The sequence below is a fragment of the Bos taurus genome, chromosome 29 (assembly GCF_002263795.3).
Source record: "Bos taurus isolate L1 Dominette 01449 registration number 42190680 breed Hereford chromosome 29, ARS-UCD2.0, whole genome shotgun sequence".
In the NCBI taxonomy this organism is placed as follows: domain Eukaryota; kingdom Metazoa; phylum Chordata; class Mammalia; order Artiodactyla; family Bovidae; genus Bos; species Bos taurus.
The window spans coordinates 29,544,364-30,697,796 of NC_037356.1; the positions used below are offsets into that span (position 1 = coordinate 29,544,364).

A 1,153,433-nucleotide genomic window follows, 5' to 3' on the forward strand; every position below is an offset into this window, starting at 1 on the left:
GGAAGGAAAGAACGCTTTTGATAGAGCAAACTCATCCCTCCTCCTCTGATTCCAGGAAGGATTTGATGCCGGATCTTGGGGGTTCCTTTAGCCCTGGCATCTTGGGCTTCTGACCTTCAAATCAGGAACCCAAGAGTCCTGACTTCATATCAGCACCTACAGATCAGCTGCACACCTCTCAAGGGATCCGAAGCCCTTTGGGGGCTGCCCGTGACGCTGTGCTCTACCCAGGAATCTACCCAGTTCCTGGCTGGGCGCAGGGGAGGGGGCTTGGCTGCAGGTGACCACCGTGTCCTCCACTCCCAACATGGTCTCCAGCTCCGTCTTTAGTGGGCTATCCAGTTTGGGGCACGCCAGTGTATTTACTCTGTTCTCAGGGTGATCCCCTGAGCTACACTGCAGCCTCCTCACATTCCCTCCTAGGGGTCTAACTGCTCGGTCATTGCCTGGCAACTTCCAGAACCAGCTTGACTCCAGTCTTTCTGGAAATAAAGAGTCAACTTCCTTTCCTATGTCTCCCCTAAACTGTAGTAAGTGTGCAGGGCCAGGCTGGGCATTGCCGGCGAGCAGTGTAGCTGAAGGTAGAGACCTCTCCCAGTCCTGTGCTGTAGAAAGGACAGCACAGTCAGGGCTATTCTTCATCCCCTGGGACTCTGGGGATGACTCCAGCATTCTTGCCTGGGGAATCCCATGGACAGAGGAGCCTCGCGGGCTACCATCCATGGACACGAAGCGACTTAGCACGCACGCATGCAAATAAGTTAACTCATGCAAGAGGCTCTGTGCAGGCAACAGGCTTTGGTGTTGCAGGTACTCAGGCTCCGGGAGCTCCAAGTAGGAAGGACAGAGACAAAGGTCAGCCATGGGTGTGAGACCACAGGCCCTCTGCCTACTTGCTCTCTCTCTCTGGCTTTTCTTCTCTAGGCCAGTGAAGTAGAAGGACAGGGGAAAATCTGGTTTATGAGTCCAGAAGAAAAAAAAAAAACCAGGGAACTTCTGGAAAATTCTGTAACTTTAGACAGGAAAAAGGCCAGACTCTCCGACTGGGCCAGGATGAACTGGCAGCCATTCAGGCCTGGCTGTAGGAGGTATGTGTGTGTATGTGTGTGTGTATGTGTGTAATTCGGGCCACATCCAGGGGAACCCATGGCTCTCTCCCTCTGTCCTTCTGTCCTCCATCTTTCTCCCTCCCTGTTCTCCCATCTCCTCCCCCCACCAGTGAGCATGGGAAGCTCAGGAGGTAGTGCCCCTTGAATGCAAGCGTGCAGGGCCAGGCTAGGCATGGCCTGCGAGAAGTGTAGCTGAAGGTGGAGGCCCCTCCCAGTCCTGCGGTTCCTGGTTCCGAAGGGAAGATTCTCTCCTCTGACTTTCAGATCCTGTGCTTCCTGTAGGAAGCAGTCACCACCTGCCTCTTAGAATCAAGCAGGTTTGGCCCCCACCCCAGGGGCTCCCTGCTTCGTCCCCCACCCACCCCCTCCCGCCCTCCCACTGCCTCACTCCCCATCCAGGGAGGGTGTGCGGACAGGTAATGATGGGTCCACAATTGGGACATGGGTTGGAGAAGTGGGAACAGGAGCTCAGAGCAGCCCAGAGGCTTGTGTGGAGACATGGCCCCAGAGCAGGGAGACTGGAAAGGAGCGATGAAGGCAAGCTGGCGTCACTGTGGAAGCCTGGCTGGGAGAGGAGAAGCCTAGCTTGGAGAGGAGATTGCTGTCTGCAGCCTGGGCCTGGCCCTCACCTCCTGCTCCCTCTCTGACCCTGTTGCTCACATCAAAGTGGGGGCCCATCCCCTCGCTCGCTCCCTGAATGGTCCAGGTCATGGCTCCTGGCTCCTTGAAGCTGCTGATGGACAGATGGTAATAGCTTCCAGAGTGTTGAGAGACGGGCTCTGGGTTAGCACAGTGCCCGCCCACAATCAGAGCTGGTGCTCGAGGCTCCCTGCCTCCCGCTCCTGCATCCACACTCACCCCGGGACAGACTGGTCAGCAGGTGTTGGGGAAAGGGGGTGCACGGTCTGCTCTGATGCTGGGGTTCAGGGCCCACAGATGCAGGTGGGAGGTGTGGAAGAGGCAGGAGCCTGAGGACTCTGAAACCCATTTGAGAAAGGCTGTGGGGAGTAGAGGGGGCAGGGAAGAAAGGAGGGGCAGCAGCCTCTCACACATGTCGGCTACCTGAAGCTCATCAGTGCAGCCCCAACCTCCAAAACTGCCATCTTTATTTCCCCCCATTATTTATCAAATCACATTTTATCGGCCTGCTTTTATTAGTCAAAATCATACTAATCACTAATCACACATATCACTGAGTGCTTCCGATCAACAAAGAGATTGCAATTTTTTACTACGACACATTGGGCCAAAATAAAAGCATTCAACTGCTAAGCATGCTTGATATTTCAGCTGAGCTCTGCAACCACGTGGTGGGTAAATGAATATTTCCATTAGGCTTTTATTTTAAACAGTGAAAAATTGAGCGCAGCCATGACTTATAAATGAATGGAACATGCCTAATATGGAAGAGGTCCCGTTAACAGAATTCACAGGTAAATTCAGCTGTCTCTAGGCCATCTGGGAGGCAGACAAAGGTGGCCCTTCAACCCTGTGTACAGTTGGGAAGCCTGGACGTGGTGGGGTGAGGAAGTAGCAAGACCTCTCCCGGGCAGATTTAGGGAACTCAGAACTGCTAATACTTTGAGAAACCAGCAAGAGAGGCCGGTGAGTCAGAGCAGAAGGTGTTTATTCCCGAAAGGAAGGTGGGCCTTTCAGATTCCTACTCTTTTACTTCTCTCTCACGCTTCTCCCCTGGTGCACAGGTGGGGCCCCATAACACAGACCTGGGGCTGATAAGGCAGTGCTCCCATTGAAGGGCTGGGTGTCACTGTGCCCCACCTAAGATGTACTCCTGTCTGGGCTTTTCCATAACTGAGAGCAGCTTGATTATACTTTCCACATGTCTGTAGTGAACTTGTAGTCCTCTTATAACTGAGTGTTTATGAGTCTCATTCTAGAGTGAATACACTTGGGGAGCCTAAACCATGACCTCCCTCCACTGTCTCACTCTCCACCAGAGAACAGAAAAATTTAAGTTTGAAACTAACTTAAAAATAAAAGGCCTGAGATTTACAACGCTGGGGAAGCCAATGTCAAGAGTATCTGGAGGTTAGAGGAAAACAGCAAAACGCTGTTGTGGAAGATGCTTGATTAAAACCTGTTCCCGCTTTCAGGCCAGAAGGGGAGACTAAATCTGGGAGACTGCTGCCATTTGGTGGTAGAATGAGAAATTGCAATTACTCCTCATTTTGCTTCTTTCGTAGGAATACTGTAATAAAACTAAATCTTACCCAATTAAATTAACTATAAATCCTAAAGGAAATCAGTAATGAATATTCATTTGAAGGACTGATACTGAAGCTCAAATACTTTGGCCACCTGATACAAAGAACTGACTCATTTGAAAAGACCCTGATGCTGGGAAAGACTTAAGGTGGGAGAAGGGGACGACAGACGATGAGATGGTTGGATGGCATCACTGACTCAATGGACATGAGTCTGAGTAGGCTCTGGGAGTTGGTGATGAACAGGGAGGCCTTGTGTGCTGCAGTCCATGGGGTCTCATAGAGTCGGACGTGACTGAGAGACTGAACTGAACTGATAGTCCCAAAATGTAAGAGCTAAACCTAGAAAACTATTAAGAGGGAAAAACAGGTAAATCTCTGAATTTGGATTAGGCAATTTTTAAATATATGACATCAAAAGCACAACAAGCAAAAGGAGATACATTAATTTAAAAATGGATATTGAGTTTCTTTTTTGTGAGAATTAAAGTATTCTGAAATTAGATTGGGGTGAATGTACTAAAGCCACTGAATTCTACACGTTTAAATGGGTGAATTTTATAGCATGTGAATACCATCTCAATAAAAATGGCAAATTTAACCTGCTTTAACCTAACATTACCAGATTCCCAGGTGGTTCAGTAGTAAAGAATCTGCCTGCCAATGTAGGAGACACAGGTTCAATGCCTGGGTCAGGAAGATCCCCTGGAGGAGAAAATGGCAACCCACTCCAGTATTCTTGCCTGGAGAATTCCATGGACAGAGAAGTGTCATGAGCTACAGTCCAGGGGATTATAAAGAATCAGATACAATTTAGTGACTGAGCACACGCACACACAACCTATTATTACATTAATTGGGTCCTTGCCATCTGTCAGGAACTCTTCTGAGAACTTAATATGAGTTGTTTTAATTAATCCTTCAAAATATCTGTGTCATAGAGGTACTGTTATTATGCCCATTTTGCAGGTGCACGAATTGAGGCTCAGATAAGTTAAATAAATTATCCACAGTCAGCCAATAACTATCAGAGCCATCATTTGAACTGAAAACCCATCTAGATCCAGAGACTGAGAGCTACCAGAGTTGGGGGACTGCCTTACTGTTCAGTAGTCACTTTTCAAGAGTTTACAGGTATAGGGCTTGGGGGCCAAAGAGGAAAGCACCATGCCTGCCCACGAGAAAGGAGGAGACAGGTATAATTATGGGGAATTATTAGGATATGCGGCAGGAAGTATGGAGTGATGAGCACTTTTCGGTGCTCAGGGCACATGGGGTAATTGCCCTCCCCCAGTGCCCCTCTCAGAGAAGGCAATGGAACCCCACTCCAGTACTCTTGCCTGGAAAATCCCATGGACGGGGGAGCCTGGTAGGCTGCAGTCCATGAGATCGCTGAGAGTCGGACACGACTGAGCGACTTCACTTTCACTTTTCACTTTCATGCATTGGAGAAGGAAATGGCAACCCACTCCAGTATTCTTGCCTGGAGAATCCCAGGGACGGGGGAGCCTGGTGGGCTGCCATCTGTGGGGTAGCACAGTCGGACACGACTGAAGTGACTTAGCAGCAGCAGCAGTGCCCCTTTGTATACACGGCTATATGACAGCACTGACACAGGCTGGGAGGGGCCCCCCAAACCTCTTCATCCTCTGTTTACGGTAACCCACCTCATCTACCTGGCAATTCAGGATAGGCTCCCCGGGAGTCACCCTAGATCCTCCCCCTACCCCACCCGTATCAACCGCATCAGCTCTAACCACTCTCCCCAGCAGTATTTGGAGCCTGTTTACTGTGCCCCCCAAGGCCTCCCTGATGGTTAAGCAGTAAAGAATCCTCCTGCAAGGAAAGAGAGGCAGGAGACTCAGGTTCCACCTCTGGGTGAAGAAGATCCCCTGGAGGAGGAAATGGCAAGTCAGTCCATTAGTCTTGCCTGGGAAATTCCATGGACAGAGGAGCCTGGCAGGCTACAGTCCGTGGGGTAGCAAAGAATTGGACATGACTGAGCACAAACAGTTTATTGTGACTGGGAGCACAGCAGAGAACACCCCCAGGAAAGTGGAGTTTCACTCTCCCGGGTGATCAGGCTTGATTAAAACCCCATTCTCACTGCCCTGGATCACAGCAGATAAGGGTGTGCCGAGTGGGGTGCGAGAAAGGAAGTGAAGTATTTCAAGGCCACTGGTCCAAGAGAACCTTAAGGCTGTAGCTGACGGAGGCGTATACAGCCAGCCACCAAGGAGCCCGGAAGGTGAAGGGGCCCCCACCTAGGACATGGAGATGACTCCAGGAACAGGAGTGCAAGGGGCAAGTGTTGTGCAGTAAGGACGGAGGCGTATACAGCCAGCCACCAAGGAGCCCGGAAGGTGAAGGGGTCCCCACCTAGGACATGGAGATGACTCCAGGAACAGGAGTGCAAGGGGCAAGTGTTGTGCAGTAAGGAATTTGCCTGGCTTGTGTCCCTGCCTCCTGGGAGGAAGCCTCTGAATCTCTGGAATGATAGGAGTGTCTTTGTTACTTAGGATGGGTCCTGACACTTTGTGTAACCCCTGGGGTGTGTCCGGGTGCAGCCTGTCAATGGTATGTCAATAGACCAACCATGTGATTAGAGATGGAGAGTTGGACTGAGTTCAATAATCAGTGATCTAATCAATCTTGCTGATATGATGAAACCCCAAGACTCCAGACGAAGCTTATGTGACCTTTAAGGTTGGCACCCTCTGCGTACCTGGAGGGCTGTAGTCCTGAATCCCCAGGGAGGGGCCAGGGTAGCTTCGTGTCTGGGACTCTCACAGACCTCCACCCCATGAGCCTCCTCGTTTATTGCCGTAACAAAAACTGCAATAGCAAGTATAGCTGAGTTTTGAGAGTTGTTCCAGAGGATTATCCAGTCTGAGAAGGTAATGGGAACCCCTGACTTTGTAGCTATTTGGTGATGGGGTTCAGGAGATGCTACCCCCAAACCTGGCACCTTGAATATTTTTTTTTAAAAACACTTAAAATTTTTTTAATTAACTTATTTTTAGATGCACTGTGTTTTGGTTGCTGTGCGGGGGTTTTCTCTAGTTGCGGCGAGTGGGGTTGTGATGTGCGGGCTTCTCGTTACGGTGGCTTCTCTTGCTGTGGAGCACACATAGTGACCTCGTCTGTGCTTCTAAGGTTAAGTCCGTGGTGCAGGGTAACAGTATTATGCGAACAGGAAAGTGGGTTTAGAAAGTTGTTTTCAACACAGAGAGAGCACCTAATGGGGTCCCTCCCCAACTCTGTCATCATTCCAAGTTTTCTCAGCTCAGCCAAGGTAACATGAGGTGTATTTGTTTGCAAGATTGTACTGCTGCAAAAATCCAGACAGGAGCGAGCCAGACCACTAAGAGGAGCGGTTAAAATCATTTTCCTCCAAGTGGTGCTTGGCTCAGCTGCCTGAGACCCAAGGACAGGCTTGCTTCTGAAACAACGAAGATTCGAGAAATGGCAGCTCCTTCACAACACTAACTATAGTGTTTACAGACTAACCAAAGCCATCCCCTAGTCTAGAAAGGACAGATGCTACATGAAGCTAAAACGTCAAACACTGATGCAGAACTCTCAAGATGGCCCGTTCCCAAACATCTACACCAGTCTTTAAACACAGACTGCAAACAGACAGCCTGAAGATGAAACCCAACCTGCAAATAGGATCTGCTAGCCTATCCAACGGAGAAGGCAATGGCACCCCACTCCAGTACTCTTGCCTGGAAAATCCCATGGATGGAGGAGCCTGGTAGGCTGCGGTCCATGGGGTCGCTAAGAGTCAGACACGACTGAACAACTTCCCTTTCACTTTTCACTTTCATGCACTGGAGAAGGAAATGGCAACCCACTCCAGTGTTCTTGCCTGGAGAATCCCAGGGACAGGGGAGCCTGGTGGGCTGCCATCTATGGGGTTGCACAGAGTCGGCCATGACTAAAGCGATTTAGCAGCAGCAGCAGCCTACCCAAGCTAACTAAATCCTGACTTAGCTAGCGAGATGCTGGCAGATTTCACATGAATGGCTGGGTTTCCTCACTCTGAAAAACGTTATGAAATCTGTTCCCCCAGAGTGACACTCAGCTGGAGCTAACTGCTGCCCTCTTTAGGTATATGGGTGCTCCCATCACGGCTCCCACCACGGCCTAACACCCTGCCTGCTCCACGTGCTTTTGTTACTGCCCGTTGTTTACACCTGCCTTCCTTGCTCACTGAACACCCCTCACAGGCTCCATGATCACGTGCACAGCAAGGCTCCTGGGCTGAGCCAGGCGAGAAGCCTTGTTGTTCGTGATGACTGTCTACACAATCTTTGACTGATCCATCAACAGATGAATGGATAAAGACGTGTACATATATGCAGTGGAATATTACACATAAAAATGAAAGAAACTGGGTTATCTGTAATGATGTGGATGGACCTAGAGACTGTCATACAGAATGAAATCAGAAAAACAAACATCGTGTATTAATGTATATAGATGGAATCTAGAAAAACGGCACAGCTGAACCTATTTGCCCGGCAGGAATGGAGATGAAGATGTAGAGCATGAACATGTAGAAACGGGGTGGGAAGGAGAGGGTGGCACGAACTGGGAAGTAGCACTGACATATGTACATTACCACCTGGAAAATGTAGACAGCTAGCGGAAGGCAGTTGTATAGCACAGGGAGCTCAGCTTGGTGCTCTGCGATGACCTAGAGGGGTGGGATGGGAGGCTGGGAGGCTCAAGAGGGAGGGGATGTATGTATACATAGAGCTGATTCACTTGGTGGTACAGCAAAAAATAACGCAGCATTGTAAAGCGATCAAACTCCAATAATATTTTTAAAAATCTGGGACTGAACAAATCAAGCAGAAAGGCTTTGCTGAGCAGTCCTGTGACTCCATGAGGACAGAAACTGCTCCTGAATCCCTCTCTGAGCTAGATAACCATCACGTTCTCTCCAACCACAGGAACCGTCCTGATAGATCAAGTGCTTCATTGCTGGGTAAAAACCATGCCTGATCAGCAATCTCGGGCTTTAGCTCTCCTGATCCTGGACTCCTGTTGCCTCGGAGGCAGGGAAGCTGCCTGCTGGCTTTCCCAGAGTGTGACCAGAGTGGTGGGAAACAGATGCTAGCCTCCAGTAAAAGCCCCGAAGCAGCGGTTTCTCCAACTCTTCACACCTGGCTCTTCTGGAGTCTGGCCCCGGTGAGAAGTCGGCAGAGTCCCTTAAACAAAGTGAAGAATTCAGGGCAGACTGCCCGACCGTCTTCACTGGGCTCCTGGCCGTGCGGCTTCCTCGTCCGCACTGTGGTCCCGACTCGGCATCTTTAAGCCCAGACGGCGCAGGGAGTTAACAAAGTAGCGAGGAGGCCTGCAGAGCAACGTGAGTTCTTCCTTCTGGGGCTGCAGGGCAGGCAGGGTCAGCTGGCAGGCGTGCAGGTGCAGGGGGAGGTGGCGGGCCTTGGACTGCTGCAGCCCCAGCTTCTTCAGGATCCCGGCAGACAGCTTCTGCACAAAGGAAAGAGCTCGTGAGAGCCGGGCTGGCGGTGCCTCTGACCAGCAGCCAGGGGTAGAAGACTTCCACTTCCGGGGCCCCATCACTGATCCCCACTGGATGACACAGTGAGGGACAGCCTGCTTCAGGGCCGTCTCTAGGAAGGGTTCAGAACCCACGTGACAGAAAACCCACCACATTGGGAAAGCTCTCTTTGGCCAGTTCTCTGGCTTTCCAAGAGAATGAGCTGTAACAGTGAAAAACAAGTTTCCACCAAGACTCTAGCAATAGCATGAAAGGCTGCTTTGAGCCTTCAGAAAGTCTCCTGTCTGCTTCTGAATTCCTCCCTAACCTAAAGAGCTAGCAGGATTATTGTTGTTTAGTTGCTTAGTAGTGTCAGACTCTTTGTGACCCCATGGAGTGTAGCCTGCCAGGCTTCTCTGTCCATGGGATTCTCCAGGGAAGAATACTGGAATGGGTTGCCATGCCCTCCTCCAGGGGATCTTAACGAACCACAGATTGAACCCGCGACCCCCATGTCTCCTGCACTGCAGGTGGATTCTTTACTGCTGAGCCACCAGGGAAGCCCAGCTGGCAGGGCGCTGTGTCTGAAAATAATCAACACGCCTTTGCTGCAACTGACATTAGGGATTTAACAAGGGGAAAGCATAAGTTTTCTCCCTTATTCTGTTGCATCTTGGGCCAAAAAGATATTACCTGGGGGGCCAGCCTGTTCCAGTCTGAGTACTTGTGATCACCAAGGATTGGGCAATCCAACCCAAAAGACATGTGAACGCGAAGCTGATGTTTTATTCCTTTAAAAAGAGAAAGGGAGGAGACTTATGAGTAGCCATAGAAACGATACTACTGGCAGCATCTGCTTCTAATCATATTAAATCAAAGCACAGTAAAATTGGCAAAACCCCAGCTACAATGAAGTGTAAAGGATAATATAACAAATGATAAGCTATTAGGAAATAATACTGTTAAGCCTCTAAGTACCCCTCCCCGTCACAGTTCCCTTTGCACCACACATAACCACTCCGATCAACTTGAGGTCTATCGCTGCCGTGCTTTTTGCTTTTGTAAAAAATAACTGTATCGTATAACATTAAATAGTACTACTTGGCACATTTATTTTTATATTATGGCAAAATATACATAAAATTTGAACTTTTTTTAAAAACAGAATTTGAAAGTAGTGCATTAGGAATTCTCTCTTCTTTTAAAGGCTGCACAGCATGGCATGCAGGACCTAAGTTCCCCAACCAGGCATGGCATATGTGCTCCCGCAGTGGAAGCTTGAAGTCCTAACCACTGGACCACCAGGGAAGTCCCAAGGTTTACCATTTTAATCCTTTTTAAGCGTTCAGTTCAGTGGCATTAAGTACATTCACATTGTTCTGCAACCATCACCACTGTCCATCTCCAGAACCCTTTCGCCCTAAACTGAAACCCTGTCCCCAAAAACCATAACTCCCCACCCCCTCCTCCCTCCAGCCCCTGTAGCCACCACTCTGCTACCCGTCTCTAGGAACCTGAGGACTCCAGGTATCTCACATAAGTGGAATCATACAGCGTGTGCCCTTTTGTGCTGGGCTTCTTTAATTTAGCTAATGTCTATAAGGTTTGATCCAGCTGAAGCACATGTCAGAACCTCCTTCCTTTCTATGGCTGGGTAATATTTCATGCATGAAGTACCACCGTGTCTTTCCAATCATCTGCTGACGGACATGTGGGTTGTGTTCACCTTTTCGCTACTGTGTATAGCGCCGCTATGAACAGCGGTGGACAGACATCTTTTTGAGGAACCCGTTTGCAAATTTTTAAATAAACGTAAGCAAACTGTTCATATTCTTATGCTACTGTTTTTCACATCCTCATGGGAGCTCCCAGCCTTGGATCAGCACCGGAAGCACACTCTGGTACAACCTCAGCGGCCCATAATCCCGGGGGCTCAGAGGCAGGGCGGGGCCCAGCACAAGGCCCTGCGTGAAGCCCTGAGGAGCCCCGCGGCTCTGCCGGCTGCCGAACAGCGGCGCCCTCACCCGTGATAGGCTGGAGCTCCAAGAGGGCGGCGGACAGGCTGCTGCTCAGCACCCGGTACTGAGTCACTGCCAGCTGTGCGTTCCGGCTGCTCCGCACCCTCACCATCTTCCCGTCGTCCATGCGGTAGCTCGGGGACAGCGTCATCTGCAGCCAAAGAAATCGAGATGTGACTTCAAAGACGAGCAGAAAACCCGTCCCTCCAGAAGTGCTCACGCACCCACCTTGTGGTGATGCTGCTGGCCCTGCGCCTCCTTCTCGACGATGGGGATGTCCACGACTCCCGCTTCAGGCACCGGGACGCGCACGGTGATGGCCCTGCGGGGACACACAAACCCTGGCCTGAGCCATGAAGATGAGGGATTTGCTCCTTGGTTATTCGGCTACTTAGAGGTTTCATGCTGGACTTTCTGCACTACTGTAGTGAGTTCTGAGGGTCAGAGGGTCCCAAATCTCTTGGTATAGCGCTTGGCCTGACAGCTATCACTATTCTTACAAACCTATCTTTTCTGCTACTAAAGTAAATATGCTGATTGCAGAATACTGGGGCGGGGGGGTGGGGGGTGGGGTGGTGCGGAGAGAGCAGGAAAACAAACAAAAACAATTATATTAGTAACATGGTCTTTCATCCAGCCTTTAAAACTAAGTATGGGCAGTTTCATTTTAAAGGGGGATAATATAGTTTTGTATCTTTTATATCTTTTTTTTTTAAGGATAAAAGATGGTAAATTCAAGTTGCATAGGAAACAAATGAATAAATAAAATGAACTGAATGAAAAACTCATAGGACTGCTCCTGCTCTATTTGCCAGGTAAATGAAACAGGGAGGAAATGTGTTCTAAAAGTCACAGGAACCCCAAACGCAGTTCAGTAACTCACTCCCAACCTCTCTTGTTGGAGGTCCATCACACTGCAGACAGGTAGAAGACTCTGATTTGTCCTTACGTTTACACCTCCTCCAGGTCAATCAGCCTAACACAGAATTGCTGGCCCAGGAGTCAAAAGCCCTCTCAGATATGACATCTCACACTCTGGACACCCAGCTGCAGGTTGGTAGCAGTTTAGACTGCTGTCTGATGCATTCTACCATACTTACACTGATTTATAACCACCAGATGACCCTTCCTAATGACCTAACGCTCCTGCTCAAAAACGTTCAGCCAATAAATATTCACTGAGTGTAAACAGGCACCGATTTAGGTAGGCACTGGTTTTATATGGATGAATAAGACAAAGATCCCTACTGGCCAGCCTTCCCTGGCCACCCAGTGGTTAAGACTCTGTGCTTCCACTGCAGGGGGCATGGGTTCAAAGCCGGGTTGGGAAAATTCCCTAAGCCACACTGTGTACACCGCATGCCCCAACAAAAAAAGGAAAGGAAAAAAAAAATCCCTGCTCTCAAAGAATCCCAAATCTAGTAAGAGGGGTTCAATAACTTACCTAAAGTCTCACACTGGTAAATAACACAGGTGAGAGCTGAACACAGATCTTTCTGAGCATTTAGCTACCATGCTAAACTTGCTCCATTATCTGTCATCTCTCACTGAGGTGATTCTTAAAACTTCATTCCTCATCAGAGTCATTTGTGGAGCTTTTTAAAGACACAGATACCTAAACCTCACACCCACCAGACTTATGAATCAGAACCTCTGTGGGTGAGTTTCAAGCATATAGATTTTTTTTAAGATTCCCAAGATAGCAAAGCAACTTCAAAATCTATAATACAAAAAGGACTAACATCCAAAATATGAAAAGAATGCTCACCAATCAAAAATAAAATAATAACCTTATAGAACACAGGCAAAAGAAAACAGTCTGCTCACAGAAAGGAAAACTAAAACCATCGATAAACACACACACACACACACACACACAAAACCAGCCAACATCACTAGTTAACAGGGAAACAGAAAATAAAATATATATATTTTTTACCCATCAGAGTGGCAAACCTTTTAAAAGTGAATTGGTCAGGCATAATGGGAAGTGGATACCATCACGGCTAGTGGGAATAAAAACTGACATCATCATTTTGGTGGAGAAGGCAATGGCACCCCACTCCAGTGCTCTTGCCTGGATCCCGTGGATGGAGGAGCCTGGTAGGCTGCAGTCCATGGGGTCACTAAGAGTCGGACACGACTGAGCGACTTCACTTTCACTTTTCGCTTTCATGCATTGGAGAAGGAAATGGCAACCCACTCCAGTGTTCTTGCCTGGAGAATCCCAGGGATGGGGGAGCCTGGTGGGCTGCCGTCTATGGGGTCGCACAGAGTCGGACACGACTGAAGTGACATAGAGGCAGCAGCAGCATCATTTTGGAGAGCAACTTGGGTAGTAACCATTCAAATTTTATAAAGTGTGCACCCTTCAACCCAGCAATTCCATTTCTGGGCATCTGTCCTAAGGATATACTCACATATTCTTTGCAAGAGGCTTTGAAAAATGGAAAACTACTTAAACATCAATAAGGAAGTTATGACATATCCACACAACGAATACATACAATAGAGCCATTTTAAAGGAGACGGCTCTAACTGTGCAACACAAAAGGCCCTCCAAGATATACCGTCCAAGTGAAAAGAGCAGATCGCAAAGCAATGCGAAATACGCTGCCACACAATCATCTGCTTACACATGTCCCACATAATGCGACAAGTTTACACGAGACACTAGCAACAGTAACTGCTTCAGGAACAGGAAATAGAGTAGATGGGGGATAGGAGTGGTTTCGTTTTTGCTCATGTACCTTTCTTCTATTAAAAAACTAAGGTTGGCAAAATTGAAAAAGACACATATGTCCCACTGTTCATTGCAGCACTATTTACAATAGCTAGAACACGGAAGCAACCTAGATGTCCATTGACAGAGGAGCGGATAAAGAAGTTGTGGTACATATACACAATGGAATGCTGCTCGGCTATAAAAAGGAACGCATTTGAGTCAGTTCTAATGAGGTGGATGAACCTGGAGCCTATTATACAGAGTGAAGTAAATCAGAAAGGGAAAGATAAATATCACACACTAACGCATATGTACGGACTCGAAGATGGTACTGAAGCATTTATTTGCAGGACAGCAATGGAGAAAGAGACATAGAGAATAGATTTATGGACATGCGGAGAGGGGAGGAGAGGGTGAGATGTATGGAGAGAGTAACATAGAAACTGACATTACCATATGTAAAACAGATAGCCAATGGGAATTTGCTGTATGTCTCAGCAAACTCAAACAGGAGCTCTGTATCAACCTAGAGGGGTGGGATAGGGAGGGAGATGGGAGGGAGGGGATATACATATACCTATGGCTGATTCATGTTGAGGTTTGACAGAAAACAACAAAATTCTGTAAAGCAATTATCCTTCAATTAAAAAATAAATAAATTATATACATTAAAAAAACTACTAAGATTGGGACTTCTCTGGTGGTCTAATGGCGGGGGCCTGAGTTCGATCCCTGGTCAGGGAATTAGATCCCACATGCCACAATTCAGAGTTCCTAAGCTGCAACTGAAGACTCCACATGCCACAGCAAAGATCAAAGATCCCGCACACCGCAACTAAGACCCAGCACAGCCAAATAAATACAAACTGAGGTAAATCTACATGCACCAACGTGGAAAGAGCCTACAGACGAAGAGTTAAGTCGGAAAAGCACAGTGTAAACTGTACAATGTCACACACACACACACACACACACAGTGTACACATCAGTGTGCTCACTCACTCCATCATGTCCTGCTCTTTGCAACCCGTGGACTGTAGCCCGCCAGGCTCCTCTGTCCATGGGATTTCCCAGGCAAGAATACTGGAGTGGGTCGTTATGCCCTCCTCCAGCGGATCTGCCCAACTCAGGGATCGAACCTGCATCAGACATGTATGTAAATAGGATGAGTAAGCTCCACAGGAATAAAAACCAAACAACCCCAAGAGAAGGAACGAGAATAATAGAATGAGTGAATTCTCCAGGACTTTTTTTTTGCTTTATCCATGCTGTCTGACATTTTACCACAACAATCAAATCATATTACTTGCATAATTAGTTTTTAATAATTTTTATATACAGCCATAATTAGGAACCACTCCACTCCGGTCCTCTTGCCTGGAAAATCCCATGGATGGAGGAGCCTGGCTGGCTACAGTCCATGGGGTCGCTAAGAGTCGGGCACGACTTAGCGACTTCACTTTCACTTTTCACTTTCATGCATTGGAGAAGGAAATGGCAACCTACCCAAGTGTTCTTGCCTGGAGAATCCCAGGGACAGGGGAGCCTGGTGGGCTGCTGTCTATGGGGTCGCACAGAGTCGGACACGACTGAGGCGACTTAGCAGCAGCAGCATACTATCAGACTCTAATAGTCTAAGCACTAAATCTATTTCCTATAATTTTTATATGTCCAGAGATCCTAAGACAGTGCCTTCTGTCACCAGGGATTCCTGATGTAAGAGCTGAAGAAATGAAAGAGGCCCTATACCACCTCGACCGCTAGCGACAGGTTTCATACCAGTACTTCTTTGTCACCTGACGGGTTCTAAACAGCTCTTGGACTTGATGCGCCACTTCTTTTTCCCAAGCCAACACCATTACACCTGTGGTTTCCTTGTCCAGCCGATGGCACAGGTGCAGCGGCTTTGCCTTGGGGCCATGGAGTATCTTTGCCAGGACAGGCAGTACATCACTGATGCAGAGCTTGACCCCAGGGCCACCTGAGAAGGAAAGAGCCAGAGATCTGAGTGGCCAGGGAAAGATCCCATCAAAGACCTCGACTTGGGAAAAGCAGATTATTGGATTAACAGCAGATGCTCTTGAGGGCAGTAAAACTGAAGTGTGGTCCAGGGACTAGCAACATGTCGGTATGCCCGGGGAACCTGCTAGAAAGGAATCTCAGGCCCCCCCCAACCCAGATAATGAGTCAAACTCTGCATTTTAACAAAACGCCCAAGTGACTTACATGCATAATAAAGTTTAAGAAACAAGATCCCAGGTTATGTGGCTTTCTCCTCACACATAAACAATTTTTTAAAGGTACTTATGTACTCAAACTAAAATTAGCAACCAAAATGAGGTCTGATATTTCACTATATAAACACAGGTTCGAGAATCTGCCAAGTAAACCCTAGTGAGAAATGTAAGACCATCAGGCCCTCCTGAGGCATTACCGAGGAGTTGAAAGGATGGGCATTCCTGGGTTCCACTCTATGGAGCCTCCTAACTAGCCACTGACCTTAGATTATTTACCCTTTTCAACTTTTAGTTTTCTTATCTACAAAATGTAAATATCAAGATAATAATTATTTCATGGGGAACGAAAAGGCAAGAAACTTAATGGAAGGATCAAGAGAGAAAAATACAAAGCACTAGACAATGTCTAACTTAATTCCCTGTTTTCATGTACAACCATCTCTGTATCTCCCCCCCAAAGCGTTTGTACTTCTAGCTAAAACATGCCTTTTCCTCCAGCAAAACCCCTTCCACAAATGCATTTTTTCTGTCAATCTTTCCTGACTCACTCTAGCTATCTCTGAAAATAAAAACATCAGGGTGTCCATTAAGGTCGAGGTGCCCTGGGGTTTTGCTAGTTATACACCAACACACGTTATACCCTTTTTCCCAATTTTGATGGAAAATAATTTGAAGACAGGAACTACACAGCCTTGGTCCTCTATAGCAATCCCTGGTGGAGGCTGGCACACAGCAAATTCCATACTGCTGGCTGCCAGATGCTTGGAAGATGGGGACCGTCTTCTTTATCTCTGTATCCTCTCTGATGCCTTACATAGGTCAGTATCCCTACAAAAGTTTAATTACTCTGAAAGCAAAGCTTCAGAAAGCCCCAGGAGTAATGTCAGAGTTACCCTTCCCTGTAACAGAAAGCAGCAGCGCCCCTCCCCCTTCCCCGCCACGTGCTCCTCACCGTGCACAGGGAGACCGTAGGGCTTATTGATGACCACAAGTTCCTTGTCCTGATGGACAATTCCCCGGCTCAGCGCCTTAGCCAGCACGTTGGGGTGGACGCGCTGCAGCTGCTCTGTGAACCGCACTAGTTCTCGCACTCTCCGCTGAACAGGGTTTGTGGGCGCCTAGGGGGAGAGAAGGAGAGACGGTCAATGTCCGGTGAGGAGGTCTTTCACTAAATCTGGGTGAGAATTTGGGAAGGGAATGCCTGTATCTCTGCACTAGATGAGCGCCTTCCTAGAGTATAATTTGAGAGCAGGGGTGCGTGTCTGTCCCACTGGTACCCAAGTAGGGCTTAAGGCCGGGGTCGGCAGGAGCCAAAGACCCAGCCCACAGGAAGATCCTGCACCCTGCTGAGCTGTCCCCTTCGCTTTCTCCCAGTTCTCCCGCCACAAGCCCTCGACATTTACCTGACAGGTGTCAGAGGACCCGCCTACCTCCCTCCCTCACCCCAGTGAGCGCACTGCCTCTTGGGAGTTGTGGTCCTTCTGGACTCACCGGCTCCTTCGTCTTTTGTTGCTGTTTCTGGGCCCGGAGTCTCTCTGCTAATCGCTGAGCATCCAGGGGCTGAGAGGCAGCAGCAGCAGCGGAACAAAGTGGCTTTGAGAAGAGGGTGAAGAGACTCCCGAGACACTGCCCGAAGCCCCGGACCCAGAGGCCCGGCACGCTACAGCCGGGCGCCACCATCTTGCCGAGAAGGGAGGGGCGAGGCAAGGCCACGCCCAGGGGAGAGCAACAAAAGGGCCAGCGGGAGGGCAGGTGGGCGGGCCCTCGAGTCACATGGGTGGGGCGGGGCGGGGCGGGGCGGGGCCCGGGGCGCGTCACATGGGGGCGGTGCGCGCTGAGTGCGGCTGCGCCGGCCGGTAGCTGCAGCTGGAGCGGTGGCGTTTGGAGGAGACGCGGTGAGTGTGTGCTAAAGCCGGGTTGGGACTGCGGAATGCCGGTGCCTCAAAGCTTTAACGTTTCTGCGGACCCGGGGTTTCCGTTCTCGGAGTTCCCTGTCTTGGGAAACCGTTTCTCCCTTTGAGAGACGACCCCACTCAAAACCACCTCCCCGCCCCCGCGCCGGGTAGAAGAGATGCCCCATGAATGCTCCCCCCAGAGCCGTCTTGAGGCGCCCACCCTGTCCCTCTTGCCCCGAGGGACGCGTGGCGTCCCTTCTCCTTTCCTTATGGCTCGACCTTCGGAGATGTGGGATCAGTGAAACCTCTCCACCCCTCACCTCCTGACTCCCAACCTTTGTTTCACGTTGTAACTAGTCCTTCTCTCCCAGGGGTGATGGGAGCCCCTTCCGTTATCCAGGGGCCTATATTTCCTTCCTAGCGAGCACCTTGAGTTTCTTCTGCCGCTTTCAAGAATTCATTTCTTGGAGTCTCCTCCTTCAACTCCCCCTCCCCCCGCCCCCCCCCCCCCCACGTCTTCCAAAGAGAAGACAAAGTACAGAGCAGGAACCTTCCCTTCCCTTTTCTCCTTCCTTCATTTCCTCGTCCGCCGTTTGCAGTCTCTCCAGACCCTCCCCTTCTCTTACAAGGGGACCCCCATGCCCAAACTGTCTGCGACTAAGCGAAGTCAAGACTGTTTGACTTCACTAAGGGGTGGCAGGGAAGAGGAACGTCTGGTTGGGATAGTAACACTATAAAAGTAGCTTGGGACACACCTGGCATCTGTTAAGGATGGTGCCCGAGCCCTAAAGGAATGTCAGAAAGCGAATGGGTCTGCGCTGACGTTAGAGGAAACAGTGACTGCTGAGCATGAAGGTTGCCAGACGAGTTAGTGGAACTAGGCTTGTGTCCTACCCCTCTAAAACGGATTGGCATGAAACAGAGTTGAACAGGTAAGTGGAGCTAGCCTGTAGAAGACTTTAACCTGAAGAAGAGTTTGATCTAGATGTGAGTCTGTGATCTAAGGAGTCTGTGAAGCTTCTCGAGCAGGAGGGAGACTCCTTGAAAGGTAGAAACGAATCTGACAGTTGAATGCAGGACACATTGAAAAGGAGGGGGCTTTGAGAGCAGGGAAATCAGCTAGGATGCTGCAAACTAGGTGGGCAGTAGTAAGCCTGTGCTTGGTTCAGTGGTCTTCTTCCCTACGCCATACTGTCCTTTGAGTTTAAATTGATTTTGAGTTGTGCAGGTCAAGATGTATCAGTTGGCAGCTGCTGTTGAACAGTGAGTGCCTTATGGATTCATTCATTCATTTTTTTTTTAATTCCCCCCATCTGGTGCAGAGTGAACCTACAAATATCCCTGGACTGGGTGAGGTGCATTGTAGGCTCGTATTAGGTGTGTCTGAACATTTTGAATCATCTGATTTCTGTCCATTTTTTTATCTAAAGAGTGGAGGAAGGAGTAGATGTATTTGTAAAGAGGGGGAAAGAAAGCCTGTCTGTGTTTCTGTAATGAGAGGTGATGGTTATAAATGTGAAGAATTTCAAGGGATATTGGGGAAACAGCCTCTGTCTCTCCTACCGTTTTTCCTCCGCAGATTCACAGGAAAGACACAGATGTATAGAAGTTGAGAATTGCCACCTTTTGCTGATAATGCCCCAGACCCAGTTTCTAATTTCAGTAAACAGTCCCATATTATATGTTAAGTAGGTACTTTGAAGCCTCCTTTCCAGGGACTCTAAAATTTGGACATCAGAACTTAAGTTTGTGTCCTCATGTTAATTACAAGCCTGTTTTAGGTGAAGGACTTTTATGGTTTCGTCCGGGCCGGGGAACGTATTTCTGCCTTAACCTGTCCTTAATAGTGTTTAAAAAGTGACCCCTGTTCCTGCAGGATTTTCTTTGTGCCAGGAAACAAAATGAAGAACCTACTCAGATATCATTGCCAGTGACGCAGACCTTGTGTTCTTGGGTTTCACCTTAACCCAAGGCATACACTGTAGTGCCTAGGAATAACAACACTGGTCCCCCCCCCCCTTTTTTTTTTCTTGGAGAAGGAACTTTTAGATTTTTCTTGTTGAAACTTTGTGAGAGAAATTTGAAGAGTTTTTTTGCTTGATATCACAGTACAGCTTTAGCCAATATGGATACAAAACTTTCTGTTTCCTTAACGTTTAAGTCTAGGCACTTGCTGGTTATTGAAATAAAGTTGCTCTCAATACACAAGAATTTATGCAGACCCCAATGTTCATCTCAGCACTGTTTATAATAGCCAGGACATGGAAGCAACCTAGATGTCCATTAGCAGACTAATGGATAAGAAAGCTGTGGTACATATACACAATGGAGTATTACTCGGCCACTAAAAAGAATACATTTGAATCAGTTCTAATGAGGTGGATGAAACTGGAGCCTATTATACAGAGTGAAGTAAGCCAGAAAGAAAAACACCAATACAGTATACTAACTCATATATATGGAATTTAGAAAGATGGTAATGATAACTCTGTGTGTGAGACAGCAAAAGAGGCACAGATGTATGGAACAGTCTTTTGGACTCTGTGGGAGAGGGAGAGGGTGGGATGATTTGGGAGAATGGCATTGAAACATGTATAATACCATATGTGAAATGAATTGCCAGTCCAGGTTCGATGCAGGATACAGGAAGCTTAGGGCTGGTGCACTGGGATGACCCAGAGGGATGGTATGGGGAGGGAGGTGGGGGGTGTTCAGGATGGGGAGCATGTATACACCTGTGGCGGATTCATGTTGATGTATGGCAAAACCAATACAATATTGTAAAGTAATTAGCCTCCAATTAAAATAAATAAATTTATATTAAAAAGAATTTATGTAGAGGTACATATTGTCTTTTTCCTCTTCCTCATTCAGTTGATCCTGTCTTGGTAGCTCATTTTTCAGCTTCTCCACCAATCTCATATTCTCTTTTTGGTTGGGGCCTCTTTTGTCTGGACTGTTTTCTTAGTACAAGGAAGGGAATTTTATTAGTGATGTCTTCATTCTCGCAGAGTACAAACATAGCTTCTAGACATAGATCTTGATATACTTATCATATGTGCCCCCGCCATAACTATATAAAGAAGACCATGATAGTTTGCTTTTAAAAATATTTTCTATCCTGTGCAAGAATGACAAAGCCTCCTTTTTAATTCATAAATATAAACAGGAACTGACTAATAAAGGAAATTGTGTTTAAATATCACAAATTTAAGGTTAATTAGTGGCATGAGGTTAACTTCTGGTTCCTTGAACATTGGTTTGCTAGTTGCAGATTAACCATCGATTCCGTTTCCCTGCAAAGCAGGAAGTACTTGGAGATTGTTTTATGGTTTTAGAGAGATTCAAAGAGGCAATTAACAAGAGGTCTCTGGAGGTGTCCTGGGAAGTGCAGATGTTGGCAGCTGGGGACTGGCCCCAGTTCAGCTGCTTGTGAACTTAAGTGAGTAATTTGGGCTTCAGTTTATTGTCTTTTCAGAGTTCCCAGGTGGTCCAGTGGTTAAGACTCCACACTTAAGTGCAGGGGTGCAGGTTTGATCCCTGGTCAGGGAACTAAGATCCTACATGCCATGAGGTGCAATAAAAAATTTAAATAATAATAAAAGAAGATCCTTATTAGCTCTAAGCTTCTACTCTATGAAGACTTTCCGTCCACTGACACTTAAGTATGTCTCTTTCTTATCAAGTGGAATTTATGTCAGACTTACCTTGAATACGTTTAGCATTGGCACAGGGATTCAGGGTTTTGCTCCTGTTCCCACAGTTTAACCTTACGCTGCTGAGCTAGCATTTGTGTTCAGAGGTTTGCTTCATTGAACGCTGCTGGAATACACCTTCAGATTTCATGGGTGGGGTGTGGGAGGGAGTGCAGATGGGAAAAAAAAAAAAAAGAACGGAAACAATGGTATTGACCTATAACACGGGTGTGTGCTTTTTTCTGTGCCAACACATTTCAAAAAGAGATTACGATATACCGTCGCCCCTTGTTGCACGTTTATTCAGCTTTTAAGCAATGATCGGGATAGTTCGAGCTTAAGCCACTACTTCCCAAACTTTATTTTCATACTGTGACATGTGGAAATTACTGTTGTTTCACTGAAGAATAAGACAGCTGTCCCTGGAGCTGTGGCTGTCCTGTCCCCAGCTGGCCATACACAGGCGAGGAGAAGCTCCCTGTGCTAAGGTCCATGCGAAGGGCAGCCTTACACGTTCGAGATCTTCGTCCCAAACTCTGCCTAACTCTCAAGAGTAATGGTATCACTAGTTAGTTTTGTTCTGTTTTTAAACCAAAGCATGTTATATATTATCCCTTGAATCATCGCCCATTTTTACTTGACCATATCTGTTTTGGGGGTTTACATTCTCTTTACTATTATTGTTATGTAAGTTTCAGTTGTACAGCATTATAATTCGACATGTATACCACAGTACCAAGTGATCACTGCCATCAGTCTGGGTGACTGTCGTTATTTTTGCTAAATCTGTGTGTAATCTGTTCTGCGTTCATGTGCCTTTGTGCTCTTGGCCCGTTTAAAGACCATATTTGGGGACTTCCCTGGTGGTCCAGTGGCTAAGACTCTGTGCTCCTAATGCGGGGGGCTGGGGTTCTGGCCCTGGTTGGGGAACTAGATCCCACATGCTTCAGCTAAAGATCCTGCTTGTTGCCATGAAGATCGAAGATCCCACATGCTTCAAATAAGACTTAGCACAGCCAAATAGATAATAAATATTTAAAAAAAAAAAAAAGACCGTACTTGTCTTCAGAAAGTGGCCCATTTTAAAGTGTATGAATGGGTGGTTAACTGATTAAGAGGTGGGAAATGCGTTTGTCATGATACTTTAACCTCATTAGATTACGGGTTGACTTGCTCTGGCTCTTCTGAGAAAATAAGGAATTTCTTTAAGTAGCTTATTTTATGTTTTCCATTATAAAAGTATTATAGAAAATTGAAAATAAAAAAGTAGAGGAGGGAAAATCATTCATATTTCTGTTTTCCAAATACTGTTAATATCATGGTTTTTCTTGCCTTTAAAAAAAAATCATGCATTCTTTCTTAATCATAGAAATTTTCAAACATTTGCATGATAGAAAAGAACTAATAAACCTCATGTACCCATCACTAGCTTCTGGAGCCAACCAACACCCAGGCGAGACTTGTTCTCCATCCCACCGTTAACTCCCAGATGGTTTTGAATCAGATCCCAGAAATAATCGTTTCATCTGTAAACACTTGGGTATGTATCTGCGAAAGATAAGGACTAGTTTTCAACATAACCACAATACTGTCATCACACCTTAAAAAATACGTTCCTGGGTATTACTGAGCAACCGGTCAGTGCACAGGTTTTCCCGTTGGTTTCACTTCCTAACAGTTCATTTGTTTGAATCATCTGGATTCAAGAAGGGTCCACCCATCGTGTGTACACTTTTAATTAGAAGACTAAAACCATATGGGCATTCAGAAGAGATAATGTGAACTGTCCACCTTGCGGATGCTAAGAGCTTGCACTTCCGAGTCAGACAGACTGGGTTTCAAACCAGCTCTGCTGCTTGCTAGCTGTGTAACCCCGTGCAAGTTAATTACGCTCTCTCACTTAGTTTCTTCCTCCTGTCAAATGGAATTAATCTATACCCTAGGACCGCTGTGAGGATTGAGTGAGTCAGTGCAGGTTAAAGCACAGTAGAGCCCCGCACAGAGTTAATGATAAATGCTAGCTCTGTCCAGCACTTAGGATAGCACCAGGTACATAGATTTGTGGAATAAAAATAGAGTAGGTGTCAAGAGCCGAGGAATTTGGTCTAATTCTGCCATTTAGGGGAATCACTTCAAAGTTTTGGACCCCAAATTTCTCATTAGAAAAAGGGACGGAATGAACAACTAGATGATCACTGAAATTCCAGGACTTGCAGGAAATGAGACAGGCATGATATTTTAGAAACAACATGAGCTTCTAAAACAGACTGGGGTTTGCATCTTGCACTTTATTATTTACAAGCATTTAATCTCAGCCTCAGTTTCATCCTATGTGCAATGGAATTAATAATACTAATTTAGTAAAATTGTTGCGATGAGCAAGAAGATAAATATGTCTGGTTCCTAGTGTGTAGTGGGTACTCAGATTATTAGACAGCATTTTATGATTGTAAAACAGGAATGTTACACTGGAGCATTTTCAACATCTTAAGAGCTGTGTGTTTTGTGGCATTTGTATAAATGAAGATGACCAAGTGTCTTATGGCAAATGGAATATACACTGGAAGGGTGAACCTGGAAACTGTGTTTCCAGTACATGGATGATGGAAAATTAAGGGACTATTCAATGCTGTTGATAAAAGCCAAAGGATATGAGGATCCCTGGAGAAATTCAGGAAGGTCTTTGCAACAGATGGTTACTTAAGTAAAATAAACCTGTTTTCTGTTATCATTTGAAAATTTCACAGTGAGTCAAAAATGGCTTTTTTAATTGCAATATATGCAAGCATTATGTTTCAGGCGTGCTACATGGTGATTTGATATTTGCATGTTTTATGAAATCACCACAGTAAGTCTAGTACCCATCTGTCCCCATACAAAGTTACTAGACTGTTATCGACCATATTCCTTATGCTTATATTACATCCCTGTGCTTGATTCATTTTTGTTTTTGCTTTTTTAAATTGCATGTATCAGTGAAATCATATGGTATTTGTCTTTCTCGATTTATTTCACTTAGCATAATATACCCTCTAGATGTTGTCATAGGTGGCATGATTTCATTTTTGTTTGGGCTGAGTAATATTCCATTCACCCATCAATGGACTGTTAGGTTGCTTCCATATCTTGGCTCTTGTAAATAACACTGCAGTGAACCTTGGTGTGCGTGTTATCTTTTTGAATGCGTGTTTTTGTTTTCTTTGGGTGAATACGCAGAAGTGAAATCTCTGGATTATTTGGCAATTCTATTTTTAGGTTTTCGAGGAACTTCCATACAGTTTTCTGCAGTTTACAGTCCTACCAGCAGTGCAGGAAGCTTCCCTTATCTCCACGTTCTCACCAAAATTTGTCATTTCTTATCTTTTTGATACAGCCATTCTGAGAGGTATGAGATGGGATCCCATTGTGGTTTTGATTTGCATTTCCCTGATAGTGATGTTGAGAATCTTTTCATGTGCCTGTTGGCCATCTGTATATCTTCTTGAAGAATGTCTGTTCAGGTCCTCTGCCCATTTTTTAGTCAGGTTGTTTTTTTGATGTGTGAATTCTTTGTATATTTTGGGTATTAACCCTTATCTGATGTGTTTGCAAATACAGTATCTTTTTTTTAAGGAACTGTACTTGACTTTAATTGTGATTGAAGCAAATACAGTCTCTTCTTCCACTCAGTAGGCTGCCTTTTTGTTTTGTTGATAGTTTCTTTCATGTGCAGAGACTTTTCAAAGACTGATGTAGTCCCATTTGTTTATTTTGCTTTTGTTTCCCTTGCCTGAAGGGACAGATCCAAAAAAATTGTTAAGATCAAGGTCAAAGATCTGTCTGTGTTTTCTTCTAGGAGCTTTTGGTTTCGGATCTTACATTTAAGTCTTTAATCCATTTTGAGTTTGTTTTTGTCTGCAGTGTAAGAAAGTGGTTTGGTTTCAGTCATTTGCTAGTTGCTGTCTCCTTTTCTTAACACCATTTATTGACAAGGATGTCTTTTCCCTATTGTGTATTCTTTGTCATAGATTCATTGACCATATAAAAAGATGTCGATTGGATGTGTGTGTGTGTGTATTTATCTTTGATGTTTGGAACATGCTGCATTTGCCCTAATGATATTTTTGGTTTAATGAAAATAACTTACATTAGCTGTTAAAAGGAGAGCTGCACTGTTAACTGACTTAGAAAAGCAAGTCAGTTCTGAGTTTACTGATCCCAGTGTACTGGTCAGCATTTCCCCAACATGCTTGGGAAGAGTCGCCTGAGGAACCTGAAAGCTGCAGCAGGTCACTCTTCTAGGAGTTTGGGCTCAGTGAGGGCTGGGTCAGGGCCCAGGAATCGGTGTCGCCCCCTCGCCCCTGCGCAGGAAGCACCCCTGTGTCTGCACCTCTGCCCCGAGCCCTTCACCGCTGAGCCCGGTGCTCCTGCTCTGCTCGGCCTTCACCTTTGCCCGGTTTTTCGCTTGCCTGTGTTAATTTTTTTTCCAGATGCTCCAAGTATGAATCACATTGTTATCAGCAACATCATCTGTGCACTCAGATGTGTCACTTCCACTTTTCTTATGGAGCCTGCGGTCTTCTTCCTGCTCCCTTCACTGCTCCCTGTCAGTGTCGTTCAGGAATGGGCCTTTACTCTGCTCCGGGCTGGCTCCCATGGCGTCGCATTTCTTGGTTGCGTCCTTATGTCCTAAGAAAAATCTGAAGGACTTTATTTTGCCCACAAACTTGCTTGATAGTTTGGAAGTAGAGTCGAGTCCCAGGCTAGAAGTGATTTTCTCTCGGGGTTTTGAAGGTGTCCTTATACTTCCCAGGGTCTGTAAGTGTTTTAGAGGCATGGAGGTTCACACCCTTTCTGCATACGGTTGTTCTGCTGGCTCGGTTTTTCTTTTCTCCTTCACTGGGAGTTTGAGGACAGTCCCTCCATCCCTGGTGGTCTGGAGTTCCATGATGGTATATCCTGGTGTGGGTCTTTCCTCTTCTGCTGTTCTTGATCCACAGTGGATCCATTTATTCTGAAAATTCGTGTCCTGCAATCCTGGGACATTTTCTTCTATCATTTCTGTGATTTTTCTCCCCGTCTTTTCTTTTCCTTTGATCCTTTTTTATATTGTCCGTTCTTGTCGTATGGATGCAGTAGCTCCAAAGATGGAGGAGGAAATGGCAACCGACTCCGGTGTCCTTGCCCGGAGAATCCCAGGGACGGGGCGCTGGTGGGCTGCCGTCTGTGGGGTCACACAGAGTCGGACACGACTGAAGCGACTCAGCAGCAGCAGCTCCAACGAGGGCCCATCGTAATTTTCTATAAAACATTAAGGTAAACAAAGGAAGAAAAATTGAAAACAAAACCAGAAGGGGACTTGCATATAAGAAAATGTATCCTGTAGAAGCAGGGGCAAGGTCCCAAGAATGCTGTTTTTTGAATTGACGTCAGCATGAAACCAGGATGCTTTAACTTGCCCCAGAAGTTCCTCCTGAAAACTGCTTTTCTCCTTATAAATGAAAATACCCACAGCAGTTCTCTCCAGGTGGGATCACTTGCTCTTTCTACTTCACTGTCTCTTTCGTATTCCCCAGGTGCCTACATGTGACCTGTCCTTTTCTCAGGAAGGAAAGGTGCTCCCCACCCCACCCCACTCCTGTGCAGTGTCCCCCGGCACCCAGGCTGCGCAGCCGTCTGTTGTTGCTCCCTCTGACTCCTCGGTCTTGCACTGACCTCCTTTGCTCTTTATGAAAGTATGTTTTTAGGTCTTCCTAACCTGTTCTGCTCTCAGCTTTTCTCCTCAATTATTTTCACTGGCTGCTTTTTAAGACTGATGCCACCTGCTCTGCAAAGCGGTGCTGTTCAGGCTGTTTCTTCTAAGTCAGCCTAGCCATTCTAGCTCCAGTGGCCCTTGTAGCAGATAATAGCCTCTTTCTGGAGCTTTCAGATTCTAGTTTCAGGTATAAACAATGTTTTTATCTCTCAGTTCATTTACAGATCAAAGAGAATATTTTTCAGTTAATTTTTATTAAGAGAAAAAAATCCTGAAAAGAATACCGGCAGATTTACGGTCATAATGGAGTAGGACATGGCAACCCACTCCAGTATTCTTGCCTGGAAAACTCCTTGGACAGAGGCTCCTGGTGGGTTACAGCCCATGGGGTCTCAGAGTTGGACATGACTGAGCACACACAGTCGTAAGCTTAGCCACTTCCCTTTGTTCTGGCTAATCTGTCATTCTCTCGTTCTTAAGGGATTACTGAAATTGATCCAGGGAAGGTACTCGAAAAAACTGCCCTAAAGTGGAGGACACTTCTTTCAAAATCAATAAGTACTTGCATTAGTGCTTGAGACAGAAAGGGGGAAATAATCACCAATAATCCTATCACCCAGAGCTTATTTCTGCCACTCGGAGACCTCTAACACATGATACGGAACAGGGTGTCAAACGATGCTTTGATCTTTAAGGTTGAAATAGGACTGTCTAAAAGTGTATTTGTGGTTTGAAGGACTGTGTAATGAAACTCTGAGTAGGTACCTCATGGGTCTGAAACACGGGCAAGATCTGGGCTGAAGACACAGATTTGGGAGACATTAGCATTTAGTTGGCATGGTAAGGGCTGGAATAGACGGGTGGGGAGAGGAGGGAGCGGGTAAAGGGGCTGGACTGGAGAGCCTCAGACCCCTGAGGACGGTGCACATTCAGGGAATGGGCAGAGTACAGGAATAGGAGGAAGGCTGGGAAAACACAGCATCCGGAGGAGATGAGAATGGAATTCCGTATTAGACGCTTCCAAAAGGTAAAGGAGGATGAGTCCTAATGATGTCATTGAATTTTACCACAATGATACCTATTTACCATAAAGTATTTCTTGATCTTACTACTACTACTGAGTCGCTTCAGTTGTGTCCGATTCTGTGACCCCATAGATGGCAGCCCACCAGGCTGCCCCATCCCTGGGATTCTCCAGGCAAAAACACTGGAGTGGGTTGCCATTTCCTTCTTCAATGCATGAAAGTGAAAAGTGAAAGCGAAGCTGCACAGTCGTGTCCGACTTGCAGCGACCCCAGGGACTGCAGCCCACCAGGCTCCTCTGTCCACGGGATTTTCCAGGCAAGAGTACTGGAGTGGGGTGCCATTGCCTTCTCCATTCTTGGTCTTACTCAAACACAGTTGTGAATCTCCTGTGTTAATCTGTTCATACATGCATGATAAACTTAGCACAGATGTATTTTATTGGGTTGACTAAAAAGTTCATCTGGGTTTTCCCATACCATGAACAACCTGAATGAACTTTTTGACCAAGCCAGTGTGTGTGTGTGTGTGTATTCAGTTCAGTCACTCAGTCGTGTCCGACTCTTTGCAACCCTGTGAATCGCAGCACGATTCATGGACAGGCCTCCCTGTCCATCACCAGCTCCCAGAGTTCATCCAAACTCATGTCCATCGAGTCGGTGATGCCATCCAGCCATCTCATCTTCTGTCATCCCCTTCTCCTCCTGCCCCCAATCCCTCCTAGCATCAGGATCTTTTCCAATGAGTCAACTCTTTGCATGAGGTGGCCAAAGTATTGGAGTTTCAGCCTCAGCATCAGTCCTTCCAACGAACACCCAGGACTGGTCTCCTTTAGGATGGACTGGTTGGATCTCCTTGCAGTCCAAGGGACTCTCAAGCGTCTTCTCCAACAACACAGTTCAAAAGCATCAATTCTTCAGCGCTCAGCCTTGTTCACAGTCCAACTCTCACATACATACATGACCACTGGAAAAACTATAGCCTTGACTAGATGGACCTTTGTTGGCAAAGTAATGTCTCTGCCTTTGAATATGCTGTCTATGTTGGTCATAACTTTCCTTCCAAGGAGTAGATCAGATCAGATCAGATCAGTCGCTCAGTCGTGTCTGACTCTTTGCGACCCCATGAACGACAGCACTCCAGGCCTCCCTGTCCATCACCAACTCCCGGAGTTCACTCAGACTCATGTCCATCGAGTCAGTGATGCCATCCAGCCATCTCATCCTCTGTCGTCCCCTTCTCCTCTTGCCCCCAATCCCTCCCAGCATCAGAGTCTTTTCCAATGAGTCAACTCTTCGCATGAGGTGGCCAAAGTACTGGAGTTTCTGCTTTAGCATCATTCCTTCCAAAGAAATCCCAGGGCTGATCTCCTTCAGAATGGACTGGTTGGATCTCCTTGCAGTCCAAGGGACTCTCAAGAGTCTTCTCCAACACCACAGTTCAAAAGCATCAATTGTTCGGCGCTCAGCCTTCTTCACAGTCCAACTCTCACATCCATACATGACCACAGGAAAAACCATAGCCTTGACTAGACGAACCTTTGTTGGCAAAGTAATGTCTCTGCTTTTGAATATGCTATCTAGGTTGGTCATAACTTTCCTTCCAAGGAGTAAGCGTCTTTTAATTTCATGGCTGCAGTAACCATCTGTAGTGATTTTGGAGCCCAGAAAAATAAAGTCTGACACTGTTTCCACTGTTTCCCCATCTATTTCCCATAAAGTGATGGGACCGGATGCCATGATCTTCGTTTTCTGAATGTTGAGCTTTAAGCCAACTTTTTCACTCTCCACTTTCACTTTCACCAAGAGGCTTTTGAGTTCCTCTTCACTTTCTGCCATAAGAGTGGTGTCATCTGCATATCTGAGGTTATTGATATTTCTCCCGGCAACCTTGATTCCAGTTTGTGTCTCTTCCAGTCCAGCGTTTCTCGTGATGTACTCTGCATATAAGTTAAATAAACAGGGTGACAGTATACAGCCTTGACAAACTCCTTTTCCTATTTGGAACCAGTCTGTTGTTCCATGTCCAGTTCTAACTGTTGCTTCCTGACCTGCATACAGGTTTCTCAAGAGGCCGGTGAGGTGGTCTGGTATTCTCATCTCTTTGAGAATTTTCCACAGTTTATTGTGATCCACACAGTCAAAGGCTTTGGCATAGTCAATAAAGCAGAAATAGATGTTTTTCTGGAACTCTCTTGCTTTTTCCATGATCCAGCGGATGTTGGCAATTTGATCTTTGGTTCCTCTGCCTTTTCTAAAACCAGCTTGAACATCAGGAAGTTCGCGGTTGATATATTGCTGAAGCCTGTCTTGGAGAATTTTGAGCATTACTTTACTAGCGTGTGAGATGAGTGCAATTGTGCAGTAGTTTGAACATTCTTTGGCATTGCCTTTCTTTGGGATTGGAATGAAAACTGACTTTTCCAGTCCTGTGGCCGCTGCTGAGTTTTCCAAATTTGCTGGCATATTGAGTGCAGCACTTTCACAGCATCATCTTTCAGGATTTGAAATAGCTCAACTGGAATTCCATCACCTCCACTAGCTTTGTTCGTAGTGATGCTTTCTAAGGCCCACTTGACTTCACATTCCAGAATGTGACTCTAGGTGAGTGATCACACCATCGTTATTATCTTGGTCGTGAATATCTTTTTTGTACAGTTCTTCTGTGTATTCTTCTGCTTCTGTTAGGTCCATACCATTTCTGTCCTTTATCGAGCCCATCTTTGCATGAAATGTTCCTTTGGTATCTCTAATTTTCTTGAAGAGATCTCTAGTCTTTCTCATTCTATTGTTTTCCTCTATTTCTTTGCATTGATCGCTGAGGAAGGCTTTCTTACTTCTCCTTGCTGTTCTTTGGAACTCTGCATTCTAATGGGAATATCTTTCCTTTTCTCCTTTGCTTTTCGCTTCTCTTCTTTTCACAGCTATTTGTAAGGCCTCCTCAGACAGCCATTTGGTTTTTTACATTTCTTTTCCATGGGGATGGTCTTGATCCCTGTCTCCTGTACAATGTCACGAACCTCCCTCCATGGTTCATCAGGCACTCTGTCTATCAGATCTAGTCCCTTATCTATTTGTCACTTCCACTGTATAATGACAAGGGATTTGATTTAGGTCATACCTGAATGGTCTAGTGGTTTTCCCTGCTTTCTTCAATTTAAGTCTAAATTTGGCAATAAGGAGTTCATGATCTGAGCCACAGTCAGTGCCTGGTCTTGTTTTTGCTTACTGTATAGAGCTTCTCCATCTTTGGCTATGAAGAATATAATCAATCTGATTTTGGTGTTGACCATCTGGTGATGTTCATGTGTAGAGTCTTCTCTTGTGTATATATATACATATATATATACGTTCACAGCTCCACTTCCCCTAAAGGTGGAGACTTCTCAAAGGTATGGCCCTTAAGGGCATGATGTTAGTCATCTTTGGTGAGACAGTATTGACTTGTGTCTCCACAACATTGACTCTGCAGTCAGCGTCCCTTGTCTACTGTGTAACTGCCATGTGAGTACTAGCAAGCTATTTAATGTCTCTGTTATCTGCGACATCTGTGACATGTAAGGGTGATGGTGGTGTCTCCTTCATAGAGGAGTGAACATTCCCAAAGTGCAGAAAACCATGCCTGGCTCACTGTAAATGCTGCATAGAGTTCGTTGGAGGTGAACTGGATGCTGTAATAATTGTATTAGTTTCAGTGCAGTGCCTGGCATTTAGCATTTAACAGGTATTAACATGAAAATTCAACACCTTGTAATTAATACAATAACTGTCAATTTAAACTGCCAGCATATACAGAATATATGTGGCCCAGGCCAGAGGGAAACCTCAGTGGACTGAGAATTCTCTGCATGTAACTTTATTTTATAAAACAATCTATAGACTTTTTGTAGAGCTACTGTGTAATCTTTGTGTTTTTTTCATGTAATTCGGAAAAAGAAAACTGAAAGGTAACGACGACTCCTGCAGGGCAGGTAAGCATGTTCATATGCGGGAGTGAGCATACCCTGAAACAGCTGAGTGACGCATGTCCCTCACAGAGTGAATTTGGCGTGAAAGAAGCAATACCACACTTTACCTAGTCACCCTGGGGTTTTTTTGTGTGTATTTTTTTTACAGCTCATAAAATTAAAAGTATCAGTTGATCTCTTAGACTTTGAATTAATTCCTGGTGCGTACACACTCATTCATTCAGCAAATATTTAAATATTTACTCCACTGTGTAAACACTTACTGTATGACAGAAACTGAGCTGAGGGCAGGTGTTTTGAAAGGTGAATAAGGTGCTGACATGTAAACGAGGCCTCCGTGGGAAGGGGAGGCTTCAGCGATGGGACGGCGGGGGGCAGAGGTGCTCACCGAGGACAAAGAGCACCTGCCCTTCTAAGGGGAGACTGTGTGAGCTGGGGGCGTGGCTGATGTGTCCCGTGTGGATAGGGCAGGGGGCTGGAAGGGAGGTTGTCGAGAAGACTGCAGAGGCCAGGCCAGGCCAGGTCTTTCCGGCAGGATGAGGTGTTTCATATTAAATACAGAGAAGCCATTGAGTGATTTCTGAGCCATGACTTAATCCAGTTTGTATTTTGAAATCCGTTCTGCTGCTACAAAAGCCTTTCTTCTCTATTTGTAAAATAATTTAGATTTAATATAGTAAATAAAAGTAAGTGATTTTTTTTTTAGTATTTTCTTTTATTATTTATGTGGCTGTGTCAGGTCTCAGTTGCGGCACGTGGGGTCTTAGTTGCGACATGTGGGTTCAACTCCCCAACTAGGGATCCACCCTGCACCCCCTGCATTGCAAGGTGGACTCCCAACCACTGGTCCACTGGGGAAGTTCACAAAGAAACAGATATTTTTAGCCCTAAATACTGACTTCTTTGAGTTGTTTACCAGAAAGAGTTCTTGCATTAAGAATCCACCCTTAAAAATCAGTTTAGGCACTTCACTGGTGGTCCAGTGGTTACGATTCTGCAAGCTCAATGCAGGGGACCTGGGTTCAACCCCTGGTCAGGGAACTAGATCTCACATGCCACAGCTAAGACTCAGCACAGCCAAATAAATAATCAGTTTACATCTTAGATATCAGAAACTTGAGTTATAAAAATAAGATGATATATATCTAAAAATGTTCAGTTAGTGTTGGAGAGCGTTCTTAAAACTTGAGGTCTGAAATCCTTTTGCCTGCTGGAATCAGATTCCCTTCAACCCCTGTTCTGTTAGTGTATCTGAAAAGCGATATAGTCTGAATGTTGATTTACCGTGCACACAATTTCCACAGGAATTTGCCTTTTCCCACTTGTTCCATTTTAAAAAGAAGTCAGCCTTTTATGGTCCTGACTGCCTTAAAAGCAGTAATAGGATGTTTCTTTTAATTGGAAATGCTTTGTCTGTTGCACAATAAATTTCTTTCTTGTAATTGTGATCATGAGCAACATCTTACATTTCAGTTAGTTCATTCAGGAAGTATTTGCTCACCCGCCCTGTGCCAGGCACTGGTCTGGGATCTGAGGATGCTTGTGAACTAAACTGAGATCCCTGCCCTTTGAGGGGTTTGTATTCCAGTGGGAGGAGGTGGATGGCAATTAATAAGCATAATTAGTATCTTTATTATACTACTAATAAATATAATTAGTGTGCTGGGGGTAGTACATGCTATGAAATTGTAGAGCAGCTGGTGCAGGGAGTGAGGAGGCTGCAGCTTTAAATACAGTGATCAGGGTAGCATCATTGAGAAGGTCTGAGTGGAGCAAAGGATTGGAAACATGTACAGATGGGGGATGGGGGTGAGCAGATCCAGGAAAAGGAACAGTCCACACAAAGAAAGGCCCCAGGCCAGAGTGCTCCAGGCCTGTTTGCGGAAGAGTGGAGAAACCTGCAGGTCTAGAGGGAGGGAGGGAGTTCCTCTGCCTTTTAGGAACAGGCTTCTCAGTCAAATTCAAAAAGTTCATATGCCAAAATAAATGAGTAAATTAGGGAAAGAGTTTTCATCCTGTGAACGCTCTGCAGGTGGTAATCTATAAATACCCCAACTCATGTCTTAACTTGAATTAGGTAATTCCTAAGTAACACAAAAGTTTCTTAAATTCATTTCATAGGGCAGCTAAGCAAACAAAAGAATCTCTTTTTCTTCAAATAAGAAACTGATGTTGGATCACAAGCTCATATGAACTAGCATTTAGTAAAAGGTGAAAATTTACCCTTCCAATGAATAGATTTCAAAAGCCAAAGGCTTTGTTTCGTAGCAGAGATTGGCAAAGGCGCACTTGTCTCAGAGAGGGGCGGTGATGGAGGTGAAGATTGGGCCGAGTCTGAGGGGACTTGAGAGCAGATTTGGTTGCCTCCCTTCTTTCTTTCAAGCTCAGTAGCTCCAGATTCTTTTATCATTTTTATTTGGTGATCTATGTTTTCTGTTCTTTAACTCAGTGAGATTTTCCTTGTGTTTCTTAAGTTGGCAGCCTAAATCAGGTACACTGCTTGTATAAGGGCCTGTTCCCCAGCCAGGTCCGGCTGCTGGCTGCTCAGAAATCAGTACTTGAGAGACAGATGTTGGTGGAAAGGAAAATTACTGCTAATCAGAATGCTGGCAATATGCAGATATGGTAGGCTCAGTGTCCCTCCAAAAACTGTCTCCCAGGATTCTGCTTGGCCATGAAAGCTTTTAAAGGGAAAAAGGAACTCATCTCGGTTAATCCTTGAGATAGAGATGCAGAACCCTCCTCCTACTGTGTGCAGTCTTGTCTCCCCCACCCCACCCCACCCCACCTCCGGCTCTGCAGCTTGAAGGATCTTGGTTCCCTGGCCAGGGATTGAACCTGGGCCGCCGCAGTGAAAGCACCAAATCCTAACCACTGAACAACCAGGGAATTGCTGTGGTTTTTCTTCAGATGCTGTCCTGTTCACAGTGTGTTCCTGGGAAAGCTGAAGGAGAAGCTTGGGAGGAGATCTAGTCATCTGTTAGTTACTTATTCTTAATTTCTACTCCTTTGATCTACAGAAAGATCCAAGAGATCAGGATTAGGCAAGGTGTTCTGTGGTCAGAAGATTTGAAGGGTGTGCTGGGGCCAGAGATGAGTAGAGAATGGGGATGCCTGATCTAAGAGGGGCCTCCTGCAGAGAGCTCTCTCCTGCCAAAAGCTGCTTCCGTATCCCCACCTGTGAGAACATCCTTCTATTTCTGTGGGATCATGGGTGAAGGTCTGACTTCTGCTGACATGCAGTGCCGTATCCTTAGAGCAGAAGATGTCCACGTGGGTCTGTTGGTGACGGTACTGTTGCCTATTTACATTAACAAGCAGAACAAGCTGATGAGCAGTGGGGTTAATCCCATTTTCTTAAGGTCATTCCTTGGAGCTGTTCGCCATAGACTCAGTACTGCTCAAGATGGAGCCGTTTACGGCACAGCTGCAGTCTGGTTTGTACAAGACCTCAGGAATGTGCAGCCCACACCGCATCTATGGCTCTATTGTCCTAGTCTCCAGCTGCCTGAGCCTGCTCCTGTGACTCATTGAGGCATGGGAGACTTCAGCTTCTCTACAAGCAGTAGGCAGGCACTTTTGTCCTTGGGTAGGTGGGGGCAGGGGTTTAGGCACAGGGTTCTGCTCCTTTCCAGTCCTAATCAATGACTGATACAGTAGAATATTGTCAAAGTCACACGCGTATCAAGTGTATTATATTGGTGTGTATATTCCGTATCACTTTTGTTTCAGATGCATGGTACTAATTGTAAAGAAGCAGCCTTAGTTTATCCAGTGAGATACTTGAGGTGTTCCAGCTATGTGTGTGTGCTAAGTCTCTCAGTCGTGTCCGACTCTTTGCAACCTCATGGACTGTGGCCCGCCAGGCCTCTGTCCATGGGATTCTCCAGGCGAGTATACTGGAGTAGGTTGCCATACCCTCCTCCAGGGAATCTTCCCGACCCAGGGATTGCACCTGAGTTCTTATGTCTCCTGTATTGGCAGGTGGGTTCTTTACCACTGGCTTACCTGGGAAGACAGGACTGATGTTTTCTCCTGTTTCTGAATTTTATTTTTCAGAGTATCCTTTTGTGGTTTCTTAAACTTTTTTCTTACTGATTCCTTTCCCCATTTGTCATGGTTGTTTCGTAGTTGAGTCCTTTCTGCAAAATTGCTGTTCATTGTTTCTGGCTCAGTTTCCTATGAGGTTGAAGCTGAGGTATGATCACTAAAGAAAATGCTAAGACGCACAGGTCTTTGACTTTCTGAAGCAAAACATTCTATGTTCATCTCTCAGTAAAAAAGGAAAGCGATCCAGATTAGCATAACTGAGAGTTAGAAGGGGCCTTAAAAAATTGGCAAGGCCTTTTTTCCCTTTTTAAAAAATAGAACTCTGTGCATCACCCCCAGATGTAATTGCTCACCCTCTTTTTCTTTAAAAGGAAATGCCACGACCTCTTTAGGCCTCCAGTTGCACTGCCATCCCGAGTGGGAAGTTCAAGAGCGAATGTTTTGTAGACGTTTGATTTGTTGAATGACAGGATAAAAAGATTGAATGCACTCAGAGCAAGCTTAGTCCTAAATCTCTCTTGATTGGATATTTTGAGAATTGAGTTTTAAACATAAGACCCCAATTTTTTAATGCATTCTATCAGTTTAAGACACCATGCAAAGACAGGTCTACTTTGTTTATCTTTCTTATATTCTGTCCTCGGTTTGGTTTGAGATTGGGTTTGGGTTACATGGCCACAATATGGGGACCTCTGAGATGTCTAACCTGGTGTTGACACTTCACTTAATCACTATTACCATCCAGCTACACGCGAGGTTTTTAATTGTAACATTTGCCAAGCTGTATGTCAAAATGCAACTTAAATTTTTTTTTTTTTCCAAAATCAGTGGTGTTTAAGTCATGACAGGAAAGTCTTCCCTTTAAGACTTGTCAAATTTCCAACTCCGAGAGAGATCCTCTATAATGGTGACAGCTTGTTGGCCGCCCGGACTTGAAGGAATCTGCATCTGTTCGCTGTCCTTTTGTTCTCGTGAGAAGGAAGCAGTTGAGGGTACGGTCATTCATAATTCATCTGCCTTATTAGGAGGACGATGTCAGTTTTTAAGGACTGGCTAAAGTGTCCAGTCTTACCCTTGAAGATTTATTTACTCTCATTTTTAATGAATTGCCTAGGTCATTTGTGATAAATTTGTTTGCACGGTCATACTACTTGGATGTGGAAGATTTTTTCATTGAATATTTTTAAAACCTCCTTGTTTAGCATCATGTGTCATTGTTTTCAGCATGTATCTTCTCAGAAACTTCACAGGAGGGAAAGCAGTGACGCAGAAGGAATCTATCAGTTATCATCCTTTGCACAGTAAAACCATCGGCATCCATCACCAGCTTCTGCTTCAAATCAGATTTTAATTCGGATGTTCCATTACTCCTTCTTGAAACAGTTTTGTTCCCTCTACATGCTGTGTTACTTTGGTTTTATAATCGAAAATAACTGATAAAAACAACATCTGAGCTCTTGAGCCCGGAATATCAGTGTAGTTTATTTTGGGATTTGAGTTTAAAGGCTTTCTAGAATTTGAGATTATACCTCTCAATCCCGAAAGTCTTCCCAGAAATCCTGTATCTTATGAGTTCACTCTCACATTTTTCATTGCTGGGTCATTGTTTACTGGTGAAATCCCAAGAATAAGTAGTATGAATCTGGCATTTTATCAGTGACTGTATTAAAGCAAATTTCCAGGAAATGAGTGTGATACAGGTCTCATCTGACAGAAGGGAGAGGGTGTTGGTCACATGCAATTTAGGGATAAAAGTAGGAGCAAAGTAAGTTAACCAGAGGTAGAGGAAGACTGGTGCACACAGAGGAATCACAGCGAGGCACAGCTAAATACAGTTCATGTATATATATGTATATAAAATTGGGGTATGTTGCTTTACAACGTCGTGTTAGTATCTGCTCTGTGACTCTGTGAATCAGCCTTGTGTGTACATATGTCCTCTCCATCCTGCACCTCCCTCCCGGCACCCGCCCCCCACCCCTCTAGGTGGTCGCAGAGCACAGAGCTGAGCTCCCTGCGCTATGCAGAGGGCTCCCACTAGCTCCCTGCTTTAATCCGAGTCAGGTATGTGTGTCAGTTCCAATCTCCCACTTCATCTCCCGCCACCTCCCGTGTCCACATGTCCTCTCTCTGTGTCTGCATCTCTGTCTCTCTTCCTGCCCTGAAAGTAGGTTCATCTATGCCATCTGTATAGATTCCACGTACAGTTCTTTTTTTTTTTTAATTTTATTTTTAAACTTTACAATATTGTATTAGTTTTGCCAAATATCGAAATGAATCCGCCACAGGTATACCCGTGCTCCCCATCCTGAACCCTCCTCCCTCCTCCCTCCCCATACCCTCCCTTTGGGTCATCCCAGTGCTCCAGCCCCAAGCATCCAGTATCATGCGTCGGACCTGGACTGGCGATTCGTTTCATACATGATATTATACATGTTTCAATGCCATTCTCCCAAATCTCCCCACCCTCTCCCTCTCCCACAGAGTCCATAAGACTGACCACGTACAGTTCTTATATATCAGTTCCATTTTTGTGTGTGAATGAGAAGGATGAGAATGGCAACTTGGTTCTATACAAAACAGATAGGATAGGCTGCAGTCTCCGATAGAACTGAATTCATCACTGCCTTAACCTGTGTCAGTGAACTGTTAATTGCCCGCAAGCTTGTTGGATGCCCTCTTGTAGTACCTTACACTGCCTGTCTCTTCCTTCCTTCCTTCCTCTCCCATAGTTTCTAAAAAAACAGATGTGTTGGAATTAGTCCAAAAGCCACAATCAGAGGGGCTTGGTTTCTCCCAAATCAGAGGATGACTATCTTTCCCCTTAGAAAGCAGTTAACCCTTTTCTGTGTTTATGCTGGAGAAATGAGCCAGTCTATTCCAGTCACAGTTCTGTTTGTTGATACTTTTAAACAGCAAAGGGTAAAGCTTGCTACAAATATAACTGATCTTTTAGACCAAGCAAGGACCTCCTTCGCTAGCTAGTCATTTGTACATCTTTTGTATCTAGGCAAAAATGTCATGATTAGAACTTTTCTCTTAATTTATTCCATCCATTTGTATCTGAAAATGTGTTATTCTGAGTTCATTGTGCATGTCAGTGGTTCGTTAGAGCGGAAGACCACACACTAGAAGCAGAGGGAGACCCCCAGATCAGCATGAGGAGAGCAGGTGCAAGACCCCACTGTCATCCCTCTGTGGAAAAAGAAGCCATATTTTGCCATCTTTCTAGAACCAAAATGCTGTGAAAGCAGGGACTTCTGGAATTCTTTCATGTTTTCAAATCTATAACTGCTATCTTAGGTAATCTTAATTTCATTCATATAGCCAATTCTTTTTCTTTTTTCCTTTTTCCATATCTCTTACTGGATTTTTCCTAGAACACTGGCCTCAATTTTTCACTTTTTCATCCACCAGATATAAGCATCCTATTTCTTGCCAAGCTGACATATTTTGAAGTAAAAGTATCCTATCTGATATGAGGATTTAGGCCTTAAAATTTTTGTTAATAAGGTTACTTGTCTTGGCATTTGATGAGCATCTTTTATTTTGTTGAACTCTGTTGGCCTTGAAGGATTTTTCAGTAGCTTGGCAGTAATTGGAGTAATGAAGACACCGGCCTTTGTTTTCTTATGGCAGAAAAGCTTTTCCCCACCTCTGCTAAGTCCCACTGAAATGACAACTCCAGTGGCAATCACTCAAAGAAATTAATGTGTGAACTAGTTGATGCATGTTAGGAATTCTGTGCAAGATTTTCACAATCAGAAGTTCTTTAGCAGTAGCTGCACATTGTTTAGGATAAATGCTAGAGTTATTTTTTCTGAAATTGCACTCTAGAAGGAATAAGATATGGCTTATGCTTAGATGTCACTGGGATGTACATGTAATATTGTATCATATGAGACATCTTTCAGACTGAAGAAAAAATGTTAGAAGACAGAATGAGTATGTGATCAAATATAATATGGGCATATTGAATTACTTTGCATTTAGTTCCTAAGTAAAAGGACCCAGAACATTCCAGTAACAACTTGTCAAGAGCTGTTGGCCATATTTAATTCTCATAAATTATGTATATGGAAGGGACCTTTGGAATAGTTGACTCTATAAAGAAAAAAAATGGAAAAGCTTAGTATTCAGGTGTCAACACCAAGAATTGACCATCTGTCAGAAGAGAATCCAGCAAAACAAGTACATTTTCCAGGGGAAAATGATGGGACTGATCTGGGGTTCTGGTTAGTTGGTACTGCTGGGAGGTTTGTAATATGTAATGCTTATCACCAGAAAAAAATGATTTCCTTCAGCTCCTAAATTTAACTGACTGCTTTAACTGTATCAGCAGAGCACCGAGTCATGTAGCAGCTCTGCTGCTGCTGCCAAGTCGCTTCAGTCGTGTCCGACTCTGTGCGACCCCATAGACGGCAGCCCACCAGGCTCCCCCGTCCCTGGGATTCTCCAGGCAAGAACACTGGAGTCGGTTGCCATTTCCTTCTTCAGTGCATGAAAGTGAAAAGTGAAAGTGAAGTCGCTCAGTCGTGGCTGACTCTTAGCGACCCCATTGACTGTAGCCTACCAGGCTCCTCCATCCATGGGATTTTCCAGGCAAGAGTACTGGAGTGGGCTGCCATAGCCTTCGGCATCACCATTACTTCAACTAAATCTGAACGTGGGATTTAGTTTTTAGATTTCTAGAATGTGGGAGCTCCCTTCTTTGATGGTTTTGAACTGCGTATTAAAAATGGGGTGGGGGGAGATGAGAAGATAATACTTGGACAATGTTTTTAGGTTATAATAGCGCAGCTAAGAGCGTGGACTTGGGAGGCAGACCGCCTTGGTTTGAATTAAGGTACCGAGAGTCAGACACAACTTAGTGACTGAACAAGCACATGTTGAGCTTCCTGTGCCTCAATTTTCCCATCACTAAAATGGGGCGATAGTAGTACTTCATAAGATAATGGGGATAACATGAGTTCATGTTTGTAAATCGTGTTTGGCACGTGATAAGCATTATTACAGAGTTTGTTAAAACTCTGATTTAGTAGCTGAATTAATCATTGGACTTGATTTAATAAACATTAAATAACTTCCCTCTATATTTTACTTTGATCTTTCTCAAGTCGTCTTTCTCAATTTTTTATGTGAGTGTACTTTGTCCAGATTACAGATGTTTATAGAACCATTGTTAAGGAAAGAGAGTAAGTATATCCTTAGATTGAGAGTCGTGCTTCCCCGGCGTGAGGAACCAGTTGTTCAGAGACAAGGAATGTCCAGCAGTCAGCAAATTAGTATTGATTATCCTGTTCTGGATCCAGTGATTTCTTTAGGTGATAGTAAAGGATATTAATAATATGGGGATGTGTAGCACAGTCACCCATGGGTTTTCCCGTAAGTCTTCCCCAGACCTGTCTCAAGGTAGAATAGCAGGTATTTCTTGGCTCCGCAAAGTGGTGGCCAACTGGCATGAGTTGGCGACGGTTTGGTTCTGCTCTGTTTGCTTTTGAAGCAGGGTCGGGGAGGGAGGGGGAGCCTTCAGAACATGTGTTTAGCTATGTATGTCAGCTAACAGTACAGAGCTTCAAAACCCTAATTTCAAGGTCACTTTCTTTTGGATGAATTTAATCCCAGAAGTTTGGGACACTCATTGATTAATGAGTTTCTGTTAAGCCAGTTATACCTCTAAATCGCTTTCAGGATGTATAGCTTATTAAAACTATTTAATGCATGTGCTCTTTTGAATAATGTACTTTACACATCTAATTGTGGTCCGTGGTGTTTAATCTATTTTAGAAACTGGATGGCTTCCACAGGGAGCCAGGCCTCGGATATAGACAAGATTTTGGGATTCTTCAGTGATGGCGCACCCCCCACCAAGAAGCCCAGGTAAACAAGCGAAAGAAGTCTGAGGAGCAGAGCAAACCACCATTGGTGGTAGCTGATGAAAAAGAATAAACTTGCCCTACATCCCAGTTGGCTTCACTAATTAATACTGGCCTTCAAAAAGAAAAAAAGAAAACACTGGCCTTCATGGAAAAGTCAGACTGTTTTTATTTTGCATTTAATTTTTATTTTTATCAAGGTCAGAAACGTATATGATTTTAAGTCAGTTCTTCAAGGGCTGTAGTGCCTCAGCCCTCGTTGGAGCTAATCACTTTCAGCTTTGTCTGTTTCTTCTGATGTTTGCTTCCAGATTTTTAGTACTCTTGTGTTTACTGCTGGTTTTTTTTTTTTTTAGTTTTTGGTTTTACCTATTTCAAATTGTGGAAAGTAAGGATTAGGTTTGCTATCATGAATCCTCCCCTCATAGCTCCCAACACACACACACCCACACCCACACCCACACCCACACACACACACCCCAAAGCCTCTCCCCACAACACACACACGCACACACACACACACCCCCCCTCAAAGCCTCTCCCCACAACACACACATACACTACAGACTCTCCCCACAACCTCCTCGTATGTTTTGTATCACAATTTTCAGTTTGATATTTACATCGTATGACTGTATAAATAGTGTTCACAGCTGAGCGTAATATGTGATGATTACTTTTCTTGTCCGTTTTTCTCTTCCTGTTTGTTAAGAGTGTCCGTTTTTTTGGCTTGCTTTGTTTTCTTTGAGCCTGTTAATTGAAACTCAGACTGTGACAGAGAGTAGACCTCCTAATCCACTGGCCCACGCCAGGGACGTGCTAGCTTAGCATGGTTCTGTGGACTCTTCCCTCTGGCAGTTGGTTCCTGGCCTGCCGCCTTGCAGCTCTCTGCCATTTCCTTTCCCGTCACCCTGAGCATTCCTTTCACATCTCTCCTGCGTTGGATCCTCTGTTTCCTGGATCGTCCTTTTCAGCGTACACCTTCATTTTGCTGAAAAATGTCTCATCAGCTTCTTTAGTAAGACTTCAGAGGGAAAAAGTTTGGGGAGACATTTGACAATGTCTAACTGTACTCTTCACATTGATTTGATGATCTGGCTGAGTAGAAAACTTGAGATACAAAATCATTTTCCTTAGAGTTGTGAGATCGTTGTCCATCCTCTGCTAACATCTAAGTATTCCTGCCAAAATAGCCACTCTGATCTAATTCCCAGTCCTTTGTAACATATGACCTCTTTTTCTTTTCTCATTAGACGCTCATAAGGATGGTTGTTTTTTTCCTCAGTAGTCTGAAATTTAACAGCACTGTATCTTCATGTGAGTCTGGATATCAGGTAGCTCTATTAAGCAGACTGCTGGTGATTTCACATTGGAAACGTTTTCCTGTGTTACTTATTTGATAATTTCCTTTGCAGTTCTTTTCTGTTTTCTGTCTTGATAGAACTCTGGGTATTTAGACGCTGGACCTTCTGGATAAGGCTCTAATTTTCTTATAGTTTTCTGTCACTTTTGTTTTCATCAGTCTGCTTTCTCAAAGATTTTCTCAGTTGTATCTCCCACCTTATGAATTTTTATTTCTGTTATAGTTTTAATTTCTAAGAAACCTTTTTGTTTGCCCACTTTTTTTTTTCTTTTTTATAACATCCTGTTCTGTTTCACAGATGCCATTTTTTAAAAAAACCTTTGTGGGAATGTCCGTTTCCTTTTCAGTTTTTCTTCTCTTTCCTGTGTTTTCCCTTGTTTTCCCCAAGTTCCTCTCTATCTGCTGGCTTGTTTGGATGTAACTCACATGCTGGGAGTTTGTTCAAGGTAAGGCGACCCTTATTTTTCTGCTCCTGTTTAAGAGAAAACACTAAAAAGCCAATTGGGAAAAAAAAAAAAAACCAATTGGAGACTCTGTGGTGAGGGGCTTGGTCACTGGCAGGCCTCTGTGGGTCTTTTCTCTCATGTGGATCATTTTTCCCCAAAGGGGACTCCTCCTGTCTCCTGACCCAGTGGGGTTGAGGTACAGGTCTGAGGTTGACTGCCCACGCCTGGGAGTCTTCTTTTAGGAGGGGAGGGCAAGGGAAAGTCTCATATTTCTTGTACAGAATTTACACAGGCACCTCGCCAAGCTGGGCTGTATGTTCTCAGATGCAGAAGCCTCTGGTCAAACCTCCCTAGAAGATAGGCGTCCCTTCCTAGTGTTCTGACCGCATCTGACACAGCCTTGCAGTGAATTGACCCTCTGCCTTCTTATGTTCTACCCGAACATCCCCAAGCTTCTAATGCCCAAGCTTCTACCCAGGGGCTCGGTTCTTGGCAGCTCCTAAGCTCTGTTGACCTAGTTTGTCTACTTTTCCTATTTCCGTTATCTTCTCCTATTTGACTGTTTATGAACGTATGCCTTCTTTTAAAATTACTGTTATTTAGTGTTTTAGGAAGAGCTGAAAATGAAACAACTGTTACATTTTCCCTTTGTAACCGGAAATCTTAAATATGGAAAAATCATACCTCAAATCTGTAATGTCTGAGGTAAAGAATTCAAATAGTACAGCACATTCAAGTTCAAAGCAAAAGTCCTGTTCTCCCCAATCCCCAGAGTTAACTACTCTGTACAGTTCTTGTAAATCCTTCTAGAAATTTTCTTAAGTATATGTTTGTGTCTGCTTCACTTCCTTGATCCCCTTGAACCGAAGCGCACTTTTCATTGTTTGCTTCTAGCCTGCATTATCCGTCTTCCCCAACAGACAAAGCTTTTGCAGTCAAGGACTCCACTGTGTGTGGTGCTGGATAAGTTTTTCATCAAGTTGGGAGTAGGGAAGGCAGTTCTAGAGGTAGAAAACCAGGTTTCAAAACCAGGTTTCTCAAGGCTAAAAGCCCTGCTCCTTTCTTGCGTTAATGCCAGCATACAGATCCTTTTTCTGTTCATTTCATTATTTGGACAAAAGGCTGAGAAGGGTAATTTCTTAAGAAAACACATGCCATCAGCAAAAACTAAAGTGCATAAACATATTTCAAACAGGTTTTATTAATAATACAGTTTCAGGATGAAGGGGCGTGGAGAAACAAAACACAAAAACTCGCACCCTTGCTGTCTCACACAGAAGTCAGGATTGAACGCAGTGCTTATCACGGGAAGAAAGGAATGTTTTCCACCTTGCGTCACGTCCGTTGAATAGTTATTTCTTTATTTAGGTCTGTAAGGCTCTTGTGTTTTCAGAATTCTGTTTGCTACTATTTCATTTTTTGCCTGAGGTTGTCTAGAACAAAACCAAAGGCAAATTTGTTCCCATATTTGACTGTCTCATGCTTCACTTTAGTCATGCCCATTTTCATCTTAACGTTCTCAAATTTGGGGCTTAGGTTTGTATTGGCTTTTCTTTTGTCTCCTGTTTTACATTTCTCAATGGTAGGAATTTCATGTTGGAGAGGGTTCTTTTCTCTCTCGAGTCCAAATCAAACATGCCTTTTTGAAATGTATGTTGATTTAAAATATAGTTTAGTTATCAGAACTCTGCTGAGCTGTGATAATCAGACCTTTTCCTAATGTTAGTGGGTTTTCTTAGGTTGTGAGGATTACGAAAGAGAAGATTGGTCTCATCAGGCTCTTTAGGATTCCCACAGTAGGATTTTTACTCTGGTTTTCAGCAAACGCTGGCATGTACTCTGGTCTTTTTGCTCAGTCTGCTTTGTAAAGGCGTTAGACCCGTGCTTGTCACCTTTGCGGCTGCAAGAGTGGAGCTGAAACGGTGGCTTAATATAGCTTTGCTCTGTGCCTCGTGTCTGCAGGGTGTTCCCAGGCATCTTATTTGTTTGACCCTTTCAGGAAGCTGCTCCCAAGCCTGAAAACTAAGAAGCCTCGGGAGCTCGTGCTGGTGATTGGAACAGGCATCAGTGCTGCGGTTGCGCCCCAGGTCCCAGCCCTGAAATCCTGGAAGGGGCTGATTCAGGCCTTACTGGATGCGGCCATAGATTTTGATCTTCTAGAAGATGAGGAGAGCAAAAAATTTCAGAAGTGTCTCCATGAAGACAAGAACCTCGTCCATGTTGCCCATGACCTCATCCAGAAACTATCTCCCGTGAGTACTCTGTATGCTTGGTATTTGATCTTCCCTAAAACAGGACACGCGTGCTAAATGCAATCAGGATGTTCGTTTCTGGTTTGTAGATTTGTGTAACATTTAGCTCTTCTCCAAAATGTCTGTCCATGGACCTGATTAGGGTAGTTACCTTAACCCCATATCAGTGTGGGGATGGGAGTGGCAATGATGATAATGTTGTTGTTGAAGCCTTTATATATACAAAGTGAGGCCACTGTCCCATTATTGCTGTTTTAAATTTACTTTTTCTATAGTAGTAGTATGCTCACTACTATAAAAGCTGTGTTCCCTAGCATCCATGTCTTTTAGAGAACCTCAGAAAGATTCAAGTTAGTTCTTATTTTGTGGATGAAGCCATGCCAGTTTTTAATGTTTCTTTTAAAGGCAGTCATTCATTCATTCATTCATTCATAGAGAGAGAGAGAGAGAGAGAGAGAGAGTCATGTTTTGTCAAATTGAGCTGGAAATCAGTTCCTGAATGATATAAGGGCCTTCTTGTCTTGCTTTGTTTTAAAAATGTTTAAGAATTAGGATTCAGTTAAGATATATTTGGATATAATAGAGTAGCCAAAGCATGTTTTAAAGCTTAGTAGATTAAGTGCACCTTTGAAAAAAATATAACTCTTAACTCCGTTAAAAGTCAGTCATTGCCATTGCTTTTTGCCCCTACGCCCGAGGGCCTGTAGAAAAGAGGTGTCATCAGGTGTTAGCCTGAAAGGCGTTTAAAAGTAATTCCTTCCTAGTTCCTGACTCATTCATAAACTTAGGGCCTGTTACTTCCTCTATTCATTTCATTGTCCTTAATTGGGATAAAATGTTACTAACCTAGAACAGTATAAAAATTAATAGACTTTTAAGAGTTCCTGATACCTCTACCTCATACCATATACAAAAATTAACTCAGTGGATTAAAGACCTAAATGTTAAGAGCTAAAAGATACAAAACTTTTAGAAGAAAGCATAATTTTAAAGCTTCATGACCTTGGATCTGGCAGTAGTTTTTTAATTGTGACACTAAAAGCCTAAAAAACAAAAGAAAAATTAGGTTAAACTGCACTTTGTCAAAGTTATGAAAGCTATTAGGCTTACCAAACATTATCCGGAAAGTGAGAAGACAGCCCCCAGAATGGGAGACGATGTAAACAGTTCATGTGTCTGGTGACAGTGTGGTATCAGAATATATAGAGAACTTAACAATGCAAATAATCCAGTTTTTTTAAAAAATTGTTTTAAATACAGTTTATTTACAGTGTTCTATACAGTTTCTGGTGTATAACAAAATGATTCAGTTGTACATATATTCTTTTTCATATTTTTTTCCATTATAGTTTATTTTAAGAATATTGAATATAGTTCCCTCTACTGTGCAGTAGGGCCTTGTTTATCTGTCTTATGTGTAGTAACTTGGACCTGGTAATGCCAAACTCCCATAACAGTAAGTTTGTTTTCTATGTCTGTGAGTCTGTTTATGTTTTATGAATAAATTCATTTGTATAATTTTTTAGATTGCATCTGTGTTATCATATGATATTTGTCTTTCTCCTATATGATATTTGTCTTTATCGTATGATATTTGTCTAAGTAAGTCTGACTTACTTAGTATGATAATTTCTACATGGATGTTGCTGCAAATGACATTATTTCATTCTTTGTTATGGCTGGATAGTATTCCATTGTATGTATGTACTGTATCTTCTTTACCCATTCATCTGTCAGTGGACATTTAGGTTGACTTCCATGTCTTGGCTCTTGTAAATTGTGCCACTGTGAATGTAGAGGTATGTGTAATTTTTTGAATTAGAGTTTTCTCCAGATACATACCCAGGAGTAGGATTGCTGGATCACATGGTAACTCTATTTAAGGAACCTCCATACTGTTTTCCATAGTGGCTGTACCAATTTAAATTTCTACCAATAGTGTAGGAAGGCTCCCTTTTTCCACACCCTCTCTGGCATTTAAAATCAGTTTTTAAATGGCAGAGGATTTGAATAGACATTTCTTCAAGGAAGATATACAAATAGCCAATAAGTACATGAAAAGATGCTTGACATCATTAGTCATTGGAAAAACACAGATCAAAAACCATGTCAGGGGCTTCCGTGATATGGTCCGGTGGTTAAGAATCCACCTTCCAATGCAGGAGACGTGGGTTCAATCCCTGGTCAGGGTACTAAAATCCCACGTGCCTTGGGGCGGCTAAGCCCTTGCACCCCAACTAGAGAAGCCCCCGTGCGCCTCAGTGGAGACCCAGTGCAGCCAAAAAAATACCGTGTCAGATACCTCTTCATGCCTGGGATAGCTGGAATCAGAGTCGGATAGTAAGTGTTGGCAAGGCTGTGGAGAAATTGGAACCCTCATTGCTGGGATTGTGAAACTGTACAGACAAGGTGGGAAACTGGCCATTTCTCAAATAAATACAGAGTTGTCGTGTGAGCCAGTGGTTGCATTTGCATACACACACATATCTACACACCCAAGAGAGATGAAAGCATCTGCCCATACAAAAAACTTATAAACAAATGTTATAGCATTGGTCATTATGGACAAAAGGTGAAGACAGTGCAGCTGTCCATCAGCTGTCGAATGAACAAAAGGTGACACTCACGCAGTGGAATCTTACTTGCTAGTAAAAAGGAATCAAATTACCGATACATGGTGCCATGTGAATGAACCTTTAAAATATTATGCTGAGTGGAAGGCAGTCACAGAAGACCACGTATTAGAAGATTCCAATCATATCAAGTGTCCAGACTAGGGAAATCTGTAGGAGCAGAAAGCAGCTTAGTAGTGGTTTAGGACTGGTGGTTTAGCAGTAGCAGGAGTTGGTGGGCAGGAGGCGAGAGTTCCAGGGTACAGGCTTTCTTCTTGAGACGGTGAAGATTTTCTAAAATTGACTGTGGTAGGGAGTTTCCTGGTGGCCTGGTGATTAGGATTTTGGGCTTTCACTGCTGCAGCTGGGTTCAGTCCCTGATTGGGGAACTGAAAATCCCACAAGCCCCATGATATATGGCCAAAAAAAATAAAAAAAGACTGTGGTGACAGTTGCACATATTTGTGGATCTGCAGATAACCACTCAGCTGTGCACTTCAAATAAGTAAATTGTATGTTATGTGAACTGTATCTCCATAGAGATGTTAAAGGTAAAAGGATGAGAAAATTATGATTTGAACACTAGTCAATGAAAGTGAGAGTGACTGTGTACCTGACAAGTACACTTGAGAGAGAAGAAAGCATACATAATTTTTTAATGCTCAAAAAAATACAAACTTGTATAAAACAGTAATGAAAAATTGTATCGCCCCAAAATATAAGGGAAAAGTATTAAAGAAGTATGTCAGCCAGTCAGTAAAAATGTTGTCAGTGAGAACCTACTGTGTAGCTGAGAGAACCCTACTCAGTGCTCTGTGGTGACCTAAGTGAAGTGAACGGTTGGTCGCTCAGTCATGCCCCACTCTTTGCGACCCCACAGACTGTGGCCTGCCAGGCTCCTCTGTCCATGGGATTCTCCAGGCAAGAGTACTGGAGTGGATTGCCATTTCCTTCTCCAGAGGATTGTCCCAACCCAGAGATGGAACCTGGGTCTCTTGCATCGCAGGCAGATTCTTGACTGTCTGAGCCACCTGAAAATCCCTAAATGGGAAGGAAATCCCCCCAAAAGAGGGGATATGTGTGTACATATAACTGCTTGGCTTTACTATACAGTGGAAACTAACACAACATAGTAAAGCAACTGTGCTCCCAATAAAAATTAAATAGGTAACAATAAAAGTGTTGTCTTTCTAGGGGGAAAAGAAAGAACTCATGAGGACAAAGAATGCTGTATTAGTCCAGGAAGACTCGGAGGCATGGACTTGTCTGCCATGCCACTTGTCTGTTGGAATGGTCTCCGGAGAGTAGAAAGCATGACCTTGTTAGTTGGGTTGGTTACCGTTGAAAGTAATGAGAGAACTTAAAGTCAGTGTCAGTATATACTAACCAAGTAAGAAATTGGATTCACTGATTATCTCTGGATGGAGATTTATTACTCACCTCAAAGTGTAATTGTCAGTTCCAACAAAACAGCAATTATCAAACTTTTGGGTCTCAAGACCCTGTTATACTCCTAAAAGTTACTGAGAATCTCAAACAGCTTTTGTTTCTCTGGGTTATCTCTCTTTTATATTATATATAAATTATAATATATATGTCTCTATTCACTATTAGAAATTAAAACTGAGAAATTGAAAAAATAGTAAATTCTCTTAAAATAATAATAAACCTATTATATGCTAACATAAATAACATGTTTATGAAACACAACTATATTTTTCAAAACAAAAATAAATTAGTGAAAAAGAATAATAAATCAGTGAGAAGAGTGGTATTGTTTCACATTTTGCAAATCTCTTCAGTGTTTGGCCTAATAGAAAACAGACCCTCACATCTGCTTAATGGAGTCAGTTCCGTATGTTTGTGGGGTTTTGGTGTAACTGTGCAAAAAAAGTGAGGTCTCAGGTACACACTTGGAAAAGAGGAAAGTATTTTAATACTCTTTTTGGATAACTGTAGATATTCATTGTTGATACTACACCAAAATTTTGTAAGTGATGGCTTCCTGGAGATTAATAGCCATAAGGAATCTGAAAGTCAGATTATAGCCATGTCAGTGGTGATATAGAATCTGAACTTCCCTTACTCTGATGTGTTAAGCTCCATGATCCATCTTGCATTTAGAAGAATCTTCTTATTCTAGAATTTGACCCATTTCATTATAACATACAAAAAAAAAAATGCATCCTTTAAAATCACTGCCAGTCTTATCACAAAGGTATTTGGAAGCTGTCACGCTCATGGTGGCAGGTAAACATTTTCTAGAAACCTGATTCTTGCTGGAAAGCTCAGCTTTTATCTTTGGCAGCAATCATTGGGTTGTTTCTCCTCGAAATGACAGGCTCACTTCATTTATTTTTGCAAAAATGGTCAGAATACTCAAATCTGAATAATCATGATTTGTCTGCCAGTCATTCTTTTAAGTAAAAATGAGATTTGATGACAAAATCTAGTTCATCTAGTTCAGCTTAAAACTCAAAATAGTCACCGATGTTTTGCCTCAAGACCCACATCAGACTCCAGTCTGTAGAAGTGCTTCTTGTGTACTTCCTGTTCTTTACACGGAGTATTAGGAGGACGTGTACTCAAGGGTCCGCGTTTAATACAACTGATAATGTTCACTGCTTTATTAAGGGCGTTCTCAAGTGAAACTGGCATTTTTCTCTACTGTAGTCTTTGGTGGTGAAGAACACTGTGATGACTGGCAAGCTGGGTTCGCTGAGTCCCGAGTCACACCAAGACACCAGCAGTTCTTCCTTTCATTGCTTTTGTGAAAGTGAAAGTCACTCAGTCGTGTCTGACTCTTTGCGACCCCATGGACTATACAGTCCATGGAATTCTCCAGGCCAGAATACTGGAGTGGCTATTTCCCTTATCCAGGGGATCTTCCCAGCCCAGGGATCAAACCCTAATCTCCTGCATTCCAGGTGGATTCTTTACCAGTTGAGCCGCAAGGGAAGCCCATTGCTTTTGTACCATCAGTGCAAATATCAGCATAATTTTAAAAGGCAAGTATTGCTTTCATATTGTTATGAAAATAATTTTGACTTTGCAGACCTCTTAAGGAATCTTAGGGATCCACAGTATCCATGGGCTGCATCTTGGAAACCAATCCAATAGGAGATATGTAAGAAACACACACACACGCATTTGGGGAAATATGAACACTGAGTACTTGCTACTAAGGAATTGGTATTGCATTTTTTAAGTTGTGATAGTGGTATTGCAGACGTTTTTATATGTCAGCAGGAGTCTTTATCTTTTAGGAAACTGTTGAAGTATCTGGATGATATGATGCTCAGAAAAATTTCAGTGAAGGGGGCTAGGGCTGTGGTGAGGGGAGTTTAGGTTGAGCAGGATTGGCCATTGGTGATGATTGTTGAAATCGGATGATGGTTACGGGGGAGGTGTATTATACATTCTCTCTCTTTTTTTTTTTTTAACTTTTGTGTGTCTTTGAAAATGTCCTTTTTTGGATTTTGGAGTTTTGTTTGTTTTTTTAAGAATCTTAACAAACAATAGTAATATGACACGGCAAAAAGGCCCATCCACTGAGCCAGTTTCTTACAGTAGGGAAATGACATTGCAAAGACCTTGGATTTCAGGAGCAGAAAGACTGTCATTTAAAGGCACCGGGACCCTGGGCACATCGTTTAACGTCTCAGAATCTATTTTTGCTCCTGTAAAACTGGAATGATGTTACTTATCCCACTTGAAAAATAAGTGAGAGCATTTTCTGTATGTGAAGTGTCTGGTACGTAGTATAAGGCACGGTAAATGTTAATAACCTTTTTGTGTTGTTTTTTTACTATGTCTGGGATCGGAAGGACGAGAGTTGCAGGGTGGGAGGAAATGAAGCAACCTTGGACGCAGTCCACTGTTTCAAATGAGTGAGAAAATGTCCATAAATGTGTGTGGGAGCTCAGCATCTCCTTTTGACCATGGAACCTCCTTATTTGTTTTCATTCCTTTGTCTTTACTTAGAGAGGCCACTGTTGGGAAATTGAGTTCTAGGGTCACCTGTTTGAAGAGAGAAGCAATTCACTCCAAGTCTGAGGGAATTGATGCTGCTCCAGTAGCTGATTTCCTTCCTCTCTGTGTTGAGATGCAAAATATAATAACCAAAAGAAGTAGGACCCAAAGATAGTCAGCTAAAATACGTGACTCATGAATTTTCTTTCCAGGCTTTAACCTTTTGCATTTCTTTTCTGAGAAGCAAGGAAGTATAAGCCCATGTTTACCTGATTGTATACCCAGGTGTTTCTGTTTGTGTGTATAATGATTAAATTGGTGCTGGATTACCTTGTTTAACTGTGTGTGTGTGTGTGTGTGTATGCATCAGAGTACAAAATAAAGGTATAAGAGACAGCAAGGCAGTTCTTAAAGTCACTGTATTGTTTAATTTTAAACATAATTTGGTTTTCTGAAGGGGTACTGTTTTCACACTTTGCAGAAATCAAAATGACGAAAAAGATGTAACAGCCATTATGGCATCTCACTCGCATCCACAGCTTTGTCCACCTCCTTTCCCCAGATTTGCCTTCTATGGGTCACCACTGTCTTGAGCATCGTTCCAGTGTTTCTTTCTGTGAAAACAAGAGAATAGGATTCTATTTATTCTTCCCTCACTGCTTCCACCCGCATGTCAGCAGGTAGCACTCTAGACATGCTGATCTGCACTTGTTCTGCCTGACAGTATATCCTGGTCTTTCCATACCAGTTGCCTGTATGCGGATACTTGGCTTGTTTCCAGTCTATTACTGTCACAGATAACAGAGCAGTGACAATGTTGCATAAGTCATTTTATTTGTTTGTAATTACATCTGTGGGATATAGTCCCAGAAATGAGATTGCAAGATTGTAGGACAAATGGATTGTAATTTTGGTAGACATTAAAGGGGCATTGTATTTTTGATAACAAATTGAGAAAAGTGCATGACATTCATTAGTAGTTGCCTTGGGGCCTTCCTGGTGGTTCAGATGGTAAAGAATCTGCCTGCAATGCAAGAGATCCACGTTCGACCCCCTGGAGAAGGGAATGGCTACCCGCTCCAGTATTCTTGCCTGGAGAATTCCATGGACAGAGGAGCCTATCAGGCTACAGACCGTGGGGTCGAAGAGTCAGACATGACTGAGCGACTAATGCTTTCACTTTCCCTTATACGTAGTAAAATTCAGTAACTAGAGTTTATTTCTGATCAGGTCATTAATTCTGATTAAGTATTAGAGTCCCCAGTTGGTTGTTCATGGGCTGCTGATATGTGATGTAATAATTTATGCCATGATATAAGTGAATGAGCAAAAGTTAAAAAACGTGACACGTAAAGAGAATGAGCAAAAGTTGACAGATGTGACGCACGTCCTTAGCCACATAAATTGTGGGCTCTGCCATCCAGTTAGCCCTGGAAAGAAGGCTGAGCCACTGACAACGGGGCCAGGGTAGCTGCAGCACAGAACAGCGACCAGCAGGACCGGATGACTCCTGGCTGCGTCAGCACCTGCAGAGGCAGGCTGCACTTCTGTGCTCTCACGTTTCTCCTGTGAAAGTAATTTACCCTTTATTTGGCAGATACAATGAAAAAATGGGTAATTTTTATAAAACACTTTGAAAAACAGGAGGTACATTTGGCAAATTGAAGTATGTTTTATGAATCTGTTTACCTGGTTCCGTGGAACCAGATCTTTATTGGAGCACAGTGCTATTAGGGTGGTATACAGGTGAAACCAGGAAGGTAAGGGGGCTGCTTTGAGGATTAATAGAAAGATTATTGCTGTCTTCTATTTAGCAGCTAGCTGCAGTTACTTGGAGTTTGAACGGGGATTAATGGGACCTTTAAGAAATGATTCTCTGCTTAGATATTGTCTAAGGGATGGTGTGGCAGGAATAAGATACGGATCAGATATTTATTATAGCACATTACATAGCTGCTTCCCTGTTTCAGATTCCTTTGGTCCCAGGGATTGCTTGGTCTTTATTAAACTAGAAAGCCAACTTCTCACTTGAGATTGATATTCTGTTTCCTCACTAGTCCTCAGAGATTTTACATGTATTCACAACAAAGCTGGGAAAGCAGTTATTTAAATGAACCATATGTTAAGGAATAGGGAGTCTGTTTAGAACTGATTAGTGTTTGGTATTTTTACCAGTTGCAAAATGCAGGTTTTTGGAAACCTTTTATCATATAATAAGTATTCTTCCTGGAAGACTTGTAAACAAGTTGCTGGATTATACTAGGGAAAAACAGGCACGGAGAAGCTAAACCACTTGTTCTTTATCCATCAGCATCTGTAAAAAGCACCTGGGATTAGAAAAAGACATGTTAGAGCACCTTGAGAGCTGTCTGGTGGTTATTCCCCGGAAAAGGAAGTTTAACAGAAAGTGTTGTCTTCTGACCTGGGGCCTGTTTAAAGGGTGGTTGGTGCTCTGTTTTCTACCTCAGCTTTTCCTGTTAATAGTCACCTCTCCTAGCCGTGCCCACCGTCTTCATTCATAAATATGCCTATTTACAGAGTGTATGCTGCTTTGCATATGATGTAATAGCCTGGGTCACTTGATACGGACTGAGTGTTGTGTTGGGACTTGGCACCTACCTTGTCCACCCTGTAAGGGAGACAAGTATTTTACCTGTGAGTGCAAAACAAATGACCTACCAAATGCCTAACTTCTCCCTTTTATATCCCTCCCCAGCGTACTAGTAATGTCCGATCCACATTTTTCAAGGACTGTTTATACGAAGTATTTGATGACTTGGAGTCAAAGATGGAAGATTCTGGAAAGCAGCTACTTCAGTCAGTTCTCCACCTGATGGAAAACGGAGCCCTGGTATTAACTACAAACTTTGACAATCTCCTGGAACTGTATGCGGCAGATCAGGGCAAACAGCTGGAATCCCTTGACCTTACTGATGAGAAGAAGGTAAACAGGAAAGGGTTAGCTTGTCCCTTCTTCTGGCCAGCAGATTGAATCCTCATCAGAAATAACTGTTTTCTAGTTGGGATGTTGTATAGCACTCTATTCATGGAAAGGTAGAGAGGGAGACTCTTATCCCTAGTTGGATTGTTGCTTTTTCAGATTAAATCAGTGTACAGTAAAAAGCACAGATCTTAAAAGTGTTCAGTTCTGTGAATTTGGACAGTTTCACCCAATTTTAAAGCAGGATGATAGGAAGCCAGTTGAACTGTAAGATCTAAATTGTTAACATTTGATAATATCAGGTGGGTGTGGTATTGATTTAGTTTCTCTGTTAGGACAGATTCTTCATAGCATCTGTTAGAAATGTACAAAAACTACTTTCTGATGTCTGACAATCAAGTTTCCGGCCAAGTGACAGCTGGATGAGGTTAATATTTAAAGGACACCTCAGCAGACATTAAATGTAGCCCATACTATGCCTAAGTCATCTCTCATAGTAATGAAATTAGAGATGTCCACCGCTGTCATCCAACGAAGAGAAGGCTTGTATTACGGCGGTCGCCAGGGCTTGCAGTTGGAAATCTAGCGCCAATAGGAGAGTCTATAGGTGACACCATTAAATTGAGTGATGAAATGCACTGAAGCCATGAAAGGGAGAATGTTTCCATTGCCATAAAAAGATGTCAGAGATTTAATGATCAAAGGGGAGAGAGAAAAAAAAAGGATTATAGATCTTCACTGGGTCTCATTTGTCCTGCCCTGCAGTTTTTGTAATTTTACTTGTATACTTTGTTTTCCTGGGAACCTGCCTTTGTGTTCCACTTAGAGCCCATCTAAGTAGAGTTGGGACAAACCAATGATTTCCCCCACGGGCACTCATTGTCATAGCACTGCCCTGGCCAGAGCAGGGGCTGTGATACCAGTCTTGTGGTTTTGCTGGCCTTGAAGTCAGGTTGTAAAAGGAAATCCAATTTAGAGAAATGGTGCTGTGAAGACTGGTTTTGTCTGGCTGGAGTGTTTTCCTCCTGCTGCCCCCATGCTTTGTACGGCCTGCTCCTTCTTCACCTGTAAGACCCCACTTGTGAATCACTTCCTCCGAGAGGTCTTCTCTGACCACCCTAATTTAAAAGGGACCCACCCTTATTTTTGGATTCAGTTTTTCAATGGAGTACGTTTCGTAACTTTCCATTTTCATCTTGGGTTGTTGTCTGCCCTAGAGGAAAGCACCTCTATTTGAACAGGGACCATGTCAGCCCTTCTTACTCTGATGCCTAAGAAAGTACTTGGCACATACTAGTAGGTGGTCAGTAAATATTTTGTGAATAAATAAACGATTGAATTAAATTTAAAAATGAATGGCAGGAAACAACTTCCATCCTGTTTCTGATGTAATCTCTGAAGATCATGACCAGCATCAGACGCATAAGGGTCTTTCTTAAGTTAAGGATTTCCTGGACTTCCCTGGCGGTCCAGTGGTTAAGAACCCATGCTTTCATCCCAGAGAGCGCAGATTCAATCCCTGGTAAGGGGATTAAGATCCCACATGCTGCGAGGTGCAGCCGAAAAATAAAGTTAAGGATATCTAGCAGACTTGAAAGTTTCCTTCTCATTTTCATCCCGGAGTCTCAAGATTTGCTTTTGTAGTTAGTCCACATTAGGGGCAGTATTGAAGTTAAAGGGTTAAAGCCACTGACTGGTAGTCAGAATAGAGCCAAGTAATACTTACGATTCTAAATCTCTGTGCCTCTTTTTTCTCTAATCATACCTTATTTCTCTAGAGTGTTATAAAAACAAATTTATACTGTCTCAAGTCCTTGGGAAAATGGAAACCATGGGACCCGGTTGGTCCTTACCATTGGCGGCTAAGTGGTCATTCTTCCTTGGTGGCCTCTTAGGTAGCTCACAGGTGACTGAAGTGATTCTTCTACTACTTACCAATTGCTGCACAAGAAATCACCCTGAAAACTTGGTGGTTTAAAACAATACTTTATTTGCCCATGATAATGTGAAGTTGCCACCTGAGCTGGGCTAATGGGCTCCGCTGGGCCATTCTGCTGGTTTTGCAGGCTGCCCACATGACTGTGGTCCTCTGGTGGCCAGACTGGGTGGTGTGAGATAACCTTGCTTGTGTGTCTGTTGTGCGGGCTGTTGGCTGGGCCGTCAGACTTCTTCACATGGTAGCTGGGTTCCAAAAGCAGCAAAAGAGAAAGAAGGCACATTGTGCCAACGTTTTCCAAGTTTCTTCTCCTGTTTGCTTATGCCCCGTTTTCTAAAGCCAGCCATGTGGCCAAGCCTGGAGTAAATGTGAAAGGGGACTAGACCAGGGAGTCGCTACAAGGCTTGACGTCTTGGGGATCCATACTGAAAGGGCCATCTGTGGCTGTCTTGTGTATCACCAGTGGGAAGAGCCCATGTGGTTTTTGCAGATGATGACATATTCTGATTTTTGATTGTTTCTTTGCAAGAGAAATTACCAGACTTGCCATCATTCCTAACAGTCATGCCTGCAGTACAAAGGCCACATCGAGTGGCCACATTCTTGCCCTGTGATATTATGAAGCTGGAGAGTGTGTCAGAAGCCTGGTCCTCAAAAGACTGTCCTGCCCACTGGGACCTTGAAGCAGGTGCTCAGCCCTGCCCACCTGGCTAAGCTGTGTTTATGTTGTGCAGGTCCTTGAGTGGGCTCAGGAGAAGCGGAAGCTGAGCGTCCTCCACATCCATGGGGTCTACACCAACCCGAGTGGCATTGTCCTTCACCCAGCTGGTTATCAGAATGTGCTCAGGAATACTGAAGTTATGGTAAGTGGTGCTGACCTAGCTGCTCTTGGGAAAGCCTTTCTGGGAACCTTCTGAACACACCACTGAGCTTCCAGGGTTAACGGTTTCTTTTCATCAGTTAAAAATGGAAGGCCAAGCATTCTTTTCTTTGCTTCTTAGCTTGTGAACGTGTGTGCCATCTTGGGAAATGTCAGACATCTCTTCAGGTGTCAGGCCCTGTGGTTTTACTTTGTTCTTGATTGACAGCCAGCAGTTGGCACTGTTACTGGCATCATCTTCACATACAAAGAAGATATATTTGTATTCATTATTTGGTATACATGGTATTATCTTCCCAGGTGACACAGTGGTAAAGAATCTGCCTGCCAGTGCAAGGAACACAGGAGACACGGGTTCAATCCCTGGGCCGGGAACCTCCCCTGGAGAAGGAAATGGCAACCCACTCCAGTATTCTCACCTGGGAAATCCCATGGACAGAGAAGCCTGTCTGGGTTCACAAAGAGTCGGGCACAACTGAGCAACTGAGCACTCACAGACACACATACATGGAATTAGTAACCCTCTCTATGCCAAGACTAATTTGTGCAGTTTTTCACTGACCAATTACTACTAGAGCATACATTCTGAAGAGTTTTTATATAAATGATGGTGGCTTTGTATTGAATCATCATACATATTCACTTATTGATCACTGGAGAAAAATTTTTTTTAATTTGCATAGGGTAATAAAATGGAGGCTTCATGAAAAAAGACCAAGAAAATGTGATTTTTTTTTTAAAGCACAAGGGGACTTTTTTTCACCCAGTCTTTCCCTGACATCTGTTACAGCTTTATCTGTAACTGACACTGAGTGATCCCTTAAGCAAAATCATTTCTAATACTTAATACATACGTAGTGTGTGATATATATGTACATACATGTGTGTATAAATGTATACCCACAGGGACTTCCCTGGCAGTTCAGTGGTTAAGACTTTGCCATCCAATGCAGGGGCTCAGGTTCGATCCCTGGTCAAGGATCTAAGATCCCACATGCCTTGTGGCCAAAAAACCAAAACATAAAACAATGTTGTAACAAATTCAATAAAAGACTTTAAAAATGGTCCATATCAAAACAATCTTTAGAAAATGTCTTAAAAGTATATACACATGTGCATTAATGTTCTAAGGGCCAGGTTTTCTTTGAGCACTCTGGTGATGGGATTCTCTGGTTATTCATGGCTCAGTTTGTAAAGCAGAAAAAGCAGATATGGTCAAAAAATGGAAAGAGTAAAATGAATACAGACCCTGTGGGAGAATGCCAGGTAAAGATACAGTTTGAGAACAGTCATCAAGTTACAGCAGCAGACAGTGAGAAGCTCGTGCTCCTTCATGGGCGTATCTGTCCTCTGACTCTTCACCCTGGTTCACTGCTCATCACAGTCTGCTCGATGCAGCAGTTGCAGACCTGTCTTCACAGTGTGACTCACATGTTGTTTCTCTCCCTACCAGAGAGAGATTCAGAAACTCTATGAAAACAAGTCATTCCTCTTCCTGGGCTGTGGCTGGACTGTGGATGACACCACTTTCCAAGCCCTTTTTCTGGAGGCCGTCAAGCATAAATCTGACTTAGAACATTTCATGCTAGTTCGGAGAGGAGATGTGGATGAATTCAAGAAGCTTCGAGAAAACATGCTGGACAAAGGGATTAAGGTCATCTCCTATGGAAATGACTATGCTGACCTTCCAGAATATTTCAAACGACTGACATGTGAGATCTCCACGAGGGGAAGGTCAGGTAAGTTGCGTTTGAGACTAAGAGGGGTCGGAGGGCAGCTGTTCTTCAGCCTGTTATGTGTTTGTGGTGGGTCAGGTCATCACCAAGATGCAGAATATAATCCTAACCAGATTATGAAGGGAGATCATGCTTAGTTTTCAGGTTAGACTAATCGGTGAAATGCAATTGAAATTTAGATTTCAGGGACTTCCCTGGTAGTCCAGTGGTTAAGAATGTACCTTCCAGTGCAGGGAATGTGGGTTCGATGCCTGGTTAGAGAACTAACATCCCACGTGCCGAGGGGCAGCTAAGCCTGGAGCCCGTGCACTGCAACAAAGACCCAGGGCAGTTCAGTTCAGTTGTTCAGTCATATCTGACTCTGCGGCCCCATGGACTGCAGCACGCCAGGCCTCCCTGTCCATCACCAACTCCCGGAGTTTACCCAAACCCATGTCCATTGAGTTGGTCATGCCATCCAGCCATCCCATCCTCTGTCGTCCCCTTCTCCTCCTGCCCTCAATCTTTCCCAGCATCAGGGTCTTTTCAAATGAGTCAGCTCTTCGCATCAGGTGGCCAAAGTATTGGAGTTTCAGCTTCAACATCAGTCCTTCCAATGAACACCCAGGGCCGATCTCCTTCAGAATGGACTGGTTGGATCTCCTTGCAGTCTAAGGGACTCTCAAGCGTCTTCTCCAACACCACAGTTCAAAAGCATCAATTCTTATAGTCCAACTCTCACATCCATATATGACCACTGGAAAAACCATAGGCTTGACTAGATGGACCTTTTTTGGCAAAGTAATGTCTCTGCTTTTTAATATGCTGTCTAGGTTGGTCATAACTTTCTTTCCAAGGAGTAAGTGTCTGTTAATTTCATGGCTGCATTCACCATCTGCAGTGATTTTGGAGCCCAAAAAAATTAAGTCAGCCACTGTTTCTACTGTTTCCCCGTCTATTTCCCATGAAGTGATGGGACCAGATGCCATGATCTTCGTTTTCTGAATGTTGAGCTTTAAGCCAACTTTTTCACTCTCCTCTTTCACTTTGATCAAGAGGCTCTTTAGTTCCTCTTCACTTTCTGCCATAAGGGTGGTGCCATCTGCATATCTGAGGTTATTGATATTTCTCCCCCCGAAAAATAATAAATTTTAAAAAAGAAAGAATTTAGATTTGAAAAATAGGGAAGAATGGTAACTCCCTTTTGGCTAAGGCTGTGAGGAAAAAAATATATTTGTGCAATTTTGGTGGGAAGGTAAAGTTATTACAACTTTTCTGAAGGGTAAATTTGGAATATGTTCAGAATTTTAAAACCTTTGACCCAGAAATCCCTTTTGATAAAATCTATCTTAGAAATTTCTCCTAAAGGAGATCACTGGACACTCACACAATTATACGACACAGTTGCACAAAGATAAAGGCGTGGGGATGTAGTCAGGGTTGTGGGTAAATGGCAAAAATTGGAAGCAGCCTAAAATGTTCCAGAAAATAGGTGATTCTATAAATACACCATTTATTAATTGATTAAATATTAAATACATATGAAGCCATAAAATAAAAAATGCTTTTACTGCCCAAAATAATGTCAGAGATATAATATTCTGAGTGGAAAAAATAAAATGCAGGTTGTAAAATGCATTTTTGTATCCCAATCCCTGGCATACAAGATTGTAGATGTTTTCTATTTTTGTTTGGTGTGCATGGCTTCTCTGGTGCCATAAAGAATCCACCTGCCAATGTAGGAGATGCTGGTTCAACCCTTGGGTTGGGAAGATCCCTTAGAGGAGGAAATGGCACCCACTCCAGTGTCCTTGCCTGGGAGATCCCGTGGACAGAGGCACCTGGCGGGCTACAGTCCACGGGGTCGCAAAGAGTTGGACATGACTGAGCGACTAAACAATAGCATAGAGATATGCCTGGCATGAGGCTTCGAAAATTAACTGTGGCTGTCTCTAGGCAGTAGGAGTTAACGTGTTTAATATTTTTTCCTATGTTATGAAATATGAAAATCTATTTTTTACGATTATGCTTTGTCTTTTTAAACAGGAAAAAAAAAACGCTTCAAAAATGTTATGTGGAAACTGTTGTGGTGGCGTTAAAGTCAAGTTAGGGGTACCATTCACTTGACATTTTACCTCTCAGTTCTAACTAGAAAGCCAAATGCGGATAAAAGTTTCCATTTACTAATGGCTCCAGGCAAGCTTCCTCAGCCTACCAAATGTAAAACTTTTTGGTATAGCTAAATTGGAGAATGCTTTTTTAAGACCTTAGTTTGAATAAAGCCGGGCCCCAAGGTATGCCCATTATGACTCAGCACACAGTTCCAAAGAGACCTTACTGCTGTTATGTAGAGTATGTTCTTGAAAAGTTATTTGCTAATGTGCATTTTCATGGTCAATCTGAATGCATCTTAGGGGCCTCTTAAAGGATGGGTAGTTTAATATAGAGAGAACTTGTCCTATGCAATGGGATTCTCATGTGATGAGAAATTCCACAAACTGTGATTATCCATGGCTCTGTTTTGATGGAACAAGATTTGTAAAAGGCATCACCATAACTAAACATTTTGAAAACTAAGTCTACCCTTTTTATAGAAGAGTTTTAAAAGCCCTTAAAAAAGAAAATTTTCCAATTTATCTTTTCTGTGAAAGCAGTTTGCTAATCTTTCTTGGTGATGTTTTCTGTTGTCGTGCAATATTCCAGATGCTTCTACTGTTTGCCCATAGGTGGGACTCTCAGTAGGCTTTTCCACTGGGCAAGGAGTACTCACTTTGTTCTTTTCATCTGTGTTCTTGAGGTCTTCTAGCCAGGGAAGATGCTAATGTGGAAGAGAACAAAATCCCGCCAGACAGCTCTTCCTACACTAAGTCTTTTATTGACAGAAGTCATCAGAAGTATTGCGAAGCTGCACAGACTGTCCTTAGCTGCATGGGCTTCCTAGCAGAGCAACTCCCCATGAAGTTACCACTCATTGCTGCTGCTGCTGCTGCTGCTAAGTTGCTTCAGTCGTGTCCGACTCTGTGCAACCCTATAGACTGCAGCCCATCAGGCTCCCCCATCCCTGGGATTCTCCGGGCAAGAACACTGGAGTGGGTTGCCATTTCCTTCTCCAATGCATGAAAGTGAAAAGTGAAAGTGAAGTCGCTCAGTCGTGTCCGACAGCCTACCAGGCTCCTCCGTCCATGGGATTTTCCAGGCGAGAGGACTGGAGTGGGGTGCCATTGCCTTCTCTGTACCACTCATTAGGGTATTGTGAATTGTTAAACATCAAGGATTTTCCGTGTGGCCAGGGGCTTTAATTAGAATGGTCAGCTGAAGGTTGTGATCTGAAATCTAGCAGAGCAGTTTTAGGTTAAAGCACTTCAAGTCAAATTTACCTTCCATCCACAGTTATGTTTTGAGTCTATAGATAAATACCAGTGAGAGGTCAGAGGTCTTTCACCGCTGCTGTTTTATAACCCTGAGCTCTTGCTCTGTACCGAGCATTGTGCTGTGTCCAAACTTTTACAAAGTGAAAATTACTTAGGTTGGAAGATTCTGTAGGCTGCAGATACATTTATTTCAGGAAAATCAAGTAATGGGGAAAATAAGGTAATTCTTTTATAATTCACTGCTATCACAAGAGCAGTCACTTTGGTGTATTTCAGTTAAGTTTTCCTTGTGCATTTCCTCATGGTTGTAAACAAAATCTATATACAGTCCTGGTACTTTTTAAATTCAGTGATACATACCATACATTTCCGCACATGGCTGCAGTCTTCATAGCCAGTATGACTGTTATAATCCACTGTGTCACAGTTACCTAATTATTTCCCTGTTTTAGGCAGTATCTAGTTTTTTCTACTGTAAGCACTGTTGCAGTGAACGTATCTTCATCCCTGGAGTTTTTCCTTTTGCCAGTAATTTCCATAGGCTGTATTCTCAGTATAATTACCAGGTCAAAGGTAACATTTTAGTGGCTGATAAATATTGCTCTGTTTTCCAGGAGGGGAATCCCAATTTGTATGTTCGAGCGCTGTCTCTTGCTTATTTTTACTCCAGCTGTCCATGTTTCTATCTGCTATTCTTTTCTCCTGTGTATTCAAACTTCTTCCCACACATTATTTATTCCAGTGCTGTCCAACAGAATTTTCTGTGCTGACTGAAGTATTCTATCATCTCTGTCCAGTACTGTAACCACAAGCCACACATGGCCATTGAGTTTTGAAGTGTAGTTAAGTGTGACTGGGGAACAGACTTTTTTCTTTTTTGGCCGCCCCATGCCGCTTGTGGAATCTCAGTTCCCCAGCCAGAGATCGAACCCACCCCCCCACAGTGGAAGTGCGGAGTCCTAACCACTGGACCTCAAGGGGAGTCCCTGAGGAACACAGTTTTTAATTTAGAACTAAATAGCACATGTGGCCAATGGCACTGTATGAGACAGCAAGGCTCTAAGCCCATTCTGGGAGTGTTAGCTCAGCTCCTAGTCACTCTTCTGCTTGACTGAATTTTCCCCCTTGCATGCTGCTTCCTGTCCCCGGCTGGAGTAGTTTTATTTACCTAAACTTGGGCTTCTGGACTAGTTAGGGACACACTTGTTTTTTCACAAGGAGTGTTAGCGCACTCAGGGACCTCAGTGTTTCCCTATCATCTAGTACAACAGTGTGAAGACTAACCTGGTTTATGCCCCTGCCTCGGAGAAGGAAATGGCACCCCACTCCAATACTCTTGCCTGGAAAATCCCATGGATGGAGGAGCCTGGTAGGCTGCAGTCCATGGGGTCGTTAAGAGTCGGACGCGACTGAGCGACTTCACTTTCATTTTTCACTTTCACGCATTGGAGAAGGAAATGGCAATCCACTCCAGTGTTCTTGCCTGGAGAATCCCAGGGACGGGGGAGCCTGGTGGACTGCTGTCTTTGGGGTCGCACAGAGTCTGACACGACTGAAGCGACTTAGCAGCAGCAGCAGCAACTGTGCATTAGTGATAATTTCATCCTTAGTCAGACCATGTGCTTTCACCTCCCTTTAGTTGGCTGCTTTGCTAAGTTTTAGCTGTTCGGTCATATTATCTGATACTGATGTGTGTTCTGTTTAGCAGGGATCGTGAGAGAAGGCCAGCTGAATGGCTCGTCTACAGCACACAGTGAAATAAGAGGTACACTGTTTCCTGTTCAACCATTTGTCAGCAGAAAACGTTTTCCCAGCACTCAGTTAAGACCTTGGAGAATGACTTAGCTCTCCCACCTGTAGAGTCTGGATTTTCCTACCAAGTCCATTCACAGGTTTCCTAGTATTTGGTGTCTTGTCCTCTCTAGGATTAAGCTTGACTTCAGTTTCTGGAGAAGGAAATGGCAACCCACTCCAGTACCTTTGCCCGGAAAATCCTATGGACGGAGGAGCCCGGTAGGCTACAGTCCATGGGGTCGCAGAGTTGGATACAACTGAGCGATTTCACTTTCCTTTCAGTTTCTGCAGCTTTAGATGGATAAACCTGACATGTGAAACTTCACTTACCATCTTTTTTCTCTCTGCAGACCATAGTACCTGAGAGAGCTAGAGAACGGCCACCATTAGATCAAGTTGTCAGGGCCTACCGTGGAGTGTTTAACAAGTGAACTTACAAGAACCCGAAGCAGCTCCTAGGAAGTACCAATACCCAGAGGCTGAAAGCTGGGGGTTAGCAGAGATGTCCAACTTAATCCTTCATGCCGGCTCATTCCTCTGCAGCCTGTTCCAGTTCAATACCCAAGTGACAAGGGGCCCAAATGGAGCCCCCACCCCACCCCAGGCTGAGTCCACACAGCAGGTCAACAGGACATTTCCACCGACTGTGGCTGCACAGAGGACTTGGGCTCTCGACGCCACGGGTTCGCCGTGGCCCTTGCGGCAGTTTTGTACTCTATACTTGGTTTTTCAATTAAGCTTAATGGCTTTTTTAAAATATGACTTGAAGCTCTAGTTTTCTAGACCTTTTACAGTGTACAGTATTTTACATAATTGAGCTGTAATATTAAAAGCTTCTTCATTTACTTCCCAGGGCCCCAGCTCTACTTTGAGTCACTTTAGAAAACTCCTGACCTGCAAAGGTACAGGCCGAATTTAAATTTTAAAAGTTCTATTCTTGTACCCTGTGGGGAAGGTGATCTCATTCTGGGGACAAGCGCTGATTTTCACCTGATTCCTCAACATTATCAGTTCCCGTTTCCCTTCCTGCCATGTACCCTAGAAACTCTAGTTAGTGTGCTGTAGTTTAGTTTTGAATCCTCTGTAAAATGACTCCAAGACCTAAAAGGCAATTTACTTATGAAATGTATTTTCTCATATAAATTATGTATTCCTCTGGGCAGACAGCCTTCACCTTATTGCACTAACAGCACATCTGTAACACCAAGCTGCAGGACAAGCCTTAACAAGGTCTGCATTCTTCAGCGTGGCGCTCGTCTACCAGGCACTGTAGAGGAGGAGGAGCCAGGATCCGCTGGGGAGCAGAAGGGGGAGGGGGCAACATGTACCCCTCCTGACAGTTGGTTTTCTCCCGGGAAGGGGAACATGCAGTTACGTGTGGATTCTGGAAGTGGGAGGAGGTCTTGGAGGCTGAGAAGCCCAATGCAACACTGCAGCGAGGCTCCTTTTACTTCTGTGGGAGGCGGGGACCCCTCTCACTCATCTGTAACGCATCACTCTGGCCTCGCTGAGGCTTTGGGGAAAAGGGGAAGGGATCATTGAATTAGCAGCAATTAAGAAGAGGCCATACACTGCCACAGTGTAGGGGTGTTATCCTGGCCCTGCGGACCTGAATGCTGTGTATCCTACGGAGAGGGGCCATCGAGACCCAGAGCAGGCTCTCAAGCCTCTTCTCTAATGGAGCGGGGGACGATGCTCGGATGTCCCCATGACCACACTAACTAGCAGAGCTCTGGTGTTGGATCTACTAACCATTGGTCAAAGCTGTAATGAGACCGAGTCTGTAGGCAGAGTGAGGGATGCTGGATTAGGAAGGGGGAAGAGCACGGGGGTGGGGCGGGGAAGGGTAGTGGGCAGTGACTAACATGATTAGGCCCTCCTTGCAGGTGGAGGCTGGGCTGAACAGAGAGTGGGGTTACGAGGGGCTGCAGGCCCTGGAGCCCCCCTCACTCTGCCTTTGAACTACACTGAAGACAAGCTGCTCACATACTCTAAAGCACATTCTTGATACAGGGATAGGGACTTTGGGGGAAGCGGTGATTTGGTATCAGGCAAGAGCCACATTAGGCCTTCATGAGGGCAGCCACCACAGCCTTGGCGTTTAGACTGCGTAGGTCACAGTAGGTCTGGCCAGTGCCCACAAAGACGATGGGTTTGCTTGTGATGTAGGTCATAGAAATCGCAGCTCCCACCTGAAGCAGAGACAGGATACCCAGTCATTTCTGGACCCTGCCTTTGCACTCCCTCAGCGACGGGAGGCTCCGCTCCCCTGTGAAGGACAGCCACTCCCCTCCTGGTCCCACTCTGCCCTGTCTCGCCCATGTTTACCTTGTCATCAATGGTATCAAATTTGGTAAGGACAATGCCATCAATAAGCCGGGGTGTCTGGGCCATAGAATGGTCAGCCAAGGCTCTGTTGAACTTGACCTGAAAGGAGAAACATGATATAAATATAACATACCTAACTGGCCAGAGCTGAGGTTGGGAAGAGAACCAGGCCCGAGCCCTCACCAGCTGGTCCACGGCCTCGTTGCCTACTAAGGCCTCCCCCACAAACAGCACCAGGTCAGGTGTGTTGACAGTGATGAGCTTGGCCAGGGCAGTCATCAGGGGAGCGTTGTCTTGCATGCGGCCAGCTGTGTCCACCAGCACCACATCAAAGCCTTGGTTACGTGCTAGAAAGAAAAAAGTGGTCAACTCAAAACTCCTGGACTGTTAACACTCATTTCCAGCTTCCTCTCAACAGGTCCTAAACTGGCCCTATTAGAAGTCTGCCTGTTTATTTCCTTAGGTTCGAATCAAGTTAGAAGGTGATGTAAGAAACAGTTTCCACACGCTGTCATGAAGCATATTTAGGGAAAGGAGAGCAGGTGGGTGTGTGTGTACACTCAGTGTGCCTGACTCTCTGCAACTCTGTGGACTGTAGCCCGCCAGGCTCCTCTGTCCATGAATTTCCCAGGCAAGAATACTGGAGTGGGTTCCATTTCCTCCTGCAGGGGATCTTCCCGACCCAGGGCTGGAACCTGTATCTATTTTGTCTCCTGCATTGGCAGGCAGATTCTTTACCACTGAGCCACACCCGGGAAGCCCTAGCAGGAGGATAAAGGTGACCAAACATTGAGGTAACAAAACGAATATATGAGGTTTGCCTGCAACTACACGTCACCCCAAAGTGGAGCATGGCATGGCACATCACTAATTCTGAGCTGCTACTGAGCAGAAAGTTGGTGGTAGGGTAACCCTGGTCCTCTGCAAGTTCCAAGAGAAGCCCCGGAGCAGAGGGGCCCGCACAAGCCCCACACTTGCTGTGCACCGTACCAAAGGCAATGGCCTCCATGGCAATGCCAGCAGCATCCTTGCCGTAGCCCTTCTCGAACAGCTGCACCATGGTCCGGCCGCCGTGCTTCTCGGGGGGGTGCAGGGCGCTCAGACGCCGGGTGTGCGTCCGCAGCTGTTCCACAGCCCCGGCACGAAATGTGTCGCAGGCAGCGATGAGGACACTGAAGCCGTTCTCTAACAGCCAGAAGGAGATCTGCAAAAGAGGCAGAACTGTCAGCCAGCCCCACAGTGGCAGAGACGGAAAAAGCAGCAGAAACAATGTCAGACTCAGCCTGGGGAACAGCACCCACCTTGGCAAGGTTGGTAGACTTCCCCACGCCGTTCACACCACAGAAAGTGACCACGTACGGGCGCTGATGACGCTGGGCATCCATGATGTCCCGGAGCATGTCTACGCGGCGCTGCGGCTGTAGAATCTGCACCAAGGACTCCTGCAGAGCTTGCTTGACCGTGGAAGTCACCGCTGGGGGTGGGGCAGGGAGGTATACCCATGAAGCCCAAGTCAGGTGCTCCGAACACCTGGCATCTTGCTGAGCTAAAGGGAACTAGGATCCTGCCCAGGAATCCACACCATATCTGACAGCCCTAAGCACCTGACAAGTAATTGATTCAAATCTTCTTAAGTTAGATGTCATGAACACCTGAAGTCTAAGTGAAACAACATAGATTTAGAGATTACAGTTTGTCAAAAGTCACGCATCTAATAAGAATGGTGGTGACTTCATAACCTCCACCCAAGCACTTCTAGGTCTGGGGAGATACTTACTGCTGAACGTCCCCATCACCTTCCCTTCCAACTTGTTGGCCACGGATTCACAGAGCTGGACTGCAATGTCTGCTGCCACATTCTTAGCTAAGGAGGGGGGACAAACGTGGGGTGAATGCCCTGGCAGGAGTGAACGACCCCCACGGTACAGCCCTTCTACCCCACTATCCTTAGCCCAAAACACGAGTCTGCCCTGTCCTGACTCACCAATGAGATGATCACGCATCTTGTCCAGCACAGACTCCATGTCTTCACGAGTCAAGCTCTTGGAACCCACAAGGCCCTTGAGCATCCCAAACATGCCACCCAGAGTCCCCTTGGTAGCACTGCAGGCACAGAAAACCACAGATGCACAGAAAGCCAGCAGGCAGCCAGCAAGTCCTGTGCCTTTGGAGCCATACCCGCCACCCGCCACCAAATCCCGTACCTAGGTTTGGTGGAGTTCTGAGCAGCTCCTTCATCATCTGAGCTGCTGCAGTCCAGATCCTGAAGCTGCCTCCCAGGCCCAGTCCCTCGAATCTGGAGGGTGTGGGGAGAGGAAGAAGGGATCAGGAAACCATGAGCTGGTGGGGAGGGAAGCCTGCAGTGACCCTGTCCCACACTGCTCTGCCCCTTTGACTCCAGAAGCTCCAAATGTAACCCACCCTCTGGCTCCAAGCAATGAAGGGGACTGCCCTCCTCATCTCTCCTTCCCCCTGCTGCTTATTACCATTAACCCTCACTCTGGCCCCTGCTACCTCTTACCAAGTTGATGTCCTCAGGCGGGGCCGCTTCCGGGGCTCCGTTGGTGGTGGGAGTGCTGTAGTCCAGAACTTCCTTGTTAGCAGAGCCTCCCAGTGCCCACACCCGGGGTGCCTTTTTGCCTTTCTCCTTGGGAGCATCTGACTTACTGGACTTGCTGTGAAGGGTTACAGTAGAGAGGGTTATGGTGGAGCAGCAGGAGAGGCAGCATCCACCTCAGAGACAAGGACTCCCTCACCCCTAACGTGTCTGGATAGCAAAAGCTGAGGGCAAAGCTGGGCTGCTCACCTGGACTTCTCCATACCCCTCCCATGCTTCTGAATGAACTCTTCCCGCTTCCTGCGGATCTGCTCCTCTTTGGAAAGTTCCTCCCCGTTCTCAGGTCCTACTGGGAGACCTGACTTTTCTGCAGGGGCTGCTTTGCTAGTAGCCAGAGGGCCATCAGAACCTGTCAAGGAGAAAACTCACTGAAAAAAAAAAGACCGAATTCCAACAAAATAGACAAATGGGGAAAACCCTCCCAGATCATTCAGAGAAAACTGTGAAGAAACACCTGGGGGATCACCGACATTGGGGACAATAATGAGGGTGGTGGGCACCTGAGCCAGGGAGGCAAACGACGACAGAGGGAAGGACAGGGAGCCGCTTCAGTGCCGCTTCAGTGCCACCTGAACAACGTCTCATTCCCCTGGATGTCCAAGTTCAAACTCACCTTCCTTTTTGGCCCCCTTGTTTTTTTTGTTATTCTTGGCTTTTTCCTTAGGCTTTTCACCCCGTGTCTCAATCATGGATCTCACGGGTTTCTTCGCCTTCTCAGAATCTTCAAATTTCTTCATGGTAGTGGGAGCACGGATCTTACTGCTCTCCTCTGCTTCACTAAAGAGAAAAGTTCATACTAAGTCGCTTCAGTCGTGTCTGACTCTGCAATTCTATGGACAGAGGAGCCTGGTGGGCCAGGATTGGATTCTCCAGTCAAGAATTCTAGAGTGGGTTGACACTTCCTTCTCCAGGGGATCTTCCCAAGCCAGGGATCAAACCTGGGTTTCCCACATTGCAGGTATTCTTTACCATCTGAGCCACCAGGGAAGCCCAAAGAGAAAAGGTTGACAGTCTAAATCCAGGGGAAGGGCCCTCACACCAAGCAGGCAATCAGAACTGGGAAGCCAACTCAGGAGCCCCTTTCAACCCACAGTGTACTATGCCCTCTTGGGAAGGAAAGGAACTCATCAAGTCTCAGAAATTGATTTTGCAGAGGGGAGGCCTCTCACCGAAGGAGCCGCAGAAAGTCATTCTGGAAATCGAAAGTGCCATTCAATAGACTTAAGGCACTCTGCTGTTGGATCTCAGTGCGGTACTTGTCTCGAAACAGCCGGTGAACGTCGTCTATCAACTTGTCCACATACGTCAGTGTTAGGATCTTCTGAAAACCTACCTGTTCAGGGAAAGGAACAGAGCCAGCAGATCTGCTTACATGCCGGCCCAGAACAGAGGGAAGCCAACTTGACCCAGGCCTCCAGGGACTGGCTCAGCCCCTGGCCGGTTTCCCTGACCTGAGGAGCAGCCAAGCCCTCTGACTGGGCCCAAGAGCGGCTTCCCTTTTCCCCTCCACCCTCCTTGTTTTCTCAGTTACTTCATCGTAGACACTGGGCGCAATTAATCAGGATTTTCTGAATCATCAGGACTGCCTGTCAGTGTAATCGTTACCCCTCTAAAATACCCTCACTTACCACAAACACCAACTCAAACTGGTTGTCCAGTTTATACTTGAGAGTGAGTGCCTCATGGGTGAAGGAGTTGTTACCTCCTCTCTCCTGGAAAAAGAGTGTATCTCAGAATTCAGACTGTCCCCTCAAACACCTGGAGCTGGGCCCCTCCAGGACTACCTTCGGGAAGGAACCAGACATTCCCCTAAACTCAAACCTGTCCTCCAGGGCCAAAAGATTCAGGGCACTGCTCTCCAGCATTACACCTGGGAGAAAAGTGTAGACACCCAGCTGGGGGGGTGGGGGAAGGAGGGGAAAGGTGGGAGGCACCGACATGTGCCAGCGAGAAGAGTCCTCATGTAAACAATCAGGTTTACCGGCAGCCGGACACTATCTACACTTCTTAAAAGACGTTCTTTCATCCTTTATCTCATCCAGCCTTTGCGACAACAGAAAAGCAAGCCGCTGGCAGTGAAACTGGGGAACGAAGGGAGGTCTCAATGGACTACCGAATCCTGCCAGAGTCCCAGAAAGCGGAGGGGGGAGGGGACATCACAAAGTTGAGGGATGGTCTGATAGGAGCGGGAGAAAGAAGCGGAGTTCTGGCTACAAGCGAGTGGCCAGTTTGAGGTGGGCAGACAGGGTGAGAGGGAGGCCCGGGATCAGTCAAAGGGGACTAGGGGTCGGGTCAGGGGGGAGGGGGACGAGCCCGGAGTTCTGATCCCGCGGGGGCGGTACCTGCAGCAGCACGGAACGAATTAACGCGTTAACAGGCCCGGTGCATGAGTCGCTCACGCCCTGAAAGCACCAGAGAACGAGCCCGCCTTTGGAAAAAATGGTGAAGAAGTCGAGCATGGCGGCAGCGGGAAAGGAGCCGGGGCCGGCGCCGGGAACTCAGGCCTCGATCGCCGCTGCTTCCTGCTGCGCCAAGCGCGGGACACGTCACACCAGCGGCCCCGGAAACCGGCGCAGCCGCACTTCCGCTCAGCGCCGCCCGGATCCCTCCCCGGCTCCGCCCACGGGCGCGCAGGACTGACGTAGACGCCCAGCTGGCCAATGGAGGGTGGGGGCGGGCCTCGGCGGGCCTCTCAGCATGTCCTGGGAGGGACCGACCGCCTATAGGGTGGCGGGGCAGGACCCCGTGGCGTCGCTGGCAATGGGAGTGCTCGAATGAACGACTGGCGTCGCGTAGTAGTGACTGCAGGCTGGGACTGTACCCGGGTAGGGTGCTGCTCTCCTAGCGGCCAGCAACAGCAGGGCCATGCTTCGGAGGGCGCTGCGGCTCCGCCTGGGCCCGTGCCTCTCCGGACGGGGGCTAGGCACATACAGAAGAGGCTCTACTCTGGGTAAAGTTGAGGGCAGCGGAGGGTATCGTGGTTCTGGGGTGTCCCCAGTCTCCAGCCTTGTGACCTTCAGGACTCAGAATCCAAGCTCACGCTGGGAAGACAGTGGGTCCCTCGGAGTAGGGGGTAACCTTGCCTGCCGGAGCTTGTAGAGCCTGGACAGGGGTATGGATCCCAGAGTTGCCTTTCTCAGGTGACATATCCCAGATGATTCTATGCCTGAGTTTGCCACCAAAATTGCAGCCGGGCTGATTCTTTGGTTGCACAGAAATTAATGAAGTCGTGCTTGCACGCAGGATGCTGTTTTGTGGCCGTGAGGAGGAAAGAAGAGAGAGGATTCGATACACGTCCTGGAGGTGTCTGAGGTGTAGCTGGAGAGGGAAGGCTTCGTAGACCAGTTGAAAACTGAAGAGAAGCCAACTAGGACGATGTCCTGCACTGCCAGTAGGTAGTGTTGGTAGCCATACATGGAACGGCTGGGAACTGAGATCAGCCTTGAAAGATGGTGTTTACTGGCTCAAGGAAAGTGTGAGCTCCAGGTTCTGGAGAACTGAGCAAAGGTTAGAGAAGTATCGTTTTCGTGCAAGGAATTAGCAAAGGCCATCCGGATAGAGAGTTGAGTAGTAGTATGAAATTATGGGTAAGGTTAAGTCCAGATCAAAGAAAGACTCGAATGCTGAGAAGAGTTTGAACTTGGGACTGGAGACAGTGACAGGAGACTTGGAGATTTATGAGCTTGGTGTGAAAGACAAAAAGATTCATGTATTCAAGGCATTTATTGAGCACTTAGGATGTGCTAGGCTGGAGATTTGGTGGAGAAGATAGACATAGCGCAGTATGAAGCAATCACAGATGAGTTCAAAGTTGCAAGTGTGCTGCATGTTGCAGAAGAACAGTTCACTGAGCTATGAGATAGCTATGAGATAATAACAGGATTACTTGGCATAGTCTAGGGGAGGTCAGGAAAGGCATTCCTGAGAAAATGATAACCGAGCTGAGATCAAAAGGAACCAAGGATTCTTAACTGGGCAAAGAAGTGGGCGCAGAGTTTCAAAGCAGAGAGAACACCTGTGTAAGTCCTCTGTGGCAGAAATGAAGGGGTGAGGTTGGAGGGTTCTGGGGTGAACAAGAGCTAGATTGGGCAGTGTCTCACAGGCCACATGAAAGATTTTGAACCTTTGTCCTTAGAGTGATGGAATGCCATGGAAGGTTCTAAGCAAAAGAGTGTTTGATTAGATTAATATTCAGAAGAGGTCATTCTAGCTGTGATAGACTCATTGGAAAAGACCCTGATGCTGGGAAAGATTGAAGGCAGGAGCCGAAGGGGGCAACAGGATTAGATGGTTGGATAGCATCACCGACTCAGTGGATATGAGTTTGAGCATCCTGTGGGAGTTGGTGATGGACAGGGAGGCCTGGCGTGCTTCAGTCCACGGGGTTGCAAAGAGTCGGACATGGCTTAGCTATTGAACAACAACAACAAAGCTGTGATATAGGAAAGAAGTTGGGGGGTAGGACAAGAGGGGAATGAGTGGAAATGGGAGCTCTTAACAGCCTTCGTGGGAAAGACATCATCGTGGTTTGGTCCAGGGCAGTGGTGGTAGAGATGGGGAAAAAAAGGGGGACAGATTGGAGAGAGATTTAAGAGGCAAAGCCATAAGAACTTGATAACAGGCAGGATGTGCGTGTAGATTTGCTGGTGGTGATGAATATCCAGGAGAAGGTGCCACTCAGAGGTCCATGCTTCTGAGGGCCCTGTGGCTCTAGATGTGCCAGGACTTATTCGTCCAGAAGCCCAGGAGAGAAATGTTTAAGTCCCCTGGCCTAGGGAGAGAGTAGAGAGTGTTCACTTTAGGAAGCTGAATCTTGCAGAGCTAGTATAATGCACTCAAAGGAAGTGAGACTTGGGCACAGAGACCATGAGGCAAAGCTGTGGAATGCTGCTGGGTGCCAGCTGACCTTGTGAGGACTAAAAACTCAGTGTCAGTTTAGCCCACCTTTTCCTGTGCCCATCTTCTGACCACGATATACACACACCCCACCCCGCCTCTTGGAAAGGAGATGCATGGCCCTCTCTGATCATAACTGCATCCCACAGACTGGGATGGAAAGGTGTCGGAGATCAAGAAGAAGATCCAGTCCATCTTCCCTGGCGGGGCTTGGAACCCACTGTATGACACCAGCCACCTGCCCCCCGAACGCTCAGATGTGGTGATTGTGGGGGTGGGGTGCTTGGCCTGTCTGTGGCCTACTGGCTGAAGAGGTTGGAGAAGCAGCAAGGTGCCATTCGGGTGCTGGTGGTGGAGCGGGACCACACGGTGAGGTCTGAGGTGGGGCAGAGTCTGGCAACTCAGAGTCAGGGGCAGGGGAGGAGAAGAAAGGCTGAAATCTCTGAAGGGACAGGACTTTGGCCCTTGTTGTGAAACAGCCCCAGGTTCTTCTCAAACTAGTGACCTTGACAGTAAGGTTTTTGCTTTTGAAAGCAAATTTCACAATTGTTGTGTGTTTTGAGATTGCAGAGGTCTGGCCTGCATTCCAGCTGTAATCAGCGCAAACAGTTATTACAAACCCCTTGCAGGCTTCATTGCTTCTGAGGTTTTTGTGTTTTAATTGTTCCTGTTTACCACTGCTGGCTAGTCACAGGTCTTGCTCCATTGGCCATGTCCTTCTGTTTTCCAGTTAGCAGAACCAAAAGTCAGTCTCCAGCCTTGGACTTCAGGGTCATTACCATTTTGTAACTTTGTATGAGGGTGTCCTGCCCTTTGATGACTGATCCTCTGCTCTGTACCTATCCTAATAAGGATTTTAATGACCGTTGTTCTCACTGCCTTCATTTGGGTTTGTTCACTTCAGCTCCTCTTAGATTATAAAACCTGAGGGTAGGACGCCCCTTCAACTTTGGACATGTGACTCTCACCCTCCACGACAGTATTCTTCTCACACGGGACAGGGCCCGCCTCACCTTCTCTCATCTCCGCAGTATGCCCGGGCCTCCACCGTGCTCTCCGTGGGCGGGATTCGCCAGCAGTTCTCATTGCCTCAGAACGTCCAGCTCTCCCTCTTTTCGGCCGAATTTCTACGGAACATCAATGTGAGATTGGGGGGGTGGGGGTGGCGACCCCTCCTTTAGCCCAGAGAGGGGGGCAGTCCTGCTGGCAGGGGAGACAGGGCAGCTAGGAGTTGGAAACACCAGTTTTCTTCCCAGTGGCAGTGCCTGGAAGGGGCTTTTCTCTGGGTTAGGGCACTGAGCTGAGGGTTGTGGTAAGAAAGCCAGAAAAGCTCCCTCTCCCTTTTTTTTTTTTTTAAATATTTATGTATTTGGCTGCACTGGGTCTTAGTTGCAGTATGCAGAATCTTTGATCTTTGTTGCATCATGCAGGATCTCTAGTTACAGCTTGTGGGATGTCTAGATGTGGCATGTGGAATCTAGTTCCGTGACCAGGGATTGAACCTGGACCCGCTGCATTGGGAGCTCAGAGTCTTAGCCTTTGGACACCCGGGAAGTCCCACTGCCTCCCTTCTTGAAGTCAGTTTCCTGGACGAGCTTTTCTTTGCACACAGGAGTACCTGGCAGTGGTCGATGACCCTCCCCTAGACCTCCAGTTCAACCCCTCCGGTTACCTCCTTCTGGCTTCTGAGGAGGGGGCTGCGATCATGGAACGCAACGTGAAAATGCAGAGGTGGGCGCCTGGCGCGGCCTCCGAGCTGCATCTCAGCACCCTCTGACTCACTTAGAGGACAGGGTGACAGAGCTGATGAGACAGGCCCTGCTCCCTAGGAGCTCAGTCTGTCAGAAGGATGGACATGGGCAGACCTCCAGTGTCCCGTGCTAAGTGCTATATCCAGACACGGACAGTCGCTGTCACAGTGGTTCCTAAATTCCCAGGCAATGAGAACCCCCCAGGACACATCCCTTCTACCAAGTCCCACGAATCCACAAGTGTTTTCTCTAACAGCCAGAAAGTAGAACTCGTAGGCTTTATGGAGGGCTCGTGTCAAAGGCTGTGGGGTCTCATGACCAGCCAGTCAAGAGCAGGCATCTTCACCAGATGGCTCTATGACTGTGACTAGTGACGTCAAGTCACATCCTAAATGCATCACAGACATTAACGCATTTAGTTGTCAGAACATCCCCATTTCCCACGTGGGGAACCTGAGGCACCCGGAGCTAGTAGGTGGTGGCACCAGGATTCGAACCAGACTGCCTCGTCCGGCTCGTGTGTCCTTTGGGCACCTGTGATGCTGCCTTTGGGCATCAGGGTTGCAGAGGGGACAGTTGTGTTGTGAGCAGGGCTGTACTGGAAGGTGGACGGGAAGGGCCCCCTGAGTAGAACAGAGTGACCCTCCCTGTTGTGAAAGCACAGGGAACAGTTGGCGGGGGGCAGGGGGCTTGGTGTGGCCAAAGGGAGTCTAGGCTGTCAGAGTGGAAAGGGAGGGCAGAGGCTGGACTTTTGACCAGGCAGCAAGGAAGAGTGGCATGGGTGAGCTGACTGTGGAGCCAGGCCCCCCTTCTCTCCCTCCTCCCCCGCCCCCCATACACATGCTCACTGAGCACACATGCGCAGACCCACGCATTCCTCCAGGCAGGAAGGAGCCAAAGTCTGTCTGATGTCTCCGGAGCAGCTTCAGAAAAAGTTTCCCTGGATCAACACAGAGGGAGTGGCTTTGGCATCATACGGTGAGCCTTGCTTGGAGAGGGGGTCAGAGGTTGAGGGGCGCCTCAGGGTGAGAGGTCTCCTCGCCCTGCAGCCAAGTCAAGGAGGAACTTGTCCCAGGAGGGACAGCTCCTCCCTCCTGGCCAGCAGGACCTGCCCCGGGCCAGGCCACCTCTGTCCTTTCATAGGATCCAGCTCTGGTGCAGTCGATCAGTGTGACATTCCCCAGCTTACGAGCCCTGAAGAGGAGTCAAAGGGTGTGGGAAAGACAACAGGAGAGGAAGGTCCTAGGCCCCCTTCACGAGTCTTCTTTCTCCTCACAGGGCTGGAGAACGAGGGTTGGTTTGACCCCTGGTGTCTGCTCCAGGGGCTTCGGCGAAAGTTACAGTCCATGGGGGTCCTTTTCTGCCAAGGAGAGGTGACGCGTGAGTCTGAGGCCCGGTGCCCGTGGCTTATGTCCTCTGGCGGCGGGGAGGCCAGCCCACACTGGGTCTCACCTGCACACACAGGCTGAGCAAGGGGAGTGGGGGCTTCTCCCCGGGTCTGGTCCTGAGCATCCCACCTCCAGCTCCTAAGCAGATTTTTCCATGACTCGTGAGCTGCTTGAAGTTCCGGCATCATCCTGTCCTGTGTGGCCAAGTTCGTCCCGGCTGCCCTGTCCCTTTTGGCTTCAATGCCTGTGGGACAGCTCCTAGCCTCCAGCTTTCTGTCCTTAGGGAACCAGTGGAAGCTCCATTTCCTTCCTCTTCAAGCCCTCAAGGACTTATCTTCTTCCCTTTTTCTGCAGGTTTCATCTCTTCATCCAGCCACATGGAGACTGCCAGCGGGGAGCAGTTGACTTTGAAAAGGATCCATGAGGTCCATGTAAGTTCTCAGCCTAGGGGCCTCCCTTAGCAAAGTGCATAGTGAGGAAAGTCATGACTGTCCTTGTGTTTATGCATTTTGTTTAAATTGTTTTAGTTATAGAGGAAAATTGCTTTACCATATTGTGTTGGTTTCTGCATACAACAACGCGAATCAGTCATAATTCTTTATATCCCTGCTTTCTTGATCCTCCCTCCCCCCTCCCATCCCACTCCTCTGATGTCACAAAATGCCAAGCTGGGCTGCCTGTGTTACATAGTCCCTTCCCACTCGCCGGCTGTTTTACACATGCCTGTCCTTTTGATCGTCTTCTACCCGCTTCCCGTGTGGGTAAACCGAGGCTGGGGTCCGCAGGTGAAGATGGACCACAGCCAGGAGTTCCAGCCTGTGGAGTGTGCCATAGTGGTCAATGCAGCGGGGGCCTGGTCTGGCCAAATAGCAGAGCTGGCTGGTGTTGGGAACGGGCCGCCGGGTACCATGCAGGGCACTAAGCTGCCCGTGGAGCCGAGGAAAAGGTGACTCCTCCAGGGCTCTTCAGGGGGTGGTTACACGAGGGTCGGGGTGGGGGGTCACTGTTCTCGCCACTTCTCACGCTGCTGGTCACGGCAGGTATGTGTACCTGTGGCACTGCCCCCAGGGACCAGGCCTTGAGGCACCGCTCGTCGCAGACCCCAGTGGAGCCTATTTCCGCCGGGAAGGATTAGGCAACAACTACGTGGGCAGCTGTAGCCCCACAGAGGTAAGCTCCGTGCGGTCAGGGTGCTGGCGAAGAGACGGAGAGCGGGTGTCGCTCAGGAGTCAGGCTTCCTTGGAGAGCCCCACGCGGGAACTGATGTCACAGTCCCCTCTGGCTTTGAACTGGGGTCTCTTCCCCCCCAGCCCCTGCCCACCAAGGGGACCAACTAAAGAGGTCGGTGACGTCTGGATCTGCCCTTGTCCTGGACAACGTCAGCCCTGTCCCCACCTCTCCCTACCAGGAGGAGGAACCAGACCCAGGGAACCTGGAAGTGGACTACGACTTCTTCCAGGAGAAGGTGTGGCCCCGTTTGGCCCAGAGGGTACCAGCCTTTGAGACTCTAAAGGTAACTGGACTGAGACAGATGACCCTGGAGCCTCTGGGCCTGCTCCCAGAGCCTGCCACCCACCCCACACAACAGGGGCCTCCACTTCACAATGGCTGAGGACTATTCCGTGGGCCTGCTCGGAGGTGGTAGAGGGTACTGGGAGTGAGGTAGGGTGCATGGGCAGCCCTCCCAGGAGCCCCATATCTCGTGCTCCCGCAGGTCCGGAGTGCCTGGGCTGGCTATTATGACTACAACACCTTTGACCAGAATGGCGTGGTGGGCCCCCACCCCCTTGTCATCAACATGTACTTTGCGACGGGCTTCAGTGGCCACGGGCTCCAGCAGGCCCCCGCCGTGGGGCGGGCTGTGGCCGAGATGGTGCTGGAGGGCCACTTCCAGACCATCAACCTGAGCCCCTTCCTCTTCAGCCGCTTTTACTTTGGAGAGAAGGCCCAGGAACACTGTATCCTCTGAGCTCGGGAGTGCCTCACAGGCCCACCACCCACTGTGTCACCCTGGGCTCTGATCCTGGCCATGCTCATACCTCCTCACAGCTTGGGCCTCCCCAGCACCAAGCCAGGGTCTCCTCCACCCGCCTCTCTTCCAGGGCGCCCTGCCCCATATGGGCCTGGGCCCATGCTAATGGAGAACGATGGGGCGGGACCCCAGGACTGATCACGGCCCAGGTTGATGCCTCCCACTAGTAGCCCAGCAGGACAGAACACCTCAGGGGACCTGAGCATCAGGACCCAGGACTGGCTCCTTCCTGGTACCAAACCAGAGAGACTGCCTCTGCCTCTCTCAGCAGAGCCCAGACCAGAAGCAACCTGGGGCAGCTTGGCCTAGGTCTGTTGACTTTTCTGTTTATCCTCCTTATTGATCAATAAATGTGATTAACTCTTTCCTTTTAGCAGTCCTCTGTCCCTTCGTCTTTTCACCTAATGGCAGTCGCTTTTGAAATAGCACCCTAGTCGGTGGCCCTCCCAGATCATCCGTTGGGAGAGGGAGGGAGGAGAGGGCAGTTGTGCTGCCAGGGGCCGGGGGTGGGGGGGTGGCCAGTGGAACCCCTGAGTAGAGGGTAGGTAAGCGCCAGGACTTATCAAGTGAGCAGAAGAGGAAGAGGCACCTGAACGCGGAATGAACGCAACAAAGTCTCGCTGAAACACAGGAAGGAAGTTGCCAGGGGCAGGGGGCAGGGATGGGGCAAGCTGAACCCAGTATCTGTGTTAACCCTATGAGGCTGCCTCCTTCAGTGTCCAGTATCCATTCACCCTTCCTTCTGTACAGACACCCCCACCTACGGTTGGAGGAAAAAGGCCTTCATCTGGCTCCTCCTCCAGCAGCTACTTCCTCCAGGACCGCAAATGCTGCACTTGTTAGGAAGGCAGGAATGAAACCTCTGTGGCTCAGATGGTAAAGAATCACCTGCAATGCAGGAGACATAAGAGACGGGTTTGATCCTTGGGTTGGGAAGATCCACTGGAGGAAATGGCACCTGGGAAATACCATGGACAGTACCCTGGCGGGCTACAGTCTATTTCAATTCAGTACAGTCACTTAGTCACGTCCGACTCCCTGCGACCCCATGGACTAGCACGCCAGGCCTCCCTGTCCATTGCCAACTCCCAGAGTTCACTCAAACTCATGTCCATCGAGTTGGTGATGCCATCCAACCATCTCATCCTCTGTCATCCCCTTCTCCTCCTGCCTTCAATCTTTCCCAGCATCAGGGTCTTTTCCAATGAGTCAGTTCTTCCCATCAGGTGGCCAAAGTATTGGAGCTTCAGCATCAGTCCTTCCAATGAATATTCAGGGCTGATCTCCTTTAGAATGGACTGGTTGGATCTCCTTGCAGTCCAAGGGACCCTCAAGAGTCTTCTCTAACACCACAGTTCAAAAGCATCAATTGTTTGGCACTCAGTTTTCTTTATAGTCCAACTTTCACATCCATACATGACTACTGGAAAAACCATAGCTTTGACTAGACAGACCTTTGTTGGCAAAGTAATGGCTCTGCTTTTTAATATGCTGTCTAGGTTGGTCATAACTTTTCTTCCAAGGAGCAAGCGTCTTTTAATTTCATGGCTTCAGTCACCATTTGCAGTGATTTTGGAGCCCCCCAAAATAAAGTCTGTCACTGTTTCCACTGTTTTCCCATCTATTTGCCATGAAGTGATGGGACTGGATGCCATGATCTTAGTTTTCTGCATGTTGAGCCTCAAGCCAACTTTTTCACTCTCCTCTTTCATCAAGAGGCTCTTTGGTTCCTCTTTGCTTTCTTCCATAAGGGTGGTGTCATCTACATGTCTGAGGTTATTGATATTTCTCCCGGCAATCTTGATTCCAGCTTGTGCTTCCTCCAGCCCAGTGTTTCTCATGATGTACCCTGCATATAAGTTAAATAAGCAGGGTGACAATATACAGCCTTGACATACTCCTTTCCCTATTTGGAACCAGTCTGTTGTTCCATGTCCAGTTCTAACTGTTACTTCCTGTCCTGCATACAGATTTCTCAAGAGGCAGGTCAAGTGGTCTGGTATTCCCATCTCTTTAAGAATTTTCCAGAGTTTGTTGTGGTCCATGGGGTCGCAAAGAGTCAGACATGACTGAGCAGCTGACCAACAATAACCGTCTGCACTCCTGTGGGGCTTTATTTAGGCTGCTGCTGCTAAGTCACTTCAGTCGTGTCCGACTCTGTGCGACCCCATAGACGGCAGCCCACCAGGCTCCCCAGTCCCTGGGATTCTCCAGGCAAGAACGCTGGAGTGGGTTGCCATTTCCTTCTGCAATGCGTGAAAGTGAAAAGTGAAAGTGAAGTCACTCAGTCATGTCCCACTCTTCGCGACCCATGGACTGCAGTCTACCAGGCTCCTCCATCCATGGGATTTTCCAGGCAAGAGTACTGGAATGGGGTGCCATCGCCTTCTCTGTTATTTAGGCTACAGGACTGCAATTAGCCTGGTGTCTGTCTTCCCTTTGTGAGGGACACAGTCCCCTAGCTTTCACCTCTGCCCCAATACCAAGTGTGACTAGCCTATCCTTGGCTCTCAGTGTGTTTGCCTGAGCTCCTCTCTCTGCTCCTGCTGGAGGCAGATCCATCCCTGGCCCCAGGGACTTTTCAGTCTAACAGAGATTAGCTGCTTGAACACAAGGTTCAAATAACAAGGTACTAGGATGTATTGGAGGTAAGGGGGTGGAAAGGGCAGGTTAAGACAACCTGCACAAGCTGCAAAAATGACCCTTGCCAGAAGTGGTGGTGTTTGAAGAGTGGAGATGGGAAAGGGGAGGACACCCTGGGAGAAGGGGACCCATGGGTGGCAGGGAAAGCAGAGGTAAACACTCCATGCAGAGTAAAAGGAACCCTTCCTGCACACCTGGGCACTGGGGGAGCTGGCTGATGGGCTTAATCTCATCTCTCATCTACTCCCCACAACACTGGGAACCAGATACCATAATCTCCATGAGGAAAGCAAACCTAGACAGGCCCAGCACGTTCCCAAGGTCTCACCTCCAGCAGGTGATGAGCCCTGGATGTGAACCCCAGCATCTCACACCAGAGCCCCTCTGGACCACCTTACAGCACACTGCCTCCCAGGATTCCTACTAAGTCCTTTTGGCTGGCTGCTGAGAAAAGTAGAAAGTCAGATTGAAAGAGAGGTCATGCATCTTCTTCCTTGTTGCTCAGTCAGACTCGTTGCGACCCCATGGACTGCAGACCCTAGGCTTCCCTGTCCTTCAGTCTCCCAGAATCTGCTCAAACTCATTTCCATTGAGTCAGTGATGCTATCTAACTCTCTCATCCTCTGTCATCCCTTCTCCTCCTGCCTTCAATCTTTCCCAGCATCAGGGTCAGTTCTTCGCATCAGGTGGCCAAAGTATTGGAGCTTTAGCTTCAGCATCAGTCCTTCCAACTAATATTCAGGACTGATGTCCTTTAAGATTGACTGCTTTGATCTCCTTGCAGTCCAAGGGACTCTCAAGAGTCTCCTCCACCTTGGCCCTATTCAACCACCTCCACCCTCCAGCATTTCAGGTGCACAGCAGTAGGAGGGTTTCCCACACGGACATGCCAAGGAACACTGCTCAGGAAGATACTGACATTCCCTCCAGAGGGAAACAAGCTCAGAAAATGTCACTCCCTATATCCCCCGCTGCTGCTTCACACGTCCATCAACATCCCAAAGAGATGTCCCTTCACTGTTTAACCCAGCACTCGCCACCGCCACCGTTTGCCCATCTCACTAGACCTGGCTTTAGTGCCTGCAGGGCAGTGCCCGGCAGTGTACTTGGGCTTGAACGTGAACTTCAGGGGAGCGTGGCAGGCCCGGTCGCCCTGGGGGGTTGCCTGCCTCTCCGCTGTTACCACCGACCCGACTGTGCCTGGCCTTTGGAAAAGTCTGGCATCATTTTCCTCACTTGCCTGAAAAGAAAAAAGAAGGTATAAACGCTTCCCTGGCCGGGTGTTGGGGCTTCCCTGATAGTTCAGTTGGTAAAGAATCCGCCTGCAATGCAAGAGACCCCGGTTCGATTTCTGGGTCGGAAACCCCGGTTCCATTCCTGGGTCGGGAAGATCCGCTGGAAAAGTGATAGGCTACCCACTCCAGTATTCTTGGGCTTCCCTTGTGGCTCAGCTGGTAGGGTGTTGAGAGGACTCAAATGAGTGAATCAAAGGTACTTTCCTTGTTTGACAGAGAACAGCCCCGAGCCTGCAAGTTCCGCTGCTGGTTTCGGGGAACTCGGGAGGAAAGACCTCGCTAAGCTCACGCCGGCTCAGTTGCTGCGCGGATGCCCGCGATCCTCCCCGTGGGCCCGAGGACGCGGACGCGGAGGACTTGGCCGCCGGCTGGCAGGGCGTCCCTTCAGGCCCGGCTCCGCGCGCGGGAGCGGCGGGCGGAGGAGGGGCCGCGGGGCCTGGCGCCTCCGCGCTTCCGGGGCAGCGGGCAGCCGAAGGCACTTCCCCCGGACGGGCGGACGGCCTCGGGCCGGAGCCCGCGCCCCGCACTGGTCGCACCAAGGCGGCGCCCGGCGCACCCAGGAGCAGGTGAGCGCTCGGAGCCCCGCGGGCCGCGATGGGCGGGGAGAGCAGGGGGCGGGGCCGGCAGGACCCCCGCGGGCAGTGGAGACCCTCCTTAGGCCCGCGTCCGACCCAGTTAGCGGCCGATCCCCGGTCCCCGCTCCCGGACTTGCCCGTCCCCTCCCTGGGGCACCTCTGCCGGATTCGCTATCATTCCCTCTCCGCCCCTTCACCTGGCTGCCCGTAGCACTCACACGGCGGAAACGGGGTGAAAACGCCCTTGGAGAGCGCTGTCACCTTCTCTGTCGCCAAGAAGCTCGTGCAGAGAGTCCTTGACCCTGCGCAGCCTGGCTCGGTCAGGTGGCTTCCGTCTTGAACCTAGATTCTTTTCCCTCCAGTCTCCCCGCCTCTTTCTCTGCTCGCAGCCTCTCCTCTGATGGCCTTTGTGACAATGTTTCAGCAAGAGCAGGGCTTTACTTAAGGGTAAGGGTTTATGAGGGGGGATCCCTTCCACAGTCATTTCGTGAACCTAGGCCATGGGCTGCGCATCGTGTGACAGTACTCAGCGAGCAGAGTCAGCCCCCTGTCCTCCACCTGGAGACACTAGGAAACACCCACACCCAGCCAAGTGCAGCTAAGAGACTGGAGGATTGGGTACACACTCATTGAGCTGACCCAGGGGCTACGGAGAGTCAGAAATGACCCACTATCAGAGGAAGTCACGGTCTAGTTAGTTTTAAAACCTTTTATAAAAATTGAAGTACAACCTACACAGAGAAAAGTGCCTGGATCTTAAGTGTACAGCGTACCTAGCGTCACTGCAGGATAAATGAAACATCACTCACACTCCAGATGCCCTTTTGGGGGAGATGTCTTCCAATCACTTTCACCTAAAGGTGACTGCTACCCTGGCTTTAACATCATAAATAATTTTATTTGGTTTTGAACTTTGGAAACTTAGGGTCATACTTCTGTACTTTTGTGTGTGATGCTTTGTGCTCAATATGTTGATTAACTCTTGTTGCATTTAGTGGTGGGGCTTCCCTGGTAGCTTAGCAGTGAAGAATCTGCCTGCAATGCAGGAAATGCGGGTTCAATCCCTGGGTCGGGAAGATCCCCTGGAGGAGGGCATGGCAACCCACTCCAGTATTCTTGGCTGGGAAATGCCATGGACAGAGGAGACTGGCAGGCTACAGTCCATGGGGTCGCAAAGAGTCGGATATGACGGAAGCAACTTAGTACACATGCATGCATTTATTGGTAGTTCATTTATTTTCATTGATGTGTAATTTTGAGCTGTATGGATAGACCCCAGTTTATTTCTACATTCTACTGGATACATAGATTGATGGATACGGACTGTTTCCAGCGTGGGGTTGTTGTAAATAGTGCTGCTGAGGCGTTTCTTATTGTTGTCTTTTGGTGAGCATGTGTAAGTGCTTCTGCTGAGTATATTCCTAGAAGTGGAATATAGCGCCAGTTTTTCAAAGTCCCTCTACCAGTTTACACTCCTACAGGCAGTGTATGAGTTCCTGTTTCTACACGTGCTTACCAGTTCTTGATACTGTCTGTCTTCTTCATTGTAGCCATCCTGCTGAGTGAGGGGAAATCGGGTTGCACTGAGGTTTAATTTGCATTTTTTCTGATGACTAATAAGTTGTGCATCTTTTCATGTCTGCTGGGCATTTGGATATCCTTTTGTGAAGCGTCTGTTCGATTGTGCCGCCTGTTTTTCCAATACGTTATTTCTTTTTTCCTTACCAGTTTGTAAGAGTTCCTAAATATTATGGATATGAAACATATTGGATATGTGATATTTTCTGTCTCAGGAGATTGCTTTTTCACTCTCTTGATGATGTCTTTTGAAGAAAGAAGTTCTTCAATTTAACATTGTCCAGTTTATCATTTTTTCCCTTATGGTTCTATTATTTATGTCCAGTTTTTTTCTTTTTTAATTGTTACCTATTGCGGACACAGGGAGTGTGCGAAATGGGTGAAGGTGGTCAAAAGGTATAAACTTCCAGTTATAAAATAAAGAAGTTCTGGGATGTAGTGAACAGCATGGTGACTACAGTTAATAATACTGTATTTGAAAGTTTTAAGGCAGTAGTACTTGAAAGTTTTGAGGACAAGAAAAAAATTGTAAGTATATAGTAATAGATGCTAACTAGACTTATTGTGATGATCATTTCTAAATATCTAAATAAATTGAATCATTATGTTGTTCACCTAAACTAGTACAATGTTAGATGTCAATTATATCTCAGTTTTTAAAAATCAGGAAAATAATCATAGGAAGGTAATCGCCTATATTTTCTTCTAAAAGCTTTGTTGGGATTCTCATGTATACCTACTATCGATTTGAAATTACTTTTTTAGTATATTGGAGTATGTGGGTCAAGATTCATTTGGTTCTACAAGGCGGTTTAAATTGGCCCAGACCACCTTTCCCACTGTAGTGCAATGTCAGCTTTGTTATAAACCAAGAGCATATATAGACGTGGGTCTGTTTTCAACACCCTATTCTTCCATTTGTCTGTCCTTGTATATGAATATTATTGTGCCTTAATTACTGTTGTTTTATACTGTCTTTATTATACTGGTAGTGGAAGTCCTCTCAAAGTTCCTCTTTAAAAATTTTAGGTTTTATTTTTGTATCTGACCTCCCCACCCCCAAGCCTTTTTCAAAAATATATAAAAAGCAATCATTTTGAAAGCTCAAAAGGAAACTAATGTATAAAAGCATAATTTATAAACCGAATCCATCATTAAATTCATTGCTACCACAGTCTATATTACATTCAATGCCTGCATATTTACATGAGACCTATGGCAAAACACATAAAAAGTAAATTCACATCATTTTAGTTTAAAAGGACCTTTAGGATATAGTTTTAAAACAAAGGGAGTTTTTTAAAACTTAGGAACTGTATTCCAAAGATCAGTTTGCTACATTTGACAAAATATAGCAACACATTAAAATACTTCCCATTCATGTTTGGTCAGTAAGATATATTCCTACGTGACTGAAATATAGCTAAGGTTTTAGATTTTAACAACCAGAGTCACAATGCTTTTGATTTATAATTTAGGGAGTTCCCTGGTACATTGACTAGTGGTTAGGATTCATCACTGTCAACTGCTATGATCCAGATTCCATCCCTGGTCTGGGAACTGAGATCTCACAGGCTGTACAGTCAAAATATAAAAAAATAAAATAGCGGCCGCTTCTATACACACATGCACACACACACACACATGAAAAATTTGACTTGCTATTTATTTATTTTTGGCTATGCTGGGTCTTCTTTGCTGTGCGGGCTTTCTCTAGTTGTGACAAGCAAGGGCTCCTCTCTAGTTGCAGTGCGTGGGCTTCTCACTGCAGTAGCTTCTCCCCTTATGGAGTATGGAGGTGCTTGGGCTTCAGTAGTTGTGGCCTGTGGGCTTGGTAGTTGTAGCTCCGGGGCTCTAGGGCACAGGCTCAGTAGTTGTGGCGAACAGGCTTAGTTGCTTCTTAGCTTGTGGGATCTTCCCAGACCAGGGACTGGACCCGAGTCTCCTGCATTGGCAGGCAGATTCTTTACCACTGAGCCACCAGGGAAGCCCTTGACATGTTTGGTGGTGGTTTAGTCACTAAGTCATGTCCAACTCTTGCGATCCCATGGACTGTCGCCCGCCAATCTCCTCTGTCCATGGGATTTTCCAGGCAAGAATACTGGAGTGGGTTGCCATTTCCTTCTCCAGGGGATCTTCCTGACCCAGGAATTGAACCCCGGTCTCCTTCATTGCAGGCAGATTCTTTACCGACTGAGCTATGTTTAAAAGTCTTCAAAATTTACAAAATGTAGTGCTGAAAGCATTTGTACTTTGTTATATATTCAGCAAAAAGATTTAGTTTAATATAGATTATAAGACTTCAGTTAATTACCCAGAGTTCTATGACTATTTTCTGCCTGCTAGAGTCCCATTTTAAATCTGACTTTATAGCGAAATTAGTAGTTTGAAATTTATTTCACAAAATCAATCCCAAGATTTGCTGGGCACTTTTCAATTATTCCACTGCTTATATACATCGAGACAAGTGGTTCCTTGTGTCAGAATTACCTGTAGAGCTCTTAAAAACTACAAATTTGCAGGCTCCACTTTATTGAATAAGAATTTCCAGAGGTAGCTACTTTTAAATTAACTTAATTATTTGTTATTTCTGGCTGTGCTGGGTCTTCGTTGGTGCACACAGGCTTTCTCTAGTTGCAGTGTGTGGTGACCACTCTCTAGTTTCGGTTCATGGGCTTCTCGTTTCTGTGGCTTCTCTTATTGCCGAACACCAGCTTTAGGGTGCACAGGCTTCAGTGCTTGGAGCATATGGACTCAGCTGCCCCGCAGCATGTGGGATCTTCCTGCAGAGGAGATCGAACCCATGTCCCCTGCATTGGCAGGCAGATTCTTAACCACTGGACTACCAGAGAAGTCTGGTAGCTATATTTTTTAAAAGTTTTCTCGGTGATAATGACATGCAGCTTTGTTTGGGAACCACTGCTGCAGCCCACTAGACCAATCTTTAGGTGCATCATAATCCTGGAGTATTTGGGGGTTTCTTGTTAGTATTTGTGTGTGTGTGTGTGTTTTGTTTTGTTGGCTTTTTGTGTGTGTGTGTGTGTGATTTCAGTTTTTTTGCTTGGTTGGTTTTTGTTTGTTTTGCCGCAATATGCGGCTTGCGGGATCTTAGTTCTCCAGCCAGGAATTGAAACCAAGGCCCCAGCATTGAGAGTACTGAGTCCCAACCACTGTACTGCCAGGGAATTCCTAGGGGTACTTGTTTAAAAACCAGGTTCCCAAGTCTTCCTCCCAGAGATGTGATTCAGTGGATTTGGGGTTGGGCATAGGAACTGGCATTTTTAAACTCTTCCTTGTGATTGGTCCCTGTGTTCACTTTAGTGATGCATGACGAATTACTACAAATTTAGCAGCTAAACCAACACCCGTCTGTTACCTCAAAGTTTCTGTGGATCAAGGGCCGGGGAAAGGCTTGCCTGAGTCTTCTGCTGGGGTCTTACCCAGCCGCAGTCCAGGTGTTAGCTAGGGCTGCGGTGCCATCAGAGACGCAAATGGGAAAAGAACCACTAATAAGCCCCCTCAGGTTATTTGTTGGCAGAATTCATCTCCTTGAAGTTGTAGGACTGAGGTCAGTTTCTTGCTGGCTGTTAGCGGGATACCACTCTTGGCTTCTCAAGGCTGCCTGAAGTTCCTTGACACCTGACTCTCTCATGACATAAGAAACTCCCAAGTTAGCAAAGGAGTCTTTTTCCAGTCTGATAAGATGGACTTTTACACCCACTCCCATGCACACACATACATCTGTATTAATACAAAATATCCGTATATTGTGTATTATCTATTCATCAATAGGTATTCATTATACCTAGTGATACATACATGCAGTATGTATATTTGCTATTATATATAAATTATACATAATATAAATATCTTTATATTGTTTATAAATATATGTATATAAATATTTACACACAATATAAGTATCTAAATATTTATATATACATCTTATATAGCAAATATACATACTATATGTATGTATCAATAAGTATAAATGTATATACACACATGATCATGTTACTAATTATATGATATATATATGTATGTAGGATGAGATGGCTGGATGGCATCATTGACTCGATGGACGTGAGTCTCAGTGAACTCCGGGAGTTGGTGATGGACAGGGAGGCCTGGCGTGCTGCGATTCATGGGGTCGTAAAGAGTCGGACACGACTGAGTGACTGAACTGATACATTTATAAACATATGCTTGCACACACACACGCACCATATGCATAGTAATGTAGTAGGTGAGTGACATACTACAACCTTCGCCATACCCGGTTGTAAGAAGTTATATGTCCTGTCCGTGCTCACAGTTGTGAACACTGGGGCCACCTTAGTGTCCTTACCTATGTCTGTCAAGCTATTAACAGTTAATTCCAGCACTTTAAAAAAAATACTGATTTTGACTGCGTCAGGTCTTAAGTTGCAGCACGCAGGATCTTTAGTTGTAGCATTCAGTGAACTCTTATGTGGGATCTAGTTCCCTGACCAGGGATCAAACCTGGGCCCCCTGCATTGGAAGCGGGGAGTCTTAGCCACTGGACCACCAAGAAAGTCCCATAATTTCAGCACTTTAAGGGACATTGTCCTGCAAGTTCTAATGAATCCTGTCCTGACAAGCGTTTCAGCAAGTGTTTGAGCCTTTGAAACCAATGTTCTTAATTTTGAAGTCAAAGATCAGATGAAGTGTAGATGATACTATATCCATCAAAGAAGTGAAAAACTCCCTCGAACAGTTTAGACGTTTAAGCAGACCAGTTTTTAGCACTTAGAGTCAATGCTGTCTCTATTCAGTAGCCTCACATGCAATCAAAGATTGTGTATTACTTTCCCATTGCTTCTGTAACAAAGTACCACAAACAGTGGATTCGTACTGAACACATTTGTTATCTTATAGATGCCGTGCATCCCTTCTGGAGTTGCTAGGGAGGAATCCAGGTCTTTGCCTTTTCCGACTTCTGGAGGGTGCCGCGTTCCTGCTGATAGCCCCACGTTGGCAGAATTCATCTCCTTGAAGAGGCGCCCCACAGGACCCCGATCTCTGCTTCTGCTGTCACATCTCCTCTCACTCTGACCCTTCTAACTCTTCTAAGACCTCTGTGATTACACTGGCCCACCTAGATAATCCAGGCTCATCTTCCTATCTCCAGACCCTTAATATCATCTGCAAAGTCTGCTTCTTCCAAGTAAGGTAGCTTATTTTCACCCAGGATTAGGATGTAGATGTCTTTGGGGGACCACTGTGCCATCTTCCACAGATAATATTTCCTGTTTAACAGAAATGGAATATGAATTGGATAAGATACATAATCATATATCTTCATAGGTTTCAGTACATTCCCTATACAATAGGTACTGGAGACCAGTTAGATATTGAATAATACTTAATACACTTTGGGTTTTATTCAGTGGAGCTTTATAGTATTTACCTCACATTCTAAGTTCTTCTTATAATATTGAAAAAGTATTCTAATAACACTGACAGTAACATGCTACTATTTTTGGTTTTGTTTTGAAGAAGCTCTTTACTAATTTTCTATCAAGTTTTTGTAATTATCTACAAAGTAGGTATTTAGGTCTATATCCTTCTACTTGATGAACTGTTTAAAAGAACAGGGAAAAGTGACTACAGAACAAATCAGAGACTAGACAGAGCGAGTGATGAGAACTTGCAGTTGGAGATTTGGGTTCACTAGCTTTTTGTCTGCCTGACAAGTATGTCTTCTACATCTAATACCAGACTATTACTAAAGCCTGTCAAGATTAAAGCATATCTGAGTGATCGCTCCACAACCTCGGCCGCACAAGAACTGAAAAGAAACAAGGAAAATGCAGTAGGGTTTTAGATTCTGGGAAACAGACAGTGTACACAGTTAATGGAACTGATCTTCATTCTTGCTCAATTTTCCTTTGTCAAAGATGCTGTTTCCTGTGTTTGAACTTTTCCATAACGTCAGTCACTAGGGCCTATACCAGTCCACTTCCAGTGGCTATTGGGCAATTGGACTTCTTCTTAAACAAACAATGAAAAAACACAGCTACCAAAAATCAGCATTAGTGTCAAAAGGGTAAGTAATTTGAGAAACTGAGAAACTGAATCTTAAATCTACATTGGTTAAGTATACTAAAGTTTTATGTCAATTTTGAACCTTTAAGCTGTCATAAAAATATCAAATCAGTCTCCAGTTTGTGTGTCAAAGTCAAATAATGAATTTTCAAATTAAAACACAATTGAAAAAATGTTTAAGATAAAAAGTAAGTAGCATTGTGTCTACTACTGGGGGGCTGGTTTCGGGGAGCAGGGCAGGGAGCGGAAGGACATCTTGAATGGTTGAAATGAAGATGTCAAGAGACAGCAACTCCTAGACTTCCTTGGTGGTCCAGTGGTTAGGACTCCCCACTTCCAATGTAGGGGGCCTGGGTTCGATCCCTGGTCGGGGAACAAGAGCCCATGTGCCGCAACTAAGACCTGGTACAGGCAAATTAAAGCAAAAAAAAACCCAACAACTCCCAAATCTAACAGTGGTTACTAGGCACTGCCTCAGCCTCTCCACTTAGGGGGTCTGAAATCCAAAGAATATTAGGTAGGAAAAGAAACACACATCTTTGTTAATGTTCCCATCTTCGTGTCCTTTTGGCTGGCTTCGCAGCTGTCTGCTTTGCTCTTTCAAACATGCCTCTTCCCAAGCCCATCCCAACTCCTCCTGCCCCCGGACACCTGCCCCGCCCTCTGCTGCTGCAGTTCAAGTTCTCTTTTTGAACTTTTATGTTTTCGTGAATCATCAGTACCTCTTGTCTTCTCTCCGTCAGCTTGGCATAAGGGTGTTCAGCATTTAGCCGAATGAAACATGTTTGTCCAACGTTGAAAGACTTTCTTCGACTTTTGAAAACTCTTTATCTCAGTGTGTCTATTCAGACATATCCTTTCTCTGTGGCTTCCTGGGGCAGTGGGCGGGGGAGAGGGCGGGGTAGGGTTGTCTTGACCTCTGCAGATCCATCAAATAGTGAGACAGCAGTCCTTGCTCTAGTGCCCAGTCCTCTACCAACCCTTCATCTCCAGAAGCCACTAGATCGCAGTGACTCTGTTTCAGATCAGGTGGGCTCTGCTCCACACAGTATCCTCCCAGAAACCTAAGCAGAAAGAGTCTCCGCCATCAGGGACATTAGGTCATTGTGGTGGGAAAAGAACACAGCGAGTTGCCATCTGAGGTAGTCTTGGTCCTTTGCATTTCCATATAAATGTTGATGCCTTTGACAATCCCTTCCCTCCACCTCCAAAAAGTAAACCAACAACCTTCTGGAATTTGGAAAAACATTGACTATATCCCTCCAGTATCTGGCTTGTTTTATTTTTTAAAATATTTGCTGCGTTAGGTCTTCGTTTCATCATACAGGGTCTTTCGTTACGGCATGTGGACTCTCTAGTTGCGGCTCTTGGCTTAGTAAGTCTGTGGCATATAGGATCTTAGTTCCCCCACCAGGGAATTGCACCCAGGTCCCCTGCATTGCAAGGTGGATTCTTAACCACTGGACCACCAGGGAAGTCCCTGGATTGTTTTATTTTTTCATTTATTTATTATTTTCTCTATTTGTGAAGAGCAGGTGCTGGGGCTTCTCTGCGGTGGCTTCTCTGGTTGTGGAGCACTGGCAGGCTCTAGAGTGCGCAGGCTTCAGTAGTTGCGATTTTTGGGTTCTAGAACACAGGCTCAACAGCTGTGGCAAACGGGCGTAATTGCCCCAGGCATACGGAATCCTCCCGGACCAGGGATCGAACCCGTGTCTCCTGCATTGGCAGGCAGATTCTTTACCACTCAGCTACCAGAGTAATTTTTTTCCTGAGCATTCTATACCATGCACTTTACGTAAATCATCTCATGTAGTCTTCACAATAATGCTGAGCAGGCTGTAGTATTTCACAGATGGAAAAACTAAAGTTTTGCAAGAGTAAGTAGTTTACCAGAGGCCACAGTTCATAAGAGATCTAGGAACTCTGCCTGCAGAGTCTGTAAACTCTACCACTTTGTGCAGCTGAGGGAGAGAGGGAGGGAGAAAAGGTTGGATGGCTGGGGGGCAGATGGAGGGAGTTATTTGGGGAAAGGCAGGCTTGGAGGAAAAGTCTTCCAAGGTTTCTTACATGAGCTGGCTTTCTACTGCAAAATATCTGTTTAGCTTGACACATAATTATTTGTTCAAATAGCAACAGACCTTCTTCTCTGATTTCAGCATTTACACAAGAAGTTCCTACAACGAGGTGCTTGCCAGTTGCCCTTCCCCAGATCCCGAATGCAACCCTGGCCAGGTGGCGCAGAGGACAGTCACTCTGCTGGTCATGCTGAGCTCATACTCTGTAAGTCTGATCACTACACAGATTGGGGTTTCACTAGAAACCAGCTCTAATCCCAGTGGTGGCTGACCCTAATCCCATAAGGGACCCATGTAGAGACTGAGCCTCTGTCAGGCACCCAGAGAGAAAGAACTCCCAGAGCCCATGCCCAGGGACTGGGAGTAAGGTAGGTCCAGCTTTTGTGACCTGCTCTCTCTGTCTCTTGTAGAATGGCTGTTCCATGAGGTCAAGACTGGGGCCCCTCCCTTCTCCCACTTTACCAATGCCTGGTCTCATGGGGTTAGTTTGGACCCCACCACGATGGCATCATCAACCTCCTCCCCGGCTCCTGGCTCCAGGTCCAAGAAGCCTCTGGGCAAGATGGCTGGTGAGTAGACACAGACTCCTAATTCCAGGAGGCTGCCTGGCCCCCAAACACAGGCCCTGAAGAGATTCAAAGGAGGCTGATGGTCAGGGGGAGTGGTCCTGTCTTGACCTCAGTGCCCAGGGCTCTGTGGGGAGTGAGGAGGTGTGCCTCTGGGAGCCTTCAATCATTTTGGCTCACTGGTCTCCCAGGTGTGCTCAGCTAATCGTCCCAGCCTGGAAACCACCATGCTGAGTACTTAACTTGCTATCTCTTGTCATCTAAATCACTCAGAACCATTCAGAGGAAGGAGATAAGCAGAGCAGACAGAGAGGACAAATCCACTTCCAGAACACCAAACTTTCTGTCCTGATCAAAAGCTGGACAGGCTGAGTTGAAATCATTTGGAGTACTCAACAATATGCCAGATATGGCATTATTTCCTCTAACCTTCAACAACCGGAGAAGGCAATGGCAAGCCACTCCAGTACTCTTGCCTAGAAAATCCCATGGATGGAGGAACCTGGTAGGCTGCATTCCATGGGGTCGCTACGTGTCGGTCGCGACTGAGTGACTTCACTTTTGCTTTTCACTTTCATGCAATGGAGAAGGAAATGGCAACCCACTCCAGTGTTCTTGCCTGGAGAATCCCAGGGACGGGGGAGCCTGGTGGGCTGCTGTCTATGGGGTCGCACAGAGTCGGACACGACTGAAGCAACTTAGCAGCAGCAGCAGCAACCTTCAACAACAACTGAAATGAACCCATTTTCCAGATAAGGAAGTGGAAACATTGACTGGCTTGTTTAAAGCCATCCAGAAAGCAAGCGGTCCACAATCAAATCTGTGGGGCCCTCCAAAGTATGGTTTGGAATCAATCAGTGCTGAGGTCTTCAGGAGTTCTGACAGTGACCTCCTTCCACATTTCCATTTTCCCCATTTGGCAGGAAGCTAGGATTTCTCAGGGCTTCCCAAGTGGCGCTAGTGGAAAGAACCTGCCTGCCAATGTGGGAGACATAAGAGATGTGAGTTCGATCCCTGGGTTGGGAAGATCCCCTGGAGGAGGATATGGCAACCTACTCCAGTATTCTTGTCTGGAGATTCTCCAGACAAGAATCCCATGGACAGAGGAGCTAGTGGGCTACAGTCCATAGGGTCGTGGAGTGGGATATGATTGAGGAGACTTAGCATGCATGTACCTAGCGTGTAGGATTTCTCATGGCCAAACAGGTGCCAATCCCTGCCTCTCTTTTGCTCCCCTTAATCTAAATCCACCTCCCCTGAGTGCTAAAAGTGGGTTTGGGGACTAACTGACATTTACCAGCTTAATACAATTCTGCTTACAGACTCACAGATGGTTGACTAGTCATCTCGTGGGACGTTCTGGTTAGGATGAGTGTATCAGAAACCAAAGGGTGTGGAGCAGGCAAAGCTGTCTTTCCTAACCAGGCTGGTAAAACAGCTAGAGTTGTTGTTGTTTCTCATATTGTTATACCAAAGATTTTTTTTTAATTATTGAGGTATAATTGACATACTCTACTCCATTAGTTTCAGATGTACAACATAATGATCCAGCATTTGTATACATTGCAAGATAATCATGACACTAAGTCTAGTTAACTTAGACTTAGTTAACTAGTTAACTAAGTTAACTCTAGTTAACATCCATTACCTTACGGTTCCTTCTTGTGATGAGAACTTTTAAGATCTACTCTCTTAGTAACTTTCAAATATGCAGTACAGTAGGAAAAGCAGGTATTACGTCTCCGCTGACTTATAAAACTGCCAGGCTTATTTATTTATTTTGGCTGCTCTGGGTCTTTGTTGCTGTGTGTGGGCTTTCTCTAGCTGCAGTGCACAGGCTTTTCATTGCGGTGACTTCCCTTGTAGAGGAGCTTGGGCCCTAGGGCACGTGGGCACCAGTAGTTTCTGCTCGCGGGCTCTGGAGTGAGCGCTGGAGCTTAGTTCCCCGGAGGCACATGGAATCTTCCTGGACCAGGGATGAAACCTGTGTCCCTTGCATTGGCAGGCGGATTCTCAACCATTGGGCCACCCGGGAAGTTCAAACAACCAGTTTTTATGTATTTCCCAAACCTTTAAAGACAAGGGGAAGTTTGGGGCAAGTCCTGAGGGATGGACACAGTACACAGAACAGCTGGTGTGAGAAGCTGGGCAGGGGAGACGGACTGGGGTCCCTCCTGAGGTGACTCTTCTCTGGTGGGGTCGGGAGGAAGCCCCTTCTGAGAACTCCAAGCCTAAGCAATGCCTCTCTCCACTGCAGACTGGTTCAGGCAGGCCCTGGCGAGGAAGCCCACGAAGATGCCCGTCTCCCCAGAAAGCGCCCTCAGTGACGTTTCACACCCGAGCTCACCGGACAGCCCCCCATCCCTGGGCTCCAGCTCAGAGGTGTCTCCCATCCCTGCACCGTCGCACGGGAGCGCTGACGGTGGCGGCGGCAGCGGCAACAGCGGCAACAGCAGCGGCGGCCGCTGGAGCAAGGACTATGATGTGTGCGTGTGCCACAGCGAGGAGGACCTGGCGGCCGCCCAGGAGCTGGTCTCCTACCTGGAGGGCGGCGCCGCCAGCCTGCGCTGCTTCTTGCAGCTTCGCGACGCCACCCCAGGTGGCGCCATCGTGTCCGAGCTGTGCCACGCGCTGAGCAGCAGCCACTGCCGCGTGCTGCTCATTACCCCCGGCTTCCTCCGGGACCCGTGGTGCAGGTACCAGATGCTGCAGGCGCTGAGCGAGGCCCCCGGGGCCGAGGGCCGCACCATCCCCCTGATGTCCGGCCTCAGCAGAGCCGCCTACCCCGCCGAGCTCCGATACATGTACTTCGTGGACGGCCGCGGTCCCGAAGGTGGCTTCCGCCAAGTCAAGGAGGCTGTCATGCGGTGTAAGCTTTGGGGAAGGGCTTGCTCTACCTGGGCTTTTAGGAGACACCCAGTGTTGTCTAGTATGGGCTTCACTCTATTTTATCTTTTTAGGAAAATATTTGTCTGCTCAGCATCTTTTAGCTGGCGGGGATCTTCCTTGAAGTGTGAAGGCTCTTTCAGTTGTCACCTGAGAACTCTTCGTTGCAGGGAAGCAGGCTCTAGTTCCCTGACCAGGGATGGAACAACCAGTCTCCCCTCCGCCCTGCATTGGGAGCACAGAGTCTTAACTGCTGGACCACCAGGAAAGTCCCTAGGCTTCACTTGATTGCACTTGGCAAATACTGTGATTTTTTTTTTTTTTTTTTTTACAAACAGAAGGTTTGTGGCAACCTTTCCTGGTCAGATGATAATTAGCATTTTTTTTTTCTTTTTTAGCACTATGTATTTTTAAATTAGGGCTTCCCTGGTGGCTCAGATGGTAAAGAATCTGCCTGCAATGCAGGAGACCCGGATTTGATCCCTGGGTGGGGAAGATCCCCTGGAGTAGGAAATGGCAACCCACTGCAGTATTCTGGTCTAGAGAATTCCATGGACAGAGGAGCCTGGTGGACTACAGTCCATGGGGTCACAAAGAGTCAGATACGACTGAGCAGTTGTTTCTATTCCCATTTTTTAATTAAGGCATGTACATTTTTTTAAATCAACTTTTTATTGAAGTATATTTGATTTACAATGTTGTGTTAATTTCTGCTCTACAGCAAAGTGATTCGGTTATACATATTTTTTTAATCTTCTTTTCCATTATGGTTAATCACAGGATATTGAATATAGTTCTCTGTGAAGGTATGTACATTGTTTTTAAAAACATCATGCTTTTGAACACTTAATAGACTACAGGAGAGTATAAACATAACTTTTACATGCACTGGGAAGCCAAAGAATTTGTGACTCACTTGACTGCAATATTGGCTTTATTATGGTGGTCTGTAACTGAACCTGCAGTGTTTCTGAGGTCTACCTGTAGTTCAGGATGCAGGCTTTGGAAAAGACTGTGTTACCTGGGTGAGTTACTTAACTGCTCTGTGCCTGGGTTTTCTCATTGGTTGAATGAGAATTATATTATATACCTAAATAAGTATGTACACTAAGTAGGTATTCAGGATACTGCCTGCCACATGTAAAATATTTGTAACAGGCAAGGCCTAGCACATGTCAAGTCCTCAATAAATATTAGCCATTATCATCATTATTGGGACTTCCTGGGTGGCTTAGTGGGTAAAGAATTAGCCTGCAATGCAGGAGTCACGGGTTGGATCCCTGGGTCGGAAAGATCCCCTGGAGGAGAAAATATCAACCCACTCCAGTATTCTTGCCTGGGAAATCCCATGGACAGAGGAGTCTGGTGGGCTACAGTCCATGCGGTCGCAAAGAGTTGGAAATGACTGAGTGACTGAACATACACACACATACACATCATCATTACTAGTATTAATAGTATTAGATTTCTCTCATTGAGGTCAGGTTGGCCTCAAGAGCTAGGAATGTCCACCAAGAGCCAGGAACATGCCAGGAGGGACCCTGGTTTAGTATTGGTTTAGTAAAGCAAACAGGTGCAAAATAATAGGAAAGGATTGCCCATGATAAGCATATCCAGGGAGGGGCAATATGTAACAGTGGGTTTGGAAAGTAAAATATAGATTAAAAAGCAGTGGAGGCAGGGAGCTATTTGGGAAACAGAGATGTTGGGATCTGAGGATGGTGACAAGCCCTGTGCCTCTTGGATCTCTTTCAGACCTGCAGACCCTTGGCTGATGCTTGATCCATCACCACAGCACCCAGAAAGTTGGAGCAAAGTGGGAAATGGAGTTAGAGGGCCCAGGGCCTGGGATTTCAGCAGACACACTGAGTTGTAAGGAGTGAGTTTGCAGGACACTGTATATGACCCAGGGATCAGACTGTCTGTGGCCTCCATATCCGTGGGCTCTCAGGAAGGACCCAGGGAAGTTGGGGAGTCCCCCCAGGAAGGCCTGGCGAGGCTGGGGACTCCCCCAGGAAGGCCTGGGGAGACTGGGGACTTCCCCAAGAAGGCCTGGGGAGACTGGGGATCCCCCAGGAAGGCCTGGAAGAGCCAGAAAGTGGAGGTTGGAGGAAGTGCTGATACCAAGATATGGCCCACGTGATGCCGCCTGTGTGACTGGACATGAAGCCTGGCAGGTCGTGTCTGTGTCTTCATCCCCTGGAATCGGGCACTGGTGTTGAGGTGCATTCCTCTTGAAGAGGTGGCTCACCTGAGTAAGGAGCTGGAATCCTGGACCACTTGCCTCAGCTGCGTGGTTTTCCGCGGTGCCGGGGGAAGCCCTGAGCAGGCGTCAGGAGAAAGCAACAGGTATGGTGTCTTTCACACTCACACTCCTGCCGGGGTCTCCCTGTGACATCGTTCACATCTGAAAGGCACGAGGAAGATGCCCTCAGCACTGCTGTTTGTTTCCACTGCACACCTGTCATTCGAGACCCACACGTAGAGACCATTCAGAAGAGACAGGAGAGAGCAGGGAGCAGGTGGGGCAAAGAGAAGGGAAACTCAGACCTTTTAGCTGGGGTCAAAAGCCCACTCATCGATGCACCGACATGCGGGCTTCATCAGGCCAGAACTCATGGTTTCTCATGCAGAGAGCTCCTCACCTCTGCACTCAGAGGAATCAGCATATTCCTCTGGAGGATGGTATGTTTTCAATAAAACTTGTTGTTGAGCTGAAATGAACTTATTATTTCCCTGATGTATACTTTTGTGTCTCTTCATCCACTCCCCACCCCAACATCTCCTTTTACTGAAAAAATATATACACATATATATTTTTTTAAAAACTGAGATATAATTGACATATATTAGTTTCAAGTGTACATGATTTGCTATCTGCATATATGAGAAAACCTTTAATTACAAATTATCTTATTATATATGAAAGGACTAAAGAATAATGTCGTACACTCACGTACTCTACACCCAGCTTAGAAACAAACTCTCACAAGCCCTTAATTATATTCTCCTTCCTTCTCCTACTAGAAGTAACCACTACCCTAAATTTTGAATGTTATCACTCTTAGCTTTTCTCTAGAAATTTATTACGTATGTATGCATCCCTGACAGCATACTTTTACATGGTTTTGTATTGTAAATAAGCGGTGTTATGTTTACAGATTATGCAAATTCCTTCCTTTGGCCATATGTTTGTAAGATGTATCCACGTTGATGTATGGAGCTCCAGTACATTCACTTTCATCCCATTATGTAAATATACCACTGTTTAGCTGCACATTCTTCTACAAATGGACACTGGGTTGTTTCAGTTTTTTTTTTTTAATTGAAAACAATAAGCCTGTGAGCATTTTTATTCTTGTATATGTTTTCCAGGGCAAGATCTAGGATGTAACCTAGATGGGGAATAGTTAAGAGTAATGGTCTTGGTAGAAGATATGAAATTTTCCTCCAAGTTGATTCTGCCAATTTCTGTTCCTACCCTGTGTGTGTAAGAGTTGCCACTTTTTCATGTTCTTGCTAACAGTTAGAATTATCAGATTTTTTTATTTTTATTTTTTGCTACACTACACAGCTTTTGGGGTCTTACTTCCCTGACTGGGGATTGAACCCAGGCTCTGGCAGTGAAAGCACTAAGTCCTAAACACTAGACTGCTAGAGAATTACTTAGAATTATCAGTTTTTTAGAGCTTCTCTAGTAGCTCAGATAGTAAAGCGTCCGTCTGCAATGCAGGAGACCAGGGTTCAATCCCTGGGTTGGAAAGATCCCCCTGGAGAAGGCAATAGCAACCCACTCCAGTATTCTTGCCTGAAGAATTCCATGGACAGAGGAGCCTGGTGGGGGACAGTCCACAGAGTCACAAAGAGTCAGACACAACTGAGTGACTAACACATACACACACGTCAGTTTTTAAAGTGTGTGTAAATTTGGTGGGTGAATACTGGTATCCTATTGTCATAATATTCTTTCTTCTCTTTTGCCTTTATTATAAAAAATATACACTAAAAGGAAGGCGGCAATTTGACAAATCCCTGCATACCTATCACCCAGCTTCAACAATTACCAGCTCAGAGATAAGCTTTTATTAACAATAACCCTACCCATAAGTCACCTCCAGATCCTTTGAAGCAAAACCCAGGTGTTATTTTATTTCTAAATATTTAAGTATGTCTCTCTAAATTATTAGAAGTTTTTTTAAAAAAAATATGACCACAATATAACAGTATCTTTTAAAGAAGTTTTATTTTTTAATGTAAACACTTCTATTTGTAGTTTGCGCTTTCTGTGTCTTCTTTGGGAAATCTTCCCTACTCTTGTATTTTCTTATGGAAGTAGTTACATTTGGTTCTTTAATCCAGCTGGATGTTTGGATGTTTGTTCGGGTTTGTTTTTGTTGCTCTCGATTTGTAAGTCAGAGAGCCGTTTCCCCCCCATTTGAATAGCCATTCTTTGCTGGCGCCCATCCTCCCCCACTGACTGTGCTGTCTCTGGTGTCTTTGTCATGTATCACACGCCTAGGTTCTCCAGGCTCCTTCCTTCATCTTCATGTACCCTGTGTGAGTGGCACCCTGGCTTACTTACCGCGGTTGTTAGTAAACCTCGATAATTTACAGTAAGCTCTTCCCACTTCCTTTATTCCTCAGAATCACTTCAACCCTCCCTGTTCCTTTATTCCTTCATATAAATTGTTTATTCCATGTGTCAGATTCCAGGAATGGGCCAATTAGTATTTTTATTGGACTTACATTGAGTTGAGAGATTAATGTGGAAAGAATAGATGTTTTAATACTTTATAAAAATGTTATGACTCCATTTCTTTGTCTTTAAATGTATGTCAATAAACTTTATATAAATCTTTTCCATATTGGTCAGTCACATTTTTTATGAGATTTAGTCCTTAGCATGTCATATTTTCTGTTGCTAGTGTAAAAGGTATTTTTATTTATTTTGTGCTGCAAAAAGCTTTACTTTTTCCATTTGGTCCAAAGCTTGAGAGAGGGCTCCAGGATGTTAAAAAGCTGCCTAGTGGCTATAGAGAGGGGCTTCAGGCAGAAGCCCTGATGTTAGGGTGGTTCCTAAAAGGCCCCTGGGCTCCAGAGGGTCCTAGTCTTGCTTGAGGGTGAGCCTTTTGAAGAGATATTCATCCAGTCCTGCCTGGGGACCAGCCAGACTGTGAAGGTTGGTTGGGTGGTCACCTGTTTTCTTGATGAGTTTCACCTCCTTATCTAGGAAGTGGGTCTCCAGGAAGTCACAGATGTGGGGGTCTGCACGGGCAGAACGCAGGCCATGCAGATCCAAAATGGCCTGTTCTAGGTTCGTCTCCAGGAGAAGGGCAGCTTCAATAGCGTCCTGGCTTTTACCCCACTCCTCTTGAGACGGCTTCTGCACCTCCAGGAAGAGGGTCCAGCTGCTGCACTGGCTTGGCATTTTCAAGAGATGCTTGAGGGCCCTCGTGCTTCTCCGTGGCCAATTTGCAAAAGAAGTGGCCCACACCCTCCAGAGCCACAATGTTGCGGTCCAAATAGAAGCCCAGAGAGAGGTAGGTGTAGAAGGCCTGCAGTGTAAGTGACTGACAGCAGCCACCACCTCAGTGGAATAATTCTGACCAATCTGGGAGCTCATGGTTAATCTGTAATAAGGAGTTAAGCTCCCCAAAATGGTTGTGGCTGCTCCTGGTGATAGTGGACAGCTGAGTGACTGATTCTGAAGGCTCCACTGGTGGTCGGAGGCTGGAGCGAGGGGCATCCCTGGGTCTGTTCCATCCAAGCACTGTTGAAGCAAGAGAGGGATCCACTGCAGAGGGAACTACAAGTTATTTTTAACTTATACTTTTTATGTGTTACTGGTGAGCTTCCCTGGTGATTCTGCCTGCTGATGCAGGAGACACAGGTTTGATCCCTCGGTGGGAAAGATCCCCTGGAGAAGGGAATGGCTACCCACTCCAGTATTCTTGCCTAGAAAATCCCATGGACAGAGGAGCCTGGAGGGCTACAGTCCACGGGGTTGCAAACAGTCGGACACAACGCAGCGACTAAACAACAAGAGGTGAAGACTACAAAACTGGCTGAAATAGATTTTTCAGTTTGAGTTCCTGGATCATGTAGGCAGTATGAATCTGAATTCTAAACCTGAATGGAAACTGACCAGTGATTACAAGTTTTCAGGATTTTTGTTTTTCCCCCTTCTCTCCAGAGCCAGATGTTGACGCAGATAAGTTTCCTAAACATCTTGTTTCCTCCAGTGGGACAGCTTTTAAAAAAATTTTTAGGTAGTTGGCCTTTTATTGAGGTGGTGGCCCCTTAGAGATGTTGCAGAGAAATTATAAATACAATTTTTACATGGCAGTCTCTCTAGCCCTCCTGTTTAGAGACCTGCTGCCTTCTCTTTTCCCTCAGCACCGGTCTCCACGAGGGCGGGCCAGCACAAGGGGATCAAGGACAAGTAACCTCGAATTAAAACGCTGGATGGGAGGAGGTCCCAGGAATCCGAGCCCCTAGGCTCCTTAGCGCCAGAAGAGCCCCCGTCTCTGGGCCCGAAGCACGTCGGGAGTTGTAGTCGCCACTTCTGTCGGGGTGGGAGGAGCTTGTGAGGTTTGCGCAGGCGCACACCTCCCGCCCGGCAGCATGGCGGAGCTAGCCCATCAGCAGAGCAAGAGAAAGCGCGAACTGGACGCCGAGGAGGCGGAGGCATCCAGCACAGAGGGAGAGGAAGCGGGCGTTGGGAATGGTACTTCTGCCCCTGTCCGCTTACCTTTCTCCGGCTTTAGGGTGAAAAAAGTGCTGAGGGAGTCTGCGCGGGACAAAATCATTTTCCTGCACGGGAAGGTACCAATAGGCAGTTCTGGGGAGGGGATACGGAAGGGGGTGACCCAATCGTCGCCTCGGAGGCGGATTTTGCTTTTTTTTTTAAATAGATTCTTCGGAAAATACCAATCCTGGGACAGGGGAGGCAGAGTGCACTAATATGCATCCGAGGGTTGGTTGGTGGAAGGGACAGGATTATCCGTGAAATTAACTAAGGGAATTAACACGCGTAAGGCTAAATTTCTTAATTCCTCTTTTACTAAAATAAAGAACTAACACCAGTAGAGTGTGTTGCCGATTAAAAATCACATGTTGAAGTCCCTAAGGATTCATCGTTCATTCATTAAACCTGTAAGATGCTAGTGAAAGTGAAAGTGTTAGTCGTTCAGCCCTGTCCGACTCTTTGCGACCCCATGGGCTGTATCCCACTAGGCTCCTCTCTCCAAGGGGTTCTCCAGGCAAGAATACTGGAGTGGGTTGCCATTCCCTTCTCCAGGGATGGAACCCACCTCTCCTACATTGCAGGCGGATTCTTTACTGTAAGTTTGTAGTTCAGTTCAGTTGCTCAGTGGTGTCAGACTCTTTGTGACCCCATGAATCGCAGCACGCCAGGCTTCCCTGTCCATCACCAACTCCCAGAGCTTGCTCAAACTCATGTCCATGGAGTTAGTGATGCCATCCAACCATCTCATCTTCTGTCAGAAGCTAGTAAATGTTGCTGGATGGTCTTGTTCATCCAGGCCCCAGGCAGTGACATAGAGACTGCAGGAGGTTTGATCCTTGCTCTGCAGGACTCCACCCCAACAGGGGAGACAGTTTATTCAATTGCTGGTCCAGTTCTACATGCCATGAGCTGACAGGCCAGCACTGATGAGAATTACTATCTTTGATCTCCAGGAATGCACAGTATCTGCCAGTAGACAGACACCGCTGGCTCAAATACTATGTGCTCAGCTTTCTAGCACGGACTCAGGAGAGACTGAAGACCACCCCAAGAACTAGTGAGGAGGCTGTCAGAGGGTTCTCCAGAACTCCTGGCAAGAGCTTTCACTTTTGGAAGCTCGGGGGAACCTGTCTGAGGCATCTGAGCCTATCTCTGTGTCTCATTTTTTTGGCCATGCAGGATCCTAGTTCCCTGACCAGGGCTGGAACCCATGCCTCCTGCATTGGAAGTGTGGAGTCTTAACTACTCGACCACCGGGGAAATCCCTGCATCTCTTGTTTTTTAGCAAGGTTCTGTGTGGTTCTCTGAGCCCACCTGTCTTCAGTCTGCAGTTCCTGCTGAAGATTTTAACCAAGAGAACCTTGGAGCTTGAAGCTAGTTGGGATACCCAAGAGATTCTACTTTCTGTTTCAGCGTTGACTATTTGTGTCACTTTGGGCAGGTCACTTAATCTTCTCTAGACCTCAGATTCTTCATCTGTAAAATGGGGAGAATTTGACAGAGGCCTTATGAGCCTAAAAGAGAAGATAGTGGAGAAGCTTTGCATCTTTCAGAAGAAGGATGCCACAAGGATTTAGGCTGATGAGATGTCTTCTGTGGGAGGAAACATGAGTACCTTTGGCTAGACTTCCCCAGAGGGAAGACTGCAGGGAAGGAAACCCCAAGTGTTGGGATTGCAGAGGCCCTGGGAGCGTTTATGTTTGCTCTCCGGGCCTCCCCAGTGGTTCTGCCTCTGGGCCCACTGATGGTGTCTCCCCCACAGGTGAATGAGGCATCTGGGGACGGGGATGGGGAGGATGCTGTCGTGATCCTAGAGAAGACGCCTTTCCAGGTGGACCAGGTGGCCCAGCTCCTGAAGGGCAGTCCTGAGCTCCAGCTCCAGTTCTCCAATGATGTCTACAGCACCTATCACCTTTTCCCTCCAAGGCAACTCAGTGGTAAGACAGGAGTGGAGGTGGCTGTCTGCGGGGAGAGTGTGATGGTGGGGAAATAGGGGAACAATGACCACTCCACTACAGATTTACATGTTCCAGTTACAGTGGTCCCCTGTGAAGGAGGAGGGGACGCTTGGCATTCTATGAAGACATTTTTGGTTGTCAGAACTGGGGAGGTAGGGTGTTGCTGGTTCCTAGAGGATGGAGACCAGAGATGCTGCTAAATAACCTACAAAGCACCGGATGGGCCCCCACAACAAAGAAATGGTGGTGGTGTCAAGGCTGAGAAACTCAGCTCCAGCATGATGTGCTTTGGGGCGGGAGTGTGATTCATAGGAATAATGGTGATTGTCTGTACTTCTTAAACCCTTTATGTTGTACTGGCCACCAGTTTTAAGTATTCTACATGTGTCATTGTATTTAGTCTTCAGAACAGCCCTATTTTGGTAGGACTTTACGGAGGAGGAAACTGAAGTTTGGGAAGGTTAAGAAAGCTGTCCAAGATCACACAGCAAATAGGTAGCAGAAAAACTGAGATCTTTAGTTGATCAAGGAGTTGCTTTCATCACATGGCTATGGAATGAGCAGTGTGCTGGGTGCTGTAAGATCAGTTAGTTTCCGGAAGGAACTCACTGTCTAGGGTGGGGAGACAGGAAGTGTAATTGAGGAGGGACTTGAGAAGGGGAGGATTTTGTGAGTTAAGAAGCAGAGATTTTTGGTCATTTATGGTTGCCTGAAACACAAGACCTTGTACTTAGTCCAAATGTGATGTGCGACCAGGCAGGCCTTTCCTGCAGAGGTTGGGGAGGCCAGCCTTTCTTCTTCTGGAGGAAACGGCCTGAGCTGTATTATGGGCAGGCCACCTGATGTGTACAGAGGTAGGGTATCACTTTCGATCTTTTGTAGTTTTATTACACTTGAACTGAGGGGAAAAGAAAAGCAGAGATTTGGGTTTTTTTTTTTAATGATTTCTTTTTTGGCTGCCCTGGTTGGCATGTGGGAGATCTTAGTTCCCCAACCAGGGATTGAACCAGCGCCTCCTGAAGTATAAACGTGGATGCTTAACCACTGGATCATTAGGGAAGTCCCAGAGATTTGGTTTTGATCATAAGTATTAATACTTTTTAATTTGTTAAGAAGAAGAACTGATTCATTCTAAAAGACCCTGACACTGGGAAAGATTGAAGGTAAAAGGAGAAGGGGGTGACAGAGGATGAGATGGTGAGATCGCATCACCAACTCAATGGACATAAATTTGAGCAAATTCTGGGAAATGGTGGAGGATAGAGGAGCCTGATGTGCTGCAGTCCACATGGTCACAAAGAGTCCGGCATGACTTAGTGACTGAACAAAAAGAGGAAGAATATTCCATGCCAAAAGCTAGTCATGCTGTGAGCTCTTTTCCTTTCCATGATTAGATTCAGGAGGCAGCTTTGTGGAAAACATGAGGGAGGCTGGTTGACCTTGAAGGTTCCTTCCAACCAGGAAATCCTGGAATCTGCTTTGCAGCACAGGGCAGTCTTCTAATAGCTTTCTTTTTTTGCCCTCTAGCATTTAGGAACAGCTTGGCTTTACAGATATCCTGCCACAGTCTTTTGGATAGGCGTAGTGTTTTCTGTACCCCCAAGAAAGGGTGCTGTTGTTGTCCTTCGGAAATATATGTGAACACTTGATGTGAGACAAGCAAACCTTTCATCAGTTCAGTTCAGTTCAGTCACTCAGTTGTGTCGGACTCTTTGCGACGCCATGAATTGCAGCACGCCAGGCCTCCCTGTCCATCACCAGCTCCTGGAGTTCACCCAAACTCACGTGCATCGAGTCGGTGATGCCATCCAGCCATCTCATCCTCTTTCGTCCCCTTCTCCTCCTGCCCCCAATCCCTCCCAGCATCAGGATCTTTTCCAATGAGTCAACTCTTCGCATGAGGTGGCCAAAGTATTGGAGTTTCAGCCTCACCATCAGTCCTTCCAGTGAACACCCAGGACTGGTCTCCTTTAGGATACACTGGTTGGATCTCCTTGCCAAGGGACTCGCAAGAGTCTTCTCCAGCACCACAGTTCAAAAGCATCAGTTCTTCGGCACTCAGCCTTCTTCACAGTCCAACTCTCACATCCATACATGACCACTGGAAAAACCATAGCCTTGACTAGATGGACGTTTGTTGGCGAAGTCATATCTCTGCTTTTTAATATGCTATCTAGGTTGGTCATAACTTTCCTTCCAAGGAGTCTTTTAATTTCATGGCTGCAGTCACCATTTGCAGTGATTTTGGAGCCCAAAAAAATAAAGTCTGACACTGTTTCCACTGTTTCCCCATCTATTTTCCATGAAATGATGGGACCAGATGCCATGATCTTAGTTTTCTGAATGTTGAGCTTTAAGCCAACTTTTTCACTCTCCTCTTTCACTTTCACCAAGAGGCTTTTTAGTTCCTCTTCACTTTCTGCCGTGGAGGCACTTAGCACTTGTGAAATAGTAGCCGCTATGACTGTTCTGACGTGCCAGGCCCTGTCCTGGTGCTGGGGCTCCAGAGATGAGTGACATACCATCTGTGCCCTCTGAGGCCCGTTTGAGGGAGGTGGCTCCCCGAAGTTACTTGAAAAGGGGGAATAATCCTGTCAGAGTGGGGTCACTGCCTGGATGTAGGGAACAGCGGTCCTTGTCAGTTGGAGCCATGTCAGCCTCATTTCCAGTCCCCAGCAACCAGGCCTACACCAAACCCTCAGTAAATGACCTCTGAAGAGTGGATCCCACAGGCCAGCCCACCCTTTTTTTCCCCCTCTGGGGGCCAAGCATTCCACAGCCACCAGGGGGCAGCAAGGCCACAGTGTTCCTGCGGACCGCTCCTCTGGCCTTGGTCCTCTGGCTTTTCAGCCCCACCTCTTGAATCCTGCTGCCGCCGCCAAGTCACTTCAGTCATGTCCGACTCTGTGTGACCTAGTCACCAGCTTATTTCTGAGCTGGCCGCCCGCATGATCTTTGACCGCCCGCATGATCTTTTCTGGTATTTCTCCATTCTTTGGCCAGTTTCTTCTAGCCTCAGGATTTGCTGTTTCCTCGCTTATCTCTTCCAGGTTCTCAGCTGACCACAAGAGCCCACCGTGTCCCCCCTCCCCACCCCACCACACACACCCTGTTGCCCTAGGAGAGCACTGGGGGTCGGAGCCCCACCCAGCCAAGCGCCCAGACTTCCCCGTGATGGGGCCAGGGCCAGTAGGTGCTGTGTCTGAGTTTTCCTGTGTAGTGCAGGGGTCAAGGGCTCAGGCACACCCAGGATGGGACCCTGGCTTTGCTCTTTACCAACACGAGGACCTGAGAGTGTCTGTATTCATCCAACAAATTGGGAAGTTGTTGGCCATGTGACATGAAGAGCTGACTTATTAGAAAAGACCCCTGTGCTGGGAAAGATTGAAGGCAAAAGGAGAAGGGGGTAAGGATGAGATGGTCGGATGGCATCACCAACTTAACGGACATGAATGTGAGCAAACCCCGGGAGGTAGTGAAGGTCAGGGAAGCCTGGCGTGCTGCGGTCCACGGGTCACAAAGAGTTGGACACGACTCAGCGACTCAACCACAACTGTGTGCCCGGTGCCAGGTGCGTCCGCGAGGACCTCGGATAGTGTCTCCTTTGGGCTCACACGGGGAAGGCAGACAGCAACCAGGAGACGCACGTCCACACGACCCAAGAACAGGAAAGGGGCTGCTCGGGCCGCAGGCCAGGAACTCTGCGGACATGACCCCCACGCTGGGGCCGGAGCGATGGAAAGGAACCAGCTGTGCAGAGAGCTGGTGAGGGGGCGGGGAGAATGTTCTGGGCTGAGGCCACAGCACTGGGGGAGGAAAGAGGAAGGGGCGGGGAAGCCGCTGTTTCAGGAGCCTGGTGGGTGGGTGCTGACCAAGGTGTGTGAACCGAGATGAGGCTGAGGAAGTCGCTGCAGTTATTTTCTTGTTAAATTAGGTTAGCACCTGAACCTACGTCAGGATAAGACAGGAAGGGGCATTGTAAAGTTTTTTAACCTCTACCCACAGTGAGAGGATAAATTTTACATTTTGACCCAGCCCAGGGAAATAAATATCCGTGAATTGAAGGGAAAGAAAAAGCTCACAAAGCAACACCTTTACATCGTGCGACATGCTCTAGTATACTCATCTTTATTCCAGTCTCGTCTGTTTCCTTTTTTTTTTTTAAATACTGGTCTTAACCTCCAAGTTAATTTAATCACCACTATTGTGGTTTATGACTCACTGGGATAAGGTATATAAAGCCTTTAGCACAGTGGCATATGGTGTGTATTCACAAATGTTTGTCATCTTTTATTGTTATTTTCCCACCTCTAAAATTACATGAGCCTTAAGTGGAACAATATATGTAACATATGGAGAAATGCCTGGCTCTGACCATGGGTGTGTTTCCTTTGTTCCCCCGTGGCCACGTGGCCAGCGTGAGGACCGAGCGGGCCAGGTGGCTGGGTCCAGGCAGGTAGAGGCGGGGTCCCCTCCTGCTCTCGCTCTCACGCTCTCGCACCCATGGCTGGTCAATGGAGCCCTTTCATTGAGAGCTGTGTTTCCTTACCTGGGGAAGAAGGGGCAGACAGTAGGGAGGGGGGTGTGACTCAGAAATCCGGACTGCCTCAAAGAAGGCCATTGTTTTTCTGCTGTTAGAGCAGGGGCGGGGATCTCAGGTTCAGGGCAAAAGGCTTCTGTGAGTGAGGGAGGCCGGGCCACGGAGAGAGGGATCCCGGGAATCGCATCATCTCGTGGCTGTAGGGAACTCCCAGAACTCTAGCCGTGTGCTCAGTCGTGTCCAACTCTTTGCAACCCCGTGGACTGTAGTCCACCAGACTCCTCTGTTCATGGGATTTCCCAGGCAAGAATACTGGAGTGGGTTGCCATTTCCTCCTCCAGGCGATCTTCCCAACCCAGGGATTGAACCTGCATCTCTTGCATCTCCTGTATTGGTGGGCGGATTCTTTACGACTGGCTCTACCTGGGAAGCCCCAGGAACTCTTAGCTACTGGCCTGGTGTTCCTCCTGTGCCCTGTGCAGAGGCAAAACCCAGGCTCTGGAGAAGGAGCACGTTAAAAGGCCAACCACTCCTGGAAGAGTTTTCCAGGCAGCATAGAAGAAAACTAGAAATAGTCCAGATAGCAACTGACAATAGAGTCTGTAAGTAAATCTTGCATGGACGACTTCTCCATCCAGTGAACACTGAGGAGCTGCGGCTACATACACTCTTCCTGAAGGATGACTTCCCCGCCGCAACCACCCCGCCACCTCCACCCCTCCACCCCCCACCCACCTCCAGCGCCCCCATTCCCCCTGCCACCCAGAGGGCAAGACAGAAAGTGTGAGTTGCAAGATTCCGATTAGATAAGGTTGAAAAACAAGCAGAACTAAACAATACACTGCTTAGGAATGCACACAGGCCTCATGAAACTAGGAAGATAAAAAAAGAAATGATCAACCCCTAATTCAGCAAATGATTATCCCTGTTGGGGGTGATGCAGAGTTCAGGTATTATTTGTTTCTAGGGCTGTGTGCTCCATAAGCGGATGTTCCTTTAGGTCTTTAAATGGAATATAGATTTATGGACATATACATATATTAAATATTGGTGTACTTAGGGACTGAATAACTCTCAACATCTGTACATATGAGAGTTGGACTGTAAAGAAGGTTGAGCCCCGAAGAATTGATACTCTCAAACTGTGGTGCTGGAGGAGACTCTTGAGAGTCCCTTGGACTACAAAGAGATCAAACCAGTCAATCCTAAAGGATAGCAACCCTGAATATTCATTGGAAGGACTGATGATGAAGCTGAAACTCCAGTTCTTTGGCCACCTGATGCAAAGAGTTGACTCACTGGAAAAGACCTTAATGCTGGGGAAGATTGAGGGCAGGAGGAGAAGGGGACAACAGAGAAAGAGATGGTTAGGTAGACTCAATGGACATGAGTTTGAGCAAACTCCAGGAGATAGTGAAGAACAGGGAAGCCTGGCGTGCTGTAATCCATGGGGTCGCAGAGTTGGACACCACTTAGCGTGACTGAACAACATCAAATGTATATGTATGTGTATATGTATATATATATGTGAACATGAAGTATTTGTATATGTGTATATACACATGTTAATATGTGCTGTATATTTCCCAATTAAAAATTAAAAGCTGGCAGGCCCTTAGAGAAACTGACAACATACCCTGCTACATTATAGGCCTCTCCCCTCGTTCTCCAGTTTGGTTTCTAGTCACTCTTGCTGAAAGTCAAAGTGTTTGACTAAGGCCCCTTCCTCTCTCCCGGTTTGGGGTACCAGTAGACTTCCGGTTCTGCTCCCCTTCTTCTCCTGCGGACGAGGGAGCCCTGTGGTGTGCGGTGCCCACTCGGGGCCGATGCAGGCAGGCAGAGGGGGATCGCATGTGGTCCTCCTGCCAGGAGGACAGAGCTGGCACCAGGCTCCGTGGGTCCACTCCAGCACAGACTGGCACTGGCCTCTCACCCATCCCTTCGGGTGTCCTTGGCGGCCCTCCCAGCCCAGCTGAGCCAAAGGACAAGTGCTGTCTGAATAATGACCCGCGGAGGAAGCCTGGCCAGACAGGTCTCGGCTGGCCAGTCCGGAGCAGGGTGTGGAAGGGCGCCAGCCTCATCAATACGAGAAATAGCCCAGGCTCAGGGCCAGTGGGCACCTCCAGGCCAGGTCACGGAATTGCTCTGAGACTCAGTTTCTCTGAATCAAAGTCCACATCAGGGGGCTTCTATGTCACAGGAGCTTGGAGAACCATCATTTCTCAGCTTTGAATAGAACACAGAGGAGATATTATTCATGTGGTTCTTAAAGCACCTCGGGGCTTCCTGGGTGGCGCTAGTGGTAAAGAACCTGCCTGCCAATGCAGGAGATGTAGAGATGTGGGTTTGATCCCTGGGAAGATCCCCTGGAGAAGAAAATGGCAACCTACTCCAGTATTCTTGCCTGGAGAATCCCATGGACAGAGGAGCCTGGAGGGCTGTAGTCCATGGGGTCGCAAAGAGTCAGACACGACTGAAGCGACTTAGCACAGACGGTTGTTAAAGTAGCACAGGTCATCAGAATTTCGAATTTCGAATGCAGAGTTTGGACCTACTAAATAAGAACGTCAGGAGTAGGCTGGGGCATTTAACAAAGTCACGCAGTCACATGGTCAGATAATCAAATGGCGCTGAGGCTTATCTGGATAGACAGGCTCTAATACCACTCTCCCCAACCCTGGTTCTGCCTTCCAGAAGTGACTACCGTTAAGACAATTTCTGGGATTTAGTGCTTCTAGTGGTTTCTTCCAGACACATAATTGAACAGTATGCTTATGCAGCTCTTCCTTGATTTATCAGATTTTGACATTATTGGTTTCCCATGGTGGAAGATGGAAGCCTCCTTTATATTTTCCTCACCCCTCTCCCTCCTTCTCCCAGTTTTTGATATTTACATTATTATTTTCAAGTTGTTGTTGTTTTTTAATTGCCTTTGGAATCCTAAATGTACTGAAATCTTTAGTCCTTATTCCACATACTCTGGGCTTCCCTGGTAGCTCAGCTGGTAAAGAATCCTCCTGTAATGCAGGAGACCCCAGTTCGATTCCTGGGTTGGGAAGTTCCCCTGGAGAACAGATTGGCTGCCCACTCCAGTATTCTTGGGCTTCCCTGGTGGCTCAGCTGGTAAAGAGTTCGCCTCCAATGTGGGAGACCTGGGTTTTATCCCTGGGTTGGGAAGATCCCCTGGAGAAGGGAAAGGCTACCCACTGCAGTATTCTGGCCTGGAGAGTTCCATGGACTGTATATAGTCCATGGCACAAAGAGTCAGACACAACTGAGTGACTTTCACTTCCACATACTCTAAGTTGTATCACTCTGTCAGGGGAAATATCGAAAAGCCTTCCCTTCCCTTCCCGGCACTTCTATCCTTTGCTGTCTGTCAGCTTCTCTGTCAGCTGTACTTGTATTTTCCAGGCAATCCCGAGACATGGAGGCAAACCACTTAAAACCATCCGGTTTTTAACTTTCAGTATAGTATTCAGTTGGGCTTCCCTGGTGGCTCAGACAGTAAAGAATCTGCCTACAATGTGGGAGACCTGGGTTCCATCCGTGGATGGGGAAGATACCCTGGAGAGAGAAATGGCTACCCTCTCCAGTATTCTTACCTGAAGAATTCCACAGATAGAGAAGCCCGGCAAGCTACATGCAGAAGGAAATGGCAACCCACTCCAGTATTCTTGCCTGGAAAATCCCATGGATAGAGGAGCCTGGGGGCCTATAGTCCATGGGGTCGCAAAGAGTCGGACACGACTGAGCGACTAACACTTTCATTTTCATAGTATTCATTTATGTGAGATTTGTGACACTTTATAATAAAACAGACTCTGTGGTAGATGGTGGTGCCCAGCTGTAGGCTAAGATAAGTGTTCTGAGCATGTTTGGGGTAAGCTAGACTGAGCACGATGCTCGGTAGGTTAGGTGTTGCAAATGCGTTTTCAACTTATGATGGCTTTATCTGCATGTAACCCCATCGTAAGGTGAGGAGGATCTGTACTCTGTTTTTGAAAGTACCTAGCCATTTAATTTAGTAATCTGTTGAATGGTATTTCCTTTTTTCTTTCTGGAAGTTTTGTTTCTGGAACGCTTTTTCCTGGCTTCAGTCTGGAGACCTAGTTCTTGAGGCATGCCTCAGACTCATAACAGACTTGCCTCCACAGCTTCCCTGGGTTAGAGCCAGTGTCTGTCTTCTGGGCGCTGTGTCTTTTTCATTTTTGTTTTACTCTGGTTTAGCTGAAGTGCAGTCCTTGTTTACTTAAAAAAAAATTGTTTTGGGGGGAGTGTAGCTGATCTACACTGTTGTGTTAGTTTCAGGCGTACAGCAGAGTGAAATCAGTTGTCCGTATCCGGATCTCCACTCGTTTTTAGATTCTTTTCCCATGTGGTCATTACAGAGTGTGGAGTAGAGTTCCCGGTACTGCACAGCAGGTCCTTAGTGGTTATCTCTCTATATAGTGGTGTTTATATGTCAGCCCCGGTCTTCCAGTTTATCCCCCCTACCCTCACCCCCTGGTTTGTTTGTTCCCTACATCTGTGACTCTATTTCTGTTTTGTAGGTAAGTTCATTTGTATCCTTTTTTAAGATTCCACATATAACTGATGTCATCTGTGACTTACTTCACTCAATATGGTAATTTCTAGGTCCATTCATGTTGCTGCAAATTATATTATTTTGTTCTTTTTTAGAAAATGCATTCTGAAGTACTTTCTCAGAAAGAATAAATGGGAGGAAAACTTTTGAGTCTTTTGTTTTGCCCTCACTTTTAATTGATGATTCGACTGAGTACAGTATTTGAATTTATTTCCCCTGCAAACATCAGATGCATTAATCTCTTGTCTTATAGCATCCATCATTGCTAATAAGATACCCCATGGATTGTTGCCCACCAGGCTCCTCTCCGTGGGATTTTCCAGGCAAGAATAATGGAGTGGGTTGCCACGCCCTCCTTCAGGGGATCTTTTCCACCCAAGGATTGAACCCGTGTCTCCTGCATTGGCAGGTGGATTCTTTACCACTGAGCCACCAGGGAAGCCCAGTAAGATATCTAACACCAGTTTAATTCTCATTTCTCTATAGTGAACTTCATTTTTTTCTTGTTGGATTTTCCTGTTTTGTTTTGCTTTATTAGTTTCCTTCTTTGGAAGTGTATAGGATGTCCTCTGTCTTTAGTGTACCGGGGTTTTGTAAGGCTGTGTTTCGGTGAGACTTTTTTTTTCATTCACTGCTGGGTGCTTTTGGACCCTTTCAGTTTAAAGTGTTATGTCGGCCTTTCACTCTGAACATTTTTCCTGTCATTTCTTTGGTAATTTCCTCCTCTGCGTTTCCTTTATTTCCTCTTCCTTGAAATCCTGTTAGTGGTTAGACGTCCTGGATTGGTCCTGTGTGCTGGTTCTGTCCTGTCCCTGCCCCCATCTACGTCTTTCCTTTCTGGAGTCTCGTGGACGGTCTTAACATTGTCCTCCAGACTTCCTAGTGAAGGTTTTCATTTGGGAGCCTCATTTTTTAATTTTTCTCCCTCTGGTCCTCTGATTATTTCATTTTCATAGCATCTTGCTCTTGCTTCACAGAAGCCAAATTGGGTTGACGTTCTCGGACACACTAATTAGAATTGTTTTAAAAATTATCTCCTGACCCTTAAATGATCCCGTTTCCTCTGGGATCTGGTTCTGGTTGTTTATTTTGGTCATTCTTTTTCAGACGGCTGGCTTTCCCTTAGTGCCTGGTGAATGTTAGTTCAGTTATGTTTATTATTTTTTTTAAGTTTAAAATTTTTTTTCGGCCATGCAGTACAGCTCGTGGGATCTTAGTTCCCCCAGTAGGGATTGAACCTGGGCCCTCAGCAGCAGAAGCGCAGAGTCCTATCCACTGGGCTGCCAGGAAAGTCCCGGTTCATTTGTGTTTAAAAATGAAGAACCAGGCTGATAGTCTAGCAAACTGAGTTAGGTCTGTTGCCCCCACAGGTCTCTCTTGGACGGCTAGCTGTATAGACAGAGAGCAGGGCTTGCTGGCTGGCCTTGCCTGAGTTTGGAGGTACCAGCCCAGTCTGGAGCCTTTGTACTCTCTAGTCCACGGTAGCTCATGGACCACATCTGGCCTGCTTCCTTTTGTGAGGCCTGTGAGATAAGTGTGGTATTTATATTTTTAAAGGGTTAGTTTAAAAAAAAAAATAGAAAACTAAGAAGAATGTGCCACAGAGGCTGTATGTAACCAGCAATGCCCCACAAATTGACTGTCACACTTTGTATAGAGAGTTCGTCTGCTCCTGCTCCAGTCAGTTCAGTTGCTCAGTCGTGTCCGAGTCTTTGTGACACCATGGACTGCAACACGCCAGGCTTCCCTTAAACTCATGTCCAAAGAGTCGGTGATACCATCCAACCATCTCATCCTCTGGCATCCCCTTCTCCTCCTGCCTTCAATCTTTCCTAGCATCAGGGTCTTTTCCAGTGAGTCAGTTCTTCGCATCAGGTGACCGAAGTATTGGAGCTTCAATTTCAGCATCAGTCCTTCCAATGAATATTCAGGACTGATTTCCTTTAGGATTGACTGGTTTGATCTCCTTGCATTTCAAGGGACTCTCAAGAGTCTTCTCCAACACCACAGTTCAAAAGCATCAATTATTCGGCTCTCAGCTTTCTTTATGGTCCAACTGTCACATCCTTTCATGACTGGAAAAACCATAGCTTTGACTATATGGACCTTTGTCGCTAAAATAGTATCTCTGGTTTTTAATATCCTGTCTAGGTTTGTCATAGCTTTTATTCCAAGGAGCAAGCATCTTTTAATTTCATGCCTGCAGTCACCATCTGCAGTGATTTTGGAGCCCAAGAAAATAAAGTCTGTCACTGTTTCCATTGTTTCCCCATCTGTTTGCCATGAAGTGTTGGGACCAGATGCCATGATCTTAGTTTTTTTGAATGTTGAGTTTTCAGCCAGCTTTTTCACTCTCCTCTTTCATTTTCATCAAGAGGCTCTTTAGTTCCTCTTTAATTTCTGCCATAAGGGTGGTGTCATCTGCATGTCTGAGGTTATTGATGTTTCTCCTGGCATTCTTGATTCCAGCTTGTGCTTCATCCAGCCAGGCATTTAGCATGATGTACTCTGCCTATAAGTTAAATAACCAGGGTGACAGTATACACCTTGACGTATACCTTTCCCAATTTGGAACCAGTCCGTTGTTCCATGTCTGGTTCTAACTGTTGCCTCTTGACCTGAATACAGGTTTCTCAGGAGGCAAATAAGGTGGTCTGGTATTCCCATCTCTTTAAATTTTCCACATTCTTTAAGAATTACCCCTGTTCCAGTCCAAGGGTTAATATCTTGGGAGCACAATCCTCTGTTTTCCCCTGCATTAACTGCCTGCCCCCACGATGGAAGTAGGCCATGGATGAAGCTAGTTGGTACAGCTCTTCTCTAGAGGGGCTCTTTATTATTTTTCTTTTTAAAGAAATATTCATTTACTTAGCTGTACCAAGTGTCTGCTGTGGCCTGTGGGATCTTCATTGAGGCATATGGGATCCTTATTTGTGGTCTGTGGGATCTAGTTCCCTGACCAGGGGTCAAAGTCAGGTGCCCTTGCATTGGGAGCATGGAGTCTTAACCCCTGGGCCACCAGGGAAGTCCCTAGAGGGGCCCTTAGTTGGTCCTGGTTTCCAGCTCTGTTTCCTGTCCTGCCCTCTGTCCCTGCTTGTTCAGAGCCCACATCCTCTTCCTGGTTCGCGTGGGGAGGCTGGCGATGCGCTGCCTGTGGCCCTGATGGTGGTCCAGGCTACAGCTTCCTCCCCTGCGGTCCTCATCCACTCACACCCTGCCTTCCACTTCCTAACCTTGGGAAATGAATCGCGGTCTCTTGTTTTCTGCTGCTTGCCCCTTCACGTTCCCTCTTATGGGTTTGTTCCTATTTGTATTTCATCACTGCATTGCAGTGGGTTTTTGAAATGTTCCGAGAATCACTATTAAATAGGAAATGGGGGCCTTCCTCACATGTGTCCGTGTGCCGGGTGGGGCTTAGACCACAGAGACGTTACCCCACTGAGGCCACAGCCAGTGGAGCTAGTGTTGGTGAGCTGAGACAGGCACCTTGTTTCTCCCGAACCCTCTTGCACGCAGAGTGTCCTCAGTGCTCCTGCACGGTGGGTGGGGTATTGGCTAGACATGGCCAGATCCGTAAGATTGTGAAACCTGGGTCCCTCTGACCTAGCATTTCTGCAGGGGTCTGACTTAGGCAGTCATTTGTGCATATCAGAAAGAGCGGGCCAGGGTGTCCATTGTAACATTGTTTGTGATATAAAAAATGAAAAGTAAGAGCAAAAATAACCTAAATGGCCCTGTGTGTATGAAGGGGTTAATAAGATGAGGTATGTGCGTACTGATTGTTACAACAGAGGAAGATGATCTGCCTGGACTAACGAGGGAGGGTTCTGAGGTCACAGGTAACATAAAGGGTCCTCCCTCTTGTGCTAGAAAAGCACCTTTATGTAGATACGTTCATATACATCTACATTCATTAAATGTCTACATTTATTCTACATGAATATCTACATTCATCCATCAAAAGGCTGGAATAATGAGCACCTTACCTATTACTGGTGATTACTTCAATGAAAAGGATTGGGGGCTAGACTTCTGAATCATTTGAGACTATAATCCTGTGATGTTCTGATAGAGATTGTTTAGGACATTAACCTCTTCCCCAGACAAACCAAACAAAGAAGCAGAGCAAAAGTTTAGCCTGGGGACGTCTCTGGTGGTCCAGTGGTTAAGACTCTGCACTTCCACTGCAGGAGTTGTGGGTTCAGTTCCTGGTTGGGAAACAAAGATCCCACATGCCGCATGGTATGGGCAAACGATAGTAAAAATTATTTTTAAAAATAAATCAACCCAAAAGATGAGGTGGAACTGGGGCCTCTGGCTGTGTCTTTACTTCACAGCCTGAATGCTTGTCAGTTCATCAACAAGTGCTGTGTACTCCCAAATACACTCACTCCAAACTCTGGAGGTTCTTTATACCTGCCTACAGCGACGTACCTGGGAGATGCTGGTGAGGAGCAGGTGGCCATGGAGGGGTGCCGCTGGGATGGGGTGGACCGTGCAGAGGCAGCGCCTCCCACACTTGGAGTCGGGGAGGCAGGTGGGGCCAGCAATGTGGACAGAGCAGCAGAGTGGGCTCCTAGCATTAGCTGGGCTTTGAAATGGGGCTGCTGCTTCTCTTTTTTGTGAAAAAAAATTTTGTTTGGCTGTGCTGTGCCTTATTTGCAGCATGAAAACTCTTAGGTGTGGCATATGGGACTGAATCCCCTGACCAGGGATCAAACCCAGGACCTCTACCCCCTACACCCCCGCTGCATTGGGAGCACGGAGTCCTAGCCTCTGGGCACCCGGGAAGTCCAGAAAGGGGCTTCTTTTTTTTTTAAATATTTATTTATTTCCCGGCACCAGGTCTTAATTGCAGCATGCAGGATCTTTAATTGCAGCTTGCAAACTCTTGGTTGCAGCACGTGGGATCTAATTCCCTGACCAGGGACTGAACCTGAGCCTCCTGCATTGGGAGCATAGAGTCTGAGCTACTGGACACCTGGCAGGTCCTGAAAGGGGGCTTGTTTAATGGAGCTGGGGAAAGGTGAGCGAGCCCACGGGAAGTCTCTCTTGGTCAGTAGAGGCCACCGAAAGATGGCACAGTTCTGCTTCTCTCCCTGGGTGCTTCAGGGCTTCCAACACTAGCGAGCCAGGGCCCTCTCTAGGGCTTGGAGGGACAATGGGATCAGAGCAAGCAGAAACTTCAAGATGGGAAGTCTCTGCCACCCGAGTAGAGTCCTTGATCCAGAACGGGCTCTGCCTTCCTCTCAGCTGTCTGACTGGCCTGTACTCATCCCCTCTGCCAGCTCCGCTCGGAGAGCCCATGAGTGCAGCCTCTTGTGTGCCCCCGTCTCTTCCCTCCACAGGCTGGAACGGAAGCCTCTGTTCAGTTCTGTGTTTAGGCTCATGGCTTCCACGAGGCTGGGAAAAGCCACTGTGTTCAGAGCCTGTTTAGAAGCAAATAGAGCCTGAGCTGAAATGTGGCCACCACCACGAGGCCTGTGTGTTCTTGTTCCCTCTCTCTCTCAGAGGGGGCAGGACGCCAAGACTCTGTGGCTGTCTTAAGGCTCGAGTCAGCAGAAAGTCTGCTCTCTCAGGGCCAGTGGGCGAGGGTGGATTACCCACAGGATGGCTGCTCCACTTCAGCCTGGGCAGCCCGCTTCAAATCCATGCTTCTCCGTGCGTGATGATGGCCTGGAGTTCCAGTAGCCCTGACTCCCAGGAAGGCCTGTGCCCGTGGCCTTCTCCTCCCTTCGCATCAGCACTCAGGCTGCCCTGAGGCTTGGCACTTTTGCCCCTCTCAGAGTGAAGCCAGGTGATGCCTTTAGACAGGAAGTCAAAATTGAGGCCATATTTTGGGACTCCTGAATAGTCAGTCTAATAGACCTTATAGTCTAGTCTGCTGGACTGCAGAACGGTATCTTCCTGCCTGTGGGGGAAAGGGTCTTGCAGCTCTAACCAGGACTGTCGGTTGGCAGTTCCATTGTTTTGTTAGATAGCAGATCTCTCCCTTCTGTTCAGAAGGACCTTTGTGGAGTACCATCCTGCTGCAGCCGCCCCATATCCGAAGATGTAACCCCTGGGGCTGCATCCAGAGTCACTGAGTTTATGGCCTGGACCTTCGGGTCTCATCAGACCCCCCCATGACCCTCCCGGGCCTGGGAGGACCGAGGAGGGGCAGGAAGGAAGCTGCCAGAGCCAGGATCTTGCTACCATCAGCATCTGCATCTTCCCCCGTCTCCTGTGCTTTTCACTGAGACGGATAATAAGCAGTTTGGAGGTTTGCTATGGGGTGGTTGGAGCTTCCAGTTAGATCCCAACCACACCCTTTGGCGCTGTTTATCCTTGATCCGGATGGAGGTCTTTTCAGGCCTCACTTGAGTACTTCCAGCACCCTCAGCGGGGGACAGTGCACACCCCGCCCCAGGCCTCCTCTGCGGCCTCCAGCCAGCTCTCTGCTCACCATGATGCCAGGGCTGAGGAGTGCGTCATCCAGCCGAGGGAAGTCCCCAAGAAGAGGAACGAAAATGGCAGGTCCTGCGAGACCCCCTTGCCAGCCTTCTCTTGGGGTGCTCCAGCGGGGGGCCCTGCTGGCCCGGGCCGCAGCCCATCGCCCGTGAGGCTCTACGTGGCTCCTGTGCAGGGAGGGGCAGGGTGGGCTTCACACCCCTCTCACGCTTCGCTCTTGCCTCTCCCCTGCTCCCTTGGGCCTGCACATCTGGGTCAAATAAGTTGAAACTGGCCCACGATAATGAAGGGGGAGCCGAAATCACAGGCCTGGCCGTAGCAGTGACCTCATCGTGGAGAAGCCAGCAGCCGCGCTGGAGAGCAGGCTTGTCTGAACATGTGTGTGGGAAGGCGGGCAGACTGTCTGTGGTTTGCATTTTCATGTTTCATGTGCAGCAGCATTTTCCTGGGGATTTGGCTAAGCCCGCTCTGGCAGAGAGCAAGAAAGACAGCTGCGCTTTCCTTCCCAGAGCCCTGCCTGCTTCCCATTTCCGAAAGCAACTGGGCCTTCATGTCTGGGCGGGGTGGCAGGGCTGGCTTCAATTATCAGAGAAGGGCATTCAGGAGACCCTCACCAAGGTGTGCCAGCCATGGGCATGCCGGCCCACTCCTCAGGCTGCGGAGAGAGAGAGCGGGTGTGGAAGGGCTGGCTGCTGTCACCTGGGGCGCGTCGCTATGACCCTTCCCACTGCCGTAGCGTCCTTACAGAGAAAGAACGGCTGCCCTGAGTCCTACAAGGGCTGCAACCACCCCGCCCCAGGCCTCCTTCCCCACCGTCCCGCGCTGTCAGACTGGGAGGGTGCCGGGGCGCTTGGTACCACCCCCGGATGTTGAATGAGTCATGGATCTCTGTTGTGAGGGGGGTCATCCTCACCCATCCACCCTCCCGTCCGGAGCCCATTCCAGCCCCGCCTCTGGCTGCACACCCTGTGGGGGCTGCTCCTCAGACAGCCCCCCCACGCCGGAGGGGAGTGTGCCCCCACTTCCTGCCCTCCAGGGGGCACTGTGGCCAGCAGCCCGTGGTCGGCCTCTGCTCACGCCGACGTCCTCCCAGACCTCCCAGTCTGCAGCTCCCATTGCTCTGGCTCCTTGCTGAGCTCTTCGGTTTTGCTGACAGCTGTTTCTGTGTCTCCGGGAGGAGCTGGAACGAATCGTGTTTCTCCAGTCTGACAGGGCTGCTTTTTGGGGAAAGTGGCGGCACCACAGGTTTCTCAGGAAAGGGCCTGAAAAGGGCTAGCCCTGCGGCAGGGAAAGCCTTGTTGCACAGAGAAGTCAGACCGCTGGGTTCAGGTCTCAGCTCCACCCCTTGCCGGCTGTGTGGCCTTGGGTAACTTACTTAACCTCTCTGGGCTTCGGTTTTCAGGAGCAGCTTATTTTTATGTTCTTAATAAATGTGTTATAAAGTGATCCATAGTTGTTTTAGAAAATGGAAAGTGAAAGTTGCTCAGTCGTGTCCAACACTTTGTGACCCCACGGACTGTAGCCTGCCAGGCTCCTCTGTCAATGAGTACCCTGAAAAACTAATTTTAAAAATTACAGTTACATTCAACTCGACTGCCCAGAGATAGGTCACATCTTAGAACATGTCCTGACTTTTTTGGACTGTTCTCTGTGTGCACTTCTGTGCGTGTAGTGGTCCATGCACTCACGCTTGTAACAGTAACTTGGCACAGTATATATTCTGCTGTGTAGACCGTGTCACAGTTCATTTCGGGTCTGTTTCAGGCATGGCACACCCAGTGCACAGAACAGCGTTTCTGCTCTCAGGGAGCTGAGGTGCGTGCAGCTGCAGGGCGGGGAACATAAAGAACAGATAAATACGCCAAGTGGCAGTAAATGGCTAAGAAGAAAAAATAAAGTACGAGGAGGGAGACATAGGACAGGAACCTGGGCTTCCAGTTAAAAGTGGGCAGTTCAGGTGCCCAGCTGCTTCCTTTAAAACGCTCACTCAAAAGGGCTTCAAACGATTTGCCTTTAAATAAAGTTAACCCATTAAGACTTGAGGGAGAGGAGACAAACCAAGGAGGCGAATGGAGGAGGAGGAACTGGCGTGGCAGGTTGGAGAGGGTAAACCTGAGCCGGCCAAGGGGAATGCGAGCCACAGCCACTGAAATCCCTTCTCCACTTCACAGGACTGGTCATCGCTGGAGAGGTTAAAACGGAGGGTCTAGAGATTTTTGGTGTCAGTGGAGTCGTGGCACAGAAATGCAGATGGTTAAGTAGCAGTCCGCAGATTCGGTGAACCCTGAGAGGAACCCTGCCCGCCCTCCCTCTGCCCACCTGCTTCTCTTCCTCCTCACTCAGTGCTATCTGCCAGGCCCCTACCTCCATGTGTGAAATTGGAAGAATTTTCTGGGGAATCTGAGCAGCTCAAGAGAAAAGACTTCAGCTCTCAGGGGCTCTATCACGTGCAAAGGAATAGCCTGATGGTCATGAAGCTCTCCTGTGTCAGCAAGCTTCCCTCCAGCATCTTCACACTCTAAAATATGAGTGAGTGGACAGGCCGGTTGGCCAGACTTTTGAGTAATGCCTCAGTTGAAAAAGAAGAGGCAAGGAAAAGGAACCAAGGACAAGAAAGAGACTTGGAGGAGATAGAAGCTATTCGGGAGAAGAAATTTTCAAAGATATCATTAATCTCAGAGAGAAATTATAAAAGCAAAGAAAGCAAAAGATTAGACAAGGTTAAACTCACTCTCAAGGTAGGAAACTTTATTTAAGTGTAGCTCATTATGTTTCCACATAGCCCAGGCCTGAGTCATGAAGTCTTCCAGACATGGAGATTAAAACATCATGGCAGGGGGGAAAAAAAAAAGCAGAAGAACAAAATACTACTAAAAAGGAAGTTTTTAAATGCTCTTAGAAATTGAAAGTATGGCGGAAATGGAAACAGGAGATGAAGAACACTTTCTGAACAGTAGAGCAGAAAGATATAGAGCTGGAAACGAGAGAGAAAGGAAAACTACAAGACGAATCAAAGAAGTTAAATATCTAAATAGTGTTCCAGAAAGATAGGGCTTGAGAGAGTGGGGAAGAAACTGATCGAAGAAATGGGTCCCAGATATGTATACCTATGGCTGATCCATGTTGATGTATGGCAGAAACTAATCACAGTATTGTTATTCAGTATCCTCCAGTTAAAAAAAGAAAGAAATGAGTTCCAGAACTGAAGAACATGATTTTCAAGATTGAAAAGGCCTGGCACTTAGCCCAGCTTGATGGATGGAAATAAACCTGCTTTACCACCATCAGTACAGTCAGGACACGGGCCAGAGAGGAAAAAGCAGGTCAGTACACAGGCTTGGGATCAGAGTGCCTCAGACTTCTTAATAGCAGCAGTACAATCCGGAAGGTTGCAGAGATTGCTTTCAGACTTGGAGGGTCATTGCTATCCTAGAATTCTTTAGCTGAGCTCTTTGTTAAGCATGACAGTAGAATACAGACCTTTTCAGATGTTCCAAGCCTTTCAGTGTATCTTCCATGTGCCATATCGCTGGACACATCTTGAGTTTGTACTTTAGTTCTTGTTGCATGGTCCCCAGACCAGTGGTAGCATCTTCTGGGCACCTGTTAGGCATGCAGGGCTTCCCTGGTGGCCAGTGCGGGAGACACAGGTTCGATCCCTGGTCCGGGAAGATCCCACATGGCTGTGTGCCGCAACTACTGAGCCTGTGCTCTAGAGCCCGGGAGGCTCAACTACTGAGCTCACGTGTTGCAGCTACTGAAGCCTGTGTTCATTTGCCACAACTAGAGAAAAGCCCACACAGCAGCAAAGACCAAGCACAGCCAAAAATAAATATAAAATTAAAAAAAAGAAATGCCCCACCCCAGGCGTCCTGATACACGCTTAAGCTTGAGAAGCACTGCTTCAGCAAAATGAGGACAAGGATCTGAAAGAGGAAGATAGTGGATCCGGGAAACCAGGTACCCAACACAGCAAGGGGGAGGGCCCCTCAGGATGGCAGTGCTCGGAGCTCCCAGGCCACAGCTCTGCATGGGGCACCTGCAGGCTCGGGTCACGGGCTCTGTGAACACACCATTGTCCTTGTGTCTGATGAATTTTAACATCAAGAGGAAACATTTATAAAAAGGGAAGTCCTTGTGGGGATAAAACTTGTGTGACGAGTTTATAGAAAAGTAAACAAGTAAATGTTAACTCTGTATACCAGAAGTTGTGCTGCAAGGAAGAATACTCATGGTGTATTCTTCAGCAGTGGACAGCATTTACATCATCATAATGGTGTTGATAATGCTGAGTACTGATTTATCCAAAATTGTGATCTGATTGTGTTGTGAAAATAGGGTGGAGAAGAGCATGTGTGCATGTATACATGTGCACTCACACTCTTTGTAGAGAGCTGATTCTTGTTGTTCAGTTGCTAAGTTATGTCCAACTCTGTGACCCTGTGGACTGTAGCACGCCAGGCTCCTCTGTCCTCCACCATCTCCTGGAGTTTGCTCTGATTCATGTCCGTTGAGTCAGTGATGCTAGCTAACCATCTCATCCTCTGTCATCCCCTTCTCCTTCCCTCAGTCTTTCCCAGCATCAGGGTCTTTTCCAATGAGTTGGCTCTTCCCATCAGGTGGCCAAAGTATTGGAGCTTCAGCTTCAGTATCAGTTCTTCCAATAAATATTCAGAACTGACTTCCTTTAGGATTGACTGAGAGCTATCAAAAAAAAAAAAAAAAGCTAAATCCTTATCTTCCCTAATGGGAGATTAACTAATAAAACTGAAAAATCAAAGTGAAACAAGATATAAAAATATTTGTAATTTGGAACTGTGGAAGTATGAGACAAAAGAAATGGCTGAAAGAGTTGACATTGGTGCTCGGGAAGGAAGCAGAAGACATTTAAAAACAAGCTTTGTTTGACTTTTATGTGCAAGATATACCTTAAAACTAAAAATAAAACCAAAGTTTGAAAAAGCATGATGGGAAGGGAGGCTCTGACAAGGAAGCTCTCTTAATAAACTGTGGTCATTTTTGAGAAATGGGTTTTAGAGTTTTTTGTTTGTTTTTGTTTTTTAAGAATGTCAGCAGGAGGGCAGGGTCAGGAGATTCCTTGTTGCTTCTTTAGCCACTGGGAGATGCTTCTGGGCTGGGAGGTGCCAGGAACTTCTCATCCTGGGCAGGGGGCCCCTTAAGTCATTTTGCTGAATGGGGTTTGCAGAGAGGGTGCCAGGCAGGTGGTGAAGCACCGTCTGCTGACCTGCGGGGGCCGGCCCATGGTGCCAAGGCCAAAGCCCAGCCCTGGCTTCAGCTTCCCTGTGAGCAGCCCGGGCACCAGAGTGAGATCCGCCTCACACTGGCTGTGGCGAGTGAGTGGGTTCATGGGCACACAGGGCTCAGAACAGTGGCTGGCACTTCTGCTGGCGGTGAGCGGCCAGGGAGTAGAGGGTACCCACACCTTTTTATTTATATTTTGAAAAAAATTTTCAACCTTACAGAAGCACTGTAGAAATAGTACAAAGAACTCCCTTAATAAAAGCTCTTCAGGGGACTTCCCTGCTAGTCCAGTGGTTAAGAAACTGCCTTCCAATGCAGGGGACTCAGCTTCGATCCCTGGTTGGGGAACTAAGATCCCACATGCTGCAGGGCAACTAGGCCCACGCGTTGCAACTAGAAAGGAAGACCCAGTGAAGCAAAAAAAAAAAAGGCTTTTTTTTTTAAATCACCATTTGATAACATGGCCACATTTCCTTTTTCTCTCGCCACATACACATACAGTAATATCTTGTCACCATTACCTCTGTTACTGAAAAGTAAGTTGCAGACATGGTAGCCCCTCATCGCTAAACGTGTCAGTGTGTGTCTCCCAGGAACCAGAGTAAAATGGTCAATTTGGGGAACTTTCACATTTATACGAAACCATTGCATGATGTGGAGACCGTTATTAACCTTACTGCTGTTTCAATGCCACTTTCAAGCAGGAAACTTCCCCTGCCCCATCCTCCGCAGTCCACGATCCAGTCCAGTCTCCAGTGTCCTTTAATCTGGAGCAGTCCCTTAGCCCTAGCTTTGACACCTTGGAGGAGCTGGGAAGCCACTTGTCTTATCGGGTGTCCCTGGGTTTGGGAGGTGATGTCACCTTGCAATGGGATACAGGTTACGTTGGCAGGCGCCCCACGGCACGGGCTTCCCAAGTGACCTCAGTGGTAAAGAATCTGCCTGCCAGTGTAGGAGACTTGGGTTTAATCTCTGGGTCAGAAAGATCCTCTGGGGGAGGAAATGGCAACCCATTCCAGTATTCTTGCCTGGAAAATTTTACAGACAGAGGAGCCTGGTGGGCTGCAGTCCATGGGGTCACAAAGAGTCAGACATGTCTGAGCAGCTGAGCACGCACCTCAGCACAGCTCAGGAGGTCTGTGTGGTCAGTTCATCTCACAGGGATGATGCTCTGGTCACTTTGTGTCCCTGTCTGCAATTAATGAGTAATCTCAAGGGAGCTGTTTTTGAGGCCCTGGGTCGATATCCTGTCCCCTACCTATTTTCATCCGATATTTGAGTGTTTATCAGGCCTTGACTCTTGACCAGATTCCTCCTGAAGCTCAGTTGCAGGTCATTTGGATAAACACCAGAGCTTGCTTTTGGCTGCCAGTGAGAAACTTAGCATTGGGAAATATATTGACTTTTTTTTTCCCCCCAGAGAGGTATTATTCCATTTGGGATAAGAAGTGCACTTCCTGGGTTTAAAGTCTAAAAAGGTCAGATTCCAAAAAATAAGAAGGTCGGATTCATTCTTTTGTTTGTTCGGTATTTGCTGAGTGCCTAGTGTATACTCGGCTCTCTTCCAGGTGCCGGGGATAATGCGGTAAAACAGGTAGACAGACACCCCTGGGGGAATCAGGCAGGAAACCTGTCCTCCGTGGTCAGGTCGTGCAGGGCGAACCCCAGGGTGTGGTGAGGTCAGGGGTGCTGTGCTTGGACGGAGACCTGAGCGGGTGAAGCAGGGGAACAGGTTCAAGGCCTGGAGATGGGAGTCAATGCAGGTGTGAGGAGGTCGCTAGGAGGTCCTAGGGCTGGAGCTGAGACGGCGCGGGGAAGGACGGTCAGCGGGGTTGCAGGGAGGCCTGGGCGAGACTGGGGGGCAGTGTCCATCTGGATGCCGGGAGTGAAGGTCTGACTGAGACCCGGCTGGGAGTGATGACTCTTTGGGGCTCAGAGCGCAGCAGGGCAGGTCTCCTCTGGGCAGAAAGGAGCAGTTGGACGGGGCCTTTTCATTCTTCCCTGCTGCTCAGGAGAGGACAGGAGGGGCCGGCCTGGCGAGGGGCCCGTCTCGCCCCCTTCCCAGCAGCTTGGACAGTCTCTGGCAAGCCTTGGCAGGTGGGCACGCCTGCAGGCCCTGTGGGTTTCCGGCCTGGAATGGCCGGGGAGTCCCGGGCTGAAAGCCCAAGGCGGTGCGTGCGTTGCCAGTGGGGCATGGCTCTTCTCCAGGTCGTCCCTGCCCGTCTCCCCATGGGAGGGAGCGCCAGGGCTCACAGCCTTGGTCCCCATGCCCCACTCAGGCGACCCAGAGGAGTAAGCTGAGGACGTTCGCGGGGGACTTTTCCGTGGGGGTGCAGGTGGGATTGCTGTTCTAGAGACTTCCCACCCTCTGCTCTTTGGCGTCTCAGGTGCCCGAGGTTACACAGTCAGGATTTGAACCCGGCTGATGGGTGTCACAATCTGGCCCTTCTCCACCAGGCTACACTGCTAGGGGCCAAGGGGGTGACATCCCATCTATTTCAGGCAGTCCCCTGCCTCCTGAGATCTTGTTTGTGCTTGATCTTTGACTTCTGGCCTGTGACCCCTGGACTGTTAGAGGGTGGTGGGTGTGAGAAAGGCCCCGAGGGTTGTGACAGGCCTCCGTGCCTCCCTTTCAGGGTCAGATCAGAGATTCCCAGGAAGTGGGGTGACATTTACTTAGCGCCTCCAGTGGCTCTGAGGAAACACCTTAATGTTTACAGCCACACTGTAGGCTCGGTTTTATGACCATCCTTAACTGATGAGGAGGTTGAGACTCCGGTTAATGACACAGCCAAGGTGGCGCAGCCGGGAAGGGGAGTCGTGTGTCAGCCCGTGGGCCTGCTACATCTGATGGGCCCTTGGTCCTTCTGGAAGTCATGAAAGTGCTTGACATGGCACCTCTGGACGCCCACCCTGGGCTGGGCTGCAGCACAGCGATGCTGGGCCCACAGGCAGGGGTGGAAAGAGCATGGACCTCAGGGCGGGAAGACCGTGGCTCCAGCCCTCCTCTGCCCTGCCGTCCCAAGCCCGTCCCGCAGCGTGGTGTCGGGTACGTCTGGAGTCCCTGTGACCTCGTCCCTCACCTGTGGAATGAGCATCACCTGCATCCTAAGACCAGACGTGCGTGTGTGGGTCGTGGTTCTCAGCTGGGTCTTGAGGTGTGTAGGCGAGCCTGAGAATCTCCCGGAGTGTGCGGTGCCTGTGCTGGGCGGCCCCCTCTCAGGGGCTCCTCCGGGGAAACACATCTGAATCTGGCATCGGGGAGGATGTCGGTCTTTTGAGAAACATCCCAACTGATTTTTAAGACACCGTTTCCTGCTTTTCGGATCTACATTCAAGCTGTTGCGGCAGATGCTAATAGAAATAGGGAAAAGGACTTAACCAAAACCAGGTGTTGCTGGACAAGGACCCTAGCCTGGAGTCTCTTTAGGAAAACGACCAGGTTTCCTTGCGATGAACACAGTGCTTCTCAACTAGGGGGCAGTCCCCCCCTCTGGGGGCATTTGGCAATATCTGCGGCATTTGTTGTAGTTGTCACAACTGGAGAGAGGGTTTGACTAGCATCTGGGAAGCCTGAAGTGCTGCTCAATAGCCTGCAGGGCACAGGATAGCCCCCACAGCAAAGGATTACCTAGGCCTTGATGGTGCCAAGGTCAAGGGTGAGTAACCCTGGGTTGAGAATAGCCAGTAGTTAAATAGTGTTGCTTATGTGTCAGATGTTGTTGGTCTAAGAGCTCCTCGGGTATTGACTTGCTAATCCTCCCAACCCTCTGACGCGAGCTGTTATTATCCTGAGCTGACAGATGGGGAAGCAGGGGCACAGGGAGCTTAAACACCTGGACGCAGGTAGGGGTCCCGAGGAAGGAGCAGGCAGGACGAGGACTTGGCTTCCCAGGCGTCTGTGCCTTCCCCCCCTGCATTAAGGGAGTCTGACTTTAAACCAGATTTTCAGCTTTGGGTTCAGAAGGCCACATACTGGAGCGTTTGCTATGTGAGAAGAGTCAGAAACCTTTCATTCCTGTGCCCAGAAAGTAAGAGAGAAGGGCTGGGGTTAAGGGTTACGAGGGGCCCCATGATCCATCCATGAACATCTTATGTTTTCCATATTCTGAGAGTGATTCACCTTCATGAATTTAACGGCATGAGACGCCTCATGGGAGTGGAACACAGGTGAATCATAACTTCTTAGCGTTCGGCTCCCGTCACTGGGGAATCAGAGACGAGACGGTGGCCGCCTCCTCACTGCGGTGCCAGGGAGGCTGGAGGGTAGCAGGACTGGGTGGAGAGCATGGCTGACCGCGGCCGGGGCTGTGCTGTGTCTTTGCAGATGTGAAGACAACTGTGGTTTACCCTGCTACAGAGAAGCACCTACAGAAGTATCTGCGCCAGGACCTCCACCTGGTCCGAGAGACAGGAAGCGACTACAGGAACGTCACCTTGCCCCACCTGGAGTCCCAGAGCTTGAGCATCCAGGTACCAGCCACCACCAGCTCAGGCAGGCTCCACGGGTTGCACGCAGAATGCTGTCCCTGAGGCCAGTGTTTGTCTTCTCAGGCGTCGGTCGAGATGGTCCCAGGGGCTAGCAGTGTCCCTGCCTTCACGCCGCTTACCTCCTGTGCAGGCGTCAGATAGGACACGGATGTATATGTAACCACACCAGACGTGAGACTTAGAGTGCTGTGGAGAGGAAAGGGCAGGATAAGTGGCATAGAAAGTGCTGGGCTCAGGCGGTCGTGTTTTGCGGAGGACAGTCATCTGCATGGATCAGGGAACTGACACTGGTCTCGGGCACACCACCGAGGCAGTCTGGGATCTCAGAGCAGTCCAGTCCCTGGGAAGAACTTCTGGCTACTCTCTAGTAGTGCTGATGCGATCTCAAGAATGGCTTACCCAGACCAGAGGTCTGTAAATGGTAAACAAATGCTGGTTAGGCCTTCCCCATCTGGGCGCTCCTTCTTGGTTTCACCCACAGTTAGCCAGCCTCCACGAGTGGAGTCCCAGGGGAGAAACTTCTCCTTCCCTTTCGCCCCCTGCATCCATCCTGGGGGGCAGGAGCGGGGGGAGGGGATGGTTGCACAGCCTCTTCTTCCAGGGCTGTGTTCACGGGTTGGAAGCATCTTCAGAGTGTATTCAGTCCCTGGGCCAGACGCAAGGCCATTTCGCTAGCAGATCTGATTCTCCTTGGGTCTGTGCCCAGCACCAACCAGAGCCTTTCCCGAGATTGGCCCCATGTGCATGCTCAGGGTTAATGTGATGGATGAGCTGTTTTCCTATCCTGCCTCTATCACTCACTCCCGTTCCCTGAGCATTTGTACGTATTCCAGCCGAGAGTGTGGCCACGGTGGGGCAGGGTGTCCTGATATGGGAAGCTCACGGCCATTTCTCCCAGGCCCAGAGGAGGGGAGGGTGTCCTGAGTGTGGGGTCCTGCGAGGTGGATTGTCCTTGGGAGGAGGAAGGACAGGAGGCAGACAGGGGCTGAGGGAGGTCCCACGGGGAAGACCTGGCCAGGCTGTTAGCCGTGGTCCCACACAGGATTTGCACAAGGCTTCTCTAGCTCACTCTGGCTTGATTATTTTTCCATTTTTTAACAAAGACATCCAGCATTTGTTATGTCTTCTAAGTAGTAAGGAAATTGGTCTCCATCTTTCCTAGAAAGCATCTTGGATCGTGAAGTGGATGTCCTGGAATGTGTGTTTCGCTGCACTAATTGCACATATATGTGATTAAAGAGAGGAAGTCCTTAATACAGTTTCGGCGTGAGTCATATATGCACCTTCTTAAAGACCACTGTACACATCCTCTTGGGAAATAACTCTACTACTCTCCCCACTTCTGGGTGACATGAGTGTTCATGTGTTCTTTATTATTTTAAATTGGCCGAGCTGTGTGGCTTGTGGGATCTTAGTTTCTTGATCAAAGATTGAACCCAGGCCCTCAGCAGTGAAAGCACCGAGTCCTAACCACTGGAGCGCCAGGGAATTTCCCCATGTATTCTTTTTTGGCTGTTTCTAGCAAGTTTACAAGCACTCAGCTTAATTGGCAATCAGTTCAGTTCAGTCGCTCAGTCGTGTCCAGCTCTTTGCGACCCCATGGACTGCAGCACGCCAGGCCTCCCTGTCCATCACCAACTCCCGGAGTTCACTCATACTCATGTCCATCGAGTTGGTGATGCCTCCAACCATCTCATCCTTTGTTGTCCCTTCTCCTCCCGCCTTCAATCTTTCCCAGCCTCAGGGTCTTTTCAAATGAGTCAGTTCTTTGCATCAGGTGGCCAAAGTATTGGAGTTTCTGCTTCAGCATCAGTCCTTCCAATGAATACTCAGGACTGATTTCCTTTAGAATGGACTTGTTTTATCTCCTTGCAGTCCAAGGGACCCTCAAGAGTCTTCTCCAACACCACAGTTCAAAAGCATCAATTCTTTAATGCTCAGCTTTCTTTATCCAACTCTCACATCCATACCTGACTACTGGAAAAACCATAGCTTTGACTAGACAGACCTTTGTTGGCAAAGTAATGTCTTTGCTTTTTAATGTGCTGTCTAGGTTGGTCATAACTTTCCTTCCAAGGAGTAAGCGTCTTTTAATTTCATGGCTGCAGTCACCATCTGCAGTGATTTTGGAGCCCAAGAAAATAAAGTCTCTCACTGTTTCCACTGTTTCCCCATCTATTTGCCATGAAGTGATGGGATCAGATGCAATATATGTTATAATGAAAACTGACCTCTTCCAGTCCTGTGGCCACTGCTGAGTTTTCCAAATTTGCTGGCATATTGAGTGCAGCACTTTCACGGCATCATCTTTTAGGATTTAAAATAGCTCAACTGGAATTCCATCACCTCCACTAGCTTTGTTCATAGTGATGCTTCCTAAGGCCCACTTGACTTTGCATTCCAGGATGTCTGGCTCTAGGTGAGTGATCACATCATCGTGGTTATCTGGGTTGTGAAGATCTTTTTTGTACAGTTCTTCTGTGTATTCTTGCCACATTTTCTTAATATCTTCTGCTTCTATTAGGTCCATACCATTTCTGTCCTTTATTGTGCCCATCTTTGCATGAAATGTTCCCTTGGTATCTCTAATTTTCTTGAAGAGATCTCTAGTCTTTCGCATTCTATTGTTTTCCTCTATTTCTTTGCATTGATCACTGAGGAAGTTTTTCTTATCTCTCCTTGCTATTCTTTGGAACTCTTCAGAGCTAATTGGCAATAGCTATTATATTTATTGAGCATCCCCTAGGTCCCAGACTCTGTGCTAAGGTCTGGAGGGTCACCAGGATAAGCACTGATAATGTCCCCACAGTCTTGTAAGGAAGGTAGGCGTGCAGTGTAATGGGATGAGCACTTCGGTGGTTAATACATAATGTAGAGGTGTGACACAAAGGGGAGTGATCAGCCCAGATGGTGGGGGGCTTCACTGGGGACAGGATCCTCCGGTTGGATCTTAAAAGGACAAAGAGAAGTTTGCCAGGTGGACAGAATAAACAGGGCACTGCAGCCAGAGCAGAGAGAAACTCCAGGGCCTCAGAGGGCTGGACTCTGATGCATCTGGGGAGCTAGCACGAGAAGACAGGCAGGGCCCAGGAAGAGGTGTGTGCACTTTACCCAGGAGACCAGGAGTTCCCAAACCTTGCCAGTCATCAGCATGGCCTCTTGAGGTTTTATAAAATACAGAGCACAGGGCCCTCCTTGGTATCTACTGACTCAGGATGGACCTGGGAAATCTAGATTAGAAAAAAATCATCTCTTGTCAGATTTTTGGACGAGTGCTATAGGCACTGAGGGTCCTGTAAATGGCTTTAAGCACGTGGGTAATGTGATGAGATTTAAAGAAGCAGTTGGAAGTGGTGAGAGTAGAAGGAGGAAGAGGCAGAGGGGAGCTTCTTTTTTATTAAGAGGCAGGGCCTAGATGGGGGCTGGCTTGGAGCAGCGAGGGGGAGCCTGGGGGTGACTGTGGGGGTACCTTGGGCAATGAGTGGCAGATGGTGGGATGGATGGCAGAGTGGGTTTCCGTGGAGGACAGTGAGTTAGCTTGGGATGTCTCAGCCACGAGGTGACTTAGAACAGCAACGGTCCTGAGCATTTTGCGGGCACCATATCTTTAACAACAAGCTTTTGGAGACTAGCTTCAGAGCCAGGTCGCCTGGCCCCAGAGTCTGTGTTCTTAGCCATCGATGCTACTTGGATACTCAAATCTGAGGTGCTTGTAATTTCCCAGTTAAAAAAAAGAATGCAGTGGGATGTCTGGATCCAGAGCCTTAGAGATCGGTTTGTGAGCCCAGGGTTTGGCCTCTTGTCCTGACACCTCAGCGCCTCAAGACCTTGTGCTTTATATTTATTTTTGACTGTGCTTTGTTGCCGAGCAGGCTTCTGCCCCATTGTGGTGCTGCTCATTGCCATGGCTCCCTCTTGTTGTGGAGCACGGGCTCTAGGTAGACGCATGGGATTGGTAGTTGCAGCTCATGGGTTTAGTTGCCTCACAGCATGTGGGATCTTCCCAGACCAGGGATCGAACCTGTGTCTGCTGCTTTGGCAGGCAGATTCTTATCCGCCACGCCTTCATCACACCACACCGTCCAGCCCTTGGGCGCCCTCCAGTCTCATACGTGGTTCTCTCTTGCCCCAGAATCAATGCACTTCCTTTGCTCTCATCCAGTCTCCTTTTTCCCCTTCCCATAGCTGGTCTTGCAGCCTCAGGCACGCCCAGCCTGACCTTTCCCAGCAACTTTTCTGCTGTCCATTGCCTCCCTGGGCAGGGCTCTGTTTTGGACGCCTGTGTGAGCATTTTCTCGCTTAGTCCTCACCACAGCCCTAACCTGTGGGTATAATTAGCACCTCTTGATGAAGGAGGAAACCAAAGCTTAGATGAAATCACTTTGCAGCATGTAGCTAGTTAGTGTTGGAGGTGAGAGATGAGCCCCTTGTTGTTGGTCTCCAGAGCCCATTCATTCTCCCCCAGCTGATATGTTGTTTTCTAGGTGGAGGCAGGAGCTGTGGGGGAAGGCAGGGCCCTGGGGTGGCCTGGCCCGCTGTGGGCTGGGCAGTCCCAGGGCTGTTCACGCAGAACCACCATCCCCTCCCTCCCATTTGTTTTTGGGAGATTTCCGATCAGGCTCTGACTGACTTTTTTTCTCAAGTGGCACATTCCTAGAGAGATGTCTAGTTAGAGAGGAAATGCTTCCCCTGGGACATTCTCAACTTGCTGGGCTCTGCATTGCTCTTGCCCCAGGGTTGCACAAAGAAGCCACTGCAGAATGGCCTCCAGGCCTCACCAGGAAGTGGCATGGCCAGGCTGTCCTTGGGAAAGCCCCTCTTTTCTGGTGGGTTCTTACTGTGACTGGCCTCTGGGTCTTACTGGAGGGCCTGGGAGGCCCAGATCGTCCCTGGCAGGTTCCCTCTGCCTCGTCCCTCTCCATATCAGATGGTTGCACTTGGCCTTGGCTGGGCTGGCTGAGAGTGCAGGATGTGGACTTGGGGGGCAGTGGGAAGGGAGCCCCCACGGGGTTGGGGGGACAGCCCTGGCTCTCGCTGACCCTGCTGTGCCAGCACTCCTGGTGGTGGGCTAAGGAGCCCCGTGTTGGCTGGCCGTGTCGGTGCCCTGTCCTCTCCTCCAGCCCTCGTCAGCTTGAGTGCCTTCCTGACCATGGGGCAGAAGGGGCAGCTGGGTGAGCCCGACTCCTGCCCCCTCTCTGGCTGTGCAGCAGGGTTCACTGTCAGATTTCGGGCAGAGTTCACTGGCCAGGAAGGAAGTCACGTTGGCAAAGGGTTCTCAGCGCTCAGGGGCAGTGGAGTGGAGTGGGCTCCAGGGGTTGGAGCCCCATGAGAACAGGGCCTTCGTATCTTGACCTCCAGGCTGCAGGCTGGCTTCCTCAGAGAGGCCACCAGGACCTTCATGGTAAAGTGATGCTCTTGGGGTCCATGCAGTGCTCAAGGAAGGGTCCTTGAAGACAGTGGACAGCAGCTGATCAAAGGCCGTGGGAGAGCTGGCAGCCCAGGGTTGACAGGAAGGGAGGAAGGGTCTGTGTCATTGCCTCTCATGTGGCATTTCTTCTGCTTTGTTGTGAAGGGTCCGTGTCGGGTGGGGTAGAGGCGCTAACCCCACGCTCACAAGAATCCCAGTGGGGCTGGGAAACCTAGCACGGTTACTTCTAGAACATAAGCCCTTCCTTGCCCTGGTGCATGGCAAGCTCCTTCTGCAGAAGGAACTCCCAGCAGACTCTCTGCCCCATGGTCCTGTCGGGGTGCAGGGACACTTCACCAGAGTCCCGTGGGCAGTGGAAGGGGATTGCAGACCAGGCCTGTGAGGCCAGAGCAGAGCATGTGCACAGGGGTGGCCAGGATGGGCCTAAACAGTGAGCTCCATCTGGACCCTTGTGGGGGCAGCTGTAGTGACCCCCGTGGGGATGGCCATGGTGGGAGAGGGGAAGTTTCTTCTGGACCCAAGAGCTGATATCTGGGACAGGATGGCCTGAGTGTGGATCCCCTGAGCTTCGTGCCCCTTTACCATTGGGTGTCCTTCCCTGAACCTGTTTCTCCCAGCGTGGGCTGTCTCTTGGGGAAAGGACTGGCCTGTGAACCCCCTTTCTCTGCCCTCCTTCCAGTGGGTGTACAACATTCTCGACAAGAAGGCTGAAGCCGACCGGATTGTTTTTGAGAACCCGGATCCGTCCGATGGCTTTGTCCTGATCCCCGACCTCAAGTGGAACCAACAGCAGGTAAAGGATTTCGCGCTGGGCCTCTATGGTCTCTGAGTGCCCCGCTCCAGCTGCCGCTCCCTAATCCTGCCCTTCTTCCTCCTGCTGGTCTCTTGCTCTCTAAGAAGATTATAATTAACCGACAGGGGAGGCTGAGCTGTCTGCAGTGGGAGCACCTACACAAATGTTTACCCTTCAGTGGGCCAGTTAAAGCCCCTTCTGGCTTACCTCCCACGCTAGGGTGAGGATGGGCAGTGTTTGCGTCATGACGTCACGGGCTATTCCTTCATCAGCCACGTGCGAGGCTGCCACCTTCCCTTCCAGGGGCACCCGGAGTCCTGAAATGGACAGTTTACCCCTCCCCACGCCCTGGACACCAGCACATCCAGGCAGCACTGGCTGGCAGAAACCACGGGGACCAGCCGGAGGAGTCCCCTGCACTGCCCGAGCCAGAGAGGGGGCCTCCAGCGGCCTAGGCACTGCACCCACCAAAGCCTCTCGGCTCTGCTGCCTGGCCCGCGAGCGCCCCCCTCCCCTGGTTCCCCAGGAGCCGTCTTCACTCACGCTGCCCCTCCAGTCCTCTGCATTCTCTGTGCACCTCCTCTCCTCCTCCTTCATCTCACACTGAGAGGCCCATCCCCAGGCTCGCTGGCTGCCGCCTCTTTGGGTGGACTGTCATGCCCTGAGAGTAACAGGAACCAGCAGGGCACCGGGTCCAGGCAGCGCTGTGCCCACACAGACTGGAGTTGGGCCCGGATAAGGCCCAGGGAGCCAGCCCTGGGCTTTTGGGGGCTGGCGGTGGGGGGCAGGTAGACATCCCCCCTCCTCCTCCCAGTTGAAATCTGTGACTAACCCAGGCTCTCGGGTGGGCCCCTCTAGGCTCTGTGTTCCTCACATCATTGTTAGGTCTCCCAGGGACACTGATCTGGAGTCGGGCCCGTCCCGCCAGGGGGGATGCCTCCCGTCTCACTCTCTCAGCCGCTGGTCAGGCCTCTGTGCCCTCTGCCAAGCTCACCTGCATTCTCTTGGCTGGGTGGGGTGGGTTTCCTGACCAGCCACACCACTCCAGTTGCCAAGAGACGGGGGAGCCGAGCCTGTGGCCGGGGTGAGGGGGACAGGATTCAGGCTCAGAGGCACGGGCGAGCCAGTGCCAGCTGTCTCCTGGGGTGGCTCGTGGGACTTCCTGGACGTGGCTGGTGGGGGAAGGAGGAGGCAGGTAGGGAATCTGAAGGGAGTTTCCAGAGGTCTCAGTGCTGAGCTGGGAAGGTCAGAGGAGCCCGCCCTCCCCTCTGCGTGATGATGTGCAGAGGCCGCCCCCGCACCAGCCAGTCCCCACTCAGGCCGGAAGGGAGGGCAGAGGACCAGAGAAGGAACGAAGCCAGAGCCCCCGTGGGGTAGGCACGCCGGGGGCTCTGTCAATCCCGTCCGCCCCCTTGGGCAGCCTTGCGCTGGCCGTTCTGGATCACACACACGGTGCAGGGAGGTGGGAGTGGGTGGGTAAGGGGGAGCTGGTAGGAGGACTTTGGATTCATGAGGTCCCTGAAGACCTTGTGATTTGCAGGAGGTGATTTGCATGTGGGGATAGCCGCAGCCTCCCCATGCAAGGAGCCATAACGCTCTGGTGCCTGTGGCACCGAGAGCGGAAGCCCATGCTCCTGCTTACCTGGCGCCGGCAGGCATGCTGCCGGGCCTGCCCGGGGCACTGCCCGCTGTCTGTCCCCTTAAGAGAGAACAGGCTTCAGGCACTGCAGCAGGGTCCCAGCCACATGGTGGGGTGACTCGCCCTGGGGCTCTGAAGGGGCCAGCTTGCGTATCAGGCTTTTAACTTGCTGACTGGACAGGTGTGACTGTGCCTGACCTTTGCTTCTTTACCGCTTGTCTCCTTGTGGTGCCACAGTTAAGGGCCTTACATCCCTGACTTGTGACAGAACACTGAGGCCCACGGCTCCCTAGAATTAGTGTGTCCAGCAGGGAGGTGGGCCAGGCCTGGACTTCTGTCCTCATCCTCATCCACCAGAGGAGGACAGAGGAGAGGGCGGTCTGGCATGTGCTCTGAGGGGACTTCTAGCCACCCTGGCGGCCCCTCGTGCCGCTGCTCTGCCGAGAAGCGTGTCTTTTTCCGCTCACTGGTGGCCCATGATTAAAAAACATCCATCCATCCATTCATCTGTCCGTCTGTCTCACAAATATTTTGCTGTTATTGTTTAGTCACTAAGTCGTGCCTGACTCCTCTGGAAGCTCACCAGGCTCCTCTGTCCATGGGATTCTCCAGGCAGGAATACTGGAGCAGGTTGCTGTTCCCTTCTCCAGGGGATCTTCCGACCCAGGGATCGAACTCATGTCTCCTGATTGCAGGTGGCTTCTTTATCACTGAGCCACCAGAGAAGCCCCACAAATATTGATCAAGTCCCTAATGTCTGCTGGAGACTCTGGCTCCCTGGAGATTAGAGAATCCCTTCCTCAGTTCTCTGTAGAGAGAAACTGTATATTCCTTCTTATTGGCTTATTTGGGGATGTAGGGATTGGTCCAGTTAATACATCTACATGTGTGTTAGAAGCTCAGTTATGTCCAACTCTTTGCGACCCCATAGACTGTAGCCCTCCAGGTTCCTCTGTCCATGGAATTCCCCAGGCAGGAATACTAGAGTGGGTTGCCATTCCCTTCTCCAAGGGATCTTCCCAACCCAGGGATCGAACCCACATCTCCTGCATTGCAGGCAGATTCTTGACCATCTGAGCCTCCAGGGAAGCCAACACCAGCATGTACATGGTAACAATAAAAATAGCACACAGAGTGGGCAATGAAGGTGCATTCCCTCACCCGACATTCCTCCACGTCCCTGCCCCAGAAGAGATGGTTTGTCTCTCCTCCATAGTCTTTACACACTATACGTGTCAGCATGTATGTGCGTGTTCATGGAGACACACAGACACATTCAGCTCACGGAATGTAGATCCTTGTGTCTAAGGCACTCAGGCAGGAGCCTCGATCTCCGCGTCTCTCCTGAGGTGGAGCCATGGGTGTCCGGGGCTCCAGCCGTTCTCCATTTTGCCCCTTGCTAGGAGGCTGTGGCTTCGACTTTGCTGCCCTGCCTTAGAGTAGACAAGGTTGATGGCCTCTGTCTCCCCAGAGGGGTTGATGTGCTGCCTTCTGGGATGCCAGTCTGAGACCCTTGCCAGCCCCTCCCCTGTTTTTTTCCCCAGATCATTTCTCTGGGCAGCCGGGGCCCTTTGGGGAAAATCCGGGGTCATGTCTGCTATCAAAAGACAGGTTTGTCTTCCTTCCCTCACTCAGCCCGTGAGCTGGCACCCAGCACAGGCTTCATGCTTCATTCCATGCCAGTGGAGCAGAGAGGTGTGACTTATGTCATCTTTGGAATTTGTCAACAGATACCATCTAAACAAATGTTACTCTTGCTTGGAGGGCCTGTGACAGTGACAACGTGGAACGGCTGGAGACACTCACAGACACGCACACACTCCTAGTTCAAACAGCTTCATTTCCTGCTGCTCCTTGGGTCTCAGCTTATACAAGAGTCCTGGACACAGGCCACGAGAAGGAAGAGTCCAGAAGGGACTTGCAGGCAGAGCTGAGGCCCAGGTGGGCACTGCTTAGCCGTCTGCTGGCAGGTTCCCACTGCGCTCATGTGTGGCCAGTCAGGGGCAGAAAGCCCGGCTCTTAGGGCTCTGGCGGAGACGAGTGTGTGTGGCATGGAGACTGTTGGCATGAAGAAGCACAGCTGGACATCAGGCACCATCTGGAAAGTCTCATTCCCAGTTTTTTAAGTTGGGGCCCTTGGGGACTTGGTCGGGTGACTCATGGTCCCCAAATTATCTCATTGAGGAATCTAGCAGCTTGGCCTGCAGAGCTGAGGGCTGGTGGATCCGCACCAGGCCTTGGCCCTTGGAGCCCTGGTGTCTGGGGCTTGCTTTGCAGGAGGATGTGAAACTGGCCAAGGCCAGGGTTTGGGCAAGTGGAGACTGGGACAGGAAGGGTTTTCTGGGCAAGAGGAAGAGTCATTTTGCTCTCTGGCTCAAGGTTTTGGCTCCAGGTCTTGTTGGCCTTGGGTCCTTGTACTGTTGTGACCCCCAGGTCTTCGGGCAGCCACTGTCTTCTGGAAGGGCGGCTGTGTATGAGCCCTGTGAGATACGGGAAGGGAGACAAGGGTGAAGCAAGGTGGAGCTCACTGCCCCGCGGGCCCCAGGCTCCCTTCCCCCGCACTTGCCTCTCCACCTGTCACCTGCCTGGACTCCAGGCACATGGAGCCCTCCTCCCCCAACCAATGCCACTGAGCCTTTTTTTTTTTTTTACTGTTCCTTTGCTCAGTGCTCTTTTCCCAAGCCCTCCCTCTTCTTCCCGACCCAGGCCCCCTGTCCCTCTCTGATCACCCTCACTGGTCTTTCCTTCTTCCTCCTGCACTCTTCTCCCCTTGTGTCTTACAGCACTTAGTACAGGTGATTAGACCATAAAAGTGGTTCATGGCATTTTCTTGAAGCCCCCCTACTTCTGCCCCCCTACTGAGTATGTAAATACTCTCGTGTGATATTTTTGAGCAGGAAGAATAAACACAGGCTTCTTCCCTCACACAACCCTCACTCACCCGGGGCAGGTGGACGCCCACCTTGCCTGGGGTTGGGTCTGGCCACAGTGTCCCTGGGATTGGCGGCGGCTGGCCCTGCAGGCCTTGGGGTGGGGGTGCTTCCTGACTTCTGGGGGGGCAGTTCCAGGATGGGCAGCCTCCGCGGTTGGCCCCCCTGCTGAGCCCAGTTCACCCCGCCTGTCTCCGCACAGCTCGATGACCTGTACCTGATCGCCATCTGCCATCGCCGGGGCATCAAGTCGCTTCGGGACCTCACCGCAGAGCACCTGCCGCTGCTCAGGAACATTCTCCGGGAGGGTCAGGTGAGGTTCCCGGGGCCGAGTCCACTCCAGGGCCCAGAGGGGTTACACTCCGATTCCCGTGTGTTCCTTTCCTCACCCCACCCTTCTGTGAAACGGCTTCTCTCTAGGTGCCCTGCAGGGGCCTGTGAAGGCTTGTAGATGGCCTCAGGAAGCCCCTGGTCCTGGTCCCACCCTGCCTTCCAGCTCTGCGCTCAGCCCCCTCGCCTCACCCCACACAGGCTTCCTCAGCTCGGGTCCTCGATTCTGCTCCCTGACGTTGTCCTGCAGGTCACATGTGGGGTGCCCGCCCATCCCAGGGTTACCCGTGACAGCTGCATCACGCTACACGTGTTTCTTGGGTAGATGGTCCACGACCTGACATGGATCTGCGTGTGTCCCCTCGTGTACCTCAAGGGCAGAGACTGAACGCTCTGGCACCTGGCGTTCTGGGACACCTTCCCTCTGGGAGATTTGCTGAATCAGATGAAAAGGCTGCTAAAAGCAGCCCTGGGGGCCCGGGCAGATGGTGGGGGAGAGGAGAGTCTCAAATCTGGAGCTGTGATCCTGGTTCTGACACTTTGACCTTAGCCCCCTGGCGGCCCCGGGCAGGTCATTTCGCCTCTCTGGGCCTGGGTATCTGGAGGGGTCCTTCTGAACCCGTTATTCTGTGGGGTTGGCCTCAGCCTTGTTTCCTCTGAGACACTGGATGGTACAGCCTCCATGCTAGGCCTGCTGTCACCAAGGTTTCCAGCCCGGGAGAGGCTCCCCTGGTCGAGGTTCAACAAGCCCTGCTCCGAGGCTCTGCCTGGGGCCACTCTCCTTCCCCTCTGGCCCCCTCCCCACTGTGCCCACCTGCCTTCCCACCTGCCTGCTCACCCCACCATGTCCCCGGCTGTCTTTCTCTTTTCTCTGGATGCAGGGCACCTGGGAGGTGTCAGGCCAGCACTTGCATCTGCCCTGGCAACTCCAGCACCCTCTCAGGTGGGGTCCGCCTTCCAGGAAGCCCTTTGGGTGCCCTGGTGGTCACCCTGATGCCCAGATTCCTAGGGACGCACCCAATCAGAAGGGCACAGTACAATCGCAGCGTGTATTCTGAGCTCACTGGGGCCCTGTCTTTCTTCACCCCTGCCGCCTCAGAGATTGGCCTACATTGGAAATTAAATCTTCTCTTAATTCCAAGAGGCTTGGAGGCTTCTGAAGGCGGTTGGAAGAGAAAAAGCTCTACCACTATGCAAGGTTGGGGTGGGCCAAGGGAGCCGGGGTTAAGGGTGATGCTTTCCTCTTCTGCCGGGAGTCCACTGAGAATCCAAGGATCCTGTGATGCCTCCCAGCTCTGTCCAGCCCTGCCCACGTCCCCTCCCCCGGCCTTTCTCTGCCACCAAGCCCTTAGCTCTGTCGCAGCCCGGCTCCACTCTCTTCTGTGCTAAGCAGGGAAAAAAAGGGTTCCTGCCACCCACTTGATGATTTAAGCCTGGTAACTCCTCCAGGGCAGGCAAGTCCCCCAGTCTTGGGAATCTGGGCCCCTGTGCTTAGCACCGAGACTTCCTAGAGACCTAGCTGCGACCAAGGAAGCAGGTGTTCCAGCAGGTTGGAGCGGGGAGCCCTGATTGAGGCCACCGTCCCCCTCCTTGGGAAGAAAACCTCCACCTCGCTGCTTGTCACCCGCACCTGCTGACTCCCTAGAATGGCAGACAGGGATCCCGAAGCCACCCGTGGGGCGACGGAGAGGCTGGTGGGGGCTGTGGGCAGGAGGGGGTGCCGGCGCCAGTGTGGGGGCAGCAGCTGACCCTCCCGCCCCCCGCTCCTTGCCAGGAGGCCATTCTGCGGCGCTACCAGGTGGCGGCGGACCGCCTCCGCGTGTATTTGCACTACCTGCCCTCGTATTACCATCTGCACGTGCACTTCACCGCCCTGGGCTTCGAGGCCCCGGGTGCCGGCGTGGAGCGCGCCCACCTGCTGGCGGAGGTGATCGACAACCTGGAGCAGGACCCCGAGCACTACCGGCGTCGCACGCTCACCTTTGCACTCCGGGCTGACGACCCCCTCCTGGCGCTCCTGCAGGAGGCCCAGAGAAGCTGAGAAGAGACCACCCTTGTAGGGGATGGGGGCAGCAGGATTTTTTGTACCAAGTGAATTTTTTTTTTTTAATGTATTTTGTACTGGCTTCTTCCCAGCATGAGAATAAACTATCAGTCTCGTTCAGTATGGACCCACAGTGTGGCCTGGGGAGGTGGAGTGGGCGACCCTAGCGGGGTAAAGGCAGGGGGCACGGCCAACCTGGAGGGCTCAGGGCTTCCTGCAGGTCCCCTCCTGGCGGACTTCACGTCCTGGGCCTCCCTGCTTTCACCCCTGCTGTTCTGCTACCACCTTTCTCTTCCTTCTTCCCACTTAGTGTTTCTTCCTGATGGTCCACATGTCTGGGAGTCCCCCCTCAGAGAAAACCACATATGAAACCTTTCTGGAAGTAGTCTATAGTCTTTCTGACAGCACTTCCTCTTTCCCTCCAGCACTTAACGCACACTTCCCATGTGTGAGCCAGTCCTGTTGATAAACCCTTGTTGACAGGGCTGGAGGCTGGCCTCCTGGAAGTGGGAAGGCCTTAATCAGAATCAGATGATGCAAGCCCAAGACGACTGCCTTTGCCTCTGTTCCTTGGTCAGTGAGTCTGTGGCCTTGAGTTCGTTATCTCGACAGGAAGACAAAACACACTGCCATAGAGCAGCCGGAAGATAAATCCACCGTCTCAGCAGGGCACAGTGACATGGTTGCAGTGAAGTCCAAAAGCCCTGAGTCACGGATCAAGGTGTGACCGCTGTCCTAGATCCCTGACCACAGAATTGCCAGGCCAGGAAGGGACTTCAAAGCACCCAAGGCTGATAGCCTGTAGGAAGACATCAAGGGCGTATCTGGCAAAGTGACGTCTCCCACTGCTCCAGCAGAGCAGGGACACGGGTGCAGACATTGGCGACGTGTAGTTAAACACACGAGGCCCTCTTCCCAGACACATCATGCTACCCGAGAGGGGCCGGCATTTGCTCTTCGGTCAACGTGGGGCTATGAGTTACCGCATGCGTCCTCAGGACACACTGCCAGGGGAGGTAGGATGTGGGTCTTGCAGAGTGAAAGGAAGATGAAAACGGAGGGAGAGGAAGCGGGGTGGCCCTTATTCTGCGTACCCTGGACCGAGAACCAGGGTAGGATTCACAGCCAAGCTCCATTCGCTTGTTCCTCACGCTGCTTATTAAACACGTACTGCATCAGACCCAAGGCCTCCTGAGCCTATTTCTTTGTCAAGGGGTGCAGGGATGAGGATCCACCACAGAGGGATCTGCTGGTGATCATACACGCAGCAGGCCAAAGTGGCATGATTGCAATGGAATCCAATGCTTTGACTCACTGCATGCCTTTTGAGCCAATGTCCTAAGGGCTGGGAACCCAGAGACGACTATAAAGACACTCCCAGCCTCCCAGGCTAGGGGGCAGACAGACAGTCCTCAGCCCGAGGGGTGCAGAATGAGAACCGTCTCCTCTGCCTTAGATTTCCTCCTGCCTTCACTTAGCAGGACCCACCCAGCTCCCCACCTCCACTGAGACAGCATCCTGAGCAGAAAGTCCTTAAGCCTCAGCACCGCTTGACTGATGAGCCACCGCCAGCCCTCTCTGACGGCATGGACGTCTGTCCCTGTGCGTTTAGCTGCGTGTCCTCGGTGAGTGCAGCGGAGGTGGGTGTCACCTTCTCATAAACTTTGGAGGGCTCCCCACCGGCGCCAGGCCCCAGTCCTTGGCCGACTTTCTTCCTGGCTGGGTTGGGAGGGAGGAGAGCGATTGGAGACGTGACTGCTTTTCCTCGGCTCCTCTCAAGTTTGCCCAAAAGTTTCCTCATAGGGCAAAATTGCTGAGTGTTCTATATTTGTCAACATTCCTTCATGAAACTGAGAAAAATAACATTTCAGGAGGAGTTGGACAGTTAGCTCCACGTTGTCTAGTTCTGTTGAACGCAGATCCTGGGAATGGAGAAACAAATCAAGAAACAGTTGCGAACAAAGTAATATTTGAAAATGTTTCTCTTGTGATATTTGTATTTCCAAACGAATTGAATGGATATGTTTTATTTCTGAATAGGTTGATGTGGGTCTTTTAACTCTTCCTTCTCAGAAAGGACTAAATCTTTATTCCAAACATGTATATAGAACCCTAAAAGGACTTTTTTCTGTAAGAAGATGGTGATAATTAACAGTAGCTGTTTTCAGAAAATCCTCACATAGCAAAATAAATGTTGGCAACTCTCTGTTTGCTCCATATTCTCATTGAAATTACATTGGATTCTGGAGTCTATGTAAACTTGAAGTTACCAAATTTTAGCCACTGTTAAAAAAGAAACATGGACTAAATTTGTTTAAAGTGTTTAAATTCAAAGAACAAGGTTTTGAACATCTACCCTGTCTTTTTTTTTAAAGACAAGAATATGGAACTAGAACTCTCATGGAGCTTACAACTTAGTGAGACACATAGACATAATTGGGCTTCCCTGGTGGCACAGCGGTTAAGAATCTGCCTGGCAAATCAGAAGACTTGGGTTTGATCCCTAGGTCAGGAAGATACCCTGAAGAAGGCAACCCGCTTCAGGATTCTTACCTGAAAAATCCCATGGACAGAGGAGACTGGCCGGCAACAACAGTCCATGGGATCTCAAAGAGTTGGACACGATTTAGCAACTAACAACAATGATAGACATAATTACAAAGTAAATCCACAAACAACTCAAGTTCAGTTGCTCAGTCGTGTCTGACTCTTTGTGACCCCCATGGACTAAAGCACGCCAGGCTTCCTTGTCCTTCACCAATTCCTGGAGCTTACTCAAACTCATGTCCATCGAGTCAGTGATGCCATCCAACCATCTCACCCTCTGTCATCCCTTTCTCCCGCCTTCAACCTTTCCTAGAATCAGGGTCTTTTCCAATGAACCAGTTCTTCACATCAGGTGGCCAAAGTTTTGGAGTTTCAGCATCAGTCCTTCCGATGAATATTCAGGACTGATTTCCTTTAGGACTGACTGGTTGGATTTCCTTGCAGTCCAAGGGATTCTCAAGAGTCTTCTCCAACACCACAGTTCAAAAGCATCAATTCTTGGGCGCTAAGCTTTCCTTATAGTCCAACTCTCACATCCATACATGACTACTGGAAAAACCATGGCTTTGACTAGATGGACCTTTGATGGCAAAGTAATGTCTCTGCTTTTTAATATGCTACCTAGGTTGGTCATAGCTTTTCTTCCAAGGAGTAAGCATCTTTTAATTTCATGGCTGCAGTCACCATCCATTTGCAGTGATTTTGGAGCCCAGAAAAATAAAGTCTCTCACTGTTTCCATTGTTTCCTGATCTATTTGCCATGAAGTCATGGGACTGGATGCCATGATCTTAGTTTTCTGAATGTTGAGTTATGAGCCAACTTTTTCACTCTCCTCTTTCACTTTCATCAAGAGGCTCTAGTTCCTCTTCACTTTCTGCCATAAGGGTGGTGCCATCTGTGTATCTGAGGTTATTGATATTTCTCCCGGAAATCTTGATTCTAGCTTGTGCTTCATCCAGCCTGGCATTTCGCATGATGTACTCTGCATATAAGTTAAATAAGCAGGATGACAATATACAGCCTTGACGTACACCTTTCCCGATTTGGAACCAGTCTGTTGTTCCATGTCTAACTGTTCTTCTTGTTCTAACTTGCTTCTTGACCTGCATACAGATTTCTCAGGAGGCAGGTCAGGTGGTCTGTTATCTCTTTAAGAATTTTCCACAGTTTGTTAAGATCCACATAGTCAAAGGCTTTGGTGTAGTCAATAAAGCAGAAGTAGGTGTTTTTCTGCAACTCTCTTTTTCAATAATCCAATAGATGTTGGCAATTGGATCTCTGGTTCCTCTGCCTTTTCTAAATCCAGCTTGAACATCTGAAAGTTCACAGTTCATGTATTGCAGAAGCCTGGCTTGGAGAATTTTGAGCATTACTTTACTAGCATGTGAGATGAGTACAATTGTGTGGTAATTTGAGCATTCTTTGGTGTTGCCTTTCTTTGGGATTGGAATGAAAACTGACCTTTTCCAGTCCTGTGGCCACTGCTGAGTTTTCCAAATTTGCTGGCATATTGAGTGCAGCACTTCCACAACATCCTCTTTTAGGATTTGAAATAGTTCAATTGGAATTCCATCACCTCCACTAGCTTTGTTCGTAGTGATGCTTCCTAAGGCCCAGTTGACTTTGCATTGCAGGATGTGTGGCTCTAGGTGAGCGATCACACCATCATGGTTATCAATGGTGTGTGTTTGTGGGAGGGGTAACCACACCCATGGTTATCTGGGTCATGAAGATCTTTTTTGTATTGTTCTTCTGTGTATTCTTGCCACTTCTTAATATCTTCTGCTTCTGTTAGGTCCATTCCATTTCTGTCCTTTATTGAGCCCATCTTTGTATGAAATATTCCCTTGGTATGTCTAATTTTCTTGAAGAGATCTCTAGTCTTTCCCATTCTATTGTTTTCCTCTATTTCTTTGGATCACTGAGGAAGGCTTTCTTATCACTCCTTGCTATTCTTTGGAACTCTGCATTCAAATGGGTATATCTTTCCTTTTTTCCGTTGCCTTTTGCTTCTCTTCTTTTCTTAGCTATTTGTAAGGCCTCCTCAGACAACCATTTTGCCTTTTTGTATTTCTTTTTCTTGGGGGTGATCTTGCTCCCTGTCTCCTGTACGATGTCACGAACCTTCATCCATAGTTCTTCAGACCCTCTATCAGATCTAATCCTTTGAATCTGCTTGTAACAACAACAATGATAGACATAATTACAAAGTAATTCCACAAACCTGAATACTTTGAGAAAAGCACAGGGGGCCGTGAGAGCTTACGCCAGGAGAAGCCAGACTTCCAGGCTAAAATGAGAGCCAAACGACCACCATGAGCTAAGACACAACACTCAGGGAAAGCATGGCTCAGCATGGCCAGAACCTAAAACGTGGCTTCCAGCACGTCCAATAGCACCCTGACCAGTTTTTCCTTCAGGACCAGGAAGAAATGAAAGGCAAAACTATGGAGAAATGTATTATCCTGTTGTACATTCTTTTCAGTGCCAGCATGGTCTGGTAACCCCTGCACAGAACCTGCACCGTATCCACATGTAATCTTGGGCAAGTTAGGTAACTGCTCGTCAGCCATGAGTTAGTGAAAGCCGTGCTTACCCCGAGGGGCTTCGTGAGGATTCAACAAGAGGATTCTGTGGACATGGTAAGAACTCATAAATGTTAGCTGCCATTTTCCCACTGCCAGAAGGGCCTAAAGGACCCAGCCTATATATTTGGGTTAGATATTAAAAAGGACTTCCGGATTAGAAGGCCATGACATCCTAGACTGGGCACTGAAGTCATGGCAACCGAGACTTGAAGGCAAAAAGCGAGCCATAAACTCTCTGTGGTTCATTGATTGTGGCCCTAAAAGAGATGAGGGCTGCATGCAATGACTTCTCAGGATCTCATCCAGCCGACAGGTTCCTGGAATGCATTTTAGCCTTGGCCTTACAGCAGGTTTCTAAGACTACAATAGTGATGTCCGGTGCTATTGAGATCCCTGGGAACTGCACAGCTCGAGCGTCCAGCCGTATAAATCTGATAAAAATAGGAGCTGAAACACCATTCCCCAAGTTGCTATTTTTAAAAGCGTCTGAGATGCGGATTGGGTTTATTTCTTCTTCAAACGGCATCTCGCTGTTCCCTCCTTCCGGTGGGCAGGATGCTAACGTGGCAAATGCAAGGGACAGGAGCCAGAGGCCTGGGGAGGCGCATGTGTTAAGGGCTCACACCCTGGCCCACACCCTGGCCTCCCAGCTCCAGATGCACCTGCCCCTCCCACAACCCTTGCTCCTCTGTCTCCTCCCTCTGCTCCCTAGAGAGAGAGAGAGAGGCCCCCTGAGCGCCCCAGCAGAGCTGTGTCCGCCAACTTCCTCCACAGCAGAGACAGAACCAGAGAGGTAAAGGGGGTGCTCTGGAGGTGGGAAAGGAGGCAATATGGCTAGGAACGGGGGCAGGAGCCAGACCACTGATCCTCAGGGTGTCTTGACTCATCCTTGGCACAGCTGGCCCCAAAAGGAACAGTTTTAGGAGCCGAAGCTGGGTCACCCCACCATACTGCCTCTTGGTAAGCAACTCCCAGTGCCCTGCTGATGGGCAAGTGGGCTGGGAGGGGCTTCAGGTGAAAAGTACCAGAATCACTTTCCTCCTGGCCCGCAGATGATATGGTTCTAGGCAGCCAGCTAAGCATCTGGCTGTGTTGAAGAACTAGAGGAAAAAGACCGTGAGTGAGCACACTGCGGCCTGAGGGGAGGAGTCTAGACAATTAGCTTCTGGGCACTCAGTAACCAGGCCTAGGATAAGCTGGGGAAAGGAGAAGGGAGGAGAGCTGAATACAGTTTATTGGTTAGAGGAGGGGGTGCCACGTGTATGATAAGAGCACACACTTTTAACAGCACCTTATACTGCTGGAGCAAATTTATATCCGTTGCCTAATTTCACAACAATAGCCCTTTGAATAATTTACAGTTACTTCCATTTTTTTTTTTTCCTAACAAGAAAATTAAACCTATTTAGTGACCAAGGCAGAGTTGGAAATCAGGTCTCCAAGAGCAAAGCTGGCCCTTCAGTTTGATTTTTCCCACAGGGTGAAGTTTACGTGGTTCAGAACAAGAACTGCCAGCTGTGTTTAGATCGAGTTCATTAAAGAGTTTGCAAAGTTGCAAAGCTAGGTTGATTCACAGTTCAGCTCTGCGATTCTAGTCTCTTCGGACAATTGCTTTACTCTCTTTGGGTCAGTGTCTCCCCTCTGACCTCCACCCCGGCACCAGGGAGGCTGGTCTCTCTCCCTTCAGCCTTGCCCCCCGGCAGGGACTTGAGTCACTCTGCCAGAGCTGGAGCTGATACCAGATAAGTATTTGTGTGAATGCTTAATTGACAACACCAAGCATTAATTATACTTGGACACTGGTGAGATGCAGGAAAGACCTCCACCATGCACGGTGTGATTTAGGATGAACAGCCATCTGTAGACGCGCTCAAGGCCCCTTGTCTTCACCTTGCCTCCTTTGCTGTGCTCACGCAGGCCAGAGTGTTTCCTCAGGTACCTCTTCTCAGACCATGAACCCTCCAGATTCGGCTGAAGCCAACTTAGAGCTGGCATTTCTGTGAACCCCCCTCGTCAATTACCCATGCCTTATACTTAGTTATATCCTGTGCTAACTTACTCTGTTTTTCTTTTTAGGTATACCTATGGCCAATTCAAATGTTGATTGGCAAAAACCAACACAATACTGTAAAGCAATTACCCTTCAATTAAAAAGAAATAAATTTAATAAAAAAGATAACAAAAAAATAGAAACAGATTATTTTAGGTCTTATGCAGTTTAACTGCAAGAAAAAGATAAAATGAATTTATAAGTACATAAGACTAATCAAATTCTTTAACACATAAGAAGTAAACAAACCAAAAATCTCTACCTAAAAGACAGCTAGGCTTCCCAGGTGGTCCTAGTGGTAAAGAACCTGCCTGCCAACACAGGAGCCATAAAAGATGTGGGTTTGATCCCAGGGTCCGGAAAATCCCCTGGAGGAGAGGGCATGGCAACCCATTCCAGTATTCTTACCTGGAGAATCCTATGGACAGAGGAGCCTGGTGTGCTATAGTCCATGGGGTCACAAAGAGTCAGACATGGCTGAAGTGACTGAGCGTGAACACAAAAGACAGCTAGGAAAAGAAAGGTGAAAATAAAACCCTACAACATTTTTTCCCCTTTTTAACGACTTTAAGAACACGGTAACGTGGCATTTGCATCTGATTACATTTTGTATTAACATCAGTATTAAATGAAATCTGTTGGTTTAAAAAAAAAATCATTGGAGTATATAGTTGCTTTACAATGTGTTGGTTTCTGCTGTATAGCAAAGAGAATCAGCTCTATGTATACCTGTACCCCCAGGACACTGAGTAGAGTTCCCTGAACTATAAGGTGGGTTCTTACTAGTGATCTATTTTATATACATAGTATCAATAGTGTAGGGCTTCCCTCCACTATTGATAAAGAACCCCCTGCATTGCAGGCTACTCTGTATGATACTGGGGTGAGTATGTGTCATTATAGGCTCCCGTGGGTGTTCAGGGGTAAAGAATCCACCTGCAATGCAGAAGATATGAATTCCATCCCTGGGTCAGGAATCTCATGGACAGAGGAGCCTGGCAGGCTACAGTCCATGAGGTCTCGAGGGTCAGACACTACTTAGCAACTAAACCACCACTACCATTGATGGTGTGTACACGTCAACCCCAGTCTCCCAGTTGGCCCCACACCCTTTTCCCCCCTTGGGGTCCGTACATTTATTCTCTACCTCTGTGTCTCTATTTCTGCTTTGCAAATAGGTTCGTCTGTACTAGCTTCTATCCTAACTTATCCTTGAGTGGGCATCCACGTGAGTCTTCTCTCTGCCACTATCTGGTTAAGCTTTCTTGGGGGGTGGGGTCTTACATGTTCTTTGGAGCTCTGCTACCCCCTCCCCACTCTGCCCTCCTCCCCCAGCTCTTCACACTAAGGGCTCTTCACCTCTGAGAGAGTGTCTCGGGGTCTAGGGATTGTCCTGTGGGTGACTTCTGGACGGTTCTTCAGCCTAAGTAGTTTCCTGGCTTGATTGGGGGTGGGTTGGGGGGGCCCAGGCACTAGGCTAAGGGCCTGGTGGGTTTTTCCGCTGGGGGCAGGATGCCTGGCGCCTTCAGTAAGGAACAGAAACTGAGACGCTTTCTCAAAGCCAAGAAGGGGTGTGCAAAGGAGGTGCACAGGGAGAAGTTTGGGGGTGGCAGAGCCAGACTCCTGCAAAGGGAGGGTGCAGGTCTCCGACCAGGGCACCTGGCCACTGTGCGTGGGAGAGGTGTGCCTCACTTTCCCGAGAGGGAGAAAGACGGTTCCACACGTGGGAGAGCGGAGAACGCTTTGTAGGGCTCATTGTTTCCAGGAGGGTGTGCATGGGCTGCGCTGCCCACATCCATCCTGGTGCTACTCACAGGCTGCGCCCGCCTGAACTCTGCGCCCTCACCCCACCAGTCTCTTCCTACCCGCCCCTACAACACCACACCTCCCCCACAACACCACCCCTACCCCACACCCCTTCGCGCTCGCCCGATCGGTCTGTTCCTCCGCTTCTCTCGCCCTGGGGCCCGCCGGGGGCCGGCTCTGCCGGCTCACCATCCCGAGTCGGCGGCCACCGGCCCCGCCCGTAAGCGGGATCACCCCAGCCCTTTCTCCTCCTCCACCCCGCCCTTTCTCCTGTCTGCCTGCTCCCCGCTCGGCTCCCCGGCAGTGTGCGCAAGCGTGTCCGGCCCCCTTCCCCGCCCCACGCCGGGGCCCGGGCCCCCGCCTCCCAGCAGGCGGACTTGCCCGCTCCCAGGCCGGCCCCGCGCCTGGGACAGGGACCGGGCCGAGCGGAGCCGCCGCGCCTCCAGCCCGTGCGCCTAGCGGATCTGAGCTGCGCGCGGAGCCGTCCTGCCCCGCCCCGCGCCACCCGCGAGGGTGAGTACGCGGTGGCCGGTCCCCATGGGGCCCGCCAGCGAGGGCTGGGCGCACCTCCGGGTCCCGGCCGCCCGGTTCTCCGCCCGGCGCCGCGATAGGGGAGGTGGTCGGGCCGGGCACGTGGGCGCCGCGCGGTTCCGGGTCGGGGTCCCGGAGGGGCGGCCACGGCCCAGGGATTCCTTGCCCTGGATGGGATTTTCCACGGAAAGCCAAATGTCTTTGCTCCCTGGGAGTGAGCGAACGGGACGGTCCTCTCTGGAAAGTTTCTAGCCCCCAGCCTTGCGCCAAGGCGGAAGAGGCCCCCCGCCTCCGCTTTGGGCATCCTCTGAGCCGCGGTTGCTCCCCACAACTGCCCCACCAGGTCCAGGAGGTCGGCAGGCTGGCTTGGCTGGAATTGACAGGCTCTGCTGGGGCCGCCTGTGTGCAGGAGACCCAAGGTCGCCAAGCAGAGCCCAAGTGTGGGGGTCGCTAGCTGCAGGCTGTCTGTGCCCGACACCAGTCCACATTCCTGGGGGTCTTTGGGCCTAGGATACTGTGTCTGGGACCTGCCTGGGTTGGTGGGCAGTGGGGAGGGATGGGGTTGGGGTGGAGTTCAGTCCCGGGTAGAGTCTCTGGGCTCAGTTGTCAGTGCTGGGTGCCCCCTGGGGCCTCTGCTGGCTGGGACCTCCATTGCCAGTCTTGGGGGAGGCTCTGCCTGGGCCATCTGAGGCCTCATCTACTGCTGTTGCTCCCCTGTCTCCCAGACTGGGTCCTGAGCCAGGGTAGAGGGCTCCCGCCAGAGGGCTGGGGCTGCAGACAGTGTCGGGGGGCTCAGTTGTGCCCATCTGACCTCCTGACCACCCACAGGCTGGCACACCCTCTCGCTTCTCAGGGCAGCCTGTGCTATCCATCCCCTGGGGTGGGGTGGGGGGTGGAGGCACAGTGTGGAAGCCAAGTTTAGGCAGACTTATTCTCTGCGGAACCTAGGGAACGGGCCTGGCACGGCTAAGGTGGCACAGAGGCACAAAGCAAAGCCACTCTCTCCTGAGCTGTGGTCTGCTGCCCGCCCTGTCTAGACCACCGCCCTGGCATCTTTTAGGGGGAGTGGCAGGGAGGAATCGTTAAGGTGCTGAGTGCCATGGAAGTTACCTGCACAGAGGCACAGGTATGTGAGTATTTGCTCTTAGCAGCATTTCTCCCACACTCTCCAACAAGACTCTCCAAAGGCTGCCCATAAGTCTAGAGAGGTTGCCTGCGAGGTGCCAGAGGCTTCGGGCCTAGAAATGAACTTCTGGGGCTTCTTCTCTTTGCTGGGAGCTAATCGGCAAATACCCCCTGCCTGAGTTGACATGGCTCAGGTCCCTCTGGCCTGTACCCGGCTTGGTTTGAGTCTCCACTTCGAGCTTCTTTGTGCCCCATCCCTCAGCATCTGTGTGCTGGGCAGGAGATCTAAGGCTGTCCCCTGGGCCCTGGGCCTCCCTCCCAGCACCTGAAGGAGAGCCAGGAGCCTGGACCGTCCCCCCAGAGCCCAGGTCATCAGGGGTTCAGAGGGGAGGGTGGATGGTAGGAGTTAGAAAGTAGCCTGGGGTCTCGTGTTAGACCTGGGGGCTGAGCAGCGTCCGTGGCTTGGCAGTGGGCTGCTGCTTGGTGCCATAGCGTCCCTTGCCCGTGAGTGGAGGCCCAGGCCGAGGCCAAGCCTTCTGAGCTGATTTCCCTTTCGTCCTTCACCCACTTCCCTTCCCAAAGCAGTGACTCACTCCCACTCCTCAGAAACAGACTTCTTTGGCCCCTCCACCCTTCCAGCCCTTTTAGATTCCTAGGATCCAGTTTTCTGGTTTAGAACTGAGAATCTGCTCCTCTTAGAACTGTACCAAATCCTAGAAAGGGAGGGCTTCCCTGGTGGCTCTGCCTGCAAGAGAGGAGACAGTCAAGACTCTGCAATACAGGAGACCTGAGTTCCATCCTTGTGTTCGGAAGATCTCCTGGAGGAGGAAATGACAACCCACTCCAGTATCCTTGCCTGGAGAATTCCACGGACAGAGGAGCTTGGCAGGCTACAGTCCATGCGGTCTCAAAGAGTTGGGCACGACTGAGTGACTGACACTTAACACTTTCTTCCTCGCTTTTCTACAGCTGGGGCCAGACCTCCCTTCCTGGGCCCTGTGATTATCGGTGGTTTACCCACACTGGCCCGGCATCTACCTTGCACTGTGTGCCCACCCAGGCCCTATGTGGGTGCATTGTCTGGGTGGACTCCTCCACTCAGAGCGGCTCAACAGTTTGGCCTCTCTGTCATGGAGAAGGGGTCCTCCTCCTTGCAGTGATACACCATGATCCCAGCCCATGAAGATGGGGTGGGCACCTCCAGTCTCCTGAAAGGGATCCTTCAGATCAGTGTCTCAGAGGGTCCCAGAGACTGAGAACCAGACCTACAGCTTGTGAGAGCCACCAGAACCCAGCTGAGTTCCCAGGCTCCGGGGTTTGGACCGTGGGTGCTAGGGAGCAGGGCAGTCAGGTAAGGGGACACCGAGAAAATGTACAGGGCCTGACCCTCCCCCACCCCCCTGACTCCTCAGCTGCCTGGGGGTACGCATTCTTCTGCAGGAACTAGCTAGCTTCTCATACCTCTCCATCTCAGGTCCTTCTCCACTCTTGTCCTTTTGGTTTCCTTGAGGAAGTGCCTAGGGCGGGCAGATTTGGATGCCTGTAGTCATTAATTCCCCTCTCTCGTTGGTCACCCTTTCCTGGAGGTGCTCAGCACTTGTGCACGCTTGTTCTGAGTGTGCCAGGAGGGGCTGCTGGCCACGCCTGGACTCCAGTTCACTCCTGACCTGTACCACAATCCGTGTGTGTGTGTGTGTGTGTGTGTGTGTATGTGTGTGTGTGAGACGTCCTTTATTCTACAGACGGAGGAAGTGGTCAAATGTTTGCTACAAGTGGGAGCAGCTGTAGTGATGCCTGGGCCCCAGGCAGGTGCGACGGGCCTCTGACTGGTGCCCCTGAGGCCCACAGAGGGGGAAACTCTGCCAGGGGCTGCCCCGTGTTGATTGCTCTTCAGATGAGGAAGGCCATCCTGAGCTGCAGGTTTTCTTTCAGTCTTGGCCCCTTGCCTGGGACCAGTAGCCCTGCAGCCAGATGATTGCCCTATTTCTGCCACTTCTACCCCCTGCAAAGCCACCCTGCAGAGACACAATGTGATTGTTCTAGAATTTGAAGCCCTGGCTTCTGCCCCAAGCCCAGCAGGGAGGAGGGTGCTGCTGCGGGGGGTTGGAGGCGGTGTCCACTTAGACCTCGAGGGTGGGCAAGGCCTGGTGCCGCTTCCCTCCTAAGCCTGAGTGGGTTGGGGACTCTGGGATCTTGCTCTCCTGTGGAGGGTGGGGAGCATGGTTGCTAGAAAGAGGACAGGAAGCTGTTTGCAGAGTGTTGGGTTGGCTCACTGTTGTTTCTGCCGTGGGTCCAAACCCTCCACCAGGGTGCGGGCTCCAGGGCCTTCGGTGATGCTCCTGCGTCCATGGTCTGCCCTGTGTCCTCCGCCAGGGCAGCCTTCACAAATACCTGGCCTTCTAGTAAAAAGGGACTTAGCGAATACCAAAAGTGGTTACAATTTACCTATCAAGCGCTTATTAAAAGCCTGGCCCAGTAAACCTCTAAAAAAAAACCAAAACTGTGCTGTTCACTTATTTACATCGCTTCGTGTGACCCTTTCATGAAGCCCATTTGTAAATGAAGACAGGGAGGCGTGGGAAGAATAGACCACTTGGCCAAGGTCACACAGCTCCTAAGCAGCTGAGCTGGGACTCTGCCTGCGTCCAAAATCTTGTGCTTTTCAACCCAGTTCTTTACTGTTCCCCAAGCTTGTCTTACCTTTCCCTGAGATCTGTGAAGAAGATGCATCTCGGAGACGCAAAAGGGTTTGCTCAAGGCTACAGGGTGTTGGTGACCAAGGGGGACACGGCCCTCCTGATTCGCAGTCCAGAACTCTGTACGGCCCTGAACCCCACATCTGACCCAGCTGGTCCTGGGCTTCCGAACCCTTGCCTCTCTCACCTGGGCAGGGCCGGGTTCCCCTTCCTCCCTCCCTGCTCCTGCAGCCCCTCCCAGCCCCTGCCAGCACCCACCTCTCCTGCTTTCCCGCCGGTAATTGCTTCCATCTGGCCTGCCCGCCCGCTCCTATTCCTTGGAAATGCGGCTCCCTCGCTGCTGCCCACAAGGCCTCATCCGGCAACAGCGGCGACATGTGGGGATGGGGAGGGGTCCTCTGGGGTCTGAGCTCGGGGACCTGCCTTGGCAGCTGCTCCTGACACCCCCAGATTCCTGCAGGGCCGTGGCGCCTTTGTTCCAGGGTGCTCCTGGACCCCATCCTGGGCTGGCTCAAGACCAGAGAGGATCTTCAAAGATCCACATCCTTTTTGCTTCTTAGAGGTTGCTCCGATCAGGCAGAGGGAGGCCTGGTTGGCAGGGTTAGCAGGAGAGAAGTGGGGGTGGCGGGGCTGTGCCCCGGGGACCCATTGCTCAAAGGTTACAGGAAGGGAACAGTGGCAGATGGGCAATGGCAGGGACCCAGAGACCTGGGAGCTCTGGGCAGGTGAGAATGGAGCCGGCTCGTTTCCTTGGGTTCTGAGCAAGTGACTCAGAGCCAGCAAAACTAGAGATGAAGCTTCGTCCTTTGTCGTGATGAAAAATAAAACTGGCACATTTAACAATGCTTCCAGCGCTCTGTGGGCTCCCTTGCCTAGGGAGGGGAGGGAACAAGGTCTTCAGTGTGGCCATCTGGAGATTCCAGGAAGAAGACTCTGCCTGGGGGTGGGTGGGGAACGGGCCGTGTCACTGATAATGTTCAACCGTGACCCTGACAGGGATGGTCCCCAGGCGATACAGGCATGGGAGGGGCGTGTTTGTGGTGTGAATGGGTTTGAAAACTTTCAAGGCGTTTTCCTCCCTGACTCTTGAGTGGTTTCGTGTAAGTTCCAGAAACCTGTCGTGTTCTTTGCCGTGTTATTCTTGCCTGGCGTGGTGTCTAACATAATAAATGCTTGGGAAATATTTGTTTGATGAGTGGATGGAGAATATAGATTGGATATGACCTTGTCTTCACCATGTCCCTGCTCCGTTTCCCCCTTTTCTTAGGGTGAGGGCTTCCCAGGTGGAGCCAGTGGTAAAGAATCCACCTGCCCATGCAGGATATGCAGGAGACATGAGTTCCATCCCTGGGTCGGGGAGATCCCCTGAGGAGGAAATGGCCGCCCACTCCAGTCTTCTTGCCTGGACAATCCCATGGGCAGAGGAACCTGGCTGGCTGCAGTCTGTAGGGTCGCAAAGTGTCAGATTCGACTGTGCGCGCACACACTTTCTTGGGGTGAAGGGAGAAGAGTTTCGCCTTTGACAGGCCGTTGAGGACCTGGCCCAACAGCCTATTCAGATCTGGGAGAGGCAAGCAGGAGAGGCAAGACCTGGGATGAGCAGGAAGCTGCCCCTCAGGGGGGCCTCCCCTCTGTGCCCCCACACCAGGGCCAGCTGGTCACCTTCTTGCTCCCATCCCCCTTCTCAGCCCTGCCTTCAGGTCCTTGCACAGACTGGTCCTAACCTCCCTTCCTGCCTGACACTTTATTTGGGTCCAAGAAAAGCGCCCCTGGAATGGAACCCTCTAGGGTCTCATGTCAGGAGTAAGGGCTTGGGAGGGGGTTCACCCCCATTTTTGCTTCAACCCAAACAACTCCACTTATTCCTTCTACATATTGGAGTCCCATATAAAATTGCATTTGAAAGTGGGACAGAGGGTGTCTTAACTTAAAACTCTTTTTATTCGAAAACCCACATTGGGTTCCAGCAGGACTGTCCTTACCTCCCGGCCACGTGTCCATGCCCTCAGCTCTGGCCTCTGCTTCCGCTGGCCCCTGACAGTGACTTGGGTGCCAGTGGCAGCCCCCTGCCTAGATGGCAGCCTCCTTCAGCATCCAACGTGAGCCCATCCTGAGGCTTCCCTGATGGCCCTGCACACCCCTCGCGTCCTAACTCGAGGTCTGGCTCTATAAATGCTGGCTGGTGTGCTTTCTGTGATTCAGGGTGGGGCCCAGAGACTGAAGAGCACTTTCTTTGGGGACCAAGAATCTGGGCAGGTGGGCTCTGTCTTCTGTGTCTGGAAGGAAGGTCGAGTGCCTATGTGTGTGTTGGAGTCAGTTCCTGTGTATTCCCAGCATTTATTCCGGGGTGTGTTTGGACAGGGATTCACGTGTTTGAGCTCAGAGATGTGTTTGTAGGTTTTGACACAGAGTGGACCAGAGCAGAGCAGAGCTCACCCGAGAAAGAACTCAGAGTATCTTCTGGGTGCCTCCTGGCTCTGGGGTGGGGATGGGGCTGTGGAGTCTCAGATCTGCCTCCTTGTTTCCCCATAGAGGCTTCAGGAGCCCCTGGCCAGGGAGACTCTGGGTCATATGTGATGGGCTGAGCATTAGCCCCCCTCCCAGCAGTTCCACCTGCTCTTCACTGGTCCTACCGGAGAGGGATCACTGCTGAGACTGGGATGGCAGAGGGCGGTCTACACATTCCCCAGCAACACCTAGAAGTCTGACAGCCCATCCCTTTCCTCATTGGTGACCTTTACTTCGAGAGCGCGTATCCGATAACATCCCAGGGCCTGGGGTCCGGCTCTGTAAATGCTGGCAGGTGCACTTTCTGTGATTCAGGGTGGGGCCCAGAGACTGAAGAGCACCTCTTTGGGGGCCAGAAAGCCAGGCAGGTGCTCTTTGTCTTGTCTGTCTGCCTCCGGCTGTGTGATCTTTGGCATGTCTGGAGCTCTGATTCTCCACGAGCACATCTGATAACAGGGCTCACAGTGCAGTGCACGGGATTGGTCACGCAGCACAGATGATAGACGTGAGCTGGGGAGGCCTCAGAGGTCCAGGCTGATGTTAGACTGACTTACGGAGCGCAGATGATAGACGTGAGCTGGGGAGGCCTCAGAGGTCCAGGCTTATGTTAGACTGACTCACGGAGCGCAGATGATAGACGTGAGCTGGGGAGGCCTCAGAGGTCTAGGCTGATGTTTGACTCTAGGGCAGGACCTTCAACCGCCTGACTTCCCGTTGCATCCCCGGCACCAGGCTGGCACACAGTAGCCTGTCAGTAACTCCTTTTTGCAAAGGTGGGAGCTGAGACTCAGAAAAGGAACTCACTGTTCCAGGTCACAGAGGGACTCTTGCCCCAGGCAGGAGTTACCTCTCCTGTGCACCCCCTGCCCCCATCTCTCCTTTCTCTGAGGTCCTGGTTTATCTTCTAGGTTCCAAAGATGTAGGATTGTTGAGGCTGAAACCCCTGGGGCATGGCTGATGGTGGCGCTGGCTGGGCTGGGACCAGTTCTCTGGAAATGCCCCCACCCTGTCCTGCTGATCGTGGACCACCTGTCTGGCTCAGAGGGTGTGGGAGGGCTGCCAGGGGGCATCCTCTCAGGCTGGGTGGGCTCTTCTCTCACTTCTCCTTTATGCTAAGTCGTGTCCCGCTCTTGGCGACCCCATGGATGGTAGCCTGCCAGGCTCTTCTGTCCATGGGATTTTCCAGGACATGAATATTGGAGTGGGTTGCTGTGTCCTCTTTTCCTTTAGTCCCGTCTTTGGTCCTTTTCCTGTTTCTCTCCTTTTTCTGAGCCCCCCACACTGCCACCGCCTTCCTTCCCTCCTCCTTCTGATTTCTTTCCCCTTCTTCTCCAACCACCCCTCTTCCTTTGTATCTGCCTTCCCTTCTTTCCCTTGCCCCTCTGCCCCCGCCCCACCGCAGGTCTTGGCACCCACACCGTTCTGCTTAATGTGGCAGCTGGACTTCAAGTGGGCCGGGTGGGCGCCCTGCAGGCCGTGGAGACTCCGGAGGGCCTCCTCCTTGGCAGCCCCAGCGTTTGACTGAGATGGCTCGTCCACAGTTGCATTTGGTGAAGTGCTAGGGCCTGCCGCCCCCAGGTGCCGATGCTCTCATCTTAGCTTAGCTTCCTGGGCCCTCACCTGCCTCCTTGGACATCTTCCTGGGCGGGAAGGCAGGCTCTCATCCTGGACCTACAGGGTCTGCCAAGAAATGCTGGCTGGTGGAGCTTCTCTGGCCTCTGACCTCTGCCCCCCACCCTCTTCTCTCCAGAGCACAAAGGCTTTTCCCCAGAGGTACCTGGGGTGGCAGAGGCTGGTCAGAGCAGAGAGGAGAGTTCTGCTCAGATGCCTTTCAGGTGAGCACAGATGAGTGTGTCCATGGGTTGTGTGCCCGACAGAACGCAGGCCCGCATCCATGGGCGGACGAGAATAGCGTGCAGTGGTATCGGTCTGGGCGCCCCCTTAGGCCTTCACGGTGCAGCCCTGTCCCAGCCCTGAGCTCTCCTCTCTGGGCTTTGGGCCCCTGGCTTTGTACCCAGGCTCTGCTCTGTCTTGAGGGCCAACTGGTCCCCTGCTGTGGTCCCACGCAATGGTGACTGATCCCCGGCCACCCTTTCAGCTGCCTGGGGGCCCTGGGGCCAGCATTCGCCCCCTACCCTCCAAAAGGGAGGCGTGCGGGGGCTTCCTGCCCGGTGTCTCACCCCTGCCAAGGCGGAGGGAATGGGGAACAGCTGCGCTGGCCGTTCCCGGCTCCGTATGGATTTGGTTTGACAACAAAGCTCCCTCTGTGTGTTCCCGGGCCCCTTACATAACCGGGGCGGGGGAGGCAGGCAGGAGGAGTTGGGGACAAGGAGACACCAGGATGGGGCGGCTGGAAAGGGGACAAGGACTGGGAGGAGAGGGGAGGCGAGCGTGAGAGACCGGCTGTCGAGGAGGTAGATAGGAGCGTGGAGGGAGGGGAGGCGCTTAGCTCAACCCCATGGTTCCACTTCTTGCCTCCCAGGGTGGGAAGAAGATCAGTTTCCAGGTCCTCTGCCTTTGTCCTGTGGATGCCTTGTCTTCCTTGCTGAAGCCCCCAGCTGTCAGCCTGGGACCTGCAGAGGAGGGGAGTGGAGCACGGGGGTGGGATGGGGCCTGGGCCTGAGAGGTGTCCTCACCCGACCTGGTTGCTGATCACTTTCCCTAAAGATGGGAGTCCGTCTCCCAGGACCTGGGCCTGGGGAGCCCCCTCCGGCTACTCTCTCTGTGGTGGTGCTGAGGGGCTCTGACCCTGTCGGGGAGGGGGGCCCAGGCCTCCCAGGTCCAGGCCCTCAGCCCCTTCAGAGGCTGGTGGCCCTGCACCCTGCCTCCATCAATAATCAGACCCTCTCTGCTCCCTGTGGCTGTCCCTGCAGCTATCCAAATAGAGTAAGAGGAAAATGTTCCCTTTCTAGAACAGCTGGACTGACAGGCTGGGAAGGCCAGGTGGGCTGGCCAGGCTTGGGTGTGTCCCGGGACCCTGATCCTGACAGCTCCTAGGCAGAATGAGGGCTCTCGGAAGAGGCTGGATGGGGCCTCCCACTTGGAGACAGGGCCAGGGCCCCGCAGAGGCTGGCCTCCTGGGCCTTCTCGGGGTCGGCGATTCCTCCGTGCCTCGGTTGCTCCAAGTCGCCTTATGGCCCCAGCTTCCTTGGAAGGAGCCTCGGGTGTGAGCTGGCCCCGAGGGGTTGCTCGTGCACAGGCCACCCTTCCAGCCTGAGTACAAGGATGACTCTTAAAAGGGCAGAGGGGAGGAGCTGCTGGCAGAGCCCGGAGTTTTCCTGGGCTCGAGAGCACCCAGCGGTCTGGCTTGTGGCTTGACCCTGGGCACCAGCCTCCATTAGATTTAGGGTGCCCGCCCAGGGGCGTCCCGTGGGACCCTGGGCCAGCAGCTCTGGGGAGAGGCGGTGTGGGCGAGGCACAAACCGGCCGAGCAAGCCCGAGACTCTGGAATCCTCAGTCCCCAGGCCCTGACTGCCCAAGTCTTGCCCTCCTCCACCCCCAGGACTGGGTGCCAGGTTGAGCGTGGAATTGCTCGTGCCTTAGGGCTTGAGCCCACAAGGGCTCGAATGGGGCAGGAGGTGGGTAGGGGAGTGTCCTGAATTTGTGTGCGGGCGGATGAAGATTAGCTGCAGGTGCAGAGAGGCTGGGACAGGCCAGGAGGGTGGTGAGTGAGCACGAGGGGCTGGCGGGGGCATCCTCCTCCGGGGCAGGGGCCTCGGCCCCCTGCCTGACCTTGGCCACCAGCTGCCCCAGGACACTCCCCCACCCCTGAGGACACAAGACTGTGTATCCTCCTCCCTTGCTTTCCTGCAGCTTGTCTCCCCCACGACTCACCTTCCCAGGTACCTCTAAGCCCAACAGGGGTCTGGGGCTCCTGGCCACGGAGCTGGGCTTGCCCACCCCAAGCCAGGAGCCCTGGGTTTCCCTTTACTCAACTTTTGGAGATGCAGAGCTCCCCAGAGGGCTGGTTCAGCCACTCCTGGCTCCTCCCGAAGCTCAGGCTCCTTGGCTGATGGCCCAAGGGACCTGCAGCCTGACAAACAAACTCCGGTGGAGCTGGAGCTGAAGTTAAAGAAGCCGGTGGGCAGTTCCCTCCTCAAGGGATGGGGGAAGACAGTGCCCTGGCAGAGGGGGCCCAGCTGGCCCCAGAAGCTGTATGTTGGGGCTGGGAGTAGGGTGGGCAGGGAGGAGGAGGAGGAAGAGTATGTGTGTAGGAGTCAGTTCCTGTGTATTCCCAGAATTTATTTTGGGGCGTGCTCTTGTGTTTGAACAGGGATTCATGTGTTTGTGCTCAGCGATGTGTTTGTAGGTTTCGACACACAGGGTGTGAGTGGACCAGAGCTTGAAAAAGAGCTCAGAGTGTCTTCCTGGTGCCTCCTGGCTCTGGGGTGGGGATGGGGCTCTGGGTTCTCCTGCAGGAGCCCCTGGCCAAGGAGACCCTGGGTCATATTTAATGGGCTGACCCTCCTCCCAGCAGTTCCACCTTCTCTGCTCCGGCCCTACCCCAGAGGGATCACTGCTGAGGCTGGGGTGGCGGGGGGCGGTCTACACATTCCCCAGCAACACCTAGAAGTCTAGTCGCCCGTCCCTTCACTCATGGGTAACCTTTACTTCAAGGAGAGTTGAATATACAACTAATTCGTGGAAAAGCCTTACTAATGTAAAAAGGACTTCAAAAGGGTCTCTCTCACCTGATCTTTACTCCCAGGGGACAGGCTGATGCAGGAAACAGAGGTCATGTTTTCCTTCTCCACGGTTTCATTTCTCTTCTAGGCATCCTACCCTGGGGGTTGTGTACCTGCCACCTGGTCAGCATGCACAGCCCTCTGCTCTTGCCCTCTGCGGCTCTGACCCCGTTGGGCTCCTACTAGGAATTCAGATGTGGACTGACCTTTGCCCTGCTGGGGGACTTTGGGAGTTCCAGCCCTGGAGAGGGGGACACCACACTGGACTGAGCTGAGGCTCAAGTGGAGAGGGCGCTGCCCCTGGAGCTGGGGGGCGGAGGTGTGGCTCGTAAAAGGGGTGTCACTCTGTGGTGCTGGCTCGGGGGCTGTGGCCACACCCCGTTGGAGCCTGATATCTTCTCCAGGAGGGGCTGTACCCGCAGAGGGAAGGCAGCTTCTCCTCTGAGACCTCCAGCTGGCTCCTACGTGGGATCCCCGTGTAGTGAGGGCAGGCAGAGTGTAGGTGGCAGTCTGCCGATCCCCCGCACCCTGGGGCAGCTGTGTGTGTTCCATGCAGTGTGTACAGTGGACCCAGCGGCCAGGAGGAGAGGTGAGTGTGTGTGTGGTTGTGGTGGCAGGCGGAAGCTGTGGACCCCTCCCCGTGCCGGGCTGGGGGCAGACCTTGAGTGGAGAGGGACTGCCATCCGTCAGGGGAAGCCCAGACCAAGACCGTCCTTCAGCTTCCAGGGCCCAAGTGCTTGCTCGGGGCCAGGCCGGTACTGAGGCTGTGGGCTTTCAATCCTGGGCTGCGTTTTGAGGCTCCCAAACCTCCCAGAACTTGTTCTTGCTGCTCCCATTTTACAGATGGGAAATCTGAGGCCCAGGAGATGTAGGAGCTTGTCCAGAGCGACCCGAGACAGCTCACCCCAATTCATGGGTGCCAGAAAGTGAGCAGTTCAGACTGCTTGAAGTCTATTTCTGGAGACCTCAGGAACCCTTCATGTGTCTCTCTGTGCCTCAGTTTCCTCATCTGTAAATCGGGATTCTTTACCACTGCGCCACCTGGGAAGCCCCACCATATAGAGTGCTTTAAAAATTAAATAAGATGACACACAAGAGCTGCTGGACAGCCCCAGGGATCTTTTTAAAACTGAGTCCAGAGGGTTATGCCTTTATTAATACCCTCTGGTGACTTCTCAAGGACAGTGAGTAACGTCCAGGCTCCGGGGTGGCCTGTGACATCCTGGACTACCCCATCAGCAGGCCTCCCTGGCACCACCACCGGCCGTTCCTCCCCATCTCCGGTCACCCGGGACCTGTTTCTGTTACTTGACAAGCCTCAGGGTCTTTTGCTCTTCTCTTTTGCTGGAAACTCGCTCCCCTCAGTGCAACCCTCCTTCCACCCCCTCCTTTCCACTGTCTGAGGTCTAAGCCAAGGACCTACTGACTTTCCATCCTAAAGTACGCTGGTCTCTCTCTGCTCCACTCCCCTGTTCTATTGGCCTCACCCTTGGGTTTCACCATCGCCGTTTCTTATTTATCTGTGTGGTCCTAGGGTGTCTTCCCCAGGACGTGTCGCTGCAGGAGCCCAGGCCTATTACCTGGTTCCCTGCTGTAGTTCGGTGCCCAAGTCAGCACCCCGAGTGCAGCAGGCCTGCAGTGCTCAGCAGCTCGTGGTTCTTCTGTGCTCCTTGGCCTGCCCGTGTCCCCAGAGGCCTCACACCCCCAACCTGCCTTGGTTCAGGGCTGTTCCTGCTGACTCGCCCTTCTGAGGAAAGCAGGGGACAGGGAGGTGTCCCCTTGGGACTCTTGGCCCTGCACACGATTCGTCCCCAGGGTGACCTCCACTTAGAACATCGCCCAGCAGCCTGAGGTTCAGGAAGTGGGTACCAGTGGGCAAAGGTGGCAGAACTCTTTCCCTAGAAACCACATCTGCTGGTAAAAAATAAAAGGGTATCTGTGAGTTCAGAGGAAATGACACAGAAATATAAATACGAATGAGCTGACGATGCCAACTTTCCCAGGACAACCCCTACCCCACCCCCCTACACTTCAGTGTATATTTTAGATCTTTGCATTTTGCTCTTTGTAACTTGGCAGGGATTACAGAGGAGTGTTTAATTAATTTCCTGCTATAATTGAGGTAGCTCCTAGCCCATACAGAGATGTTATGGAAAGCAGGATGAATGACCCCTGCAACTGGACATAGCTCTGTACCCAGGTGATGGTTTGACAAGCTGAGGGAGGGCTGGGATTCAGCCCCCACTCCCCACCCAGGCCGGGCCCTACACCCAGCGTGCAGGGCTGTGCCCGGCTGCCCCTGTCGTTCCCTGTCTGCAAAGTGGGACGCAAAGAGAGACAAGAAGGGCTCGTGTCTGCTGGACCCCTGAGAGGGAAAGACAAAGTGTGTTCTGGAGTCTGAGACCAGCAGCTTCTACTTTTCTATGATAACCACCTTGGAGCTCCTCTTACCTAGCCTATCCAGCCACCCCAGGAGGAAGGACCTCGTTTTTAATCTCCATTGGACACAAACTTGGGATCCAGAGAGGTGACTTGTCTAGTACTTGTGCAGCCAGTAAGTGGTTGATCTGGAATTCAGGTCTGGGTATGTAAGTACTCCAGAATTTACATCCCTTATTTTTTTTTTTCCTTCTTCTTCTGTTTTCCTTTTAGCAGAACTTGAGTTGAAAGTGTATCCCACGCACCCATTAAAAAAAAAAAAAATTAAGTGTAAAAGGTCTTAAACATAAAGAAGGTCTTTCTCCCATTCTCAGCCCCTGCCCTCTTAGTTTCTTTTGCATTCTTTGTATATTCGATTCCTGTAGAGACATAGCCACGTCAGCATGTAGGTCATTTGGTAGAAGGGCATTGGAGATACACGGAACACTGCTCTCCACCTGCTTTTTTGAAGTTTCATCGTGTGCTCGGGCGCTCTTTTGGTGGCATTGTGCTGACATGTGCATCCGCTTTTTCACAGCTGCATAGTGTTTCGTGCGTTATTTGTGTGGTGGTGCTTCTAAACAGGTCCTTGTGGATTTTCGGTAGATTTTCAAGTCATTTACATCTTTCACTGTCGCAAATGGTGCTGTGTGTAAAGATCATGATGGAAATCTTCATGCAAACACAGGAGACTTTTCTGTAGAAGTAACGATGGAATTCCCAGGCTAAGGGGATTTCAACAGATATTGCCAGGTCACTTCCCAAAAGGTCACCGTGATTCACCCCTGATCTTAGAAAGGGTCTGTTCCCCACCTCCTCCAGCTCTGGCAGGCCTCTGGAGCTTTGCTATTAAGATCAGTGAAGAACAAGCCTTTCCTCTGTGCCATTACATTCTGTATTGTAAGCTGCTCATTCATGTCCTTTGCCCATTTCTCTGTTTGATTTGTTGACTTGTTTCCTTATTGACTTGCATGAGCAGATTATAGGCTAAAGGGAATTCTTTGGTCGGATACGCATCTGTTAGAGGGGTACTTTTCCTAGCTTGTCATTTGTCTTTTAACTGTTCATTCTCCCTCTCTCTCCCCATTCTTCCTTCCCTTCTGCTCCTTAAATCTTTATGTTGTTGAATTTCCCTTTGCTTTTATAGCTTCTGAATTTTTGACTTAAAATCTGTAACTAGGTGTCTTCAATATAAAAATATTTCAAAATAGAAAGGAAAACAGAATTCCATATGACAGCCAGATTTGCAGATGTTAATGTTTTTGCATATTATGTCTGATGTTTTAAAAGAAATAAAGTATTTAGAAGAATACAACAGAGCCCTGACTCTATAATCCATCCCAGTCTATTTGATCTCTTGGTAAATGTAATAGTCACCAAGAATTGGGCGATTCCTCCATTTTTTTTTTAACTTTTAATTTTATATTGGAGCATAGCCAATTAACAATGGTGTGACAACAGCCAAGAGACTCAGCCATATATATACCTGGATCCACTCTCCCCCAAACTCCCCTCCCATCCAGGCTGCCACATAACATTGAGCAGAGTTCCCAGTGCGCTGTACTGAGGTCCTTGTTGGTTATCCATTTTAAATGTAGCAGTGTGTACATGTCAATCTTCATGTTTTTTTTTTTTTAATTCTTATAGCTCACATACCCTCTGTATAGTCTTGTTTTATGTGTTTTTAAAGTTAATGAGATCATATACCTTGGAAGGAATGATGCTAAAGCTGAAACTCCAGTACTTTGGCCACTTCATGCGAAGAGTTGACTCATTGGAAAAGACTCTGATGCTGGGAGGGATTGGGGGCAGGAGGAGAAGGGGACGACAGAGGATGAGATGGCTGGATGGCATCACTGACTCAATGGATGTGAGACTCAGTGAACTCCGGGAGTTGGTGATGGACAGGGAGGCCTGACCTGCTGAGATTCATGGGGTCGCAAAGAGTCGGACACGACTGAGCGACTGATCTGATCTGATCTGATACTTGTATCCTTTGACAGTACAAAAGCTTAAGCATCGGGTTTATCCTAATAGATCCATATGAGGAATTTTTTTCAATTTAAGTCACTGTATAGTATTGAGTCGTGTGATGATGCAGAGTTTGTTCAGCTGCCCCTCAATTTGTGGACATGTAAGGCATTTCTGTTCCTTTGCTGTTGCCACAGTGCTGCAATAAACGTCCCTGGTGTGTGTACACACACAAAGGTGAGTTACCGTGGACCATACAGGGAAGTGGAATTACCAGATTGGAGAGTATGCACACCTTCAGCCTTACTATTAATAGACATGATGAATTACTGTTCTAAGCCTTGTTTCAGTTAACTCCTGCCAGCAATGTCCAAGAAGTCATGTTTGGTTTTAATCTGCGTTCCCTGGTCACTTCGTGAGGTTGGACATCTTTTCACGTTTATGAAGTGTGTGGGTTTAAGCTGTGAATTGCCTTTTCCTGTCCTTTGCTTTATTCTCTTTGGTTTCTTGGTCTTTTTCTGATTGATTGGAAGGATTACTGCTATATCCAGGTATTTGTTGATGATGTGCCGTCTCTGACTTGTCCAAGGCCGAAACTCTTTACCACTGTACCACCGCTTCTGCCTGTGGCTGGGCAGATTTTGTGAGGATATGTTCTGCAAATGGGGTACTGCTCAGGAGAGGGGTCTGATCAGGGATCTGGGCACCTTCTCTAGGAGGTGATATACCCAAAAACGGAGAGTGGCTTCTCCAATGAAGTCTCATCCCTCTTCTCCATCCCATGTTCTCCCCATCCCAGCAGCACACCCTGAGCCTGGCTAGGACATGGGATCCACATTTAGTTCATGCAGAGTCTGGGTGGCAGTACCCTTTCCCTGGGCAGCTGTGTGTCCCATGCAGTGTGGCAGTGGCCCCAGCAGCTGGGAGGAGAGGTGAGTGCAGTTATGGCTGTGGTTGCAGATGGCGCTGTGGTCTCTTCTCCATGCTGGACTGGGGCAGACCTTGAATAGAGAGGGACTGCCACGTGCTGGGGGACAGAGGGCAGGTGGGGAGTGGCCCAGACCAGGAGTCACCTTCAGCTTCCAGGGCCCACGTGCTTCCTCTGGACCCGGCCGGTATGGAGGCTGCAGGCTCTTAATCCTGGGCAATGTTTTGAGTCTCCCACGCCTCTGAGAACATATTCTTACTGCTCTCATTTCACAGATGGGAAGTGAGGCCCAGGACATGTTGAACCTTGTCGAGGGACACCCAGCCCCGTGACCACCTGGGTTGAACCCCAAGTCTGTGTCCAGACCCCTTTCCTCTACTTCCAGGAGGCCAAGGATACTTGGAGGTCTGGGGCTTGCTGGCTGGGGTGTTAGCCCAGGCTGGCCCTCTTGAGCAAGTAAGATGCAGGGAGATTTCCTGGTCACAGGGTGTCTCCAGGCTTGGAGCCCTCCTGGCACCCCACAGGGTGTGCTGGCATCAGCTTACAGTGTGGTCCAGGCACCTTGGAGCTGGAGTGAGTCAAAGGTAACAATAGCCAGTCCTGCAGAAACAATACCTTCTTGGTATAAAGGTGTGTTTGTTAGCATAGCATCATCCACTTGGCAAAAAAGCATGGCGCTGGCTGGCTCTGCAAGGTCCAGAACTGAGCCTCTAACAAGCCCCTGGCGCCTAATTTGCCCAGGTCATTGCAAAGGAAGGGTCTGGAATGTTTTAACTTGACGAAACTTTCCGTTCATACTTGTTCTGCTAATTTGCTCATTCATTTAGACATCTGTTCATTTCAATATTCGTTACTTACTCACCACGCATCAGGTGTTACATTTGGTGCTGGAGATACTGTGGGCCCTAAGAAGTCGCTGCTTTCATGGGTCGGTCGCCAGATCTCCTGAGTACGGGAGATGGTGTGGTGTACCTTACAAGAGGAGATAAAACAGGGCAGCGGTGCGGAACAGACTGGGAGTGATGGGGAAGCCCGGGACCCTACGCCGGGAGGAAGCTTGAATACCAGGACCCTCGAGGGCTGGCTGGGACAGCAGCCTGGGCTCGGGTCCCACCAATGATGCCAGCCCCCTCACCGTTTATATTGTAATCAACCCCGACAAGGCCCCAGATGTGAAACTGTTGACTCTGACCTCGCCTCCACCTCCATCCTCAGATGGGACTGGGGTGCAGATGGGGGCTTGTGAGCTAAGATTCTTATCTTTGGGGAGGAGAGCGTGTGTTTAGGAGGTCTGGTGAGGCCTTGGGGATTCACCCGGGACTTCCTCAGTTTAGTTGGCATCCAGTTCTGCACCATGTAAGGTTCAGCCCTTAATGCTGTGCTTTCGGTCAGAAAACAGACTGAAAAACAGTGTTTTTTCAGTGATGTTCTGATCTACCCACATGCCACAGAGTTGTGGCCTTTGGATTCCACTTAGCACACGAGGCAGGAGTACTGTCACTCTTTCTGGGTGTTTTCTGGGTCCCTGGAGGATCAAGTAGTAAAAAATCTGCCTGCAAAGCCAGAGACCCAAGTTCGGTCCCTGGGTGGAGAAGATCCCCTGGAGAAGGGAATGGCAACCCTCTCGAGTATTCTTGCCTGGGAAGTCCCATGGACAGAGGAGCCTGGAGGGCTACAGCTCATGGGGTCACAAAGAGTCGGACACGACTGAGCGACTACCACTTTTCTCTGTGTGCTTTAGCTAACTTCTCTTGTTCACCACCACAACCAAACTGGTAGGGACTCTCACCTCCATTTTGCAGATTGGGAGACTGAGGCTTAGGGATTCTTAGGGGGTTTCCCCAAAGTCATAGTCTGGTAAGTGAACAAGGGAGGGTTCAGTACTGGAGGCCAGTCCCCAGTCACAGCTTTTGGCCAGAGCAGGCGACAAGGTCCTGGGGAGGCAATTCTGCCTGACCTGTTCGTCAGCCATCACAGCAGTCCTCTGGACACCTGGGAAGAGCCAGCCAGGGCCATGCTTTTTTGCCAAGTGGTTGATGCTATGCTTACAAACACACCTTTATACCAAGAAGGTGTTGTTTCTGCAGGACTGGCTGTTGTTACCTTTGACTCACTTCAAGCACTACCAGCTCCAAAGTGCCTGGACCACTGTGAGCTGATGCCAGCACACCCTGTGGGGTGCCAGGAGGGCTCCAAGCCTGGGGACACCCTGTGGCCAGGAAACCTCCCTTCATCTTGCTTGCTCAAGAGGGCCATGCAGGGAGGGGCTGAGAGCCAGTCCCGGGTGGGATGCCAGGGTCAGGCGGAGGTTAGGTGTGGGCAGAGTGGAGGCTGGGCCGCTGGGCCAGGTGGTACTGACACTTTGAACCGTGCCTCTGCGGAGGGGATGTAGACAGAGGAGAGGAGGGTCTTTGTGACTCTGATGCACTTGAGACCTGAGGATGGTGCTCACTGTGACCAAGAATCATTGTAAAGGAGCCCTTGGCCTCCCAGCCGTGGTGTAGCCCTCCAGAAGCGGATTCACCTTCATACACGCTTCTGATGCTTCTAGTGGGGCCTGGGAGACTGGTCCGGTGCCGTCCAATAGAAATGCAATGGGAACCACTAAAGCAAGTCACATAGGTAATTTTAAATTAAAAAAAAAAAGTTAATTTAGCCACATGTTAAAAAGTAAAAATAAGGTGAAGTTAATTTTACTGTTTTAACCCAGTATAGACAAAAGACTTTCAGTGTGAGATCAATGTAAATAATTTTTTTAAAAAATATGATCGCTTTCTAAAATGACGGCTCTCAGAAGGTCAGGCCGAGGCTTTTGCCCCTGGGCCGCCCACGAGGGGAAGTGTGGGCTGCTGGTTGGCCACATCAGTGTAAATGAAGCTTCTCTGGTGGCTCAGCAGGTAAAGAATCTGCCTACAATGAAGGCGATCCAGGGACCATCCCTGGGTTGGGAAGATCCCTTGGAGGAGGAAATGGCAACCCACTACAGTATTCTTGTCTGGGAAATTCCATGAACAGCGGAACCTGGTGGGCTTTAGTCCATGGGGGTCTCGAAGAGTTGGACACGACTGAGCAACTAACACTTTCATACTTTCACACACTTTCAATGGGAGTAATTTTTAAGGTGATTGTTTACTGTTTTTGGTAGTGAGTCTTTGAAATCCAGTGTATGTTCCGTGGCCAACAGCGCTCCTCGGCCTGGTCTGGCCACTTGAGACTGCAGTCACCTCTCCCCGGATGGGACACCACGGGGCTGGTGCCATCCACCGTCTTCAGAAGGGGCATCTGGAAGCCAGAGGGAGGGAGGGGACTGGCCGTACTGGTGGCTTCAAGCCCCAGTCCTATAGGGCCTTTAGCTTAGACTCCTGGGGGCCGGATTCATCAACTCCTGGGTGGGAGGCCTGGGGGAGGAACAGGGCAGATCCCCGGCCACACCAGTTTCACTTTGTTTATGCTTATGAACCTGTATTATTGATTCTCCACCCCATCATAACACTGCAGCTTTTTTTTTTTTTTCAGTGTTACAGCTCTATTTTATTTAGAAGATAGCAGGAGAATCCAAGACTTGAAGAGAAGAGAGTGGAGGAGTGCGTGGGGAGGGAGGGAGAGAGAGAGATAGAGCGCATGCACGCAGGAGAGAGAGTCCGAGAGATAGTGCTTTGGCTCCTCCTTTTATGTTTTTTCCTCCACCTGGGCCTGCCCTATGCAGATTGGGCTTAGCCAGGAGTGCTGTTTGTTCTGTTTGTTCTGCCTGAAGTCTTCACTCTGGTCCTCGGACCTTCCTTGTCTTTTAGCCACCGCCATTTTGGACTCCTTTTCCCTATTCTACCTACCTAACATTCCCCCCCTCAAGAGATGGGAGGCCCAATTCTTTGGGAATAGGGGTGTCGAGGTCTTTCTGGCTACTTCCTGCTCAACTGGGACAGCGAAGGGTATTGGGCCTCCCCCCTCTTGCTAGTCTCAATCCTCAGAGTCCTTATAGCGGTGTCCAAGGGTGTGTGATATTTTCCGTGGTCAGCTGTAGTTTTATATCTTTGTTGAACTGGCACTGCATGTTGTAGCTGGTTGACAGGTGTATTGAGTGTCCTCTTCTGTTTTCTTCCATGGCTTGACTTGTGAGTAGTGAATCCAGGGGTCATGTCCTGGTACCTTGACTGGTGGCAGAGGCTTAGCCTCTATGGTCTCAAAATTGGAGACTACTGCATACCCAGCTCTTCTTTTTCCATCCAAGACAAAGCTGCTTCCATCAGTGTGCCAGATTTCCTCAGGACTGGTCAGAGGATCTTCTGACAATCCCTCTCGGGGTTTTGTTCAGTGGTCCAAGGTTTCTTAACCGGAGGTCTTCTGGAATCTGAGACTGGGCCGTGTGAGGTTCCTGCTGAGTTCATTTTTCACTGTCCCGGTTTTCAGCATGATGGGCCTTCCCCTGCACTGGGTTTCTTCGTCTTCCGCTTCTAGCGTGGGAGCTTCACTGAGTTGGGCTCCTGCTGTGCTTGGCCTCTTCCACGCAGAGGTTGTTTCAGCCAGGTTATATCTGAGTCACGGCACCATAGATGTCACGCGAGTGTATGTTCCTCGGTTCTTTGTCTCGTCACAACAAAGATTTGGAGCAACGGACATTAAAGCCCTCGGTGCGTCACAGCTCTTGGGTCTTGGACAAACCGTGCTACAGCTCTTAGGCAAATCAGTGTTACAGCTCTATTTTATTTAGAAGATAGCAGGAGAATCCAAGACTTGAAGAGAAGAGAGTGGAGGAGTGCGTGAGGAGGGAAGGAGAGAGAGTGAAAGAGAGAGAGAGAGATAGAGCACATGCACATGGGAGAGAGAGTCCCAACACTGCAGCCTTTTTACTGAGCGAATGGAGTTCAGAGCTCCTGCCCCACCCGGGCCGACTCCAGAAACATGATTTTCATGTGGCGTCTTGTGGTGTCTGTGGTGTCTTGTGACTGGCAGCTGATAAAGTGGACAATATCAGTGTTTCTTTACAGGAGGTTGCAGGCCGGGGCTGTTTGAGATGCCGGTTGTGGAGGCCGGGGTACTCTGTGGACCCCACGGGTGGGGATCAGAGAGGCTTCCTGCCCTGCATGGGGAATCCTCTCCTTTCCTCCAAGCTTGGATGTCTGGAGAGGTGCCACGTCTGCCCACTGGTGGGCCTTGAGGCAGTTGGTCAATTACTCTGCCCTTTGCTGCCTCACAAGAGCCCGGGGCCAAGACCAGCTCACTCCCCACCGGTCCTGCGAGATCATGCTGTGATGTTTAGGACGGAGAGTAGGCACAGTGCAGCCTGTGTCTAGCTAGCGGTCAGGCCAGATGGGCTGGAGTGGGTATCTGATCTATTACCACTGCCTCTTCCCCTCTCTCTTGGCCTGCTCTGTGACAGTGAAGTTCCCAACAATTAGATCCATTGATAAATTCAACACATTTGTATCTAGAGCCTGCTGAGTGCCAGTCACTGTTACAGACATGGTTGATCCAGCCTCAAACAAAACAACAGAAGTTCTTTGCAGGCCGGGAGTGCAGGTACACTAAGTCGCTTCCGTCGTGTCTGACTCTATGCAACCCAGTGGGCAGTAGCCCACCAGGCTCCTCTGTCCATGGGATTCTCCAGGCAAGAATATTGGAGTGGGTTGCCATTTCCTCCTCCAGGGGATCTTCCTGACCTAGGGATCAAACCCATGCCTCTTGTGTCTCCTGCATTGGCAGGCGGGTTCTTTACCACTGGCGCCACCCAGGCTAGGCAGTCGAGGAGAGGGATCTAACATGGCAGGTGTCGGGGGGATTTTTGACGGGAGGTGGAGAAGATGAGTGGAAAGCTGAATGGGGAGGTATCAAGCCTATGTCTGGGGGGGAACATTCCAGGCTGAAGGAACAGTCAGTGCAAAGGTCGAGAGCAGGGGGTAGGCCCAGCCCAATCAAGAACAGTGAAACCTGTGTGAGTGAAGCAGAGTGAATGAGGAAAACAGGGAAGGAGGGCAGAGAGTGCTGGCCAGGAGATCACGTGCATCCTCACAGATCAGAGCAAGGGCTTGGCCTATCTCTCTGGGTAGACGGGAGCCACAGAGGTGATTTTGAGCTGAGGAGTGGTGATTCAGATGGCTGGTCATTCTAGAGAACTGCAATTAGTGGACCACACCCAGGAGTGGTTGAATATAACAGAGCAAAACTCCAACGACTTCTGTCCTCACCTTGCCTTACCTCCCAATTGTATTAGTTACATTCAAGTCATCGTCCACACTAGGCCCTTGTTAAGAAATAAAATATGCCTTGCAAGTTTGCGTCTGTTGGAAAATATGCGATTTGACATTCTTTATCTTTAATCACAATCTGTCCCAGATAAATATAGTTTGGGGATGTCTGTAACTTAAATACTCATTGGGCCACCTTTGGAAAAGAAATGCAAAGAAATAGCTGTACCTGGAAGCTAGATGCAAATTTCTGGCAGAATAGAAAATATTATTATAATACGGGCATAATAAAATTAGGAAATTAAATTTAAAATGTCACCATCCAGCTCACACCGCCCTGTGGAATCACAGCAGAGGACTCTTAAGCTGAGGAACCACTGTGGGTTTAGGTGGCACCTTCGAGATTCAAACACCTCAGCGGGCTGGAGACCTGAACAGAGATTCCCGAGGTGAGGTGTTTGTGAGTAAGATGTAGCACAGACCTGCTCCAAGGTTCCACAGAGTAGCCACACCAGTTCATGGTCCAGGAGACCTGGCTTACCAGCCAAGGTTCCCTGCCAGTGAAGTGGCCCGACCGTGAGAAACTGAATGCAGGCTTTGCCAGCATTTGTGGAAGTCTGGTGTCCAGATGTAGGGTGATGGTAATCCAATGAACACAGCTGCAGGCATGGAGGATAAGCTAGAGGGCTTCCAGGGGAGCTGGGGGGTGGGGGGCGGGCTGGAGACTGTCACCAGGAAGCCTGCCTGAGAAGGAGCGAGGGAGGCTTCTCTGAGCTCTCATAAGCCTTGGAAGTACTTTGATGTAATGGAGAGCAGCTTCCTCGAGTTGCTCCAAAGGGCTGCAGATGGGCTTTCCAAGGATCTTGGCATCTTCACCAGCTGGTTTAGGGGTGGTAGAAGGCAGGGGTTAGGAGTGTGGCCTCTGGAGCTCAGCTCCTCACTAGCTCGGCGACCCTGGGCAAGTTGCTGACCCTTTCTGCACCTCATTTCCCTATCTCCACAGTGGAGATAATAAGAGTGTTTCACTCACAGGGTTGAGATCATGCCTTAAAAAGAGTCTTGCAGTGTAGCTTTCACATTCAGTCATGTCTGGAGGCATTGTGGGCATCGGAACTGGAGAGTGGGAGTCCTGGCACCTAGTGGGTAGAGGTCAAAGGTGCTGGTACCCAGCCTGTAGTGCCCAGGACAGTCCCCACGGCGACGACTCACTTGGTCCCTAAAGCAATGGCAGTGAGGTTGGGACCTGCCCCCTGCTGTTGTACACAGTGAGTGCAGAGTACGTTTCAGGATCAGTAACAGATGTCAGGGGTTTCCCAGGTGGCTCAGTGGTAAAGAATCCGCCTGCCGATGCAGGAGACATAAGAGATGCAGGTTCCAACCCTGGGTTGGGAAGATCCCCTGGAGGAGGAAATGGCAATCCACTCCAATATTCTTGCCTGGAAAATCCCATGGACAGAGCATCCTGGTGGGTTACAGCCCATGGGGTTGCCAAAGAGTTGGACACGACTTAATGACTAAACAACAACAAAAACAAGGGATGTAATACATTTTTAAATCTCATCACTTGTGTGTCAGATGTTTGTATTGGATTGGCTAAAAAGTTCTTTTGGGTTTTTCTGGAAGATGTTATGAAAAACCCAAACAAACTTTTTGACCATCCCGATAAAATATCTGCTAGGTTCTAGGCACTATAATAGAGTCTGAAGATATAAAGCTGGCCTGGACCTCAGAGGTCATAGTCTCATGGGCAAGATATGAAAACACTTAACAGTGTAATATAAAATTATATTATATGATAAAGCATCTTCTTTAGGCTACATGCTGTCATAGACTGTTGGTATAAACAAGCTTATAATTGGAGAGGTCAGAGGATAGTGGGCAAGCCATGAATATAGTAATTATATAATACAAAATTTTACTATCTGATAGGTGCTAAAATCAAAACATAAATGATATTGTGTGGAAAGAAAAACATTGCCAAGAATTGTCAGAAAACACTTCATAGAGGAGGGGCTGTTTGAGCCGATGGTGCAGGAGTGGGATTGTTGAGGCCAACAGTGGGGGCCTGGGGTCTTCGTATAGGAGGGAAGCCTGTGCAGAGGGGTAGGGATTCTGAGAGAAGAAGATGCTCCTGCAGGCACTAGGAGGAACTAGGAGATGGACGCGCCGGGCTTGTAGCCTGGGACCAAAGCACCCCTGTTGCTGTTTAGTTGCTGTGTCCGACTGTTTTTGACCCCATGGACTATAGCCCGACAGGCTGCTTCGTCCATGGGATTTCCCAGGCAAGAATACTGGAGTGGACTGCCATTTCCTTCTCCAGGGGATCTTCCTAACCCAGAGATCAAACCCTCATCTCCCACACTGGCAGGCGGATTCCTTACTGCTGAGCCACCAGGGAAGCCCAGTGAAGCACCCTGGTTGCCTCTACAAAGAGCTTTGGTTTTTCACTGAAGGAATGGGGAACAATGAAAGCAGGAGGGTGGTTTGGTCCACTTTGTTTCTTAGAAAGATACTGTGTAGGTAGTTCTGAAGAAGTGGCTCGAGTGAAGAAAGACTTGTGAAGGGACCGGTTAGGAAGTGGAGAAATTGAGATGAGATCTAGAATCAGTCTATGGTTCAGGAAAAAGAGAGGAAAGCTGCTTTCAGAAGAATTGCGTTGGCCAAAAATTCCTTCGGGTTCTTTGGTACCAGCTTATGGGAAAACCCGAACAACCTTTTTGGCCAACTCAGTACTTCCGAGGCTCTAGACTATGTGACCTTTACGCTGCAATGAGCTGTATCAGGCTTTGCACCCAAGTGCCTCCACAATATTTAGTGGGAGTTCAGCAAGCATTGCTGGAATGAGGAACCAGGGGTAGAATTGATGGCATTTAGCAGGGATGGTGTGAAGGGAAGGGGGACATTGGATGGATGAGCTGATGAGAATGTGGGGTTGGGAGGGTACGGACAGACGGGGGTCCAGTTTTGGACATGTTAAGTGTGAAAACTTTAAGATCATTAAGGGAGGATGAGCTGGAGAAGGAAATGGCAACCGACTCCAGTATTCTTGCCTGGAAAATCCCATGGACAGAGGAGCCTGGCGGGCTACAGTCCAAAGGGTCACAAAGAATCAGACACAACTGAAGCGACTCAGCATACACACAGGGAGGATGTGCAGTAGAAAACTGGAAATATTAGGATGGGTTCCAGGAGAGAAATTACAGAGCTGAAAAAAGAGCTTGAATCATCAAGGTTTGAGTAGTAGTTAAGCCTCTGAAGATGAACGAACCTGGCCTGGGAAAACAAACAGAGAAAGAGCAGGGGTTCAGGGGCAGCTCCCTGGAGAATGCCAGCGCTTAAAGAAAGTGCAGCCAGCGCGGCGGAAACCTAGAGAGTCTTGAGCTAGAAGCCAGGGAGGCCTCGGCTGATAGTAGCAGGGGTCTCGGGATGGGAGATGAGTGAAAATAGACCTTTTTCAGGTTGACAGTTAGGAGGCCTCGGAGGGCTGCGGCAGGAGTGAACTCAGCATAAAAACAAGGTAGGGATGGGGTAGTGCACCGCTAGAGGGCTGAGGGGCACGTGAGCATGGGGCACAGGTGAAGGAGTTTGACGTTGGAGCTCGAGACAGAGATGCAGGGGTAACTGGAGGAGGAGACAGAGGCAGAGGGCTTTTTAAAAATAAAGTTTATTTTATTTTGCTGTGATGGGGATGTTTTCATTGCTGCACGGGCTTTTTTCTCTGGTTGCGGAGAGCCGGGGCTACTCTGGAGTTGTGCTGCGTGGGCTTCTCATTACAGGGGTTTCTCTTGCTGTGCAGCACGGGCTTTGGGACATGCAGGCTTCAGTAGCTGTGGCACGTGGGCTCCGTACTTGCGGCTCTTGGGCCCTAGGTCACAGGCTCAGTAGCTGTGGCGCACGGGCTTAGTAGCTCCGTGGCATATGGGATCTTCCTGGATCAGGGATCCAACTTGCGTCTCCTGCATTGGCAGGCGGATTCTTTACCACTGAGCCACCACGGAAGCCCAGAGAGGGTTTTGTTTTTGTTTTAGGTACAGGGAGAGTTGAGTCTAAGTCAAAGGGAGTGGAGGAGGGGGAGAGATGGAAGCAGCAAGGTAGGGGGATCAGTCACTGGTTGGGAGCAACGCTGGAAGGGTGGGTGGGGACCGGTGTCCGCGTGGTGGAGGGGGCAGGAGGGAGCAGAACTGGCAGGTGAGCGTGGAGGTGGCAGGTGGGCAGCCTCGGATTTCCGCCCAGAACTGAGGGATACAGACATAGATCGTGTGACTCGCTCAGGGTTTCTGAACCATAAGATCGCAGTCTGTGCTTCTGCCCCACCGGTTTTCCCATCCCCCTTCTCAGGAACAGTAAGCCACAGCCCTTTGATGGGCCCAGGGGCTTGGAGGGGCCCGGCATCAGGCTGTGTCCACAGGTGATGCCCAGTCCTGTTCCTCTTGGTATAGTGGGTGCCTGCTGAGTGCTTGTGGAGCGTGTGATGCTGCCAGGCCCCCAGGGCTGTGGGAGGCCTCAGTCCTTCCCCCTCGTCCCCCAGGTCTGCCCTTCGGCGAGTCTGAGGTGGGGCTCAGCACCTCTGCAGGCAGGGACACCGTGGTTCTCAGCAGAACACTGGGAGGGCACACGGTGTTCCTGCCTTGGGGTCAGCTTTACCTGACTGAGCTGGATCTCCCGGGCAGCTGGTGGCAGGCAGAGGTTGCCGCACCTTGGATGTGAGTGGATCAGATTCCTGTTCCCCTGCTCAGGTACCCTTCTGTGACTTTCCTCATGGCCTTTTGTCCCCAGGAGCTGTCAGGGATGGGGGACAACTGCTGGGAGAAGGCTCCGAGTGGTCTTGAAGCAGCAGCCAGCCCAAGAAACCTGTCTTCCTAGAATCCTAGAGGGGCTGAGCCTTCTCGTGGCTTGGCCAGCCAGGGGAAGGCATGGGCAGATAGCATCCCTAGTTGGTTTCTCGGAGCAAACCCCAGGACTAGCCAGTCTACCTAGCATAAGTTTAGGAAGAAAGTGTAGAACTGTACTGGGCAGGAGGTTCAAAAAAGAGTAATCGTCTTGTTCCTGGGGACCCATCATCTCAGACCAGCAAAGGTCTGCTCCATCGAGGACGGCTGAGACCTTTGACTTTCAGTGACCGCAGAACACACTCTCTATAGTGTTCTCCATCTTGGCTGTGTGTTCAAATCACAAGAAAGGCAAGGCTTTTTGTTTGTTTGGTTTTTGCTGGCCAGTGCCTAGGCCCCATCCCTCAACCAATTAAATAAGACTCTTGGAAAGCGGGGCCCAGATATCAGTAAATGCTTTAGCTTCTCAGGTAACTGCCCTGTGTATCCAGTGCTGTGACCTCTCGATAAAGGGAGCCAGAGTTCGATGTGCTGATTCGTTATCAGAAAAGAAGAGTGAGAGCTCAAAGGGTGGGAGAAGGGGCGGTTCACAGTGTAAAGAAATGGGCGAGCCTGAAGGATCTGGTTTCGAGCTTTGCAGCTCAAAGCGTGGTCCCAGTCTAGCAGCAAGCACCACTTGGGACCTGGTTAGAATGTAGATTGACAAGACCCACTGAGTCAGAATGCACGTATTGAAGATTGAGAAGCCTGCTTCCACCATTATCTGGACCAGTGGTTCTCAACCATTGACAGGGTTAGAATCACCCCGGGTGCTTGAACAAATTCCAGTGCTGGGCCAGACCAGTTCTGTCAGAATTCCCGGGTAGGGAACCCCAGATACTGCAATTCTCCTCTTCAACCAAGTTCAAGGACATCCATCTTGACAAGTGCTTCTCAAACTTGACTGTGCGTGTGAATCATCCGGAGATCTTTTGCAAATGCAGGCTCTGATTTGTGCATCTGGGTGGGACCTGAGGCTGTGTGTGTTAGTCACTTAGTCGTGTACGACTCTTTGTGACCCCATGGACTGCAGCCCACCAGGCTCCTCTGTCCATAGGATTCTCCAGGCAAGAATACTGGAGTGGGTTGCCATTTCCTTCTCCAAGGGATCTTCCTGACCCAGGGATGGAACCTGGGTCTCCTGCAGGCAGATTCTTTACCATCTGAGCTATAGGGAAGTCTGACCTGAGATTATACATTTCTAATAAGGTCCCTGGTGAAGCTCAGGCTGTGGATCTGATAAATATTGATATAGGGGAATCACAAGCATTTGTTAGACCAACTTCCCAGTTTTCAGCTGAAGAAACCGAGGGTCAGAAAGTGAACAGTGACTCCCCCAAGATAACCCAACATGTTATTTATTCAATACTTGCTGAGCACTGGCTGTGCTGGATGCTGAGGCTTGAGCTGGGGATAAGACAGACCTGATTCTTCCCCTCTCAGGGCTTATTTGCAGTGGGGGAGACAGACAGAGAGCAAGTAATTAAACAAATTTCAGTTAGGGAGAAGCGTATGAAAGGGATGATGTGGTCAGGAATGACTTGGCAGTTGCTTTGGGTGGATCGGAAGGCGGGCCACCCTTGGAATAGCAGTAGGTCTTGACTTCCACTGAGGTCTGCTGATTACAACTCTAAAACTTTTCCTTCCTGGACACAGCCATCCTCCAACCGCCCTGGGACTCAGAGATGGGCCCTCCTGACTCTACTGAGAACATCTGACTCTGGTCCACACCCCCCTCCTCTTCCCCATCCGCTTTCCCTTCCCCTCGACATTCTCATTGCGTGTTTATGGACTCAGGGTGGAGCCTGGCAAGTGCCCCCCTCGCCCACCCAGAGCAGAGCATCGACTCCTTAATAGAACAGCATTCAGGATAATCAATTTATGGTTTCTAACAAGAACCAGATCTCGTCCTGATGCTGGCCCCCACCATTGAGAAATCATCTGAGATTTTTCGTTTATCTCCAAGAGAGCACAATCACGAGGGCTTCTCTTCCTTTCCTGGTCTGTCAGAAGAATCAGTCGGCCTGCTTGTGGAAATGACTGTCACAGGTCCCACCCCAGCTGGCTGAAGCAGTCTCAGGAAAAGGCCCTGGAATCTGTGTTTTTAGTACATGGCTCTCGTGATTCTTATGAACCAGATCACTGGGGGAAGTGAAAATGGCATGGAGAGAAGAAGCTGGCGCCCTGTGTCCCATATCTCTTTGTGTGGCTCTTTGAGCTGCAGAAATGAATTCCCGGTGACTCAGAAGCATGGCCCTTGGCTGAATGTGTGATCAGAAGGATGTCTTTGTGTGCATGTAGCAACGCACCCTGCTCCGTCCTCACCTTGCCGGCCTCTGCCCTTTCCTGAAAGGGTCTCCTGTCTCCTCTGTGACCGAGCAGACCCTTCCCACTGCCCGTGTGTGTGTGTGTGTGTGTGTGTGCTCAGTTACTTCAATCATGTCCAACTCTTTGTGACCCCATGGACTGTAGCCCTCCAGGCTCCTCTGTCCATGGGGATTCTGCAGGCAGGAATTCTGGAGTGGGTTGCCATGCCCTCCTCCAGGGGATCTTCCTGACCCAAGGATCGAACCTGCGTCTCCTATGTCTCCTGCATTGCAGGCAGATTGTTTTTACCGCTGAGCTACAGAGGAAGCCCCTCCTGCTCTCCATGCTCCCATTAAAACAGCCGCCTCCACTGCCTTCCCCAGTGCACCTGGGCAGTGAAGGCTTGGACGTTGTGACTCAGCCAGAGTCTACAAGGGCTGCAGGAGGCCTCCTGGACCATCTGGTAGCCCCCGCCCTCACCAGGGTGTGGCCCCAGTGGACCTATTCCGGTGGAGTCGCGGGAGCTTGGTGATGGAAGGGTGGGTGGTGGCCAGCACCAAAGGAAGGCCTTGAATATGCAGAAGAGATAAACTTCACTTCACTTGTGCAAATGTGAATCACACCCTTGTACCTTTGAGCTTAACTTTCACATAGAAAATGGGTGGATGTGCATCTCTTTCCTGGAGCTGACCCTTCTGAGGTCAAACCAAGGGAGACGACAGTGAGGGGAGCCGTGCCTGGGAAGCTGGGGTGGGCCGGTCTGGCCTGGGATGGAATCCGTGAGTGGTGGGATGTGGTTTCCCTTTCTGGGGCATAGGATCCCTCTGGACCCCTGAGGTCGCCTTTGAGGGGTTAGGGGGACATCCAGAGCGAGGAGGGCTGCTCCCTGGATGGCCCTGCAGCTGTGCGCTTCCTGGAGGCGGGAAGAGGCAGGCTGTGGGTGTGCCCTGGTCCGGTGCCGAGGCCAGAGCGTTCACGACGCTGACCGCACACCTGTGACTCCTGCTTCCTAGGTGGCCCGAGGCAGCCGGGATGACAACTCTCCCCAGGAACCCTGGCACCTGAGAAACATGATCAGCAAGTCCCGTGAGTGTTCGCCACGAGCTCCCCACCCTCCGGGATGGGCTCCCCGGAGGCAGTCTTCAGCATCTTCCCTCGACCCTCCCGGGGGTTGTGGAAGGGCAGATATGGAGCTGGGGGCACCTCTCTTCCTCTTGAAGGATGGCAGACATGCTCAGGTCCAAGCCCGGAGCCAGAGAACTATGGCCCAGCAGGGGCCTGCTCTGAGCTGGGGTTGCGGGAGCCCCGGGCGGGGCAGGTGTGGCAGGTGGCCTGGGGCCGTGCCTGCCTGTTCCTGCCTCCAGCTCTTGTGTGCATTCGCCCCGCAGGCTGGAAGCTCCTGGCCATGTTGGCTCTGTTCCTGGCTGTCATGGTGTGGTACTCTATCTCTCGAGAGGACAGGTACATTGAACTGTGAGTCCATCTTTCATGTTCTTCTGTGGGTTTTTCATTTTGTTTTTTTTAGGAAGGGGGCTCAGGGATGGAGTGTCATGGAGTGGGGACCTGGTGGTAGGGAGGACGGTTCAGAGAGCCAGGTGGTGGCCTCTCCCTTAAACTATTAGCTCAGAATCTTTCAGTGAGCGTGGTTGGGAGGGTTTGGGGAGGTAAGGTCTGGGATGGGTCCCCAGGTCTCTTACCCAAGGGGTTTAGGAGAAGGAAGAGCTGGGTTCGCAGTGATTTGGTTTCAAGGTGGGACTTGGGCTGAGATGGTTCCACCTTGTGAGTCACTCTCCAGGGCCTTGGAGCCTTCATGCCCTGGGAGGAGGTGAGAGCTGCCTGGAACGCTGGCCCCTGGGCCTGGGAGGTCTGACTGGAGCTCCTATCTCCTCTTCTTTTCTGTCTCCAGCTTTTATTTTCCCGTCCCAGGGAAGAAGGAGCCATGCCTCCAGGGTGAGGCGGAGAAGATGGTCTCCAAGCTCTTTGGCAAGTACGTGTGTGAGGGTGGAGGTGGGCTGAGTACAGCTAGGAGGAGGAAACCGTGCTGGAGGACATGGGTCAGGTGAAGCCAGTGAGGGCGGGGGAGGCCTTGGACGTGTATACATGATGTTAGTCTGTGGTCTGACCCTGTTTCTGGCATCAAGATTAATCACTTTCTCATCCCCTCCCTGCCTTCACCTCTGCACAGCTACTCCCGAGAACAGCCTTTCTTCCTGCAGCTTAAAGATTATTTCTGGGTCAAGACCCCATCTCTCTATGAGCTGCCCTATGGGACCAAGGGGAGTGGTAAGTGCCTGCCTTGGGGAGCAGGGTGGGTAGGAATGGTGGCCTCACCTTGGCCACACTACTTCTCAGTCTTTGCCACCCACGGTCCCAGCACCCAAGTTCTCAGCCAGGCTCAGACATTGGGGTCAGGGGAGGAAGGGCTGGCAGCCTTTGGAGAGGTTGCTGTTGTCATCAGCCCTGTCGAATCTGGTCCTTTTGCAGAAGATCTGCTCCTCCGGGTGCTAGCCATCACCAGCTACTCCATCCCAGAGAGCATCCAGAGGTAAGGAGACACGCCTTCCTGCCTCAGTGAGAAACAGTCATGGTCCAGCACCTCCCAGTGAGCCTGCCTGTCTCCAGGGAGGTGGGGACACCGGTCCCTATGGCAACCGAGCCTGGGTATCGTGTTGCTAGGGTGGGCAGAGGTTGCTGAGGGTATTGCCGTGGTAACAGGCCAGCCTTAGGGGCAGTCAGGGACTCTGAAATGGGATTGCTTCACAGTCCTTCCCAGGCATCTTCCCTCCTCTCCTCCTCTCTCTCCTGTGCTCTGCTCAGCTTCCTCTTCCTTGAAAGCCTAGGGCTGCAGAGTCAGCATGACCAGGAGCAGAACTCTTTGGAGATGCCTGGTCCATGTAGGGGCTTCCCAAGTGGTGCTAGTGGTAAAGAACCTGCCTGCTGATGCAGGAGACTTAAAAGACACGGATTCCATCCCTGGGTCAGGAAGATCCCTTGGAGGAGGGCATGGCCACCCACTCCAGTGTTCTTGCTTGGAGAATCCCATGGACAGAGAAGCCTGGCGGGCTACAGTCCATGGGCTTGCACAGAATCGGACACAACTGAAGCGACTTGGTGTCTGCACTGTCCATGGGAAGCAGGGGCTGAGGGGGCCTGGGGCAGACGAGGACAGGAGAGCAAGGTGAAGCCGGAGCAGGGGCTCCTTCCAGGTCTCATCACCCTGTTCCCATGGCAGCCTGAAGTGCCGCCGCTGCGTGGTGGTGGGGAACGGGCATCGGCTGCGCAACAGCTCGCTGGGAGAGGCCATCAACAAGTACGACGTGGTCATCAGGTCTGTATGGCCGCCCTTCCCTCTTCTGTCTGGGAACAGACCAGCGGAGCTCAGGGTGACGGGCATCCTTCTCCCCACCTCCCAGGTTAAACAGTGCCCCTGTGGCTGGCTACGAGCAGGACGTGGGCTCCAAGACCACCATGCGTCTCTTCTACCCTGAATCCGCCCACTTCAACCCCAAAGTGGAGGACAACCCTGACACACTCCTCGTCCTGGTGGCTTTCAAGGCCATGGACTTCCACTGGATTGAGAGCATCCTGAGTGATAAGAAGCGAGTACGTGGGGAGACTGGGAGCGAAGCGGTCTCGGCCTGCGGTAGGGGAACGCTGCCCGGGCTCAGGCCCTCCGGCTCTGTCATGTGTGCCCGAGATCCTCAGGAGCCAGTGAGGGCGAGGCGTGAGCTCAGTGTTCTGCCACAGCGTTCAGGCAACGGCAGCCCAGGGCGCCCCAGTGAGAAGCCTGGGAGCAGAGGGACCAGTCTGTAGGCATCTCCAGGTGTGGGCAGGTTAGAAAAGTCGAGATCTCTGTCCTTTTAGGCGGACACATCCCAGAAAGTCCACTCTCTCTCTTTGCCATCGGTTGAATGTTGAACTGTCCAACTGACCGTTTTCTGCCAGATGTTGACCTAGCCCCTTCTACCTGTGTGGATGTCACGGGGAGTGAGCAAGGCTTAGACCCCGTGCTCTCCACACCATGTCACCTGGCCTCCCACGGGGACTGCCCCACTCCCCTCTCGCCCTGCTCCTCCCCTCTGGTCCCGACTCCCACCCCTCACCCTGCACTCATGAGGATTCCACGCCATCCCCACATGGACCCCTTTCCCTGGAGGAGCCCAGCGGCCGGACTCGAGAAGCAGGTTTCAACCCACTCCCCTCTTGCCTTCCGTCCCCACCCGCCTAGGTGCGAAAGGGCTTCTGGAAACAGCCTCCCCTCATCTGGGACGTCAACCCCAAACAGATTCGGATTCTCAACCCCTTCTACATGGAGATCGCAGCCGACAAACTGCTGAGCCTGCCGATACACCAGCCACACAAGATTAAGCAGGTGATGAGGGGTTGTGGACGGATGGGGAGGCCAGAGGGCTGGGGTCCTGGGTGGGAAGCAGGTGGGACTTCCAGAGGCTTGGGGAGGTCCGGAGGACCCCAGACGAAGGGAGAATACCAGTGGAGAGGGCGGCATGCGTCTGAATAACACAGGCCCCAGGCACACACCTGTCTGTAATGAGGCTGGTGCACTGATGTTTACAGCAAGGCAGAGTTTGTACTCTTTCTTTGTTTTTCTTTAAAAGAACAAATGGCAAGTTTTTTTTTTTTTTTTTTTTAACTATATACTTTTATTTATTTTTGGCTGTGCTGGGTCTTTGTTGCTACGTGGGCTTTTCTCATTGTGGTGAGCAGGGGGCTACTGTCCAGTCGCGGTGCCTAGGCTTCTCATCCGGTGGCTCCTCTTTTTGCAGAGCACAGGCTCTAGGGTGTTTGGGCTTCAGTAGTTGAGGCACGTGGGCTCAGAAGTCGCAGTTCCCAGGCTCTAGAGGACAGGCTTGATGACCGTGGCACACGGGCTTAGTTGTGGCGAGGCATGTGGGATCTTCCCGGACCGGGAATTAAACGTGTGTCTCCTGCATTGGCAGGTGGATTCTTCATCACTGAGCCACCAGGGAAGCCCAAGAGTGCAGATTCTTGAGATGCCCAGAGGCATCGCCAAAGTGGGGCATCAGGGAAGGGTGTTTTTACGGCTTGGGGGCTAGAGTTAGAGGATGGTTTTGGCAGGCACTGATCAGAATCTGTACCCTGGGGATTTACTGGGACAGGCAGTAGTCTTTTTTTTTTGACTATGTGGCTTGTGGGATTTTAGTTCCCAACCAAGCATGAACCTATACCCCCAGCAGTGAAACTGTAGAGTCCTAACCACTGGTGAGCCAGGGAATTCCGGACAGTCATAGTCTTGTTTTTGGAGCCCAGCCCAAATGAACATGGAGCCCAGCCCAGATCCTTCCGTTACTATTTGATCACTTTATCTGTGATCTGATCTTGGAACATTTTGATGTAAGGTAGTTAAAAGAATTGCAGTTGGCCCTGTGTACCCTGGTTTGCTAGGCGTGGCAGTCGGGGGAGGCAGGGTGCGTCGGCAAGTTATGGTTTTGGTTTTGGCTCTCTAGTGGTCTCTGGCTGACGGGCTTCGTCATACTGGGTAGCATCTCAAGCAGGTACTTCCTCATGTCTTTGAGCCCTCGGGTTGTGTTGGGTAGGAGACAGAGGTAACTATCAGAGAAAGGACTCAAGGTGCTGCCTGCTGTATGGCCTTGGGCCAGTCAACCACTTAGAGGCTTTTTCTTATCTGAGTGGTGGAGAAATTATCAGTACTGACCTTTCCAATAGCCATTCTGGGATTTAAAAACATAATTATGTAATGTGCTTATCATCAAGATTGGAACACTGCGAATGCTCAATAAATATTAGCCAAATTTTGTATAAATGATTTTATTCTTTTTTTTTTTTGCTGTGCCACACGGCTTGCGAGATCTGTTTCCTGAGCAGGGATTGAATCCATGGCATCAGTGGTAAAGAACCCATCTGCCAGTGTAGGAGATATAAAAGATGTGGGTTCGATCCCTGGGTTGGGAAGATCCCCTGGAGGAGGAAAAGGCAACTCACTCTGGTTATTCTTGCCTGGACAATCCCATGGCCAGAGGAGCCTTGTGGGCTACATACAGTCCATGGGGTCGTGAAGAGTTGGACACGACTGAATTGACTTAGCACGCATGCATGGCAGTGAAAGCTGGACTCCTAACCACTAGGCCATCGGCCACCAGAGAACTCCTATGATTTTATTTTTTACTGAATATCTATTATGATTCAACTTCCTGTGTTGAATGCCTGCTTTCGTAACTGCTTAGCACCAGGCCCCAATTTTGAATACACGGGGAGTAAGACATGCTCTTTGCACTAAGGAAACTCAGCCTAGCAGAAAAAACACACAGGTTGTAACCTGGAGTGGTAAGATGCTCTGGCAGAGAGTTGTTCCAAGTGCTGTGGGGTCTTGGAGGAGGCGTAGACCTCTGCTTTGGGTTGTCCGGAGAGGTACCATCAGAAGAGGTGAGACCAGAGTTGGGCCTTAAGGGGTCATGGGGCCCAGGGAGCAGACACTTGGGGAAAGGTATTTCATTCGGCAAGACCAAGCAGCGCCCCTGGCACTGAGTTCTAGTGCTCGTGGAGGTGGATGGGGGACAGCAAGGAGGAATTTTACGCCCCTGATGGCAGAGGGTGAAGGCTAGAGGGAGAAGCCAGAGATGAGGACAAGAACCTGGCTTCTAGCAGAAGGAAGAAGAAGTGGATGGACCTGACATCTGTGTTGGTTTCCTGTCACTGCCTAACAGATGACCACAGTTTAGCGGCTTAAAACAACACCCATGTATTGACTCATAGTTCTGGAGGTCAGACGTCCAATACAGCATGGCTGGATTCTCTGGTTAGAATATACAAGGCTGAAATCAAGTTGGCAGTCTGACTGCATTCTTGTCTAGTGGCTCAAAGGGGCAATCCACTTCCAAGTTCATTTCTATTGTTGGAAGAATTTGGTTCCTTGTGGTTGCAGGACCTAAGTCCCCATTTCCTGGCTGGCTTTCAGCCTGGGGGTGACACCCTCCACCTGTTAAGAGCTGCCCACATACCTTGCTGTCCGGCCCCCTCTATCTTTAGGCCAGCAATGCGTGATAAATCCTTCTTGTGTTTCACATGTCCGACTTCCTCCACTGCTGACCTCTAGACCAGGATGTAAAAGCTCATGAAAGGAGGTCAAGCCCACCAGGATTGTCTATCTTCCGGTCCTCTGTGCCATATGAAGCAATATAACACAGAGTAATATATCTTATCATTTTCGTAGGTTACACACACTCTCAAGGGCAAGGGTCATTGGTGGTCATCTTAGAATTCTCCTGCTATAGCATTGATTTTCGGAGAAGGCAATGGTAACCCACTCCAGTGTTCTTGCCTGGAGAATCCCAGGGATGGGGGAGCCTGGTGGGGCTCACACAGAGTCTATGGGGTCGCACAGAGTCGGACACGACTGAAGCGACTTAGCAGTAGCAGCATTGATTTTAAGGTGAAATTGAGGGCTGTATGATTGTTCCAGGTTTCCAGCACAACTGGGTGGATGGTAATATGTTTAACAATGACAGGAATACAGGGGGAGAGGAGGGTTTGACTAGTTAAAAAGCCCACGTCCAGGCAGAGCTGCTAGAAGGTGATGAATGTGTGGTTTGGCAGAGGTCTAAACGGGTTGAGATAACACAGTGGAGGTAAAAGCAACAGGGTTGAAAGGGAAGGCTGGGGCAGGAAGTGACAGATAGGAGAGCGCAGAAAGGGGCCCTGGGGAATACCCGGCCTCGAGGGGTCTGACAAGTTCCGGGGAGTGGCTTGTCAATGGGAGTGGGCACTGAGGTCTGGAAGGTAGGTCATCCCAGCCAAGAAAGAGGATGTGTGAGGTTAGGCTATAAGGTGGCACATCCCTGTGGATGAATTAGGGGCAGGTGGAGAAACTGAGATCTTCATAGCAGCCCCTACGGTGGGGGGTTGGGGGGGGTATTGCCGACCCCACTTTACGGAAGGCAGAGCCCACCCTCGTGAAGGGCACACAGCCCGGGAGTGTGAGTGCTCTGGGGCTTCCGGGAGAGGTATGGTTCTCCAGGATGGAGAGCAGAACCTTTCTACTCCTGGAGAGACTTGTTTAATAGTTCTAAGCCTCAGTTTCCCAGCTGTATACAATGGGGCTAGTAAAAGTATCGATCTCAAAGTGTTTTTGTGAGGACTGGATGAGAGGTGGTGCAGTGGTAAAGAATCCATCTGCCAAAGCAGGAAATGTGGGTTTGATTTCTGGGTTGGGAAGATCCCCTGGAGGAGGAAATGGCAACCCACTCCAGTCTTCTTGCCTGGAGAATCCCATGAACAGAGGAGCCTGGTGGGCTGCAGTCCGTGGGGTCACAAAGAGTCACGTGCAACTGAGCAAGCACATACAGATGAGATGACATAGGGGTAAGATAACATACTGTCTGGCACATAGCAAGTGGTCCGAAAGTCATAGATACTATTATTATTGTTGTCATTACCATCATTCTGTAATCATCCCCAAAGGTCTTAATACATCCCTCCCCAGAGGTATTAAGCTGTATTATGCCATATGGTAGGGCTGCCCTGGTAGCTCGGCTGGTAAAGAAACCACCTGCAATGCAGGAGACCCTGGTTCGATTCCTGGGTCGGGAAGAGCCCCTGGAGAAGGGATAGGCTACCCACTCCAGTGTTCTTGGGCTTCCCCGGTGGCTTAGATGGTAAAGAATCTGCCTGCAATGTGGGACACCTGGATTTGATCCCTGGGTTGTAAAGATCCCCTGGTGGAGGGCATGGCAACCCACTCCAGTATTCTTGCCTAGAGAATCCCTATGGACAGAGGAGCCTAGTGGGCTACAGTCCTCCGGGTTGCAAAGAGTTGGACACAACTGAGTGACTAAGCACAGCTTTAGCGTGCCATATGGTAGTCATGAGCCACATGTGGCTATTTTTTTTTTTTTTTTTAGCTGTGTCCCATGGCTTGTGGGATCTTAGTTCCTCAACCAGGAATCAAACCCAAGCTCTTGGCAGTGAGAGCTCAGTCAGAGTCCTAACCACTGGACCACCAGGGAATTCCCCACAGGAGGCTATTTAAAATTTAATTAGAATTGAATCAAATAAAAAGTTCAGTTCCTTAGCTGCATGAACCCCACGTGGCTCCTCGCTGCCATATAGGACAGCACAGATGATGAGCATTTCCATGATACTAGAAGGTTCTGTTGCAGAGCGGTGGCCTAGAGATGCTGAAAGACTCTGGCTCCCTCTAATACCTTGCCCACCCCTTGTCCCTCAGAAGCCCACCACAGGGCTGTTGGCCATCACCTTGGCCCTCCACCTCTGTGACCTGGTACACATTGCTGGCTTCGGCTACCCAGACGCCCACCAGAAGAAGCAGTCCATTCACTACTATGAGTATATCACGCTCAAGTCCATGATGGTAAGTGGTCCCTGCTGGTGAACTGGGTGGAGCCAACTGGCCTGGGGACACGGAGTGAGTGAGGGTGGTGCTGGGGGCCCAGAGATGGTTCACCTGTGAGTCACACAGAGAGAGGCATCTGGACTCCCAGGCCAGCATCCTCCATATTCTGTCTTCCTTGCGAGAGCTGGCCTGGGGAACAGAGCTCCAGGGCGTGGGGTCACGGGAGAGCCAGAGAGCTGCTTAGAAGTTCCTCAGTTTGCTTCCTTGGCTGTCTCCACAGTGGTCAGGCCACAATGTCTCCCAGGAGGCCCTGGCCATCAAGCGGATGCTGGAGATCGGAGCGGTCAAGAACCTCACTTACTTCTGACTCGGGCAAGGGCTGTTCCCATCGGCTCACCCTGCTAAGCGGCCCCGGTCCGTGCCTCTGGGGGTGCCAGGTGCCAGCATGGCCGGCTTGGACTCACCTTCTCCTGTGTGGGGAGGGGGCCAGGTCTAAGATGAGGCCGTGCCCCTGGCTGCTCTGGTGGAGGCCAGATGGAGCCAGGGTGGAGGCCCTGGGGCAGGAGGGGCTGCGCCTGGGCATGGGGGCTTGCTTCTGTGGCATCCCCTCTCTGCCAGTGCCAGGAGATTATTTAAGGGGCTATTTAATTAAGGGGTAGGAATGTGCTGTGGGCTGGCCCCATGGCATCCAGAAGAGGGGGCATATGACAGTGTTCTGCTCACTTTTGACACAGACAGAAGTGATGCACCCACTACGGCCTAGGCCCAGAGCGGGCCTCCCAGGAGGGTGGGGCGTCTGAAGTGGGTGGTGCCCCACCCCCCCACAAGGGGCTGCTCCCTCCCAGCAGGCTTGGGAAGAGCACTGGCACAGGGGCTCCATGGTGGAAGTGACCTAAAATAGGTTACAAATTATTAAACTATTTTTCCTAAAACAGAAGCAGCTGTGATACTCTTTGTCCTTTCGGATTGAAGAAGACGTGGATGGGGAGTGGGCCACAGCGGTGGGCCCCCTCGCCCGGTGGTGGGCAGGAGGGCCAGGGTTATTTGGGAAGTCATTGTTTACTGAATATGATGCTTGGGTGGTGCCAAGTCATGCACTGTCACCCTGACATAGCAGGCAAGTGACTGGTGCCCAGACGGCCCTGTCTGCTGGACACCTAGCCTGGCTTTGCATCCTGGTTTACTCTCCAGAGGCAGGAGGGGCAGCACCCTCATTCCCCTCCCTCTCCCTCACCAGCCTTGTTTCCAGAATCACATGTTGGAAGGTGTGTGTTTGAGGACAAGGGTGGAGACAGACAAAGAAAGCCAAGTTTCCTTCTCAGATTAAGTGGGAATCATAAAATGGAGTTTACAGAAAGTCCTGCCAGGGGCCCAGGCAGCCAGAATTGGGATGGGCAGGGCACGGGTGTTGTCTGAGGGCTTGGCAAGGCCTGTGAGCAGTCGATGGGCCAGGCGGTGGAATGATGGAATGCTTTTGTCCTCCACCCCCTCTCCCCGCGGCCCAGGTTTTTATAATCGTGATAGCCCTGCTGTCTGCCGGTCTCTGCCCGGCTTTCTTTCCCATCTTCCCAGACCCTACTAAGCTGCCAAGTGGGCTTCCCGCCACTCTCCCAACTGTGCCTTTACATCTGGAGCCAGGAGGGAGAGCCGGACCTCCCCCAGAGGGAAGGGACACACAGCTGTGTTCCTGGCTTTCTCGGAAAGAGTTGCAGCCTTGAGGTTTTGAGACGGTGAGGCTGGGACAGGACAGATAAGGAGGGGCAGAGATTTCGGAGGAGCAGAGGACCATGGCAGGGGATGGACTTGCTCTCTCAGAAACCTGGCAGAACCCCTTTGCTAGCTGCTGTCCCCCCAGGGGTGAGAGCAAATAGGGCCGCAGCCCCAGGCCCCCTGCTTTCTCCTCCACATGGGCCAGCTTTGTCCTGGGGAGCCTTGCTGACCCCGCCAGGCTTCAGTGTGTGCAGGAACCTCGCTCAGCTTATTCCTGGTACATCTGCAGCTGTTGCTTGTGAGGGTTTGCATGGGAGTGTCCGGTTCCCCGCGCAGGCCATTGAAAGTGGCTGTCAGCACGTATGATCCAGCTGTCCTGGACTGGGGCCACTGCCTGTTACTGGATGTGCCTAAACTCGAGCCAGAAACCAAACTCATACCCCTCCCCCCGCCAAACTCCACACACACACACACACACGCATGTAGACATGGGAGCGATTTACATTTTTGCATGAAGCGTGTGATGCCTACACACAGTCCTCCATGATTACATCCACACAGGAGTGTGTATGGGAAGGGGGTGTGTATACCCCCCAAACTGGCCATTGCTCCCTGGGTGGGGGCATGGGCTCAGCGTTCTCCAGGGTACCCCAATCGCAGGTGGACAGAGGCAGCACCAGGGGCCCCAGGGCAGGCGGTGGAGCTTTGATGAGGAGTTGATGGCTGGGGCTCTTTTGAGTTCTGAGAAAGGGCCTGCCATTCTTCAGTTAGCCTGACCAATGTGGATGAACTGCCCGCCAGCCCACCTGCCCGGAAAAGGAGGCAGGAGAGACGCAGGGCACGGCAGAGGGAAAGTACTTGACTTGCTTGCCACTTAATTCTGTACGACCTTGGGCTGATCACTTCTCCACGTTTGTGCTCCAATTCCTACATTCCTTGAAATAGGAGGGAGGGTCCAGCCAATGAGGACCACCTGTGCTGAATCATCTGGGTGTGATTTAAGAATGCAGATTCTCGGGTTTTACCCAGGCCTCTGGGGATGGAGCCCAGGAATCTGGAATTTTAACAAGCACCCGCAACCACTGCCCTGGTCGTCTAGACTACAGGATAATCTCAAGGGCCTCTTCCAACTCAACAGTCTGTGTGCAAAACCCAGGCTAATCCCCGGTGCCCTTGAGCCGCGTTAATTACGCGCAGGCGCGGTTTTGTCCCGCGGGCGGGGGCGGAGGCCGGGTCCAGCGCACGCGTCGTCGGCCCCGCTATCGCGGGGCAGGGGCCACCCGGGCAGAGCGGCGCCCTAGCGCGGTGCGCCCGGGGGCCTCCCGGGGTGCTGAGAGGCCGGCGCCTCCCTGGCAACCGGCTCCGGGCCTGGCAGCGGCCGCTGAGCCCGCGCCCGTCTGTCTGCCTGGTTTGCAGGCGAACCACGGTTTTTTCCAGGGGGCTTGTCTGAACTCCCGCCGGGGCTGGCTCATGTGACCTACGTTGATGTCACCGCTGGGGCGGGGGTGACACAGACTCGGGCTGCAGGCCATCGGAGGAGATCCGCCCAGTGCGGTGTAGACCGTGCGCCCCATCTCTCCGCCACAGAGGCCTGGAGAAGAGGCGGAACAACCAGCTCCACTTCCTAGCTGGGCAAGACAGAGCCTGGGTCTTTAGTCCGTCATCACGTCGAAATGATGTTCTGTATTCACATCAAGTCAAAGTGCTGAGCACTTCGGGTTTTTATTGACACTTTCCGAGGATATGAATACATCCAATTGCCTTCCCCCAGAGACTGGCCAGCAGCCTGCGAAAAGTTTGAACTCGGAAGCGGTTTTGTCTGTGAGGCAGTTAGGTGTAAGCCCACACACACAAAACCGTGCTCTGTCACGTGACCTGTAAAATAGTGATTGCGCATGCCTGTCCCACAAGGAGGTTTTAAGGATCTAGTGGGAATATGTCTGGAAAAACATCGGGTCGACTGTAAAGTATGATGTCAATGTTAGATTGGAAAGCTACTTTTTGCATGATGGAGAATACCTGAAAGCATATGAAACAGGTGAGGTCCATCTGGAAGGTCAAACGTATGCCCAGGTAGGGCTAGTTACAGAAAAGTGTTTGTCTTCAAGTCACCAACAAGCTCAGCAGAGGAAGGTAAGAGGCTGGTAAGAGGACTCAAATGCAGGCTTCGCAGAAAACAGCAAAGAACTGTGAGTTCAAACTGCTCTCTGGCAATGGTTTTCAAGTTGAAGTCAGATACTCTCAGGTGTTTTTGGAGAAAGATGTTTTTTGGGTGGCATTATCTGTTTCTCTGGACATGAGTTTGAGCAAACTCCAGGAGATAGTGAAGGACAGGGAAGCCTGGTGTGCTGCAGTCCATGGGGTTGGAAAGAGTCTTCTGGGTCTGAGGGCTGAACAACAACGTTTCCATGGCAGGCAGCCTACCAGGGCAGTTTGCTAAACAAAGGTTGAGAAGTACATCCTAATAGTTGGTAAGCTCCCCCCAAACCATCTGACTGTTTTGATGTCTTAATTATAGCTTCAGAAAATTATTTGTTAGTTTTGAGCATTTCCTTGGTTTTGTACCGGATGTGATTCCAGGAAATCTTTCCAACTTAAGAGTTTGAGGAGGGATCTGTGTGTGTATGTCAGTAGTTAATGGACTGTTTTCCTGACCAGATCTTTCTTAGTGACTTGACCTCTCTTGTTAGAGTTTATGGGGATTCTGTACTTGAGAATTGAGGCAGGGAGATGAACCTTAGGTCTTATTAGATGACAGATTTGGGGGGGGCCCTAATGTATTGGGGGCCCCCCTCTTCAAGTAAAGGGAATGCAGGCAGCTGGGAGCAAACTGGGGAGTGCAGTCCGGTATAGGAGGGTCAGCACAGAGGATTTGACAAAAGGCTTTAGGAAAAACTACTTTGGGAGCCAGATTTCAGCTTTCCTGGGAAGACCAATTTAAAGTACTGCACTCCTCAACAGAGACACTGTTTCCTCTCAAGAATCTTGCAAGACTGGCAGAATAGAACTGGTGGAGGGAATGATAGGAATCACCCCAGGGAGTTGAAGTTGGAATTACTTAACTAAGCTGTTCCAGAACTATTATTCTGAGGTTTCCTAAAACATCATTTATGTACCTCACCAACTTTAACGCTTAAGGAGTGTCTTCACTTGCCTAAAAATGTGTTTCTCTCCTAAAGAAAAATATCAACAAGAGGACAAGTTACAGTCTGGTAGGGAGATTCTTTCCAGTTCTGTGCTTTTTTTCTGTACATTTCTGTTCCACCTGTAGCCCTGCATGGCAAGAGAGCTAGAGACAATTTTAATTAAAAGTCAGATAGGAAATTCTCATCTGAAAATTCTGCTGTAGAAGCCCTGAATCTTTATCTATATCACTTTATCACTAATGCCTTCTCCATTCAGTATTTCTCCCAAGTGCAGACCCCACTAGTGTCGTGAATTTATCTTCTAATCCTTGGGCAGCAAGGCCCTGGCCCTTTAATTTCTTTACAGAGGTGATGAAGATGGTATCTTGAACCTAGTTCCCTTGAACCTGTGTTTGCTTAATGGAGGATGACCTTTGCAGGGATAAATCCCTATATTCAGCTTTTATTCTGAGTGGCACTCCTAGTCTTGTATAAGGAGGAGATTTCAGGTAAGGTCTAGTTAATAAGACCCTGATTCTCCCTAAGAAGACCTGTTTCTTGAAACTTCACATACCTTGTCTTTGAATCTTAGTACTTTAGAGTCACTCCAAAGAAGACAGCTATAGAGAAGCCTTATGTGACTGTTCTCATAGCTTTCCAAGGGCCATAGTTTGAGAAGCAACAGAAGGAAGTTCCTTTGTGTGGCCGGGGCTCCCTGGTCGGTGAGCCAAGGGAGGCATTTGGACCAGGGATTGAGGCTATCCCAGCCCTGTGGGTGGGCTGAGCCGGCTGGCCCAGGGAGGAGCTCTGAGAACATGGAATGGCAGGCAGATACAGGCCCCAGGGATGTAGACCAGAACTCAAGGATGGATCTTGTGAATCTCATGTGTTCACCAAAGGCCTTGTAAAGATGAGGGCTGTGGTAGGTGTGAAACCACAGGACCTGTGGTCCAAAAGCTTTCAGTACATGTCCAGGATTTCACCAACAGAGAGGAGGAAGAGATGGAGCCAGGAAGAACAGCAGTTAGAGAGGGAAAGAGTGGACGGGCCTCTTCCTGCAGCACAAATGTGTTCATCCAGGAAAATAAATCCTTATGTTTAGAAAGAAAAGTAGCTTGGGATTGTCTCATTTTTCCCAACTGATGACCTAGTTAGGAAAATGGAAACACAGGGAGTTGGGGAAAAGATGAGTCTTACTGAATTTGAGAAGTAACGTCAGAGCAAGGGAGTGTGTGATCAGTGACTCTCAGAGATCTGTAGTTTTGATGCTGAAGCTGCGAATGGCTGGCCTGAGGTTACAGCTCCTAAAAACAGCTTCCATAAGAGGCTTCTTTAAAGGGGAAGTAGACATCAAGATTTGGTTGAAATGTCCTCGGTTTATATCTAAATGTTCATGTTTTTGAAATAAACATCTATATGCAAATTAGGATCATTTTCATTTAAATATTTATACTTTTATTTCAACAAAGAGTTGATTTTATAGGGAAACTTCCTAGAAGAAACTAATTACAGGACCCCCCCCTTGTCCTTTTTTCTGGTGGCATCACAAACCATGCACTGTACCTGGGAAGGGCTGGTGGGACTCCTGGAGTGTGTACCTGGTGTTTCAGTTCTGATCATTTCATAGCAAAGGCCCTGTGCCCCGTGTGTACCCCTCCCCCACCTCCACATAGGCAGTGCAAAGGAATTTTTGTTGGCTTCTTTTCTCCTGTTCTGAGAAATCTCCCAAAAGCCTCATTACGTTTGCTGTTATTTCTCGTGTTCCCCTCCTCTCTGGAAGCTCCCAGGCAGCTTCAAGGCCTGTGCCTTTAGAGCACTTGTCTCAGTCGTCTCCATCAGAGATGGGTTTACTATGGTGGGGCTTTGGGGCTTTGTATGAGACCACCTTCCATTCCATGAGAGTTGAAGACATGGTGGAAATAACCCTGGGCTTTCCAGACTGATAACGAGCCTGAGAGTTAGAAACCGGGCCCTCGGCCAGTGACTCAGAGCCAATAACGAATTGTAAAGCTATCGGAAAGCTGGATCCTGGCCTTGGGAATGGGGCGTTGTGGGTGGGGGGTGATTTGATACACAGACACCCTTTCCCAGGAAGTTGCTCCCGGTCATTCGGGGACTGGGGGTGGAGGATGCCAGTCCTGCTTTCCTACTGGAGCTGCAGCCTGCCCTTCCTCTGCCCGCCCCCAAGTGGGTCCTTATGGCCTTCAGCACCGGCCGTTTTCTAGGACGCAAGCGGCCTTGGGCCTTTGCTGTGGATGGAAACATGTCACAGAGGAAAGCATCTGTGTTTAATCTCACGCACGTCACTTGTTAGCTCTGTGACCTTGGGCTGGTCTTTTGGTTTCTTAAGCCTCACTCCTTTGTCTGTTAAATGGTGATACTTTGTAGAAATGCAGGAATTAAATAAGATTACGGATGTGAAGCACTCATTTCAGTTGATGTGAGGTCACTTGTAGGGAAATTCAGGGCTTCCCACTGCCTTCAATTTTTTTTTTTTTTAACACTTCCCTTTAGCAACTTTTTTTGCCTTTCACTCCTGCATGAGAAGTAAATGGGGCCAGAGGGGTAAAAGGATGCGCACGGCTCAGTCCAGCATCCTTCTCAATGCCTTGGTGATAGAGCCTACTAATTTCACCTACCTGTGTTCTTCTCTTTCACCAAGGCCTTACATGTGATTTCGTAACCTTTCAGTGATTCTCTGCTGTGTTTCTTCTTTGGAGAGGGCTCAGGGGGTAGCCCCATCTTCTGTGATGTCCACAGCCCCACCCTAGGAGTGTCTGAGCCTCTGAGGGAAAAGAGGGTTCTGTTCTCCAGAAGATCATATTTCTTACCAGGTTATTTTGTGCCATAACCTTGGGCTCCAAGAAAAGAATGGGCACCTCCATTCTTTTAGAAGAACTGTGTATTAGGGGTGGTGATGATTGCGCAGGGGGTAAGGGGCAAGGTAGTCTGTGGTGAGGATTAGAAGGTCAATTTTCCACCTGCCTCCAAGGTGGGGAAACGTAGAAGTAAATGGACAGATTGTCTTTAGGTCATCCTCCTCCTATTCTAGCACACCAAGGCATTCTGCATTTGATCTTAGACCCTTATTCTTCAATAGCAAAGGCAAGACATATATGGGAAAGAAGGCTTGTGGGGTTAGAGGGCTTGTGGGGTTAGAAGACAGAGGGCTTCCCTGGTGGCTCGGTGGTAAAGAATCTGCCTGCCGATGCTGGAGACACGAGTTCGATCCCTGGTCCGGGAAGATCCCACACGAAGCCCATGTGCCACAAGTATTGAGCCTGTGGTCTCGAGCCCTGGAACCACAACTGCTGAGCCCACGTGCTGCAAGTACTGACGCCTGTGCATCCTAGAGCCCATAGCCCACAGAGCCCTTGCAACAAAAGAAGTCACCTCAATGAGAAACCTCTGCTAGGTAACAAAGAGTAGCCCCTGCTTGCCACAGCTAAAGAGAAGCCTGCACAGCAATGAAGACCCAGCATAGCCAAATAAAATTTTAAAATGTTAGCAATTATTGGGAAAAAAAAAAAATTAAGCTGGAGCCCACAGGAATATGTGCTGGGCCAGAAATGGTGCTCTGGTACCAGGAGCAAGCTGTGGGGCTGGGATGCTCACTTACATTTCTTTATCAGTTTCTACTCCCTCCGGCTTGGGGGCTATAAAGGAAGATATAAAGGAAATGGGAGGTTCTGAAGCAATAGGAAATATGGTGGAAACCGATAAATCCTCTGAGTGGAGATGCTACGAAGGCTACGCATAGAGTCTGTGGATTGAGGCCGTCCAAGGAAGCAATCAGAGAAGGCAATGGCAACCTACTCCAGTACTCTTGCCTGGAAAATCCCATGGACAGAGGAGCCTGGTAGGCTGCAGTCCATGGGGTCGCTAAGAGTTGGGCACGACTGAGCGACTTCACTTTCACTTTTCACTTTCATGCACTGGAGAGGGAAATGGCAACCCACTCCAGTGTTCTTGCCTGAGAATCCCAGGGACAGAGGCACCTACTGGGCTGCCGTCTATGGGGTCACACAGAGTCGGACATGACTGAAGCGACTTAGCAGCAAGGAAGCAATGGTGGAGAGAAGCAGCCTTTCGTGATGAGGGTTCCCATGATGGGTAAGGACTCCAGGGAAAGTTGGAGGAGAAGAGGCTAAAACTTAGGAGGAAACTTCAACCTTCAGGACAACATGGCTTCTGCAAAGCTCACAGAGTGAGCATTCTAATTTGGCCCTGTTTATCCATGCCAGCCTGTCGGCCATCACCACGCCAAGCTTTCCACCCAAACAAAGCCATTCTTGGAACATCATTTGAGTCTCAGTGTTGGGGTGCTTGGTGGCACAGGCTCTTTGAAGAGGGCCTCCTCCCCTGAACCCCCAATGGAGGGAGCTGACCTTGCAGAATACTTCCAGAAGAAAGGCCTAGAAGGACCCCACCAATGCCCCTTTGCCCCTGAGCTGTATCTGGCATGAGTCAGGTGGTTGGTGAGGCCCTTCTTTCGTGTGCCCTCTGGGTTGGGCACTTCCTAGAGGAGTCTGCCTCTAGGTCTTGTTGCCATCGCAACCAGAGCTCTCCATTGCCTGGGAAAGCCGAATGAAAGCCAGGCCAGGAACCCTGGGTTCCCAAAGCATCTTCTGAGTTCTTGGGGTCTCCCCTTGTCTCAGCAGGAACAAAAGAACAGAATGGATCTATTGGAGGCAGGGCCCCTAATGTTTATTCTCAGGTGGCAGGTAGGCATGAGGAGCTGATTCGCATCCTCTAGTGGCCCTGCAGTTGTACCGAAGACAGGACCACAGTTCTGTGGGTTCCTCTAGGCTCAGCTGAGAAGGCGAGTCTCATCACTTGAAAGGCCTGCTTGCTGGTCCCCTCAAACCCCATGCATCCCCAAGCACAGTCTCTCCAACCGCTGTTTAAAGAACCCTGACCAGAGCAGCTCTCACACTCCTTATATTGACTCTGAATGTGCAGGGGTGGGGGAGGAGGAGTACACGAAGCAGGGTAGGGAAGGCTCTGGGTCACACAGCCTGGCGAGGGGTCCCCGCGTGTCACACTCCCCCTCCGTCCCTCTTTCTCCCCCCAACTGCCCCCCACCCCCCCCACCCAGACACAGTCTCTGATTAGACCAGTCCCACTGCAGAGCTGAGAGGCCTCCAGTCCAAGGACAGAACTGCAAGAGCATGGACACAAAACACCGAACAAATTGTGGTGGCGGCCAAGGCCAGGGCCGGTGCTGGCTTCCCAGCCTCGGAGGCTGGGAGCGGCAGGGGGCGCTGGGGTAGCTCAGCACCGGCGAGCGCTTGACCCCCTGCTTCCCAGGGCTGCGGTACTGAAGCACAAGAATGGGGGCAGGGCTGGCGGGCAGCAACGGGTACAATTCACAAATGCAGAGTTTTAGCTGCCTCTGGAGCCTGTGGGAGGAGCAGGTGGAGGAGGGCCTCCAGAAAAAGGCCGGGACTGAGAGGCCGGTAAAGAGCACACCTCCTCTCGGCTGCTTCCTTTTCCCGCGTCTCTACTTGTAAGTTGTGTGCGCTGCCGCCAGGCCCACGTTTGTGCTCCATCGGTCGGGGCTGCGGGGAGGGTGGTGGCCCTCGGGGCTGTCCTGAAGGCGGCTGCTTCCGGGGTCCTTTGCAAAGTCTCTGCAGAGCCAGACCGAGCTCCGACCCGTCCCCCACCCTCGGTCCGGGATGCTCAGACGTGCGTCTGCATCCGCCGCTGCAGGGGCCGGCTGGGGTCGGAGTTCTGCGAAGAGGACTGGGAGTGGTGGGAGGAGGAGGCCGAGGCCTTGCTCGCCTTGTCGAACTGCACGTAGCCATCCTGCTTGCCGCTGCTGCTGACGCTGCTGTCGCACTGCGTGTCCAGGAACGAGCTGCTGTCGCTGAGCGAGCCCCGCTGGAACTCCCGCTCGCAGAGCTCGATGGACGAGCTGCCCATGCCCAGCACGAACCTCTGCCCGTAGTCGTAGAGGCGGCCCTGGCCGCTCAGCGTGCTGTAGATGTTGGTGAAGGACATGCCAGTGGGCACGCGCTGCTTGCCTGTGGGGCGCAGGTCCGGCTGGCAACTGGACAGCGAGATGGTGGGGGTCGAGTGGTGTTCCTTGAAGGTGTTTACGCTGTAGTAGCCATTGGTGGGGTCCTGCAGGGGCCGGAGGGAGAGCCTTGTCACATCATCTGATGGACAGTGGGGAAGGGCCAGGGACAGATAGGAGGAAGGTAGGGGAGGTAGGCAGGGGGCCAGAGTGGGGGTGTGGATTATTAGCCTGGGCAGGATGCTGGCAGGTATTCAAGTAGGGTCTTGCCCAGTGTGTGCTTAATCGCTCAGTCATGTCCAACTCTTTGCCACCCTATGGACTGTAGCCCGTCAGGCTCCTCTGTCCCTGGAATTCTCCAGGCAAGAATACTGCGGTGGCTTGCCATTTCCTTCTCCAGGTGATCGTCCCAACCCAGGGATCGAACTCCTGTCTCTTACGTCTCCTGCATTGGCAGGCGGGTTCTTTCCGCTAGCGCCACCTGGGAAAGCCAGTCTTGCCCAGCATGTTTTGTTATTTCAGAGCAGCTAGCTCAAGGTCCGGAGAAGGCAATGGCACCCCACTCCAGTACTCTTGCCTGGAAAATCCCATGGACGAAGGAGCCTGGTAGGCTGCAGTCCATGGGGTCGCGAAGAGTCAGACACGACTGGGCGACTTCACTTTCACTTTTCACTTTCATGCATTGGAGAAGGAAATGGCAACCCACTCCGGTGTTCTTGCCTGGAGAATCTCAGGGATGGGGGAGCCTGGTCGGCTGCCGTCTATGGGGTCGCACAGAGTCGGACACGACTGAAGCAACTTAGCAGCAGCAGCAGCAGCAGCAGCAGCAGCTCAAGGTCATGTGAGAACCTTTCATTATTTTTTGTTTTAGTCCAGAACATGGAAATTCATTATAAATGTGATTGGAGAGGAAGTTAACTCTCTCATCTCCTTGTTGGGGGGGGGGGGGTGATCCCAACTTGATGGAGAGGAGAGATCCCAAAGGTGAGTTCTGGCCTTTCTCTTCTTATTTGCTGCTGTAGTTTGCTCGGATCTGGGGCTGGGGTCATCAGCGCTGAAGCCTAGAATCCAGGCCGTGCGGTGACTGTAAGCAGGGCTCTCCTTACCTTCAGGTTCTGAAACTCCTTCTCTTCTTCTTTGAGCACCTCCAGCTGCTTCAGCACTGAGTCTTGCTGGAATTCGCCCCGGTCCATCTACAACCCCAAAACAGCTGCTCAGAGGGTAGGAGGTGGGCTGACTGTCCACTCATCCCAGGGGAAAGCTGGAGAAATGAACTCAAAAGATGCTTGCCATCTTTGCCTCCCCCTCCCCCCAGAGGCAGGTGACAAGAGTCCGGAGGAGATTCCAGATCTCACTGTTGTTCTTGGACCCTTGGACCCCTATCCCCACCCCCTCGTGAGAGCTGGAGACAAAGAGGTGGGTGCGGGCAAGGCCCGTTTCTAAGAGGCACTCCCTTCCTTTCTTCCCTTTCTCTGTTGGCTACAGTTGTCACCTCCAGGGATTTGAACACAATAAACTGGAAAATTCTGAAAGAGATAGGAATACCAGACCACCTGACCTGCCTCTTGAGAAGTCTGTATGCAGGTCAGGAAGCAACAGTTAGAACTGGACATGGACCAACAGACTGGTTCCAAATAGGAAAAGGAGTACGTCAAGGCTGTATATTGTCACCCTGCTTATTTAACTTAGATGCAGAGTACATCATGAGAAATGCTGGAGTGGAAGAAACACAAGCTAGAATCAAGATTGCTGGGAGAAATATCAATAACCTCGGATATGCAGATGACACCACCCTTATGGCAGAAAATGAAGAGGAACTAAAAAACCTCTTGATGAAAGTGAAAGTGGAGAGTGAAAAAGTTGGCTTAAAGCTCAACATTCAGAAAACAAAGATCATGGCATCCGGTCCCATCACTTCATAGGAAATAGATGGGAAAACAGTGGAACAGTGTCAGACTTTATTTTTTTGGGCTCCAAAATCACTGCAGATGGTGACTGTAGCCATGAAATTAAAAAGACAGTTACTCCTTGGAAGGAAAGTTATAACCAACCTAGATAGCATATTGAAAAGCAGAGACATTACTTTACCAACAAATGTCTGTCTAGTCAAGGCTATGGTTTTTCCAGTGGTCATGTATGGATGTGAGAGTTGGACTGTGAAGAAAGCTGAGCATCGAAGAATTGATGCTTTTGAACTGTGGTGTTGGAGAAGACTCTTGAGAGTCCCTTGGACTGCAAGGAGATCCAACCAGTCCATTCTGAAGATCAGCCCTGGGATTTCTTTGGAAGGAATGATGCTGAAGCTGAAACTCCAGTACTTTGGCCACCTCATGCAAAGAGTTGACTCATTAGAAAAGACTCTGATGCTGGGAGGGATTGGGGGCAGGAGGAGAAGGGGATGACAGGGGATGACAGAGGATGAGATGGCTGGATGGCATCACTGACTCGATGGACATGAGTCTGAGTGAACTCTGGGAGTTGGTGATGGACAGGGAGGCCTGGCGTGCTGCGATTCATGGGGTCACCAACAGTTGGACACGACTGTGCGACTGAACTGAACTGAACTGACTGACTTCAGGCCAGGCATTGTGCTGAAGGCCAGGCAAACAAAGATCAAGAGACTTTATGAAACAGCTTTGTTCAGCAGGAGGTGGACCTGTAGATAAATAACTGCAGAACCTCTGGGCAGTGGGCAGGACCTTGAGAAGGAATCAATGGAAGCTACTTGCGAGGAGGTGGCAACTAGGGCCTCACCTGTTATTCATTGCAAGGACTTAGATTATTATTAAAAGTTATCTTCCTGAATGGAAGCCAGAGAGTCAGGGGGCAGGGATCTATTTTTGTCTCTCTTTGGGTCTCTAGCATGCCTGGTACAGTGCCTGTGGTCATTAACCAAAATCCGTTTGGAATGGAATCATATTTAATTGTGTTGTATTAATTCTTTGACTTGCTGGTGCCCAGCGTGGTGCCTGCCATACAGCAGGGCTGTCAGAAATGTTATATTTATGTCAGATGAATGAATGAAGGGACATGCCTCAAAATTACTAAAAATTAAAAAATAATGCACTTAAGGTGAAAAATAAAGCATACTTGGCACACAGTAGGTGTATTCATTAGTCTGAATAGCCACAGTGGTGCCTGTCCCATGGTGCAGAATATCCTTCCCGTGTATCACTTCTGCATCTAACACAGTCTGGTCCAGGTTCCCACCCATTCTCGTAACTGGGATGTGACTTCTTCTTTGTGACTCATTTTCCTGATCTATTTTTGGAGCACCAGAGAATTAATCAAAGCAGTTCGGTTCTGTTAGCTCCCCATTAATGCTTCTTTTTTCATTTTCCAGTAAATGCTGTGGCTATCTGGATCGAGTTCTTCTTTCCCACCAGATTCAACTGCTAAGCCTGCCTTTCCTCCATACTGGGGCTGTACTGGGGCAGGGGAAAGAAGGTCTCCCCACGGGGAGCCCTCAGTGGGTTTCTCTGCTGAGGTTATCCCCTACTTTTAACTGACTGCTGAGTGACCCCCACTCTTTAGGGTCTGGACGGGAGAGTGGTGTCAAGACAGTCAGGGGAGTTCAGAACATCCCACTAGGAGGGAATGCAAGGTCCCTGGGGGATGAAGGACAGGCATGGGGACCTCCACACCAGACTTGATAAAGCTCATCAACAGAGATGTCCACTCCTGCCCAGGTCTGGGCTGTGGTCCCCTCCCTTTTAAGAGTGACTGTTCCATGTGTCAGATCTTGTGTTCGCTTGGGTGAAGTAGACATTAGCAGACCTTTGAGAAACTCTGGGATATCTGGTGATGCTCACAGGTAATTAGAGAAATGTACTGTGGAAGAGAAACATGTGGGACTTCCCCGGTGGTCCAGTGGTTAAGAATCTACCCTTCAATGCAGGGGATGTGGGTTCGATCCCTGGCTGGGGAACTAAGGTCCCACACACCACAGAATCAGATATTCATTTTAGAAAGATTCTGGTGAGTCAAATGGTAAAAGGCGAGAATGTGGGACCGCTTGGGACGATGCTGTCTGTCATGGACCAGGGAGGCCTGCGCTAAGGAGTAACAATGAAGAAGTGGCAGAGGCACCTCTTTGAAAAGATGGTGAAGTGGGGATTGACAGGACCGGAAAATCAACTGGATAGAAAAAGAGCAGCAGAGAAGACGTCAATTTAATTCACTGAATGGCGGCGAGCATCTTCCAGGGACTGTGAAAGGCGCCAGGGACACAGGGCTGACTTACGGCGGCTTGCTCACCCTCTCTAGTGGAGGCAGATAAGGAAACAGGTGACTTCACATCGATGTCAATAGCTCCCCTTCCTTGGTGCCCTCACTGTGTTCCGCTGGCTCCACACTCTTCAGGGGTTTACCCACTGAGCCCTCACCCTGCCATTTCATCCCATTTTCTAGATAAGAAGATTGGAGCACAGAGAGGCCCAGGCTGTTAACCCACTGGCTTGCTGCGGCTCCTCTGACATATTATAACCGTGACACAATATGCAACCGAGCGTTCTAGCAGAGTTTTCCAGGGTCTGTCTGCACAGAGGGATGAGTCACGGTCTATCAGTGGGAATCAGGAGGAGGAGAGGGAGTGGCCTTGGAGTTGCCAGAGAAGTTATAAGTGTACAACAGGCTGGCTCCTGAAGAGGAACCTATGCTTATTGCAGACTTTCCTTGGGGGCAGGGGAGAAGGCATGTACTGAATGTTGATAATACCTGTGTGTGTATGTGTATAGGATTATATGTTATGTCACATCACATTATGACAATTTATGTACATCACTTTGCTGACAGAGGTCCTAATAGTCAAGCAGTCAAGCTATGGTTTTTCTAGAAGTCATGTACAGATGTGAGAACTGGACCATAAAGAAGGCTGAGCCCCCAAAGAATTGGTGCTTTCGAACTGTGGTGCTGGAGAGGACTCTTGAGAATCCCTTGGACTACAAGGCTATCAAACCAGTCAATCCTAGAGGAAATCAACCTTGAATATTCACTGGAAGGATTGATGCTGAAGCTGAAGCTCCAATACTTTGGCCACCTGATGCAAAGAGCCGACTCATTTGAAAAGACCCTGATGCTGGGAAAGACTGAAGGCAGGAGGAGAAGAGGCGGTAGAGGATGAGATGGTTAGATGGCATCACTGATTCAATGAACATGAATCTGAGCAAACGCTGGGAGACACAGGAGCCTGGTGTGCTGCAGTCCATGGGGTCACAAAGAGTTGGACGTGACTTAGGGACCAAACAACGACAACAATGCAGGTGTTCTCTGCTTACTGGACAGCTGGGTTCTGAAAGCTGGAAATGCATGTTAGCTGTCTTTGGGTCTCTGAGAGCTCCAAACACGATACAGTAGACACACTATACACCTTTGTTGACTGAGAATACAAGCATACTTGGTTTTATTGCACTTTGCAAATATTTTTTTTTTTTAATAAATCCAAGGTTTGTGTCAACCCTGTGTTGGGCAAGTCTATTGGCATTATTTTCCCAAACGTGTTTGCTGCTCACTTCATGTCTCTGTGTCATGTTTTGATAATTCTCATGACAATTCAAACCTTTTTTTTTTTTTGGCTGGGCTGTGCAGCATGTGGGATCTCAGTTCATCAACCAGGGATTGAACCCACTCCCCTTTCAATGGGAACCAGGAGTCTTAACCACTGGACCTCCAGGGAAGTCCCCAGACCTTGTCAGTATAATCTTTGTTATGGGGATCTGTGATCAGTCGATCTTTGATGATGTTCTTACTCACTGAAGGCTCAGATGATGGTTAGCATTTTTTAGCAATAAAGTACTTTTAAATTAAGGTATGTACACTTTAAAAGACACAATGCTACTGTGCAGTTAACTAACTGTATAGTGTAAATGTAACTTTGGTATGTACTGGGAAACCAAAAAAAAAAAAAAAAAATGCATGCAACTCGCTTTATCGTGGTGGTCTGGAACCCAACCCATGGTGCCTCCTAGGTCTGCCTGAGGATGCCTGGCCTAATAACTGAGGTGGGGGGCCTGGGGGAGGCGGAGAAGCACATCTTGGCTGATGCTTTGTTCTCAGGAGCATCTAGAGCATCAGGAAGCCTCTGGTTCTGGGGCCTTCAGGGCACAGAGGTCTGGATGGGGCAGGGATACGATGACATTCTCACCATCAGCTGCTTGATGGTGGGGTGTTCCTCAGCCTCCCGGCCCGAGGTGGGCTCCTTGTGGACAATCTCCACCCGGATGTCATTCTTGGCGGACACAACACCTTTGAGATCTGGACATAAAATAAGAAAGCATAGACGACAGACAGTTGTTACCTCAGACTTCAGGGCCTGAGTTGTCAAGCTCCCTGCTCCCCTTGGATTTACTCTCTAGCCCCTGAACTCAGCATTTTCATGAATTCCCCCTCCGCCCCTCCCACCCCTGCCCCAGTAATAGAACACCTGTCCAGATGTGCTGTGGGCTACTGTAGGCGCCTCAGAGTGCTTTCTCTAAGGGCTCCTGGTTGCACATTTCTCAGCCTTTCACTGCTGCTCCCATGGCCACTGGTCATCCTACTAAATTCTCACCTCCTTCTAGAAGTCTTCTCTGACCTGCCCTACCCAGCTCTGGTCTCTCTGTTCAGAGAATCACACCTCCGATTCTTGGAAAGGACCTGGAGATCCTCTGGGCCAGCTCCCATCCGAAGTGTAAACACCCCTGTGCTAGTGTGGTCCAGCTTTTGTGATGGAAAGCTTACTGGCTTCTAGAGGAGGAAGCCCACTGATACCTGGAGAGCTCTGCTGGGAAATTGCTGCTAAAATACACTTCCCTATGAAGTCCATTGAGTGGGTGGGAAGGGCGGGCCTGACACTGCATCCTTGGGAGCCCTCAAGAGAGCAAGGCTGCTCGGCTTGGAGGGGAGGACACAGGCAGCCTTTTTCCAACACGTGAAGGCTGCCAAGTGGAGGAGGGCGCAGGCTTCCTCTGTTGATTCACTTGGTGCTTTATGCCCATAGAATGTTAGTGCTGGGTGGGACCCTGAAAGTCACTTCAGCTGACCCCTTGCTGTCACACAGGAGGGAACGGAGGCCTGGAGTAGCTGTGGCTTGCCCGGAGGTCACGGGGTAGAAGAGGTGGGGCTGCAATACTGTGTCTCTATTGTTCTCCGCCGTCCCACCTACCCTTCCACGTGTCTGTCTAGCACACAGAATTTCAGAGCTACGCTCAGGATGGAGAGTCCAGGCGCACACAATTCAAGAGGGCGTCAACACCCGCGTTTTATGCCTAATGACTAAAGGCCTTTTAAGAATCCACACGAAGCAATTCCCTGAATGCTTTTGTTGTTTATTTTCGTGTGTGCGTGACCTGCTTTTCTGGTTGGACTAGCAGATCTTGGAGGGCAAGGATTCTACCCTTCCCTGCCCCCGCCGAGGGATTTCAGTACAGTTCTCAAAGCACAGGGAGTGTGGTGTGTGTTTGATCCAAGGTGCCAGCTGATGGCCCTGCGGGAGGACGTCCACTTCTGTCCAGCCCAGCATCAGTCGAGTGCCCACTGTGTCCCGGATGCGGGGCAAAGCACCGTACACGGGAAGATACACGTGAGACCCGGCCCTGGCCCTGAAGCTCACAGCACTGGCGGGGCCCCTGTTGCTCCCGCTTACTTGCTCTCGGGGCAGCCTAAGCCCTGCCTTTTCCTCTGTCCCCCTGCCCGAGCTCCCGGGTCTCCCTCCCGTACTTCTCTGGGAGCGGGCGCAGCAGAAGGCCACAATGGTTGCCAGAAGGACGAGGAAGGCCACGCCAGCTCCAACGGCCACCCCGATGATGACCGCCATCGGTACAGCCTCTGTGGGAGAGAAGCAGGCGGGCTGACGGGGAAGCCAGGACAGACAGCTCTCCCCTGGGGGACCCCACCCAGCTCCTTGGGCTCAGCCCCTGCCCAGCTCTGGGCACAGGCACACTTGGGAAAGGCCGCGGGGGCCTGGGCAGGCTCCGGCAGAGGCCACGGGGGTCAGCTCGGGCAGGGACAGGGGTCACGTGGAGGAGGCAGGGGGACTGAGAAAGATGGGGAGTGGTGATGAAGGGGAGACGAAGCAAGCAGACATGGGAGGGGAGGGGAGCGTGGAGATGAGAGGCGAGCCTGGGTGCAGCTGAGCGCTCCACAGGGGTAAACCGGGAGAGTCTAAGTCCCTGGCTTTTCTTTGGCAGATGACTATGGTCACTGCTGCTGCTTTTGTTCGCTCTGATTTTCCTTCTCTTCTCTTTCCCGGGGCTGGGGGTGGACATGGACAACCAGCTTTCAGAGACTTTTCAGGTCTGAGGTAGTTTGAGGGCCTGGGCATCGCAGGTGGAAGGTGCCAGAGGCAAGTCTTAGAGGCCGGAGGGCAGGATCACAGTTCCCCGCCCACCTCTTTTTGGGGAAAAAAAAAATCTTTTTTTTTTTTTCCAATTTTTTTGGTCACGCTGTGCAGCATACAGGGATCTTAGTCCCCCAACCAGGGATTGAACCTATGCCCTCTGCAGAGTCCTAACCACTGGACAACCAGGGATTTCCCTCCCCCCACCTCTTTAAGGAGAGAGGCCCAGTCCTGCCAGTCTCCCAGGCAGGAATCCTGACACCCCACCCTGCCAGAGAGATGCCCGGAATGCCAGCCAGGCAGGGCTCCACTTCCTGCCGAGTTCCTGGAGTCTGTCTCACGCCCTCCTCCAGTAGAGATGGGTAGGGAGGGGGGAGGGTGACGTTAGGGTGGCGGGGTCACTCTTCCAGACGGTCCAGACCTTTCTGTGGTGGCAGAGGGGGTCTGAGCATAAGATGTGGGGCCCTGAAGTGCCCATGGGGGGATAAACTAAGGAATGCAGGGAGAGGGACAGCTTAGGGCTCACAGAGTCCAAGCCTCCTATTTACAGATGGACACCCGGAGGCCCAGAGAAGTCAAGTGACTTGGTTAAGGACACGCAGACGCAGTACAACCAGTGCAAACCCGGGTCTCCTCTTAACCACCCTCCTCGTCCTGCCCAGCTCCACACACTGCATCACATGGCGTCTTCCACTCTCACAGCCTTTGTACGGCCCAGACCAACCAACTTTACCTCTCCTTTCTCATCTGTAAACTGGGATGGTAACAGCGCCTGCCTTGAGGGTGGGGGAGGGCTGGGGTTTTTGTTGTCACTGTTTAGTCGCTAAGTCACATCCGACTCTGCCACCCTATGGACTGTAGTCTGCCAGTCTCTTCTGTCCATGGGATTCTCCAGGCAAGAAGACCGAAGTGGGTTGCCATTTCCTCCTCCAGGGGATCTTCCCGACCCAGGGATCGAACCCACATCTCCTGAATTGCAGGGGGCTTCTTTACCACTGAGCCACCAGGGGAAGCCCTTGGGATTCATACAGATGAATGCAGGCAGGTAAAGGCTGGCACAAGCTGGTACCCGAAACTATCCAAGCCTTTGCCCCCGTGTCTGTGTGGGAAGGAGGACCACAGCAGATGCAACGAGAGCAAAGTCCCTTTTAGAGGACTTTTGAGGTCCTCTCCCACTGCTCTCAGGGGTAGATGATGTTCTCAGGGTAGATGACTGGGACTCCAGGTGTCTGTCTTCAACGGGGGTTGGCCTCTCGTCTCTCACTGTTGTTTTCTTTAAAGAGAAGAAAAGAGGAGGAACCTGGCAGACCGCAGCCCCTAGAGAGGCTGGCGGGAGAGGGAGGGTCCCTCTCCCAAAGGAGCGGGTGCCGCGGTGGTGGGCAGTGTCGGCTGTCACTGTGGGATTTCCCTTCTAGCCCAGGACTTGCACACAGGTCCATGCATCACCTGCCTAGTGGTGGCTGAGGCCCCTGTAGGGGCGCCAGGGGACAACAAACGGGAGGTGTTGGCCTGGTCTCAAGAGTCAGGGGCGAGACAACGGACTTGACCTCAGCCAGCCCCATGAGCTGGTTCTGCCAGTGAGATGGTTCCGTCTCAGGTTTCAATTCCTCGCAGGAAGGAAAACTGCTTTGGACGTTCGTTGGTGCAATGCTTTTGAATTTGATGAATTTGGGTTGGACTTAAGTTTCTCCTAGACTCCTAGGAAGTCTAGGAGTCCTTGGAAAACTCTGGTCTTGTTTCAGCTGAGCCCAGAGCAAAGGATGAAGGTGGAAGGTTCCTTAACCTGCCTGGGCCTCAATGACCGTGAAATCCAAGAATAAGGAAAGTGGTATCTAGGGTGGTCTCTGCGTCTGGTGTCCTTGAGGCCACATTTCCTTAAGTCATTAACAGCTGGGTGGGGCATGGGTGTGTGACCATCTTATCTGGAGAACTGTCTTAATCGTGGGGACGGGGCAAAGGGAGAGGGTCCTGTGTGGCGGGGCACTCAAGGGTGGCATTCCCTCCATAAAGGCCTGTGCGAAACTCCTTGCTGGGTCACCTGTACAGGGTGTCCCTCTCTAGACAGGGCTCTCTGGGATGTCCCTGGAGAGGGACTGAGTCTTCTCTCCACCCTAGGAGTCTCAGCCACCAAGGAAGGTGTCAGGGAGCTCAGAGGAGTATGCAGATCCAGGAGAGGTGGAGACAGGGGGAACACAGGAGTCTGTGTTGCCTCCTTGAGTGGTCTGTGTAGGGACTGATGCTCTTAAAGTGGCTGTCTGCCCAGAGGGGAGGGTGTGCGTGGGCCCCACCAGGAGCTTGTGGGAGGAACTGACCAGTCCTAGCTCCTTCTGGGCCAGTGTGGTGGGAGAACCAGGGCAGAGCATCCCACATCTTCATCAGGGCCTTTGTCAACACTGTGGGGTCTGGCTTGCAAAGTCCTGATTCTCTTTTCTGGGTTTCTCCCTGGGAGTGGGGGCTTCTCCTCTTGAGGAGGTCCCAAGACAGAGCAACTCAACCCAGGAAGCCTGGTGACCCCTTGGCTGCCGAGTCCCTGGGGAGGGAAGCAGTGCCCAGCGGCCTGGTGGTGAGATGACAGTTCCACAGGGAATGCAGGAGTGGTGTTAGGAGCCAGCCATTGGAAAGCGTGGGGTTAATATGGATTGTGCGGGTCACAGCAGGGTGGGGCAGCCCTGGTGTCCTGGAAGCGATGGTCAAGCTGGTGGTGATGGTGAGAAGCGGGAGGTGTTGGGCAGGCCAGCTGCTGACCCCAGAGGGGAGGAGCTGACCCCAGAGGGGAGGAGCCAGGGCTTCCAAAGAGGACGAACGGGAGGGAGGACAGGGAGGAGCAGGAGCTGGTGTGTGGAATGCAGGGAGCCTGCGGGCGCAGCCACAGAGGAGACAGGTCTCGGGGGTCCCTAGACCCACCCTGCCTGGGCACCTCGCCCTGATGCTCTGAGTGCACTAAACCCTCAAGATGGGGGGAGGGCAGAGAAGTTAGCGGCCTGCCCCGGCCTCCCTACCCCCGCTTTGGGCTCCCTCCCCCGCTAGCCCAGCGGTCCCTTCCCCATCCCGGGAGTCTCATGTCTCCTTCGTACCTGCTTCCAGCCCGGCTCCCGACTTCATTTCCGAACCTGTTTGGAAATAAAGCAAGCGTCCACAGCCAGGGCCTGGCTGGCCAGGGTGGGACGGGACTGGGGGTGGGGGTGGGGGCAGCCATCTGGAGGGTCAGAGGGGTGGGGGTGGGGGTGCCCTCTCCTGTCATGGCTCTGGGACACCCCACAGATCTAGACTAGCCAACCTGAACTTGGAGTTGGCTCAGATTGACTTAAAGGCTCCAGGGGAATGGGGCTAGAGAGAGAGAGAGAGAGACGTGGGGCGGCGGGGGCGGGGGTGGTGATTCTGAGGAGGTAGGGGTGCGGACACTAAGGGGAGGGCACAGGAGTGGGGGCACTGAGGGGAAGACACGGAGGGTAAGCCACAGGGGACCGGGAGGGTTGGGATGATGTGTGGATGATATTATGCAAATTATGTGGGCAAAGCATTATGCAAAGCAGCATCTATCAGGGAGGCGGTGTTGGGAGCAGTGTGGGATCCACAGGGTAGCCCTGAGGCCCCCTGCTCAGCCCAGAATCTCTTCCAAGACATGGCAGCCTGTGGGTGGGCCTTCATCTGGGAGGGGTCAGAGGCTGCCAGGGCCCAGGCCCCCTGGACCGTCCTGTCTGCCCTGGACTAAGCCCCTGGAAAAGGGGCGAGACCTGCAGCCAACCTCAGGACCCAGAGCGCCGCTGGCAGACTGCCTGCCCAGCTTCTCTGGAATCCCCTCCACGCCCTTCTGAGGCTCCCTCCTCCGAGCCTGCACACTGCCCTCTGGCATCTCCTTCCCAGCACAGTGGTCCATGTGTCTCCTGTGTCCCCCAGGGAACCGCAGATGGCTGAGCCCGGCCCCCTGCACACCAGGGACTGGACAGTGCAAGGGTCACCCCTCAGCTTAGCAGGGGCACCCTGGAGGCAGCTCTGTGCCCCCAGGACCCTGGAGGACCTCGCCTGGGGCCCTGCCCTCGCAGGGAGCGGCCGCAGCCCATGGACCTGGCAGTCCTGGCCACCCCACCTTGCTCCTTAAGCCGGATGATCTCCGTGTCGGAGCCAAAGCTGTTCCAGGCGGTGCAGTTGTAGATGGTCTGGAAGTCCGCCCTCACGATGTTGCTGATGGTCAGCGTGGAGATGACGCCCTCCTCTGTGCTGACCGTCTCCACCGTGTAGCGGCCTGATGTGCCCGATTCCAGCACATTCTCCTTCCAGGACCAGGCCTGCCCGAGTGCACAGAATCAGGAGGTCACCCCCCAGGACCACCCCCCAGGACCACAAGGCGGCCTCCCCACCCCCGGGTGGACACGGCCAGGTCCACAGTCGTGATCACTGCCACACAGCACACATAACAACACGTGTGCACACAGCACAGCATGCACACACATCATAACATGGATACATCCACCACCATACACACAGACACACACATACACATCGTAACACGGATACACATACACACCCCCACACACATCACAACATGGATACACACCCCCCCACACACATCACAACACGGACACACACCCCACACACACACACATCACAACACGGATACACATACCTCACACACACACACATCACAACACGGATACACACCCCTCCACACATACACATCACAACACGGATACACATACCTCACACACACACATCACAACACGGATACACACACACCCCTGCACACACATCAGAACACGGATACACACCCCCCCACACACACACATCACAACACGGATACACACACCCCCCACACACACATCACAACACGGATACACACACACCCCTGCACACACATCACAACACGGATACACACACCCCCACACACAGACATCACAACACGAATACACATACCCCACACACACCACAACATGGATACACATACCACACACACACACATCACAACACGGATACACACACACCCCCACACACACATCACAACACGGATACACACACCTCCACACATACACATCACAACACGGATACACACCCCCACGCACACACACATCACAACACGGATACACAAACCCCCCCCCACACCACAACATGGATACACATACCACACACACACACATCACAACACAGATACACACACACCCCCACACACACATCACAACACGGATACACACACCCCCCCACACACACACATCACAACATGGATACACATACCACACACACACACCACAACACGGATACACATACCACACACACACACATCACAACACGGATACACACACACCCCCACACACATCACAACACGGATACACACACACCCCCACACACATCAGAACACGGATACACATACCACACACACACACATCACAACATGGATACACACACACCCCCACACACATCACAACACGGATACACACACACCCACACACACACATCAGAACACGGATACACATACCACACACACACATCACAACACGGATACACACACCTCTACACATACACGTCACAACACGGATACACCCCCCACACACACCACAACATGGATACACATACCACACACACACATCACAACACGGATACACACACACCTCCACACACATCACAACACGAATACACACACACACCCACACACACATCACAACACGGATACACACACACCCCCACACACATCACAACACGAATACACACACACCCCCACACACACATCACAACACGGATACACATACCACACACACATCACACATGGATACACATACCACACACACACACACACATCACAACACAGATACACCCCTCCACACACACACACATCACAACATGGATACACACACACCCCCACACACATCACAACACGGATACACATACCCCACACAGATACACATCACAACACGGATACACACCCACACACCCACACACACATCACAACACGGATACACACACACACACACATCACAACACGGATACACCCCACACACACACACACACACATCACAACACGGATACACACACACACCTCCACACACATGACAACACGGATACACACCCCCCCACACACACACATCACAACATGGATACACACACACACACCCACACACACATCACAACATGGATACACATTCCCACACACATCACAACACGGATACACACCCCACACACACACACATCACAACACGGATACACACACACCCCCACACACACATCTCAACACGGATACACATAACACACACACATCTCAACACGGATACACATAACACACACACATCACAACACGGATACACATAACACACACACATCTCAACACGGATACACATACCACACACACACATCAAAACACGGATACACACACCCCACACACATACACATCACAACACGGATACACACACACACCCACACACATCACAACACGGATATACACCCCCCTACACACACACACACACATCACAACACGGATACACGCAGCCCCCCACACACACATCACAACACGGATACACACACACACACCCACACACATCACAACACGGATATACACCCCCCTACACACACACACACATCACAACACGGATACACGCAGCCCCCCACACACACGTCACAACACGGATACACCCACCACCCCACAGACAGCACGTGCGCGTGCGCACACACACACACGCAGGCTTAGAGGCTGGGCCACCTCAAAGGGTGTTTCCGTCGACAAGGGTCCCTGTGCGGCTCTGGGTCGGAGCATTTTCCCTGGGTGAGCAGGGGGCCCTGGGGTAGCAGTGGGAGCTCCTCCTTCAGATGATGCCCCTGACAGGTGGTGAAGACCAGCCCCAGGCTGACTGAGTCTGGTTTTGTTACTCTACAAAGGCTGTGCTCTGAGAGAATCTTCGTCTAGCTCGGTTTAGGATGGTGATGTTGCTGATTCTCAGACCCATTTCAGGTACACGGTACCCCACCCCTCTTGTTGCAGTGTTCGGCAACAGAATGAGTGCTAGAGGGTGGGGTGGATGCGCCCCGAGCCACTTCCAGGTCGCTCCTGGGGGTGCCCTGGGCTCTGTGCGGGTGTTTAGCTGCATCCGATACTGTCACCAAATGCTCCCCGGGGGCAGAACTCTGCCAGTTGAGAACCCCTGGCCTCGAGTCCCATCTCCAAGAGGACAAAGACTGTGTGAACATGCTCGGGGTGGACTGGATATTATCTACAGTGGGACAGCGTTGATAATGTTCCATTGACAATGAAACATAATTACACTTACATTTTAAAAACCATTAAAAGAGCGAAAGGAACAGAGAAACACAGGTATTAGTCCTATCCGTGAACTCTTGCCATTTTTCTGTGACTCACACAGTGAATGAGCTCAACCCCTGAGGAAGGGTGTAACTGTAAGGTCTTCATCTACAGGAGGGCACCTTACTTGTCGGGCATGTGCCCCCGACCGCCACTCTGGCACCGCCGTCCCTGGAAAAGGTAAAGCTGCCCTGTGAACTTGAGTCTTCCGGCAGGACCACCCAGGCCCTGGGGCTTGCCTCTCTTTTTCTTCTGCCCCAGCTCCCGCTAGTTTCAGCTGAACTTGGCTGGAAGACCCCCCCTTTTACAAAGGTGAATACCCAGGGGGGCCAGGAGTGAGCTAATTGGGCTGCCTCAGCCGCACTGCCCTGTGGGGAGCAGGGTTTGGAGGAAGGGGACAGGGAGAATGGAGTGATGCTTTTGCAGGGAAAACTTGATAAATGGGGCAGCGTCCTCCATGGACAGCCAAGCAGAGGAGGCCTCCGGAGGTGCAGAGAGGGGTCTGCTGACTATAACTGCTTCCTGTTTATGACTTTGCTAACGACTGGCCTTGAACCCAGGAAAGGGAAGAGATGGTTTATCTTTTTCTTCTGCTGCCCTCTTTCCCCTCTGCCCACAGGATGCAGAATGTGGTCAGAGGCACAGCTGAGAGGCAGAGCAGAGTTAAACACACCCATGGGCGAGCAGCACACCGCATCCTGAGAAAAGAAATTGCCTGTGACTTTTGTCTTCCTGATGCTTTCCCAAGGAAGTTTTTCCCAATAAGAAAGGGAGAACAGAGGTGAGACTGACCAGCCAGATGGCTGAATAGCTGCAGGCAGAGATAACCCACCAGACTGTTCAGTGTGTGTGTGTGTGGGGGGGTGGCTGTCCCCCTTGCTCACCGCCCCCCTACCAAGCCCACCCCCAGGCACTCACGATGCGGTCGGGAGGTGGCGTGCTCCGGATGAAGCACTTGATCTGGCCCTTCTCCCCATGCAGGGCATGCTGGGTTTGGGTGCTGGAGATGATGGGGGGTCCTGTTGGGGAGACAGCATCATATCAGAGAATCGGGAGGGGCGGGCCCCCGGCTGGACCCCTCACAGCAAGTTCAGAAGTTTATACATCCATTCAGCAAACATGTAGCAGGGGCTTCAGAGATAAAGGAGGCGTCAGTCATAAACCTTTCAGGAGAAGATGAGTGAGCGAATGCCTCTAAATCAGGATTCCCAGAGACATGAAGAGCTGTAATAGAAGATGGTGGTGGTGATAGAAGCAGGTGAGGTTGACACCGGGCAAAGTGCTAACGGACCTCACAGGCCACAGGCGAGAGAAATCTACCTGGCAGGCGGGGAGAGCTTTAAAAAGGACGCGGCAAACCTGAGAAGGGAGTGGGGGAGGTGTCAGGAAGGAAGGAAGGAAATGTCACCTCCCCTAGCTAAAGTCAGTTCGGTTTAGTCGCTCAGTCATGTCCGACTCTTTGTGACCCCATGGACTGCAGCACACCAGGCCTCCCTGTCCATCACCAACTCCTGGAGCTTACTCAAACTCATGTCCATTGAGTCGGTGATGCCATCCAACCATCTCATCCTCTGTCGTCCCCTTCTCCTCCCGCCTTCAATCTTTCTCAGCATCAGGGTCTTTTCAGATGAGTCAGTTCTTTGCATCAGGTGTCCAAAATATTGGAGTTTCAGCTTCAACATCAGTCCTTCCAATGAATATTCAGGATTGATTTCCTTTAGGGTGGACTGGCTGGATCTCCCTGCAGTCCAAGGAACTCTCAAGAGTCTTTTCCAACACCACAGTTCAAAAGCATCAATTCTTCGGCGCTCAGCTTTCTTTATAGTCCAACTCTCAAATCCATATACGACTACTGGAAAAACCATGGCTTTGACTATGACCTTTGTTGGCAAACTAAAGTCATCTCTGTCTTAGTCAGCTTTTGGATTTCAAACCATTCCCTCATATCTCCAGTAGAGGGCGCGCTTGCCTAACAAATCAGTGTCCTTGGCCGGCCAGGCAAACCAGGCAGGAAGGGAAATAAAAGGTCTTCCTCCCCCAAGTGGGGAATCACCGCACATAGATGGACTGAGCTGGATAGCTCACAGCCTTCATCTCACAGGTGTCTCAGGAGATCCCTTAGTTCATCATCTTGTCTGCCTCCATGTACATACCAGCCAGCCCAGGTGGGACCATGGCTCCAAAGCTGACCTCAACGTTATCAAATCCGGCCCAGGTGTGCATGGGTGTACGGGTCATGATCATGGATGTCCCCGGGGACACTTGGCTCATTTACCGCATCAGACAGCCCGGAAGATCCACCAGGAATCTGGCAGTGCTTCCTGTCCATTTCTGCCTGTTTGTTAACCCAAGTCGTTCCTTCATTATGCCCATCTGGGAATGAGACTGGGAGGGAGGAGACTCGGGCTCCTGGCTGGGCTGGGTGGCTGAGGCGAAGGGTGAGGGGGCAGAAACCCCTGTGCCCTCTTCTCAATCCCTGGGGTAAAGTTTGGGGCTTAGGAGGCAGGAAAGAGAACTAAAGCAAGGGACCTGGAGGATGGGCAGATTTATGATGGGAACAAGACAAAAATTGCTGCAAACGTATTTGCTGTATATTAGCCACCTGAATTAAAGCAGATTTGCATCTCCACGAGCAGCTCTCAGCCAAGGGGAGAAACGTCGTGGGAATCGCCGAGGTGACTCCTATTGCGTTTAGGCTGGGAAATGGCTTGGTGCTGGGTGTGGGGGGGACCCTCATGATAAGGGCTCCTACCCTCAGGGGTTTCTCTCTTAGATCCCTTAGCTCCAAGAAGCCTTTGGCTTTTGAAAGGCAGGCGTGCTGCTGGGAGGAAAGTGATGATCCCATAAAACCTCTTTGCCTTCACTTCCCAGGAACTAGGATTTCCCTGGTGGGGGTGGGGTGGGGTGTCTCAGCTGTTCTAAAAGTGACCAGGGAAGACCCTGATGCTGGGAAAGATTGAGGGCAGGAGGAGAAGGAGGTGACAGAGGATGAGATGGTTGGATGGCATCACTGACTCAACGGACACGAGTTTGAACAAACACCAGGAGATGGTGAAGGACAGGGAAGCCTGGCTGCTTCAGTCCATGGGGTTGCAAAGAGTCAGACATGACTGAGCGACTGAACAACAACAAAATACATACACATATAAGGGCTCCTTATACGAGAACAGAAATCCGGGTGAGGGCAGACAGGGTTAGGGGAATCAGAATGCAGCAGAGGTATGCTTTCCATCCCGTTTCTGCAAATCCCAGGTTTGAGCCCAATCAGTCGAGATCTAGGCAAGTTTATTCCCCAGAGGGCGACAGCCAGCAGTAATCCCCCGGCCTGGCTGCGTTTGGACGAGAACCTCATCTCGTTTGGGGTTTGTCGGTAGTGTGGGGCCCTTGGGTCCAGGCCCTGCCCAAAGGTCTTCACCATCCCTCCACCTGTTCTCCAGACACAAGTACAGATAAGTTCATTCCCAAGTCTACTCCAGTGTGGGCTGGCAGGGTCCTCTCTGCAGGCCAGTCCGTTCATCCCCCTGCCTCCTTGCTTCACTTTGGTCTCTTGGGTGTTTCCCTTCCTGGCGGCCAAGGGGAGCCTGTGCCAAAGGATTGGAGGCAGAGGAGGGGGTTGGAACGAAGTACACTGGAGGGTACAGATCACACCCTGGAGACTCCAGGGCCCAGGCTGGGGTGTCCCATCCAAGAGGAGTGTCCTCTGAAGTGTGTGTTCCCACCTCGAGAAACCGCTTTGATGCCCGTTGGAAAGTGCTTGAAAGCCTGAAGTGACACACATTTCAGTCCCTCCTCTATCGACCGTGCTTCTCCCAGACACGAGGATGCTCCTTGAAAAGCTTCAGGCTTGTGGGGCCACATGTGAGTCTGAAGGGCCCCAGCCGGACTGGTCACAGGGCCGTCGGAGCGGGCCAGCACGACTCCCTGCGCCCTCCCAGACGGGGCAGTGGGGAGGCCACTGATTTCACCAGGGCCTGATGCCGGAGGAGCCGAGTGTCAGACACCAGAGCCGGCAGGAAAAGGCTGCAGCCCGTGTTGCCATGGATATACGGAGGCACGATCAGATGCTGTTATTTTTAGCCCTGCAGCACCAATTTATTGGTGGCATCCTGGGGACACGTAGGAAAGGCAGGAAGGCTCCCGAGACCGGGTTCTGCCCGGGACAGACAGTTCTGGGGTCTGAGTGGATTCACCCTCCCTCTGGGGGTGGGGAGGAGGGAGAAGAAAGAGATGGAGCAGGCTGGCTAATGGGGCCAGCAGTGGACAGGGCAGGGGCAGGGTGTGGTGAGGACGTGCCAAGCTGGTTTCGGTCTCTAGCAAGGGGAGGCCAGATGAGGCTGTCAGTGGGCAGCTTCCTGGGTCGAGATGAAGCCACTCGGGCTGACTTCGGGGTCTTGGCTCAGCCCCTCGCCTGGGCCCCAGTCTGCAGCAGCCCTACAGAGTTGGGTCGGTGGTTCGGTTCTTGCCGGGGCTCACCCCGAAATGAAACCCAGCAGAGGGAAGTTGACTGGAAACGCGGGGTCGGGGTGCCCTTAGCGTCCTCACCCCCTCAGACCAGCCGAGCTGGCTGCCGAGCGCACAGGACGGCAGGAACACGGAACCCCTGTGCTGCCGCTCCAGCCTCCTTGGGTGTGACCTGAGCTAGGTTCCCGCTTCTCTGTGACCTTCTACATCCCAAGATCCAGGCCTTGTGCCCTCAACATCTCACGTGACAGCTCTCTGGCAACTCACACTGTTCTCTCCTGCTATGCTGTGACCTTATTATATATAATAAGACCAGTTCCCTGCCCTCAGGGGACCCCTTGAACTTGGCCCTGTGGGGATGGTGGTGGGTCTTCCCGGTTGACCAGTTCTAACGCAAAGGAAAGAGGTAGGCCAGGAGTCGCGGAGATGCCCTCTAAAATTCCCCGCCAGGGCTAAGGTCAAGGTCAAAGGATGGATGTGGGATCTATGTTGGCTGCCCAGTGATCCTCTCACCTTTTTACCTGGTCAGGAAAAAATCCATCAGCCGTCACTCTTAGGGCTGAGATCTTGTGGAAGCAGCACACAGGAGGGAGGTGACCAGGAAACCACCCGGGTCCCTCCTCACGTCAGGGCTGGGCTCTGATGTGGATGTGAAGAGGTGGATGGAACGCTACAGACCCAGAGCAGAAACCAACCCCTCGGAGCAATGCCTGGGACCCTCTTGGCCCCCCACCCGCTCCCTGGCATGAGTGGGGTCTTACCATTGACAGTCAGGGTCACCTCTCGCTCCCCAGCCCCCACCCGGGGCACCACGGCTCGGCACACGTATTTCCCCGCGTCCTCCTGGCGAACGGCTTTGAGCGTCAGGGTCTTCTCATTGCTCAGGACCTGGGAGATGTGGAGAGGGTCAGACACCGAGAGTAGGGGCTGGGCTCTGTCTCTGAACCAGAAGGGCTGAGAGGCGGGGTGTGGGGCCAGGTCTGCAGCGTGTCAGTGAACAACCCCGGGGTAGGGTAGGGGGCAGAATGTCTTATTACACAGCGTCCTATGGGGGGAGCCCCAGCACAGAGGACCCTGTGAAGTTGAAGACGCTGCAGCCCTAAGCGGTGGGTTCAGGGGGTAGGCTGGAGTGAGAGAGAAGGACTATCCTGAAGCTGAGCTTCTGTGAGGGTCCTGGATCTGTCTGTCCTGAGTCATTTCAGTGTCCCTTTGGGATGAGGTTTGGGGCTTCCCTGGTGGCTCAGGCGGTAAAGAATCCGCCTGCAATACGGGAAACCTGGGTTTGATCCCTGAGTCGGGAAGCTCCCCTGGAGGAGAAAATGGCAACCCACTCCAGTCTTCCTGCCTGGAGAATCCCACGGGCAGAGGAACCTGGCAGGGCTACAGTCCGTGGGGTCACAAAGAGTTGGACACGACTGAGAGACTAACACTGACTTTTGGAGGGATGAGAAGGAAATAGGCTTTGGCATTCAACGTCTGAGTTGAGATCCTGGCTTCTGAGGTGCCTGCTCGTGTGGCTTTGGGCCCTAGTTCTCTTCTCTGAGGCCCTTTCCTTATCCCTATAACGGAGCAGTGACACTCGGCGGACAGTGTAGTGTCCAGCAGGCAGTAGGGGACACGGAGGCCACTTTCCCCCCGGCTTCCCTGTCTGAGGCTCTCACTGTCCTCCTGGGAGGAGGGAGGTCTGAAACTCTTGGTACTTGAGTCTCTCAGTCATGTCCGGCTCTTGTGACTCCATGGACTGTAACCCACCAGGCTCCCCTGTCCATGGGGTTTTCCAGGCAAGAACACTGGAGTGGGTTGCCATTTCCTCCTCTAAAGAACACACACACTTTAAAAGAGGAAAAAGCAGGGAGAAGGCCAGGTTTAACTGCAAAGCTGAAGGTCATGACTATTAGGGGAGAGCTGAAAAACCTCTCTAGGGACTTTTCACCCCCAGCGTCTTGGTGACCACCTGCTTTTCTCATAAGGTTCACGACAGGGCAAAACTGTACTGGCTGAATGTGTTTAGGCCTAAGGGGGGTAGGTGTGGGTACCTGGGGCTCCCTCTCTCCTTTCTGGGGCTCCTCTTCCTGTAGTTTACACGGGAGACTCTCATCTCTAGTGTGTGAGTGAAAGGGGCCCCGGGAGGCAGTTTCCCCCCGGGCCTGAGGTCACCCCACCCCTGCCAGGCTCTCTGTGATCCCAGCTGTGGACTCACCACGCCTGAGCCCCGCTTCATCCAGACGATGGTCAGGGATGGGTTGCCTGTCCAGGCGCAGCTGAAGACGGCGTCCGAGCCCAGGTCTACGAGCAGGGACTGGGGCTCTGTGGTCATCCTGGGCCCAACTGCCATGGGAGGAGGGGGGAGCCGGGGCTGTGGTGGTGGGGTGTGGGACGCTCCTGTCCGCCCCTCCTCTCCCCCACTGTGCTTGCCCCGTCCATCCACGCTGGCCCATTCCCTTACAGGTCAGGCCTCTACCTGTCTGGGCCTGGCCTGGGAGCTAAGCAGGAGGGCCCCTCTCCTCCAGCCCAGCCTCCCTGGGGCCCACCGTGGAAGTAGGCAGCTCCAGGCCCAGAAAAAGCTGCTCTGGCCCCATTTCTGCCTGGATTTGCCCCCCAGCGCTCTCCCATCCCCTTCCCTTTGTCCTGATTCCAGGAAGCCCCACCCTGGCCCCAGGGTGTGGACGGAGGGGCCTGCCTCCCACCCCAGAATCTCTGTCTGCCTTCAAGTCAACTGCCCACCTCCTTCAGGCCTCAGCAGGTGACCTGGAGCCAAGTTCCCCGTGCATCGAGCCCAGCTCCTGGGCCACCGCAGGGCCACTGCAGGGCTGGGAGATAAGCAGTGGGGGACACCAGGCCTCTTGCACGGTGTCACCCCACCCCCCATTATCCTCTATTCCGGCCCTGCCCCACCTCCTTTTCAACACTGAAGGGGAGGCCTTCAGGTCCTTTCCCCACGGAGGCCTTCAGGTCCTTTCCCCGCGCGTATCCAGTTAGTGGAGGCTCGTCCCCCCTGCCCCTCCCCCGCCCTACCCAGAAGCCCCTGCAGACGGAGTCTGGGTCCCCAGAGCAGGTGCAGCAGTGGGATTTCAGGGGCAGTGACAGGAGGGTGTGCAGAGAGCTGCCTTCAGGGAGCAGGTGTGAAACCGGGGTCAGGAGGCCCACAAGAGTCCCCTGATGCAAACAGGGAGTCATCGCGCTTCCTGCTGAGGCCGGTGGGGGTGAGGGGGTCAGAAATAAAGTTTGTTAGAGTGCTTCTGAATCTGTACACGGTCAACGTGGTGAACACAGCCGAGGGCTGGCTCCCTCAAGGGTCCCTGCCTGGCCAGCGGCAAGGAGGGGCCACCCTTGATGGGAGGCTGACCCATCTTGGTCCTCATTCTGCTCCTCATCTGCTGTGTGACTTCGGGCCTCCGTCCCCTCATCTGGGTGCTAGGAATAAGAATTCTAGCCTCCCTAGATGATTTTTTTTTTTTAAAGATTTTTTTTTTGGCCATGCTGCACGGTTTGTAGGATCTTAGTTCCCCAACCAGAGATGGAGCCTTCGCCCTCTGCAGTGAAAGCAGAGTCCTAACCACTGGACGCCAGGGAGGTCCCCTCCCTGGGAGATTATGAGGGTCAAGATAAACACGAGACAGTACATGGGGACGTTTTCTGTAAAGGGCATGGATTCCGAGCTTGGGAGGCATTCTTATGTTGTGTACAACGAGCCCACGATGGTTCCTCCAGCTGAGAGTGGAGACCAGCCCGAGCCCATAAGCCAGGGAAGGCCCGAGCCACTCACAGTAGACGTCGACCGTGCGGCTGATGTTGGTGCTGCCCAGGGCGTTGGTCACCTCGCAGGAGACGGGCTCTGAGAAGTACGTGTAGTCCACGGTGGTCCGGTACACCTCCCCCGAGGCTTCCTTGATGATCTGGCCCCGCTTGGCCCACCTGCAACACAGGCATAGGGGCTTGTGCGGACCTCCAGCCCAGGGTCTGGGCGGGGGGGATGCGTCCCACCCACTGGAAGATGAGGCCTGGCGAGGGGCAGGGGAGGGTAGGCCCCCGAGGGGTCCCTTGGGGGAGCCTCCACAGCGGGGTTACTTCTGGGGCTCGGGAAGGGGTCGGTGGTGGGGTGATGGGCTCTGGGCTGTGGGTCACCAGGCAGCCAGAAGCACTTGACTGATGGGTTGTTCTGGAGGGAGGTGGGTTGGCTCTTCAATGGGTCTGCCCACGTGGCTGGCCAGGCAATGGCTAACCCAACTGCCAGACCCTGGGCAGCTCGGCTCCTGCTCTGAGCTCGCTGGGGGTCTAGTCCTGGACCACATTGGAAAAGGAGGCCAAGCCCGTGACTGAAGAGGCCAAGGTCTAGTGGTGTGTGCCCATTCATGCGTGTACACCTGCACACACATATGTACACACACGCACGGGCATCAGGAAGCTTGATTTCCAGACAAGACAAGACGCTGATGGAGCGGTGATAGGCGTGGTCTCGATTGCCCACCCTCCTGCTCGGGCAGCTCTCCCAGTTTCCCCGTCCTGACTCCTGTCCCCAGAGTGGGTCCCATCATAGTGCCCCTCTCTCCCAAAAGCCCTTCAGCCCTCTCCTACTTACTCATGTTCCTCCACACCCTCTGTCTCCCATCCTGGCTCTGCCCCTTGGGGACCTGGGCTGTCTCAGCACTGCTTTTATGGGACCAGCAGTTGGGTTGGTGGGGGTGATGGGAAGACAGCTATGCTGACTTCTTTAATTGGCCAGTTGACTGATGGGTATCTTGGGTCTGGCCCTGGGGCGGTGATCACTGTCCCGGTGCAGCAGACAGCCTGCTGTCTGTATGGCAGAGCACCCCAGGGGTGCGTGTGCCCATGTGTGTGAGGTTGGGGGCTCTCCTCACAGCTGCGCAAGGAGAGAGAATCAGAGCTTTCCCTGGTTTACTCTTATTATGGTTAAAACTTTTAAAAAACACACAAATTCTCAACTGGTACTTCCTACTGTAGTTCAGGCCTGTTTTGGGGTACGTGTCTTTTAAAATTTGTTTTGTTTTTGGCCACTGTGCGGCACATGGGATCTTAGTTCCCTGACCAGGGAGCTAACCCGTGCTCCCTGAAGTGGAGGCACAGAGTCTTAACCACTGGACCACCAGGAAGTCCCTGGAGTGCATGTCTTTGCCAGGGCTGGGGGGGGGGGGCATTATCCTGCGGCTACCACGACTCCAGGTAGCCACATTCTCAGGGCCCCCTTTCCTGGGGTCACAGAGGCCTGGGCCCTGCCCTTCCCTCCAGCTGCTCCTCTTAGCCAGTCCATCCAGCTCGGGAGGTGGCCGTCTCCCAGTATCGCACAGAGCACCAGGCTGGCACTGTGCAGTTATTATCTTGAATTAGTATCAGATCGTTATTAAGAAGACAATTAATAATAACAATTACAGTTTAACAACAGAGCAAACCATAGTTCCCCGAGAGCTGAAGGAGCTTCCCAACAACCCATTATGAGTTATTCATGAATCATTTCCATCTCTAACTTTAATTTAATGACCACACTTAACAGTCAGGCACAGCTCCCACCTGAGGCGGACGAGTTCAGTCCGGGACACGGTGGTGGATCGGCGTCCAGCCCCTGCTCCACCCACCCTGCAGCCGTGAGGGGGCAGGTGGTGGGATGCTACAAGGAGGGGGCAGCCGGCTGGGCCAGGAGGAGGCAGGTGAGACCCTCCTGCCCCTGGTTGCCCACAGCCCCAGGCAGCAGGCTCTGCTGGCCAGTCCTCTTCCATTATTGGGGGTTCCTGGGGGAAGAGGGGGCTTTCTCCCCACCCGTCTGAGGTCCCTCACAGTGTAAGCAGGGTGAAAACTCCCTACTGGGGCCCCCAGGAACTCAGAACGGCTGGGGCTATCTCTGGCCTGGAACTCAGCACTCCTGGCCACACGGGGCTCCTCTTCCTCCAACCAGTCTGGCTTCCCCTCTCAGATTCAAAGACGGGAGACTGAAGAGACGCTGGAGGGCTGTGTAGATGCTGCTCCCAGCTCCCCAGGGCCGATCCCCACCTTAGAAATGGGGGGGGCACTGAGAGGAACTCAGCCGCTGTGGGGCTGGGTCTCTGGGGGTCACCCCACGAGTCCCCAGCTCACCTCTCACTCAGCCACTCTTTTTCTTCCCTGTCTTTATTCCCCTTCTGTACCCAAAAAACCCACAAAAAACCCTAAAACAACAAAAACCCTCGGAGGGATCCCTTTCAGAAGCTCAACCCACTCACTGAAGCAGCAGGTCACATGACCAGGGTGAGCCAGAGAACAAGTCCCCGCCTCTCCCAGCTCCCCTCCCGTCTCCTCCCCTCTCTGTCCCACCTCCCGGTCTCATCTCCCCCGCCCTCCCCTCCGCTCCCATCTCCTCTCTTCTCTAGTTTCTCAGCTCTGCCTCCTCCTCCTCTTTCCTCCAGTCCCTTCACCCTCCCACCACCCACCTGCCCCACACCCCTCCCAACCACTGTGTTCACCGCCTCGCCCAGCCCCTCGGAACAAGAGTCAGATTAAGCTTTTACCAATCAATGTGTAATTTGGCCTGAGCAGATGTAAGAGGATTAATTATTTATATCACACAATCAGGAGGCTGGAGTGTCACTGCCAACAGGCTGTCCTCCACAGCCCCGCCTTTCACACTGGCTGGCAGACCCCCGCCCTGTTCCCTGCGTGGTGGGGCGGGGGCCCTGACACCTCAGAGGGGCGCAGAGAGGCAGGCGGAGACGTGCTTCAGCTATGCTTGCCCCAGGTGGCCAGTCCAGCCAAGTGATGGCTGAGTCCAGTTGGACGGGCTCCCACATCCACCCGGGGCCCCTTGCTGGGTGCTGGGATGGACCAGGGCGCATCTCTGATTTCCGAGATCACAAACCTCTTGTGTGAAACAGGAGGAAGCAATCAAGACAAGGCGGAAGTTAAAAAACAAAGATCCCTTAGTCCCGTCCAGGGCAGCTGGGAAAAATCCATGTACTCAAGTGCTGAGATTGCTCAAGGCCTTTCCTCTTGGATCCCAACACCGCATTTAGAAGGACCATCTGCCTGCTGGGGGAGCCCTCTCAGAGGCCAAGGGGCTGAGCCACAGGGGTGGGCATAGACACCGGCGTCCTCTCACCACCCCCTTCCTCCTGGCCCGCCGGGACTCCCTGACATGTCCCCGGAGGCCGGAAGGGCTCCCCGAAAGCCTCTGGAGCCCTTGAGGGTGCCTGATCCGCTCTGAAGCATTTTGGGGCCTCCGGCGAGCTGGAGGGCCAGGAGGGAAGGATGCAAGTAGGATTAGGCGCACGCCTGTCAAACCTGCAGGGGCCCGGCCTATGTCTCTGGCTCCTCCTCTGTGCCTGACGGTTGACCAGGCTCTGAGCTGTAGGGAAGGATGGAGACAGAGGGAAACCACAGGGACCCAGAACCTGTGGAGACCTGCAGGTCCTGGCTCATTAACCTTGTAGTTTAAAAACTAAACATAACTTTGTATAGAGAAGTCACAAGACCGATCCAGGAAACTGCCATACTCCCTTCACCTAGACTCACCAAACGTGGTCAATATCTTGCCACATTTGCTTCTCGATGATCTCTTCAAATGTAGACTTATCCCTTATTACTGTCATGATATGAGAATGAATATGGGTGGGTCTGCTTGGGTAGCATGTCAGCGGGAGAGAAGGGGTGCCCAGGGAAGCTGGCATGAGAGATCTCCTCTGGGCATGCGACAGCTGGTGTGTAGGGCCTGTGAGCAGAATAGCAGAGAGAAGCCCGCCTGTGGATGGAGCCCAGGCCTCGGAGGTGCAGGCTGGAAGCCCAGAGAAAAATACAGAAATCTCCTGCCGCATCTTTGTCATTGTCCCAGCCAAGCCAGACCTGCCGCCCGGACCCACAGGGCCGCGGGACTCCAGGGAGCCTGGAGGTCATCTAATCTTTCTCCTGCCTCTAGCCTGATGAATGGTTAAACCCAGAGGACACATGGTTTTCATCCTATTTAAAAATATCCTCAAGGATAAAGGCTCTGTGCTTTCCCTGGGTTTCAGGTTCCAGCATTAATTATCTGCACTGCAGGGAGCATTGCCTGTGTCTAGCCTGAACCTGTGGCTGCTTCTTTGACCTGTTTCCTCAGGTTCTGCCCTCTGGGGTCACGCTGCCTTTCTTTGGCTCTGTCCTCCACTCCCACCGACGGGTTTGTTTCCAAGTCTGGGACCATCAGCATCCCTGGCACTGGGTGATGCTGGGGCTTCCTAACCATCCCAGCGGTGGGGGGGTGGGGGCGCACCATCAGGTCTGGGCTGGGGGAAGAAGCCGGGCAGAGTGAGGGCCGTGGCGGGGAGTGTCTGAGTGTGCCCTGGAGCACCTCTGAGGCCACTGGCATCTGGAAGTCTCATGCAGTGGTGATGCCCAGGTGTCAGAGGTGCTGCTCTGTGTGTTTATAGAGTCCGCGAGCCCACATTCTGGAGCGCTGAGGGCCTGCCACACGAGCTCCATGCTGACAGCTGTAAGTGACAGCAGCTCCCGCCTTCAACAGGGAAGGACAGGCTTGTGAAAAACAGTGAGACGTTCATTAGTGCAGCAAGCAACAGCTGCAGGGGGCGTGGGGATGATGAATCTGGGTGCCCGATGGTCAGGGCTGGCGATCCCAGCAACCCCACCCTACCAGGGGACCGGTTTGGTGAGCACAGGACTAGAATCTGGATCTGACTGACCGTGATGGCTTGTTTTAGCTTTTTCTCCTGAGTCTCCTTCCTTTCAGAAATAAGGGGTACAGAAGCTGTGCAAACAGAAGGAGTGACATCTTCTGTCTCAGAGGAAGGGAGTGTGTGTTCATGAGGAAAAGGCAAGGTCCACCTGGCCGGGGAGGGGTGAACGGGTGTGCTGGAGAAGGGTCCCGGACACCCACAGCGGACCAAGCACCGTGCTGGACGCCTGGACCACAGCTGACAGCCCTGCGACAGGCAGGGGTGTCCAGGGGACCCCCCCAGCAGGGCCTCTCACCTGTACTGGGTGACCGCGGGGTTGGCCTTGGCAGAGCAGTGGAACGTGACCACGTTGTCCTCCAACACTGGCTGCGGCTCCACCGACAGGTTGACCAGTGGGGGGTCTGCGGAGAGAAGAGGTGCCTTTGCAGACTGCGGTGCTGTGTGCACCGTGGTTTGGGGGAACATGAGGGTAAAGGCCAGCGATTCCACCCCCAGGGTCTCTCAGAGCAGCCACTCCCCTGGTGGTCCCCAGAAAACTGGGGGCCTCGGCAGGGGGTTCCCTCCGTCCCTGGAAGTGCCCGAATCAGGGCGTCCTGGCAGTGGGCTCAGGACTCCTGCTATGGATTCAAGTTATTGTTGTTCAGTCACTAAGTTGTATCCATCCAACTCTTTGCGACCCCATGGACTTCGGCATGCCAGGCTTCCCTGTCCTCCACTATCTCCTGGAGTTTGCTCAAATTCATGTCCACTGAGTCGGTGATGCCACCCAACCATCTCGTACTCTGTTGCCCCCTTCTCCTCCTGCCCTCAATCTTTCCCAGCATCAGGAATGGATTCAAGGCTGGTGTTTAAATGAACAGCCACCCCGGAAGCAGGGCTGTCTGGGCCCCAGAGGGTGCTTGCTGCCTACATGCCAGCTTTGGGTGAACAAACCACTGCAGGAAAGAGAGGTGTGAAAAGGGCGTGGGGGGCGCACGAGGAGGATGTGGATACTAAGTCCCTTTAAATACGAACTTTTCTGTCTTTGAAATGTCTGTCTTGCGTCTCTTTGTGTAAAGGTTCTTTGTGTAAAGGTGCATCTGTTACCTTGGCACTTACAGCCTTCCCCGAGCCTAACCATCTCTGCTGAGTACTGACGGATGTCACTCAGCCCTCAGTTCCCTAGGCAGGGCTCATCTTTGTCACTCAACACGATGAAGCCCGGCTCTCAAGTGTGAAATGATCAGAGGTGGAGGAAACAGAAAGTCAGAGAGGTAGAGAGAGACGGGGAGACAGAGACACAGAGAGGTCATGCAGAAGGGAAGTGGGGGAGGAAGCGGGGCAGAGAGATGCCTATGTAGGAGAGATGTGAAGATGAGGGAGGGAAGGAGAAGGAGAGAGACCGAGAGGGAGAGAGAGAGAGAGAGAGAGAGAGAGGGAGGGAGGGAGGAAGAAAGTGCAGAGGCAGAAACACAGAGAAGCAAAGAGCAGACACGGATAGGCTCAGAGAGACTCACGTGTTCAGAGAGATACAAAATCAGACAAAAATTTTAGACTTAAGGCCAAAAGACCAAGGGGGACTGAAAAGATGGAGACAGAAAATGATAAGGTGCTGGGGAAAAAGCCAAAGACAATAATGAGACGTAGAGGAAAGAGACAGGATGACAGAGAGTTGGAAACAGAGGAGACGGTATCCACAGCAGAGATCAGAGGTGGGGAATCAGCCTGGAAAGAGACCCCAAGGCGGCCTGGCCCTCCTGAGCTCGGGGGAGGCCAGTTCAGGACCTGCTCTGAAAGCTGGGCATCCTTGTGCTCCGGGGTAGGCGCCCAGGCCTTAGCACCCCGGGCATGGTCCAAGTTCCAGGGGAGCGGAGATGATAGTCCTGGAGGTCTGGCTGGAGTTCAGCTGTAGGCTGAGTGAAGAGGGCAGCTTGGTCCCTGAGTCCTAGTAAGGCCCTGGGGCCGCATCTTCTGCCAGACCTCATCTATAGGCACAGCTCTATGCTGGGAGGGCAGGAGGACTTGCTGGGGGTTCACCCCATTTTCAGAAAAAGAAGTAAGAAAGCTGATTTCTCAGAGACCATCTGGAAAATGCTGACCTGCTCTGGGTCCACATGAAGGGCACCACTGGTGGAGCAAGACTCCAGCTACCTGGGCCAGCTCCTAGTTGAGATGACAGAGGGCTCCCTGAGTCCCTCGAGAGTCAACTGTGCAGCCGCCCCAGCTGCAGACGGAGCCTCACCCAACCCGGAGTTGGGATTGCTTGGCAGCGTGCTCTCCCTGTGCCTTGCTGGTGTTCAAGCTGCCTGCTGGGGTGCCGGGCTTGGGGGGAGATGACCCACAGGGCTGCACTGGGGTGTGCAGACAGCTTGTTAAGATGCAGGAGAGAATGCTGGTTCCCGACAGCAGCAGGTGGTCGGCCAAGCTGGAGCTGTTCTTCCCGCATCCGTTCTGGATAGGACCACAATTCTGGGAACGTCTCCTATGACTTGCTTGCCTTTTCCTGGAGAGTTAATTATGGGGAAGTGTTGGCTACTTCAGTGACCTCAAAGTTGGTTTTTATTAATTTATTTTTAAATAGGAATTATTTCAAAAAGTTTGTATTTATTTGGCTGTGCTGGGTCTTCGCTGCTGCGTGGGCTTTTGTCTAGTTGCAGCGAGCGGGGACTTCTCTCTAGTTGCAGCGCGCAGGCTTCTCACTGTGGTGGCTCCTCTTCCTGTGGAGCACGGGCTCTGGGTGCGCGGGTTTCCGTAGTTGGGACACATGGGTTTGATAGTTGTGGCTCCTGGGCTCTAGAGCGCAGGCTCAGTGGTTGTGGTGCAAAGGCTCAGCTGCTCTGTAGCACATGGGATCTTCCCGGAGCAAGGACTTTGAACCCATATCTCCCGCCTTAGCAGGCAGATTCTTTACCACTGAGCTACCAGGGAAGCTCTCTACATTGGTTTTTAAAGCGTGACTCCAGCAGACCCAAAGATGCGTGGCCAGGACTTGCCTTGAGAGCTCTGCCTCCATCTCCCAAGACAGCTACACCCCCAGAACCCTGCAGCCTCCTCCTGGCTCCTCCCCATCACCTGAGTGGGTTGTCTGCTGGCCCACCCAGCTGAGAACCACCAGTTTTCAAGGCTAGTTCAACAGCCTCTAGAAACCAGTCACAGAACGTGCAGGGCAGCTCCAGGAGGCCTGTCCCCACCTGGCTGTCCTTTATAAAGTGGTGAGACTTCCAAGGACAGAGAGATGAAACACACGCCTGCTGGAGGACCCTTCCGGCTGTCTGCTCCCCTCCCCTGCTCCCCTCCTCTACCACCGAGCTGCCCTTCTCAGTTATCCTGTGGGCACCTGTCTCCTGAAGCTTCCCCATCTCTTTGTAGCATCCTCGGTACCCAGGAAAACAGGCTCTCCCCACACCCCGGGAACCTTCCACACTGGCCAGTCTCATCTGAGCCTCCACCCCAGGCCCAGAGGTGCCCACACCCCTCTCTCCACACTTCTCCTCTGCATGTGCAGGATATGAATTTTCAGAAGTCCACCAGGCTCCGAAGGTATAAATAGTTTATGTCATATCCGACTATTAAACATGATTTTAATCCCATTTGTGATGTCGGTTGCATAACTTGCAGGGGGGCAGCTTTGATGTAGCTGGCGGAACTGAGATCACACTGAACAGATGTTACAGCTGAGAGTCTGTTAGAGTTTCCATCAGCAGCCTGCCTCCGCATGCGTGTATGTGTGTGTGTGTGCACGCGCATGCACATTCAGGGGAAGTATTACATCCAGGAAGGGATGAGAAAGGAGAGAAACTCCATGACTCAGTGATTTTATAGCACATCCATTTGAAGCTTGGCAGCTGGATGCAGAGTCCAGATGCAGCGAGACTTTGGGGGTGTTAGCTTTCTCTCCCATTACTCAATCTGGGGGCTTTGTCTTCCGTTGGGTAACATCTAAAGACCAAGGGAAACAAACAACAAATGTGTTTTTGCTGAGTTTGGATACTTCTTGGTTGACTGAGAAAATGAGCAGGTTTGCAAAGGCAGCTCTGATCCAGCCTGTGGTGTCCACAGTAAACAGCTGGACGCTTATTGAATGAACAAAGGGATGCGTGGGGGTGGGAGGGTGGAGCGCAGGAGGGAGCGGGCAGAGAGAGCCTGCTCTTTTGCTCAGCAGGCGTGTGTAGACACCTTGCGGAGGGGGCAGGAGTGGATGCAGACCTCCCCTCCCTGTGGGGTCTGGGAGCACCGGGGAGGGGCAGCTTCACCCCCATGACAAGTGCTGGGTGCTGTGCTGGGGTCGCTGCCTGAATGCTTTAACTGAATCCTTCCAGCCAGTGTATGTACGAGCCAAGCACCTCCACATACAGATGAGGAAACCGAGGCACAGAGAGGTGAAATAACCAGCCCAGCATCACTCAGTAAGTGGCAGAGCCAGAATTCCAACCAGGAAGGATGCTGTGGCTTTAACCACGACTCCGGACTGCCTCGGACGGGGCCCATCTAGGAAACTGGGCACCTGGATTCTCGGCTTCACTTTGACCTCATTCTTGCTGCTTCTCTCTTGGGGCGGCTGAGACGTCCCTGGAAAGAAAGTCAGCGAGGCCCAGAGACCTGGCAAGGCCGGCACCCTCCTCCGGGGCAGACTGTTGTCTGTGCGCCCTGGTAAATCCATCATGGTATTAGCGCGTGTTCAGGGGAACGTGTTTTAATAGTCGGTGGGCTGTTGTCATGATGATGACTTTCTTGTTGACAGAGGTTCTGCTTTGTGATGCAGAAACATACCTCCCCCCAAGGCTCTCCTGCCAGGCCCCAAGCGCCGACCCGGTGGTTTCTTCTGTGGGGGTTCTGTGGCTGGCACAGGCCTCCTGACCAGCTGGGTGGGGGTGGGGGGAGAGGACAGAGGGGCTGCATAGTGGCCACGACAGGCAGCCTGGTACAGGAGGCTTGGATGTCTATGGCTCTCTCCCTCATTCCTCCCAGATTTGGCTTGTGTCTGGAGAGACCTCTGATTCATGGTCAATCCCAGGGCAAGAAGAGACCTTGGATGTCACTCAGTCAAATGAGACTAGGAACCAGCGTCCCCAGGATGACATGACCAGCTCAGGCCCACACAGCTCATGGGTGGTAGAGCCTTTCTGGGCTGTAGACTACCCCATCCCCCCCAACATCTTGCTTTCTTTCCATACTTGGGCCTGCAGCTTGATGCCATATCTGCTACAGGTAAGAAGCAGGTGGGTGTGGACAGTGGGGCCTAGACTGGGGCAGGGGAGGGAGACACTCCTCCCAGGGTGACCTTGGACTTACACAACCTTTAAAGCGAGAGCCTCCCTCCCATCACCCTGGTTCTTGGTCCAGAGCCCTGGAGATCCTGGCTCTCATTGGATGGGGAATGGAAGAGCCCTCTGCTTGGTGTGGATGGAGGTGGAGGGGGTTTTAATAGCTGGTGAAGAAGGTGAATGCAAAACCAAGGATCGAACCTGTGCCTCCTGTAGTGGAAGTGGAGTCTTAACCACTGGACTGCCAGGGAACCCCCAGTGATGTTTATAAGGGGATTGTCACCCTCACCTGTGACGGTAAGAAGGACAAAACGGTCCTTGGGTGCCAGACAAACCCTCTAGCCCCTAGGATTGGCGGATCCAGGTCCTGCCTCCAGCCGTCCTGCAGGGGTCTGGCCCCGGCCTGGCTACCTCCACCCACCTGTGCTCCGGGCAGGAGTGCCGGGTGGTCCCTGCCCCCAGCCAGGTCAGTACTCACGCTGGATGTCGATGGTGACTGAGGTCTCCTTCCCTCCGGGGATGGCTTTGTTGGTGGCTCGGCATACGATGCTCTGCCCGTTCTCCACATCGCCGGGGGAAATGAAGAGGGTGCTCACAATGCTCTCACGCTTGCCATCTCGGAGAAGGGTCTATGGGTCGGGTGGGGAGAAAGAAGGCCCCAGGTCACTCATCACTGGGACAGCTGGGCAGGTGGGGCAGGACACGCGCCAGCCTCGGAGAGGAGAAAGGAGCTCTGTGGATAGAGGTAGGTCAGCTCAGGACACCCGGGGGCACCCATCTCCATGCAGAGCCACAGGTCACCCTTGGCTCCCTGGCCTGGCTGAGCGCCAGGCTTCAGGAAGAAAAAGGAACTGGAAAGTGACTTGCCCACCCAGACACAAAAGAAACCAGCTTGGGCCCAGTGGAAACCAGGCTGCCGGTGCTATGTAGAAATGAACTTGTAACTATTCTACCTCTGGTCTGGGGGTGTCTCTGTGTCTGTAGGGAGTGCTGAGATGGGGATAACAGTCAGGTGCTGTGGCCCTGGGAATGATGCTGGCTGCAGAAGGGTGCACAGCTTGGGGAGTGGGGGTAAAGGCAGGGCTAGGGTGGAGATGCGTGAAGAATCAGCGCACACTGACCATTTCATTACTTTACCTGTATAAACTCTCTCAACTTTTCAATCATTTCACTACCAGACCTCATTGGAGCTCAGACTAAGCCACAGACATGACAGGTGCCATCGTCTTTCATTTAGCAGTTGAGAAAACAGGTGTGATCAAGAGAGGCTATGGAACTTGATTAAACTCACTTTGAGTTGGTGGTGGCGATGTAAGTAACAGGATCCTGGAGTGTATTGAAGAGCAACCACCCAAATTCATGTCCACCCTGAACCTCAGAATGTGAAATTATTTGGAAACAGGGCCTTCACAATTTAGTTAAGTAATTAGTCATTAGTTAAGGATCTTGAGACAAGATCACCCTGGATGTAGCGTGGGCTTTAAATCCAATGATGAGTGTCCTTGTAAAAAAGAAGAAAAGACAAGGAGACACAAGGAAGGAGGCTGTAGGAAGGAGGAGGCAGAAACTGGAATGATGCTGCCACAAGCTCAGTAAAGCCAGGAGCCCCTAGGAACTAGAAGAGGCTAGAAGATTCTCCCTGGGGCCTTTGGAAGAAGCACAACTCTGCCCACGCCTTGACTTCAGCATTTTTGCCTTTACAAGAGTGAGCCAATAGATTTTGGTTGTCTGAAGAACCAAGTTGTAGTACTTGGTTACAGCAGCCCTAGAGACTAACGCAGGCCTAAAGGTCCCCTGTCTTCCTCTTGACCACGTGCTGATTCCTCATGGCAGCTGTTCTCCTTCATTGCAGGTACCCACTCCCCCAGCTGAGACTGCATCCAGCTACTGCCCCATCAGTTTGGTACCCTGCACCCTTGACTCCCTGGTGGCCCACAAAGGTGGGTGCCCACTGGGGAGGTGCAGTGGGCAGGAGGGCCGTTTTGGTTTGGGGTGGGGGCTGGACTTGCTCAGTACACTCCAGGAAGGAACTTGATCTTATTTTCCGCATTATTGGAGCTGAGGAAGAGATGGATAGACTCTATTTCCTCAAAACCTCCCTGAAAATAACCACAACATCGTCTCTGATCCTTGCAGGACCCTGGAAGGAAGGGAGCCTTGTCTCCCAAATAACTGGAGAGAAAACTGAGTTTGGAGTGAGTCAGGAACTTGCTGGGCAGGGCAGGGATTTGCATAGGAAAATGGTGAGCTCTGAGCCACGACCTCCCCACTGCAGCTTCCTGGGGACCTGTAAGCCAGCAGGGTGGTGTGATCCCCTCTTTGAGACGGCAACAGTTAGTGGATTAAGTAGCCTCCCTTTAGTAGAGACATGCAGGCAGCTGAGGGCTTCCCTAGTGGCTCAGCTGGTAAAGAATCCGCCTGCAATGCAGGAGACCCTGGTTTGATAAGATCTTCTGGAGAAGGGATAGGCTACCCACTCCAGTATTCTTGGGCTTCCCTGGTGGCTCAGATGGTAAAGAATCTGTCTGCAATGCGGGAGACCTCATCCCTGGGTTGGGAAGATCCTCCCGTGGAGGGCATGGCAACCCACTCTAGTATTCTTGCCTGGAGAATCCCATGAACAGAGGAGGCTGGTGGGCTATAGTCCACGGGGTGACAAAGAGTCGGACATGACTGAGCGACTAAGCACTGGCTACCACAGGCAGCTGGACCCCGACTCTGGGTCCTCAGTTCCGTGGCCTGCACTAGAACAGGCTCGGAGCCTCCATCTAAGATACAGCATCCCGCTGTAGACAAAGCCAGACTCAGATGTGGAGACACCACAGGGCAGGGCAGCAGTCCCGCGACTTTTCTCCTCTGGTCGTGGAAACCGCCAGGGCCCAGGCCTGCTCTCATCCATCTTCCTTCCTGGGACGTGGGGTGGTGGTCTCAGCCCTGCTGCAGAGCGATCTGGGAGAGAGGCTGGAGGAGGGTGTCACGGTCAGTCCCAGAAGCCCGAGGGCTGAGTGTCTGGAGCTCAGCCTCAGGGCCGGGGTGCTAATCTGGAGGCTGGCCCCAGGGGTGGGGTCAGAGTGGGCGTGGCGTCAACCGGCCCAGCCGGAACCTCTCCACTGCACCATAGTAACCGGCGGGCTCCTGGCTCTTCAGCAGACCTCACGCGTCTATAAATAGCCAAGCGATAATAAGCACAATTTGCTGGATGAAAATAAGACCGCGGGGTTGGGGTAGGAGAGGTGGGGAGGAAGATGCTTTTGTTCTTTCCCGCTTTTCTTTTCTTTACTTTCCGTTGTGCTAACAGGGACATTTACATAAATTTCAGTCTGCCGGGGTACCCTCGGATTGATCTGCTTATGGGGTGCTGGGGAGCAGGGCCATCTGGGTGCCAGTAGGAGGGGAGTCAAGGGCGAGTTCCTAATTAGGCCCCTGACTGCTGCCCGCTCCCCGCACCCAGGGTGCTCCTCTCCCGGAAGGATGATTAATGACATATTTACTGTGTCCGGGCGTGTGCTTTTCTGGGAAATAAAAATTCTGGCTCAAGTTGTTTGTTCCACCTAATTAGAGATGGGGAGATGTGTTTATTAAACCAGGGGAGGGCACAGCGCCCGCTCCCCAGGGGAGGGCCCCTCCTAGCTCCGGTGGGGGGTGGTCCGTAAAGCCTTCATGGTAGGGGGGAGCCAAGCTTGGGGCAAAGAAGGGGCCTGGGTCTTCTCACCCTGATTTTTCCTCCCTCCCTTGTTACTTCCGCATCTCCTTGCCTCTGCTTTCTATTTTCTTTTCCTTCATGCCTGGCTTGTCAACCTCCCCCATTCTCACATGCAAATGAAGCCCTGGGACCTCCCGGGTCCAGGCCAGGTAGACACTCTCTGATTTGCTGATTCTTGTCACAGCCCCTCTTTGCCTGTCCTCCTGCCCCTTCTCCTGCTTCCCTCTCCTGAACTTGGCTCTGGGGACACACAGGGCCCCAACACCCCCACCTCCTGCTTGTGAAACTGTCATTAGCTCACCCTCAGCCAGAGGGTAAGTGGGTTATTAGTGGTGAGTCGCTCATTTCTGGGGCCACCACCTCCAAGGCCTGGGGCAGTGCTCCCTGCAGCTTGGTGGGCACTAGTGTGATCCTGATGGCCTCTCCTGTGGGTCCCACCTGTGTCTGCAGATATGGACCAGGAGTGGGCGTATATACCTCACCTGCTCAGGGGTGAACACGCCAGGGCAGGGGTCTTCCTGAGTGTGCGTCCCCTGGCCACTGACCCACTAGCATCCATAGAGCCTTCCCCACTGTCCCAGTGGCTTAGGGCTCATCTCTGGACCCTGCCTATCCCGTGCTGCTTCCTTCTCTGCACCCCCGTCACCAATGGCAGGCACTTGGCATTCAATCAGCAGTGGTAGTTGGCGGTGGCGAGGGGCAGGTGAGAAGCCTTGGGCTTTCCGGGGGAGGAAGACTGCACCCTGTGTAAGGTTGTCCAGTGTGGGCCGCTGCCCCCAAGGCTTCAGCTGGGCAGTGGAGAGCCAGGCCGAGCTCTCCAAGGCCAGCGGTGACCACTGGTGAGGGAGGAAGGAGATTTGGAGGGTACGTAGCGGGTGCCCCCAGCTTGGTGCTAAATCTGGGATGTTCATTGATATGCAAACAACCTGGAAAGGGCTTGCGGGCCTGATTGCCTGGCAACAAGGCCTCCTCTCCTCCTTCCTCACTCACCTCACTCACCACCTGCTGTGTCCCTTAATTTTTCTTTTCTTATTTTTTTTTTTATCATCTCTCTTTGCTTCCCCTTTTAAGGCTGCCTGGGGAATCCCTGGGGCCTGTTATCACTAAGGGCTGTCAGAGAAGGTGGCGATTTGGGCCGTGCTTTGCGTCCCCAGACCCTGTGTCCTCACGGACTGACCCCTAGTTTTGTGTCCTGGGGGCAGGAGGGATGCTCCTCACAAAGGCCAAGATGAGTGGCAGCTGGACATTGGGTGGAGGCTCCAGGTGCCTGAGATGAACAGATGGGATGCTACGGGGACCGGTGGGGACAGAGTGCAGAGCTGAGCCACAGGGAGGGCTCTGAGAGGTGCTGTGCCAGAGAACTCGTACGTAGCTTGGGCTCTAATAAGTCTTGTGGTCCTGGTGGTGGTGGGTGGGCACCCCTGGGGCAGGCAGCAGTCTCAAGTTGGAAGTAGCAGAAGTGCAGGGCTGGAAGGTCAGGGGCTTCAAGGCAGACACGTACACGACTGTGGACATCCAAGGTCAAGCGACCCTCCCCCTGTCCACCGTTTCAGGGTTAAGGCCTCCTCCTTCCACCTGGCTGCGGCTGCTGGGGAGCAGCAGATGGAGCAGGAACCTGGCTCCCAGGGAAGGTTTTCCTCTGGTCTCAGTACAAGCTGGCTTCCTTCCTCTTCCACAGCCTGTCCTGCCTCCCCGGGTCTGCCTTCCAGATGACCGCCATGTGGCCTCCATTCTGGTGCCAGTCCCAGCGAAGACGGCCTGAGGCTGGGTGTCCAGGAAGAGAGGACTTGGAGAGATGGCTTTTCATCAGTTCCCATGCTTCTGCAGCCAGAAACCCGCTGGGAGCCGCGAGCGCTCACCCAGGCACCTGGGCCACGAGGGCTCTGGCCGCGCTGGGTTCAGGGAGAGGCACCCCAGCCTGTGCTGGGTGGGGGGTGGGGGCTGGCGGAGCACCCTTCCCCTGCAGGTCACACGGTGGAGCAGCAAAACAAAACCTGGCCTTCTGAGCAACCTCTGTGGGGGGAGAGCAGGGTTGGGGAGACAGGGCTCTGGGAGGAAGGAGCCAAGGATGCTAGCGAATGTTTACAAAGCCCTTACTTTCAATGCACTATTCTCTTTTTTTATTTTTGGCTGTGCTGGGTCTTCATTGCTGTGCATGGGGCTTTCTCTAGTTGCAGCGAACAGGGCTGTGCTCTGTTGTGGTGTTCAAATGCATTATTCTTCTTAAGTCTCGCAGCAATTGTAACAGGTGTCCATATTACATGGACACCTGTTACGTCATAATACCTATTATCATCATCCCATTTTGCAGATGGGGAAATTGAGGCAGAGATCTGATGTTACCATGACATGTAGTGGAGCTCAGGTATGAACCAGGTTTGTAGGACCCCCAAGGCCTGCTCTACGATGACACTAACACTCTCACCCAGGAAATGTGCTGAGCAGATCCAATGAGGGAAGGCAGTGATCCTAACAGCCATGCTTCCCTCTGCTCATTCATGACCATCCTCTGAGGCAGGAGCCATTGGTCCCATTGTACAGATGGGAACCCTGAGGCACAGCAAGGTTAGCTAGCTTGCCCATGGCCACAGAGCTAGACGGTGGTGGAGCCTGGATGCCGGCTTCTCAGCTGCCAGGCTCAGTGGCTTAAACAAGTACCATGTGACAGATGCTGAGGCTTCCGCCTCGAGGGCTGTCAGGGTGGCCCCATGGGGTTTTTCCTGTAGACCGTGACTCCTACTTGACTGTTGCAACTGCGTGTCCTCTTGGCTTCTCTCTCTCCCTGTCTCTCTGTCTCTGTCTCAGCTGCTCATGCCCCCAGCCTCTTCTCTTGCACAACAGTCTGGGGTTGCTCTGCCTTTGGGACATCACAATTGCCGAGGTTAGTGGCACCTGCAGTCCTGGGGGAGAGGGAGCCACAGAGGGCTGGACTCTGACAGCCCCCAGGGCTGAGTCCATGGGAGCTGCTGGGTCATCCATCATTCTCTGTAAGCCCAAGTCACAGGTCTATAGCTTGTCAGAGCTGCCAGGCCCCTGAAATATATATATGTATATTGCTGTGCCTCACGGTCCCCATCTGTACGATGGGAGCAATGGCATCTGCCTCAAAGGATGGTCATGAATGAGCAGAGGGAAGCTGTTAGGATCACTGCCTTCCCTCACTGGATCTGCACAGCACATTTCCTGGGTGACAGTGTTAGTGTCATCGTAGAGCCTTGGGGTCCTACACACCTGGTTCACACCCGAGCTCTATCACATGTCGTAGTAACGTCAGCTTTCTGCCTTCGTTTCCCCGTCTGTAATGTATATGTATATATATATATAGTCCCCCTAGATTTCATAGGGTGAAGCCCTAACCTCGCTGGAGCATATTTGGACATGGGGCCTTTATGGAGGCAGTTTAGGTTCCATCTGTGCTAAGTCACCTTAGTCATGTCTGACTCTGTGCGATCCTATGGACTGTAGCCCACCAGGGTCCTCTGTCCATGGGATTCTTCAGACAAGAATACTAGAGTGGGTTGCTGTGCCCTCCTCCAGGGGATCTTCCTGACTCAAGGATCCAACCCGTGTCTCTTACGTCTCCTGCTTTGGCAGGCACGTTCTTTGCCGTGAGCGCTACCTGGGAAGCCCTTCAGCTCACAGCACCTTGTGTGAACTAGAGAAAAGCACCCCAGCAGGTGGGTAGAGCAGGTGCAGGGCTGGTAAGGGGGTATGGGCTGCATGCAGCCCTCCTTGCCCCCTGAGCCAGGTACCTGGGACAGGAAACACCTAAACGGCTTCAGCTGGCAGCACTGGGAAGGTGGGCAGATTGAGCAAATGAGAATACAGACATCAGTTAAATTTGAATTTTGGTTAAACAATGAATAATCTTTAGTATAAGTATGGCCCATGCAATATTTGGAACATACTTACACTGAAAAGTTATTTGTTGTTTAGAATTGATGCTTTTGAACTGTGGTACTGGAAAAGACTCTTGAGATTCCCTTGGACTTCAAGGAGATCAAACCAGTCAATCCTAAAGGAAATCAACCCTGAATATTCATTAGAAGGACTGATGCTGAAGCTCCAATCCTTTGGCCACCTGATGCGAAGATACGACTCGTTGGAAAAGACCCTGAGCCTGGGAAAGATTGAGGGCAGAAGGAGAAGGGGGCGACAGGATGAGATGGTTGGGTGGCATCATCGACTTAATGGACACGAGTTTGAGCAAACTCAGGGAGATAGTGAAGGACAGGGAAGCCTGGTGTGCTGCAGTCCATGGGGTTGCAAAGAGTCGAACACGACCGAGCAACTCAACAACAAACCTGAGATTCACTTTTAAATGTACGTCCTGTATTTTATCTGGCAACCCTCGGCTCTGTCCACCTCTGTCCCTGAGTTGCTTCCTCTGACCATACTCCATTCTTAGGGTTGTCACCACACCCAGCAATTCCCCCAGGAAAGAGAGGAAGAGGAGGAGAGACAGAAAAGACCGGATAAATAGAGCCAGAGCACTCTAGAGAAAAAGTGACACAGAGAGAGAAAAAGAAAGACACAAAGAGACAAAGAGCTAGGAGCCAAAGGCGATACAAAGTCATCCAGGCAGAGCCAAGAGCTGCAAAGAGATGGGGCAAGCTGTGCCCTGCCCCCAGCCCCGCTTCCTCCCCTCCTCCACATCCCCCCAACCCCGCCTCACCTTGGAGTAGGTGGCCCCGTTGATCACCTCTCCCTTCCTCAGCCAGATGATGGAGGCAGCAGGCTTGGCGTTGTCTGCATGGCAGGTGAGGTTGAGGGGGTCCCCAGCCCGCAGGCTGATCACAGGCCCCCCGAGGATCACCGGGTCGTCGGGCGGCACTGTGGGGGGAGAGAGAGGGGAGAGGTCAGGCTGAGGGCACCCCTCCTCTCGGGCAAGGCTGAGTGGATTTTATGGAGCCGCTGACAAACAGTAATTATCATCCTTTAATAAAATGTATAATCCTCTTGTACTATAACAATAACAGCGACGACAGCAGTAATCCCGACACAGGCGTCGCATGTTTATTTGCAGAGGACGCTCATGTCATCATCTCATTCCGCGCGGCAGCCTGCGAGGGGACAGGGCAGGCGTCATTAGCTGCGATTTGCAGATCGGAGAGCGTGCCACTGCTGCCTGGATCCTATCCTTCTTTCTAACTTCTCTCTTTGAAAACAAAGCCCTGTCACATCTGTCATCTGATTTAATCCTCACCGCAGTCTTGCGAGGTAAACATCATTATCCCAATTACCCAGATCCGGAAACCGAGGCTCAGCGGGATTAAGTGACTTGCTCAAGGTCACACAGCGATTGAGTGGAGGGGGCCAGGGCTGGAAGCAGGTCCCCTGAGACTTGGAGCACCAGGCTGGCCGCTTCCCTCGCAGGGGACAGGTGACAGGCAAGCTTTCGAGGCTGAGACAGCATTCCAGAGAGCTGTGCAACCCTGGGCATCGCCTTTGGACCCGATTCTCCCAGAGCGGCTCCAACTCCCTCCTCCCAGAGCTGGAATGAATCTCTCCTGCTTGGTCCTTCCTCTCTATTTCATGGCAGTACAGTCCCCGCTGAGAGATGGGGGCTGCCAGGAGGAGAGTGTCGCCTCCCACGGAGCCCAGCTCAGGGCCCGGTGCCTGGCGCAAGCTCCATAAACCTTTGCTAAAGTGCAGTCATGTCTCTGACCCCCATGACAACCATGGGATGCTGCGTGGGCACTGATAGTGATGGGTGACTACTGTTTGGAGAAGGGGCCCAGAGAAGTTAAGTGACTGGCCTGAGGTCACAGAGCCTCTTCTGAGGTTCGTGCTTGTGGATGCTCGAGGGTCTCAGGCCCCTGCTGCGCCCTGCCTCTCCTCCCTGGACAAACCAGAAGGGGCAGGGTGCTCCCTGGAGACCAGCTGATGGGTCCCTGGGGAGGGGCTGGTCAGTCAATTCTGGAGGCCTGAGGAGGGCTGAGCTGTGTGTTTGCTCAGTGAATGGATGACGGGGTCGTCAGGTGAGGGCTGAGTTCTTCATGCAAAAGGCCTTTTTGTCCAGTCACCAGAGGAAGTCCATCCTCCCACTCGGGCCCCAAGTGAGCTTCTGCACCTCTGGGCTTAGGCAGCAGGCCACAACTAGAGAAAGCCTGTGCTTGGCAACGAAGACCCAGCACAGCCATAAATAAATCAATCTTTAAAAAGACAGAAAGAAAGAAACTCCTGGTGGCTCAGACAGTTAAGAATCTGCCCGTAATGCAGGAGAACTGGGTTCGATCCCTGGGTCGGGAAGATCCCCTGGACAAGGAAATGGCAACCTACTCCAGTATTCTTGCTTGGACAATCCCATGGACAGAGGAGCCTGGTGGCACAGTCCATGGGGTTGCAAAGGGTCGGACGTGACTGAGCGACTAACACTTTCCCCTTCTTTCCAGGAGGCTCTGGGGCAGGTAAGTATCCTGAGATGCATGCCTTGAGCCAGTGCCCCTGCCTCTCCCTTCCCAGCCTCCAGGAAGCCTGGTTCAGAACCATGGCCTGGCTGGTGCCAACTCTCAAGTTTCTATTGCTGAGGGGAAAAAACCCTTCGGGCTTCCAAGCTGCTTTCATCAGCCTCGGGCCTCTACTGTGATCCTGGCCCAGGGAGGAAGATGGCCTCATTCAACCCTGCCCAGCCTCCCAGGGGGCCTGGGTGCAAGCAGATGGTGGGTGTGGGCTGGACGATGAGGCCAGCCCCCCACCCCACGCTCCCGTTACCCCCTCATTAGTGCTGGAGGCCTTGGTGATGCTCTGGGGCCAGAGAGCCACAGGGAGGCGGATGAGGGCTTGTGGTAAATGGGGGGTGGATGTGACAGTGTGTGTGAGAGGATTTTATCTCTGTGCTTCGGGCCACCCTTACAGCAGGGCTGGCCTCCTGCTTCCCCTCTCTGTTGCCTCCCCTCCAGCTGCCCAGGATGGAGGTACTCAGACTGAGCTCGCTGAGGGCCAGGGAAACTGGAAACGACCACCCGGAGCTTTGGTAACAGCATCGACACCTGGCTGTGCAGTTTCCAAGGCCTCCCCGGGGTTGAGTCGAGGGGGCGTGATTGTGGAAATTGCCCTAAATCAGAGGCTGAAGTGGCGAGGCAGCCCCTGTCCGGTTTTGTTTCCTCAGCCATCTAATGTGAAAGTACACCAGGGGATCTCAAACGTTCCTCAGCACTGACCGGCCTTGGGCCCAAGACAGCGGTTCTCACTGCAGTTTACAATATTCCCAGAGAGGTTTTTAATGTCCTGTCGCCAGGCTACACCCTGAGCAGCTGCATCCCCATCTCAGGAGGTGGACCAGAGCATTGGGGCTTTTTAAAGCTCCCAGAGAAGGGAGGTCCCAGGTGGTCCAGTGGTTAGGACTCCATGCTTCCACTATAGGGTCATTGGTTCAATCCCTGGTCAGGGAACTAAGATCCCACAAGCCATGTGGTGCGACCAAAACCAAAAATAAATGCTCCCAGCGGGTTCTGCTGTGAGACCAGGTTTGAGAACAGGCTGTCTCTGGGCCTTTGCTCAGTGAACCAGCCTGTGATCAGGGCATGGAGAGCAAGGAGGCCTTTCTAAAAAGCAAGCACAGCGAGGCTGGACCCTTCCTTCATGCTGTGTTTATAATATCGGGTTAGAGGAGGGGAGAGGGGAGTGGGACTGTGTGGTGTGAGTGCGTAGGCACGCTTGTGCACACATACACACGCACACACACACACACCCTCAGAATGGGCCCTGATTACATCTTCCCGAATAAGTGGTTATCATGCCGGTTATTCATGTAACCATGTATTATTGATCGGCCTTCGCCTCGGTGCACACCAGATGGGGTAGGAGGGGGTGCGGATGGGGCTGGGGTGGGTGAGGGTGGTGGGGGATGAGGAGGGGAGGCTTGGGGGCAGCGGGCTGAATAGAAATCAACAGTCCTTCTTGGCAGCTGGGGCTCCCAACGGGAGGGGACCTCTCGTTACCTCCCCATTCAGGCCTGGCCCGGAGCTGGGGGGCCAGGCGGGGAGAAAGTCTCGAGCAGCCGGAGCCTGGAGCCTGGAGATGCATTATTCATCCACCCCCCTCCTCCCAGGATTGGTTATTATCCTGAGCCACTGTAGAGCTTGGTCTCCTAATTTTTAATCACAGGGAAGGTGGAAGCGTTAGCCTTTTGTGATTAATCCGGAGATAAAAATAGTTGACTGTTGTAGTGTTGAGCTTGTTGTCAGTCAGGAAAAACGCATTAACTGTTGGGTGACTGAGGCCTGAGAGGACCTGATGGAACTCAGGCCAAGCTGGTGCCCAGAGCTGGAAGTCAGCCCCGGGGGTCATACCCTGCCTGGGACGGGGGCTGGCTCCCGGGCGCTGCTTACGAAACGGACACATCGTATGAATTTCGCAGTCCTGGGCTGGCTCTTTGCCATTCATTCACCTGTCTTCCAGGACTCTGGCAGGCGGCTGGGGGCCTTCCTGCTTCCTCTGCCCCTCTCTGGCCACCCGCCCTGTGGGCGGTACTGCTTGCATCTGCCTGTGTAGGAGGGAGCCCCCGAGGACCTTCTCCCAGCTGTGCTGCCCAGGACAAGGGGGACTCGAGCAGAGAGGCCAGAGGGCACATGCATGACCGGTTGCTCAGTCGTGTCTGACTCTGCGACCCCATGGACTGTAGCCCTCCGGGATCCTCTGTCCATGGGATTCTCCAGGCAAAAATACTAGAGTGGGTTTTCATGCCTTCCTCCAGGGGATCTTCCTGACCCAGGGATGGAACCCACATCTCTTGCATCTCCTGCATTGGCAGGCGGGTTCTTTACTACTAGCGACACCTGGGAAGCCGGTCCTGCTCACTAAACACTGGATTTAAAGATATTGTGTTGATTCAGGTTTTTCTATAACATCGTATGAAAAACTCAAACGAACTTTCTGACCAGCGCGTAGACCCCCGCATGAATGTGTTACCTAGCAAGTTCCTTTGCACAGCAGTTCTTTAACTTGAGATGCTGGAGTTCCTTCTTTTCCTGGATCAGTCTTACTCAGCCTTGCAGATTTAGCTAAGGGGTTACTGAGTCCATAGAGAAGACTATGTTCATGTTTCTGCGTTTCCTGGTTGGACCAAGTGACTGTTGTCTATGATCCCATAGCATCCTGGATATCATTCTCAGTATCCCACCTCTTCTATGGAAATGATCCAGATGTGTTTGTCTCTCCCTAGACTGCAGCCTCCTTCATCCTAGTCCTCATCACCTGGCAGAGCACCTGCTGCTCCAGGGTGGTTTCACGCACGTTTGCTGAGCAGAACCTGGCTCGAGGCCACCGCTTCATAAGCGGTGCGATGTGTGCACAGAGTTATACAGTTTGACAACCTTCGCCCTCTTATCTGGAAAGTGAGGCAATCAAGATACCTGCAGGTTGTTATAGGATTACTTTTATGCTACGAAGAATGAAGGTGTAGCTTGATAGGGCTAGATAAATATTGAAGATCAGGTCCAGTGTTTGAAAACAATATTTAGTTTAGTTTCTGCGGATTACACCAGGCCACGGGCTCTCTTGTTTTATTCTCGAAATAAAACCAAGTATCCTTCGGAACTGGAGAAGGAAATGGCAACCCACTTCCACTATTCTTGCCTGGGAAATCCCATGGACAGAGGTCCAGTTTTTGAGAACAATATTTAGTTTTGTTTCTGCGAATGACACTGGGTCAAGGGCTCTCTTGTTTTATTCTCGAAATAAAACCAAGTATCCTTCAGAACTGGAGAAGGAAATGACAACCCACTACCAGTATTCTTGCCTGGGAAATCCCCTGGACATGGGGTCGCAAAGAGTCGGACACGACTGAACACACACACACATCATTCTAAACAGCTGCTATTAGGACTTCCACTTTATAGATTAGGAAACGGGGGCTCAGAGAGAGCAAATGACCTTGCCAAATAACACAGCAGGTAAAGGCTGGAATTTAGAACCAAGTTTGTCTGACCCTATGATATGTACACTCTACCAGCATCAGAGCGGCACACAGACCTGCCCGTAAAACCGGAGCTCTGCTCAAACCTCCTGCCTGGGTCCTGGCTCTTTATCTCAATGCATTCAGACCCCACATTCCCGTCCCCTAGCCTGACTTCAGAGGGCTGGATGGAGCACAGGCCTGGCTCCCGGTGTGTGCTGGAGAGACGTCTGCTAAGGGAGAGGAGGAAGGTTTCTGCCATTCTCATCTCACTTTGCTCACTTTTCCCATTCTGCTCGTTGTCAGGTTCTGGGCCCTGTGTGATGCCCGCATCCAGAGCCCTCGAGCACATCGATGCGCCACCTGATGGCCAAAGTGCGGAACCACAGACTGTAAAGACACAGATGCGCCCGTTTTTAAGTCAGCTTCTCAGGGCCAGCAGGCATTCGAAAAATCCACACTGAGTACCTACTGTGTACCTGGCCCTGTTTGAAGCAGCAGGGACGCAAAACTCCTGCCTAAGTGGAGTTTATATTCCAGTGGAAGAGTTAGACAGTGAATGGATAAATAAACGATGCAGTAAGTCCCCTACGTATGAACCTTCCAGTTGCGAACTTTCAAAGATGTGAACGTGCATTGGGATCCAGCAAGGAATTGGAACCTGGGCCATTGGGTGTGATGACACTGCAGCCTGTCCTCCGTCTTTGTTGCTGACGATCCTTCAGCTCTACCACCTCCCACCTCTTCTCCCTCCTCCAGCCAGTAACTCTTCTTGTCTGTTCACTCGAGGCCAGCCCCTGTGTGCTGGGGTGATCTGCTACCCTGCCTGCTTGGCCCTCCCTCCTCTCCCGTCCCCTCAGACTCTGTGCCCACGAGAGTGGGGCCATCACACTAGAAAGATGCAAGGGCATGTGTGTGCCCGCCTGACCCCGTGTGATCATCTCAGCTGGGCATGGCCATATCACTGACTCGTAGAATCATTACGTTTGCAAAGACTAACCGATACGCTCAGCAGTAACCTACTGTCTGGGGAGTTCCTGAAAGACTGCCCAGAGCTCTGGGCTCCTAAAGTCACCCCAGCACTGGATCCTCAGCAGCGAATCTGTCTGCTCCACCCCAATCCTTTCTACCTCCCTGATGGACGGTGACTGGCTCCATCTCTGCTTCTCAGTGTCCACAGCTTCCCGCTGCTCCAGGGTAAAACCCAGTTCCTCCTCGTGGACCCCAGCCAAGGCTTTCTTCAGCTAGGCCTTCTCTCTTCAGCTTCCTCCTGTGCTTTCGCTGGACAGGTCCGTTCACCTGTCTGCAAGGATACCCTGGCCTTTACAACTGCAATGCTTTGTGAAGTTCCCTCTGCTGACAGTGTCTTCATCCTGAGATGTAACTGGCTGGGATCCTGTCCTCTCTCCAGCCCAAAGGCCACCTTTGCCTGGTTAGCTTTGGTCATTCTTTTTATTTTTTTTTTTGGCCACACCGTGCAACATGTGGGATCTTAGTTTCCCAACCAGGAATTGATCCCACACCCCCTGCATTGGAAGCACAGAATCTTAACCATTGGACCACCAGGGAAGTCCTGGTCATTATTTTCTATCACCTCCTCCAGGAAGCCCTCTCTCAAGCTCAGCCCCAGCCCTAAGACCATGTGCTACCTCCACGAGCTTATGTGGCTCTTGGTGCCCTTGGCCATCCCACAGCTGTGAGCTCTTTGAGCGATGGTCCTTGCTGGATTCTCCTTTCTACGCCTATACTCAGGAAAGAGTATAGCTCAGAGCAAGCCTCAATACATCTTGGTTGTCTGGTGCCTTGCCTGACCCCACTGAGCAGGAAGCAAATGTCCACGCTCCCTTAGCACCAGCTGGCGCCCACTGCAGTTCCTGGGATGTTGATCTGTGGAACCTGATTCAGGTTCCCAACAGCTAAGAGGAGGGGTCCTAATGCATCTTTGCATTTATACCACCTCCTGGGTTATAACCTTGGATGTACTGATAGTAATACCAGTAGAACAACAACAATGACAAATAGTAATAATGTAGATAATAGCTAACATTTCCACAGAGCTTACAACGCTTTCAGAACTCTTCCAGTGCTCCAAAAGCCATCATTTAATCCTTTCAACGGCCCTATACAAAGTGTGTGTATGTGTTCAGCCGCTCAGACATGTCTAACTATTTGCCACCCACATGGACTGTAGCCCGCCAGGCTCTGTCCTGGAATTTTCCAGGCAAGAATACTGGAGTGGGTTGCCATTTCCTCCTCCAGGGGATCTTTCTGACCCGAGGATCGAACCCGTGACTTCTGTGTCTCCTGCATTGGCAAGCGAATTCTTTAACGTAGCACCACCTGGGAAGCTTTGTACAAGGTCGATGCACTTACGTGTAGTTTAGAGATGAGGAAACAGGCCCAGAGGGGTCAGGTCACTTGCCCAGCATCACACAGCCAGTAAGCAGTGGAGCTAGGAGACGTGGGATTGCCAGATTTAGTACATAAAAGTACAGGGCACCCAGATAAATTAGAATTTCAGATAAGCCACAAATAATTTTTAGTATGTTTATTTGAGGTTCAAATATAACCGGGCATCCTGTATTTTCTCTGGCAATCCTGTATGTGGGTTTATTAGATAGATGTAATTTGCTAAATGTCAGTGTCTTTTGGCTTCCCTAAGTGGCTCAAATGATAAAGAATCTGCCTGCAACATGGGAGACCTGGGTTCGATCCCTGGGTTTGGAAGATCCCCTGGAGGAGGGCATAGCAGCCACTCCAGTATTCTTGCCTGAGAATCCCCATGAGCAGAGGAGCCTGGCGGGCTACAGTCCATGGGGTCGCAAAGATCTGGACAGGATCGAGCGACTAAGTGCACACACAGTACAGGTGTCTTTACCTCCTCTTTGGATCCTCCCCACTACAGTCAGGTCTGCCTAAAGGAGATTTGGGTCAGATGCAAATAGGGTCTTTTTAAGGGATGTCATCCATGGAGGTGGCACCATCGCCCAGACACTTTTCCGGGGAGGTTGGAGGCAGAGGGACCAGGGGAGAGAGGCCTGGAGGCTGTGTTTTAGCTCCATCCCTGCCCCAAGCCTGGGGGTGCCTGGACTAGCTGAACTCAGGGAATCGTGACCCCTGTGACCTGCAAAGGTCAGGACCCAGGGAAGCGTGCCTCTCCCCCGGAGCTCTTGATAAGCGGGGAAAAGACAGGAGGCAGGTGCCTCGCTTGGCTCCTGGCTGCCTGATGGTGGGCAGGTACTTCATTCTCTGGGCAAGGTAGCATGGATGGCATAGACATGACAGTCTCCGTTTCACAGAGCCGGGTGCTGATGACCCGCGTGAACAGGAGCGCCTCGTCCCAGAGCTCAGTACTGCACAGGGACTCAGCCCTTGTTAGCTGCCCATAGGATCACTGTCTGCCCAGTAAGCCAGTCCACGTGGACACAGAGCAGCAGCTGACGTGAGGTCACTGTTTCAACCTCTCGTTCTGCTGCCTCCTTGTTCTGCACCCCAGCCTCGGCTCCCAAGATGGAGGTCAGCACCTCCCCGCAAAGCAATGACAGCACAGGGGGGACGAGGAGAGGTGAGAGGCCGGGACGGGCAGGGCCCGGGAGGAGGGGTGCGGGCAGGGACACAGATGCTGCAGGGACAACATCAAGCAAAGCCACTTGCCTCGCCCTCAAATTAGGCAGGGTGTGCACTCTTGTTTCCTTCCGATTAAACCCTGAAAGGGACTGAGCCGTCTCATCAGTGAGGAGCTGCTGTGGAGGAGACGGATGTTCATTAACCCCGAGCAAACAAATGAGTCACAGGATGTGTGCCAAGCAGGGGGATGGGGTGAGAGAGCAGGAGGGCGCGGACAGCAGCTCCATGCAGCAGAGGGTGTGCGTGTGTCTGTGTGTGTGCGTGTGCGCGCCTGTGTGTGTGCACATGTGCCTGTGTCTGTTTGTGTGTGCGACTGTGTGTGTGTCTGTGTGTGTGCATGTGTGCGCCTGTGTGTGAGTACATGCACCTGTGTCTGCTTGTGTGTGTGCCTGTGTGTGTGCACGTGTGCGCCTGTGTGTGTGCACATGCGCCTGTGTCTGCTTGTGTGTGCGCCTGTGTGTGTGCCTGTGTGTGTGTCTGTGTGTGTGCATGTGTGTGCCTGTGTGTGTGCACATGCGCCTGTGTCTGCTTGTGTGTGTGCCTGTGTGTCTGTGTGTGTTCTATGTGTCTGTGCCTGTGTGAGTGTTCACAGCAGGTCACTGACGTGCAATGGTGTGTCAAGGGCAGGTGTGGGGGCATGTGGGACCCTGGGGACAGGTGCGGGGGGACATCCCTCAGGCCACCTTGGAGGTGTTTTGTCCCGAGGAGAAAGGGACTTTTCCCTTTCCAGCTTGGCTCCTGTGCAGATGGCCCCAGGATGGCGTGGATGCCCTTCTCAGGCCCATATCTGCCTCGCAGCGTTCCCCAAGGCTCCCCAGCTGGCGTTGACCTTAACTTGAGTTTGGGCTTCGCCTGCTCCACAGACCTGAGTCTGGGGGGGAAGTCTGGCGTGGTGGAGGGGTTGCTTATATACTGGTTTAAATCTTACAGTGATCTCCTGCCAGTGGGCCTCGTAGCATCCTTATTTTACAGATGGGGAAGCCAAGGCATAGCCTGGCAGACCACCTGGGACAAGTCGCACAGTTTATGAGTGGGGGAGCCAGGGCTCTGGCTCAGGCCGCTGAGGGCCTGGCTACCCTCACCTTGCTCTCCTAGCCTCAGTGCAGCCTGGCTGCTCCCGTGTGGGATGCTGTCTCTGTGTGCTCTGCCCTTACACAGAGAGCCCTTTCACAGCATCACGGAGTCCATCCTGAGCCAGTTCAACGATGCCCGAGGGACTCAAGCGGGTCTGGGTTGGTCCCATAAATAGAAAGCAGAACTGATATGGTTGGTTTTGCTACAGTCTCCCATCCAGCAAATCCACGTCCTCAAGAGGCTCTGTGGCAGACAGAGAACAAATGTGTGGGCACCAAGTGGGGAAAGGGCAGGTGGGATGGGTTGGGAGATTGGGATTGACACCTACACGCTGTGTATGAAACAGACCATTAAAGAGAACCTACAGCACAGGGAACTCTACTCAGTGCTCTGTGGTGATCTAAATGGGAAGAAAATCCAAGAAAGAGGGTATATATGTGTGTGTGTGTGTATATACATCTATATGTATAATTAGGCTTCCCAGGTGGCGCCAGTGGTAAAGAACCCCTCTGCCATTGCAGGAGACATGAGAGACGTGAGTTCGATCCCTGGGTTGGGAAGATCCCCTGGCGTGGCAACCCACTCCAGCATTCTCGCCTGGAGAACCCATGGACAGAGGAGCCTGGCAGGCTGGAGTCCATGGGGTCCCAGAGTGGGACACGACTGATGCGACTTGGCATGCACATACATGTGGAGCTGATTCACTTTGCTGTACAGCAGAAACTAACACAGCATTGTAAAGCAACTCTACTCCAACAAAAATTAATTAAAAAAAAGAATCTGTGGCTTCACTAAGGAGGGAAGTAAGGCCAGTGGAACCTTCCTGACTAATACTTGTAGCTTCAGGAAATTGAGGGGCATGGGGGAGAGGGTCACCTTATTAAGGAGCTTAAAAAATAAACACACCAAATCGCAATAATTGGCTTTTACATGGGGGATTAGGAATACTGATTTTTGCATTATAAAACTGTGTGTTTGTTCCTATGGTAGCTGGCTGAAGCAGTGTGGGGAAGACGAGAAGACAGAGAAGTGATGAAGACAGTTCGGTTTGGAACACAGGGACGGACGGGCAGGACGAGAGGACGAGAAGAGATGAAGCCTGGTGATGGGCAAGACACCCACTTGGGAAGCAAGATAAATGGGAGCAGAGAAAAAGAGAAAACACAGTGTCCCTTGTCACGGGGAACCGTAAAGCCAAGTGGCAGCATGCCAAGCGGGGAAAAAAGCACAATGCTTTCTCTGGGCTTCTTGCCACCAAAATTCATTTCGGGGAATCCCAGAAAACCACTAAACGTACCTTTCAACTTTATGCAAATTTATCAAATCCACTATTTGCCAGCATCCTAAGAGAAAAAAAGTCAAAGTCTTTCTCTGCTCTGAGTCTGTTTTTGAAAAAGCACAAGCCTCTAAATTCGAAAAAGGGCAATTCTTTTTGAATTCATTACAGAAAGCATTTCACTGCTCATCCGAACTTTAGCATTATAGATATTTTTGAAATCTCCTATCTTCCTCATTTTTCACAGAGAGAGCCCACATTTCTCCACAGAAATTGGTGAGCATTGCCTCGCATTTTATACGGAGAGGGTGCATTTTATAGGCGAACATTCCTGCTTTAGGATCTGCCAGGGTGCTGCCATGCGGAACGGGAGAAGGCTGAGCCCTCTCTGCCATCGCAGGGAAATCGAGTCATGCTCATCCTCCCCCTGGGGAGGGTGTGGGTGAGAGGCAGCACAGTAGACAGAGACCTGAGGATGCTTAGTGGGGAGGCCTGTCGGGACCAGCTCCGGGGAAGAGGGAGACAGGACTGGACAGAAGGGCATCTGGCCGTGGGGGTGGCACCTTGGAGATCTCAGTGGATCCCAACAAGAAGCAATGACGCTGCCCGGGGGGCCCTCAGGCTGTCCCATCCCAGGAGGGCAGGCTGGCTTCTCTGCCCTGCGGGGGCCAGTCACTGGGGGAGGGCTTCCTCCCTTTGGCCGCAGGTAATCCCCAGAGGGGGCTCAGCAGAGAGCTGGCCACCCCACAGCCTAGCAGTTGGGGGAAAGGAGTTCTTCCATCCTGAAAGGGAGACTCAGGGTGGCCCTCACAGCACCCACTGCAGGGGGTGCGCCTGGGCAGGGGGTGCTCATCACTATTGTGGGAGTGGGACTGGGGCTGGTTTTGGGCCTGGTGTGCTCTGTATCAGAATACTGCCCTTTTGGAGGAGAGCTGAGTGGTTTGGCCAGAAGAAGATGTTGGCTCTACTCTGTGCTCTGGGTTAGATTCTCCAGGGCAGGAAACGACGCCCCACTTGCCTCTAGTCACCTCTACAGCTGCATTTGCTGGGGTCGGTGGGCTGGGTTTGGGGCTGCCAACCCCTGTCTCTCCAGCCCCAGGGAAGTGGTATGGGGGTGAGAAGTGGGCACCATCTTTGCTCTCAGACCTGGGAGCCTCCTCACTGGGTGACCTTCAGCAAGTTTGTGAATTTCTGAGCTTCAGTTTCTACATCTGTAAAGTGGAGCTACCATGGGCTCCTCGTGTGGGATTGAACGAGGGGACACGTGAATGCTGCGGGGTGTAGGAGGTCCTTGGCAGCTGGGACTGCGAGCTGGGGGTGCTGAGGTGGAGGCTGGCTGCCTTCTCTCCCCATGTGCTGGGTGCTCCCTGGGGTGGAGGCAGGGTGTCCACAAGGCCCAGGTCAGGTATGTGACTTGCAAACATTTTCTCCCATTGCCTCTTCGTTTGGTCGATGGTTTCCTCTGCAGTGCAGAAGCCTTTTAGTTGCAAGTGATCCCACGTATTTATTTTTGTTTTTGCTGCTTATGCTTCTGGTGTCACATCTAGAAAGTTGCTGCCAAGAGCATTGTCAAGGAGCTTCCCCCCATGTTTTCTCCTGGGAGTTTTAGGGTCTCAAAATCTTATGTTTAAGTCTTTAATTCATTTCAAGTTCATTTGTGTGAGTGCTATAAATGGGGGTCCAATTTCATTGTTCTGTCTGTGATTATCCAGTTTTCCCAACACCATTTATTCAAGAGACTGTCCTTTCCATATTGAATATTCTTGGCTCTCTTGTCAAATGTTAGTTGATTGTATATGTATGAACTTATTTCTGGGCTCTCTATTCTGTCCCATTAGTCTATATGTCTGTTTTTATGCCAGGACCATACTGTTTTGATTACTATAGGCTTTTTTACTTTTATTTCTTTTTCTTTCTTTTTTCTATAGCTTTGTAGTATAGTTTGAAATCGGGAAGAGTGATACCTCCAGATTTTTTTCTTCTTTCTCAGGCTCGCTTTGGCTATTTGGAATCTTTTGTGGCTCCATACAAATGTTAGGATTTCCTTCTTCCTCATGGCTGAGTAGTGTTCCATTATGGGTATACACCACATCTTCTTCACGCATTCATCTGTTGACGGACGCTTGGGTTGCTTCCACTTCTTGGGTACTGTGAGCATGGGAGTACAAATATTTCTACAAGGTCTTATTTATTTGTTTGGCTGCACTGGGTCCTCGCTGCTGTGTCAAGCTTTCTCTAGGGGGCTACTCCTCACTGCAGCGCGCAGGCTTCTCACCGCAGTGGCTTCTCTTGTCACGGAGCACAGGCTCCAGGCACACGGGCTTCCATAGTTGCAGCTCGTGGGCTCCGTAGTTGTGGCACAGGGGCTTAGCTGCTCCATGGCATGTGGAATCTTCCCGGACCTGGGATCGAACCTGTGTCCCCTGCATTGGCAGGAAGATTCTTATCCACTGGACCACCAAGGAAGTCCTCTACAAGATCTTGATTTCAGTTTCTTTGGATGTATCTCAGAAGTGGAATTGTTGGATCACATTGTAGTTCTATTTTTAGTTTTTTAAGATCCTCCATACTGTTTCCTATAGGGGCTGCACCAATTTACATTCCTACTAAAAGTATATAAAGACTCCTTTTTCTCCACATCCTTGTCAAAGCTTGCTATCTATCACCTTTTTTGATGACAGCAATTCTAACAGGTGGGGAGTAACATATCATTGTGGCTTTGATTTGCAATTCCCTGATGATAACCGATTGGAGAAGGCGATGGCACCCCACTCCAGTACTCTTGCCTGGAAAATCCCGTGGACAGAGGAGCCTGGTAGGCTGCAGTCCATGGGGTCGCTAAGAGTCGGACACGACTGAGCGACTTCACTTTCACTTTTCACTTTCATACATTAGAGAAGGCAATGGCAACCCAGTCCAGTGTTCTTGCCTGGAGAATCCCAGGGACAGGGGAGCCTGGTGGGCTGCTGTCTATGGGGTCGCGCAGAGTCAGACACGACTGAAGCGACTTAGCAGCAGCAGCAGCAGATGATAACCAATATTGAGCACCTTTTCACGGGCCTGTTGGCCATCTGTACATCTTCTTTGGAAAATGGTATTCAGTTCCTCTGCCTGTTTTACTTTTGAGTGTTTGTTTTTTTGCTATTGAATTGCATTAGCGCTCTATATGTATTATATATAGAGAAAGAAAAACATATATATAATGGAATACTACTCAGCCATGAGAAAGAAGGAAATTTTGTCATTCGTGACAACTTGAAATATTGAATGAATGAATATTGAATGGATGAAATATTGACAGTACTGTGCTAAGTGAAATAAGTTTGACAGAGAAAGACAAGTATTGTATGATATCACATATGTGGGATCTAAAAAAAGCTGAATTCTGAAAAACAGGCAGTAGAGTGATTACCAGGGGCTGGGGGTGGGGAAAACGGAAGAGATGTCAGTCAAAGGGTACAAACTTCCAGTTGTAGGGTTAACAAGTTCTGGGGCTCTAATGTACAGCATGGTGATTATAGCTAATTACACTGTATTAGTTACGGGCTCAGGGAGGACCTACTCTCTCTTCTCGGAACACCCATTCTTCGTTCCTGACTTGAGGGCGCAGGCGTGACTGTCAGGCTTTGCTGAAGTGACTCGAGTGAGCCCCTCTACACTGTGGCCCGGTATCGGAGGCAGGGAGCAGTCTCGTCCCTGTGTGACCCGGTTCCTCAGCCAGTGCTGTGGGCGAAGCTGGGTGGGAGCCTCTCCTTGGCTCCTGCGGAGCTCCTGGATCTCACGGATGACTGGACTGAGGGGTCTGGCTAGGGGTGACTTCTGGAGAGCAGCAGGCCCGTTGTATTCCTCCTTGTCTCTCCTGCCCCAGCCAAGAGCTTGCACAGAGTCGGTGCTCAAGAGATGGGTACTGAGTAAATGAGTGGAGGGTAAAACTAGAAGCCAGCAAGAAGGAGAACTGGGTAGGAAAAACAAAGCCTCCAGATGGGGGTGTTTGGAGAGGTGCAGGTCCGGAAACACTAATGAACACTAAGATGTCTTGAGGACTCCTTTGGCCCCACTGGCATTCCGTGTGGACTCACAGGCCAGTTTTAGGGCTTTGCCTATTTGCAGATGACTACAGGGATTGGCTCTGAGAAGGCAATGGCACCCCACTCCAGTACTCTTGCCTGGAAAATCCCATGGATGGAGGAGCCTGATGGGCTGCAGTCCATGGGGTCGCTAAGAGAGTCAGATACGACTGAGCGACTTCACTTTCTCTTTTCACCTTCATGCATTGGAGAAGGAAATGGCAACCCACTCCATTGTTTTTGCCTGGATAATCCCAGGGACGGGGGAGCCTGGTAGGCTGCCTTCTATGGGGTCGCACAGAGTCGGACACGACTGAAGTGACTTGGCAGCTTAGCAGCAGCACAGAGATTGGCTACTGGGAGCCATCCAGGTGGCTCCGTGGTAAAGAATCTGCCTGCCAATGAAGGAGACATGGGTTTGATCTCTGGGTCGGGAAGATCCCCTGGAGAAGGAATGGCACCCCACTCCAGTGTTCTTGCCTGGAGAGTTCCGTGGACAGAGAAGCCTGGAGGGCTACAGTCCATGGGGTCCCAAAGAGTTGGACATGACTGACTGCCTAAACAACAAGAAGGATTGGAGTCACCAAATGGAACCCAGGACAGCTGGTGTCCCCTGAACTTCTGAGACATCGGACAAATTTTTTTTTTACCTTCTGTGTTCTCCACTCTCCATCATCAACCATCCCTCTCTCTGGGCCCTGTCAGCTATGGCTAACGACCCCTGGATCCTTAATCACCTCCCTGCTTTCCTCTGTCTCCCTTCTAAGGTATCCCTTTCTATTTGATTAGCAATTGACCGACTGTTGAGGGTTCTGTGCACACTCCAGAAAGAGAGGCAGGACAGCACTGAGTGGCTGGGAGTACCCTGCGATCAGAATATATGGGTTTCAGCTCTGATCTACATCACTGTCACCGTGTAGGAATCAGCGCTGCATACGTACGTGTCGCTGGGGAAGAGCCCATCAGCTGCTCAGAGAAGTGGGTGTGTGAGGTGTTCAGGGCTGGTTTGAAGTGAAGCGTATTGGATGTGTCTTGAAGCCACTGTCGGCTTCCGTGATGGGCATTAATGTTCATGGCCAGAGGCATGGATGGTCCAGATTTGGTACATAATTGAAAGTATCATTTGCATTTGACTTTGGAACACACCGTTTGAGTGAGTGAGTGAGTGTGTGTGTGTGTGTGTGTGTGTGTTTAGGGGAGTAGAGGAGCCAAGGCGATTTTCCTTTTTGACCACTTTTATTCTATTTTAAAAGAACTTTATTTATTTTTAGTTGGATATTGCTTTTCAGTGTTGTTGTGGTCTCCGCCATATATCAATGCACATCAGTCATAATAGCACATATGTCCCCTCCTTCTTGAACCTCCTTCCCCACCTCCCATCAGAGAGCACCTGGTCGGGCTCCCTGTGCTGTACAGCAGCTCCCCACTGGCCATCTGTTTCAGACGTGGCGGTGTATATATGTCCATGCTGCTTTCTCAATTCACCCCACGCTCTCCTTCCCCCACTGTGTCCACAGTCCATTCTCTACGTCTGTGCCTCTATTCCTTCCCTGAAGATAGCTTCACCAGTACTATTTTTCTAGATCCCATCTATATGTGTTAATATACAATATTTGTTTTTCTCTTTCTGACATTTCGCTCTGTATAACAGGTTCAGCCACCTCACTGCAACTGACTCAAATGATGATGTTTACTTTTGACTCCCATTGGAATTCATTTGCATTCATAGGTCGTAGCCTTGGGCAGAGATGGGCAAGGCTTTCCCTGAATGAAACAGCCCTCAGCTTGGCTTTGGTCACAAAGTGGGTCACTCACAGGTGCTCAGTTACATAGAGGATGGTCAGTGTGGAGTCGCCACCTGCACTGAAAGGGAAGAGGGGCTCAAGTGCCCTGCGAGGGAGCAAGGTTAGATGTTAGGAAGAACTGACCCAGAGAGGGGAAAGGTGGCAGGCCTCTCTCTAGAGCCTGTTTTCTTTTTTAAAATACTTTTATTTAAAAACAAATTTAAAGTTTTTATATTTGTATTGGGGTAAGCTTTCCTGGTGGCTCAGACAATAAGGAATCTCCTTCAATGTAGGATACCCAGGTTCGATCCCTGGGTTGGGAAGATCCCCTGGAGAAGGGATTGGCAACCCACTCCAGTATTCCTTCCTAGAGAATCCCATGGACAGAGGAGCCTGGCCAGCTGTAGTCCACAGGGTCGCAAAGAGTCAGATATGACAGAGCGACTAACACATAGCTGATTCAAAATGCTGTGATAATTTCAGGTTTACATTTTTGTTTTATATTGGAGCAGTTGATTAACAATGTGGTATTAGTTTCAGGTGTACAGCAAAATGAGTCAGTTGTACATACACATATGTCCACTTTTTTTTTTTTTTAAAGATTCTTTCCCTATATAGGCCATCACAGAGTACTGAGAAGAGCTCTCTGTGCCACACAGTAGGTCCTTGTTGGTTATCCATGTTAAATACAGCAGTGTGTACATGTCCATCCCAAACTCCCAATCTACCCTTCCACCCCACCTTTTGCCCTTGGTAACTGTAAATTTGTTCCCCAAGTCTGTGGGTCTGTTCCTGTTTTGTAGATAAGTTCATTTATATCTTTTTTTTTTTTTTTTAGATTCCTCATGTAATCAATATCATATGATATTTGTCTTTCTCTGTCTGACTTACTTCACTTAGAATGATAATCTCTGGGTCCTATCATGTTGCTGCAAATGGCATTATTTCATCCTTTTTCATGGCCAGAGCTGGTCTTTTTTTCCCCTGTTAGGGATGAGTTGCATGTGGCGGGCCACATGGCCCCGAGGCAGGGGGTGGACCGGATGGCTTCCCAGAGCCCCTCTGGGCTCGTGTCCACTCCAGGCTTGCTCATTAGCTTGCCTGAAGTTTCTTCTTCCTGGCTCCCAATTAGCTCTGTCCATCTAGTTTTCTGAGAGGAGCTTCCTTTTGAGGACGAAGAAGGCAGACAAGAGCAGAGGCCAGGGCTCCGGGAGGGACGCGGGGCTGGGGTGGGGAGCGGGGAGCAGCTGCCAGGCAGCTTGTAAGGTTTCCCATCAAACTCTGGCAGGAAAGAGCCTTTCCTCACAAGTGGCGTGTGCCTGCACAGGTGCTCGCAGCGAGGTGTCAAGGTGCTGAGAGGGGCTGTGAGGTGAGCCATGCATGGTGGACACCGGGCCCTTACTGCTCTAAGTCCCCAGCACTCCCACTCCATGCTCAGGAGAGGGGTGTTCAGGTGGCTGACGCGGAGCTGCGGCTCGGAGCCACTGGCTGCAGAATTAAATAGGCCCTCTAGGCTCGTCTTCCAGAAAAGATGGACCAGGGAGGGAGGGCAGAGGAAAGAAGTTAGACATGAAGCAGAACTTTCTGACGCTGCACTGAGTGAACAGAGAGGCTGTGGAATAGCCTTGGCTGCCCTCGCTGCCCAGCACGGGGGCGGTCATTCGTATGGTTTACCTTGAACCTCATCATGACCCAGTGAGGTGAGCAGGGCAGGGGAGGGCCAGCCTCAACAGCCCTCTGGGACTCAGGAGCGAAGAGCTGAGCAGGGATCAGAGAGTTGCTTGACGTCACACAGCCAGAATCTGAGTTGGATCTCGAACTTTAGGCCCAAAGCAGTGGCCCCACCTGAACCTTACACTCACCATCCCCAGCCAGCTCCTCCCTCCAAGACTCATGGTGACGGTGACTGCTGGCTGCCCTAGAGCTGGCTCATTCCCAGGGCCCCCTCCCCCAGGCCCGGGGGTCCTGGAACCCTTTTCTGGCTGGGGGCAGGTTGTCCAAGGCTGGGCATGAAATTTATGGGCTTGCCAAAAACCTCAGAAATGGAGAGAAATCATAGTTGAATGAAAATTACAAAACAATACCAAAACGAATGCAAAAATATTCACAGTGAACAAAACATCACAATTTTAAATAAAGGCAGGCTCTTTATCTAAACTGAAATTAATTTAAAAAGACTTAAGATGGTCACTTGGTCATGAGAAATGATCAAATGTGGCCATTTTTTTTCAACTGAAAATGAGAAAAGAAGAGGAAAGCAGATTATTATCATCATTGATGCATTTGCTTCCATCAAAGCCAGGAAAGTGAAATGACAATAAACTCTATTTTTGCTGTAAATAAAATACTTCAGTTTGAAGTAATCTTGTGAGTTTAAACACACCTACTTTTAAATGTTCCAATATTTTTTCAAGTACTTCAGTGTTCTGAAAAGAAAATTAACCATCAAAAAATATGTAGAATCATGGAACTAGGGGCACACATTTTTTTCCTCCCACATTCAATGTTTTGATACTTTTTTCAGAAATTAAAGATTAAAAAATTTTTTTAAATAGTGATTTTTATATCACTTGATTTTATATCATTTTTGTATCATCTTTGATTTTTTTAAAAAGGTTGCATTAAAATAGTCATCTAGATTACTGAGTTGTGGGGTGCCCCTTACATTTTGTGCATCCCCCCAACCTTGATCCTGTTTTGATACCCTCCAGGGAAGGAAGCTGTCCCTCTCTCCTGTCCTTGGTGGGGGACAAGACACAGGCTAGTCCTTGGGGCCCACGTCGGCCTAGGATTGTCCCCAGAAGGTGAGCACTGGGGCGGGAGCAGGCTGCCAAGAGAAGATGGATGGGCTGCGAGGCCCTGCAGACAGAGACGAGCATCCACTCTTGAGCCCATCCATCAAGTGCCTTGTGTGGTGACACTCGCCCTAATCAGGTCAGGAGGCCCCAGGTTTCAGGGGCGGGGAAGCAGGGAGAAGCCAGGTGGGCAGATGCTCTGAACTGGTGCCTGGAAAGGGTGAGGTTCAGCGAGGGCCGCCAGGCTGGGCACAAGGGGTGCTGCGTACTTGGCCCGGCCCTGTTTATTTCCCATCGTCCGGGCAGGCTGCAGCCCTGCTGCTCAGAACCTGGCCCAGCTGGGGGCTGGGAGCCAGTGCAGAAAGAGAGGGGAGGAGTGGACGCAGGTAGACGTGGACAGCTTCGAGGGCGTTGTGCACCCTCTTCTCTGCTTCTCAGAGTCCTCCAGGGGTGCCCCCGACTGCAGAAAAGACCTGAACCTACTCCTTGATGTCAAGGCCCTTGATCGCCTGGCCACAACCTCTCCTGTCCTCTGACCCACCAAAGGCCCTGCATGTGAGCCCCCCAGCCGCTGCTGCCTACCTCCAGGGCCCTCCACCCTCTCTGGCTGACCCCACAGTGGTTCCTCCTCCAGACCCAAGTTCTGCTTCCTCTCCGAAGCCTCCCCTGACTGTCCACAGCCCTCACTGTCCCACAGATTCTTTTTTTTCTGGACACTCCAAGCAGAATGTGGGATCAGGGATTGAACCTACACTCCCTGCAGTGGAAGCAGGGAGTCCTAACCAATGGACCGCCAGGGGAGTCCCTGTCGTGTCCCCCGGCAGGCTCTGAATTTCCTAAGGGTCTGGATGATGGCCTATCCCTGGGGCTTCCTTCTCAGAGCCTCCCACATGCTGGGGGTGATACCTCGGGATGAGGAGACCCCATGGATGCTCTCGGACCCGTGGTTCTCAAGTTGTGTGGAGGGTGGGAGGTAGGGGTGGCCACTGAGGGAGGGGCCCCGTTGGTGTTCCAGTCAGGCCCGTGGAGCAAGAGGGGAGCTCAGAGGTCTGGTTGTTCAGTGAGCCTGTGTGTGGGGGGCCTGCCCCGCCCCTTCTCACCACTTCTCGCAGAAGACATCACCCCGCCTTGCCTGAGGCACAGGACACTGGTTTCTACCCCCGAGGTCTCAGCAGATGGCAAATGAACCCGCCAGCAGCTCGTGCCAGACACCCTCCTGCGCCCTTGACTTCGCTCTGTGCCTCACACCCCAGTTGCTCTAGGTCCACGTCTGATATGTACACAGATCTCATCGCTTCTCACACCTGCACTACTGCTGCCCCGTCAGGTCACACGACAGGACGCCTGGTCCACACAGGGGCTTCCGGACTGGTTTTCTGCATTCATTCCTGCTCCCTCTGTCTCTCCTCCGCCTTCCCCAATCCTAGTCTCCCCTGATCTCTTCTCAAAATAGCAGCCAGCACGACCTCTTTCACATTATGTCTCCCCTCAAAGTTTCTGGTGGCTTCTTTTTCTTTCCTTTTATAAAAAATGTTGTCCGCACCCTGGGGCACATCGGACCTTGGTTTCCCGACCAGGGATTGCACACACACCCCCTGCATTGGAAGGTGGAGTCTTAACCGCTGGACCACAGGGGAAGTCCTGAGTGGTTTCTGTCTTAAGCAGAGGAAAATCTGAGATGGTTACTGTGATCTACAAGAGCCCACAAGATCTTGCTCTCTCCGACTGCACCTTCATCACTCTCTCCTTTATTCACACTGCATCAGCCAGGCAGGCCTGTTTGCTGTTCCTGGAACTCTCCTACCTCAGGGGACTTTGCTGTGCCCACTTCTGCCCCACCTCGGCCTGGAATGCTCTTTTCTCCACGTTTGCTCCTTTACTTTCCTCTCTTTCTCCAGGTCTTTGGTGATGGGTTACTTCCTAAAAGAGGCCCTCCAGGGTTATCCATACGAAATCGGACCTGTGCTCGAGCACTCTCTTCCTCCTCGCCCTGCTTCGTTTTGCTTTATGACACTCAAAATGTAGTAGTATTTGTCTGTGTGTCTCCTTCAGTCCAGTCGCTCAGTCGTGTCCGACTCTGCGACCCCACAGACTGCAGTACTCCAGGCTTCCCTGTCCATCACCAACTCCTAGAGCTTACTCAAACTCATGTCCATCGAGTTGGTGATGCCATCCAACCATCTCATCCTCTGTTATCCCCTTCTCCTCCTGCCTTCAATCTTTCCCAGCATCAGGGTCTTTTCCAAGGAGTCAGTTCTTCCCATCAGGTGACCAAAGAATTGGAGCTTCAGCTTCAGCATCAGTCCTTCCAATGAATATTCAGGACTGATTTTCCTTTAGGATGGACTGGCTGAATCTCCTTACAGTCCAAGGGACTCTCAAGAGTTTTCTCCAACACCACAGATCAAAGGCGTCAAATTCTTTGATGTGTCTCCTTACATTGGTGGAAGCTCCACGAGAACAGTGACTTTTTCTGTCTTGCTCACTGTCCTATCTTTAGTGCCCAGGAAAGCAATGATGCACAGTAGGTGCTTAATCTGAACAGCATAGTGCTAATTACATACACGATGAATACAAAGTTCTCCCATCTGCACAGGGGTGGAAGGACTTGCATCCAGCTCTCCCGCCCTGCTGGAAGACCCTTTCTGCACCCACGGTCCCTGCTTTGTATTGGGTTGGCACTTTATACTTTTCCAATGGCTTTCAAGGAGATCCAACCAGTCCATTCTGAAGGAGATCAGCCCTGGGATTTCTCTGGAGGGAATGATGTTAAAGCTGAAACTCCAGTACTTTGGCCACCTCATGCGAAGAGTTGACTCATTGGAAAAGACTCGGATGCTGGGAGGGATTGGGGGCAGGAGAAGAAGGGGATGACAGAGGATAAGATGGCTGGATGGCATCACTGACTCGATGGATGTGAGTCTAAGTGAACTCCGGGAGTTGGTGATGGACAGGGAGGCCTTGTGTACTGCGATTCATGGGGTCGCAAAGAGTCGGATACGACTGAGCTACTGAACTGAACTGAACTGAGTGGCTTTCAAGGTAGGATCTTACTTCCTCTTCTTGCCCATCCCTGGAGGCTCAGGTGGTTAAATGGGATGCCCAAGGCCACCTATGAATGAGGGGTAGCGCTTGGATCTGGGTCAGGCCCCCTGGGGCTCAACCTCATCATCCCAACCCTCTGGGATGGCCTGGGGTCTGAATCAGGAGTGCTCTCCAGGGCCCACATCCAGGCTCCTGGGAGGCTGCTGGGCGAAGCCTCAATCTCTCCAGTCTGGGCGCGGTTCCCGGTGTGAGTCACAGGTCTGTCACTGCTCCTGCCTGCTTTATGATGAAGGCTGATTATACTAAGGGACATTAGTCACAGGAAATAAAGGCTCACACTTGGGACTTCTCCAGCCTGGTTTTGCTAAAGAATTCAGGGCACTTCCACTTATGACACATAGCCTCTTTGAACAGTGGGGACGGACGGGAAGACTTGTTCTTCACAGACTAAGCCAGGGGAGGGGCCGGGGCAGGGGTGTGCTGTCAACCCAGCTCTCCAAACATGACACAGGAAAGAAAAGAAAAGAAAGTGAAGTCGCTCAGTCGTGTCTGACTCTTTGTGACCCCACGGACTGTAGCCCACCAGGCTCCTCCATCTATGGGACTTTCCAGGCAAGAATACTGGAGTGGGTTTCCATTTCCTTCTCCAGGAGAGCTTCCCAACCCAAGGATTGAACCCAAGTCTCCTACATTGTAGGCAGACGCTTTACCATCTGAGCCACCAGGGAAGTCAGATGGTAAACACACCCAAGTCAGATGGTAAATATGACACAACACACCCAAAAAACCCTGACTGTGGTATCTGGCCATTTTTGTGGTATAAATTCTCCCATTACAGCCAGTTATGAGCTGCTGACATGCCGTCAGCAGAGCTGTATGAATTCAGCTGATGGCTGAGTGCGGAGCTGGGAAGGAGCGGGTGCCAGCCCCTTTCTCGGGAAGCACACAGCGCACCCGGTGACAGACCCCGGCTTCTCTTCAGACCTGCCTTCACAGTCCACGGAACACGTCGACGCCCTGCACTCATCTGATTTTCAAACAACCTTTTATTATTTATTTGGCTGTGCTGTAGGGCATGAGGGCATGAGTTTCTCCATCAGGGATCGAAATGCAGGGATCGTGCCCCCTGCATTGGAAGCAATGAGTTTTTGTTTTTTTTTTAAATGACAGAACCACCAGAAAAGTCCCCATAACAACCTTTTAGACAAGCAGCTACTATTATGCCCAGTTATCAGATGAGAGACGTCACTAGTGGTAAAGAACCCGCCTGCCAGTGCAGGAGACGTAGGAGACTCAAGTTCGATCTCTGGGTTGGAAAGATCCCCTGGAGGAGGGCAGGGCAACCCACCCCGGTATTCTGCCTGGAGAATCCCACGGACAGAGGAGCCTGGTGGGCTATAGTCCATGGGGTTGCAAAGAGTCAGATACGACTAAAGTGACTATGCATGCATATCAGATGAGAAAACTGGAGCTCAAAGATGAAATGACTTCTTCAAGATGGATGTGGAGGGCTGTGTGCCCCTGCTGGGAATGCTGGCCAAGCTGGAGGAGGGAAGCAGGCTGGAAAAGAACAGTGGGCACCCGGCTTGTTTAGCCCTGTGGCCGCGCCTCACTCAGTCCAACAGGACCCTGAATGAGCCCCAGAATGCGCTGGACAGTCACAGCGGAAGGTAAACTCGCTGAGCTAATGATGACCTGGGAGGTCACTCATCTGTTGTGTGAACTGCACTGAGAGCTGCCGTCTGCTGGGCCTGGGCTCAGTGCTGGGTGCAGAGAGCAGGGAGACCTGGTCCCTGACTACAGGGACCGTGTAGTCCGGGTGGGGAGAGACCCGCCCAACGTAGACTGTGTGGGGAGGGCCGTTACGGGGAGTGCAGGATGCCGGGAACCTAGAAGGCACCCTAAAACAGAGGCTGGGGAAGGAAGGCTGAGGCCTGGAGGGGCCCGCTGGCAGGTGGGGACATGGAGGAGCTAGGAGAGGAGTCTTCCATGCAGAGGAAGTGAGCGAATCGGGTGGCAAATGCCTGGGAGAGGATGAGTTGGATGGGAGACCCCGAGGTGGGGGTAGTTGAGGCCGGAGGGAGGTGGGTCTTAAGCTGGACGCTCTTGGCCCCCAGTGCCTTTCGAGCCCTGCCACTCCATGGCTGCATGCCCCGAGCCCGCTCAGACTCTGAATTCACTATGAGAACCTGGAGCCTAGTCAGCCAGTCAAAGCCACATTTGGATTCGGGATCCTGGGAAACTGACCTCCTATTTGTTGATCTTAAATCCCAGCTCCCCAGAAACCCTGGAGGCAGGAAAGGAGCCTGCTGCCCGGCCCTCCCCCAATCCCCAGCCCTAGAGTACCTCCCTGCAGAAGGCAGCCCATGTGTGGTCGGCAGGTGCCCACACGTGGATTCCGGCCATAGCATGCCATGGCTGGTGGGAGCTCATGGCGTGGGCTGTATGTCAGGGAGAGAGGCAGGGAAGGGGCTCCCCTTGCAGATGGCTGAGCAAGGGCCAGGTGGGCGAGGCCCCACCCTGCTTAGGTGTCCCAGGGGCCACAGGGAACTTCTGGTACATCTACCTCTGGAGGCGGGACATGTGCTTTGGAAACCTAAAAGTGTTAGCCATTCAGTCGTGTCCAACTCTCTGTGATCCCATGGACTGTAACCTGCCAGGCTCCTGTGTCCATGGAATTTTCCAGGCAAGAATACTGGAGTGGATTGCCATTCCCTTCTCCAGGGGATCTTTCAGACCCAGGGATCGAACCTGAGTCTCCTGCATTGCCGGCAGATTCTTTACTAGGAAGCCCTAGCAACCATGTAAGAAGTTCAGTGCCTTGAGGCCACTGCACTGGAGAGACCACGTGGAGAGACACATAGAGATGGAGGGAGAGGTCGAGGAGCTGGTACCCCAGCCCCCACCCCCCGCCACTCGCCGTTCACAGCTTCCCAGCCTAGTTACCAGACACATGAATAAAGCAGACTTTGACATGACCCAGCCTCTCTGCAGGTCTGATGGCCATGACACACCCTGAGCCAGAACTGTCTGGCAGAGCTGGGTTTAGCTTCTTGATCTGCGGAAACTATGAGAGTTGATAACTGATCACTGCTGTTTTAAGCCCCTGGGTTTGGGGATGAGTTGTTATGTAGCAACAGAGAACCGGCAAGGATTTTGCAACGGTATCTGTGCTAAAACATTGTGAGGCGCCATGCTGCTCGTGGCGCGCCTTCCCACACGATAACCCTGAACACTGGTAGGGCAGGTGTTCTTAATCCTCATTTTATAGATGAGAGACCGAGAGTCAGAGAGGCCGAGTGATGTGGACAAGGGCAGGCGGCACTAGGGCTCAGGGGTCTGACGATAAGTCCATGTTGCTTTGCCACTCAGCTCATTCCAACTCACTGCTCACCACGTGGGAACCCAAATCTTTGGCTAAGTTCAGAGTGCGAGGTGGGTGTGATGGAGGCAACAGGAAGGAAGACCTCTGGGGCGGAGGTGAGGAGGGGGTTGTCCTGGAGAAGGAGACTAAACCAGTGGGGATATCAAGGGACTGAGGTCTAGCTGTGGACTCCTATCTCCTCCAGGTCAGCACCAAACAGGAACCCTTAGGAAAGGTGTGTGACTTCTTGGGGTGGCAGGCATGGGTGCCAAGGCTGGGGAAGTGGGAGATAGGTAGAGGTCCTAAGTCTGTATGAGTCCCTGGGAACTGGGGGGCCCCTTCCCCAGGGCCATGATCATCCAGAGCTCCTTCTTGGGGGCCCGAGAGGGCAGAAGGCTCCTGCTGGAAAGGAACCAAGGGTGGAGGGAACAGGGGACTCGCTCTTGGAGCTGGTGTGATGGTGGAGTAAAGACAGTCCTAGATTCCCCCAGGATCCTTCCAGGGAGCAGGTCAAATGCTCAGCCGAGCAGCTGCATAAATTAGCAGATTTTACATGGGGGGTGTGTGTGTGTGTGTGTGTGTGTGTGTGTGTGTGTGTGTGACCTTTGCAGATACCTGAGTCTAGGACCTGTTTGGCTGTGTGTGTGTGCTTGCATGTGCGTGTTCCTCTCTCCAAACAACAAGAAGGGCTGTTTTCTGTGAGTCTGACATCTCTGCTGTCTCTTGCCAGCATAGAGCAGGCGATGGGTGGACCCGCTTGGTAATCTGGGTGGTCTAAACAAGTCCTTCAGGTCTCCTCAGGGCACCGGCCCACGGATTGTGTAATGGTCACATTGCACTCTTCCAGGGCTGTTAGAGCCTCCCTCTGCTGAGGGAGACTGGAAGATTCTTCATGGGTGAAGATGCTCAAGCCCAGAGAGGTAAGTTCACTTCCTCAAGGATGCACAGCTGGCTCCCAGGTTTCCTCTCTTTATGGTGAACCACTTTGGGAGGTTGTCACTTTATCCAGCAGGTGAAGGGGTGAGAGTGCCCAGGGATGGTTGTTCCCATCTCAGCTGGCATCTCTTCTCCATGCCGGCCTGCTGCTCTGGGGAAGGGAGAGGCCTCCCTATCGGTCCTGGGTGGGGGTTAAGTGTGGTTCCTCCTCCAGCACTTTCTCTGGGCCAAGCCTGGGACTGAGCCCAGAGATTCCCAGAAAACTAAGCCATGGTATTTGGCACCTTTACCCGCATCCCCCCACTCCCCACCCCCAAGTCCTGCACATAATTGGGGCAGGTGTCCGGCTCAGAGCCAAGCACTGTCCCCATTTCACAGATGAGGAGGCTGAGGCTCAGAGAGCTCAGGTGATTTTCCCACATTCACATAGCAGTGAGTCCTTTGATCACGTCCACTGCGTCACTCTGGGCAGAGACGGGGTGGTCACTGAACCCCAAAAACCTGAGGTAGATAAGCGTAGGGGAATTCAGCTTCTTCCCCTAAATGATATTATCAACTGACACACAAAAAGAGGTGGTTGAGGGGAAAAACTGCATTTCTGCACTCTGAGTTTCCCCCCCTCATTAATTTTAATCTAATTTGATTACTGATTCCTCGGTAAACAGCAGCCTCCCTCTAACAAGCCAGGCTCTTCCCCACCACCCCCCAGCCCCCGACCCGACCCCGCAATTGTGTTGCTAATCAACCAGCGTATCAGGAAAGACTCACTGCTAATTGTTGCGGGGCCCTGTCCTATTCTGGGTGCCAGGTAAGGGATGGCGGCGAGAGGTAATTATAATCAGGCCTAATTGGTAATTATAACAGATCCCAGCTAGAAATTGTCTTCAGTTAGACATTCCCAGAGAGGTGCTAATGGTCTCCGGGGCGTCTGAGAGCCACAGACACAGGGGAGGGGTCTTGTGAGGAGTGGGTGGCCTCACCCTCTGACTCTCCACTGAGGACTGGCCCCTGGGCCAGCCTGGCACCGGCGGGCGGTGCGGTGCTCCCCTGCACCCGAGGCTGAGGTCTCTCACCTGACAGGGCTGCCCGCAGTGGGTGTGCAGGTAATGCCAGCGACTAAGTGGCTCAGGACCCCGAAGCTTGGAAACTTCTGGATCATTAAAGAAGCCATAACATTGCTCAGGCACCATGGGATGTCTGCTGGTAGAATCACTGCTGAATTGAGGCATGCGTGAGAGTTCCCTGGCTAACAGAAATGGAGGGGAGTGACTCTCACTGCCATTTGAGTACCCTCTCTCTAGGCACTTACTTGCGTTTTGTCTCTAGCAAGGGCTTTGGGGAGTCCATGTTGTCCTACCTTCTGTTAACCGGCATCCAGCTAGCCAACACTTTCTTGCTGTCAGACCCGGGCCCCAAATACCACGTGGTTCTCTTCTTTGGGGCCCTCATATGTGGTGATGAAGGTCCACAAGCACCTGCGTTGGCTCCCCACTGCTCACACGCAAGTTCAAACCCTTGCACGGCGCTCGGCCTTTCCTGATGAACCCCACCCCCCACGCTCCTCTTTATCCCCGACAACCGTCCCTAGGCTGACCCCTCAGTCAGGGCACGCTGTTCTTTCATCCCTCCATGCCTTGCTCCGGTTCTTATGATCATTTTTTAAAAACAACATCACTCTTTATAGTTTCCCAGTCTTGGCGGATGTTCTCAAGTTTGCAAGTCTTTATTTTTATTTTATCTGTTTATTTTTGGCTGTGCCGCTTGGCTTGAGGGATCTTAATTCCCCAACCAGGGGTTGAACCTGTGCCCTGGGCAGTGAAAGCATGGTATTTTAACCATTGGACCACCAGGGCATTCTTTGATGACTTTTATTTTTTAATTGAATGAAATTAATTAATTTATTTACTGTATTTGTTTACCTTGGCCATGCAACCTCAGGGCCTTTGGGATCTTAGTTCCTTGACCAGGGATCGAACCCAGGCTCCCTGAAGTGGAAGTGCAAAGTCTTCATCACTGCACTGCCAGAGAGGTCCCCTGATTATTATTATTTTTTATTATTTATTTATTTGCTTGCTCTGGGTCTTTATTGCTGCTCGTGGGTTTTTCTCAATTTGTGGCGAGCGGAGGCTATTCTCTGGGTGCGGTGCTCGGACTTCTCATTACAGTGTCTTCTCTTGTGGAGCATGGGTTCTAGGCCACACGGGCCTCAGTAGTTCCCGGCTCTAGAGCACAGGCTCAGTAGTGGTGGTGCACGGGCTTAGTTGCTCCGTGGCACATGGAATTTTCCTGGAATAAGGATTGAACTCGTGTCTCCTGCCTTGGCAGGTGGATTTTTTTTTTTTTTTTACCACTGAGCCACCTGGGAAGCCCTGATTATTTTTAAATAATCTACCAAATAAATAAATAGTCTCCTAAAATTCTACTCTTCCTACCAAGGGAGAGTTCAGCAGTCACTTCCCTCGTGAGGTCCTCCTAGGTTTTCTTGGTTGAAACAAACATTTTCTCTGTATCTTGTTTATACTTTTAAATACTTCTTTCATTCTGTCTTATATGATTGTAAAGAGTTTCTGTGTTTTCTCTTTCCCATGACCATAAACTCCTTGAGGGCACAGATGATGTGTTATACCTCCACTCTGTATCTACATGATGCTTCTACACATAGTTGGCATCTAGTGAAGATTTGGTGAGTCAAGGAGTGAGTGAATTGATGAGCCGCCTCCCCTTCCAGGCTGCATCATGACATCAGTGCAGATGTTTGCAGGATGCTGACCTCCATACCTCCAGGTCTACCTTTGACTCTGTGTCTAATATCGGATGCTGTTGGGTTTCTGGAATTAGGATTGGTGGAATTTGGCCAGGAATGCCTGAATTCTGTTTAAACCAGCCTCCCTAAAGTCCCATATGGCTACTGAGCACTTGGCGTGGGCTTCGTGCCACTGAGGAACTGTATTTTTAGTTTTATTTGATTTTAATTAATTTGAAATGAAAATTAAACAGCCACTTGTGGCGGGTGGCTGCCATATTGGACAGCAGGCTCCAGAGGCTCCACTGGGAGTCCTCAGAGACCCATTGCCCAGGGCAGCACGAAGGGCCTGGAACCAAAGCCCATTTTGTGTCAGATGAGGCTGCTCACAAGCTATTCCAGAGACTCACATTCATCCGATTGAAAATGGGATCTATTTTTAATGCATTGTTATTTTTTCAGTTCTGAAGTGGGTATGACGTTAATGATAACTCTCCATTAGCTGGAATGCAAGCTTAGCCGGGGAAGAGCCTCTCCTTGGCCATGTTGGGGAACATGAATCATTTAGTTCACTGACCGTGGAGCAGATCCCACTCCAGCCCATCCTGGGGCCCATTTCTGCACCACACCCTACAGGGGTCATTTCCAGACCAGGCAGTGAGTGGCAGAGAGAGTTCAGCTCCAAGCTCTGGGCTGTTTACAAGAAATCCGCTGTTAGCCAGGAAGGAACACGCTGCCCACACTCTTCTAGGCCAAACCGATTAAACTGTCCAAACTCTTCTTATGCTTGAAACCTCACCTAAAACCCATTCAAGCCTGCCCTTGGTGACTCCCCGGGAACGATTGGATGCCACTGGCATTCTGTCTTCCCTCATCTCCTTTCTGTTTCTCTTTTAGCTGCTGATCCTCACTATGAGCTCCCTGAGGGCAGGTCTAGGGTAGGTGGGATCAGGGCGGCAGACTCAATGTAGGTAACAGGAATGCATGGAGTGACCCAGGTGAATGGAGGCTGGTGACCACACTGCCATGAAGGGAGCAGCCATTGCACGATTATTGACAAGCAAGAGAACAGACTTAATGTTGCCAGATCTTTGCAAGAGAAGCCCGAAGATTTCCCTGGTGGTCCTGTGCTTAAGACTATTTGCTTCCACTGCAGGACACTCAGTTCAATCCTTGATTGGGGAACTGAGATCGCATATGCTGTAGGCGTGGCCAAAAAAAAAAAAAAAGAACCAGAAATCTGAATTTTTAATACATAACCTCCAGAATCTAAAATGTTGGCCATGAATTAAAAAATCTCTAAAGATGCTTTAGGACCCTGATGCTGGGAAGGACTGAAAGCGGAAGGAGCAGGGGCAGCATAGGATGAGATGGTTAGATACATCACCGACTCAGCGGACGTGAATTTGAGCAAACTCCAGGAGATGGTGGAGGACAGAGAAGCCTGGTGTGCTGCAGTTCATGGGATTGCAAAGAGTCAGACATGGCTTAGCAACTAAATAGCATCAACAACAAAGATACTTTAGGAGCCGACCGGACACGGCTGTGTGCCGGACCTGACCTGCTGGCAGCCAGTGGCCACTCGTGAGTCTGGACTCTGTGAGTCATAGGGTCTCTGCCCACTCTGACATCTCTTATTCTTGGGCAGACCCCACACCACCTCACACAGCGGAGGTGTTTGTCACATCTTGTTGCAAAGCTCCTGACTCCTGTGTGCGATGCCCAGGGGCCTGTCCTGGGAGTGCTGCCCACAGCCCCTCAGCCACTCCCCCAGGGAAGATAAGATGTGGCGGCTCCTCTGTGCAGCAGCCAGAAGAGTCCACCCACTCTGGGCGGGCACCCCTTGGAGAGGAAGCGATTCAGTTAAGCGCTGGTCCACAGGAGTGTTCAGATCCCCGCTCCAGAGAATCACTGCCTGCTATGGAGTTTTAAGACTAGCGGCTGGAGGATCACTCTCCCCCAGCTGTTTTTCTTTTGTTTTGGTGCCGATGTCTCTAGTCAATAAATAAGTGGGAAATAAAGGATTTTCAAGGAAATAGAATGCAGTCAAAAAGTAAACCGTGAGCTTAATAGCCCCTGGGAGACGGCTACAGACTTCGAAATGATTCCTGGTTTGATGCACTCTTCTGTTAAGTCCAGCTTTCTGAGCTCTGATTTGCATCTTGGGGGTTCCCCTAATGGTTCAGATGGTAAAGAATGTGCCTGCAATGCAGGACATGTGGGTTCAATCCCTGGGTCAGGAAGATCCCCCGGAGAAGGGAAAGGCAACCCACTCCAGTATTCTTGCCTGGAGAATCCCACGGATGGAGGAGCCTGACGGGCTACAACCCAGGGGCTCGCAAAGAGGCAGACAAGCCCGAGCAACTAACACGTTCACTTTTTACACTCTTTCATCTCGGAAAGGTAATCTTTAAAACTGATTTCCCTTGGCTGCATCTTTCTGGTGTAGAAACTGAATAGACTGTTGCATTACACTAATAACATCAACATTTCACCTACCTTTGCTTTAATTATTTTTCTGTCTTGCCAATGGAACTCGTTTAAATAAGATTTATAGGTGGTGGGGAGGTGGGGTGAGCGGGTGTGCAGCTTAGATAATGGGAAGCTGATTTTCCCTCACTGGGTGTCACGGGTATAAAAACTTGAACTAAAAGTGTGGCAGCACTTAAGTAATAATAATGTCAACATTTCACCTGCCTCCCCTTAATTATTTTTCTCTCTCATCCTTGCCACCTGAACCTGTTCAGATAAGATTCGTGCACAGATTAAAAACCAAGGGTCTTGCTCTCTTAGGCAGATACGGTGTTGCTTTCCTGTGATTCTGTGTGGAGAAAGAGCTGTGAGTAGCAGAAAGGCATTCTCTTGGGTCTTCCTGGGGTGAGGTTGGAACCTGGGGATCCCAGATGGACCAACGGCCGTGGACAAAGAAGGCAGGCGACTGTGAAGGCAGCTGTGTGCAACAGAAGCTGGGCCCAGAGGGGGCTCATTTCTGTACACCAGCTCTCTCCCATACGTGCTCCTAGGCAGGGCTGAGTGCGTCTCATTGGACTGGCAAGGAGGGGTCCTGATGACACATACCACTAGGCAACCCCCTGAGGTGGTGGCCAAGGCAGCTGGGATAGCCCTAGCTTTGCTGTGTGGCCTTGGGGAAGTAACCCAACCTTTCTGAATCATAGTTTTCCTAAAAATGAAGATGCTGCTCTAGATTAGCCATTCTTAAAATCTGGGGAGCTAATTGATTTAGTCCTTTGAAAATATGAAACCTCTCCCCAGAAATGCACAACTTCGTTCAGAATTTCGCATGCAATTTTATAGGGATAAAAGGCTCCATACCCCAATCCTTGGCATCACCGTGGGCTCCTGCCGTTCTCCTGGACTGCTGTCTCCTGGCCCCACTGCCACCATCCAGTCTGGGTCCCCTCACTGCTCATCTGTATCCCTGCAGAAGCCCCTTACAGGCTCCTCTCCTGGCGCTCTTACAGTCTGGTCTCAACCCAGCATCAGGGTGGGGCTTTTCAAATGTAAGTCAGAGCCTGTCACTCCTCTCTTGAGGACCCTTCAAAGATTCTGCTTTTTCACTTCAAGTGGAAATTTTCCTCCAAGATTCACAGCTAAATTCTTCACCTCTCAAGTCTGTTCAGAAATCAGCTTCTACAGAGAAAATCTGACTAGAAACTACATCAAGTACAGAAATTGAATTAATAATGAAAAATCTTCCCATAAGGGACACTGCAGGTCCAGACAATGTCACTGCTGAATTCTATCAAATATTGAAAGAAAAAATATTATCAATCCTTCACAAAATCTTCCAGAAAGTAGAGGAGGAACACTTCCCAACTCATTCTAATAAGACTAGTGCTACTCTGATACTAAAGACAGACACATCACAAAATAATTATAGACCACTGTCCATCATGAATACTGATGAAGAGTCCTCAACTCAAAATTAGCAAACTGAATGCAGCAACATAAAAAAGATTATACACCATGACCAAATGGGATTTTCCCCAGAATTCAAGGTTGGTTTGACATTTGAAGATCAATTAATATAATCCATATTAATAGAATAAAGATGAAAAAAAAACTTTATTCTATTAATATGGATTATATCATTATATCATTCATGACAAAAGCTCTTAACAAAGGAGGAACAGATGGATACTTCCTCAACCTGATATAGGGCACCTATGAAAAAAGTACAGCTAACATTGTCCTTTATGGTGAAAGACTGAAGACTTTCTCCTAAGACTGGGAATAAAGTCAAGTTGTCTGCTCTCAGCAGGCTTCCCAGGCAGTGCTTGTGGTTAAAGAACGTGACTGCCAATGCAGGAAACCTAAGAGATGTGCATTCAGTCTCTGGGTTGGAAAGATCCCCTGGAAGAGGGCATGGCAACTCACTCCAGTATTCTTGCCTGAAGAGTCCCCATGGACAGAGGAGCCTGGTGGGCTACAGTCCGTGGGTCTCAAAGAATCAGATGCATGGAATTGACTTAGCACACACACACACACACACTCACACACACACACACACTGCTCACATCACTTCTATTCAACTTTGTACTAGAAGTTTTAGTCAGTCCAATTACTAAAAAATGGGCAACAGATTGGAAAAGAAAAAATTAAAGCTATCTTCATTTTTAAACAAAGTGATAGTACACAGAGAAAATCTTAAGGAATGCACAAAAATTATTAAAACCTAAAAAATGAGTCTAGCAAGGTTATAGGATCTAAGATCTATATATAAAAATTACATTTCTATATATTAGCGATGAAAAATCTGAAAATAAAACTAAGAAAACAATTCCATTCAGGATAACATGAAAAAGAATAAAATAGTCGGGAATAACTTTACCAAAAAAATATGACATACTCTGAAAACCATAAAATGTCATTGGAAAAAATTAGAGAACTAAATAAGTGGAGACATGTTCTATGTTCATGGATTGGAAGACTCAGTATAGTTGAGATGATAATTTTCTTCAAATTTGTCTATAGTTTTGGCACAGTTTCTATAAAAAATTCCAGCAACCATCTTGCAAACATTGAAAAGTTGATCCTAAAACTTATATGGAAATACAAGGGATTCAAAATAGCTAACACCATTTTGAAAAAGAACAAAATCAGAGAACCTATCTTTCCCGACTTTAAACTTTAGTATAACGTTCCTAGCAGTTAAGACAGTGGAGGGTTGGCATAAGAGTAGACATATAGATCGATTTATCATGATTGAGAGTTGAGACATGAACCCTTACATTTTTGGTCAATTGAGTTTTGACAAATGCAATTCAGTGGGGAAAGGGTAGTCTTTTTCAACAACTGAAGTTGGGACAACTGGGTGGCTACATGCAAAAATGATGAATTTAATTCCTTGCTTGACAAATTACCCAGAAATTAATTTAAAATGAATCCTATTTGTTGGCACTGATGAACTTATTTGTAGGGCAGTAACAGAGCGACATAGAGAAAAGGCTTGTGAACACAGCTGCGGAAGGAGAGGGTGCAGTGAACTGAGACAGTCGTACTGAAACATATGCATTACCATGTGTAAATTAGACAGTGGGAATTTGCTGTATGATGCAGGGAGCTCAACCCGATGCTCTGTGATAATCTAGAGGGGTGGGAAGGGGCAGGGGGTGGGAGGGAGGTTCAAGAGGGAGGGGACATATGTATACCTATGGCTGATTCATGTTGATGTGTGGCAGAAACCAACACATTGCTAAGCAATTATCCTCCAATTAAAAAATGAATACAGTTAAAAAGGATAAACATAAAAAATGAATCATGGGCTATTTGTAAGAGCTAAAACAACTTGTACAAGTAAATATAAAGTTTTGTGACCTTGTGTTAGACAGAGTTCTTGGATGGAATACCAAAAGCACACTCCGTGAAAGAAAAGAAACTAGTAAATTGGGCTCGATTAAAATTAAAAGCTTTTGTACTTCAAAAGATACCATTAAGGAGATAGCGAGACAAGCCACAGACTGAGAGAAAATATTTGCAAATTATATATCTGATAAAGGACTTGTATCTGGAGTGTATGAAGAACTCTTACAAATGATAATAATATGACAAATGATGCAGTTTAAACATAGGCAAAAGATCTGAATAAATGCTTCACCAAAGAAAATAAAAAATGGATAATTTGCAGATCCAAAGATTTTCAACACATAAGTCATTAGGGGAATGCAAACTGAAAGTGTAGCAGAATACCACTTCAACCTACTAGATGGGTCATCACAGAAAAGCCAAGCAATACAGTGTTGACTAGGATGTAGAGAAACTGGAACTCTCATACACTGCTGGTGGGAACAAAGTAAAATGATGTAGCCACTTTGGAAACTTTGAAAGCCCTCAGTCCCAAATCAGCAAACTTAATGCAGCAACATAAAAAAAAAAAAAAAAAAAAGATTGAACACCATGGCCAAATGGGATTTCCCCCAGGAATTCAAGGTTGGTGCCACTTTGGCACTTTTTAAAAAAGTTAAGTGTAAGCTTTCCACATGGTCTAGCTATTTCACTTCCTAGGAATCTTACCCATGAAAAGTAAAAACATACACATATACATGGGCTTGTATGTGAACACTCGTGTGTGCTCGCTAAGTCACTTCAGTAGTATCTGACTCTTTGTGACCCTAAGGACTGTAGCTCATCAGGCTCCTCTTGTCCATGGGATTCTCTAGGCAAGAATACTGGAGCAGGTTGTCATGCTCCCCTCCAGGGGATCTTCCCAACCCAAGAATTGAACCTGTGTCTCCTGCATTGCAGGTGGATTCTTTACCCACTGAGCTACCATGTGAATGTGAATGCTCATAGCAGCATTAGTCATAACAGACTCAAACTGGAAATAATTCAAATGTCCATCAGGTGATGAAAGAATAAACAAAATATAACTATACAATGGCAGAAAGCAAAGAGGAACTAAAGAGCCTCCTGATTAAGGTGAAAGAGGAGAGTGAAAGAGTTGGCTTAAAACTTAACATTCAAAAAATGAAGATCATGGCATCTGGTCCCATCACTTCATGGCAAATGGATGGGGAAAAAATGGAAACAGTGACAGACTTTATTTTCTTGGGCTCCAAAATCACTGCAGACCATGACTGCAGCCATGAAAATAAAAGACGCTTGCTCCTTGGAAGAAAAGCTTTGACAAAGCTAGACAGCATATTAAAAAGCAGAGACATCACTTTGCAGACAAAGGTCTGTATAGTCAAAGCTATGGTTTTTCCAGTACAGATGTGAGAGTTGGACCATAAAGAAGGTCCATCTGTGGTGCTAGAGAAGACTTTCGAGAGTCCCTTGGACAGCAAGGGTGTCAAACCAGTCATTCCTAAAGAAAATCAACCCTGAATATTCACTGGAAGGACTGGTGCTACAGCTGACGCTCTAATACTTTGGCCACCTGATGGGAAGAGTCAACTCATTGGAAAAGACCTTGATGCTGGGAAAGACTGAGGGCGGGAGGGGTGACAGAGGATGAGATAGTTGGGTGGCATCACTGACTCAATGGACATGAGTTTGAGCAAACTCCAGGAGATACTGAAGGACAGGGAAGCCTGGCTGCTACAGTCCATAGAGTCGCAAAGAACTGGGCATGACTGAGCGACTGAACAACCACCACCACCATACAATGGGATATTACTAAATAACAAAAAGATATGAACTATAGGACTTCCCTGGTGGTCCAGCGGTTAAGAATCCACCTTCCAAAGACGGGATATGGGTTCCATTCCTGGTCAGGGAATTAAGATCCCACATGCCTTGGGGCAGCTAAGCCTGAGCACCTAGAGAGGCCCACATGACACAGAGAAAGATCCTGTGTGCTGCAACTAAGACCCAATCCAGGCAAATAAACAAGTGAATAAACATTACAATAAAAGAGAAATAATTTATGGACACTTGCTACAACACAGATGTCTCAAAAACATAATGCTAACTCGAGAAGCCAGACACAAAGGCCACTTATTTTAAGAGTCTATTTGTATGAAATATCCACACAAGGCAAATTCACGGAGACACGAGGCTGATCAGTGGTTGCCTGGGCCTGGAGATGGGTGCAGAGACTGACAACAGATCTTTTCTAGGAAATGACTTAATAGTGGGTTATGGCCATGGTTGTATAACTTTATATATTCACTGAAAACCATTGAGTTGTGCAAGTAAAAGGGGTGGATTTAACGGTACATAAATTAACCTCAGTAAAACTCTTAAAGGGGAAGATGAAAAAGGTCACCTCCTCTGAGAAGTCCACCCTGACTGCTCAACTTGCCCTTTTCTCCAGGAAACCCTCTCTCTTACATTCTGCTTTACATTTTTTGATAGCCCTTAACACCTTCTAATAAAATATAACATTCTCTTCTTATACTTATTGTTTATTGCCCCACTCCCTTTGCTAGATTATAAGTTCCATGAAGGCAGGAGATTTTAATCTGTTTTGATCATATACACATTTCCCGTGCCTAGGACAGTGCCAGGAATACAGAAGGTGCATACAGGTATATTGAAAAAACAGAATGAAACGGAACTTTCCTGGTGGTCCAGTGGCTAAAACTCTGCACTCCCAATGCAAAGGGTCCAGGTTCAATCCCTGGTCAGGGAACTAGATCCTGCTGGCCACAAGTAAGACTCGGCACAGCCAAGTAAATAAATAAATGATAATGAGAAAATGCAGAAGCAAAAGAAAACAGCTAAACAGGACAAAAAATAATAATTGTTTAGTCATTAAGCAAAGTCCAGGACTTTTAGTTTCCCCTCAAGAGCTATAGATAATATTCTGAGCCATATCCTGTGAGCTGTTTTGCAGACACCAGAACCCCCACCCAGTAGAAGTTAATTACATGATGACCAGACTGTAGCCATGACATAAGCTGCAACAATTCCGAGAACTGACCTCAAAGGGAGGGGAACAAACTGACGCTGGAACTGAAGACTAACTGTTCTTAAAAGAGTCAAGATGACACTGGTCAGACCACCCATGACCAATTTCAAGAGGACCACCTCCCTCCACCTACAAACCCCAGAAACTCCCCTTTAGAAGCCCTTGTCCACTGCAGGAGTCAACCTTTGGACACAAGTCAAGCCTCTTCCTCGGATGCTGACCTCTGGAATAAAGCCAACTTTCTTTCTACCACTCTTGCTTCTTGAATATTAGCCTTCAAGTGGTGGGCAGCCAGACCCCACTTTTGGCAACACTTCCATCTCTAACATTGTCTAACCAAGGTTTGGTTCTGGGGGGCTTCTATTGGTTCTTAGTAGAACTGTTGCCCAGGTCAAGTTGGTATTTGAGGCTGGGGCAGGAGGAGGGACAGGGTAGTCTCAGGTGACCCTTGCTCAAAGCCCACTGTTCTCTGTCTTGCAGATTGAGAGGGGACTTGTTTTCCCTCTCCAGGGATCGTGCAACCCCTGGCTTATTTCTTTCTAGACCGCCATCGGCCCATGTGCAAAACAAGTTTCCTCCATCACCCTGCCGAATGTGTGTCTATCTCCGTGTGTAGACAGAGGAGAAGCGAGCGGAGGGTGTGTCTGGGGCTCGAGCAGCACCAGCTCTTTCAGGGGGATGGCTGTGAAGTCATAGCCTGCACCCCCGTTTCTTGCCTTCCACCCTGGAGGCTGCAAGGGTATTCCAGGCACTGGTGATTTCTCAGCCGCTCACATCACACCGCTCCTGACATATTTACATATGGAAAGTTCTCCCTTTCGATAAACATTTACAAACACCTTGATCGACTTGTGAAAATGTGACACTCTTTTGGAAGCCAGTCTTCGTGGGCTGTGGGGCTCAGCTATGTATTTTCCTGAGAAGGAGGCAGTCATGCGGGTTTCTGGGGGCCTACAAACCTCCCAGTCAGGAAAACCTCCCCCGCAACAGACAGAATAATTTAGAGACCCAGAGCGACGGGGAAAGAAGCTGCCGGCGGTTCCCCTGATGATGAGACTTAATGGGATGGAAAATGGGTGCTGTGGGTCTAGGGGCCCTGGCTCCCAAGGCGCATCTGGGGAACAGCGCTGCCAGGAAGGGTTTTTCTGGAGCCTTGGCTCTTGTGCAAGGCTGCCCCTCTGACTCTGGGGGCCTGGGTGGCCACAGGGCTCAGAAAGGGTTCCCGGAGCTCCTGGGGCTGGAAAGAGACCTGTGATCGTAAGGGGAGGAGTCAGGCAGCAGTAATCCTCAACAGAATTTGGGGAAAGGGGAGGGGCGTGACTTAGCCAGAAAGGGCAAGGGTATTTTACCAGAAAGACCCAAGTTCAGATTCTAGCTCTTCTTCTTAACTGTTGAGTGACCTGGAGCAAGTGAATGGGCTTCTTTGTCTGTCAGCCTCTGCATCTGCGAAAGGAAACCTCAGGCTTGCCTGCCAGAGATGGTGAGGGGGTAAAAAAGCCCCCCTGTGTAGATGGCCCAGCAGTGGGTCAAGGTCCCTGAATTGCGCCTCTCTAGCTGGACCTATGACATGGGGCTCATCTCGACACAGCGCAAGACGACAAAGCTCTGGCCGCCCCCAGTCCTGACGTAGCTCCGTGCATACTTCCTCTGCAGAAAACTGCTCGTGGGGAGAGACTGGCTCCTGCTGGCGGCATCACATCCTCCATCTCTGTGGGGTCCTCCGTGGGCCCCGGGTGCGGGGGCTCTCAGGAGTGCTCCTGGGAGCCCACCTCAGGTTGTGTAGCTTCGTCTCTCTCCTCCCTCCTAGCACGACACCCTCCCTTGCCCATTGGCTGCTGGGGGAAGGCTGCCGTTTAGTGGCATTTTCCTTTCTCATTTCATGCTGTAATGGAGATTCATTGCTAGTTTTAAATCCATAATTTGCCATGAAACCCTCCTCTCAAGCCAGGCTGAGGTCGGAGTGGAGAAGTAGTGAGTTATTCTTACCCTTTCAAGGTCTCCCTGCCCAGCCCCAGCCTCTCAGGCACTCCCCAGCTCTGGGCTTGGGCAGAATCCCCGGGGTGACACCCACTCTGCCCCACAGGTTGGAGCCATGAGGGGGCCCTTCACCCCCGGGGGGCTGGCTGGCCCTGCCTCTCCCTCTACGTCCACTAGGACTCTTCCTTCAGCTTCATTTCTCTTTAGCGGGACTTGGTAGAGAAGTGGGCCTTGTGCTGGGGTGACGTGCACCACCAGCTCCATCCTTTTCTGGACCTGTCAAAACTTTTGTGGCATCACTGAGATTTCCCCATTTCCCAACAGTGACTGGCCTTCCCAGGTGGCGCTAGTGGTAAAGAGCCCACTTGCCAATGCAGGAGATGTTAGAGACACAGGTTTGACTCCTGGGTTGGGAGAAGGGATTGGCAACCCACTCCAGTATTCTTGCCTGAAGAATCCCATGGACAAAGGAGCCTGGTGGGCTGCAGCCCACAGGGTCACAAAGAATCAGACACGACTGAAGTGACTTAGCATGCAGCAGTGACCATAGTCTTAATTGAGGGGCTTCATGTCTTTCCACCACGGGGGCACTGATGAATCTGCAAGCTGTGAACTTGTGTGTGTGTGTGTGTGTGTGTGTGTGTGTGTGTGTGCACACCAGTCCATTTGTCCTTGGCTCACTGTGTATCTGGATGCACAAATAGGGACCCAGTTAGGCTTCCTGACAGAGGACCCAGGAGGCTACCTGGAGAGAGGCAGGCTCTTGACGGGGCTTTTTCAGGCGGGAGGGATGTGGGAGGCCAAGTCCAGGCCAGAGGAAGTAGTGATGGCAGAACTGGTGAGGGCCGCCTCGAGGCAGCTGCATTCTGAAAGTGACAGGCAAGTGGCTGGAATCTCACACGCAGCCGTGCAGCTGCTGGTTTCACACTGAACTGTGGATGCCAGAGGATCCAGGGCCCAATTTTTGCAAATCTCCATGGTCTGAGCCCACATTCCTCTTGGCTGAGCAGTGGAGTCTGTTCAGCATCTCTTAGGGTCATGCTTGATTACAGCAGCGGAAGGACATACTATTCTTGCTCTCAGGAGCAAGGGGAAAGGACTCAGGGAACAATGACCCCTGAACCGGGATGGAATGAGAAAGAAGCACAAACTATGGAGTGGTTCTGTTATGTCATCTTTCCAGCTCCTCGTTTTCCCCAGGAGAAGGAAAGCGGGTCCCAGGAGGTTAAACTTGGGGATCCCATGGCTGACCGCTGGTCAGTGGCAGGACTGGGGCAACAATGCTCATTGACTGACTTCCCGGCCAGGGTCCTGGTCCTCCTTGAACCTGGAGACATGCTGGTGCCCTGGGCACAGTGGACTGCAGGGTTGCCCCAGAGAGCCCAGGTCACTTAGTGGTGGTTGGGGGTGGTGTGCGTAGGGGGGCAAGGAACTAGAAATGGAGTGGTGGAGGGCAGGAGCAGGAAGCTGAGCGCCTTGCATACAGCAGACCCTGGGTGGCCTCCAACAAACCTTCCTGCCTTCCCTTGAGCTGGGGTTGAAGGCAAGAGATGCTGGAATGGGGAGGGGAGGGGCTGGCCCTGGGTTGGCTGTGGGGGCACCTCCATCGTTGAGTGGTAAGAGCTTCCCAAGGTGACATCAGGCATCAGGTCACCTCGGCAAGGCCACTTGACCAGACAGCTTAGCTCTTCTCTCATTGGCTGAATCTGTTCCAACTGCCCTTGGAGATGCTGGGTGAGGTAAGGAGGGGTGTGTGCATCTCTTGCATCAGGCCTCCTTCTCCTTTCAGAGGGACCCGCCTGCCCCCTGCCATCTACATTCAGGCCAAGAGGGGAAGTGCTGGGTTTGACTCCATCCCTGAGGGGTCTCCAACCTCTCTGGAGCCTTGGGGGTCACCCAGCATCTGTGGGTCCCCTTCTTCCCCACACTCTCCTCTATTATGGATGGACCCTGGCCAGAGAGGAGCAGCCTCTCCTGACAGCCCACTGAGGCTGAGATAAGAACAAGGAGACAAGGGTGGGCTCCTTTCCATGCAACATGGCCGATTAGAGGAAAAGGGGGACCGTGGTGGGGGGCACCATTGGACATAGAAAGAGGGCCATCATGACTCAGCTCTGAAGTCCACACACCACCCAGTGGCTACAGGGACCTCCAGGCAGACACCCCATCTCTGCTGATCTCCCATCAACAACTGCTTTGCAGGGAGCATATGGCCTTGAATCCAAGTGTGGACTGCAGAGACCAAGACTCCGCCCCCAGGGAGCTTATACTATAATTTGGAATTGAGGGACCATGCGTCAGCTTCAAGTAACTCAATGATCCCTAAAGCCACGCCCACCTTGTAACCTACAAGAGCAGGGGGGCACAGAATTAGAGCAAGAAGTCAAAGAGGGGCGCACAGTGGCCAGACAGGGGGAGAAGCAGAATCTCCCACTGGCCCAGGGAGGCTTGGAGTGGCCTGGGCTCCCGAGAGGGCAGAGGAGCAGGAAGAGGCTGGGGAGACCAGCTGGGGGTGGGCACGGGTGTGCATGAGGCAAGGTGCACAGCCGCCCAGGCACCACCTCTGTCCTGGAGCTTCGGGAGATAAGGGTGATCTTGCTCTTCTCTCCCATCTCCGGCTTGCCTGCTGCCCCAATTTGGGGGTGACTGCAGGGTAATGAATGTGGCAGGAAGCAGACGCACAGCACAAATGCGATACGGCACCTAAGACCAAGCCGGGGCCCAGGCAAAACTCACTTAATGAGGAGATAAGGAAATCAATTCTGCTTGTCTTTCCGGGTGCGCGAGCCTGGAGAGGCCCCTGCAGGATTTGTGGATTTCTGCCTGCTCGCTGGATGGAACCGCTTCTCCAGGACACAACCGCCTGATCCCCCAGGAAGGAGGAGTCGCTTGTTGGTTTCTCTTTGCATTTCAGGAATAACAGTAACAACAACAGGTATAGTAACAGCAGCCAATGCCTGCATGCCTTGTGGCATACCAGGTGCTGGTGTGAGAAATGCCTTATGTGTATTATTTCATGAAATCTTCTAAGACTAAGAGGACAGATGAAATTATCTCCCCATTTTACACACGAGGAAACTGAGGCACAGAGGGGCTGAATACCTGTCCAAGGTCACACCACAGGTTCCAAGTGCAGTCAAGTTGGCTGTGGGCTGTTAACCGTGAAGCCGTGTTGCCTCTATAAACACAACACAACTCTCCTGTGTATCGAGGATGTATATCTACCAGGTACTGTTCTCATGGTGAGGGTCAGTGTGATCCCACTAGTCAGTCCCACTTCTGTCACTACCGCCACCTGGGGGACACTTTCTGAGGCCCTGGCATGTGCCTGTAGGCTGGGTGTGAGGGCTGCACACTGCCTTTCAGACACCCAGTGTAGGAGCCAGATGTGTGAACAGTGGCTTTCAACAGAATGTGGCGAGCGCTGTGATGGAGGTGGGGCAGCAGGCTAAGGGACCCAGAGCAGGGCAGCTAGGCCATGTGACGTTCAGGGAGGGCTTCCTGGAGGAGGCGCTATCTAAGATGAATCCTGCCAGGTGAGCAAGAAGCGGCCAAGGGAAGAGAGGTTGGGAAGCGCATTCCCAGGCAGAAGCACATGCGAGGGAAGGCACAGGGGTGTGGTGAGTGGGGGTGCTGCGAGCTGGTCGTTATCCGGGAGCTGGAGCTGGAGAGCAAGCTGAAGGCAGGCCTCAGGGGGCCCTGCATGCCACGGAGGGAGCTTGGGCTTTGTTCTGTGGCAGTGCTTCCTCACCCCTGAAGATCTGCTCAGGCTGCGCCCCCATCCCTGACAGGGTGACGGGGTGGCACTCTCACCACCGGTTTCTGAGAGAATGACTTTAGAAGCCAGTGCTCTTGGCCGTTTCAGTTCCGCCTGCCTTTGCTGGGGGACCTGGCTTGTGCTCCGTCTCTCTCTGGAACCACCTGCCCAGAAGGTTAGGGGACTGGGGACTGGGGGATGCTGCCGGCTCTGTGGACATAGAGGCCTGAGAGCTCCCCAGCTGGAAGAGCTGCAGACAGAGACGAAGGGAAGACACATTTGGACCTTATTTGTCTGCTCCAAAGTATTTGGGGTTTACATCGTCTTAAAGATGCCCTCTTCATTTAAATTGACTTACTCTCCGTCGTTAAATAATTCATGTTGATGTAGGAAGCGTTGTTAATACTGGGAGCCACAGGGCAGTAGAGTTAATATTAAAACGAACCAGGAAGAAGAGGGAAATGGGGTAGGAAGCAGGGGAAAATCCCTTCTTTAATAATTAACTCGACATCCACAATCCTCCTCCTCCTCCACCCCCAGACTTTCAATCCCCCTTACCTTGTTCTGCTTCCCCATTTTCATAGCACGTGTTTCCACCTGATATCCTTCGCGGCTACACAGCGTGCTGGCTCAGTGTTTACTGTGCAGTGACTGTCTCTCTCTCTCTGCTCGAACGCGAGCTCCACTAGGCAGGGGAGCTTTTCTCTCTCATTTACTAATGAGTCTCCAGCGTCTGGCACCTAATACCTGCTCAGCACATGTTTGTTGATCAGATCCTTGGTGCCTATGTCCTCCTGCTCTGGGTCCCCTCCCCAAATTCCTGCCATCCAGCTTTCATGAAGTTAAAAGGATCAAATGCTACTGCCCCCTTACTCCTCTGGCCCTGGGACGGTTTTGGTATTTTTCAATTCAGAGGTTCCTGCAGGTGGGAGAAACGGCGTGTGCATCAATTCACAGATGCGGAAACTGAGACTCAGAGAGGCTGAGTGACCAGCTCACAGCTGGTTAATGGCAGGACCATGACTGTTGTCTCCAGGCCTGTGACTCTGTCTCTGACACCATGATTCCAGGGATGGTCTGGGGGTGGGAGGGTGCCTAGTCCTTACCTTGCTCAGCTTCATAGGAGCTGCCTCTTCCCCTTCTTCCTCTCTGTCTCCCTGGCTCCCTCCCTCTTGTCTCCCTGGGGAAGCAGACCCTCAACTCACAGTTGCTCCCCACCTGATTGCATCTGAGAGCTGGTAACACAAGGCTAATTAACGTGTCTGTGACTCTAGGCTTGGCTGCCGGGCCAGGTTCCCAGGCCCTCCCTGGAGCACTGCAGACTCTGAGTTAGCCCTTTGGCTTCTCCAAGCAGGCTGCCGGCGGATGCATATTTTAACAATGCACATCTGTTGGCTATATAATCTCTCGTATTTGCCCTCTCACTTGGTGTTTTGATGGAAGACCCCTGGGGGTCTCCCTCTGGTCCAGCCAGTGTTTGCTTTGCAATTTTGCAGGAATACCATCTGATTCTGCTCTCACATCTTCTGCAGGTTGTAATCAGGCTTTTACTTTATTTAATTAAAAATCTATCTCAGGCAAATACAGACACAATTAGGAGTCTCTCTCATTCCTGGAACACAGGGAAGGCAGAGACCCTCCTTGGGATCTCCCTTCCCCGGCCTTGGGGATCTGGCTGGGTCACTCCCAGGCTGAGATGTCGTGGCAAAGCAGATGGGATCTGGGTCAGGAAGCTGGCTGGCCGAGGTAGGAACAGCCCTCTTTCCTCCACTGGCACTGGAGAAGCCCTTTTGGTTCACCACTGTGAGTAGACCAGGCTCCCTTTCCAAAAGGCTGGGTCAGTGTCTGCATGCAGGGCTGCCCTCCAGGGCAGTAGGTGGGGCTGTGTACCACGGAGAAACTCAGCTGGAGCCCTGCAGGGCCAGCTCAGGGAGGGGATCCATAGGACTAGCTTTAGGGTGCAGACCCACAGGACCATTCAGGGCTGGGGACCTACATGAACAGGTGAGAGATGGGGACCTGGGGTACCCTTGAGGAGTCAGGGGAGACTGTGGCAGAGTCTGGGGAAGCTGGAGGAGAGGTGGTGTGGTCTGTGTGAAAGGCTGATGGATAAACGCCAGCTTAGGCTCCCTTTCTGGCCTTAGGAATTCCACCCAGGCCATCCTGCTGGGGTCTCCTGGAAACTCACCTTCCCTCTCCTCAGCTCATCTCCTGACTCACGAAACATCTCCCCCCACAAACCAGCTCTGCCCAGAAGACAGTGCCAGGTCAGGCCAGTGGAGAGGGAGATGGGGGGCTGAAAGCCTTCTAGATGTGACCCAAGACAAAATTAAGTCTGTTCCCATCAGACCCTGCGGCCCTGCTCGCAGAAGCCTGGCTCTTCACCAACTGGACAAAGGCAGTCCTACTGGCATTTAGAAATGTGGACACTGGGCAGAGAGCACTGGTTTGGAGTTGGAAACTCGGGGGTCTGTTTTGAATGTTAAGTGAGCTGTGTGACCTCCCATGAGAGCTTTTGTCTCTCTGAGTCTCAACTTCCTTATCTGTAAAATATCTGGGATAACTTGGACTTTGTAATCAACTGAGATAGTACAGATGAAAGGGGGCTGTGGCTTGGTATGACCAGGTGAAGCTCTGATCCCAGGATGAGAACTTAAGGACCAGAGGCATCCCCATCTGTTTTAAGTCCTGTGTGAAGTCAGGAGTGGACAATGCTCAGGGCCCTCTCAGTTTAGCATCTCTGGTACTCTCTAGAAGGGTTTCCCTGATAGCTCAGTTGGTAAAGAATCCGCCTGCAATGTGGGAGATGGGGGTTCATCCCTGGGTTGGGAAGATCCCCTGGAGAAGGGAAAGGACACTCACTCCAGTATTCTGGCCTGGAGAACTCCATGGACTGTATAGTCCATGGGGTCGCAAAGAATTGGACACGACTGAGTGACTTTCACTTTCACCCTCTAGAAGGGGTCCAAGAGTGGAGCATGGTGCTATCAAACCTCTGGAGATAAAGACGTTACAACCCAGGACTTCCCTGGTCGTCCAGTGCTTAAGAATCTGCCTGCCAATGCAGGGCACTCCGGTTCCATCCCTGGTCTGCGAAGATTCCACACGCCACGAAGCAACTAACCCCCTTGTGCCACAACTGCTGAAGTCCACACGCCTTAGAGCCTGTGCTCCGCAACAAGAGAAGCCGCCACGATAAAAATCCACACATGGCAACGAAGAGCAGCCCCCGTTCGACGCAATTAGAGAAAGCCCATGTGCAGCAGCAAAGGCACAGTCCAGCGTCCCTCCCCCGCCAACTCCCAAATAAAATAGGATCCAGTCCTCTTAAAAAAAAAAAGATCCTACAACTCTGCTTAGCAAATCTATACTGACCTTTTGCAATCCTCAAAGATCAGAAAATATGTTAGGCACTAAACCCTCCTTCTCTTTTCCCTCAATCCCCACAGCAATCGAAGGCCGGGTGCCATTTCAGCAATATCTCAAGGGAGACGCAGGTGGCCGACTTTCCCTCTGACACAGGGGGCCCGCCACTTCCTGGTCAAGGGACCCCGGCTCATTAACCGTCCAGAGAAGGTTTATTTCTCTCATCCCTTCTGGGGGAGACTCAGAGGTTGAAGGGGATCTCTGAGGTTGGCCCCCAGTTCCTCCTCCTTGTCTCAAGAAGCCAAGCTCTGCGCTGGGTGAGTGGTCCTCCAGGGCCTATCCCAGCGTGCTGGCCATGTAGATCTGACACCCTCTTAAATATTTCATCTCTGAGCAGTCATGTGCCTCAGCTGCCCGGTGGTGAGGAGGCAGCACCCCAGCTGGTGACCCTGTTGTCAGACTCTTCAACAGCTGCTGGGGGCAGGTAGTGGCGGGCCAGCGGGTTGGGGGTGGACTTCCCTCTTCCGGCGGCCTGTGTACCACCCTGCTACATCTGCCCTTTGCTTCTAGGAGCCTCAAACCCTCACCTGGGGCCACCTTCCCCATCCCCAGGTCAGCGTCGGAACAGCGAGGTAACGTAAGTGGAGGGACTGAAAGGGTTGCTGTGCGGCGCGACGCAAACCTTAGCTATTATTACTGATGCACCGGCGTGGCTCGCTGCAGGCCTGGCCCCGCGCTAGCATCTGGCGGGAGGAGGCAGTTGATGGGGCTGAACTCTAAATGAGGATGAGGTGGTTGAGGGAGTAGCTGAGCCCGTCCCCTGGTATCCAGGCAGGTGTGCCTGGGCCCAGTAGTGGGGACCTCTTCAGGAGGATGTCCCCAGGGAAACCAAGATAAAGACCAGGAGGGCAGAGGTGTGATGTGGCCTAAGAACCTGTAATGGTTCTCCTGGGGATGACGTAGGCAGCCAGCCCGGGCCTCCGCTGAGAGCCGGGATTTCCAGGGAGCAGTGGCGGTGGGAAGGAGCAGGGCCAGGGTCATCCCTGTGGATGCTCTCGCCACGAGAGCCTGATGGGGGAGGAGGCTAGATGGGGCTTTGCCAGCAGGAGGGAAGGGCAATTCGTAAAGAAGCGACTCAAAGATACATCCCCTTCTTCTCTGGGTCTCCATCATCAAACACAGCGCCTGGCTTAGACCATGTGCACAGAACACGCTTCCTGACTGAATAAACAAGCACCCAGGAGCCCCTTTAGCTTCCTCAGTGGCAAACACGCTGGAGTTGGGCAGAGTCAGGGGTCGGCTGGCACTGGCCTCCCGATGTCCAGCACAGGGACGTTCCCTTTCCCCCTTTTGGTGGGGAGGGACGCACACGGTGGGGCAGCAGCCCTGTTGTCCAGTGGGCAGGCCCCTCCAGGCTGGCCCGATTTCTGGAGCTGAGCCCTGGCTGCTTCTCACAGCATCCTTGGCCGGGCGCAGGGACGGTTCTTACCTAGGACGGTGAGGCGTGCAGGGCGGGACCGGATGGCGGCCTGGATGGCCTGGCATTCGTACACAGCATCGTCTTGCAGCTCCGCCCGCAGGATCTTCAAGTGATGCTCCCCTGACAGGTGGTTCCCTACCACCAGGTACTGCGGGTAACCTGGGGAGAAGGCAGGTGCATCAGGGGGGTGGGGCGAGGTGGAGAAGCCGGTATGACTGACGGGCGCAGTGGGCGGGACATCCAGCGGGTGGGGGTGAGGGGTTGGGGGGCTGGTCTTAGGGGGCCGGCAGAGCAGGAGGAGATAGCGCAGATCCTTGATGTCAGTGTAAGGAGCACAAAAGTGAGCTTCCCCAGGGAGCTAGGACAGCGTGTCTGTGTGTGTGTGTGTGTATAAAGGTACTGCAGGTTTTAAGTTTAGGGATGTCAGAGAAGCTGTTATTAGAGCGGGAAGGAGCTGAATGTGGACAGACACAATGGGTTGTCACCCTGGAATGTAGCATGCTCGGCTCTGAAGCTTGCCAAGCAGACACACATCCTGATGAGGAAACACACACAGAAAGACAGAGAGACCCAGGCTCAGAGTCACAGAGAAGACAGGGCCAGAGGGAGAGAGAAGAAGGAAACAAAAATACTTGGAAAAAGAGCAAGAGTGGCTTTGGGGGAAAACTTTGGTTGCAGATGGACAGGAAGTAGCAACCGAGGCCCACTCACCAGAGCCCAGGAGCCTCTGGTCACTCTGAGCTATAAGTGACTATTTTCTGGTCATTCTTACTATGACCCCCCGGGACCCCAGGGCCTGATTAAGCACTTAGGTGACACTCAGGACACTTAAAAATTGGGGGCCTCTTATACTATTGGCGATGAATAATAGATGAATAAAGGCTTGAGTATGATGAATCATTAAGCAGTTTTCCTGGGGCTCTGTGGGTTGAAATACATCAGGGGTGTGGCTGCCAGGTTGGGCAGAGCTTCTCTGTCCCGGATCTTGGGCCCTCGACCTTCTTTTTTTTTTTAATTTATTTATTTTTAATTGAAGGATAACTGCTTCACAATATTGTGTTGGTTTCTGCCAAACATCAACATGGATCAGCCATAGTTATGCCTATGTCCCTTCCCTCTTGAACCTCCCTCCCACCCCCACCCTTTCCCACCCCTCTAGGTTGTTAGGGACCCCCAGTTTGAGTTCCCTGAGTCATATAGCAAGTCTCCATGGCTGTCTATTATGCATAAGGCAGTGTATATGTTTTCATGCCACTCTCTCCATTCGTCTCGCCCTCTCCTTCCTCCCCTCCCACTGTATCCGTAAGTCGGTTCTCTTCGTCTGCCTCTTCACTGCTGTTGGGCCCTCGATCTCCTTAGTTCCTTTCCACAGGACCTGTTTTCCATGCACCACTTTCCCCGACCTCTGCGTGTCCCCACCTTCAGGGTCCCTCTCTTTCCAGAGGCCCATCCACCCTCTGACAGCCCCAAACTGCTTCTCTTTCTGAAGGGCCTTCACTGGGGCAGAGTGAGTTCTCAGCAGGAGGCAGTTGGGCACGTTTGGCCTTTTAAAGAGAAGACTAAGGCTTGAGAGACAGAAACAGACAGGGGACGTGCCATAGCTCTCTTCAAATTTTTCTCAGTCTTTTAGTAGGGGTTAGATGTTTTTGCATAGCTTCTAAGGATTGGACCAAGGGGCACAATGAATGTGGGGACGCCCTTTAGGTTACTGTTAGCAAGGTACTCGTGTCAACAGAGATCTGGGCTGCCAGAGGTGGTAGTGAGGTCCCCGTCACTGGCTGTATTCAAGCAGATGTGGGACAATCCCCTGTCAGGGACACTACAGAGGAGATTTCTTGGGTGCCCTAGGGCCTCTCTTACTCCCATAACCTACGGGTCTTCCAGAGGGAAGCGCAGGGTTCCCTGGGGGTGGGCTGTTAAGGGGCACCCATTCCTGGTCAGTGGAGGCAGCAGTGATCCTCCGCCAGGCTCCCCAGTATGCTTTTGGGGTGCATCCTGTGTGGCTGAGCCTGTTAGGCTCACGTCTTCACGGCTAGCGTTGTCCCCAGCATGCCCTCCACAGCTGTTCAGGCCTGGCCGGAGATGCTATAGGGCCATCAGCTGTAGCCCCAAGAGCATGGCTTCCCCTCCTGCCCGCCCTTCCTGCCCTCTGCTGGGGTTTGGGGAGGAGCCTGGTAAGTTGAGCTGGCTCTCCACGGGGCCCGGTGAGGAGCTGGAGTGGGCGCTGGTCCAGCCTCGCCCGGCTGCAGCTGCCGTCAGTGTAGCTGGAGGACGGCCCCCAGCCCCTCCGACCTGCTGTCTCGTGACCAGCTCCTGGTCCCCTGTAGGCATCCTGGCCGGAGCTCGTGTTTTGCTGTCTCTAGCCAACAGCAGCCGCCTTCTGCTCTCCTAAGCTGCTGAAAACATCAGTGATGGGTTTGTCTGTATTTGCCTAATTAGGCGACGAGTCGTGATGCTGTTCTGAGGACTGGCAGCATCTTTGGAAAACACAGGCCCAGGATCACAGATTCAGAGCAAGTTCTAGCTCCTTCCACTAGTACCGTCACTCTCTTTTGCTACTCTCAGAGGAGGTAAAATTATGGGTAGTCTGGGTTCCACAGGCAAACTCCCTGGGTTTTAATGTCAGCTCTATCAGTCTCTAACTCTGCCGTCTCGGGCAAGTTACCCTAACTGCTTTGTGCTTCCATTTCCTTGTCAGTAAAATGGGACAGTGCTAGTACCTGGTAGAGTTATGAGGAAGAATAGATAGGATTATCTGTGTAAAGCACTTGACACAGTAAGTAGTCTACAAATGTTAGTTTAAACTCTGTATGACACAGGAAGCTCAAATTTGGTGCTCTGAGACAATCTGGAGGGATGGGATGGGGTGGGAGGTGGGAAGGATGTTGAAGAGGGAGGAGACATATGTATACCTATGGCCAATTCATGTTGATGTGTGGCAGAAACCAACACAATATTGTAAAGCAATTATCCTCCAATTAAAAATAAATTAAAAATTGAACATGACAGTGATTAAGGTAGCCAGAGAGGTTCCTGTCTTTAATAGACAGGGTACAAGCGTTTTGGGGGTTGGGAGACAGGATCCCATGAATTTGCTGTTCTGTCACTAAGTCGAGTCTGATTCTTTGTGACCACATGGACTGCAGCACGCCAGGCTTCCCTGTCCTTCACTAACGATCTCATACCCATGTCCATTGAGTCAGTGATGCCATCCAACCATGTCATCCTCTGTTGCCCCCTTCTCCTCTTGCTTTCAATATTGCCCATGCATTGGGCTTGAGATATGTTTGAATCAATTTCTTTCTCAGCTGTGACTTTATTTACCTGCCAGGTAAAAAGAGGAAAAGACTTCTTTTTCTTTTTTATAACCCATGGATCATTGTAGATTTATGAGATAATGTCTGAGAAGAATTTGAGCTTCTTAGAAGAAAAATGTTCTATCAATATGAGGGAGTGTATTTATAAATCACTTCCTTCGACCGATTTTTTTCCAGTCTCCGTGGCCAGGAAGACAGTAAGGTCTTCAGTTAGGGATCATTTCTGGTGGACTGAATGGAGCCACATATTTAAAATAGAAGACGGCAGAGCTGCAGCAGACCAAAACCCCACAACCCAGGGCCCAGTAATATTTAGTGCTTGCTGCACTGTTACACTCACTTTCTTATCAGGCAAGCAAACAATGTTTATTAAGCATATAGTTGTCATCACTGTCATGATGCTATTTTGGGACAAGTGATCAAATCCAGAGAAAATACGTTACTAAGAGTTTGAGTTCACTGGTTCTGCAAGGAGAGGGCCAGACTTCTTTCTATTAATGGAGTCAGGTTGGAGAGGAAGCAGACCCCAGTCCATGAGAGCCTGCTGCCCTCCAGCACTTAGCAAGACCCAGTCTCCGGTCCCAGAAAGTCATTTGTGGAAGTGGATGCCAGAGGGTCAATTATCTGTATGGCGATGACCACCCTAGGAACCATCCGCAGTGACCTGGGGCCTCCTCTTGGCCACTGACCCAACAAGAACCCAGTCCCTGACTGAAGCTGAAAACAACGGACCAGGAACCCAGAGAGCCTTCTTACCCAGCAGTGGTGCTGAGCCTGCTCAGAGCCACGTGAAGTGTGAACCCTTCTGGTTCGGGAAGATCGTGTCGTTTCCCCAGTTCCTCTCGGGTAAGGGAGTTCAGAGTCCCTGAAATTGGCTGGTTCCCATAATACTTAAATTTTATGGCAGCACAGTATATTTTGGAGATGTGATTGTGTATTTTATCCATGCTCAGCTGGGCTGTAGCACTCAAACCTCGGGATGCTATTGACCATTGCTATAATGTTTCAATATACATTTCTGGCAAGACATAACTCACATTTTAAAATATTAATTTCCCAACCATCCTGTTCCCAAGTGCACTTCGATTTTTATTTTCTTGCAGCTGTACACCAGGAGAGAGGCAAAGCCACTTCTCAGTTGAATACATATTTTTCTCTCCTTCTCCATCCCCAGACATTCCTTGATGGCAGGGACACTCACATCCTGTGTTCTGCATTGTACAGTTCATGCTAAGCTTAGTAAATGGCTGCATGCTGACCCTCACCAGGGGAGAATTGCAGTGACTGATGGGTGAGTGACCAAGATGATTTCAGTCTTTTTTCTCCCAGGGGAGAGGATGGGTTGGAAAGACATCTGTATGGGCGTAAGGGCTGACATTTACAATCCTTAACAGGTGACAGGGCATGGTGCCAACCAGGCAGCTCAGACACCAGTCGTCAATAGGCACCAGAGCCCACCAGTGCATCTTTGCGGAATACCAGCCTGGGTGGGCTGAACAGGGCCTGGAATTTATTTCAAACACTTGTTTTCTTTTCTCCCCATTGCATGGTGACCTCTAAGCCCTACCAGCTTTCTTTGCATTTTGAATCTACTTGGTTCCCTTTAACGGATAGAAGGGGGCTTCCAAGGTGACTCAGTGCAAAAGAATCTGCCCGCCAATGCAAGAGATGTGGGTGCGACCTCTGTGTTGGGAAGATCCCCTGGAGAAGGAAATGGCACCCACTCCAGTATTCTTGCCTGGAGAATCCCATGGACAGAGGAGCCTGGTGGGCTATAGGCTATGGGGATGGCACAGGAGTCGGACACGACTTAGCAATTAAAAACACAGCAACAAACAACAATGGATGGAAGAAGGGAAGAACCAGGTTGTGTCTTAAGTGGGGAATACTTTTGGGTTCAAGAAAGACGAAGGCTTTACTTCTGGAAATCTGACTTTACATGAGACGTGTTTGACTTTGGAATGGACCCGACAAGCCAACATTGTGTTAGGTTTAGCTCTGACAGCCAGAATGGAGGGTTTACTTGTAATTCACCACCGGAAGTCAGAGGGGCCCTCAAAGTCCTGTGCATCCTGGACCAGGGCCTGCCTTGCCTGACTCTGCTCATGGAATCTACAATGAAAGCTGAGACTTAATCCTCCCAAATGCCATGAAGATGGGGTTCCCTAGGAGGGTGGGTGGGTGGGTAGGGCAGGGGTGGGTTCCAGGCCTTCCTAGGGAGGCCTGGGGGTACTCACTCGAGAGGTCCCTGCCCACGCCCAGAGCCAAGCCATCCTTGATCCACAGAACGAAACCATCGTATTCAGGGATGGCGCACAGCAGTGTCACCGGCTGCCCCGACACCACAGCCTGATCCTGGGGCTGCTGGCTGAAGGAGTACACTTGACCTAGGAAGGAAACAAGCACGACGGTCAGTTACTTGCCAAAAGGGTTTCTGCTTGATCTATGGAAGTGGAGAGCAGGCTGGTCCAGGAGACAAGAGCCCCCCAGAGTACCTCCCTTCCCGCTGGGGCCCAGCAGCAGCTTCCTCACTGCCCCCAGCTGCATCGCCTGCTCACAGGAGCTGGCCACAGCTGCAGGCTCCCTGCGCATCAACCCCCAGTGCACTCACGCTGTGGACTCGCCATCCTCCAGCCCCAAACAGGCCATGGGACACCCTATTCCCCTTTCCACCTGACGACACTCCTTGGCACTTACTTCCACAAGGGGGCAGAGGCAGGAGACAGACCTCCAGCTGGAAGCACTCTGGGGGTGTGCTTCAAGAGGGCCGTGGACATGGAGGAGAGGGGAGAGCCATGAGTAAACCTGGGAACCCAAGGAATAATATCATCCTTTTAGTGGCTTCCAGGATGGGACTAGGACCAGCACCCCAAGGAGCCAGGCCCTACAGGACAAAAAGAACAGAGCTATTCATGGAGGATTAACTGCAATGCTAGTTAGCTGTTATTACCCACAGGCTCCTAGGAAAGGAGTGACATGCCTGAGGTCACACAGTGGGCCCGGGTGTAGCTCAGGGGCACACAGTGGGTCCGGGTGGAGTTCAGGGTACACAGTGGGTCCAGGTGGAGTACAGGGGCACACAGTGGGTCCGGGTGGAGTACAGGGGCACACAGTGGGCCCGGGTGGAGTTCAGGGGCACACAGTGGGTCCGGGTGGAGTACAGGAGCACACAGTGGGTCCGGGTGGAGTACAGGGGCACACAGTGGGTCCGGGTGGAGTACAGGGGCACACAGTGGGTCCGGGTGGAGTACAGGGGCACACAGTGGGCCCGGGTGGAGTACAGGGGCACACAGTGGGCCCGGGTGGAGTTCAGGGGCACACAGTGGGTCCGGGTGGAGTACAGGGGCACACAGTGGGTCCGGGTGGAGTACAGGGGCACACAGTGGGCCCGGGTGGAGTTCAGGGGCACACAGAGGGTCTGGGTGGAGTACAGGAGCACACAGTGGGTCCAGGTGGAGTTCAGGGGCACACAGTGGGCCTAGGTGGAGTTCTGGGGCACACAGTGGGCCAGGTGGAGTTCAGGGGCACACAGTGGGTCTGGGTGGAGTACAGGGGCACACAGTGGGTCCAGGTGGAGTACAGGGGCACATTGTGGGCCCCTGGCACATGGCGGGCTCAGGTGTAGTTCTGGGGCACTCAGTGGGTCCAGGTGGAGTGTGGCAGATGATGTGGCTGAGGGAGCAGGTCACTGTCTCCACCCATCCTCCTGTCCCTTTCTTTTCTGCAGCAGACCCTACTCCAGCCTCACTGTCACTTGGAAGCAGACCATCAGTGTGACCCCACCCCTCCCACACACTCCTCCCTGAATCATCTACCTTAGCCAGCTCATGACTAAGGTAAACAGACACACCCACAGTGGGTACAATTCGCCAGGCATTGTTCTGAGATTTAAGAATATCAGCTTGTTAGTATGTTCATCTTCATAACAACCTATGAGGTCGGTGCTATTTTTATCCCCATTTTCCAGATGAGGACATGAGGCCCAAGGAAGGGAAAAATATTAACAGAAGCCTCGCATATTAGTTACTCACAAGTGCCCTGTGTACCTTCCCGTGGCTGTCACGTGCCCACAACACCCGTGTGGAGCCTCATCAACCCCGTGTCACAGGGACTCAGCACACGGAGGCTTGGGGGTTTCTAAATTGTCCAGGGAGGCTCTAGCGGCAGGACCTGGGCTGTGAATCCAAGACTCTGGCTCTAAGGACTGTGTTCTCCTCTACAGCGAGTGGATCTCTATGCCTGGACCTGGAGGGATTGCCGAAGAAGAGGGTGTCTTGTGACCTACGTTTCCTGGGAAGCCACAGCTGAACGGACAACGGGACTTGGGACCTTGATGTCCACTGAGCTCCTGGCCCACAGCGCCATCTGGGCTTCACATGCAGTCCCTCCTGTAACTGACTGATTACCGTTCAGAGCAGAACAGCTCCCATTTTACACCAAAGAAACCCAGATCAGAGAGGCAAAGTAACCTGCCCAAGTTCACACAGCTAATGAATGGGGTTTGATCTGAGGGTCGTGACTTCTAAGTTTGTATTTTTTTCCCACACCCTACTCTGCGGACACAGATACACAGCCGAGGAAAACAGGACCTGGTGGGCAGGCTGTTTCTCCACCGGGAGAGAGTTGGGGTGGCCACAGAGGTCGCGGACACTGTCTGCTGCCCATCCTGGGGACACAGAGCTCCAGACTGGGGCCAAGCTCTCAGCAAGAGATGGCCCTGAGAAGGGAGCCACTGAGGAATGTCCCCGAGGGGCAGTGGGGATGGCAGCGGGGGAGAGACAGAGGTCCACATGGCAGAGAGAGTGTGTGGAAGGCAGGAAGGTGGTAGGTTTTCAACTTGATGAGATCTTGGCTGGGTCTCTGAGGAATCTCATTAAAAATCAAATTGGCCCTGAATTGTGGGAGTAACACTTTTTATTCTGATTTGAGCTTTACAAATTAGATTTCATAGGACATTTTCATCAGCTCTGCGTGGTGGGGTGTTTTTTTTTTTTTCTTTTTCTGTCTCTTCAAGTTCTCTGTTGTAATTAGACTGCTTCTGGCACCAAAACAAGAGAGAGAGAAGGAGGGAAAAGATGAGAGGAGACAGGGAGGGAAAGAGTGGAGAAGGAGCCAGAGGGTGAGGGGATGGGGAGAAAGGGAGAGAAGGAGTGGAGAGGAAGAGAGAGACAGGGAAGACGGCAGAGATAAGAGGGGGAGGAAGGGGAGAGGGAGGAGCTGGGATGACGGAGAGGCTGCGTGGGCGGCAGACCAGTCCTCTCCCAGGCCCCTTCTCCAAGGCTCTAATGATGATTTCGCAGCACATTCTTTTATCTCAAAACCTTTCTTGCAAGAAGGACAGTGGCAAGACAGCCACCATAGCTGCCAGAGATTGTGTGATCAGAGAGAATTATCAGGTTGTCAACTGGGAGCCAGGGGTGGGGGTGGGGGTTGAGATGAACAAGCCCTCCGCAGCAGAGCCTGAGCCCCAGGACTGCCCGTGAACAGGGGGGCCTGTGGCGGGAGCACCCGCTTGCTTCCTCTTGGTATCGGCGGGGGGATCTGGAAAGCTGGGGTACAGGGGGCATCCCAGGTGGAGGTGTGGGCCAGGGCGAGGGTGAGAAGCTTGAGGATGGCGGGGGTGGCGGTGCCCCAGGGAGAAGGGCTGTCACCATGGAGACCGGGGCTGGAGGGGCTGGGAGGGGAAGGTCCCGGGAAGCTGGTGTGGAGGTGGACACTGAGCGGTCACTACTCCTTGGAGGCTGCCTCAGAGCCAGGAGTTGGGGCAGGGCCGACAGAAGGGAGCCTGAAAGGAAGGAAACAGGAGTGAGCCTCCAGTGGACTAGGGTCCCCTGATCTACTCCAGCAGGCTTCAGAGAGAGCTTTCGGCTCTCATATGTTGTCTGTTTGGATCCCCTCAACTTTTCCACGGAAAGAATGTTTCTGGAGGGAGATTGGTACCCAGGATAGTCTTAACTGCTGCTGCGGCTGCTGCTAAGTTGCTTCAGTCGTGTCCAACTCTGTGCAACCCCATAGACAGAAGCCCACCAGGCTCCCCGACCCCTGGGATTCTCCAGGCAAGAACACTGGAGTGGGTTGCCATTTCCCTCTCCAATGCGTGAAAGTGAAAAGTGAAAGTGAAGTCACTTAGTCGTGTCCGACTCTTAGCGACCCCATGGACTGCAGCCTACCAGGCTCCTCTGTCCATGGGATTTTCCAGGCAAGAGTACTGGAGTGGGGTGCCATTGCCTTCTCTGGAATAGTCTCAACAGGCTGCCCCAAAAGACATGGTTTGTAAATTATTTGGGGGGAGGGTGCACTCTGACAATTTGCCTTTTCATCATGTTTATTCTGGCTGTACTGGCTGGCATGTGGAATCTTAGTTCCCCTGACCAGGGATCGAACTTGTAACCCCTGCAGTGGAAGTGTGCTGTCTTAACCACTGGACTGCCAGGGAAGTCCTCAGCAAAATTTTAATTTTTGCGGATTAAATTCAAGCCACTAAGAATGATTTTCTCTTTCAAATCAATGAGACACTTTCTCAAGTAGCACCTAAGCTGGGCGTCACTTCTAGAGGAGATGAAGGTTACAGCGTTGAAGATGGAGAGGATATGAAGGGATGGACCAGTGGGACAGGCCCAGGGGCTTCCCCTTCAGGCTGAGGAGCCCCAGGAGATGTGATGGGCAGACCAAGGAGGGAGGTTCTTGTCTGAAGAATCTCCTTATCAGTTCCTTCACTTTGCGACTTTCCAGTCCAGAGAGGTGAAAGGCAAATGATCATTTTCTACAACCTCCTGGGAATTATATTGCATAGGCAAGAAGCTCCTAGAGACACTTTGTTTATTCATCACACACTTATTGAGACCCGCCAGGAGGGAGAAATTGCCTTGTCTGGCAAGAAGGGGGTGAATGTGACCTGGTCTGTCCCTCCAGGTGCTCACATCTGTGGCCTCCGCCCCCTCGTCTGGCAGCTCTGATCCAAGCAGAGCGTGTACTGCACCCACCAGGGTCCTGCTCTCACTGTGGGCTCAACCCCCTCTCAGGTTTCTGCCTCAGCTTCCCATCTTGTCCAGTGACCTTCTCCTGCTGTGGAGCCCGGCAGCTCAGGTGACCTCCCTTCTCAGGCTTTATTTTTATTTAGTTACTTTTTTTTTTAAACTGGCATATAGTTGATTTACAATGTTGTGTTCATTTCGTGTACAGCAAAAGAGATTCCATTATATATTTATATGTGTATACTCGTTTCCAGGTTCTTTTATATTATAGGTTATAACAAGATACTGAATATAGTTCCCTGTGCTATACAGCAGGTCTATTTTATATATATATATATATAAATTAGGAGTTTGGGATTATATATATATATATATATACACACACACACACACACATATATATATATTATATATATAATCCCAAACTCCTAATTTATCTCTCACCCACTTTCCCCCTTTGATAACCATAAGTTTGTTTTTTATGTCTACAATTCTGTTTTATAAATAAGCTGATTTGTATTATTTTTTTAGCTTCCACATATAAGTGATATCATATGATATTTGTCTTTCTCTGTCTGTTCAATCTCTGGGTCAGAAAGATCCCCTGGAGGAGGGCATGGCAACCCACTCCAGTATTCTTGCCTGGAGAATCCCATGGACAGAGGACTCTGGCGGGCTGCAGTCCAAGGGCTCCCAAAGACTTGGACGTGACTGAGCGACTAAGCACAGCATAGTACTTACTATTATACAACTTGTTACTATATTGGAGAAGGAAATGGCAGCCCACTCCAATATTTTTGCCTGGAGAATCCCATGGACAGAGGAGCCTGGAGGGATACAGTCCATAGGGTCGCAAAGAGTTATTATATGTTAATATACAGTTATTATTATATTAATAATGTATTATTATGGTTATATTAATAATTATATTATATAGCTATTTTATATTAATATAATTATATTATTAATTATATATTAACATACAACATTATATACTACATATAGTCTATAATGCTTTATTGACTATGCTAAAGCCTTTGACTGTGTGGATCACAATAAACTGGAAAATTCTGAAAGAGATGGGAATACCAGACCACCTGACCTGCCTCTTGAGAAACCTATATGCAGGTCAGGAAGCAACAGTTAGAACTGGACATGGAACATCAGACTGGTTCCAAATAGGAAAAGGAGTACGTCAAGGCTGTATATTGTCACCCTGCTTATTTAACTTAGATGCAGAGTACATCATGAGAAATGCTGGGCTGGAAGAAACACAAGCTGGAATCAAGACTGCTGGGAGAAATATCAATAACCTCAGATATGCAGATGACACCACCCTTATGGCAGAAAGTGAAGAGGAACTAAAAAGCCTCTTGATGAAAGTGAAAGTGGAGAGTGAAAAAGTTGGCTTAAAGCTCAACATTCAGAAAACGAAGATCATGGCATCCGGTCCCATCACTTCCTGGGAAATAGATAGGGAAACAGTGGAAACATTGTCAGACTTTATTTTTTGGGGCTCCAAAATCACTGCAGATGGTGACTGCAGCCATGAAATTAAAAGACACTTATTCCTTGGAAGGAAAGTTATGACCAACCTAGATAGCATATTCTAAAGCAGAGACATTACTTTGCCAACAAAGGTCCGTCTAGTCAATGCTATGGTTTTTCCTGTGGTCATGTATGGATGTGAGAGTTGGACTGTGAAGAAGGCTGAGCGCCGAAGAATTGATGCTTTTGAACTGTGGTGTTGGAGAAGACTCTTGAGAGTCCCTTGGACTGCAAGGAGATCCAATCAGTCCATTCTGAAGGTGATCAGCCCTGGGATTTCTTTGGAGGGAATGATGCTGAAGCTGAAACTCCAGTACTTTGGCCACCTCATGCGAAGAGTTGACTCATTGGAAAAGACTCTGATGCTGGGAGGGATTGGGGGCAGGAGGAGAAGGGGACGACAGAGGATGAGATGGCTGGATGGCATCACTGACTCGATGGACGTGAGTCTGAGTGAACTCCGGGAGTTGGTGATGGACAGGGAGGCCTGGCGTGCTGCGGTTCATGGGGTCGCAAAGAGTCGGACACGACTGAGCGACTGAACTGAACTGATAATCTACAATATTATTACATATAATATAGTATTATACATAACATGTTATATTATTACATATATAATATCACTTATTAGCAACATTATATTAATGTAATTAATATTATAGTTATTAATATAACACCATTACTGGGCCTTTCCTGGTGATCCAGTGGTTAAGACCCTGCACTTCCACTGCAAGGGGTACCGGTTCCATCCCCGATCAGGGAGCTAGGATCCCACATGCCTCAGGGCCAAAAAACCAAAACATAAAACAGAAGCAACACTGTAACAAATTCAATAAAGACTTTAACAATGGTCCACATCAGAAAATCTTTAAAAATATAATACTATTATTACATAAATATTATGTAGCTGCTAAGTCGCTTCAGTCGTGTCCGACTCTGTGCGACCCCACGGACGGCAGCCCACCAGGCTCCCCCGTCCCTGGGATTCTCCAGGCAAGAATACTGGAGTCGGTTGCCATAAGTATTATAAATAGTATTTTCATTCTCATAGAATTAATAAATAGCTGACTTTCATTGAATGAACCACATGAATTAAAAGGTTTACAGGGGTTATTTGAATTCTCTCCATGCCAGTGTTCTTGCCTGGAGAATCCCAGGGACGGGGGAGCCTGGTGGGCTGCTGTCTATGGGGTCGCACAGAGTGGGACATGACTGAAGTGACTTAGCAGCAGCAGCAGTCCTATGGAATGGGTACCCCATGAGACCCACGGGAAGATGCAGTTGCTTGGAGCCCAGGGCACTGAGTGATGGAGAAGGGGAACCAGGCCAGCAGTCCTGTGTCAGAGCCGCAGCCTGTGGTCCTTTACTAGACAGTCTTCAGCCCCCCAGAGACACACAGACCCGCCTGAGACCCCCTTCCCCTGCTCTTGACTAGAACTGAAAAGTCTCGAGAAACTTCAAAGGAGAGGGCCAGGGAGGAAACCCACGTGGAACTCTCCTGCATTTGAGGGGTTGGGGGGAGGATGGGGTGTGGTCCTGGTGGTGGCTGCAGGCCATCTTTCCTATCCCCCTCCCTGGAGGATGGTCCCATCCCAGGAAGGGAGAGGCCCTCCAGGGTCATTTCAGAGCCCCTGAGGTCACTGTCCCCGGCCCATGTGTCTCCTGGCATGCCTAGGCTGCTGTGACCTGCCCGTGCCAAGACAGCACCTCACCAACTCTGTGACTCTACCACACTGAGGCGGGGCGGGGAGGGGGAGCCTGTGTCTCCACACTGAGCCCAGAAAGGGCTGTGACCCTCCAAGGTTCACTGAGTCAGGATTAGGGTCTGGCTCTCACAGAACCCCCAGCTCAGCAGGCCAGGGGTGGGAGCGGAGGAGGAAGTCTGAGCAGGTGGGGGCTTTGGGAGCCTTCTCTCCAAACCTCAGGAAGCGGGGGCTGTCGCCGGAGGGAAGGATGAAGAGCAGGGAGGGCTCTGGGGAGCCCCAGGCTTCGAGCCACGTGTGAGTTCCTTGTGCTCTGAGTCCAAGTGGGGATGAAGGCGGGGGCTGTCGAGGCGGGGAGAAAGGATGAGGTGGCGGCAGGTGGTGGCAGGACTCTCAACTCCTCAGTGCCGGGAGGGACAGGTGCAGTTGCTGCCTGGCCCGAGGTGGGGGAGGCACTGGGAGAAGCCCCCGGGGCCCCCTCACCCCTTGTACCAGCCCAGCTCAGAGCCGCCCCTCCCCCAGCCCTGCTGCCCTCTCCTGCAGCCGGCTGCCCCCTGCCCTCTGCTCGCTGCCCAGCATCTCTCATGACTTCTCCAGACTGTTCTCAACACTCCCTTCCACTACCCCCTCACTCCCTCATCTCTACCAGTCCATCAGGCTCCCCAAAGGGGCCGTCCCTCTCAGCCCTGACCACATGGCCCCTCACTGCAGTCTCTGTTTTGGGGACTCGCCGCAGGTCACATTAACATGGAGCAAGCCATCACCATCTGGCTCTGGGAGGTCCCCACTGTCTTCCAGCAGAACATTTAAAATGCTGAAGACTCCATGACTGCCTATGAGCTCACACACCTCTGGCCCCTGATCCGAGGTCACCTCTCAATTCCCAACTACCTCCTGGGGAGGGGGAGAGGCACTCTGCTGGCTGAGGTTGGGAGGACCAACCCACCAAGAGTGATGTCTTTACATCAGTGTTCCGGGGACCTGGCTACCTCAGGGTGTGCGTGTGTGTGTGTGCACAAGTGTGTATGTGCACGTGTGTGCATGTGTGTGTGTGCATGTATGTTGGTGGGGTTGAGTCGGTTGGCTTCCAGGCCCCACCTGTTCTCTAGCCAGACCTTTTCTGCTTCTATTCCTTGTCAACCACTCACAATTTTGCTCAAATAAACACTTCTTACTCTTTTAGAATATTTGAAAGCCTCTGGTTTAGAATTTTGGGGGGTGGAATTTTTCCTGGGACTGAAATACAGGCTGAGAAGGCCGAGGCTTCTCTCTGCTGTCAGGGTTGCTGTGGGTCTGGACAGTCTTTAAGGTCCCAGGGGCTCCCGGCGCTGTTGCCTCCCTCTGACTCTGTGTGTGTGTGGCGAGGGGGCAGGGAACAGGTGGGAAGAGGGCCCCGTGGCCCTGTGCCCATGGTGCCCGGGGTCCTCCATGCCAGACTCTGAGGAGGGTGTTCACCCAACCCTGCCAGCCATAACTCTCAGCCCTGACCTTCTGGGGACAAACTGGCATGCTGGTGTCCTAAGTCTGTTGCTACGCCTACAGGCACACGTGTTTGTGTCTCTCCCCAGTCACCGATCTGGTGGTCAGGTGGTCCCACGGTGGTGTGAGAGGCAGCCCTCTGTGGGGGTCAGTGTGGACTAGTTCAGAGAGCAGGGGTGTGGGGTTAGCTAGTGTAACAGGAGAGACAGGCTCAGAGCCAACTGCACTGGAGCCTGATGTGCGGAGCAGGGGGGCTGATGTCCACATGTGCCCTGGTATCCCCTGGCTCTGTTGTGCTCAGAGGTCAGGTAGGAGGTGGTCAGGAGATGGTGTGGGGCGTGCGCACCCTCCTCTTCCCCTCTCTCTGGGCGACTTATTTTTGTAGTTTTCATCACTATTTGTGAGCCTTTCCTGAGCCTGGGACTGTTAAAGCTGGAGCCACAAGGGGGTCCCAGAGCTGGGAAAGGAGGCTTTGCAAGCCTGAAACTGGACCGATTAGAACCTGCTTCTTCCCATGAGTCACGCAGATGAGAGATGTGAACATCTGAGCCCTGCCTTTGCCGCTTCAGTCTCCTGGAGCTGCCTGCCCAGCCACGCAGAAAAGGCTCAGATGTCACCGTCTGCTCTGTTATTAGTGACCAACTGGGGAAGGTTGAAGAATACTTGTGCCGGGGCTATTTGTCGCCAGCTTTCTCTCAGCCCAGAGCACGCAAATTGCCTCTTATGAGATTAAGGGAAGTTGCCCTGGTTCTGAGAAGCAGACAGATGGAAGAAGGGAAGGGGAGGCAGGAGCCGGCTCAGCGCGCGGCTGTCGGGTGGGAAGGGACCAGGGCAGGATGGCTCCGGTCGTGCCTGGAAGCCTGAGCCTTGACTTCTGCAGCTCTCTGGGGGCTCAGCACACGCCCAGCTCCTAATGCAGTAGAATGAGCTTTGGGAAATTTCTGGAACATCCTATTGTGACCCACTTGGGGCTTATGGGGTTATGTTATACCCCCCTAATAATAAAACTGGTTGATACGGGGTATAACGGTACCCGTGATGTGCCATGGGCCACAGGCAGGGGACGGTCCCACCCCAACAACCTCCAAGACCCCTGGCCAGGTGTGGGGATGCTGATGAGGGACTGAGGTATCTTCCAGGACAAAGAGCTTAGCGTCTGGAGGAGACAAATCTATGCACAGGAACTAAAATAAGAGGTGCCCCAGGATTTCCCTGGCGGTCCAGTGGTTAAGAATCTGCACTTCCATTGCAGGGGGCACAGGTTCAATTGCTGATCAGGGAACTGAGATCCCACGTGGCGCAAGGTGCAGACAAAAATAAATAAATAAATAAAACCCTTAAAGTACAAAGTGCCCCAAATGAGGTATAAAGAAAGCCCAAAGGATGTAACAAAGCGGAAATAGACTCAAAGATACAGAGAACAGGCTAGTGATTACCAGTAGGTGCAGGAAGAGGGGAGGGAGCAGGGAGGGGTACTGCACTGAGAGGTACAAATGATTGTAGAAAATAAATAAGCCACAAGGATATATTCTACAATACAGGCTATGTAACTAATATTTTGATAACTATAAATGGAGTATAACCTTTGAAAATTGTGAATCACTATGCTGTACACCTGAAATTTATATAATAATAAAGAAAGTCTCAAGGAAGAAAGATCTTTCCTTTTGGGGAAAAGAGTCACAGAAGGACTGGCCTTTTTTTTTTTTTTAATACGTATTTATTTATTTGGCTCTTTGTTACAGCATGCACCCTTACTGGCATGTGGGATCTTAGTTCTCTGACTAGGGATCAAAACTGCGTCCCCTGCAATGGAAGGTAGATTCTTAACCACTGGACCACCAGGGATCCCAGGGCTGGCTGTAGAAATAGCCTGGAAGGGTAAGAAGGTGAGGGCAAGCAGGGAATGTTTCCTGGGATGTGGATGGCGTAGGTAAAGTTCAGGGAATAACAGGATGGATGCTACAAGGTCCAGCCTGGATCTCTGGCTCTGTCGCCACAGCTGTGCACCCCTGGGGAAACTTCCTAGTCACTCCGAACCTTAGTTTCCCCATAGGATGGAAACCATGCTCGTCAGGTTGTCTGTGAGAATGAACAGGACACTTGAGGAAACCCCCTCACTGCGAGCCTGTGTAGGATGCCCAACAGAACACAGTAGGTTCAGCTGCACAGGCCCTCGAATGCACACTAAGAAGTTTTCACCGATAAGAAACCATCCCTGGTGTTGACCCACAGGCTCAGATCTGAGTTTGAGAAAGATCACGGTGGCAGCAGGGAGTCAGATGGATAAAGGAGAAGAATCCGAAGGCAGGAACACTGATCTGAAGGATTCTGCTCATAAGGAATCAGGCTAAAGCTGAAAATGGATTTAGGAGCTACTGGAGGTGGCACTGAGCTAGCAAGCTATTGAGTTTGATGGGAGATGAGGAGCACAGAGGCATAAAGGTCCCCCCTCTCCCTGGGCTGCAGGACGGGGTGAATGGGTAACTGGGGGAGCCACTTCTGTCTCAGGGAAAGAAGCAGGTTGCAGGGCTAGTGAATTCAGTTGTAAATATGTTGATGGAGAGGGGTGCAGAATCGCTCAGGAGAAGATACCCTGGATGTAGTAGGTCTGGAGGAAGAAGGTGGGATTCACCTGCACTTAACTGAGCATCACTACGGCTCAGGCAGTGGGAGGTGTTTTCACTACATGTCCTCTCATTGGGTATTGACCTGAGAACTCATCTGCTAATCTGGAAGGTTATAGGCATTGATGTGACTGTCTAAGAGGGACACGGCTGCTCCGGGCTGGGAGTATTGGTGGCAACTGCCTTGGGTAGCACGTCTAACTCCTGTCAAAGTTCACACAGGCTTCGAACCCTGTTGGGTTGGAAAGAAGTCAATCTTCTTTTGGACCAGGATTGGAAATACAGAGAAGCCAGAAGGACAGACAGGGGTGGAAGACAGACTTCCCTCCATTGTCTGTTTCTCCTGGACCTCTGCTGGGAGAGAGAGGGGCTGGGACACACTTTCAACCTCCACACTGCTGTCTGCAGCTGTTGTAGCCTTGATTCTGAAACACGGCTGAAGAGAAGCTTGCCAGTATCATGAACGTTCCAGAAACTGTGCTGGACTTTTATGGGGGCTTATATGGGAGAGGCTGACTGTTCTTCCCAGGGCTGGGTGAGGGGTACAAGTTCCTAGCTCTCCCACTTTGTTCCTGGCCTGAGCTGGGGCGGCCAGGCAGCCTATGATTCTCCCAGCCTCTCTCGACTCTCCCCAGGACACGCAGCCCGCCAAGGTTATCCTGGACAGCATGGGGCTCTAATGAAAAACAATGGGGCTGGCCGAGGCAGGGTGACTCCAAAGGCACTATAAATCCTTCGCCTCTTGATTATCAGCCTGTGGCCCCAGTTCCAGCCTGCGCTGAGCTCATTAGTGGCTGGGAGAGGATCCTCCATCCATTCAGTCAAGTTCTGGATGCCAAGAACACACTGATAAGGGCTGCCGGAAACACTGGCGCGGGCGTGCCTGTGAAGGAGCCCATCCACCCCGCCTGCCGGATGTCTGACCAGGACGGGAAAGAACAGTGTGGGCTTCGGCGGTGGCCATGGGGGTCGGTGGAAACGGGAGACCATCGGGCAGCCCATGAAGGCTGGGACCCTGCATGTCGTCCCAGCAGGAGGGCCCTGCTGCTGGCTGGCCAGGGGCCTGGGCTAAGCCCCGCGTCTCCCTCTGTGTCTTGGGGTGCTGTGTCTTCGGGACTGGAATGTGTGCTCCCTGAACCATTTTGGGGGCAGGGTAGGGAGCAGCATGAGACAGAGAAAGCTCATCTGAAGAGCAGCGATGGGCTGTCATTAACCCGAGAGGCAGCTGTTGGCATCGGTTACAGGCGCACAGAATTTCCACATACCCTCTTAGAGCACAGCAGCTTGGGAACCATTGGGATGGGCTGGAGGCGGGGCCGTGGACCATGGACCCCACGACGTCCCAGGAGCCTTGTTCCCTTTTATAAGAGATGCTGTCTGGACACAGGAAGCTGTGTCCTGACCCTGAGCACCCAGGCCCAGAAGGAACCCACGTGGTGCTGCTTCTGCTGCCTCTTAGCTGTGTGCCCTTGAGCCTGACCCTTCCCACCTCCAAGACTCAGCTCCCATCTGTAAATGCAGGGTTCAGACTGAAGTCAATTCCTCAGGTGCTCTCTTTTAGCCCCGATGTTCAGTGTTGTGATTTATTCAATGTATTAAAAATTTTTTTAAAATTTATTTGTTTGGCCACGCCACACGGCATGTGGGATCTCAGTTCCCCGGCCAGGGATTGATAGCAGGAGAGGTTAAGGTTGAAAAGAAAAAAAAATACAAGGCACAAAGAAAAAAAGCAAATTTCCCAAGCCAATTTGGTTTATTTGGGGAAGATCTATGTCCTAACGATCTTTTTTTTTTAAAAAAAAAAACAAGGGTTCATATTACTTGCATCAGTCCCATATATGTCTCTTTCTGACTTACTTTACTTAGTATGACAATCTCTAGCTGCATCCATATTGCTGCAAATGCATGGTTTTGTGCTTTTTTAATGACTGAGTAATATTCTAGTGTATATATGTACCGCATCTTCTTATTCATTCATCTGTTGGTGGACATTTAGTTCGCTTCCATGTCTTGGCTATTGTAAGTAGTGCTGCTGTGAATATAGGGGTGCGTGTATCTTTTTGAATTACGGTTTTGTGCAGGACTGGGATCGCTGGATCATATGGTAATTCTCTTTTTAGTTTTCTGAGGAACCTCCATACTGTTCTCCATAGTGGTCGCACCAACTTGAATCCCTACCAACAATGTAGGAGGGTTCCCTTTATTCCACACCCTCTCCAGCCTTTGTTATGGGTAGATTTTTTAATAATGCCCATTCTGACTGGTGTGGGGTGGTATCTCATTGCGGTTTTGGCAATCCATTCTTAAAGATCTTGTGAACAGAGAGAAGCAAGTGTGTGAATAATCCAAAATGATGGACATTTCAAAACGATGAATAATCCAAGGTAATAACATTTATTTTCAACATCGGAATGCATTTTGGTATTCATGTTTGGATATGGATGTGTTTGATGTTCTGGGAATGTTTAACACTTAAAAAAAGCCACAAAAGAACCCAATGATGACGCTCCCTCTGGCTTCTTGCTCAGCTGGGTGGAGAACATCACCCTTCGGACTGATCCACTCACCCTCCCCAGCCTGCTGTCGCTGTGGCTCACACTTTCTCCAGAAGAGGATGCAGATCTTAGCTAATTTTGCCTTTAAAGGACTTTCATTCCCTTTGGGCCTCATACAAATAAGAAAAAAATAAGAAGCTGTGAAATGTTAACAGAGGACTTCATTAAGTAGTCTTGGTGATAGCATTTGCCAGGAATGGGGACAATTTGCTAGCAGACAATTGAGAGCTGACTATATATGCGTCCTAATTAAAATCGTAATTCTTCTTCTCCTCGCGCTGGGATTCTGGGTCCTGTCTTCTGGCTGCTCTAAGATATTAACCACAGCTACAGTCTCGCATGTGCTTTACACATCACAAAGCTCTTCACATACCTTATTTTACTTAATCCACCCTTCTGACACTCTTTCGAGAAGGTTCTATCATCACCGTGAGGTAGACACTTGAATGCCAAGGTTTAAAGCCATGACCAGCCAAGGTCCCACTGCTAGAGTGTGCCCATGCCAGCCCTTTTCGGCGTCACCTGACCTCTCCCATCACCACCTAACCATGGCCCTGGTGGGGGCTCAGAGTATTTACATCAAACACTGAGAAGGCAGCAGCAAAGAAAACAAAATAAAGTTAAATTTTGTCACTGCCCCTTATCTTTGTTTTGAATGTTTGAAATGGAGATGTTGGTAAAGGAGAGATGCTGGAGGCACTTTGAGAGGAAGGTGTGTGTGTGTTAACAGGAGTGCCAGATGGGCTGAGGCTGGGTCACTGAGCCCAGGCATCGAGGAGGTGAGCTGGTGGCAGGAAGGATGGGACTGGCAGATGCAGAGCTCCCTGGAAGCAGTAGCCTCAAATCCAGGTGAGCTATTTTCATGGCAACCATTTCGAGGAATAGAGAGAATCCCTTCCACTTTATGGATTAGGAAATGGAAGCTCAGAGAGGTTAAGAAACCCACGCAAGGTCACAGCGTGTGCTGGAGGCTGGTGTTTGAACCATCTGACTCCAGTTCTGGAATTCAGTTGACAGTCTCCGGTAAGCGTAGACCATGATTGAGCTATATAGTTTCCTCTTCAGAAAGCAGAGGCTGACAACTGCTTTTCCCAGCTGTGCTCGCAAAATACACAGGAAGCTGATGGGACACCTGCTTCTTAGTGCTGGACACAAGCCCCATCTCACCTGCAGATCACAATCAACCAGAGACACCTCTGATTATCCCGGGCACTTCTGGGCCTGAGATCACCTCCGTAAACGACCATTTAGGGCAAAAGTCGTCCACAGCCAGGCAGAGGAACCCCCGCCCGGCCCTGCTGCCTCCTTGCTCAGAAGCCTTTTACAAAGGCAGACTCCCTGGAATGGCTTTCTCAGCTCAGTCCGGGGCTGTGAGAAAAATGACTTCCATTCCCTGCACGGCTGGAGCCTTGGGCCTTTGCCACAGCCACTGTGATGGGGAGCATCTCCTCTGCTGTAAAGGCAACCCGAGGAGGACCAGCTGGTACCCAGTCATGCCCTTCCACTGGGCAGGGGATGGGGGACCGTGAATGGGAGTCTTCATGGGAGCTGAGGCCTCATTCCTATCTGACCCCCCACCCCCATCCTGGGACATCTCCGTTTCCAGTCTGGAGTGCCAACAGAGGTCCTGACGGCTCCTCTAATAGGAAAGTTACTCTTGGCTTCACTGGAGGGGACAGAGCAGCTTTCAAGCCTCCTCCATGAAACGCAACAATATCTGGTACCACTCGGCGTCTCGGGGAGAGAATTCATGTCCATAATTAGTTACTGTATATCACCGTTAGTACTCTGCTCAGGATTTACTGGGCAAACACCGTTTAACTGCACAATAACTACAGTCCTTGTTGCTTATTGGGTAATTTACTAAGGCTGGGAGGATGGGGCGGGAGGGACTCTGAATAGGAGGTATTGTAACCCCTTGAATCAAACTTTATGAGTTTGGGTTTGGCAGGGAGGAGGCAGCTGGTAGCCAGCTCTCGTTGCTTTGTTTTGCAGAGTTGGCTGGAAGACTGCTTCCTTCCCTTTCTTTATTGCAGGAGAGGTCTGGGGACTCAGATCTGGGGCTGCCCAGGGCTGCCTGGGGCTACAGAAGGCTTCTGGTAGAGAGGGTCTTTGGATGAAGACAAAGAAACTCAGCAGGAAGCCAGCAGCAGGAACCAGGCTTGGTGTCCTAGGGGCTCCATCCTGTCCTTCCATTTATCCCCTCTATCAGGCCTCTTTCTGTATCTGGGCCAGTGGGTGGGTGGGTGGGGGGAGGTACAGGGAACTGCCCTTGGCTGGCAGCATCGTGATAATCTGAAACCCTCTCCTCTCTCACAAGTGCCATGTTGTTGGGGAGAAGCCATTCCTGGACGCCTCCCAGCCTCAATCTGCTTGAGCAAAGTCTGTCTTTGTTTGGCCCTAAACTCCCCTAACCTATTTAGACCACAGAGAAGGGGAAGAGACACAATAATGAAAAACGCAACGTGCAACATTGCCTTACGCAATCTAATAAATTACTCGATACCCGGCTGCCAGCTCAAACTAAGCCCAATATTGCCTGCAGTAATTATTTGGATCAAATGCAGTTTATCTGCTTCATATTTGTGCTTCTGTGCTCAGTGGTAACTTATAAATGTCATTGTGGTGTTTATTCGTTATAATGAAACTTAATGGCATCAGAGGCCCGGAGAAGAGCTGGTGGGGCGGCAGGTTTAAAACAGTCTCTTCCATCTCTGAAGAAGGGATGAGCCAAGATAACATGGAACTGCCCTACAGGGAAGAGGTCTGTAGGGATGGTAGAGTCCTCATGCTGCGGGATGGATGGAAAGAGCCCGGAGCCTCCTCTAGAGGCGTCCATTAGGAGGTGGAGAAGACTTCGGTGGGTTTAACCCTGGCACTGCCCCCATCTGTCCTTGCTTCATCTTCTGAGGGCATTTAAGTGGGGATGGTATTCAGTCTTTACACCACTTGATGGCTGGCCAGATAAGAGATGGAGGCTGTCCAGGGTCTTGGGAGGCAACAGTCTTGATGGATAGGGACAGAAATTAGAACCTCAAGGGCAGACTGTACAAACTCTTATAGGAGGTTTGGAAGAAGGCAGTGGGGGGCATGTAGAGGGAGCACAAGGCATGAAGAGAATAAGGAGGAGCTGGCGGGGTAGAGGGAGCGTGCCCACCAGCTCTGCATAAGTACAGACAAAGATGTGCCATCGGCGTAGAATGAAGGGTCTTGGCTTCATACACACCTGGACTCTACCATCGACTAGCTGCATGGCTTTGGGCAAGTGATTTATCTTTCCTGAGTTTTATTTTCTCCTGTGGAAAATGGGAGTAATGACAGACACCTCTCAGAATTGCAGTGATGATTATCCGAGGTGGTGCGTATGAAGCGATGGATGCAGCATTTGGCACTCTGTGGCCGTGGCAGTGCCTGGCACGCGGTGGGTGCTCCATGGTGGTCTGCTGCATGAAGACATGAATAGGACACTTCCCACCTGTGTGCATGGCAAAGCCGTCTTCCCAACAACAGGGCTTGGACTGGAACCTTGCAGCCAGGCAAGGCTGAGCTTATCATGCCTTTTTACAGGGTGGAAGCAGAGGCCCAGGGTGGTGACAGTCACTCGCCCAAGGCTACCCAGCTGGCGTATGGAGTGGGCACCGGCTCTCCTGCCTCCCATGACAGGGGTCCCTTGGCCAGTATGTGCTGGACAGCTCCCCATCTGAGCGGAGGCCTGAGCTCTTCCTCCCGACTGGCTGCCCTGCTCCTTGGGGTCAGTCATGGGCTTGGAGCTGTGCTGACATCCCAGCTGAACGTGGCGGCAGAGGCAGGCGGGGGTCTCTCTGTCCATTTCCTCTTAATACTACCTTTGGTGTTCACTCATGAAATATTCATCCTGTCCCCTCAGTGAGAAGCTCATACAAGGCTCCCAACATCATAAATATGGATGAAAATGATTAGTCATTGTTATTTCTCCCACAAGCCAGTCCCCTCCCGCGGTACATCTCCTGTTTTGGTCTGAGCACAAGTGGGACTGAATTGAGGGTGTTAACCTAGAACACTTATAATAGTGCCTTGTGTTTTATGGTTCATCGTGCAAAGCACCACACAACCATTGTGTGTGTTTTATCACGGCAACAAATTCATGGAGCAAAGAGGGTGAGTTTACCCATTTTGCAGATGGGAAAACATAGGTCAAGAGAGATCAAGGTCAAAATAAAGGTCACATGACTAATCAGGAGCCAAACCTGTTACTGAAAAAACACTAGTAATAACTATTATTTTTGGACTCCTAACGAAATATTCTCTGGGAAACTGAGTGTTTCTCTGGGAACTGAGTGTTCACATAAAACTTTGTTTTATGTGAATAAACCATAGCACCATCTTTCGTGTAAAGAAATAATAGCATCATTTACTTCATGGTTTGTAAAGAGTTTTCATTCCTGTTTTTTTACTGGGCCTCATGAAGTGAAAGTGAAAGTTAGTCTCACAGTGCTGTCCGATTCTTTGAGATCCCATGGACTGTTGCCCGCCAGGCTCCTCTGTCCATGGAATTTTTTAGGCTAGACTACTGGAGTGGGTTGCCATTTCCTTCTCCAGGGGATATTCCCACCCAGGGATCAAACCAGGTCTCCTGCGTTACAGGCAGATTCTTTACAAACTGAGCCACTAGGGAAGCCCAGTGGTCCTCATGCTGCTGCTGCTGCTGCTAAGTCGCTTCAGTCGTGTCCGACTCTGTGCAACCCCATAGACAGCAGCCCACCAGGCTTAATTTATTCTCATTTGACAAAGCTCACACAATGAGTCAGTGGCAGAGCTGGCCTTAAACCATTATGACCCAAAGTGGATTCCAAGAAATCCTAGTCCTAAAACATGCTCTATGGAAAATATTTTGTGGTCAAGTAAGTTTGGGGAACTCTGAGAACCATATCCCCCTTTGGGGGATTCTCCACACCCTTTGGCCACTTAACAGCTCTGGGAGTTTTTGTAGGAGAGACTTGTTTAGTTAGGGTTCACCCAGCTTCTCTCCACCTTATTTGACCATGCATCCTCTATTTTACAGAACACCTATTAACGTGCGACAGAAATGCTGCTCCAGAGAAGTGTGTCTGTATGATCCCTCTTTGGCCGTATTTTCTGAGGCAATGAGTTTGGAGCAGGGCTGGGAGGGCAGGGCAGGGAGGTGAGGACGGGGTAGAAAGAACACTTGTAGGGCCCACTGGAACTGAAGCCTTCCCCCAACCCTTCCGTCTGTTTCTTCTCTTTCCCGTACTCCTAGGACTGTGAGTTCCAGATAATTCACTCAAGTGGGTATCGGCAGTCCAGCTTACATCTGGGGTGGGATCAGAGGGGCTACCTGACTGCCTGAATGGGGGCCCATGGACAGCACAATGTGGGGAGATATGAGAGAGGGCAGTCTATGGCCATGAGAGAGATCCACATGGATATATACATGTATAGCAGGCTCTTGGTCATGTCTGCCCTTGATGGTGGTGGAGCTCCCCGAGGCAGAGTGGGAGTAAGAAGTCCAGGGTTTGGAACTTATGGTTGCTGGGGGGAAGGATGGGGGTAAGGGATGGTTAGGGATTTGGGGATGGACATGTACACTCTGCTATATTTAAATTGGATAACCAGGGTCCTACTGTAGAGCACAGCGGGCTCTGCTCAAAGTTACCTGGCAGCCTGGATGGGCCGGGAGTTTGGGGGGGCGGTGAATGGATACGTGTACATGTATGGCTGAGTCCCTTTGCTGTCCACTTGAAAATATCACAACATTGTTTGCTAATTGGCTATGCCTGCTAAGTCACCGTAGTCATGTCCAACTCTTTGAGACCCTATGGTCTGTAGCCTGCTAGGCTCCTCTGTCCATGGGATTCTCCAGGCAAGAATACCAGAGTAGGTTGCCATGCCCTCCTCCAGAGGATCTTCCTGACCCAGGGATCAAATCCATGTCTCTTATGTCTTCTGCACTGGCAGGAGGGTTCTTTACTCCAATACAAAATAAAAAGTTAAAAAAAGAAAACACAACACAAAAATTAAAAAAAAAAAACAGGGTTTGAACCTTAGCTGCATGTTTTTGGTAGATAACTAATCTCTCTGAGCCTCGCTAACTTCGTCTTCACAATGGAGGAAACACCGCCTACCCTGTGACAGCATGAAAACTGAACGGTGTGTGTCCTAGGCGCCTCCCAAGCACCAGAACTTGCAGGCTAGCTCCCTCTCACCTCTCCCACTCTCCCCAAGTTCCCCCAGTATCCAGAACAAATGGCTTCTCCCACCTCTAAGCTGCAAGAGCATCTCACCTGCCCACCCCTCCAGCTCTCCCATCACCCTGCCTTCTGCTGGTTCACTGAAAGCCTGTCTCCCCACTGGACGCAAAACTCCCTGGGGGCTGCAGTCATCTCTACCGATGCCCCGCCTGTCTCCCTCAGGCCAGTTCCCAACCGCCAGCACCCACCACCCTTCTCCTGAGGTCTTTCTCTCCATCTGCAAAGGCCACTACTGACCAGACTGCTGTACAGACACCCCAATCTTTGGGTGGCCTGACCGTGAGGCGTGGCTTCTGCAGCACTTCCCAGAGCCTCCCACTGGGATGAGGCTTCCACTGCCCCCCCTATTTAGGGCCCGATAGTACCCCCAGCGTGGGGCACCTTCCCTTTCTCATGTCAACTCCCTATCATCTTTCTGGCACTTCCTGCACCTCTTGGACGAGTCTCTGCTTAGCATCTGCTTCTGAGGGAACCTGAGCTAAGACAAGGGCATCCTCCATGGGTTTTGCATCGCCATGTCCCCCCCACCCCAACCCCCACCAGCACCAGGCACACGATGGGTGCCTGAAAGGTAAATCTCTGACTCAGACGCGCAGGAGCCGTAAGCGCCAGCTCTTGGAGTGTTCTACCTCGGGCTGGCTGAGGGGGGCGCCCGAGGACCCAGGGCAGGAGGGCTGCTCTTTCCATAGTTCTGGACAGCCCCATCCTCTCTGTACCTGCCCTACCTGACTCCCCGGTCAAACCCTGGCGGGCGCAGAGAACCCATGGTCCAGCCAGTAGCCTTCCTCAACGAGAGAACGGCTTGGTGTCGGCGTTTTGAGACCCTTTCCTAAGTAATGGTTGAGAAGTACCTCTCTTGTACTAAGAATAGTGGTTATTCCTGGTGCGTTTGACTCGGAGGTTGGGGGGAGTACCACCTCGCTCTATTTATCCCACAGTCTGTATGCAGTTACTGAAACTGTCACCGTGTCCTATATTCCACAGGCCATTATGTGTATTTCAAACCATTATATAAATGGACTTGATTTGGTACTTCTGAATGTCATTAAACTCCTCCCATACCAGTAACAACACAGTTACCATAGAAACAAATACATTTGAGGAGGGAAGGCATAGGGAAGAAAGCAGATGGATTGGGGAGGGGGTGGGAAACGCACCCACCGATGACTATTTCCAGAACGCAGGGCCCGGCCGTGTGACACAGCCACTCCGAGGAGATGGGGTGAGCGCCTTCAGGTTTTTATTGACTCTCCTTTGATAAAAGGTCTGGATAATTCATCTCAGCCTGAACCTGCTCATTCCGGTACACAGCTCTAAAACTTTATGGCACCGCAGGCCATTAAGCACTCTCATTTATTCAGACTCTCCCACCCTGGGGAGGGAAGTAGAGGCGGGGGTCTTGGCATTCAGTGATGAAAGCTTTGAGGCTGGCTGAGGCTGGCTGGATGGGGAAGGGGAGGCAGACAGAGGAAAGTGGAGCTTGCCTGGGCAGAGTTGACACAGTGTGAGACCCTGGGATTTTGGCCAGTGGCTGCTAACGGTCACCCAGTTAATTGTCCTCAGTGTAGTCAGAATGACAAAACTGTGGACTCTTGGGGTTGAAGGGGTGTTTTCTATTTGAAACTCCTTTATAAGAGCCTAGCTGAGGGGCTACCCGTGGCCTTGGTAGGTAGTGAGTTTCCTGTCTTTGGAGGGATTCAAGTGTAGGTTGCAAGGGCCTCTGATAATAAAGTTTGCTCCCAGGGCTCAGCTCAGATTATCACTGTCTTCAGGAGGCTGTCTTGGCCCTGCTCACTTGGCCTGCAGTTGGACTGGGTTCCTCTTCTCTGTTCCCAAGGCTCTGTACACACCTGGCTGCAGCCAGTGTGACAGCGTGTTGTGATTGCTGTGCTGTCCTCTGGGGCAGGGACTATGTCTTTCGTGCCAAGGGCCAGGCACAGTCACAGACACAGAGTCAGTCAGTTGGTGAGCGAATGAGCGCACGGCAGCACAGTGTTGACAAGTATTTACATACATTGGTACTTGGTGGGGATATTGAGCCATCAAGAGAGAATGTGGACTAGATAACCTTGGGTCCCTTCTGGCCTCAAGATTCTTTGATGGTATGGTTCTAAACCTGCTCTGACTATGCCTAAATTTCAGTCTCCCAAGCCACAGTGCTTAACCCTTAAGCATACTAACCACAAGGTTGAAAAGAAAAAACAAAACCAAACAACTACAAAATCACCTTGACATGAAATATGTCTAAGCTCCCCCAGTGGAGGACAAAGTTCCTGAAGTCAGAAGCTGTGTCCAAGCCCTGGAGCTCCTGTGCCCAACACAGTACTGGGCTCACAGGGGTGCGTTTCATGTCTGTATCAAAGGACCTACTTCCTTTCCTTTTCTCCAGAGGTTCTTGCTTCTTGTCTCTTTCAAAACACTGCCCCAAACCCATTTTCAGCAGGCGGACCTCCCTGTTGGACCCGCTTAGTCGGTCACACCCACACTTCAAGGACTCAGCACAGTGAGATGGGGAAGTGGCTCAGAAGTCTGGTTTCAATCCTTTGCTGTGCTCTGGGCAAGCCTATCACTCTCCTGGGTCTCAGCTTCCCCTTCTCCAGGTGATTTCTGATGTTTCTTCTAGGAGTCTGTGATTGTCCAGCTGCCTGGTTCCAGCAGCTTGGGAGCTACTGCCCAGGGGCAGAGAAGATCATTGTGGTTACTATTCTTTGCACACTATGTCTATTGTGTGCAAACTTGATGCCAGGCTCCTGGGAGGTAATGGAGACCTGCTGCTGCTGCTGCTGCTAAGTCGCTTCAGTCGTGTCCGACTCTGTGGGACCCCATAGACGGCAGCCCACCAGGCTCCCCTGTCCCTGGGAGTCTCAAGGCAAGAACACTGGAGTGGGTTGCCATTTCCTTCTCCAATGCATGAAAGTGAAAAGTGAAAGTGAAGTCACTCAGTCGTGTCTGACTCTTAGTGACCCCATAGACTGCAGCCCACCAGGCTCCTCCATCCATGGGATTTTCCAGGCAAGAGTACTGGAGTGGGGTGCCATTGCCTAGGAGAACTTAAAGTCTGAGAGGGGAAATAGGTCTGAGCTAAATAACTGCTAAATGAACTTCTGGGTACAGACTTAGCTAAGCCCTTGGAAGGAAAGGAATATAAGATTATGGAACACAGGAAGTTGGTCTAGACTAGGGAGGGGTGGGTCTGAGGAGGCTTCACTGCAGAAGTGATATTTCAGCTGAGATCTGAAAGATGAGCAGGAGCCGCTATGGGAAGGGTCTGGGGATGGGGTGTGGGCAGGTGTGGTCCGTATCCCAAGAGGAGCGACCAGTACAGACAAAGGCTCTATGGCAGACGGGAACGTGCCCTGTTGGAGGAGCAGAAAGAAGACTGATGTGACTGGAGTTTTACAGAGCGTTACAGGGGCAAGATGGAGCCAAAAAGGTCAGTAGAAACCAGATTCTATAGGGTCTTATAAAACATGCTGAGGATTTGGGTATTTTTCCTAATGGTGATAGAAAGCCACTGGAATAGTTTCAAGAGCAATGTGCTATTTTCAGATTTGCATTTTGAAATACTGCTCTGGCTGAAGTGTGAAAAATGAACTGGGAGGGAAGGGGCTGGGCTTGATGGACCCAAGAAGCCAGTTAGGAGAGCGAACATGCAGCCCAGGTCAGGGAGGGTGGTGATGGGTGAGGGCAGTGGCTGTCAGATGGACAGAGGTGGATGGGTTCGAGAGATATTCAGGAGGCAACATTTCTAGGTCTTGGTGAGAACTGGAGAGAACAGCGAGCGAAAAGAAGTCCGAGAAGGAGCTTGGCAGGGTCTGTGGTCGAGGTGGCCCCCAGCTTGCTTTAGCCAAGCAGGTCTCCTGGTAGGAATGGTGGCTGGAGGAACAGGCCTGGGAAAAAGCTCTGAAATCCACAGTCGGATCAAGGCAGGAGAATGAAAATGGACGACCCATGTTCCAAGGCGCCGAGCAAATTAAATAACAATCATAAAGCACCCTGGAAATCTGAGTTTTGCCATAAATAATAAACAGGGACGTTATACAAATAATCGGCTTTGCAGCCCAGTAGAAGAAAACACATCAGTAAGAAAAATGAAATAAGAAAAAATGCACCCCCAAAGCCCCAGCTAACAAAATGACAGTATTAGCCAGCACCCCGGGGGCTCTGGCAGGCAGTTAAGAGACTGTCTCAGGAAAATGACTGTGGGCCCTGGCACTAGAAGTAAAGAACCTGCCTGTCAGTGTAGAAGATACGGAACGTGAGATCTGTCCCTGTGTGGGGAAGATTCCTGGGAGGAAGGCATGGCAACCCGCTCCTGTATTCTTGCCTAGAGAATCCCCATGGACAGAGGAGCCTGGAGGGCTAGAGTCCATGAGGTCACAGGAGTCAGATACGACTTAGAGACTAAATCACCACCACAGGGAGGATGAAAGCAGCCGGGAGGCATACCTGCTTCCCATAACTGAGTGAGAAGCAGAGGGTGCCTGTGCTTCTGAAGGTCCCGGACTCCGCCCCCTACCACATACGCAGCCCGGGCAGATGGGAGCCTCACGGGCAGGTCCACCTCGGCCTCAAAAGGACACCCGAGCAGGGAGGCCAGGGCTCCACTGCCTCAAACATCCTTTTCCTCCTTCCCCCTCCATTCCCCCTCATTTCCCACTGCTAATCTATGGCCCAGTAGGCTTTTCTGGTTCTGTAGAAAGAAAGGGTCTTCCCCGGCCTGTGTCCCCCTCTCCACCTTTCCTGACTTTCTCCCACATCAGGCTGACAGTCTCCTGTGTTCTGCTCCACTTTCTCCTGCCCCTTCCACCTTCTCTGTGTTTTCAAGCCAAAGCCTTAGGGGCGTCCCCTCTGACTGTGGCCTCAGCCCCCTCTTTCTGCATTCTAAGAGCACTGGACTGGACGTCAGCAGACCTGGGTTGTGGTCCTGCCTCTTCCAGCAACTTCCTATCGACCCCAGGCCTCCCTGGGTGAGTGGGCTGCACTGTAGTTCCTGGGGTGGTTCAAGGTTCTAACACAGAGGAGGACTGGGTTTTCTGAGAGGCAGGCAGAGCCCCTCATCTGACACCATGGGAGAGCTTCCTATTCTGCCCGTGGATAGGGTTCACCCTGGGCAATCAATGTGCATGAGATGGAGAGCGGTTCTGGGCCCTCCAGGAGAAGTGGGTCATGGGGGAAGGATGGGAAGAGAGAAGGGAATGGTGTGTGTGTGTGTGTGTGAGTGATGTGAGAGCAATTCCCCTGCAGCTCTGACGGGAAATACCTGCCTAGCGATGCCCTAGATGAGAAGATGGTCCATCAGTAGGAGGGGTGAGGAAGGAGGGCAGCTGGCTACAGGACAGACACATCCCGGGCAGCCCACCTCCTAGCCCTTTTCTCCGCCGATCTGCGTGGATCCTGGCTTCCCAAGAGGGACTGTACTGCTGGCCTTGGAGGAGAGGCAGAGAGGTAAGTCATAGGGAATTGCTGGGGACCTGAAGACTGGCGCTCTGTGTCAGAGTGTTCTGTCTACTGAGCTCCTTCTCCAGATTCCCCTTACACCCGTGGGTAGCTTTCTGGATTCCTCCATTGACACTCATGGCACTAATTGTTTTGTTGTTTAGTTGCTTGGTCGTGTCTGACTCTTTGTGATTCCATGGACTGTAGCCTTCCAGGCTCCTCTGTCCATGCAATCTCCCAGACAGGAATACCGGAATAGGTTGCCTGCTGCTGCTAAGTCGCTTCAGTTGTGTCTGACTCTGTGCGACCCCATAGATGGCAGCCCACCAGGCTCCCCCATCTCTGGGATTCTCCAGGCAAGAACACTGGAGTGGGTGTCATTTCCTTCTCCAATGCATGAATGTAGGTTGCCATTCGCTTCTAAACGGGATCTTCCTGACCCAAGGATCAAACTCATGTCTCCTGCATTGGTGGGTGGATTCTTTACCACTGAGCCACCTGGGAAGCCCACAAACTAATTATTTAATTTCAAAATGGTTGGTTAGTCTCTATGTGTGAGACACTGGGCTAAGGTCCAGGGACTGGCAAGGAAAGCAGGATCCTTGCCTTTCTGAAGCTAACTCTTAGGTGGGACAATGTAATAAATAATCATCAGTTAGCGTAAGTACCACCAAGTAAATAGGCTGGTTGTCACAACGGAGCTCAATGGTGGGGGAAGGGGGGAATCTCACTTAGGTAAGGTGGTCCGGCAGGGTCTCTTTGGAGGTGACAGGAACCCTGAGATGCGACTGTGTTTTTTATCCGGAGCTCGAGAGGGCAGGGACTATAGCTTGTTTACTTTTTCCCCCCTTGGCCACACTGCCTGGCATGTGGGATCTTAGTTCTCAGACCAGGGATCGAAGCCATGCCCCCTGCAGTGGAAGCACAGAGTCTTAACCACTGGATCGCCAGGGAAATCTCGTCTTCTTTACTTTTGAAGCTCTAGAGCTTAGAACAGTAGCTGGCACTTATTATGAAAAATTGGTATTATTTTTATGGTGCGTGTTCATTGACTGTTTGATGAATAAATAAATGATCTCCTTCCAGCAGTTCCTACTTAAAGCACCATGTACTTAATCACATGAAGACAATTATGTCAAACAAACGTGACAGTCTCATGCCTAGTCTGTCTTTATTTGCTCCTTTTTTGTCGGCCTTTCATTGATTTTTGTCCATATTTCCACTTGATGCCTCAGATACGTTGAGCACAAACAGGAAAGAACACGCAGACACACACACACAGACACACAGACACACAGACACACAGACACACACACACATATTTTACCGACCACTTCCATTCCTGCAAATGCTGCAGATTCTACCCGAGAAGCTATTACGTGCTCCCAAATAGAGCAAACCTCTCATTAACTATCACATGCCTCCTTAAACGATCTTTGAATAGTGTTTTCTTTTTTATTGCTTTGTGTAGTTTAACAGCACCAATTGCGATTACTCTAGCTTATGATAAACCCCAGATCTATAAAGCTCCTGTTCATTCATTATTTTTCTCTTGCTCCTTCTCAAGCTGTTATTTTTTGGGGGGAATGTAGCAAGGAGGGGAGAATGGAGGGAAAAAAAGATACAAAAATTAACAAGGAAATAAATGAAATAGGGGACCACTTCTTCCTGGGTAACAGACACTCTATTAGATACTGTTAAACAGAGCAAATATACCTCAGTGCAGCACAAGTAGGTCTTGCTTATTTATACTAAATGGCAAATATAATGATCACCATCTTATCTTTAATAGAAGAAGCAGATAATTGTTCCAGTATCTCACTAATTTCAACATCTGGGCAAAAAAAAATTATAATTTTTAAAAACTATTGTACCAAGTGTTCAATTTATAGCAAGGTGTGTAGGGCAGTGTGGACAGAGATGTCTGCTTCTTGATCTATGTCATAGCTGCTATTCCAGTTCAATTATTAATATGTGGAAGTTATAATCATTTTGACTATTGGTACAAGATAATTATAAACCATAAAACAGCTCCCCATGCTTGCTGGTGCTTCTTTGTTATGTGCAGACGTGCTGGGGTTTGAGTGTGTGAGCTTTTGAAAGAGAAAAAAAATATGTAATATGGCACTTGGGGTAGCTAGACTGGCTGGAGTGGGAGCAGAGAGACATCTGCCTCCTTTCCAGGCCCCTCCCTCTTCCCCTCCTCATGCCTCTCACCCCTCCAGGACCAAAGCCCACCGACTTCCAGCATCTCCCCTTCGGCCCCACCGACTTACCTACCTCCTATCCTGTCTCCTCTTTGTTAGCTGAGATTTGTAACTCCTCATACAGGGTGGTTTAACTTGCTTGCCACCCCCTCATCTCCTTGTTTACCTAGAAGCAGCAGCAGCTACTGTGTGTGGGCATGAATGTGCACTGGGGCATTTGGGAGAGCCGAGAACCACAGGCAGTGAGGAAGGCAGAGATGGGGGGCAAGCTGCTCTGCTACTTCCCGGCCATTGCTGATGCCTCTGTTGCCTCCTGCTTGATTCTCAGTTCATCTTTACTAGGGGGAGGATATAAATTGGGCTAAAGCACCTAGAATCACTCATTCCCAGCCAAGTGGATCACAATCCATTGAAAGGAATAACCCATTTTTGTGGCTTGTGTGTGTTTGAAAAGAGGCTCAAAGAGAAGGGGCGTTGTTTTGGCATCTTACTTTTTTTTAACAAGAAAAACCTATTTAAAATGCCATCTGGGAGATAGTGAACGACAGAGGAGCCTGGAGTGCTGCAGTCCACGGGGTCACATAGAATCAGACACAACCGAGTGACTGAACAACAAAAAAGATTTCCCTGGTGGTGTAGTGGCTAAGAATCCATCTTCCAATGCAGGGGACATGGATTCCATACCTGTTTGGGGAACTAAGATCCCACATGGACACTAGAGAAGCCCACTGGCCACAATGAGAGCTCCTGTATGTATCAACAAAGGTACCGTGTGCCGAAGCCAAGACCCGACCCAGCCAAACTAAAGACATAAAGACTGTTAAAATGCCATCTTATGACCAGTGCAAGGTTGATGCATGAAGCAGGGCACTCAAAGCCAGTGCTCTGGGACAACCCAGAGGGATGGGGTGGGGAGGGGGGTGGGAGGGGTGTTCAGGATGGTGAGACACATGTACATCCATGGCTGATTCATGTCGATGTATGGCAAAAACCACCACAATATTGTAAAGTAATTATCCTCCAATTAAAATAAAATAATTTTAAAATGCTGTCTTAGTTTAGTTGTTGCACAAAGTAAGGCTAACCATTCTTAGAAGTAATCAGATCCTAGTCTTGCCCCCAAGTCCTCTTCTAGTCCCCTTTCTTCCCCTCTTCTTTACTTGAACAATGTCTAAGGAGCTATCAAGGGTGCATTTGTTTTTCTTACCATTTCCTTAAGCTCTTGTTCAGGGTATTACCATTGTATCTCTCTTTACGGCAAATGTATTTAAACTTCTTTTTAAGAAGACAGGCTTCCCAGGTGACGCTAGGGGTAAAAGACCCACCTACCAATGCAGGAGACATAAGACATGTGGGTTTGATCTCTGGGTTGGGAAAATCCCTTGGAGAAGGACATGGCAACCCACTCCAGTATTTTTGCCTGGAGAATCCCATGGACAGAGGAGCCTGGCAGGCTACAGTCCATGGGGTCCCACAGAGTCAGACACCACTGAAGAGGCTTAGCATGCACGCACACATGCACATAAGAAGAGACACCAGAGCATTCTCTCTCTCTCTCTGCCGTGGGATGACTCAGTGGGAAGGCTGCTGTTTGCACACCACAAAGAGAGCTCTCGCCAGAACCTGACCATGCTGGCACTTTGATCTTGGATTTCCAGTCTCTAGAACTGTGAGAATATAAATTTCTGTGTTTAAGCCACTCAGTCTGTGGTATTTTGTTATAGCAGCCCGAGCCACTTATGAAAAGTGGGAGGAGTCGAATCATGTTCGTCATCCTTTGTGATATGATTCTTTACAGGCCCCAAGATCTGGAGTCAGTATCCTTCTATTGGGGTCAGACACTTGGAACCTGAGCTTTCAAATCCACCCAAGCTCGTGACTTTTTTGGTTCCCCCATTCCCTGGGAGCCTCATTTTAGCTTCTCTAATGAGCATTGCCAGCAAGCGAATGTGTCTATTCAGCACCATGGACAGAGCCATGCTGTCAGTTCCCACAAATGAGAAGTTACTGCCTTGCACACTCAAGAAGGTGGTGGTGGGAAGGGAGGGCTGGGCTGAGAGAAAAGTCAGGAACGAAGACTGACTGGCAGGATGCAGAAAATGCAGCCTCAGTGCTGGCTGTGCTCAGCCATGGGGCTCCTACAAATAAGAAGTAGCGTCTTGATGCTGTTGCCTTCTTATACAGGCAGGCAGTGAAACCAGGGAGGTGATATTCTTTGTGCTTAATTGCACTGACCTAACTGTTGTCAAACTGTCACCATGATGGGTCCTGGCAACAAAGCTCTAGCTGGTGAGGCATTAGGTCTGGGGAGCATGTGGGAGTGTGGTGTCATGGTCTAGAGGCTTGGAGGAGAGCCAGCTGAGGAGCTTAGGAAGAGGGCGCTGGAGCTATGCTGTGGTCTAAGTTTGGGGCTAGAGTTGGTACAGGTGCGCTATCTTTTCTACGCCTGGAATGGGAATGAGGCTACAGGGGGCGCTGGGCCTTGGGAAGGGAGGGGCCTGGCTCACGGCAATCTGGGCTAGTGAGAAGCCAGGGCTTCATTTGTCTGACTTTAATGAATAAATGGCATCCCCAGCCATTGTTTATCTACTTTTGAATCCTGACAAACAATCTGTGGCATCTGATGGAGAAGGTTATTAGCTGCACGGAGACAGATGGCTGGGGATGAGGGGATTGGCTCTTTATTACAGCGGCCCCAGAAGTGCAGCATTCCTCTCATGCCCCAGCCTCCACATGAATGCCAATACCTTCTCCACCCCACCACCTCCTGCCTTCTGTGGCCCAGTCAAGCGTCCGAAGAAAGACCCAGTGCTAGAGGAAGACAGAATGGCCTATGAGTAAGAGGGAGAGTTAGGGCTGAAGGAGTTGGGAAAGAGGGCAGGTTTTTGAGTGGAAATCCTTTGAGAATAAAGAGCTCTGCCTTATTCTTCTTTAGTATTCTCCCAAGTCCCCTGTGAGGCACCGTTAATTCAATTAGCATTCAAAAAATATGAATGTTAAGGAGAAAGGCCATCAGGTCTGGATTAGAAAAGATAACAGAAGCAGATTTAGTTGGGCCAGGTGGGTAGGTGAGGGACAAAGGGAAGGGAAGAGACAGGAAGAGAAGGAGGGGACCTAAAGGGAGGAAGGAAGAGAGTGTAGGAAAAAATGCTCATAAATCAGCACACAATGTTTCTTCCCTACATTGCTATCTGAATGGCTTCATGGAAATGAGCCTCATCGGTCTGCTGTCCTTTCTGAGAAGCCCCAGGGTCTTTTTCCTGCTGCCACAGCTGTAGGCAGAGCGTCCTCCCTCCCCATCACCCCTGAGAAGACAGGTTCCCACTGACCTTCATTCATTCTCCGGAACTTGTCCTTGGTCATGTAGCCCAGCACCAGACAGCATCCTCTTTTCTGGAGGCCCAGCTCTGGAAGAAAAGCAGAATGGGTGAGCTTGGAACGGGTCAGGGGTCAGCGAAGGTCCTTTTGCAAGAGATGTGAAGCTTGTTGCTCTTACAAAAGGGTTACTTATTCAACAAACATTTAGAAAGCACTTGGTCCAGGCATGATTTTTTTCAAAACTTTCATCAGGTTTATTTCTAGGATTTTCATAACTTTAAGATGTCGCAAATGTGATTTGTATTTATTTATTTATCAGTGTATAGTTACTTTACAACGTTCCGATAGTTCTGCTGTATAGAAAAGTAAACCAGCTATACTTATACATATATCCTCTCCCTCTTTTTTCTTTTTTTCAGATTTCCTTCCCATTTAGGTCACCACAGAACACTGAGCAGAATTCTCTGTGCTAAACAGTTGGTTCTCATTAGTTATCTATTTTATACAGTCCAGGCATAACTTAAGGCCAATAATTTGCTTATTTGATCTTTGCAACAACTCTTTGAGGTACCACTATGATATACTCTATGATTTACCACTGTTATCCCCATTTTTATATTATATCCTCATTTATGAGCATATTAGGTAGGTGGTCTTAGATGAAAGAGCTGGTAGGTGGCAGAACCAAGAGTTTGAACAGAGGCAGCCTGACTCTGAACAAGAGGCAGAGTCCACAGTCATAACCTTTACTCTCTAGGTTAATGAGTCCCCAGGCTTGAAAGGGGTATGCCCAGATTACATCGGGACTGTGGTGAAGCCAGAGAAGAGGCAGAGTCCAGCCAGTGGCGTCCAGGACAGAACAGCACAACCAGACACAGTGGAGAATTTAGGGGAAGACACAAGGGCCAAGGGGCTTCCGAGGTGGTGCTAGTGGTAAAGAACACGCCTGCCAAAGTGGGAGACATAAGAGAGGCAGGTTCAATCCCTGGGCCGGGAAGATCTGCTGGAGGAGGGCATGGCAACCCACTCCAGTATTTCTTGCTCGGAGAATCCAATGGATGGAGGAGCCTGGTGGGCTGCAGTTCAGGGGATCACAAAGTGCTGGACATGACTGAAGTGACTTACTACACATAGTATACAGGAGTCAAGGTGTAGGCAGAAAGAGTCTACTTTTGGGAGAGAGTGAATGTCTGGGGCTGAGGATCCCTGTTCATCCTTACATTCAGGCACAATTCAGCATTGTCATCAGACACTTAGGAGCGTAGACTCAGTGTGGAGCACAGGGGTGGGGATGGCTAAGAAACATAAGACATAGACTCGGGTCCCAGAAGACTTTGACCCAATAAAACAACAAGTTAGAACAATGATTCCAGGTAGCAAATGCAAGAGACCAATTTTCCTGCACGACGATATTCTGAAAATCAGTGTCCATTGTATATAAGCCCTGGACTGGAGTACCTTGGTTAACCAGTCAAGATTTCCTCTCCGGTATCTATCCTTTGCCCTAACTGTGGTGCAGTGGTAAAGAATCTGCCTGTCTATTCAGGAGACTCAAGAGACATGGGTTCGATCCCTGGATCCAGAAGATCCCCTGAAGTAGGAAATGGCAGCCCACTCCGGTATTTTTGCCTAGAGAATCCCATGGACAGAGGAGCCTGGCGGGCTACATTCCATGCAGAGTCAGACGTGACTGAGTGTGCACACACATCTGACCTTTACTCCTGATTCATCATCAGCACTTGTGGGTTCTGAAACAGGTTTCTCTTTGGATTCCCCACAGCCACTGCACGAGGGAGGCAGATGGGTTATTACTATTCACACTATGCAGATGAGAAAACTGAAGTTCAAAAATGTTAAGTGACTTCCCATGATTATTGTAGCCTCCGCACCCCTACCTCTTTGCTTTGAAGTCATACAGATGTGGCAGCCGCCATTAACTGGGAAAACGGATAAGGGGTATGATTTCCAGAGGCCGGGATGGGACTGCAACTCCTCCCAGGCTTCGTCAGCTTCCCAGGTGCCTGGCTACTCCCTCCATCAGTTTCTTAGAGAAGGAGGGTGCCACGGAGGGTTATGTCACAGCATCTTCTTCCCCGACACTTGGTGATACTCTGAGCCCTGGCCAGTCGGCATCTAGACTGCCAGAGTCTATAGAGGCTGGGCTCCTTCTCCTCTAGCCCTCCCCCCACCTCTTGTGGTCCAGGCCCAGCCTCTCGGAGCAGCAGGAGGAAAGGGCCCGAGAGACACAAATAAGTCAAGCTCAGGGGCTCCCGCCCCAGAGGAAAACAAAGCATGGTGGGTGGTGGCGGAATGCCATGGCCCAGGGAGGTCGCGGGCTTTGATCTCTTGATTCTTTAAAGGGGTTTATTGACTATCAGTAAAGAGCAGAGAAGCAGATCTGAGTGTGCCTTTTCCAAAGGCACTCACTTCTCTTCCTTTCTCTCCACGCTTGCTCGTCTGAAGGCACAGCCAAAACGCCCTCACTTCAAACAGCCTTACATCTCAGGCGCCCAAATTGACGATGTTAAGTTCCCTCATCCAAGGCCTCGGCCCTTTCTTCAGGGGCTCCTGCTCTGTCGAAAGCCATGCGGATCAAAGCCCCTTTGATGTTTACTTACTATATTTGTGGATTCTTTCTAACAACCACCTTCAAGAGGCAGGAATGCAGCCTGCCAGGAGGAGGGGCTGCAGAAGCTCTAGCTATGAGGCGGCTCTGAGCCCCAGCAAACAAGCCTCTAGCCCAGGACCCTATTGAAACCTCAACATGCTGACGACATTCAGAGTTAACCAGCCCATTATAACTGCACGCATATTGTTCATCATGAGAATGACACAATTGCTGATGATTCCTATTATATTTTCCACTGACTTCCTATGCTCATCTGAAGTACATCAGCAGTGGCTCCTAATGAGAAAGGGAGCTTGGGTTTGGGTTCTTGCATTGAGCCCAGGAACAAACTCTGGCAGAAGAGTGTGGGCAGAAGATTCTGGGTGAATTTCGGCCAGTGTTCCTGCAGGGCTTCCTGGACCATCCCCTCAACTCTCAGGGAAATGGAGGGGCATGGTCCTCCTACAGATTTAGAGACTGTGGATCACCTGCTGACTTTGAGTTGACTGTCTCTGCCACCCCAACCCACCCTGTCCTATGTCATGTAATATGCCACCAGGGGTATTGCCCAATGAAAGAGGCTGTATGTACACACGGTTATTATAAGTAAGATTCTCATGGACCATGTTTGATTTTTGCAAATGAGCAGGAAAAGACTTTCTTTTTTATATTAAAAAAACCTGATTAATAAGAGAAATGGAGGCCGAAGCAATTTCTCAATGTATTTGGCTCATTTAATTTGACACGTGTGGGTTAGTCTTAATTATTTAGGCATCTATATTACAAGGCACTAATAAGCACACTGCAGAAATTTATTAAGTGAGAGAGGGCTCTCTGACTAAGTCTTTACTGAAAAGTGGGGAGAAGCCACTGGGATCTTTGCAAGAACGAGCAGGTTGGGGGATTAAATACATGAGAATGAGCTGGCTATCCATATATGAAAATTGAGGATGTTCTCGGGAGAGACTTGCAGAGGTAAATTAGAGGTCCTTGGTGATACATGAAGAAGCAGGTCAGGGCCCAGGTGTGATTCCAGGAGAATCTGGAAACGCAGGTGTGGTCAAAGATAGTGACCAGAGAGAAACATGCAGGGCACACGAACCAACAGCTTACGATTCCAACAAGCCAGATCAACCAGGCTATTAGTGGAGAGATGATGGAATGTGATAGAAGAGGTATCGTTCACACTGTGAGCTGGGTCAGCCACCAGACGGCCACCTTCTTTGTCGGGTGGTATGGGACTGATGGTGGAGTCAGATCCCAGATACCCGTTTTATTTATTTATTTTTAAGACTTTTTGTTTGTTTTTGATGTGGACCATTTTTGAAGGCTTTGTTGAATTTGTTATGATATTGCTTCTATTTTATGTTTTGGTTTCTTGGCCTCAAGGTATATGGGACCTTAGACCCCCAACCAGGGATCGAACCCACATTCCCTGCATCGGAAGGTGAGGTCTTAAGCACTGGGCCACCAGGGAAGTCCTCCAGATGTGCATTTTAAAACAGCAAGAAGCTGAGGTCTTCTCCATGTAGACTTTGGGGCTGCAGCTTTTGGCTAAGCACTAATCAGTAGCAGAACCACCAGATGCACTGAACGGGCCCACGGAAAAAGACTGACGTGAATGGAGTCATCCTGGCTTGAAGGACAGTTCAGTGCAAAGAAGGCCAGGGTCACCTGCCTGTGAAGGTGTGGAGGGTGCTGTCTCAGGAGAACAAAGAGTTAGGAGACACTGCTACACAAGGAGGGGCTTCCCCAGTGCCTCGGCAGTAAAGAATCAGCCTGCAATGCAGGAGCCGCAGGAGACAGGGGTTTAATCCCTGGTCAGGAAGAGCCCCTGGAGGAGGGCATGGGAACCCCCTCCGGTATTCTTGCCTGGAGAATCCCATGGACAGAGGAGTCTGGAGGGCTACAATCCAAGGGGGTGCAATGAGTTGGACATGACTAAAGCGACTTTGACGCACACACCCTACATAAGGAAGCACTGCCTGAGAAGGGGTATATTTCTTAGGGAGAAAGCCAGGTTGCACCCCAGGAACTGCCAGCCTTTAGCCTGTGGGCCACAGAAGGGTGGGGATAGTGTCTTCTTAGGCTCAGGGTCCGTGGTCCGAAGCACAGTGCTTGGCACATGGTGAGCGATCAGGAAAAGTCTGATTTAGTGAAAGAGATGACTGAGAAATAATGGGCAGTGACCCAGGCCAGAGAGAATGGGTCAGATGGGCTTGACCGAGCCACAGGGGATTAGGTCAGGTGAGGACGGCCTGGAGTGAATGAACACTGTAATTCATGGAATAGGAGTCTGGGAAATGTGCAATTTCCTCTCGGGAGGTATAAAAAAAGATGGCTTCATAAAAGGAATGGTTTTCCTTCAGTTTCTGAGGGTGAGGATGGGACTTTTTCTAGCCTGAGGATTCCTTTATTCTTCCTAGTAATCATGGTATTGCGGAGATATTACTTCACATTTGTGGGATACTTATTTTTTCACGATACTGTCATACTCACTGTCTTACTGGGTGTTCACAGTAGCTCTGTGAGGCAGGCAAGGCCAGAAGTGATTTCCTCCATTTTGGTTTCAGAAACTGGCTCAGAGAAGTAAAATGACAATTCAAGGCCAAAGCACAGTCTAGCCTGGCCAGTGCTCAGGCTGGAATCCAGGTCTGATTTCTGGCTTAATTCCTAGGGTTCGTGCTATGATCCCAGGGCTAGCCGATGCTATGAATGAAGACAGACACTGAGGGACTTCTCTGGTGGACCAGTGGTAAAGAATCCACCTTCCAATGCAGGAACACGGGTTTGATCCCTGGTTAGGGAACTAAGTTCCCACATGCCTCAGGGCCACTAAACCTGAATGATACAACTGCTGAGCCCACGTGCTTCAATGAAAGATCATGCGTTCCATAGTGAAGAGCCTGTAGGACACAGCTAAGAGCCGACGCAGCCAAATAAATAAAACAAATAAATATTTTTTAAAAGACAGACATAGAAGTGTCAGCAGAGATCAGCGGTCCTGTGGGATCACGGAGTGAACTGGGTTTCCCTAAACCTGATGCCGAAGTCCTGACTGCAATATCTCAGTGAAAGTGAAAGTCACTCAGTTGTGTCCGACTCCTTGTGACCCCATGGACTATATAGTCCATGGAATTCTCCAGGCCAGAATACTGGAGTGGGTAGCCTACCCCTGCTCCAGCGGATCTTCCGGACCCAGGAATCGAACCAGGGTCTCCTACATTTCAGGTGGCTTCTTTACCAGCTGACCTATCAGGGAAGCCCGCAGCATCTCAGACTGTGTCTTTATTTGGAGATAGAGACTTGACCAAGGTAATCAAGTTAAAATGATCACTAGGGGGACTCTAATCCAATATGGGGCTTCTCAGGTAGAGCAGTGGTAAAGAGCCAACTGTCAATCAAGAGACACAGGTTGGATCCCTGGGTTGGGAAGATCCCCTGGGGAAGGAAATGGCAACTCACTTCAGTATTCTTGTCTGAAAATTCCCATGGACAGAGGAGCCTGGCCAATTACAGACCATGGGTTTGCAAGAGTCGGACACAGCTAAGTGACAGAGCACACACGCACGAAATCCAATATGACTGGTGTCCTCATAAACGGGAAATTTGGGACAGACACTCACACGGGGACAATGCCATGTGAACATGGAGAGGGTTGTTGATAAGCCAGAAGGGAGCCATTCCTCAGGCCCTTGGAAGGAACCAATCCTGCCAGTGTCTTTTGTGGACTCCTGGCCTCCAGAACTGGTGGTGGTGGTGGTTTAGTCGCTAAGTCGTGTCCGATTCTTGCGACCCATGGACTGTAACCTGTCAGGGTCCTCTGTCCATGGGATTTTCCAGGCAAGAATACTGGAGTGGATTGCCATTTCTTTCTCCAGGGGATCTTCCCAACCCAGGAATTGGACCCAGGTCTCCTGCATTGCAAGCAGATTCTTTACCAACTGAGCTATGAGGGAAGCCCTCCAGAACTGGTAGACATTACCTTTTTTAATGTTTAAGTCATCCAGTTGGTGGCCCTTTGTCACAGCAGCCCTAGCAAGCTAATATAGACAGGAAGAGGGGAGGAACCGGTCTTCTCTGTGGCCTGGCTATTTCTGTTGGTCAAGACTCTTTGACCTCTGTCCCTTAGTCATGGGGGACGAAGGGGGCAGCATCACATGACCACTCAGAAGGCTCCTGAGAGGCACCAGCTGACTAGAGAGCAGTCAGAGGGGCTGCTAAGATGGGGCAGTGGGCGTGGTGGGCACAAGAGGTGATGGGAAAGAAGGAAGGTGGGGAGGGAGGGCTGGCTATGTGTCTTCTAAATTTTCATTGATTTATTTAGTTATTTCCGGCCGTGCTGGGTCTTCACTGCTGCTCGGGCTTTTCTCCAGCTGCAGAGAGCAGGGGCTACTCTCTAGCTGTGGTCCATGGGCTTCTCATTGTGGCGGCTCCTCTTGTTTCAGAGCATGGGCTTTAGGGTGCACAGGCTTCAGCAGTTGCAGCTCCTGAGCTCTAGAGAGTGGGTTCAATAGTTGTGGTGCACGGGCTTAGTTGTTCCGAGGCACGGGGGATCTCCCGGGACCAGGGATTGAATGCGTGCTTCCTGTATTGGCAGGTGGATCCTTTAGCACTGAGCTCCCAGGAAAGCCACTAGCTATGTGTCTTGATGTCAACCCAGAATGCCTTGAGCGTTCCTGCTGTCAGTGTGTGGATGACATTTGCCCAAAGAGTGCTCGCTTGGTGCCCTGGCCAGAAATGAATGGGCTGTGAAGTAATCACAGGTAGAGCTGGTGACAGTGGACGGGTGCCGGGTCTCGCTTCCTCACCTGAGGCTATCTGAGGCATTTGGAAGCCCACCTGTTCCTGCCCTGCCCAGTCACCATGGTCCAGGGACACTTGCTGAGAACTATCCCTTCACGTTTGCTGTTGTTCAGTTGCTAAGTCGTGTCCAACTCTTTGCTATTCCATGGACTGCAGCATGCCAGACTTCCGTGTCCTTCACCATCTCCCAGAGTTTGCTCAAACGCATGTCCATTGAGTGGGTAATGCCAACCAACAATCTCAACCTCTGTCGTCTCTTTATCCTGCTACCCTCCTGCCCTTTCCCAGCACTGGCATCCATTTATTACCTGAAGCTATCAGATGGAGCATGTCCCTAGGAGCCTACTGAACAAGAAATAGAGTGTGGTGGGCAGGCAGTTTGGTGTGGCTGTAGCGAAGATTTTGGGAGTGGAGAAAGAGGCAGGAGACAGAGCCAGGGACGAGATTCTGGGGGACCTGGTGAGCCTTGCCTTGGAGTCTGTATTTTTTCTACAGAGTGCTTAGCAGAAGACAGGCCAGACTTGCATCTTCTAAAGGTCATTTTAGCACGGATGCAGATGACGACTAGGAGAAGGCAAGCCCAGACGGGGAAGAGCAGCTGTGTGACCACTGCAACCCACCTAGCAAGAGGCGATGGGTGGATATGTTCCCTCTCTTCCTGCTCTCCCAGGACAGCCCAAGACGAGAATGCAGGTGAAAAGACCCTGGGCTTCTCAGGGGGACGTTCGCAGCCTCCACACCCCCACCATCTTGACATGGGAGAGCAGAGCAGGGGCTGAAAATAGCTCCCCAGCTGGTGCCCGAGAGCAGATGGCAAAGACGTCAGCTGGACCTGGCGGGAGCCACGCAGAGCACCTGGGGGCAGTGGGGCCGCGTGGGCTGCAAAACCACCAGCGCCAGCCGGAGCCTCGCTTCTGCCCTGAGCAGTCCCCAGGGCTTCTTTGGGCTTTACTTTTCTCATTTACAAAATGTGGATACTGCTCGTAAGACCCTCCTCACTTGGTTGATATGCAAATCCAATGCGACAGCACCTGGTGTAAAGGACCTCGAAGAAACCCCCAATGAGGGTGAAATTGAAACATCAGAATGCAGTCTAGAGGTGATCAAATCTTCCCCTCTTCCTTTGTTTTTTTTTTTTTTTTTTAAACAGATGCCAAAGGGGTGACTCAGGGAGTGATATGCCCTGTCCAGGGTGACTCAATGAGCTGTGAGGTGGCATCTTTGAAGATCAGTGTGGCCGTGACAAGTCAGCGGGGCTGGAGGAGTGAAGCGAGGCGGGAAGACCAGCCGGGGGTGTCACAGGCGAGGTCAGTGACCACAGGTGCCTGAAACAGAGAGTAAGTGGCAACGCAGGAGATGCTTCTCGGCCTAGACAATAGGCTAAGGGTCAGAGAGGCTCAAGCAGGGGGACGGGAAGACCCCACAGGGTCTTCAGTGGGGAGTTGGAGGGAGCGAGGAAGCTGCTTATGGATGACAACGGTGCATGACGGATTTCCTGTATTTGAAAGATCCCCAGGTAGACAGGTCCTGGATGATCACATGAGCATGAGTTCAGATCTGAAGAAACACATCTTAAAGCAACTTCACTGCCCTTGGAGAGCGAATATCGTGGTCTACAGACCAATTCACGTGATGACAGTTTACACACAAAGCAGGAGGGTGATACAGGCTCTAACCCTAACCTGTGACATCAGGTGATGACGATATGATGCTGCCACCACCCCTCCACCACCAGCACGCACTCACAAACTGGCAGCTACAAAACCCAACCCACAGGGACTCCCTGGTGGTCCAGTGGTTAAGAATCTGCTTTGCAATGCAGGGGATGCGGGTTCGATCCCTGGTCGAGGAACGAAGATCCCACAGGCTGTGGAGCAACTAAGCCTCTACACCACAACCGCTGAAGCCCACACGCTCTCAAGACCGTGTGCCGTAACTGGAGAGTGTGTGCACCACAAGAAAAGATCCCACGTGATGTAACAAAGGTCGAAGATCAGCGTGCTGCAACCAGGACCCAACACAGTCAAATTAAATCAATATTTTAAAAATTTAACCCCAAACACTCGAGAGGCATGATGCTCAAGACAAAAATACATAACATAAGCTTCCTTCCAATGGGATTACAATCTGGCTGGTTATGTAAGGCAGGGGTCCCCAACCTCTAGGATCTAATGCCTGATGATCTGAGGCGGAGCTGATGTGATAATAATAGAAATAAAGAGCACAGTATATGTAATGCACTTGAATCATCCTGAAACCAACCCCTCCAGCCCCCTGACCCATGGAAAAACTGTCTTCCATGAAACTGGTCCTTCATGCCAAAAACGCTGAGGACCACTGATGTAGGTAGGACATCAGTTCAGTTCAGTTCAGTCACTCAGTCGTGTCTGACTCTTTGCAACCCCATGAATCGCAGCACGCCAGGCCTCCCTGTCCATCACCAACTCCCGGAGTTCACTCAGACTCACGTCCATCAAGTCAGTGATACCATCCAGCCATCTCATCCTCTGTCGTCCCCTTCTCCTCCTGCCCCCAATCCCTCCCAGCATCAGAGTCTTTTCCAATGAGTCAACTCTTCGCATGAGGTGGCCAAAGTACTGGAGTTTGAGCTTTAGCATCATTCCTTCCAAAGAAATCCCAGGGCTGATCTTCAGAATGGACTGGTTGGATCTCCTTGCAGTCCAAGGGACTCTCAGGAGACTTTTAGCCTGTGAAAAAGTCAAGTCGAACACAAGCAGCAGTTCAACTAAAAAAGTGTCACGAGGCTGAGCTGGAGTTATTTCTACATGAACAACAATAATTGCTGTAAGTGTCTTGAGGAGGAAAAAGGAGTTGTATGGGGTGGGGTGGTCATCTCAAAGGGCCTGGGGGGCTGCTGACTTGTCTAGCGTTTGCCTTGGTTGGGTGTCAGTACCCATGGCCTCTCTCATCACGAGCCATTCTGCCCAGCGATGGCCCCCTGGGTGGCAGGATGCTGGAGTGTCATGTTTGGAAAGTTCTCGCCGAGATTCTACTAAACTGCTTTCTGCATTGGGTCTGCCTGCTCGTGTTTTCAGCATAATCACTCACATCCCAGGCAATAAGGATGCCCGTAAATCATGCAAAGATCACAGTTTACTGATCAAGCTCTCTAGGAAAGAGTCCTGAAGAGAGGGATAGTAAAAGTTTATTAATTCTGACTAGTGCATGACTCTGGGCCTTGAGGACAAGTAATAAATGTTTAATAGCCCAGTAATACCTGTTTCATAATTTTTGAATCTCATTGCTTGCTAATGCTAAGTTTATTAAAGCACTATAAACTTTACATTGTTGTAAAGACATAATTGCTCTTTCATTGCTAATTTCATATGAGTTAATTATATTAGAACTAAGTTTTTCTCCCCATTCATATTAAGTATCAATTAGTTCCCTTAAACTATTGATTTGTATTTAATTAACTATGCTATTACATACCAATTAAATTCTTATAAGAGAAATCTGAAACAGCTGTGGTCTTAAATTCAGTTCTAAAAACAAAGAATTTCATACAAAGCTTACATCCAGGGCTCCTCTTTGAGGAAGTGTTAGCAATCATTGAGATAATTCCCAAAAGCTGTTGCAGTCACCAACTCTCTTCACTAGCTCCTGCAGGGACCGAGGCTCCTTCATTCTCATTTCTTTGGTCCTATTTTTTGGCTGTGTGGTATGTGGAATCTTAGTTCCTCGACCAGGGATCGAACCTATGACCCCTGCAATGGAAGCGTGGAGTCTAACCATTGGACCGCCCAGGAAGTCCCCTGAGTCAGGCTCCTTCAGAGCCTTATCTGATAGGAAGCCCCTTGTGCTCTCTGCAACAGCAAGGACCAACCTCGGGGTAGCCCTTTGCCCGTCCTTGACTTCTCAACTGCCTCAGCCATGCCATTTACTGCCTGGCATGGCCCTACCACAGAGTGGCCAAGGCAGACGGCATATTAGCCGACTCCTTATCACTAGCTGTGGGGTCCATGACTGCTTGCGTTGCTGCTGGCCCCAGGTCCCATGTGCCTGCAGGAAATCTGGTGCCCATGTGATCCCCAGTCCTCTGGTTTCTCCAAATCTCTGTTCATTGCCCTGTGTCTGTACATCAAGGGCAGGAAAAAGACAGCCCTGGGCATTTACTTTCCTCATCTTATTTCACCCTCACATCAACGTTATGAAGCTAAGCATTATTGTTCCTGTCTTTGTGGATAAAGAATTAGACATTTTAGAGGTGGAAGGAAGTTTGCCAGCTGTGAGTGGTGAAGCTTGAGGCATGGCTGGGGACTTCCATACTGGCCTCCCTGCTCTGTGAGAAAGAACTCCTCACCAATTCTGAGTCTTGGCACCCCTGGCTGGTTCTCTGAGACCCTCCCTGACTGTTTTCATCCTCCTTATCTTTCTCTCTGAGGCTGGGCTCACTCCCTACCCTCAGTTACTGCCTGAGGTCTTTCTCCCAGTTGGCTAATTCCTTGGAATCTGAACTCGGTCACCAGCTGACTTGGGTGGTGGCCTTCCTCTGGGCCACTTGGGCATCACTGCAGCCCCCAACATAGGCAGAGTCTGCCACACCCCTCTGCACACTGGTCATGGGACCGGCTGCCCACTCCTCCCCTAGGGGCTGGCCGCAGCTCAGCCTTGCCCCTCTCCACTGGCGTGTCGTCTCCCTGGACCAGGCTCACTTAACTCACCGGTGCCATTAAAGTGGCCATGCACTGAACACTTATGATTGATTAGTCCCTGGGCTGAGAACTTGGCATGCTTTATCTTCTATCATAACAATTCTTTAAGTGAGTACTGTTATTGGTCCTAATAATACGAAACAGATAATTCAAAATATGAAACAGTAACTCGAGAGTCAAACAGCTAGTAAGTTTGGAGGCCAGAAAACCCGATTATAAATGAGGTGTTTGGACTACTAGTATCATGTCTTTGTGAGAGGTGCGGGGGCTTGGGGAAAGTTTAATCATGCTGGTGGAGGAATTTTATAGGGACATTTTATCACACGTACAAAGTTCCCTCAGCCACCCCTGATTTGAGATGTCTAATCCCACTGGTTAATTGCGCTGTGGGGGACCATGACACAGAAACTGTACCATGAAGGCCATTCCCACCCCTCCCCCACCCCTGGCCTGTCATCAGTCCAATTATCCTGAGAGGAACGGGGACTGCTGACAGCCATATGCCTGCAAGGCTTTTAGACTTTTCCTAGGAGAAAGTTGGGAGTTGGTGACTAATGTCTGAATGGGGCCAGATGCTCAACAGCTGTGGCCTGCCCCTGGGGAGCCTGAGCCTGGTACAGCCAGTCAATCATGCCGGGAGGCCAGGCAGAAAGAGGGCAACCCTTCTGTCTGTTTTCTAGTGGGACCAACGAAGTGCCCGTGGACCAAAGCTACGGGCAGCAGGAGGCCTGAGGGCCCCCATGCCCACGTGCCCCTGCCCCATCACCTGTGTCCTCTTAACGCCCAGCTCCAATGCCAGAAGGCAGGGGCCCAGTAGGAGCCTATGAACGTGGTTTGTGGCTTTAACACTCACAGAGATTCATAGTCACGTTGATCGGATGGGGCTCAGAGAAGCTAGGCAATTTTCCAAAGTCCCCTAACCGGGAGGTGGAGGAGCCGAGGGAGGAAAGGACGTTCGTGAGGGAGGGGACACATGTATCCCTATGTCTGATGTATGGCAGAACCTGGGCTTTTCTTGGTGGCTCAGATGGTAAAGAATCTGCCTGCAATTCAGGAGATGCAAGTTTGATCCCTGGGTCAGGAAGATTTCATGAAGAAGGAAATGGCAAACCACTCCAATGTTCTTGCCTGGAGAATTCCACGGACAGAGGAGCCTGGCAGGCTACAGTTCATGGAATCATAGAGTCAGACATGACTGAGCGACTAATACTGTACTGTATGGCAGAAACCAACACAACAATGTAAAGCAATTACCCTCTAGTTAAAAATAAATAAATACAAAGAAGAAAATAGAAATCATCTGCACACACACACACACACACACACACAATCCCAGGCCCATTTGACCCCAGGGCCCGGGCTGCACTCTTCTGCTAGGAACGCAGCCTGGATGCTGCACACAGAGCCCAGGTGACCTGCAGAGACCGCAGCCAGAGGAAGGGGACCATGTGTGTCTAGAGGGTGCTGGTGAATCAGGTCAGCACTTCTAGGAAGTCAGGGAGTTCTGAGAAGCCCTCGTGGGAGTTAGGCCCCTGGCAAGTCCAGGCCTGGAGAAGGAAGGGTAGCCTGCAGGGAGGCAGGGTGGGGGTGAGGGGTAGGGCAGGGAAGTATGGAGAGTGGGAATGGGGGAGGGGGAGCAGCGGGAGCCTTGCTGCTGTTTAGTTTTGTGCTTACAAACTTTCCTGTCACCCATTTACAGCCCAAATGAAATCAGGAAGGCTGCGGATGAACCAAGAGGGTCCCATAAGGGCGGTGAACTGGCTTTAAAGAATGTCTCACTGGAATCAGGCGGGAATGGCCAGCCTTGGTCCCCAGGCCACTGGTCATGGCACGGGTGGAGGGAGACGTTTGTTCTAACCTGGCACCAGGGAAGAGGGTGGGAAGAAGGGAAAGGTGTCCTGGGAGAGCGGGGAGTATGGGTCTTTCAGGGTACTTGGGTTGGGCTTCCCGGTGGCTCAGTGGTAAAGAAGCTGCCTGCCAATGCAGGAGACCCGGGTTTGATCCCTGGCTCAGGAAGATCCCCTGGAGTAGGAAATGGCAACCCACTCCAGTATGCTTGCCTGGGAAACCCCATGGACAGAGGAGCCTGGCAGGCTACAGCCCATAGGGTTGCAGAGCTGGACACAACCGAGAGACTAAGCACACAAGAATAGGATGGAAGGGAGTGGACCAGGCTTCCACTCCCTCCACTTTCTGGGTAGAAAAGCAGTACAGGAGGGAGGCCAGGCCAGGCCAGTCACCATGCCTTGTTGACAGTCTGGTCAGCATGCCATGCCTGGCTGCCAGGGCTGCGCCCACCCAGAAGCTTCACCCTTTCCCTGGGGTAGAGGAGGGACGGGTGTAGGGGAGTGTGTCTTCCTCCAGGCTCTGCCCCTCCGTCCATACTTCCCGACTCGGGCCTGCCCACCAGCGCATCGTGGCTTGGGCCATCTTGGGAGGTGAGGCTGGTGAGCAGCAGAGGCCCGGGGTTGGCCAGATCTCACCCCCCACAACAGTGCCAAACTTCCCGCCCACCCAGCAAGGCAGGAAAGTGGATGGTGAGGTTCGGAGAGGAGCCAGCGGGGAAGGCAGGAAACCCTGCTGTCCTCCCATTACTGAAATCCTCCTGGAGCCCCCGACACCCCATTACAACTCTGAATCTTATAATTAAATCGAGTCTGCCAGTTACCTCTCAGCACGGCAGCAATTCAAGCTCATTGGAGGCTTTCTTTGTTTACTTTTATTTATTTATTTAGTAATTATTTATCCAGCTACATGGAGGCACTAGCTCCATGTTTCTCTTGCCTTCAAAAAGCACAGATGTAGATAAGAAGAGGGGAGAGGTGAAGAAAGCAGAATGGGGGAGTCCAGGGGCTGAGCTCTTGCTGGGGGGTACCTCTGGGAGAGGATTAGGGTGAATGCCACGGGCTGGTTCTAACCCCCTGTTCTTGTCCAAGGCGCCTTAGGGAAGGTCCACTGTTTCCAGGAAGCTCCATGGAAGCCCTTGACCCTGAGGGTCTTAAATGTGGGTCTGAGAATGAGGCTGTGACCAGGTATTAGGACTAACTCGCTCACAGCGCTTGGCAGGCTTAGCAACCTGTCAGACACAAGCTCACCGCACCTGAGACCACCCTGAAGAAGGATGCCGAGGACCAGAGAGACACCATGACTTGCCCTATCTCACCCAGCTACTGCTGGCAGAGATGAGATTTGAACACAAGGCTTGGGGGTAAAACCAAGTGTCCCCCCCACCTCACCCGGAGCCCCAGATCCAAGTTGGCATGCCCAGCAACAGAAATCAAAGAGCCTTTTTTCTCTTTAATGATAACCTTTCAGCGGTGAGGGGGCGGAGGAGAGCCTGAGAGCTTTGATTAAGGAATCAACCTCAAACAGATCCAGGGTAGTGATTCCAAACCACCAGCCATCACTTAATAAGAACATGAAAGTTTATTTACCACAAGGCCGGCCCAGCAGGAGACTGATTGCTAATAGGCATGCCATGGGGCTGGGCGAGCTCTGCACACATTGATAGCCGAGCCCCAGAGAGGTGACCCCTTTTGGGGCCATGAACCTGACAACCCCACCAGGACAGAGGACGAGGGTGCTGAGATGGTGTGAGAGAGGGAGAGGAAGACACAGGCTTGCCTATCACGGTGGATGGGACGATGGGAAGGAGTTCCAGACTAGCTGACACCTAAACAAATCTCCCCTGAAGGGAAAATGGGATTTATTCACCACCTGCCCCTCTGCCCCCACAACCTGCTGGTTGAGTCACCTGTGGGCTGTTTACTACTTCCGGGAGCAGGCATGGGTGGGTCCAGGAATGACCTGAACCCTTCCTGCTCTGTTTGGGAGCAACGGACCTCAGAGGTGTCTGGGCATGTGGGCGGTGGGATCCATGATGCCTCCGATGCCCACTGGAAACAATCATGGACTTCGATTCAGCCTCTGGCCGGTCCACAGAGGACAGCAGCCATGGAAAGGAGTCTGGTGGCCGGTCCTGCCTGCAGGAGGATTTATATTGATATCTCTGGTTAGTCTGGAGAAGGTTCTCTGGCTGGAGGACCCAGTGCTGTAACCTGGTCTTAGACACGCAGAGGCCTTTAAGCCCAGGGCCTGGTGAGTAGGAAGTCCTGGCTTATAAACTTTGGACAGGACAGCCAGGTCCTCCTCTCCAGGATCCTGAGACCAAGGGGGGTCGACACAGGAACGTTGCACCATTGACCCCACGGCCCATGGGACTTCTCACACTGTGGTGCGGCGGCCCTCCCACCTCCACTTGGCTTTTGATCTGAGGCTGCCCCTTCATCGTCTCCTAAGTTTATGAAAGGGAGACCTCCTGGGCTGTGATGACGAGTGGAAGTGATTGATGAGGAAAGTTGTGAGGTAAGGAGAGGTGTGTATCCGTATTACCTGTCCAAAGGTGCGCAACCAAGGCTGGGCACATTGTAAGTGCCTAACACACGGGAGTTAGAACAATAATACGACGTGCTGTTATAAAGGGAAGAGGTGTGCTATAAGTCAGGGCAGGAGTGAAATTCTCTAGCACAGAGGTTTGTTTGCCTGAGGGCTCTGGTTCTATAGTTTGAATCAAGGCTTCCAAACTGTTGTAAAGGTAATGCTCATAGCAGCTCAGGGGGCCGCTGTGCTCAGCTCCTGGGGGAAGGGGCTGGGTGGTGGCAGTCGTGATGGGGGTGTCACCCCTGGCTGGCGTGGTAGTGTAGATTCCAGGCTGGTATTGTGCAGAATCAGAAGAGCCAAAGGCCTGAAGGCAGTCGTTGCCAACCTCGCCAGCAGGTGTGAGTAACGGCAGAGCAAGCGCAGGGCACATACTAGGCACTGGGCGGTGGAGGGAGAAGGTTAAGACAGACTCTCAGAGTCTTAGAAACTAGGCAAGGAGTCAGAACACATATTCATAGAGATCCAAATAAAGAGCCTTTCATGACATGTCTAGTTCAAGCAAGGGATGGAAGGTTCTGCCCCTCTCAGAACACAGGGAGGGTGGTGCCCAGCCCTGTAAACCCTTATTTAAGAGGCATGTAGACAAAGCTGGGAGCACCCGGAGGATGGTGCCTGGCCGGCGAGCGTCTGGAAGACAGGCCACAAGGGGCCCAGGTGAGGATCATGGTTGGGCAGGGAGGAGAGGCCCGACTGACCACAGGACTTTGGGGAGAGGTCGGACAGGGTGCAGGTTATAGGGAGGTAGGTGGCAACTCAGTAGAAGGACAAACTTGCCTTCGGGGCAAGCTGCCCGAGCCTGTTCTTCACAAGGACTCAGGTGGGACTGAAGCCCAGGGATCCCACAGTCCCCTGGCCTGTCCTGCGGCTCTGGGACCTAGCACGGGCTTGGGTATCTTGTCCCAGCACTGTGTTGACTGAAAAAAAAATGCACAACTAAAAGCTGAGAATTACGTTTTATTTGCCAGACAAAACTGAGGATTTAAGTCTGGGATGCAACCTCTAAGATAGTTCTGAGAGAGGTAAGGGAGAGACCAGGATATGTATAGGAGTTTTTGCAAAAAAAGACCAGGTATTCTGAACATCAAAAGATGACAGGCAATTAAAGAAAACCAGCCATCTCAAGTTAAGCAATTTAGCATTTTTCTGCTAAATTATGGGGAGAATCAAGAGTCTGGCTCATTCCTTTGATAGGTACCTCAGCTATCTGGAACCAACATCCTGAGCTTTCTCATCCCAGTATCCCCAGGGTGCATGGTTGGGGGTGGCTGCAGTGACTGACTGCTTGATGGTGGGCATCCTGTTTCTGTCCTGAGATCCTCAGGGCTCACCATAGCGGGAGGCTGCTGCCTGCAACATCGCTCATTTACCAGTACAGCAGGCAACATTATTTTGCTGACAACAGTGTTTCATGATGCCACACAGGCAAGCCTCACGTCAGCCACGGTGTCACGGTGGGAATATTCACACCGGAAAAATCGACAGAAGGGCCATCAGGGCCCCTCTCCCGCCTGTTCTCCATCCTGAGAGCAGGACGTCCTCACCACCGGCGGAGTCTTCACATTTGAGGAGAGCTCTGTCCACCCTCGGAGAAGGCAATGGCACCCCATTCCAGTACTCTTGCCTGGAAAATCCCATGGATGGAGGAGCCTGGTAGGCTGCAGTCCATGAGGTTGCTAAGAGTCGGGCACAACTGAGCGACTTCACTTTCACTTTTCACTTCATGCATTGGAGAAGGAAATGGCAACCCACTCCAGTATTCTTGCCTGGAGAATCCCAGGGATGGGGGAGCCTGGTGGGTTGCTGTCTATGGGGTCGCACAGAGTCGGACATGACTGAAGCAACTTAGCAGCAGCAGCAGCAGCAGCAGCTGTCCACCCTGTTTTCCGCTTCCAGGCCTTTCATAGACGTGATTGAGGGCCTCCACCTGTGGTTTCTCATCCGTCTCCACCGCCTCTCCAGGCTTTGTGCTGTGTTGGCTGACCACCGAGCTGAAGTGGCTGGGGTCCAGCCAGGAGAAGCACGTGTGTTCACTCCCCTGCCGCCTGGCAGAACAGCCATTCAACAGTTTTACGAAGGTCAGGACTTGCTTCGAAATCTCCAGGGAGGGCACGCTCACGATTTCTCCTCAGGCAGCCTCTGACGACCACAGCAAGTTCTTTCCCGACTTCTGCGGACACCTCCTGCTGCACTCTTCAGCAAATACTCTGAAGATCAGGAAGAGGGATTTCTCTCTACCCTGTTACCACGGTGTCAGCAAGTCGCTGGGTGTGAGATTCAGAAGGTGAGGCTCCACAACCCTGGGGACCCCCGGGGCAGTGTGACAAAAACAGCGAAAATGTATTGCCAGGCATGGTGTTAAGCACTCTATATACATTATCTCCTTTAATTCTTACACCAGTCCTCCGAGGAGGTACCATGGTCATCCGATTGCACAGATGAGGATGCTGGGGCTTGGAGAGGTTAAATATATATGGCCAAGGGTCAGCTTATCTATCAAGTGGCTGAGCCAGGATTCGAATCTGGGCCTCTGTCTGACTTCACAGCCTGAGTTCTCGTAAATCCTGCCCCCCTGAACCCTTAATTCCTATAGCATAATTAGCACTCCCAAGCCCAGGTCTCCTGCTCACACCATGAGGGGATGTTGGCTGCCCTGTGAATACCAGTAAGGAGGCACAGTTCTCCCGGTTTGGCCTAAGGAGCATTCTGTGTGCGGAGTGGAGTGGAGCCTGCCCGCGTGTTACACTGGCTACTTGGAGGGTGCAGAGCCAGGGAGCTCGAGTCCCTTCTCCTGGCTGTGGGAAGACCACAGACAGAGAGGCAGCAGAAGCTGAAAGCTCTGGGGACCGGCCAGTTCCCAGAGGAGAGCACCTGTCAGTGGGGGCCTGGGGGTCCCTTCTTCTCTGTTCCTGGCCCGAGTTTGGCCCTGCCCTCTGCTAGGAGCCTGGCTCTGGGTCAGGCACCAGCGATGATGTGTCCTGCCGGGAGCTGCCCCTGCTTGAGGCAGATACTAGCCCCCTTTTCCTGGGGATCTGGCTCTAATTAGCTGGGTGACTTTGGGTGAGTCACCTACTCTTTCTGGGTCTCAGGGTTCTCGTTTGCAAAATAGAGAGTTTGAACTAAGGCAGGGGACTTAACCTGGGGTCTGAGGACCTCAAGGGGACTTCCCTCAGGGGTTCTTACGTTCTTCTGAATCTGCATATAAAACTGAGGCATAGGGACTTCCCTGGTGGTTCAGTGGCTAAGACTCTGCACTCCCAATGCAGCAGGGGCCCGGGTTCACTGCTGGTCAGGTAACCAGATCCCACATGCTGCAACTACGAGTCTGCATGCCACAGCTCAAGATCCCGTGTGCCACAACTAAGACCCAGTGAAGCCAAATAAATGAGTAAATATTAAAACAACCCCCTCACCCCCAGCAAACAACATACCCCTGAAGCATGCTGCTGCTAAGTTGCTTCAGTTGTGTCCGACTCTGCGACCTCATAGACGGCAGCCCACCAGGCTCCCCCGTCCCTGGGATTCTCCAGGCAAGAACACTGGAGTGGGTTGCCATTTCCTTCTCCAATGCATGAAAGTGAAAAGTGAAAGTGAAATCACTCAGTCATGTCCAACTCCTAGCGACCCCACGAACTGCAGCCCACCAGGCTCCTCCGTCCATGGGATTTTCCAGGCAAGAGTACTGGAGTGGGGTTCTATTGCCTTCTCCAGGTGCTACCCTCTCTCAAACTAATAAGTGAAAGTGAAAGTTGCTCAGTCATGTCCGACTCTTTGTGACCCCATGGTCTATACAGTCCATAGAATTCTCCAGGCCAGAATACTGGAGTGGGTAGCCTTTCCCTTATCCAGGGGATCTTCCCAATCTAGGCATCAAACCCAGGTATCCTGCATTGCAGATATAGGAAGCCCAAGAATACTGGTGTGGAGCCTGTCCCTTCTCCAGCGGATCTTCCTGACCCAGAAATCGAACTGGGGTCTCTTGCATTGCAGGTGGATTCTTGACCAACTGAGCTATCAGGGAAGCCTGGCCTCTTACCAAAAGGACCCCGAAAAGCCCTCTGGATTTAGCAGTTGTTGGGTCTGAAGACCTCCCCTTCCTTGGAGACTGTAGCTTGGAAATGATGCTGACAGGGAACTGGGGGCCGTGAAGGATTCCCACCACTCTTGACCAGGGCATTTCTTCTAAGTCTTGGAAGCTCTGTGGGCTGAGGAGTACTTTCAGGGCCTGCCCCTGGCCCAAAATGAAGGCAGGGAGACCCTCCTGTGCCTTTGCTTGATGCTTTTGCTGTGCCATCAACTGGGGCTGTTTAGAGTACTTGGTGAGACTTCCCAGGGGACAACTGGGAGCCTCCCTTTCCTTGAGGGCTGAGGAGGGACCACAGGGCTCTGGGAACTAGGACTTGAGGCTGGGTGGTGACACCACAGGTTTAACAGGTTTGCCATTCAGTTCTTACTCTGTTTGTATTAGATTAATCCACGTTTTTTTGCGTATTCTCTTATGCCTCTGGTCTTGTGTACATATTTGATTTTGTGCATTAGTCAGAAATGTCATAGAATGTTAGAACCAGAAGGGAACTTAGAAATCACCCCCTTCAACCTTGCACGGAGGAGGAAACCAACACTCAGAGGAGTGAGGGGATCTGCCCAGAGCCACGGGGGACAGGGCTGTGTCCTTCAGTCCTGGACTGGGGGGGAGGATGCTCTCCCCCGAGTCCCTCCCAGTCTTGTTTCCTGACCTGCCCTCTGCCCCTCCACAGGACTAGTCATGAAGACTGGTTCTGATTCCAGTTTTTGGACCTCACTGTTCCTTCCAGCAGGGATTCCTGCATTCCCCTCAAGCATTCATCCCATCCTGCCCATGGTTCATTCCCTACCCCTGAGGAAACTCCCTCTCCATGTGACCCTCTCTCACCCATCCATGCAGCTGGGCACCCCTGCCCTGGGCACCGCTCCGCCTTGCAAGCACTGTAGCTGTGAAACTTCCTGTGAATGCAACATTGATTTGTTATCTTTTGCACTGCCCGTGTTGACACTGAGGTGGGGACCACCTTTACTGACCTTTGCAAATCTGCTACCTAAGTGTAAAGTCTGGCACATAGAAGGCACTCAGTAAACACACATGATGAGTGACTTAATAGGCTGGGACGATCTACCCTTATGTCTTGGAGGACTGGGGATGGGTTCAGATCTGAGACTATCTGATGATTTGGGAACAGGACTCTGCATTTCTTTGTCCTTTACTGGCCCTTCCTTTTTCAGAAATGTGCCTGAATCAGCCCCTGATGGGGGTCAGCCGTATGTGGTTAAGTTTCAAGTTGTTCAGGTTTTCATCTTCGATTCTGTTTTTCATTCACTCATTCATTTCTTCCATATTTGTTGAGCGTTCATTCTGAGTTGGTTCTGCTTGCTATGGATATGGTGAAGGGACAGACAAAGCTTGCCCTCCTGAGCTTACATTGAAGACACATCACTTAGGGGTAGGAAGTGACATATCATTTGGACGAGTCCCTGGGCCTCAGCATCACCACCTGCAGAACGCTGTCCATAGAGCTGACCTCACCCTGGGAGGGGGGTATGTGTCAGGCGCCACCCCTGGGCCTGAGTGTGGCCAGGGCCAGGGTGGCCGCTGCTCTGAGGGTAGATGCACATGTACATGGGCGCTTGCTACTTTTTTCCTTCTATTCCTTCTGCTTTGTTTCTGGGGACTTTTTAATCAGCTGAAGTTCAGGAGACTTCTGAGCCACAGGTGAAGTTTTCTGTGCTGGGATGTAAGCTGGAGGACAGGCACTAGGCTTAGTGAGCCACTGTTTATGCTGGGCACCATGACACACAGCTGCGTCAATTACTCCACCCAGAATTGGTGAGGGCTCTGTTAGTCTCCCATTTCTCAGAGGGGAAAACTAAGGCCCAGGGTGGATAAATGCTGGGTCCCAGTCCCATAGCCGTCAGCAGCCAGCAGTCTAGTGGGCTTAGAAATTGTGACTTCTGCTGACTGCCACTTGGCATGTCCCCACATGTCACGGAGGTCCTGCTGGCTGGAGCGGAGAGTGACCTGAATGTCGCAAAACCTTCTTTCAATAAAGGGCTTGCAATGCATTTGTCTTAGCAGCATTTCGTATCGACCCGGAGTATGGCGCGTGGATTAAGTATGCAGTTGGGTGGTCTTTAAAGGATGAACATTTTCTGTAGGATCAATAAGATGAGTGAGTTTGGGTCTAAATTCATCAAAATGTCACCTAAAACAAATTCAGTCGCTAGATTTCTGCACTCAGGTCGATGGCAGGGGGCAGAGGGCAGAATCCAAGGAAGAAGGTCTGGGCCACCTGTTGATCAGTGGGGGTCCAATACCCAGGGTGGGGGATCCTTTCTGGAGGCCAACATTTTAGAAACTGGCTGTCCTTCCTCTGTTCTGGACTTCATCCTTCCCTTCAGGGAGAGTAACTGGCCAAGAAACCCAGTGATTACTCCTTGCCTTTGAAATCACTCAGGTGCGCCCTCTCAGCATCCCCTCTACAGCATCTCTGGGAAGTAGTCACGTGGTACCTTCCTTGGATTCTTCTAGTGACAGGGAGCTCGTTACCTCACAGGGCTGTGCTCTTCCTTTTCCCAGCTGGTGCTAGTGCTGAAGAACCTGCCTGACAACGCAGGAGACGCGAGAGACATGGGGTTCCATCCCTGGGTTGGGACGATCCTCTGGAGTAGGAAATAGCAACCCTCTCCAGTAGCCCTGCCTGGAAAATCCAATGGACAGAGGAGCCTGGCGGGCTACAGTCTATGGGGTCACAGAGCTGAACATAACAGAGCGACTAAGCACACACACAAAATAATTTTAAAATTCGTTTCTATTTAGCTTAAATATCCTCTTCTGCCCTGCAACTATGACTTGTTTGTCCCACAAGGCCACAGAGAATAAGACAAATCCCTCTTCCAACTGATGACTCAGAAGTTGAGCAGATGGTCTTCCTCTTCTCCAAGAGAAACAACCCATAGGAGTTTGGGGCCTGGGACGCTGGCAGCCCAGGAAGGCATCCCCCTAGCCCAGTCTCTCTGAACATTTAGAACACTGTTTTCACTCACTGCTTCTTCCTTAGCATCCTGAGAATAAGGAGGGATAGGGGAGAGGGGGAGAGGTGGCCCCCCGGGTCTGTGCGGCAGGTTCTCATAGTCTCATTTCACTGAAGGGGAAACAGATTGTCAGGGGCTTACTCAACCTGCGCAAGATCACACAAAAATGGCAAGAAGGCTGGAACCCAAGTCTGTCTGATTCCAAGCCAGGATCCTCCCCTTTATTTGGACCTGGTCTGGCCTTATGGGTGATCGTGACCAAATCACTGAAGCTCTCTGAACACCAGGTTTCTCACCTCTCCAAAAGGGGGTGAACGCCAGGGACCTCCTTGCTCGTGTCGGACTAGGGTCCCCCTCCCACCACTGCCCGCTCCGAGGCTGCGCTATTGCCTGGTTGCTGAGTTTTGCCAGCAGCCCCAGTGGGCACCTTCACCAGCCTCCCTGAGCCCGTTTGTGCTTCTGCATTCCGCATTTTGCCTGTACGAGTTGGTATCAGAACGTGCTCCCCTGATGCTGCCGGAAGCAATAATCCAGATATGGTTAGAGGGTTTAGTGGAAATCCCTGCAACAGTGGAAGAAAGAGAAACCCTGCAAAGCAAGGATTTCGGCAGATGCAGAATCTACCCGTTTACCTTTTGAATCCAGCTGCTGGGCAGAGCTGGCTGAGGGGTAGGCAGACACCCTCAGCTCCAGGTCAGGGGGGAGATGGATGCAGGGGGTCCTTCTGGGTCCCCAGAGGACTGTGTATCCCTTCTGCACTCAGGTCCACCGAGAGCTGACCACACGCTGGGCCAACGCCTCCTGAGCGCTGCGGACTCATTTTCTTATTAAGTCTTTGCAACATTGACACAGAAGTAGGACCATCCCTATTCCTGGTCTGAGGCTCAAACAGCTCAAGCAACTCCCCCAAAGTCACACAGCGCAGAGAAGAGCTTCTGATTCCTGCCGTGTTAGGGTAGGGTGGGGTGGATTCTGCTGTCTATTTTTGGCCATCAGACCCTCCCGTCCTCGGTTGCCCCAAACCAGCTACTCCTCATCATGGAAAGTAACCCCGCCACGTTTGGCCTGCTCCCCTGGCCCTCCGCCTCCTGTGCGCTCTCAGAGGGTACCTCCTCCATCTGACCAGCGACCTGGTTGCAGACCCTCCTGCTGTCCTCAGCTGGCTGTGGACTCCTGCGGAATCGAGGGGGCGGCGTGGTTACCAGGGACAGTATGCTTCTGCTCTTGGCTTGCCAGCTGCCCCAGGCAACGAGTTATCTTTCTAAAATGAGTTTTTCCATTTCTGAGATTCCAAAATCCCCAGATCTGCTAAAACTGTAAGCCTTCTTCCCAGCGCAAGATAGCGAGGATCATGGCCATGGCCGAGCTGCTCACAGAGCCTTCCCCCTACCACCCCACACTGTCCCGACTCTAGCATCACCAAATCAATTGATAAAAATCTCTCCCAGACCCCCGTCACCTAGTGCACGGCCTAACACAAGGGGCCTGTCTCTCACCCTTGTCTTAGATATCAAACCAACACAGAGAGAGCTAACATAGTGCTGGTAGGGCATGCTGTGGACTCAGGCGGCCCAGCTTCAAACCCCAGCCCCACCACTTATGAATTGCACAGTCCCCGGCAAGACATTTAACTCCTCTGCTTCCTTCTCTGTAAAATGGAAATAATAATACCACCCACTGGAGGAGCTGTTATGGGGAGAGACAGAGATCCGTCACCGAGTACAGTGCCTGGCCTGCTGCGAAGGCTCCACAAGGGTAGCCTCCAGTGATCTGGGGTGGTGGGAGGGGGTTGGAAATGCCCATTCTCCTCTATCTGGGGAGTGACAGCTCGAGGCCCCCAGGGAGGGAGCTGCCTGTGAGCAGCGTGCTGAGGAAGCTGCTGGTGACTGCAGCCTTTCAGAAGGCATTGTTTTAATCAATACTACATTATTTCCTCTGTGGCATCCGTCCCTGTGTTTATTATGTGTAAATAGGGTTTTTTCAATGATGTGAATGTGTTAGTTTAACGTAGCTGACATTCAGCTTGTGCAGTCTGGTGGCTGCCCCTCAGGACCTCCAGGAAAATGAGATGGTATGTCTGCCACCAAGCCATCCTTGAGAGCGAAATTCGAGAAATACAACTTGGCGGGGATCAGGGTACCCACTCACGCTGCAAAGAAATAATACCTACAGGTCCTGGGAGCACAGTCCAGCTACTGGGGAGAGGGTATTCCCAGCCAGTCGTCCAGGGCCTGGGTGTAGGGGTTCCCACCCCTCTGCTGCCCAGATCTAGACCTGATACAAGACGACATGGTCTGGCCAACTCCTGCTGATGCTTTTCCTTCCTACTGACCCTGGAGCTTGCCAAAACTCATGTTCCTGGACTCTCAGATGACCCACTTCCTCCTTCTCCATCACATGACCCCCAGGGGCCTGAAAACCCATTTTGCACGTGTTTCTCTGGCTCAGTGCCCATCATGCGTTTGGTCCAGCCTTGCCGGTCAGGCAGCAGAGTACAGGAAATGTGGCTCTTTCAAATTTTCTGCACGGAAGTTTGCTCTCCTCTAGTTAAGAGTCGGACACGAGTGAGCGACTTCACTTTCACTTTTCACTTTTATGCATTGGAGAAGGAAATGGCAACCCACTCCAGTGTTCTTGTCTAGAGAATCCCAGGGACGGGGGAGCCTGGTGGGCTGCCATCTATGGGGTCACACAGAGTCGGACACGACTGAAGCGACTTAGCAGCAGCAGCAGTACCACGGTGCTCAGAATAGCAGACGTCAGTACTACCAGCTCCGCTCCTTCTGTCCCGCTGAACCTAAGCTGAAGCCGGAGGGGTTTTGTTACGACTGAGGAAGACCTTCCTCATCGTGACTTAGTTACTGTCGCAGGTTGGATGCCTGCTCCATGCACATCTCACAACCAACAGGCTGGACCCCAGTAACAGTAACTCAACGCATAGGCTATCACATAACTGCACTCATTTGCATGGCTCTTGAAATGAACCTTTACCAAGACGTTGTGGGGACTTTTATCCACAGGATGCACTTTAATGCCTTGTTTTCTTATCAGTGCTTGGAACCAGAGGCCTGGGTAGGATGCTGCTTGATTTTCCAACTTCACGCCAAATGGCAAAGAAGGCTCACGGGAAGGAGGGGGCCTGGGCCCAGCCCTTCAAGCTGTCTGTTCACCTGTCCGCATTGCTCGACAAACCGTGGGGGTCCATCTGGCTAAACGTCCTTTATAAACGAAACGGGCGCTGTTATCACTCGTCTCCGTCTGCGTGTCTTCAGCCTCCGCACAAAGCATTACTGGTTGGGCCTTGGCTCCCCCTCACTGAGAGAAGTCAGGAAGGTGTTTTTCTTGGCAAATAAATATGATATCATAAGGCCTGGCGGGATTCCAACCTGAGTAATGGCCGTCTGCCTTCCCAATTCCCTCGGCAGCTTGGAACAGGAACATGATTCTTGACTTCCTCTCTTTAAAAACAAACTCTCTGTTGGAGAGCATCACTCAGCCCCTGGATCCCTCCCCACTGCGGCCGCCGCCGGTCCATGCCGGGAAGTGAGGGATGAGCTCACGTGACCGTGTACGTCTGGGAAAATACAGCAGGACGTTTGGCTGGGAAGAGGCACTGAGGGTCTCAAATCAGAGAGTGCCCTCGTCCACATGTCCCAGTTTGTGAGGGACCCAGAGCCGAAGTCTATAAGCATCCCACTGCTGAGCACTGCCACCTCTCTGGTCTAAATCTTTATGGAGGAACTGGGCAACGAGGTAACCCGACTGGAGCTGGAGTCACGGTCAAGTTACAACGCTGTCCTGCCGAGTCCCCCTGGCTGTACATGAGTTGGGGGGTGTCTTGTGGGTTCTATGCTCACATGAACACTGCCACTTTGAAGGAGGTAGTCCCCCTCATGCCTTGCTTGTCACTGGATTTTTATACAACCCTTTGAGACAGGTAGAAAAAACTGTCCCCCCCGCTCCCCCTTGCAAACCTTACAGTAGAGGTTCAGAGATGGATCGGATGAGTTGTTCAGTCACACCACGTATGTAGCACAAGTGGGAATTGAACTCGCGTCTTTTGGCCTCAAAGCCAGTTTTTACGATGCCACATCATGCCTCATCACCTTTTCTGAGCCCTGAGGACCTTACTACGGTCCTGTCCACATCTAGACAGGTGGTGATCATAAGGCAGGGCAGCAGGAGGCTGGGAGCTGGGAGCCCGGCCTGGATTTCACATCCTTTGGCCATTGACCAGCTGGGGGCTCATTGTGGTCCCTCTGTCGTACAAGGAAGACACCCAGTTGAGTTCATTGGGAAGCCCAGAGGTAGATGTGTGGCTGGGGCTCTGAAAGTGTCAGAGGGGGACGAATCAGTGAGCAAATGCTCAGGGCTGTTGGTCTACCCTGTGAATGTTCATTGAGCACCTACTGGGACCAGGCTCAGGGACAAGACAGAGTCACAGACCTACAAGAGCTGGTGGTGTAGGGGGAGGGACCGTGGACGATTATAACGAAGAGTGATGGCTGCTCCAATGAGGAGCCTGGTGTCTTGACAGTGTGCAGGAGAGTCACCACTGGATGCTGTGGTTCTTGGAGAAGGTTCACAGGGGTCATCACATCTAAGCTGAAACCCAAGGGACAAGTGGGAGATGGACAGATAAGCCATGGATGCAGGGTGTTCCTGACTCAGGAGGCGGCCCATGCATAGGCCTGGAGGTCAGAAAGAGCGTGTCCAGTCTGTACTGGAGCAGAGCTGGAGGGAGAGTTGGAGTTGGGGAGTGAAGGCTGAAGGGTTAGCAGACCTCAGCAGGGTGATTGTGCCATCAGAAGCAGTGAGTCCAAACCCCCAGCCCTTCCCTTGCCCCGACATCACAGCCAGGAGGGTCCTTACCTTGCTCTGGACTTCTGAGCCTTTAACGGTACGTAACAGAGCTACTGGAAATACACCCAAATCAGAGCAGACAGCAACTACCCCTGAGTCAAAAAACCCGGTCGTGCTCTATCAACTGAAGGACTGTAATCGGGGAGACATGCATTTAACATATTTCTGCCTTCTCAATGGCTTTTACTTTTCACTAAATTGAAACCGCAGTACAATATATGTGAACGATTAGACTGTGTAATGCATTCCTGCAAATTTAGATTAGGAATGATTATGACTTAAGTAAAATAGTTGAATACAATTCTTATTGCCATCTATCTTTTCTCTTCTTTTTAGTGCTCATAGGGGTGACTGAAGGCAATGAATGAAGGACTTCAAGGAGAGCTGAGGTCTGGCTGCAAAGAGGACTGAGGTCTGTCTTTGGAGGGCTTGGAGGAAGGGGGGACAAGCTGATGTTAAATGTGGGATCTGCTGGGCAGGGAGAGAGCCCTGGGAGAGGAGGCGGATCGGGGAAAAGTCCTGGCTCTGCCATTTGCTTCGCTGTGTGACTTTAGGCAGGTTACTTAGACTCTCTGAGTCTTAGTTTCCTGTCAGCAAAATGGGCTTTATTATTCCTGGCTCATGGGATTGTTCTGGGTGGAATGAGATCAGAGAGTGAGAGGCACACTGCAGGGTAGTCAAGAGCTAGGATGGAAGTCCACGTTCTGGCCACATTTGAGAAAAACCACTTCCCAGACCTGTGTGACCTTGATCTTTGTTACTCAACCTCCCGGAGCCCCTGTTTTCTTAAACCACAAAATGGGAATAGGCACACTTGGCCACGAGTGTCCTTGGGAGAGGAATAAGTGGGATTTTCCATGTTAAGCGTCCTTTGTACAGACTTCCCTGGTGGTCCAGTGGCTGACTCCACACTCCCAGTGCTGGGGGCCTAGGTTTGATCCCTGGTCAGGAAACTAGATCCCACATGCTGCAACTAAGACCCAGCACAGTCAAATAAATAAATAAATATAAGCTACCTGGGAAGGCTGTCCTGGCTGGTCGGCGTGGGAACAGGAGTCCAGGGGAGGTTGGAGCTCTCTTTCTCTGAAATAGCAGCTGGGGGTGGTTCAGTGGAAACTTGCTGGGGGGCTGGTCCCTGGGTGGGGTGGGGGGAAGGGGAAGAGCCTCGTGGGAGGTTCCCCTTGGGGGGCCCTGCCCCAGCACTCTCGCTTTGCCTCGCTTTGCTTTGTCTATAGTTGCCCTTCCATCACCTGACACTCTGCAGGACTATATATTTTACTTATTTATTATGTTTTGCTCAGAGTCTGTCTCCTCAGTGCAGGGATCTGTTTTGTTCCCTGCTGCATCCCAAGCACCTAGCACATAACTTGGCGATACACAGGCACTCAGGAAATATGCATCCAGGGAGCAGATTTGTGAGCGGGGCTCGGATTCTGTCTCCTGAGATAACTGAGGTGAGGCTGGGGAGATGGTGGGTGGGGAGCCAGGGGGAGACTGAGGGCATCAGTCACTCCAGCAGGGAGCTTGCTGCAGGCAGAAGGAAATAACAGCAATCTGGTGTGTGGAGCCCAGAGCCCATTCTTCAAGGGAACCACGAGCCCCCAGGGTTTCGCTGGACCCCCTCGGCTCCGGCAACCCGTCTGCACTTCCCCGAGCTTCCCAGCAACCCGGCAAAATGCCTTCCAATCAGGACAATTATTGCTGCCCGAGCCACTGCCTTTTGAGGTGTCTGCCTCCTGCAGCTCTGGCTGGAGACAATATTTCTCTTCTGTTCCTCAAGACAACAGGGACAACAAATAACAGGGAGGCAGGTGAAGGACCCTCCAAGCCCTCCAGAGCCGAAGAGCCTGGGCTGGGTCTGCAAGGAGGGAACAGAGGCGGCAGCCTGTGCGGGGCGCGCGGCTGCACCCTGCCTCTCCCAGGACTTTCGGGCTGCTTGGGTCCATGACCAGGGTCACTCTGGTCAAGGGGGCAGGGGACCGCAGGTGGGGTGGCATCAGCTGTACTGCTGAGGCCTAGGGGACCTCTGCATCTGCCCTGAAGATGGAGCTGGCATTTCATTACGTCCAGAGTGTGGGTTTAGCGAAGTCCCTCCCCATCCTGTGAAGCAGCCACTCTGTTTCAAATGAGGAAATGGAAACTCAGAGAGGTTCAGTAATTTGCACAGAGTCACACAGCTCATCAAGTGGCCGTGCTAGGGGAAGAACTCCTAGGTTTCTGAACTCAAAGCACATCCATCCTCTTTGGGCCCTGGGGTGGGTGTGTACACTCCCTAGGAGGGTTGGAGTGCACCTCAGCTCTCAGCCTCAGATTCCTGACCCGGGGCACCTGCTCCCTGTGCTCTGGATAAACACCCTGCCCCTCGGCTGACTGTGTCCTGCCACCTCACCTTACCTTGCCCGCGTCCTCACCCCGCCGGGGTTGGGGGGGTGCCAGCCCTGGGCCCTGCTGCTAGCTGAGTCCTGTTTCAATTACAACCCAGAGCCCCTCTCTCTATTGTGTCTCATTCTCAGGACTGGGGCTCCCCCTGAATACCAGCCAGGGCCCAACTGCAGCAGGGAGTATCCTCTGGCACCCACATGAACCCCAACACCAACATGAGTATAAATATGAATGTTAATACTGATGTAGATACAAATAATGGGCTTCCCTGGTGGCTCAGCAGTAAAGAATCCACCTGTAATGCAGGAGACTGGGGTTCAATCTGTGTTGGGAAGATCTCTTGGAGGAGGAAAGGGCAACCCATTCCAGTATTCTTGCCTGGGAAATCCAATGGACAGAGGAGCCTGATGGGCTACAGTCCAGGGGGTTGCAACGAGTCAGACACGACTGAGAGACTAAATCACCATCACAGATACAAATAATAATACAGTAATCAATACTAACACTAATGCTGGCTTATATTTGTTGAGCATTTATTTAATCTCAAATGTGAACCCAGGAAGCTGACTCTGGAGGCCTGTGTTCTGAACTATTGTAGGTCCTACCTCTTCCTCATCTGACGTGGTCCTTCAAGCTAAACCACCCTGATGATCTCTGTTTTGTTAATATCTCTTTTCAAACTGACTTCTAGACCTGAGGGCAAAATCGCAGATGGAACCTGACTGTGCAAAACCCTGGACCTGTCACATCCCTATGTTTTGAGCATCACTTTGCAATAAATACAGTCTAAGGTTGTGCTCACATTTTTTGGTCCCCAAGTCTGAGATTGGCAACTATAAGTCTTTTTTCATCCAGTCCCCAAGACTTCCAGAAATGAGCTGCTGAGGGTAAAGCCCTTTCTGTCGCCCTCTTGTGTGGCCACGGGCTGAAGCCTACCTTTCCTGCCCCCTCGTAGGCTATGTCTCCGCCGGCTGCACTTGGCTCTGCTGGGGCCTGGAGAGAAAGCTCCAGCTGAGAGAGCACTTGGTCCTGGGCGAGTCGGGGGCTGGATAGAGGTGAAATGGCCTGTGAAGGTCGCTGCCACTGCCTGGTGAGCGATGTGTCCCCATTTCAGCCTCAGTGGGAAAGTGATGGAGGGTGTAATTAGGGCCTGAGCTGAGCCTGGGGAGGGGGGCTGCTGTCCCCGCTCAAGGAGGCTGGGGACACGGACAGCAGTCTCTGTCCTCCTGGGTGGGAGGAGGAGAGTGCCGGCTCGTCCACATCCAAGGGAGGAGGAGTAGCATCAGACCCGGTAACTGTGCATTCAGAGCTTCCCCAGGAGTGTACAGGTGGAGTCGGGATGGGAGGAAGATGGGGATGGAGTGAGGCAGGAAATACGACCAGAACTCTGAAGGGAGTAAAAACTTCTCTTGCCCTCTCACTTCCATGATGTCTTTCACTTGACCCATCGTCCCAACTCCTAAACAGCTCAGAGCTGGGGCTTCTCACAGCCCTCCCTTGCTGGGCACCCCACCCGAGTTTTCCCTCCCCTCTTCTCCTTGTATCTTTTCTCATCACAGCTTGCTGGTCCTGTGTGTCTCATTTCACCCTATCCCCTGGGGGACTTGCCTTATTAGAAAGTGATCTAAAGCACTAATATAGTATTAATGTGTTCAGGTCTAACAATTGGCCCCATTCTTTTAACCAGCCATAACCCAAGCGTATAAACACTTCAACAAGATAATTCCTTAACCTCCAGGCATAAATCCCTGGGTGAATCCCCTAGTGTTCTGGCTGGGAACGAGTTTGGGCAGGGTAAGCCCCAGCTGGTTATATTGGCTGGGGCACTGTTTCTCACGGGCTAAGCACTTTATATTGTTCAGGGCACAGGCATTGTTCCTCACAATAATGCCTGTGGTTGAGAGGGTGGAGATTTTCCTTGTGTGTGTTAGCCACTCAGTGGTGTCTGACTCTTTGAGACCCCATGGACTGTAGCCTGCCAGGCTTCTCTGTCCATGGGATTCTCCAGGCAAGAATACTGGAGTGGGTTGCCATTTCCTTCTCCAGGGGATCTCCCCAACCAAGGGATGGAAACCAGGTCGCTTTCACTGCAGGCAGATTCTTTACCATCTGTGCCATAATTGGAAGTGCCAATTACTGGAGATTTTCCTTAGGAGGAGGAAATGGAAGCTCAGAGACAGACTGGGTCTTGCTCAAGCTCACCATTCCTAGAGCCCAAGCAGCCCCAGGCCCGTTGCTAGGCCAACAGCTCCCATCCCTCTCCCACCCCCTCAGGGCAACCAAAGATTCTGGGGCCTGCGAGCCTAGGTCTGGGGACTCTCAGGAGATGAGTCCTTCAGTGGGCTAGGGGCTTGTCTGCCGCCCTGGGTGGGCGCCATGAAATAAAATCCTAGAACGGCTGTCAAGCCCCTCAGATGGGAACTTAAGTGTGCTGGGCACCTATGACGTCTCGGACTCTGTTCTAGGCCTTTTCCCAACAGTTCTTGTTTTAATCCTTACAATGAACTGAACATAGTGGAGCCGGCACCCTCATTTCCTTTCTACGGATGAGAAAACCGAGGAAGAGCAAAGTCTGAAGTCACACAACCAAGGAGTGGGGTGGGGCGGCGGCGGGGGTTGGGGTTGGGGTGGGGTAGGGGGGAGTAAGACTCGACAGCTGCAGCTGATTGACAGCTCAAGTTCTTTCTCCTCCATCGGGTGGCCTCCTAAGAGGCCCGATCCAGTGAGGAAGACAGCACAGCAGGATGCAAAGGACCACAGCAAAGGAAACGCGGCAGGTGAGCCTGCTGCTCGGGGTGGGGGCGGGTGGGGGCAGCATGCCCGGGGCCAGGAGTAAGTAAGTAGCTGTTTCGTTTGGGTCAAAGCCAAGCCAGCCGGGGCAGTAGGCCAGCAGGTCTGTCTGGGAGGCCTTCCGGAGCAAGTGAATTTGGAACCTGTCCCAGGTTAGGCTGGGACATGAAACTGCTGTGGGGAGCTGGGTGCGGCCACAGGGGTGAGGGGCCTGGAGCTATGAGAAGAGAAGCGGGCTGTTGCCCAGAGCAGAGGGCCCGGAAGGGCTTCCGTGTGGAGGCCTAGGAGCCGGGAGGGGCCGAGGGGAGGAGGCACGTGGTCCAGCCACGGTAGGATGCTCGCGCAAAGAGCTTCTCAGCCAGAAGCCGTGGAGCTCATCCCCTCCGCTGGGAGTGGTTCCCCAGGAGCAAAGCACCAGGGCTTTAGGAGAAGCATATGTTGTGGGCTTGGCTTTCCATGGAGCCAGAATACTGTTTTCTGCACGCCATCCTTGTGTGGACATGGACCCCGGGCCAGGTGGCTCTGTGGAGTGGTTCCCCAACAGCAAGTCCAGGAAGCGACTGACTCTGCGGTCACTGCCCGTGTGCCTGGCCATTGTTAGCTGGCGGTGGGAAAATTACCTTTATTTAGCACTGTTATCAGGAGGCTGCAGGGGCCCCGGCGCTTTCACTCTGTTGGTTCTCTCAGGCTGACGACAGCAGGCCGCATGTCACATAGTCCCCAGCCCCGGCTACAGCCTCTCCTGCTCATGTGGGCACCGGGCACGGGGCTGAGTGGACCCAGCAGCAGACCTCCACTTCCCAGCCTGCCACTTTCCCTCTGGGCTCAGGATGGGCAGTGGGACACCCACCTGGCCCCGCTCCCTACTGTCTGGTCAGCCCCGCTTGCATGCCTGCTGGTCATTTCCCTGCAGCCACAGTGCTCTGTACGAATGAGATGCTCAAGAACAGCATCCTCCGCTGGGGTCTGGGCCTGCACAAATGGGGTGATTTGCAGGACTTGTGCAATTTCTTAATTTTGGGTGAACATGCAAACGTGCATGAAAGCTTTCGGGAGGGAGAACGTTGAATCTTCATAGCTCTGAGCAGACGATTGAAAGGATTTGAAAAGTGAAAGTGAAAGTCGCTCAGTCGTGTCTGACTCTTTGCAACCCCATACAGTCCATGGAATTCTCCAGGCCAGAATACTGGAGTGGGTAGCCTTTCCTTTCTCCAGGGGATCTTCCCAACTCAGGGATCGAACCCAGGTCTCCCACATTGCAGGTGGATTCTTTACCAAGTGAGCCACCAGAGAAGCCCTGAAAGGATTTGTGCCCCCTCCCCTCCAACGCTGGGAAGTCATGGTTCTCAGCTACCCTTCCAGGAAGCTGTGTGGGTTGGCTCAAGGGATTGTTTTCATTACTGCAGTGGTCCTCAGGGCATCAGGAGATGCCATCCGACTGTTCTCCTCTGGAGAAAAAGGCCAGACCTTCACTTTGTCCACTCTGCCCAGTGGATGGGCAGGTGTTTGGTGACTGACTGACAAATCACTGGGAGAGATGGAGTAGACAGGCATTTGCAGAGCTTCCTGCCCTTCCTTCTGCTTCTGTGGGGAAGAGAACCCACACCCCTCGACTCCCTTCCTGCTGCTGTGTGTGGTGTAGTGCAGGTCCCTTCCAGTCCCAGGTCTCCATCCCTGCGCCAGGCACAGTCTGTGGTAGGACATGGAAGTCCTTTCCCTAGAGAAGGAGGAGGCAAAGGAAGGCTGGGAGGGATGCCTGGTAAAACCTAAGGAGGGTGGTGATGGCAGGGCTTGGTTCTCTGAAGGGAGAGGGTCTTTTTTTCCCCAGACAGTGCAGCTGTCCACTGCTGGAGGGTCTGGGCTAGTTGGTTGACCCCTCTGGGCTCCAGAAGCCTCATGACTGGGACTTTTAAGGGTACAAGGAGGCAGCAGCCGAAACACTATAAGGCTCTCGGCAGCTCTATGATTGTCTGATTTCTAACACATCCTCCTGGCTCATTCCCCTTCTTTGTCCAGCCCAGGGGTCCTTACAGAAAGATAGGGCTCCTTGGGACTTCCCTTGTGGTCCAGTGGTTAAGAATCGGCCTGCTAATGCAGGGGACACGGGTTTGATCTCTGGGCTGGGAGGATCCCACATGCTGTGACGTGACTAAGCCGACGCACTGCAACTACTGAGCCCGAGCAGCCTAGAGCCTACGTGCTGCCACAAGAGAAGCCCACTCACCGCAACTGGAGAGTAGCCCCTGGTCACCACAGCTAGAGAAAGCCTGGGCACAACCAAACAAATGAATAAATAAAAGGAAAAAATAAAAGCCTTAAAAAAAAAAAAAGGACAGAGACCCTGTCTAGAACATTGGGAAAAAAATCATTGTCCTAAACATCATGCAGAATTCTAAAGCCACAGTGAAGGGACGTGTGTTCAGGGGCTGTTCAGTGTTTTCTGTTCGCCTTCCACTGGGCAGATCTCCGCCCTCAGGGCCAGCGTGGGGATCAAGGGGAGTGGCGTTTCCTGGCAAAAGCCACTCTGCAGCTGCTCTGGGACTCTGGGTCCAACAGAGGCCTCGTGGCTGCAGCACGCGGTTCCCAGGCAGGGGACGCGGGTCCCCTCTGCTGCTGGCGCATTGTGTCCCCGCAGCTGTGGGGATGGTGACAAGGTCTGTGGGCTGCCAGCCCGACTGGAGAGCCCTCGAGAGCCACTTTATCGACATCCTCTTCTCTCTCCGAGGCTCTTAACCCACTGGAGCAGGGAGGAGGGGCTGATGGGGTGGATGCCCACTCTAAGCAGACAGGAGCCCGAGTCAGCTTCCTCTTCAGGCCCCAGAGACCGGAGATGGCTGGTGGCCAGCCCCGGGGCAGAGCCCTCGAATCCCGTGCAGGCCTAGTGGGAGGAGACAGGGAAGCAAAATGAAGGAGGCAAGGCCCCCACAACTCGAGCAGGTCTCGACCTCTTTCTCCCTTGTCAAGGTCTTCCTATCGTAACACCTGACCTTTGATTGGAGTCTTGTCAATTTACCAAGCATTTACAGAAAACATTTCATTTCCACCATGACCCGTAAGGTATGTGTTGTTTGCATGGTCTTATGGATGACACGACTCTGACTCAGAGAGATCAGGCGCTTTGCCCAAGGTCACACAGCCAGTACATGACTAAGACAGCACCAGAAGGAGGTTTCCATTTCCAAAGCCCTCAAGTCCCTTCAGCCAGGCCACACTGCCCCCTGGAGAGTGACGGGGGAATGGCAAGAAATAGGTGACGCCGTGACAGTGAGCAGGAGCTCTTTCCCAAGAGCTTCTTCAGGCATAGACACCGCCTGCACTTCCAAGGTGATTCCTGGTGCGTGGTCATAGACAATTGTCCTAAGCTATGATTTAAGAGCTAGAGGCATAGGCTAGCAATCGGTTTCTTCCTTTAGGAGCTGGGAAAGCAGCTGAGTTCTTGGCTGCTAGGAAGGCAGGAAATCCTCCCAGGATAAATCCCTCTGCGCTAGGCTCTAGGGGGCCACAGGCCAAGACACAGGAGCTGAGACTGGGGATTCTGCTTCAGGGCTGCAAAGACACAGGAGCTGAGATTGGGGATCCTGCTTCAGGGCTGAGTTGTCCTCCCCAGAGGCTGTTTACAATTAAAAGGATTCCCTTCCAGAAAACTCCTGTGACTCTGATGTCCAGCATCGATGCCCATGAAGGACTGTAGCAAGAATGCTCTGTTCATGGCCTTATGCTAAGATCTGATGAGCGCTTGGCATATCACAGATGTTCAGCAAACTCTCAAACAAATGAATAAAGCACAAGGAAACCTAGAATATCATCACCTGCAGAATATCATTCACTCTACAGAGGCCCAGAGAGGTTAAGTAACATGTCCACGTTTGCACAGCCAGCTAGTGATGGGAAAAGTAGCAGAATCGAGGTCTCCTTTCCCTATATGCTCTCTGTGGGGGAAGGTAGCAATGTGAGGACCTGGGCCCCAGTGTCAAGCAGCTGATTCAACCTCTGACAAACTCTTCTCATGTTTCTTAGCTGCGTCGGGTCTTTAGTTACTGGATGTGGTTGGGAAGGAATGCTCCATTGGTCTCCTGGCAGGCACACATGGGCAGTGGGGAGAAGACATGTCTATCTGCGCTCTCCTAGGAGCCCACAGCTCCTCACAGTATCCTTCACACGGAATGACAGCCACAACTCACAGAGTCTGAGGAGCAGAGCCTACCCTCCGACTTGGTCTTTCAGATGGGTTTGGTGGCCTCTGCAGATGGTTTCTGGGAGCAAAAGCAGAGCCCAGGGAGATGTGTGTGGGTACAGCCACCTGCCCATCCCTAGAATCTTCAAAAGCAGAAGGAAGGAGCAGGGTGGGGTCCTCACATGGGTTCCGGTCCCCCACTGAGCCACTAGAAGAAGTTAGGACACAGCAGGAGTGCCTTTGATCTAGACTCACCATCACCCGAAGTCCATGCGGCCCCCAATCTCTTCCTTTGAGTCCCTCTCCTGCTCAGACACCTAGGTTTCCCCGATGGGCTCCTCCCCTCCCCCGCAGAGCCCCTCAGCTCTCAGTGGTCCTGGGCCTGGGCCAGTGCCTGCCTGTCACTCTGCAGCTCCAAGTGTGGGGACACCAAAGGGTGGTGCCAGGAGCTAGCTGCAAGCTGACAAGGCTGAGTTCACTTGCATGGCCAGGAGTCGACAGGATCATCTGAATTAAGTGGCCAAGTTTAGTTTTTAATTAAGCCCCCATGGTCTTTTAAAAAGGTCACCGATGACACCGTCTTCTTCAAGGCCAATATGAAAAGACATTCAAAGTCAGAGTTCTGAGATGGGAGCCTTGTAACTTGAAATGTCACAGGGAGAAATTTGGAAACGGGGGAAGAGAAGCTGGTGGGAAGAATGACCCTGTCACACTGCCCCGCTGTCAGCGTCACCATTTCCAGTGGGAAAGCCAAACTATTTTGGTCTCAAAGTGGCCCCACTCTGTGCTCGTTCAAGTACTTCCCCCAACGACTGGGTGTGGGTTCTTTGTTTGTTGCACTAGGGGAAAATGGGACCCTTGTCTTCCCTGCAATGGTATACAAGTTGGTATCAGTGGGGTGGGATGTGGCAACTAGCCCCGATCTCTGGGGAATTAATAAACATATATGCAACTGACTGTTATTCTTCTGCTATAATTCCTGCATACATTTTTCTCCGTAACTTGACCGATTCTGCATAATTCAGAAATACAGTTCAGTGTAGAGTGGAACACAACAGTCACGTCATTGTCTCATTGTTGTTCAGTTGTGTCTAACTCTTTGCGACCCCATGGACTGCAGCACACCAGGCTTCCCTGTCCTTCACTGTCTCTGGGAGCTTGCTCAAACTCATGTCCATTGAGTCATTGATGCCATCCGTCTCATACTCTGTCATTCCATTCCCCCGTAACATCCCTTAATATTCCTATAGAGGAAACAAAAGACCTATGCATGGTTTTGAGCAGCCCTAAGTGAAGTAGAGATGTGAATTCATTTGATCAGAGTAGACAGCACTTTTTAGAGAGATGATCTGAGCAGGTCTACAACTAACGGGGCCAGGATTTAGTAGGCAGGGTCAGATTTTTCTGGGGTCCTCGGTGCAGCAACAGTGCTTGGGCAGCAGGACGCTCTGAGTGCTGCAGAGTTCAGTGCAACTGCTGACTTTGTGTTAGAGTCAGGGGACACAGTAGCGCTCAGTAGTCTGACCATTCTGTCCATGGTCACCATAGGCAGTGTGGGTCGTGGACAGAATTTTGGATTTAGATTTAGGGAAATTTGAGTCTTATGGCATTAAAAAAAGAAAAAAACACCAAACTATTGACCTATCTATTATACATTCTCCCATTATTTGTCATCATAATCTTTATATTGTTGAGGTGTGAATGTAACTAAACTAAAAAATATGAATTTCCTAGCCCCCTTTGAATAGCTATAGATAGCTAATGAGATGTAATCAGAAACCATTCTTTAAAGATGGCTAATTCACCTAGGAGGGTGCATCTGTTTTATTTTTTCCTCTTCTTCTTCTCCCTGCCTGAAATGTGGAGTGGATGGCTGGAGCCTCAGCAGCCATTTTATGACCATGAAGTATAAACCAAGTATGGAAGACAGTGCTAAGGATGGGCCGCCTACTTTACTGCTAGGCTTCATGTTACATGAGAGAAAAGTTAACCCCTAAACTTTTTTTATGTCACTAAAGCTTTGGAGCTCTGCTACTAATCACGGAATGACAATGATACAGAATGATTACCTGCTTTCTCATTTATTGCTGAGTCTTTAGATAAATCATTAAATGTCTTTGAGCTTCAGTTTCCATACCTCTACAGTGGGAATAATAATTGCTGTTTTGCCTTGTAAATGTTATCTCTGATTCCTGGGGTCTACTCCTAGGCTTCTGAGAATGCTGTCCCCTCTCAGTCTGAAAATCATGCATGTTCTGTATCTGAGCAGTGGCTGTCTCCCTCCCATCGTTGGGGTGGATTGTTGCTGGGCTAAGGCATGTGCCTGCCTTCCAAGTTCAATGGCTTGCTTGGGGCTGTTATAAAGTCCCCTTGTGGGCTCCCATTTTCTAGAGACACATTAGCTTTTCCTGGCTTGCCCAGGCCTTGCCCCTCCTTGCCAGGTGCAGAGACGTCTGCCGTTTCAAGCTGCTGAAAAGGAGGCTTCAAAGAGTCCCACATTGGCCTCTCTAGGCTCTGACTCATAGAAACATTTTTGGAAATCCTCAAAAGCCTTATTAATCTGTGAAGACATCCCAGAAGCGGGAGTCTGTGCACCCTATTTCCAGGGCTTTTCAGCACATCCATTGTCTCAGCTGCATTGTTCCCGCTCAGAATCTTGGCCTCTAATGGCTCTCTCTCTGAGGCAGGTGCTTTCTGCTGCGCCTGCGATTTCATCCTGACTCTTCTCTGTTGCCTTTAACTCTTAAAGTGCAAAGGTGGCTGCTCTTCTTGGGCTGTTGATTCCTCTCACCCCCTTGTATGGCTCTCTGCTTCACCCCTCTCTCCTGGTGTCTGGCTGGATCTGGGTCAAGGACAAAGGCCTGCATAGAAACTGAAGCTCACTTTTTTCAAATGAAGTCCGTTTTTTTCCCTTCAAATGAAACTTCTAAGGATCTGTTGAGCCTGAGGAAGTTTCCTGGGATCACCAGGGGCCTCTGTGGGGGACCTGCTTCAGCTGTTGGGTAGCTAAGCTCTGGGCAGCCCTCATCAGGACACTCCCCTGGCTCCAGGGCATCCACTGACCTCCTTTCTGAGGTATGACCTTCTCTGCAGTGGGATGGGCCCTGGGGAAAGGACCAGAATTCAACTCCCAGCTGGGCTTCTGTTGTCTTGGTCCGCATTTCAGGGGATCTGATTGGGTAGTCCAGGGACTGTTGACCAAGGCAGTTTCCCAATAATTCCTCTCTCCCAGTTTTCTGTTTGTTTATTTATTTGGCTGTTTCAGGTCTTAGTTGGGGCATGCAGAATCTGTTGTGTCATGCAAGATCTTTTTTTTTTTGCAGTGTATAGGGTAGCTCAAATGGTAAAGAATCCGCCTGCAATGCAGGAGACCTGGGTTCAATCCCTGGGATGGGATGATTCCCTGGAGAACGGCATGGCAACCCACTCCAGTATTCTTGCCTGGAGAATCCCATGGACAGAAGAGCCTAGTGAGCTACAGTCCATGAGACATGACTGAGCGACTAACACTTTCATAGACTCTCTAGTTGCAGCACTTGGGCTTAGTTGCTGCCTGTGAGATCCTAGCTCCCCAAGCAGGGATCGAACCCATGTCCCCTGAGTTGCAAGGCGGATTCTTAACCACTGAACCACCAGGGAAGTCCCTGTCTCTTGGTTTTCACACTCATGTGTACTCGCTGCACTTGAATGTGGGTTGGACCTAGTGACTTGGTTCTAGTGAAGAGAATATGGCTAGAGTGGTGGCAGGACATAGCTGTGATTCAGTCATGAAGGACTGTGACTTCTGTGTCAGTCCAGTTGGCACACACATGCTTCATCTTGTCTTCTTGGCTGCTCACTTTGCAGAAGAAAGCCATCTTGTTGCCGAGACCCGTGGGGCAAGAACCAGAGATGGTCTTTGGCCAACATCCAGTGAGGACCTGAGGCCCTCAGTCCAATGGCCTGCAGAGAACTGAATTGGGTTGACAGCCACAGGAATAAGCATGGAACCAGATCCCAGGTGACCACTGAAGTGACTGCAGGCCTGGCCAACACCTTGACAGCAGTCTTGGGTTCCATGGGAGCTGAGGACCCAGGTGGGCCACAGATTTTAAGATAATAAATGTGTACTGTGCTAAGTGGCTAATTTGGGGGTACTTTGTTCCACAGAAGTAGGTAACCAGTGTGGGTCTCCATATTTAGACTCAAGGACTTAAACCTTTCACATCCACTTTAGTGATGCATTCTTGCACACACACACACCCATATCCACATGCATGCTCTAATCTATGGGCTATTCACATCTCTTTACTCCTATTCTAACAATATATTATCAGAATAAACAGAAGACAGACACAGCTGAGATGAAGCTCTATAGAGGTGATTCCTGGTTTCTGTTGATAACTTATGTAAAATCTGAATTTCTGTCAGAACCCAAAGAGCCAGGAGGGGTTTGATCAATGATGCTCTGGGGGTCTGTGTGTACCTCTGATAATTCTTCCATGCTCACTTTTCAAAGCCTGACTCGAACTTTCTTTCTCTGAAAACAACAAGTGCGTGCTCCAGTGAGAGCTCCTGTTCCTTATCTGAGTCCTGATCAGTTTGTATCTATATCGGATAAGCATTTCCATTATTTATGTTTCCTCCTTACTTTCTCACCCCTTCCCCAATCACCCCACCCCCAGAAAGCTCAGAACGAAGTGACGTCCACAGAAAATCATCCAGGATCTCACAGTTGTTCAGAAGCAAAATTTAAAAAACCTTTGCCCCCCTCCCCTTGCCAGCACCGTGTTCCAGGAAGCCAAAGCACAGAGCAATTTCTCCAATCTAGGAAGCAATAAAGAAATGTATTTATGAGCCAACCTCTATCTAAGGGAGGGAATTTATGTCTCTTCATGCTCTTGTTGACAATAATAACGGATTGCTGCATCAATGTGATGCAATATAATTTAAAAACCCTCCAAAACAAGGATCAGGAAACAACCAGCGGAGCCTGAGCCGCGGGCACCCTTGGTTCCACGGCTGAGCTCCGGGCCTGCTAATGCCTCCAGGCGATGGGGACCCAGCTCCAGGGGCACCTGCAATCTCGTCTTGTTTCTTCCCAAGCGCCGGGAAAGAAAAGCAATTTGTTTGCTCTCATACTCTAAAGATGAACTTCCCGTGCTCAGTCAAACGTTATTATCCCAATGTAAGTCAATTTACCTTTGAATTTGAAGGCTATTTTCTTCCTAAATGGCTAATTATGGGAGATAGATGGCTGTAAACAGAAGCCTTGTACTTTGCTGCTCAGCCGGTCCTTCCCCCCCAGGCACCCATGGGAACCTGGGAAAGTGGGTCTGCCCTTCCCCTGCCCTCCCTGCCCTGTCCATCCTTCCCCATCCTCCTGCAATGCCCTTCATCCCGCCCCCCCGAGCTCCTAGACACCAGTCTGGAGTCTCCTGCTCAGCCCCAAACCACAACCTCCACTACTGGGCTCGCCTCTGGAGTTCTGTCCCCCACATCCCCCTGAGATGCGACCCGTCTTCCACAGTGGCCTGCCCAAGCTGTGCGTGTGAGATGGTTGCCTTTGGAGTTCTGTCCCCCACATCCCCCTGAGATGCGACCCATCTTCCACAGTGGCCTGCCCAAGCTGTGCGTGTGAGATGGTTGCCTTTGGAGTTCTGTCCCCCACATCCCCCTGAGATGCGACCCATCTTCCACAGTGGCCTGCCCAAGCTGTGCGTGTGAGATGGTTGCCTTTGGAGTTCTGTCCCCCACATCCCCCTGAGATGCGACCCGTCTTCCACAGTGGCCTGCCCAAGCTGTGCGTGTGAGATGGTTGCCTTTGGAGTTCTGTCCCCCACATCCCCCTGAGATGCGACCCATCTTCCACAGTGGCCTGCCCAAGCTGTGCGTGTGAGATGGTTGCCTTTGGAGTTCTGTCCCCCACATCCCCCTGAGATGCGACCCATCTTCCACAGTGGCCTGCCCAAGCTGTGCGTGTGAGATGGTTGCCTTTGGAGTTCTGTCCCCCACATCCCCCTGAGATGTGACCCGTCTTCCACAGTGGCCTGCCCAAGCTGTGCGTGTGAGATGGTTGAAATCAGAGGAAAGAGAGCAGGGGGCAAGGTATCACCAGCGGGTGGCCCACGCCACCTTCCTCGGCACGGCTGTGTCCTTTCTCCGCCCTCACTCTTGTACACACGATGCTCCGGATGAAGGCCAGAGCCTTCCATCCTAGCTCCATCCTTCCTTCCTGAGGACCTGGCCCTCCTTAAGGCCTTCTGTACTAAAAGTGGACATCCCAGCCCAAGAGCTGTGTGTGCAGAACAGCACGTGTTTCAAGAGACACGGGAGGCTGTGAGCGTCTGAGATGAAACAAGGTCACCCGAGGCTGCCTCTTTGATTCTCCTGGCGAAGTCACAGGGGTAACCGGCGGGGCCCGGTGAGGCCCGGCGGGGCAGTGGCCTTTCCCGGTGCACGACCAACACCGCGCAGGAGCTCACTGAATGGCTGAGTTTGTTTACCAGGCGGCTCCCTTCCCTCCTCACAAAACAAAGCCTTTCCCCAGGAGCGGTGGCAAGGAGGTCACCCCGGCGGGTCTGATGAATGCTGAGGCTGCAGCTCTGAAGGAGGGCGGCATTGTGTGCCGTGAGAGGCGGCTCCAGCAGGGAGACCTTAGCCCTCTGAGCTTTTTAGGTCTGGGGGTTATGGAGCCTGTGGTGTGTGGAGTCAGTGGGGGAGGAAACGGGCCTTCCAACTCCGCTCCCTGAGGCCTGGCCCGTGGCCGTCTGTACTTTGAGACTTGCCCAGCGATTTCACAATAACTTGCCTTTGTCAAATGCCTCACGGATTACGCAGAACACCTACATATATTCGTCCCTGTGATCCTCACAACCGTCTTGCAAAGCCATCCTCATCTGACGATGTGGGACAGGCTCAGAGAGGTGAAGCACTTTGTCAGAAGTCACACAGCTCACAAATGACCGAATTAAGGCCTGCATCCAGGTTTTTTTTACTTTACAATTCCATCACAGGAAGGAGGAGATGTGGCTCCACGGTCAGGGTGAAGCCTCGCCCTAGCTTTAGACCTGAGTCCAATTTATGACCTTCCTTAGGACCTGGGGGCGCGACCCAGGTGTCACTAGTGGTAAAGAATCCCCCTGCCAATGCAAGACACATGGATTCGATCTCTGGAATGGGAAGATCCCCTGGAGGAGGGCATGGCAACCCACTCCAGTATTCTTGCCTGGAGAATCCCAGGGACAGAGGAGCCTGGTGGGCTACAGTCCATAGGGTCTCAGAGAGTTGGAGTCTACTGAAGCGACAAAGAACACAGCACAGTAGACCTGGAAACCACGGCCTTGATGAGCCCACTGACCCTGACCTTGTGGTTCTGTTCTGGGGCAGTTCTTGGGGGCTGGAAGGACAAGTAAGAGAGAATGAGCTTTAAAAAAAAAAAAATAATTGATTTTAATTGGAGGATAATTACTTTACAGTACTGTGATGGCTTTTGCCATACATCAATATGAATCAGCCACGGGCTGACATGTGCCCCCCACATCCTGAACCCCGCTTCCTCCTCCGTCCCCACTCTATCCCTTTGCGTTATCCCAGAGCACTGGCTTTGAGTGCCCTGTTTCATGCATCGAACTTGCACTGGTCATCTAGTTTACATATGGTAATGTACATGTTTCAGTGCTATTCTCTCAAATCATCCCACCCTCTGCTTCTCCCACAGAGTCCAAAAGCATGTTCTTTACATCTGTGTCGTTTTTGCTGCCCTGCATATAGGATCATTGCTACCATCTTTCTAAATTCCATATATATGCGTTCATATCCAGTATTTGCCTTTCTCTTTCTGACTTACTTCACTCTGTGCAATAGGAGGTTGTGGCACATATACACAATGGAATATTACTCAGCTGTAAAAAGGAATGCACTTGAGTCAATTCTAATGAGGTGGATGAAACTGGAGCCTATCATACAGAGAATGAGCTTTTTAAGAACTGCTCTGGGTAAGTTTGAAGCCGCAGCGAGGGGGTGGCCCAAGGAGGCGTGGCCAAGGGAGAAGTGAGCTTCTGTCTACTGTGTTTGCAGGGATCTCAGTACATAATCACTGGGGGTCTGGCTTGTGGAGGCAGAGAGACCAGCCTGAGATCCTTTCTCTACCAGCTCAGACTGAGCCTATGTCCTGCTTCCCCACCCCCACCCCAGCCATCCTGAGGGGGAGGGCTCTGGCTGCACTCCAGTAGGAAATCCATGTTGCAAAGGAGGGACCACGATTCTGAGAATCTTCCACAGGTTTCCAGGGCTGCTGAGCCCCGTGGCAGGGTGAGGATACCATAACTCCCTGTTTCACTTAGTGCTTTGATTAAAACAATCAATTCCCGTTAAATACCAATGAGTGGGCAGGTGTGGGGGCTCCAGCCAGCTCTGGTGCTCCCCTGGCATCATCTCACAGCAGCTGGTTTGGAGAGAAATATGTCTCTCCGCAGGTCCCTGAGACATAAGGGAGCGTAAGGGTCCTGGAGCCTGGGGAGGGAGAGGTCACGGGAAGAAGGGGTGGGGTGGGGGCCTTGCCAAAGCGGAGGGGTCGTAGAAGGAGAGGGGAGCACAGAGAGTTCAGCGGATGCCCCCATCTGAGCACCCCCTGTGCTACTTCTCTGCATAGATGATAAGCTGAGCGGGAAGGAACAGGTGGGTGCAGGTCTCGGGCATCTGAGCATCAGAGCATTAAGGTGGTGGCATCTTCCTCTGACAGCTTGGCCATACTGCTCTCTGGATGTGGCCTGATGCCCGGGCCATGACCATGCTAGAAGGGGAGCCATGGCTGTCCCCTCTCCTGGGCCTGGAGGGCTGGCAGCTCTGGGTTGGCCAGGCCTGCTGATGGGAAGAGAAAATGGTACAGGCCAGCGAGTGGGCATAAGACCCACACTCCCCATCACAAGGCTTTACCATGTCTCCCAGTTGTCTCCCAGTTGTCTCCCGGGGGACCCAGTGGTCAGAGAACCCGGCTGCCAATGTGAGAGATGCAAGAGACGCGGGTTCAATCCTTGGGTCAGGAAGATCCCCTGGAGAAGAAAATGGCAACCCGTTCCAGTATTCTTGTCAGGGAAATTCCATGGACAGAGGAGCCTGGCGGGCTATACGGTCCATGGGGCCACAGAGAGCCAGACACGACTGAGCATGCACACACACACCAGAGGGACACCCCCCACCTCATGACCCCAAGACGGAGCAGCACGTGTGTTGTCCAGTCATTAAGAGGCCCCTGAATCTGTTGGGATGGTGAGTGACCACAGAATGCCACGAATCGCATTATCCATCCGCTTTGTGTTTACCTGGCATTTTCGCTCCCTCCCTGCCTCCCTTCTATCCATCTATTAACATTTATTGATAACCCATCACATCAGACAAGATGCTAGGCAGTGGGAGTAAAAGATGAATAAGCCGCAGCCCCGTCCTTGCACCGTGCCCTCGGGATGTCCAGTGTTATGATGACTGCGTTTCTTAACCCAAAATGAGGACACGGAGGTGAGAAAGGTGAGGCTCTTAGGGGAACAGACTGTCCCTGAAAGCCTGCGAGATGCTATTCCTAAAATAGGACAAAAACCAGGGCAGTCAACAAACCCTGACCCACTGCACAGTTCTGCTCTGGTCTTTAAGAACTGCTGCGTTGCCAGGCTGTGTGGGACACGTGCACAGCATCTAGTCAGTTTCCTCTATGGGCCTGTAGAGAACTCGCTGCACAGATAAGACAGTGGAGAGGCCAGCAGATGGGTTGGGGTAGCCCAGTGGCTACCTCGCTATCCTTGTAGCATAGCGCATGATCTGGCCTGAGCCCCTGGAGCACGGGGTGTGGTTCTGATGTTGTGCAGAATGGCAGACTCCAAACAGTGTTCGACTATGCCAGGCTCCAGCATTTGGAACTTAATAAAAAGAACAGTTTGTGAGATGAGACCCTGAAATAAGACTGGACATCTGGCCGGAGGCCCGGACACCGTCCCAAAGCTGCCACTTAGTGAATCTGCAACCTGGTTTGAGTTACGTAACCTCTCTGAACCTCTTCTCGCCATGGGCACAAGAGGGAAACCAAGCTGATCTATGGCCCTGGGAGCAGGCCTTACAAGGAGCAAACGAGATGGTCGATGAGACAGCCAGTTGTGAATTGCAACTTAGATCATCACTGCTTCCTGCAGCAAAGACCCACGATCACAGATGGCGCACAGGGCAGGGGTGGTCGCGCCGACCAGCCTCTCTCTTACCCTTCTTGGTCCTGCCCTCTCTTCTCCGTTCCTCCCCATCCTCTTGCCTCTTCTCAGGCACCCCTGCTTTTCCACCTGCCCCTGACTGGTCCCCCGTGGGTAACTCTATCTAGTCACCAACTCAAGAGGGCTGGAAAGTGGGGACCCCATCAAGCCACATCTCCAGTGATGCCTCCTCAGCCACTGCCAGGAGTCTGGTCAGGTTTAACGTGCTGCCTTTGATGCTGTCACTCAGGGGCTCCGTGGCAGCTCCGTCTCCAGGTGCAGGGAGTGGAAGGATGAAGTACCGGGGTCTCTGGGGCTCAGCAGTCCCGTCGCAGAGGGATGCCAGACAGAGGGGTCCTGTGGTGACTTCTGTAAGGATGCAGTGTCGGGGCTCAGGATGGGCCCTCCTCATGGGAAATGATGGGTGAGATGCAAGGTGCCGGGGGGAGGCCCAGCCCACACTCAGCGGCTCAGAGCAAGCGTGCGGGAACTCGGCTCACAGCCTGCGCTGGGCACTTCATTTCCCAGAGATAACTGGCATGTTTTAATAACGTCTGCTTGGGTTAATGAAAGTTGTCGGTTTCACTTAATAAATACATCACCGTTCTTGGCCATACATATCCGTCATGCTGGTCTGGAGCTGCGCATCCCTGCCCGGGGTGAGCAGGGACCCTGGGGGCTGGGGAGAAGGATGAAGGGACCTGAGCTCAGGGCACAAGGGTGGAGAGCCCAGGGCCGGGAGGGCAGGGGGACGAGGTCCCTCTTGGGAGTTGAGCAGAGCGATTCCTCTCATGGCACCTTTTCTCCAGAGTCGAAGCAGAGGCATACAGGCAGAGGACACTCAGGAGCCCTCTGTTCATTCTTTGGCTCACAAAAAGGAGGTGCTTAGACCATCCCCTTTGGAAGGGAGCATGGGAGGTAATGTCTCCAAGTGAGCCGAGGCTCTGGACTCAGACAGACTCGGGAAGGCACCTGCATCAGTCACTCACCATTTCTGAGACTCTGACCTAGTTACTGAATCTCTCTGAGCCTCTATAGTTTTATCTGAAATAGGAGACCACAGCATTTGCCTGCCAGCACTCTAGTGAGCATTCCCTGACACAAGGCAAGCCAAGCTCTCTGCACAATGCGCAGGGTTAAAGTATTAAAACCAGAGCCAGTCATACTAATATAAAGATCTTTCTTTTATGTAAGACACGGCTTAGCATAGTGTTTATGAATGTGGTCTCTGGGGCCAGCATTCCTGGGTTCTGATTTCAGGTCGGTCACTTACCAGCTGTGACACAAGTCACTTCCCTTACTGTGTCCCAGTTTCCTCACCTGTAAACCACAGGCAGTAATAATACCTGTCTCGAAGGGTTATTGTGGCTCCCCTGCTGGCTCAGGGGTACAGAATCCGCCTGCCATTGCAGGAGAAGCGGGTTCGACCGATGGGCTGGGAAGATCCCCTGAAGAAGGAAATGGCAACCCACTCCAGTATTCTTGCCTGGAGAGTTCCATGGACAGAGGAGCCTGGGAGGCTACAGTCCATGGGATCACAAAGAGTCGGACATGACTTAGGGACTAAACAACTGTGGGGACTGAACAAGGCAGGCTGTGTTAATTCTTTAGAACAGGGCTGGACACAACACAGTGAGGACTCCAGAAACGCTGGGGGTTATTAACATCGTCATTGTCAATTTCACAGGGCTACAGACGGGAGGAGAGTCAGGCTCCCTGGGAACCGCCTCCCACATTTCAGGTTGACCACAGGGCCACATCCCAGGTGGGTCTATGTGCTCTGGGATTGACACAGGCTCAGACCCTCGTCTTTCCAGCATGGGCAGCAAAAGAAGGCTGCTGGCAGAGCCCCAGTCCCCAAGACATGTGACTTGGCTCAAGGCAGCAGGCGGGGAACCCAGGGTTGTGTTTAACATTCCAGGGACGCTTTCCTCAAACTCCGCCGAGGCCTTCCGACGTGGCCGAGCCGAGCCGCCACGCGTCAACAGGCTTGCTCTCTTCCACACTGTTTTTGCTCCTCTGACAGCTTAGACTGAGCAAAGAAGGGAGGGATTTGGGGACATCACAGGGTCCCAGATGTGTGAGGATGGGCGGGAGCTGGTTGGTGATTTCTAGCTGAAATAAGCAGCTTCAGAACCTGCCTGGATTCCATAGCTTTGTAATTTCACATGCGTGTTTACCTCATTAAGCAGTTACTTGCTTCCAAGGAGGCTTCCTGGCGGGCAGGGGGCTGTGAACCAGTCACAGGGCTTGTCACAGGCTTAGGGGGGACCCGCCTTGCTAGGAGGCCAGCAGGGGGTAGGACTCTGGTGCCTGAGCCCCAGGGAGCGATGGGATCACAGGGCTGAGATGGGTCAGTGGCCTCCTTTCGCAGGAAAGGAAACCAAGGCCATCAACTCCCCTGATCACATTTTGGTGTCAGATCATGTCAGTCTGTGATGGTCGGGGATGCACTCTCATGGGCATGCAAAGCTCCAGGCTGGGAGAGGAAGGGCTAAAGGCGAGATTATCAAGGAGACGGGGACCAGAACTTGCCGACCATAACTGTCACCTTTCACTGGAGGGAGCAGCCTCTCCACAAGTGGGGTGGTCCTTTGGGAGCAGGAACTCTGGCTCCCAATCGCCCAGAGAAGAGTAGCTCTCCAGGTTCAAGAACCATTACAGCCAGTATTAATTGTTCTGTTTATCAAATGGGCATCTGGTGGCTTCCCCAGTCTTCAGAGCACTAAACCTCCAGCAGAAAGGTCAAAAGGAGGCTTTGCTATATCTATGTCCAGTGGTTTGTGCAATTAGCCATTCTACAGAGGGACAAACCGAGTCCTCCATTCTTTGCTTAAGGTCCGAATGCTTCCAAGATGGGCTGCCCCTCTCCTTCCTTCGGGCCGCCCCTCTCCTTCCTTCGGGCCGCTTCCTCTTCGCTTCCTAGCCTGCAGGGTGCACAGGTGAACACTGAGGGTGCGGCACCAACAGGGGTCCTGAGGCCAGATCCACACTCAGCTCAGGACAGTCACCGCTGGGCCAGCTCTGCAGGGCTGGGGACTGACACCCCATCACAGCAACCAGGGCATGACAAGCTCTTTCGGCTCTCCCCTGACACGTTCTGCCACCCGATGGGCTGGCCACGCCAGCCTGTTAGCAACCAGGAGGAAGGCTGGTAGGTGCAGGCTCCACCCACACCTTTGACCTCCCTAAGGGGTGAGCCAAGGGGATCTGAGCCCTCCGTTGGTCCAGGACGGCTACCAGGATGAGGGTGGGTGGGCCAGGTGGGAGAGAAAGGTGATGCGTCTCAGATGCTACCTGGGGAGGAGCCTCCCTTCCATCTGGCAGGCTGAATAACAAAGGCGTGTGTGAACTCTAATTAGTACAGCTAAAACTTCCGACTTTCTGCTCCAGCTCCTCCTCTAGCCCCAGGCAACCGAGCTGAATTAAGCTGCCTAAGATCACGTCCTTAGTTTTCTGAATGTTGAGCTTTAAGCCAACTTTTTCACTCTCCTCTTTCACTTTCATCAACAGGCTTTTTAGTTCCTCTTCACTTTCTGCCATAAGGGTGGTGTTATCTACATATCTGAGGTTATTGATATTTCTCCTGGAGCACACCAGGCCTCCCTGTCCATCACCAACTCCCAGAGTTCACTCAAACTCACATCCATCGAGTCGGTGATGCCATCCAGCCATCTCATCCTCTGTCGTCCCCTTCTCCTCCTGCCCCCAATCCCTCCCAGCATCAGAGTCTTTTCCAATGAGTCAACTCTTCCCATGAGGTGGCCAAAGTACTGGAGTTTCAGCTTCAGCATCATTCCATCCAAAGAAATTCCAGGACTGATCTCCTTCAGAATGGACTGGTTGGATCTCCTTGCAGTCCAAGGGACTCTCAAGAGTCTTCTCCAGTACCACAGTTCAAAAGCATCAATTTTTCGGCGCTCAGCTTTCTTCACAGTCCAACTCTCGCATCCATACATGACCACTGGAAAAACCATAGTCTTGACTAGACGGACCTTTGTTGGCAAAGTAATGTCTCTGCTTTTTAATATGTTATCTAGGTTGGTCATAACTTTCCTTCCAAGGAGTAAGCGTCTTTTAATTTCATGGCTGCAATCACCATCTGCAGTGATTTTGGAGCCCCCAAAATAAAGTCTGACACTGTTTCCACTGTTTCCCCATCTATTTCCCATGAAGTGATGGGAAAATGCCATGACACGACTGAGCAACTGAACTGAACTGAACTGAACTGAAGATCATGTCCTTACATTCACTAACCTTGCTTTTCGACAGAGTTTAGCCCCTGGTGCCCTTCCTCAGTCTAGGGGAGGGGCTCGTGTGGCCTCACTAGAGGGGTTCCCAGGCAGGTGTTTTTGGATGGTGCCTCCTCTTCCATCCCACAAACGGACTCCTTAATCACAAAGCTCCTCTGTCTGCTGGTAATGATCTGGACAGATCCAGACACAAAGGACCACCCCTTCTCACCCTTTCTGCCTAAGGGGATAATGGTCCCTGGGTTGGGGGCAGGAGACTCTACCACCAGAGGGAGGCTGGTCAGGAGGCAGAGTGCCAGGCACGCTTGTGAGCTGGTAACTCGCACATGTGATCTGCAAGTTTCCCTGGGGCCTCACTGCATTGGTGCAGGAGTGTGCTTCTGGTGTCCAAATGGGCAACGGGGGTGCACAGTGAGGTGGCCAAGCCTGGGGCAGGAGGGGAGAGAGCCAGCCACGCCGCGACTGAGACAGGCTGAGGTCACCCTGAGCCCTGATAAAAAACAATCACTGTCAGGGTGGGTAGCAGAAACACTCAGCCAGAGGCGCAGCTATTTGTAGCAACACTCAGCAAACAGTGTAGCAGGAGAACCAGAAAGAACTTCCATGGAGATAAAGATGGGACTAAAGTTACTGCAACTCCAATCCCACGTTTAAGTGTCTTAAATTGACAGCGGTCCGTCTACCTTGGGCATGCATCTCTCCTGCTGGAGCTGGAACCCGGGCAAGGGGGCTGGTGGGAGGGGGCAGTGTCTGAAGGACTGAGGTTGAGCTGCCGCTCCTGTGCTACCCTGGGTGGCTTCCTCCAGGTTTCAGCTTAGCCTGTCCTTGGACTGCAAGGAGATCAAACCAGTCAACCCTAAAGGAAATCAACCCTGAATATTCACTGGAAGGACTGATGCTGAAGCTCTAATACTTTGGCCACCAAGACCCTGATGCTGGGAAAAATTGAAGGCAGGAGGAGAAGGGGATGACACAGGTTGAGATGGTTGGATGGCATCACCGACATGATGGACATGAGTTTGAACAAACTCCGGGAGATAGTGAAGTACAGGGAAGCCTGGTGTGCTGCAGTCTGTGGGGTTGCAAAGAGTTGGACACGACTTAGCGACTGAACAACAAGATGGCTAATGTGTGTCTTCCCCAGGGCTGGTGGCTGGGTTAACTGCACATTGTTTGTGTAGCATCTATTACTTATGATTTCCTTTGGTCTACCCTAGAGGGACAGCATGGCTGGCTGATGCGAGTTCTTCCTGCCTTGGGAGAGGAAGGGCGCCTTGCCAGCCTACGTGAAGTGACTCTGAGGCCACGGGTGGCTTGGAGAGAGAGGTGGGAGGATGTGTCTGAAACCAGAGTAAGGGGTCGGCTTTGCTTTCAGCCTGGCTCCTTTGTGGGGGAACCTCTGTTCTCTGCTGCTCACTGGTCTTACAGAGCAAGTGTAAGCCTCCAGCCCTATAAGTCAGTGGGGTTGGAGGAGCCAAGGAGAGTCTAGAGGGGCCTGGACTGCAGACAGAGCAAAGAGGAACAGGGACTTGCTGGAGAAACCCACTTCTCTGTGCTCACTTGCGGGGCTCTCGGTGTCCCTGCGAGCGGTTTCATCACGTCCATCTGAAGCTGCCTCGGCGGCTCCTGGGTCCCTGCAGCCCTGGCAGGACCTCTGCGCTCAGGGACTACCAGCTCCTCACAGAGCCTAAGACTCCCTTGACCTGACTTGGGCCTGGAGTGAAGGCGGGGACTCTGGGCCATAGATCTACGAGCTTCAGGAGGAAGCTGACAGCCCCCAGAGCCTGTGATGGGGAGGATGGGAGACCAGGCCATCTGCCTTAGGTGCCGGAGGGCAGGGGCGGGGGCAGACTGCTGTGTACAGGTCTGGCTCCTCTTTCTAGCCCTGAGACCTCGGGAAAATGCCATCACCTAAGCCATAGTGGTTCCATCTGAGAAGTGGCCATAATAATAGAAGCTTCCTCACGTGGAGGTCCCTGGGGGGGAATTAAATGAGATAACACCATAGCATTTTATGGAAAAGCCCAAAGAAACTTTTTGGCCCACCCAATGCTACTGTTATTGTTAGTGCTATCTTCTCACCACTTTCCTTCTATAGCCAACGTACATTTTGCGCTTCTAACAGCTCTGAAGGATAACGTCTTTTGTAGCTTTAGGCTCCTCTATTTAAGGTTCAAATCTGTTTAGATTCTCTATTCAATTTACTGTACAGTCTCTATTCATCTCTGGTGAGCACACACACCTGGAAGCTAGACTCCCTTCCAGCCTGTGCTTCTTCAAACTGGACTTTGTGAATGACCGAGCATCTTCGTGTTTCCCACTCACCCGCTTCATTTTTCACTTTCTTGTTTGCAGCCCTCCCTCGTACCTTTCTTGAAGGTGTGGCAGGCGGGATGATGTGCCAGAACCCAGATGCTGTAACAGTATTTGCATAGATTTGCCCTCCTGGTTCACTGCTATCAGTGTCCTCTAACCTGCTTGCGTGTGGGGTACATTGTCCCTGGACCCTTTTCCTGGATGACAAGACCACAGTAGTCTCCCAGTTGCCTACTGATGCTGCCTCTTTCCATCTGTTCTCCCCAGCTTAGCCAGTCTGAATGCTTCACGAACAGACCACATCTCAACTGAAGGCTCAGTTCAGTTAAGTTCAGTTGCTCAGTCATGTCTGACTCTTTGTGACCCCATGGACTGTGGCATGCCAGGCCTCCCTGTCCATTGTCAACTCCCTGAGTTTACCCAAACTCATGCCCATTGAGTCAGTGATGCCATCCAATCATCTCATCCTCTGTTGTCCCCTTCTCCTCCTGCCTTCAATCTTTTCCAGCATCAGGGTCTTTTCTAATGAGTCAGTTCTTCGCATCAGGTGGCCAAAATATTGGAGTTTCAGCTTCAGCATCAGTCCTTCCAACGAACATTCAGGACTTAATTCCTTTAGGATGGACTGGTTGGGTCTCCTTGCAGTCCAAAGGACTCTCAAGTGTTTCCAACACCACAGTTCAAAAGCATCAATTCATTGGCGCTCAGCTGTCTTTATAGTACAACTCTCTCTGATCCATACATGACTACTGGAAAAACCATAGCTTTGACTAGTCAGACCTTTGTTGGCAAAGTAATGTCTCTGCTTTTTAATATGCTGTCTAGGTTGGTCATAACTTCTTCCAAGGAGCAAGCGTCTTTTAATTTAATGGCTGCCATTACCATCTGCAGTGATTTTGGAGCCTCCAAAAATAAAGTCTCTCACTGTTTCCACTGTTTCCCCATCTATTTGCTATGAAGTGATGGGACTAGATGCCATGATCTTTGTTTTCTGAATGTTGAACTTTAAGCCAACTTTTTCACTTTCCTCTTTCACTTTCATCAAGAGGCTCTTTAGTTCTTCACTTTCTGCCATAAGGGTGGTGTCATCTGCATATCTGAGGTGACTGATATGTCTCCCAGCACTCTTGATTCCAGCTTGTGCTTCCTCCAGCCCAGCGTTTCTCATGATGTACTCTGCATAGAAGTTAAATAAGCAGGGTGACAATATACAGCCTTGACGTACTCTTTTTCCTATTTGGAACCAGTGTGTTGTTCCATGTCCAGTTCCAACTGTTGTTTCTTGACCTGCATACAGATTTCTCAGGAGACAGGTCAGGTGGTCTGGTATTCCCATCTCTTGAAGAATTTTCCACAGTTTGGTGTGGTTTACATAGTTAAAAGGTTTGGCATAGTCAATAAAGCAGAAATAGATGTTTTTTGGAACTCTCTTGCTTTTTCAGTGATCCAATGGATGTTGGAAATTTTATCTCTGGTTCCTCTGCCTTTTCGAATGCGATTGTGTGGTAGTTTGAACATTCTTTGGCATTGCCTTTCTTTGGGATAGGAATGAAAACTGACCTTTTCCAGTCCTGCGGCCACTGCTGAGTTTTCCAAATTTGCTGACATATTGAGTGCAGCACTTTCACAGCATCATCTTTTAGGATTTGAAATAGCTCAACTGGAATTCCATCACCTCCACTAGGTTTATTCGTAGTGATACTTTATAAGGCCCACTTGACTTCACATTCCAGGAGGTCTGGCTCTAGGTGCGTGATCACACCATCGTGATTATCTGGGTCATGAAGATTTGTTTTTGTACAGTTCTTCTGTGTATTCTTGCCACCTCTTATTAATATCTTCTGCTTCTGTTAGGTCCATACCATTTCTGTCCTTAATCATGCCCACTGTTGCATGAAATGTTCCTCTGGCATCTCTAATTTTCTTGCCAAGATCTCTAGTCTTTCCTATTCTATTGTTTTCCTCTATTTCTTTGCATTGATCACTGAGGAAGGCTTTCTTATCTCTCCTTGCTATTATTTGGAACTCTTCATTCAAATGGGTATATCTTTCCTTTCCTCCTTTGCTAAAGACCCCAATCCTTAATCTGGTCTACAAGCCACTGCTGTCTCTCTGGACTCAGACATGCCCCTCTGCCCTTCTATGGTGCTGGTGGCCATTTGGTTCTCCTGTATTTCCTAAAATATGGCAGGCTCCTACCCCCTTAGAACCACCTCCTCAAGGAGGCCCCCTGTCCCCTGCCCTTGCCTGGTCTGTTACACACTCATGTCACCTGTCTTCTCCTTCACGTCTCACGCCACTACTGTAATTACACAATTCATTGTGTGTTTGGTGGACTGTCATCTTCCCACTCGAATGTCAGTCCAAGAGACCATGAGTACATGTATTATTTCACTACGGGGTGTCCTGGAATATAATGAGCCTCCATCAATGCTGGAGTGCATAAATACATATGATCTCAATTTGGGTTTTGTGTGTGTGTGTGTGTGTGTGTGTGTGTGTTTGTGTGCTCAGTCATGTCCCACTCTTTGCGACCCCATGGACTATAGTCCACCAGGTTCCTCTGTCCATGGAATTTTCCAGGCAAGAATACTGGAGCAAGTTGCCATTTCCAGGGGATCTTCCTGACCCAATGATCGAACCTGCATCTCTTATGCCCCATGAATTGGCAAGGGAATTCTTCACCACGGTGTCACCTGCTGCTGCTGCTGCTGCTAAGTCGCTTCAGTCGTGTCTGACCCTGTGAGACCTCATAGACTGCAGCTCACCAGGCTCCACTGTCCCTGGGATTCTCCAGGCAAGAACACTGGAGTGGGTTGCCATGTCCTTCTCCAATGCATGAAAGTGAAAAGTGAAAAGGGAGTCGCTCAGTCGTGTCCGACTATTCGTGACCCCATGGACTGCAGCCTACCAGGCTCCTCCATCCATGGGATTTTCCAGGCAAGAGTACTGGAGTGGGGTGCCATTTCCAGGGGGTCTTCCTGACCTAAGGATCAAACCTGCATCTCTTATGCCCCAACAATTGGCAAGGGAATTCTTCACCACTGTGTCACCTGGGAAACCCCAATTTGGGTTACTTTCCCCTAATTTCTATTTGCTCTCAAAATGCTCACCTATGACTTTGCTCTGCTGTTGATTGGTGAACTTGGGGATACTTTTTGGACACTCAAAAAATGAGGCTATAATTCACCTAACGTAAAATTCAGCATTTTAAAATTGCGCAATACTGTGGCTTTTAAGTATATTTACAACATCTTGTAACCATTTTTATTAGCTAAGTTGGAACATTTTCATCACCCTAAAAATAAACCCTGTACCCATTAGCAGTCACTTCCAATCCCCAACCCATCCCGCCCAGCGACCACTAATCTGTTTTCTGTCTTTAAGAATCTGATCATTCTTGGAGAATTCCATGATGGTCTAGTGATAAGGATGCGACACTTTCACTCCTGGGGCCTGGAGATCAATCCCTGGTTGGGGAACTGAGATCCTGCAAGCCATGCCTTGAGGCCAAAAAAAGAAAAAGAATCTGACCATCCTGGATATTTCATATAAATGGAATCATATCGTATGTGGCCTTTTGTGACTGCCTTCACTTAGCATAATGGTTTCAAGGTTCATCCATGTTGCACCCTGTATCAATACTTCATTCCTCTTTGTGACTGTATAATACTCCATGCATAAATATATCATATTTTATCTATTCAGCATAAGATGGACATTTCAGTTTCTATCTTCCACCTATTTGAATAAAGCTGCATGAACATTTGTGTGTGAGCATAGGCTCTTAGTTCTACATACTTAGGAGTGGAATTGTTGGGTCATAGAGTAACCTCACATTTAATTTTTTGCAGAACTGCCAAACTACTTTCTGGGGACAGTTTTTAGTTTATTTTTCAAATGAAGGAGGTAGAGCAGTTGAATGGTTCTTGATTTTTATTTCTATTTATTTTTGATGAATAGCTTTTCTAGAAGTATATTAAAAAACATGGAATCTCTTTCTAGATAAGTGTATATGTATGAATACACATAATTTCAGGAGTTCAAGAGCCATCAGAAACTGGCTCTGGATCCCAGTGCTCTGTGATTACAGACTCATACGGGGCAGGGTTTTAAGGTTAGATTATTTTCTCAGACACAGAACTCCATCTGCGCTTCTGGCTTTTCCACATGGATACAGGGAGTGGGTAATTTGACTAATGAGTTCTGATCCAGGTTCTGATTTCCATCTGGGATATGAACATGCGGCAGCCAATCAGCTGCCTTAATTTTTTCCACCCACTCTGTAATCATCTGACTGATGTGCAATTATCCCCGTGTGCTTTGACACACGCTTTCCCCTTCTCATGTTTGCAATCCGATGCCAGACAACCTTCATTTTTCCCCATTTATTGTGTGTGTATTGGCTACTGGTTGATATAATTATTTTTGTAATCATCTTCTATTAGGTAGAAGAATATTGCAGTAGAGAAAGAAGGAAAAAAGAAAATAAATGCCTTCCTGACAAGTTCTAATATTTTTTGTTCACAAATAATCTCCCAATACCAGAGCAATAATATTATTTTCTCAATGAGCAGTTATTAAAATGTAAAGTAGCTCCCTCATATTGGGAACTAAAACCCTTGCACTACCTTGGCCAGAATATCACTTATTTATTTCAGATTACATTTCTGGAATTTTAATACTGTTTCTTTTTCGCCCTCCCTTACATAGCCTTTATCTAGCAGAGAACTGAACCTGAAGGGTTGATTTCTAAAGAGGCTTTGCTGAATGCTCAGGACCTTAATTTGGTTTTAAGAATTGCTTTTGGCTTTTGATTTACGGTGAGGTTCTTTCCTGTGTAATTCTTTTGGCTGAAAACTGAATAGAGCTCTCCCTTTGTGGATGGCATTTTGACACCACATTTTAAGACTGGAGTACAGAGGTGAGGGAGGAGTAGAAAGACTTAGAAAAGAGAGAGGGATTAACGTGGTGGGTTTAGGGCTTGGAAGAGTAAAATCCATTGTCTATTTCCCTATAGCATCTCAAGGCACACCCCTTGGTGTGTCTGAAGTCAGGATGTTAATCTCCAGGTAGTCTGGTGAAAAGATACTAGACTGGGAGGCAGAAGCCAGGGTTTCTAATGCTGCCTTCTCCTCTAACTAGCTTTGTAAACTTGAGCAGATAGATCACTTCTACTCTTTGGACAGTTTTCTCAAGTGCACAAGGAAATGGTGCGCTAGACTGGCAGGTTTTTAATCCTGGTTGTGTATTAGAATGCCCTGGGAAGCTCTGGAAATTATTCTGATGGCCAGGCCCTTAGAGCAAGTGAATAAGAATTTCTTGGAACTGTTCTGGCAGTTCAGCGGTTAAGACTGCACTTCCATTGTAGCAGGCTCAAATTCTATCCCTGCTTGGGGAACTAAGATCCCACATGCTGCATGGCACAGCCAGAACTAAAAAAAAGAATTTCTTGTAGGTGAATGGCGCTGGCCATTGGTGTCTGTATAAAACACTCCCCAGGAACTTCTATCATAAAGCCCAGGCAGATAACCCTGGTCCAGATGGTCTCAAATGTTCCTTCAGATTTTTGGTTGCCTGATGCTATAAGCCAGGCAGTGATGTCTTAGCAGTCAAAGTTGGTGAAACAGAAAAGAAGGCCACAGTCACTGGACAGTGCCTCTGAGCTGGGATTTGGCATATCTCAGCTGGGGGTCCCAAATGGAATTGAATCTCTCTTGGTATCAGGTCTGGATCGGGCAAATACATCTTCCTGTCTTTGTGGGCCCGTTGTGCTGAAAAGATGATTGAGCTGGGGCTGGTAAAATACCTTTTGCTTTTTGGAGAAAGGCATGTGGAAAGATAAGCCAGGTTTATTATTTTTAGAGGGGCACTGGGACTGTTTAACTTAGAAAAGAGGGGGGACTTGAGGGGACATGATTTGTGGTCTTCAATAGGCTGAAGGGCTGTCATGCGGAAAAAGGATTGGAGTGATTTTCAGTTGCTCCGGGGGGATGAACTTGGGCCAGTGTGTAGAGAGTCTGGGGAACCGATTTTGTTGCATTATAAGGAAGAATTATTGTAATATAGAGCTATGCTCCCATATTCCCTGTCACCTGCTTTTATGACCATCGTCTCCACCTTGAGACCATATCTTTTCACCTCTGTATTCCTAGTACTTAATCCAGTTCCTGACATGGTCTTCAACAAATGCCGATAACCATTTCTATGATGGTGAATGACTGTCATTAATGCCCACTAGGCAGAGCACTTTCCTTGCTTATTTCCTTTAACTATTCCAGTGCTCTGAGAGGTAGATCTATTTATTACCCCAGTCTACAGTTAAGGAAGGGCTTTCCCAGGTGGCTCAGTGGTAAAGAATCCGCCTGCTAATGCAGAGGCCACAGGAGAGATGCTGGTTTGATTCCTGGGAAGATCCCCCAGAGGAGGAAACGTCAACGCACTTCAGTATTCTTGCCTGAAAGATCCCATAGACAGAGAAGTCTGGCAAGCTGCAGTCCATAGGGTTGCAAAGAGTCGGACACGACTGAGTGACTGAGCACACACACATGCACAGTTAAGGAGACCAGGTGGTCAAGTAATGTGCAAAGTCATTGCTAGCATGTAGCAGAGACTGGCTGGGAACTTAAGCCTGTCTGCCTCATAATCTGTGCTTTGGGACTTCCCTGGTGGTCCAGTGATTAAGAATCTGCTCTGTAATCCAGGGGACATGGGTTTGATCCCAGCTCAGGGAACTAAGATTCCACATTCTGGGGAGTGATTGAGCCTGTGTTGCCACAACTAGAGGGTCTGTGCGCCTCAATGTGGAAGATCCCACGTGACGGAACAAAGAGCCCTCATGCAGCAACTAAGACCCGACACAAACAAATAAATAAATACTTAAAAAACAACACAACACTGTGGCAATTAAAAAAACCAAAAACCAAAACTGTGCTCCTAACTGTTGTGCTATCTGCCTGCCAGCACCCTGCGTGGGCTTTTTGGGGTTACAGAGGGCTCCCCAGCCCCAGAGGTGCTCAGATTGAAGATACACAACTATTTAGGTTAACTACGCCATGGCAGTGAATACAGATGGAGTTAGGCTGGTCCCAGATGATAACAGAGCCAGAAGCAGGGCGGATTTTTTAAGTCCTGGGTCACCTGGTTACTGCTCCCATCAGCCTCCTACCCCGGCTCCACTAGCAAGCAAGGTGTGGGTCTGGTCCACAGAGGGAGCCTCACCACCTCTGCCGCACAGGCTCCAGGATGGAAAGCTCTCCCGGCAGCAGTGGTCGTCTCCAAGTAATGGGTGTCGTGACCTCCTCTGCCACCCGCCTGCTTTTCTCATTAAAGTCCATGGTGACATGTCTAGGGAGCAGACTCCTGTGTATGCCCCTGGCGACAGGGCAGAATGGAGAGAGGAGTCCTGGGTCTTGGGAGGGAGATGCAAGACTGCTTTGGCCATGAAACAACGTGTTACTTCTCTGTTCATGTCACACAGACACAGTGATTGCATTACCGCGTGGCTCAGGGAATAAGGCGGAGGGGTGGAAGCAGCTGATGAAGGAAAGAGTGCTCCCAGGAAGTCTTCCATCAAAGTGATGACATAGCCAAAGGCACAGAAATAATATTCCTGAGATGGCGCTGCCAATTAGCAGAAGGCTCCAAGGAGCACTGGGAAATGGAGGCTTGGGAGACTGGATGGGAGAGGGGCCAGCACAGGGCAAGGAGAGGCAGGCAAAGGGAAGAGGGGAGGATAAGTCGGTGGGATGGGCGATTCCTTTAACACAGGGTGCATTGTTCTAAAGGTCGTGGCATTTATCATAAACACGGTCAAAGTCAAACTTCACGTGGAAGCAGGGGGGAATTTAGTTGGCTGCAGTGACCACTCTCCTGTTAGATTTCTTAGGCATAGAGGTGTCCCCTCTTTCTCTGGAGGGGTTGGGGGTGGCAGTGACTAGATGGTAAGCATAAGGATGGGAGCAAGTACTGGAGAATTGGGCACTGAAAATCCACCTTCCCATATGTTGCTGATTCCCTTTTACAGATGGGAAAACTGAGACTCAAAGGTGTTTGAAGATTAAATTAGAAACTAGAGTGAGTCTTCGGAGAAGGCAATGGCACCCCACTCCAGTATTCTTACCTGGAAAATCCCATGGGCGGAGGAGCCTGGTAGGCTGCAGTCCATGGGGTTGCTAGAGTTGGACACGACTGAGCGACTTCACTTTCACTTTTCACTTTCATGCTTTGGAGAAGGAAATGGCAACCCACTCCAGTGTTCTTGCCTGGAGAACCCCAGGGATGGGGGAGCTTGGTGGGCTGCTGTCTATGGGGTCTCACAGAGTTGGACACGAATGAAGTGACTTAGCAGCAGCAGCAGCAGCAGAGTGAGTCTTATCTAAACACGACTTAACCCTCTGTTTTTCATTATGTTACATTCTCTTGCAGATGCCATACCTTAGGGCAGTCTGAACTAAAGTTGGGGACTTAGGAGGATATCCTCTGAGGGGGTTTTCCTGGGCAAATAACCCCGATTTACCAAGTGATTGTTGGGAGGGGGTTCTCCTGGCCAGACCAGGTTGAGGCCACAGTCTCAGCCCATGGGAGGGGTGAATCTGGGTTCCCTTGTGGGTTGGAAGGATGCTCTCATCATCAGACAGATGTGGATTTGGTCAGTGAGCGGTTAGGTGGCATTCAGGGAGAAACCCAGCTCTGTCTGCCATTTAAACCTGAGGGAAGGAGTGAAAAAAAGAGGGGAACCTCCAGATCCACCGCAGAGAAATTCAGAACTACATCGATGGCAGGGATAAACTGTGATTTGGGTCAGAAATGAAAGGCCAGACATTCCTTTTGATGTCTGTCCTCCAGAATTTATACTTATTTACTTTCAAAAAGAATTTGAAGAGGCATGTTGTTTTCTCAGGAAACGAAGATGCCCTCCAAAACTTCCAGCTTGAATATTGCCAACAAGTCAGCCTTCTTGTCAAATGTTGGTGGGCCGTAGAGCAAGTTCTGATGCATGAATAGAGACGCCATTGTAGCACCCTTACAAGGCATTGTGTTCGGTGCATCATACTTGTTATCTTCTTAAATCCTCCCCACAACCCAGCAAGATATGTAGTTTTATTCCCATTTTTCATATAAGGAGTACGCTGAAGTCCAGGGAGGTTAACTGACTTGCCCAGAGTGCCCCATGTTTAACTAGCAAAACTATTGATAAGATTTAAGCCCAGGCCCGTCTGATTTAAAAGTGCATGCTCTTTTCCCTCTGTGACATCAGGCTATGAAATGTGCAAATCTCAGAACTGAAAATTAGAGTTGAATTCATTTACCTATTCAACGCTAGGAGCATCCTTGATAAGGGCTGTGACTTGATTCACCCACCTCTGTGGAAAGAAAACCCATGAATGACTTCGTGAGGAAGTTCTGTCTGATTCCTGCCCACCCAAGGTATAAATGCCTACTTTGTTTCAGACACTTTCAGAAGCGGTGTGCCAGACAAGGCCCTGGTTCTCATGGGTCTTGCGTTCTAGTGGGGAAACAAGTATTAGCAAAGAAAAAGTAAATGAAAGAGTTTCTGGTGGTGATAAGTGCATTGGAGACCATGAAACAGTGGCAGAGGGTGCGTGGGTGTGGGGACCATTTGAGATTGAACATTTAGGGAAGAGCTTGCTCAAGACGTGACAACTGAACTGAGACATACCATCTCCCCAAGATCCAGGGAAGAGCATCTGAAGCAGAGGAAACCAGACATAGCAAGTCTTTGAGGTGAGACTGAGTTTATCGCTTGAAACAAGGCCAACAGCCTGGAGAAGAATCAAGTTGGAGGAGGATGGGGAGGAGACGAGCCCAGAGAGGAAGGTGGGAGCCAGACTGTGTAGGACCCACCTGCCATAGTGGGGACTCTGCATTTTATTCCAAGGGTGGTGGGAAGCCATCAGATGGGCCTGAATGGGAAAGTGATGTAATCTGATTCATATTTTGAAAAGATGCTATGTGGAGACTAGATTGCAAGGAGGAGCTTCTAATTGTCGGGAAGATTATTATCTTTCCTACTGATCAAACTTGGTTCTTCTAGTAAAATGATTTCTGCACCAAAAACCAACAGAAAACACTGAACAAGGCTGCTTTCTTTTTTGAATTTTTCTCACTAGCCATCGTATTTCCCCGTAGTTCTTTCTAAACTTCCCCTAATATTTCAGTCCATACTTGGAGTCTAGATTCCTCACCATCTTGATCATTCTCCACTGACTGATCTCTTGTTTATCCATGACCTTATTAAAATGTGGTATCTTGTAACAAGCATACTTTTCAAAAAATATTTATTTATTTTATTTGCTTGGCTGTGCCAGGTTTTAGTTGTGGCACACAGGATCTTTGATCTTTAGTTGTGGCATACAAACTCTTAGTTGCAGTATGTGGGACCTATTTCCCTGACCAGGGATTGAACCCAGGCCCTCTGCATTGGGAGCACAGAGTCTTAGCCACTGGACTAGCAGGGAAGTTTCACAAACTTACTTTTGAAGAATAAGATAGTTTAAAGAAAAACTTTGTCAGTAATAGTACAGCTATGGTACTACGGCATGGACATGGTAAATGGATATGACAGACGGGATGCAGAAAACTAAAGTTTGCAAAATACTGCTCATAAATAAATGGGAAATTTGATCAGATCTAAAAAAAAAAAAACAAAACCCCAAAACCCCTACTTTCGACAAGCCCAGGATTTAAGGCACTCTTAATTGCATGGATATTCACTAAGTAAGGGTATCAGACTAAGTCTCTATGGTCAGCAGTTCTTAATATGGGATTTCCAGGCCTGCAGCTGGGTCCACACATCCCATACACAATGGTGTCTTTATAGGTGTGCAGAGGTGTGTTATGTGTGCATTTCTGGGAAGAGATTTCAGAGCTTTACTCAGATCTCAAATTTTCATCGTCCTCAAAAAATAGAGAACCACTGCCCTAGGAAGTTAAATCAAAGGATTTTTACACAAAGAAGGAGCAATAAAGCCTTGAAAATCCAAGAAAACAACGTCCCTTCTCTGGTCCCACCTTCATTTTCTTTCTTCTTGCTCCAAATGCCTTTACAGGTCTCTCGATCTCTTCTTCCTGCCTCACACCCCATTTTAAATTCCTTCTCTAACTTCTTATAAATCATCCAAACTTAGAGAAGACAACCTCTGCTTTTTTCATTAGAAGAGTGCGTCCAGCTAACACGAATGAGAACATATGCAGACACGGGCATAGGACTAAGGCTTTTTTCTTTTTTGCCCTGGACTCATAGATCTTTGGAACTGACCTGTGTGCCTGATTTGCAGATTTCCTAAGAGCAGAGTGCGGAGTTTGGAAAAGGGCTCACATGTAAGCTAATGCAAAGGGCAAAGTCATCTTAAAGGAATTATTATTCATTTCCCATTGCAGTTAATTTTGGCACCTTCATCAGGGTTTAAATTCTAGTACCACATCATATCAAAGGGGGAAAAAGAGTATTTGATATACATGTTAATTACTGCTAAGATGTAGCTACTTAAATCAAGAGTTTAATCTTCATTTGACTATTCAGAACAGCTCTGAGTGGGGGATGGGGAGAGCCCCTTTTGATTTGGGTTATTTGAATAGGAGATGAGAACTTCAAGTCAGACGGCTTCCAATTTTCTAAACCAACGTCTGGAATTACTATCCAGATAAATGGAAAGCAGTTCGGAAAACCAAGTTCCTTGTAGGAATTCCCAAGTGTGCATGTTCTATGAAGTAGGAGAAAGGGCATGGGTAATATAATTTCATGTGTTCAAAGACCTGAGAATCTTCAGCGTGATCACCTAACGGCAAGTGAAATCTTAAAAGCATGTGAGAGGCTTAAAAAAGTAGATCTACGAAGAAAATAATATACTATTATTTAAAAGCATAAATTGCCAAAATGATGCTACTCTGAGATATACTCTTTAGAAGAGTTATCTTGGAGAATCCCTAATGTGCATTTTTAATACCATGAAACAATAAAACCCATAGAAATACTGGCTTATTTACCAAGTGATTAAATCATAGTCATTTATCGTAGGTTTACTGGGAACATTGTTTTCTTGGATTTCCAAGCCTTTATTGCCTCTGATATAACACTCCGTTCCTAATAATCCCTATTGATTTTACTATAGTACCATATATTTTTAGATTTGCTTTACTGTCTTGCACAAATTCTAACCTTAATGTACTAAATAAAATGAGATCTATCACCATGTTTCTCAAACTGTATGAAGGTAATTATCTTGTCCAACTTGGGTGGAAAATGCTCAGTTTTGACTGCTGAGTTGGAGGTCTGGGGGAGCAGTCCCTGGGGCTCGTGTGTGTGTGCTAAGTTGCTTCAATCGTGTCCGACTCTTTGGGACCCTGTGGACCATAGCCCACCAGGCTCCTCTGTCCATGGGATTCTCCAGGTGAGAACACTGGAGTGGGTTGCCATGCCCTTCTCCAGGGGATCTTCCCGACCCAGGGATTCAGCCGGCGTCTCTTAACGTCTGCTGTGTCGGCAGGCGGGCTCTTCATCACTAGTGCCACCAGAGAACCCCTGGGGCTCTCAGTTGAGTTTTTTCTGGAGTGGAGAGCTCTGAGTCACTGTCCACGTGCTGGCCAGGAGCTGGGCTGGCAGGAATCCGAGCCTCAGCACCCGTTACAGCTGTATCTGGGACTGCATTTGTGTCATTATTTTGCTGCAGTCCCTAATCTCTCTTGGGATTTGTGGCTCATCCTGCATCTTTAAGTTACTTTGTATACAATAATTTTCATGTGCTAAACCAGCCAGCAGAGAACTCTGTGTTCTTAGAGAAAAAGTTATCACACCTCTGGGTGCTGTTTTAATTACTCTTCTTAGAGGCGCCTTCTAAATGTTGTTAAAAATGGTGACATATTTTATTCCACGTTGAACCTTGAGTTTCTGTTCTCGGATGAGGGTCTTGGTGAAAGTGGAAGGAGAGTAGCGGGGGTGTGGTTCTGAGTGATGATGCTCTTGGTCCCTCTGGAGGAAGGGCCATACAGATAACCCCTCTGTAGGACAGCAATTGGTGGCCCGTGTGACCACGGCAAGATCTCAGACACCCTTATCAGTTCTCAGTGCAATTAACTTGGCACCTTTATTATCCTTTAGGGGAGACTAGATCTTGAATCCCAGGAGCTCAAATTCTAAAACAGGAAAAGAGTAAGTATTCTAACTTTAGAATCCTAAGTACATTCCAGACACTGTTTTCAGTGCTCTATCTATATTCATGCTTTTAATTCTTAAACTAGATCTCATAAAGCAGATACTATTTGAATCCCACTTCACAATGAGGAGACTGGGGCACTGAGAATTCAAGAGTTTTGCACAAGGTCCACACGACTAAGGAGCGGTGCGTGCAGAATTTGAACCAGGGCAATCTGACTCTCAGAGCCCATTTGTATCACATTTATAATTTATAATGTCTCACCCACTAATTATCTCATGTGATTTTCCCCACAACCTTTGCTCCATTTTAAAGATAAGAAAATAGAACTAGGTAGTCATTTGTCTACGGTGACAAAGCTGGCGGGGCAGCCTGCTTCTTTTTTCCTTGTTTTAAAACACAGCTCCAGGGTAGACACGAAGGAGATCAAACCAGTCAATCCTAAAGGAAATTAACCATAAATATTCACTGGAAGGACCAATGCTGAAGCTGAAACTCCAGTACTTTGGCCACTTGATGTGAAAAGCCAATGCACTGGAAAAGACCTTGATGCTGATAAAGATTGAGGGCAGGAGGAGAAGGGGGGTTGACAGAGGATGAGATGGTTGGATGGCATCATAAAGTCAATGGACATGAGGTTGAGTAAATGCCAGGAGATAGTGAAGGACAGGGAAGCCTGGTGTGCTGCAGTCCATGGGGTTGCAAAGAGTCGGACACAACTGAATAACAACCAGGGTAGAAGACGGAATCACCTGGAAGTGAAGGGAAGCAGAGGCTCTTTGCACGTGAACAGTCTGACTCGCCAGGAAACTCTCCCCTTCCTCAGTGCCTTGAGCCAAGCCCCACAGTGGGGGAGGGGCAGCGTCCCTTAAGAGACTCAGCCTGGATTCTGTGCAGATGGATGAAGCGGGGTCTCCTCATTCTCCATGGACACTTCATCCCACGTGTTCCTCTCAGTCTGTTGCCCCTTCACTATAATTTCAAGGTCTTTGAAGGAAGGGACTGGGTTGGTATTGTGTGAAGTCGACCACTTGATGTTTGATGAGATTCTGCAGCCCCTGGAATGTGCCTGTGGTCAGGGCTAGGCTGTGTGCAGGGTGTCCCTATTGCTTTCTTAAAATCAAAGAGTGGAGAAGCCAAAGGAAGCAGGGAGAAGAACCTCACTGACTAAATATCAAGCTAGCAGACAAAGATACAGGGTGAAATTCCAGGCCCTCAAGAAAGTGAACCGACCAATCAACCAGAAATGTCCTTGTCAATGAAGTGGGGCCTGTGATGAGCCCAGCAAGTAAGTTATGCCCCACCTTCCCCTCAGTTCAGGAGGGGCTGGTGGGTAGATATTTCAGCCTGTTGAGAAAATAATAGTGAGCAGTCCTCTGAATTCAGTAAATAATGCTTGATCTGGTCGGAAGGGAAGAGGCAGAAACTGAGATGAGGAGGACTGGACCCCTTCTCTTCCCCGGCAATGGCTGTGGTCCGGGAAGCACCGTCCACACTGGTGATGGACGGTGATGTAGTGCTTTGAGGTCCCTGGAGGACAGGCCAGGCTACTAACAAGGAAAATGGCGCTGTGGGTCGAATCAGGAGGAATGAAGGGGCTTCTCTGGGGGTACAGTGGTTAAGGATCTGCCTGCCAGTGCAGGGGACACGGGTTTGATATCTGGTCCAGGAGGATCCCACATGTTGCAAGTAAGCCTGAGTGCCACAGCTACTGAAGCCTGAGTGCCCTAGAGCCTGCGCTCCACAAGAGAAGCCGCCGCAACGGGAAGCCCAGGCACCATAACAGAGAGTAGCCCCCTCTTTGCGAAACGAGAGAAAGCCTGCAGCCAGCCACGAAGACCCAGTGCAGCCAAAAATAAAATAAATAAATAAATAAACAAAAATAAACCATAATTTAAAAAATGTATATTAAGAAAATCGGAATGAAGGACATAGAGATAGGGGGATAAAGCCAGAATATTTGATTGCGGTGTGGGGAGTGGGGAGGTAAATGGGGAAACATTTGTGCAGCTCGGTCATCTGTTATTTTCTCTAAACAGATGACTCTTTTCTTCTCCTCCAAAACCCACGTGTTTTTCTTATACGATGAAGCATGATTCATATGCCAGAAAGAAAAGAAAACACCATCAGGTGCTTTAAAAAAAAACACAACTATAATTGGAAAGATCAAGAATTTGTGGTTCACTTCCAGCCAACAGGTAAACAAAGGCTTGTTTATGCTAGGTCTCCCCTTCTTAGTCTGGGTGCTGTCACCCTGGGCTTGGAACACTGTCCTGTGTTATTCACCTGACAGATTAGGCTCCACGGAGGCAGGCTGCCTGGGTATGTCCTGTAATTCAGCATTAAGTATCCTATTGATTCACTGAAGTGCTGCCACGGATGTTAATGGAGACAAATATTGCGGCTGTGGGTTTTCAAAGGGCTGAGTAATTCCCAAGCATCAATAACATCTGTCATGATGTAATGTGGGGCGACCTCAGGATGCTTGACTTGAGGCCAGCCATGAGCGCGGGGCTGCTGGAAGGGGCCCTTGGATACTGACCCAGAGCTTGGGGAGGTAGGCCTACCACAGGAAGGATGGCGGGAACCGGGGTGAGGTTGGGTGGTGGCAGTGAGGCAGGGGTGACTGCTGACAGCGTTTCCTAGTGACTCCTCATGAAGGTCACTGAGTATTAGAAAGCACAGGGCTCTTACACGCATATCTCAAAAGCCTGTTGGGTCCTGGGAAATCAGACTCTACCCTGTTGCAGAGAATAGGGTATGCTTTCCCACTCATCACCCAGAAGCATTGCATGCCCCTGATAATATTGAAGCAGAATGCCTCTAGTCCTGCAGTAGCCAGCCCTGAGTAACAGCTCCTATCCTGTGCCCCATGATCTGAGCATGGGACTATGCTAGTGCATGACTTTAGTGACTGCTTTCAGAGAGGTTAAGCTACTTATTCAAGGTCACACAGCGAGGCAGTTCTGGCCTGGACTAGAATTCAGATCTTAGAATTTCTTATCCAAGTCTATCCCCAGTCACCTTTAGGTAGGATTGCTGGAAACTATTTGAATATATGACCTGAAACAAGTGATATTTCCTTCTAAAAGGCTCTGTAAAAAACCTCAGGGTTAGTAATTGTAAGAAATCAATTACTCGTAAACAAATCCCATTTCAGTCAAATTTTACAGGCCGCCCAATCTTTCTACATTCCAATTCAGTCTCTGTATTGCTACTCACATTATCTTGCTACAAGATGAATCTGATCTTGTCAGTTCCCGGCATACAGACCTCCATCAGCCCCTCTCTGTGGACAGGATAAACTCCTTGGCATGATCACATTCTCATCCTGCCCACCCCGCCCCATCTTCCCTTTGATGTCTGGCCCCTCCTGTTCCCAGCCACTGTGGACATCGCTGACCCTTCTGTGTCCTTTTATTTTTTTTAAATAAAAATTTTTTTTTCTTGATGTGGACCCATTTGAAAGTCTGTATTGAATTTGTTACAATATTCCTTCTGTTGCATTCTTTGCTTTTTGGCCATGAGCTTTTTAGAAGGAAATATCCCCAACCAGGGATCGAACCTGCACTCCCTGCATTGGCAGGCAGAGTCCTAACCACTGGACCACCAGGGAAGTCCCATTCTGTGTCCTCTTATCCTCTGTATCTTTTGTACACTGGCTGCCCGGGAAACTCTTAGCCATCCTTAAAGACAGCCGGCTCTTCTCTCCTGCCTGAGAACCATCTCTGCCTCTCTGTGTGCAATTAGTAGCGGTTCCTCCTCTGAGGCTCCACAGGACACCGTTCAGCCTTTATTTTATCTCTATTATCTCAGCCTTCCTGGTGCACTGTGCTTGTTTTCTTGTCTAAACCCAGTGCAATGTGAACTTGTGTGTTGAGGCGCTGCGCCTCTTCCATTTCTGCATTCCACTTCCAGGCACACAGTAGGTGTCCCCGCATGCTTCTTCAGTGAATGGGGGACTGTGTTCTGGAACAGAAAGAAAGCTGTGGGGTGGGAGCCATCGGTCGGGTTTAGGGCACATGCGCTGGCCCTGGCCAGCATATATTTCTACAGTCTTGGGCCTAGAATCCTCATGGAATTGAAACCAAAGGAGAGAAAAAGCAGAGCTTCAACTCAGAAGCAGGCTGGGGATCTTGGGTGTGTGTGTGCCCTTTTACCATTAAGTTCTTTGCAAACAGTGGTCCCGGGCATATGTGCAGCCATGGACCCCCGGGGGAAGAGAGACTGACATTCTAATGGGGGAAAGAGAATACCCTGCTTTGAGGCACAGCAGACCGGTGAGCAGGGTGGATATTCAGATGTTCAATAATTGGCAAGGTGAGTGCACTGACCAATCAGAATGGTCAGGCCATAGGGCCACAGGGCTAAAGCAGGGCCCTTCATGCCAAGCATGAATCCTTTAGGTGCTGGGCAGTAGGGGGTATCATGAGAGAGGGTTTGGGAATAGTAGAAGCAGCTTGGACGAGGAGGCTTGGACCCCTTATCTGTCAGCATGAAAATATTTCCAAATTTTAACAACTGGCCCTGATACAGCTGTAGTGGTACATACCAGCCTGTTAATAAGTCTCATTCAAGAATAACAGAAATTCAAAACTTTTGGGATAAAGAAGAAAGTGGAGAGTGAAAAAGTTGGCTTAAAGCTCAACATTCAGAAAACGAAGATCATGGCATCCGGTCCCACCACTTCATGGGAAATAGATGGGGAAACAGTGGAAACAGTGTCAGACTTTATTTTTCTGGGCTCCAGAATCACTACAGATGGTGACTGCAGCCATGAAATTAAAAGACGCTTACTCCTTGGAAGGAAAGTTATGACCAACCTAGATAGCATATCCAAAAGCAGGGACATTACTTTGCCAACAAAGGTCCGTCTAGTCAAGGCTATGGTTTTTCCTGTGGTCATGTATGGATGTGAGAGTTGGACTGTGAAGAAGGCTGAGTGTCGAAGAATTGATGCTTTTGAACTGTGGTGTTGGAGAAGACTCTTGAGAGTCCCTTGGACTGCAAGGAGATCTGAAGGAGATCAGCCCTGGGATTTCTTCGGAAGGAATGATGCTAAAGCTGAAACTCCAGTACTTTGGCCACCTCATGCGAAGAGCTGACTCATTGGAAAAGACTCTGATGCTGGGAGGGATTGGGGGCAGGAGGAGAAGGGGACGACAGAGGATGAGATGGCTGGATGGCATCATTGATTTGATGGACGTGACTCTGAGTGAACTCCAGGAGTTGGTGATGGACAGGGAGGCCTGGCCTGCTGCGATTCATGGGGTCGCAAAGAGTCGGACATGACTGAGCGACTGATCTGATCTGATCTGATCTATATCTATATAATATATATATATAATGGAATACTACTCAGCCATAAAAAGAACAAATTAGTGCCATTTGTAGCAACATGGATGGACCTAGAGATGATCATATTCATACTAAGAAAGTCAGATAGCGGAAGACAAATATATGATATGTGGAGCCTAAAAATGATACAAATGAACTTATTTACAAAACAGAAATAGACTCAGAGATAGGGAACAAACTTCTGGTTACCAATTGGAAAGGTGGGCAGGGGAGGGGGACAAATAAAAATGTGGGAGTAACATGTACACACTGCTGTATATAAAATAGATAAACAACAGACCTACTGTTTAGCACAGGGAACTCTACTCAGTATTTTGTAATAACCTATATGGGAAAAGAATCTGAAAAAGAATATGTGTGTGTGTGTGTGTGTGTGTGCGTGCGTGCATATATGCACACTTTGCTATATACCTGAAACTAACACAAGATTGTAAATCAATTGTACTTGAATAACAAATTTAAAAAAGAAAAACAAAAGTTTTGAACCGCGTTTAAAGGAAGGGTGTGTGTGTGTGTGTGTGTGTGTGTGCTTGCCTGTGAAGGAACGAGGCCAAGCTTTACAAGAAGGCAGCATCTGAGCTGCACCTGTAAGCTTTCGTTGTGTTTCCGTATAAGGAGAAAGCAGTGGGGATCGGGCGACTTCTGGCGTGTAGACCTGCATGAGTCCATAGATGTGTGAATGGGCCTGCTTGGGAAGGTGACTGCGCAGTGTTTGGAATCGCTGGGGGCACAGGAGCAGTAGGTTTGCAGCCAGACTGTGAAGGGCCCTGGAAGCCTTGTGGACGCATTGTCGTCTCGTCCACGTTCCCACAGGTGGGCTCTAACCAAACCTCACTCGTTGGGCTGGCTCCAGGTGCCCCTTGCTGGGACACCCAGTGGTGAGTCTTCACCAAGTCTGGGGCTGTCACCTGGTGAGGGGACAAGCTTTGCCTTAATGAGGGATGTCAAGGCAGCCTCCTCAGCTCCATGGTGACTGACGCTGCCCGTCCAGCTGCCACGAGGCCGATGTGTCCTACCACACAGCATCATCTCCTAATTAACACGTCTTGTCAGGTCCAGCGGTTGGCTTCGGTAAACACGCTCCTAGCAGCTGTCACTGGGACCCCACGTGGGGCCTGCTGCCTCATTAGCTCGAGAGAAGGGAGATGGCATTGGTGGCGGGCTGAGGGGGAGGGGTGCGCTTTGTGGGTGTTGGCAGGCTTAGAGAGATGTCGGATGCTCAGAGAGCACTTGGGGGGCCCAGCGGAGGGCTCCTCTCTTCTCCTGGGGTAGTGACGGCATGGGGTGGTGGCTGTGTGGTCAGGAATTGGGAGGCCTGAATCCTCCTGCTCTCTCTCCCACCATCTAGCTGGGCTAGGCGTCCTCCTCCCCCAAATGCATTAATATATGCTGAAGCTCTGATCCTCATTGCGACGGTGTTACGAGGCAGAGTTCAGGGAGGTTTAGAGGAGGTCATGAAGTGGAGCCCCCACGTTGGGATTAAAGCCCTTTTAAAAAGAGGACGAGGGACTTCCCTGGTGGTTCAGTGGTTACGAATCCGCCTGCCAATGCAGGGGACACAGGTTTGATCCCTGGTCTGGGAAGATCCCACATGCCAACTAAGCCTGGGAGCCACAACTGCTGAAGCCTGTCTGCCCTAGAGCCCACACTCTGCAACAAGAGAAGCCACCGCAATGACAAGCCCGAGCACTGCAACTACAGAGAAAGTCGTGCACAGCAATTAAGATCCAGCACATCTAAAGATAAATAAAATAAAAAAAAAAAGAAAGAGGATGAGACAAGTTTCTCTGCACAGCCCAAGGAAAGGCCATATGAGGCTCTGATCAGACACAGTCGAAAATCCACCCACGCCGGCACCGTAATCTCAGACTTCGCCTCCAGAACCAGTGCTGCTGCTTCAGATGTGAGGTTGGTCTCTGGTAAGTTGCATAGCTTCCCTCGTAGCTCAGTCTGTAAAGAATCTGCCTGCAGTGCAGGAGACCTGGGTTCGATCCCTGGGTTGGGAAAATCCCTGTAGGAGGGAATGGCAACCCACTCCAGTATTCTTGCCTGGAGAATCCCATGGACAGAAGAGCCTGGTGGGTTATATAGTCCATGGGGTTGCAAGAGTCGGACATGACTTATCGACTAACCCACCACCAAGTTGCATAGCAGCCCAGCCCAGTTGTAAGGGCCTGGGCTCCTCATTTAAAAACAGGGACCATACCAGCCCTACCTACCTCGCAGGCTTGTTGAGTGGGTCTAATGAGAAAATAGAAATTCTGAGGGATAAAACCCATCAATACCATGAAACAAGCAGGCCAAGGCATGGCTTTCATCTGGGGATGCGTGGGAGCATTCTTGACTCAGGCACAATTAGTCCCATGGTGTTTCTCAGGACACACTTCCCCTGTCTTTGCAGGGCATCCTAGCTACATCCTCTGATCACACATTTCATCCAACCCTTGCTTTCCTCTCTCATCCTGCCAGGACCCTCTCCCTCTTAGGGGTCTCAACCAGCCTCACCTTCTCTGTAAGATACTGAAGGAAATGCTCTCTTTCTCTGGTGGTGGGAGCATTGCCCGGGGCACTGGGGGCAAGCAGCCCACCTCCCAGCGACCATGTAGATATACTTAGCCCACCCCTTCCTCACCCCCCTCCCCCACCCCTCCACTCCAGCCTTGGATTTTGAGCACATGTCTAAGCTGTGGACCCTGAGAGTACAGAGTAGGCATGCATGCTAAATCGCTTCAGTAGTGTCTGACTCTGCGACCCCATGGGCTGTAGCCCGCCAGGCTCCTCTGTCCATGGAATTCTCGAGGCAAGAATACTGGAGTGGGTTGCCATGGGGATCTTTCTTACCCAGGGATCGAACCCATGTCTCCTGTGTCTCCTGTGTTGCAGGAGGGTTCTTTACTGTGGAGCCACCGGGGGTGGCAGTTGGTAAATGCCCTCTGAGCAGGAAAAGCAATATCTCATCCTCACAGCTCACCTAGTGATGGTGGGTGATCTCACAATTTCCTCTAGCCACTTGTTCTATTATCAACCTTTCTGTAGCCCGCCTCTGAAGGCTCACCCACGTTTCCCCTGGCGCAAGGCATATCTGTTTCCTCTTTGTCTCTCCCTACCAGAACAGAGAAACTTGATGGCCATCCTCCCCGCCGATGCTGGAAGGGTGATACTGAGCACCCCCTTCTCCTCCCAGTCTTCGGATTCCCTGAGTCTGTTCAGCAACCTGGAGCCAGTCTCCCTCTTCATTGCCCCCTCAGGGCTCCTTGCTCCTGTTCAGGGTCTCTTCTGGGTAAAATATGAGCAACCGAGGATGTTGTGAAAGTGTCTAATTGTAGTAGGAAGGCAAACTTCACTGACCCAGCAGAGGTGTCACACCCACACACTTTGTGAACTGTTGATAATGAGCATTTAAAGGGCACAGCCTAGTTTAGAGAGCCTGGAAGGTTGGCCATAGGATGCAGCCTGCAGAATCTAATTACAAGGCTTTTTTTTTTTGTTTTTTTTTTTTTCCATTTTCTCCTTTCCTCTCTGCCCTTCCTAACACCTGCCCTCACTCCCTGCCCATGAGGCACATTTCTCGTTTCTGGACTAGACCTGTGTGAAAGGTGTGTGTCTCACATTTCCTTCCATTGAGCTGATCTCTGGGGGATGTAGAGATCTTTAGCATGGCCTGCTGCGTGGACTTGGTTTGCAGAGGAGGTACGCATGTGGGTGAAGGCACACCAGGACTGTGGTCCCAGGAGACAACCAGATGTTTGCGCCCTGGGAAGCTCAGCAGGGATCCGAGGGGGCACATGAATGATTGGCAACTGCCAGCCTCCTAGCTCCCTGGGGTGAAGCTCTGGGGTGAGGGGTGGGGGACCAGCTGAGGGGCCTCTGGGCCAAAGGGGTGTTTCTTGGGCTGCTCATGACACTTTTCTTTCCAAATGGCTGCAAGGAGTGGGGAGAAAAGACAGCTGTGAGACAGGGCTTTGCCCTGCTTTCTCTGGAGGGTGGAGAGACTGTTGTGTTGGAAAATAACTGTTTGCTCCTCTAGATTCTGCCCACTGCCCTGTGAATCTGAACTGTGTGGACTCTGAGACTCGCTTGCCATAGGCTTTGCATTGGGTCTGGCCAATGAAGAGGTCTTAGCAGGAGATCAGGAGAGAAGTAGGCCAATGACCAGGCATGGAACCCAGCCCCTACCTTGGGAGCATCGAGTCTTAGCCATTGGACCACCAGGGAAGTCCCATTTGTTAGTTCACTCATTCATTCATTCTGCTCTTTCGTGAGCACCCTTACATATCTCTAACAGATATGTCCTATTATTTTACCATTTTCACAGGAGGAAACTGAGTCACAGAGTGACTAAGAAGCTTGCTGAGGTCCACACACACCAGGTAAATGTTGGATCTGGGGTTTGAAGTGGGGAGTATGACATGAGAACTTGAACCTTCAAGCTTCAGCACAGTGTGTCTATTTGCAGTTAGAAATTATTCACACATAGAAGTGAAAGTTCCTGAGCAGATCCCTTCTTTCCTCCTTCCCCAGCTCATGCTTCCCAGGGCTCTGCTCAGAGAAGGTATGACTGAGTGTGCACAAAGAGACGGAGAGAGACGAGGTGAGAAAACCCCCAGGGAGAAGTGTGGGGTGGGGGCAGGCGGAGCCAGTGCACCCTGAGATAATTTGCATTGCCTGCGGCAGGGAGTGCGTGTCACGCTGTCACAGCCTCTTCCTGTATTGACACCATAACAATCCTTTACTTTTGTGGAGCACTTTGTAGCTTTCAAATCCATTAGCTCATTTTATCCCCACAACAATCTTTCGAAGAGGCAGGAATTGTTATCCTTGTTTTGCAGATAACAGGCTCAGTGAGGTTATGAAATTCGTCCCAAAGGAAAGAGCCTAGCTGAAGACCTGGGTCCGTGAACCCTGGTCTTACGGTCTGTGCAGCACACCTCACTTTCCTTTTCATCGTTGTTTGATTGGGGGCCATCAAATCAAGTGGGGGAAGGGCTGGCTCCCCAGACCTCCAGAAACCCCTCACTCCTTGGTTCCAGGCCACCTTGTTGTTTAGTCACTAAGTTGTGTCCGACTCTTTTGTGACATCATGGACTGGAGCCTGCTAGTCTCCTCTGTGTAGTATTTTCCAGGCAAGAAAACTGGAGTGGGTTGCCATTTTCTTCTCCAAGCGATCTTCCTGATCCAGGGATCGAACTCACGTCTCCTGCACTGGCAGGCAGATTCTTTACCACTGAGTCACCAGGGAAGCCCTCCAGGCCACCTAGATTATATAAAGTTGTGGTTCTCAGATTTTACTGGGCATCAGAACCACCTGGAAGGCTACGGGTTTCTGGGTCCTGTATCTGATTCAGGAGGTCTGGGAGGCCCAAGAATTTGCATTTCTAACAGGTTCCCAGGTGATGCTCAGAGACTACTGGGCCAGGGACCACATGCTTTGAGAACCATGAATATCAAGCAATGTCTTACGGATATTTAGCTGGATTTCTCTCGCTAAGGCTCATATTCTGGGCTACAGAAACCCCAGACAAAGGGAGAACTGACCTTGTGGGTCTCTCCCTGAGGTGAGAAATCTGCATGTGTCTCGCTTCACTGACAGACTGCTGTGTGGCCCAGAGAATGGGAAGAAAACCTCTGGCTTTCAGTTCATACATACAAACGGAAAATGTCCACACACGAGATTATTAATTCATTGTTCAATTAAGTTATGATCTCCAAAATTATCACAATATTTGGCTCAGAGGAAGGCAGCATTGAATAGCTTGTTCCACGTAATGTGTGAATAATGTAACTTTATTACTTTTCTCGCGAGTGAGTAATTGTGACTGACACGTTGGCAATAACATAGATTACCTTCTCACCCTCCCCTCTCCCTGTTCTCAGCACCGAGCAGTTACTTTCTCATCTCTGCTCCTTTCCTGCTCACCCCCTCCCTGCTGCCAGCCCCCTTCTCATGCCCCTTCTTTTCTGTTCTGCCTACAAAGCAGGCCTGCAGAGGGGCAAGGCAGTGAGGGGCTGTGGGCCCCTGAGACTAGGGTGAGCAGCATGTCCAAGCCCCCTTGACCAACCTGGTGGGAACCCTTGTAAGGACCTGTTTGAACCCTTGCTCACATTGTTCACTGTACCCTCCCTTGTCTTCCAGTTCCTCCAAGTCCCTGGTATGTCCACTCAGGGGCAGTGTACTACAGCTCAGCTGTCCTCTTCTCAACAGGTATGAGCTGGTCTGGACACACACTCGATGCAGGAAGGCAGTTGCTACTGTACTGCTGTGGCAGGGGCGATGCATCCTGCTGAGCGTAGGAGTCTCTATGTTTCCCTCTTGTACCCCCTTTTAATCCTTCTGAATCTAGCTTCTGTCTCCAGCTGGCCAGTTCTGGGAAAACATGTTGCTTATCTGAGCCCCTCATTGCTGCCTCCTGGTGCTCTGGGCACTCAGGCTATTATACAGAGGGCTGTTGTCAGCACCTTGGACAGCTCCCAGCATCCTAAGGGATGCTCTCTCTTTTCCATTCTCCTCCTTAACTGCAGATCGGCTGCCAGTATGAGGAATATACTTACAAGCCCTCACCAGTCCTTCTTTCCGTATGACACTTGGGGTCTAAATATATATTTTTAAGAAATTACTCTTTAAATGTTAAAATTCAGCTTAAATACTATGGTCTTTCTTTTTCTTCATTCATCAGAGCATCTTTTTGTACCAACAATATATTAATATTTATTTAGGCTGAGAATGTATCTACAGTGCAGATATATGGAAAGGGGCTTCCCCCATAGCTCAACAGCAAAGAATCTGCCTGTAATGCAGGAGACACAGGAGATGCCGGTTCAAACCCTGGGTTGGGAAGATCCTCTGGAGGAAAGCATGGCAACGCACTTCAGTATCCTTGCCTGGAGAATCCCATGGACAGAGGAGCCTAGTAGACTATAGTCTGTAGGGTCATAAAGAATCAGACATGACTGAAGCGACTTAGCACACATGCACGTAGATACAAAAATGGATGTATCCCAGAGAGCAGGGGTCCCTGACTTCCGGGATCTGAGGTGGAGCTGATGTAATAATCACAGACATAGAGTGCACAACAGATGCAATGCACTTGGTGCTGAAATGTTGGGGACCACTGCGACAGAGACTTCACTTCACATGGTGCAGTCATGTTCTTGCCAGAGTGTCCTTGTCCAGATGCATTTCCAACCCCCTTCAGTGGACAGAAGTACAGTCCACTCCACATGAATCAGACCTGACCACTGGGGAGCCCTTCTTTCTTGCTCTGGAGGGCTGGTATGGTGATCTGCCTTGCTGCTGCTGCTGCTGCTAAGTCACTTCAGTAGTGTCCAACTCTGTGTGACCCCATAGACGGCAGCTCATCAGGCTCCACCATCCCTGGGATTCTCCAGGCAAGAACACTGGAGTGGGTTGCCATTTCCTTCTCCAATGCATGAAAGTGAAAAGTGAAAGTGAAGTCTCTCAGTCTTGTCTGACTTAGCGACCCCACGGACTGCAGCCTACCAGACTCCTCCGTCCATGGGATTTTCCAGGCAAGAGTACTGGAGTGGAGTGCCATTGCCTTCTCCGGGTGATCTGCCTTACCTTCCCTCAAAGCTCCCACTTGAAGGGAGTGCTGTGCTTAGTTGCTCAGTCATGTCTGACTCTTTGCAACCCCAGAGATTGTAGTCCACTAGGCTCCTCTGTCCCTGAAATTCTCCAGGCAAGAATACTGGAGTGGGTTGCCATGCCTCCTCCAGGGGATCTTCCTGACCCAGGGATTGAACCCGGGTCTCCTGCATTGCAGGCAGGTTCTTTACCATCTGAGCCACCAGGGAAGCCCATCTGAAGGGAGAATAGACTATTTCTGGGGTGATCCAGTGTACCAGGCTGATTTGCATGAGGACTAAATGAGTTGTCTGTTCTGCTCTGTCAACAGGTATGTGGCTTGGATCTGACTTTGCTTTCCCTGGGAGAGTGGTGGGCACTCCCGCTTGAGCATGTTCTTTTGTGCCAGACTCTGTGATAAGCATGTGATGTGAATGATTCCATTTAATCTTCACAACAATTGAATGAGGAAGGTGCCTTCTCTCCTCTCCATTTTGCAGCTGGTCAGACAGAGCCAGGAGCCTCTAATCAAGCCTGTGTTTGTCACACTACCTTAGTTGCTGGCCTCCCTGGGTGAATGCTTGGGACACAACTGGGCTTAATCAAGGTGAAGTGGATGATGGCTCACAGGGCAGGTAGAATGGCTGGGCCGGGACAACTTTGGAGTTGAGGGGAAGGACCCCTGGGCTGGAGAGATGGGGAGGACTTTGTGTGGGAAATAAGGCTTGATTCTTGGATCTCAAAGGTTTAAGGCTTTACTTCTCAAAAACGTACAAAAGGGAAGCAAGTGTCTTTGGTTAGCTTGGCCTTGGGTACACCTGGTAGGAATGTGTTGGGGGGTCAGTCTCCCTCATCCAGCCCTCCTCACACCCCATTTCCACCCAGCTGGGACCACTCGTTCCCTCATCAGTAAAGAATCAGATTTCCAAAAAAGAGCCATTTATTATTTTGGTGATCTTAGGAAAATCACAAAAAACTTCAAATTTCAGTTTTCTCAACTGTAGAAATAGAAATGGTAATCGCACTATCCTTAGATAGCCATAAAATTATGGGATACAGGATACACAGCTATACACAGGTATGGCGTGTACTTGGCACTCAACAAACATTACTGTTGTTTTATTCTTGAGTTAACTATCTTTGCTTCAGATGGGAAAGAAAAACAATTTCAGAGAGCTGGAAGGATCAATGAGGAGTCATGTACATAGCCTCTGGCATATAGGACCAGAGGCCCTAGAAATGAGTTGTCCTCCTCTTTCTCCCTTCCTGTACTTGTCCTCTTAAGGGCTCAGTGATGCTTAGATCTTAGAATTGGCCCTCACAGGAGCAGTGTATGAAGCCACGGGGTATGTGGCTTTCATACTGGGCTCATATTACAGAATGGTGGGTGTCAGCCGCTCCTTCTACCCCCTAGATCTCTTGGCCCGCTGCCCCCACCCCACTACCGGTCCCTCTGTTGGCTTCTGGTCTTTCGTGCTGCTCTCCTGGACCCAGCACTCCTGTCTGCGGTGTTTCAGTGCACTCTTCCCAGTGCTCTCGGTGTCTGCCTGGGACACGTGTTCTGCTGCTGTTTACGGTCATGGCTGGGTGGGCAGAGCTCTCTGTGCCTCCTCAAAGGGGGGTGATAGGGTCGACACCACACAAGAAGTCCGGACAATCTGGGCTTGAATTTGAATCCTGGTTTAACCATTTACGGTGTGACCTTAGGGAAGTTGCTTAATGTCATAGAGTCTGTCCTCCTCGGTACAATGAGAGTGACCCCGATTTTGTTGCATTATGGGGGGATAAAAAGAGACATATGAAAGCACCTGGAAGGGTCTGTGCTCAGTATATACCAGGTTACTCCCTTCTTCTGGTTTATTCCTCCTGCTTTGAGGCCTTCTTAGGCAGGGGAGGATGGCAGGGAGGTGCGGAACCCCCTGCTCCAAAGTGACTCAGTCCCTGCTCTTCATCCCTTACTGTGTTACGCTGCTTCCTCATTATACTCTGGAAAGCCTAGATCGATACTAAAGGGGGGTTTTAAACTGGACATATTCTCCAGGGTGGAGAACAAAACTTCCTCGTTGGGATATTGAGTTTTGATTTCTGGGGTGCTGAGTTTTCATTTCCATCTGGGCTGATTTCAGAGTACTTGGGAAATTTTAGTAATTAGCAGCCACAGCACTAATGAATCATGTCGCAAGCATCCTCGTCTTACTTTGCCTCTCTTTTGCTCTGGATGCAAAGGCTCCAGATGCAATTATAACACTGTCTATCCCTCCTCGGGCCTCTGGCCTCACGTTCCCACTACAGAGACTATGTTTCTTGTTTATCACTCTGGGCAGCCTCCCCTCCTTTCTTCTGCAGCCTCTTATCCAAGCCTCTGCCTATCTGCTTGCCCAGACCCGGCAGGCACACTTAGTCAGCTAGCTTGTCCTCTTGCAAATTCCACCTATAGGTTTATTTCAATTCCTAGCCCTGAAAAGAAGGAAAAACTGAATCAGGTCTAAATCCTGATAAAAGTACGGTTTAGTGCTGTCTGGGCTGATAAAATACTACTTGGAAAATGGGGACCTATTTCTCTCCCTTTCAAGGTTGGGCACTTATAAAGGGATAGAAATGCATAGAAAGACTTCCTTAGCAGAAGCTAATAATCAGTGATTCTCACATTCATCTACCTACTCATCTATCCCTTCTTCCATCCATCCACCCATCCAGTTATTCATTTAATAAAACTTGCAGAATGTCTGAAGGGTACCAAGCCTAGCCTAGCTTTGGGGATACACAGATGATGGTGGGAAGACTAGCAAGTAACCCGAGATCACTATACAATGTGATGCACCCTAAGAGTGCAGTGGGAGCCTGAGGAGAGATGTCTGAGTCAGGGGCAGAAAGGTACAGCTGCTCTGAAGAAGGGGAGCACTTGAATTAAAGATTGGAGACTGAAGAGAACTGAGCTTTGCAGCACTCCCTTTCTTTGCACACGTGCGGTACCAGGATTAGTAAACTCCAGAATCTTTACAAAATTATCATCTGCTCCAACGTGTGGGGAGAACTGTAAAGTCCCAGGAATGGGGAGCTCAGCACAGGATCAGTAACTGATGCTGCTTCAGAATCGGAGAACTCAGAACACTTAGGTCATGTGACCTCCTCTTGACAGGATTTTCCTAAAACATGCCAGAGAGATGGAAATAGAAACACCTTCCTTGTTCTTAAAGAATCCAAAGCCCCACCACGTTTTTCCTTCAATCCACCATTTGCTATTGCTGGAAAACCCTACTTGTCTATCCTCTAGCTTTAACTAAAGTTGACGATTTTCTCCTTAGGAGAGCCAGAGAGTCTACCTGTTTCACCAACCCTCGTTTTCAACTAAGCTCAAAGGTATGAGAGTTGTCCTTTATTCTGTGCTGGGTCTAGCTCCCAGAGTCTACACAAACAGAATTCATTCCTGTATGGATGGGGAGCACTGTCAACCCAAAGCGGGAGCACTGAGATGAGGGTCGGCCATCTTGCTATAGATGGTCTGGGAGGATAGGCCCATGGTCCATGGATAATTCTCTCTTTTTAGAAGTTCCCCTCACTGCTCATATACTTTCTTATTACTGCAGTCATTTGGCAGGCAGTCTTGGTCATGGATTGGCCTTGGTGAGTGGAAGCCCAGGCTGAGGGTTTGAAATTCATTTAATGTAGGAAACTTGGTGAGAAAGGCAGCTGATGTGAGGGGACTGCTGTTTTAAAGCACCTCAGTCTTGAAGAGCCAGGTGGTGACTGAAGCATCTCCAAGAGCCCCCCATGATAGAAGGCATAGTGTCTGGATATGACTTATTACTCATCTCCTTTTCTAGAATAGGTAAGCTCTGTTTTGCTCAGCACTGTGTCCCCAGGGCCTGGAAGAGTACCATCTAATGCTTTTTTTTTGTTGGATGAACTAAGATTCTCAAGCAATGTGTGAGGAATCTCCATGGGTACCGTTGGTGTCCCTCAGTCCTGAGCTGGGCTGCCAAAGTCCATGGCTTCCTTGTGACTTAGCTGGGCTCCCACCATCCTAAAGCCCAGCCAGAAGAAACACTTCAGTGCTAATGGATCTGGAGACTTAAGCCCTGGAGGGCCACCTCTGTCAGATGAGATTTGCCTTCAAAGGCCACTGGCTCTGACCTTTTGATAACATTTTAAAAAAAGAAACCTTGTGTATTGACTGAATCAGTTTTATCTTCAGTGAAGGTCTAGGCAGCTATTTGTATTTCCATTTGAATTTTTGGGTCCTTTTAATTTTCTACTTCTGGGCGAGCATAAAGGGGGAAAAAGTTCCTTTGCTTGACCAAACCTCACTTACAAGTTGTTTGTGTGTTTTTTTAATGGAACCCAATCCCTTAAGCCTTGAAAAGTAACCTCCACAGAGCTCAATAAACCATTTCTAACGTGGCAGCTTCTAATCCAGGAGAGTTCAGAAGGCAGATGCTAACTAACCACCAATTGCATCCCAGGACAGTTCCGGCCAGTCTCAGGGCTCTGCAGGCTGGAGATGTGATCCGCTAATCCTGACTCTGTGCTTGCGTCCGCTCTGCTGGCTGGCCTGACTTGTGCATTAGTATTCTCCCCGGTGTTGATTTTGTTCAAATATATTGGGCCCATCAATCATCCGCTTTCCAACTCATCTGTCCGGATCAGTCAATTACAAAGTTACATTGGAGCCACTAGGGTTCCTGTGAAATAGACACAAGGAGGAGCTAAACTCATTTTAGGTTTGACCTCTGAAACTGGGATCTGAGGAGGCTTAGTTTGCTTACACTTCATGGTTATCCAATCCAATCTGGCCTGTAGAATAGAAAGGCCACTTGCTTAATTGGGAACACTTTAATATAGATATCCATTAACTTATGCTAAATTACAGTAAAACATCTATGGAGGAACTTGATGTGACATCTGCATGAATACTAAGTAACTTCATTACGATCAGCACTATGACAATGAATATGAAATGAACGTGCCCAGAGAAGACAATTAGTCTCCCACCTTCCCAAGCCATTACTCCTTTATTTCCCACCCATACTGTGATAAAAAATAAGGCATAGACACTCTGTGATAATTTTTTTTTTTGAGCCCATCACTTTGCTTCAGCTCCTGGTCAGTTCCTGAGAGTTCTGGTTATTTTCAGGGTGGAGACTGGCTTGGGCCACTTGGAGGAACAGCCGTGGACAGTGGAGGGAGGAGGTTTTGGGGTTCCACTTTGGTTTGGGAAAGAAGGCTGTCAAGACTGATGGGACAGCCCACTCCCCCAAACACAGACACAGACACACACACACACACAATTGGAAGGTGGCCTCATCTGGAATGAGCAAACAGACTGTCAGGTTAGATTATGAACATCAGAAGCATTTCAGTCTGCTGGATGCATACTCTACATGCTGAGATCTGAGGGAAGGATTTGGCCTTGGAATTAAGTCAGCTCTTCCTTCTGGGTTACATGCACCTGGTTGCAAGTGTGGCTAGGGAGGTCCAGGAGTCAGATAAACACACCCCATTGCATGTAGTCTGAGCCACACAACTTGGTCTTAAAGATACACCTCTCATATTACTTGGTGCTCTTTCACATGGAAGAGAGTAAGTGTGAAAGTGTTAGTCGCTCAGTTGTGTCTGACTCTTTGCGACCCCATGGACTGTAGCCAATCAGGCTCCTCTGTCCATGGAATTCGCCAGGCAAGGATACTGAAGTGGGCTGCCAACCCCTTCTCCAGGGGATCTTCTCGACCCAGGGATCGAACCTGGGTCTCCTGCACTGCAGGTGGACTCTTTACTGTCTGAGCCACCAGGGAAGAAGCCTTCCTCCAAATCTCAGGGTGACCCACAGGGACCTTTGCACTTAGGGATGCCTAACTCAGTGCGAGAAGCAGCTCATGAGAGAGGCAGTTGAGAAACAATATTCCTAGGTACCCCCTCTGTCATTTTGCCCTGGGTCACAGATCTCTCCCCACTGCTGTTTTCTCCTCTTCGCCTTCACCTTCACAGCACAGTCCCCTGCCTCGGTCCTGCTCATCCACTTCTATCCGTTCACATAGACCCATGTGAAGGATGCTCACTCAGCCCCTTCTTGCAGGTGCCTTTGCCTGGATGCGCTTCTGCCTAACTTCCACTCCTTAGGACAAGAGTGTCAGTTCTGCAGCTCCAAGTAGCAGCTACAAAGGGGTCTTCTTTGCATCATACTCCAGGCAGGTGTCAATGGGGAGGAGCCTCCCTGTAAAGTGTGCAGACGTCCTGGGGTGCTTCAGATGAAACTCAGGTCCCAGTGGGCAGCTGCTGGGGGATTCTGGAGAGCAAGAGGCCCCACTAGAAAGGGTAGACCGCCATAACTCATGGGAACAGAGGGAGCACCCATCATCTCGTTAGCATGTCAAGTAACAGATTTTGACGATGCTCCCCTGCCTCCTAGCTCCAGTTTCAAAACCTTCCCTGCGTGGGCCTCGCTGGGGTTGGTGATTAGTTCTCACTGTTCCCTCTTCCGAGACCAGTAAGCGGCTCAGTTTGTGCCAAGTTTCCCTGTAAATACTGTGGCTGTGCCCACACGAGGCAAAGCATTCCTGGGAGATAACAGTGAGCTTGTTTCTGGATTCCTACCGGGAACAGGAGGGGAATGAAATTGCCTCTCTGTGAGAGCACACTGCCATGTGGCTGAGCCCAAGCTAGGCTCGCAGGGATGTGAACTCCGTCCTCTCGCTGTTCCCTCCCTCTCCTCTGCTCTTTCCAAGCAAGCTCTCGTTCTAAAAGGAACAGGTCTCAGACTTCCCTGGTGGTCCAGGTGGAAGGATTCAACTTCCAATGCAGGGGACATGGGTTCAACCCCTGGTCGGGGAACTAAGACCCTACATTTGCACTAAGATCTCATAAGCTGTGGGGCAACTAAGCCTGTGCACCACACCAAAAGATCCTGCATACTGCAACTACGACCCAATGCACCCCAAAATGCAATATATGATTTTTTTTTTAGAGAAGAACGAGTCTCATTTCCTTGGGTGACCGCTGTCTCCAAGCAAACATCTGGGAATAGGCCACAAACAAACAAGAAGCCTCACAAAAGCCAAGAGCATCGAACAGGAAAGGAAAGGGGTTATGGACATATTGGAATTTCAGTGAGTAATGAGACAGAGGGGTGTGGCGAATCAGAAGAGAGCACAGAGTCTTTCTGAGGCAGGGGATGGATGATATAAGGTCTTTATGTTCCTCCCAGGTTTATGATTTTATATGTGAAAAATTCTAAACTATACATCAGGTTCAACAAAGTGAACATGTATCAGGAATCTCCTCTATGTCTAAGGCTCTAAGTGAAAAATTCAAAAGTAAACCAAGTATAGTTCCTGAGCTCAAAAATCCCTATAATCCAGGAGGGTAGAAAAGACACTTGAGCAACCCTCCGTCTCTTCTGTTTCCTTTCTTTCCACCCAATGGAAGGCAGAGTGCATTAATGGCATGGTAACTCTAGGCTGATGTAAAGAGCACTAGAATTAAGTTTGTAAACCTGCTCCACCCTTACTAACTCTGTGATATTGCACAGGAGACTGAAACTCACATAGCTTTGATTTTCTTATTTCTATAACAAGAATATTAATGATACCTCTCTCACAGGATTAGTGTAAGGATGAAATAAACTATATTTATTAAAGTTCTCTGCACCGAGTAGATGCTTAATAAATATTAGTTGACTGAATGAATTATAAGTAAAGAAAATGTTTAGTTTTCTTTACACAGAGGAGAGCTCATCAATAGTTAGGAGGGACAGCCTCTGAGATGATCTTGAAAGGTAAAGAGGATTTCGACAGGTGTAGATAAAAGCTAGTTCAGACAGAGGGAACGGCATGAACGCTGAAGTGGAAAAGAGTAGATCACACAGGAGAGGCAAGTGTTAGGGGAAATAAGACTGAAGATATAGGTCAGGCTTTACTGTGGCCTGTGATTGCTATGCTAAGGAGTATGGGCTTGAACTTTGGGCCAAGTGAATTATTAGGGACTTCAGAGAAAGGAGTGACCATATTTTAGGAAAATCAATATGACAATCAATCAAATGAGGGGGGTTGTGCTGGAGATGAGCTGGGGACAGGGAGATGGGTTTAGAGGCAAACAACCTCAGTGGAGGACCTTAAATAGTGGGCGTAGAAACAACGGCGAGGGAAACCAAGGCCAAGTGAAGCACGCAGTTTCACGCGGACCCCGCAGGTCCCCATCCGTGACCCCCATACACTGAAACTGTGTCTCTCCGAGTGAACCACGTGGCGCTGCGGTGGGCATGCCAGTCTTTCTCTACTGGGAGCCGCTGGAGGGCAGACACCAGCCCATCTCAGCAGCCGTCAGTTAAAAGTCTCCACGGGTCATACAGAGTAGAAACTCTACAAATATTCGTGGCATAAATGAACCGATCAGTGAGTAATGGCTCGGCGTAAATCAGAGAATATGGACTCAAACTGGGCTATAGTTTTTGGCCGGAGGCCTCCCACATCTGAACAGAAAGCATCACGGCACAAGGTGAAATTCTAGGTTTCAAAAGAAAAAAAAAAATGTAGGAAGGACGCTCAAAGCCTTTGTTAATTAAAAACACGAATCGCTCTTCAGGGAACATTCCCTGCATCCCATTCTCTCTCCTGGCTCTGAATGGCAGATCAAGTGGTATCTTTGCCTGTGCTTTGGACCACATTTAATTAAACGCCTACATTGACTGCTTCCTCACATACCTTGTTTTATTTCCTTCCCTTCTTTCCATGCTAAAGAGGGCCAGGGCTAATACTAATGCATATGCTGTTAAACCTTTTTAATTAACTTCAACTTCTTCCAGAGATTTATGTTTAAACAGTAAATTTTTTGTTGATACTCAAATACATAGGCAGCACTCAGAATGATGTACGAGTACTCTTGTCCTCAAAATGATTCTTCATGAGTTACCACCAGAGATGTTTTCATGAGCCTCCTTTATTAAAATAATAATACTGAGCAAAGCAATAATGCTTTACAACCAGCAGCTAATTAACCTGCCCCACCCCCCACAGGTCAGCATTAGCATCTGCAGGTTAAGATATGAGCGCCCAGTGGGTCTCTCTCTTTAGAGTCAGCACTGAATTGGTCTGGGTCTGTGCTCCGGCATCGGTGAGTAATGATTTTCATTTAAAACGCATCTTTGTTCTTGGACTGTAGCTCAATCTGTTATCCTTATTTATTTTGTTCTTGTTTGGTACCTTCCCTGCACTGAGTATCAGCATGCCTAATCTGCACTTGACCTCCTGAACCAGAATTTAACCATGCCTTGGAAAAGCCAATGGATTCAAAACTCGGGTTTAATTGCAAAATCCATTTATTTTCCTGTAACTCTAAATTTGTGCTCCAAGCATTTTTAATCATGATCTGGGCTGTCAGTTGTAATTGCCACACAGCAACCCTCTGCCAACCAAACCCATCTAACCTACCCAAGTTCCTGTTCCATTCGTCATGTTGAAACAACACTTTCCTCCACAAGCTGATGTAGTTCTATTCCATGTTATACCATCAACGGGCCAATTATTTCAATTTTGGCATCAGATTCAGAAGAGAATTTAATGATCCTCAATGGTATAAACGGAATTTTTATTCATACAGCAATTTAGTAACGATGATGACATTTAGGAACTTAGAAAGGGTTTCTTGTTTCCCACCACCGACAAACAGGAGGCTAGATGATCGTTTTAGGCACTTTTCTGGGCACTTTGGGCTTCCCTGGTGGCTCAGCTGCTAAAGAACCTTCCTGCCAGTACAGAGAATGCAAGAGATGCAGTTTCGATCCCTCCCAGGGTCGGGAAGATCCCCTGGAGAAGGAAATGGCAACCCATTCCAGTATTCTTGCTTGGAAAACCCCAAGGACAGAGAATCCTGGTGGGCTACAGTCCATGGAGTCAGAGAGAGTCGGACATGACTGAGCGTACACGCATGCACGCATACTCTACCTTGGCATCATTTTGCAATATTTATGAAACCCAGACTTAACTCATGCAACTCTGACTGGGGCCACAGAAAGAAGACCCCCAGACCCAGGGCCTGTTGTTTAGCATTTCAGTTGGAAGTCAAGGAGCAACAAGGTCCCAGGTTTTGCACACCTCTTTTAATTAACTTATTCATTTATTTAACAAATGTTTAATGAGTTTCTACTAGGTAAGGCAACTCCCGGGCAACTCAGCCCCGGGAGTGAAAGTGAGTCATATGAGGTGTGCTGTTTATCCTCAAATCAAATCAAATTCAACCCCAAATGTCCTGATTGAGGTCTAAATTATAATTAATTATAAATAACAAATAATGAATTATTATCAAATATTTTAAGAATGTGTTTAGACTACTCATTCAGCAAATATTTCTCAGGCACCTTTGAGGTATAAAGTTCGCCTCTGGGAGCTGAAAAGCTTACAAAAACAACCAAATCTGTCAGCAAATCTTACTGGCTCTTCCTTCACAGAGTTTGAGTTCGGGCTCTGATGCTTCTCATCCCTCACTGTTACCCCCTGGGCCCAGTTAAGAAGAGCCTGTACCTAGATTCTTGCCAGAGCCCTAACTGGTCTCCCTGCTGCTTCTGTTTTTGCTGCTTCACAATCTCTTCTCAATGGTGCTGTCTGGGTGATGCTTTTAAAACTGAAGTCAGATGGTATCATTTCTCCATCCCTAATTATCTCAGAATAAAACCCCAAACCCCTGTCAAGATTTACATCAGCATCCTTCCTGGTCTTGCCTCCTTGCTCCCTCTTTGACTTCATCCCTCCTCATCCTCTGGCTGGCTCTGCTCCACTCACTCTGGTCTCCTTGCTGTTCCCCCGTGCACATGAGACATACTCCTGCCTCAGGGCCTTTGAACTTGCGGTTCTCTCTGCCTGAGATGCTCTGCCCTTACGTGACCCACATGGTTTAGTCCTTCACTTCCTCCAGGACACTGCTTGGCTGTCACCTTCTCAGAGACTGACCACCTTATTTAAAATCTGTGGGACTTCGCTGGCAGTCCATGGGTTAAGACTCTGTGCTTCTAATGCAGGGGGTGCAGGTTTGAGCCCTGGTTGGGGAACTAAGATCCCATATGCTGGACAATATTGTCCAAAAAATAAAAAATATAAAATTTGCACCCCACTCCTGTACTATATCCCTTTTTCCACATTCCTTTCTGGCCTTATTTTTCTCTAGCGTGCTTATCACACCTGACATATTATTTATCTTACTTATTTGTTTATTTTATGTCTCCCCACTAGAATGTCAAATCCGTGAAGGCTTGGCTATTTGTCTCTTTTACTTATTGATGTAGCACAGAGATATTTAATAAATATTTATTACCTATATGTATATACATACGAATATACATGTAATGAATATATGTAATAACGAGCACTGTCACAGTCTTTTAAGAAACATATGCTCAAACAGGAGCTGTGTCTGAAAATAAGGAGTTATATTTTAAGAAAATTGGAAATAAATAACAAGCAGCAATAGTTTCAAGGGTAGAACATTTCATTTTGCCTGGTTGAATGAACCTGCTAAAATCAGGGCCTGGACTTAACTACAGGGCCCAGATTTAACCACAGGTATTAAAAAACAGAGACATTACTTTGCTGACAAAGGTCTGTCTAGTCAAAGCTATGGTTTTTCCAATAGTCATGTATGGATGTGAGAGTTGGACCATAAAGAAAGCTGAGCACCAAAGAATTGATGCTTTTGAACTGTGGTGTAGGAGAAGACTCTGGAGAGTCCCTTGGACTGCAAGGAGATCCAACCAGTCCATCCTAAAGGAAATCAGTCCTGGATATTCGTTGGAAGGACTGATGCTGAAGCTGAAGCTCCAATACTTTGGCCACATTATGCGAAGAACTGATTCACTGGAAAAGACCCTGATGCTGGGAAAGATTGAAGGCAGGAAGAGAAGGGGATGACAGAGGATGAGATGATTGAATGGGCATCATTGACTCAGTGGATATGAGTTTGAGCAAGCTCTGGGAGTTGGTGAAAGACAGGGAAGTCTGGCATGCTGCAGTCCATGGGTTGCAAACAGCTGGACATGACTGACTGACTGAACTGAACTGAACTGATGTAGTCCTGGGAGGGAAAATAACTACAGTCCATGTGGAAAACAGAGAATGGTTCTTTGCTGTAAGACTCCTCAACTAGATGAAGACTGACTCTTGGGAACTGGTGATCATATAGGATGTGCAGTGTTTCTAGGGGCCTTGGCGGCTGTCCAACTGAGCAACCTTTTCCATCACCCCAAATCTCACAAACAAATCCCAATGAAAACAACACCATGTTTCTGAGGTTTGAGGCTGCTTTTTACAGATGTCAGTGCAGGCAGCAGGGGATGCAAAGCCAGCACACTTTTTAACAGCTGATTTTGACAAGACGTGTCTGGTTAGTGCTAGTTATCCCGGAGCCTAACTGGATCTTGAGGATAAATCTCTTATTTTGGTAGCACTTTAAAATAAGTGGCAGCAGTTCATGCATAATTACTTCTGAATTATCTAGGGGATTCATCAGGTTTGATTATAGATGCATAATGAATTTACCAAATTTGTGGGTATTAGGGAGATATTAATTCCATATGAAACCTCACAATTCATTCATGTGCCATTTGTTTTCACTCCTTTTTTTATAATAAGCTAATTAGTTTAAATTATTTGTACTCATACAAGGTCTTGAAACACATATAAGGAATGATTATACCAGAGCACCCAATAAATGGCAAGCTTTGGAGACAGCATTAATTGTGATAAAGGGTTCATAAAGCAGTTGATGTTCAATTCTCCCATTTGGGGTGGTAATAACAGGTCTAATCATGACACCTCCATAAAGTCGTGGGAAGTCCCTAATTAACGTTTTTGAATTCAGATATTTAAGACAAGGTGGAGGAAGTCATTATGCCAACTAGAGAAGGAGGCAAGAGGGGGAGTTTGATCTTGTTCTAAGCGAAGGGGAAAAGATGAGATGGCAAGGTCTTGTTAACTCTGGGCCAGAAGGGAGATGGGCGCGCATGGTCTCTGACCTGTCTGGAGAATTCCTTTAAGAAGAACCCGTGTTTCTGGGGGGTCACTGGCAAACTGGGATTTAGCTGCTCAGAATGGGAGAATGGGCTTCTCTGGATTGGGGACCAGGATCTTTAGCTTTGTTTTTTGGTTTTATTTATTTATTTTTTATATGGAATTGGTCCCATTTGGGGGCATCCCAGATGGCTCAGTGGTAAAGAATCCACATGCCAATGCAGGAGATGCAGATGTGAGTTCGATCCCTGGGTTGGGAAGATCCCCTGGAGAAGGAAATGTCAACCCACTCCAGTAGTCTAGCCTGGAGAATCCCATAGACAGAGGAGCCTGGCAGGCTACAGTCCATGGGGTCCTAAAGAGTCAGACATGACTGAAGGACTGAGCACATACACAGGATCCCATTTGGCCAATGAGCTTGGGTGGGAAGGAGCCTGGACTGAACTGACCGAGGGACAAGAGTTACTGTACCTTGAGCAGATTCTAAGTGTTAGGCAGTGTGGTTGGCACTTTATATACATTGTATCATTTCATCTTTATCTATAGAATCTATTCTATAGAATAGATACTATTATTATCTCTACTTCACAGGTCAGGGGACTTTGGACAGGAGGTCACAGAACTTGCCCAAAGTCATCCATTCAACCAGTAAGCAGCAAGGCTGGGACCCTGGGGATGTCTGATTCTGAAGCCCTGCACTTCATCACTCTGTGATCCACAGTCTCCTGGATTCCCCACTGTCTCCAAAACATCAGGGTTATTACAAACCTCATTAATGCCACCCTTGTTATTACCATCCCAAATGGGGGACTTGGAAGAGTTATTCTTTTTTGAAATCTTAATACCAAATTTTCATTCTATGGGCAACCCACCAGGTCAGAGGCCTTCAGATTTCTCTCCCCAGGTTCCCCTCCATGAAGCAGTGACAGAAGGGCCAGCCACCTCACTGATCTTCTACTGCATTAGAAACAGCTCCACAGGGGTTAATGCAAGAAGTTCTGCTTTGGATGAGACACCAGTTTAATTTATATTTGATTAAAAAAGTCATTCATTCATGCATTCAGCAGCCGGTATTTGTTAAATGTCTCCTACACTCTTAATTGGGTTTTGTTGGGGGGTGGTGGGGATGGGGGAGAGGGAGCAGGTACAATAAAATGTATGCCAGACACCTTGTTTATAATTTTCTTGGAAGAATACGCGTACACACCTGAAAAGTTAAGTAAATAAGAGAGTGATTGAATAACCAGGCAACTGAGATGCAGACAGCTTTCCACAGTCAGATGAAGGAGACAGCACTGGGGCCTGGCGTGGTCCTTAGAGGAAATGGATGTGAACTGCTCATGGAGGATGGGCAGGGATGGGATGGCAGAAGGCATACCAGCTGGACCCAGTGAGGAAGCCAGGCTCCAGGTCTCAGTGAGTAACCAGGAATTTGACCTTGGGAAGAGTCACTGTCTAGGGCCTCAGTTCTTTGCTGTAGGTTGCAGATAACGACACATCACAGGTTGGTCGTGAAATTCAAATGGACATGGATACAGAACTGCTGTGATGTCAAGTGCTAAGCACACGCTAGATACCGCATGAGAAAAGCACTCCCGGGCTGGACGTCCTAACACGAACTCTGGGCACCACACTCTGAGTTCCATTCCAGCTCACCTGGACAGGTAGGCACAGCTCTGTCCAGGCAGCATTCAGGGTGACATGCTGCAGGCTAGGGCAAGGAGCAGAGCCCGTGTACCTAGTGGGAGAAGCTGGACAAGATGTGGTAAGACCATGGCCGATCCTGCAGGTTCCTTGAGAGTACAGAGGGGAGCACAGTGAGACCTGAGGATGGGAAGGAGGAAGACACAGGAGGCTGTTGACGTTTCTCCCATCTGTTGTACTGCCAAATGGAAAACGGCATCTCCCTTCTATTCTAGCAACACTCAGTCACATCATAAAGGGTGATGGAAAAGATACCATGCGGGCTTCCCTGCTGATTCAGTGGTTGAGGATCTGCCTTGCAATGCAAGGGACACCGGTTCAATCCCTGGTCTGGGAAGATTCCACATGTCGTGGAGCAACTCAGCCTGTGTACCCAAACTACTGAGCGTCTGCTCTACAGCCCATGTGCTACAACTACTGAGCCTTTGCGCTGCAGCTATTGAAGCCCATGTGCTCTAGAGCCTGTGCTCCGAAGCTAGAGAAGCCGCTGCAACGGAAGCCCATGCACTGCCTCTAGAGAGTAGCCCTGCTTACCACAACCAGAGAAAGCCCGTTCACAGCAAGACCCACCACAGCCCCTCCCAAAATAAAAACTTAAAAATTGATTTTTTAAAAAAAGATACCATGCAAATACCAATGTGAAGATTCAGGGGGGAGGTCCCCCAGTTTCTCCCTGGACAGAACCACCTTGGGGCCATGGCTGAGTCTTCTCCTTGCCTGCTGTTCTCTGTGCATCAGGCTCACGGTGGCACTCACCTCAGCCTGTCACAGCGTGGCCACAGTCCTCAATTCTAGAGTTTAGTGTCCTCAAATCTCCCTTCTCCAGGGCTCTGGTCCCAAGGGAAGCCTGGAGATGTTAATTTCTACTTTGAGAATCTCTTTGACTTCGAGAGACTCTGCATTGTTTCAGTTTGGGCAACAAAACTCTGCATTCAGTTTCATTAGGCTGAGTGAGGGCTCATGGTTAGGATACCTGGGGTGGAAGATGCAAGGGTGGTGGGGGGCCCTTCTCTACAGGGATACTCATTTTATCACTGTGCTCTTGTGTGTATGCTAAGTTGCTTCAGTCATGTCCAACTCTTTGGACTGTAGCCCACCAGGCTCCTCTGTCCATGGAATTCTCCAGGCCAGAATACTGGATTGGGTTGCCATTTCCTCCTCCAGGGGATCTTCCTGACCCAGGGATTGAACCCTCATCTCCTGTGTTGTCTTCTGCATTAGAAGGTGGATTCTTTTTTTTTTTTTTTTTTAACCACTGAGCCTTCTAGAAGCTACAGAAAGGTAAGTTTTCTCCTTAGCACCCAGGATTTCTTCCATTTCACCAACAAAATGAATCAATCCCAAGAAGATGGATCAAAGATACTTAAACTGAAAAGAACTTTAAGTAAATACTTTGTCCTTTTCCCCCACCTCTATGCATCTGCCTCTAAAATACCAAATATGAAGCTAGCCTTGGTCTTTCTCAGAAGACCTCTAAGAAGGAGAGTTTCCTATTGTTAACTCAAAGATGAAGGTGGGCATGTGTAATCTAGGATGCTCCCTTGCTTCACATGGATGCTCTCCCTCACTTCTCACCGCACCTTAGAAAGTAATGGCCTGAAAAGGCCACATCTGTCTGGAGGGGGCATTGAGCTTGTACCTCATCGCTCCAGACCTCTCCAGCTGTAGACCTCTCCAACTTGATACCATGGGAGGTCTGAGCCCCTGAGAATACAGATGCTTAGACTCAATGGAAACGTGTGTACCTAAATCTCTACAACCTTTCCTGTTCACACTGCCTCATTGCTTTTCAATTTTATTTTAAACTGTAAATATCTTAAGAATTTGCTTCTCTAAAGCCTTGTCTCCACTCCCTTAATTATATTAGCAACCTATTAGATGCTGAAGTTGAATTTGGCTACCTGATGGGAAGAGCCGACTCACTGGAAAAGACCCTGATGCTGGGAAAGATTGAGGGCAGGAGGAGGAGGGGACAACAGAGGATGAGACGGTTGGATGGCATCATCGACTCAATGGACATGAGTTTGCTCAAACTCTGGTAGATAGTGAAGGACAAGGAAGCCTGGCACACTGCCGTCCATACGGACGCAGAGTCAGACACGATGCAGTGACTGAACAGCAACAACCTATTAGGTTATAGGCCAGGAGTCTGCAGAGGGCCCACATTCACCCCAGCGGTAACTCCTTGGTCTTTCCTGGCTTTAAAAAGACAGCTCAACCTTCCAGATATTAATCAGGATGGAAGAACATGTTGAGAGACATCTCTAGCTCACTGGCTGGCCAAGGCTGAATTAAACACAGGTCTCACCCACAGTGGATGGGTGATGGTGGAGCAAGTCTGACTTTTGTGTTAGGGGCATGTGATCTGGCAGCTCTGCCAAAGATTTGTGAAAAGGAGAGAGAAGGGGGCAGGGTTGGGTTAGGGGGAAGGGGTAAGCAAGGGGATTAGTTACTGGAGTCAGGATAATTATTCCTGATGTCAGAGCCTCATCCAGGAGAGGTTTCACTGTGCCTGTTTTTATCCAGAAGACAGTATAAGTGGGATCTCTTGAAATTAGGTCACAGCTTGCAAAGGCAGGGGCTTGCCAAGGTGCTAACTGCCTGAATTCTCGGTGGGTTCGCATAGCTCTGCTCTGACAAATGCCTTCTTTGTTTCTCTGAAAAGTCTGACTTGCTGAAGCAATCGCACCTGCCTCTTTTCTCCTTCACCTTCTCTCTCCCCTCCGCAAACAACTGAATCTGGAAGGTTAAAAACCACTTCACTTGTCAACTCAAAAGCTCTCCCTCCTGCCATCGCCTTGCTTCCCTTCTTAACCAGGGAAGGGAGCTACCGTGCTCTCACTCTGGGGACTGGAAGCCACTTTGAGAAAAGAGAGGAAGTACAATTTTCACAGCACACATCTGTCATCTCCGGAGCCAGGGTTCCAGGCTGCAGGAGAGCTGTATGAAGGCTGTGTTGCAGCTGTCTCAGAGGGCACAGAATGAAGGGGAAAGTCCTGGTGCCCCGATTTCCTGTCTGGGCGCAGGTCCCCGGGGGTGATAACAGCATGGAAAACCCACCCACCCCCTAAGATAGGGCGGGGGGAGTGGAGCCATAGTAGCAGGAATGGCAGACACTAGGTCTTGTCTGGCTTTTGAGGCCAAAACTAACTTTTTCTTGTTCTTCTTCTTCCTAACAGTTTGTTACTGACGAAGGTGTTGTCATAACAGATGACTCTAAAAGGTGGGTGGGGCCCAGGGAGGTGTGAGAGGAGGTGTTGGAAGCTAATTAGAAACCCCGGAGGTGGGCGGAGAACCTGAGCTGGGAAGTCTCGCGCAGGGCACCCTGGAGCCTAGGCTGTCAGTTATCTGCGCTTGGCCAAGGAGTCAAAAACCGCAGCCCGCCCTGGAGCCAGAAATAGCAGGTGGTCATGGGAGCAATACTTGGCGAGTGAGGTTGGGAGGGCAGTGATTGGAGAGATGCTTGTTGCTTCTGCTTTTCCTATCTGGGAGGCCTTTGGGCTGGTTTCTCATGTGGCTTCTTCATGTGCAGGATGGATGTTATTCCTTAGAAGGAAGGTTTATATCAGGCAGTGCATTGAAAAGCCTTGGCTCTTGACAAGTCTTCAAGAATTGCTAGTCATTATGAGGACTGTTTTGTTATCTTTTGGGAAGGAAATAGAATAAAATGAGCTACCGTTGGGAGTCTAGAAAACTTGGAATAATGGTTTCCGGTATTTTTTTTTTGTAAGTAGTAGACTTCTTTTCAGATGAGGTTTTATATGGCATCTCCACACAGAAAATTGGTATCGGTAAGGTATCAGGTGGCGGTTGCCAAGTGGTGTTTGGGTCCTGGGTCCTTTCTGCTCAGCCCTCTCACTGCACAAGCAGTTTGGACTTTCTTGGTATCCAAGGCTCTGAGGGGCCCTGTTAGAAAACTGCTGGCTTAGAATATTAGAGAAGTGCTGGCTGTGTACATAAAAGTAGAGTCTACCCTCATATCCTGCTAGTGAACATGTTTTGGTGAACCAAGCAAACCAACCCAGAGAGAAGCGATCGGGAGAAGCCTCCAGGAAGGACAGGACACAGGTTTGCCAGGTGAGAGCTGGTGGAACCAGTGCCTAAGAATGTGTTCTTTGGAAGAGAAAGGGCAGTGTCTTTCTTTTTTTCTCCTGCAGGTGGGCCCAGGAATTGTGGAAATCCAGGGCGGGCAGTACGGTGGAGGTGAGGTGGAGTGAGGGGAGAGAGACAATAAGACAGGGACTGTCTGTCTCCTCCCCGGAGGGGGCTCTGCATGGGCTCTGGGAGGCAGTGGGAACCAGCTGGGATTTCTGCAGATGGGGTCCGGTGGACCCGTGCTGTCTGTATGGATGCAGAACCATGCGTTTAGTCGTGGTGATACATCCGTAATTCTACCGCTCCTTTCCCTTTTGCTTCCTCTTAGTTTCCAGTAAAATTCCATTCTGGATTTACCTCTATCTACTAGAGAAAGACAAGACAGAATTTGACTAGATTAAGGCCAGTAGAGTTGGCAGAGTACAAGTAATGATCAACTGATAAAGCTTTCCGCACTGGATCCCCATGAATTTAACAGAAGATCTGCAGCGCCCAAGCCTGAGGATCACTCGGCTCCTCTGTGGCTCAGTCACTGCTCTCCCACTCCCGGAAGCGGCTAGCTGACCCCTTATCCCCATGGGATCCCTTCTCAGAGAAGTGTTTCCAAGACTGGCATCTTCATACCCTAACACTGCCTTGTCTGTTATGGTAATGGAGGGAATGAAAAGGCTCTGTCTTACAAGAAAGAGGGAACTTTCTATGGTCCTGAATATTGTAGAGGTCTGCCTCACTTTTACACATCAGTAGGGCTTCCCTGGTGGCTCAGATGGTAAAGAATCTGCCTACAATGCGGAGACTTGGGTTCGATCCCTGGGTGGGAAAGATCCCCTGGTGTAGGAAATGGCAACCTACTCCAGTATTCTTGCCTAGAGAATCCCATGGACAGAAGAGCCTGGCAGACTACAGTTTATGGGGTCACAAAGAGTTGGACATGATTGAGTGACTAACACAGGTATATCCAGCTTCAAGTAGATTTTCACGCCTTTTTATACATTTCAGGAGTTGGTACCTTTAATTATCTAGGGAAACTCATAACCCCAACTTCCTTAGCTACTCCTATAGAAAAAAGCACAGAGGCCACTTTAGTCCTGCACAGGCTTTCTGGCCTAATTTCTCATCTCAGGGCTGGAGGTGACTAAGGGATGAATCTGGCTATTTTCATGATCCACTGGCATCTCAGTAATGAGTGTTCACCACCATGGTGCCCTCGTTTAGCCTCATAACCTCAATAAGGTAATATTTGATTTGTGTTAAGTATCTGATTAAACAACATAAAGTATTTAACCTATTGATCTTTTATACTTTGCCAGCTCTACATTCCTGGACAGACTTTAATTACCGAGTTGGAGAGCTTTCCCGAATGGGATTTGCATCTTGTTAAGACCTTTCCCCTGTCTTTAGGGCTCCATGTCAACAGCTTTATCTTCTAGTTTCCTCTGTACCTTATTTCACATCCTGCTTCTCCTCTATACCCTGCTTGATTCTGCCTTAAGACTGATAATACTTGCAGCAGAGTCCTTTATGTGACTCTACTGCTTATTTTAGAAAACTGATGATCAAATAAACCATTGGACCTATTACTTTGTCCGCCCTGATCTTTGAAACACGAGAAACTGTCCAGCGTGACAGCCGCATTTTAGGTGGTTGGTCACAGCTGTTGAATTGACCTAACCCTTATACCTTACAGGGAGGCTAGGCCAGTGGGCATCGATCAGGAAGATCACAGAAAACCATTTCAACTGGCCAATTAGTTTGCTAATTGCTCCAGTACTAACCATCTCTTAGAAAGCTACAGAAAATCATACTTTTTCCCCTCTTGCCTCCAAGGATATAGTTATGAATGCTAATGATAATTAGTTGATTTACATGCTGTCTTTCCTTCAAGAATCCCAAACATGCTGGGTTTGTTTGTTTTTTTTCCTTGTATATTAAATTTGGCTCTACAAAGAGATAGCTTCTCCACGGGTCCTCCCAAAATGAGAATAACACCTCTTAGGATTAAGTGAATTCAATGAGGAAATTCATGTGGAACATTAACAATAATGCAGGCTAACTCATAAGTACCCGATAAATAGTAGCTATTATTACTGCATCATTTAAGAAGGCTCTGTGGCTTATGGGCTGGCTGTGCATCTCAGGACATGGACAGGCTAGGAAGAAGATGCACTGACCCACATGTCTGGACACTTTCCAGCTCACTGGGTTGTCCCACCCCAAATCAATGGTCCCTTCTGGTCCATTGTTAAGTCAAGTTTGGACCAAAACATAATGGTTTGTGAAGGAAAAGAGCCTGAAAAGGCTGATGTTCATCTTCACTCAAGCTACCGCCCAGTGTCAGATCAGAAGCCGAGTCAGAATGATTCTGTAAGCAGAGATTCTCCGGGGGGAGTCTCTCCAAGGGTGATGTGCTTGACAACAATGCAAATTGAAGGACCCATCCCGGGCATCTGAACTGGAATTTTTGTGAGTAAAGCTCACACGCATGCAATTAAAACAAGTTCCTTGGGTGAGTGTTATGTTCAATAAGGTTTAAAAACCACTTCCCACCATGTGGTTCCTTTCAAGTCAACCTTAAGAACTTGTAATCAATTTCCAAGAAAGGTTGGGGCAGTAGGATGCTTGTTCTGCAGGAACATCTGATAGTCTCCGCTTCCCAGGTGGCATTTTGGTGCTGAAGGGGGAAACAAAATTCAGTGTGGTCGCCAAGCAGGGGTGACTGCAGCCGGTAGAGGGAGTGGCTGTGAGGAGCTCCCAACAGCCCTAGCATCTGGGGCTGGTGGTGCGTACCAGCCTTCCCCCCACCAAGGTCATGCAGGGCACAGCAGACACCCATGTGGGAAGAACAAGCCTGGCGGTACCCACAAAACTACTGAAACAGAGGTCCATGGCCGCCTTCGTCACCTCTGCAGATTACTTAGGGAGCATGTGTTACTCCAGTCTGTTACTCAAGTTAAGGTTGGAGGCTTACTCCCACTTTCAAATGATGTTACCTTAGAGAAAGCAAACTCTGCTACACATAAAGTGCAGACAATCCACTGAAAATGTGATGCTGCTGGGAACACACTCATGCATACACACTTACATGCACGGCATCATAGCCTTTGTTCCAAAGCCGATAAAAGTGATTTTCAGACGACCTGCTATTTTGGATTATCTGCACTACTGCTCACCTCCATTAGCATGACTAATTGAGAAACTGACTGTGTGTCTTGGACCATTTCCAAGAAGGGAACCCATAGTCTGGATGATAAGAGCTCCCGGGAGACCCAGGTAAATGGCTGGAAACGTCAGGTTGATGCCCATTGGAGGAGGAGCAAACTTTTAAAGATGACCTGCCTATTACCAGGCCAGAGAAAGCAATCTTGTTTGGCATGTCACATTGATCGCAAAGGCAGTAAAGCATAAAACTGTTCCACAGTTAGAACATGCACTGACTCTGAGAAAGATGAGGCTTGGTTAGTAAAGGATGAAGCCATTTCAAGAACCAATAAAAAGATACAATATGGTTTTCCTTGGGCTATATATTAACACCATCCAGAAAGCTATACGGGATGGAGGTTTGGCAAATGACTCTGCTTTGCTCTGGGTTTTGGGTAGCAAGGTTGAGACAGAGGCCAGTGGGAAAATCACTTGAGACCAGATGAAAGACTTGGAAGGAATCAGACTCTATAGAAACCACCAATGTTTATGTGTCACAGCCACAACTCTTCCATCATTTAACATCTTGGTGAAACACCCCCAATAGATCTCAAAACCAAAACATCCTAAGAAAAAATGAAATGAAAAAAAAAAAAAAAAGATGGCACAGAGTTGTCACTGCCTTCTGGGTAACTAACTGTGTTTGGATGGTGTCATTTTTCTTATGACATAAGCTCCCAAATGGCACATACACTGTCTCTTAGAATAAATAGTGACTAGCAGTGGGTCATGCCTCATGTGGGTTTCTGATAAGCATTGTTAAGTTGTATGCTGTTTATCACAAAGAGAACAGATACAATTGTCACACGAGCATATGAGAGGGGTTCCCCACAACTTCTACAAGTCTGTATTCTGTCCCAAATAATAACAAAGAATGAATTACCTGGGCTGAAAGGTCATTGAAGGAGGAGGTACATTACTCAAGTGGGTCAGAGAGCCAATGTCTGGGGTTAGTCTGTATTCATGGGGTCTTTTCAATGAGTCCCCTGTCAGCCAGAGGGTCTGCTGATTCTATTTCTACCAGGTCAGCCCCGACCTCAACCCTTAAGAGAACCAAAGGACATGAGCTGTGACGATTACAGGGTTCTGAGGGCAGCTGTCTGTGGCTTTGGGGATGTGGCCAGAGAGTGGTTTTCTCTGTTGGCGGCACATTAAGATCATCTGGGGGAGCATAAACAGACAGACACCCAGGCTCCACATCCAAAGACTCTGATTTAATCCATCCAATGTGGGTCCCTAGTGGGAATGATTTTTAAAAGTACCTTGGAGATTCTGTGTGCATCTAGGATTGAGAAAGAAAACCTGAGCAAAAGTCTCTTCTGTGATATGCAAGAAAACAGGAGGCCCTGGTTCAGTTCACAAAGCTGAGGACCAAATCCAGCTTTTGAAAGAGGATTTTCCATCTTTAGGATGCCAGGAAATAAATGGCAACTGGGGGGAGGGAGGTGCAGACAGGTAGAAGAAAGAGAGAAACAAAGAGAGAGCCAAAAGCCTATTGAGAGGAGAGAAATAAGACTGCTTCCCCGCAACTACCCCCCCTCACCCGCCCCCACCCCCCCCCCCACCGCCACCCGCAACCCCGGCCAAGTAGCGTTTTTTTTTTTTTTTGCATCCAGGATCTGAAAGGGGAAAGCTGTGTTTATTCTTACCACCACCCCGCCTCCACCAAAGTGCAATCATTGAGGAAAATTCAGTATTTCCATCAGCGATCACAGAGGAATCACACAACTGGTGAATAGCAGCATTAGGGACTAATAACAGGGAAAATGCAACCCTATGACCAAGAGCCCATAACCATAACAACTTCCAGACACTTTGGGGAATCTGCCCACTGAGCATCAGAGACACCAGAAAAGGCGGCAGGCCCCATGCAGATCGTGGTGATGCTGGAAATGGCAGAGCAGAGCAAAGAACTTATCAAGGAAGGAACTTACGGGGAGAGAAAAAAGAAAAGGTCCGGTCTATCTCCTCTGCTTCGAATGGCTCCTCAACAGCCAGGCTCTCTTCGCCTATTTGCAGTGTACCATTTTACTTTTACTTAGGTCATTTTTTTTTCCCTTTGTTTCCTCTCTCTTCTTATTCATGCATTTCTACCCAGAACAGGAGTCAGGGATCCACTGTCCCTATTCACTGGCTTCTCCTTGGCAGAGATGCTCTTGATCAGGTATCAGGGTGCTGCTCAGGCTTGGACCAGGAAGAAGCCCCGGGAAGAGTACGTGTGAGTCCACACCACCCCCCACACCTGGCTGCCCATGCCTGGAATGGATGAGGATCCGAATGTGGCCTGTGAGCAGAGGCGGGAGGGGGCCGCGGAGGAAGTTTCCACATCGTGTCTGGCTTTAACAAGACAAAGCCATTGACTGCTTCTCTCCTACAACTCCTGGATCTCCCTAAGGAGGTGCCGCTTTCTACTGCACAGGGATAGATGGAGCTGCCTGTCATAATTAAAACATCTCCCACGAGTGTATGCTTCTGTGTTTCTTGGGAAGCTGTACAAATAGCTGGTACCCAGGGAAGTGAGGACTGCTACTCCACGGCTGCCCAGAAAGAGAGGCACCTAGCCCTTTGAATTTCTACTTCTGAACCTATAGATCTCTCTGGCCAATTCCAGATTCTATCTGAGCAGGTGAAGGAGGTTGAGAGAACCTGGATGATCCTTTTGGAGTTCCCTGGCAAGTCCTAATCTCTGAGCCCGCTCTGATGATAAGCATGGCAGAGCCACTGCAATCCTGTATTAGATTCGAGGGTTGAGCTGGCAGAAGAAAGCATGAGGGTCACTGGTCTGGAGCCCAGTGGGAACTTGATGAATGTGTGTGTGTGTGTGTGTGTGTGTGTGTGTGTGTGAGATCCTGTGCCCCTGGCACAAGGGAAATTAACCAGACTCTGCCTAGTGTGGGAATTCTGCTTGGCAACCTAATCAAGGCTTAGTTTTTCATTAAAATTTCCATTAATACTAGAGCTGTTTAGAGAAAGTTGAGTGGATATATCCTTAATGCACCCTCTATTACCAAGCTGAGGATCAGAAGGAGAATGTGTACTTTTGCTGGGGCCATGGGCATTTTTCCCAACATTATTATCATCATCCCCAGTAACCCTTAAACATACCAGGCGAAGTACAAAGAGGATCACACAGAACCTACCCTTGTCTGATGTGACAGACAGGGAATGAACAAAAGAGGAAGCATGCAAAGGTGGAGAGGGAAATACCGTGAAACCTCACGTGATGGACTTTGCCTTTCAGCATTGAAAATTCCCACCCCCACCCCACCGCCTGGAATACAGGAGACAAGACTGACTGGAGTAGCCTCAGATGGAGGGAAGGCAGCAGGTCTTCTGTTGGGGCTGGGGATGCCGAAAGGGATGAAGGAATTTAGGCTTCGCCCTCTTGGGGGTCATCTCTACACCAGAGTATCTCCATCTCTACTAGATGTACTGTGCCCTTTCTAAGCCCTCAAGGCCAGTTAGTTCTTGGAGATGCCCACTGTTGTTCCCTAGGTTGTGAGCTATCTTGGGCTGGCAGACATTTGGTCCTGTCCAAAACATCCATACGACATTTGGTCCATAAGGCATTTGGCCCAAGCCAAAGAGATGGTGATGGACAGGGAGGCCTGGCGTGCTGCGATTCATGGGGTCACAAAGAGTCGGACATGACTGGGCAACTGAACTGAACTGAACTGAAAAGGCTCTTGATATTTGGAGGACCATTTGGTTCACTCCAAAAGGCCCTTGATCTCTGGATTCTGTGCAAAACCATTTGGCGCTGAACACATATGTTCATGTATATTTTGGATACGACCAAATCTCAAGGACCCTTTGGCATGGACCACCTATCTTATGGACGTTTTGGACAGGACCAAATGTCCTGTAGAGCATCTGGTTAGCAGACATTTGGGTATTTTGGACAGGACCAAACATCCTGCAAGACATCAGGGAAATTAGTTCCCTTGTTTCAGTGTCTCAAAGGCTGGTTCGGTGATGCTTGGCTGAACCTCATCCCTTTCCATCCTTGGCTGTAGCCACAAGAAACTGCTTCTGGTCCATGCACACTGTTCTTGACAGGAATGCCCTGGGGAGAACATTCACCCTCAGGTACTGGAGCTCATCCCTCGGTGTCCAGCTTGAGGGTCCCTACCCTGTCCCCTCCAGGCAGAATGAATAATGATCATACGGTAGGTTTCCACAGCCTTCAATATGTTATTTATGATATTTTGATTACTTGAGTGTGTGTCTCCTTTCCCCTTCACACTGGGAGCAGAGACCATATTTTGCTCAGGGTATACCCTCTGTGGGCTTCCCTGGTGGCTCAGTGGTAAAAAATCTGCCTGCAATGCAGGAGACCTGGGTTTGACCCCTGTGTCAGGAAGATCCCCTGGAGAAGGAAACGGCAACCCAGTCCAGTATTCTTGCCTGGAGAATCCCATGGACAGAGGAGCCTGGTGGGCTACAGTCCAATGAGTTGCAAAGGAGCTGGATACAGCTCAGTGACTAAACAAGAACACAGCGGCTCTTAGCCAGGTGTACATTTCAGGAGATATTTTAATAGAAATACAAGCAGACTCTAATGGCAAAGCATGTAGAACTTGGAAACATGCTACGTTTCCAAACATGCCGGCCTCCAGCTCTTATCACCTCTGTGACCTTGGGAAATTTTCTTAAATGCTATCTGCCTCCATTTCTTTCCATTTGTAAAATGGGGCTCATAATGAAACCTGGGGTAGGGCTGCCATGAGGGTTACATGACGCCTTAAAATAAAGAGTATAGAATATTTTCTATTTATGCTATATAAGTATCAGCATACATATGCTATTGTTTTTGATCTTGTCACTGTACACAAGTCCCTGGAGTGGGACGACCTAGGCACTTTTATTTGGAAAGGGATGCTCAAAAGATGCTGATTCGCACCCTTGGCTCAGAACCATTTGTCTTCTTTACTATAGAAGTTGAAGAAACATTACTCAACAGTAGAGAAGTTCAGTAGGATCTTGGTTAATTAGGAAGAGCGTGGATTGCAAGAATCCCATTCTGTCTGGCAAATAATTTCAAGTCATCTTACCATCTTGCATCTCCCTGCATCTACAATGGATGGCGGCCTTGTGTTCCAGCTCCTGCCCGGGTACCAGCTCTTCTTCCTGCAGTGATGAGCAAGCAAGGAAGAGCTGGAGAGCAGGGGAGGGAAGAAGGAACGTGTGTGTGGAACCCACACACGGCATAGCCAGCTCCTGAGGAATAGAGAGCTACGTGCCCTGAGAGCTCTTTGGGGTTGCCAAGCCTTCCAAGGGTTTACCAAGATGGAACAAATCTAATGAGAAGAAAGTTATAGACAAGCTTATTGAACAATAACCCATTCCCTTCACTTAGGAACAACAGGGAAACATTTTTCTCACTTTCATGGCACAAGGAAAACCATATCAGTGATTTGTGCTGCCTGGTTATCCAGTCTCTCTCCCAACAGGGTTTATTTTCTTGCCCTGTGATATTAATGCTTAGGGCTGAACGCAGCTCCCTTGTTCTCTCTGGTGGGGCTTTTGCTTTTCCCGCTTTTATTTGGATTGACTGAGAGGTCTTCCATCAGAAAAATAAACAAGACCATGTTCTTGAGAAGCCAGCTGCTAAGTGGATATGTTGATCCATGAGCAATGCTGCTGTGGGCATGTGCATTTTGGGTCTGCAGTGGGAAAACAAACGTTGAAAGATACAGGGGAGGAAGAGATCCTGACCGACAGCCTCAGGGTCAGGGTTTCCTGAGTCTTACAAGGTTTAGATACCAAACATCGATCCTAGGAAATGCTGGAGTGACTAGGAACCTTGTTCAACATGGCATTTTTATTTGTCAGTAGCTCTGCATCTTTTTGTCCAATTTATTTCAGGAAAAGCTATCATTCTGGGTTAAAAAAAAAAAGGTCGGGGGGTGGGGGGAACTTCAGATGACTCCATAATGTAGGACAAGGAAATAATTTTGAAAGCTGAGAGTTAAGAGAGAAAAAAAAAAATTAAAGAATGTGCCTCTAACAAATTCAATAACAGCAAAAGTCCATTTCTTTTCTCTTGAATTCTAGACAAACAATTTCCAGTTTCAAATATCATTCAGAAGTACCGTATGCACAGGATTGGATATTAAGTTGCTTGACAAATATTTTGGTTCAGAACTGCTTGCCTAGAAGTGCTTCTGGAACAACAGTAATGTGGCTTTGGAGAGAGCTGGGCTGTTTGCACATAGGTGTTGCTGACGTGTTTAATGGACTCTTGCAGAAGGGAATTGCCTGGAAAGCAGGATGTGAGGTGGAGGAAAGATGCGGGGAGACAAGAGAGAGAAACGCAGCCTCTTTGTAACTGGTTTTCCCTGGAGGGCCATGGCTATAATGACTTCGACTTTGCTATGATGGAGTCAACAAACAATTGAGCCCACGCTTCTGCTCCTGGAGAGAATCTTAACTCAAGTGGCCCAGTAGGACCGTCATCCTGCCTGGATTCTAAGACCTCTCCTGGGGCCTCATTTGGGATAGTCACAACTGACATTTCTGAGGAGTGTGTGTGTGTGTGTGTGTGTGTGTGTGTGTGTGTATGAGTCTCTGTGTGTGTGCATGCATGTGTGCCAAGTCACTTCAGTCGTGTCTGACTCTTTGCAGTCCCATGGACTGTAGCCCACCAGGCTCCTCTGTCCATGGGATTCTCCAGGCAAGAATGGAGTGGGTTGCCATGGCTTCCTCCAGGGGATCTTCCTGACCTAGGGAGGGAACGTGTCTTTTACATCTCCTGCATTGGCAGGTGGGTTCCTTACCACTCGCTCCACATGGGAAGTCCCAGGGTCACTGCACTCCTGCCTAGAGGAGGTTTTGCTAAAAATCATTGATCCTGTTTGTTCCTGAAAATAGTGCCCCCTGCCCCCCACACATCTGGACTTTGCCAAGAGTTGGACACAACTGAAGCAATTTGGCATGGCACAGCAGTGACCCTGGGAGCACGTCACAGAAGACCTAAGGTTCTGAATCTGGCCGGTCTGGGAAGGCTGGTGTTTCTTGATCTTGGGATGAGGCAGTTAAAACCCTGGACTCTGGCATCCTGGAGTGAAACTCTGCAGTTTCTTTTCTGCAGGGTGTGGGATAGGACTGTTTGGTCACACTTGTTTGTGGTCATGGATTTTGGGAAATCATGTCTCAGAGCAACCTCAGCATCTCATGAAGGGCTGATGCACACTGGGGGCAACAGGAAGATGCTGGACTTTCCTCTCCCCAGACTGCCACCATTTCCCTGAAGTCTGATGGGCTGTCCAAGCTGGGGGGGCTTCCCACGGGAAGAAGAGCTCCATTCACTGGATCCCAGGCAGCATGGTGGCCTTCCCTCCCGCCCTCCTTCATCAGTTCCCTCCTGACTCCCCCACTTAACAAAAGAGCCCCTTCTTGGTTTTCATTATGGCTGAGAGTCGGCCGATAATGCGCCATTTGCTGTCTCAAATCTATAAAGAGCTGTTGGCAGGCCATTCTTTTTTTAAAAAATTTAATCCCTCGAGTGGTTCACCTGGGCTTTTAATAACTTTCAGGTTGATTTAAAAGCCCCACCCCAGAGTGTTCAGAGGAGAGTCTATTCCTGTGGGTGTTTGGTTATTGTAGCGTTAACAAAGATGCCAGCCCTGCCCTTCTTTCCCACGGATGAGGGTGTGTGTACCAAGAATAAGAATATTCTGGATGAAGGAGGGGTTTCCAGTGATACCCTGAAGCTTTCTCCATCTGTTAGGATTTTCCATCCCTACTCCTTGCATGAAGTTCTGCAGTGAAGAGCTAACTAGAAAAATGCCTCACCCAAACTCACCTGCTCTTGGTTCTTTGGCTTCCCCTGTACCGGCATGCATATCTTTCTTTTATTTGCTTTTGCAGGATTGCCCAGTTTTGACTATTCCGAGAAGCCGCTAGACCCGTTTTACGGATGAAAGAAAAAGGAGCCTCTGCCTAGGCTGGAGGCAAGCTTCCCTCAGTGGTTTTAAATGCTCACATAATCTTTTTCCTTCTTGAGCACTACAGTCCACGGGGGTCGTAAAAGAGCTGGACACGACTTAGCAACTAAACAACAATGAAAAGGCCCCTTGTAACAGGCAACAGTGATCTTTTTAAAACAAATCGGCACTGACTGGGAGAACAAATTTGCAAATCACACATCAGATAAAGAATTTGAATCCAAGGCATACAAAGAACTCTTTAAAACTCAACAATAAGAAAACAAACAGCCCCGTTAAAAACTGGGCAAAGGATTCCAATAGACACTCCACCAAAGAATATATGCAGATGGCAAGTAAGTGTATGAATAGATAACTCAATATCATCTGCCATTAGGGAAACACAGATTAAAACTACAATGAGATACTTCTGCATGCTTAATAGAATGGCTGAAATTGGAAAAGCTGACAAGACAATGCAAAGATGTGGAGTCACGGGAATGCCCATTCATCACTGGTGGAAAGGCAAATGGTACTTTGGAGGGCGATTTGGGACTTTCTTACAAAGCTAAACATACTCTTACCATGTGATCAAGCAATTGCAGTTCTAGGATTTACCCAACTGATTTGAAAATGTATTTGCACACAAAAACATGTGAATGCTTATTATAGCAGGTTTACTCATAGCCATCAAAACTGGAAGCAGCCAAGGTGTCGGCCAAGAGATGAATAGATAAACAAATTTGGGTACATCTGTGTAATGAAATAAGTAAGATTCGTCGATATAAAGAAATGAGGGAGACTTCTCTAGCATTCCATTAGTAAAGACTTTGCTTCCCAGTGCTGTGGTTCAGAGTTCAATCCCTCCTCCGGGAGTTAAGATCCCACATGCTTTGGGGACAAAAAACATAAAACAGAAGAAATATTGTATGTAACAAATTCAGTAAAGACTTTAAAAATGGTCCACATAAAAAAAATCTCAAAAAAAAAATAAAGAAATGAGGTATCAGTCCATCATACGGGTGCATCTTAGATATAAATTGTTAAGGGAAAGAAGCGAGTCTGAAAAAACTACATACAGTATGATTTCATTTATGTGACAGTGGAAAAGGCAGCATTATGGAGAGGGTAAACAGATTATTACTACAGGTCTGGGGAGAGGAGAGGGTTGACTGGATGAAGCATAGGGAAGTCTAAGGCACAGAGCTAGGAGGATACACAGATAATAAACACAGCCCTAAGGGTACTAAGGGAATCTGTTATCTTGCCAGATAACTGGTGGAGTATTTCTTTTCTTGTACCTATAGCAATGCGTCCCTCCCTTATTTATCACCTAACTAAACTAACAAAGCAGCCGACTAACTAGTTAAGTCGTGAACTCACTCCTATTTGAATCACTGTCTTGTGTCCCAACTGCTTTGAGTTAACCCTGAAGTCTCAAACTTGGTATTTTAGTCCATTTTCAGTAACCTGTGCTTCAACAAATTATAGAAAGGTATATAGTAAACAGGCTTGAGTTTCCTTCTCTTCTAGCCCTCCTTGCTCTCCGGGGAAAGTATTAAAGACAGAAATGGTTAGGACTTCCCTGGTGGTCTAGTGGTTAAGAATCTGCCTTGCAACGCAGGGGATTCAGGTTCAATCCCTGGTTGGGGAACTAAGATCCCACATGCCACAGGGCAACTGTGCCCGTGTGCCACAACTAGAGAGGCTGTGCCCTGCAACGAAAGATCCCGAGTGCCGCAACTAAGACCTGACACAGTCAAATACATTTTTTTAAAAGGAAATGGTCCCCAGGTGTGCTTCTGGGGCCGAGATGGGGCGATGCAGTCAAGGGTTTGAATAGCCAAAGGAGAACCAGGTGCAGACAACGGCACTTGGCTGTATTCAGCTTACTTGGACAGCCACACCCGCAGAGATGTTCAGGAGGGCGGGTGACCCAGACAAATGAAGTTCAAGGAAACAAGGCCACATTTGGCTTGGAGGGGCAGAGAGAGGGAGCTTGGTCAGCCAGAGCACTGTGCCGCGTGTGCAGAATCTGAGCGGTCCCATCTGTTATCTGGTCAGGACAGGCGGACTGCCGGCAGAGTTTGGGCTCAGGCAGGCGGCACCGAGAAGAAAATTTATGAATAGACCTTTAGCTCTGGTCACTTTGTAGCCCAGCAGCTCTGAAGATTAGATCCAGATGGATAGTATTTTCATAGCTTCTCCTGACCAAGGCATTTATGTTAATTCTAGGGACCCAGGGGGAAGGAGGAAGTGTCTAAAGGCAAGGAATCCATAATTGCGTCTTAATATGTTTCCAAAATTCATCTGTGTTTTCACTCATCACCACGGTTGGGGCTGGCACAGGGACTGGGCATGGAAAAGCAAATGGGGGTTCAGGGGCTTACTCACTACGCATGTGCCTTCTGTGAGATTCCTGGAGTGGGATGGCGAGGAGATTTTGGAATTTTATCCCAATCAGGAAATAGTTCTGGGTTGGGGTCTGTAAGATCTTCCTCCACTGGGAAATGTGTTCATCCTTACTCAGCTCATAGAAGGATTTAAAGACGCTCTAAACGCCAGGGTGTGATTCCCTCCCTCCACACTTAGGTCGCTTGTGAGTTAACTATGAAAGGATGGAGGGATAATGGAGCATATACCAGTGAGGGTCATCCATTTGGAGCCTTCTCAGGGCATGAAGCTACTTCTGGTCATGGCTCTGTGTGATCTTGGGTGAACCCCTTAATCCTTTCTGGGCCCCCGCATCCTCACTCTTTAATGGAGAGGCTCAAATCGACAGGACTTCGAGGATCCTTTCAAACTCTAATCTTCAACCATCTGGCTCTGCTCGAGAATCACAGAAAGAAGGAAGGGCACTTTTTTTCTGAGCAATGTGTGGGGAATTCTGCAGCTTGGAGAGGATTTCAGATACTATACTTTCTACCTTTTTTGTGAGATTGATCCCCAGGCTCCATCTCAAGGGGATGGGCTGTCCTGGGTATACCAGGTCACCTCTGTCCAAGATTTCACGGCCTTTGCAAGTTCCTCTTGAGCACCTACCACACGTCAGGCCCCATGCTTACAAGTCCTGACTCCACAGTGAGACATCTGGACAAAGCAGTGGTGCCAAGGAAGGGCTTGGAGAGGCTCAGCGGCCTGACTGCTATGAGGAGGGTGCCTCGCAGGTTCCCAGGCCCTTCCCCGTCCTCTTTCCTGAGCCCACACAAGAAGCCATTCCCTAATACTGACAGCCACCCAAGCCCACATACGGCTTGGGGACCCACAAAAGGAAAACAGCCTTTCACTTCCAAATTTCACAGCAAGAATATTTGAAGTGGTTAGTGGGAAAAGACGGACAGGGCTTTGCGTTGGGGCTAAGAATTTTAACTTCTACTTAAGGGATGGTTATTAAAAAAAAAAGAAAAAAAAACAGAGGACCTCCCTGGCAGTCCAGTGGTTAAGACTTAGCACCTCTAATACAGGGAGCATGAGTTCGATCTCTGGTCGGAGAAGTAAGATCCCACAGACCCATGGCATGGCCAAAAAAAAAAAAAAGAAAAAGAGATAGTCATAATCAATGGATTCTAAGACTTGAGACACTGATGTGCTTTCTCTAAATGCTCTTTCCATCCCTCAAGTGGGACAGCCATGAAAACATGTCACTCTTGTCTGCAGTATTGGGTGACGTGAGCTTTATTTCCATCTGAAAAACAGGACAGGACTGGACGAAGTGGTGCGGATGACGTTAACCAGCACGCACATGAAGAGGTCGGGCCTGGTCAAGAGTAGGAAGCTACACCTCGCTCGACAGAGTCACATCCAAGTGGAGTGTCTGCAGAAGGGCCTCACCTCCGGCTCGCTGTCTGCCCACTCCAGCTGGCCTCTCAGATCCTCTGAGGATGACATCAGCACCACCCCGTTCCTGCTGGTTCCATTTATCTCCTCAGCACATCATCCCAGCTTTGGGGCCTTTTTCTCCACACTCGTCTCATATAATCAAGTCCAACTGAGCCCGTGATCTGACCTTTTATGTTTCCAGCTACTGTTCACGCCTTTAGAAGTGGATTTCTGCTCTTCCGTGGCACTCAGCACGTTTGACCTAATGGGCTGGGCCGCCTTTGCTCTGCTGTGCGATTATACCCTCAGCGCATTATTAATTACGGCTCAATTCTGCATGTTAAAAGCCCACAATTTGGGATGGAGGCTGCAGTGCCAACCATTGAGCTCTGGCCTCCACTTGCTTTCATGTGGGGGTTACGGATGGAGGGGGTGAGTGGGGGAGGCATTGGATATCATGGGATTGAAGCTGCAGGCAGCAGTGTTAGACTAGGTTTCTCTGGTTAGGGGCCTGGGGGTAGTGGGGACAAAGGGGTCGGTCACCAGCCTGTACTGTGGGGGCATCCCAGTGCCTACCATCTCTCTGTCACTCCCAGGAACAAAGAATCCGCTTCCTGGCTGACAAGGTGCTGGTCATGGCAGAGGTGGGGAGTGAAAGGAGGCACCCATGGGCTTGGTTCATGAAAGGCTTTGTCAGCCATACAGACGGGACTGAACTCTAGTCTGTAGGCAGCAGAAGCCACTGGAGGCAGGGAAATGACCAGCTGCATGGATAATGGTTTAAAGAGGAGACACTGGAGGCTCGGAGACTACTCAGAGGTCACAGAAGTAACCCAAGCAAAGAGAAAGCTATTTTGTAGGCAGAACGGAATGCATGTGACCAAGAGACAGAAGGAGAGGAAGGTGTTGAGGACAACCGCATGCTCTTGGTTTGAGAAACTGGATGATGATTAAATCAGGATAAGAAATTCAGTAGGAGAGGGAAGCTTGAGGAAGGTGGGGTGACAGGTATGGTTTGGGGCTGCCTGGATTGGATGTGGCACGTGAGTCAGGTCTAGGTGTGGGGCTTTGGAGGAGACCTGGCTGGAGCTACAGATGGGGTGTCATTAGCATCAGGGTGAGAGTGGATCTCATGGGCAAAGGTGAATTCACCTCAGAAAAACAACACACAGTGAGACCTGGTGGTCTCACTGGTGGTTTGGTGGTTAAGACTGATTCCACTGCAGGGGGTGCTGATTGATCCCTGGTTTGGGGACTAAGATCCCATATGCCATCCGGTGCAGCCAAAATTTTTAAAAAGAAATTTTTTTTTAAAAAAAAGAAACACACAATGTCAGGGGCATGACACCTAAGGGACAGACAGAGCTGAGAAGTTCCAGGAGAGAGGAGTCCGAGAAAATGCCATTCATATCCTAGAGGGAAGTCTGTCCTGTCCCTCCTTATCCATCCTGTCTCAGGCCTGGGGAATTCCCCCCATCCTGGGGCCTCTCCTGCCCATTGGGTTGGGGGGCTGGCTCTGGAAAATGCTCCTTTCCTTGACACACTGCTCTTAGACGCGTGTTTCTCAAACTAGCGTCTGCAGATGTACTTTTTCTTGTTTGTGGTTGTAGTTTTGGCAGGTAGGGAAAGATCCTAGGAATTCTCTAAAGAGCTGCCTCTGGTAGTCTGGGGATAGAGATGCAGACAGGCCTTGGAGTTCTCCGTTCAAGACCGTGTGATGTGGCCCAGGGCTCCGTGTGCCTGGGCCAGAGATGTGTCTCGGGCCCACCGGCAGCCACAGGCCACCATGCGGTGCCATATTTGCTGCTGTAATGTTTTATTTTTATTAGAATGAATGGTCCTTTTCTAATAGCTGTGTTGAGAAATAGTTCTCATACCACACTGCTCACCCGTATAAAGTGTATAATGGTTATTTTAGTATATTCACAGATAGGTACGACGCCCACCACAGTCAGTTTCAGAATATGTTCATCACCCCCAAGAAGCCCTGCACTCGCTTGCTGTCACCTTCCTAACCATTTAGACTTGGCTGCATTCTCCTCTCCTCAGCCCCAGGCAACCCTAGCCTACTTGCCGTCACTTTAGACTTCCCTGTTCCAGAGATTGCATGTGAATGGAACCAAATAATACAGGGCTTACTGCAGCTATGAAAGCTTCAATTATCTCATCTGATAACTTCATCTTCACTCTGGAGGAAGGATATTGGCGTCAAGCACAGGGTTGTGCGCTTTTCCACTGTCCCATCTAAATCTCTCCACTTCTCCAGAAAGGTAGTCTTATTAACCCCATTTTACAGATGAGACAGCCGAGGTGAGCGAGATTAAATGAATTGTCCAAGGCCTCCGAGCCCATAAGCAAAAGTGCCGGGCTGGACACCCACTGAGTTGCTAAGTGCTGCAGGTGGGGTGGATGGGGAAGAGAAGATGAATAGTCCACCAGCAGTTGCGTGAGTGGGGCTCCCCGAGTGATTCCTGGGGGGCCTGATGGACCAGATCCAGGTGAAGCTGATTCCAGTGACATCTCGATGTTTGCCCTGGGCTGGGCCGAATATCCCTGTTCTACTGCGTGTCCATGACGGGGAGGAATGGCAGGAGCCTGAGCCCCCAGACACCCTGGGGCCCTGGGAATGTTCAGGGCTGGGTGATTCAGGCTACATCACCCCCAAAGCTGTGCCCTGTCATTGGCATCAGTGCCAGATCCCAGGATCCACACAGACACCCCCTTCTCATGCTCCAGCCTCACGAACCTTTCCAATCAAGGCTCTGCTACCTACTTCCACTGCAGGGAACTTATCATCTCATTATAAAGGAGAAGGCATATTTTTTCAGTATGGTTATATGTGGTAATGAAGCATGCAGAAAACCACACAAGATAGATGGCGGCTTTCACGAGTGAAGCCGAAAACTTGGTTAACTTAATAGTCTATTTATTACCTTCACTCTCCAAGCTCTCAGCACCTGATTAATATCTCCCATCTTTCCTCTTGCTGTACAATTAAAACTCGTAATGTGTGATTGCACGAGCTGACTTCAGCACAGATGGGGGTGGACAGGAGAACAAGGGGAAAAGATCTCTTTTCCCTGGGTCAGGGTGGTAGAGTTGTTCTGCTTTCTTTCAGAAGTAAATGGACTCTTGGAGTAAGGACCCTTCTCCTGTGCTGTGCCTGGTCTTATCCATCCCCATATCTCCCAGCCAGAGACTGGCGACACCTGTACAGAGAGAGGACCTCAACGGAAGAAGATGGCTGGGCCTAATCTCACATCCTAGGACAGGAAGGTGCGAGGCAGAATTAGATGATACTGACAATGGAGCTACTCAGAAGGTACTCCAACTGCCTGCTCCTTACTCAACTTGGTAGTAAAGAGCTGGACAGATGGTCAGGTTCTGACCAAAAGGATGGCAGGAGAAATCTGTTGCGAGGTTTTTAGGAAAGATACTTTGCTTTCTGAAACAAATGGGAAGCCAGGCTTTGAGCTTTGCTGGTGCTGCCCCTTCTACCTTCCTCTTGCTTTGGATGTAGATGTGCTTGAAATGCTGGCAGCCGTGTTGTGAGCATGAGGATGAAAAGATAACACGTGCATGTGTGAGGGAAGAGGCATATGGGAAACCTCTGTACCCTCAACTCACTTTTTCTGTGAGCTTAAAGCTGTTCTAAAAAAATAAAGTCTATTGAAAATACAGTATCTTTCTTGGAAACTATTACATATAGAATGGTTAAACAACAAGGTCCTCCTGTATAGCACAGCTATATTCAATATCCTGGGATAAACAATAATGGAAAAGAATATGAAAAAGAACATATATATATATGTGTGTGCGTGTAACTGAGTCACTTGGCTGTACAGCAGAAATTAACGTAATATTGTAAATCAACTACAATTAAAAATGAACTAAACAGTAAATTTAAAAATATAGTATCTTTCAAAAAAAATAAAGAAGAGTAACATGTTACAGATTGTAGAATAGTCAAATAGAGGGAGCCTGTGTTCTTGATTACAACGCTCAGAGGTCAGACCAGCTCTGAGACAATCTACCATGGACTTTTTGTAAAGCCACCAATATACATCCTTATGGTTTAAGTCACAGTCAGAAGGGTGTCATGTTACTTGTAGTTGAAAAGCATTCCTATATAATACAAAAAACTCTCACTCATGGAACCCCTGCACAGGCCTTTATGCACATAAGTGCTTTATGTGTGCTGTGAAGTTTCACAACATCCCTCTGAAGCAGGTGCTATTATTACCTCCGTTTTGTAAGCAAGGACATTAAGGTCATACAGTCAGGCAGAAGCAGAGTCTCGATTTGAACCCGTCTTTCTGACTCTAGAGAGTTAGTACCACTAACCATGATAATCCGTGACTTTGTAAATGCGTCACTTGAGCACGGATGCATGGGAATGATTGTTGCTTAGAGTCTGGCTGACTTAATGGTACTCAGAATAAATCAAGGGATTTGCCCACATGATTCACTGAAACAAAAGGAACTTCAGTCTAACTGCTGATTTGATACATCCTGCTGCCCACGTCAAAGCTCTGGTTTTTCCAGTAGTCATGTACGGATGTGAGAGCTGGACCATAAAGGAGGCTGAGCACTGAAGAACTGATGTTTTTGAACTGTGGTGCTGGAGAAGACTCTTGAGAGTCCCTTGGACAGCAAAGAGATCAAACCAGTCAGTCCTAAAGGACATCAACCTTGAATATCCATTGGAAGGACTGATGTTGAAGCTGAAACTCCAATACTTTGGCCACCTGATGCGAAGAGCCAACTCATTGGAAAAGACCCTGATGCTGGGAAAGATGGAGGGTGGGGGAAGAAGGGGATGACAGAGGATGAGATGGTTGGATGGCATCATCGACTCAATGGACGTGAATTTGAGCAAACTCCAGGAGATGGTGGAGGACAGGGAAGCCTGGTGTGCTGCAGTCCATGGGCTCGCCAAGAGGCAGGGCTTTAGCAACTGAACAGCAACAACTCCCTGAGGCTGCCCCAACCTACCACAAAAAATCAACACAAGACACATACCAGTTGAAGTTAGGCAAAGGAACCTAACCTGCCCCAGCCAACCAAATGGTCTGAGTGACATGGGTTTACGGACAAGAAGTGTCCCCAGAGAGAGCCCTGGAGTGAGGAGCCCCCCATCAGCTGAGCCGGTGGAGCCCAGCAGCGCCCCCTCCTGGCTGTGAGTCCAAGGCATTTGAAAACAGAAAGATAACGATGGCTTTGAAAACAGAGTCTGGTCCTCCCAGAATCACACGTCTTTCTGTTGCCTCTTCCGGTTGGAGGAAACAATCCAACTTTGCATTTGTTCTTTGACAAGAATTTCCTTCGGATGTGTGAACTCCCTAAGACTGCTTCCAATTCCCCGAGGTGCCTACTCAGTGCCGACTGCCTAGCAGTTGATCAGTTGTCTTGTGAGCAGTCAGGGTAACAGAAAGAAATGTTCTCTTAATGAATACGATTCATCCTTCTATTCCCCAGTGAAGGGGGGAGAAGCCGGCTGCTCTCAGGGTAACAGCGTCTCAGCCGGGGATACTTAGCATGCAAGGGACCACTTATTGATTCTTTCCCATCAGCCCAATGTGTGTCGACTTCTCTATTAGATCTATACACACAGCCAGCAGCCTGGAGGCAGTTGGCTATGTAGCTAATTCCCCTCCCTGCCCCTCAGACCCTTATTCAGCAGGAGGTAGAGTTTTCCCCTCTTTGCTTCCACCTCCAGGGCAGATATTGTCTAGAGAGGGGAAAAAAAAATCAGGATAAACATATGCAAGAACTGGGCTTTAAACATCCCATGAAGATTAACTTATCTGCAGTAATTTCCTTAACTAGGGGATTTTTAAATGCTTTTCAGAGTTTCTTGGAGGAGGAAAAATATGCAGTCTTAACAGCAGCCAACAGAGGAGCTACTCAGAGCAAAAAAAAAAAAAAAAAGGGTATCAGCCATAAGAAGCCCATAGCTAGGAAATTTTAAGGCACCGATTCTAGGGGATTTAATAAGAATGTAATTTGTATAATTAACCATTCATCAATGTCAATTTCATTAAATGAATGCCAGAAATATTACCTTCAGCAGCACGACCTAACAGGATTGGAATATATTATATGAAAAATGAACACTTAGTGGTTTCCACCCCCCTGCTCTGTCTGTCACAGCAAGATTTGCAAGGCTGAGAAATAATTTAAAGGGTAGTAAATGAAACCGGCTAAGGCAAATGTGTGCATTTTGGTAACTAACCTCCGTTGTGATGTATGAGAGTTCATGTCAAAACGTTTTTCTGCAGCAATGACTAAAGGGACTTGTAGCTCCCTCTTAGGTGGTAAAATGTGAGAAATAATGTCAGAAGCATCCAAAGGAGGCCCTGGTGCCCTGCTCGGATCCAACTTACTCTTTCCCTATCTAGGGTCCAAACCCCAGAGACATGGAGTTTGCAGACACTCCCTAATATCTCCAGCGTTGCCTTGCACTGAATCACTTACTGATCTGCCCAGGAAAAGTGATGATTGATGCCCCATAGAAGGAAATCATTCTGAGTTTTATTCATGTTATTGCCTAGAGTTATCAGGGGAACATGGGGCTGGAGGTAGCGGGGGTGATGAAATATTTGTAAATAGGACTTATTTCCAAGGTTGCTCATGAGGGGGGCAGTTTAGGGGGATTTATTCATTTCAGTTCACCGTGGGAAGAGTAGAGAACAGTGTGTGCCTGTGGGAATGTGTGCACAAACACACACACACACACTCACACACACGCATGCACACACACACAATCAGTGGTGTGACCTGGAGGTAGAAGATTCAGCTTTGCAAAGTGTTGCTGGAGTTGGCCCACTGCCTCCCACATAGTCGCTGGCTGGTGGCCGGTCACTATTTGTTTAATTGAATTTCTTTTAATGTTAATCCCACGCCTGTCCCTTTCTGCTTCAGGGACCTGCATGGCTAATAGTATTGGATCAGTATTCCTGAGGACTCTGCCTTTCAGCATCCTGGGTCCTGAGAGACCAGATACACACCGCAAGCAAATCTAATGTACCTTTAAAAAAATGAAATCATGCAACAGAAACGATTGCTCAGAATTCTTTTACCCATTAGATTTCAAACATCCTACCCTCCCGTAGGAAGAAAGAAAATATTAGTTTGGGAATCAGGAGACCAGATGTCAAAATTGGACTAAATCTTCTGTCATTTCCAGATTTGAAGTTCTCTGTTATCTATTATTTGATGCAAAGCAATAAAAAAACTCCTCTCCCCTAACCACTGCAAAGGTCACCAGGACCTGGGAGAATAAAGAGTGGGTGGCACAGAACCAGTGTAGAGGGCATGCCCCCATTCCATGCACTAGACCCACGGGGTCTGTGAGACACAGATTCACGTGCTGGTGGTTATGAAACATCCCTTCCAGCCCAACAGGTTACTTTCTCTTCTTTCTGGCTTGGAATGGGTGACATAGCAACCTCTTGGAATCATACTGTCCTCATCTATAAAATGGGGGTAATACCACTCCCCACAACCCTAGGGTTTCCTCAAGGAGTCAATGAGACAAGTACAAAGCATCTGGCCCAGCTCTTTGGGGAGACAGAGCTAGTCAGTCCCCGCTTTATCCCCTAGTCCTCTTTCAGGTCCTCTTCTACAAGCGAGCAGTGGTCTCTGAATGGTGACTTCTTTCCTCAATCTTCTTAGACAGTATGGGAAATCTGGCAAAGTGAGTTACCTTAAAATGTTCTGAAGTTACCATTTACTCTGCAGGGGTATCGGTATTTTAGGAAAATAATGCAGGGCCAGTTAATGTTTAAGATAAAGAGAATAGAACTCATAGAATTTCAGGTATTTTTCCATGAGATATTTTTAGAGGTGAGAATCCATGTCAAGCCCTTTGATCTATATCATATGGATACCGTGACCCAAATTTTCTGACCCTCAAATTGGGACAGAATGTGTGACAAGTGTTCTTGGAGCTACTTTCAAGGTAGCTGAACTGAATTTGAGGGTTAGAAATGGGATGCTAAAGTCCCTTCCTTATATATGGAATCTGAAAAGAAATGATACAAATGAACTTAAAAAACAGAAACAGACCCACAGATTTCATGCACGAATGTATGGCTGTCAGGGGGTAAGACTGGGGAAAGGATAATTAGGGAGTTTGGGATGGACATGTACACACTGCTATATTTAAAATGGATAACCAACAAGGACCTAATTTAGAGCACAGGGAACTCTGCTCAGTGTCAGGTGGCAGCCTGGACGGGAGGGGAGTTTGGGGGAGAATGGGAGTGTATGGCTGAGTCCCTTCACTGTTCACCTGAGACTATCACAGCATTGTTTGTTAATCGGCTATAGCGCAATACAAAATAAAAGGTCTAAAAAAAGACATTTGGGGACCATAAAATAATTTTCTACTACTTACTACTTCAAATGCAATCTCTTCAGATAAAAATGTTTTCTGATTAAAAAGCTTAGAACTAAAAAAAAAAGAATTTGGATGCTAAAGTATTGGAAACGTTGGACAGTTGGGTGGTCTGTGAATCAGTGGGACAGACTATGTGACATCGGGACAGTTCTCCAAGTAGCTGCCATCCCCACGGGGAAACCCTTCCGGATCTGACCCAGAGGTGCGAGTCTGTGGCATCTAGTGATTTTTGTAGACAGGGTCTTCAAGTGACTTCGAACAAGTCATCAGACCTTGTGAAACCTCTGTCTCTTCTCTGCAACATGGGAAGCACGATGGTAGCTCCATCCAGGAGGCATGGGGAGGGTAACGGGAGGTTTGGCAGGCAACTCTCCCAGCACCTGGCCTGACACCGCAGTGCTTAAGCAACGTTATTGACGAGCTAGGACACTAGCTGCGCAGCACAGGGACCACGCAGACTCGAGAGGGTGGGCCTGAAGCACAGGAGCTGAAAATAAGTGTGCTGATATCAGCCCCTTTTCCGTTTTGTCTATGAGCAGTGAAATCTCCAATTAGGCTCCATTCAGCAGGACCGGCAGCTCCTCTCTCTCAGGAGGTAAACTTGCTTACAGAGAAGAAACAAAATGTATTGTTGAAACTCTGGCTGGGCCCCAGACTTGTGCGGGTCTACCAGTCGGGCCTACCAGGTCCCAAGTGCTTCCTGTTTGGGTCCTTTCCGGGTCTCAGAGGTCCCTCCCAGGGTGATGAGATCCTGAGCCCAGGGTTCGGCTCTGCATGGAGCAGCTGGCATGCTGACACCTGAGCCAGCCTGAAGCTGATGCCCGGGCGCTGGGATGCCTTCTGGGGAGAGGCTGCTCAGAGCCCTGGACTAGGACCTGCGTGACGCTGGAGTCAGCAGGCGCAGCATCTGTGCCCAGCTCTGTCACCTGCTGGTGGTGGGACTCCCCTGACCATGGGGATTATTTCCTCTGCTCTAAAAGAGGGAGTTGGACAAGATCTGGGGTTTCCAAGTTGCTGTTGTTTTAAACAGCAGGATTCTTTTCACAAATCAGATCTAAACAAAGAACTGTTACATAAAGGCACGTGGAGGTAAAACTTAGGTGCTTAAACCTGCTTTTCCCCAAAACCCAAGGTGGACCTAAGTCACCTCCACGAAACCTCAGGGGCTCTGGGGAACGTTGGGGAAACCATCAGAGAGAACTGTGCACATTACTGCGTGATTGCATCTGACCACTTGTGTCCCTTCATTCCATCCCCGTGAGATAACAGGAAATATACATATTGGCCTCTGTTCCTGGACCCCTAAAACCTTTATAATTTTCTAAGTGATATGAACGCCTTCTGTTCTAACATTTAGTTATTACCCCTGTTCCTGACACAGGGCTTCTGAAACCCTCGTCACTTCCTCGGTGAGAGGAGAGTCCTTTGTTCTAATGAGGTGACTCTGGACAAGACTCTGAATGAGGGCTGGCCACTGGAAAGACAGGATTTAGAAGGATTAGAAGCTTGGGGTTTTCTGCCCCCAACCCCCACTCTTTTGAGAAGAGAGAACTGGCAAATGTGGAGTTAATGATGGATCAGCCTACATGATGAAGCCTCCATAAAAATCCTAATAGCATGAGGTTTGGAATGCTCCCTGGTGGGTGAGCACATCCGCGTCCAGGAGGCTGACACATCTCAAGTTCATGGTGCCAGAAGCTCCTGGCCTCAGACCCTCCCAGACCACACTCTTTGCATCTCTCCATCTGGCTATTCTTCTGTATCCTTTATAATGTCCTTTAAGAAACTAATAGATATAAGGCAGTGCTTCCCTAAGTGCTGCGAGTCTAATTAATCAAACCTGAGGAGGGGGTGGTGGGAACCTCCGATTTGTAAGCCAAGCCAGACAAAAGTTGTGGGTAGGCAGAGGTGCCAGGAGAGGCTTTTCCCCGTGCCCTGTTTTATTCCAGGTTGAGGGACAACTGTTTTCCCGCTTTTCTGGAGGAAAATTAAAAAAAAAAAAGTTGTGGGTAACCTGGGGACCTACTGCTCCTGTTGGTATCTGAAGTAGGGGGTAGTCTTGTGGAACTGAGCCTTTAACCAGTCGCATCTGATGCTGGCTCTGTGCAGAGAGTGTCAGGATTGAGTTGAAGTGTAGGACCCCCAGATGGGGTCTCAGAGAATGGTTGGTGGTGTGGGAACCTCCCCTCCCACACCCCTACCAGGCAAGTCTAATTTGACTCACTGAAGATCAAAAATAAAGAAGAAAATGCTTTAGAATTAAATTCATTTCTTTGGCTATGTCTCCTCTCTTGTTTACATTTTCTGAGAAGGCGTTTATGATGTCAGAGTGACTTATAGTTATTCTGGTAGGTACTGAAGCTTGTAAAGGCCACCTAATCACTTTGCTTTGAAATTCATTAGTCATCTGCACCCATGAGGAATGAAGAGAGAGCAGGTTGGTTGTGGGAGTAGGGGTAGGAGTGGGTACTCGGGAAGGTGGAGGAGGCACTGGTTAGCCCCTAGTGACTCTCAGCAGAATGGGGCTCTTTGTCTTTGTCTCACTCCCTGAACACTTCCTCTTCTTTCTTCTCTCTCTCCTTCCCTGCATCCCCACCCCCCGCCTCCTTCCTCCCTTCTTGCTCCAATACTGAAGCAATATTACACACACATTCCTGTAGATATTGGGATGGAAAGAGATGTTGGAGGAAATGCAAAGGTGGCTGCTGCTGCTGCTGCTAAGTTGCTTCAGTCGTGTCTGACTCTGTGCCACCCCACAGACGGCAGCCCACCAGGCTCCTCCGTCCCTGGGATTCTCCAGGCAAGAACACTGGAGTGGGTTGCCATTTCCTTCTCCAATGCATGAAAGTAAAAAGTGAAAGTGAAGTTGCTCAGTCGTGCCTGACACTTAGCGACCCCATGGACTGCAGCCTACCAGGCTCCTCTGTCTATGGGATTTTCCAGGCAGGAGTACTGGAGTGGGGTGCCATTGCCTTCTCCAATGCAAAGGTGGAGGACACAGTAAATCTTTTCGAGGAGCTCATGGCCTCTTAGGGGAGCAGGACCTGCAAACACACCCTCTGCGGGCAGGACTGGGGAGGTGTCCTCTGGGGCTGAGAGCAGAGCAAGGAGCTCCCAGCTCCACACCCAGGAGTGAGGGGCAGGTGGCGGGCACACAGCTAAACCCAGAGCCTGTCTCAAACCCAGCACGGCACAGATTTTGTGCAGGAGAACTTCTGAAGGACAGCTGGAGGTAGAAAGTCTACCAGAAGGAGATGGGGTCTCTGCCTTATATGAGGGAGAAGGAGTCCCCGGGCACTTTTTATGCAAGCTGACGGCACTGGTTCAGGAAGGGGTCTGCCCCAGCACCTAATACCAGCAGCGATATGGACAATCTATACTTAATGAGATTAGATTAATAATTATTTGAATTATGATATGCCTTCCTCCTCTTTTCCCTCTGCCAGGGCAGGCTTGGTGCTTCTCAGAATTACAGTCACAATGGTAACAAATAAACCTTAATTAAAATATAAATTCCAAAATATAGTGGCTGAATTAAAATGCTGTGACAGGTCATTTCCATCTCATTTTGATCCCTTGCTCATGACCGTGGATGTTTCCAGGCCGTGGGCAGCATCTTGGCATGCAGAGTGGTGGCCAGCACGTACTTCTGTGGTGCTTCCTAAAGCCACTTCACAGCCCTTGGGATCAGGGGGCAAACACACCGAGTCAGGGGCCCCTCAAGCTTTTTCCTCTTCACACGGGGCTCAGTGCTGGATCTAGTCCCCGTGTAAAATCTTCACTACTCTTGGTCCACGTGCTGGCTTTTTCCTGTCCTTTCTAGACTAGCAAAGATCCTTTCTGCTCTTGCTCCCCAACCCTGGGGTCTGAGCAAAGCCTTGGGCAGCCCTGACCACATCAGCTTCTCCTTTCTCTTCGATTCTGCTTGTTGGCAGGGAACTCTGCCCTCTGTCCCACTTTGAACTTCACCACAGACCATCCATCTGCCCATGCATTCCAGTGCATGGCTCAAGTCTATAGGTGGGTTTCCATGTATTGTGTAGTTTCCCCATCTCCAGACTTTCGACAGTATTGAGCAGTCTTTCATTAATTCATCCAGATATTTTCTCATCAGTAAACATTTAGGAATCAGTCTAGGTACTGGCTTTCCAGGTGACTCAGTGGTAAAGAATCTGCCTGCCAACGCAGGAGACACAGGAGACTTGAGTTAGATACCTGGGTGGGGCAGATCCCTTGGAGGATGGCATGGCAACATAATCCAATATTCTTGCCTGGGAAATCCCATGGACAGAGGAGCCTGGCGGGCTACAATCCTAGGGGAGCTCAAGTTCATGAATGGGTTCGGGAAAGACCATGCCACAGAAAGGAACTGATTAATTTACACAATGTATTTCAAACATGCGCTGGGCTCTGCTTTGTGCCAGGAAATGAGCTGGTTGTTATTTTCTCTCTTGGCTTTCTTGCCAAAGCTAATTCAGACTTGCCCTGACTAAAGGGCCATTTGCTTCAAAAAAATCTCTTTCTGATTGGTACAGAGAGGGAAGAATTCATACACACACACACACACCCTGATATAACAGCCCCAAATTTACCTAGCTCAGAGTTATTTTAAAATCTTTTTATTTTTGAACCAACAAACCTTGGAAGCAAGACAGTCTCACCCAGTTGGAAGCTTTCATGTAGAGAAACCACAAGAATGTAGACCAAAGCTTCTAAAAATTCCCCTAGCCCTTTGGAGCTATGGGTTCTGGTTGAGGGAGAAATTACAGTTTTCTATTAACTCCCAGAAAGGTTTTACAATTTAGTGGAATATTTTTCTGTGAACATCTCTTACATGCTCCATTCATTCATTGATCAGTTGACTGATTAACTCGTTAGTACATTGTTTGTTAATTTCTTTTTTTAAAGTTTTTTTTTTTTTTTGATATGGGCCATTTTTAGTGTCTTTATTGAACTTGTTGCAATATTGCTTCTATTTTATGTTTTGGGTTTTTTGGCCCCAGGCCTGTGGGATCTCTGCTCCCTGACCAGGGATCGAACCTGCACCCCCTGCATTGCCAGGTGAAGTCTCAAGCACTGGACGGCTGGGGAAGTCTTCTGCTTTTTAATTTCTGAATTCAACAAACTTCCGTTGTTCCTACATGCCAGGCACTGTTTTGGATACTGAGGACGCAAAGATGGATGCTACAATCTCAATATCCAAGTGCTTGCAGTCTAGAGGAAGCTCAAAAAGCCCATGAGTAATGGCTGGTGAAGGGAGAAGCAGGGTCATGGTGGCATGAGTGTGGCCTTAGAGAGGGGAAGACCGAAGTTGGACCACACTGTTGGCAGGGGAGAAGCCCTGCTACCAAACAAGACCCCCAAAATCTAGGAAACTAAAACAAAAGGTTTAATGCCTATAAAATAGATTTTGGGCACTGGTTACATTTGAGGGATAAACACTTTTATTTATGAAAATGTCGAGAGGGAAGAGGGGCTTCCCAGGCGGCGCTAACGGTAAAGAACCTGCCTGCCAACACAGGAGACACAAGAGACGATGGTTTGATCCTTGGGTTGGGAAGATCCTTTGGAGGAGGAAATGGCAACCCACTCCAGTATTCTTTCCTGGAGAATCCCATGGACAGAGGAGCCTTGCGGGCTGCAGTCTATAGGGTCACAAAGAGACGGACACGACTGAAGCCACTTAGCACACACGCACGTGAGGGGAAGAAGATGCACAACTTTTTTAAGGACAACTCCTGCCTTTGCTAACATGTCAATACCGAGAAGCCCGAAATAATTGGGGCTTGAAGACAGATGCAGTGGAAGGGCTCAGCGTCGCTGCCCGCACTTGACTCAGTAATCCTGGGAGCATCCTTCCCCACCTGGCCCGCTTCTGCCTTCAGCTACCTCCTCACCCGGCTCCGGCCACAGCCAGACGATCTCGACAAGTGCATTCAATAACCTTCCTTTCCCATTTAGAACACAGTTGTATGCGTGCTGTACATAAGAGATATTGATCTCAGATACCTTGTTGACTGGAAGACATGTCTCTGTGGGAATGTATGCAAGGGGGGAGGGGAAATAAATTAAAAAGAGCAAGGAAACCCTCATGGCCTCCAGTCGGAAACTGCTCAAGGATGTGAAGCAAATGATGTTTTGGTTGCCTTTTTCCTTCTTCCTTCCTATCTTTCTCTCTTTCTTTGCTAGGGGTTCTAAATGTCAATATTGCACTTACTGCTGAACAAACTCCAATCGTAACAAATATAATAAAAAGGAGAGAGGCAGCCTCTGATTTCTTCAGAGAGTGATTGGCATTTTTGAGTCCTGGATTGGTTGGGTCTTTATCTTGGCTGCGTCAGCTCATAATTAAACAATAAAGGAAGGAATTGTTGTTACTGGCTTTGAGTATAGGATGTCAGTTTTCTGTAGGGAGGACAGTGTGTGTTTCTAAAGCTCTGTTGCTGTCCCAGTTTCCTGCACGGAAGGAAAATGTGTGTATTTCATACGCTCTGTTCTTGTCTGCGTCAACGCTAAAAGACTCAGAGATGACATGGTTGCTGTCACAAGACATTTTTGCTTAATAACATGGAATGCTAACTACCCAGAGATGATGAGGAAGGGGGAGATAAAAGCCAGAAAGTGGTGGGACTGAGAGATGCTTTCTTTCTGCCCGCAATGTTGTTTTCGCTGGGCTGTAAAGACATGATGTAGAGGTGTGTGTGTTTGTGTGTGTGTCAGTGACGGGGGGTGGAGAGACAGAGACAGAGAGGGAGAGGGCAAGGGAGAAAGGGAGAGAGGTATAATGATGTATTGGCACGAGCTACCCCACCTTCACCAGTGATAAGCTGAGCCTCTGTGGTCCTGCTGACAGTGTCAACAATCTGTGGTGTGCTGTTTTAGCAACTAGAACGAATCCGGGAAATAGTTAAGAAAGATGATTTTCAAATGATCCAGTATGCTCTGCCAGCAGCCTCTGAGATGACTATATGGTGTAGGAATTTGCTCATCCAGACCTGGGGACAATGAGGCACCTGGAGGATGAGCCCCAATAGGCCACAGGACTTCTGGAACCCAGGCTTGTGTTTTCCAGCCTCTCACTTAACATTCTTTCCTGTGTGTGTGTATGTGTGTGTGATCACAGGCTGGGCCTTCCCGTCCTTCAAGCTCCCAAGAGGATGTTTCCAGGGTTCAGAAGGAGGAGAAGCCTTCAGACTTTCCAGCTGAAGGTCTTGTCACCTGGCTCTGTCTCACCTTGACACGCCCCAGTGTTGACAGGTCTAATCATTCCATCCCAGCCCCACCTGGAGATTGGAAAAGATATCTTGTTCGCCGTTTCCCCTCGTAATGTCCACTGCAAGGGTCCAGCTTCTAGTTAGTTTTGCTTCAAGTCACTGCAACTAGCTACCTGTCTGCCTGTCACTTTCCGGTGTCGGCCTGGGTCTCCGATCCAGCAGAGGAGAGCCTGGGACTGACAGGTGAGCACCAAAGGCATAATCTGCCAGTCAGATTCCCCGCTGCTGCACAGGGAATGGGTAGCCTTGACAGGTAAGTGAATAAATATGGGAAGACACTTGCTATTAACTGCAAGTGGCAGGCACCACCTTAGAAAGCTAGTTAGCGACAGAGAGGAATAGAGGCGTGAGTGCCGACTCCTGTCTCAGTCTCCACTTACCTCTCTGTCTCACTGCTCTTCTCTCGCTCGGCCCTTCCCTCTACAAGTCCCTCAGAAGCCACTGGAGGAAGTGGGAGAAGGGAGCCAGGCTGACCTCCAAGAGTGGCCTCATTTTGGTATCCTCTTCGGGGCAGACTATGCGGAAAATGATTGACAGCTCATGTCCCTTCCCTTCAACTCATTTACTTAATCAATGTATTCTCTTACCCTTCTTCTCTTCACCAGAAACCTCACTCCAGCAGGGAAATCCTTCAAAGCCTAAACACTTAACCGTTTCCTTGGCTCCAGGGAATGCTCGAGAGAAATTAGTTCCACATAGTTGTTTTTTTTTTGTTTTTTTTTTTTTTCTGGTCATCAATCTGAGAGCACTTTTAGGGCAAGAGAAATGGTCGCCCTCTCCTCAAGGCATGGACACTGACGAGAAGATTCCCCACCTCCACTGGGAATACTCTGGAAAGGCCTTGATGAGAAAATGTAACCTCGCTCTCCTTGAAAAGGATGGTTATTCACACCTTCAGCTGTAGGGTTTTCTAAGGCTCGAGTGTCTCCAGGTAACCACCTGAGCATCCCTTGGCTTTAAGTCTTTGTCCCTGTGAACACCTTTTTCTGGACTCAGATGAATCCTCCAGTTGCCAAGTGAGAAAGCAGCAGGCTTGTCTGACTAATCTCTCAACTAGCGGAGGACAAGTCTTTAAAAAATTGTGTCTACACTAGGAGAAGTCCCCATCTGATGTTAGAAAACCCCACGATACGACCAGCTGGTGTCATGAATAGAAACACATCTTTACGGCTAACAGTAACGACTGGGGGGTTTTCTGTGAAATGCCGGCCGTTTCTTCTTCTGTTTTCTATTAGGTGAGTTGTCCTTTTCTTGCAGATATATTTCGCACTAAGTCTCTGTCGGCTATGTGTGAGGCAAATAACTCGCCTTGGTGGGTAACTTGCTTTTCCCTTTCTTTGCAGTGTCTCCATGAACAGAAGCTCTGAAGTTGATTAAAAAACACATATGGCCAATAAACACAGGCAGGGATGTTCAACCTCACTAATGATCAGGGAAATGCACACCAAGGGCACACAAGACACCACCCTCCCCCATTTCACCGTCAAGAATGGAGAAGTTTGACAATATCAAGTGTTGGGTAGAACGTGGATTGACAGAACCTTCTGTACCTTGCTGGGGTGGGGGAGAGTGTGAAATTGTACAGCCACTTCAGAAACAGTTAGCATTCTCTTGTGAAGTTGGACATTCAAATGCCCCACAATCCAGCAATCCCACTCTCAGGAATACACTCAACGGCAACTCGTATACAGATTCTTCTGGAGATGAGTATGAGGATGCTCACGCCAGCATGATCCATAAACAGCACACATCTGGAAACCATACAAATGAACTCCAACAGGATAATGGAGAATTACATTGCACTGTGAGCATACAATGCAATAATAAACCTCAGCTAAAGTGAATGAACAGTAGCTACATATAACACCATGGATACGTCTTAGTGGCCAAATTTGAGTAAAAAAAAGTGAAAGTTGCTCAGTCATGTCCAATTCTTTAAAAACCCCATGGACTATACAGTCCATGGAATTCTCCAGTCCAGAATACTGGAGTCGGTAGCCTTTCCCTTCTCCAGGGGATCTTCCCAACCCGGGGATCGAAGCCAGGTCTCCTGCATTGCAGGCGGATTCTTTACCAGTTGAACCACAAGGGAAGGCCTTGTTAAAAAAGCAAGCCCCCAGATAATTAATATTGCCTGATCCCCTTTGTATCATAATAGATACATTTGTAAGTTAAAATAAATAATATAGTATAAAGAAAATACACAAAATAAAATTAAAGTCAAACCACATCCCAAATGTTATTTTTTAAAGAAAGCATGTAGCTGTTAATAAAACTCTATTTGAAAAAAAAAAGGCAAGGAAATAACAAACATAAGATTCAAGATAGTATTTAGTTACTTTGGACAGAGGAAGATGAGGATATAACACAGCTGTCATCAATAGTCTAGTTTTCTTGTTTGTTGAAAAAGTCATGATTTTTTTTTTAAAAATTATAGTACTAACATACATAAATGCAACAACAAAAACAAAATATCAAACTACCCAATTTGAAAATGGCTGAGGAACCTGAACAGTTCTCTAAAGAAGATCTACAAGTGGCCAACAAACTTATGAAAAATTGTTCAAGATCACTAGTTATTAGAGAAATGCAAATCCAAGTCACAGTGAGATGTCACCTCATACTCCTGAGGGTGGCGACTCTCAAAACACCCAGAAAATACCAAGTGTTGTCTTGGATGTGCAGAAATCAGAACCCTGTTCACTGTTGGTGGGAATGTCAAATGGTGTAATTGCGATGGAGAATAGTATGAAGGATACTCAGAAAATTAAAAACAAACAAACAAACACAGAACCATCTTCTGGTCCAACAAGCCCACTCCTGGGTCTACATCAGAAAGACGTGAAAGCAAGAGCTCGCAAAGATATTTGCACATCTGTGCTCATAGCAGCATTGCTCACAAAAGCCAAGAGATGGAAGCAACACAAATGTCCCTCCATAGATGAATGCAGAAACATGTGGCATATACATACAGCAGACTATTCACAGAACAGAAAGTCGCATGTTGATTACCAGGGCTGGTGGGAGCGGGGTGGGGAGAAGGGAGGTTGTTATTTAGTGGGTATAGAGTTTCACATTTGCAAGATGAAAGAATTCTGGAGGTTTGTTTCACAATAATCTGAATATACTCAACATAACTGAGATGTACACTTAAAAATGGTTAAGATGGTAAATTTCATGTCATTTTTTTTACAACAATAAAAAACATTTTAAAAAGGCAGGAGCCACACTGTATAAGCACTCACTAAATTACTGCCAAATGTTCAAGAAAAGAATCTCGGGTTCAATCAGCATTAAACAAAATCACACTCAACTCCTGAAACTCCAATATAATAACCTAGCCTCACCCCTCACCCCCCTGCTCCCCTCACAAAGGAAATATGTTAAGTGAAGAAACACAAAAATTAGAAAATAAATAAAAGGAGCCACTTATTGACTAAAGAGGAGAGTGCATGATGAATGGTTGTATTTAGTTCAGTTATGTCTCAGCTTGGCGCACTGGCACTCAAGAAATGGAGTAAGGCCACAAATGTCAATAGAAACCTCTCAGATGATTTTGATCTAGACTGAAGAAAACTTTGAGGTCACGTGACTGCTGTCAGTATGGGGGACAAAGACTGGCTGGAAGGTGGAAGCTACAGTCCTTCCTAAATCCCTTCCCCTTGATCCCTAGGCTCTTCTCTGGGCAATGATCAGGCTGGCAGTTTTGATCACAGATTTGAAAGCTTGCTGCTTGCTTCTTAAAGGAGGTAATGAAACTTACTGAATTCATATTTGATTTACTACCATCTGATGGATTCGCAAGGCTTCCCAGGTGGCACAGTGCTAGAGAATCCACCTGCCAATGCAGGAGACTCGGGTTTGATCCCTGGATCAGGAAGATCCCCTGGAAAAGGAAATGGCAACCCATTCCAGTATTCTTGCCTGGGAAATCCCATGGACAGAGGAGCCTGGCAGGCTACAGTTCATGGGATTGCAAAGAGTCAGATACAATTTAGCGACTAAACAACAACAATGGATTCACAGGTTGACCGATCTAACAGATGAAACTCATGCCTTGATCTCACTCAACTGGATGATCTATTTTGCAGCAACAAAGACCTCCTCCTGACCTGCAGGTGGGTCCTGGGATGACCAGACCATGGCCAGACTTGAAAAAGATCAAAGCTAGGTACCAAGAAGGATGAGAACGTATATATGAGTATAATCACAACAGAACTGAGTTTTGGATTTTGTGCTGGGTTACGTTATATATTGGTGACAAAGGAGGAAGCAGGTGGCAGAGGATGAGATGGTTAGATAGCATTACCAACTCAATGGACATGAGTCTGAGCAAATTCAGGAGACAGTGAAGGACAGAGGACCTGAAGTGCTGCATTCTATGGGGTCGCAAAGAGTCAGACATGATTTGGCAACTGGACAGCAACAACAACATGTTATGTATCCATCCATTAGTGTGTATGGTAGGCTGTCAGCAAAGATGCTCCAATTCTCCATTTTTCCCTGCATCCACATCCTTTGCATTGTGATTGTGAAGCTCTTCCCTTTGATGGGTGGAGTCTGTTTTCTATCCCTTGGATCTGAGCGGGCCTTGGGACTTACTTTGGCCAGTACAATGTGGTGGCAGTGAGGGTATGCAGGTTCTGAGCTGAGGCCTTGAGAGCCTTTGCATGGTCCCTGGGAACCCTTATGCTGTTGTGTCAGCAGGCCTGGGACAGACAACACGCTGGTTCCAGGCATGGCTGCAGTGACTGCCAGAAGTCAGGCAACCATCAGATACGTGAGTGATACCATCTAAAACCAGCCATTCCCCAGTCACCTCCGGGTAACTACAGACAAGTGACTGAGTCCAGCCAAGTTCAGCCAAGCCTGGCCCAGATGGGCAGAATTGCCCAGCAGACATATAGCTAGGTGAGTGAAAAGAAATGCTTACAGTTTTTCCAACCACTGAGTTTGGCGTTATTTTTTTTTATATAGCAATAGCTAGCTGTTACTAACAGGGCTAGTCCATAAGAAATGTCCATGTGTATGTGTGCAGTTTTTTGTCTTCAGAGAGCTTAACAGTCTAACATGTATGAAATAACTTGAGAATAATAATCAGTTCAGTCGCTCAGTCGTGTCCGACTCTTTGGGACCCCATGGACTGCAGCACGCCAGGCTTCCCTGTCCATCACCAACTCCCAGAGCTTCCTCAAACTCACGTCCATTGAGTCGGTGATGCCATTCAACTGTCTTATCCTCTGTCATCCCCTTCTCCTCCTGCCTTCAATCTTTCTCAGCATCAGGGTCTTTTCCAGTGAGTCAGTTCTTTGCATCATGTGGCCAAAGTATTAGAGAAATATACTCCATATATTGGGAATAATATATGATATGATAATATAAAATCAGATGTTAAGTTGTGTGAATCATCTATAACATGGGCCTGTTCATGTCTGTGTAGGATGGCTTCAGTGAGCAGGCACTCTCCTGGGATTTTACGCTCACTAAGCAATCCTAGGAAGGGCAGTAAGTTTGGGCAAGGGGAAAGAGCAGCTCGATATTAGTAGAAAAACCAGCTCTTGGTTACAGCTGATCCTTTGGTTTTAAGCAAAGGCTGGGATTCAAGAGAGGGAGCAAAGTCAGAGGAAACTGCCAAAAAGGCCAGGTGGATTGTGGGAAGTCATGCTGCTGCTGCTGTGTCACATCAGTCGTGTCTGACTCTGTGCGACCCCAGAGATGGCAGCCCACCAGGCTCCCCGGTCCCTGGGATTCTCCAGGCAAGAACACTGGAGTGGGTTGCCATTTCCTTCTCCAATGCATGAAAGTGAAAAGGGAAAGTGAAGTCGCTCAGTCGTGTCCGACTCTTAGTGACCCCATGGACTGCAGCCTACCAGGCTCCTCCACCCATGGGATTTTCCAGGCAAGAGTACTGGAGTGGGGTGCCATTGCCTTGTCTGACACCTTCCAATCAGAAGGTGAAGAATGAGTCATAGTCAACATGGAGACAAAGAGAGGTGTGCGTGCTCTCCTATGCAGGGAGGCCATAGGAGCGCATGACTCACGGCATGGGACATGGTTCCAAAGAGAGTGAACACGAAGGTGTGTGCTACCTCACGCATGAGCCCACACATGTGCACACACACATACACACCTGTAGCCTAAGTAGCGGCGTTTCAAATCGGGGTGAATTTATCAAGGGAAAACCTCATCAGTCCACATGACGGCCTCCGTCACTTTCCATGTTGGTGTAAACTGAGGTCACTCCCCAGGGAGGAAGTTACTTTTGACATCAGAGAAAAAGAGAAAGGAAACGAAGACATTTCTGATGGTGCCCGGCCCGGGCTGCATCCCCTCCACGTCTAGACACATTTTTACAAAACTCAGATTCTCTGGTCCCCAGTGGCCTCCTCCTTGCCCCTTCCCCAGATCTCACCCCATCTGTCCGCCTCATCTCTCCAGACGTCCGAGCCTGATGACAAAGGCCCAGGGCAGGCCGGTGGAGGGAGGCAGCAGGTGGAGGCGGCCAGGGTCGGAGAGAGAAGGGCAGAGGCATAGCTCTCAAAGTGACATTCGCACAAGTGCGACGTGGAAGTTGGCAGGTTGTAGCGGGAGATGGGAGCGCGGGCTCCATTCCTAAGGGAGCCACATTCGTTTCTTCCCTTTCAGAGTCGGCAGGCAGTAAAAGAAAATTGCAGGGATGGGGAAATAATGAGAAAGACTCTTTGTTTTTCCCCTTCGTCCGAACTCCTAGCTCATCAAACCTTGGAAATGCGCGCTGCAAATGGCTGCGCCTGTTTTATTGCTTATTTATGGGAATCTATTTAAAGCGAATGGCACTTTCCCATTGTATCCCAGCGAGCATGTGTGGGGTTGTGTCTCCCCTGGCTGCGGGGCTGTCTGGACTGGGGATTCTGTCTCATTGTGTCAGCATCATGCTCCATGACATTTAAAAGTGGGGAAGGGAAATACTGCAGAGAAAGCAAGGGGAGTGTGAAGTGTGATTGTTCAGATCTCCGTCAGCTCAGGGTGGGCGCAGGGAAGGCTGCTTTGAGGACAGGTTTGGGGGCAGTGAGTAGCCTTCCAACAGAAATGGATCTGCTTGGGGGGATTAATGAACTCTGGGATGCCATTTGAAGTCTTTGAAGTTTTATCCTGGTTTTAGTCTAAGCAACAGGACACTAGGACTATTACCTTTTCTCTCTTTTTTTTGTTAAGATTTTTTTGGGGGGATATGGACCAATTATTATTATTTTTTTGATCTGGGATTGAACCCGCACCCCCTGCATTGGAAGGCGAAGTCTTAACCACTGAACCGCCAGGGAAGTCCCCCAGCCACCTTTTTTTAAACTTTGAGAGTTTTTTTTTTTTTTAAACACAGAGCTGTTGTTAGTAATCCTGGTGATGGAGGCTTATTGTATATGTGAAATCTTAGCTGGTACAGGGCAGAGGCTTACTAAATGTAAAATTCCCTTCTAAGGATGGCTGGCGGGGAATCCCATGGCTTAGCGGTGAAGAATCCACCTGCCAATGTAGGAGATGTGGGTTTGATCCCTGGGTTGGGAAAATTCCCTGGAGAAGGAAATGGAAATCCACTCTAGCATTCTTGCCTGGGAAATTCCATGGACAGAGGATCTTGTGGGCTACAGTCCATGAGATCAAAGAGCTGGACATGACTGAGCAACTGAACAGCAGCAACAACAAGAAGGATGGCTGGAAGAGAGCTCAGCTTTTGACTTCACCTCATCTCCTGCCGCAGACTCCCAGAAGGATGGGATTGCTTTGATTGGAAGATCAGGTTCGAGGTTCCCCATGCCCAGAATGCTCTGGGTCGGAGATCAGCAACCAATAGCCAGATCTGGTCACGGTCAGTTTTTATAAATAAATCTGTATCGGGATACCGTCATGCCTGTCTGTTTGGGTTCTATCTGCGGTTCTTTCCTGCTGCAAAGGCAGAGTTGGGTATTTCTGAGAGAGACAATAGAGCCCATGGAGCTGAAAATATTAACAATCTGGCCCTTTACAGGGGAAGTTTGCCACCCCCTGCTCTTATTCATCCTTACTTTTGGGGTTTCTCCTATCTGCGTGGTCAGAGGACTCATGGAATTGGGAGGGGTGTGAGGCTCAGAGAGAGGAAGTGATCCATCCAGGATCGCAGAGTTAGTGTCTGCCTTAGAACCGCAATCAGCTTTCCTGATTCGGCCCAGTGGTTTCATTAACTGACGGTCTCATTGCACAGAGACCCCAAAGCCGTCGGGATTCGCTCTGTGAGTTTCCAAGTCATGTGGCGACTTGAATTCTATTTGGCTGGTAACCCTGGCACTGGTGCCTCCTTCCCCAAGACTCCACCCTCTAGACTAACCCTCAAGGTGCCCCCATCTCTGCAGGCTCAGATGCCCCTGAGGCCCCTGAGAACACGACCCTCCAGCTGTGCTGGCCTCTGCTCACCCTCCAGGTGGTTCTCAGAGAACTCTGACAGGGCCCAGCCGGCTCCTTGGTGTCGGGTGTCTCTGTCCATGTGTCTGTGTGCCACTGCCTGTCTGGGGCTTCCGTGTCCCTGAGGCTCCGTGGCTCTACAAGAGGCTGGGATAGAGACCAAGAGGTGAAGGGAGCAGGGACAGGAAGCCTGACTCCTAGAGAATCCCGCTTTTCCTATGGAGTATCACACTCCTGGGAGACTTCATTTTGGTATCAGTATAAACATTCTATTTATTTTTTAAATTAATTTTTACTAGAGCATAGTTGCTTTACAATGTTACTGTAGTTTCTGCTGTACAGAAAACTGAATCAGCCACATGTACACCTATACCTCCTCTCTTTGGGATTTCCTTCCCATTAAGGTCATCAAAGAGCATTGAGTAGAGGTCCCTGTGCCATACAGTCTGTTCTCATTAGTTATGTATTTTATACATAGTACCAATAGAGTATATACATCAATTTCAATCTCCTAATTCATCCCCCCACCTGCCCCTCCGCCCCGGCTTAGTGTCTGTGTCTTTGTTCTCTGTATCTGTATCTCTATTTCTGTTTTGTAAATAAGGCCATCTATATCATTTTTTCTAGATTCCACATCCATGTGTTAATACACACTATTTGTTTTTCTCTTTCTGGACTTATCGTCACTCTGTATGATGGTCTCTAGGTCTACTCACACTGGGAGATGTCATTTTTTAATTGAATTTTGGTGGGAAAGGAGTGAGGTTATCTCTAATTCATGGTAACACCCCCAATTCCTTGGCACAATTGCCTCCTCAGCTACCTTGCCTAAGAAAGTCTCAATGGCATAAAGCTTCCTTCTCGATTAATTTGTCCTTGTCTTTCTCCCCACCTCCCACCCACCCCCTAGAACTTGATCTTCTTCTTTTGAGCTCCTAGCTCAGTTAATGGCAACATAATCCATCCAGTATCTTCTACCATAACTTTCGAGTTATCCTCCTCGCCTTCTTTCCACTCCATCATTCCCAACTTTCAATCAGTTCCGGATCCTGCCTCCACCTCCACAGCCTTAGACCAGGCACCATTTGGCCTCTGGACCTGCCTTCTGACAGATCTCCCTGACTCCAGACTGGGTCTCCCTCTGGCCCTCCTCCACACACTGCCAGCCTCGGGGCCCAACACAGCCTGTCGGGGCTCCACTGTGCCACTTCCTCTCTGGACCAGTCACTCACCCTCCCAGAGCCTCAGTTTCTTCATCTGTATAATGGAGACTGTGATGTCTACCTAAGGGCCGCCCCAAGGATTAAGTGGTATAATATATGTGAAAGTGCTGAATAAAAAGTTGCACTGAAGAAGTGCCACCTGATCCCTTTCAGCCCTGCCAGACAGGCCTGCTGCCCCTGTGTCCAGGTGCCCACCCTCACCTCTCTCCCTCGCCTGCTGGCTTCTGCTCATCATTGGCCGCTGCTCCAGCCCACGCCTCCCTGGCTCCTTGTGAAGGCTCAGCCGCCCCTTCTGCCTGGCTCACGGCCCTCCTCATTTACTGCTGTAACTGTTCACACGCTTGTTTATCTAGAAGATGGCAGGACTGCTAGAGGACTGCTTGCAAACCACTCTGCTTCCCCAGGCACAAGGGAATGCCATGGAGACCACTGGCCTTGGAGCCAGAATCGGGCACTACATCTCTGATTTGGGCAAGTCCTTCAACCTCCTGGAACCTAGTTTCTCATCTAAAATGTGAAGACAATAATTCCCACCTGCCAAACAGCTTCTGCAGGCCCTGACTCTGAGCAGACATTGAGTGAAGCTGGTTCTCTTCCACCTTTCCGGTGGTAAGTCCTGCTTGAGGACTCTGCTGTAATACAGTAGCTGCTCGAGTACTCTGTGTTGAATGAATGAATGAATCGATGAATGGAGAGTGAATGTGAATGAGGCTCTGGGATCTAAAGCTTTGGGCTCATAAGGAGTCAGATTTGGACCCATCCCAACAACCTGAGCTCAGGTGTAACCAGATGGAAGAGAACACATGTGCTTTCCTCCCCCTCCAAGACAGGGATTCAACCGCAGATTCATTCAGCTCTACTGCCCTGGGATCCCGCCTTCTCCCTGGGCTTTGGCATAGGTCCCAGGGCAGCAAGCATGCTCCAGGTCACTCTGATCACCTTCTTGGTGTTTCCTATTTGATAGTGTCCCACTCAGCCTACCAAGAAGCAACCTCACTCTTGATGGACGTGTTTGGCTCTCTGCTGGGGGATGAGGGAAGCAGGAGGAAGCGAGAGTGAAGGAGGAGGAGATTGGAAGTGACGGGGAGGGAAAGAGTGGGAGCCGGGAGGAGAAGATGGGGAATGCTGGCGAAGTCGGAGCAAACGCAAAGTCAAGCACAATAATAATTTGGGCAAAATGGCAAATGGCACAGCTGAGGAGGAAATAGCATTGTGAATGTAAAAACTCCTAAATGGAGCGCAGATGGGAGGGAAAAGTGTAATCTTCTGGAAAAGCCTCTAATTGTCTGCCCACACTAATAATTTCGGCAAACGCTCCCTCTCTCCCTCCTGCGTATAATTACAGCATTCCATCTGTCTATCAGCAGGTTTTTTACTGTGCCTTACTGCTACCACAGTCTCAGGCTCACAGAAAGATGAGGGTTGTTTGAAGATTTAAGAATCCTTCTGACACATATCCCCAAGAAAAGACACTCAGGAGAGACAAATCCGTCTCCTAGGCCTGCTAAGACTCTGCTTTTAAAGATCCTGTAATCTCTCCAAACGCCATGATGGAGTCAAAAGAAGGAGAGACCACACTGTATCCCCACTTTGGGTGTCCTCCTCTGCGGGCTTGTCTTGGTGGGTGAGCCCTGGGCAGATGAGAAGGGGCTGGTAGAGACCTGGGGCCCCCGTGCCCTGAATGAAGGTGACAGGCCATGAGATCATCTGCTCAGGGCTATCCCTCCAGTGGGATGGCTTTGGTCACTGGCTTCTGTACAGTGTTATGAGCCTCCTTTCATAGTTCTTCAGGCACTCTATCAGATCTAACCCATTGAATCTATTTGTCTATTCCCTGATGCTGGGAAAGACTGTGGGCAGGAGGAGAAGGGGACGACAGAGGATGAGATGGCTGGATGGTATCACTGACTCGATGGACATGAGTTTGAACAAACTCCAGGTGATGCTGAAGGACAGGGAAGCCTGGTGTGCTACAGTCCATGGGGTTGCAAAGAGTCAGACATGACTGAGCAACTGAACAACAACAATCCCTTTGGCGTGTCTTGAGAACTAGACAAGGGATCTGCAGCGTGAAGAGGAAGAGGAATCCAAATGGAAGGGGGAAAGCTGAGCCGGAGGGGCTGGGAGTGTCAGTGGCCTAAGGCATTGGCCTGGAAGCCACAGCTCTGCCTGTCGGGAATTTCACCCAATGTCCTGGCCTCTGAGCAACTTCAACTGCCACTGGCTCCTCTCCACTCTCTGGCAGGGAGCCCCAGAGAAGACAGGTGGCCTCCAGCACAGAATCCAGCAGGAAAGGCTCCAGCATTCCCGCCCATCGCTGCCTCTTCATGGCCAGGAAGCAGAGCACTTCCCAAGCCCTTGCTCCATAGACAGGAGAATGAGAGGGCTGCGGCCCTAGGATGCTGTGTGGGAAGGTGCCTGTTCATCAGTAAGCTTTTGTTGTTGTTCAGTCGGTTAATGTCTGACTCATTGTGACCCCATGGGTTGCATTCCCTGTCCTTCACCATCTCCCGGAGTTTGCCCAAGTTCATGTCCATTGAATTGGTGATGCCATTCAACCATCTCATCCTCTGTCACCCTCTTCTCCTGCCTTCAATCTTTCCCAGATTTCCCAGTGATTTTACCTCCATGTAAAAAAAAAAAAATCACACTCTAATTCACCTTCCTTCCAATAAACAGTTCCATTTCTGGTTGTCAGGAGAGGCAGGATGGGTGGAAGGCGGAGTGAGGCCAGCAGCCTGAGTGACTCCTGAAGCCTGGGAAGTGGTGCAGGGAGCCACTGGGGTGTGACAGCCACATGCAGACGGGGCCAGGGAAACCTCCTGGGGAGGTGATGATGGCACAGCCAGAGCCCCTCCCCCAACTCATCCTCACACATCCAGTATCACAACCAAACCTTCCCCAGGATGGCTGAGTGAATGAAGAAAATACTTTACTTACAAACACTGAGACTGTGCCCACAAGGTGCTACAAAAGAGGAATAAGACACGCTTTCCGTTCTCCAGGGCAGTGGTGACCCACAGAAATATAACATCTCTCAGGACATTTTTAAATGTCCTAATACAGGTAGCACTAGTAAAGAACCTGCCCAGGAAACGTAAGAGACGTGGGTTTGATCCCAGGGTCAGGAAGATCCCCGGGTCAGGAAGATCCCCTGCAGAAGGGCATGGCAATCCACTCCAGTATTCTTGCCTGGAGAATCCCATGGACAGAGAAGCCTGGTGGGCTACAATCCATAGGGTTGCAAAGAGTTGGACATGCCTGAAGCAACTTAGCAGTAGCCATGTTAAACAAAAATATGAAGTTTATTTTAGTATTATGTATTATTTCAACTAATATATCCAACGTGTGATTATGGTGAAAATTATTAAATAGATATTTTACTTATCTTAGAATCTGGTAAGTATCTCTGCACCTATAGCACCATCTCCGTGTGGACTGGCCACATCTTACCGGCCATGGGTGGCTGGTGGTGACTGTGTTAGAGCAGATGTAGAGCTCACCAAGGAGAGGAAAATGTATGCATAAGAATAATATAATATGTACGTAATAATTATTGGTATTTAATCTCCAACAATCATCTGCTAAAAACTTTCACATACATGATTGTATTTGATATTCTTGGCAATTTTATGACTGAGACAATCAACATTACTATTTTTTTAAAACAGATGAGTGAAAATGAGAATCAGAGAGCCAAAGCAACATGCGGCCTGAGAGCAATAAGTTAGCAAGCTTCTCCTCTTCTTTCTTAAACAGGCACGTTTTAGGAATGACCCGGTACGGCTCATTGGAGGAGGAGTGGCATGTCACCAGGTCTCGCCATAGGGGAGCCACTTTGCCAGGAGAGATGGGTGAGGGTGGTTGGGGGTGGAGGGGGGAGGTTTCTCACTGGAGGAGAAGCCAGGATCAAAGTAGAGCAGGAAAGTACAAGCTCCACGTGGAGTCGGGTGATGGCCCCGTTCCTTGAAGACCCGGCCAAGGGTGAGTGAGTAGTAGAAGACATGGCTGCAACGGCCACTTGGACCTGGGGCTAGAAGGCTCTGGATGCAGAGGGCTCTGCACTTTCCTGAAAAAGTGGTGTGGACGCCCTCATTCAGCAAACATTTGCTGAGCACGTATGATGCTAGAAGACTTCCTTGGTGGCTCAGTGGTAAAGAATCTGCCTGCAATGCAGGAGACATGTGGGAGACAGGGGTTTGGTCCCTGGATTGGGAAAATCCCCTGGAGGAGAAATGGCAACCCACTCCAGTATTTGTGCCTGGAAAATTCCATGGACAGAGGAGCCTGGTGGGCTACAGTCCATGAGGTCACAAAGAGTCAGATATGACTGAGCACACACGCACATTAAGATGCTAGAATGGCTTTGAATGGGGGGAAAGGACGGGCTGAAACTTTGCCTCAGGTCATGTTGTGGTCTCCTGGGGTCACATGGGTGCATGGCTCTGGGAGAAAAGGGGCAGAAGGAGAAGCAGAGAAGCCTATGGATGAGCGTTAGGTCTGAAGCCGTGCAGGGTGCAAACGGATGGAGTTCACTGCGGTGAATTAGAGGACGCAGGAAGCAGAAGCTGTCGGACTTGACTTTCCAGATTTTGAGCTCGAATGACAGGAAGAATCATACTCCCATGAACAGAAGCAGGGTGGCCCTAATAGGTACAATCACTGCCCAGACTCTCCAGGGGGCCAGAAGCAGGAGGATGGGACCAGAAACAGGTTACAACTCCCTTTCTGCCTACAGTTTCTAGAGTCTAAGATAGATCATTTGGAAATCTTACTTGACAATAATTTAGAGCCGTGTATCTGGAATGAGGTGGCGTTCATTTCCTGTTGGAACCAGTGAAAAGGATACCTTGGCTCACCCCCTCCTCCTCCCTCCTTCCCTTGCTCTAATGCACCTGCCGACTCCTGCAGGAGAAGACTGCCCCCGGCCCTCCATATCCATGGCATCTGTGGAGTGAATCAACTATGGATTGAAAATATTTGGAAAAAAAATTCCAGAAAGTTTCAAGAAGCAAAACCTGTATTTTCTGTGTGCTGGCAACTATTTATACAGCAGTTACAGTGCATTATGTATCATCAGTAATCTAGAGATGATTTAAAGCATATGGGAGAATGTGAACAAGTTACATACCAACACAACATCATTTAACACAAGGGGCTTGAGCGTCTTGAATTTTGGTATCCTTATGGTTCCTAGAGGCAATGCCCTAAGGATATGGAGTAATGACTGTATATGGACTCTTGGCAGCTCCCTCCCCTCCACCTTTCTCGCTGGCATTGCAGCTACTGAGCATGTAAAACCCCAAGCTCATAATGCATCCATAGAATAGGGCTAATAGTCGTAGGACTGATTTGAGAATCAAAGGAGAACCCTGCATGTGAGAGGCTGTGCAGACTTGGGAGCTGCTGGCTGGCTGCAGTCTTTCCATCTTGGAGGATGAATGGTGCCTGGTCAGAACGCCACCACTTCCTACACCTCTGATTTCTTGCCAGTATCCTGCTCTTTCTTGCCTCGGAGATTTTATCCATGTTCTTCCTTTAAAAAAATATTTATTTATTTGGCTGTACGAAGTCTTAGTTGCAGCATGCAGACTCTTAGTTGCGGCATGCGGGATCCAGTTTCCTGACCAGGCATTGAACCTGGGCCCCCTGCATTGGCAGCACGAAGCCTCAGCCACTGGAGCACCAGGGAAGTCCCCATGCCATTCCCTTTCTCAGCAATATCTTCCCCGACCCTTTTCGTTGCTTGCTATCTCTCATTTTTCCTCAAAAATCAGCTCAAATCCCTTCTGTTAAAACTTTCTAGATCCTCCCTTATTTAATAGTTACTGTCAGAGCATCGTGTTGTTTCATTTATTACAATTTGTTATGTTATGGGATTCTAACAACTTATGTGTCCATATTCGTCCCTAGGCTGTGAACTCAAGAGCAGGAAAACATATCTTATTTGTTTATCTTACTTTGCTTAGCATCGCACTGTCCAGACCTAACACGGTGATGGCACACTTTAGCTGCTCAGGAAATGCAAAATAAATGAAAGAGGAGAGTCAACGACATATGTTAAAGGCACTGTTCCAAGAGGATGGAGCTGAAAGTAGACATCTTGAATCCAAGGTGCCATCAGTTACCCACCCAAGGTCCTCAAACCACCCTTACATGGTCATCATGAAGGAACATGGTTATAGTCAAGATCCCTTTGCCTCCCCCTATTCCAGCTCCAAGGGTCAGCAGAGTATCCCACAGGAACCTGAACATGTTCAGATTCCAGAGAGGGCAGGTCAGTGAGTGAAGGACACCCTCCCACCACTCAGGCTGCAATGAGGTCACCTTCAGAGGGGCCTTCTACCCTTAGCTCCTGGGACTCTCCCATTCAGACTTACTTCCTCTTCCTCACAGTCTCTTTCTTTCTTCGTCTTCTCCCTCTCTTTCAATCTTTATTTATTTGCTGGCACCAGATCTTAGTTCTTACACCTTCTGACATGCAAACTCTTAGTTGCAGGATGTGGGATCTAGTTCCCTGACCAGGGATTGAACCCAGACCCCCTGCATTGCCTTAACCAGAGACTTAACCACTGGACCACCAGGGAGTCTTGCTCCTTTCTTCTTAAGAACCCAGAAAGTTTCTCCAAGCAGTAGGGACGGCAAACAGTGAGAGGTTCTGGCATCATGCTACTTTATTAACTTCTTCCTCTGTCCCTGGACCAAGCTGGGGTGTGCTGGCCCTTTTGCTTGGCCAAGGCCCTCCCCTGCTGGGACCCTCCCCTGAGTGGACCTGCAGGGTGTCATTTTTGGAGGGCTGGGGTCTGGGCCTCAAGAAGTGCCCAGGAGCTCCGAGAGGCCAGGTCTCATCTGTCTGCGAGGTTCACATCACTGTTCACTACATAAAAATCTCTTCTCCTGCAACCTCCTCCCAGCCCCACAGTGTCCAAACAGGCCTCAGCGGGTGATGGGCTAACATCTCCTTGAGGTCTTCACAGGCAGAGTGGTCATCCCCAACCTTCCCCAGCGTGGTTCCACTAATGAGCTCAGTCCTTTTAAACCCAGCCCCTGCCTCGATCCTTCCCAGCAACTCTTTGCTTTGTGTCTGGTCATGTAGACAAAGCCCCGAATCAAGACCTCCAGCTTCATTTCATTTAACGAGAACCCACAAAAGCCAGCCCGGCAGTCCATTCATCCCAAAATAGCCTCTGAAAGTCAGCATACGTCAGTGTCTCTCTGCGGAAACCATACTGCATTGTTAGAAAAGGGCCATTTGAACCAGGTAGTGCCAGAGAAATGATCTCAATGCATTTCAACCGCTTTCCAACATCAAGGTTCATTCCTCAATGACACAGTCCCTTTTTCAATAAATGAATTATATGATGGGGTAGAGTCATGTGTGTGTGATAGAGAGAGACCCCCCCCCACCCCCGCCCCCTTCATGATGAATTTCTAGATGAGCTGACCTCACAGGCGAACGGTCCACACACTCATCTTTCAACATTAATCCCAACATCCTCATGACCCATGGAGAAGCCGTGAACCCCGGATTCTCTGTCTCGATGGGAGGGCGGCGGCCTTGTGCCCATGCTGGCATGAAAGGACATTTGAGAGAAGCAGCGGGGAGCAGCAGGGCAGAGACACCCCGAGGCAATGCCCTTTCTCCTTGGCGGCTATGAGCGTGCAACCTGTCACCCCTCGGCCCCTTATCTGGAAACGGAAGATTCCTCCGAAAGTCACTAGGTGGGTGCTTTTTAAAGCAGCTTCTCTCCTGCCGTGCTTGGAAAGTCCCTGTGTAGTCGATCAGTCGTGTTGGACTCTTTGTGACCCTATGGACTGTAGCCCGCCAGGCTCCTTCCGTCCGTGGGATTCTCCACGCAAGAATACTGGAGTAGGTTGCAATTCCCTTCTCCAGGGAGGTCTTCCCAACCCAGGGATCGAACCTGGGTCTCCTGCATTGCAGGCAGATTCTTTACCATCTGAGCCACAAGGGACACTCATATAGCATGTGAATGAGGTGAGGAGGGCAGAGACCATAGGACCCTCTTCGCTAGAGGAGGAGAGAGAAGGGCAGGAAGAAAGAGGAGCTGGGCTGGGCTGGCAGCTCCTGGGAGGAGCCCTGGAGCCTGGTCCCAGCCTAGTGGGGAACAATCCCCCCAACATCTCGGGGAGAGTTTGGACAAATTCTTTTCTGGCCTGTTCTCAGATTTCCCATCTATAAACAGGGAAGACAAATATCCTGTGAAGGTGCCATAAAATATTCTTAGGGTTTTAAATTTTTCATTTTGTTAAGATTCTCAGACTAGTCAATGGTGGCCAGGCCCTGGCACCAGGATCTGCTGTGAACTTGCTGCATGGCACTGCACTGGTTCCTTAACCTACGTTAGGCCTCAATTTCCTTCTTCTTCTTCTTTTTTTTTTAACTTTTTACTTTATATTGAACTAGAACGAAGAGTCGGACACGACTGAGTGACTTCACTTTCACTTTTCACTTTCATGCACTGGAGAAGGAAATGGCAGCCCACTCCAGTGTTCTTGCCTGGAGAATCCCAGGGACAGGGGAGCCTGGTGGGCTGCCGTCTATGGGGTCACACAAAGTTGGACAAGAATGAAGTGACTTAGCAGCAGCAGCAGCAGCAGAGCCAATTAACAATGTTATGACAGTTTCACGTGAACACTGAAGGGCTCAGCCGCACATATACATATACACACACATGTGAGATACACATAGCCCACCAGGCTCTTCTGTTCATGGAATTCTCCAGGCAAGAATACTGGAGTGGGTAGCAATTCCCTTCTCGAGGGGATCTTCCTGACTCACGGATGGAACCGGGGTCTCCTGCATTGGAGGCAGATTCGTTACCATCTGAGCCACCAGGGAAGCCCCATATATGTGTCCATTCTCCCCCCAAACTCCCCTCCCATCCAGGCTGCCACATGACATTAAGCAGAGTCTCCTGTGCTGTACAGTAGGATCTTGTTGGTTATCCACTTAAAATCAAGTTCCTTCTTTAGAACAGGGTCCTAACGTACTTGTTAATTAAATTGCTGTTTGATTTACACATAAAGCATGATGGCTCTGATTATGGGTGTGTGGCCAGTGATACCTGACTTTGAATCTGGCCTCTGCCAATAACTAGCTACTTTATTTTAGGAAAGCGTCCTAAGGTTTCTGTTTCCTGCTGCCTTCCTCATCTGTAAAATGGGGAAGAATAATACCAGCCTCGCAGATTTGTTGTGAGAGTAAGTGATGATGCAGGTACGGCGCTCAGCGTGGAGCCTGTCAGGCAGAACAGCCCCCCGCCGATGGCAGCACAGGTATTTATGCAAGCTTGTGCTGAACAACAAATTAAAGAAAGTACAATCTCCTTGAAGCATGTGCAGGGATTCAGAAATACATGACATGATGATTATTACTATCATCTCTGTCGGTGTCACACCCTCACTCCAAGTCCAAGTGCAGCGGGGGGTGCATGTCACTCGGGCCGGCTGTGCCACTTGGTCTGGGGGCTGGTGTCAGGCTGGAGGGGAAGATGCTCGTCAGCCTGTGCTTTGATGGACTCCTCTCATGCGGTGCCCCACAGACTGCGTATCATCTTCTGAGCACACCTGAGCAAAGCCATGAGCGGTGGCTTCAGGGCTGGCCACTCCTTGCTCTGCTTTCCTGCCTTGGCACCCATGCCTTCCTCTCTGCCCAGTTCCCCCTTGGGAGCATGGAGGCCCATGCCCAGTTTGTCCCCAGGAGGGGGCAGGGGGACAGGTCTGGCTTGCTCACTTGGGGTCATGTGCTCTGTCATGGCTTATTCTGGCCAGAAGCCCTGAAGACAATCATAGTTCATTCTCTGGAGGAGCATCTTTATTTTCCGGGCAGTCTATGGTGACTGTGCATCCCAAAGAGGAAGTGATGGGACAGCACTTTCTCTGAGCTGGGAAACTGCTCTGGCCAGTGTGGGCAGCTCAATGGGGTGGGAGGGCCAGGAGGATCCAGGAGACCTGGATTCCTGTTCACAGTGTCTGGCCTGTCTCTCAGCCTGGGCTACCATGGGCAGTTGCACAGGCTGTGTACTGCATGTGGCCAAGGGTTGCCTGCTGCACGTATGATGTGCCCTGAGAGCTATACAGAGCAGCAGCCCTGCTCAGGGGGCTCTTGTGAGAAGCCGGTGAAGTCATTTCATGACTAGTATCACCTGGGCAGTTACTGATCACCGGTCAAGTGTCAGGCTCGGTGCTAAGCACTTTATCTTTATCCCCACCGCACCCTGCAGGGTCAGTACCATTATCATCTTACCCCCATGCTACACAGAAAACTGAGGCCAGAGAGGCTAGGCAAGCTGTCTGAGGTCTTTTGGTTGGGGCGTGAAGGGACTCAGGTGGCGAGAGGCTCACAGTCTCCTCACTTAGAAGTTCTGGCCGAGAGATCTTGGCAGAGCTCGACTCAGCTTGGCAACCATAACCCTGAAGAGTCTTCCTCGGGAACACCATCTCATCGATGTGAGTGTGCTTGTACACACGTGTGCGAGTGGCCCAGGTTTACTCTCCATATGTAGAGGACACTTTCTTTTCCAATGACTTGGTTTTCGTAAGTCCTGGCTGATAGGGGAGTCCAAGTCCTTCCTGACACTTGGGTTTCCATGTCCTCTTCATGTCTGCATCAGCAAGGTATTTCTTGCTGCATCATGACACCAACCCCAAGGCTTCTCATTAAAGTGGGTGACAAAACAAACCAAGGGTTGTCCAAGACGAAGGCAAGGTTCTCAACAGACCATCACCCACAAGAAGCAGCAATAGTTTCCTCCTTGAACCAAGTCGTTGGTCCAAAGCCACTACTTTTTACTTTTTGCCCAGTTTTCTGCCTCTATAAATGATCAGTCAGCTCCTCAGGGGACAGAGATGCACGATTAGAGTGGGAGGGAGCTTGGGGCCAAACTTTATATGTGAGCGGCAAACTGAGAGTTTATCTACTGAATATAGCTTGCTTTGGCTTAAGACATGAGTTTGGTTTTCTTAAAAATTTTTTTTTTAACTAAAAAAAGTTATGTTTATAGTGAGAATGCAAACAGTACAAAGATGTCAGACCTTTTCCATTGATGCCAGAATTAGAAACAGTTTCTGTGCAGCACTCCAGAAATTATATATATATATTATATATATATATATGTATCTGCAGGTATGTATGTATAGATGTATATGTATATGGAGGTGGTGGTTGTTTAGTCGCTAGGTCCTGTCTGACTCTTTGGGATCCCATGGACTGTAGAATCTCCAGGCTCCTCTGTCCATGGAATTTCACAGGTAAGAATACTGAAGTGGGGTGCCATTTCCTACTCCAGGAGATATTTGTGACTCAGGGATCGAACCCGTGTCTCCTGCATTGGCAGGCGGGTTTTTTTTTTTTTTTCACTGCTGAGCCACCAGGGAAGCCATATGTATATGGAGGTATGCTGCTGCTGCTAAGTTGCTTCAGTCGTGTCCGACTCTTAGCGACCCCATGGACTGCAGCCTACCAGGCTCCTCCGTCCATGGGATTTTCCAGGCAAGAGTACTGGAGTGGGGTGCCAGTGTATACGTATATGCATATAAATGGAAAACACACCATGGAGGATCAGACGGCCACAAAGACCTTGCCGCTTCTTCCGTAAAATGCGGAGGAAGGGGTGCTGTGTACCTTCTGCGACACAGGCTTAAAATCCGTTGTCTGTGCCTGCAGGTCCTTGGAAAGATTCCCCTTGGGATGCAGCTGCCATGCTGTGGGAAGTCCGTATCCCAGGGAGAGACCCCTGGAGGACTGAGACCCGACTCCGAGAGCATGTGCCGAGCTCCCAGTCAACAGCCAGCATCCACTGCCAGCCACATGAGTGAGTCACTGTGCTTTCCAGCCCGGTTGAGCCTTTGGAGGATGGTAGCAGCCCCGGGTGATAACAGACAGAGCAGATGAACCACTGGATTGAAACCAGCCAAGCCACAGAACCATGAAAGACTTGGTGGCTTTTGTTTTAAGCTACCCGGTTGTGAAGTGGCCTGGTACACAGAAAGAGAGTACTAAATGGATTGATTTATTCATTTTAATAACCAAGTAGTCATGCATTGATTTGCTATAATTTTACAAAACTAGTATCTTATTAAAAGACATTTATGTTATATCTGGACCTCCCTGGTAGCTTAGTGAGTAAAGGATCCTCCTTCAATGAAGGAGATATTGGAGACACAGGTTTGATCCCTGGGTCAGGAAGATCCCCTGGAGGAGGGCAGGGCAACCCACTCCAGTATTCTGGCCTGAAGAATCCCATGGACAGAGGAGCCTGCGGGAGCTAAAGTCCATGGGGTTGCAAGGAATCAGACATGACTGAAGTGACTGAGCACGCATGCACGCATGTTATGTCTGATTCCTTGCAGGGGTATCGCAATAGACATGTATATTTGTGCACATGTATAGACAAATATCTCTAGGTTAAATTCTTAGAAATAAAATTCTTATTTAACGACATGTGAATTTAAAATTTTGACAGATATTGTCAAGTTATCCTCCAAAGGTGCCCCACCACATTTTTCCCTCCCAGCAAAAGTATGTGATTGTGCCTGATTCCCTATATCCTTACCCACAAGGGCATGGCGATGTAATCAAACTTTTCATCTCTTCTTGTCTGATAGATTAAAAAAATATCAACCATGTTTTAGTTTGCTTTTCTTCAGCGATGATTGAAGTGGTTTGCCTTTTGATATGCTTATTAGCTATTTTTTCTTTTGCACCTAATGTCCTTTATTCATTTTTCTACTGGCTCATAAGAGCTTTTCACTTTATTGAATTCTAACAACTCTTTTCCTCGCTGAATTGCAAGAACTCTCAGTTGACAAACGAAAGAAATTAGCCCTTTGTCGTTTGTGTTACAAATCCTTTTTCATAGATTTCTTTTTAGCCTCCCACTTCGTGTATACCAATATATACAAGACACATTTTCTTTCTCTCTTGTTTTCTTGTTCTGGTTTTTCTTTTTCATTTCTTTTTTTTTTTTTTAAATCCAGGTGGAATTTGTTTTGGTATAAGGAATGTGGAAGGCATTCTGTTTACATATTTTCTTCCCAAATGTCTAGTCAATTGCCCAACAGTATTTATTGAAGTGAATCCTGCTCCCATTGCTCTGGAACACCCCTTTATCACAAACTATCCCACACAATGTGCTTGGCTCTATCTCTGTACTATTTTTTTTTTGCTGTTGCTTTTTCGTTTGTTTGTTTGGTCACGCCACGTAGCATGTGGGATCTTAGTTCCCCGAGCAGGGATCAGACCCATGTCTCCTGCAGTGCGAGCATGGAGATTTAACTACTAGACTGCCAGGTAAGTCCTATTTCTGTACTATTTTGTTCCCTTGCTCTATTCATCACCAGCACCTGAAGTCTGCATCTCAGCTGTGCCAGTGGGTACTTCCTGTGGATGGCAGGGATGGTATTTAGCTCTTAGAGCCAGGGTCTGGGGCTCTGAGCCTTGTTACCAGCCCCAGGGATAATACCTCCATTTCATCCCAGTCTAACCCATTCTCTTCTTCCATAGACTCTGCTGCACTTCCTTAGGAAGTCTCCCTCCATGGATCATTCCTCCCTAGTAGAAAAACTGCTTTTAGTAATTGCTCTGAAGCTCTTTTTCTTGGCCACCTTGATTATCTTTTCTTGCTTTCTTGGGAATCCTTATACCCTTCTTCCTGCCTCCCCTAGGAAAATAGCTCTTCTTGTGGATGTCCAGGCTCATTCATTCCCTTGCCTGTTCACTCACCTGCCGTGTTAAATGGGGCAGCCTGGCTGAGTAAGTGGCCAGCAGACCACGAGATTGATGGACTTCTCGTAGGTGTCCCTGACTAAGGTGATCATTCCCACAGGTCCTAGGGGCGTCCATGTACCATTTGATGATCAAGAAATAAACCGTGTCCCTCTTCCATCTGCTTTTCACATGTGAAAGAAATCCCTGATGAGGGAGTCAGAACATATTCATGCCGCCTGAAACCTTATCAGCCTGTGCTGCTGCTTTTTTTTCTCCCTGGCAGTTTACAATGTTGTATCGCCACGAAAGTAGGCAAAATGACTCTGTGAAGTTAAGCATCTGAGAAGGCCTGAAAGTCTGAAATAAAAATATTGGAATAGCAATGTCCTCCTCACCCAGGACAGTTAGCCAGAGAAGCACTTCTGCTCAGAAATTTTATTTGCTCTCCTCTTGGAAAATGGGAAAGAAGATCTGTAATCCAGTGGTGAGTACCCTATTTTCTTTTTAAAGGGGATGACTGGAGGGGAGGACAGGAACTAGAGTCCTTTATCTCAGGTCTCAAATCCTGACCCCGGGGTGCTCAGAACCAGGAGTCATCATCATCCTTCGACTTAATTCACGAGCTGAGGTTCCCACTTGGGCTTCCTGTGATTGGGAAGGTGGGCAGTTCAATGTCCAGAAGAGGCTCCTGACGAATGAAGGGTCAAAGCAATCTGAGCTCACATTCCTTGGCACATTCTCCCCAGTTTCTCCAGTAGAGTCCTCATCTCCGCTTCTGCATGACCTCCACGGAGCTCACACCCCACTCCTCCATTCTCCAGCTCCCCTTTCTGTCGAATGCACCGTTGTTAGCCAGGTCTAAGACCATGGGATCAACTTTCATCTCTCCCTTTCTATTTCATTGTTCCCACCTCATATCCACACTGTCCCTAAATTCAGTGCTTCCTTCTCCAGGTGTCTTGTGACGGTCTCTTCTTCTCTAACCCATTGCTCCTGCCCCCATCCATCGAACCCCACAGTTTCTGCCCCACCCCAGGACAGCCTGTGCCACTGGGGCAGATGCATGTGCCACAGTACTGTCTGCAGTGTGCTCCTCCCAGTCAAGAGGGAGGGCGATGGTATGTGAGTGTCTGCACTGCATTGGGCACTGCTCCAGCCCGGGACACTTCATTTAAGACTGTCAATAACCTTATGTAGTGTGTTTCACTATATGTTGTTGTTGTGTTCCTAGCTCAGTTGTGTCTGACTCTTGGTGACCCCATGGATTGTAGCCCACCAGACTCCCGTCCATGGAATTATCCAGGCAAGAATACTGGTGTGAGTAGCCATTTCCTTCTCCAGGGGATTTTCCCGACCCAGGGATCAAACCTGTGTCTCCTGCATGGCAGGCAGATATCCCTAAGGAAAAGGATCAAGAAATTCTTAGAGCAATTCAAAGTTCTTTTCCTGGTATTCAAACCACCCGCCCCCCATAATATGGCTCTTATTTGACTACTTGGCCTTATCACAAAGTCTATCCTAAGGAGAAAAATGTTCCAGTCAAGGTCTCTTGGAGGAGTGGGGAATGGCAGGCCCTTTGGTGGAAAGTGCAGTCAAATATGGAGAAGGCAATGGCACCCCACTCCAGTGTTCTTGCCTGGAGAATCCCAGGGATGGGGGAGCCTGGTGGGTTGCTGTCCAACGAGTTGCACAGAGTCGGACACGACTGATGTGACTTAGCAGCAGCAGCAGCAGCAGTCAAATAGGAAAGACAGAACTCACACCTATCTGGCTAAAGTCCAGACAAGCAGCTGCTAATGTGTGGTTGTGATGGTGGTGGGGAGCTGTTCTTGGCTGAACTGTGTGCCCCCAAGTAAATGTGCTGAAGTCCCAACCCTCAGGAATGTGACCAGGGATAGGGTCTTAAAGAGGTAATTAAGTTAAGACGAGCTCATTAGGGAGGGCTCTGATCCAGCATGACTGGGGTCCTGAGAAGAAGAGGACACAGATGCACTTAAGGGACGGCCATGTGAGGACACAGGGAGAAGATGGCCATCTTCAAGTCAAAGAGAAAGGCTTAGAAGAAACCAAATTTGCTGACACTCTGATCTTGAACTTGTATCCTCTAGAACTCTGAGAATATAAACTTCTCTCGTTTAAGTCACCCAGTTTGTGGAACTTTGTTATGGCAACCCTAGCAGACTAATACAGGAGACTAAGCAGGTATTGGGCTTCCTAGGTGGCTCAGCAGTCAAGAACCCGCCTGCCAATGCAGGAGACTCAGGTTTGATTCCTGGATCGATCGGGAAGATCCCCTGGAGAAGGAAATGGCAACACACTCCAATATTCTTGCCTGGGAAATTCCATGGACAGAGGAGCCTGGAGGGCTATAGTCCGTGGGGTCACAAAGAATCAGACACGACTTAGTGATTAAACAACAAAGCAGGTACTGGCTGGAGAAGTGGGGGACAAGGTGGGGCTACGGGGCACTAGGGCACATACTGATAACAAGAGCTCCCTCTACTGAGCGTCTTCTATGCACCGAGCATCACACCGCCATGCGAGCATCTCACCTTCCTTATCTCTAATCCGCAGAAACCCCTGCGAGGTAGTTCCTGTCACAGTCATTGCAGAGATATGGGATCCAGAGCTGAGAATAAGAGTAAGGGTCCCGTGAGACACGGAAGATGAGCCTCAGCTTTTGGGTCTGAGCCCCAGTCTCCTCTCTGTGAAGCCTGTGCTCACACTTCTGTGTCATGCATGTCAATCAGCACAGGGGCTGGCATCAGTCTGCCCTGGACTGTCTACCTGACCACCAGGTGGGTTTTAGGAGTGGCTTTTAGGTGCGTTGTCTAGAGGGGCCTGTTTACCGAGCTCACAGAGCCAGAAACAGAAGACTTCAGAGCCGAGGGGATGAGGATCAGCCCAGTGTCCCTTCCATTGACCCACCAGCCCTTCCTATTTACTCTCAGCCTGGTCCTGGAAGTACTCGAATGGGAAGCCAGCTTCAGCCCCCAAGATGGCTCAATCTCATTCAAGTAACCCTCCAGGGCCTCCGGCATTCCTAATAAGCCAAGAAGGCGGTCCTTAGAGCTCCAGCAAACGTGTGTGCAGACGAGAGCCTGGGGGGATATTTCTCTAAGTGTCGCTCTGCATGAATGACCATCACTCTCCAAGTCTCCCAGGGAGGTGCCCCTCCTCTACCCTCAGACGCAGGCCTCCCCCATCCCTCTGTGGACCTGGAGTCCCTGGTGCCCTGAGGGGAAGCAAATTAGTCTCACTTATAATTAAGTGTCTCAAATCAAGGTTTGGTTTAGTTTAATAAGAAAAGTGATTCCAAGTCAAACAGATCACAGTTGATTATTACAAATAGAATTACTAAAGGGCAACCACAGCCACCACCATGAAAGCTGATTTCGGAGCTGCCAAAGCTCAATAAAGGCCATTTTAATAATGAATGAAACGTTAATTAATGCATGGCAACAGTCTCAACCTGATCAATGTCTTCACAGGGAGAGGGGTGTCATGGGGCTGGGGGCTGAGGGGAAGGCACATCTCAGAGAAGCGGCAAAGGGAGCCCAGGGTGCCAGGTGCCCCCCCCTGGGCAAAGGGAGTCGCAGCTGCCTCTACTCAGCTCATCATGGGGAGAAACTGGCCAAGTTCACCTTCCCTCAGGAAAAATCTGTGGTCTCCACTAATCAAATTAATTCACCCGATCATCGAACATTCTTGGCATTCAGGTTTCGAACGCTAACCTTGGGAGACCGTGACACGTTTTTAGATTCTTAGAGAAAAGACTCGGCTCCATCCTTTCATGGACCAAGTTAGTGCAAAACAAGGAACTCCATCCTGCCTGGTGCGTGAGCAAGTAACCACCTGAGTTTCAGGAGAACTATTTTTTAAAAACATTTATTTATTTAAATTGGAGGATAAGTACTTTACAATATTGAGATTTTTTTTGCCATATATCAACATGAATTGGCCACAGGTATACATATGTCCCCCCACCCAGCCCCATGCTGAACCCCCACCCATCTCCCTCCCCACCTCATCCCTCTAGGTTGTCCCAGAGCACCAGCTTTGGGTGCCCTGCTTCAAGCACGGAACTTGCACTGGTCATCTATCTTACATATGATAATTGGCACTAGTGGTAAAGAACCAGCTTGGCAATACAGGACATGCAAGAGACACGGGCTTGATCTCTGGGTCAGGAAGAACCCCTGGAAAAGGGAATGGCAACCCACTCCAGTGTTCTTGCCTGGAGAATCCCATGGGCAGAGGAGCCTGCTGGGCTACAGTCCAAGAGGTTGCAGAGTTAGACACGACTGAAACGGCTTAGCATATGCACGCGTGCACACACACACACACACAATGCATATGTTTCAATGCTATTATCTCAAACCATCCCACCCTCTCCTTCTCCCACTGAGTCCAAAAGTCAGTTCTTTACATATGTGTCTTCAGGCGAAGTCTTGATACGGCTAATTAAACCAACGGTTCCCTCACAGTGGAACTGGTATCCTGTTAGTTGTGGGAAAACAAAATGCAAAGCTTTGGTCTCATAGAAATGTGACTGAGCAGGCATGGGCTCAGAGATCTGCTTTAGTCAGGTGGGGATTTCTAGCACAGCCCTCACTGCCTGATGATGCTTTGCAGGCAAAGGCCAGGGCTCAGCTGAGTCACAGAGCCACCCGCCGACCCGCACGGGCAGAAGCACTTCATTATCAAAAGCAGGAACATCCCTAAGAACATGATATCCCAGACGCATGAACAAACTAGCACTCCACTGAAAGTGCCCCCTTAGGAGTCCCGGAAGCCCACTCTCCAGGGGCACGGCTGACTGTTCCTCAGTACAGTGGTACCTGGGCTTCAGTCGTCGCCAGCCAGGCCCCTCTCCCACTGGTCCTCTTTGGACACAAATGATGCCAGGAAAGGGAAGGCAAAGCGGCGAGCTGCGGTGTTCCCAGTCGCCCACAGTTTCTTTCTGAGTCCCTGGTGAGTCAGAGTTTGTTTGAATGTGAATCATCTGCTATCATAAAAGTGACGGTACAGCTGGCTGCCGGGGGCCCCGAGGAGGAGGAGGAAATGTGTGCTGTGAAGCAGAGGGGAGTGTGTGTGTGCGTGTGTGCACACAGAGGGCGGGGCTGTCCTCACTTATCAAAGAGATTCCTAAGGGGTCTTTCTGAGTGAGGCAGGGGGTGGGAGGACACTCAGAGGCCACTCTGAAGGGATGAGGGCCAGGACCTCTTCATGCCAGAGGGCCAGTCTGCCACCTGCCTCATCGCTGCAGCGCCTGGATTTCGGTCCACTCAGCAGTCCCCTCTGCCTCCTAGGAACGTGGAAGGAAAAGGTAAACTGGAGGCCTGTGGTTACTCCCTTATTCTCCTGGTGATAGCACCTCTCCCGTAGGAGTTGGGATGCAGGTGAGGTCTCCAGCATGATGCCCTGTGCCCTGGACCTCAGGATCAAGGACTTCTGCCAGTCACTGGGTGGGGCCTGTGGTAGGCGGGAGAGGACAGGAGGTCTGTGAGTTTGGGACTCACAGAGGTTGGTGACAACCAAAAAGCTGCCAGTAGAGAAAAGAAGCAGGTGGAGATAGTGCGACTTGACGCCACAACCCCCTTTTATCCATCCTTGCTTCTCCTACAAAGTAACAGGAAGTTCAGAGATCACTCAAGCCCCCTTCCAGTTGCCTACAAAGAAGCTATAGTTTATGTATTCCAAGGGTTTGGGTCATTCACCAGACACTTCCTTAGAGCCTCCTAAGCTCTGGTGTGGTGCTAGGTGCTAGGTGGTGGGTGCTAGATGCTGTGTGCTAGGTGGTGAGTGCTGGGTGCTAGGTAGTAGGTATTAGGTGCTGGGTGCTAGGTGCTGAGTGCTGTGCTTAGTTCCTGATCTCAGAATGCTCATAGTCTGATAAGGGTGACATGAGGTAAATGGTCAGCTGTAACACAGTGTAAGAAACATGAAATTGGGTAAGCATGGGGGCTGAGGAGGCCCATGGTGCTGGAACCTACATGAGATGGGGGCTGCCGTGGGGCGTGAGGACAAATGTCCTGTGAGGGCCTCTCAGGGAAGTGCCTGGACTGATGGGAAGGGGGAGGGGAGAGAGGGCATCCATGCAGGGGAGCCAGCCCCTGCGAGGGCCTGGAGCTCTTCTTTCTCAGGAAGTCAGGGACTTCCTGGCTGAGGCTGGTAGCTGAGTGAGGGCTGGCTGGTTCTCACAAAGGCACAAGGGAGCCATGGATGCTTTTAAGCGGAGGAGGGACATGCCCAGAAGGGTCAGCCAGGAGGCTGTTGCAGGGCCTAGGTGAGGCCTGGCTCAGGGCTGTGCTGGTGGAAGAAACGAGGATGGAAGATTTTAGATGTGTTAGGAGGCAGACTTAACAGGCCTTGGTAACTGATGGCAACTTACGGACATTAAACAACTAATTACACAATTAATTATGCAATTTCTACTGTGATAAGAAATTCTGAAGGAGCGCAGAGGGTGTGAGGGCCTAATAAAGAGAGGATCTGCTCTGGCTGGGGGCGTGGAGAAGGCTTCCTTGAGGAAGTGATGTTGACGTCTTATAGGCTGAGGAGGAAACACCCAGGTGAGGTGATTGGCAGGGGGCAGGGAGTTATCGCCCCAGAGGTAACCCTCAACAAACGATGGGTGGGTTTCGTAAGGACAAATATCCTAGTGGCCTCGCTTCTCAGTGGGAGAAGGCCACACCCAGAGCCGCCCGTGGGCCTGGGTGCAGTGAGCGCACTCTTCCTTGGCTCCCTGCCTTCCACCCGTGTTTCCTGGGATCACCCCCCAACCCCAAATGAACCACGTGCATGTGAATCTTTGTCTCAGAATCTGCTTCGAGGGTGATCCAAATAAGACAGTGGATCTCCCCTAGTTGCCCCAAGAGGGAGCGGGGCATATTTACTACATCCCACTATGGAGAAGGAGGTCTACTTCTGGAGAGCTAGCGGTTTCCTTTGCAGGACTTTTTTTTCCCCTGGAGGCCTTGAGCCACAGGGTGCAGGATAAGACTTAACACATGTATTTTAAATTCTCAACTCACACACGACCTTTCTATATGACGGCATGGCTGGGGATGCTATCACTGGGTCTTCTGTGCAAGTCGCCTATCTCTCCACCCCAGGAACAATGCCTGGACAACTGATATCTCTGTTTTGCCATCTGATCATTTTGTTTCCTTCCTCCTTAAAGAAAACTGTTAAGAGACAGAATCACTTGAGGAAAGCAGTCTTGGCCTACTTACCCCTTCCATCTGTCTAGCGTGGGAAGGAAACACAACCATTCTGGGCCTTCCAGCTTCCTTCCCAAAGATTTTCGTGCCCACTTGGCCTGTTTGAGCCAGTTGGTGGCTTCCACTCAGCATGCACCAGCCCCATTTCCCAGGGGCCCCCAAATTAAAAAGCAAGTTTTAAGAACAAGCTCTCCTTTCCTGGGGATTGTTGACAGCTAGAGACCCCATGGGCTCATCAGTGTGATACTGAAGAGAGAAATGATCAGGGCAAATGGCTCCAAATGGAGATGAAAAAGCCTTTGCCGTGACAGGCAAGAGCTATCGCAGGCTGCTGGAGCAAACGCAGCTGGGGAATATAAAGGGGAACATGGGCCATTTTGCAAATCAAAAACAAGAGGCAAAGGACAGCTAACACGTGTGATGATACAGAAGACAGAAGCAAGGCGAGATAAGGGAGGAGAGGGCAGGCCAGCAAAGGAGGAGGGAAAGGGGAGCACGGAGCCTGCCAGCATCAGAAAGCATTCAAAAGAGCGACCGGAAGACGGAGCATGCGCAGACGTCACCAAGGATGAAGGCGGCGGAGGGACCCGGGTTCCCGAGTGAAGAGTGCGGCAAGGCGCCCGGTGCCCTTCTGAAGAATACAAGACATCTGCTATTGAATAGCAGAAGATGGCTCCTCTTGGACTTAACACGGGATGCCATTTATCTTTGGAGAGCACCCTCGGTGTGCCCCGGTGTCACTTCTTAGATGCTGTGGCAAGAGGTTTGGGCATGAAAAGGGAGGAGGATGAGATGCAGAAAAAAGGAAAGCCCAGGGAGGTGAGGGGAAATGTGGGAGGTGATGGGAAGGAAGAAAGGAGGTGGAGAGAGAGAGAAGAAGAAAGGAGAGGGGAGGGGAACCGAGCGGAGGGAGCCAGGGAAAAGACCAAAGAGGACAGGATGGGCGTTTGAGAGAGGAGGGCAGAGTGGAGGGAGATGCAGAGCGTTTGGAAATCTTAAGCTAAGAGTAAAGCAGCTAACATCAGTGAAGGGCCTGCTAGCAGCCACATACTGGGCTGGCTGTCATGTCGTTATCTTGCTTAATCGTTACACCAACACCACATTGGTGCTGTCACACCTATTTTTTTTTTTTTTTTGGCTGCCCCATGTGGCTTGTGGCATGCCAGTTTCCCCACCAGGGACTGAACCTAGGCCACGGCAGTGAAAGCCCAGGATCCTAACCTTTAGGCTACCAGGGAGCTGTCACACTCATTTTAATATAAGTTGAGGAAAAGGAGGGCTCTGAGAATTTAAGTAACTTTGTCCCAAATCACAACACTGAGGAAGAGGGGAGGCTGCGATCTTAACTCAAGGATGAAGGAAGTTCAAGATGCTCCAAGATCGGCCCCACTTCAGGGGAACAGGCACACGCCTGCCTTTATGGACTACTGGGCTCCCATCAAAGGTACCAATTTATCACAGAAAATTCCTATACAGTAGGACCCCAACATACAAATGAGTTCTGCTCCGAGAGCTCATTTGTAAGTTCAATTTGATCAATAGTCCAACAAACTTAGCCTAGGTACCCTACTAACACAGTTATACAGTACCATAATGTAGTAGGTTTATAATAGCTTTCACACATATTATACACAAAAAAACAAACACAAAAAATAAAGAAAACATTTTTAATTTTACAGTACAGGACCTTGAAAAGTACAGTTGTATTGTACAACAGCTGGCATACAGGGGCTGGCATCCAGTGAACAGGCAAAAAGAGTTACTGACTGGAGGACGAGAGAAGATGGGAGATGGTAGAGCTGAAGGATCGTCAGCAATAGGAGACGGAGGGCAAGCTGCAATTTCACTCACACCTGATGTTGATGGAAGACCTGTTCCTAACTTTGAAAATTTGCAATTTGAAGGTTCCTATGTAAAGGACTGTCCTATAGATGTAAAAACTTAGGCCTCCAACCACAAGGGGGCGCTATCTCCACAGCAGAAAGAGTTACCACACTCATCTAAGAACTAGCTATGCCAGGCAAAGGCGTTATATTCTAGCTTGAGTTTGTGGGGGATTTGTTATCAGTTGATTTTCACTCTATCCTGGATCCCATCTAAATGGCATCTACCTGTTATTCTCAATTGGTATCTGTTTGTTCCCCCTTCTCAGATTGTGTCCATGGACTTCCTTGTTGCTCTGGTTAGCTGTCTGTCCCTTGAAAGATGACTCGAGTCTCTTGCCTCCTGTTGGCTTGTGGCCGGGCAGAGACCCTGATGCATGTAGCTGCGTGGTACATTTTTGATAAATGAGTGAGCCAATGAGAGGATGCAGACACGCTTGAGCAGGAGAGGATCTCAATGAAGCATTTAATCCTACAAGCCCCCTACAGATGGGAATCTCAGAGGTCACTTTTAAGCAAAGAGCCCCAGAGAGGGAGCTATTTGCGCTTTCCAACAACCTTCTTGTTGGGCTTTACCTTCAAGACTGCCTTCTTGGGACTTCCCCAGTGGTCCAGTGGTTAAAACTTTGCTTTCCAATGCAGGGGGTGCAGGTTCGATCCCTGGTTGGGGAACTAAGATCCCACATGCCTCACGACCAAAAAACCAGATATAAAACTGAAGTAGTATTATAACAAATTCAATAAAGACTTAAAAAAAATGGTCCCCATTAAAAAAAAAAGTTTAATAGAAAATAAGAGATGCCTTCTTGGGGTTTAGCTGTTTAATCCACTGCTGTCTTCTTTGGGGAGTGGTGTTGGGAGCTAAGAGAAGAGTTATTTATCTTGTTTGTCCTGGTAATGATAATAATAAAGACTCCTTTCCACGTCTGCCATGATGTTTGATGACGTTTAAGAACAGTTTATAAGCTAACGCTCTCTGAAAGTGGCTACTGTCTGCGGGGTTCCACTCCCCTTGACCATCTGCAAATTCTCTAATGGGGGCTCCAGAGACTGCAAACCAGCAGTAAGAGAATGTTCTAGCATTGGCTGCTGCTGCTGCTAAATTGCTTCAGTCGTGTCCGACTCTGTGCGACCCCATAGACGGCAGCCCATCAGGCTCCACCGTCCCTGGGATTCTCCAGGGAAGAACACTGGAGCGGGTTGCCATTTCCTTCTCCAATGCATGAAAGTGAGAAGTGAAAGTGAAGTCGCTCAGTCGTGTCCGACTCTTAGCGACCCCATGGACTGGAGCCTACCAGGCTCCTTGGCTACCCCTCAACCAAACCTCTGATGGTTCTTGAAAGTGATCCTTTCAACTCCCCTCAGGCAGGAAGACCCTGATGCTTGGAAAGATTGAGGACAGGAGGAGAAGGGGTGACAGAGGAGGAGATAGTTGGATGGCATCATCAATTCACTGGACATGAGTTTGAGAAAACTCTGGGAGATGGTGAAGCGCAGGGAAGCCTGATGTGCTGCCATCCTTGAGGTTGTATAGAGTCGGACACGACTGAGTGACTGAACGACAGGCAGGTGTTGGGACAAATCACTGTACCCCACGTCTTTTCCTCTACAACCTCCTCTCCCCATCTCTGTCCCCAGGTTGCCTACCCACCCCAGCCTCGAGGTCTCTGTCTTTCCTGGTGACTTCAGGGTCATTGCCAAACTAAGAAATCCCTTTCCATCAGTGCTGTTCTTCATTTTGAACCACAAAATAAGACACTTTATTGCAATTACAAATAGCAAAGCTATTTTCTGCTGGGCCTCAGCATCCAAACTTAATAGCATGCTGTAATGCCACCCTGTGCTGATGTGTGGCGTATTTAATATCCATCTTTCTTAGAAATAACAGTGTTCAGAAATTAGAAGGGACTTCAGCAGTGAAATAATTAATGTGGATAACCGTCATAAACGCCGCAAATGGAACAAATACAGATGGTTGGGAGCCCTGATTGCTAATATGCTAACCTGTTTTGACAGAACTTTAAATTTTTTCCTCTGGAGGTTTGGGGATGGAAGTTAAAATGTCCCTTTCCTCATGACAAGAGCCCAGTCTTTCTGGGTCAGGGATTCATGGACCTCCTAGTCAGGCAAAGGAGCATCTCAGAGCTTTGGCTAAGAGGAGGGCTTGCACCCTGGGCCTGGGTCTCTCTCTCTTTCCCACCCAGGCTGTCAGGAGGGGGGACTTCTGTCTCCTGAAACTGTACCTCCAGCTTCTGTCTCAGGCTCAGGCAGGCTGGGACCGTCCTGGAGAAGCAGCCAGGCGTCTCCCTCCCCTGCCATGTGGCTCCTGAGGAGGGTAGGAGCCCCCTGGCTGGGCTCCACTCAGTGGGAAGTAGCTCTTTAAAGATTCTGGCTACAGCAGGTGCAGGTTACAGAGCCCAGCTCCATGAGACTGCACAGAAATGAAAAACCGTCATAGGAGAATGACTCACCAAACACACAGGCAGAAATCTGCTGAGACAGATACACAAAGCGGGTGTTTGAGAGAATGACAGCCCCTGGCTGTTCCTGCTTTCAGCCCTGCCGACCTCAAAGCAGCAGTGGAAGCAGAAGGACCATCCCCGTGTCTCATGAGGAGTCAGAGGTCCCAGGGAAACCCTGAAGGACAAGCTGGGGGAGGGAGGGGAGAAGGAACCAGCCTTTGCCCAGCCCTTACTATGGGGCATGCGCCGCCCTCTGCACTTATTCTTTTTTGTGTGTGTGCTGGGGTTTAGCCGGCTAACGTGAGCAATGTTGTGATAATCTCAGGTGAACAGTGAAGGGACTCAAGTCATACATATACATGTATGACTTGTATATGTCATGTATACATGTATATGTCTTGTATATGCATGTATACATTCTCCTCTAAACTCCCCTCCCATCCAGGCTGCCACATAACATTGAGCAGAGTTCCCTGGGCTCTGTAGTAAGTCCTTGTTGGTTATCCATTTTAAATATTGCAGAGTGTACCTGTCCATCCCAAACTCCCTAACTATCCCTTCCCTCCATCCTTACTCCTGGCAACCATAAGTTCGTTCTCTAAGTCTGTAAATCTTTTTCTGTTTCTGTATGTATTTTTAAAATCTATTTACCTTTCACAGCGGTCATTTGAGTGGGCATGGTCAGCTAATATTTAAGACATGGAAACCGAGAGTTAGACAATAAGTGATTTGCCAAGTTCACCGGGGCCCCCACAGAGCTTCCTGGGTTCTGGGTAGCCCCCGGTTGGCCAGGCACCCCAGTGGTGCCGTACTACAGGGGCTTCACTGAGTCCCTATCCCCCTGAGGCCAAACCCCAGCCCCTCCCTCCTACTCAAGGAAACTGATCCAAACATCTGTACTCTTTCTCTCCGGGACCATCATTTCCCCATATCATCTCCTTACAAAGATGCTGTGGTATCTCTGAAGTTTAAAAAATGGACAAGCCTCCTTTGACTCTGGTCCCCTCCAGCCACAGATCCTCCTCTGTGTTCTCTCTTACATAACAGAAGAGCCGGATCCACCATCTCCAATTCCCCTTCACCCAATCTCTCTTGAACCCACTCACTTATATTTTGCCCCTAGCTCTCTGCACCGCGCCCCCTCCCCCCACCCCCTGCCCCAAAGTCACTGCCAAATCCCTCAGTCAACTCCTATGGTTGATCAGCTCTTCCTGTTTGAACACTTTCCATTCTTCATCTTTGGGAGAACAAGCTCTTAGGTCACAACTGTTCCTTCTCCATCTCTTCGTTGGTCCTTCCACATTATTCCAGATGTTGAAGGACCTTAGGGCTTTTCTGGCTGTCTATACTCGCCCCTGCTATTGCTGCTAAGTCACTTTAGTCCTGACGGACTCTTTGTGACCCTATGGACTGTAGCCCACCAGGCTCCTCTGTCCATGGGATTCTCCAGGCAAGAATACTGGAGTGGGTTGCCATGCCCTCCTCCAGCAGATCTTCCTGACCCAGGGATCGAACCCCCATCTCTTACGTCTCGTGCATTGGCAGGTGGGTTCTTTACCATCATCACTCCTAAGTTAACTTATTTAGTCCTGTGGTTTCCAATACTACCTACATGTTGAAGATTATCTCCTTGCCTGACATCTCTCTTTGCATGTCTTATGAACGTCTCAAATGTAATTCGGGACTTCCCTCATGGTCCAGTGGTTAAGAATCTGCCTTCCAAGGCAGGGGACACAGGTTTGATCCCTGGTCAGGGAACTAAGATCCCACATGCTGTGGGGCAATTACTGAGCTTGAGAGTCACAACTAGAGAAGCTTGAGATGCAATGAAAGATCCTGCGTGCCTGCCACAACTAAGGCCCGATGCAGCCACATAAATAAATATATTAAAAAAGGTAATCCATCCAAAGTGTTAGTCGCTCAATCACGTCTGACTCTTTGCAAACCCATGGGATGTAGCCTGCCAGGCTCCTCTGTCCATGGAATTCTCAAGGCAAGAATACTGGAGTGGGGTAGCCATTTCCTTCTCCAGGGGATCTTCCTAACCCAGGAATCAAACCTGGGTCTCCTGCATGACAGGAGGATTCTTTACCATCTGAGCCACCAGGGAAGCCCTGATCCACATCCTGTCCACAGTCCCCAACCTAATCCCTTCAATATCATCCCCTGCTCAGAAAACGGCAAACTTAGTCTTCCTCTTGCTCAGGCTACGGCATCAGAAGTCGTCCCCCTCTTTCTCCGACACTCCATATTCAAATCAATCTTTTATCTAGAAAATTGACCAGTTCTCACCATCTCTGCAGCTGCTTCCTTGGTCCCAGGCAGCATCGTCCTGGGCCAGCTCCTAGGAGGTGGCTCCTTCTCTCCTTGCCCCTCAGGTGTTCTCCCAGCACAGGGTGGAAACATGATCCTCACACAGTGTGACTCAGATCCTGGTGCTCCTCTGTCCAAACTCCTCAGTGGCTCAGGGTCGGGATCTGGCCCTTTACCCTTCCCATCTCAGCTCCTACTCATCTCCTTCCTCCCTCTGCTTCAGCAGCACTGACTGTTTGCTATTTCTCAGGCATGCTAAGCAGGCTCCCTTCTCCAGATCTCGGACCTTACTTTTTTTTTTTTTTTTCTGCCTGCTATCTCTTTTGCTGCTGCTGCTGTTAAGTCACTTCAGTTGTATCCAACTCTGTGTGACCCCATAGATGGCAGCCCATCAGGCTCCCCTGTCCCTGGGATTCTCCAGGCAAGAACACTGGAGTGGGTTGCCATTTCCTTCTCCAATGCATGGAAGTGAAAAGTGAAAGTGAAGTCGCTCAGTCGTGTCCAACTCTTTGCGACCCCATGGACTGCAGCCTACCAGGCTCCTCCGTCCATGGGATTTTCCAGGCAAGAGTACTGGAGTGGGGTGCCATTATCTCTTTTACTCGGTCTTATTTTTCTTCATTGAATTTCTCATCATCGGATATATATATATTTATTCTATTCTCAGTAGAATGCGAAGTCTTGGGGGCAGGGAGTCTATTTTTTCCACTCCTGTGTCCCCAGTGCTCAGAATAGGGCATGCTCAGACATTCAGTAGGCGCCCAATAAATATTTGCTGAGGGGATGGATTTAGACCCAGGGTGACCCTGGGGTCTGCCTCCAGTACTCCCGCCCTGTTCCACATGGCTGCTCGCAAGCAGACAGGGGCGTGTAGCACAGTTGGCAGGGGGTGGGCTTTGCTCGAGGGCTACATCTGCCTGGCACCCTGGTGATACTGAGTTCTAAATGCCTCGGCCCTGTACCATCTTTGGAAATAGTCTTTTTTCCCCCAAGGAGTGCTTGCCCCTTTTAAAGGAACATGCTGTTTAGAAGCCAAGGTGGGAATGCTACGAGTATGTCATTACTTCCAGCCTTCTCAGTGTAAACACTCTACCTTTTTCATTTTTATATTTGCTTACTTCCGTGACAGAGAGAAAATTGACACCAGGTAGGGGAAGGGGCGGTGGTGGGATGAATTGGGAGACTGGGATCGACATATATACACTACTGTGTGGAAAATAGACAACTAATGAGTACCTACTGTATAGCTTAGGGAACTCTATTCAATGCTCTCTGGTGACCTAAATGGGAAGGAAATCCAAAAAACAGGGGATATGTGTATATGCAGAGCTGACTCACTCTGCTGTACAGCAGAAACTAACACACATTGTAAAGCAACTATACTCCCCAAATATTTTTTTAAAGAAAAAAGAAATGCTTGCCTTGACCCCAAATCCCTCCAAGAAGGTGTCACCATAGTAGTTAAAAATGAGACCCCAAGGAAATACGCTAGATTGCTGGATGATGTAAGGAAATAAAAACATTAGATGGGGAGAAAAGTGTGACAAACTGAAAATTATTTTCCATTTAGATCCACAGGGTTTCAATTAGAGTTCACGCCCATGTTCCGTCTAGGTGAAGACGTGTATCATGAACAGAGATGCTTTGGGGAGGGACTGGGGAGTTGTTCATAATTGTGTCAGGACTGTCCGGGGCAAACCAGGTGAGACCACCCTAATTGGGGTGGGAGGGGCTGGCCTGTGGCATGGGGATGATGCTAGAGGGATAGGGGAGAAGAAGATGCCTGGGGAAAAATGGGAGGAGACAGAGGGGCCAGGAGGGGAAGAGGAGCCAGGAGAGGCAGAGATATGTGGGCATCCGGTCTGACATGTTAAGAGGGCAGGGGCTGGAAGAGTCTGGGAGGAAGGTCTATCTCACATGCCCAAGAGAAGAAAGAAACTAGGATTCCTATGGAAGGAGCTAACTGGGCATCAGCTAAGCTGACGGTCAGGGAGGGGACCGTGAAATGAGAACAATTTTGCCTTGGAGTCAACTGACTCCCTTTGGTTGCAACTGAGTGAGGAACCTCACAGAGACTCAGAAAGAAAGTCAGGTCCTGACTTAATCTCACCCACTGGCCCTCATGAACTGGACTGGGGGTGTCACGGACTGGCCCTGCCCCCCTGTCCTCCTAGAACCTCCCTTAAACGGTTCTGAGGAGTAAGCAAGGCAGTGAGGCATCCAGCATGGCTCAGAACAGGGGCCTCCCCAGCATCTTCTCTAGGGAGCCTGCTCCTCAAGAAGGAGAAGAGGGGACCAATCACTGAGGCTCGCCCTGCTGGGCTTGCAGTGAGGAGCTGGGGGACGGGCTGAAGGGCCTGGCAGGGCGGCCCATGAGCTGAATCAGGACAGTGGTAGGGTGCTTTGGGGGAATGAGAGCAGCTTCACGACTGGGCAGGGCCATCGGGGCCCCCAGCCCTGTCCTGGCCTCAGTTAAAAAGGACTCCCAGTTAAAAAGCTTGTTTGTGCTTCTGAACCATTTTTGTCTGCTCAGATCAGAAGAGAGGGATTTGCAGAAAAATCCTTCCCTAGAAAGAAAATTAGGACTCCCTCATACGGCATCTCTCTCCAATCTATCAAATCTGTTTGCCTGCAAACGTCCCAGGCATCACCTCCTCACTGCCACTTGAACCTGGAGGTCTGGATTTGCTGGCCCCTCTGTTGAAAGGCTCTTCTGATCTCTGGTTATGGGTTCTTTCTGACTTTCTGCCAGGAAGTCTCATCCACTTTCTTACAGGCTATATTCTCTGACCCCCCACCTACTAAAACTTCACCCCCTTCCTCCAACATTTCTTTCACTTACTTTAACTTTCCTGACTTATATCTTCTTTCGAGCACGTCTGACTAACATACTGCATCAGGGCTTGGCAAATGATGGCCCATGGACCACATCCGGTCCACTCCTGTTTCCATAAATACAGTTTTATTGGAGCACAGTTGAACCTCTTCATTTATGTGCTGCTTTTGTGCTGTAACAGTGGAGTTGAGTACTTGTGACAGAGACCATATGGTCCGAAGACTAAACTCTTGATTAACTAACCCTTCCCAGGAAGTTTGCTGAACTCCTGCTCTAGTTAATTTATATTATTCATTTTCTGTCTTCATGACTAGAGGTTGAGCTCTATAAGGGCAAGAAATTTTGTCTATCTTCTAAATTATCACATTCCTCTTGACCTAGAATAGCATGATAATTATCCAGTAAATACTGACTTAGTGAATGCTGTTGAAAATTCTGCCCCTTGGCAAGGTCCAGCTCCAAGACCCCCTCTTCATGAAGCATTTCTTATTTTCTAGCCAGAAATATGTTCCTTCTTGTTTGCTTCATGGTGCTTTAGTTTTACCTTGGAGCATAGTGATTTCTGCATAAATTTCATTTCTCTCACGAGGCGGTAAGCTCCAGGGGTCACCTCCATGGCGAAACCATCCTTTGTCTCCCAAGACAGAATCGACCCTCTGCCTTTCTGTTCCTCTTAAAACATCTATGGCTGCCCATGGAAACGGCATTGCAGTGTCTGGCACAGACAAGGCTCCTGCACTCCTGTCTCAAGACTGAGACCCCCATGGGCAGGGACTGGGGGCTTGTCATCTCTGCCCCAGCATCTAACACCCAGCCTGTGATCACTGTGTGGGAGGTAGTCTGTGAACACAGCTGGGCTTCCCCACTCAAACCCTGGTAGCCTTCCTACTCATCAGGGCTCTGTGTCTGCTGAATGAAACGGGAAGAAAAGGGAACAGGGCAGAACCAGAGAACACCGAATTCATGGGGGTGGGGCCGTGCAGAGGGAGCCAGAAGCGGTCAGGCCAGGAAGCGAGGGGCCCCGCTGTGTCCAGCACACTCTGCTATAAAGAAGCATCAATTTTTTCAAACCAATTCTCCCTTGGATTCCTGACTCCCATGCTCTGTGGGATCAATAAATAATTGGGGCTGAGAGTGCCTAGCACCTTTTGCTAGTCCTTAAGCAAGGACCCTTCTCCATGCTTTAAAAATAAACACCCTTGGGACTTCACTGGTGGCCCAGTGGTTAGGACTCTATGCTTCTAATGCCTGGGGCCTGGGTTCAATCCCTGGTCAGGGAACTAAGATGTTGCAAGCTGCAGGTGTGGCAAACAAACAAACAAAAAACCAACAGAGACTTCCCTGGTCATCCAGTGGCTAAGACTCCGTGCTCCCAATGCAGGGGCTCTGGGTTTGAACCATGGTCAGAGAACTAGATCCCACGTGCTGCAACTCAGACCCAGTGCAGCCAAATAAATATATAAAACAAATATAAAACAAAACAAAAAAGGTTAAAAAAAAACCTTAAAAACAAGTAAAATAAAGGTCCTAGTAGAGCAACGAAAGCAAACAGTATTTTCTACTCTTTTAAACTGTGAGCTTTTTGAGAACAGTGACTATTATGTGTTTATACTCTTAGCATTTAGGCCAGTGCCTGATTACAGAGTAGATGTTCAATTAATTTTTGTTGAATTACATAAATGACCTGATATGATATGAAAAAGGAAGGGAGGAGAGAAAGAAGGAAGAAAGGGATGAGCACAAATACCTGCTGGACTCGGAACTCAGGAAACAACCTCCCAAACCAACAAAGCACTGAGATACTTTGAGAGAAGGTGAACACCGGCACAGTTATCTCCCCGCCCGGGGTTCCTGGGAATTTTCTTTTATGCATGAACACAGTTGCAGGAAGCTAGACTCTGATCTGATTTGTTTCACGAGGCTTTCTGATTATGAAAGGAGGCATGGAGAGGTGTGGGCAGGTTCCATGGGAAAATGAATTGCTAGGGCTGCCCTTTTTGAGCCTCTGTGTCCTGCCTGACTGTTTCTCAGACCCAAACCTCCTGCAGAGGACAGAGAGGAGCCTACACCCTCCCGCCACTGACCGCGTGGGTGACCGGAGAGACAGGTGGGGAGAAGAACCTGACCCCCGTCTCACACCGCAAAAGTAGGCTTCATCCACCCTGGCCAGGGGAAAATAAGTTCCCGTGTAAGATTTCTCATATTAAAAAGCAGAGATATCACTTTGCTGACAAAGGTCCGCATAGTCAAAGCTATAGTTTTTCCAGTGGTCAGGTATGAATGTGAGAGTTGGGCCATAAAGAAGGCTGAGCACTGAAGAATTGATGCTTTTGAATTGTGGTGTTGGAGAAGACTCATAAGAGTCCTTCGGACAGCAAAGAGATCAGACCAGTCAATCCTAAAGGAAATCAACCCTGAATATTCACTGGAAGGACTGATGGCTGAAGTTGAAACTTCAGTACTTTGGCCACCTGATGTGAAAAGCCAATTCATTGAAAAAGATCCTGATGCTGAGAAAGATTTAGGGCAGAAGGAGAAGAGGGCAGCAGAGGATGAGATGGTTGGGTGGCATTACCGACTCAATGGACGTGAATTTGAGCAAACTCCAGGAGATAGTGGAGGACAGAGGAACCAGGCGTGCTGCAGTCCATGGGATCGCAGAGAGTCAGACATGACTTAGTGGCTGAACAACAAGATTTCATGTTTCCATCTCCTTGAGGTTGGTCCATTTTCTCTATACCTTAAACACCTGTGCTGTGGTAAATGAACATCATCATAAGACAGGCTCCTGGTTCAGCTCACGCGCACACATACACACACACACAAGCAGACTTGTTGTCATTGTTCATTCCTCTTATGGATAAGATGCAGAGTGAGTGAGCAAGCAGATGGATGCCCTGGAGGTTCTGAGCCATGTCACTCCCCATTAGCCTTCTTCAAAGACCCAGACAGGATCTGGGAGGGGCTGCTGATGAGATGGGTGGGTTCTGTGAATTTCCAGCTGGAGTGAAACCTTCCTCTCCCTGAGGGCTGGCGAAGTCTCTCCTGCTGCTCAGTGGATATGTCATGCCAAGATTGAGTCCAGGTGTATGCTTTCTCTGCCTTTCTTCTCGAGGCCTTTCTTCCCATTTCGAATTCCAATGAGACATCTTTTGAATGCTGAGTGTGAGAGGCAAGACCAAGCCTTGCTTATGTGCAGAGAGTTCTCCCTAAACTAACCTTAATAGTAACAACTCTCCTTCATTCCCCTTTATCCTAGATCAACCAGTCAATTCACTATTCCTTTGATGAATATTTATGGAACTGTGACTTTGTGCTAAGCAGTGTGCAGTTAGAGTGGAAGCGGGAGCTTTCATTCCTGTTTTACAGATGAAGAGACTGAGGTTCAAAGAGGTGAGGAATTTGCCTAAAGAGTGGCTGACTCAGGAATCAAAGGCATGTCTTCTGGTGTCTGCCTAACCAGCTTTCCATTTTATCAAGGCTTTAACCAAAGAGAGGAGGTTGGAGGGGAGGACACAGCGGGGTTCTCTCCTAAGCCTGCGTGTAACCACAGAGGCTCAGGCCACAGGGACACGTGGCTGGGTGTGATGTATATGGGAGAGAACATCATGGTGCTGGCTGTGCCATGAAGGATTAATCTCAAGGAGATTCTACTGAGCTCCAGAAACTTAACATCAGTGTCAAGAGATCAAAGCTATGATATCTCTGGTGGAGCGTGCTATCAGGAGAGATCAAAGCAAAACAGAAGGCTGCATTCTGCTGCCCTGTGCATGAGTGGCCTTGACTCACTGACTCCAGCACAAAGCAAACCATACAATATAGGAATGGTGCTAACACCTACTTGGACTTTTTTTTTTTTTTTTTTTGGACATTTCCTTGCATCTCATTGTTGCCGGTTCATAAACAAAAGCATTATCATGCCTGTCAGTTTGCCCCAGTTTGTCTGCAAGCTGCCTGGCCCTCCCAATTTCTTCGAGTGTGGATGTGCACTCCATAGCTCCCCTGTCTACCTAAGAGGTTGCCTGGCTTGGAGGCTGCGGCAAGATGGACTGTCAGGGCACCGACCTCGCTGAAGGACCCCGGGAGTGCATGTTCAGGGCTGGTGGTCTCTGTCCCTGGGGCTCTGCAGACCACCCCACTGAGCACCCTCCTTCCCATTCTAAACCCGCTGCCCAAGAGTGGGTCTCGAAAGCCCTTCTCTGGAACCCTGGGGCTCCATTGAACCCATTTTGATAACCACAGAGATCCTCTCATCAGTTTTTTAAAGCTCTGACATCCAGCGATTCTAGTGATCCTAAGGGAGCCATTATAAATCCCTTACAGATCCATGGAAGAGCTCTGACATGTTTTCTAGAATTTTCTCTCATAAATTGCCCATCATTTCTTTTGAAACTTCTCTGGGACAAACTTTCGGCTCTGGGGAAGAGCCTGGACTTCTCAAGATGCCTCTTTTTGAGTGGCTCCAGCCTACTTTTCCGGCCTCTTCTCTCCACCCCGTCACTTCCCTTCGCTCTCTATTGGACTGCACGCCATTTCTGGACACACCGTGTATCTGAGCCTCCATGCTTGTGCTGTTCCCTGTGCTAGGAATGTCCCCCTTTCCACCTTCTTCCTGGAAAACTCCTACACATCCCTCAAGGCCCGGCTCAGATGCCCCCTCTTTTGAAAAGTTTCCTCTTTCTTACCCACTTCCATAGGGCAGTCCGCTGCTTCTTCAGTCTTGGCAGGGAATGTCATGGCCAATGTAGACAAGCCCATCTTCCCCACCTGACTAAGAGCTCCCTGACAGCAGGGCCTTTGTTCTGAATTCCCAGTGCCCAGGCACGGAGCCTCCTGGGGAGAAACTCAATACATGTGTATGAAATGACCAAGAAAACAGCCAAGGCCTGTGGCCAGCAGGGGTTTCCTAGAGGACACAGCCGCTGGGGGCCCCCATGCGGACACTCCCTGCATCCAGCAGGCTGGCCGTCCCCTAACACTCTCTCCCCACTGGATTCACAAGAGCTCAGGCTGCCTCTCCTTCCTCCCTTCCATGCTCGCTTGCAACACGTTCTCCACCACAGGTACAGACCTTTGCCTCTGATGGCCTCGGCCCAAGAAGACAGGCCTCTGAGCTCACAGATCTTAAAACTAAAACGAGGACGTAAGCAGACAGCCATGCCCTGGCTCAGTGCTGAATCTCAGTCTGGAGGACTTGGCTTCTGTGAGGCTCAAAGCCCGAGAGCTGCACGCCCCCTGCGGCCAGCCTTCCCGCTCTGCACGCCCCCTCCTTCCACCCCTCCGAGTGTCTGGCCGTCCCACCCTGGGTGAGCTGTGCTCTTCTGGTCCTCCTTCTAATCTCTCTGTCTGCCTCACAAAGTGGAGAATTCAATTTTCTCCCCAAAGATAATCAGATTTGACTTAGCTCGAGCCATTTCCACAATTGCTGCTGAAACATGGTCTCTGTGAGGACCAAAGGGCTGAACTGGTAACTTCCGAGGCGGGTGGAGAGTGGGGGCGTGGGGCACGGCTGTGTCTGGATGACTCACCCTGCATGGATGCAGATGGAGACAGCTTCGGGCCACAGAAGGCTAACCTGGACCCCTGGGTCCCCCACATCCAGGGGTGAGGAGGCCCAGAGGGATAGCATGAGCATGGAGTGGGGCTGCCCCAGGTGTGAGCACTTCTCCTGCAGTCCCCATGCCCCACAACTCTGAGAGAAGTGGATCAGCGCTACCTGGGAGCCTCCAGCAGATCACCCAGGACAGTGGGGCAAAGGTGGTCCCTACACATCAGAGTCACAGGGGCAGGGGCAGAATCAGAGGGGCTGGACCTGACGGGGCAGTGATGCTCAGAACAAGGCCACCAGTAGATGAGGTGGCCACCACCGCAGGGAAGCCAGCCCAGTGAAATAAAAACCACAGAGGACCTGTGAATAGCTATGTGCCCTGGGGTGAGTCACTCAAAGCCCCTGAGCCTCAGTTTTTCCCTCTGCAGAGTGGGTATGGAGGTGTCACATGGATGGATGTCCTTGTGTAGCACCAATGTCACACCCACCATAATAAAGTGAGGTGTCCACGGATGCATTCTCCCCACTGCAGTGTTGGCCCTGGAGGGGCAGGGTGTGTCTCACTTCCTACTCTGTTCTAGCACTAAGCACCCTGCCTGGCCCATATGCAGTTTGGGGGTGTCGGTTCATGGGAGCTGACACGATACAGGTTTGACTGCTGGCCACCTGCCAAACACAGTTATTAGTTTTTCAGGCTGAGTGAGTCCAACATGGGACCCAATACACCCTGGACAACCTGGACTTTGTGTACAGCAGAGGAGCGAGACAGAGGAAAAGCTGAGTACTCATCCGTGGAGGAAGGGCTCTTAAGGATTTAGGGGCTGGTCTGTCTAGTAAGTAACCTAATCTTCCGGATGAAGGATGTTGTACCTGGTCCCTCCCTGCCCCATGCCTTGTGCTGACTCCATGGTCCCTCTCCCACAGCTCCTGCCCTGATCTCTCGTGGCCCCCATTCCCAGGGTACTGTCTGTATTCAGGGAGCTGAGCCTAGGCTCCAAAGCTTGAAAGATGGGAGGAGAGGTGGGGGCTGGGTCGAGCAGTGGGCTGTCCCTTTGCTGGGGTTGTTTGAGAGCAGGTGTGCATGTTTGTGGGCTTACATCAGGCCAGAGTGATGGGTGCCCATCCCAGGCCAGGTAAACACAAGCTGGCTGTCTCCTCTCCTCTCACCTGAGTCCTGCTGAAATCGTAGGTGGAGCAGAAGAGCTGCTGGACAGAGGTCAAGCCAGGGAAACAGACATCTGAGAAACACAAGACTTCTAGTTTAACGCAAACCCTAATTCTTCCAGAGTCCCTTGGGCAACAAGGAGATAAAACAAGTCAACCGTAAAGGAAATCAACCCTGAATATTCACTGGAAGGACTGATGCTGAAGATGAAGCTCCAATACTTTGGCCACCTGATGCGAAGAGCTGACTCACTGGAAAAGAACCTGATGCTGGCAAAGAGTGAAGGCAGGAGAAGAAGGGGGCAACAGAGGATGAGGTGGTTGGATGGCATCACCGACTTGATGGACATGAGTTTGAGCAAAGTCTGAGAGATAGTGAAGGACAGGGAAGCCTGGTGTGCTGAAGTCCATGGGGTCGCAAAGAGTTGGACACGACTTAAAGACTGAACTACAACAATTCTTTCAGGGAAGAGGGTAGTGCATGGGTAAAGAACGGAAAGAGAGAGCAAGAACAGGAATGGATGGAGTACAGCCTGGGGAGGGTCATCTTAGGGACGATGCTGGACAGACAGAAAGTAGGAGTTTGGGTCATTTCACCAGGTCACTGCAGTAGAACTCACAGAGCCCAGGAGGGAATCAGTGGGTCAACAGGGCTTCTCCTCGCTGCTTCAGGAAGCGAGTTATCTTAACACACCCAGGGTTCTCCTTGTAAACAGAGGGCAGACAGGAAGACAGGACCTGTTCCTGGCCTCCATTTGCTGGAGATAGTGGGGGGCACAGGGGACAGGCTGGTCGGTGCTCCCAGGTAGGCGGCCTGGGTCCTGCTGCAGCCACTGGGGGCGCCCAGGGCAGCACTCCCAGGACAGGAAAGAGCCAGCGGTGCAGCCCTCTGGGCTCGCACTTGTATTTTACAAGCTGGGAGGCAATCGGAAGCCCAGGGAATCCTGGGTCAAGGGGGGACCCTTTTCGCCACTAAGAGCCTGCATGTCTGTCCTGCGCTGAGAACCTTTAACAGATCTTTCATGTTTGCTCCAAAAGCAAGCCTTTGAGGTATCAGCCGACGCTTCCCACTTCCCTTCCTTGACATTTCTGTGACATTTCCTTTGCAAACTCTCCTTCCCAGTCATTTTTCTAGGATATCATCCTCCTGATCCTTCACTGACATCTGTTTCCTCTCAGTGACCTGTCCTTTCCCCCAGCTGCTTACATGCTGGTGTCTTTAGGATCTATCCTCACCCCCTTCTCTCCAGGATGCCCCTCCTGAGAACAGCCTCATCACTCCCTGAGCCTGAATCTGTGTCTTCCACCCAGATCTGGGCTCTGATCCTCAGCCCCTGGAGCCAACTTTCTTCTGACCCCTGCAGCCGGGGACGCACAGGCCCTTGGGTGTAGCATGTCTAATCAGCCTGATCACTGTTGCCAAGTCTGGTCTGTGCCCTCTTCTCCCCATCTCAGTGTATCTTTGACATCTCCTTGTTGTCCACTGAAAATCTCAGGGTCATCCTGGCCTCAGCCCTTCTCCCCACCCCACACATCTGCAAGTCCCGAGTCCTTCTCAGTTTGACTGCTAAATGTGTCTTCCATGTATCACCGGCTTCACACCATACTCAGGGTGAAAGTGAAAATGTTAGTCGCTCAGTGGTGTCTGACTCTTTGTGACCCTATGGACTGTAGCCCACTAGGCTCCTTTGTCCATGGGATTCTGCAGGCAAGAACACTGGAGTGAGTTGCCATTTCCTTCTCCAGGGGATCTTCCCAACCCAGGGATCGAACCCTGGTCTCCTGCATTGCAGACAGATTCTTTACTGTCTGAGCCACCAGGGAAGCCCCACACCTAGGATAGCATCACCCTTTGCTTAGAGGAACAGTTCTCACCCAGAGGAAACTTTGCCTCTGTGGGGATCATTGGTGATGACTTGATGATCATTGGGGACATTATTGATGATCATGACTGAGTGGCAGGTGGGTGGAGGTCAGGGATGTGGCTGAACATCATAAAACACACAAGACAGCCCCAACCTCCCAAGAATTTTTAGTCCTGTCCAAATGTGGATGGTGCAGAGCTGATAAAACCATGTTTTCCTAACTGGTCTCTCTGACCTCAGGCTCCTCTTTAAGCCACTTTCTTCATTGCTTCCTGAGAGAATTCTTAACCACGAGCGAATCCATCTGCGTTTCTCCACTTCCCAACTTCTTAGCATACAGTTCTTCCTCAGGATCCACGGGAATTGTTTCAGGAATGCCCCCCCCGCCACCCCACACACACACATACCTAAATCCCCAGATCCTCCAGTCTCTTATACAAAATGCTCTAATATTTGCATATAACCTACAAACACTCTCCCATACACTTTAAATCATCTCTAGATGACTTATAAATACTTAATATAAAGTAAAGTGAAAGTGTAGTCGCCCAGTCATGTCTGACTCTTTGCAATCACATGGACTGTAGTCCGCCAGGCTCCTCTGTCCATGGAATTTTCCAGGCAAGAATACTGGAGTGGGTTGTCATTTCCTCCTCCAGGGGATCTACCTGACCCAGGGATCGAACCCAGGTCTCCTGCATTGCAGGTCAAGTCTTTACCGTTTGGGCCACCAGGAGACTCCACCACAGCGGCTGCTCCTACACGGCTCGTGTGTATTCTCTCATGCACCTCTCACCTTGCTGCCATCTCCTTGAGATGTGGTTTTATTGATCGCTGCAGACCCAGTGACACCCACCTTGCATGGTGAACCAGTGGGGGAAGGAAGCAGGCTTGGCTGAAGTGCACACCCCTTGTTGCAGCAAGGACGGGGCTTAGCACTCAGGTCTCAGGGCTCCCAAGCTCTGCTCTGCTCACCAGACCTCATGGCCTCAAGGAGACCACTGGTAGGTCCCGAGCTGCTGGATCCCTCCTGCTCCCGGTTAGAGAAGAACAAGAAATGAATCGGCCGGCTGCTGCCGCTGCCTAAGTGCTTCCATTTGTTCACAAGCTGCAAGACAAAAGCCTACCCTCCTCCCCACCCCCAGCATATGCCAGATCAAAAGGGACTGTGAAAGGAAGATCAAAAAAACCAAAGGGACTGTGAAAGGAAGATGCTGGAAACAGTGGCCACTCTGATGCAGGCAGCTCTTTGAGACAGCAACCGAGGACTGAGCCCCCAGCAGGGAGGAGAGGCAGAAGTGGCTGCCAGAAAATCACCAAGTGGGGTGGGTACTGGGAGCTCAGCGGGTTTCCAGGGGGCACCAGGAGTGGGGATCTCGTTAATGTCACCTCTTCGCCACCTTGCCTCGGGGCCTCACCAATGCATCCATCAGGAGACCCAGGGTTCCTGCAGCAACGGCAATCGAAGCCAGAGATTTGAAATGGAGGATTGTAAGTAATGGCTAGAATAATATAGTAGTTAATAGGAAGCTACTGGCTTCCCTGACGGTACAGTGGTAAAGAATCTGTCTACCAATGTAGGAGACACAGGTTTGATCCCTGGGTCAGGAAGATCCCTTGGAGAAGGAAATGGCAACCCAGTCCAGTATTCTTGCCTGGGAAATCTCATGGGCAGAGCAGCTTGGCAGGCTACATACAGTCCACGGGGTCGCAAAGAGTCAGACACGACTTAGCAACCGAACAACAACACGAAGCTATTATTAACAATAAAATGACTTTATAGTTTATAATGCAATAACTTGGTAAGTTACTATATTGAGCCCAGGGTTGCAGGAACATCCCCAATCCTGTCCACTCCTCATGAGGCCACCTTGAGAAAATACAAGCACAGAAAGGGAAACAGTGCTTTCGTCGTCAGCTGAGCTTGGGCTCAAAACTCTGGAGCTGTCTGGTCAGCTGGATAAGACAATGCTTCTTACCAAGTAAGTCAGGCCTAAACAGCCTCATGACAATGGCCAATCCAATCCATCTCAGCCCCAGGAAGGCCAGATCGAGGGATGGAGAGACAATGAAGACCGAGTCTTTTCTTCCAGCTCCTGCTCTCAGCTTTGGCCTGGGAAGTCTGGCCCAGAACCAGGATACTGGCTGTGGCTTGGCTGCCACCTCAGAGAAGAGAGGAGACACTTTTAGGAAGGTGACCTTCTGGTGCTGGGACGCTGCTCGTTGAGAGACTTTGCTGAAGAAGAAGCAGCCTAAGGAGAAACTTGGGCTCTGACCCCAGAGGGCCATAGACAACAAAGACCCAGTGGGAGACCTTTCTCTTACCAGAAAACAGAGCAAACCAGAGGTTAGCAAGATGCTGAGCCCTAGGGGAAAACAGGGCTTAAGAGCTCCATTTTGGACCCTGAACAGCTTGCCTACCCATTGGATTCTTGGATAGTTTTGGTGAAATCCAACATCAGAGGAGGGAGACCACCCTTATCGTGACACTGAAGACACGAACGCTGGGCTCAGAGGCGTCTTGAGATATTTGGAGGCTTCCCTGGTGGCTCAGATGGTAAAGAATCTGCCTGCAATGCAGGAGATCTGGATTTGATCCCTGGGTCAGGAAGATCCCCTGGAGAAGGGGATAGCAACCCACTCCAGTATTCTTGCCTGGAGAATCCCACGGACAGAGGAGCCTGGTGAGTTACAGTCCGTAGGGTTGCAAAGAATCGGACACGACTGAGCGACTAATAAACCCTTTCACTTTCACCTCTGATAAGAGTACGTGGGTGCTCAGTTGTGTCTGACTCTTTGCCACTCCATGGACTGTAGCCCTCCAGGCTCCTCTGTCCATGGGATTTTCCAGGCAAGAACGCTGGAGAGGGTTGCATTCCTTCTTTAGGTGATCTTCCTGACCCAAGGATTGAACCTGCATTTCCTGCATTAGCAGGTAGATTCTTTACCACTTGCCACCTGGGAGGCTCCTTTAATAAGAGTACAACCTTTCAATTCAGACAGGTAATTTCTAGCCCCTTTGTTAAAACATCAGTTATGGTTCTCTGCAGTCTCCCTTTTGGTCTGGGGCTGTTGCAGTTTTCAGCAACTTTCAAGCAAGGCGGGAAAGTATTTTTAGCATTGGCAAGGTGTCACAGGCCACACGCCCAGCAGGAGCTCAGCTGGTATCCTGGACCAGAGGAGGAGGACCACAGTCACCCCCAAGGCGCCCTGTCTGGACAGCCCTCTGTTCCTCTCACCGCAGGAAAGCGGTGCCCTAAACTCGGGACACCTCCACCATCCTCCCAGTCCTTCTCTGTCCCCGGGAGGGACACAGTGTGCTGGGACGATCAAAGGGGCGGCATCTTTGGAAGGATCTCGGCTCTTTTCTTCTCCCTCTGAGCTGTCACTTGTAGTAAAGATGATCATTGATATGCCGCCATTATACTTCCATAATCATTAATATTCTTAAAAGGCTCTTGGAAACACATTTATACGAGGCTACATGATCCATTCCTACACTTCCTTTCAATTTAAATAACGGCTTCAGCCAGGGTTTTGATGCGCTGTTTACTTTAATTACTGTTCTGCCCCTATCTGTGTCTTGACACAGTGTCATTTAATATTTTATGAATTTCCTTTAGCCCATTTTTTCCCTGATACGTGTGATTCTAAGGGGCTGTTGAGGCAATTTTTTTTTTTTAACTTGCACTTTTAACTTTTCTGAAGCTCGCTGTAAACAAGATGTGGCATGTCTACAGACTCTCTTCCTCTGGTGATAATGGGAGGGAATAAATAAACTAGCAGACAGCTGCCTTGCCAAGCTGGCACAGGGCTGCCAGGGTGTTCTGCCCCTGCCAGGGGTTCAAAGGGACAGGCCAGGGACTTCAGACGAGGCAGGAAGCAGCTTGGAAGGAATCAGAATCTGCTTCTCAGTGTGTGGTCTGACAGTTTGGGGGTCACCTGGGAGCCCCACCCCAGAACCACTGAGTCAGAATCTGCATCTTAACAAGATCTCCGGGTGACTCGTGTGCCCATTAAAGCTTGAGACACACTGCTCTAGAGGAAATCAAGCAGTGGGTGGGAAGAAATAGGCTTTTCTCTGCTGCTCTCTCAAAATTTCCAGGCTTTCATGAAAAAAATTTTAAAAAAAAGCTCTACTTTCAAAATCCATGATAGATTTTTCTTGGACAATTTTGAAAGTAGTTCAAATACTGTATTAGTTATTTGGCCCAAGATTTCATGTACACCACCCAACCTCCTCCATTTTTCCTTTCATCTGTTTGTTCATTTATGAACCCTTGATTGAGTACTGTTATATCCTAGGAATTGTGGAAAGTGATAAATAAGACACAAAATGCCACTGCTATAGTAGAGATATATTCACAGTGAGAGGGGGATTCATGGAGAGGTCAGAGAAACTTTCTCTGAGAAGGTGATTCTTGAGCCGATTCTAGAAGAATGTATAGGAGTTTTCAAGTGAAAGTAAAGGGGTGGTTGGGTGTTAACTGAGGCCGAGGGAATGATGATGGAAAGACTCGGACATAAATGTTTAGAGAACGACACTGTCTTTTAGTTCAGCCCTGTTTCTGGCTCTGCTCAAGGGCAGGGCTGACTGGCATGGCCTGGACCAGTCACAGCATCTGTAGCATGGAGGCTCATAGGGGATGTTTCCCATCTTAGGGAAGAAAGAATTTTCCTATTGGGACCATGGTTGGCAGCTGCTGGGGAGAGGATCAAGCACCGGGACTCAGAGTTTTGGGGACATGTCAACTCAGTTCTACCAATGGTTAGTGGTGGCCTTTGATGATACCCTCGATCTCTCTGTAAATCTGTAAAACAAGTTCCTAGGAAGGCTAGGCCCACTCCAGTGTTCTTGCCTGGAGAATCCCAGGGACGGGGGAGCCTGGTAGGCTGCCGTCTATGGGATTGCACAGAGTTGGACATGACTGAAGTGACTTAGCAGCAGCAGCAGCAGGAAGGCTAGGTGAGATTGAAATACATGAAAGAGACCGGCACTTTGCAGTCATGCCAAAACACGACTGGATCTGCACATGAATCAGAGGCCAAGGAGTGGAACAGGAAGTGAGTAATAGCAAAGGAAACCGACAAGGACAGGTGAGCACCGTGGGACCCTGGAGTGTCAGAGACTCAAGCAGGACCCACCAGGAAGAGAGGAAGGGGCATCTCCATCGGCCCCATGCCAGTGTTCCCCATCCATTCTTTGCGGACAGTTAATACAGAAACCAGGCCTGGGACCTGCCAGCTCAACACTTCTGTTGAAAAGCAAAACCGCTCATGGGGCAGGCCAGACCAGGGTATGAACTTGGTAAGGTGCCCCAGGGAATTGGGGCTTACTGGAGAAGGTGGCTTTGGAGGGAACGGACGGCTGCCAGGCCTCTGAAGATGGGAAATGAGAAAAGAAGGAGTTGGATCCTGTAACTCTGGTTTCAGGACAGGTGTTAATATTATTTCCTTGTCTCTTTCTATATGAACTGAAATAAATGGTGCTTGGGGGCCAGAACCAAGCCAAAGAGGAGACATGAAACTGAGAGTGAACAAATCCAGCTAAAAATTACTTTTCACCCCTTCCGGTCTCCTATACCGCATTCATCCCGGGTAACAGGGGATGGATGATATAAATTTAATGGAAAAGTCAGAGAACTGACTCCTAATACTGAAGGTACAAAAGAAATACCCTGATATTTCCAGACCCTGAGCTTCTCGGCATCTGCACTTTGACTGGGGTCTGGCTATGCCCACAGCCATCAGATCAGATCAGATCAGATCAGTGGCTCAGTCGTGTCCAACTCTTTGCGACCCCATGAATCGCAGCACGCCAGGCCACCTTGTCCATCACCAACTCCCGGAGTTCACTGAGACTCATGTCCATCGCCATAACTATGCTAATTCTCACTGCTGTTTACAGTTCTGATGTAGCCTGAGAATTCCCACAGCTAACATAGAGCAAGGACAGAGCAGTGTTTAATCCATGTATTAGCGTCTTTCTTTGCATAGGTATTGCGGCTGGCTGGCCAGTTTTGTGTGAGTCTGCATGAACTGGGTCACCAGAGGGACTGTCCAGGGAAAACAGATGATCTGGTTTACTTTCAGTTGCCATCACAGCAAAAACAGCCTCGTTTCGGGGGCTATATACTATGTGCCAGACACTTTACATACATTTTCTCATTGAATCCTTCAATCTACACTATGAAATAGGTATGTTCACGTCCATTTTGCAGATAAGCAAACTGAGGCTCAGAGAAGTAAAGTCATTTGACCAGTTACATAAAAAGCTGAAATGTAAACGCCAGAGCTGAGATTTGAATAGAGGGGTCCACCTCTGGTCAACCACCCCATCCAAGCTCTTTGTGTGTTCCTACTGCCTTCTAAACAGAGAGCTCGAAGGTTGGAAGGATCCTCAGCAACTCTATAGGCAAGTGATTCTCTTCTGTTCTGCAGAAGATGTCCGAAGGTCCCCTGGGTTGTCACAGCTGGTGGGGACGGGGGCGCACATGCGCTCCTGGCATCCTGGGGCCAAGGTTGCTCCTACACATCCTTCCACGCCCCTGCCACAATGGGTCACCCTACCCCACAGGTCAACAGTGCTGAGGCTGAGCAATCCTTGTCTAGACCGTCTCCTGATTTTACAGCTGAGAAAATTGCGTAGGGGAAGGGTGAAAGGTCACAGAGAGAGCGGCTGATGGGGGCTGCCAGGCTTGTCCCTGTGGTACCCAGGAAGAAGAATTCAAAGGCTGCACCCTACTCTGGCTGTCATGGAGAGCAGGAGGGAGAGGTGCTATTCAGGGAGCCAGCAATTTGTTACATCAGAACACATTATCTTCAGGAGCAGCATCTTGTTTAGATTGCAGGGGAAAAAAAGGGCTAAAGTTTTCTCAAGTAGTAAGTTTCCCACTTTTGCTCCATTTGGCAATTTTCTGATGCAGATTCGACATCAGAATCTGGGTGAGTGTGCTGAGCTGGGTCATGTTTGTCAAGGGGAGAATTAATGTGTCCTCCTGATTGGGAGCTGACTTTGGGCACAAAGGTGGCTGTCAATGCATTGGGCTGGGGCCCGGGGAGGGAAGCAGGACACATTCAAGGCAGAGAGTGTGTTGGCGATTGCAGTTCCAGAGTGCCGAGGGCAGTGGCCACCGAGGCAGGGAGAAGGTGACGCCGCTCACCTCCCTATCACCGGTCGCCATGCGTTACCACCCAAGCAGTCCCCACGACTCTGGGGTCTGGGGTGGGACAGCATGTGGTGGAGAGAGAACAGGGGCTTCGGGTCACATGTGGATCCTGGTGAAGGATTCAGGCAAGGGCTAAGCATCTCCAAGTTTTGGTTTCCCTAACGATACAGCGATGATGGTCATCCCAGGGGTAGACAGAATGAGATCGCTTACGTGAACACTTAGCACCAGGATGACACGCAGGACACGTCAATGTGTGTTAGCTTCTTCTCCATCTCAGCATCCTCCAGTGGATGAGGGGGTCTGGGGATGTGGTGAACTAGCGGAGACTTGTGTGTGCACTAGGGTGGTCAGGGCAGGACATTTTATTTATTTATTATTATTTTTACTTTTTATTTTGTTTTGGGGTAAAGCCAATTAACATTGTTGTGATGGTTTCAGGTGAACAGAGAAGGGACTCAGCCAGACATATACGTGTATCCATTCTCCCCCAAACTCCCCTCCTATCCAGGCTGCACGTGACACTGAGCAGAGTTCCCTGTGCGATACAGTGGCTCTTTATAAAAACATTTTATTTCTTTTTTTTCCTTTCTGGCCACAATGTGGGGCACATGGAACTTTCCCAACCAGGGGCTGAACCTGTGCCCTCAGGAGTGGAAGCTCGGAGTCTTAACCACTGGACCAAGAAGGAGGTCCCAGGGCAGGACATCTTAAATGCACAAGTACATCTAAGGCTTCCTGTGTGCTGGGTACTAGGTGTGCAAGGCCCACAGCTAAGCCCAGGAACAAAACCTGACCTGTCTTTATTCCAAGGTGAGAAGACCCCCAGCAGCGCTGCTGGCCGCCTCACCTACCCGCCTCCTCTGGTCCTCTGCCTTCCTCCCAGCAGACAGCTCCCTCCTTCCCCCCATCCCTGACACGGGCCACAGGTGGAAGTGGGCTTCATGCAGGAACCTGTCCAGACTCCACCTGGCGTGCCCTGCCTGTGCCTCCCGTGGGGTTCTCAGAGCGTCTCAGAGCCACACGAACGGGATGCAGGGTTCACGGAGACGAGCGGGGCCCTTCAGTAACCAGGCTGAGGCTCCTGGTTCTTTTCCAGTAGCACCACATTGTGGTTCCATGTTTTCTGGGTGGTAATTAATAGCACTTAGTCTGTACATCTTGAGCTTGTTTCTCATTTGTTAAGAAATGAAGTCACTGCAGACATCCCATTTTCTGGCTTCCTCTGTCCTTTCTCTTCCCAGAAATGGCCTTTCCTATTTTAGCCCTAGCAGGTCTTGAGAACAGAAGGCCCAAACCAAACAAAACAACATTAAACACACACACACACACACACACACACAAACCCAGAAAGAGATTATTGCTGCATGAATGAGGTAGTTACCTGAAAAAAAGTTTATGGAAAAAGAAAAGAAACGAACTCCACCCTGAGCCCCCCAGTACCTCAGGGCTGACCTGGTGTCAGTCAAGAAACTCCTTAAAGGCAGAGCGACATCTCATTTCCTTATTCTTCCAGACGATGTCCAGTAAACAGAGCACCTCAGTGATAAAGCCATCATTTATTGAGAGCCTACTCTGTCCCAGGTGCTTAAATATATGTTTCATTTAATTATAACACCTCAGGGATCTTAAAAGGCAGGTATGTAATATCATCTCCACTGTACAAACAAGAGACCGTGTTCCTGAAAGACCAAGGAACTTGCTCATCGCCACACAGCTAGAAAGTACCAGAACAGAAACCCAGATCCAGACTGGTCTGGCTCTGAAGCTGAACTCTCCCCATGGTTCCATGTTCGTGTCTAAAACGTGCCTTCACCAATGCGAACTGCCCAGCTTCTGCAGACAACTTGCCCACTGAGCACCAGATGACACTCACAATGGTGTTCAAGTGACCTCCTCCTGGCCTGGTTACAGGCTCCTCCATAAATCTCTTAATCTTTTTTCCCTTTCGTATTGGGGTATAGCCGATTAACAATGTTGTGATCGTTCAGGCGAACAGAGAAGGGACTCAGCCAGTCATATACATGTATCTACTCTCCCCCAAACTCCCCTCCCACCCAGCCTGCCACATAACAATGATCAGAGTTCTCTGTGCTTGCTGTAGGCTGAGTGGGCAGTACTGAATTACTCTCATTTACAGGGGAAGAAACCAAGGAATTTGGGTCAAGTTGAGCAGTCCGAGGAGCGCTTGGACACTTGATCGAGGGGTGGGGGTCCAGAGCACCCTGAACCTTGCCTGGGTTTTACACCACCTGATACGCTCTTTCTGAGGGTTTCTTGCCAGGCTCAGCCACTCGGTTGGGTAGCCCCTTCTCCCAGGCCCTCACATCATCACCACCCACCTGCACCCTCACCACCACCCTACACGGCACACCAGCCGCTGCAGGGTCCCTGGGCCCGAGTGGGGAGCAGCTCCCTTTGACTTCAGGTCCCAGCGACCCCTGACCCACACACCACGCCTGCCCTCCTGCACCAAGCTGACTTCCACTTAGCTGCTCCTGCACTGCTGCACCCTCCTCCCTCCGTGGGGGGACCTTGCTGGCTGGGCTCTTGGTTTGGGGATCTCCTCTGACTCTCCCCTCTGGCTTCCCATTAAGGGGCCTGGGAGGGCTCCCCGGCCTTGAAAGTGGCCCCAGCCCCATCTCATCCTCACATTTGGACCAGCCCCACGCCATTGTACTAGCGGCAGCCGATGCGGCCACTGGAGCGGGGTGACTGCCCCGAGATGCCCCCCTCCCCCCGACCGACCTGTGTCTCTCCAGGGGTGGCTCACACCCCCTCTTCTTCCCACCTTGCCTAGTCCCTACACTAGGTTGGGCCACCCTCTTGGGGGCACAGGAAGGAAGGTAGGAATCTAGGCAGTCTCCAGCTCGCCTTGCCCTCATCCTGGAATCCAGTTGCAATGATGGAAAATGCAGTCTCCTTTATCCAGGTGAGACCCAGGAGGCCTGGGCTCCCCTCACTTCAGGAGAGCTGGAGCCACTCCCCTTCCCTGTCTGCTTCCACTCTAGGCCTCAGTTTCCCCTCCTTCCTTCCCTTGGGGCACTAATAACAAGGAGCTAGTCTTGCTCACTCCCAGCCTTCTGCTCCTCCCCAACCCCTGGGGTTCTGGTTCCCTCTTTCCTCTGTTGCAAACTACCTCGGGACAGTTGTGTTGCTGTTTGTTAAATGTTTCATTCTTGGACATCTGTCACTGTTGTGGCTACTAGCGCCAAATGTTCATCCTCATTGCCTCGTGTTCTGCCACGGTCCCCTCCTCCAGGAAGCTCTTGGAGGAAGGGGCCTGGAGCAAAGCGGGTACCGACTACCCCAGTCCCAGGGAAGGTGGGGCCGTGCCCCTGGGATGCTGCAGCAGAGTGAGGGGGGGCTGTGTTGACTGTTGTGTGCGGGGGCCACCTTCTCCACCTGTTCTGTCGGGGAGGAGGTAGTCATTATTTGTCCTGGCCTGGGGCTCCCCCTCTGGTTACTTGAATTAAAAAAATACCCTTTTCTGGAAAGAAAGAAAGAAAAAGTCTGTATTTCAAATACAAAGTCTGTATTTCAGGCGGAAAGAGGCGCAAACCACAGTCAAGGCACGGGGGGCGGGGCGGGGGTGGGGTCGGGCTTGGTAGGTGAGATGGCCTTCGGCGTGGGTGGGGGCAAACACCTCCAGCAGAGAGGCGCTAACCCCTGCCAATCAGGCAGCATGGGTCAGGTTTCAAGAACCTCAGGGAATTTAGGGGCAGCAAATAAAATGTGCTGCATTTTGCCAGAGCGGAGGGGATTGGACGAGAAGGAGCACTTAGAATTTTGACACTGCACTTTGATCAGTTTGACGCGTTTAATATTACAGAAATATTTCATTGTTTCAGCTGGGACGAGCAAATCTAATCACCCATCCAGCTGAACTCTAGATCTGTCATGATTCACTGGAGGGGTGGCAGGGGGGCAGAAAGAGAAAGAAAGAAAGAAAAACCTGATTTAAAATCCAGCTTAACCTAAGGTAATTTGGCCCATTAGTTCAAATGGTGTTTTTTTTCCCCCCTTCTTTCTTTTTTATTTAAGTCATTGCTCTATTTTCGAGATATTATTTTTTAAAAGTGGCATCTAATTATGTTTTCTCTCCACATTCATTTCGAGCAGGTAATGAAAGCTACAGTGGGGAGTTCTACTGTGATTAATGGAAGGAACTGCAGATGGGGCTGAATTGAAGCAGCGGTGTAAAAAATGCTTTTATAAATAGGATTGAAAGAAACGAAACTGTTCTATTGCTAAAGTCAATGGAGATGGTAGGTGCCGCCGTCGTCTGGAACTCGTCTGGAGAAAAGTCTGTCTGGATACTCCAGGCCTTGAGCAGTCACAAACATGCCCTGACTTGGGGGATGGTCATGTGAAAGCCCCTCACTCACAGATCTCTCCTGCCTGGAATCACGCTGCTTATATTTGCAGTTTATCCCTATGGGTAAACACGGCTCTCTCCCAGCACCGTCTTCTATCTTGGGAGAGAAGACTAATAAAACAATAATCCTGTAGCTCAAGACTTTAGGATGGTAGCGGCCAGCTACCAGCTAGGGGGTACTGGGTGCTTTGATGGAGAGGTGGGGAGGGGTGGGCGCACAAAAACAGACTGAAGGACAAAGTTAGACAAATTTTTTTTTTTTGAGATGGCCATGGGGACCAGTTCTTTTTAATTTTACTTATTTATTTATTTTTGGCTGTGCTGGGTGTTGCTGTGTGCAGCCTTTTCTCTAGCTTTGGCAAGCGGGGGCTACTCTCTACTTTTGGTGCATGGGCTTCTCACTGCCGCGGCTTCTCTCATTGTGGAGCACAGGCTGTAGGTGAGCGGGCTTCAGCAGTTGCAGTACGTGGGCTCAGGAGTTGTGGCTCACGGGCTCTAGAGCACAGGCTGCGTAGCTGCGGTACATGTGGGTTTAGTTGATCTGCGGCATGTAGGATCTTCCCCAACCAGAGATTGAACCCGTGTCTCCTGCACTGGCAGGTGGATTCGGAATCACTGGACCACCAGGGAAGCCGCAAAGTTAGACAGATCCTTAATTCTGCCTCTCTGAGCTCAGGTATATGCTTTCCTCGTTGGGAGCAAAGAAGGTAACCCTTGCCAGACTGACATCACAACGATGCCACGCTGTGTGGAGAAAGCCAGACTCATTGAGCAGAAGATACACCTCGCTCCCCGAGAGTCCTCCGTGGTATAACAAGTGACAAGGCCCTCAGACATGACATCAGACAGCGCTGACTTTGGGGCTGCATGAGAGGAGGGACAGTGGCAGGCCAGGGGGAAGCTTTCATCATGAGGAGCTGTTTTCTGCAGGCACTGAGCAGAAAGCCATCCCAGGCGTGATGTAACACAAGTCAACCCTCCGTTCTCAATGGTCGGAGGAGGCAACTCAGGTCAGAGACAAGGTGTCCTTCGCCAAGCCCAGGACTCTTCTCCCCCATCTCCACTTTCACCAGTGTGTTGGAGCACAGGTCCACATCCTAAGGCAGATTCCCATGATGCCACTTACTCACCACCTACAAAGGTAGATGGGTATCAATATGCAGGTCATTTGACTGATGTATTTGTTCACCAAGGGGTCTGCTCGATTCTGTAGGGCAGACACAATGACTCTTAGGGGCTCTGTAATGCCACCGGATATTGAGCTCCACACCTCAGCCTCTCCATCAGAGTGTGTTGGGATGACAAATGATAGTTTCTTACATCCAATCAGCCTTCAACAAGAGCATCAGGGTTCTTCCAAGAAAATTCCCTAGTGTCCACAATGTGGGCCATATGAAGAACGAAAATTTTTAGCACATACAAGAGTGTAGGAGGCAGGTAGGGACATACACGTGGAAAAGAGAGACTTCAGAAACAAATCATAGAATCTTGTAGGTGAAGACGGAAGATCTTTATGGATTACCTAGACCAGTGGTTCTCACACCTGGGCACACATCAGAATTACTTGGGGGGCGCGGGAAAAAAAATCCAGATTCTTGGGCTTCACTCTTGGAGACTATAAATCAGTAGATCAGGGTGATGAGTCCAAAAGCTGCTCCTCGAAATCTGTTCTTATGATGCTGACATGAGGGAGCCACAGAAATCTTGTGTGGGACCCAAATGAAGAAACTGAAACCTAGGAAGACTGGGGAACTCATGCAATGCCATAAGGCTAGTTAAGAGGGGGAGAATTAGGCTCCCATTCCCTGGCTCTTTCCATTATTCCTAACTGCCACCAATTAGCATTTCCCACCCAGAGAACTTCTCTCTCGGTCTGAGGTTACCGGAGGGTTGAACGGAGGCCACTTGGGCTAAGAAGGAAGAACTATTTAGAACACATGTGAAACTCTATTTACACCGAGCTTTAAAATGAACTTCCCATTTTCCAGCCTCAGCTTCCAGAATGCAACCTTAATCTATTTCATTTGCATAAGCTTTAAAATAAGCCTTTAGAACAAATGTAAATGGATCTTCAAAGAACAATATTATGATGGGTTCAGTGTAAATGACTCAAAAACATATGGACGACATTTCTTGAAGATTTCCCAGAGAGTCGTGCTGTCTGTCTGTAGGAAAGGGGGTTTTATTATCAAGGCAAGACTGGGGATTGGGAAGAGGAAGGTTTTCATGGAAGGACAATGTATCCTACCCTCTCATTGCTTCTGACTTATTTTCATGCCTCAGTTGTCTAGAATGATAACTCAGGATGACCAACATGAAGCAGAACTGAGTCCCTTCATCACACTAGACTTGGATCATGGGAGGAGCTCATGCCCCAGGTCATGAAACACAGATCATAGATGTCAGAACTGGAAGGACCTGAGATTTCCCACTAAAGTCTCCTCACCACTGGTTTGAGGAAACTGAGAATCAGAGAGGGCAAGTGATTTGTCAAGGTCACACAGCCAGTATGTGGCTGGATTGGGACATTGATTTAGCTATGTCTAACTCTGAATCTTATTTTCTTTTGAATGCATCACCCCAGCTGCTAAGACATCAGCAGACAGTGGCTTAGAGACCCAGAGAGACCAAACATAATTTCAGAGAGAGGTTATGAGACCCAATCTTTATTGATCAACAACTTTGTCACCTCACTGACACATTGGTTGCCAGGCAACATGGCTCCTCTCTAAAGAGGCAAGAAGGTTCTGAAGATGATGGATCTGCATTAAGCAAAACCCAACAACAAGGCCCTTCCAGGTCAAAGACTTGGTTTGCTGTGGTTTGGAGTTTCTAGGTCAGCTGCTTGGAGGCTGTCCCCTACTTAGCTTATCTGAGATGAGGCCCTGGTAAGGACCTCCTCAGAGGAAAGAGTCAGGAAAACCAATTTAAGATCTCCTTAGACAGGACAGATGGAGACAAGGGCTTGCTTTCTGCCCAGTGTTAGTTTCTTATCTTACAGCCAGGCGGACACCAAGAGGAACTGACTACAAAAGTTGGCTCGGGGTGGGAGGTAGGCTGCTAACCTCGGGATAGTCAGTCAACAACTGTCTGCCTCAGTGTCCCTTTGGCTGGACAGCAGTCTGCGGACAGGTGCTGCCTGGCTGCATAGGAATCACTGGAGCTTTTGTTAACACTCTCAGGCCCTGGTGGTGGCTGTTTTCCTTTAGAAGGTTCGTTGGAGTGCCCGGCAAGAGCTCCATTCACTCAGTCCCAGGTATCTACTGTGCATGCAGCAGATGTTCTGGACTCTGTGTGAGGTACTGGGATATAACGGTGAATGCATACTGCATGCAAAACACTGTACAAGGAAGCTGAGGTACATGACTGTTTGAAGAGGAATTCTTGCCTGGTGAATGGCCATGCAGTGTTACATACATAGGATTAGGTCAAAATTGGCTTTGAACCTTTGCTCTGGCACTTACTGGTTGTGTGACCTTATTTATGCAACTCACCTAACCTCTTTGATCTCATCTGTAATACAGGGATGTGATTTGTTATCATATCCCCATATTTGATACTTTGCTAGAGCTACTTTGTTAGAGGGCCATGATGAGAACAAGAGAGAATCTGGCTGGTTGCTTAGCACAGGCCCTGGAGCAAAGCCAAGGCTTACAACAGTAGATGCACACAAGGATTCCTAGGGGTTATCAGCCACGTGTGTGCCATGTATATGAGTGTGTGAGACACACAGGCTTGTATTTGCAGTATGAATGCCTCTCAGAATAAATGCAGTGATGGGAGAAAATACTTCACTTCTTGGCTTCACCAGGGAAGTCCTCACAGAGAGGTGACATCTGATTAGGGCCTTATTACTGAGTAATAAGTAGAAGTGGAGAGGGTCAGGGAGCCCAAGAAGACAGAAGTCATGCCAGGGGACATGTGAACAGGCCATTTGTGGGGATGAATCTGGAAAGCTGGCTTGTGGGAGGAGGGCAAGCATACCAGAGGAAGGAGGCTGGACTATCTGTAGTCAAGGGACCATAGTTAGCATCAGTTTCTCTATTGAAACATACAACCTAATTGTGAGGGGTGAGGAAAGGCCCTTTGATAAACATTTTTTTGAATTAGTGACTGAGACTTTGAGCAGAAAGCAGCCTTTCTGGACCAGAGAGGCCAAGGCTATTGTGATGTCCAGTTGTGGGAGGCAGGCTACTGGACCAGAGAGGGAGGGGAAGAATGGAGAGGAGGGGCAGGTGATGGAGGTGGCGCCGTGCTTGGCGATGTTACAGAGGAAGGTGTGGGAAGAAGAGACAGAGACCTCAGTTTCCAAAGTGCATGTCTGGAGGCCAGTGGGGACCAGTTAGGGACACTACAGCCTGTCCTGACCCTCCAGACTAAGTCCAATCTCCGTGTCCGATGGTGGTGTCCATGGCGTCTGGTAGACAGTAAAGACTCAATGAACCTTAGTGTTATTACTGTTATTTATGGCACTCAGGACAATGTCAACCATATTTCAAGTCTGCTTTCCTCGCTAGAACATAGGCTTCCTCAGCCAGGAACCGTGTCTTTGTTGCCCATCATCATGACCCCAACACTTAAAATTCCATCTGCCACATCAGATCAGATCAGATCAGTCGCTCAGTCGTGTCCGACTCTTTGCTACCCCATGAATCACAGCACGCCAGGCTTCCCTGTCCATCACCAACTCCTGGAGTTCACTGAGACTCACGTCCATCGAGTCAGTGATGCCATCCAGCCATCTCATCCTCTGTCGTCCCCTTCTCCTCCTGCCCCCAATCCCTCCCAGCATCAGAGTCTTTTCCAATGAGTCAACTCTTCACACGAGGTGCCTAAAGTACTGGAGTTTCAGCTTTGGCATCATTCCTTCCAAAGAAATCCCAGGGCTGATCTCCTTTAGAATGGACTGGTTGGATCTGCTTGCAGTCCAAGGGACTCTCAAGAGTCTTCTCCAACATCACAGTTCAAAAGCATCAATTCTTCGGCGCTCAGCCTTCTTCACAGTCCCAGATACTAAATAAAGACTGAAACAGTAATAGAACTGATAAGAAAAGCAACAGACTCTGCTCAAGACATTTTAGGTTTGAGGTGAGGGGAGCCATCCTGGTGGAAATGTGCATGGGGTAGCTGAATATTATGGGCTGGAGGTCTAGCTTAAAGAGTGAGACCCTGGCCACTAGTGGGCACCCCCGCCATCCAGGCAGTCACCCTGCCTCCAGCCAGCTACTCCAGAGGATCCAAAGACACCTCTTCCAGCACCTCCCACCCTCCCACCTTCCAAGCCCCATATCCTGGTTCTTCCACCAGAGACTCTTTGAACTTGAGCCGTGGTGATATCTCTGAGATACAGCACAGCTTCTCTTGCCTAAAGAAAACGACTCTGAAATTGCAGGCTTCCAACAGAAGCTTTGAGGTACACCCTACAGCAATTCAAAAGGCAAAAGAGAGAGACAGAGAAGCCGGAACAGTTTCCTAACTCATTAAAAACAGCATTTGGTTCATATTTCAACGTCTGGGAAAAAAAAAAACAACAGACAAAATGGAAATTTACAATGTGGTCATGTGAGCTGAGGCCAGTGAAATAAGACCAAGATAGGAAAAAGAGAAAAGAAAAGAAAGAAAGGAAAGAAAACCAAACCAAACAAAGCCCCCAGATAACTGGTTGTGTTACAGTAAATATTGGGTATTCTCGGTATGGCCATTTCTGATGGTTCTTTGTTTTCCCACTAAATTCCCAAACATCTGCATGAAAAGATGCCTATAAGGCCAAAGATCAAGGAGAGAAGGGAAAAAAAGTATCCAGATGATCTAACCACTGGGTTCACTTCCTTGGGAGGACCACATGAGAGCTTGAGCTGTAGCAACCATCTGGATTTTTCTGGCCATCTCATTGCTTAACACAATCTGGGTTTTCTTGGCTTCACAAGTCACCCTCATGATGCCAGAGCTACTTGGACTTGCAAAGAAAGAACCAGATGAAAGTTCCAGAGGCCAGACTTGGTGTCTGGAGCTTATCTTTGTACCACACTAGCCTCACTCCTGAAAGGGACACCATTAGTGGTCACCACCACCAGTCAGATCCCTGTTTGGTCTCTTTGCAGTAACTGAAGGGTCTTCCTTTCTCTTTGTAAAGTATTAGTCACCCAGTCATGTCTCAGTTCATCAGTTCAGTTCAGTTGCTCAGTCGTGTCTGACTCTTTGCAACTCCCTGGACTGTACCTACCAGGCTCCTCTGTTCATGGGATTATCCAGGCAAGAATACTGGAGTGGGTTGCCATTCTCTTCTCCAGGGATCTTCCCAACCTAGGGATCGAACCCAGGTCTCCTTCATTGCAGGCAGGTTCTTTACCATCTGCGCTACCCGGGAAGCCAAGGGCTTCCTCTCTCTTTCCTCCTTGTCACTGTTTTCTTTTGCTTCTCCTCATCCCACTCTAACCACCCTTTGCCAGGTTTCCTTGCAGTCCTGTCCTCTTCCATCCACCCTGTAAATGTTGATGGTTCCTGAGGTCAGGTCCACAGAACCTTTCTTGATTTCATCTAATTCTCTATTTTCTTGCACATATTCAGTGATATTTTAAAGAACTTCACGTATGTCAGACACTGTGCTGGGCATTTGGGCATATGGACATGAATGATGGGTTCTTATTCTTAATCAGCCTGTGACTGAGTAGAAGAGCAGGTACATAAAGCAAATAGACTCTACATGGTGTGATGCGTGCTGTACAGGTGTTATGGATATGTGGCAGAGAAAGTGGTCAATTCTGCCTCTCGAACTAGGATCAACTTTATGCAGGATCAGTCAAGGGTCGCAAATTCCTAGCTCTCCCTGTGATCTGCCTCCTGTCTTCTGAGCTCCACATGGGCGTTTCAGATGACTTGACAGACATCTCCACCAGCATACCCTGCGCATAACATCAGAAACTCAAAAATTTCAAAACGAAAACTCCAACTTTCATGCATCACCATTACCAGCCACCCAGGCACCCAAGTTGGGAACCTCAGCATGATCCTGGAGATCTCTCTTTCTGCCTCATCCAATCACATCCTGATAACAACATCGCTACAGAAGTTCTCTACAGAAGAAGGCCTGCTGTCTTCTACATTGTCATGATCACTTCCGAATCCAGGCCCTTGCTCTCTCTCACCTGGAGAACTGCAAATACGGCAATCACTTCCCAACTCATTTCCCAGGCGGTACAGTGGTAAAGAACCCGGCGGCCAATGCAGGAGACGCAAGAGACATGTGTTCAATTCCTGGGTTGGGAAGATCCCCTGGAGGAAGTAATGGCAACCCACTCCAGAATTCCCACCTGGAAAATTTACTGGACAGAGGAGCCTGGTGGGCTACAGACCATGGGGTTGCAAAGAGTCGGACATGACTTGAGCACGCACACATACACACGTGTCCCTAACTCATTGGTCTCAAACTCCATGGTACTCATGAATCACGCAGGGGGCTTATTACAAGCATATGTTCTCCAGCTGCTCGCCTAGAATGTCCAGTTAGATAGATTTGGGGGAAGGGCCCTATGGTTCCCTGGTGGGTGATCTGTGGCCCACACTGTGTATATGTGGGGTTTCTCTGCCCTCAGTCTCTGCCTGGTTCTAATTAGCCCTCGCTGCCTCTAGAATGTATTCTGAAACAGATATGCTCATGTCCTACCTTCAGAGGTTTTGAACTTCAAAAAAATTTTTTGATCTTAGTTCCCCAACCAGAAATGGAACCTGTGCCCTCAGCAGTGAAAGCATGGAGTCCTGGCCGCTGGCCCACCAAGAAACTCCTTGGACTTCTTACTGTGGTACCAAAGGTCTTCCCTTCCACAGATTGTTCAAATCGAGAGAATCATTGAACGGGTGAGGGGACATGCAGGGAGTAGAGACAAGCCCCCTGTGCTTCTATTTGCAGAGGGTGCCTGTGGTGGTCTTTGCCCCTTGGACAACTGTGGTCAGCCTCAAGTCCCCACCCCTCTGGCGCTGAACTTGACCTTCCAGATGACTTTCCTCTCATCTAGGTCTCAGTATCCATCTGAACCAGCCTAGCGCTATGGCTCCTGGAAAGGCCTCCTGCATTACTAACCACCTCCCTCCTGATGGATTTATCTGCTCTTCGAATCCAGTGAGGTTGAGCATTTCAGGTGAAAACAGCAAGTTGCTGCAAAGCTGAATTGTTTTACGCCATTCCAGTGCTGTGGGAGACCCAGGGTGCTCTCGTCTGGGGGTGCAGGCACTGTCTCGTTTCCTTCTGGCCTTCTGGATCTGCGGACAACCTCACTGTCCACTTCCCCTCATTCCCTTTCCCAGTGAGCTGCCCAGGCTTCCGTGGCAGTAGACAGCGTTAGCCCCGGGAAGCTGTGAAAGCAATAAAAGAACTAAATGTTTTCTAGGTCACTGCCTGATCAAGTCCCCACTTAAACAACAATCTTGCCGTTGCGTCTGCAAAACCCCAGACTCAGGCCCCAAAAGGTTATTTCATCAATAATTCTTGAGCTTGCCTACGGCTAGAATTATTCCCAGCAGGCACTCGGGCCATCTCTAAACATGCTTTGTGGAGGAGAGGCCTGGTTCCACTCAGGTACTTAGGCTGGAGTCATTAATATTGTTGAAGGGCGGGGCGGGACAGGCGGGATGTGATAGGTGGTGGAGACGGAAGAGGAGCAGGATTCTTCTGGAAGGGGCAGGAACAGGGAGGCTGGGGCTCGATAAGGCCCTTGGTAGGGGATCCGCAGTCTGACAAGAGAAGCTGCTTTTCGTGCTAATAAATGTGGATTAAATCAGGTCAGGGACTTCCCTGGTGGTCCAGTGGTTAGAACTCCACGATGCCAATGAAGAGGGTGTGGGTTCGATTCCTGGTTGGGGAACTAAGGTCCCGCATGCCACGCAGCTAAAAGTGAACACACAAAAAAATAACCGAGACAAGTGGCCATCCAGTGTTATGAGAGCAAGTCTCACAAACAAACCCAACTCTGCACAGGCTCTCTCTAGAATCTGCAGGTTCCGATCTGCCCATCCCCAGCTACTCCTCTGCTGAAATGGCTACTTTGATTTACTCAGTGTATTTACCAAGCAATTTGCAAGAGCAAGTAATTACTCCTCAGTTTGCTGAATCATAGGTGGAGGAACCCCTTGGGTCATCCCATTTGACCCCCATCTAGCCTTCCCGGGCCTCCCTGGACTCTGGCTCAATTAGCATTTTTCCTCCCGCCAGGTCTCCAAGCAGCGGGGGAGCAAGGCCACTTTCCCTGGGTAGCTGGGCCCTTTGTCCCGGTGCCTCTCTCAGCTCTGAAATTTTCACTCCTGTGCTTTCCAGCTCCCTCTGCACGCTGAGGGCTAGTACACTTTGTCCTCCTGGCTTTGGAGATGGTGATTAACTCTCTCACTTCATTGATACTGTTTCTGTAGAGGTATTTATAGACCATGATTGTGTTCCCCTGGAGCTAGATCCTTGCTCAACTACATAAATTTGGTCCCCTGGCCCTCTCCTGATATGACTTATCTGAACATTCGCTGGTATTTATGGTAGGCTTGGATGGTCTACACCTTTGCTACACACAACTGACTGCCGCTGCCCTGTTCCTCCGCATCCAACGAGGAAGCCTCGTCCTCTCTTCCTGCCCGTTTTCTCTTGGAGACTGAGCACCAGAAGATCACGCAAGGGGAGAGGAGGCTAACTGATGGCCCATAATGATGCTACAAGAGTATGGCCGAAAGAAATAGGATCATGTTGCAAGTGGCTCCTTTACCAAAGTACTTTCTGGACTCTGCCCATTTACCAAAAAGTCTTCCTTTAAAAAAAGATGCCAATGATTATTTTTCAGGGAAGGAAATACAAGAGAACTCCCAAATAGTCTTTACAGAGGGAGACAAAAGAATGGGGTGGGAGTGAGAGATGGAAATTGATGGTTGGCATCATTTCCATGTCTCCACCATCATGCATCCAGACTGGCCCTGAGGCTGGGAGAAGTCCAGAATTAGGTTCATCAGCTATCTGGGCCCTAGAAAACCCCAGAGAACTCCGTCTAGCCTCATTTTTTCCACAAGGAAACTGAGTCAGAGCCGAGGAGTGGGGCGGGTGCCCACTGTGATGCCCTGTGTCACGGGTGCTAATGCTTGCTCATCTGTTCACTGGTTATCAGGGGTCCTCTGTGAAGACCCCCAACTGCACTGAACCTCAGTTTCCCCCTCTGTAAAATGAAGGCTGTGTTATCTATCTGCTTCAGGGCTTACTGGGGATATTGACGATAATGAAGGTAATAAGCAGGTCCTCACCACACAGTCAGCGCAGAAGGCATGCTAACCGCTACTGAGGTGCAGGGCAGTAAACTGACCTGCCCCGAGTCACCTTGGCAACCCTGAAGCCAGTCTCGAGTCCTTGAATCCCCAGTTCAGTGCTTCTGCTGTGGTGCTACCTCCTCAACGCCCACCCCACTGAACATCTCCTGTTCCTTGGAGGTGCCGTGAAAATGACACACCAGCTGTAAAAATACTCAATGCCCAGATATGTACGAGCTCAAAGCCAGAGAGAGCCCTCCTCTCCTATCATCTTTGCAAATGAGAGCCCAGGCTGGAGGGGTTTGGCTGAGGGATGTGGTATGAACTTGCCAGTGAATGTAGCAATGAGGAATTACAGTGCTCCTGGGCTGGACCACCAGTCCATGCTGGAATGGAAGAGGTTCTGTGGAACATGTTATTGGGAAAGAACCACCCCATATCGACAGGTACTCTGTGGGGTGATGTACAAATGCTGACTTAACCTCCCTCTTGCCATGCCAGGAAGTATTATAACGCTTTTCATTTTATAGCAGGGGAAGCAGACTCTCAGATCTATCACATGAAATGTACGAGGATCTGAACCCAGGTCCGTAGTGACTGACGCTCATCTGTCTCCATTTCCATGACTGTGCTAATAAAGTGCGCATCGACTATCACTGTAGAGATGGCTTACATTTACATAGCCCCTACCTCTAAGGCTAACAACAGCTATAGATTTTTATAAATCCAATTAAGTGTGTTATCTTAAGATGATCTTGTCTAGTTTCTCTATCCGGATGTGTACACATGTGATTTGGACAGAGAAATCGATTTGGATCCTTTAGATCAGAGATAGTTTATCTTCTATCTGTGCTGCAGAATTTCCCAGAAAATGAATGCAACTTCCACTTTGTAGAGACAGTGCAAACTGTCTAAATCCATTCTGTGCAACGAGAGGACTTAGCCTGAATGACCCCGCTACTCAGCTCATTCAATCCAGTCTCTCTACATCTGAGATGCCCCAGGAAGCAAACCGTCCTATTCTGAAAGGTCTCCAAGGACAGCCCACCTCAGTAAACCATGTCCTTGTCTAACAATTCTTCACAGCCAGAAAGTTCTTATACATAATCAGAATGTCTGCTGCTTTGAGTGAACCACTTTCCTTCTGTTCTGTTTTTGCCAGCAGTGGAGAACAGCTGGGAAGGTTTCAGTATTTCTGTTATAAACTTGAACGCTGTTTGAAAAACACTGTTCAAGTTTCTATTCCGCTGGCTAAATAAACTCAATTCACTTAGCATTTGTCACAGAGATCATTCTCTACACACTGAGCTCCTTGATAAGGGAGTTATAATAACTTTGGGGCGTGAGGTCTTAAGGGCCAGAGGAACCATCGGTTAAAAAACTGTGCAAAGTAATTGTTACAATAACTGCTGCAAATGGATTCTTGGCAAATGTATTTGTTGAGTAGAAAAAGAAAAAATAAAGAGTGAGTACTAGTGTAAAAGTTCAGTGTCTATCTCATTATAAGAAGAAAACTAGAGAGGGAGGAAAAAAATGCAAAGTGAAAGGAGATGCCTAGAAAAAGAGAGACAAGTCCAGGCTCCTTAACTTGTGTTTATCTGTAACTGTGGCGGCCAAACTGTATTATAGACATACAGCTTGCCAAAATCTTGGCTTGAGAGAGAAAAGAACTGGTTTCAAATCCAACTCTGCCTGAGGGTGTGACCTTGATCAAGTTACTTTACCTCCTTGTGGTGCAGTTTCTTCTTTTACAAAAGCCGGAAAGGAACCCCTATCCCTGAGTTGTGAAGAGGAAATAAGACACTGCGCTGAAACATTTCCTGAGCTCTTGGGAGATGTTCAAAACACTGTAGCCCTTAACAGTCTCTTTGGCTAGGTAGCTGACTATGGGTCTTGGCTTTCAAAACTGTCTTTAGGAACCTCCTCACTTTTGGATTTTGTGGATTCCTCTCTTGAGAACTAAAAAGATGACTTTAAAAAAAATGTCAGGATCAGTTAGGCATTTATGAGTTCAAGAGATCCTAGGTGCTAACTGGCTGGTGAGTTAATTATGTGCTGTAGTATTTACATGATCATTACTGTGCTAATAATAATGATTGCATAATAGCATTATCCTTACAACAGAATGAGCCCACTGGGTGTTGTACCTGAAAACAAATGCGGAACTATAGAACACTGAAGGCTTTCAAGTTTGTGTATAATTTACAAGCATCTATTGTATAAAGTATCATTGTTCTAATAATTACTATTTTTTCCCTAAAGGTTCACATGTCAGAGGAATGCAAATTTCATTTCTCCAGACAAAAAAAATCTAAACCCATGGATTCTCCTAGCTGTACCCAGAAAAAAGAACTCTCCCCAAATGAAGGCCTAAAAAAAGAATAAAGGAGTCTGCTTGTTCCTCTGTGGATTTTAAGAGGAAATGGGGCTGAACTGGGTAGAGCTGGGGGCATGAGATGTTGGTGTAGATAAACTCCCCTTTGTTCGCTAAAAGTTGTGTCCTTTGTTGAAGGAAGCAGCCATGAACCACTATAAATCTAGCTTTCTGTGCTCCTCCACAGTCTCTCGTCATAATATTAAATTCTGTTTAGCAGAAAAGCCTTGGAGTTTTCATGTGGCCAGTGGGCATAGAGGAAGTAGCAAAGAAGCAAGCCTTCCACAGTGGTCTGCCTTCCTCCAGTCAACATTTTGGGACACGAGGTTAGTAGACTCAAGGGACAGCATGCATTCAATAAACCTGTGCTATAAAAGAAAGAAGAAAAATAGGCAAAAAAAAAAGCCCCCAGGACATATGTGTGTGTGTGCGTGCATGTGTCTGCTCAGACGTGTCTGACTTTTTGTGATCCCATGAATTGTAGTCCAGCAGGCTCCTCTGTCCACGGGATTTCCTAGGCAAGCATACCGAAGTAGGTTGTCATTTACTTCTCCAAGGGATCTTCCCGACCCCCAGGACATAACACAATGGTAAATGTCTGCTTGCCCACTCTCTATACTGGAGGAAGCCTTTCCAAACAAAGTGACCGCCCATGAGAGCACCAAGTACCTCTTCCCAAGCCTCAGAGGGGAGTTGCATCTTTCTCTCCAACTCATAGCCAGCTAGGCCTTCCAGAATCAGGCAGGAGGGCCCTGCAATGACCCTGAGGAGTCACAAGCTCCATCCTGAACCACGGGGATATAGGGTTCCTTTCTCAGCTAGCCATACTTGCAAAAGAGAGTAATAGCCTAGATTACTTAAGAAAAACAACAAACAAAAATGGCAACCGAAGAAAAGAGGTGCTTTCGCTGTCTGATAACCTGAACACTAAAATTACATAAAACACAACTGTGGCACGCAAGTCTTCTTGGCTTCCCAGATGGAATGTCTATGTTGATTCATTTACTCCATAATGACTCCCTTTTCTGTTTGCTTGGACACTGCAGACATAGTTCAGATTATATTAAGACTGAGTGAAGGGCTACAAGCTGGGAGCATAACCTGATAAAGTGGAGGGTTGAGAACCTGGGCACTGGATCTGAGCTCCTGCCTGTCATCCTGGCTCCCCATATGAGGCTGGGTAAATCCTGTCACCACCTGTCTCCTGGTCTATAAAACGGAAATCGTCACATCTGTTCTTCTCCTGAGGTCCCATACATCTTCATTACATGCCTGGAAATGATCAGCTAGAAGGGTCCACAGATAGTATTAGTCTTAACTATAATGGTCTTAATAAATATTTATGCTGCTCAGTAAGGGAGTGTATGATGCTGGAAGGGTTTCCTTGTGTTCTATTTATGGCCGGGACTGGAAAATGAGGGGAAGAGCCTACCTTGTCACTATTTATCTTTCTTCATTAACAATGTGAGATGTATGATGGCTGCTAAACAATTTGGTGGCAGAACATCATAAATGAAGTCTGTTTTCCCTGGAAACTGCATCACCATTTGAATTAATTTAATTTGAAATATCAAATTAAATTAAACTGTAGAATAATCCCCAAGGGAGAGCATATTTCATTTGCAATGTCTTTTGATGGAGTGTTCCCTGCCAAAAGTTTTGCTTTGCATCTGGCTACAGATCTAAATTTATTGCATTAGCATTGAGAAGACTTTTAATAGAAAGAGAGATGAAAAGAAAATTTGGTGAAAAATAGAGATGTTCAGGGCTGAGAAGAGCATCCCCAGAACCCACCTCACTGACTTCATGCTCCCTGTATGTCTGTTTCTGGGCTGCAACCCAGACTATGTAGCTGGGCTGGATGTTTGCTTGGGGAGCTTTCTCTTGGGAGTACAAATGGACATGTACAGATAAGAACAGAAGGGGATGATCCAAGTCTTCGTAAACCAAGTGTACTTGGTTTAAGGGATTTTGTTCAGTTGCTCAGTCATGTCTGACTCTCTATGACCTCAAGGACTGCAGCACGCCTGGCTTCCCTGTCCTTCACCATCTCCTGGAGTCTGCTCAAACTCACATCCATTGACTCGATGATGACACCCAAACATCTCAGCTTCCATTGCCCCCTTCTCCTCCTGCCCTCAATCTTTCCCAGAAGCAGGGTCTTTTCCAATGAGTTGGAATCAGGTGGCCAAAGTATTGGAGCTTCAGCTTCGGCATTGGTCCTTCCAATGAATATTCAGGGTTGATTTCCTTTAGGATTGACTGGTTTGATCTGTTTACAGTCCTAGGGACTCCCAAGGGTCTTCTCCAACACCACAGTTCAAAAGCATGAATTCTTCAGCGCTCACCCTTCTTTATGAACCAACTCTCACATCTCTACATGACTATTGGAAAACCGTAGCTTTGACTATGTGGACCTTTGTCGGCAAAGTGATGTCTCTGCTTTTAAATATGCTGTCTAGGTTTGTCACAGCTTAAGGGCTATAAACAGGATAATATCTTCCTCAGATACTGGTGAAGGGGCTCAACATCATTTAAGAAGCAAAGAATGGGGATAAGAGATAAATTTAAAAGACGGCCTTTAAAGCCACGGCGAGTCTGTGCACTGAGCGGTATCAGGTGACCATGCTGTGTTCTTTCCAGATCCTCTCTCCTCTTTCAATAATCTCTCCCCCAAGTGCAGTTCTCTGTTAAGGCTTTAGGTCTACATGTTGGAAAGACAGGAGCTGATGGTGAATCCAATAGTTTCCTAAAATATAGGTCACCCCAAATCACCACTTAGGAAATGACTGGTCTCTTTTTCCATGGCAAGACATTGAAGAAAATTGTTCTGAACAGCTGCCTGAAAGTTGATGCAGTGGGGTAATCTATTCCTTCTTCCCAGTGAGCAAATACGCAGCGGGAGAGGAGAAAAAGTGTTTGCTTGAAACAAACAAGTCTGGCCCTTTAAGGAAGGTTTGTGCCGAGTTTAAATTGGGCCCAAAGAAACCAGATAAGAGTATCTTAATCAAATAAAAAAAAAAAGCATTAGGCTTTAATCTCAGCGCTTTAGTAACCCCCTAGTTTGTTTTAAATCTTGATTGGAAGAATTATCCTGACAGGAAAATTAGTAGTAAGTCAATAAGCCGGTGGCCCAAAGACAGGGCATTAACTCACCAGAGGAAAAACATTTATTCCAGCCCAAGGCCCTTGCCAGTCCTCCTACAGCCACAAGCACGGGCCTGCAGGCAAATCTCTCTTGATCCTGTGCACTGTGGTGGGCAGGGAAGTCCATTACGATTTTAGCCATGAAGCCCTGAAGTGCAGGTAATCATATTTAAAAAGATAAGGAATACGACAAGAATAGAACCCCGCTTCATGAAGAAATTTTAATTTTCAGCAGTCATGGGTGGAAAATCAATACTACCCTTCGATGCAAAATGAGAACTGGCGTTGATCAAGCCACCTCTTCCCCCTACTCCGTTTAAAGAAGAAACACCAGCAAGTGAGAGAGAGAAAGAGGGAGAGAGAGAAAACACACCATAAAAGAAGAAAAAGGCTTACAATGGGAAACCATCGGCATACTGACCGAAGCTTCCCTGAGTACCTAAGCGGCCCTCTCCACCACCATTCCTATAGATCCAAGCTTTCCCCAGCAGCCAACTAATTCCATCTCCCCTTGTCAAAATGTGTCCCCCTGACAGCTCCAAGTAACTCTTCTCCATGTCACTTATTTGCACTTTTTCCACCCCCTCTTCCCTACCTTGTGCGTGTGTTTGTCATCTGCCATTGAGGAGGAGAGAGACAGAAAGAGACAGATGGACAGACAGGGAGAGAGACTCTCAGCTCGGCTTAGATGACCCAGTACCCTCACTCAGGAATATTAAATCTCCCTCAGTTGTTATCTTAATGTAAAGAAGTTTTGTTCATCTATTGGCAGTCAACCAGGGCTCTTTATACTCTTATCATTAATTTAGGGTGGTGGTTTTAGACATCAAGAGATTTCTGTTTTAATCACTGATTGTATCTTTAGCCAATAAAGCTCATATTATTAACATTAAAATGTACATATTTATAACTCAATGGAGCTATTAAGTGGAAATGTTTATAACAACAATGATGACAATCATTCAAAATAAGATCCCCTGATATCCCTCAGCAAAGTGACTGCATCTCCCAACACTGCCATGTAAATTATATGCTGAATGGCACACCCTGGGATACCCCTCACCTTGGCTCACAACCATTCCTACTCCATCCAGCCTGCAAAAGCCATCCAGTGCAAGATCATACCTTCAAGACCAGGAGAGAGAACTGTTTTGTAGAAACAAGAGAGGGATAAAGAGGCAGAAAACTTATTTGAAGAAATAATGGCTGAAAACCTCCCTAAGATAGGGCAGGAAACAGATAATCAGGCTCAGGAAGCCCAGAAAGTCTTGAAAAAGATGGATCTAAAGAGAACCACACTGACAAGCCAAAATTAACACGGTAAAAGTTAAAGAGATAATTTTAAAGACAGTAAGAGAAAACAACTAGTCATGTACAAAGGAACTTCCACAAAACTATAAGCTAATTTTTAAGCAGAAACTTTACAGGCTAGGAGAAAGTGGCATGATATATTTAAAGTGCCAAAAGAAAAAAAAAAATAACTTAGAACCAAGAGTTCTCTACCTGGCAAGGTTATCATTCAGAATTGAAGGAGAGATAAAGAGTTTCCAGGCAAGCAAAAAGTGAAAGAGTTCATCATCACTAAAGCAGCCTTACAAGAAATGTTAAAGGATCTTTTTTAAGCAGAAAAGAAAAGGCCATAACGAGTAATAAGAAAATTTATGAAAAAAAAAATCTCACTGGTAAAGGCAAATATATAGGGAAGGCAGTGGAGCAGCCACTTAAAAAGCTATGAAGTACGAAGGCTAAAGACAAAAGTAGTAAAACCAAATATAACCACAACAAGTACTTAAGGGATACACAAAATATAAAGATGGAAAATATGACAGAAAAATAAAAGATGAAGGGAATAGTAAAAATATAGTGCTTTTAGAATGAAGTCAAACCTAAGCAACTGTCAGTTTAAAATAAACTACGATATATAGACTCATATATATAAACCTTATTGTGATCACAAACCAAAACCTACAAATTATACACAAAAAATTAAGAGAAAGGCACCCACATATAACACTAAAGAAAATCATCAAATCACAAGGGAAGAAACCAGGACAAGAAGAAAGGAACAGAGAAGAACTATGAAAACAACCAGAAAACAATCAGCAAACTGGAAATAATACATAACTATCAATAATCCCTTTAAATGTAAATGGACTAAATGTGCCAATCATAAGACATAGGGTGGCTGAATGGATTGAGAAAATGAAAGAAAACATTAAGGTCTATCCATATGCTGCCTACAAGTGACTCACTTCAGATCTAAAGACACACACAGACTGAAAGTGAAAGGATGGAAAAAGATATTCCCTGAAAATGCAAACAAAAAGAAAGCTGGGGTAGCAATACTAGTATCAGAAGGAAAAAAAAAAAAAAAACAGACTTCAAAATACAGACTATAACAAAGACAAAGTAGGATATTACATGATGATAAAAAGATAAATTCAAAAAGAGGGCATACCATTTGTTAATATTTAGGCACCCAACATAGGAGCACCTAAACACACACAGCAAATATTAACAAACATAAAGGGAGAAACAGACAGTAATGCCATAATAGTAGAAGACTTTAATGTCCCACTTGCACTAATGGATAGATCATCTAGACAGAAAATCAATAAGGAAACATTTGCCTTAAAAGACATGTTAAACTTAATAGATTTAATAGATATATAAAAAATTCCATCCCAGAACTACAGGATACATATTCTTTTCAAGTGCACACAGAACAATCTCCAGCATAGATCACATGTTTGGCCACAGAACAAGTCTCAATAAATTTAAGAAGACTGAGATGGTACCAAGCATCTTTTTTTGACCACGACAGCAAGAAATTATAAATCAATTACAAGAAGAAAACTGGAAGAAATATAAACACATGGAGACTAACCCAACCAAATAGGTCAATGCAGAAATAAAAGAGGAAATGAAAATATATCTTGAGACAAATGAAAATGGAAATGCAATTTCCAAAGTGTGTGGGATGCAGCAAAAGCAGTTCTAAGATGGATGCTTACAGCAAAAACAAGAAAAACCTCTAGTAAACAATTAGACTTTACACCTAAAGGAATTAGATAAGGAAGAACAAAGCTCAAAGTTAGTAAAAGGGAGAAAATAGTAAAGAACAGGATGAAAAAATGAAACAGAGAATAAAAACCAATACAAAAGATGAATGAAATGAACAGCTGGTTCTTTGAAAAGATAAACAAAGCTGATAAACATTTAGCCACACTCATTAAGATAAAAAGAGAGAAGGCCCAAATAAATAAAATCAGAGATAAAACGGGGAGAAGTTACAACTATACCACAGAAATATAATTATGAGAGACTGCTATAAACATTTAGATGTCAATTATTTGGACAACCTAGAAGAAATGGGTAAGTTTCTTTCTCCCCGAAAAAGATGAGTCAGGAACAAATAGAAAAACTAAAAACACTGATTACTAGTAATGAAATTGAATCAGTAAGCAAAACTTCCAACAAACAGAAGTTCAGGACCAAATGACTTCACAGGTAAATTCTACAAAACATTTAAGAGTTCATGCCTGTCCTTCCCCACTAGTCCAAAAAACTGAGCCAGGAGGAACACTTTCAAATTCATTCTATGAGGTCAGCATTCTGTGATTCCAAACCAGAATTAAAAAAAAAAAAATAACTGCAAGCCAGTATCTTTGATGAATCTGCATGGAATGCAAGAGACCTGGGTTCAGTCCCTGGGTCTGGAAGATCCCCTGGAGAAGGAAATGGCAATCCATTCCAGTAGCCTGGAGAATCCTATGGACAGAGGAGCCTGGTGGGCTAAAGTCCATGGGGTCACAAACGGTTGGAGACAACTAAGCAATTAACACACAACACATCTTTGATGAATAGAAAATAAAAAAATTTCATCAAAACATTAGCAAATCAAATTCAATAATGTATTAAAAAATCATGCACTTATGAACACATGAGATTTATCCTAGGGATGAAGGATGGTTCAATATCTGAAAAGTCAGTCAATGTGATATATCACATTAACAAAACAAAGGATAAAAGTCATATGATCATCCCAACAGATGCATAAAAAGCTTATGACAAAATCCAGTGTCCATTTATGATAAAAATCTCAACAAAATATGTACAGAGAAAGCATACCTTACCCTATATGCTAATATAGCCATATATGACACAAAAGTCATATATAAAGGCCATATATGACAAACACACAGCTAACACATATTCAATGGTGAAAAGCTGAAAGTATTCCTTCTAAGATCAAGAATGAGGCAAGGATGCCCACAACTGCCACTTTTATTCAACACAGTATCGGAAGTCCCAGCCACAGCAATCAAACAAGAAAAATAAGTAAATAAAAGACATCCAAGTTGGAAGGGAAGAAGTAAGACTATTTACAGGTGACATGATGTTATGTATAGAAAACCCTAAAGACTCCACCAAGAAAGCATTAGAACTGATGAGTGAATTCAGTAAAGTGGCAGGGCATAAAATCAATATAGAGAATCTTTTTACATTTTTATATACTAGTAAGAAACTATCAGGGGCTTCTCCAGTGGCTCAGTGGTAAAGAATCCGCCTGCAGTGCAGAAGACACAGGTTCGATCCCTGGGTGGGGAAGATCCTATGGAGGAGGGCATGGAAACCCACTCCAGTATTCTTGCTTGGAGAATCCCATGGACAGAGGAGCCTGGTGGGCAACAGTCCACAGGGTAGCAAAGAGTCAGACATGACTGATGCAACTTAGCAGGCAACAAACTATCAGAAGGTGAAATTAGGAAAGCAATCCCCTTTAAGACTGCATCAAAAAGAATAAAATATCTAGGAATAAATTTAATCAAGGAAGTGAAAGACATATCTGAAAATGACAAGAAATTGAAAAAACTGAAGATGACACAGATGAATGGAAAGACATACCATAATCATAGACTGGAAAAATTAGCATTATTAAAATGTCCATACTATTAATACTCAAAGAAAACTATAGATTCAATGGAACCCTGTCAAAGTACTGAGGACATTTTTCACAGAGCTGGAACAGGCAATACTAATATTTGTGTGGCACTACAAAAGGCACATGAAAAGATGTTCAGCGTCACTAATCATGAGGGAAATGCAAATACAAACCACTATGAGATATCATCTCACATCTGTCAGAATGCCTATTACCAAAAAGACAAGAAATAAATTTTGGAAAGGATGTGGAGAAAAGGGAACAGTTGCACAGAAGTGCAAATCGACGCAGCCAGTGTGAAAAAAGGTATGTAGGTTCCTCAAAATATAAAAATGAGAACTACCATATAATGCAGGAATTCCACTTCTAGGTATTTACCTGAAGCAATGAAAACACTCATTTGAACAGGTTTATGCATCCCAGTGTTCACTGCAGCATTAACTACAATAGCCAAGATGTAGGAGCAACCTAAGTTGCTTGAAGGTATATTCCATACATATACATATGTCAAAAACATAGTAATGACTTGTATCATGATTGATGGTAACTAGACTTACGGTAGCGATCATTTTATAATATATAGAACATTGAATCACTATGCCACACACCTGAAGCTAGTATCATATTGGAAGTGAATTATACGTCAATGAAAATATTTGAACTTCTTGTTAAAAAAACCCCAAAAACCTTGCACAGAAAAAATATAGAGCACTATGCAGACATCATTCTGTTCACTCCATATGAAGATGTTGACCTTTAAAGTGGTCTGTCCAATATAACAGTCAACAGAATGACAGGGAATATCTCAACTGTGTTGAATGCTAACTGTGTTCTCACAACTCCAGTTTCAACAGAGTTCTTAAAGAGGAAAAGGCTTCCAGGAAAGTTAGGCAGGTCCCTTGGAAAGCATACCTTCTGGATGACTGGACCAACAGATGACCAAGATCAAAACAGATGTAGGATCAGTCCAAGCCCCTGAAATGCCAGTGGCATTATCTCACATCTCTGAAAGAGAGTGGAGCCATCTGGCATCTTGGCTTCAGCAGTTAAATACAAAGGGTTCCCCAAGGAGGAGGGGGCTGCAGCTCTGTAGGCAGCAGGGGAGACAAGCAAAAATAAAACATTTCCTTTGGATCAACCTGACATCTGCCCTCCATTTGGTCTCCATTCTTCGCGTGCCCGTGTAGCTTTCCCCATCCGTTGCTTTGAGTGGTGTATGCGTTGTATTTGGTTTGGAGCACATCCACTCGTCCCTCCCAAATACGCTGGTGGCATCCTGTGTTTTCCCTCCCCATTAGGTTATAAACTTCCAAAGGTGCATGCCACTCCTTTCACTCCAATGATGCCCAAGCAGCTCCGGGCAGGTGCTCAGGAAATGCTAGTTGAATTAAGGGACCTATAAATAAATCTTCCAGAGCTTTCTGGAGGGGAAAGAAGGTGGTACTCTGGGTACTCTAACTTGACACTAAAGTCTGTTTCTTGAAGGTGTCACCTCTTCTCAAGGCATTGGTTTCTTTGAGTACCTGGACAGACAAAGCTACTGAGACATGAGGGGTCTGTCCTCCCAACAAATGCAGCTCCAATTCTCACATTTTTATATGCCATGTTACACACATCATTTCTGAACCTCTCAGAAGCCCATGCATTTCTGAGCACTGGCAATCAAGCATAAAGTTCTGGGGCAAGCTGTGAAATCTCTGAAATGAAAATCAATTCCATCTCCATTTCATGGAGACTAATGTGGCATTTACAACATAAACAATCACTTCTGTTAGGGAGGAAAATTAAAAGCTGTGCTACATAAAGGCACAATGTTTAAAGTTCTGGTGGAAATGAGCACTTGGCTTTGAGATGATTACAAAGGAACTGGAAAAAGAAAAGAAAAGGAAAGAAAAGATAAAGCCAGTCTCAACAATTCAGAAGTGTAGAGCTTTCCTAATACAAATTTGCTACGACTGAAGTCACTGGCCTCAGCTTAGAACTCCAGGGGTAGAGGGATAGGAAACCTTGAGTATTTCCTAAGCACTGTAGAAAAGTGTTTCAGGGACTCATGAAAGTCACATCAATGTTCTTTCATGACGGTTTTAGATGACCCAAGAATTTTGCCAGGGGATAGAGCTCAATTCCCATGTGATGGGCAGAGAGTCCCTGGTTTTAGGGTCCCTCAAATGACAAGTCTCTTGAATCCCTGATCTGATGACACTTCATTTTATCAACCTTAGTTTTCCCATTGCCATAATAGGGTTTTCACGAGTTTCTGTGTGTAGAATCCCAAGGTTTCCAAGATGAAATAAAAATTAAAGGCAAGAAACAGTCTATTAGAAGTTTAAAAACCTGAAAATAAGCTTGGCTTTACTACTAACTTTAGGCAAGGGTCCTAATCTCTGAAGGCTCAGTCTCCTCCTCTATAAATTGAGAAGTCAGACCATGTGATCTCCAAAGGAGACTGGCTGTGACATTTTCTCATTCTCTCCTTCTGCGCTGGACTACAAACAACCATTCAGTTGGCCTCATTTGCATGGGTGGTGGGGAGAGATACAAGCTGTTGCCAATCAGGAAGTGCTCATTTGCATAATGGCTGTGATTCACTAATTAGCCAGAAAGACATCCAGTACAGAGAATGCAGGAAGGAACCAGGGTTCCTGCTGTGACACTATTTTTACTGGGCTCCTGGTTTTGGCTATTAAGATTCTCAAAGTCCTAGCCAGGAACTGACTTTTCTATAAAGCTGCCCAGGCAATTAAGAGCATTAGCATAAAGGAATCTTTCTCAGTTAGCTATTTTGGGCTGGCAATGCTGTCTTGTAGTCTTCCTCAGATTTTTATAATAGTACAGTGCTTGTTGTATTACCAGTGTCACATGCATATTTTCATTCTATTTTTGTTCTGCCACCAAATAAGTTGCAGTAATACTATTCTGAGGGGTAGTGATTTTCATACTATTTGAAGAGAAGTCAATTTTGTAATAAAGGCAAATTTGTAATAAAGGCAGTTTGTTAGTTCTAATGTGAACACAGGGTATGGCTCATGTCCGTACATCAACCAATCATCCATCAGAGGGCTTGATTCACCTTGATAAGAAAAGTGTTTTGTTAGGTATTCCCTCCTCCCCACCTCAAAGTGCTAATCACCTTTTCAAGTTAGAAGGTAGATCGGGAACACTGCACAAATTGCTTACCATAGCCCCCAAATGCTAATCACTTACGAACATCTAAATTATGACTTGAGACTGCATGATAAGGTAAGAAAACAGCGCCTGTGCATACAGAACTATTATTTACCAGTGTCAAAAATAACTATCACATTTGCATAACTGTGGTGCTAGATGACAATTTCTCCCTCAAAACTGCTTCTGTGGCAGAAAACGCTTTGACCGATATGAAATGTGGCATGTTGGTATTTTTTTTAACCCTTACATGATGGAACGGGACCTTTTGGAACGGGATGTTTCAGCACTGATTTGGAAAACAAGCTACCCAAGAAAACAATGTAAAATGCTTCCTTGATTATGGTAACTTTGGGGGCATTGGGTGTGGTCTTGTGTAAGCCAGTGGCCTCCACAGGGGGTTGGGGGCACCCCAGTAAATCATCCAATACTTTGGAGCACAGGAAAAGAGTGTTTCATTTCTTAATTCTATATCACCTATTTTACAGATATATTGTTGAATGCATATAATATGTTGAAGCTGGAATACCTGTGTATAATTTATGTAGAAATGCATATATTTTAGGTATATGCTAAAATTTTACTGTTAGGGGCCAGTGATAAAAGAAAAATCTTTGGCAATCGCTAGTAGACAACACATCATCTATGGTGCTAGCTGGGAGGATGGATTGCTTTTAAAGAGAATTTTCTAGAAGGAAGAGCTCACTAGCTCTATGTACAAATATACTGTTAGAGAAGTCATGTCTATGACATAAAGAAACCTGACTGTGACAATTGGACTTAAATATATCTAACATATTTTATCCCTTTCTGTTCAGACAATAACAAAATAAGCTTTTCTGAAATACAGTTATCAATATCTCTAAAAGAGATCCTATTTTCTTTGGGGTAAGGAAATTTGTTGTTGTTGTTTAGTTGCTCAGTCATGTCCAACTCTTTGCAACGTTATGGACTGCAGCACGCCAGGCTTCCCTGTCCTTCACTCCCTCCCGGAATTTGCTCAAATTCATGTCCATTGAGTCACTGATGCCAGCTAGAATAAGATGGGCTGGGGTGTTTTCAGAGAAAAATGGTCAACATGGAGGACAAGAGGGAAATACACAATGCCAGCTAAGCAAGCCCAAACATAAGCCTAGAGTCCAAAGGCACCCTATCCAGCTTGGACTCTCTACACAGACAGAAGGGCCTCTGACATTGCCCATGGAACTGGTTTTTATCTAGCACAGTTTGCCTTACTCCCAAGAACCTTCTACTCTGGTTGCCGCTTCACTGGATGACAAATATTTACTGGGTGTTTAAGACGTGTCAGGTATGTTTCTGCCCCATCTGAGATTCTCCTTTCCTCTCTCCTCTTTGGCTGGGAGTCACCCGTAGGTCTCTACTCTGGAATTTTGGGAGGCTGCCAACTCATGGCTCCTATTTACTGTTCACTGCTTCCATGCTGAGAACTCCAGACCATTAAATACGTTTATTTCAACAGGAGGAAAGGGGAAGCTCTCAGAGAGGGTGGGAGCCTTCCATGCCCAGCCTGTCTGCACCACCCTTGCTCGTGCCTCGTAGCTGCTCCTTCAGAGAGTTTCATTCTAGGGTGTTCTTTTTTCCTTGATGTAAATAATTTGGAAGTCTATTGAATTTGTTACAATATTGCTTCTGTTTTATGTTTTGGTTTTTTTGGCCAGGAGGCATGTGGGATCTTAGTTCCCTAACCAGGAATCAAATCCATGTCCCCTGCATTGGGAAGTCTCAATCACTGGACTCCCAGGGAAGTCCCTCTAGTGTGTTCTTACAGCTTGCATTTCTGCGGACCATCTACATCTATTTCATTCATGTTTGAGGTCCTCCTTTATGTTCCATCTTGAGCTTGATGCTGGAGGGATCCAAAGGAGGCACAAGAGTCTGTCCCTGGTCTCACTGACTTGCAACATAGTTGGAGGGAGCAACCACAAACCCAAGACCACACAGGATAATCACAGGGCAAGACACACCCACTATGACGCAGCACCACACCCACCTGTGCTAGTGCTCCATTCAGGGTCTGCTAGGAGCTGGGAAGCCACTGGATTTTTTTTTGGGGGGGGGGTTGCATTAGGTCTTCATTGTGGCATGCAGGGGCTTCTCTAGTTGCAGCACACAGGCTTAGTTGCCCTGTGGCATAGTTGCCTTGTGGTCAGGGATCTTAGTTCCCTGACCAGGTGTTGAATCCATGTCCCCTGCTTTGGAAGGCAGATTCTTAAGCACTGGACCACCAGGCAAGTCCCAAGGCCTTTGTGATGTTCTGGAACAAGTCTAGGACTTGACGTCATTGATCATGATTCTAGTCTAAGCTCCTTTACTTATCAGCTGCATGACCTTTGGCAAACTACCTCTGCGTCTCAGCAATAGAATATGAATGATACGACCAACTGATAGAATTGTCTTGAGAATTAAATGAAATTGTGGCTGTGGAAATGTTTTATAAGCTGGAACGTACCATGTACGTTTTAGGACTTAAAGGAGGGTGGGCTTCCCAGGTGGCGCAGTTGGTGAAGAATCTGCCTGCCAGTGCGGGAGACACAAGAGACGTGGGTTTGACCCTCGGGTTGGGAAGATCCCCTGGAGGAGGAAATGGCAACCCACTGCAGTATTCTTGCCTGGAGCATCCTATGAACAGAGAAGCCTGGCAGGCTATAGTCCACGGGGCTGCAAAGACTCGGACATGACTGACTGCACACACATACACATATTAAAGGAGGGTGGTCACTCTGGATTAGGGTGCTTAGGAAGGTGGCTATTCTCTTGTCCATGTTCACCTTCTGGGACAACAAATACTGCTCACCATACATGCAGTAAGAAGCTGAAGGTCAGTTCGTCTACATATTCCTTGATGCTGAACCATAGGGGTCGTATGGGATGGGCATGGAGGTGGTCCACTTCCTCCAACTTCCTCCCTTCTTTTGAAGAATCTGCTAGGACTTGGAATCCCTGTCCTGACCAGTCTGAGAAGAATGGGAACTCTGGGTGGAAACGGAGTTGACAGGGGCTCGGGGTCATGCACGGCCTAAATAAAGGAAGAGGGATACCAGTCAGCTTATCAGATCCCAGGCTCTCTACCCAGGCCAAGGCTACTGGCAGCTCTGCCTGCGGCTGGCTGCGGGGGGACTGTGGTGGACTGGCCTCTGGGGAGAGTTTCTTACCCATCCAGACTTGCAGGGATGGCGATTTGCTTCTGGTCACCGGCAGAGGGCAGTGTCCAGAGTCTCTTGCTCCTGCCTCCTGCAGATGAGGACAACCTCCGTCCCACCCTCTTCCTTCAAGGTGAGGTTATCAGTTGACAGTGCATTGTATATGCCCTGAAGTGTCAAGATCAGCAACTGGGAAGAGGATTTAGGAAGCAAATGCAAGCCTAACTCACAAAGCAGATTATATGGTTATGCTGTTATTACTTTGGGACGTAGTTACCCTTAACGCTAACTAATTTTGTGAAAATGTAATTACCGTGTAGTCTCCATGTATTCGAGGTAGAGCGGTGGGCACCCCACTCAGCCCCTGGGGGTTGGAGCTGAGTTATGATCTCTGCTGTTGTTCTTGGTTTTATCTTCTTTCCTATAAAATCTCTTAGGGAGCCTCCCCAGGAGGTTGCCCCCTGCTTTCAATCTCATTTTCTGATATCTAGCTCTGAATCTCCCATAATTGAATTTAGTCTGGGTCTCCTGGTTGTTCCTCTTGGCTTACTTGCCATTCATTTGGGGCTGCCTCACAGTAGGACCCCCTCCCTCAGCTGGGGGAACTGGGTTGCATCGGGTGGCCAAAGCAGATGCATAAGTTTCGTTAGAAATAATCTCACACACACATTACTAGAGGTCCTTTTTTCATTTGTTTATTTTCCACTGTGCTACATGCACGTTCAGTCACTCAGTCGTGTCCGACTCTTCGAGACCCCGTGAACTGTAGCCCACCAGGCTCCTCTGTCCATGGGATTTTCCGAGCAAGGATACTGGAGAGAGTTGCCATTTCTTCCTCCAGGGGATCCTCCCGACCCAGGGATTGAACCTTCATCTCTTGCATCTCCTGCATTGGCAGGCAGATTCCTTACCACTGAGCCTTTTTTCTTTTTCCAAATTATATGTCCTTTAATATATATTCTGCTCTGCTTTTTTAGCTACTACTAAAGAACACCCTAAATATCAGTAGAAAGTAAGGCTGCCCAGAATAAACCTACATTCCCCATCCTTCCTTGCAACTCTGTGATCAATTCCTGGCCAACTGGACATAAGCAGAAGGAATGAGTACAAGTTCTGGATTAAAAGAAAGAGATAAGTGCTTCTCTTTTGTCTCTCCCCTTCCCATCGACTGGAATCGGGACATACAATGGGAGCTGGAGCAGCCCCTGGAAACCACAGATAGAGTCATGCTCCTCCAGATGACAGGGAAATGAACGCTCTTGTGGTTGTTAAGTTGGGTCCTTGTTATGTGACCCTGAACAGAAACCTTTGCTATGGAGACTTTCCATGGGGAACCCGGGGGTGGGGGCTCCTGTCTTCTTCTCCTGTCAACCTGCCAGGCAGACTCTCTACAGGTAAAAGCTAAGTCAGAGCTGAGGACCAACTCTGTAGAATTTGGGGCCCTTTTTTCCACCAGGCCCTTCCAACCCACTCTTGGCCCCCCAGTTCCTCCTTTGCTTCTTTGGTTTGTGGCTGACAGTTCTGGTGATACATTCTCAGACGTCAGTCATACTCAGGGCTCTTGGCATTGATGTTGGAGAGGATGGCAAGGTAGGAGGAGGGGGACAGGGACCCAGAAGCCCCGTCCTGACTCCCAGACACCTTCCTCTCATTGTCTGGCAGAGAGGAATGAATGCCGGGCTGGGGTCGAGAGCCCATTCTGGCTCTGTCACTAACCAGCTGTGTGATTTTGAACCACTCGCCTCCTTCTGGAGCCAAATAGCGGAGTTAGGCTGGATGCTGGCTGGAATTCCTTGTAGCTTGGCATTCTGTGATGTGACAACTCCATAACCAGCCTTGTGGCTGGGGTGCTGGAAGCAAATGACCTCTGGAAGGTCCACGTCTGTGCTGAGGGTGGGGCAGAATGGCTCTGCTCATTTCTCACCATTTGCTGAGCCCTGAACGGTGCTCTTGGTGGGGTGAGGGGAAGGAGAGGGCACGGGAGTGCAGAGGGCAAGAAGCATTGCAAAGGCAACAGCCGACGGGGGACCCTCTCTTGAGGGGTCTAGTCCCTCTAGAGCCGCAGGGCACAGACATGGAATCTGTGAGAACAGCCTAATAAGTGACTCAAGAAGTGTGCCCCTGAGGAGGGGCTGGGGCACAGGCGGGGCTTGGGGGGAGGTGAGCAGGGTGCCCCCAGCACAGGACTGAAGCCTGCCTGCCCCCGTACTTGCTGTATGACCTTGAACAAGTTCCCAGGCTTTAGAGCCTCAGTTTCCTTACCTGTCAGGTCAGGATGATGGAAGCAGCCCCTGTACACGAGGGGCCGTGGACCCCAGTAGGTGCCCAGTGAATTCCGTGTCTCCACCTCCCCCCTTTTCTTCTCTGAAAACATCAGACTCTGATTAACGATCCCACTTAGTTTCCAGCCGACCTTTCCAACTCTTCTGGCTTCTGCCCCCGGAATCTTTCCTCTCTTTTTCGGTATCTTTTTCTTTTCCCCTACAACTCTGCACCGTCCTCCCCCACCTCCTTCCCCAGCAAAGCTCCCCCATCCTCCTTCTTTGTAGAGGGCAAGGAAAGGTGGGGTTACATGGATGCCCAGTGATATTTCAGAAGCTTTAATTAAGGCGAAGATTATGCATGCCATTTGAGTTTGAAAAAGGATTCAGATCAGGATGAATAAAATGCTAACTCGCCCCCCCCACCCCCTGTCTAACCCACTCACCCGCATACCCTGGGGCAAAATGAAACATAACTCAGTTTCTCCAGGAAAGGCATCCGACAGGAGGTCATCATGGTCACCAGGCTGACAGCAGCAGCGCGACAACCTCAGCAAGTATTCGTTCTGCCTGCATCCTGCTTCTCACCACCTTCCTTAGCTAGGTGCTGATGGAGAAGATGACTGCACTGTGCAAGCTACGGATATCTGTCGTTCAAACAGGCGGCACTGTGGCTTCAGAACTGTGATGCTCCCGCTTTGCTCTCAGTAGAGGCACATTTTCCAGGGGTGCAGAGGACCTTCCCTCCTCACATCCATCTCTGATGCCCGTCTCCTTCTCCGTAGCACCCTGCTGCCTCAGGAGGCTCCAGTCAACCCTCTGTGAGCCAATGATGACTGGACCTCCACCCCCAAAACAATTCCCCCCTCATTCCATGGGTCTCAGTTTATGTGATCTTGGTCACCACCCTCTCCTTCACTCTGGACCTGGAGGCCCTGAATACTGGGTTTATGTTATTTAACACACAAGTGGAACATCATATCCAGCTGCTTGGGGCTTGAGCTGTCAGTTTCTGGGGCCCCGTGTATAGGTGCGTGCGTGCGTGTGTGTGTTTGTGTGTGTGTGCACTAAGTCGTTTCAGTCATGTCCGACTCTTTGCAACCCCATGGACTGTAGCCCACTAGGCTCCTCTGTCCATGGGATTCTGCAAGCAAGAATACTGGACTGGGTTGCCATGCCCTCCTCCAGGGGATCTTAAATGTGGCTATTCCAAGGTCTGACTTCAGGACCCAAAGGAGCAGGACCCCTTAAGACTGGGTCTTAGCCAAGAGCCCCACACCCTGGATCATCTTCACTGAATCATCAAAGTGTCACTTCTACCAATACCTCAGCTCTGTTTGTCAAGTGCAAGGGTTCCTTGCTACAGTTTGAAGAATTCTTGAGGTGTCATCAATAGTATACAGGTGGAAAAGTAAGAGGTATCAGCTTAGAGGCAGCACAAAGGGGCAATCATGACAGCCCGGAGATGGAAGAAGGAAGCCTTTCACGAAAGATCAGAGGGTGACAAAAAGTACTTAGAGTCTCCCGAGCTTTGGTGACCACAGACTGGTAACTCAGAAACCCCTGACGGTCATCAAACACCCTGGGCCAACTGCAATCCATGGTTCTGCAGACTCTAGTTCCCGCTGAGGTATCAGTTTCCCCACCTGGAGGCCACGATAATGGAACAAACTTCTAGGGCTGAAACACGGAGAGTCTTCATCCAATGGTCAAGTTCTTCTACGGAGTCATCTACTTACTGAAACCCCACAGAGTTAAGCCCCTGTGTTCCTTTTCTAGTCTCATCCCAGTATTTCTCCTTTCCAGGCCAGGTCCCAGTGGCAGAGAGCTCAGAGCAAAGGAATAGCCTGGACCATCATGCCTACATCCTCCCGAGGACCAGGAGCATCTCACAGCTGGCAATCCACTGCACCTGTTCTGTGGCCCCCAAGGGGCACATGGCAGGTGGGTTCCCTCATCTAAGGTGTCCTCAGGCTATCTTCAGGCAGGATTGTGGCTCCAGAATTTGGCCATGGAATAAACAATGTTCTTACTGACAATTGCCAGCTCACCATTATTTACTTCTACAGTTATTATTATTATTTTTATCAAAGAAAGCCCTTTTCCATAGGACCTAGGGGAAAGCCTTTTTTTTAGGGGAAGTTCTTTTTTTTTTTAATCAAAGAAAGCCCTTTTCCTTAGGGGAGGAGGGCGCTGCTATCATTCTCTTCACTGTTTCCCTTTAGTGAGGTCAAAGATCAGGCAAAGGGACCCAGGCAGATTAGAAGCAGCGGCATAGCAACGCAGTTGACCTCAGCAGGGAGAGTCGGACCACAGTCCTCAGGGTGATTAATTGTTCCCAGTTCTGCCACCAGGCTGAGAGGTGAGGAATGATTAGTGCTAGATTCCTACTAGGTTTGAGCTCACCAATTTTTTTCCCAGTGAAAACTTTAAAAAAAAATTGCTACCTGGATAAGGAAGCACCCCGCTTCCCCTTCTGGCCAAGCCCCGTAATCTAGCGCTCTGTAGTATCCACTCAGTGCTATAGAAGCCATTTCCAGCAATGTGAGCTTGGTCACACTGGAAAGATGCTCTGGGTGGAGTAAACTCACCTCCTCGTTCTGCTGTTTATTTCCAATCCCCATAACCCTTTGCGTTCACCAGCCCTCCAGGGGTGTTCTCTAGTGTCATTTCATTCGTAATGTTGTGAGTGGGTTAAAATGATCATCTCCAAGGATGCCTAACCCAAGTGGAGCCTCCTCCCTCCCCACCTCCTCTCCTGTCTTCCTGGCCCTTGGTTGGCTGAGAACAGTAGGAGCCCATAACAGACAGCATGTCATCGGCTCCTGACAGCCTCGGTGCTGTAATATGGGCCTGCCAAACCCATTACAGTAATGACAGCATTGCAGAATTAGAACACTCACTCCTACATAGAGAGGGGAAAAAAAAAAAACGGGAGACAGGGGGCAGGGTTGAAATCTTGTGCTATTTTGCTTTCTTTCTCTTTCCTCCTTTTAACATGCGGCATTATTTTTCTTTTATTTTCTTTTATTCTATTAAAAAGATAAACAAGGGACTTCCCTGGCAGTCCAGTGGTTAAGACTCTGTGATTCCACTGCAAGGGGCGCAGGTTCAATCCCTGGTCAGGGAACTAAGATCCCACATGTCTCATGGAGTGGCCAAAAAAAAAAAAAAAAGAAAACAAAAAGAAAAATAAGCATGAAACCATATATCCCTGCCTAATGACACATTTTCTGGGAAGAAGATGGCATCACTTGTGTTTTAGGGAATCAGTGGGTCTCACGGAGGAGCCAGCAGCGTCATCTCAGGATCATTTCCCCAAATGGGGCCTATTCAAGGATGCTCTTTGCTGGGGCTTTTGTAATCTCAACCGGCACTTACAGAATTAACTTTCCGCCTTGGGCAGAGGAGAAGGGGTGTTGCAGAAAATGATCATCTTTCTGATGGGAGATCATAAAGTGCTGTTGATAATTATGATGCTTACAATGATCTGCTTACAGTAAATGGTCCCTAGGACTCCCCTGTGGAGGTGAGAGAAAGAGATGGCTCCATTTGACCTATGGGCAAACTGAGGCACGGAGAGCTGAGTCAAATCACTAATTTTGTCTGGCCGTTAGGGACTGGTCCAGGCACAGAGGAGGGGGTTGAGGGGGTGGCTGCTCTGTGGGGAAGGGGAACTCTCAACATGAGATGTACAGGCTGGGTTAGCACAACGGAGACCTGCAAGACACCAAGAGCTCTGCTGAGCACGGATGTTCAGGAGCGAGCTAGAGGTGCAAGTGCCGGGTTTTCCAGAGAGGCTTCCCTGTGGCTCAGAGGGTAAAGAATTTGCCTGCGGTGCAGGAGACTGGGGTTCAGTCCCTGGGTCAGGGAGATCCCTGCAGAAAGGAATGGCTAGCCACTCCAGTATTCTTGTCCGGAGAATTCCATGGACATAGGAGCCTGGTGGGCTACCGTTCATGGGGTTGCAAAGAGTTGGACATGACTGAGCAGATACGCACACAGGCTCAAATGGGGTGATGAAGGGAATTGCAGTAATACTAGGACACCGGAAGAGACAGCAAGCCCAGGGATCAGTCTCCCTCTCTGTGTGTTTTATACCAGGCACCCAGCCCCAAGGGCAAAGGGCCTCATAGAAAGGCTGAGGGCATTTCCTGCCAAATCTGAAAATGCTGGGAGGGGGCTGGTGGCACCCTCAAGGCAAGAGGCTCACATCCTTAGTGATTAGGCTCCAGAGACCCAGGGGCTGGGGCGCTGAACTCTTGGCTTAGTTGTAGCCACTGAGTCTGCTTCTGGGACAGACCCAGCGAGCAGGCCAGGACTGTGGACAGAGTGCAGGGCAGCATGGATCAGCAGGAGTCCTGAGTCCTGGCTCCGCTGCCTGGCAGCTGTAAGACCCTCTGTCCATCCTCTTTAGGCCCAAGTTTGACCATGAAGGGGGCTAATAACACACTGTGTAAGGTAACTGTGGGGACTGAATACATAAAGCCCTAGCCGGGTGCCCAGACATCATTGTGCTGGATATGTCAATTCCCTTCTTTTTACTCTTCCCTTCTTTTTACCACCTCAGACATTCAGTCAGTCAACAGATACTTACTGAGAACCTGCTCTATGTTCAACCCAGTGCTAGAAGAATTTATGAGGAGAAACTTGCCCATGAAAACTCAGTAAAAGAAGGACTATGTTGAGTTCTCTGAAAACACTGGTTCATGAAACGTGATTGGCATTTTGGTGAGATAAGGTTCAGGCATGAGAAACTCTCAAAAGGCAATGTAGAGCAAGGGATAATCAAATGCTGAGTTGCCTGGTGAGAATGTTCAACTCCTAGTGTCCTCATCAGATACAGGATAGATGATCTGCATGACATCCAACGCCCAGTGGGGTCAGCTCCCTAAGTCTCTCCTCCTTACGGTTCCTCATATTAGCCTTGTCTGGCAACTATCATTCATTCATTTATTTATTCCATCCAGTCATCTACTCATCCATCCATCCATCCAGCTATTCATCCATCCATCCATCTCCATCCATCCATTCATCCATCCACATATCCATCTAGTCATCCATCCATCCATCAATCTATCCATCCATGTATCCATCTACATATCCATCCATTCTGGCCATCTATTCATCCATCCATCTATCTATTCATCTATCCATCCATCCATCTATTCATCCATCCATCCACCCATCTATTCATCCATCCATCTATCTATTCATCCATCCATCCATCTATCCATCCATCCATTCCAGTCATCTATTCATCCATCCATCCATCTATCCATCTATTCATCCATCCATCCAGCAATCTATTCATTCATCTATCCATCTGTTCATCTATCCACCCATCTATTAATCCATACATCCATCACTTATTCCACAAGTACTGAGAGCCTATTAGGTACAAGCACTGTGTGTCCGCATGTCTGGAATGCATGTGAGTTGGTCAGCACACTGGGGATCTTACGAACTTATGGTTTGGTGTGTGTAGAAGAGAACAACAATAGAAAGTAAAGAAATAAGATAGGTTCAGGGAACTTTCCTGGTGGTCCAGTGGTTAAGACTCCAGGCTCCCAATGCAAGGGGCCCAGGTTTGACCCCTTGTCAGAAAACTTGATCCTGCCTGCTATAATTAAGAGGTCCTGCATGCCACAAGACTTGGCACAAACAAATAAATAAACAAGATAGATTCAAACAGTGAGAAGTACACAGGAGGAAGTAAAATAGGGTAATGAATGACTGGAGGTTGGTTGGAAGAGTACGATAAATGGGGTGGGCAGAGTGGGACTCTCGGACTGGTGTGACATTTGAGCTGAGACTTGAATATGAACATTCTTTCTCTGAAATGGGGGAGGGGTGTGGTGCTAAGAAAAGAGAATCCCAGACCATAGAACAGCAAGTGCAAAAGTCCTGAGGCACGAATGAGCTGGTTATCCACCAGAAACAGAAGGAAGGCTGCTGTGGCTAGAGCTTGATGAAGCCAGAGGCAAGGGGACCCAGCATGAGTCTGAGCAGAAGGTACAGACCATAATTTGAGCAGGTCATGGCATGCTTTCTCTGTGTATGGGAACCAGCGAGGCATTTTAAGCAAGGAAATAACAAAATCTGATTCATGGTTCAAAATCTTTAAAAATAATTAGTACTCATAGCTTCCAAAACACACACTTCTGTGGGACATGGCCATTGCTCTGTACAGTCTATCTTCTGGGATTGCCTTTTGTCTCGTTTATCTGTCAGTTGAGACTTTAAGATCTCATTCAGGTATTGCTTCCTTTGTGAAGCCTTCTTTGACCTTCTGGCTGGCCCTATCTTCTGCCAATCACTCCCTTTTCTTACTCCTATGCTTCATATACACCTCTAATATTGCACAAAATCTAATACATTGCCATTACCTGCTTACATGCGTCTCCCCTAGCAAAGGACCCAGAACAAGGCAGGGGGCTTAATAGATTTGACAAGGGCCAGCAGTCAGGGTAGGCTCCATGGAAGGAACTTTTGAAGGATGGATAGAATTTTGATAGATGATCAAGAGAGGCCAGAGTCACACAAATCCTACAATATCTGCTCAAGTCAACATGAGTCATGCCTGAAAGATACTGACATCAAGAGGGGAGCCCAAAGCAACTATCAGTTCAGTTCAGTTCAGTTCAGCCACTCAGTCACGTCTGACTCTTTGTGACCCCATGAGTTGCAACTATACCCCAGTAAAAAAAAGAAAGATGGAGAGCCCACCCCAGTGAAACCCATGTGACCTTCTCCTCTCTCCAATGTGATGCCAGTTCAGGCAGCTGATGAAAATGATAGATGTTGACTTGCATATGATATCCAAGTACTTTGCATATTTCCATTCACATTGAAATGCAAGGACGGACTCCTCAGTCCCCCAGTTCCTTCCTTCTTTCATTCAGCAACTCTTAATTAAATGTTTCCTGAAGATCCTGTTTGATCCTTGTCCTGTGAAGGACAAGGAACTAGAAATTTGTCTCTGGTGAGCTCACACAGGATGGATGGCTCACAGGGAAGAGGCAGAAGAATACGAGTTCCCAGCTGGGATTCTGGAATCAGAAGATGTGGGTTTCAAAACTGATGACCTGTGTGATCTTGGGCTACTGGCTTAACTTCCTTCAGCCTTGGTTCCTCATTTATAAAGTGAGGTTGCAACTAACAATTCAGAACGAGTCAGGTTGACTTGACAGAATGTGGGGCATATAGCTAGGACTCTGTGGGTATCAGATGTCTTGTTTTTGCTTTTTTGTTGTTGTTTGATCCACTAAAGAATTGATGCTTTCAAATTATGGTGCTGGAGAAGACTCTTGAGAGACCCTGGAACTGCAAGGAGATCAAACCAGTTAATCCTAAAGGAAATCAACTATGAGTATTCAGTGGAAGGACTGAGGCTGAAGCTGATGCTCCAATACTTTGGCCATCTGATGCGAAAAGCCAACTCACTGCAAAAGACCCTGATGCTGGGAAAGACTGAGGCAGGAGGGGAAAGGGGAAATAGAGGATCAGATGGTTGGATGGCATCACTGACTCAAGGGACATGAATTTGAGCAAACTCTGGTAGATGGTGAAGGACAGGGAAGCCTGGCGTGCTGCAGTTCATGGGGTCACAAAGAGTTGGACACAACTTAGCAACTCAACAACATAGTCAATTAACAGTGTTGTGATAGGTTCAGGTGAACAGCAAAGGCACTCAGCCATACATACACACGTATCCATTCTTCTCCAAACTCCCCTCTCATCCAGGCTGCCACAGAACATTGAGCAGTTCCCTGTGCTATGCAGTAGGTCCTTGTTGCTTATCCATTTTAAATATAGCAGTGTTCATCCCAAACTCCCTAAGTGTCTACTCCTGTGGGTAACAGTTGTTTACTGGTTTTCTCACATCCCTCTATGGGGGAATTTGCAGATACCATTAAAAACCCCTGGGTAGGACTTCCCTAGTGGGCTAGTGGTTAAGAATCCACCTGCCAATGCAGAGGACTGGGTTTGATCTCTGGTCTGGAAAGATATCTTTCTAGATATCACATGTGACGGGGCATCTAAGCCCACGTGTCACAGCTACTGAGCCTGCGCACCACAACGGAGACTAGCCCCCACTCACTGCAACCAGAGAAAGCCCGAGCAGCAATGAAGACCCTGCACAGTCAAAAATAACACAGATAAAACTTAATTAAATAAAACCTCCTGGTTAGACTCTGCAGATAGGTCCAACTTTTTTTTTTCACTTTAATTTTATTTTATTTTTAAACTTTACATAATTGTATTAGTTTTGCCAAATATCAAAATGAATCCGCCACAGGTATACATTCCCACATTTCAAGCCTCAGAGGTGGGATGGCTGCAGCTTACCCTGGGTTTCCCAAGCGGCACTAGTGGTAAAGAATCTGCCTGCCAGTGCAGGAGACGTAAAGTGATGTGGGTTCGATCCCTGGGTCGATCCCCTGCAGGAGGGCATGGCAACCCACTCCACTATTCTTGCCTGAGGAATTCCTTGGACAGAGGAGCCTGGTGGCCTACAGTCTATGGGGTGGCTAGGAGTCGTACACGACTGAAGCAACTAACACACACACTCCCTGGAACAATGATGGAGCCAGCACCTGGGAGTTGGGTGGAGCCTGTCTGATGCATGCTGGTCAGGGTCCGCCCTCCTCTCTTGCTCTGGTTGTGAGCAGAACCCACCCATCTGTCTTCTTTCTCCTCTGTTGCCTTAAACATATCCCAGAGAGATCATAAATTGATTCACCTGCCTCTGACCTACAGACACCCGATGGAGCCTTCTGGTTTTCTCCCAAGACTTCTGACCCTTCCCTGCCACTCAGCCCCTTTCTCTTCCTGTCCCTCCAGTCCCAGCAGTGTTGGGGTCAGCGAGTAGGTTGCGAGAGCTCAGACGTGATGTTTGGTGTGTGATTCATTTGCACCAGGGGATTCTGAATAGATAATAATCATCTGCAAATGGAAATTAACAAAATCTTTTAAAAAGTGCCTTGATGGTTCTAAAACAGAAGGCAAAATGTACTATGCTTCTTGTTGCAAGTGATTTTGGGGGCGGCTGGTGATGCACAGACTTTGAAGGAGATGATTTCCACCCAGTCATGCCCAACAAGAGAGGCTACCCCTAATTTCATGCCCCTTCCCCAGGACTCTTCCTCAAGACAGCCTTTGAGGAAGACTCACTTTGGCTTCTTCCTAAAGCCCTTGCCTGGGCTCCATGTCTCCCCCCAGGCAAGCACAGGAGTTGACAAGTGGCTGGAAGATGGACCAGCGAACCAACATCTGCTACCAAGCGATACAGACCAAGTCTTATGGGAGCTGCTCTGCTCTCACTCCTGTTACCTCACTCCTCCCTTAGCTCAGTCCCTTCTTAACCTTGGTGTAAGCTAATTCAGCCTGCTGGATTGTTGTTCAGTCACTAAATCCTGTCTGACTCTTTATGATCCCATGGACTGCAGACATGCCAGGCTCCTCTGCCCTTCACTAGCTCCTGGAGTTTGATCAGATTCATGTCCACTGAGTCAGTGATGCTATATAACCTTCTCATTCTCTGCCACCCCCTTCTCCTTTGCCTTCAATCTTTCCCAGCATCAGGGTCTTTTCAAATGAGTTGACTCTTCCCATCAGGTGGCCAAAGTATTGGAGCTTCAGCTTCAGCATCAGTCCCTCCAATAAATCTTCAGGGTTGATTTCCTTTAGGATTGACTGGTTTGATCTCCTTGCAGTCCAAGGGACTTTCAAGAGTCTTCTCCAACACCCCACAATTCCAGTCTTAGCATCCATCAAGAGAAAACAGCATCCTCTTGCTAATTAGATCCTAATATCCTTAGACATAGTCCTGCCTCCGTAAACCCCTTCTTCTCCACTGCTTCCTGTCTTAGGGTGGTGACTGGGGGACAAACTCAGGGATCCACAATCCCCCCACCTGCCTGGAGAGCAGGGTGGATCTAGCTGGCAGGTTCTGTGGGCAGACAGACCCAGTGCATCTCTCATTGATGGAAAGTCGTATCTATTCTAGACTCCCAACCACCCGGGGGAGTTCTGATGAAGTCTCCAACTGTTACTTGGGAGGAAAGAGGTGCTACAAATTAGAAAGGAAACACAGCAGTAGGATTTGGGGTACAGGGTTCAGGAAGGATGCTGAATTCCTTCCTCATATCATTTTTTTGAGGAGCAGACCCTCAAACTCAAGGCTGCTAAGATAGTTTTTGGAATAGAGAGTAACAGAGAGTGCGTGTACAGGTTAGACACCAACCTAGGCACCGCAGCCATCAGGGATGGTTTGGAATTTGGAATTTCAGGAAGAGTAAGGAAGAATTTGAGGAAGAGGTTTAGGAGGAGGAAGCTTCAGCCACAGGGTGGGAGGGCCGGGTGAGCAGTAGGATGGCAGGAAGAAGCAAAGGGATGGCAAGATGCTAGCTGATGTCTCCAAGGGCACCAACCTCGCCCTTTGCACACCCTGCCCCACCGCGTCTTCACTGCTTTAGCCTAAGATCCTCTGGAGAGGCCAGGCCCGCATTTTCCAGTGTCCACAGATCACCTCTGATGAAGTCACCTGGGGCTCCTTAATCACGCGGCCCCCTGGAGATGAGGTCATGCTGTTTTCAGTCTTGGGGTGTTTCTTCCCAGGTCCCAAGTAGCTCCTTTCTCACTGTGTAGGCTTTAGGACCCAGGCCCCCATCGTCCAGGCCACATCTAACAAATCCAAGTCTTCACAGATGGGCTGGGAAACTGCTCTCTTGAAAGGTCCCCAGGTGGTTCCCATGAACATTAGAACCAGGCCATTGAGCTAAGTCAGGTCCTGAGGTTTCATGATTGGCAGTAAGCTGGGGAGGGGGACACACTGTGGCATCATTTGATGGCATCATTGATCTTGTGCAAACTGCTAAGAATAGCTTTGGTTCTCAAAAAACTTCCAACAGGGAAAGGACAGTCTGTGTCTCGTTTACCAGAACTGCTAGTCTCCTAAAATGCTGGAAATGAAGGAATCTTCCAACTCACTGCAGTTCAGTTGCTTGATTTTAAAGGACAGTGATGGTTAATTTCATGTGTCAACTGATGCCCGTGCCCACATATGCAGTTAAACATATTCTGGTTGTTTCTCTGAAGGTGCTTTTTGGATTTTGCATTGAAGTCAGTGGACTTGGAGTAAAGTCCATTGTCCTTCAACGGGCTCCACTTGTGCATGGGCTTCATCTAATCCCCTGAAGGCCTGAACAGAGCGAACACTGATCTCTCCTGAGTGAGAGGGCATCCTGGTGGCAGATGGCCTTCAGACTCGGACTGCAGCTCTGCTCTGGGTGTCTGGCCTGCTGGCCTACCCTGCAGGCTTTAGACTTGTCAGCCCCACAATTGAGTGAGCAATTCCCTAAGATCAATCTCTCTCTCTATATATATACACACACACACACACACACACACACACACACATAAATAAACGTATAACACACACACATATGTGTGTGTGTGTGTGTGTGTGTATATACACACACACACACACATTCTGTTGGTTCTGTTTCTCTGGGGAACTCTAATTCAAGACCCAGTGAGGTGTGAGAACTAACCCTGGGTCTAGAACCTAGGTCATTGCAGAGATATGAGTAATGGAGACAATGCACGGTCCTTCTTGCCCTGAGAGCACTAGCTTCTGCCCTAGGAAGAGTGTCAAGCTGTATGTGTGTTTCCTGTGAGCTCCTTGGAGCCTGGGACCCACATGCCTTATTCATCTCTCATGTCGCCGTCCCCAACACTGAACCTGGAAGACAGTAAGTACTGAACGAGTGATTGAAGGAAAGCAAAAAGACCTTCTCTGAGTCTCAGTTGTTTGGATACTTATGGAGACTTTCCAGATCCCTGGGAGGCAGGGCACAGAGTGGTCCCCTGTTTCCTCTCGACTGCTGCAGAGATAGGGCTTCCCAGGTTGCACGAGTGCTAAAGAACCCACCTGCCCATGCAGGAGATGCAAGAGATGCAGGTTTGATCCCTGGGTCGGGAGGATCCCTTGGAGAAGAGCATGGCAACCTACTCCAGTATTCTTGCCTGGAGAATCCCATGGAAGAGGAGCCTGGTGGGCTACAGTCCATGGGGTCACGTGGACTCACAAAAGAGTCAGACACAACTGAGTGACTGAGCAAACATGCACACATACACACACACTGTCCCCAGATACTTTGGCAGATAGTACAAGGTTGGGGTGAGGGTGTAGGTCCTCTGACAGGTTGGAAGAAATGATGGGGGTCCCAGGGGTAACAGTGAACACTGAAGCCTGGAAGGAAAGAGGGAGGCAAACGGGAGGGAAGCCCCTTGTAGCAAATGGCTTTTCTGTGGCCCACACTCTGCTAGGGACTCATGTACTGGCTCTGGCATGGAATCATCAGGTCATTTAAATTAATGAAGAAGGGGTAGGGAGTAGAGATGGAGGTTAGGGACAAGGGCCCTAACCCAGCAGGGAAACAGGCCCCAGGAAGAGCCAGTTTGTGTGCAGGAGGAGGGAGACAGAAGTTGGAATCCACGCCAGTGGCCACCTCCATCACCTCCCGCTGGAACCCAGAGGATGGGCACCGGGTGCTGGGCAGCAGGCTGGGGCATCCATGGTCTTGAGATGGACTGTGCCCTCAGACACGCAGGTGGACGGGGAAGTGGCCTGGTTTGGCTTCAGTTATGGAATTTTGCTTTGGTCATGAGGTCTCTGGGCTACCAGTACCTGAGACACCACCTGTGCCCTCACCCAAGCCTAATGCGGCATGTGTGTGTGCAGCATGTAAACAGAGGGGCAGACAGCAGTGTGGGCTGCACCCTTCACCCCCACCCTGCATCTGCATGACCGTGACCCCCCACCCCTCAGGGTGGAGACGGAATGGGGCTCCTGTCAAGTGCTTTCAGCTCCAGTTGGAAAAATTCTCCTTCGGACAGCCTAGCCCTTGGGCTGGGTTGGGTTCCTGCAGGGCAGGGCTGTCTTGGAGATGCTGACCCATCTTCCGAGCCAATTGGATCTGCACTCTTGGTGGAAACCAAGCTGACAGCGGGCTCTTGCTGTAGCCCAGCCTCCCACTCCTCTTTCTAAAGCTCCCGAATATTCACTGGAAGGACTGACCCTGAAGCTCCAATACCTTGGCCACCTGATGTGAAGAACTGACTCACTGGAAAAGACCCTGATGCTGGGAAAGATTGAGAGCAGGAGGAGAAGCGGACGACAGAGGACGAGATGGCTAGATGGCATCATCGACTCAGTGGACATGAGTTTGAGCAAACTCCGGGATAGAGTGATGGACAGGGAAGCCTGGCGTGCTGCAGTCCTTGGAGTCGCAGAGTTGGACACGACTGAGTGACTGAACAACAATGTATCAAGGTGGCCTCCTGCTCCTGGCTGTTCTGAACAAGTCCTGGACGCTGCCTGTGAGCTGCCCCACCCGACAGCAGCCCAGAATGGACCCCCGCTGCACCCCAGGACTCCCAAATGTGGTTTATCTTAATAAAATCATGACAGAGTTTCCCCATTATGCTATTGATAACCAGTTGTCCACTAGGCTTGATTGTCTCTAAGAAGTTGGGGTAAAAAATGGATACCCAACTCCCTAGGTAGAAGAGCAGCTCCTCATTCTTAGAAATCACTGCGTTCACCTCCCTGTTGTTCTGTCAATGAATATGCAAGCCGTGGGAGGCAGGCAGAAGGAGCTGTTTGCCAGATGCGCTCACTTAAGGAGTCCATCGATTTAAAAATTCAGATGGATGCATTGTAAGTGGGTTCCCGACAGCAAAATGGAATTCTCCCTGGTCCCACTGTGTTAAGCGTCAAGTTACAGATCTTCCCCAGCAGCGTGGACACTTCCGATAAAGCCAGCTTTGTGTGGGCAATGTAGGTAGTGGGGGCTCCATGACCAAGGGGGCCATCTCGACTCCCTGGGAAATAAATATGAGTCCTGGGCCAGCGCCTGAGACCACCAAGCTCCTCCTCCCTGGCTTCCCAATCAGCTAAGCGAGTCTGCGCAGCCCGGTCATGCCCTGCCTGCCTGGCTCTCCAGACCATTGAGGATGCCAGAGCCTGTCTCTTTCCTCAGGACCTCAGGGCCTGTCTGCTCTTATGCCTGGTGCATAGTAAGTGCTCAGGAAACACTTCCCAGTAAAAACTGCCTTTCGTGGACCAGGTGCTGGAAAATACCTTATGTATGTGATTTTTTCCTTTTTGGTATTGGTCTTGGCAATGGTTCCCCCTCTCTTTTATGTTTTTAAAAGTTGAAATACAGTTGATTTACATTGTTGCGTTCATTTCTGGCATAGAGCAATATGACTTAGTTGTGTACACACACACACACACACACACACACACACACACACACACGGCTTCCCAGGTGGCATCATGGTCAAGAATCTGCCTTCAATGCAGGAGACACAGGTTTGATCCCTGGGTCAGGAGGATCCCTTGGAGAAGGAAATGGCAACCTGCTCCAGTATTCTTGCCTAGGAAATCCCAAGGACAGAGTAGCCTGGTGGGCCTCAATCCATGGGGTTTTGAAGAGTCAGACCCGACTGAGCAAACACACACATACACACACACACACACAGTCTATCTATCTATATACATACATATATATATATACACACATATACCCATATGTGTGTGTATGTGTATATCTTTTTAAAGATTCTTTTCCATTGTAGGCTATTATAAGATATTGAATATATCAAGAGTTAAATTTTATTTTTAAATCTAACACAGATCTTAGAGGGAGAAATGATATTATTTGCATTTTGTAGATGAGGGAGTAAGCTGGGATGTGAATTCGCTTCTTCTCAAGCCAAGTCTGGGGCTCCTCACATCACACTGGCCATGTTTCTGCTCTTTTACCTAAAGAATTTGAAGAAAGAGGCTGCCTGGAGGCTCTTGACTCCTGTGGCTGGGGAGTGGTGGAGGGGTGCTGAGCCCCGGGGGCCACGGCCCTTTCCTGACAGGGAGGGGCCAGGCTCCGAAAGGGGCGGCGCCAGGCTCCAAGGGGGAGGGACCAGGCTCCGAGGGGGCGGGTCCAGGCTCTGGAGGCAGGATGGTGGGAGTCTGGGCATCTTCCCCAGTCAGGTCTGGCTCAGTCCTTGTGGGGTGCCCTTCACCTTGGGGGCTTCCTGAGTCTCTGCCTGCTCTGCTGGGGCCTGGCCTCAGGAAACCAGCTCAGCCTCGTCTGCAGGGGATTCCCTCCCACGTCCTCTGCCCTCTGCACACCCGCATAGGCAGGAGTGAAGAGCATGGGTCAGGAAAGGGGTGTTTCAGACAGAGCTTCCTGAGGGGCTGGGCAGTGAGCATGGAGGGAGGCAGAGATCTGGGTTTCAGGTCCTTGTTCTGACCGTCTTTAGCCAGTGATGAAACCTCTCAAAACCTCAATTTCCCAATAGTAGAATAAAGACACAGCCACCTACTTCCTGGGGTGGTTGGCGAGTCAAACAAGATGATGAACAAGTGCCAGAAAAGTGCCTCTTGGGCTTCTCTGGTGGCTCAGTGGTAAAGAATTCACCAGCCAACCCAGGAGACGGGGGTTTGATCCCTGGGTTGGGAAGATCCCCTAAAGAAGGAAATATGGCAACCCACTCCAGTATTCTTGCCTGAGAAATCCCAGGGACAGAGGAGCCTGGCAGGCTACAGTCCATGGGGTTGTGAAAGAGCTGGACACAACTGAGTGACTGAAAAACAAGAGCAATGCCTCTCATCAGGGACACAGGGCTGCAGGACCAGGTGGACCTTGCCTCCCACACCAAGTGGGTGAACACGAGGGTGAATCCCGGTCTCTTGAGAGACCTTCTCTAGAAACAGCTCTAGCTTGAAACACTGCAGGACATGTTTCCAAAGCGTGGGGATTTTGGCATCAGAGAAGTCGACTATTTTAAACTTCACAGTCATCCAAAGAGAACGGAGGAGATGGTTTAGTGGAGGTCCTTTTTCCTCCACCGAGTCCCCTGCCTGCCTTCTTCACCACAGAGAGCATTTTTCAGAGCAGCCCTGGGTGATGCAGTGGCCAGATTTCACGGCAATGTCCCGAGCAGTTCCCAGAAGCCCAGGAGAGTGATGACCATGTGAGGACTTTTGAGGCACCATAGATGCTGCATAGATGTCTTGCAAGATGCCAGCACGGCCACCTGTGGGTGGTGCGTGCATGCGTGCTAAGTTGCTTCAGTTCTGTCCAACTCCTTGCAACTGTAGCCCACCAGGCTCCTCTGTCCCTGGGACTCTCCAGGCAAGAATACTGAAGTGTGTTGTCATGCCCTCCTCCAGGGGATCTTCCCCACCCAGGGATCAAACCCACCTCTTATGTCTCCTGCATCGCTTTACCACAAGTGCCACCTGGGAAGCCCCTGTGAGCAGTACCAAACCCCAAATGTCAAGAGATAAGCTGTCCAGAAACCTGGTGTGGCATTGCCAGCTGGACCGCAGGGCAGGAATGCTTAGGATTCGGCTCGCATGCTGCAGCCTGTTGCTGGATAATTGTTGGACATGTACAGGCTTCCCCTACAACCTGAGAGGCAGGAACAGGGCTTCTCCCCATGTCCCCTGATCTCACAGCACAGTGTAGGGCATGGTGGTGAGGGGGAGCCCAGTAAACCTGAATGAACCATGACTGCCATAGCCACAGGCATTTGCTTGCTTCTACTTCTACTCTCTAGATGAAGCTCAGGCCCAACAATGAAGTGACCTTTCTGAGGTTCCATGATTGGGGATCCCAGTGGTTCTTACACTGGAGAGATTTATTTCTCCCAGAGGGTATTTGGCAACATCTGGAGACATTAGTTAACCAACTAATTAATTTTAAAATTGATTAGTTAAGTAATTAGGCTGCCCTGGGTCTTACTTGTGGCATGTGGGATATAGTTCCCTGACCAGGGATTGAACCTGGGCCCCCTGCGTTGGGAGTGCAGAGTTGTAGCCACTGGACCACAGGGAAAGTATCTGGAGACAGTTTTGATTATCATGACTGGAGAGAGGCTACTGCTTCTAAAGAGTGGAAGCCAGAGATGCTGTAAACATCCTCCAAAACGCAGGCACAGCACAATGCGCCCCCCTCCACCATCCAAAATTCTCCAGCCCCAGAGGTCAACAGTCCTGAGGTCGAGAAGCCTGGGTTAGAGGTAAACAGAATGGTGTGTTTCAAGTCACCAAGTGCTTAAAGGGTCTGCAAGGTGGAGAGGACGGTAATCATTCAGGTGAGAGGCAGGATGTGAGGTTAACGAAGGTGACAGCAGAAGGTGAGACTGGAAAGATAGGCTGGAGGCAGAGAAAGGTCTTAGCAAATGACAAAGTTTTGCCTCATAGACAAGAAAACCGCATTTGCTAAATGGCCAGACTAGAGCTGGTTTCCCATGCTGCCTCTTTCCTAACCAAGACAAGAGGAGAGGCACGGAGGGCTGAACAGCAGTCACACCATGCAAGTCACTTTTTAATCACCTACAGGACTCATTTGTGAGCCCACCAAACGCTGTACACACTTTCATCATTGTTTTCCCTACCATACCATGTTATAACTATTTGTCTATTAATCAATTTCCCGGCTAGACCATAAGCTCCTTGAGGACAGGAATCATGCTTAATTATTCCTGTATCTTTGGTACCTTCCATGATGCCTAGAAACAATAGGTACATAAAGCAGGATAGCCACATAAATGAAGCAACAGGAGAGGGTAAGTTGACTTTCTGCCTGCTTGTTAGGACTGTGATAGGCTTCCTTATTCCTCTTTTCTTTTTTTCCGGCTACACTGGGTCTTTGTTGCAGTGCATGGGCTTCTCTCTAGTTGCCTGTGGCATGTGAGATCTTAGTTCCCCGACCAGGGATTGAACCTGCGTCTCCTACGTTGGAAGGCAGATTCTTAACCACTGGACCACCAGGGAAGTCCCTCTTTTCTTAAATATAAGAAATACATGGAAACATGCACATGCTACTCTAGCGTGGAAACATATACACTACAATATGTAAAATACATGGCCAGGGAATCTGCTGTATGACTCAAGGGAGCTCAAACGGGTGCTCTGTGACAACCTAGAGGGGTGGGATGGGGTGGGAGGTGGAAGGGAGGCTCATAACGGAGGGGACATATGTATTACCTATGGCTGATTAGGGTTGATGTATGGCAGAAACCATAGAAGGAAATGGCAACCCACTCCAGTACTCTTGCCTGGAGAATCCCATGGAGGGAGGAGCCTGGTAGGCTACAGTCCATGGGGTCACAAAGAGTTGGACATGACTGAGCGACTTCACTTTCATGGCAGAAACCAATACAATATGTAAAACAATTATCCTTCAATTAAAACTAAATAAATTTAAAAAAGAAATACATGTCCATTGTACAAATAAATGAAAAAATCTATAGACAACCCAAAAGAATAAAATAATAATGATCCAACCCCTATGGTTCCCTATCCAGTGATAAATACATTAACATTTCAGTAGATATCATGGCATCCTTTCTTAGGGTTATTTATTCATGAGATTCACATGCACATATTTTTTTAATTAAAATGGAATCACACTATATATGTTGCTCTGTAGCTTGCTTCTTCACTTAAAAATATATTGAAAACTAGTGCAGGAGCATGCCAGGGAATCTGTCTCAAAGTTGTGTTTGCATAGCAATCAACCGTTTTTATTTAGACTGCATCTTTGAAGAGGGGTAAATCTGTGTGAACATCTTTCCATGTCCAATAATATACTTCCACGGCACCGAAGACTGCAAACTATGTGGCCGTACAGTTGCACTGTAACATATTAAACCAGGCCTCAATCATTGCAATTTGAATGGCTTTTATATTTCTGCTATGACAACAATGCTGCAATAAATATCCTGTTAGCTAAATCTTCGCACGCATCCCTCATTTTTTCCCTTAGTTTGAATTTCTAGAATAGAAATCGCTGGAACAAAAATTGCCTGTTTTACAGCTTTTGAAAAGTAGGACCATGCTGCTTTCCAGAAAGGTTGTGCCGACATTCATTCCTACAAGTGGTGTATGGAAAATGCCACGTTAGCTCTCTTGAACAAAAACTATCACGTCATCCATGTAAACACCAAGACAAGCTATTTCAATCCCATCTATAGCATTTTGGTGCAGAGGAGCTGCCATTCTTATTATTTTATAGTCTACCAGTTGTGTGCTCAGTTTTGGTGTGATGAGCTATGCAGTTGTGTATACGCTTCTGAACACACGTCTGCGGTAACATGAAAGAAAGCATCCAGCCCAATACCTAGAACACAACAGAAACTTGACAAATGCTCCTGCCACCTCTGTCCATCACCACGGCTATGGGTATAGGCTTTATCATCTCTTATCTGAAAGGTTGTCTCCAGCCACCTGTCCTGGAAACCTATAAGCCAATCCACACATCTGCCACAGTGATTCATAAAAATACAAGACAGACCATGTGATTCTCTTGCTTAAATGTCTTCAGTTGCTCCCTATGGTCTACATACTGAAGTCTGGACTCCATGGTAGGGCTTGAAAAGTTCCTTGACCTGCCCCTGAAGCCCTGCAGCTTCATATCCCATGGGTCTCCTACCCTTGCTCATGTTCCAGACGTGCTCCACTAGTGGGTCTCTCAACAGGATTTGACCTTTTATTCCTCTGCAACTGGGAACAGGGCTATTCTATCTTCCTAAAATACATTTATTTCCTTTATGACACTGTTTGCAGAACTGTTTCCTGGGAAACCTAAAGGTTAACTCTTTTTCTCTCTATCCCACCTAGATGATAATATCCTCTCCTGTAGTCCAAAAAAATCTTGCCCAATCACTACTTATAAGATCTTGTTTTGTATTTATAATTGTTGCTTTCATGTGTCTCTCCAATACTTTGGCCACCTGATGTGAAGCACTGATTCATTGGAAAAGACCCTGATGCTGGGAAAGATTGAAGGCAGGAGGAGAAGGGGACGACAGAAGATGAGACGGTTGGATGGCATCACCGACTCAATGGACATGAGTTTGAGCAAGCTCTGGGAGTTCGTGATGGACAGGGAAGCCTGGTGTGCTGCAGTCCACAGGGTCACAGAGAGTCAGACATGACTAAGTGACTGAACTGAACTGAACTGTGTATCTTACCAACTGGACTGTTAAGAATCAGAATCTTATTTTACTTTAGGTTAATATTCTCAACATTTGATATCAAACTTAGCACACAGTAGATGCTTAATACAGAGAAGGCAATGGCACCCCACTCCAGTACTCTTGCCTGGAAAACCCCATGGATGCAGGAGCCTGGTAGGCTGCAGTCCATGGGGTCGCTAAGAGTCGGATACGACTGAGCGATTTCACTTTCACTTTTCACCTTCATGCATTGGAGAAGGAAATGACAACCCCACTCCAGTATTCTTGCCTGGAGAATCCCAGGGACTGGGGAGCCTGGCGGGTTGCCATCTATGGGGTCGCACAGAGTCGGACACGACTGAAGTGACCTAGCAGTAGCAGATGCTTAATAAATGCTTCTTTTTTAGAAAAATATTTGTTTATGTATTTGGCTGCGCCAGGTCTTGGTTGAAGTATGTGGAATCTTCAGTTGCAACGTGTGGGGTCTAGTTCCCTGACCAGAGGTGAATCCAGGCCCCCTGCATTGGGAGCCTGGAGTCTTAGCCACCATACCACGAGGGAAGTCCCAATAAATACTTACTGAATGAACGTACGAATAAAACGATAATGTCTCTCCATACTATTTTATTTCCTTCCTCCAATCTGTCCATCTACATGGCTCCATCCAAAATAGTCTACTATAGTCGCCAACTAGAGTCATGACACTCTCTACTATTCAGATTCATTTCATGAACTAATGATACATGGTATGACTCCCTTCTTAGGACCAAGCAGAAATGACAGGACCAAGTGCTCTGCCAGCATCTGTACCTTAAGGAGGAGATGCTAGAAGGGATGAAGAGAACAAGCTCTAATTCTGTCACCAGAGGCAGGGTTGGAGGGGGAGCTGGGCTGAGCCTGGCTTCACCCATTGGTAATGGGAAGCCCCAAGCTGTGAGTGGAAGGGAGGACAGAATGTCTAATAAGACTAGAAACAGGAGTCCCAGCGGAGGGAAGAGATGGTGAGGGATTAGGAGAGGGAAGATAGGCAGGAAGCACAGAGAGACAAGGAGGATTTCATATTCAAAGAAAAACAGGAAAGGACAGCAGACGAGAAGGAAAAAAAAATGAGGAAGCAGCACAAACACAAAGCTAGCGTGGGTGTGTGCACCGTGATTGTGTAAGAACAATGTCTTCTGCGGAACATACTTGAGAAGTGCAGTGCGGGAGAGAGCCTCAGCTTTTTACCCAATGTAATTAATTACTCTGTGGCTTTAAATAAAAACCTGCTATTCGTGGGGAAGCCTGACAGGGTTTCTTTTAACTTAATGTTTGCTGAACCATCCCTTCTATCTCACTTACCTGATGTGGAACATATGCTGGGATCAGAATGACAGAGGATAAATCACCAGATTTGCTTGGCTTCTTTGAAAAATGAATTTGGGGGCTGAGATTTCTCATCAGTATATATCTTCCTGGAGCAGCCTCTCGACAGGGCATCAAGCTTGGGGGATGTCCTGCACAAAGGTAAGCGGGTACCCAGAAGTGCCCAGACTCCCACATCTGGCATCATATCCATCACCTTGGACGCAGACCAGGCCACCTGTGCTAGGCTGGCAGGTGTTTCCAGGATGCTATTTGAGAGTCTGCTGAAAGCCTGCTGAACTCTCAGGCATGGGACACAATTGAGGTCATTATATAAATTCAACAAATACATATGGAGCTTTCAATATGCACCCAAAACGTGTTACAGCAGGGAGGCTGGGTGGTAATGTTGGTCATGGGAGGGCTTGGGCCAGAAAGTCAGATGAGTCTGGATCCCAGTTCTGCTCCTGGTGGCCATGAGTGTGCCTCAGTCTCTTCATCTGTAAAATGGGGACAAAGTGGCCTTAAGGCTTAGTTTGTTGAGTTAGCCTCAACAATGTCAGTCCTTTTCTCCCCTATTCTCACTGCTGGGTTTCAGTGAGATAAAGATCTCACTGAAGGCCTGCCTATCTCAGAGACTAAATCAAAATTCCTTTCCCCTCCCTAGAGATGGCAAGGGCTCCCATGCCCCTGGGTGAAATAGGGGGAGGGTTTGGGAACCATTTTTAACTCTGGGTGTTTTGGACCAGGTGAAAGGGGGTTGTGGACGCATGCGTGGTGTGGGCGGAAGTGGGGGTGGTATTTCCCCAGGGCTTACTCTAGATGTGCTCCACTCACTGACCAGGAGCTGTGGAAGAGACGCACGCTCTACGCCAGCACATGGGTTCCTGACTTTTCAGTTGAATGTGCGCATGATGTTGGACAAACCATCTAATCTCTCTGGGCACTGGTTTCTTCATCTCTGCAGTGGAGAGGTGATTTGGACTAGACATCTTTTAAGTTCTTTCTCAGCATTCCTTTTCAGATGATAAAGTCATGTGTACTTATTATAGAAAGCGTGGAGAATACATCAAAGTATAAACAAGATAATTAAAAACACCTATTATTCCACCACTCAGAGAAAACAATTGTTAATATTTTGGTGGAGTCTGTTTCCTTATTATATAGTGTATTGCAGAGTGAAATCAAACAATTTTGTAACATGCTTTTCCTTCCCCTTAATGTTAAATTATCATAAGCATTCTCCCTGTGTCATTAAAAAATTATTTGGACCTCATTTTCAAGGTTTCTTCTGACACTAAAATTCTATGAAGAATGGGGCTCATCTCCTTTCCTAATAAAAACATTTGTTCTTCCCCAGCAGCAGGAATCACATGTAGGAAGGTGACCTTGAAGGGGCCTCTATTCCCTTTGGCCTGTGCATCATGCAAGGGCACCAGAGGGCTCCATGGACCACCCGGCCCACCCACTTTCATTTACAAACTCAGCTCTGGAGAAGAAAAGGAAATTGTGGAGCTCTTTTGATGAGCCACCAACAAATGATGAAGCTTAAAAAAAAAAGAATATAATCTTGAATTTGACGTTGTAGAGGGTTAGTAGATGGAGAAGGAAATGGCAACCCACTCCAGTATTCTTGCCTGGAGAATCCCATGGACAGAGGGGCCTGGTGGGCTACAGTCTATGGGGTTGCAAAGAGTCTGATACGACTGAGCAACACACACTCACACACACACACACACACAGAAGTCTAAAATCAAGGTGTCAGCAAGGCCATGCGTCCTCTGCAACTTGTAAGGGAGAATCCTCCCCTGATTCTCCCTGGTTTCTAGTATTTATGGGTGATCCTTGGCATTTCTTAGCTTGTAGACACATCGCTCCAATCTCTGCCTCTGTTGTCACATGGCCATCTTCTCCCCACGTCTCTCTCTTTTTCCTATAAACACACTGGTCACATTAGATTAATAGGCTATTCTACTGCAGTTTGGCTTCCTCTGAGCTAGTTATGTCTGTAACAACCCTATTTCAGACTAAGAGGTCACATCTTGAGATACTGGGGGTTAGGACTTCAGCATATTTTGTTTTGGGAGAAACAACTAAACACAGTCCAAAAAAAGCCAGTTGTGATGGGTTACACCAACGGGATACAAACCAAATAAAAGAATTCCCAGCGTCTAAAGATGGGGCTTCCCTGGTGGCTCAGACAGTAAAGAATCGGCCTGCAATGCAGGAGACCGGGGTTTGATCCCTGGGTAGGGAAGATCACCTGAAGAAGGAAATGGCAGCCCACTCCAGTATTCTTACCTGGAGAATCCCATGGACAGAGGAGCCTGGCAGGCTACAGTCCATGGGGATGCAAGAGTCTGACATGACTGAGTGACTAACACTTAACACTTAAAGATGGAGGAAGGTGAGCAATAAAATAGCATTGGATTATAACCCAAAGTATAAAATAAATATCCATACCAATAATGAGGATACAGTATAGACTCATAAATCAGTGATTGAATAAATAAGTAGAGCAAATAAACAGAGAGGATGGTAAATCTCCAATGCTATGGAATTCCAAAAAATGTGTGTAGGGACACTGCCCTTGAGATGATGGAGAATAACTGCCCACTTCTTAACTGTGGGCTACACGTAGTGATGTCCTTCTAAAGCAAGATGAAAAGCGAGGGAAAAAAGAGTAACTTTACCTGGAGAACCCTGACAAACACGACCTCAGGCAGGTGATCAAAGTTTTGCTCTAGAGTGACAAGTCATGTTGATAGATTGTACCCTTAATATGATGTGACGAAAGTGGCCCTCTACCTTTGAGGTTGTCCCCCAAACCAATGATCCCTGTCTAAATCATGAGAAAACATCAGACAAATTCCAACCAAAGAACATCTTACAAGATCCCTGACCAGGACTCTTCAAAATTGGCAAGATCCTTGAAAACAAACGAAATCTGATAAAGTGTCACAGTTAAGAGCAGACCAAGGAAGACAAAGCTGGTAAATGGAATGTGGTATCCTGGATGGGATGCTGAGACAGAAAAGAGTACTGAGGAGAAACTAAGGAAATCTAAATAAAATATGCACTTAATAATAATGTATCAATATTTTTTCCAGTGGTCACGTATGGATGTGAGAGTTGGACTGTGAAGAAAGCTGAGCGCCGAAGAATTGATGCTTTTGAACTGTGGTGTTGGAGACGACTCTTGAGAGTCCCATGGACTGCAAGGAGATCCAACCAGTCCATCCTAAAGGAGATCAGCCCTGGGTGTTCATTGGAAGGAATGATGCTAAAGCTGAAACTCCAGTACTTTGGCCACCTTATGTGAAGAGCTGACTCATTGGAAAAGACTCTGATGCTGGGAGGGATTGGGGGCAGGAGGAGAAGGGGATGACAGAGGATGAGATGGCTGGATGGCATCACTGACTCAATGGACGTGAGTCTGAGTGAACTCCGGGAGTTGGTGATGGACAGTGAGGCTTGGCGTGCTGTGATTCATGGGGTCGCAAAGAGTTGGACACGACTGAGCGACTGAACTGATTGATTCCTTAATTACAACAAGTGTACATACTAATGGAAGACATTTACAGTGGAGGAAACTGGGTGTGGTATATGTGGGAACTCTGTACTACTTTATAATCTTTCTGTAAATTTAAAACTGTTCTTAAATAAAAAGTTCATTTAAAAATGCTACTCTGGGACTTCCCTGGTAGTCCAGTGGCTAAGACTCTGTGCTCCCAGGGCACCTGGGTTTGATCCCTGATCAGGGAACTAGATCCTATATGCCTCAACTAAGAGCTTACATGTCGAAACAAAGATTGAAGATTCTGCAAGCCGCAACTAAGACCCAGAGCAAGCCAAATGAAGAAAGAAATATATTTTTTCAAATGGTACTCCTAGGATAATAACATTAACTGGATATAGCTTCATGCTAGGGTACACAAACTGAAGAGGGGCCACTAGGCTGGGTATCAGTCTTAACTGACTTGCTACATGCCCACTCACTATCCCTCCAAGCTAGGTGTTCTTGCACAATAAACAGCTTGAGTGGTAGTACTAAAGTCAGAATTGCACTCTATTGCCGGTTTTCTTAGAGCTTGTCTTGCATCTGCACAGAGTACTAATTTGTACTAGAAATAAGAGGAGTCAGTTTCATCATAAATGGAAATACTACAGGGCATTACCTATGAGTTTCTGGGAGAAATCTCACGAACCACCAGTGGCCTGTGTATTCCTCTTCAAGAAGCACGGTCTTTCAATGGACAACGACAGCTCCAGTTTCCTACCTGTTTGACGGTAGAAAATCCAGGAGTGTCAAGGGAGGTGTTCTTAATTACATTTTGCTCACAGAGATAGAGTAGAGGGAGAGTCTTACACTGAAGCCTCCTGAACCCCCATGGGGATAAAAAGGTATGGAAAGCATGGGGGCAGGGGAGATGAACAGTGGGCAATCCAGCCGGAGCACTCCCCTCGGAGACTTGTTTCCTGTTATTTACATGTGATCTGGTGACAGCTAGACAGGTGGCTGTCTGTAAGAGAATGTCTTTATAAAGCAGAAACAAGCATTTCGAGTTATGCACGATAAGTCTGACATTAATTTTCTGCTTTTCATCCTAACAAAGTAACACATTGAGACGCTTCTTTCAAGGCTGCCTCCACCCTGGTCAGAGATCCTGTTAGTTCCTCCTAATCCACCAAGTGCCCCGTGGTGTGACGTGCTCGGGGGTGTGAGAAGGACCTTCTTGAGGGCCTTCTTTCTAAAGAGCAAGACAGCCCAGACTGTCACCATATGGATGCCAGGCATGGGCCATAACATAAAGACAACACTGCTGACCAAAACGCCTACAGAATACGGTTAGACTGAAACATGCATTAGAAAGCAATCTGGCATCAATGTGGGCATCCCAAGTGGCTTAGTGGTAAAGAATCCACTTGTCAAGCAGGAGACTTGAGTTCGATTCCTGGGTCAGGAAGATCCCCTGAAGAAGGAAATGGCAACCCACTCTAGTATTCTTGCCTGGGAAATCCCATGGACAGAGGAGCCTGGTGGGTTAAATCCATAAGGTTGAAAAGTCAGACACGACTTAGCCACTAAACAACAATAGTCAGCAGTCAAAATAATATTCATACCCTCTGATTTAGTAATCCCACTTTTGTCAATCTGTTCTCAGAAAATAATCCTAGATACCAAAAAAATTTAAAAGTATAATAGCAAAAACAGCCTAAATATTTAACCATTGAGATAGGGTTAAATAAATTATGTTTCATAGAATTGATAGAATGTTATGAAACCCTTGAAACAATCATTTATGAGAATTACATAATGTGCAAATTGCATATGATAACTATGGTAAGTGAAAAAAGAAAATATGCAAAATATAAGTGAAGATAATTACTACTATGTTAAAATATGCATAGGAAAACAACTCAAAGGAAATTCACCAAAATGCTAACAGAGTTTGTATTAGACAGGTGGGATTTGAGTTGATTTTTTTTTTTCTTTTCTCCAGTTTCTAGACTTTCTATGATGTGGTAATATTACATCCTAATGGAAGTGATTATTTTAAAAATATGTCAAGTCCTGTCCCCCAATGCATATGAATAGTGGGGTTCATAGTATGTATAGAAACATATAATAATTGTCATCGATAATAAAAGAACCTTAATAAAAATTAATAACATAAAAGGGAACACACTGCCTGGGAAAGAATGATATGGTGATTTCCTAACATCGACATACTGACTTCCTCCAGGATCAGTTTGGGGGGCCCTTTTTTATCAAAGTGGTTGGCATCTTATCAATCTAGGCTACTTGGGAAGTTGGCCAACTCTAAGTTTGTATGCTGTTCACAGTTGGGCATCTACAGAGCAAATGCCCTTCCCACACCTGAGCCATGGCTCCCCTCCCCAGGGCTCCCTGGGCTGAGGCAATGGAGCCCTGGATAGGCTGGTTCTGCTTGCAGGGCACCTTGGATGAAGCCTTCACTTGATTTCTTTTTTTCTTTTTCGAGATGTCAACAGGGTTCTGCAGGCTTCCCTGGTGGCTCAGCGGTAAAGAATCTGCCTGTAATGCAGGAGATGCAGGTTCAATCCCTGGGTCAGGAAGATCCCCTGGAGGGGGGCATGGCAACCATTCCAGTATTCTTGCCTGGAGAATCCCGTGGACAGAGGAGCTTGGTGGGCTACAGTCCACAGCATTGCTAAGAGTCAGACACGACAGAAGCAACTGAGCAGGCACTCATGCAGGGCTCTGCCTGATTCTCTCCCTCTCTCTTCTTTTGGTAATTTATTTATCTATTTTTGGCTGGGCTGGGTCTTCACTGCTGCCCGGGCTGTGTGTAGTTGCCACGTGGGGGCTACTCTCTAGCTGCAGTACATGGGCTTCTCACTGTGGCTGCGTCTCTTGTTGTGGCCCCCAGGCTCTGGAACATGGGCTCAGTAGTTGTGGAGCACAGGCTTAGCTGCCCCATGGCATGTGGGATCTTCCTGGACTAGGGATCGAACCTATGTCTCCTGCATTGGCAGGCAGATTCTTTACCACTGGGCCACCACTGTGCCTCCTCACTTGATTCCTTACCTGGGCCGAAGCCCTTAGTGAAGCCAGCAGTGAAGACTAGTGTGAAGGAGGACCAGAAATGGGGCTGGTCTTTCCAAATGAGCAATCAGGAGCAGCATGGCCGTGGGGGGGTCTTGGGGAGAGGCAGTGTCTCTCTGCAGCCCCTTATCTGCAGTTAGAGGAAATCTTGGTCAATGGAGCAGGGTGGGTTGGGGCATCTGCCTGCATCATAGTGAGGAAAGCCAGCACAGGGGGCCAGTTACATTATCAGTGAAAAGATGGACCAGATGTGATTTTAGCTGAGCCAGGGGCCACTCACTGGAGGGAAAAGGTGACGGAATGAATGACAGAACGATGAAATGATGAAGCCAGCCCACCCTCACACGGATGGGTTTTGTCCTCCCCTTTGTACATGTTCTCAGGATTCTCTTTGATTTGCAATGTGAGGGCCACAGGAAACAGCCTGCTTTCTGTGTGTGGAGCTGGCACAATTAATCATATCACACCATGGCCCCGAGTGTCTGTTATTCATATAATTCAAATCCTTGCCAAACGCTAAGAACAATAAGCTCCAACCAAACCCACCCAAGTCAACATAAACACACCCAAACACACAGCAGAACTTTTCATCACATTGTTTTCCTTCCTGCAGCTAAGGAAGGGAGACCTAAATTTTCATGCCAATTTCTAGCATCTTCTTTTCATGTTTCTCACTAGAGGAAAAAAAGACTGTTTTTTTTTTTCCCCTGGAAAGATAAATTTTTAATGAATGTAAATGTTCTTTCAGCTCCTTAGTTGGGCGGCAGAGATGGTACAGTTTGGACAGCCAGTTTCAGGAGCACAATACTTGCTTCTTGTTATTTCTTTTTCTTTTCACCACCCAGTGAAGCATAGACACTCTCCGCCTGGGCCTTTGTTTCCAGGCCTGCCATCCCGTCAGCTGGTGGAGACAGCTTGCCTTCGAAGGGAGCACTCCTGATGAATTAGCCTCTCCGGATTGCCTGCTGACAATGGAAGCACGTCTATTCTGACACATCCACTCTTCACCCTGCTTCCTCTTGGCATTTATCCAGTTTTCCTTATTGATTAACTATCTACTCTGTGCCAGGAACTGTTCCACTTCATTCTCCTAACAATCCTAGAATATAGCTACAAGTATCATCACCATCAGCGTCCCCATTTTACAGATGGAGAAACAGAAGCACTGAGAGATCAGGACTTGCCACAGTGGTGTGTGACAAACCCGGCACCCTGGCCCCAGAGCCCTGCTGCTGCTGCTGCTGCTGCTGCTGCTGCTGCTGCTGAGTCACTTCCGTCGTGTCCGACTCTGTGCGGCCCCATAGACGGCAGCCCACCAGGCGCCCCCGTCCCTGGGATCTTCCAGGCAAGAACACTGGAGTGGGCTGCCATTGCCTGCCAGAACCCATACTCTTAGCCCAAACAGTACTCTACCTCCCCTGACACCTGCCAGTCACTGAGGGTGTAGAGGATGGGGAATGGAGTTGGGGTGGGAAAAAGGTGAGGATGGGTCAGTTGCTGATTTCTCAGCTAGAAAAATAATTTCTAACCATTTCTTTTCTATTCCCATGGACACTGCCTCCCAGGGCTTATCTGCAGGTCCAAGTTCTTTTAAGTTCATCTTGGTCTCATTGGGCTTCCACGTCTCCCGGCTGAGACATGATTCTTCTCACTGTGCTGACTCAGAGGGGACAGACTGCATCCTGCCTCTGTACTGTCTGCAGTCACTGGCTTTGAGATTGAGTCAATCTCCTATCCTTGCTTCCTCCGTCTGCTTCCTACCAGCAGCTCTGCAGAGTGCAAACACACCTCTCAGAGAGGTCAAGAGAGCAGCATAGCCATCTCTTGGGGTATCAGGATGGAGCGAAACCTGCGGTGTGAAGCTCCCCCTGGAGATGCCTGCTTTAAGGATGTAGGCTGAACCGAATTGTGCGAGTTTGCACGGTGCTTGGGTTAAAAGCCAGCTTTAGCCTCATCAGACACATCATCACCACTTCTCCACATGATCAACCACAAAGGCCTTACACTCATGATCAAAGAAACTGCCTGTTTTGATCTGTAGATGGTCAGAGTTCAATCTGCAGTCATTCAGGTAGCCGTACATTGTACCGGCAGTATCACAGGAAGAGGATGGGGGAAGTGCGGGACTGTTTTGAAGATTTCAGTTCCCACATCATGACCTCCATTGGTAGAAAATCAGAATTCTAAATAATTGTCATCATCAAAGAGTGACATCTGGGGGGCTCCCCTGGTGGTCCAGTGGTTAAGAATCCACCTTCCAATGCAGGGGATGTGGGTTTGATCCCTGGTCGGGGAATGGAGATGCCACATGCCTCCAGGGCAACTAAGCCTGTGCCTCACAATTACTGAGCCAGTGTGCTCTTAAGCCTGCTCAGCACAACTAGAGAGAAGCCTGTGTGCTGCAACGAGGAACCCACACGCCCGCAACTAACACCCGAGGAAGCCAAATAAATAAATAGTTAAAAATATCTTTTTTTTTTTAAAGAGTGATATCTATTCAGCACCCTGAATAGTTATGTGAGCTTAGGCACCCTGCCCAGAAATTTAAATTGCTTTCTTTGATCTGATGTTTGGGCTATCACCCCCACCCCTCTGCCCCATTCCATGTCCTGTGCATACCTCCGGCAAGTGATGAGTCTGTGGTACAGGCGTCTGTCTCTCCAACATGACCATGAACCCTTCTGGGGCAAAGACTACTCTTCATCACCTTTGCATCTCTAGTGCCTAGTAGCCGGGGCATACAGTAGGCACTCAATGTAGGTTTGTCAAATGTTGATGACGGATGTAGTTTATGGAGAAATGAGACATTTCCACAGCCAAATCTGCAAACCTACCACATGTGCATTCATCTTTTCCTTCTTCCCTCCTCTCTCATTTGGTGTCTCTCATGACAGAAGCTGGTCCTTCACCATGGGCTCTGTGTCCATCTCCTCCTGCCTTGGCCAGGGCTCCTCAGCTACTGCTTCTAATTTTTTGCGTCCTAAAGCCCTTTTGCACCCTGAATGGTCTTCTCAGGACCATTCTCATTAGGCAAAAAAGCAAACAAATTCCTACCCAAGTACCACCTGCTCTTGAAATCTCCCTTAGACCCCACACCTTATTCTGGCTGTCATTCCCTTGCTCTCTGTATCCTTCTTAGGACAACTGAAAAAAGTCACCTACACACATCGGCTCCACTTCCTCTCCTCCCATTCACTCTCAAGCCATCCTCTTCTGGTTTCCACCCTACAGTTACAAAAGCTCATTCCTGTCAAGATGAGTTCCAGATTTGGGGTCCATCTGCCTTCTGTCTCCCTCCTCCTGGAGCTGCAGGAAACATTGCACACGCTGCCTCCTCCCGACTTCTCTGAATATGATTCCCCTCAGTCCAGGTGATAGGCTCTCAGCTGTTCCTGCTCATCCCTCTCTTTTAGCTTCTTCTTGGCCTCCCTGGCAGGTCCTGTTTCATAAACACAGACCCTGACCTTGACCCTTCCTTTCTGTGCTATCCTTTCTTTAATAATCTCACCAGTTGCGATCATACATGGTAAACAATCCCCATATCGACATCTCCAGCCCAAACCTTCCCACTGTATTCAGTTGCCTACTTGATACCCTTCCCTTGAATATCTCTTAGCCATTTCAGACTGACCCCGTCTCAAACCCCAACCTCTTTAATCACATTCCTTCGCAGAGACCATATCCTTTTCTAGTTTTCTCTGTCTTAGTAACTGAAATCTCTTGTCCCTCTAGCTGCCCAGGCTGAAATTCTGAGCTCCATCTGTAACTCCCCTAGCCCACTCTGTGTGGTCTTCTCACTGACCCCAAGGGTTAGTTCCCTTGTTTCTGGTTCACTCGTCTCTCATCTCTCAATCTGAGATGACCAGGCACGGCACTGGACAGATGCTAATAAATTAAAGAGACTTGGTCCACATGCTTGGGAAATACATGTCGGATGATGAATGAATACAAGGATGGGTGACTAGTCAAAGGAAAGGCAGTCTTAGATTCTCAATCAAAAGTCACAGCCTTACAGTTTTCACTGAAAGAGGCTTGTCCCTGATTAGTTTGGTGCCACTGGTCAGGGAACTCAATCTTGGTAAGATTCAGTTTCCTGATCTAGCAAATGAAACTAGTGACACCTATCACACAGCGCTATTGCAAGTTTTCAATACGCATAATGCCTAGCGCATCAGTGCTCGATACTTCATCAAACAAGCACACACTCTAATACAAACTATACCACCATTTGATCAATTTTTTTTTTCTGATTGTTTTGGCAGGTGTTCCACCCAGCCTGAGGTAAACCTAAACAGCATATGAACGGATGAATAAATAATGTGCACACATCACCACCAATGAGTCAGAGGAAAGAGTGATTTCAGCCCCTAGCCCAGATGTGGTGAGAACACCACTGGCTCGGACGCGGGTCAGCGTGCCCTTTGATTGTCCCCGTCCCCGTCTCCCCTGCTGGTCGGGGCTTTACCACTGTCTCGTGTCCCCCGACTCCTGCTCCCAGAAGAGTCAGTGATGGATGGGGACATCAGAAACAAGAACAATGCCTATTGTGCTTGGCTTAAAATGGCCTGTGTCCTTTTAAAAATTATGAATAAAATACTATACTGACTAAACCGGGCGGTGTGGGGGATTTGCAAATCCATTTGCATTCTTGCAAATGAGAGTGAGGTCACTTGTTAAGGTTGGGAGGAAAAAAAATAAGTGGTCCCTGGAATGGTCTGTTTTGACTGCTAGGAAGGTGAGAGGAAAAGCATCTTTGTGAACAAAAGATCAGAAATTGCCTCCTGTGCACTGGCTGTCTGCTTCTGAAGAAAGCTCCGTGTTTAAGAAATCTCTTCCTGTGGAAAGAGTGTGTTTTGAGGCCTGCACTGACAATTTGGTTGTTATTTTTTGACCTGATGAGAAGGGAAAGAGTTGAAGTATTAAATCCTCAAGGACAGGCAGAAAGTGTTTTAATTAAAAAAAACCAATTCATTGTCCCTGGCCAGGGCCTAATGCAGTCAGCTACCATCTCACCAGACTTTGGCTCATGGTAGTTTCAGCTGGACCTCAGCACAGGGGAAATGAAAGTCTGGCCACTCTCGATGGCTATGGGGTTTGCAGAAAATTGAACGTACCATTCAGATCTATTTCTTTTTCTTAACTTTCTTTTTAAATGAATTTCTAGGGCACCTGTATGAAAATGAAAAACGGGTGGAGGCTGCAGTCAACCATTTGTAGGCAAACGGGATCTGAGAGCAGTTTCTGAGCCAGTGGACAGGGCTGGGGTCCTGGCTCAGCGAGCCCCACCCTTTCTCAGTCTCGCCCCCAGACCCCAGGTCAGGCTGAGGGAGGGGAGACTTTGCCCTTTCAAACCTTCCTCAATTCTCTTGAACACGAACACTGAGTCAAGGGTTTGATGAGTCAGCCAGAAGGTGAAAAGGAAAGACAAAGAGACAAGTAACAGTGAGGTAGACCAGATGTCACCAGGGGCTCAGCAAAAGGCTCATGGAGGCATCAAGTAGATACAGCACTGCTCATCAATAGCAACCCTCAGAGAAGAATTGGTGCATGGCCAGTGTGAGTCTTTCCTAAGAGGATGTGATAGGGAGCAGCTGAAGGAAGAGGGTGCAATTTGAGAGACTGAACAATTTCAACCAAAGAGACTGAGAATTAACTAGGGCAAGTTTGTAAATTATTATACTGGATCAAGTGTGCTGGAGTGAGCCAGTAGCCCACTCATGAGAAGTCCAGATAAGGAATAAGCAGATAGGAGTAACTCTAGTTCCTCTGCATATCTGAGCTCTACTGTGAATAAATTTGCAATCCAAATACACATGTTGCCTCTCTTCACTCTCAGCCAGTACCTGGATTTTAATAGGTGCCTATTGAAAATCTGGAAAGTTATATAAAGGCATAAATGAATGCATTTCTAACAGCTAAGTGTCCAATGAGGCCATGAGAAATATCTGTAGAGAGAGAGACTAGGGCCGAACTGAAACCTTATTAAAGGGTACTAAATGCTGAAAATATTACGGTATGTTTTCCTCTGTTATTTAAAAATAAAAACAATTCTAAGACCAGAAAATGGGGCTTCCAGGGTGGTGAAGTTGGTAAAGAATCTGCTTGCTCAATGGAGGAGACATAAGATATGCCAGTTCAATTCCTGGGTCCGGAAAAGACCCTGGAGAGGGGAATGGCAACCCACTTCAGTATTCTTGCCTGGAGAATCCCATGGACAGAGGAGACTGGTGGGATACAGTCCATGGGATTGCAAAGAGCTGGACACAAAATAACGGTAAGGGAGTCCAACAATGTTCTGATATTTCTCATGATGGTTGAAGTTAATTTTTTTAAACACTTATTATAAAATTTTATCCAAAAGATGTTTCAGGTACCCTTAGGGCTTGTTCAGTCTATTTCCTGGGTAAGTTAACCCTGGAGGAACCTTGCAGAATCTACCCGCCTGGGTCCATAGTTCCCTCCTGGGTTCCCTCTCTGGCTGGTTCAGTGGGATAGAACATGGATTTTGTACTCAGAAGACTGGATTCCAGCCCCTGCTCTTGTCACTTATTATGTGACCTTGGGCTTTTCATATAATCTTTTCGAGTCTCAGTTTCCTCATCTATATAATGGGGATAATGAAAGCTTCCTCACAGGATGGTAACAAAGATCAAATGAGAGAATGTGTGTGAAAATGTCACAGAATGTTGGTTTATGATTACAAAAATATTCTAACCTGAATACTTTTTTTAAGATTTTTTTTTGATGTGGACCATTTAAAAAGTCCATTGAATTTGATACAATATTGCTTCTATTGTTTATGTTTTGGTGTTTTTGGCTGAGAGGCATGTGGAATCTTAGCTCCCCTAGGAGGAATGGAACCTGCACCCCCTGCATTGGAAGGCAAAGTCTTAACTACCCGACTACCAGGGCAGTTGCCTAACCTGGATATTTCTGAAAACAAATTACAACCAGATTCTAAAGAGAATGTGGACCAACAGGAACTCTCATTCACTGCTGGTGGGAAGGCAGAATGGTGCAGCCACTTTGCCAGACAGTGTGGTGATTTCTTACAAAGCTAAACATACTCTGATCATACGATCTGGCAATTGTTGGCCTAGGTATTTACTCAAATGAGTTACAACATTATGTTCACACAAAACCTGCATACAAAAGTTTAGTGAAGCGTTTTCCCTGTAATTCCCCAATACTGGAGTCAACCAAGATGTCTTTCCATAGATGAATGAATGAACAAACGGCGGTACATCCAGACAGGGCAGTGGTATTCAGCAGTAAAAAGACATGAGCTATCACATCAGGAAAAGACATGGAGGACGTTTAAACGTCCACTGCTAAGTGAGAGAAACCAATCTGCAAAGGTTGCACATTGCATGATTCCAACTACTGACATTCTGGAATAAACAAGACTGTGGAGACAGTACAAAGATGGCCAGAGGTTGGGGGGTTAGAGGAAGGGATGAATTGGTGGGGCACAGGGAAGTTTTAGGGCCGTGAAATACTCTGTGTGACGCCACAGGGGAGGATACGCGTCATCATGCATTTGACAAAACCTATAGCCCACGCAATACAGACAGTGAACCCCAGTGTAAATACCTTTCCCTTCTCCAGTGGCTCTTCCAGACCCAGGAATCGGACCGGGGTCTCCTGCATTGCAGGCAGATTCTTTACCAACTGAGCTATCGGGGAACCCCATGTGTACACTAGGGACTTTATTTAGCAAAGATATATCAATCCTGGATCATCAACAGTAACAAATATACGGCACTAATGCAGGATGTTAATAGGGGTGTGGAATGTATATGGAATTTTTGTATTTTCTGTTCAATCTTCCTATAGACCTAAAGCTGCTCTAAGAAATGGCGTCGGTGGCGGCGGTGGTTTAGTTGCTAAGTCATGTCTGACTCTTGTAATCTCAAGGGCTGTAGCCCACCAGGCTCCTTTGTCCATGGGATTTCCCAGACAAGAATACTGGAGTAAGTTGCTATTTCCTTCTCCAGGGGATTTTCCTGACCCAGGGATCAAACTTGCATCTTCTGTGTCTCCTGCATTGCAGGTAGATTCTTTATCGCTAAGCCATCTGGGAAGCCCACTCTAAGAAATAAAGCGTATTAATTAAAAAAAATAATTACAGAGCTGTTTGAACCCTGACTCTTCTTCTTCACCCGGTCCCTGCAGAGAAACAGCTCTCCCATACCAGCCCAGTCTCAGCAATGCCAAGCTCATTCCCACACTCATTCAGGCTTTGGGAAAAGCATGAATCAAAAATGACAGCACATTTTTCATGCTGAACTATTACCTTTTCTGGTTATTTTGCTATTCATATAGCCAATAATAAGCCACTTTGCTATCATGTCTTCATTTAGTTTGTGATTTAGACTCACCTTTCAAGGGGACACTTTTGTACCCATGGGGAGACATAGGCTTGACTTTGTTTTTGCTAATTCAATAAGGTTGGAATCCTGAACATACTCTTAAGTCTCTAGAGGTGACCCGGAGAGCAATGGGGAAAAGGAAAAAAAGGTGAGATGCACAAGATCTGACTGATTATATATTAAAATGGGGGACCAAAGAAATCTGGCTAATGGGATAAAAAGAAAGAGGCTCAGTCGGTGATAGTTTACTGGTCCAGGGCATGGCCTTGACCTTCTCTGGACAGAGGGATTCCATTCTGCAGTCCTGTCCAGCTGTACTGGGTAAGCGCATTGCTGAATCCAGAGGGAAGGAGAGCCTTGGAGGGTCAGTCTGCTCAGCTGGAGAAAGAGACTGTGGTGGCAGAGTTGGCCTTCCCCTTCAACAGATCAGGCTGCCCAAGTGATGTGTTTTGAAACTCCCCAGTGTCTCTGCCACTGAGACCGAAATTCTCCTCCTTCTGGCGTGAAATATGGAGCAGGTGCCCACTGGGTAATAGGGTATCTGCGATGTTGGCGTGAGTTTCCTCTTGTGTTAACTATCACCTTTTCCCCTGTTCTTTAAAATGCTGATGCTTAGCTCAAAGAGCATGAGTGTCACAGCACTGGGACGCAGAAAAAGCCTGGCTGCGAGCGGCAGAGAACAGCGCAGAGCGGGGAGTAGGGGATATCCCAAAGGCAGCATTTCTGGGGTGCGGGGTCATATCAGAGGTGGGCCCAGAAAGGCTGATACTGTGCAGGTCTCTGCACACTGTTAGGTGTCTGCAGGAGAGGGGAAGGGAAAAGCACCCTTCAGACTCCCTGAAACCTACATTCAGGACCACCTGTAATTAGCAAAGCAGGACTCTGGGGTGTCCCTTCAGCTTTCTGAACCTCCTGTCACTGAACTTGGAGGATGCAGCATTGTGCGGGAAATATGAGTCTGGGCTCTGAATATCTAAATGATTTGGATGGGCTTCCTTGGTGGCTCAGACAGTAAAGAATCTGCCTGCAAGGCAGGAGACCCAGGTTCAATCCCTGGGTCAGGAAATCCCCTGGAGAAGGGAATGGCAGTCCCCTCCAGGATTCTTGCCTGGAGAAGCCCATGGACAGAGGAGCCTGGCGAGCTATGGTCCATGGGGTCACAAAGGATCAGACACGACTGAGCAACTAACACTTTCTGCCATTTGTGCATTTTCATTTCTGCCACTTATTTAAGACTCAATTTTTCATCCATAAAGTCGACTAATAATAACCTTACTTCACAGAGCTGCTGTGAGTATAAAACATGTCAAGTTCTCAGCACTATGTCTGGCTCACAAAAGTACTTGATATGGATAGTTCTGATGGCATGGCTGTAGTTGGCAGGAAGAATCTGCTGGTCAGTGTCTGATGCTCTCCAGCTTCATCCCTTACCTGGAAGGCTCAGCCACACCCTCCTCCCTGCCAATCCCTCAAAGCATGCCCTGATGGGCACTCCAGTTTCGTGAGTGGCTGACTTAGTGGCTGAGTCCTGATCCACTGTGTGGCCTGCTACAGTAGGGGCCGAGTGACTGACGCGGCTGCCGAGGGGACGGTGGCAGTGTGAGCCTCAGCCTCCAATCTCCGCCAGCACCGGGCTGATGTAGATGAGGAAAGCACAGAATCATATGGTTGAAATGAACTGTAATTGTAATGGAAATTCAAATCACTCCACTGACCCTGTTTTCTGCATGCGTATTTTGTCCTTGTAAATCAGAAGCACCGGGAGCAATTTATTTCTAAACATCAACAGTTCGGAATGGGAAGGAAAATGAAATAATTGCATTCGGACTCGCTTGAAACAATTCATCTGTGTGTCCACGAAGATCCTGAGGGCCTGTGGACACTGCAAAGTAACACGCGGGTTTGTTCTGTGGTTTCTGCCTCCCTGTGTGCCTGGCAGGAACGGGGAAAGGGAGTATCTCGGAGCAGGTGGATTTCTACTCCCCATTGTGCAAAGCTGACGGTTGTGGAAGTGATGACTCATTACACCCACCCCAACCAGGTAGAAAGCAAAGATCTCCCTATGTTTGGGGCCTCCGGGTGGATGTCTTTGCAGCCCCCTTCTTCTTCTCTAATCCAGGGACCCCCAAGGGTGGCCCCCACTGCTCCCCACTCTGGGATCCTAGGCATACAGCCTCTTTCCCTTTTAAAATATCTGAATATTCCTTGTCTGTCCAAGCCTGCTCCTTGGCTAGAACCTTTAGCAGATCGCTTGCTGAGGTTCCTAACCTGCTGACTAATGTCCCGGGATCCTCCTAGAATGCCTGCCCAGGCTGGCTCCACAGCCAGTGGCAGCAGAAACAGGTGTGCTGGGTTCCAGAAAAACTGGGGTTGCTGAAGAATTAGGAAAACATTTCTTTGGGGAAGGAACTTGCCATTTGCTATTTGGTTAAAAGAAGGGAGGGGCCCCTCATTAACAAAAACAGAGGGTCTCAGAGCACACTCCTTTCTTGACTTTGTGGCTTAGTATTGGGAAGATCCCCTGAAGGAAATGGCAACCCACTTCAGTATCCTTGCTTGGGAAATCCCATGGGCAGAGGAGCCTGGCGGGCTACAGTCCATGGGGACAAAGTCGGACATGACTGAGCATACACACACCTCCACTGGTCTCAAGTCCATGTTGACTTGGGGCACAGAGGGGCACATGGGGCCCACAGACCATTGTTTTAACACGTAGAGCCTCTAAACAGCTCACTCCGAGTCTGCCCTTCAGGGTCTCCTCATCCTTTTCTGGGTTTCTAATTTGATGGCGGGCATGTCTTCAGGGATCTCTTTAAAGAAATGGTGTGGAGTAGTAATAGCCTAAGAAATGCTTTTTGATTGAGGAGACAAAGTGCGCAAAGAGGAGAGAGCATGGTCTGGGGTCTAAAGGAGGGTTCCAGTCCTCACTGGCTCTGTGATCTCAGTCCTGCTGTGCCGTAGTCTCTCCAGATGAAGATTACAATAAGGCCCATCACAGTGGAGCACCAGTTAGGACCTATGCACAGCTGCTCTGTGAACTGCAAAGAAGGAGGGGTTGTGTGTGTGTGAGTGATGAAGAGGAGGAAACACTATTACATGAACAGCTCCTCCCAGATTGCTCTTGGGTATAAATTTTTTTTTTTGTCGTATAAATACGATGATGAAGACTTAAGGGAAGAAAAGATTCCTGGGAACGTGAGCCCAGGTGGAAATGACAGTTGAGCAGAAGAGTAGAGGGGGTATCTGGGCTTCCCTGGTGGCTCAGTAGTAAAGAATCTGCCTGTAAGGCAGGAGACCTGGGTTCGATTCCTAGATCAGGAAGATCCCCTGAAGAAGGGCATGGTTATTCACTCCAGTATTCTTGCCTGGAGAATTCCCATGGCCAGAGGAGCCTGGCTGGCTACAGTCCCTGGGGTTGCAAAGAATTGGACACAACTGAAAAGACTGAGCAGGCACGCATGCAGTGGCATATCTGGTATTGTTCTGCAGAGAGAGGGGAGCTGGGAGGGAGGAAGGGGGAGAGGGAGAGCCAGAGAGATGGCAGAGATCTTTCCTGGTCCCTGGAACCCCCTCTGCCCCCGGTTTTGAAATATATTCAAGGAATTTTATTTTGATTGGAGTATAGTTGCTTTACAGTGTTATGTTAGTTTCTGCTGTAAAGCAAAGTGAATCAGCTGTGAGTATACATGTTGTTGTCACTAAGTTGTGTCCAACTCTTTGCGATCTCATGGACTGTAGCCCACCAAGCTCCTCGGTCCGTGGGATTTCCCAGGCAAGAGTACTGGAGTGGGTTGCCATTTCCTTCTCCAGGGGATCTTCCCCATGCAGAGGTGGAACCCGAGTCTCCTGCATTGCAGGCACATTCTTCACCACTGAACCATCTGGGAAGCCCATATATCCCCTCTTTTTTGGATTTCTTTCCCATTTAGGTCACCACAGAGCACTGAGTTGAGTTCCCTATGCTATAGCGAGGACCATTTTTAACGTGGGTCCAGGTCACCTGTAACCAGATCTCAAAGGATCTCAAAGGCCCCACTGCCTCCAGGGAACATCCCTTGTGTCCATGGGTTCAGCATCATTAGGAATGCCCTGGGGGATCTCAGGGAAGTGGTCTAGACTGCTGGAAAGCTAATTAAGTTGGGCCATTTAGAACGTGACCCAAGTGGGACTGAGGGTTTCCCTCCCTGTCTATCAGAAACCTGGCTCATCCCCTTGTCCTCATTTGAGCTCTCAGCATGGCCTGAGCACCTACTCCACCTTCTGGTCTGGGGAAAGACAGGCTGTCATGATAAAGCGTGGGCTGCACTACGATAACCCAGGTCGGAGGAGGTGGGCACTTAGAGAAAGACAACCTCACTAGGGCTTTAGTGTAAACAGCAGGTATGGAGGTCTCCGGGCAGGGATTTCTCCCTTGATTGAGATTTTTTATTTTGGCGGGGAGGTTGTGCTGGGCTGCACGTGGGCTTTCTCTAGTTGCAACGCAGGAGCTACTCTCCACTTGTGGCGTGCAGTCTTCTCATTGCAGTGACTTCTCTTGTTCCAGAGCATGGGCACTAAGGAGCGTGGGCTTCAGCTGCTATGGAGCACAGTTTTAGTTGTCCCTCAGCATGTGGGATTCTCCAGGAATCGAACCAGTGTCCCCCGAATTGCGAGGCAGATTCTTAACCCCTGGAGCACCAAGGAAGCTCCCTCCCTTGATTAAGATTTAATTGCAGTGGGAGACCAGAAATTTTACACCTCTTATATGTGTCGAAAAAAAACCCCACACCAAGCGCTAGGATTCTTAAATCCGCTTCTCTCCTGCCTTTTCTGCCTGCGAACAGCAAGTCTATGGGACTATGACCTTGAGGATTCCCTCAAGAATAATGAGCCCTGGGCGCCTTTTCTCAGCTCCATTAGTGTCTGAGATGCAGTGCGCTGTCCTCAGCATACAAACAGGCTGCCTCCAAGGACCAAGCATGACCTCCAGGTCTTCTGGCTGAGCAGAATCTTCAAACCCTGGGCAATCAGGAAGCAAACGGGAAGCCAGGGGTCATTATACAGGTTATGCAGGTATGATGGGAATGATGGGGCGGCAAAGTGGACTGGCAGGGCTCTGAGCTGCAGATTCAGGAAGCTCCAGCTAATAGGGTATCTGCAGGCTGCTGGGGTTGGTGAGGGACAGAGACAAGAGGAGTGAGGCCACTGAGGACCTCACATCTCAGATGCATCCCCACTCTCAGACCTGCCAAGGTCAAAGCTGCAATCTCCTTGGGAATTCTGTGTTTTAGTGAAACTTGGGTTAACCTGAGTGTTTTAAAAAGATGTGTATTTATGGTTGCTTGCATGCATGTGTGCTCAGTCACTTCAGTCGTGTCCAACCCTTTGTGATCCTTCAGATTGTAGCCCACCAGGTTCCTCTATCCATGGGATTCTCCAGGCAAGAATACTGGAGTGGGTTGCCATGCCCTCCTTTAGAGGATCTTCCCTACCCAGGGATCAAACTTGTGTCTCCTGCATGTCCTGTATCACAGGCAGATTCTTCACCACTGAACCACCAGGGAAGCCCAGATTTACGGATAACTAAGTTATTCTGCATAACTGAGGATGTATCAGAAATTCCACAGCTTTTAAGTTTCCATTTTTATAGAAAATATTTTTTCACCTCTAAAAACTTTTTTTTTGAGAATGATTTCTGGGGAACCCTTATGTCTAAGGTAAGTCCATATTACTTACATGTGTCTCAGACACTGAAATATCCTGGTAGTTTATTATTCTTAATTCTTTGTCAACATTGTCATCATAGCAATTGTGGATTTTTCCCTCAAAAATTTTATATGAAACATAACATGTTTAGACTGAATTAGATAAGGAGTTGAAAATGTGATTATCTCCTTTGGAGTAGTACTTTATACTCTATTCTTTCCTTGGTTGTGTACTTTGGCTTAATTTTTTTTTTTTTTTTCTTTTTTGAAGTGTAGAAATCCCATGGACAGAGGAGACTGGCAGGTTATAGTCCATGGGGTTGCAAAAGAGTTGGAAGTGACTTAGTGCCTAAACAACAACATAGTTGATTTACAAGGTTTCAGTGCACGGCTTCCCTGGGTTCAAATGCTTCCTCTGCTGCTCACCAGCTGCGGGACCTTGGCCAGACACTTTACCTCCCTGACCTGGTCCTCATCTGTAAGATGGAATCATGAGACCACTCAGCAACGTGGGCCAGGCATAAGTGAGAAACGCATACGTGCCTAGCACAGTGCCTGTCATAGGAAACATTCTTAATGTGTTCAAAATAAACAATTCAGATTGATATACATACACTATTGATACTATGCATAAAATAGATAACTCATGAGTAGAGATCCCTGGGGTCTCTACTCAGTGGTAGATCTCTACTTAGGGGTCTTGTGCTCGTGTGGTCAGTCGTGTCAAACTCGTTGTGATCCCATGGACTGTAGCCCACCAGGCTCCTCTGTCCATAGGATCTCCCAGGCAAGGATATCGGAGCAGGTTGCCATTTCCTTGTCTCCTGAATCTCTTGCATTGGCAGGTGGATTCTTTACCACTGAGCCACTCAGTGGTCTGTGGTGACCTAAATGGGAAGGACATCTCAGAAAAAGAGGATGTATGTATAGCGGATTAACTGCTGTACCGCAGAAACTAACACAATATTGTGAAAGTCGCTCAGTTGTGTCTGACTCTTTGCAACCCCATGGACTATATAATCCATAGAATTCTCCAGGCCGGAATACTGGAGTGGGTAGCCAGTCCCTTCTCCAGCAGATCTTCCCAACCCAGGAATTAAACTGGGGTCTCATGCATTGCAGGCAGATTCTTTATCAACTGAGCTTTCAGGGAAGCCCCAAACTATACTCCAATAAAAAAAATTTTTTTAAGTTGAACCTTCCTAAAAGCTAAGAGAAGCAAAACTAAAGCAAGATTCTACTCCACTGCCTCCACGCACCCTGACCCCCCCATCACTTGGTTACAACCTGATTCACTGCTGCTATTCCACAGGGGAATGATGTCCATCAGTTGTCTGTAGCTGTGACGGAGAAGAGGAAAGACAGTGGACACTCAGAAATTCAGTTCCAAAGTCACAGTTTCTAATCCCTTTACCTGCTGCCTTGATTTTTTGTCTTGCAGTTCTCTTCCTTTCTTTGCCTCGGCCCTACCTCAAGAGAAGCTAACCACGGCAGAGTTAAACTTCTACATGTGAGCACGGTGAAGGCAGGTGGGAGCAGAAACAAAGGAAGCTCAGCCCAGGGAGACGGCGCTAGTACCAGACTCATCATTCACACGGCATGAGAAATGGTTTCTATATATAAGGGAGCTGTTTTCCCAGGGAGCTTCCTAAATGAGTATTACAGAGTTACCTAATTGATTCCTTCATTCATCAATTCAGAAACACTGAGTAGGTGAGAATGAAGTGCCAGCCCCAACAGAATGCCAGGTGCTGGGAGGAGCAGACCAGAGTCGGAGAGGCACACCTGGCCTTTGCAACGCCCAGGCCGAGGAGCCTGGGCTTAACTGCTTGAATGTCATGCATGGTCCCACAGGGCATGTGCACATACGGTCCCACGAGTGCAATGGGACACAGGAGGATGTCTGCTACATCCTCCGGTCTCTTTAGAGGAATACGTAAAGGCTTCATGGGGATGAACACAACTGAGCTGGGTCTGAAAAGTGAGAAAAAGAGATGGCCACGCACAGAAGTGAAGAACAGCTTTATCAACAGAGGGAACAGCTTCTGCGAAAGCACAGAAGGATGAAGGCTCCTGATTCTCTCTAGGGGAGGTAAGCATCGTCTCTAGTCCCATGAGTGTCATCATAGGATTGAGGTTAGGAAGCTCTTCTCTCGAAGGATTGAAACAAAAAGTCATAGATCACATTTACAAATCCTATTCTTAGTGAGATTTATAATACACAGCAACGATAACATTTGGCTACTATGACATTCTCCTATAACTTACTAAGGCTCCTTGTGAAGACAAGCTGGAGCAGATGACTGCTTAATCAAAGGAGACCTTCCATCCCAGGATGATCAGAGCTAACTTTCCACATGCACCCCCTGGGCAACCACTGGCCGTCAACTGTACTATCCCCTGGACAATACATGGGTTTTTACTTCTTTTCTAGCCTGCTTGTTTTATGGTCATTTTGTCTCAGCTGTAAACTAGATACACTCAAGGGTAAGAGCTCCATAGGGACCTGGCATCTTACTGCCACAATCACAGCCATCTATATCTGTTGCCACGGCAATGGCTAATAACATCAATTGGAACAGGGCCCTCTGCAGCAGGACACGGCTGAGCTATCCAAACTGAAAACGGCAACGACAGTGGCCTGTGTTTTTGCGTGTTTGTGTGTATGTACCCACCTATGCATGTAGGTTTGTGCATATGTGTGTCTCAGACAATCTGAGAGGGCAGATTTTGAAGAGGGCACATGAGGTACAATTTACATCCCAGTCAATAGCCAGCAATGCTAGAAAATAAACCTGCTGAAATCAAACACCTGTGACCAGTGAGGTCTTAATCCGCAAAGGAAATTGCAGTTTAGGAGTATGTGATTTCTCTACTTGCTGTCAAGAATCCCTGAGTTCTGCGGATTGCAGCAGTCTGAAGATGACCTTTTGCTGGCCGAGACAAGAGTAGAGAAGCCTATTATGGCCCATAAGCCAATTTACTCTGTACAAATAAGTGGCAATTTTCTTCTTTAAATACATAACGGTGGAAGGGAAATGCCTACAACCTGAAAGATGCTCTCCAATGACAAATCCCCTCTTGTTTCAGGAAAGGAGGGGATGATGGTCCATTTAGAGGCTTATGAGAAGATGCCACAGGAAGTGGATCGGAGTCCCCTGGTGAACTTCACCTTGAGAAACAGGTCTGAAACTGGTGTTTGGGTGGGGAGGAGGAGCAGGAGATTTGTGGGTAAATGTTGTTATTGCTGTTCAGTCGCTTAGTTGTGTCTGGCTCTTTGCAACCCGATGGACTGCAGCAGGCCAGGCTTCCCGTGGGTAAATATCTTTTGACAAAAGCATTTTAGTTACAGAGAAAGAAACTATGAAATATGCCTCCCTGTTTTCATTTGTGACTTCTTTTTGTTTAAAAAAATCTATGGACGTTTGTCAGATGCATGGAACTAAAAGTCATAGATCACATTCACAACATTTACTAACAGAAATTGGAAAGTCATTGGTATATAACAACCTCTCCTCCAAGCAGGGGTTCCCATCCTGGGGAGGCTCAGATCCCTAAGAGTGAATCAAGTATGTGAAACCATCTTCAAGAGTTGGGCACGTCTTTCTAGGAAGCAGAATCCAAGATTTAATTAGGTTTTCAAAGGGGATGCGATAAAGGTCAAGACTCACATTCCAGTGACTGGTTGGAGATTTCTTGGCTAATAGTTGAGCTCAGAGGATGGATGAAGTTGGATGGGTGTCTGGTTGTGGGAGGGGTTGCAAAGAGATTGAGATTAAAAACGATTGGCTTTTCATTTGAGGAGCACAGTCATAAGATCTGAGGAGTTTTTGTAGATAGGTCTTAACCTATGGTGAAAGAATTACATAGGTATGTATGCATATATTTATATATTTTATATACTAAAGCAGGATCTTTGTATTCAGATTAATTCATTCATAGGTGAATACATAAAACAAGGCAGTGATGACAAGTTCTATAGAAACCATGAAAGATTTCTTTATATATTTAGGTCTCATCCTGAAGGTTGGGAGCAGGGCTACATCTCAGTAATAAATAGACCTGGAGGGGGAAGCGAGATTAATCTACTAGAAGCCATTCTGGATGGAGGGGCTGTAATTACTGAAAGGCTCTGCTCATCTTTCTCGGAGGTCCCAGTGCACTATCGGGCCATTTCTCCCACCAGCCTTACCCTATCTCACCTGCTTTTGCTCTGAACTTCAGTATTTAGTCTGGTGTGGTGTCCCCCCTGCAAAAAGGAAAAGAAACCTTGATCTGATTGCAGACTGTGGTCTCTAAGTTGCCATCTATTCATTTAGGAATGCTTTAAAATATGCTTCCCAAACCTTTCATCTTGTCAACTGAAGAACATTTATTTTCAGGGTGATAGCTAATTTCCACAGAACAAAGTATGCAACAGACTTTCAGTATTTACTTATTATGTTAAGTAAAAAAAGCAGAGAGAAGGAAGGGAGAGAGACAGAGAGAGGGAAGCAAGGAAGGACAACCAAAGAAGGAAAGGAGGGGAGGAAACATGGAGGGAAAGAGGCGTTATTGGTACCCTGGACCTTCCACAGCTTCCAGCTCAGCCTCTCCATCCAAGCCCCCTCCCCACCTCCATGGGACCAGAGGCTCCAACCCAACCCACGACCTGCGTGTCCTAGTGTTATCTGCTCCTTGGCTGTCTTCTTAATATTCCTGTGTCCCAAATTCCTCCCTTCAACTATTTCAACAAATTTAAAAAATCCACATGGAGTCCATCATGTGCCAAATTAAATGCCCAAACAGTTACCAGCCCAGCCATTGTACAAACATCCAGACCTTGAATCCCAATTTGAGTTCAAACTGCAAAGAGACAAAAAGAGAGGCTGGGGAATGGATGAGATGAAAACCCAGCTCAGATCTTCAGGGAGAGCTATTGTCTTGATTCTTCAGCCTTGATGAGCCTCATGGAGATAATAAAAACATGAATAATATTCTCCCTCATATACGCACAACAATTTGAGTACTAATAGTGATGGTAATAAAAGAGAAGAGATTGCCTTCAAATGCAATCCTCTGCCTAGCCTGACTCCCAGAGTAGCCTTGGGGCCCTGGGCTGGCAGTCCCTAATTCTTGCCCACCTCCAGCTATAATCTGGGGGGAGGACCTTAGAACTTTTCTGGTCCTAAGATTATATTATTCCATTACCAGAAGCGCAAATAGTAATCACAAAAGTCCTTTATTCAGCCACTTTCATGGGCTTTGGACTGCCGCCCCCAGGTTCCACGGTAAACTTGCTGTGGATAACATCAGACAAGTTATATGACTCTTGGCCACACCTCTGAAATCTATGAATGGTCTTCCCAGGTGTCTTTACCACTGAGGTAAAGAATCCGCCTGCAATGCAGAAGATGCAGGTTTGACCCCTGGGTTGGGAAGATTCCCATAGAGTAGGAATGGCAACTCACTCCAGTATTCCTGCCTGGGAAATCCCAGGAAAAGAGGATATTGGTGGGTTACAGTCCACGAGGTTGCAAAAGAGTCGGACACGACTTAGTGACTAAATAATAACAATGCCTCTGACTCCTCGCCTATAAGTTAGGAACAGTAATGCAGGAATAGCTCATTTCATTGTGCTTTACTTTATTGTGCTTCACAGATTATTCTTTTTTGTTGTTGTTGTTTACAAATGAAAGGTCCGTGGCAGCTCTACATCGAACAAGTCTAACGGCACCATTTTTCCGGCAGCATTTGCTCACTTTGTGTCTCTGTGTCAGCTTTTGGTCATTCTCGCAATAACTAAAAACCTTCTCATGGTTAATATATTTAGTACGGTGATCTGTGATCAGTGATTTTTTTTTAAATTAAGTTTTATTGGATATAGTTGCTTTACAATGCTGTGTTACTTCCTACTATACAGCAAAGTGAATCAGCTATGCTATACATACATCCCCTCTAATTTGGACTTCCTTCCCATTTAGGCGAGCACAGAGCACTGAGTACAGTAACCCGTGCTGTGCGGTCAGTTATCATTAGTTGTCTATTTGTGACCAGTCATCTTTGATGGTGCTTCCACAGCTTGCCAAAGACTCAGATGATGACTAGCATTTCTTAGCAATAAAGTACTTTTCAATTAAGACATGTACTGTGTTTTTTTAGACATACTGCTATTTCATACTAAATAGGGCTTATCAGAGCTTCCCTGATAGTTCAGTCGGTAAAGAATCTGCCTGCAATGCAGGAGACCCTGGTTCGATCCCTGGGTCAGGAGGATGTGCTGGAGAAGGGCTAGCTACCCACTCCAGTATTCTTGGGCTTCCCTTGTGACTCAGCTGGTAAAGAATCGCCTGCAATGCAGGAGATCTGGGTTCAGTCCTTGGGTTGGGAAGATCCTCTGGAGAAGGGAAAGGCTACCCACTCCAGTGTTCTGGCCTGGAGAATTCCATGGACTCTATAGTCCATGGGGTTACAAAGAGTCGGACACAACTGAGCAGCTTTCACAGACTACCTTATAGTGTTAACATAACTTCTATACACTGGGAAACTGAAAAATCTGTGTGACTTGCTTTATTGCGATATTTGCTTTACAAGGGTGGTCTGGAACTGAGCCCAAACCACCTCCAAGGTCTGCCTGTAGTATTATTAGGTGAAGATCAGGTATTAACCACGATGCTTCCTGCAGAGGGGGTGTCACCGAGACCCTGAGAGTAAGGACTTTGCAGTACACCGTCATGTTTGTGAGTGGGATGCAGTATAAGAAGATGGAAAGGTGAAGGAGTCAGACTCTAGTCCCTGCTAGGTTTGTAGTTCTTCTATCAGACACCATGGATAACACCCTATGCTTCTTAGTGAGGGAATTTTTCACACTGAAATTCTGGAACTTGGCACAGGGAGCTGTCAGATCACCAAGGTGAATTATGGTTGCATTTCCACGTGGTGGGAAAGATGTTAGAAGCAAGGATAGTTCTGGTAAATGAGAGTTTCCAGCCCTGCCTGCCCCTTCTCTGCAGGGAACAGATGTTCTAAATGGCAGGCAGCCCTCAGACTTGCCCTCAGACTCTAGTGTTTGAGACCTTCTCATTAGCTATATGTTTCACCACTCATACATACATAATGTTGGAAAATTTTAAAACGTGTTTCAATTGAAAACTTTAAAAAGGTCACCTTGAATCCTCCCACTCCGGGACATGCACCTACCACGACAGAGAACACCAGCTCTGCTTCATGGGTCCTCACGTGAAACCACTCGCAGCTACCCGATGATGCTTTGCTCCGTCTTATCTTCAGGTCTTTGAACTCTGCACTTCTTCTGCCTGAATGTCTTTTCCTCTCATCAATTCCCTGAACTTTGTAAAATAGTCTTTTGAGCATTTCTAGAAGGCTTTTGAGGTTATTCCACAGTCTGCTCTGCAATATAGGTCAGGACTCCTCTTTGGAGGTCTGGCTGTTCTCTATTGGGACAGGCACGACTACTATTTACCACTTACTCGGGGCTGGGCATGCTACTCAGCAGTTCACATATATTGTCTTGCATAATGCTCATTATGCTCTTAGAGGAAGATGCTGAAAGGAAACCCAGATTAGGAATGTGAGCAACCTGCCCAAGGACACAGAACCTCTGGATGCCAGAGTCTGAATCTGATCCAGTATCTGGTTCGAAAGTTTCACTGCATGGACTAGTTTGGTGTTAAAGTGCCTGTTCATTTGCCTGCCTCCTTCGTTGGACTTCCAAGGTATGGAGCAGATCCTCTGGTTTTTTTTTTTTTTCCTGATTTTTTTTTATATTGAGGTATTTACAATATTGTGTTAGTTCCAAGTGTATAGAAAAGCGATTCAGTTAAACATGTGTGTGTGTGTGTGTGTGTGTGTTGTTGTTAGTCAGTCATGTCCAACTCTTTGCGACCCTATGGACTGTAGCCTGCCAGGCTCCTCCGTCCATGAGATTTCCCAGGCAAGAATACTGGAGTAAGCGGCCATTTCCTTCTCCAGGGGATCTTCCCAACTCAGGGATCAAATCCATGTCTCTTGCATTGGCAGGCAAATTCTTTACCACTGAGCCACCTGCTAAGCTCATGTGTGTGTATGTATATGTGTACACACACTCACACACACATATATTTTCTCCTTTTTCAGATTCTTTTCCATTATAGGTTATCTGCATCCTTCAGCACCTGGCACAGTGCCTGTCCACAGTCGGCACTGGACGCAGATGGACTGGGTGGGAGTCCCACCTGGTGTGGATCAGGAAGAAGGAAGCGTCCTCCACTCCCTGCAAGCAGCAGGAGCACCTACTGCCCTGGGGCAGGAAAGATTGCCTGCAGTGTGAAGGATGGGGCGCCCCCTGGAGGCTGGGAGGGGAAGGAACGGAGCATCCCTGTCTGGATGGAGAACTCTGTGGGGAGTCCCTGGCTAAGAGGAGCGCTTGTTTAAACATGAACTGTTCTAAGTTCTTTCTCCTGATCTGCTTTCGGCAAGCTGTGATCAGGGGCTGCTACCAAGGGGTCATTCCAGCAACTCCGTCCTTGCCCCAGGGCTGACAGCCCCCCTCTCACGCTGAGGGGAGGCCTCTGCCAAATTGTAACGGAGTTATTAAAACCTAAAAACAAAAGCAGCTTTTCATGGGGTTTGTTTTTTCCTCATGACTTCCTGAGGCAGCCTGCTCCCCAGGTTCACTGCAGCGCTGCCCAAGGAGGTACTTTATATCCTCAGCGTAATACATCAATTTTAATTGTAACAACAGAAACAGCAGCAGCAAAATGGAGCCAACTGGGGGCTGAGGCCCTTTTCTGCACTCTCTAACTAGCTCAAATTAAATGCTGAATTGTATTTTGGGGTCTGAGTTTTGTCATGCAAACGAAGAAAAACAACTTGCTTTCCAATTTCCACATGCAAATATAGAGCGAATTGTGGAGACGGAGAATATATTTTGCCATCTCAGTGGTTCTAGAAAAGATAAGGGGCTCTTGCAAAAAGTTCCGCAATTTGTCAGCTGGCAGCTTATTAAATACCCACAAACAAATGTTTATAGAGCATCAGAAGGACACTGTCAAGGTCGGGAGATTCCAAAATGGACCAATTCAGCTTTTATTTTTTTTTATAACTGTTTGCAAAATCTCTTGTTCTTTTTTGCCCCCCTCAAAACAAATGCAACTATTCTGTTTTCGGCTGCCTTAGGAAAAAGAAAAACACAACAACAGGCAAGGAGCCAGCCCTTGTGTACAGCCCTCTAATAATAAACCCGAACTCGGCAGGCACGAGCAAAACCACAATAACAATCTCACTACACGAGCCCTTGGCTTCAGCAGAACCTTCATTAAGGGGTCGTGGAGAAAAGAGGCTCACCCAGTCTGGAAAACAAGCCCTGACTCATATGCCCTGGGAGCAAATGAAATTAGGCAGGAGGCTGAGAGGAAAACATCACCTTCTCTGGGCTCAGGAAGGAGCCTGATCAGGAGGACCACGGCTTATATGATCGCCTAAGACTCTGATTCATTCCCATGACTGTTTATTTACATGCATACTAAATGCCACATGTGTTGGGTGACACAGAAGACAACACATAAGGCACAGACCGTGCCCCCTAAGCAGGGATCCCCAACCTCCAGGATATAATCCCTGATGATCTGAGGTGAAGCTGATGTAATGACAATAGAAATAAAGTACACAATAAATGTAATGTTCTTGAATCATCCCCAAACCATCCCCCTCACCCCAGTCCACGGAAACACTGTCTTCCACGAAACCAGCCCCTGGTGCCAAAAAGGTTGGGGACCCTGCCCAAAGCACTGTATGATCCAGCAGGCAGGCAGGGGAGAGAGACACTTCAGTAACCTCAGCACCTGCGGAATAAGAAGAGTTCTAAGTGCCAAGTGGATGCAAAAATGGGGCGAGACAGGAGTGAAAAATGAAATTGCCGCATCCTGTGTCTTTAGACTGATTGTCAGATAGTAACCCCATTCAAGAGATCTGCTCATTAACTAATTAATTAACTTGTGGTTCGGTCGCTAAGTCATGTCCAAATCTTTTCGACCTCATGGACTGCAGCACGCCAGGCTTCCTTGTCTTTCACTATTTCCCAGAGTTTTCTCAAACTCACGTCCATTGAGTCGGTGATGCCATCCAACCATCTCATCCTCTGTAGCTCCCTTTTCCTCCTGCCCTCAAATTTTCACAGCATCAGGGTCTTTTCCAATGAGTCTTCTCTTCACAACAGGTGGCCAAAGTATCGGCACCAAATCCCTCTATGCCAACTGGAGAGGTTGGAGGGATGACAGAGGTCATCAGCTGCTCAGCGATCAAAGTCAAAGCACATCAGGTCCTGCCTTATGCAAAGCTTTGCTGTCATGCCCACTTCTAGGGAACGCTAAGGTGGAAGATTGGACCAAACTTTTCTGAAACCGTGTCCCATCTCATTGCACATCCCTCCCTCTCTCCCCCTCCCAACCTCGGAATCCTTTCTCACATTCAGTTAACTCGAGATGGTCTCTGTTTTGGCAGAGAAAGGTCTCCTGAGGCCCCCAAAGGACCAAGGTGTGAAGAAGTTCTCTTTCAGCGATGACACGTCAGTGGCCTCAGCTCGCTTCCTGTCTAGAAATAGCTTTCTGTCATTCTTCATAATGGTCCCACTGGGTTTGGGAAGGGCAGAGTGTTTAGCCACTGACCATACAGGGCGCTGAGTGAAGGATGACGGGGAGCAGAGTGCTGTCAGACCTTCACGCATGCTGGACTAAAAGCGTGTAATTCAAAACTTCTATAAGCTTGGGGAAGTTATCATTTAAAAGTTGTTGTTCCAGAGTGCCTTGACAGTCTAACAATACAAATAAATCTTCTATTCACGCCTCTCCAGCGGGCAAGGGTGCTAGGAATATGCAGCAACAGCGGAAAACAGCGATAAGTTCCTTGTTATGTTGTCAAAAATTACAGCCGTTCCACGTGGCCCTGATTACCATACATTAGCTTCCTACAGACACATGAAGACTTTCTGGGAAGCTTTCGTTCTGGACAGCACTTTACAAACATTTCGCATAAACCCTCAAGTCCCATAGGTTTTTCCCTCCAGAATCTCTGGTTTCCACACGTTTCCAAGCTATAACGTGTTTTCCCTCTTTATGTTGAGTGTCTTGCAAACATCCCATAGAGCTTCTCAGGTGGCTCATATGGTGAAGAATTTGCCTACAGTGCAGAAGACCCAGGTTCAATCCCTGGGTCAAGAAGATCACCTGGAGAAGGAGATGGGAACCCACTCCAGTATTTCTTGCCTGGAGAATTCCATGGACAGAGGAGCCTGGCGGGCTATAGTCCATGGGTCGTAAGGAGCCAGACATGACTGAGTGACTAACATGCGCACACACACACACACACACACACACACACACACACACCCCATACGGGGTTGGATGGAACCACAAGGCAAAAACGATCAGCCACCAGCGATCATTTCTGCACTCAGCCCTATACTTGGGCACTGCCAATGTGCTGGAGGCTGGGGGAAGCCGGAGGCGTTCATGTGAAGGAGGGGAATTGGCACCCCAGGCAAGGCTAAGGAATGGCTCATAAAACGGACATCTGTTTGGAGGAGTAACTGAAAGAGATGAAGACCTCATGGGCTACTGAGTCTGAAACACCAAATTAATCAGGGAGGCTGAGTAGGAGAGAGCAGTTTCCACCTTTTGTTGCAGTCCTGGCTGTGACCCCGAGAGTGTGATGCTCTTCTGGAGGTTGTCTGAAGCACCGCCTCAACCCTGAGCTCACTCCAGGACAGCTGCAGGTGTTTGCTTGCACATCAGAGCATGCACAGGAAGGAGGGAGCTTGCTAATGAGCCGTGCAGCCCGTTTGACAAATCCCATCTGCTCCCTTCCATCAGCCACCCAGGCTCTGTGCTTGCTCAGCCAGCACCCCCGGGCACATGCAGGTCCCCACTGTGGGCCCAACAGGAGTGTGAGATCCCCGATTCTAAGCTCTGCTGTGGCCTGGCTCTAAGGAGCCAGCAAGCAACTCCACCCCTGGTACATCACCAGGGCCTGTTCGAGTTCACAGTTGCCTCTTCCCTCCTGTTCTGAGAAGGCTGCTCTTCCCAAGGAGGTCCTCCTCAGCTCTCTCCTCCCCCCACCCCCAGCACCCTCCTTCTCCCAGGAGACCTTTCGACCCAGAAACCAAATGACTTTGATATGGAACATGTGGTCCTTGTCTGAATTTTCCATGGGGTTGCTGTCTTGTAAACACCAAAAGGGTTGGGGGAGACGGTGTCTGGGCTGTTTCTTGCTAGGTCCCTGGAACCTTGCAAAGTGCCTGACACATGGAAAATTCTCAATAAATAGCTGTTGACTGTTTGGATGGACAGATGGACAAATGAATGAGTGAATGAATGAGAACCAGGGTGTATTGGGCAGGAATGGTGATGTGACAGCTATGCCTTCTTTTATAGGACTCCACATTAGCAGAGCTTCTTTAAGCCTAAAATGTATCAGACCACATTCTCAAAGGACTATTTCTAAATCCTGCTCTCCCACTCCTTAAGCACTGATACTGACACATCCCAGACTGCCTATTGTCACTGAGAATGTTAAGGCACTTTTAGAATTGGAGAATTTTTAGACTCAATTTACATTTGAACCATTTACCTTGATGACAAGATATAATAGATGCTATGTAGTAAGCAAACAGTTTACTATTGTCTACCATTTAACAGGGTGTGGCAGGTGGCGCAGTGGTAAAGAATCCACCTGCCAATGTAGGAGAGGCAGAAGACTCTAGTTCGATCCCTCAGTTAGGAAGATCCCCTAGAGAAGGAAATGGCAACCCACTCCAGTACTCTTGCCTGGGAAATCCCATGGACAGAGGAGCCTGGCGGGCTACAGTCCATGGGGTCACAAAGACTCGGACACGACTTAGCACACCTGTGCCATTTTACTTACTCTTACTATTATCATCATACAAAACAGAACGCCAGAGACCTTTACTCTCCTACTTGAGAACTTCAGGGCATTTATGATGGAGCTGCGTATACAGTCAGAGAAGGCAATAGCAACCCACTCCAGTACTCTTGCCTGGGAAATCCCATGGACGGAGGAGCCTGGTAGGCTGCAGTCCATGGGGTCTCGAAGAGTCGGACACGACTGGGCGACTTCATTTTCACTTTTCACTTTCATGCATTGGAGAAGGAAATGGCAACCCAATCCAGTGTTCTGGCCTGGAGAATCCCAGGGACAGGTGAGCCTGGTGGGCTGCTGTCTCTGGGGTTGCACAGAATCGGACACAACTGAAGCGACTTAGCAGCAGCAGCAGCAGCGTATACAGTAGGCTCTCATTCACGTTGTTTTGAAGATGCAGCCGCTGTTGACAGTGGCAAGGAGTGTGGGGGATGGGTGGGCTCCCCAGGCCACGTACTTGTGGTTTAGACAGCAGAGCCCCTCCCCCACCCCAGAATCTGCCCACACTTTATGACAGCACTTCTTGATGAACTATGACAGCATCCACATTGATTGGGGTCTAGTAGATAGAACACAGTGTTCCAGAAAGGTCAGGCTCCACGTCCATGAGTCAGTTATACATGTCTAGTACTCAGCACGTGGTATACATGTCACAGATGCTAGCAACTACTTTTTATAACTGTTTTTAAACTGAAGCATTACTAATTTATGATGCTGTTCATGTCAGGCATACAGCAAAGTGATTCAGTTATACATACATATATATGCATATACACAATACTCTTTTTCAGATTCTTTTCCATTATAGATTACAATAGATTATTAGGAGATATCAAATATCCCTGTGCTATATAATAGGTCCTTGTTGTTTATCTATTTCCATGGAAAAATCCAAATGAACATTTTAGCCAACCCAGTATATAAATGTGTGTGTTTGTGAGTCACTCAATCATGTCTGACTCATTGCGACCCCATGGACTATGGCCCGACAGGTTCTTCTGTCCATGGAATTCCCCAGGCAAGAAAACTGGAGTGGGTAGCCTTTCCCTTTTCCAGAGGATCTCCTGATCCAGAGACCAAACCCAGGTCTCTCGACTTCGGGCAGATTCTTTATCACCAGAGCCACCAGGGAAGTCCGTTATATATATATAAAATGGACTCCAGGAAATGCTCATCATCCATGTATGGAGATATATATATACATATGTATTTTTTTTTCTATAGTGACTATTTGGTGACTAGATTCCAACCTGTGGGTTCTTACATGAAAGGAAATGGTTAGTCACTATGAACAAAGCTAGTGGAGGTGATGGAATTCCAGATGAGCTATTTCAAATCCTGAAAGATGATGCTGTGAAAGTGCTGCACTCAATATGCCAGCAAATTTGGAAAACTCAGCAATGGTCACAGGACTGAAAAAGGTCAGTTTTCATTCCAATCCCAAAGAAAGGCAATGCCAAAAAATGCTCAAACTACCAGACAATCACATTGATCTCACACACTAGCAAAATAATGCTCAAAATTCTCCAAGCTAGGCTTCAATAGTATGTGAACTGAGAACTTCCAGATGTTCAAGCTGGATTTAGAAGAGGCAGAGGAATCAGAGATCAACTTGCCAACTTCTGTTGGATCATCGAAAAAGCAAGAGAATTCCAGAAAAACATCTACTTCTGCTTCATTGACTATGCTAAGGCCTTTGACTGGGTAGATCACAGCAAACTGTGGAAAATTCTGAAAGAGATGGGAATACCAGACCACCTTACCTGCCTCCTGAGAAATCTGTATGCAGGTCAAGAAGCAACAGTTAGAACCAGACATAGAACAATGGACTGGTTCCAAATTGGGAAAGGAGTATGTCAAGGCTGTATATTGTCACACTGCTTATTTAACTTATATGCAGAATACATCATGAGAAACGCTGGGCTGGAGGAAGCACAAGCTAGAATCAAGATTGCTGAGAGAAATATCAATCACCTCAGATATGCAGATGACACCACCCTAATGGCAGAAAGCAAAGAGGAACTAAAGAGCCTCTTGATGAAAGTGAAAGAGGAGAGTGAAAAAGTTGGCTTAAAGCTCAACATTCAAAAAACTAAGATCATGGCATCCAGTCCCATCACTTCATGGCAAATAGATGGGGAAACAATGGAAACAGTGAGAGACTTCATTTTCTTGGGCTCCAAAATCACTGCAGATGGTGACTGCAGCCATGAAATTAAAAGACACTTGCTCCTTGGAAGAAAAGCTATGACCAACCTAGATAGCATATTAAAAAGCAGAGACATTACTTTGCTGACAAAAGTCCATCTAGTCAAAGCTATGGTTTTCCCAATAGTCATGTATGTATGTGAGAGTTGGACCATAAAGAAAGCTGAGCACCGAAGAATTGATGCTTTTGAACTGTGGTGTTGAAGACTCTTGAGAGTCCCTTGGACTGCAAGGAGATTTCCTAAAGGAAATAAGTCCTGAATATTCATTGGACGAGCTGATGCTGAAGCTCCAATACTTTGGCCACCTGATGCGAAGAGCGGACTCATTGGAAAAGACCCTGATGCCAGGAAACATTGAAGGCAAGAGGAGAAGGGCACGACAGAGGATGCAATGGTTGGATAGCATCACTGACTCCATGGACATGAGGTTGAGCAAGCTCCAGGAGTTGGTGAAGGACAGGGAAGCCTGGCGTGCTTCAGTCCATGGGGTCACAGAGTTGGACACGACTGAATGATTGAACTGAACTGAACTGAAATGAATGAAATGAAATGAAGTATTAGGCTTCTTTAGTTTGCTTGAACTTTGAGCCTCAGTTTTGGAAATTCAGGTTCCTTTGTTGAAATGAGCAGCCACTATTTCATAAGAACCAGGCTCAAACAATGAGCCACTGCATTTCCATCAAGTTCCACTGCGAGCCAGGTTCTGGGCTGGGCACTGTCTCTTAGACCCTGTGTGAACCGTCCCCATTCACTGTGCCCAGAGCACACCACTGTCCTGAGCCCGCTCACCTCTCTCCCAAGTAGGGGCGCTCACTGGAGTCTGCAGCCAGGTGGGACACCCCAGCAGGACATAACAGACAGATCAAAGCAGTAAGGACACCTGTGTCTCCATTTCGTTAGTCACAGCCCACTATGTATCAGGCCTGGTTTTCCCCAGCTCAGACCCATGAACTGGCTCCCATCGTTGAAGTAAGACTTGCCTTTCCTTGTAATCACTGCAAGGTTTTATGGAGGCGGTAGATCTCTAGTGAAAACAATTCAGCCACAGATCTGAGCTGAAAATAACTTGATTCAAGGACTGTGCCTTCAGATACCCAGGACTAGGGGAGATGAAGGCATTTTCAGCCTTGCTTCCCTTTGTGACTGGAGCATTAACAAGGCTTTGGGATTCACTTCAAAATCATTAAAAACATATTCATTAGTCCAAAGCACCTCTCACCACCTGTGTATGAAGCAAATAAATTGGTGGAATCTCTGATCCATCCCTGATCCCCGTTGCTTGCTTCTCCTTGGGCAGTCCCTCATTTATCTCCTTCCCACACGTTCACCCTGCCAAGATGATATCTTTTTTTTGTTGTTACTGTTTAAAAAGTTGGAAGTATTTTGGACCCAAATATTACCTTGAGATTTGGCTTACTTGACTTTCACTGCAGTGAGTGGGGAATGCTGCCCAAAGAGTGACTGAAGAACTGACTCCCTGGCTTATAAACGATTTTGTTTTTTGATGTGGACCATTTTTAAAGTCTTTATTGAATTTGTTACAATGTTGTTCTTGTTTTATGTTTTGAATTTTTGGCCTACGAGGCAGGTGGGATCTTAGCACCCTGACCAGGGATCGAACTCTTACCCCATGTGTTGGAAGGCAAAGTCCTAACCACTGGACACCAGGGAAGTCCTGCTATTAGCTTTGATGATCTTCACAAACACCTTGACTGGCATTAACCCTGTTGCCATCAGAACTTATGAGCTTAGATCATTTGTATTGAGGTTTGTTGGCAGAGGAAATGTAACCCACTCCAGTATTCTTACCTGGAGAATCCCATGGCCAGAGGAGCCTGGCGGGCTACAGTCCATGGGGTTGCAAAGAGTCGGACATGACTGAGCGACCAACGTGCACGCACGCACACACACACACACACACACACACACACAGAGTGAGGGTTGTATCTGTGATGACTTTCATCCAAGTAGGTCACAATTATGAGGCAGAGAATGGGATTCTTCTCTCAAAGTTTCTTACTCAAAATCTAAAAACTGATAAAAGCGATAAAACACAGCCCAAACAAACCAAAACATAAACAGGTTCTTTTGGGTTGTTGTTCAGCCATGTCCGACTCTTTGCGACATGATGGACTGCAGCCACCAGGCTTCCCACCAGGCCCTTTAGGCCACCTTCCTGAAATTGCACCCTAAATTGAGAAGATTAATTGTGGACACGGAAGCACCTAAACCCATTGGTCCCTTCTTTTGGCTCCGAAAGTCTGCTCTTATGGTATTGACTTACTTAGAAAAGGAATTGAAGTCTCTGGTTTAAACCTTCATCTTTCTTCTCTAGAACCACAGCAAGTAGCGCTTATGAGCTCATTTCCATAACAACGCTTGGCACACTTTATCCCCCCACTCAAAAGCCTGGGGATATCAAGAGTCCAGCATGGCCCCTGTGATGACCGGGTGGAAGGGATGAGGCTGAGGAACCAGATGGTCTTGCTTCTGTCTTAGCTCTCACACCTCTTACTGTGTGACCTCAGGAACATGCTGAACCTCTCTGAGCCTTCTATAGACTTCTCTGTAACAAGGGGGAAGGATAATGCCTTCTATTGTAAAGATACTGAGATAATGAAGAAGACAAACCTGAAGCCACATTTTGCCCAATACACAATCATATTCAATAAATGGCAGCTATTATTTTTATTACAAGATATACTTTTGTTCTCTTTTCCATTGGTTACAGTGCTTATCAACTCTTAGTAAGTAAAAGCTGCACAGAAACAGAGTTTTTAACTGGTTTATGTAAAGTTCTTACAAAACCCAAAGCTGAGCTCATCCACCAGAGAAGAGCAGGAATTACTGGGTGTTTTGAATATTAATAAACAAATGACCTCCTTCCTTATTATGTATCTGTATTCAAAATGCCACAGCTAGTTCTAGTGGTAATGACTAAATTTTCAACATTTATAGGGAAACAGCACAGACAGAATAGAGATAATTGCCCCATCAAAGCCTTAAGGAAGAGTCAGTCTTCTATAAATGTAGGATTTGGTAATTATCACTAGTGCTATGTGTTAAAATTAGAAAGCAGGTAAATAACAAATAAGAACAATATTTATTCATTATCACTCAAACGTATGTCAGTTGAATTTCCTAAAATTTCACGGACAGATTGTTTTTCTCCTTTTGAGGGGAAGACTATTTTAAAAAATTGAATTTTAATTTATTTAGTATTGAAGTATAGTTGATTTACAATGTCAAGGTAAATTCTACTATATAGCAAAGTGACTCAGTTATATACATAAATGCATCCTCTTTTATATGCTTTTCCACTGTGGTTTATCGTAGAATATTGAATAAAGTCCCCTGTGCTATACAGTAGGACCTTGTTGTTTATTCTAAATGTAAGAGCTTGTATTAACTCCAAACTCCTAGTCCATTTCTCCCCTCCTCCCCCTCCCCCTTGGCAACCATATCTGTTCTCTATGTCTGTGAGTCTATTTCTCTTTCATAGATAGGTTCACTGGGGCCATATTTTAGATTCCACATATAAGTGATATCATATGGCATTTGTCTTTGTCTCTCTGACTTCCTTCACTTAGAGTGATCACTCTGGTTGCAAGACTTCTTTTTGAGTTTACGCTTCCTGAGGTAGAGTGAGAAATCCATTGTTTGACAAGCCGACAGGATTATAATGGCCCCTGGATTTAGAAGTGGGCTGAAGGCAGGTTTCATCCGTCTGTGCTCTGGATTCATTGCCTCGGTTCTGAATTAAATGTGTTAGAACTGCTTAGAATTGTAAAGTTGGAGCCCCACAGGGGACAAAAGAAAGTTCTGGCTATGTTTTCATTTATAATCCCTCATGCTAAAATTGAAGGTCAGATCCAAGCACAAATCTCCAAACCAGAGATTTCCCAAGTGCTCCCAGAGTTTTAGGGATGCTTGTCAATCCTCTCCTTCCCACCCAGCCCTCCTCTTCCCCAGCTGGGAGCTCAGAAGTCACGTGGAAGCAAAACCCCAGGCTCGCGTCTGCTCCAAGGTCTGCTCACCATGTTGTTCTAGCCCAAAGCCGCTCAGGACGCGATGGGAGCCTTACCACAATCAGTAATTGTCCAGGAAACAAACTCAGAGAGAAATAAGTGATTTATAGAAAAGACACGCAGAAATGGCACAGGCACGGCGTTCCTTCTAATCAGAGACTTGGCTCCTAGAGGAGCCGCTGAGCAGAGCCTCGTTAAACAAATGTGGATATACTGGGCACAATCAAAAGCAGTTACAGGGAACATGGTACCTGATGAAAGAAGCGAGAACCTGCTGCATTAAAAACAGGGCCAAGGAAAGGAGCACGTAATTGTAGGAGTGCAGGGAGAAAAAGATTAAACAGGAAAAAGCCAACTCTACTGAAATTAACAGCAAAGGGGAAAAAAATTAAAGGACTGTGGCATCAATACACAGCAAAAAAAGCCAAGTGCGTCAACAGCCCATCTAAGACCAGAGGATGAACAGCATGCGCTGTGTTGAAGATGATGTCTTTAGCAACTGGCAAGTGAAAAGGAATGCAGATTTCCTGAGTCAGAATCAGTTTCCAAGGAGGAAGAGGGCAGTGTGCTGAGGGCAGTGGCCGTGGCAGAGCCAGTTAGCAAAAGCTGATGGTGACTTAGATGCCATTGCTGGCCAAAGGCTGCAGATGACCAAGGGCATCTGCCATCTGGTCTCCAGAGGCAGAGAGCATGGGGTAAGGTAGCCATGCAGCTCTCTTCTCTGCTCTGTAGGAACGGAGAGATGGAGGGAGGGGCCAGAATCTGCCACTGACCCATCATGCATCCACATGACCAAGTCTCTGATGGCCAATCACAGGAACCCTGTCTGTTACCTCCCCTTCCCCAGCCTGACCAGGAAGTGCTTGCTTTCTCATCCTTCTCACACTTGGGGAAGTGGCTGGGGGCTCCAGTGGGAGGGAGAGGCATAGATGATAGACTGGCCCTTTGTAATTAATTGCTTCTGGTTCATCGAAAAGGCCAACAGTTACTTAGGAAGGCTGAACAGTGAAGCAAATATGTGTCTAGAGGGAGGCCAGGTGGCAGAATGCGAGGTGCTCAACCAGCTTGGAGTAAGGTAGACACTTGAATCCCGCCTCTGCCATGTATGGCTGTGTGGGCTTTGGGTAAGTTCCCTAACCTCTCTGAGCCTCAGTTTCCTCACCTAATTATGATGCCATCTCTCTCACAAAGTTGCTGCATATATTAAATAAATATGAGGACTTCCCCTGTGGCTCAGCAGTAAAGAACCCGCTGCAATGCAGGAAACTCAAGTTTGATCCCTGGGTTGGGAAGATCCCCTGGGGAAGGAAACGGCAATTCACTCTAGTATTCTTGCCTGGGAAATCGCATAGACAGAGGAGCCTGGCGGGCTACAGTCTATGGGGTTGCAAAGAGTTGGACACGACTGAGTCATTAAGCACAAATAAGCACTCACTAAGCCCCCAGAATGTTATAGGGTTTCAATAAAATGTTAATCACTCCACTTTTCTATATATTCTGTTTAAAGTAGGAATTTGGTGTGTGTGTATGTATGACAGAGAGAGACAGAACCTTAAGACTCATCTGGAGACTTAGGAAACACTACAGAGAAATAAATCTTCTTTGATTATCAGGACTCCCCCATTACATGGACTCTATAAAATGACTATAAATGTTGACTCCAGGTCTGCCTTCACTCGAGTCCATCACTTGGTCTCTGGTCCCCAAATTCTTCAGGGATATTTCACAGTCATTCAACTTCCTGTGATGTGAAACTTCATTAGACAGTGAACCCCGAATGGCAGGGAATGTATCCCCACCTTCCTGCCCTGGCCCAGAGCCTGGTCCAAGTGAACACGCAGAATAATGTGGCTGGTGAGGACATGTGGGCAGCTTTAGACATCTAGACACCCATCAGCCCAGTGGAAGAAGGGGGAGACACGCGGGGTCCCAAGGAGATGACGTTAACAGAAAGATGGCTGGAAACCTGGGGTCCCTAGTTTTCTGGGCAGCGTGGGATGATGGGGTGGTCTGCCAGGCTCCTGCCTGCCCCCAGGGGTGTCTCTCAGTGTGCAGTGCCCTCTCCCAGGCTGAGGGGCACATCCAGTCCCCTGTGCCACTAACAGCAACACGCAGACACAGCACGAAGATACAGGAAGCAAGTCCACCCTGCCTGTCAAGGCAAAAACAACATGTATATCAATTTCTCAGGTGTAATGAGGTGTAGTCGAGCAGGAGTGGGCAGGTCCATGGTGGAGGCTGCTCCTTCCAGCTGTTGTCACTGGCAAGATGGATGGATGGTTCTTCCGGGCAGCCTCCCAGTTAGGAGAACCTCAGCGGGTCTCCTCCCGCAGTTACGATGTGCAGGGTCCCTTGGGTGGGGCTCAGGCTAGACTTTGGAAAACTGACAGAGGATATGGTCTCCATACACCTCTCTGAGTAACGGGGAAAGGGTCAGTGAGGCCAACTTCTCTGCCTGTCGGACGGATTTTACCTGCAGGCAATGTATCAGTGTAACTTAGAGTTTTGCCAAGTTCACAACCGACAACTAACAGTTCTGCTATAAAGCAGTGGCTCTTTTCTGATGGAGTACTTTATTTTTTATTGGAGCATAGTGGAGTATAGTGGTTATGCATATATATATACATATATCCACTTTTTTTAGATTCTCTTCCCATACAGGTTATTACAGAGTATTGAGTTGAGTTCCCTGTTCTGTACAGTAAATCCTATTAGTTATCTATTTTACATATAGTAGTGCATATGTTAATCCCAATCTCCTAATTTATCCCCTACCCCCACTTTTGGTAATCATAATTTTTGTCTACACCTGTAATTCTCTTTCTGTTTTGTATTAAGTTCATTTGTACCATTTTTTAGATTCTGCATATAAGCAATATTATATGATATTTGTCTTTCTCTCTCTGACTTCATTTAGTATGACAATCTCTAAGTCCGTCCATGTTGCTGCAAATGGCATGATTTCACTCTTTTTTATGGATGAGTAATATTCCATTGTGTGTGTGTGTGTATATATACACACACACCATATCTTCTTTATCCATTCCTCTGTGGGTGGACATTTAGGTTGCTTCCATGTCCTGGCTATTGTAAATAGTGCTGCAATGAACACTGGGGTACATGTGTCTTTTTGAATTATACCTTTTCTCAGGGTATGTGCCCAGGAGTGGAATTGCTAGATCATATGGCATTCCTTTGGCATTCCTTTTCTTTGGGATTGGAATGAAAACTGACCTTTTCCAGTCCTGTGGCCACTGCTGAGTTTTCCAAATTTGCTGGCATATTGAGTGCAGCACTTTCACAGCATCATCTTTCAGAATTTGAAATAGCTCAACTGGAATTCCATCTAGCTTTATTTTTAGTTTTTTAAGGAACCTTCATACTGCTCTCCATAATGGTTGTACCAATTTACATTCCTGCCAACAGTGTCTGGAGGTTCCTTTTTCTCCACACCCTCTCTAGAATTTATTGTTTGTAGATTTTTGATGGTGGCCATTTTGACTGGTGTGAGGTGATGCCTCAATGTAGTTTTGATTTGCATTTCTCAAAGGTATCAGAATTATCCAGGAGAGGTCTCAGGGATGTCATCATTCAGGCTTCCCTGGTGGCTCATCGGTGAAGAATCCACCTGCCAGTGCAGGAGACACCAGTTGAGTCCCTGGTCTGAGAAGATCCCACATGCTGCAGAGCGACTAAGTCCACGCACCACAACTACTGAGCCTATGCACCACAGCTACTGAAGCTCACATGCCCCAGAGTCCGTGCTCCGCAACAAGAGAAATCACCGCAATGAGAAGCCTGCGAACCACAGCTAAAGAGTAGCCCCTGCTCTCCGCAACTACAGAAAAGCCTGTGCAGCAGCGAGGACCCAGCACAGCCAAAAATAAAGAAATATTTAAAAAAAAAAAGAAAAGAAAAACAAGAATATCATCATCCAGACCTCACTCCAAACATTCAGCATTGGACTCTGCACTTGTTTGGGGTCCAGAACATCTGGATTCTATTTGATGAGGGCTAATGAAGTGTCATCTAATTAATAGCTAATTAAGGTACTCATCTGAAATTTGTATTCAAAATATTTTTCAACAATTTTCATTCATTTATGCAATAGTTTTAGAGCTCCTACCACGTGCCAGGCATTGTTTCAGGGGCTGGTGGTTCATTCATGAACAAAACATACAGAATTCCCTGTCCCATCTTATTCCCGTGGCAGTTTTTTCCAAGAAAAAGATGATAGTTGGCCCGTAGGGTGGAGGGGACGCTGCAGGAGGAGTCAGGACTCCTGGGGCTCAGGTTAACCCAGCAACGAACTGGCTATTGGTTACTACAGGTGTCCTTTGTCTTTCTTTTTTATTGAAGCATAGTTGACTTACAAGCTTGTGTTCGTTTCAGGTGTACAGGAAGCTCTTTAACTTTCTGAAACTTTATAGTAAGCTTCTGTAAATAATAACCTAGACATTTTATAAAGTAGGTCAATATTCAGATCAAGTCATCCTTATCAGACACCTGTGCCCCTCATCCTATGGTGGGTCCATGATGAACTCCAGGGAAAGTGTGTGTAAGGAATGGATTCTGTCCCAGACGAGCTCACAGCCTCTTCTGGGAGAATGACTCAGATGTAGGGAGAAACATGAATAAAGACACAAAGTTACGGGCTAAGGTCATATAATTATGAGCTGCTGCACTGGAAGACGAAGAGGATTCTGACCAAGGGAGGGAGTCAAGTAGGTAGAGCAGGCTCCCTGGTGGGTGAGGTGGGATGGAAGGGCAGATGGGAAGTTCTGACAAAGGGGAGAAGTGGCAGACAGATGATGTCCTTGGGAGGAGAAGTACTGAGCAGAGGCTCAGCAGGTGGAAAAGCGGGTTGGAGGCAAAGTGGCCAGGGCATGTGGTTGGGGCCAGACCTGAGTTCTAAGCCTATTGCCATATACTGGGTATTTAATAGCGTACGTATATCCATTCTGCAGGTGTGGAAACTGAGGGTCATAGAGATTAACAGCTACCTGGAGCGGTTTTGGTAGAGATTAAAGGTCACTATCACAGGTATCTGGATGACTGCCGTGTCACACGTGTGCAGGAGAGCAAGCCTTGCATTTGGGGCGGGGCTAGGAAAGTGCTGTGTGGCACACGTGTGGAGGTTTCCAGGTCCAAGGCACACAAAATGTTTTTAAAGAGCTCCAAAACATCCCCTCTTTATCTCCCTGGGGACTGAAAGGGTTGATGCACTGGAACGATTTGTGGCTTCACGATGAATGGAGTCCCCTTATCGCAGAGTTCATTATTGGAAGGTTTTACTGGAGATGAGAAATGGTGTTTCTTCAGTTCTCAGGGACAGATAAGCGAGCAATCTCGGAGGGGTTTTCCTAGACAAGGTCTCTCTTTCTCTCTTTTGTTCGGGTTGGAGAAGCTGGCAGGGGGAAAACCCCCAGTAGTGCTTCTCATCACCATAAAGCTGACAGAAAATTATATTTCTACGGGCTTGTGGAAAGGCATGGTGATTTGTTTAGTCCACTTCCCAATGACATCCCTCCCTTTGGAAGGGCTTCTCTGGCCATTCACCAGAATACTTCTGCTTTTTAGCTGAGACACTACAGTTTTCAGGTGAAGTGACATTTGGATTGGGTGACCTTGGAAAAGTTACTGAACTGCCATGATTCTCAGCTCCCACACTTATAAAAGGGAGACATAGCCATTCCCATCTGATCGAGTGTGGAAAAGAATTTGCCTGCAATGCAGGAGACCTGGGTTCGATTTTTGGGTTGAGAAGATCCCCTGGAGAAGGAAATGCAACCCACTCCAGTATTCTTGCCTGGAGAATTCCACGGACAGAGGAGCTTGGCAGGGTACAGTTTGTGGGGTCGCAAGAGTCGGACATGACTTAGCAACTAAACCACCACCACCAGAGTGTGGTAGGCAGAATAATGACCCCTCTCCTCCCTTTCCCCAAAGAGATGCCCGTATCTTTATTCCTGGAGCATGTGAACATGGCAAGGGGAAGGCATTAAGGCTGTACATGAAAGTAAGATCATCAGCTGACCTTGAGATGTATTATCCAGGTGGCCCAGTGTAGCCATGCAAGCTTGCTCAGTCGCTAAGTTATGTCCTACCCTTTGCAACCCTAAGAACTGTAGACCACCAGGCTCCTCTGTTCATGGAATTTTTCAGGCAAGAATACTAGAATGGGTTGCCATTTCCTCCTTCAAGAGATCTTCCCAATTAAACCCGTGTCTCCTGCATCAACAGTGCTCTCACACAAATGGTCTCATTTCTCAGGTGGATTTTTTTGTTTTTAACCACTGCATCACCTACGAAGCCCCAAGGATTTTGTGACCCTCTGTAATCTACTATGTATGTCTGGTATTCCCTAGAGATAACCCAGAGAAGGAGAAATGGGAGTTGATGTAAGGGATTAAACTGTCCATCTTTGGCGATACAAGAAGAATCGAACCCATTGGCCTGCATCACTCTGGACATTTTGGATTCAACTAACACAGTGAGAATCCATTATTTGTAACACCAGATTCCCTGGTGGCTCAGTGGTAAAGAATCCACCTGCCAATGCAGGAGACACAAGTTCAATCCCTGGGTCAGGAAGATTCCCTGGAGAAGAAATGGCAATCTGCTCCAGTATTCCTGTCTGGAATACTCCATCGACAGAGAAGCCTGGCGGGGCTACAGTCCATGGGGTCGCGAAAGAGTCAGACAAAGACTAAGTGACTAAACAACAACACTTGTAACACATCAGGCTGCTGCTGCTGCTAAGTTGCTTCAGTCGTGTCTGACTCTGTGCGACCCCATAGATGGCAGCCCACCAGGCTCCTCTGTCCACAGGATTCTCTAGGCAAGAATCCTGGAGTGGGTTGTCATTTCCTTCTCCACACATCAGGCTGCTGCTGCTGCTGCTGCTGCTAAGTCGCATCAGGCTAGGCACTTTCATATTCTGATTTCCTCTGATCCTTTGAAAGGACAGTGTTCTGCCTCAGCTAAGGCACAAACCAAAGCCTGGAGAACATGGGAGGGGGGACAATTGAAAGCCCCTCATCTAACCTCCAAGGTATTTGCTTTTCATTACAGGCTCATCTAACTTGGGCTTTATGTTTCCATTTTTCTGACTCTAGGCGGACAGAATGGCCTCCGCAGGAGCGCGGGCTGTCTTAGACATCTGTATCCCGGGAGGACCGGGGGGGCACTTTGAATCCAGGTCAGTACGGACCCCAAATGAGCTCATGTTTCTAAAGTGCTTTGAGCTCCTCAGAGAACAGAAGCTATTTAACTCCAGAGCCTGGCTGGTCTCCTCGGTGGGTCCCTGCAATGAGGAACCTGCTAGCACCAGGCGACTGCCTTGGATAAATACAGGAAGCCAGTCTCCAGGGTTCTCTGTCTGCCATCCTTTCAGCCACAATAAATTAATTTTCAGAAAAATGGAACTCAACAAAAGAAAATCAAGGAGGGGGAAAAAAAATAACCAATCTGTCAAGACTGAAAGGGAAAACAAAATTTCTGCTGCCTGCTGCCCCTAGCTGAAGCATGGAGGCGAAGGCTGACAGCTGGGTCCGGAACAGCGGTCCAGGCACCCTGGTGCCACATGGGCTTCAGGATGGCAAGTGAAGGGGCAGGGGCCAGGTGGAGGGCTGGGCGTGTCCCGTGGCCGCTACCTGTAGATAGTCTGGATTTCTTAGTATCTCTCAAAGTGAAATCAACTTGATGCTGATTAGAGCTGAAAAACCCCACCAGCCCAGCATGCCGAGTGTCTGACTCTAGGGCCCCTGAACAAATTGTTTTCCCTTTTCCTGCCGATCCCTGTGAACCCTTTGGCTCAGCATGGTTCACCCGAGGGGACAGGGTTGGAAGTGGAGGCAGGTTTCCTCTTGGCATCTCGCTGTCAGAGCCATCCCCAAGCATCCTGGCAGGCTCCCCAAGTCCCAGCAGGAGGCAGACAGAAAAGCGTCTTTTCCCACAAGCCCATGCCTGCATATGCAAATGGGCTGAAGAGCCCATGGCCTTCAGTCAGATTCAGAAAACGTTTATGGAAGGCGTATCTGTGCAGGTTAGTTGTTGTTTAGTCACTCAGCCATGTCTGACCCCTTTGTGACCCCATGGACTGTAGCCCATCAGGCACCTTTGTTCATGGGATTTTTCCAGGCAAGAATACTGGAGTGAGTTGCCATGCCTTCCTCCAGGGCATCTTCCTGACCCAGGGATCAAACCCTCATGCTTTTACACAAATGGTCTCATTTCTACTCACGACAATCAGCGAGGCAGGAATTATATTACCTAAGATTTGCTATGAGGACATTTAGGTTCAGAGAGGGTGACACCTTGCCCAAAGTCACACAGCTGGCCATAGGCAGTATCCAGATATGGGCCTTCTGACTCTTAACTCCAGCATACTTTCCACCACCATCTGGTGGGGGTTTTTAAGTGGGAAACACCCTCAGAATTATGCTTAGCATCTGAACATCTGATGCAGAGCAGGAATTCATAAATTTTGGCAATCTGCAGACGTTATGGACCTCTTCTCAGAGTAATGTTTTCAAATATAAAACAAAATATATAGGATCACAAAAGGAAGCAATTACATGGAAATATAGTTACAAAAGTGTTAAAAGAAAAGCACATGTGTGGGACATTACAGCACGTGCTTCATTACCGACACAATGAACAATAGAATTGAGCAAAAGTCTAATAACAACTGTTATTTAGAGTTCTGGAGCACTGTTCCCTCTGCTGGGTCCGGTTAACTCTTAGCCCTCCTGCACCTCCGCTTCTTCAGAGAAGCTGCTCTGAATAGTCAGCTACCCATGACATTCATCTGTAACTTTGATTGCCTCTTCCTCCCAGTACTGGTCATTATGGCAAAAGTGAAAGTGAAAGTGTCAGTCACTCAGTCATGTCTGACTCTGCAACCCCATGGACTGTAGCCCACCAGGCCCCTCTGTCCATGGGTTTCCCAGGCAAGAATACTGGAGTGGGTTGCCACTTCCTTCTCCAGGGGATCTTCCCGACCCAGGGATCAAACTCAGGTCTCTGGCACTGCAGGCAGATTCTTTATGTGCCAGCAGGGAAGCCCTGGCAAGTGAGCATCTATTTCTGTGATTGTCAAGTTAACATCTGTTTCTCTTCCTAGATAGTGAGTGCCATGAGGCGAGACTCGGCCTGGTTTGATCACCTTTATTTCCCCAACCCCTGACCGACGTGCCTGGAGCCAGTAGATGCTCTGTAAGTGTGTACAGAATGACTGAACAGAGGATGATGAATCCTGGGGACATCACCTATTGGCTCCCTGTGATTACTGATGTACTTGACCCCTCTCCCCACGTTACCAGGTAACCAACCATCAGCTACATCTTTCTGCGGCTGTTTCTTAATGGGGTCCCTTTGTCCCCCCTGGCTTTTAGACCATCATTCTTTCCTTTGAGTCTCCTCCAGTTTTTTCCAATGTTGTTTCTGCTCTGAACATCTGGGACTTGGATGTTCTGGGAAGTACACCTGTGAGGTGTTGGGAGGTATCATCACTCAACGGGGATGCTGGCGCTCCTCCGGAGTCTGTGCTCTGGTCTACCCCCAGAAAGGCAAGCACCTGTTGGGGCTCCACCCCGATGCTGCCAATTCTAGTCTCCCCCAGGACCATAGCTGAGGACAGGAAGGGAACAAATGGACATCTTTCTGGATGCCTAAATGGCTTCCCCCAAAGGAAATGTTTTCATGAAGGCACCAAGTGCCTTAGCCCAGAGTCAGCGTCTCTGGCGGGGAGACACGCAGTGGGGCAGCCTCAGGCCACCATGTTGGAAGTGAGGTGGGAAACAGCATTTTCATCTTCCCTCCTATGGTGCTGGGGATGAGGACTTTTCTTTGTCCATTTTTGGGATGCTCTCTACCCAGGCTATCTTTAGGTTCATCTGGATTTTTCTGTTTTTACTACTTGGTATTTAGTTAAATAACAGAGAAGAACCAAATTCCTCTTCTGTGACCCCAGACATTAAGGAAAGTTGGGGAAACAGCTGGCTGAAGGTCTTTCTATCTTCAGAGGCTTTGTTAAATTCCTTGCTTTGGATGAACTGGGATCAGTATTACTTTAAAGGGTGATAGCACTGCCTCTTCTGGGGGTGAAGTAACTAGTCATGTATATTAGAGGATATTCTTTTGAACCAGTTTTGGACATAATGCTAAAGGATTTCCAAAATTGTGTAACGCTATCGTTGCATCAATAAATAGGAGGGCAGATCCCAAAATGACCGCCTTAAATAAGTGAATGTGTGAGTTTTGGTGGGTGTCGTTTTCTCTGATTTGCACTTGAGTAAGCTAAAGGGGTGCTAGGGGTCGGAAGGAGACCCTTGAGTCACAGATAGGGGGAGGAGTTTTCCTCCTGTCTTTGCCTGACCCTTGTCATATGGTCTCCACTGGATAATGTTCCAATGAATTACACAATGTTAAACTAAATTGTACTGGCTTGTGTTCAATCTTAGCTGACATGTGATACTAGGGGTGGAGTTCCTTATCTTCTTCAATTTAGTTTTCATCTGTACAATGAGGACAGTACTACTTATCATATATATATATGTGTGTTTGTATATAAAAGGTAAACCTGTTAGTCACTTAGTTGTCTCCAGCATTGCAAGCAGATTTTTCACCAACTGAACCACCAGGGAAGCCCAGAGGGTGGACGTTGCCAAAAAGCCTGTTGGGAAGAAGTGAATTTTGATCTGAGCCTTGAAAGATGTGCATGGTCTTACACACTTCATTTCCCTAAACACACAGACACTTCTGCTTCTTTTATTTTTCTTCAAGACTAAACCTCTCAAGGTACAAAAAGAAAGCCAAGAGTGTGGCAACGATGACTATGTTATAATCTTAAGCTTCTGGTTGCCTTGCAAGAGAGAGAGAAAAAAAAAATGCATTCTGTTTCTGGTGGTGATCGAGTTGCTGGTTTGCTTGTAAGTCATTCATGAATTAACAACCCTTGCTAATCACTCCTGGCTGATATTTATCATAGTACCTTTTACAAGATGAGTTCCATCAGTGATGCTGGCAGCTACTCACCAAGTCCCACTGGCAGCTGCAAATATTCATTAATAATATTTTGTTTGGGTTCCCACTTGCCACTCTCCATCCTCCTGCTTCGTAAGTATGAACAGCATCATTACTGAGCGGGGCCCGCAGAATGGAACACAAAGGCAACTCAGAAATTTTAAATGAAAACAGATGTTGAGAAACGCCACCATCCCAGGCATGCTACAGTAAATAACATTAACATTTCTAAGTGATCGCCTTCTGAATCGAATGGCGAGGAGCTCCTCGTTTATTTACAATTAAACGAGGGGCTGATCCTCTTGCAACCCTGGATTCTACAGGTGGCTTGGTGACAGTCATCTCCTAGTGTTTCCATTTCAGTGAGGCTGTTAAGAGCCAGCTACGCAGGAATTGGACAGGCAGCAGGCATTTAGAAAGGTGTTAGTGGTGCCAGATGCATTCCTTGTCTAACTGCCTGGATGCAAAACTCACTTAGCACAGCGGCTGAAGTGTGAGAGCTTTTGAAGAGGTTTCTTCCTAACAGTGCACCTCCCTATGTCAAGGGGTGGCATTATTGCTTATGTCACTGATGACTGGAGCTTGGAGTCTCCATGCATTTTGTCACCCCTGATTCTTCATTACAGCAGTTAGAAGCAAGATCACATCATAATTACTGGAATGGTGCTTTGTGGCCCAAGAGTATGTCCACATATGGCTCACGTCTGCGAATAATACCATTCTGGGTATTATTACCAGCTAGACTTTACAGATGCTAAACCTCAGCACAGGGATTAAGAAAGAGCATGGATCGCAGATCACACAAATTGGGGTTGAAAACTGGCACTGCCCCGTACCAGCTTTCTGGTCTTATGCACATCCTTTATTCTATATAGGCCTCACTGTCTGCATCTGTAAATCAGGGACACTGATGTTTACTTTGAGGTTATAGCTCCTGGCTTAAGTTCAACTCTGGGATCACTGTTACCCCATCTATTCACTGATGGAAATTCGCCTTCACCAAGATGATATTCTAGGAGGTGAATGATGGCCAGAGAAACAGTGGGCCCAATAAAGTCAGGGCACAGCTTTCTTGGAGGATATGCTCATCATTTGTTAAATCAATCTCTTTCTTTCCATGCCTCATCCATTCATCCAACCACCCATCCATCCATCTGACCATCCATCCATCCATTTCATCCTCTTCTATTCTAAATAGCAATCTAGACAATTGGGTAACTGCTACACAGCTTGAAAGCATTCTTTTGAACCATCCCCCCCCCCCCAAATAGATACATCATTTTGAACGTCTTTAGAAGCAACAACTGCAACCTGTGTTAATTGGCTCAGCAATTGCAGAATGTGCCCTTAGATAATTTTTCCCCAACTTAAAAGTTGGGGCTACATATAACTGAAAATCTGTATTTTCTGTTTGCTTGTTTGAAGGAATAGCAAGCCTAGAATATTTCCTGAGGGATCCTAATGTCCTATTAAAGCAAGTTTTGAGAAATAATTTGGGGTGATAGTTAGACACAGTAGGTGGTCAAAGAACTAATGACAAGTTCATACTACTGGCTGAGCATTTGAAATGTCTTATTATTTGCAAAACATCATTTAGCAATTGCCTCCATGGCATGTAACTGGTTGACAAGCAAACATTACCGTATCTATCTCTCTATTTCTACAACTGTAAAAATAAAATACTACTTAAATCTTTATGTTTAATTGGTCTTTTACATCTTATACTATGTAAACCTTGGAAACTCTCAAAAATTAAATGTTATTTCTCCATCAAATATTTCTCCATTTTCTTTTAAAATAAGGAAAATGAACACATGTCCCAGATTCTACAGCAAGGGGGGGGTCTGAATGGAACAACAGGGTCAAGCCATTGCTGCACTGACTATGTTTGAAACCAATGTCGGTAACGTGCACTGTGAGTAGCTGTTTTCCCCTCAACTCAGGGCTGCATTAAATGAGAATAAACAGCATCTATTAATGCAAGGCCTAGGAGTCAATGTATGTTTGTTTTTAAAGTAAAGCTCACACAATGATTATACGCTTGGGAGATAAATATGATGGAGAAAATAAATAAATGAGCATGTGAAAATTTATAATTGCTTTAAGATAAAACTATTCCTGTAAGATCATCCTTGGAAGAGGCTGCACAGAAAGGCAAGCCTCCTCCCTCTCCCAGGCGCTGAAATCATCCTCAGGGAAGCTAGAGGCGGGAGTGTATTTCAGGACAGCATATTCCTCGCACATTCTAAACCGCTCAGAGCCAGAGCTGCGCGTCTCGTTAGGGTAGAACCAGATGGAAGATAAACTCATGGGGCCACAAGACCACTCTTGCAAATTTATGCTGCTGAAGGGTCTTCTTTTCGAAGGGCCCTGCTCTCAGAGGTGACACAGGGGTTAGGCTTTGGTTATGTCATAATGAGCAGAAAGGATCAGCACAGCCCACGATGCAGCTCCTGGGACCTAGAAAAACCTGTGCCTGGACTCCAGCATGCCCACTCCTCAAGGACCCAGCAGTGCTTGTTCTTGTATTTCTGTCTGATGCCCAGATGGCATGTTCCTGTGAGCAAAGGTTTGTTGAAAGGGACTCTATCCTGGTGCCCGGATCAAGCTATGTTAAAATAATGTTAAGGATGGATTGGGAAACTGAGATCGACATATATACAACACTATGTATAAAATAGATAACTAACGAGAATCTAGGGCTTCCCCAGTGGCTCGGTGGTAAAGAATCCACCTGCCAAGAAGGCCATGCGGATTTGATGGGTCAGGAAGATCCCCTGGAGAAGGAAGTGGCAACCCACTCCAGTATTCTTGCCTGGAGAATTCCATGGACAGAGGATCCTGGTGGGCTACAGTCCATGGGGTTGCAAAAGAGTCAAATATGACTTAGCGAGTAAGCAAGAACACAACCATGAGAGCCTGCACTACGGCACAGGGAGCTCTACTTCATCTCTGCGGTGGACTAAAGGGAAGGGAAATCCAAACATCAGGGGATACATGTATGCATACAGCTGATTCACTTTGCTGTACAAGAAATTAACACTACATTGTAAAGCACCTATACTCCAATTTAAAAAAAGAAAAATAAATTATGTATCTATAACTGACTCATGTTGAGGTTTGACAGAAAAAATTAATTAATTAAAAACAGAAAAAGAATAAATCATAAAATAATATTAAAGGTCTGCATTGAAGCAATCCAGAGCAGAGCCTCCTGAGTTTCAGGCTGCCATACCAGCAGAATGTCCTCGCATACAGCTGTCCCTGCCCTCTTGTCACTGCTGTTAATCCTCCTAACAGGATCATTCAAGTTTGCTTAGTCTCCTAGATGCGCGGTTCCAACTATTTCAAACAGAAGTGATTTGTCACGTAGGTCCACCCTTCCTCCTGCAAACAGCACAATGATGATGAAAGCTTGCTTTTATGTGTGGCCCAATCTTCTTCCCTTTTCTTGGTTAAGTATCTTGCTCACAGGGGCAACAAGCCCTTAAAAGTATAAAATAGACACACTCACATATCACAAACAGGCACACACAAGTGTAAGCTCAAATCATCTGTGGCAAATGGGATGCACTCATGGTCCCCAAACCAGTTGGCCACTGCAGGTCCACACGGCCAGCTCCCTGTTGACAAACGCTTTATCACCCCTATCTGCCCATCTGCTATATTAGCTGTATTTTGTCTTGCTGTCCACTCCTCTATGGTTCTCACGTAACCAGCATCCTTTTGAATCTCAGCAGTATTCCGTTAAGACAGCAATGGACAGAGTCTCTAAAAAAAATAAAAAATAAAGTGTTCCCTTTACACCGAAACATGCAAATTGGAATTCCTTTGTAAAGACAGTTGGTGACACAGTGCCGCGTATGAAGAATGAACGTCCTCACACCTTTAGCCCCCTGAGCATGGCGTGGCTCCAGGCAGACGAGCAGGCTGCTGACATCCGGAGCTCTCGGCCGTGTTCAACAAAGACTGATTTGAAATCACACACAGATCGCCCCCATCTTCCTGAGTTTCACATTTCTCCACGTGCGTTGTTTTTACAGGTCTGATTAGGTCTTAGGCTCTTGAAAATCATGTTCAGCCTACATCTGACTCCAGACTTGTGAGGAAAAATTAACACCCTGTCACTCTCTGAGGTTTTATTCTCCTGGAAGTCTACATTGTGTTTTAGCCCTCAGGGTTCACCTCAATTTTTTTTTCTTCTCAACTTCTTTTGCTCTGAGTATCTGCTCTCCCCACACCCACCCAAGGCACCCATCCAAATGTAGAACGTTTGGGAGGAAGTCTGTTTTCTGAAAATTTTTTCTACACTATAATTTTGTATAACGGATAGCTGAAATGCAACCATTACATCTATAGTGATATATATGGCTGTTGTTTAGTTGCTGAGTTGTGTCTTACTCTTTGCCACCCCATGGACTGCACCCCACCAGGCTCCTCTGTCCAGGGGATTCTCCAGGCAAGAATACTGGATGGGTTGTCATTTCGTTCTCCAGGGGATCTTCCTGACCCAGGGACTGAAGCTGGGTCTCCTGCATTACAGGCAGATTTTTTACTGCTAAGCCACCAGGGAAGCCCCCAGTGATGTATGAAAGTGAAAGTGTTAGTCACTCTGTTAGGCCCGACTCTTTGCGATACCATGGACTGTAGCCCATCAGGCTCCTCTCTTCATGGGATTTCCCAGGCAAGAGTACTGGAGTAGGTAGCCATTTCCCTCTCCAGGGGATCTTCTCCACCCAGGGATTGAACCCAGGTCTCTCACATTGCAGGCAAATTCTTTACCATCTGAGCCACTAATTGTGGTTTGAGGCTGGATCATCTATATTCCCTGGAACCATTCTGTAAGGCCTTATGACCCCATCACATGACCTCCTATTGTAGGCTGGTTGCTGAGGCTGCTATAGCTCACATGACCTGGAATTTGGAGGTGGGGGATGGGGAAGATGGATTTCTTTCAAGAGTTTACCTTCCAGATGACTTAGCCACCAGAACAGGTCTAGGCTAGGATGAAACTACTCATTAGCATAACGGTTAACACATAATCCAATCGGAGGCTAAGAGAAAAGCCTGAGTCATAGATACAAACATGGGCTTTCCCTTCCTTTCAGAAGCCTGAACTCTCTGTTAGACCCTGACTCTTGGCAGGAGAGAGAAGAGTCGATAACACTGTTCATCATCTCAGCAGCTCACTATTGAGAAAAAATTGGAAATTAGATCACTCAGGGGCACTCCGAATGCCATTACTGAATATTACTTTGAGATGCTGTTGGTTTGAAATTCTGCCATCTAAGAGTCTTGCTCTCTCCCAATTTGTAAAGAAGAAGATTCTCATGACAGGAGTCTCGGCAGCCTCTGACCTGCAGCCCGTCTCCCCTAGTGCAGAGCACCGCAGGTTGCACAGAGCTGCACAGAGAACACACTCTCACATGCACAGCTGGCAGTGTGGCTCCTAGTCTGTGCCACCATTCCAGACTCATTAGCAACACTCCACAGCTGGCACATAATTAGAAGCTCAGTGCAAGCAAATCATTGCTTTTTTTTGCAAGCGTTCCGCCTACTGATCACACTCAGAGCATAGCTGCTCCACCCACAAAACAACAAACATGCAACAAGAAACAGATCTTGGGGGGAAAGACCCAGGGGCATCCAGTTGTGCATTTTTCAGTGGCTTCCCTGCCACCTCTCCTGTTTATGTTCTATTTGAAATCTCCTATTCCTACCATAGCAGAGTTTTTCTACTCAAAGTCCTGCAATTGATTCTCAGTGAGCTGAGTTCTCCTGCAGACTTATCTTGAGTAATGTCACCACATTAGAGAAATAACACAAAGCATGGGATAGCTCCTCTTGACTCTATACTTCCCAGGGTTTGGAAATCATTTTCTCCTATAAACATCATCGACATGCTGAAGGTGTATGGTATTTGCTCAGACTTAACAAGCTTCTGTAACCACCAGTGGAAGCTAAGATAACAGCTGAGGGTTTTACTGGCTGGTAGAAGGCTAAAACATTTTTTTGATGTCTTCCACTTGGATGTAAGAGAAGAATTACACCTAAAAAAAGTAAATATCCACCAGGAAATAAAAAAGCACCTAGTAAGATCTAAACTCTTTGCAAATCTAAAGATGGGTCTCCGCATCAAATAGAAAAACTCAACCCAATTAAAATTTATTAAGCGCATACTATGTGCTCAGGCTTGCCAGGTGGTGATAGTGGTAAAGAACCTGCCTGCCAGTCCAGGAGACATGAGAAACTCGAGTTCGATCCCTGGGTTGGGAAGATCCCCTGGAGGAGGGCATGGTAACCCTATAGGGGCATGCACTTGACCATATAGATGCTGAGTGGTTGGAGCAGAATGATTACTCAGCTGTGGTCTTCAATTCCAATGTAATCAATGCAAATAGAGACCTGGACAGTCCTTGGGGCTCCGAGGGGGAAAGCAGGCTCTGCATGTGGGGTGCGTCTTAGAGCTGGCACTTTGAATGATATTGTAAATTACGGAACTTTGCCCCCAAAGAGATCAGGCTATTGTCAGTGTCTTTAGTGCCTTCATTTGGATGGGGGCTTTGGTTCGCAGCACACAGTCTAACCATGTGATTTAGGTTGGGGACTTTGGGTTGCCTGGCATCACTGGACGTGGAGACTGAGATTAAACATGAGAGCAATCAATCAATCTACGAACCAGTCACGCCTACACAATGCAGCCGCAATAAAAGCTCTGAACACTGAGGCTCAGGTGAGTTTCCTGGTGAGCAATATTTCCTTTGTGTGTGTGTGTGTTTTAATTTTTAAAATTTATTTTATCTATTTTTTGACTGTACTGGGTCTTGGTTTCTTTGCGTGGGTTTTCTCTAGTTACGGCAAGTGGGGGCTACTATTCATTGTGGTGTGTGGGTTTCTCATTATAGTGGCTTCTCTTTGTAGAGCACAGGCACTAGAGTTGCAGGGGCTTCAGGAATTGCAGTTCATGGGCTCTAGGGCTCGGGCTCAGTAGTTGTGGCACAGGGGCTTAGCTGCTCCAAGGCATGTGGGATCTTCCCGGACTGGGGATCGAACCTGTGTTCCCCACACTGGCAGGTGGATTATTATTCACTGTACCACCAGGGAAGTCCCTTGTGTGTTGTTAAATGTGGATACCAGGAAGGTGAGCATCCTGCCTCCACAACACAGGACTAATCTAAGCTTTGCATTTGGCATTTGCCCTGAAGTCTTCCTCCTTGGCTGATTTTAATCCTTTTTTTATGCAGAAAACCTTAATTATGATTTTAACGGCTTTTGGTGTGTTCAGTAAGTCATTTTAGAAAATGATCAAACCTCAGGGTTGGTTCGGGGGACCCTCCTGAAATTTCAGTTGATGTCAGAAGTAAGGTGGTCTCTTGCAAGCGCTGTGCCCTCTAGCTATATACAATGGGATGATTCTAACTCACACAAGGATGAATGAGAATTTGTGAGGCAGAAGATAAAGGTGACACAGACTAACTTTCAAGTCTGATACCTTTAAGATTCTTGCCTGGCATAAATCCTGACTCCAACAAAGCCCTGATAAATAGCTTTTGTTTTCCCTACCAGGATCCTAAGGTAGATGATAAGGATCTGAGCCAAGAGCTAGAAGGAAGATGAACAGAGTGCTTAAACTTAAGTTAAACCCAACAGTTCAAAAAGTCTTTATTGTATTGACAACCTGGTTAAAGATGCCTGTCTGAGACGCCTAGAGGATAGAGTTGTTTCTTTTTTCTTCTTTAATCTCATGAAGAACATGCTAGCAAGAAGGTCAGCTTCCTCTGACTTGTGTAGGGAAGACAAAATGTTCAGGGATTTTTTTCCTTGAGCTCTTCATTGCAGAACGGATCAACAGATCTAGTTATGTGCACAAGGTGGACAGTGCCAAGGGAGGAAGCATGCAAGTGTTTCATGATCAGATATGACCCAGGGTCTACTCCTTCAGGATGCTCTCCTTTAGCCTAGTGGGACTGGAGACCTCAGAAATGCTCTCATGGCACTCCGTGCACAGCTCTTCCAACACACAGCAAACCAATCTGGGTACTGCACTCCTTGGAGCAGAGTCAGTCATTACTTTGATCCTCAGTACCTTGAAAACACGGATGGTTTGACAAATAGAAGCTGCTGATATGCTCAATGTTGTGTGGCAGCCTGGATGGGATAGGGGAGTTTGGGGGAGAATGGATTCATATATATGTACGGCTGAGTTCCTTTGGTGTTTACCTGAAACTATCACAACATTATAATCAGCTCTCTCTCTCTCTCTCTTTTTTTTTCCCACTAAGTCGTGTCCGATTCTTTACCACCCTATGGACTGTAGCCCGCCAGGCTCTTCTGTCCATGGGAATTCCCAGGCAAGAATAATGGAGTGGGTTGCCATTTCTTTCTCCATAACTGGCTATACCCGAATATAAAATAAAAAGTTAAAAAAAGAAGCTATTAAGTAGGTATTTTTTGGTTAAGTGAATACAACAACAGCTTCAACATAACATGGTGTAGGAAAGAGAAGTTTTGGAGTAAAAAACCCACTTGGTTCAAATCTAATCTCTGTTTAACAAGTGTGTGACCTTGAGTGAATGACATTTTTGTCTAAAACTGTCTCTTCAACTGTGAAATGGGTTGACTCGAACCAGCCTCGTGAGATTGAAGGAGACTGCATATGTAAAAAAAAACTCAGCATGCAAAAGCAAACTCCCACATATAGGTCAGATAACATTTCACAATCCTGAGTGAAACCTATGATCCTCATATATAAGGATGGTGCTAGACTCAGAGTAAAAATAGAAAACCTAGTGGATGGGTGGATTGCATTTTTTATCATTGGATTATTTCCATAACAATTAATTGGGTACCAGATCTTGTCTAAGACACGGGTCCAGAAAGACCCCTTCCCACCATTTCCAACCCTAATGATCATTAAGGAGTCACACTGGTAAAAATATCAAAACAACACAGGGAATTGCCTCTGAGCTGAAGTATAGGTAGGCTAATTAGAAGTATTTTTACAAAAGATATTGGTGATCTTGACAACGGTATCTCAATGACAAACTCTTGAGATTAAAGGTGATTTTGTTAAAAAAAAAATACAACACAACCTTTCACACTGCAAGCCTTGTTCATTTCACACGGGACAAAAACATTTTCCACCACTTCCAGTCTATGGCCAAGATTATATCTTATCTCTCTGCATCCCTGGAGCCTGAAATAACTGCCATTTTCAGAAATACATCTAGGACATAATCTATAGTTAAATGTGCAGTTGACTTATCATTATCTTGGGTTATTTGGAATTCACATTATTTATGTTCCTAATTCTGTCCCCAGACCTCTAAGTCATTGCCCATCATTCTTCTAACAAAATAATAATAATACAAAAATCGTCTTCAACATTATATTTGGACATCATCTGTCGGAAAGGTAATAAGATACAGCAACTACCGTGATTGAAATGAAGGGAAAGATTGCTAATAGAATCGCGGTTTCCACTGGGCAGGCTTTAAATCAATGTGCAGAAGCAATTTAAACAACCCGTCTTGTCATCAGGTTTCAAACACATGGATTTCTTTTCTTTTTCCCCCTTGTGGTTTTTATCTCTTAGGTTGTTTTCCCCGCTTCCTGTGGATTTGGATTGGAAGCCAAAGGAAAAGAAACTTCAACAAAAGGTCTGGCTGAAATAACCTGAGTGACAGACTGCCCCTTTTAGAACATTTCTAATAAATCAAGAAGAAAAATAAATCTCTGCCATCATGTCATGTTTGACAAATTGAAATTAAATTGCGCCAACTCTGGGGAAACCAGGATGCCCGGTTCTGATATTTCTTCCCCAAGTTAATAGCTAACAGGTAAGAGAGGATATTTGAGGGTGATACTTTTCAAAGAATCCCCCTCGACTGATCAAAACGTGATTTTAGGCACCCAATCCATATTCAGTGTGGAGTACATGTTCAGGGGCTAAAAATAAATATGTATATTTTTGCATAGACATGTATATGTATTTTTTCCTTTAATTCTAAAATTATTATCTTGGAGAGAGTGGTAAATGGGATTTTTTTGCTCGCAGTGAATTTTCGGTGTTATCAGCTGTCAGGTTGGAAAAATATATGGCAGTAATAACAGGGGGGATATATGATCCATAAATAAAGAAAAACGGGATTGTTTGGCATTATAAAGTTTTAATGCCTTTAGGTAGCAAAGACTCCAAAGAAGTCGCCTCCCTTTAAATCCTCTTACACTCTCTTCAGATTGTGTCTCTCCAATTCCTTTCCCAAAGCCTATAAACGGTGCTCTGGCTAGAAAGGCCTTGCATACTAAGGAGGAAAGGCTCACTATTGCCAGCTCTGGACAAAAACTGGAGTTTTCTTCTTTTTTGAGTCAGGATAAAGGGCTTGTCAGATTCATGGTCAGCGACAAGTCATAAGAAAGTTCTCATGGCAAAAACTTGCATGGAAAGTTACCTTTTGTCTCTATTTCTAAAAATTCCTATATGCTGCTGAAAATAATGATCTAGACCATTAACAATATTTATCCACCAGCTCTCGTATACCAGGGCTAGAATACCAGGGCAGCCTGATACCGACCAGGGTTCGTGGCCATCCCCAATCAATAACAGTTGATTAGAGGCCAGACAAAAAATTCAGGAAAGGCTTTACTGGAGCTCCCGCTGCAGTGGGGGCAGGTGGCGGGAGAGGGGGAGGGAGAAAGAACAGGAACAAGTTTCCTTGCTCCCTCCCGAAGGTGGGGTGAACTGGCTCCTTATATGGGGTGAGGGCAGGGGCAGGTCCAGGGGTCGGGTGGCTTAGGTGGTCTGCCCACCCCTTTGGTGATGTTGTGTGCAGAGGGCATGGGTAGTACCCTGCTTTTGCTCCCAATACCTTGCTTTTCTCCCAAATCTTCAGAAGTGGCAGTTGGGTTTTTGGTCTTTTTACATTTCCTTGTCCATAATTTGCCCCGGCTGCGCATGCATGTGGTTATTTTCAGTCCTTTATATCTTCTTTGTATTTTGTTGCTCAAGGAGATGTTTGTCCAGGTGCAAGCACCACTGCAAAGGGTCCCAGGTCCCAGCCTGTCTCAGGACAAGCCACTGCATCTGCCTTCAGAAAGCTCATTCTCTTGTGGAAGACATAGATCGGGTGCTCTGAGAGGCGGCTGGAATTTCCAGAATAGTCCTTCTATGCAACAAGTGGACAACAGATATTAGTTGAATAAATGAGCAAATGAATGCTAATGTAAGGCTGTCACTAATTAGCCATAAACACGGAGGGCATCGAGCTGTGTTATTTTGTTTGTCGTTAGAGACGGGAGAAGGGGTCGGCCGTACAACAAAAAAGGACTGGGGGGAAGAGGAGGAAGCACAGAACTGGCTTCAGAAAGCTGTCCTTCAGCATCACTTTATATTAGATACATTTTAGTTTTTAATGAGACGTCTGCCTTGGGTAAAACCATAGTGATGAGTCAGCGCATTACAGGCACACAATCCCCGGCCGTTGTGCTCGGGTCTTTGCTCTGGTAGAAGTGTGTTATCTTCCTAAAACATCCAGGCGGGCTCCACTGCTGTCAGTGTACAATATGCATGCTTCGGTGATGTTTTATGTATTATACTACTTATACGCTAAAATGTACATGCACGCGCCTGCAAATTTAGCTAAATTATGAATAAATTAAATCTTATCTAAATAAACAAGTGTCTTTTTGAACCAAAATGCAAGCTGTCATGAATATTTAAGTGGACAAGGATGAATCCGCTTCCTGCCGTGTGTCTTACCGAATACCCTCTGTATTCCTGATTTCAGGAAGGAAAGTACACACAGCTAAAGCAATAAAATCAACTTCTCACTGGGGACAGGAGCATTGAGAAATCTCTGGGAGATTGATCCATTAAAAAATAAAAGCCACTACCACGATTAAATTATGTGGGTTTCTATTGACACTGGTAATCACTGCCTTTTCATGCCATTCTGGAGACTTGAGTTCTAGAAGACCATAGTTATTTTGATCCTTTCTATTAACAGAAAGGGGCAATTCATGCAAATCACTGCTCTAGAACTTACTGACATCCAGACTAGTTTCTTTTGGTTTACATATGATTTCTGTAGGAATCTCAAGGATAAGAGGCCATAACCTTCTCCAGGGGATCTTCCTGACGCAAGGATTGAACACAGATCTCCTGCATTGCAGGCAGATTCTTCACCATCTGAGCCACCAGGGAAGCCTGGACAAGAGGACAAACTTATCCTAATTGGAATTTTCACGAACATTCCAGTGCCCAGGGTCAAGTCTAAGGATCTCAGTTGATGTTTCCAGACTGTATCTCAGTGACACTGTCCTATTTCCCATCACTCATAGCATCTGAGGATCTGAGTTGAAACAGCAGATGAGGCTGGGGTTACAGAAGAAGAAACAGATAATTTTTTCATACTTTCCCAAGCCGGCCATGCTTTCCCATCTCTGTATTCTTGTACTTTCTGCTCCTTCTGTTTAGGAAGTCCTTGTACCCTGGAGCCCTGTCTAATCTCCCTGGGCAGACTAGGCTGTATTCAGCTGCCACACATGGAGGAAGCATTCAAAAGGGAATCCCTGGGAATTCCCCTGCAGTCCAGCGGTTAGGACTAGGTACTTTCACTGTTGAGGGCGTGGGTTCAATTCGTGGTCAGGGAACTAAGATCCCACAAGCCACATGATGTGGCAAAAAAAGAGAGGGGATTCCACCTCTGCTGTCTACAGCATACTGTGCAGATCTTTCTCTAGCACTTATTAGATTTCTTTGTTTCATAATTTGCTTACCCGTTCCTCTGGCCCACTAGACGGCTGAGCCCTCAAAGGCCAGATTCCAGATCATCTTATTGATCTGTATTCCCAGGGCTAACCACCATGAGTATCTGATAAATGTGTGCTTATTGAAAGAGAGTTATATCCATTATAGTTCAATTAATTACAGCAATAAACCCAAAACTTTATTTCCTCCTCCTCTGTGCCCGACAACATCATCTTTGTCCTTCAGAGTCACGCTTAGCTTCTAGGCACCCTTTTATATTTTGGCCATGCTCCATGGCATGTGGGATCTTCATTTCCTGACCAGGGATCAAACCTGCACCCCCTGAGTTGGAATCATGGACTCTTAACCAGTGGGCTTCTAGGGAAGTCCTCTAAATAACCCTTTTTAGTTATTGTTGACAGTGTCTTGCCAGTTCTCTCTCAACTGGCTAGAAAGGTCTTATACTTAAATGCTCCTATCCAATGATCATCTTTCTGCCTAGGTCCTGCGGGAAAAGACAAAGGCTACATATATGGTCAAGATGAGGCTTTGGGTTGAAACAAGGAGGAGGAAGAAGCAATCCTACTGAGTAAGCCTCCAACCCCCTTTCCCCCTCAGCCTGTATCCCCAGTCAGGCTCTGGGCCGGGAAGGATGGGCCAGGTAATGAGTAGTTGGGGGTGATTCACGGTCTGCTGAGCTCTGCAGCAGTGAAGAGGTGGGACAGAGGACAGACAGAGACTTCGGGAGGAGGTGGTGGGGAGAGGCATCGCCCATCTGCCTTCATGGGGCTGCTGTGTGTCTCTATCAGACTCTGCACCCACGGCCACGGCCTGAGATGGCACTTCTAACCTGGGAGGTTGGGTCTGCCTCATGCCATCTGATTGCTTCTACCTAATCCTCTATGTCTGAATTGCTAATTCTATGACCTTGACTTAGGACCTAACTCTCTTAGTCATGGGAAAACGGCTGCTGTATTGAGTTTAAATTTCTCAGGATTCCGTGATACAAATGTTCTTCCATCTACTCTGTTCCAGGTGGAGAGGCCAACATCTTGCCCCTTCCTTCCTGTGATAAGCACTAATCCATAGGAAGATTATGTTAGGGTTCACCCTCTCCTTTTTCAGAACTGGCTCTAAAATATGGTCTTAATTTAAAAAAAGTATACAGTGCAAAAGTGAATAGATAGTATGTGAAAGTGAAAGTTGCTCAGTCATGTCTGACTCTTTGAGACCCCATGGACTGTATCCATGGAATTCTCCAGGCCAGAATACTGGAGTGGGTAGCCTTTCCCTTCTCCAGGGGATCTTTCCAGCCCAGGGATTCAATCCAGGTCTCCCGCATTGCAGGCAGATTCTTTACCAGCTGAGCCACCAGGGAAGCCCAAGAATACTGGTGTGTATAGCAGGTAACAATTATAAAATCCAACATTTGAAAAACAAAGCTTCCCTTTCTAACTCATGGCTATAAAGTTTTCCCATCCTTTAGTGAGGATATGTAGAAACAGTACATAAACAGATAGATATTACTGTAAACCAGGAATAGATTAAATCAGTCAATCCTAAAGGAAATCAACCCTGAATATCCATTGGAAAGACTAATGCTGAAGCCGAAGCTCCAATACTCTGGCCACTTGATGTGAAGGGCTGACTCATTGGAAAAGACCCTGATGCTGGGAAAGATTGAAAGCAGAAGAAGAGGATAGCAGAGGATGAGATGCCTGGATAGCATCACTGACTCAATGGGCATGAATCTGAGCAAACTCTGGGAGATAAAGAATGACAGGGGAACCTGGTGTGCTGTAGTCCATGGGGTTGTAAAGAGTCAGACACGACTTAGTGACTGAACAACAACACCCTCTCCTTTTTCAGACCGGGTCCACTCATGTCCTCCATGGACAGCCTTCCTTTTGGATCTAAATGCCCTCAAAGTGCTACTGTGGGACTGATGGTCCTGTCCCTGGAATCTGCAGAGCTTCATGGTCAGACCTGACTCTGGCCCACATGGGATGGTTTATTTATTGTTGTTGTTCAGTTGCTAAGTTGTGTCCAACTCTTTGCAACCCCATGGACTGTAGCCCTCCAGGCTCCTCTGTCCATGGGATTTCCCAAGCAAGAACACTGGAGTGGGTTGCCATTTCTTCCTCCAGTAGATCTTCTCGACCCAGGGATGGAATCTGCATCTCCTGCATGGGCAGAAGTGTTCTTAACCACTGACCCACCTGGGAAGTCTGTGATGGTTTATACAATGAGGCTAAAGAACTCATTCCAAGAGGTGGTACAGAGAAGACAGAGCCACAGTCAAGGGGCTGTGAAGGGCAAGGTGTGGATGATGAGGATCCACATGTATTCTCAGAAAGTGAACTGCCAGCTGCCAGGGGCCCAGTGTCCTATCGGCCTCTGTCACAGGCAGACATTGGGCTGACCGTGAGCTTGACTCAGTATGACACCTCCAGTTAGCCTGAGAGCTGACCTCCCAATCAGCAGAGAATATGGGTCAGGTTCAGAAGGACCAAGCATCACAGATTTTTCTCTTTTTGCAAAAGCAGTGCCTTTATTTGGCCTCTGAAGAACAGTTCCACAGACTCCCTACCTCAGTGTACACAATCTGAAGCCTAACTGAGAGGCTGGTCCCTCTTTCTGTAGCGCGGCATCCCCATTCTCTCCTGCCCTTTAGGACAATATCCTGCACGATCGAGCATCGAGAGGAGACATGGAACAGTTCTCTGCTATCGAGAGACGTCTCTGAGTAAGGCAAAAACCAAGAAAGAACACCATCAGGAAACCCACCAAAACAGCCTAACCTGTGTCCCCACCTTGTGAAAGGCAGGTGTACAGGCCAAGAGATGGGGTTTGCTCTTGCCTGGAAGTCGAGGGAATTCGGAAGATCGCCAAGTACAAAGGTGTCAGTGAAATGCTTACAGAGAGAAATTTCGTGTTAGTTTCAGGTGTAGCACAAATGATTCAATTATACATCTATCTATTCTTTTTCAAATTCCTACCCCATTTAAGTTATTACAGAATATTGAGCAGAGTTTTCTAGTCCAACATTAAATTAAAAAAAATTTTTTTAAAGATTTCATGGTGAATGCTGGAGTGAGTGAGTCATTCACTCAACCACTGGTTACAAGAAGGAGTGACCCCAGTTCCTGCATTTGACGTGGGTCTGCCCAGCCTCACCCCCCGGGAACTTACACAGCCTACTTGCTCATACTATAAACAAGTGACCAGAGAGCTGACTGCTGTAAATGAGACCATGGGGCCTGGCAAAGAAATGGGGGTCTCCAGGGGACCCTCTTCTGAGAGGGTCTTCCTAGACATTCTAGCCCTCCTGACCAGTGGGTTACCTTGAGCAGGTATGGACAGGCTTGGGACACCCAGCAATCTTTTCCACTTGGTGACAGATGGGGGTGCATTTGAGAAAGGAGGACTGGTATGGGGTGGGGGCCGCCGCAGAGATAGCAAGAGACTTAGGTGGGGGTGATGGCAAGTGGGAAGATCCACCGAGAGTGCACGAGGCTGCCTTGGTGTGTGCATTGCACCTTCCATGCCTCTCTGGAAGGTGGCGAGGCTGGGATGCAGACTCGTTCCCACACAGCCAGCTGAGGCCCATCCGTTACCAGGAGGCTGACAGTCCCCCGGTAACCCGTCTCAGAACTTTACTTAGTAAATCAAAGCTGACAACTCGTCCTAAATTGATATGAAAAGGTTCTTTAGTGTCCATGAACTGCAGACGTTTTATTCATTTCACTTTCTAAAAGAAGAGGGGAACAGTAATCACAAACATCTGTTTTTGTCCGGTCGCAGCAGGGCCTCTTTTCCTCGGCCACTAATGGACGGCGAGGCCCCTGTGGTCTGTCTGGCTGGGCCCTGGGGCAGAGGAGACAGAGGTAAACAGCAAAGACCCAGTGACAACAGCCACCACCTGCAGGCCATTTGCACTTTGTGGAGAGGTTTCCTCGCGTATCTTACTGAGCAGCACGGGCAGCCTGGCAGGTGGCTGTTATCACCTCCACTCTTCGGAGGAGGAAGTGGCAGTGGATAGAAGAGTCTACCGGGGCTCTGCAGCTCGCACCCCACTCTGGACAGGAAAGGACCACAGAGCAGCCTTCACAGGACTGACGATGCAGGCAAAGCTAACCCAGGCCCGTCCCCATGGGGCCTCCCGACCCCTCCTCCTCTTGGACCTCATTGCCCTGGGCCCAGGCTCCTTGTACCCCTTCCGTGGTGACCATGAGCTAACCACGCCAACGAACAGAGGTCAGGGGGTGGGGGCGAGTGGAGGGAGCCTGGTCACCATCTCTGCTGCCAACAGAGGAAAATTTTCACCAGGACACCAGAGGTTTATTACTAAATTCAAAAGATGGACTCAAGTGGTTGAAATGCTGGATCTGGGAATCTAGCCTGCAAGGGGCTCCAGCCATGCAGGGGTGAGAGGCTAAGAGACCAGGTCCCTGGCAGGCTGTGATTCAGAGAAACCTGCCTCTGGTCCGCAGGAGACCCCACACTCAAAGCCGGCTGCAGAGGCAGTCAGACCAGGAGACAAGGGGGTGGGAAGGACCCTGAAGCTGTGTCAGCACTGCACACCGATGCAGATGCAGAGCGGTGCTAGCCTGTGGAGGTTCAGATGACCTGCAACCAGCCCCCGTAGGGTCCCTGGGAAGGTGCCAGGGCTTTTGACTCTCTGGTAGGAACTCCCAGGGTCGGGAAGGAGAAGGATTCTGTACAGAGAAGGCTTTGATCTCAAATCTTTTTGTCCGTGTCCAATTACATGGGGCCCAGATTGCCAGTGGGTGTGCACTGAATGAAAGGGCTATGGTCTGGAAACCTTAGTGTGCGGGTCGTCGGGCTGTGCTGCCCTAGACAGCACGCTGATGGTACAGTGGTGCAGGTCCTGGGCTGGGGGCAGGGCATCGCCTATAAACTATTGGACACAAGTATGCTGCTGCAGGCACTGGGGGTCCCCACGCGATGTGTCCATGCGGAGGGGCACCTCTCTACATGCCTGCTTGGGAGCTTCCCCAGTGACACGGTTTCGGTGCTACACAAATACATATCTGTGGATAAATTAGAGACAGTGATGAAGGGTTGGGACTAACAAGGGGGATGCTCTGGGGTCAACCTGGGTAATACCTACTCTCATCCCCCTGTATTTCAGCTGGAGAAACTGTGCTCACCATCCTTTCCCGCCAACTACAGAGCCACAGACTCACCCCCAAGCCCAAGCTGTCTTTGTTCAGGTCACCCACCCTATCTCCGCCGTGTGGTTCTCTCTCTTTTCTAGCCTGTAGGCTGCGCATATTGGACTCAGGCACCCAGGGAGAGCGATTAAGACATCCTGGCAGGGAGGCGAGCTCCTTATTTGCTGATTTTTGATGGGACAGCATAAAACTGGATCATTCCTCTGAGCTCCCTTGGGGCCATGAGAGCCGCGTGGGCAGGTGGCTCCAGCAAACAGGCCAGGGACACACCAGCAGCTATAGAGCGGCCCAGGGCCTCTCCTCCGCCGGGAAGGTGGGCTGGCAAAGGTCTTGGCAGCCCATTCTCTTTATCTGATCCCACTACTTTCCATCTACCATTCTTTTATAAAGCACAACTTTTCAGGAATTCTAGAGAAGAGGGAGGGAAGGAAGTGAGTGGAACAGCCACTGGGCTTGATATGATTCAGAAGATCATGGTTCCAGGGACTTCCCTGGTGGTCCAGTGGTTGGGAATCTGCCTTGCAATGCAAGGGGTGCTAGTTTGATCCCTGGTTGGGATCCCACGGGATTCCACGATGTGTCGGGGCAACTAAGCCCATGCTCTGCAACTAGAGAGCTCACGTGCCACAATGAAAGATCCAGCATGATCCAATGAAGACTCGACACAGCCAAATAAATAAATAATATATATTTTTTTAAAGAGAAGACCGTGGTTCTAGGCTCAGCTCTGCTGTTTAGTAGCTGTCTAGCCCCAGACCAGTCATTGAATCTCTCTGAAGCCCATCTGGAAACTAAAATGGTCTTCAATGTGCATGGCAGGAAAGGAGTGAACTCCTCAGCACCCACTCCATGCCAGACACCATCTATACACTTTTCCTCACTTCTCACCACAACCAGGGAACCTGTGCTTGAGAGAAGTCATTTGTGCAAGGTCACCCCGCACCAGGACTCCAAAACCTGTCAAGTCTCTACATTAAAGTGATGAGTTCCGAGCATCACTGATGCAATGAGGTGGAGAGAGCAGAGAAAGAACCTTATGAACTCAAATTCAAGGTACTATATCTGAGCTTAAAATATCTGCTGTGCTTTTTATTATATTAATTTTCAAAGAAATGAAAGCATGAGGATTCAGGCACTGAGCTAAAGGTCACTTGCATACATGCTCAGTTGCTCAGTCGAGTCCGACTCTTTGTGACCCCATGGACTGTAGCCCGCCAGGCTCCTCTGACCATGGAATTCTCCAGATAAGAATACTGGAGTGGGTTGCCGTGCCCTCTTCCAGGGGATATTTCCAGCCTAGGGATTGAACCTGAATCCTTTGCACTGCAGGTGGATATTTTACTGTTGAGCCACCTGGGAAGCCCCAAGCAAAAGATCCCACCACGACAAAGCAATGGTGGGCTATGTGCCCAGGTCAGAAAGCAACCCCTCTGTTTTAGAGTCAGTCAAAGCTCACTGACAACAAAGACTTCATGTCACTCGGCAAGTTGTTTGTGTTGTTGCTGTTTTTGCTTTTAATGGAAAAAATATTTCCTTTTTCCAAATGCTATCAATTTCCATCAAATTATATATATACTGCAGAACCAAAAAAAAAAAAAAAGATGATTAAATGGCTGTGTTGTTGGGGTTTTTTTCCCTTTCCTTTCTCTTAATCCTTCCACTCAGTTTCTTGAAGAATTAAGGTTGGATCTTTTTAAATGTAAATTGGGCAATTTGCAAAATATGTTTGTTGGCAGATAGGCAACTTGGCTTTCCAAACAAACTGGAATTTTATTGATTCTTAGTGAACTACCATCTTATGGAGTTATCCTGTGACCGTAATTTGAGTCTTTAATACAAGGGGCTGTTTTCACTTTTATTAAGCAGGATATTCTGCTTTTATCTCATCCCACTTCTTATGTCTGGGTTTTAAATGATTTAAAAAAGGGCAGGCTGTTAGTCTTCATGGGCTTTTCACGCGTTTAGTTTCCCAGCAGTTGTTGTTGTTTAGTCGCTCAGTGGTGTCTGACTCTTTGCGACCCCATGGACTGCAGCATGCCAGGCTTCCCTGTCCATCAGCATCTCCCCAAGTTTGCTCAGATTCACGTCCATTGAGCGGTGATATCATCCAACCATCTCATCCTCTGTCGTCCCCTTCTCCTCCTGCCTTCAATCTTTCCCAGCATCAGGGATTTTCTTCCAGTGAGTTGGCTCTTTACAACTGTTCCTTTTATCCTTTTGTCCATTTTGTTTATTATTAAAACAACCTTTGACACCATTAAAGAAATTAAAACTGGAAAACATTCACCCCCTATTTCTGCCCACTTCAGAGTGTTTCACATTTAAGCAGGCTCTCTCCAAGTTTTTGTCACCAGGCATATGCTTCTTATGGCGTTGTACCAATCCTGTGAAAACTGTCAAAATTATTTTTATACAAACTTAAAAAAAACACTCTCTTGACCTCCTTTCAAGATCTCTGAACCTATTCTGCAGAACGCTCGGTTCTCTGTTTCATTCTAGATATAGGATAGGGACTTCAAATGTCAGCGATTTAACAATATCTTTCTCAGTCTCAGGGCTTCCCTTGTAGCTCAGCTGGTAAAGAATCCACCTGCAATGTGGGAGACCTGGGTTTGATCCCTGGTTTGGGAAGATCCCTGGGAGAAGGGAAAGGCTACCCACTCCAGTATTCTTGGGCTTCCCTTGTGGCTCAGCTGGTAAAGAATCTGCCTGCCATGTGGAAGACCTCGGTTTGATCCCTGGCTTGGGAAGATCCCCCTGGAGAAGGGAAAGGCTACCCACTCCAATATTCTGGCCTGGAGAATTCCATGGACTGTATAGTCCATGGGGTCGCAAAGAGTCGGACACAACTGAGCAACTTTCACTTTTCTCAGTCTTAGGGGTATTCATGGTGGGATGGAAAATAAATACATGGAGACTGATGTCCAAGGTCAGTTCAACACTCGGATCAACAACCAGGGCACAGGGACTGTCTCACTCAAGTCTGCTCGGAAAACACAAAAGAAGAGGGGGCCTCCAGCCTCTGACCTACAGCCCTGACTCCCTATGTGGATTTTTGCTTTTTCCAGATTCTATTTTTCTCTTTAGTGTTAATACTTTTTTTAAAATTATGGTAACTATAAATAACAAGGTTATACTGTTTTGACCATTTCTAAGCGTGTAGTTGAGTGGTATTAAGTACATTCACATTGTTACGCAAAGACCATCACCATCTACATCCAGAACTTCCTCATCATCCCAAACTGAAATGTCCCCATTAAATACTAACTCCCCGTTATCTGTACTCCCTACTTCTACCTACTGACAACCACTGATCTTCCTGTCTCTATAAATTCGTCTACAGTATTTGTCCTTTTGTATCTGGCTTACTTTGCTTAGCATAATCTCTTTGGGGTTCATCCATGTTTCAGCATGTATCTGAATCTTCTCTCTCTTTAGGACTGAATAACATTCTGTGGTATGGATATATTACAGTTTATTTCTCCATTCATCCACTGATGAACGCTTGGGTACCTCCACCTCTTGGTTCTTGTAAATGATGAACGAACAGCTGTTCGAATCCCTGCTCTCCGTTTTCTTGGGTGTACGCCCGGAATCGGGGTTGTTGGGTCATGTGGTAATTCTGTATTTTATTTTCTGAGGAAGCACCATACTGTTCTCTGCAGCTGCTGGACCATTGTTTATTCCCACCAGCAACTTGCAAGGTTCCAATTCATTCCCTGCAGTCATTTCAACCTCTCTTTCTCTCTACATGGAATACCTAGCCACGGTCCTCATTAAAATAATCCTCACAGATGTAGATGCGTCCTTGTCTTTAAGTAATGCCTGCATCACAGATGAGGACTCGGAGGCAGAGAAGTTCAGCTTCAGCCTGAGGGTTCAGAGCACAGCAGAGGCAGGACTCATAGCAGGGAGGTTTGGCTCAGGAGCTTGGGGACATCATCATCATCCTACATTGGGTCTCAGAGATACTGATCTTAGGGCGGCCCCTCCTGCCATCTTACCTTACACATTTGCTACCGCGCCACTCGGAACTGCTTTGTAAGAAGCAGCATTATGTCCATAGTTTGTGATAGCCGAGGAACTGGTCACCCTGTGGGTAATGTTCTCCCACTGGTCCTGTCATCACCTTTCCTGGCTGGAGGGCTCTTCCCCCAGGGGTCCTCTGGACACCTTTGGGTAAGGTCTAGGCAGACATGATGCTATCACCTACACCTGTGGGTGATGCCCCATGGCCCATGTTTCCTTCCCTCTCACCACCTTTGCTGGCACTCCTGGCTCACTCATCAGATTTCAGGCTCTGGGGTCTCCTGGACCTGATCCAGGCTGTGGGTGGAAGCAGGAGCTGTGGACCCAGCAGGAAATTTGGGGAGACATGCTGGGCCCCAAACATCTGCCCCAGAGAGCTCTCCTTCTCTTGCCTTAAGCCTGGAGGTGGTTTAGTTGCTAAGTCGTGTCTGGCTCTTTGCGACCCCATGGGCTGTAGCCCACCAGGCTCCTCTATCCCTGTGATTTCCCAGGCAAGAACACTGTAGTCGATCGCCATTTCTTTCTCCAGGGAATCTTCTCGACCAGGGATTGAACCTATGTCTCCTGTGCCTTCTGCTTGGCAGGCGATTCTTTACCACTGAAGCACCAGGGAAGCCCAGGTGCCTTAAGCCTGGTATTTCCCAAAGTTGTTCCTGGGATAAAAGTGCCTTAAATATTCTTTGAAGAAACCTAGTGCTGGAAAATTTGGGAGAACACTTTGCATCTCAAGAGTCAGGATGCACTTTAACTCATTGATAGTGCTGGGAAAGTCCATAGTAAAGAAGCCTGTTTAACTTTAAGTCACAGTATCCACTGAGATCTCTGTTGAAATGCAAATGCATCACTTGGATGGGGATTAGGAACCAAAGATAAAATCTATCAACCTCACGACTTTGCCTCTGCCTCTGAAGGGAGGAGTTGGAAACAAGTGAACACAAGATGGCCTTTAAGTTTTTCTCACTGAATTTAATTAAACTGCTTGATCTTTCTAAGCCTTGGTGTTTTAAAGTATCTTTTTAAAAGAAAAATAACACTTGCTCATAGGAGAAAAATCAGGAAAGTACAAAGACATAATAACAAATAACTCAGAGTTCCAATGCCTAGAGATTATCTCCGTTAGCATGTTGAGTGCTTTCCAATAATGGTATGCTAAGTAGCTTCAGTCTTCTCCAACTCTTTGTGACCGCATGGACTATAGCCTGCCAGGCTCCTCTGTCCATGGGATTCTCCAGGCAAGAATACTGGAATGGGTTGCCATTTCCTCCTCCAGGGCATCTTCCTGACCTAGAGATTGAACCTATGTCTCTTATGTCTCCTGCATTGGCAGGTGAGTTCTTTACCACTGAGTTACTACCTGGCAAGCCCAATAATAATATTTTAAGAATCTTATACAATGGTGAGTATGCCAGGGACACAAATCTATATCCTGAATTTTTTCCCACTTAACATTTTATGTAGGAGCTGTGGGTTTGAGTCCTGGTTTAGGAAGATCTCCTAGAGTAGGAAATGGCAAATCCCGCCAGTATTCTTGCCTGGAAAATTCTATGGACAGAGGAGGCTAACGGGCTACAGTCCAAAGGGTCCCAAAGAGTTGGGCACGACTGAGATAGCACGCTTAGGTGTGGGATTACTTGTGTATGTGGCCAGCTTTCAGTCTCACAACAACTTTATGGACTACGTAGTGGCATCTTCCATTTACAACCAGGGCCATGAAGCTCAGTGCACTTGGGACGCAGGGGGCTCAACTGGTGGCCCACCCCGACCCCCTGCATCCTTCTGCTGGTCCCTCGGGCAGCCTCTGCCCACCCGCATGCTTTGCTTCTACTGCTCCACACCTGCCAGTCTCCAGGCACCGCTGCCATTGGGGCATGGAGACGCTTGGCCCCACTGTTCACCAAACTTTCAGAGAATGGGAGATGCCTGAGAGTATGGATGCGCCTTGGGGCTCCCAGCCAATGATGGGTGTGGGAGGATGAATGTTTGCAGACTCAGATACGCCCTAAGGTGTCATTTACATTCTGGAGCTTCTCTGCAGGGTCATTGAGACTGGGCTCCACCTGAAGTCACACCCCTGCTTGGCTTCTTCTCCATTGCCATCTGCTGCCCTTTCTCCTCCTGTTTCCCCTGGGAGCACCAGCTCAGGGGTCTTTACTTCGGGACTGCATCTGGGACTCTGATCTGACACAGGCATTTCCTCCACGGTCACACCTTTCGTAACCAGCATATCCAGACCCCAGATGGACATGTTTCTTATCATAACTCCTTGCCTAATTCCCAAAGAGGCAGCCGACGTTTTGGGAGGAGGGTCTCCTGGCAGACCTGTTCACTGGGGGGGTGAGGGTGAGCCTGGCTCCTCCAGCACTGTCAGGATGTGCCCAGAAGGATGGCAGGGGCTGGAGGCAGTGGAAGGTTCTGAGAAGGGGCAGAGAAACCCCTGCTCCAACATACGTAAGGGAAATTAACGAGCATGGCTGCCCCAGCCCTGCTCCAGACAGCCAGGGGGCACGGAGCTGGTGCTGAAGATGAACTAAGCAACAGACTCACAGCTCTAACATGCTGGCACCTGGCCAGGGCCCCACTTACCCACAAACCGCCCCAGCCAACCAGGCCAAGAGGCTTGTGTACGAAAGCTCGAGAAATATTACTGTGGGCTCCTGCTGGGAAGCAGTTTGGTCCATTTCAGCTCTCACATCATGGCAGCGAAATACACAAATATAGACCCAGCTCGTCCGAAGGAGTTTTTCTCTCTTAACCTTGAAGGACATCCCGTCTAAGGCTGCTCTGGAGTCGGCCACTATGAGGGGCTGCTGGGCCCAATTTCATGAAGCAAGACGACTTAAACAGCAGACATCAGACTGTCAGATGCAGTTCCCTCTCAGTACACTAGAGACCCACCGTAAATGCTGAGACGGGGTGAGCAGGGGGCGGAGAGACTGCGACGGAGGGCCAGGGACAAGCTGCTTGCCACTGGGTGTGGCTCGTCATCAGCAAAGGGGATTAATCTCTCGGTTCTGACCTCCTAAGAGCATGTTAGCATGTTCTCTCTCTCTCTCTCACTCACATACACAGCCAATGTGAATCTTCATCTATCATCCACAGGCAGGCTCATATTTTGGCTCTGATCGCTTAGGAAATTGGTCAGCTCTGTGAAAGTGGGTGTGTTGTGTGTGTGTGTCTGTCTGTCTGTCGCTTTCAGTTCGGGACTCTGAGAAGGAGGAGGGGCAGGCTTGAGCACTCACGCACTAGCCCGTGTACAGACAGCTGATACACAGAGTCTCCCGCAAAGGGATGCTGAGAGAATGACAGTCTTCAAAATCAGCTCAGTCACAGTTCTATTTATGGCTGGAGAGGCAGGCTGCCGGGTTGATGGGAGGGACTGTGGTTTTTCCCCAGGAGAAGAGTTTTGGAGGGAAGCATGGTTTAAACAAGGCTGCGGAGCTGCTCTTGGCTGGGGATCCTGGGGTCAGCTGGATGGCCACCATCTCTTAGGACAGTGGTCTTAGTTGCTTAAGGACTCAAGCTATGGACAAGGATTCTGGTTTCCCACAAAATTAAGTGATGAGCTGCTGGGGTGCAAACATCCATTTAAGGAAGTTTTGCAAGGACAAGAGTTGATTTCTGCTCAGCTACTCCCCAGAGAAGACTCTTGAGAGTCCCTTGGACTGCAAGGAGATCCAACCAGTCCAACCTAAAGGAGATCAGTCCTGGGTGTTCATTGGAAGGACTGATGTTGAAGCTGAAACTCCAATACTTTGGCCACCTGATGCAGAGAGCTGACTCATTGGAAAAGATCCTGATGCTGGAAAAGACTGAGGGCAGGAGAAGAAGGGGACGACAGAGGATGAGATGGTTGGATGGCATCACTGACTCAATGGACATGGGTTTGGGGGGACTCCAGGAGTTGGTGATGGACAGGGAGGCCTGGGGTGCTGCAGTTCATGGGGTTGCAAAGAGTTGGACACGACTGAGAGACTGAACTGAACTGAACCCCCCAGGATATTCATTGGAAGGATGATGCTGAAGCTGAAGTTCCAATACTTTGGCCACCTGATGCAAAGACTCAACTCATTGGAAAAGATCCTAATGCTGGGAAAGATTGGTGGCAGAAGCACAAGGCATCTCATCCTCTTGGCACAGGACAAGATGGTTGGATGGCGTCACCAACTCAATGGACATGTGTTTGAGAAAATTCCAGGAGATAGTGAAGAACAGGGAAGCCAGGCGGGCTATGGTCCACGGGGTCACAAAGAGTCAGATGTGATTGATTGACTGAACAACAACAAAGCCATGGTATGTGGTAGCTGTGTTGCCCTGGGCTTGGTTTCACCATTTCTCAGAATGTATTGGTCAAGCTGCAGCCAAGTGGACAGAGCCCATGTCAGGTAGTCTAAAAGGGGAGTGTGAGGACACCCAAAGGCTAGTAACATAGGGTAGCCAGGCCAGGGAGGGAGATACAGGCCACCCCATGGGAACTGGATTCCAGTGAGACACAACTACAGTCTTAAAGGCCACCCCAACCAGGATGGAAGGGGTGAAATATACCCGCTTCTCTCTCTAGCTGCTAAGCCCCTGACAGAGGTTCCATTGGCTAAACCTATACAGAAGCCAGTTGGAAGGAAGTCTGCTGCTGTTGCTTCAGTCGTGTCCGACTCTGTGTGACCCCATAGACGGCAGCCCAGCAGGCTCCCCTGTCCCTGGGATTCTCCAGGCAAGAACACTGGAGTGGGTTGCCATTTCCTTCTCCAATGCATGAAAGTGAAAAGTGAAAGTGAAGTCGCTCAGTTGTGTCCGACTCCTGGCGACCCCATAGACTGCAGCCCACCAGGCGCCTCCGTCCATGGGATTTTCCAGGCAAGAGTACCGGAGTGGGGTGCCATTGCCTCCTCCTAGGAGATGTATTTTGCAGGAGAAGGATGAGGAATGGCTCTGAGCCTGCAAATGGGCAAATGACCAATTTAGGACATTCACAAGATGTTTCTAGCCCTACTTATTCCAAAGGATATTGGTGAGAATCAAATGGAATGATACCTGGAAATTATACACACAGACATTACAGAATGCTACCCAAATACAGCTCTGGATTTAATTATGTTTGTGTATTAAGAATTTTGGCTGGCAGTCAAAGATTATTCATATTTAACTGTTGGGTCATTAATTCTCTCCCCACCTGGATCTGGATTAGAGATGGGCTGATGGTGTTTCCCTGGGGCTAGTCCCTGGGACCTGTTCACCCAATGGGCTGCCACGGATATCTGGGAGCACTGGACGGTACCAGGTGATGAGTTCTTTTTGCAGACAATGAGACTCTAGTCACCTGCGTCTAAACCACTATTCTCAGAACCAGTTTAATGTGCGTGGGAAGGTGGGCATCAGGCTTGGAGAGGGGCCTCCCTGGCCCCTCTTCTTGGCAGCAAGCAGCCCTGATGAACAAAGCCACATCAAAGTGAAGAGGTCTGATGCTATTCAGGTGATGGAAGAGAGAGAGGAAAAGAGACCTGAGACTTTCCCGAGCAGCACGACTCCCCCGAGCATCACACCTGGCACCGTCCCACGTCGTTTTGCTCCTGATGATGGAGGAGACGCCTGGGGAACAGGGCCGATGCAACTGAACCCTTTAGTCTCTGCAGCCCCATTAACCCGCATCCACCCAAATGGATTCTCAGCCATTCCCATTAAGACATCCTGTCAGAACCATCCCAGGTCATTTGCAGAGTGAAGTGAATATCAATAAAACTGTAATGAGTAATTTTCCCAGCTTCACTGACTCTTACTGGAAACCAAGCCAGCATCTCCGCTGTGGGTATTGATGAAAATCTCCATTCCTCCTGGGATCTGGGAAAATCTGAACCCCATCTGAGCAGACACCAGGTGTGCTAGTTTAATGGGCATGTGCACATGGGCAGTGGGCTTGGAAGGGGGTCTCAAGCCGCTGTCCCTTCCTGGCAGGGAGTAGCCCCGATGAAGGAAGAGGCTTGATCGCCCCATGCTGAGGCAATAGAAAGGAGGCAGGCACTGACTTCCAATCTCCATTTACTATCCTCTACTCCCACCATCTACTCTAATCCCACTGGACCTCATTATTTCATCAGTAACAACAGGGTCCTTTCCAGTTCTGCATCCTGTGGTTCTGAGAGATGAGAAGGCACGGAGAAATCAACCTGCCAGAGATGGATGCATCTGACAGTGTAGACCCTGGAGGCCGAGTCTACACGGCCAGGCACTCACAAAGCAGACAGAGTGGGAGTGTGGCTGGCAGTTTCTCGCTGTGGCTCCCTGATCACGGAGATCCTGGGCATCACACCTGCTCCATGGCTGTGACAGCCAGCACTGGGAGACCAGAGCTGTGAGTGACAAGGCGCTAATTCCAGGCGTAAGAAGTGTGATGGTTAGGGACTGGCCTCCTCCTTTCCTGTCGGCTCCCTTCTGTCTGAAAGGCTGTCAGCAACTCCTGTGGATGCCTGGCTGTCATGGCCTGGATGCCTTCTTCCCCTGCATGGAGGTGTGGAAGAAAGTACGGAGGTGTTTCTGCAGCACCTGGGCTGTGGGTTTGGAATGTGCTACTTATGGGAAAAGATCGGGGACTGCTCAGCTACTGTTCTGCCCCGAGGCCCAGCCTTCTCTTCTCAGCTGTCCAATCAGGGTTCTGGGTATTTGAATGGAGGGGGAATTTGAGTGCACATGCGTGCCCACATGCACAGTTAGAGGGAGAAGACCTGAGTCAGTGAAGTTGAGATCCTTGCAATCACGTGAAGCTTGATTTTTAGGGGAGGCTTTGCGGGCTTTTCAGAAACCCCCAGAGGTGCTATTCCTCCACCCTGCCTCCCTCCTGTGCCAAAGGTCACACAACCAAGGGCAGGTACAGGTCGCACCTGGTGACCAAAGCTCTCCTGGAGCCAGGCAGCCAGGCACGAGTTCTGCGGGGACTGCTGTGATCCAGCTGCATCATGTGCTAAACCCACTGGCAGCCGGATTGGTTTGGATGATATAAGTGGTAAAGTGGGTATTAACTCCCCCTGCCAGCCTTCCCCCAACCCTGTGCAACCTTCCTGAAGCTGAACACTTGGATAAAGAGAGGATCTGACCAGATGTGTATTACGCACACTCACGTTTATAAAGGCCTTTTCCTTGTCTATTTCAATTGTGAAGTCAAGAAAATGGAGTTATTATTCTCATTTTAAGGAACTAAGGAACTACATAGTACCTGGTTCAAACTCTCTTCCACTCCATCCTAGAAACTGCCTCCTGCAGGAGGGGACACCAGCTTCCAGAATGACCCTAAGGATGCTGATAACGGAGCATCCTTAGGATCTCCCCTTCCCCCTGTGACTTTTGGAGAAAAGCGGGAGTGGGGCTGGGAGGGTCACGTGCCCCTCTGACATCCACGTTGCCATGGTGACACGTGATGGCCACATGGTGGAGGAAAGAGCAGTGGCCGAGTTCTGAAATTCTTATTACTTAGGGAAGCACAATGGTCCCTCTGAACCCAGAGATGCAGCATCCATTTTATATAACAGGACTTGAGCATCTGTGGATTTTGATATCCATGGGGTTCCTGGGACCAGTCCCTTGTGGATGCTGGGGGATAACTGTCCATGGCCCGTCTCCTTTTGGAAACAAATATAAGACTGCAACCGATGATGTGTGAACTGGTCTGGGCTCCATGTGCTCTCCAGATTGGGTGCACCTGGCTTGCTCTTCTCCCCATAAGGAACAGTGACCTACACTTCAGTGAAGTAGGTGCCTTTACAAGCATTTGTCCCTCACTACAAGCCTTGAGTTGGTGCAGATTTATCCTCGTTTTATGGGTAAGGAGACTGAGGGACAGAGGTGAAATGAGCTGCCCCAGTCACACACCCCTAAAGCTGGTAGAATCAGGATGCCCATCCAGGCTGCAGAGCACATGCTCAGAACCCTGTGGACCCCGCTTCTGTCCCATGCACGCGTACACTCCCTGCTCTCCCACAGTCTTCCACTTCCTTACATGTTTTCCTGCCAACCTGTAGGTACAGGCAGTGTGCATCACGTGGGTGATTCCACACCCAGTGCCCAGCACAGAGCACCTCTTGGCCCCTCCCTGCATGCACTGGTGCATGACTCCAAGAAGCCAGAGGGGATCAGCGGTTTGCTTCCAGACACAGAGAGGCTCTAGCGCCCACGTGTCTCCTGGATCCCAAAGCCTCCTTCTCTTCTGCCCCCAGGCCACGTTGCTAAATATATCCCGGGATGATCCCATTTACCATCTATAGCTAAAATGCCTCTTGACTGTTCTGCACCAAGATTAGAAGTCCACGTCAATGATTATTTCACCGGCTAAAAGCAAATTGATCAAGCTCCGCTCTCCCTGCAGACTAAAGAGGCTCTCAGTCTATTTGTAGCTCCGTCTGAAAGGCAAGCAGTGGCTTCTCTGAGTCAAGACTGCCTGTTGCTCTCGGCGCTGATGGAGTTCACACAGTGGGTCATGGATGTGTTTAGCCTGGGCTTAGCAGATCCTGGGGTAGAGGTCAAGGGGACAGTTTCTGTCTCCGCTTCTTAAAGCAGACCCAGGCTGCTGCAGCAATGACCATCCTATACTCTCCGCGGGGCCACACTGCAGGATTCCATTGGGTGTGGAGCTCACCTGAGCTAATCCATCAGGAAGCCCCTCCCACCTTGGCCATCCTGAACTACTCACAGGAGCAAGGTTAAACTAAAAATGGTTCTCGCGAAAGGAACAGAAATACCATCAACTGTGCAGGACTCTGAAACAAAGTTGTTGTTTCTGTCTTTTGGGGAAGTTAAGGAATGAGACTAGACATTTGGGTGGGAGAAAAATGCATAAGGAAGCAGAGAAAAAAGCTTTCCTACCCAAAAAGCTTTAGCAGAAATTAAAAAGAAAGACAACAACAAAAAGTGAGAGCCAGGGAGAAAGACATAAATGTTTCAGTAGATACTTTTCTTACCTTTAAAAAAATTTAACTTTGTCTTCCCTTTGTGATCACAAGTTTCTTACCTCCACTGAGCTTCTGAGCTGAATAATAGAGTAGCCAGCCCAGCAGAGACAACCCATTGCTGGGTAGGAGGCTCCCAATACACAGGGAAGGGATTTTTCATTTCATACATCATTTAAAGTCTGCTGCAGTGATTTACCAATGTCAGGCCATCTTTGGAGCACAAAAAGAAGAAAGAGAAATATGCATGCTCCCATTGTGTGTCTAGACTGGGATTCCAGGAGAGCTATCAGGGATAGGTGCTGGGATTTCTCCCTTGTCTAAACAGTACAGAGAAGCCGAAGACTGCCCAGCATTTAGGCAAAAATGGAGAGGAAGGCGGCTTTTGTCCTGCAGAGAAACGGTGCTTCCCTTTCCACTGACCTGGCCAGGCAGGATGGGGCTCCCTTCCCACAGCCTGTATTCTCATTGTTCCCAAGTTCTTGCACTTAGAACCATCCTCCACCTCCATAAGAATCACTGTCTTGAAACTCCACCACTATCATGCCATTATCCTGCTTAGGGAATTAAAACCGTTCTCCAAGCAAATCGGATCTCTCCTCACCAGGCATGCCAGCTTTCAGGACCTGCATGCCTGACTCTCTTCCCATTTACCCTGCACTCCCGTGGGGTTCCGTGGGGCCAGGTGCCCCAAGATGCCTGCATGCTGAACACCTTTGCAGTCAACTTTCATCCGTTCTCCCCTCCTGGAAGACTCTCTTTCCTCCCATTTCTAAAACTCTCTCCAGGACCAATCTAATACCCACTTCATCCACCTCTCTTTCCATGACTAAGCCTGTCTGCTTAGTCACTTCTCCAAACTTTCATAGCACTTTGAGTCAGCAATGACTCAAATCAGAACACAGATAATACCGATATTAGACAATGACAATACACTTCATGGGACAATTATTGGGCACCATGTGGTTTACACACACTACCTCTTTCCACTCTCACAAACCCCATCAGGAGATGCTGTAAATATTTCCAGGTGACAAAAATGAAGGCTTAGCTTCTGCGAAGTAATTATTTAAAGCTATGTGGCTCAGGGGTTAAGAATCCGCCTGTCAATGAAGGAGATGCAAGAGACATGGGTTTGATCCCTGGGTAAGGAAGATCCCCTGGAGAAGGAAAAGGCAACCCACTCCAGCATCCTTGTCTGGGAAATTCCATGGACAGAGGAGCCTGGCGGGCTACCATCTATGGGGTCTCAAAAAGTCGGACAAGGCTTAGCAACTCTAAAACAATAACATTCAGTTAGGAGGTAAGTTGGCCAGAATCTGAATCCAGATTTTCTGCCTTCTTTTTTCTTTTATGAGTCTTTAACCACTCCTTTGACAGCCTCTCAGCCCAGTATTACTTCTGAGGTAATTGATTTTTAGGTTTTAGTTTAGTTCTGTAATAAAACTGTGTACTCCCTAAGGAGGTGGCTCATGCCTGATATACCTGTATCCCCTACAGCTCCTAACCTCACAGCCAGATAAGCAAGGCACATTCAGTATAAACTTGATCATTGACTGGCCAGAGAGCTTCCAGATCTGGAAACGTCTCCTTTTCTCATTTTGGAAAAGTGCTCAGTGCAGACTGAGGGGTGCAGGAGAAGGGCACAGCCAGTTTTCTTTAGAGAAGTCTGGTATGGGCCCAGTTCAAGATAATCAAGCAGACGTCTATTAAACACATACGATGGCAGGCCGGGCATGTGGGGGACAGGAGGCAATCTGAAACCTTCTTCTTGTCATGAAAGAGGCAAAACTGAGCCTGAAAAGATGCAACTAGAGAGCCAGGCAAGGCAGCCTTCGCCAGGGGCTTTGTTCCTGCTTGGCTGTGTGGTACAGGGCATGGGAAAGGTGGATTAAAAAACTCTGCAGATCAGCATGAGTCCTCAGTGGGGCTGGAGAGAGCTTCAGGAAAGGGGGGCCAGTAGGGTTTGAGGATGGGGAATGGGGCCCTAGGTGGAGTGAGCAGGGATGAGGCACCGTCATGAGAAAGATTCATTCTGATCCTTTACCGCCACTCTTTAGTGACTGAAGGATGGTTGTGGTTTGCTTAGACTTCATCACTATTCATGATGTCTGCTAAGCTAAGGCACTTGCTCAGTCTGGCTTATGGGCTAGCCATGGGATAAAGTATGACCAAGTCTACGAGTGTGGTGCAGAAGTGGAGGTCCTATATACATGGTGTCTGGTCAGTATTTGTCACTGTCTTTGACGTGGCTGGTGCTCTGCCCTACCGTCTCAGCAGCACCCAACTCTACATGCAGAGGCTGTTTGTGGAGGGACCCTGGACTTGAGGGAGTCTGTCTAGCAGAACAAGGCAGAAGCAGTTCTCAGCCGGTGACAGATGGGGGCAGGGGGACAAGGGCCCCGCCTGCTTCCTTGCCCCTTGGCTCGGCTGTTTCTGAGGTCTGTTCTGTGCAGCCTGAGTTCTGGCTGCCCCACAGTGACTTCAACATAATGAGCTGCTTGTTGGCTGCCTTCCCTTCCCCTGGCTTCCTCCCCGCCTCCTACAGTGTTTTCAGGGATCACATCCCAAATGAACTGCTTGCATTCGAATCGCATCTATTTCTGGGAGAACCCAAAGTAGGGGCTTTGGGGTCTTTATTAATTGTAGAGGCATGCATAGTTGCTAATAGATCAATTCCAATTGTCCACATGGGTTCTGCTCAAGGGTAATAAACCAGGTCAGCCATTCACAACGTCTCAGCCCTGGGCTCTGGTGTCACACACGTTCACAGGAGGCTGGCAGCATCCTTCTCATGGTATGCTCATCCGGGGGTTTGGTTTATCAGCTCCCTACCTCGCCCCATCCAAACTAGGATTGGAAGTCCTTACAGCAGAGGCTATGCCACATTGAGTCTTTACAGTAAATCCCTCTTACAGAGTGGGTGTTCGATGAATGGTCTTTAAATTGGATTGTGTTCACAGAAAAAAATAGCCCTCTGTTCAAAAGCAAGCTAATCCCTATGCCTTTCTCTGGCTTCTAAAGTGATAAAAGTTCAGTTCCCGAAGCCACAGTGTTTACAAGTTTCTTGTAATGGGCCCATCATTTTATTTATCCTGTTGTACCCACCCTGAGTGGCCTTTCAAACATGGGCACCCTTTTCTTCATCAGCTTCAGATGCCCCTAAACAGTCTTCTCTTCAGTGAAGCTCATCTGATCCACATGTACATGAACACTACCTTTGTAACTGGTGCCTGAGAACACCGTGATTAATGAGGAGGAGTGAGCGCTGGTGAGTGTGCAGTCCAGGAGATCTCTGTCCTGGGGCAGGGCTCCTGTCCAGAGTCCAAGGCCAAGGCCGTGTCCTCTCTGCCCTGGCTTCATCTCTGCCAGGGCAGCAGAGTGCATCTTCCCCCTTTCCCTGGCAGCATGGTCCACTCTGCATGCCCTCCTGGAGATGCCATGGCTACCTATGTCATGCACTCAACAGTGAATCCATTAGACGGTTGGTTACTGGACATAATTATCAAAGGTGGCAATGGAACCAGCCTGGCTTCTGGGGGCCGAGGCCGGTTGGAAGTCCCATCCAGCCAAGTGAATCATCACTCAGAGACGGCTCACCAACCACCACTGGGTCAGAGCCAAAGTGCTAAACCAGAGCTGGACTTTTCTCGCTGAGGCTTCTGTCCCTGCACCTGAGATGCAAGTCTCCTAGAAGGTGGATCCTTCACATCATATCCGACAGACCTGGTGAGAGGCAAACATCTCAGTAGAACGCAACTTCCTGGCTGGCCCATGCCAATTCCCCTCGCCCACTGTGGGCCCTCCTGGCTCCATCACACACACCCTCATCATGCTAGGCTTGGCAGGTCCCAGACAGGACAAACAGATGCTTACTCAGCCTCTCTTCCAAGTCCACTCATTGCAAAGGCTGCAGCCATGAAGTCCAGGAGCCCTGGGGCACATCCACCCTCTGCACCTGCCAGACAAGAGAGCAGAGAGCAGGGGACCCAGGGTGTGCCCTGCATGTCTGTGCTTAGTGGAGGCCTTGGGGCTCTGCTCACCATACAGAGAGCAAAGGATGGCTTGGAGCAGGGTGCTGCATGGGTCATGGACACGCACGGTGACAACTGGAATGGGTGTTTTCTGCACTCGGCAGTGGGAATTTTTTCCAGCCTCAGAGAAAGACTGGACCCAAACAGCTTGATTTGACCACAGGGGCATGGGGCACATTTCTCCAGACAATCAGCTCTGCTGATGACCTGGAATCTGGCCTGGCTTGGGGTCTGGAGCTGGGAGCAGGCATCAAGAGCATCCGTGGAGCTTCCTTCAATAAAGCCAACAGATGATGCCTAAAGCGGTCCAAATAGACTCTTCAGAAGCAATCTCCATCCCTCAAACAGCTGTGCCCTCCAGTCAGGGTCTGCTGAACACATGGTCTTCTGTTCTGATGCCCAAATTAGGGTCGCGTGTCCTTGTGAAGGAAGAGGAAACACAAAGAGGTGATGAAGGACCTCTAGGTCCGAGTGGGATGGGAACACTCAGGGTCACCTGTGAGCTCAAAGGAAATCAAGGGAGAGGTCCATGGTGCGAGTGGTAGTAAAGCTGGGCTGGATAGCGCATTCCGTGCTGCATTATGCTGTGCGACTTTGGGTAAGTCACCTACCCACTCCACACCTTCAACAATGCCAGATACAGATACACCTTACAGGGCCTGGGAAACTATGAAACAGAAGGCTTATGGTGAAACCTTTTTTCCCAAGGGAAGAATGAGGCTTCTGAATAAAGCTGCTGTCATTCTCCTAGCCTCTCGTCAGAAGAGCTGTTACCTTGTAGACCCGCCATGAGAGAATCTAGATAATCAGAGGGGAAAGGGGTCTTCTGATCGCCTGTCCCAGCCTCTCCCTGGAAGTAGAAATCTCTGCTTCAGGTTTACTTGAGTGCATCCATGATAAAGAGCTTGTCTCCCTCAGTTCAGTAGTGTATAGGGGGAGCTCTCGGAGGACACAAAAGTTCTTTGAAAAAAGAGAAGGGAGATCCGAGCCCAGAGAAGACAGAGAGTCTGGTACACCTGCAACTAAAGTCAGCTCAGCCCTCATTCAGCACACGTCATCCAGGGCCCACGCATGATGCTGGGGACACGGGTGAACAGAACGCTCACCCCGTGCCTGCCTTCACAGAGCTTGAGCCCCAAGGATGCCCTGCCATCAGGAGCAGAGGAGGGACCATTGTCCAACCAGTTCAGGATATCCCCCAATCTGACTGGGCTACCCGAACAGACCACAGTGCGCCCACCTTGCGCTGATGCAGACAGCAGCTACAGCAAAGGCGCAGCGGCCCCTGGAAGGGACCTCAGCTTGTGTTACCTTTGAAACAGGTACATAAAGCCTCTAGCCTTCTTTCTGCTTCCAGCCTAACCCAGCCTAGCCTTGCGTTCACATTCTCTACGAGTAGGGGCACTTTCCTGCTCTGTGCAGCCACACTATGCTGAATAGAAATGAGAAACAAGATACTGAGCAGCCCTCTGCATTTCTGGTGTGCCCTGTGGAACCCAGTGACAGCTGTGGTCCTTTGAAAGGCAGCCTAACTCCCAGAGCAGGCCTGGAGGGCACCCAGGGCATGGGCAGTGTTCACCCCTGAAGCTGAGTTATTAGATGAGCTGTATCTCTGGCCACCAATCCTGAAGGGCACTGGCCGCGCGTCATCACCTGGATGGAAAATTAAAGCAACCACTCCATCAGTGGTTACACATTCCAGCATGTAAAGGAACACATTCCTGCAGAATCCACAACAGCATATCTTTGTTCGGCCCCAGAACTTTGATAGAAATAGTAGCTTTTTTGGACGGCTCTGTCAAAAGTGTAATATATCATGGAATAGCGGATACAAGTTCAAAAGTACATATAATAATATAATTAAGATAGCTTGACAAGAATGTATTTTAAAAGTATAAAATACCTGCAGGTGTAATAGCTTCATAAAGTCTGTCAGATTTACTTCTGCTGTGAAGAAATTTAAAATGTTTTACTTTAATGTGATGCAAATGAAGTCTGAAGTATGCATATAACACAGTCCTTACAAAATAGGTAGAAGGAAAAGAATAAAAGTCAGATGCAGGCCAAACAAGACATTCAACTTTGCAGGTGACTGGGTAATAGATCGAGCAAACAGATCAGGGAGCGGTGCTGGGCTGTTTGGAGAAAACACCAATTTCACATTTCCCTCCCTTGTTGGCTACCAGAAAGTAAGTGTTTTTATTCAAAAATTAATGATTCCCTCTGTACATTTTTCTTCTGGCTCCAAAGGTTCAGGCATAATTCTTGTTTAAAGCAAAAGCAATTTTTATATAATTACTGGCCCCTGGAAAATGATTTTTCATCACTCTAAAAGCTAAGGAGAGGAGTGACTCACACCCAGCATAAAGGCCTTTGGGACATGTCCACGGACTCAGGCACCAGGCACCTCCCGGACAGGAGGAATCTCCTAGCGCTGTCTGGCCCAACTCTGCTATTTCTGTGCTAGATGGATGCTTTTGCGAGCAAAGAAGCAGTAACTGTTTACCCAGTATTAAAGCAGAGGTACCTGACCTCTAGGCTGTGGACAGGTACCTCCTGTCAGAGCAGCGGCAGCATCAGATTAAAAATAAAGTGCACAATAAATAGGCTTCCCTGGTGGCTCAGTGGTAAAGAACCCGCCTGCCAATGCACAAGACATGGGTTCGATCCCTGGGTCAGGAAGATCCCCTGGAGGAGGCAATGGCAACCCACTCCAGTATTTTTGCCTGAGAAATCCTCTGGACAGAGGAACCTGGCAGGCTACAGTCCATGGGGTTGCAAAGAGTCAGACAGGACTTAGCAACTGAGCGTGCACAATACATGTAATGTGTTTGAATCATCCGGAAACCATCACCCCCAGTCTGTGGAAAAATTGTCTTCCGCAAAACCAATCCCAGGTGCCAAAAAGGTTAGGGACCACAGTAAGGATGCCACGATAGGAAATTAGAAGGTTAATCCAATTAGCGAGGCCACAGATTAGGACACCCAGGTCATCTCTCACACTCTCTCCTCCCCAAAAAATTCTCCTAAGGAATCCTATCTCTGCAGCCTGGTGGTCTGCACCTTCAGAATTAACCCAATAATGTCCACAGTTTCGCATCTCACTGTGCTGGTTATTCTTCAGGTGTCAAGGTAACACAAAGTACCTGCCCCAACCATGGCTCAAACGCAACATTCTGGCCTTGGTGTCATTATCATTTTCTTATTCCCAGGTGGCATCAGACAGATAGAACTTGGGGATGAAGTAACTACACAGTCTTCAAGAACCCTCCTAACTCCGAGGGTCTAGGTCATGATTTACAGTGGGGTCAATGGGTCTTTCCTTTGCAACACAACAGGATATCCTGTATCTCACATCTCCAGCTGTGCTTGTGAGGAGGGCTAGGTGCTTGCCAGAGCAAAAAAAAAAAAAGCAGTCAGGGAAGGCACTCAATAAACAGCGTCATCTTTTATCCAAGGTAAAAATTACATGCTGGAATCACAAAGCAGCGTCGTTTAAAAACCAACATCCCAGTGTCTCTGCTGCTGATGACTGCACCCGAAAGAATTTTCAAAGTAAATGTACTTTTTGCCATTATCTTGCTCATTTGCATTCTGCTCCATTTGGGTTCTGAAATTCGCCTAGACGCTTTATTTTCAGGGTAAGTTTGCATGATGGCAGACAAACAGTTTGGGAAGGAATTAGCCATATGGGCCTGGGCATTATTTTCTTAACGTGAGAATTGGGTCAACCCTACAAAATGTTTGCTTAAATACTTCCACGGGCACGTTCCCTCTTTGAGAGGGGGCATTTTTGGTATTCAGCTTCCCATTTGGCTCTGCGTGGACTCATAGCTGGTACTTCCACCCTCCAGAGGCTCATGAAATATTAAATGCATAGCAACCTCAGAGAACGCACAGCTCAGCCTCCTCGTGTTGTAGCAGAGACAGGGAGGTCCAGAGACCTCAAGTGACCTGGAAAGGTCAGTCTGCATCCCACTCTCCTGTGATATGACTGACCCTCACCTGGCGGAGGTCTGTGTCTGCCCTTCTCGTTTCCTGCATACTAGGAACACTACTCACACTGGCCTCTAGGGCAGTGGTCCCCAACCTTCTTGGCACTAGTGACCGGTTTCATGGAAGACAATTTTTTGCAAGAATGGTGGAGGGGATGGTTTTGAGATGATTCAAGTGCGTTACATGTACTGTGTACATTATTTCTATTATTATTGCATCAGCTCCGCCTCAGATCACCAGGCACTAGATCCTGGAGGGTGGGCACCCGTGATCTAAGGGACACCACTGCAATGTGTGGCCCTATTCTATACTTTCCCAGCCCTCTGTGAATTCAGAGTTTTTGATTTTACATCAACCTGTCAATCAATCTGGCCTCAACCAATCAACTGATACATTCTTCTGCACACCTCCAGCTATGACCCTGAACCTTTTTTCTCTCTGCCCTTCAGAATCAGAGGCAAAGTAACAAAAGTACAGATGAGATCCCCAGAAACCACGATTCTCCCCTCGGGACTATCGGAAAACATAATACTCGGAATGGCAGTGCCAGCGGTGTCACAAGTGAAGGATAACAATACCCGCAACAGACCTTTTAAGGGCAACCCATTATTTTTGTAATTTGTTTAAACAAAACCAAGTGACTCTTTAAACTCTAATTCACATCTCAGAAATCCAATGCTGCTATCTCTTGTTTCTCTCTCTGGAGCCATGGCAATAATTTTAATGCCAGTAGAAGGCATTAGACATTAGAGGTGAGCAAGGCCCAGGGCTCTGGCTTTTATCAGATAATTAAGATGCTACCAAAGTCAAACCTTTATCAACATTAGACTAAAAATAAGCTTTTTCCATCCAAGGCGTTTCTACAGAGCATTCAGAGTGACAGTGCTCTGGATAAGGGTTTGCTTTTAAAACTGGTTCATTGTTTTTCAACTTTTATTGGCAATCCATTCTCATTACGCTCTCCGCATTTGTCTTCATCGAATGTACTTCACAATTATAATATCAAAGGGTTTGTATCTACATAATAAAAATGATCTATGGAATAGTACAGGGAAAACAGAGTAACAGCGTGATCATTAATGAGATGAAGACTTTGAGAGAAAACCTGGCGTCTCACGGGAGGACACGTCCCTATATTATAAGATGTTAGAAAGCAGGCAAAGGCTTGGAGGTGAAAGTGAGATTAAACCCCTGCTTCCCTGGAGAGAGCAAGCACAGCCTGGCCAGGCTTGACTTTGGTGATGAGAGGGGTGCACCACATGACCTCGTGTTGGAAATAGTCACTTCAAAGTCTATCCCTCTATCCTTCAGGACTTTCTGGCATGAATATCATTGGCTAAACAGACCACGGAGACCAGGCTGGGGTCTTTTCTGTCCAGAATCAGCATTAGGAGTTCTCTCTCCTGACCAAGAGTTGCTGCTGCTTGCCTGCAGAAAGGCACCTGCTGTGTACAGGCTTACTAGAATCAATTTCTTAGGTCAAAGGCATTGTCTAGAGATGGAAGTCCCACATCTTTTTGGCACCAGGACTGGTTTCATGGAAGATAATTTTTCCATGGACTGAGGTCGGTGGGTGGGGGTGGCGATAGTTTCAGGATGATTCAAGCTCATCACATTTCTTGTGCACTTTATTTCTATTATTATTACATCAGCTCCACCTCAGATCATCAGGCATTAGAGTCTGCCGGAGGTTTGGGAGCCCTAGTCCAGAGAAAGACGTGGAGAAGGGGTGTCTGGGTGGTACAGAGAAGCTTGGGATCATCTGGATAGTTGGATTGCCTATCACACTCAGGGAAAAATAAGCACATAGCTGATCAGTTTGCACAGACTCCATCGTGCTGTTTATTACTGCACCTATGCCATCTATCATAGGGCTTGGTCGCTGTACATACTCAGTAAGTAGTTTTTAATGAATGGGAAAAAAGAATGACTTTATCATTAAGCCAAAATATTTCATAATTGATAACCCTTACAAGAGATGACAGAACACTTTAAGACAGACTATCCTTGAAATGATGAAAAGAGTTGTATTAATGAGGATGAAGGAGAAGGAAGAACAGACAAGAAAGGGGCGGGAGGCTCCTTGAGTTTGCATAAATATAAAAATTGGTTGTAGCGCTTGGCCAAGGCAAGGCTGGGGACCCCTTGCCAGGCAGATAGGAGGCTTGGCAGATGTTCGAACAGGAAGGGGGAGGCCAAGCAGCTGTCCAGCGCTTTAAGAGACCACAGATTGAGAAAAAGCACTGTATGCTTCTTAGCTGATAGGAAGCAGTGTGGACCCACTGGGGGCAAGAGTTTTGTTTTTTTCTGGAATGGCCAGCCAAGAGCTGAATGACACCTGGAACTGGGCTCGAATATGAAAGCTGGATTTCATATATACATACACAGCACTCCATATCTGCATATTCTGCATCCATGGAGTCAACCAACCACAGACTGAAAATGCTAAAAAAAAAAAATTCTAGAAAGTCCCAATAAAGCAAAACTTGAATTTGGTATTATAAGTAATCTGAAGATGATTCTAAAGTATATGGGAGGATGTGTGCAAATTACATGCATATTCCGCTGCTGTTTAGTTGCCAAGTCACGTCTAACTCTTTGTGACTCCATGGACTACAGCCCACTAGGCTCCTCTGTCCCTGGGATTTCGCAGGCAAGAATACTGGAGTGGGTTGCCATTTCCTTCTCCAGAGGATCTTTCCAACCCAGGGATAGAATCTGTGTCTCCTGAAGTGCAGGTGGATTCTTCACCACTGAGCCACCAGGGAAGCCCATATGCAAATACCTTCACCGTTGTATATAAGGGATTTGAGCATCCATGGAGTTTGGTATCTGCAGAGGGTTCTGGAGTCAATCCCCTGTTGACACCAAGGCTGAATGTAATTTCTAAATCTTCCTGTGGGCTTCTGTACATTCAAGTCCAATGTGAGTCTGGATGGAAAGGCTTTGGTCTGTCAACAGGCCGGGAAAGTAAATTATTTGATCTGTAAAAACCCAACCAGTTTATAGTTAGGATCTGTGAGCCTACAGTGGAAAGCATTGCTCTGCTTCACTGGTGAGTGAAGTGGTGGGTGAAGCATAGACTCCCTAGACATACCTAATGCACACAGGGTCTACCCCAGGAAAACAAAGTAAATTATACTGGGAGCTAAAAGAATTCCAGCATCAACTGATTTAGAGGAAAGCACTTCTGACTTGATTTATTTGGAAAGGCATCTCTACTTATCAACTTGATTTGGCTAGAAGAACTCATGAATGTGCCAGTGATGCTGGGAAAGATTGAGGGCAAGAGGAGACGGGGGCGACAGAGGATGAGATGGTTGGATGGCATCACCGACTCAGTGGACATAAGTTTGAGCAAACTCCGGGTGAGAGGGATGGACAGAGAAGCCTGGCGTGCTGCAGTTCATGAGGTTGCAAAGAGTCAGACGTGACTTAGCAACGGAACAACAAGTTTGAACAGGGAGTGAGTGGTCGCACTGTTGTAACAATATCTCTGGGCTCAAGATGGCCCACAGAAACATAAAGGCTGTGACATACAGCAGGATGTGATAACAGCCATCGTGCACTCACCATTCTCATTTTTTATGCATGAAAAGGCAGAATATTAATATAACAGGTGCTAAACAGTTGCAGTGTCAGGGCTAGATTTCTCCTTAGAGATATAACCCAAGTTGCTTATTTCACAGATGACTCAAAGAGGCAAGATAACTTATTCAGAGTCTTAGAGTTGAGATGAAATCCTGGATACCCTTGACTCCTAACTCAGGGCTTTGGTACTCCCACACGTGACCTACCATTCATAGGGAGAGAGAGAGGCATGTATGTGGATGAGAGATAAATGGATAGATACATATTCTCTCGGTAGTGTTCGTTTTTAGACACAATTATTCTATCTTCAGATTCAATATCCCATAGGTACATCAAAAACTCCCCAAAGGACATTTAAACTTTACTGCAGAGTTAGAAACTGTAGAGAATTAAAAGTCCCCTGTAGCTATTAAAATAGTGTGTCTCGGGAAGAGCTGTGTTACGGGTGACTAATGGAGTTTCACCACCTCCCACCCCCATTATATACAGATGTTGATATAGATATATATGCTGCTGATCTCTTAAGCAAGGTGTCCAGTATTTTTATTCCTGGGGAGGGAGCAATTGCTAACTGTTTTTTTCCCCAAAAACTGCATTAAAACTTTCTTTTGTAAGAAAAACGAGTGAAAAAATCAATAAAGCATGAAAGGACATGAAAAATGCATTTTAACCCATATATTTTCTTTCTAACAGCGCAATTTTTTAAAGCTCTCTGAAAAAAAAAAGTCAATGTGATTCTCAAGGAAAAATGCAACACACACAACCCTGAATTCAGGAGCAAAGGCACACACACACTCGCACACACACGCACAAACAGCCCTCCAAGAATAATGAAGATCTAAAGATCTGACCTAGTAGTTTGAGGCAAGGATGAAAAATGGAATAAGCCTTGGCCACCGTGGGATTGGCAGGTCAAAGGGTGCGTTAAATGTGATGGGGAACAAATTCTGTTTTTGGATAGTTCAGCATATAACCATATTAAAGCTTTTAAGTCTCCCAACTCAGTGAAATTACTCTCCAGGGACCAAGTGTTCCCCTGTGGACCTCACTGCACTTCTTTTTTTTCTCCCATAAAGAGTAAAACAGCACAGCAAAGAAGGCAAGACATCCTTTTCAGGGCTCAGGTGAAAAGTGAAGGGGAAAAAGACTGAGGGTTAAATGCAATATTGAAGATGATGTCTCTTAATCAGCGTATCTTTCTTTCTTGCAGCTAAGCAATCTTTGTCAATTACAGGGCATTACTCTGCAGGCCAACTGGCAATTACAATGGCATCTTTCTTCTCATCAGTGACAGCCAAAGGAGAGAGTATTCTGAGTCCGGCTAAATGTAAAGTGGGAAAGTGGAGCTCATTTCAGAGGTAATGTAGAGGGAACCTATAACCAGGATGCAGATGCTCCATGCAGCTGTTATGCAAAGAAGCCCCCGCTCAAAGAGCTGACGTGTTTATTTAGACTGGTGCTAAAGCCGAGTTAATGCCAATTTCCAGAGAGGATTAATATACACTAATGTGGAATTATTGAACCGTTATACACATCTGGAAATGCGTGTTTTTAACTGTTTCTTTTTTGTGGCTGCCAGCTGCACTGAAGAAGCAGCTGATACAGTTGCGGTTGCTTTTAAGACCCAGCTGAATAGATGTCACGCTGTAGGGATGACTACAGGCCCTTCTGATCAAGACCATGGCCCTCACCCGCTTCTGATCCTTTCACTGCTCCTCTTCATCTTTGTCTGAATGCCAGTTTCCCACCTTCCTTTTCAAGATCAGGCTGCAATCTTTTCCATTTCTTCCCGGCTTGCTCACTGTTAAACCTCTTACCATGCAGCCGTGAGTGATCCCAAAAAGGATAACAGCCAGAGAATCAAAAGCCTTTGGATTTCACCTAGAATTTTGTGGTTCATTCATTTAACGTCGGTACAGCAGGAGACCCCGGTTAAATTCCTGGGTCAGGAAGTTCTCCTGGAGAAGGGATAGGCTACCCACTGCAGTATTCTTGGGTTTCCTTGGTGGCTGAGATGATAAAGAATCTCTGCCTGCAATGCAGGATACCTGGGTTTCATATCTGGGTTTGGAAGATCTTCTGGAGGAGGGCATCCCACTCCAATATTCTTGCCTGGAGAATCCCATGGATAGAGGAGGCTGGCAGCTACAGTCCATGGGGTTGCAAAAAGTCGGACACGATTGTGCAGCTAAGCACAGCACAGCACAGGACCAGGTGGGTCATCCGAGAGAATAACCCTTTGGCAAAGAGACCACATAGATTCATGATAAAGGTCATGTCAAGGACTCAACTGATCTCATGACCCAGAAGTATCTCTCTCCAGAGACCTACACCTCCACGTCCCTTACTGAGCGGCTGACCCGTCTCAGAAAAGAGCACTGCCCCTACTCCCCATCTCAGTTGTTCAAGGAGGAAGCTGCAGTATTTATCAGGGGGCATCGTGCCCAAGGAGACCCCTCAAATAGGAAGCTAGAGGTCATCCAGCCCACCCTCTCCTCTCTGTCCCTTCTCTGCACCTATCCTTTCTTGAATGCAGGCTAATCTAGACGTCCACATGATCACTGAGCATCCTAGAAAAGTTTTACCTATTTGATCTTGGCTGCAGCTGTAAGGATTTGCCTCTCAATAATCACAAAGCACACGCCAATCAAAGTGCCCTACCTGTATCAGCCATAAATGCAATTTACCTTCTGAGATTCTGTTGGAGGCTTTCGACAACTATGTGGTTCAACCCATCCCTTCCCCCTCCCACCTTTTGCTTCCTGAATTTCCAGCCGCTCAGACAGATCCCACTGAGTGAACATCAGTCAAACTGTCCCTTCGTCTCCAGTTTCCAAGTACCCTGCAATCATGTGTGCTTTCCTCCAGAACATACCTCTTTCAGCGCCACATCACAAGAGCTCTTTAAACGCTAACAAGAACCAATATTTTAGATTCTACTGCTCGGTGCTTCAGCTCAAGTCACTTTATTGTAAAATTAGATGTCATTGTGAAAAGCATGGATATAAATATAAGAGCAAAAGGCCCTTTTCTTAATGCAGAAACCAAGGTAACAATATCCTCTTTTTTCCTCGTTGTCAAAAAGTTCTTTCTTTTGATAGCTCAGCCAATATAATGTGTTGCATATTTACACTCGGCATTAAATAACTATTATGCAAAAGTACTCCACAGTAATATCTAAGTGTATTTATGGAAAGCTAAATTATATTGCCAAGTTTATTTTAGACCAAGGAAGCCCCTGGGAAGGGATCTTGTGTATTTTAAAGAGTAAATGTAAACTATTAAATAGAGAGAGCCTTTGTGGAATGTAACACATTCTACCTAGGTAAATCACAGAGCAATTACACAGTAAACTTTTCTTTGATGAAGCACTGAAGTGATGACATGTAATTACTTTTCCAACGCCGCACCGTGTGTTTATCAAAATGTTAATGCAAGCATAATAACAGGCTGTATGTTTGCGCCGAGAATGTCAGAGCCATCCAGCTGTCAATCACATCTGAAAATAAAATCGCAAATAGGCAGGCAGCTTGAGAGCAGGAGTGACAGCCAATACTCACTCCGCTGACAAGTCCTTTGCTCCTCCACCAATCACAGTGTCAGTGTAATGTACCTAATGGGAGTGTATCTTTGATTAGCCGGAATGGGTCCAAGTGGCATAAATGGCTGAACTCCGTGTGCAGCTGCCTCTCACTTCTCATGTTCTGCTAAAGGGGCCGCACTCAGGTACCAGCCGATCCCATTACTTTTCTCCAAGCTCTTCCAGATCAGTGCCCTTGTCAAAGAGCTGCAGAGCCCATGAACAGGCTGGCATGATGCACCCCCAATTTAGACCTGGCTTCCTGGCCAAGGAGGCTGGTTCTGAACCAACCCTACTGTGCTTTCCTCGGTCATGGTCCCTGAGACAGAAGGTCCTAGGCTAGGACCTGTCTCAGCAATTGGCTGAGTTGGTTTTCCTTAAAGCTGCTGCTGCTGCTGCTAAGTCACTTCAGTTGTGTCCGACTCTGTGCGACCCCATAGATGGCAGCCCATCAGGCTCCCCCGTCCCTGGGATTCTCCAGGCAAGAACACTGGAGTGGGTTGCCATTTCCTTCTCCAATGCATGGAAGTGAAAAGTGAAGTCGGTCAGTCGTGTCCGACTCTTATCGACCCCATGGACTGCAGCCCACTAGGCTCCTCCATCCATGGGATTTTCCAGGCAAGAGTACTGGAGTGGGGTGCCATTGCCTTCTCCGTTAAAATGCAACTTAAAAAAAAAAAGTGCCTGGTTTTGAAAAAACAAGTGTCAAAATGTCTGGGAAGGCATGGTGAACTAAAAGTAGGGTGAGCTAAGTAAGCAGTGCTTGGAGCATGGAAGATCCCCTCAGGAACTTTTCTAGGGTGCGAGGGTGGGCGGGGGCAGGTGCTAAATCGGCCCCTGATAAGGTCATATTCCGTAACTTTTCTTTGTACTCTGGAACATCTGGGAAATGAGCACTCTAGTCCTGGAAACTTCGTGCTCGCCCTGACGCATGTCCTCTTGACATTCTCTGAGAACACTATTTACTGAAGGATCCTTTCAAATGTATCTAAAAATTGCCAGCCACTTGTTAAAGTAGGAGCAGGTGCATGCATTACCTTTGTCTCCTTGAGATCAGGAACTGCAGGCCTCTGGCTCAGTAGGGGGCATTTTTGAATTTCATCCTGCTAAAGCAATGTGGGGCGGTCTGGTGGGCGTAAATCTAACCCCACAGTTACAGCATCGCTCACTTCCCTGGTCAGCTGAACTCAGCACACAAATCATACCTGTGTATTTGCATCTTGCTGTTACAAAATGCTGGGCCGGCTTGTCCACCCTGCCCTTTGTGTGTGTGTGATTGTAACCAGGGGAAAGAGACACTGAAGGATGCAGACGAAACGAAGGTCCTAAACTCTCTGCCTGCCAGCAATCTCTTTTTTACTGCTTACATTTCTTTGTTTATTTTTTTTAATTGGAGGATAATTGCTTTACAATACGGTGTTGGTTTCTGCTGTACCTCAACAATAATCAGCTATAGGTATACATATGTCCCCTCCCTCTTGAACCTCCCTCCCCCCTCGCACCCCATCCCACCCCTCTAGGTTGTCACAGAGCCCAGGTTTGAGCTCCCTGCATCATACAGCGAATTGCTACTGGCTATCTATTTTACAGATGGTATTATGTAGGTTTCCAGGCTACTCTCTCAATTCATCTCACCTGTTCCTTCCCTCACTATGTCCACAAACCTCTTTATTCTGTGTCTCCACTGTTGCCCTGCAAATAGGCTCGCCTGTACCATCTTTCTAGATTGCATATATATGTGTTGATAAATGATATTTGTTCTTAGTTCCATTATTCTTCATGCTTTTTGGTGATGCCAACAAATGTTGCAATGCCAAGAGCCATCCTGGACATTCCTGGCTGCCTCCAGTGCAGTGAATAGCTGATTCTGTACCCCCTTCCGTGACTCCCTGAGTGACGGAAAATTTCCTATCACATGCCTGGACTAATGGATGCATTTTGAGTGGCAGGTTTCCAGTGTTACAGAAACTTTAAAAGTCACTCAAACAAAGAAACCTATGGAGACCCTAGGTTCAGAGACCATGGCTGCAGAGCCCCTCACCCCTCTGCATATGATCTGCTGGGATTTGGATGATTATGCAGGAGAGACAGGAAGTGAGAATTTAGAGAGACCTGGAAGGTCTGTCCACTGAGCCCCATCTACTAACACGCCAACTCAGCATATATGGCTCCCCATTAGAGCAAGTGTCCTTTTTGTTAAAAGTAATACATCTCCTCTTGTTTAAGCCAAAGTCCTTAAGGTTTGTTACTTTACTTTGTTCTTTTCTTCCAAACAGGGACTGAGTCAGATACTGAGTCTGGGGCCTTACTTCTCGGCAGTTGAGGAGGAGACAAGAGAAACAGCAAGTGTTGGAAAGGGCCACGGAGAAGCCTGCAGTAGTTAAGGGGAAAAGGAGGCAATGTGGAAAGGCAACCCAGGTCACCAGGCTGGTGAGAGGTCTCTCCAAACAGCACAGCATTTAAAGCCCTTGGAGATCTGTTCCCATCAAGTGCTTCTCCTGTCGCTTCCTGCCACCTCCTGCCCCTGCAGCTCCGCTTCCCCGTTTTCTATGCACACATGACTCTGCACTGGTTCCTAAGTGCATGGTCACCATCACGATCTCCATGATGCTACTTATGCTGGCACCTTGGCATGGCCTTTACTCATCTCCGCCCCTGGAAAAAAATCTAACACTCTTCAAGCTTCATGAAGGGTATTTTTGTGGCAAAGAATTCATTGCCGTCTCCTTAGCACACACATACACCTCTTTGAGCATTCACATCCCTACAAAGTTTTCTTAATACCATATCACACTATGGAAATCTCATGGGTAAGCATAAGGACCCAAACTCAGGTTTGGAATTTCAGAGCCGAACCCAAGTCAGCTTATGGATTTGTAAAGAGTGCCTTGAAATGCTTATTTATTGAATTTATGATCCAATATTAGAAAGTAGATGGGCTTCCTGAGTGGCTCAGTGGTACAGAACCCTCCTGCAATGCAGGAGACACAGGAAATGTGGGCTCAACCCCAGGGTAGGGAAGAAGGCAATGGCAACCCATTGCCATTGCCTGGCAGGAGGGCAATGGCAACCCACTCCAGTATCCTTGCCTGGAGAATCCCATGGACAGAAGAACCTGGCAGGCTACAGTCCATAGGGGAGCAAAGAGCTGGACACGACTGAAGCAGCTGAGCACACATATTAGAAAGCATGCTGTGTAAAAGAAGGGCCATTATATATTTATTCAGAGTCAAAACTGGAACTGAGCAGAGAAGATGGAGGCTTTGAAGCAGTACAAAGAACTTTCTGATCACTAGAGCAGCTTCAGTTTGGAAGTCTCTTGAAGCTGTGAGCTCCCTCCCTCTGTAAACATTAAAGAGGAGGACATGTAATCTCCTGGGGAGATGGCACACATGACCTCAGTGATCCTCATGACATATGTTGACCTTAAGATCCTGTGAAGCATCAGGTGTGTTTAGATGAACAAACAATTTTCAGGTCTACTAGTTTAAAAACATTATCTCTCAAATCATTGAAACATGTATATTATCATATGTGAAACAGATGACCAGTCCAAGTTTGATGCATGAAACAGGGCACTCAAAGCCAGTGCACTGGGACAACCCTGAGGGATGGGATGGGGAAGAAGGAGGGAGGGGGTTCGGGATGGGGGACACATGTACACCCGTGGCTGATTCATGTCAATGTATGGCAAAAACCACTACAATACTGTAATTAGCCTCTAATTAAAATAATTAATTTAAAAAATTCTCAAAAAACAAATACTGTATATTAACGCATATATATGGAATCTGAAAAAATTAGCATAAATGATCTTATTTACAAAGCAGAAATAGAGACACAGACATTGAGAACAAACATATGGATTCCAAGGGTGAAAGGCAGGGATGGGATGAATGGGGATACTGGGATTGACATATATACTCTATTGATATTATGTATTAAAAAGATAACTATTGACAACCTGGACTTCTCTGGCGGCTCAATGGTAAAGAATCCACCTGCCAACCCAGGAGACTTGGGTTCGATCCCTGGGTGGAGAAGATCCCTTGGAGAAGGAAATGGCAACCCACTTCAGTATTCTTGCCTGGAAAATACCATGGACAGAGGAGCCAGGTGGGCTACAGCCCATGGGGTCTCAGAGAGTCGGACACGACTGAGCAACTAAACAACTGAAGAACCTACTGTATAGCACAGGGAATTCTACTCAATGCTCTGTGGTGACCTAAACAGGGATGAAATCCAAAAAAGGGGGAGATAGGAATACATATGGCTGATTCACTTTGCTGTACAGTAGAAACCAGTACAATATTGTAAAGCAACTACACTCCAATAATTTTTTTTCAAAAGTTCTCTAGTAGTTCTTGGTTCTCAGCATATATAAGACTCCCTTGTAAAGCTTGTTAAAATCCTGGGCTCCACTCCCAGAAATCCTGTTCAGTAATGTGGAGGCGGTCACTGGGAATTTGCATTTTAAACAATCTCTGTGGATGATTTTGTTGGAAGTAGTTCTGGACTGGGCTTTCCAGGTGGCGCCAGTGGTAAAGAATCAGCCTGCCAATGCAGGAGATATAAGAGACAGGGGTCTATCCCTGGATAGGGAAGATCCTCTGGAGGAGGGCATCCCACCCACTGGTGAATCTTGCCTGGTGAATCCCATGGACAGAGGAGCCTGGCAGGCTACAGTCCATGGGGTCACAAAGAGTCAGATATGACTGAAGAGACTTAGCATGCACTCACGCATGCACACAGCTCTAGACTATTATTGGAGAAATACTTTTTTAGAAAGTGTCAATCAATAGACCAGAGACTACGTTACTGGACAAATTTCTCTTTTTCTTTTCTTTTAAAATATTTATTTGGCTACACCAGATCTTAGTTGCAGCATGTGAACCCTCAGTTAGAGCATGTGGGATCTAGTTCCCTGGCCAGGGATCAAATCCGATCCCCCTGCATTAGGAGTATGGAGTCTGACTTACCAGGGAAGTCCCAACAAATCTCTCTTTATATCACCATGAAGACAACCCAAGCTTCAGGGATCTCCTAGCACATGAGTGTGAGAAGTTTACAATGTGGGCTCCAAGTCCAAGCACAGAGGCACAGGAAAGTCTCCAAAGCCAGGCTGTCAGGATGCAGGGAGGATGTGTTCAGAGGGTGCTGGGGAAGGCTGGGCAGGTGGGAGATGGACACGTGCACAAGACTGCTACCGCTCTCCCAACCCAAGGACAGCTCAGTGCTCTAGGAGGGAAAGTAACAAAAGATCCAGCACGCAAGGATCGTGACCCAGGAAACTCACTGACTGATCAGCTAGATGACAGATTTTGAGGCCTACCCTTAGAGAAGTGGGACAAGGAGGTTTGTCAAGGTTGTGGGGGAGCTCAAAAGCAATGATGTCACCTCTCCTCAGAGCCTAATGAAGTGGAAAAGCTCAGCTACAAAAGCACAAAAAGCAGATTTTAACACACACGGGGTGGGCAGTCAACAGGAGACACACAGCCAGTGGCTGCTCGGCAGTGAGATTTCTCCATATCAGACAACCCACAGTCTGTGTGGTTTAACAGCACCCAGCGTTGATCATTTAACCCAACCCTCTGTGAATAAATGTCGGGTGAAGGAGGCAAAAGGTTAAGAGGCTAGTATATTCTTTTCACATAGAAACCCTTCTCTGGACTTAGTGTCAATAGAGAAATCCTCCATTCAGATAGGGTGGTAGTAGAAACAGGGTTATTTCCAAGGCTGTTAAACCTTTGAAGTTGGGAGAGGAATCTGATGTTAAGAGATGACCATGGGTACTGTATCCTTCCATCTTGGACAAGCGCCCCTCCATTTTGACACTTTATCAGTGAGAAAGATGCCAAATGCAGAGGTGTGTCAAGTCTGAGAAGATCCACATTCAAGGTTACCTGGATCCCTGAAGACGGTGGGAAACATAAGGAGTCTCTGTGTGGTGGCATCTTCTGCAGTACCCACGCAACTCTCATTCTCAGAATAGCCTCCCAGAGAAAGGATGGAAGCATGAAAAAAATAGTGTGTTTCCCAAACAGATATTCGTAGAAATTTTCAGAAAGGTTCTTACCAAATGTATTGAATTTCCTAGAAAGGAGAGCATAATGGGACTTCCATGGTGGTCCAGTGGTTGAGAATCCACCTTGCAATTCAGGGGCTGTGGGTTCAATCCCTAGTCAGGGAACTAAGATCCCTCATGCACCATAACCAGAAAGTCCAGGCACCACAATGAAAGACATCGTGTGATGCAATGAAGATCCCGTGTGCCACAACCGAGACCTGACACAGGCAAATAGATTATAAATAAATGTATATTTTTAAAAAGAGAAAAGATGGTGTAAGGACAGATCATGCTAGAATCTCAGAAGCCCTTCGATCTTGTTTTGTTTGTGTGAATGTCAATGATCGCATTCATCATCACCATCATCACCAACACCAATATTCTTAGCATCATCACACGTTCTTCTCCCAGTGGAGGAACAAGCCAGAAATAGTAAATCTGCCTTATTATTTTCTTGCAGGTAATTCTTTCATAGTAATGGGGAGTCCCTTCGTTGATGAATTAAGACTGTATCAGTTAGCTGGAGCACAGAGCAGAGGGCAGCGAGCTGGCTTATCTCACAATGAGTGCCCCATTGTGCTCATCCTAGAGTATCTGGGACTTTAAAAAATAGGTTCCACTTTTCCATTTGGCAACAAATATTTTATCTTAAAAATTACAAGGCTCACAGGGTAAGTATGATTTCTCCCGTTTGAATCCACTGATTACAGGTTATTGAAGCTAATCAGTAAAAATGAGGAATAGAATTAAGAAATAGTTTCTTTCCTTCTCATGTACGGTCTGCCTGGCACCTGAGTTCTGTGTTCTGTCCTCTCTCAGCCTGCGCTCTCCTCTAGGTTGGGGCCCGACTCTTACACCTTTTCCTCTACACTGTCCTTTGACATATTTTGTCCCTGTCCTGCTCTTCCTTGTCCTAATGAAGATGTTAAGTGGTTCTGACCTATTCCTAGCACAGAATAGGTGGTGCCCCTAGATGCAGAAGATGCAGAAATGTGGTCCAGGCGCAGCCATGAAACACCCAGATCCCAGCATGCCTCTCTCCCTGACATCAATATCCTCATTGATATCCATTCTAAACATCCCTGTCTTCCCTTCAGAGTACTCCATGTACCGCTTCATCTGCATTGCCTCACCCCTGGCTTTATCAACTACATATTGCCAACGAAATGGTCTTATTCACCAGACAAGAAGTGGGGCTCATTTTTCTCTCTAAAGACAAACTTTTTTCTTACACTTAAAGGTCTTCTGCCTGAAAACACTGGAGAAGGCAATGGCACCCCAGTCCAGTACTCTTGCCTGGAAAATCCCATGGGCAGAGGAGCCTGGTGGGCTGCAGTCCATGGGGTCGCTGAGTTGGACACGACTGAGCGACTTCACTTTCATGCATTGGAGAAGGAAATGGCAACCCACTCCAATATTCTTGCCTGGAGAATCCCAGGGACAAGGGAGCCTGGTGGGCTGCCGTCTATGGGGTCACACAGAGTCGGACATGACTGAAGCGGCTTAGCAGCAGCAGCAGCAGCAGCCTGAAACACAGCCACATTTCAGCACAAAGTTCCAAAACAGGTGTTGGCTAATTCAGTAATTAGTATGCACATCTAACTCCATGCAGCCTCCGTTGATCTCTCAATTATAGTTAGTGGGTCCTCTGAAGTTTGTGGTAGTTAATTAGAGCATTATTGAATGGTTGGGCTCGAAAGCTGAGCTCTGCCATCAGCCTCCAGCCTGGTCCCAAGCACTGAATGCTGGGGCAGGGCCTCGACTGGGGAAGCGCCAGTCTGCAGGGTGACCCGGTGCTAGGAGGGTTTTTACTGTCTTTTGAGTAACAGCTGGAGGGAGGCTTCTTTTATGAGTGGAGAATAATGGCCACATTCTTTATTCTGTCCCACCCTTGACAGGAAAATTCACATTCCAATGGTGATCTGTTTCAAAAATGTCTCCTCGGGGGACAAAAAGATGCCTTCAACATTCAAAAAAGAGGATAACGGTTCCAGGTGGGCTCTGGAAAGTCAAAACCTAAGGTGAACACATGAGTTAGAGATCATTCTCCCTGCACCTCTTTTGCTGCTTCGCGGTGACTAGGCTCCCAGAAGACCTTGGAAGGGGCAGGGAGAGACAGTGGCCAGGAGCATGTAGGGACCCAGGCAAGGTGAATAGAGCACAAAATTACAGAACGTGATTTGGAAACGGTGGCCTCTGAATAACGGAGGTATCGTGTCATCTTAAACATCTGAGTCTGACTTTCCAAAACTCCTAATTGCCCGGGTTCTGTTCTGAATGCAGCCCATGAACATTAGAGCAAGCATGCCCTCATCACTCTAAGACAAAAAGACAAGCATGTCTTCACCGATGGAAGGGCGGGAGGTGCTCGGGGGATTGGAGGCTAAGGAGGACAGAGCATTACTGATTGTGGTCACGGTCAGTGTGCTTTCCAGGGAGGATTCTCCTCTCTGTTCAAATTTAGCTTCCATGCTGTTCTTCTTCCAAATTCGTGAAGTCAAAAGGGTCACCACTCTTTCCTTGGCAAGCAGTGAGGTGTGTTATTCTGCAACCCAACCATCACTGCAGGGATGGAATGGGAGAGGCAGGATCTGGGCTGGTCCACTGAGTCGGTATTCATCTCTCCACCTCTCTTCCCCAACACCCCCCACCACTCCCAAGGTTCTCCCAACCTGGTCAGGAATGTAAAGGCAATGGAAAGACACACACATCTCAAAAGTTTGAAATGAACTTCATACCTCGGAGGAATTGGGGGTCTGGCTCCAGAGCCCTGCAATGAAGTGAACATCAAAATAGAGCCAGTCACACAATTTTTTGGTTTCCCAGTTCAAAATATATCACAGTATATTAAGTGTGCAATAGCCTTTTGTTTAAAAAACTTACAAACTTTAATTAAAAAGTTTGCTGTCATTTAGTTGCTAAGTCATGTCTAATTCTTTTGTGACCCCATGGACTGTAGCCTGCCAGGCCCTGTCCATGGGATTTCCCAGGCAAGAATACTGGAGTGGGTTGCCATTTCCCTCTCCAGGGGATTTTCCCAATCCAGGGATTGGCAGGCAGATTCTCTACCACTGAGCCATCAGGGAAGCCCAATTAAAAAATGCTTTATTGCTTAAAATGCTAACCATCATCTGAGTCTTCAGTGATTCATCATGCTTTTCTTGGTAGATGGTTTGACATATCTCGAGAATTAGCAAAATGTGACACAGAGGCATGAAGTGAGCAAATGCTGGGGGGAAAATGGTGCTGACAGAGTGGCTTGATGCAGGGTTGCCACAACAAACCTTCAACCTGTACAAAAATGCAGTATCTGCAAAATGCAACAAAACAAGGTCTGCCTACGCTGGAGACGAAACGGGTACAGTGGAAAGGAAGCTGCATTCGCCAGGATCTGATCTCCACTCAGCCACTGCGTGAGCTTATTATGTAGGTCACATGACTTCTCTCCAACATATCTGAAAAGTGGAAATTGGCATAACGTGGCCTTCAGAATCAGTTAAGCAGAGGTGATGTTATCAACCATCTCCCTGGGAAGGGCGTGAGTAGAGACAGTATAGGAAATGATGTTAGAAGGCAGAGAACTGGTTCTTCTCTCCACTCTGTTCAGTGAGGATCCTTAGGTGAGTCTTCACTGATATGGGCGTCAATTCCTCTAGCCACAAACAGGAAACATAGCAGGATCCATCCAAAACATCCCACAGAACCAAGGTGAAGACTAAATGTGATAATTACGTGAAAATACTGTGAGAGCTGCAAAGGGTGACATAAACAAATGTTTAGTACAGGCTGGAGTGAGGTGGATGAGTGATCAAGTGGGCTGCACTGATTGCCAGGAAGCTAGGGAGAAAATTCTGAGAGTTTGCGACGCTCATCTACACAACAGCCGCAGAGGCCCGACATCAGACAATTTACAATTCAGAGCTCTCCTGGGCTTGCAAGAGCCTTTGAAGTGAGGGCGCCTCCCCACCTCAGTTCCACTTTGCTGTGCTGTGAACGTAAAGAGCTCTTGCCAGATTCTCACCAGGCTCTCTATGGATCAGTTCCTATACTAGGGAACAGCGTAGGAGAGCTCATCAAAGGTTCTAGGAATTTCATCTTGGTCACCACTTTCCCCTCCATCAAGCGTCCTTTATAAAGGCCAAGCCATGAAGCAGGTACTAGATGTCTTTACATCCTATCTATCTGAAGCTAGGATGTGGTCAAAGGCTTTCCTGATGCCCTTCCAGGCTAAGATGTGCTATTTCAGAATTCTATAAGCCCCTATCAGAAATTCAGTGAATAGATAATAATTAGACTCTGTGATGCCAATGGAGGTCTGTTGTTCAGTTGTTAAGTCGTGTCCGACTCTTTTTGACCCCATGGGCTATAGCCTGTCAGGCTCCTCTCTCCATGGGATTCTCCAAACAAGAACGCTGGAGTGGGTAGCCATTTCCTTCTCCAGGGGATCTTCCCAACCCAGGGATTGAACCCACATCTCCTGCACTGACAGGTGGATTCTTTACCAGGGAGTCACCAGGGAAGGTCCCAGTGGAGGTTTACTAAGCGTTAAACACTGGAGGTCCATCATTTCAATTAAAAAAGACTGGGTGCTGACTACATGCTAGGTTCTGGGACAGCAGCATTGACTCCCTTTACCTCTCCAGGGATTGAGGTTGAGGAAGTCCAATTTGTGAGGTTATCAGTACAAATACACCTGGGTTGTGTTCTCATGCTGATGTTCATAATGCCCTACGGGGTAGGCAGAGAAGACCTTAGCATCCCCTTTTACAGATGAGTAAAAGAGTCGGACATGACTGAGCGATTGATCTGATCTGATCTGATCTGAAACCACCATCTGCAGAGGTTAAAGTCACATACTTAGTAAATGCTGGAGTCAAGACTGTCCCACACACACTAAGGGGTGTGTGTCTATGGTAACAGGTTTATTGAGGTAACGTCAGCATACAATAAACTGTACATATTCAAAGTGTCCATTTGATCAGTTCTGATATGTATTTACCTGTGAAGGCACCACTACAATCAAGAGAAAGAACACTGCCATCCCTCCCTCCAGAGTTTTCTCATGTGCCCTTGTAATCGCTCCTTTTTGCCTGCCTCCACCCTTCAAGGAATTACGTGATCTGTTCTCTGTATCTAAAAATGAGTTGGCTTTCTCTAGTACTTTATATAAATGGAATCACATACTAAGAACTCTTTTTTGCTGGGCTCCTTTCACTTAGCATAGCTATTCTGAGATTCACCTAACACTGCTGCATGTATCACTAGCTCACTTCTTTCCACTGCCAAGGTGTATTCCACTGTGTGGACGCACCACAGTTGGTCTTGATTTGATGTCCAAACAAATGTGTTAATGGTTTCTCTCAGGAAAAGGGATAAAAAAGGGAAAATAAGGGCAATTCCCTCTACTTCTGCTCCAACTGTAGATGATAACAATTCACGTCTGTTCCTCAGATATCTCCTGATTAAATGGGCAAACGTATCAGAGATGCACAGACCACAGCATCAGGAAGCATCATTGAGAGGAGGTCTTTTTGAGACCTGTGCATCAAGACGACAGTTTCTTTGCTTGCAGACAAGGAGAACTCACAGAGGCATAAACAATGGAGAACTTTGGAAAAAATTATGAGAGCAATTTAGCAGTGGATAATTAGATATCTTTTGCAGGGTGTTTGGGAAATTAAATTAGCTTTTTTTTTTCAATGAAGGTTTGGGGGGAACACTTCATAAAAAATATTTCTGTGACTGATTATTTTTCTAATATTCTCTGCCTCTCTTTCTTGCACATTCAGGGAAGTGGTACTTTTCGCCCTTAGCGGTGGCAGCCAATCATAGCCTATAATTGCATTCACTGCATAAATTGTCAGTGTCATGAATAATAAAATTAGTTTAAATAAACCCCCAGCCGCAATCACAAATAACTATCTGGTAGAGGATCCTCTGTCCTTTCATTCTAGGGGAAAGGGTCAGTGTAATCTCTGTAGTTAAATTCTCAAATTAAAATGAAGATATAATTATTAGAGGGAGAGGGCTGGCAATGGAGGGGACGCTCTGTGATGCTCAGCAGCTTCACGAGAGATCTGGCCTCCCGCCTGGCCCCTCGGGGAGCCTGGTACCTATGCTGGCCTGCCTTGGCTAGCAGTGATGGCCCAGAAAGGGTTTGCACTGCCCCAGTGGCCTCAGCTTTCCTATAGGAGGGTCTAGAGGGAGAGGTTTGGGACCCAAGGCTGAGTGGTTCTTCACTCTCTTGCTGTGTCCTAATGAACTGTCTCCACATATTACCTTGTGGCCCCCAGCTACTTCTGAAAACTACCCCCACTGGTCTGGCGCTCTGATCATCCAAAATGCTGGCCAGTTTTCAAGGGAATCTCTTGAAGAACTCTCCCATTGAATAGCAATCAACTCCTTAAGCTTCTTTCTCCCTGACTGTGCATAAAGGTGTTTTGAGAATTTCGGAAGTCCCCGCTCAGCTTCTTTTTTTCCAGACTTTTTATTTTGTATTGGGGTACAGCTGATTAACAATGTTGTGATAGCTTCAGGTGGACAGTGAAGGGACTTAGCCACATACATATGCGTGCTAAGTCACTTTGTGACCCCATGGACTGTAGTCTGCCAGGCTCCTCTGTCATGGGATTCTCCAGGCAAAAATACTGGAGTGGGTTGCCATGCTTTCCTCCAGAGGATCTTCTTGACCCAGGGACCGAAACTGCATCTCCTGCGCTAGCAGACAGGTTCTTGACCTGCTTGGGAAGCCCAGCCATACATACACATTCTCCCTGAAACTCCCCTCCCATCCAGGCTGCCACATGACATCGAGCAGAGTCCCCTGTGCTGTACAGTAGGTCCTTGTTGACTATCCATTTTAGATATCCAGCTAAGCTTCAGTTTGACAGGATGACTCATAACCTCAAAAACCTTCGGAGACTACATTTAGACATCTGAGTGGACTCCATCAGCTCCTCTCTTGCTTTACACACCCTTTGCAAAAGCTCTGCCCTCTCTAGATGTTTCTGAAGCTGCTAGAGTGAGCAAGACAGGAGCCAGCAATCCCACTCTTAAACTCGGACCACCTCTCGCCCACAGCATCCTCAAGCTGGAAGGCTGCCCCATCACTGTCCCCACAGTGGCCTGCCTGTGCCCTGGATTCTCCCATCATCCTCCTGTCTACTTTCCTCAGCATGGCTTCTATATATATCACATGATTTTCCCAAACGCAGTCCTTTTCACTCCAACCCCAGCCCCCCGACTGAGCCAGTTGTCAGGCTGAGTCTCACCCCTTCTGCGCCCCACTCCCCTTATCCCACTCCTGAGCCCACTCTACTGACTTTATGTAATGAGGTTTATTGTTTGTGCTTAGCAGTTTTCAAAGCCCCATCACCGTCTTTGAGTTCACCCTCAGATCTTCAGCTTGCCAAAGAGGTGGGCTTTTGAAGCTCCCTTCATTAATTCAGTATCCAGCTTCTGCATTTAATGGCATGCGGGTTTGAAGTGTACATAAGCCACAGTGGAAACATCTGAGAAGCGTCCCAAGATACCACAAATTATAAAGGCTGATTAGGAAATAGCATGGCTCTCTATCTTCTCCTGCCTTAGAACTTGATTCCTTATATCAAAAAGATTCCAGGATATCAAAATATCACTGTCTGACTCTGATAATGACTTCCCAGAGTTTCAGACATTGGTGGAACAGAGATTTAATTTTAATTATCAGCAGCTCTGTTTTTTTTTTTTTTTTTAAATCTTCAGTGCCTGGAAAGGACAGGGAGGCTGGGAAGAAGGATGATGAGGAGGAGAAGGAGGCAGGTGAAATAGCTATGAAACCCTGCTGCCTTCCACAGGTCCCACCACCCCTGGATGGAGGGGTTCCTGGGCTGCAGATGTAGGCGCTTCTCTGCTGCTAGTCTGTCTTGCTGGCATTAATGCTGGCAGGCGGCAAATGGCAGGAGTTGATCCCTGAGAAGCCATGCGGGCTAACAATCAAGGCAAATGTGCAGACGTCGGAAACCACAAGGAAGCAATTGAGTTTCCAAATCCAGCCTTGACCATCTGGGTTATAACCTGCTGACGCTAGAGCCATGGCAGGGGTGGAGGTGATGCTGGGGCAGCTGCAGTGGTGGGCAGAAGCCAACCCTCTCCCCCACTTCAGTGAGGTCCCCGTTATCCTTGAAAGAGGAGCATGATCCTTGGGAAATATGGCTCAGGGAAAGGAATCTTATTTAAGACCACCTAAGAGTGTCTGCGAAAGTGAGGCTGGGTTTGACGTTCTTTAGGGAGTCCCCTGTTATATCCAAAGTCCTCACCACCCTTGGGAGCGGCTGACGCTCTTCACTGTCCTCCCACACCGACCCGGAGACAGATCTCTGACCCAGAGGCCTGGATGCTGGTCCTGACCCTACCAGCATCAGACACAGCCCGAGGGAAATCCCAGAGCCTCCCTTGTCTTCAATGGCCTTGGCAATTTCCAACCATTTTTATTTTATTTTTTTTTAAGCAGTGGAAGCGTTTTCTTCTTCAAATGAAATCTGACATGCAGCTCACTATTTACAATAGCTGAGAGGGGCTTCCCTGGTGGTATGAGGCCCCTGCTGGCTCTGTTTCTCGTGGGCCCCCTCCTACCAGCCGCCCCAGCAGAGGCTGAGGGACCTCAGGGCACCCTAGCGCTCCTCAGAACCTACCAGGAAAACAAAGCACTAAACTATCTTCACAAGTGCTTCTGGCTGTAACATTTATGACTTGATTTTAATCTGTACCATTTAGGATGCACTCAGGAGGGGCCCTGAGAGAGGCACATGGCAGACTTTTTCCCTTGGAAAATCAGCCATCACTTATCCTTAAGGAGGAAAAAATATGCCAATGCTGAGAAAATGATTTCCCTTTTCACAACCTTATTATGAATGCTGAGCATAGCTGGAGGCAAGGCAAGGCTGTGTGTGTGTGAGTGTATAAGTGCATGTGAGTGTATGTATAAGTGTGTGCATGTAAGTGTGTATATGAGTGCATAAATGTGTCTGTATAAGTGTGTGTGTGTATATGTGTGTGTATAATTGTAAAAGTATGCATAAGTGTGTGTATAATTACATGTATGTGTGTATAAGTGTGTGTGTGTCTGTATGTGTGTGTATAAGCATGTGTATAAGTGTATGTATAAGTGTGTGTGGATCACAAAAACTGTGGAAAATTCTTCAAGAGATGGGAATACTAGACCACCTTACCTACCTCCTGAGAAATCTGTATGCAGGTCAAGAAGCAACAGTTAGAACTGGACATGGAACAACAGACTGGTTCCAAATAGGAAAAGGAGTACACCAAGGCTGTATATTGTCACCTTGCTTATTTAAATTCTATGCAGCATACATCATGCAAAATGCCAGGCTGGATGAAGCACAAGCCAGAATCAAGATTGCTGGGAGAAATATCAGTAACCTCAGATATGCAGAATGGTACCATCCTTATGGCAGAATGTGAAGAGAAACTAAAGACCCTCTTGATGAAAATCAAAGAGGAGAGTGAAAAAGTTGGCTTAAAGCTCAACATTTAGAAAACTAAGATCATGGCATCCGATCCCATCACTTCATGGCAAATAGATGAGGAAACAATGGAAACAGTGACAGACTTTACGTTTTGGGCTTCAAAATCACTGCAGATGGTGATTGCAGCCATGAAATTAAAAGACGCCTGCTCCTTGGAAGAAAAGCTATCACCAACCTAGACAGCATATTAAAAAGCAGAGACATTACTTTGCCGACAAAGGTCTGTCTAGTTAAAGCTACGGTTTTTCCAGTAGTCATGTATGGATGTGAGAGTTGGACTATAAAGAATGCTGAGCACCGAAGAATTGATGCTTTTGAACTGTGGTGTTGGAGAAGACTCTTGAGAGTCCTTTGGACTACAAGATCAAACCAGTCAATCTAAAGGAAATCAGTCCTGAATATTCATTGGAAGGACTGATACTGAAGCTGAAACTCCAATACTTTGGCCACCTGATGTGAAGAACTGACTCATTTGAAAAGACCCTGATGCTGGGAAAGATTGAAGGCAGGAGGAGAAGGGGACGACAGAGGATGAGATGATTGGATGGCATCACCGACCCAATGGACATGAGTTTGAGCAAGCTCTGGGAGTTGGTGATGGACAGGGAAGCCTGATGTGCTGCAGTCCATGGGGTCGCAAAGAGTCAGACATGACTGAGTGACTGAACGGAACTGAAGTGTGTGCGTATGTGTGTGTGTATACATGGTATGGATGTGTGTGTGGTGTGGGTGGGCAGGTATAGTTGATGATTCAACCCTTTCTGCTCTTATGGTTATGTAACAGGGTAGAGACTGCAGCCAGATCCCAGCTTTGTGCCCTTGGCACTGCGGGTATGTTGACCCCAGGATGGCCAAGGGGCTGTGAATCCCTTTATATCCCATGAGAGTGGAGGGAACCCATCAGGTCTTCCATGTGAACTGGAGAAACTCAAGTCAAGTTTGTCTGGGGGAGAAACCCACCTCTGGGCACACGTGTGCAGCCCGACACCCCAGCCCTGGGTCTGGGCTGGACCACTGCTGAGCGTTCTAACCACCTGTCCAGACACACTTTCACCATCTCCCTCCCCGCACAGCTGTTTCCATGCAGGGGAGGAATTTTGGCGCTGCAGTAATTTCCCTCTATCGTCTGGCACCCCTGTTTTCACATCAGAGAACTATAGGAGGAGAACAGTACTCTCCCAAGCAGATTTCAGCATTTAGGGGACAAATAAATCCACTCACAGCCCAGGCTTCCCCACTTCCCTTACAACACTCACAACAATTCAGATAAACACCTTTTCAAATGGCACTTCTCCTGTAATTTCACTTCCTTTAAAAACGGTGATGGGGTTATGTCTGCTTTCTGAAACGTCTATCATGCATTTATTTTATCCAGCTCAGTGCTAGGCAGCAATTAGCAAAGGGAACACTAATTAGGTTTTACAATGTAACATGTGTCCCCCTAAACTAAAGTCATAGCATTTTAAGCTCCTAATGATTGCAAGGTCACTCTTCTTTTCTTCATAATAGCAAGGATGCTAATAAGTGCATTTGGTATGCATGGGGATGCCCTTGTTTTCTCTTGGGGCTTATTAGCATTTATTGGGGACACTTTTCTTAATTTGTTGCTGAACTCATGCCCTAAACAGAACCAGTGAACCGGTGAACTGAAAGGCTAAAATTTTAGACTCTAGAGAAATAGACCCTCTCTATAGCCTGGCTATCTGGGTTACTGTGAGAAAGTCAACTTGTTTCCCCATCTGATTTCCAAGCTTCACATCCCTCTATGTCCAGTCGTCTCAGCCAGCCAACCATCTCCCACCTGCAAATGTACTTCAACTTGTCCCTTCCTGCCAAGACAAATGTTATACTACTAAACTATGTATGTTATAAATGCCTTAACATTCAGAGTTTCAGGTTTTGATCCTGTTGCCAGGAAACTCTGGGTGCAGGTACCGTTTCTAGAATCAGTTTCTATTTCTTAGACTGGAAGCTCTCAGGAGGCGGAATGCAAACCCATGAGATAGTCTCTGGGTGGTTTGAGCCCAGAGTCACGCATGACTCAGTGCTCTGTGTGGGCTCTGGGTGCTGCTGCAGAGAATGAGGTGGTGGGCATGTCGATGCTGAGCTTCCAGCAGCCTCAGCAGAATTCTCCCCAATGCAGCTGCAGGAAGACATGACAAAACCTATTTCCAGGGCTGACATGCCACATCATCACGTCGAGGGCGACCTCAGAGGATGATGTGATTGTGAGAGACACTGATGGGAATCAGCCTTCCTGTCTTCCTTCTAACAGAGTGAAAGGAAGTGATGAATGGAGGTTTACATATGCAAACCAGAGAAAGCTAGAGTTATCTTAATTTATTTCTTTGTTTGGTCAGTATTTATCCTGCTGTAGGGATGTAGTGGGGAACAAAATAGGCCAGGTGTGTTTTGTGCCTCTCGAGTCTATCTTTCAGTGTGAGGAGACCATGTTAGTGGGAGTCGCTCAGTTGTGTTCGACTCTTTGCAACCCCTTAGACTGTAGCCTATCAGGCTCCTCTGTCCATGGGATTCTCCAGGCAAGAATACTGGAGTGGGTTGCCATTGCCTTCTCGAGGGGATCTTGCCAACCCAGGGACCAAACCCAGGTCTCCTGCATTGCAGGTAGATTCTTTACCATCTGAGCCATCAGGGAAGCTCGTATAGTGAGCTGCTAATTCCCCAGTGCGTCCTTCATTTTTAATCACGTTAATTAAAATAAAGAGTTATGCTGCTGCTGCTGTTGCTAAGTCGCTTCAGTCATGTCCGACTCTGTGTGACCCCATAGATGGCAGCCCACCAGGCTCCCAGAGTTATGAGGTATCATCAAAGATGGCCCGATCTACTCACTGGGTGTAGGGAGTTCTTTGAGGAGAGGCTATTTCAGCTGGACTCTGGCAGATGAGTAGAAGTTATTGGATAAATGGGGCAGGGACAGAGAGCAGCATGCATGATGGTCCCAGGGCAAAAAGTGGCAAAGAGCCAGCTGAGGCTGTCTGGTCAGGCTGGGTTTGCAGTGGGGAGCTCTCTGCAGAGCTTCATGTTTATCCTTGGCCAAGGATAAAATACACTGGGCCATTTTATCCTTGGCACCTTTAAAGCAGAAAGTGACATGATCACTCACCAGCCCTGTCCTCCAGTATTTTCTTAAGCAGCAATCAGATGAGCTCTTGAGCTATCTAGGCACTAAGAGTGGGAGTTACAGAATCCTGCATAACATGCTCCATCTTCTCTGGGAATCTACAGAGTGTAGGACTCCAAAGCTGTCTGTCAGGATCAAGAGATTAGCATGCGCGCGCACACACACACACACACACACACACACACACAAAGAGCTTTGAATGAAAATCAACAGATCAGCATGGCAATATCTGAGCTTCAAAGGAAGTAACTCCCAGGAACAGAGATTCCCAGCTACTGCAGCTTGTGATCAGTCCTGGTGTTTCCATGATAGCTGCCTCCCAACAAGGAGCATCCTTCTGTGGGAATAAGAAAAAGAAAAGCTTCCACGGTGGCTCTTATGGTAAAGAATCTGCCTGCAGTGCAGGAGACCCAGGTTCAATCCCTGGGTAGGGAAGGTCCCCTGGAGAACGGAATGGCTACCCATTCCAGTATTCTTGCCTGGAGAATCCCATGGATAGAGGAGCCTGGTGGGCTACAGTCAAAGAGTCAGACACGACTGAGCGACCATAACACTAACAAGGAGCATCTTTCTGGTGGGAAGAAGAAAAAGACAAGCAGAGCAGGCTTGAGAGAACAGGTGGGAGGAAGGAAACACCATCCAAAAGGCTTCTGAGAAGCGCTCAGAATCTTCCTGCTCTCCCTTTAAGAGACCTGAACGTCAGATCCTGCAAGAGCAAGATGAGTCCCGGGTCTCAGATGGAGTGAGGGTCTGAGTCATGCCTCTCCTGGCTATTGAAAGCCCATGTGAATACAGCCCCGGACCTTCGCCTCTGGAGCAGGTGGGGGTCGGACCTTCATCCCATCCCTGCCCTGAACCTCCCTTTCACGACTGTCCTGAGCAGGAGACAGAACTCATTCTGTCAGGAGCCTCAGTGACCACATGACCCAGCCGCCCTCACCAGCAGACGCCTCAGACCCCTGGCGATAAACACTACTTTGTCACACACTTAAAAATGACATCGAGAGAAGAAACTGCAGTGGGTTGTGTCACCAGAGCAAACGGCACATTCTCATAGCCAGATAATGCAGAAATAAAGTGCGTTTGTAATAGACAACAAAAGGATTATCCCCCATTCATTTCAAAGCACCCTTCATTCCACTGAGGGATTACATTTCTCTTTACTTATCTTGCAAATGTTGTTTTTTTTTTTTTTTCTTTTTTCCTCATTCTTGTTTTCTCTGAAGAGCACATGCATGGCTTATGGCATATATAAAATGCAGCTGGGTCTTTTAAAGGCAAGGCCTCCATTCATCACAGAGACATCATTCTCCGGGACACCATGGAAGCTCTAATGCACTGCCAGTGGCTGGATGGCTCAGCAATGAACCCACAGCATCCCAGGCATTGCTGTCTCTTTGCTCATCTGCAAGGGGAAAAAGGAGCCTTGAGAGAGGGCAGCATCTCAGAGAAAAGCTGAGCCGGTCAGACAGCCTCTCTGAGTTCTTCCAACACTGGGCTTTGAGCCCCTGAGGTCGGCTTCGTGGCTCTCCTCTGAACACCCTCCAGGTACCCATGGCTCTTGAAGAACCACTGACTGGCATCCTTTTTTTTTTTGTCTCTCTGTGCAGCATGTGGGATCCTAGTTCCCAGACCAGAGATGGAACCCATGCCCGCTGCATTGGAAGTGTGAAGTGTTAACCACTGGACCGCCAGGGAAGTCTTGGGACAGGCGTGTTTTTTAAAGACTTCTGCTCTTTACTTGGAATGGAGTAAACCTCAAAACCTATGAAGCAGGCAGAGTAAGGGGCATTCCCAGTGGATGGAACAACAGCACTGATGTCCCAGAAAACTGTGTGGAATGTGCATGGAGTGTGGGGCCCACTGGTGTCTTCAGTGCCCCACCATCCAGGGTGTGGGGACTGTGTGGACTGGCCAGGACCGTAACGCCGTCCAGAGTTCTGACTCTGCTCCGACCCCCGGGGGAGCGGCGATGTGATCTGTTATCTCTAGCACTTGAGAATTCACTCTCACCATAGGGTTCATCTCTGTGACTCTTTGCCTTCTTTGTTGTTACCCAAGCACACTATCCTGTGCTCCCATTTCCTTCCCACATTTAGTATTTCCCATATTTAGTACTTCCCACATTTAGTCCAGTTCTCTGCCCAGGGGTGGGCTTCCCTGGTGGCTCAGTGGTAAAGAATCTGCTTGCCAATGCAGGAAACCTGGGTTCAACCCCTGGGTTGGGAAGATCCCCTGGAGGAGGAAATAGTAACCCGCTACAGAATTCTTATCTGGAGAATCCCATGGACAGAGGAGCCTGGTGGGCTACAGTCCATGGGGTTGCAAAGAGCTGGACATGCCTGCGGGACTAAACAACAGCTGCCCAGGGGTACTTTCATAAACATTGCCATGGCTTCTGTTTGCTTCTGGCTCTGTTGTTTTGCTCCTCTAGGATTTCGCAGTCACGAGATCCCAGGAAGAGGTCAGGGAAGGGGCTGCAGTGGGTAATCGGCCCTGGGTGCCTTTCTTGTGCTGAGCTCTGGATCACACAACTCAGCGAGACCTCCCTTGAAGGTGTTCAAGCCCTCACGGAAAGTCAAATCATATTTTAGAAAACAAAACAAACGAACGTGCAGTTCAACTGGATGCCAGCATGATCTATCACGAGGATCAGATCTCTTGTCATTCACCTGTCAAACTCCTAACTAACCCCACCTCACTGCCAATGGGAGGGCGAGTGAACCCCTGCCTCCACGGAGAGTTAAATTCACAGCCTCCCCCCCGTCAGTGTATAACAGGACCATCAGGATATTTTTATTTCTCCTCTCTCTGTGTTGCACAATGCCACATCAAAAATACATTTGCAGTGAAGCTTATTTTCTGAAGATGGATAATTTGGTTAAATCTCTTCCACTTTGATTTCATCTCCAGTTTCAGATGAGCAGCAGTACAACATGCAGCAGCAAAAGCCCATTTTATTCTCATGAAAAAGAATTTAATGACCCTCTGATATAAAATTGATCCTCTGATAAGATGGCACTTTGGGCTACTTTGATAGAAACATTAAACTAAGTGAGTCTGTACATATCCACTGATGTATGGCAGCTCGAGTTGCAGCTGGGATTAGGGAGGGCATGTCACTTTGTCTCTGCTGGGGAAGGGGGAGTAGATGCCTGGGTTGTCCAAGCCCATGAAACACCATCGAGTCCCTGAATTCCTGCAGCATCAGGGTGGTCATCACAAGGACCACAGCTCGTACAGGCTGGGGAGTTTGAAGAGCTGCCCTGCGGACTCAAGCATTCCGTTTCTGGTGATCTCCGGTTGTTTGCCCTGGTTCTGTTCTCAGATGCTATTCCCTCCTATCTTGTGGAAATTTGAAAGTAAAGATTTAGCATCAAAGTCATCAGTAAGGAGAATGAGTGAAAGTAACAATGAAATACTGCTTTGTATCAATTAGGTAAGCAAGAATTAGAAAAGTGGAGAATACCAAGGTTAGTGGACATGGGGGTGGGGAATGGAACCTCCAGAACTAGTGGTAAGAATATAAACTGGTCAATTATTTTAGAATACATCTGCCAGTATTCAATAAAATTATGGAGAAGGCAATGGCAACCCACTCCAGTACTCTTGCCTGGAAAATGCCATGGACGGAGGAGCATGGTAGGCTGCAGTCCATGGGGTCGCTAAGAGTCAGAAAGGACTGAGCGTCTTCACTTTTCACTTTTCACTTTCACGCATTGGAGAAGGAAATGGCAACCCACTCCAGTGTTCTTGCCTGGGGAATCCCAGGGACAAGGGGGCCTGGTGGGCTGCCGTCCATGGGGTTGCACAGAGTTGGACATGACTGAAGCGACTTAGCAGCAGCATACACCCTAAAGGCCCAGACATTTGGTCTGGGGGTATGAATGCCAGAATTCTCAAGCAGGTTCATGGGAGTGGGGAATGGGATTAGAAGCAACCCAAAGATCCATCAAGGGCTTCCCTGGTGGCTCAGATGGTAAAGACTCTGTCTGCAATGTAGGAGACCTGGGTTTGATCCCTGGGTTGGGAAAATCCCTTGAACAAGGGCATGGCAACCCACTCCAGTATTCTTGCCTGGAGAATCCCAAGGACAGAGGAGCCTTATAGGCTACAGTCCATAGGGTCACAAATAGTCGGACATGACAGAGAGGCTCACACTTGCATTTTTCAAAGATCCATCAAAAGGGAATGGATAAGTGAAACTTTGCAAATGCATCAGTTAGAGACAAAAACTGGGTAAATATTAACAATATGAACAGTTCTTAAATGTAGAGTTGGATGGAAGAAGAAACAGATTTATATGTGTGGTACAATGTCATTTAGGTAAATTAACAGCATTCACATAGAAAATGTTGCTTATTTACATACATATTAAAAGACATGTATCAAACATAGAATAGTTACCCAGGGTAGAGAAGGGAAACAGGAGTGAGGACCAGGGATAATGGTAAAATAATTTAGAAAAGAGTGTTCTTCTTAGATGGGTGACAATGACCATTAGGTGAGAAATATAACCAGCCAACATTTCTTCAGCTTATATTCAATTTAAAATTAGCTTGCTAACTTAGAGCATGGGTAGAGAATGTAAATTCCAACATAGACACTGATTCTGATGACAACCCAGGCTCCCTTTTCCAATGGCCCACTGAACCTGCTTATCTTGTACAATCAGTAAGGATGCTGTTAGACAAGGGGATTCAAAAGCAGGTGGATATTCTGGGTTTCCTGTGACTAGAGGTAGTTAAGGCTAACAGAAAGCAGAAGGTCAATTAGACTCAGTTGCAAAGTAACTGACCCATAAGGATGGAATGTTCTCCTCTCTTGTAAAATGGAGATGTTCTATGTATAAGACTCCGATTTGGGAAGTGCACTGACTTTTTGCCTTGGGTATAATGGTCATTTGGAGAGGTTGATCAAAACAAGATCTGGTCTGAATTCTTTATAGCCTTTCATTCTGTAGAGATGTGAAGATAGCTAAGAAGAAGTAATGGAGGTCATCAAAGTCGTTTGCACTTATAAAATGTGACCCGGCAAACCATTAAACACAAAATCTCTGATAATAGCAGTTAAAAAAAACAAGTGCCATGTACCCTAACTGACAAAGGAGAGGAAAGGAAGGAGCTGAAAGTTGAATGTGAACTCTGATAAGCTCGCTGCTGCTGGAATTATAACGGTGCCTACTTTTCTCCTTCCACCCAAGCAATCTGTAAGTATATAGTGGAAGATAAACCTTCTTTAAAGCTGGACAACCTCTCGACCTCTGGAAAGCCATGCCATGCTCACCAACTGGCATGTCTGCCCAGTTGAATCCTAGGGATCAAGTTTTGGAAGCAGTTGTAGTGAAAGGCGGTTGTTGTTGTTTAGTCGCTAAGTCATGTCCACCTCTTTGCGACCCCACTGGGCTCCTCTGTCCATGGGATTTCCCAGGCAAGAATACTGGAGTGGGTTGCCATTTCCTTCTTCAGGGATCTTCCCGACCCAGGGATCAAACCCAGGGTCTCCTGTACTTGCAGGCAGGTTCTTTACCGCTGAATCACCAGGGTAGCTCCATACTGAAACGTGCCATCAAACAAAAGGACTGACCAGGGAGGCTGATGACGCCTAAGGCTGGCAAAAGAGCTATTCCTGAAGTTCTGTAACATTTGAAGACATCATTTAGTTCACAAGTGATCCCCAAACCTGGCCCAAAATGTGCCATGGGGGCTTGGTTGAGCTTTACATATTAGAATAGGAAAACAACAACAACAACAGCATTAGGGGCCCCGGAAGAAATCCTAGACATGTAGCATCTTCTTACGCTCTTTTCCTGGAGCTCACATCTCCTTCTACAAATCCCAAACTGCCCTTCAATTAAGCAAATTTGCTGGGAGGGAGGGAAGCAGCAATGAGTCTATTAATTGCTTGGTGGTTGGTGTTTTGTAAAAGGAGTCAGTTGATAGATCATTTTCTCTGCTCTTCAAACAAGTGTTTTACGCAGTGGAGACACACTGAGGAGTCAAGGAGCTGCACACAACTGTGTCCATTCCCAGGTGTGAAAACACACAGCTCTGTTGTATCTAATTTATGCCAAGTATATAGTTTAACACCAGAACATTAATCTCTCAGTCACCGGTCACTTACATTCTTCAAACCATAGACCCCTTCATCACCCATGATCAAGGAGAAAGTGGATTCCATTGGGGTTCAGAACCAGTTAGAGGTTTCCTTGACTCTAGAGTTCTTGTATGCAAGAATCGCAGAGAAGCATAGGAATAGAAATGACAAAAAAAGAAATACTGCAAGTCTATTGATGGCAACCCAATAGGAAAGCATATTCATTTGCCAATAACACACACCCACTCCCTTTCCTCTGTAAAGGGTTAAGCAAAAAAGTAATTAAACAATGATTTCCTTATAAGTGCTGGACTTCTGAGGCCTGTTTTCTCTGTTGGAAAAAAAAATAGATTTAAGATAATGGTCCTATTCTCCCCAGAATAAATTAAGCTCAGAGATAAAGAATTCCATTACTAACGCCTTTCAGCAAAGCCCAGGCATCCTTTAAAGTCAAACTTTAAAGTATAATGTGCCGTGATCTTGTTGAAATCTTTCCTGTAATGATATTTAAGTGATGGGCAAGGGTATCAATGGTTCAGGCAAAGTATTGATTGTATATCTTCAGGGCTGTTGAGCTCTTCTAGAGTATTCTGTTGGAAGGAATGCACTGCACTTATTTAAAGACATTTTCAAAATAGTTGCAAGTGAAGTCAAGTAGCTGCTTTTTCTTGGAAACTATAAAAGAAAGAGGACCAGTTAGGACTGAAGGAGAGAGAAGAAAGGGACCTGGAGGAGACTCCGGTAGAAATCAATGCAAAGACCAAAACATGGAACCAACAGCTAGGTCCTGGGACGTCAGCTCAAACCAATACATGGTACCTGCTTCAAGTTACAGATGCTTTTTAATGTTCAGTTCTCATCATTTTTCTTTTCTGTGGGAAAAAATGACAAAGAAGTCATCTTCATCCTTGCGGCAAGAAGCTGTCCACTTTCACTTGGGGAGCAAGGGGCTTTTTGAAGAGGAGACAGCTAGGTGCAAGTCTGAAAAATCTGCACAGTCTCAGCAAATCCAGCCGCATTCTCTTGGGAAGGAGTTGCGGAGAGCCACAGGGCACTCAGAGCCAAGTCCATCAGCAGTGAAATAGGACATTGGCTGGAGAGAGAATGGGTGACTGCTTGGAACAGTTATGAACCTGTGGGGAACCTCAGCTGTGTCCGACTCTTGCAACTGCATGGACGGTAGCCCACCAGAATCCTCTGTCCATGGGATTTCCCAGGCAAGAATACTGGAATGGGTTGCCATCTCCTTCTCCAGGGGATGTTCCTAACTCAGGGATTGAACCCAGGTCTCCTGCATTGCAGGTGGATTTTGTACCAACTAAGCCACGAGGGAAGCCCGTAGGGAATCTCTACTAGGGTTAAAGGCCCTTGATACCCTAAATGATCATCTGAATCATGGCCCTATTTAGGTTACAACTTGGATGTCCAAAGTCATCATATACAATGCTAACAAATTGATGACTAGCCCCAAGCATAGATTTGTCATTCTAACTTATCTCCCCTACATGACTATAAACTTCTATTTTTTTTTAATTGGAGTATAATTGCTTTACAGTGTTGTGTTAATTTCTTCTATAAACTTGTTGAGGGTGAAGACTGAAAAAGTTCTTTTCTCACCTGATGGTCTCAATAAAATATATGCATCTTGAGGGTGTCCAGTGCAAACTCTTTCAATAATTGGTTGTCCTCCTTGAAGCAAAGAAACAACCAATGAATTTGCCTGGCACTGAGGCCATCATGGAGTTCACAGCTGCAGAGACCTCAGCTGGTTGCCAAGTGGCTCTCAAGACACCCCCCACTGCGATGTGAAATCTTTCAAGAGCAGAGCATCTGAAGCCCCATTCTTTTCTTCTACAGGACAGTGAAAAAAAACATCCCCAGTGCCCAGCACTCTGGGGTCTGCCGAGCACATCCTGGCTCTTGGGTATCAGCCTTCAGTGAGAGACACTCACTAAGCCTTGGTCTGATGGTATTGCCACTGTGGAGCATGGAGTGTGCACAGGGCTTTGTGTGCCCAGCACTCTTGGGTCTGCCAAGCACATCCTGGCTCTTGGGTATCAGCCTTCAGTGAGAGACACTAAGCCTCGGTCTGATGGTATTGCCACTGTGGAGCATGGAGTGTGCACAGGGCTTTGTGGTGATTGTGTTAGTAGCTCTGTCATGACTGACTCTTTGCAACCCCATGGATTATAGCCCACCAGGCTCCTGTGTCTATGAAATTCTCCAGGCAAGAATACTGGAGTGAATAGCCATTCCTTTCTCCAGAGGATCTTCCCAACCCAGGGATCGAACCCAGGTCTCCTGCATTGCAGGCAGTTTCTACGCCATCTGAGCTATTTGGGGCCACCTAAAGTTGCCACTTCCCTGGTGGCTCAGATGGTAAAAACATCTGCCTACAAAGCGGGAGACCCAGGTTCGATCCCTGGGTCGGGAAGATCCTCTGGAGAAGGAAATGGCAACCCACTCCAGTATTCTTGCCTGGAAAATCCTCTGGAGAAGGAAATGGCAACCCACTCCAGTATTCTTGCCTGGAAAATCCCATGGACGGAGGAGCCTGGCAGGCTACAGTCCATGGGGTTGCAAAGAGTCGGACATGACTGAGCAACTTCACGACCAAAGTTGCCACAGTTGACCCTGGCAAGGAAACACCCACTGGATGGAGGGTTCTACATAACTGACAAAAGAGAATCAGTTCCGGCCAGAAGGAATGTACTTTTGTATCTTTATTATAGAGTAAGAGTTTCCTTCCCATTGCTTAAAATTTCTGGCTTACTCTCAGTTTGATTCCTTGGGTCAAATTAATCATTTGTAATATGTGTATGCAATGACACCCAACTCCAGTACTCTTGCCTGGAAAATCCCATGGGCAGAGGAGCCTGGTAGGCTGCAATCCATGGGGTCGCTAAGAATCGGACACGACTGAGCGACTTCACTTTCACTTTCCACTTTCATGCACTGGAGAAGGCAATGGCAACCTACTCCAGTGTTCTTGCCTGGAGAATCCCAGGGATGGGGGAGCCTGGTGGGCTGCTGTCTCTGGGGATCCCACAGAGTCGGACACGACTGAAGTGACTTAGCAGCAGCAGTATGCACATACCTATCGTGTATGTATGTAATACACATTTGCTCCTGACTCTGAAGTGTATATTTCATATGCAATTAGTTTAAGGCTTTACAAAAGGGAATTGGAAAGAATGTACTCATAACTATACTGCCTTAATGCAGCAGATTTGTTTAACACACATTTATTTGGTACTTGCTATGTATCAGGCAAGGTGCTAATTCCTGTGGGTACAGAAGTGAAAGGCACACTCCTTGCCCTGGAGTCCACAGTCTACGAGAGGATAAGTGAGAAAATCGACAACTACAGTGCAGTGTGTTAGGAAGTGGACAGGTGCCAGGCAAACCCAGGGCACGGCTCTTCCAATACCCGGTACAGGATAAGCTAGTTCTGACACGGCTATCATCATGGAAGAGGTGCAATTTCGTGTTCGATCTTCCTCCTACCTGCGTCTTAATCACATTTCCTTCTTGGGCGATGTACATGTGCCTTCCCTCTCTCAGGGAGCTTTTCTTTAAATAAACAGAAATCTGGTTACCAAAATGTTACCGCCCCACATCTCTGCCTATATTTATTTCATTACTTCATCTGAATAATTTTTTTTTTAAACAGGAAGCTCAGGATTTTTCGACCTTGTGAAATAAGCAAAAAATACTCTCAGCCAGCAACATATTGTACCTCTGCCTGGTGTTTTCTAGCTTGTCTAATTAGTCCAGAAAGAATAGCTACAGTGAGCATCCTCATATCAGCAAATACGCTTTTGATTTAAGAAATTATTATAGGAGAATGCTGGAAGCCTTGTAGTCATCTTTGCTATATTTAGAGAAAATAATGTCTCTCTGCAATTACCATTTGGCATGAGCTTTAGGCATTCACGGTTTTTCTCTTCTTTCTTTTTATTTAATACACTTTTTTTCCCTTTATTTTCTGGGTTAAACATGCAGGGATCATAGTTGCACAATTATTAAGAAGAGGCCACTTAAATCCCACCCTCTGAAGATACAGTGTCTGTGGTAGTGTTTAATTAGAGATTAAAATTGAGGAACTGAATAATTGGGGTTGCTAATGAATTTGAAAACGCAGCAACTCAAGGGGAGCTGAGCATTCTTCTGGCTTTGCTTTTCTTTATTGAACCCCTTCTCTTTTTGTTTCTTTTCTTTTAAAAAAATTAATCAATTTATTTTAATCAGAGGATAATTACTTTACAAGATTGTGGTGGTTTTTGCCATACATTGACATGAATCAGTCCCGGGTACACATATGTTCCCCTATCCTGTCTTGAACCCTTTTTCATTTCCCCCATCATCACATTTCTGGCCTGACTGCTGAGTTTATTACTACTCATAACCCTGGCCTAAGTGGAAACAGAAAAAGCTGCAGCCTCTTTGCGGAGGTCCCAGAGCCATTCAGTCTATTGGATTTATGGCCTGTTCAGCAGCTGTGATTGCAGGAGGCTGGCAGTGATGAAAATGAGATCTATTGGGCCACCAACACTTTCTGTAATCACCTTAATAGGTCAGTATAACAATGGATGCTGTCAGATGGAGAAATAAGAAGATGGTCTTAAATCAAAGAAATTTCCAAGTATCACAAGTCCTCCTGCCACTGTCTCCAGGGAGCCTGGCTCATTCGGGGACCTTGCTTGGGAAGCTCATGTCAGTTTCAGGTGCCCAACAAAGAACACAGTCCCTTGGTTCACCCCGGAACAGAATCAACACTCCCCAAGGTGACCCTCCAATAGACCTTCTCAGGTAGGCAGCATATTTCAAGCCTGGCCTGGAGGTAATTCTTTAGCGGAGATTTTCCGCATTGAAAAGGTGGCTGGATTATGAGACCCTAAAGGTCTTTTGCAACTTGAAAATGCTATGATTTTATGAAAGTGGCATGGAGCAAATTGCCTGGCTCTAAGAGGACCATCCCCTTGGAAATCTCTTTTTCATAGAAAGTCAAAGCTTTTAGGACTATTTTTTATCAGTTGGATGCTGTACTTCAGTTGATACATTTCAAGCTTCATTTGGTGCAAAATCTAGGTGGTTTAAATCAACATTCAAGGTAAACATCTGCATTTTTATGGTCAAAGGCCCCCACACTTATGATTACTTGCTCTTTTGCTGTTGCTGGTTAAATTGTGCCCTGATATTTACTGCATTTCTGATGCCAATCACACTGATTACTCTAGGGATATTACAGTTGATACAAGAGACTCCATCTGAAGCAACATCAACAGAACAGGCTTTTGGTCACAAAATCTTTTATGAATAAGAGGTCATTCCTAATAACATCTCCTTAAAACTTCTTAGCCACGCTTCTTAGCATAGCTGCTTGATGGCTTCCCACTGATGACTCCAAATATATGTTTTTGACAGCAGGGAAAGAAGTCATCTGTTTCATAAGACTATTCCTACTTGGGCCAAGAAAACCTGTCCCCTGCTACCGCTGAGCACACCCATAGCTTTGAGGGGGAAGATGGTCAAGGTGGGGGAAGTTTGCATAATTCCATATTTAATCTTGCTCTATCTATTTTTATTCCACATTCACTTAGTGTTTGTAATGTTCTCTTTATGCTTGTCGGCATGGAAGCCATTCCTCTGAGACATTAAGACCCCAGAGAATAAAAACTGTGGAAATTTTCTTTGAAGGTATCGAAGAGGGTACCAAGAATCATCAAGTAGCTAAAAAATAATTAACTCGAGATGATGATGGTGACGATGCAGAAATAGGAAGTAACATGAAACTCATCTTCAGATACATATTTGTGGCAATGCTTCAGAGGAGAACCTGAGGGAGTCTGGGTCATTCCCTGGTTTGGCACAAAGGGCAGTGTCTTGCCAACTGTCCACTCTATCTCATTCCTGGATGGATGGCTCTAGGACCATACTGTTCAATCTGTAGAGGGTGAGCTAAGCATGATTCAGAGGAGTCTATCTCTTTTTTTAAAAGTCTATTTTACTTTGGAGTAGAGCTGACTAACAATGTGGTGATACTTCAGGTGGACAGCAAAGGGACTCAGCCATACATATACATGTATCCATTCTCCCCCAAACTCCCCTCCCACCCAGATGGCCACATATAGAGGGTTCCATCCTTGATGGCAGGACTTGCCATGCCCAGGTGGGGTGTGGGGCAGGGCTGGTTAATATTTCACAATGAAGGAGAGGCTCACAGAGGGGTGTGTGAGCTGCTGGTATGAACCAGATACACAGGCTTCCTTTGAGATGGATGGAAATCCTCTTAACTTTAACCCACCTCTCTCATTTGCAAAATGGCATCGTGGGGGTAAAGAGCCTTATAGAATTTCAATTCATCAGTTCACTAGGTAGGCACTTACATCATGCCCATTCTTCTTGGGATTCCAAGCCGAGGAGCCCATAGGAAGGAAGAAAGTATTAGTTGCCCAGTCATGTCTGACTCTTTGTGACCCCATGGACTGTAGCCTGCCAGGTTCCTTTGTCCAAGGCATTTTCCAGGCAAGAATACTGGAGTGGGTTGACATGTCCTTCTCCAGGGGAATCTTCCTGACCCACGGATCAAACTCAGGTCTCCTGCATTGCAGGCAGATTCTTTGCCGTCTGAGCCACCAGGGAAGCCCAGTTCCCTGCCCAGCGGTCAGAGAATGAGGAGGGAATGCCTTCTTTTAGGCCTTGCTGAACCTGTCCCACTTGTGACCAGCAAACACATTACCAGTCTCAGCCTGCGTACTGGACGGGTGTGAGATTCCATTGCTGAAAGGTACCACCATTGTCTAACCTGTCCGGCTGTGAACCTTTAACAAAACACTGGAGCAGTGCATAAAACGGAGCTATGCTCACCTCCACAGCCTGACAACACAGAGCCCTATCTGCCACAGTCACTCCATACTGGGTGGCTGGGGAACAGTTTCAAGGGGATGTGACTCCCCAAAGGGCTCCAGGGTTCCCGTCCATACCCAGCAGTACAAAAATCCCAGTGCAGCAGAGTGGGGAAGTCTGGTGGAGATGAAACAGCTGACAGGCAGGGCGATCCTGTTTGGGGTTTGTATACAAAGTTGTCAGTTCAGATTTCCATTTCATCTGCTAAACCAGGAGCTTTGTAGAACCAAATGCCAGGCGGGCTTCAAGGCTGGGGGCTGTGCAGAGCCCCAGGCTGCGATCACATTGCCAGCCCCATCCTGCCTCCTCTCTGGGTCCTCTCACTACAGACACTGGTCCTCTTTCTCCCCAAACACTCTGATTCCTTTGAAGATTTTTGACGGGCTTCCTTCTGCCCGCTGACCACTCAAGAGGCAAGCAGTTCAAAGATGCAGCTCCTCATCTCTGAAATCGAAGTTATCCTGCCTGGCGAGACTGCAGAAGCCTTTTTGTTGGTGGCATGGATTTTGTTAAAGGGAAGCCTTCAAAAGTAGGGAGGCTGGGAAAGAACTGGAATTCTTAGTCTCTTATCAACAGAGGAAAACTGAGGCTCAGAAAAGGGACGTGTGAACAGCAAGATGATTCCAAAAGAGACAGGTCACACAGCCTCCCAGATGGCGAGGACCTTACAAATGATTTCCTTGCTGCCTCGGCCCAACAACTTGTTTTCCTTCCAGCAGATAAGTGAATGAAACAGTGTTTTTGCTTCAAATCTCATTTCCTTTCACTGTTTTTTAGCATGTATTGGAACATTATATTCACTGATAATCAGGAATAATTTTAAAAGCAGGCAATGTGAACTGCACACATTATAAAACAAGGTAGATTCTCCTGAAAGTTTACAATCCTTTTAGACCCTGAAAGTGTTATTCGCTCAGTCATGTCCAACTCTTTGTGACCCCATGGACTATAGCCTCTCTGTCCACAGGATTCTCCAAGCAAGAATACTGAAGTGGGTTGCCATTCCCTTCTCTAGGGGATCTTTCTAGGGATTGAATTCAGGTCTTCCGTATTGCAGGCAGATTCTTTACCATCTGAGCCACCAGGGAAGCCCTTTTAGACCCTAGAGCTCTCCTATGTGGCCCCACGTATGAGGCTGCATCTGGCTTCTTTCTGGGATGTCTGTCTTGTCGTGAGTTGTCTTGTCTTTTGGGGGACCATAAAGAGAAGTCAGAGTGGTTTGGCTGAACCCCAATTTTCTGCTTCTGAGTTATTCCATTCCATGGAAGAAAGGCACAATGAAAGGTTCATCGCTTGGACATTCAAAGCAAAGAAGGAAGCCAGTCTATGAAGGAAGCCATAGTGCCCTTATTTTTTCAAACGAGGGCACCTCTCTGATTTGGGTCCAATCACCCACATGGGGCCCAGCACATGGTCAACAAACCCATCAGTACAGGATGTCACTATTATGGTTGCTGTTGGACTTGAATTTCTACTGGCGATTTGGTCAGAGGACAGAGCAGTGACTTTTCCAGTTGGAAACACCCTTGCACTCTTTCCCCAGATGCCCCATTACTCAGACACAGTGACTGATCTGTATGCTTACACATCTGGCTTTGAAGACTGGGCCATCTCCCGAGGGAGGTGGATCTGCATCTGATCAAATATAGTTATGATTATATTCACCAAAGACTACCACAGTCTCCTCCACACTTTGGGACAGCTGCGATAGAAAGGAAGTAGAAATGGAAGGTCATTGCCCATGGCACATAACACATGAAACAAGAAAAAGACAGCCTGCAGATTCGAGGCCAGGAAAGAAACTTTTTGGTGGAACGACAGGTTGTAAAGCTAAGAGAACTTCAATAACAAAATTAAGCGAGGAAAATAAGTCTAGGATTGGAGCTCTTTGAGGGCTTCTAGCACTTGTTCAAAAAGTGTTCTGAATACTAGCTGTGGCAAGGCTCAGAGTTGACCCCCAGAGCTGCAAAGATGAATGCTTCTTTCCTTCAGTCTAATGGAACGATGGGCTGAAGTTGTAAACAGAAAATTAGTGTAAAGTGACAGAGATGAAGACAAAGCTAGCAGGGTCTGGCCTCTGCTCTCCTCCAGCCTCTCCTCTTCCTGCTTTCCTTCCCACTCATTTTCTGCACTTTCTCCATCTGGTCCAGACCCTTCCCTTGTGAAGGTTCTCTTGCCTGGGGTCCTTGTCCTCTGGGTACCTGCACGGCTCATCCCCTCACTGTTTTCAGATCTTAATTCATGTGTCGCCTTTTCAAAAGAACCTCCCTTGACTACTTGACGTGAAATTACCCTACCATCCACAAGACCCCCAAACCTCTCCCCTGCTTTCTCTTCCTTTGTAGCACTTCTCCCCTGGATAAGGAAAAGGCAACCCACTCCAGTATCCTTGCCTGGATATCCTATGGACAGAGGAGCCTGGTGGGCTACAGTCCACGGGGTCACAAAGAGTCAGATAAAATTTAGCTACCAAACAACAAGAACAATGAAGATGCAGGGAACTATGACCCTGAAGGATGGAAGCCCTAATCTGTATCTTCTGGGTGGCAGGGAAATGGCAGGAGGGTGTCCTTAGAAAAATGGCAGGCAGGTGGAATAGATAGGTGGGTAGTAAGTAGGCAGTAGGTAGATAGTAAGACATGGAACAACAGACTGGTTCCAAATAGGAAAAGGAGTCCGTCAAGGCTGTATATTGTCACCCTGCTTATTTAACTTATATGCAGAGTACATCATGAGAAACGCTGGGCTGGAGGAAACACAAACTGGAATCAAGATTGCCAGGAGAAATATCAGATATGCAGATGACACCACCCTTATGGCAGAAAGTGAAGAGGAACTAAAAAACCTCTTGATGAAAGTGAAAGTGGAGAGTGAAAAAGCTGGCTTAAAGCTCAACATTCAGAAAACGAAGATCATGGCATCTGGTCCCACCACTTCATGGGAGATAGATGGGGAAACAGTGGAAATAGTGTCAGACTTTATTTTTCTGGGCTCCAAAATCACTGTAGATGGTGACTGCAGCCATGAAATTAAAAGACGCTTACTCCTTGGAAGGAAAGTTATGACCAACCTAGATAGCATATTAAAAAGCAGAGACATTAGTTTGCCAACAAAGGTTCATCTAGTCAAGGCTATGGTTTTTCCAGTGGTCATGTATGGATGTGAGAGTTGGACTGTGAAGAAGGCTGAGCGCTGAAGAATTGATGCTTTTAAACTGTGGTGTTGGAGAAGACTCTTGAGAGTCCCTTGGACAAGGAGATCCAACCAGTCCATTCTGAAGGAGATCAGCCCTGGGATTTCTTTGGAAGGAATGATGCTAAAGCTGAAACTTCAGTACTTTGGCCACCTCATGCGAAGAGTTGACTCATTGGAAAAGACTCTGATGCTGGGAGGGATATTGGGGGCAGGAGGAGAAGGGGATGACAGAGGATGAGATGCCTGGATGGCATCACTGACTCGATGGACGTGAGTCTGAGTGAACTTCGGGAGTTGGTGATGGACAGGGAGGCCTGGCGGGCTGCGATTCATGAGGTTGCAAAGAGTCGGACACGACTGAGCGACTGAACTGAACTGAAGTAGGTGCTCATTTCTGCAGTAGAAATGAGCACTGGTAGGGCAGGGAGGAGGTCAGGATGGAGAGGGAGGAGTTAGTAGGGGTTGTGTACTAAAGCCCAGGTCCCACCTGTGGGCTTTTTCCATCACAGGTATACAGATGTGGGATTGAGGGTAGACCTCTTCTCTAGCCTGATATTTCCTCCAAGCAAGAACTCTTTGTAGTCCTGAAGGACTCTTTGTAGGTACAGAAAACACCAGCTCCAGGTCGTAGAGCACCCGGGCTGTCCGCAGGGTGAAGGTGGAAACTGCATCTTCAGTGCCTGCTAAGCGCTAGCTCCCAGGGTGTGATTCCATTGACAAGATGGTGATGTAAGTTCAGACGCACACCTCGAGCACAGACACCAACCCTTGGGATAATGTACAACTCAAATGGGCTCTCCTGACTGAGGTTATGATGGTCCCCATCTCCCAGAGGAGTGGGGGGATGAGCTTTGGTCTCCAAAAGCCCAGGAGAGGCAGCACCCTGACCCCATAGATGACCTTTTGCTCCTATTGTCTCAGCATCGGTGGGAATGGCTGTGCAGGGATCTGCAGCATCGCCACTGTAAAACACTTGCTTAAAATATGTATTAATCCCTGGGCGGGCGTTAGGCGAGATTCAGATATATGGTCTGTGATATGGGTAGGGTATATTTTTTTATTGCAATAATAAGTTTCTCAAGTCCTAATGGACCTTGCATTAACTGAAGATGACAGGGAGAGAGGGATGGAAAGCCGGCAATTTGTTAAGGTTGTGGAGCGGCAGTTCCAGGGGTTGTAAAAGATAAAACATTTCAGAGTCATTAAAATCACCCTAAATTGTCTACCTGAGCTCAAAGCAACAAACCTAACTCAGCCCCGAGTCTATCACCAGATATCCTTTTCTTTATGGTGTGTGTGCATCTTGGAACCGACAGATGGTTCAATCTTGCACTCCCAGAGCAGTCAGGCTTTGAAACATCCTCTGTGGATGTGGGATTTTCCTGCTCAGGAAAGGAAAGGGGGTAGCTGTTTGATGGACACACAGCCCCAGGTATAAAGGCCCTCACTTAAAAGAAGAAGGGGTCAACCAAGGAGTACTTTGGAGAGAAGGGGTGACTGGGGGATCGTAAGGCCTTTTTGGAGTTGCTGGCTGGCAAGGAGAGAAGTCTTCAAATCCTTGATCAGGTCTGGATGACAAGGAACATAACCAGGAGCTGAGATGCCTACACAGACTTGTGGTCATTTTCATGATAAATCTTGCTACCCACTCCTTACTAAGGACTTACGAAAACCTAGGTCCCTGTTGAAGAATTTCCATAAATTAAGCCATACTCCTTCATAGATCACAGGCTTGTGGTGGCAAAGGGGCTTGTGTAACTCAGTGAAGCTATGATCCATGCCGGGCAGGGCCACCCAAGACGACAGGTCATAGTAAGAGTTCTGACAGAATGTGCTCCACTGGAGGAGGGAATGGCAACCCACTTCAGTATTCTTGCCTTGAAGACCCCATGAACAGTATGAAGAGGCAAAAAGATATGACGCTGGAAGATGAGCCCCCTCTGGTTAGAAGGTGTCCAGTGTGCTACTGGGGAAGAGCAGAGGGCAACTGAAGTTAAGTCCAATGCTATGAGGAGCAATATGGCATAGGAACCTGGACATGAATTTGAGCAAACTCAGGGAGATAGTGGAGGACAGAGGAACCTGGCGTGCTGCAGTCCATGGGGTTGCAAAGTGGCCGACATGACTTAGTGACTGAACAACAACAACAAAACCCACTCAAGTCTTAGAACAAGCCCATGTGATAAATATACTGTCTCCATTTTGTGGATGATGAAATTGGGCAAGTTTTCCAGCCTCTCCAAGAGTCAACACCACGCACCTAAAAAGGCAACTGGGCTTGGCTTAAGCCCCAACGAGCCAATCCACATTGGCCACAACACATCCCTCTTCCCAGCAAACAGTGTTTGTACACTGCTGATGGAATGCAGGAAATGTTCAACACTTCCAGTCCCACTTAGCTGGTAGCGGTGGCTCCTCTGATGGCACGTCCTTGCTATCAGATGGTGTCATTAGCAAAAGGAGCCCAGGAGGGCTTGCACTGGACCCTTGGGTTTGGCAGTGAGCGAGACAGAAAGATATGTGTTCCAACAGCCAGGAAGAAGGAAGGCTGGGCTTTACAATTCCCTCTACAACTGTCCTGGGCAGCCAACATCCCTCTTCCTGTATTTTATCCTCTTCGGAGGCAGGGGGTGGGGGCTACTGTGATCAGAAGGAGGTGGGGTGAAGGGGAGGGGAGGGGAAGCAATGAGAGCAGGAAGTTCCAAGGGATGACAGAGCTCGGGGTACAGGCGATGACAACCATGACCCACCCTTCCTCTCCAAGTAGGAGCCCCAAAGGGGAAGGAGGCCCCCAGAGGAAAGGCAGTCCTTGTGCTGAGCGGCTGTTTGAAAGCGGCACTGCTGCCACCCTCAGAAAACAGTTTCTCATCCCGGATAAAACACTGACATTTGTCTAATTAAAAAACCTAATGGAGATTTTGCAGACAGAGGGACGCGGCCAGTGCATCTGCTGAAGCTTCCATATGGCCCAATCTGATGAGGGTTCTGGTGCAGGGACCAGCGGGGCATTCTAGCACTAAGGCTGCCCAGCCATTAAATTACCTCTGCGCCCTGCTGGCCATCAACAGCCAGAGAAGGGAAGGCTCGGGCCAGATTTCTGTTGGCCCCACTCCTCCCTGCCCCAAGAGGAAGGATTTGACATGTGCACAAGCCCCCAGAAGTGGTAGGGGTGGGAGGTGTGGGTGGCGGGGCAGACAGATTATTATGAAGGAATGTCCTCTTCTGCACCAGTGGAAATGAACCGAGATCATTCTGTCATTTTTGAGATCGATACAAGTACTGCATTTTGGACTACGTTGTTGACTCTGAGGGCTACTCCATTTCTTCTAAGGGACTCCTGCTCACGGTAGAAGATAAAATGGTCACCTGAATTAAATTCACCCGTTCCCATCCATTTTAATTCACTGATTCTTAAAATGTTGATGCTAACTCTTGCCATCTCCTGCTTGACCACGTCCAATTTACCTTGATTCATGGACCGAACAACCCAGGTTCCTGTGCAGTGTTGCTCTTTACAGCATCGAGCTTTACTTTCACCACCAGACACATCATTCTTTCTGGAACTATCTCTCCACTCTTCCCCAGCAGCATACAGACACTTGGACACTACGTACTGGCCTCAGGGGATGGTGAGATGACTCAGTGGAGACCAGAAAAGAAGCCCTGGAGAGCTGCTTCCAGCCCCAGGCACCCAGAGAGTAGTCCCAATCATTCAGAGCCCTGGTGGGAGCAGGGTGGGGTCCAGAAGCCTAGAGGAAGTGAGTCTGAACTCCAGGAGATGTCTGGAGACCAGCTCTCCTTTCAGAAAGACAAGATCGGACGAAAGCACAGCCATGAGTAGCATGGCTACTTTCCCCGGAGATGTGCTGGCAACCTGCATCTCAAGCAATTAGCGCAGCCCAGCATGACTCTCAGGATGTAAAGGTGAGGCCCACAGGTATCTACAGCTAGTCTTCCCTCCCCACCTCTCCCTCTCTTCACCTCTCTGGACCCTGTCTGTCACTGTCTGAGCTATTTCTTCACTTCTCTCACACTGATCACCCCCTCCCATCTCACATTCCTCCAGCGAGTATGTGTGAAGATTGGGGCACTTTCACTGGCCCCAGTGCTGAGCATCTCTCACACAGGTGTCAACCAGGAGGACATCTCTCTCTCTTTCTCTCTGTCTCACACACACACATACACCATAGGCAACCCGCCACGAGCTGCAAGATAGAAATAACCCAGCCTGTCTGTTAGTCTGGAATAAGAGCCTGATGAGCAGAAGGGCCAGGCACTTCACCTTCCTCCTGGAGCTCACACTGTGTAGCTGTGAGGTTTCTGCCCCTGCCATTCATTATGCTTCCAGGGTCTTTGTTTCGACTCTGAGGCACCATGGAGCATCCCCGCTATAGCAGCCTAATTACCAGTCATCTCTCTTCATTCCCACGGGTGTGGCAGGTGAAGCATAGCCAAGAGAGACTTGATGTGACAACGGAACCCAGTGATGAACTTCTCTCATTGTCATGACTACCAGGGCCGTTTCATCATGATGACATGCTACGGGGTGCTGAGTCGTGACACATGGGGTGCGCCAATCAGTCAAAGCAGGCACGAGAAGCAACCCTTAGGGGACCACCAGCTGGCTGGAAAAGACTCTCAGCCAAGCAGACATAGTTAACAGGAGTGGCTGGCAGGCAGGTGAAATTTAGAATGCACCTCTGGCCATAACCATTCAGTGAGATTCATATGTGGATACAACACGCGGCACAGGAGCTGGGAAGACTGAGCTCATCTCACCCATCTTCCAATGTCCTTTCTCCATGAGCTATCTGGATCAATAATGACTGCAATTGACACCAGACTGTCCAATTATGGCTGGGAAACACAGGACACTCTCTAAGATCTATTCCATTTCTCCTTCACTGAATAATGGCAATGCTCAATAGGCAAACAATCAGTTCCCTGGGTGAGCCTGGTGGGTCTGACTGCTACTGCTAAGTCACTTCAGTCGTGTCCGACTCTGTGCCACCCCATAGACGGCAGCCCACCAGGCTCCCCCGTCCCTGGGATGCTCCAGGCAAGAACACTGGAGTGGGTTGCCCTTTCCTTCTCCAATGCATGAAAGTGAAAAGTGAAAGTGAAGTCGCTCAGTCGTGTCCGACTCTTCGCGACCCCATGGACTGTAGCCCACCAGGCTCCTCCATCCATGGGATTTTCCAGGCAAGAGTAGTGGAGTAGGGTGCCATTGCCTTCTCCAGTGGGTCTGAGAGCTGTCCAATTCTCTGACAAGTCACCAGTTCAGAACTGGACTAGTGGCCCTCTTTGGACCAAGAAGATGCAAGGAAGGACTGCTGAGAGGTGTTTGGAAACTCATCTCACTCTTATGAGAGTGATGGAAAGCCCACACACTCTCTCTCCCAGGATGTAAAGCCTGAATCATGTTCCAAGGTTGATGCTGGCAGCTATCTTATGGTTGGGAAGGAGGCCTGCTTGGGGAAAAAGCCAATCCATGAAAAAAGGGACTAAGACAAAGATGGAAAAGTAGATCCAGAGGCTTTATTCGATAGTGCCCAACACTGCATTTTTGGTTATGTGAGCAAAATTTTTTATGACTTTAGACGACTGGAGTCAGTTTCTGTTAATGAAGCCCAAAGAATACTTCTGTAAGAAAAAGTACCTCCTTCCAAGTCTGCCTGGGAAGAGACCACCACCTAAGCACTGATGGAGGAACACAGGAAGTGGCCGGGCAGAGCAGAGGGTGCATGGGTCCTCAGGGCTGCAAAGCTGAGGAGGGGTCCCTGTGATTGATGTCTACATGCGTGCATTAGAGGGGGCTCGTTACCAGGCAACACATCCATCCACACTCATGAAGAGGAGGTCAGCTCCCCCACCCCACGTACAATCCATCAGCAGCATTGTGGCAGGCTGCATTCTGTTCCCCATGGTTTGGTGCCCTCCTCCCTTTGCCATGTGACATATAGTGCTTCCTCAAGGCAGAGTTTCCTTCTTCATCCCTTCATCAGGCTTGCACCGGCCTTTGCTTTACAACCTGTTTTAGCTGATGGAATATGAAAGAACGTGAGGTACGCCACGTGTGGGCAGATGCTTTGACCCTAGGTGTCTCATCTGGCTTGGCCAATTTCTGCCCTCTGTCATGAGAAAGGAATGTCTCAGAGAGATGCTACTCTTTTGCCCAAGGCCCTAAAATGCAGTTGCATGGAGTACAGACACATCCAACCCATAGTCCCCTGTGATGATACTGGTGGTGCTGCTGTTAGTCGATCAGTTGTATCTGCCTCTTTGTGACCCCATGGAATGTAGCCCGCCAGGCTCCTCTGTCTGTGGGATTGTCCAGGCAAGAATACCGGCATGAGTAGCCACTCCCGTTTCCAGGGTGTTTTCCTGAGCCAGGGATTGAACCCAGGTCTCCTCACTTCAGGCAGTTTCTTTACCATCTGAGCCACTTGGGAAGCCCTTGCAATGATACTAAGAGGTCAGTATTTCTTGCTGTAGGGTGCTGAGACTCAGGACTTGTTTGTTACAGCACTCAAGCTAATGCAAGTATATATCAAGTGCCACTATATTCTTAGGACTCTGCAGGGTGATTTGGAAGACACAGAATTATGAGGCCTGGTTTCTGTTCTCAGAGAGTTTACACACACAATAAACTCCAGAAGAATTACTGAGAGTACACATTCAGGCATACATTATACACAGAGACTGTGGGGGCTGCCAGAATCCAGAGGGAAGGAGACCAGAGATGAATACACTTGCTGGGACAATCTTCAAGAATGGGGGAGATCTGGAGAGCAGTGGGTGGGGTTCACAGTGGGTAGGTGTCAGGGCCCAGGCAGCTGAAGACCCTCCAAGCCCCTTATCAGCTAGCCTCAGTTAAAGGAGAGACACTGTCAGTGCCTGGAGAGCACATACCTCTTCACTTTTTCTTCTGCCCGCCGGAGGCAAAGATGCGGAGACTTCCACTTTCACGTCTGAAGGAAAATATCTCAGTGTACAAATGATCACTTTACAATTAATTATGCAGAGCAAGCAATACACCTGAGACCTCAATATTATGACAGCTTGGAAATTTACTGTTTTTGAACTTAGGATGCAACACTTCTTGCCAACTGTAGGTTGAAAAGTAGCAGAAGATTAGACGATTACCTTTTGATCTTGTCTGTCCATGGCACACTTGTGGGTCAGTGTAAACACCACAAACAACTCAGCATATGACAACCTGACATCTCACCCCACCTCCACCCCCACCCCCTCCCCGCTTCCCGCAGGACTCTGACCTTAAAAACCAATGCTCTTTAATTAGGCTTTTTCCTCCCCTTCTGCCTTTGGGGAGAAGGGACTGTTATGAGAAAAGATATGATCGCACCATATTGGAGTTCACCAGGCATCTCAAATGGTTTGGGTTTGATAAAAAAAAAAGCAGATTTCATTGCTGAAATCTTCCCTCCAGAATTTGTAAGCACCATGTGGATATCAAGGGGAATTTCATCAGTATGTTTCTGATTCCTTTACACTTAAATCATTAAAAGATTTTTGAGGGTTTTGAAGTCCAAAAACTCTCCCGAGCTACTCTTTTCCCCCCAGCACATTTTTCATTTCTTTTCATAAAATTTAGGAAATTGAATTTTAGCTTTGGATTGAAGAGAAAAGAAAAAAGCAGCTGCTTGTCAATGATAGTGGCTAAGGATTAAAATCCTCCTGAAAATTGGTCCTGGGGTCCAACTATCTGATGATCATTTATTTATTCTCACTGGGCTCGTATCTCAAATGGTAGTGCACGCATGCTCAGTCACTTCAGTTGTGTTCGACTCTTTACAACCCCACGAACTGTAGCCCACCAGGCTCCTCTGTCCATGGAATTTTCTAGGCAAGAATGCTGGAGTGGGTAGCCATTTCCTTCTCCAGGAGATCTTCCTGACCCAGGAATTAGACCCATATCTCTCATGTCTCTTGCATTGGCAGCCAGGCTCTTTACCGCTAGTGCCACGTGGCAAGTCCCTCGGATGGTAGTAAAAGTGAAAATCTCTGTTGTGTCCGACTCTTTGCCACCTCATGGACTATATAGTCCATGGAATTCTCCAGGCCAGAATACTGGAATGGGTAGCCTTTCCCTTCTCCAGGAGATCTTTCCAACCCAGGGATTGAACCCGGGTCTTCTGCATTGCAGGTGGTTTCTTTACCAGCTTCGCCACCAAGGAAGCACAAGAATACTGGAGTGAGTAGTCTATACCTTCTCCAGGGGATCTTTCTGACCCAGGAATGGAACCGGGGTCTCTTGCATTGCAGGTGGCTTCTTTACCAACTGAGCTACCAGTTATGATTCTGGAAAAGAGCTCAGGGAATACAGGCTTTGCTTTACTCTTTGTAGTATCCAGTTTTGTTCAAGAAAAGCCAGGAGGGCTGGCTCGGATGGAGAGAACAGAATTGAAATATCATAATCTGTATGAGGCCTGAGTACCATTCAGCCAAGTCTCTGCTGTGCTGAGGGAAGACCCAGCTTGACAGTTTCTAAATCTCTTCCTATGTTCTGTCCTGGTAGCTAATATTGCTTTAGCTGCATTGTAGTCAACTTATTCTTTGTTATGCTTGACATAACCTGATCTTCCTCTTAGGTAAAAGCATTTCCCATTTTCCCAATCCCTTGAGAGATCTGAACCTAATCTTGAAATGAATCATACAACTACTTGTAAATATCAAACAGTATCACCAAGAATCCAGTGTGGAGTGTAGCCTCCATGACAGCAAAGACTTTATCTACCTTCTTCCTGTCGTATCCTCCAGACCCTGAGCATATAGATGAGGAAAAATACTTGTTGAATGAATGAATAAAACTCTAGTCATGTGAAAAATGCATTCAACTTGTTCACAGCCCTTCTACACCTACTGATGAATTGTAACCTACTTCTATTCCAAATGAGTAACATAAATAAAGCCATCCTTTGCTCCTGTGGTTCAGTTGCTCTGTCGTGTCTGACTCTTTGCGACCCCGTGAACTGCAGCATGTCAGGCTTCCCTGTCCTTCACCATCTCCTGGAGTTTGCTCAAACTCATGTCCATTATGTCGGCGATGCCATCCAACCATCTCATCCTCTGCCGCCCCTTTCTGCTCCTGCCTCCAGCATCAGTTTTTTCCCAATGAGTCAGCTCTTCACATCAGGTGGCCAAAGTATTAGAGATTCAGCTTCAGCATCAGTCTTTTCAAAGAATACTCAGGGTTGGTTTCCTTTAGGATTGACTGGTTTGATCTCCTTGATGTCCAAGGGACTCTCAAGAGTCTTCTCCAGAACCACAATTTAAAAGCATCAGTTCTTTGGCCCTCAGCCTTCTTTATGATCCAACTCTTACATCCATACATGACTACTGGAAAAACCATAGCTTTGACTAGACGGACCTTTGTTGGCAAACTGATGTCTCTGCTCCGTAATATGCTGCCTAGGTTTGCCACAGCTTTCCTTCCAAGGAGTAAGTGCCCTTTCATTTCATGGCTGTAGTCACTCTCCTTAGTTTACTTATAAAGTAGCTGAATTCCAAATGGGGTGTGAGTACTTTAAGATCTTACAGCTGGTCAATGGGAAACTGGAGTAGATTTCAGATCACCTGACCCTCACTCAGCCGGGGCTATTTTTCTCACGTAGATCAGTGTTTCCCAAGGCTTAGCATGCCTGGAGATCACATGGAGAATTTATCAAAATACACAGTTCTGAGGTCCACTCCCACAGTGTCAATTCAGTAGGTCTAGGGGGACCACCAGAATCTGCATTTCTAATTGGTTCCCAAGTGATGCTGATCCTGCTGGTTCTGGGACCACATTTTGAGAACCACTCATTAGGATCAATCACATCTAAAGAAGAGGAAAGCAAATGTGCATGATATAGACTATTCTGAACATCCTCTGGCTGTATGATTAGTTTATCACGTTCAACTGGCCAGGGTATTACTAGAAAGCCAGCCTGTGAAGTTTCAGTGAAGACTTTATCCCTCTTCATTAAAAAGTTAAACAACAAAGTTATTGATACAGACCACGGAATGGGGCACCCCAACTTAGGAATAGTCCACCTAGAAAGAATGTCGGGTGGAATTTTGCCAAGGCAGAGTATAGGTCTTGAATAGAAATTTTGGAACTGGAAAGAACATTCGTAATCACCTGGTCCCATCTACTCATTTTCACAACTGAAATAATAGAAAGTGAAGGTTTAGACAGGTGACTAGGCCTGGCCCAACATCCTGGCTTCTCCTTATATCTGATGCTTAAGCTTCAAGCCAATTCAAAGAGAAGCTTGGCTTCCCCCAGCCTGCTTTCCTGCAGGGATAGTCAGCCACCTTACAACAGTTTTCACTTCATATATGTACATTTTGTGGGTAATGAGTGATGATGAACTGGGGCAATCCAATTTTCAGCATGAGATTTTTGAAGGCTGCCATGATTTCGGGTGGCAACAGATAATCATTTTTCTGCCCTCCACTAATCTCCTAAGCATAGAGATGGATGTCAGAGTTGGGGTGAAGTTTCTGGAATGAGATGATGGAAGCCCCGGGCAGTGGCAGGGGTGGTGGGGGTCGGGGCAGAATCTGCTTCTCCCTGCCATCCAGCTGTGTCTCCGGTAGTTGCCAAACTCTTTCACTGGGTCTGTGATTACACAGCCTGTGGGGTCAGGGGGCAGAATCTGGACCTGTGACTCCTCTCTTCAAGTTGGTCTTCATACGACTCCACGCTGATCTCTGGCACATGCATTACACATCTCAGAAATACAAGGTTACATGTGATGATATATGTGCTTCTCAGGGGGACGACACGGACCTGAGGCAGAGCAGCTGAAGGACACGCGACTTGAGTGAGATGGATGATGCTGAAGCCAAAGAGGTGTTTGTCATTCATTTGCTTATAAGGCTGTTCCCTCTCCCCAGTGTGTGTCCAGCTGAGCCTCAGAATCATTGCTGGATGCCGAGGGCATGTAGTGAATTTCAAGTAAGCAAATAAACATGATTTAGGAGGAGAAGAGGAGAATTTGCCACACCGCAAAACTTCCCTCTTTATTTATTTTGACAATTTGGTGTCTCATATTTATGACAGTGCTTTAGACTATCCAAGTAGTTTTAGTGTAAGGAGTGAAGATTTTGTAAACTGTATTGCTTATTCTCTGACAGGGTGATGAACAAGCTTACAGGTTAGAGGGCAATCACGAGATTTTTAGCTGCTAAAACTAGTCAAGGGAGAGTCCTTTGGACTGCAAGGAGATCAGACCAGTCGATCAGGAAATTAATCCTGAATATTCATTGGAAGGACTGATGCTGAAGCTGAAGCTCCAATACTTTGGTTACCTGATGGGAAGAGTTGACTCATTGGAAAAGACCCTGAAGCTGGGAAAGATTGAGGGCAAAAGAAGAAGGGGATGACAGAGGAGGAGATGGTTGGATGGCATCACCGATTCAATGGACATAAGTTTGAGCAAACTCTGGCATGCTCAAAAGTACATGGGGTTGCAAAGAGTTGGACACAATTTAGCTACTAAACAACTACACCAAAACTGGTTAAATTACTGAAGTTTGGCATAAATATTCATCACCATCATCACTAATAACTCATGATATGTGTTAGGTACATTTACACGAAGAGCTAAAACAATATATTCCCGCCTCCCAGAGGTTTGTAAACTAAGATTGGGTTTGCAGATACATAGAAAGGGTACTTTCATTCTTCATCCTGTGCCCATGGCAGACATAACTAGTCAAGCATAGTGTTCTTTACCAGCATCTTTTCCTACACTGAATGCCAGGCAGCCACTACCAATGGAGTGCAGTACATGTGTGCAATCTTGATTGATGTACATTAGTGAAGAATGGGCAGCTGGACCAGCAAGACATTCCTATGACACTAGATGGGGGTGTATACAGACCCAAGGAAACACAATTTTTTAACATCAACTTAGGTTTCGACACCTTTGAGTACTTAACAAGCGTGTAATTTTTAGAACTGAGGCATGGAAGCTCTGTGGGTTTCAATACATCTGATTCCTCAGTGTGGATGCTCTTGTGATGTGGGTGGGAGAGAGCTCGTGGGAGGTGTAGCCTCAGGAGTGGTTTTGCCCCTAAGATAAGAGAACGCCGGCCCTCTGCTTAAACACTGATCACAGCCCCCCATGCCCTCCTCACTTCCATTTGTAGTTCCAGTTGAGTAATTAAAATCACTTCTGTTAAACTAGTGTGGTTGGCTCAATAAGCCAAGGGCAAGTTTATGGATCTGGAGGATGGAAACTCCTTTAAACACCGGCAGTTCTAGCCACGGTGAGGAATAACAATTAGAATAATTGATAACCAGGTCCTTGATGTTAGGCCACCGCCCAAGGCCTCGACACGTGGGCGGCGAGCCTACTCCTCTGGCTGAGGGAGATAACAGAGCTGTGGTCCGGCTGTTCTGGGTGCTCAAGCTGCTGTGGCTGGGACATGCTTCAGTTCATCGAGGCCTAATGTGCAGAAGCTTTTTAAATTCCCACAGCCAGCCGGAAAAGAAGCACCCTTCCTGAGAGGGGCTGAATCAGAACGCGTGGCTTTTGGAGTAGATGTAGAGAAGTTTTGGGGGGTAAGGCTCCAGGGAGCACTGGCAGGAGCTGCTGGAGCAGGTGGAGTGTCAGCCACAGGGGACCAGCTCAGTTGGCATGGCAACAGCAAATGCAGGTCACAGTTGTTGCTACCTAGGCATGTGCCACAGAGACTAGCTCGTCCTTCTGCCTTAATCAGGAAGAATATTACTACTACCACCAACTGTCACTCACGGAACCATTACTACATGCCGGACAGGGTGCTGTGTCCATAACTGTCGTTTATTTCATCATTTAATTCTATCATGCAGTCTTCATATCAGTCCCATAAAGCACTCGTCATTCTCTCTATCATACAGATGAAAGCTCTGAAAGGGTAAACTCCTTCCTTGAAGTCAAACAGACAATAAGTGGTGAGGTTAGAAATATGACCCCTGAAACTCTTGCTCCTAACACTCACGCTTTATTGCCTTACACAGGCTCTCTCACTGCTGACTATACCTATGAGATGACTTTTTTTGGTCACTGTAAGAAGCAAACCCAAGAGACCTGTTGATTAGACAGCCATAAGTGCACAGCATTATAATAAAGCTCTCAAATCACTGCTTCAAGGAACAAAAGATTGAGTGAAATCTCTCTAAATTGCAAAGACCCTCACTTCACCATGGGACTTAAGCCACTGGATCTGGATTTGGGATTCCAGTTAAAGAAGTCTTCCCGTGAAGACTTGCTTTGTTCCTGTGAGGCAGTGCCATGGCCTGTTTTTTTTTTTTTTCCCTGAAAGAATAAATTTAGATACTTTATTTCCTATCCATAGTTTCCTAATTTTCCTGATCTTTCTTGGCTATAGCTTAGAATGTGCTCTAAGACAGATATGTTCTTGGATATTATTGAAACCTCCCCTCTTTGGCCTTTTTCTTTCTCCTTATCCTACAGACCCCTCATCTCCACTCTCTTCCCTAACCAGCTCACCCAGTGCATGAGACCCCATCATGTCACCCACTGCACTTACCCCTGTGCCCAATTCTGGGATGCTGAGAGTTGCTAGTCTAGGGACTTCCCTGGTGATCCAGTGGCTAAGACTCTGTGCTCAGAATGCCCAGGTTCGATCCCTGGTCAGGGAATTGATCCTGTATGCTGAAACTAAGACCCAGCACAGCCAAATAAAACAAACCTTTTAAAAATGATTTTTAAAAGAGAGTTTCTAGACCAAATCACCACAACACCCCACTGGTTCCATTTGCAGTCAAATGGAGCTATATTTCTCAACTGACCCCATCTGAATGCATGACCTCCAGCCTCCACTGACTGTCCCACCATCTGCAAGCCTCTTGATCAGGTCTGTCTCCCAGCCTCCACAAAGGCTGAATCCTGTCTCCTCCGTGCTTCCCAAAATTTACTACTGCCTCCCTGGCTCCCTCGTGTAGCAGAGGAGCTCTCCTTACTCCGCAGACAAAATAGAAGTCAACAGAGAAGTGTTTTCTTAATGCCCCATTCATCTGGACTTTGTGTTCACCCTCTCCACATTTCCACTTAGGACACAGGACAAATGGCCACGACCCATACATGGCTTATCCTTCCATCTGTGCCGTGGGTCCCTTCCTCCCGCTTCTAGGGACCGTGCCCTGTCAGTTTTACCCTCTCCCCTTCTACAAACAGGATTAAGACATGTGCAAGTCTTCTCCATCCTAAAAACAAAAAGCAGTGGCAACAGCGCCCCTCTCCTTACCCTGGATTTCTCTGCAGCTACCTACCCACTTTCTCCACTCTGTTTCCAAACTTCTTGCAAGGGGTGCGTGCATTCACTGGACCTATTTCTTACACCCGTTCCTTCCTCACCTGGATGAATCCCCCCAGCTGGCTTTCCTGACCCTCTTTCGGCTCAGCCCTTCTCCTCACTGCAGAGTGATCTTCCGCAGCACAGGTTAGGCTCACTGTCCTGTTTACAACCTTCAGAGAGCTCTCTTCCAGCACCTACTGGAGCACCAGGCACTTAACAAGCCCTCCAAAAATATTTGCTCAGTGGAAAAAAAAAAAAAAGATTGGGATCTAAAATAGAAAAGATCTCCAGGCATGTGGGAAGTCTAACGCCCATTAATTTTATGTCATTCTTATATTTGCTCATTTGCAATAAGGAACACATGTGGCTTCGTACACCAGCCCTACGACTGTTCTTCAGCCTCTGTTTACTTCCTCTCAGAATCTGGCCCCAGAGTGACATTTATTTTAAGGCAGGGCCACTGGGGGATTTGGGAGAACGGAAAGATAAAGGGGTAGCTTGCCTCCATTAGAATCCCTGTCTCTTCAAGCAAATGTGGCTGCTCACTTGCATCTCCGCCAATGATGGTGGTGATGCCAGATGCCCATGCCCCACCCCTCTGACACTCACCCCTGTCTCCCCACTCCTCCTGGTTAGTTTTCCTGCAGGTAGAGGGAGTTGTTATCAGCCTGATTCACTTTCCAATAGCATGGATATTCAGTGTGACTGTGTGTGTGTGGTGTGTGTGTGTGTCTGGTGTGTGTGTGTCTGGTGTGTGTGTGTGCAGAGGAGCCAGGAAGAAATAGCAAATACACCTGGGTGCTGTGCCCTTAGGGCAAAGGGAAAGGATGTCTGTGTTCTTGAAAGAGACTATTCTAGAGGGATCTCTGCTCCTCTTCCCAGCTCTCTCCTTCCACGAGAGGAAAGGGCGAGGGTTTACAGCGTCCTGGAAGCTCTTGGAAAGGTCTGGCTGGTGCCCCTCTGCCATCTCTCCTCCTGCCACACACCATCATAATCCACTGGGGACTGGAAGGCTCTCCTGCCCTTTTCCTGGGCTGTCAGTGCCCTGGATTTAATGCGCATGACCACGTGTCCTGACAGGTGAGAGGCCCCCCTCCCACACGTGTGAGGAAGCTGCCAGCCAGACGCAGGCCAGGCAGTGACAGGAGCCTGGGAGTGGGGAGGGATAGAGAAGAGAGCGGAAAAAGTCCGCAGCTGCCCCACAACACGGGCCCAGAGTCACAGAGTCGCCTGAGGCAGAGTGGGGATTTAGAGATTAGATGGAGGAGGCGGTCAGGCCCGAGCTGAGTGCAGCGGGAGGGTTGAGCTAGAAAGCAGATGCCACTGCCTGGGAGCCCACCTACCTGCCCTCTCCTCCTTGGCATCATGTCCTCCTGCTGTTAATGACCTCCGGTTCCCCAGCTCCACCCTCCGCAGGGCCCCAGACCACGGACCTCCCGGAGTCGGAGTCACCACCGGGGAATCAGCATTAAAACCGCCGGTTGCCCCTCTCACCGGCCCATCTGCCCCCCTGCTCTTTGGCTCTAGGTGGTGATGCCTTGGCGCCTCCCCACCAGGTGGGCACTGCACCCGCCTTCTCCTCCCCTTTGGCCCTGTACCTGCCCAAATGCTCCCTCCTCCTTGTACCTGCAGTGGTCACAGAACAGGGCTCTCTGCCAGGCTGAGGTCACCCGGATCTCAGACATCCGTGTCCAGAGGCATCATCTGTCCTGCACATGGTCACAGGGGGCTGAGGATGCTGTTTCTCCTACCCATGTCCTTTCTTCGACCCCAACCTTGCATACCCGTCCCCCGTCCTCCCACTCCTCATGCACACTCACATCAGGCCCTGGGAACGGAGCAGAGGAGACCCTGGGAGACAGCACTGAAGGCCCAGCCTGCCCGTCTGCTGTGAAGAGGAGGAGCCTGGCCAACCTGGGTTTGAAATCTGGATCAACCGCCCACTAGTCAGTGCCACCTCAGCTAAGCAATTCAGTTGTCTTCTGAAAGACGGGGAGACAAATAACTAGGAGGCTGTACAGTGATAGTCGTACATAGAGCCCAGGCTCATCACTGAACCTAGTTGGGCTGATTTGAGTATTTTCTTGTCATTTGGTGGCCCATCGGCTCCCTGTGGGCTTCCCTGATGGATCAATGGTAAAGAACCTGCCTGCCACTGCAGGAGATGCAAGAGAAACGGGTTCAGTCTCTAGGTGGGGAAGATCCCCTAGAGGAGGAAAAGGCAACCCACTCCAGTATTCTTGCCTGGAGAATCCCATGGGCAGAGGAGCCTGGCCGACCACAGTCCGTGGAGTTGCAAAAGAGTCAGACACGGCTTAGCGACTTAACAACAGCAGCAGCAGCAGCAGCTCCTGTAGGGCTGCCCTGAAGTCCATCTCCCCAGGTTCTGTCCAGGGAGATCCATGGCTCTGTAGGAACAGCTGAGAGGCTCCCTGGGTACCGTGTCCAGTCAGGGGCTGCTCCCCACTTAATTCACATCTCTGCATGCCCTCTTTGCCTCAGCAGAAGGCGCTCGACTCTTGGCATCACTGCTCTAGTGACTTGCTGCAAGAATTAGGTCTGGGATGTGACAGAAGCCACCTGGCACTGCCCTGAAAGGAACGGCAAAATCTCCAGTGAAAATTTCCCTTCCCTTTCTGTGGTTGGGATGCTGAGCACAGCCGAGCCTCGTGGAAACCTCTGATGTTTGGGTGGCTTCTGAATACTAAAGAGGGTGGGAGAAAAAATGAAAGCCAGTGGAGAAAGAGGTCTCAGTCGGAAGTTTTTCTAATCGTTATGGATTTCCCCCTGTTTTAGTGGATTTGAGAGAGGGTGTCGGAAAAGGAAGGAAAAAAAATCAAAAGCAGATTATTACCCTGAGCTGTTTTCCCCTTTCCTCCTGCATCATGACGGTGGCTCTCTGCCTGCCCCAGCCGTGTGCTCAAGGCTGAGGGACCGAGTAGCCAAAATATTGACCACTCAGCTGAGATTATAGTTTACTTGGATCATGAAAGATGGAATCAATTAAAATGGAACTTTCCACTCACAAGGTAAATTAGCTTCTGGGAAAAAAAAATCTGATTTCTCTACCAGTGTCCAGAAAGTACTAAAGACATGAGAAGTGGGTCATACAAATTACTGAAAGGAAAGCTCCCTAATGCAGCACGTGGAACATGCATGCAGCTGCGCACGCGTGCACACACACACATACACACACACACACACACACACTGCATACTTGGGACACAGTGACTACTCAACAAATATTGGCTGGATTTATGCCCGCCCGTACACACAATCCTCCCAGGTGGCACTAGTGGTAAATAACCCGCCCGCCCATGCAGAAGACATAAAAGACAGAGGTTTGACCCCTGGGTCAGGAAGATTCCTTAGAGGAGGGAATGGCAATCCACTCCAGTACACTTGCCTGGAGAATCCCATGGACAGAGGACCCTGGTGGGCTACAGTCCATAGAGTCACAAAGAGTCGGACATAACTGAATCGACTTAGCATACCAAGCATGCACACACACTTATATTTGATAGGTACTATTCAACTATACCCACTATTCTGGATCTGTACCTACTTAGCAATGCTAGGTATGAGCTCGATCATATCTGTGAGAACCCACCAGGCTCACATTTTTCTTTCTCTCTTTATCATAAATACAAACGCTATTTTAAACAGTGAAAAATGAAAGCTCTTCTTTGACCACTCTCCATTTGGACTACTTTTACAGGAAAATGTGGACATGACTTTTACTCCAGCCACCTAACAACAGGTAGAACAGAAACCACGATGTCAAGGTTTCCACAATCCCCGCCCCGGCCTGGCCCTCTGTCGCCTGAATCTCCAGCAATATTCATATGAGAGCCAAGCACAGGAGCTGCCTTTGTCATCCCCCTGGTCCTTTCACGTGTCCTCAAATCTCAGAGTATAATTCATGGAATGAGTGACCCTGGAGAGAGAAGATCCTCCAGAGGACACGGTCTGACTGGTGAACACCACCAGGACAGGGAGCAACAGGGGAACGTGTGGCTGGGTGGAGAGGGCGTGTTCAGGAAGAGGTCAGAGGAGCAGGGGGAGAGGGAGACTTTATGTGTAGAAAAACGGAGGTCAGTTCCACGTGCGGCATCATCCGGAACACGACATTTTCTGACTTGCCCCCAAAAATGCAGAGCAGAACTGACTATGATAAAAAACAAACAAATGCAACAACAAAAGGGAAGCCAAATGAGACAGAACAAAGGCGCACCAGGCCGGTCCAAGCTGGAGAGACACATGACCCAGATTCGCACCCGGGGGGACCCGGAGCCCCATCAGGGAAGTAGGCTGCGGAGTGAGTCAGCCAGGCCCAGAAACCAAAAAAGCAGCCTGCCCGGAGTCCCCTTGGGTATGAAAGTTCCTGGAGAATCTATTCATGGCTTCCAATTTCCCCTCATCAGACTGCACATTTGCCTGAGAGCGATTCTGCACTAAACATAACTCAGCCCAGAAAAATGCCCCTCTGTGCCCTCTCTCCAGCCCTGAATTTCAGCTTGGCTTAAGCAATGTCCCACAGTGTGCACAGAGATGGGAACGGAGAGCTCATTATTGCGTGAGAGGCTGTGGGGGGCCCCCACCCCCACCTCACCCACCCCTAACTACACGGGAGGGAGGGTGGAGGAGGAGAGGGGAAGGAGAGGAAGGAGGAGGAGAGGGAAGGGGAGGAGGAGGAGGTGGGGAGAGGGGGAGGAGGGGCGTGTAATTTGTTCATTTCTTACATTTTATGGAACACTTCACTTTTGCTTTCAGCATAATTATTGTTGTACTTTTTGCTGTTTCTCATTTGCTGTGTTTTAAAAAAAACACATACACAAACCCTTCACTCCCCCCTTGCACACTTTTCTTAATGCATTAAAATTAATAACTCGTAACAGTGACCTAATTTGCTTTGAGTACTGTAACTCAGGGTTTGTTTTTTTTTTCTCCTCCCAGATCTGCAAAACCCTTGACATGTTACTGTGGTAACAGGAGCATCTCAGTAAGTTCATGAATGAACCCACTGTGCTCTCCAAAGCCATCTCTTCTCCATTCTTCACAAAGCTTGTATCTCACCCATGACTCCTGAGCCCTGTGTGCGATGCACTGGAACTGCGTTTCTCCCAAATGTCCCCACACCCATGCTGCATGCCCATCGCCTTTCTGCCCTCCCCTAGGGTTCAGCGGGGCAGGTCTCTCCCTACTTTTCCTAAGCTCTCCAGAGGTCTGTGGCAGGCGTTTTCTCTCTCTCCTTCAAAGTTCCTCCAAGCTTAAAAGCTGTCTCTGTGATGCATCCACTTTCTTGGTTGATGTCTTCTGCTCTTCCTGCCATGACTGCCTGGACCGGAAGCTGAAGGAGGATGCTAGGGATGAGGGGCGGGTTCCGGGGTCTGCCATCTTCCTTCACCATCTCCCTGCATTCAGCTCAGTTCTCCCAACCCAACTCACGCCCAGTGCAGTTTAGGGTGACTTACTGAACTGCCTGTACTATCCTGCCACTTCCATGCTTCAAACCCCACCCCACCCCCACTCCCTTGCTCTTGGGGCTTCCCTGGTGGCTCAGATGGTAAAGAATCTGCCTGCAATGCAGGAGACCCAGGTTCAATCCCTGGGTCTGGAAGATCCACTGGTAAAGGGAATGGCAACTCATTCCAGTATTCTTGTCTGGAGTATTCTTGTCATGGACAGAGGAGCCTGGCAGGCTACAGTCCATGGGATCACAAAGAGTCAGATGGGACTGAGTGACTAACACTTTCACTTTCACACTTGCACTAGTTGCTCCCAGGATTGTGCCCCAAATCCTTCATGCAGCTTCTTCTTAGGCCCTTCATCATCTACAGACTGGGTATCACACTAGCCTCAAGGTTGATCACCCTCTTCCCCACACTCTTCCCAACTGCACTGAACACTTGGAACTCCCAGCCTACATAGTCATTTCTCTCCAGGCTTTTACATTCTGTTCGCTTGACCCCAACATCCCTTCCCTCCCCAGCTTTCATCTCACATAGAGCAAGCGTAGATCTCACCTGCGCAGAAACTTCTGGGGAGTTGAACACCCTTCATCTGAGCTCGCACAGCCCTCTGTGCTCAGGCCAGCACAGGACTCAAGTGCACCATCTGCGTGTGTCTGTTTTCTCTCATTGCCTGCCCCCCCAGCTCATCAGTAAGCTCTTTGAGGGGTGATCCTGTTTCTTGGGCGCTGTTCTATGCCTAGCACCTACTGCAGTGCCTGGTGCATGCTATGCGCTGCAATCAAGACCAGATAAATGAATGGACACACTGGAATCTATTACCCATCTCCTCCCTCCTGACCCCATCTCCACCCTTTCCTCCATCTTTCGCTATCAATCACTCCACAAGCATTCCCTGTTGGTTATGAAAAGAGAAGGGGATACAGAGGCGAACCTCCCTGTCTTCCTGGAGCCCAGGTGCCGTGAGATCTATGCTTGGGACAGTCTTATGATACATTTCTTTTGGAGGGAGTCTATAGTGAACCCTCTAGGATGGCCATCCTAGAGGGTGACTTTGTTTTATGTCCAAATCTGCTTTCTAGTAGCATTGTAAGAGAGGATCCTGAGTAGCCCTGGTTGTCTAAACAATTCAAGGGAAAGGAATCAGTCATATACCTGCCCTCATTCTTCCTTACAGCATCCTAGGAAAGGTCGGCAGTTTCCAGATTGGAGCAAGAGGCAGGAAATGTGAAGTGGACCCCCTCATAGCAAAGAGAAAAGACAATGACCAGTGCTGCAGAGCCCCGGGTCAGGCTGAGCCCCCCAGAGTGCTGCGTTCTTACCTGGATGGGTGTGGCCAGGGCACGCTGGTACCTAATGAAAGTATAAAAACTTCATCTCTACGGCTACCTGGAGAAGGAAATTCATCATCGCCCTCAGCAGACAGAAAGAAAAGAAGAAAAAGAATAAGAATGTAGCAAAGAGGCTTGATATTGATTTGAAAATCCTTACTGACAAGAAAATGATTTGAGTCCATTTCCATTTTGTGGCCGAAGCCTGTGGTGCTTGCTCTGCTTCTGTCTGACCTCCCAGAGCAGAGTTCATCAAGAAGCTCCCTGGCTGATACTCTAATCCTGATTTTCCAATAGCCTCTCACCTGTTTGTCTAGAATGGGGAAGGGCAGGTCTATAAGGGGTGCAGTGTGGCTTTCTGGGTCTCATCTGGAAAGCAGTCCAGTTTAGGGGAGCGCGCGGGGCAGTCAAGCAGGCCAGTCCTATTTCAAGGCTGATTTAGAAGAATACATTTTAAAAGTGCTGGTTGGCCTCACACAGATATGACCATGACTGTCAACATTCCTGTCCCGACGGGGGTTTTCAGCCAAGGCGTAATGCAATGCATCCAGCCTAGCCAACAGCAGCTCTTGCCTTGGGCAGATCCTGCCATGTCTGCTTCCCACAGGTTCTTCCCACCAGGAACCTAGCATCTGCTGTGCGTGCCTTCTCTTTGCAGGGCCAGAATCCCAAGCAAGGGCAGCAGGCCTGTGTGTTTAATTCACTTGTAAGTGAACAGCTTCTGTGTGTTAGGGAAAAAAAAAAACATAACTCAACTTATGCATGTGTAATTGCTTGAGATTTCACCTCCTGGCCACACTCGCCTTCCTATGGAGTTATTAAAATCCACACAATATGGTCTAATCATTTATTAATAGTCAACATAAACAGATAACAGCTCACATAGCCATATAGCCATTGCGTGTTAAATAATGAGCAATTATTTAAAAGGCTCTTTCACTGGAGAGGAGGAAGCCTGGTTGCTATGGTTTGGAATTACTGCTGTAATGGCAGATAAACTCATGGACTCAAGCCCTTCTTTTTTTTTTTTTTATAATTTTTGACATGTATTTTTTTTTTTTTTTTACTTTACAATATTGTATTGGTTTTGCCGTACATCAACATGAATCTGCCATGGGTGTACACGTGTTCCCCATCCCTCCGGGTCATCCCAGTGCACCAGCCCCAAGCATCCTGTATCCTGCATCAAACCTGACTGCCAATTCATTTCTTGATTGTTCATCTGGCTACCCTCAAGTCACTGTTTCCCTACCTTCATTTGGAAGGGGTGGGGTACCACCCATTGCCCAGCAGAAAAGGACATCCAAATTAATGGGAAGGGAATAAGCCATTTCCTCAGGGAACAAAGTAAAAAATACTGGAGTGTGTTGTTCAATTTCTTTGAAAGAAGCTCAATAATAATGCATCTTCTGACTCGCTATCATAGTCTCAATCACCAGGAGGTGGGAGGGAGGTTTATGAGGGAGGGGATGTGTGTGTGTGTGTGTGTGTGTGTGTGTGTGTGTGTATCTGACTCAGCTTTCTGCACAGCAGAAATGAACACAACATTGCAAAACAATTGAACATCAATAAAAAAAAATTTTAAACAAAAAGCTAAGTCCCTACCATCAAATTGGACATGGCTTTCTCATGACAGTTCCTTCATCCCAGTATTTTGCAAAGTGAATAAGTGAGTCCAAAATCATTACCCTCTAATATACGACTCCTTGTTTCTTTCTGCCACCCCTGCTCCAATTGGCAGGCCTTGCCTCCCCAGAGTCATCATGCTATCTTCCCTGGGGACCTCCTCTCTACTCTTTGAGTGTTCCGTAAAATTTCAAAATCAGTAACAGACACTAGGCAATCAGAATAGAAGGCAGATGGAAGGAAAGCTGTCTTTATTTGAGGAAAATCTTACATATTAAAAATCCTAAGGGATCTACAACAAAAATGACTAGAGCTAATAAATGAATTCAGCAAGGTCACAGGATATACATTCAACACTAAGAAAACAATCCATTTACAGTAACATAAAACACTAAACATTTAAGAATAAATTTAACAAAAGTGAAAATTCATACACTGCCAACTAAAAAACATTGTTGAGAAAAGTTAAAGAAATTTCAAGTAGATGAAGAAATATTCCATGTTCATGGATATAAAGACTAAAATATGTTAGATGGTAATTCTTCACAAAATATCTATTTCACACAATTTCTATCACAATCACAACAGTATTTTTTGATTGACCCAATACCAAGATTTATATAGAAATGGAAAGAACCCAGAATAGCCCAAATAATTTTGAAGAAGAATAAAATTGAATTACTTACATTTTCTGATTTGAAAACATGCTATTAAGCTACAGTAGGGGCTTCCCTGGTGGCTAAGACGGTAAAGAATCTGCCTGCAACACAGAGAAGCAGGTTTGATTCCCAGATCAGGAAGATTACCTGAGAAGAAAATGGCTACCCACTTCAGTATTCTTGCCTGGACAATTACAGGGACAGAGGAGTCTGGTGGGCTACAGTCCATGGGGTCACTAAGAGTCAGAAACAACTAAGCAACTAACACTTCCACTTTCACAAAGCTGCACTAACCCCCACAATCTGATGTTGACATAAAGATAGACTTGTTGATCAGTGGAATAGAACTGAGAGTCTGAAACTAAACCCTTACATTTATGGTCAATTGATTTTTTAAAAATATGCCAAAGCAATTCAATGGCCTTTCCAACAAAAGGTGCCGGGACAGTTGGATAGTCACATGCAAAAATGTGAAAATGACACCCATGCCTAATACCACATAAACAAATTTACCCCAAATTCATATAGATAACTGTAAAAGCTACACCTGTACAAATTTTTACAAGGAAACAGTTGAAAACCATTGAGACCTTTGTTTAGGCAGAGTTTTTCAATACACAACAAAAGAATGATCCATAAAGAAAGACATTAAGAATTGGACTTCATAAATATTTAAAACTTTTGTACTTTAAAAGACACCATTAAGAAATTTAAAATATAAGTCACATACTAGGAGAAAATTTTGTGAATCAGATGCATAATAAAAAACTTATATCCAGAACATATTAAGAACTCTTTTGAAAGCTCAATGATGAGAAACCAGACAACACAGTTTAAACATAGGCAAAATCAGACAAGTCAGAAACTAGGAGATGATATCTGCAAAAGACATATTTGATAAAGGACTAATATATAAAATATATTGGAGAAGGCAATGGCACCCCACTCCAGTACTCTTGCCTGGAAAATCCCATGGATGGAGAAGCCTGGTAGGCTGCAATGGGGTCACTGAGGGTCAGACACGACTAAGCGACTTCACTTTCACTTTTCAGTTTCATGCACTGGAGAAGGACATAGCAACCCACTCCAGTGTTCTTGCCTGGAGAATCCCAGGGACAGGGGAGCCTGGTGGGCTGCCATCTATGGGGTCGCACAGAGTCGGACACGACTGAAGCAACTTAGCAATATATAAAATATATAAATAATTTTTAAAACTCAACAATAAGAAAATGAATAACCTGGTTAAATAAAAAAAGTGGGCAAAAAACCAGATCAGACACTCCACCTAAGCAGATACATACATAAAGAACAAGCATGTTTGTGAAAACCCCAGAAATGAACAACATCAAGAGTGAGCCCTGATGTAACCCATAGACTTTGGGTGATGATGGATCCATGGAAGTTCATGGATTGTAACAAATGTTTCATTCTGGTAAAATGTGGAAAACAGTTTGGCAGCTTCTTAGGATGTTAAACATAAATTTATTGCGTGACTCAGCAAATCCACCCATAGATAGCTATTGAAGAGAAATATATATGACCACAAAAGACATGCATGTAAATGTTCATAGTAGTATATTCATAACTGCAGAAAGTGGAAGGCATTTAAATGTTCATTAACTCTATAGCTGCACAATGAAATACAATTTAAAAATAAAATGAACTAACTTCTGTTTTGAACTTTTTATTTTATATTGGAGTATAGCCAATTTACAGCATTATGATAGTTTCAGGAGGACAGCAAAGAGGCTCAGCCATACATGCACATGAATCCATTCTCCCCCAAACCCCCTCCCATTCAGGCTGCTACATAGCATTGATCAGCGTTCCATGTGCTCTACAGTAGGTCCTTGTTAGTCATCCGTTTTAAACACAGCAGAGTGTACGTGTCCATCCCAAACTCCCGAACTATCCCTTCCCCCCATCCTTCCCCCTTGGCAACCATAAAAAAAAATGAACTAACTTCTGATGCTTGCTACAGCATGGATGAACTTCAACAACATGCTCAGTGAAAGAAGATCCAAATGACCACATATTATTAAATTCTACTGACATGAAATGCCCAGAAAAGGCAAATCCAGAGATAGAAAATAGCTCAATAATTGCCCAGAGCAGGGCAGGGGAGATTGTGGGTGACAGCGGTTCTGGGAACTGCCTGAAACTGGGCACCAGGGACCTTTCCTAGAGAGATGGACTTATTCTAAAATGGATGGTAGCAATGGCCCCACGACTGTGGAAATTTACTAAAAATCATTGAATTGTACAGTTAGTGAATTTACAGTATGTAAATTAAACCTCAATAAAGCTGTTAAAAACAGCAGATGCTTATTAAGGATGTCATGGGGGCCCATGAATGGGAGGGCACACATTAAGGAGACTACCTGTGATTAATTTCACATCACCTCATTACTGATGAATGAGTCTTTCAGGAATACCTCCTGCTGGCACCAGAAATTCACTGTATTTATCTAAGATATAGCCTCATAGTTAGATCAAGCAGAGACAACTGAAGCCACCAAGTTCAAAGTTCAATTCAAATATCATCTTGCTGGCAGAATGAAATAGGATATCCCCCAGGTTGGTCAGAAAGAGGGTATGACCTGTCGGCTAGTCCTAAAACAACCATTGCCTCCCGGATGCCTTTCATATATCTCTGTGTGGGTTAAAAGGCCTGAACAATAGAGTTTCCCACTGACCAGTTGACTGGCCTCTGCTTTGTGCAAGGGCTGGGGTGAGGATAATAATTTTCTTTGGTAAAGCACCTACAAAATGCTTTAACACACACCATCTCATCTACTATCTCAGGAACCCTACTATGAGATGTGGCCAACATTGTCAGCTGGCTGGTCTGACCCTCATCCCTGTTGTGGTCAGTGACATGTGAACATCAGTTTGCTGGGTGTGCTGAAGGGAAAGCTTTTGCTCTTCTGACACCAAGAAGCAGATCTTCCATGCCTTCCGCTTCCCCCTTCTCCACGTTGTATTGGGATCATGAAGGGCAGAATCAATAAAAAAGGTCAAGAGAACCCCTGAGCATTGCCAAGATGCTGCTCCTAATGAGGTCAAACTGCTGGACCAACTCTAACATCATGTCCTTGGCAGGCCTGTTAAGTGAGATCAGTGAATCTCTACTTGTTTAAACCATTGTGGCTGGCTTTCCTGTTTGCTGTCACCAAACCTACTGCTATCTGTTAAAGTAGAAATTACTAGTCGTACTTCACAGATGCCAAAACTACAGTTTTGCAGAACTATGCAGTTCATTCAAGGTCAAACTGGTAGCAAGTGGAAGAAGAGGGACTTGTACCCAGGTTTCTGAATCTACTGGTCTAAGAGTAATCACAGCGACAAAGACAAAACCCACCTCCTGAGCACTGATTAGGCACCGGGCCTGACTCCAGGTTGTTGTCATCATTTAGCTGCTAAGTCGTATCAGACTCTTCTGCAACCCCATAAACTGTAGCCCGCCAGGCTCCTCTGTCCATGGGATTTCCCAGGCAAGAATACTGGAGTGGGTTGTCCTTTCCTTCTCCAGGGGATCCTCCCAACCCAGGGATCAAACCCATGTCCCCTGCATTGACAGGTGGATTCTTTACCACTAAGCCAACAGACAGCCTTTTTCTGTAATTCTTATGATTCTGCAAACCAGGTATCATTAGATCCACTTTACAGATGAGCACACTGAGGCTAAGAAAAGTTAAGTAAACTGCTCACGGTCACGGAGCTAGTAAGTAGCAGTGCTGGGATCCTCAACTGGCATGTGTTTTGCCCACTCTGAGGGAAACTGAAAGGCATAAAGCACATGCCCTAGGATAAAGGAACCAGCTGCTCAATGTTTCCACAGATTAAAAACATCATCGACTTGGAAATGGGTCTGGATGATCCCTAGTGGGCTTCAGGTTAGCTAGCAAAACTCACAGTGCTTGAGTGTGTGCTGGAAATGTTCACATTTTAAACAGTAAAATAAAGACCCTAGTGTTTTTATGTTGTTTACAACCACTTTTGTATCTTATCCTCCAACTTTTTCAGGAAACTCACACTGATTACAGGATGTAGGGGACAGTACAGGAGTTTTCTATGGGAGATGTGAGGTTCTGCTTCTTCCTAGTGTGTTAGTCGCTCAGCCGTGTCTGACTCTGTGATACCGTGGATTATAGCCGTCCAGCCTCTTCTGTCCATGGAATTCTCCAGGCAAGAAAACTGGAGTGGGTTTCCATTCCCTTCTCCAGGGTATCTTCTTGACCCAGGGATTGAACTGGAGTCTTCTGCAATGCAGGCAATTTTTTTTTTTTTTCTTACCATCTGAGCCATCAGGGAAGCCCCCAGGGGTAAAGATTAAAACATCACTTTTCAGCACCACCAGGTGTAAGGACAGCTCTTGGAGCCTAGAATGAGCCAGAGGAGAAAGAATCCCCTTGGAGGCTGAAGCCCAGCCCTGGTGCCTGCCTGGCTTCAGTGAGAGCTCTCCGCCAGCACCAGGCACACACCACAACATCACCGTGACAGCCATCAGTGCTCTTCCAGGTGATGACAGGTAATCCGTAGCATCCTCGAGCTGTCGTGGGGCCTGATGTGCATGTTGGCTTGGAATTGAGGGAGGATGGTGAAAAGTACTTTGAAAGGATTCAGAGAGGTTTAATTGCTAACTGCTGCCTCTTCCCAAGAAGTAATCTCCCGCTTCTGAGATGGGCTGCAATATCATCCATCTCCATCAGACCTAAATGGGTAGATCACCCTTTAGGAGCTTAATTAACTTTTCTTTCTGGGCTCCTGCCTCCCCAGCAATGACTGAATAATTGATTCACTCAAACAAGGGACAGCCAGAATTGATGATTTTTCAAGGGATCTCAGAAGCCTGGGCCAGGGAGAAGACAGGTCAATGCAACAGTTTGGGGGCTGGGACGGTGCTACTGAAAGGCTACCTCACTTAACTGGCTTCCACTGGCCACCCAGGTGGTGCTAGTGGTAAAGAACACTCCTGCCAATGCAGGAGACATAAGAGACAAGGGTTTGATACCTGAGTCGGGAAGAGCCCCTGGAGAAGGAATGGCAACCCATTCCAGTATTCTTGACTGGAGAATTCCATGGACAGAGGAGCCTGGTGGGGCTATAGTCCATAGGGCTGTACAGACTCGGACATGACTGAAGTGACTTAGCCTGCACGCATGGACCACCCAACAGCTGTCTCCTAGCAATGGTGCCTCCCATGGGCTGTGGGCATCTCTCAGATTTGTGAGATGAGACATAAGGCGAGCTGGACATGGAGAACCATGCTCACTGTACCTTGGCACAGTCCTGTAGCCTGGAATCTGCCCTCACTCCTTCCAGAAGGGGCTACTTTCCTATATGCAATTGACTTGGCATTTCCACTTTGCAAGAAACTGAAAATACAGCGAATCTTATCTCCATGGAAGCAATGAATCTTCCTGGCCAACTTATCATCCTGTGTCCTTCAGAGACGTGTGGTCTTCCCCAGGCTCACTCTGAGTGAGCCGCAGGGTCATTTGAGGACCTTGGGAAAATCATTAGGAGAAACCCAGTAGAAAGAAAAATCTGACTCCTGGGGGTTTCACGTTTCACTTCCTCGGCTTCTCACTACCCTCTTCACAGTCCCATCCTCCCAACCTCCTGCCCCTTCAAGCTTAAAGCTTTTCACAGAGTCCACCTCTAGGGATAAAAAGGACTCTTTTAGCTTATTGAGCAGGTCATCCAAAGCCACTCCTCCAGGACGAGAAGCAATGTGGACCACAGGCAGGTCACAACACCTCAGCACTTCTACAGTCTCCCCACAAAGCAGTATCAACCATGAAACTAACCTGTGTTCTCTCATCAAAAGCATCATAACTCATTGAACGTTGAGAATATTTTTTAAATCCTTTCTCCTAGATTAGAAAAACAACAGTTGTTTCTCTTTCTTTTTATTTCAGCAGGGTTCCAGATAATAAAAAGATTTATAATTAAGCCAGTAGATTTACTTTTGCTATGCTGCCCTAGATTATGAAAAAGTATAATTATATGCAATTAAAAAATGAACAGTATTTCTTATCCGAGTGAAGCTTTAAAAGTCATTATGAATCCATTAGCTCAGCAGACCTTACAAATGGCCTTCTCTACTCTGGACTTCATTTAAATTTACAACGGAGAGAAGGAACTTTTCCCCATCTCCATGCTGTGTGTGTGTGTGTTCACCCCTCCATCTGCTACAACAGAGTGTCCAGACATTTATCTTATGTGCTAAGGCCATGTTCTCCATATTGAAGTTGCCATGTTCTTCCAGTCATATGGCTCATAATACTTCACTTTGGGAGTCTGCCAGCTGGAAAACTGAGGGATGACCTTAGACTTTTAATTTATCCTTGTCCCCCATCTTTGTTCCTATAGGCATCAATTTAGCCCTTAGATGCTGACGGCACCTCATCCTAAGTACCGGATGAGATCAGGATTGCCATGCAGCCCTTTGGACCATGATCAGTTTCCCTCCTCTCCTCCAGCTCCATCAGCCTGAGTTTTCCGAGCAAACTGATTTATGGCCAGGTTACCATGGAGTTATTAGTTGCCTCACTTATCCAGATAATTATGTAGCGTGATGGAAACTTTATGTGTTGACTCCCAGGGACAATGCATACAGGAGAACTGATCTAGATAATTCGGACACTAGTCATGATTTTATTTCAATTGAGCCTTCATGTCAGACAAGAAATTGTAATTACAGAAAATTTCATTTCCAGTCAAATAATGGATCATACCCATAAAACCTTTTTTTCCCCTTATTCCTTAATGTTGGAATCACCCTCAATGTCATTCTTAGCAATAGCCCCAGAACTATAGTTAAAACACCTAGAAACATCCCTTCAAACCCTATACCACCTTCCTTTATGTAACTGGACATCACTGTCCCTTCTGTCTCCAGCTTCCAGTCTTTTGCCCAATGACACAAGAGCCTTCAGTAGTGGCTCCAAGTACGGCCGATAATCAGAATCATCCAGGAGGCAATTTTTAAAAATACAGATGAATCATAACCTAGACTTACTGAATCATAAGTTCTGAGAGAAGGACTGAGGAATCAGCCTTTAATTTACTCTGCAGGTGCTTCCTGGAAGCCAGCCCAGCATGGTACATAAACTGGCATTTACATCACTACAGCCTGGAGCATGGGTTGGGCACACTCAGGAGGATAAGTGGAAAGCCTCATCTCTGCTTGTTCCCCACTCTTTCCTCTTCATCCTTTCTCAGTCTTTGGGCACCAGCCAGGATGAACAAGAGTCCCAGGACCTGAACCAAACACCTCCAACTCTGCAGCCTTCCCCAAGCAGGCCGGGTCAGGGTGGTGCACCCTCCCCTTCCCTGGGGAAGATGGTGGACTTTCCAAGTGTCTGTCTCAGTACACCTGTAACTGCTCAATGGACCCAAGCTTCCCCCTTGAATATTTTCCAATTTTTTAATGCTCTAGTTCCAGCATGCATTTAATTCACCAGAAGCCATCAACGAGTTACTTAAAAATTAAAATCCTGCAACACTCCAAACAGGAAGACAATGAGACAAGGAATTTGCCAAAATGAAAAGAACACAGGGCTGGAATTCAGCCGAACTAGCCTTTCACCCCAGCTTTGCCAATTTCCAGGACTTTAGCCTTACAGAAGTCTCTCAATCTTTCCAGGCTTCAGTTTTTTTTTTTTTTTAATCTGAGTAATAAAAAGTGTTGGGCTAGATGATACCTCAGAAAAGGCGATGGCACCCCACTCCAGTACTCTTGCCTGGAAAATCCCATGGACGGAGGGGTCTGGTGGGCTGCAGTCCATGGGGTTGCTAGGAGTCAGACACGACTGAGCGACTTAACTTTATTTTTTCACTTTCATGCATTGGAGAAGGAAATGGCAACCCACTCCAGTGTTCTTGCCTGGAGAATCCCAGGGACGGGGGAGCCTGGTGGGCTGCCATCTATGGGGTCGCACAGTCGGACACGACTGACGCGACTTAGGAGCAGCAGCAGATGATACCTAAATTCCCTTCTGGCTCAAACACTCTGAAATAAGACACACTCCAAGAGAGCTTCATATATGTTCTTCCAAGGATGAATACTTTTACACTCTTCATCTCTTAAGATCTCAAGTTATTAATCTCTTTGAGACTTAGTTTACTCGTTAATAAAAATGGAGTAATAGCATTATCAAGCAAATAGCTGAATGAGGATTAAATGATACAGGCACTGAGAAACCCTCCTGCATGCCTGGCCCATGGTAAGCGCTAGACCTGTTACATCGTGTTAGCATCAGATCATCACCATCATCATCATCACCCTCAAGCTTATCACCACATCACCTCCAGTGTTCCAAAGGGCCTGCTTCACGCCAGCTACTGTATCACCCTGTCAAGGTAGTAACAAAGAATCTCGTTAACTAGTAAGAAGGACTTAGGAACAAAGAATCAGGGCATAACCTCAACCTTGGATTCAGAAAACAGGGACTTACTCATTCTGTAAACGCCCAGGTCCTACTCTCTCCTTTCCTCTCCCGGCTGAAGAGGGTCACTCAAGTGCCATAAAGTGGCAGCCGCTCGGGGACAGTGACCTGCATTCATCCTGGGAGTTGGGTGGCCCGTGCTGGAGGGTGCTTTGTATCTTGTTTTAATGAATGAGGCCCTTCAGCGGAAAGGAGTCTCAGATGTCCCCTGGCTCACTCTGTGTGGCCACTCCAAAAGCAGGGACTCTCTTGAGCAGGCTGTCCTTGAGACTCCAGGGCTGGCAGGGAAGCAGCCCCCTCCTCCAGGCTTGTTGCTCTCCTGTGACCTCCTCTTCCTTCCCTGTCTCTGAACATCTCAAAGCCAAGCGGTCTGTAAGGTCATCCTGCCAGGGCATTGTTACCCCAGCTCCACGCATTAACATGCAGGCAGTGAAGTAGGCAGCTGCTCCGATTTGTTGTATTAAGGAGGCTCTACTGCGGTGGAGAGGAACATTAAAAGATTTCACTCTAAGATATCCCCTCCAACCTCCCACCTACTGCAGACAAAGTCTCATGGGACAAGCCTCTACTCTGGCACAGTTGTTTGCAGATTTCTGATAAATACTCCCATCAGCGTCTCAGGCCCTGGTGCTGCTCCACTGGGTCTTTCCCTTGAGGATCTCGGGGGTTGGCTCTTGAGATGGCGTTGGGCCTTGAGCAGCCCCCTGAGGTGAGACATTCATCGTCATCCTTCCCCTCCTCTCCCTTCCAGGGAAAGCTGCATCCCGGAGAGGCATGGAGGGAGATTCCATCTCTGCCACAGAACGCCTCAGTCCTGGAACTAATCACAGCTTTTCTCTGTCCTTCTCAGCACAGTCTGCTATCAATATCACCAGCATCATCAACAGAAGCCCCTTTCCAGATCATACTGTACATACAGAGTTGCCTAGGCATGGCCGACTTTGCCTCTTTGCAGCTGGCAAGCACATTTACACGGGGCAATGGAGAACGGGTGAGGACAAGCCCAGGACGAGATTAAATCATGGACCGAAAGCTAAATGAGTGTCAGGCATTAGTAGTGAATATATTTCTCAGCGTGAGTGCCATATGGGGTGGAAGGTTAGGAGGCAGGCATGACCGCAGGGTCCGGGGGGATCAGAATGACTGATGTGAGGGGTCAAGGGCGGGCGTTTCCTCTAAGGGAAGCATTAGAGAGCAATCTCCGTAAGTGAAAGGAAGGCGTCATCGTCCCTTTCGCCCTCTTGGTTTGATTAACATCTTGTTGGGATGAGTGAAAATGAAGTCTCAAGGTTTGGGGGCTATGCCGTCATTGAAGGCAGACTGAGTGGGGGCTTCTTCATTTGGAAATTGAGGGCCAGGCCAGGAAACCTCTTCCAGGGCTCACAGATGATCCAGGTGGGCAAGAGGAAGGTGAGAGCATGAACCAAATTTTCTCCAAGGGGACAGGGCTCCAGCGAAACCTTCCAGAAGAGGCAGAGCTTTGACTCGGGCTCCGTTGGAGACAAGGCTGGACTCTGCAACCTGAACAGGGCAGCCCAAGGGGCGCGCCTGCACTTGCCACCCCTTCTAACACCTGTCTGCTTGAGGGATGCACACTGGCCTCCCCGGGGCTCCTGGCTCTGTCTAGGCTAGGGATGAGACAGAGGAGAACCCAGCTCCCTCCTCCGGCTCCCGGAGCTGCCAATTCATAGCTGCATTAGCTTTCATTTGGCTAACAGCATGGGGGATTCTCAGATATTGGCTCTGACCAGATTTAATCTGCAGGCTGAGCTCTGCCCTCTCTCCACTTGCCTTTTATTCAAGATGCTAACGGAGAGGTAGATGGGGCTGGTGGACACACATCCCATCCGGGGTGGAGAGCTTCCGCCGCCCTTCATCCACGTCTACCCCACCATCACTACCCGCTCCAAGGAGGGACGGGGGCCCGCTCGACTCCCTCTGCTCTGAAACAAATTAAATCTCCCTGACACACTCTGCCTGCCTCGCACCGAGTTCTCCGTGATGCTTTGCCTTCGGTTTGCTTTTGCAGTGACAAAACAGCTTTGACACGTTTGCAGACTCTCAGGGCCCCCGCTCTCTGCAGCCCCTGCCCCTGCCCGGCCGCTGTCCAGTGTGATTCTTGTCACCACAAAGCCATCCTTCTTGGGTGTTGCAGTGTCTACAGCTCTTCAGAGAAGTGTCATCAACCTTCAGCCACAAGTGTGGATCCCACGCCTGGCTGTGTCTGGGGTGTGAGGACACCTCCGCTTAATTCCTGGAGGGACCGAGGGAGGAACCCTACACCTTCTTTCTTCCCCTTCCTTCCAGCCAGCACAGCCATCCTGTTGAAAGAAGTCATTCTTCCCTGAGTCTTCCTAGAAGGAGGTCCCTAGAAGAAAGTGGCCTGGGGCCTTTTGATACCATTTTAATCTATACTTGCGATTGAGCAAATCTTTCGAAATGTTCCCCCAGGCTGTGGGGAGACACATCTCAGGATTCCTCCAGTGCCTTGCAGGGAAGCTGCTCTCTGTCCTCCATCCTAAGAACCTCATTAGACTCACAACAGACCTGCCCCTCCTCCACGGGGCTCCTAGACTGAAGCTTTCCCACCTCCTTAGGATAGCCCGAAAAGGGGAGGGGGGGAATTCCAGGCAGGTCACCATCAAGACGGTGACAATAACAAGCATTCTGATGACTATAAATTCTGCATTTTCAAAGCTTCTGTTAGTGCTTTCTTTTAGAGTGACTTTATTCGAATTAATCACTGCAATGATGTTGGTTATATCCATCACTTGAGGTCCAGTAAGGTCCCTTTCAGCTCTAAAGTTAGATTCATTCATGGGCTCATTCATCCATTCATCAAACACGTATTGAGTACTTGTCACGTGTTTGGCCTTTGGCTAAGGATTCCCTGGATTGAAGTTCCGAGGGAATGGGCTGGAGTCCACCAGGCTGGAAGCGAAATGAGACTACACACCTAATACAGGTGCCCACACACTCTTCCCACTTCTTGTCCCCCATAATCACCATAGCTTCTCCTCTTCGGTCCCTTTTTATATGCAAATTCTCTTTGATCCATCCAGCACATCAGCCATAAAAGGTAGGGATATGCCCTCCAAGGAGAATTTCCACTTGCATCCCCCAAGCAGCACTGACCTCTTTCATCTGACTCCTGGCCTCGTCGTGGGCCCTTCCTCCAGCCTATGATGACAGCGGCTAGAATGAGGCCTCTCCAAATCTCAGATCCTGAGCTGGGCCTTTAGAAATTCAGATCAAGTCAGGAAGCTTAACCAGAGCTGCCAAGAATACTGAACTGGACACAAGAACCCAGAGTCCTTAAACTGGGGCTCAAATCCCCCTCGTGAGGATAAGAACCCAGAGCTTAGACTCAAATTGCATTTCTTCCCCTGAAATGATAGTTGTTCAGTCGCCCAGTCATGACCGACTCTTTGCAACCTCGTGGACTGTGGCATGCCAGGCCTCCCTGTCCCTCCCCATCTCCCGAAGCCCCTCAAACTGCAAAATAAACTCATGTCTCAGGCAGTGGCTTCCAGGCTTCACAGTTGACCAGCCACCCTTGTCCTCTGAAGGGGAGGATCTGGTTGACAAGACATGCTACCACGCTGGGAGCTCCAAGACCTGGGCTGTAGTTCTGCCTTGGTCCTCACGTACTGGGTCACCCAGGCCAAACCAAGCACTGGGTCTCTGTGTCCTCATTAATAAAACACTACTCTGCTTTATTTATTTATTTCTAGAAAAGGATTTATAATAAGGCTATAAAATATACAGGCTACATTAGATGTTTAGTAAGGTGACTTTCTACTCTTTAAGTCTCACAAATTAATTGATTCATTTATTTAATTTATCTTGAGAACATACTTTATGTCAGTCATAATCATAAGAGCTCACAAAATATGTCCCAATAACCATAACAGGAAGGGCATCACTTAAATAACAAGATTAAATCACTACAGAGAATCAAACACCTACTAATAGGTGCAATAATAATAATTGTTATTAAGTTACCATTATTATGTATCAAGCAATGCACTAAATGCTTGTTCCACGTGGGTTTTTAAATTTATCTGGACAAAACCACCATATAAGGTAGATCATCCTTGTGCACACATTGTTTGATCAATGTCTATTGTGTATTTCGGATGTGGCAGGCCTCGTACTAGGTACTCTGTATGGTCCAGGCATAGAGGGGTTAAATGACTTCCCAGTTACCTAGCTAGCAAGTGGCAGAAAGAATCTAGCTCACCGGGCTTCAGGGCCCAAGCTCCTAACTGCTAACCATCCTACCTTCTTCAGCTTGGTTTGGTAATCTCCATAAAGTCAGCCAAAGCCAGTGTTTACTGAATCAATAGCTTACTCAGTTCCATGGTCCTCTGCCCACTCGGCTTCTCCCACATGGGAACTGACCTTCCCCACAGCCATCCTCCACCTATGAAATACCCACTTTGTATTCTCCCTGCTTCACTGCTTCTCATTTTCAATTGCCACCTGCACACTGCTATTTTCTTCTTGTCTTCCACTCTTTGCTCTCTCCTTCACCTCTCCTCTAACTCTGTAAAATAGCTGTGAATTGGCTAAACAGAAGGACTCTCCCATGGTCTGATTCTAGAGGCACAGACTATGAACTCCTTTGAAAAGAGTGGCTGCGCCTTACAGAACCCAGAGCAGCAATGGAGTCAGGGAATTCCGAAATGACTTTCAATGAAGCTGGGGGTGTGGGTGTCTTGGCATGTCTCGAAAATGGACGGCCTCTTTCTATCTCGAAACCACATTTGATTGGACGGGTGCAGTGAAACAGAAAAACATGAACAGCCACTGAGTTGAGTTAAACACGCACACAAGACATACAAACACCTTTTCAAGATAAAGATGTCTGGGTCAGGTTCTCACGTATCACGTGGGAGATGATGTGACAGATGATGGAGAGATGGGTCTCTTATGGATGGGGATGCTGGGTCTCTTAAAGAAATCTGGAAATGTCATTTCATAATGCACAGCACCATCCTAGTGAGTTCTTCAAAATACGACTTGCTCTTTCAGACCACCATGATATCAGTCTCGTCTTTGACTCTAGTCTAGAAGGTGGCTCTTAGAAGCTGTTGTGGGTCAGGAAGCACAATGCCAGAACAGAAGTGAACCAGCCCTCACTTACCACGAAGCTACAGAATGCTATGTGACAAAACACAGCATCAGATTCCACATATGAGTGATACTCCTGAAATTAATATACTTATAAATCAATGACATGTCAATTTTTTTAAAATGGTGTCAGGCTCTTCAAGAGTTAACTAAAAAATCCCAACTGCAGCTAAGTTACCCCAAACTCCAGTACAGCCCATTATTTCATAAGAGGTGTTAAATATGAATTGTTCATTAAAATACATATTATTGGATGTTTAACTACCGTGTAATTGATTTTCTATCCATTGCCAAGTGGTTAACCCTCAATAAATGCTTTTTTGTAATCAACTTAAAGTATAATACCTATCACGCTTGATATCTTTCTCCTTTGATTTAATAAGAAACAGAACCAATAATTCTGTATTATTGACATCGTACTTGATCATAAAAAAGAAAAAAGTCAAGGTTTTAAGAACAGCATAAGAAAGGCTCCCTGGCATGAACCTGTCCCCCTTCATAGAAGGATTTCAGGGTAGCCAAGAGCTCAGGGGACCAGGATATGGTTCTAGTCACTGTGATATTAGCTAAGGTGCATGGCAGTCAAAGGCTATGCTCACAGCCAGAAAGTCATCAGAATCGCAGTAGAAACAGCAAGCGGGAACAAGCAGGAACCCAGGGTCACAGTCCAGTCTGACAGAAAGTGCAGCTCTTCCCTGTGGTTGTAAGGTCCAGAAAGCTAGGAGATGCTAAATTAAGCATTAATATGCATTTATAGGGCTTCCCAGTGGTGCTAGTAGTGGTAGAGAACCTGCCTGCCAACACAGGAGATGTAAGAGACACGGGTTCGATCCCTGGATTGGGATCCCCTGGAGAAGGAAACGGCAACCCACTCCAGCATTTTTGCCTGGGAAACCCATGGACAGACGAGCCTGGTGGGCTCCAGTCCGTGGGGGTCACAAAGAGTCAGACACAACTGAAGCAACTAACATGAACCACGAACCATGAACTTAAAAGACCCATAGAAATAAACTCCTTCTTCAGAACTTTGCCCAGTGCTATTTCCCTCTTTATTCAAAGTACTCCTAGAAACTCCACCTTCTGGTGGTGCCCACCTAGACAGGATGGGAGGAATAGGTAACTGACCCCATCCATGGCTTAACCAGACTGGGGAAATGCATCGTTCAACTCCAGTGAGGCAGAAACCTGGGGGTGGGACAGCAACTCAGAGGTCAGAGTAGGGGCCGTGAGGGAGCAGACACGGCTGGCTGGTCCTCACGAAGCCTAACAGAGGCACAGAACGCCCAAGACTCTCACCTCCAACACCCACCCAGACATATGCACATTCCCGAAACATGGCAGAGCTGGGTGAATGATGAGTGAAATAATACAGACAAAGCTCTCAGCAACGGCACAGAGCAAGTGCTAAAAACATAAACTATCATCAACCCTGAATATGCATTGGAAGGACTGACGCTGAAGCTGAAGCTCCAATACTTTGGCCACCTGATGCAAACAGCTGACTCATTGAAAAAGACCCTGACGGTGGGACAGGTTGAGGGCAGGAGGAGAAGGGGACGACAGAGGATGAGATGGTTGAATGGCATCACAGTCTTAATGGATATGAGTTTGAGCAAATTCCGGGAGGACAGGGAATCTGGTGTGCTGCAGTCCATGGGGTTGCAGAGAGTCAGGCATGACTTACCAACTGGACAACAACATCATTTTCTCTATTAATATTTACTATTCTATATTTTTGTCTATTAGTATTTATTATCCTACAACAGGAGGTGTTGTTTTTGTTCATTTGCTTAATTTCCTTAGCACTATTGAGAAGGAATATTATACTTTGATGAATTGATTCATTTCTTCCTTTAGACAAATTCCTAGATATGATTTTGCTGGGTCTGCGGGTATGATTTTCGGTGAGCTTAAGACATAGAATTCAATCTCTCTAGAAGTGCTATATGGAAGCAGTACCTCAGCTTACTGGTTACCATGAATTAGATATCTTTGTAAGGTATCAGATATCTTTGCCTTTGGTCAGAAGAATACAGCACAAGGAAGAACGACTCTTTTTTAAAAACTGAAGTACAGTTGATTTATAATGTTATTAATTTCTGATATACAGCAAAGTGGTTGTTATATATGTAACAAGTCTTATTTTCACATCCTTTTCCATTCTGGTTTATAATAGGATACTAAGTACAGTTCCCTGTGTATACAGTAGGACCTTGTTGCTTTCACATTCTATATATAACAGTTTGCATCTGCTAATCCCAAACTCCCAGTCCTTCCCACCCCCACCCGACCCTCTTGGCAGCCACAGTCTGTTCTCTTATGTCTGTGAGTCTGCTTCTGTTTCATAGATAGTTCCACTCGTGTCATATTTGAGATGCCACACAGAAGTGACATCATATGCTACTTGTCTCTTTCTGATTCCTTCACTCAGTAGGATCACCTCTAGGTCCATCCATGTTCCTGCAACCAGCATTACTTCGACCCAGAAGGACTCTCGATTGGAGGTTAGTGATTTGTAGGCAGTCGGACTCCCAGGTCCCTTCGGGTTCTTAGAGTTTATGATTCTGATTCTTCTGGAACACTGCAACAGTGATGCACATACACCTTCGTGTGGAGCGACATCAAGGTGTAGTTCAGATTCAAACCCTCACAGGCTGCTAAGCATCCTCCCTGGAAGCTCTCACCCTCGGAGCCTGAAGGCTGAACATGTCCTCATTCAGCCGGTGACAAAAGAGAGCGAGTGCCTGGGTACTGTGCGGTTGTTAGACACACAGGAATCCTCTTCGCAGAGAGTGTTCTGTTCTGTATAGTGAGTGGGAAGCTCGCGGCATTTAGGACACATCCCTAAAATAAAATTCAATGGCCACCAAATGACTCAGTGTGGGAACCTTCTTTCTGCAGGAGAAGAGGGCTGCTAAGAATGGCAGGAACCACCCACAGATGGTCTGGGTACCAGTTGCATCAACAGATGCATACACAACAGCTCTTTTCTCTGAAGCATCCAGCCAAGCTCACATCGAGTTCTCCACTGTGTACATTCAAACCAAAATAAATAATCCGAGAAAATCTGCACATGTCTGTGTGTTTGGGGTCCAAGATAAATCAGGCAATAGGCCCAAGAGGAATTTAAGATATTTGGCCACTTTTTTCTTCTTCCTTTTGGTTTGTTAGTTATGGAAACCTAAGCATTAGATCACTCTCCAGCTTTAAAATATACAATGATACCCAGTGCCCGAGCACCATGGCTAATGGCTGGTGGTTAAAAGCCTTCAGAATCTGACCCTATATACACAACTAATTTCATGTCTCATAAATGCCATGGCTCAACCAGGCTAGTTTCGTCACTATGGTCACCTTCCTCTATCATTCATTCTTATTTCTGCCTTCAGGTCTCTGCTCAGGCTTCATGCATTAAGAAGAGGCTCACACTTTCCTCCTCCATGTAGAAAGATACAGCCTTCTCTAAGGTCAAGCCGGTAACCAGTGCCTTTGCCTGGTGTTGATCTGGACTGGTCCCTCTCTTCTCTCGTCTCCCATCACACAGTTGAGGGTAGAGGTGAGGGACCATCCACCTGCATATGTATTTTAGGGATCCCAGGAAGCAAGGACTGGTTACATTTGCACAGAGCACATAAACTCCTTGGTAGACGAGTGATGGAGTGGATCTGGTTGAAAGACTACTTGAGGAATAAAGATCAACCCTCACAAATACAGTTCCCTGCATCATACATCAAACTCCTGCTGGCTATCTATTTTACATATGGTAATGTATATGTTTGAATGAAATCATCCCACCTCTCCTTCTCCCACTGTGTCCAAAAGTCTGTTCTCTATGTCTGTGTCTCTTTGCTGCCCTGCACATACTATCTTTCTAGATTCCATATATATGCATTAATATACAATATTTGTCTTTCTTTTTCTGACTTACTTCACTCTGTATAATAGGCTCTAGGTTCATCCACCTCATTAGAACTGACTCAGATGCATTCCTTTTTAGAAATTAGTAATATTCCATTATGTATATCTACCACAACTTCATTAAAATATTTTCATTCAGGTGGTAAGTGCCAAAGACCAGTGAGTGGACAGGGGCCACTGATGGGGGGTCTGTGGGGAACCCCTTAAAGACTCCATGGGCAATTTTGGTGATAGACTTGAGAATCACCACCTTAGCCTATGTTTAAAGTAATCTGGTTATCAAAGGTTGAAAATATACAGAAAATAAAGGAACAATGAGGGTTTAAAAACAAATGGAATTTTGTTTATTTATGACCTGAACGTGTTGCCATTCCATAACCTGCAGAAAGGGAGATCGAAGAGGCAAAGGTGAGACAGGCAACCAGGGGTGGCATGAGTGTGTATTACTTTCCTATCAGTGCTGTGACAAATGACCACAAATTCAGTAGCTCAGAACACCACCAATTTATTGTCTCACAGCTCTGGAGGTCAGAGTGGATGGTGGCTCAGCAGGGCTGGGTTCCTTCTGGAAGTTCTGGGGGAGAAGTTATTTCCTTGACTTTTCCAGCCTCAGAAGGCTGCCTGCATCCTTGGCTCCCAGTCCTGCATCACACCAACCTCTGCTTCCGTTGTCATATCCCCTTCTCCGATTCTGTCCCTCTTGCCTCCCTATACGATGACTCTTGTGATTGCACTGGGTTTGACCACATCATACAGGATAATCTCCCCACCTTAAAATCCTTAACCAAATCTCATAAGTCAAAGTGAATTCGCTCAGTCATGTCTGACTCTTTGCGACCCCATGAACTGTAGCCTACCAGGCTTCTCTGTCCATGGGATTTTCCAGGCAATAGTACTGGAGTGGATTGCCATTTCCTTCTCCAGGGGGTCTTCCCAACCCAGGGATCGAACCCAGGACTCTTGCATTGTAGACAGATGCTTTACTGTCTGAGCCACCAGGGAAGTCATTTAATCTCATAAGAGTCACTTTTAAAATATGTATTTGTTTGGCTGCACTGGGTCTTAAAGTTATGGCATGTAGGATCTAGTTCCCTGACCAGGGATCAAACCCAGACCCCCTGCAGTGGGAGCCTGGAGTCTCGGCTGCTGGACCACCAGGGAAGTCCCCAGAGTCACTTTTAATAAGAAAGGTAACATATTCACAAGCTCTAGGATTAGGGCATGAGAATATCTTTGGGGACCATCATCTGTCTACCATAAGAGGTAAATAAAGGGCATGTGCTGAGGGTAGCCTTGGGAGAGAGGAACCACGTGTACCTTTAGCCTTAAGACAAAGGAAAAGTAACAGAAAGAAGCCTAATAATCCAGAGACCTGAGTTTAAAAAGAGAGGCGGGTGCATCAATACAAACGCTCTGAGCATTTCATAATGGACTCTCATATTTTTGGATTTTTCTCTAATTAGAACATAAGGTTCAGAGGGGCAGAAACCATGTCTTACAATTTCCAGTTTATTGCCCGTAGCATCTGGCTCACTGCGGAACACACAGTAAACGCTCAGTAATGCCTTACTGACCAGCGAGAGTTTGGTATAAGGAGGAGGGTAAGGGGTGTCTGCTACTGGTGGATGGGTGTCTTCTACTCAGAAATGACTCAGAGAGAAGCAGACAATCCCGATCGGAGGTGAATGTCTCAATGGATCGGAGGTGAATGTCTCAATAAGGAACACATCTTGCCTCCTCCTCATCATGGAAGGGCTGACTGTATTTGAGGTGTGAAGACAGCTGTGCCCATCATTAGGCTGGCATACAAGACACGGGAGACAAAGCAACCAGAGGACAAACCAAGCCCCTGAGTGATGGACGGAGCACAGAGAGACTGGTCCCAGCAATCCGGCAGAGAGGCAGGATCGGCTGAAGGCTTGCCAGCCATCCTTCCTGCTCTACTGAAATCTGCAGCAGTGAACTCCCCTGGAGGAAAGAAGCCATTGGCCAAAGGAAAAAGGAAAGATGAACCGAAAATGTGCTCTTTTTTTATTATAATTTTTCTATTAAAAAAACTGGTTATTAGGGAAACTTCCAAATACATATAAAAGTAGAGAGTATAGTTATAATGGAACACCCAAGTAGCCCTCACTGAGCTCCAACAATGAATCAGCTCATGCCCCACTGTGTTTCGTCTATATCCCCACCAACCCATCACCCCTTCCTGGATTAAGAAAATATGCTTTAAAAAGATCAATCATGAGCCCAAGGCATAAAAATGAGCTTGGGCCAATACATATGCATTTATCATATATATAAGGCTTCCCAAATGGCGCTAGTAATAAAGAATCTGCCTGCCAGTGCAAGAGGCACAAGAGACACCAGAGGAGTCCGGCGAGCTATACAGTCCATGAGTTCACAGAGTCCAGTACGACTGAGCGACTGAGCAGAGCACAGAAGCATGAGATATGCATGAGACTTCCCCTGACTTCTTTACTCAGTGGGTAGAGAATTCGCCTGCAATGCAGAAGACGCAAGAGACAAAAGTTTGATTCCTGGGTTGGGAAGATCCCCTGGAGGAGGTCAGGGCAACCCACTCCAGTATTCTTTCCTGGAAAATCCCATGGACAGAGACAGCTGGCGGGCTACAGTCCATGGGGTCACAATGAGTCAGACATGACTGAGCTACTGAGTATACTAGCTCATAGCACAGGAAAAGTTTGGGAAAATATAGGGGTAGAGAAACAATGAGGGTTTAAGAACATACTGTTTTGTTTATCTGTTTATGATTTGAAAATGTAGATAGTTCAAAGAGGTGACCCTGCAGAAAAATCTAAGATGCAAATTGTAAGTTAAAGACACACACACACACACACACACACACACACACACACATTTTAGAGAAAGAGATCTACCAACCTGCTAAATATAATGACAAGACCAAAAGGCTGATTGCTGACAGAAAATAATCAAATTGGTCACCAGTGTTTCACAAAAGAATAATTCCTATGCTTTTAAACCACAGGTTGGCAGGAAAGGATTTCTGTGATTTCTGCCTCTCAGAGGTCTTTCAAAGAGCTTTTGTGATATACTGTTTTTATATAAATTCTGCAGTGACTTTTCCCTGGTGTTATTACTTGTTTGGGTTTTTCTCTGTCTGCCACAGGCTTATTTATGTTATCCTGATTTAGATCTTTCCTTTACCCTTTCTTTCTTTGCTGAGGCTGGGTTTCACCGCACAGTCTGCTGAATGGTATACAGAAAAGATGTAGGTCTGCCAGGCCTGTGTGTGCGTGCGTGTGTGTGTGTGTGTGTGCGTGCGTGTGTGCGTGCGTGCATGTGTGCGTGCGTGTGTGTGTGTGTGTGTGTGTGTGCACACATGCGCAGAGTCTAAATTCTCATCAGGGGCTGTGAACATCTCCTGTATCTTATGTCACTCCTCAAGGTTTCCAAATGAGCGGGGCAGAGGTGTTGAAGTCATCCCCGTAGGTACCAGAGGATGGAGTCAGTCATTGCCTGAACCCAAGTGAGAATCAGAAAAGAATTCAGGAAGTTCATATCAGGTCTCTCAAAACAACAAATATGCCTCAGATTCGACATTTTATTTTTGGCCACATTAGAGTTCAGATGTATTTTGTGCTATTATAGCTGATTATTTATCATTTCAATGGAGAACATGCTGATTTACTTAATAGTCATTGCTTATAATGTAAAGATTTGCAAATTACAAGTTGTCTGGGGGCTCAGGAATGTTCCTTTCTACCTTGCTTTTCTCATGCTCTCCTATCTATGTCCCAGCCCCATCCCCATGTCCCCCTCCAGCCCTTTATATCATCTCCCCTTATCCTGGGGGATGCATTCTAAGATCCCCCATGGACACCTGGAGCTGCAAATGGTACCAAACTCTATTCAGACTATATTTTTCCTATATTTACAAACATATGATACAGTTTAATTTATAAATTAGCCACAGTAAGCAATTAACAACAGTTAATAATAAAACAGAATAATGATAGCAATATACTACAATGAAAGTTATCTGAATGTGGTCTTACTCTCTCAAATACCCTGTACAAATTCAATGACTTTTCTATCTGAACTGAGCATGTATCATGCGCTGCAGCCCTAACTTCTGTCATTCTAAGTGTGACAATAAAATGAGCATGAATGCCTTTTCCCTCGTCACAATTTCACGAACAGAAGATTCATTCTTACCATCAGTTCAGTTCAGTCTCTCAGTCGTGTCTGGCTCTTTGCGACCCCATGAATCGCATTCTTACCATAGATCTTAGTAATCTCGGCATTCCAGTTTTTTTTTTTTTTTTCCCTTTCCTGATTATACTGAGAACTTTTACCTTTTCACTTAAAGAAGGTACTTCATAGCTTTGATGTATTCAAATTGCCAGCATCACTCCTCTGGCACTTCAGGGCCTTGATTAAGTAAATGAATGTGGCCTGAACTCCAGCTGACACTGTGATAGTCCATCTGATAACTGAGACCACTACCAAGTGGCTGACGGATGGATGCCCTGGACAAAGGGATGATTCACATCCAGGGTGAGATGGAGAATGATGGGATGAGATCTCATCAGGCCACTCAGATCAGCATGCAACTTAACATTTATGAACTGTTTATTTCTGGAAATGTTCCATTTAACATTTCAGACGGCAGCTGACCGTGAGTAACTGAAACCAAAGAAAGTGAAACTGCAGATAAGAGGGAACTACTAGTCAAAGCTACGGTTTTTCCAGTGGTCATGCATGGATGTGAGAGTTGGACCATAAAGAAGGCTGAGCACCCAACAATTGATGCTTTCAAACTGTGGTGCTAGAGAAGATTCTTGAGAGTCCCTTGGACTTCAAGGAGATCAAACCAGTCAATCCTAAAGGAAATCAACCCTGAATATTCATTGGAAGGACTGATGCTGAAGTTGAAGCTCCAATACTTTGGCCACCTGATGTGAAGAGCTGACTCTTTGGAAAAGACCCTGATGCTGGGAAATACTGAGGGTAGGAGAAGAAAGAGGCGACAGAGGATGAGATGGTTGGATGGTATCACTGACTCAATGGACATGAGTTTGAGAAAACTCCAGGAGATGGTGAAGGACAGGGAAGCCTGGTGTGCTGCAGTCCATGGGGTCACAAAGAGTCGGACATGACTTAGTAATCGAACAACAACTATACAGGTTGGGTAGAGTGGATCGTCCAGAAAGGGCACAACCTAGCCTGTCCATGAAGAAGGGGAGACAGTCTTCTCAACTCAACTCAAACCCTGCTAGACAATTGATTCACAACACTACATTTCATCCTAGGAAGCGCCCTCAAAGACCATCTAGTTGAACCTCCTGGGCAGTTCATTTCAACAGTCATATTGAGAGTCTGGACTTCCAAGTGGCCCTAGTGGTAAAGAATCCACCTGCCAATGCTGGAGACACAAGTCTGAACCCTGGGTAGGGCAGAACCCCTGGAAAAGGAAATGGCAACCCACTTCAGTATTCTTGCTTGGAGAATCCCATGGACAGAGGAGCCTGGCAGGCTATAGTCTATGGGGTCTCACAGGCTTGGACACGACTTAGTGACTAAACAACAACACCAAGAGCCTACACTGGTGAGCTGCACCCCTGTAGACAGCCTGGCTCACCCCTGAAGAGCTCTATCAGAATGTCCCTTCCCATAACAGGCAGAAATGGGTCCCCTGGTGCACAGTCATCGTGTAAGCCACTCGTGTAATGGACACAAAAAAGAAGAGCTAACTGAGACCCGTTATGTAGGACATGCATGTTTGATAGGAATATGTTATTAATATCTATGCCTTAACTCAGCAAAGCTGGGAGGTGGGCAGGAGTAGGGGCTGACCCGCTCACCACACTGGCCTTGGTCTGATTGTATTAGTGCCCAGCGAGTCATGTCTGTCCCCAGGGGGCACAGCTGCAAGCACGTGACATTTCATGGTGGTCTTCCCACTGAAGTTGGTTTTGAGCATGAACTAGGGGAAGGGGCCGACAGGGTAATGAGGTAAAACGGAGGAGATGGAAGACAGGAAAGCATGTTGCTTTAACCCCTCAAGAAAGCATACCTTGAGCAAAAGCAATCACTTTGAAAGCAATTGACAGAAAGCTGGCTTAATCCTTGTTCTGAAAATACTTACAGCTGCCCTGGGTTTTTAATTAATACACTGGGATCCCTAACAAAGGAGAGAGGCTGGAGAGTATTAACAGATCTATTTACCCAAGCCGAGGACAGCGCTTTGGTAGAAATACACAGGTTGCCCTGGGTGGGGGTTTTGGGGGCTGAGTATGCCTCTGCCCTTGCGTGTGTGCGTCAAGGCCCTGTGGGGCCCCAGAGGGAAGGCAGGCAGTCCTGCCATTTGGGTAAGGCCTGCCTCCTTCTCCATCCAACTAAGCATGTCTTCCTTATATAATGCATTCACTCATTCCACAGGCATTTACTGAGTAGCTACTACATACAGAGGAACTATATTTATATCAAAGGCTTGAGCAAGGTGCTGAGGATTTAAGAAGACGTTAAAACAAACATGATACTCATCCTCAGAAAACTCAGGTCTTGAGGTGCAGTCCTGGATGGCCATTCTGGGTCTTTGGCCAGTGCCCCTGGGAATTGGGTCTATTCTGGCCGGTCGGTGCCACTGATAGCCCAGTTCTTAAAATAGTTGGAATATTATCCTGAAAACGTGAATTGAATGATCACATAAGTAAATGCGAGATGTAAAACAGTTCTTAGGAAAAAGGGACTTCAACTATGGGTCCACATGCCAAGCCCGCCTCACCCCACCCCACACTATACTGTGCTCTGCCATGCCCTCTGTTGATGGTTCCCACTGATGATCAGGTGCTCTCAAGTCCTGCAACCCCTCACCCCCCTTCCTAGATTCTGGTCTGCCTCTCTGCATCAGTGGCTCATCTGTCTCACTCATTCGCCTGTTTGTTTGTGAGTTCATTCATTCACTCATTCATTCACTCACTCATTCATTCATTTGTTCATTCACTCATTCACTTGCTCTGCCAATGAGCAGTTGCCAGAGGCTGGGCACTGAGCCTGAACTGGGCACATGCCTCCTGGATGCTTCCGGGGACGGGGCCCAGCTCTCGTCCTCCTTGTCCCGTGGCAGGATCTTTCTCTTCTGGTTAGTAAATCCCGTGTCAGAGCCATTCCATCTGACAAAATCTCTCCTCGTCTGAAACTCCCTGTCTCCTCATATCTTCATCAGCCCATTTCCACATGTCTAAGCATTTTAATGGCATATGGTTCCAGGGGGGAAATCTCCAAATGAGAGAAAATTAGCAACTGTGCTTACTGGGCTAAAGAAAATGACTAGAGGGGAAGTTTTCTTTTAAAAATACCCACAAGAAGCAGCAGCCCAAGGAGATGTGACTGCCATAAAATGATGATTTTTTGTTAGGGGGTAGGGTGGGGGTGGGTGGGTTATCAACTGCATTCTCTCCCCTGGAATGCGTCACAGTCATTAATTTGTTTAATTTATTTTTTGCCTCTTCCCTAGTGAAGCAGTCCAATTCACTGTCGGCCTACCCATCAGAACAAATTACACTTCGGAAATATCCGAGTGCTTCAATTTTCCATTAAATATAATAAGAAATCACAATACCCTGTTTTGGCCTGATGACTTCTCGCCAAGGATCTACAAGTACTTTTTGACAATTGCTGCCAGGCAATTCTAGTCGTCATACTGGGTGACAAAGAGGCATGGAAATAGGCCCACAACCACCAGGCTCCATATCAACTTGTACTTATGTGGGTGTCTCTTGGGTGGTGCATTTAATCAACTTCAGGTGTATATGGTCTGATTCTGCAATGCAATTATGAAGTCTTCATAGCAGAGGCCACCTTCTCTGCTTCTTTGGTGTCTCCCCACTGTGCCTTAGTTAACCCTATCCTGGTCCAGACAACGGCTGCTGCCAACTGATGAATTCACAGAGGTAAGCCCCTGAAGGACTGATGCTTTCAAACTGTTGTGCTAAAGAAGACTCTTGAGAGACCCCTGGACAGCAAGGAGATCAAACCAGTCAATCCTAAAGGAAATCAACACTGAATATTCACTACAAAGACTGATGCTAAAGCTGAAGTTCTAATACTCTGGCCACCTGATGTGAAGAGCTGACTCATTGGAAAAGCCCCTGATGCTGGGAAAGATTGAAGGCAGGAGGAGAAGGGGATGACAAGGATGAGATGGTTGGATGGCATCACCGACTTGATGGACATGAGTCTGAGCAAACTCCAGGAGATGATGAAGGACAGGGAAGCCTGGTGTGCTGCAGTCCATGCGGTCACAAAGAGTGGGACATGACTGAACAACTAAACAACAACAAGCCCCAGGAAGAGCTGCCCGGTGTTCCATGGAAGCTGGCCTTCCACCTTCCAGCCTCTTGGACTGATCTCACGGCTTCGATGCTCATCTCTGTCCTTCTTCCTGACTCTCCTGCTTCTTCCTTATCATTAGCCACTGCTCAGATCATGGAGCCTGTTCACTGCTGTAGATCAATCTATCCTAAAGAACATCGCTCATTAACGATTACATTTCATTTTCAGAATGTTATCTTACTTGCACAGATTGGAAACGGAAATGTCCAGGGGTTACACATACGGGATATATGGCTTTTTCAAGTTGGAGATTAATTGTCAGGTATTAATTCTGAATTTCTTTATTGCAAAAGCTTGTCAAATGTTGCCAGGGGAAGGTGCGAGCTCAAAGCTATCTCACTTGATGTTCAGCGCATCCAAGAATAGGGCCGCCGGCACTGACAGCTCAGCACTTTCTGAGTCTGAGAAAGAGCACAGGCAGCAAAGAAAGGCTGGATGGACCGTGGCAGTCTGGTGAGCTTTTAGATGACAGAAGTTTCTGAGGAGCAGGGAGCAGATTGGCTCTGCTGTGGACCTGAGTCACGGCTGACTTCTGCCTGGACAGGACAAAATCTGAGGCTCAGCCTTGATGTCTTCCTACACAGGTAGCTGGGGCTAACCTGGAGCACCAGGTTGCAATCAACAAACCTAGACACCAGAAGACCTGGGTTTGCTGCCAGCTTTACTTCTTTGTGCTCAAGCTCAGTCGTGTGACTCTTTGCAACCCCATGGACTGTATCCCACCAGGCTCCTCTGTCCATGGAATTTCCCAGGCAAGAATACTGCAGTGGGTTGCCATTTCTTTCTCTAGGGGATCTTTCCAGTCCAGGGGTCAAACCTGCATCTCTCAGGTCTCCTGCATTGGCAGGTGGGTTCTTTACCACTAGCGCCACCTGAGGAATCAGCTTTACTATCCACTAGCAAATCAATCTGGAGAAGGCAATGGCACCCCACTCCAGTACTCTTGCCTGGAAAATCCCATGGATGGAGGAGCCTGGTGGGCTGCAGTCCATGGGGTCGCGAAGAGTCGGACACGACTAAGCGACTTCACTTTCACTTTTCACTTTCATGCATTGGAGAAGGAAATGGCAACCCACTCCAGTGTTCTTGCCTGGAGAATCTCAGGGACGGGGGAGCCTGGTGGGCTGCCGTCTATGGGGTCGCACAGAGTTGGACACGACTGAAGTGACTTAGCAGCAGCAGCAGCAGCAGCAAATCAATCACAAGGAACTTTTGTTTCCTCCTCTGTAAATTGGGCAGGGTGTCATCTATCTTGAGGACTGTCATGTCATTCAGTACTAAGACTGTTTAATTGTATGCTGCTTCTGTTTACAAAGCACAATGGAGAACAGGGGTCTGCTACTATCTCTTAAGCCTTACAGCATCTTATAATCTTAAGTTGAAGTTTTAGGTTTGTTGGACAATCTCTAAGGCCTGCTGGCAGAGGTAAATGAGAGGATGTATGTAGAACACAGTGCCTGGCATCGAAATGTGAATTCACCCCTTCTAGTAGTGGTACTTTAGAGTTTTTAAGGAAAAAAAATAAGAGGACAGCCCGGAGTGTGAATATGAAAGTTGTCTGATCATGACCATTTATCAGGGGCTTCCCAAGTGGCACCAGAGGTAAAGAATCTGTCTGCCAATGCAGGAAACATAAGAGACACAGGTTCAGTCCCTGGGTTGGGAAGATCCCCTGGAGGAGGGTATGGCAATGCATGCCAGCATTCTTCCCTGGAGAATCCCATGGACAGAGGAGCCTGATGGGCTACAGTCCATAGGGTTGCAAAGAGTCAGACATGACTGAGGTGACTTAGTACATATGCACAACCATTCATCAAGCACAAAGACAGAATGTTGGAATGTGTGATGTCCCCAGAGAAGCCCAGATCTTAAGTGAAGATGACATGGGCTGGTGTTCCATGTCCTTCTGACACGGCACAAGCTCTTCCATTTGAGCCCAACTCTCTTTATCTTCTCTGTCTCTGCTGCCCCTTCTTTCTCTTCTGTATGCCCCTTGGTTCAGAGGGTGCCCAGATACCTGGTCAAACAGTATTCTGGCATGGCTGTGAGGCTGTTGCTAGATGAGATCAGTAGACTGAGGAAAGCAGATTGTTCTTCCCAATATGGGTGGGGTTCACCCAATCAGTTGAGGGATGACTAGGTCAGCAACAAGGCTGATCCTCCCGTGAGTAAGAGTGAACTCCTGTTGCCTGACTGCTTGAATGGAAGATCCGTTTTTCTTGTGCCTTTGGACTCAAACTAAACCACTGGCTCATCCTAGGTTTCATTCTGCTGGAATTTGGATTAGAACTTAATACATTAGCAGTTCTGCCTGGTTCTCTAGCTTATAGATAGCAGGCTGTGGGACTTCCTAGCCTCCATAAGCACAGGAACCTACTTTTTCTTAACTAATCTCTTTTTATTTCTATATACCCTATTGGTTATGTTTTTTTTCCTGGATAATTCTGACCAATACACACCTAAGGTTGGTTTTTACTGGATCTTCTTAGCCTTTTTTCTCCTTGCTCCACAAGCTGTGCTTGGAAAGTTTCACCCACTCCCATTGTTTCAACTTCCACTTTTATGTATAAATATCCCAAAGCATTCTCTTTAGTCCAGATCGCTCCCTCCAAGCTTCAAGCTCCAATATCACATATTCAACTGCCAACTTGAAACCCCTCCCCAGACACCTCCAAGTTCACTCACATTCAGTGGGTCCAAATGAGATGATGGTACTTGCTACATAGACCTGCTTCCTTTCCACTGGTTCCTATTTCAGATGATGCCCCACCTTCCATTCTGTTAGCCAACCTTGGGGACACTCATCTGACACTCCCTAAATGCAAGCGGTGCTCAAGAACAGCAGACTTGACCTCGTGATTCCTCTCATATCTAGGCCTGCCCACCCACCCCTGGTACACATCAGCCCTGTTTCAACTCATTCTTCCTCATTCCTTCTAATGTTTACTGTACATGTTTATATAAGTCTGCCTTTTAATGCTACATTCTGTCCCTCTGGACAGGAATGCTGATTGATCCATTTTTGAAAATCCTGCAGTTCCCAGCAAAGTACTTGGCAAATATCAGATACTTAATAAACGGGCTGTTGTCTGAATGAATGAATGACCTCCCTTGCAAGTCCACTGGGAGTCGGGAAGAAAGCGGAGTATCAGATAAGACCTCAGCAGGACCCAGGAGACACAAAAGGAGTAAAAGAAGTTAACTCATTTGCCAGAAATAAATAAAAGGCAAATCTTCCGTGAATAAATGTGAAATGAGGAAAACAAACACAAGCAGTCATTTTAAGAGCAGGGCCGCTAATATCCTAGCTACCCTCTGGGGGACAGGACAAGCTCTCCTATGAGAGGTTTCGTTTTGTCTATTTGTTATTGCTTTTGTTTCCCTTTTCCAGAAACGGAGAATAGGACACTGAGACAAACCCAATCTTTCTAAAGAGGCCCTGGGGCACATACAGAGCTCGCCGAAGACACAATGCCTGGGATCTTAAGGCTTTGATCCAAAGGACCAGCGCCAGGCAAAGCTCCTGGAGCTCAATTAATCAAGTTCATCAAGATTGACTGGATTTGAACTGTGGTTCCAGGCAGCTGCTAACAGTCCATCAGCCTGGGATACCCAGAAAAATGCAGATGGGAAGCTGACATTCGAGCTAAAAACTCAGACAACATCGACCCTACTGGTGAGTAACTCTGAAGGCCCCTTTCCTGTCACCTTCTCATCAATGTATTTTCCCCAACTACCTAGAAAAATCTAGGTAAACAAAAAAATAGGCTATTATAGCCTGATAAACTGATAGGACTGCAAATAATGGAGAAGGGAGGAAGTCTGTAGGAGAAATCTAGTCTCCCAACACTTCGTTTTCTGAAATAAATGAATGGCTAGTTTTCTCCCTTTGCCATCCTTCACCACACACACACACACACACACACACACACACACACATGATCCTTGAGAGCTTGGAAGCACTGCTGCTTGCAAATGGGCCCATTAAAAGCAGATAAATCAATGGGAAACACATAAAAAAGCCTCATTTATCATAAGACGTGCTGGACAAGGTTTTGAGTTTTACGCACATTTATTCTAGAAATCTGTTTATCTGTGCAACATTTCTGAACAAAATATTTTGTGATGAACCATTCTCTTTCCTCGAATCTATATGGAAAGCAATTAAATTCAAACCCCAAAGACAAAACATGATGAACACAGCAGCTACACTATTGATCTGTCATTTCATCACTGCCCACCCTTCCTCTTGGATAACATCTTCTCCACAGGCTCAAAGGCTCTTACAAAACGTGTTGCTCATGTCTTTAACCAAGCTGAACTCTCCAACTGTTCCCCAAAGACTACAGGTGATGTGATGCTGGCAAGGTGCCTGAAGGTGGTGGGAAATGCTGTCCTTGGAAAGAATGAATGATCCTAGTCCTGCTGGCATGTGACTCCAATTGATTTACATGAGTACCAGCTCTTGCTCTGAACCTGTTCATGGTGGGAGAGGTGTGGATATAACTGTTTGACGAGGGTGAGATGTAGGAAAAATGAGGAATGCATTCAACTCTGTCTATACTATAGTCAAAGTTCCCTCCATGCCAGCCCCGTGCCTCACATATTTTTTTTTTTTTTTATTCTCAGCCCCAGGTGGTAGGCAACTGTAGGGCTCAGCAAGGAGTTCAACTTGATGCTCTGTGATGACCTAGAGGGGTGGGATGGGGAAGGCTGGAGGGAGGTCCAAAAGGGAGGGGACAGCAGCTCAGATGGTAAGGAATCTGCCTGCACTCTGGGAGACTCGGGTTCAATCCCTGGGTCAGGAAGATTCTTTGGGGGAGGGCGTGGCAACCTACTCCAGCACTCTTGCCTTGGAAATCCCACGGACAGAGGAGCCTGGAAGGATACCGTCCATAGCGTCGCAAAGAGTTGGACACGACTGTAGCAACTTAAGTACGCACACGTAGCTGATTCACTTCATTGTACAGCAGAAACCAACACATTATACTCCAAAAAAGACAATTAAAAAGAGAGAGAAGAGAACCTCACCTTAGCAAAGAGATTGGCCCAGTAGTTTCTGAAAAAATATTCAATGAATACAACTTTTGAATGTGACTAAATATGTACATTCCTAGAGAAAGAAATGGCAACCCACTCCAGTATTCTTGCCTTGAAAATCCCATGGGCAGAGGAGCCTGGTAGGCTACAGACCATGGGGTCACAAAGAGTCGGACATGACTGGGTGACTTCACGCTCACAGTTGATCTCAGTTCGGCTGATAGACTATTCCAGGCATGTTCATGGTAGAGAATGAAAGCTATGTGGTCTCTTTGGTGATGAACAGCGTTACTGATGACAGTCAGCATGTTCAGATTAACCTCCAGTATCTACAAACACAAGACTGGGGTGCATGTATCCCCTTCTCCCAAATAGATAGCCTTCAAGCCTCAGTGAATGGAATCATCCAGTTTGATAGACTCTGTTAGGAATCAGTCTCGTCTGTACTTTATTGCAAGTTGGGTAGGCTCTCCTAGAAAGCCCCTCCCAGCAAGAAGAGAAGTATGAACATAAGATCAGGAGTTTTCTAAGCAGCACTTGAATAATTCCACTTCAGCATTTCTACACCAGTGCCCGGCAGGGAGACACCCAGCAACTCTGCCCCTGAGGGCACGCCAACAGCTTGTGTTATAAACTCCTGCAAATAGGGATTTATTAAAACAGAATCAAGTGACAGCCTTTGGAACTAAGGCAGCACAGACGCAGGCCTGAGCTTCTGTGGAGACTGTTGACTTTTATCAAGGTCAACACTGAGATTTATTGACCCAAAAGGTAAATATTGATGGAGGCTCAGAAGGTCAATATTTGCCCCAAGGAAAAATAAATCTTCTCGGTGACCCCCAAACTGAAATCTGGATTCAGCAGACTCCATTCCAAAATGAACTCGCTGTGACATGAAGATGTCATTTCATTAGTCAAGGACATTGGAAAGCAATATTAAAACTGAACAGTTCATGTTCAAAGTGTTAGTTGCTCAGTCGTGTCCAACGCTTTGTGATTCCATGGACTATAATAGCCCACCAGGCTCCTCTGTCCATGGAATTCTCCAGGCAAGAATATGGGAGTGGGCTGCCTTTCTCTTCACCAGGGGATCTTCCTGACCCAGGAATCGAACCCAGGTCTCCTGCAGAGCAGGTAGGTTTTTCACCATCTGAGCCACCAGGGAAGCCACTCATGTTCAAAGCACTTTCCAAACACTCATTAAAGGGGACCACATTCTACCAGATGCACCCAAATGTTGCTCTCCAAACCCAACAGATGGGTCATTAGAGCCAGGAAAAGGTTAAATCACTTTACCTAGGGCACGGAGAGAGCAGCACATGAATGAGAAGACGGATTGGAGAAGAGGGTGGGTTGGGAACTCTGGGGAGACTAGCAAAGACGTAAAGGATGGTGTCTTAATTTCAAATTCCTGGTAGAATCTTAAGTCCATCTGATTAAATTCCTTCAATTCAGTTCATTTCTTTCCCACTGTTGACAAATCCACTTGGGCTGGTCAACTGTACTGCTTATTTACAGGGAGGCATTTGGGTGTTTACACATCGTAAGTTCTATCATTTCTATCTTTTGTAGGACAAGGAGCCTACACTGGTGACTGGGAAGGGAGAGTCGTTTTTCTGTTTGCACAACAGTTAGCATCAGATTCCAATACTCAGCAATGCCTTGGCTTTCCCAGTGGGGGCCTGGGATGCTTGTGCTAAGAAATATCACAAAATAATAACACACAAGTAACGGGCATTTGAATTCATAGAATCAATTTTCTTTTGCATTGTCTCAAATTTGAATTTTAAATATTACAAAGTTTTGATTGTCTTTGCTAAAGGCGAGAAGGGAGACATGGATAATCCAAAATATTAGTTAATTCCACAATCTTATTTATTTCTGACTTTGGAATATGCTATTGCCCTAATGTATCACGTTGGCCTTGCTGTTTTTTGTTTGTTTTTGGGTTTTTTGGATATTTAACATTGGGAAATAATGAACAACTCCAGAGCATCAAGAAATGACAGCCAGAGAAGTGACAGATCATGACTTGCTCTGTCTAATCCACAGACAGGTCCTTGAGTTGATGGGGCTCCACTTCTAGAATTCTGAAGTTTCAAAGTTATTCCAATTGACTTTAAATCTGTCGGAAGGAAGGTGGGGGTCTTCACAGCACATCCATGCTGTTTGCTTGGAAAGAAAATGATTTGACTTGAATAGATATACATAGTTAGCTGATGTCAGGGTCTGAAAAAAAAAATTCAGGAGTCTTATCAGCAGTTCAGGTCCATCCTTGTTTGATTCTGCCATGGGGTTTTGGAATGGCCTGGGGAAGAGATACTAATACGATTTGAAAGGGCTTCCCAGGTGGCGCTAGTGGTAAGAAACCTGCATGCCAATTCGGGAGACATGAGAGACATGGGATTGATCCCTGGGTCGGGAAGATCCCCTGGAGGAGGGCATGGCAACTCATTCCAGTATTCTTGCCTGGGGAATCCCTCTCCCAGGACAGAGGAGCCTGGCAGGCTATAGTTCATGGGGTCACAAAGAGCTGGACACATCTGAAACGACTTAGCATGCACTGCCTGTTACAGAAAGGTAATTTGACTGACAATATGGCGCAGACAAATGAAAGTGTTTACAGGGTTTAATATTTAATAAGGTAAAATGAAAAAGCAGGCAGGAGATGAAAAGATCTGTAGCGAGTCAGAATTCCTGCCGATTGTCAGAGCAGCCACGTCTCCTGGGGGTCTGGGTAAGCAAGTCACTGTTGTGCAGAAATTGTTATCTCGGGTGTATCGATTGTGTGTGCTCTAGTCAAGCTGTCAGCTTCTCTCTCCTGTCTTTATTTTATTTTTTATTTTCAACATTACGGTATCCTCCTAAACCCCCCTGTAATGCTTGGCCTTCAAAGCTTAGCCACAGGGTCAAGTGCTCAGCAGAGGAGCCCGGCTAGGCTGGGACCCACCCATCCCACCTGTGAGTGGCAGCCCTTTGGCCTTCCTAGCCCAGGTGCCTGTGAACTTGGAGTCCAGCTGCCTGCCACAGACCCTTCCCCTCATCGACCTGGATGAGATGCTGATGGGTTTGCTATCACAAACAACGCATCCCTGCTTTGCATTAGGTTGCTGTTGTTTAGTTGCTCAGTCGTGTCCTACTCTTTGCAAACCCATAGACTGAAGGCCAGTAGGTTCCTCTGTCCATAGGATTTTGCAGGCAAGAAGACTGGAGTGGGTTTCCATGCCCTCCTTCAGGGGATCTTCCCGATCTTAGGCTCGAACCCACGTCTCCTGCATTGGCAGGCGGATTCTTTACCACTGCACCACCAGGGGAGCCCTTCCTTTAATGTTACTTCATCTGTAAACATCTCAGCTTTCCCATTTGGAAATGGGAATAATGCCTGTCTGGAAAGTTAAATGAGATGATAAACCTCAAAGGCTCAGTACACTTCTTCCTGCACAGAGCTGTCCTTCGTGAGTGGCAGCTGCTGCTAGATCACTGTCTCCCCGAGAAATCTGTGCATGAATTAAGGGAGGGTTTGGGTTCCAGAATGCCTAGCCTTGAACCCAGAATCCTAGAATTCTTGAGCTGGAAAGGCCCTTGTGTGGTTATCTCATCCATCCACCTGCCTGTCTTATCCACCCGGACAGCTGACAATCTCTCTACTGTTAAAAGACCATTAGAAAAGGTTCTGAGACATTCTCTGACCTGAAGCCTGGTGTTTACACAACCTCACAGCAGTCTGAGTAGTTCAAACACCTACCTCTTAACCTGTTCCAGAGAAGGAGGAGGCGACTGAGGATGAGATAGTTCGATGGCATGATCGATGCATCAGACATGAGTTTGAGCAAACGCCGGGAGATGGTGAAGGACAGGGAAGCCTGGCGTGCTGCAGTCCATGGGCTCGCAAAGAGTTGGACCCAACTGAGTAACTGAGCAACAACAACCTATTACAGGGAGGAGGGAGGGCATGGGGAGGGGCCTGGAGCCCCTCTTTCAGCTCTTCCTCTGGTGTCTGTAAAATTATTCCAGCTTCATCAGCTGCTCCTCAGCAATTTTCTTTGCCCAGTGCTCTTACAATGATACTCACAGAAACACCAAAGACCACCACAAGCCCAACCTGCTCCCCCAGCCTCAGAGAGCGTGAGAGCTCTCTGCTAACAGGTCAAGGTCAGGACTGTGCTCTGTGTTAACCGGCCAAAGTCCTCACAGGGAGTCTCTCCCCACTGCGCAAAGCTGCTCCTTGGCCTCCTCCAAAGTTTCACCTCAGGAGCCATCTCGTGACAATAATAACAACAATGATTTAAAAACTGCCTTCACTATGCCCTTTTCTACATCCGAAAACCTTCCACATCCCACTTGCCCTTCACAGAAACCCATCATCATAGAGATGGGGAAGCTGGTGTCGAGAAAAGCCCAGAGATTCAGCCAGGGTCATATAATTGGAATGAAGTGTCCACGGCAACACAAGTCTTCTGAGGCCAAGTCCTGTGCTGTTCATATTAAACAGCAAATGAAAAACGACTGCTTTTCAGCTAAGGGCGATTTCTTCACCAGTCCTTCTCCAGGGGTACTTGGCAAAGTCTGGGGCCATTTTGCCTGTCACCACTGGGGAATGGGTGGGTGTTATTGGCCTCTAGGGAGCAGAGGTGGAGATGCTACTGAACATCCTATAATACATGGGGCAACCCAACACCACAGAGACTCCAGCCCCACGTATCAACAGCTCTGAGGTTGAGAAACCCCACCCTCCACTTACCATAAGGAGCAAGTAACAGAATCGAGTAACCCGTCAGTTCAGGCCCCCTTTCCTGAGTATGCTACTGGGCCCACCTGCTTTCCCCAGAGACAACTTCGTGGATGTTGGCAAAGGAAGCTGGGATACTTGGAAGAAACATAATGGCTAAATGTGGAGTTGTTGGAGTCTGCAAAGCCACTGGTAAAGTTATTTTCATTTTGCTTTTTAAATTAGTTTGGGAGTTGGTGTTCTTCTTTACATAATTACAAGCTGACAAACATGCTTCTGTATTTTTTTTAATTAACAGATATTTGTATTCAAGTTTTCCAAATTACACACCGCAGCTTGCACATTACAGGACAGCTGCCGTGCTCCAGATGTGGGCCATAACCAGAACACGGAAATGGCGAAATGCAAAAGAAAGAAAGGGAGAAGGAAGAAAAAGTTAATGTATCTGGATGGAGAAGAGCAATTTGAGTCAATGTGTTTGGATTTTTTTTTTTATGGAGATGAATACCTTAGATTCGCCCAAATTTTCAGCTCGGTTTGAACATTTGGGATGAAGCCGTCTGGGTCATTCATTGCTGCCATCAAAGGCTCACCAGTGCCTTGTAAAAGCGGATTACAGATGAAATGGGGCACTTATAAATGCTAACAGTGAGCTGGAGAAACTATCCAAATTGCTCCTGTTTAAAAGCACCTTATTAAATACACTAAGCTCCTCCTCAAGAAAGCTGCTCTGAGATGAGTAAGCTGTCGTATATATTTGTTTATCCCATTTATAAGACTGCACCACTTTTGCTCACATGATTCCAGGAGAAGGCGCTCAGGAGCCCATGGATCAGGAATTGTACACAACAGCACTTTGCAACAGGAAAATGGCAGGGATACGAGATGGAGTTTTCAGCTGTAGTCTGCCAGCAGGCTTGCTGTGTGACTTTAGGAAAGGGACTGAATGAACCTCTCTGGGATGCAGTTCTCATTTGTAAAAAACAGTGGGCGTGGCTTGATGATTTCTAAGGTTCCTTCAGCTCTAACAGGATGTGACGAGATGCGTTTTTTGAGCATCATACCAGACACAGAAACACCCTGCCACATCCTTGGAACAGACCTCTGATGGGAGGGAGACACTTGGAGCAGAGGTGTCTGAGAATCGGCTCTGCGACCATTCACTGCAACACCAGGCTCTGAACACAGCACACTTCTGCTCGGACAGAAGAGGGCGCTCAGGTGCCAAGGAAGCCACTTAACTGTGAAAACCACGTTGCGGGTAGAAGTGCCCGTGGACATTAGTGTGGTCAAGGGGGACTCGCTTTATGCACTTAGTCAACAAACAGTTGCTGAATGCTTGCCATGGGCACAGGGGAAGGAGAGAGAAGATAGATTTTCTAGCTTTAGAACCACCAGTCTTCCAGGGAGAGGGGGTTATTACTACAGGGGAAAACATACTGGCCATTCAGTGTGGTGTGGCAAGTCCTAAGATGAGGGTAATTCACAGAAAAGAGGGAAAGAAAGCTCCTGAGGAGGTGATATCCATGCAGAGCCTGTAAGAAGGGGTGGGTGTGAACCCGGGCAGAGGCGGTCAGAGCGTCCTGTTAGGGTTGTGGAGCTGTGGGCAGGGTGATAACGGAGCTTGGTGTGTCCAAAGTCACATGCATGCAACCCCACATTAGGATATAGGAAATGTCCTCCCCATAGACAGATTCTGGGTTTCCCTGGTGGCTCAGATGGTAAAGAATCTACCTGCAATGCAGGAGACCCGGGTTCGATCCCTGGGTTGGGCAGATCCCCTGGAGAAGGGAATGGCTACCCACTCCAGTATTCTTGCCTGGAGAATCCCATGGACAGGGGAGCCTAGCGGGCTGCAGTCCATGGGGTCGCAAAGAGTTGGACATGACTGGCAACTAAGCACAAGCATGTAGATTCTACCCAAGTGAACTGAGGGAAGAGCAAGTAGCCATGAAGGAGCCTCCAGTGAACCCTGGTGGTAGCCTTGACACTCTTCACACCACTGATGGCACAAGGCCGCTTTGAGTAACTCAGAGATGATGTGCCAACCTGGAATATGGCTTTTGTGGGTCTTGTCTAAGCTGGAGATAGGTTCTTTCCAGGATTCTCTTGTTGAGTGGAGGAAAGAGGCACCAGGAGAGCTTATCCATATTTTTTTAATCTTCTACCTTCTCCCTACTATTGACTCCCTGGGAACAGCCAAGTGCTGGGATCCTAGTACACAAACACAATTTTTTTTAGGTCTACTGTTTTAGGTCTCCTGTGCCTGGTCTTAGTTGTGGCATGCAGGATCTTTAGTTGCAGCATGAGAATGACTAGCTGCAGCACGTGGCGTCTAGTTGCCTGACTAGTGAAACCAGGTCCCTGGCCTTGGGAGCTCAGAGTCTTAGCCACTGGGCAAGTCCCAAGAAAATGGTTTTGAAGGGTTGTATTTCATTCCAGCAAAACCAATAAGGGGAATCAGTTTTGCTAATATGTTAATGTGCTTAATTAATGTAAGACTCTACCTGAGTTCAGACAACACCATACAAAAGAAAATCTGGCTGAAACTAGCCTTCTTTTCCCCAAGTCTCAGAACAGCCAAACGGCTCAGGGTTCACACTGCCACCTAGAGGTGACCTAGGGAACTGCGACCTTCCCTACAATCGGCCTTTTCCCCTTAGGGATATTACACATTTGAAAAATTCTCCTTTCTGTTTTTTACTCTTCAAAACTCAGTTCATTCTACTTTATGCACACTGCTTTCCATGTTTGTACACATTTCTCTTTGGCTCCTTTAAATTTTTTTTTAATTTGAGTTTTCTAGGAAATCCCATCCTTTTCTTTTCTTTCCTTTCTTCTAGTCTTTCACAATCTCCTTATTAAACATCATTCTAATTACAGGCGACCCTGGAACAACATGGGTTTGAACTGCGCAGGTCCACTTATACATGGATTTTTTTCATTAAATAGTACTACAGTACTGCATTATCACGGCTGGCTGAGCCCACAGATGCAGAACCTGGGATGCAGAAGGGAGTCAGAAGGCCACCTGCAGAGGGACAGGTGCATTTTCGACTGCATAGGGATTGGTGCTCCTAGCCCTGGCACTGCTCCAGGGTCACTGGCATTATCCATAGATGAGTATGAATCTAAGTAATGCATCTGTATCAACTAAATAGAAATCCATAACTTTAGAGCTAAAGTAGACAAAAAGAAACCTGTACCATCAAACTTTCAAACCATGACAAATTTCCAGGGTCCAGAAGAGCCATGATTTGCATGAATATATTGTCCTCTAAAGAAATCTGATTTTTTAAAATATCAAATTACAGAACAGTTTTGATTTTACCTTTTAAAAATTTTAATTATTGAATTGTTAACGAGTTTATTGATACAATGACATGGGTGTTTTCTATTATATGTAAAATTGTAAACATGTAGTATTTCAGTGGAGGAAATGGCAACCCGCCTAGGAAATTCTGTGGACAGAGGAGCCTTTGGGCTACAGTCCATGGGGTCACAAAGAGTTGGACACGACTTAAGGACTAAACCACCACCACCACATAGTATTTCAACCACGTTTCAAGTTAAACAAAATTCTGTGGATGGGCTAAGGCAGGGGTCCCCAACTTCCAGGATTTAATGCCTGATAATGTGTGGTGGAGCTGATGTAATAACAATAGAAATAAAGAGCACGATAAATGTAATGAGATTTAATCATCCCCGAACCATCCCTGCCTCACCCCAGCCTGTGGAAAAATTGCCTTCCATGAAACCAGTCCTCGGAGGCAAAAAGTGTGGGGACCGCTGGGCCAGTGTTCTAATTTAGAACATTGTTTCTATGAAGAGGGCGTTTGTTGAGCTCCAAATAGGCTCACACCTAAGGAAGTGAGAAGGGCACGGCAACCCACTCTAGTATTCTTGCCTGGAGGATCCCTTGGACAGAGGAGCCTAGTGGGCTACAGTCCACGGGGTCACAAAGAGTCAGACATGACCGAGGACACACATGACGGATCACAAAGGCTAGCTATTGCTGTTATGATAAAGTATTGCTATTAAGGAAGTCGAGGGGCTTCCCAGGTGACACAGGTGGTAAAGAACCTGCCTGCCAATGCAGGAGACATGAGACATGGGTTCAGTCTCTGGGTTAGGAAGAACCCCTAGAGGAGGGCATGGCAACCCACTCCAGTATTCTTGCCTGGAAAAGCCCACGGACAGAGGAGCCTGGAGAGTTACAGTCCATGGAGTTACCAAGAATCAGACATGACTGAAGCGACTTAGCATGCATGCAAGGAAGTGAAGAAACACTTTCACATTAGTATCTGATGAGTATCTACCAGACATCTGTCCACACAGCAGTGGAGGGACAGACAGACACTGAGATGCGGCTGTGACCTCTAGCTTGGATTCCAGCCTCCAGCACCTCTCTCACTTGCAGTGGCTGTAAAAGGGCTCAGGTAGTTTTAAGAGCTAAAATATTAAACAAATAGTGCTTTTCCGTTTTCCTTTAATCTATTGTTTATCCCCTCAACACAACAGTTTTCACCTTCCTAGGTATCTCTTTATTGTCATCTTCCTCAAAGAAGCAGATTCTTATTTAGGTGGGTTTTGATTATTTATGAGCAGAATGTATTACCCACAGTCCTGGCGACATTAACTAAAGAAACAGAACTGAATAAACACCATGAAAAGTGCAATGATCTGGAGGTCAAATCATTAGTAAAAACCCATCAAGGTCCATCTCTGATTCTTGAATGACTAGGGGATGCAGAGGCAATTCCGAGTGCCCAGTTTTCCCAGCTCTGACCTGAGAATAATGATCTCTACTGAAAAGACTGCAATCATTACCGACTGTTTAAAAATTTTCAAGAGATAACAGCTGGATGTGAACATGAGATTGAAAGCCACTGGAAGCCGGACAGGCTTTTAATGTTCTGTCCTGGGTGCTGCCTCCTTATCCTGTCATCTGACCTTCAGCATGTCATTGAGATTCTTTCTCTTTTGCCCCCATAAAAACAGGACCACATTACCTTAACTCAGCAAGCCTAGGAGGGGGAGTTACTGTAGAAAGAGCTCCGAAAGGAACCATGGAGGTGAAAAAAAAATCACTGTGATTCTTTGCTTGGAGATAAACCTAAAGTGTTGGAATGGAAACCACTCATCATAAATCAATGTCTAATCTAAATTAGCAAAGAGCACTGAGGCAGGGCTTCTGTATCTTTCCTGTGGTCCATCCTGTAAGGCCTACAGATAAAGAGGCAGGGGAATCTTGTTATTCATTTCAAATCACTGCAATGATTCATTTGCAGTGATTTTCCTAACACACAGGTTCTGTGGGCCTTGGGCCCAGTCCACTGTACAGACAAGATGACCAGCAATGGAATCTGACGAGGTAAGAGCAGTATCTGAAAATTCAATCAGTCTAAGAGAGACAGTTTCATGGCAGAGAATTTATACAGCCCCTTCTCTGATTTATGATGATAAACCCACTGCTGCAAAGCGACACTAAAGCTCATCTGGTCTCTCTTATTTGGAAAGTTGAGAATACCGGATGAGTTAGAGGGGATGACACCTCAGCGCCTGTTTTACTGGAAAATATCACAGGGTATAATCACCATGTAGACATTTCCTAGACCTGGTGATTGCACAGGAAAGGCCTGGGAGAGAGAGTACAGGGTTATGCAGATATATTCCTTCACACAGGCTTCCCTGGTGGCTCAGGGCTAAAGAATCCACCTGCATTGCAGGAGATGAGGCTTCCTTCCGTGGGTCAGGAACATCCCCTGGAGATGGGAATGGCAACCCATTCCAGTATTCTTGTCTGGGAAATTCCATGGACAGAGGAGCCTGGTGGGCTATAGTCCATGGAGTCTTAAAGAGTCGGACATGACTTAGCGACTGAACACCTACATTCCTTCACATGCTGTGTCTCCTGAATGAAAAGGGAAAATCACACTAGATCTGCCTGGGGTGGATGTGTTCTTCCTCTTGGCTGCTCAGCAGGAGTAACCCTTCCTACATTGGGAGAAATTCAGTATCCATGAGGCTTAGTAGGAAAGAGTCTCCTTCCACCCCCAGGTAGAAGTTGCAAAAATCCAGATCCTGGTTTTCCCAGCTTCCCTTGCAGCTAGAGTGCAGGCCCAGCACCTGCTAACATGACCCACTTCCCAGACTCAGCCTGAGAGTTAGTGATGCTGAGAGGATGTTAAGCGGAGCATCTCTTCCAACAGGACTGGTAGCTGTGGCCAGATGGATGTGGGGGTCTACATATTTGCTGTCATCAGCCAGAGTTCTGACGATGGTTTGGGGTATCATGTAGACTACCTCACCCAGGTGGCGCTAGTGGTGAAGAATCTGCCTGCCAATGCAGGAGACCCAAGAGATACAAGTTCCATCCCTGAGCCAGGAAGATCCCCTGGAGAAGAGCATGACAAGTCATTCCAGTATTCTTGCCTGGAACATCCCACAGACAGTGGAGCCTGGTGGGCTACAGTTGATGGGGTTGCAAAGAGTCAATCACGACCGAAGCAACTTAGTCCACGTGCATATAGACCACCTCAGAGCCTGGTCATTAGCTCTCCTGCAGTTTGTGACCTGCCCAATATTCTCTTCCATTTATACCAGCCAGAAGGCTGGTGTGGATTTCCACTAAGGCCCCATGTGCATGCAGGGGTGCCACATGTGCACACACACACACCATACACACCTTCTTTTCCTTCCCTAGTTGTCTTCTCTTGCCTTGGAAAATGTTAGGTGCAGCTAGCTGAAACAACCACACGGGAGTGGGGGAAAAAGCCCTGTGTTCATTTCCCCCATCCTCCACAAGAAAAGTGACACAGAAGAAGGAGAAATATTCTGCTCTGATTGAGTCGATAGCCTTAAATCTACCCTCTCTTTCACTCAAGTGGGACGCTGGCCAAAGTCAATGGGAATTAGATTTGTATAACGAAGGGCAGAGCTGAACCCATAGAGACTGGAGGACAATTTAGCACATAACTTATTTCATGCCAACTCTAAGTTTTGAAAAAAGAAGAGGCAGAAATTGAGTTCTAAGGCCAATCTGCATGTGTATGTTAGTCACAGGCTTCTGAATCCCAGGCCAGAGGGCCGCTGGCATGAAAACCTGTTCATTTTATGGTGGGGGAGTCTTCTTAGGACCTCTGCATCTCACAATTGCCTGCCCCACCCACAATGCCAAGTTCAAACTGACCCACCCAATGTTGAGACCACCTCAAGGGCCCCCCTCAGTCAGTGGCAGAACTGGCTATGGCACACACTCCTGGTGTGAAGGCCAGGAGCCCGTAGGAATCAACAGAAGTAAGGCTGTGATGGAGCAAGGTCAGCTGCTGCTGTGAGACAAAGAGCCCCAGTGGCAGCTGAAACCCGTGTTCCAGCCTTAGGTCTGGACCCATTTCTGCTACAATTCATTAGGGTGACCCTGACCAAGACCTTGTACCTCTCAGAATCTCAATCCACTTACCAAAACCGAGTTATCTAAACTCATACGGTGTAGTAGAAATGGCCTGAGTTTAGGAAGCACATAAACACAGGCTTTATGACCTTGGCAAGTAACTCAACAGTGCTTCCATTTTGCCATTTTTAAAACAAGGTCAATGCCTTTTATGGAGTTTGGAAGAATTAAGAGTAATGACTTATATAAGGTATGTATTGATAACATACCGTCCGGCAAAAAGGGATTCAATAAATATTAGTGTCTATTGCTCATTGATTCATTCAACAAATATTTATCGACTCTGCACACATGCCAGGTACATGCTAAGTGCTAGGGACCCAGTGATTTATGAGTCAGGTAATGTTCTGACTCATAATGTTTTCTCTGCTTATGAGGAGAGGCAGGTTCATGTTCTGTGATTCAGGGTACAGAAGCAGGATTCACAATCCCTTCCATTGCCCTGTGAGCTCCTGGAGGGCAGAGACCGGCTCTGACTCTGCTTCCAGTCTGCGTACAGTCAGTGCTCAGTGAACGTTTGGGGTAGAGTTAAGTCAGACCCCATGTAAAATGCTGCAGGTGACCATTTCACAGCTAAGACATTCAGTGCTTTATGCCGAGGGCTTCCTGAGACTCGCTCACCTCTTCACATTTCCAGTGTTTGCTCATCATCATCTATCTTTCTGACTCTGTCATCTCTGGACTGTTGGCAAATAATTTCAGTGATCCAGTGGTTAAGACGCCACACTTCCAACACAGGGGGCATGGGTTTGATCCCTGGTAGGGGAACTAAGATCCCCCATGCTACACGGCGTGGCCAAAAAAACTTAAAAATATTTATTTCTTTAACTGGATTTTAAGAATGTGAAATATGCTGGAGGTCACCTTAGTTGAACCTCTGTCCCGTGACAATCTCTTTTATGACACCACTTCTTACACGTTATCCTCTAGTTTCCCCATAGAGATGCTGTTGACAGCAGGCTGGCTGCCTAACAAGGCCACCTGCTTCTTTTTGCAGAAGCCTTCTTTCTTGCCAAGTTCTTTCTCCGATCTTCTGTAATTTCATTAAAGGAATATTTGCTGACCTCCTACTGTGTGCCAGACACCGTATTTGAAAGGAAAGACATAGGAACAAGTAGCCAGGGCCCCCACCCTCCAAGGGCTGGCAAGACTGCCGAGGACTCGGCCCTTCGGGTTATGTCCTCTCAGCCATGTGGGAGAGGCGAACTTTAATTTCTGGGGACAATTATTTTGTTCTTCTAAGTCAGTGTTGCTTAAAATATGGCCACTGCAATGAGAACCACCTGGAATGTCTGTTTGATTGTAATTTCCCGGGCTCCTCCTGGGATTAATGAATCGGAATCTCTACGAATCTAGGGATTGGATTCACTGGAATCCGCAATTTAAACAAGCACCCCAGGTGATTTTGATGCATGAGAAAGCTGGAGAAAGCCTGGAAGTCTTGCCTGTCTCGCCTCAATAATGCACAGAGTCCTCCACCCTTCCTCGGATGACACCGTCTCCAGGCTCATGCCCACCCTGGCCCTCAGCCTTCTGCGGATGCCCTGGTTTGTAAGGGGCTAAGATGTGACTCTGAGGGCAGAGCACACTCTCCCAGGTGAGGTCACATCAGCAGAGAGTGGGGCGGTGGGGCTGCCACGATCCCCAGTGCTAGTGTCCCCGATACAACCACAGCCCCTTCTCCCGAGGAAGCGGAAAAGTCCGTTCTTTGTAATCATGTCACACTGTTACCTCATACTGAGATTTCAATAAACAAACCTTTTCAATTAAGAGACTCTGGAATTAAGACAGAGGAAGATCTGTTTATCAAATTTGTGAATAATGCAGCATCACAAAGGAGAGACAGATCATGAAATTAAAATGTCAATTATTTTTTTCTTCAAGGAGACGTTAGCAGGAATTGCTCCGAGCAAACCCAAGGTAGCTGCTAGTGACCACAGATGAATTTCCTGGTGTTTGCATGCATGCTAAGTCGCTTCAGTCATGTCCGACTCTTGTGACACCATAGACTGTAGCCAGCCAGGCTCTTCTGTCCACGAGATTCTCCAGGCAAGAATACTGGTAGGGGTAGCCGTTCCCTTCTCCAGGGGATCTTCCCAACCCAAGGATCAAACTCATGTCTCTTACATCTCTTGCACTGGCAGATGGGTTCTTTACCACTAGCGCACTGGGAAGCCCTCCTAAGTGTTTATGAACCATCAGATTTACCTCCTGCAGATTTCTCCCCCCCATAAGACATCTCTATGAAACCCACGTGCTTGCTGTTTCTAGAATCTACTGTCATCTACTCCTCCACTCTAAAAGAACGATACTTTCCCAGACTCTCATATTTTCCATTATTTCTTAACTATTGTTCACCCAGAATGGTTGCAGGATCTTACCCTCAAATTGTTTCAATAGCCTGGGAAGTTAATTTTGTTCGCGTCCCTCGTGGCTCAGCTGGTAAAGAATCTGCCTGCAATGCGGGAGACCTGAGTTCAATCCCTGGGTTGGGAAGAGTCCCTGGAGAAGGGAAAGGCTACCCACTCCAGTATTCTGGCCTGCAGAATATACAGTCCACGGAATCGCAAAAAGAGTCGGACACGACTGAACGACTTTCACTTTTAGGTCATATTTGTTTAATTGTCTAGTCATCATCATTATCACCGTCATCACGATAGCTAACATTTATTGACTCTTTTAACATGTCAGACTCAGACACTGAGTGTGTTATTTGCATCACATCTTTAATCTATACAACAGATCTATGACATCTGTACTCTGGCTATCTCAAGCTGATTACAGAAGAGTAAGCTGAACCAGGAGGCAATGGCACCCAACTCCAGTACTCTTGCCTAGAAAATCCCATGGACGGAGGAGCCCGGTGGGCTGCTGTCTCTGGGGTCACACAGAGTCAGACACGACTGAAGCAACTTAGCAGCAGCAGCAAGCTGAACCAGGAGAGGTTAGTATTGGCATGAGTTTATGAAGTGACAGGGCTGGCACTGAACCTTTGAACTCTGGGACTCTCAGCCTTATACAGACTCTTACCATCTCAGCACCTCGCTCAGGTTTCAGCTTCTTCTCAGCCAAGCGCATTCCTCCTCAAATGTGAAAAGACAGAGCCAAAGAGAAGCCAAGAAGTTCTCCGTAACTAATGAACACTGTGTTCCTTTCTCAAGCAGCACTGGAAATCTCCATGTTGTCTTTTCTCATGATTTCCCTTTTTCTATCTCTGCAAATTTAGCTCAATCCTGGTCTTAATGTTTTCTGGCCCCTCCTCCTCTTTGAACTCACCCTGTGCTGGGTACCCACCTTCCATCCTTTCTGTGCATCTTGTTACAACCTGAGGTCCCTAGAGAGCTGTCTGGGTGGCCACGTTGGCTTCTTTAGAAGCCGCCCAGTGATTTATCAGTATGATTTATATTGGATTGTCAAAGTACGTTTTGTTTTCTGAAGCTCCCATCTTTCTGGAACCACCTCTCCTTTTGCTTGCCCTTATTTTTTTTTTCCTGTGGATTTCAGTGATAGGCCTACAGCCTAGGATAGGTGTCTGATCATGCCCAGTGTCCTGTTTTTATTTTAATTCTGAAGACTAGCATTCATTTTCCTTCAAGATTTCCAATACATCCACCCATTCATTCATTCATTCATCCCTGCATTCTTTCAACATGCCTTTAGTGAGTGCCTAGCACACGCCTAAGTCATCAAGAAGTGTACATCTTATTGGCACAACACCTGGCACGTATTGGGTTTTCAATAAATACTTGTTGAAAAAGAGAAAATTATTTAGACTTGAGCCCCAAGTGGCACAGTCCCTCATTGATTCTTTTTTCCTCAACATTCTACAAAATCAAGCTGCCTATAAGGCAATTAAAAAGATGTTAAGATGGATGCAACTAGAGATTATCATACTAAGTGAAGTCAGAAAGAGAAAGACAAATACCATATGATATCACTTATATGTGGAATCTAAAATATGACAAAAATGAACATATCTAAAAAAAAAAACCAAAGCAGATTCACAGACCCACAGAACAGACTTGTGGATGCAAAGGGTAGGGGAAGGAGAGGGCCAGATTGGGAGTTTGGGGTTAGTAGATGCAAATTATTACATTCAAAATGGATAAACAACAGGGTCCTATCGTACAGCACAGAGAACTATATCCAACCTAGTGGGATAAAGAATAATGGAAAAGAATATTAAAAAAGAGTGTATATATGAACATAACTGAGTCACTTTGCTATGCAGAAGAAATCAGCACAACATTGTAAATCAACTATATGTCAGTCAAAAAAAAAAAAGATGTGACAAATTCTGCTTTTGCCTGACTGGCCTTCCAGCCAATGTCCAGAGAGTTGAAGGTCCCCATCATGGCAGTAACTTACTTCTGTGCCAATTTGTACTTGGTACCAGGAAAGAGCATGCGTATCCTGTATGCTACATAGAGCAATCACCTCTGCTTCTTTTATCTGTACCCTCGTTCAGACTCTGCCCACCACGCTTCCCACCTCCCGGAGCATGCATTCTCACACGGCAATGATTCCTTGATGCCCAGTACCGCCATCTTCACCTCACCATGGTCCCCTCCAAGGTGCCCCCTACCAAGCCTATGATGTCAAGCCCAGAGGATAACTGTCAACATGGTGGGGTGTTAGATTTGAAGGCTTCCTTAATCTATCATTATGTGCCGTGTGGAGGCAATCACATGGTTCTTCCTGTTGTTCCTGTCCCTCTCTCTGATATCTCCTTCGAAGGCTTGCTGTCCACTCCCCACTTCTTTCAGTGTTGTTCCTGTCCCTCTCTCTGATATCTCCTTCGAAGGCTTGCTGTCCACTCCCCACTTCTTCCTGTGTCATACCTAGTATCCTCTCAGATAAGTGTGTTCTTTTCTTTTTAGTCTTTCTCATTTTTTTAAATTATGAAAGTATGATAATACATTTATAGGAGACTTGGAAAATACAGAAGAAGGCTACCTATAGTTCCACTATCTATGACAATTATTTAAGTGGATAAATTAAGGTTTTTAGTTGGAGTTTCAATGTCAAACTCTTAAAAATTAATAGAATGCCAATAATACAGAGAAGTCAAAGGATACAGTAGACCTGAAAAGCACTATGAACCAGTTCAACACAATTAAGATTTATACAATTTTCACACAACAGTAGGGGCACAGAGAATAGAGGAGAAGATAGATTTGAGAACTGAACTGAACTATTCCAGTTCAGATGGGCGTGTTCTTCATCTTCCCCTCCAACTTCACTTTCAGTGACTGTCAGTGAGGTTTCCTCCACTTCGTGTGTGGAATCTGCATAACCAACCTGCACACTTTCTTTCTTGTGCCTGTCCTCTGTTGCAATTACATCCTAATGCAAAGTATCTGATAACCATACACTGGTGATTACCTCCCCCATCCAATGGAAATTAACACTTCGGGGCCAGGAAGCTCTCTGACTTCTGGTTCAGGGCACAATATGTGGAAACACTGGTGTTACCAATGGCCTCAAAGCCCTTGGCTCTGGCCACACCAAGCACCCTGCAGTTCCCGGAACTGGCTTCATGCATTGAGGATTTAGCATATGCCATGAAATACCTGAATGTTCACTGGAAGGACTGATGCTGGAGCTCCAATACTTTGGTCACTGGATTCGAGAAGCTGACTCTTTGGAAAAGACCCTGATGCTGGGAAAGATTGAGGGCAGGAGGAGAAGGGGGCCATAGAGGATGAGATGGTTGGATGGCATCACCAACTCAATGGACATGAGTTTGAGCAAACTCCAGGAGACAGTGGAGGACAGGGAAGCCTGGCGTGCTGCAGTTCATGGGGCTGCAGAGTCAGACACAACTGAGCGACTGAAAAACAACAATGGAATACCCTTTCCTTCCTCCAAGCCCCCTCCAATCCCTGGGTTATTTTCTTAGGCAAACTTCAACTCATCCTTGGAGCTCTGCTTTGTGGAGGAAGTTTCCTCTGAGAGCTTGCCCCACCCAGTGGGTTAGCATACTTCCTGACTGCTTCCACAGAAAGAGCTCCATGCAGACCGCTCTGGGCCCCATCCACCTGCACCTTAGTTGCGTGTTTTCAAATCTGTCTTCCCCTCTATGCTCTCTGCCCCTGGATACATCAGCATCATAGGGATATATCTGCCTTTCTAAAGGTTTGGCACACTTTCCAGTGTGTACTGAGAAAACATCAGGGGCTTCCCAGAGGTGGGGAACACAATTTCGAGGGAGAGAAGGGCGAACGCACAATTCACAAACAAAACCAAACTCCCCAAACACTGTCAAAAGCATGAAGTCTCTGATGAGTAGCTATTAAGAACACACAGTCGAAATTCACTGGGAACAAAAGGCCCGTCTACAACCACTATTTATCACCCAGAAAACACTCTCATTTTGTTCCATTGTCAGTGTTCTACAGACCACATCTGCTTTTGGACAGAGGGAGGAAGACAGAGAGGGAGAGAGAAATGAATAGAAATGAGAGTATGGGTTTCGTTTATTTATTTATTTTACACATAAATCAGCTAATCTGTTTAACATTCATATTAAAGTTGTAATCACCTTTGCACACATTAAAATACAAACCGGTCCCAGTAATAGGCCTTAAGAACAACATTACAATGGCTATTAACATATAACAGCTACCTTATCAACTTACAACATCCCTATAAAATAATAACTGCATCCAGGACTGATTTGAGGAAATTCATTCTCCCGGAGCACTGAAGCCTGACCCACAGACTGGGGAAGCCAGAGTCGGGCTGCTCTGGCTGCTGCCTCGAGAGGCGGAGTTGGGGTAGTGGCAGGAACACTGGTTGGGGAGGCAGAGCGTTGAAGCTTTTGTTTCAGCTTTATTACCCACCAGCCTCCCTGATGGCTCAGATGGTAAAGAATGTGCCTGCAAGGTGGGAGACCCGGGTTTGATCCCTGGGTCAAGAAGACACCCTGGTGAAGGGAATGGCCACCCACTCCTGTATTCTTGACTGGAGAATTCCATGGACTGAGGAGCCTGGTGTGGCTACAGTCCATGGAGTTGCAAAGACACAACTGAGTAACTACCACTACCACCCATTGGAGCTATGACCTGGGATAAATTTCTTAAGCTCATTAAGACTCAGTTTCCTTACCTGAAAAATGGAATGAAAGATTTTTTTTTTTTTTCCCAGTTCAATTCAGTTCAGTTGCTCAGTCCTGTCCAACTCTTTGCAACTCCATGAACCACAGCATGCCAGGCCTCCCTGTCCATCACCAACTCCCGGAGTCCACCCAGACCCATGTCCATTGAGTCAATGATGCCATCCAACCATCTCATCCTCTGTCGTCCCCTTCTCCTCCTGCCCTCAATCTTTCCTAGCATCAGGGTCTTTTCAAATGAGTCAGCTCTTCGCATCAGGTGGCCAAAGTACTGGAGTTCTAGCTTCAACATCAGTCTTTCCAATGAACACCCAGGACTGTTCTTTAGGATGGACTGGTTGGATATCCTTGCAGTCCAAGGGACTCTCCAGAGTCTTCTCCAACACCACAGTTCAAAAGCATTAATTTTTTGGCACTCAGCTTTCTTTATAGTCCAACTCTCACATCCGTACATGACCACTGGAAAAACCATAGCCTTGACTAGACGGACCTTTGTTGACAAAGTAATATCTCTGCTTTTGAATATGCTATCTAGGTTGGTCATAACTTTCCTTCCAAGTAGTAAGCGTCTTTTAATTTCATTGCTGCAATCACCAACTGCAGTGATTTTGGAGCCCCCAAAAATAAAGTCTGACACTGTTTCCACTGTTTCCCCATCTATTTCCCATCAAGTGATGGGACTGGATGCCATGATCTTAGTTTTCTGAATGTTGAGCTTTAACATGGACCATTTTTAAAGTCTTAATTGAATTTGTTACAATATTGCTTCTGTTTTATGTTTTCCTTTTATGGCCATGAGCCATGTGGGATCCCAGTTCCCCAACTAGGGATTGAACTCATACCCCTTGCATTGAAAGGTGAAGTCTTAACCACTGGACCCCCAGGGAAGTCCCCAGGATCTCTTTGTTTTAGTGTTTTGTTGGGAATCAAAGAGATCACAAGAAGTACCTGGAGTGTGTTGTAGATGCTTAATAAACATTAGTGTGGTAGCCTGCAATGCAGGAGACCCAGGTTTAATCCCTGGGTCAGGAAAATCCCCTGGAGAAGGAAATGGCAACCCATTCTAGTATTCTTGCTTGAAGAATCCATGGACAGAGGAGCTTGGTGGGCTACAGTCCATGGGGTCACAGAGTTGGACAGGACCGAACAGCTAATGACAAATGTCAGGTGCTGAATAGGGGCCAGGGCTGAACAGGAAGCTGCAGAGGATTGGACCAGCTCTAGACAACAGTGTACCCTTTCCATTCGTTTATTTCATTTACTCACTCACTCAACATTTGTTGGTAGTCACAGTTGATCAGATGATATAAAAAATTTTAAAGCATTAGAGTTTCTCTCCTTGTGGGACTCATGATTGAGTTGGTAAGGTATCCAGTAAGCAACAAATAGGGCAGGATACATCACTTGATATAACAGGGTATTTACATCATGTCTGGGAGGACAGAGAAAGGCGTGTCTCTGAGCTGCAAACAGGAAATGACCTCATGGCAGAGGTGAGCTTTGAGCTGAGCCTTGAAACAGGAAGCGTATTTCAAAAAATGATGAAAGAATATTTAGGCTGAGGGAATTGCATATGCAAGGACATGAGGGCATGTTTATATCCAGGGAATATTATTTTTTTCTTTCTTTCTTGGCTAAAGCTTGAAGAGCAAGGAGGAATGGAGAGAAGTTGATGCTAGAAAGACAGCTGGTTCCAGACTGAAGAGCACTTTCAGTGTGGGGTGATGGTGCAGACTCAGATACCAGGTGGAGGTGTCAGGGTTCAGTTTACAGACAGAAGGTAACCAGAGGACTTGGCTGAGATGGGAAAGAGTAAATCTGACTTGTATCTTAGGAAGCTACAAGTAGTGAAGAATGACGATGCTGAAGGATGACTCTGGGAAAGAAAGTGAGGAACTTAAGATATTCTAATATTTTGAGAGAAAATGATGAGGATAAGCAGTGTGATAGAAACAGTTCAGATTAAAATTGTCATAATAAGACAAATGATTGGCTGTGGCAGATTAGAAAGAGGAGGCTGGAGATGACGTGGGTTTCAGGACAAGGTACTGGGAATATGGGGGGATCCTTCACTGAGATGAGGACCACAACAGGGGGTTAAATGATTTTAGTGTTCAGGTGTTGAATTAGAAGAGACAATAGGGTATATATGAGATCTCATGGACTAGGAAACAAAACAACTCACAAGTATATTTTCATTGTTATCTGCTCTCACAATTAGCCCCTAGAACAGGTGCTAGGGGTTTAAACTTGGAACCAGGCAAGACTGAGTTAGAACAAAATCAAATATTTTGCAGATCACTTAGAAACATTAATCCTTAGCACTCTATACAATAGTCAACCATTAACCCAATTGAAATTGCCAAAAACGCTGTTCTCACATGATTTTGTTGTTGTTGTTCAGTTGCTAAGTCATATCCGACTCTTTGGACTCCATGGACTGTAGCCCGCTAGGCTCCTCTGTCCCTGGGATTTTCCAGAAAGAATACTGGAATGGGTTGGCACTTCCTTCTCCAGGGGATCTTCCTGGATCAGGGATCGAACTCGCATCTCATCCATTGGCAGGTGGTTTCTTTATCACTGAGCCACCAAGGAAGCTCCTCTTAAATAATGGGCCTACAAATTTTGATGCTGAGTTTTAAATATTTGAAGCCTGGAACCACAGGACACCTTGTAGGATAAACTGTTACCCAAATGTCTAGACAAAGACAAGAATGATGGTGAGTGAGCACCAGAGTAGGTGTTCTTATGTTCACAAGCTTTTCTATTCTGTTTCTTCTAGGGTGTTAGCTCAGGGCCCAGGCAGGTTACACTGACCAGCATGACCAGCTGTGATTTCCTACCAGAGCCTCAAGAAGAACTGAGGGCCCTCAGATCCACTGAGAACACGTGGACAGAATGTCATCATCCCATAGAAAATAACCAGGGGGTGTTATATGTGCTACCTGACCTGCCTTTTAAGAAATCTGTATGCAGGTCAGAAAGCAACAGTTAGAACTGGACATGGAACAACAGACTGGTTCCAAATAGGAAAAGGAGTACATCAAGGCTGTATATTGTCACCCTGATTATTTAACTTATATGCAGAGTACATCATGAGAGACACTGGTCCGGATGAAGCCCAAGCTGGAATTAAGATTGCTGGGAGAAATATCAATAACCTCAGATATGCAGATGATACCTTACGGCAGAAAGCAAAGAAGAACTAAAGAGCCTCTTGATGAAAGTGAAAGAGGAGAGTGAAAAAGTTAGCTTAAAGCTCAACATTCAGAAAACTAAGTTCATGGAGTCTGGTTCCATCACTTCATGGCAAATAGATGGGGAAACAGTGGAAACAGCGTCAGACTTTATTTTGGGGGGCTCCAAAATCACTGCAGATGGTGACTGCAGACATGAAATTAAAAGATGCTTACTACTTGGAAGGAAAGTTATGACCAACCTAGATAGCATATTAAAAAGTAGAGACATTACTTTGCCAACAAAGGTCCATCTAGTCAAGGCTATGGTTTTTCCAGTGGTCATGTATGGATGTGAGAGTTGGACTGTAAAGAAAGCTGAGTGCCAAAGAATTGCTGCTTTTGAACTGTGGTGTTGAAGAAGACTCTGGAGAGTCTCTTGGACTGCAAGGAGATCCAACCAGTCCATCCTAAAGGAAATCAGTCCTGAATATTCATTGGAAGGACTGATGTTGAAGCTGAAACTCCAATACTTTGGCCACCTGATGCGAAGAACTGACTCATTTGAAAAGACCCTGATGCTGGGAAAGATTGAAGGCGGGAGGAAAAGGCGATGACAGAGGATGAAATGGTTGGATGGCATCACCACTTCAGTGGACATGAGTTTGAGTAAACTCTGGGAGTTGGTGATGGACAGGGAGGCCTGGTATGCTGCAGTCCATGGGGTCTCAAAGAGTTGGACATGACCAAGCAACTTGAACTGAATTGTTATATGTGCTAGAGCTCCAGGATCTAGGGCAGAAGAAAGCCCAGGCCCTGGGTCGGTCCTAAGGAAGAGCTACCCTCACTTGGACCTATTTGTTTGCAACACAACTCTGCCCCTCACCTCCCAGTTCTAGGGGGCAAAGGCAATTCCGCTTTTTCCCTTCATGTGGGAAAGCCTTCTGACCTTCACGGCCTTGCTAAAACCATGTGTCTGGATGTCTGAGGATAACCCAGTGAGAGTCAGGGGCTGTTTACAATGGCCCTCCCCTCTGTGGAATGGGCTCCTGGCTTGGTGCTGGCAGCTGTGGGGGGCTTTTCCCTCCACCCCTGCCCTCAGCCCTCCCCTGCCCTTGGCTCCAGGGCTGGTGCGTGGTGGGGCCCGTGCCCAAGGAGATGGCTGAGTTCTGCAACACAGGCTCCCTTGCCAGGCGACTCTGCCAGTGATGGCAGCCTTTCAATGCCTCATTAATATTCAAATCTATTCATGTCATTTCAATTTGAATTCTATGCATATTATCAGATAGAACAAAATGCAAATATATACAAATTCATCCATATGAAGAAATAAATAGGGGGAGCTCTGCATAATAGGATTATAATCATTCTCAGGGCTTGTCTCTCCTTTAATTCCCCAGAGTCCTGGGCTCAGGGCGGGTTGTGATGCTCCCCCTGGGACAGTTTAACAGCAGCATAACCTTTCCTGGACACAGGCCCTCCCAGGGATGAATGCTGTGTAAACCTATTTGAAGATGCTATCATTGTCTGCGGATGGTGTCTCTCCCTGGGCTCCCAGGGCAGAGCTGCGGGGCATTTTTAGGGTGACCGGGAGGTGGACACAGACTCAGAGCCCCATCTGGGGATTCTCTGAGAGCTGAAATTTCAGCTCTCCTTCTCTGGAGTCTTAAGGCATCTGGTGGTGAGGGGAGCGAGAGGGGCCTCTTCCATCTCCAATGGAGGGAGACTTCATAAAGCCTTTTTAGCACACTAATGGAACCTTAAGCCCTACATCTGTGGTCCCCATCCTTTTCGGCACCCGGGGCCAGTTTCGTGGCAGAAAACTTTTCCACGGACCCAGGGCATAGGGGGATGGTCCGGGGATGATTCTCATAAGAAGCATGAAACCTAGATCCTTTACATGTACAGTTCACAGTAGGGTTCCCGCTCCCGTGAGAATCTAATGCCACCACTGACTGACAGGAGGTGGTGCTCAGTGATGGGGAGTGGCTGTCAATACAGCTGAAGCTTTGCTCGCTCACCCACTGCTCACCTCCTGCTGTGAGTCCAGTTCCTAGCAGGTCTGTGGCTGGGAGGTTGGGGACACCTGACTTACATGAGCCGAAGTCGTGTCCATACAATCACAGTACACACTCTGCTTTGCTTGGACACACAAACTCATCTTTGAGCCCACAACCCCAGGTTCACTGCCACACACTTTATACCCACTCCCTGTACCCCCTGCCCAGCCAGAGACTCAACCAGACACGGGGCCCAAGAGAGAAAAATCTATAGCAAATCCAAGGAGGAAAACCCTGTACCCGTGAGTCCTTTGTCTTACACTATTGTTGCTGTTTACCTCCCGTTCCATTTCAGTGACTCTGAAGACAGGAGGAGTACGGGCTATACAGTATTCTCAAGGAGCATCCACTTACTCCACGCGAATGAAGTCAAAGTACATCACTATTAAGAATCATTTAGTGAGGTTTAACTTCAGACTTTAATAGACGCCCCCTAATCTCTTCCCCACGGGACCTAAGAAATGTTGCATCTCGGAGCAGCTCCATTGATTAACGTAAGCATAATTTATACGAAGTCATGGTAGGATATTGTAATAGCCATTCTGTACTAAGCACCTTTTACTTGATAATACCAAAGCACTTTATAAACATAAACAGGATGAAAGACGGTTCTAATTTATGGAGAGTGAGACCGAGGCACAGATTTCTCCCACAGAGAGTTAGGACAGGAATGTTGACCTTTTCCTGAAAAAGAGGACCTCTCAGCTCCAATTTTGACTATTGTCCCTGTGGTTGGTGTTGAGTCCTGCTCCCAAGGCCACAGGTATGATGCTTTGCACCAAGGCCACAGAAGCAGCGCCCAGGATTAAGGTCACCTCTGAAGCTGACTGAGCCCCTTTGTAACCTGGCCAAAAGCTCCCTGGTCCTCACTAACCAGTTCTTGACTCCCAATTAGGCAAAGATGCCCAGTCCAGTAAACACCCTCTAGCACCCCAACCAATCACCTAGCACCAACCTTCCAGCAGGAATTTTCTTTGTCTTAAGGCCATACAAACTGGTTATTAACCTCGAAAACTGTCGGCTTTCCGTGGTCTGTCAGGAGGTCGGCCCGCTGCATTCATAGTGCCCACTTCATCTTTGCTCTTTGTCCTTAATAAACCCCCTCCCTTTTGAAATGTTCTGTGTTTGGAAATTATTTTCCAATCCACACTCAGACGGCCTCAACTGTTGGCCAAATAACGAGCCCCCAAAGATGTACACGCTAGTAAAGTAATGCTTAAAATTCTCCAAGCCAGGCTACAGCAATATGTGAACTGTGAACTTCCAAATGTTCAAGCTGGTTTTAGAAAAGGCAGAGGAACGAGAGATCAAACTGCCAAAACCCGCTGGATCATCGAAAAAGCAAGAGAGTTTCAGAAACACATCTATTTCTGCTTTATTGACTATGCCAAAGCCTTTGACTGTGTGGATCACAACAAACTGTGGAAAATTCTGAAAGAGATGGGTATACCAGACCACCTGACCTGCCTCTTGAGAAACCTACATGCAGGTCAGGAAGCAACAGTTAGAACTGGACATGGAACACCAGACTGTTTCCAAATAGAAAAGGAGTACATCGAGGCTGTATATTGTCACCTTGCTTATTTAACTTATATGCAGAGTACATCATGAGAAACACTGGTCTGGATGAAGCACAAGCTGGAATTAAGATTGCTGGGAGAAATATCAATAACCTCAGATATGCAGATGACATCACACTTATGGCAGAAAGTGAAGAAGAACTAAAGAGCCTCTTGATGAAACTGAAGGAGGAGAGTGAAAAAGTTGGCTTAAAGCTCAACATTCAGAAAACTAAGATCATGGCATCTGGTCCCATCACTTCATGGCAAATAGATGGGGAAACATTTGGAAACAGTGGCTGACTTTATTTTGGGGGGGCTCTAAAATCACTGCAGATGGTGAGTGCAGCCATGAAATTAAAAGACACTTACTCCTTGGAAGGAAAGTTATGACCAACCTAGATAGCATATTGAAAAGCAGAGACATTAATTTATCAACAAAGGTCCGTCTAGTCAAGGCTATGGTTTTTCCAGTGGTCATGTATGGATGTGAGAGTTGGACTATAAAGAAAGCTGAGTGCCAAAGAATTAATGCTTTTGAACTGTGGTGTTGGAGAAGACTCTTGAGAGTTCCTTGGACTGCGAGGATATCCAACCAGTCCATCCTAAAGGAAATCAGTCCTGAATATACATTGGAAGGACTGATGCTGAAGCTGAAACTCCAATACTTTGGCCACCTGATGCGAAGAATTGACTCATTTGAAAAGACCCTAATTCTGGGAAAGATTGAGGGCAGGAGAAGAAGGGGACGACAGAGGAAGAGATGGTTGGATGGCATCATCGACTCACTAGACATGGGTTTGGGTGGACTCCAGGAGTTGGTGATGGACAAAGAGGCCTGGCCTGCTGTGGTTCATGGGGTCACAAAGAGTCGGACATGACTGAGCGACTGAACTGAACTGAAAGATGTCCATCTCCTGGAATACGTCACCTTACATGGTGAAAGGGGCCTTGCAGATACGATTAAATTAAAAGATGCTGAGATGGGAGATTACCGTGAATTATGTGGGTGGGCCTGATGTAACCAATTGGGCTTCCCTGGTGGCTCAGCTGGTAAAGAATCCACCTGCAATGTGGGAGACCTGGGTTTGATCCCTGGGTTTGGAAGATCTTCTGGAGAAGGGAATGGCTACTCACTCCAATGTTCTGGCCTGGAGAATTCCATGGACTGTATAGTCCATGGTGTTGCGAAGAGTTGGACAGGACTGAGCAACTTTCACGATCACGATGTAATCACATATATGTGTACAAGTGCCCATTCAGTTGTGTCTAAATCTTGGAAAGCCTATGGACTGTGGCCGGCCAGGCTCCTCTGTCCATGGGATTCTCCAGGCAAGAATACTGGAATGGATTGCCATGCCCTCCTCTAGGAGATCTTCCTGACCCAGGGATCAAACCTGCATCTCCTGTGTCTCCTGCATTGCAGGCGAGTTCTTTAACCACTGAGCCATCAGGGAAACTTATGTAACCTGATAAGAGTGGTGGGAGGAGCAGATTAAGTTGTAGTGGATGTGATGACAGAAGCAAGAGGTCGAGTGATGCAGAGGAGGAGCCACAAGCCAAGGGATGCAGGCAGCCTGCCTCTGGAAGCTGGAAAAGTCAGGAAACAGATCTCTCTGAGAGCATCCAGAAAGAGCCAGCATTGCCCACACCTTGACTTCTGAGCCCAGCAAGACTCAGTTTAGACTTCTGGCCTCCAAAGCTGTAACACATCTGTGTTGTTCTAAGTCACTAAAGTTTGTAGTGATTTGCACAGCAGCCATAGGAAATTAATACAGCCCTTCTCAACTGAACCAGGGCATGTAGAAAACAATACAAGTAACTGTTTCTTCTCTTCTCCCAAGTATAACACATATCTAGCACCACTTTCGGAGAAGGCAATGGCACCCCATTCCAGTACTCTTGCCTGGAAAATCCCATGGATGGAGGAGCCTGGTAGGCTGCAGTCCATGAAGTCGAAAAGAGTCGGACATGACTGAGCGACTTCACTTTCACTTTTCACTTTCATGCACTGGAGAAGGAAATGGCAACCCACTCCATTGTTTTTGCCTGGAGAATCCCAGGGAAGAGGGAGCCTGGTGGGCTGCCGTCCATGGGGTCACACAGAGTCAGACACGACTGAAGCGATTTAGCAGCAGCAGCACCACCACCACCACTTTAGGGGCTTCCCAGGTGGGAATCTAACTGCCAATGCAGGAGCCGAAAGAGATGAGGGTTCAATCCCTGAGTTGAGAAGATCACCTGGAGAACAGAGTGGCTACCCACTCCAGTATTCTTGCCTGGAGAATTCCATGGACAGAGGAGCCTGGTGGGCTACAGTCCATGGGGTTTAAAGAGTTGCACGTGACTGAAGCGACCTCTCATGCACACATGCACGCAGCACCATTTTAGCTGCAGAGGGAACGCACTAACATTAATACAATGGCTGTCTTTCCGGGCATTTGAGTTTCATTCTCTTGATGAGTCCTGTTGAGAAAGGTCTCCTGGCCTCACCTGCTTCCCGAGAAAGCCATGTGGTGTCTTGCCCTGAAAAGAGACCGAGGATCCGAGCAGACCTGTCCTGGCCTTGGGCACCAGCTCACCACATCTGGACATGCTGCACCAGAGGGTGGCGAATACATCCTCTGTGCTTAGTGACCTTCACAGTGATTGAAAACACGCCTCCCTCAGGAACACCTCTGGAGGCAGGTGGGAGAGGATGCCTGGGTCCCTTTCACAGAAGAGGGCCACGACACAGAGGGTGGCAAATGAAAGGCAGAAGCTATGCAGACTGACACACTCCATCCTCTCCCCACGTGCGGAGCACGAGATGCGTGATGACTGGACTAGCAGGGTCTCTGCACAAACCGAGATCACAGGGCAAGCCCTCGCCTTCCAGGAGCTCACAGTTCTGAACGGAAGGCAGACAGGAAAAAGCCACTTCAATACGGGGTGACAAGAGAGCTTGGAAGGAGGCAGGAAGGGCAGCTCTATTTCCTTGTGAGGAGGGAGGTCAGGGAAGCCCTCCAGGAGGCAAGGTGAGCTGACCCTTAGGGTGGAAGTTAGCCAGACCAACATGGGGGAAAGGGGAGGTCCTAGTGAGGCAGGCTGGGACGTGGGACACTTTGCCCTAGTGCCTGCACCTGGACAAATGTATCCTCAAGTAACAAAATACAAAGAAACTATAAGGGACTAAAAATTACTGCATGCATGCCAGTTGGGGCCAATTATCAACAACAAGATACAAGGAAATCAAAAAGCCCAACGCCACTTCTGAAGAACTAGGAAAAAAGCAGGGTACTGCGCATGCTTCGTACACACACCACCCCCAAAGGGGTGGGCAGACCACTTAAGGCACCCATCGAGCCTGAGCCCTGGACACACCCCTACCGTCACTCCATATAAGGAACCAGCTCGGCTTCCCTGATCAAGTGAGAGAGCAAGAGAAACTGGTAGGGGCCCCAATAAAGTCTGGTCTGAATTTCTTGCCTGGCCTCTGGTCAATTTCTATTGATTAAGGAGGCCAAGCACCCTGGTCAGTAACATTTCCAAGGGGGAAGGAAATTAGGTGAGGAAACCAAGACATGTGAGGGAGCAGAGGGCACTCAGAGATGCCCCCAGCTCAGCTGGGCTGGAGTGAAGGGTGCATGAGAGAAGAGGGAGGCCTGATTTCTGTCCTGAAGATCTTTCATCCTGAAGGTGTTGGGATGCCATCAAAGGAACGACAACCGTTTAAAAGACAGAGACCTCTGTGACCCCAATCTGGGACACTTGCCCATCTTTATGGCTAAGCTACTCAAGAACTTCATAATAAAATTTTTAAACCTTATTCTGTTCAAGTGTGTGCCTTCATGGTCCCCATCTGGGTCGGGAGAGTTAAAGCTGTTCTTTGAACCCTACAGTCTTCTGATCTCTGGGAGACCAGACTATCTGTCTCCCACATGAGTCTCAGCTCCTCAGTCTTTCTGTCTGTCCGTCTGTCTCTCCTCACGAACCTGAGGGTTGCACCTGTGTCTTTCTCCCTCTTCCACTCTCCTATCACGTCGTCACTGAGACATCTGGGAACACGCACAGTGCACACTCAGTGGCCCCTGGAGAGGCTGAGGGTGTCTTCAAATCAGGCACTGGCCCCACGTCTCTCTCCTCCCGTCGCCATATTCATCAGCTCTTGCATCCAGTTTCCTATCGGTGATCCAGGTTGAAGAAAGAGGCCCAGAGGCCTAGTGATGAAAACATCCTTTTTTATGAACTGAAAGCTAAAATGACAGTGAGCAACTAGTAGATCCCAGTTCACAATGAAGCAAATATCGATGTCTGAGGTTGTATTGACCTTGAAGAGTTTTTTTTTTTTTTTTTTTAAAGCAACAACAACATAACAAGGACTCTCAGGGTACATTATTATATACATGTGGAATCTGGACCAAACAGAAAATCCATCTTTTATGGTCATGAGCAACTCTGGTGTACAGCCTTGGCTTAAAATACACATCCCTGAAGCACAGGTGGAAAAAAAACACCCCACTGTCCTGAGCTAAGGTCTATCCTGTCAGCACAGATCATCACAGCTCTCCTGGCATCCCTGAGGGCGTCAGGGCTGAGAGTCACACGGAAAGGGACGATTCTCAGAGTGTGTCTCGGTGATGGCTGGGTAAAGCTGCTATGTTCTAAACTGCATGTTCTTGGCCCTAGCGCTTGTCTGGTTTCCTAGCTCAGGCTGTTGTTGTTGTTGAGTCGCTAAGCTGTGCCCAGCTCTTTTGTGACCCCATGGAATGTAGCCCGTCGGGCTCCTCTGTCCATGGGATTCTCCAGGCAAGAATACTGGAGTGGGTTGTCACTTCCTTCTCCAGGGAATCTTCTTGACCCACAGATCGAACCCAGGTCTCCTGCACTGGCAGGTGAATTTTTACCATCTGAGCCACCAGGGAAGTCCTTCTTAGTTCAGGATCCATGGAACTCCCAGGTCTATTCTCACCATCAAAGTCATTCTAAGATAACACAATATATTGAATAAAAACTCTGAGAGGCAGCTTTCATGAGTCATCTTGCTTCCACTGGTTGAAAACTGCTCTCAAGGCCCCTCGCTGTTGTTGTTCAGTCGCCCAGTCACGTCCGACTCCTTGCGACCCCATTGAATGCAGCACACCAGACTTCCCTGTACTTCACCATCTCCGTGTACTTGCCATGGGAACCTCATGAACTGTTTAAAAGAACAAGACTCCTTGTACAGAATAAGTTAATATATCAGGATTTACATGAAGCAAGGTTGGGTGTGAGGGGTAGAGTGGATCCAGGGCAGTCCGGTGCCAGAAAATGCACCACCAGAAACCTGTTTTCCTTTTATGGACAAGCATCTGTGAAGCTGTTATTTTAAAGTATCTCAGTGTTTACTGAGGGAAAGTCGTGACCTCCACACTGGTGTCTGGTAGACATTCACATTCACTGAAACCTACTCAACAAAAGCAGCAAAACTGTTTGCTATAAAGGTTATTCATATTGGGATTTGAAAAAACATTTCCAGTTCATATGGTTGCGACCCTATGGACTATAGCCCAGCCTCCTCTGTCTGTGGGATTCTCCAGGCAAGAATACTGGAGTGGATTGTCATGCCCTCCTCCGGGGGATCTTCTGGACCTGGGGATCGAACTCGCCTCTCTTGCATCTCCTGCCGTGGCCAGAGAGTTCTTCATCACTAACGCCACCTGGGTTGCAACAGCTCTTACAGATGTAAACAGCCCTGCCCTGCCTGTGTAAACATTTAAGGCAGACGATATCAGACTCAGACTAAGATGTTGACAGTGTGAGAAGACTAAGACAATTGCACTTAAAAATTTCATTGTTCAGTCGCTAAGTTGTGTCTATTTGTGACCCCATGGACTGCAGCACACCAGGATCCCCTCTCCTCCACTACCTCCCAGGGTTTGCTCACATTTACATCCATTGATTCGGTGATGCCATCCAACCATCTCATCCTCTGTCATCCCCTTCCATCAGATGGCCAAAGTACTGGAGTTTCAACATCAGTCCTTCCAATGTATATTCAGGGTTGATTTCCTTTAGGATTGACTAGTGTGATCTCCTTCTTGTAGTTGATCTCCTTGCACTTAAAAATACAGCAGTGTATATATTTTTATTTTCCTTGACAAGAACTCGGTGGTGTGGACTTTTTAGAAAATAAATATCTGCTAATAATGAGAGGGGAATGCAAATTTTCTATTATTATTCACAGAAGAACAGGCAAGGACAGGAATCGGCTTCTCTGGATGATATTTCTTGATTCTGATCAGCTCAGCATTCAGTTGCTTTCAGTTATAAAGTATGGATTTCTATCTGTAAATACCCCTGCCCTGATTTGATGAAGAGGAAAACCCAAGGCAAAGCTCATGTCCAGAGAAGCGGGCATCCAGGTGGATTTGGAGCCCCGGCAACGGCTGACAGCACACTGCTGATGTGATCCGTGTGTTCCACTAAAGGACTTAGTTGGTGGAATAAGAAAGAGGGTTTCATCTTTCACGTGGGGATCTTCCAGCCTGGCATTTTTCCTTTATATTCCTCTGATTCGATCTAAAGGAGCTCTGAAAACTTCGAAGAACTTTCATGTTTTGCTAGTTTATCATAAGTGTCTATTTTAAATCAATATTATGATTTCAAGCACGGCCTAGGTAAATACAAGTCATCTTCAGAAATAACTTCTGACACAAGATAAGATGTACCTGCAGCAGGATCCAAAGCGAGGAGAGTCGAAGGCTGAACAGCATGCAGACTCCTCTGCTTTCCAAGAGTCCTTTCTGTTTCTTCCTAACGACCAGTATTAATCATTTCAGAAGCATGTGGTCTTCTGACATTTTCATTCTTCTAGACTTGACACAAAGGAGGGTTTTGATGTCCTGAGTTTCTTTTCCTATGGAGTAGCTCCGTTCTCACAGGGCACGGCTCATACCAGGCTAACTTCTCCCTAAGCAGAATGGGGTTTCACTTTTTTTAAAAAAATCAATCCACAGAGGGAAAGTTAGGTGGTAGATTCTCATGAAGAAATTAGCACTTAGCTTTCAAAACGTTAAGCTGAACTGGAGAGCGGTGGAGGTAAAGAGCAGCGCCAGCCATGGAGGAAAGCTTCTCAAATTCTTACTCGTGCTTTTGCATAAGGGGAGATGACTTCTTTCATTTTTATCAGTGCTTTTTCCCAAGTCCTACACGTTAGGAAGGAGAAGGACCAGAGGTGATGCCAGAGGTTTCTGTGGCTTACAAAAGACCCGTGGGACCAGAATTCCTCCTCAAGGGATGGGCAGCAAAGGATTTGGGTCTTCATCCAAATTTCTGAAGTGATGGTCCTATGCTTACTGGACTTCCCTAGTGGCTCAGATGGTAAAATGTCCGTTTGCAATGCATGACACCTGGGCTTGATCGCTGGGTTGGGAAGATCCCCTGGAGAAGGAAATGGCAACCCACTCCAGTATTCTTGCCTGGAGAATTCCATGGACAGAGGAGCCTGGTGGGCTACAGTCCGTGGTGGTATGACCTATGGGCAAGTTATGGAATCTAAGTCTTAGTAGTTCTCATCTGCAAAAGGTTATGACAGGCCTGGCTTTTTATCACGTGGCTGAGAGGATTAAGTAGGTGAATGCAGGCAAACTCAGCAAAGGACCTGGCCACAGGCCTCAACAGCGCTTTCCCATGGCTGGTTCCAGCTTTAGATCAGATCAGATCAGATCAGTCACTCAGTCGTGTCCGACTCTTTGCAACCCCATGAATCGCAGCACGCCAGTCCTCCAGGTCCATCACCATCTCCGGGAGTTCACTCAAACTCACGTCCTGAGTCGGTGATGCCATCCAGCCATCTCATCCTCTGTCGTCCCCTTTTCCTCCTGCCCCCAATCCCTCCCAGCATCAGAGTCTTTTCCAGTGAGTCAAGTCTTCGCATGAGGTGGCCAAAGTACTGGAGTTTCAGCTTTAGCATCAATCCTTCCAAAGAAATTCCAGGGCTGATCTCCTTCAGAATGGACTGCTTAGGGCATCAATATTAGAGAAACACAAGGAGACTATGAGAAGTTTTGCTTCTTTTCCATTCTCATCAAGAACAGAAAAGCTCTCTATGGAAGGGGCCCAGAAGGAAGACTATGTTTGTAAAAGGAGAAAGGGCATCAAGTGGCCAAATTGGGGGACAGCAAAGCAGAGGATCACCTTGCTGCAACACCTTTTCCTATGGGGAAGAGAGACACCTCTATTATTTTTTGGCAAATTCTCAAATTACACAGCTCTGCTTGCCTCTCTGACCTGTGTTAGCATCCAATCTGCAGTTTCAAATGAGGTTTTGCAAACCTGATGCCAATGGTTTTCTTCTCTGACATGAGATGCTCACCCCTATGTGCCAGTGGAGCTGTTAGCAGAATGGATAGAGCATCCTACCTCCTCCCAACCCTATTGCAACCTCTCCCGCCCTCAGGAAGACAGGCAGTGAGGACTGGGCAGATGGCAGCTCTCCTGGCTCCTGAGAAAGTAGTGAGGGACGCTGGTGGTGACTCAGGTGTGGGAGGCTGCTCGGGCTTGAGCAAACCTCATCTAATCCCACTGGCAACTGAGACCTAATGGTCGGCCACACAACGTCTGACCATTTCAGGCAACATAAACGGCCAGTTCCACCAGCCCCTCAGGCTACACAGAGGAGACTGGTGAGGGATGCTCAAAAGATACCTCGTCCTTCCTTTATCTCACAGCCCACTATCTTAGTTTATGATGCTTGTGGTTTGACCCTGAGCCTTTGGTCCATCCTGCTTGTAATTCTCAAAAGGTAAACAAGGCAGCTGCCTCCCCCTAGAAGATAAAGGAAGAGACTAGGAGTTCTTGGGGCCGAGAGGACTCCTCCACTTCCCTCAGACAGAGCACAGGGCATCAGTTACCAGTGCCCACTTCAGGATTTGGTTACCCTGCCCAGAAAGACACACTTTCAAACAAGCAGCCACGGCTCACAGCAATTTTTTAATGGTGACTGTTTCAGTCCAGAGGTAAAAAAACAGAGTGACTCCTCTTGAGCCTGCCCAGGAGATCAGGGATAATGAGGACTAATTTTAGCATGTTTGTTTGGCTTTTTCAGCAGCGGAGGGGAGCAGCAGCAGAAATACTGGCTCCTGGATCATTAAAGGGGCAAACACTTGAGAGGGGCATGGGCTCTCCTGGGGAGAAGCAGGATTCCTGGCTGCCAGCCGCCCGCCTGGGAGGACTAGCCCCCCCATTACCCCCAGGACAGACCTCGTTAGCTGAGAGCTCTCTCACCCCCTCTCTCTGTAGCTCTTCCAAGCCTCTTGAGCACTTTTAACTGTGCCCACCTACCTCCTGCCATTCCACGCAGGCATGTATTCCCCTTAGCGCTCTGCCCTCTTATCCATCAGAAAGAGGAGAAAGGAAGGGAGCCTCCTTGGGGAGCCTCTGCCCCCAGGAAAGCCTGCGCCTCCCTCCCATGCCCTCTGCCCACACTCAGCTGCCCCAGCCCGGTGGCCCGGGGCAGAGAGGGGCCCTGGTACCCTGGCCTGGGAGCCTCTCTCTCTTCCTGGTACTAAGGGACAGCCCTGGGCCGCCTGCTCTCAGCTCACTCTTGGGCTTTGCAAGCGCTGCTGCTGCCACCATCAGGCAGATGTAGGAACTGCAGAGCTCACCTGGTTTTTAAGATCCCAAAACTTTCTGTTTAATGTTCCACCAGCTCTTGACCAATGTGGTCCTAAGACAAACACAGGCCCTCTCCCCACCAGACACACGGACCCAGTGTCTTATGCAAGACAAAGACTTCAGAATCCAGCTCCCCAAAGAAATGGCACTTCCTGTGATCGTGGGGTAGACTCCAGCATCCTTAAGCGAGGCACAGAAAAGTGCGGGCCCTCGGATGTGGAGAACAAAGCCACGGGGAGGTTAACTGGCAGTTGTTCTCCTTCTGTGACCAGGACAGTGGGGCAGGGAAGGAAGGCGGTCGCTCCCTGTGCAGCACTGGGACGGGCCCCCAGGAGACAACTCAAGTTCCTGTCCCCTGCACGCCTGCATGATGAGCCAGCCCGGCCCCATGTCACTCTGAAGCTGCCATAGCTCCCAGCATCGCCAAAGGTGACAGGTGGCCTGTCACACTGTGCCGGAGCTGCGACCCCCGTGACAGGTGCAGGTGGCTGACAGAGATGGGCACTGGCATGCGGGAGAGAACAGAAGGCCCAACTGTTTCTTGGGAGGGGTCAGTGGCTGCCAGAGGGTATTTCTCTTGGCAGTGTTCCTGGTGACCCGATGGCCATTCAAGGCCTTGCTGGGAGAGGAAGAGCTTTCTATAGGGCAAGACCATACTTTAAACTCTCGGGGTCTTTCCTCTGTCCTCCGTGGGGGCGTCTCAGCTTCTGCTGTGGTGCGTGGTGAGGTGGGGGTGTCAGACGGACTGCTTTTTCTTTCTTTCACTTTTCCCCACATTTCATTTTTTTGGCCACACTCGTGGCATGCAGAACTTCCCTGACTAGGGATCGAACCTGCGCTTTGCTGCAGTGGAAGCATGGAGTCTTAACTGCTGGACTGCAAGGGAAGTCCATGTTTCAGTATTTCAATATTCATTCATCTCCTATGTGCTGAGTAGTATGTGACACACAGGGTATAAAAGAAATGGAGGTTTTAATCAACCAGCCTTGTGTTTGCTTTCATTTTTGTCAGAACAGCCACAAAAGGAGTTTCCCAGGTAGCATCTCCTTGGTTGCTATTCAACCCAAAAGGCCAACCTGTCATTTCTCCCTGGCAAGAGAGGCCTGGAAACCTTGAACCCTCAAGATAACGCTGAAAGTCAGACAAAGGAAGGGATCAACTCAGGAAGAGTCTGGAGTCAAAACAAGAGAGAGAGCTGCAACTTGGGGTCACGGTTCAAAGGTCAGCTTCCCAATTTCCATAGGGCACCCCCAATGCCTTCCTCTGTGCCTGGGCACTGAGGACTCACACAGGTTCTAAGAACATGGCTCATCTCAGGCCCCAGCTTAGCAGCCTCTCCTGCATCTGTCCATGTTGCTGATGCGGATCCACCAGCATCTTGAGATGCACGAAGGCTTCTGGACCACACAGTCAGCTGGATGGGGAGCCAGTGCGGTCAAGCAGCTGAACCTCTCCGAGGTTTATGACTATAGATGATTCTCACTGCTATCACGGTGATGAATGAAGTACCGCTTGTGGAAGGTCATGTGAAAACACTAAATTATCATCATTGTCATCCTGACCACCGTAATTATGGCCGCTGCTGCTGCCACCAACCACAACCCAAGGAATCTGTCTAGTACCTACAAGAAAATGAGCTGGACAAAGAGATCTGTAACACATCACAGACCTCCTAGATGGTAGAAGATGGTAGAAGAATGTGTTGTCTAAATAGCTTGCTGTTAATAGATAATATTTAGGAACTCTTGGAATTCTGATGTCATCTAGGGCTGGAGGAAGCACAAGCTGGAATCAAGATTGCCGGAAGAAATATCAATAACCTCAGATATGCAGATGACACCACTCTTATGGCAGAAAGTGAAGAAGAACTAAAGAGCTTCTTGATGAAAGTGAAAGAGGAGACTGAAAATGTTGGCTTAAAACTCAATATTCAGAAAACTAAGATCATGGCATCCGGTCCCATCAGTTCAGTTTAATTCAGTTCAGTCACTCAGTCATGTCCAACTCTTTGCAACCCCATGAATTGCAGCATGCCAGGCTTCCCTGTCCATCACCAACTCCCGGAGTTACTTCATGGCAAATAGATGGGGAAACAGTGGCTGACTTTATTTTTCTGGGCTCCAAAATCACTGCAGATGGTGATTGCAGACATGAAATTAAAAGACGCTTACTCCTTAGAAGGAAACTTTTGACCAACCTAGACAGCATATTGAAAAGTAGAGACATTACTTTACCAACAAAGGTCCATCTAGTCAAGGCTATGGTTTTTCCAGTGGTCATGTATGGATGTAAGAGTTGGACTGTGAAGAAAGCTGAGCACCAAAGAATTGATGCTTTTGAACTGTTGGAGAAGACTCTTGAGAGTCCCTTGGACTGCAAGGTGATCCAACCAGTCCATCCTAAAGGAGATCAGTCCTGGGTGTTCTTTGGAAGGACTGATATTAAAGCTGAAACTCCAATACTTTGGCCACCTGATGCAAGGAGCTGACTCATTTGAAAAGACCCTGATGCTGGGAAAGATTGAGGGCAGGAGAAGAAGGGAACGACAGAGGATGAGATGGTTGGATGGCATCACTGACTTGATGGACATGGGTTTTGGTGGACTCTGGGAGTTGGTGATGGACAGGGAGGCCTGGCGTGCTGCAATTCATGGGGTTGCAAAGAGTTGGACATGACTGAGCAACTGAACTGAACTGAGTCTATTCTTCAATCTCCTTCATAGGAACCAACTCTTCCATTATCATTATTATTATTTGCCAGCAGGAGATTCACTTTATTATTATTTTTACTGAAGTATGGTTGAATTACAATGTTGCATTAATTTCTGCTGTAGAGCAAAGTGATTCAGTTGTACGCACATATGCATTCTTTTTAGTATTCTTTTCTATTAGGGACTCTGGACATTGAATATGGTTCTCTGTGCTATACAGTAGATCCTGCTGTCCCTGCTGACTCCTCCATTTCTGATGGCCCGAATTCCAGTCTGAGCCTTTCAGGAGACACTAGGGTTAGCTGTGGACACTCTTGGAGGTGTCACGGTCTCCTTCCTGCACAATGATGCAGGGTTTGGCTTCACCCCTGAGCTTGTCCTGCCAGCACCACCTCCCCCCGCCCTGTCGTTTCCTGAAGAGAACAGACCAGAGTGTAAAACACGCGGGTGGACCTGATGACGTTCTTTACTCTTGAATGAAAGGTTACTTGCTGCTAGAGATCGGTAAGCATTTCTAACCTCTGAGTACAATCATTTAGCTTGTAACCTTGCTGCCCGCAAAGCCAGGGAAGCTTAGCTGCCTCTTAAGAAGAGGAAAGAAATCCCTGGCAGACTGTCCCCAGGCACCTCTTGCTTGTCTCATCCTGTCTCAGTCTCCCTTTTTTATTTACCATTCGTCCTCAGGCTGCCTCCACCTCAACCTAGCCTGCCAGGGGCCCCAGAAACTGGAAACCCTCATTCCTGGCACAGTCCGTCTGACTGACAGTCCAGTGTGTAGTTGACCATCCCTGCTTCTGCCTTCTCCATGGTCCCGTCCACATTCTTTATCCAGTCCTTTACTATGCATCTACCTACTACCCTTCTCTGCCTTCCCTCTAGAATCTAGACTAACAGTGAAAGTCATAACTTCCCACTTATTCTCTTGCTCACTTGTCCATCCTTTTACACATTACTATGTAGGAAGATGAGTGAGCATATTTCCATTCAATTCTCCTTTTTAAGCCCCTTTTGAAACACAGGGAGTACCAAGAAAGATAACATGTTGATCCCTCTCTTTTTTTTTTTTTTTTTGTCCATTGAACCCATAGTATAGAGAGGATTACAGCCACTAATGATTTTTCTAAAGAATAGACTTAATGCTGACAAGCCATCCTCAAAATATTTAGCGCGGTATTCACGACCATTCACAAGCTTCCTCATCACACAGCATCCCAGCCCCCAAGTAAACCACTACTTCTGAACCCTGACATGCCTGTTCTACCTTCTGACTTGTGCACACTCTCTGAGGTACCACCTGGGACCCTCTTTCTTTGCAGCATCGGAAGAACCCTAGACATCTTTTACGATCAATTCACCTCCTCTGCGAAGCCTTTGTTAACACCTTCAGCCAACCCCGCTGTTCTCAGAACACTCTGACTGCTCTGAGCTGTTGAACTGTAATGACAAGTCCAACTGTCTGCTCCCCGACTAGTCTGAGAGCTCCCCTGGGGCAGAAACACACCCTTAGTCATCTTCCCATCAAAAGCCCCTGGCACAGTGCCCACCACACAGTAGGCCCCCAACGAGGGCTGGCTGAGTGGACAGGATGGAGCTTTGGTGTCATACAAAGGTGCTTCATCACAAAGGAAGGAGAAAGAAACGAGGCCCTCTGAGACCCAGACTGCATGGAGCCCCCGGGGAAGAGTGTGGAAAGGCGAAAATGATGTTTGGTAGTCATTGCTGCAACTGTCAGCACCAGATTTCAAATTCTTGTCTTCTAGACATTCGTTAGAAAGAATGTGAACTTGCAACATCTGTCCAGTGAACACAGGCCAAGTAAGCAGACCATCGAGATAATCCGGCCTGATGCGCACACCTCCTTTCAATAGTGACAAATGCATGCCATGGCAGCATTTGTTTCAGTCATCAAATAAACAACCTCAGGTGAAATCTCCTTCACTTTGCCCATGAGGACAGTAACACCAGGTGGAAGATTAGAGGGAAAGCTCATCTCCCATTTCAGGAAAATGGCTGATGTGTTGTTAAGCTCTGGACATCACTACATTTTAGCAGTAAGTGTTGTATGTGTGTGTGTGTGGACCGGGAGTTCCTGGATGGGAGTAGGCTTGAAGTGGGCATGGTAAGGCTTCTGGACTCCTAGGAAAAATCTCTCTGTGGAATGTCAGGAGGTGTCTACATTTGGCTCCTCCCTTGCCTTAATATCCAGCCAAGAGATGGATGAATGTCCATCTCCCAGACTCCATGTCCCAGCCAAGCTGCAACACAAGACTTCTGTAAGGAGCAGCAGTCGCTCCTGCTGGCCACTATTTCCATGGTTTTAACTCGTTACCAGTGTGCCCAGGGAAAGCTGACATTTATTTAATCCTCATAGTGGTATTGACTGTGTACTCACGGAAACACTGTATGCTTACGGAACACATTTGTTTCCAAGCAGCTTATGCTAAATTGCAGTGATATAAAGGAAACACTTAACTAATATTGACATTTACTGACTTCTAAAAGTATACAGCCAGAATATGCACTTTTACCATTGACAGAGGAAGAAAAGGGGGAAAAAGCATCATATTTGATCCTTAGCTCTTTCAGTGGGTTAGAAGTAAAAAGCTAATGTTAAATATGGTGGTGGAGATCCCCAGTCTATGGCAACTGTGTGTGTTTTGTTTACTCCTCAAGCTGAGCAGAAAGTGGGACCTAGCGTCCTTTGCCCGCATGTGACAGAAGTATTCCAGTGATCCATAAGGCATCTATATTCTGATTTGATGGGCTCACCAAACAGGCTTCCCCCAGGGAAAAGGAGATGACACACGATGACATACAGAGCTGTATACCATCTCAATGCAGTAGACGCGGCATCATTCCCCTAACTGGAAACAAAATCCCACTCCATTTGGAATACCCGGCGAAGTCATCACAGCCTGGCACAGGATGCTGGCAGGCTTAGCTCCTTGCTCCCTTGTGGACAGTGGTGATGTGATATGAAACTTGCCGGTGCAGATGTCCCCAGGGCAGCAGCTCCATGGATGCTGGGGAGCCCACTGACTTTGAGGGATCACTGAGGCCCCAATTATTCTGCTTGGAGAACCACCAATATGGTCAAGATTGGCACAGTGGTGAGAGTCCCTGTATGCATTTCAGCAAGTTTCTGGTCTTGCTGATCTCCTCCAATTAGAACAGGCCTATTCCTGGTGGGGAGGGGGGCAGCAGTGGAATTCAGGGTCCCATTATTTCTAGACTGACCTTGATTTAAAAGGCCTGCACTGATTTTTCACCCAAAAGACATCTCAGCATCTTAGACGGATAAGGACAACAGCTGAGAAATGATGCTTAAGTCCATGTAAACCCCTCCCCCCACCAATTACCCGGAGACCCTAAAATGAATGCTCCTGACCCTCCTCCCCAATCCTCCATCACAGGCAATTTTCTTTCCTCGTTCATGTTTCCAAAACAGTTTATCTTTTTATCTCCTTGGAAGAAAAGTACTCTGCAAATCAAAGGAATCATTAGTATTGTTATTATTTTGCTATTGAAATCTCTTGAATTCACTAGGGATTATTCATGTGCTTTTTTGGGGCTGCAAACATAATGCCGCCTAAGTCACCCCCACTGGGCTGAACAAAAAAGAAAAATTGCATCTTCAGGCACACTGCCCTGTTCCACCCGGTCCCCTGCTGGCCCTGGCTCCTACCAACACAGGCGCACCAGGCAGAGGGCTCCTTGGTGGCAAGCCTGGCTCACTGCTGCCATGTTCCAGGCAAGATCTGTCTCTGTAACCCCAGAGGGAGGCCCCTGTGGGATCCTAAGTGCAGTGTGAAGGCCCTGACCCCAGCCCACGCCCCTCTCCCCCTGGGACATTTCTCCTCCCTTCTCTATAGGTCTGGCTGGCAGCTGAGAACTCCCCACCAGGCAGCAGACACCGTGACCACCCCCAGACCCAACAGACATGCCCAAGTCCCCGTCACCCAGGATGTCTCTGAAAGAAGAAGTGGTCCCACACCCTTGGCATCTGTGCATTGACTCTACCCCTCTAGACAAGCCATCAGACCACTTGGGGTGCCCGTGGGGGAAGCCTCACACTTATTCCTTGCCCCATCCTTTGTTCTATGACATTTCTGGGTAATGATAAATGCTTCCAAAGTTGCTGCTCACTCCCAGTTTCCTTTTCTAACGCCTTCTCAGCCTGTACCCCCAGCGTCTCCTCCATACTCCTGGCTGCCTCAGACACGCTCATGCTGTTTTCTAAGCCTCCCCACCAAGGGAGTTTCTTGCCAGTTGAAGCCTCTGGCCCTTGCTCCTCTGTTCTCATGCTTCCTGTCAGCCCCAGCCTGGCCCCCTTCATCCTGGCCCCTCTCTCTTCTCACACCCTATTTTACCCTCTCTCTGCATGTCGCTCTTCTATTTCCCTGGAGATTCGCATCACCAAGAACCTCTGCCCCTCTGATGGCCATCTGACAGCCCTTCTGGTGATTTCTGCCAGCAAGTCAGGACAGCAAGTGGTTGAGAATCTTCCCAACAGGAAGATGGCACCCCGGATTAATCCTCAACTTAGAGATGCCACTGATGGGCAAGTGCAAGTTTTCGCTTTTGCCCCAAAACATCCAGAGCAGCACGGCGCACACACAAAGCCAATAAGAGAGCGGACTCCCGAGAATTAGAACTTTCAGACCCATCAAGTCACCAGGCAGGACAGGACACTCCGGGATGCTAGAGCGAAGCGTCACAGAGCAGGCAAGAGGGCGTGTTTCCTAGGAGCGGCCGAAGTAGGAGGCGCTGAGTCTGTACCACCACATGTTCCCTGAACAGTCTCAGAACCTGAGATCTGACAGGAAGCAGGGTGTCCCCAGTCCTGCTGGGACATCGTCCCTCTAAAGACATTTACAATGTGGATGTGCAGGCTGGATGGGCCAGGTCTTGAAGATGAAGGAGGGCAGAGAAGGAAATCGTGGTGGGCAAACCAAAATGATAAAGGGAAAGACAGAACGAGTTCCAAGCGCGTGGATGACAAGAGAATCAATTCCTTTTCACCCAGGGGCAGAACATGCTTCTTCTCTGCGGGAGGCAAATTGTGCTGTGACATTATCCCTCTCTGTATGGAGCATGCCGTCCTGACAGCGGAGGAAGAGGCAGCCCCAGCAAGGGAGAAACCCACAAACAGCAGTCGCTGACACCTCTCCACTGCCTTGTGGGGAGCTGGGCCCGGGGACACCAGCTGGGCGGGAACGGAGGCATGCCATTTGGCTTTTCTACGGCCACCTCAAGAGTGGCCAACACATACTTAATCTCAATCTATCTGAAAAGCCCAAAGTTTACAAGATTAGGGGTATAGTATATCACTAACATAAATGATACCCAAATTTCACTCTCTAAAGAGGGGGTATGAAAAAAAAGTAACGTTGAATAGACATTCGACAAACTAAAAGAGAAAGGAGGATTGAAATGACTCTAAGAGTTGACTTAAGTGTTTTGCTTTTAAAGTCTTCGGAGTGCTGTTTGGAGCATCCCCTCTGTATGGGACACATGAGAGTTGTTTCCAGTGACTCCAGAATGACATGCAGGTTCCCATTGTGAGAGGCGTGGGACAGCAGACGGATGTGTCAGTAGAGGGCCACAGAAAGCCCTTAAAAGAGCCCTGGGCATTTGTTTTCTCCAAGTCGAGGGCCATCCCTGAGTCTCAGCACATTTCCTTGGAAAGCATCCCGGGAGGAAGGCACGCAGGAAGTGGCATCTGATGGCGTGGCTCAGTGTGTGTGTCGGGTGGGGTGCAACCACAGTCAGGGGGATGAGAGAGGGCATCACTCAGAGCCTGGGGAGGGGGGCTAGTCCCCTAGTGGCCTGTTGAAAGTGGATATGCTCTATCTGATACCTTGATAAATATATGGCACCAGGCAGGGGTTGGCATAGTATATGCCTTAAGCATACATGGGTAGAGGGTCAAATAGAACTCTCTGGGGAATTCACAAGACTACAAACAACATCCACATTCACATCAATGCCCCCGATCAAGTCAAAAGATCTTCTATCCCAGTGAAGTCCATTAAATGCTGTCCCACTTGATCCTTCATTCCTGCAGTCAGACACGGTCAACTCAAGGACCCTACCGTACAACGTTCAGTAGTGTAGAGGGTTCTCATTGGCCAGGTCCACTTAGGTCTCCTTGTCTTTCTTTAGACCTGCTCTGGAGTCCAGGAATTCTCCAGAATTCCCTGTTCTGGAGTCCTGTGGACTATGCACCTACCATCTGGTAGGGTGGGCAAAGCTGGCCAAGCTCAGAATAGTCAGGAAGAGCAAGAAACTCTGAACTGCACGATGCTGTGGTTCCTTCCCACTGCCCTCGGGGCTAAGAGTAGAAGAAACAGAGCATTTAATCTCCATATATTTAAAGATTTATATGAGCAGCTCAAAAAATAGCTCCATACCCAGAAAGAAATAAGCAAAATAGAAGATGGACGCTGCGATGATTCCAATAGTCAGAGAACCACTTAGACAGCTACAGGCTTCTTGTGTCAACCTAGAGGAGAGTCTCAGCTCAACCTTCTAGCACAATCAGTGGGCACAGTAAAACATGCAATGGTCCGGGGAGCCTGGGTGTGGGACGGCCAGTTAGATCCTCTATTTGGGGATTCTACATGCAACTTCCTGAGTGAGTGAATGGTAAGAGGTAAACGAGGAGAGAGAGCATGTGTGCTGCTGTGTATGTGTCTCCATAAGTGAGCACAAACACATTCAAGAAGGAGGGTCATCTCCCCAAGTGGTAATAGAACCCAAATTGTTTCTATACCAGTGTTCTGAGATAGTCCTTATTCATTCAGCCTGAAAACTCTGGGGAAGGCAATTTATCTTCCTGCTGTTGTAGAGAGCCCTGGTGAGAGGCAACACAACCACATGAATACATGAGTGTGTGTGTGTGCATGTGTGTGAGTGTGTACATCAGGGTTATATACAATCAGGGACACATGCACACCCAGGTGGGGGAAGGGCCCCAGGTTAAATCAGGAGGGTCAGAAGCAAAGTTTGACAAGGGGGAAATCTGCAGTGACCACAAGCACCAGCGGAGGAGCCGGGAAGGAGGCATGGGTTTCAGCTTTCATCAGGGGGAGGCATGGAGACATGCTGTTTGCTTGCAAAGCCAGCCACCCATAGCGGTGCTGTGCTTTCTGGAAAACTTTTACCCTTCATTTAATCAACAGATGGATGTGCTCTGTTGTGGATTTTTCTGAGAGAGTCCTGTTCCTCCCAGAGCTGTGCTGGCTGGCACAAACGCCGCCTCAGATGGCAGAGACAGCGGCCGGCATTCCAGGAGAGGGGAAAGGAAGCGGCTGACTAGTCCCTCAAACTCAATTCCACAGGTGACTCCGGATGCTGCTGGCTATGAGGGCACTCTCGCCATCCTTTTCTGGAACAGTCCTCCCCTCCCTCCACGGCTACTGGCCCAGGCTGCTTTCAGGGGCAGGGAGCCCAAGGGGGCCAAATTCTTTTGGGAAAGTCCATCGACTTCTCTGCCACTACTAAGCTGCAGAGAGGAAGCGTCTGCACCAGGGGGAGGGGGGCGGATTTCATTTTCTGCCCTGAAATCTAACGCCGTGTAGGACTCAGAAAGCACTCTTATTCAGAGAAGCGGATGACACGCAATGAAACTCTTTAGAAGCTTTCCCCAAAACTGCACATCACCCCCACGCTCCATTCGGTCATCGCAGCCCCCTCCGCACGCCTTCCCTTCCGAATACATCCGTGCAAGGCAGACCTTCCTCGAGCTGAAATAGCCACCTCAACAGAGCTCTCCTTCTCGACCCTCTCCTTCTCCAACCGGCGTCTGGAGGAGAGGAGGCGCCCAGAAGTTCAGAACCGCACCGCACGGCCACAGAGATGCCGCCTAATTAACATACAGGGAGCATAAAGAACTCATTTGCATTGGAGAGTTTGAGCTGGATGTTGACAAGTGAGGGGAGAAAGTCACCCTCCCTCCCCACCCGCAGCCCTGCCTTCCGAAGGAAAATAAACAGTACCATTTTGTTGCATTTTCAAAGGCAAAGAGGCGATGCCAGTGCCTCTCGGCCGGGCACCGGGAGACGCATCCATCAGTCCGAATTCCCAAAGCCTGCCCACAATTTCTGCCCGCAGCCCTGACAACCCAGCCGACTTTCTTTGCAACTCCGGGCGGCGCACGGGTCCTACCTTGGCTGAAGAGGAAGAAGCAGACGAAGAGCAGGTCGAGCTGGAAAGGTCTCATTCCTCCGCGCGCCGAGGGGAAGCCGGTGGGGCAACTTGGGTTCGCGGTGAGTTTCTCCTGCTGGGCGGCTCGCGGTGCTGCTCAGCCTCCGCCGCGGTCCTCCCGGGTTCGCGCCGACCATCTGTCTGTCTGTCCGTCGGTCCCTCCGGGTGGCCTGGGGCTCCGTGCCTCGGGGGATCCGCAGCCCAGACGAGGCAAGTTGCCTGTTTTCTAGCCTCCTCGGGAAGCCGGGCTCGTCAGCGACGTCCCCTCTCGGAGCAGCTCCATCCTCTGGCGCTCGGCATCCGAGGCACCCAGCTTCCTCCGGCGGCTCCTCCCACAGCCAGCGCGCGAGCGAGCCAGGGAGCGAGTGACGAGTGACAGAAGGGCTCCTTTCACTGAAGCTGGGGCGGGGGGAGAGGGAGGGGAAACGGGGCATAATTAAAGAGGAAACACTCGGAGAAAGGCGATCTTTGCAAAAAGGAGGGTGTGCTGGTGGTGGCGGGGGGAGGCTCCTTTCTTTCTTTCCTTCTCTTTCTCCCCCTCCATGGGGGGAAATTCAGCTTTTGTCACCATCACTGACCAAAAGGCATTTTGAACAGGGAGCGGAGCTGTGACTTTTTGTCCACAGGACATAATGTTGTTTAAAGGAGTGAAGTGAAGGATGGCTGGATGTACCTAGCCTCAGTATAACAATATGCCTGCCTTGACTTTGCACGGGGTGGGGTGGGGGGCTCGGGGGTGTCCACCTTTCTCCAAGAAGGATTCGGCCAGTATGTGCAGCGGGAGTCTCCGAGTTGGGGAAGAGATAAGCGTGGTTTGCATTTTTGAGACTTTCCTAGGAGGGGGGCTCAGTAATAAAATGGGGATGTTTGCACCTTGGTTTTGCTTTGCGATACTGCTAGAAAACAAAATGAAGGAACTAGAGGGAAAACAGGTAAATGGGTGACACATGCCCCTTGATTATTATTATCCTGGTTTGTGCATTTCCTACCAAGGATGGGGAGCTGCCTGGTTTTACATTTGGAAGCTCTCCTGTAAGGAGCGCTCCATCCCTCTGTGTCTTTTTTCCAAGAGGTGCTGTGAATCCTACTGCGAAGGAGAGGCCAAGGTCATAGGCAGTGCCTCCTAAGAACCTTCAGGTCTTTTTTTTACCTGTCACCAAACTCACATTCAAATCAAACTCTATTTCCTCCTGGATATCAAAGCAAATTTATCTAGGTCTATTTACTTGATAGACATTTAGCTATGCCTGGTATAAGCAGGGCATTGGGGGAAATAAAATTGCAGGCAGAGTCCATGCCTTCAGGAGCTCGTAATTTAGTGTGGAACACCTATAACTATGAGGACAGTTACAAATCAGAGAACACACCTAACTATAAGGATAGTTACAAAGCAACATATAAAAATGTACAGCAGTATGCAGAAGAAGGGGGTAATGAATAATGAGAGGGAAATGGAAGATGCTTCCTTGATTTGTGCCGCACAGTTATAAAATCAGTCATTACTTTCATCTGTCACTGGAACCTGGGGAGGTCTTTGGGGAAACTCTTAGCTTATAAGTATTACGTATTTGGGGGACTTTGCTGATTACAAGATACATTCTAACTCCAAATTTCCATGTGGATCTTAACTTTTTAAAAAATGCATCCCTTAGTATTTATGAACAAGAAAGAGAGAAGGGGCACCCGTGAAAGTGTGTGCTAGTAGGAGCTGACATCTGGTTGTTGACATCAAAGGTCTACAAATTAGTAGGTGTCTGCTCTGTTGACTCTTCTATTCTTCACTTAATAGTTTATTTAACTGCATCCCTTTAACAGAGGCTGTTAAACATATCAAAGGGAAATTTGTAAGCAAGCTTTGGTTGGGGGGAAATGCTTAGCAAAGGAAACTAAGAGGACCCAAAAGAGGCACCCCATCAGGTAAACTGCAAACAAGGTATCTAAATAAAGTGTCAGCACTGCCTTAGTCCAGGGACTTGCTATAACAGACAATGCAACAAAACAGAAGAGTCAATCAGGAAACACAAGCAAAAGATGAACAATAATTCTAAATAACATGTCAAATAACATATCAAAGGTGAAAACACAGCACGAATAGAAACGTGCTTTTACTGGGAGCTTTTCATTGAATCTATGCAGGCAGGAAGAAATTTCAGGTCTGGGCATCATTCTTTAGGCCAACCTTGCTGTGAGTAAGACAAATAATTACAGAATATAGGTTGCACCTTACAAAGCAACATTTGATGTTTTAACTGACATTCATCCTTTAAGCTGTTGTTAATTCTGATTGCTAATTCCTAAGTGGCCTGGGGCCCAGACTTGCTTAATTCGGACCCAGAAGGAAATAAATACTAGGAACCAAGGTCAGGAGCCCTGGGTCATGACCTGTGCAATCCACGGAAATCAGGCTCACATACAGGCACCTGCAACCCACACACACTAACTCTGGATCAGGAAAAGAGGGTTGAGGGAGATTCCGAGGTAGGGAGTGCCTGGTTTCCCTCACCCCCTGGTCCCTGTGGTTGGCCTCCTGACTCTCGGTCTGGCTTCGGTCCCCCACGCCCACCCCAGCCAGCTGGGCCTGTTCCCTCCTCCAGCCCCTCTGCCCCCGCCACCCCTCAGCCTCCGGTCTCCGGCAGAAAGGGAAAAACGCTTGGATTAAGTGGTGAGCTGCCTGCCTCTAAAAGGGCCAGAAGGCGTTTCAAGCCTGCGTACCGGAAAAACCACGGGCAGTCTTCAGCAGCCACCACGTGGGGCAGCGAGAACCACAGCGGTACCTGCAGGACTCACAGCCGGCCGGGCTCTGGCGCCAGCCCCGACGGCGGCCCCGCCACCTCCGCCCGGGCTGGTCCTCGGCCTCACCTCCTCCGGGGGCTCGGTTAACCTCCTGGCGCTGTTAGGTGCCTGCGTGCAGTTCGCCGGCTAGGAGGGAGCGGGGGAGACCGGCAGCGAGGAGCACTGCTCCACCTGATGGAGAAGCGCGGAGTCTTAGACCTCCGAGCGCCGCGAGGGGAGGGGGCCGGGGGAGGACGCCCGCCGCCCCCGCTGGAAACCTCGGCGTCCGGAGTCTCCGGGCTTGGCCCTAGGAGGTGGAGACCCTAAAGAGGCAGCAGAAAACCAGCACTTGAACAACTGCTCGAATTCTTGTTCTTTGCCCATCTGGGCTCCGGGTCTCGGTTGCGCCCACCGCGCGAACCCGGGCCCCTCGCCAGCAGGTGGCATCATCTCCAGTGTTTCTTCACCTGGCGCAGAACCCGAGGCTGTCGTGGTCAGTCTCCAGCCCCTCCTTCGGGCCTTCAAGGCCAAGTGCAGTCTCTTTTGAACCCCCACCCCAGTCGAGCGGGATCTCCCTTCGGAGAATGAGGGCTGGCTCCGGAGCTGCTCTCCGGCCAGTATGTTTCGGAAGGGTAGATCTCTGGACAGCTTCCAAATCCTGCTCGTCTGCTTTCTGAGTTCTGGGCCAGAGAGTGAGGCAGGAGTGTCCCAGCACCGCTGATTAGTACCCCAAACCCTTGAGAATCCAGACACTGCCTCATCACCACTTTCCGTGACTTTCCTCCTGGCTCTTCGTCCAGTGTCTCTAATGTTTATTATTCCCTCCATTTGTGCAAAGGCCTGTTTGCGCTACTTAATAAAGATGGGTGGAATGAATACATGAATTTCTGTTCTTGGAAAGTTTGCCCTCTAGTTGGGGAGAAGCATATGCACAGGTGCATCCAGGGAACGAAATTATGAACCATCTCATTGACTTTTTAGGCTTCCCTAGTGGCTCAGTGGTAAAGAACCCACCTGCCAATGCAGGAGACAAGAGATTCCTGGGTAGGGAAGATCCCCTGGAGGAGGAAATGGCAACCCACTCCAATATTCTTGCCTGGACAATCCCATGAACAGAGGAACCTGGTGGGCTACAGTCTATGGGGTTGCAAAGACTTGGGCAGGACTTAGCAACTAAACAACAACAACATTGGCTTTTTAACAAGACAGGTTTTGCCCTGGAGGTCATCTGTCAGGTGCAATCCCTTCTTGTGGGGTCATTCTGGGTTCACTTGCCTGAGGCCCTACAGGAAGCTGGAGGGCTGAGATGCAATACAGGGCCAGTATCTTCGGCCTGAGTTTCAAACGGCTGCCCGCCCCCCACCCAGCCCCAATCTCCTGCAATTCTTGTGCAGTGCATGTAATTACCTTCCTGTGTTTACCAGGGGCCCTTACCACGAAGGAGAAGGAGAGGCAGTTTTATGAGAGGGGCCATCATCAAGGGTGGAGAATTTCCTGTTTAATGCCTCCGTGTTATTTGTTGCACAGATACATTATAAACCACATTTCCTTTTGTTTTTCTTAGATCCTGCCAGTGCTGGTTCAAACCTCCTTGTCCAGGGATTTAAACTCATTTTGAACAGGCTCCTCCTGGGAGTTCCCAGTAACCTGACTCTCCCTTCTTGGGTGAGTTAATAAGGGCTGGAAGCTACATATACTTGCAGAGACCAAATGGGCTTCCAAGGTTCTCCCTGGGTGGCAGCCTGTCTGACCTGGGCGGTCACAATCTTTCAGCCTATTTCTCTTTCATTTATCTGAACGAAATTTCTGGCTTACATCTGTGTAGGTGGATTATAAGACTTTAACCCCTGTGCACTGTGGTTAGTCTCTCTGCACTGCTCTGGAAAGGCCCCCAAGAACTTGTTTTTCAGCTTTCAGAAGCATCCCCAAAGGGCAGGACCTGTCTGTGGCACTGATTCACCCAAGGCCACGCCTGAGAGAGAGGTCAGGGGCAAGCTTTTGGACCCGGGCTCTGGCCTGGGCACTGCTATGTTTTGCAACCATTTAATAAACCTTGATGAAGGTGAAAGTGGAGAGTGGAAAAGTTGGCTTAAAGCTCAACATTCAGAAAACGAAGATCATGGCATCTGGTCCCATCACTTCATGGCAAATAGATGGGGAAACAGTGGAAACAGTGGAAACAGTGTCAGACTTTATTTTTGGGGGCTCCAAAATCACTGCAGATGGTGAATGCAGCCATGGAATTAAAAGACACTCCTTGGAAGGAAAGTTATGACCAACCTAGATAGCATATTCAAAAGCAGGGACATTATTTTGCCAACAAAGATTTGTCTAGTCAAGGCTATGGTTTTTCCAGTGGTCATGTATGGATGTGAAAGTTGGACTGTGAAGAAAGCTGGGCGCCAAAGAATTGATGTTTTTGAAATGTGATGTTGGAGAAGACTCTTGAGAGTCCCTTGGACTGCAAGGAGATCCAACCAGTCCCTTCTAAAGGAGATCAGCCCTGGGTGTTCTTTGGAAGGAATGATGCTAAAGCTGAAACTCCAGTACTTTGGCCACCTCATGCGGAGAGTTGACTCATTGGAAAAGACTCTGATGCTGGGAGGGATTGAGGGCAGGAGGAGAAGGGGACGACAGAGGATGAGATAGCTGGATGGCATCACCGACTCAATGGACATGAGTTTGGGTGAACTCCGGGAGTTGGTGATGGACAGGGAGGCCTGGCGTGCTGCGATTCATGGGGTCGCAAAGAGTCGGACACGACTGAGCGACTGAACTGAACCGAACTGAATAAACCTGGGCATATCCTGCTTTATCTATGAAATAAAACAATGGCTCTCTGGGATCCCTCCCAATCCTAAAATCCTGTTGTCTGTTTTCCAGAACCCACACCTTTCAGCCTGGAGAGATTTGAATGTGCTTCCCCAGTGACTTAGGGAATTCAGCATTCGGGCAGTTTATTGTCAGTGACATCCCCACCCCCAAGAAAATAGTGCTGACCCTGGAATCTGCGTGGGGCCCTCTGCTCTCATTGGTCACAACTTATCCCCAAACTGTTTCATCTTCATCCTACTCTGAGTACCCTCTTTCCTTCCCCAACTTGCTCATCTTGTGATTTCTCTTCTTTTCCTTACTTTCCCCAGAACCATATCCCTCCTTCATAGCTTCTCTTCAACGTACATTCTATAATTCTACTGGATGCAAACCCTTTAGCCAAGAGAGGGAATGCTGATGCCAGCGTGGCTCATGGTAAATGCCTCCCTTGAAAGGACCATTGCGCCTTGTATTTTAACTCATTCTTAACATGAATCAGAATGGACCGTAGAATCTATCTGATTGTGCATTCTCCAGAATATCCTGGAGGCCCCATGAGGGTAGGGGCAGTACCTTTCAGGTACCATGGCACCCAGCTTTTGCCCTGGTAGGCAGTAGGCACTTAATACATAAAGTTAGGGTGACTGGCACAGTCTTACCTAGTGCCCCACATCCCGCTTCCTGTTTTCTGGATCCAATTTAACTTATTCTTCACTCTGTTATTAAACCATTGTCAAACATCTGGCATGCGCCTGCCACTGCTCTGGCTGTATTTTATGGGGCTGGGTAATGAATTGAGCCTATATATAGTTTGCAAAATGTGGAACACACTTTAAGATGCAATGCACTATAGAAATGAAAGATATTTTTATCTCTTCAGCATCATTCTACACAAGGAGACAATTTCTCTGGCAGTTCTGTTTAAGAACAATAGACCTGTTTAGGCTTGACACACTCATGCATGCAGGGCACTGGGTAGTCAGTTCTCAGGGGAGCAGCATTATCTCCCTCGACAAAGGCCTGGAGTGTATAATTTACAGGGAAGAAAAGATACGGGAAACGGTATGAAAGGTGGTGGCCATGCCCCGGTGCCTTGTCTCATTGCCAGCTGAACACACAGGCCAGGACCTTCATCCCTGCTCCAGGGATGGCACGGGTGGCAAGCCTCAGCATCCTGCTTCAGTGCTTGGAACAAGTCTTGTGTCATTTTGGAATATGTCATGTGCTCTTTTTGTGTATATGAATGGGCTAATTATGTGGAAAATATTGGAAGACAAAGTGAAATTCCAATTTATGACTCATTTGTGGTATTCAAAGTCTTAAAAATTTTACCACATTTATTCTTTTTCTCTATTATTCTTTTTCATAACCCTCTCCCCTCCGCCCCCCGACACACACACCCTGCTGCTGCTGCTGCTGCTGCTGCGTTGCTTCAGTCGTGCCCAACTCTGTGCGACCCCATAGACGGCAGCCCACCAGGCTCCCCCATCCCTGAGATTCTCCAGGCAAGAACACTGGAGTGGGTTGCCATTTCCTTCTCCAATGCATGAAAGTGAAAAGTGAAAGTGAAGTCACTCAGTCGTGTCCAACTCTTAGCAACCCCATGGACTGCAGCCCACCAGGCTCCTCCATCCATAGGATTTTCCAGGCAAGAGTACTGGAGTGGGGTGCCATTGCCTTCTCCCCCACACACACACCCTAGGCCCATGTTATAAATTAGTAAACCTTTAGAGAATCCCAAGGAGCAGCTGTTTCTCACTTGAAGCCTTTAAGCTCTTTTCCTGGATGGCAAACTTGACTTCCTCTTTTCTGTTTATTATGTATAGACAGCATTTTCCCTTCCTCCCTTCCTTTCTTCCTTCTTTTCTTCTCTTCATATTATGGATAGATAGGTAATATCAAAGTCATATATGCAACTTTTAGATTTATCTAGCTTTATGAAATTACGTAAGTTTACATATATTCAAACTTCTAGGGACTTCCCTGATGGTCCAGTGGTTAAGCCTTCGCCTTGCAATGTAGGGGGTGTGGGTTCCATCCCTAGTCAGGAAGCCAAGATCACACATGCCTTGGGGCCAAAGAACCAAAACATAAAACAGAAGCTATATTGTAACAAATTCAATAAAGACTTAAAAAAAGGAAAAACCTCTACACACAAACACACACATCCACTTTTCTACTGACATGCTGGTGGTGGTTTAGTTGCTAAGTTGTGTCTGAATCTTGCGACGCTATGGACTATAGCCCACCAGGCTCCTCTATCTGTGGGATTTTCCAGTCAAGAATACTGGAGTGGGTTGCCATTTCCTTCTCCAGGGGATCTTCCCGACCCAGGAATCGAATCCGGGTCTCCTGCATTGCAGGCAGATTCTTTACCGACTGAGCTATGAGGGAAGCCTACCAACATGCTACCAAGTGGCTTCCTGTGCAAATATTCTGAACTAAGGAGCCCTCGACCAGGTTGTCATCATGTCTCCCTGAACTCATGGCTCCCTCCACTCATTGCCTGGTCCACAGTGCCCTCTCCACTGTCTGACCTACCGCATTTGTCTGTTCAAAATTCAGCCCTGTGCAATCTTCCGCCTACACCACCTTGGGGTGCATGGTCCCCAAGAGAGAGTATAAACTTTCTATCACCGTGTGTAGGGCACACCAAGCAAACGTACCTTTTCTGTCCCATCGACAGCCCCCTCCTTCACAGCCCACACTTTAATCCCGTCAAATTACTCTTTATTGATTAGAGTCAACAGCCACTCTGACTCTCCCGCATCTCTCTTCCACGGCTTCCTCTCTGGCATGCCTCTCGCTGATGCATCTCTTTGCTGATAGGTGCTCACCACTTCAGAACCAGTTGAACTGTCATCCATGAGTTGTTTGTGTCACCTCTTTCTCCCCTTAGTTGAAAATGAGCAGCGTATTCACAACAGCCACGGTTACTCTATAACGATTACTATTATAGTATATTTATTTACACGTCTACCTTCTAAACTATGTGTGAGCTCTTCAAGGTCAAGGACCATTTGTTGGAATTTTTTTTTTTTGCATATCCCAGAGTCTATTGCTCAATGCTTGGCATGCAGTCATTGTTGGCTAAATGAGGGTTTTAAAATAAGATAAAATTAGATCAGAGGTCCAGCTCGCCTCTTTGTGACTCTTCAGTCTCAAGTGTGAAACTTTCTTTCTGTATCATCTGATGTGTCTAGACTCAACTAGTTGCAGAAAGCCCCACATCCACTTTCTGGAACTAGGTACGTTGGAAAGACCTAAAGAAAAGATTTCTTGACTGTACCTTTTAAAACCAAACTGAGTCTCAGGCAAAGATGCAAAGTGATGTCATCAATCTATATAAACCCCAGCCTAGCTCCAGCTCTTGTATTAAAAAAAAGCAGTTAGAAATTCTGGTTATTTATTTTGCTTAAAGGCACAGTCCCAAGCAGCTGAGAAGCTAGCATGCTCCATAACTGTTATATAGATACAGGTTCAGAGTAAAGGAGGAAAACCAGCATTAATATTTCCCAGATTCAGCCCGGCTTAAATTGTGTTGATGGTTCAGCACTTTTCCTGTTGTCTGTGTTTCTTTTCTGCTTTTTTTAACTTTTTTGCTCCTGTCTGAGATTCTGAACAAGCAGAAAAGTAGGAACTCCTTTCCTCCACCTTGTTTTGTTGCGCCAGTCCAGTTGAGTCCCATTTGGTTTTTAAAGAAATATACAAAAAACAGAGAGAATAGATTAATATAATGATTCTCAACTTGGGGTTCCCAGGCCAGCATCATCAACCCCTCCTGAGAACTTTATTTTTTTGCTTTATTTTTGGCTGTGCTGGGTCTTTATTGCTCTGCACGGGCTTTTCGCTAGTTGCAGAGAGCAGGGACTACTCTTCATTGCGGGGCGTGGGCTTCTCATCGTGGTGGCTTCTCTTGTGGAGCACTGGTTCTAGGCATGCAGGCTTTACAGTTGTGGCACAAGGGCTCAATAGTTGTGGCATATGGGCTTAGTTATCCCACTGCATGTGGGATCTTCCCAGACCAGAGATCCAACCTGTGTCCCCTGCATGGGCAGGTAGATCTTTAACCACAGGACCACAAGGGAAATCCCCCTGAGGACTTTTTAGAATTGCAGATTGTTGGCTCCACCCAGATCTCCTGAATTAGAATTTCTGAGGTGGGGCCCAGTTTGGGTGTTTTAACAAGCCTTCCTGATTATTCTGACCTGTGTTGAGGTTTGAGAAGCGTTGCTATCAGAACTCCCCTGTACCATCACTCAGATTCAGCAATGATCGAGCCAGGGCCCGGTCTGCTTCATTAATCCTGCATCCTCCTCCCACCTCACTGGATTATTTTGAAGCAAATTCAGACATTATATCCTTTCATCCATAAGAATTTCAGTGTGTGATAAGGGACTTCAATGTGGATGAAAGTAACACTTTATATGATACATTTGTTAGCTATCTGGGCCAGACTATTCATCTTAGACAATTCATCCTTTGAATATATTCAACAGCCTTAATAGGGTAGTTTTCAGCCAAAACAATAAAAATTTAAAAAATAACGCTCAATTAGATAAGACTGAGAAAGCTTTTTTTTTTTATTAGGAATTTATTATTTAGAAAAGGATGAGTCTGGTCATCTGGGAAGAAGAATTAACATCAAAGAAGCACATCCTTAACAAAATGATGCCTGACTTCACCTTGAAAGAGGCTGCTGCCTTACAGTTTATAAAGTTTTATGCTACATCCTATTCATTGGGTATATAGCCTGATTTTTTTCCCGGAATTGTCATAGATTCACAATTTGTGTTCATGCTCTGTGGTCTGATCTTCTCTCTGGTCCACTTGGCATTTGTATGAAAATTGGCCAGAGTTAAGATACAACCCATGACTGTGATCTGATATTACCTGAGAAATACAGAGAAGTATACAGCCATGACCTTGTTCTCCTCAGCCAAGCATGCTAGCTCTCCACTGTAAACAGCCCATCTCATCCGAGGGTTATGTCATCACCTGGTTCCTTCAAGTCTTATTAGACCCCCAAGAGGACTTGTTAGACTCTGAGAAACTCAAGAGAATATTTGTTCCCCTCTTCAGATGTCTGGCAAAAACTGACACTTGCAGGGGACATGATTTGATAGCAATATCTGCAAAGTGTCAGAAAGGGGAGGGGATCGATACGCTTAATTTACTTGGAATAATTCATTGCCTGACTGGAGTTTCCAGCGAGGGCAGACAAATTCCACACAACAGGAACTCACCCACCTGGATGGAAAGGAGTACAGTGAATCCATCTTTGGAATGAGACGTAAAACTGAGCTTCTTGGTTTCATTAATGACTCCCTTGGGCCCTTTCTTGCTTGAGACAGGGTGTTCATTGAGTCAGCCATTTTTCGAAGGGGGTGATGTGTGCTATTGACTGCGAGTCGCCTTGCTGTCCCACCTGAGCTGTCCTTTGTACTCTCTGCCCTTATATCTGCGTTCCCTGCTCAGAGACTATCGGTTTGGAGCTATATTCCACCTCGAGAGAAAGGAAAAGCACCCATCTCTTCCATTGGTGGAGGAGATGATGGTGATTTTTCTTTTCTTTCAAGGCTAACCAATAGGGAATCTGTTTATCATGGGACTGGGGGTTACAAAATAAGGAGAGAATTGCTTAGTGAGGTGAGAACCTCAGCGGGGTGTACTGAGGTCATGGACTTTTTCTTTGAGATAAATATTGAAGAGGCATCTAAATTTAGTGGCTTCCCAGTACTCTCTTAACCTCCCATCTCTTTTATCTGGCACCATGTACAAAGTGATTTGAAGTAGGGTTTGCCACGTGGTAACAGTGAGAGCCCATGAGTTCTGAGTTTTGGAGAGAATCCACTGGAGGTTCCCCCCTTATCACGGTACAGCCATCCCTGGTAAACGTTGGTGGCCCAGTGGCACGGCACTGATGTAGGACAGGAAGGGGACAGGAACCAAGATCCCAGTTGAAGAAGCTAAAGGAGCTTGGGGAGGAGGCATGTAATTATAAGGCGCCTTCAAATAATTATGCTATTACCATCTAATTATGAAGTGCAACTTTCTACTTTAACTACCTGAAATTCAGAGAGCACCCGGCAATAGGCTGTCTACCGAGCTGTGGCATACTCCCTGGCGGGAAGGGAAGTCCACAGTCAGAAAACACTGGGCTCTTGAGGGGGCCAGAAGGGTGGGTCCCGGAGAGGAGCTTGGAAAGGTCAGGAGGTGCATTTCCATTCTCCTCATTTGTCAAGCTGTCTCACCTTTCTGTGCCTCATTGGAATTATCTACAAGATGAGGGGAAAACACATCTCTTCTTCTCTTTTTGCCAGCTTGTCAATAGGCTGGCAAAAAAAAAAGATCAAGATATAAATCTTTAAGTATTTTTGGTATTATCCTTTAAAATAGAAGACATGGGGGTACTTCTCTGGTAGTCCACTGGTTAAGAATCTGCCTTCCAGTGCAGGAGGACTCGGGTTTGATCCCTGGTCAGGGAATTAATATCACACATGCTGGGGGGCAACTAAGCCCGTGCGCTGCAACTGAGCTGGTGAGCCTAGAGGCAGTGCACTGCAACCAGAGAAGCCCCTGGATGATGCAATGGAGACCCAGCTCAGCCAAATAAAAATAAATAAATAAAAATAAAATAGGAGAAGTCAATCAAGAAATACTGGTTGGATGCAGAAGATTTAAGATGTAGGCTCCTGTCCTCAAGTACCTTCCAGTGCATTTGGAGACACAAAACAAGACTCATGGTTTGACTCAGCCAACCATTCATTCATCTATTCATTCAGATGTGCATGTGACATATATTTATTGAGCATCTACTTTGTGTCAGGCACTAGGCGCAGGCTCTGGCAATGCAGAGATGAAAAAGATTTACATTGTGTCCTCAAGGAGCCTGTCACACTTCATGAGACATATAGGACAACAGTATAAGCCCTTGAGAGAAGCTGAAAGCAGCTGGAAGATACAGATACTCTGAGAAGGGAGCGTTCGCTGTCAGCTGAATAGGCAGGGGAGTCTTACAATGGGCCCAATGGAGCAGGAAGAGCTAGGACTCAAACCTGACATGCTGCTGCTGCTGCTGCTAAGTTGCTTCAGTCGTGTCCGACTCTGTGCGACCCCATGGACGGAAGCCCACCAGGCTTCCTCGTCCCTGAGATTCCAGGCAAGAACACTGGAGCGGGTTGGCATTTCCTTCTCCAATGTATTAAGTGAAAAGTGAAAGTGAAGTCGCTCAGTCGTGTCTGACTCTTAGCGACCCCATGGAGTCCTAGTTAAATCAGAGACCCTGAGTTCAGCGGTTCCTTATTCTCTTCCCATGTTCCACCTTCCAGAACATAAGCAATAAAACTCAGTAGGAGAGGCATCATCGTGGTGATAGAGGAGATTAATTCATAATTTTGATTTCCTTTGAACCATTTTCACTTGACTTAGTCAAACTTACTGTGGAAGATGATTCATTACAACCTATTTTAAATCATGATCAGGAAGCACAATGACACCCCGAAATGACAGAGGATGTATTTCAAGTGAAGAAATCTCAATTTTTAAAATATAGAGAAAATTAATTTGGTTCTTCCTGGTAGCACAGAAGGAAAAGAAAAGACCTAAAAAAGATTGTTAAAGAATTCACTATTTGTGATGGAATCCATATATTATTTATCTAAGCAAAAACTAAAGAAGTTAATCTCATTTTACAGAACCAAATATTCTAGAAACGTCTAAAGGTGTGAACACCCTCCTTCACCAACCCTCGTCCCAAATCTACTCCCAGAGGTAACTGCTATTAGCAGTTGGAGTCTTGTGCTGTGAGTTTATATACATATAAACGAGCAAGCAGTCTGAGCACAAATGCATAAATGGAATCACACATGATGTACATTATTCCGCAATTATATCTTCTTTGAATTTAACAATATATCTCAGAGATTTTTCCCAGCGATAGTCTGCTTTAATATGCCTGAAGGAAGCAGAAATTGAAGCATTCATTTCCTTTTGTCTTCGGCTTTCCAAGGCAAGACTTGCTTTTTTCATCCCTATCTGATCCAGCCTCCCAGGGAAGCAGTAATTGCTGTCGTGGTCAGGGGAAAAGAGCAGAAGGGAAAAGGTGAGGGAGCAGGAGAAAACAGGAGCTACACTGAGTCTCCCGGTGTTTTTAAATCTGGTCCAAACACAGGGAGGGGAAAGAGGAACCCTCGACACTTTTAGGTAAAGGATGTTTGGCTGGCCTCAGGGAGGAAGATGGCAGTGACCTCGAACTGACTACTCTCAAGTCTACATGTATTCATCATTTTCTATGTGCAAAAGTGTACCAGTGGTTTCGTGGTATTCTTTTAGGGTACCGCTGCCCCTTTTCAGAAGGAAGAGGAAAGAAAGAGTGAAAGAAAGGAAGGAAGAAGTGGGAAGGAAGAGGGGGAAGGAGAGAGGGAGGGGTGGACAAGGAAAATAAGGAAAAAAGGAAACAGAGAAAGAAAGAGACTAATTAAATGCCTCTGCTCGGTCTCTGCAGGCTTGAGTTTCTTGGAGACCCGTGTTGGGGAGAGTTTGGAAGCTACCATCTTATCAGACGTCCAGTGCACACAAAGCAGAAAAGGGTTAATTCTGAGTTCAGAGTGTCACTGTCTGATAGCTTTCTTGACATTCACACCCTTCAATTCTAGACAGGAAGGTCTTGGGGGAAGCATTGTTTAACTTATTTGGTTCTACACATAATTAATCAGAGACTTGAATATCCACCGGACTCTTATCCCCACCCCTCCCCTCATCTCCCCAAACATAGGCCATCCTATCAGATAGGACAAACGTTTTTGTATCCGAGAAAGAGATTCATTCTGAAACATTCAAGTGTAATGCAGTTGTGGATACAGATAGGTATCGGGTCTTCAGTGAAGGTTCACTCCGTCCTCAGAGAACAAGGGAAACACTAGCTGGGCTTCTCTGGAGACTGTTGTAGATGGCGTGTTCGTGGAGCCAGTTCAAAATTCTGAATAGTCCTTATCACGTTGAAGACTTTAATGCAGGTCACGGAGCAAGGGCCTTGGCAGCCATGCCAGTCTGTATCCTGGCATAAAATAAAATACACTCAGATAGGTTGAGGAAGGAAATTTCATAGACTGTGTACAGAGGGTTGGGCTGGGTTCTGGGACACCATCAGAGGTGATCTTGAGACATGCAGGGAGGTGGAACAGTGGTTAAGATCATTACCACCCCCAACACAGCCCTGAAGCAGAGATGAGGGACCCGGGTAAGTGGAAGCTTGTGAACTGAAGGCAGGGTGCCGGGGCCCCATGGCAGGAGCTGAATCCTGGAGGGGCAGGATGCTACCAATGTCACAGCTGAGCCCTGCAGCAGAAAGGGAAGAGCGAAAGAATTATTTCCACCCCTCTCTCTCCTCCTGTGCACTCATCTCTGGTGATTCTTGGTGGCCGAATGCAACTGAAAAACAGAAGGAAGAGGAGTCTGAATCCCACAGAGTCAGTTCATCAGGGCACAGAGCCAAGTGGGGAACACTGGAGAGTAAACCCTGGTGGTGGTGATGGAGGTCAGGAGGGTGCAGAGAACAGCCATCACTTCAGCCTGATGGAACTTCAGCCTGGAGATCAACACAGGGCAGAGTTTCGTGAGGCTCAGGTTCAAACCAAAAGGGCGAAAAAACAGTTGTCTGAGTCACCCTAGAGTGTTTAGAGCTTAAAAGACACAGTGCAAACCACCAGTCACTGATCCTTTGGGCGTTAACACCATCATAGAGTCCACTGGCTGGAAAAAAGTTCCAGAATTCATCCTTCTGCCTCCAAAGAGAGTAGTACCAGACTATGCTAGGGAGATGGGAGGTCACAACAACTTTACTTACACAGCTTTATGAGGTGTTCCTTTTCACCCATCCTTAGCCATGCATGCAAAAGGAGAAAAAAAAAATTCCAGTTTTAAACACTTAGGCATTTAGCGTAGAACATAACAGCGTTTTAAACGTCATACTGGATATGGAGATAAACAAGATAGGGTCCTCGGTCTTCCGAAGCTTACATTCTGCTGAATGAGGCAGATACGTGCCTGGCAAATTATATTTCAGAGTGGGATGTGATTAGTGCTTTAATAGAGATAAGTACAATATGTTATTGGTGAATAGAAGAATCGGAGGTTAATTTTGACTGCAAGCATTAGGAAAAATGAAGTGATATGCCAACTGGGTTTTAAAGAAGTGGTGGGCAACCAGGTGTGTAAAAGCAGCAAGGCGGGAAAGCCCCCCACGCCCCATCATGCTTGGGAAGGGCACCGGGTGCCCTGGGTTGGCTGGGTCATGGAGTGAGTGGCCGAGGTGAGAGGAAGTGAGAATAGGAAAGTCAGCTGGCGTGGGCCTGTAGAGTGTGTGAAGGTCAACACTAACCTATATGTGGCCGAGATTGCCAGTTGCATGCTCCATATTCCTGCTTCTCTTTCTCCTTACTGACAGAACCTCTATTTTTTTCAGTGTGACATTATATGCATTTAAAACTGTGAACCTCTTCAGCTCCCTTGCAGCTAGAGGGACATCACATGACTTAACTCTCACCTTCATCATGTACACCGATGGCTCCCAGATGAGGCTTCTGGTAAAACCGTTGGATGAGTGACCAAAAGGACTCATCTTGGGACCTCCCTGGCAGTCTGGTGATTAAGACTCTGCTCTTCCAATGCACAGGGCGCGGGTTCAATCTCTGGTTGGGGAACTACAATCCCACATGCCATGTGCGGTGGTCAAAATTTTTTTTAACTTTAAAAAAAAGAAAAAGGACTCACCTGGTCTATGCCTTTTGCCCTTGCACCTCTCTCCTTTTTCCTGTCTAGAACATGAACTTGAGGCCTGGAGGTGGAGCAGGCATCCTGTGACCATGAAGCAATGATCCAGGTGTAGGAGAGCATGAGAAGGAACTTGGATCCATGATGACTTCCTGGGGCAGCAGCATCCGCTTTGTAACTCCTCCTGCCTTCTCATTCTGTGGAAAAAAAACAAGCCCCAATTTTTAAGCCTCTATAGTCATATTTCTCTTCTGTGAAGCTGCGTGGAGTGGTCCAGAGCTTGAGTTTATTCTGCAGGGTAGGAGGCACCCCTGAAAGCTGACAAGCAATAGTGTAGGCCTGGGATCAGGGGCTGTGCTTCTGGTCTAGCTTTATTCAGAACACGGTGAGCAATAGTCTGCACCTAGGATTTGGGGTCTAATCCGGCTTTCGGTCCAGCTCTGCCCCTGGCTGGTAAGGTGACTCCGGGTGATTCCCTTAGCCTTTCCAATGTTCTCATTTATAAAATACAGGTTTTCCTAGAAGATCTCTGGAGGATCACTGAGGTTTCCTAGCTAGAGAGACATATTAGGAAGATAGCTGGAGGTGATGTGGAGGATGGCTGAATAGTGAGAGCCGGAAGCAGAAACATCAGAGACGTAGTTGTTGGTTTTGGAGACAGAGAAGATGCTGAGGACTTGAATCCCAGGTGTGGACAGACAGGAAAAGGAGTTGTCTGTTCAATCCATACATCTCCCGGATGGACTGGACAGAGGCTGTGTGGTGTAGACAATGGAGAAGTTGCTGCTGACGCATCCCAAAGGTGAATAAATCCAAAGAGCGTAAAAGGACTGAGCATTCTGCAACATCACAAAGATTTCACATAGATTTCTGGAGATGCTGTAATAGCGTGGCCTCATGTAACACTCTTAGGAAGTCATAGATGAAGAAGCCAACGATAATAAAAATAACTTCGCTTCGTGTCATGCTCTCCCCCTCAAGAACCCGAAGTATGTTTGCATAGTTGTTAGGAGTTTATCATTGTGACATCCTTGTACAGGAAGGGAGGGGAGACTCATCTCTCCATGTTGGACTGACAGAGAAGCTGTGATCTGGAAAGGAGGGATCTGCTGAAAGTCAGGGCACAACGGGGTCTCAACATTAAGTCTGTCTGACCCCCGGCCTGAGCTTCTCAGGGACATGAGAAAAGCTAGGCATAGGTTGCTTCCTCTGCCCAATCATTGCTGGTTGGGAAGGCAGAGCTAATAATACATCTCTCCACCTCTTCTTTTTTCTTATGACAGTTTACGCTTCTTGCTGGAGTCAGATCTGGAGGCCCTAGAGCAGGGATGTCTTACTCGAAGCTTAAAAGATCTGCAAGGAAAACAAGACTGAGGGGTCTTGTCCTCCGCTGTCCAGGCTGAGGGGGCGCTGTGATCTGCTGCCGGGTTTGTTTCTTCATCTCCTCCTCCAGGTGGCTTACCTGCCGGTCTCCGTTCCCAGTTTTCGTTAAATCTGCATTTCAAGTCGGTCCAATCTCAGACACAATCCCTCTCCCAGATCTCTCCTCCAAACAATGGGATGGGGGGTGGGCATAACTGGTATATTTTAATCCCAAAATGGCATCTGAAAGCGTTCTGCAGTGCCGCCAAGCCAGCACTTTTAGAAGCATCTGACGATATTAATTTCAGTCTATTTCCTGAGGTTTGCAGGAAACTAAAATGTAGAAAGTGCTGTGGCAAAAAATTAAAGCTTTGTGGAAAAAAAAAGGAAGATTGACAGGAAATGAGCCTTCAATAGGACAGCTTGCACAGAGCGAGGCTGTCCGCTTTGCTGCATATCAACATATGCGTGGGGAAAAATAGCTCTGACTCCTACTTGCAGGTCTGCCATTGGGAGCAGCCTTCCTGCAGGCTGTAGGTACGTAGGACTGGGGTGAGTGTTCATGGGCGACTGTGTACTGGCCCTTTGGATGGGCTCATGAATCACGGCTGGTGGCCAGACTTCCGTAAAAGCGAAGTTATTAATACATAAAAGTTATGTAATACATCCATTTTTTAGCCAATTAAGAAGAAAATCTAAGGAGACATTCAACTCAATTTTTCTAAAACCCATGATTATTTTGTTACTTGATTTTCCCGTATCTTTTTTTTTTTAACATTTCATTCTGATACTTTAACATTCAGGCCTTTGTGGAATTTCTTCTAACTCTCCCAAGTACTCTGAAGCAAATTCTACCTTAAACGCACCATCTTTTGTTTTAAAAGCCCCTGTCTTTGTCTGGTTTTCTCTTTCTTCTGCTCACCCCAAGGCGAGTTTTCATGACTCTTTCCTTCTGCCGCTGGGTGTTAGCCCTGCCTTGCAGGGCTTCTTCAGAGGGCCTCTTCCTGTTTCTCACCAGTAGGTGGACACAGCCCTGCTCAGCACAGACAGAATTTCTAGCCTGTTCAAGCCCTGCAGGGTCTCAGGTGGTGGTTTAGTTGCCCAGTCGAGTCCAATTCTTTTGAGACCTCCATGGACTGGGATTTCCCAGGCAGGGATACTAGAGTGGGTTGCCATTTTCTTCTCTAGGGAATCTTCCAGACCCAGGGATCAAACCCTTGTCTCCTGCCCATTACTTTGCAGGTGAATTCTTTACTGCTGAGCCATTGGGGAAGCTCCTGCAGGGTCTCAGGAACCTCCAGGAAAAGTCACCAAGCAAGCCATCGACCATCAATTGGTTAAAACGCCGAAGCTTGTGATAGTGAAACCAAGCAGGACCCTGTTGGGGTGCGGGGGGTGGTGGTGGGGACGCCGTCCTGCTTGGAAGACTTCCAGCGTCCCCCAGGTCTTGATTATAGGAAATAGGCTTCCTTCAGTCCCCAGGAGCCTCCCTGAATTCCAATGGACAGGTTCAAACGGATGCTAATTAGGGGAAAGGAGGGGATGCAGAGACAAGGGAGAAGAGTGGAGAGAAACAATAGTACAGTCTTGGGGAAGGGTCCTGCACCTCAAGCATATCGGGAAACTCCCTCCAGGTGCGATAAGTTAAGAGTATGCTGCCCACAAGCAGGTAGAGCCCAGACCGGTTGGAACCAGAGGGTTGATGATGACCACGCCCATTGACCTCACCACCAACCAATCAGAAGAATGTCCATGAACTGATCACACCCTCCTCTTTGAACCCTTACTATAAAACTTCTCACTACTCTTTCCAGGTCAGGACACACAGTTAGGGGTTTTTTGTTTGTTTTGTTTTTTTAATGTTTATTTTATTTGGCTACGCCAGGTCTTATTTGCAACATGCAGGATCTTTGGTTGTGGCATGAAAATGAAAGTGAAAGTGAAGTCACTCAGTTATGTCCGACTCTTTGCGACCCCATTGACTGTAGCCTGCCAGGATCCTCCATCCATGGGATTTTCCAGGCAAGAATACTGGAGTGGGTTGCCATTTCCTTCTCCAGGAGATACTGGAGTGGGTTGCCATTTCCTTCACCAGGAGATCTTCCCGACCCAGGAATTGAACCCTTGTCCCCCGCATTGTAGACAGATGGTTTACCGTCTGAGCCACCAGGGAAGCCCTAGTTGTGGCATGCAAACTCTTAATTGTGACATGTGGGATCTAGTTCCCTGACCAGGTATGGAAGCTAGGCACCCTTGCCCTGGGAGTGTGGTCTTAGCCCCTACACCACCAGGGAAGTCCCTGGGACACAGTTTTGAGGGCATTAGCCCACTGTGCCCCCCTTTGCCTGGCAAAGTAATATAGCTATTCTTTTCTGCTTCACCCAGAACTCTGTCTCTGAGATTTAATTCTGTGTCAGGGTACAGAGGCTGGATTCGGCATCAATAGGAGGTGGGGACTACAGGGGCCAAGTCTTCCGAAAAAGAGTTCTGCTTCACTGGGACACTCCTACCTCCCACCTCCCCCACCCACCCACCTCACCCGGTGCCCGGAGATCAACACGGTGAAGAGGGCAAAACAGGAGGTGCATGGTGTGCAGCTTTGTGGGTCAGATGGGGGCACATTGGATTTCAGAGATGAGCTGAGGCATCGGTGTGACCCAGGAAGAGGCTTGGGCCTCACAAAGCTGAAGCTGGACCTTCTGAGGGGCCCATGTTGTCATTGGAAAAGCCAGTTAGTTGAAGGCATCTGGAGCGATGCAGAGACACCCAGACTGGGCTGGGTGAAGAGGCTGCAGACCCCCAAGCTCCTCTCTGCCTGTTCAGTGTAACAACCCAAGTGAGACTTGCTTTTTTTTTTTTTTTTTCATTTTCTTTTTTCAAATTTGTAGGTGCAAGACATGTCCCAATGCCACCATGGATAGTGTTAAACTTATTATGATCTGTTGTTCCTGAGACTAGGTGAGAGATGAGCGGGTGAGAAAAACAGGACCTTACTTCACTCTTTGCTGTAAGTTTTAACAGAGCCAGAGAATCAGAGTCAGGACCACCTGGGCCTGTGGTGGTCCTTTCAGGAGAATTCTCTTTCAGGTACCCTGGTAACCGTAGGTCTGTTATGATTGTGATCCCCTACAGTATGGGTGAAAAGGAGAGGCTGGGGGAGGTTCAGGGATGTTCCCAAGACCAAGAGGGGGCTGTGCGGGGTGGCCCTAGAACCCACTTCCAGCTAAATGTGAAATTCATTGCAGATCACTCTCCAGACTTAACCTGTTACTCTGATTCTTAGGCAGGAGAATCAGCATGTATTGTAAAGAATGTTGTTGTTTAGTCGCTCAGTCATGTCTGACTCTTTGCAACCCCATGGACTGTAGCCCATCAGGCTCCTCTGTCCATGGGATTTCTCAGGCAAGAACACTGATGTGGGTTGCCATTTCCTTCTCCAGGGGATCTTCCCAACCTGGGGATTGAACCTGTGTCTCCTACGTTAGCAGGCATTGGCAGGCAGATGCTTTACCATTGAGCCACCAGGGAAGCCCATTGTAAAGAATAATAAGAGCAACTGAGTCCATGGAGTGAATAATAATGTTACAACTTTTGCAAAGGCACTGGGACTCCTCCTGGCTTTGTGGCTCTCTTATGGGAGTCCAGATTGTATCACCATGGAAACCTGGATCCGGACATCACCTTGGAGGGCCACAAGGACACATGAGATTTGGGTCAAGGGCAGAGAGGGCATGGTGAAGGAGGGAGGGAGGGAGTGACTTCACTAAGGAGTGGGGACTTGGGGGATGTGGTTTCCTCAGGAGACTCCACACTTTTAAGATTCTGGCGAGGTATATGAAGGTGTCTGGGCCCCATGGCTCCTGTCTCACCCCTCTGCTCCAACTCAGGGACATTTTATCCTGGCTTGATGGTTACTGGCGCAGATGTTAAAGGCCATTAACGGGGAAAAATGGAAAACCTTTTCTGAGCTAAAAAGTAAGTGTGGGTTCAGCCTATTGATTTGAGCACAATAGATGGTTCTAATCATTTGAACGCCTAGGTTGTCAGGCACACAAAGGCATTGGCTAAATCACAAACATCGTAAATACAGTCTGAGAGTGTGTGAATGGCAGTGGGGGAGCCAAAGACATGAGATGATGGCTGAGAGTTTGGTTCTGAGTTTAAAGAAGTAGCTTTTGAGATTTTTTTCTCTTTCTTTTTTTAGGTCTTCATTACGTCGCTTGGATTTGTCTCAGTAGTTGTTGGGCTCAGTAGCTAGGGTGCTTAGTTACCCGCGGCGTGTGGGATCTTACTTTCTCGACCAGGGAAACCATCTCCTGTGCACTAGAAGGTTGGTCTCTTAACCACTGAATCACCAGAAAAGTCCCAGTGTTTGAGATTCTGAACTGTGTGAGTAAGCTGGAATTTTCAAACCTGTGTTTCCAGATCAGATTTGGAGCTGTCTAATCTTCTGTTTTGATAAATAATTCAGAATCATGGCCTTCATAAATCTGTGTTACTGTTCTCTCACTTATTGACCAGCCTAGGGGACCTTCCTTATTTGACGATTGCTCTTAGTTTCAGATGCTCTGGGATCTTGAATTTGTTGACGTTCCCTAATAAGAGATGGGACTGACATGGCAGATCTCACAGCCTGGCTGTGTAATTGAATTGTCTGTGCTCCCCAATCTCCTTCTGTGAACTACTTCTATTTGGGACCCTGGGAAAATCATTTTATAAGCTGAAACCTTTTGAAGGAACAAGTAGATGCTTTTTTCTCTTCTCATTTCAGGCGTGCTGAATTTTAGTTCAGCCTGGTTGCCAAGGGGGCCTCTCCATCATAAATCTGGAAACCCTCTATCGTTAAGGATTATTTCTCAGATTTCCTAAAAGTAGAAGAAAAATGGGAAAGGTAAAAACTTGATTTTTTCCACATACGTGACCTCTGAAGCATGTGCTAGTGCTGTACTTTGTATAGGCCTGTTCCCCTCAGAGTTTTTTTCCTTCCTTACTGCCCATCCTTCTTGATTTATGCCATTCTCTGACACATGCATCCCCCCGTTTGGAATTTTCATGTGAGCTTCAAGCTTCTCTTGTCTTTTTCAGTTCAGTTCAGTCACTCATCGTGTCCGACTCTTTATGACCCCATTGACTGCAGCACACCAGGCTTCCCTGTCCATCACCAACTCCTGGAGCTTGCTCAAACTCCTGTCCATCGAGTCAGTGATGCCATCCAACCATCTCATCCTCTGTTGGCCCCTTCTCCTGCCCTCAATCTTTCCCAGCATCAGGGTCTTTTCCAATGAGGCAGTTCTTCACATCAGGTGGCCAAAATATTAGAGTTTCAGCACCAGTTCTTCCAATGAATATTCAAGACTGATTTCCTTTAGGATGGACTGGTTGAATCTCCTTGAAGTCCAAGGGACTCTCAAGAGTCTTCTCCAACACCACAGTTCAAAAGCATCAATTCTTCGGCACTCAGCTCTCTTTATAGTCCAACTCTCACATCCATAAATGACTATTGGAAAAACCAGAGCTTTGACTAGATGGACCTTTGTTTGCAAAGTACTGTCTCTGCTTTTTAATATGCTGTCTAGGTTGGTCATAGAAGGACCAACATATTAAAAAGCATATTAAAAAGCAGAGACATTATTTTTCCAACAAAGGTCCATCTAGTCACAGCTCTGGTTTTTACTTTCTCTTACTTCACTCAGTATGACAATCTCTAGTCCCCCCCCCCCCCCCATTTGCTGCAAATGGTTTAATCTACAAAATGGAAATAGAGGTGCCAATGTAGAAAGCAAATTTATGGTTACCAGGGGGATGAGAGGAAGGGATAAATTGGAAGACTGGCATTGACATACACACACTACTATACACAAAACAGACAACTAATAAGGACCTACTGTATAGCACAGGGAACTCTACTCAATACTCTGTAATGGCCTATATGGGAAACAAGTCTTAAAAAGAGTGGATATATGTATGTGTATAACTGACTGACTTTGCTGTACACCTGAAACTATCACAACTTTGTAAATCAACCAAACTCCAATAAAACAAAAACAAAAACACTTCTCCCATCATTTATGGGTCTAGTGGCTACTGTATTAGAAATCTACAGTGTAGATTTTATAGACTGCTTATAATATCATGGAAAGCTCTATTGGATGGTACTGCTCTAGTCTCTTCACCTTATCAGTTTGAAGTTTACGTTATGGGGAAAATACCAACCATCAGAATTTGTTCCTTCTGAATGAGAGTCTCAGAAATGATCAACCTTTGGTTTGATAACAATAATACTTTTGAATAGAGCAAGTCAGAGATAACTACAGAATTAGTGGTGTTCCTCTCTAGGTCTCCAAGCCCTACAGAAAGATTAAGAAATTTAGGTCCTTTTGGAAATAAATGTGTGGACATCAATGTACCATGACTACTATAGGCTGAATTGTGTCTCCCCCAAATCCTTATGTTGAAGACTTAACCTCAGATGTGATCATATCTGGAGATTTGAGGAGGTGATAAAGATGAAAAGGAGTCAAGGGTAGTGCCCTAATCTGATAAGGCTGGTCCCTTTATGAGAAGAGGGTGAGACCCAGAGCTCACTCTCCACCATGGAAAGACACATCAAGAAGTCAGCATCCAGGAAGAAACTACTCACCAGAAACCAACCACTCTGGCACCTGACCTTGAACTTCTAGCCTCCAGAACTGTGGGGAAATACATTTCTATTGTTTAAGCCACCCAGTCTATCATATTCTATTATGGCACCTCAAGCAGACTAATATGATAGTCTCATGTTTGAGTTGCTGCTAGTAATAATGGCTAGCATTTGCACAACATTTTCAAAGGTGATTTTATGTATCTTATTTGCTTTTCATAGAGGTTGACCTTCATATTATGATCTCACAGATGAAGCAAAAGAGCCCTGAGAATGCTTGGGTTAGTCAAGGGTCAAGATGAAGCTAGAAACCAGGCTTGCTGAATTCCAGCCACTCCACCATATTGCTTTACAGATCCAGTGTGACAGCCCAACACATCCTGTGCCTGGGAAACCCTGAACGACAGTGCTTGTCCATGGCTGCTTGCACATTCAAGTCTGCCCCATAAAAATAATGAAGAGCTCAGGAATGAGGAAATCAATATTGCATAGTCAACAAGGGATTCATTTCCAGAATATTAAAAATATTTTTCTACAAACATGTTAAAAAAAAAGCAAGAGATAAATTGGCAAAGGACATGAACAAAAAAACACAGAAGTTTAGTTTTGTATATGGTGTCAGAGAATATTCTAATTTCATTCTTTTATATATAGTTGTCAGTTTTCCTAGCACCACTTGTTGTCTCACACCATATACAAAAATAAACTCAAAATGGATTAAAGATCTAAATATAAGACCAGATACTATCAAACTCCTAGAGGAAAATATAGGCAGAACACTCCTTGACATAAATCGCAGCGAGATTTTTTCTTTTTTTTGGATTCATCTCCTAAAGTAAAGTAAACATAAACAAATGGGACCTAATTAAACTTAAAAGCATTTGCACAGCAAAGGAAACCACTGACAAGATAAAAAGACAATCTACTGAGTGGGAGAAAAATACTTGCAAATGATATGACTGATATGGGATTTATATCCAACATATGTAAATGGCTCCTGCAACTCAACATCAAAAAAACAAACAGCCCCAATTTAAAAATGGGCAGAAGAACTGAGTAGACGCTTTTCCAGGAGGAAATGCAGATGGCCAACAGGCATGTGAAAGATGCTCAATATCACTAATCCTTAGGGAAATGCAAGTCAAAACCACAGTAAGATACCACATCCCAGCTGTCAGAAGGGCCACCATCAAAAAGAATACAAGTAAATGCTGGAGAGGATGAAGGGAAAAGGGAACCCTTGTCCACGGGCACACAGTTGGTGGGAAAGTAAATTGGTATGGCCACTGTAGAAAACAGTATGGAGATTTCTCAAAAATCTAAAAATAAAACTAGAGTATGACCCAGCAATTCCACTCCTGGATATATATGTGAACAATTAAAAAAATAAAATAATTTGAAAAGATACATTCAGCCCAATGTTCACTGCATCATTTTTTTAAATTGCCAAGATATGGAAACACCCTAAGTGCCCATCAACAGATGAGTGGATAAAGATGTGCTATGTATGTGTGTGTGTGTGTGTGTGTGTGAATATTACTCACTTAGATGGGGTCTGTGAGGGCTGATATCAAATGATCAGGAAAATTCTGATCTTGCAGAATGATTTTTGAGTTTTTAAATTATGAAAAATGTATATGCATAAAAGTACAGAAAATCACTTAACAATTACCTATGGACCATTCAGATTTTCTGTATGTTAACTTTTTTCTTATATGCTCTAGAAAAAATTTTAAAGCAAAAATTTACAGATATAATTGAACACTCACAAACGTGGCTTAGATGGTGAAAAATCTGCCTGAAATGGAGGAGACCGGGTTCTCTCTCTTGGTTGGGAAGATTCCCTGGAGAAGAGAATAGCAACCCACTCCAGTATTCTTGCCTGGAGAATCCCATGGACAGAGGAGCCTGGTGGGTTACAGTCCACGGGGTCGCAAAGAGTCAGACAGGACTGAGTGACTAACACTTTCACTTTTCACTTTTTGAAACTCTCTTCCAAGGACCACCTTGGGATGTAACGTCATTGCCCGGGGTCAGGCAGCTCCATCACCGTAAGCAGAGACCCAGAATGAGGCCAGGTTCTGAACTCTGCAGTGTGGATGGTTGGCAAGCAACTCTCCTCAGCTCTGCCTCTTTCTACTGGGTTAGGGGTCACCTAACTTAAGACTTAGCTCTAACACTCACTTTTAACATCTTAAAAACAAATCTAAAACATAAAATTAAATTTTAAAGCAATTAATGTTGCACTCAGACAATTATTTTCCTGGGTCTACAGAAAGCTCAGCATTGCTAAAACTGGTTTGTTTGTGTTACAAGGATGAAAAGAATAAAAAAAAATTAATTAGTGTTTCATGAGTCACCCAGTCACACCTTTTCCTTTAAAAAACAAACAAGGGGGACACGTTTGAGATTGAGTTTTATCTTTATATCTGTACTGTTCATAGTTTTACTATGTATGTATTCACAAATAATATATAATATTAATTTGTTCTTGAATGTTTTATATAAATCATATCACCTGCACATGTATTTTTGTAACTTGCTGTTTTTCACTCAGCATCATATTTTTGAGTTGTATATATGTTGCTGCATTTAAATCTAGTTTGTTTTATTTTAATAGGCAATACTTCATTGTATGAATGGACTGCACTTTATCTGTTACATTATTGATAGACATTTAGATGTTTGCAGTTGACTTTATTTGATTCTTATAATAATCCTTCAAAATTAGTGTAATCATCAGTATTAGCCTCATTACAGAATTGAGAACTAAATCCCAGAAAGGGAAGAGTGTGTCCATGTTTGCAAAGTTATAGCCCTATTAAGAGAGCTAGGATTTAAAAGCCTTGTGGTTTTAAGAACTGCACTGTGGCTTTAAGGATTTAAGAACTGCACTATGGCTCAAAGTCCTGGATTCCAATCCTACGTATGCCATTAATTATCACCATTATGTTACTTTTTCCTGGTGGCTCAGTAGTAAAGAATCCACCTGCTGTGCAGGAAATGCAGGAGTCTTGGGTTCAAACCCTGAGTCAGGAAGATTCCCAAGAGGAGAAGGAAATGGCAACCTGCTCCAGTATTCTTGCCTTGAAAATCCCATTGACAGAGGACCCTGGAGGGCTATATAGCCCATGCAGTCCTAAAGAGTTAGACACAACTGGGTGTGTGACTTTGTATCTATTAGAGCCTTAGTTTTGTCATCTCTGAAATGAAGGGGTGGGTATAGATTATGCCTAACTTTTCATCTAATTCTAAGGTTTTTTTTTTTCCCCCCCCGGTGGCCTTTTATTACATAAAATGAGCAGAAGAGACAGCTCATTTTTGCCAGCTCTATTTCTCTTCTAGCTTGTCTGTGGACAACAGCTCAAGGAATGAATTGACCAATTGAAAAAAGATCAGTAAGCACAACAAATCCTGCTGGACCAACTGCTTACCGAGGCTATGATTTCTGTGGGCAGAACTCAGGCTTGTCTCTCTGTCTCTGAAATACTGGCACATTTGGAACCCAGCCTGTGTTTGGGGCTTCTCTGGTAGCTCAGATGGTAAAGAATCTGCCTGTAATGTGGGAGACCTGGGCTAAATTCCTGGGTCGGAAAGATCCCCTGGAGAAGGAAAAGGCTACCCACTCTAGTATTCTTGCCTGGAGACTCTCAGGGACAGAAGAGCCTGGAGGGCTACAGTCAATGGAGTCACACAGAGTCAGACATGACTAAGTGACTAACACATACACACACTGTTATTATGATTATAGAATGTCTATGGAACACAGTTGGTCCAGCAGGATTTGTTGTGCTTACTGATCTTTTTTCAATTGGTCAATTCATCCCTTGAGCTGTTGTCCACAGACAAGCTAGAAGAGAAATAGAGCTGGCAAAAATGAGCTGTCTCTTCTGTTCATTTTGTGTAATAAAAGGCCACGGGCAGTGAGGGGAACGTTAGAATTAGATGGAAAGTTAGACATAATCTATACCCACCCCTTCATTTCAGAGATGACAAAGAATGAGCTGAAAAGGCCCTGTGCCCATAAAAAGTTGAGAAGAAATGCCTTGAACTGAGTCCACTTGCCTTTCTTTGAAAGGACATTCTGTTCATAGGATGGGGTGGGGGTGTTGGCTTCTTCCCTTCTAGTAATTTGTCCCTAGAGCCAGGTTCACATTAGGACTGAAGCTAAGCAATTTAGGGCCCACGTGTGTAAGTTTTCAATCTGGAAGTACAGCCATCTATTTCTTCCAGGGGTAATTTTGTAATTCTGGCGTTAGCATCAAAATAAGGGGCTAAACTTGAGTCAGGTCCTAAAGGAGAGGTACAATTTGGATATTATTATAGCAGAAGGTGGTTTTGCAATGTGTATATGTGGCGGGGAAGTATCAGAACCTGGGTGGAGCTTCATAGAGGCCCAATATTTAAAGAATGAGACTCACCTAAATTAGGGGAGAAAAGGAAATGGAGTAGAGGGCACAAAGATGACACATAACTAGAAAGAATGTTGGATTTGTCAATAGGCAGTCTAGATGAAAGATAGCATTAGGCTGTTGAAGAGGTGCTAAAGAGTCTCTTGAGGAGGGTGAAAGAGGAGAGCGAAAAAACTGCCTTAATTTAACTTTTAAAAAACTAAGATCATGGCATCCAGTTCCATCACTTCACGGCAAATAGAAGGGGAAAAAACGGAAGCAGTGACAGATTTTATTTTCTTGGACTCCAAAATCACCGCAACCGGTGACTGCAGCCATGAAATTAAAAGAAGCTTGCACCTTTGAAGGAAAGCTATGATAAACCTAGACAGCCTATTAAAAGGCACAGGCAGCACTTTGCTGTCAAAAGTCCCTATAGTCAAAGCTATGGTTTTTCCAGTAGTCATGTACAGATGTGAGAGTTGGACCAAAAAGAAGGCTGAGTGCCAAAGAATTGATGCTTTTGAATTGTGGTGCTGGAGAAGACTTTTGAGAGTCCCTTGGACTGCAAGGAGATCAAACCAGTCAATCCTAAAAGGAATCAACCTTGAATATTCATTGGAAGGACTGATGCTGAAGCTGAAGTTCCAATCCTTTGGCCATCTGATGCAAAGAGCCAATTCATTGGAAAAGACCCTGATGCTGGGAAAAACTGAAGGCAAAAGGAGAAAGGGCTGGTAGAGGATGAGATGGTTGGATAGCATCCCTGACTCAATGGACCTGAGTTTGAGCAAACTCCGGGAGACATTGAAGGACAGGAAAGCCTGGCAAGCTGCAGTCCATGGGATCATAGAGTTGGACACGACTGAGTGACAGAACAACATCTGAGATGGAATTCTGGGTCTGCCACTTACTAGCTCTTGCAAGCCATTTAACTTCTAAACTTTAGTTTCCTCATCTGTAGTATCTACCTTATAGGGTTGTCATGAGGATTAAATGAGAAAATTCCTGTAAGGCTTTCAGCACAGAAAACTCAATCCTTTTTAGTTATTATTAGCATGGGGTTAGGGATCTTAGACATTGCTTTCAGGGCAAGTTACTGGAGATTTTTAGCATGGGAATGATGATTTTAGGGCATTGGCAGAAAGCTATTGAATTTAGATAGAGAAAGAGGGTAGTTTGGAGGTCATTACAGTGATCTGGGTATGAGGTAATTGGGTCATGGCTTGGGATGATGTTAATGAGAATAAAAGGGAAAAGGTAAATGTGGCAGTCATTTCAGAATTTAAAAATTTAGTGAATAAAAGGGACAAAAGGGAGAGATGAATAAAGATGATGTCCAGTTGTTGGACTTGGCCTTCTAGAATAGTGAAATCATTGAATCAATAGAGGAACTTGTTTGGGGGGGAAATCGTTTTGAGGTTATTTATTAATGTTAAAATTATGACGGACCATCATCCAAATGGACCTCTCCAGGTGGCCATCACAAGTGTTCAAAGAGAACATTGAACATTTTTTATTTGAAGACCCACATACATTTCCTTAGCTTCAATTTTGTATTACTTACATTTTCCCCCTCTATTTCATGCTCTTATAGTATTGTTTATTTAATATTTTACTGTAATTTAACTTAAACTTTTTTTTTTCACTTCATCTAGGCAATAATGTCTGTGAAATCTCAGGCTTTATGTGCTAGTTATATTTTGTCTAATATACAGTAAAATAAAATAACTATTATAAAAGAAATATTCATCCATATTCTTCCTAAAATCATCCCCAATATCATCATTGTTATATACACATTTGTGAAACATGGATAAAAATGAAAAAAACATAAAAACATTGATTTTTCTCATGGAAATAGAATAGCAAGAAGATCAGGAAGCTAAAGTGAGGGAGAGAAAATGGCCAGGAAATTACAAAGAAAGATATCAGTAAGGGAAAAAAAACAAGTACCTATAATGTCATGACAAATAGGTTGAGGGGCAGCATGGTGAGAGGGAGGGGTGTTATGAGAAAATTTCAAAGAAAGGGTAGTAAAAATGCTAAAATATAGAATAAATTTTTGAAAGAACCATGGTATCTAAAATTAGAATAACCAAAGAAAGGTCAGATTCTGAGTATATGCATGTATATGTATTTTAATTTTTACTTTTTAATTGACATATATTTGGTTTGTAGTGTTTCGGTTATACAGCAAAGTGATTCACTTATACATATATATGTATTTATATTCTTTTTTAGATTCTTTTCCATTATAGGTTATTACAAAATACTGAATATAATTCCCTGGGCTATATAACAGGTCCTTGTTATCTATCATCTGCAGAGTAGTGTGTATCTGTTAGTCCTAAACTCCTAATTTATCCCTACTCTCACCCCCACTTCAGATGGTAAAGAATCTGCCTGCAATATGGGAGACCCAGATTTGATCCCTGGGTTGGGAAGATCCCCTGGAGAAGGAAAAGGCTACCTACTCCAGTATTCTTGCCTGGAAAATCCCATGGACCGAGGAGCCTGGTGGGCTACAGTCCATATGGGGTCACAAAGAATCAGACATGACTGAGCTACTAACACTTTCACTTCACTTTCTCACCCCTGCTTTGGTAACTAGAAGTTTGTTTCAATGTCTGTGAGTTTATTTCTGTTGTGTAAATAAGTTCATTTGTTTTTAGATTCTGCATATAAGCATTTGTCTTTCACTGATTTACTTCACTTAGCATTATAATCTCTAAGTCCATCCATGTTGATGCAAATGGCATTATTTCATTCTTTTTTTTTTTTTTATGGCAAATTACAACCCAATAAGCCCATGAACATATATCACCAAGAGGCATGTACTAGAATGTTAATGGCCACACTTCTCATAATACTCTAGTGAAGTGAAAGTGAAAGTGTTAGTCGCTCAGCCGTGTCTAACTCTTTGTGACCCCTTGGATTGTAGTCCACCAGGCTCCTCTGTCCATGGAATTCTCCAGGCAAGAATACTGGAGTGGGTTGCCATTCCCTTCTCCAGGGGATTTTTCTGACCCAGGGATCAAATGCAGGTCTCCCACATTCCAGGCGGATTCTTTACCATCTGAGCCACCAGGGAAGCCCCATAATATCCCAAACAGGAAACAACTCAAACAACGTGATCCAGCAGCGGAATGGATCATAGGTGTGTGGAGTGTGGTGTAGCCACACAATCACATGACCCAGCAGTAAGAAGGCACTGTGGGTGAATCTCAGAGCATCATGTTAGCAAGACAGACATTTGAAGAGTACATTCCCAATGATTCCATTTATGTAATACACAAAAACTACAGCAAAACTAAGCTGTGTGAAGTTAGGACAGTGGCTACCCTTAGGAGGAGAGGGAACATTACTGGAAGGCGTAAGTCGTGGACTTCAGGGTCGCCGACCATGCTCGGTGATTGGTCTTAGTAAATGGATGTAGTCAGTCTGGGGAAACTGATCAAGTCATGCATGTATAATATGTGCATTTTCATTAGAAATGAAGCTTTCCAGGTGGCAGTAGTGGTAAAGAACCTGCCTGCCAATGTAGGAGACATAAGAGACGTGGGTTTGATCCCTGGGTCTGGAAGCTTCTCTGGAGTAGCAAATGGTAACCCACTTCAGTGTCCTTGCCTGGAAAATTCCACAGACAGAGGAGCCTGGTGGATTATATAGCCCATGGGGCCGCAGAGAGTCAGACACAACTGAGCGACTAAACACACTCACAACACAACATTAAAAAGATAAAAGTGTATTAATGAAAAATAAAATAATCAAAAGCATTGTAAGCAGCCAAGTAAAGCTAAATTACTTAGTCTGGGGAGATTTCTCATCTCACTTGTTTTTTAATCACCACTTGCTGCCTCCTGGGCTAGAAGGGCTGATTCAAGCCACAGAAACAGGAGTAAACATTTGTATAAATAGGATGCATGTCATTTTGGTTTGATTGACAGTTTAATTAGGCACATGTTCTCTCATTGCCATTCTAATTAAATTGGTGGAGGATCCAGAAATTCTAGGTTGTTACATTTGTCTCTTGATTGTTGGATTTTTTTTTAAAGGATTTATTATACTTATGAACAGGATGGTGTCCTTGGCATGAAGAAGCCACACTCACTGCAGCAGAAAGGTTAATCTTATTATATTAACAGTGAAATTGCTAAACGAAGGGGCAAAACATGGGAGAATTGCCCCATTGCTTCCCAGTATCAGTCAGTCACAAAACAGGGCTTCTGGAACGTGGAAACCAGCCTTGAATTTAAGAGCAGTAGCAAAAAGCAACAGAAAGTCCTTGCCAATTTTACAAGGCAATCTCAGGCTCCCTCTCACTGGCTTTTTTTTTTTTTTCTTCTTCTTTTACTGCTGCTAGTTTAGAGTTATGCTGTAACTTTAATGGTTACTAGGAATAAACACAACCCAGCTCCAGCAGGGCTTATCTGAAAAGGGTGACTGTAGACTCAGAAAAAAATTGAGGGGCCCTTTGGTTCACGCCCCTGGCTCTGGGCTATAGACTGTCTGGAAATCATTGCTGGGACCCAGTCATCTGGATTGGTAAGGCAGGCTGGTAATGGAGCTTTGCTCTCTCCCTTTTTGTACTCTGACCCTTTGGGATTCAGACAATCTAGTCTCCACTAGTTAATTTTAGTTTTGCATAATTAGGATTAAAGAATGTCTTAAAAAAATTTTTTTTAAAGAATTTCTTTTCCTCTCAGACATTTTAACTTAATTTAGGGTAGGTAATTGGAATCCCGTTTTCTCCCAGAGTAAACTAGATAGAAGGTGTTTGGGTATAAGTCAAAATTAGTGTGTGAGAGCTCTATGGAGATTTCAACTCAAATCTACACACTTTATAAATATATTTTCTTCAGAATTAGTCTCAATATATTACTTCTGATGCAAAAGCTAAACATGGTAAGCCTGACATATTAAATTAGATAACTTCTAAGAGGCGATATCAGCATATAGGTAAAGTTTTATCACTATTTTTTAGCTATTTCCCATCTTGTGGGTCGGAGAAGGCAATGGCAACCCACTCCAGTACTCTTGCCTGGAAAATCCCATGGACAGAGGAGCCTGGTAGGCTGCAGTCCATGCGGTCGCTAAGAGTCAGACACGACTGAGAGACTTCACTTTCACTTTTCACTTTCATGCATTGGAGAAGGAAATGGCAACCCACTCCAGTGTTCTTGCCTGGAGAATCCCAGCCTGGTGGGCTGCTGTCTATGGGGTCGCACAGAGTCGGACACGACTGAAGCGACTTAGCAGCAGCAGCAGCAGCATCTTGTGGGTGCATGCTATGTTGCTTCAGTCATGTCAGCCTCTTTGCAACCCCATGGGCTGTAGCCCACGGGCTCCTCTGTCCATGGAATTTTGCAGGCAAAAATATTGGAGTGGGTTGCCATTTCCTCCTCCAGGGGATCTTTCTGACTCAGGGATTGAACCTATGTCTCCTTTATCTCTTGCATTGCAGGCAGATTCTTTACCACTGAGCCATAGGGAAGCCCATTTCCTGTCTCATCTTAATCTAATTTTGATCTCACCCCTGATCATCAGGGGGCTTCCCTGATAGCTCAGTTGGTAAAGAATCCGCCTGCAATGCAGGAGACCCTGGTTTGATTCCTGGGTCAGGAAGATCCATCAAAGAAGGGATAGGCTACCCATTCCAGTATTCTTGGGCTTCCCTTGTGGCTCAGCTGGTTAAGAATCCTCCTGCAATGCAGGAGACCTGGATTCAGTCCCTGGGTTGGGAACATCCCCTGGAGAAGGGAAAGGCTACCCACTCCAGTATTCTGGCCTGGAGAATATAGTCCATGGGGTTGCAAAGAGTTGGACAGAAACTTTCACTTTCTGATCATCAGGCTGACAGTTTCCAAATCACCCTCAGCACTGACTTGGAGACATATGCAATCAGTTCAATTCACTGAACATTCACTGAGGGCTTCCCTGGTGGCTCAGATGGTAAAGAACCCACCTGCAGTGTAGGAGACCTGGGTTCAATTCCATGGACAGAGGAACCTGGGGGGCTACAGTCCATAGGGTCACAAAGAGTCAGACAAAACTGAGTGACTAACTTTCAACAGTTATGATATGTCAGGCCCTGTACTTGATATTAGAGACAGAAAATGAATAAGAAACTAGTCCTATCTTTTTTTTTTAAGAATTTTTGATATGAACCATTTTTAAAAGTCTCTATTAAATTTGTTATGACACTGCTTCTTTTTTTGTGCTTTGTTTTTTTGGCTGCAAGGCATGTGGGATCTTAACTCTCTGTCCAAAGATTGAACCCACGCCCCCTGCATTGGAAGGAAAGTCTTAACCACTGGGCCACCAGGGTAGCCCCAAAACTGTTCCTGTCTTAAAGGAACTCAAACTTAGAAGGGCAAACATATAATGGTAGGATATTAGAGGATAAAGGTAAGTAGAAATTATAAATAAAGAACAGAGAAGGAAGGAATTGGCTTTGAAGATTAGGGGATTCTTGGAAAGGCCTCCTGAAGAAGGGAATATCTGGACTTAGTTTCGAAGGATGAAGAGGGTTTTTCCCAAAAGACTTTGAAAGAGAAAGAATGCAGTGAGCACAGGCATAAATACTTGAAGCAACCTAGCCTGTGCTGGGAACTAGAGGTAAAGTTTTTATAGGTAGATAGAGGCAAATGGTACCTTGACATTAATCTTGGACCTTCTGTAAGTGATGGGACAAGTGAGAAGGATTCTAAATAGGTAGCATGATTGGCCCACTTGGGTGCAGCTTGGAGGATGGACTGACTTGGTGCCTGGAGGTGGGAATGGTATTAAAACTAGGAGGACTGATGATCCTATTTGCAGGGCAGGAATAGAGATACAGTCACAGAAAACAGACTTGTGGACATAGTAGGGGAAGAAGAGTAGCATTGAAATACATATATTACCATAGGTAAAATAGATAGCTAGTTGGAAGTTGCTGTATAATAGAGGGAGCTCAGCTCTGTGCTCTGTGATAACCTAGAGGGATAGGACAAGTAGGAGGGATTCTCTAGAGGGAGGGAATGTATGCATAGTTATGGCTTCTTCACATTGTTGTACGGCAGAAAGTAACACAACATTATAAAGCAATTATCCTCCAATTAAACAAAAGCAGGAACAATAATTAAGAGATTGTTGCATTAGTTTAGGTTAGTGATGATGAGAAGGCGATGGCACCCCACTCCAGTACTCTTGCTTGGAAAATCCCATGGACAGAAGAGCCTGGTAGGCTGCAGTCCATGGGGTCGCTCAGAGTCGGACAGGACTGAGCGACTTCACTTTCACTTTTAACCTTCATGCATTGGAGAAGGAAATGGCAACCCACTCCAGTATTCTTGCCTGGAGAATCCCAGGGACAGCGGAGCCTGGTGGGCTGCCGTCTATGGGGTTGCACAGAGCCGGACATGACTGAAGTGACTTAGCAGCAGCAGTGGCAGTGATGATGAGAATTTGGACAAAAATGTCAAGACAGTTGGAATCAAGAAGACAATTTGAGAGATATTTAGAAGGACAAGCAGTACTTGGTGAAGAGATGCACTTAGTTTAACAAACTCTCCTCCACCTCACTTGATAACCATTGCTACCTTCATGGTGATCTCCAGCCCAGGATCTTGGAACCATGGATATCTTGACCCCTCAGGAGCTGAGCACACCTCTCTGCTGGGACTCCAAGCTGATTGGTTTTGAGGCTCAAGACCTTCCAAACCTCACCAGCTTCTCCTCACCATAATTCCTAATCACATAGCAATACTGTCCAGAGAATGCAAAGCCCAAACCCAGGCTTCTCAAACCTAGAAGGTTTTCTCAGGTACTTGTTAGAAGGCAAAGAGAACAACCTGGAATACTTCTCTCCATCTGCTCTTTGAGCTTTAGTTGGCAGCTGCTCACTAGGTATAGCATTATTTAAATACTTTTCTAAAGAACATCTTAAGCTCATGATCTGACTTTAGAGAATTCTATTTATACACCTAAAGATGTATTAGAATAGAATCTCTAAAAAACACATTTTTACAAAACAGGAAACTGAGCAATTCATGAACAGATATTAATGGGTCTATTCTTGTTTTCAATCACACAAAAAATAGTCCTGAAAAAAATCCATTTTAGGTGCAGCAGTTCAGACACTCTGGGTTGCAAATACCAGAAAAGCTAAGTCAAGTTGGATTAGGCTCCAAAGGAAAATTATGAGCATACCCAGCAGGGAAGAGCCATTCTATTCCCTTCTTCAGGGGGTCTTCCAGACCCAGGTATCGAACCCGAGTCTCCTGCATTGTGGATGGACTCTTTACCTTCTGAGCCAACAGGGGAGCCCCTATAGCAGGGGATACAGACATGACCTTATCCAGGGCCATCCAGACAGCAGTCTCTACTTCCTGGCTCACTTCTTCAAGTTGGCTGCATCCTTTACATCTATCCATAGGTTGCAAAATGGAAGCCAACAGATCCATGTCCATGTACACACCAAGTTTTAAGTCCATGGATAAAATCAAAGCCAGAAAAACTTGATGCTCTACTTAGAGGAAATTCCCCAGAAAAATCCCCAGAAATGTGGCTGTTTCTCAGAGAAAGTTCTGAGTTCTGGTACCAGAAGAGAGACAGAATTACAAACAACTAAAGACAAGGAAGGAGAAGGCAATGGCACCCCACTCCAGTACTCTTGCCTGGAAAATCCCATGGATGGAGGAGCCTGGTGGGCTGCAGTCCATGAGGTCGCTAAGAGTCAGACACGACTGAGCGACTTCACTTTCACTTTTCACTTTCATGCATTGGAGAAGGAAATGGCAACCCACTCCAGTGTTCTTGCCTGGAGAATCCCAGGGACAGCAGAGCCTGGTGGGCTGCCATCTATGGGGTCGCACAGAGTCGGACACCACTGAAGCGACTTAGCAGCAGCAAAGACAAGGAAGGGCTTCCCAGTTGGCGATAATGGTAAAGAACCTGCCAGCTCATGCAGGAGACATAAGAGATGTGGGTTTGATCCCTGGGTTGGGAAGATCCCCTGGAAGAGGGCATGACAGCCTGATCCAGTATTCTTGCCTGGAGAATCCCATGGACAGAGGGGCCTGGCAGACTACAGTCCATGATGTTGTACATGACTAAAGCGACTTAGCACAGCACAGCACAGCACAAAGACAACAAGTATCTACTCTACTAGGAAATCCAAAAATTTAGGGAGTTGAATGAGACTTTGTGTTTATGGAGTCAACTGCTTCATTTGCCATCTACTCAGCAACTCACCCAACGGTAGGTGTGTGATTCGTGCTCACTAAATATTTGTTGAATGAGTGAATACTGTACACTCTTCTTGTCAGAACTGCCATCCGGTGTCTTGATTCTGAGAGAGGCAATTGCACAGGAGACATGTGGTTCTGTCATTACTGTCATCCCTCATGCCATCGTCCCACCACCCTGAAACCATCATCCTATACTTGAGTTGTCTGTTCACTCATCTACATCTCCTCTCCTGGACTACCAACCCCTGAGGGCAGGGGCTATGTCCTTCCTCTTTGGCATAAAGGACCCGGCATAGCACTGGCACAATTATTTGCTGTATATATGCATGAAGACTCTTGAGAGTCCCTTGTACAGCAAGGAGATCAATCCAGTAAATCCTACAGGAAGTCAACCTTGAATATTGACTGGGAAGACTGGTGCTGAAGCTGAAGCTCCAATGCTTTGGCCACCTGATGCGAAGAGTTGACTTACTGGAAAGGACCTTGTTGCTGAGAAGGATTGAGGGCAGGAGGAGAAGGAGGCAGCAGAGGATGAGATGGTTGGATGGCGTCACCTACTCAATGGACATGAGTTTGAGCAAACTCTGGGAGATAGTGAAGGACAGGGAAGTCTGGCACGCTGCAGACCATGGACTCGCAAAGAGTCAGACATGATTTAGCAACTGAACAACTGTGCATGCATGCATGAATGAATGAACAATCGCTTGAGAGGCAGCTCTTTTAAGTCCTTCAGAAAATTACAGTTTAGCAGTGATTTCCATACTTGTTTGCACATTTGAACTATCTTGGGGTAGGGGTGAGGTCTTCAAAATATTCTAAAGCCCAGGATGCACTCCAGACCAATTAAGTCTCAGTATTTGAGGATTACACTAGGCCATCAGCAATATCTGAAGCTCCTCAGGTGACCCCAACAGACAGACAAGTTTTATTCAGAAACTTGGTGGACCGTGGGGGACACCTGCGGTTGGCTTTTCTGGTGGGCACCTCGGTTAATGACACTGTACCCTCTGGGACTAGGAGGTGAGAAAACTGCTGAGCTTGTATAACTAGGCCTAGGGAATGTCTCTAGGGACCTGGGAAGATAGAGCAGGGATGTTTATCAGACTCTACAATTTAAACTCATGGTTGTGGCAATCATTTATTAATGCTTGCTTTCTTTGTGTCAGTGCAGAAGAGTGAGCTGGAACACACCACTTGTAATAATAGCCAACAAATTGGATGTCTTCTCCTGGTCTTGCTGGCCTCTTCAAAAGATGTTAAGAGCCCACAGGAACGATGTCCAGGTTTTGTGTCTCTCAAACACCCACCTTGGACAAGGTAAAGGGGACTAACCCATCCAAAGCAAATCTTAGAATTTAAACTTTAGTATCATTGAAACTGCAGAAACCATAGACCTCTCTTTCAGTTCAGTTCAGTTCAGTTCCGACTCCTTGCGACCCCATGAACTGCAGCACGCCAGGCCTCCCTGTCCATCACCAACTCCCGGAGTTCACTCAAACCCACGTCCATCAAGTCGGTGATGCCATCCAACCATCTCATCCTCTGTCGTCCCCTTCTCCTCCTGCCCCCAATCCCTCCCAGCATCAGAGTCTTTTCCAATGAGTCAACTCTTTGCATGAGGTGGCCAAAGTACTGGAGTCTCAGCTTTAGCATCAGCCTTCCATTAGATCCTTGCTATTCAGAGTGCAGTCAATGGACCAGCAGAGTGGGCTTCCATTAGGACTTTCTTTGGCCACTTTGTGAGGCCTGTGGGATCTTAGTTCTCTGACCAGGGATTGAACTCACACCCCCTGCAGTGACAGGGCGGAGTCTTAACCACTGGACCACCAGGGAAGTACCCCACTAGGAGCTTTTTAAAAATGTAGGTTCTCAGATGCCAGACCTTCTGAATCAGAACGAACACTTTAACAAGACCCCAGGTGATGTGCATGCACATTTATGGCTAAGAAACACATTTTTATACTACCTTCATGGGAAAAAAGAAAAAAAAAATAAGTTTTGACATTCCTTCCGTTGCTCAGAAAATGTCTTAAATATTTTTTCTTCTTTTGTAGGACTTTGACTACTTGTATCTCTACTGGAAAATGCCCAAGATGCCTACCTCTTTGACTTGTGAAAAATAGGCTTACCTTTTGGGCTCTCAAAACAGTGTTCGGAGATTCTTATATTAGCGTTTGGAGGCCTGAGTCTTTGCATTTAACTAGAGGAATTCTAGACTTCTTAATTCTAAGCTATATTACTCTAGCAACTACAGTGAAGCAAGGAAATAGTCTGAATGTACCTACTCTGGACTGGACAGCTCCTATCCTCATCATCTTTATCCTTTATGTTTGCGAGTGTCTTGGTTTAGCTGGGAAAAAAATGATCTGAATGAAAATCCAATCAATGTAAACCTGTTCTTGTGCAAAGGGATTATGAAACAACCAGGAACCACTGCAGAAATGTGATTTACTTGATTTGTGAAAAGAGGGGTTTACTGAGATCAAAGGTCAGAGATCAGAATTTTTTAAAAAATATTTACTTATTTGGCTAAACCAGGTCTAAGTTGTGGGATCTTTAGTTGTCGCATGCAGGGTCTTTCTTAGTTGCAGCATGTGGGATCTAGTTCCCTGGCCAGGGATGAAACCTGGACCCCCTGCACTGGAAGCCTGGAGTCTTAGCCACTGGACTACTGGGGAAGTCCCCTAGAGATCAAAATTTAAAGCTAAATCTAGGCAGAATGGGTAGGGCTGGTGGAAGTGGGGGTACATGTGGCAATCAGGTTGGGGAAAATGGGATGTTTGATGGTAAATGAGGGTTCCATAGTTTTGGTATGGAATCCAGGGAAATGAATTTGCACCCGTGTTGTGATTACCTAGAAAACCTGAGGCCCCAGTGGAAAGCCCTGGCATTCTTCCTGCAGGAGCTAATGGGTCTGATGTGAAATGAGTGGTAATAAGAAATCAGATTTCTGCATTTAGACTCTAATCTAGATTTAGTTGCAAAGTTCTAAAATACACATGTGTATTCATCTGTTAGGGCTGCCATAACATAGAAGCACAGACTGGGTGGCTTAAACAACAGACATTTATCTCCTCAGAGTTCTGGAGGCTCTGAGCCCAAGATCAAGGTGTCAGTAGGGCTGGTTTCTTCGGAGGCCTCTCCTTGGCTTGTACATGGCCACGTTCTCACTCTGTCTTCTCACTGTCTCTCTATGCTTGTCTGTGTCCTGTTCTCTTCTTGTACGGACACGAGTCAGAGTAGATCCACCCTAGAGACCCCATGGACTGCTGCACGCCAGGCCTCCCTGTCCTTCACCATCACCCAGAGCTTGTCCAAGTTCATGTCCATTGAATTTGAGCATGCACCCTGGAGACCCAATTTAACTTCAATTTCCTCTTTAAAGGGGCTTCCCAGGTGGCTCATCCATAAAGAATCAGCCTGCCAGCTTCCCTGGTGGGTCAATGGGTAAAGAATCTGCCTGCCAATGCAGGAGTAACAGGTTCTATCCCTGGTCCGGGAAGATCCCACGTGCGTCAGAGCAACTTAAGGCCCTGGGCCACAACTACTGAGCCTATGCTCTAGAGCCCAGGGGCTGCAGCTGCTGAGCCTGCCGGACTCAGCTCCTGAAGCCTGTGTGCCCTAGAGCTGTGCTCCCCAACAAGAGGAGCCACTGCAATGAGAAGCCCCACACACGGCAAATAGAGAGTAGCCCCCCACTTCCTGCAACTGGAGAAAAACTCAAGCACCATTGAAGATCCAGAACAGCCAAAAATAATAAATAAATATTAAAAAAACAAATACGCCTGCCAATGCAAGAGACACGGGTTTGATCCCTAGGTTGGGAAGATTCCCTGGTGAAGGAAATGGCAATCTACTCCAGTATTCTTGCCTGGGAAACCCCATGGACAGAGGAACTTGGCAGACAACAGTCTATGAGATCGCAAGGAGTCAGACTTGACTGAGCAGCTGAACCACAAGCAACCTCTTTAAAGACATGCTCTCTAAATACCGTCACATTCTGAGGTACTGGGGGTTAGGACATCAACATTTATAATTTGGGGTGAATACAATTCAGCTCTTATGGTGTTTCAATTACCAAATTTAAAGCACAGGAAACAAGAAATCTACAGGATTACTTACCTCAGTATCGCCCTTTTATTTATAAGGAAACAGAAGCCATTGGAGATGAAGCAATTTATTTTATCATGAATGTCATTAGTACTGGGACCGGAATGCAGGTCTTCCTGGCAGGTTTCTACTCCTTCAGGCCTCTTCCCTTTGAATCTTTTCCCAGACAACAAAGGTAAGACCTTTAGTGAGGCGCTTAATAAGCACACAGATGGCTGGGTCTCTTATTAAATGCAGATTCTGATTCCTCAGGTCTGAGGTAGGGCTTAGGTTTCTGCATTTCCAGCCAGCAAGCTCTTAATGTTGCTCCTATTGTAGCACTGGTCCCCAGGCTCCGACTCCGGACCAGCATCTGCTGGCAGCCTGCTAGGAATGCAAATTCCCAGGCCCACCCCAGGTTTACCAAATTGGAAGCTATTATGGTGGAACCCAGCAATCTGTGTTTTACTATTAAATCTTGGGTGTTTCTGATGCCCATGCAAGTTTGAGAAACTCTGCTCCTTAACCTTATTCTGCTTCAGAATTTCCTGATGGGTTGGTTAGAAGTGTGGATCGACTGAATCAGAATCATGGTAACAATATATGTGTTTAAAAGCAATGGTTAGGAAGATGAAATATCTATGTTTTTCTAAAAAACACTCCAGGTAATATTGCTAGGCAGTGAGGTTTGGAGCCCATGATTCTTGACTGTACCCTGGAATCATCCAGGTTGAAATCAATCATTATAAAATATTCTATTTTTAGCCAGCTGTTCAGTGAGCACTTTGATTAACTGAAAGAACTTCCTTTCATTTCTCAAACCTCCCTCCTCATTCCCTGAGCCCCAAAATCTCTTCTTCCAACAGGGTCTTTCTGGACTTCAGATAATACCTGCCATTAGCAGGATGTCACTGAGCTGAGTTCCATTATATTCTGACACATCTGCTATGCAAGGCTGCTATGTTCTATGTCTCATCTTTGTGTTAACTTAGTTCTCTTTAATATTGAACTTGCTATACACCCCTCCTCCCCACTTCTACAGGCCCCCTCCCCTGGGTTTGCCTGTGGAGACAGGTCACGCTTGGGTGGCTTGCTGACACGGCACACAGCAGGGGCACATCATAAAGGAGGCAGAGATGATGTCAGAATGGTAAAGATGAAAAAGCAATAACACTCAGTGTTGGTGAGATTGTGGGGAAATAGGCATTCTCATGCACCATCAGGAAGTCTAAATTGACATAACCTGTTTAAAGGGCTTCCCAGGTAGAGCAATGATAAAGAATCCACCTGCAAATGCAGGAGATGTGGGTTCCATCCCCGGAGCAGGAAATGGCAAACTGCTCCAGTATTCTTGCCTGGAAATACACATGTACTCTTTGGTTCAGCAATGTTATTTCTGAGAGTTTGTCTTACAGACACACCCATACATTTAGCAAAGATGTATAGATAAGAATGTTCATGGCTGGATTTTTGTAATGCCAAAAACTTGGAGGAGTTTTCATTAAAAGGCTGGTTAAATTAGTTGTGCAGTGGTGTCTGTTAACTCTGTAAGTGCTGGAGAAGGCTGGAAGGCTGGACCCAACTGGGACTACTGCCCAGAATGTGGGCACCTAGCCTCGCTATCCTGGAGAAGGCAATGGCACCCCACTCCAGTGTTCTTGCCTGGAAAGTCCCATGGACAGAGGAGCCTGGTGGGCTGCTGTCTATGGGGTCGCACAGAATCAGACATGACTGAAGCGACTTAACAGCAGCAGCAGCCGCCTCACTATCCAGGAGGTCAGGAGGCTGAGTTTCTTATATGGAAGCTCAGGGTTACTAGAGAGGGTGCTGGGTGAACACGGATGATGCTGCATGGTCTTTTAATGTCTCAGGCTTGGAAGGCATGCACTGTCCCTTCTGTCCTCCTCTATGGGCAGAAGTAGCTATAAACCTGCTCAGTTTCAAGGGGCCAGACATAACACTCCCATCAGAGGGAGAAGCACTAAAAATTTGTGGTCATGTTTCAAAATGACCACACTGTTGTTACCTCTAAGGAGCAGGGGGTGGAGGAAGAAAAATTGATTCTCATTTTGTACCTTTCTATATTATTTGATTTAAATTGCTTACATTAATTTTTGAAATTAAAAGAAAGATAAAAATAAAAAGAAAGTAATTGGAAGAAAAGGAAGGCCTGTGGTAGAAATTTTCAAGTGAAGGGAGGGATGGAAAAAGAGGAAGAAAGGCAGGCAAGCCTGGGAAAGGAGCCCTGGGGAGAAGACAGATACGGGGTTGATGGACATGCAGGGTGGCAATTCGACCTTGTGTTTGTGCTAGGCACCCATGGGGCAGCCTTCTGCCACCTGTCCCACATTATGTGCCCTTGGAAATACTGCTCATCCTTTAAGGAGCAATTCAAATATCATCTCTTGGCTAACCTTCTTAGACCCCTCCCAGCTAGAGTGGCCTTCCATCATTTGTGTGAAGTGGCCTATCCATCACTGGTGCAAATACCCCTGCATAGATCATGTACCAGCCCTCCTCTTGGTTTTTTGAGGCTATGTCCATGCTTCTCCAAACACTGTCCTTAAAAGCAGGCATATTTTGTTCATTTTCTCCATTCCCGTGTTGCTTCACATTGTGTCTTTGGGCAGTGGATAGTCCATAAATATTTCTTAAATTACAAATGTCTCTCAGTGTAAATTGGTACAATCACTATGGAGAACACTATGGAAGTTCCTTAAAAAACTAAAAATAGACCTACCATATGGTCCAGCAATCCCACTCATGGGCATATATCCAGAGAAAACAATAATCCCCAAATATACATGCACCCCAGTGTTCATTGCAGCACTATTTACAATAACCAAGAAATGGAAGCCACATAAATGTCCATCGACAGAGGAAAGGATAAAGATGTGGTACAAATATACAATGGAATATTATTAAGCATAAAAGAAGGAAATAATGCCATTTGCAGCAACATGAATGCACCTAGAAATTATCATACTGAGTGAAGGAAGTCAAAGACAAATACTATATGATATGACTCATATATGGAATCTAATTTAAAATGTGATATGAATGAACTTATTCACAAAACAGAAACAGACTTACAAATATTGAAAACAAACTTCTGGTTATCAAAGGGAAAACATGCTTGTGGTGGGAGGGATAAATCAGGAGCTTGGGATGAATATTCACACACTGCTATATATAAGAGAGATACCCAACGAGGACCTACTGCATAGCACAGGGAACTCTAATCTGTATTCTGTGATAACCTATATGAGAAAAGAATCTAAAAAAGAATGAATCACTTTGCAGTACACCCCAAACTAATACAACATTATATATCAACTATACTCCAGAGTCGGACTGAAGCGACTTAGCAGCAGGAGCAGCAGCATACTCCAGTTACAAAACGTCTCTTTCTCTTGGATCTGTGTATCAGTTCAGTTCAGTTCAGTCGCTCAGTCATGTCCGACTCTTTGCGATGCCAAGAATGGCAGCACGCCAGGCCTCCCTGTCCATCACCAACTCTCGGAGTTCACCCAAACTCATGTGCATCGAGTCGGTGATGCCATCCAGCCATCTTATCCTCTGTTGTCCCCTTCTCCTCCTGCCCCCAATCCCTCCCAGCATCAGGGTCTTCTCCAATGAATCAACTTTTTGCATGAGGTGGCCAAAGTGTTGGAGTTTCAGCCTCAGTCCTTCCAATGAACACCAAGGACTGGTCTCCTTTAGGATGGACTGGTTGGATCTCCTTGCAGTCCAAGGGACTCTCAAAAGTCTTCTCCAACACCACAGTTCAAAAGCAGCAATTCTTCAGGGCTCAGCTTTCTTCACAGTCCAACTCTCACATCCATACATGACCACTGGAAAAACCATAGCCTTGACCAGATGGACATTTGTTGGCAAAGTAATGTCTGTGCTTTTGAATACGCTATCTAGGTTGGTCATACCTTTCCTTCCAAGGAGTAAGCGTCTTTTAATTTCATGGCTGCAGTCACCATCTGCAGTGATTTTGGAGCCCCCCAAAATAAAGTCTGACACTGTTACCACTGTTTCCCCATCTATTTGCCATGAAGTGATGGGACTGGATGCCACGATCTTAGTTTTCTGAATGTTGAGCTTTAAGCCAACTTTTCCACTCTCCTCTTTCACTTTCATCAAGAGGCTTTTTAGTTCTTCTTCACTTTCTGCCATAAGTGTGATGTCATCTGCATATCTGAGGTTATTGATATTTCTCCCGGAAATCTTGATTCCAGCTTGTGCTTCTTCCAGCCCAGTGTTTCTCATGATGTACTCTGCATAGAAGTTAAATAAGCAGGGTGACAATATACAGCCTTGGTGTACTTCTTTTCCTCTTTGGAACCAGTCTGTTGTTCCATGTCCAGTTCTAACTGTTGCTTCCTGACCTGCAGAGCTGATTCACTTAGTTGTACAACAGAAACTAATGCAACATTGTAGAGCAATAATACTCCAAAAAAAGTCTGTCATTTAGCTAACACGTGTACAGCATAGACTATGTGCTATTAATAGGTAATGCCCTCAAATGTAAACTCATTTGCTCTCTCCTAACGACAGGAACCTCATCACTTCTGCTCTACAGAAGACAGCATAGATGCATAGGGAGGTTAAAGAGCAAAGTCACAAACCTGGTAAATGGTAGAGCTTGGAATCAATCCAAACCACATGGCTCCAGACCCTGTCCTCTTTGCACCATTCTCTCTCTTTCATCCACCCATAATATAGCACATTTCTGGTTTCTCCATTTGAGAGTCAAGAAGAGTGCCTCATGGTACTTTCTGAAACGTTCCAGTCACCGGACAGAATTGGAATTCTCCGTACAAACTGCTCTCTGGACGGCCGTGCAGTAAAAGAAGTAGAACAGCACTCAGCTGGTTCATTAGAGCCTTAGTCATTGAACCTTCTCTGTCTTTTCATTGACTTCAGCCTAGACTAGACAAGGCCTCCCAGGAAGCATGCTAAAGCTCCCAGAACTGTGATCGATGGCCCGGAAGGGTGTACAGAGGGAACATTATAGAAATGTCTGGGGGGAATGGAGGCTCAGAAAAGTGCTGGGATGTGGGCAGGAAATAATGTGAAAGAAATAATCATGGGTGGAGTATAAAAACCCTGTGGTTGAAAACTCCAAAATGATGAAGTCACACATTTATTTTTGCCCGTCTTTCCTCCCAATGATTGCAGAGCTACCATTATATGAAGATAGAGCCGACATAGTTTCAATACTTGTTATCATGGTTTGTGTTGAAACAGAGCAGGGAACTTGGGCCAGTTACTCATGGTCAAAGTGGTCCCAAGCTGGAAGGAAAGAGGGCAGTCGGTTGCATTGAACCCCACTCACCTTCATCTGGAAGAGAGTACTATTTAGAGGCGGGACTGGTAGTAAGGTTACTTCAAACTTGGAAGCACTTTGTATGAGGTTTTCATTCCAGTTTGCTGTGAGGCTTCATGGATAGACAATAAAAATATAAGAGTGCTGAATATTAGTCCTCCTGGTTGCTTATTGCTTTTTATCATCTAAACAACTTGTGCTAATTTCTAACATTCAACATTTATGGACTTCCAGGAACTCATAAATGTCACATCAGGCTGCCTCCTGGTGAATTTTTAATCAAGGGGGAGAATTTCAGCCACAAATAGACCAAGATTCAAGAGGCCCGATATTGATCCGGCAAAGTGGCACTTACGAACCTGAGGTTGCAGTAGTTCGGATAAAAGGAAGCTGGGCTTTCAATGGCCCTAGAGCCATCTGCTTCCATCCAGTTCAGGTGGGCGTCAGATGTCCCCTTAGAGTTATTGTATAGCAGCAAATGGTATGAGATCTACTAAGTGCTCATCCCAATAGCTGTCAGTATGAGAAGGAAAGCTGCAATTCTGGCCCAGGTCAGATAGCATCTCAGTTAGAAATCCTGTAGATGTCACACTCCCATCCCAAAGCCGATCGTCCTATTCTCCTCCATTTAGGAGAGAAGGTGTCCTTGGGTGGAATGGGCCAAGCCAAGAGGCTCCGCATGTTCTGCTCAGCACAGGGCCTGGGCTCCAAGTCTGAGGCCTTGAATCGTCCCTGCAGAGACTCAGAGCAGCACTTGTTATGTCAGGGATCACTCAGCCCTGTGAATGATGTCTCTCACTAATGCCAAGCCATGAATCATTGGTCTGTGGTACTGTAAAATTAACATGCGCCACTATAAATAACTCTTCTGTAATGGGCTGTCATTGATGGCTTTTTGGAAAGGCTTGACTCAGGAGTAAGGGTTTTAATGACTGTAATTGAAATTAGATGAAAAGCATCAGTATTGGGCTTTTTTTCTGACCCGTGCGAGGACAAATTCCATCATATGTCAAAACAATTATGCTGCCTCAAACCTGAGGGACAGGGTGCCCTGGCCACTCTCCTCCAGCACCTCTGACAAAGTCCCCCGAGGTGTCTCCTGGTGAGTGACAGGGCCCACGCCAGGCCTTCAAAGAGGACCTGAACAGAGCCAGGCAGAGCTGGCGGAACATACCCCCCAACTCCCAGCGGACAGCCATTACCAGCGGGAAGAGTCATTATTATTAATAATGACTTTCCTTTGTAAAGCGGGATATGGTTTACAAAGCTCTTGCATGTCCATTATCTCATTTGATCCTCACCAAGGCGCTGAGAAGTAGGTCAGACGTTCCTGCTATTATCCGCCTCAGATGTCTGCAGAGATGGAGGCTCAGAGAGCTGATGACTTGCCCAAGGTCGCACAGCCAGTAAGTGATGCAGCAGGAACCGGGACCTAGGATGGGTCAGGAGGGTTCCTGTCAAGTCTCTTCCTCTTCCTGTCTGACCAGGGCACCTCTTGCTGCTGTGAAGTACTCGACCCTAAGTATTCTGGACAGACCCCTGTATCCTCATCATTAATAAAGACAGCCAAGGACAAATGCAAATGTAGGATTTTTTTTAGTGACCGATTCGAATTCTAAACAGCTTTTCCTACTACCATCTGAGTGATGAGCAGAGGTTCTAAGCAAGTGGGTGGAGAGGTTTTAAAACAGACTGGATTGGAACTCCAGTGCTCTCTTTTCCTTTTGCTTCTGGTGGGATTGAGAGCTTCAAGAGCTTTTCCCAGAGGGTGATGTTTCCTTGAGGTCTTGCGAAGGATCAGCATTCACAAGGAAAAGCCCCAAGATTGGAGATTAAGGTCCAGAGAGATCTGGGTCTCTGAGTCTCTGAAGCCCCGCCACCTCTCTGTTCCCTGGAATCAGATGCAGCTCTGCCTAAATGTCCCAGTCCCCTGCACGTGTCCTGAGAAGGAGGGGTTCTGAAGTTACCACCACACCCTTCAGACCCAGGACGGCTGTTGCTGGCCTTGCTCTTGGGAGGCAGAAAAATCTCAGAAGCAGTAGAAACCATATGCTTCAGCCATTATCTTCCAAACCTCCTGCCCCAGACAATTAGTCAGATGAGCTGAGCCCACGTGGGCCTCCAGCCTTCCCATCTCCCCAACGAGCCTCCCGCGCTGGGCCAGAGGAGGTTTGCAAATGAACATGCAGCCGGCATACCTTTGTCCCTGTAGCATGTCACCATTCCCCACCTGGAGACGGCTCTGTAATCCTCCTGTGCAAAAATAACAAGTCCCACGTAGGGTTGCATACATGGTCTAATTACATGTAACAAAACAGCTCCTCTCAGGAGAGAAGGAGTGTTTGCTAGTAAATTAAGAGATGCAAAACCACTGTGCGCCGTGCTGATTAATCCAGTTCTCTAGCAATGGGGAAGGATCCTTGAGAAATGGGTTTGCAGTTTGATGATAATTAGATGCCCACCATGGGGGCTTTTCATCCTCACCGGCTTTTGTGTGGAGGGAAGGGAGAACTACTGGAAAGGAGACTCAGAGCTGATTTGTTCGGGGTTGTGTTGAAGGAATGGAAATGGCTCCAAAAATCACTAATACTTATTAAACGGGTAAAGTTCCAGGGAGCCCACCTGCATGGGCTCTCAGTACCTCTCACTGCCATTTTAGATGGGACAGCATCTGTACAGATCGAAACCTTTATCCCGCTTTGCTCTGAAGAGCTGTGGATTTATCTGACTTTCTCTACCCCTTTTGACACCGAGCTTGGAGAGCCACTCTGGGCTGTGGTCTAAGGGGACCTTATTGATTACAGAGAAGACAGAACAAACACATTAGAAAAACAGAGAAAAACATGCTTACGAATAATTACAAATATAAAGACAGACTGTGTGGGTTTGAGTATGGACTGGGGGGAGGGGCACACGCAGGGGCACACACACATGCCGCCTGAGGCTTGATACAAAGCGCCTGGGCTATCGAAAGGAGCTCTGTTTGAATTTGGGGGTTTGTCACTTCCTGGCAGCCACCTGAGCCTCTGGGCCTTAGTTTTCTAATCTGCAATATGGGATTAGTAATTATTTCTGCCCTTCCTACTTTGAGCTATTGTGGAGATTATATAGGAAAGCAGATGTGAAGATGCCTTGCAAACTGTGTAACACAAATGTCATTTTCCCTCATATTAGCACAATGTCTAGCACATAGCAAGTGCCTAATAAATACGCTAGTTGATGGATGGGAAGACAGATGCTAAAGGGTGAGAATGGAGTTATTTGAAACATTTGAAAAACTAAAGGGAGACTTGCTATAAATCATGGGTTTTTAATAGAATTTTTAAATGGGAAAGGGTGTGGAGATCTGCTAGGAAGAGCAAGGGAATATTCCTGACTGTACAAATGAAAAAATCTGAGCGGGAATAGCATATTCCCTTGGCTAGAATCTGAGTAGAGTAGGAGTTGAAGGGCATTAAGTAAAGAATGAGGAAAAGGCGAATTAATGGAAGGCTGGGAGATCAGAGGTTAGGTGCTGTGGTGGGGCTTGTGTCTGAGCAAATAGCTGATTGTGTGAGCATCTATGTGAAGATGGCTGTCCATGTAAACATGGGTAACCATGAAAACTGGGCATCCTTGCAAAGTTGAGCATCCACATAAGGCCTGCAGCATCCTTGCAGAGATGGACACCCATGCAAGGCCCGCAACATCCTTGTGAGAGAAGTTCAGGTTTGCAGTTGGTGATCAAAAAGCACATAGACTGTACATATACACAGAATCCAGAATTCTAGTGCTCCCCCCTCCTTTTGTGGTGGTCGTAATTGGGGATACAGGAAAGAAAGTGGAATGGGAAAACATAGACTTGATCATCAGCTGAAACTCTGCCATATACTGATGAAGTGGCTCCTGCAAAGGGCCACCCTAATCCAATATCCAGGATCTCAAGAATTGGAACAGTTCAAGGACCCTATTCCAGAAGCAGTAAAAATCTCCAGGGAACCAAAGACAGACAACGTGAGAATTTTCCAGGGGAGCTGCCTCCCACACTCCTGCATCCCATTTTAGCCAGTGCTCTTCTGCAGAGTTGTAATCCCTAAAGATGAGAAAAAAATATGTCTTCACTACAATAGAAAGAACTTCTGTGAGAAAGAGCTGTGTTTTGAATGTTTTAATACACAGAAATTGACACCTATCTACTTGGGTATTCAAAAACCCTCTCTCTGGAATAGAATAACAATGCTTTCTTCTCTATATTTTCCTTGCATGCTGCCACGAACTGCTGTTGTGAAGCAAATCCTTCTGTTGCAATCTTTTATTTTTACCTCCCCCCCACTTTGTAAATCACTTTCTTTCTCTAAAAGATTAAAGTGTGGTAAAAGCTGCAAAGTGACTAAGAAAAGGACCCCTCTGAGTCAAGAGATATGCGCCCTCCCATGTATCTTTGAGTCACAGCTGCTAATGTTTCTTGACATAATCCAGTATATCTTTTGAATTTTTTCTCTCCTAGTATCAGGGTTTAGAAAAACCTCCAAAGTGTTTGAGGATGGGAGATTTTGCCCTGTTGCATGAACCTCCCTTTCCATCATGGGGAACTTCCCATCAAGGACCACATGACTATGCCATGACATGTTCATTCTTGGCACAACCTGGACATCCCTTTGCTCCCCACTGCCAAGTCATTCTGGGGGTGGTGACAGTGTGCCTTCAGGAGCCCCAAGCAGCCACTCATAGGTGGAGACCACCCACTCCTTCCCTGTTCACATCCTGGTACAGAGGGGACTGTGTTGATTCAAATCTGGAACCTCCCGTTGCTAGTTGAGGTCTTTCAACAAGTCACTTCACCTCTCTGAACTTTGATTTCTCATCTGTAAAATGGAATGACAATACAGAACCGTTGGAAAATACTGATCATTGGCAGATAGAGTGATAACCTTTACTTTCTTGACACTTAACGGGCCTTTTATAGGTACAAGCTCACTTTCCACCTCTTTAGTTTAAAGCATTTCTCCATCTCTCTTTCTCTCTCTCATTTTTCCTCTCTGCACAGACACATGTGGACTGATACATAAGAAACTGGCAACAGTGGCTGCTATCTCAAAGTGAAGTGAAAGTCATTCAGTCATGTCCAACTCTTTGGGACCCCATGGGCTACACAGTCCAGGGAATTCTCCAGGCCAGAATACTGCAGTGGGTAGCCTTTCCCTTCTCCAGGGGATCTTCCCAACCCAGGGATCAAACTCAGGTCTCCCACATTGTAGGCAGATTCTTTACCAGCTGAGCCACAAGGGAAGCCCAAGAATACTGGAGTGGGTAGCCTATCCCTTCTCCAGCAGATCTTCCTGACCCAGGAATCGAACTAGGGTCTCCTGCATCGCAGGCGGATTCCTTACCAACTGAGCTATCAGGGAAGACCAGCTGCTATCTAAGAGGATGTTTTTCACCTTTCACTGTTCAACTTTTAGTACTATGTGAATTTTTGCCATTAGTGTGTATTTCTTTGAAAATATATTTGTCATTAGCATGTATTTCTTAAAAATAAGCAAAATATGTATATTTAGAAACTCTGCATTTCTAACCCTTAGTCCTTCCCCCTGCCCCCGCCCCCCTGGATTTTCTCTTTCTTTCTAGGCTTGGAAGTATCACACCAAAAAAGTACAAAAAGAAAAACCCACATGACTAATATTGATTGTAGGACTTATTTAGTGTGGAAGAACTCCAAATTTAAGAAGTTCTGGGAAGTAGGTGGACCTTTTAATAAAGGGTTGGAAAAGTAGATAGCCATTGGGAAAATATAAAAATGCATTCATATCTCACACCATCTTCCAAAATATACTCTAAATATATCAGAGATTTAAATGTTAAAAAAAAGGAAACCACATGAGTATTTCCTTATATAAAATAAGGTACTTAAAAAAATATGGATGAATTTCTTTATAATCTGGTTATGGAGAAAGCTTTGCTAATCATAATTCAAAATCCAGATTTAAAAGAAGAAAAATGGCCAAAATATTAAAACAAAACAAAATTCTTTCATGGCAGAAAGATGAAAAAGTCCAAAGATAAGCAACAAACTTGGAAAAAGTATATTTAATATACATCATAGATAAAGAGCTGATAGCTTCTTCGTATATAAAGAACATTCAAAAATCAAGAAATGAAAGTTCAAAACCTGCAAGAAACATGAGCAGGAGAAACAGACACTTCAGAGGAAAATAGACACAAATAGTCTTCAAATATGTATAAAACTGCTGAAACTTACTCAATTGGAAAAATGAAAAATAAAACTACATTCTGCTGCTATTTTTTTATTTTTATTTTTTTACTTATCAGAGCAGCAGAATTGAAAAAGTTGACGATACACACTTTGGGCAAGGAAATAGATACTCTCATAAATTGCTGATATAAGAGTAAGGTGATGAGTCTCCACAGAGAAGATTCCTTCATATTGAACAAAACTAGGCATTTACCTTTTGAGCCAGCAATTATTCTTGTTGGGATTTATCCTGCAATACACTTCCACAAATATAAACCCTTGTGATAAGGTTATTCACTGTGGTGCTATTTATTGTAAGAAAACATTGGAATCAACTGAAGTGCCTGCTATAGTAGATACATGGAATAGCACACCACACAGGACAGTATACACAATGTAAAAAATAATGAAGATGCTCTCTAGGAACTGATATGCAATGATGTTCAGGATATATTGTTAAGAGCGAAATGTAAGGTGTGAAAGAGTACATAGTATGTTACCTTTTATATAAAAAAAAGAGAAGAAAACAAACTTATTTCCTCACTTTTGCAAAAAGAAATGCAAGAAGCATGAACCACAAACTAAGGAAAGTGGTTACTACAAGGCATGGGATGGGGGAAGGAATCATTATGGACAAAAATGAGATTTCTGTGAATATATCTTTTTTATATAGTTTTGTCTTATAAATTGTATAAGTGTTTCATACAGTTTAAAATAAAATTAAGTCAGTAACTTCCAAAGCAAATCTTAAAACTGGAAGCCAACCACATATCAAATTGAGAATACAACCAAGCAGAAAATAAATAAATAATTCACGAACTCTTGAGCCCAGTGTTCCAGTGTAAATCCTGATGAGCTCAGTTGCTTGCTGCTGCTGCTGCTAAGTCGCTTCAGTTGTGTCAGACTCTGTGCGACCCCATAGATAGCAGCCCACTAGGCTCCCCCGTCCCTGGGATTCTCCAGGCAAGAGCACTGGAGTGGGTTGCCATTTCCTTCTCCAATGCATGAAAGTGAAAAGTGAAAGTGAAGTTGCTCAGTCGTGTCCAACTCTCAGCGGCCCCATGGACTCAGCCTACCAGGCTCCTCTGTCCATGGGATTTTCCAGGCAAGAGTACTGGAGTGGGGTTGCCACTGCCTTCTCCCCAGTTGGTTAGTTGTGTCCAACTCTTTGTGACCCCATGGACTGTAGCCTGCTAGGCTCCCCCATCCCTGGGATTCTCCAGGCAAGAACACTGGAGTGGGGTGCCATTTCTTCCTCCGGGGAATCTTCCCAAGGGGTTGAACCCACATGTCCTGTGTCTCCTGTATTGCAGGCAGTGTCTTTACCTAGTGAGCCAGTGGGAAGGCCCTGATAGGTTAGTTTTTAAAAAAAGAACTGTAAAGACACCTTGAACTTACATCGTATGTTTGATGTTGGTAGTGGGTAGTATTGGTATCAGATCAGATCAGATCAGTCGCTCAGTCGTGTCCGACTCTTTGCGACCCCATGAATCGCAGCACGCCAGGCCTCCCTGTCCATCACCAACTCCTGGAGTTCACTCAGACTCCCGTCCATCGAGTCAGTGATGCCATCCAGCCATCTCATCCTCTGTCGTCCCCTTCTCCTCCTGCCCCCAATCCCTCCCAGTATTGGTATAGTAATTCTAAAACTGTTGAATGACTCAGCAGGTGAGTTAAATACATCGATGATGATAGGAGCTAGGGATAAGGACATGTGTGTGTGTTAGTTGCTTCAATTGTGTCCCATTCTTTGTGACTCCATGAATTGTAGCCCACCAGGCTCCCCTGTCCATGGAAGAATGCTGCAGTGGATTGCCATTTCCTTCTCCAGGGGATCTTCCTGATCCAGGGATCAAACCCAGGTCTCCTGCAATGCAGGCAGATTGTTTACCATCTGAGCTATGAGGAAGAGTTGTGGGACATTGGATTTAAATAAGGGGAATCAATAAGAATTGGAAGGATCTTAAAATCCAGTAGCAATTAGCATACCTAGTGCCCAGATCTTATACTTAAATCAGCTTCCCCACCAAAAGAAACCAGGGCTTGGAATCAGGATCAAAGTTTCAAAGGGAAAAAAAAAAGAAAGAATCAAGTCCCTTGGAGAAATGGCTAATATAGATCTGGAACCTCCGACACCTTGTAACAGAAATCAAAGTATAGCTCAGAAACTGATGGTAACTTATCAACAAGATACATGAGCTGGCTTGAAGGGGTGCTCACTAGCTAAATGTGAGACATTTTGAGCATCAAAAAGAATAATGTTGGCAGTAGATAGTAATACAATGGGGAAAAAATGAGTTCAAAGAGACATTAAACAATTAGAATACAATTGAAAAAAATTTTAAAGTGAAATTCATAAAAAATCTATATACTTTATTTCAATCATTTATTGAAATAGTGTCAATATTATGCAATCTTTTTCAAAAAAGAGTAGTAAACACTTCTAACTTATTTATTCCTGGCACCAAAGCAGGAAAATATATCACTCTCACTCAAAAAAAAAAATTAACATGACTATAAAAATATCAAGTCTATAGTCTTGCTAACACATTCCACCAATGTCAATTTCCTGGATTTGATAATGTACTATGTAGGATCTTATCTTTGAGTGAAGGTTCGGCTTGGGTACCCTGAGCCTGTTTGTCATATTTTTGTGTGTGCAATTTCTTATGAGTCTTTAATTATTTCAAGATAAAAGGTTAACAAATAAGCGTGTATATGCATGTGTGATGATGTACCGTTCTTTACAGAAGAATGCTAACCTATATATGGAGAAAAAATGATAGAAAACTCACCTCTGATAAGTATTAGTACAATGATTTATTTGGACAAAGGGCATCACTGGATGGTAAATTCATTACATAAGTTCCATTAGAAAATTTCATCTAAAATTCCATTAGATATTCACATGGACTTACCCCATGGATTATTTATTATCTACAAAGGAGATTTTATGGTGGCGAATTCTGGCATCATTATCAAGGCTGAAACACAATGACACTGAGCTTCCTGACATGCTGGGCTTTGAAGGATATGTCACCTCTGTAGTACTTCTTCCAAAACTGTCTAATCTGAACTTGACAGTGAAGGAACAAACATTCAAATTTAGATTATGAGATATGCCACATTAGCCTGTACTCCAAAACTATCTGTCTTAAAAGACCAAAACAAGAGAAAGGAGTAGAGGATTTTTAATTGGGTCTTGAATCAAAACATTACTAAGACAATTGGGAAAAATTTTATATGGGGAATCAATTAGATAATAAAGGGCTTCCCAGGGGACACAGTGGTAAAAAACCCACCTGCCAATGCAGGAGATGTGGGCTCAATCCCTGGGTGGGAAAGATCCCCTGGATAAGGGAATGGCAACGCACTCCAATATTCTTGCCTGGGAAAGCCCATGGACAAAGGAGCCTGGTGGGCTACAGTCCACGGGGTCACAAAGAGTCAGACTGAGCAACTGAGCACACAGCCGCACACACTAGATAATACTGTATCAGTGTCTTGGGAGGTAAGTGTCTTGGAGTGAAAAAAGCATTGTGCTTATGTAGGATAATACGTCGTTCTTAGGCGATGCATGCTGAAGTATTTCAGATGTTGAATTTCAAGATACCTATAACTAATTTTCAAACAGTTTAGCAAAAACACTGAGAGCAATCTCGAGCAAATAGAGCAAAATGTAAGCAATTGGAAAAGCAAGTTCAAGGAAAGGTATATGCGTTTTCATTCATATTATACTTTCAACCTTCAGTAGGCTTGAAAATTAAAAAATAAAAATGGGAAAAGTACAGTTAGCTGACTTTGTTTTATCCATAAATCCTCTTTTTTCCTGGACATGAATTGGAATTCTTCCCATTTCACCTCATCCCTTCCCCCAAATCTCAGTCTGATGTAGCGAGAGTGGCTTGGGGCCTACTGGCCCACTGGGGCCAAGGATTCCAAAGAGTCTGTGAAACCAGCTGGCCACCCCCTGCCACCCCTGGGCTCTGGCCCCGCCCAAGCAGGGACCCTTATGAATGCTGACTGGCTGCTCACTGAATCTGATAGCATGTGTGGGGAGTCACGGGGCCTCAGTAGTCTAAGGTGTGCTGAGCCCTGTAGCCTGAGAGAGCTGATGACGCGGAAGTGCTAGTCACTGAGTCATGTCTGGCTCTTTGCAACCCCACGGACTGCAGCACACCAGGCTCCCCTGTCCTTCACCGTTTTCTGGAGTTTGCTCAAACTCATGTCCACTGATTCTGTGATGCCATCCAACCATCTCATCCTCTGTCACCCCCTTCCCCTGCTGCTTTCAATCTTTACCAGCATCAGGGTCTTTTCCAATGAGTCGACTCTTCCTATCGGTGGCCAAAGGACTGGAGCTTCAGCTTTAGCATCAGTCCTTCCAATGAATATTCAGCGTTGATTTCCTTTAGGATTGACTGGTTTGAGCTCCTTGCAGTCCAAGGGACTCTCAAGAGTCTGAGGAAATCACTGTTCCCTGACAAATTGGGACATTTGGTCACCTTATGACTCTGCCACTTCTACCCCCAAATCTTTCACTATGAAGCATCACGTGTGAAGAGTGAATCCGATGACATGCTTGCTCTGAGAATTCTGAAGTGGATGCAGAGGGAGAGAGGAAAAAAGCCAACTTCACTTCTCCTTTTCCCATATAGATCAGATATGGACAAGGAGCCCAGTGGTGAGAGGGGTTGCTCTTTCTTAGCTCTGCCCTCTTCCTTCCTCCTACAAGGTCCTCCCACTCCATCAACATATTCAGATACTGTGCCTTCTCCAGTCTCAGTTGAAATCACATTTTCTCTTTAAAACCTTTCCCAACCATTCTAGCTGAAAGCGATCTTCCCCTCCTGAGAGATGTAATAGCGTTTATTGTCTGTGCGCTCATGTGGTACACATCGACTCTTATTTTAGAATTAGAAACAGCCTCAGAGAAATCAGAAGGAATTTAGAGATGTATTCATTCACGTGTAATTCACTCTTTCATTTGCTCATCACTAGGTACCAACCACTGTACTCAGCACTGGGGATTTCAAGATGAATCCAGGTCTTGTCCTTAAAGGGCCCACTATCTGCTAGGTGAGATGGCCAGATACACAGGTAAATGTACCACAGATGAAGCTTGATGTGAAGGAGTCTAAGCTCTGGGAAGCAAATGCCTTGGAGCATCTTCTCAGTGGCAGGCTGTGTGTCCTACGCTAAAGGGTTATAAAGCCCTATTGCTATGCTATGCTATGCTAAGTCACTTCAGTCGTGTCCAACTCTGTGCGACCCCATAGACGGCAGCTCACCAGGCTCCCTCTTCCCTGGGATTCTCCAGGCAAGAACACTGGAGTGGGTTGCCATTTCCTTCTCCAATGCATGAAAGTGAAAAGTGAAAGTGAAGTCGCTCAGTAGTGTCCGACTCTTAGCGACCCCATGGATTGCAGCCTAACAGGCTCCTCCATCCATGGGATTTTCCAAGCAAGAGTACTGGAGTGGGGTGCCATTGCCTTCTCTGAGAGCCCCATTAGAGGTTATAATTAGTTTCGTGTCAGAGGCTGATCTGAAAGGACAATGTTTTAATGGGCTTTTCAGGTGAGCTAGTGGTAAAGAATCTGCCTGCCAATGCAGGAGACATAAGAGACGCGGGTTTGATCCCTGGGTGGGGAAGATCCCCTGGCGAAGGAAATGGCAAAGCCACTCCAGTATTCTTGCCTGGGGAATCCCATGGACAGAGGAGCCTGGTGGGCTACAGTCCATGGGGTCACAGGAGTCAGACATGACTCGGTGACTGAACAACAACAACAACAACCAACAGGAAAAAGCCTCCGTGTTACGCCTTTGTCCTATTTCTCTAGGTCCCATCCTCATTCTTTTAGTATTGATTAGCAAGTGAAATTAAATGAAAATCTGTACATTTCCTATCGCTTCACCCTCTTTATCCCAAAACACACATGCCCACACACACATGCATGGACACACACACAAACACACAAGCCTGGATACACACAAACACAGATTTATTATGCATTTGTTTTGTCATCTGTGCAAAACTCATCTGCGCTTTCCACAGTCAGATAACAATGCTCATAGTTGGGGGTGGTGCAGACCTCCACATGTAGGCTTTATTAACTATGTCTCCACGTTGACCTCCAGGGTCCCAGCCTCAATTGCGCAGGTTAGAAGAGGAGGTGTTAGACCTTGTTGGACTCAAATGAACAGGTCTGATCCATCTCAGATTCCTTGCCCCACTCCTCGGCTTGCTGGGAGGGGCGGGAAGACGGAACACAGGGAAGAGTCTCCCTTCTGCGTCAGCATCTGTGCCGGAGACTCTCCGAAGCCCCTCTCAATCTGTTCTCTCCTGTGAGCATGTCCTGCCTGCACACCTGCCTGCTGGTCGCTGCTGCCATGTCAGCAACCTGGGGGTTAGGCTTCCTTCCAAGGGGTCCTGGCAAAGCCACCCTGGCTGGGGTGGGGATAGAAGACCAGCTCTGGGTTCTTCAGCAGGATTTGGGTCAGGGGAGGGCACCTGCTTTTTTCTGATCCTCTTATTTTCTACTCTGAGGAAAACAGACGTCTTTGGTTGCTGCTGTGATGTCTGCATCCTGGGATACCGTGGCTGGTACTCGGGTGCACCTGGATGATGCCTGGGACTTTGATGAAGGGGGTGGAGCTAACCTAGGGTCAGAGGAGGCTGGGTGCTCCTTCTGTGCAACCCCTAACTCCTTCAATGACTTTCCATCCACAATAACTTCATTTATTTTGGGCTGTGCTGGGTCTTCACTGCTGTGTGAGCTTTTCTCTAGTTGTGGAGAGTGGGGGCTACTGTCCACTTGCAATGCACGGGCTTCTCACTGCAGTGGATTCTTTAGTTGTAGAGCACAGCCTCTAGGGTGTACAGGCTTCAGTAGTTGTGACCTGTGGGCTCGGTAGTTTTGGCTCCTGGACTCCAGAGCACAGGCTCAATAATTGTGACATATGGACTTCATGTGGCATCTTCCTTGACCAGGGATTGAACCTGTGTCTTCTGTATTGGCAGGCAGACGCATCATCACTGAGCCACCAGGGTAGCCTCCCTTCCACCCTTAATCGTAAGCACCACCCACAACACGAATGGAGTACTAGCAGCTACAGAGCACGTCCAGTGTCGAGGTCAGGGCTCTGTGCCCTGCGTGAACATTTCATTTAATTCCACCAGCACTCCAGGCACTGTATCCTTGCTTTAGCATGGAGGAGATCAGGGCTCCATAGAGGAACTACGGACAGAGGTTCATGACATGGTACAGAAGGCAGTGATCAAGACCATCCACAAGAAAAAGAAATGCAAAAAGGCAAAATGGTTGTCTGAGGTGACCTTAAAGAAGAGAAGCTAAAGGCAAAGGAGAAAAGGGAAGATATACCCATTTGAATGCAGAGTTCCAAAGAATAGCAAGGAGAGATAAGAAAGCCTTTCTCAGTGATCAATGCAAAGAAATAGAGGAAAACAATAGAATGGGAAAGACTGGAGATCTCCTCAGGAAAATTAGAGATACCAAGGGAACATATCAGGCAAAGATGGGCTCGATAAAGGACAGAAATGGTATGGACCTAACAGAAGCAGAAGATATTAAGAAGAGGTGGCAAGAATACACAGAAGAACTGTACGAAAAAGATCTTCACGACCAAGATAATCACAATGGTGTGATCACTCACCTAGAGCCAGACATCCTGGAATATGAAGTCAAGTGGGCCTTAGAAAGCATCACTACGAACAAAGCTAGTGGAGGTGATGGAATTCCAGTTGAGCTATTTCAAATCTTCAAAGAGGATGCTGTGAAAGTGATGCACTCAATATGCCAGCAAGTTTGGAAAACTCAGCAGTGGCCACGGGACTGGAAAAGGTCAGTTTTCACTCCAATCCCAAAGAAAGGCAATGCCAAAGAACACTCAAACTACTGCACAATTGCACTCATCTCACACGCTAGTAAAGTAATGCTCAAAATTCTCCAAGCCAGGCTTCTTCAACAGTACGTGAACCGTGAACTTGAGATGTTCAAGCTGGTTTTAGAAAAGGCAGAGGAACCAGAGATCAAATTACCAACATCTGTTTGATTATCGAAAAAGCAAAAGAGTTCCAGAAAAACATCTACTTCTGCTTTATTGACTACATCAAAACCTTTGACTGTGTGCATCACAACAAACTGTGGAGAATTCTTAAAGAGATGGGGATACCAGACCACCTGAGAAATCTGTATGCAGATCAAGAAGCAACAGTTGGAACTGGACATGGAACAACAGACTGGTCCCAAATTGGGAAAGGGATATTTCAAAGCTATACATGGTCACCCTGTTTATTTAACTTCTATGCAGAGTACATCATGAGAAATGCTGGACTAGATGAAGCACAAGCTGGAATCAAGATTGCCAGGAGAAATATCAATCACCTCAGATATGCAGTTGACATCACACTTATGGCAAAAAGGAAGAAGAACTAAAGAGCCTCTTGATGAAAGTGAAAGAGGAGAGTAAAAAAGTTTGTTTAAAACTCCACATTCAGAAAACTAAGATCATGGCATCTGGTCCCATCACTTCATGGCAAATAGATGGGGAAACAGTGGAAACAGTGACAGACTTTATTTTTTTTGGCTCCCAGATCACAGCAGATTGTGACTGCAGCCATGAAATTAAAAGACACTTGCTCCTTGGAAGACAAGTTATGACCAACCTTGACAGCATATTAAAAAGCAGAGACATTACTTTGCCAACAAAGGTCCGTCTAGTCAAAGCTGTGGTTTTTCCTGTAGTCGTGTATAGATGTGAGAGTTGGACTATAAAGAAAGCTGAGCACCAAAGAATTGATGCTTTTGAACTGTGGTGTTGGAGAAGACTCTTGAGAGTCCCTTGGACTGCAAGGAGATCCAACCAGTCCATCCTAAAGGAAATCAGTCCTGAATATTCATGGGAAGGACTGATGCTGAAGCTGAAACTCCAATACTTTGGTCACCTGATGTGAAGACCTGACTTATTTGAAAAGACCCTGAAGCTGGGAAAGATTGAAGGCGGGAAGAGAAGGGGATGACAGAGGATAAGATGGTTGGATGGCATTACCGGCGCAATTGGACATGAGTTTGAGTAAACTCCAGAAGCTGGTGATGGACAGGGAGGCCTGGTGTGCTGCAGTCCATGGGGTTTCAAAGTGGGACAAGACCGAGCAACTGAACTGATCAAGGCTCAGATGGGTAAAGGGACCTTATCCACGGCCTCTGGTAAACAGCAGAGTCAGGGTTTGACTGGCTCCAAAGCCTGTGCTCTCCTACCTCCCCCAACATGAGGGACCCTGGGTTAGTGTCACACACTATCTCATGGACCCTCTTAGATTGTCAGCTGGTGGGGAGTAGAGACCACACCTTACGGTTTTAAGGACATAGTCTCAATACCTGTGAAATAGGGATGATCTTTTCATTCTTCTCAAGTAAGTCAAGGGAAATTAAGTACACGTGAGCCTTGGGATTTTGGGGGATAAAGAGGAACTGGGGTCCCAGGCACCACGATGAGACCCCGAGTTTCTACAGTCCCTACAGAGGCACACCTCTGTCTTGGGAACACCCTGTTAGAGCTCAATTAGTTCTTCTGCAGCTCTTCCTGAGCTCATGCCAGATAAACAGTCTCTCAAATTTCTTACGTGTTATGAGGCATTGCAGATAACTCTGTATAATCAAATATGCCATTCCACATCTCATTTGTAATTTCACAATTTAGCTCTCTGCGCCATTTAAGCACATATAGAGCCTCTCGAGAAATCCTTATTTTTTTCCTAAAGCTTTTATATGTGAACTTAGTGCTGATTTCGGTCTTTGCTGTGTCTAATAAGATTCTCACAAAGTGTTCTCACTGTGGAAGGCTTTCTAAAATTTAAGGAACCATGGCAATAAGCCCTGGCCTCATATAAGTCAAGCAGGCCAAGGAGGCAGCAGGCAGGGGGCTCCGACGAGCAGTCTGATGTTCTTTTCTCATTTGTCTATTCTTTTTGTTTGGTTTGACTGCGTCTCTAGAGAATACAGCTGTTTTACAGTTATGCAGTGCTCCACAATTCACAAGGCACCTCTCCTGTATTATGTGTGATCTGAGCTTCACAACTGCCCAGTAAGCAGGATGGGACAGGACTATTATTCCCATTTTATAGATGAGGAAACTGAGGCTTGGTGAGGTTAAGTGACTTACCCAAATCCATGAAGCTAAGTTTAATTATTAACTAATTAATGGCAAGGCTAGGAATTAAATGCAACTCTTTTGATGAGAAGTGTGGCACCTTCCTGCTGATCCAGTCTGCCTTCCTAGAGGGGATCCTTTGCCATTGATGACCTGAGGTTTCAGAGGTGAGACTGTGGCATTTGGACCCTACTGCTCATGTAGTTATTGACTCCATCCACTGTTGTCCATTCGCATGGCTACTCCCCAAGCCCTGAGCACTGCCCTTTCTTACTTGGGTCATTGACACAGAGTTCTAGGTTGGTTTCCTTACTTCCAGTCTCGACCTACTCAAGTCCAATGTCCACACTTCTACATAAATGACTTTCTTCAATGCAAATGTTATCAAGCACTTCTCTGCTTGAAACACATTGATCATTTTCATGGTCTTTCAGAAAAACATGCAAACTCCCTAATGTGGCCTCCAAAGGTGTGCATGGAGGGATGTGGCTTGTCACCCCCAGAATCTGAGTGCCACCCCCCTCTCACCACCAAGCTCTCCTGTCATGGAAACTTTGTCGTCTTCATCTTATGACTCATGTCACCTTTCCTCTGCTTCATTGTCTTCTTATATTGTTGCCTCATTATAATGTTTTATAATTTTGGAGCTATTTGTAACCAGCTCCCTCCCTTAAAAAAACAAAACAAATAAAAACCTTGTTTATAGCTCCTTAATCATTATTGGTGCTTCCCTCCTAGCTCAGCTGGTAAAAAAATCTTCCTGCAATGCAGGTGTCCCTGGTTCAATTCCTGGGTCGGGAAGATATGCTGGAGAAGGGATAGGCTACCCACTCCAATATTCTTGGGATAATCTTCATTTTTCAAAATTGTTTAGAATTAATTTTTATTGGAGTAAGCTTCCAAAGTAGCTCAGTGGTAAAGAATCCCTCTTGCCAATGCAGGAGACATGGGTTCGTTCGATCCTTGGGTCAGGAAAATTCACTGCAGAAGGAACTGGCAACCCACTCCAATCTTCTTGCCTGGAAAAATCTCATAGACAGAGAAGCCTGATGGGCTGCAGTTCATGCATTCTGTACTGAGTCGGATGTGACTTAGTGATGAAACAACAACATACTTGCTTTACAATGTCGTGTTAGTTTCCACTGTGCAGCAAAATGAATCATTCATACGTTTACATATATCCCCTCCTTTTGCATTTCCTTCCCATTCAGATTACCACAGAGCATTAAGTAGAGTTCCCTGTGCTATGCAGTAGGTTCTCATTAGTTATCCACTGGGTGGGAGGGATGGGGAGATTGAGATTGACACATATAATCTTTATTTCTGTCGTCTGGTTTAGATATTATAAAATACCGATATTACTTCCAATAATTGGGCTTCCCTGGTGGCTAAGATGGTAAAGAATCCTCCTGTAATGAAGGAGACCCAGGTTTGATCCCTGGGTCAGGAAGATCCCCTGGAGAAGAGAATGACAACCTGCTCCAGTATTCTTGCATGGAAAATTCCATGGACAGGAGAGCCTGGCGGGCTACAGTCCATAGCATCACAAACAGCTGGACATGGCTGAGTGACTACCACTTACTTCCAATAATTAGCATAGACACTAAGGTGGACAGGGAGCCATTGTACAAATGCAGACACTGAGGGCTGGAGATTTAAGTAATTTGTCCATCTTTATGTCACAGCCAAGTGACCCAGCACTTGAAATTCAAGTTGGTATATTCTAGTTCACACACAATTGTGCAACCTGTTTGCATAGTTTATCAGCTCCTCTAAAGCATTTGGGGAGGAGGGGTAAGTAGTAAAAAGATGAAATGTCAAAATCTGAGTTGCATTTCACAGACTAGTCGAGAAGGACGCTTGCATAAGAAGCATTTCTAGGCGGGAGGAGAGGCAAAGAGAAAGGGAGAGAACCCTGTCCCTGGAAAAACAGCCTGTGGGCTCATTAACCTCTTTCAAACAATCTCTCATCTCTCCCATCTCCCTGGTGACCAGAAATCAGTCAGAGGGGAACGAGTGTGGTAAACTTTCACCCGCAGGGACAGGACCTCTGGGGAGAAAAGACATCACGAGTGGATAGAGTTTGCTGTTCTCTGCTGAGTCATGGTGGTAGGTCTTCTTGCTTGGAATAACTGGGAATCATTCTCCTGGGGAAATGTTCGTGTCCTCAACAGTGTTGCCTTAATGACATGAAGGCTGACGGCAATCTAGCTCTGCGTATGGGTAAAACTCCCAACTTACCAGTGTCCTCAACAGTGTTGCCTTAATGACATGAAGGCTGACGGCAATCTAGCTCTGCGTTTGGGTAAAACTCCCAACTTATCAGGAGCTTCCTAACTCAGGCGCCCATGGGCCACTTCCTCTTGGCCCTCATTTAGCAACAGCTGGTGATGCTTCCCAGGTGGCACGAGTGTTAAGAACTTGCCTGCCAACACAAGAGATATAAGAGACATGGGTTCGATCCCTGGGTTGGGAAGATCCCCTGGAGGAGGGCATGGCAATGCGCTCCAGTATTCTTGCCTGGAGAATCCTATGGATGGAGGTCATTCAGTCCATGGGGTTGCACAGAGTCAGACACAGCTTAGTGACTGAACAACATCAGTCTTTGGGATGCTGTGGACACAGTCGTTTGTTGATATTAAAGAAAGAAGTAAGCACAAGCTTCTCTGGCCCTCTCTGCTCAGGAGGCCACTTGTGAGAAGAACATTCCACAGATGTGCTGCACGATGAAGAGTCACCTGCCCGTAGCCTGTGTAAAGTCAATGGTTCCTCTTGGAAACAATGGGTCCATCTCACATACACCTCGGTTTTGCATGTGCCTGGGGGTTGGTTCATCTGGCAGAGTTCTCTGCCTTTGAACCCGCCTCTAAGTCTTAGACGCATGGGCTTTTAAGTGCAGGATCAGTAGTTCTAAAAGCCCCAGAGTCTTCCATCCAAGATCCTGATTGTGCTCTAGATATGCTCTGACAAACATACCTTCAAGTTTCAATGCTTAACCAATCAAAGCATGTTTGCCAACAATGCCAAGGTGAAGAGCTTATTCCAGGACCAGCAGCACTGGCATTTCCTTGGAAGCTCTTTAGAGTTCACATCTCAGAAGTGCCCCAGGTCTACTGATTTGGAATCTCCATTCTAACAAGATCCCCCAGGGGTGTGTGCACACATTAACATTCAGGAAGCAGGGCCCTAGATGACCAAAGTGCCCTTGATGGGTCTTTTTTTTTTGCTATATTTTATTTTTTAAATTACATTTATCTATTTAACCCTGCACTGGGTTTTCATTGCTGTATGTGTGCTTTCTCTAGTTGCAGTGAGTGGGAGGTTACTTTCCAGTTGCAGTGCACGGACTTCCATTGACTGGTGTCTCTTGTTGCAGAGCACAGGGTCTAGGCAATTCGGCTCAGTAGTTGTGGCCTGAGGGCTCTAGAGCACTGGCTCAGTAGTTGCGGTGCATGGATTTAGCTGCTCTGCAGCATGTGGGATCTTCCTGGGCCAGGGATGGAACCCATGTCCCCTGCACAGGCAGATTCTTTACTCCTGAGCCATGAGGGAAGTACGCCCTTGATGGATCTTGAACAAAATATTCCTTATATAAGAGGGAGATGAAGAGGGACTTCCCTGGCAGTCCAGGGGTTAAGAATCTGCCTTCGAATGCAGGGGATGTGGGTTCAGTCCCTGGGTGGGGAACTAAGATCCCACATGCCTGGGGGTAACTAAGCCTGTGGGCTGTAACTACTGAGCCCATGCGATCTAGAGTCCTGGCAGGCAAAATAATAATAATAAAATAAAGAGGGAGAGGGAGAAAATAGTCTCAATGAGATAGAAGTAGAGGAAAACAGAAAGAGACAGTTTGCACTGCTGTGAAGACATTGAATTACATACTGAACTATGCAAAGCCTGTTTCTAAAGTCCCAGCACTTGGGTGCCCAGTGCCAGGGCACCAGAAGCCAGCTTTGGCTCAAGGTCATTGCGTTGCTGACTTAAGAGGCCCTTCCCCTGCCTGCTTTCCCGGGCACCAACGCCAGGGCAGACTGATTTCCATTTCTTCAGCTTGCCTCTTTCCTGTTGCTGCCAGGCATGGAGGCAGGAGAAGAGGGTTTAATCAACCTCAGTGAGTCCTGTAAGCAAGTTGGAAAATACAGCACAGTTTTTTTTTTTTCCGTGCGGCACCCCAAAGTGAGAACATCAAGGGGGTGATTACCGGCCCTTTATTATTCTCATTTTGGTAAAGCTGCTTTTCACCCCCACACCTATGTTCCAGGTTAATTTGTGTTGTTGTCTCGCCACAGGTCTCTGCCCAGTGCCCCAGGGGAACTGCGTTTAGTAACACCAAGCAGGAGAGACAGAGGGCGGGGCGTTGACTCCACACAGGACTTGGAAACAGGCTTCGCCTGATGGCAGGAGAATGTATGTTTTTCTGGTGTTAACTGCAGAGGGGGAGAAGTAGTGGGCGCTCGGGAGCCCTGGCACGTGGTGCTGCTTCCCGCCCCGGGAGATGCTGCTGAAAGGAGCACTAAGGCAGAGGCGGCAGCATCTTCTGCGGGAGGGGGGAGTGAGCGTGCAGAGGGTTTGGGCTGAGGGAGGCTGAGGAGACAGAGACAGAACCATTTTGGAGGCAATTGACAAAGGGAGGTGGGGTGGGTCCCCTCTAGGGCAGAGCCATTTCAGACACCCACACCTTGATCTGCCCCCACCTCCCCCCCGCCCCCAGGCTGACGAAGCCAGAAACAGTCCAGCACATAAAGGGGAAGCCAGCGTCATATAACCAGTCCAGGCAGTGTGTTCTGATTCACAAACCACCATCCCCTCCCTTCTTTTAAAAGATTCCTAGTTTCCCACCCGGTATCCATCCTCCCTTCTTCCTTACTAACAGAACCCTGATTTTATCCTGGGACGCAGGATGCCACGTAAAAGAGCGATGTTTCCCAGCCTCCCTTGTAAGGACGCAAGGCCCCCAGAAGTGAGCAGAAGTCGTTCAGTGGAGCTTCCAGGCAAGCCCCTTGACCATGTGGATTCACCAAGGGGGCATTTGTCTTTTGCAGTTTCTCCATCTTTCTGCCTAAAATGTGTCCTTCTGTGTGTGTGTGTGTGTGTGTGTCTGCTCAGTCATGTATGACTCTTTGTGACCCCACAGACTGTAGCCCTCCAGGCTGCTCCGTCCATGGGATTCTCCAGGCAAAAATACTGGAGTGGGTTGCCATTCCCTTCTCCAGGGGATCTTCCCAACCCAGGGATTGAACCTGCCTCTCCTGCATTGGCAGGTGGATTCTTTACCGCTGAGCCACCTGGTTCTGCTCAGCTCTAACGGGTAATGTGATATCAGAGCCGCATGCTAGAGATGAGGAGGCAGATACTTACGAGGTTTCTGATTCCCAGCTGACCCTCGTGCCTGCCTATTTCTGGACTCTGCCCCAGAAGCCACTTGTTTGCATTTTGAACTCAGTCCTACATGTTACCACACCATCCATGTTCCCTGCATTAGGTCAGGCAAACAAATCTAGCTACTGAAACAAACTTCCAAATCTCAGTTGGTTGATGCAATAAAAGCCTGCCATTCACATCAAGGCCAATGAGGAGGTAGCCGGTTGGCAAGTTATCTTGGATCCCAGGGCCTGTGCTCCTTCTCTCCTGGTCTGCACTGAGCTCTGTACCCTCTGCATCCTCTGTGCGCAGCAGATGGGGTGAGGGGGCAAGAATAGCAGACGGGTCACTTCTAAGGGCCATACCAAGGTGAGGTACAGCCCACTGTACCGAGATCTCATTGGCCGAAATTCTGTCCTCTGGCCACAAGAGGGCCAGGAAATATCAGCAGGTTACATGCTCAGGAGGAAAGCAGATGGTTTTTGGTGAATAGTCCTAGGGTGCCAAAAACACTGTTTCAGGAAAGGAAAGGAGGGAGGGAGAGAGGGCAAAGACAGAGAGAAAGAAAGAGAAAGGAAGAAAGAAAAGAAGGAAAGAAAGTAAGAAAAAGAAAGAGAGGAAGGAAGAAAAGAAAAGAAGGGAGGGCAGGAGGCAGAAAGAAAGAGGAAAAGAAGGGAAGATTCTCAGACGCTCAGTTGTTCTCTACAGATTATTCATGCATATTTCCTGTGATGCAAAATATGCCAACGTGTAGAAAGAATGGAATGATGTCACTGGCATCCCAAATGCGTGCCCGTGTTAGCCAGGCTTCCCTTCCTTCAGAAGGCTTTTGTTCAGCTCCCGGAGTTCAGAGCCCTGTGGTTACACCCCAGGGGCTGGAAGGCTCTAGGTAAGCAGAGGAGGTCAGACTGGGAGAGGCTGATTTGCCTGTGGGGTTACTGGCGCAGGAGGTGGGTAGATCTCACTTTGATCGAAATCCTTTATTGTAACTGTTCCTGTAGCTGGCCTTGAGCAAGCGGCTTCTGTTTTCTGAGCAGTGACTTCTCTGTCTCCTCACCTGTAAAGTAGAAATAACAATACCTGCCCTCTGGGTTTCTCCGTCTCTTTCTTAAGAATGAGAGGTAATGTGGCAAAGCATCCAGCCAAGTAGAGGCTCCAAAACTGGCAGCTGCTGTTCTCACCTATTTCAGCCTCTCTTAATTGGTCCATGTTATCTAAGAGCCAAACTTCATAGTCTGGGCTGTTGAGTCTTTTCTCTCCGGCTCAAACCTACCTTCCCGGCACCATCTCTGGCCATGGCCTCCACTGACTCCAGATTTCTGTTTCATACTTGAACTTCTACTGTTCTCTAGATTTTCCCAACCTTTGTATGACTTGATGCCCTTTTACACGTTGTTCTCTTTACTTCTAACGTGGAGTCTCTCAACCTAGCATTGCTGGCATTTGGGCTGGATAGTTATTTGCTGGGGACTATTCTGTACACTGTAGGCTTCCCTGGTGGCTCAGATGGTAAAGGATCCAACTGCAATGCAGGAGACCCAGGTTCAATCCCTGGGTTGAGAAGATCCTGTGGAGAAGAGAATGGCTACCCACTCCAGTATTCTTGCCTGGAGAAGTTCACAGACAGAGGAGCCTGGTGGGTTATAGTCATGGGATTACAAAGAGTCAGATATAACTGAGCAACTAACACACACACACACACACACACACACACACATTCTGTACACTGTATGTAGGATGCTTACCAACATCCCTGACCTTGACCCAGTGGAGGCCAGGAACATCACTGACTCAGCCACAACAGCCAAAACCTCTCCAGACATTATCAGTCACCCTGGGAAGAGAAATCAACCCCAGTTGAGAAGCTCGGTTATGATGTCCTTCACTCCCCTCTCTCTGGTAAAACTCCTATGCATCCTACTTACCTACCGACAAAGTCACTCTCCTTGGAAAGCCTTCCCTGTCTTCTCTGGGAAGAAATTGATGGAAAATTAATTGCTTCGTCCTCTGGTCTCTCATATCCCTTTTTGTATTCTTGTGTTAACATTTACTTCTTTTCTTATTACCTGTCTACTAGACTTGGTGCTTGTTGAGGGGACCCGTCTCATTCACCTTTTGTTCCCCAGCAGAATAGATTTTTTTTTTAAGTTAATGAATTAATCAATGACTCTTAAGTGAAAAAAATGACCTCTCAATGGATTCGTGTTTAGGGTTAATTTGAACAGTGGAACCATTGTCTGACTGACGTTAGAACTGAAAACGAAGAGGTTTCTGAGTACCCAGGTGGGTTCACAGGGACCTGTGACTGATGAGGTGTGGTTTTTTCCACATTTCCTTTCAGGGGCATGTTGGAAAGATGTTCAGGATGTTAGACAGGAGGGGTGGGTGGGAGGACTATGGGGCTCTGGAAAGACACAGAAATGAGGAGTAAATATGGGGAAACTTCATCTGCTTTGGGTATAGAAAATAAAAGTGTGTGAATCGGTGAAGCCACAAGGCAAATGCCAGTAAAGTCCAACTGAGTCACTGGGTTTCCTAGGTGGTGCTAGTGGTAAAGAACTTGCCTGCCAATGCAGGAGACATAAGAGATGTGGGTTCCATCCCTGGATCTGGAAGATCCCCTGGAGGAGGAAATGGCAGCCTACTGCAGTGTTCTCGCTTGGGAAATCTCATGAAGAGAGGAGCCTGGTGAGCTCCTCTCTGGTGAGTCCATGGGGTTTCAAAGAACTGGACACGACTGAAGCGACTTAGCATGCACGCACAGGAGTTTGAAGATGGGTGGTTCTGTGGGGCTGGACCAGCTGAAGAAGAAAGAGTTGCTTATTAGAGGCCCAGCTACATCTTAAACCAGGCTTCCTTGCTGGCTTAGACAGTAAAGAATCCCCCTGCAATGTAGGAGGCATGGGTTTGACCCCTGGGTTGGGAAGATTCCTTGGAGAAAGGAATGGCAACCCACTGCAGTATTCTTGCCTGGAGAATTCCATGGACCAAGGAGCCTGGAGGGCTACAGCCTGCAGAGGTCACAAAGAGTTGGACACGACTGAGTAACTGACTCTTTACTTCACAGACCCCATCTGTGACATGACAACACATGCCCTGCACAGGCTCCAGTCCAACCAAACTGGCCTCCTTGCTGTTTCTCAACACTCAGCGTGTTTCCACCCCAGGGCCTTTGCACCCGCTGCTCCCACTGCCTGGGGTGTTTTTCCCTGCATGCCTAACTGACTCCCTCATTTCCTTTTGATTTCTGTTCAGATGTCAGACCATCGGACTATTAGGTCTATAATAAATGATATCCTTTCTGGGTACTCTCTCTCTCTCACCCAGAATTATTTTTATTTATGGTGCTAAATATTTATCTGGTTCTTATTTATCCACCTCCTCATCGAATGTAAGTTACACGAGGACAGGGATTTTTGTTTGTTTTACTTACTGCTGTATCGTCAGTGCCTGCAACAGAGCCTGGCACACAGTAAGTACTCCACAAATGCTGGAGGGATGAGTAAGTGGATGCTGTCTGTTTTGAGCTGGCCTTGAGACTGAAACTCCAGTACTTTGGGCACCTCATGCGAAGACTTGACTCATTGGAAAAGACTCTGATGCTGGGAGGGATTGGGGGCAGGAGGAGAAGGGGACGACAGAGGATGAGATGGCTGGATGGCATCACTGACTCGATGGACGTGAGTCTCAGTGAACTCCAGGAGTTGGTGATGGACAGGGAGGCCTGGAGTGCTGCGATTGATGGGGTCACAAAGAGTCGGACACGACTGAGCGACTGAACTGAACTGAACTGAGAGATGGACAGTGAAGTAGTAGAAGTGAACATGGAGCCAGCAACTGAGAGTGGACAGAAGAGACTGCAAACTCAGAGACCCCTCAGGCCCCACAAAGTGGGTGATGGGGCCAGGACCTCATCCTCAGCGCTGGCAGGCATCCAGGAGGGCAGACGGATTTCTATTTGGCCTTCTTCTGCTGCTAAGGCAGACGTGTTAGAGAAGATAATTGCAAAATATCAAGTGCCATGGAAACACTTATTAATACTGGGGGCTGGTGCTCCATCGGAGCCTGAGGCTTGCTCTGGCTTCATTGAACAGCCAGGAGTTCTGAAGCGTGTCCAGAGCACTTGGTTTCTTGGACCCGAAACCACAATCTTCAGTACACAATGATTTCATGCCTTCTGTCAGAGCGCCTCAAAGCCTGTCACCAACAGCCACCCTGCCCACGTCCTTGCGAGGAGGTGGCGCGGAGCAGCAGGCGCTGCATCCTGTTTGTTTTTGACTAATACGATTTTGGAAGCCTGTCCCTCCTTTTTCGGCTCTCAGGGATCCAGTTTTGCTTTCACTTCAGCCTACTAGCTCGGTGCGCTGATTCCCCACCCGGTCAGTCGTTTCGGAGGTTCACGGCCCCACAGGATGGGGAAGGAGGCACTGGAGGCTGCTGGTGGTGTCAGCGGCCCTCATCTTGCCAGCTGGAGGGGTCAGCACCCTCTCTTCCCTGCCAGCACCTGGGTGGGGGTGGAGGGAGGAGATGGGGCCAGGGGACGCACTGGGTGCCAGTTTGCTCTTGTGTGGGGCTTCGTGGGGTCCACGCATGCCGACACCCCTTTCCAGCTGGGATGCATTTCTCGGTTGGGGCAGCGGGAGCTCTGGCGGGGGGCGGACACGGGAGTGAGTGATGCCGTGGGGATGTAAAACTAGGTGCCACTCAGGGTAGCGATGAGTCATAGCAGCCTCTCCTGTTTCCCCTGAGGAAGGAGGGGGAAAGAGGGAAGGACGGAGGGCTGGAGGAAGATAGGAAAGAGGGAAGGAGGGGAGGGAGGAAGGAAGTGAGGAGGGAAGGAAGGGAGGAGGGGTGGAGGAGAGAAGGAAGGAGGGAAGGGAAGGGAGGAAGGGAGGAAAGAAGGAAGTGAGGGAGCAGGGAAGGAGTGGAGGAAGGAAGGCGCATGCACAGAGGCATCTGCACTCCGAAATCAGAAAACCCTCCAAGTGTTTGAGTCTTTCCTTCTGGATGCTGGTGATCTCTTAAGGTGACTCCACTGTTCTTTGGCTTTAAGGGTTCAAGACTGAGCAAATCTATTGCCCTCCAAGAAAATATTTCAGAGCTCCAGAATGTGCAAGTCCCTCCTCCTTCATATGTGTTCTAAGCGTCCCTGGACCATTTCCCCAGTCCTTAGAGGACTGGGCAGCTGTGTGACCACGCGGCTCAGCACAGGTGCCTTGAAACTGCTCCCTGGTTCGGTCTGGTCCTGGAATAGGTTGCTTCTTTCAGGGCACTGGCCTCTGCCTCTCTCTCCCGGTCTGTTCTGCACTCAGCCGGGATGAGAGGAGGTGGGAGGTGGGCCCAGGGGACAGGGAATCAGGTGCAGGGAGTCCAGGCTCCTCCTGCGGGACTGACAGGCCAGAAGCCTGCAGCCAGGGCCCACTGGGCAAGCTCACCACTGCTTACAGGCAGGCACCCTTGAAACTCCGGTCATCATCTTGCTTTTCGTGTTAAAGGCCAAAGGTCGGCGGAGTGAGGAGAGACCGGGGCTCTGAGATGCAGTGAGAGTATCCTGGAGAACGCTGAAGAGGGGGTGGGTGGGTGGTTTCTCTGGTTTGGCCAGGGCGCCCCCATTCTGCGCTTGCAATCCCCGCCTTTATCTCCAGGCCGGTCCCTTTCGGCCTGAAAACAATCCCTTCGCCCCGCCCCCGCCTGCTGCTTCTCTACCTGCTCGGAAACCCATCTCCTGCGCTTCCTTTTGATGACTTCTCCTTAGTTGCCACGAAGAAGTGCTCGTATCAGCAAACAGATGGCGGCTGAGGCATGTAGCATAAAATATATTTATCAAGGCAAACAGCTGTAGCCCATTTCATTCCGCAGATTTCTATTAAAAGTTCTCCAGAGCTACAAGGCGCTGGGAGGCGGCAATCGAAAGGCGGCCCTGGCGCGCTTTGTGCGGCTCTGCGGGGCGGAGGGGACCCGGGGCCTCAGGCCCCTATTCTTCTGCGCCGGCTTCAATTAAGGCGCCACGGTCGCCAAGGCAGCCTGGCCTCTCCCGCCTCTCCGGGTGGGGTGGGCGCTTCCGAGGCATTCCCACCTTCAAGGACTCTGGTAACTTGGCGATCGTGCCAGCCCCTGGGCAGGGTGGCAGCTCTTGGCGCCTTTCTGTCCTGGGAGGGCGGCTCGTGCTGGGCGCTGGCCGTTGGGTTCCATGCCTGCAGCCACCCTCACGGTCTTTCTCACTGTGCTTCGTGGGGTGGAGGGGGGGGGTTGTTTGTTTTTCTGATGCCCAGGACACAGCTCTGCCCCCTCTCCGCCACAGTGGTTTGGAAGGGCACTAGTCTGGGATTTGGAAGAACCAGAATGTCTTCCAGGCTGCCATTAATTATTTGCTTTGAACGTGGGCAATCCATTTCATTTGTCTAGGCGCTTTGTTTCCTCTTGAAGGGGTGGGATGGGATTCAAGGAGCAAACTCAAATACCTTTAGCGACAAGGCAGGTCACCCAGGTGTGAAATGACCAGGTGGAGATAGTGCCAAGGTGCCTAGGGTCTGCCTTTCTGAAAGACATTCCCCAACACAAAAGCGCTTCAGGGTGGTTGTGGGGTGCATTTGGCTCAGGGCCTCTGGTTTGAGATCCCCCTAGACTCAGTGTTTGTCAACAGGCCAAGCCCTAATATTCTATAATGACTGTTACAGAATAATGGGTAGGATAAAGCTGAATGCCACAGAGGGCAAATAGACTATCAGTTCAGTTCAGTTCAGTCGCTCAGTCGTGTCCGACTCTTTGTGACCCCTTGAATTGCAGCACGCCAGGCCTCCCTGTCCATCACTGACTCCCGGAGTTCACTCATACTCATGTCCATTGTGTCGGTGATGCCATCCAGCCATCTCATCCTCTGTCGCCCCCTTCTCCTCCTGCCCCCAATCCCTCCCAGCATCAGAGTCTTTTCCAATGAGTCAACTCTTCACATCAGGTGGCCAAAGTATTGGAGTTTCAGCTTTAGCATCAGTCCTTCCAAAGAACACCCAGGACTGATCTCCTTTAGAATGAACTGGTTGGATCTCCTTGCAGTCCAAAGGACTCTCAAGAGTCTTCTCCAACACCACAGTTCAAAAGCATCAGTTCTTCGGTGCTCAGCTTTCTTCACAGTCCAACTCTCACATCCATACATGACTACTGGAAAAACCATAGCCTTGACTAGACAGACCTTTTTTGGCAAAGTAATGTCTCTGCTTTTGAATATGCTATCTAGGTTGGTCATAACTTTCCTTCCAAGGAGTAAGCGTCTTTTAATTTCATGGCTGCAGTCACCATCTGCAGTGATTTTGGAGCCCAAAAAAATAAAGTCTGACACTGTTTCCACTGTTTTCCCATCTATTTCCCATGAAGTGATGGCACCAGATGATACTATGATCTAAAAGAAAATTGCTACCTTTTGCATTTTTATTTGAATGGACTTCTGTTTCTTAGAGTAGTTTTAGATTCACAAAAGAAGTGAGAGGAAGGTGCAGGGAGCTGCCATATACCCGCTGCCTGGACACAAGCACTGCTTCCTCCACCGTCAGCATCCCCACCAGATGGTACCTTTGTTACAATCGATGCCCCTCCACTGACTCATCATTATCACCCAGAGGTCAGAGTTTACACTAGGTTCACTCTTGGTGTTGGGTGTTCTCTGGGTTTGAACAAATGGATGATGACAAGTATCCACCATTATAGTATTATACAGAAGAGTTTTGCTGCCCTAAAAATCTATACGGCCCTGCTTGTTCATCTCTTCTGTTCATCCTTTTTGCATTTTTAAAAGGGAATGTGGAGTAAGTGACTGGAGACCCTGGTTCTTCTCTCCATCACTGTGGGGAACACCCGTCTTCTTGAAGAATCATGTGGCTTAGTGGGTTAGAAACAGGGACCACGAAGCTGTCTGGATTCAAAGCCCGGCTGTGCTTCTCAATAGCTGTGTGACCTCTGACAGGTTGTCCAGCTCTACTTCCATTATACCTTCAGTGTGCTCAGTCGCTCAGTCATGTCTGACTCTTTACGACTTCATGGAGTGTAGCCTACCAGACTCCTCTGCCCATGGAGATTTTCCAAGTGAGAATACTGGAATGGGTTGCCATTTCCTCCTCCAGGGACTCTTCGCAACCCAGGGATCGAACCTGCCTCTCTTGCATCTCTTGCATTGGCAGGCAGATTCTTTACCACTAGCACCGCCTGGGAAGCCCTATACCTTCAGGAGGTTATTTAAAGATACTGCATGTCTCAGTTTTCTCAACTAAAAAATGACAATCGAAGCAGCACCTATTAGGACTTCCTTGGTGGCCCAGTGGTTAAGGGTCCACCTGCCAGGGCAGGAGACCCCGGTTTAATCCCAGATCTGGGAAGATCCCACATGCTGCAGAGCAACTAAGCCAGTGCGCTACAACTCCAGAGCCCACATACTGCAACTACGAAAGCCTGTGCTCTGGATACTGTGCTCCGAAACAAGAGAAGCCACCACAAAGAGAAGCCTGTGCACCCCAACGGAGAGTAGCCCCTTCCCGCTACAACTAGGGAAAGCCATGTGCAGCAATGAAGACTCAGCACAGCCAAAAATAAATAAATAAACAGAGTATGGCTGATTAAAATTGCTCCTACTATTGGGGGAAAAAAAAAAAAAAAAGCACCTGTACGTGGAGCTACGTGAGAATAAAATTTATCCCTCTGAGTAATTCACCTGCAATTATGCCTGACGTAGAGTAAGCGCTCAATAAATGCTGATTGTAATTTATTGAGATGACCTTCCGGCGTTGTTTTCGCACTAAATGGGACAAGCATGCAGGGATTGGTTTGTGGATCCAATATTTACCAACAGCTGGTGACTGTGATGAGGCTCAGCTCCTCCAGCAAACAGATCATTTACTGCTTTTGCCTCCAGTCAAGATATCAAACTGAATTCCTCCCATGTATGAGACACTTTTACATGCATCATCTAATTAGACGTCTTGAAGGGGGTGAGGCAAATCACGCCTTCCTTATTTTACAAAGGCAAAGCACAAGTTCAAAGAGGTTACATAATTTGTGCCAAGCCACCCAGTCGGTGAGTGTTACACCAGGATCAGAGTCCAGAATACGAAATTCCCTGGACAGTGGTCTCTTCACTTTGCAGGAATGCTTTTCTATATGCTTATTAGCTGTGTATGGTTATGGTTAATTAACATTATCTGTTATATTCTGGTTGTAACTAGGAGAGTGCTGTTGATTCGCACGAGTTTCTCACACTTGCCCCGAGCATGATTTCAGGTGCTTGCTCACCATCCTGATTTCTGTATCCCAACCCAAGCCTATAAATCAGGATTCTCAGAGAAGAGACCCAATGATCTGTCTATTCAACTAGCAACCCTGTTGATTCTCAGAGTTAAGATAGTTTGAGAAACAAATCTTGGGCCAGAGGATTCTGCTAAGAGATCCCAGGAGTCAGCTTTGCTGGGATATTTGGATTAGCTGATTGGGAGTAAGTATCAAGGTCGTGGGCAGTAGACAGAAGGGTGTGTCTAGCTTGAAGGACCAGAAGGAGAAACAAAGGAAAGTCCAGGGCTTATTGATTGTTTCAGTTCGCCGAATAGGTATTGAGTTCTTATTTATGAGCAAGGTGCCTTGGTAGGCCTTACATGTTGGGTCAAGAATGTCCTTTAGGAAGACGAACGGGCTGGTTATCAGAGCTGCAGAGCATCTAGTGAGTGTTTAAAATTTGGTTTTTGGCTACACTGGGTCGTCGATGCTGTGGGTGGGCTTTCTCTAGGTGCAGCGAGTAGGGGCTACTCTGTAGTTGCAGTGTGCAAGCCTCTCATCGCTGTGGCTTTGCTCGTTGCAGACCGCAGGCTCTAGGGCACACAGGCTTCAGTAGCTCTGGTGCATGGGCTTTGTTGCCTCGAAGCATGTGGAATCTTCCCGGACAAGGGCTGGAACCTGTGTCCCCTGCATGGGCACATGGATTCTTAACCACTGGACCACCAGGGAAGCCCACATTTAGTGATCTAAAACAAGGGGTGCACTCTCTTGCCTCACCTGTTTTTGAGAGAAGGTACTGACCCAGGTGAGGATGTCCTCTCTCAGTGCCTCTTAGATTATATCCAATCAAACATTGAAATTAGCTTTAAGCTATTTTTGTGGTCAATGAGTCTTCCAGGGTATACACAGAATACAGGGTGATGTGGCAAGAACATGGTGTGCAGAGCGAGGTCTGTGCCCAGCCTCAAGGAGCCTTCAGTTCACCAGGTGAGCAAACAATTGGAATATGTCATTGCAACCTGTAATTCAGGCAGGACAATTATAGTTCCATCATTATAGCACTACAGGTAATGGCTAGTCCTTTTCAGTTAATGGTGTATTGACATTTGGGTGGCACCTCAGACATGCAGATGATACCACCCTTATGGCAGAAAGTGAAGAGGAACTAAAAAACCTCTTGATGAAAGTGAAGGTGGAGAGTGAAAAAGTTGACTTAAAGCTCAACATTCAGAAAACGAAGATCATGGCATCTGGTCCCATCACTTCATGGGAAATAGATGGGGAAACAGTGGAAACAGTGTCAGACTTTATTTTTTTGGGCTCCAAAATTACTACAGATGGTGACTGCAGCCATGAAATTAAAAGACGCTTACTCCTTGGAAGGAAAGTTATGACCAACCTAGATAGCATATTCAAAAGCAGAGATATTACTTTGCCAACAAAGGTTCGTCTAGTCAAGGCTATGGTTTTTCCAGTGGTCATGTATGGATGTGAGAGTTGGACTGTGAAGAAGGCTGAGCGCCGAAGAATTGATGCTTTTGAACTGTGGTGTTGGAGAAGACTCTTGAGAGTCCCTTGGGCTGCAATGAGATCCAACCAGTCCATTCTAAAGGAGATCAGCCCTGGGATTTCTTTGGAAGGAATGATGCTAAAGCTGAAACTTCAGTACTTTGGCCACCTCATGCGAAGAGTTGACTCACTGGAAAAGACTCTGATGCTGGGAGGGATTGGGGGCAGGAGGAGAAGGGGACGACAGAGGATGAGATGGCTGGATGGCATCACTGACTCGATGGACGTGAGTCTCAGTGAATTCCGGGAGTTGGTGATGGACAGGGAGGTCTGGCATGCTGCGATTCATGGGGTCACAAAGAGTCAGACACAACTGAGCGACTGATCTGATCTAAAGTCTCCACGCTCATCATTAGTCAGCCAATCCTGCTTTCCTCCCTTTTCTCTCTTCTTCACACTGTTTTTCAGTTCAGTTCAGTTCAGTCGCTCAGTTGTGTCCAACTCTTTGTGACCCCATGAACTGCAGCACGCCAGGCCTCCCTGTCCATTACCAACTCCCGGAGTTCACCCAAACTCACATCCATCGAGTCGGTGATGCCATCCAGCCATCTCATCCTCTGTCGTCCCCTTCTCCTCCTGCCCCCAATCCCTCCCAGCATCAGAGTCTTTTCCAATGAGTCAACTCTTCGCATGAGGTGGCCAAAGTACTGGAGTTTCAGCTTTAGCATCATTCCTTCCAAGGAACACCCAGGGCTGATCTCCTTTAGAATGGACTGGTTGGATCTCATTGCAGCCCAAGGAACTCTCAAGAGTCTTCTCCAACACCACAGTTCAAAAGCATCAATTCTTCGGTTCTCAGCCTTCTTCACAGTCCAACTCTCACATCCATACATGACTACTGGAAAAAACCATAGCCTTGACTAGATGGACCTTTGTTGGCAAAGTAATTAATGTCTCTGCTTTTGAATATGCTATCTAGGTTGGTCATAACTTTCCTTCCAAGGAGTAAGCGTCTTTTAATTTCATGGCTGCAGTCACCATCTGCAGTGATTTTGGAGCCCAGAAAAATAAAGTCTGACTGTTTCCAGTGTTTCCCCATCTATTTCCCATGAAGTGATGGGACCAGATGCCATGATCTTCGTTTTCTGAATGTTGAGCTTTAAGCCAACTTTTTCACTCTCCACTTTCACTTTCATCAGGAGGCTTTTTAGTTCCTCTTCACTTTCTGCCATAAGGGTGGTGTCATCTGCATATCTGAGGTTATTGATATTTCTGGTAACTATTCCCTCCTTCTCTGGCTCCATTTATGAAGAGTCTACCAATGTTTCAAGGTTCAAGTTCAACCCCTCCAAAACAAAATTATTTCAATTTTTTTCATTTTGGCAAGGCAGGACCTGCCCATCCTCTGAAACACCCGGTGGTTCCTCTCCCGTGGTTTTATGTCCTGCCCTCTGGCTTGTTTTCTGCGCTCTAAACTTCTAGGCTTCCCTAGTGGTTCAGTGGTAAAGAAGCTACCTGCAATGCAAGAGACATAGATTCAATCCCTGAGTCGAGAAGATCCCCTGGAGTAGGAAATGACAACCCACTCTAATATTCTTGCCTGGGAAATCCCATGGACAGAGGAGCCAGGTGGGCTACAGTCCATGGGGTTGCAAAGAGTCAGATGTGTCTTAACAACTAAACAGCAACAAACAAAAACAGACTTTCAGAAGCCTGGAGCTGGTCTCACTGAAATATTCCTGTAGATATTCATAGCAGGTGATAGATAATCTAATAGTTTATTAGTTCTCTTTGCAGAGGACTTCAATATAAGTTCAAGACTCTGAGTTTGACTCTTGAAGGTGGTCTGTGTTAGCTGGACATTTTAGGTTGTACCCAACAAAAAATTAAATCATTTTAAGTCACAGAGGGATTGCATGGCTCATGTAACTGAAAAATTTGTGGGGGTGGTTTTGTTAGCTTTAGGCACAGATAGGTCAGAGCTGATAAATACTGTCAGGAATCTACTCATCTCCCTCTCTTCTCTCTGCTTCTTTCTACGATAGCCTGATTCTCTGGTGGACTCTTCCTATGCTGGAGCAGAGGAGTCTTAGAATCTCTGGGCTTATGCTCCACCCACTTGGTAATCTCAGAGGAAAGAGTCTGAGTGTAAATCCAAGGCCTGCCTCTCATTGTGATTCTGATTGGCCACTCCTGAATCTAATTGTGAGTGGTCTTTAGTTATACTGGAGCCCCAGAGTGGGGATGACTGTGTATTTGCTTTGTAGAAAAACGGGCCAAACCACAGATGTTCAATCCAGGGTTATTTAGCTTTCCATAGGAAAACATTCAACAAATAAATTATTTTTTTTAAGATTTTTTTTTCACCTGGACCATTTTTAAAGTCTTTATTGAATTTGTTCCAACATTGATTCTGTCTTCTGTTTTTTGATTTTTTGGCCTCGAGGCATGTGCTATCTTAGCTTCCTGATCAGGTATCGAATTCACACTCCGTGCATTAGAAGAAGAAGTCTTAACCACTGGATTGCTGGGGAAGTCCCACAAATTATTTCCTTAAATGCTTATTTCATTTCTGATGCTAAACAGGCTTTGTAAAGAAAAATGCGTGCATTAATCACACGATGAACCAGTCCCGAAGCATGTGAAAAGCTCGTGCAACTTTTTTCACTATTAAACATAAACCTTAAACCTCAAGCCATGCAGAAGTAATCAGAGGTGTATACCAAGTCAAGACTGTTAATTGCAGCAATATTTATATAAGGAGAGCAACACAATTGGAAATACCATAAATATCCAAAACAGAGAAAAGGATCAGTACATTACAGTATAGCCATTAAAAGCGATGTTCCTAAAACATATGCTATAGAAAGAGGCTCAGGAAATTATATTATAGTATTAAACAAAAATGCCAAGTTACAAAAGTATGTGTATATTACGATCCCAAATTTGTGTGAATATACACAATTGCAGTACAGGCTGGAAGGAAAGGCATTCACGGAGTTCATCATTGACTTTCAAATTGCCGATGAAATTTCCCCTCCATTATACTTTCTGTTGCCCAGTTTGGGCCCAAGAACAGTATTATTTCATGACTGAAAAAAACATGTTTTTCATGCCTCGATGTCAGTGCAATTGAAAACACATCCCCTCGAATTTGCGGTGATTGCAAAGTAGGGCAGCCCGTTCACCCTGGGACAGAGCCCAGAATCCAAGCAGAGAAGAGCTCTGCAGCTTGCCCTGCCCCAGGCTAGGCAAGAGGGCACCACTAGCTTCTGTTTCTCCTGGGCCAGGATCCCTGTTATTTCCATATGGGTGAGTTTTTTTTTTTTTCCTGTTCGTTCAGCCTTAAAGACAGATACTTGCCCCTCCCTCGCCTTATTAATTACAGGATGGATGGAGAAAGGGAAGAAGAAAAGAGAGCGAGACAGAGAGAGGAGAGATAACTAACATCTTTCCCCTATGGGACTGCAATAAAGGAGCATATGTATCAACTAAAAAAATTCCTTGGCAACAAAAGCTTTTTAATTGAACACAGTCTCTTCAGCCAACTTATGTAAATTCTATCCCAATTTTGGGCGTCTATTTTGAGCACAGAGAGAAGCGGTATGAATCTTGCCCTAAAATTGTGCTCGACAGAAGGGGTGATGCCATATGGATGCCATGTTATGGGAGCCTGTCACCTGCTAACCGAGATGAGAAATTACAGGTTATAATCGACTTCCCGCTGCCTGAGCAGCCCTGGTGGGTGGGGAGCGCTTGGGGCATCAAGGTTTGATGTGACAACCTAACACTTGCCTGGGGCTTTGAAGCCACAGGTGTCTGGGAAGTTGGAAGGTGAAGAGGGAGGGAAGTGGTGATCTCTGCATGGGGAAAAGTGCTTACTCTACCCCCAAAAGAGCTTAATTTTCTCCTTCTGTGCTTGTGGGACTCTGGCTTAGCCTGTAGAACTATTACCACTGAGAGTCAATGGGTGGCTCTTTGGCAGTGAGACCGACCTTGAGCAATTGTCTCCCCTGGAAGCTGGGAAGTGGGAGGAGGGCCATGTCTCCATCAGGGGAGAAGATGGGGAAAGAGATTCAGGAGGTCTGTGGACCACTCTGAGCAGCCTCCTCTGTGGGGAGCTCTGAGCACAGACAACTCCTCCCTCTGTGATTTGGGAGAAAGATGAGTTTTGTCACAGAGTCCTAGGATCTGAGGCTTCCCGGGTGGCTCAGTGGTAAAGAATCACCTGCCAGTGCAGGAGACACAGGAGACCTGGGTTCAATCCCTGGGTCAGGAAGATCCCCTGGAGGAAATGGCAACCCACTCTAGTATTCTTGCCTGAGAAATCTCATGGACAGAGGAGCCTGCTAGGCTGCGGTTCATGGGGTCTCAAAAGAGTCAGAGATAACTGGACAACTAAACAAAAACAACCCGGGATGTGCCAGAGGCTGACTGCAGGTCAGATAACAGAATATGGGAGGAAGGGAGTAGAGGTTGTGTGACTCAAGTCAAAAGGTAGCTTCTAATGAGCCTACAGAGTCTCTCTGGAAAGGCATTTATCACAGGTAATAGCAAGAGATGCAGCCTGTCCATCCTAAAGGAAATCATTCCTGAATATTCATTGGAAGAACTGGTGCTGAAGCTGAAACTGCGATACTTTGGCCACCTGATGCGAAGAACTGACTCATTTGAAAAGATCCTGCTGCTGGGAAAGATAGAAGGCAAGAGGAGAGGGGACAACAGAGGATGAGGTGGTTGGATGGCATCTCTGACTCAATGGACGTCAGTTTGAGTAAACTCCGGGAATTGGTGATGGACAGGGAGGCCTGGTGTGCTGCAGTCCATGGGGTCTCAAAGAGTCGGACACGACTGAGTAACTGAACTGAACTGAACTGAATAGTTAAATACGATACAGGAAAAAAACGAAGTGGGCACATTTTACATTTTCTATGCATAACATTTTCCCCCAAAGTCACTCCAATTCTTAGGTTAAAATCAGAGGCGAATTCAAACTCAGGTGTTTATTATTTCCCTCTCCTTGCTTTTACAGTCGATTTGAAAGCTTTATTGGCGAGTTGAGTACACCAATGTTACCACCTTTGCTGTGCTGACTGTGGGTGGTTTGAGAAGTAGGATTCATGAAGACGGTGGTGTGACCACCCGTTCTAAAAACAGGAGCTTTCAGAGCACAGGCCTCTGTGAACCCAGTGCCCTGGCACAGAGTAGGTAGTAAAGGTGTTATTAAGTACATGGATACTCAAATTCCATTGGTACTGCTCAGTTTTGTTGGGGAAATAGAGCATACAAAAATCCAAGGGGTTGTTCTCAGGAAGAGTTGGGTCTAATAAGTCACAGCAGCGGGCTGGAAGTGAAAGGTCACGTTACCGAAATTTAACTGAAGATGCCAAGGTCATTTATTTCACCAAGATTCCTTAGTCTTCTCTTTATAAAATGGGTTTGCTATATCAAGAGATAGATTTCAAGTGATTGGTTAACTCAGTTATTCCAGACTTCAGTATACTAACTGATCTTGATTTCCTATTGCTTGGCTGAAGAGTATTTGGGTTTTATGAGGAATAATATTTTCTATCTATTGAATAAATAACTCCCCTGGCTCATGGCAGATACTCTCCCTCCCTCACTTTCCCTTCTCCCTCCCTCACTTTCCCTTCTCCCTCCCCTCCTTTCCCTTCTCCCTCCCCTCCTTCCTTCCCTCCTTCCTTCCTCCTTTCCCCTCTACCTTTTACTGTAAGAACTCATTGAACACTTATTGTGTTCTAGGCACCATGATGTTTATTTCAGAAAAAAAAAAATGAATGAGGCATGTCTGCCTTCAAGGAACTTTTAGACTAATGAAGAAAGCAAGCAACCAAACTAATAGTTATACTAGATGGGTATGTTCATCTGTGGGGTAGTATGGGAATACAGAAATGACACATCTGAGTCAGATTATGAATTCCAAGCAATAGTAAAATAGTAAAATGGATTATTAGAGTGTGTGTACATGTGTGTGTGAGAGAGGAAAAAAAGAATGGAGGAAAAGTAGTAATTCATACAATATGTTCTTTTTGTGAAGTATCACTTGCTGGAGAAACCATCTGCAATACTACCTGCTTTCATAGTTGTTTTGAAGAAAAACTGAGAAAATGTATGTAAAATATTTGTCAAAATGCCTGGCTCATAAAACTTCTCAAAAATAGAAGTTATATAGTGGTCATAGTAGTAATAGCATTATTTCTTATACAGTTTGATTCAATAAACATTTAAGAACATCGAGTATGGGCTAGGTACTGTGTTAATCCCTAAAGAAACATGTCGTCTAGCAAAGAATTTGGACACACAGGTAATTTATCAGACTATAGAATAATATGTGCAAAAAGAGAAAGATGAAAAAATTAGAGAAGTAATGTAGAAAAGGGAATGCTTAAAATAACTGGGGTAGCCTGAAAAGGATTTCAAAGGATGCATAGGAGTTGACCATATGGACAAGAAGTAGGAGGGATGGGCATGGCAGGAAAAGGAATTAATTAACCTAGTATATCCTAGGAATTTCCAGAGAATGGTTGAGAATAGTTTCTGAGAATAGAAAGACTGTCAGCAATGAAACACCATTTTAAACAAATTACTCAGCAGTCAGGAGCCACTGAATGCATATTTCTGTTATCAGCTTATCCATCTGCATTGTATGTTTTCCGCGTTTGTGCCCCTAGAGGATTGTCAGCTGCCTGAATGAAGAGATGTTTCTTATTATTCTTTTTTACCTCTATGGTCTAGCATATACCATGTACTCAATATTTTTAAATGATGCATTAATAAAATTAATTTGTTTCCCTACATATCTGCTTGGCATATCAGGAGTTGGATGTCCCTCCCAGGGTTATTCACTGAGGTTGTTGAGTGGCTGTTCTCTACACCTGAAGAGAAGGAAACCGGGCTGAGATGCTTTGGCTGTGCTGGAGAGACTGTCTATTTAATATCAGGTCATCACTTAATAAGGTTTTTGGGATACCAAAATGAGTTGATTGAAGGTGGAGGTGGGATCATTTCCTCAGTGTTTTTGTTCTTCTTTCTTATAGACGAAGGAAAATTTTACTGAAAGGATTGAACTGGAGATTAATTTTAACTGGAATAGCTCTCCTAGAGAATGGATCTGAAGTCCCGGATGAAAGGTACTTTTTCAATAGGTGAATGTGGGATTGAAACCAAATGGGACAGACTTTCAGTCTTAGGGATCAGCTTTGACAACTGGCACCTTGCAGAGCCCAAGGGGATGCAGAGAGTGAGTCCCCTGCTCTGCTTCTCAGGCAGAGATCAGCTTGGGCAACCTTTCAAACATCCTGCCTTGGAAAGTGGGAATTTCAGAGGCTGCTCTTCCCACTTCATAGGGAAGATTTTTATGCTCTGCAGAAGGTGCCCAAGAATGCCTGTGAATTCTGCCCATACAGTCTAAGCATCTGGAGGGCAGAGAGGAATTAGGTCTTCATCACCCACTGTTATATCTCTAGTCCAGGCTCAGTACCTGGTACAGGTAGGTGCTTCCTAAGTATTCACTGGATTGAATGGATAAAAACAATGAACCCTTGTAGTGAACTTACACTGTACTGGGCACTTTTCAGGGCTGTGAAAGTATTAATTCATTTCATCTTCACAACAAAGTTATGAGGTGGGTGCTGTAAAAGTCAACAAGGTGATGGTAGATGAAGCATCAGAGCATTGCCTGAGCATAGGTGCCTGCGATCTGGGGCTTTCTCTTGGGGTGAATAAAGGGCAGCCTGTGGTGGAGGTGACATCTCTATGGTTGCTCCCCGACTGTAACCACTTGGTAAGTAGAGGGGGTTTTATAAAAGCTCTAGGTGATCTGGGCCAGGCAGAGAAAAGTTTATGACAGCCATTTACACAGCTGCAGCAGAAGCCAGATGAGTCTCAGGCTCCCAGTGGCATGATCACATCGATAGTAAACACCCTCCTTTCCTTGAAAGCAAAGCCTTCTGTGTCCTGAGCCATGGGGCTGCGTGCGTGCAGGAGCCTCTGGGGAGGGTAAGTCACCCTAGACAGTCAATGCAAACACAGCTGCGATCCTCAGCGGAGAGTGGTCTCTTAGTAGCAATTGCTGGGCCAGCAGCCAATCAGTCTCTTGCACTGTAGCTGATGGGAGGGTGTCAGTTCTCCAAAGTGTCTCCTCCTCCAGGATCAGCTCTTCACGGGACCTGGAGGGGGCGGGGCAGAGAAGGCCTGCCCTCTGGGCAGGGGTTTGGGAGAAAATGTAAGCTCTGGGTCCTGCACCTGCTTCCTTCTCCCCAGAAGACCCAGGGAGCTCAGGGAGGCTTGAACCATCATTAATTGGCACAAACATTTTCTCCCAGTGGCTGACCTCACTACCCTGACCTTATGTTAGAGGAGAGCAGAAATGTATGGACAGCTTTTGATTACCCAAACCCAAGGAGGGAAGCAGAGGTGTGTGTTTTCCATCTTGCAACTCAAGATGAATGTTGACTTTGGGTTGCATTTGCTGTTTTATTTCACATGTATAGCACAGAAATTTAGAGATAAATGGGAACTTAGAGATAATTTATTATTCCCAAATCCTTATTTTGTAATGGAGAAAGGAAGGGCGAGGGAGGAGCTGATATGATGACGTTTTACTAAATAGTAGCCGACTCCCTTGTTTGCTCATTCTGTTAAACTCTCATGTTTTCCAGATATACAAATTTGAGTTTCAAAAAGATTTCTGCAGTTTAGTCACACACAACCTAACCACCAACCAGGTTATGACTGAGCACGAAGCCAAAATAACACAAAAGCAGCAGATTAACTGCAGTCTCCAAATCTCCTTCCTGTACATTTCCACCTGAGTTACCTGAAACCTGCCCTCCCTTCCTGACCTCATCACAGACACGAAGCCCAGTCTGAGAACTGCTCTAGGAGCCTCAGGTTGGAATGGAAAAGAGCAAGGAGCTGGGAAACACGCGGTGGACCTTCACATCTCTACGGCTCTCCCCACTGCTGGCTTAGGGAGCCCAGATGCAATGATTCACTAGTGAAAGAAAGTGAAGTCGCTCAGTCATGTCTGACTCTTTGTGACCCCATGGATTGTAGCCTACCAGGCTTCTCCGTCCATGGGATTTTCCAGGCAAGGGTACTGGAGTGAGTTGCTATTTCCTTCTCCAGGGGATACTCCAGACCCAGGAATCGAACCCGGGTTTCCTGTAATGCAGGCAGGCGCTTTACCCTCTGAGCCACCAGGGAAGCCCTAAGTGAGGAGCTCTCCTATCTGAGCCCTCATCCATCCGACAGGGAACAGTCCACTGGCCTATTTGTGGGAGATACATCTGCATCTCTGCTAATTGAACTCTCATCCTTTTAAAAAATATATTTTTCTACTGTTGCCTGGAGGCATGCAGATAATGGGTGCATTTTTAATCAACCCAATAAGTAAATACCGGTGCTTTCTCCCCAGGAAATCCAGAGGGATTAGAGTTCTATTGTGGCTTAGAAAGCGATGATGTCAGGAGTGAAACCAGGAGACAGTCAGACGCTGACTCTGTGGGTGATTCTCATCCTTGATCTCAGGTCCGTGGTGAAGTCTTAGGTGTCCCAATCTTGCATGCATCAGCTTGGAGTGAGCTATGTGAGGGACACCTTCCCCAGACACCTGTAGACTCACAGAGTATGTGGGGGACATGCTTTCCCAGACACCTGTGGGCTCACACGCTGGCAGCTAACCCCCTCTAGTGTTGATGGAAATGGATTATTTGCAGCTGTGAGGAGACCCTGCAGGCTTGAGTGGTAAGACTCTCAGTGGGTCCCCCCGCCAATACTTCATCCCCTGCATCTCCAGTCACAAGAGTAAGACCCTCTGTGGGAGAAGGCAAGGGTGGGATGATTTGAGAGAATAGCATTGAAACATGTATATTATCATATGTGAAACAGATCTCCAGTCAAGGTTTGGTGCATGAGACAGAGTGCTCAGGGCTGGTGCACTGGGATGACCCTGAGGGATGGGATGGGGAGAGAGGTGGGAGGGGGCTTCAGGATGGGGAACACATGTACACCCGTGGCTGATTCATGTCAGTGTATGGCAAAAACCACTACAATATTGTAAAGTAATTAGCCTCCAGTTAAAACAAATAAATTAATTTTTAAAAAAGACCCGAAGTTTGGGGTGTCTTCCTTTTGTGTTCTGTGAGGACTCAGCTATGCTCTTGCTAAGCTGCCCCTGACGCTCCCTGCACCTCGGTCTCCCCTTGCCTTTCCTGTTGTGTTCATTCCTATCACCGCATTTTATCTGCATCACTCTTTCTGTCCAGAAGGCCCTCCCCACTTCGGCTCTGGCTCCTGAGTTCCAGATTGAATTCCACTTCCTCTTTGCCTACTACTATAAGTTCTTCCCTTGAAATCCTACAGCATTCAACTCACTGACATCTTACATTTGGGATCCACCACCTTTTGCTTTTATTTAGCTTTTTAAAAAAATCTTTTTATGTTATATTAGAGCCCATCAACAGTGCTGTGTCAGTGTCAGGCGGACAGCGGAGGTGCTCAGTCATGCATACACGTGCACCCATGCTTACGGCTGCTTGAACTCTTTGAGGATGGTGTCGGTTGCTGTCCTGCCGCACCAGATGCTTGTTTACCCTGAAGACCTGACAGCCTGCCTTAACCTTTGCTTAAACCCTTGAACAGAAGCATTTCAGATAGAAAGTGGGTTCTCTTACCACACCTGCCCCCCCAGATTGGTGTCCCCTGTCACCCCAAACCCAAACCTTCTCTGCAACTTTCCAGAAAATTCTGAGTTACCAGCACTACCAAACTCAGAGTAAACACTATGGCTTGACCTAAAGAATTCCAGCCGGGTCCCAAACCTGTTTTCAGTTGTGAGGAGCGTTTGTGCTCAGTCGCTCAGTTGTGTCTGAATCTTTGCAACTCCAACAACCGTAGCCTGCCAGGCTTTTCTGTCCATGGTATTTTCCAGGCAAGAACACTGGAATGGGTTGTTGTTTCCTTCTGCAAATCATGAGAAGCAGGCAGCTCCAGTGACAGTAAAAGGGTGGTGACTGTCCTTTTTAAAAATTTATTTATTTTTAAATCGTATTGGAGTATAGTTATTTATAATGTGTTAGTTTCAGGTATATAGCAAAGTGATTCAGTTACATACAAAATAATAAATGCATTCATTCTGTTTTTAGATTCTTTTCTTATAAAGGTTATCACAGAATGTTGAGTAGAGCTCTCTGTGCTCTACAGTAGATTTTTGTTGATTATCTTTTTTTTGAAAGAAATGGAAAATTTTGTTTGAGCCAAATTTGAGGATATAACCTGGGAAGAATGTCTCAGGAAGCTCTGAGAACTGTTTTGCCCATTAGAAGTGAAGGCACAGTCATATTAGTTTTTTGAAACAGAAAGCTGTACATCAAATGAAGTTTTTTTGTTTTTTTGTTTTTTTTTGGTTATCTTATATACAGTAGTATGTGTTCATCCCAGGCTCCTATTTTCCCCCCATTCCCCAGCGTTTCCCCTTTGATAACCATTAGTTTGATATCTGTATTATATTATATCTGTATATATTATATTACGTCTGTATCTATATTAACCATTAGTTTTGATATCTATAAGTCTATTCCTGTTTTGTAAATAAATTCATTTGTATCATTTTTAAAAAGTTAGATTCCACATATGAGAGATAGAGGAATGGATAAAGAAGATGTGGTATACACACACACACACACACATATATGTGTGATATGTGGTATGTATACACACATATATATACATATATACACAATGGAATATATGGTCAAATATATATATATATATATATATATATATATAGCCAAATAAATGTTTTTTCCAGTAGTCATGTATGGATGTGAGAATTGGACCATAAAGAAGGCTGAGCACTGAAGAATTGATGCTTTAGAATTGTGGTGCTGGAGAAGACTCCTGAGAGTCCCCTGGACAGCAAGAAGATCAAACCAGTTAATCCTAAAGGAAAGCAACCCTGAATATTCATTGGAAGGACTGATGCTGAAGCTGAAGCTCCAATACTTTGGACACTCAGTGCAAAGAACTGACTCATTGGAAAAGATCCGGATGCTGGCAAAGATTGAAGGCGGGAGGAGAAGGGGAAGACAGAGGATGAGATGATTGGATAGCATCACTGACTCGATGGCCATGAGTTTGAGCCCACTCCGGGAGACAGTGAAGGACAGGGGAGCCTGGCATGGTGCAGTCCATGGGGTCGCAAAGAATTGGACACGACTTAAGTGTCTAAACAGCCACAACAAAGCAAAGGAATATAATTCACCCATACTGGATGCTTGGGGCTGGTGCGCTGGGACGACCCAGAGGGATGGTATGGGGAGGGAGGAGGGAGGAGGGTTCAGGATGGGGAATACATGTATACCTGTGGCGGATTCTTTTCTATATATGGAAAAACCAATACAATAGTGTAAAGTTAAAAAATAAAATTAAAAAAAAAAAGAATGAAATAACGCCATTTGCAGCAGCATGGAAGGGCTTCGAGATGATCATACTGAGTGAAGCAAGTCAGACAGAGAACAGGGGTGACATCTTCTGTCCCACAGCTGTGCATTGTTTTATGCTGTGTCCATCCACACTCCTCTGAGAAATAAAGCAAGGAGCAGTGAAGACCATGTAGCTCTCGTTAGAGAGACGCTCCAGGCTAGCACCTTAGTAGATGGCTTGGCTCCGTTACACAGGTGTGCAGCCATGAGCTGATGGCATCTCAGGAGACATCCCTGAGGCTACAGAAGGCAAGAAACTTGGCTTTGCAATTCACTCAGCCATCATAGTACTTGCTGGACTCTGAGCTTTTGCCCATCCTGTTTTGCTAATGGACAGAGGTTAATTCAAAGTCATAAGAGCAATTCTTTGAAGTGCAGGGTTGTCTGAAGTGGAGATTATAGACTGGAGTTTCTAATGGGCCCTAATGGAGCCCTTGTTCTTGGTAAGAAGTAGAGCAACCCTTCCAGAATGCTCCATTCAAATCTCTAGAAAGTTGCCAGCCAGAGTGCTAGAAGCAGATCTAAACGCGTTTCTTGGTACATTTTGCCTAATAAATGCCCTCCCTCCCCTGCTCCCTCCTTTCGCCCAAGGTCTCTCCTCCACCTGAACCCCCTCTAATTCCTTCTTGCCGGATTTAACAGCGTCCCTCCGGACCCTCTCTTAGAGAACAGAAGTCAGTTAAGGGATGGTGCGGGGTCCCACTGCCGGCAGAACCCCAGCTGAATCCCCACGAAAGCTCAACGGCTGATGGAAAGTGATTTATAGTCCCACTCACTGTTTCTTTCACTGTTGGTTCTGGTCTCCTGCGTCACAAATCGCTTTGCATATTAGCATTACATTGATGAAATTCAAAACAGGTGCATCTGCCTATAGAACAGCTGCCGAGACCCACTGAAAGCTCCAAGCTGAGACCCTGGGTGCATGAACCCTCCTTCTGATAAGCTTCAGAGCAGGTAAAATCATCATTAAGAGAAAATTGACTTGTAGTACATGCAGGCGTCTAGTCATTGCGTCTAACCACAAAGAAAAGCGAGACAGCAGCAGCCGAGGGACTCTTCTTTAAAAATATATTCAGCAGAACAACAGAAAAGAAATTGCCATCTCAGGCGAGTGGCACGACACAGCTTTAAGAGGCCAAGAAATCAGACTGTGTGTATTCTCCTGCAATCGGGAGTTGCAGCCTGGAGCTGGTGCCTTGGAGGCAGCGTGGCTGGGAAGGCCAGGGGGTAAGATTCTCCTGTAGAAAAATGGGGTGAAAATTTGTACTGGGGGCAAAAAGAACATAAAGAAGCCCTGGGACATCAGACTCAGAGCCACTTAACCAACATCAGACTGCAATGTGTCACTGCTCATGACGTTGGATCCAGGAGAGTCATTTTGGAGATTTCTTCCATTTAAAACAGAAAGAATTGAATAATTTCACAAAGCCAGACTGGAACTCAGATGCAGGGCAAAACTCCAAGTGGTCCTGGGTGTGACTTCCCCATGCAATTCAGACCCCTACTTAGCATCACGATCCCCTGAACTGTCTATGCTATAACCCTGAACTACCACTTGTTGATACCTATAATATGCCAGGTGTGGAGGGCATAGCTCAATCCCCACTGCAGTCACATTTGATAGTAGACATGCCATCTTGGGCATGAACAGAGTAAGCATCCAGATGGTTATCACCTGGTTCAAACCAGACAGTTTATAAGAGCCAAAGTCAGGATTTGAACACAAGCTGCCAACTCTCCTATCAAAGGGCTTAACTCTCTTTATTATTATTTTTTTTTTTTTAGAATAACATGGAATGTATTTCAGAGCCTCGAGAAAGCAAGAAAACAGGGCATAGATAAATCTTCCTGCATAATCTCCTACTTTTTCTTTCCTGTATATAAACAGCAAAAAGATACTGCAAAAATGATGGGGGGAAAGTAGACTTTCTCTTATAACCAGATTTTTCCAATTTTAACAGTTTGGTACAGATATGACTAACAAATAATAAAGGGAGACCATGGAAAGCAATGTGTAAAACATGGCGGGAGGGTCTGGTTGTCCTTCAGTGAGCTCACCAACACGAAGTGGGTTCAGACCCAGCTTCTCAGCTATCGTCACACTTTCATGGTTGCCTGCGCTGTCCTTGATGAAACGGACTAGACTGGGCAGACCTGTAGAACTAAAGCCCCAGAGTCTGGGGACAGACTCTGCACTTAATTCTCTCTCCTATAATTCCTGACTGCCCTCCTGTCTTCCTTGGTGGACTGCAGACTCTTCGAGTTGGGAGGCGTTGCAGGGTCGCCTGGTCCAGGCCCTTTATTTCACAGATGAGGAAGCAAAGGCCTAGAGAGATAAAGAGAATGACAATCCAGCTCTGCTGACTTGAGGATGTATCTTTTAGGACCGCCTCCTCAAACGTCTACCCTGCAAAACTTTGCCCCTGGTCTTTCTCTGATGGATGTGGATGGCTGGGGGAAGGTGTCACTGCAAGAGAAAAGCTCTCCCAGCCTGGCCTTGGGAGTGTGATGGAGCATAGGCATCCTGGCAGAGGATGGGGCCGGGGCCTCAGCAAGGGTCCTGAAGGCAGGGAGAGCCTTAGGGAAACAGGTCTCAGGAAATGAAGAAGTCAGGGGCTCCCCACAAAGCCAGGCACTGAGAGAATGGGGGAGAACCTGGTTCTACTGGTCAAAACCTGTTATTGAGCCCATTAGCTGCACCAGACCATGGGCACTCTGCCACCAGGCCAGTCAGACGCAAAGACATGCACTGCAGAGCGTCTCAAAGACGTTCCTATGCATACATGAATCTATACATCAGAAAGAAACAGACAGCATGCTGGTGGAGAGTACGTGGTAAAAGGGGAGGGGGTCTCCCAGGAGCTCCCTGGGGACTGGGGTCTCCAGGGCAGCATCATGAGTGGGTGGGGCTTAGGAAGGTCTCCATGGGAACAGCATCCTCAGGGTCAGCAAGTGAGGTGGAGGGGGCTGGACCTGGCACTCTCTGACACCACATTCCTCAGTTAGAGATGTTCAGTGTGATTCCGATCCCCTTAGACCGGGACTGTCCCCCATCACTGTAGCAAGGCTTGCACTGCATGCCACGATGTTGCTGAAGTTTCCACTCCTGTCTGTCTCTGAGTACCATCCCAAGGACCACAGCTGAGCAAGGCTTTGGGATTTGGAAGGTTCTTTAGTTTCCATTACAATAGGATGCACAAGCTTATATCAGTATTATTATTGCAACTGTCAAAGAAGTTAGGGTCAGGTAAGCCTGACCAGTGGGGCTTCTCAGGTGCTGCTAGTGGAAAAGAACCTGCCTGCCAATGCAGGAGACATAAGAAACGTGGGTTCGATCCCTGGCTCAGGAAGATCCCCAGGAGAAGGCCGTGGCAACCCACTCCAGTGTTCATGCCTGGAGAATCCCATCGACAGAGGAGTCTGGTGGGCTATGGTCCATATGGTTGCACAGTCAGACACTACTGAAGTAACTTAGCACCACGCTCCCCCACCATACACACACAGCCTGACCAGTGAAAGATGAAGCCGGCCTTAAACTCACGTCTTCTGGGTCCTTGCATGAGATCATATTCCCGCTTTGTTCTCGTTCTCTGTGCTAATCACACCTTCCGTGTCATGAGATCAGGTGAAACCTGAGTCAGGCTCTCAAGTGACAGACTAGCCTGAGCACCAGACCGGGCTGGGGACAAGGACCAAGCTCGAGCCTTTTTCCGCTGCCCCCGCACGAGCACCTGCCAAAAAGCCCACTGGACAGACGGTGTCACTGGGGAGCACAGAGGGTTTTAATCAAGCAGCCGAAGTAGATTTGCTTTTCCAATAATCCCCATATTAATTAGTGTCATTTGAAAAATGGCCTGTTGCCTCTTTGCTTCTGCGGGACCTCAGTGGGCGACCTGGGAGGCTGGGATTCAGGCTCACTCTTGCAGGCTGAGCCTGGCCTGCTCTAGGAAAAAAATGTAATTTTGTTTCAAGACCTTGGGGAGGTCTCAAGGTCTCTCTGATGGAGAGGAAAACAAAAGGAGAAGATGGTGTACAAGGTTCCTCCTCCCTGGTGCCTCGGCCCGCGGCAGTAATTACAAAGATTAGAAGTTGGATTAAAAAAAAAAATCAGCTTTCTCGGCGTAGGGCGCCTCACTTCCATAAGCCTCTCAGGGCTCCCTTTCTCCCTGCTGACAAACAAATGCAGGCTGGGACCCCGTCCGGCTCTCCCGGTTCACCCCTCACTGTGCCATCCCCTCCAGACTCAATTCAGCCTCCAAGCCACCCTTGGAATCTTGTCCTGACCCTTCCCTGGGGCTGAATGCAGCCTTTGGGGAACTTCCCAACAAAGGAGCAAGATAGCAATTTGGGGTCTGGGGGAGCAGGTCTCACAAGAGTCCTCGGAAATTAGGATCTGTTATTGTTCTCATTTTAGAAAGGAGAAAACAGAATCCCAGAGAAGTTAAGGTGAGACAAGCTGGGCCTGGAACCCTTTGCTGCAGTGCTTGCATCTGGACACACCTCTCTTCCAGCAACAAAATACAAAGAAACTGTATGGGACTGAAAATAACTGCGCATGTGCAGCTGGGGCAAATTCTGGACCCAAAGATATAAAGAGACCAACAAACCCCTACTGCCACTTCCTAAAGAGCGAGGAGCAAAAGCAAGGTACTCTGTGTCCCTTGCATACGCCACCACTAGAGAGGTGGGCAGAAGGCGTACCCTCCAGCCTGATCCCTGGACATACCCCAACCCTCATCCCACACTCCTCGGGTGATCTAGGGAACCTGTTACTTGTTTTCTCTCTTCCCTGCAGCTGGTGCAGGAACACGGATAAAGCCTTGGCTGAATTTCTTGTCTGGCCTCTAGTCAACTTCTATTGGTTGGGGAAGGTCAAACACCCCGGGTCAGTATCAAAGGAGTCTTCCCAAAGACACACACGTCCTCCTGGTGGGGCTGGGATCAGACCCAGGGCTGGCTCTAAAGTCCCGGTTCACATACTGTCAGTTGTATTGACCCCTTAGTGTAACTTGCCCTGCTTTTAGGGTGCACTTACCTTAGCCTTTATCCCATTTCTGCTCCTGGCCCTACAGGGAATCCCCCCCAGGGCCCTATAACCTCACCATCCTGCCCTTCCCCTTTGAGCTCCTACCTTGGCAGGAAGCAAGCTTTTAAAACTTGTCCCTTCTGGTCTCTGCTATTACCCCCTCGGCTCCTGCTAGAAGTTAACAGAGCAGAGCAGTGGCTGTCAAGCAGGGGTCCCTACCCCATTCCTTCTTGGAAGCAGTGGCTGGGGTGGAGATGGGCAGCGGCAGAGGGCTGGTTGGGCAAAAGCTAATCCACAGCACCATATACCACTACTTTTTACTAGACACTTCACATGAGATCGATCATGTTTATTTCACTACTAAAAGCAAAGGTAAAAAAATAATTGCAGTAGATAAAGCACCTATGAATTAACCTAGCTTGTATTATTAATGAGACCCCCCCACCCCCAGGCAAGAACATTTTCCTTCTTCTCTTTAAGGAGTTATGTCCAAGGGAAGTTTCATTTGTGAATTTCAGATACTGTGGTGACTCCGTAGGGTGTGATGTTCATGGTTGTGGGGCATTTGGGGAGAATTCTACAAACTTTCCTGTCCATCCTGGATAAGGAGAAGGCACGTGGTGGGGGTGATGGGGAGTGAACATCTTTCTTCCCCATCTCAAGCCTCTGTTCCCTGTCCTCATGCTTTCTGTGGGGCAGGGGCGGGGGCAGGTGTCTGGGTTCACATCTGTTTCTCTTTCTTTCTCATCTACCCCAAGGAACTGCCTACAGGCTACCTGAGTCTGCCTGTCCACCTTGTCAAAGAAGACAGCAGTGCCCATGTAATTATGACATCCTGGGGGTAATTTTAACCATAAGTCATTATTCTAAAACAGGCAGTGCAATCCCCATTTGCCTGCGCAGAGAGATGGTTCTCACTAGCCTGAACTCACTGTCAAACATGCCAGGAGAAATAAAAAGGTGTTAATGCAATAGAGCCCAGAAATAGAAAATAAGATTAGAGGCGATGCTTGAGATTGCAGGCTGCGGGGGGGCTGGGACACACAGCACAGGGTTTAGTTACCAGCGGACCCATCAGACGAAAAGCCTCCGAAGTCATTAAGACCGGAACCTTCATTAAGCCGAATGGATAAAATTAAAGGGTATTTGGTGAGGATTTAATTCTTCCTGGAGGTTTGCTGTCTCTGAAGGGCGTTCGGGGCTGGCAGTGAGGCCATGTAGTGGAAGGCCCTGGGGTAGCAGGATATTGGAATCTTTCTTTGTGATGGTCTCTGTGAGCCCATTGAAGATGGGAAAAGAGGGTTGCTCAGTGCCCAGCTGCGGCAGTCACCCTAAGTCATGTCTAGTGAGACAGTGTAACAGAACCTCCGGGATTCTACTCCACAAACCAATCACAGCTCAGCTTGAGCTTGGGGGCAGGGACGGGGTCAGAGAGAAGAGGACCGTATCTAGCCCAGAGGCTTCGGAGGCCCTGAGAGTTCTGAGTTCAGTCCAGATACGCAGAGCAGAGCCCAGGGGCTACAGGTGGAAACACACAAACAGCCCTGGCTTTCAGCAAAGCGTGGAAGTCGGCAACGGCAGCCTTTGGTGATCTGGGCTTCCCGGGTGGCTCGGACAGTAAAGAATCTGCCTGCAATGCAGGAGGCCTAGGTTCAGTCTTTGGTTCGGGAACATCCTTGGAGAAGGACATGGCAACCCACTCCAGTATTCTTGCCTGAAATGCCATGGACAGAGGAGCCTGGCAGGCTACATTCCATGGGATGGCAAAGAGTTGACACAAATGAGAGACTGATGCACATACACCATTGCCTTTGGGGGTCTTCCCTCACCCCTCCTGCGCCCCCCTTACCTTATCCTAGTGCTATCTTTTTTATCAGCTGGTTGTCACAAGAAATCTAATCCATAAATTCCCCTGATGTTGCTAAATGATTAGAATTTTAAAGTGTTAAACAGTTCTCCCAGGAATGATTATAGTTTTAGAACAACATTTTCCCTCTGTTTTATATTGTGATAAAATACACATAATATAAAATTTACCATCTTAACCAGTTTTAAGTGTTGAATTCAGGGGCATTAAGCATATTCAGAGTGCTATACTATCATCACCATCATCCATCCACAGAACTCTTTTCATCTTGAAATCCTGTACCCATTAAACAAAAACCTGATTCCTCCATCCTCCCAGCCCCTGGCAACCACCCTTCTGCTTTCTCTCTCTATGAATCTGACAACTCTAGGTACCTCATCTAGGTGGAATCATACATCACGTGTCTTTTTGTGTTTGACTTATTTCATTTAGCATGGAGTCCTCAAGGTTCATCCATGCTGTAGATGTGTCAGAATTTCTCTGCTTTTTAAGTCTGCGTAACATTCTATGGTGTGCATGTACCACATTTGGAAACTAAAAGGACTCACAGTCCCAAAGGAACGTGTTTTAAATGGTGGGATGTAGGCGTGGTGCTCAGTCTGTGAGGAGCTGACCTTTTCTCTAAACTCTGAACCAGAGTACAGGGTCAGCAATGGGGCATCAGAGTCCTGTTTTGAATTGCATTAGATTCTTGAAGAAACGCAAGAAGTCAAGTTAGTCTGTGTCACCAGCTTCCTTTGGAGTCTCCATGTTCCTAGACTTTGGGGGTCTTTGAGAGCCAAACCAGTCAAAACAAGGAGTCTTCTCCAGCTCTAGCAGCAGGATGATAACGTTCCAGAGAGGATGACCTCTGATTCTGATCACTTGGAAAACAGATCTACTGTGGTGCTGAAGAAGACTCTTGAGAGTCCCTTGGACTGCAAGGAGATCAAACCAGTCAATCTTAAAGGAAATCAACCCTGAATATCCATTAGAAGGACTGATGCTGAAGTTGAAGCTCCAATAGTTTGATCACCCAATGGGAAGAGTCATCTCATTGGAAAAGACCCTGATGCTGGGAAAGATTGAAGGCAGGAGAAGGGGGTGACAGAGGATGAGATGGTCAGATGGCATCACTGACTCAATGGATATGAGTTTGAGCAAACTCCGAGAGATAGTGAAAGACAGGGAAGCCTGGGGTACTGCAGTCCATGGGGTCGCAAAGAGTTGGACACGACTGAGTTACTGAACAGCAAGAGTATCTGTGATGTGTTCAGGGTCACCACATAGATGCGAGAAGCCATCCCTACCATTGGTCAAGCCTAGTGGCACCAAAGACCACCTAGTGCTCCCCAGGAACTCCTGGTGACACCTGTTCTGGAATTTCAGTAAATGTAAATGGAATAACATCCTTCAAATGCAGAGCCAGGGGTCTGGTTTTATTGATTCAAGCTTTTCAAATTCAACACCCACAGAAGGCGTCCAAAGTCACTGTGCTACTCAGGTGTGATCCTCAGTGGGCAGCAGCAGCAGCCCCGCCTGTGAGTGTGAAAAATGCAGACTCACAGGTGTCACCTTCCACTTGCATCTGGGTTTCAGTACATCCTCCTGGTGCCCTAGAAGTGTCAGCCTGAAGCCCTGGATTAAACCTAAAGGAGAGGCAGACCAGTGAGTGGCTCTCTTGGGCTTTACTTAGCTCCTTCCCTGGGGGGGAGTAATAGCACCTGTGCTGCCTTTCTTCTCGTGCTTAGAAGATCAAACGACACAATAAATGAAAAGTGCTCAGCGGAGGACAGAGTGCATGGCAACCGGAAGGCATCGCTCGCTCACTGGCAGCTGGCCGGTCCCCACCCCTTTAGCCAGGGAGTCCTCCCCATCTCTCCAGCCAAATTAATCTATTTCTCTGCTCTCGCTCCTATACCTTCTTTGAAACAACATCAATTTGGGTTCCTTTCATCCAAACTGCAAAGAGTATTTGAATTCACATTATTGCCTTTAGTGAGATTCCCTTATTTGCCTCTATTTTTTTTTTTTGAACACACATTTGCTGCGGTGCCTGAGACCTGGTGCAGAGAAGATTAGCATGGTGTTCAGCCACTGGCCATGCCTCTGAGGAGCAGAGCTTTCTGTTTATCTCTTAGAAGCAGACGCTTGGATTTTCTCCCAGGGGGAATTTATCAGGGTGCCATGAATTCATTCATTCATTCATGTCCACATTCCTCCCCACCGCATCCACACACATACTCCCACACACCCACTCCCAAACACCCACATCCACCCACCCACCCACACACAGCTCCATGCCAGCTACATCAGTGTTGTTTGCTGTATATTTTCACATCGAGCCATTTTGGGATTGCCTGCAGTTTGGTTTTCTTCCCTCTAAAGCGCCTTCTTAGGCTGGGTTTCTTCCCCTTGTCAGCGGCAGCTTGGGCTGGCCTGAGTCCTTGCTCTCATATCTATCCAATGCTTGTGGATTTCTTCCAGTCCCCGCAGCTGTTTCATCTGGTCTGGTATTCTCAGAGCAACATCAGTCTTTTCACTTTCTTTTATGTAAGTGCCCATGCTAGGGTGACTCGCAGTGTTGGGAGAAAGAGTCATTGCTCATTTATTTATTCAAAGAGTTCGTTTTTCTGTCTTCATAAGCATGAGTGCATGTGGGCAGGCAATTATTTACACACGACTCTCACCATGGGAACACTGTAAACTTATGGTTAAGAGATTGATTGATGAGTGATTGATTCACATTTTTGTCACCATGAATGTCTGCATGTTTAGGGAGCAGGTGTGAGCATTCAGACACCTGTATTCATTCATATATGATCAGTAATCCAGTGAATGTTAAGCACTGACCCTGCAGAAGGCTCAAGGTAAGTGCTTGTGTGATAAACAACTGTTGTGTATATGAAGATATTGGCTTCGATTTCAAGGACTTTCTGCTTTGTAAAAGAAATGAGGTGCTATTATGCAACTTTAACATAAAGTTCAAAGTGATGGGGTCATGGAAAAAAACAGATAAATGGGATCAGCTGAATATAACTTTGCTTTCAACAGGAGACCAGGGCTGACTTCTAGGACGAGATGGCATTTGAGTCAGAGAGCTGTGTCTGTGGAAAGGGGCAATGGGATTCCCAGGTGGCTCAGCAGTAAAGAATCTGCCTACCAATGCAGGAGATGCAGGTTCCATTCCTGGGTTGGGAAGATCCCCTGGAGAGGGAAATGGCAACCCACTTCAGATCCCATGGACAGGGGAGCCTGGGAGGCCACGGTCCATGGGGTTGCGTAAGAGTTGGACATGACTTAGCGATTAAACAACAACACAGAGAGACTGTGTCTCAAGCTAAGTGAGCGCAAGAAGAAAGGCACAGAGATGAAAGTGGCCGTGTGTAGAGAGCAGCAGCTGGTTTGGTCCGGCTGGAAAGCTCAAGGTGGGTGAAGGGATCAGTAGGTGATGTGGTCAGTTTATGTTTGATTGGAAGGGGACTGTGATTGCAGATTAGGAAGTTGTTTTTGTGTGTGGACTGAGCGAATCAGGAGACGTGGAAGTTTTTAGACAGGGAAGTAAGATGATCAGAGCAGTGCTTTAGAAGATCACTCTGGCAAGGCTTTTTAAGTTGAATTAGAGATGTGAGAGACCAGAGGCGATTACAGCAACCCTGAAGGCAAGTGGTGGTGAGGGGGTGTGGCAGAGGCAGATAAAGGAAATAAAATGGAGCTGACATTGACAGCTGCAAAATGAATCAGCTGCAGATGAAGAGGAAGCGGGGTGATGAGGTTTTGGGGCTTGAGATGATGGAGAAGCTCATTTGTTTTTTCAGAAAACATTGTATAATGTTGTGATAGTTTCAGGTGGACAGTAAAGCGACTCAGTCATGTATATATACATCTATCCATTCTCTCCCAAACTCCCCTGCAATCCAGGCTGCCACATAACACTGAGCAGAGTTCCGTGTGTTATACAATAGGTCCTTGGTGGTTATCCATTTTAAATACAGCAATGTCATTTCTTTCTTGATGAAATATAGGAGAAATGGTGAGCTTAGATAGGGATGTACTGAGTTTAAAGTTCTGGAGCGAACATTCAGATGGAGAAGGTCACAAGCCATTGGACATTTAGAAGTGGTCCTGGGGACTGATTTCAGGATGGAATTTAAATTCGATAGTCATATGCACAGAGGGGATAATTGAAGGTTATGAATGAAAGCAACTGCTATGAGAGAACGTGAAGAGAAAGGATTAAAGGGCTGGTGGAGGTAAATCTCTGTTTTTCAGGCAGAAAGAAGAGAAGAAGAACAAGGTGTATTCCTAGCTAGCATAAGTACATACAGTGTTGCGGTTAAAATACAGACTCATTGAGATCACTGGCACATTCAATTTCACACAGCTGAAGGTCAACTTGAGAGGTAGTGTCTTGGTAATCAAGGGGAGAGGAATGGTCAAAATGAAATATAGGAGAAGAGCAATGCTTGAGGATGGGTACACAGTTGTCTTTGTAGGTGAAGTGGTATGCTCACTGGTATACAAGTATGTGTGTGCTTAGGGATGCACCTCCGAGAGTTTGGAGGGGAAATGATTACATAAGCAGGGACTAGCAATTAAGTGAAATTATTAATGAGGCGAGAACACGCAGGAAGTGGAGTCAGCACGTACCAGAACAGATATACATCCGACTGAATATTTTCTTGGTTGTTATGTTGCTCTCTCAAACCCTTAACTTGGTTCTGAACCTTGATTAGATTCTGTCTGGCATCCTTAGCTAATATTGCTTCCTTCTAGGCTCCTAGGCTTTTATTAGGTGTGGAATTGTCAGGTCACTTGCTTTGCTCCAGTTTCCATCTCATGTCAATGAGAGTCTTTCAGTAATTAGACTCTTGATTATGAAACTCACTTTAAATAGAAAGCTGGTCAGAACACTGTGCTTGCTCTAGACTATCTGCTGAATGCTGGGGGTGTTGTTCAAGTGCCAGTCTGAATTCTTCTCCTCAAAAAAGGGTGGCTATGTCCCATTAATTTTTGGGGGTTAGGAATCCCCTTATCTAAATTTAGTCAAATACACAATTCTCATTGAAGATAAGGAGGGTCTGCTTTTGGAACAAGAAACCAAAGGATCACTATTAGCAACAAATAGAATAATAGACTTACATTCTTAGTAATGTCCCATATTTTTCTTCCCTTGTGTCCAATCTGATTTCTTTTCTCATTCATTCTCTCATTTTCTTAAAGTTTAGTTAGCATTATACTAAACATTATAACATTATAGAGGCAAATCCCAGTGATCAACAGCTTAGGAGAGGTAGTTCCAGTCAATGCCTAAATGTCACCCTTCCAAAGATGACAAGAGGAGGAGAGAGGGTGCGACAGTTTGGCCTAAATATTGGTTGTATGCATTTTATCCCCATAGTTATTATTCTTCATTTAACAGCTTTTTATAGAGCGTGCCCTCCTCTGTGTCTGCCAGGTTCCCTTCTTTCTTTTCTGCCATCCGTCCTTAATTAGAAAACAGCATGTTAAAGATTCTGGTCCTGAAATCTCATTCCAGTCCATAGGAAAACTAAATTCAAAGAACCTGGATTTTTTTTTTTTTCCTTTCAGGGACTTCTTCATGAATTCTTACCTGATTTCCCTTGTGGCATGCCAGGGTCATGTGGGGTGTGTGCATGTGTGTGTGTGTGTGTGTGAGAGTGTGAGCGTGCCTGTGTGCAAGAGATGAAAACAGGCCTTTCTCTAGAAGGTAGGGAACAGGTATAGTATTTCACAGCTGACTGACTGGCAATGGAATTCTTCTATTGGGAGCAACTTTTCTGGACTGAACTGATTAGTAGATGCAAATCCTGCCCTGCAGGTTGATGAAACAAAACCACACACCTCTGTGTATCTCTAGATGGTAGACATGTGTGCACATGTGCACACATACACACCGCCTCCCATACAAATCCACCTATGTCCGTATAACTGATACATTCACTTCTACACAATTGGAAATCCTTCTTTTTGCAGTTTCGAAAAAAGAGTGAAGCATGAGTTTCTAAGGAAGAAAGAGTAACACGGGAGTTGGAAGTTGAGGGTTCTCTTCCCAATGGAGAAGAGGCTCCTTCATTCAGGGGAGAGAGCATGGTCATTCCTGCAGTCTCCTGTGTACACCCTGGTGTTAGCTGTGCAATGCAGTACCCGTGTTCCTCTAGGCGGAAATGGGGCTTTCTTCCAGGACCATCCCCCAACCCCTTCTCCAACACAGTTCTTCTAGCAGTTCAAACCCCCAGTAGGGTCCTGTAACAATTTGTGTGGCTGTTTTCCATCGCCCCCTGGCTTCCTTGGATAGGTGGATCACCAGGAGTCAGGCCTTGGCAGCAGCTTCCACAGACCCTCTGTGCTCGGGGTGAGGGCTGATGCAACACTTTTCTTACCTGACAGCTGAGGCCTTTCCCTAGGCCTTGGCTCCCTGCCCAGGTGGCTCAGTGGTAAAGAACCTGACTGCCAATGCAAGAGACACAGGAGATGCAGGTCCGATCCCAGGATGGGGAAGATCCCCTGAATGAGGGCATGGCAACCCACTCTAGTATTCTTTCCTGGGAAATCCCATGGACAGAGGAGCCTGGCAGGCTACAGCCCATGGGGTCAAAAACAGTCAGATACAGCCGAACACACACACACAGCTCCCTCCCACAGGTCAGTGAGGGGCAATGAGCCACCTGTGCAGCTTCAGCTTCTCATTCTGTCTTTGTCCAGACCCATCAGTGAAAAAAAATGACACATCCAATCGTGGTCTTAGGGGGAGGGGTCCTGAGTAGAGGAATTAAATATATATGGATTTCACCTTTTATCAGGGTCGCATGCTTCTCACAGACATTCTGCTCAGGGTCCACCATCACTCCTGACCCTTCCAACTTCAACCATCCTCCTTCCCTCCTTTTAAAATAGAGGAGAGGTTCACAGTCCAGAATGATGGGGCCTTAAAGGGCAACTTTGCTGCCAGAAGAATCCATCATGAATGTGACCCTGCTTGCCATCCTCATTCTATATATTCTGTTTTCCCTGCTGACTGCTCACCCACGGGCTCCCAGCTGGTCGGAGGTAAAACATGGTTTGCATACAAGTGGACATGATGAGGCAAACCTCTCCTTCTGCGTAGTTGATGCCAAGGCTGGGATTTCCATTTTTTTTCTTTTTTTTTAATGACTGAGATTCTCTTTCATACTTGTGCGCTACCCACTATTCATAACAGTCCTCAGAAACACTCAGCACACCACCTGTTGCTCCTTGAAGGGCCAAGAACTCGGTGACTCATTATGGTTTTGTGGCCAACATGAGCTAATGCACTTGCTCATTAACAGAAGTAGAGTTTTGACTGGGAGAGATGGTTTCCATTTTTCGCTGTGATCGTCAGACCATAGCCACTCACCTATCTTGGAAGTGATGAAAAGAGACTAGATTTCCTTCAGCCAGCAGGTGGCTGAAGGGATACAGATGCATTCTACAGGAGAATGGTGAATGGATTGGAGTGTCTAGAGTCACCACGTTAATTATTAAGAGATGGGCTGATGGAAAAAAGTGGACTCACTCTCTATGGCTCTGTGGGTAGAGCACTTGGGGATGGTGAGTAGTCAGGGAGGAAGATACTTTTAAAAAACATAGTGTTAGGTTCAGTGTGAGGAAGAATTTCTAATCGTTGGAACTGCCCAAAGATGGAATATTGAGGAGAGTGTCCTTTCAAGGGAAGCGTCTGATTACTAGGTTGATAGGGACACATACAGTTGATAGAGGCGCGTGAGCATCTGCTGAGCAGCTAGACAACGGGGCTTCACCCTGCACTTCTGACCTGAGAGTCTAACATGGCCAACAACGACTGCAGCCAGCATGTATCATAGCTAACGACCACTACATCCAGAGGAAATGCACAGGCCTGCCATGTCACATCAGGGTCATCACACTCATTCCACAATGAGGCCCAGAGAGGGAATTCTCATTCCTTGATGTTTCATGTCGATGGGGAACATATTAACATAGTCAAGATTCTGATCTTTTCTAAGAAGAACTCACAGAAAGTGTCAGGTATCTGAACCAAAAATTCAGGGAATGGAGGTAAGATTCAATCCAGTAGGCAACAAAGCATTACCTTCTCCCAGTTCCGCCTGCCAAGGTGAGACAGCTGAGAGCCCAGCGTCAATCCAGAGCAATCAGTCTGTGTTCCCTTCTGTTCTCAAAGAGTGACTCAAAGAAGCCCAAATAAATATTTTCAGAAAACAGAGCAAATTTGTATTACTTAACCCAAGGAATGCAAACAAGTGTAATTAAAGTGAATACCCATAAATAAAGTAAATACATTAGTTAGGAAATGAATTAATTAGTGTTTAATTACTATCAATTACTAAAATCACTACAGAATTACTTGTAGAATGGATTGAATCTCTTGCTCCTATTAATAATTTCCATGGCTAATTGTATGCAATTGTATTTTCTTTTCTTTGAGTGCATCTTAGCAGAGCTAATGGGGGGGAGGAACAGCATACTGAACAATGACAGGAACATTTTTTTTTCTTGGTTCAGTAAAAAACAAAAGTGGTTTGAAAAACATCAGCCCAGTTGTCAAAAGCCGAAGCAGGAGAGGAAGGAGCTGGGGACGGAGGCTGTTACTGTGACATAGGGTGACCCCACTGTTTCCCGGAATGGGTGCTGGTGTCTATGGTGGGGCCTAAGGTGGAGGTGTGTGCATGGGTATGTGGGTGTGTGTATGTGTGCATGAGTATGCCTGTGTGTATATAAGCGTGTACATGTGTGTACTGTATAAGCATGTGCGTGAATGTGCATGTGTGTGTGCATGTGTATGACTGTGTGCTTATGTGTGCACACATGAGTTGTATGCGTGTGCATTGTATTATACGTGTTTTCATGTGTGTACTGCATGGGTGTGCACATGGATGTGTATGAGTTTATGTGCACACATGTGTGTGCACGTGTGCATGCATGAGTTATATGTGCATGCTGAGCGTGCACATGTGTATGTATACGTGTGTGCATGTGTGTACTGCATAAGCGCATTACATGTATGTATGAGCGCGTGTATGTGTGTGTATGATTGCGTATGCATATGTGTATGACTGTGCACCCACATGTACAGACAAGTTATATGTGCGCACATGCATATATCCATGTTGCATGCCAGAACACACATGTATTACCATATATTCATACATGTATACACATGAGTCATGTGTGTGTAAGTGTGTGCGTGTGTGTACTGTATAAGTGCATTGCATGTGTGTGTGAGTGTGTGTATGAATGTCCATGAGTGTGTGCACATGCTTGTGAATATGTGAGTGTGTACTTGGGGAGAAAGGTGGGTATGGGAGGCTCAATTTTCCAAGCTCACTTCCATCCTGCTCTCAAGAACCCTGGCCCAGCTGGAAGAGCGGTATCTCCATACACTGGACTCCCCAGGTGAGGGAACAGGTCTGACCATCACCTGGAAGACAGAAGGCACTGCCAGCTGCCGTCCAGGTGGATGGCTAATCTCTGAGGTCCTGCTCCCTAATGAACGTAGCGCTGGGTAGTGACGGGGAGGAACAGATGTGCAAAATCCAGAGATAGTGTGAAGGGAATACTTCCAAGGGGGCTGGTGCTGGCCACCCAGGTCATTCCCGTTTTCCTGTTTGCACAACACCTTTCTCCCCTCCCTGTCTTCTCTTCCTCTGTCTCTTGGGATCACAGACCCCCAGGCCAGACTGCTTGGGCTTGATTTGAGGCTTCTCCATGTGTGTGACCTTGGTCTATGTGTATAACCTAAGCCTCAGTTTCCTCATCTGTAAAAGGGGGGTGATAATAGTACCTCCTCAGAGGGTTAACATGGGAGCTCAGATCAGGACCTGCTGCAGTGATCTCTGTCCACAGTAGCTTCTGTTATTACTGCTGTCACGTAGTACTTAGTGGGGCAGAGAGCCCGATGGGAAGCATACGATGTGGAGGTGAAGGAGCTGGGTTGGAGGAATGGTTTGCGAGGGAAAGGAAGGTGGGGAGGATGGGATGGCTCTGGAGTGGTTGCTCAGCCTGTGTGGAAGCAGCAGGGACCCTCACAGGGCCTGCAGTGGGCATGGAGCCAGTTCTGCCCTGACCCTCCACCCTCCCCCACGTCCCTGAGATGCTGTCAGTTCAGTTCAGTCACTCAGTCGTGTCCGACTCTTTGCCACCCCATGAATCACAGCACGCCAGGCCTCCCTGTCTATCACCAACTCCCGGAGTTCACCCAAACTCATGTCCATTGAGTCGGTGATGCCATCCAGCCATCTCATCCTCTGTCGTCCCCTTGTCCTCCTGCCCCCAATCCCTCCCAGCATCAGAGTCTTTTCCAATGAGTCAACTCTTCACGTGAGGTGGCCAAAGTATTGGAGTTTCAGCTTTAGCATCAGTCCTTCTGAAGAAATCCCAGGACTGATCTCCTTCAGAATGGACTGGTTGGATCTCCTTGCAGGCCAAAGGGCTCTCAACAGTCTTCTCCAACACCACAGTTCAAAAGCATCAATTCTTTGGCACTCAGCTTTCTTCACAGTCCAACTCTCACATCCATACACGACCACAGGAAAAACCATAGCCTTGACTAGACGAACCTTTGTCGGCAAAGTAATGTCTCTGCTTTTCAATATGCTATCTAGGTTGGTCATAACTTTCCTTCCAAGGAGTAAGCGTCTTTTAATTTCATGGCTGCAGTCACCATCTGTAGTGATTTTGGAGCCCCAAAAATAAAGTCTGACACTGTTTCCACTGTTCCCCCATCTATTTCCCATGAAGTGATGGGACCGGATGCCATGATCTTCGTTTTCTGAATGTTGAGCTTTAAGCCAACTTTTTCACTCTCCTCTTTCACTTTCCTCAAGAGGCTTTTTAGTTCCTCTTCACTTTCTGCCATAAGGGTGGTGTCATCTGCATATCTGAGGTTATTGATATTTCTCCTGGCAATATTGATTCCAGCTTGTGCTTCTTCCAGCCCAGCGTTTCTCATGATGTACTCTACATAGAACTTAAATAAGCAGGGTGACAATATACAGCCTTGACGTACTCCTTTTCCTATTTGGAACCAGTCTGTTGTTCCATGTCCAGTTCTAACTGTTGCTTCCTGACCTGCATATAGGTTTCTCAAGAGGCAGATCAGGTGGTCTGGTATTCCCATCTCTTTCAGAATTTTCCACAGTTTATTGTCATCCACACAGTCAAAGGCTTTGGCATACTCAATAAAGCAGAAATAGGCATTTTTCTGGAACTCTCTTGCTTTTTTGATGATCCAGAGGATTTTGGCAATTTGATCTCTGGTTCCTCTGCCTTTTCTAAAACCAGCTTGAACATCTGGAAGTTCACAGTTCACGTATTGCTGAAGTCTGGCTTGGAGAATTTGGAGCATTATTTTACTAGCATGTGAGATGAGTGCAATTGTGCGGTAGGTTGAGCATTCTTTGGCATTGCCTTTCTTTGGGATTGGAATGAAAACTGACCTTTTCCAGTCCTGTGGCCACTGCTGAGTTTTCCAAATTTGCTGGCATATTGAGTGCAGCACTTTCACAGCATCATCTTTCAGGATTTGAAATAGCTCAACTGGAATTCCATCACCTCCACTAGCTTTGTTCGTAGTGATGCTTTCTAAGGCCCACTTGACTTCACATTCCAGGATGTCTGGCTCTAGGTGAGTGATCACACCATCGTGATTATCTGGGTAGTGAAGATCTTTTTTGTACAGTTCTTCTGTGTATTCCTGCCACTTCTTCTTAATATCTTCTGCTTCTGTTAGGTCTATTATTGAGCCCATCTTTGCATGAAATGTTCACTTGGTATCTCTAATTTTCTTAAAGAGATCTCTAGTCTTTCCCATTCTGTTGTTTTCCTCTATTTCTTTGCATTGATCACTGAGGAAGGCTTTCTTATCTCTTCTTGTTATTCTTTGGAACTCTGCATTCAGATGCTTATATCTTTCCTTTTTTCCTTTGCTTTTCACTTCTCTTCTTTTCACAGCATTTGTAAGGGCTCTTCAGACAGCCATTTTGCTTTTTTGCGTTTCTTTTCCATGGGGATGGTCTTGATCCCTGTCTCCTGTACAATGTCACAAACCTCCATCCATAGTTCATCAGGCACTCTATTTATCAGATCTAGTCCCTTAAATCTATTTCTCACTTCCACTGTATAATCATAAGGGATTTGATTTAGGTCATATCCAAATGGTCTAGTGGTTTTCCCTACTTTCTTCAATTTCCATCTGAATTTGGCAATAAGGAGTTCATGATCTGAGCCACAGTCAGCTCCTGGTCTTGTTTTTGTTGACTGTATAGAGCTTCTCCATCTTTGGCTGCAAAGAATGTAATCAATCTGATTTCAGTGTTGACCATCTGGTGATGTCCATGTGTAGAGCCTTCTCTTGTGTTGTTGGAAGAGGGTGTTTGCTATGACCAGTGCATTTTCTTGGCGAAACTCTATAGTCTTTGCCCTGCTTCGTTCCATATTCCAAGGCCAAATTTGCCTGTTACTCCAGGTGTTTCTTGACTTTCTACTTTTGCATTCCAGTCCCCTATAATGAAAAGGACATCTTTTTAGGGTGTTAGTTCTAAAAGGTCTTGTAGGTCTTCATAGAACTGTTCAACTTCAGCTTCTTCAGCATTACTGGTTGGGGCATAGACTTGGATTACTGTGATATTGAATGGTTTGTCTTGGAAATGAACAGAGATCATTCTGTCGTTTTCGAGGTTGCATCCAAGTACTGCATTTCAGACTCTTTTGTTGACCATGATGGCTACTCCATTTCTTCTAAGGGATTCCTGCCTGCAGTAGTAGATATAATGGTCATCTGAGTTAAATTCACCCATTCCAGTCCATTTTAGTTTGCTGATTCCTAGAAAGCAAGAGCAGCCTCAGGGTTCGGGGGCTACCGGGTTGTCACTTTTTATAGGGGAGGGTAAGACTTATAGGGGTGGGTAAGACTAATGAGTATAGTGCGGGTGGCTGCGATGGTGCAGGAATGGCCAAGAGGAGCTACCCCATGTCTGAGGTCAGGGGCGGCAGCCGAGAGGAGCTAGCCCGCGTATGAGGTCAGGGTTGGTGGCCAAGAGTGCCAGGCTGTGACAGCACAGGAGCAGTCGAGAGGAGCTACCCCATGTCCGAGGTCAGGGGCGGCGGCCTGGAGGAGCTACCCAATGTCCAAGAAGCGGTGGCTGCATGGGCGCAGGAAGGTGTAGAGGAGCTATTCCATGTCCAAGGTCAGGAGGGGCGGCAGTGAGGAGATACCCCTCGTCCAAGGTAAGGAGCAGTGGCTGTGCTTTGCTGGAGCAGCCGTGAAGAGATACCCCACGTCCAAGGTAAGAGAAACCCAAGTAAAATGGTGGGTGTTGCAAGAGGGCATCAGAGGGCAGACACACTGAAACCATAATCACAGAAAACTTGTCAGTCTAATCACACTAGGACCACAGCCTTATCTAACTCAGTGAAACTAAGCCATGCCCGTGGGGCCACCCAAGACTGGTGGTCATGGTGGAGAGGTCTGACAGAATGTGGTCCACTGGAGAAGGGAATGGCAAACCACTTCAGTATTCTTGTCTTGAGAACCCCGTGAACAGTATGAAAAGGAGATGCTGTAGCTGGGACTAAATGTCTGGGCTTTAGCCGGATGGCTCCACGCCCCGGCTCCTTCCCACAAGCTCCTCTGCCTCCACTTTCTCACTGGCTGCACTGGACACCCTGGCAGGGCTGTGGTGGTTCCTTCTCAGAAGAGCCACGCTACCTCGACGTTCCCCCTGCGGACTCTGCATTGGCTCAGAGAGTGAGGTGAGTGCCCTGGTGGACGCACGTGCCAAAGAAGGAAGGCCACCTCCTCCAGTCCGTTCAATACTCCCTGAAAGGCTGGTAAATGAAGGCCGAGGAAGACAGGGGCTGCCTGGGAGGAGCTCAAGTCTCCAAGTGCCGTGTTGGCTCCTCATTGGACACTGCTGTCTCAGACCAAAAGCCAGGGTGACCAGCACTGGGATTGTTAATAATAAGAGTGTCTCTATCCTGGAGCGCTGTTATCTTCCCTCCTGGAGTATATACAGTGATTCCGAGTCTCAACACTGAAGCTGACCCCAGGCAAAATTACCAAAATGGCAAGTACAGCCAATCTCTTGAATGTCTTCTTGTTCCGGCTTATTTTACTCCATGTTGTTAGCTCACTCATTCATTCAGGCTTTATGAGGTGCTGCAGATGTAACTGGACACATCCCTGCTTTAAAGCAGGGGTCCTCAACCTCTAGGCCATAGACTTATATGGATCCATGATGTATTAGGAACTGGGCTGAACAACAGGAGTTTAGGGTTATCATATGTTTGAGACAACTTCAGATCTCTGTGTTCTGGATTAAAGTCAAGGCAGAATATCCTGAGATTGCCATAAAAGCACTTAAAAGCCTGCTTCCATTTCCAATATCCTATCTTTGTTAAGCAGGGTTTTCTGCAGTGACAGCGATCAAAATGAGATTCCGGAGTAGACTGGACATAAGCAACACACTTCAGGTGTCACTCAGTCCCATCACCCCCAGATGGGACCATCTAATTGCAGGAAAATAAGCTCAGGGCTCCCACTGTTTCTGCATTATGGTGAGCTGTATAATTGTCTCATTATATATCACTATGTGATAGTAATAGAAGTGCACAATAAATGTAATGAATCATCCTGAAAGCATCTCCCCCACCCCTGTCTGTGAAAAAATTGTCTTCCATGAAACCGGTCCCTAGTGCCAATAAGGTTGGGGACTGCAGCTCTAAAGGGTAAAGTAGGCATGGGTGAATGGTCAGGGAGGCTTTCAAATAAACCCTAAGCAGAGACTTGAGAACGGATGGGTCAGAGAGGGCATTGTTATTGCTATTTACCAAATAAAGAAACTGACCATTAGAGACAAGCCAGTTGCCTAAGATAACACAGAGCAGAGACTTGTCAGAATTGAGACTGGAGTTGAGGCCTGTGCCACTCTAAGGACCCCCATGGTTCCACCACCTGATGCTCTCTTTTGTTCCTCTCTGGCTCCCTCTGAGGCAAAACACCCCACCTGGGTGGCCCCTTCCCCGGTTTCTGCTATGGCCCCCAGCACCTGTAGCCAAGTGCAGACGGTCTGACGACCTGGCTCCTGTCTCTGACTATTTAGTGTGTAACCCTGGATACGTAACTGAACCTTTCTGAATGTGAAATATAATACCTGCCTCAGAACTGTGGTGAGGATTAAAAAAAAAAAAAAAGGAAGGAAGAAAGAAAGATATTGTTTGTAGAGGGCTTAGCATAACGCTTGGTACATAGTAATTATTCAATAGATGATAGATACTATCACTATTGCGGATGCTAAGCCTCATTTTTAGTCTCAGCTGATTGTTACTAAGCCAAGCTAATGTGCTGTCTGATGAGGCATCTGCGTAAGTTGCATTTGCATTTGAGATGGAGATAGTTGCAGAGCAGAATGTGTACTGCCCCTAAGTGGGGGCAGCCACCCTCCTCCTTCCCTGGGAGGAAACACCCACTGACCACAAGGACCAGGCACACCTTTGCAGTGGGATCGGGAAAGGAGGGTGGAGGTGCCTCTAGGCTTTCCAAAAAGAAAACTCAGGAAGGAGACACCAGTGCACAGGGCGGAGGTGAACTGGTTTATCGCCTGTACATGAGCTTGCAAGACAACTCAGGGTAACAGCGCCTGGGAACCATGGGCTCCTGTCTCCACCCCTTGTCCCCGCTCTGTGCCAACTCAGAAAGCAAATAAGCCCCAGCGAGAAACGTGTCCTTTGAAATGTCAGACTCAAGAGTTGCCCTAGAGCACGGCCATGCCCAGAGATTCATCGAAACGCTCACCCTGCTCAAGCCCCGCTCACTGGGGATGGGGGAAGAGGGCTGAGTTTCCTCTGCAGGCGCCCCTGTGAACATGTGGCCAGCGGTGTCATTAGTTTTCACTTGCTGAAATCAGCAACTTAATCCTAACTTAACAAGAGCCTATATCTCCCCCTTCCAGGGCAAAGGCGCTCCCTGGGAATGATTGAATTTCACCTGGTGCAATAAAACAACGGGCTTCTGCTGAATCAGGCCGAGACGCCCAGGCCTGTAAATCATCCCCCTGCTTTTCAGGTTGGAGATGTTATCTCCACCCGAGCCCTCCCTTCAGGTCCCCTGCTAGTTCCACAACCTCTCCTGCTCAGAGATGACCCTCAGAAATACATCTTTCCCCAAACTCAAAATCCAGCATGACTCTGGATCTTCATTCGTAAAACTTGGGGCAGCAGGAGTTAAGTTTACACCTTACTCCCCAGATTGCCAGATGGGGGTCAGTCTCAACATTCCCGAGTGGCCCATGGCTACACTTTCACTGATGGAGCTGAGAAGACAGAAGGCGGAAATCAGAGTGCAGAGAGAACTCCAGCCTTGGTGTTCCCAAAGAATTGGTCCCTGGACCAGGAGAGCAAGGATTGTACAATCAATTAGAGAGGCGTGTTCAATAAATGCTGTTAGCAGGGATAAAGCTCAGTGTTAATCAGCAGAGAGAGATTTCCTTTAAATGGGAGTTATTGAAATCCAGTGCTCAGAGAATGCCAGGTTCGGGAAAGAGGTGCGATTAACAGAAGTTAAGATGTTCAAATCAGTGCTTCTCTGTTTATCCCCAATTTGACCTAATAGATACTATTACCTGGTGGCTCATATGGTAAAGACTCTGCCTGCAATGCAAGAAACCCGGGTTTGATCCTGGAGAATTCAGGGACAGAGGAACCTGGGGGTCCGTAGTGCATGGGGTCCCAGAGAGTCGGACACAACTGAGCAAATAACACTTTCACTTTTGCATACTACATGCTAAAGCCAGTCCCTCTCCTTAAAAAGATGGTGTTTCCCTACTGATCTCTAACCCAGGAAGTAGCTGAGAGTTGGAACATGGGGACCAGGGCTGGGATCCTTCCTTGTCTCTGACGTGAACTTTGGTAAGTTGACGTGAGCCTCTTTCCTTCCCAGTAAACAGGGGATGGGGTGACCAGTCCACTGGATTACCTCTAAGGCCCCTCCCAGCCTCTTGTTTATCTCACTTCTCAAGGCAGAAAGCCTGGTATCCAGAAGCCAGGGAGTGGGAAATATTTCCTCTTTCTGGGCTGTAGGAGATGATCTGAACGGAGCATCCTTTCGTCCCTTTCTGTAAGCTGGCCTAGGAAAGCTGCCAGAATTTTTGGTGGAGCATCAGGAAGTGGTTCTCAAAGCCACTGGGCAGAGACAGTGGCAGTCGAAGAGGCGGCTTCTTTCTCTGAGCTGCCGCAGCACTCCCTGGACACACTGGCCTACCCTGGACTGAGTGTCTAAATTCAGCGTGTTGGCTGAGGGTGGAGCTCTGTTGGCAGAGAACCAGTTTCAAATCAGGGCTCCAGTCATCTGTGTGACTTTGAGCCACTCAGCATCTACCACCTGGACTGACCCTGAGTTAGGACACAACATCTGTGAAGCACAAAGAACCCTGCTGGGCTGCTCCATAAAGATGGAGAGAGTGAGGGATGCCAGAGCCTGCGTGGGACAGAAAGCTCCCCGCAAACAGGGTCTGGTCCTGTCCCTTTCGGCATCCCCCGCACTGGGGTCCCATGTAGCCACCCCATCTGCGCTCAGCACCAAAGAACAAGAGAACATATAGATGGACAAACACAGCTGACTTGGTGACCACAAGTTTCCAACACCTGTCTCAAGACAGAGATGTTTTGTAGGAGAAGTAACTGTGTAAAGTATCTTTTTTCGCCCCAAGAAAAGCTGCTGCAGAAGCTCCATCACGTGTCTCCAGTGGGGCTCTCCCCACTGCCCAGCACTGTGCTCCCCACAGAGCCTGGATGGCCAGTGTCCAGCAAGGTGAGCAGGAGGCTGGAGCCCTGGCAAACAGACCTCAGCCGGCCTCTCCCCAGAATCAGAGCACGGCTTCCCGGCAGGTGTAGCGTTGATCCTGAATCCTCTTGATCATCCTAGCTCTAAAGAGACAGGATCTCGGCTCAGCAGAACCCCTGTACCCTGGGGATGACCAGGCCTCTGGTGGCCTCTTCCACCTGTGAGGGACCTTGGGATAATCCTGAAGGTGCTTGGGATCTTACTTGTTGTTCAGTTGTCCAACTCTTTGAGACCCCATGGACTATAGCCTGCCAGTCTCCTCTGTCCATGGGATTTCCCAGGCAAGAATACTGGAGTGGGTTGCCATCTTCTTCTCCAGGGAATCTTCCTGATCCAGGGATTGAAACTGCATCTCCTGCATTGGTAGGTAGGGACAGTAACAAGGGAAGTTCTTGTTACTTACTTCAGCTGTAAAACAAAAATCATAGCAACAAGGACCTTTCCTGCCTGGAGGCAGGTCCAATCAATGCTCTCCGGCTGGGAGAGGTGCTTTAGCCTGGCTGTTGATCCATGTGACTGTCAACCCCCACCCCAGAAAGCATACTAATCTAGCTGGTAAATCCTAAATTCTTTTTTTTTTTTTTGGTAAATCCTAAATTCTTGCAGTGCCCCTTGCAGTTGAGGGTCAGGAGGTGCATGCTGGCACATGTCAAACACTCCACCATTCTCTGAGCCTTTTCCCATGCATGACCCTGGAAAACCTGTAGAAGTTTCAAAGTTCCCTGTAGCAAATCCAGAAGTCATTTCTCAGAAGAAAGGAATGGAGTGAAGATCTTTTCTCTGGGGCAAATGCAGTGACAGGAGAAGCCTGTCCCTTTGAGAAAGTAACCCTTTGGTATTAGAGATGTTATAGGCAGTTAGAGATGTCCTCTCCCACTCGCGCCTCCCCAGCCCTGGTTGTCTCTTCCTCTTCTTGTCTCTTTGGGCCACTAGGCATGCAGGATCTTAGTTCTCCAAACAGGGATTGAACTTGTGCCTCCTGCGTTGGACGCACACAGTCTTAACCACTGGACCAGCAGGGAAGTCCTTGATTCATCTCTTCTTAAAGCCAAGAATCGGAGAAGGCAATGGCACCCCACTCCAGTGTTCTTGCTTGGAGAGTCCCAGGGACGGCGAAGCCTGGTGGGCTGCAGTCTATGGGGTTGCACAGAGTCGGACATGACTGAAGCGACTTAGCAGCAGCAGCAGTAGCAAAGCCAAGAATGGGGCTTCCCAGGTGGCACTATTGGAAAGAACCTGCCTGCCAGTGCAGGAGACATAAGAGGTGTGGGTTCGATCCCTGGGTTGGGAAGATCCCCTGCGGAGGGCATGACAACACACTCCAGTATTCTTGCCTGGAGAATCCCATGGACAGAGGAGCCTGGCAGGCTGTAGTCCATGGGATCGCAAAGAGCTAGACACAACTGAAGTGACTTTGCCTGCAAAGCCAAGGATGGGGTGCTTACCAGGGTCTCCCACCTAAACTGCCCCCCTCACATCCAAGTCAATCACCTGCTGCAGCTTCACCCACACCCCCCCCACCCTGCTCCCGCCCCGTACTGTCTCCAACTGTGACTGGCAGGGTTTGTGGGACCTCCTGGCCCCCAGGAGATGCAGGTGTGTGGAGTGTCAGCTCCAAAAGTAATTACTGTGAGGGATCGCAGCGGAGCACTTGCATCAGCATGGACTGAGGCGTTGGTCCCGTGACCCACCCGGGGGGGCCTGTCAGAAATAGAAATAATCTTAATGAGAAGGCGCATTCCTCGGTCCTTCCCGTGCTGACCAAGCAGACCAGAGGGGAGCTTTTAATAAGAGGATGGGACTCTCCAGCAGCAGCACAGCCACCCTAGGGGGCGGGGGTGGAGGGGACTTAGAAATGACATCATGGTTTATGGGAACAGTTCCTTCTCAGCCCCTGGCTCTCTTCTCAGTGATGGCAGAATAAAGACAGGTCCTCCCATCCCTGGAAGTCAAGTAGGGAGCCATTTATCAGAGACAGGACCAGCTGGGATAAAAAGGGAAAATCATAAAAATGTCATAAATGTGCATCATCAGGGCTCCCCAGTTCCCTTTGTCTTGCTCCACCTTCCCTTTCCTGAAGCTGAAACTCCAATACTTTGGCCACCTGATGCGAAGAACTGACTCATTTGAAAAGACCCTGATGCTGGGAAAGATTGAAGGCAGGAGGAGAAGGGCACGAAAAAGGATGAGATGGTTGGATGGCATCACCGACTCAATGCACATGAGTTTGAGCAAGCTCTGAGAGTTGGTGATGGACAGGGAAGCCTGACGTGCTGCAGTCCAAGGGGTCGGTCGCAAAGAGTCACACAGCACATGACTGAGCGACTGAACAACAACAACCTTCCCCTTCATGGAGCTCAGATTCTCTGGCCACATGGCAGCCTCTCCCCTCGCCCTACCCGGCCAAACCCACCCACTGACAGGGGATTTGTCTTGGGCCAGGCCCCGTCTGGTTGCCTGGAACCAGCACTGCGCCAGCCTGGCAACAGTCGCTTTTCAGATATTTGTTAAAGGAATGGAATAGAAACCTCTTCTTAAAGCCCCCAATCATACTTGGATATAAACGACTGATAACCACTTAGAGCTTTACCTCTTCTGGGACATCTACAGTTTAAAAGCAGATCAAAGCAACAGGGGAGGAGGTTCAGTTCGATTCAGTGGTAGAATTTCAGACAACGTCCCATCCTTCCTTTGAGGAAAGGAGTTTCTCCAGCTGGGAAACAAAACCAAATCACACAAGCCTGGGGCCTGTCCGGGCCACTGGGAATGGGTGGGAACTGCCCTTTGCTTTTTCAAAAAGCAGCAGTCAATTTCAGTGCCTCCTAGGCCTTCTCCTGGAGGGGAGGGTAAGAAGTCTGCACACTCTTCAGCGCTTCTGTAAATCATCCCATTTAAATGCAGATTGGGTGCCTTCCTGCCTCTATGTGGTCACAGAGAAGGCAGAGCAAAGTTGGTCATTTCCTTAAGAAGAAAGGAAGCCATTTCTCTTCACTGGAGCACTCCCCATCCTACTCTTCCCCAACCCCTCAGCTTTTCTCAGCCCCAGTCACCCCAGTTTCTCTGCACCCCTAGGCTCCTCTAATTATGCAAATCCCCCAGCCACTGGTATCTTTGGATTCTGAAGGGAAAGAATTCAGCCCCAAGCCCTGCATTATCTTCTTTCTCCTATCTTCTTCTCCACCTCAGCCAAGTCCTTTTGTATTGAACCTCAGGTAAAATGAAAGTCCACGTTGCTGGGAAATTAACTGGAGGGGGCCAAGATCATTAAAAAGAAGACCTTTCTCAACTTTTTATTTTCAAGAGACATTTGAAAAATTTCTCAGTTCTGAACAGCTGGCCAAAGCAAAGAAAATGTATCCCAGAACAAAGCTGAGCTTGCTCTGTTGCCAGGAAATCTGGAGCCTGGGGTTCTGTTTCTGACTCCCCCATTATTTTGTGCTTGAGATAACAGGCTGCTTTCCACTGGCTATTCTCACGATCTTTAGGAGCTGGTTGGGTAGTGTGGCCCCATGCCCGTCAGCCAGTGGTTAGCGAAGGTTTTGATGCAGGTGGGGGCCCTGGCTGAGACATCCCCTGACAAACTTTGTTGTTCTTATTGACTGGCTAAGACGTGTGAGACTTTGCAACCCCATGGACTATAGCCCACCAGGCTCTGCTATCCATGGAATTTCCCAGGCAAGAATACTGGAGTGGGTTGCCATTTCCTTCTCTAGGAGATCTTCCTGACTCTGGGATCCAAACCATGTCTCTTGCATTAAAGGAAGATTCTTCATGGCTGAGCCACCTGGGAAGCCCAGCTAACCAGCTACTCTGACTCCAACTCCACTGATGGCCTCAGTGAAAGAACTGGACAGGTATCCGAGAGCAGAGTCAGACTTGATTACCCTTCCTCTCTCTGTCAGCTGCCAACCACTATCGGGGGGAGGAAGAATAGCTCATTTCTGGGGAAATTTAACAGCTTGTCATGAGGTTCCTCCCAAAACAAAGTCCTTCACCTCTGCCTCTCTTTCCTAAGTTGCTAGGCCTCCGACTTTCTCAGAAGGAAAGAGGCCATGAATGTGAGATGGGACAAAAATAAAACCCTTTCCGCTCATCTTCCTCTGTCCCTGTGGCTTCAGGCCCTTCCTTGGGAGTATGACGCTGAAACCAGAAATACCTTTAAGAAAGCTTTAGACAGGCAATGGCAACCCACTCCAGTATTCTTGCCTGGAGAATCCCAGGGACGGGGGAGCCTGGTGGGCTGCCGTCTATGGGGTCGCAGAGTTGGACACGACTGAAGCGACTTAGCAGCAGCAGCAGACAGGTTCATGGAAAATAGAGCTAGAAATGAATACTATCCGGAAAGGAAGAAAGGTTTTAGTTCAAGTGGTAAAGAATCTGCCTGCAATGCGGGAGATGAAGGTTCAATCCCTGGGTCGGGAAGATCCCCTGGAGAAGGACATGGGCTACTCACTCCAGTATTCTTGCCTGGAGGATCCCATGGACAGAAGAGCTTATGTGGGCTAAAGTCCATGAGGTCTCAAAAGGGTTGGACATGACTGAGTGACTGAGTACACGAGATGGGTCTGTGGAAGTTCAGTTCAGTTTAGTCTCTCAGTCATGTCCAACTCTTTGCAACCCCATGGACTACCACTGGAAAGAACACTGCAAAATGGGAGCCAGGATCCTTGTATTCCAGCCTCAGTTTAAACGGGGAACAGATTTGATGATCTTATTAAGCCACTTTGCCTCTCTGGGTCTTAGTTTCTGCACCTCCAAAATGAATGGAGATTTTGTATGTTTCCAGTACTGACGTTCCCAGAGAAAATGAAGCGTGTGTGTGTGTGTGTGTGTGTGTGCGTATACAAAACACTGAATTGATTCTGTCAGGGAGAACAAAGAATTTTCCTCTACTCTCTTAGTTCTGTGGCTGGGGCTTAAGGATTGAACTGACAAAAGACAGATTAACAGAAGAAAAGCATAGACATTCTATTTAATTTTTTCTTTCATGCACATGGGAATCTTCCTAGGAAACATGAAGATCCAAAATAGAGGTTAGGACTAAGAGTTTATATAACTTTTTAACAAAGAAAGATAAATTTGTGGGGAAGTGACAAGAGAAAGGAAAAGGGGGTTAAGCTTCTAGGGGTGGTAAGTTGTAAGAAAGTGACTAGGAAATATCAGGAGGAAACAAAGGGAAGGTCCCTGGTGCTCAGTGGAAAGAATCCACCTGCTGTGCAGGAGGCTGCCTGCAATGCAGGAGATGGGAGTTTGATTCCTGGGTAGGGAAGATCCCCTGGAGAAGGGAATGGCAACCTAGACCAGTGTTCTTGCCTTGGGAAATTCCATGGGCAAAGGAGCCTGGTAAGCTACAGTTCATGGGGTTGCAAAAGAGTTGAATACAATTTAGTGACTAAACCACTACCACCACCAAGGGAAGATCAGAGTTTTTTGGTAGATCTGCTTGTATGGGTTCATTTCGATACTGATTCCCAGTCTCTGGTGATAAGAATGTTCTTTTCTTCCTAGTCCAGAGACAGAACATTTCTCACGGGAAATTTTATAACCTGCTTTTAGATAGTTTCGAAAAGGAAATGACAGGTTTAATATGGAGTCATTAGTGTTAAGTCCCACATCAGCAAACCAAGACTTAATCCCTAATGCAATTGCAATTACAAACTCCCCAGCAGTATAGTCTTAGCAAGTCAGTCTGGAATTTTCTCATCAACACCAATGAGAAAATCTGAAACTTAGCCCCTTCTATTCCCCTTACGTAGGCTACCTAAGCCTGAAACCAGCCACTCTCTTCCCCTTTCTGTCTATAAAAGACTCCCCATTTCGTACAGCTCCTAGGAGCACCTCTCTGCCTGTTAACTGGTATGCAGCCCTATTCATGAATCATTCAATAAAACAAATTAGATCTTAAAAATTTTAAATTACTGTTTTGTTATTTAACAGTAGAAAAGGGGAGGGAAGAAGGCCGTTCCAGTACCTGCTGTTTCTCAAGTACCTTCAACTCAATATAATCCACATGTAAGGGATATCACTCGTAGCTCAGAGGCTAAGATTCTTTGCTCCAATGCAGGGAGCCTGAGTTCAATCCCTGGTCAGAGAACAAGATTCCACATGCTTCAAGGAAGATCAAAGATCTCACATGCTGCTACTGAAACCAGGCACAGCCAAATAAAAAACAAAAACAGCATGTTAAAGTGGCATATTTTGGGGTGGCATGCTTCAAACTTTTTCCCTGACCACTTCCCTCTCTCTCAAAGGAATACAAAGGCCTGCATAGCCCAGGTAATGGATGAGGTCTTGTGCCCTGCATGCCTGGCCTTTTTGCAAATCTTCTCTCTTTTCTTTCTTCCTTTCTCTTTAACTGGAAACCCAACCATCAAACTTGTGAAACAGAGAAAGGGAAATGAAGACGCTCTGAAATGCTTATTTAGTCAGTGCCAACATATCAAAAGAGCATTTGACACAAATGGGGTATCTAGTTACCATAGATCTTATGAAGCTCATTCAAAGAATGTAGTGAAAAAAGAATCAAATAATGAATCATTCAGGGAGATGCAAAGGATCTCTCCCATTCTCATTCTTTTGTTCTCTTTGCTATCTCAGGAGAGGAAAAAAATAGATGAGAAATTAGAGCAGGAAGGAAGGGAATATTACAGAAAGGAAAAGGGAGAATTGTGAGGATGAAGAAAAAACCCAAGGTTAGGAGAAGAGCACAAAGGCCATGCACATCTAACTGAATGAAACGGCAGTGAAAGGAGGACCCGTGAAGGGGGAATGTATCTCTAAACTGGCAGTGGGGAGGGAAGACTGCAGAGAAAGAGGGGTATTATTATTATTTTTTTTTAATTTAACTTTTTAATTGGAGGAGAATTGCTGTACAATGTGGTGCTGGTTTCTGCCATACAACATGAATCAGTCGTAAGTATACATTTGTCCCTTCCCTCTTGAACCACCACCCACCCCCTCCAACTCCTTATCTCATCTGACCCCTCTAGGTTGTCCCAGAGCACTGGGTTGAACTCCCTGTGTTAAACAGCAACTTCCCACTGGCTATCTATTTTACACATGGTGATGTACATTTCAATGCTACTCTCTCAATTTGTGCCCCTACATCCTCCCCTAGCTGAGTCCACGAGTCTCTTCTCTGTGTCTGTGTAAGAGGGGTTATTGAGGTGGACAGAAGGGCACACCAAGGTCAAGCTTTCCTGCTCTGCTCTTCTGCTGAAGGTCAAAGGAGCTAGGTCTTAGACCAGATGGACATCCAGGAGCCCAGCAGGGCTGTTCTTCCCCACACCCTCAGCTGCAGAGCCAGCTTTGCTTTTATGCCATAACTCACCCTCTGCAGGGTGCTTGACTCATCACGCCTGCACTTTCTGCACATGTCTTTCCCAATGTGCTTTCCAATGCACATGCCCCGCTTCGTGTGCTGTCTGTGTCCAAGATCAGTGTTCTCATCTCCAGCACACCGTGATGTGATGCAAAGTCTGGGGTGAATGGCACCCCGCTCCAGTGCTTTTGCCTGGAAAGTCCCGTGGACGGAGGAGCCTGGTGGGCTGCAGTTCATGGGGTTGCTAGAGTTGGACACGACTGAGCGACTTCACTTTCACTTTTCACTTTCACGCATTGGAGAAGGAAATGGCAACCCACTCCAGTGTTCTTGCCTGGTGAATCCCAGGGACGGGAAGCCTGGTTGGCTGCCGTCTATGGGGTCACACAGAGTTGGACACGACTGAAGCAACGCAGCAGCAGCAGCTGACCCCTTCAGCTCTGTGAATTTAGGCAAGGCAGTTTCCTCCTTGATAAAGTAGTGATAATAATAAAGCTGTCTGCCTTGCAGGCTTGTTGGAAGGATTAAATGAGATGGCGAATGTGAAAGAGTTTAGTGCAGAGGGGTCTTCAGTAAACCTGGAAAGACTTCTGTCCCCTAGCCACGAGACATGCTTTGTGGAGATAACTGTTTAAATATCTTAGCATCCAGAAACCCCACTCTGGTCAACAGAGTCCCAGGGGCTTAGGATTTGGATCCATAATCTCTAAACAGCTCTGATTATATATATGGGATATGAGAAGATTAAAGACAATTTCACCAAAGTAGTGGGGGGCTGCTTAAAGCCTAGAGCCCTCAGGTGTATTTGCTGGTTATAAAATAGAGTTGCTCTCAGGAGCATGGAAATGGCTATCCCAAGGTTGCAGAAGGCTGCATCCTTCTAGGAGGGGAGCCCAGGCGTCAGGTGCACCATAGAATACAGCATTGCTCCCCTTCAAAGGCTCCTTGTTACCTGTTTTCGCTTCCTTCTTCAAAAGTGACAGGTTTGAGCAAGAGAGAGACAGAGGCACATGCAGATATTATTGTTGTTTAGTTGCTCAGTCGTGTCCAACTCTTCTATGACTCTATAGACTGTAGCCCACCAGGCTCCTCTGTCCAAGGGATTTCCCAGGCAAGAATACTGAAGTGGGTTGCCATTTCCTTTTCCAGCAGACATTTGATGTCTTATTTTCTCTATTTTTCCTTTGCCAGATTCCCTCATAGCTCAGTTGGTAAAGAATCTACCTGCAGTGCAGGAGACCCCGGTTCAATTCCTGTGTAGGAAAGATCTCCTGGAGAAGGGATAGGCTACCCACTCCAGTATTCTTGGGCTTCCCTTGTGGCTCAGCTGGTAAAGAATCCACCTACAATGCAGGAGACCTGGGTTTGATCCCTGGGTTGGGAAGATCCCCTGGAGAAGGGAAAGGCTACCCAGTATTCTGGCCTGGAGAATTCCATGGACTATACAGGTCACAAAGAGTTGGACACGACTGAGAGACTTTCACTTTCACCCTTTGCCCAATTCAGTTCAGTCACTCAGTTGTGTCTGACTCCTTGTGACCCCATGAACCACAGCGCACCAGGCCTCCCTGTCCATCACCAACTCCTGGAGTTTACCCAAACTCATGTCCATTGAGTCCGTGATGCCATCCAACCATCTCATCCTCTGTCGTCCCCTTCTCCTCCTGCCTTCAATCTTTCCCAACATCAGGGTCTTTTCAAATGAATCAATTCTTCGCATCAGGTGGGCAAAATATTGGAGTATCAGCTTCAACATCAGTCCTTCCAGTGAACATCCAGGGCTGATTTCCTTTAGGGTGGACTGGTTGGATCTCCTTGCAGTCCAAGGAATTCTCAAGAGTCTTCTCCACCACCACAGTTGAAAATCATCAATTCTTCAGTCCTCAGCTTTCTTTATAGTCCAACTCTCACATCCATACATGACCACTGGAAAAACCATAGCCTTGACTAGACGGACCTTTGTTGGCAAAGGAATGTCTCTGCTTTTGAATATGCTATCTAGGTTGGTTATAACTTTCCTTCCAAGGAGTAAACATCTTTTAATTTCATGGCTGCAATCACCATCTGCAGTGATTTTGGAGCCCAAAAAATAAAGTCGGCCACTGTTTCCCCATCTATTTGCCATGAAGTGATGGGAAAAGGGATGTTGGAGCAGAAGCCTTTGCACTGTGTGTCTTCTGCTGGGTTCTCCTGAGCTTGTCTGGGCTCAGAAGAAGCCAGGACAGAAGCCAAGAATGGACAGATGTCAAGTCTTTCTCCTGGGGCCTTTTCCTTCCTCCCCAGAGCAGGCTTTCTAAATTCTGGAAAGAGCAAAACTTAGCAGTGCCATTTTGTAGTCTGTCTTAGAGTATTTGCCTTAGTATTTCTTCTTTCATTAACATGGATTATTTGTTTATCCTCAGCTACATTGTAAACATATGAAAACTCACTTTCCATATTCTCTCTGCTTCATTACTGCTTAATGATTACTCCTCATTGTGGGAGGGTTTGTTTGATCTCTCCCCTCTGTTCGAAATCTGCTCTTAACTCATTTCTTTCCATATGTAAAACCTCTTTAAACAACTCTATATGGCTACCATTCCACAATTTCCTCCCATCCTCTTGCTTTATACGCATATTTCTATGCTATAATAATTAGCACTATTAATATGTAGTATGTACATATGTGTGTATATGTAACATATATGTGTATAATGTGTATTCTTTACCATGCACTTGAGATCTCATTGCATTTTTTTAAAGTATTTATTTATGTATTTGGCTGAGTTGAGTCTTACTTGCAGCACAAGGGATCTTTCGTTGCAGCACCTGGACTCTAGTTGTGGCTGGTGGGCTCAATATCTCCGAGGCACGGGGGTCTTAGTTACCCCACCAGGGATGGAACCTGCGTCCCCTGCATTGCGGGCGGATTCTTAACCACTGGAGCACCAGGGAAGTTCCTCACTGTGTGTTTTGCATGTATGTTTCATGTACAAATACCTCATTGTATTTTGTGTGTGTGTTTCGTGTGTCTGCCCTGTCCGTCAAACTATACCCAGCACACTTCCTAGCAGATTGGGAGGGGCCTGGGGAATGACCCCATGATTTTCTTAGAGGTAGAATCTGATTAAACAGCAGTGTTGTCTTAACCAGTGGAACCTGGAGAGGAAACAGCAGTCATTTGGTGAAGGTGTTGTAGGAAGAAACTATTACAAAAGTGTAAGTGGCTTAGGGGGCTTGCCAGGAGGGCTGGAGGAGGCCTACTTGCTAGTGAACCTCTTTCTTTTTTCATAGGGGAGCGTGAGCCCAAATGTATGAATGCTGCCCATCACTCATGTTTCTTTCCTCGGAAAGGTTTTGACAGTAAATTCCTTGAGATGAAGACTGAGAACATGTGTGGCTGTTGGGGAATGACTGGGGCCTCTGAAGGTCAGTGCATATAAGGATGGCCTGCAGACTGCACATGTGAAAGTGCAGCGTTTCTGTAAATTTTCTAGAAATTTTTTTAGGGTGGGGAGGTGTGTGTAAAAAGAAGTTTTTATATTTGAAAAGAATTGGGGATTATTCAGCAAGTTAAAGAGCAAAGCTTTTGTAATTATGCTGATCTGAGATGGATTCCAGGTCTGGCTTTTGCTAGTTATGACTTAGATTTTTTTTTTTAATTGGACTATAAGATATGCAGATGACACCACCCTTATGGCAGAAAGTGAAGAGGAACTAAAAAGCCTTTTGATGAAAGTGAAAGTGGAGAGTGAAAAAGTTGGCTTAAAGCTCAACATTCAGAAAACGAAGATCATGGCATCCAGTCCCATCACTTCATGGGAAATGGATGGGGAAACAGTGGAAACAGTGGCAGACTTTATTTTTGGGGGCTCCAAAATCACTGCAGATAGTAACTGCAGCCATGAAATTAAAAGACGCTTACTCCTTGGAAGGAAAGTTATGACCAACCTAGATAGCATATTCAAAAGCAGAGACATTACTTTGCCAACAAAGGTTCGTCTAGTTAAGGCTATGGTTTTTCCAGTGGTCATGTATGGATGTGAGAGGTGGACTGTGAAGAAGGCTGAGCGCTGAAGAATTGATGCTTTTGAACTGTGGTGTTGGAGAAGACTCTTGAGAGTCCCTTGGACTGCAAGGAGATCCAACCAGTCCATTCTGAAGGATGTCAGCCCTGGGATTTCTTTGGAAGGAATGATGCTAAAGCTGAAACTCCAGTACTTTGGCCACTCATGCGAAGAGTTGACTCATTGGAAAAGACTCCGATGCTGGGAGGGATTGGGGGCAGGAGGAGAAGGGGACGACAGAGGATGAGATGGCTGGATGGCATCACTGACTCGATGGACGTGAGTCTCAGTGAACTCTGGGAGTTGGTGATGGACAGGGAAGCCTGGCGTGCTGCGATTCATGGGGTCTCAAAGAGTCGGACACGACTGAGCGACTGATCTGATCTGAACTAATAGTTGCTTTGCAATGTTGTGTTAGTTTCTCCTGTACAATGAAGTGCGTCAGTTATTTGTATACATTTCTCCTCTCCCTCTTGAACCTCATCCCATCCCCTATCCCAACCCTCTAGGTCATCAGAGAGCATCAAGCTGAGCTCCCGGTGCTATATAGCAGCTTCCCACCAGCTGTGACTTAGATTCATCAAGTGACTTCAGCTTTCTGACTCTGGGCAAAATGAGGTTAAAGAATGCCTGTTGTGGAGAAAGTTCCATGGTAGCTATCAGAGCTACTACATCCCCAAGTACACCAGGCCCAGCACACTTGACTTTGCATTGACAAAGGTGCACGTGACTGCATTAAAATCTTGGCCTTGAGAATTCCCTGGGGGTTATGATTCCGGGCTTTCACCGCCTTGGCCCAGGTTCAGTCCCTCAATGGGGACACTGAGATCCTGCAAGCCGTGTTGTTGTTTAGTTACTAAATCATGTCTGATTCTTTTTCGACCTCATGAACTGTAGCCAAGTTCTCTGTCCATGGGATTCTCTGTCCATGGGATTCTCCAGGCAAGAATCCTGGAGTGGGTTGCAATGCCCTCCTCCAAGGTATCTTCCTGACCCCGGGATGGAAACTGCATCTCCTGTACTGGCAGATGGATTCTTTACCAGTGAGCCACCAGGGAAGTCCCATAAGCCTTGTGGTACTGCCAAAGAAAAAAAACCAAACCAAACAAAATCTTGGCCTAACCTAAGTTCTTAATCTTGCCCTCATAGTATTGTTTTAACCCCCATTGTCTCTTATCTCTACCAGCTTTTTAGAGTTCCTTCATCATGCTGTCCTCCGTGGACCTTCAGTGGGGCTGGTCTTGGTCTAGTCTTAAGAGTGAGGATTCAAACCTTTAGGCCTCTCCTGGGGTCAGCAAGAGGGCACCCCACATCCCACATCCTTCTCTGACCTCGTTTACACTACTCATCCATGTCTTGTGGAATGTCTCTACTATCTCTTTCTTTTAAACCTCATACCTAAAATGAATCAAAATAAGGAAACGTGGCCAGTCTGTAAGGACCACACGGAGAGCAAGAGTCTGGCAGAGTGTCTCGGTCTCCGGGCTGTCGCACTGGCCATGCTATTTAAATCCCATCTCGTGGCACTGTGGTGAGTAAATTGGATTGCTGAGTGAGGAAAAAAAAAAGTGACATATTTCCCCTGTCGTAGAAGGACCTAAAAGGCTCTTTTCTGGTTTTCAGATTCTGGTCACACGGCCAAAACCTCTTCTTATCTGCTTTTGTATGTATATATATTTTTTAACATTTCATGATTAGGTTTGATCTTCTTAAAGGCTTTGATTAAATAGTCCTTGCACTTTCCGATGTGCAAGTTCATCATTTTCTATGGGAAGATGTCTCGTATAGACTTTAGAATGCAAATGTTATTTTCGCCCTACAGCCATAATGGGCTTTTCAGCCTCGACATTATTATTATTATTATTATTTTATTTTTGACAGAGAGGCAGTGGAGGAACGCCCCTCCCCGCCCAGTCGGGCCCTCCAGGCTCCCCTCTGCAACCCTCGGGCGGGAGGCCAGGGCGGGGCGGGGGTCCCACTCCACCTCTGTCTCTTGGTTTGACCCATGCGCTCGTTAATGGAAGAACCGCAGCCGCAAGTTCACGGGAAGGAGTGTGCCCTCCCTGTTGGAGGCCATCAGCTGCCCCACCCGGAAGATCTAGGGGCTCTAACTGCATCTCTCAGGGCCATCAGCATTTCCATGATGTGCGTTTGTCCTTGTGCTGTCTGGGCTGGAGGACTTCAGGGAGGATCAAGTCTTGAGAGCAAAACCAGAGTCTGAAAAACTAAACCACCAAAGTCTTCCTCCAGTTGAGGTCACGTTCTCTAGAGGGACCCACACATCCCAAATGGTGTATCTGTAGCATTGCCAAAAGGGCCACAACACCTTTCATCTAGGATGTCCTGAGATGCGAAATGTGGAGATTCAGCTGCACTTGCAGTCACTGCCTGGCTGTCTCCATGGGCCGCGCTGCCCTCCTTTCACAGGTATATTGATTTATTTCCTGACCTCGAAGTGTTAGATCCTCAAGAAGAAAGGCTCCATCTCCCACTTGCCACAGTATGTCTATTGCTCTCAGAATATTCAAGTCACACAGCAGGAACTTAATCTGTATTTATCAATCAGATCCAATCAGTGTATCAAGGAAAACGAGTCTCTCGGTGCTTGGAATCCCAAGGTTCCTCAGTGGGGCTGGTCTTGATCTAGTCTTAAGAGTGAAGATTTGAACCCCTGGGCCTCTCCTGGGGTCAGCAAGAGAGCACCCCACACCCCACGTCATTCTCTGACCGAGGTTCTTTGAGGTTCAGCCCAGGCTAGTCGCTTTCGGAGCGGATGTTCAATGCATGCAAAGTAGGCATCAGGGCTTTTCACCAGCCTCACCAGGGAGCCATGAAGCTGCATGAGCTTGTGTCTAGGAAGCACTTAGCGCCTTTCACATACACACACACGCACACACACACAGCAGCAAGCTATTATTATCCCCACCTCTTGGGCTTGCTAGAATGGAAGTTTCACAAGCTCTTTCTGGCACTTCCTTCTGAATATAGTCTCAGGATCTATCTGCTTCCTGCCCATTATCCAGCTTGCAGCTTCCAATTCCCCTGTCCAGAGTCAGAAAGCAGGAGTCAGAAATAACGGGAAGGAGGGGTCAGAAGGGAAGGTTAGCTGGGCTTCATTGACCCTCATTGACCCTTCATTGATAATTAAGAGACCCAAGTAGGAGAGATTATTTATCTTTCTGGACTCCATCAAAGGTCAGGCTACTTATTATTTATTTATTTATTTATTTTTCTATCAGCCTCCACTGTGGTTGAATAAAAGGGCATATTGTTTCTTTCTTAACTTGCAGCCAAAGCCCCCAAAGAGAGGCTGACTCAGTTGTAATGGGAGTAAACTAATGACTCTGATTTCTCTGATAGCCATGAGCCTTATCTCTCATCCTCATTCCCAGGTTCACACTGGGGTGAGGCTCCCCAGACCTGTAGGACAGTTGATTTCCTGAACTATGAGCCTACATGATCAGTGATGGGGCACCTGGGAGACACGTGCCTGAGTGACGAGGTTCCTTGTTTTCCTAGGTTTTTTCCAATGTGGAGTTCAGATTTTACTGGGGATTCAGAGAAGGTGACAAACGTGGATTTACCAACTTTTATGCTTATAAAGCACATATCAGCCAGCATAACAGACTCTGAGGGAGTCCAATTCCCAGTCTGTGTTTTGTGAGTGTGTATGCATGTGTGTGAGGGCTTCCCTGGTGGCTCAGCTGTTAAGAATCCGTCTGCCGATGTAGGAGACTTGGGTTCAATCCTTGGGTTGGGAAGATCCCCTGCAGGAGGAAATGGGAACCCACGCCAGTATTCTTGCCTGGAGAATTCCATGGACAGAGGAGCCTGGTGGGCTACATCCCATGGAACCACAAAGAGTCGGACATGACTTACCAGTTAAATAATGATAACAAGCATAAGTGCGTGTGTGAAAGAGAGACACAGTAGACTGGCTGCTGGTTTGAAGCCATGCGGTGCCGTGGCCTTTTACCCTGGCCTGTGTCTCATAGCACCTTTCAGCTGTTGAGAAGCACAACTGGAAAAGGTAAACTCTTGAAATGCTGACTGTATATCAGATAGGCAGTCAGCCCCATACAATTGACAATGGAAATGGCCCCTCCCTGCTTTCCCTACGGTTCTTATTTTTCCCCAAACTATTTCTTTCCTTCCACAGAAAAAGGAAATGTGCAGAGAAGCAATTAATTATAATTATATATGTGCTGGAATATGAGAGAACTAGTCACAAAGAACTTTCAAGTCCCAAAATTGTCTAATAAAAACCACCCAACAACGTCATAATTTGGGAAGGAAGTTAAATTTTTATAGAGTTTGGTGATAAGAAAAATTTGCTAAAAGCTAGTGCTTCTTAATCACTAGACTGTCACTTTGCAAAGTAATTGTGGAATTAGGAATAATTATGCTCTAAAGAAGGAAAATGAAACAATCTGCCTTATGATATTTTAAAATAGAATTATGAATCTGGCTTGCCCCATAAATCAAAAAGGAGCAAAGCATGAACTCGCAGGTGACATAATATCCTGGGGTCTTAGAAACTTGGTTCAAGTTTCTAGTGATGGGACCTGCTTACTGAGCTATGGGTAGCTGTGGGCAGCTCTGGTATCTGAGAGAACAGGGAAACCTGGTATGTGGGAACAGAGAGTGCGCGGGTCTTTGGGATAGGGTGACTCTTCTTCCAGGCAGTGGTGTGGCACCACTAATAGCCCTAAATGTGTATTGCCTGGTGAGTCACTCTGTTGGAACATTCTTCTGGCAAAACTTCCACATCCCTGCCAGTTAAATGTTACTATAATCAGTCCCAGCCTATCAAAGATAATGAGTGTATTACTGATTTTTGAGAGAAACAGAACCAATAGAATGTATATGTATGTGTGTGTGTGTGTGTTAGTTGCTTAGTCATGTCTGACTCTTTGTGACCCCAAGGGCTGTAGCCCTCCAGGCTCCTCTGTCCATGGAATTCTCCAGGCAAGAATACTGGAGTGGGTTGCCATTTCCTTCTCCAGAGGATCTTCCCAACCCAGGGATTGAACTCTGTCTCCTGTATTTGCAGGCATATTCTTTACCATTGAGCCAGTATATATATATATATAACTAATTTCAACATATATATATATGTTTCTATATATATAGAACAAAAACACAGTGGAAGGGTGAATTTCCTCTCCCTCTTCCTGGGTTGGGATGACTATCTTCTTCTGCCCTTGACCATGGAGCTTCAGATTCTCAGGCCTTTGGATTTGAGGACTTGACACCAGGGGTCCCTTGGTTCTAATCATATGACCAGATTTCCAACATATATATATATAACTAATTTCAACACACAATTGTAAGGAGAATTATGTGTTTGTGACAGCACACCAAGAGTAGAAACACACCTGTTCTTATAAGTAAAGCAGTGAACAAGCTTCTCTATGTCCTAGATACAGTCAGCATATTAAAAAACAGAGACATCATTTTGCTAACAAAGGTCTGTATAGTCAAAGCTATGGTTTTTCCAGTCATCATGTATGGATGTGAGAGTCGGACCGTAAAGAAGACTGAGCGCCAAAGAATTGATGCTTTCAAGGTGTGGTGCTGGAGAAGACTCTTGAGAGTCCCTTGGATTGCAAAGAGATCCAACCAGTCCTTCCTAAAGGAAATCAACCCTGACTATTCATTGGAAGGACTGATCATGAAGCTGAAGCTCTAATACTTTGGCCACTTGATGCAAAGAGCTGACTCATTTGAAAAGACCCTGATGCTGGGAAAGATTGAAGGCAGGAGGAGAAGGGAACGACAGAGGATGAGATGGTTGGATGGCATCACCGACTCAATGGACATGAGTTTGAGCAAACTCCAGGAGGTAGTGGAGGACCGAGGAGACTGGCATGCTGCAGTCCATGGGGTCACAAAGAGTTGGACATGACTTATCAACTGAACAGTAACAAATAGTGATGTTTTATACAACAGAACCAATAAGATAAATGTATAAAATATTGAATATCACATATGTAACTATAAGAAGAAATTTATTATAGGAATTGGCTCATCTAGTTATGGAGGCAGAGAAGTCCCACAACCTACTTTCTGCAAACTGGAGAACGAGGAAATCTGGTTGTATGATTAGAACCAAGGGACCCCTGGTGTCAAGTCCCCAAATCCAAAAGCCTGAGAATGTGAAGCTCCGTGTTCAAGGGCAGAAGAAGATAGTCATCCCAACCCGGGAAGAGAGAGAGGAAATTCACCCTTCCACTGTGTTTTTGTTCAGGCCCTCAGTGGACCGGATGATGCCACACTGGGGAGGGCAGGTCTTTACCTGGTCAACTGATTCAAATGCTAATCTCTTCTTGAAACACCTTCCCAGGTACATCCAGAACTCTCACCAGCTGTCTGGGCATCCTCATCCCAAGCATTTGACATGTGAGATGAGAAGTCACAATGAGCTATCCTCAGAAGAGAGCTGGAGGTCACTCTGAGGGTCTCTGCATACAGAGAGAAAAAGTTCAATTTTTTTCTTATCCTGTGAAAATGACTTAACAAATATGATGGGGCCTTTGCTTAAAAAAACGAAAAAAAATTGTACCCAGTAATTCCAACCACTATGGAGTGAAAAATCAGGGCAATTTAGAAACATGGATCTACTTCTTAATTCACACTAGGATACTGTTTCCTGCAATCTCCTGAAAGCATGCTCCTGTTTGTAGTGAAAGTGGAGAGGCTTAGAATGATAATCTGGTCAGCAGGCAACTATGGGTTAAAAAGTGGACGGTTAGCCCATTGACTGAAGGCCTGGCAGGAAATAAAGAAACAAAAAAATACAGGCATTAAGAGAATAATAGCTGAATAGTAATAATAATACATTATGTCAACAGCAGTGACAAAAGAAACACATTGTATTTATGGAGCTAAATAAAAGGCAGATCCAGGTCCCACGTTTTGACTCCGAACAACCTTCTCAGTTGGATTTTTCTTCTGCCTAAGGATTATTTTGGAAAGAGCTATTATTATCCGTGATTTATAACGCTGCACTAGGAGGAACTCATCCTTTCCACAGAGACAATTATTGAATTCTCACTGGAGGTTCTTAAAGGAACCGAGACCTGTTCCAGGGGTTCAAGTGGGAAAGATGCTTCAGTGGAGTGCAGGGGCTCTGCCATCACTGGATCTAGTGTCACAGGCACCATGGACCCTTCCTTCTGCTGTGATGGTTCAGATTCCTACTCATTAAACATACTCTTCCATCCCTACATTATGATAAAAGGGCAAAAGAGGAATTCACACTTGTGGAGGGTCTCTTCAACAGGTGCCCAGAATCCCAAGGAGTCATAGGTTGCAGTAAGCTCGAAAGCTTCATTGAAATGGAGAGTTAGTCAAAGCCATGACCCAGAAAGACAGGAGTCTGGGAAATTCTGGAAGCAGAGTGTGCATTGGAGTCGGAAGGCACTTGAATGAACCCAGTGACACAGCTGTGTTTGGGTGGAGGTCATCAGAGGTTTAGAAAAAGACAAGTCATTGTTAGCATTCGAAAAGAGCTCTTAGAATCTGGAGGATCAAAAATGCAGTATTAGGTCAAAGTAATAGCTGTGAAAATAAACAATGATAAATATTGTATTAAATCTAAAGTACTACATTAGTAGATAATAGCAAGAATGAGAGCTAATAGCCAGCCCTTAATATAAGCCAATTTATTATTCAAAGCATTTATTAAGATTTAACAATAGCCAAATACTTTTTCGTTAAACAGCTGTTAGACTGAAGCCCTGTATACATTAAACAACTGATATTTATCATTTGGATTTTATCTCATTATATCCAAAGGGGTATATGTACATTCAAAACAAACCTGGAAATTTAAAATAAACTGAAAGGAATTCCCTGGTGGTCCAGTGATTAAGACTCGGTGCTTCCATTGCAAGAGGTACAGGTTTGGTTCCTGGTCAGGGAACTAAGATCTCACAAACTGTGCAGTGCAGCCAAAAGAGAGTTGAAATCAATAAATGACTTAAAAAATAAAATAAATTGTAGTTCATCTTTGCCAAGTGTAGATGTGTAAAGATTATTGAGTCTGCCAGCTGGGTAGCCAGACAGCCGGGTGGACTTGTCTAATTAGGCACAATTGCTGATAAATCAATTCTTTCCTTTTCTAGGACAATTAGAATTTGTGTGTGTATGTGTGTGTTTTAAATTCTAATTGGATTTTGCACATTGTTCTGCAACCAAGTTAATGCTTTGAAGCCTTTTTAGATCGTGCACATTTTCCATAAAATACAAAAGGGTTATTACTGTTATATCAGTCATGCAAATAATCCAAGATCCATCTATTCACATAATTCAGTCATAAACTGCATATAATTGCTGTACAGTGCCTTCAGTCTGGCTTACTATACTGGACCCCAGGGGCTTTTAATTATTTGCCCAATATTTTCTTACTAATACTATTTATCTCCCAAAGAATGCCCTGTTTTTCATCTTTACCTGTTCCAATCCTTCCTGATCTTCAAATGCAGCTCAAAGATCACTTCCTTGATCTTTCTCATTGGGATAAGGTCTCTTAAACACTTGAATTTCTCTCACTCTGCCTAGCACAGTTTTTTTGCACAGAGACAGTAAATGATAGATTTTTGGACTAAATGAGAATTTGAATACCACCAGTTCCCTGAGGACAGGTGCTCTGGGTTCCCTGGGTGAAGTAACTGGAGACCTCACAGCCCTGAAGGAAGCACAGATACACGTGTGGCCAAATTAACGCAGGGGGAGGGTGGTTCACTCACTCAGAGATGGGGGATATTGTCTTTATCTTTCTTCCCCAAACCTGTGATTTGATTGGCCGTCATTTCCTGGGGGAAGTGTTTTTATTTTCCGATTTGCAAATTTTAATCTCCAACAGTTAAGGAGGCAAATACCTGTGTCTCACAGCATGGAATGGCAAAGGTCTCCATCAGATGGCAGAGCACAGGGTCTGTGCACAGGTTTTCACCAGAGATGGCGGTGGGTGGGCACCCTTCCTGAGATGGATACAGGCCAGCCGGGAGATCTAGACAACCTGTTCCTCCCTGAGCAGTTACACTCACAACATCACATGCTGTACGTTGGCCAGTTAGTCTGCAAGATAGCAGAGGCCCTGGACTTCAATTGCCCAGGAGGCCTGTTTGTGGACTGTGTGGGGAGAAATTTTAAACATGGTTTCAAGTTTGCAGAATCTCGAATTCTGAGTGAGTGGATACTGGCAGCCATATGGGTCAAGGAAAAAAAATGCACATTGGCTTTCAGCTCTGTGTCCTAGTCAGTTTCACCCAGCTATCACCTTTTAGGAGATTAGAATAGTTTGTCATTATCTGGACATACGGTGTCACTGTTCCTGCTGGCAAAGTCTTCTGTTGTGAGAATTTACATACCTGTCCATTAGCAACTCGCCCATGTTCTCACACCATGCTGAGAATCACATAAGCTGAGTTCAGTCTTGTAAACTCAATGTATGCAACTTGACCATTTAAGACTATGAAGAGATGTCACTCAATACGGTGAAACATACAAAAGCTGTCAAATCACCCTGATTTTATCTCAAATGTTTCAGCCCTTTAGTAGTTGCCTCCTTAGTTCAGAACATACTGCTTCTTGCTGAAATTAATGAGATTACCTTTGCCTGGTCTCCCTACCTCTTACCGTTCCCCACTGCAATGCAGGCTTCACATTTTGCCAGAATATTCTTCTGGGAGTACAGCTCCATCCCAGCTCCATCACTTCCAAGGACTCTTTGCTGTGGTTTTTGTGCTACCTCCTCCCAATCTCTCTGATTGTGTCCCTTGCATAACACTTTATGAGTTAAGTCAGTGAAGCAAATCCATATTTCATACTTTTGACCTCACTTGTTTCTGAATTTGGTCTAGTCTTGTCACCTAGGATTCTCTTCTCTGTGTGTCCTTCATACAACATTTGATCCAGCCCCTAAGGACCATCATGAACCAAACCTCCCCTGGAAGACTTTCCAGTTTCATGTCATTATCTAGGACACCTTCTCTCTCTCTCTCCAGCTTTTATAACATGTTGAAGTCACTTAGTCTATCTTAGAGTCACTTCTGTATTAATCACAAGTGTCTAATTTTCTAATCCATGATTCCCATCTTTATCTTCCAGGAACACTAGACCCATGACTCTTGACAGAAGTAAAGAATTCTATGGCTAAGTAATTTTAGAAAGTGCTGCAGACTATTTTTTTCCTCTGAGAGCTTTGTATAGAAAATCAGCTTTATAAGGGTTCTGAGAAGTCAAGAAACCCACTTAACCCGAAGCCTATGAAATTGATTTGTCCATAGAACAGGTTTTTCATGTAACATCTACTAACTAGTATTCCATGACAACAATTCATTTTGGGAAATTTACTCTGGCTTATTACAAACTTTCTTCTTTTAAAAGAAATAAAGTTCTTTTTAGTCTTATAGTCTGCATTTCATCTTTCTTAAAATTAGTTCTTCCTTTTTTATTTTTCGTGCGCTGGGTCTTCGTTGCTGTGGGAAGGCATTCTCTAGCTGTGAAGCGCAGGCTCTATGGCGTGTGGGCTTCAGTAGCTGTGGCCGTCAGGTCATAAGTTGTGACACCCAGGCTTAGTTGCTCCATGGCATGTGGCATCTTTCCAGACCAGGGACTGAACCTGTGTCCCCTGCATTAGCAGGCGGATTCCCACCCACTGTGCCACCAGGGAAGTCCTATTATAAGCTTTTATAGTGTAGAGAATCTCTTTGCTCTTTGACTCCCTTATAGTATCAAGCAAAATGCCTATATCTAGCAAGTGCTCAATAAATATAAGTTGAAATAAATTTTATTGACACTGGAGACTACTGGGACTCCTGAGGGATATTTTGCGATTCCTGTTTTATAATTCATTGTTGTGCCGGCTTGAACAAGTCATTTTCCATTTCTGTTCTTAATTCCATGGTGTATTTCCCCACTTATAAAATAGTTTTAATGTTATAATAGTTATGATGATGTACTGTTAAAAGTCATGAGAAGACTGGTGCAAAGGAATAACATGAGCTGCTAAGTAAAGCTTCACATGGTACATCACATTTCACTGAGATGACCCAATTATTATTAATTTTTTTTCTGGTTTTAGTGGAAAGGAAGTAACTACTGTCTACAAAGCAATTAGGATGGACCAGAAAACACACTGGACATTTTACAGGTATTATTTGGTTCTGTTTTCATAGAAACTTCAAGGGACAGGCATTGGCATTCTTATTTCATAAATGCGGAAATTGAGGCTCAGCATTGCAGGTTTAGTAGGAAGAAAAACCCTTGGATGTCCAAAGCCCATTTTGTTTTTTTAAACAATTTTGTTTTTGTCTGCATTGGGTCTTCATGGGTGCGTGGAGGCTTTCCCTAGTTTCGGCGAGCAGGGGCTACTCTCTAGTTGCGATGTGTGGGTTTCTCGTTTCAGTGGCTTCTCCTGCCGCAGAGCACGGGTTCTAGGGCGCAGGGGCTTCCGTAGTTGCGGCCCTCGAGCTTTAGTAGTTGTGGCTCGTGGGCTCTGGAGCGCAGGCTCGGTTGTCCTGGTGCACAGGCTTAGTTGGTGCACAGGCTTAGTTGCTCCACAGCATGTCTGATCTTCTGGTCCAGGGATCAAACTGCCGTCCCTCTCATTGCAAGGTAGACTCTTAACCTCTGGACCACCAGGGAAGTCCAGTTCGCTTTCCTAACCTCCCTGCAGGACTCCATCCCTCAGCTGAGCCGGCCACCTGATGCCCAGCTCCGCTCTGTCCTCACTCTGTCCTGCCACTTTATCCCTCCTTCTGAGCCTATTTCCCACTGCTGTGCTAAAGTACGGTTTGTTGGTGTGGACACTCTTCAGCTCTAAACTGTTCAGGCACCAGATTCCTCTTCTGTATCTAGTTACTGACCAGCTGGGAGGTAGTGAGTAGAGGAAAATGTAGCCTGGGCTTTTGTCATTTAAACGCAGGTGAATTCTAGAGCCTGGAACAATCCAAAATCTTTATGTTTACACACAAGGTGGGTCTAGGTTTTACAACATCTGAAATGTATATAATTTGGAGGACTCTCTTTAAAAAGAATGCAAAATTCCAGTCATAAAATCAGTTTTAGGAACTAGGAATGTGGTCTTACAAATGAGGAGTGCTGAAGTTTAATTTATAGCTTCTCTATCTATTTACCCCTCTCTGATTTGCCAGGTTAGATAATCTCTCTGCTTGGAAGAGAGCTAAACCATTTTAGACATGGATGGCAGACATGTGAGAAGGTAAGGAAGAAGGTATTGTGGTTATATTAAGAACTGGTGGTCTTGTCTTGGCCTCCCATATTTGTGACAATGAAACTTGGCATCACAATCAGAAATCCAGAAACCTGATCTTTTATGTCATCTTTACGGAGTGATTTTTTTTCATGGGAGAGGCACTGGAAGTGGCCTTCCATGCCCCACCTGCAGGGAGACACCCAAGGAAGATGATCCACAGCCTGGAGGAGACCTGTGGCTTCTTCAGGGGCATCTCTGAGATACCATACTCTCACTTCCCAGCTTATTTCCCCATTGCCACCAATGCCCACATACTGAGAAAGATACCCATCCTGAGACACAACTCTCCTTTCAAGAACTGAGCTCTAGTGGTGACTTCCACCAGAGAGTTCTCAAAAGCAGACATCTTCCCATACTGGTTTTGCCCAGCCCTCTTTTAAATCCCTATGACCTTTCCAAAAGTCATGGAAATGTTACAGAAGATGGATCAGATGTAACCAGAGGGTAAAAACAACCATTTCTGCTTCAGCGAACTTGGTGGCAATTTTGAGCTACTTCTCTCCTTTCACCTCCATCACCCCAGTTTTCATAAAGCATGAGGTCTGCAGGCTTGACATGGATTCTACAGACCTTTATTCATATTTGTAGGATTGCTGAATATTAACAGAGGAGAAATAAAGAGATTGACATGGAGATTGTAGGCTCATAAAACATTCAAGGGAACTTGGAGATTGTCTGGTTCACCCTTCATTGTACTTTATTTTTAAAAATTTTATTTGATTGCTTTTATGCTAAAAAGATGTAAGTCCAATCTGGCCATATTCCAAAATGTCAGAAAAGGAGAAAATAAAAAGAAAATCATCCATCATCCTAGTGCTGTATTATAGCCTATGTTATCAATTGCTACATGCATATTTTACCAACTTACAATCTCAGTGTACAGATAAGGTTGTTTCTTTTTATTTTTATTTCTAAACTTAACAAGACAGATGAGGTCATGGAGGCCCTCGCTCTGACAACTCTATCATATTCACCCTTTACAGTTTTTATTTTTTTATACTAACCAACAATTGCTGTTGTTCAGTCACCCAGTCATGTCCGACTCTTTGCGACCCCATGGACTGTAGCATGCCAGAATAAGTATCTCAATTTCTGTTATTCAACCACGAATAAGCATCTCAATTTCTGTTATTCATGACAACTCTATCATACTCACCCTTTACAGTATTTATTTTTGATACTAACCAAGAAGAAGCATCTCAGTTTCTGATATTTCTCTCCAGAGGTTTCCTCTATTATAGTTGTTTGAATACAGGGTAGTAGTTGAAACAGTATGGCGTTGGGCAAATAACTTAGACTAGCTTGATTCTGTTTCCCCATCTGTAAAATGGGGAGAGCATTGGGCTGGAGTAAGAGCAATTGATAGAACTCAGGTCAACACGTCTGGTGGATTTATCCCATTTCCCATGCTCTCTGACTCCCAGTTGGGTTTGGTCTCTGTTGGACAGAACACAGTCAACTTTGCTGTTATTGGGGAGCCCTGGAGAGTCAGAAGGAGGCAGGGAGAGTGAGCGTCAATCCCTCAGGCTCGCTTCCTCTCGGTAGGCTATATTAGCTGCCGTGTTTCTTGATCAGAGATGACCGAGGAACTCTTTCTCATTGTTTCTTCCCCTCTCATTCCTTCGGGCCTAGGAAAGATAGAAACTTAGCTGCTAGTAAGTCCCAGGTTACTGTACTATCCCTTGTGGTTCCCCAACACCCACATGTTATAAACAGTCCCTTTGTAAATAAACCCTCCTGGAATTTTCCTATTTTGAGTGTACCATCTGTTTCCTGTTGGGACCCTGACAGATACAACATGCTAGTATGACTTCATCCCCCTTTCAGTAAAAAATGAAATTGCAGAACTTTAAAAAGACCTAAAGTGTTGATGGTCTAATTTAATCTCGCAGGATTTGGTGGTAAAGTTCCGCCAAGGACACGGAGCTGCTGAGCACGGCGTCTGCACACACAACGGCCATCACAGTGTTTCCTTGTTTCCTGTCATGCAGGGCTGAGTCGAAGGCAAGCGTTACACTGTGTGCTATCCTGATTTTATCCTCATAGAAAGTCTACAATGCAGGTACTAGTATTATTCACATGTTGTGGATGAGAAGGCTGACACAGCAAACTTGCTCCATCAGCAAGGCGTGAAACTAACTTCCAGCTCCAAGACGGCTTTCAACCATTCACCAGGGGTTTTAAGGTGGGCTCCAGGCCAGCAATGCCAGCTCCATCTGGGAGCTTGTGAGACAGGCAAATTCTCGGGCCCTGACGAAAGCCTACTGAAGCAGAAACTCCAGGCTTCGGGCCAGCCCTCTGTGTTTCAGGAACCCCTCCAGGTGATCTGAAGTTTGCTAACGTCTGAGAAAAACTTCAGTACCCAAACTCACCTGCCAGGGGTTCACGGCTCTTCCCTCTCTCCTGAGTTATTTTAAGGTCATTTGGAGAGCCTAGAATAACACTCAGGATGCCACATATTGATAAAGACAATACAAATAACCACGTTTGTGCCACGCTTTAGAAGTGACAAAATGCTGTGACACCCGTTACCTTAGGAGGCAGCATGGGCTATGGCTAAGTGAAGGGGCTCTGAGCTATACTACCTGGGGGACCCTCTCTGCTCTCTCAGCCAGGAGTTTCTAATCTCTGTGAACCTCAGCTTCCTCATCTGGAAATGAAGATAGTAACAGTGTGTGCCTTCTGAGAGCATTAAATAAGAAACTCACATAAAACCCAGTGCTTGGTGTATAGTAAGCACTCGAGAAATATCAGTTATTACTCTTTCCATAAACACCTGAAGAAGTGGGGATTATTATTCTCATTTTATTTAAAAATTTTCTTTTTTAAAACATTTGTTTTATTGAAGTATAGTTGGTCTACAGTATGGTGTTAATTTCTGCTTACAAAATGATTCATTTATACATATAAGTACATTCCTTTTCATATTATTTTCCATTATAGTTCATCACAGGGTATTGAATATAGTTCTCTGTGCTGTATAGTACTAATCCCAAACTATCCATGTTTTCTAAGTGAGGAAATACCAACCAGTTCAGGAACATCTACTTGTGTAAACCAGAGCTGGGATTCAGTCAGATCATTTGATTTAAGATCCCCATTCTAGGGACTTCCCTGGCAGTCTAGTGGTTAAGACTTGGCCTCACAATGCAGAGGCTGTGGATGTGATCCCTGGTCAGGGAGCCAAGATCCCACATATCTTGCAGCCAGAAAACCAAAACATAAAACCGAAATAATACTGTAACAAGTTCAATAAAAACTTAAAAACTGGTCCACATCAAAGGAATAAGTAAATAAAATGAAACTCCCATACTGTTTCTACCCTCTTTCCAAAGCTGCCTTGGGAAATCCAGTTTACTGGTGAATGATGACTGAAGTGGCTTAGCACACATGCAATGAATCTGAAAGGTACTAGACTTACTGATATGCCCAAGAATATTTGCGGTCTACATTTCATTCTTCAACCTTCGTGAACAGTGTTCCTCTGTGAGCTAGTGAGTCTGAGCTCAGACGCTGAGATCCCCCCTCCCCACTCTCCAGACTAGGCTGCCTCCTGCCCTCGGAGGCTGGTAGATGCTGACTGTCCTGTTGGAACTTTGCTCCTTTTTCCACCCTGTTCTGTCCTCTATGATGACTTTTTTTTTTTTTTTTTTTAACAGCACACCTTTCCTGGTGGCTTTTCCAGGTGGCTCAGATGGTAAAGAATCCATTTGCAGTGCAGGAGACAGGATCAATCCCTAAATCGGGAAGATCCTCTGGAGAAGGAAATGGCAACCCATTCTAACTTCTTGTCTGGAGAATCCCATGGACAGAGGCGTCTGGGGGGCTATCGTCCATGGGATCACAAAAGAGTCGGACACGACTGAGAAACCAGCACTTTCAGTTTTTCACTTTCCTTTCCTTCTAATAGAGAAAGTGCAGAGTTAGAATAAAGGGTAACAGAGGAAAAGGTTTGCTCACTTGCCTCAATCCCACATCTCCCTGGATATTTAGCCCGCAAGAGACTTCCAGAACCGAGAAGGCACCAACCAGGAATGTAAAAGTTAATAACTTCCTTCTTTGAAAGCAAAACCTTTCCAAACCTATCACATGCATTTTTCCTCGTGGAGGATTAACAGCCTGACAAGGTTGAACTTTGAAAGAAAAGCTATTTGTGACTTATGGGGAGCTGGGGAAAAAAGGTCTTGACTTTTTAAAAACAAAACAAAACAAGCAAAGCAAAACACGTTAATTTTTCTCAGGCCTGTAACTCACAAAGGGCACCTCCGTTTTGGCTGAAACTTTCCGAAATGACTCTCTTCTGAGTCAAAGTGAGGTGGGAGTACGCTGCATCCCTGGAGAACTGATCTGCTAAGATTTATAAAAGTTGAGAATAAAGGTTCACGGGGGAATTGTTTTCAGAGCCCGAAATGATGGAGCCGTTTCTAGCGGTTCATTCATTTCCAATGCCCCTAGGCAGGGATGGTAGTATTTCTCCAGTTCTGATCACTCTCAACATTCCTAAAGATTTGGACAAAGGTTTTGATTTACATTTATTTTGACAGGGGTTTCAAGGAAGTTAATAAAATTAATGAGGTTCTGGGAAGTGAGATTAAGGGATCTGAAATTAAAGTCTGTGTCCCAGCATTTATTAGGTGTGCCTCTCTGAGCCGGTCACTCTCTGACATCTGTGTGATCTCTGTAAGTGGGCAAAATTCTAATGCACTGTAGGTAGGCTCAAATGATGCAATCCACAACACACATCTGACAAAACTTAGCTGTTACCATCATTATTTATATAAAACTGGCATTTAACATTGGTTTAGAATCAAATGTGAAACGCTAGGTTTATAGCATTTATGTTTGTGAAAACAGGTCCCTCGGGATCTATTATATATTCAACACCAATTTTGAAACCCGATTTTTATTATTATTTGTATTTTTGTTTTTGTTTAGTTGCTAAGTTGTGTCCAGATCTTTGTCACCCCATGGACTACAGCCTGCAAGACTCCTCTGTCATGGGATTTTCCAGGCCAGAATACTGGAGTGGGTTGACATTTTCTTCACCAGCCATATTCCCAACCAAGGAATCAAACCTACGTGTCCTGCATTGCAGGCGGATTCTTTATGGCTATGCCATCAGGAAGGCCCTATTAGAAGAATAGGCTGAACTTCTTTCTTATTTGTTTTTAATTCAGATCATAAAGAACGCTTCATTCTTTTCACCCTTCCTCTAGTCTAAAATAATTCAATTTTTCTGTTTATAGTGTCTTTATAAGATGGTCGGGGAAGGGGGAGGGTCAGGGCAGTCCCAAGGTATTGGAATTGAATTGAATTGAACGTATTCTCATCATTATCAGCATTTCTGATACTGTTTTGTAAAGTAAAGTTAATATTCATGATTCCATGAACTTTACAACATAAGGGCAGATAGAAAAACCAAAGGCGAACAGGCAGATGACGTGTTAACAGGCTTTAGGAGCACAAAATAGTGTTTGGATGGGAAGTGAAAAGTCAAAGCTTGTGACCAGAGTGGTCAGTTTGGATAGATTTTGTTTGATGAGGACTTTGCAGAATAGATAGAATTTGAGGTGAGTTCCAGAGGAAGTAGGTGACATCAGAAGAGCTATTGTTACCTGTCTTACAGAAATATTGCAAATGAGAAAAGGCCCAGTGCAAGGATCGTCAATAAAGAATACCCAATTGTAATACTTCAGCTACCTGATTTGAAGAGCCTACTCATTGGAAAAGACCCTGATGCTGGGAAAGATTGAGGGCAGGAGGAGAAGGCGGTGACAGAGGATGAGATGGTTGGATGGCATCACCGACTCAATGGATATGAGTCTGAGCAAACACGGGGAGACAGTGAAAGACAGGGAAGCCTGGCGTGTTGTAGTCCGTGGGGTTGCAGAGTCAGACACAACTGAGCGACTGAACAACAACGAAATCGTTCATTACAGCCTGCAAGGTGCAAATGTGTGCTCAGAGGCTTTCTACTCCGGCCCTTTCAGAGTAAATAATACCCGAGAACCCTGAGTCCACACTGAGAGAGGAGTGCACCCAGGAGCAATGAGATTTGGCTGGGAAACGGGAGAAGACTGAGGGAGGCTTTAGCGTGAGTAAGTCAATACTCCTGTCGGCAGTCAAACCCTGTAGCAAGGATATTTCTTTTTGTCTAAAGTGTTAAGGCAGTTTCGTAAACGCACCAGCACCTCATAATAAGGAAGCATTTTCTAAATTTTGGACTTAAAAACATTTGCACTTTTGTTATTTTTCAAATCCTTGAAATATCTCCAAGTAACAAACAACTGGTTAGTTAGTTCAGTGTTTTTCATATCACAGACTGCATCTCATTAGTGGGTCACAAAGTCAATATTTATGTTCTTTTTTATTTTAATAATGTTTTGGAAAAAAAATCTTGATATGGCTCTAAGGCTTTTCGGTTGTTGTAATTTTCCATTTCCAATTACTTTTTTGGAGGACAGTTGCTTTACAATGTTGCGTTAGTTTCTGCTGTCCGACAATGTGAATCAGTCATATGTATACACATATCCCCTCCTACCCGAGCCCCCTCCCACCCACTCCCAGCCCACCCGTCTAGGTCATCACAGAGCACCAAGCTGAGCTCCTATGGGTTTCTACTAGACTATTCTTCTTATATTGCTTATTTGTGGCTACTTCTATATTTTATTTGATATTTGATAGTTTATCATATCAACATCATATTTACTATTAGTTACTTTCACTTTATCATATTAGTTATGCCTTTTTCTATGGTTTATGTACACATACATGCCCACATATGTATATTTGTACTGTGTAATGGAATGCAATGTAAAAAGCGTTTCTTCCTGAGTATGCATGCTAAGTTGCTTCTGTCATGTCTGACTCTGAGACCCCATGGACTGCAGCCCACCAGACTCCTCTGTCAGTGGGATTCTCGGGGCAAGAACACTGGAGTGGGTTGCCGTTTCCTATTCCAGGGGATCTTCTTGACCCAGGGATTAAACTCAAGTCTCTTACATCTTCTGCATTGGCAGACAGGTGTATTTTTTACCACTAGCACCAACTGGGAAGCCTACATTTCTTCCTGTGGGTCAGGGTAAAAAGTAAATTTGACTTCTCTTTATTTAACAAGAATATTTAAAACTTACTTTGCAAACATAAATAATAAAAAATAAAAAGAGGAAAAAAGTTAATTGATTAAAGGTTTGAATAAGCAGAATTCCAATTTTGGAAAATAGATTGTCTTGTTTAAACAGTGCCATTACAAACTTGTTTACAGTAATATTATATTATAATACTTTGTCTAGGGACTTCCCCTGGTGGTCCGGTGGTTAAGAATCCACCTCGCAATGCAGGGGATATGGGTTCAGTCTCTGTTCAGTGAACTAAGATCCCACATACCGCAGGGCAACTAAGCCCTAGAGTCACAGCTAGGAAGAAGACTGCATGCCTCAACTACTGCCCACATTCCACAAGTAGAGTGGACATGAGTTTGAGCAAGTTCCGGGAGGTGGTGATGGACAGGGAAGCCTGGCATGCTGCAGTCCATGCGGTTGCAAAGAGTTGGACACAACTGAGCGACTGAACTGATTGACTTGAATCTGTATCTAGTTAATTGGTTACTAAAACAAACAAAGACATTAAGACTCTTTAGAAGAATATTACTAGATCCAAAGTTTCTGCAATGCATCTTATACAGCGTTTAAAGAACAATTCAAATTTACTAGACATAGACAAAGATGGTGGCACAGGAGACCTCCTCCTCCATCCCCCTACAAATATCAATGAGCAAAAACAACTTTCAGGAGAGCCCTGGAATCCACTTAAGAAACTTAGCAACAGAGTGGAGCAAAAAACCTGAGAATAACCACATCAGAAGGCAAGAAAGGTTTAAAGGTTTAGTTTGCCTATATCATCCCTCCCCCATTACTCTGTGCCTAGAGGGACCCCCTAGCAAGAAACGGCTCCCCTTACCAAGAAAAGAGGGCTTCCCTTGTGGCTCAGCTGGTAAAGAATCCGCCTGCAATATGGGAGACCTGGGTTCCATCCCTGGGTTGGGAAGATCCCCTGGAGAAGGGAGAGGCTACCTGCTCCAGTATTCTGGCCTAGAGAGTTCCATGGAGTGCATAGTCCATGGGGTCGCAAAGAGTCAGACACGACTGAGCAACTTTCACTTTCACTTTGCCAAGCAAAGAAGAGTCTCCATAGCCTTTCACCTCACTGAACAAACATCTACAGAGCGGGGCTCAGGAGAACTGAGAAACCTGTATTTTAATGAGTATGTCAGGTGATTCTGATACGTGGCCAAGGTTGTGCACTCCCAGAGCAGCAACTAATTTCTTCCAATGCTTGTAAAGCAACCATTGCCCTGGGGCGTTTCCCAAGTATCTTAAAGTGGATTTAAGAATGTCCAAATTAATAGGCTTCAAGTCTAAAAGTGAGGCCATTTATAGATAAATGAATTGAAACAGAGAAAGAAGACTTGGGTTGAGGACCAAAGACTGGAGTTATTAACAGGGGAATTCTGCAAACCATCCTGTTTAAGTTGTGTCCCACTCTTTGTGACCCTATGGACTGTAGCCTGCCAGGCTCCTGTCTCAGTGGGATTCTCCAGGAAAGAATACTGGAGTGGGTTGTCATGCCCTTCCCCAGGGGATTTTCCTGACGTAAGGATTGAACCTGCGTCTCTTATGACTTCTGCACCGGCAGGCGAGCTCTTTTGTCACTAGCGCCACCTGGGAAGCATGCAGACTTGCCTATAACCTCCTTTTTACTTCAACCAACTCCCAGAGCTTGCTCAAACTCATGTCCACGGAGTCGGTGATGCCATCCAACCATCTCAGCCTCTGTCGTCCCCTTTTCCTCCCACCTTCAATCTTTCCCAGCACCATGGTCTTTTCCAATGAGTCAGTTCTTCACATCAGGTGTCCAAAGTATTGGGGTTTCAGCTTCAGCATCAGTCCTTCCAATGAACATTTAGGATGCATTTCCTTTAGGATCGACTAGTTTGATCTCCTCGTGGCCCAACACCATGGTTCAAAATGATTTATGTTTTTTCATAAGTTTTCATAAGTTTTCATAAGTTTTGTAGGAGGGAAAGATGGATGATGGAAGAGAAATCAGAAAGAACATAAAGTTTGTGCAGACAATACAGACAATACTATACAAATAAACATGAGAAGCCTTGGAGAAAAACATTAGGAAACCCCAACCAGGCTATAAATGACTCCACCTTTGATCTCCAAAACCTAGTTTTCTGTTAAAATTTGTTTACTTATTAAAGCCTAACCTCTTTCTTTTCTTTTCTTTCTTTCTTTAAGTTATTTTTAGTGTCCACCTATGTAAGTTCCAAAAACATTTAAAAAATAACAATACTAATCACACATCTGGTTAATATTGGTGTTGATATAATGTAAAACAATGAAGAGAAGGGGATGATAGAGGATGAGATGGTTGGATGGCATCACTGACTCAATGGACATGAGTTTGAGCAAACTCTGGGAGTTGGTGATGGACAGGGAGGCCTGGCGTGCTTCAGTCCGTGGGGTCACAAAGAGTCGGACACAAGTGAGTGACTAAACTGAACTGAACTGAACAGATGTGAATAACATTGCTATTTACTATTAATAGTGCAGTTTCTTCAATATTCCGTGAACTTTTATCCAATACCTGCTTTGGGTTATATACTCTAGGATATGGTGGTGAATGAGACAGGTAAGTTCTCTGTCCCTATGGGGCTTTTTATAAAAAGTTTTTTTATTGGAGCAGAGTTGCTTTACATTTTCATGTTAGTTCCTGCTGTACAGCAAAGTGAATCAGCTACGTATTTATAGGTATCCCCTCTTTTTTGGATTTCCTTCTCATTTTGGTCGCCACAGAGCACTGAATAGTAGTACTCTGCGCTAGACGATAGAGCCTCTGTGGTCTATACCATAGCTCTCTCTCTGCCATTCCCTGTGCTATACCATAAATTCTCACGAGTTACCCATTTTATATACAGCATCAGTAGTGTGTATGTGTTAATCCCAATCTCCCAATTCATCCCATCCCCCCTCCCCTTTGGCATCCATAAATTTGTTCTCTATGCCTGTGTCTCTATTTCTGCTTTGTAAACATTATCATCCATACTGGGTTTTTTTTTTTTTTCAGAGCCCATGTATGCATTTATATACAATATTTGTTTTCCTTTCTCTGATTACTTCACTCAGCATGACAGTCCAACCCCTGTGGAGCTTATTGTCTAGGAGGGGAGACAAAAGACAGACAAGATGATGGCAGATAATAGTAGTGGCTATGAAGATGATAAACCTGGGTGAAGCAACCGAGCGTTGGAAAGTGGACAGACACCTTCCATCTGTCTAATGCAACAGTAGTACAAATGAGGACTGCATGGAAGGGCCTGTGTAAAAGCAGCTGTCACTTTAGCTAGTCTTCTTACTTCTCTCTTTCATGTATGCAGTGAATCTTTGCACAGTGCACAGTGGAGACCAAGGCAGCACGGTCCTGCCTTTAGGGCAGCTCTCTATGGCAGACACAGTAGACATCAGACACATAGTCACTCTGTGCTGAATACCGTGAATGAGATGTGAATGGTGTGCTGTGAAATTATACACAGGATTCCAATAGAGACTGAAGGATTTGGGAGACTTGAAATGAGGCTAAGAGCTGAACAAATAAGTAAACAGATTTTTAGATAATGGGAAATGACTGTCAGAGAAAGAGGTGTCCAGTAAGTACGGGGCAGAGGAAAGCAGAATGAATCTTGTGATCCTGGATTCACGCCAGAGACATCAGTATTCCCTCATGTTTACATGTATACACCTCCGTGGATGCATACGCACATAAACATGGATACAGATATGTGTGCACACATGGGTTAATATACACACATGTACTTTTCTAGCTTAGACAGCTGAGCTGGTCTAGAAGCAGTGGTACTGCAACAGCAGGGAGCACACTCAGTACTGAGAGCTGCTTTCTATGTGCCATTCTTCAGGTAAAAAACTAGGGCTTCTTGGAGACCTGCCTGCTATAGGGCTGGGGAGAGAAAATGCAGGATAAACTTGGAGTATAGGGGAGTGGCAGAAGGCACTTCAGCTCAGTTCAGTCGCTCAGTCGTGTCTGACTGTTTGCGACTCCATGGACTGCAGCACACCAGGCTTCCCTGTTCATCACCAACTCCCAGAACTTGCTCAGATTCATGTCCACTGAAGCAGTGATGCCATCCAACCATCTCAGCCTCTGTCGTCCCCTTCTCCTCTTGCCTTCAATCTTTCCCAGCATCGGGGTCTTTTCCAATGAGTCAGTTCTTCACATCAGGTGGCCAAAGTATTGGAGCTTCAGCTTCAGCATCAGTCCTTCCAATGAATATTCAGGACTGATTTCCTTTAGGATAGACTGGTTTGATCTCCTTCCAGTCCAAAGGACTCTCAAGAGTCTTCTCCAACACCACAGTTCAAAAGCACCAATTCTTCGGTGCTCAGCTTTCTTTATGGTCCAACTCTCACATTCATACATGGCTACTGGAAAAGCCATAGCTTTGACTAGATGGACCTTTGTCAGTAAAGTAATATCTCTGCCTTCTTGGCAGAAGGCAAGAAAGTGCTAAATGTTTTATAAAGAAAAAAAGGGAAGAAAGAGGAAGGGGGAGGAGAGAGAGAGAGAAAGTGAAAGAGAAAGGAAGGAGGGAGAGAGGGAGGGAAGGAAGAAAGCATGGAAGAAAGATAGAAGCATATCAAAAAGAGGGGATACGTGTATACATATGGCTGATGCCCTTTGCTGTAACAGCAGAAACTAACATAACATTGTAAAGCAACTATACTCCAATAAAAATTATTTTAAAAGTAAACAAATAAGTAAGTAAATCAAATTAGTAGGTCAAAACTAGTATTCAGGTAAAGAATATAGAGTTAATTTTTTTTTTTTTTTCAAAGAAGCATCTTGAAAGAACACAGAGCCAACTTGAAGGAACTCCCAGTGACCAAGTCTGGAACACTCTGAAGAAGAAAATAAATAACACAGCATTGAATTATAATCCAGAGTCTAAAACAAATACACTTAAACCATACTATTACAGGGCTTTCCAGGTGGTGATAATGATAAAGAATCCTCCTGCTAATGCAGGAGATACAGGTTCAGTCCTTGAGTCAGGAAGATCCCCTAGAGGAGGAAATGGCAACCCACTCCAGTGTTCTTGCCTGGAGAATTCCACGGACACAGGAGCCTGGCAGGCCACAGTCCATGGGGTCACAAAGAGTCAGGCATGACTGAGCGACTATCACTCACTCAGAGGACTCAGCTGGGGCTTCCTTGGTGGCTCAGCAGTGAAGAATCTGCCTGCAGTGCAGGAGACACATGAGATGCTGCTTTGATCCCTGGCTTGGGAAGATCCCCTGGAGAAGTGCATGGCAATCCACTCCAGCATTCTTGCCTAGAGAATCCCATGGACAGAGAGAGGAGCCTGGTGTGCTACAGTCCATGTGGTCGCAAAGAGTTAGACACAACTGAGTGATTGAACACACAGGGGCATGCACACACACACACAGAACTCACCTACTCAACCAGCCTCGTGTTCTATCCACCAGGGAGGATGCCAGCCCCTGGAACAGAATTGGGGAGAGGTACTCTCCTCAGACTCTCAGGGGAGCTCTGAGTCAGCTTCGCACAGGCACGTGACAAGTCCCCAAGGGAAGCTCAGACTGTTACCTAGCTATGTGGGGAAAGATGCTGAATGCTGATGTGTTTAAGCGGTGTGTGAGAATTTGTAGCCAAAGATGAGGAGTTCCGGACTGATAACCACTCTGGCCAGCCCTGCTGCTTCTTTCCCAGCTAATGTCTTCTTACATATACACACACCACGGGACTGCTCATAGCTGCAAATAAATAGCCTAAGGTCATTCAGCTTTTTTGCTTGCCTGTCCATTTCTCTCACTCCAAGTAAGCAAATGAGCTTCCCTGGTGGCTAAATGGTAAAGACTCTGCTAGCAATGCAGGAGACACTGGACACACGGGTTCAATCCCTGGGTTGGGAAGATTCCCCCAGAGAAGGAAATGGCAACCCACTCCAGAAATCTCGCCTGGAAAATCCCATGGACAGAGTAGTCTGATGGGCTGCAGTCTATGGGGTTGCAAAGAGTTGGACGTGACTGAGTGACTGAGCACACAGCAAGTAAGCAAATAGCTCAGACAGGGCAGGAAAAGCATCAAATTTCCTCTGATCTAGAGGAACTGGTGCCTCTGAGGACACTACTCACACCCACATACTTGGCTTGAGCGAGATGACCATTGTGTGGATTTTTCTGAGATCGATCTTTGTCTCTAAAATGGTACCAGTGAACCTATTTGCAGAACAGCAGTGGAGATGCAGACATGGAGAACAGACTTGTGAACACAGTCGGGGAAGGAGAGGGTGGGACGAATGGAGAGAGCAGCCTGGAAACATACACAGTACCATACGGAAAATAGATCTGCTGTGCGGCTGCTCAGTGGTATCCAATGCTTTGCGACCCTTTGGACTGTAGCCCCCCAGGCTCCTCTGTCCATGGGTCTCCAGGCAAGAATACTGCAGTAGGTTGTCATTCCCTTCTCCAGGGATGTAAAATAAATAGCCAGTGGGAATTTGCTGTATGATGCAGGGAGCTCAACCTGGTGCTCAGTGACAACCTAAATAGGTGGGATGGGGTGGGAGGTGGGAGGAAGGCTCAAGGGGAGGGGACATATGGATACCTATGGCTGATCCATGCTGCTGTATGGCAGAAACCAACACAACATTGTAAGGCAATTATCCTCCAATTAAAAATAAAGGAAAATAATGCAGGGAGGATTTGAGTACATATGTACTTTATCATAGGTGCATGGGTGCTCAGTCGTGTCTGACTCTTTGCCACCCCTGTAGCCCGCCAGGCTCCTCTGTCCATGGCATTCTCCAGGCCAGAATACTAGATTTTTAATATTAATAGTAATTTGGAGAAAGTGGCACCCTAAAAAGACAGAGCTTTGTCTAGGTCACAGAGGGAAGTCCATAGATGAGGAAGGAACAAGTTTCCTGAGTGTCTAATCCATACCTTCTTCATGTTCCTACGCTCCTTACTTCGCATTAGTAGGTGAGGATTATCCATCTCTCCTGGAGTCTCTATGGCTTGCTTATCCCCGTGGCTTTTTAAAGATGTATGTTCTGTGGGAAGAGATGATATGTTTCCTGTCCCCAGCCCAATGGTAGTGCTCCCTAAATGTGAAATGTTATTAGAGGCAACGAGCATAATAATGATGGCCATGATGGTGGCTGTGATGATGATGGTGAAAATGGATCCCAGGAAACTATTACAAAACCCAGCTGTTATTAGCATCGCATTTGCCACAGCACATGAGTGATTTCAAGTGCTCTAGCCTGAGAAAGCTCCTCCTTCTCCCCTCTGCTTTGAGGAGCCAGAGAGAAATCTAACAAAGACATGCTGGAAGGACCGCCTCCAGCTGGTCCTCATCGCAGCACAAAGCCACTGAGCTCTAACAGGCGCTCCCCCTCTGAGGATGATCTGTTATCACGTCCCTGGCCAGAAGAGCATTTGGGGAGTGCTCAAGAAGTAGGGCAGAAGTGGAGGAAGGAGCAAAGGAAGTGACCAAACTTGGGAAGAACCGGAGAGGCCAGGCTCCAGACTGGGCCCTCATGGTGGCTGTGGAATTTTCTGCCTTTAAATACTTGTTTCTTTATTTGGCTGCTTTGGGTCTTGGTTGAGGCACATGAGATCTTTGTTGCAACACGTGGGATCTTTCATGGCAGTGCACGGACTCTCTAGTTGTGGCGTGTGGGCTTCAGTAGTGGCCACGCTCGGGCTTAGTTGCCCCGAAGCATGTGGGATCTTAGTTCCCCACCAGGGACTGAACCCCTGCATTGCAAGGTGGATTCTTAACCACTGGACCACCAGGGAAGTGCCTGGAAGTTTCAACAGTAAGCACATCCTGTCTGCCTGTGTGTTTTAGTCCAGACGCTCTAAGATGTACTGTGATAACTGGCACCTTCCCGAATCACGCTGCTCCTGTGTGTCTGTCATGTGCCCTCAGGGGTCTCTGCTCCATTTCATCTTCACACCTAGACCTGGGACGACAGAGCTTCTGACACCTGAGCATCTCTAGCTGTAGGGGCTGAGAAGACACTGAGAATTGCCAGCTTGCTCATAAATGCTTTCATCTGGAACATAAACACGCCACTTTGGCACGTACAGGCCAGAGCAAGTTGCCTGGCTGCACCGGTGTTCATGTGGTGACAAAGTACTGCCCTCAGTGTGGCTGGAAGCACAGGGAATATTTACAGGCAGTGATAAAGCCTGCCCACCGCCTTCCTCTGTGGGTCTGAGACAGGCAAGCTGAGGGAGACCATGCTTCAAGCTTCAAAGCCTGTGACAGATTTGGTTGCTGACTCACAACCCACCTCCACACCCTCCTGCTTTGCCTCCATTTTGACAAACCTGGAAAATGAAATGCTTGACTTCTTAGCTCCTCAGCACCCAGGGATGGCTAAGTACAGGTCCTGGGGAAACCAGATGTAGGCGGAAACCTACGGAGAAAGCAGCTCTCTCCTAGAAACACAAAGCCTTGGGGAGAGGAGTTTCCTTGTTCTCCTATGGAACACTGTGGATGTCAGTGCTAGAAGCCAGCAGCTGTCTGGGAGGCCATCAGATGACAAGATGAGAAAAAGTCCCAAAGAATTGCAGAGATGCTGATCTTGGTAACTACGAACTGCTGAACCAATGTCCATAGCATCTCCTTGCTGGATTTCTCATGAGCCAACACACACACACACACACACACACACACACACACACACACACACAACCCCATTTGCCCTGTTACTTGTTGCAAAAAAACTTTCATGTTACAGAGTCAGTAAGAACTTTTGAGATCACAAGGACTTCATTTAACAGATAAGAAAACAGACAAGAGACCCAAGAAATTAGATGCATAATTGAGACTCAGAGCCAAATGAGCGGAAGCATTGGCCAAGGGATCAGAAATGTTTTGATTCTTCAATGACACTTGCTTCTTGCTTGTTCTTTGGGTCCAAACCAACTCTGTCATAACACAACAGACTTCTCTCCTCACGTCTCATTTCATTTTTGCATTTCTCCTCTGGTCTCTAGGCTCTTGAGTCCATTATAACCCTTTCCTCAACCCCAGAAATTTTCCCATATGGTTGTAAGTCCATCTATAGAAGAAACACCCTTTTCCCAGGTAGAAGCAAGCCTGCGGTGGCTATATTCCCATCAGGGGAATGGAACGGATCAGAGACAAGATGTGTCATAATGCTTTGAAAAGTTTCCACTTTCAGTTTAAATTGAGAGAGTAGCATGGAAACATATACAGTACAATACGCAAAATTAGATAGCCAGTGGAAATTTACTCTATGACACAGGGAGTTCAAATCCAGTGCTCTATGATAACACAGGGGGTGGGAGAGATGGGAGGTGGGAGGGAGGTTCAAGAGGGCAGGGACGTATGTATACCTATGACTGAATCATGCTGATGTATGGCAGAAACCAACACAATATTGTAAAGCAAGTATCCTTCAATCAAAAATAAATAAATTTTAAAAATGAAAATCAAAACCAAATAAGACTGTTCTCCAATGTAAAAAAAAAAAAAAAGTTTTCCATTTTCAAACAACTACTCAAATGTCAGTGTGAAAGTGTTAGTTGCTCAATCATGTCTAGCTCTTTGCGACCCCATGGACTGTAGCCCTCCAGGCTCCTCTGTCCAAGGGATTCTCCAGGTGAGAATATTGGAGTGGGTAGCCATTGCCTTCTCCAGGGGATCTTCCCGACCCAGGGATTAAACCCAGGTCTCCTGCATTGCAGGCAGATTCTTAACCGTCTGAGTCACCAGGGAAGCCCCACTGAAATGTCAAGGTCAGGAAGAAAAAGCAACTGAAGTCAGGATGCTGGAAGTGTAGTTCAGGCCAGAACATCATCTGCAGTAGAGCAGAGTGTCATAATTGATTTCTAACGGCGAGAGAACATTGAACCTGGCCGTGTGCAGACAGAGGAACGGAGCTAGAAGAAGAGAGGCTAAGCTTCAGCTCCCACTTAAAAACTTCTTGAGGTCTAAATTAATTTGGTCCTATCTCACTTACAAGGAAAGTATCTATTTCACTTGCAGCCAAAGTGAGCGTTTGTTTAACCTCTTGGGGGATAGGCTAGAGCTTCACGTAGACCTTTGTGAGAAGAGGCACGGTTATCCAATTTCCCTCTAATTGCTCTAACAAGGATGAATTAGGACTTTCATCAGCAGGCCTGAGTGATCAGTTTGGAGTCAGCCATGGGCGGTGAAGCTGGTTATTAAACAAAACTACTGTGTTACCTCCTAATAACACACGGTGAGGGCAAATTAATCAGAAGACAAATACGCCATTCTGGTGACACTGGAGAATATGTTCTCTCAACTTTATGTCTCCAAGTGATGCTATTGTTAGTACCGTCAAAGTTCTTTTCCAAGGCATAATAGGGAACTAAGTGTTCACTTGGGCTTTCTTAGGCAGGGAAAAAGAAACCATCAGACAAGGGAACACGGTATACAGTTTAAATATCCACTTGGGCCAGACTTCGCTTTGATATACATTAATTATTCCACTAACATCACATCAGGAGAAAACTTACAGGAAGTCTGAAAACACATGATCCCCAGATAATCGTTCCTGGCTGAGGATGGTGGCTACCACTGACTCTGTTGTCTTTGCTAAGATGTCACTGTTTTTCTCCAAGGTAGCATGCAAAAACCTTCTATTTCCATCCAGCTTCTCTCTTGTCACCAGTCCCCCTTCTCAAGTGTAAATCTCGGCCGACTTGCTGACTCTGGGAAGAGAGGGCTATTGAACACGCAATTTGAGTTAAAGAAATTGATCATCTATCGTGAGAGTGGAAGAGGGGAGAGAGAACCATTCCAGGGTCTCATCCAGACCTCAGAAGCTCACTCTGGTAGAACCTCGTTAATTTATACTAAGGACTATGATCGACTTGCCTAATAACTGTGTAGTGAGCAGTGTAGATTTGAGTGTGTGGGAGCAAACACAATTTAAAAAGCTGTGATCATGGATCAAACAAATGGACTTTATTGTACAATTAAAAGCCTCCTTCAACCCTGACTGGAATGAAATCCAATAACAGAATAAGTGCTTTCATAATAACACTCTCCGTGTGAGCTCTGGTGACAGGCACTGAGTCCTGGGGCCCAGCATTTCTGCACCCTAAACCTTGGCTAACAACGCGACACTTGCTGACCTTCGGAAAAAGACTGGCCTCTTCTGGGTCCCTCTCTTTCATCCTTTGAGGAACAGCAGGTGTGTGCAGCCTTCTTTCTGTTCTACTTCTCAGTATTCATGAATTAATGGAAGGAGAACACTTTGAACTTGGCTGAGCTGAGTACATATAAGAGGCTCTACTCTAGAGAATCCTTTTTCCTTTCCTTCTTTTAAAATGTTGTTTAGTCCCAGGGAAATCGGGATTATAGTTGTTTCAGACACACCTGCTGGTCATTCACCACCTGAACACACAAGCAGGTGTTTGGACGCTACAGCACATATTGCCACAGAGGCCGTCAGAAGAGGATTTTCACTTCAGGTGGGAAAAAGCAGTGGGAGCAGATGGAAATCTGAAGGAGCAAAGATCTTGTTTTCATCCGCAGAACTCTAGTAATAAAGGCCAGTGGCAATACTCCCACCAGTGCCAAAGTCTTGAAATGGACGATTTCCCCCAAACTTTCCAAGCATCACTTAGCACCGACTATCTGCCTTCTTCTCCCACCCCGTTTGGCCCTTTGTGGATACACACCAGGCTAGGAGGTTTCCAGGAGCTAGACTGTGTTGCACACAAAGAGTTACAGTCTTGACACTACTCACTTCGTTGGTGTTGTTCAATCGCTCAGTCGTGTCCAACTCTTTGTGAACCCCATGGACTGCAGCATGTCAGCCTTCCCTGTCCTTCGCTATCTCTCAGAATTTGCTCAAACTCATGTCCATTGAGTTGAAGACACCATCCAACCATCTGTTTCATCCTCTGTCACCCCCTTCTCCTCCTGCTTCAGTCTTTCCCAGCATCAGGATCTTCTCTAATGAATAGGCTCCTTGCATCAGGTGGTCAAAGTATTGGAGCTTCAGCTTCAGTACTTCCAGTGAATAGTCCAAGTTTATTTCCTTTAGGAGTGACTGATTTGATCTCTACTCACTTGCTTATGTGTTAAACTTGCTTATATGTTAAACTTCAAACAACTTCCAGAATTGTGCTGGGCCACATATGGGCAATGGAAACAGTGTCAGACTTTATTTTTGGGGGCTCCAAAATCACTGCAGATGGTGACTGCAGCCATGAAATTAAAAGACGCTTGCTCTTTGGAAGAAAAGTTATGACCAACCTAGACAGCATATTAAAGAGCAGAGACATTACTTTGCCAAGAAAGGTCCATCTAGTCAAAGCTATGGTTTTTCCAGTAGTCATTTATGGATGTGAGAGTTGGACTATAAAGAAAGTTGAGTGCTAAACAATTGATGTTTCTGAACTGTGGTGTTGGAAAAGACTCTTGAAAGTCCCTTGGACTGCAAGGAGATCCAACCAGTACATCCTAAAGGAAATCAGTGCTGAATATTCATTGGAAGGACTGATGCTGAAGCTGAAACTCCAATACTTTGGCCACCTGATGTGAAGAACTGACTCACTGGAAAAGACCCTGATGCTGGGAAAGATTGAAGGCAGGAGGGGAAGGGGACGATAGAGGATGAGATGGCTGGATGGCATCACTGACTCAGTGGACATGCTGCTGCTGCTCTTAAGTCGCTTCAGTTATGTCCGACTCTGTGCGACCCCATAGACGGCAGACCACCAGGCTCCGCTGTCCCTGGGATTCTTCAGGCAAGAACACTGGAGTGGGTTGCCATTTCCTTCTCCAACACATGAAACTGAAAAGTGAAAGTGAAGTCACTCAGTCCTGTCCAACTCTTCGAGACCCCATGAACTGCAGCCTATCAGGCTCCTCCGTCCATGGAATTTTCCAGGCAAAAGTACTGGAGAGGGTTGCCATTGCCTTCTCTGCAATGGACATGAGTTTGAGTAAACTCTGGGAGTTGGCGATGGACAGGAAGGCCTGTCGTGCTGCAGTCCATGGGGTCGCAAAGAGTTGGACACAACTGAGCGACTGAATTGACTGAACTGACTGACATATGGGCAGTGGGTAGCCTTGAGAGTGTCAATTCCTAGGCAGATTGATAAGAAGTCCGGGGTCCCTGAGGAAGAGAAAGGGGTCTGGGGTCTCATTGAGGAGGAAACAACAAACACTTTTTTTTTCCCTCTACATTTCTTAGTCTTAGTCTCATATAACGTTTTTTTTCTTTAAACCCAGAACTGATGATTATACAACAAAGAACTCAGTTTAAACTCTGTACTAGAGAAGGAAATGGCAGCCCACTCCAGTACTCTTGCCTGGAAAATCCCAAGGACGGAGGGGCCTGGTGGGCTACAGTCCATGGGGTTGCAAAGAGTTGGACACAACTGAGCGACTTCACTTCAGAGATTGTATAACAACAATGTATCCTGTTTGAGGACAATTTCTCCTTCCTGAAAACCTTCTGACTAATTCTGATCTCTTAAAATGTATATTAAGGGAGTGAGTCTGGTATGATCTTTCTATTTTTAAGTTCTAATCCTGTTATCCTAAAATGTAAATTGTGGGAGTGGATCTGATAAATTTTCACAAATTTGAGACATTCTTTTGATTTATGGTAATAATTAATTAAAAAGTATAAAACTCCATTGGTAACACTAGTGAGGGGGGCACTGTCCATCCCCCTCTGATGTTTATGTCAGAAGCTTTCTCTGTTCCTTCTCATTTTAATAAAAGTGTGCTGCACAAAAGCTCTTGAGTGATCAAGCCTGGTCCCAGGTCCCGAAGCTCAATCTTCTTCTTCGGAGATCATGAATCTGACACTGTTCACTGTTAGCTATCAGCCTGCTCAAGCTTCCTGGGAATGCGTATGGCATCTGCTGGATTTCCTAGACACTCAGCCAAGCATCATGAGAACCTGGCAGGCTGTGCGCTGGAGTCAATGGGATGCAATTATGTGCTCATGTGACTTTGCGGTGCTGAGTATCCACCTGCTTCCTCTTGACTTTGGGTTTGGTCCTGTGATATGCTTTGACCAATGGTGTGGGACCAGATTGGACATAATCAGAGACTTGCTTGTTGGCATAACCTCACCTCTTGAAAGTGAAGTCGCTCAGTTATGTCCGACTCTTTGCGACCCCGTGGACTGTAGCCCACCAGGCTCCTCCGTCCATGGGATTCTCCCATGCAAGAGTACTGGAGTGAGTTGCTATTTCCTTCTCCAGGAGATCTTCCCAACCCAGAGATCAAACCCGGATCTCCCGCATTGCAGGCAGACGCTTTAACCTCTGAGCTACCCTCATCTCTTGTTCCCCAGCAATTTACCAGAAGGAAAGCTTCACCCACTTAGCTGCTGCCCTCTTCAGCCTGGATCCCAGACAGAGATGAGGGGGGAAACTTGAATTGAGACCCTGGAAGAAGTTGCCCCAGCTGACTGTCAGAGTCACAAGTGACTAAAATCCATGTTTGTTGTCAAAAGTTACTGAAACTCGTCATATTTATCGTCTTCATTGGAACAGCAAACTAATAACCAACAAACCCAGATGGATACAGGAAGATACCAAAATTAATCAGATATATAAACTGGGCTTTCCTGGTGGCTCAGATGGTAAAGCGTCCGCCTGCAATGCAGGAGACCTGGGTTCGATCCCTGGGTCAAGAAGATCCCCTGGAGAAGGAAATGGCAACCCATTCCAGTATTCTTGCCTGGAAAATCCCATGGATGGAGCCTGGTAGGCTACAGTGCATGGGGTTGCAAAGAGTCAGACATGACTGAGCGACTTCATGTCACTTCAAACTGCCCTCAAGGAGCTTGCAGATGAGCTGAGAAAACAACAACAGCAGCAACAAAATCATTTCATAGCAAAAATGTGAGCTAAAGTGAAGTGAGAGAGGCAGTGCTCCTGGGAGGTTCCTTCCACTGAGGGTGTGGGAATAAACGGGAGGGAAGGAGGTAAGAGAAAGCTTCATGGTAGGTGTGGATTTGAGCTGGATCTTGAACGCATGGAAGGCAAGGAATGGCGTTCCAGGAAGAGGGAACAGCATGAGTTCAAGTAAAGGCACAAGAGTGAGAGATTCCTGAGAAAAATGTGATGACCAGCTCCATTTTGGCAAACCTAAAGGGAAGTAGTCAGTCTAGAGCTTTCTGTACATACAAATGCAGGCCCCCCTTGCCATTCAGTTTCTAAATAATCTCCTGAGCTTGAGTTGGCAGCCTTATTGAAATGGAGAAATGGAACACTTTAGAAACCTAAGTCCTGTATCTTTAAAGAGCAGTGCATTTTCCCATCTGTATTGTTCAGTGTATGGAATATGAAATTCATCTCTGAAAACCCCAGAGATGACTCTATCGACTGTCCTCTAAATAGAATTAAAATTGACTCAAGACATATCTGTGAATCTATTGAATTACATAGTCCACAATCGAGCTGCCACTGGTCCTGTAGGAGGAAATTAAACAGACGAGGAGAGAAGTAAAATGGACAGGCTGCTCCTGGATGGGGAGGTTTCTCTAGAGGGGATGAGGGTGGCCAGCGGAGTTGAGTGTGAAGCTTGTCTCATATTCGGAGACCTGTGCTGACTTGCTGAACTGGTGGGGTCAGGTCATTTTCTGTCACTGATATAAAAAAACAGAGTAGTTCTCACTCCGAATTCATCCTCCCGAGATACGGCTGAGTTTAGCAGGGAAGCCCCCAGCATGCTTCCCGTGTGTCCATCTTTTGTGTCCTGTCGGGACTGGAGACATCATCTCTGTCGTCACTCACTTGTTTTCTTCTTTCAATCATCGTCCTTTCTTACCCTGCATTAACTCTCAATCAATAGACACTTTTTGAGCTCCTACTCTGTGCCGGGCACTCTTGAAGGCTTTGGCAATACTGGTCATGGCAAATGTTCTGTTGGAGAAGAGCTCAACCTTCCGAGTCAGATGCAGGCCTGACTTGCTCACCGCATGTTTTATCACAGGGTAGTGACAGAATGGGCTTCCCTCATAGCTCAGTCAGTAAATCATCTGCCTGCAATGCAGGAGACCTGGGTTCGATCCCTGGGTCAGGAAGATCCCCTGGAGAAGGAAATGGCAACCCACTCTAGTATTGCCCGGAGAATCCCATGGACAGAGGAGCCGGGAGGGCTACAGTCCATGGAGTCACAAGAGTTGGACATGACTTGGCGACTACACCACCACCACCAGTGATAGAAATGGGCTTCTGCAGTGGCTCAGTAGTAAAGAATCTGCCTGCAATGCAGGAGACTCAGGACGGGTTCAGTCTCTGAGTCAGGAAGATCCCCTGGAGAAGAAAATGGCTACCCACTCCAGTATTCTTGCCTGGGAAATCCCATGGACAGAGGAGCCTGGCAGGCTGTAGTCCATGGATCACAAAGAGTTGGACACAACTGAAGTGACTGAGAGTGATAAACAACCTCCTTGCGATGAGTCCAGCCAGTCCCTGCCATTGACACTGGCACAGTGGAGCATGACATGCCTTCCCCGCAAATCCTCTGCTATGAGCACAGTGACTCTGCCCTGAGATAGGATGAAACCTTTGCTTTATACATCTTGAGTGCTTTTGCTAAAGCACTTGACTTTTTAATTTAATTGGAACAGTTGCTTTACAATGCTGTGTTGCTTTCTGCCACACAACATGAATCAGCCGTAAGTACAGGTATGTCCCCTCCCTCTTGAGCCTCCCTCCCACCTCACACCCCATCCCACCCCTCTAGGTTGTCACGAAGCACCCTGCTGAGCTCCTTGTGTTATATAGCAACTTCCCACAGGTTATGGCTGTTTTACATATAGTAATGTATATGTATATTGAGAGCTACTCTCTCAATTCTTCCCACCCTCTTCTTCCCCAAGGGTGTCCGCAAGTCTGTTCTCTATGTCTCCATCTGTATTCCTGCCCTCAACTTTCTTACTATAGCTATTATTACTACTATCAGATGTCATAGTATCTTCACAATAAGCAAAGGTGGAGATCAGGGTTACAGGATGGCAGAGGGTGACTTTTGCCTGTGGAAGAGAACTACATATTCTCTATGCTTCCAGTTTGTCAAGAGGAATGCTTTGCCTGGTGGCTCAGTTGAAGAGCTCCCAACTCCACATCACGGTATCCACACATTTTTCTTATTAATTTGCTCATTGCCTTCAACAAATATTTACCGAATGCCTATCATGGGTCAGGCACTGTTTCAGGCATAGGGCATCAAATAGAGAACAGGCCTATGATCCCACGCTGCCCTCATGAGGCTTCCAGCAGCAAGTGACAGATACTAAGCGACTGTGCAATAAATCATTAATTACAACCAGAATAAGTGCTATGATGCTCTGATCACAGAGTCTCTTCACTTTTGGCTCCAAGGGCAACCTGACCTGGGTAATTGGGTTAAGTTTCCTGCAAAGAGAATTTTGTTGTCATGACACTTTTGGGGAAGTCTTTAATAGTCCTTAGTCTTTTTTAGCTTTTTTAGATTAGATAGTGTTCATTAGAGAGGTGAGTGTTTTGAGGTGACCAAGTATCCTGATCTGCCCGGATCTGAGAGTTTTTCAGGGTGTGGTTTTTTCAGTGCAGAAACCAGGACAGTTCTGGGAAAACTGTGACAGCTGGTCACCCTCGCGTGTGTATGTGTGCATGGGCACATGTGCAAATATATGCATGTTCATGCATAAATTTGGAAGTCTCAGTTTCCTTCTCTGTAGAATAAGAAGTAGGCCAATTAGGCTTGCTTTCAGCTCTAAACATCTACACTTCCTAATGCAGGCATGCTCAGCCACTTAGTCATGTCTGACTCTTTGTGACCCCATGGACTGTAGCCCACCAGTCTTCTCTGTCCTTGGGGTTTTCCAGGCAAGAATAGTAGGGTGGGTTGCCATTTCCTCCTCCAGGGGACCTTCCTGTCCCAGGGATAGAAACCACGTCTCCTGTGTCTCCTGCATTGGAAGGTGGATTCTTTACCCCTGAGCAATCAGGGAATCCCAATGCTTTCTTATGAGCACCCAGACCTGGTGTTTTGGCATCTCAATATCTATTAAGCTGGTTAGGAGAGCATCTCCAAAAATTTGGGGTGTTGAATGTGATCTGCCTCCACATGGGTGAGGGTGGTATCCAGTGTGTGCACCACATAACACAGCCCTGCCCCACAATTCTCTATGAATTGCTACTGAATGTACACATATTCAGTGTGTGTAGAGCTTTGGGCCTGATGCTGAACAGTTTAGCTGTCTTCATGCCAAATGATCGACTGTACTCAATTGCAAACGGGCTGCCATTAGCCTTGTTGTTAGAGCTGGGAAATCTGTGTAATTGCTGAGTAATTTTTTTCAGAACTTTGGGATGGTGTGGCTGCGTGTGTGGCCTTGCAGAGCCCGTCTGTCTCTAGGCGTCTAATGGGTTCCAGTGGGAGTCTGTGCCACATCCCGCCAGCAGGGCAACTCGTAAACTCATCAATGCTTCGGGCATGAGTGGCATTTTAAAGGCCCTTTACCATGAGTGGAATTAGCGTGCTCTGTCCCTCTGGAGCCTGTTAGCTTTTCGATTCTGACCCCCATGGTGAAAAATAAATGCAAGTAATTTAGTTGGAAAAAATGTCTTTAGGGCATTTGTGCTCCTTTTGGTTCTGCTCCATAGGACAGATACTTAAAAAAAATTTCCGAGTTCCCAAATGGCCATGGCCAAAATGAATTCTCCTATCCAATAGGATAGGAGTTGATGGCGGTGCTGACCCATGAGAATACTGACAGAGGTCGCCCTCTGTCAGAACAGCTACCGTGCCCCTTCTGTGTCTGTCACCCAGCATCCACAGAATAGGGCCTCTGCTGTGACCACGAGTCTACAGCTGTTTCCAGCTGATGGGTGATGGACACAACTTGTCAAGATTCAACAGTGCAGAAGAATGCTTAGTTTTAAGAACAGATTCTTTCCAAGAGTGCTCAGGCCTGAGCTTCTGGTAGGATCCAGGATGCAGGCCAAGCCTCCCTTCTCTGAATTCCTAAAGTGACTGTGCTCCTTATTTAGCACAGTTTCATAGATTGCCTTGTGTCAAATCTTTTAAGTTCTTGTTGGGCACTTATAATATTTAACTGTTGGAATACGTGCCACACCTCAGAGACAGAGTGATTCTGAAACTGTTTACCACCTACCTCCATCCTGGTTTTCTTGACACCTAGGGTCGCTCCCATCTATCACAGGCTGGGCCCTAAAGTATGGTCCTTCCATTCCCAATTTTTCATTGTCTTGTTAGTACTTTCTTGAATGAGGAAATTGTCAAGGAGGGACGAAATATCAGATGGCAGATGTTCAACAGTTTTGGAATCTCTCACCCTGGGACAAATCCTTTGCTGAATATATTTTCCTTACAACTTTCTACAACATTAAGGAAAATAAAATGTTACCCATCAAGCTGTGATTGTACAGAATCCTTGTTATCCTAGAATTCATTAGCATAGTCACCAAGATGGTACTTATGCATGATATCATTGAGGATTTTGCACAGATTATACCAAAACGGCCTTCTCTGGCTTAGTATTTTATTTTTATGTATTTTATAAATAATTTTATTACTTTCTCCCTCCAAACCCCTTTGCCACATCTGGCCTTTAATGGGGGAAAACAAGTCTAAGATTACAATGCATCTAGATTTATACCCAAATACAATTTAGTTGCATTTGGAGCCCTAGAGAGTCAGTCAAGGCTATTATTGGCTGCCAGGATTTTTAGAAAATACATAAATCTCCCTTTGTGCCATAAATACATTTCTGCATTCAGAGCTCAGAGAGAGACCTCATTATACCACATCCTGAGAGAGAGAGAGAAGCACTTCTCATTCCGAGTGACAGGTGACATGTTCTTCAGAAACATGTAAAAAGATGGCAAGCTAATTTAATTCCTTTCTCCTTTTTAATGGTGGTTGAAATAATTGTATCTGCACAAATGATGCTGGGAAGCCTGGAATATAGGAGTTTTGAGCTAGGGATGTCCAAACCCCAGCTGGATTTTGGGAGGGTGCTTTGGTGACGCAGGTCTTTGAGGACATGCTCCTGTTTGAAAATGGCCTGCCAATATTCTTGGATAAAAGTGTTCTTAGAGTTACATGAAAGCTCGGTCTAGGAAAACTAAAACTGTCCAGTGCAGGGGGTCTGGGGGGGGGGGGTCCCCTGTGGCTCAGATGATAAAGAATCTGCCTGCAATATGGGAGGCCCAGGTTCGACCCCTGGGTCAGGAAGACCTCCTGGAGAAGGGAATGGCAACCCACTCCAGTATTCTTGCCTGGAGAATTCTATGGACAGAGGAGTCTGGCAGGCTACAGTCCATGGGGTTGCAAAGAGCCGGACATGACAGAGCAAGTAACATACACACACATATGGGGGGGTCTCAGCTATTGGATATGGGGTTCATTCCTTGAGAATCTCTGATGTAAGGCATTGGGATTTTAAGGCAGACGTTCTAGTGCACATTTGGGCTGAATTAAAAATGATCTTGATCATTCTCTACTTTTCACTTTGAGTTATGTCAACCTGTTCTATTAGTAATGACGCTAATCAAATAATTAGTCATTTCTCTAAAGATGGACTTTCTGGAACATGCTTTCCCACTCTAAATATCAAAACAAAAATTCAACCTTCCAAATGTCTCTATTTGGTTGTGAATTGGAAAAAATGCAGATGACAACTTCTGTGCTTTGGGGAACATGTATAAATAAACTTCTTATAAAAGAAATTCTTATAAAAGATAAGAACACAGAGATGTCAAAAACAGCCTTTCTGGCTTACCTCAATTGAAAGAGGTACCCGTGGCAGAGATATAATTGTCTAAGACCTGAGGTCAATTCCTTTTGATCCTTCCCCCAACCTCAGCATCAAATTGTCCACAGATTGGAAGGCACCTATCTAAAATACAGAATCTTCTACATCAGGGTCTTCATTTTCTTAAAGGGTGTCTGCACTACTCTCTACCTTTCCTCATTCAGGGATCTGTGTATTGAAGTCACGGCAGTCAAGGGAACTGTTTCATATCTTAGGGCCTCTTAATATCCTTCTAAAGTCCCTCTAGCGCTCTTAATGTTGCCTAGCAGCAAGGTCCTCCAATAATAGACACCCTTTAGCTCAGAATCATAGCTCCGATCAATGCTGTAGTGTTTTTAGTAACTGGAGTCCAGGGGCCATGACTCAAGGATATTTGGGAATAAAGTCAGCCCCCCTCTACCTGCACCTACCAAAAGGAATTAAACCGGGGAAGGGATAAGCCTGCATTTGCAAACCATTATGGGGTATCTGGGAACTGAATCCAATTTAAAATGCCTTGATTATCTTTGAGTTTCTTGACCTACTTTGCATTGGGGTCACAAAGGGAGGCACATTCTTTGGTATCGAAGTTGTGTTTCTTGTGATAATCTCTGAGGTTCTTCCACATGTATTCATGGACAAAGGCAAATGGCCTTAAAATAACTGGGTAGCCTCATTTGTGGCTGAATGACTCTCAGGTGAAATCAGATTTACTGTTAGACACCAACCAATATCAGGGCGTGGTCAGCAGTAAATGACGAATCCCAAGTCATTGATTCTGTACTCCAGGAATATCTTTGAGGTGGGAAGAGATGGAAAGAAGGCTATACACTGCTTCTAGCCACTACTAACCTTAGACCCAGGTAGAAGAGGCCACTTTCAGGCTCCACACTTCAGAGTGTGTGTGCTAAGTCGCTTGAGTCATGTCCAACTCTTGAGATCCTATGGACTGCAGCCTGCCAGGCTCCTATGTCCATGGGATTCTCTGGGCAAGAATACTGGGGTGGGTTGCTGTGCCCTCCTCCAGGGGATCTTCCCTACCTAGGGATCAAACCCACATCTCTTACATCTAACTTGCACTGGCAGGGGAGTTCTTTACCCCTAGTGCTACCAGGGAAGCCCACACTTCTTAAGCATCACTGTGCATTCAGTTCATCTGGGCATATCCTGAAAATGCAACCTGAATCTCCCTCATGATGCGGATGAGGCTAACTCATGGACCACTTTTTGAGGAGGTAGAGTTGTACCTGTCCTCATGGAGCAAGAAGTTCATGAAGACAAAGGATTCTGCATACTCTGAGCATTTATCTCTTTTCTAGATCATTTTCTGGCTACTCAGGATCCCCAAATTCCCCACTTCTATGGCTCTTAGCTCACTCCCTACATCTGAAAGTCCCTTTCTTCTGGTCTGTTCTTCTTAGGATGTGCTGCACCTATGATATCCACATCCCTAGGCCTTTGGAGGACCAGGGGAGGCTGTGGGTCATGGGTAGGAATGATACTTGGGTGTGCAGGCTCTGTCTATGAGGCTCTTTGTGTTGTTGGTCAGAGCCAGAGTGGGAAGGTGTGGTACAGGCTAGGTACCAATTTTCTCTTTGCTGCCAGGAGGCAAAGTAGAACTCTTAGGAGTCCCACAATTTTAAATTCAAAGCTAATCTTTCAGGTCATTACAGAGTAGGTTTAGTTAGAAGAATAGAGCAGATTTTTACGTACTTTATTATCTGTTTTAAAGCTTTGAAATATTTAGACATATATGTGGTTCTCCTCTTACATAGAGGCAATGCCTCTTACATAGAGGCAATGCAAAAAATTGATATAATTTGTATTGTTCATATATACATGAGTGTGTGTTTAATGGACAGAAAACTGTGCTTGGATGCATGTTGTCTCAGTCGTGTCTATCCACCAGCCTCTTCTGTCCGTGGAATTCTCCAGACAAGAATACTGGAGTGAATTGCCATGCCCTCCTCCAGGGGATCTCCTGGACCCAGGGATCAAACCCATGTCTCTTATGTCGCCTGCACTGGCAGGTGGGTTCTTAACCACTAGTGCAACTTGGGAAGCCCAGACGTATAACTAGTATTTTCCAATTCAGGGGAATAAAGAAAATCTAACTAATATTTTCTGAGCTGCATATACAGCTCACACTTATCGGTAGGAAGTAAGCTGCAATTTTTTCCCCCTCTTCAAAGTCATCCTTCTTACTTGATCCTTAAACATCTTCTCCAAGTCACTGCTGCAGCATGCAGACCCTCTTTGTTTTCTGAATCTCATCCTCTAGTCGCTTTATTTATTAGGACATTTGGTTCATGTGTAGGCAAAATATAAACCAGATCTAAAATAACTTCAAAGACAAGAGCAAATCTAGGTACTTCTGCCCTTTCTGAGAAAAACACAACACAGAGAGAGAAGATAGTGAGGGATTAGGAGAAGCAGGATAAGGTTACGGGAGCCCATGAAATGACAACCCACTCCAATATCCTTGCCCAGAGAATCCCATGGGTAGAGGAGCCTGGCGGGCTACAGTCCATAGTATCGCAAAGAGTCAGACACAACTGAACATACACTCATGCAGTGGTTATCATGTTTGCGATGCTAAGCAAATGTGCATAGCAGACAAAGGGGAGCTGACAAACTACAGTGAACAGGAAAGACTTCAGCAAAGAACAGCTAGAAAATGTCAATGGACCACACTGAGATGTATCAATGCTTACAGTGGCAACATCGGGTAATGGGGTTTGCAAGCGTAAGAAACTGGGACCATGGACCAAATGGGAGCAGAAGGCTTATTTTGGGGGCAAAGTAGGTCCACACTGTAGGAAGAGGTTGAGGAACTCGTTCAGCTTGTTTAGGTCAGCATCCCTTCATCTCACCCTCAGACGGCAAACTCACTGAGGACAAGGACTGTCTCCTTCTACTTTTCAATCCCAAAGACTATGTTAAGGCTCCATAAATGCTTGCTGAATTGAACTGAATTGAGAGTGGAATTTGTCTCTACTTTTTTTTTCCCCCTCTGGGCTTACTGACAGAGGTAATGCTTCTTCTAAATTCCTCTGAGATCATCCTTTCTAAAGGCAGTTCCCAGGAGGGAATCAATGACTCCAGTCCCTGTGGGGAATTGATGATTTCCTAAGGATTCCTAGGACGTCGCTCTCCAAGCTTCATTGGCATTCTGCTGTGTATTATGCAAGATGCTGCTAAGAGAGAGGTCTTGTCAAAGGCAAATAAAGCCTAAATGGAAGATAAGCAGATTAAAAAATTCTCTCCCACAATGGCTATACAATAGGTTATAATTGCCCCTAGAATGAAGTACCTACTGCCACTCCCCTACGTCTAAATATAGCTGGCTTCTGCTTTTCTTCACGTGTGTCCCTATAGCTACAGCCTTGGTGAGTTACAGAACATAATCTTCAGTAAATTTGCAGTTTCTTTGAAGATGTAAAAGAAAGTAAAAGATGAACCAAAAAATTAGGCTGATGCTTATCACAGAATGGTGCTATAAGGGTTCCATGAGTCACAGCATCATAAACTCAGCTGAGTTTCAAGCTTATGGAAAACATTTAATATCTAATTGCAGGTGTTCGTTCATGAGAAAGGATGCTAGTCATTAATGACTAGACTAGCTGCACCAGTGCATACCCGTGATTGTCAGCTCTGGATGTGAACTGAGTCTCAGGGTTTTGCTAGTTTAGTCACATATCATGGGTTTAGTGGTTAGAAGGGTAAGATTAGTTAGAAATTTGATTTAAGTCTTTTATTGATGTGATTCTGCTTAGCATCAAGGGATGTATTAATAGAAAGGTCACTATTAATTTAGAATACCTGTAATGCACAGACTGTCATCCTGGATAATCTGGGTTCCTTTTACACCATCACTATAACTCTCCCCATACTGTTTGATAAAAAAAAACCATCTGAAAATTTCAGGCCCAAACAGCTTAGGATAGATTTCAATATATTCAAATAAAATCTGGCTTCAAAATATTGTTCTTCCATGTTTTAGCTGTGCAATTCTTGTCGAGTTTGATTTCTAGTTTCTTGATCATAAAATAAGAAGAATATGATCAAACTCACTGGAAGTTTTCAAAGAGGACAGAAATAAAATATTGGGTGAGAAAGCATTTTGTAAACTTTGGTACAGTGCTAAAGAAAATGTCGGGTTATTATTGCTAAAAATGACATTTGTCAGAAAGTTGTACATCCTTAAAAGACCCTGATGTTGTGAGAGAAAGAGCTCCATATAAACACATATCCCTACTATCATTTCTTGAGTTGGATCAGGAATTCATCTGTTTCAAAGTTTATTGGGAGTTGAACACCCAGCCAATTTCTGTCACTAATTGGTTGATGTCATCGTGTTATGAAGTTTCACACTTTCATAGCACTTATGGCAGGATAAATTCCCTGAATCTGATCAGAATCATTTAGTGAGTGTACACACAAAAATGTAAATTGCTTGCAGTGTTTAAAAAAAGCCCCACATTTATTCAAACCTTTGATGTGACTATTTCTAATAAAAGATGATTCCCGTGGGAAAGCGTGAAGTTTGAAAGTTTAGTTTTGTTTGAATTATTTGTATGCAGAGATCCCTATGGGCGAAACGGAAAATAGCTATTTTCCTGCTTGTTATTAGAGGAGAAGAAAGTATATTTTCCATAAATCAAAAATAAATGATTACTTGAGAGCTTTTTTTTTTTTTTCTAGCTTTGGTCCAGCTCTGTAGCTCTTAAACAAACCTTTGCCTTTAATTAGCTAATCTATGTAACATCTATCTCTTGAAGCTTCTAGACAGCACACACTGAACATCCTCTCTGTTATAAAATTCTTAAGGCTTTTAGTTCAACAGAAGATCCCCAGTGGTTCCTCCATAAATTTTTACTGATGACAATGAAAGCAGCTATGATGACATCAGTTAAATGGTAATTATTAAGAATGAGAGTCCTGAACTCAGGCTGAGCCTGTGATTTTGGAAGGATAACTGGGCCTCAGATTCTGCATTTCTATCTAAAATAAAGGCAAAAGATTCAAGAGAAAAGGGTGCAGGGTTTGCTTAGCTGAGATTGTCAATCGATGAAGCTCGATTTCATTAGATAATTGTTCTGCTGAACTCTGCATAGAATCAAGTTCACTGAAGGGTGAGGCTGTTTGAGGGAGTGTTTTGAATTTACAAGCCTGATACATTTTTACTGAATGAATCCATCAGTGAGCCAATGCTCCTCCGAGTCCAAGTCTTCTGTTTCTTCTCCATTCTTCTGCCACCTTCAGAATAATCCAATCATGGAAAAGCACCGATGCTGAGGGATTCTCTGTGTGTTTGGCTCCCAACCGAGCCAAGCAGGTGATTTCCAGGATTTCTAGTGACAGGACTTTTGGCAACCTGCAGGGGTGTATGAGCATAAAAGTTTCATCTTCCTATGTAGCTTCTTTTTGGAGATCCGGGTGGAGTCTAATTGGCAGAGACAAGGTCATGAGACTACAGTTGCAAAGAAACTTTTCAGCTAAGGGTAACAAGGTGAAGGGCATTCTGGGTGAAAACAGCTGTTTAAGGAATGCTAAGAAACCTGGCCAAATACAAGATAGATGGGGAGATAATTACCCCATAACTTAGAAAACGATGATGACCTTTCTCAAGGTCAGTGTTACCTGATTCTTCTTCTCTGACTTCTGAGCCATTGTTTTACACCAAAAGGTCTAACTGCAGCCACCCAGTCCTGTGAATGGGAAGAGGTGAAACCAGCAAATTACTAACAGGTTAATCTCCAGTCTCTGGGGAAGGAAGGCTGGTGTGTCCTTGGGTTTAGGTTTTAGCTATACCAATGATGGAGACTGCTTTGGGGTCTCCATGGGATTGAGATCATATGTATATATCTGGCTGGATTCTGTGCCGTTTCCACCAGCTCTTTGCATCCTCCTCCCTTTGAGTCTCACTAATCAACCCCCCTCCTCCTGGCATTGAAATCCTTGGCATGTCTCAGATAATCATCATTTAGCAAGCTGCCACACATAGATGCCTCCTCTTACGCTCTCCTTGGAAGCCAACTCCTCTTTCTTTGATGCACACAAAGAGCAGGACATTGTCTGAGGATTGGAGAATGATCCTGGGCCATGTCATGGTCTGTCTCAGTTTGTTCCAAATGGGTATAAGTTTATTGATTATTTTCCCTAATAAAACACTTTGCGGTCACTGAGTAAAACAAAAAACAAACCACCACCACGGCTACCAAACCTCCAAAGAGCAGGGTGGCTGCAACTGCTATTGTAATAGCACTTTAAGAAAAAGGTACGTGAAGCCCGATCACTATTTACTCTTTGAAGTTTCTATGCTTAGAAGGAGCGTGTTCTTTCACTGTTAATAATTAAAGTAAATTCTAAGTGCATAACACAGGCTTTTCAAATAAGCATATGCAGAGATGGTTTTTAAAAACTTTTCTTGATGACTTAGTTTTTTCCCCTTCCCTTTTTAGTATTCTGTGAAGCACTCTAATCTTTGTACTACAAAACAGTTCTCTTTTAAGATTCAGAACTTGCCAACAGTTGGATAAGATGTAATAAAGTCTCTTGTAACAGCACCCTGCTGACACAGGCGCTGATAGAGAGGAGCTGGAGAGAATGAAAGGCTGAAGGTTTATATTCTTTCCTGGAAGTCGAATTCAGTACCGGGGATCAATGGCAGCTTGTCCCTGCCTCTGAAGGAAAGAGGAAGCTCTAAGACTCATTGTTTAGTTTGGGGGTGGGGGGTGGTGGCATGTGGGGGGAACAGGGAGGAGCAAATTCAAAGTCTCACTGAACAAAACTGCAGACACGTGGACAGAACATCTGATCTTCTTGCTGATATTGTTTGTTGATAAAATACGTACTGAAGCAGGAAAGAAGGAAGATGAAAGAACGTGGTACAGCTCAAACTCCAAGTCTTTCTCCTCAAAAGGAGAAGCAGAGAAAAGTAGAATACCATTAGGCCAACCTGCTTCCAGAAAGAAGTACTAGCCCCCCTACACAGGAGCTGCTGGGGGGTGTCTGGACAAACTTCTTCATAGGTAGGGACCATCCTCCTCAACTGCAGAGGGCACTTACTGGAGAGGCTGGAAAGAAGTTTTCAGGGTTCTATGGCATTTCTTTCTTCCAGATGTAACAGGGAGAACAGAATCTGACTCCATGTTGGTGCTGTTTCTTTCACTTTAACCTCTTCTCTCCCTTGCTTCTATTACTGTGATCACTGAAAGAATGTTCTCAATAGCTATGTGAGCTAAGTCACTTTAGTGACTTTAGTTGTGGACAACTCTGTGACCCCATGGACTGTAGCCTGTCAGGCTCCTCTGTCCATGGGATTCTTCTCCAGGCAAGAATACTGGAGTGGATTGCCATGCCCTCCACCAGGGGATCTTCCTGACCCGGAGAATGAACCCACACTTCTTACTTCTCCTGGATTGGCAAGTGGCTTCTTTACCGTTACCACCACCTGGGAAGCCCTTCTATAGCTATAAGCATAGGCTATGGTCTGCCTTTGGGAACCCTGCCCCGCTGCCTGAATGTTTAAACTAAATTGCCTTTGTTCAGTTTATGGGGATACATTCTGACCTTGCCCAGCTGTGAATGACTGCAGGAAAGAAAAAAATTAACACATCCCCTCCCAGATGTTGGCCAAGCTAGGAGATGTTCTGCAAGACTTATGCCCTTTTTACTTTACTTCCTCACCTCCTCCCCCATCTCTGTCCTATAAAAGAAACTGACATCCAGAGCCTGATAAGATGGTACTCTGGGACACTAATTGGCCATCTTCTCAGACACCCGACTTTCCAAATAAAGCAGCCAATCCTACCTCAGTGCCTTGTCTCCTTGGTCTGTTGCATGGCCAGCAGACTGGCCTTGGATTTGCTAAAAAGGCATAACAAGGGAACCTTCTAAGATGCTACCCTGAGCACCTGTCAGGAGCCCTTGAGAGCTTGAGGAACCTGAGGATAGAGGCTGGTGATGGTCTCCTAGTGCCAGCACAAAGGGGCTCATGGAAGTGATGACTCTTCTAATGCAAAGGGACATGTGTCCCAGAGGCCACAAGGGAATTCCACAGGTTGGTCTGGGGATGTTTGATAGGGATTTTGTTTGAAAGGAGCAAAACCCCCACAATCAGACCTGGATGGCTGGGTTTCTAGAACAAAAGTCCTAGGTGGTCTCAGGAGAAGATTTGCTTATATCAAGGGAGATCCAGTGAGAAGTCCCTGCAGGAGGCTTTTAAAAACAAAAGACAACAAACAAAATATAGCAAAAAGGCTAGCAATTATACATTTGCTATTCAGAAGGTGCCTGTATCCAGATTATGACTGTGCTTTCTATGAGAAATGCTTGAGTTCCCTTCTAATTGTCTCTGGTTTGGGGCAGGCGAAGGGATGTAGGAAAAGAGCAGGGGAAGCTGCAGAGAGGAAGCCAGGCATACCCACTGCCTGCCCTCCAGGTCTCCAGGCCTTGGGCTTGGGCTTAAGAAGAATCCTGCAGGTGAATGAAGTTTGGCATTCCGACAGTTATAGTGTACTGGATATTTTTGGAGTCGATTACTGAACTGAGACTGCTTTTGTGATTAAAAGGAGTTTGGACAGCTTTAAGACTTTCCTGAAATTTTATCCCAGGGATAGAGAAGACTAATCCAGAGTAATTTTGTAGGGACTCAGGAAGAAAGAATAAATTTACTCTTTTGATTGCACTTTATCCAGTCCAGTTCATTCAATAAAAGAGTTATACATGTGAGACTGGTTTCTAAGTAATACAGAAGCTATTGTTATGAAAATATAAATTCAGCCAGAAGAGTGTGCGTATATGTGTATGTGAGGGAGAGAGAGAGAATGAGAGGGAGAAATAAAGAGGGAATAAACTGGTTCTCAAGTCAGAAAGGTCTTTCTGGTTCTTTTTTTAAATTAAGTTTAGTTCCCTGTGCTATACAGTAATGCTTGTTGTTTATCTATTTTATATACAGTATGTATCTGTTAATCTCAACCTTACCCTCATCCCCCCACCATCTGCCTCTTTTACTTTGCTACGTACTTAAAGATTCTAAGACTGAGTTGGTTTCTTCATCTGTAAAGTAGGAATCACAATGATGCTGCTTTCATGGGGGTCTTGCAACGATGGAGACAATGCTTATAAAGCATGTAGTATGCTGTTTATTGCACAGCAAGCACTCAGTACACATAAGCTATTTCAATAACTGTCTACTTTTCATCCATTTCTCCCCACACTTTTGAATCTGGTTACACATCCTTCTCATCACGACCTCCAACCAGCATCCAAGCTCAAGGAAACAGTATGGACTTCATTTATGTCTTTATTCTCTAAAACTGTCAGAACATTTAGTATTCAACACATATGTATTGAATGAGTAATATGAAGGTGAAACAAACAGATTCTGCTCTAAAGTGCTCGTTAGTAAGTTAAAAATAACTACGAAATCAGAGTGGTGACTTCCATATGAAGTAGAGAGAAAGTGAGGGTTCAGAGCATGATATTCCCTCCAGATAGCTAAATCGTGACGTGGCAAGTTCACTGGAGTGATTTTCAGTTGAGTATCCCAGGAATTCCCATTCATTCATCCATTCTTCCTTTCATTCACTCAAGAACTATTTGAGTGCCTCATCTATTTTCAGTCTTTTAGCCACTGATTGTAACCAATCAAATCAGACACAGACTGTCTCTGGGGATTTAGAGGGCTCCTTGCTCAGGGAGATGAGCTAGGAGCCACAGGCTGGGAGAACACAGCTCAGTCATATGGACCTTTAGTTCATGGTGAAGTCCACGCTTCTGGGGCATGACTGGGACAGCCAGGTGAAGGAGGGATGCAGTCAAGCCACCCACTGGTTAACTAGTTGGGTGCTGAACAGCCCTTACTGATCTGCAGACTGTCAAACACCCCTAGGTCAAGGTTAGGCTAGCAAAAGAGCCCAAATCTCTAACGGCATTAAAAGGAAGGGAAGGCAGGGCTCAAACCAAAGCAAATCCTATGACCCTCTTTTTAGGAAGAGCCGCTTTTTCTTTCCTTTGTTTCCTCTAATAGACATTTTTTGGGTCCTTTCTGAACGTGCTGAGGGATTACCAGTGAGGTGGCAGGGCTGTTGATATGTGAGCCATCTGTCTGTCAAGCTGTCAGTCGTTGTGAAGGGACCGCAAAGTTGGCCCAGGTTGGATCGAAGGCTCTGGGTACACGGTGGCCTCTCTGGAGTTGGTGGGTGGTGCAGAGGACACGCCCACAGCCATCAGTGGACCAGTGAGCTTGGTAACTCTAATTTTCCTTCTCGATTTGTCAAATGGCTGATCATCTCCCCTGCTCAACTCTATTACTCAGTCTCAGAAACATTTGTAGCCCCAAACATTTCCATTTCCCTGCTCCTTCTCATCTGTCCTTTGGTTAAACAGTCACTTTTCCTTGAAGAAGATCATAGCTTTGAGGTCAAGGTTTCAGGTTTTTGAATGACTCCAGACTATTGACCATTAGGAGTAATGCCAACTTTTTTTTTCTTGGTGCCAAACCAGCTTGATAGATAATCATTTTTCTGCCATTTATATGTGTTTTAGAGAAATGTGTATTTATTGACTGTTCTCTGAGAATACAGTGCCAGGCAAAATTTTTGTTTAAAAGGTGCATTATCTCTCATAGATCGGTGCCCGCATTAGGAAACAAAAAGAAATGAGTACTTTCAAAACAGAGATGCGGAGTGGCTATTGGAATGCCTGTACCACTAGATTCAGAAATTCTCTGGCAACTTTTCAGCTGGAAAAAGGCTCTGGAGTGGTGGGGGATCCACTGACCTGGGAAGTCAGAGACCTGGGTCTTCTTCCTGTGTCTGAGCGATTTCAGTTCAGAGCACACGAAAATGACAAGTGACATCAGGGTGCAAGGATGATAATGAATTGAATTCTAAATGTTCTTACTGCAATAAACCTCTTGGACTACCATGAGCAATGCTCAGCATCTTTCTCCTCTAAACTATAAAAGTATACAATTGACAGTTTGAACAATCCAGCTGACCCATTACAGTATAATCCCACTTGTTCGCTGTTTTCTTTTGTTTATTTGTTCATAAATTCATTTATGGGCTTATCCATTCACTCTTTCAATTATTCATTCATTTAAGCAGCAAAGATATCATTTGTTTTTTGATCAAATAATGGAGGCACACATGAAAGGGATGCTGTGAGATCAGAACGATAGGCCAATTTCCGGCCTGTCTCTGAAAGTTCCCTTAAGAGTGCAGCTCTTGTGGCTGATGGACACCCAGGCTACGGCCTTTAAGCAAGTCCCATATGCATAACATGCGGTCCAAGTACCTCTCAATTTGGGGTAGTAAAGGGTACCAGGGTGTGAGATAGTACAAAATATGTATGGTTTCTGCCTCTAGTTTCTGACACGGGGCTCCAGGAGCGTAGGAGTGTGCATTCTCAGTCGTGTCTGACTCTTTACAACCCCATGGACTGTAGCCCGCCAGGCTCCTCTGTCCATGGGATTCTCCAGGCAAGAATACTGAAGTGGGTTGCCATTTCCTTTTCCAGGGGATCCTCCCATCCCAGGAATTGAACATTAGCAGGTGAATTCTTTACCACTGAGCCACCTGGAAGCTCTGAAAGTCCTGTAACTTCCTGGGTGATGAGAGTACTAGGAACATCTTTGATCCTGGTTCCTGATACAGTAAAGTTTGTAATTTCCTGGGTGAGAGGGGCCTCCTTTGCTCTAATGAGGTGACTATGGATGGGATCCTGGATGAAGTGCTGGTCACTCCAGAAGGGAGAAGGGCTAAACGTGGAGTTAATGATCTTTCATGCCTCTATGCTGAAACCTCCATAAAAATCCCTAAAGTACAGAGTTCAACAAGTTTTGGAGTTGGTGACTATGGAGGTGCTGGAGAGTGGTATGTCTGAAGAGGGCTTGGGAGTGCCACGTCCCCTCCACCTATACATCTCTTCTTTCTGAGTGTAAAGCTGTATCCTTTATCTGTTGTTTTATGCTTGACTGGTAAGCATCAGTGGGGGTCCCTCTGTGTGCCGCTCTAGCAAATTAAGTGAACACAAAGAAAGTATTATTGGAACTGATGCTCTACAGCTGGTTGGTTGGAAGCAGAAGTAACAACCTTGACCTGTGATGAGCATCTGAGGTGTGTGTGTGCACTGACTTGTGTGAGTTGGGGACAGTCTTATGCAACCGAGCCCTTAACCTGTGGGGTCTGACATGATCTCTTGGTAGGCAGTGTCAGAATTGGGTTGAATAGTAGGACACCCAGCTGGCGTCACAGAACCTTGCTTCCAGGAAAAATCCTTCGTACATTTGAGGGCCAGAAATGAAATGAAGCATCAAAAGTGAAGCATCTCCATGAAGGGAAATGGAGACACACACAGAAACTGTGTTCTTCCCCTACAGGAAGGAAAAGCTAGGTTTTTTTTAATTTTTATTATTATACAAGATCGAGGCTAATTAACAACAGCAACAACAAACTCAACTCTGAACAGCTTGCTGGTAACATAGTAGCCAAGATGGGTATTTAACAGGTGATACTGGAGATGAAGCCAGTCATAAAGCTTGAATGGGGGTATTTGCTTCAACTGAGGTTTGAAAAAAGGGAAACAACTCTTTATGATTCTGTCAAAGGTAATAGGCTTGAATTGAGGATCAGGTGATGAATTGTGAGAACAGAAGAGAGGAAAACTGCTATTACCTTTCTTACAACAAGGTGAAACTTGATGAATGAGGGAAAGGTCAGTAGGACCCAGGTGGAAATGCTTACTTAGGTCTTGGGTATTTACCAGGGGCTCGATCTACAGAGGAACAATGCCATCTCAAAGCCAGTGCACAGGAGGGAATGGTGCTATCTTCCAATTTCCAGGCAGAGAATGACTCAATTCTTAGTCCAGAACTAAGAACCTTGGAGTCATAAGAAAGATATAGATATTTATTTACCAGGAAGGAGGGAACACATCACAACAAAAAATGCCCTAAAAAAGAAGCATGGTGTGTGTGTGTGTGTATGCTCAGTCATGTCCTACTTTTTTCAGTCTCATGGACTGTAGCCTGCCAGACTCTGTCCATGGAATTTCCCAGGCAAGAATACTGGAGTGGGTTGCCATTTCTTTCTCCAGGGGATCAAACCCAGGGATCAAACCCATGTCTCCTGAGTCTCCTGCATTGGCAGGCAGATTTTTTTTTTTTTTTTTTTTTACCACCGTGCCACCTGGGAAGCTCAAAAAAGAAGCATCTCTGCCCCAACTCTGGGTCTCGGTGTCCTCATCGATTCAAGAAAAAGAAATTGGAGTAAAAACACAGCCAATGACAGGTTCAAATACCTACAGTGTCCAGCAGGTGAGTAACATACATCACAATAGGGAAGGACGGGGACTAGGTTGAATTGGAAGATGAGTCCAATAATATACATAGAAAGATAATGTTTCTGGAGCCAGCTCTACTTTAGCCCTGGACCATTAATTTACAACCTTTGGACTAAATTAATTTTCCATCATTAGAAATCAAATTCCTCTAAATTTAGCCAGGTGCAGTTTGTGGCCACATGGCTGAAAATAATCTACTGATCACAGCATCAGATTTTATGGACTCCAGAACAACTTCCCTGGAGTATTTTTCCCCAGCAAAGTTATTCTACATCTGTTACATTTTCTGCTCCCTTGCTAAATGACCCAGAGGAAGATTCCAAGTAAAGGGTCAGTCACCGAACACTCACTCTGAGTGGGCATCTGGTTGCCAAAACTCATCCAGAAGCCTGATTTGAACTCTCCCCAGACTCAGCCTGTGGCTCCCTGCTTTGCCACAGTAGCCTCCTGTCAGCTATTGCTTGAAAGAAAGCAAAGGAGTCCCTCCCTCCTTTCCGCCCCGCGACTCCATCCTCCAGTGGCAATGGCTTTGTTTCTACTACCAGTGGCATCCCCTTTCTAGAGTAATGCACGTCTTTCTAACTCAGCCCTGTATGTCTCTGGGGCTCAGCTGCCACGTGACTTCTTGCATTCCCTGTCTCTCACTGTTGCGCTCGTGTTCAGTTGCTCAGTTGTGTCTGACTCTTTGCGACCCCACGGATTGTAGCCAACCAGGCTCCTCTATCCATGGGATTCTCCAGGTGAGAATACCTGAATGGGTTGCCATTTCTTCCTCCAGGTGATCTTTCTGACCCCGGGATTGAACTCCTACATTGGCAGGCAGATTCTTTATCACTTCGCCAGCTAGGAAGACCTGTCTGGGTACAATGAATCCCGCTCAGCACGGACTCACCTTTGCTGTCCTGGTCATGGTTCTGCCGCTCATCCAAGGCCTCCAGCAAGACCTGCAGCTCTCTAAAATCCTCTTGGTTTCTCTCCTTGCAAGGGGATGCTCATGTACTCTGTGATCAGGACCCTGGGCTCCATGGCCTCAGCTCTAAGGAGTCATCTTTCTCATTGCCAGTTCTTACCCAGAGACTGGAAAACAAAGGCAGAGAGAGGTTGGTTCTTACCCACAGTGCTTTCTATGTTTGGATTCTCAAAACAGCCAATTGGAGGTCGATAAACTAGTTTCTTTCTCCTAAGAACCCCAGAGGCCTGGGCAGCTACTCAGTAAATAAATATTTGCTTCAGATTCTATTGGCAAGCAGAAATGTCTCATTATTCACCTCTGGATAGAAGGGAGTCTGCTCTCTACTCTTCCTAGCTGGACCTTAGATCTTTCTTTCCTGGCTTGGATATCAGCCAAAACATCTCACCTTTCCCCTTTCTTTTCCATTTGAAAAGCTTAGAGAAGGAGGAAGAAAAAGTTGGTGTGTTAACCTTCTCCTTACCCCACTTCTTTTTCTTAAGTTTGGAGGTGAGGAGGCTGAATGATTGAAAATACCCACTGGGCTTCTTCATCTTCTCCGCGGTTAGAACAAACGAGGAGGGCACAGCCTGGAGCAGTTCTCCTGGTCCTCACCAGGCTGGGATGCAGAGAGTGGGAGTCTGGGTACCATCCGTGGAGCCAGACGTGATATTATATACGAGGTCTCATTTGCATCTTTAGATGTAACACTGGGGACTTTTTTGGTAATCTTTCTATTTGGAGGATTTCTGGCCCTTAGTGTTAAATGGCTCTTTGGGGGGAATGTGCCATATTTTATAGTTCAGATTGGGTTTTCTGTGGAGGTGTGGTTGATGGGAGCATAGGACCTGCTTAGTTTTATGTTGGTCCTGCAATCTCTGCTCCTTGAAAATCTGTTACTTCATTCTCAAGATGTTACTGTGTGCTTCATAAGGGCTCATTTATGCATGAATAAGTAGGAGACCGAGTCCTCGGATTGGCCTCTGGGAAGATCTTTGGGTTAAGACTTTGTAGGCAATTTTCAACCACCTGTAAAATTGGCATAATACTTTGTGATGTCATAATTCTGATATTTGGCTGGACATTCTTCAGTAAAATAGTTCCAAATATACAATGCCTGCCTGTGTTCACACATGTGATTGCGTGCACACAGACACACACACACACACAGACATATAATCAGTGCAGAAGCAATGTCATTTTATATTGAAGAACTTGTCTACACATAACATTGAGTACAGGGCTCTCAGAACACTGCAAGGGCTTACAGGCTACCTAACTGCTGACTACAGGAGGAGAAGGGGCTTCCCAGGTGGCCTGTGGTAAAGAATCTGCCTGTCAATACAAGAGAAACAGGAGATGTGGGTTCGATCCCTGGGTTGGGAAGATCGCAGAAGGAAATGGCAACCCACTCAGGTATTCTTGCCTGAAGAATCCCACAGACAGAGGAGCCTGATGGGCTAGAGTCCATGGGGTTGCAAAGACTTGGACATGACTGAGCATGCACGCGCGCACACACACACACACACTTAGTAGTTTTGGCTTGACTTCCTGGCATGGGTCTCTCTTTTAAACTGGGCACCATTCTGCCCTTCCTCATGATAAGCCAGGCTGCCTCAGAGGCTCTGCAGTCTTTCTGCTCAACCCATTTGACAGCTAAGAAAATAGAAGCTCAGAAGACCAGAAGGCTAGCTTCCTAAGCAAAGTCAGGAGAGCTATATTTCATCCTAACAACTGGTGAATCTGAGTTTGATGAAATTTTAAATTCAACCAAGCTGATGTATTAAATGAACTTATGGCTTATTAGAAATGAAAGCTCCTTAGAAATCATGTTGGCCAGCCACTTCATTCTATAAATGAAAATCTGAATCCCAGTGAAGTTTGTATGTGTCCCTCTGGCATCACCTTTCTCTAATAGACTCAGTCTTTGTGCTGTCTTCCCCCTCCAGGGTTATGGTTGCTTCCTTTATGCTGAGGAAAAAACCGTCTTAAAACTCAAAGTTGGCAGGATTTTAGAGACCTATGGTTTCTCCACCCAGAGGTTTATATTCAAAAGGATCAGTAAGCAAAGGAGAAAAATTTTTATTAACAATGTTGAAACTAGGACATATTGTATTTAATGTTAGAAAACACATTTTGGTCCATACACAACCTGGATTATTGAATAAAATAAAAACTACCACAGTCCCCTGTTCTCCGAACTATTTATTTCTACCCTGAATGAGAATATTATTTTTTTACAAAATATTCTTAATCTTTACATGTAATTTTTATTTCATTGAGGGAATTGGTTAAAATAGAGCTTTAGGTGTTTTTACACATCACAATTGTTTTGTAAAAGACCAGTGAAAGTGAGTGTTAGCAATCATGTCTGCGAACCCATGGGCTGTATGTAGCCCTCCAGGCTCCTCTGTCCATGGGGATTCTCAGGCAAGAATACTGGAGTGGGTTGCCATTCCCTTCTCCAGGGTATCTTCCTGACCCAGAGATCAAACCCAAGTCTCCCACATTGCAGGTGGATTCTTTACCATCTGAGCTACCAGGGAAGCCTTTTAGAATGCTGCATTTGATAATATTATTATAACAATTGTTACGATAATGAATATCACCTATAGGAGATTTGTTATAGCCTAGAGTTGACACATTAAGTGTTTAAATTCATTGAACATATCCTAACATTGAGATTCTGTGAGTTAAACATTTTAATCACCTCTAGTTAAAGATGAGGAAACTAAGCCCCACAGTAGTAAGAGATGTACATTGTGTGGGGACTACGTGCCCAGCTCTACATTGCTGGACACGAAGTTCCGAGGATGAGCACGGTGGCAACTCTACCTTCATAATCCAGCCATTGAGCAAATCATGTCCTTGTGTTGAACTGAGCCCACCGCAGGGTCCTGGAGGCTTCAGGGGATGTTAAGAGGAGAGAGAACCAGAGCACGCCTGCTCCGCCTAAACATGCTGTTTAGTACAGAGTGGATACGGGGCTCACTAGTCAAATTCCAGGAGGGGCTGGAGGGAGCCACAGCTGTGAATACAGGAGAAGAAGGGAAGAGCGCAGAGCTGTGGTGGCAGCAGGTAAGCCCCCATGCCACTCTGGCTCTTGTCCCCCTCCCCCTCTGCTTTGGCCCCTAAATCCTGTCCTTAATTTATAGAGGTGTCTAAACATTATTTGCCTTCAACCAGGCTAACCCTGACTTGATGAAGAGATACAGTGAATAAAGTTTGGAGACAGCTCTGTGTCTTAAGACTTACCTTTTCCCATTCATTGCGTGAAGGGGTAAATTGTGTGTGTATGTAAATATATGTAGGTGTATGTATGTGAGTGTGTATATGTGTTTATGTGAGGATGCGCATGTGTGTGTATGTGGGAATATGTGCATATTTGTATGTGTGTTTATGTGAGTGGATGTATGCGTGCACGCATGCATGTGTGTATGTGTGTGTGGTTTATGTATGTGCATGTTTATATATGTATACATGAGTTAATCAGTATATGTATTCGTGTATATGTGAGTATTTGTGTGCATCTGTATGTAAGTGTGTAAGTTTATGTGGGTGTATGTATGTGTGTGTATGTACAGTACATGTATGTAGCTGTATATATATGCATATGTGTATATGTATGGGGTATATTTATCGGTATGTTGGATGTATGTGTGCATGTATATATGTGTATGTGGGTGTGTATGTGTGTGTATACAGTGTGTGTAAGTATGTGTATGCACTTGTATATATAGGTATATGTACATATGTGTGTATGTTTGTGGGTATATGTGTGCATGTGTGTGCATTTGGGTACGTGTGCATATACAGTGTGTGTATGTGTGTGTGCATGTGTATATAGGGATATGCATATATGTGTATGTGTATGTGTGTATGATGTGTGTATGTGTATATGTGCACACTGTGTATATATGTATATGTGTGTTTGTGTGTGTCTGTGTGTAGCTTTAAAATAGGCCTCATCAAATGGTCAACTAGTCCTGGCCTTTCATCCTGTGGGATTCCAACTGCCACCCTCTTGGTTCTCTTTGCCAGGAAGGCCTCAGGGCTCTGGGATCTGAGGCACCTTGGTTTTCCTTTCTGTTACTCTTGGTTTGGGGTTTTGTGCTGTTTCAATTTGCAGCCTTTTCAGAACTCTCCAGAAGTACAGAGCCTCCATTTATTATAACTTTGCATTTTGTTATTTACACTAAGAAGCCTTTGGGTGTGAGCAGCTGCATATTAACATATATTATGCCTGCAGTCTAGCACATCAGCATTTTTAAGAGCTGCACAAGATTTTCCTTGCACCCATATCAACAGGTGAGGGCCAAAGGGAGTGCCCTAGAAACACAGACATTATTTTTATTTCCTTCCCTTCTTCCTGATCAAAGGCAAGCTAAAGCCACTCCTGAGGGGCATATTTACCAGTCTAGTGTATTTCTTCAGGTCTTTAGCTACTCAAAGGCTCAGGGCTACTCAGGGCTTCTCCTGTGACTCAGCTGGTAAAGAATCCACCTGCAATGTGGAGACCCGGGTTTGATCCCTGGGGTGGGAAGATCCCCTGGAGAAGGGAAAGGCTACCCATCCAATATTCTGGCCTGGAGAATTCCATGGACTGTATAGTTCATGAGGTTGCAAAAAGCTGGACGTGACTGAGCGATTTTTACTTTAGCCACTCAAAAAGAGTAAATCCCCCTTTTCAGTGTGATATTTCTTCTGTCGCTTTAAAGTGGACAACTTTGGCAAAATCTGACATTATAAATGGATCAGCAAACTTGATAATGAGAGCAGCAATTTCTTCTGAGCAGAGGTTCAGCAATTACTAAGAATGCATGTGAGGATTAGAGATGCTTAGGAGCTGTTTCTCTGTTATCTGTGACACTGTGAGGTGAGGTTAGTGGGGGAATCATTTAATCACAAAGTATTTATGAAGAACCTACTCAAGGCTTAGTCCTGTGACTACACAATAATGCATACAGCATGCTTTAACTTCATAGAGCTTGAGAACAACTTGGGTAGTGCAAAGTGTATACTCCACAGAGCCCCACACCACCCAAGGCAGTGCCTGCTTGGTGTTTGGTGAAAATGAGAAGGGTTGGATGGGAAGAGAAGTTTCAACTGTGTCTTGAAGGATGGCTTTTACTGTGTGCAGGAGAAGAAAAATATTTCTCTTATTCTCCAGATAAGAGAAATGCTCTGTGTGTGTCTTTGATTTCTCTCTTAATTCCTTGTAGCTAATTAGTTGATAGGTTTGTCGATTTAATTTCTAGAATGTTATTCAACCCATTCTCAAGTGACTGGTTTTATATTTGTTTGTTTCCTGAGCAAAGACCCCAGTACATCCTAAGCAAAGGGGGAGAACTTAGATGGAAGACCATAAGCATATATCTGAAGAGCAACTTGCTAGAGTTTAGGACATTCACAGAAGCTGGAGAGTGAGGAGGCAAGGAATCCTTGAAAGGGAAGCTCCAGTGAGGTAGAACTCCATGTTTCGTAAGTAAACAAACTGCCCAAATCTGTGACTAACCCTTGAAATACGCATGCACAGGGTAGACTCCATGCATTCCAGCTAAGACACAAATAATGGACAGAGGTTTCAGTGTCTTAGCACCAAAAATTAGATTGAGCTTTGACTCTGAGATTCCAGGTGTTCAAGCTGGATTTAGAAAAGGCAGAGGAACCAGAGATCAAATTGCCAACATTTGTTGGATCATCAAAAAAGCAAGAGAACTCCAGAAAAACATTTACTTCGGTTTTATTGACTATCGTAAAGCCTTTGACTGTGTGGATCACAACAAACTGTGGGAAATTCTTTAGGAGGTGGGAATTCCAGACCTCCTGACCTGCCTCCTGAGGAATCTGTATGCAGGTCAAGAAGTAACATTTAGAACTGGACATGGAACAACAGATTGGTTCCAAATCAGGAAAGGAGTAGGTCAAGGCTTTATATTGTCTCCCTGCTTATTTAACTTACATGCAGAGTACATCATGTGAATTGCTGGGCTGGATGAAGCACTAGCTGGAATCAAGATTGCTGGGAGAAATATCAGTCACCTCAGATATACAGATGACATCACCTTTAGGGCAGAAAGAGAAGAGGAAATAAAGAGCCTCTTGATGAAAGTGAAAGAGGAGAGTGAAAAATCTGGCGTAAAACTCAACATTTAGAAAACTAAGATCATGGCATCTGGTCCCATCACTTCATAGCAAATAGATGGGGAAACAATAGAAACAGTGAGAGAACTTATTTATTTTTGGCTCTGAAATCACTGCAGATGGTGACTGCAACCATGAAATTAAAAGACGCTTACTCCTTGGAAGAAAAGCTATGACCAACCTAGACAGCATACTAAAAAGCAGAGACATTACTTTTGCCTACAAAGGTCCATCTAGTGAAAGCTATGGCTTTTCCAGTAGTCATGTATGGATATGAGAATTGGACCATAAACAAAGCTGAGTGCTGAAGAACTGATGCTTTTGAACTGTGGTGTTGGAGGAGACTCTTGAGAGTCCCTTGGATTGCAAGGAGATCAAACCAATCAATCCTAAAGGAAATCAGTGCTGAATATTTATTGGAAGGGCTGATGCTGGAGCTGAAACTCCAGTACTTTGGCCACCTGATGCAAAGAACTAACTCATTTGAAAAGACCCTGATGCTGGGAAAGATTGAAGGCAGGAGGAGAAAAGGATGACAGGGTTTGAGATGGTTGGATGGCATCATCAGCTCAAAGGACATGAGTTTGAGCAAGCTCTGGGAGTTGGTGATGGACAGGGAAGCCTGGTGTGCTTCAGTCCATGGGGTCGCAAACAGTCAGACACTGAGCGACTGAGCTGACTAACTTGCATCTGTGTCTAGTTAATTGGTTACTAAAACAAACAAACAAAGAAATTAAGACTCTTTAGAAGAATATTACTAGATCCAAAATTTTCTGCAATGCATCTTATACAGTGTTTAAAGGACAATTCAAATTTACTAGACACAGACAAAGATGGTGGCATGGGAGACCTCAGCCTTCATCCCCCTACAAATTATCAATGAGCAAAAACAACTCTCAGGAGAGCTCTGGAATCCACTTAAGAAACTTAGCAACAGAGTGGAGCAAAAAACCTGAGAATAACCACATCAGAAGGCAAGAAAGGTTTAAAGGTTTAGTTTGCCTGGATCATCCCTCCCCTGTTACTCTGTGCCTAGAGGGACCCCCTAGCAAGAAAGGGCTCCCCTTGCCAAGAAAAAAGGGCTTCCCTTGTGGCTCAGCTGGTAAAGAATCTGCCTGCAATGCGGAAGACCTGGGTTCGATCCCTGGGTTGGGAAGATCCCCTGGAGAAGGGGGAGGCTACCCACTCCAGTATTCTGGCCTGGAGAATTCCATGGATTGTATAGTCCAGGGGGGTTGCAAAGAGTTGGACATGACTGAGCGAACTTCACTTTGCCAAGAAAAGAAGACTTTCCATAGCCTTTCGGGTCACCGAACAGAGATCCTGCTTCGGTTTCACCCCACCCAGAATGGCAAAGCTGAGAGGTGTAGAGATAGCTGGGAACGGGAGGAAAAGCATGGACGGGCAGTAGCAACCACACAGCGGAAGCGTCTGTAGTTCACAGTGACCTGCTCTACAGAAAACTCAGCAGATCTCGCCACTGAAATAGCCATTGGCCAGCACAGTTGCTGTGAACTGCCTGCAAATTCCACCAGCCTGTACTCCACAGGTATTCACGTTTGCTAACAGCATTCATCTGAGCCCCAACCTGCTCACCAACCCCATTCCCCAATCAGGAATTGTACTAGCAGCCAGCTCAGGCCCTCTGATTATAGTTAATAATACTGTATTACGCATTTGAAAGTTGCTAAGAGAGTAAATCTTAAACGTTCTCTCCACGAAAAGGAAGTGGTAATTATATGACTGGATGGAAAGTGTTAGCTAATGCCAGGGTGGTAATCATTCGCAATATATTTGTGCGTCAGTTTTGCATTTTGTACCCCTTAAGCTTACACAGTGTTACGCGTCAATTATATCTCAATACATCCAGAACCAAATAAAAATAAAAACAAATTTATTAGGCATAGAAGCAAAACTCAAAAAATGTAGCAGCCTATGTTCAAGAGAAACGGCAATCTATGGAGACTGACTCAGATGTTGAATTTAGCAGATAAAGAGTTCAAAGAAGCTTTTATGTTTATGCTCAAGAATGTAAAAGTAAGGAGTGAGCAAGTAAGAAATTGAAACAGAGAAATTGAAAGTATAACAAAGAATAATAAAATTATAACAAAGCATAGAAATATTTTAATGCTGGCCAGAATTAAAACTTACAGTAAAATAAAATTCAGTCAATGATCTTAACAGTATATTGGCAGTGATTTAAAAAAAAAAAAAGCAAAATTAAGAGTTAGTACACTTAGAATCATGTAAGTAAAAATTATCAAATTTGAAGAACAAAGAGGGACTTCACTGGTGTTCAAGTGGTTAACATTCCGTGCTTCTACTGTAGGAGACTTGGGTTCAATCCCTGGTCAGGGAAATAAGATCCTACATGCTGAGCAGCCAGAAAACAAACAACAAAAAAAGGCAGCTACTGAAAATCAAAGAAAAATGTTTTTAAAGAAGCCTCAGAGACAATAGCAAAATTCTAACATACATGCAATGAAGTCTCAGAAGGAGAAGAGACAGCGAATGTGGCAGAAACATTACTTGAATAAACAAAGACTGAAGAAATGCCAAGTTTGGTTAAAAATTTAAATAACTGATTCAAGAAATTCTAAAAACTCTGACGGTAAAGACCAAGAAAATCACAGTGACAGATTCCAAAGACTTGAAAACCAAAGGTTGAGAGAAAATATTGAAAGCAACAGATACAAATGACCCAATACTTACAATAATGATAAGGTGTCTACAGACTTATAAGAACAACAGAGGCCAGAAGACAGAAGAATGACATCCTTAAAGTGCTGAAGGCAAAAACTGCTAACCCAGAATTCTGTACACTGTAAAACATATCCTTCTCAAATGAAGACAAAATACAGATTATTTTCAACTAAATAAAAACTGTAAGAGTTTGTTGTGCAGATCTGCATGATGAAAAATACTAACTGAAGTTATTCAGATTAATAAAAAAAAAGTCACATGAAATGGAAATTTGGATTTTCAGGAGGAATTGAAGGGTATAAGAAATGCTAAATACATGGGTAAATGTAAAGTGCAATTTTTGATATAAATTTAACAAAGAAATATCACTATATAAGCAAAAATTATAACATTATATTGTGATATTTATAGCAAATGTAGATGACAATAAAATAAATACATGATGATAAAAGCAAAAAGTATCAACAGGTTATAAATACATCCATATAGTTACAAGATTCTTATATTTTATGTGATATGGTCCAATATTAACTCTAAGTATATTGTGAAAAATTAAAGATATATATTGTAATCCCTATAAACTACTAAAAAATGAAAAGTGGTATAGCTTAAAGAGCCAGTAGACAAATTAAAATTGACTTTAAAGTAAAAGGAATAAAAAAGTCTAGTTGGAGAAAATGAGAAACAAGAAATTGAGGTATGAACAGGAAGAAATACAATCATATGGCAGACTTAAACCCAATTTATTAATATGTACTTAAAATGTACATGGAATGTAAACACCCCAATTAAAAGGCAAAGATTAACAGAATGGATAGGAAACGAAGTACAATTATAGGTTATTTACCAGAGATGTACTTTAAATGTAAAGATACAGGTGAGTTGAAATAAAATGCATGGATGATGATGTAACATACAAAGAATAAGCATAAGAAGGGCTGAAATAGCAATAGTAATAGCAAGTGTCATAGATCTCAAAACAGAGAATTTTTAGAGCTAGAATACAATTCATGAGGATAAAAGGGTCATTCACACAAACCACAGTATATAACCATTATAAAGGTTTATGAACTTAAATATATACCTTTAAAATGGATGAATATAATACTGACAGAATTTAAAGGAGATTTAGAAAAATTCAGAAAACAGATGATAATGTAACATTCTCCTCTCAGTTATTTATATAACTATTCGAGCAAAAACAATTATTTGACCAAAAAAAGATCTAGTATAGCTGAGCAATGCAATCAACTACCATGATCTAATTCATATTCATAGACTACTACACCCAACAACTGCAGATAATATTCTTTTTAAATGCACACGATGTTTTCCCCAAGATAGACCATATACTGGCCCATAAATCGAAACTTAATAATTTATAAAGTTTGAAATCATACAGAGCATGTGCTCTGCCAATAAATTATTAATCCATAAAAATAATATATGTATAAAACATTAATATTTGTTAATTAAACAACTAATTCCTAGATAATCCATAGGCCAAAGAACAAATCCACAGAGAATCCTAGAAAATGAAACTAAATGACAATAAAATTGCAATATATTGGAATTTATTTCTAAAGTAGTTCCTGGAAGGAAATTTATAATATTAAAATGATTCTACTAGAAAATAAAAAAGGTGGGATGTCCCTGGCGGTCCAGTGGTTAAGACTCTATGTTCCCAGTGCAGTGGGGCTCCGTTTGATTCTTGGTTAGAGAATTAGATCCCACATGCCACATGACATGGTCTGAAGATAAATCTATAAATAAAGATCAAACAACAACAGAAACAAACAAAAAAGCCATAAAAAACAAAAGGGGAAGAAATGCAACTACATACTTCAGTTCAGTTCAGTTCAATTGCTCTGTTGTGTGTGACTCTTTACAACCCCATGAACTGCAGCACACCAGGCTTTCCTGTCCATCACCAGCTCCAGAGCTTGCTCAAACTCATGTCTATCGAGTTGGCGATGCCATCAAACCACCTCATCCTCTTTCAGCCCCTTCTGCTCCTGCCTTCAATCTTTCCCAGCATCAGGGTCTTTCCAAATGAGTTAGTTCGTCATATCAGGTGGCCAAAATATTGGAGTTTCAGCTTCAGCATCAGTCCTTCCAATAAATATTCAGCACTGATTTCCTTTAGGATGGACTGGTTGGATCTCCTTGCAGTACAAGGGACTCTCAAGAGTTTCCACCAAAACCACAGTTCAAAAGCATCGATTCTTTGGTGCTCAGCTTTCTTTATAGTCCAATTCTTACATCCATACATAAACACTGGAAAAACCATAGCTTTGACTAGATGGACCTTTGTAGGCAAAGTAATCTCTGCTTTGTAATACGCTGTTTAGGTTGGTCATAGTTTTTCTTCCAAGGAGCAAGCATCTTTTAATTTCATGGCTGCAGTCATAATCTGCAGTGATTTTGGAGCCCCCCAAAGTAATATCTCTCACTGTTTCCATTGCTTCCCCATCTATTTGCTATGAACTGATGGGACCGGATGCCATGATCTTACCTTTCTGAATGTTGAGTTTTAAGCCAACTTTTTCACTTTCCTCTTTCACTTTCATCAAGAGGTTCTTTAGTTCCTCTTTGCCCTAAAGATGGTGTCATCAGCATATCTGAGGTGATTGTTATTTCTCCTGGCTATCTGGATTCCAGCTTGTGCGTCATCAGTTCAGTTCAGTGGCTCAGTTGTGTCTGACTCTGCTACCCCATGAATCACAACACACCAGGCCTCCCTGTCCATCACCAACTCCCAGAGTTCACTCAAACTCATGTCCATAGAGTCGGTGATGCCACCCAGCCATCTCATCCTCTGTTGTCCCCTTTTCCTCCTGTCCCCAATCCCTCCCAGCATCAGAGTCTTTTCCAATGAGTTAAAGTCTTCGCATAAGTTGGCCAAAGTACTGGAGTTTCAGCTTCAGTATCAGTCCTTCCAATGAACACCTAGGACTGATCTCCTTTAGGATGGACTGGTTGGATCTCCTTGCAGTCCAAGGGACTCTCAAGAGTCTTCTCCAACACCACAGTTCAAAAGCATCAATTCTTCGGTGCTTAGCTTTCTTCACAGTCCAATTCCCACATCCATAAATGACCACTGGAAAAACCATAGCCTTGACTAGACAGACCTTTGCTGGCAAAGTAGTATCTTTGCTTTTCAATATGCCATCTAGGTTGGCCATAACTTTCCTTCTAAGAAGTAAGCGTCTTTTAATTTCATGGCTGCAGTCACCATCTGATGTGATTTTGGAGCCCCCCAAAATAAAATCTGATACTGTTTCCTCATCTATCTGCCATGAAGTGATGTGACCAGATACCATGATCTTCGTCTTCTGAATGTTGAGCTTTAAGCCAACTTTTTTACTCTTCTCTTTCACTTTCATCAAGAGGTTTTTTAGTTCCTCTTCACTTTCTGCCATAAGGGTGGTGTCATCTGCATATCTGAAGTTATTGGTGTTTCTCCCGGCAATCTTGATTCCAGCTTGTGCTTCTTCCAGCCCAGTGTTTCTCATGATGTACTCTGCATATAAGTTAAATAAACAGGGTGACAATATACAGCCTTGATGTACTCCTTTTCCTATTTGGAACCAGTCTATTGTTCCATGTCCGGTTCTAACTGTTGCTTCCTGACCTGCATATAGGTTTCTCAAGAGGCAGATTAGGTGGTCTGGTATTCCCATCTCTTTCAGAATTTTCCACAGTTTATTGTGATCCATACAGTCAAAGGCCATGGCATAGTCAATAAAGCAGAAATAGATGTTTTTCTGGAACTCTCTTGCTTCTTCGATGATCCAACAGATGTTGGCAATTTGATCTCTGGTTCCTCTGCCTTTTCTAAAACAAGCTTGAACATCAGGAAGTTCACGGTTCACATACTACTGAAGTCTGGCTTGGAGAATTTTGAGCATTACTTTACTAGCATGTGAGATGAGTGCAATTGTGCGGTAGTTTGGGCGTTCTTTGACATTGCCTTTCTTTGGGATTGGAATGAAAACCGACCTTTTCCAGTCCTGTGCCACTGCTGAGTTTTCCAAATTTGCTGGCATATTGACTGCAGCACTTTCACAGCATCATCTTTCAGGATTTGAAATAGGTCCACTGGAATTTCATCACCTCCACTAGCTTTGTTTGTAGTGATGCTTTCTAAGGCCCACTTGACTTCACATTCCAGGATGTCTGGCTCTAGGTGAGTGATCACACCATCATGATTATCTGGGTCATGAAGCTCTTTTTTGTACAGTTCTTCTGTGTATTCTTGCCACGTCTTCTTAATATCTTCTGCTTCTGTTAGGTCCATACCATTTCTGCCCTTTATTGAGCCCATCTTTGCATGGAATGTTCCCTTGGTATCTCTAATTTTCTTGAAGAGATCTCTAGTCTTTCCCATTCTGTTGTTTTCCTCTATTTCTTTGCACTGATCACTGAGGAAGGCTTTCTTATCTCTTCTTGCTATTCTTTGGAACTCTGCATTCAGATGCTTATATCTTCCCTTTTCTCCTTTGTTTTTCACTTCTCTTCTTTTCACAGCTATTTGTAAGGCCTCCCCAGACAGCCATTTTGCTTTTTTGCATTTCTTTTCCATGGGGATGGTCTTGATCCCTGTCTCCTGTACAATGTCACTAACCTCCATCCATAGTTCATCAGGCACTCTATCTATCAGATCTAGGCCCTTAAATCTATTTCTCACTTCCACTGTGTGCTTCATCCAGCCCAGCAATTTGCATGATCTACTCTGCATAGAAGTTACATAAGCAGGGTGACAATATACAGCCTTGACATACTCCTTTCCCAATTTGGAACCAGTCCGTTTTTCCATGTCCAGCTTTTACTGTTGCTTCTTGACCTGCATACAGATTTCTCAAGAGGCAGGTCAGGTGATTTGGTATTCCCATCTCTTGAAGAATTTTCCGCAGTTTGTTATGATCTACAGTGAAAGGCTTTGGTGTAGTCAATAAAAGAGAAGTAGATGTTTCTGTGGAACTCTTTTGCTTTTTATGATCCAGTGGATATTGGCAATTTGATCTACAGTTTCTGTGTCTTTTATAAATCGAGCTCAAACATCTGGGAGTTCTCAGTTCATGTACAGTTGGACCCTCGCTTGGAGAATTTTGAGCATTGCTTTGCTAGTGTCTGAGATGAATGCAATTGTGTGGTAGTTTGAACATTCTTTGGCATTGCCTTTCTTTTGGATTGGAATGAAAACTGACTTTTTTAGTTCTGTAGCCACTGCTAAGTTTTCCAAATTCCCTGGCATATTGAGTGCAGCACTTTAACAACATCATCTTTGAGGTTTTGAAATAGTTCTGACTTAAACATTAATAGTACATACTTAAATAAACATTAAAAAAAGAAAGATATAGTATCAGTACTCTAAGTCTGTATCTTAGGAAGCTAGAAAAAGAAGAGCAAAATAAACCCAAAATTAATAGAAGGAAAAAAATAATAGAAAAGAGCAGAAATTGATGAAATAGAAACTCACAGATAGAGAAAATTAACAAAGCAAAAAGAAACAACAAAATTGATAAACTCCTAGCTAGACACATCAAAAAGAAAGAAAACAACAATTTGACATCAGGGATATGAGTGATGATCACCATAGATCATGTATATTCATATACACATATGTAATATGGACTTTCCAGGTGGCGGGAGTGATAAAGAATGTGCCTAAGATGGCGGAGGAGTAGGACGGGGAGAACACTTTCTCCCCCACAAATTCATCAAAAGAACATTTAAACACCGAGTAAATTCCACAAAACAACTTCTGAATGCCAGCAGAGGACATCAGGCACCCAGAAAAGCAACCCATGTCTTCGAAAGGAGGTAGGAAAAAACATATAAGACAAAAAAAGAGACAAAAGAGGGAGGGACGGAGCTCCGTCCCGGGAAGGGAGTCTTAAAAAGAGAGAAGTTTCCAAACACCAGGAAACCTTCTCGCTGCCAAATCTGTGCCAAGCCTTGGAAGCACAGAGGGCAACATAACAGGGAGGAAAAATAAATAAACAATTAAAACCTGCAGATTACGAGCCCTACGGTAACTCCCCCAGCGGAGAAGCAGTGCAGATGCCTGCATCTGCCATTAGCAAGCGGGGGCTGGGCAGGGAGGCGCGGTGCGGGCTGCATCGCAAGGATCTGGCCTGAATACCCCGAGCGCTATCTGAGCGAAATAATTTGGGCTAGCAAACCAGACTGTGGGATATCTACCACGCGAAAAGCCAGCCCTAACCTAAGACACCGCCAGGCCCGCGCACGGATCAAAGGACTGTATAGAGATCGCCGGCTACAGACCACCCCCCTCTGGTGACAGGCAGCCAGAGCCAGAAGGGGGCAATCGCAGCCCCAGAGAGACATTATGTATAAAACTGTAAGCAGGCTTCTTTGCTAACTAAAACTTCTTGGGGGTCTGGACGGTCAACATCCGCCTGAGAAGGTGCATCAGTTGTACACCTAGATAACCGAGCGGTGGGGAGGCAATAAGTCACAGCAATTGCGCTCGCCAAACACCTCATCACCTGACCTGCTCAGACCTGGGAAGGGCATAAAACGCAGGCCCAACCGAGTCTGCGCCTCTGAGGACTACCCGAGTGCCTGAACCTGAGCAGCTTGGACCTGGGAGGTACATGCAGCCCAGGGCCGGCCACGGATGGTTCCCGGCGGAGCAGCCTAGAGTCTGAGCAGTGTGGGCAGGGAAGCTACATGTGCCATGAGCGGGGGCAGACCCAGTGAGGCTGAGGCACTGTGAGCACACGCCAGTGTTATTTGTTTGCAGCATCCCTCCCTCTCTCCCCACAACGCGACTGAACAAGTGAGCCTAAAAAAAAAAAAAAAAAAGTGTCCACCACCATCCCCTTTGTGTCAGGGCAGAAACCAGACACTGAAGAGATCAGCAAACAGAAGAAGCTATAACAGAGGGAACCGCCTTGGAAGCTACAGGCAATAGATTAAAACCCTGTGGTTAGAACTGAATACATAGGAAGGGGCCTATAGATCTTGCAAAATATAAGTTGGACCAAGGAACTAGCTGAAAATGAACTGACCCCACAATACCCAAAACAAAACCAGAGAAAGTCCTAGATATATTTTAGTATTTTATGATCATTCTTTCTTTTTTTTTAATTTTTAAAAAAATTTTAAGTCCTCTATTAGTCCTTTAATTTTCACTTTTATAACCTACTATTACTTTGCAAAAAAAAAAAGACCCTATTTTTTTTAAAGCAAACTTCATATATATATTTTTTATAATTTTTGTGACCTTGTTTTTTTTTCTTCTTTTCTTTAACATTGTATTTTTGAAATTCCAAACTCTACTCTAGATTTTTAATTTTAGCTTTTTGGTATTTGTTATCAATTTTTTACCTATTTTTTTTTTATAATTTCTGTGACTTTTTTTTTCTCTCTCTTTCTTTCTCTTCTTCTTTTATATAACATTGTATATCTGAAATTCCAAACTCTACTCTAGATTTTTAACTTTTGCTTTTTGCTATTTGTTATCAATTTTGTACCTATATTTTCCTTATAATTTTTGCGACTTGGTTTGATTTTGTTTGGTTTTTTTTTCTCTCTTTCTTTTTCTTCTTCTTTTTTTTAACATTGTATTTTTGAAATTCCAGACTGTACTCTAGATTTTTAACTTTTGCTTTTTGGTATTTGTTATCAATTTTGTACCTTTAAGAACCCAATCTTCAGTACCCATTTTTCACTAGAGAGCGAGATTACTGGCTTGACTGCTCTCTCACTCTTTGGATTCTACTTTTTCTCCACCAGGTCACCTGTGTCTCCTCCCTAACCCCTCTCTACTCTATGCAACTCTGGGAATTTCTGTGTATTCCAGACGGTGGAGAACACTTAGGGAACTGATTACTGCCTGGATCTGTCTCCCTCTTTTTCATTCCCCCTTTTATCTTCCTGGCCACCTCTGTCTCCTTCCTCCTTCTTCTCTTCTCTGTATAATTCCGTGAACATCTCTGAGCAGTCCAATTGTGGACTGCACATAAGGAAGTGATTACTGGCTAGCCCGTTCCCTCCTCTATTGATTCCACCTCATCTCATTCAGGTCACCTCTAACTCCCTCCTCCCTCTTCTCTTCTCCATGTAATGCTGTGAACCTCTCTGGGTGGCCCTCATGGTGGAGAAACTTTTCATCTTTAACCTAGATGTTTTATCAATGGTGCTGTATAGAAGCAGAAGTTTTGAAACTACTGTAAAAATAAGACCGATAACTGGAAGCAGGAGGCTTAAGTCCAAACCCTAACTCCAGGGAACTCCTGACTTCAGGGAACATTAATTGACAGAAGCTCATCAAACGCCTCCATACCTACACTGAAACCAAGCACCACACAAGGGCCAACAAGTTCCAGGACAAGACATACCAAGCAAATTCTCCAGCAACAAAGGAACACAGCCCTGAGCTCCAAGATACAGGCTGCCCAAAGTCACCCCAAAACCATAGACATCTCATAACTCATTACTGGACACTTCATTGCACTCCAGAGAGAAGAAATACAGCTCCACCCACCAGAACACCGACACAAGCTTCCCTAACCAAGAAACCTTGACAAGCCACCTGTACAAACTCACACACACTGAGGAAACGCCACAATAAAGAGAACTCCACAAACTGCCAGAATACAGAAAGGAAACCCCAAACTCAGCAATTTAAACAAGATGAAGAGACAGAGGAATACCCAGCAGGTAAAGGAACAGGATAAATGCCCACCAAACCAAACAAAAGAGGAAGAGATAGGGAATCTACCTGATAAAGAGTTCCAAATAATATAGTGAAATTGATCCAAAATCTTGAAATCAAAATGGAATCACAGATTAATAGCCTGGAGACAAGGATTGAGAAGATGCAAGAAAGGTTTAACAAGGACCTAGAAGAAATAAAAAAGAGTCAATATGTAGTGAATAATGCAATTAATGAAATAAAAAACACTCTGGAGGCAACAAATAGTAGAATAACAGAGGCAGAAGATAGGATTAGTTAATTAGAAGACCAGAAACTATAAAACTCCTAGAGGAGAACATAGGCAAAACACTCTCCGACATACATCACAGCAGGATCCTCTATGACCCACCTCCCAGAATATTGGAAATAAAAGCAAAAATAAACAAATGGGACCTAATTAACCTTAAAAGCTTCTGCACATCAAAGGAAACTATTAGCAAGGTGAAAAGACAGCCTTCAGAATGGGAGAAAATAATAGCAAATGAAGCAACCGACAAACAACTAATCTCAAAAATATACAAGGAACTCCTACAGCTCAACTCCAGAAAAATAAACGACCCAATCAAAAAATGGGCCAAAGAACTAAATAGACATTTCTCCAAAGAAGACATACAGATGACTAACAAACACATGAAAAGATGCTCAACATCACTCATTATCAGAGAAATGCAAATCAAAACCACTATGAGGTACCATTTCACACCAGTCAGAATGGCTGCGATCCAAAAGTCTACAAATAATAAATGCTGGAGAGGGTGTGGAGAAAAGGGAACCCTCTTACACTGTTGGTGGGAATGCAAACTAATACAGCCACTATGGAGAACAGTGTGGAGATTCCTTAAAAAACTGGAAATAGAACTGCCTTATGATCCAGCAATCCCACTGCTGGGCATACACACTGAGGAAACCAGAAGGGAAAGAGACACATGTACCCCAATGTTCATCGCAGCACTGTTTATAATAGCCAAGACATGGAAGCAACCTAGATGTCCATCAGCAGATGAATGGATAAGAAAGCAGTGGTACATATACACAATGGAGTATTACTCAGCTATTAAAAAGAATACATTTGAATCAGTTCTAATGAGGTGGATGAAACTGGAGCCTATTATACAGAGTGAAGTAAGCCAGAAAGAAAAACACCAATACAGTATACTAATGCATATATATGGAATTTAGAAAGATGGTACCAATAACCCGGTGTATGAGACAGCAAAAGAGACACTGATGTATAGAACAGTCTTATGGACTCTGTGGGAGAGGGAGAGGGTGGGAAGATTTGGGAGAATGGCATTGAAACATGTAAAATATCATGTAGGAAACGAGTTGCCAGTCCAGGTTCGATGCACGATGCTGGATGCTTGGGGCTGGTGCACTGGGACGGCCCAGAGGGATGGTATGGGGAGGGAGGAGGGAGGAGGGGGAGGGAGGAGGGATGAGGGTTCGGGATGGGGAACACATGTATACTTGTGATGGATTCATTTTGATATTTGGCAAAACTAATACAATTATGTAAAGTTTAAAAATAAAATAAAATTAGAAAAAAAAAAGAAGACAGAATGGTAGAAATAAATGAATCTGAGAGTAAAAAAGAAAAACGAATTAAAAGAAATGAGGACAATCTCAGAGACCTCCAGGACAGTATTAAACGCTACAATATTCAAATCATAGGGGTCCCAGAAGAAGAAGACAAAAAAAAAAAAAAAGATCATGAGAAAATACTTGAGGAGATAATAGTTGAAAACTTCCCTAAAATGGGGAAGGAAATCATTCAAGTCCAAGAAACCCAGAGAGTCCCAAACAGGATAAACCCAAGGCGAAACACCCCAAGACACATATTAATCAAATTAACAAAGATCAAACACAAAGAACAAATATTAAAAGCAGCAAGGGAAAAACAACAAATAACACACAAGGGAATTCCCATAAGGATAACAGCTGATCTTTCAAGAGAAACTCTTCAAGCCAGGAGGGAATGGCAAGACATACTTAAAGCGATGAAAGAAAATAACCTACAGCCCAGATTATTGTACCCAGCAAGGATCTCATTCAAATATGAAGGAGAAATCAAAAGCTTTACAGACAAGCAAAAGCTGAGAGAATTCAGCACCACCAAACCAGCTCTCCAACAAATTCTAAAGGATATTCTCTAGACAGGAAACACAAAAACAGTGTATAAATTCGAACCCAAAACAATAAAGTAAATGGCAACAGGATCATACTTATCAATAATTACCTTAAACATAAATGGGTTGAATGCCCCAACCAAAAGACAAAGACTGGCTGAATGGATACAAAAACAAGACCCCTACATATGTTGTCTACAGGAGACCCACCTCAAAACAGGGGACACATACAGACTGAAAGTGAAGGGCTGGAAAAAGATTTTCCATGCAAATACGGACCAAAAGAAAGCAGGAGTAGCAATACTCATATCAGACAAAATAGACTTTAAAACAAAGGCTGTGAAAAGAGACAAAGACGGTCACTACATAATGATCAAAGGATCAATCCAAGAAGAAGAGATAACAATTATAAATATATATGCACCCAACATGGGAGCACCACAATATGTAAGGCAAATGCTAACAAGTATGAAGGGAGAAATTAACAATAACACAATAATAGTGGGAGACTTTAATACCCCACTTACACCTATGGATAGATCAACTAAACAGAAAATTAACAAGGAAACACAAACTTTAAACGATACAATAGACCAGTTAGACCTAATTGATATCTATAAGATATTTCATCCCAAAACAATGAATTTCACCTTTTTCTCAAGCGCACATGGAACCTTCTCCAGGATAGATCACATCCTGGGTCATAAATCTAGCCTTGGTAAATTCAAAAAAATTGAAATCATTCCAAGCATCTTTTCTGACCACACTGCAGTAAGATTAGATCTCAATAACAGGAGAAAAACTATTAAAAATTCCAACATATGGAGGCTGAACAACACGCTGCTGAATAACCAACAAATCACAGAAGAAATCAAAAAAGAAATCAAAATTTGCATAGAAACGAATGAAAATGAAAACACAACAACCCAAAACCTGTGGGACACTGTAAAAGCAGTCCTCAGGGGAAAGTTCATAGCAATACAGGCATACCTCAAGAAACAAGAAAAAAGTCAAATAAATAACCTAACTCTACACCTAAAGCAACTAGAAAAGGAAGAAATGAAGAATCCCAGGGTTAGCAGAAGGAAAGAAGTCTTAAAAATTGGGGCAGAAATAAATGTAAAAGAAACAAAAGAGACCATAGCAAAAATCAACAAAGCCAAAAGCTGGTTCTTTGAAAGGATAAATAAAATTGACAAACCATTAGCCAGACTCATCAAGAAACAAAGGGAGAAAAATCAAATCAATAAAATTAGAAATGAAAATGGAGAGATCACAACAGACAACACAGAAATACAAAGGATCATAAGAGACTACTATCAGCAATTATATGCCAATAAAATGGACAACGTGGAAGAAATGGACAAATTCTTAGAAAAGTACAACTTTCCAAAACTGAACTAGGAAGAAATAGAAAATCTTAACAGACCCATCACAAGCACAGAAATTGAAACTGTAATCAGAAATCTTCCAGCAAACAGAAGCCCAGGTCCAGACAGCTTCTCAGCTGAATTCTACCAAAGATTTAGAGAAGAGCTAACACCTATCCTACTCAAACTCTTCCAGAAAATTGCAGAGGAAGGTAAACTTCCAAACTCATTCTATGAGGCCACCATCACCCTAATACCAAAACCTGACAAAGATGCCACAAAAAAAAGAAAACTACAGGCCAATATCACTGATGAACATAGATGCAAAAATCCTTAACAAAATTCTAGCAATCAGAATCCAACAACACATTAAAAAGATCATACACCATGACCAAGTGGGCTTTATCCCAGGGATGCAAGGATTCTTCAGTATCCGCAAATCAATCAACGTAATACACCACATTAACAAATTGAAAAATAAAAACCATATGATTATCTCAATAGATGCAGAGAAAGCCTTTGACAAAATTCAACATCCATTTATGATAAAAACTCTCCAGAAAGCAGGAATAGAAGGAACATACCTCAACATAATAAAAGCTATATATGACAAACCCACAGCAAACATTATCCTCAATGGTGAAAAATTGAAAGCATTTCCCCTAAAGTCAGGAACAAGACAAGGGTGCCCACTTTCACCACTACTATTCAACATAGTTTTGGAAGTTTTGGCCACAGCAATCAGAGCAGAAAAAGAAATAAAAGGAATCCAAATTGGAAAAGAAGAAGTAAAACTCTCACTGTTTGCAGATGACATGATCCTCTACATAGAAAACCCTAAAGACTCCACCAGAAAATTACTAGAACTAATCAATGATTATAGTAAAGTTGCAGGATATAAAATCAACACACAGAAATCCCTTGCATTCCTATACACTAATAATGAGAAAACAGAAAGAGAAATTAAGGAAACAATTCCATTCACCATTGCAACAAAAAGAATAAAATACTTAGGAATATATCTACCTAAAGAAACTAAAGACCTATATATAGAAAACTATAAAACACTGATGAAAGAAATCGAAGAGGACACTAATAGATGGAGAAATATACCATGTTCATCAACATAAGACCAGAAACTATAAAACTCCTAGAGGAGAACATAGGCAAAGTGAAAATGAGTATACTACCCAAAGCAATTTATAGATTCAATGCAATCCCTATCAAGCTACCAACGGTATTCTTCACAGAACTAGAACAAATAATTTCACAATTTGTATGGAAATACAAAAAACCTCGAATAGCCAAAGCTATCTTGAGAAAGAAGAATGGAACTGGAGGAATCAACCTGCCTGACTTCAGGCTCTACTACAAAGCCACAGCCATCAAGACAGTATGGTACTGGCACAAAGACAGAAATATAGATCAATGGAACAGAATAGAAAGCCCAGAGATAAATCCACGCACCTATGGACACCTTATCTTTGACAAAGGAGGCAAGAATATACAATGGATTAAAGACAATCTCTTTAACAAGTAATGCTGGCAAAACTGGTCAACCACTTGTAAAAGAATGAAACTAGACCACTTTCTAACACCATACACAAAAATAAACTCAAAATGGATTAAAGATCTCAATGTAAGACCAGAAACTATAAAACTCCTAGACAAGAACATAGGCAAAACACTCTCCGACATACATCACAGCAGGATCCTCTATGACCCACCTCCCAGAATATTGGAAATAAAAGCAAAAATAAACAAATGGGACCTAATTAAACTTAAAACCTCTGCACAGCAAAGGAAACTATAAGCAAGGTGAAAAGACAGCCTTCAGAATGGGAGAAAATAATAGCAAATGAAGCAACTGACAAACAACTAATCTCAAAAATATACAAGCAACTCCTACAGCTCAATTCCAGAAAAATAAATGACCCAATCAAAAAATGGGCCAAAGAACTAAATAGACATTTCTCCAAAGAAGACATACAGATGGCTAACAAACACATGAAAAGATGCTCAACATCACTCATTATCAGAGAAATGCAAATCAAAACCACTATGAGGTACCATTTCACACCAGTCAGAATGGCTGCGATCCAAAAGTCTACAAATAATAAATGCTGGAGAGGGTGTGGAGAAAAGGGAACCCTCTTACACTGTTGGTGGGAATGCAAACTAATACAGCCACTATGGAGAACAGTGTGGAGATTCCTTAAAAAATTGGAAATAGAACTGCCTTATGATCCAGCAATCCCACTGCTGGGCATACACACTGAGGAAACCAGAATTGAAAGACACACGTGTACCCCAGTGTTCACCGCAGCACTGTTTATAATAGCCAGGACATGGAAGCAACCTAGATGTCCATCAGCAGATGAATGGATAAGAAAGCAGTGGTACATATACACAATGGAGTATTACTCAGCCATTAAAAAGAATACATTTGAATCAGTTCTAATGAGGTGGATGAAACTGGAGCCTATTATACAGAGTGAAGTAAGCCAGAAAGAAAAACACAAATACAGTATACTAACACATATATATGGAATTTAGAAAGATGGTAACAATAACCCTGTATACGAGACAGCAAAAGAGACACTGATGTATAGAACAGTCTTTTGGACTCTGTGGGAGAGGGAGAGGGTGAGATGATTTGGGAGAATGGCATTGAAATATGCATAATATCATATATGAAACGAGTTGCCAGTCCAGGTTCGATGCACGATACTGGATGCTTGGGGCTGGTGCACTAGGATGACCCAGAGGGATGGTATGGGGAGGGAGGAGGGAGAAGGGTTCAGGATGGGGAACACATATATGCCTGTGGTGGGTTCATTTCGATATATGGCAGAACCAATACAATATTGTAAAGTTTAAAAATAAAAAAAATAAAAAAAATAAAAAAAGAATGTGCCTGCCAATGCAGGAGACATAAGAGACACGAGTTCCATCCCTGGATGGGGAAGATCCCTTGGAGGAGGGCACAACAATACTATATATAAATATGTCATATAATAATGAAAAATAAAGGAATACTATGAACAACTAAATGTCATTAAATTAAATAACTTAGTTGAAGGAAACTAATATTTTGAAAAATAGTATACAAGATGATGTAATACAATGGTACAAGGTGAAACAGAAAATCTTAACAGCCTTATAAGCTGTTTAAATGATTAAACTTATTATCCCACAAAGAAAATTCCAGACCCAAATTGTTTCACTGATGATTTCTCTTAGCAAAATAATACTACCTTCACAAACTCTTTCAGGAGGTAACTTTTATTGCACACATCTTTACCAGACACTGCTAAGAATTTATTATAATTCATTCTATAGTTTATTCTCTTGTATCCTGAGAGAATATCTTATATTTTGATTCCATGTGCTTTCTGCCTCCTCATGCCCTCTGCTCAGGTCAGGGAAGCTGCCCTTAAGAAATTTTATGGAGTTTAAATTTAGAGTTTGATCACACAGAGCTGTTTTGGAGTCATGTGTTTATTGGATGCTCTCTCTCAGAAATGAATCTTTATTATTTAAGGTAGAAAGGTAATAAAAGAGAGCTCTTTACCAGTTTGATGAATATATGCCATTTATAAGAATAAGATATATTGACACGTTATTGCTTACAACCTCTGATTCTGGGAGTCTCTTGCTCTTCCTGTGGGCTTTGTAAATTGCAAGTACAACTCATTTACTCTGTGTTTCCATTATAGCAATAGAGGTGCCAAGTGTCAGGGAAAGGGAAAAGCTGAGAAAAGTTGATGAGCTAAGCATTGGAAATGGAAAAAAAAAACCCTGAAGATTTCTAACTGAAGAAAAAAAAATGAATCAATTTAGTTGGTTAAAAATAAAGAGTCCATATCCTCAAACAGGCATTACTTGAAGGTGATTTTCAAGTGCTTTGCCATTTCCTCCTCCAGGGAATCTTCCCAATCCAGGGATGAAACCTGCATCTCCTGCATCAGCTTGAATTGTATGATGAAATTGGATGCAAAGGGAAGGTCTTAGGTCAGCTGTCGGGCTGGTTGCTATTGACTCTAAAATCTATGTTCTCATTAATTAATTAGTCTGTTAATTTGTTCACTTATTCTTTCTATGCGTTTCAAAAAACTAACGGATCAATTGATTAACATACAGTGGTAATATATATATAGCATAACATCTACCTTTTAACCATTTGAAGCGTACAGTTCTGTGGCACTAAGCATATTCTCGTTGTTGTGAAACTGTCATCCCATCATCCATCTCCAGAAATTTTCATCTTTGCAAACTGAAGCTCTATACCCATTAAGCAATAGCTCCCCTATTCTCCTCTCTTCGCAGCCCCCAGATAGCACCCTTCTACTTTCTGTCTCTGTGAATCTGTGCTGTGCACTAAGTTGCCTCTGTCGTGTCCGACTCTTTGCAATCCCATCGACTGTAGCCCGCTGGGCTCCTCTGTCCATGGTGTTCTCCAGGGAGGAAGACGGGTGGGTTGCCATGCCCTCCTCCAGGGGTTCTTCCTGAACCAAGAATCGAACGCTCATCTCTTACATCTCCTGCCTTGGCAAGTGAGTTCTTTACCACCTGGGAAGCCCCCTGACCTCCCATAAATGAAATCATGCCATATTTGTCATTTTGTGGCTAGTTTATTTTATTATAATATTCCTTTTAAGGTTCATCTGTGTTGTAACATGTTTCAGAATTTCATTTTTTTAAAATTTCCACCCATTTAAATAAAGATGATATATTGACCATGATTAAAAGTATATGCTTTGGAGCCAGAATGCTGGGGTTGAAGCTTGTTCTGCCATTTTGGTAGCTGTGTGACCTTGAGCAAATTACTTGGGACTCAATGCTTTCTCTGTAAAATAGATGTTGTAATAACGATGACTACAAAAGTGTGCTGGCAGATTGAGTAAGTTATTACATACAAGATACACAGGATGGTATCTGAAACACATAAGCAATTAAAGGTGGTGATTATTTTTCAGCAGCTTGATAAGGCCAGTTAAGGATAAAAATAAAAATTAAACACGAACATGGAAAAGCCATAATTAGAGACGTGTTGTCATTGTTGATTAGTCGCTCAGTCGTGTCTGACTCCTTGCAACCCCACAGACTGTAGCCTGCCAGGCTCCTCTGTTCATGGGATTCTCCAGGCGAGAATTCTGGAGTGGGCTGCTATTTCCTTTTCCAGATCCTCTTTACCCAGGGATCAAACCCAGGTTTCCTGCGTCTCCTGCATTGGCAAGTGGATTCTTTACTGCTGAGCCATCTGGGAAACCCCTATTCTTCCTTATGAGCACTCAAACTAGATGTTTTGGCATCTGTATATCCCTTAAGCTGGTTAGGAGAGCATTTCCAAAAATCTCCTGCTTGGCAGGCAGATTCTTTACCACTGAGCCACCGGGGAAGCCCTATTCAGAGACACGCCTTTGATATGTCAATATGGTGAAATCATAGACCAGTGACAGTGTTAATAGACAAGGTAGGGGCCATTGTTGGAGGCTAAGATCCTCTGGACAGGATTTAGTGAGGGTCTATGCAGTTGAGAACAGAGAAGGGGAAGTTGATACAAAGGCAGAACTGACCAACACTGGAAACTGATTGGCTATAAACGACAACAAAGGGGAAAGAGTGCAAGATGATTCTGACAGATCCTCCAGAAAAAAGGAGGAGCTTGTCTGATCCATGCACTGTGCACACAAAACTGGCTGAGAGTATTCTCATTAGCAAGAAAACTGAAGTCTCTACTAGACCAAGTTAATACAGTTTGATGGGAAATTTCTACCAGCCTAATTTGATTTTCCTATCACATTATTAAGATATTAAAGAAAATGATTAATAATAGAGAATCCTATAATGTGAAAGATATCTCAGCTTAGAGGAAACATTCAAACAATGATTTTAATCCCTTGATATGGAGATGACATCTTTTCCAGAACTGAATGAACATATTCACATATTCAAACACAGGCTGTTAATATTTGACATGCCAGTTGAAATATTTGCAACCTCTGCTCTGAATATGCTCTGAATATGATAGATTCTAGACGCTTCCTAGTTTAGGAAGACCGCACATTCACTGTCATTGACTGGGTCTCTAGCTGGATATTTCAGTTTTAAAAGATAATAGGCTTCTGAGAGGAAAACTTTGCTCTTTTCTACACTAATGATGTTGAAAAATAGGAATAAACAACAGTAATAAAATGACAAAAATTAGCTAATGCTTATTAACTGCTTATCATATGCCAAACACTAAGTGAAGACTTTCTTGTTTAATTTCTCATACATTCCTCTGATGCAGGTACTATTTTTAGCCCAATTTTACACCTAGAGGAGTTGAGGCACAGAGAAGTTCATTAGTTACTCAGGGTCACACAGATAGCAAGTGGTGAAGTTCAACGGCTCAGACAGTTAAGAACCTGCCTGCAATATTGGAGACCCAGCTTCGATCCCAGGGTCCCAATATTCCCTGGAGAAGGGGATGGCAACGCACTCCAGTGTTCTTGTCTGGAGAATCCCATGGACGGAGGAGCCTGGCGGGCTACAGTCCCCGTCTGCCTTTACTCTATTCAGCCCCTAGACTCCACTGGCAATCTTCCTCTCTTCTTGGTTTCCATCCTCCCATTTCAACGTCGGCTTAGTATTTTATTCAGTAAAATCTAGCTGTCTCTGGCTTCAGATCCTGGACTCACATTCCTGTCAAGTAGCTCATTAGCTCAAAGTCAGTCTGCTTCATGTTCACTCTTCAGAGTCACGGTATATTTCCTGCTGCATCTAGCAGGTAGCGTGTGATCACAGTAAACAGATGCTTGGTGTTTCTACTGCACCAGGACTGAAGGAGTGGTTGTGAATCAGAAGGCATGATTTAGTGGATGCAGAGATACTCATTGTCTTTCAATATTGCCTCAACCTTGGACTACTGCTGCTGCTATTGCTAAGTCGCCTCAGTCGTGTCCGACTCTGTGCGACCCCATAGATGGCAGCCCACTAGGCTCCCCCATCCCTGGGATTCTCCAGGCAAGAATACTGAAGTGGGTTGCCATTTCCTTCTCCAATGCATGAAAGTGAAAAGTGAAAGTGAAGTCGCTCAGTCATGTCCGACTCTTAGCGACCCCAAGGACTGCAGCCTACCAGGCTCCTCCATCCATGGGCAGGCAACATCAAATAGTAGAATTTGGAATGTAGAGTGAAAAGATATGGGTTTACATACTAAGCCGACTATTACTAGTTTTGTCATGTTGAAGAGGTTATCTAAACTCAAGTAAACCATAAGACATACTCATCATACTATTAGCATATAGAATTAGAGATGGTCACCATCCGTCTCTTTCTGCCTATCTTACAAACAGAGGTACTAACTGCCTTTGTTTTAGAGCCCAGGAGATGGTGAAGAACATGGAAGCCTAGTGTGCTGCAGTCCATGCGGTTGCAAAGAGTCAGACATGACTTAGCGACTAAACAACAACAATAGGCATGTGGGATCTTGGTTCCCTGACCAGGGAACCCACATCTGCTGCATTGCAAGGTGGATTCATAACCACTAGACCACAAGGGAAGTCCCTCAAGTTATTTTTCAGTGTCCAGGTATGACCAATAACAAATTACCTAACTTCAAGATGAGTTTTTATGTCCCCTGTAACCAAGGAAAGAGTGTTCCTTTCCTATCTAGCTATAACAATAACATTGTCTTGTAGCCCCTTATTTTTGTACTTGTGTATACTTTCTGCTGCTCTCTAATTGTGCCTTTGGTTTACATTTTGCTTCCACTAAGAGGCTGAATTTCTTGACCACGTAGGTTATACTTTAGACTTTCTTATTACTACCAGAAAGATTTGCACATCTCTGGGGATATCATAGCCTCCGTTTTGTTCAGTTGAATTGAATTGTTTAAAAGGGAAGCTGCTGGAGAAGCTCAGATGTTCTTCTGAAGCTCAGGTGGGAGGACGGCCGTGCGTTATGCTAGAGAAGGTGCTAGAGAAACACAAAGAGGCAGAGTGAGCACAGGAGTGCTGGCTCTGGCTGCAATCCAAGTGCAGTAATTACATCCTACCTCCTGAAAGCCCCCTGCAGGTTCAATCCGTTGTGGTACCCAGCTTCATTCCTTTTCTACAGTCTGTGCTCTGATAAATAGAGGCCGCTCGCAAGGAGTGGGTGAAGGGCCCAGAAGCAGAGCGCGCAAGATGGAGAGCCTCAGCGTAGCCTGGAAGCTATATGCCATGGCATGTCTTCTCTTCAAGGAGAATGTCAGGCATCATGGCCTAAAGAGGGGGCACAAAAACAGGTAAAAATTTTTGAAGAAACCCAGTTTTGGCTGACCAATCTCCCTTCCATGCCCGAGGACAGTACAATCATGGGTGATCTGTGAGTCACACAGACAGATATTAGGTTTTGGGAACTCAGGGCCTCCCAACATTTGACTTTTGCCTAAATTATTTAGACACTTCATGTAGTTCTGATCACAGTGCTGCTCTCAAAGAGATGGATGAGAGGAGGTGGGGAGATGGACTCCCCCACCCCCGTATACTCCTCGTTACGCTGAGGCCCATTAAGAACAAGCTCCTCAATGATCTCCTCTTCTTGGCCCATAATGAAGTCAAATTGACTCTGATTGTCATCCATAATTAATGAGCCCATCGGTTCTCTGCGTCTCCAGGCCATTTGGCAGATGGCACTGTCGATTTACTATTGTGCTTGCCATTCTGGAAGTTTCTCAAAGTGGTTTATGTTGTGAAAGTGAGTTATAAAAGTCTTTGCACTTCAGGCATTCTCCAGGTTTTGACATTCTCTGTGTTACTTTTCTTCCTGGGACTGAGGCAGAAGAGGAATAACCAAGTTATATTGTCAGAGTTCATTTTTTCCCCCTCTACTGCAAGGTGAATAAAACAAGAAAACATATATGTATTTATCCAGCCAATGAGAAAATACATTGGTGAAGATAAATGGCACTGCAGGAAAGGTATGAGGCACTCAGTGACCCAACATCAAAAAGAAAGATTTATTTTGAAAGTTCAGACGTGTCCAGGGAGCAGTATTCAACCAAAATTCGAAAGCTTATACACTTAAAAAAATTTTTTTTTGCAGTCCAAGCTAAGATAAATGGCTTGGGTATTAGTGAGAGCTGAGTGAACCCAGGTAATAGTATGGAATAAAAATAACACACCAGGAATTGTATGTGTGCGTGTGTGTGTGTGTGTGTGTGTGTGTGTGTATATATATATATATATATATTTATATACAGGCTTTCCTGATGGCTCAGACAGTAAAGAATCTGCCTGAGGAGATTTGGGAGACTCGGGTTCAGTCTCTGGCTTGAAAAGATCCCCTGGAGAAGGAAATGTATACCCACTCCAATATTCTTGCCTAAAGAATCCCATGGACCAAGGAAGCTGGTGGGCTATAATCCATGGGGTTGCAAAGATTCAGACACAACTGAGAGACTAACACACACACACTCACGCACACACTCACACACACACACACACACACACACACATGCCATTGGGATTCTGGCATGGGATTTTTGCTTGACTGCCTATGCATTAATTCAGAATTAGAAGAGGATCAGGTGAAGTGTGGTGTCCAATGGGATGCAATCATATCAGACAAAACTGTGCCATGGAAATTAAAGCCCTAGGAAAACTCTTAGGACCATATTACAAATCATGTACCCTTTCCAAAGTTCTTTTAGAAACTTAAATTTTGTAAAATGCCTACATGCACCAAAGGATATTACCTGAGATTCTCTTGTTTGGAGGTGTTCTTCTGGTTAAAAGATATGAATCAGGAGCCAATACGTTTCCTCAGAAAAAAAGGCACATTTTTGTTTAGATGCTTGAAAAATTATCTTCCAGTGATGGAATTCCAGAAAAGGCAGGTCTAATAATGAAATTTTCTCTGTGTAGATTCTACCTCAGGGGAATAGGTTCAGTTTTGAAATCCAAGAAATTTCTCTTCATCTTCTGAGTTCTTGCTTCATTTTTCTAATTGCTAGTTTCCCATTAAGTAGTTGAATTAAATTTCAAGCCATAGCTTCACAGAAGACCTACTTTCTGACCATGATTTTGCATTTTACATGTGGTTCCTTCTGATTGACTCCACAGTATCTGGAAGGTTTTAAGTACTTAACCTTTCTCCTTGGGAGGATAGATTTGTTTACTTTTCTTGAAGGAGAAACCTTTGGTATACCTCACCTAACACAGGAAAAGTCCTAGACAAGCAGACAAAAACTCCCTTCCAACAATTAATGGGACCAAGATGGTTAGTTGAAGAGTATTTAAGCCTTTGGTACATAAAAGTATAAAGCAAGTATGAGGGAGCTTCCCCAATGTCTATGGGAATGTGGGAAGCTTGGTATTGAGTGAGTCAGCATTTGTATAGATATATATTTTAGAAGAGCAATGAGTACATAGAAATATGGATTCTGCCCAGAAAGGTGGTGTTTTTCATAAACTCTACCTCCTCCTTGTCCATTACCAGGTAATATCTTCTACCTAGGTTATGCTTCTTTTGCACAATTCCACCAAGGCTTTGATGTGTTGGCTCTGTCAACACTGCACTGGTTAAAACACCTGGTTAAACCTGCCTCACTGAGCACAACTCCTTAAAGGAGAAGTGAAAATGAATTACTGCCTGTAGACCTTCACTACTAGATGATGGAAAGAAGACCCTGGGAAGTTCAGGTGAGTTATGAATGTGGCCACCTTCTTCTTCCTATGGCTGCTCCTCCATGGAAACCCATCTTTGGGCTCACTAACATGAAATTCCCAAGTTTTCTGCCTGGAACGATGACGCTGTTGGTATATGAGAGAATGGAGGCACTGGGATATAGGTGTGAAGATAAAGTAACTCATATGCTATTGATGTCCTATGGGTTTCCTATTCCTACATTCGCTAATTGTCTTAGAAGAACTCAATACTGCTGGTAAGGTGGGAGTGGGGAGAGGGTATCCAAAGTTGCTCCCAACCATTGTAATCTTTGTTTAATACAATATCTTATACTTTTTTTTTTTTTAGAAATATTTAGTCAATTTACTCAAATGAAGAAAACTTAAATGATACAGAAGTGAATATATCAGAAATCTATATACAATAAAAAGTGAATATAAATTAGTCAATTCCATAGACATTTCCAGTTAAGCATTCATACAAATACAGATTTGCCTTTTTCTTATATATAGGAGTAACACATACATACATACATGACATGATTCTGGCAAAAAAAAAAAAAAAAGAAAGAAAGAAAAATCAGAGATACTAAAAATATTCTCAAGTTTTAAGAATGGTGTAGAATAAGTTTTAACAACATTCTACATGAATGGAAACCCCTGATTTAATTCCATGATTTTATCATGCCAGAAGCATGTTTGCTTTTAATTTTCTTAAACAGATATTGGTATCATACACATTGGCTTATTAATAATTAAGGCATTTTGCATATACAGTATCTCAGTGCGAACAAAAAACTTTTAGTACTGATTATTTGCTATAATGGTTTAAACTTTCAAAGTCTTTTCAACATAAGAAAATAGTAGCTGCACACATTTAAGTGTTTTCTTATAAAACACAATCTTAAAAAAAAGTAATGATGATTGGTCTCTGTGATTCCTAGTAATAAGTCCTGTCTTATTTTTCACATAGTATAAATTATATTCTTATGCAGGATTGCATTAAGACCCAGTAGTTCTTAAACAATGTTACCAAATAACCATATACATACCAAACGCAGCAAAGGTGAACAATCTTCGTAGTGCACTTTCACCTCATTGGAGCTGAAGCTGCTCCTTTTGGATCTTCTTCCACTTCAATGTGAAGTAGATCGGTAGCATTTCATTAGTGGTTTCAACATATGTTTCTCTTTAAAGGAAAAAATGGTTTTGATTTCTTCCATAGTTCACAGTTCTCAGATGAGATATTTCTGGGGAAATCATATCGTCCAAGGATGTTTTGAATAGCCAAATGCTATAGATGAAGTCTTTCAATGCAACTGTAATAAATAAGCATCTACATCCTTGGCTATATTACCAGTATATCCTGGAACCAAAGTAAGATGGTTTTCCTGTTCCCACAACCCACTTAATTGCTGTTTTAAAATCTGAATATTTCCATCGTTCATAATTTCTGTTTTGGATGATAGTTCTGACCACCACCTTTTAATGACTGCTTGAAGCCAGTTTAAACCAACTATTATATATTCTTCAAATCTGCTTTTAAGTAGTGACTTTACTAGAGGCAACAAATCTATACAGCAGCCAAGTGAGATATACTGTTTTTCCTCCTGTAAACTATTGGTGAGCACGGGAAGGCAATCCACCACAACCCCAAGGTCCTCTATCCTTACTAAATATGCTACAAGTTCACTAATACTTCTCTTTCTCCAGAAAGTTAAAGCTACATTCAATCTCAAGTTCCTGCTGAACAAAACCTGTGCCATTGTTTCATGGTCCTGAGAAACCTCAGAAAAAAAGCCACTATATTTTGATGATGGGCTTTCTGTCTGTGAAGAACCAGAATCACTGGTGTTAATCAAATATGTTCGGCTATCAGGCCGTAATTTTTCAGGGAGGTGGCCTGCACAAGCCAGTTCATTTTCTTTATTTGCCATGACACAGCCCCCACTTTTAGGGGACTGCTTTTTTCTGTAACAAGGATTTTGAATAGGATGATGAACTTTCTTTCTTCTATAGATCACCTTACGTAGTTTACCTGGGCTTTTCACAGCTTGTCCAACTGTTCTAGTTATGTAAGTAGCCAACTGTTTTGGAGATTTCTTAACCTCCTTCATGTTCTTATTAGTGAAATTAGAGATCCTTTTTCTAGGAAGATCAATGGAATGATCCTCAGTATGATTACAAAAGTTGCGTTTTTTAACATTGTGGGTTTCAGATGCCATAATCTCTTAAATACCGGCGCCTCATGGTACCGCGGCGCCTCCGCCCAGCCCAGGCGCTGACCGACTGCGCCCGGCAGCCCAGACTATCCCTCGGCTCCCCGGCCGAGATCCAGGAACGGCCATTCAAAACCTATACTTTCTTTAAACTATTAAAATCTTACAAAATCAGTGTTGAAGACTTTTAAACAGCAATATGTGTGTGTGTGTGTGTGTGTATGTAATATATGGCCTATACGATATATAATACATACTATAGTGTATATATAATGGTATGTATGTATTTATATATATGTATATGTATATGTATATAAAAGAAGGAAATGGCAACTCACTCCAGTATTCTTGCCTGTGAAATCCCATGGACAGGGGAGCCTGGTGGGCTACAGTCCATGGGGTTGCAAAAGAGTCAGACACAACTTAGAGACTAAACAATACACATACACACACACACACTATAATTTCACAACCCAGAAATAACTGCTATCAAAATTGGAAGTCATAATATTTTAGAGTTTTAATATTTTAGATATTAATACTTGGAATATATAGCACAACACAAATAACTGGACTCATACCAAGTATATTTTGTATCTTGCTTTTAAAACAACAAGATAATAAGCATACTTTTTCAGGCTATGCAAACTCATCAAACAGGTAATTTTTAATGGTTGCATAGGAGATATTTCATATAGGGCAGTGCCATTCTTTATTTTATTTTTTGATTTATTTTTTTGGTTGAGTAATCATGAGAGGTAGAAGAAATGACTGTCATTGAAATAAAACATGTAGGGTGGTTCCATTAAACATGTGATAATTCAGTTCAATTATCATATATTCAATAACCATCCAAGGACCACTGCCATGTACAAGGTCATCTGTTGACTCTGAGGCCACCAGGATGAGGAAATACCTATGTTTTCCTCCAAAGAGATTCCACAGTAACAATAACAACCACTTTATTTTGTCTAGTATTTTCATAGTTACACTAAACTCTCCCACATACCATTCACTGGATCTTTGCCAAGGTTAAGAGACAGGTAGAACTCAAGATGACCATTTTACAGATGAGGCTTACAGAGTTTAATGACCTGTGTAGAGCTACCGAGCAACTCCATAGCAGTTTTCTCCGTCCTCCTTGACGTCCCTGAGCCCTGTGCTCTCTGCTCCCCCAGCAGGGCTCTCTGTCCCCTTTCCTGCTGTTTGCTTGTCTTGCATCATCTGGTCCCTCTGGGCTGGCGGGTGCCAAGAGGAGGAATGGTTGATCTTCTGCTTCCCTTGGTCTTTTGTCATTCATCACCATCTTTATCATGTCCTCAGGATGTTGCTCTTGTTGAAAATTAATAGTACGTGGACCCTGTAACAATAGCTTATAAAGTGACTGAAAGGAAAAACAGGCTGTGAAGTAAAATCTTTTAGGAAGGAGGGATGGAGAGAAGGATGAGGCAGTGGAAGGAAAGGGACGAGAAGGTAAGAATCTAGGCGATCAAATGGGAAAAATAAAAACATCCAAGGATAGCGAGGGAAGGGACCAGTTTGTTGGGGAAGGTGGCTGAATAAGGGACTTGATTAGAAAGGGAAGGGGGACTCCTTTAAGCCACCTCTGCATTCTGAGCCTTGAGTTATTTTGCTGTTATATTTTAATGGGTTTTGGCTGTTTTTTTTTTTTCTCTCTCACCGCATTAGTGGTACCATTCAGACAAGAAAGAAAAAAAGAAAAATGATAATAGTCAACTTAGGGGGAAAAAAGAAACCACACACACAGGGAAAAACCACCAGACGCCAGCACAGAGATGCACTCACCTTTTCGTTCGGAGCTGACACAGCTCTCCCCAAAAAGATCCAAGCAGGGAGGACTGGGGAAAAGTGCAGAAACAAGCACACCAGAGGGCACGGTGGGGAGGAAGCTGGGGGGATTGGAGGGTCGATCTGCAGCCTGTTGGAAGTGTCTGACTGCCTGTACTCCGGAGGCAGGGCTGCCATCTTCTGCCATGAGCTGGCAGAAGATGAGCCTGGAAGACAGATGTCCACAGGTGTTCTGGATGTCCGGGATGGATTTCCTGTCTGGGTTCCTGGCGCTGTCACTGACATTTCCTTCCTCACTGACTTTGTTGTTATCACTCTCATCACCTTTTGGTGCCCACCACGTGAGACTTTCATTGCCCGCTGAGTAATCTTATCCCTGGCAATCCCCTGTGCCCCAAAGGGCTTGTGACATGCCTGCTTAGAAACAAATGGACAGAGAGTAGAACAGAGTTTCTTGTTTCACTTTAAGATCTTATTATAATTTGTTGACTATGCTACTATGGGTCTTTGATTAAATACATTATCAATGCATTTGTGATCATGATGATGATAGTTTACATTTCTGAGCTTTTAGCTCATCCCAGCAACTCCCTAAACAAGCTGCAAACATTGTTGCATCTACTTTGAATAATTATCCCATGGATGGAGGGGTACCACCATTATCGTCATTTCATAGATGCACAAATGGAGCCCTGAATGTGATCATTTGACTCAGCCATTGAGCAAGATTGGAAGCCATTAGAAAGTTTTGAGCAGAAGAGTGACATGATCTACTTCATATATTTTAAAAGAATCATTCTGACTGCTATGTGGACTTCAGAGGACAGAACAGATACTCAGAGGTCACTTAGAAAGTGAGAAATGATGATGGCATGGACCAAAGTGGGAACAGTATAATTGATGAGAAGTGGTCACATTTTCAATGATTTGAAAATGTGAATTTGAAATTTGAAATCAAAAATAAATTCTGATGGGTTGGCTGTGGAGTGTGAGAAAAGGAAAGGAATTAGAGATGAAACTGTGGCTTTAGCCTGAGCAAATAGAGCATGAGTTGCCTTTAATTGACACACATACACACAACTGCAGGAAGAGCGACTTCAAAGGGGAAGATCAGGATATTAGTTCAGGGCAGATTAAGTTTGAGATGCCAATTAGATCTCCAAGCTTTGGGGTTAAACATAGGTGTCAGGACTGGCTATATAAATCTGGGAATCACCATGTTATCATGGCAACTAAGGTCATCATGCTGAATGAAATCACCAAGGGAGTGACTGTAGGTAGAGAACAGAGAGGACTGGGATTAAAGCCATGGGCACTCCAATGTTTAAAGATCAGGAGACTGAAGAAAAACCAGAAAAGAAGACCAAGAAAGATCCAGAAGTGAGGTAAAAAGGAATCAAGAATGTTCTTTTGAGCCCTGGTAGCCTGTGTATGTGCTAAGTCGCTTCAGTTGTGTCTGACTCTGTGTGACCCTATGGACTGCAGCCCACCAGGCTCCTCTGTCCAGGGGACTTTCCAGGCAAGAATGTAGGAGTGGGTTGCCATACACTCCTCCAGGGCACCTTCCTGACCCTGGGATTGAACCCACATCTCTTAAGTCTCCTGCATTAGCAGGCGGGTTCTTCACTAGTGCCACTGGGAAGACCCTGGAAGCCTAGTGAAGGGGAAAAAGTGATTAATCCTATCAGATACTTCTAATAGACCAAATGAAATACGGGTTGAAAATTAGAAGCTGGATTTAATGATACGTTGGTCACTGTTGACCTTGACAAGAGCAGTTTTGTTAAAGGCAGGTAGAAAAAGCAAAAGCAGATTGGAAACTGTTCAAGAAGGAATAGAAGTTCAATCGAGACAGTGAATATAGATAAATACTTTTACGGAGTTTTGTTTTAAAGGAAAGTACGGAATTGAAAAAGGGTCAGTAAATTGAGAGAGACGTAGCTGTAAATTAAGGAGAGTCTACTTTTTAATGTGGAAAAATTGCAGTATGTTTAAAGATTAATGTGAACAGCCTGGTAGTGGGGAAGAATTAAGAAATAAGGATATATGTGTGTGAGAGAAAGGATTTTATCTTAGTGATATTCTTGAGCAGGAAGAGGTGATGGCATCAGTGGCCCAGGGTTAGAGACTGGGTTTGGCTAGTGATAAACACTGTTCCAGCCTTCCTAGGTGGTGCAGTGGTAAGGAATCTGCCTGCCAATGCAGGAGGCTCAAGTTCAATCCCTGGGTCAGGAAGATCCACTGGAGCAGGAAGTGGCAACCCACTCCAGTATTCTTGCCTCGGAAATCCCATGGACAGAGGAGCCTGGCTGGCTACAGTCCATGGGGTCTCAAAAGAGTTGGACCCGACTGAGCAACTAAACAACAGCAAAGCACTGTTCCTCGGTGCTCCATAAAGGAGGGCAGAATAAGGGCTCAGGCATGAGCAGATTCAGCTTTACAAAAGCTGTTCCACTTGCTGTCAGAGAAACAGGAAGAAAGATTATTATCTAAGAGCTGGGAAGAGGAAAGAGTTGTTGGAAGTTTGAGAAGAGATGGTATGAAGAATTAACTTATTAATGATTGTTGGTGATTTTGTTGTTTTCTACATTTGACACTATTTTATGCCATGAAATGTATCTTTTGTGTTGGATGCACACTTTTTTCAACAGTAAGCTCAGGTGGTGTACTTGCTGCCTTTCACTGCACGCCACTGGCTCCTTTTAGGGCCCAAGTATGATGCCTGTGGATTTGATAGCCTCACAGGAAGACCTCATAAAGCTACTGCTGCAAAATACTCTTATGGCAAAGGGCATTTAGGGTCCAGGTATGAGAGTTGAATGGCATCTTCTTGGTCCTTGGGCTCTTTTTTGATTTTGGATTAATTGGGCATTTTGAAGTTAGGAGTCCTGTGGATTTCACAATGGTGGCTATGAAGCACAGCTTAAACAAAGATATAAAAGGCTGTAGGGAAAGGCAAAAATTGAGAACGCAAATGCTTTGTAAGGAGACACTGCTGAGAGCAGCTGTTACTGCATTTTTAAAGTGCCACTTATTTTAATTGAGGGGCGATAGGGTAATAATACCGTTCAATACTGGTGCACCTTTGTGAGACCTCCCTATGCATGATGTAATGTGTCCCCACGTCTCCAAGGGAAAGAGCCAGGTACAGCTGTCTTATTTCTGCAAAACAGACGAAACTGGGTCATAGACTGAACGTGTTTCTCCCAAGAACATTCTTCCTCTAGATTCCAGATGGAGCCATTCAAATAAGAGTGACCGTGTAGAGTTAGTCGCTGTCGGGTGGCTCTTCAGATAATAGAGGTCAGAAGTAATCAAGAGAGCAATCCACTGTGCATGTACATGTATACCCAAGTAAATAGATTAAAAAGTAAATTTATCCCCCGGTAAATAGCTGACAAATAGGGATATATCAGAGATCAGGGCAAGGAAAAGTTATGAAAGCTACATAGGACAAGGAGCTCTAACCAAGAGCACAACGTAGAAACAGGACTATGGGATTTTAGGAACGCAAGAGACTTCAAGATGATGTAGGTTGGGTTCTACTGAATTCCTTTTTCAGCTCCATGAAGTCCATTTCTGAAGTAAAGATCCACCCCCCCCCGACACACACACCCCAACTATGGTCTTTCTGTACATGTTCTGTCAAGAGAAGAGCCAACTGGGATTGAAGTAGATGAATTGATACAGACAATTGGATGGATGTGCTCAGGTAGGGAGTGAGGGTAGATAATTAGGTAGGTTGATCCTAAAAGTCATCTTGGTCTAGCAGTGCAAAGGAGAGCTTTTCCCTGACGGCAGTGAATTTAGGACCATATCAATGGCAAAGTGATTTCCTGTCTGAATTATCTAGACTGGGGCTTCTCAAATATTCATCTGCATGTGAATCACCTGGGGGAATCTTGTTAAAATGCAGATAATGCTTCAGTGGCTCTTGAGTGGAACCCAAGATTATGCATTTCTTATAGGCAGGCTGGTGGCATGGTGCCACTGATCTGAGGACCATGCACTTCGGTGGATAGGATAGGAGAGGCAATTTCCAGGCTTTCATTTTGATATTAACTGCATTTACTTTCCAACTGATTGGTTGTATCCTCTTCCCTGGAGGAGAATTCATTTGCATGAGGTACTTCTAGCTAAGAGGGTCCTCTGGCTGCAGCACAGGAAGCAATGAATGTTTCTCTTTCTGGAGGGCATGGCTTAGAACATTCCATCCTCATCTGTGGCTCTGGAGCCCTCCACTAGCTGCCACCTCTGATTGCTTGACCTTGCATGACTTTAGGTGAGTCACAACCTCTCCAGGCCTTGGGCTCCCCAGGTGATCCTCCCAACCTAGGGATCAAACTCAGGTCTCCCGCATCCTGCTTTCCCGTCTGAGTCATCAGGGAAGCCCCTTGTAAGAGGAGGTGGATATTTCCTGCTCCATTTATGTTCCAAGTGGAAGTGATCATGTTAAACAATGGGTGTGAAACTACCCTGCAAGGTAGAGAAACCTGTTCTATAAAGTGTATAGCCTTATTATCTTGTCATTTATGCCCCGTATCCAAAATCTCAGCCGTTTCTTTTTTAGTATTTATTTATTGGCTGTGCTGGGTCTTCGTTGCTACGCAGACTTTTCTCTAGTTGCAGCAAGCAGCTTCTATTCTCACTGCAGTGACCTCCCTTGTTGGAGTTTGGGCTCTAGGGCTCAGGGGTTTCAGTAGTTGTGGCACATAGGCTTAATCGCTCCAAGTCATGTAGCGTCTTCCCAGACTGGGATGGAACCCATGTCCCCTGCATTGCTAGGCAGAGTCTTAACCACTGAACCATCAAGGAGGCCCTCTGCTCGTACCTCAGTGAAAGCACTTGATACATTTATATATGATGCAGATACTGTTGCTGTTCAGTCTCTAAGTCATGTCTGACTCTTTGCAAACCCATTGACCGCAGCATGCCAGGCTTCCCTGTTGTTCACCATCTCTCAGAGTTTGCCCAAACTCATGTCTATTTGAGTCAGCGATGCCATCCAACCATCTCATCCTCTGTTGCTCCCTTCTCCTCCTGCCCTCTGTCCTTCCCAGCATGGGGATCGTAATAGCATCATGGTTATCACTGTGCTCTGGATGCTGTGTATTTCTTTACTTGGACTCATTTGCTGCTTTCAGAGATGAGGCACTGGTCCTCTCCAGATCTTTTCTGTGGTGACGCAGTCAGTCGCAGGACCTCAGAACCCAGATCACACCTGCAGATGAATTGCGGTTGTGATGAATCACAGTTGTTCCACAAGCTACCATTTTTGAGTCCTTAGAGCAGCTAGATGTTTTATGGAAAGCACATGTGTTTTTCTAATTTTCTCAGAATACGAAGTGCTGTTTCCATTCTCCTGATGAGGCAGCAGGGGCCTCAGAGAGTTAAACTAACTAGTTCAACACCACACAGCTGATTTGAAATGGCTATAGAATTTCAAGTCTTCGTCTGACTTCAAAGCCTGACTCGAGTTCATCAGGAGAAACTACTGTTTCTCCATCTCGTCCAGGGATTTTTACAGGAGACTCTAGTGATGAGCCTGATCCAGCACCTTGACCCTGACGACTGGGGGAAGCTAGGCAAGTTGCCGATGGCACATGCCACATATTTGAAGCTACTCACCTCCATGTGATGAGGTCCAGATTTGGGAATAGGAGAGCAGCCTTCTGGCTTTTTCCAAGGGAGAAGTTTTCAGTAACAGAAGGAGAACAGTGTCCCTCCTGAGGGGGTGAGTCCATCTGTCACAAAGTTAATGAGACCTCCTATCAGGTAAGGGAGAGGTGACCTCCAATCCAGGGCTGAATAGAAAGAAACTAGAGCACAACCCAAGAGGAAGAGCTTAAGGAAATGCATGTAAGTCGGATTCTCTATGGAAGGTCAGGGAGGCCAGTGTTCTTCTGGATATTTATCTTCGCAACACTAGTTTCCATCCTTGTCACACTATCTGTATTTTTTAGGCACATTGCATTTGTCTTGCTCTTTGCAGACTTACTTTGTGGGATGTGTCTTATCCACAATAATTCTCAGAAGTGTTATTTCTATGATTTATTGCTCTTTGGTGTTTATCTTACTCTCCCAGTTTTACCTTTTCTTCAACTGTTGTCTAACATTTTCGAGTTTTCCTTTCTGGCTGGCCCAAATTTGTCTTCTTTTCATATTTATTTCAGCATTTGTCTTGTTCTCGCAATCTGTTTCCTTCTCAATTTATCTTTCTTATTTTGAAAATATGTCCCAGAATATACCTTTTTTCTTTCCCTTCCCTGGTCTTTATTTGTCTAATACTTTACATTGTCTCTGTGCTTTGCTATTAGCCAGAAGTCGGGGCATTCTGCCCAGGCTGTTCTCAGGTTTGGTCGGCCAGCTGTTCCCAGGACACGAGAATGTGGATCGAGCGGCTTTGAGTCCAAGCATCTCAACTTTTCAATCCATACAAATGGGGGATATTAAAAGTCCAAGAGATAAACCGTGATCTCCGCTTTGTTTCAGCATAGCATTGAGAGTTGGCAAGAATGAATATTTAGTTTGAAAACAGAAAAAAGGGACATTCCTGCAAACAGATACAGTCCGTTTTTCATTTCTCTTATCAGCATGAGACGGAGAGCAAGGCTACTTCAGGCATGTTTCTGTAATTTTCTTTTTGACAGATCTAGCCTGCCATAGGTTCCGCAGCAATGACTGTAGTTATAACATCAGCATTTTCCTAGGTTTTAATGAACATGCAAATTTAGGTGCTGGACTCAAACGTGATGATAATTTTTTTTATCAAACATGATGATAATACCAATTATGGACATTAACATTTGCAAAGCTACATTTATGGCTTCCAGGCACATTCCTAGGACTTCTCTCCTTGATACTCACAGTAATTGTGTAATTTAGGACTATTGTCCCATTTATCATCAGGAAACTGAAACTCAAAGAGATCAAACAGCAGCTGGTAAGTTGAAGAGCCAGAACTTGAAAGGGTTTCTTCTAATTTTCAGTTTTGTGCTCTTACCCCAAATTGTGTTGCATTCATATAATTGTATGATTTTATTTATTTGTTTAATCTTTTGGCCATGCCTCATGGCATGTGGGATCTTAGTTCCCCAACCAGGCATCAAACTGGCACCTTCAAGCATTGGTATTGTGGAATCTTAACCACTGAACCACCAAGGAAGCCTTTCATATTTATTTTGGTATGTGATATTAGATATAATTTTTCAAATTATTTTTCATTCCTTGGATTTTCTTTTATGGACTTCAGGTTTCACTCAGTCTTTGTTTTTCCTCTATTTGCCCTGAGTCAGACTGTTCTCCTAAGCCTAGTAATTTTCTCTAGCCAATGTGACTGGCAAAGAGTTGGAATGGGATGGATTGTGGCTATTACTGGCTTCTACATCTTTTATAATATTTCCGATCTCTTTTCATGCTCTCCACTCCAGAAAATACTTCATCCTTTTCTGATCATCCGGGGTTTTCTCTGATGGCTGGCTGCAGGAATATCTCTGAGAGACAGAAGATTAGTAAAACAGCTCATTTGGAAAGCAGAACTCTTCTCTGCCCACAGTGACCAGATTGTAAAAGTAAGGCCTGCCTATCTGAGGATGGTGACTGCCCAGACCTGTGCTCCCTTTGGCTCTCTGCCTTTAAAACTTCCCTGAGCCTGGACCTGCGCTTTGACAGGGATCGGTCCTCTACCAGCGACCCTGCTGACGTTTAATAAATATCCAACTGCTGTCCTGCTATCCCTGAGTGGTTGAAAGGACCTGCATGCTGAGATCAGACCATTTAGTCCTGAGTATGTTTTTAACACCTGACCTTCCTCTGGGAACAACTGGGAGGGGAGTTCTGTCATCACGCCAACTGGGGCAGCGATGCTCAAACTCTTAGCACATCTGCCTAAATCTCTTATCATTTCAGAGTGAACCTGGCTGTGAATATCTCCTCCGGGCTGCTTTTGTTTTCCTAGCCATGCTGCATCTAGCTCACATGTTCACCCTCCTGGTTCAGATCACACCCTCCTTATTCCACCTCTGGGCTCCTGATGTGATTCTGAAGAAGGCTGGAGAGGCTCCTGTTACGCCTCTCCAGTCACCTTTTCTCTTCTGTACATTTTATTGTGTCCCTTTCCCTCCCTCACTCTTGTCCCCTTTTCCTAAGAAGGGGGAGAGGTAGGAAGAAATGTATTTCAACAAATAAAAACATATCCACAATTTAATATACTTTTGCTTACACCTCTGAACACTTTCTCCCTTAAATTCATCTTCCAAAGTTATTGTTTTGCACTTTTGCTCCAGGAGTTGGTGCCCATATATCTTTCCTAAGCCATCCATCATCTTCATCTACTCAATATCCATCTCCAAACCTAATTCAGAATTGTCCCCCAGGTGCCCAGAACCCTCCACAGAAATACCCCTTCTAGCATTTGGCTTGAGGCAGAAATATTTTTAAGCCTCAGCTTCCTTCTCCCTTCCTGTCTTCCTCTCCCTTTCATTCATTTTTTCCTTTAATTCCATTTATACCTTTAGCATTTCCCTGGTAGGCATATTGGTGGCTCAGATGGTAAAGAATCTGCCCACAGTGCAGGAGACCCAGGTGTAATCCCTGAGTCAGGAAGAGCCCCTGGAGAAGGGAATGGCTACCCACACTAGTATTCTTGCCTGGAGCGTTCTTGAACAGAGGAGCCTGGCGGGCTACAGTCCATGGGGTCGCAAAAGAGTTGGACTTGATTTAGTGACTAAAACCTTCACTTTCACATACCTTTAGCATTTCCCTGGTCTTATGTATCAAAACTGATACTAAACTCTCACAATGGTTTGTAAACTGAATGCTGAATAGATAGAACTGTACAATTTATATATTGATATGCTGATTATGTGTGCTGTGTTTAGTCGCTCAGTCATGTCCAGCTCTTTGCAACCTCATCAACTGCAGCCTGCCAGGCTCCTCTGTCCATGGGAATTCTTTAGGCAAGAATACTGGAGTGGGTTGCCATGCCCTCCTCTAGGGGAACTTCTCAACCCAGGGATCTATGTTGATTATATTTATATGCATATTATATTCAGGAAACTTCGATCTGATGGCTCCTTTTAACAGCCTGGTTGCATGAGCAAGTATTGAGAAAGACTAAGAGGACAGTCATATACCTGCATCCAAGAGCTGGTTCAGTTGAGTTCAGTCGCTTAGTCGTGTCCGACTCTTTGAGATCCCGTGGACTGCAGCATGCCAGGCCTCCCTGTCCATCACCAACTCTCAGAGCCTACTCAAACTCATGTCTATTGCATCAGTGATGCCATCCAACCATCTCATTCTCTGTCGTCTCCTTCTCCTCCTGTCTTCAATCCTTCCCAGCATCAGGGTCTTTTCAAATAAGTTAGTTCTTCCCATCAGGTGGCCAATGTATTGGAGTCTCAGCTTCAACATCAGTCCCTCCAATGAATATTCAGCACAGATTTCCTTTAGGATGGACTGGTTGAATCTCCTTGCAGTCCAAGGGACTCTCAAGAGTCTTCTCCAACAACACAGTTCAAAAGCATCAATTCTTTGGTGCTCAGCTTTCTTTATAGTCCAACTCTCACATCCATACATGACTACTGGAAAAACCATAGCTTTGACTAATGGACCTTTGTTGGCAGAGTAATGTCTCTGCTTTTTAATATGCTGTCTAGGTTGGTCATAACTTTTCTTCCAAGGAGTAAGCATCTTTTAATTTCATGGCTGCAGTCACCATCTGCAGTGATTTTGGAGCCCCCCCCCCCCCAAATAAAGCCTCTCACTGTTTCCACTGTTTCTCCATCTATTTGCCATGAAGTGATGGGACCAGATGGCACGATCTTAGTATTCTGAATGTTGAGTTTTTTTTTTTTAATTTAATTTAATTTTATTTTTTAACTTTACAATATTGTATTGGTTTTGCCATATATCAAAATGAATCCGCCACAGGTATACATGTGTTCCCCATCCTGAACCCTCCTCCTACCTCCCTCCCCATGCTATCCCTCTGGGTCGTCCCAGTGCACCAGCCCCAAGCATCCAGTATCATGCATCAAACCTGGACTGGCAACTCATTTCATATATGATATTATACATGAATGTTGAGTTTTAAGCCGACTTTTTCACTCTTCTCTTTCACTTTCATCAAGAGGCTTTTTAGTTATTCTTTGCTTTCTGCCATAAGGGTGGTGTTATCTGCATATTTGAGGTTGTTGATATTTCTCCCAGCAATCTGATTCCAGCTTGTGCTTCATCCAGCCCAGCATTTCTCATGATGTACTCTGCATATAAGTTAAATAAGCAGGGTGACAATATACAGCCTTGATGTCCTCCTTTCTTGATTTGGAACCAGTCTGTTGTTCCATGTCCAGTTCTAACTGTTGCTTCCTGTCCTGCATACAGATTTCTCAAGAGGCAGATCAGGGGGTCTGATATTCCCATCTCTTTCAGAATTTTCCACAGTTTGTTGTAATCCACAGAGTCAAAGGCTTTGGCATAGTCAATAAAGCAGAAATAGATGTTTTTCTGGAACTCTCTTGCTTCTTCGATGATCCAACAGATGTTGGCAATTTGATCTCTGTTTCTTCTGGCTTTTCTAAGTCCAGCTTGAACATCTGGAAGTTCCTGGTTCAAGTACTGTTGAAGCCTGGCTTGGAGAACTTTGAGCATTACTTTGCTAGTGTGTGAGATGAGTGCAATTGTGTGGTAGTTTGAACATTCTTTGGCATTGCCTTTCTTTGGGATTGGAATGAAAACTGACCTTTTCCAGTCCTGTGGCCACTGCTGAGTTTTCCAAATTTGTTGGCATATTGAGTGCAGCACTTTCACAGCATCATCTTTTAGGGTTTGAAATAGAGCCCGTTAGCAGTCATCAAAATAGATTGCAGATCATAACTGCATCGTCATCAACACTGTGCAGGCCTGTTTCTTAAAGAGTCTTAGATTAACCTCATTCATCATCCCAGTGAATGGTCTCCCTGCTTATATGCTTTCTGCAATGACTGTCACTCTTGCATTAAAGAATGGAGCCCAATGCCCTGGTTTTATCCTTCCTTTTCCTTCTACCACAGTTAGCTTCTAAGAAAGGCTGAGTTATTAGTCATTTACTCCTTACTATAAACCAAGGAATACTTGCATTTTATAAATGTATTCCTAATTAGGAAGTGAAAGGCTTTGCTCCTTCTGAATACTTCTCAGGCAATAGGATTAAGTGAAGGAGATCTTTTAACTGAGATAAGGAGCAAAAAAAAGGCCTTTCTTGGACCCCTTCAGTCACCCTATTCTGGTGGTGGTGGTTTAGTCGCTAAGTGATATCTGACTCTTTGCGACCCCATGGACTGTAGTCCACCAGACTCCTCTGTCCATAGGATTTCCCAGCAAGAATACTGGAAAGGGTTGCCATTTCCTTCACCCTATTCTATGTATAAGCAGTTCAAGGCTGTAGTGCAGTGTTCCTATCTGTTGTTTTAATCTGCACACCTCTCCTCTTTTTGGATTACTGAATTGAGTTTCTTTGGAAATACTCAAAAGGTAACTTCTTTATGAAGCTTTGTCTGACTTTTCTCAGTAGAGTAAATTACTTCTAAGTTACTGAAGGTCTTTCCCAATGGCTCAGTGGTGAGTAATCTGCCTTCCAATGCAGGGGATGCAAGTTTGATCCCTGGGGCAGGAAGATCCCTAGGGGAAGGAAATGACAACCCACTCTAATATTCTTACCTGGGAAATCCCATGGACAGAGAAACCTAGCAGGCTGCAGTCCATGGGGGTCACAAGGAGTCAGACACAACTTAGCAGCAAAACAACAAATTAATGAGGGATGCATTTTTTATAATTCTACTTAGTACTGATTATTCTGTCTGGAGTTGTAGTTGCTTACCTTGTGTCTGATTTTTCACTGGATGCTAAGCAACTTGAGTAAGGATCTCTTCTCTCCCTCTCCTCCTTTTCCTTCCCTTCCTACACATTTGTAGAAAATCCTCTACTGTAGGCTTGTGCTGACCTTCGCCTCAAGAGTAAAAATATAACAGGGTCTTGAGTTTAAAGAGTTCAGTTGTCATTGGGAAGACAGTCTCATGCATAGAAAATTATAATGCAGTGTGATGGGGCTATGGCAGATATTGATTTGAGCTCTTTCACCAATTACAGCAAAGTACTTCATCTCTGTATTGGGGCTCACTATAGGAAAGGAAAGAATTCAATATTATAAAGCTTTTTCTGCCTTTTTCTTTTATCCTAACCAACAACACTTGTGAATTAAAAACACGTTTTTTTCTCCTTCAATTTTGTAGTGGAGGTCAATCATTTTTTATAAGCAGTTCACCTCTCTCTCCTGTGAAACTGATTTGAAATTCTATCCATGGGCAAGTATACTATTGAGTCCTACTGTCCATGGGTCTGGTCATGTGACCTAAGCCAAGCCAATCAGAATCTTTCTCTTGGAACTTCTTCTAAAATAAATCTAAGGAAAGAGAGCCTTACATGTTGGCAGTAAAGAGAGTGGCCATGGGTCCAGCCTCATGGAGAAACCGAGCATAAAAAAACGGTGAGAACAAGAACCCAGCCAGTACCCAGTCTCTGGATAAGTCGACTTAGATTAGCTGCCAACCAAGCTCTATCTATGGTCTCAGGCAGTGACTTCCTCATTTTGCCTAAGTTGGTTTTAATTGAGTTCCTTGGAAAACAAAAGAATGTGACTCAAACAAGTTCTGACCTATTGGTTTTCCTCCCAATCTGCCAGTATTTTACTTTCCAATTGCCTACTTCATATCTTGAGTACAAAGACACTCGTTTTTAAAGAAATTAAATATGTACTAGGGATGTGTATTTTATATCATTTTTGCAGACTTTGTGTGAGGGCTTACATGAAATAGCGTATTATCATTTATTGATGATAGAGCTTCATTTGTCCCTTTAAGTGTTTGTGGAAAAATGGAATTTGAGCAGGAGAATGCTTGGGTTTGATTTGTGGATTCTGAAAGAATTAGGCTTTTCAGCTTAGAAGACAAATGTCTGATAGCCTAGAAGCAGACATTTCAATATGTTTAATTACTCAGCCACAGAGAAGAGAGATCACAGGACACCCTCAGTTGACATTGAGAAGAAGAGAAAAAGGGAGTGTGGAGCTTTAAAAAACCCCAAACTAACAATAATGCGTATTTAAACAAATATTTCTAGCTTAACTGCTATCCCTTCTTTAGAACCACTGAATCATTTACAGTAACTTACATAGCCTAATTTGAACATTAGATGCAAAACATTCTGAATTTGTAATTACAGAAATGTAGTTTTATTATTATCATCTTCAACTCTACAAAGTTATTTAATTCTGGCTATTTTGCTTTGTTCTATTTCAGGTATTGTCATGTATAAAGAAATATAAGGAATGGTATTTGGTGCCATATTTCTTCCCATAGCATTGAGAAAACCAGGGCACAAAAAAAAGATAAAAGAATTTGCAAGGGTTAAACTAAGAGACAAAGAGGTCTTAGCTGCAAAGGTGTTGAAAAGAGTGGTCCTGGGAAGCTACTGGAAGAGAAACCTGAAGAATAGGGCTTTGCTAGGCAGTAAGGCAATGGCACCCCACTCCAGTACTCCTGCCTGGAAAATCCCATGGACGGAGGAGCCTGATAGGCTGCAGTCCATGGGGTCACTAGAGTCGGACACGACTGAGCAACTTCACTTTCACTTTTCACTTTCATGCATTGGAGAAGGAAATGGCAACCCACTCCAGTGTTCTTGCCTGGAGAATCCCAGGGACGGGGAAGCCTGGTGGGTTGCCATCTCTGGGGTCGTACAGAGTCGGACACGACTGAAGTGACTTAACTTAGCAGCAGCAGCAGGCAGAATGACACTTCATGGCAAATAGATGGGAAAAAAGTGGAAACAGTGGCAGATTTTATTTTCTTGGACTCCAAAATCACTGTGGAAGTTGACTGCAGCCATGAAATTAAAAATAACTTGCTCCTTGGGAGAAAAACTATGACAAACCTATACAGTGCATTAAAAAGCAGAGACATCACTTTGCCAACAAAGGTCCATATAGTCAAAGCTATGGTTTTTCCAGTAGTCATGTACAGATGTGAGAATTGGCCCATAAAGAAGGCTGAGTGCCAAAAACTTGATGCTTTTGAATTATGGTTGCTAGAGAAGACTCTTGAGAGTTCCCTGGACCACAAAGAGATCACACCAGTCAACCCTAAAGGAAATCAACCTTAAATATTCATTGGAAAGACTGATGCTGAAGCTGAAACTCCAATACTTTGGTCACCTGCTGAGAAGAACAGATTCATTGGAAAAGACCCTGATACTGGGGAAGTTTGAGAGTAGGTGGAGAAAGAGGCAACAGAGGATGAGATGGCTGGATTGCATCACTGACTCAATAGACATAAGTTTGAGCAAACTTTGGGAGAGAGTGAAGGACAAGGAAGCCTGGTATACTGCAGTCATGGGGTCACTAAGAATTGGACATGACTTAGAGACTGAACAGCAAAAACAAGGCAGAATGCAAGGGGAATGGCTCTTAGCTGGGGATAGTAAAGCCTGGAGATGACGAGAATGGAGCTATCCATGGTATTCTCTGGGACTAAGGAGAGGACTAATTTAATTGGAGCAAAGTACAGTCTTTGGATAATGGATTAATGAAAAATTATGCTAGTGAGGCTGGATTGGGTCTGATTATTTAGCACCTTGAATACCAGGCTCAGTCACGAGGGTTTTACAGTATAAAACAATTAACTTTTATCTTAAATGGTGACTCTGGGTGGCTCTGGGGAGGTGAACACAACCAGACATGTGCCCTCACCTCATGAGGCTTATAGGCTGGTGGCATATATAAAGACAATGAAACACACAACGTAATTAGGCAAATATAATTTAAATTGTGGTGTATGTATTAATCCACTCATTCATGGGGTGATTATGGTGTACCAGGCACGGCATGATATGAACAGACTAAATCAGACTCTTGGTCCAAGTGCTTTAGGCACATATTTCAGAACAGGAGGATAACTGTGCAAAATCAAAACCTTCAGTTACCTACTTGGAACTAAAAAAAAAAGTTTCAATAATATTTAAATAATACAGAATATTTGCAAGCTGTTTTCCCACAGCCATAGGTTAAGAAGTTGCTCCTGATTTCCTTCTTTTTCATGACCTTACTGTAATGTTATCAGACTCCAGTATGGACCCTGTTATTCATCTCGTGTTACTCTGGCTCCTTCCAGATTGCCGTCACCCAGGAAACCAGGCTGAGTCTTCCCCACCCACTCTGGGTCTCTTCTCTTTGATTCTGTTTATATCATTCATTTGCTTATAGGTAATTTTCAGCATAATTTTCAGGCCTGCCAACATTGAAATAATGACACATTTTTTTTCTGTTTTTATTGAGAAATAATTGACATATATCACTGTATAAGGTGCACAGCATGATGGTGTGATTTTCATATATTGTGAAAGAATTACCAAATTGGTTTCATTAACATCTATCAGTTAATATGAAAAAGAAAGTGTTAGTTGCTAAGTTGTATCTGACTCTTTTGTAACCCCACAGACTGTAGCTTTCCAGGCTCCTCTGTCCGTGGGATTCTTTAGGCAAGAATCCTGGAGTGGGTAGCCATTCCCTCCTTTGGGAAATCTTCCTGACCCAGGGATAGAACCTGAATCTCTATGTCTCCTGCATTGGCAAGTGGGTTCTTTACCACTAGCTCCACTTGGGAAATGGTTTGTAACCACTAGTTGCAAATGGTAGGATTTCCTTAATTTTTATGGCTGAATAATATTTCATTGTATATATATCCCATAGCCTCTTTATTCATTCATCCATCAACAGACACTTTCGGTTGTTTCCATGTCTTGGTTATTGTAAATAATGCTGCTAGAAACATGGGGGTGCAGATATCTTTTCGAGTTACTGTTTTCATTTCCTTTGGATATATTCCCAGAAATGGAATTGCTGGATCATATGGTAGTTCTATTTTTAATTTTTTGAGGAACCTCTATAACCTCTAGCTTTCCACAGTGGATATACCAATTTACATTCCCAGAAACAGTGCACAAGTGTTTTCTTTTCTCCACATCCATGCCAGCATTTGTGTGGACATTGTGTGGACCAGCATATTTTGATTGTGGACATTCTACCAGGCTTGAGGAATAATGCGTCTTTAATTACTGGAGTTCAAATTTAAGGTATCACTGGATACCTTCACTGGAATCTATATGCTATGTGACTTTCTCAGCATTATTGACTCTCTTGTTTTATGTCTGGAAACAAAGTCTGCCCACTATGCAGAAGCTTCAAAGAACAGAAGAATGAGCCTGGACTTTGGAGTTAGACATCTGGATTTAAATCTTGGTCCCTTTATATGTTAAGAACCTGTCCTCTCTCAGCTGGTGCTCCGGGAGCTGCAGCTTTCAAAGGAGCTGGGTGCTTGGGCCCTTGTTTGCTACAGTGGGACCCAAAAGAATTTGAAGGCACGTCTTGAGTGAAGGAGCACTTTGTCCTGAAGGAGAGGATTGAAGTAAAAAAAATCTATAGCAGTCCGCAGATTCAAATAGTACTGGCTGTGGGCAAGCCAGCAGGGCCTGAAGATTCAGAGAATAAGTAGGAAGGGACACAAGGAGAGGTGACTTGATTGCTCTGCAAACAGAGACAGATTTCTAAAGGACTGTCATGGCCTCACCCAAGTTAGAGGATGGGGATCGTGGGCAGACAAGATCACTGCTTCTCTGTGCCTTTATATCTGCAAGACAAAGGTATTTTGCATGCCTCTCAAGTTATCTAGCCTACACTAGGTATTAAAATAAATAAACTTCCTCAAGCAATTCTACATGACTCTTCTTTGCACATTTGAAAAGCTTCCTGCATGTGTAGCACCAGAGGAGAGTCTCGCTGAAAATCCCCAGAGATGCCCAGGGCCTCATAATGACTTGAATCTGCTCACCGCCTGTGCTGGTACATTTCAACTAGTGGGACACGTGTTCCTGCTCCAAGTTGCCTCTGTTCTTTCAGGACTTTCCTTTTATTATATTTCTTCCTTAAACCTTTCACCTTCATTAAGTTAAGCTCCAGTTTTTTGGCAAAACCCTATTCCTGGGGGAATTCTTAAAAAGTCCCATGTTGATTTAAAATATACTATCTCTTCTGAAATTACTGTGGTAGCAGGTCTTGTCTGTATTGAAAGACTGGAGTCCACCCAGCCTTGCATTGTCCAGGATGGTTTGGTTTGATATCTGAAATTAGGCTTTCACTGAGAACACTGGGGCTGCTGGATTGTAACTAGTAGGTCCTTTTAAATTTGCCTTTTAGTTATTGGATAGAAGCAGGTCATTGTAAATCCTTATTGTGCATTTGAAGGCAAGTGAGGGAGATCACGCCTCCCAAAGCAAAAGCACTCCTTTCCTTTAAGTCACTTGAGCTTTCTGATGTTCTGTCTTGTATTCCCACCTACACCTGCAGAGCCAGAGAAAGGGTGCCTCTTAAAGGCACAGAACTTTTAGAATATCAAGATCACGTGCTTTCAAACAAATATGCCCTAATATGTGTCTCCCTGGCCTTTTCTTCTTTATTCTTAGGAATCACGATTGTATGGCCTAAATTTATATTTTGTTATTTATTGTATTTTCGTAACACCCACACATCTTGTAGACATTACCAAAGAATTGTTACTATAACAATACATTACTAGGTCATAAAGTAATTTATACAGTGGCAATTTATACAACTGCTAAGAATTGTGAGGAAACTTGAAATGCATTGTTTTTGTGGTTCATAGGAACAACCCTGGCGCAGAGGTTGGATAGCTACGTGCTGTGATTCCTTTTCCAACCAACTCCTTTGTTTATGTTCCCTGCTGGTGAGAGACCCCAGTGCCTGCTCAAACCTAAATTACCTCTTATTCCTTCTGAGACTTCAGCAGTATATTCCTGGAGCCATCCATGTGGTACGGTGTCGACAACACAGAGTTGAATGTACTCATTCAAATACGTATTCATTCATTCACGCAAATATTTCTTGAGCACTAGCATTTGCCCGACCCAGTGCAGAGGACACTCAAAGAATAACTATCTTTGTCTAATGGGACAATGACACTGAATTCCAATATAACGTGAAAAGGGGGACACAATCCATTTTCCTTGAAAAACACTGAATACAGTACATTATTCTGGAAGACAGCCATAGGTAGGGGTAAGAAACACTTTCATAGACAGGATGACTTCTGAATTGGGTTTCCAGGGATGAACAGGAGTTTGGGGCATAGCTTGGAGTTGACTTGGAAGTGAGATATCTGAAAGCCAGGATCAGGTGCCCAGCTGAGGAAGTGAAGCTCCCAGACTTGTATGTGAACATAAATCACGTGGTTGTTGTTCAGTTCTAAGTTGTGTCCGACTCTTTTTGACACCATGGACTGCAGCACACCAGACTTCCCTGTCCTTCACTGTCTCCCAAAGTTTGGTCAAACTCGTGTCCATTGAATCAGTGATGCCATCCAACCACCTCATCCTTTGCTGTCCCCTTCTCCTCCTGCCTTCAATCTTTCCTAGCATCAGGGTCTTTTCTAATGAGTTAGCTCTTCCCATTAGGTGGCTCCCATTGGAGTGTCAGCTTCAGCGTCAGCCCTTCCAATGAATATTGAGTTGATTTCCTTTACGAATGACTGGTTTGATAAATTACATGGGGATCTTATCAAAATGTAAGTTTTGATTCTCTGAGTCTGGTATGAAATCTGAGACTCTCTCATTCTAGTTAATTACTGGTTAAAGGTCCAATCTTTTTTTTTTTTTTCTTTTTAGCATATATTTTAAGTCTTTTTAATTTTATTTTATGGAACTGAAGAGTATTTTAATATTATTTAAAAAATTTTAAAAATTCCAAGAATAGTACCAGAAAGGCTACATACTTTTAGCCAAATTCAAATTTAACAAATGTTTATATTTTGCCCTACTGGCTCTATTATTGTTTCTCTTAATATTTATATTTGATATATATTTTTTCCTGAAGTACTTAAGTTGGTAATAATGTGTTCTCTACCCTTAAATCCTTAAGAAATAAGATATTCTTTTACATTTATCAAAGTCAAGAAATTTAGCATTGAGACAATGCTATTATCTAATATAGGTCATATTCAAAAATGTTCAATTGTACTGTCCTTTATAGCAATTCTTCCCCTTGGACCAGGGTCTTATCCAAGATCAGGGTTGTATGTGTCCTTCGTGTCTCCTGCAATCTGGAGCAATTGTTCAGCTGTTTTTGTCTTTCTTGACCTTGAAAATTCTGAATAGTAGAGGCTGATTATTTTTTATAGAATTTCCCTCAATTTAAGATTGTCTGATGTTTCCTCATAATTAGATTCAGGTTATGTGTTACTAGCAGGAGTTCCGCAGAGGTGATATTGTTCGTGCGTGCGTGCATGCCTGCTAAGTCACTTCAGTTGCATCTGACTCTTTGCAATCCTATGGCCTACAGCCCCTCAGGCTCCTCTGTCCATGAGATTCTCCAGGCGAGAATACTGGGGTGGGTTGCCATGTCCTTCTCCAGGGGATCATCCTGGTCCAGGGATTGAAATCGTGTACCTTATGTCTCCTGCAGTGGCAGTTGGGTTCTTTACCAGTAGCGCTGATAGAGAAACCCTTGAGTCCCAGGCCGTGTTCTGAAGAGCAAAACTTAATGAATGGTGGCCTGGATGCTGACACTGGCCACCCGTACCTCTACCAAGCACGGCCTGCCTGCCAGGAGCTTTGTGCCATCCGGCAGTTTGCTCAGCTGATCTTGACGCGGACAGACATGCTGTGTCCTGGCTTCATGTTGAACCTTTTGAGATAATGTAGATTTTATCTTAAGCCAGTTTTCTTCACTTCTAGCCTGACCTTGAACTTTTCCCTGTGGCTGCGTGTCCCCTTTTCATGTAGACCACCTCTGGCTCCTCTTTGTGTGGCCAACTGTCCTAGTGGTCAGGCCTTGCCCGTCTCTCTCATCTGGGTACTGTGGTCCTGGCCACTCAGGATGTCATTAGGATGGCAACTGGGGAAAGACTGGCTCCATGCTAGACTTGCAGGTGTCCCAGTGACTGTGTTCCTTTTGCCTTTATCCTTTATTCCTGCTGTCTTGCTGCCTGGCATGCCTTCTCAACCCCCCACCCCTATCCCCCAAACTATTCACTTCTCTGTGAAGCCCTACCCTTTCCCCAAGTCACCTACAAGCAATTCACAAGCTAGTTAAAGCCCTATATAGACATCAAGATCAAGAAGTCTAGTTCTGGGAAGTTTGCTGATAGTCCAGTGGTTAAGAATCAGTGCTTTAGAAGACACGGGTTTGATCCCTGGTTGGGGAACTAAGATCCTGCATGCCCACGTAGCTTGGCCAAAAAATAAATAAATAAAAATGAATTTGTCTTGGGATGATTTGAGAGACTAGCACTGAAACATATATATTACCATATGTAAAATAGATAGCCAGCAGGAGTTTGATGCATGACACAGGCATCCAAGGCCTGTGCTCTGGGACAACTGGAGGGATGGGTTTGGAAGGGAGGTGGGAGGGGGGTTCGGGAGGGAAGGGATCCATGTATGCCTATGGCCGATTTATGTTGATGTATGACAAAAGCCATCACAATATTATAATCATCCTCCAATTAATATAAATTAATTTAAAGAGTGAAAAATATAACTTTAAGTAAGCATCTGAAAAATGAACAAAAGAGTCCTAGTCCTAGAGAAGGTGACAGTATTGGGTAGATATGGTGAAAGAAGAACCAGAGGCAGCTCTGGGAGACCACAGCATGGAAGGGGTTAAATGCAGAGCTTCCATCCTGACCATTAGCTCCCATACTTCCTGCTAAGGGAGGTAGACAAAAGATATAATGTCCATGAAACCTTCAGTGTCTTCTTAGGTAAAATGTAAATTCTACCACCACCTACCCTATAAGAAGAGCAAATGACATGACGCAACTGCTTACAGACTATGTGATTCAATAAATGTTGTTAGGATGGGGATTGCAGAAGCTGTGACCCGATGCTGAGTTAGGGAACATGTACTCCCAGCTGCCTGGGGACGGGATCAGTCTTAGAGGCAGAGCAGGGGTGGACCTGCAGCAAGTGGCAAAGTGGCTCTTGCTTCACAGATCAGGGATATGGAGGGCCCAACACAAAGGTCAGTCCTTTAGATATGGTCAAAGCCTCAATTGCAAAGTCATCCGAGCTGTACGAGCACACAGGCCAGTACGTGGGTTCTTCTGCCGTGTAAGCGCCTGCCAGTCTCAGGAACAGTGTTTTGGACCAGAAATGTAGGGACAACAGAGACAATGTTTCAATTGATTTTTCTGAGAATCAAGGAGAACTGTGTCAATCTGTTGTGAGAGTCAACTTCCTGCAGTGTCTAAAGAGAGTGCAAAGGAAAACAGTTCTGATCAAAGCCCAGATTCCTTCGTTGCAGGCATTTTCTCCACAATGCACCCAAAGGCATTTTGTAAAATTGCAGCTACTTCTGAAAGGAAGATGTGTTAATAGGCTACGGTTTGGGTGTCATCAGCTCATTCCCAGAATGGCTTTTGTGTCAAGACAGACATCAAAATGGAGAGGAGAGATGTTCACTCACATGTCGGCACTTGATGGAGAAAGGAGAAAAATCAAATGTTTTAGTGGCCTGGATACTACACTTCTTGACGTGAACATTTTTAGCTCCATTTACCTCTCAAACTAATGGGGTTATGAAATCATTCGGCAAGAATGACACCATTAGTGGATACAGTTCTGTGCTGTCTTGAAGCTCAAAACTGTATCAATTAGCAAATATTTACTGAGTTTCTGCTGTCTGCCATTGCTGGGCTAGGCAGGAAAAGGGATGGACATTTATGTCCTGTGAGTTCCTGATGGTCTTTAGTAACAGCAGGGGCGGCTCCCACTTTTGGAATACACACGTTAAGCCATTTCAAATCATTTTCTTATTTGCTCCAGGTAGACAGTGCTAATCCTCATTTTACAAATGAGAAAACTAAGGCATAAAGAAGTAAAACAACTTGCTCAAGGTCAGACAGCAAAGAGCTGAGCTGGTACTCACTAGTAGCCTGTCTGCTTTTTTTTTTTTTTGCTATAACATGCTGCTGTGAAAGACAAGGTATCACACGTGTTAAAAGAAGCCAAAGCATATAGTGTATGATTAACGTGAGAAAAAAGATGGAGAATGCGATTCTTTCAGTAAGGAGTCGTCCCATTTAACAGATGGAGGAACTAAGACTGACCAATGTGCTTAATGACTTAGGAGGATTTGTTGTTGGAAGGGGAGGACTCGGGTGGTTTTCTGTCCAGTGCTGTCTTGTTCAAATGCACTCTTGTGCCACCATGGTTGCTTTGCAGGATGAGCTGTCTACTTCCTGGACCTCTGTGCACTGGACAGATGGTGTCTGGAGTATTTAGTGAGACTTCCCTCAGCTACAGCTTGGAGGAAGCCAACGTCATCACTCATTGCAGGTGGCCCACCTCCTGCCAGGGTTCCTGGAGGTGCTGGAAGCAAAGCAGCTAAACATTGCCAGAGAGAAACTGCCTGCCTTATTGTAAAGTGGATGGAAACCCGTTCAGGATGGGAAGCATTGCCTTGAGATTGATGGATATGGCCCGCCCCTGCAAAGAGAGGAATAGCCACTCTGCCCGGCTTGCTCCTCTCTGCTCCCAGGTGGGTGGAGTTTGGCTGTCGGGAGGCAGCATTGAAGGAGTGTGTCTGGGTTGATTCAAAGAAGGGCGTGACTCTGAGGTGGAACATTTCCGTCCAGAAGGGACGAGAGAGTCGTGTTGAGGACTTGTGAAGGAGACAGAATGCTGTCCAGTGAATTCATCACTGAGCATCTTGTTGCCATGCCCTAGCAGAAGAAAGAGAAGGAAACAGAGCTAGACACCAGGCAGAGAGAGTTAATCTGTGTCCAGCATGTTTCAGAATAATAAAACCCGAGCAGGCTCACTGGATACCATCCATTTCCATTTCATGCCTTCAGAGCTGGAGGGCAGACTGATGAGTTTGTCTGGCAGAGCTCTCTCTTTCCTTGGCTGGCTACCCTGCTTAGGTTTTGCTCCTGGGATGGTGGCACAAACTCTGAGGCCTGGAAGTCTGACTTAGGAAAATAAACACCTAGGAATCCACAGCCTTCTTCTGGAATTGGGGTGGGGGTGGGAAAGGGCAAAGCTTTTTAGGACATTTCAGCATCCTTGTCTCCTCTTAGTCTTTACCACACCCTTCCCCATGGGCTGGAAGGATGCCATCTCCAAGATCATTGCCAGGTAGAGCTCCTTGTTCTGATCATGTGGGTCACGACAGACAGACTGTCTGGGAAATGTGACTTGTGTCTCAAGCCCATGTTGGGGGAAATGTGTCCTGGTGCTGCCAGCCTGGAGTCCTGGGGTCTGCTGCTCCTTGATGCACACGGGTTCTCTGAGCTTCTGGGGCCCAGGAAAGAGGCAAGGCACTGATAACCTGTCTGCTTCCCAGGATCCAGCCAACTTTGGTGCCATGACACAAGCAGAAAAGGAATAATAAGAAAAAAAATGATTTTCAAATCCTCCTTAATCAAAGCATTTGAAAGGGCCTGACATGTAGACATTGTGCTCCAAATTTATTACTATAGCAGAACTTGGGTAATACTAATGAAATTGCAACCCAAAGGAACACAGTGCACTATTTATGGAAATGCAGCTCTGTCTGCAAGGAGAATACAATGGGGCCTGAGTGGGTGAAGGACTTTGACAGGTTAGGGTTTGCCGCTGTCCCCTGACATCATCAGGCCCAAAATAGCAGCAGTAATGGCAGTCTTGGAGGAAGGACCCTCCTCTCAGATGTCGATGGACCCTCAAGCAAGCTTTGCTGTAATTTGCTATACCTCTGTTTTCTGCAGGCATCCATGCACTTGGGAACAAGAGGAGGAAGTACTTATACAATAAGCATTAATTGAGGGACTACTGAGAGAGTCAATTCCTAGGCAGGTTGATAAGAAGTCCAGGGTTCCCGAGGAAGAGAAAGGGGTCTGGGACTTTCAAAGTGAAGATCAGTTCAGTTCAGTCGCTCAGTCGTGTCTGACTCTTTGTGACCCCTTGAATCGCAGCACGCCAGGCCTCCCTGTCCATCACCAACTCCCGGAGTTCACTCAGATTCATGTCCATCGAGTCAGTGATGCCATCCAGCCATCTCATCCTCTGTCGTCCCCTTCTCCTCCTGCCCCCAATCCCTCCCAGCATCAGAGTCTTTTCCAATGAGTCAACTCTTCACATGAGGAGGCCAAAGTACTGGAGTTTCAGCTTTAGCATCATTCCTTCCAAAGAAATCCCAGGGCTGATCTCCTTCAGAATGGACTGGTTGGATCTGCTTGCAGTCCAAGGGACTCTCAAGAGTCTTCTCCAACACCACAGTGCAAAAGCATCAATTCTTTGGCACTCAGCTTTCTTCACAGTCCAACTCTCACATCCATACATGACCGAGATAGGGGTCTGGAATTCTCAAGAAGGAGGAAAAGACAAACATCTTTTTTTTTTTTCTCTCTCTCCATTCCTTAGTCTTAGTCACATAAAACATTTTTTTCTTTAAGCCCTGAACTGATGATTACACAACAAACACTCAGTTTAAACTCTGTACTAAGCATTGTATAACAACAATGTATCCTGCTTGAGGACGGTTTCTTCTTCCTGAAAAGCTTCTGATTAATCCTGTTATTTTAAAATGTAAATTATAGGAGTGGGTCTAGTAAGATCTTTACACCTTGAGACATTCTTCTGATTTATTGTAATAACTAAAAAATATATAACTCCTTTGTTTAGACTAGCGAGGGGGGCACTCTCCATCCCCCTTCTGATGTCTATGTCAAAAGTTTTCTCTGTCCCTTTTTATGCTTTAATAAAACTCTGCTACACAAAAGCTCTTGAATGATCAAGCTTGGTCCCTGGTCCCAAAGCTAAATCTTCTTCTTTGAAGATCACGAATCTGACACTGTTCACTGTAAGCAAACTATCACCTTGGGGCTCATCAGGGATCTTCAGGACAAGGTAAGAACACAGAGCTCTAGACTGTTTTCTCAGTATACACATTTTCTGCTTTACTTTACTAATTCTTCTGTGTGCTTGTGTGAATGAATGACACGCCCTGCATGAAGCAAGCGAGGAGCCCTGCTCTGCAGTTTTGCACTGCCTCGTAATGACTGAAGGCAGCTCCAGAAAGGGGAGCCTTGTCGGGGGTTTATACTGATTTGCCAATGCCAAGAGACACCCAATGTCCCTGCGAGGGGGGCGGCCAGAGATGGGCAAAGTGTGTCGACTGAACTTTCCTTTCTCAGTCACCTTTTCCTAGTCTATGATCATTTCGTAATTGCATGGGGAATTAGAACTACTAACTAATCTATCAGATCAGAGACTTCCAAGGGACTTGTGATCCATGCTGTTACTATGTACTTTTACTTAGACCCCAAGTATGGAAGCACCTAGCCTGGCTAGGTGCTTAAAGTTACAAGAGCATGTTTGGGAGCAAGGCGGAGCTCTAGCTCCAGGAACATCTCTCAGTCTAGACGTCAGTCTCTTGGCTGCCTGCCTCAAGGGCCAGCGAGCTGAAAGTGAGTCTTTGTCATAGCTGTGCCTCTGATCTAAGTGGATAGACACACTGCTGGTGACCATGAGGTTTTTGAGGATACAGATCAGGAATTTCAAGATGTGGTTATATTGGGATTACAATGGGCTTCTTCTTTTGGTAGTGCTAGCTCTTAGCAGACCAGAGAAGGCTCTCTGATGGCTTTTGTCTCAACTGCCTAGATGTTCCTTTTGTGTAATCTGTGGAAATCAACTGGAAGGATTGGCTTAGGAGCTTGAGGACAAAACTCACTTTTTCCTCGCTGGCCAATCCTTTTGCTATCACATATACTGGCCTGGTGACAACTCAGAAGGGACATCTTGGTTGCTGTTTATCCCTTTATGACTCACCATTTCTACTGTGGTCAGAACTGTACTCAGGAATGTTCACAGGCACACGTAGTGTGGGTGCTTCCCCTAGTAGTCCTAGCTTGGGAGGCATTCCAAAAAGCTGCTCTGTTCCATCCCAGGAGGCATCAGGGGAAAGGGGCAAATCAAACAAAGGTCTTGGTGGTGTGGAACCAAGTCAGTTTGGGATTCCAGCAGGTCTACCCCTGGTGCATCTCCACCCGCCTGCGAGTAAGGTGCCTGTCTGTCAGGGACAGTAAGTCTGACTAGGGAAGGAAAGCTTCAGTGAAAGTCTGTCTACACCCCCATCCAGAGCAGGGAGGGACACCTCCAGTGGAAAGAAGCCATGGTTGTGGGTGCCACTCTTTTCTCTTTTACAGATAGGAGCTATCTGTTCCAGAACCACTCCTTTACAACATATTTTTTTAAAAAAAGAAAAAAACAACTGGGACAAGTTTGAATCCTAGACTTTAAAAAAGACATGCTTGAACTTCTGTGATACTAAATGGCCACAGTATCCTTTGGAAGACAGGGGAATACTGGCCAGCTGAAGGGTCTCTCATCTGTAGTATTGTTTTACAATTAATTAGATCAGTTCTGTAAAAAACAAGGGAAATGGCTGGAAGTTTCACATGTTGCTCTTTATCTCTCTGCAAGACATGCAGTACTTAAGTCCTAAGGGTGCAGGTTTGGTTGTGAAATCTTCAGCTCCCTCCTGTACTTTGCCCCTGTATGGGGCTCCCAACTGAATAGGCTGAGGATCAGGGCCTCTTTCCAGGAGGGGTTGCCTGTCTTGGTAGAAATTCAGACAGTACCAATTCTGGTCAATATTATTTAGAGGATCCAAAAGGTATACAGAAGCCTTTGTGGGACTAACTTTACTTTATGACCTTACTTGGAAAGATGTAATGTATGTCGTGAGACAGACACTGGCTCCGGGCTCAAAAACTTGAATTTTGGGGGAAGCTACTACTTTTGGAGATGAATGGCTTGAACGTGAGACAAGGGGAAGGAGGGGACATGAAATCGCCCTCCTTCCTACTGTGAGCCAAGCAGTTCCCATAACAGTGCCACTTTGTCAGATGTATTCGTGAAGGACTCAAGCGAGCACTCACTAAGACTTTAGACTATGCTAAGTTGGCTAGAATAGAGAGAGAAGGAAACGCCTGGTAAATTCCTAGATAGACAATGGGAGGCTTTCCACAAGTTTACTGATGTTGATCTCAAAAGTTCAGAGGGAGGAATGATCTTAAAAAACAAATTTCTCACTCATTCGGCTTCAGATATCTTCCATAAGCTACTAAAACAGGCATTTGGACTAAATCAGTCATTAGAAAAACTGTTGCAGCTGGCTCAGATGGTATATTGTGGTAGAGGATATGAGGAGGAAAATAGGAAAATAGGAAAAAAAAAGGACCAGGCAAAAGACTGAAGCCCCAACAATGGCTGTTAGATCTGCTCTGAAACAGCTTGAGGAAAAATGCCCAGAGGAACCCAGGTGAAAAGGGATGGACTTCTTATTACTGTGGGAAGGAGGGGCGTCTCAAGTGGGATTGCCCTCAGGCATCTAAGGCACCCCCTGGCTCCATGTCCAGTCTGCAAAGGACCACACTGAGGAGAGACTGCCCCCAGAGTTTTAGGCCCCAGGGGTCAGGCTCTCAGGACAATCAGGACCAAAAGTGCCCGGGGGTCCCCACACAAGCTTCCATCCTAATAACACCCAAGGAACCCCTGGTATTAATAACTGTGGGGCACCAATTAGTTGAAGTTCTTTTGGACACTGTGGCAACTTTCTCTGTGCTTACTGAAGCCCCTGGTCCACTTTCCTCCTGATCCACTACTGTAACGGGACAGTCAGAAGAAACCAAACGCTACTATTTCAGTCATCCTTTAAGCTGCAACTGGGACTCTGTACTATTTTCTAATGAGTTTCTAACCATGCCAGAGTCTCCCTCACTCCTTCTGGGGAGGGATATACTGAGCAAGGATCAGGCCTCTGTTTTCATAAATATGGAACCTGCTCTTTTAATTGAACAAAATGTAAATCCTAAAGTGTGGGCTGATGGAAAAACTTTGGGTCGAACACAAAATGCTGTTCCTGTTGTTATCAAGCTCAAAGACCCTCACCTATTCCCACATCAAAAGCAGTACCCACTAAAGCTCAAGGTTAAAGAAGGGTTATGACTAGTGTGTTCTCTTGGCAAAACTCTATTAGCCTTTGCCCTGCTTCATTTTGTACTCCAAGGCCAAATTTCCCTGTTACTCCAGGTGTTTCTTGACTTTCTACTTTTTCCCGTCTTTTTTTTCTAAAGAAAGGCCATGCCAAAGAATGCTCAAACTACCGCACAATTGCACTCATCTCACAAGCTAGTAAAGTAATGCTCAAAATTCTGCAAGCCAGGCTTCAACAGTACGTGAACCGGGAACTTCCAGTTGTTCAAGCTGGTTTTAGAAAAGGCAGAGGAACCAGAGATCAAATTGCCAACATCTGCTGGATCATTGAAAAAGCAAGAGAGTTCCAGAAAAACATCTATTTCTGCTTTATTGACTATGCCAAAGCCTTTGACTGTGTGAATCACAATAAACTGTGGAAAATTCTGAAAGAGATGGGAATACCAGACCACCTGACCTGCCTCTTGATAAGTCTGTATGCAGGTCAGGAAGCAACAGTTAGAACTGGACATGGAACAACAGACTGGTTCCAAATAGGAAAAGGAGTATGTCACGGCTGTATATTGTCTCCCTGCTTATTTAACTTATATGCAGAGTACATCATGAGAAATGCTGGGCTGGATGAAGCACAAGTTGGAATCAAGATTGCCGGGAGAAATATCAATAACCTCAGATATGCAGATGACACCACCCTTATGGCAGAAAGTGAAGAAGAACTAAAGAGCCTCTTGAAGAAAGGGAAAGAGGAGAGTGAAAAGGTTGGCTAAAAGTTCAACATTCAGAAAACTAAGATTATGGCATCTGGTCCCATCGCTTCATGGCAAATAGATGGAAAAACAGTGGAAACAGTGGCTCACTTTATTTTTCTGGGCTCCAAAATCACTGCAGATGGTGGTTTCAGACTTGAAATTAAAAGACGCTTACTCCTTGGAAGAAAAGTTATGACCAATCTAGACAACATATTAAAAAGCAGAGACATTACTTTGCCAACAAAGGTCTGTCTAGTCAAGGCTATGGTCTTTCCAGTGGTCATGTATGGATGTGAGGGTTGGACTATGAAGAAAGCTGAGTGCCAAAGAATTGATGCTTTTGAACTGTGGTGTTGGAGAAGACTCTTGAGAGTCCCTTGGACTGCAAGGAGATCCAACCAGTCCATTCTAAAGGAGATCGGTCCTGGGTGTACATTGGAAGGACTGATGCTAAAGCTGAAATTCCAATAATTTGGTCACCTCATGTGAAGAGTTGACTCATTGGAAAAGACCCTGATGCTGGGAAGGATTGGGGGCAGGAGGAGAAGGGGACGACAGAGGATGAGATGGCTGGATGACATCACCAACTCGATGGACATGAGTTTGAGTGATCTCCGGGAGTTGGTGATGGACAGGGAGGCCTCAGTTCAGTTCAGTTCAGTCGCTCAGTCATGTCCGACTCTTTGCGACCCCATGAATTGCAGCACGCCAGGCCTCCCTGTCCATCACCAACTCCTGGAGTTCATTCAGACTCACGTCCATCGAGTCAGTGATGCCATCCAGCCATCTCATCCTCTGTCGTCCCCTTCTCTTCCTGCCCCCAATCCCTCCCAGCATCAAGGTCTTTTCCAATGAGTCAACTCTTCGCATGAGGTGGCCAAAGGACTGGAGTTTCAGCTTTAGCATCATTCCTTCCAAAGAAATCCCAGGGCTGATCTCCTTCAGAATGAACTGGTTGGATCTCCTTGCAGTCCAAGGGACTCTCAAGAGTCTTCTCCAGTACCACAGTTCAAAAGCATCAATTCTTTGGCGCTCAGCCTTCTTCATGGCGTGCTGCAATTCATGGGGTTGTAAAGAGTCAGACATGACTGAGCGACTGAACTGAACTGAACTGAAGGATTATATAACAACAATATATCCTGCTTGAGGACAGTTACTCCTTCCTGAAAACCTTCTGGCTAATCCGGTTATCTTAAAATGTAAATTATGGAAGTGAGTCTCCTAAGATCTTTACAATCTTGAGATATTCTTTTGATTTACTGTAATAACTAAGTTTAAAAGTATATAACTCCCTTGCTTAGACTAGCGAGGGGGGCACTGCCCATCCCCTTCTGACGTCTGTGTCAGAAGCATTCTCTGTCCCTTTTCATACTTTAATAAAACTCTGCTACACAAAAGCTCTTGAGTGATCAAGCCTGGTAGCTGGTCCAGAAGCTAAATCTTCTTCAGAGATCATGAATCCAACACTGTAAGCTGTCGCTACCATGAGCCAAGATTTGCACGTTTTGTTTTGTCCAATCCTCACAATATTTTCACCATCCTCGTTTTGTAGATGACATAATTCAAGCTCATTTTTGCTATCCAGTCGCTCAGTTCTGTCATACTCTTTGCTACCCCATGGACTACAGCGTGCCAGACTTCTCTGTCTTTCGCTATCTCCCAGAGTTTGCTGAAACTTATATTCACTGACAGAGAAGACAATGGCACCCACTCCAGTACTCTTGCCTGGAAAATCCCATGGACGGAGGAGCCTGGTAGGCTGCAGTCCATGGGGTTGCTAAGAGTCGGACTCGACTGAGCGACTTCACTTTCACTTTTCACTTTCATGCATTGGAGAAGGAAATGGCAACCCACTCCAGTATTCTTGCCTGAAGAATCCCAGGGACAGAGGAGCCTAGTGGGCTGCCGTCTATGGGGTCACATAGAGTCAGACATGACTGAAGTGACTTAGCAGCAGCAGCAGCATATTCACTGAGTTGGTGATGCCATCCAACCACCTCATCCCCTGTCACCCCTTTCTCCTCATGCCCTCTGTCTTTCCCAGCATCAGGGTCTTTTCCAATCAGTCAGCTCTTTGCATCAGGTGGCCAAAGTATTAGAGCTTCAGCTTCAGTATCAGTCCTTCCAATGAATATTTAGGGTTGGTTTCCTTTAGGATTGACTGGTTTGATCTCCTTGCTGTCCATGGGACTCTAGTTTCTACCCAAAGCTATAGGACTGGCAACTAGGCAGAAATTTGAATTCTGGTCTGTATAACTTCAAAGCTGGGGCTTTCCTGGTGGCTCAACTGATAAAGAATCCACCTGCAATGCGGGAGACCTGGATTCGATCCCTGGGTTGGGAAGATCCCCTGGAGAAGAGAATGACTACCCACTCCAACATGCTGGCCTGGAGAATTTCCATGGGCCGTATTGTTCATGGAGTTGCAAAGAGTCAGACACTACTGAGTGACTTTCACAACTTCAAAGCTTGTACAGTTTAGCTTGCACTCATAGATCATGCAACAATTTTGTTTCTAGGTTTTGGGGACCCGTATCCATAATATTTCTTGTGAAATCCTCCTGCCTTCTACTTGTGTTGGAGGTTGGAAGTGGAAAATACTGTCCTCAAATCCCCTTTCGTGCTGGGTTTCTTTCTACATGAATGACAGGGTTTTCTAGTAAATTAATTAAACAATTACACTCATGTTTATTGAGTACCTACTGTTTGCTGTGAACTGTAAAAGGTGCTGGCACTCTCATGTGAAAGAAGACAAATACAGCCCTGTTATGGTAAAGGGAATAGCTAATTAAAAAGGCATTAAGGAAGTAGAATCAAAACAAGTAATTATAGCTTATGATTAGTGCTAATTGGAAAAAATAAAAGAAGGTACTTGATAAATAAGAGGGGAACTAGGACAATGATTTTAAATTGTTTGCTTGGGAAGCTCAGCAAAGGCCGGTAGGATGAGAAGTAGCCACTTGATTGCAAGTGAGAGAAAGAGAAGGCATAGCATGTGCAAAGGCCCTGAGGTGGGAACCTTCTCATCATGTTTAAGCAGGGAAAGGGACTCTGAGAAGCTGGGCAGATGAAATGGAGGGAGGCTTGCATACTCCAAAGGAAGAAAGCACAGACTGAATAAAACATGTTCCTTACTGACTGTGCTATGGAATCTGGATGTGGTTATTCTAGTTCTCCCCAGGTGGTGCAGTGGTCAAGCATCTGCTCGCAATACAGGAGACACACAGGAGACCCAGGTTTGATCCCTTGAGAGGGAAATAGCAACCCACTCCAGTATTCTTGCCTGGGAGAATTCCATGGACAGAGGAGCCTGGCGGACTACAGTCCATGGAGTTGCACAGAGTCGGACATGACTGAGCACACCTATATAAGCAACTAAAGGATGTGCAACATAAAAGTTATATTATCTGATTATAATTGCTTATAATTATGTTTTTAATAGAAAAACATCTTTGTTGCCCAAAATTGAAACAATAAGCTTTTATAATAAAAGTATCTCCTTCTTATCCTTCTCCTTCCTTTCCCCTCCCAGGCTGTATATCATTCTGAATATATTTCACACATATAATGTAAGTACAATATTTATATATATATATATATATATATATATATATATAATACACACACATACATGCCATTCTGTAGTGTGCTCTGTGTTGTGTTTTCTCTCTCATTTTATACCTTGGAGAGTACTATATTTTGATACATATAGAACCACCTTGCTCTTGTAACTGCCTTGGGGTGGTCAGCATAGCATGGCGGTTAAGAACAGACTTCGGAGCCACGTTGCCTGAGTCTAAATTTTGTGTTACTCACTTAACTTCTTAACTTTTCTGTACATTTGTTGACTTACCTAACTTCTCTGTACATTGGTTGACTCATCTGGCAAACTGATATGAAGAGTGCCCACCTCGTAGGGTCATTACAGGGATGAAATGAGCTAATGCTGGTAAAGCATTGAAAGTGACATGTGCCCATGTGTTATAAATACGCTCCTGTTGTTATAGATGCTCCAACTCTCTGGTGATGGTCATTTAGGTCGTTCCCAGGGTTTGCTCTTATAAATGCAACAGTGACTATCCTTGCATGTATGCCATTTCCCTCATGGGTTTATACACCTATAATAAATATCTAGGAATAAATTGTTGGGACTAGGAGAGGTGTCTTTGTAATTTTAACAGACACTGTCAAATTCCTCTTCACAGGTTTTTTAATTTACAAGTGCACCCACAATGTATGCCATCAAACTTCTTGATATTTACCTACCAGATAAGTAAATAATAAGAGTATCGGATTGTAATTTATTTTCTATTTCCCTTAATTTGGTGGAGTCTGAGCATCCTTTTTAATATTGAGTTATTGCATTTATCTTTTGTAAACTCTCTGCTCTGGTTCTTTGCCCATTTCCTTTCGTGTTGATCTTTTCTTTATTCAGATATATTAGTTAGTGGGTGAGGGTACAGATTTTGGAGGAAACTTAGGTTAGAATCATGGTTCTGCCTCTTACTAGCTGTGTGATTCCGGGCAGTTTAATTGTCTCACCATGCCTCAGTCTTCTCTGGATACCAGTGTCTGTACCATATGGTTTTTTATTGGAATATAATTCCTTTACAATGTTGTATTAGTTTCTGCTGTACAATGAAGTGAATCAGCCATATGTACACATATATACCCTCCTTCTTGGACCTCCCTCCCCTCATGCCACCCCTCTAGGTCATCACAGAGCACTGAGCTGAGCCCCCTGTGATACACAGCAGCGTCCCACTAGCTATCTGTTTTACATGTGGCAGTGTATATATATCAGAGCTCCTCTCCCAGTTTGTCCCACCCTCCCCTCTGCCCTCCCCATGTCTGCATGTTTGTTCTCTATGTCTGTGCTTCTATTCTGCCCTGAAAATAGGTTTATCTGTACCCTTATTCTAGACTCCACACTTATGTGTTAATATACTATATTTGTTTTTCTCTTCTTGTTTTACTCTACTCTATAGGACAGACTCTAGGTCCGTATGATTGCTGTAAGTGAATGATGAGAGACTGGATAGACAAATGGATGATAGACAGACGTATTTAAAAATGGAACACCTGCAATCTTCAGTACAGGAAGTGACTAGTTCAAATCACAATCTCTGTGGCAATACCTGCCAGGTTCCCTGAGTTTTGCCTCTGTTTTCAACTTTGGACAAATTGCAGGAAACCAAATATGCTCCCCTATCTGGTCACCTAGGGTGTTCCCCTTCTAGCTGGCCTACCCCAGCTTGTCTACACCAATAACTTTCAATCAGGGAATCTGAAGCCTTCCCCCTTTCCCCTTTATAAAGCTTTCTCACTCTGCCTGCATTTGGGTCTCTGGCAGTACACATGTTGGTGACGGCCTCCCTTGCCATAACAAGTTCTGAATAAATTGCCTTTTTTGTCCTTTGGGTGGTCTTCATTTATTTCCACAACTAGCATATGTAAAATGCTGGTGGAGACTCTGTTATATAGTAAACATACTCTATGTTCTACATGACAACTTGTCATCTGTTTGTGATACATGAGATCATGGGTAATTTTTCTTGGTTCGTGTTTTTCTAGAATGCAAGCTCCATGAAGGAAGACACTGCCACTAACACTTTTAAAGATATTCCACAGAACCTAAAGTAATGATTGACGCACAGAGGGAACATGCGGATTGAAGAATCAAATGAATCACCTAGTAGTTCAGAGGACAGTCATATTTGTCTCTTGGAATCTGAGGGATGGGCTTCCCAGGTGGCGCTAGTGGTAACCAGCCCACCTGCTAATGCAGAACGATGTAAGAGATGCAGGTTCCATCACTAGATTGGAAAGATCCCCTGGAGGAGGAAATGGCAACCCACTCCAGTATTCTTGCTTGGAGGACCATGGACAGAGGAACCTGGAGGGTTCATACAGTCTATAGGGTTGCAAAGAATCAGACAAGACAGAGCAACTGAACATGCACTTATCTGAGGAACACTGCTTCCAGGATGCCCATGGATACCAAAATTCAAAGATGCTCAAGTATTTTTTAGAAAATGGCGTAATGTTTGCATATAACCTGTACACATCTTCCCATATACTTTAAATCATCTCTAGATTACTTAATATACCTAATAGTGTAAATGCTATGTAGATAGTTGTAAATATGATGTAAATGCTATATAAATAGTTGCCAGAGCTTGGCAAATTCCAGTTTTGCATTTTGGAACTTACCAGAATTTTTTAAAACTATTTTTGACACACGTTTGTTTCCCCAAATGGGGAACCAAGATACAGAAGGCAGACTGAAATTATACTGCAGGTTAAAGCTTTAAGCCCAAACATGGACAATAGGAAGAATTAGAGTCAGGCCCAGTGGCTCCATTTACACTGAAATAGGGACAGAAAATAGAAGAAAAGAGTTGAAAGATGGAAGGGGATTGTGGATCCAGATGTGTGAGCTTTGTGATCTCTAACAAACATAATATCTATGCTAATTGCCTACCTTGTAAACAGAGGTATTGTGAGAAGTGGATGGGATTATTGAGCAAACATGTCCCTAATAGGGTAGAAGGCCATGGCTCGTATTTAGTGTTTGTTAATTCATTTGCATTTATATCATGCTTTACTCTTTTTGTTGTTATTTAGTTGCTAAGTCTTTTCCATCCCTTTTGCAACCCCGTGGACTGTAGCCTGCCAGGCTCCTCTGTCCATGGGATTTCTCAGGCAAGAACACTGGAGTGGGTTGTCATTTCCTTCTCCAGGGGATCTTCCTGACTCAGAGATCAGACTGGCTTTCCTGCATTGCAGGTGACTCTTTACCGCTGAGCCACTGGGGAAGTTTTACTCTTTACTAAACACCTACATACGAACTCAGGGCTTCCTTGATAGCTCAGTTGGTAAAGAATCCACCAGCAATATGGGAGAACTGGGTTTGATCCCTGGGTTGGGAAGATCCTCTGGAGAAGGGAAGGGTTACCCACTCTAGTATTCTGGCCTGGAGAATTCCATGGACTGTATAGTCCATGGGGTCGCAAAGACTCAGACGCCACTGAGTGACTTTCACTTTCATGTATGAACTCATTTGATAACTGCAGTATACTGTTGATGTTGGTAGGGCTGGAATTGTCATTCCCCTTTAATGGGTTGAAGACCAGGGCTCAAAGTCAAGAAGTGGGTTGCTTAATGACACAGGTTAGTGTTTGCGAATGGAGTCAGGTATTATTATTATTACTATTTTTTAATTTAGCCATTCAATTGGATGTTATTTTACCATTAAAGAGAGAACTTCTAACCCTACATACATTCTTATCTTTACATTAATAGTAGTGAAAGTAAAAGTGAAGTCGCTCAGTCATGTCTGACTCTTTGCAACCCCATGGACTGTAGCCTATCAGGGTCCTCGGTCCATGGGATTCTCCAGGCAAGAATACTGGAGTGGGTTGCCATTTCCTTCTCCAGGGGATCTTCCCAACCTAGGGATCGAACCCGGGTCTCCTGCATTGTGGGTGGACGCTTTACCATCTGAGCCGCAAGGACAAGCATCCAAATATTACATTTCCTTTCATCTCGGTTAATCTGTATTTATGAAATGTATATCCTTTTGTTTTACTTTATTACTCACATCAGTTGATATTCTTTTAGAGTTGACTTTGTCATCAAATACATCTGTCAAGCTCCATACCATTTATTTATCAGATCAGACTTTTTTAAAGCTTTTAAAAATTACCTATTCAACATAACAAAATTCTTAAACTCCATCTTTAAAGAAAAATTATTGGAGTAATTTGCTTAACAATGTTGTGCTAGTTTTTGCTGCACAGCAAGGTGAGTCAACTATATGTATACATATATCCCCTCTTTTTTGGATTTCCTCTCCGTTTAGGTCACCCCAGAGCACTGAGTAGAGTTCCCTGTGCTATACAAAAGGTTCTCATTAGTTATCTATTTTATATATGTCAGTGCCAGTCTCCTAATTCATCTCAGCCTTCCTTTCCGCGCCCCACCCCCCACCCCCCATTATCCAACCATTTGTTCTCTCTGTCTGTGTCTTTATTTCTGCTTTGCAAACAGATTCATCTTTGCCATTTTTCTAGTAAGTGAGAAAGAGAGAAATATCATATATTAATGCATATATGTGGAATTAAACTCTATCTTTTGATTCTACGTTCTACGTTTAGTCCACTAAACTATGCTGCTTCACAGCTTCTCTTTGAGTATGTGTGTGAGAACAAGCAAGATGAAAGCTTCCTGGACTCCCTAAAGACGTCTCTGATGTCACTTCCACGAGGTCAGGACCAGTGGAGAGGAGAGAGGTCCATCTGTGTCCACCATCTTCGCTCCCTGCCCATTTGATTCATTTCCCACTCATTGCTGCTCTTCTTCCCCCGGGCCCTTGGCTGCTGAAAGAAACAGCAGCTGTGGCCATCTAGTTCATGTCACTAATTAAATGGAATTTACACTTCGAATTTGGAAATGTATACCTTCTTGCCAAAGCACAACAGCTATTCGAAACCAAGCAATCAAGCTCACTGAGCTTCAAAAAAAAAGCTCTCTTTGGCCACACATCCCTCATTCCATTCCAATCAGCATTGATTGATTAGCTGTGTGCCAAAAATGCAAGGACTAGATATCTTTGCCAAATCACCTCCTCCCCTGACAAATGTTTCTTGAGAACCCACAATGTATAAGATCATGTGCTGCGTTCCTGTGCAGAGAGTGTCAGGAAACTGGCTGAGGAATTCAGGATACAGAGAAAACGGGACCCCAGACTAGGAAGGGAAACCAGTGCAAATGGAGATGCTGAGCTTGGGCCGTGCAAGAAGATCAGGCAAAGTCAAGAAATGACTGAGATCCTTTTATCCATCCCTGTGTTAAGAACTTTAATAGAAATGCTGCCCATGTCATTTTAAGAACCTTCCAAATTCTAATGCTTCTGCTTGTCTTTGAACCCCCAAGGACCATTTCCCCATGGGAAAGTGAAGTTGCAGAGAGGCCAGAGATTATGGAAGCTTGTCACCTCACTCTCATTATAGCCTCACTTGTGCCAGACCCCAGTCTATTTTTTTTTTTTTATTGTTGTTGTTTTTCTCTCCCGTTCCCCAGTTATTCTGCCTGAGGTTTACTGGAACCACCCATTTTAGTTCTTGATCACATGCACTGTGCATCTCTTCCTTAGAATGCTGTTGTAGAGAGACACAAGCTCCTTTGGGGTGCCTGCCCCCTGTAACACTGTAACCCCCACTGCATCACCTGGACCTATGGGATGGGAAAGGAACTTGGGGATCCCCTCCTGCCCCAAATTCCTCAATGGATGTCATGCTGCTCCATGCCCTTTGCCTTTGTTCACGTCTGCAGAGCTTTAAATAGAATCCTGGAGGAATAACTCTTTGAAAGGGAAGTTGAAAGCACTTGATTCAGCCAGGACTCTGTATGCATCAAAGGTTTGTGTCCACTCAGCTGGGGGTGTCCTTTTAGCTCTGCCCTGGTCAGGATTAACCACAAATGTCTTCTCACTAAGTGGTTGTTAAAAGCCTCCTTTTGAGAGATAGGAGGGGAAAATAATATAAAGAAGAAATGAGTCTGAGAGTTTTCTTCTGAGGTGATATAATTCTAAAATTATAGGAGTACTTTCCTAAAATTATGGGAATCTAAGAACAAACAAATGTGGGAAGCCAGATAATTGTACTCATCAGGGTTCTCTGAGAAACAGAACCAGAACCAACAGGAGATACAGAAAGACAGATAGAGATCAGTTCAGTTCAGTCGTTCAGTCATGTCCGACTCTTTGTAACCCTATGAATCACAGCACACCAGGCCTCCCTGTTCATCACCAACTCCCGGGGTTCACTGAGATTCACATCCATTGAGTCAGTGATGCCACCCAGCCATCTCATCCTCTGTCATCCCCTTCTCTTCCTGCCCCCAATCCCTCCCAGCAAGAGTCTTTTCCAATGAGTCAACTCTTCTCATGAGGTGGCCATAGGACTGGAGTTTCAGCTTTAGCATCAGTCCTTCTGAAGAAATCCCAGGGCTGATCTCCTGCAGAATGGACTGGTTGGATCTCCTTGCAGTCCAAGGGACTCTCAAGAGTCTTCTCCAACACCACAGTTCAAAAGCATCAATTCTTCAGCACTCAGCTTTCTTCACAGTCCAACTCTCACATCCATACATGACCACAGGAAAAACCATAGCCTTGAGTAGACGGACCTTTGTTGGCAAAGTAATGTCTCTGCTTTTCAATATGCTATCTAGGTTGGTCATAACTTTCCTTCCAAGGAGTAAGCATCTTTTAATTTCATGGCTGCAATCACCATCTGCAGTGATTTTGGAGCCCCCAAAAATAAAGTCTGACACTGTTTCCACTGTTTCCCCACCTATTTCCCACAAAGTGATGGGACCAGATGCCATGATCTTCATTTTCTGAATGTTGAGCTTTAAGCCAACTTTTTCACTCTCCGCTTTCACTTTCATCAAGAGGCTTTTTAGTTCCTCTTCACTTTCTGCCATAAGGGTGGTGTCATCTGCATATCTGAGGTTATTGATATTTCTCCTGGCAATCTTGATTCCAGCTTGTGCTTCTTCCAGCCCATTTCTAATGATGTACCCTGCATATAAGTTAAATAAGCAGGTGACAATATACAGCCTTGATGTACTCCTCTTCCTATTTGGAACCAGTCTGTTGTTCCATGTCCAGTTATAACTCTTGCTTCCTGACCTGCATATAGGTTTCTCAAGAGGCAGGTCAGGTGGTCTGGTATTCCCATCTCTTTCAGAATTTTCCACAGTTTATTGTGATCCACACAGTCAAAGGCTTTGGCATAGTCAATAAAGTAGAAATAGATGTGTTTCTGGAACTCTCTTGCTTTTTCGATGATCCAGCGGATGTTGGCAATTAGATTTCTGGTTCCTCTGTCTTTTCGAAAACCAGCTTGAACATGTGGAAGTTCACAGTTCACGTATTGCTGAAGCCTGGCTTGCAGAATTTTGAGCATTACTTTACTAGCGTGTGAGATGAGAACAATTGTGCGGTAGTTTGAGCATTCTTTGGCATTGCCTTTCTTTGGGATTGGAATGAAAACTGACCTTTTCCAGTCCTGTGGCCACTGCTGAGTTTTCCAAATTTGCTGGCATATTGAGTGCAGCACTTTCACAGCATCATCTTTCAGGATTTGAAATAGCTCAACTGGAATTCCATCACCTCCACTAGCTTTGTTCATAGTGATGCTTTCTAAGGCCCACTTGACCTCACATTCCAGGATGTCTGGCTCTAGGTGAGTGATCACACCATTGTGATTATCTGGGTCATGAAGATCTTTTTTGTACAGTTCTTCTGTGTATTCTTGCCACCTCTTCTTAATATCCTCTGCTTTTGTTAGGTCCATACCATTTCTGTCCTTTATTGAGCCCATGTTTGCATGAAATGTTCCCTTGGTATCTCTAATTTTCTTGAAGAGATCTCTAGTCTTTCCCATTCTGTTGTTTTCCTCTATTTCTTTGCATTGATTGCTGAGGAAGGCTTTCTGATAAGAAAGCCTCCTTGCTATTCTTTGGAACTCTGCATTAGATGCTTTTATCTTTCCTTTTCTCCTTTGCTTTTCACTTCTCTTCTTTTCACAGCTATTTGTAATGCCTCCCCAGACAGCCATTTAGCTTTTTTGCATTTCTTTTCCATGGGGATGGTCTTGATCCCTGTCTCCTGTACAATGTCACGAACCTCCGTCCATAGTTCATCAGGCACTCTATCTATCAGTTCTACTCCCTTAAATCTATTTCTCACTTCCACTGTATAATCATAAGGGATTTGATTTAGGTCATACCTGAATGGTCTAGTGGTTTTCCCTACTTTCTTCAATTTCAGTCTGAATTTGGCAATAAGGAGTTCATGATCTGAGCCACAGTCAGCTCCTGGTCTTGTTTTTGTTGACTGTATAGAGCTTCTCCATCTGTGGCTGCAAAGAATGTAATCAAACTGATTTTGGTGTTGACCATCTGGTGATGTCCATGTGTAGAATCTTCTCTTGTGTTGTTGGAAGAGAGTGTTTGCTATGACCAGTGCATTTTCTTGGCAAAACTCTATTAGTCTTTGCCCTGCTTCATTCTGTATTCCAAGGCCAAGTTTGCCTATTACTCCAGGTGTTTCTTAACTTCCTACTTTTGCATTCCAGTCCCCTATAATGAAAAGGACATCTTTTTGGGGTGTTAGTTCTAAAAGGTCTTTTAGGTCTTCATAGAACCGTTCAACTTCAGCTTCTTCAGCATTACTGGTTGGGGCGTAGACTTGGATTACTGTGATATTGAATGGTTTTCCTTGGAAACGAACAGAGATCATTCTGTCATTTTTGAGATTGCATCCAAGTACTGCATTTTGGATTCTTTTGTTGACCATGGTGGCTACTCCATTTCTTCTAAGGGATTCTTGCCCACAGTAGTAGATATAATGGTTATCTGAAGATAGATAGATATAATTTCTTATGAGAAATTGGCTCCTGCAATAATGGAAGCTGAGAAGTCCCCAGATTTGCCATTTGCAAACTGTATATTAAGGAAAATTGTAATTCAAGTCCAAGTCTGAAAACCTGAGAATCAGGGTAGCAGATGATGTAAATTCCAGCCCAAGAATAAGAGAAGTTGAAGTGAGATGTTTTAGTCCAGGCAGAGGGACAGGAGGAAAAGAAGCCAATTCCCCTTCGTCACCTTTTTGTTCTATGTTGGCCCTGAATGGGTTGGAGGATGCCCACCCACACTAGGGAGGACCATCTGCTTCACTGGGTCCACAGGTTCAATTGCTAACTTCATCCTGAAATGTCCTCCCACAAACACACTAAGAAAAAATATTTAGTCTGGACTCCTCATTGCCCAGTCAAGTTGACATATAACATTAATTATCACAGTAATTTTTATAGTTCTTCATCCTATCTCTGAAGAAAAATAACTTGGTTAAAATCTTTATTCTTACTATGAGATTTTGGGTAGCAACTTGGCAACTCCAAACCTTAATTCTGTAATATGTTAAATGAAGATACTAACTTCAGTGACCACTTCGTAGATTCTCTGAGTGCCCTCAAAGAGACAAGCTGTAGGAAGAGCCTAAGAATAAGGCCTGACACATAGTAACCTCGAAGCAATGTTAGTTGCTTGTCCTCCTCCTCTTCCTCTTCATCATTAGCATCATCACTGCCGTCATCATTTCCATTAATCTCATGAAGGCTTGTTTCACTTTCATTATATGTTAGTTACCATGTTTGGCTCTATCAATACATAAAAATGAATCCAATGTGGTTCCTACCCTCGGGGAAGTTGAGATCTAAAAGGGAAGATAAGACACATACAGAAATAACATTAATACAGGATAGAAAATGAGAGTGCAGCAAGGAATACAGACATGAATTATAATGAGAGAGCAGAGTTGCAAAAGCTGAGTTTCAGCTGGCAGCAGGATAGGAGGTGGGTGCTTCAGGGAAGGTTTGATAGAAAAGGAATGTTTGGTCTGGGTTGGTTGGATAATTAGGACTTGAAGTAGCAAAGGGGAAGAGTCATTCCATGGGGAGAAAACAGCATCATCCAAGTCATGACAAATTGAAGGAAATCAAATAATTCAGTTTGGATTGCGTGCAGAATGTTTCAGGAGAAACGAATAGAAGGACAGAGTAGGAGGCAGCTGGGGAATGACTTGTAGAAGCACCACAATATTTCTAATAATTATGTCTTCATTAAAGGACCTCAGCATGTTTTGTAGACACTCAGAATGCTTGGAGACAGAGACACTTGGTGGCTGTCCACTCTGCTCTGGCTTCTGGGGAGAAACATCCCCGTGGCTCTTAGAGGTGAGAGCATGGCTGTGCCCTTGCAGCTCTGCAGGGAGGATAAGCCATGTGACACTGAGACACCTATTCAGGCATCACAGGGGCTGCTGGGAAGATACTGGCCAGTCTTCTCTGCTGAAATGTGGTCAGACTGCACTTAGTTATCCAGCCACTCAGCTTCTCCTTTCCATGCCTCTTTGTTTGCTTTTCATGTGACTTTATGTCTTCAAAGGAAATCAGGGTACTTGCCACTAACTTTTAGGATAGGAAACGGAAAAGGGAAATAAAATAAAGTTTTTTGAGCTTCTTTTATGTGATCAGTCCTATCTTCCAGACTATCTTGAATTTTTTTGTTTTATGTTTGATATTATTTAGTAAAATAAATAACATATTTACAAAGTTTTATCAATTGTATTTTGATAAAAATTATGATAGTAAATTAATAAAAGCATTTTTAGCCTTATGGTCACAAGTATAAAACTAATTTATAATTTTGTTGCAGAAAATTATAATAGAGTTACTATAAAACATTTTCAAGCCTAATATTTTCATATTGATAGAAAATCTGGGGAAGTTTATATCAATCATACAAAAGTCTGGAAATTATACCTTTTGCAACTATTTTAGCATGTATAATATTTTAGATATTAACATAAATATTTAAGGGGTTATTTGAATGTACGTGTGTGCTCAGTCATGTCTGACTCTTTGTGACCCCATGGACTATAGCTGACCAGGCTCCTTTGTACATGGAATTTTCCAGGCAAAACACTGGAGTTGGCTGCCAATTCCCCCTTCAGGGGACACTCCTGACAGGCTATCTTGTAGTAAATTTCATTTAATTCTCATGATTCCTCCAAAGGTACATTATATCCCAGTTTTTGCAGATGATGAAACTGATGCTCAGAAAAGTGAACCTCCTGACGTTCCCAAGGGCATTTAACCAACAAGCAGTAGAGGACAGATGTGCACAGAATTCTGCCTGGTTACAAAGCCTTTCCATTTGAAGGTCTACCACTTCATCCTCTGGTCATAGGTTTTTTTCCAAAATATTTTGAATGGACTGTCTAATTTTCAATGGATAGCTTTGATGAGAGGCAGGGAATGTTTCTTCATTTTTTTTCAGCCTGTATAACTTGATAACAAGTTTACCTGGGGCAGTAATTAGGTTTGGTTTGTTTATCATTACATATTTAGTATCTAGCACGCACCCAATGAATATTAATTGGATGAATGATCTCCTGGTCTCAATCCAGATTCTGTAGCTGCAGATGGTTTGTACAGTGACTCTGGGACAATGATCAGTGGCTCAAGACCTGATTTACTAGTATTTACCATGTGCACTCGAGCAATTTTGAACCTCTCAGAACGTTGTGTGTGTGTGTGTGTGTGCTCAGTCTCTCAGTCATGTCTGATTCTTTGTTGCCCCATGGAATGTAGCCTGCCGGGCTCCTCTGTTCATGGGATTTCCCAGGCAAGAATACCAGAGTGGGTTGCCCTTTCCTACTCCAGGGGATCTTCCCGACCCAGTAATTGTACCCAAGTCCCTGCATTGGCAGGAGGAATATTTACCACCACCCAGGAAACCCCCTCAGAGCCTTGATATTCATAAAACAAAAATACCCAAATCTGTTGTGTCCACCATCCAGAACTGTAGTCCTGGGGATTAAATAAGGTAATTACATTCAAGAAATACTTTCCAAACCCCTGCTCTGTACAAGATCAAGTCCCAAGCATGGGCAATGATTAAAAATGACTGAACCTGGGAAGAAAACTATTTTTATACAAATAAAAGTCAAGGGGTGCAGTTATTATACACAGGGAATCATCAGGTTAATATTAGGAAAATCTTACCCCCGAGACCTGACTGAATTTCCTACTGGATTTTTTTTTTCTCCCTGTTGAAAAATTGGGCACATTCTTTTTCTCATGACATTTCATCTAAATCAAGTTGTCAGGAAGGTGTAATTTCTTCTAGGTGTGCGTATGAAAATAGATAGGCTGCTTTCTCCTTGGGGTCATTAGCACTTACCTATTTTCTGGATCCCTGGTTTGCTGAAAGCAACAATGGATGACATTCACAACCAGGATGACTGGCTGAATGTGTTCTCTAGGATATCACAGTTTTTTGCCTTGGCTTCCCCTGGGATGCTTAGCAACTTTATTCCTGGTCATAGCACACTTTTTCTCCTGAACATGCTCATATTCTCAATTTTTAAAAAAATTTATTTATATATGTTTATTTGGCTGTGCCAAGTCTTGGTTGCAGCATGTGAGACCTAGTTCCCAGACCAGGGATCAAACCTGGGTTCCCTGCACTGGGAGCATGGTGTCTTAGCTACTTGACCACCAGGGAAGTCCCTTATATTCACATTTTTTAAGGTTGGAGCATACCTGAAAAACAGTGCTAAACACAGACCTAAGGATTACTTAAAATATAGGTCAAAACTTCAAACTTATAATTTAGCAATGATTTAGTTCAAGTCTTTTCAGTTTACAAATTAGGAAATCCAGTCCCATCCATCCATTTATTTGATCATTATTGCAACACATATTTAATGAGCTCTTACTGTATGCCAGACCCTGGGGATAAAATACTGAATTAGTTGGGGAGGGGTCTCAAGCCTTAGAAACTTTGATAATATTTACTTTTTCATATAACAGCAATAACAACAATTATTTACTGACTACTCCATATGGTCCAGAGTAGTGTTTTTCATGCATTATTCTATTTGACTGTCATGCTGCTGCTGCTGCTGCTGCTAAGTCGCTTCAGTTGTGTCCGACTCTATGTGACCCCATAGATGGCAACCCACCAGGCTCCCCTGTCCCTGGGATTCTCCAGGCAAGAACACTGGAGTGGGCTGCCATTTCCTTCTCCAGTGCATTAAAGTGAAAAGTGAAAGTGAATTTGCTCAGTCGCGTCCAACTCCTAGCGACCCCATGGACTGAAGCCCACCAGGCTCCTCCGTCCATGGGATTTTCCAGGCAAGAGTACTGGAGTGGGGGTGATTTGACTGTCATAAGTATACATGAATAGGTACTATTATTGTTTCTATTTTACAGATGCTAAATCTGAACAGAGATTAAGTGACTTGCCAATGACCACATAATTAGTGACAGAGTTAGTGTCACAACCCGGATCTAACTCCCAACCCACACTTTTTATACTCATGGTGAAGTACTGTGGTCCTGAGAAGTGGAGACTTTGCCTGTGAGACCACAGAACAGCTTATTGCAAGAGTCAGTGTTTTCTGAATCAAATTGCTATGTATAAATCCAAATATGTGTTTATACTCGTATTTTCCTTAAACATTGCACTTAATCAGTTAAGAATTTGATACTTGGCACCTGTGTGAAGAAAGTCAATGATTTTATTTTTTCCTTTCTATAATAACCTGTTAAACTATTCAAAGCTTTTCCACTGAGTGTGAGAGAAGTGGAGAGTAAAGTTTGAAATGCATTGTGGTGATAATGTAATTTCTAAGTGTTTCTATAGAGAAATCATGTAGGAATGGGAAATTCTTGAGGGCTGCTGGAGGGCACATGTGGTAACATCCTTGAAAAATTCTTGCCTTGGAAATTGCAGCCCCATCAGTATCTGGGCAATCTTAAGGCAAGCTACCAAATTATAATCACCTAGGAAAGCTTAGGATCCTTTTTCAAAAAATAAACCATCTAGACCAATGGTTATCAAACTTGAATGTGAATTCAGATCACCAAGATTTTGTTAAGTGCAGATTTTTTTATTCAAGTTCAAAGTAGGTCTTGTGATTCTGCATCTCTAAGATGCTTCCAGATGGTGCTGATGCTACTTGTCCATGGACCACGAGAGGCTGATGCTGCTTGTCCACGGGTCACATTTTGACAAGTGAGGCTTCTAGACCGATATATTTTCCTATTATGTCACTTAGATGAAGTAGACAGTGATCTTTCTTAATCTCAATCAGTTTTTTTTTAATCGTGAATGATATTTTCAACTGTAGATTTAAAACGTCTTGACTGTTAGATGAATGGTCAAGACTATTCCAAAATGGTAATTGTTGCCAGCTTGACAGCAGAGGAGAGGTGCATTTCAAGTGTGTCTCAGAGAGAGGTCCTGGATGAGGGTCAAATTATTGCAGGTTCCAAGTACAGAGTGAGAACATGTGAAAATAATCTTACATGTACTTCATTGCAAAGAAAAAATTCAAAATGACCTTGTCAAGTCATTCAAACGAATTTGACAAGCTGAGGAAAACTCAAAATGAAGTAGTAAGTAATACAGTTAAAGCCAGGAAACCAAAGTATATAAGACCTGGTTAAGACTGGGAAATTTCATAGGAATGATCTAAAAACACAGAATCACAAGCTGCAGGTAAATCACAATAGTGAAAGTGAAAGTGTTAGTTGCTCAGTCCTGTTCAACTCTTTGCAACCCCATGGATTGCAAAGGTGCCTCTCTCCATGGAATTCTCTGGATAAGAATACTGGAGTGGGTAAGCCATTCCCTTCTCCAGGGGAATAAGATGCTATAATAAGATGAAAATAAAAGTGCTAAGATATTGTAAAAGTTTAAAGTAATCCTTTTACAAGAGCTTGCCCTGTGCTATTAGGGTTTTACATGTTGCATTTTAAAGGAGCTATAGAAAAATTGGAAAATTTAAAAGGAGGCAACCTCACAAATCCTTGGGTCAGAGGAATTTCCTCCATCCCTGGAGAGTTCTCCCCTCTACCCTCTTTGCTCAGATTATTTTTTCCCTTCCTCTTTTCATTTATAATATTACATTAAACTGAGTTGCAGAAAAACTCAGATTTCACAGGTTGTTGTTCAGTTCCTAAGTCATGTCTGACTCTTTGCAACCCCATGGACTGCAGCATGCCAGGCTTCCCTGTCCTTCAGTATCTCCTAGAGTTTACTGAAATTCATGTCCATTGAGTCAGTGATTTCACTGGAGCCACTGTCAAATCTGTTGGCTTAGCCATAAGGCACACATCTGGAATTCAAGTCATATAAACTAGCAAGTTTATTTAAAAACATTTGAAATGCACTATGTTAATAGGACTAAAAAAAATGTTGGAAGTTGTAGAATTGCCTCATGGCAACAGAGAATCACAAAATTGACCAATGTCTCCAACAGAATGAGCCTGGGAGTTAATCCCTTTCTATCAACTGACAGACACTTGACATGCATTCAGAACTTCGAGTACAAATGCATCAAAGACTATAGGTCCATTGGCCATCTGGGAATTTATGTGGAAAGCCAGAACTCATGAAAGACCTTAGGACCTCTCATAGCATTTCTTTCCTCAATTTGTTTTAGTCTGGTCTTGGGTTGTTGTGGGGATGTTCTCTTTGAGCAGCCAATTACCTTGTAGGTAAGAGCTTAAGGGCTGAGCTTATTTGGCTCGATTTTAGACAACAATGACTTCTTACTGCTTCTTCCCATATAACCAGTGGGTCTTTTGGATTCCGCCTCATCTAAAACTTCCCTCCATGGAGAAAATTACCTGGTAAAGACACCTGTCATGCAAGTTGTATGCTCATCTACTGAAGAAAATTCATTCATTTGTTCATCCATTTGGTGAGCCAGTCACCTGAAGAAAAGAAAAATATCTGCTGAAGAACAGAACACATTTCCATCCACACATTGCTTCCTCCCTTCCTGCTCAACAAAGAAAACTGCAGCGTTTTTTCTCCTTAGAGGGAAATACAAGGGCCTGTAGCAGATCTTTGCATGGGATCCACCACCTAGTTGCTAGTTTAGACACAGGGGTAGGTGTAAAAGGCTGGCTGGAACAGAGTTACAAATGTTTTCAGTTTCTGGAAGACAGTGTGTATGTGGAGATAATGGATGATTAGATAAATGAACGAACATTTTTATTGGTCTTCAATAGTAATAATTGTAGTAAGTCAGCTCCTGTCCTGAGAGCTTGAACTTTTCTTTCTTTATTCAGATTTTTATTTTTAATATTAATTAATGTATTTTAACTGGAGGCTAATTACTTTACAATATTGTAGTGGTTTTTGCCATACATTGACATGAATCAACCATGGGTGTACATGTTTTATCAGAATTTTGATCTTATTCTCTTCATTTTTTTGATAAAGATGTTGAGAATCAGAGAAGTTATGAATTACTTAAAATCATATAAAGAATAGATACTAGATACTTCATGGTCTCGTTTATTCTTTCTTTCCTTTCTTCTTTGTGCTTATGTGCTGCTCAGTAGCTCAATTGTGTCCAACTCTTTGAGACCCCATGGGTTGTAGCCCACCAGCCTCCTCTGTCCATGGGATTTTACAGGCAAGAATACTGGAGTGGGTTGCCATGACCTCCTCCAGGGCATCTTCCTGACCCAGGGATCGAACCAATGTCTCCTGCGTCTCATGCATTGGCAAGTGGATTCTTTATCACTGAGCCACCTGGAAAGCCCTCCTTTTGCTTACTGAGTTCTATTATATGACATACTTTTTAAACAGGTGTGAATAAAAAGACCTCGAAGACATGCATCTTGCCCTTTAGGAACTTGGTGTCTAGTGCTAAGGAGAAGTGCTGTGCTCTTGTAAGTATAGTTGTAGAAGTGTGCAGATTTACACTAGGGATGCAGAGAATAGTGCAGTTAATTGCTTCATCTGTGCTAAGTGGAGCCAGGAGCGGTTTTACAGAAGGACTGACATTTGTGTTGAATCTTGTAAGGTGAGGTACTATTTTCAGGTTGATGGTAAACAAGCAGCTGGGATTAAAGAGACATTTTGAGCAGGGAATTTAGTGTTAGAAAAGGGATAATGGCTTAACACATGGTTTATTACGAATTGTTAGTGATTTCATGTAGCTGGAGATTAGGAGAGACAGGTGGTCAAGTCCAGGGGAGGGTCCTGGGCGCTGCATTATGGACTTTAGCTTTCAGGACAACATTTCTTGCATTTGAATAAGTATATTCTATTTTTTAAAGGAAAAAGAAAAATTCCCATTATTCTGGTTATTCTTCATTGGCTCCCCCATCCAATCTTTATTCTTGTTTGCTGTGCATGCTCCAGGTTCCCTTGTCCTCTGGCTCCTAGGTGACTGGGGCAATCTCTGGGGTGATCAGAGGGTGGTGGGAAGAGTCACAAGCATCTATTCCCCTGCTGCCGCCCTGCTTTGGCACTATGATCAGAAAGTGGCCCAGCGTCTCTAGGTTATTGCCACCATCAGGCAGCCCCCTCCAGCTGCTCTGGCTCCCTCTGCTCTCCAGGAGACCTCTCTCTGCCCTTTCAGCCCACTGCTGCTAGTTCTTGGATTCCTCACCAGTGTTTATTGGTGCTATTAATCTGCTCAAACCCCTTCATTAAATTACTTTCAGATTAACTCTTCCACAGGGGTTCTCTCTCTGCTGGGGGGGACCCTGATTGTCATTCCCGTCAACCCTCAATGTTGATAAAATATTTTTATTGTAACGCAGCTTTTTATTTACCAACATACTCAAGGATGCCATCCTTGTAACTCTAATAGAACAACAACAACAATAAAAAAAAAATCAAAAGAAATGTGTAATTAAATCCCATGAAACTGAAAGCCAATAAAATAAAAATGAGAGCTAATACGGTGCACTGGGTTCTCGGTCTAAACTGGAGCTGTGTGTGTGCGGTTGACCACCTCTGTGCAGCTTGTGTGTTTGTCGTATTTTATTACCTGTGCAGCGTGATAACTCAGTTTCTCCACTGTATCTCTCTATTCAAACTACTGGGAAATCTTCATTCATACGGTAAACATTGAGGTCATTTGACCTTCACTTTGAAAGAACGCATAATTTATGTATTGAGTCGGGCCTCTGTTCTTTTCTCATTAGCCTTCAGTATGAAAGAAGTGCAACTTGTCACCATCGTCACTGTAAACACAAGCACAGACACAACACTTTAATTGCTTGACAGTGTTCTGTTCCAAGGTGAGCATCTTGGTGACCCCCAAAATGCCTGCGTAAATTTTCATATTATCAGAAATAAAAGCATACACTAAAACCCCTAATACTATTGAATTCTGTCTGAAGGCCCCCAGGTATCAGATGCCTGGGTTCAAGCAGGGCACCATCAAAGAGCCATAGACAGGGGACCGGCAGGATTAGAGATTTGAGTGGTGTGGAGGGGAGGATGCTGGAGGCAGGGGGACCAGGGAGTAGCATACTCCAATCCAGGACTCCTTCGAGTGCATCAAGCCCAGGTGGCTCAGTGGTCAAGAATCCACCTGCTGATGCAGGAGATGTGGGCTAGATCCCTAGTCTGGGAAGCTCCCCTGTAGGAGGATATGGCAACCCATTCCAGAATTCTTGCCTGGAGAATCCCCTGGACAGAGGAGCCTGTGCTTTATAGTCCATGGCGTCTCGAAGAGTCGGACACAACTGGGCAAGAGAAGTAAGTTTCTGCTGTAACAGTAAAATGTGATTGAGAGCGAGCAGTAAGGTTGCATCCTCTCCCCTCATCACCCCTCCCAAGTTAATCAGATCACACACCTCATCTTTTTCCTGAGCAAGGAGGAATACTGCAAATTAAGAGGGCAAGAACTTGAGGACTGATGATGGGGCAATGTTACAGAATGAGTAAGACAATTTATCCCCAGAAGTAAAAAAGACTCTAGTTCAAAAAGATACATGCACCCAGTGTTCATGGAGGCACTACTTACAGTAGCCAAGACAAGGAAACAACCCAAGTGCCCATCAATAGATGATTGGCTTAAGATGTGATCCGTATGAATATTACTCAGTCATACAAAAGAATGTAATATTGCCATTTGCAGCAACATGGATGAACCTAGAGGATATCATACTTCATAAAGTAAGTCAGACAGAGAAAAGCAAATATTATATACTACTACTTTTATGTGATATCTAAAAAAATACAAATAAATATATATACAAAACAGAAATTCACATACATAGAAAACAAACTTATGGGAGTTCAGGATGGGGGACACATACACCCGTGGGTGCTTCAGGTTGATGTATGGCAAAATCCACCACAATATTGTAAAGTAATCAGCCTCCAATTAAAATTAATTAATTTATAAGTGTAAGAAAACAAACTTATAGTTACCAAAAGGGAAAACAGGGAGGGGTAAATCAGGAGACTGGGATAACAGATACAAACTACCATATATAAAATCGATGTTTCAAAAGTTTCCTGTATAGTGCAGGGAAATATATTCAATATCTTATAATAACCTATAATGGAAAATAATTTGAATATATATATATATGTATATATATACAATTACTAACACAATATTGTAAATCAAGTGTATTTTATAAAATATATTAAAAACGGGAAACTAAGAACAGAAAGGTAATAATGAGAGAGAGATGGTGATTCATCAGTAGAGCAGTAGGAAAATCACTCCACAGAGTTTAGAAAGCCTGCACCTTTGGGGTTCATTCATTTCTCTTCTCTATGCAATGGGGGAGGAGGGCTGAATTGGAGGATTTTAAGAAGCTGTTGTAGCACAGTTGTTATTGTTGTTTTAAACATGATGCAACTTATGCGTGCAAGCGAGTGTGTCAAGGAGTCCTCCATAAATTAACCTTTGAATTGGTTCCTAAACAAGCCAGAGCTACCCTGTAATGTCAGTCCTCTCAGCACTGGCTGTGTTGTGGCTCCTCTCCCCATGCTCCTGTTTTCTTGGCTGCACAATAAACACACTTCAAGAGGAGGTGAGGGGCTCGGGCTGGCAGTGGAGGTCAGAATGCAGAGGCCTGAAATAGCTCCATCAGCTGCAAAGCCTCCTCGGCATCCCCTTTGTCAGCCCAGAGGAAATAAAGTTCCAGGTGAACTCCCATCTTCTTAATTACACTGTAATTGGGATGGCCATGTTAAAAGGGGGACTCATATTCCTGCTTTCCACTTCGAGAAAAGAAAGATCCTTTGCTGTTTCCCTCTGCACCAGAGGAATGTTGGAGAAACCACTCCCAGCCCCTCTGTCCAGTCCCACCACCCCAAAGGAGGAGAAGCCGTGGGGCCAAACATTTACCCTTGGAAGCCCATCAGTCATCCTTTCTAGCAGGGGAGTTCACACCGAGAGGGCAGGGGTCAGTCCAGCAGCATGGATCGTGGTCTTCAGGGCTTAGGTGTAGTGGGCACTTTCATTTCCTATCTCATCAAGGTAGGCACGCCTGGACAAGGCTTGAACACAGAGGGGGAAGTAAGATGCTGCATTTTGATCTCAATGAAAAAGCTGTATTGTGCAATGGAGTTTAGTGAAAGCCCTGCATTGTGGGGCCATGGGGTCATTTCTTAGGTTAATAAGGGGAGTATTCAATTCTCAGGTAGTTGGTGATCTGTGTGTGTCTCCATGTCTCTGGAGGGGACGAGGAATAACATTGAAAAAGTGAAAGTGTTAGTCACTCAGTTGTATCCAACTCTTTGGGACCCCCATGGACTGTAGTCTGCCAGGATCCTCTGGCAGGATTGAATTCTCCAGGCAAGAATACCAGAGTGGGTAGTCATTCCCTTCTCCAGAGGATCTTCTCAATCCAGGGATCAAGCCTGGGTCTCCCACACTGTAGGCACATTCTTTACCATCTGAGCCACCAGGGAAGCCCATAAAGAATAACATTAGATTTCAAAGCCTAATGTACTGCACTTCTACATGGATCAACCCCAGCCTGACTGCCCATCTGTCAAGTACCGTTGCTATCACAGGAAACTGAGCATACCTCCAGACTTTTCCTGCAGAGACCTCAGTGCACAGTCCAAGCCCACGTGCCTGGGAGTCAGTGCCACCCTGCGCTAATGGGTGCCACAGCACGCCTGGCTAAGCAGAGCTTGGACTGGCTGAGCACTGCTAGCTGCCCACTGCCACCTTTTCTAGGAGAAAAAGAAATCTATTACTGCTGTGCCTGTTCTGCTCCCGGACACAGAGCCAGCAATTACCATTCACCAGGTGGCCCTAAGCTTTTCCTTGGCTTTGGGGGCAGAAGCAAGTGATTGAAGTGCTAAGCTCATTAAATCCACCCCATGTGGGACAGGTACGTCCTGGGTTTTTTCTACTTACTTTCAGGGGACAAATAGCTACCCCCCGCCCTCACTGTGCTCAAATGGAATTAAGGAGCTCACGGCCCTGCACACAGGTGATTTCCTGGACTCTTGCACATCCCGACTACAGTTGCCGAGGTGACTGTGCAGCGGGACTCCTGGCCATGTTCATGGTGCCCTCTGCCTGCTGGTAGGAGGGGGGTATCTTGTGCTTTTCCAAATCCCAAAACCCTCCTGAGGAGCTGGTGAGTTTGGTGGTGAACTCTCTTTCCCACATTTCAAAACTGTTTCCTTGAACCTAACTTGGCTTATATACCTGCTTATATCCAGAAGATTCAGTAATGTTTCCCTGAGCTGTCTGCCAGGAACAGAGGATCCCTCTTTTACATGTATCCTTGTGTCAAACCCCTACTCTTTGGAACCTCCGGGGTCTTCATAGAGACCTTATTCGGGCTATTGTTTGTTGCTTTCCTAAACTTTCTCCCTCCCCGGTCTCTCCAATCATACTGAGATGGTCATTATTAACATGATAAATACAGTCTCCCAATTTTTTATGTGTGAAACACATCTCTCTGTCTGTCTGTCTGTCACCTGTCTATGTGTCTTTGTATCAGTCCAGGTATACATGTATTTATTAGCTATCCTCAAATCCATGTGGTGGTGGTGTTCAAGTCGCTCAGTTGTATCGGACTCTTTGTGACCCCGTGGACTGTAGCCCTCCAGGCTCCTCTGTGCATGGGATTCTCCAGGCAGGAATACCGGAGTGGGTTGCCATTCCCTTCTTCAGGGGATCTTCCTGACCCAGGGACTGGCCCTGAGTCTCCTGCATTGTAGGTGGATTTTTTACCCCTGAGTATCAGGGAAGCCCTAATATCTATATATCTCTGTATGCTTGCTTGCATGCTAAGTCACTTCAGTCATGTTCGACTCTTTGTGACCCTATGGACCATATAGCCTGCCAGGCTCCTCTGTCAATGGGGATTCTCCAGACAAGAATACTGGAGTGGGTTGCCGTGCCCTCCTGCAGGGGATCTTCCCAACCCAGAGATTTAACCCAAGTCTCCCACATTGCAGGGAGATCCTTATCTACCTGAGCCACCAGGGAAGCCCAAGAATACTGGAGTGGGTAGCCTATCCCTTCTCCAGGAGATCTTCCTCACCCAGAAATCAAGCCGCAGTCTCCTGCATTGCAGGTGGATTCTTCACCAGCTTAGCTACCTGTATCTCAGTATACATGTAGTTGTCTATGTCATGCTTCTATCTACCAATCTATCACTTATTTCTACCACGCATACACACATGCACACACTGAGAACTGTCCATATTTCAAAGCTCCTGTCACTATAGGATTCTAGTCCTCTGGAAAGTGGGCCAGATCTATTCCAGCTATTTGATTATAAAGTGCCAACCCTCCAACCCCTTCAAGATTGGTAAAGTTGAGACCCAGGCAAAGCTGAAAGCTACCCTTTGTGCTATGCTGGTCACCCTGCATGGTTCCCTTCCATCCTTCTCCTGGCTCTCAGGCAGAGTTACTGTTATTATTAATATTTCTAATTTGTAGAAGGAACAGGCTTAGAGCAACATGCTTGAGGTCAGTATTAGGAGGAGGTCAAAGCCATGCTCCATGTTCTCTATCCCAGCTGTTTACTGTATCCTTACTCCGGTATCACTCCTGGGGAGGACCCTGGTTTTTACTTTATTTCTTATTCTTAGAGCAGGAAGCTGTGATCTTCCATTTCTGGTCATTCCAAGCTGAATGTTTAAGCCTAGAATGAAAACTTATCTGCTGCAAATAGTTTCTCAGGGATTAACAGAGAAACAAAATAAAAACAAAACCAAATTGCTCAAAAATATGCCTGCTTGCACAAAGAGCATTTACTTGAAGCTAAACCATAAAATCCTACTTTTTTCCCTTTACAGATGTAATTGTTACATATGTTCATTATGAATTCATAATGAGGGCCCAGAACAGATGGTGCTGACTTAAAATGACATGCACTGCAAGCGATGCTGGTCCATACGGGGGCTGCTGCTGTCCCTGAAGGCACCAAAGGAGGGGTGGTGGTCAGCAAAGAAGCCCTGAGGCTGGTCTGGCTTGCCTGTGGCCCGGACACGAGCTGCTGGGCACTGAGCCATATGTGGAAGAATCTTGGAGCAGAATTTGGAGCTAGTCCTGTACTTGTCACAGCCTTCTTGGTGTCCTAAGGTATATCCTAGCAGTCAGAGCAACAGGATCTGGGGACTTATCCTGCCAGAACTGGCTTGAGTCCTGGAGGAGACAGGCAGGGCTCCTATCTGGTGTCAGAGACCCCTCACTGTGGGGGGTGTGGTCTTCTCCCATGTGCCCCACGCATGGGTGATCTGTCTGGTCTGGTGGACTTGGCCTGACTCCTCTTCTGACTTACTTCTCCCAGTGTGAATATGCTGCTCTTCCTCTTATACCCAAGCCTGGGTGGAGGATGGGGCGCTGACCTCAGTAATCTGATGTATTAGTTCATGCTAATATTATGCTAATATCATGGAGTGGAGGTCACGCCGTCACATCTCTTATGCCACTTAATCCACACAAGTTTCCAATTATTTGTCATTGTAGGCTTTTGGAATCTCATTCTAAGTGAAAGATGCCAGGCTTGAATTGAGGTCCGTTTGATTGCAAAACCCATGATTTGTCTAATAGAGCCTCTTGTAAGCATTAAGGTTGGTTAAAGATTAAATTTGTAATCCTCTTCTGCGAGGATATTAATGATTTTTTTCAGGAGATGCTTACAAGTGAAAATCTGAGCTCAGACAGTTGGCTATTGAGGGTGGAAACTCAGTTTTGAGGGATGAGAGTCATCTCCAGGTGGAGACCATGTAGACTTAATCCTCAGAGGACATCACAAACATGCTGCTTACATTTCACCATGAGCTTGTGTTAGCTTTTCCCTGTTGCCCTTTGCTCCCGCAGATTCCCTTTAAATGGCCATGATTTCAACTCCAAGGACTAGAGGAACCTTGCAGAGAGTTCTGATCCATGTGTGAAGATGAAAAAGCACTATAATTCCCTCCATGTCCTCTTGCAACTATTCAGGTAGGATGAGTACTGACTGGTGAAAGGAAAGTGAAATCTGGGGAGTGGGCTGTAACTACAAAGGCCACATACTTGGACTTCCCTGAAAACTAAAACTCCTGTGAATATTACTCAGCCATTATAAGAATGAAATAATGCAGTCTGCGGCAACCGGAATGGACCTAGATTGTCAGACCGAGTGAAGTCAGACAGAGAAGGAGAAATATCCTATGACATCCCTCACATGTGGAATCTGAAAAGAAATGATACAAATGAACTTATTTTCAAAACATAAACAGACACGCAGACTTAGAGAATAAACTTATGGTTGCCAGGGGAAAGGATGAGGGGAAAGAATAGTTAGGGAGTTTGGAGTAGAATGTACATGCTGTTGTATTTAAAGGGAATAACCAACAAAGACCTACGGTATAGTTCAGGGAACTCTGCTCAATTGTTATGCGCCAGCTTGGACGAGAGGGGAGTTTGGGGGAGAATGGATACACACACACACACACACACACACATATATATATATGGCTGAGTCCTTTTGCTGTTCACCTGAAACTGTCACAATATTGATAATTGGCTATATCCCAATACAAAAGTAAAAGTTAGAAACACCTAAGACTCCTTTTGCAGGTTGGAGGAATTAAAAAAAAAAAAAAACAGTTAAATAGATGAATATCATTTCTGTCATGTACCAACACTGCATCCTACTGAACAAAGAAAGTGAAAGTGTTAGTGGCTCAGTCCTGTCTGACTCTTTGCCACCGTGTGGACTGTAGCCTACCAGGCTCCTCTGTCCATGGAATTCTCCAGGCAAGAATACTGGAGTGGGTTGCCATTCCCTTCTCCAGGGGATCTCCCCGACCCAGGGATCAAACCTAGGTCTCCCTCATTGCAGGCAGATTCTTTACAGTCTGAGCCACCAGGAAGACTACCAGTAAGCCATGTGTGTTTACTGCTAAGGTCCACTTCATTAATTTAAAGGATAAATTGTGGAGATTTTGTTTCCGTGAGATGCATCTCACAGACTTCATGCTCTATCATACGATGGGGGAAGAAATAAGCTTTTGGTCTCTCTTTTCTCCAGAGACTGTTGGAAGACTTTGTATGGACATAAACCTTCCTGCAAAGAGGCAGCTACATCACCCCTCACCTGCACCCCAGCCTGGCTGTATCAGAGGATGACTGTCTCTAGAGAAGGGGATGGGGTGTCAGGTCCCAAGGGTTCCATCACTGGCCTTGCATCCTGACCACCTCAGACAAGCCCCCACCACCTGAGTCTCAGTCCTCATCCATGAAAGAAATGAACACGGTGAAATTTCTTCTTCTTACTTCAGAGAAATGTTATAAGAGCAAATGAGAGAACACGGTCAAAAGCCTTTTGTAAATTTTAACCTGCTTTGCAGATATCTGCCGCTTCTAGAATATCCTATTAACACAGGGTTTCACAACTTTAGCACTGTTGATATTTTGGGTCAAATCATTCTGTTTGGGGGAAAGACAGCTGTCCTGTGCATTCAGTTCAGTTCAGTTCAGTTGCTCAGTTGTGTCCGACTTTTTGCAGCCCCATGGTGCAGCACACCAGGCTTCCCTGTCCTGTGCATTACAGGATTTTAAACAGCATCCCTGTCTTCAACTCATTAGATGCCAGTAATAGGCTTCCCTCCATATAGTGTCTCTGGGCATTCTGAAATATTTCCTGGTGGGCAAAATACCTCCATCAATTAAGTATGACCTTGGATAAATCATTTAAGCTCTTTGAGCCTCAGTTTCCTCAACTGTGGTATATGAATAATAATAAGCACACCAACCTCATATGTATTATGTATCCTCACTGTGAGGATTAAATGAGATGATGCACATGATTCAGTCAACAGTGTCCATGGTGTACATGGTACATGATCAGGAAATATTTGCTTTTATTTGAAGATAATATCTCTAGTGTAAAGCTATCCACATAGAAACACAAGCCGGGGAAGTGACCTTTCTTGGCCCCTAACCCTGCATTATACTCTATGCAGTGTGCACACAGACTTCCTGCACCATGTCCCAAATATGTTCCAATGAATAATTGTCAGGAAAACAAGATTAGGGTCGGGGGGATACCAAATGCAGGCTTCCCTGGTGGCTCAGATGGTAAAGCGCGCACCTGCAATGCAGGAGACCTAGGTTCAATCCCTGGGCCAGAAAGATCCCGTGGAGAAGGGAATGGCAACCCACTGCAGTATTCTTTCCTGGAGGATTCCATGGATAGAGGAGGCTGGCGGGCTACAGTCCATATGGTTGCAAAGAGTCAGACACAACTGAGTGACTAACACATGTGCACATACTAAATACAGCGGAGAAACAAGTTTGGGAAAGTTGGTGTTTTCCTTTTGCAGTATTAGACTTCTTAGAGCTGTTAAGCACACAAATAGGCAAGTGTCCAAATATTTGGTTCACCGTGCAGACTTGTCCACACTGATGGGCCTGTTCTCTTGGGCACCAAAGGCACCTTGATAAAGGATGTATTATGCTAAATGTGGAAGAGGGGGAGGTTTGCTATTCTTTAAACTAACAAATCAAAGAGGATTGGAACCCTACTAATGGAAAGAAAGTCATGCAAAATGAGCTAAATTGCCCACATTTAGCCTGAGGGAAAAACTGAGACCCATAGCTTTTGGAGTAGTATTCTGCTCTATCAAGAGGATATTTATTAATATACATATATTTTTTTTCTCTTTGTGACTATTAAACCTATTTTCAGTGCAGAAATAGAGATTCAGACATAAAGAATGGACATGTGGACACAGTGAGGGAAGGGGAAGGTGGGAAGAATTGGGAGATTGGGATTGACATATATGCACTACCATGTGTAAAATAGATAACTAGTGGGAAGCTGCTGTAAAGCACCGGGAGCTCAACTCCGTGCTGTGCTGACCTAGAGGGGTGGGATATGAGGGGGAGGGAGGCTCAAGGAGGAGGGAGATGTATGTGTACAAATAGCTGATTCTTTGCACAGCAAAAGTGAACACAATCTTGTGAAGCAATACTCCAATAATAAATAATAAATACTCCATTAATAAAGTAAAAAATAGAACAGAGGATATTCATGTAGGCACATGTAATGTGGAAACTTGCTTATAGATTTGAAACAAACATATATAATATTCAATGTATGTACACACACATGTACACACACACGTACACACACCTAGGTTCCTGACGATGAAAGGGTAGTTTTCATTTTTTGTTGGCTTTTTCCCCCTGATGTCTCATGTGACAGTGAGAATTTTATTTGTTTTCTCCTGTGTGACTTGGGACCTTTTTACTAATTTTATGAAATTCCACATGATCTCAGGATATGGTCCATGGAAGCAGAGTAGTGAAGTAGTTTATAGAACTGTTGTTATTTGTGTTAATATCGGCTTAATAATTTGTGTTAATATCAGTTAATAACAGTTAATAATAACTGTTGTTATTTGTGTTAATATCGGTTAATAATTTGTGTTAATATCGGCTCCTGCTTCCTTGCAAAGAGTTACATTTTATGCTGTGCTGTCTACCAGGAAAGCCTGATCCCATCACCTCAATTCTATACTGGAATGGAATGTTAAGATAACTGGCTCAGGGACTGTCCCAGGGAATTGCTCAGAGAGGCTTGGGGGCTGGCCAGAAGGGAATTGAACCCTGGTGAACTCTCCCAGAGCCCTGGGGTTATCACAGCCTCCTAGTGACAGTTGCCTCAAGTCAGAACCCAGCGTCCTTCATAATTGATTTTTCTCTAGTTACAAAACTTGCCATTCTTGCACTAAGTTTTTCCCCCATAAAACTTGTGTGTCTTTTTAGCTGGAAATGGAAGCGACTGGGAGAAGTGATGATCTAGAAAAAGACGGTTGCATATCATGGTTGCCCTTCCAAGCATCATTTAAATGCTCTGTCTTATTACAGTGCCTGTATCTGGGGACAGTGTCACACTTTTGCAGCAATATAGTTACAGCTGCAATGGCACTTCCATTATAAACCCCTGTCTTCAGGTGCTCATGACAGCCTTGGGGGAAAATCACTCTTTGGGCTGAAATTTCTCATATCTGTTCTCACCTCCGAGGTGAAATTCTTGTTTTAAAGTCTGGTAGAAAGCTCTGTATCTGTGACTATGTAAGGCCTCTCAAAGGACCCCTGGGAGTGGGGCTGAGGGTAGGCATTAGCTATCAGGAGAGTGAGATTTGAGAAATTCGGGGTCCTCATCTGTGTTCTATCTGGGAGTCAGGGCCCCGGGATCACTTCACGGATTCTGCCCTGGAGTGATACGAGGTGATTTTGCAAGTGAAGCTTATTTCTCTGATTCCTGGGTGTTGGAGAGAGAGTGTTCATTCTAGAAGCAGGAGAGTGAAGGAATTCTGCAGGGAACCTTAGATTCACTGCTCTCACATCTGCCTAGGCACCCTATGTCAAAGTGGACATGAGTCTTTTGGCAGTGATCTAACCCCACCATCATCCGTGCTGTTGTTCAGATGGCTTTCTCAGCCTGAAATTCCCTTTCTGCCCTATTCTATCAGAGTCCCAATCTTCCCATAAAATCCAACTCATATGGCACCTTCTCTGAGCCCCATATGCCACCTGTTGTATCCATGAAACCCTTCTTGTGCTGTATTTTTCCAGCATGCTGTTCTTTATTGGATAAGAATTGCTTTGTGACACTGCAATTATAGTTTCTATAGTAGTTAGTTTCTACTGTACAGTGGAGTGAATCAGCTACACGTGTACATATATCCCCTCCCTTGTGGACCTCCCATCTACCACCATCCCGCTCTTCTAGGCCATCACAGAGCACTGAGCTGAGCTTCCTGAGCCTTACAGCAGGTTCCTGCTTCAGGATTTTCTACCTCCACTGGAGTCATTCCCATAACTTCTGCTGCTCCTCTCTTTCAATAGGTCACAAACTTCCCAGGGGTAAAGGACTCGAACTTTTGCAAACAACAAACAGCAGTATTGCCTATCAGATACTCAACAAGTGTTTGTTAGATCAGTTCATTATCACCACTTATGCAACAAACTGTGGAAAATTCTTCAGGAGATAGGAATATCAGGCCACCTGACCTGAGAAATCTATATGCAGGTCAAGAAGCAACAGTTAGAACAGGGCATGGAACAACGGACTGGTTCCAAATTGGGAACTGCTTATTTAATTTCTATGCAGAGCACACCATGAGAAATGCTGGACTGGATGAAGCACAAGCTGGAATCAAGATTGCCAGAAGAAATACCAATAATCTCAGATACGCAGATGACACCACCCTTATGGCAGAAAGTGAAGAGGAACTAAAGAGCCTCTTGATGAAAGTGAAAGAGGAGAGTGAAAAAGTTGGCTTAAAACTCAGCATTCAGAAAACTATAATCATGCCATCTGGTCCCATTACTTCATGGCAAATAGATGGGGAAACAATGGAAACTGAGAGACTTTATTTTTGGGGGGTTCAAAGACATTGTATATTGTGATTGCAGCCATGAAATTAAAAGACACTTACTCCTTGGAAGAAAGTAAGTGACCAACCTAGACAACATATTAAAAAGCAGAGACATTACTTTGCCAACAAAGGTCCATCTAGTCAAAGCTATGGTTTTTCCAGTAATCATGTACGGATGTGAGAATTGGGCTATAAAGAAAGCTGAATGCCAAAGAATTGATGCTTTTGAACTGTGGTGCTGGAGAAGACTCTTGAGAGTCCTTTGGACAGCAGAGATCCAACCAGTCAATCCTAAAGGAAATCAGTGCTCAATATTCACTGGCATGACTGATGTTAAAGCTGAAATTCCAATACTTTGGCCACCTGATGTGAAGAACTGACTCATTGGGAAAGACCCCGATGCTGGGAAAGATCGAAGACAGGAGGAGAAGGGGACAGAGGATGAGATGGTTGGATGGCATCATCGACTGGACGCAGATGAGTTTGAATAAGCTCTGGTAGTTGGTGATGGACAAGGAAGCCTGGTGTGCTGCAGTCCTTGGGGTTGCAAAGAGTCGGACACGAATGAGGGACAGAACTGAACTCATGCGACAGTAGCCATATTCTAACACTCTTCAACGTGATAGCAGTCTTGGAGATGTTGAACTCCCAAACCTAAATAGACATGACTCTTGCCCTTGGCAAGCATGTGATTTGGGATGTGTAGCAAGAAGGAAGGAAAAAAATGAAAAGAAATAGTTATAAGACAAAGCTGGATTAGAACCATGGTGTGCCTGGAGTAGAGTTTTAGCATCAGAGCATTGATGGACAATGTCTTTGTGAATGGAGGGTGTGGGATGGATATATGGTTGGGGGAAGGATCTAGGCTGGGGAGGTCTGTTTGGATCCACTTCACTAAATTATGGAAAGCTTCCCTGATGGCTCAGTTGGTAAAGAATTTGTCTGCAAGGCTGGAGACTGCCTGCAATGCAGGAGATGCAGGTCTGATGCCTAGGTCAGGAGGATCCCCTGGAGAAGAAAATGGCAACTCACTCCGGTATTCTTGCCTGGGAAGTCCTGTGGACAGAGGAGCCTGGCAGGCTACAGTCCATGGAGTCATAAGAACTGGACACAACTTAGTGACTAAACCACAAAGTCATGAAAAGCTTTATAAGATGCTATCAGTAGAGGTTAATCCAGAGCACTTTCTAGGATGGTTTTCAAAATTGTTCAGGAAATAAATCAACTTGCTTTTACACCTCCAGCAAATGTTAGTCTTTTTAACAATACACCTCAGGAGGGCTCACAGTCTTCCTTAAATGGACCCCCACCAGACTCATGTAAGATTGTTGAAAAGCCAAGATGACTTTAAATACAAAGTGTGTCTCAAAGTGAAGTTTGAAGTATCCTCCATCCGCCATTTTCAGCATCTCTGTTATTCAAGTCTCCCCACCAATTGATTGCTTGTGTTTTGTCTCTTCTCGTGTCTCTGTTGTATTGAATTTGAGGTCTGTTCTGCCCAGGAGACCCAGCCTGACGGGGAGGATGTGGAAAGTGATCAGAGCCAGCACTTGCTCCTTAATTCCACCTGCTGTGTCGCTCCCCGAATGACACCAGGAACCAGCGCACAAACGAGCCACCGTGAGTCCTTGTCTCTGTGCTGCTGCTGCGTTTGCTACCTTATTACTGAACAAGCTATCTTTTTGGATAGAATGCCCCTCCGGTCAATTTTCAAATGGATTTGGATGTTGGAAGATCTTCTCAGCTTCTGTGATTAAATCCAACTCAGGATTTAAAAGCAGGCATTCTGCACATTTGGGATAATTAACTAAAGCTGATCCCACTTTATCCCAAATCCCTGTTGACCTATTTTAGGTGTAATGTTTCAAGAGTTGCGATCCAGAGGTGGAAACAGTCAGTCAGCAGCCTCTTGCCACTCCCTCCCATTCCTTCTCTCCCCAGTCCCCGACATTTTCCACTTTCATGCCTAACTATCCCCCTGGAAGTTAAATTGAGTTCAGCACTCTTTTTTTAGAAAGCTCACCAGATGCAAACTTGGCACAAGGTTCGAGTATAGAGCCCTGAGACCCAGGGAGTCAAACGGGTCGGCTCACCTTGAAAGCTCTGAATGCTCCCATCACACGACCTTGAGTATGCTAGCTGTGCATACTCAGGGCGCTCCAAGAGTGTTCCTTTCTCCAGGCTGCTAATCACCACCACCCCAAAAGCTCCCTCTCTCCTTCTTCCTCTGTCTTTGACCACCTCTCTCTCTCTTTCTCACCCCCCATCTAACATGTGTGCAGAGTCGAGGGAGTAAAAGGCAAAGAAGTAACAAAGAAACCCAGCAGAAGTGTCTGAGCCCTCAGATAAGACACACTCTTTCACTATGCACTCTATTCTATTCTTAACTCCAGAAGGAAAAAAAAGAAAATAAACAATCAAATGACCCTGCTAATTGTACAATTACAAAATAAGGTGAAATGACATTTAAAAGGGTATTGAGAGTTGTTCTTTACACAAAAAGTTTTCCCATTGTACAGCAAGCACCCCTTCTTTTCCTTCCTTTCTACTTTTCTGACCTCTGCCGTTATCTCTAGATTTATCAGCAATACTAGATGGCTTTTTCACATCAGTAAGCACCATCCAAAATATAACAATCAGAAGGAATCAGAGAAAATAAATCAATGTCCACAAACAACTGACCAATTTTGGCAAGTACAATTTATTCATAAAAGCTACAGTTCACTGGGGATTCTCTTGTCTTGCATCCACAATGCCCTTGATTCAGATGCCAGCATGGTGAGCGCCAGGTGGCAGCCAAGATGGGAAGACGAGCATTGTTCCATCCTCGCGGCTTTGTTCTCTTAATGCCTCTGGGCTCCTTCTTTTTAATCTCAGAGGCGCATTTCATTCTAGGAATTCTAAAGGATTGTTATCCTAACTAATTGAAGATAGAAATTAAAGTTGAACAGGCCTTGGGTTTTTCGGTGGGGGGAAAGTGGTGCAGGGAAGGGTTTATTAAAAGGAGGGTTGCTGGTCCTGTTGAGAGGCTCACTGCTCCGAGAATTTCCGATGCACCCTCCTGATCATGCATATCATTGCCCCTCAGAGGTCAACATCATTCACCAGCAGAAACCATCTTAGCAGAAAGGCTCCCATATTTCAGTTCTATATTCTGTCTGGATTAATCGCATATTTTTCCCAAAGGGACTCTATGTTTCCCAGCCAACACTACAGATATTTTGTGTCAGATCCCCTTTTACTTTCTAGCCTACACTCACTTTCTTAAGGATTTCGTGTCCTCTCTTTTTGCAAGTCTGCTTACGTCTGGGGTCGGAAGGGGAGGCTGTATACCTTATATTTCAGTTAGGGACCTGAGAAAGGTCAACAGGAGAAAAGTGGGGAGAAGGATGGAGAGATGTCCAACTAGCCAGAACTGTGGGTGGGAGACACGGTTGGAAAATATACAAGAAAAGCATTCTTTGACAAGGGCTTCTAGCCCTGAAAACAGAGTAAATTGTTCTGCTGACAATAATTAATTAGCAATAATAGTTTGCACTCCTAGCTCAGCTTTCATCTGGCAACCTCAAAGCACTTCACAAACTGCACTTAATTAGGGCTCTGGCTCCCTGCAGAAGGTGAGCAGGTATTAACTGCACCCTTCATCCTGCGAGGACACAGGTTCAGTGGCCCATCCAGTGGCTGGTTACTCTGTCCAGTGGGGAAGAAAGGAGCCCTCAGTCAGTTTGCCGGGGTCCACATCTGTGTCACTGAAGTGGCGGGCAGTGACCTGCCTGCGTGACCGGTGTGTACTGTTGCTGATCAGTCGCCAACCTGACACAGTCATGCTGTGAGCGTAGCCCACTGGTCCTGTCCTCACCTGGGCTGACTAGCTGGCTCGCAGCCTCTTATCTGATCACAGCGTGGAAAATCTCAGCTTCCTGTTCCCAAAGCAAGCTGGGAGGTGAACTTGCCTGCACAGACAGTATTTAATTTGTGACGGCTTGATGAGGTTAGTCACCTTGCTTGTCGCCGCTGTGTTCTCCCTGCCGCGTGTTCGCCAGACTTACTTTCTGTCAGTGCCTTGTCATGAGGGCGGATGGAGAAGGATCCGAGAGGAAAGGAGGGGAGATGCTCCTGGGACGGGGGTGCGGGGTATGCTGCCACTGCCCTTTTCTGCCCATCCTCCTGTTGGCCCTGGGCTGGCAGCTGCTGCTGCCTGCTCCCCCACCCCCGGGCCCCCCAGATGGAAGGAAGGAAGATTAACTCTCCCTGCATCTCTTGCCAGGGCTGTGTGGTGGATTAGGTTGGCAGACAGACCCAGATAGCTTCATCTTTGGGAGCTGGAAGATTTCTCAAGGTCATTCTGCAATGCACATATGTTTCTGAGTTGCTCCGGGAAGCCAACTGCTAGGTCCACTCAGACCCTGGGTTTCTGAATTATGAGAGGGATTCCTAAACTCTGCTAGCACTGGCATTGCTTTTCATGTCAAACATTTTGCAGAACACACCCCGTACAAATTTCCCCACAATAAAACATTAAGGTATTATTAGTCCTCTTAATACTTGTATTATGGGAAATGCAAAATGACAAACAGCTATTGTAAAATTTGATAATGATCTTGTACAAATACACATTTTATTTATGATAATATAAAATACTCTGGAAAATAAGTGTGGATGTTTTTGCAAAGCACTGATTTTTTTATTTTTTAGGTGAGCGATGACACTTAATGCACATTCAAATTTGAAACTTCTTACAATAACTATATCCTTCAAGGGCCCTTGGCATATAGGTTGGAAACTTTTGATTTATAATATAAAGCAAATAAAAATTGGGGATGACTAAACCTGTGAGACGGAGAAGGCAATGGCACCCCACTCCAGTACTCTTGCCTGGAAAATCCCATGGATGGAGGAGCCTGGTAGGCTGCAGTCCATGGGGTCACTAGGAGTTGGACACGACTGAAGCGACTTAGCAGCAGCAGCAGCAGCAGCAGCAGCAGCAAACCTGTGAGAACTCTCAGAAATGGACCTAACACTTTTTGGATGATTGGACTATTTGGTTGAATATTTATGCCAAGGGAGGACCATTTGGGGGAATGCCTTGAATCCTCAGAAACACCTCTTTCATGAGTTTCTTCCACCTTCCATGCATCCTGGATTTCTCTTTAGTGTCTTTTCCCCCCTGGAGATATCAAAGCATTTTTTTAAATTGACTACAGTGAGGATTACAAAAGTCATACAAAACAGAACCATGGTGGATCTGCAGTGTATCAGAGAGGCTCTAAATTATTATTTGAATTCTTTTCTTTTTCTGCATTATCAAGGTCTAGAAGGCCAACAAAGAGAGCTAAGGAGGATCCAGGGCTCAGAGAAATTATTGAAAGGAGAAGAGATTGTTGTAAAGATCAAGCATAGCTTGATGCCATCATGGCGAGCATTTATCAAGCTCCTACTATGTCAGCATCTCCACAGAGATAAAATAACAAGGCATATGAACAATGTGTATGTCACTGCTGTTGCTGTTTTCTGCACAACAGTAGGGAAGGGTAGTTATCTTTATTCCCATTGTTGAGAAAACACAGCTCCGTGTGGTATGACTTGCTCAAGGTCACATGTGGGAAATGGCAGAGCTAGACTCAGCTGCAGGTCTGATTCAGGATGAGATGCTCAGGCTGTGGCTGAGCCTACCTGTTCCGGCAGGGGCTCCCTTGTTCCTAAGTGTCACTTGAAAAGCAAGTTGCTTCACAGCCGTGAAGGCTCACACTGCTGGTGTCGCTTTTGGTAGATGGCTGGCTGCCTCACGTGCACTGGGATGGGCATCACTGCGGGTTCTGCTACCCAAGAAAAGAGGTGATGGAGAGTCTTCCCTTATGGAGCGTTTTCCCAGATGTGGCAACTTGTAGAATCAGAGACACTAGCATCAGCTTTAAAGGAAAGATCTGTGACCTCAGAGCCAAGTTCGAGGCTGAGATACACCAGCGTTTGACTTTTCACAGGATGCTTGATTTCCCTAGACTTCAGTTCTCCTTTCTATAAACTGATGATTCATTCAGTCCCTAGGAAATTGAGTCTCAGTCATTGGTCTAGCCCTGTGTTGGGTGGCTGTTCTCTGCCTTATAGGAACTCAATCTAGTGGCAGATGAATTAAAATGGAATGGTAATTCAGTGAAACAAGTGGAATAATACAGACTGAGAAACCTTTTACGGATGCCTAATAAAATCAAGGAAGGCATCGCAGAAAAGGTGACATTTGAATCCAATTTTGAAGACATACAAGGCTTCCCTGATAGCTCAGTTGGCAAAGAATCCACCTGCAATGCAGGAGACCCTGGTTTGATTCCTGGGTAGGGGAGATCTGCAGGAGAAGGGAAAGGCTACCCACTCCAGTATTCTTGGGCTTCCCTTGTGGCTCAGCTGGTAAAGAATCTGCCTGCAATGCGGGAGACCTGGGTTTAATCCCTGGGTTGGGAAGATCCCCTGGAGAAGGGAAAGGCTCCGCACTCCAATATTTTTGCCTGGAGAATTCCATGGACTGTATATATAGACCATGGGGTTGCAATGAGTTGGACACGACTGAGTAACTTACACTTTGAATTGATCAGATGAGGAGTTCAATTCAGTTAATTGGGATGTGCGTGTATGTGTGTGTATTTGTATGTGTGTGTGTCTCTATTATGCACCTGTGCTAGGTTTTGGGTGAACAATTGTAAATAAGACAAATACCCCATCTGTAAGATGTTTAGTCTGATTAGGGAATGAGGTCACTTAGCGTGGAACATTAAAAGCTGCACTCAGCGTACACAGGAGCACCTCCGACTCACCTAGGGCAGGAGGAGAATTTCAAGCAGAAGAAATGGCTGTGTCGAGGTGATGGAGGGTGAATGAGCACCACAGCAGCAGTGCTGTGTTGATGGGTGAAATGTAGATGACAAGGCTGGAGACCCTCCTAAGGGGTGGCCAGGAAAGGGTCTCCCATACTTAGTTAGGATTTTACCCTGATGTGATGGAGGACTTTAATCAGGGGAGCAGACTAAAGGAGAGCTTTTGGTGGGAAGAAGGAGGACTTTCTTCTGAAACTGGAAATAATAGCCCAAAGGAGAGAGTACGGGAGTAGGACACCCATATGGGAAGTTCTTGCAGTGGGACCAGTAGGTGGGTTGGCAGATTGAAAATAGCTGATGCAAGAAACGGCCCTGAATTAGAAGACACAATTCACAGATTGATGAGGTTTGGGGGTAAAAGAAGGACTCAGGGGAAAGGGCAGAGTGAGAACGGTATCTAGTTTTCCAAAGAAGAGAAGGCCTTATGGGGAAGTCCTGAGTTCCCATCTGGATGTATTCAGTGAGGTGCTCGTTGCTCAGGCAGAGATGTCCACTTGGTCAGGTGGGGATTCGTGGTCTCCAGAGAAAGGTAGGAGTTGGAGGTTTGGATTTGGTCAACATGACGATGTGGGTGTACCTGTGGTGATGAGAAGGATGAGAGCGGAGGACCAATGATACCAGAGAAGGGGAAGTCGGGGGATTGCACTAAAGTGGATTCACTGTTAGGAGACTCAAAGAGAAAACCAGACAGCCTCAAGGAAGATCAAGAATGACTAAGATCCTGGAGGTTAACATAGGATGGGCAGTGAGCTACAGAAGAGGATGGAAATGGAAGATGAACCATTAGAGGACCACTGCTGGGCTCACAAAGTACTAGCATCTCCTTTATGCATGTCATGAGGCTGTTCTGTGGGCCGATGAGCCAACACATATGAGAACAATAGCCTATGAAATGCTGGACAAAGGTCAATTATGTGCTCGCTGCCTGCATCTCTTCTCCTTCCCCTTCTCCAATGTCACTCACTCCTGAACACTATTTGCAGCTGCCAGCCCCTTCTAGAGAACAAAGCCACCTATATTGCTTATCCACCTCCTCCTATGCTGCTGCTGATCTTTATTTCTTTGTTTGTGCTGTTCGCTCTTCCAAGAAAGCCTTGCCAACATCAGCTTGTATCTTATTAACCCCTGAAGATCCTTTGGGACTGATTTTTAGCACCTCCTCCAGGAAGCCTTCGCTGATTCTCAGCAGTGGAAACCACTCCCTCATTCTCCCACTAGGTACCCAAGGCTGGGTAAAATGCCCCTTCTCTGGTCTTCCCTGACACCCAGTGCCTCTCAGTATCATCATACATTCTCGTTCATCATTCACTGTATGTGTGTGGGTGCATGCTCAGTCATGTCCAACTCTTTGTGACCTCGTGAATTGTAGCCTGCCAGCCTCCTCTGTCCATAGAATTTTCCGGGCAGGCGTACTGGAGTGGGTTGCCATTTCCTACTCCAGGAGATCTTCCCCACCCAGGGATCAAACTCGCATTTCTGTGTCTCTTGCGTTGGCAGGAGGATTCTTTACCACTGTAACACCTTGTGTAGTATATTCATTTAATGTCCATGATCTGTGTTCTCTTTATCAGCAACATTTGTGTCCTATTGCTCTCCGAGTCCCCACAGTCTAGCTCAATGCCTGACACTTAATAGATCCTCCATGAAGAGTTGTTGAACATGAATGAGCAAATAAGATACAGACACCCAGGTGTTGTTTTCCTTTTCTTGCAGCCAGAGCACTCAACCTCTGAAGAACAGCCCTCGACCACTCACCTAAGAAGCAAAGCATTTGGTGGGTAGCTGTGACCAGACTGGCTGGCAGCGCTAATTAAAACATTCAGCCCACGCATATGTAAATCCAGAAACAGCATGCCAGGGAAGATAACTCCTGATCCGAACTCATCCCCAGAGCTTTTCCCAAACCCAGCTGTTTAGAAGCAATCTGCAGCATGGCCACTTGATAAAATTATTTCTGTTTGGTAAGTGTGGGTGGGCGGGCCGGCATGTGAAACCAGGACAATCAAGGGGCAGGAGCTGATGGGAAGTCGAATCTCAGAAGCTTTGGGAATGAAAGCACCATGAAAAAAAATCCCTAGGGACCTCATCAAGTTTGGGGTTAGCATGAAAAGAGGAAGACGTATCTGATTGTTACACTCTCCTTAGACTCTCAGACTTCAACGCTCAGTGCAGCATCAAGTCAAGTCACACACACACATTCGTAGACACAAACCTGAGACAAAGTCTCTTGCAGCCCTTTGCCTTCCAGAGCTGGTATATAACTCCTTCCAGTCACCAGGTTCAAAACAGAGCAAGCCTGGAAGTTTATTTGGCACAGAGGGTTGTCTTGATCTGAGATGCTATCTTCTGAGACTCAGAAGCACAGTGCTTGAGAGACGGACGGAAAGAGAGAGATTTGGGTCCTCGTCCAAGCTCTAAGGCAAACTGGCCACGTGATCCCCTGAAAATCCCTTGGCTCCTCCCAGCCCCTGTCCCTTCACCCATAAAATGAGTGATTTGAAACTAAGATCTCTAGAGATTCTTCTTACACCATGACTGTGAAATGTGATGCTCTCAATCTACAGGTGAGAGCTAAGTCCCAGTTCATACAGAGAGGGTGCGTCAGACCCAGACCTCTGCAGGAATACTGTCTCCTAGGTTACAGGTTTGGACCACCCTCTTCCCTTTAAACTCAGCCCCTGCTTTGTCATGTCTGTAGTCCCCCCTCCCCCACCCCGTGTTGTTTACTTGGCTGAAACTCTGTTATCTTCCTTCACCAGGCCTTTGAAGAATCCTTTCTTTCTTGGTCTGGCTTTTGGCCATGTTCTTAGTCAGTTGTGAGCAACTAGTCAGGTGATTGCCTGTCTTGTCACGGCGTATGTACGGAGAGGAGAGGAAAAATGGAAATCTGGTACATCTATGCCAGTGCAGCCTCATGGAACCCACACAGCTCTCTGCAGCTGGACACAGACTGGGCCAGAACTATCCAAAGTACCCTCTGGAAGTGCCCGTGCGGCTTTTCCATCACAGAGTCAGAAGTAGAGGAGCTCCCCTCTGCACACAGGGCTCCAGCTGTCCTGCTGTCTTCGGGCTTCTTCAGTCAATGGGAACATCCTCCATTCTTTTTAGCTGCATGGGGGTGGTCAGAGTTTTCAGGGGCTGGGAAGACCAAAAATCCCTCCTGTTTCTGGGGAGAGAAGGCATGACTCGATGACCTTCTTGCTTTACATGTGCTTCTTTCTAGATTCTCAATTGGTATCATTCTAACCTCAGCCTTCATCGTCTGTGTTCAAGGAAGTCAGCAGAGGATCAGCAAATAATGGGACTCCATGAGTTTTATTCAATAGTTGTAATTCATTTAACCAATATTTATTAAGCGACCACTATGTGCCAGTCCTTCTGCTAGATGCCAGGAATACAAAAATGAATAAGCCTTAAACTCTGGCTTTGAAGATTCTGAATCTAGTTAGAGATTCACCTTCATAAAAGCAGTATGAGGTAGGTATTATTGATCCCGTTTTACAGAAGGGGACATCAAGCCAAAAAGTGATTCAATGTATGTCTTAAGGTCATCCAGCTCCTACGTTAGAAAGTAAGGATGCAGGCTGCACAAGTTGGCATCTGGGAGGAGAAATCCGAGCGAGCAACTTATTCCAAGAATGTGCCAGAGGTCTCCATCCCACCTCTTCGAGGGGACAGTCTGGTCTGTGAATTCCCCCTGCTTCCAGTGGGGGAGGGGAAAAACGATCCATACTCCAGACCTGAAGTCTCAAAACAGCTCTGCAGAGAGGAGATAACTATAAACAGGCACAGGGTGAAGTAACTCAGCAAAGGCATAATGAAGCCTATTCTCCGAGGCTATGGTGGGAAGCCCTGCTCTGCTCACCTCTCTGATAAGTGCTCACTGATAACTACCTATTACCTCTCCGAATCACAGGCAGTAATTACTAGACAGGAATTTAGTCTGAAAGGTGAGATGAGAGAGATTGGAGCTGGTTTGCTTTGCCTCTCTCTCCATGGTTCATGTTGTGGACACAGTGGTGTGGATCCTTTTTCATCTAAAGGATGGGATGAATTTGGGAACTCTAGGAGCCTTGTGTCCGATTGCTGAAAAGTCTCAAACACCAACATGCAGTGCTAATACTGACCTATTCCAGATGCCTTTACAAACAACCAAAGTAAGATATTAAACAAATTCAATCTAATCCCTCCATTGCCTCATTAGAACAGAACCATTTTGAGGGTCCCAGTCCCAGACCTTCAACCCATCCTAACCTGGCCCCATGAGAAAACCCTCACCCTATCCTGGTCACCTGGTAGGGATGTTTCATTTCAATTTTTGTTTTCATTTTTTTTTAATTGAAGTGTGGTTGATTTACAGTGCTGGGTTCATTTCTGCTATACTGTTTCATTTCTTGATTTGGCTCTTATTGCCTGAACCTCATTGTGTTTTGTTCCATGGCTACTGGTATTTTGGGTCTGTGAAGTCATTTCTTAAGTGAGGAAGTGTGGTCAGACACAAGAGCCCACACTCAGGAGCTTCAGCAGCTCCCCTAGTGAACAAGACACACAGAGCTTATCCAGTCTCCCCGCTTTGCTTTCCAGGAGGCATCTGAGCTGATTTCAAGGGGGATATGACAGGGTAGGGTGGGACCTTTGTGCTGGTCTCCGGGGCCACTTGGCAGACTTTCTGAATAGGCAGGTCAGGACCCCAGGTGGCAGGAAGGTACTCTGCCAGCTTGAAGCACTGAGCCTGGAGGAGAAGGCACACCGGTTCTGAACATCTCTGCAGCTATCAGCCAGCGTGGGCTTGTGACGCTCTCCAACCTCTGCCTGGGCAGGAACTGGTTTCCCTGACCTTAAAGATTGCTCATCAACTGTCCCCACAACAGGGCATCCATTGTAACCTCAGGCCCCAGACACATAAGCAGGGCATCTCCAGCAAGCCCATGCTGGCCCACCCCCCTCCCCTCCTTCCTGCTCCTGCTATAATTGGGAAAATGTTTTCCTGTCTTAGAAATGCATGGGCACAGAAGATGAATAGGACTAAGGGCTAAACCCACGATTCCTATTCTACTCGACCCTGTTGTTTATTTTCCACAGAAACTAAATAATGGATCTAAACTGTTTGCTGTTATTTTAAGGAGCTGCTGATGCATGATAGACATCTTCGGAAACTTCTATGTAGATTCATGATTTTGCTTTAAATACAACCATTGTCTCCCCTCTTCCCCCCCTTACTTTTTTTTTTTTTTTTCTTTTGCAAGATGTCTGCAAGGGAAAAAGGCCCTTGTGTAGCCAGGAGTTTCAGCAATGTTTTCCTTCATCTTGAAGTGGAGTCACCAGCTTTGGGCTGGGACCCTGTTGATGATGTCAGGACACGAACTTCATAGTCACCAGTCCCATCCCTAATTCCAGGGGCTCGAGTGCTCTGATAGCACCCGTCTTTCTCCTTATGCCCTGGATGCATGAGCGCCGAGGAGAGACTTAGACGTAATTATACAGGAATTGATGACAGAGTTAAAATTCTTATCGTTTGATTTGATTCTTATGATTCTTGATTCTTATTACCTTGGGTTTAACTCTCAGACCATGAACATAAGGATGGAGACTCCAGAGGAAAAAAAAAATATATTGAATTCATTAGAAGTCCAGTATATACTTGTTTCTGACTTCCCAGGTGGTGCCAATGGTATAGAACCCATCTGCCAATGCAAGAAATGTAAGAGATGTGGGTTCAGTCCCTGGGTCAGGAAGATCCCCTGGAGGAGGAAATGGCAACTCACTCCAGTATTCTTGCCTGGAGAATCCCATGGACAGAGAAGCCTGGCAGGATATGGTCCATAGGATCGCAAAGAGTCAGACACGACTGAAACGATTTAGCAAGCACGCATACAATTATTTACACAGTTTTGGTGTTTGTAGGGAATTTAGTATTTACTCCAGCCTCATAAAGCTACTGGTGAAGAAACTGAGTGTTCAAGTGTCTGCCTAGCTCAAGGTCATCTGATCAGGTGGGACTCAGATATCTCAGCCTGGTGCTCTTGATTCCTGTCTCCCTGGGCTTGTGATTTTTGCAAGAAACGGAGACTTGATTGGCATATTTGGTTATTTGGATTGTGCGTGCTTCCCCGATAGCACAGTTGGTAAAGAATCCACCTGCAATGCCAGAGACCCCAGTTTGATTCCTGGGTTGGGAAGATCCCCTGGAGAAGGCAAAGGCTACCCATTCCAGTATTCTGGCCTGGAGAAGTCCATGGAGTTGCAAAGAGTCAGACTGAGTGACTTTCACTTTTGATGCAGACAATCCCTTGATGTGTACCGTGTGCGCTAGACTCTAATGACCACAGTGTTTAGAAGACATGGGCCCTGCCTCCTGGCGGCTAGAAGGTGAGTGGCCCCAGGGCTCACTCATGGGCCTCCTCTGCTCTCTAAAGCAGGGATTCTGAGCCAGGACCTTTTGTGCAACCACCAGAGGACATTTAAAAGAATGCATCCCCAACCACTGAATGCGAATCTCTGTGGGGAATCAGAGGCATGTGTATTTTGTGCACCCTCCACAGGAGGACTCTAGGAGGCCCACAGCTCAGAGTCCCAGCTCTACCACTGCCTGAGGATCGATGGGGATGGTCAGAGAAACGCATGCAGCCTGGCCAGTGGGAGGGAGGTGGCAAGAGTGAGTTTCTGTGGTCGTCTGGAGGAAGTCTCCAGGACAGAAGAAGACTGGTGTTACTCTCTTTCCTAATCTCACCTGGGAGATGACTTGCTTGATGTCCGCATGGAGGGGTGTGAAACTAGAATGTCTATATAAAATAGGATCCGTTCTGTCTGGTCCTGTCTTAGCCCTCAGGGCTTCCAGGAATAATAACACGGAATGATCGGTCACATTACACTTAGATCTCTCCCCAACCATGCACCGTAATGCTCTGATTCATGTCAAAGGCAAAACCCAAGAATCCTCCCTTTTTCTCTGTTTTGTGTTCCAGACCTAACATTGAAAGATAAGTCTGAGTTGGACGGAGCCAGTAGTTCTCACTCAGAGACGGTCAGCATGAGTCAAAGGCTGCAGTTTCTAACCTCTAGGATGAAAGGCTCTCCCATGGAGGAAAGTGAATTTTCCCCCTAGTTTGCTTCTTATCTGGTTCACAGGTCAGCACTCTGCTGTTAGGAGACTCCAGTGAAGCTTCTGACCAAGTGGAATGGGGCGGGCTTCTCTCCTGGAAGCCTGATCACGCTGTGGTCAGGCTCCCACCCGCAGGAACCAGGAGGAGAGGATGCCAAAGGGAGCGGGGCAGACAAGCTTGGCTCACAGCCACTGAGGTGCATCCTCAGAGGGGCTACCTGCCATCTGTGCTGTCAGTGCCGGGATCAGGGTGGCTGCAGAAGTGAGGGGGAAGAGGGAAACAGAAAGGGACTGCGGTGGAAGGAAGCTGGGGAAGTACCTCAAAACAGAGATTGTTTCTAGCCAAGAATCAGCAATCTGTCCTGTCTTGGTGAGTGAGGGTCTCTGGATCTACTAGGAATAGAGGGCACACAGGCTCAGGTGTGGACCGGGTATGTTTGGTGTGATCTGGACTGTCCTAGCTGGGTTTCCCCTGGAGGAAATGACAGTAAGAAAACAACCACAGTCTCATTTTCAGGGCCAGGTATTTTCCTATGGAGTCTATGTGGGTCGCATTTGACTGCCAGGTATACACTTGCCAGGTATCGGCTTGTTTCAAATTCAGTTGAAATGCTTTCTATGGGACGTTCACTCACCGTGGTGCCCCAGTCCCGGTTTCCTATTCTGCTACCCACCCACTACCCCGCCCCCCACACACTGAGTCTGACTTTTATATTATTGCCCTTTATCATGGGCTCTGCTGCCATCTGATCTCTCTGAGCCCTCTGCCATGTTTGTGAGCCCACACAGTGACTGTTGGGGGAGGCGTTGTTAGTAACCCTCCTTCTACAGGAGGAGAAGCTGAGACTGATAGACCTCCGACTTGGCTGACGTTTCCAGGATGTTCAGTGTCAGGTGCCCGATGTAAACCTTGGACTAGCAGACTGAACAGCATTTACTTTCAGCCCCATGCAATACAAACTCTGGGACTTCCTGCCCACCCACCCCACCGCACCCCACCCCAATGTCCCACTTTCTTTCCCCTGACCCTCTTCTATACACATGCACACACAGAGAGACACAGGCTGTGTTAGCATCCTTGGGCCTGGAAGTACCCTAGTACATCTCGCTTCCTCCTCCTTAGGCCCAAAGAAACTCAGACACTAAGGGGGAAGATTTGCATCTCTCTAGTAATTAGTGAAGGGCTTCCCTGGTTGCTCAGTGGTAAAGAATCCATCTTCAAATGTAGGAGACACAAGAGACGCAGGTTTGATCTCTGGGTCAGGAAGATCCCCTGGACAAGGGAATGGAACCCACTCCAGTAGTCTTCCTGGGAAATCCCATGTGCAGACGAGCCTGGGAGGCTACAGTCCATGGGGTCGCAAACAGTTAGACACGACTGAGCATGCATGCAAGGGGGTGGGAGTAATTTGTGATGTCGAGCATCTTTTTATATGCCTGTTGACCATTTTTATATTGTCTTTGGAGAAATATCCGTTCAATTTCTTGGCCTCCTTTTAAATTGAGTTATTTGCATTTTTGCTATTGCATTGTAGGAATTCCTCCACTTTCAAGAAACAGAGTAGAGTGGTGGTTGCTGGGGGTCGGTGGGAAGAGATGGAGGTGCTGTTGAACGAGTAGAAAGTTTTAGTCCTGGGAGATGAATACATTTTAGAGACTTACCATGCAACATTGTGCCTGGAGTTAACAATGAAATATGTTCTTAAAAATGTGTTAAGAGGGAGACCATAAGTATTTTACCATAATAATAATAATAAAGAAGGAGAAGAAGAGAGTAAGAGGGGAGCAGATGGGCCTGAGAGGAAGATGACGGAATTTGCACCCTGTTTCTCAGAATCTTCAGACAGGCAAAAAAAAAAACCTAGATTTGTTCGAATTGGAATCTATATACCCTCTACCCTTCTCCACCTTATTATCATAGATTAAACCAGTGCGGGTGTTTAAGAAAATGTGTCCTGAAAGAAATAAAAGCTGCAAGTGCAGAAAGTTTAACAATAGCTAGATTTGGCATTGAGCTCTTGCAATACTGGTGTGAATATGCACACATTTTGGGGATGCTGTTAATGATTTCAAGATTCCCCCTCAGCTTTAAAATTTGCATTCATGTCCTCTTGGGAGTTCAGTTCACTGGGACCTGTGGCCACCTACGCAGGTCATCCAGCAGCAGGTAACGGGCAGTCCTGGCTGATGGAAATTGTGGCTTTGCCCTCTACTGTGCAAAAAGCTGCTGGGCCCAGATTACTTTCTGCACAAGTGTAAACCATGAGCTTGTCATCCTGACCCTTCAGGCTAACATAGCTGAGAGGTCTGACCTTCCTTATCACCCATGCCAAGTGTTTTCTGTGATGAAAAAAGAATGTGTGTTTACTTCCCTTGGCGAATCATTCTTCTCCCGTACTGAAGGCCAGGGGTTACCTTCTGGATGGCAGTGAAGTGTGGGAAGGCTAAACAGCCACCGGATGAGGGCTGCTGGGGTCCCGGGTCAGATCCAGAAGAGGGCGTCACCCCCTCTTGTTGTCCTTAAGGATGGATTCATCTTGAGGGGCTCATGCACAGTAGCATTAGATAAAACATCATTTCACAGCCGAGTCCCAGGCTCAGGGCAGATTGTCTGTTCATGTCAGGGACAAATTGTACATTCACACTGCCCCTGGTTTTCTCCTGCTCTGACTTGGGTGTTGGATCACCCCTCCCACCTCCTTGTTTGACAGTTCTTACAGGTGAGAGTGAAAGCAGAAATCGTTGCTGTTGTTTCATTGCTAGGTTGTGTCTGACTCTTTTGCGACCCCACGGACTGTAGCTCGTTCGGTTCCTCTGTCCATAGAATTCTCAAGGCAAGAATGCTGGAGTGGGTTGCCATTTCCTTCTCCAGGGGATCTTCACCACCAGGACTCAAGTCTGCATCACTCGCATTGTCAGGCGAATTCTTTACCAGTGAGCCACTGAGGAAGCCTGGAAGTAGCAAGAGGCCCCTCAGATACCCGAGGAGGAGATAAGGTGGCTTTCCTGGTGTTCCAGCGTCTTCCTGCCTCCCCCAGGCGTGTCTCATGACTCCTTTGGGGAACAGGGCCCAGCCGAGGGGCTCAGCCAGGGTGTGGACTGTAGGCACGTGAAAGGATGGCATTTTCTCGACAGGATGTGAGAGGAGAGACCAGGGACCAGAAACAGTTTGGCACCAAGGAGCTGACCTGAAGATGGAGTGGATGTGGAAGGAAGTCCAGTCAAGAATAAAGATGGGTGTTCATCTGGGAACCGGAAGCAGAAGTGAGTTGTGATTAGACAGAGGGGTGCTTGCGCAGCAGATAATGGATGAATGAGAGCCTGCGGAGCCTAGATTGAGATCTAATGGTGGCACAGTTCTGCCTTGGCTCCCGTTAGCGTAACGTGGCTCTCACTCCTTCCCTTACGAAGCCCCCTCCCTCAGCTCCAGCCACACAGACACCTTTCAACCTTACAGCTTCTCACCCCCAGCCCTGCCAGTTCTTTGCATCCTCTCTTCTCTCTTCCTGGCATTCTAAACCCAACCTCATGACTTGGTTACTCACCGTCTTCATTTCAGCCACTGGGCTAACTGTCACTTCCTCTAGAAGCTTCTCTGACCACCATCCCCTCCTCAGTTTTAGTCAGATGTGTCCTCCCTGTGCCCTGATAACTCCTATACATTGTCAGGTCTCTCTTTTTTTAAAAAAATTTATTTTATTGCACAAAGATTGATATGCAGTGTTATGTTAATTTCTGCTGTATGTTGAAGCGTTATATATCTGTATACATTCAGTTATACATCTAATACATTCTTTTCCATTATGGTTTATCATAGGATATTGAATAGCTTGTCAGGCCTCTTTACAACTGTTTTATTAATTTTTACCGGAGTCAGGAAGATTCCCCTGGAGAAGGAATGGCAACCCACCTCAGTGTTCTTGCCCGGGGAAATCCCATGGACAGAGGAGCCTGGTGAGCTACAGTCCATGGGGTTGAAAAAAGTAGGGCCTGACTGAGTGACTAGCACTTATACATGGTATCAAAAAGTGTTTATTCACTGTTATTCTCTGGCAGTAGACTGTAAGGAACAGGAAAGCAAGAGGCCATGTCTGTATTAATTCTAGCCCCTCCAGTACCGAGACTAGTCCTGCTGCTGCTGCTGCTAAGTCGTGTCAGTCGTGTCCGACTCTGTGTGACCCCATAGACGGCAGCCCACCAGGCTCCCCCATCCCAGGGATTCTCCAGGCAAGAACACTGGAGTGGGTTGCCATTTCCTCCTCCAATGCATGAAAATGAAAAGTGAAAGTGAAGACGCTCAGTCGTGTCTGACTCTCAACGACCCCATGGACTGCAGCCCACGAGGGTCCTCCGTCCATGGGATTCTCCAGGCAAAAGAGTACTGGAGTGGGGTGCCACCAGTAAATTGCAAACACATTTTTATGTCTTTTGCTGAGGCACTTTCTTTCCCCTGCCCCAGGGAGCATGCCAAACATGGTTTTGGACAAGATAGATCAACTTTATCACTATCCATGATCCCTCTATTGTCCGAAGGAGTTAGTCTTGTCTCCTCCGCAATCCAGAAGACCCTTGAGGACAGAAGCTGTGTGTTCTGTTCATCTCTCTCTCTCTCCCTCCAGAGCTACTTCCTTCTGCAAAGTCCGGCAGAGCGCTGAATTTACACTAGATGCTCAGTAAAAAGTGGTAATTGATTGCAGTGCTTGACTATTAGAAAGAAGGTATTACCTCTGCTTTAAGGGATAAAACAATTTGCTTCAAACTTGTATGAGTGTTTGGAATCAGACAAGAGTCCTCTTTAAAACAGGAAAATAGGACTTTAATAGGTCTTATTAGAAAATAAAGAGGGTCTCGCTCTCTTTCTTTCCTACAGAAGATGAAGCAGGCGTTTTGTTCGGTTGGAAATGCTGTCTGGAGCAAACAACCCTCGGGACTTGAGTGGGATGATTTGGCCACTGGAGGGCCCTTACATTTTTCCATGGAATGCAATTGAAACCTATTCAGAGTGACTAAGTAATTAATGCCACGTTTTACCAAGTGTGCTCCCCAGTTCCTCTCACAACTTTTTGAAAATGCAGAATTTCAAGAAGAGCAGACTTAATTTACTGTGTGTTTTGCTTCTTCAACAAAAACATGAGATGAATAATTTCCCCACATCATGGCTTTACATTTCCCCATAAATAGGGCATCTGTTAACATGGATTATTATGTATGCAATGCTAAAGTGATTAGGCTCAAACGCTCACCCCCAAAGCTAACTTTTTAAAAGGAATGACTCATGAAAAAATGAAAATGAGAATCAGGGGAGAAAAAGATACTAAGGGATAAGCCTGAGAGGGTGAGAAGTTAGGAAGAAGTGTGAAATTTTGGGGTCAGAGGATGAATACCAATTGTTTAGCAGCGTTTATCATGAGCCTGCTACGTGTTAAGCACTGAGGAAACTAGTAGGCATACAAATAGCAGCTAATAACAGTAACAGTAGCAGCCTAGCTCAGTAAAGGTCAGGATTCTGACTTGTTGACAACTGATCCTAGAACCCTAGATCAGAGCCTGACCTGTAGTAGGTATGCAATAATATTAACTCTACAGGGAATTTTTTTAAAATTTACTTTTAATTGAAATAGTTGCTTTACAGTATTGCATTGGTTTCTACCAAACATCAACATGAATCAGCCATAGGTTTACCCATGTCCCCTTCCACTTGAACATCCCTCCCACCTCACTCGCCATCCCACCCCTCTAGGTTGTAACTAAGCCCTGGTTTGAGTTTACAGGGAATGTTTTTTACTTAATTAATTTTTTGTTGTGCTGAGTCCTTGTTGCTATGTGACCTAATCTCTAGTTGCAGTGAACCAGTTTCTCATCGTGGAGGCTTCTCCTGTTGCAGAACACAGGCTGTAGGGTGCATGGGCACAGGAGTTGTGGTTCGTGGGCTCTAGACCTCAGGCTCAGTAGCTGTAGGGCATGAGCTTACTTGCTCCACAGCATGTGGGATCTTCCCGGACCAGGGAGCAAACCCTGCGTTAGGTGGATTCTTTGAAATGAAGCCACCAAGGAAGCCCTACAGGAAATATTTAATGAACATCTCATATATGCCTTGGATTGTTTTAAGAACTTTATGTATGTTGTAATTTTTAATCTTTATGATAATATAAGATCAGTAGTAGCACGCCCCTAATTTTGCAGATGAGGAAACTGAAGCCAAGTGGGATTAAGTTGCCTGAGGTCACTAGAGATGGAACAAAAATCCAAATCTGTCTGACATCAAGTCTGATATAAACATGTGCCTCCAATCATTAAACTACGCTCTGGAAAGATGATATTTCTGCAATCTGGGTGTTCACACCTAGTGCTGGAAATGAATGTGCAAGTGAGTAGCCAAAATATAAGTAATACTACTGGAGAAAGACACTTCTATTGTCTGCCTAGAACTTCTGGAAAAGCTTCACATAGGAGTTATCATTTGATCTGGTTCATAAGAGGATGTGAGTAGAGACATAGTTAACCTCCAAGGTGATATAGGCTTTAGTTGTCATGGTAATTTGGGATGATCTGTTATGAGACAAACACTTACCTTGTTTTTGCTGCTGAGGTGGGGCTTCCTAGGTGGCGGTAGTGACAAAGAACCTGCTTGCCAATGCAGGAGACGCAGGGGATGCTGGTTCGATCCGTGGGTTGGAAAGATCCCCTGGATGAGTAAATGACATTCTTCAGTATTCTTGCCTGGAGAATCCCATGGACAGAGGAGCATGGCGGGCTACAGTCCTCGGGGTTGCAGAGTCAGATACAACGGAAGCGACTTAGCATAGCATCAGTTCAGTTCAGTCACTCAGTTGTGTCTGACTCTTTGCAACTCCACAGACTGCAACATGCCGGGCTTCCCTGTCCATCACCAGCTCCCAGAGCTTGCTCAAGCTCATGTCCATTGAATTGGTGATGCCATTCAACCTTCTCATCCTCTGATGTCCCCTTTTCCTCCTGCCTTCTATCTTTCCCAACATCAGGATCGTTTCTGATGAGTCAGTTCTTCACATCAGGTGGCCAAAATATTGGAGCTTCAGCTTCAGCATCAGTTCTTCCAATGAATAGCATAACATAGCATGTGATAAGAAGGCTTCTTTCAAAGTGTCATAAAGAGAAGCTATGGATACTTTTAACTTTTTTGAAGTACAGTATACATATTGCATGGTGCATATGTAGCAAGGAGTACAGTAAATGAATCTTTAGAAACTGACCATAGAACAAGAAACACAACCATACCTGCATCCCAGAAACCTCTTCAACACCCTATATTAGTTTCCTAGGACGGCTGTTATAAATTTCCAAAACATGGCTGGCTTGAAACAACAGAAATTTATTTCCCCACAGTTCTGGAGGCCAGAAGTCTGAAATCAAGGTGTCAGCACGGTTGGTGTCTTCTGAGGCTCTGAGGCAGAATCCAGTCCGTGCCTCTCCTGCCTCTGGTGCAGGTCAGCTATCCCTGGTGTTGCTTGTTGTGTAGAGGCCTCATTCCCACCTCTGTCTCCACCTTGACGTGGCCTTTCCTTTTGTGTGTCTCGAATCCCCCTCTCCTTTCTAAGGACACCATCCATTGGATTTAGGACCACCCTAATCCAGGATGGGGCTTCCCAGGTCGTGCTAGTGGTAAAGAAACTGCTTGCCAAAGCAGGAGACACAGTGGGTGCTGGTTTGATCCCTGTGTTTGGGAAGATCAAACACAGTGTGATCTTGTGTTGGGAAGCATCCCCTGGGAGAGTAAATGGCAACCCACTCCAGTGTTCTTGCCTGGAGAATCCCATAGACAGAGGAGCCTGGTGGACTGCAGTCCATGGGGTCACAAAGAATTGGACACAACTGAAGTGACTAATACAAACGCACACAATCCAGAACGATCACATCTTGTGATCCTTAGTTAAATCTCCAGAGACCCCATTTCCAAATAAGCTCACATTCACAAGTGTTGGGGTAAGGACGTGGGCATTCCTTTCTGGGATGCAGTTTAACTCCCTAGAGGTCTCTAGCCACACCTTCCCCAAGGACAACACTATCAGCGCTGTCCTGGTTTTTAATAGCTTTGCCTTTTTGTTGTTTTTTATTTCACATAAAAGGAATCATAAAATTTGTACTATTTGTACTTGGCTTTTTTTTCCTCAAATTTATATTTGTGAGATTCAGTCACATTATCGCCTATAGCTCTAGAAAACGCATTATCATGGGTGTATAGTATTTCCCTGTGTGAACATAGCATAGTTTATCCATTATACCATTACAGCTACTTAGGCAGTTTTCTTGGGTGCTATTCCAAATACCGCTGCTCTGACATCTTTGTACATTTTTTTAAGGTGAACTTATGCATGGATTTATATTGGGTGTGTATTCAGGAGAGAAATTGCTAGGTCATAGGGTATGTGATGATCAGCTTTTGGAGAACTGCCAAACAGTTTTCCAGGGATGAGAGGGATATAGACGGGGTAGAGGGATGAACCATAAATGGTGCCTACAGACCCTGGCAGATCCTGAATGTGTTGTGTGGGAGAAAGGGAGTTTGTCAGTGACGACTTCCTTATTTCCAAAATCTCTAGGATGCCGTGTCCAGGGCAGTGGTACTGGGGTGAACTCAGCTTACCATTTTCACACCTGCACTTGGGATGGGGTGTGTTTAGATTAGCATGTACGTTATCCTGCTGAATTGGTCAAAGGGTTTTGCCCTGGGACATTGCAAACATCTCATCACCAACGTGTGCATCTCTCAGCATTGGACAGAGAGCCCTGAGACCACCTGGAAATGTGCCCTCACCTCTGTATTTCTACACATCAGGGTGCAGAGGAAAGTGAGTCTAGACTCATTCAACCGGCCTTTGAGAATGCATTATAAAACAAAATCTCAGCACAGTGTTATTTTGATCACAAGCTCGTCAAGGGAATTAGGACAGTCTGGAGAAGGAACCACTTGATCTGACTATAGGGCTGGCAGGGAGAATGATGGTGGGGAACATTTCAACTGGGTTTTGACAGATGAGTAGGAGTTCTCAGCAGGAGAAAGAGCTAGGGAATTGAGGCTGGAGAGTGGACTTGATTGATGGTCAGGAAGGTAGAAGGTCATTCCCAGGAGAGCAAATAGCATATGCAAAGACACCAAGGAATGAAAAATAATAGCCCAAAGGTAAATATTGTGCTCTTCTGGTGTACCGAGTCCTGGGCTAACCATTGGACTGGATCTAGGCTGCCTCACTGAACTTTCTCTACAACCCATCAAAGTTGGTGCACTTATTATTGTCATTTTGCAGATGAAAACAACTGGAGCTGAAAGAAGTCAAGCTTTTCCATGCAAGGACACACTGCTAGAAACAGGGGAGGAGTTCTGACGCCAGAGCTTAGGGTTTGAATCACTGTGAGCTCCCTCACCTCTGAGAAAGAAGTTGGGCATGGTGTGGACACTAATGCAGGCAGCTTACATCTTGCTCACAGTGACATCATGGCAGGTGGACACTTCGTCCTCAGCCATGACTCTGGACAACAGACTGCATTGCAAAAAGCCCCTTCCAGTCCATGCCCAGAGAAATAGGAGTGTCATGTTAAGACTTTGAAAAATGCCGGTGACATTTGCCTGCCTGTGTTGGTTCTTGAGAATAAAAATGTCCTTCCCTGACCCCCTCATTTAACCCCTTCTCCTGGGCACAGCATCCCTCGATTTCGCCTCTGCTCTATTTTTTTTCCTCTTTGAAGATGCATCAGGTCTCAAGTTAAGCTTAATTCAACTGCTAGATGTATTATTCATTTCTATGCTTTAATGATGTGATAAGGTTTCTGGAAATAGGAAAAGGCTCATTAAACTGTCATCTGAATATAGATCACACCTAAATTCTAAGGAAGACAAAGTCTGCCAGTCGAGCATGCATTTGCCTTCTCAACACAGCTCTCTGCAAACTGGGAAGGCAGGATGAAGCTTTTCGAAGACAAGATCCTCCAGATTACCATGTTTTCATGATTTATTCTGTAATTGATAACTCATAAACAGAACGAAGATTCAGAGAGACAGAAAATGAATACAGGCCAAATGAAGAAGGAATCGGGTTTTTGGATGGTGAGATGTGCATTTTGTCTGTGTCTGTGACCAGTGCTTGGTCAGACAGGCTCTGTTTGAGGCAGAGGACTATATGAGGATTTTAATTTGACTCACATGGCTTAGAACACGGTGTCACCCCTGGCCGCAGAAATCCGTTTGAGAATATAACCTGTCTGCAGCTTTCCCTCTCTGTGTGCCTTTAGGTTTGAGTAGATGCTAGAAAACACAAGAGTACAAAAGAATCCAGTGTCAGATGCTGTGAATTTCTCCCTCTCTCAATCTATAGGGCTTCAGAATGTAATGGGTTAACCTATGTTGAGGCTCGTTTTGTTCCAGACCCTGGTCTAAGCAATCAGCATACATTTCCTCATCTGATCCTCATCCAGTTCTATGAGACAGGTCAGCTTCACCCTGAGATGCAGATGAGAGAAGCCTATGCCTGGACTCCCTGCTTCAGTGGGTATATTTGGGCTCCCCTCCAGGTGCGTCCCTACCCTGAGGGTAAGAAGCTGCTCTTTGAGGACAAGAAGACGTACTTACCAGGCACCTGGGACCTTTTATTCCCTAAAGTCCCTGAGTTAAACTGAGGTTCTGAGCACTTGTACCTGGATCTGGCCCTGCTGTCAGGCTGTCTACAGTATCATCCTGGCCACCAATCCAGGATTGGCCTCTGTGTGCCTGATGGACACAGGGAGTGTTTCGTGTGGGCTGGGCCATCAGCAAACTTACTTCCATTTGACCTGCAGTGTGGATGGAGCCAGGGGTAGGAAGGGAGAGGGAGGAGGGCGCGCCATGAGCAGAAGCCTGGGACACAGACTCGCCTACAGCCTCTTATTTCAGCAAGGACCTCCTGGGAGTCAGAGAATTCTGAACTCAGGCCTTGTGCTTCCGGGTCATTATAAATGTGCATTTGTCAAGGCAGGAGGATCAGACATGCTTTATTTAAAATTTTGTTAACTTAGTTTTTGTTTTAGTGTATTCTGCCACATGGTTTAGAAGCTGCCATTTGTACTTTTCCTCTGGGCCCTAAAAATGTTAGGGGTGGGCTCTACAGAGGAGGTGAACACCCATATTTTTTTTAATGGAAAATGAAGAGTTTAGGCACTTGCTGCTGCTGCTGCTAAGTCGCTTCAGTCATGTCTGACTCTGTGCGATCCCATAGACGGCAGCCCACCAGGCTCCCCTGTCCCTGCTAGTAAGAGCTAAAGTCAAAATCTGAGTACATCAGTCCAGCTGCAGCATCTCACACTCAACCAGTATCTGGTTCTTCCTCAAGGAGGGCAGGCGCCCTGGGGAGGTGCCAAGCCAACTAATATCCTGATGTGATTAGAGCCATTAGGCATACAGCCTTCCTCTGCTGCTAGGCTCCAGGGGAAGTGGCATGTCCCCTGAGGGCTCTGGTAGGTGAATAGACTACGTGCATGGGAGGGAACAGACCAGGGGAGAACCAGAGATGGTGGAGACAAGAAGACCTGCTTGAACCACATTATCAGGGTCCTTGCCAAAAAGCGGTTTGTTACTGTCCAGTCAGTAAGTTGTGTCTGACTCTTTGTGACCCCGTGGACTGCAGCATGCCAGGGTTCCCTGTCCTTCACTGTCTCCTGGAGTTTTCTCAGGTTCATGTCCACTGAGTCGGTGATACTATTTCATCCTCAGTGGAGGAGGGAACGGCAGGCCACTCCAGTAATCTTGCCACGAGAGCCCTGTGAACAGTATGATAAGGCAAAAAACTGTAACCTGACTTTAATCATGAGGAAATAGACAAAGTTGGCAAATCAAGAACAAAGTAAAACAAATATCATATATTAACACATACATGTGGCGTCTAGAAACACTGGTGCAGATGAAATTATTTGCAGAGCCAGAATAGAGACTCAGAAGTAGAGAACAGACATGTAGACACTGTAGCTGGGGGTGGGATGAATTGGGCCAGTAGCATTGACATATACACACCACCACGTGTAAAATAGACAGCTAGGAGGGAGCTGCTGTGCAGCACAGGAGCCCAGCCCACGATCTGTGATGACCTAGAGGGGTGGGGTGGGGGTGGGGGTGGAGGGAGGCTCAAGAAGAAGGGGCTATATGTATACATATAGCTGATCCACTTCATTGCACAGCAGAATCTAACATACCATGATGAAGTGATTATCCTCCAATAAGATAAAAAATAATGAAGGACGTGATAGACAGATTCCTAAGGTGGGCCCCAGCCCTGCCTGCTGTGCCGTCCCTGTGTAATCACCTGCAGTGGAGGGCAGGGCCTGTGGATGATAGGTCGTCTCTCCCCTGATTGTTTACATACAATAGGCCCTCGGTAGCCACGCATTTCAGATGTAGAAACTGTGGAGTCAGAGCTGACTGTACTAGACAGGCTTCCCAGATGCCACCGTGGCAAAGGATCGACCTGACAATGCAGAAAACACAGGAGATGCAGGTTCAATCCCTGGTTTGGGAAGTTCCTTTGGAGGAGGAAATGGCAACCCATGGCAGTATTCTTGCCTGGAAAATCCCAGAGACAGAGGAGCCTGGCAGGCTACAGTCCATGAGGTCACAACGAGTCAGACACAACTGAGCATTTGAGCAGGACTGTACTAGACAATTCTGTGTAAGTCCCTGTATAAGGGACATGAACATTTGTGAATTTAAGGGGTCCTAGAACTAATCCCTTGTGAATACTGAAGAACAGGGATAACTATATGAAACAGGGAAATCATTTTGCTGATGTAATTAAAAGTCCTAATCAGTTGACTTGTGGACAATTACTTGGGTGAACATGGCTCAGTAGGAAAGGCTGAAATATGGGCTTAGCCCTTTCTCTGGGGAGAGAGGCAGCTGTAGACATTTTCTTTTTAACCTCAAAGAAGGAAACTGCTTTGTGGTAGAGGGTACAAGTAGCAGGACCTAAGAGCCTCAGACCAACAGTTGCGAGGAACTGAATTCTTTTAACAACCACTGAGTTTGGAAGAGAACCCTGAGCGTCAGAGGAGATCTCAGCACTGGCCAACAGCTTGATTTCAGCCTCAGCAGTAAACCAAGTAACCAAGTTCAGACTCCTGTCCCATGGAAGCCGGGAAGTGCAGGAAGGGTGTTACTTGAAGCTGCTAAATGCACGGTAATTTGTTTCACAGCAACAAGAAACTAATACAAGGGGCATTTTACAAGGCAACTGCTTGGAACTCTTCAAAAAATCATTATCATAAAAAGCAACTGACATAAAGGTAGATGGGAGATTCGGTTTAAGAGCAGCTAGAGAGCAAACAAATAAAAACAAAGAACAACAATGATAAAGAAGCACCTCTAGCTGGCAGTGATTTATGAAAGTTTACTCACACTGTTTTGGAAACTTGCTTTTGATTCTCCTTCTTTTTGAACGTCCTTTTCCTTACAGAGATCTCTGCTTTGTGTTTTGAGCAAAGGTTAGAACTTATGGCTTTGATCTTCACAGTGTCCCATCGTGCATGGGGACAGTTACTTGAAACTGATTACACTGTCCATTAGCTATAGAGAGGTGACCTCCGTCTCCAGCGGCTGCTGGAAAGCTGGGCTGTATTGGCAGTGGTGGGGTCATGAGAAGAAATGTAAGAGGTCACCACTCATCCTCCTGTCTCACTACTCTGAAGGTTTGGTGTGTTGGAGGGTGGGCAGGGTCTGAGCTGCATCAACGAATTTACAGCAGCAGCACAATGTATTTGGACAAGGACAATACTTTTGCAGCAAGGAACACGTGTCTGTGAAGCCCCAGATAAAGTTCGTCTGCAGTCACTTCCACACTTATGGGATCCTATCCCCCACTTAGTCTGCTGTCTTTTATCAAGGAAGAAGAACAAGGAATTTATGTTAAGATAGGAACGATTTTTTCTATGGACCAAAGAGGGTCCACTGCAAATTCATATATTGAAGCTTTTATTCCCAACTGTGATTGTAATTTAGGAGGTAATTAAGAGTCCTGATTAGATAGGCTTGGTGGCCATACAAGAAGAAGGAAGAGAGAGATTGGCCTCTTCTGTGGGCATGCACTAAGAAAAGGCCATGTGAGGACATGGCAAGAAGGTGGCCATCTGCAGCCCACGAAGAGAACTCTCACCAGACCCTGACCCTACTAACACCTTGACCATGGGCTTTACAGCCTCTAGCACTGTGAGAAAACACATCTGTGTTGTTTCAGCCTCCCAAGCTGTGGTATTTTGGTATGGCAGCCTGAGCTGATGAATATAGACCTTGAAATGGGGTTTTTGCATTTTAAAAAAAGACTATTGGGTGAGCCTAGTGCTTAATTCACACCCACATGAAAATCTCTCTAATGATGGAATTTCAGTCTTTGTGACAATCTGGTATTGGGACCCCATTCTTAGATCTTCAGAGAGTTCTAATTATTTTAGAGACTGGGTTTATTAGAGGAATTGCAAAACATATGTACACACACAGACAATACCAGGATAGCTGGATGGCAAACACATTCATTGAGACAGAAAGATTTATGGTTATAAGCATAGTTCATTCATTCAATAAGTAGGTATTAATCATAAACTAAGGGTATATAGCAAGTAGGGTATTTTTCTAGGCAACGTGAGCCTGCAAAGAAATACAAAGTCCTGTCCTTGAAGGGTTTCCAGACATGCACAAACTCAGGTCCGTGCACCTGCTGTTTATTAAATGCCTACAATGAACTTGGCACTGTGTTACCATGACTCCTTTTAGATTTGCTCATTTATATGACCAGTCAAGGTGTATACAATTACTTCCATTTTATGTGTATTCTACTGAGTCCCAGGGACTTTCAGTCATTTCCCCAAAGTCACATAGATAGAGCCAAGGCTCGTTTGCTCTCCCATCTAGATAATATGTTAATATAGTAGTATCTGATTTACCATGCTCCTGAAAGAGATAAATAGGCTATAAAATGTTAGAGAAATTCAGGATTAGATATGGGAGCTAAAAGTCAGGGAAAGCTTCATGGAGAAAGTGGCATTAAGCTGAATTTACATAGATGAAACAGAAATGGGACAGGGGCCAAACTAGGAAGTTTAAAAGGGCTACTCAAGGAGCTAGTGATGGGTAGAAGCTACGTGTGGGGGCAGTGAGCCACCCAAAGTGGCCACAGCGCTAAGGATTCAGTTAGCAGAGTGACCAGAGTCAGTTTGGAAAAGAAAGGGGTGAGTAGGAGGAATCTGGAGTGGAGATGTTCTGGAGGCCATTGGCCAGCTTCTGAGCTAGTGTCTAATTCAGGCAATAGCTGGTGGGAACTCACATCAGTGCGGGGAGGGAAGAGCAGTTGGGGGTGGGCCCTCACATTATTGTCATGGGAGAATGGTGGGTCCTGATCTGCCACCCAGTGATGCTGAGAGGAGGGAAAAAAGGGAGGAGAGTTTTTAAGGATGAAGATGAAGATGATGATGAAAAGGAGAGGGATGATGTTCAGGCAGCAGTGACCGTGTACCATGCCCGTGGGAAGTATTGTTATGGGCAAACTCATAACAACTGCTCTGTAAGACAGACACTGTTAACACCTCCACTTGACAGTTGAGAAACAGATTTCAAGAGGATAAGTAATTTATCCAGTTTCTCACAGCCTGCAAGTGGCAGGAACAGGATCTGAGCCCAGATGGGTCAAGCAAAGACTAGGAGCTGAAAACACAGAGAGGCCCCCAGCTGTGAGATTCCAAACGTGGAAGGGTCTTCCAGATTTCCCTTTGTATTTGCCTTCCTGCTGCCCACACCTGGTGGCTCAGATGGTAAAGAATTCACCTGCAGTGCAGGAGACCTGGGTTCAACCCCTGGGTTGGGAAGATCTCCTGGAGAAGGGAATGGCTACCACTTCAGGATTTTTGCCTGGAGAATTCCTTGGACAGAGGGGCCTGGTGGGCCACAGTCCACGGGGTCGTAAAGAGTCAGACCAGTCTAAGTGGCTAACGCTTTCATTATTACTTTCAGCCCACACCGGGCAGGATGTGGTAAATACGCAGAAAATACCCAGGCACCTGATTGATGAAAATGGTTCTGAAAATATTTCCATGTTCCCTAAAATAAGAAGTGTCGGCCCCTCCTGCTGCTTCAGAACTTCTTTATCTTTTAACCATTTTTCCCTTCAAATTTAACTCTGCGGCCTTCTGCACTGAGGATTACCTAAAGGCCACGTTTGACATTCTTAATCCAACCATTTCTGAGTTATCTGAGAACAGAAAAGGTACAGGGATAAATGCTTGAGGCATTAACTCTGGAAGTGCCAGAGGGAACTGAGATGGCCAAGTTTCCTTCCCCAAGGACCCTGCAGGGCTCAGAGCTGTGAAAGCCCCTACGAGCTGCACAGTATTTTGGGGTCTCAGAGCTCTTGTTTGTTTTGGCTGTTTTTAAAAACTGCCCACAGATAAACTACATGGCCACTGAAACTGCTGGGAAGGTATTATTTTCCAAAAAGAGCTTAGCTGGAGGAACTGGGGGGCAGTCTAAGCTGTAAAGGAAAATCAGCCAGTGTTTGCTGGCAGATAACTGCCATCAGCCCTATGAAATATGGACCAGGAAGAAGATAAAGAAGAAATAGTCTATGGAAATAACCCGAACCTACAGAAATTGTTTTAATTCAGGCCGTATTGAGCATTTATATTGTGGCAGACATGGTGCTTTGTGTTAACTGGTAAATCAACAATGAACAGGACAGGCCTTGTCTCCTCCCTTTGTGGAGTTCTTATGTTTGCCTATTTATATGGAATTAATTCATATTTTCTTTTCAATTATATTCTGAATAGCAACAGACAATAAGAGGGAAGCATGGCAGTAATATCCTCTTCATCTGAATTAAAAGGTGATATGCGATTCTAACACACTATTCACTGCCGGCTAAAAACAATCACACACACAGACACACACACACCTCTTATCTCATGCATGAAGGATGTCTTCTGTGTTTAGAATTAACTGAAAGAAAAGTTTGCAGTTCTTCGGATTTTAATAAAGAGAGGAAACATAAGGCGGAATCCTCCTTGTTAAGTGACTTACATTTGGTTTGAAAAGACTCTCAAATGTGGAAAAACCAGAGAACAATTCAAGACACTATAGTCAAGTTCTCTATTACCCAGGCCACTTCTATCAAATTTAAACACAGATTCTGCCTCCTTAAGGGAACAGACTGCTTCTAAGAACTTGGCATTAATTACTGGGATGCAGATGGGTACAAATAGATGCTGCCAGCTACAAATGAGTCTTATCCGTTCAATAAATTAGGCCTTGTCAGGAACACGTTCTATGTCCTGAAAGTCATAAAAGTGCATTTCTTTACAATTAGACCACTGTCCTTTTAATTTTTAAGTTCATTTGAATCGCTAGAGTCTACCCAACTAACCAAAAGCCTACTATGTTTGAGACATGACAGTGAATCCCCAGAGCAACCTGGTGAACAAAACTGTCTCAGAGGGTGCCTGCCTTCATGGATCTTATATTCTAGGAGGTGACCCAAGAACAGGTAAATAAACCACTTGTATTAAATTGTTGCAAGCTGTGTAAAGTTTATGAGTATCAGTAAGGGGACAAAAAGGGAGAGGATTTTGAAAAAGGTCTACTTTAGACAGAGAAGCATTCAGGGAAGGATAAGAATTAGCAAGGGAGAGCATTTCAACCATAAGTAAAAGAATAAAAAGGTATAGTATTTTCTAGACCCATAAACGGAGAAGGCAATGGCACCCCACTCCAGTACTCTTGCCTGGAAAATCCCATGGCTGGAGGAGCCTGGTAGGCTGCAGTCCATGGTGACACTAGGAGTCGGACACAACTGAGCGACTTCACTTTCACTTTTCACTTTCATGCATTGGAGAAGGAAATGGCAACCCACTCCAGTGTTCTTGCCTGGAGAATCCCAGGGACGGGGGAGCCTGGTGGGCTGCCATCTATGGGGTCAGTCGGACACGACTGAAGCTACTTAGCAGCAGACCCATAAATAGTTCAATTGTCTGGTGCCTATAGGCTAGTAAACAAGGAAAGGTGTGGCCAGAAGCTGAATAGAGGAGTGAGGGCCAAATCCTATAGAACATAGAAGACCACTGTAAGGAGTTCGGGCTTTGTTCTAAGTGGAACAGGAAGTAATCTGAGTTGTCAAAAAAAGATGTATTTATTTGGCTGTGCTGGGTTTTATGAATAGTTGCAGCACGCAAGATCTTTGATATTCATTGCAGAGTGTGGGATCTAGTTCCCCGACCAGGGATTGAACCTGGACCCTCTGCACTGGGAGAGCAGAATGGACCACCAGGGAAGTCCCTAACTTGAGGGTTTTAAGCAGCTTCAGGACATTATACAAATTGAAAGTGGACGAACAGGTTGACGAACCCAACCTGTGTGGAGAACAAGTTGAGGAGTTTGGGGTAGAAAACTAGACACGGCTGGGGAAGTTATTGCTTTAGTCCTGGTAAGAGGGACACACTGGCCTGGTGAGGGTTATGGTGGGGAGAGGGAACATGTGGAAACATTTAAGAGATAGTGTGAATTTGCTGCTCCATCAACTGAGGAGGATGGAGGAACAGGAAGATTCAAAGATAACTCTTTTTTTTTTTTTTCATTTGAGTGAATGAATGGCTGGAATATCCCTTTGTGAAAGGAGAGGAAAAAATAAATGAAGGGCAACCTTGGTAGATTTGATGCTCAGAGGATGAAAGACTTCATGGTTTCTATTTTCCAGTAGAAAGAAAGATCCCTGATCAACATTTTTTGTGGAAAAAAAATAATTTTCAAAACCAAATAGCTTCCCTTGGAACCCTCCCAAATATTTTTTAGCCAAGGAATTTTCACTGACCATGCTTCCAATTTCCACTCTTAGCATTTTACTGCTTCCTACCTCTCATAGAATTTCTACCACCTCTTTCTTTCAGTGGCTCCCAGCTCCAAGAATGCAGGCATCTGAGTGCAGCAGACAAGCTCAGGGTCTTTCCCAGATCCAGATGAGACTGAAGTCCACACTCAGGGAAGCTACAAAAGCAAGGTTCAATTTCTTTTATTATCATTGCCAGTCTCTCACTTCGGGACACCCTGATTGCTTTGCGCGACTGGGGAGCAGTGATAGTTTCCACTTTCATTTTAAGGACCTTATTATGCTAATTGTCTCTTTCCCCATAATATTAATTATTCCTCCCATATCTCTCAGGCAAATAACCTGGCTCTCCAAATATGATCCATGGAGGGCTTCACCAGGCAGCTAGGTCCACTGCAACTCTATGGTTCTAGTGTTTGTTATAGCCTATAGCTCTAACAAATCAAATCTCTTATGACTATACAGTGGAAGTGAGAAAGAGATTTAAGGGCCTAGATCTGATAGATACAGTGCCTGATGAACTATGGAATGAGGTTCGTGACATTGTACAGGAGACAGGGATCAAGACGATCTCCATGGAAAAGAAATGCAAAAAAGCAAAACGGCTGTCTGGGGAGGCCTTACAAATAGCTGTGAAAAGAAGAGAAGTGAAAAGCAAAGGAGAAAAGGAAAGAATAAACATGTGAATGCAGAGTTCCAAAGAATAGCAAGAAGAGATAAGAAAGCCTTCTTCAGTGATCAATCCAAAGAAATAGAGGAAAACAACAGAATGGGAAAGACTAGGGATCTCTTCAAGAAAATCAGAGATACCAAAGGAACATTTCATGCAAAGATGGGCTCGATAAAGGACAGAAATGGTATGGACCTAACAGAAGCAGAAGATATTAAGAAGAGGCGGCAGGAATACACAGAAGAACTGTACAAAAAAGATCTTCATGACCCAGATAATCATGATGGTGTGATCACTGACCTAGAGCCAGACATCCTGGAATGTGAAGTCAAGTGGGCCTTAGAAAGCATCACTACGAACAAAGCTAAAGGAGGTGATGAAATTCCAGTTGAGCTATTCCAAATCCTGAAAGATGATGCTGTGAAAGTGCTGCAGTCAATATGCCAGCAAATTTGGAAAACTCAGCAGTGGCCACAGGACTGGAAAAGGTCAGTTTTCATTCCAATCCCAAAGAAAGGCAATGCCAAAGAATGCTCAAACTACCGCACAATTGCACTCATCTCACATGCTAGTAAAGTAATGCTCAAAATTCTCCAAGCCAGACTTCAGCAATATGTGAACCGTGAACTTCCTGATGTTCAAGCTGGTTTTTGAAAAGGCAGAGGAACCAGAGATCAAATTGCCAACATCCACTGGATTATCGAAAAAGCAAGAGAATTCTAGAAAAACATCTATTTCTGCTTCATTGACTATGCCAAAGCCTTTGACTGTGTGGATCACAATAAACTGTGGAAAATTCTTCAAGAGATGGGAATACCAGACCACCTGATCTGCCTCTTGAGAAATCTGTATGCAGGTCAGGAAGCAAGAGTTAGAACTGGACATGGAACAACAGACTGGTTCCAAATAGGAAAAGGAGTACGTAAAGGCTGTATATTGTCACCTGCTTATTTAATTGGTATGCAGAGTACATCATGAGAAATGCTGGACTGGAAGAAGCAAGCTGGAATCAAGATTGCCGGGAGAAATATCAATAACCTCAGATATGCAGATGATACCACCCTTATGGCAGAAAGTGAAGAGGAACTAAAAAGCCTCTTGATGAAAGTGAAAGTGGAGAGTGAAAAAGTTGGCTTAAAGCTCAACATTCAGAAAACGAAGATCATGGCATCTGGTCCCATCACTTTATGGGAAATAGATGGGGAAACAGTGGAAACAGTGTCAGACTTTATTTCTCTGGGCTCCAAAATCACTGCAGATGGTGATTGCAGCCATGAAATTAAAAGACACTTACTCCTTGGAAGGAAAGTTATGACCAACCTATATAGCATATTCAAAAGCAGAGACATTACTTTGCCAACAAAGGTTCGTCTAGTCAAGGCTATGGTTTTTCCTGTGGTCATGTATGGATATGAGAGTTGGACTATGAAGAAGGCTGAGCGCCGAAGAATTGATGCTTTTGAACTGTGGTGTTGGAGAAGACTCTTGAGAGTCCCTTGGACTGCAAGGAGATCCAACCAGTCCATTCTTAAGGAGATCAGCCCTGAGATTTCTTTGGAAGGAATGATGCTGAAGCTGAAACTCCAGTACTTTGGCCACCTCATGGGAAGAGTTGACTCATTGGAAAAGATTCTGATGCTGGGAGGGATTGGGGGCAGGAGGAGAAGGGGGCAACAGAGGATGAGATAGCTGGATGGCATCACTGACTCGATGGACGTGAGTCTGAGTGAACTCCAGGAGTTGGTGATGGACAGGGAGGTCTGGCGTGCTGCGATTCATGGAGTCGCAAAGAGTCGGACATGACTGAGCAACTGATGTGTGTGTGTGGTAGCTCTAAAGTGAGGATATAGGAGGAAATGATAGTCTACAAATAAATATCATGTTGTTACACTGTAACTTCCTACCATTGTTTACAAAGCCTGAGTTTCAGGTAGGCTGAAGGATGAGAAAAGTCTGGTTTCAGCAGTTTGTATTTAGGGTAGAAATGTATGGAAGAATGATGACAAGTGAAGATATAACTTGGCGGAAGAGGGAATGGTGTTCACCTGTCTGAGTCACCCAGTCATTTGCTCTTCCATATCTGAGATATTCATTGAGTGTATGTATGTTCTTAGCACCAGAAATTTGAACGATGAATCATAAACTAATTATACTGAAGAGCAAGTAGCTCTAACTTCAAGATGCCACTGGGACCCTGATTTGGGGAAGATGGTGTGAGCGTGAGTGAGAGTGTTTGAGGTGAGGGTGGGGAAGTTCATAATCGGGGAAGGCTTTAAAAAGGAGACAATGTTTAAGTCCAGCCTCAGTAATAGTGGGCTTCTCTGGTGGCTCAGTAGTAAAGAATCCACTTGCCAATGCAGGAAACTTGAGTTTGATCCCTGGGTTGGGAAGATCCCCTGGAGAAGGAAATGGCAACCCACCCCAGTATTCTTGCCTGGAGAATCCCATGGACAGAGGAGCCTGGCCGGTTATAGTCCATGGGATCCCAAAGAGTCCAATACGACTTAGAATCTAAATAATAACTCAGTATTAGTATGTGGCCATGGCATAGGATGCATAGGTGAGAAAGAAAGTGGAGATGGGAAGAAAAAAGAGGTGAGTAGACCAATGTGGCAGCAAGAGCATACAGGAGCTATTTCATCGGTCTGGAGAGAAGCTCTGTGTTACATTCCATAAACATCCTGTAAAGCTTCTATAAGCATCCTGCGAACCTATGTTTACAAGTGTTTGTCTGCTCTGGATATTGCACCTTTATGCATCTCCCCCCTCAGTCTTTATCTGCCTGGGTATCTTTGTCAAAAAGATGAGCCCTATCATTTACTCAGTCCTATGGCTGCTTCCTCAGACAGAAGCAGTTCTCTTTGCTAAGGCTGACTTCTCTCTTGGGTCCTTGTCCCCTCATCCGTCAGCATGATGTATGATGTATAAGCCCAGGCATGGGGCTTTCTCGAGGTGTGGTGGTGATGGAGAATGGGAGAGAAAGAGAGACACAGGAACCCAGAATAAAGAAACAGAAAGCTGCCTTTGTCCTCACATTCCTTCGAATCTAATTGCAAGGAGAAAACATACCAACTTGAAGTGACTTGAGAGCACTTACGAAAGAACCCTCAGAAATCACTGGTTCTCCCGACCAAGATGAGTACCTGAGCACTGAGTGGAAGAAGATGCCATTACTGTCTGCTTCTGCCCATCTGTCTGGTTCCTTGAGGAAGGTTGCCAAGCCAGCTTTGATGAATTCTGTGTTTTTTCTCTCATGCAGAGAAGGGTGGTAGGAGGCAATGAGGGTGGGTAAATGGAGGGACCAGTGGCCCTGAGGACTCAGAACTGGTGAAATGGACTCAGAAAATCCCTGTGTGTTGAGTGACAGGAACAGCCCATAAGATCGGTGCCCATTCATTTGCCTGACTCAGAATCAGCATTCATAGAAAGATTAAAAAAATAAAGAAAAGACTTAGTTTCTTTTGCAAACCAATAACAGGCTTTGGGATTTTGCTTTAAACATTTTGAATAATCCTATTAGCAGCTTAGAAAAATAGTTATTTTAATGACAAAGTGTGTGTGTGTGTGTGTGTGTGTGTATTTCACATCCACCAGTGTCTGCAGGAGATTATCCCCACTAGCTGAAGCCTACCCTTTTCGTGGAGTTTATCCCTGTCCCTAGGTTTGGAGAGGCAGCAGAGGAAAGAGCTGCCCCACCACCCTTCCCGGGTAGATACTGCAGGATAATGTCTGCTTTGCCCACGTTCCAAATAGCAGGCAGACCTGTTGTCTTTGGTGTCAAGTCAGTCCAAACCCATCAGGGATGGTACAGTCCCAGCTATGGCATTTGGCACTTCCCTATCTAGGAATCAAACCCACATCTCTTGAGTCTCCTGTATTGGAAGATGGGTTCTTTACTACTGTGCCACCTGGTAAGCCCACATCTATATCTATATTTATATCTATCTATCACTCTATCTATCTATCTATATATAAAATGTGAGTTAAGTGATTCTTAAGGAAAGAACATTTCTACAAGGTTGGGTGTTCTTAATAATCCTCCTAATGTTACCAATGCACCTCTTTCCTCAAATTTCAATAGCTGCGTTATACCTGGACAAGGGAAAATAGATGCTTATGTGAGAAATAGACCTGAATTTCTTCCAAAGCCTTCCTGTCGCCCTGATGTTGTTACTTGCGGGGATCAGACGTGCTTGCTGCCAGAAGCATTTCTCCTATATGTTGTAATGACTCATGTCCCCGGGATAATGAACAAGACTTGGCAAATGCCAGTCCCTGGTACCTGAGCCAACAGCAGCCATGCACATCAGAGACGCTAATAGCCAGAAGGGCCAACTAGAGACTCCATTAGGAATTTGCAGAGGAAAAAAGTGTCATTTGTCACCAAAAACTCTTTTGATTCAAACAAATGACTGGCCCTAGATATTGTTGTGGGGAGAAGGCAATGGCACCCCACTCCAGTACTCTTGCCTGGAAAATCCCATGGATGGACGAGCCTGGTAGGCTGTAGTCCATGGGGTCGCTAAGAGTCAGACAGGACTGAGCAACTTCACTTTCATTTTCCACTCTCATGCATTGGAGAAGGAAATGGCAACCCACTCCAGTGTTCTTGCCTGGAGAATCCCATGGACGGAGAAGCCTGGTAGGCTGCAGTCCATGGGGTCACACAGAGTTGGACACGACTGAAGTGACTCAGCAGCAGCAGCAGATATTGTTGCTTAGATGCATTTTCCTCATTGATCATTTAAGTTTCCCATTTCGAGTCTTTATTTCAGTTGACCAAAGGGGCAAGGAAAGCTTTGGCAGATCTTAATTCATAGTTGAGGCTTTCCCTGGTGGCTCAGTGGTAAAGAATCTGCCTGCAGTGCAAGAGATATGGATTTGATCTCTGGCTCAGGAAGATCCCCTGGAGGAGAAAATGGCAACCCACTCCAGTGTTCTTGCCTGGAGAATCCCATGGACAGAGGAGGCTGGCGGGCTACAGTCCATGGGGTCGCAAAGAGTTGGACACAACTGAAGCAACTAAATAACAACAAACGTGTTCATCTTTAAACCAAATCCCCTGTACATGGGATAACCATAGCAACCCAACAGACTGGAACTCCCTCGTGGAGGTGGGGGGCGGGGAGAAAGGGGGGATTGGGAAAAGCCAGTAGTGGCAGTCAGAGGTTCACGGGAATGATGCAAAGGTCAGCAGAGGTGCTTGAAGCAGAGGTCACACTCCAGGCTGAGGAAACCCCCAGGGTCTCTGGGCCACTTTTCAGGCACTAGAGGCTAAAATTATGGTCTGGCCAGAGAGGAAGCATCCAGGTGGGGACGTGGGGCAACCAGAGCATGGGGCTACGCTCGGGAAGGGACTTCTCTGATCCTGCGTGTCCCACATCTGGTCAGCCTCAGGGTTCAGCCCCGCTCGGGTGCCCAGGACAGCTTAATGGAAGAGTAAGCAAGAACATTTGTTATTGCTACCCAGGCAGAAAACAAACAGCAGCCAGAACAGACGAAGAGCCCATGTAGGAACAGCCTACAAACTGCAGGCTGTAACCTCGGTGGTATTGATTGAGTGCACCTGTCCATCTTCATTTTTAACTGTGATCTTGATTGCTGGCAAGTTTATAGGATTATGGGTTTAATTGGATGCCTGTGTTTTACTGGATGTAAGTGAAATTTATGGCTGTGGGGTTTGTGGTGCCAAGGTTTATACCTCAGTCACTGCTTCCCAGCTGAGAGGGCCGAGACCTGTGAGCCAGTGGGACTGAACTCCAGGGCTCGCGTGCAAGGGAGGTGCTCTGGGGCTGCCGGCGGGCTGGGGTCACCTGGAGAGCGGACAGACCAGGACAGACGCCAGGAGCCTCGTGGCTCTGACCTCATCTGCTGCTAAAAGGAACTGGTAACCGACATCCTGGAGAAATATTGATATTTAGTTAGCTGCCCGAGTGCTAGAATACACAGAGAGCTGCTGGATGGGAAGGCTGTGGTGCTTTTACTAAGGCATATTGCTATTCTAGAATCTGGGGACAGCTTCTAGGAGGGGCTGGGGGCTGGGCAGGAGTAGAGGAGTTAGAGGAATACAGTTGTTCCTCTGTGTCCTCAGGGGGAATGGTTCCAAGAATTCCCTGCATTTACTAAAAGCCAGGGATGCTCAAATCTCTTATATAAAATGCCTTAATACAGCTGGCCCTCTGTATCCGTGGTTGGTTGCAGCTCCGAATGCAGAACCGTGGATATGGAGAGCCCACTGTATGGGGAAGGTTCTTAATGCTTTGAGTCTAGACGATTGAGGTACTCATCATCTGCTACTTAACAATTTGTTATGTAAATTGAATTCATTATTTCATTTTTCAAAGTGTGACTGCACCTAATGACTCATTGCTATTCATTCATGTATTCACTTATTCATTTAACAAATTATTAACTGAGCATGTTCTTGGATGCTAAGTTACTTTGGTCACATCCAACTCTGTGACCCTATAAACTGTAGCCTGCCACACTCCTCTGTCCATGGGATTCTCCAGGCAAGAATACTGGAGTGGGTTGTCAGGCCCTCCTCCAGTGGATCTTCCTGATGCTGGGATTGAACCCTCCTCTCTTGTGGCTCTTGCATTGGCAGGGGGGTTCTTTACCACTAGTAGCACCTTGGGAAGCCCCAATTGAGCTTGTAATGTGTGCCATTCTGTGTAATGTGTGCATTCTGAGGGATTTCTTATTTTATTTTGAGGTTGAGAAACAAAAGCCCAGAAAATGTAGTACTTTACCCTGGTCACAGAGAGACTCCCTAGTAGATTCAGAACCAAACCCGGGTATTTTACTATAAGTTCAGAAAGAACCTGGTCAGCTGGTTTATGGGTCAGAGAATCAGAGCCAAGAAAACAAAGGAAGGAACCTCCAGTTAGTAAATGAGTTCTTGGACTTCTGTTTGGCTGCACTGAAAATCCAAGTGATGGACTTTCCTGGTGGTCCAGTGGTTAAGAATCTGCCTGCCAATGCAGGGGACATGGGTTTGATCCCTGGTCCGGGAAGATTCAACATGCTCTTGAGTAACTAGACCCCTGCGTCAGTACTGAGGCCATGCTCAAGAGCCCAAGAGTGGAGACTATTGAGCCCATGACTCTAGAGCCCATGCTCTACAATGAGAGAGGCCACTGCAATGAGAAGCCTGCACACTGCAACCAGAGAACGCTCCTGATTGCTGCAACTAGAGAAAGCCCTCTTGCAGCAACAGTGACCCAGCGCAGTCAAAAATTTTTAAGAAAACCCAAGTACTCATTGTCTAGTTTCAGTTGATTTGGATAGTTTTAAGAGGACTCCAGGAAAGCGAGAGCTTACCTAAATCGCTCCATCAGATTCTTCTAACTGAGGACTTGAGGACTCTGCCTGATGTGGTCCCAATTCTTTGTTATACAAAAGCACTGCTTGTTTATGAAGTGGGCTTGGAATAAAGGTTCTTCTGATGGGCCCCTGATTGAAGTAGAGACCCATCATTATAAAAGAGTGTGATAAAATAAAAATAGGAAGCACTTAAAATGTCACCTATGTGCTAGGTCGGAGAAGGCAATGGCACCCCGCTCCAGTACTCTTGCCTGGAAAATCCCATGGATGGAGGAGCCTGGTAGGCTGCAGTCCATGGGGTCACTAAGAGTCAGATAGGACTGAGCAACTTCACTTTCACTTTTCACTTTCATGCATTGGAGAAGGCAATGGCAACCCACTCCAGTGTTCTTGCCTGGAGAATCCCAGGGACAGGGGAGCCTGGTGGGATGCCGTCTATGGGGTCGCACAGAGTCGGACACGACTGATGCGACTTAGCAGCAGTATGTGCTAGGTACTCTTGAAAGCCTTTGCCTGCATTATTTCATTTGATTCTTAAAATGCACATTTTAACAGTGATAACATCAGAACTTAGAGAAATTATGTGATTTGTCCAGGAAAAACAGCTCCCAGATGGGCAGATTTAGGATTCTGAGGTGCCTTAATAGGACCACAAAGCCCTTGCTTTTCATCATTAAGTTCTCCTGGAGAGTATTTAGAGGCATGGTAAGGTACACAATTGTTTCACGAATGTATTGATGGCATGCTCATATTAAAAGAACTTAAACTCTTCACAGGTTGGCCTAACAGATGAATGAATAAATCTATAACAGGAAAAGAGCAAATGCTGAAAAATTAGGATGTGTAAGAGCATGGGTCAACTTGACCGCCAGGTCAAACAGGTTGAATGTGATTCAGTGGCCATAGGGAGCCTTTAAAGGCTCTTGTGCAGCAGCTGCCATGATGAGAGCTGCATTGTGTGGACTGTTGCTGTCCAGTCAGAAGATCTGTGACCTAATTCAGCAAGAGATGGGAGTGCTGAGGCACTTGGCCAAGTGAGCGGACGTGGACTTGGCATCAAACAGGGACAGGCTAGTTGTGGTAAGATGCTCACTCTGGCTGTTCAACTTTATGTGTTGGTTCTGAAATTAGGTCTATGCAATTTATAGACTCATCTGGGAACATTTGGAAATTCCTGACTGGCGATCAGCAGAAAATAGGCAGGGACTGAAGATATATAACTTTACATATAATTGACACTTAAAGATCTTGGGAAAGGGAAGGAAACTTATGGAACCAGGTGATAAAAGATATGACCTGAGGACCAGGAAAGAGAGATAAGAAAGGGAACAGGGAGATCCAGATGGGGTAGAATTTCATGATATAGAAGATAATTGAAGGTTTCCGATTCTTTAGGGAATTCAGCAAATGAGGACTAAGAAACACTCAGTGGCTTTAGTGATTAAGAGATTACCTCGGGAGAAGCATTTTGAGACACGGGTGAGGAAAAGCCATCTTGCAAAGGTTTAATTAGTGGAGAGATGGTTAATCAGTTCAGTTCAGTCGTTCAGTCGTGTCTGACTTTTTGTGACCCCATGAATCGCAGCACGCCAGGCCTCCCTGTCCATCACCAACTTCCGGAGTTCACTCAGACTTACATCCATCGAGTCAGTGATGCCATCCAGCCATCTCATCCTCTGTCGCCCCCTTCTCCTCCTGCCCCCAACCCCTCCCAGCATCAGAGTCTTTTCCAATGAGTCAACTCTTCGCATGAGGTGGCCAAAGTACTGGAGTTTCAGCTTTAGCATCATTCCTTCCAAAGAAATCCCAGGGCTGATCTCCTTTAGAATGGACTGGTTGGATCTCCTTGCAGTCCAAGGGACTCTCAAGAGTCTTCTCCAATACCACAGTGAAAAGGCATCAATTCTTCGGCGCTCATCCTTCTTCACAGTCCAACTCTCACATCCATACATGACCACTGGGAAAACCATAGCCTTGACTAGACGGACCTTTGTTGGCAAAGTAATGTCTCTGCTTTTGAATATCTAAGTTGGTCATAACTTTCCTTCCAAGGAGTAAGTATCTTTTAATTTCATGGCATCAATCACCATCTACAGTGATTTTGGAGCCCCCCAAATTTCTCTGGAAGGAATGATGCTAAAGCTGAAACTCCAGTACTTTGGCCACCTCATGCGAAGAGTTGACTCATTGGAAAAGACTCTGATGCTGGGAGGGATTGGGGGCAGGAGGAGAAGGGGGCGACAGAGGATGAGATGGCTGGATGGCATCACTGACTTGATGGACGTGAGTCTGAGTGAACTCCAGGAGTTGGTGATGGACAGGGAGGCCTGGCGTGCTGCAATTCATGGGGTCGCAGGGAGTCGGACATGACTGAGCAACTGATCTGATCTGATCTGATCTGAAAATAAAGTCTGACACTGTTTCCACTGTTTCCTCATCTATTTCCCATGAAGTGATGGGACCGGATGCCATGATCTTAGTTTTCTGAATGTTGAGCTTTAAGCCAACTTTTTCACTCTCCACTTTCACCTTCATCAAGAGGCTTTTGAGTTCCTCTTCACTTTCTGCCATAAGGGTGGTGTCATCTGCATATCTGAGGTTATTGATATTTTTCCCAGCAATCTTGATTCCAACTTGTGCTTCTTCCAGCCCAGTGTTTCTCATGATGTACTCTGCATGTAAGTTAAATAAGCATGGTGACAATATACAGCCTTGATGTGCTCCTTTTCCTATTTGGAACCAGTCTGTTGTTCCATGTCCAGTTCTAACTGTTGCTTCCTGACCTGCATACAGGTTTCTCAAGAGGCAGGTCAGGTGGTCTGGTATTCCCATCTCTTGAAGAATTTTCCACAGTTTATTGTGATTCACACAGTCAAAGGCTTTGGCATAGTCAATAAAGCAGAAATAGATGTTTTTCTAGAACTCTGTTGCTTTTTCAAGGCAAACATCCTTGCTGAGGATTGAGGAGTGGGAGGGGGCAAGGGACTCTACTGAGGAAATAGGATACTTTTAAAGGTAGTGAAAGGTAGGTTAGCAAGAGAGCAGAAAGATGTTTTATATTGTGGTTGAGAAGAAATAGAGATATGTTTGTAAATAGAGCAGAAATAGGCAGAAAAAAGAGACTAACTGAAGCTATGAGACAGAAGGTGAGGACTGAGGAGACTTTTGGTAGAGTGAGATCTTTGAGAAAGGAGTGAGTGGTGGGAAAGGAATCCAAGTAGTGAGCTTGGTATTAAGAAGAAGCAATGGGGTTTCTTCTGTTGTAAGAGGGTTAATTGAGAGGGTGAGCCAAGAAAGGCATTCTAGACTCTTTGCAGATTATATCCACATTCTCAGGGTCATCTGCTGGAGCAAGGGTGGATTGGGTAGGTCTGGAAATAGAGATCCAGGCATCTTCCAGGGGAAATGAGATGTGGACTTGATATCAATATAAGTAGGTGATGAGATTTCAGATGAGAAGGAAAGGACAGCTGGCTTGAATTAAAATTATTGGTGGTTTTAAAAGATCAAACATGTTTTTATGAAGCCCAGCGGTTGTATTTCATATTTAGGATAAATGGAAAAAGCAGAGGGTAGTTTCCTACAGTTGAGAACTGTCAAGGAGAGATGAGACAAGGAGGACAAGGTGTCTGTGGTGGTGCAATGACTCAGCATAACACAGGTGATTAGGAAGAGAGGTGAGCGATGGAGCTTTGAATTACAGGGGAACAAGGAATGGCTTGCTTACTGGGACCTAGGGCTGAGACAGAGAGCTGCTTTAGTAGAAGCAAAGGCTGAAAGGAAATAGAAGATAAAGATGGAGGAATCAGAAAGGAACTGTTTCAAGTTCAAAACCCTAGAGGTGGAAGAGTCAGTTCTGCATGACGGTGATTCATGATTATAAGATGTTAAGAAGATTAGCTGGTCTCTGAAGATCCTAAGGTTAGAAGATCATCAGCATGAACATGATGTATAGGATCAGGGGGCAATAGCAGAAGTATAATGGTGTCCATGTATTGAAGTCAAGGAACCCTTGGGTGTCCTAGTGCTATACCGGCAATGAGGACAGTAGGGTGTGGGCTTCCAGGACGAGCAGGCTTCTCCGCATGGTGAGGGGATGCTGGTTTGGAGGCTGCAGTGTGCACAAGCAGCTCCTTCTGGTTTTGGTTGCTAGGGGTAGTGGAGTATAGAAATGGAGCTTGTTGGAAGTCTTCTAGGGGACACAAGAATGCATGATGGTTACTGCAGGGGTTCTTGGTCAAACCCCTGGTTTCTATATTGGTTCCATCCATTTCTAACTCAGTGGTCCTGGGTGAGCTACTCGCCCATCCCCTGCCTCGGTGTTCTCATCTCTAAAATCGCAATAATGATGGTATCTACTCCGTGGGACTGCTGTGAAGAGTAAGTGAAATAATAAGAGTAGTGTAAAACTAACACAACATTGTAAGTAAGCTGTATTTCAATAAATTTTTTAAAAAGATATATATTTTATCTCTTAAAAATGAGAGTAATAGAAAGACACTGTGTAGCAACCATTGAATAAAATTAGCCTTCATATTGTTGCTGTTATTGTTGCTATTATTATTATTGAAAAGGAAGTATAGGAAGGAGCGAAGTGGAGAAAAGTGATTTTGCTCATGTAGACTGGTGGGAAGGATTATTTAAAGAAACTATCAAAGATAGAAATGTTGTCTACAACAGAATTATGGTTCCAAGGTTCACTCTGGTGCTCCTCTTTAGGGTAGCAGTGACCTTCAAGAGGAGAAGGGGACAGATGGTCAGGGAAGTGACCAGGAGCTGGGCAAGGAGGGAGGGGTTCACACTGGACCTTCGAGAGTGAATTACACAGTAAAGGGAGCCTGGGGTTGACAGTCTGGATAGATGCAGAAACACTTCGGATCAAAGCTTTTTTTTAGTGTTCCTTTTTGGGGCTTGATTTGCCCTATGATGGGTTAGAAAAATGCTTTGCCTTCTGTTGATGAGAATAATAATCCATAGCATTGCTTGGGAAATGTTCAGTGTTGAATGCAGGAAGTCTTTTGCCCTTGTTTTACTAATAAATATTACATTTAATGAAGATCTTTTCTTTTTTTTTACTAAGCTTAGTAGCTTCTAAGTCTTTTAAAATTATGTCATTCATGTGAAAGAAGCCATATTAAAGTATTAGTTATTACAATCCTAATCCCCTTTTCTGCCTTCTAAAACAGCAGCTCTCAGAAAAGATAGGTGATTTTACTGGCGCTGGTTTATGTGTTGTTCACTGGAACCACGAGAAAGGAGGAGGCAGAAGCAGGGACCATTCAAAGACAGCTGTATAAAGAGACTTGTGAGCCATCAGACAGATATGTGAGTGATACATTTAGGCTTTCCTGAGGAATGGAACTTTGGGGAAAGAAAGTGATGTTAAGAAACACTTTTAAAATAAAATTTTGTTATACAAATGTTAAAGTTTATAGAAAAATCGCTCAGTGAATGGCACCTACTCGCCATCTGTGTTCGACAATTGCTGATGATGTACTGCATGTGACCAATCTATCTCTATGGCTGTCTTTGTCTACACTTTGGAAGTGAAGTCACTCAGTCATGTCCGACTCTTTGCAACCCCATGAACTGGGGCCTACGAGGATCCTCCATCCATGGGATTTTCCAGACGAGAGTACTGGAGTGTGTTGTCATTTCCTTCTCTAGGGGATCTTCCCGACCCAGGGATCGAACCCAGTCTACCTCATTGTAGGCAGATGCTTTAGCGTCTGAGCCACCAGGGAAGTCCCTTTGGGGGGACCATTTAAAAGTAAGTTAACGATATCATGGAATCTCATTCCTCAGGTTTTTAGTATGCACCTCCAGAAAATACCAAAGATAGCTCCTGTTTAATTGTTAACTATTCCTGCTTAACAAAGCACTCCAAACTTAGTGGCCGAATGTAGCAATCATGTCATTACACTCACGGATTCAGGAATGGGTTAGGAATGCACAGAGAGATGGCTTAGCCCTGCTCCACAATATCTGGGATTTCAGTAAGAAGTATTCAAATGACTGGGGGTTGGAATTATCTGGAAAGTGAAAGTGTCAGTCATTCAGTCGCGTCCAAATCTTTGTGTCCTCATGGACTGTAGCCCACCAGGCTCTTCTGTCAATGGGATTTTCCAGGCAAGAATACTGGAGTGGGTAGACATTCCTTTCTCCAGGGAATCTTCCTAACCCAGAGCTCGAACCTGGGTCTCCTTAATTGCAGGTAGATTCCTCACAGTCTCATCCATCAGGGAAGCCCTCTGTAAATAAGCTGAGGAATGACGCAAATCTTATTTCAGCTGGGCTTGTGGACTAGCATCCCCTATATCGTCTTCCACATGGCTTGGAAATCTCACAGCACGGGTCTTGGATTCTGTGGGGGAGCATCTCAAGATAGGTATGGCCATTCCAGGAGAATCAGGTGGAACCTGCTTAGGCTATTCTGCAGCAGCCTTGGAAGCCTTGAAGCATCATTTACCCTGAGCTTTGCTGGCCAACATATGCACAAACACCCATATTCAAGGGCAAGAGGCAGAGATATCCTCCTTTTCATAGGGTCAAAGTCAAAAACTTTGTAGCTACTTTAAAAAGTCACCACAAAAGCAGTCTCCTACATAACACAATTCTATTATCATACCAATAAAAATGATTTATGAATATCATCTAATAGCAACTATCCCCCAATTATTTCAGAAATGTCTTTAATAGCTGACTCTTTTTTTCAAAACTGAGATCCAGCCATGGACAATGCATTAGTTTTCTTAATCAATATTTTTAGTTTAAGGAGGGTTTTAAAGAAGTCTTCTGGTACAATATGCAATATACCATCATTTGCCATTTGTCCAAGTCTGACTTTCAATAAAAACCTAAACTACTCTTTAATATTTTCAGGACAAATTGGTGGTCTGTCTTTGTTTGCTTTGGATGCAATAACTATGCTCAGACTAGCATCAGATCAAACTGAATATATTTGATTCATTCATTGTTTATTTATTCACTTAGTAATGACTTACTGAGTACATACTATATTCTGGGCACTTTGCTAGACACTAGGCATAAAAACATGAGTGACAAAAATAATATGGAAAAAATCTTCATACTCAATCAACTCTCAATTAGGCAGTGTAGACAGAAGCTCAATAGGCAATTATAATACAGTGGGATCCTTAAGGATATAAGAGGAGCTTTAGTTGGAGCCATGGGGGCAGGAGATAAGGGGTCCCCTCTCTAAAGGAGTCAGTGCAGTGTCTAATAGGGATCTAGATATGTCTGCAGATAAAGCAAAAGTGTTATTACAGGTATAAGAATACAGCACATTGAAAAAAGTACGTATAAAGTCATTTAATGACCCATTTCCCATAAAATGGAGTACAAACACCTTAGCAGATTTTGCTCTATCTCCTTCCTTCCTTTGCTCTTTCCTGATTTAATTTACTGTACCCAAAAGTGTGTTCCTAAGAGTCTTCGTCCTCCTTGAGTTTCTCTTGGGCCTAAGCCATTGACCCAACTGGCTCATTTGTACATTTTCTTCGTAAAGTTTAGACATCCGCCTGTTATATATTTAGACTTATTTCTGGACCCAGACGCAAGCCTGCAAATTCTACTACCCTCTCTCTGGCTGGCTCCCCTGGGGTTCTCCTGTGGATGTTGGAAGCTGATGGACTCCCACAGGCTCTGCCATTTTGGACAACATCACGGATGCTCACTGGGGAAGCAATAAAGCCCGTCTCATTTGCATGAATCTCTGCAGTGGCTCTTCTGACCCCAGGGCTGTTAGAAGTACTCATTAGATCCTCTTTAATTAAATATGTAACACACATCATGCCATCAAGCACAGGGGGAAAAAAAATAAAAGAGGGAAAGAAAAATACAATCTAACAACGGCTCCTGCTCCTAATTAAAAGCAGGCTGTCTTTGCCGGAGAGCACGCTGGGGACAGCACTTTTATCCTGGGTACGGCCGTGGAACCCCTGGTGCCAAAGCCCAGGGGGCAGGGACTTGAGTCTTTGGATATGTCAAGGGGGCTGGTGTGTGTTGGGTGACACAGGCTCTTTCCCTTCGCAGGAGGTGGGATCTAATTTCAGCTCCTGATTTGTGATTCAAGGTAAGGACGAGGTTTCATTTCCTTTCATCTAGCTTTTCAAATGCTCTTCAATTCAATATCACATCATAGTATGGTAGGTAAACAGAATATGAACACAGTGGGGATGGTCTCACCAAGCAAAAGCTCATAAAAGCTCAAAGAAAATGAGCCCCATGCATCAGTTGCTCATATGTGATGCTGGTGGGAAGTGAAGGAGCAGACAGGCATGGGGCACCGGGAGGAGGGCAGCTCCTAGAGTCTTTACTGTACGCAGAGCTGAAGGTTGAAAGGTGGGTCCGTAAGCAGGAGGTTCCTCACTCACCTTTCCGTAATCTTGGTTCTTAGATTCCCCTTGAATGTTCTCCCCTCCCCCTAATATCTTCTCATCTCCTCTCCACCCTTGCCAGTTCTCTTCCTTTTAGTGACACTCAGCAGATCCTCTCTGCTGAGCAGATGCCCCTACCCTTGAGTGGTCTTTCCTATTAGATCTGAGTCTTGAAACAGCTTCACAGTGCCCAGCTAAATCAAAATACCTCTTACCTATCTTTTACTGCATTTTTAAAAACATTTTATTTTATATTGGAGGATAGAAAATTAACAATGTGAAAGTTTCAGCAAAGGGACTCAGCCATACACATACATGTATCCATTCTCCTCCAAACTCTCCTCCCATCCAGGCTGCCACAGGACACTGAGCAGAGTTCCCTGTGTTATACGGTAGGTCCTTGTTAGTTATCCATTTAAAATATAGCAGAGTGTACATGTATTATTATATTAAAGGGATAACTCTGTTGAAAGGAAGGCAGGGTAGGAAGGGTAGCTGGGAATGTCCTTATCCTGATGTTACTCATGCTTTGCAAGCTCACTTTATATTGATTGTGTTTGTTTATTTATTTGGGGATAACTTTAAAAGGATGATGAAAGCTTCCACTTTAGGCGATGTTCTCAGATTAACTAGGAATTCTGGATTCTTATAAGTCTCACTTGAAGTGAAAAAGGAAGATTTTGTTTTAGCTCTGCTATTATATTTATTTATTAAGTCCAGCCCTAATGGACATCAGGGAAAGTAAGAATAAGGATATTCATGGGATTCATTTGCCAGATTTGCTGCCAACTCTCTGGGCACAAGAGACATTGAATCTATTGAAATCTTTCAAGCACAAACACAATTATTTGGCAAATAATTATTAGGCCCTATTATGTGCCAGAGACTTGTTTCAAATTCCAGAGACCCAGAAGTGGAAAATGGAGAAAATGTCCCTCCTCTCATAGAGTTTACATTTGCATGTGAACGTCAAATAGCAAAACACTCCTAAATATATGAAATATTAGATAGTAAAAATGTCACCTAAGGAAAAAAGTCAGAAGAAGTTACAGGAAGTGATAGAGTCCTCGTTCAGATAGTGAGTTCCAGAAGGTCTCTCTGATGAGTACCTATTGAGCAACTCAGTCAGTCAGTCAGTTCAGTTGCTCAGTCGTGTCCGACTCTTTGCGACCCCATGAATCCCAGCACGCCAGGCCTCCCTGTCCATCACCAACTCCCGGAGTTCACTGAGACTCACGTCCATCGAGTCAGTGATGCCATCCAGCCATCTCATCCTCTGTCGTCCCCTTCTCCTCCTGCCCCCAATCCCTCTCAGCATCAGAGTCTTTTCCAAAGAGTCAACTCTTTGCATGAGGTGGCCAAAAGTACTGGAGTTTCAGCTTTAGCATCAGTCCTTCCAAAGAAATCCCAGGGCTCATCTCCTTCTGAATGGACTGGTTGGATCTCCTTGCAGTACAAGGAATTCTCAAGAGTCTTCTCCAACACCACAGTTCAAAAGCATCAATTCTTCGGTGCTCAGCTTTCTTCACAGTCCAACTCTCACATCCATACATGACCACAGGAAAAACCATAGCCTTGACTAGACGGACCTTTGTTGGCAAAGTAATGTCTTTGCTTTTGAATATGCTATCTAGGTTGGTCATAACTTTCCTTCCAAGGAGTAAGTGTCTTTTAATTTCATGGCTGCAGTCACCATCTGCAGTGATTTTGGAGCCCCCCAAAATAAAGTCTGACGCTGTTTCCACTGTTTCCCCATCTATTTGCCATGAAGTGATGGGACCAGATGCCATGATCTTCGTTTTCTGAATGTTGAGCTTTAAGCCAACTTTTTCACTCTCCTCTTTCACTTTCATCAAGAGGCTTTTTAGTTCCTCTTCAAGACCTGTGTAAATTGAGAAAGTGAATTATGTGAGTATCTAGGGAAAGAGGAGAACCAGGCATCATGTGCAAAGGCACTGAGGCTAGAGTTTGGAGTATCTGAGAGCTAGCAAGGAGGTGACTGTGGCTGGAACAGAGTGAGCCAATAGAGAACTGTTAGTATTCTTCTGGTTGATTCTAAAGCATCAAGGTCTAACTTTTCACCTTGCTACTGCTTTGAACCATACTTATATCTTCATCCTATTGTTTAAAGGTTGGAAAAAGGAGATGACTGGCTGTTGTCATATCTCCAGCTTGGCTGTGGTTTTAAAAAAACAAACAAAAAAAAACCAGAGAGACCCTGGAATTACAGGAAGGCCCTCAGGATTGCATGTTATGTGATTCAATCATGGAAATGAGAACCAAACATAGACAACTCTTTCAAAACTTTGACCTTTGGAAGATGGAAGAGCGATAAACTGGTGTTTGTGGTTTAACAAAAAAACCTCTAATCAATATAGTTTGTCCATCCTCAAAGCCTCAGAAACACCCTCCCTTTTTATTTTTTAGCTCTCTATTGACATTAACTTACTTCGGATGTTAAAGTGCCCCTACATGCTGAAATACTAATAGGTTACCTTATTATTTTCAGTTCAGTTTCATTTCATCGTATACGGCTTAATCAAATTATAATACAATCTCCCTGCTCTAAATTAGCTTGATCTCTACAATGGCAAGCCATTTCTCTTTTTTGCCATATTATGTAAAAAATTAAATTATAAGTATGCATTTTAACTTTTTTGTTTTGAAATGCATCATAATACTGAAGTTTATGTAAGACATATATACCATTATATACAAGTTAAAGAATATTTACAAGCAAAGCCCATCAACTAACAACCTGGTAAAGAATATACATATCTATCGCCTATTTTCTAGAAGACACTTCTGGGTGCCAAACACAATTACATCTTATTGCCTTTCCTCAGAGTAAAAAATATTTTTTTCTTAATTTTTGTGATAAGCCTACCTTTCTTTCTAATTCCATCATGTATATATCATAAGCAATATATTTTTAATTTTAAAAATATGAAATTTATACATTATATTGAATATACTTTTTGAAATTGTTTTTTGATCAGTATTATATATATCAGTATTATGTAGAGCTTTTTTTTTCCCTAAACCATCTCTTCCATGCAGTCTTTCCAGTCTTACTATCAGATTCAGTATACTCTGACAGAACATTAAAGTTTTCCTTATTGTTTAGAAGTTCCTATACTCTGCCTTGTAATATAATTTTGCATCTCACATTTGTGTTTACTACTGGTTTGCTAGTCCTTTAAAGTGTTTATCTCAGATCTTTTTGTATCCTCAAAGCGCTGGACCTGGTGATTATGCATAATTTATACTTAATAAAAGAGGCTTCCCTGGTGACTCAGACCGTAAAGGATCTGTCTGAAATGCAGGAGACCTGGGTTCAATCCCTGGTTCAGGAAGATCCCCTGGAGAAGGCAATGGCAACACACTCCAGTATTCTTGCCTGGAGAATCCCATAGACAGAGAAGCCTGGTGGGTTGCAGACCATGGGGTCGCAAAGAATTGGACATGACTGAGCAACTATGGTTTTTCCTGTGGTCATGTATGGATGTGAGAGTTGGACTGTGAAGAAAGCTGAGGGCTGAAGAATTGATGCTTTTCAACTGTGGTGTTGGAGAAGACTCTTGAGAGTCCCTTGGACTGCAAGGAGATCCAACCAGTCCATTCTGAAGGAGATCAGCTTTGGGATTTCTTTGGAAGGACTAATGCTAAAGCTGAAACTCCAGTACTTTGGCCACCTCATGCGAAGAGTTGACTCTTTGGAAAAGACTCTGATGCTGGGAGGGATTGGGGGCAGAAGGAGGAGGGGACGACAGAGGATGAGATGGCTGGATGGCATCACTGACTCGATGGACGTGAGTCTCAGTGAACTCCGGGAGTTGGTGATGGACAGGGAGGCCTGGCGTGCTGGGATTCATGGGGTCGCAAAGAGTCGGACACAACTGAGCGACTGATCTGATCTGATCTGAGCAACTAACACACACTTATAAATTGCTTATTAAATGCGTGCTGCTGAGACCTACAGTATATATTTGAATGGAGCACCCTTTATTACACATTCTTCAAAGTCTAGATGGCTTAATAATAAAATATGTGTCATCTATTCTTCAGCTTACTAAACTATTATGCATGATCTGCTCAGTTTTTTATTTCAGTTACATCCTTAATCAGGTTTTTTTTTTTTAATCTCTCAAAATCTGTGTTTTTTATCTGCTAACCTGAATTTGGCTACCAGTGAAATCTTTGCTCAAAAGAAAACAATTGGTAAGCAAAATGTAAGCAGATGAAGGAGAGGACTTTTAATTCTATGCATCTTGGACTAAAGGATGTTAATGAGAGGGAATCCAGTAATAAAAATATAAAGAGTAAGAACAGTCCTTGAGAGCATGTGTGGGATGAAACTTTTTACCAAGGTCCCTGCAGGAAGGAGCACGGAGGTTCCCATGGCTTAAACTCCTAGAGCCTCTGATTAGCCTTTCTGAAACTTCTGGACAATGCCTCAGCCTCATCTCAGCTCAAGAACGAGTATATTAGGGAAAGCTAAAATGAATTCCCCTAAGCCCATGGCATATAGAGAAAGCACGATTTCCTTCTGAAAAGGAAATGAAGTGTTTTATTTCTTTATTTATTAGATTTGTTACTAACTGTACCCTGTGCCAGAAGCCCCAAGGCAGAAAAGCTTATTGTAAAATAATAGAGATAATTAAATTTTATATTATGAAACAGGGATCAATGCAGCAAAACTGGTATCTGGTCCACTGGGGATATCTAAACTAAAGAGGTGGGTTCTGCATGATATCCCAAGGCCAAACTCCATTGCTATCTTGAGTCCTCTCTCCACTCCTCATCCATTAATATTTATTAAGAATTGTGGTAGCTGGGTTTTATATATATATGTAAAGATTGGAATGTAATTGCATCAACAACAGAGACAAATCTCTCCTGGATAATGGATAATGTACTCAGTATTGGCCCATGAAGAACTCCAGGAGTATATGTGCCTCTGTGTGTGTGTGTGTGTGTGTGTGTGTGTGTGTTCAGTTGCTAAGTCATGTCTGATTCTTTGTGACCCCATGGACTGTAACACAACAGGCTTCCCTGTCCTTCACTATCTCCTGGAGTTTGCCCAAACTCATGTCCATTGAGTCGATGCTGCCATCCCACCATCTCACCCTCTGTTGCCCCTATTCCTCCTGCCCTCAGTCTTTCCCAGCACCAGGGTCTTTTCCAGTGGGTCGGCTCTTTGCATCAGGTGGCCAAGTACTGGAGTTCCAGCTTCAGCACCAGTGCTTCCAGTGAGCATTCAGGATTGATTTCCATTAGGGTTGCCTGGTTGATCTCCTTGCAGTCCAAGGGACTCTCGGAAGTCTTCTCCAGAACCCATGTCACCCTAAGACAAGTTTGTAAAGTTGCTTAGTTTTGTCCTCAAAGAGCTTCTACCCCTTTGATACTGCTGTTTTCCTCTTGGGACCTTCGTGTTCAGAGTTCTCAGTGTTTGTATCACACTTGCAGTGTATCCGTGTTTAATTCCATGTAGAATTCCCCACATCTCATTCCAGCATTCTTCTAAACCTACTTCTCTCTTAAACTTTGTTTGCTTCACGATAAGGCACTTGCATATTTTAATAAATATACTTGCAAGTATATGTTTCTCATGGAATAATGGTGTAGAGATTAAAAAACATAGGATTTAATATCTAGAAGACTTTGCTTTAAGCCTTAGCTTTCTCACCTAACTCACCATGTGGCCTTGGGAAAATTTCTTTTAGTTGGATTTTCTGGTTTCACATACGTTCTTATACTTTTGCTTTAAAAGTATAAATTTACTCTTCTTTGGAAAGAAAAATAAACGAATAACTTCTTTATTGATTATAGAATTGGCTGTCACAAGGAAAAGAAGGTTATATCTTGCAGGCATTTCAGAGACAAACCTCAATGTCTGGGACAACAGAATCCTTGTCTTCAAACATCTCTTCATCACAGTAGCAGTAAGGCAAAAGATAGAAAGTTTACAGAAATTTCAGAGCATCCGCAAAAATCCCCGCTAATTTACAAATGACACTAGGCATCCAGGCTCATCACTTCGTGGCAAATAGATGGGGAAAAGGTATAAACAGTGACAGATTTTATTTTCTTGGGCTTCAAAATCACTGAGGATTCTGACTGTAGCCATGAAATTAAAAGATGTTTGCTCCTTGGAAGAAATACCATGACAATCCTAGACAGCATGTTAAGAAGCAGAGACAGCACTTTGCCAACAAAGGTCTGTATAGTCAAAGCTATAGTTGTTCCAGTAATCATGTACAGATGTGAGAGTTGGACCTTTAAGAAGATTGAGAGCCAAAGAATTGATGCTTTTGAATTGTGGTCTGGAGAAGACTCTTGAGAGTCCCTTGAACAGCAAGGAGGTCAAACCAGTTTTCTAAAGGAAACTGACCTTGAATATTCACTATAAGGACTGATGCTGAAGCTAAAACTCCAGTGCTTTGGGCACCTAATGTGAAGAGCCGACTCATTGGAAAAGACGTTGAAGCTGGGAAAGATTGAAGGCAAAAGGAGAAGCAGGTGACAGAGGATGAGATGGTTAGATAACATCACTGCCTCAATGGACATGAATTTGAGCAAGCTCTGGGAGATAGTAAAGGACAGGGAAGTCTGGCATGCTGCAGTCCATGGGGTCACAAAGAGTCAGACACGACTTAGCAACTGAATAAAAACAACAATTGACCTTTGAGAGTCCAAGGAGACTGTGGACTTATAAGGTAGCTATGAAAATTAGGCGACAACTCTGGAGAAGATAATAGAGTTGAGGCAGAAAGTCTAAGTAACTCACTGAAGAGCACAGAGCTCGTAAGTCATGGAACTTGGAATCCCATGCAAAACCCTTTAAAGATTTAAAGTCATCACCACAGAAATAATCAAGATTCCTTGAGTTTTTTTATTTACTTAACAGGGACTCAGTTTGACAGTGTAGCCATCATCCATGCCAGACTCTCGACTCCTGGAAGCATGAGGTAAATTAAATTTTAAGTAATAATGACATTCATTTTGATAAAAATACAACTCTGCATCATCTTCCCGAGTACTTGCTAGTGGGCAGGCAGAATCTAACTCTGAGGTATCTCTTTGAAAGTGTTTTTATAGTGTTTAGCTATTTTTATTATTAACTCATTTTTAATGCATTTTTTTCTGTCTGTTTCTCCATCGCTGGGTACTAAATACAACAACTACAAAAGGTCTACCTAAGTGATGGGGGTATTTTCCAATAGAAATGTAAGACAGGATGTTTGCAGAAGTGGCAGCACCTTGTGTTATCAGAGAAACAGAGCTGGTGTAGAGAAGCCCCACAAGAGGACACACTGCATAAAGCTCAGAAATGGCCACAGAAATGGCCAGTGTACATATGACACTGAGAATTGCAAAGTGGGATGCCTTCCTTGTGCATTTGTATCACCAAACATTCAGACCACCAGGCAAGCTGGGACTTCTCTGGTGGTACAGTGGCTAAGAGTCTGAGCTCCCAGTGCAGGGGGCCCAGTTCAATCCCTGGTTAGGGAAGTAGGTCTCACATGCTGCAACTAAAGATCTGGCATGTTGCATAAGACCCAGTACAGCCAAATAAACTTTAAAAGAAAAGAAAATGTCTTCACTGACTCTGCATATCTAATGAGAGATGGAAACACCAGGGCTTTTTTAAAAAAAATTTTTCTTTCCTATCTTCCCTGTGATAATAGCAACCAAGAGACTTTAAAATCTTTGGAAGCATCATCAAAAAATATGTTGCAGGAAAGAAAAGAGCCAAAGACTTGGAATCAGACAAACTTAGGGTAGTCGGTGTATCCACCACTTACAGTTACAAGAACTTACTCTTCTTTTCCCCCATGTGCTATACAGTAGGTCCTAGTTGGTTATCCATTTTATTTATTTATTATTTGGTTATCCATTTTAAATATAGCAGAGTGTCCATGTCCATGCCAAACTCCCTAACTATCCCTTCCCTCCCCCATCCCTCCGGGAACCATAATTTCATTCTCCAAGTCTGTGAGTCTCTGTTTTGTAACTAAGTTCATTTGCATTTTTTCTTTTCAGATTCCACATACAAAGGATGTCATATGATATTTCTCCATCTCTGTCTGACTTCACTCAGTATGACACTTGCTAGGTCTCATATCTTCTTAACTAGGAAAAGGGCCAAGAATCCTCACTTCTCATGGTTGTTATGAGAATCAGTTACAATATACATAAAAAAAACATTAAGCCCAGTGCATCAAAGAAACTCAATTACTTATAACTACAGTTGTTCTTTTTATTATTACTAGGAGGAGGATGTGAGAAATAATCTTCTGATTACACTAAGAATAAGAAAACATTGGTTTTCTGTGTCAGGGCTTATTATAAAAGAATGATGCTCTCCGAGGAAATGATGGAGGCCATCACTCAAACATCTGGAAGAATATGTAAACACACTTATCACTGTGATCAAAATAGCAAAAATAAACACTTTATGAAAAGGCAGAGGAAAGCCTAGATTAAGCTGCAAAATTAACAGCATGGAAAGCAAAAGAGGTGCAGGGGGTTGGGAACAACGAGAAGATAATGACTGTGCTAGGAACAGCAGCAGTGCACCTCAGAGGTCTCTAGGTCAGACACCAACCATTGCCAATAAATGAAATGTGGCTGTATATTTCAGCACAAAGTGACAGCGGAAATGGAAACCCACTCCAGTATTCTCACCTGGAAACACCATGGACAGAGGGGCCTGGTGGGCTACAATCCGTAGGGTCACAAAGAGTCAGGCACACTGAAGCGACTTAGCACATACACATTTACATATCTGTGTGTATCTATATAAAACCTGAACTGGCTGCAGTGTAGTAATGGGCTTCCCAGATGGCTCAGTGGTAAAGAATCCACTTGCCAATGCAGGAGACACAGGAGACACGGTTTCGATCCCTGGGTTAGGAAGATCCCCTAGAGGAGGAAATGGCAACCCACTACAATATTCTTGCTTGGAGAATCCCACGGACAGAGGAGCCTGGAGGGCTACAGTCTGTGGAGTCCCAAAGAGTTGGATAGGACTGAGGGATGGAGTGTGCATGCACACACACACACACACATACACACACACACAGAGTGTGGTAATAGAGGAGAATACTTGTGTCAGCAAAACTAATCTAATAGAAATAGCAGAAGAATAGCACCATGTTAAGATACACATTGGAGAAGGAAAAGGCAACCCACTCAAGTATTCTTGCCTGGAGAATCCAATGGACAGAGACTGTCAGGAGCTGTCCATAGTAGTCACAAAGAGTCAGACACGACTGAGCGCCTAAGCACAAGATACACATATCAGTAGAGATCTTTACCCTAAGGTTGGAACATGATGGCACATACTTGAATGTGGAATAAAAGCAGAAATAGATAAAAATGTTGTCATGGCAGGGCAGTGCTGCAGCCTCTTTAAACCCACCGTATAAACGCACCTAAAAATGCACCTTAAAAGTGCACCTTAAACATAGTGCAAAACTTCAGGGGAAAGATACTGACATCATGGAATATTTTGACCATCCAGGCAGCCCTTGCAGATCTGAATCTTCTAAAAGTGGAACAACCTGTTAAAGCCAGGACATGAGTTGCTCTTATCGTGTATTTAAAGCGGTAAAGAGAGTCACAAAGAAGAAATGGCTGCACTGGTTTAATTCTGACCATTGAGGCAATCTGGTCACTTGGAAAAAGCAGTCTTGTGATGTTCACAAAAACCTCGAAAGTCACAGACATGACTTCAGAACCACGAAGTTAAAAATAATCAGAATGTGTGTGGGTGTGTGATCCTCAGGAAAGAGGCTTGAAAGATAACACAGCTTAAGAGAGAGAGGATGGTGAAAAAAATATATATATATCAAGAAAAATTGCATATAATCAGAATTTTTTTTAATGATAAAGAAAAAAAGATATATATCTAACGGTACTAATGTCACTGAAAGTCAAGTTCGTATTTTAAAAGGACACCTATTAAATATTGAAGGAGAAAGATAAACATCAAGAGAATACCGAAGAACAGCACCGGGTTGTAAGAATAATGGTAGGCAGCCTAAAGGTTAAAATGAAACAAAAATCTGAGAAAGATGTTTTAAAAAGCATAAAGAGATTTAAAAGCTATGTGCAGAGCAATATGAGCAAGGGAGGTGTTGCAGCTTGGGTTTCCCAGGAAGTAGAGTCCTAGATAAAGGTTCGGGTGCAGTAATATGTTTAGAGGGGATCCCAAGAAGCAGGCTTTGGGGCAGAGGAGTGAAACAGGGAAGGAGGGAAAGCCATTACCAGAATGCATTAGAGTCAGTGACCCCCAAACTGACTGTAGGCTGGATCCCGTGAACCTTTTGAGGAGCCTTTGGAGGTGAGTCTCATATCTGCCTAACCTAGAAATGAAAGTGAGACGTGTTATCCACCAGTTCTTGTCCTTCAGTGCTTGAGGATTCTACCCTGTGCTTCTGGGTAGAGACTGAATGAGGGCCACACCGGCTACCCAGGTCACCAGAGTGGACCTGGGGAGGAAGTGAGAGGAGCACAGCACAGGAGTGCTTGGTTTAAGTTGGAGGACGTCTCCTTGGAATGAGTTGCTGCAGCCGTGGCTGGAGTGAGAGATGGAGCCCTGAAGTTTGTTCAACGGGTATTCGTTAAAGAAGGGCAAGCAACCTGCTTGAGGAAGATGATTCCTGTATATACAGAGAGGAAGGGAAAATAAAATGGCTCAATTGAAACTTCCTTCTTAAAGGGTTTAAAATATATGAAACTATGAAGCATAAGCCAGAAATAATTAAGGGGAATTAAAGCCATTTAAAAATGTCTGTCTGTGAGTCCCAGTTTCTTCCCCTGTGATATCCCTGAAGACACAGTAAATAGAGATGCGCTCAAACTAAGATTAAGAGAAAAATGATAAAAATCAAAGTACACAACCATGCATGCTGGGACCGCCGTATTGATGGAAGTGTTTCGACTTATGTTAAAAGGGGAGACATCTATATGTATATATGTGCATATAACCAAGCCATTTGTTTTTGGCAGTGTGCCTTTGAATCCTGCCCCTAGAGGTCATCTCACATTGTCTTCAAGGCTGAGTCCCCAGTGCTGAGAAGGGAGCCTGGTACAAAGAAGGTGCTTACTGCTGCTGCTGCTAAGTCGCCTCATGTCCAGCTCTGTGTGACCCCAGAGATGGCAGCCCACCAGGCTCCCCTGTCCCTGGGATTCTCCAGGCAAGAACACTGGAGTGGGTTGCCATTTCCTGCTGGCTAAATGAATACGTGAGAAATTGATTGAAACAGGATTGTTACAGGAAGCATTAAAATATATCTTGAATACACAGGCAATTTTAATATTACAAAAAATTTTAATTCTAGTATCTACTGAACTGCATCCAGAGCATATTTCTTATTTTCAAACTTTAATGAACAATTATAAAAATTGATTGGACTGTAGATCACAAATAAGATCCTCAAATCAGGAACTGAGCAGGAAAATGTTATCCCTGGTCACATTGTAACAAACTATAAATTAATAACCAAAGGTTAAAAAATAAACAAAAATAAAGCCCAGCAATTTGGTAATTTAAAGCATTCTTTAAAAAACCTATTAGGACAAAAAAGAAATTGAAATTACAATAATAGGCTATTTAGAAAATAACAGAAATTAAAAAAATAACAGCACATTACTTATTATTCTAATGCAAGGCAACCAGAGTTATTCTCAGAGGCAATAATCTAAAGTGCTTTCATTATTAAAATAATAATAAAATAAAGAAATTTAGTAAAGTCAATATGTTAGAAAGACATTGAGAAAACAAACCTAAGCAACTGGAGGAAAATATGTAGTAAGTATAAGAGAGTTTTATGATGGATTAAAAACAAAACAATATAGTTTCTCAGTAAATTCAAGAGCTTTTCCTTTAAATACAACAATTAATACCAATGAAAATACCTGAAAGCAAACCCCATCAAGACAGAAAAGAGAAAACAAAAGATTTTAAATGAAAATTTTAAATTTTAAAATTAGAAGAGATTTTTTTCTTAATTCTAAGAAATATTACACAAAAAATATGCTAAATAACTTTAAAACTACTTTAAACGGATGATTTCCTAGGGAAAAAAAATCAACTGGCCAAAATTAAATTAAGGAAAACTAGAACATTTGATTTCAACAACAATATAAACGAAATTACCAAAATGTCTTCAAAACAGATCCATAATCAAATAATTTTAGCATTAAAATTTCAAAGAGGAGATAATTTTCATGCTATATAAACTATTTTAAGCCTTTGAAAATGACAGTGTTACCCATTTCATTTTCTTAAGCTCAAATGCCACAACATGTACAAGAAAACTCCCACCCATTGAGAAACGAAAACAGACCATAGTTGAGTTCACTGAGAAAAATTGATGCAAAACTCTTAAATGATTAGCAAATCAAATTCAAGATATCTTCACATAATCATCTACCATGACCAAGTAGGGTTTGTCCTAAGACTGAAAGGCTGGTGTATTATCAGGAGAGATATTGTAACATGCCATATCTCTACCGCTAATGCACAAAACTCTTAACAATCGTAAAAGATGCTGTGAAATATTTGATAACAGTCAACATGCTTCTTAATTTTTTTTTGCAAAAAAAAATGCAAACACATTAATGAAACTTGATTTAGAAGATTAAACCCTTTGCTGCAAAAGAATATCTATCTGAAATCAACTGCCAACAGTGTATTTGATGGCAAAACACTAAATGTGATCCCATTAAAACCCAAAGGGAAAAAAGAAGAATGGACATAACTCATGTCGAATATCTTCTTTAATATTTGACTTGAAGCCAGGCTTGTGCATGACTGAGGCTGCACAAAAGAAAGAGCTTAGGTATCAGAGCCAGATGAGCTCTGAATGACAAGACCAGTTCCACTGCTACGTTTGTGACCTTGGACAAGCTGCTTGATTTCTGCCCATTTTTCAATAAGGATAGTTACTTTATGTGGAAATAATGAAGATTAGAGCTAATTCATAGAGAGTTCTGGAGACAGTGGCGGTGGAGAACAGTACCATGTGAGGGAAGCTGCTGTTGACCTAGTGGCTACTTCAAGGAGGCTTATTGTTGTTGGTCACTCACTAAGTCATGTCCAACTATGCGACTCCAAGGACTGCAGCACGTCAGGCTTTCCCGTCCTTCACTATCTTCCAGAGTTTGATCAAACTCCAGTCCATTGAATTGGTGATGCCATCCAACCATTTCATGCTCTGCCATCCCCTTCTCCTCCTGCTCTCAATCTCTCCCAGCATCAGGATCTTTTCCAATGAGTCGGCTCTTCACATGAGGTGGCCAAAGTATTGGAGCTTCAGTTTCAGCATCAGTCCTTCCAGTGAATATTCAGGGTTGATTTCCTTTAGGATTGACAGGTTTGATCTCCTTGCTGTCCAGTTCAGTTCAGTCGCTCAGTCGTGTCTGACTCTTTGCGACCCCATTAACTGCAGCACGCCAGGCCTCCCTGTCCATCACCAACTCCCGGAGTTTACCCAAACTCATGTCCATTGAGTCGGTGATGCCATCCAACCAACTCATTCCCTGTAATCCCCTTCTCCTCCTGCCTTCAATCTTTCCCAACACCAGGGGCTTTTCAAATGAGTCAGCTCTTCACATCAGGTGGCCAAAATACTGGAGTTTCAGCTTTAACATCAGTCCTTCCAATGAACAGCAAGGACAGATTTCCCTCAGGATGGACTGGTTGGATCTCCTTGCAGTCCAAGGGACTCTCAAGAGTCTTCTCCAACGCCACAGTTCAAAAGCATCAATTCTTCTGCGTTCAGCCCTCTTTATAGTCCAACTCTCACATCCATACATGACCACTGGAAAAACCATAGCCTTGACTAGATGGACCTTTGTTGACCAAGTAATGTTTCTGCTTTTTAATATGCTGTCTAGGTTGGTCATAACTTTCCTTCCATGGAATAAGTATCTTTTAATTTCCTGGCTGCAATCACCATCTGCAGTGATTTTGGAGCCCAGAAAAATAAAGTCAGCTGCTGTTTCCACTGTTTCCCCATCTGTTTGCCATGAAGTGATGGGACTGGATGCCATGACCTTAGTTTTCTGAATGTTGAGCTTTAAGCCAACTTTTTCACTCTCCTCTGTCACTTTTATCAAGAGGCTTTTTAGTTCTTCTTCACTTTCTGCCATAATAAGGGTGGTGCCATCTGCATATCTGAGGTTATTGATATTTCTCCCCTCAATCTAGATTCTAGCTTGTGCTTCATCCATCCCAGCGTTTCTCATGATGTACTCTGAATATAAGTTAAATAAGCAGGATGACAGTATACAGCCTTGACATACTCCTTTTCCTATTTAGAACCAGTCTGTTGTTCCATGTCCTGTCCTAACTGCTGCTTCCTGACCTGCATACAGGTTTCTCAAGAGGCAGGTCACATGGTCTGGTATTTCCATCTCTTTCAGAATTTTCCACAGTTTATTGTGATCCACACAGTCAAAGGCTTTGGCATAGTCAATAAAGCAGAATAGCATGTGTGTTAACCATATTTTTCCATTTTCTGTATTCTTGATGATCTGATATCTGATGCCTGACTGACTGGGAGGAGACTATCCCTACTAGGATTAGCTAATTACTGGAGATAGTAAATATTCTGTATGCTGATCCATCAATTCAGAACTCGCACTCCCACCTTCCTTCTTTACCAGGTGTCTTCAGGCTGGTACACTATGCTCCTATCTTAAGTCACCCAGGACTGATTGGTTAAGATTCTGTGCTTCTAATACAGGGGCTGCAGATTTGGTCTCTGGTCAGCAGAATAAGATCCCACATGCCTCTCAGCCAAGAAACCCAAAATACATGAAACAGAAACAATATTGTAACAAATTTAATAAAGACTTTAAAAATGGTCCTCATTAAAAAAATAATAATAAAGCTTTAAAAAATCATCCTAGAACTGTGTGTGTGCATTAGTCTTTCAGTTGTGTCTGATTCTTTGGGAAACGGCAACCCACTTCAGTATTCTTGCCTGGAGAATCATGGACTGTAGCCCGCCAGGCTCTTCTGTCCATGGGATTCTCCAGGCAAGAATACTGAAGTGGGTTGCCATTTCCTTCTCCAAGGGAACTTCCCAACCCAGGTATCAAACCTGGGTCTCCTGCATTGCAGGCCGATTCTTTACAATCTGAGCTGAGACAATTTGAGACCACCCCTTTACCTCAGAGCACATGGAAATTATTCAGATGAGCCAGTCTCAACCCTGTCTGCCCTGTCTACCCTGCCCAGCCCATTCCTTCTCATGCAAAGCAATTCCTTCGTAAAGGCTCACCAGTGATTTCTCTTCACTTCTGACTGAGGCAGTGTACTCTCCTCACTTTTATACTGAGTGCTTCCCTGTGTGGCCCTGCTGGGCGTGCTGTGCCTCCTCCTTCCAGGAACCTGTGAGTATAACCTCTTCCCTCATGACAGTCATTTCCGTGTCTGTGTCTCTCACCATATCTGATTAGAACAAATCCTGGTACATTGTGAAACAGCTTGCTATCAGATTTCGCCGCTCCCTGCCTTGTTTATTCTGATTATTACCGATATCATATAAAATGTTTAAAAAGAAGCATAGAGTTAGATAAATCAGAGTTGGATTAAATCATATTCTGGATAAGAATTAGACGTCTAAA

The 1,153,433-nt window shown here is 47.1% G+C and overlaps 9 protein-coding genes, 4 long non-coding RNA genes, 1 other non-coding gene and 1 pseudogene across 30 annotated transcripts; 10 read left to right on the forward strand and 5 right to left on the reverse strand.

Annotated features, from left to right (window-relative positions):
* Positions 1–8,140: 8,140 nt before the first annotated feature.
* Positions 8,141–17,510, reverse strand: RPUSD4 (RNA pseudouridine synthase D4). The gene is given in 7 exon segments (NM_001015616.1): positions 8,141–8,836; positions 9,540–9,637; positions 10,871–11,015; positions 11,093–11,186; positions 15,369–15,570; positions 16,779–16,944; positions 17,318–17,510. Coding segments are annotated over 7 exon segments (1,134 nt in total). The 5' UTR covers positions 17,507–17,510; the 3' UTR covers positions 8,141–8,596.
* Positions 17,511–17,668: 158 nt separating this feature from the next.
* On the forward strand, positions 17,669–66,510 carry FAM118B (family with sequence similarity 118 member B). 3 transcript variants are annotated; one of them, NM_001015677.2, is given in 8 exon segments: positions 17,669–17,721; positions 41,978–42,070; positions 45,875–46,127; positions 55,428–55,655; positions 58,323–58,451; positions 59,922–60,207; positions 65,260–65,319; positions 65,699–66,510. In NM_001015677.2, coding segments are annotated over 7 exon segments (1,056 nt in total). In that variant the 5' UTR covers positions 17,669–17,721; positions 41,978–41,984; the 3' UTR covers positions 65,713–66,510.
* Positions 66,476–72,808, reverse strand: SRPRA (SRP receptor subunit alpha). Its single transcript, NM_001075122.1, has 14 exons — positions 72,636–72,808; positions 71,922–72,005; positions 71,463–71,626; positions 70,907–71,070; positions 70,483–70,642; positions 70,198–70,351; positions 69,881–69,972; positions 69,661–69,779; positions 69,454–69,540; positions 68,978–69,150; positions 68,667–68,880; positions 67,860–68,023; positions 67,677–67,775; positions 66,476–67,540 (listed from the first exon to the last, which is right to left on the reverse strand). The coding sequence occupies exons 1-14, from the start codon at positions 72,750–72,752 to the stop codon at positions 67,412–67,414; spliced, it is 1,920 nt and encodes a 639-aa protein (NP_001068590.1). The 5' UTR covers positions 72,753–72,808; the 3' UTR covers positions 66,476–67,411.
* Positions 72,809–73,055: 247 nt separating this feature from the next.
* On the forward strand, positions 73,056–80,724 carry FOXRED1 (FAD dependent oxidoreductase domain containing 1). Its single transcript, NM_001034371.3, is given in 12 exon segments — positions 73,056–73,243; positions 75,339–75,457; positions 75,460–75,558; positions 76,221–76,331; positions 76,802–76,920; positions 77,824–77,918; positions 78,219–78,320; positions 78,683–78,759; positions 79,114–79,274; positions 79,369–79,498; positions 79,737–79,841; positions 80,043–80,724. Coding segments are annotated over 12 exon segments (1,458 nt in total). The 5' UTR covers positions 73,056–73,158; the 3' UTR covers positions 80,298–80,724.
* A 116-nt stretch (positions 80,725–80,840) lies between these two features.
* Positions 80,841–102,910, forward strand: TIRAP (TIR domain containing adaptor protein). Of its 9 annotated transcripts, XM_059882956.1 has the most exons (7): positions 84,757–84,864; positions 90,498–90,697; positions 91,351–91,644; positions 92,373–92,521; positions 94,677–94,800; positions 97,419–98,030; positions 99,803–102,910. In XM_059882956.1, exons 5-7 carry the CDS (start codon positions 94,737–94,739, stop codon positions 99,820–99,822), a joined length of 696 nt encoding a protein of 231 aa, XP_059738939.1. In that variant the 5' UTR covers positions 84,757–84,864; positions 90,498–90,697; positions 91,351–91,644; positions 92,373–92,521; positions 94,677–94,736; the 3' UTR covers positions 99,823–102,910. The 9 variants fall into 9 exon arrangements, 8 of the variants coding, with proteins under 8 accessions (XP_059738938.1, XP_059738939.1, XP_024842951.1 ...); XM_024987183.2 differs by lacking the exon at positions 90,498–90,697; XM_024987186.2 differs by lacking the exon at positions 90,498–90,697 and having other exon boundaries at positions 91,351–91,639.
* Positions 92,823–92,895, forward strand: TRNAG-UCC (transfer RNA glycine (anticodon UCC)). The gene has a single exon. It is a non-coding gene; the product is annotated as a tRNA-Gly (tRNA).
* A 77-nt stretch (positions 102,911–102,987) lies between the features above and the next one.
* On the reverse strand, positions 102,988–104,426 carry LOC132344190 (ferritin light chain-like; annotated as a pseudogene).
* A 228-nt stretch (positions 104,427–104,654) lies between these two features.
* Positions 104,655–147,454, forward strand: DCPS (decapping enzyme, scavenger). Its single transcript, NM_174695.3, is given in 6 exon segments — positions 104,655–104,872; positions 106,558–106,732; positions 131,921–132,066; positions 138,192–138,305; positions 143,077–143,187; positions 144,979–147,454. Coding segments are annotated over 6 exon segments (1,014 nt in total). The 5' UTR covers positions 104,655–104,671; the 3' UTR covers positions 145,246–147,454.
* Positions 147,455–154,629: 7,175 nt separating this feature from the next.
* ST3GAL4 (ST3 beta-galactoside alpha-2,3-sialyltransferase 4) lies at positions 154,630–194,745 on the forward strand. 3 transcript variants are annotated; one of them, XM_005226817.3, is made up of 11 exons: positions 154,630–154,753; positions 185,473–185,545; positions 185,848–185,932; positions 186,366–186,446; positions 186,645–186,742; positions 186,944–187,004; positions 187,692–187,787; positions 187,873–188,062; positions 188,688–188,831; positions 193,683–193,826; positions 194,089–194,745. In XM_005226817.3, the coding sequence occupies exons 2-11, from the start codon at positions 185,530–185,532 to the stop codon at positions 194,173–194,175; spliced, it is 1,002 nt and encodes a 333-aa protein (XP_005226874.1). In that variant the 5' UTR covers positions 154,630–154,753; positions 185,473–185,529; the 3' UTR covers positions 194,176–194,745.
* Positions 194,746–203,742: 8,997 nt separating this feature from the next.
* Positions 203,743–808,048, reverse strand: KIRREL3 (kirre like nephrin family adhesion molecule 3). Of its 3 annotated transcripts, XM_024987340.2 has the most exons (17): positions 807,620–808,048; positions 333,804–333,881; positions 301,932–302,081; positions 296,387–296,536; positions 246,989–247,146; positions 239,089–239,239; positions 233,663–233,768; positions 228,483–228,631; positions 226,917–227,044; positions 225,478–225,604; positions 221,174–221,274; positions 217,064–217,262; positions 216,051–216,086; positions 212,358–212,465; positions 210,805–210,914; positions 205,769–205,855; positions 203,743–204,769 (listed from the first exon to the last, which is right to left on the reverse strand). In XM_024987340.2, the coding sequence occupies exons 1-17, from the start codon at positions 807,672–807,674 to the stop codon at positions 204,326–204,328; spliced, it is 2,337 nt and encodes a 778-aa protein (XP_024843108.1). In that variant the 5' UTR covers positions 807,675–808,048; the 3' UTR covers positions 203,743–204,325.
* LOC132344192 (uncharacterized) lies at positions 251,942–258,278 on the forward strand. The gene is made up of 2 exons (XR_009493337.1): positions 251,942–255,776; positions 257,903–258,278. It is a non-coding gene; the product is annotated as an uncharacterized lncRNA (long non-coding RNA).
* Positions 409,679–428,536, forward strand: LOC132344188 (uncharacterized). The gene is made up of 4 exons (XR_009493334.1): positions 409,679–409,886; positions 411,222–411,276; positions 411,428–411,497; positions 428,069–428,536. It is a non-coding gene; the product is annotated as an uncharacterized lncRNA (long non-coding RNA).
* On the forward strand, positions 627,953–635,371 carry LOC132344189 (uncharacterized). Its single transcript, XR_009493335.1, has 3 exons — positions 627,953–628,208; positions 632,239–632,372; positions 635,235–635,371. It is a non-coding gene; the product is annotated as an uncharacterized lncRNA (long non-coding RNA).
* Positions 808,049–1,022,820: 214,772 nt separating the features above from the next.
* On the reverse strand, positions 1,022,821–1,024,792 carry LOC784488 (KATNB1-like protein 1). The gene has a single exon (XM_059883067.1). It carries the CDS (start codon positions 1,024,658–1,024,660, stop codon positions 1,023,746–1,023,748), a length of 915 nt encoding a protein of 304 aa, XP_059739050.1. The 5' UTR covers positions 1,024,661–1,024,792; the 3' UTR covers positions 1,022,821–1,023,745.
* Positions 1,024,793–1,082,018: 57,226 nt separating this feature from the next.
* Positions 1,082,019–1,107,627, forward strand: LOC112444872 (uncharacterized). 3 transcript variants are annotated; one of them, XR_009493339.1, is made up of 7 exons: positions 1,082,019–1,082,272; positions 1,083,014–1,083,136; positions 1,090,071–1,090,188; positions 1,097,148–1,097,395; positions 1,098,658–1,098,911; positions 1,105,672–1,105,800; positions 1,107,407–1,107,627. It is a non-coding gene; the product is annotated as an uncharacterized lncRNA (long non-coding RNA). The 3 variants fall into 3 exon arrangements; XR_003033262.2 differs by lacking the exons at positions 1,105,672–1,105,800; positions 1,107,407–1,107,627 and adding an exon at positions 1,102,400–1,103,317; XR_009493338.1 differs by lacking the exons at positions 1,090,071–1,090,188; positions 1,098,658–1,098,911 and having other exon boundaries at positions 1,082,022–1,082,272.
* Positions 1,107,628–1,153,433: the final 45,806 nt, after the last annotated feature.

What these genes read in the sequence shown, in the direction of transcription:
- FAM118B (XM_059882994.1), top strand. Translation starts at nt 41,985, where the DNA reads ATGGCTTCCACAGGGAGCCAGGCCTCGGATATAGACAAGATTTTGGGA. An exon ending in TCATCCAGAAACTATCTCCC is followed by an intron (nt 46,128 to 55,427) that starts GTGAGTACTCTG and finishes ATCCCTCCCCAG; the next exon opens with CGTACTAGTAATGTCCGATC. An exon ending in CTCCACGAGGGGAAGGTCAG is followed by an intron (nt 60,208 to 65,259) that starts GTAAGTTGCGTT and finishes TGTTCTGTTTAG; the next exon opens with CAGGGATCGTGAGAGAAGGC.
- SRPRA (NM_001075122.1), bottom strand. Translation starts at nt 72,752, where the DNA reads ATGCTCGACTTCTTCACCATTTTTTCCAAAGGCGGGCTCGTTCTCTGG. An exon ending in AGGGGTATGGAGAAGTCCAG is followed by an intron (nt 70,352 to 70,482) that starts GTGAGCAGCCCA and finishes AACCCTTCACAG; the next exon opens with CAAGTCCAGTAAGTCAGATG. An exon ending in CGCCTGAGGACATCAACTTG is followed by an intron (nt 69,973 to 70,197) that starts GTAAGAGGTAGC and finishes CACACCCTCCAG; the next exon opens with ATTCGAGGGACTGGGCCTGG.
- TIRAP (XM_059882955.1), top strand. Translation starts at nt 84,609, where the DNA reads ATGCCCGCGATCCTCCCCGTGGGCCCGAGGACGCGGACGCGGAGGACT. An exon ending in CCCGGCGCACCCAGGAGCAG is followed by an intron (nt 84,865 to 97,418) that starts GTGAGCGCTCGG and finishes TCTCCACTGCAG; the next exon opens with ACTGGTTCAGGCAGGCCCTG. An exon ending in CAAGGAGGCTGTCATGCGGT is followed by an intron (nt 98,031 to 99,802) that starts GTAAGCTTTGGG and finishes GATCTCTTTCAG; the next exon opens with ACCTGCAGACCCTTGGCTGA.
- ST3GAL4 (XM_024986995.2), top strand. Translation starts at nt 155,871, where the DNA reads ATGGAAGTTACCTGCACAGAGGCACAG. An exon ending in TTACCTGCACAGAGGCACAG is followed by an intron (nt 155,898 to 185,472) that starts GTATGTGAGTAT and finishes CCTGCTTCCTAG; the next exon opens with GTGGCCCGAGGCAGCCGGGA. An exon ending in ATCCCAGAGAGCATCCAGAG is followed by an intron (nt 187,005 to 187,691) that starts GTAAGGAGACAC and finishes TTCCCATGGCAG; the next exon opens with CCTGAAGTGCCGCCGCTGCG.
- KIRREL3 (XM_024987340.2), bottom strand. Translation starts at nt 807,674, where the DNA reads ATGAGACCTTTCCAGCTCGACCTGCTCTTCGTCTGCTTCTTCCTCTTC. An exon ending in CCGCACGGTCGACGTCTACT is followed by an intron (nt 227,045 to 228,482) that starts GTGAGTGGCTCG and finishes CTCCCATGGCAG; the next exon opens with TTGGGCCCAGGATGACCACA. An exon ending in AGGAGTTTCAGAACCTGAAG is followed by an intron (nt 204,770 to 205,768) that starts GTAAGGAGAGCC and finishes CGGCCCCTGCAG; the next exon opens with GACCCCACCAATGGCTACTA.
- LOC784488 (XM_059883067.1), bottom strand. Translation starts at nt 1,024,660, where the DNA reads ATGGCATCTGAAACCCACAATGTTAAAAAACGCAACTTTTGTAATCAT.